At 45.4% G+C, this 975,175-nt stretch overlaps 2 protein-coding genes across 6 annotated transcripts; one reads left to right on the top strand and one right to left on the bottom strand.

Moving 5' to 3' along the window:
- Positions 1 to 458: 458 nt before the first annotated feature.
- Positions 459 to 501,242, top strand: LOC146797969 (cytochrome P450 2B19-like). Of its 5 annotated transcripts, XM_085625188.1 has the most exons (11): positions 492 to 586; positions 1,839 to 1,898; positions 171,348 to 171,548; positions 230,783 to 230,945; positions 272,644 to 272,793; positions 273,968 to 274,128; positions 279,575 to 279,751; positions 330,492 to 330,621; positions 420,363 to 420,550; positions 437,285 to 437,426; positions 500,834 to 501,242. In XM_085625188.1, exons 3-11 carry the CDS (start codon positions 171,372 to 171,374, stop codon positions 501,028 to 501,030), a joined length of 1,485 nt encoding a protein of 494 aa, XP_085481314.1. In that variant the 5' UTR covers positions 492 to 586; positions 1,839 to 1,898; positions 171,348 to 171,371; the 3' UTR covers positions 501,031 to 501,242. The 5 variants fall into 5 exon arrangements, with proteins under 5 accessions (XP_085481312.1, XP_085481314.1, XP_085481313.1 ...); XM_085625186.1 differs by lacking the exon at positions 1,839 to 1,898 and having other exon boundaries at positions 459 to 586; XM_085625187.1 differs by lacking the exons at positions 492 to 586; positions 1,839 to 1,898 and adding an exon at positions 49,975 to 50,136.
- A 132,746-nt stretch (positions 501,243 to 633,988) lies between these two features.
- Positions 633,989 to 830,303, bottom strand: BAP1 (BRCA1 associated deubiquitinase 1). The gene is made up of 17 exons (XM_085625184.1): positions 830,110 to 830,303; positions 825,352 to 825,381; positions 808,161 to 808,215; positions 806,885 to 807,017; positions 797,821 to 797,940; positions 783,271 to 783,332; positions 773,583 to 773,725; positions 772,180 to 772,258; positions 763,990 to 764,113; positions 757,587 to 757,725; positions 757,219 to 757,403; positions 701,122 to 701,252; positions 699,156 to 699,628; positions 670,799 to 670,962; positions 665,942 to 666,034; positions 636,866 to 636,938; positions 633,989 to 636,372 (listed from the first exon to the last, which is right to left on the bottom strand). The coding sequence occupies exons 1-17, from the start codon at positions 830,144 to 830,146 to the stop codon at positions 636,239 to 636,241; spliced, it is 2,175 nt and encodes a 724-aa protein (XP_085481310.1). The 5' UTR covers positions 830,147 to 830,303; the 3' UTR covers positions 633,989 to 636,238.
- Between the last annotated feature and the right edge of the window lie 144,872 nt (positions 830,304 to 975,175).

The raw sequence follows: 975,175 nt of genomic DNA, 5'->3' as shown, positions 1-975,175 counted from the left end.
CACCTCTTCAAGTTTCCCCCCAAAAATTCACGGATATCGTTTAGTTTCTTTTTAATTTAGCGTGTTTGCATTTTTACCTGAAAAATCTATGTACTCCCAATGTGACGCTTGCGTTTTACATATGTTGCATTTTTACAATCACTAGTATAATTTGTATACATAAAACTGGCATGTCCCCAGGTTTGAAGAGGAGCTTAGCCACAGAAACCTAACCCACTTTCTGACAGTAAATAAATAAATCATTTCTGTGGAAAAGAAGTATCAAACATCTTTGGGTAAAGTCCGCGCTTTATAAAACTGTATTAAATAAATAAATGAAACAAAAGACACCTCGGAGCAGAGCAGAAATCACCAGACAGAGACTAATGATCGCGCGGTTAAACGTTGTGCGTGCTCAGGACAGGTTGTTTCCTAACGAGCGACGCACCCCCTCTGCGACCCCTCCCTTCCGGCCCATCGCTCCACCCTTTATTCTGGAGTGAGCTCCTGCAAGTGATTGAAGATAAAATCCAACAGCCACAGCCAGGAAGAAAGTCCGTGTGGCGCTGACAGAGGTGTTGCAGGATCTGTCCTGTCGTCAAAGAAGGTAGGCGCCAAGAACTACTGATTACAAAATATTTGTTCCGGACGTGTCCCCAGTCAGTGTAGAAAAATAAATAGCTAGTGAGGGGCCGTTCATGTGCGAAGGATGTCAACCCCCCCCCCCCCCGCCCCTTTCCCAGGGGTGTGGATTTCATTGGTGCAGCAGGTGCAGTGGCACCACCGGAGGCGCAACTGGAGCCAAATTTCGGGGGAGGGGCTGAATCTTTAAACAGTAGGTAGAGTGGCGCTGATTTCGGGGGTGGGGGGGCTGAATCTAGGCAGAGTGGAGCTGCAGGGGCTCTTAGAAGGGGTGAAACAGCAGCAAGGCCTAATTAACATGCAAATGGTCTTTTTAAAGACCTGTGAAGTGCTCGGGCGCGGCTGTGTGGGTGCCCGGGAAGCTGTCTCATCCCGGGCTGCCACACACGACACGGGGGGGGGGGGGGGGGGGGCGGTGGCTGAAGCCCTTCGAGTCCAATGGGTGTTGCGCGCCTGGCCCAGAGCCTGAGGTGCCAAATGAACCCTGATTAAAGTGATTATGTGCTGTATTTCACAGTACAAACGGCGGCCAAGGGGTAATTTCCTTCTTTGCACTAGGGCCCATGGCTAGACACACAGTCCATTCTCCTTGGTATACAGGTGCATGCTTTGTGCAGAGAGGGTACAGAGGAGAAAGGAAGTTCTAGGATGCAGCAAATGCCGAGATGTAGAAGCTGCGAAGGGCCTGGGACTGAGAACCAAAGATGCATGGCGTCCGGGAATACGAGGCCCCCACATGCAGCACAGCCAAAGGGAATGATACACGACACAAGGAGCGTGCAGAGCATGGCTGAGACTGTTTTTCACATCGTGAGGGAATTAATTTATTTATCAAGATATAAGGGTTTTAAGCAGAATAGCAGCAGAAACATTGTATAAAAGATTGTCTCCAATTTGTATGGTGACAGACGGGGTTTTTCATGATACATGCATGATAGGGGTGGTTTGAAAGCCCAAATACAGGCATGACATGTAAATGGAAAGCCAGAGTGGTTGAGAGCATGGGTCACTTTTTAGATCCAAGTGTGTAAAAGTGTTGTAATGTTGTCTTTATCAAATACAAGTACATAGAGTCAGTATGATTAAAAGAACGAACCAACAATATACTTAACATTTATCTGTATTGCGCCCATAAAGGAGGTATTAGCAAATGATAATACATGTGTCAAGAAACATACACATGACTTCGGTCTTTACGAGTAAATGTATCTCCTCAGACAAGAGAACAGCCACTGTATTATTGCCCCTGGCCAACCCTTAACCAGGACAACAGTAAGGTAAGAAACATCCATATTGGCGTCTTCTCCGCCCCTCTTCAGTCGGCACTGCCTGCCGCATAGACCTTAAACTTTCAAAGTTTCATTGAGGACATACCATCTGACAAGGAAGTGATGTTCTTACTTGTATTGGATCTGTTTTTTTTAAAATTGTAATTGTATTGTTTAACGCACAAGACTTCAAGCTCATGCTAACTTAAGTACATTTTGTGCTTTCTTCCGTTTAGGATGTGACATCATAATGTATCATGGTATCACTGTCACTGTTGTCTTTCACTGTAATAAAGAATTGTGGGCTTACACTGAGAGGGCTGAGACTTCCCCAGTCACATTGAATGTGCTGTACCTAATCAAAGGCAACCTAACTGTCTCAGACCGAATAACATACTATGTAATAAGTCATGTCCCCTGAATAGACTCTGGAAATGATTGAATCTAAGTGGTAGGATTGTCAGAGAATTCTGAAATGTATTCTGTAGTAAAAAGTTTCTTCTTGCTTCATTGGTGCATACAATGAGAACCATGTATTCTTTTACTGACTTTATGAAATTCTTTCTCTGAATTCCTATAAAAGGACATATTTCTTTGTTTAGAGAGCTCAACTTTTCTTCTTTATTTTATAAGGCAAATCTATGCTGGATTTTCTGTTGAACTTTACTGAGTTCTTCTTATACTCTATAATTTAAATACTTGTACTCTTAAATTGACTGATGGTCCAGTTTATGTAATTCTGAACTAGTATTCTTTGAGTAAACATTTGGACTTGAGTACTTTCCTGTCATTCTTATTGAGAATGCTTACAGTTCCATCTGAATGTGTAAGAACGAATAGAGACGGGTCCATTGGGGAGCTCCAAAGTCCGTTGGGGACTAAATTGCTGCGGTCCAACCAGTTGGCACGCATTGAGCAAGTAAATGGGACACTGGGTTGCGTGCCAACAATAGCCCCCACATAAATGCTTCGCACTGAATGCATAATTTAGAGAGTCACAGCAGGAAACCTGCTGCCCGTCCAACTAGATGGTGCTCTTTGGGAAAGTAAATACGACACGAGGCTGCGCACCAACAATATTCCCAACTTAAATGCTTCAAACTGAATGGATAATTTACAGAATCACAGCAGGAACAAGCATTGGCATAACAATAGGTCTTGGGAATTCGAGAGCTATTGTTTTTGTTAACGTTTATGTTTTTTAGCCGTCTGTGATCGTAAGGGTGGGTGGCATCACCTGACGTTAGCGGGGGAAGTGATGACGTTGCAGGGCAGACGGAACTGGAAGCATGAATCGCAGACATCGAGGTGGGAGGTAAAGTGACGGGGCGGGGACAGCTGGCATGTATACGAAGAATAAGTAACAACCTCTGAGTATATATATATATATATATATATATAGATAGATAGATAGATAGATAGATATAGCGCACATCAAGACTGTAACTGAGAAAAGTTCTCTTAAACTAACCTGTGCGGCATGTTCTGTAGTGCAGCAAGGTCGGCTTAGTGCATGTGTAACGCAAGATGCCAAAAACCATGTGTCCATAAATACAGGGAAAGATATATTTTGTATTGATACTACTTACTTGGAGATTTTTTCTATGTCCTTCATCACAACCATCACATGACCTTTGAGTGCTATGTATATAAGGTTGTTAATAATGGCGTTTACTTTATGTGATCAAGGCCACCTTGTGGCCGAAACGCGTAATTGATAGAGATCAGGGTGTATATAATATCCCTACTTCCACGGATAGAGTAATCTCACAGTTACACGCACATACATTCTTCATACACTAGGGCCCATTTCACTAACATACGCTCAAATACTCTACCAGCAATAACCTGTGGAAAGAAAAACTCCTAAACACCCTGCATCTATATCGAGGTCGATAAGATCTGGTTATTGAGACTGCCCTTAAACATAATCTAAACAATCTATACAATAATAATCAAAATATAATACTCAATGATTGACAAGAAATAATAACCAACACCATATTCAAAATTATATTGCTTTATCTAAAATTAGTCCAAGAAAATCAATCAGAATAAATCAATTTTCTCAAAGTTACCTATTCTAGCTAAATGTCAGAACGGGTCAGGACAAGTCTCTCGGTAAAGTCTCTCAAGACGAAGTCCTCTCAGCAACGATCCTCACCAACGCAAATTCGGAACGCGGCAAAAGGCAAATGGCAAGTGGCAAAAACCCTCTCTAGGCTAACAATTCTTATAGTGAATTAAACAAAGGAAAGACACAATTTGTATTGACTTTTTCCATCGAACCTCTGAGCAAAGCGAGAAGGAAAGGATGTAGCATCGCTACATTTGAAAATCTCCGCTCAGGAAAAATCACAAAATAAACATAACGGAACAGGAACCAAAAAATACATTTGTATCTTGTAGTTTCCTCATCTCCTCGGCAATGAGATCATAGTTCAGAGTCTCTCTTTAAAGCTCCTTTGTTTCCCAAAGCTGCCAAGGACGTTTCATTTCATCTGGAGATCGCCCAAAACTGCTGCTGTCCTCACGGAAAGTTTTAACCAGGCAAAGCAAGGACTGTGGTCAGCTGACTTCAGGACCATATTCAGCAAGGCTCTCTCTCGTCACAGTTTTCTACTCGAGGCCAGGCTCTACATGTCGGCCATCTTTACTTAGGCCACAATAGGCCACAATAGACCATCTTAATTAAAAGAGACAAAAACAACGTTACCACAGCATAGTGATTGAACAGTGTTAACCCCACTAATACCCTTATGTGTATGTAATTATCTAGCTCTTGCAACATAGAAAAGCATTAATTCGAAAAGCGTTTTGTGCTTAAAAATAAACAGCACACAGCAATCTTTAAACATGTAAACACGCACATTATTATTAAACAGCACACTTATGCGTTCCCACGTGTAATTCTTCTCTTGTTAAAACAAACAAGTTGATTAGTATAAACACTTACACAAGACAAATAATTAATAATTAATAATTAATAAATTAATATAACAAATAGACATGCCAGAGCTTCAAAACCCAGTTAATTTTCAAACTGAAAACTCTGCTCTAGCAATCCCCCCTTTGGTGATTTTATCACCAAATAAACCCCCCAAAAAAAATTAGTGAAAATGTAGTCCCCCATTTTAGGAGAAATCGGAAATGTCTTTTTCTCCTTACACAACACTACACACCAGTCACTCTTTCATCATCTCTCTTTGTTTCCAAATAAACACTCTCCCTCAATTCTTCTAATTCAATTTCTTGTGGTTCTCTTTTCAACCTTTTGTTTTTCTTCTCCTTATTTAATTTCTCTTCCCCTCTCCTGTTTTTACAACACACACACACTAATCTCAGTATCAATAAAGCAACAATTATACAAGTTAAAGGAAACAATATTCTACCTATAATAGTACTACCTATTTTTGCAATAAAATCTTTAACAGCTATCACCTTATTAGCTATTTTAGTCCATAAACTCTCAGCTTCAAGTGGTACTAATTCTTCATACAAATCAGTAATATTTTTGATATAGACCTTCAGGTCTTTGCTTTCGTCTGGAATGTAAGTGCAACAATGTTGAACTTTCAGCATTCCACAAACTCCACCCTCCTTGGCCAATAGAATATCCAGGGCAAGTCGATTTTGCATTGACATGGCACGTACAGCACTTAATTCCGTATTCACTAAAAGAAACCCTCCAGCGGTACTTGTCGATAAGCGATCCACCACTGTTGACAGTTTCCGAATTCCATAAGCATTTAAAGAAATTCCCACTGCTGGAATTAAAACCCCAAAAATATCACCCACAATTTCAGACCAAGTTTCTCTCTTGAAACGCATTAGTAGATTATTATGTTCTACATCTCTTATTTTATCTATATGAAAATTTTTTGGAAAGACCAGGCCCACATAACACGTGCCATACCAATGGTCAGGCAACTTGTAATAAGCCTTATTCCCACAAACATAATACACTCCTGGGAAAACTGTATCTTCTCCACCTCTGAAACCCCAACCTGTTGCAATGAAGTATGTATCATGGCACTCACTAGTCCCAACAAAATATGTATCATATTGGGATTTCCTCCTTGTAATGCATAGCTTACCCTTCTGTGGTGCATCTAGAGCTAAAGTTGGACTAGCCCCATTTCTCAATTCTTTTCCCATTTCAATGTCCCAAATTGTCTCACTCACTCTATATTTCCCTGCTTTCTCATGCATGTTCAATCTCCTTTTCTCTACCATATCCAGGAAAGCTTTCTCCTCTTCTTTCAGACTGCAAGTTAAATTATTCTTAAAAATGTAATCTAATGTTAATCCTTTCTCTTCAATAAAAATCTCACCAAAAGTGTTAGCTTCTTTAGCTGGATTCAGCTCTTTGTTCATTGGCAAATGCCCAAAAATACTATCTCTGTTAGACATCTTATAATCTATCTTCCCTAACAAATAAAAAACACTACTTAATATACTACATGAAATACCATATGTAGCTGGCAAATGATGATAAGTAACACCCTCTGAAACGGATGCAGGTAATTGCATACAAACGTAGCAATCCCTAACTTCCATTGTTTTCACATATTCGTATAGCAATTTTGAAAAAACATTACTAGAAAAATTATTAATTGACCTTTCTTTGTGTATGTAAGTATTACTAATTCTAGTCGGAACTACTTTTTGCAAATTCTTCTCTATATTTGTCATATTTTCTGTATGCATCTCAAATGTAACTTTAAAAGTAACTAATAAAACTAAACCTCCCTATAGTAGCATTAATAATCCAGTACAGCAGCAGCACATTCTACACCATCTTTTAAAGAAGGCACATCTACTTTGATTATCCTCTATGTTAGCCATTTTACTACTTTGACCTTGTCTTTTGACTTAGCCTCTACTACTCCACTACTGTAGTTTCCCAACTTTGGATTACTTCAGACAACTGAATTTCAGACTTTCTCCTTTCACTTTTTCTCCAAGTGATTTCTCAGTTCACTCAATTTGGATATTCATCAGTTGTCACTCCTTCTTCTTCAGTAACATCAAATTGTATCAGATCATCAACAACATCCTGTGCATCATCTGACTCTTCTCCAATGTCAGTCAGGATAACTTTTAAGATTCCTTCTTTTTCCTCAACCACTTTTCTCAAGATCCCCTCCGGATTATCTCGAGTCACTGTTTCTTCTTCTCCTTCTTCAGACAGTGCCACATAAGACCATTCCGGTGATCTGTACTTTTGGTTGGGTCTTCTTATTCTTTTTATTTCCTCAGGTTCTCTTGATTCTTCTTGCTCCTTTCTTTTTACTTCATTTTGACTCGATACTTCATTCACTTGTTCAGCTTTTGATGTATTTGCTCTTATTACTCTGTATCTCAATCTCTTTACTCTGTTGTTAGGCCAACAATCTCCTCTTATCACCTTTTTCGGCCTAATTTCTTTATTATTTCTTTCTTCAATCCAAGTTCTCTTTCTCAGAACTCGACCCTCTGTTTGTTCATTCTCACTCTCATCCAATTCTGTTTCAAGTGCCTTCTGTTTTCTTTTTCTAGCAGTTTTCTTTTTCTCCACAGTTTCTTTCACCACTGTTTGAGACTTCCCTATACCTGTCCCTCCTCGGGTCTCCGACACGCAATCTTCTTGCTGTCTACTTGTCCCTTCACCTAGCTTGTCAAGAATGTTCCCTACACCTCCTCGGGGGTCTTCCGCAATCTGTCCCTCTCTATCTTCTTCTGACCCTGCTTCTTCAAGTATAATCTCAAGTGGTTCTTCAGTCTCCTCCTCTTCTGATTCAGGAGTAATCTCTGTGGAATTGCTCTTTTCTTTTCTTTTTTCTTCACTGCTTTTTGAAACTTCAGGCTCTCTTACAGAATCCGATCTCTTTTCTGAGACTCCCAATGGTTCTCTTGAACTTGTAGAACAAGCTTCTTCTCCTGAACCTTGATTTTTTCTCACTGGTTCTGGGTCTTCATCATCACTGGAATCCGATTCTTCAAAGTACTCTTTACCAGTTCCCTCTTTTGGGTTTGGAACTCTCAGAGTATGACTTGCATGTATCCAGTTTTTCACACCAGCACACTTCACTGCAGTTGTCGTAGTTAGAATGACTTGTCTCGGCCTTCCCCACCTTGGAACTAAGCAATTTCTTCTTCTGTGCACCTTAACCCTCACCCAGTCTCCTGGACTCAGATCATGGGCTTGCTTCTTCTCAAGTGTGGTAGCTTCTTCTCCAACCTGGTGAAACACAGAATGAACTGCGTCAGCCAGGCCTTTACAGTAATCCAAAATCATGTCATCAGTTATTGTCATCAACTTATTGACAGGTACAAATGCATGGCGCATTGCACGTCCCATGATTATTTCGTGCGGACTTAAACCAGTAGTTCTATCTGGAGTAGATCTAATAGTCATTAGCACTAGAGGCAAGACGTCGGGCCATTTCATTCCAGTGGCTAAGCACATTTTACCAATCCTGTTCTTGATTGTGCCGTTAATCTGCTCAACCACACCAGAAGCCTCTGGTCTGTATGCACAATGTAGCTTCTGCTGTATGCTTAATGCTTCACAAATCAAACTCATGAGTTCATTATAGAAGTGTCCACCTCTATCAGACTCAATCGTTACTGGAAACCCATACCTAGGAATCAACTCTCTTAACAGTAATTTTGCCACTGTTACTCCATCATTTCTCCTAGTCGGATAGGCCTCAACCCATCTTGAAAACAAACAAACTACCACTAGAACATACCTCAGTCTGTTCACTTGGGGCATTTCAATGAAATCAATCTGCATTCTTGTAAAAGGACCTCCTTCTCTGCCTATTGTTCCCAGACTCACCACTGTCTTTTTCCCAGTGTTAAATTGCTGACAAATCAAACACCTTTGACAGATGCTCTCTGCAATTGTCCTGAACTTTGCATTGTACCAGGTCTGCTTGAACGACCTAATCATCGCATCCCTCCCCAAATGTCCCTGGCCATGATACATCCTTGCCATTGACGACAAAATGGAGTTTGGCATTACTGGTCTGCCATCCCTATAGACCCAAACATGGTCTGTTTCTCTTGGGGCACATCCTGCCTTAATCCAATCTTTTTTCTCTTCCTCTCCTGCCTCATCCTGCAACTGTTTCACTTCATCCCATGTCTCTAAGACATTAGTAAACATCACAGAGCAAAAAGACATTTCACCCTCTCGTTCCCGATTAATTGACTGATTGGTTTTTGCACAGTATTGCGCAATGTCATTAGCATAACGGTTTCCAACCGTTATAAAATCCTCTCCCTGTCCATGGGCAGCACACTTTACAACTGCTAACTCCTTAGGCAGCTGTATCGCCTCAAGTAATTTCCCAATCACTTCAGCATTCTTTATTGGAGTTCCACTCGATGTCAAGAAACCTCTTTGTAGCCAAAGCTGGCCAAAATCATGCACAACTCCAAATCCATACTGACTATCAGTCATCACAGTCGTCCTCAAATCTTTCCCAATTTCACAAGCTTTTGTCAATGCCACCAATTCAGCAACTTGTGCAGACTTCACTCCTTTCAATGGTGATGCTTCCATAACCTCTGAAACTTTGCACACTGCATATGCTGCACATAGCACACCATCATCATTTCTCAGGCATGAACCATCCACAAACAACACATGATCACTCTCATGCAAGGGAAGATCCCTTATGTCTGGTCTCGGTTTTGTACAGTAATCAAGCACATCCAAACAATCATGATCATCTTCTGTCTTCACACCCACATTTTCAATATCCGGCAAAAGTGTCGCTGGATTCACATTTACACATCTCTCAAGAGTCACATTCGATGCTCCTAGAATCACTTTCTCATATTTAGTCAGCCGACTATGTGACATGTACTGAGTTCTGCTTCTTGTCAAAAGAATTGCCACATTGTGAGGTACAAATACCCTTACAGGATATCCCATTATGATTTCCTCACTCTGTTCCAGACTCCTGCATGTTGCAGCCATAGATTTCAGACAACCTGGTAAACCCACAGCTACAGGGTCAAGTGTCGATGAGAAGTACGCAATAGGCCTTCTCAGTAATCCATGCTTCTGAATTAACACTGAAAGTGCACATCCATTTCTCTCACTGCAGTACAATTCAAACTCCTTTTCGTAGTCAGGCATACCCAAAGCTGGAGCCTCACACATTCTATTTTTGAGCTCTTCAAATGCTGCCATTTGTTCTCCATCTAGTTCCAATGGGTCTGTCATCTCACTTTTTGTCAGTTTAATCAGTGGCTTTGCTATCAGCGAAAAATTAATTATCCACTGACGACAATAACCCACCATACCCAGGAACATTCTCACTTCCCTCTGGGTCTTTGGAGCTTTCATTTCCCTGATGATTCTGATTCTGTCATCAGTCACTTTTCTCAGACCTTTTTCAATATTGTGTCCAAGATAATGCACCTCTTTCTTGCAAAATTGCAATTTGGCTGGAGATACCTTTAACCCTCCATCTGCCAGATGATTCAGTAAAGCTATGGTATCTACTTCACAAGCTTCACGTGTCTTTGATGCCACAAGTAGGTCATCAATATATTGTACTAGTACTGAGTTTTCAGGCATGATCAAACTCTCCAACGATTTTTTCAACAACTGATTGAATATCGAAGGACTCTCTGTATACCCCTGTGGGATTCGACACCATGCTAAAATACGCTGGCCAAACCTAAATGCAAAAATCGGCTGGCTGTCATGATGCAATGGAATTGAAAAGAACGCATGACACAAATCAATCACTGTATACCACTCAGCATCATGTGGAATCTGATACAGGATCACTGATGGATTTGGCACAATAGGACAACATGCCACCACAATTTGATTAACTTTTCTCAGATCCTGTACGATCCTAAATTTCCCATTAGGCTTCTTTAGCCCCATTATCGGTGAATTACATGGACTACTCAGTAGTTCTCTCAGGACTCCCTGCTGAATCATTTTCTCAATTATAGGAGTTATTCCTTCAATTATTTCTGGTGTCATTTTGTACTGAGGAATGTTAGGATATGTAATTCCCTCTTTCACTGCAATTTTCACTGGATCTACATTATTCATCAATCCCACATCCTCTCCAGTAAAATCCCAAACTGTCCTTTTCACTGTGTCCCTCAGCTCTCGAGGCAAATCCTCTGGATCAAACACAGCAAATGCACCAATTAACTCACTTTCCCTATTTTCTAGAGTCACTCGGTACAAAACATCCTCATCTGGTGTTTCAAAAGCTATTCCATCCGGTGTACAGAAAATTGTGCAGTTCATCTTGCACAACAGGTCCCTACCTAACAGGTTCACTGGACTCGTGTCACAGACAATAAATCTGTGCATGTCTGAAAATTTCCCTATCTGTACTCTTACTGGTTCCGTAAGACGTGTTCTGATTTGTGTATTGGCTACACCAACTACTTGGATTGCTTCATCCGAGAGAGGAAGATTTCTAACATCTGTTGACCTGACAGTTGATCTTGTCGCACCTGTGTCTACTCAAAAAGTAACACTCTCTTCATTTATTTTCCCATCTACAAATGGTCCTGCCTGGTCTATTTCTAGAGTTACACCAAGTATGCACTCTTCCTCCTCTCTTCGGCACCGTCAATAATCACCCTCAGATTCACTCCCTTCATTCTTTAACAAGTACTGTTGTACCTGATTAGAACGTCTTGGTTTGTTTACCTGTTCATCATTGTAGAATCCTGAATCCTGATTATACTTTTGTGCTCCTCTATTCTGCGGCAAGGGCGGTTTTGGCTCTTGACTCTGCTGTCTCACAACTTTCTGTTGTTGCTGCTGTTGATTTTTCCCCTCGTTCTGCACCTGTTGATTCAAGGAATTTCCCTCATTATTCACTAATGGTGGATTGGTACACTCAGACCTCCAATGTCCCAGTTGGCCACAGTTGTGACATGGGAACTTCTTTTTTGCTTCCTCAAGATTCCCCTTTCCTTTCCCTGCATATCTAGGTCTATTCCCTGCATTATTTCCTGGATTATTTGCCTGTTCCATCAACTGTGCTTCCTGTCTTTCTGCAACTTTCACTTGTGCCCACATTGCTTTCTCTTTCAGCTTTCTTTGTTTTGCTTCAATTTCATCACTGAAGTATTTCGCATGTCTCAAAATCTCATCTATTTTCTTACTCTGCCAATCCACTGTGTGCTCACGAATTCTCTCACCAATTTCAGGTCTCAGGCCATATACAAATCTGTATACAAAATGACTCAAATCTTTGTCACCCAGGTGTTCATCTCCACTGAATTGTTTAAACGCCAGTATCAGCCTTTCGTAAAAAGCATGAACTGATTCTTTTGCTTCCTGTTGTGTTCTATCTATTTTTACCCAGTCTGTCTCTTTTGCAGGTACTTTACTCTTCAGGTATACCATCACCTGATCATACTTTCTCATTACCTCTGGATCTGGTGCTCCTGTTCTTGGATCTCTTGGATATTCCTCAGTAGGCCAACTCACAACTATTTTACACTCAGTCCACAAGTCTGCTGGAACAATTATTTCAAACAGACTATTCAGGTCAATCCACAGCACTTTTGACAATTTCACAAACCTATCTACCTGCCTATACCACTCGACGGGCTTTTCTCTCAATCGAGGGAAATCATTCGTAAATGATAAAACATCCTGTCTGGTCCATGGAACATGTACATATCCTCCTCCAGGTATTTCTCTCATAGTATAATTATCCACTGGTTTCTCTTTTTCTCTCACTGGAAATGCTGAATAAGTTGTTCTATCTTCAGATTCCTCTCTTTTCTTATACCACCTATCCTTCCATTTTTCTACATCTCCCCATCTTCGCAATAATGCAACCATTTCTTTAATCTGTCCTGTTCTACCAGTTGCATTCAAATTTTCAATATCCTTTTCTGTAAAATCCATCCTGTAGGTTTTTTGCAAAGCTTTCACTTTATCAATGTCAACTCCCTGCTCATTCGCTATTGCTCTTAACCTGTCATGTGTATTTCTCGCTCTCCATGTAATATTTTTACACATGAACATTAATTCACCATCATGATGACTCTTAAGAATTTCTGTTGGAACTGTCCCTGTAACAAGCTCTTCTAATTCTACACGTAACCTAACCACATCAATTGCTTGTGAATCTTTATCCTTTTTCTGAAGAACTTTCATCCAATCATTCAAATCTTCAGCTGTTATTGCAGTAGTTTTTCTCACTGGAACCACTCTCTTTTGCGGTTCTAAAATTGGCATCCCTGAACAACTAGCTTCACTAGCATCCAATATTTCACTACATGTGTCATGTCTGGATTGTCTCAGGTCACTACTTTCTGTCCTTTTTCCTGAATCTCCTGAAGGACCAACTGAACTTATCAAATTATTCCCAACATATGGAATCACCAAACCATTTTCACCTATTCTCTGCTTGTCAAACACAGGTATAACCGGACCTATGGTTACAGGCACCGTAACAGCTTCCAGATTCTTCGTTAACTCCCTAATCTTTTCGGTCAGCTCTGTTGTAGTTCTGGCTAGTTCTCTTGCATTTTCGTCACCACTTCGATTCTCTCTCTCCCTGAAAGAATGACCACTTCTTAATTCAGGTGTCACATTTTCTGTCTCAATGATACAAACTGTATCTCTTATCGGAGAAACAACTGGTGTACTCTCTTCTGGTTCTGGTCTATATGGAGGTGGTCTTTTGTAAATCATGTCATTCAAGACCTCATCCTCATATTCATTAACTCCATATCTTCTCATTTCTGACTCAGGAACCCTCTCTGCTCCCCCTTCAACTGTTCTCATCGGATATAATCCCTCTGACATACTAGCATCTCGCCACCTTTTCATTCGATCATGATGAGTCTCACGATCATGTCTTCTCCCAAACATGTACCTGTACTGTCCTCCAGATCTCTGTTTTTCTCGCTCATGTACTTCCTCTTCCCATTCCACTAAAGCCTCAAACTGTGTAGGTCTTGGTTTCGGGTCTAGACATAACATCTTTTCCCGTAAATTTCTCAACACGGCCAAATTAAATGAACCATGTTCTGGAAATGCTAGAACACCATCCTCTTTGGTATACCTAACCCAATTCTCCAACCATATACAAGTATGATACCCATATCTTGCAGCCATGTAGGATGCAGGTGTTTTCGGTGGAGGTAACAATTCACCCTCTCTCGTCTTAACATCTTTATCCTTGTTAAACCACTTTTTAATCTTTCCAAAGAACGTTTTCTTCTTTTTCTCTTCTTGGTAATACATTTTAGTTTTTACCAAAACTTCTACTCTTTTCCCGTATTACAAATATACAATACGAATTTTCAACCAATAACAGCGCGACTCACACTAACGCACCAATCCTGGAGCGTCTACGTCACTAGAATAGCTCTTCCAATCCTTGCGCGGCTCACACCAACGCACCAATCCCAGCGCGAACACTATTCTGATCCACTATCCAATCAGAGCGCGGTCTTCCTGACGTCAGCAGTCGCTGCAGTCGCTTGTCTCCTGTCTCCTGTCACTCGTCTACCCCTCCTTTACAAAATCTTTTCAGTAGACTTCGTGTCAAAATTTCTACAAAATCTATTAGTTACAACATATAAACATCTCCATTGTCTGCTTCGCTAACCACAGAATAGTAAAGAAAATCTATTTCACAAGAACCATCAAACTTTCATACATCTCTTAACTGTTTCCTCCAGGACTTATCCAAAGAGTCTTACAATCAATTAAATGTATATACATTCACGCACATTCATACAAGAAAATATAGTACATACACACAGAATCCTGCTTCCCGAGAACAGCGAACAATCTGCCCCACTACAGAATTATAACACACGTTAACCAAGCAGCTTACCCCTGCCCAGTTCCTCAAACAAGCTCAGAGAATACCTATTACTCCTCCCGTGATAAGCTTTAACGGTAAACCTTACGGATCCCTGGGACTTAAGACCAGAGTTTTACAGATAACCTTCACTACCATACACACTCCTTATATACCAGAAATATATTCTAATAGTAACATACAATAATGTCACTGATTCCGAACTCAGACAATGTGAATTTTCCTGCATACATACAGGACCAACAATCCCGTCTTTCCCGAGAGCAGCATATACTTCCCTCTGCCCTACTACGGAACTGCTACCAGCTTCCAAGTTCCAGAAGCACTACATATAACTCAACATGACGACTCCAACATATAGTATTAGTGCATATACCAACATCAATAATCAATATGTAATCTAATCAGATCAAGACAATCATCAATAACCATCCTCTGCTACCAGGAAATTGATAGAGACCAGGGTGTATATAATATCCCTACTTCCACGGATAGAGTAATCTCACAGTTACACGCACATACATTCTTCATACACTAGGGCCCATTTCACTAACATACGCTCAAATACTCTACCAGCAATAACCTGTGGAAAGAAAAACTCCTAAACACCCTGCATCTATATCGAGGTCGATAAGATCTGGTTATTGAGACTGCCCTTAAACATAATCTAAACAATCTATACAATAATAATCAAAATATAATACTCAATGATTGACAAGAAATAATAACCAACACCATATTCAAAATTATATTGCTTTATCTAAAATTAGTCAAAGAAAATCAATCAGAATAAATCATTTTTCTCATAGTTACCTATTCTAGCTAAATGTCAGAACGGGTCAGGACAAGTCTCTCGGTAAAGTCTCTCAAGACGAAGTCCTCTCAGCAACGATCCTCACCAACGCAAATTCGGAACGCGGCAAAAGGCAAATGGCAAGTGGCAAAAACCCTCTCTAGGCTAACAATTCTTATAGTGAATTAAACAAAGGAAAGACACAATTTGTATTGACTTTTTCCATCGAACCTCTGAGCAAAGCGAGAAGGAAAGGATGTAGCATCGCTACATTTGAAAATCTCCGCTCAGGAAAAATCACAAAATAAACATAACGGAACAGGAACCAAAAAATACATTTGTATCTTGTAGTTTCCTCATCTCCTCGGCAATGAGATCATAGTTCAGAGTCTCTCTTTAAAGCTCCTTTGTTTCCCAAAGCTGCCAAGGACGTTTCATTTCATCTGGAGATCGCCCAAAACTGCTGCTGTCCTCACGGAAAGTTTTAACCAGGCAAAGCAAGGACTGTGGTCAGCTGACTTCAGGACCATATTCAGCAAGGCTCTCTCTCGTCACAGTTTTCTACTCGAGGCCAGGCTCTACATGTCGGCCATCTTTACTTAGGCCACAATAGGCCACAATAGACCATCTTAATTAAAAGAGACAAAAACAACGTTACCACAGCATAGTGATTGAACAGTGTTAACCCCACTAATACCCTTATGTGTATGTAATTATCTAGCTCTTGCAACATAGAAAAGCATTAATTCGAAAAGCGTTTTGTGCTTAAAAATAAACAGCACACAGCAATCTTTAAACATGTAAACACGCACATTATTATTAAACAGCACACTTATGCGTTCCCACGTGTAATTCTTCTCTTGTTAAAACAAACAAGTTGATTAGTATAAACACTTACACAAGACAAATAATTAATAATTAATAATTAATAAATTAATATAACAAATAGACATGCCAGAGCTTCAAAACCCAGTTAATTTTCAAACTGAAAACTCTAATGACATGCTGTGTTGGTGCCGGTTCTAATTAAATTCCCCTGAAGCACGACTGGTGTCCGTGTGCTTTCTTCTTCGCCTGCCTGGAAGTGGGAGAATGCGCCTGGTGTTTGTGTGTGTATATATATATATAGCGCACATCAAGACTGTAACTGAGGAAAGTTCTCTTAAACTAACCTGTGTGGCATGTTCTGTAGTGCAGCAAGTTCAGCTTAGTGCATGTGTAACGCAAGATGCCAAAAACCATGTGTGCATAAATACAGGGAAAGATAAACAACAGACTGCTGTCAATGCGGCATAAGAGTTTCAACATTACACCGGCATATTAGAATGGTTTAAGTGCTCATAAAAGCTAAAATTGAGCAGCTTCAAAAACTAGGGGTATTGTTAACAGTGCTGTTAAACCAAATACAAAATAGACCTGAAAAGATTTCCTAAAACGGCCACTGTGTATGAATAGATGTACTTGGTCCCTGCTCTCGGGGAGGGCTAAAGACAGGAAGAGGTATGACGCATGTATGCCATGGACAAATGGGGACAAGGCATATTAGAACGACGTTGTAGCCAACAAATCACCAGCCTATGAGTAGGTTGAAGCCCACAAAGTACATACAACAGGTCTCTTTTCCTGACAGCTCATGTACGCAGTCTAGAGCTGCGACCTAAAAAGGCTATTTATCAATTTAACATGAATATACCATTTTGGCGGCGAGATTTAGCGTTATTGGATCAGGGTAAAATGCTGTTTGAACTCTAAGGATGTTCTTACACGCATTTGACACTAGTCATATTAAACAAGCATTGGCAATGCCAATGTATCTGACTTAAGAATGCGCTGTCAAGCCATACCTAAAAATCCATGTTTGGTAAAGACTGCCCTCCTCCCATCTGTGCTGCTGCCAGATATTAATGCCATACCTTTCCTTGTTATCTAACACACTTTATTAGCATGTGTGTGCCTCTGAAGCTTTGGAAACTGGATCAATAAACAAAAGGATCTCCTTTGTGTGGAGGGCAAGCACTTTTTTTGCAAAAAGCATACAACACCTGCCCAATAAAAACAAGTGTTCGTGGCTCCCAACATGTATTCGGAGGCCAAGCCCCTCTCCTAGTGATTCTCATACAGTTGTCTGGCAACAGCACAGCTGTCAAACCCAGACAATACAAATGGCTCCTCATTTATAAGTGCTGAGCTAGACATTTGTAAATCCTCTCTTTGTAATGCCATGAATGAACGTGAATCTGAAAATGTCAGACATGAGATAGCAGAACAAGCTGTGTATACCACAGGCACAACATAGAAAAGCAAGATATTACAGTGATTTAAAGCAACCTTTCATGCAATTCTTTATCCCTTCCCTTTGGCCTCGGTCTCCCACCATCTGTCTTAAACCTACAGCTAAATTGATACAAAGGTTATTAGGAGAAAAAAAGTTGACCTGTTGACCTAATCTACTGTGGGCTCTATGCCTGCCCTTTCCAAAATGTGTCTGTCAAAAACCTAGTACCTTCCATAGAGGCTAAGTCTAACTTTGGACAGAAACAGAGGCTGGGACATGCTGTTCATAGAGCAGGGGTCTCCAACCTTTTGTGTAATAAGAGCTGTTTGTGTTCAATGAAAATTATTGCGAGCTACCAATCTTATTATTGTTGTAATAGAGACCACATCAGATAAGATTACATTAGTGGCCACCACATGTAGAATTATTTGCACTGATCACATCAGTGCAGCAAACAGGGTTGCCAGAAGCAATGCAAACAAGCATTTGCATAGCCAATAGGTCTCGTCGATGGGACCTTATAAGTATGTAGCCATGCAGTAGAATAGGGTTTGGAGGAGGGTTGGGCGAATTTAGTATTAAGCAATGTTGCACCGTTAAAGAAGCGTAGTAATTGGCGTAGTAAAGTTCTTTATGTGAGATATGGCAGGTAGCACAAAACAGAAGTTTCTTGTGCACCTGGTTATTAAGCACTTCTATGTGCAGCTTCCAGTGCAACACTCAAACATGCAGGGCAAGAGTGAGGAGAAAGGCCAGCGGGACTGTGTTACAATTTCAGGGAGACTTGAATATGTAAACTCCTATGAGCACCTTGGAGATTCCCTGGTTGGATATAAAAAAAAAAAGGAATGTGTGCACACGAGAGCACAATAAAGCAAGACGTAACATGTACACATAGTTGAAAGATTCCTCTGCAACACAGAACTATTTGAGTGTTTAATAAAAATGAATCAGTTCTGCCAACCAAACCCCCCCCCCCCCCCCCCGGTCTGGGAGGGGATATACTCTCCTTGCAAGTAATAAATGAATGTTGGTGGAATAAACACAACCAGCTTTACTTGGTAAGTGAACGTGATTAAATTGAACCAGGTGTTCTGATGATTTAAAAATGTATGGATATGACGTGCAGACTGGTGGTGCAACTTGGTGAAGTTTTATGCTTTCTGAAAGGATGAGTAAAAAAAGGGGAGGGTGAACAAATAAATGAAAAGTAAATAAATGAGACGGGCACTGATCGGATCATATATAGAAAACAGTCTTTTTGGAAAATGGGTCAACAAGGAATTCCTTCATCCTTGGCTCCTTTCTGGAACTTTATGGACTGTGCCTAACAAACAAGGGGCAGAAAATGTACGTACTTTTCAGGTTACAGACATGCAAAGACAGGCGAAACTCTAGTGTCGTGCCAGAATATCTAGCAAACAGTAAACAAAGTTTATGCTTACTGCCCATCGTGGGTAGCCCACACCTCCTAAATAAAAAATGTAATGTCCTTGTCTTTTAAAAGAACGGCTGCCCTTGTTTTGGATCGGTGAGCACACACAATTAGACACAGTGGGCAAGGCGGAGGAGGGGTGGGGTGAAGAGGGGGAAGGTTCCTAAAGTGGTGGAGAGACACTAAAATGTGTATGGGGAGACAGGGTGGGCAGGAAGAAAGTGAAGGTGAGAGAGAGAGAAGATCACAGGTTAGTAGAGATACAGAGAGCCAAACAGGACGGAGAATGGAAAGACGAGAAGAAAAATAAAAAATTAGGAGAAATGGGGCTTGAGATGGACAGTATAAAAGAGAGGGTGAGACATCAAGGGTGGGAGGGGAGCTGAGAGCAGCAGACTTGGCGCCCAGCACTTCTCTCCAGCGCCTACTCCGAGCAGGTTCTGGCACCCGTCTCCTCGCTCAGACAAGAAAGATGGGGCACCGAGATCTGGCGTGCCTGTATCCCCGGCATTCCTCCACCGGGCACAGCTAGAGCCCTCAGCCCAGGCCATGGCACGCAGGATGGGCAGGGATCAGGCACCTCCGCAGTGAGGCACGGTGCACCCAGGAGGGCGTCCGGGCACCAGGAGTTGGACAATGCAACGCCCCCAGTACTGCTTCATTTTCCTGGTGCAAAGCAGCATCTACCTGGTGAGTGCATTGCTCAGGGGAGGGCATGGTGGCTTTGGCGGTGAACTCTACTACTCGCAGTTGGGGGGTGGGGGCAGGGACCCAGAGATGGCAGAACCTTTGCTTCGGAGCCAGCCAAATAGTTGAGGGCAGGGGTCACTGTGGGGCACTCAAAACTCACAAAATCAAAACTGTTGCCTTTTGTTCTACATACACATAGAGCTTCCTAGATTTTACAGTTTCTACGCACTCCCAGTGCTGACAGATAAAGAACCTGAGGCACTGACAAAGTTTACAGGGGTTGAAAATGGGATGTATTTTGTCACCACAAAGGGATGGAAGAGAGCCATACCAGAGCACACATAACACGGCCAAAAGATAACCTGTCTCTTGGACCACCACCGGTCCTCCCTGGGCTATGATGGACAATGCAGCGGGGGAACCTGCAGAAAAAGTACAATAGAAAGTATGGTGGGAGGGGGACGGGAAGAAAGACAGCATGGGCAAGGCGGGGGTAGGGGGCGAGAACAAAGTGAATACGGACAACCGTAAGGGGCGGTAGCAAAGTAAAACACAACATGAAATTACAAAACAAGCCAACGCAAAAGAAAACGTAGTGTGCTTGCCAAAACATATGGCCCATATCGAAAGGATCCATGTAGCAGGGGCGGTCCCCAGGGCGGGAAAAAACAGCCACAAGGCGGGACAACAGTACACTATTCCCCAACGAAAACTATTGAATTTAAAAAGGCAGACCAAGCAACCAATGAAAAACGGTGGGCGTGCGGTCGGTGTCTTCACACTTCCCAGTGGGATTGCAGCATGCCTCGCAGGGCAGCGCATGCGAGCTGCCTCTAGGCTCGACTTAAAAAGGCTATGTCAATTTGGAATGGAAAACAGCCACAGTTGCAATGTCCCTGGCAGGAAAGTAATGATAATAGTAACACATCTCCCCACATGATTTATCACTCAGAAATCACCTTTAAATATATTTTGGAAATTCAGCCATTTTTCTCCAAACATCAGCTCACGTGTTCTGAAAATACACACATCTATGTCTTAAATATAAAAATTTTACATACATACAATATTCAACCAAGAAAAAAAGGCTGCTATTTAGTAGGCTGGGATGCACACAGGAGAAGTACTAACAGGTAGCTGGAGAGCTACCAGCAGTGCCTAATTTGTTTAAAAAAAAAAAAAGTAAGTGCCAGGACCCTTCTTATGCGGCCACTGCAGCCTGCACTACCCATTGGCCCTGGCAGCGCTGCCATTAGCAGTACCAATGCAACTACTAACCATTGCACTCGTACAAGTGTGACAATTCAGACTATTCCAGGCCACCCAAAGCTATAAGAATGGCCTGGAATAGTCTGAATTAAAATTTGTAACCCCTTTGGTGCGTCGGACGGCCGGGAGCCGTCCGATGTACCAGGGCTCATGTGCATCGAACAGCTCCTGGCCGTCCATGCACATGGCACTGGAATTTTCTTTTCACCCCAACAGCCTCGGGAGCGTGGGAAGGGCTTTCCCCAGCTCCCGGGACTGTCTCTTTGGTTTCTGTGCAATGAAAATCAGTGCACACGTTGCGCTGACGCAATTGCACAGGAAACGAAACTGAAATGAGCCGACAGGCTAATTTCAGTTCTACTTTCTATGTGCTCAGGGGGCTATCACAGCCCCCCGAGCATGTAGAAAGACAGAAGTGGTATCATTGGAAAGGAAGGAATCTCCCATTTCCAATGGTAACCCTCCCTAGTGGATCCCTGCTTGGGAATTGCTCCACTGGACACCAGGGAGGGGGGAGCTGCCCCTTGGGCAAGGGCCTTTGTGCCCCCTTAAATAAATTGGGGAAATTCAGTCTTTCTGCCCCCACCCCGGGGCAGTAGCCCCCAATCTGCCCCCGGGGGGGGGGGGGGGGGGGGGGTGAAAGCCCACTAGATGCCAGTGATCGCTTTAAAATTGGATTTAGGGGTGGGGGCTGCCCGAGATGGGCATGCTAAAGCCCACACCCCCAGAGGCAGATGGGGGCCATTGCCCCCGATCTGCCCCGGGGTGGGGCAGAAAGCACACTAGGCACAAGGTTTTTTTTGTTAAATAGTTTTTATGTATATAGGGGTGGGGCAGCCCAAAATGGGCATGCCAATGCCCCCACCCCCCACAAAAAACATTCCACACTCTTTCTGCCCCTCTCCCCACTAGAGGCAGATGGGGGAAATAGCCCCTGATCTGAAGCCCACTAGGCACCAGAGATTGTTTTTTTTTATATGCAGAAGTGGGGGCTTCTGAGAATGGGCATTCTAATGCCCCCTCCACCAAAAAAGGCATTCTGCCCCCTGGAAGGCGGATCGGGGAAATAGCCCCTGATCTGCCCTTCCCCCTTGTGGGGGGAGCAGAAAGCCCATTAGGCACCAGGGATATGTTTATGGGCATGCCAGTGAGAAGCTCCATAGGCAAGGGTCACTCCCCCTTTTTAGGCACACATTTTGGCTATTTGAGTGATTCTTTTATTCTAATCTGCACTCAAGTGGGGGCAGAAAAGCACTAGAAACCATGGAGACCTTGTGTGTGTGTAAACTGGAGATTGGCTGATGGCCTGCATGTACTGACCTTTGGCTGGCTCTTTGCTGGCAGTGTATGTGGACCTGCACTTGGGTAATGGTGTGGGTGGAATTGTGCTTGATGAAGGTGTGTGTAGATTGGTGGTGTGCGAGGACTGGTGCTTGGCTGGTGGTGTACATGGGCTGGTGCTTGGTTGGCTGTGTGCATGGATGGTGCTTGGGTGCAGGTCCGGTTTGGCCATAGCGGGCACCAGATGCTTCCCCGGTGGGCCGAAGGGGTGGAGGCCGGTTTTCTGGGCATGGGGGACGGTTTTGTCACTGGGGGCTGGTCTTGCAGCAGTGCTGCAATATCAGGCCCCAGTAACAAAAGCAGGAGCGGTGCTTTTTACTAGCACGCCCCCCTCTCCCCCAGGGCCGGTTGAGCAGCAATCTGCCAGGGCTGGTTGCTGTTCTCAGTCCGGCACTGCTTGGCTGGCGGTGTGCGGGGATTGCGTTTCGCTGGCGGAGTGCGTGGGTGGTGCTTGGCTGGCAGGGTGTGTTGATGGTGTTTGGCTGGCGGTGTGTTCAGATGGCGCTTGGCTGGCGGTGTGCATGGATGGTGGTGTGTGTGTACTGTCTTTTGGCTGGCAGTGTCGCTTGCATGGATCCCCAGCATTTTCTTACAGAGAATCCCCCACAAACCTCAAATTTACTTACAAAGTCACGTTTTCCTCACTTTTCTGTGTGGGTAAGTTGTCGGATGACCACGCATGCACAAATTTCTTACTACCCAGCATTCCAATACCTCATTCGGGTGGGTGGGCCAAGTACCCGCGACAGACAAGGGCCCAAATGTATTGTGGAGACATCAAAATAATCTATCACAAAACAACCTGGTTTTGCAAGGGGGGGCACCTGGGTTTTTAACCCTGGGCTCGGCGGCCATCCAGGGAAACCTACCAAACCGATATATTTCTGAAAACTAGACACCCTAGGGAGTCCAGGTATGTATGGCTTGCGTGGATCTCCCAACACTATCCTTCCCAGAATCCCCTGGAAACCTCAAATTTAGCTGAAAAAATCAAATTTATCTCAAATTTCTGTGTGGGAAAGTTGTGAAATCACTGGGCTGACACAAATTTCCTACCACCCAGCGTTCCCCCAAGTCTCCTGATAAAAATGGTACCTCGCTCATGTGGGTGGGCCAAGTACCTGTGACAGGCAAAGGCCCAAAAACTATTGTGGAGACATGAAAATTACCGATCACAAAACAACCTGGTTTTGCAAGGGGGTAACCTGGGTTTTTGGCCTCAGGGTCGGCGGCCATCTAGGGAAACCTATCAAACCCACACATTTCTGAAAACTAGACACCAATGGGAGTCCAGAAAGGTATGGCTTGCGTAGATCCCCCAATGCTTTCCTACCCAGAATCCCCTGCAAGGCTCACATTTAGCCTAAAAAAACACATTTTCCCCAAATTTCTGTGTGGGAAAGATGTGGGATCACCGGGTTGACACAAATTTCCTACCATCCAGCATTCTCCCAGGTCTTCCGATAAAAATGTTACCTCACTCGTGTGGAGGGGGCAAGTACCTGCAACAGACAAGGGCCCAAAACGTATTGTGGAAACATGAAAATTACCTATCACAAAACAACCTGGTTCTGCAAGGGGGGGCATCTGGGTTTTTGTCCCTGGGCTCAGCGGAAATCTAGGGAAACCTACCAAACCCACACATTTCTGAAAACTAGACACCATGGGGAGTCCAAGGAGGTATGGCTTCCATGGATCCCCTCACCCTTTCCTACCCAGAATCCCATGCAAAACTCAAATTTAGTTGAGAAAAATCAAATTTTCCTCAAATTTCTGTTTTGGAACGTTGTGGGGTCAACGGGCTAGCACAAATCTCCTATCACCTAGTGTTCTCCAAGTCTTCCGATAAAAATGGTACCTCACTCGTGTGGGTGGGCCAAGTACCCGTGACAGGCAAGGGCCCAAAACATGTTTTGGAGACATCAAAATTATCTATCACAAAACGACCTGGGCTCGGCGGCCATCCCGAGATAGCCGCCAAGCCCAGGGCCAAAAATCCAGGTGCCCCCCCTTGCAAAACCAGGTCGTTTTCTGATAGGTCATTTTGATGTCTCCACAATACGTTTTATGCCCTTCCGTGGGCACTTGGCCCACCCATACAGGTGAGGTATCGTTTTTATTGGGAAACTTTGGAGAATGCAGGGTGGGTGGAAGTTTGTGAACCTCCGAAGATTCCAGAACTTTCTATCTCAGAAATGAGATGACATTTTTTTTTACAAAGTTTGAGGTTTGCAAGGGATTCTGGGTAACAGAACCTGAAGAGAGCCACACAAGTTACCCCTTCCTAGATTTCCCTGGGTGTATAATTTAAAAAAAAAGTTTAGGTTTGCCTAGTTGCTGGAAGAGCTAGGGTTCAAAATCCACAGCTGGGCACTTTGGAAAAAAAGGGTACATTTTCACTATAAAAATGTGGGGTGTCCACATTGCGTTTTGGCCCATTTCCTGTCGCGGGCACTAGGCCTACCCACACAAGTGAGGAGCCATTTTTATCGAAAGACTTTGGGGAATGCGGGGTGGGTGGAATTTTGTGGATCCATGCAGATTCCAGAACCTTCCATCACAGAAATGTGAGGAAAATGTATGTTTTTTTGACAAAGTTTGAAGTTTGCAAGGAATTCTGGGTAACAGAACCGGGTGAGAGCCACTCAAGTCACCCCATCCTGGATTCCTCTGGGTGTCTAGTTTTTAAAAATGGATAGGTCTACTAGCTTTCCCTGGGTGCCGACTGAGCTAGGGTTCAAAATCCACAGTTAGGCACTTTGCAAAAAAAAAGGTCTGTTTTCACTGTAAAAATCTGGTGTGTCCACTTTGCGTTTTGGGCCATTTTCTGCCACGGGCACTAAGCCTACCCACACACGTGAGGCACCATTTCTATTGGAATACTTACGGTGACACAGAATTGTACAGCAACTGTTATCACCTCTTGGCTTTCTATGCATTTCTGCCTTCCAAATGTGAGACTGTGTAAAAAAGAAGTCACTTTGAAAAATATCCTATGATTCACATGCTGGTATGGGTAGCCACAATTTTAGAGATGTGAAAATAGCTATTGCTTCTAAATTCTATATTTTGTTCTCATTTCAGAAATACATAGGTGCCCTTGATACCTATTTTTCACTCTTTATATTTTACCAAATGAATTGATATACCCGGTACACAATGAAAAAACATTGCAAGACACAGGTCAGTTATTGGCTCTGGGAACCTCGGGTTCTTGGTTAACCTACATGTCCAATATATCCCCAGAAGGGTCGAGCGGATGTAATGCTATACTGTTTTTAAAAATATGTCATAGTTAGAATAAGGTACAGGAGAAAACGTTGGCACAAATAGCTATTTTTTTCAACTCCTTTTCAATTTTTCCTATTTTTAACTGTTAGTGTCTATAAAAGAAACTTACAGGATTTACACAAATGACCCCTTGCTGAATTCAGAATTTTGTCTACTTTTCAGAAATGTATACCTTCCCGGGATCCATTATTGCTTTTCACGTCCATTTCTACCACTAACTGGAAGGAGGTTGAAAGCGCAAAAAGTAGCAAAAATAAGCTATGTCCCAGTAAAATGCCAAAACTGCGTAAAAAAATGTGGTTTTCTGACAAAGGTCTGCCTGTCCCTGAAAGCTGGGAAGATGGTGATTTCAGCACCGAAAACCCTTTGTTGATACCATTTGTAGGGAAAAAAACAGACGCTTTCTTCTGCAGCACTTTTTACCCATTAAAAAAACCCACACAATTTAGCTGTATTTTGGCTAGTTTCTGGGTCCCCTCCATGGAAATCCACAAACTCTGGGTACCTTTAGAATCGTCAGGGTGTTGGAAAGAAAGGGCGCAAACTTGGCATGGATACCTTATGTGGACAAAAAGCTACAGGGGCATAAGTGTGAACTACCCCAAATAGCCAAAAAAAGGCTTAGCACAGGGGGGGAAGGCCTAGCAGTGAAAGGGTTCATGCATATTGTATTATTGAACACTATTGTTGTACTCATCTTAAAATTAGACCGGCAGTGCCACCATGTGGTGACTGTCACCAGTGCCGGTATTCAGAATTAAGTGCCGGTGCCGAACACTGGAAACCACCGGCTCAAAATTAAGCATTGGGTACCAGTAGCTCAGGAGTTACACATTGGAGAAGCTGATCACAGAGTTACCAACTATTTAAGGCACACTCTAGACTTCAAGCATATGCAAAAGTGCAAACACGCTGCCTCTTGCAAGCACCTATTTTCACACACATGACATGCATTTAATGTACCTACAGGAACACACCTGTGCATATTTTTACACATTGCCTTGCTGAAAAGAAGCACTGTAAAGAATGGATGATAGTAATACCCTTCTATTAATTTTACCAGGATGAAAAGCTGAGGTGACCACAAAAAAATATATGATTCTGTGGTCTTCAAACTAACCTTGTATTTCTACAGTAGAACAGAATCTCCTTGAGCTGTATCAGCTGCTTTATTTAATGGTGTAAGAAAGTAGGATCTGCTTTCATGGTTACCCCCACCTTTTGCTGGTGCTACTCTGTTTTATGACTAGTCTGACAGGGATCCTTCTAATCAGGGCCCCAATCACTGTGCTTTCTCCCTAAATTGGACAGTGGTAAGTACTTTGGTACTTTTCCAATTGGCCACTGTTGTATACTTCTAAGTCCCTAGTATATGGTACTAAGGTACCCAGTGCATAGGTACGCAGGGGTCTCCCATAAGCTGCAGCTTGTGTTGTGCCACCCATGAGAGACCACTCAAACTCATTACAGGCCTGCCTTGGCAGCCTGTGTAAGCTGGTGCTAGCCCAACGTATGACAGATATAGATTTTCTTATATCTGAGTTCACTGCACTTAAAACCTACAGGTCACCCCTAAGGTAGGCCTTTCAATCTTGAAGGCAGGGTGCTAGGTGATAAGTGTGAGGGTGCCATGTACGAGTAGAACACCCACTACAAAGCCCAGGGTCGATTTCCCAGGCTTTGTAAGTGCAGTCAGCCATTTTGATACATTTAGTGGCCATGCGTCAGTACGCGATGGCTAACTATATATTGTCTGTGCCGAACCCAGACATGTTTGGTATCAAACATGTTGTAATCATACCCCAACACCGTTACTGGTGTTGGAGGTAGGATTCCATGCACCAGGGGGCTCCTCCAGGAAGCCCCTAGTGCTACAGATAACAGCCTTCCAGAGTCTGCCAGCAAAATAGTGCTGCTGCTGACCCCAGACATGATTCCACCCTCCTGCTGATAAGCTGGGAAAGGCAGAACAATAGGTTGACAGGACTCTGTGTATTGGGCTTGGGTGAGGGTGCCTGCCAGCACCACCATACTGCTTTGAAGTGCACATTTGGTGCCATCCTTGCATACTCCAGTTTGAGCCAGTTCAGGGAGCCCTTGTCTCCTGCTCTGGCGTGAAATCGGACGAAGGACAATGGAGTATCCTCCCCTCTGTCCAGCTGCTCCTCCAGGAAGGACCCTTGAATCGTCCCAAACCTTGCCCTAGGGTACTTAAGTGCTTACCTGTGGGTGACCCTTCAGATTCGTTGTGGGACAAGATTCAAACCCGAAACCATTCCAACTTCGTCCACCAGGGCACTCTGGACTTTGCCTGGAACCAAGACTACCCCAAGGAAGACTCCTGCTGCTCCTGGTCTCACTGTTCTGCAAGTCTTCTTCGTCGTCTGTGCCTGTGCTTCATCCAGGTTCCTCTCCAGGCCTGTGGGCATCAAAGACACCCAAATGAATCTCCCTTGGAGTGAAGGAGTCGCTTCCCTGCTTCTGCAGGCACCGCTACAAAGCTGGCCGGTCTGCTGCTCCTGACTACCTACGGACTCCAAAAGGCTCAGCAGCACAGGTGGTGGTTCTGCAACTCCCTCAAGACCTGACCTGTCCTCTAAGCAACTTTGAGGCCAGTATCCCTCGTCAAAACTGCTGGAACAGAATCCGTGAGCACCTCGTCGATTTGCCATTGTCAAGGCTTGTTGGCTGTGTACTCCAGAGATATTTGGGCTCCAAGAAGCTCTAGCCTCCAGCATCTCTTCCTGCCAAAGTCTTTGTCCTCGCTGCATCCTCTGCACCATGGGCCTGCATCTTTTGTGAGCTGTTATTCATACCATGAGGGAGATTATGACTATGTGGGAACATTTCCCCAGTCCGACAACTGTGCGCTTTTGACACAGGTTGTTGATGAGCCAACCCTTTGAGAAGTATCCTCATATGCCAGGGATTTTAAACACAGTTTCAAGTACTCATATTCAGAAGTAAATATTTGATGCTTGGAGGAACTCTGACAAATGAAATAATGAGTGTTCTCAATACACTAGGCAAAGCCCTGAGACACCCCCTTTTTGGGTCTTGCCTACGCAGCGCGCATGCGTTGCACGGGAGATCTTTAACCGTCGTTCAGCTGCTTTTCGAAGCACATACTCGTGCTTGTGGCGGCATACACCTTGCGGGAGTGAGCAGGAGCGCACCACAAGCACGAGTATGTGCTTCGAAAAAGAGCAGACTGCGTGCACACGCACGCACCACTCCCGGGCCAGCAAACACATGCGTGCGCCTCTCTCTTCGTCCACTCACTCGCTCCGCCCTTGCTACGTCAGTGCGCGTTACGTTCAGGCAGCCATCTTGAAAACATTTATTTCAACGCAGCTGTAGTTTGACCCGTCATAAATTCTTAATCCTATAGATAATAAAAACGTTCAACTATTCTTAGTGAAGTAACAATAAGATTATTAAATTAAAAGATTCTTTTATTCTTTCAACTTTTCAAACATTTTTATAGTATTATATTTACATTGATATTTAGCATTTAGACCAATTATTTAGTTGAGTGTTAATATCTGCTCTTTTGCGGTTGCAGTGCCCACCTACGCCCCGTTGTCCCATTTCTCCTATCACACTGAAACACTGTATGAGTTTTTCACGGTGGCGGCAGCAGTCACAAAATGGGTGGTGACGCCGTTTCCCAGCATGCTCCGCTCCCAGGACCGGAAGCGCTCAGGCCCGGAGGTGCCTGGGAGGTGGATGGAGTACTTTGAAGATATCATCGGTAGCAAGGGTACCACAGCCAGCCGCGTCGGGGGAGAGAAAGACCTTGACCAACAGCATAAAGGTGTGCTTGGAGAACAGAGAGACGGCCGCAGTGAGGTGCCGGGACCTGGGCTTGTCATAGTTTAATAACGGGGGTTAGGAGCAACTGCAATCCTGACAACTTTAAAATAAATGTCACCATGTAAGAGGGATGGGACTTTGTGGCGAGAACTGCCAAGGGGCTCTTCTTCTCCTCAAACTCTAAAATAACTGTTAGCAAAACCAGTAGGTTGCGCTTTTCGGGCCTAAATGGTACTAGCCCTTGTACATCATCCCTGATGCCGTGCACCTTAAACTTAAAACAAGCAATCTTGTAGGTACATTCACTAAGCATGTCGTGCCTATAAAATGATGATATCTCCCTTTGTGACAGATCTGACTTGCGCTGGTACACAATTTTTTTTAAACGGGCATTGGCATAGCCAATAGGTCTCGCCTTTTGGACCTTTATAAGTGTTTAGCTATGCAACAGTTAATGTTGTTGCAGTAAGGGTATTGTGCTGCATAACTAAATACTTATAAGGTCCCAAAGGCGAGACCTATTGGCTATGCCAATGCTTGTTGCAATTAGCAGCTCTAACCAACAGTAGTTCTTAGCGGTTAACAATTAGTATATATAATGATGGGGGGGCCCTATATACTAACAAAGTACCCCGAGACAGATCCTTAGTGCAGCTAGCACCTTATTCAACAAGATTCCTTATTATTTTCTTAAAGTATTGAGTAAGTGACTACACCACATAGATGTACTCATTTGAAACACGTGTTTTGTGCTGTTTTCTTCATGTGATTATCACTATGAATCACTGTCTATTGAGATGCACTGACACTAAATAGAAAAAAAACAATCAATGGTTCAGCTACACAGAGTTACATATATTTACCCACTTATCTTTTACGGTTACAAGCAGCACCCACAAAATGGTCTGATGAGGTAAGACCTATTCTTACCTTTTGCTGACTCAGGACTATGAAGCTTTTGGAATCCTGCTATCCCCGATGAAGGTCCAAGGCAAACCTCTGCTTTAAAAAGGGCTGAATTGTGTTGGTTAAAAGGACGAGGGAAAATGAATATCTCTGCTCATCCACTTACATTCATTTAATCCTGCCATGTGTATCCTTTAATAAAAATATATCTTTCGGGTTAACACAGAGTACGTTTTATTGTTTAGTCTTGATCATCGCCAATCCGGAACAAAAATTCTTTAGGACCTTCTTCATCTTGAGGTTGATACAGCCTTGATGGTATTACCTGACCAAGGTGAGATGGAATTGCCTATGATGAAGCATTCCAGAATAAGGTGGGTGAGCGTTTTCCATTCATTTTTATGATGCACTTGTCAGGACTCCAGCACTTTTCAAATTCATTTGGTCCTCTGAGTAAAATGTCCCTTGCTGCCTGATCTACACCAGAAAGAAGGCCAGCAAAGGCCCAGGCATTGACATTGCCTGAGTCTGTCAGGCAGTATTGGCATCAGTGTGACGACTTGACTATAACATCATGTCACACATTTACTTTAACAGTCTCACAGGTACTTTAATAGTCTTTACACAGGCAGTGGCAGAGAGCAAGCTGTCACTTTGCTCCTCTACTTCATGATTGCTCTGTGGCTCAGTTTTTTTTTCGGGTGTGAAACATGTTCCCTAACAGCGAAACGTGTAGGGAGCAATATTTTACTGTGACTTGTTGAGGACGGCTGGATGCTGACCTCTCACAGTCCACCCTACAGAATGTTTTGGGGCCTCTAACCGTGAGTTTTTGATAGCTGAACATGTAATAGACTCACAAAGTGGATTAGGATGGCACTGTGGATGGACAACACCTGGCTGTGTGGCCACCAAAGCTTTCTGCCTCAGCAGCATGGTGTGCCTCACACTGCTAGGCCCTTGTGTGGTTTACCTCTTGGTCATCCCTACCATGGGTGGCAGTTGATTGTTGGAAAACCTGGAGAAAAGGGTGTGCTGAGCTCTAAATCCAAGACACATACACATTTCAAAGGCTGAACTGAAGCGCATCCTGACTGTGAAACCTCTGGGCCTTTATGACCCACTTTTAAATTCAGCTGGTGCCCGATATTTGGGCTTCAAGAAGCTCTAGCCTGCAGAATCTCTTCCTGACAAAATCTTTGTCATCACTGCATCCTCTGCCCCATGGACCTGCATCGTTTGTGAGCTGCTCAAGGTCCTCTTGCGACTAATTTGCCTTTGGCCTGTGAGTCCTCTTGAGGGTCATATTTGGCTTCAGTGGGCTCTCCTGCTTGCTCAGGGCCTGCTCTGACTCTCCTGCAATTGGCGCGTCCCCTCGACCTTGCTGGACCCAACATTGCACCCTTTTCATTTACCATGTCTGTTGCTGCTGACCATGCTAGTTGGTGCTCCCGCAGGACACTGACCCCCTGTTTCTTGACTTCCGATGTGGGACAGCTCATGAATGGCTTTTGGTCTTCCAAAGCATCGCCTGGTCCTCACAGCTGCAGCAACAAGGTCACTGTCAACCCTCCTGTCTCTTCCGTCATCGGTGGTCATTGCTCTTTCAGTGCCTCCTGGTCACGTCTGAGTGGCTTAGACTCTGGCGTTTATGCTTGCAGGTTCTTCTTTTCAAGAATACTCGATGAGATTCCACCGGACTCTCCCACCTTCTTTGCCAGCGTCATCTTTCGTGAAATCCTCCATTGTGGTCTACGGCGGTTTCCGACATCACTTCACACCTATGTACCCGGCTACCCTGGTGTAGCCAGGTATTGTGGTTCCTGGGGTATCCACGGGTGGGGTGACTCTCCAACCTTTTGTCTTCCACTGGGTTTCTTTTGGGTCCACTGGGAAGGGTCCTTTTTCTTGAAAACTGCATCCACGACTTTCCCATTGACTTGTATTGAGTACGCGGCTATGTTTCCACTCGCACACAGCCTCTGAGGAGTTCCTGGGTACTTACCTCGGTTGGTTCCTTGTGTCCCCAACTCTTCTGAGCCTTCTGGTCCAAGTCCCAACTTTGGTTGCCATTCACATTCCAGGTCTTTCGTATACGGTTTGGTCTCCCCCTGGAGACCACTGTGTATTTGTGCTTACTTACCTGTTTATATTTGAAGTATTATGTGAATATGTGGTTATATCTCCAAGTAGAAGCTATACCAATGTGTTAGTGAGTGTATATAATAAATAGACATTTTTATAACTACACTGTGTGATTATTTTTCATTAAACCTACACTATATGATTAAATCTGGTAAAGCAAGCTGCTTAACACTCCTCCTGGACTAAGCCTGAAGGCTGTTCTCCACAGCTTCAACTTAGAGAGCTTTCTATTGTTGGCCCAGACCACTAAAATCACCATTAGGGTTGTCTGGATTACTGCAAGGTGCTTCACTTAAATAAGTGTGCACTATATACTAAGCCAGCTTCCTACAAATGGCCAAATGTATTTATAAGATTGCTCAGCGGGCTATTGTGTCCTCTGCCAAACGTCGTGTACATGCAGCAGGTATTTTCTAATACTGGTAAAGTAGCTCATTTAGGTACAGTGTTTGCTGCAAAGCACAACCTATAACTTGAAGATCACAGACTTGAATCAAGATAAGAGAATTTAGTGGGTTTATGCAGTTATATAGTTACATAAATTATCCAGTGGTAGTTGCCACTGGGTAGATCTAGTTAGGATTACTTTTCCATGATAACAGCATTAATTTTTTTATTTGCTTATAACTTTGGTGCCATTTAACAAATCTTTACAAAACTTTCAGAAAAGAGAGGTTTTATCAACTTCAGCTCCTTCCTTGAACATTTTGGGGTAATTTATCAAATGGGGGCCAAATAAAGTGGGGATTCAAAACACGTTTTCCCCATTCCTTTTTCCACAGCAAAAATTAACAGCAATACAGCAAAAACAACTGAATGGAATTATACTAAATTTATCAGAAAGCTAGAGATTTGCACAAAAAGTGTGCTTTTTTGAGAAAGGAAGGTTAAAAACGTAGTATATTTCACTGGTGTGGATCATCCTCAAGAGTACGCAGATCTAATTTGTTCCCACCACATCAACAAAGATGTGGCAGATCCCAATTTAGGACTCGGGGACTGAGGCCCCTGTCCTAGAAAAGAGCAAAACAAAACCTAGTAGGGCACAGTAGGGCTAACCTACTAGCATGTTGGGGGATCCCAGAGAGACACACCTGAGGCCAAAACCTGCAATTTGTTTATCTGTGTTGCAAATCCACTGAAGTTTTGCAAATCTGTGGCACAATAAATATGCTGGTTTGCCTCCTTTTATAACAAATTAAAAAAACATGAAATGCATATCTTTAAATACCTGTTGCATCGATTCCTCAAGGAGGCGTCGGGACACAGACTCAGATTTTCAATGCAAGTTATTTTATGCAAGCAAAGGGCAGGGTTTTGATTAAATGTGGTTTGTGGAGGGTGCCTGCAACGGGTGTATGTGTTTTATTAGGAGTTTAGGTGTGTGAGACGGTGCTAACAGGAAGGGGAACCACCCTGAACCCCCCTGAATTCTGGACCAAGGTCTCATTGAATTGCTGCAGGCCTGTGCACGCGACAAAGTAACAAGGCAGAGTAAGTACTCCTTCTTTCAAAGTTTCATAATGCCACATTCACTGTACAGTTGAAAAAAGAATAAAGACAAAGTGTACAATCTTGAGTGTTGTGTTCTTCTTTTACTGCTGATCGATTGCTCAGCCAACACGTCTTTCGTCTGAGGCGGTACCCCAAGACTTCTTCAGGGCTGAAAGTATACATAATAAACACCAACTAAGCAGAATGAAACTTGCATGGGTCATATGATTCTGTGCAAGGCGACAAAAGTGGTTGAGTACACCCTAAGTGACATATTAACCTATTTGAAGCAACATGCTCCACATACACATGTCCATGATGGACCCCGGTGAAGTACACGACTGTGAACAAACGTGACACAATTTACATACACAATTGTGCAGTGGCAATGGTGGTGTGGGGTGTGTAGGATCAGATGAAGAAAAAAGAGTAGGGAGGAGGAATGAAGGGAGGATATGGCGGGGAACAGGCCAGAAGATGTGGCGGAAAGAAAGATCTATCAAGAACAACTCAGGGAAGATGTGAGTATGAAAGTCAAATGAGTGAGACTATGTGAATACTCAGTGAGGAGAGGAGAGTGCTGCTGCAAGGTGGTGGGTACCCGGTACCTGTGCTGCCAGAGGTAATGTGATTCTCCCATCACCGCAAAGATGGGTTTACCAAGATAATAATACTACCTATGGGGCAATGCCAAGAGGTATCTTGATTCTGTGGGAGAAAAAACAGATAGGGATGTGTCAGGAGAGGAGTAATGGAGTGACGGACTGTGCTGACTATGTAAGAACACTCGTGGGTCCGTCCCGGCTTTTTAACTGGAGTTGATGTGATCCGCCAGTGTATAGGGTCCTGGATACGGGACCCCGAAGGCCGAAAGTCCTGCAAGCAAGGAAGGTAGAAACTGACACATTATATTGTGTGTAATTGCATTTATAGAGCACTTACGAACCATGGCAAAGGGAAGCAAGCGCTATAAAAGCACACAAAAAAAAGGGAAAGAGTTTCTTTTTTTAAAAAAAAATACCTTTACTGTGATTCAGTGTCCATCTGGCAGTCCAGTCATTTTTGCCAATGGCGTTTTGCATTCAGGAGGGAGTGTGGGGCACCTGTGGTTTTCCTTCCAAAAATGCGCAGTAGTTCGTTTGTTTCAGTGGTTGATGGTGATTGACACTGACACTTATAAATGGGGACAGGGACTATTACAAGATAGGCCCTCAGATATTGTGTATAGAATGGGCTGAATTGAATTTATAGCCTGTCTAACTTATTATGAGCATGCAAATACCGGTTTTCTCCTTCCTTAATGAAAAAAACACTAACTCCAAGAGGGTTTTTCACGCCATGAGTGAGATTGTGACCATGTGGGAACTTTTCCCAGTCCGACAACTGTGCGCCTTTGACAAAGGTTGTTGATGAGACAACTCTTAGAGTAGCATCCTCAGACCCCAGGGATTTTAAACACAGTTCAACTTTTCATATTCAGGAGTAACTATTTGATGCTTAGAGCAACTCTGACAAATGAAATAATGAGTGTTCTCAAATACACTAGCCAAAGCCCTGGGACACTCTCTTTTTTCAATTAGCAGCTCTCACCAACAGTAGTTCCTACAAAGAATAGAAGCCGGTTAATTATTAGTATACAGTGGAGGGGGGGGGGCTATATTCTAACTAAAATACACTGAGACAGACCTTTAGTGCAGCTAGCAGGTTCTTCAACAAGATACCTTATGGTGAGCTGACAATGGTTAAGAATTAAATCCGTGTGTCCACTCTCCTCAAGTGTGCGACTACAGGAGTGCCCCCCCCCCCCCCCCCCCCCCGCCTTTGGTGAGATCGGTGGAGCCTATTGCCCTAAGGTATGGAGTAAGTGACTACACCACATATATGTGCTCACGTTTAAAACACAAGTGTTATGTGCTGTTTTGTTCATGTGATTATCATGATGAATCACTGTCTATTGAGATGAAATGAAAAAACACTCTCAATGGTTCAGCTGTAAAGAGGTGCATATATTTACCCATTTTTTTACGTTTACAGGCAGCGTGCACAAAACGGTCTGATGAGGTAAGGCCTATTCTTACCTTTAGCTGATTCAGGACTATGACCCTCTTGGAATCTTGTTTTCCCTGATGAAGGTCCAAGGCACTCTTCTGCTTTAAAAAGAGTTGAATTGTGTTGGTTGAAAGGATGAGGGAGATATAATATCTCTGCTCATCCACTAACCTTCATTTAATCCTGCCCTGTGCATCCTTTAATAAAAAGAGATCTTTCGGATTAACACTGAGTACGTTTTATTATTTACTCTGGATCCTCGCCTACCAGGCAAAAAAAGTCTGAAGGACCTACTTCATCTTGACGTTGATACAGCCTTGATGGTATTACCCGACCAAGGTAAGACAGAATTGCCTAAGATGAAGCATTCAGGAATAAGGTGAGTGAGGGTTTTCAATTCATTTTTATGATGCTCTCGTTAGGACTCCAGCACTTTTCAAATTCATTTAGTGCTCTGAGTAAAAATGTCCCTTGCTGTCTGTTCTACACCAGAAAGAAGGAAAGCTAAAGCCAAGGCATTGACATTGCCTGAATCTGTCAGGTAGATTGGCATCAGTGTGATGGATTGACTATAACATCATGTCACATAGTTCCTTTAACAGTCTTGCAGTTACTTTAGTAGTCTTTACACAGGCAGTGGGAGAGAGCAGTCTGTCACTTTGCGCCTCTACCTCATGATTGCTATCTGGCTTAGTTTTTTTGTGACAGTATCAGACCACAGGAGGTAGCCCATAAACCACAGTGAGACTGGGGCGGTACATGATATCTAACAACAATGTCTCAATGTGGGATTCATTGGAAGGACAAGTTATTTCAAAGCGAACCGTATCATAGAGTACTTATTAGAGGAATGAATCCATACAGGGAAGACACGGGGAGACCAAGGATGAAGGGAAAAATATATTTTAAGAATGTTCAACACATGATGGACATATTACGTCATATGTACATATCATATCAGTAAGAAGCACTGCGTGACAATTAGTGGCAATGTAACCAACAGAATACTGTGCACAAGTGCTCGTGGAGTTTGTGACGGCGCAAGTGACACATAAAGTGGTATGTACAGCGGTGAAGAAGGCGCAACAGAAAAAACAATGGTACATTAAATATGCCGGAGTTAGGGCATTTACACAATTAATGTTGGAACTTTCAAGGAACAATAGAGCAACTGCCCATGGTAAAAAGGCGCCACAAGTAACGCTGTTGAAGTCGACGGCGTTTCGGCCTGTAATACTCTAGGCCATCATCAGGACTGGTTACACATACTTGGGGCACCAACACGCCACGGACTCCCGTCTGGTGATTCACTCGCCATTCAAATCATTCCTATTGACTGTGTCTCCCGCCCTCCATCAAGCTTTCACTGACCTCCCCAATTCTCTCGAGGCCGTGCCCCGCTGGATGATATTGTCCCCCAGTTTCTTGCAACACTGCCCCAAGTATGTGGCAGTACTCTATGATATGGTTCGCTTTGAAATAACTTGTCCTTCCAATGAATCCCACATTGAGACATTGTTGTTAGTTTTTTTGTGGGCGGGATACTTGTTCAATAACAGCAATACATGTAGGGTGCAATATTTTACTGTGCCTTGTTGAGGGTGGCTGGATGCTGACCTCTCACAGTCCACCTCACAGAATGTCTTGCAACCTCTATCCTTGAGTATTTGATAGATGAACATGTAATATATATGTTTGAATTTATATAGAGCTTACTACCCCTGACGTGGCGTCGAAGGCCTTTTTCTGTGAGTAGCACTCCTGAACCCATAATGTATTAGTGGTGGATTAGTATCGTGAAATATGAAATTAATGAGTGGTGGATATGTTAGTTAGTTATTTGGATTGATAAGGACAGTGGAGGGATAGAGGGAAAAATGTTTGCATTTATATAGAGCTTACTACCCCTGATGAGGCGTCAAACCACTTTTCTGGCAAGTAGCACGCTACTCCGGAACCCATAAATGATTAGTAGTGAATTAGTATAGTGAAAATATGAAAGTAATTTGAGTGGTGGATATGTTAATCAGTTATTTGGATTATCTATATAGCACTTACTACCCTTGATCAGGCATTTTAAGTGCTATTTCTCAGAATAGCACGCTACTCCGGAACCCATAATGGATTGTGAGTGAATTAGTATAGTGAAAATATGAAAGTAATTTGAGTGCTGGATATGTTAGTTAGTTATTTGGATTGAGAAGGATAGTGGAGGGATAGAGGGAAAAGGTTTGTAATTTATATAGCGCTTACTACCCTTGATGAGGCATCTAAGTGTTTTTTCTGCGAGTAGCACGCTACTCCGGAACCCATAATGGATTGGTAGTAAATTATTATAGTGAAAATATGAAAGTAGTTTGAGTGCTGGATAATGTTAGTCAGGTATTTGGATTGAGAAGGATAGTGGAGGGATAGAGGGGAAAAAGGTTTGTAATTTATATAGCGCTTACTACACCTGACTAGGCGTAGAAGCGCTTTTTCGGGGAGTAGCACACTGCTCAAGAAGTAGTAGTGAATTAGTATAGTGGAAATATGAAAGTAATTTGAGTGGTGGATATGTTAGTCAGTAGACTCACAAAGTGGATGAGGATGGCACTGTGGATGGGCAACACTTGGCTAAATTCAAGACACATACACATTTCAAAGGCTGAACTGAAACGCAATCTGAATGTGCAACCTCTGGGCCTTGCTGACCCGCTTTTACCTTCAGCTGGTGCCCGTCTAGCCTTTTACTACTCTATGCCAAGTTCAAAGTGTCAAGTGTAGTGCTGTGGGTTAATGTACCTGCTACTGAGACACAGTCCAGCTGCCTCCCCTTTTTTGTGTCCACTGGAAGAGTGGATTTTAAAGTTCGAGTTTGGTATCATAGATGAGCGTTCTCACTTTACATAGGCAAGTGCCCACCAAATTTGAGTTGGGACTTGAAGTATGTAAGGAATAGACCCTCCGTGAAACATATGGCAGACTGATGGGAAACTATTAATGTATTTCCGTATTTATCTGCACTACCAGATACGCGGTTACGATTAGTACTATTTAAATTCCGGGTAGCATTAAATGTGCATTATATAAGAGCAGAGAAATTTGAAGTGCTTTTATATCAAGAGAATAACTGCTTATACGGACTGCCTTTACAAAACTTCAATGTTCATGTTTTAATTGACTGTCATCATTTTTATAGGCCCTCTTGTTCGATATTAAAACTTCTTTTAAAAAATGTAATATAAATGGTTGAAGTGATGCACTTGCACTTTTGTTCAAAATTGAATTCTGTGATGTGGCTTGCGCATTGGTTACATTTCTTAAAATCATTTGGATTAGAATCGAAATTTGCCTAGCATAGTAACAGTAAGTTCAATTCTATTAAGGACACGGAGGGGAGGATTATGCTTTTCTTTTCTTTCCACGCTTTATTTTATAGAACCAAAACACAGCAGCCAGAAAAGCACTAAAACGTTTTTTGTCTCAATAGCAAAGGAAAACGTAAGAAGAAAAACCAACAAAGTCCGTCAATGAACTACAAATCCCATCAGTCCATAGGGGGATGAGGTAGCATAGTCCTTCCATATGTCAATGCTGGGTAGAAAGGTCATCCATCTTGTGTAATCCCCCTCTTACTTCGCGCGAGAACGCCATCCGATCACTGGACCTTGTTTGAACCGTCATTCCCTAAAAAAGAGACACCACGTAAGACTCCACAAACCCAGTGCTACTCTTACCACATTGTCCAATAACAACTTTGAACCTAAAAACTAGTCCACAGTCAACAGCAAAGGATTTTCGAAACTGATTACTTACTCAGATACGGGTGGGTTCACACCAGATAGGTGTTCCGGGTGGGATAATCCTCGCCTACGTGTCCTTAATAGAATTGAAACTTACCGTTACTATGCTAGGCAAATTTCGATTCTATGTCAGGACCGGAGGCTCAGATTATGCTAGTTTAAAGCTTACTTACCACCAACTGAGCTACATCCACCACTGGCTTGAAATAAAACCATTTAAAGGTGGAATCAGAGGACCAGTCCGCTGCTCGCATAAGATCCTCCAACCTGGCTCCTAGAGAAAAAACCTTAGAGGCCATTGCGCCCCTGGCCGACTGAGCACCGAACAGCTTTGTGTCAATTCCTGCCTCCTGCATGACCCATCGCACCCACCTGGCTATAGTGGGGGAGAAGACTGCTCTGTGCGGTTTCCTCAGTGCGATAAGAAGTTGCTGTTCGCCCAGAGGGCGAAATTCAAGAGTCCTGTTCTCATATGTTTTAAGGCAATTCACCACACAAAGATTGGGGACATCTGAAAAGGCTGGATATGACATCGTCCTGGACGCCGATTTGGTACGACAGCCCACCGAAAACGTAACCCCGTGCGGGGAGAAGACCTGTGCTGTAATGGCCAAAGCCCTGACGTCAGAAACCCTGCGACATGACACCAGGCATAAAAGCATGGCCAATTTTGCCGAAAGCTCCTTCAAGGAAAGATACTTGTTGGATTGCCAAGACAGAAATAAGTTTAAAACCAAATTGACGTCCCACAGAGCAGAATATCGTGGTTCTGGGGGCAAAGATAGGTGAATGCCCCTCAAAAGCCGACAGACGAACGGGTGCACCCCCACAGGGGCCCCATCCACTGGACAATGAGCTGCTGAAATTGCAGAACGCACTGCATTAATCGACCGGTATGCCAGCCCATCCGTTGCCAATTCTGCAAGGAAATTTAAAATGGGAACGACGCCTGCGACCACGGGATCCAAGTCCCTTCGAAGACACCAACGCACCCACTTAGTCCACGCGGACCGATAGCGTTTGGAGGTACTGTCTGCCCAGGCCTTAGACAAGAGTGTCTGAGCCGGTCCCAAAAGACCTGGGAGCGACCAACATCTCCTGAAAGCCTCCATGCCATGAGGCGGAGAGAGCCTTGGAGGATGAGGTGATGCTGCTCCCCGTCTGGATTGAGAAGAAGATGAGGAAACTGGGGGGGTAGATTGGAGAATCCCAAGAAAGTTCCAGAAGAACTGGAAACCAAACTTGAGACCTCCAACACGGTGTCACCCTCACCAACTCCACCCCCAGGTGCCTGACCCGGGCTGCCGTCCTCACCACCATCGAGAAAGGCATACCCCTACTCCTGGCCCCAGTCCTGGAGGAATGTGTCCGTGGCCTCCGCTAGGGGATCTGGCCTCCAACTGAAGAAACGCGGGAGTTGGTGATCGAGGCGGGACACAAACAGATCCACCGAGTATGGTCCCCAGAGGCCGTTCAACCACCTGAAGACCTGAACATCCAGCTTCCACAGGCTGGAATCCATCAGATACCTGGAATGCCAGTCTGCCACCTGATTGGCCTGGCCTGGGAGATACTCCGCTGTCACGGAGATTTGCTGAGTTAAGCAATATTCCCAAAACTCTTTCGCAAGATCCACCAGGGCTCGAGAACGAGTACCCCCCAGGTGATTCACGCAACGGACCACCGAGAAGTTGTCCATTTTTAGCAAGACACATGAGCTCGCCTGCTCCTTGGTCCAGCAACGAACTGCAAACGATCCCGCCAGGAGCTCTAAGCAGTTGATATGCAGCTTCTGCTCCTCGGACGACCAAATGCCGCCTGTGGAGAATTCTCCACAACGGGCACCCCAGCCTGACCTTCTGGCGTCCGACTCTATAACCAAATCCGGTGTCGACCCGACGATTCCTCGGCCGTTCCAGGCCTCCATGTGAGTCAGCCACCATGACATTTCCTCTTTTACCTCTGCTGAAAGAAGAACCGTTTGATTGTATGACAGACCTCTCCGGAGATGATGCGCTTTCAGGTGTTGCAAGGCACGATAGTGAAGGGGCCCTGGAAAGATTGCTTGAATTGACGAGGAAAGGAGACCCACCGCTCGGGCAATCTGCTGGAGGGAAGTGTGAGTCTTGCCGATGGTCTGCCTCAACACGTGCCGAATTTTGGCCAACATCAGAGACGGCAGACTCAAGGAGGAGTGGACCGAGTCCACGACGAAGCCAAGGAAAACTAGACTCTGAGTCGGCGAAAGGACCGACTTTTCCCTGTTGATGACCAACCCCAGACCCTCCAAGAGGGCAACCGTCTGCTGCAGCTGAGCTGTCAACGTCTGGGGACACCGAGCCATGAGCAGGACGTCGTCTAGGTACACTATCATTCGCACACCCTGGCTCCTTAAAAACTCTACCACTGGATGAAGCACCTTTATGAAGCACCATGGTGCCGAGGAAAGCCCGAATGGAAGGGCGGTGAATTCGTACATTTGACTCCTCCAGCGAAACTGGAGGAACTGTCGGTGCGGAGGATGGATGAGAACCACCAGATAGGCGTCCTTTAGATCCAATCTGACCATCCAGTCATTCAGAAGAACATCCCGGAGGAGATGAATTCCCTCCATTTTGAAATGCCGGTAGATCAACCACCCGTTGCATTCCTTGAGGTTGATTACCCGGCGCCTCCCCCCATCGGTTTTGTCCACCAGAAAAATGTTGGGGTGCAGAGCTGATCGACAAATGGCCCCTTTCCTGAGCAGCGCGGAAACCTCCTCGTCGATCAGCTGGGCATCGGCAATGGAGAAGGAAATGGGATGTGACCGGTTGCCTGGGAAAAACGTGTCTGGAAGACCCTTGTTATGTTGGACTGGGCCTTGTCCAAAGAAGTAAACGTGGCTACAAATTTGCCCAATTCCTTCAGGTAGGGGTCTCCGAACAAGCCCCCCTGCGCCACCGCGCCCGCCTCCGAAGAGGCTAAGTCGCCCAGTTTCGGGTCCAGCTTTATTAGAAGGGAACGCCGGCGTTCCATCGATAGGGCGCAGTTGGCGTTACCCATAAAGACTCGCCCTCTGCGTCCAGTTCGACAGGACGTTGGGGGATATGGTGGAGCCCGTCACTTTAGCTTCCTCTGCCATATCTAGAATTTTGGTCATCGGACCTATGGCGTCCAGGAGTGTATCCTGACAGGAACGATCGATTCCCTTGCGGGGGTCCTTCATATATTTGGCCAAGAACGTAGCCATCTTCGAATCTAACTCTGGGGTAAGGGCTACCTTCCCCTGCAACGTGGTGCGTGGGCACTCAGCCCTGAGGCACCCCGTGCCTACTTCTCGAGTGGCTTGCGGAGACAGCCCGCCACAAACTTGGCAACCTTATCCCCAGGTGCCCAGGCTGCGGATCCAGCATACCTGTGGCATCCTGCGGCAACGTGACCAACGAACTGGCCAGGCGCCAAGAACGCGAAGACCCCTCATCGTCCGAATCCGTCGGGGAGCCTCCGTCGTTAGATGGGGAACCAGGTGCTGTAGAACCTTGTTGTTCTGACGGCGGAAGTGGCGCAGGGGAAGGTAGGACAGTTTTAGACAAGAAAGCGCTCCCCAGGCGCTCAAAGGCATCTTTGTCCACCCCCTGCGCCACCTCCGAGGCACCCTCATCACATACCTTCTTAGGGGGTGGGGGGGATCAGGCGCTCCTAGATGGGCTTGCGCCAACTTGGCGCACTCCACCACAATGCGGTTGGAAAGGCGCTCCTCCATGGGGCCGGCCACCTCATTAACGCATCTATAGATTGAACTATCCACGGCCTCAAAGAAGTCATCTACAGGGAGGTACTGGGCAGACTCCTCCTCTTGATAGTAAGTGCCCTGCTCCATCTTGCCACTACTTGAAAGTGAACCCCAAGCCCAAGAAGGAGGGGAATTCTGACAGGCACCTGGACAGGCTGAGCCTGGACCGTATTTGTGCAGACCTGTGGACTGCCAAGCTCTTGGGTGCGGGGCAAAACCGCTAGGGACTGCACTTATCCTGAGCGCGCAGGCCTTCAGAAACTGACGAGGCCGCTCCACCACCCGGCACGCTCCCAACTGAAAACAGAAAATGTGCAAACCTGCCCTCAGGCGATTCCGCGGTCAAAGCGCTATTACTGACCCGAGCGGGGGTTCAAATTTTAATCAGGGAGGAGAATACAGACCCCGGAGGGCGTAAGTGGTGTGGCGGCAGGGGGACAGGCTCCGGCGGTGCAGCTCACGCAGGGCATCTCCTCATCTAAGGAACCATGCTGCGGGAGCAGCGAAACACGAGAGCTCCCCCTGACGGGCGTCAAGCACTGCCGCAAGCGGGCCGGCCACGTAAGAAGCAAGGAACGCTCCCGCAGCCGTGAGGGGAATCTGCAAAGGAAAAGCAGGTGAAACACTCAGAGTACAAGCGACCCCCTCAGCGTCAATTACCAACATGGGCTACACAGAACTATAACAAATACACATCTAAAACCCTACAGATGAAGAAAAAGGAAATAAATGGACTTAACTGGCTGCGAAGAAAGAGGGGGATTACACAAAATGGATGACCTTTCTACCCAGCATTGACACTATGGAAGGACTATGCTACCTCATCCCCCTATGGACTGATGGGATTTGTAGTTCATTGACGGACTTTGTTGGTTTTTTCTTCTTACGTTTTCCTTTGGTATTGAGACAAAAAACGTTTTAGTGCTTTTCTGGCTGCTGTGTTTTGGTTCTATAAAATAAAGCGTGGAAAGAAAAGAAAAGCATAATCTGAGCCTCCGGTCCCGACATAGAATCCTAATGAGCTTAGGTGCAAGGGTTCAGGTGGATTTAGTTGAAGTATGATGAATTGGTATTTATATAGTGTATTTATATATAAATGTTACTGCTTTTAAGAATGTATATTTTATAGACTGTGTCTAAACATTAATAAAGTATGAACTGAAAAAAATGAATTGAGTTGGGATGACATCTGGCTGAATATTCTAAATCAACTCTGTGCGCCACCCCAGCATTGAAACAGTGAGGTAGCCTGAGAACACCACACTTGCTTTTGAGAATAGAACATTCTCATCCCATAATTATTTTCCAAAAGACACCTAAGCGAAATTTCTTGATACTGACACACTTCAAATTATTTATATCATGCCCGTTTATCACCCATAACCATGCTAAACTAGAAATAAAACCATGCTATGGCAAACTGTACAGCACATTTTGCCTATTCAATTTGTTTCCATCTTCACCACAAGTCTGTGTGTCACCTTGTCAGTGGAGAATGTCACAGCTGGCAGTGGGTGTTGCAGGTACCAGTCTCCCCAAAAACATTTTGGAAACCAGCACTTATGATATTTCTGTGTGCAAATTAAGGACAGGGCAGTAGGGAAGGTGTTACACACATAGTCAAGTGACAGCCATTTTCTGGAATTGCATTAGTTGGTAAAGTCAATTTTGAACTTGTGCTTCACATGTAATATCAAACATTAACCTTTTACATATTTGAGTGAGTTCGGTCTTTTATTAAGATCACATAAAAAAATCAATGAGAAGTGTTTTTTTTTATTCTCTAGTGTTAAATGTTTTTTAGAAGCATCACTATAACACACCATGGGAATATCACTACATTTTAGCATAGGTACTTGGCATGTGAAAGGAGAAGGAGAAGAAGTACAAGGTGCTGTCTAACAGGGAGCTACAAATAGGTCAGCAACTGTGAAAGATTCCCTGCAGAATAGGCAGACGTCAACGAGCAGTAGAAATGTGTGTGTCTCTCGGGAGGAGGGATTCCATGCAGCAGCCTCATTTTCTACTCATGGTACCCTCAGCATACAAAATTTCTAAGCCCTCCCCTAGACTTCTAGTTATTCCTTCCAACGAAAGATCAAGCATCCGTCCAGGTGGGGGAACCAGAGCTCCACACTGGCAAGTGGTGGAGGTATTCTCTACAAGCTGAATCTACAGGAGACTGGTGAGAGGGATGCAGCAGATTTATGGGCATATGCACACCTTCATACATGCATGGGTGTAGGACATTCAGTTATTTGTTGAGGGAGGTGAAACCCTACCCAAGCAGCAGCCACAATTGTTGTCATGACGAAACACAAGCAAGCCCTAAATTAACCTGTGCTGAACCCTTTGTTTGGTAGCTTGGCACAAACGCAGTAAGGCTTAACTTATAGGCAGTGTGCAAAGTATTCATGCAACAAATATACAGCAATAAAGTGTAAAACGCAACCCATGGAAAATTCCACACCAATTTAGAAAAATAGAGCAACATTTAATAAATTATTTGAGACTAAATTGATTTAAAAAAAATCAATCAGTAGAACAGGAGATATGTAAGTGAAAATAGTGCCACAAAGCACCAACTGTGGTTATCTAGTCTTGCAGGAGCGGGAAAAAGTCTCAAGTTTAAGTCAACCTCAATGGAGTGCGGGCTGGATACAGGGACTTAGTTAGCCCCATTGAACAAAGTACCTTAAATACTTACTGTGCTGGGTTCAAGGTGGTGGAGGCTTTTCTGTCCCTGAGGCTCAGATCTGGAGGCCAGTCAACTAGCCCTTGCAGTCACTCAAGAAATGCTGCATCTTATTATGGAAAACCAGCATGTAGCTGACTGCATCCTGAGAGTATTTCCTGGAAGCTTGCTCTCTCCCCTCTCTCACAAGGCTGGGAGATTCCCTAAGAGGGTGTTCACAGAGGAACTCAAATGGGCTAAACCCAATCCCCTTCTGTTGTACTACCTTATAAGCTCGATACCTCCCTCTAGGCAAACAGCAATAATGGTAGAAAGATGTTCCACTGCTGCTTCATGGGCTCAGCCAGGCCCATTATCATGCCCTTTAGAGTCTTATTACATCTTTCATCAAGCCAGTTTGTTTGAAGGTGATAGAGTGTTAAGAACTTGTAGGTTACCCGACACTTATCCCACATGGACTTCATGTAAACTGAGATTAGTGCCTCTGTCGGGCACCACTTCCTTGGACAACCCCAAGTGGGTAATTATCCCCATCAGGGTCCTAGCCACTGCAGGTGAAGTCACTAACCTCTGAGGGACGCTCTCTGGGTACCGTGTGACATGGTCCACCAAGACCAGGATGAATTTTGACACCCACCCTCTCAAAGGGATTGCCAACCACAGGCAAGGGAAAAGGGAGATTTTCAGCTTCTCTCCTGTTTTCCAGCCATCCCGGCAGGTGGTACAAGACCCACAGAATGTACTGAGGCTGTTTTCATCTGCTATCAATGGAAATGGGGTGCAAGCCTGGCAAAGTTCTTGTCCTTCCCCAAATATCCTGCCAAGGGTATATCATGAGCCACCCCTGTAGGAAGGCCCTATATCAGTGGGGAACCACCAGCACATGGGGCTGCCCCAAGTCCAGGAACCTTTGGCCTACTATATTGAAGGCCATTTTCCCAATAGATGAGGTGATCTTCAGAGTTACCACCTGCTGCCTCAAACCCTCAGGATGGGGAACCACCAGCACATGGGATATCCCAGGCCCAGTAACCTTGGGCTTACTATATAGGAGGTCATGTTCCCAATAGATAAAGTGATCTCCAGAGGTATCACCTGCTGCCTCAAGCCCTCAGGGTGGGGTATTGTTTCTGCACTTTTCCCCAGTTGGACCGCTCTCAACTTCCTTCTAGAAAGCTCAGACAGGTCTCCTTGGGCAGCAATGTCTTCCCTGGAAGGCTCCGGGACAACCTCCTTGAGTGCCCCATCAACCTGGTTGGTGGCAATTTCAGGGGTGGTTCCCCACGCTTCCTGCTCTTCCCCTTCTTGGCAGCTGCCTGGGCCATTCTTCCAGGCTTCCTTGACTCCCCTTTTGGATTACCATAGAGCAAGCCTACCATCTTCAAATGAGACTTGAGCCCCACTTCTTTCCAAATAGTGTGCCTTAGGTCATTGCCTAACAGACAATCTACAGGCATGGAAGGATCATAGCTATTTTTAAAGAACCTACGACTCCCACCCACTCAAAGGGATCCAGAGCCACTAGGTTTTGATTCTCACGGTTGTCTTCGACTATGATCTGGTAGAATGTATTGGGGTGACCTGCTCTGAGGACACCAGATGATACCTCACAGTAGTCACACTGAGTCCTTTGTTTCTAAGAGCCTCCACCCTTCACCCATTGATGGTGACTTACTCCCTGTACTTAGAAGTACTGAAAGGCATATGGGTTTTGGCACCATCTCTCTATCCCTAGGGACACTAAAGTAACCACGGCTCTGTCCCCAAAGCTAACTAAAACTACCTCCTCCACAAGTGCTGCACTACCCACCCATGGGGTGCTGTGCCCTCTTGGTATATTTGGTGTCTCCCTTGAAGTGCCCTAATTTGTAACTCTCAGATACAGGGACAAACCACCCTGTCTGTTTGCTAAAAACAACTTTCCTTTGGGGTCTCAGACTGGGTCTGTTTACTGTTGTTCCCTTGGAAATTATGTTGGGTGGCTTTGGAAAACTCCTTATTTTTAGGTGTTTCTCCATCTTAGTTCTGGTTGGGCCCCTGACCACCCTTATGGTGAACCCCATCTCCCACCAGGTGTCTTTTTGGACACTCTGATGTCAACCTAAAGGTCTGCCTTCTTAGCAAGCTCCCTGGGGTCTGTGAGCAAGACTGTGGGCAGGTTGAAGCCCACAGGGAAACTACAACAGGTCTCTTTGCCTTAAAGTTCTTTATGTTAGATATGGCAGGTAGCACAAAACAGAAGCTTCTTGTGCACCTGATTATTATGCGCTTTTATGAGGAGCTTCCAATGCACACTAAAACGTGCAGGGCAAGAGTGAGGAGAAAGGCCAGCAGGATTTTTTTACAATTTCAGAGAAACTTAAGTATGTAAACTCCTATGAGCACCAGCAAGTATTGGAGATTCCCTGGTTTTAAGAGGGTACAACTACAAAACAGGTGTATGTGACAAGAGAGCACAATACAGCAAGACATAACATGTACAAATAGTTGATGGATTAATCTGCACCACAGAACTATTTGAGTTTTTAATAAAATGAATAAATTCGAACCCCCCTGCCCCCAAAGTCTGGGAGGGAATATACTCTCCTTGAAAGTAATAAATGAATGTTGGTGGAATATACACAACCAGCAGCACAGGGTAAGTGCACGTGATTAAATTGAACTAGGGGTTCTGATGATTTAACAATGTACGGATATGACGTGCAGACTTGTGGTGCAACTTGGTGTAGTTATATGCTTTCCGAATCGGCCCCAAAAAATGGGGGGGGGGGTGGCGGCATGGGGAAACAAATGAATGAAAAGTAAATAACTGAGGCGCCACTGATCGTTTCCTATATAGAGAATACAGTCATTTTGGAAAGTGGATCAACAACAAATGCCTTCATCCTTGGCTCCTATCCAGAGCTTTATGGACGGCGCCTAACAAACAAGGGGCAGGAAATGTACTTGCTTTTCAGGTTACAGACATGCAAAGACAGGAGAAACTCATTGTCAGTGCCAGAAAATCGAGCAAACTAGAAACAAAGTTTATGCCTACTACCCTGGTCGCTGTTTTCCTGGAGAACTTTCAAGACTACAATTCGGGGAAAATGTCATGTCCTTTGTCATTTAAAAGAATGTCTGTCCTTGTTTTGGATCGGCAAGCACACACAATTAGACAGGGTGGGCAAGGAGGGGTGGGGTGAAGGTACCAAAAGTGGTGGAGAGACACTAAAATTTATCTGGAGAGACCGGGTGGGCTGGAAGAAAGTGAAGGTGAGAGAGAAGGAAGATCGCAGGTTAGTAGAGATACAGAGAGCCAAACAGGACGGAGAATGGAAAGACTAGAAGAAAAAGAATAAATTGGGGAAAATGGGGCTTGAGACGGAGAGTATAAAAGAGAGGGTGAGGCATCGAGTGTGGGAGGGGAGCTGAGAGCAGCAGACTTGGCGCCCAGCACTTCTCTACAGTGCCTCCTCTAAGCAGGTCGCAGCAACTGTCTCCTAGCTCAGAGCTGCAGGTGGGGCACTGAGAGCTGGTGTGCCTGCATCCCGGGACTCCTCCACCGAAGTGAGGCATGGCACAACCTGAAGGGGATCCGGGCACCAGGAGTTGGATGATACCACTGACCCAGTACTGCTTCATGTTCCTGGTACAGGGCAGCATCTAACTGGTGAGTGTATTGCTCAGGGAAGGGCATGGCAGCTTTAGGGTGAACTCTATACCTCGCAGTTGGGGGGGCAAGGCCCCAGAGATGGCAGAACCTTTGCTTCGGAGCCAGCCAAACAGCTGAGGGTAGGAGGCACCGCGTGGTGCTCACAACTCACACGATTAAAACTGATGCCTTTTTTTCTACATACATATAGCACTTCCTAGATTTTACAGCTTCCACTCATTCCCGGTGCTGACAGAAAAGTAACCCGAGGTGCTGACAAAGCTTACAGGGGTTGAAAATGGGATGTATTTTGTCACCATAAAGGGGTGGAAGAGAGCCATAGCAGAGCACACCAAACACGGCCACCCCCTTGCTGCTGGCCATCTGTGGGCTATGATCGACAACGCAGCAGGGGGACCCGCAGAAAAAGTACAATAGAAAGTTCGGTGGGAGGGGGGGGCGGGAAGAAAGACAGCATGGAGAACTAGAGGGGGCGGGAACAAAGGGAATATGGACAACGTGAGGGGGCATGAGCAAAGCGAACATGGACAACCGGAGGGAGGCGGGAGCAGAATAAAACAACAGGAAATTACAAAACAAGCCAACACAAAAGAAAAAGTGTGCTTACCAAAACACATGGCCCATACCAAAAGGTTCCGTGTAGCAGGGCGGTAACAAAACAGCCACAAGGCGGGACAACAGTACTCTATTTCCCAAAACTATGGAATTTATAAAGGCGGACCAAGCAATCAATGAAAGTGGTAAGTGTGTGGTGGGTGTCTTCAAACTTCCCAGTGGGATTACAGCATGCCTCGCAGAGCAGCCTCTAGGCTCCACCTAAAAAGGATTTGTCAGTTTGGAATGGAAAACAGCCACAGCTGCAATGTCCCTAGCAGGAAAGTAATGCTAATAGTAACACATCTCCACACATGATTTATCACACAGAAATCACCTTTAAAATATTTTGGGAATTCAGCCATGTCTCTTCAAACATAATCTCACAAGTTCTGAAAATACACACATTTAGGTCTTAAATATACAATCTTGACATACGTACAATAATTCAACCAAGAAAAAGGCTGTTATTTAGTCGGCTGGGATGCACACAGGAGAACTACTAATAGGTAGCTGGTGAGCTATCAGCAGTGCTTAATTTGGTTTAAAAAAAAGTAAGTACCATGGCCGTTCTTAGGAGGCCACTGCAGCCTGCACTACTCATTGCCCCTGCCAGCACTGCCAATAGTAGTACCAACACAACCACTAACCATTGCACTTGTACAAGTGTGACAATTCAGACTATTCCAGGCCACCCAAAGCTATAAGAATGGCTTGGAATAGTCTGAATTGTCTTTTTATTTTTTTTTATTTTTTACTTTATTTTCATTATTTGAAAAAACAAAGCAAGTCGTGGCTTTCATCTTTCGATAGATATACAAAACAGACAGCAGAGACAAAATACATAAGAATGAAGCGAAGAATATACAAAAGATTAAATCAAATGTACATTCAATTGTGAGTCCTGGTGGGGAAAAAAAAAGAAAAAAAAAACAGGGTAAAAAAGCTCTGCAAAGACACAGGTCCTAGATGACATGGATAAAATAAAAGACATGAGAAGCTTCACCATAGACGGAATCAGCGCTTGGACCATTCCTCTAGAGGGGCCCAGATCTTAGAGGCCAGCTCCCTCCTCCTTAGTAAGAACACTGAAGATTCCAAGTTATACAATGCAAGCATCCTAGCTCGTCAATTCACAAAGGTAGGGACTTCTAAGCTTAGCCATTGAGTTGTAATACAAAGCCGGATCATAGCCATCGCTATAAACAAGAAAGCGACAACATGGCTAGGTCTTCGAGCCCTCCCAGTGACCTCACACCCCATTATGACCATCTCTGGGGAAATTATTACTGGTATATTAAGCACCGTATTTATAAAAAAACTCCACTTCACGAAGGAAATTGCCCAAATTTGGTCACAAATAAAACAAGTGTATGGCATTGGCAGCTTGAAGCCCGCACCTAGCGCAGCAATTGCCCTTCCGACCACCCCACTTTTTGATCTTTGCTGGTGTATAATACAAATCGAACATTGCCATATAGCTTTGAGTGCACAGGCTGCCGGAGACTAGGACATGGCTTGCTAATTCCAAAGCGGGCATTATATCAACCCCAGTCTTACCCAACTTCCCCTCCCACTTAGTATTCTGTACGTCAAGATCATCCGGAAAGCCAGATAACAGATGTTGATATACGGTTCTGATTCTAGCCCTCCTTTGAACTAATTCAATGACAGTAATCTTATCAAACATTGTGGGGGTATTACGATGGCATTTATCAATAAAGCTTCTAATTTGAAGATATTTAAAGAAATCTTGGGTTTTTACATGGAATTTTTCCCTTATAAGAGAAAAAGAAGCCATTGCCCACCAGAGCATAAGTTGCCTATACTAGTCAACCCCAATAGCTGCCATCTAAAAATGACCTGATCCTGAAATATAGGGGGCAAAACACCCACAGCATTAAAGGACGTGTAGATATTAACCTTCGAGATAGCCTATTTATAACAAATTTTCCGCCAAACCAAAAACAAAGCCCCAATAACTTTGAATCTTGTTTTTTTAAAGTAACTGGGGTTCAATATCCTCATTAAGATACCATTAGCCGCCTCACCCAAACCTATCTCATATATAGATCATCTACTGGACAGTGGGATAGCTGCCCTGTCTCCAACCAGCATTGGCCCAAAATGTTGAAGCATAGCTGACCAGTAGTATAATAAAAAATTGGGGACCGCCCAACCCCCTCGGTCCTTAGGAAGGCACATCCACTTGGCCGCCCTGCGTGATCGGTGGTACCCCCAGAGAAACTTGTAGCAAGCCCTCTCAGCACTGGCCAAGCTCACCTGCGAGAGCTCCAAAGGAATAGTTCTAAAGAGGTACAAGAGCTTTGGAAGAACCAGCATTTTAAGTACATTACTGCGACCATGTAATGACAAATGCAAGTGATCTAATCTTTCCAACTTAGAATTAACGGACTGAACCACTGGAAGAATGTTCAGATCAGGAATATTAGTTACTGCTGCAGTAATTTTGACGCCCAAATAAACTGCTTCCATGACAACAGGGACGTCAGAGGGAGACATCGTAGCTTATTGAATAACCTGCGTTTTGGAGACATTTTACTTATACCCTGATAGTGAACCAAATTGTTCAGAAAGGATCTTTAAAGCTGTGAGAGCAGATCCAACTTCGCTGGTCAAAACAACGATATCATCGGCATAAGCCAGCATCTTGTACTCTGTACCGCAGACCCTGACCGGCAAAATATTTAAATTCCCTTCAATTTTACTGAGAAATGGTTCAATGTACAGGGCAAAGAGCAAGGGCAAGCAGGGGCACCCTTGTCTGGTGCCCCTACTGATGTTAAATGGCCCTGACTCTGAGATGCGGATTGTTGCGGCTGGAGAAATATATAATGACTGAATGGCCTGAACAAACTCAGTGTTAAAGCCCTTCCAGCGGAGCACTGCTCATAAAAACCCCCAGGAGATCCTGTTGAACGCCTTCTCGGCGTCCAACAGGATCACACCGAGGGGAGACCCCGTGACCTCAGCCCAGTCCAATAAGGCAATGACCTGCCGGACATGGTCAGCCGTATCCCTGCCCGGTATAAAACCATGCTGGTGCAAAGAAACTAGCGGGGTGATGACCTCTGCAAGTCTAGAAGATAGAATTTTGGAATATATTTTGCTATTAGTATTAATGAGTGAGATCGGTCGATAAGATGACGGATTTAGCTCAGATTTGTCTTTTTTCTTAAACAACACGATCGTAGTTTGTTGCCAGGAATCCGGCTATGACACCCCCCTGTGCTGCCCTAAAAACTAATAGCATATTCTGACGAACCTCTGAAGAGAACGCCTTGTAGAATTCTAAGGGAATGACATCTGGGCCAGCAGCCTTCCCATTGGCAAGAGATGTTATTGCTGCCTCGACCTCCTCCCAAGTAATTGGAGCAGCGAGAACCTCATTCTGCCCTGTTGTGACTTTAGGGGTGTCGATGTTCTGGAGATAGCCATCGGCCAGATGCTCCCTCTGAAGTCGAACACTCGCTTCCTCATAGAGCATAGAATAGAACTTCTTAAAAACGTCCAGGACCCCATCCTGTGTCTCCTGAATAAGACCCTGTTGATCCTGAACTCTTACAATTCGATTTGATACATTTTTCTGTTGTAATCTCTTAGCAAGAATTCTGCCCGAATTTTCCCCAAACTCGTAAATCATCGTATAATATTGCACATACTTTTGGGCCAGATCTTGACCAAAAAATTCCAATAACTTAGCCTTAGCTATGGCCACCACTTGTTGGCTCTGATCAATATTAAGGCCATCCTTAATATTACGTGTTAGTGCCATTTCTGCCACCCGCAGCTCCTTCACACGACACTTAGTCTGTTCCTGTATAGTCTTCCATCGATAGGCAGCAAAACTTTTAGTCTCACCCTCTGAGTTCCGCCTTAAACGCGTCCCAGACTGTACAATCAGAGGCGGTTTTCCTATTGATATTTAAAAATTCCGTTATCCACTTTATCATGTGATCCTAATAAGATTGGTCCAAGAGTAGCTTTCTTTCAAATGTCCATGGTCTAGGGACTCTAACCTGCTGACCCCAAGGACACTCGGCAATCAATGGATTATGGTCCGATAAGATTCTTGGGGATATTACAATAGACGCTACCCCTACCAACTGATCAGAAATAAAAAAGTAATCCAACCAAACCATTTTATTATGGGGGGCAGAATAAAATGTATACCCATCTTCGTCTTTGTTATGCCTTTGCCATACATCAACCAATCCATGTTCTAACACTAGAGTCTGGAGGGCCTTGAAAACCCTGGGTTTCCTACCAACATACTTTTGGTCACTTATTAAATTAAAATTACTTGCCAAATTAATATTCACATCTCCACAAAAAAACATTGGGTGCGGCCATGCTGCTAGTTCTAAATTTAAACATTTTATGACTTCAGGGTCGTCCACGTTTGACCCATATATCATACAGACAGATAGAGATCTACCATTAATCACCAATTTCACTACAACCCACCTGCCTGTAATATCCTCTCTGACTTTTTTACAGGATCCTACACCTTGTTTTAGCAGAATGGCCACACCTCTGATCATGGATGTCTGTTGAGAACAAGCAACAAGATCAAAACCCGGAAACTTCAAACATTCCCGCTTCCCCCAAGGTATATGTGTCTCTTGCAGACACAGGATCTCCACTTGCATAGTTTGCACGATTTTTGAGAGCAGGGCCCGTTTTTTCCCATCATTCAGGCCACAGATGTTCCAAGAGCTTATACGCAATCTACCCTGCCCCATTCAGACCCAACGTGAGACCTAATCGCCGCTCAAAGCAGATATGCCTATTAGTTACAGATTCTAACATAAATTCTAGCATAAGACAAAGACTGCTATTGAAAATGCCACGACTATAGTTTAAACCAAACGCGTTGATCACCCCCTGAAACCCCCACCCCTCCAATCCAATCCCCCCAGCCATAAACCCTACTTCCCCCCCACCCCCTGACCTTCCCAAACCCTTCACCCCCCTTATGAGGCAACAGGACTGAGGTCCTTATGATGGAATAGGCTGGTTCCCCCCACCCTCTCCCGGACCCTTCCCCCACTTAACCAATATCGGAGGATCTGGGCCGATCATAACCAAAAAAGAAAAAACACAAAGAAAAAACAGAAACCCCTAACGACCGGCTCAGCCCCCCGTCATAATGCCTCAAAGCCGCTGTAATGGTTAACCAAGGAAACAGACATATTTAATTAGATAGAATACAAAAACTCCTTCGCCTGTACTTCGGATACAAAAAACCTAGTCTGGCCCTGATAAATTATTTTCAGCTTCGAGGGATAAAGCAGGAAAGCTTGGGCCCCCTTTGCTTGGAATGAGGCTATTAGCTGGCGTAGCTGCCACCTCCGCTCAACAGTTGCTGGACAAAAATCTAGCCTGACAAAGAATTCTCAATCTTTCCCAGCCCTCTTCCTAACTGGCCTGGCTAGGTCATAAATCTCCCTGGCCAAAAAATTATTTAAACAAATTAATATTGCCCGAGGCTTGTCGCCAACTGAGCCAGCGTTCTGCCTTTGTTTAAAAGGGAAGCGATGCGCACGTTGAACTTCCAGTTGCCAATCCCACTGTGTGATATCCGGGAAAGCTTCGGAAAACAGCTCCACCACAAACTGCCTAGTGTCCGATCCCTCTCTGCCTTCCGGGATTCCCAGAATTCTTAAGTTATTTCTCCTGGCCCTGCTCTCTAAATCAGTCAGCTTCCAGAGCATATCATCCCTTTGCACTTTAATCAAATCTGTGAGTCCTTTCTGTGTTGTCAACTCATCCTCCAAAGTGGAAATCCTTTCCTCAGCCTCTACAATCCTAGCAGTGATAACCGAGCATGTTTTGGCCACTCTTCGGATTGAGTTTTGCATCCTACGACAAGCACCCTGTGTACGAGCACTCTCTTGACGTGTCTCCTCACGATGTGCCATGATAGTCTGATAGATAATTGACAGCGCAATTTCCCTGGAAGGAACGTGAGGGGGGTCCGCAAAATTACCCCCGGCCACTGTAGCAACGTTATCGCCTGTACCAGGCTGTATGGAGAAAGAATATTCCCAGATCATTGAACCCAGTGATCCCTGGTCCTTACTTGGCAAAAGAGCCCCTTGATCTTTCAATTTCGTGGCTTTACGAACTGTACGAGGATCACGTGGGGAATTTTCATCCTTGGATAACTCATTGGGCCGCCAGTCTACAAGATCACTATGATCATCTGTACACTCTCTATCAGGACCTTCATCCTCTGACGAGCCTGTATGGTCAGACATTGAATAGAATTTGTCTCCCCCTTCAGGCTCTTTAATAAGACTATTAGTATCCAAAGTGTGAATTGGGGGTGCCCCTTGGAGGGCTGGAGTTCCGAGAACAGTGCTCTGGGTGAGTAATTCAGAAGTTTGTTGGGTGCAAATGGCATGTGGGACTACAATTCCCATAATGCCACTCACTGGGAAAAGAGTAGTTGACTGGGATTCAATATTCCCTTCATGGCCAATTTCACATAATTTCTTGTTGCCCCCAGGCGATACAATACTATTATTAAGAGTGCCCCCATTGAAATCCAGTGCGTTAATTTGAGTCTGTTCCTGAGACAAAGAGCAATTTTCCTCGAAAGTGGGGGCCGATGAACTGCCTTTGTTCAAAACACTAACAATGGATATACCAGAAGCAGGAGCTGCACCTACCGATTTTCCCATATCCTTCGGCGTTTTTACTGGAATCGACTGATCTCGCTTGCTGGTTCCCCCACCCACTGGGGTCTTGACTCTCCCTGCTTGAAGTTTGAACAATGCCGGCAGGCTTTGCTTTCCCTTACCGCTCACAGCAGGTACCGATTGCACCGGTTGCAAGTTGGCCAGATCTCCGGCCGTCGCCTCATCCCCCCCCCCTCCCCCCCGAGAGGCGTACAGCTCTTTCACTCAGCTGACAACTTTTCCGGGGGTGATTGTTCGCGTAGCAGGCGCCCGTGTTTCCCCGGCAGCATTCTTTGCCTGCGCTTTCGGGGCCATAGTTCCGAGCATGCAGTGGGACAAAGGGAAACGCCGACAACCAAGAGACGAGGGGAATAAGCCGGGCAAAAGCCAGAATATCTTGCCCCTGAATTGTCATTTTCCATGTATTATTGAACACTATTGTTGTACTCATCTAAAAATTAGACAGGAAGTGCCACCACGTGGTGGACTGTCACTAGTGCCAGTATTCAAAATGAAGTGCCGGTGCCGAACATTGGAAACCACCGACTCAAATTAAGCACTGGATACTAGTAGCTCAGGACTTGGAGAAGCCTGGAACAGAGTTACCATCTTATTTAAGGTAAACTCTAGACTTCAAGCAATCTCCATGTGCAAAAGTGCAAACACGTTGTCTCTTGCAAGCACCTATTTTTACACACATGACATACATTTAGTGTTCCTACAGGAACACACCTGTACATATTTGTACCAAACATTGCCTTGCTGTAAAGTAGCACTGTGAAAAAAATGGATGATTGTAATACCTTCCTATTAATTTTACCAGTATGAAAAGCTGAGGTGACCACATAAAGATATGATACTGTTGTCTTCAAACTAACCTTGTATTTCTACATTAGAATGGAATCTCCTTGAGCTGTTTCAGCTGCTTGAATGGTGTAGGAAAGTAGGTTCAGCTTTCATGGTTACCACCACTTTTTGCTGGTTGGTGTTACTGTTTTATGACTAGCCTGACAGGGATCCTTTTAATCAGGACCCCAGTCACTGTGCTTTCTCTCTAAATTGGACAGTGGTAAGTACTTTGGTACCTGACCAATTGGCCACAGGTGTACCCTTCCAAGTCCCTAGTATATGGTACTAAGGTGCCCAGGGCATAGGTACACCAGGGCTCTCCCATGGGCTGCAGCATGTATTGTGCCACCCATGAGAGACCACTCAAACTGTGTCTACAGGCTTGCCTTAGTAGCTTGTGTGAGCTGGTGCTAGCACCACTTACGACAGATATAAATTTGCTTATATCTGAGGTCACAGCACTTAAAATCTATAAGTCATCCCTAAGGTAGGTGTTGTAAGTTCTGGGCCTAGGAAGCTGTAGCAAGGGACTTACGAATTTCTAAGAATCAAAACACCGTGGAACCTGTTGTTAGGGGTGAGAGGCTTTTTCAAGCCTAACTCGTTTAATTGTTGTGGAATAATAGTCAACCGTTCCTGATTGCATCTAAACCAAATAAAGGGAAGAGGAGAAACACACAAGACTCTGGGCTTTAGTTTCTGTGGAGTGAAAGAGGTAACATAAGAGTCTCTGGGGTCCCAATTCCTGCTTAATGATCCTTCTTGTCAGGTCCTCTTCAGGCTGTGTGTCTTTCAGGACCCATCCTCCGGAGATACTCCAGTTGTCAAAAAAATAATAGGGAAAGGCCAAAAGGAAACAAGAACAAAGCAGGGATCAGTCTCCTATTTTTCTTCTCCAGGGTGCTACCCATCACCAATGTTGCACCGTCACGGGTGTGAGGAACTTTATACATTGACTTTGCCCTCAGTCAAGCTGTGCTTCCCTTCACTTCCCACCCCATCAATCTTTTTAAATAGTGTAGGAGAGGTACTTCCCTGGAGTCACGGTCCTCTGGGACCACAGCAAGGGGTACCACAGCGTCCTGGGCTCCTCCGTGAAGTACGATACTTCATCATTCAGTGCTGGGCAGGCCTCGGCTTCTCTCCTGGTATCTCCTTTCACTGCATTGCTCTGCACCTCTTGTAACCTTTCCTCTTCCTCGCTGGTCGGTCTAGCTCCTCGCCAGTCTTCTCCTCTGAGTCAGATTATTTCGCTGTTTTTCGCCTTCCTTTTCTCCTTGACCGGCGTCTCCGTGTCTGATGTCACCGCTTGCTGTTTCGGTGCGTCGCGTCCGCTGACTTCTTCAGTTGGTCGCTTAATACTGGGGGTCATCTTGGAGTCCTCGGCTATCGGGAATTCCATGTTACAGTAGGCCTTTCAAACCTGAAGGCAGGGTGCTAGGTTATAAGTGTGTGGGTGGTATGCATGAGTAGGACACCCCCTACAAAGCGCGGGGTCGATTCTCCAGGCTTTGTAAGTGCGGTCAGCCATTTTGCTACATATAGTGGCCATGCATCATTACGTGATGGCTAACTACCTATTTGCTGTGCCGAACCTAGACATGTTTTGTATCAAACATGTTGTAATCATGCCCCAACACCGTTACTGGTTTTGGAGGTGTGATTCTATGCACCAGGGGCTCCTCTAGGAAGACCCAAGTGCTTCCGGTAACAGCCTTCCAGGGTCTGCCAGCAAGCTAGTAGTGCTGCCCAAACACGATTCTGCCCTCCTGCTGCTGAGTTGAGCTCGAGCAGGGGAGCTCAAGCAGGGGAAGGTAGAACAATAGGTTTCCTTTCACAGAGAGGTTTGTGACCACCTCCCAGACAGGACTTTGTGTATTGGGCTGGGGGCGCCTGCCAGCATCACCAGACTGCTTTGAAGGGCACATTTGGTGCCCTTAATACATACTCCAGTTTGAGCCAGTTCAGGGAGCCCTTGACTCCTACTCTGATGTGAAATTGGACAAAGGACATGGGAGTATCCTCCCCTCTGTTCAGCTCTGGGAGGGACTCTTAAATCGTCCCAATCCTTGCTCTAGGGTACTTAAGAGCTTACTTGTGAGTGGCTCTTCAAATTCATTGTGGGACAAGATTCAAACCAGAAACCAATCCAACTTCGACCGTCAGGGCACTCTGGACTTTGCCTGGAACTGAGAATACTCCAAGGAAGACTCCTGCTGCTCCTGGTCTCACTGTTCTGCAAGTCTTCTTTGTTGTCTGTGCCTGTGCTTCATTCAGGTTCCTCTCCAGGCCTGTGGGCTTCAAAGACACTCAAAGGAAACTCTCTTGTAGGGCTGGAGTCACTCCCTGCATCTGCAGGTACCACAACAAAGCTGACCGGTCTGCTGCTCCTGACTTCCTACAGACTCCAAAAGGCTCAGCAACACAGGTGGTGGTTCTGCAACTCAGTCAAGGCCTGATGCGTCCTCTCTGCAACTTTGAAGCTAGTATCCCACGTCCAAACTGCTGGAACAAAATTCCTGTGCACCTCGTCGATTTGCCATTGTTAAGGTTTGTTTGCTGTGTACTCCAGAGATGTTTGGGCTCCAGTAAGCTCTCGCCTCCAGCATCTTTTCGTATCAAGATCTTTGTCTTCACTGCATCCTCTGCATCATGAGCCTGCACCTTTTGTGAGCTGCTTGAGGTCTTCTTTCGACTCCTGTGCCTTTGGCTTGTGGGTCGCTTGAGGGTCTTCTTTGGCTTCAGGGGGCTCCCCTGCTTGCTCGGGCCTGCTCTGACTCTCCTGCAATTGTTGAGTCCCTTGGACCTTGGTGATCCCAATATTGCACCTTTTTAGTTTACAATGTCTGTTGCTGCTGCCAACGCTGGTTGGTGCTCCCGCCGGACACTGACCCCTGGTTCTTGACTTCCGATGTGGGACAGCTCGTGAATGGCTCCTGGTCTTCCACTGTATCACCTGGTCCTCACAGCTGCAGCCCAAAGTCACCGTCAACCCTCCTGCATCTTCCGTCATTGGTGGTCATTGCTCCTCCATGCCTCCTGGTCACCTCTGAGTGGCATAGACTCTGTCCCCTCAGCTTGCAGGTTCTTCTTATCAAGAATCCACCCTTGAATTCCACCAGACTCTTCCACCCTCTTCACCAGCTTTATATTTCCTGAAGGCCTCCACTGTGGTCTACGGCGGTTTCTGACATCATTTCACACCTATGCTCCCAGCTTCCCTGCTGTAGGTATCCTGGTTCCTGTGGTATCCACGGGTGGGGTGACTATCCAACCTTCTGTCTTCCCCGGGATTTCTTTACGGTCCACTGGGAAGGGTCCTTCTTCGTGACACCTGAAACCGTAATTTTCCCGTTGACTTGTATTGAGTTTCCAGCTGTATTTCATCTCTGCACACAGCCTCTGTGAGGTTCTTGGGTACTTACCTCGGGTGGTTCCTTGTGTCCCCAGCTCTTCTGAGTCTTCTGGCCCACGCCCCGACTTAGGTCGCAGTAGGTCCCAGTTTGCATATCATTTCTTTAGTATACGGTTTGGTCTCCCCCTGGAGGCCACTGTGTATTTGTGCTTATTACCAATTTTAACATTTGGAGTATTGTGTATATTTGTGTTTATGTCTCCAAGTAGGAAATATACCAATGTGTTAGTGAGTGTGCATGATAAATTGACATCTTTATTATTACACTCTGTGGTTCTTTTTCGTTAACCCTACACTTTATGATTAAATCTAGTAAAACAAGCTTCTTAACACTCCTCTTGGGTTAAGCCTGAAGGCTGTTCTCCACAGCTACTACTTAAAGAGCTTTCTTTGGTTGTCTTAGACCACTAAAATCACAATATGGGTTGTCTGAATAAGTGCAAGGTGCTTCACTTAAAGAAGTTTGCACCATACACTAAGCCAGCCTCCTACAAATGGCAAACTATATTAACTGGTAAGATTGCTCAGCGAGCTATTGTGTCCTCTGCCAAACTATGTGTACATGCAGCAGGTAATTTCCAATACTGGTAAAGTAGCTCATCTGGGAACAGTGTTTGCTGCGAAGCACAGCCTCCAACTTGGAGATCACAGACTTGAATCAAGATAAGAGAATTTAGTAGGTTTGCTCAGTTATATAGTTACATAAATTACAGAGTAGTGGTTGCCACTGGGTAGATCTAGTTAGGACCACTTTTCCATGATAAAAGTATTTTTTTAATTTGTACATTTAAGTACAGGTGAAATCATAAAACTCAGACACAATGCAGATTGTAATTCTAAAAATGTAATATACAGTATAAAGTGTCCGTGTGGACTACTTTATATTAGTAAAACTGAAAGAAAAAGAAAAACGCGTATTTCAGAACATAAAAGTACGATCCGCAATAGTAATACCAAAAGTAGCCTAGCCGTTCATTGGATGCAACAAAGACACACAATAGCACAAATAAAATTTCAGGTTATAGAGATGGTTGACCCAAGCCCTGGTAGGAATTTGACTAAGACTCTGCTCCAGAGAGAAACCCAAGACCCCAAGGGGATTAATGATAAGGTAGATCTAGGATGTTTTTTATAATGATACTATGCTTAATCTCTACTACATAGCGTAGTGGGTAATGGCAAAAATTGTCTCCTCGAGAATGTTTTGTATAAAGAGAGTTGTATAGCATTGATGAAAAGACATTATGATATGTCTCACAAACATTAATTTACTCTTTAATATTGCTGGAAACTGTTTACATTTCTTTACCTCTCTTTTCTAACCACTTACTTTTAAGTGATGTTATTTTTTACTCTTATTTTATTTTTTATCACACTTTATGGGGAATAGCGCCGTAAGTCACATAAATTGTATTTATAGAGTCGGCAAAGTTAATTTAGAATGATCGTTTTATTACAGTAGCCAGCGTTGATCGCACTGTGACCTTATTATTGTTTTCGATTCAGCGTTTTTTTTAGTATTATTTGGAGCTTTTAGTCCTTTATTCATTTCACTAGATAAAATGCGACACCATGGCAACTTACTACAATCTAGACTCGTACATGAGCTCTATGGTTAGTCCGTCTTTTATACTTCTTGTCACGACGTCAGACGCGGAGAAGCAGGTACGCGTACACCGGCAGGATTACTGTTGGCGATTGAGATCCGAAACGCGGGAAGAGTAGTGACTATGCCTGGAAAGGTGAGATTGAATAGTGGATAATACCAAGTATAGAAGTTGTAGTGTTTTGCAGTCATTCGTGAGTTAGCCTTTCCGAATTGGGCTTCAACATTATTTACGGTCATTACAGGCTTTGGGAAGAACTGATTAAGAACTACCATCCCATTTATTGGTTACGGACAAGACGAATACCATAAGGTCGGTTGCTTATTTTCATGGTATGCTCGTTTGAATAGACAAGTTTATTAAGTTGAAGACAGATATTTATTAAGCTTGGTATTTTTTCAGACCCTTTGAGGTTTACAGCAGACAAGGATTTATATCAGGTATGAGGCTTGGACAGTCGGCTGTGTTCGGTTTAACTTAGTGACTTGTTTAAATCACGGGATATAAAGGACAGTTATGGTGTATATAATATTAGTCACCAATACTATGGGAGCACAATTCCTTTTTTACACTTATCATTTATGTTACTTTGTTCTTGGAAAGTTGTATTCAATTCGTGAATCACATAAAGTACACAGGCATTCTTTATATTAAATAACTTAGCTATGTTTTTCAGTGGATACTGAATAATGTCAGAACAATGAAAATGAATTTGTTTCCCTGTAGGTTGTTTGTAAAATGATTTTCATTGATATGTTGTTTTCAGAATTTAATCCCCTGAAGAAGGGCCATGTAGGCCCGAAATGCATTGGGCGGGCAGCGTTAAATACGACTACTGTATGGACCACATCTAAAAGAAGTTGAATAAACAACTTATCTGTGATTTGAATCAGAGGAAATGCGGAACTCTTTATAATTCAATGTGTTTGATATATTTTTGTTATTGTATTCTATAAAGCTTTAGGAAATAATTGTGATTCTACAAACGAGCAACATATATTGTTAACTTAAAGAAAGTATATCACTAAATGCAATGGTAATGGCGCACAGAGGTCAAGTTTTCAATAACTTGAAATCAGATGTGAATTTATAGCAAGCCAGGACAGCTTGCCTACCTCCGTAGCACACCAAGAATTTATATTAGTTAAAATTGATTTAAAACTTTAAGAATAGTAGGAGTGCCCCTCCACCCCCTTTTAAACGATGAAAGGAATTGGACCACCGGGATATGGTAAACATTAGGAGATATGTCAATGGTCATCCTAGGAAGGGATCTTGGAGGACATTTTTGTCTGGTTTTTATATTGACTATGTTTTAAATGGTGAACATTGAATGCATCTATGAAAATGAATGTTCTAAGGTGTTTTCTGAACTGAAGGCACTTTACCAGGTTTCTCATAAAAGGGTCCAGGTTGTTCCCAAAGTGAGGCCTCATGCATAGCAAGCATCTTCCTAATTTGTCAGTCTTCTGGGCTTGTGATGAATACGCTGTGGAGCACTGTCCTATCTTGAGGTTCTCATACGTTGGTAAGGTGAGGCCAGAAGCTTGACAGAATGATATAGAGTGACTACTTTCATGTGAGAGTGGATGAGTGACTGCATGGATTAAAGCGCAGAGGTACTTTCAGTTGTAAGCCAGACTAACTGGCTTGGAAAATGCTTTCTCATAGTTCAGACACCACAATACAAGGTTTAGTAGTTCCAGATATTATTCTAGCTCATGATTTGTTGATTATACACAGGTTTCTTTTGCAGGTGCATTAGGCCACCGAACTGGATTGCAATCGGCATCACTACATTTGAAAATTTAGTTTCACACAAATCACCCAGCTCCTTGGCTCTGCACATGGGAACTCCAGGTTCACACAAGCTCCCACCATTCTGAAATATGAGAAAGCTTTGTGCAGCATGAAAGGGTTTTATCACTCTTATTCTGCTCGCATTTTGTGAATAGCTGGGCTTCACTGGCCAGGGGGCCTCTTCTGTGACCCACATGGGGAGTGGCACTAAAGGTGTGACAGGATCAGGGATTCCCCATAGAAACTTAGGACAGAGAGTGAAAATCGGGACAAATTAGTTAGTCTTTGCTAGAAAACTCGAAAGGCCCTCATCACAAGTTCATAGCTAAATGTCAATCACTTCACAAGAAAAACTCTGGGGCATATGTACAAGCCCCTATCGTAACGGGAACTTCACATTTTCGGACGTTCCTGTGGCGATAGGGGCTTTGCCTTACTTACAAGGCAGCATTAAGCCACTTAACATGGCTTAACGCTGCCATGTAAACAAGGCTCCCTTTCACGCTATGCTTAGCGTGAAAGGGGTGGGCAGTGGGTGTTGAGGTGGGCGTTGCCCCGCAAAACACCCATTGATTTTGCCCCCTATTTCCAAGGGTGGCCTAAATAGGAGGCAGCACCAGAATTAAGACCAGGGAAAACCTGGTCTTAACTTGGCGCAATGAGGAGAAATGCTTTATTTCTCCTCGATTTAGCTTTTTCCTTGTGTGCTGCCTTGTGCTGGATTGTTTATGTACAGAAAGGGACACCTTCCTACACATAAACAATCTTCCCCTGCAGGCAGACACCCTTGCCCTATGGTGCAAGGGTGCCTGCATTGGCAGGCAGCTAAGTGTAGCGCCAGCGCAGGAGGAAACGCAAGGCTGCCTTGCGTTTCTAAAATGGCGGAGTGAGGCGTTAAGCCATGACGGCTAATGTCTCACCCCGCCACTTCTTTGTAAATATGCCCCCCTGTGAGCACAACACCTAGAGCCACTAACATACTTGAAAGGAAGCTCTCCTTTTCGACTCTTTTCATACAAATCATCTAACTAATTTACATTTGAAACATTTAATAAGCATCTCATTTGGTTTTGTGTGGAACAGCTAATCTTCAGGAGAGCAGGAACCTGCATGTCTCCATCCATTTTAAAACTCCAAATAAGACCCATAGTCTTTAGACTGTTGTTGCTCTTATTTACCAGAACTGGGCAGTCCAGAATATAATTTGCTATTTTATATCTTAACTTTTAAAGATACATTACAGCAATCCATTCTGTAGACGAGGCGCACACACAACCACACACGCACTCACGTTGCATGCAAACATGCCGTGGAAGATAAGGGCACACACTCATACACTCACACCAACAAAACAAAAGCATGCAGGTGCCCAAACACACATACATCCTCCTAATGCATGCCCTCACATATGCACCCACAAACACGCACACATGCAAACCCGCAGAAACGTACCATTTAAGACAAATGCACAGGCACAGACACTTGCAGAAACAAGCAAAGGCAGGTGCTTGAATTAAAATATGTAGATATAAAACATGCGTGCCCTCCACAGCACAAAATGAAAGTGGCACAAAGGCATACATGCTTTTTCACAGACACACACAAATATATGCTCACAACACACATATAGCACACATAAACACAAATATAATTCCAATAACGCTTTTACAGTAGATATCTTTTTATTTGTGCTTCATAAAAGAACTCTCCATCCGGAGGCCTTTACTGGGGTGAAAGGTTCCCCAAGATAATAGCTATATCTTAGGCAACAAATTAGTTATTTAAAGAGAAACGTAATAAGAATATGTTTAGCTAGCGGAAAGAGATTACCCAGCAACGAATTAGCTAATTTCAGCACGCATTCTTTTGTTAATTATTCCCTCTCCTGTCTCTGAGAGGTAAGGGATTCAATGCAGTGGTCGAAGTGGGGGGAAAAAAGTAGGGGAACTGTGAGCGGAGAATCGGAGGGCGGGAAAAACCCAAGGATTGGATCACTGGGCCAAGCCAGAGGTGTGGCCAGAATGCGCAAACATCCCAATTTTTAGTATTTGTTTGGCATTTCACTGCCCAGTTAAATCAACCAATGGATACACATGATTATTTAAGGTTATAATGAGTTATTGACATTAAAATACATTCACAAAGTGGGATATGCTTCTAATCACCGAATGTCCCAAATAAGGCAAAATGTGGAAGCACAAGCCATTTGTCTCCGAGCCATGGCGCTTCTGCCTTCAGCACTTCTCCCTTTTTCCACAACAGCAGTTCAAACATGTATGGCAAAATATCCTAGTTTACAAATGTTCTCTATATAATTAAGGCTCTGCCATATTTTCCTCATAATGCAAGTTCTGCTGCATGATCTGACCATTTAAACGAATAAATTGTTTGTAGCTCAAACGTATCAAAAGTTAATAAAAAAAGTAACTTGTGTTGCCGCAAAGTGGAGGGCACCTTGCAAAGGTTGACTGATCACCTTTCTCACTGCTGCATGTGTATGTTACACTGCTACAAATAAGGCAACATCTTTCCAGGGACTGTTAGCATGTGTACAAATGTCAAAATAATAAAATATAAGAAAATATAATGCATTACGCTGCAGCCTTTTTTCAAATGCATAATTTAGTCAACACTGCGGCATAATTTTGTCCTCATTTGCTGCATAATTGATTCCAGTGGCCCCACAGCAAGCAGCACATGTTAAAAGTGCTTGTGAATGAAGCAGAGAGACTGTGAAGTTTGCAAACTTAGTTTGGTGTGCGTGCAAATCCTGCATTGCCAATCCCTGGTGAGTTGCAACTTCTACTGCTGAAACAAGGCCAATGGAGGTACTTATGGGTGAGGCAGACTGGCCTCAAGGGCAGGGCCGGCTTTAGCACTGGTGGTGCCCTGTGCATTAATGTTCATTAGTGCCCCCCAATGACCACCTCTGCTATGGATTCCCTCACTACCACCCTTTAACAGTGCCCCTCAAGTCTCCATAACCACATTCTCTCTCAGATGCATTTAATTTGATTTACAGCACCACTTATACCATTGTAGGGTGTCAGAGCACTTTGCATCACACACATTACACAGAGACAATCAATATGTGTGTAAATCACTGTATAGAAAATGTTACATAATTCTAAGGACTACAATGTGTAGGAGTCACATGACAACCATACTAGTAGGCCGTATAGTTTAATAGTGATTGGTCTGGAACACAAACTCAGAATTTAAAATGTAATACCATGGTTGAGGGGTTCTCCTTAATAATCAGAATTGATTTCTGCCCAAAAGAACACTATTTGCAACAATAGGATAATCAAAAACTGGGGGGGGAAACATAATGCTCTAATTTATACCTTGCAGTTTGTATGCAGCTCTTAGCTGACAGTTAATAGCTCACTGTTCTATGTTAGGATTTCAACGTATAAACTGCAAGTAACAAAAGGATCTCTCTGACAAAAACAGTAGCCCACTGACCTATTTACATTATGTGCACTTTGTGATCTGCATGGTACATGTTCTTTGCAGCAGGCACATTAACCTTCTGAGCTACCTTTCCATGAGTCAAAACTTCCACTAAACAAAATTCTAGGAAGAACATTAATCACCAGCGTCATCATGACATTTTGATTGTTGCAGAAAATTGCGCCATGAAGGAGGCAGCAAGTGCTTTAAAAACGATAATATTCTAGCAAACATAATGCCTCCACCCAAAGTCAGCACCCGGTACAGTCACACCGGTTGCACCGCCCTAGAGCTGGACCTTCTCAAGGGTCCTGTGACCTCATTGATAGAGTCACTGTTGCTCTAGAGCAGGGGTACTCACAAACTTTCTCTTGGGGGCCAAATTTACATTGTGGTTTGTGGCCGAGGGCCGCACCTTGGGGGCGGGGTCATTAGGGGAGGGGGCGGGGCTAGAGCAACAAAAAAAAACTGTGACCATGAGGTGGAACACAGGTCCCTGCAGCGGAGGCCTTCGTCCACTGAGCCACCGGACCCGGCATACACACATCTCTCTCTCTCCCTCTCTCTATCTCCCTCCCTCCTCCGTCTCCCTCCCTCCTCCGTCTCCCTCCCTCCTCCGTCTCCCTCCCTCCTCCGTCTCCCTCCGTCCTCCGTCTCCCTCCCTCCTCCGTCTCCCTCCCTCTCCCTCCGTCTCCCTCCCTCCGTCTCCCTCCCTCCTCCATCTCCCTCTCTCCTCCATCTCCCTCCCTCCTCCATCTCCCTTCCTCTCCCCTTCTATCTGTCTCGCTCCCTCTCCGTCTCTCTCTGTCTCCCTCTCTCTCTGTCTCCCTCTCTCTGTCTCCCTCCCTCTCTGTCTCCCTCCCCCCTCTCCATCTCCCTCCCTCCTCCATCTCCCTCCCTCCTCCGTCTCCCTCCCTCTCTCCTTCTATCTCTCTCTCTCTCTCCGTCTCCCCCTCTCTGTCTCCCTCCCTCCCTCTCTCCTTCTATCTCTCTCTCTCCCTCTCCGTCTCTCTCCCTCTCCGCCTGCCTCCCTCTCCGTCTGCCTCCCTCCCTCTACCTCCCTCTCCCCGTCTCCCTCCCTCTGTCTCCCTCCCTCTCTGTCGCCCTCCCTCTCCGTCTCCCTCTCCGTCTGTCTCTTTGCCTCTATCCGTCTGTATCTGTCTCTGCCCATCTGTCTCTGTCTGTCCCTGTCTCTGTTAGTCTCCATATCTATCTGTCTGTCTGTTTCTGTCTCTCCCTACTGCCCTGTCACCCTCTGTCCCCTTACCCGACTCTCACACCCTGCTATTCTCTTGTCATTCTTTGTCACCTCTCCCCCACCCCCACCCCCTCCGCTTGTGCGGTAGCTGAGGCAGCTTCCCTTCCAGGGCACTCACACAGCCCCACCCGAGTACTTCACAGGTCTTTAAGAGACCATTTGCATGATAACGAGGCTTTGTTGTATTTCACCTCTTAGCGCCCCAGTAGCTCCACTCTGACTATCGCTTGAATCCCCGGGCCCCCACAGAGCAGAGTCTGTGTTTGCTGACACTGTTAAAAAAAACAAAAAACACCGGCACGATGTCTGCAAGGTCCGCGGGCCGCCAAGAAAGGCTTGCCGGGCCGCTGGCGGCCTGCGGGCCCTACTATGAGTACCCCTGCTCTAGAGTGTGCTGCTGCATAGGCCTGCCCGCAAGACTGGAGGTGAACTTCAGTATGGATTGTGGTGGACAAGCCTTGAAGGTTAACCTACACTTGTCATGCTAGGGTCCACCTGCTGGTGCTACGACACCAGGGCTTCTAAGCTCTTGCGAAGCCTTCTAAGGTCTAGCATGGGATTGTGCTCTCTCAGGAGAGTGGTCTGGTGGCCTAGTTATTAAGGTTAAACCTAGTTCCCCAGTTCCAAATTCAACAGCTCTGGCCATAGTGCCACATCCTCTCCCCCACTAAACCCCATACTGCCCCACTGAGGAAAACTCACACTGCCTTGAACTACAACCCAATTGTTGCAGGTTATAAACACCTGGATGCGGCTCAATTTAAATTACGTACTACACAAAAACAATATGTGGCCTACAAAAAACAGTAACCACATCATGGAAAAAGCAAACACTCATAGGGAATGTAATATTTAGCAAACAATGTGAAATGTAAGCAGGAACAACATGCTTACCTTAACGCTTTTACACTCACTATTCAGAAATCATTGAGTGCTTTTGCCTGAAAAGTTAAGGACATGACTAAAGGGCACTGAATGGGCCCATTTCAATGTCCATTGCGTATATCCTTACAAAACGTAAGCAGCATGGTAAAAAGACCACATCCCTGGATGCAGAGTCGCAGTACACATTTTGTTTTCCAATCCACACATTGTAGTACCTCCAGGATTGTTGCACTAGTTGCAAGCCCAGGGAAAACAAAGTCAAGAAAACAAAAATAGCGCTTCACTGGCAAACTCTGTAAAAGTGGCACTAATGTGTTTGGGTGTGAATAAAATCAATCAGGCCAGTTTGCTCCCACTCTATCTTACTTTGTTTAGTTATTTTTCTTATTTTTAACATTTTATTTCTGATGCTGCACTTTGGAATTAAAATTTCGGGAAAATACATATTTCCTGCAAAAGTGTTTTTCTTTTTTGGATCCATTTCACAGGGAAGCAAAAAAAAAGAAAGGAGAGGAAAGAGAGTGAGAACCCCGTCTTGAAGTGACGGTTAAGAGAAGAACTGATAGACATAAAGAGAAGAAATAAGGAAAGAGTGGGGGGCAGCTGAAGCGGCAGAGCAGAAGTGGACACTGTCTTTTTCTTCTCTGGGAAAGAAGGAAAAGACAGAGTCCTTTTACTTCTCTGCCCATCACGAACGTCAGGAACGCCGAGCTTTATTTATAGATGGTGGCGAATTCTTGCGTCCTGGGACGCATTTTCAGAATAAAAAAGTAGGGGAAGGGAATCCTTAAAATTAAAGAAGTAGGGGCACGCAGGGCATGTGTTTTCGAACAGTCTCCCTTGTGTAAGTCTCTCCTTCTGCACTCTGTATTGCCTGACTGCTTCTCTTCAGGATGTCCCTGAATATTTTTCTATACAAATGATCGAGTCTGAAGCACTTTAAAGAGTTTCAAGACTTTGCTGAGAACACGTCTAGAACTGCAGGAAGAGTATGTAATATTATTATTGCTTGCTTTGCTTGTGTCTTGTTATTCATTGAATCACACATAGATGTTGCAGTAAAACCTCAAGAGTTTCCATTCTGAATTCAGAATCTATGAACTTAAAATTCAGGTTAATCAGAAACTCAAGTTTCACTGCATGCTTTGCTGTTTATCATTAACAATGACATTCAGCACTTATCTGCTTCTAGCTGGCTAAAGTTTAAAATTAGCTTACCTAAACAAACTAAAAAAGTAACTCATTCTTTTATATTGGTTTTTTAAGCTATGCAAGAAACAACCACATGAATAAAAATGTAGTTTTGTGCTACCTGGCTGATGGAGATTGTATTATCTACGAGAAATCCACATTGCTAAATAATGAATGAGGAAATCCCATGCAAATCATAAACAATCTTTGGCAATGCCAATAGGTCTGGCTTTACAGTGATGTTTCATGGTCATGTGGAGCATTACAAGTGGGTGGCATTTGAATGGAAATGTATTTGTGTGGAAGCAAAGCACTGCAGAATAATATTGGTGTAGGTTAAAAGGACAAGTGACAGTTGCACTGGCAAGGCAGACCTTAAAATCAATGTGATTTAATGGCTGCCTGCCCTCCTCCCGTCTGTGCTGCTGCCAGAGAAAAACAGCATCAACTATCTTGTTATCCAAGACACTTATAATGGCTTTACAATGTCATGTGCCTGCCCCTGAAAGTTCAAGCTCAGGCAGCTGGACAAAAAAATAAAATCACAGCTGTGTGGAGGGCAAGCACGTTTTTGTGGAAACATAATTTCTGTCCAGTCAAAAACATGTACTCCTAGCTCCCATCATGTGGGGGGAGCCAAAGCCTCCCTCTACTGGCGATTCTAACTTAATTGTCTGGCAAGAGCTATCCTGTCAAGCCAGACAATAAAAAGCTTCCACGTAATTATTTGGCGACTGCTTTGCTGTCAAGCCAGACCATAAAAAGCTTTTCTACTGTGCTGCACTTGCTTCCATAAATGCCAGTCCCCACAACCAGCAACATGCCTCCATTTAGTTATTTTCCAGTTAGCCTTCTCCAATCTCTTCTAGAGAAAACTCTTTGGATGGACACCAACTACTTTGTAAATTAATGAGCAAAAACAAAACATACTTTGGCTTATACAACCAATGAACAGATGCCCAATTTGGACATCATTTTCATCATCAGGTTGTTTTGGCTGTGAAATATTACCACATTGCAGAATCAGAACAGGTAGAATTTTATGTGAGCAAAGAATCATTGTGAATGCGGAAATTTCAGTGGTATAATGGAATTTCCACATACTTAGTCTTAAGGCCAATTTGTGGTTATACCCAGTTTTTACATTCCTCCACTCTTCCAAACACACACAGTTAGCTATACCAGAGACATCAGTAACTCCGGGCAGGCCAAACATTATGTTATTTTGGGGGAAAATATATCCTCTAACTGAAAAATTCCCTTCCCGGCCTCATCAGGATTACTGAGCTGCAGAGAATAAGGCCCTATGAGTTTCAGTGCGGGAATGGCCACCATATTTAATGGGTGTATTGGGGAGGTGGCTTCTCCAGAGGGAAAATAATTCCTCATGGAGAAACAGTAAAAAAATGCCTGCAAAAGTATATGTTATTGAATGCAAATTTCCCTAGTAATAAAATCTAAATGCTAAATTATAAGCATCGAATCACTCAAGGAATTATGACCGTAGTAAATTACGCCAGTTACTCCTGAAATAATTTGTTTATCCTATAAAAATTTGAACTTTGATTAAAAAATATGGGTAATCTTATAAGAAAAAACGTAATCTTTTAAAGTGAAAACATCGTGGGCTTTTCTTGTGGCCGGTGGGTGGGGTTTTGCTTTCGTTATTTTGTGATAGTGTTGAGTTCTTAATTGTTTCTTCTTGTGGCTCTCAGATTTGGGCTTCTTCACACTTCAAGACAGCGGCAGATTATTTGAAAAAGAAACAATTACAACTGTAGCAAGAACTACCACCTTGCAAGATACATAGGTGACTAATTTTGGAACTAAAACTTGTAAAGTGTAAATATTCTGTACTTTTAAACACGGATTGGCCTGAATGTGCAAAATAGGTTAAAATCTGACCCCGATTTGGACTCAAAATCCAAATTAATTGAACTTGCCTCCGCCTTTTTCTAAAAATGTACATTTCCAGGCGACATAATAGAGAAATTCTGTAATTTGCACACTAAAAACAACAGTCACACCCTATATTAGACATTAACAATCGGGATGCCCATTTGAACCTTTAAATGTCACTGGTACCAAAGACATGCCCCATATCTCACGTACATTTCCCTCTCCAATTTCAAAATGTAATTCTCGTTTTAACTGAATATACTAATCATTTGAAGCAAATAATTACAAGAAATTCCCTAATGTTGACAACAGATCACTAAGATGTCTGTGTGACGTGTCTCTTCCAGCAACCTATGACTCCTGCAGCCAAATAATAAACTAACACCCTGCCGCCTACAACAAAACAGAACCGCTGGACACCCGAAGACATCCTGTAGGCGGGGTCACTGTGACACCCCCAGAGGGGCATCCTAACAAACTTCACCTGCAGTGGCACGCATTAAGAGAAGGGGGGGGTGCCCTGCCTTGTCCACCATGTTATTAGAGTCCACCTTAGACCCTACCTTGTAATGACAACAAAGATGCTAAACAGGCATTCGGCACACAGGTTCACCCAACCCAGCGTGATCTTCTACGACACTCCATTCCAAGGGTTGCCCATCATGCCACCACCAACTTAAGGCCTGTCCTCCAGTCAAAACAAAACAGTGATGCAAGCAGGACAACCCGCCTCTGCCAACAGCTTTATCTGTGAGCCGGGGTGACAGCAAGCTACCCCTGCCTTATCCATGACACCCCAGTCAACCTACAACAGAGCTACGGTTCGAACCCATGGTGGTGCGCCTCCTTCTGGCTTACCCTGCAAGGACCCAATGTCAGCATTCCTCTCTGTAACCAAAACAACAACACACGTGGCCTTAAAACACCCTGCCAAATAGGGCCAACTGGACAGGCGCAGCACCATTTGTTAGTAATGTTATGTTAATGCTTTTGTCTAAAGTAGCTATAGACTCTTCGTCATCAGGGGCGTAGCTTGGTCAGTAAGATTGGGGCGGGGGTGTTCATCAGACTTACTATTAATCATACTGGCATATAATGTTACAATACATTAATAACGTATAATGATTATGCGGCAAGCAGGGTGCACAAGAAGGGTTTAAGGTCAGTGAAAAGGTAGAGGAATGTGGATTGGGAGGGGAGCTAAGCGAGAGAAACACATTATTTTGTGAAATAACCAACATTGAACGTGTGTACGTTTTTGTCTTGTCTGGGTGTGTAAAAATTCCGGGTGAAATCCGACAGACACCTCCACATCCCCAACTGATAACACCTGTATCGAAATATTTTTCATAAAATACATTTATTTGGGGTGTGTAACACAACAAACGGCACCCATGAAGTTGCGCCCCTTTTCGTCACACTGACAGGTCAAAGACCGCACCCGTAAGATATTTCAGCAGGCAAAGAGACTAACAAAACTAAAAACCTGTTGTCCCCCAATCCCTTCAAACGAAAGACACATGGGGCTTTAGATTTACGACCTTGGCTCCTCAGTTCTGGAACCTTCTTTCTTCCAAACTGCGTATGGCAAGCTCTTACACCCAATTCAGGAAATCACTTAAAACTTGGCTATTCTCCCAGGCATATAACTGAACTCACTACTTTGCGACTGCAACCGTCCTCTCTTTAGCGCCAAGAAACCGCCTGGTTTATGAGCGCTTAACAAATCACTTTTAACATAACATTTAACATAACGTGTGAGAAGTTGGCCTGGTATATGATGTTCACTAGTTAAAGTGACCACCTTGTACCATGCCAAGCAACCCTTATGGTGTGGTTGTAAGTCAACCTTTTCGGACTAGCTGCCCTAGTGATAGCGTAGGCTAAGCAGTCTTTGAGGCTAAACTCGTGAAACGTGTTAAGCAAGCTGTTTTACCAAATGCAACCCCCTTTTATACCAATGAAAGGACACCACACAGATCTATATTCAAAATATATATGTATTTATTTCTCAAAGTAACCCCTAGTCTCTTTATGAGCACAGGAGCACAAATCGTCAAACAAGATTACAGTAGAATACACAGAAGTTGTACTTTATATGGATAGGCCCTGGTGGCCGCTCAAACCATATACTAAAATAGTGGTATAAGTACCACGAACAGAAAAGGGAAAAGGCCTAGGGCCTCTAGAATCGCTGGGCCTACAAGGAGCTAACTTCAGTTAGTGACCAGGAGGTCCACAGGTTGCGTGTGCAGAGCAAATAGTCACACGCGTGCTCCCATAGGTTTTCAATGGGTGCGTAAAAAGTACAAAGTTACTGCAAAAAGGATCTTCCGGATGGACTATGAACTCAAGATTGGAAACACAGACACTAGAGATGATACTCTACACTTGGGCACCGGAGTGCCAGCTTTACCTCACCCACAGGAAGCGGGTGCGTAGGTGTCGAAGTGCGTCGGGTTTCTTCTATCTGTTCAATGGAGCCTGTGGACAAAGATGCTGCAGGCAGTCGGTCCGGAAGGGATGCGGTGGATCCAAGGGTGGATCGGAGTTGTAGAAGACCTGTAAGCAGAGGGGACAGTGTTCACAGTCACTAGCCAGTGACCAGCGTGGCACCAGGTGGGTACCAGGCGATGTCGGGTGCAAACAGGAAGAAAGGTGTAGCTTGTCTCTGCAGCCACGTGGTCCCTGAAGGTTGACGACGTCCAGGAGTCGGTTCACGAGCTGTCCCACGCAGGCTCTCGCTGTCGGCGGTGTCGGCGACTTGATCGAAGCAAACATGCCTTGGCAAAAGCAATTGTTGTGGAAAACGAAATAAGCTGATGGTTCTGACCACCAAGGTCAGAGGGACTGCTCCTTTGGAGGGGAGCAAGGGCCAGTCTGGAGCAACCAGACCAGTGGTGTATTTCTTGAAGTTCGTCGCCAAGATGGCCACTAGCCAGCGGGCCAGCAACCGGTTAGGCGCGTCGAGTGGCAAAATGCAGAAGGGCCCCACGCAGATCGTGGAGATGCTGGAGGGCTCACCTTTGGTGCAGATGCTGCTCGGGTGTTGGGCTTCTCAGATCCCAAAGCACAACTTGGAGGGAGCCTCGGTTGTTGCGCTTGCAGCTTGTCGTGGTCTTTTCAAGATGGCTGGCTCCACGTGTCTCGGTGCCTCCACGGGTCTCCTCTTCTCAGGGACTGTGGATCGGGCGGTGAGAGGTCTGGAGGTCCAGGTCTTGTCAGTCTCTGGGCTCGGGCTCCGGCGGGAGGCGGCGGCAAAGCAGACGTTGATTCGCTGGATGGTGCTTGCGTTAGCAAGGTGGTCACTCCCTGACCACAGGGGAGATTGGCTTCAGTCCTCTGTGCGGCAGAGCGTCGAAGTTCCCGTCTTCTTCTTAGTTTCAAGTTGATTCCAGGATGTCTGAAGTCTTAGGACACAACTCCTACCTTTAAGCGGATTCTAGGGGCCGGACTACCTGTTAGGTCCCTCCCTAAGGGTGGGACCAGGAAGGGGGGTGGTTACACCCCCAATCCTTTGTCCAGCTCGCCCCAGGCCCGGGACTGGTGTGCCCCAGGACCGGTTTGAACTGGCATATGCACCGAGGCTCCTTGTGAGCCTCAGGCATGTCTGGTTTCTTTCAAGCCCTACCTGACCAATACACAAAATCCTGTCTGGGGTGGTGCACGCACCTCCCCTGGCAGGAAACCCTTTGTCCACACCTCCCAAGCTGGAAGGACTCCCAGCAGCAGGAGGGCAGACTTGTGTCTGTGGTGGCAGCATCCATTTTGTGGAGCTGAGGCTATGTCTGATTTTACCCGGGTTTCAGGTACTGTACATGTCGTGTCCCTCTAGAAGGGTGGAATGCTAACCCCGTCGCCAGAATTGGCGAGGGGTTAGTATTCCAATTCGTATGACACCTTACTCGACATGTTTTGATAAAGCCAAACCAAAGATAGCATTTAACCGCGAGGTTCATAATGCACTTAAGAGTATATGGTATGACGATATCTGGAAACAGTGGAAGGAAGTTGTTCCGACCACTGCAGACAGGCTCAGCTCATGCCAGAGCACCATCTCACATGGAACCAAGCACTCTGCCTTCAGGATTGTTAAGGCCTGCCATAGGAGTGACTTATAGGTTAACATGTGTCCCATTTAAGGTTAGGTATAGGTATACTACACCTAAGTAAGAGGTGGTTACACCAACTTACCCCAGCTGAGTGATCAGCCAGTTGTGTCAAATTTGTTAGGCCAAGCCTGGGGTGGCATAATACATGCTTCAGCCCCTGGCAGGCCTTAGATACACCAATGCCCTGGGTACCTAGTGTACACTGGTACAGGGGCTCACAGGGTGATCCACTTCCAATTGGTTATGCACCTAGGGTACATGGAGTCCATTTTAAAGAGAGAGCAGACAGGCTGAGACCCTGAATGGCAGGATCTCAGGCCTACTAAGTCGAAAAACCAGCTAGACACTAGGCAAAAAATTGGGGGTAACCATAGTCAGATATCCACCTTCCTACACAACCCCCCCCCCAAACGAAGGGAGATAAGGCTGACCTTGACCAGGTAAGCCTATATTGCCCAAGTGGCCATATAAGGAGGAACCAGCACTGGCATGGTTACCCCCTGTCTCATGGTCCACTAAGCAATCCCTCACCCTAAGGGTATCAGAGGGTCTCCACCATGGGGAATCTCTACCTTTGGTGTGTCTTGGCAAAGTAAAAGGCTGGTGTTGAGATGGAGTACTGAAGTGAGTGTCCTCAAAGTGAGGCCTCGGCTTCCTCCAATCATCCTCCACCATGGATGCCTTTCTTTCCTTAACTGAGTTGCACTGTGCTCTCAGGGTCAGCCTCTGGCTACCTAAAGCTGGGGGCTGGGTCCCTTTTGTGGGCTTACTGGAGGGACAGGTCAGGTGTGGGGCCCTAAGGTCCCAGGTTTGCCTGTGCCCAACAGAATCCCTCTGGGGGAGGTCCCTAACTACCTGGAAAGGAGATCCCTCAGGAATGTTTTTACCCATCACCTGACTAGGGCTACTAGCCAGGCAATCCTCATTCTTTTGATGGGGGGGTTCTTGTGGACAGGGGCCACCTGGGGGTCCACTGGCCTCCCTGACCTCTGCAGCCCTGGGCTGACTGAGGCAGGGTAGAGAGAGGCAGGCTACCTGCACCAGACTGGGTCCCACCTTGGAAGGGGCCACTGACATCAGAGGCTCTGCCAGGCCAGGCCTGGCTACCTCTGGGGCAGTTCCTTCACAAGGGGTGAGGTCAGCTCCCTGAGGAGGCTGACTTTTTCCTAATGTCTGGGGAGAGGGAGACTTTTCTTCCTCCCCACTACTCTCTGTTTGTGTGGAGTGATCCATAGTTTCAGGCTTCACTACGCCTATGTCAGTCTGAGTATAGGCTGAGACCATTACAGCCTTGCCAACCTTTTCAGGGGGGCACTCAGTTTGTGTTTGAGCTGTGACTGTCACAGCTCTGCCAGTCTCTACAGGGAAGTCTGTCTGTGCCTGGGCTGTGGCTACCACTGCCCTTCCAACCTTTCCAGGGAGGAAATCTATTTGGACAGGGGTTGTGAATAGCACAACCCCACTACCCTTTTGGGAAAGGCCTACCATTTTAGAATGGGTGTCTTGTTCAACTCCAGCCCAGGCTGAGAGTTCTAAGTCATTCCCCAGTAAGCAGTCTACAGTCAAGGTTGGGGACACTGCCACCCTTTTAGGGCCAGTGACGCCTCCCCAGCTGAGACATACCTCTGCCATGGGATGACTGTTCGGTTTGCCATCAATGTTAGTCACCTGGTAGGAGAAACCAGGCAAAGGCTGCTCAGAGGGAACTAGCCAATGGGCCACCATAGTGATGCTAGCTCCAGTGTCTCTGTAGGCCTCAGCTTTTGTACCATTGATGTAGGGCTCCTGTCTGTACCTACCCAAAGTGTTGGGACAGGCAGTGAAGTTGGCAAACCCCATGCCACCATCACAGACAGGAGTAGTTGCTGTAGGGGAATTGGCTAAGCCAGGGTCCCCCTGTGTTCCCCAAGTAAACCCACCCAGATTTCTGGGGGCACTCCCACCACCTGGGGGATTACTGCTGACAGTAATAGGTGGTGTGACAGGAGTAATTGGAGGAACAGTTTTGTTTTTAGCCCTTGGGCAACTGCTGTCAGTTTTCCAATGCCCAGGAGTTTTACACTCATGGCAGTAAGGCTTTTTAGCTGTGGTAGAGGAGGGAGCTTGGGACCCACCACCCTGTGTGGAGTTTTGGGGCCCTGAGGAAGATTTCTCTTTTGCTTTATCCCCACCCTTCTCTTGAGGCTTGGTGGTATCTTTCTTTTGGTCACCACCCTGGTTTTTAGGCCTGATCCTGGTCCTGACCCATTTATCTGCCCTCTTTCCCAATTCTTGGGGAGAGGTCAAATCTGAGTCTACCAGGTGTTGATGGAGAAGCTGGTTTTGACAATTACTTAAAATCTGCTCTCTCATCATCAAATTGTACAATCCTGTATAATCAGACACCTTACTTCCCAGCAACCAACCATCCAAAGCCTTAGTTGCACATTCCACATATTCAGACCAGTCCTGAGTCTGTGTCTTCTGGGTATCTCTGAACATTAACCTGTACTGTTCAGTGGTTAAGCCTAACCCATCAACTAGGACACTCTTCAGGACTCTGTAATTTCTGACATCCTCTTCTCTAGTAGTGAGGAGTCTGTCTCTGCCTCTTCCTTCAAAGGAGAGCCAGAGGATTGCTGCCCACTGGTCTTCAGGAACCTTCTGCACTTTGCAGGCTCTCTCAAGAGCAGTCATCCATTTGTGGATGTCATCCCCACTTTTGTAGGGGGGCACAACCTTAGACAGGTTCCTATTATCAAAGACCCTATCTTTGTCCTTAGGGACAATGCTGCCACCAGTGGGTATAGACCCACTCTCTTTATGCTGCCTAGCCTTGCTCAGTTTCTCTTCCATCAGGGCTACTTCTAGCTCCTGCTTCCTGATCCTCAGCTGAGCTTCTTGCATTCTGGCCTCATGCTCCCTCCTCTGAGGGGTGGTCATCCTTCTCCTGGAGTGACCTTGAGAGCCTCTAGAGGTATGAGAAGCATTAGATTCACCTGAGTGATTCCTTTGCCTCCCAGACCCCTGGTTAAGTCCACTGGGGAGATCCAATGGGGTGATCCCATTGTCAGTCCCCAATAGCCTTAAGCTAGCTGGGCCACGTATAACACTTGGCACTGGGCTAATTCTCCCTTCATCCTCACTACCTTCTGTATCCCCACCACTTTCCTCCTCTGTAGCATGATTCTCATCTAAGGGGTGACTATTGGAAAGGGGTACTTCAGTAGCATCTTCAGAAGGGGGGCCTCCTGTCCCTAAGGGGCCTAACTGGGAGGCTTTCCTGAGAGCTTTCTGATCTTCATCAGCCTGTAAAAGCTCCCTGAGTTCAGCAGAAGTAGGATTCTTGGGCTGTTTAAGGCCCCTGATATTTGCCAACTGCCTGAGCTCATTTTGATTAAGGGTAGCAAAGATGGATGGTGCCCTCTGGGGGTCACTCTCAACAGAGATGGGTACAGTGGACCCCTCTGCCCCAGCCATTGCTCTTAAGTGTGGGTGGATGTGTTGCAATCTACCTACACTTGGGTTTACCTACTAAACCTATCTAGTAGTTGTAGTCAGGGTGTGCTACTCCCTTTGCTCTACAACAACTAAGTTCAGTAGAACTTAAGTATATCTAATCTTGTTTTATATGTACCTACAGGTACCTATGTGATCTTTCAATTGGTAACCAAGAGATTACAATGGTAAAACACAGCAAGCTCAAATCCAACCGCTGCTCACCAATGTGAGAAGTTGGCCTGGTATATGATGTTCACTAGTTAAAGTGACCACCTTGTACCATGCCAAGCAACCCTTATGGTGTGGTTGTAAGTCAACCTTTTCGGACTAGCTGCCCTAGTGGTAGCGTAGGCTAAGCAGTCTTTGAGGCTAAACTCGTGAAACGTGTTAAGCAAGCTGTTTTACCAAATGCAACCCCCTTTTATACCAATGAAAGGACACCACACAGATATATATTCAAAATATATATGTATTTATTTCTCAAAGTAACCCCTAGTCTCTTTATGAGCACAGGAGCACAAATCGTCAAACAAGATTACAGTAGAATACACAGAAGTTGCACTTTATATGGATAGGCCCTGGTGGCCGCTCAAACCATATACTAAAATAGTGGTATAAGTACCACGAACAGAAAAGGGAAAAGGCCTAGGGCCTCTAGAATCGCTGGGCCTACAAGGAGCTAACTTCAGTTAGTGACCAGGAGGTCCACGGGTTGCGTGTGCAGAGCAAATAGTCACACGCGTGCTCCCATAGGTTTTCAATGGGTGCGTAAAAAGTACAAAGTTACTGCAAAAAGGATCTTCCGGATGGACTATGAACTCAAGATTGGAAACACAGACACTAGAGATGATACTCTACACTTGGGCACCGGAGTGCCAGCTTTACCTCACCCACAGGAAGCGGGTGCGTAGGTGTCGAAGTGCGTCGGGTTTCTTCTATCTGTTCAATGGAGCCTGTGGACAAAGATGCTGCAGGCGGTCGGTCCGGAAGGGATGCGGTGGATCCAAGGGTGGATCGGAGTTGTAGAAGACCTGTAAGCAGAGGGGACAGTGTTCACAGTCACTAGCTAGTGACCAGCGTGGCACCAGGTGGGTACCAGGCGATGTCGGGTGCAAACAGGAAGAAAGGTGTAGCTTGTCTCTGCAGCCACGTAGTCCCTGAAGGTCGACGACATCCAGGAGTCGGTTCACGAGCTGTCCCACGCAGGCTCTCGCTGTCGGCGGTGTCGGCGACTTGATCGAAGCAAACATGCCTTGGCAAAAGCAATTGTTGTGGAAAACGAAATAAGCTGATGGTTCTGACCACCAAGGTCAGAGGGACTGCTCCTTTGGAGGGGAGCAAGGGCCAGTCTGGAGCAACCAGACCAGTGGTGTATTTCTTGAAGTTCGTCGCCAAGATGGCCACTAGCCAGCGGGCCAGCAACCGGTTAGGCGCGTCGAGTGGCAAAATGCAGAAGGGCCCCACGCAGATCGTGGAGATGCTGGAGGGCTCACCTTTGGTGCAGATGCTGCTCGGGTGTTGGGCTTCTCAGATCCCAAAGCACAACTTGGAGGGAGCCTCGGTTGTTGCGCTTGCAGCTTGTCGTGGTCTTTTCAAGATGGCTGGCTCCACGTGTCTCGGTGCCTCCACGGGTCTCCTCTTCTCAGGGACTGTGGATCGGGCGGTGAGAGGTCTGGAGGTCCAGGTCTTGTCAGTCTCTGGGCTCGGGCTCCGGCGGGAGGAGGCGGCAAAGCAGACGTTGATTCGCTGGATGGTGCTTGCGTTAGCAAGGTGGTCACTCCCTGACCACAGGGGAGATTGGCTTCAGTCCTCTGTGCGGCAGAGCGTCGAAGTTCCCGTCTTCTTCTTAGTTTCAAGTTGATTCCAGGATGTCTGAAGTCTTAGGACACAACTCCTACCTTTAAGCGGATTCTAGGGGCCGGACTACCTGTTAGGTCCCTCCCTAAGGGTGGGACCAGGAAGGGAGGTGGTTACACCCCCAATCCTTTGTCCAGCTCGCCCCAGGCCCGGGACTGGTGTGCCCCAGGACCGGTTTGAACTGGCATATGCACCGAGGCTCCTTGTGAGCCTCAGGCATGTCTGGTTTCTTTCAAGCCCTACCTGACCAATACACAAAATCCTGTCTGGGGTGGTGCACGCACCTCCCCTGGCAGGAAACCCTTTGTCCACACCTCCCAAGCTGGAAGGACTCCCAGCAGCAGGAGGGCAGACTTGTGTCTGTGGTGGCAGCATCCATTTTGTGGAGCTGAGGCTATGTCTGATTTTACCCGGGTTTCAGGTACTGTACATGTCGTGTCCCTCTAGAAGGGTGGAATGCTAACCCCGTCGCCAGAATTGGCGAGGGGTTAGTATTCCAATTCGTATGACACCTTACTCGACATGTTTTGATAAAGCCAAACCAAAGATAGCATTTAACCGCGAGGTTCATAATGCACTTAAGAGTATATGGTATGACGATATCTGGAAACAGTAGAAGGAAGTTGTTCCGACCACTGCAGACAGGCTCAGCTCATGCCAGAGCACCATCTCACATGGAACCAAGCACTCTGCCTTCAGGATTGTTAAGGCCTGCCATAGGAGTGACTTATAGGTTAACATGTGTCCCATTTAAGGTTAGGTATAGGTATACTACACCTAAGTAAGAGGTGGTTACACAAACTTACCCCAGCTGAGTGATCAGCCAGTTGTGTCAAATTTGTTAGGCCAAGCCTGGGGTGGCATAATACATGCTTCAGCCCCTGGCAGGCCTTAGATACACCAATGCCCTGGGTACCTAGTGTACACTGGTACAGGGGCTCACAGGGTGATCCACTTCCAATTGGTTATGCACCTAGGGTACATGGAGTCCATTTTAAAGAGAGAGCAGACAGGCTGAGACCCTGAATGGCAGGATCTCAGGCCTACTAAGTCGAAAAACCAGCTAGACACTAGGCAAAAAATTGGGGGTAACCATAGTCAGATATCCACCTTCCTACAACATGCCTCAAGTTAATTTCCAGTAATCCATTGAGGGAATCTAATTAATTAAGTTAAAATGGCTAGGGTGTGATCTTTTTGAGTAGCAATTATGATATCTTGTTTGGCTTACTGATGTCAACAGTGGAGTTGATGTACTCTGGATATAGGCTGTGGACAGCGCAAGATGACTGAATTGTTGTCCTCACGTGTGAACTATCATACATTTGTAGTCCTTTAGTGTTCCTCTGTATGGTTCCTGAGACCCTAATGTCCTGTGTTACACTGTTGGTAATGTCAATGGGTATCATGCAGGCTATTTTTTATTGCAAGCAAATGACAGAACACCCACTATACGTTGTGTCAGAGCAAACTTTACACACATGCAGTGGGTATAGAAGAGCTGCACATGTTGTTGAAGCCCATTCTCTAATACCAAATTGCTATAGAAATGCAAACATTGACTCAAATGCAGGGTGTGTTCTTACTCCAACACCAATTTCTGTAATCTGGCCTCAGTTGTTGTATTTCTATTTGGGAACTTGCAATCCAGTATTTGTAATGCAAAAGAAAAACTACATAAACACAAGTATAAATAGGATTGGAAGTGTGTTGTATCATCTCGGGGCATGTGGAATGTATGGAATGCTCCTGCATTGCATGTGGGACGAGTGGTCAAGGGAACACCACTTTACATTGATCTCATCTTAAATAAATATCTTTATTTTAACTTACCCCGTATGGCCACTTTTCTTCACTGGTGATGTGGATGGCTAGCGAAGAGGAGAGAGTCCTTTCATAGAAGCCGGCACCAGCACTGAAACAGCAAGAAACAGTGCGGCTGGATTGGCTCAAGAATATTGCAAGTAAGGAGGCACTGTATGGGGCTGACAGCGGCTGATGTGGGCGAGGATTTCAGAGCAAGCATGTGAGGCATTGTGGGGGCATGATGGGCTTTCGAATGGATCAGCCCGTAGCTTGAGAAAGCGTGCGGCCTATCAGAAATTATGAGCGCACGTGCAGACACCGAGTGGAATGCGTGTGGTGTCACATAGGCAGCAGCTCATTCCCTAAAGCTTGTATGTTGCTTGGCAAGCAGTCTGCTTAATTGGCCACCATTCTTAAGCATTTGGATTTACTCTAGCTGCATTGCCTAGCAATAGGCAAGTCTCAGTTCTTTGTGCACTTTGATGAATGACTTGGGCAGTGTTCACTGTTTCCGAGCGATAGATCAGTACATGTCATAGCCTGCCTTGGAGAAGAGAAATAATTCTCAGTAATAAAATAAAGATACAGTAATTTCCGTGACATTAAGTTAGACTGCACACAAACAACTGGAAGGCATGATAGCACCTGCTTAATTCTTAAATATGCCTGGTGAGCCTGTTATCTTATGTGAGGACTGGAAGGAAACATTGTTTAGGGGCAGAAGGGTGTTGTGTCCTCAGACATCACCTACCAATGCCAGAAGAGGATGAAGAGGATTCAGATAGTGATGTTTATGAAATGGCATTAAAAATTGGATTTAAACTATGGATAAAAGAATGAGATGGTGGAAAGATTTTTGTTTATGCAAAGAGCTCAACTGCCTGAGGAGTCTATAGACAGTATAATGGCAGCATCGCAAAAATTAGCGGCCACATACAACTAAAAAAGGTTTTGTGGAGGAGATGCTGCAGGATTACCTGGTACAGATAATTGGCAACAAGTGCATGCAAGAAAAGCTGCTGAACACAGAAAACGTAATGCTGGTGAAGGCCATGGATATAACAAAGAGGGCAGAGAATACGGTGGAAGGGCTCAAGGAAGTTGCATTGAGTTGTGCAGGGAAAGTAGAAGTAGTGCAAACTAACTCATCGAATTCAGTAAAGACCAAGAGGAAACCTGTATTCTCAAACTGAAGTTTGTCAGATCAAAAGGGTTACTCATGCTATAAGTGTGGGTTGAAGGGGCACGTAGCTACTGATCCAAATGCTCTCCTGTTGGCCAAGTGTACAGGAAGTGTAAAACCAAAGGACATTTTGCTAGTGTTTTCAAAGGAAGGGAGGTTATCCTTCTACATCAAAAGGATCAGTACATATGGATGAAGAAGGTTTGGAAGGCCAAGAGGAAGAATTTATTTTGCAAATCAGAGAAGTTGGAATTGCTACTGATACGGAGCATCCTTAATGTACAATTATGAAGGATGGGGTGGAACTGCAGCTAATGGCTGATTTGGGTGCTCGTTACACTTTGATTGGTTAGGAATATTTGGATACATTTCTTGATCATAAAATATTTAAGCCAGATATCAAGCTTGTGGCATTTGGGAACAAACACATAGAATTGTTGGGTTACATGAAAGGTATGTTGGAATTCCAGGGCAAGGGGATGCATTCCAAGGTGTATATTGCCAAAGATCGGTCAAGTTTGCTGGGGTGGCCTCAACAAACAGACTTGTTAATAAGGCTGGATCCCAATCATCCCCATCAGGTGTTAGGGCATTGTCAGATGTGAATTTAGTGTGTGACGAAAAGTGGCAAGCCTAATTTCCTGAGGTAATCAGAAGGGAGTAAGGTTTGCTCAAAGCTTCATCTCACAAAATTGTTTTGTAGGAGGGCATTTCTCCTATTGTGCAAAAAAACTCCCACTGTGCCTTTTGTGATGAGGGAGCCTTGGAGGAAGGAGTTGAATAAACTATGAGAAGCAGACAATATTGAGTAAATTGAGGCCTCAGAATGGTTAGCCCCAGTGTTTTTGGCTAAAAAGCAAAATGGGGTGTTGAGGATATGTGTAGACCTGCGAGAACTTAATAAATCCATTTGGGTGGACAGACATCCTCTACCCAATATCGGTGAGATGCTGACAATGATCAAGTGGGCAACAATATTATATATCTTGGATATGTCATCCGCCCATCACCAGATTGCACTGCATCCTGACTCAAGGCATCTCACATGATTTGTAACACTGGAGCGAACATTCAGGTTTAAGCGCATGCCCTTTGGACTGGCTTCAGCATTTGCTGTGTTCCAAAGGGCAATGCACCAGTTATTCAAAGGGAAGAGTAATGTAGCTTATTTCCAAGATGACATACTAATTATTGCAGAGAATGAGGAAAAGCATAATGAAATCTTGTCTACAGTGCTGGAAATCTTACAGCAAAGAAGGTTGACCATACAGTTGGAAAAGTGTAAGATTAGGGTCAGGAGGGTAGAAGATCTTGGACATTGGTTGGATGAAAAGGGTGTGTCCCCAAAGTTAAAAAGTTGGTAAAGGTCACTGAAGAGGCTCCACTGCCACAGGACAAGGATCAGTTGAGGTTTCTTTAAGACTAGCAGAATATTACTCATGGTTCATCTCTAGGTTTGTGGTCAAAACTGAGTGTATGCGTAAGCTGATGTTGAAGAATGCTAGATTTGATTAGAGTGTTGAATGTGAGCAGGAATTCTAGCAGCTTAAGAAGAAAATTGCATCTGCTCCTGCACTCAAGCCTTAGGGTACACATGATAAAAGCATTGTGTGTACGGATGCCAATGCCATTGGTTTGGGTGTTGTACTCTTACAGCAGAGGCAAGGGAAGAAAATGACCATTATTACACTTCAAGGCCACTGAGGGATGCTGAACGTATGTGTTCTACAATCAAAGGGAAGTCTCGGCGTGTTAGTGGGGGGAGAATAATTTCAAGAAATTTGTGTGGGGAATGGAATTAGTGATTTTCACCGATCACCACCCCTTAGTTGAAGCGTTTACCAATAGAGGGACATGTCAAGCGTCATTCAGAACTTTTACAGTGGGTTCTAAGAATGTAAGAATACTCATATACCATGGCAGATATGCCTGGCAAAAGGATTGTAGTGGACGACTGTTTGTCTAGGCTGCCAATAAGTGACCCAAGCAATGATGAGGTTGGTGATAGTGGGGAATTGGTTGCCAATTTGTACATCTACACAGAGGGTCAGAATGAGGAGTGGATGCAAGCTTTTCAGGATGATACGAATTTACAGGAGGTTGTGGATCACATGACTGTTGGATGGCCAGCGGAAGGAAAGACTGTGGAGAAGGTGGAATCATTCCAGAATGTTAGTACGGAATTGTTGATGGAAGGGGGAACTTTGTTGATAGGGGGTTATTGGTGGCATCAGAAGCATTAAGAGAATGCATCTTGCTGTTGGCTCATGAAGGCCATGGGGGCATAAGTGCAACTAAGTGGAGGGTGAGAGCCAAATACTGGTGGCTGGGGTAGGACAAAGATATTGAGAGGATGGTTTGAGAGTGTTTATCATCTGCATGGAGCAAACAATCATAGAGGACGGTGGGATATCCTCCTGTTGAAGTGGTAAAAATAACGCTCCTTGGAAGAAAACTGGTCTAGACATCTCAGGACCATATAATGTCCTGGGTTCTAGTCCCTATGGTGTTGTTGATTACTTTTCAAGGTGGCCTGAAGTTACATTTGTGGCTCAGGTGATGAAACGGGATGTGATCAAGTTTTTGGAGGAGCTTTGGGAAAGAGAAGGTGTTGCAGAAATATAATAACGGGCAATGGTGTGCAACTTCTATTTCAAGCCATGAAGGATTTTTTGAGGATGTATGGAGTGGAGCATATTTGATCGTCAGTTTATCAGCCCCAGAGCAATGGCCTTATGGAAAGGTGGAACAGAACATTAAAGGAGAGAATTCAGTTGGCTTTATGTCAAGGTGCACAGTGGAGAGTTGCTTTTAGAAAAATGGTATGGGTTTATTGCACCACTCCTAACAGTGTCACTGGCAAAATACCATTTGATGTCATGAGGGGAAAAAAATCCAGAGGAATGCTAGTGAAAGGAGTGGTAAGGGAAAAGTGTAGTGGCTGAAAGTTTGAAGGATCTGATGGTGATATCAAGGAACAACTTGTAGAAGTTGATTGGGTACGGGTGAGAAAGTGTTGGAAAGAATGTAAGAGTTTGTCAAAGTTTTCCAAACCTCTGCAGGTCAAGAAGGTAAATCGCTTCACAGTGTTATCGAGCGATGGAAATGTGTGGAACGACAAAGAGTGGTGAAGATGCCTGACTGTTGGTTGGATAGAGGAATGACCCTGATTGACCTGGGAACCCAGGATCGTCGTGAGCTGGTAAAGATGAGGGAGGAAAGAATTCGCCCTGCTCCCGAGTGGTTCAATTACTTCATTATGGATCGTTGAAGATGTGAAGGAGTTGCTTTGTTTATTTGGTTTTGGAAATGTATCATTCTGTATATTTATTGCATGTATAATGCACATATGCAATTCCTTTTATTTAGAGTTAGTAAGTGCTTTGTATAAATGTAAATGATCCCAAAGCAAGAGTAGTTGTGGTTAAAGACAGTTGCACAGGTGCTAGTTCTACAAGATTATAGTGGTCTGCACTCACTCTCTAATGGTCATACCACTACAAAACCATAAATACATTCAAACAGAAAAAACACACAAAAGGGAGTGCCTCAAAAGTCCTACAATTATATTGTAGAGTTTGTTCTCTTTGTTTCTTCTCTCCTCCTTTATCAAAGGGCACATAGTTGAATGTTATAAATATCAACGTACTCGTATTCAATATCAAAACAACATGGGAGCTGTGATATTAAGTCTCAAAACAATTCTCTATTTATTTTTCTATACATCAAAGAAACAGCCCAGCTAACGCTTTTTGTCCTCCAAGTTTACTTCATAAGGATTAATGTTTTTTCTTTACAGCAATGTCACATCAAAGTCTAAGTGTAAAATTGATCAGTTCTCCCCATGTGTTTGTATTATCCGGTCAGAGCTTACAGAACCTAATAGGGTGTGGATGTTAAGCTGTAATATTTATATATGGTAAACTGGTATTTCCCTACAACAATATAGGAGCAGTAGGAGTGTTCCAAGAATTTCGGGGGGAACTAATTCATTTTATACTCCCATGTTATTTGGATATTTGAGAAGAGTTCAGTGATGCTGGCCACCTGCTCCCTCTTCGCGTTGATCTCATCTCAAATATATATGCCTATTTTAACTTACCTCGTATGGCCATCTTTTCTTCAAACCGCGTCTCAGATATGACATGAAGAAATAGGAGACAAACAGGTTAGACAGAGAACACATTCCAGCATGAGACTGATCTACCTGGGGAATCTGAGTTTAGCCTTGAGTTGAAGAGATCTTGTGCTAATCCTAGAATCAAGGGCTATTTTCTCTGACACTCTAACATGTTTTTACAATACACACATGAAATTGTCAGGGCCACTGGTAATATCTTATAGTTGAGGATTGAATTCAGTAAAAAGATGGACTGAATTATCGGTAAGGAAAGGCTAAGTGAATTATTTATTAGGCAAATCATGTTTCCCTTTTTGTTACCTTAAGTCGTCAACCACATCTAGTCCCATTCCTTATTATATGAAGCGTATACCTCACCCAATAAACACATAATCTAGCACGAAGAAAAGAAATTCTTCTTTCCTACAATTCCTCTCTATTTCCCTCTATAGGCGCCAACAATATTCTCGGGCCAAGAAAGGGGCAGAGGGAGCACTTCTACTTTTTTGTATCTACTTCCGCAGATGATACCATGCAACCCTGGCTGGGCCAGGCTGCACTGGGTGAGGAGCAGGGCTCTCTGTTGGGCCTGTTTGCTCTAATTTTCTCCTGTCTACAGCTTGTTCCCTACTTGTTTTTGCATGAAGTTGGTTGGTTCTGACCCCTGTCCAGGAGATGTGTGGACTGGAGAGTAGGGATTCCTACTTTGCAGTTGTGGTGTGCCCTGGAATGCCTGATGTCTTCCTGTGGGCTGAAGATATTTGCTGACACTGTGTATGGGCTACCCTGACTCCTTGGCTACACTGCAGGTCTTCTGGTCCACGCTGGCCTGGCTTTAAGTCATATGTCTGGTGTGGGCGATGTCACATTCCCATCTCAGGAAGTGGCCTGTGTTGCTTGCTCTCTGCATCTTCTTCTTGGAATATCTGGCTGATGTGAGGGCAATGTTCCCACCATTGGTGTACAAGTGGGTACCACTGCCCTGACTGCCCAACTGCATGTGAACCTAGTATCCTGGCTTTGTTTTGACCCTGACATCATACTAATCTAGTATGGGCACAAAGGCCTAGACATGTCCTTTACCATTCGAGGTCCACAACCTGTCCTGTGACCTGGAATGGTGCACCAATCATGCTCTCATAGTTCACAATGGACTACTATCCATGTCACGAGTATAAAGCAATGGTGGCAGAGTACTTTGTTTAGTGGTCAGACCTTTTTAACTGTGTCAGTCAGAGTGTGGCCTACTGAGCCTGTTATACGGTTCCCACTAGAAAAGGTAGGACTGCGTATTAGGACAAAAGGACTTCAGAATGTAGGGATTTGGTCCATCTACACCATCAGAAAGTGTTGGCCCAATTCCTAGTTAGCTCGCAGTGCCTCACTCGAATTCCTAACCCCTAAATTTCCTGGGGTAGTAGGTGATTTTGTCAACCTCAAACATGACACTCTGACCCCAAGGGAATCACAGAAACAGATTGTACCCCTTTCTTTGATTATTCATGCTTGCCCTTGGTAAACATAAGAAAGATACAGTGGAAGTTTTCATTACATTTATTGAAACAATCCTAGTCTTGCATAGATTAAAATGAGCTGTGATTCTTAGGCAAATAAAATAAAGCAAAATAACAAGCATTGTGAACATGGTGAAAAAAAAAAATAGTCCAACAATGGCAGTCTGATTTCTATATATATACATATCCCTAACTAGCACTACCTCTACTCTTCTCTGAGAGCATAGTGGGTGTACCCTCTGACCGATCTCTTAGGTTAGTCTGAGACCCCATAAGTGAGAAACTTGGTCTGGAGTTTGATTGGCAATTCCTCTCGACCAGATAGAAAATCAGGGTCAATCAAAGCTGCATGTCGAACACAGCAGTTGTTCCAGCACCGTTGTAGTTGGAGTGCTCCCGCTGACCCACAAACGGAAAGTGCACTGTTTGTATAATGGAAATCGCTGTGTTACATGTACAGCTCTGATTCAATGATGTGCCTCGATGTTAGCAGCTGTCTCAGAGTGGGCAACGCAAGTACTAATTATCTTGTTATGTGTTCCAAGCCTTGAACAAAAAGTACAGATTATGTAGCAGGAAGGGCTTTCTTAAAACAAGCAGCATGTCTTCACAGAAGAAAATCATGCAAGGCAATATGTAAAACAATCTAGCTTCAACAAAGTCTACTAAAATTTGTACAATATGAAAGTAAAGTGGAGAACCAAAGTAGGTCCATGAGTGCCTCGCCACACCTTCTCCTTGACCATGAAAATCTTCTACATAAATTAGTCTAAAATTACGCATATAATGAATAATAGGTACTTTCACAATCCAGGCTAACTAAACTATTTAAAAATATGGCAGTTAAAAATGTTTATAAAAAGAAGAAATGTTAAACACAATTTATAAAAACAAAGTCCATATTAAAAAACTCTGAAGTTTCCCAACATGTCATCCATATTGCCAGTGCTCAGGGAATCCAAGAAGGATTCTTGATCCGCAGACAATATTTCTACAATGGTGAGACCGATTTGTTCCAAAGAACACACGTTGTCTGCAGCCTCAGTCACCACTGAAGGTGCATCATCCTGCAGTGCACTCGCAGAGGAAGAGCCAGGATCCATATTCAAAGAAGATTGCTCATAGAAAGCATCCTGAAGCAATGGCAAGTTCATGGGACAACTCTGACAATGGGTCCTCATCAGATGCATTAGCAGGGCCATGTTCATTGAATGTACCAATTGCATTGCAAGAAAGGTGTTGAGTGCATACTCAAAAAGGCACCACAGACAGTGAAACACAGGCTGCATGCAGATAAACCACACTGGTCTAAAGGACAGGAACCAGTCACTGTTTCATTACTGAAGCACAGACATTGCAAAAAACGGTATCATGCGTTCACGACAGTTGGATGTGCGGTAGGCCCATCACCATTTGGCCTCGAGGTGGAACATCCATTGATGAAAGTCGAACATCTCCAGCAGGACGAGGCCCAGGGCTGCCGCCAAGGACAGTCCCACGGAGTTAGATAGCGCATTGGCCTAGGGCCTCTGAAAAGGATTTGCTGCTGCAGAGAAGAATGTAGCAGGAGAAGCCGTAAAGTCAATCCGACCACCAATGCACCTCGTACACAAAAGCAATCAGTTTCTAAGATTTTGTGGGTTTGCTAAATGATCAGCACATCCATTCATAGTCGTTTTTCCAACATTGATCAAAACACACATTTTTTTGTGGGTGCTCCCATGGTGTTACACTACCCACCCACCAGGGTGTGTTTACACTAGAGCTGAAAAGCCGCCTAGAACAATGTACAGCCAAAATACACCGAAGCACACCTAGTCGTAGCTATTATCCAAAACATAAACAATCAGTCTTTAAATAGAATTTGTAGTTCTTCCTTCAGTGAAGTGTAATCATAGTTTCCTTTTTTTTTTAAAGACTCTTGAATCAGGTTCTTCTTATTAGCTTTATTTCATTTCACAACCAATAGTGAACAGCAGCAGCCGACGTACGTTTCGTCCCCTCTGGGATTTCTCAAGGCTTTAAACGAATAGTCGCCGATTAGTCATAGGCTTCGAATTTTGATTGCGTCGCTTCTGTTGTTATATTATCTGTACAAATGTACAAATGTACAAGCTACAGTGTCACTCCAACTGTTCATAAAATTAACCACTCGAAGGCGCTTGTCTCTCCTATCCAAGGGATGCTTTGCAAGATCACCTTTTCCTTAATTTAGACCTTGATACGTCTTGTCTCCATCATGTTGCAATCTCCGCTTCCTATGAACGCGAACAGCTGTTCTTTATGGACCGTCGGTCACTTACAGCAAAACCTTGCTTTACAGGTTTACTGTAGGGATATATGTGTTTAAACATATATCCACTCCTTTAATATAATGCACTCTACCAGCTGGGCTTAGGAGGGCAATCTTAAAAGTGACTTACTTACATTAAGGCAGCTGTGTGGCTCTGTAGCACATGGTGTGTGCAGAATCACTCTTGAGCAGACAGGCTGCTCGTGCAAGGCTGCAATGGCAGACCTGCAGACTTTCTTTTACTTGGGTAACACAGGGTGGCATAATATAGTGCAGCAGCCCTGGTGACCCCTTTACCACCCTTGCCCTGTGTACCACTAATACCATATACTAGGGACTTAGAAGTAGCAAAGTTTCTTTCCAATTCGGTGCACCAATTCATGTTACTTGTAAAGGAAAGAGCACTGGCACTGGGGCCTGGTTAGCAGGTCCCAGTGCACTATTAGAGTAAAAAACCATCATCTAGCAGTCTCAAATGGGGCAAAAAGTGGGAGGACATTTGCAAAGAAGCCCAGTTTGCTACACAACCCCCTCCCAGCCAACACTCTCCGCTGACTCAACCAACCCCTGGGAGAGTAATCCTGGCTTGTTAGGTGAGTAAGAAGTAAGCAAACTGGCTATTTTATTACAGGGCCTACACTACCCCAGATCCTCTCTGTAAGGTCGCTCCCTCTGGGCTAAGGCTGACCCATTTCAACAAGGATAGGAACCCTTTTAAAGCTAACCTTTGCTATAGCTGTTTTATTTCCTTCTCTCAAACCCCCCCTGCTTTACCTTGGATAGTGAGATGCCCACCTCACCTATCCCTAAGGCAACACCTAGCTCACCCACTGAGGTTACCCAACACTTGAGTAACCCCACCATGACCAGCAGGGTCAGTGGGCCTAACGTGCTTTTGGCTATTGGATCTGCCTCCCACACCAAGGACAGTGGATCCATGAAGACCCGCACCCAGCAGAGGCTACTGACAGCTGTCAGTATTAAAAACCACACCCTGAGCTCCCCACTGACATGTGGCTGAGCTGCCTCAGGGGCAACTGTGGGTGCAGTCAACCTCCCTTTCTGTTCTGAGTTGGGGGCTACCACATCTTATGGAGAACACCCTTCTTCCACTCTCCCTTCTGTCAGAGCAGGTATAACAGCCTTTTTCTGCACAGCTGCCTGGCTGGTCAGAACTTCTTCAGGAACAGGCACAGCCTCACCAATGCCAACTTTGGGCTCTACTCCTACTGGGTCAGAAGGCCCTTGGCTCACTAGTTCCTTCTTTACAAGTGGCTTCCATCTCCTTATCTTTTTTCCTTTCTTTTGGGATACCTGTCCCTTAACTGCAGGGATTGGATCCCCAGGAACCTTGGGTTGGGGGGTGCAGCTGTATGGGCCATTTTTCTAGGCCCCATACCTCCTTGAATCCTCTTCTGGGCAGCCATGGACCTGGGGGTACACAGACCCATTCAGGCAATTCCAAAATCTTTAGGTGTGACCTGAGCTCCACATCCTTTCAGGCAGTGTGCTCTAGGTCATTCCCTAAGAGAAAGTTCACAGGCATGGAAAGGCTCACAGTAACTTTAAGAAGATCGGAGGCCCCCCATTCAAAATAAATCAGAGCCACAGGGTAGTGGCTCTCCCAGATGTCTGCTACTACAGCCAGGTGGAATGTATTGGGAATCATTCGCTCTGAGGACACCAGATGACACCTGACAGTAGACATTCAGGCTCCTGTGTCCCTCAGAGCCTCCACACTCTGCCAATTGATCGTGACCCACTGCCTTTACTTGGTCGTTTTGGATGGAATGTGGTCTTTGGATGCCATCTCTTTGGCACCCAGGGATACTAGAGTATCTTCACTGGTCTCCCCCACACTAACTTGAGCTAACCACTACCCAAGCACTATGCTAGCCAACCCTGGGGTTCACCCAAGACTTGGGGGCTGTACCCACTTGTAATCACCCTTGGTATGCCCATGCTCATAACACGCCTAGCATTTGGGGACAAACTTGTCAGTATTCTTATCATGGAAGCCTTTCTGCTGGTGGCCAGATTGGGATTGGGACCTTTTCACTCGAGAATTGTTTTAAGGGCCTTGAGAGATCTCTTTTTTTATCTGCCCCCACTTTCTTCTGGTGGGAACCCTGACCACCGTTAGGTAGTATAAATACAATTTTACGTTTCTGCTTCTCACACTGCGAGAAAACAGAATAAGGGTATGCCTTGTTGGGGGTGGGCGGGTCGGGGAGGGGTGGCTAGTCCAATGCTATGGGTGCTGACTGTTTGGTCAGCCCCACGGCCGACCAAACCAGTCATAGCACTCGCCATTTTCTCCATGTAGGCTGCTGCGCTGCCTGCATGAAGAAAATGGCCTCCGCCTCCCCATAGACCCCTGTAAGGTCCACGTGCTAGCCAATCACAACGCTGCTATTGCAGCGTTGTGATTGGCTTAGGGGAGGAGAGGAAGGCTGTCTGCTTCTGCTTCCTGTGAGCAGAGAGAGAGCAGGAGACGCAACGCAGGGTTTCTATTTTTTTATTTTATTAAATTAACTCCAACCCCTTAACCCCTCACCCTCCCTTTTTCTGCGAGACTCCCCACCCCCCCCACTCACGAGTCATGCCGGCCGTGACTGAATACAGCCTTTGAGCATGTGCTCCCTACAATTAGGTTTTACAGCCGAGTAAAATCTTTCACTTTGCTGCCCCTCACCCAGCCCTTCAGTGCCTTGCTGAAATAATCTAAGAAGTCCACCCAGGACTGGTTTGGGAATTTGTGGCTTTGAACCTGTGACGATAATTTCAGGGATCAGCCCAAATCTTGTAAGAAGAATGTCCTTCATGGGGGCATACTTGGTCTTGTCCTCTATCTCAAGTGTAAGTAGTGTGTCCCTCCCCACGTGGGCACGTAGTCCCCCAGTACTCCTCTGAGTCACACTCACCTTTCCAGTAGACACTGCTGGTGCGCTGCCACCAATATTGCTGGATTCCACTTGCTTGGCTTTTATTCTAGCTCATTGAGACTGAGCTCATGGACCAGCCTCTTCTCTTCTATCTTTAGCTTGGCAAGCTCTAGTTGGAGTTTCCTCTTCTCTCTCTTGCCTCCAGCTCCACTGGGTTCAGGCCCCTGGCACACTGCTTTCTGCGAACCCTGGTCATCTGCTGGGGTCGGGTTGGTCTCTCCTGGCATCTCCAGACCCTGTGCTGGGTCCTTTTCTCCCTCATCTTCTGTTTGTGCACTCTCTTCCTTATTGCCATTGTCATCCTCTCCTGAGGTGGTCTGCCACCTCTTCAAAGGCCCTGAGAGCTACCTCGAGATTCAGAAAGGTAGCCCTCTTGTCTGCTTGCAGCCCACTTTGCCTGCAGAGTTTCACCAGCTCATCCCTGCTGAGGGTGTCATAGTTGCACAGCTCCATCTCTATGGTGCAAAAATGAAGGTAGGACACTAACATTTCCAAAAGGCAGAAAATAGCCAATGGCAAAACTAAGAAATAATTTTAAAAGGGGTCACTCTGATGTCAAACTATTTATTTGGGATTTTTGTGCAGCACAAATCACTGTATGCTATTGAACAAACACAAGTCCTGATCCACACCACTGAACACCAATGTGAAACATTCGGTCATCGGTTGACAGGGTATGAGCCCTGGCCAAGTACAGCCACAATCACTTGCAGGGTGAATCACAAAAAGTCACTAAATTAACCTGTGTTTAACCCTGGGTAGCTTGAAGTATACAATAAAGTGACGGATGGAATGCTAGAATTAATCTCAGCCACAAATAATTACTCAGGTCGCATCCCAAAGCATCATTATTTTGCACACCATGTCACCTCAGTTTGGACCCAGCTATATGCAAATCAGTCATGACCCTGCTCCAATTGGAACAGTCCAGCCCGAACTGCTAAGTCAGGTCCTCTCGGAACCAAAACACAAGACACACAGGACCGGTTTACTCCAGTTATGGGCTCATCAGGCGAGCACAGCTTGGTTCCAGTGAGACAGTGTGCACAGGGCCCATGTCTGGACATAAATATCCCACTTAGAACCACACAGTAATGTATACAAAAAATTGATGGATGGGATGCTTGAATTAATCTCAGTCACTGGTTATTACTTGGGCCCAATGGGGTGGAGTGCTACCCTGAGCTATTGGCAGTGGTTAGACTTATTGTAAGCAGCACTCCTATCACCTTTTGTGTGTTTCAAATAACCCTGGGTAGCTTGGCAAAAAAAGCTGTCAGGCTTAACGTAGAGGCAATGTGTAAAGTATTTATGCAGTACACAAATAGAAATAAAGGGAAATCACGACACAAGAAAAATCCTACACCAATTTAGAAAAATAGAGTCAAATCAGAAATTATTTGAAACCACAGCAACAATTTAGAAAACTCGAGCACATTTTAATAAATCATTTGACACCAAAACCACAAAAATCCAATCAGTAGAACCGGTGTTCTGAATTTTTGAAGTTTTTAGTAAAAACTAGCACCCAAAAGTTCAAAGCACCAACCGTGGACATCTAGACAATGCAAGACCGGGTCAAAGTTAAAAAATATGGCCGACCACGATGGCCCGCGGTAAGGATATAAGAAGTGGATTGGGCCTGGTCAACGCTTACTTTCGGACTTAGAAAAAAATCTAAGAGAAAAGTGCCTGAGAAGGTAAAGTTGAGCAGGGCATGGCTGCAGAAAGTGTCTGAGGAGGAAGTGGTGTCGTCTGATGGCCTTGGGTCGAAGCCACTATGAAGATTTCTACGCTCTGACTCGGTTGCCGCAGCAGGACGAGGCAGCGGGTTGTAGCCGAAGGCAGTTCCACAGGGTCGGATACCCCTTTGGTGAGACCCACTGAAAAGTATTTGCTGCTGTGGAGATGAATGTTGCAGGAGAAGTCACAAAGTCAATCCAACCAGAAATGCACCTTGGGCAGACATGTGAGCAGGTTGGCCCCAGTCTTCTCCTGGTTCTCAGAGTAGTTTTTAGCCAAAACATTTTCCACATCCTCAGTTTTAGGATTTGGCCATCTAGGCCCCTTTAGCAGCACAACCAAGGGTGCAGGACTGGTGGGACAACTCTTGGGGGTTCAGGATTCACTCAGGCTGGGTACAGGTGTGGGTTCAAGATGGTGGGAGTCTTTTTTGTCCCTGGAGCTCTGAACCGGTCACCTGAAAACTAGCCCATGGAGTCACTCTGGTAGTCCTGGTTGCAGGGGAAGATGTAGGGCTCAACAGCAAGGCTGGCGTTGAGGGTCCCAGACAGGCTCCAGGCAGCAAAGCAGTCCTTCCAGGTACAGCAGGTTCTGGAAGAGTGCACAGCAGGTAGAAGCAGCAGGCGCGCTTCTGAGAGTCATTCCGCAGGTCGAGTGGTGAACTGAAGTGTGGGTCTGAAGGTCCTATTTTTATACCCTGGTGCCCCTTCTCTTCTTCTAGAAGGTCGGAGAAGCTTGTGGAAAGGTTCTTAGAAGTGCATGGGATTTCCTCACTTCCCTGCCCTGGTTCCAAGCTGGCTCCAGGGATGTTAGGCCCTCCGTTTAAAACCAGAGCACAGGCTATTCAGTTGAAAGTGGAGGTATGCTCAGCTCCGCCCCCATCATTCCAGCAGATGGCCGATTGAGACATATTTAATCCCTCTATTGTTTGAATGCTGAGAGGAATTCACAAAGTCTAACTCTCAGCTACTCCCAGTCATGTGACCCAAAACAGGCTGCAGGCACAAGGGAATAAGGGCAGGAAAATGCCAGCTAAAGTGGCATTTTCAAAATTGTAATTAAAAATCTGTCTTTATCATTAAATAGGGTCTATCATTACAATTTGATAGATAGCAAACATGATATAGCTACCCAATGTTATCCTATGAGAAGGGTAGGCCTCCCAGTAGTGAAAAACAAAGTTAGTGGTTTTTCACTACCAGGACATGTAAAACTTAAAAGTATGTATCCAACTTTTTTTTTTTATATAACTTTTTATTTTCAAGAAAAGTGCATCGGTGCATAGCATTGTACAATCGCATTGATAGGTCCAGTGAAAGGAAAAACAGAACATTTGCATCATAACCTTCCATACATTTGGCCGAAAGTACCTCAGTTTACTGCCTCTGGAAGGCCCCCAACAATCTATGTCATTAAACTCTAGATATATCCAACTTTTTAATTACACCGCACCCTGCTCTATGGGCTACCTAAGGCCTACCTTAGGGGTGGCTTATATGTAATGAAAGGGGTATTTAAGGCTTGGCAAGGAGGTTTATATGGCAAGTTGACATGGCAGTTTTAAACTGCATTCAGGCTGCAGTGGAAGACCTGGGACATGTTTTAAAGTGCAACTTTAGTGGGTAGCACAATAAGTGTGCAGACCCACTGATAGCATTTAATTTACAGGTCCCGGGTACATGGAATACCACTCTTCAAGGGACTTATGAGTAAATTAAATATGCCAAGTAGGTAGATGCCAATCAAACTATGTTTAGTGGAGTCAGCACAAGCACTTTAGCACTGGTTAGCAGTGGTAAAGTGCACAGAGTTCTATGGCAGTGGGGCGCTTGCTGCTTTGAAATGTGAGAAGGTTCTACTTTTCCTGCAGGTAAATGATTATTCTTCTATAAAACAGTTCTGATTTACTGCACACGAGGCAGTATGTTATGGTATGCTGAAGCTGTGCGATATTTATATGCAGTGTTTATAATTGTGTTATTTTACTTTTAAGTATGACCTGCTGAGGGAAATGTTTAAGAAGAAAAATAAATTACATATAAGAACAATAGTGAAAATAAAATGTAAAACCTTTATTTTTAAAAGAATTTTTAAAGAAATAAAAAAGATAAAAGGAGGCTTTGATGACCAATATATAAGCAATAGAAGAATGTTGTCTCTTGTTGTGGGGAAATGGGAAAGTATACTCAGAAATCACAACACTCATCTCCTTCTCCATCTCCTAAAGGGGTAGACTCCGTAAGTCAAGAAAGGGTCATTCTTTGAAAGAGAAACGCACAATATATATGTCAGGTAAATAATTGTAGGTGCTGAGCAAATCCAATTTTCAGTCCTGACTCTTCACACAGATCTTGTATTTCTTTATCTTCATTGCATCCTCTTTGTCCTTTCCAAATGATGAGGATGAGGAGGAATGTAATAAGTATTCTGTGCCTAGAGCTTCAGGGTTTGATTTCCTATTTGTCTGCAAACGTTCAGCTCTAAGCTGGTGAAGACGGAGAGTGGTTTAGACAATTTAACAGACCAGCAGGCGCTAAATTAGCAATCAATTGGGTGTTTCAGGAATTGCTGAAGAGTGAGTGCAGAGACCCAGAGAAGACCTGAGTTCCATGTTCATGGGTAGGTTGCGTCCAATTTCCAAAGGTTATATGAAATTTCCACAGAAATTGTTGGTAGGCCAGTTACTAACAAATCGAAAGGCTCATACAGCAACTTTGACTAAAGATGTTGAAGGAGCAAACTATGTGGACAAGAAAGCAAAAGCTTCTTTGGATAGAGCTTATTCTGGTGTGAATTTGATAATGAGAGTAGGCACTTATGTTGTTTCCACTTCACAAACTCCGGTCAAAGATGCCTTTCAATCCCTGGCAGCAATTCAAAATGGTGAGGATATTTCTCAGTTGTTAGCTGTCACAGAAACCAAGGCAAAATACTTAGCAGATATTACTTTCAATGATCTGAAAGTTTCCTCTGGCTGCTGGGGGAGGGTGGCAGTCAGAAGACAGCTGTATTAAAGAGGCTGGATGGTGGTTGTAATACAAAAATGCAGTTTTTTTAAATTTCCATTTGCAAGCAAAAGACTATTTGGTGAGAAGCTTAAGGTGCGATTCACAAATCGTTTAAAAATCCGAAACCTCACCAGTAACTCAGACATTGTTCAAAATATGAAATCAATAGGAAGCACTGTGACAGATCAAGACATAGAAAGACTGAGTAATCATAAAAGAAAACATTTTCAAGCTAGACTGCAGTACAATGCAGATGCTAAAGACATTTGCTTATGGATGTACAACTTAACAACACAGGCTTTACCATGCATGTAATAAAACATGTTGACTTTTACAACGTGTTGAATTATATTGTGGGATTTTACCGTGCATTTTTGTGGTATCTATCTATCTATCTATCTATCTATCTATCTATCTATCTATCTATCTATCTATCTATCTATCTATCTATCTATCTATCTATCTATCTATCTATCTATCTATCGATCTATCTATCTTTCTGTGTTGGTCAACACACACACATGCACACATATGTATTTTTTGGGGGGTGACCCCATATCCCTATTTATTTTTTTTGGCGGGGGGCAACCTCTCAAACCCCCCTTTTTTAATCCAAACCTCCCTTTACCTCTTCCCTCCCTTAACCCTTTAAATCCCTACCACCCTTTACCTCAACCCACCCCATAGCCCTAAAAATACCCTTACCTCCTTTTGCCTCTATGCACCATTAAACCATAAAATTACCCTTAAGTCCCTTTACCACTACCCACCACTTAAACCTAAAAATGCCCTTACCTCCCTTTACCTCATCCACCCTTAAACCTAAAATTCACCCTGTCCACCCGCCCCGCCCCTTAACCGTACAATCAACAGTAACTCCCTTTAGCTCTACATGAACATGTAATTTATTTTACATAACATAAAAAATGTGTCATTTAAAAAAAGATATACTTACCTTCGTAGTCCAGTACCATGGGGTAAAGGAGGCATGGTAAAGGCTTAAGCCTATGGGGCCATATTTAGCAAGGGTTTGTATGGCTTTTGTGCCACCCAACGGGGTGCAACAGCGAAACAACCCCGAAGATGCGATTTAAGAAGTCATGCAAGGCCCCCTTTCATGGTCCTGAGTGGCCTGATAAATCTAGAGTAACGCAACACAGCGCAAATTGCTGCATTACGTTACTCTGCCCCAGGGAGGCGTTCGATGGGTGGTGCGTGGGTGTTTCCATGCAAAACCCATGAATTCTGACACATTCCCAGATTTACCATGAGTGGCAGATCTGGGAATGCTCCAAAACTGCCACGCTATCCCAGGTGAGGCGTAAACGAGGAGACATTTCTTTATTTCTCCTTTTTTTCCCCCTTTTTATTTGTGTGCAGCACACATAGAAACAGGAAAATGGCTATGGTGATTGTTTTTGTGCAGGAAGGTGCTCCTTTCTTCACAAAAACAATCCTGCTTGCAATACAGGCACCCACACCATGGTGCAAGAGTGCTTGCATTGTCGCTAGGCAACACATTGCGCACCAGCCAATGGAAAAGGCAGACATGTGCCGTATCATGTTCTTATGGCCTGGTACTCCCCCAAGTCCTCCCTTTACCTTTGGTACCCACAGCCCTTGTCCAGATGAGGTCTCCCTCCCTCCTTTAAGGCAAGTATTGAGACCCCACCAATTTTTTGGCTATTTTGGATTAGGGGGTGTAACCCCCCGGCCGTATTAAAACATCATTTATTAACATGTACAATTACGCAGAAAGGCCAAATACATTGTTAGACAGATGATGTCACATGGCTATCCTTAACTCTAATACACATGACACTCCTACCGTAAATCTAACAATGCATATATTCACTTTCTGCGTGTCCCCTCTAGAGCCTATGGCAAGGTCAATGACTGGCAGCCTCCAGATCCCAGCAAACTAGCAAACTACGCGAAATTATTTCGCCGGAGTTGGCTTGCGCAGGGGGTACAGCTTATCGGACGGATACTTTCCCCCGGGCCCCCCCTGCGCCCTGTGCCTTAAACTCCATAACGGGGGCTGCAGAAATTCTGCATACCTGCGCCCTGATGCGCATGCGCGTGCGGCCACAAGCCCACTGGAAAGAATGACTCCCCCGCACCCCGACAGCCTACCTACCTGCTGTCACTGCCCCTGGAGTTAGATGGTCCTGACCGCTAAGGACCGAAGACTATGCTTACCAATCATGACCTTACCGCCTGACCGGAGACACACACCACTAAATACGACATTATTACCTGAAATCAAATAACGTACTGACATTTATTTAAACGTTACATTTCAATCACATTACTCTGTATTAACCAATCCTGTACTTGACAAGCTTACAAATAACGACACTTTTATTATTATAAATTCACCAAAACATCATATTTTCATTAACTATCTCCTGAGATACCTGTAATACAAGTAAAAGAGCCAAGCAAATGCATTACTGCCAAACACATTTAACGTGTACCTGATCATCAATTTACATTAATTCTATCTCCTGAGATACCTGCAATAAAAGTAAACTAACAAAGCAAATACATTACTGACAAACACATTTACAATGCACCAAATCATCAAAATTACATTACTTCTATCTCCAGAGATACCTGCAATAAAATCAACAGAACAAAACAAATACATTACTGATAAACACCATTACTGATAAACACCATTAAAATGTACAATCTTCAAGTTTGTATTAATGCTATCTCCTGAAATACCTGCAAGGCAAATTTTGTAATAGACAATCCAAAATACATTCCTGACCAGCACAATTAAATTGCCTGCCTTAGGGGATGGTGGGTGGGGAAAATACATTACGGGCCGCTGGTGGCCCGGGTGCTGTGCCTGTGGGGAGAGCAGAACAAGAGACTGTTCTGCTCCCCACACCCCCTTTTAAAGGGGGGGGGGCACGGGCCAGGCCGGTCTAAACCGGCCTGACCCCCACGGTGGATGCCCGCGTGAACCGGAAGCACTAAAGTGCTTCCGGTTCACGCCCCGCAGAAATGCCCCAATTGGAAGCGTAATGGGGGAGGTGGGAGTGCTCCCACCTCCCCCTTTCCCCCGGGGACCGGTCCGACCGCCATAATGGCGGCGCACGCTAGTTAGCGCTCGGCCTTGCCCAATTCCTGCTGTCACGCAGCACAGAAGGTGGCTTATTGTGCTGTTTCACATCTGAATATATATGGCCATAATATGTACTTACCTGCGTGCAGGGCTTAATTTGTGCCGGTGCTTGCCGGTGCTTAGCACCGGCACTTAATTATCAGGGCCGGGTCTACGCTTCTGCTGCGCACGCCCACATTGATGTTTTATTGTTTTTCTAAAAATATACCTTTATTGTACTCAGTGCAGCCACAGGACCGCGGCGTCTTTTTCACAGTATCTCGCCAAGTGGGTGAGTCATAGTGTCATCACCGGCGTCAGCATCACGGCGTTTACTGTTGCTACTCGAGTCGAGTGCCGCGACTCACACTTCTTAATCACGTAGCAGCCCTGCTGCCCCTGCCCAGGCCAAGTCCAAGAGAGTATTCAATGATAATTACATCTAATATTATACATGTCATCATCATCATGGCGGACGCGGGCCCTTCTTACGCAGACGCAGTGTTGTTGACTGTTTGCCACTTTCCAGTGGGTGGGCGGGCCTCGGAAGTTCGGAACACACACTGATTTATTTGGGCGGGCGTTGGGGCAGGGCCGGAGGTTCTGATATCGCGCGCACAGAATATTTTCACTCTTTTTTTTGCATCATATAACGCGAACTCGACCCAAAGGTATTGGAGCGCTGTACATAAGCACCCTATTTACATTACATATTCAGGCACAGGAAGATTAAGTGATTTGCCCAGAATCACAGGATGTGGACGCGACCTCGAGACTCAATTTGAACCCTGGTTTCCTGTACCAAAGTCGGCAGCGCAGCCAACGGAGCCACCAGTTGCCCTGCCCCAGCATAACCACCGTGGCAGATCCCCATGAGTCATCGACGACATTAAGTCAGCCCGGCGGCCCCGGCCCGACCAACGACGACGACGAAGGGCAGAGTTGGCTGGGCTGTGTGCAGTGCAGGCATCGATCAACTGTCTGGAACCCAGTAGTACTGTCTACAGGACGGTCTGGCACTGCAGACTGCGGTCTGGTAGCAAGCAGGCAGCACCAGGCTGCCGCCGCCTAATCAGTCATAGTACGCACGTACTAATTATTAAAGCAAACAGCAAAGGTACAAGGAGGCAGTGCAGCTAGCAGAGTGTTCCCCCCTGCCGACCGGCCCACCACCACGAGTAATGGTAAGAGATTAGAAGTTAAGCACTTAAAAGTTTTAAGTTAAGCTGCAGCAGTAATTCATTGTAAACTAACTAGCTAAGCGAAGCCAGCTAACTAAGGATGCCAATGCTAACTATCTATGCCCGTATGCTGTCACCAATGCTGTATTTTTTTTGGGGTAGTGTGATGGGGGTTACGCCGGTCTGGTTGTAACTGTCAGATCACAGGCGTGGACCGTGGGGCTGGAGGCAGGCAGCAGGCAGCTCACCTCCGGCGGCTCCAACCGCTCCATAATATATATACGAATAATACGACGATTATTAGGATGATGATGGTAGATTTAGGCTCACAACTTAAAGCAGGTCAGTAACATAAACGAAATACCAGTTTCAGTAACAATATGGTTGCTTTCTATATACAATGCATATATGATATAAAGAATTGCACATCACAAATAGTGTGATGGTTGAGTGTACGTTTTAGATAAAATAGTTCCCCATGCATTGCAATGAAATCCCTCATTCAAAGGCAGAATAATACAGCAAACGGCCAATAGCATTGTGGTGACAGAAAACTACCCCTCTTGGTTGACTTAAGATGTGACGGAGAATGTCTTAAAGCAATGGCTTTAAGAAGCGGATGCAAATACACCAATGGTCACAGAGAGCTGACCGTAAGTACACTCTATGTACATTGTAAGCAGTAGGTCCTGTAGACAGCTGCACTGTCATCTCAGAGCTGAACATGATTTGTGTCTGTGATTATAGGGGGATCTGGGTAATTGGACAGCACACAGCCATAAACACGATTGGCTATCATTAGGGAAGATTTTATTTTTGTGGCCTAGGGTGACCAACCGTCCGTAAATTGGACCTCACGTCCGTTGTCCGTGAGGATCCTTTTTACGGACGCCTTTTGTCTGAAATTTTGGGCCTTGCAGGAAACAGAAGAGTTCCCTGTGAGAGGCCTCAGCCCCCTTGATGGGGCGCCTCGCACACATCTGTGAAGCACAAGAGCAGCCCCACCCCGCCCATTGTTATTCTGTATGCGGCTGATTGCCACATCCAGAATGAAAATTGGCCAGTCTGGGCTGTGAAAGCATGTGGGGGCCTCCTCCAGTCTCCCCCTGGGGCAGGGCATTCCCTTAAGGTTAGATGGACGACATTTACATTTAAGACTCCTCTAAGGCGGTGGTCTGGAGCGTGACATTGAACACTAGTCAAGATAGCCTACAGAAGTACAAGGCTGACTTGAAATTTCATAACTTTAAACCCCATTTTGATTCTCACACAAAGCTAGGTGTTGTGAGCTGAGCATTTACTAAACACCAGTGAAACAGTGTACAACATTTTTCGGGTGACATGTTGCACTTCATTCAGTCTTGACCTCCAAAATGAGGAATTGGGATTAGCTCTTGTTTCAAATGGGCCCTGGTGCACTGAAGGGGACACAGCACACAAACTGTAGGATTACTGTGACCCAGACCCTTTTCTTTACCAGGCTTTCTTCCAAAATACTATTGCAGCAGAAGGAAAAGTTACACCAAGCAGGCAAACAAAAATAATATGTAGAAGAGAAGTACCACAATTACAGTGTGCAAAGTAAAAAAGTTTAGAAGAAGATATTATAGTTCTTTCACAGTCTCATCATTTCAGAGCTGAAGCATTGTTAATATTATTTACAACAAAGCCATAGTTGCTGCTTTTTTTTATTGATTTTATGCAACTAACATCCATTGACAAAGCCAATACTCATGGCTTGCTGAAAGTCTAATGTTACTGGATGCAATGACAGAAACAGCAAAATACCAGTCGGGCGGTGCACTATGCTCAGCACATTTTTTTAGCTTACGTGTTTTAAGCCAAGCGCTTAATTAAATCAGACACACCCCCTGGAGAGACCCCGACTTTTTTTTATCCCACGTAAAGCCCTGGAAACAACACCATGTCACAGTCACCTCACGTCCTGGCACTTTGCATCATGCATGACTTCCAAGTTTTCAGATTGCCTATGTGCAGGTGCATAGTGAATCTCCCCCACCCCACCCCACCCCACCCCTTGCTTTAGGAACTACAGCGAGGGTGAAGTTCTTGATGAGCCTCTTCTGTCTGCAACTTGATGGGTGGATGAGTGGGTGGGTGTATAGGTAAAATGTGGCAGAAAGGATGGGTGGCTAAGTGAAAGGGGCATGGCGAGAGAAAGGGAGGATGGATGGATGAATGAAAGCATGGATGAATGATTGGCAGAATGGATGGGTGAACGATGCATAATGAATGAAAGGGAGGGTATAGAGTTGGATGGATGGATGAGTGAAAGGGTGGACGGATGAGTGACTGGGTGGATGGATGAGTAAGTGAAAGGATGGCTCAATGGGTAAAAGGGTAAATGGTTGGATGGATGAGTGAATGGGTGGAAGACTAAATGGATGAGTGAAAGGATGGCTTGGGTGAAAGGGTAAATGGTTGGATGGATTAATGATCGGATGAATGAGTGGAAGAGTAGATGGATGAGTGAAAGGATGTTTTCGGTGAAAGGATGGATGGATGATGGATGGATGAGTGAGTGAAAGGGTGGGTGGATGAAGGGATGGATGAGTGAAATGATGGATGGAAGGCTAGATAATGGATAGGTTTGTAAATGATTGAAAAGGTTTGGATATGGATGGGCACACAGATGGAAGAACAGAATGAATGGTGAAAGACTGAATGATGGATGAAAGAATTAAAGGATGACAGAATGTAAATTATCAAATGAAATACCACAAAAAGACCTGCACAGTTGCTCAAAGCTGCACACATACCAAATAATTGTGAAGTGCACGATTTTCTCAACCTCGTATAAATTTATTTTGACTTGTACTTAAGTGGTTGTCTATTTACTTACTATTATAGTATTGAGCAACTTCCTCTGGTGTGTCTGTAAAACGTACCTTTTTCACAAAGTTTTGTTCTGAATTTTGACCTTCTGTCCTGAATTTTTGTCCTGAATTTTGACCCTCTGTCCTGAATTTTTAAACTTACCGTCCTGAATTTGCACCCATGCCAGTTGGTCACCCTATTGTGGCCTGAAGCCATAGCGCTTTTCGATACTGATTCTGTTTGCTGAAGAGTGTTCGAAACACTGCCAACCTTTAAATGGGGATTTTTTTTAGCATATTGAACAGAAATTGTGTTATGGCGATGTGTGGTACGCTCTTTTTCATAGAAAGTTGTGAAATAGCATTTACAGAGCTTAATCCACTATACTTTTACTTTGCACGAGTCGTTTCTTGAAAACACCATTGTCACATTTCGAGAAATGACAGTCCGCATCCTATGTATCCACTTTTAGGAGGAATAATTTCTTGGAAAATTGAAGAGAAGTTAGTATTTGTGTGTGTAACTCCACCAACCATGATATGTCACCTCTGCTTTCCTTTAACGCCTTTATCATTAAACAATCGTAAATAAGACTATACGTGAGCCTCCTTGCCACACGTGAAGCACCGACTCTGACGCCAAATACAAGCTCTTTCACTCCTCGTAAAACATATGAAATCAGGCCATATTTGAGTCGCCTTGCCACCCACGAAACACTTGTAAATCAGGGCGAATATAAACCCTCTGGGCATCATGAAACACAGGAGGATAAATATGACCAAAAAAAGTGAAACGCTTGTGAATCATACCGTATTATTTCCACCCCAATCAAAAGAAACAGACATAATCAGAGCTAAAATAAAAAATAAAACTTTGGGAGGGGATAGAGACACCTGCCAGTGTGCTGCAGACAAGAAAATTGGGACACACAATCCCTAAAAAAAAGTCTGCTATTTGGTGTGCAGTGGGCCGTTCATGCCTTCCGACGCCAGTGTCACGGCACCTGTTGCACTACTGATAGCTACGCCCCTACCAGGGTTTGACTGGGACAAAAAATAGGCCAGGGGACCACAATAAAAGTGACCCCCATTGGTGAAGCTTTGTTGGTTCCTGGCGATTGGCATTGTCGCCTCCTTTCATTGGCTGACCTTGCTATGAGCCAACCAATGAGAGGAGGGTGCAGTCCCTTACTCGTAACAGAGTGGATGTGGTCAGTGAGATTTGCTGACCCCACACTACTTTGTCACTGATAGACACTTGGCCCTGGGCACTTCAGGGCTTAAAACTAAAGCTCCCAGGTCCAAGGCTTTCAGTGACGCTCCCCCTCGTCATGAGGGATAGGACTTCCACCACTTTGCAGGCCCACAAGATCTTCAGTCTGGAAAAGTTCCCCTAGACAGCCATGCACCTTCACATTTATACTCCACTATACTGATAAACCTTAACCCCATACCCCTTCGACCACTGAAAGTGACAGAGGCTGACTTATTCAAGTGTATTGCATGATTTTATTCAGTTTATCTGTTTGGACTAGTGTTTTCACAACATTTTGTTTTATTTTGTCACTTAACTTAAGCTATGTCAAAGTTGTATCTTTGAACGCATAGACTCTGTTAAAAATGGCATGCCCTACCTCCAGTATTGTCCTTTCCCCAAATCAGCACACAGAGCACTGAAATTGTTCCTTTTCAATGCATTAGTGGTTTTAGCTAATTTATTCCAAAATTATGCTTTAAATGCACTTTTGCTTTAATCTTTTTTTAAATGGTTCACGGGGAACTTCCTATCAAAACCTTACTCTGAGGAAGGCTCCCTTTCTGAAATTCAGAACAGGTATTATATTTGACTTTTAGCAGTGCCAGTTGAAGATGTGGGTGGAGCTAATAGAGTAAGTGGGTGGAGCCAGTGGAGGGAGTGGGTGGAGCCAGAAAAAAAGTGGGTGTGGCCTCCGGCAAACATTTGAGCACCTGCACTTCATATTTTACAAATTAAGCACTGCCTGCGTGGCAAAGACTGCTTGGTAATGGTCCTATGTGGTAAAGGCTGTTTCCCTTCCTTACAGCACGTCTTCAACGTTCTAAAAAAGAATTCACGGATATCTTTTAGTTTCTTTTTAACTTAGTGTGTTTGCATTTTTACTCAAAAAGCTATGCACCCCCAAATGTGGCGCCTGCGTTTTACATGTGTTGCATTTTTACAACCACTAGGGATAATTCTCATACATAATACCCAAATATCCCCAGGGAAGAGGAGTTTAGAGACCGAAATCTAAGCCACTTTCTGATTATAAGCAAAAAAGAGAAAATCACTCGAATTACGGAAGGGAAGCATCAAACAAAAGTCAGTGGGAGGGGCAGAGTCTCCAGAGAGAGGTGGAAGAATGCGTGGTAAAACGCAGAGCGCGCTCAGGTTGTTTCGTAACGAGCTAACCCCACCTCCCCCGTCCACCTCGCCTCCTCTCGTCTGGGGTGAGCTCGAGCAAGTGTTGAAGATAAAATTCATCCACCCTCTGCAGTCGGGGTGAAAGTTCGTGTGCTCTGCTCTCGCCGCTCGCGGAGGTGCTGCAGAATCTGGCCTGTCGTCAAAAAAGGTAGGTGCCAAAAACGTCTGATCAAAACATATTTGTGCCGTGCCTAGCATCAGCCAGGGTAGTCGAGATAAATAAAGGGGCAGATTTACAAGCCTCTTGCGCCACATTTGCGTTATTTTTCTCATGTTTAAAATGACGCAAAAGTGGCGCAACGGGCTTGTAAATCTGCCCCAAAGATATGAGAGCGTAGGCTGTCCTTTTCCGCCGCCGCTTTCCCAGGGGTGTGGCTTTCATTGGTGCAGCAGGTGTAGTGGCACCGCGGCCCACAGGCCTTAAGTGCCCACTGCACCCTGATTATTGATGTATTTCACGGTTCATACGGCGGCCAAGGGGTCATTTTCCTTCGTTGTACTACGGCCCATGGCACCCAGGCTAGCCACAGTCCTTTCTCCTTGTTATACAATTGCATGCTTGGGGCAGAGAGGGTACAGAGGAGAATGAAGCTGCGAAGGGCCTGGGTAGGGGCGTAGCTTGGTCTATAAGACTGAAGGGGGGGGGGGGGGCAGATTTCTCAACAAGGACACTGGCATATATTATTAAAATACATTATACGACAAGGGGCTAAAAAGGCCAGTGGAAAGGGTGACACATGCAGATTGGTAGGGGTACTAAGTGAGAGAAATTGCAATATTTCTCAAAATGACCAACATTTTTGAAGATTTTTAAAACAGAGAGGGAGAGAGTGTGCCTTTTTGTATGTGTGTATGAACAATTCCTGGTGAAATCCGACATACATATATATCCCCATACCGGACTGAAGAAAGCACCTAGACCCAACTATTTATCAAAAAATACATTTACTAGGGGGGTGCAACACTCCAAATACACCCCTGAAGTTACGTCCCTAATCTTGGGACAGGGGACGTAAGCGGCATACGAGGAACCCGCATACAGCACAGCCAAAGGGGATACACGACACAACACAACGAGTGTGCTGAGGAGCATGGCTGAGACTTTTTTTCACACGAGTAGGGGGATTAATTTATTTACCAAATTATAAGATTTTTAAGCAGAATCGCAACAGAAACACTATATAAAAGATTGTCTACAATTTGAATATAAACTGACTGTTTTTTTTTTAATGATACATGCATGATAGATGTTGTTTGAGAGCCCAAATGCAGGCATGACGTGTAAATGGAAAGCCAGTGTGGTTGAGAGCATGGGTCACTTTTTAGATCTAAGTGTGTACAAATGTTGTCATTGTCTTTATTAAATGCAGGATCATAGAGTGAGCATGGTTAAATAAACGTACCAACAATATATTTAACATTTTTATTGCATCCATAAGGGAAGTATTAGCAAATGATAATATATGTCAAGATGCATACAGATGACGGAGCTCCTCCATCTTCTCAGACAGGAGAACAGCCGCTGTATTGCCCCTGCCCAGCCCTTAACCAGCACAATAGTAGGGCAACAAACATCCATATTGGCGTCTTCTCCGCCCCTCTTCAGTCGGCACAGGCTGCCGCATAGACCTCAAACTTTCAAAGTTCCAATGAGGGCATCTCATTTGATAAGAAACTGCTGTTCTTACTTCTGTTGTGGGATCTGTTATGTTTTTTAATTGTATTCTTTAAAGAATGAGACCGCACGCTCACACTCATTTTAGTCAATTTTATGCTTTCTTTTATTTGGATGTGACTTTGTAATGCATCATGTGATCACTTTCACAACACTGTAATAAATAAATTGTGAGCTTACACTTAGAGGGCTGAGACTTTCCCAGTCACATTGCACGTGATGTACCTAATCAAGGCCATCCTAACTGTTTCAGCCGAATACCATACTATGTAACGTCATATCACTTGAATAGACTCTGGGAATATCTGAATCTAATGTAATAGAATTGTGAGAGAATTCTCAAATGTATACTGCAGTAAAATGTTTTTTCTTGCTTGTTCCCCATTGGTGCATACCTAGCGAACCATGTATTTGATTACTGAATGTATGAAATCCTTTGTCTAAATTCCTATAAAATGACCTGTTTCTCTTTATAGAGGGCTCACTCGCCCTTTCTTCCTTTTCTTAGGAGATGAATCTATAGTGAATTTACCATAGAACTTTACTGAGTTCTTCTTTTACTCTATAATTGTTATGCTTATTTTCTTAAATTGAGTTTCTGTAATGCTGTACTTATATTCTTTGAGTAAACTTTTAGACTTGAGTGCTTGTCTGTCATTCTTATTGAGATTCTTCACAGCTTCATCCTAACGTGTAAGAATAAATAAAGTAGAGATGGGCCCAATGAGGAGCACCAAAATCAGTTAGAGACTACACTGCCGCCGGTCCAACCAGATGGCTTGTATTGAGCAGGTAAATGGGACACAGGGTTAAGCGCCAACAATATTCCCCACTTAAATGCTTCGAATTGAATGGATAATTTAGAAAGTCACCGGAGGAAGAACTGCTGCCAGTCCAACCAGTTGACTCATTGGGCAAGTAAATGGGACTCAGTGTTGCGGCCCGACAATATGCCCCACTTAAGTGCTTCGAACTGAACAGATAATTTAGAGAGTCACAGCAGGAAGAAGGCTGTTTATCAATTTAACATGAATATACAATTTTGGTGCGAGACCTATGATTTATGGATCACTTTTAAAATCATGGTAAAATGCTGTGTGTACCCTATAAAGATGTTCGTTGTGCATTTTACACTAATTATATTAAAGAAACTTTGTCAATCCCAATACTTCTGACTTATGAATGCGCTGTTAAGCCTGACCTAAAAATCCATGTATGTTATAACTGCCCTCCTACCATCTGTGCAGCTGCCAGAGAAGAACTTCATAAATTATCTAGTTATCTAAGACACTTTATTAGCATTACAACGTCATGTGTGTGCCTCTGAAAGTTCAAGCTTTGGCAGCTGGATAACTAAAGAAAATGATCTAATTTGTGTGGAGGGCAAGCACTTTTTTTGTGGAAGAATACAACATCTGCCCAATCAAAACAGGCATTCCTGGCTCCCAAATGTGTGCTGAGCCAAGCCCCTCTTGTTGTGATTCTCAGATAATTGTCTGGCGACAGCTGCACTATCAATTATTAATCTCACAAGAAGGGACAGGGGCTTGGGAGGTCCAGCATACAGGCCCCATGCAGTTATGGTAAAACAAAAAGAGTATACTGTTCCTATGTGGGAATAGGAGGCAGAGACGGGGGTGGAAAAGAGAAAAGGAAAAACCTGGGTGGCAGGCAAAAAATGGTATGTTCGTTACGAACAGGTGCTAGGGAAGAGGATGCGTGGTTGCAAAGGGATAGCTCCCTCAAGAACATCTTTAGCTTCACGACGGCAGACCGAGGAGACATCCAGCAAAGAGCCTCCTTGTGGGGCCTGTTGGGCATTGCAGCACCGGCGCAACAAGGAGCTGCCCTATGATGAAGCATGACACCCTTCGGGGTGTGTGAGGGCCCTTGCTCCTTATTGCAGCTATCTCTTTGCAACCACGCATCCTCTTACCTGGCACCTGTTCGTAACTAACATACATTTTTTGCCTGCCACCCAGCTTTTCCATTTCTCTTTCCCCTCCCCCTGTCTCTTACCCCATTCCCACATAGGGAGAGCTGCGCTATCAAGCCAGACAATAAAAATGGCTCATCTCTTCCAGGCGTTGAGCTAGACATTTGTAAATCCTTACTTTTTAATCCCAAGCATGAATGTCAGGATAAAAACGTCAGACATGAGATAGCAGAACAGGATGTGTATAACTCAGGAAAGCAAGACTGCAGTAAATGAATCCATATGGTGTCAGATATTACAGTATTTTAAAGCAACTTTCGCACAATGTCTTATCCCTCAATGTTTGACTCCGTCACTGACCATCTACCTTTTTAAACCTACAGCTAAATTGATAGGGGGATAAATAGGAGAAAGAAGGGTGACCTATGGACCTCATATACTGAGGGCTCTTTGGCTGCCCTTTCCTAAATGCGACACCCTCTGTCCAGAACCCATTGCCTTCCATAGAGGCTTATTCTAACCTTGGACAGAGACTGAGGATCTGGAACATGATGATCATAGAGTTACCAAGTTAATTAAGGCAATCTTTGGACTTCAAGAAATTTCCATGTGCAAAAGTGAAAACACAGCCTTTTGCAAGCACCTATTTTCACACACTTCACATACATTTAGAGTACCAACAGGCACATACCTATACATATTTGTTTTTAAACAACATTGTCTTGCTGTAAAGTACCACTGTAAAGAATGGATGATAGCATTCATTACCCAGTTGAGGTGACTACAAAAAGATATGATTCTGAGGTCTTCAAACTGACCTTGTATTTCCACAATAGGACATTAACTCCTTGAGCTTTTTCAACTATTTTATTCAATGGCCATAGTGTTTGCTGTAAACCCAGCGTGTAACTTGGAGATCACAGACTTGAATCAAGATAAGAAAACTTAGTGGGTTTTTGCAGTTACATAAATTGCCTAGTGGTGGTTGCCACTGGGTAGTGATAGTTAAGATCACGTTTCCATGATATCAATGCATTTTTTGGTATGCTTATAACTTTGTTGCCATTTGAGGAATCTTTACAAAACTTTCCAGAAAAAAGTCTCCTCCACCTCAGATCCTTTCTTGGAAGTTTCAGGCTTATCCAGCAAGCAGGGGCCATGGAAAAAGTGGGTCTCAAAACACATTTCCCCCAATAATTTTTCCATAGGAAAATTGCCAAGCGATACTGCAAAAACGGCTGAATGGAATTATACCAGTTTTTGCAGAAAGCTAGATATTTGTCCAGAAATCGTGTTTTTTTTGTTATTTAGTGTAAATCCATTGAGTAATTTTTCAGAAATTAAAGCTCAAAAACGTAGTATATTTCCCGGCATGGAGGATCCATGAAGCCGGCAGGTGTCAGGAATGAAATGAGTATTGATTGCATCAATGAATCCGGGCGAGTGTGTGTTGAGCCATTGCTTGAATTATAAAGTGGGTGACAAGTGCCCTATTTCAAATCACTGGAGATCGTTAGATGACCGCCTGTTGGCCCAAAAAGAATAGTAATCATTGATAGGCATCTCATAAGACTGAATTGTTTATCTTGACTGCGCAAGCCTGTCACTGTGCACTTCAATTGATGAACTCTGTCAGAGAGTAGTCTTCTGTGTTACTCCAATTCACCTTTCGAGGTTTCCACCCAATTCTCGTTATTCTTTCATCCCTCCTCTTCCTATTGGACCACGGAGCGGGCAGAGTCCTGGTATTTGCGTATTTCCACAGCATCTCTTCAGAACGTTCCTTGTTTCCTAAGAGTTCCATTTCCCATTGGACACTCCGAATGAGTAGTGGCTCGCAATAGAGTGGAATCTCCTCAACACCGTGGCATCGATCCCCATTGTTCTTATGGGTGACTTTTCTGTTTCCTACCCTCTCCCTTATCTGGTTCCAACCAGCGTGTCACTGCAGATCGAAAGGGAGGCGCATTTTGAGAGTGAAGACTGACGGTCAGTAAAAATACTATTATAATATGCACGATCCGTGAAGGAGCGTAATCCATGTTGTCTCCTCATTCTAAGTAAAAGACTGTTCAAATACCAGAACGTATTGGATAATCAACAAAGGTGTAATTTCTCATGTGATACACTGAACTGAATCATCTTTTCAAAGAGAGGCTATCCTATTGGTCGCTGGGTTTGTGAGGAGTACGCATGATTGGTGTGTGATGAAATAATGGATTAAGTTATTGTTTATTGACAGAATTGAATTCATCATTTTCCATATATGTCATTATTAATATGTAGGGTATCCCTCACCCTAAGAAGCCAGTCTATTATTGATTTGAGTTAACAAGAAAGAGAGAGAGAAATAGAGAACAGGCAAAGGCAGCCGAGGGAAGACCCAATAGAAGACCAGGAGTTGTCTCTTCTTAATCCCATGCTCATTTCCTTCCTGCTGTTGTAGCCTGGTCTGAAACTCTGGGCAGACTCTACCTGTGAGAGGCTACTAGGAGCTTGCAGCAGTCTGTTCCTGTGTAGATCATTGGCTCCTGAAAACATGTCTCTAGATAATATCTGATTGGCTTCCACCACTTCAACAAAGATGTGGAAGCAACCATTTTATGACTCGGACTCGGGCCCCTTCCCTAGAAAAAAGCACCCCCAAAAATATAGGCAGACGTGGTAGGGCTACCCTGCCCTGCTAGGCATGGTGAGGGGGGGGTCCCAGAGAGACACCCCTGAGGCCAAAACCTCAATTTCTTTTTATGGGCGTTGCAAATCTACTGAATGTTTGCAAATCTGCAGCACAGATAAAAAATATTGTGTTTTCCCTGGGTAGGTCAGGCCCCAGGGAAGCAGCACAGTTATGTTTTTTGGGGAGCAGTGGGTGCAAACCCCCTCCCTGAGTTTTATAGCAGCCCGGGTAACCCATCCCCTGGGGTTGGTCTTTTTTTTTTTTATGAGATGGGGGCATACAGCACCCTCACGCCTCCGAAAGGCCATGGGGACCCCATCCCCCGGGGTCTTCTCATAAATTAAGGAAAGGGGGGCATGCAGCCACCTTCCCCAAGCCTCTTGAAGGCCTGTGGACCCCATCCCCCAGGGTTCTACTTTTTTGATGAGGAAGGAGCAATTTTATGACAATCACTTTTTCTTAAACATTGTAATGTGTGAATTTATAAAATATACATTTAATTATTATCAACAGTGACTTTTTAAACAAAAACAATAGGTCCGATATATATTACCTACTGGCTATCGCCAGTAGGTAGGTATAGTTAGAACCAACTTTTCCCATAGATGAAGCATTTTTTGTTTTGCTAATAACTTTGGTACGTTTTGCCGAATATTTCTGGAGGTTTCAAAAGTAGTGTACAAGTTACTTGAGCTGCTGCGTGGAAAGTTTAGGGGTGATTCATGAAGCAAGGGCCAAGAAAAATGAGGGTCTCAAAATGCTTTTTGCCCCATGCAATATCTATGGAGATTTTGCAGTTTTTAGACCCGGATACAGTGGCAACCACTGAATGGAATTCAGATTTTGCGTTAAGGTAGTTCTTGGTATAGAAAGAGGCCTTTTTGTATGTTTGTGTAAATCTTTCAGTAGTTTGGAAGTGATGAAAGAAAGACATTTATAGATATCTAGGTAAGCGGATCCTCTGTGGATACTCGCAGGGATCCACGGGTACCTGCAAATTTAAAGTCCAGTTGGAGAAAAAAAAAATGTCACCCACTCACATACCATACCCCCACCGTGCGCGCCGGTGGTTGTATTAACGTACAGTAATTTTATATTACTTTGCATTAAAAAAATAGAAATTCACTGAAAAAAACAAATGTTACAGGGACTTTATAGTAAGAATCATGTTTTATCCACACAAAACCATCGAAATTAAGCAGGTATAGTTATACTTATCTGAAAAAACGATAACTCGTGTCATTAGGTAACTTTAGGCCACATGTTATAGTTTCTTAACATAAGTATAACTGTAACTGCTGAATTTCTGTGATTTTGTGTGGGTAAAAAGTGAACCTCACTATAACGGCCCTGCAACGTTTGGTTTTTCAGTGAATTTCTATGTGTGTGTGTTTAGATATATATATATATATATATATATATATATATCCAATTTCAGAGAGTAAATGTACACGCGCTCTCAGTCAGCGGACCACCGGACACAAGAAGGGCTCCAAGGGTGTTTATTTACGACGCGTTTCGATACGACGAACAAGTCGTCGATGTAGCGCATCCATATACGGATGTGGCCAAGGTACTCATTCAACTCGGGGTTCGAGAAAATCTCTTCCTCCCAGTGCCCCATAAAAAGGTTGGCAAAGCTGGGCGCAAAGCACGAACCCATAGCTGTACCGACCGTCTGTCGGTATAGTGCCCCATTGAAAAGAAAGATGTTGTGAGACAGGCAAAAACTGATCATCTCCAGTATCATTATGTTGTGTTCCCTAAGATGGGCCGGTCTGGATCTAAGGAAATGCTCACAGGCTTCTAGACCTTGCTGGTGGTCAATAATGGTATACAAGGATTGTACATCCAATGTGATCATCAGAAAGTCCTTTTCCCAACTAACCCCATCGATCTTGTTGAGGAAGTCTTTCGTGTCCCTGATGTAACTGGGAAGCTGCATCACATACTCCCTGAGGAAGTGATCTACATATTTGGATATATGCTCAGATACACTTCCCCTGGACGACACAATGGGACGTCCTGGGGGATTGGTGGGGTCTTTGTGGAGTTTGGGGAGTAGATACAATGTAGGCAAGACGGGGAATTCATTTTTCAGGTAGCAGAACTCCTCCCATTCAAGGATGCCCTGGTCTTTCCAGATGGTAAGTTTGTCCCACAACTTGATAGTGCTGTTGCTGTATTCATCCCTATTGATGGTCTCATAGTATCTATTATCCCTCAATTGTCTATGTGCTTCAGCAAGGTACATCTCCCTGTCCATGATGACGATATTGCCACCCTTGTCAGCCGGGCGGATGACAATGCCCGTGTCTTCCGCCAGTGACTTGAGTGCCTGTTTCTGGGGAAATGTAAGGTTGTTTTTGGCTGGAATATGACCCCTGCTCTTGTGTCTGAAGTTGCACAATGCCTTGCCCACACTCTCTTGGAACGTATCAATCGTGTCAAAGGGTAGAGTGGGGAAAAATGTAGATTTGGGCTTAAAACCAGATAAGGCACTATGGTCAGTGGTAAGGCCTATGGACTCGCAAATCTGTGTATGCTGCACAGCGGGTTCTGTCCCCTCACCCTGATTCAGTTGGATCATGTCAATGAGGGTGTCAATATCACCTACATTGATGTTGTCGAATTCCCTGGGTGTGTGCCTGCTGGTTTTTCTTGTCTCACCAAGTCTTTTTAATTTATGCCATTTTTTAAGCTTGAGTTTTCTGATGAACTTAAACAAATCAATTCTGGTATCAGTATAGTTAAATGATTTAGAAGGACAGAAAGAAAGTCCTAGACACAGAGTCCTTTTCTCTGTTTCACTCATCACTCTTTTAGAAAGATTGATGATGGTCTTGTTTACCATTTCACTGTCCATTAGCGGGCTCTTCTGGAGCGTGTGTTGCCAGTTCCCACTCTGCCCCTTGCCCTGCCTCTTCTGCCATCGCTGCTGTAGTCTCTTTCGGCGGTTTCTGCGTTTCCCCGGCCTCTTCCTCGGCCTCTGCTCCTCTGACCCCGTGTTCTCATCGCCGGAGCTTCCTGCTTCGTCCGTCTGCTCCGGCGTAGATGACGATACTCCTCTAAAAAATTTGACAGGACGTATTGCAAAGTCATTATTAGAGGATGTTTCGGCCGAGACATCCGATTCCGTCTCACTGGGTGTAGAGATGGTATTATCTTGTCTCTCATCTACAGTGGAGGAAACAATGGTTGTGGGTTCTTGCTTTTTATACAGATGGTCGTATTTTCGGCTGAAGGTCAGAATTCTGCCGCTCTCGTAGTCGTTGTAGTCCCTATTAAGCTTGCGTTCTTTACGCGCTTTAATATCGTCTTCGTATTGATTTGTGACCATTACAAGATGTCTGCCGTGTGTTAACAGTTTTTCGACTTGTATTGTCCTATGTCGATGTTTAGCGCTGTGCAACTTTATTAATTACGTTTGTCACTGAGCACTGTGAGTTTACGTGAGCAAGACTTCTGAGCAAGTCGAAACGCGTCGTAAATAAACACCCTTGGAGCCCTTCTTGTGTCCGGTGGTCCGCTGACTGAGAGCGCGTGTACATTTACTCTCTGAAATTGGATTTATTTTCCGGCGTGCTCCGCCGGTGTACGTGCCACCTTCCATGGGTCCCCTGGCTGTCAGCAGGAGCAACTTGGTGAATTTATATATATATATATATATATATATATATATATACACTGAAGACCGTGGGTTATATAAACCTAAGGACGCCAAGCCACATGCCTGACGCCTACGGGCATTTCGTGGAGATAAATCCAGCGACTGTGGTGAGGGGTTTCCGCAGTGCCTGTGACTACATGGCGGTATTGTGTGAGCTGTTTAAAGGAAATAAGGGGCATATCAACAAGGGCTTTATCTCTGCTTTTTTGGCTTTAAAAGCCAAAAAAGGAGAGATAAAACTAGCGCCCTATCAACAACAGGGTGCTAACATGCAAATTTGCATGTTAGCACCCTTTTATTCTACGCTTCCCCTTGCATCTCTAATGAGATGCAAAGGGGGCGGGCGTTCCAGAGTAAAATAATAGGAGAAATGTCGGTAAGCGACATTTCTCCTATTATCAAGAATGTCGCTAACCCTGTTAGAGACAAAAAAAGCAGCGCTAACCGCGGTTAACGCTGCTTTTTTACATCTGGTATTTTTCTGACTTAGCCATGATATCCTATGGAAGGAGGATATCATGGCTAAGTTTGCCTGTCCCTATCAACAAGGTAACGTGAGATTATCGCTGGGTTTCCAGCGATAATCTCACGTTAGCCTGTTAGCGTGAGGATTTTATCGCTATTGAGATAAGCGTTGCTAATAGCACGCTATCTCAGCGATAAAAATTCACGCTAGCCGGCGATAATTATCCTAGCGCTAAGTGCGCTTAGAGATAATTATCGCCGGTTGTTGTTAATATGCCCCTTGGTTGGCAATGTGGCAGCCCTTCTAGTAGGCATAAGTAAAAGAAAATATGATTTGTTTAATTGCTCATCATGAGATATACCAGTTATGCAGCAAAGTCACGTCGATATTTGGATCAAGAGAACTGCACAACATTCTTACAGCTCACCCGTTGGCTTATCAACAACCAATGAGATTTGTGGCCTCAGCGTATTAACCAACCTGGCACTATGTAAGAATGACTCTCAAACCCAGCACGGAAGAAGGCAAGACGCCGAAACGCGTATGCAGGGGAGATGTAAATAAATTATTTTAATAAAACCCCATGAGTGCTCCGACCCCCTTTTCTTGAGTTGTTGTGTAACAAACACAAGTTTTACCCTCGGGGACGGAGACAGCACCCGCCTCGAGTTCGACAGTTCTGGTGAAAGATTGGTTTGGATATATAATATATAATGTATTTTTCTTTTATATCAAGTCCCCAAAGAGGGATGAAACGCGTTATGGTTGCCGTTTGTCTGTGAATAAATCAAACGGGTATTGAATAAGAATCCTGTGGTCCATGCTCTTTCTACTCTGCTTGTGGGAACTACGAGATAGAAGAGTGCTCTCAGATATATATATATATATATCTCCATCACAAAGTTGTCACCAACAGAGAAGGCCCGCACAGGTAAGTATGGCTAAACGATTTATTGGAGAGCTGCAGCATAAACAGGACAGTCCTCGAAGCACACTGTCTTTAGGCCGAAGCGTTTCGGGCTCCAGCCCTTTATCCAGGCCAATTATAGCTCATTGTTCATGGCAAACGGTGCACTAATTTATAGTCCTAGTACCACCCCCTGTGGGTGCGGCCGATCGCACGGCCTTATGGTACCTTGAGTGCGCCGAAATCTTCCTCCAGTGAGGTGTCATGAAGCACAAGCAAATGTTGAATAATAATAATATATATATATTTATTTATATTCTACCTAATGGTAGTTGCCAGTAGGTGGTTAGGACCATGTCTCCATAAGAAAAGCGTTTTTTGACTTACCTATATCTTTGGTGCTGTTTAACTAGTCTTCACAAAAGATTTTTTTTTTAAAAGTGCCCCCGCAATTCTTGTGCTTGGAAGGTTTCGGGGTGATCTGTCAAGCAGGGGCTGAGAAAAAGTAAGAGAGTCAAAAAAAGTGTTTTTCCAATGTTAATTTCTATAAAGAATTTAGGCACGACTACATCCCGGACCACTTGATGGAATTTCACCAAATTTGGCAGAAAGGTAGCTCTTGTTCCAGAAAGAACACTTTTTAGGTTTCCCCTGCTGGTGAATTCTCTTGTATTTAATATATCTGAAAAGGTGGCTCTTATCAGTTCCTACAAAACCAAATTACTGTGTTCATTCGCTTCTGTGTGGAACTCTTTTTTTCAGTTAACTTCCCCTGGCTGCACGCATTTACGATACTTCTACTAAAGTTGTTCACACTGTTTAAGCTCCATCCACTGTCAAGATAAGATCTCTTTCTATGGAAAAGGCAGACAGTTTCTAACAGTATGCTGGAATTCTTCCTTTTTATTACTTGTGGCCAAATTTACGATGTCGGTCAGAGGCTTACCGACCGATATGGTAGGTTTATGTTCCGACCGCTAAATTACAATGTCGGCAGTCGGAGGGTAAACCGGCCGGTCAATCCGACTCGGTTCTAACAGGCTCAAGGAGTCAGTCGGCCAGTTGGAAACTGCCCATAATCCCTTAAGGACAGGGTTCCACCATCTGGATTATGATGTTAGTTTCTGACACCCTGAAAGACTGTCGGAAAGCGACTTTGGGGCCTTCGCAGCCTTCGGTTGTGGCCTTGTTGGGCAACTATGGTGCCCCCTTTCATATCCCTGCTCCGTGTGGCTGTAACACGGTGCAGGGATGTGCAAAAACTTCCATTTTACAATGGGAGGTTGTGCTGCAGCCAGTTTTGGACCGCCGCACAGGCTTCCATTGTAAAATGGAAGTTTGGTGCGGTCGCATTCTAATTGCGATCTCCAGATCACAGACCAGTTGTTTCCACATTCGCGGCGATATTGGTCGGAGGAAGCTCCAAACAACATCGCAATGAGGCCCTAAATTGTGTTAAGTAGATGCTTTAGCCTTCTAACGTGTGTGGCATTTCCTATTCATGCTTCAGCACCTTTCTTTGCACTATGTAAGCATTATTGGATTGATTTTTTTCAACGTAATATATTTGGTCATAATGATCAAATTCTAAATGTTATAATGAACATTGCAAATTAAAAATAAAGTTGATATGCAAGAGCTATGCCATATTTTACTACTACATAGGCAGCCACAAGTACAGTTACCTTACAAACAACAGGGTCATGATTTCTATGGTGCAGCAGGTGTAGTAGCACCAGGCCCAAAAGTTGTTAGAACTCCTCTAAACTCATATTGTTGATGTATTCGACTGCTAAACAGGCAGTCACAATTGCAGTTACCTTGCGGGTAAAAGGGATTTGATTTGAATGGTGCAGCAGGTGCAGTGGCACCGGGACAAAAAGCTCTAGGGACCCCACAAAACCCGGTTAATGCTAAAATGTAAACTAAACAGGCAGCCTCAAGTGCAGTTACCGTGCAGTCAACAGGGTAATGATTTCAAATGTGCAGCAGGTGCAGTGACACCAGAACCAAAAGCAGTAGGCACCCCACTAAACAGCTAACATTGCTATATTTTACTACTAAATAGGCAGTCATAAGTGCAGTTACCTTGCAGACAACGGGGTCATGATTTGAATGGTGCAGCAAGTGCAGTGGCACCGGGCCCAAATGTTGTCAGAACTCCTCTATACACCAAATATTGTTATATTTTACCACTAAACAGGCAGACACAATTGCAGTAATCTTGCAGTTAAAAGGGTCTTGATTTGAATGGTGCAGCAGTTGCAGCGGCTCCAAGGACAAAAGCTCTAGGTACGCCACTGAATGCAGATTATTGATAAATTGTTACTAATAAACAGGCAGTCACAAGTGCAGTTATCTAGCAGGCACTACGGCCATATTTCAATGGTGCTGCAGGTGCAGTGGCACGGGGGGCAAAAGTTGTCAGAACTCCTCTAAACAACAAATGTTGTTATATTCAACTACTAAATAAGCAGTCACAAGTGCAGTTACCTTGCAGTCACTAGGGTCATGATTTCAGTGGTGCAGCAGGTGCAGTGAAACTGGGCCCAAAGCTCTAGAAACCCCTCTAAACACAAAATATTGTAATAATTTACTACTAAACAGGCAGTTACAAGTCGTGTTACCTTACAGGCAATACAGCCATGATTTGAATGGTGCAGCAGGTGCAGTGGCACTGGGGCCAAAAGCTATCATAACTCCTTTAAACACCAAATATTGCTATATTTTACTACTAAAAAGACGGTCACAAATACAGTTATCTTGCAGGCACTTAAGGGCGTGGTTTGAATGATGCAGCAGGTGTAGTGGCACCGGGCTCTAAAGTTGTCAGGACCCCTCTAAACACATAATATTGCTATTAAATCATCAATTAATTATTTTATTTCCCTCTTTCATTTTTCAAAAGTTTGCTATTGCTTTACCCCCACTAGAACACTAATAACAGGGAGGCGGCCCCAGGGACTACCACCTCCCGGGGCACACCCATCCAAACAGAAGGAGGAAGGACGTGCGGCCCCCCTCCCAGGCCATATGCGGCCCTAGGGACCACCATCTCCCCAGGGCACCCTGTCCCAACAGAAGGAGGGAGGCCATGCGGCCCCCCTCCTGGAGCCACATATGGCCCTGGGGACCACCACCCATCAGGGCTGGCTCCTGCTATGTCCCAGGGTGCCCAATTCTGGGACAAAGCTCTTTGTTTTGACTTGGCAGGAACTTGGACAGCCCCTGTCAAGTCAGAGCAAACACAAACTCTGCTTTCAGCAAGCGAGAGCTGTGAAAATGCTTCCACTTGCTGAGAGCAGAGTTTGCATTTGTTTTCCTGCCCGCTGTCAAGCGGGCAGGGAAACAGACAACACGAATGTTCTCATGTACAGGGAGCTTCATATTTAGCAGCTCCCTCTCTGTAAGAGCAATACTGGCGCCCGCATGAGGCAGGGCGCCAACCTGGACAAAGAGGGGCACCCAGGAGACATGGCTAGACCCTAAGGAGTCCCTGGGGCTGAAATCAGCCCTGGTATGGGGGATTGCATGGTTTCCCCCCTCCATTGAGTTACGGCTGTCCCCAGGGGAACTTTAAGAATGTTTTTAGCCCCAGAGAGGTAGTGGTCCCCGGGGCCTGAGAGGTCCGCGTGGTCCCCCGTATGATTTTAAAGTTAGCCCTCGGGGGGGGGGGTGGTCCCCGGGGCACATGAAAGCCTCAGGAGAGGGGGGCGTGCAGCCCTTTTCCTTTGGGCAAAATAAAGCCCCGGGGAGGTGGCGGTCTCCGTGGCTCTTGGAGCTCAATGGATGGGGATCCCTGTGGCCCCCCTCCTTATTATCTTTAAAAGCCCGGGTGGGTGGTGTTCAACAGGACTCATAAGAGGGAAAATAGGGGGCAGCAAATCGAGCAGGCAAGACAAAACGGAGGTCAGAAAAACGAGAAGAAAATGCAAAACAGAAAGCAAAAAATTACCAGAAAAGGCAAATCAGAGGGTAGAAAAATTAGCTGCAAAGGCAAAACGGAGCAGAGAGGGCATAACGGAGGGGAGAAAAACAAGAAGGAAAGGCAAAACAGAGGGGAGAAAAACAAGCAGAAAAGGCGAAACATTGCAGAAGATGGAAATACAGAAAGCATTGAGACATTCACACACAAATCCATTAAGAGACTCATGCACCCACTCACAGACCCACTCAGACGCTCACTGACCCACTACTACACTCACGCACACTGTCACAGATCCACTCAGAGACTGATGCACTCACTCACAGACCCACTGAGAAACTCATGCACTCACTCACAGACAAACTCATAGATTCATGTACCCACTCAGTCACTGAGACACTCATGCACCCACTCACAGACCACTTAGACACTCTCACACCCACTCACAGGCCCCCTCTGAGACTCAAGCATCCACTCACAGACCCACTCAGAAACACATGCACTCACTCACAGACGCTCTCGGAGACGCATGCACTCACTCACAGACCCACTCACAGGCTCACACACCCATTCACAGGCTTACTTTGAGACTCCTTCACCCACTTACAGCCCACTCAGACACTCATGCACTCACTCACACACTCCCTCTCAAAGGTTACAGGTTATAGTTAGGAAATAAAATGTAAAAACTTTATAAATTCACTTAAAAAAACAGGGCATTATAGTTGGAAAATAAAATGTAAAAAAAAGTAGAAATTCACTGAAAAAAAATGATAGATACAGGGATGTTATAGTTAGGAAATAGAATTTAAAAAACTCAGAAGTTCACTGAAAAAATAAAGGTTACAGGGGTGTTTTAGTTAGGCTCAGATTTCACTCCTTCAAAACCAGTAAAATTCAGCAGTTATAGTTACCTGAGCTAACTATTACTTTTCATATTATATCACTCATGACATGGTCAGTGACATCACGGAAGACATCACTAATGATATATCCACAGATATCTCCCACAAGGGTTACGTGCAGAGCCTAGCCTTAGGCCACGCCCTGTGCCTAACCCCCATGCTGTGCACAGCCAAAGGCTGTGCGCAGTAGGGGTCTGGGTGCCAGCAGGGGGTTCGGCATTGGGTCTGGCTGCAGTCCAGGGCCTGTGCCAGTCCCACTCTGCAAACAGCAATGGATATCTTACTTTACATTAAATAAAGCATAGAAGTTCACTGATTAAAGCAAAGTGAGTAGTTCAGTAGATGAGGTCATCAATGATGTAATTTAAGATGTCATCAGTAATGTCATCAGTGATGTCACTGACCATGTCATGAGTGATGTAATATGTGAGGTCATAAGCAGTGCATTGCGGTGCGAAAGTTATAGTTAGCTCAGGTAACTAGAACAGCTGAATTTCACAGATTTTTTGCATGTAAAATCTGAGACTTACTATGACGTCCCTGTAACCTTTAGTTTAGTGAAATTCCACAGTTTGTTTTACTGTTATTTCAGAAACATAATGTCCCTGTAACCTTTTCTTTTTTAATTAATGTTTAAGATTTTTTATTCCTATCTGTAACCTGTATCCTTTGAGTGTGGGTGTGTGAGTGGCTGTATAGAATCACGTGAGTGGGAATAGGAGGGGCTCTATTGGTCTGTGAGTGTATGTTTGATTTTCTGTATGGGTCTGTGAGTGGCTGTATGGGTCTGTGAGTCAGTGTGTGAGTAGCTGTATAGGTGGGTGACTTGGTGTGTGAGTGGCTATATAGGTCTGCAAGTGGGTGCATTAGTAACTGTGTGTGTGACTGGTTTTGTGCCTGGCTCTATGGGTCTGTGAGTAGGTGTGTGGGCATAAAAAGTTCATTACCAAAATCCACGGGAAATGTGCCAGGATGTCTTTTGGTTAGCTGTTCATCATCCTAGCAAAAGGCGGGAAGACCTTTGCATACTACTAAGGTGGACAGGGCATGGCCAAAAGGCCGGAGCTTCCAGGTGATTTGCACAGTTGACACTCATAGTAATCTAAAGGGAGAGCCATGATCTCTGCTCTCACCAGGAGAGGCCAAGAAAGAACCCACTGCAAAGTCACTACAGATTGTGCTCCATTATATCAATGATGCATTTACCCCCATGAAGGATTTCAGATCATCTTTCAATGTCAGGGGGCCAAGAAAACACACTTCCTGTGGGTTTGCCAAGCCCAGGAAGTTAGGATCATTTTTCCTTTATAGAAGTGAAGCTACAACTGGGCACCTGCTATGTTTATATTTGTAAGTGCCTCCCGTTGAGATATAAATTATTTGAAATGAGTATCAAGGCCAGAACAGCCTGCCCAAAATTGAATGGGATAGGGGGAACACTTGACCCCCTTTCGGAGCTGAATTCGGCCCCGGGCACACCATCCCCATGGCCTCCTCAAAAACTATTGGGGAGGGGGTGGAGTGCCCCCCTCTTTGGATTGATTTCAGCCCTGGAGACCACGTCCTCACGAGCCCAGCCAAAATTCAATGTGGGAAGGGGCCATGCGTCCCCCCTCCCTGGGCCTATTTCCACCCGGGGACCCCAGCCCCGGGGCATGGCTGAAATTCAATAAGGTAGTCTGTGTGGCTCCCCTCACTGGGCTGATTTTGGCCTCCGGGACCCCATCCCTGGTGCCCAGCCTCTTGCTCCTGGGTGCCCTGGAGCCCACCCAGGACACCAAGTGTAGTACGTTGGGGACTGCAGGGGAGTCTCAATGCCCCAGCGGTTCCTGCTGGCTCCTTACTTCCATTGGGAGCCAGCATTGCTCCCACATGTAAAAAGCAGCCAAACATGCTGCTCCCTGTGTGTGGGAGCAATCCTTTCATCTACTTCCCTGCCTGCTTGACAGCCAGCAGAGAAACATACAAAAACTCTGCTCCCAGTGAGCTTTCAAAGCTCCCACCAAGTGAGGGCAAACTGCTAGGGTGGGCCCCTCAGGAGAAAGCAGGAGCCAGCCCTGGGGCGTGGCAGTCCACAGGGCCATTAATGGCTCCAGGAGGCGCTCCCCTCCTTTAAGTGGCATGGGCCGGCTCTGGGGAATGTGGTGGTCCCTGGGGCTGTATATGGCCCGGGAGGGGGGGCACGTGGTCCTGTCCTACGTTTATATATTCTATATTCGCCAAGGAAGTGGTGGGTCCATGCAGCCCCCTTTAAATGTTTTATTTTAGCCCCGGTGAGGTGGTGGTCCCCAGGCTTCAAACAGCCCCAGGAGGGTGGCCCAGGAGGCCCCCCTCCATTTAAAATATCAAGTTCCCTGGGAGGTGGTGTTCCCTGGGGCTCCCTGGAGCACATGAAGTGGGGGGTCTGTGCTCCCCTGTTTATAGCTATAAAGCCCTGGTGAGGTGGTGGTCCGGGGGCTCAAAAGTGACCTAAGAGGGGAGACCTGTGTGCCCCCTCCTTTTTTTTTTTTTTTTTTTTTTTTTTTTTTAATTTGTTTTTCTTTTTTCTTTTTTTTTTCTTTCTTTCTTATAAAAGCCTTCATGCCCCCTGGACCTAGCCCACCAGGGCTATATTATAAACAACCAAGGGAGACCGTGCTTGTTTTAAAAAATAAAAAATAAAAAAAAATCACCAAATTCATAAATACACTGCGATTTTCAGTGAACATTTTTAAAAATAGTTTTTTTGTGCTCAGGTAGGTTTCCAGGGTGACCCCAGCACCAAGGCTAGGGGGTCAGGGTATTCATAACCTGCTCCTTTTACTTTTTAAAAGCTTTTTGTTTGAGACTCGGCTGGGCCAAGTTCCAAGATGACTGCCAACACTTTCTGGTTGAATTGTTGTCAGCCAATAAGATCGCTGCACGAGATCTGCAATATTTGTGGAGGTTTTTGTGCCTCTAGTTATACAAATTTGGATTTTCTTTATCTCAAATACTACTGAACATATTTACACCAAATCACCGGCGTTGCCTTTGCGGGTAACTTCAGATCCTAGAACTCTCAGGCCCCTAGGAGGTGGTCCTTGCAACAATCACCAGCTGTGTCCTGTAAGGCACTATATAACGAGTCACCCAGTCTTGCAGCGCAAGACCACCAGCTTTGCCTTTACGGGGGACTTCAGTTCCCAGAACACTCAGGGCCCCAGGAGGTGGACCTTGCAAAAATCACTAGGTATCTTCTGTAAGGCGCTAATAGCACATCGCCCAGTCCCGCAGTGCCCCATTCTCATTCGCTACTGTACATTATCTCTGAAGGACCTTGCATACTAAAGACAAAGGTACTTTCTTCCCTACTGGGGTGGAGCTGCTGACTCGCATTTCTCACATTTAGAAGGCTTGTATTGCCCCTTTTAGGCTTGAGAGTCAACCCAAATGTTAACAAGCATTTGCAATGCAATAGGTCTCGCATTATTAAAGTTTGAGCTATTGGCAGTGCTAAATAATGCAACACCAATAGCTTAAACTTTAATAGGCTCTTAACACCAACAGACTCTGTACCAACCAAGGCACTACATGTCTCTAGTTTCACAGCACCAACCACTTGTTTATAGCATGGCGATCCCAAAAGTCCTGCTACATTAAAAAATGTACCTATCTGATTGCATAGCAAGTGTTAGTATTCCCCAACGCGGTTGTACTCCTTGTATAGACTCACGTAATGCAAGTATATCCCAGTAGCGATAGCCTACCTCACTGTCCTATGTTATAAGCTAAAGAGAGGTGTGTGGGGTTGGTGGGTAATATTCCTATGTGATGAGTGAATATATTGTCATGCTATGTTCATTTAGCACCCTCAGATGGAGCCGCGGTGCCTTCAGGCTGCTGGTACTTTTTAAAAAAAACTTTATAATAAAGTGCCAAAGTAGTTACTGGATCACAAGTTTGAATAGTGAGTGCACTGGATCACAAGTTTGAATAGTGAGTGCGGTGAGGTCCAACACAAAACAGTACAATAAATGGTGGAGGAAGGGAACATCACAGTAATGTCTCTTGGAGTAGAACGCTTTTCAGCGAGTCGAGAAGTCAAAATCATGAATGTAACTGGTGCTATGTAAAGCGCTCTGATACCTGATTGGATTCAGGTCAAGTTCACGCTATATAAAACTCTGCAAAAAAATAAAATAGGAGGGGCGCTGAATGTCAGGGAGGGGGGGGAGGGGACGGGGTCTTACGACGGTGCAGAAAAAAGAACAATCAGGTATAGGAAGAAGGAAAGCTGATGAAGGGCAGTTATGGGAGGTTGGAGAAGTTTTTGAAAAGAAATGAAATGTGAATAAACAAGAGCGGGTCAGTAGTGTGTGACGAGGGAGAAGAGAAGTGGGGGCAGTGCAATGAGGAGGGCTGGGGCAGTGCGAGGAGGAAGGGGAGCAGTAGCACGTGGAGGAAAGGGGAAAAGCAGTGCCACTGGGTGCTGGAGAGCAACAAAGGAGACGGTGGGGGGAACAATGGTTAGTTGGTGGGGTGAGGGAGCAACGGAGGTGCTTGAGACTGACCAGCTGCACGAAGAGGACGAAATTATTAGCAGAACTTTAAAAACCGTAACATGCTCCTTGGAAAATGCATTTACAGTGAAGAAATTTGTGAACGTGTTTGGGCTATGTTTTAAGTGAACTTTACGTTACCCTTCGGTGAAGTTACTGGCCTTCTAAAAGATAAGAGAGCCAGACTGCAGAAAGAAATAAAACAAACGAAAAGGGCTACAAAGGGACAACGGAGGAACGAGGCAAGTATAAAATAACAAGCAGGAAGTGGGATAAGGGAGGGGGTGGCAAATGGTGAGCACTTTCGCGGCCACTTTGATGTTCTCAGTGGCCGCGCGGCTCACTGAGAACATCAAAGTGGCCGCGAAAGTGATCAGGCAGGCTGACAAATGGTGTGCGCGCCCGGCGAACATGCACTGTATTTGGAGGCCTGAAAAGCACTAGTCTGCACTCCCAAATCCCGCTTACTAAAGCTTTCGCCAGAGCAGTGCTAAAGCGCTGGCTCAGGCGAGACCTAAAAAGGGTGGGCCATCGATACTAACATTTTATCTGTTTTGTGTGCCAAAAAAGGCCTTAGCTGACATTACTTGGTGGGTAGAACTATAGTGTTTTGTTTTGACCAATTGTTCAGTAAATCAATTTAAATATAACCTGAAAAGCCCTGTGTGTTAATTGTGGTAACAAGTCTTTAAGCCCCAGATTGTTTCCCTGTACACATAACATTTGTAATGGCTCCATTGTAACGCTTGTTAAACACATAGGGACCAATTACGATCTCACTAGGAAAGCCCTCTGTACGGCTCGGATCCGGAGGGCTTTCTGAACGAATCGTGCTCCAGTAGTCCAAACGAGCGAGTACTATGCATCTGTGTATGGTTACGGACTTGGTTCGCTCGTACTCCCATTGAACTCTATGTGAGCCTGTGTACTGACGCGTACACAGGCTCCCATAGCAAAAAGGGGTGGGTGGGGAAAAGCGTACACTAGGGTGCCCGCCACACTGTGCACGCTTGGATCAGGGGGACCCATGGGCACCCCCCGTGACAAATTCAGAGGGCCCCAGGTGAAGGGGGCCCTGCTACGGCCCCCACGAAGTATGATTCCGAAAGCCTTTTCGTCTCACTGAGACCGAATCAATCCAGCTGTCCGAATCATGCATCGTACTCACTCGGTGGGAATCCAGCGCGAATGTGCAGCACGATTCGGCTACGAATGAGTTGTACGAACAAGATCGTGTTCCCGGAAACGTTTCGGTCGATGCGTACGCGATCTTCACATCGTACTTGGTCGTTCAGACCTGTGTACGATTCCGTCAGACAAGGGCTACAAATCGGATATGGGAAAGCCAAATCCGATTCGAAGGCCTTCCGAATGACATCGTAATTAGTCCCTAATTGATTTCCATAATCATTGTGAAAAGGAAAGTATTTGATAAGATACCTAGATCAGAGGAGCCAGAAAACTCCCCAAACATTCAGCAGAAAACTGTACCTTAGACAAGATTAATGAGTTGAAAGTGGAAGTAGAATGCCTGTTAGCTCTTAAGGAAAAGGGGATCACTCACGGAAAAAGGAGAAGGGGAATACGCAGAAGGGCATCTGATCTTATCTTAGTAAAACAAGGAGTATTGCATTTCAGGAGTAAATACCAGGGATAAATATACTAGCAACACCTCTCCTTTAGTGACCACTCAAGCAGTCCCCCTTTATGAATCCCCGGTTCAGCAGATGCCATCTCCCTCCACTGTAACACTCTACATCGAATGTACAAACTGGATCGCATGACTCACTTGTTAATAAAGCCATTCATTGACTGAGACACACTAGAGCCTGCAGATCTATTATCAGGGAAGATATACTGTACACAACATTTTTTGGTAGTGCTAATTCACAAAATGACTCAATAGCGCTGAAATTGATGAATTATGGTCTTGTGGAAGTCATAATTTCCCTTGAACTGAGGTTTAAGCCCACCGTAAGGTCACATATAGGACTCGAGCCTAATGACTCAAATGTACCTCAGGCTCAATTAGTTTGCAGGTTTTCTGAAGCCACAACCAGGTATTTTTTGACTCCCCATCTGACTGGGCCCTCGCATGATCTATCCAAGAATGTCTGACTGAATGGAGCTCTGAGTAGCGCCATGACTCTTCTAGCATTTACCAAAAAATAATTGCTAACCCTTCAGGACCACAGGCCGTAAATGTACTAAATAGTAGCAGAATTGGTGAGCAAGTCTTTTGTGCATCGCTGAAAATCCAAAAAAGCTCACCAGCTCTTGGAAGCTAGAGTCAGCGCACACTGGTAGATAAGGCTGGGAGTGAGGGGATTCAGGACAATTCTATTAGGCTGTTATCATGGAATTTCACCGAGGTGAAAGCAAATCTCACAGACCCAGAATGGGGGCCCTCATAGACCACCATCATATTATATTATGCCAGGAAACATGGGCGACTCACCCAGTATTTTGATCTGGATTTGTTACCATTAATTTCAATGCAATACCATCTTCAGTGGGGTGGTTTACTGATGAGGCTGGATCTGTTTACCACAATTAAAGCGGTCCCCTCGAGCAGTATGGATCTGCTGGATCTTGAAATTAAAATAACTACACCATCAGGGACTATATAAATCACAATTGAGAAATGTATATAATATATGTTCCCTTAAACACCAAGTCTGCTACAGTGGACCAACTCTCAAATATGCTGGGTCAATTCTGTTGGAACGCCTATAAAATCGTAGCAGGTGACTGTAACACTCGAAGTATGATTGGCAAGGTGAAGGCAGGTTGTGTGGTCAACCCATATGAACCAACAATCAGACCTAGGGCATCACAGGCTGACGGGGGAAAAAAATAACCAGTGGTTCAGTACAGCTAGAGGCTCTGGCTATAACACACACCTTAAGAATTATAAATGGCAATACAAGGTCAGATTCCCCCCTTTGTCCAACCTTCAAAAGAAGGCTGACTACCAGCAACATAGATTACATATTCTTGGACCAAACCCTATGGCTGTTCTTATTTGTTATGAAGGTAGTCCCATCAACCATCAATTGAGTGACAAATTTCTAACCAGTTTATTTTTAACGCAAATTTGGAACTTGATACAAATAAGGCGCCAATTGGTACAATGAACAACAATAGCTCAGGGCCAGTCATCCAACCCTCCACCAGACAAAACAGATCTGAACAGAGGAGACTGACTCGCAGGGGAAAAAGCAAACAAAGTAACAGAATCGGGCAGACCTCAGCACGTTCTGAAGAAGACAGGAATCTAGTCATGAACATTTCAAAAAGATCTTTCAGCCCGGGAGAAATCGCTGTTTTAAACAAAGGCATGTCATATGTCCCAGTACAAAAAGACCCTACACATGGAGGGAGAGTGTGGGTGGGGGGGTCCGAGGGATAGGTTTAAAGACCTGCTACAGTATAAATCCCCAATCAACAAACATCCTACAAAGAATACTGTGGGTCTAAAGTTCTGTGTGAAAAACCTGATATATTCAGTGGAGTGAAACAGAAAACCATCTGGGGCTTACCCAGAAAGGTTAAGTTCCCATCACCCACCAGAGGTGGCTATTCATCATCTGGGAACTATGGACGTGACCATAAAAACCAACCACTTAGGTGATTGTGGTGGTTATGTGGTAGTCCCAGTCGTGGGTGCCAAAGATGGGGTGATGGTTTGCAGTGCAAAGAATATGAAAGGAAAAAGTGCTATTAAAAATGGCTATCAAGACCCAATCAATTTTATTCTGGTGCTGTCTTGGTGCCACTTTATTTTTTTTTTTTATTTATTTTTTTTTTAAAAACCTTTATTGACATTTCAACCAATAACAAGTATGGGCCTACAACCCCCCGGGGCCGGCCGCTAAGCAATCAGAGTAACAGAGATCAAATGTTAACACAGGCAGCACCTCGGGGAGCAGAATCTCCATGCTAATATAGTCTCGGCCATTGAACAGCGCAAGTAGGACACCAGGATAACAAAGGGTTTTCATTTTATAATAAGGAAGGACGGTAGGATCAGGTGCCAAACAATTTCCCAGCAGCGAAAGATGGCAGGCAGAATAATAAACGTAAACAATAAACAGCAATCTATCGGTTCAATGGCGCTGAAACAGGAAGTGCAGGATGTGAAGGAATATCATGACCAGTTGCGCCTACAGTCCCCTGCCCTAAAACCCAGAAAACACCCCGGAAATTGTGGCACGCATGAAAAGGCAGTGATTCACAACCAAGCAGTCGTACCATGCCGATCCCAGAAAAGAAAAACAAAGAAGAATCAGAGACGAAAAAGGAGGCCATGGAAAGAAAGAGGTTAAAGACTAAAGAATCCCCTCCCCCAACCCCCCACCCTGCACCTCTGCAGATGAGTACGGCCCCTCCCCCAAGCAGTGTGCCTGTCGCCCTGGAACCAGACCCGAAATATAGAAGAAACAGAGAAAAAGAAGTAGGAAAAGAACCCCACCAGACGGGGGGGTAGAGAGAGTATTAATAAACTGGAGGAGGGCCTTCAAAACATGCCCCCGGCTTCTCCCTCCCGCACAGTGTGTTTTCCCCACGGCAAACAGTAAACAACACAAAGTCAACAATGTCAAAGAAAGATGGGGAACATTATGCACCTATTATACTAACAATTATGCCATGAGGGCACGCAACCCCTGAGCCCGCCCGCCTATTAGATAACCACCTCTGAAGGATCAGCCTTATCCTTGGCCACTCTTTGCAAATCTACCCATGCACACCCCTCGACCCAGCGCCATGTCCAATGTTACAAGGTAAAGGAGCGTCCAACAACGACCAGGGAGCAACGCACACAGGTGGGGTGGAAGTCTCTGAGTATCAATACAGTCAGCATTATGGAAGGACGTCGTTCCCAGTGCTGCCCCAGGATCTGCACTGCACACAAAATCCAAGAAGGCGGAATCAGCCAGAGTAGACAACCGTTGCTTGAGTTTTCCCTGGGTCACCGGAGGCCACGCACGGGACAAGGCCACCACCCCCCGCTCAGGTCCAATGCCTCCGGAACAGATCAGACCCACAGCCAGCTGATCACACGGTAGTATACTGTCCGGAGTGTCCAGCTGTTCACTAATCACAGGGGTGGCCACGACATTGTCCTCCTGAGTGCAGTGTAGGAAGTCCCGGTGTACCTGAGGACAGGCAGGCCGCAACCGCCCCGACGCTGATGCCACACCATCAAGCTTACTCCCCAGTACCCAGACGCCATGAACCAAGGTGGAATGGAGGGCACCGAGAGCCTCGAGAAGGTCAGAGTACCCCAGCACAGCTCTCCGTGATCGCTCCGCTACGCTCCCCAGAGTCGCACACTCCCAATCCTGCTGTGGCCCGGTGGACAGGATGGTAGGCTTCATCGTGACAAAATGGCCGCCGGGTAGGTCCGATCCGTATTGGGACCGGGACCCAGGGACAAGCGCCTCAAGGTCCATGTCGCTGGAAACAGGGTTCCGGAGGCAGGCAAAAAAAAAAAAAAAAAATTTGTCCGTTGCGAGGTCACGGGCCACAGTCGTCCCCACCACGGACCAGCGCCCGCGAAAATCCGGGAGCAGCCCGCAGGAATCAGGGCGAATTACGGGCGACGTCCGGGCAGCTCACCATCGAAGGCAGAGGCAATCACCGGAGAGTTCTTGGGATTGTCACCCCGGGCATGCGCTCGTTCCGCTACGCTTAGTGGTAGGAGCGACCACGGCAGACCGTAGGCCGATATTCGCACCGCTCCGGTAGTCCGACTCCACCCAGTCACCAAAGGCCGCTGTTGTTGAATTGCCCCCCGGCCAAAGTGTCCACCCGAGGTCCCGGCTCCAGGGTTGCACAGGCCGCAAATTTCAAATGCAATTTTCTCCGGCGGTACCGCCGCCAGAAACTTCGGAGGCACACGATCGGTTGCCGCTCTCAATCACAAACACGGGCGTATAGCGCAGGCTGAGGATCTCATGCAGGATATACGTGCGGGATGTGGAGGTTCTAAGCTGCCATCCCGGTCGCCATCTTGGCTCCTCCTCTCTTGGTGCCACTTTAAAAACAGTGCGTAGACAGCTTAACAAATAACTGTCAGGATGTCGGTCTACATGTTTCGGCTACTGGACTCGGGAGTCCAAGCTCTCATCAGGACCATATTTCGCTACTGCAAAAGCGTGTGAAAAGGAAACTTATATACACTAAAGGTTGGGGTAGATACCCAATACAACCTGATTGTTCAAGTACGTTCCCACAAGGTTTTTAAGGGAAGGAGACCTAGTAACAATGGAAAAAAGAAAATCAACTCATTTAAAAATATATCAGTGTAAATCACAGAACAAAGCTAGATATGATGTGCTAGCAACCATTAACACAATACTACATGATGTATTGTCTAACAAGGTGATAATCATATCAACAGAACAGCTCGTGCACTTACCCGTAATTTTTAGGGTGCGCACCTCGCCTCGCCTGGCATCCGCTCAGGACGTGAGGCACCGCTCTACAAAGAAGAGAGTATCAAAAAAATGTATATAATAGGATTGCCCCTAGGTAATTTATCCTGTTTAGTTCAAATAGGGGGGAGGAAAAAACTTCCAAATAGTGTCGTTTGATAGAACAATTATGAAAACAAGGCAGAATCAAACAGTCTAGAGATTTTAAAAACACGGTTTTATATATACTGGTGTATTCAAAAATTACTGAGCCTCTAGTAGAGGATCTAGAGTTGGTATGTCATTCAAAAGCATATAGTGCAACTGCGCGTTCAGTCCTAGACCGATACGTCTAGAGTGCACGCTGACTCGGGGAAACCCGTAGCGGAGGGGGCTCAAGCTACGTCCGTGTACGAGTCATGGTGCGTGCTGCACGGCATTTAAAACACACGCCTATACAGAGACCCATCGCTCTGTTCTGTTGATATGATTATCACCTTGTTAGACAATACATCATGTAGTATTGTGTTAATGGTTGCTAGCACATCATATCTAGCTTTGTTCTGTGATTTACACTGATATATTTTTAAATGAGTTGATTTTCTTTTTTCCATTGTTACTAGATCTCCTTCCCTTAAAAACCTTGTGGGAACGTACTTGAACAATCAGGTTGTATTGGGTATCTACCCCAACCTTTAGTGTATATAAGTTTCCTTTTCACACGCTTTTGCAGTAGCGAAATATGGTCCTGATGAGAGCTTGGACTCCCGAGTCCAGTAGCCGAAACATGTAGACCGACATCCTGACAGTTATTTGTTAAGCTGTCTACGCACTGTTTTTAAAGTGGCACCAAGACAGCACCAGAATAAAATTGATTGTGTCTTGATAGCCATTTTTAATAGCACTTTTTCCTTTCATATTCTTTGCACTGCAAACCATCACCCCATCTTTGGCACCCACGACTGGGACTACTACATAACCACCACAATCACCTAAGTGGTTGGTTTTTATGGTCACATCCATAGTTCCCAGATGATGAATAGCCACCTCTGGTGGGTGATGGGAACTTAACCTTTCTGGGTAAGCCCCAGATGGTTTTCTGTTTCACTCCACTGAATATATCAGGTTTTTCACACAGAACTTTAGACCCACAGTATTCTTGGGGAACTACCTTTACAACGCAACTTTTATAACGCTGTGCTGTTACAACGCATTTTTTACAACGCTAAAACTTTTACAACGCATGCTTTTACAACGCGTTCTATTATATGGTAAGTACCTTTACAACGCATATACCTTTACAACGCATTTTGTGGTAATGCTTTTACAACGCATGTATTTACAATGCATGTGTTTACAACGCAAGATGTTATATTGTAAGTACTTTTACAACGCATATGCTATTACAACGCATTTTTTTTTGCAAAATATTTATCTAAAAATTATTACTTGGGTAGCATTAAAATTTAAATTATTACTTGTGGTTTTTTTTTATTATAGCAAGGGCAGTAGTTATAAAAAAAAATAATACTTGTGTATTTTTTCTGGTAGAAATGTTTAATTAAAATTAATACTTGAGTATTTTTTTTTTATATATCATTTCTAATTAAAAAAAGGGCTGTAGTTAATAAATAAAATAATACTTGTGTATTTTTTCTGGTAGAAATGTTTGGTTGGTTAGTAGTAAAAAAAGTACTTGAGTATTAAAAATTTTTAAAAAAAAGCAATATTTATTTGAAATAAGTGAGTAGTTTATAAAAAAAATAATAATACTTGAGTATTGTGACTGGTATAAAAGTTTGGTTTGTTTGGTGATAAAATAATAGTTTAGTATTTTCAAAAAAGTGAGTAGATAATCAAAATATTAATGCATGTGTATTTTATTAAGTAGAAATGAGTAATACTTGAGTATTTTAAATTTTAATACTTGAACATTTAGTGTAGTGTTTTAAAATATAAGAAATAGATACTTTCTAAAAACTTATTTTAAATGTTGAGTATTTATCTACTTAAAAATAAGTTTTCTTAAACAATAAAGAGTATATAATATTTAAATATAAAGAAAAATGATTGAGTACCTATTTTTAAATACTAGAGTATTTTAATCACATATGAAAATACAAGAGTATTTATATGTTTAAAAGAAAGTGTCCTTTTAAAAATAAATGGAAGTGTTTTTTTGATTAATTTATTATAAAAATAAATTATTAATATATTTAAAAAATTAATATCAATATTTAAAAATATTTATAGTAATTATACAAATTTTACTTTTTTAAAATTAATAAAGGACAAAAAGGAAAATTTAGAAATCAGAAATAACAATTATAACTTACTTTTTGAATTTCTTTCCCACGGTTTTGCATTGAAGTCTATGAGCGAGTTTGTCCTTTATTTGTTTTGGCAGCCTCAGCATATACAGCCCGCGGAACAAGAAAAGAAAGTACAGAAAGTGCAGTAAGAGGAAGTTTTGAAAGGAAAAGACAATAGAGCCAAGGTAAGGAACATATTAAGTAATTTTACCTTTATTAAATTACAATATTGGAGATTTAAAAACTTAATTAAAATTAATCACAGGAAACAATTATTTATTTCACATTTTTATTACATTTAAAAAACATGAAAAAAATAAACATATTTTTCAAAATTTTTTCTAAGTAAGTTTTATTTTTTAAACAAAAAATAAATATTTTATTTACATATATTAACATTTATTTACAGTTGAATGTAAAAAAGTAGTCCGCCATAAATACAGAAGCACGCGATGACGTAAGGACGTGTGCGTCGACGTAATACGCCATTTTGCAGAGCATCGGAGGAGGAAGCAGCAGGAAGCTGATCTGCGTCCAGGTAGGAAATATTTTATGTTGATATTATAGAATAAACCTATTTAAGGGATACATATATAGTAAGGAAAGAATAAGGGGAGGTTGCTGGAAAACTAATAGATGTTTTAAAAATTGTCAAACATGTCCACATTAATGTCATTAATACATGCCTATGTCGGGTCGCTGAAAGTAAGTTAGTTATTTTAAAAAAGTATGTAACTCTTTCTAAATAAAAAGTTACGGTTTAGACAGTGGATTTCTCTGGTTCCGAAGATAAAGATGTACTGTCGATCTTCATTTCGTGTTACAAAAATTGTGCGTACTTTAATATTTTGTCAATCTTATTTTGAAATACAAATGAAAATTCAGCTGCAATGTGTATTAAGGAATATGGTTGATTTTCTATTTTATAGTTCGGATTGAGTTTTGGAGATTGGTTTTGACGGAATTTAATTTGGATTTTTTCTATAATTTGGAAAATGGCGTACCGATAATGATAAAAGGTTCTAAGACTATGGAACAGTAAATTTTTCAACATTGGTTTAGGTTGGATGGAATGAAGATTTGTTTGAAAAAATGGAAAAAAAACCCGACTTGTTAATTTGAAAAAATTTTTTAAAAAAAAAATCTTTGTATGCCAATTAAATCATTGTAATTACTGTAATTTTAAGCAAAGCAGGAAAGTAAGCAAATTCATTGTTTTAAAAAGAAAGAATGTTAGAAAGATTTTCGAGGTAGTCTATAGCCACACACAACGAAAACTGTTGTAGAATTGCCAATAGTCTCTCTGACATTTCCCTTGTTTTGACTGTAACTCGTGGGTTTAGACTACCTGCGAGTGTTTGTGCTAATCTCATTTCTTGGAAACTTTGCTCCTTCTTCAAAGTTTCCAAAAATGAGTAGAAGTTCGGATGAGGTTTTCCAATTGTATGATTGAAGGAGTTATGCCACCCCTCAATGGCATTGTTTGTTTTCGCCTCTCCCTCTAAACAACTCGTGTAGCAGTTCCACCACTCCACATGGAATCGTGGCTTCCTCCTGCGACCCGATCTGCTTAGGTGTCCAATCCATGTGTCCTCAAAATAATTTAGAATGGGTGCCAATTTTTCCTCGTTACTCGTATAATAAACAGATTCTATAATTGCAGTGTAGTACTCGTCCACACTTTCGGGAGGAACAAAACAAAGTGCAGTTAATTTTTTTAGTTCAAACTGTAATTTGCTATCCCGAGAATATTCTGCAACTAGGGATGTTTTTTGTAGTTTACGCCAAAATGCCTGCGAAAAATGGAAAAAACATCCCTGAATTTGGGTATCCGTGTACGTTTTGGTGATCACATTGATCATGCTCAATTCAAAATCGATTATTATTTTTCGAGGACTTGCAGATGTTTTGCTTTTAATCACTGATAAAAGTTCAGTGTATGTTGCAGAAGTCTTATCAGGTAGCAAACTATACACTAAAGGAATTACACTATTATTAATCTTAGCATGTATAGTGTAAATTTGAGTGAAAGGATGGGGTGTACTTTTAAACGTCCCATCCATCATCCAAATTTCACTACTTTCTAACTTAGCAAGGTTACGGGGGGTACTAAAAATTAAAATACGTTTCTGAGGGTTTTCGTTGTCATGCAGAAGGAAAGGTTCATCAGAAAAAGAAATAGAAAGATCATGAGGAATTCTAATGTCAGAAAATGTATGTGGTGTAGACAATTGAATATTACTTGCCTGCTTTTGTCTCTGAATAATTCTTCTCAAATTGGGTATTATAGGCATGTTGCTAGCAACATGACTGGGGACATGCTGTGCAACCTCCCTTAAAATGGATCCTGTAGAATCATTGGAGGTGCTTGCAATAGCTTTCATTTCATTAATTGTCTCTCTGATTTCTACATCCATTGCAGAGGCAGAGTGGTTATGTTCTGTGGTTTTCACAACCAAATTATCAACAGTAACCGCTCTGCCACTGCAATGGGTAGTGTAGTATTGCACGCACCTCCAATGATTTCTAGTTAAACTTATTCTTTCCTTACTATATATGTATCCACCATGGTTTAACAGATTTTTTCCCTTCCTAGATTTAATGAAGTTGGCTGCTCCAAGGCTAGACATTATCTGAAAAAAAAAAGAAAAGAAAAAACATTTAGCTTGATATTTAATAATAGTTGTATACAAAACATAACATGTACTCAATGCTTTCTTTTGCCTACTGATGCATCTTCATGGAGTAAGAATAGCACATTGTTACCCCTACACTATACAACACTTACCCTACTGCTGCAGCTTCCTGGAGTTAGAATAGTAAATTGATACACCTACACTATCCACAACTTTCCCTACAGATGCACCTTCCTGGAGTTAGAATAGTAAGTTGTTACTCCTACACTATCCAACACTTACCCTACTGATGCACCTTCCTGGAGTTAGAATAGTACATTGTTACCCCTACAGTATCCAACACTTTCCCTACTGATGCACCTTCCTGGAGTTAGAATAGTAAATTAATACCCCTACACTATCCCACACTTTCCCTACTGATGCACCTTCCTGGAGTTAGAATAGTAAATTAATACACCTACACTATCCCACACTTTCCCTACTGCTTCACCTTCCTGGAGTTAGAATAGTAAATTGTTACCCCTATACTATCCAACACTTTCCCTACTGCAGCACCTTCCTGGAGTTAGAATAGTAAATTAATACCCCTACACTATCCCACACTTTCCCTACAGATGCACCTTACTGGAGTTAGAATAGTAAATTAATACCCCTACACTATTCAACACTTACCCTACTGCTGCACCTTCCTGGAGTTAGAATAGTAAATTGATACCCCTACACTATCCAACACTTTCCCTACTGATGCACCTTCCTGGAGATAGAATAGTAAATTAATACCCCTACACTATCCCACACTTTCCCTACTGATGCACCTTCCTGGAGTTAGAATAGTAAATTAATACCCCTACACTATCCAACATTTACCTTACTGCTGCACCTTCCAGGAGTTAGAACAGTAAATTGATACCCCTACACTATCCAACACTTTCCCTACTGATGCACCTTTCTGGAGTTAGAACAGTAAATTAATACACCTACACTATCCCACACTTTCCCTACTGATGCACCTACCTGGAGTTAGAATAGTAAAATAATACCCCTACACTATCCAACACATACCCTACTGATGCACCTTCCTGGAGTTAGAATAGTAAATTAATACCCCTACACTATCCCACACTTTCCCTACTGATGCACCTTCCTGGAGTTAGAATAGTAAATTAATACCCCTACACTATCCCACACTTTCCCTACTGATGCACCTTCCTGGAGTTAGAATAGTAAATTAATACCCCTACACTATCCCACACTTTCCCTACTGATGCACCTTCCTGGAGTTAGAATAGTAAGTTGTTACTCCTACACTATCCAACACTTTCCCTACTGATGAACCTTCCTGGAGTTAGAATAGTAAATTGTTACTCCTACACTATCCAACACTTTCCCTACTGATGAACCTTCCTGGAGTTAGAATAGTAAATTGATACCCCTACACTATCCAACACTTTCCCTACTGCTGCACCTTCCTGGAGTTAGAATAGCAAATTAATACCCCTACACTATCCCTCACTTTCCCTACTGCTGCACCTTCCTGGAGTTAGAATAGTAAATTAATACCCCTACACTATCCCACACTTTCCCTACTGATGCACCTTCCTGGAGTTAGAATAGTAAATTAATACCCCTACACTATCCCACACTTTCCCTACTGATGCACCTTCCTGGAGTTAGAATAGTAAATTAATACCCCTACACTATCCAACACTTACCTTACTGCTGCACCTTCCAGGAGTTAGAACAGTAAATTGATACCCCTACACTATCCAACACTTTCCCTACTGATGCACCTTCCTGGAGTTAGGATAGTACATTGTTACCCCTACAGTATCCAACACTTTCCCTACTGATGCACCTTCCTGGAGTTAGAATAGTAAATTAATACCCCTACACTATCCCACACTTTCCCTACTGATGCACCTTCCTGGAGTTAGAATAGTAAATTAATACCCCTACACTATCCAACACTTACCCTACTGATGCACCTTCCTGGAGTTAGAATAGCAAATTAATACCCCTACACTATCCCTCACTTTCCCTACTGCTGCACCTTCCTGGAGTTAGAATAGTAAATTAATACCCCTACACTATCCCACACTTACCCTACTGATGCACCTTCCTGGAGTTAGAATAGCAAATTAATACCCCTACACTATCCCACACTTTCCCTACTGATGCACCTTCCTGGAGTTAGAATAGTAAATTAATACCCCTACACTATCCCACACTTTCCCTACTGATGCACCTTCCTGGAGTTAGAATAGTAAATTAATACCCCTACACTATCCCACACTTTCCCTACTGATGCACCTTCCTGGAGTTAGAATAGTAAATTAATACCCCTACACTATGCAACACTTACCCTACTGCTGCACCTTCCAGATTTTGGATAAGACAATTGTTACCTCTACAGCATGGTAGATTTTATAAATTGTTGCAACTTACAATGTTTGACTAAATTACCTTTTTTTCCGAATTGGTTTTCTGGCAGACTCCTGTTCAGTGGTATTGCTGAGTCGGTTTGTGTAGACACTTTTGAGGTGATTTGTTGGGGAATGGGTAAATAAATGTCTGGAAAAGTGAAAAAAAAAAAAACTTTGAATACAGAACGATGTTGAGAAATGTGTTTAGTAAAATTATTCCACAAAAATTGCACATGTGATATAAGTTGCTGCACATAACTATTTCCTTTAAGAAAAATACATTCTTTATATATGAAATATAAATCTAAAATTTGAAAATGCAATCATAATTACATTGATTATTTCTTGAAATTTACCTATGTGATAGGTAGTCAAATATTTTAATGGTAAAGAATCCGTGCTGTTAAAAAATACCTTGATTTTGAGAATTCGCTTTTGTGGATGAGGTGGTAGAGGATGTTTTTCTTTGTTGGCTTAAATTTTTAGTTTTGAGAAAAAAAAATCTTTTCTGTTCTGGAAAAAAGGCGAAAAAAAGATAATTAACGGTGGGTAGAAATGTAGTACTTGAGTATTTTTAAAATTAAACAGACATACAATATAACTAGTACTACATGATACTGTCCTAATTAAAATACATTACTGTAGTAGAAATAGAGATATGTACCCCTACCCTACACAAAAATATCACTGATGGTGCTTTTTCCTACAGAAAAAATTAAATATTGTTTCTCAAACCTATCCATTACTTTTCAAATTAGGGACGAAACAGGAGGAATAATTGCAAAAGAATGGATTAATAATGTATCGTTATAATAAAATGGGAAAGAAAACATACCTTTTCTAGTAGGTATTTTGTTATCGTGCCTTTATCCTGATGTATGCTGGAGGTTAAAAGGTTTTTGTGGAAAGATGTTCACTGTTGGAGAAATAAAAAAAAAAAATTGTTCCATTGTCAACGTTGGTTATAAAAAGAAAATTTTGATTTCTATGCGGTGTGATTGAGTATTAAAAAAAAACACCATTGGCATACATGACTTTATGGAATTTTTAAAAATAAATTTTACAAGTAAAACCATGACACAAAAATAACATTTACCTAAACAATTGAGTTTGTCAGTCGTTCACGTGGTGGGGATGTCCAAATAGGTTCAGCTGCTGTGGAATGTAAAAATCTTCAGATTTTCTGGTTGTGGAAAATAAATTACTTGTTTTAATTTTGAGTTTTATTTTATTAATAATATATTGGAAACAGTTTATTTCTTAAGTTATTATTATTAAGAGAAAAAATATTTTTTCTGGTTTAAGAAAATATATTTTTCTAAAAACTATCGTTTACATATATATTAATAACTTACTAGTATTTGCTTTGTTGAAAATTCCGTGCTCTCTCTGAGGAGGTCGCAGTGCAGGTGACAGAGGGTCAGCTTATTACGTCTGCTCTCTCTGCTAGTTGATAATCAACTGAGTGCAAAATGGGGTCTCACTTGTATTTATAAGTTTTACTGTGTGTCACTATTAATTTTTTTAAAAACTGCGTTCGTTGTGTTTTTTTTAATGCTTTGTTTGACTGTGGAAAATGATATTTTAAAAATGCTTTAAAAGAAATAATGTTTTTAATCATTTGCTCCGTTTTGGCATCCATCTTGGAACATGTCTTTTGGTATTGTTTACATAGAAACTGTGGTAGGACAAGTTTTACAAGTGAGATGGGTAAAATGGCGCCTACGTGTATGTGTGTTATATTTTCGTTAGTTTACTTACTTTGCTTACTTTGCGATCTATTCATGTTAAAAATGTGTATGCACTGTAATTTAGTTTTTCTTTAGTATTTAAAAACTTACAAATGTCCTAAAACTGATTTTTATGCGGAATTTTGAGTATTAATTTTAATACTCGAGTATTAATTTTAATACCCGAGTACTAATTTGGTTCTGCATTTTAGTCGATTTACGTACAGTTCTTCTCCACGTTTTAATACACTTCCCCACCCTAAAACCCCTAATTTCCCTGCATCCCGTGCCAGATTTTATTGTACTTTTAATTTAAAAAAAAAAAAAAATCGCGTTGTAATGGTATGCGTTGTAATATACTTCGTTGTAACAGCACTTTTCAGTATTGTAATAGGTTTGGCGTTGTAACAGAATTCGTTGTAAAGTAATGCGTTGTAATAGTACTAGCGTTGTAAAAAATGCGATGTAAAGGTATGCGTTGTAATAGCATGCGTTGTAACGTCATACATCCGTATTCTTTGTATGATGTCATATGTCCCGACATACTCCTCAAATGCACTGGAGACAGAGATAGCTCTATTCAAATTCATCCGAAAACTCAGATTGCGATGGTTCTTTTTTCCACCACCAATGGGCAAGACTCCACACATTCGCCCTAAGAGTAACTTTATGGCTCTGTTTTCGCATAAGAGTCTTGACAATTTCGAACTACTTGTCAAGAAGGACTTGGCATCCATTGAATACCGGTCACCTAAACACGCCAATCTGACATCAAAAGACAAGAGTATTTTCAACTCCCTAAAACAGGACAAGGCAATAACTTTTCAACCAGCGGATAAAGGTGATACGCTTGTTGCAATTGATACCACTTTCTTTGAGCAGAGTGTAAATTCAGATGTTCTGAACACTGACACTTACATCATTCTGGATACTGATCCCACAAAGGAATTTATGGCGTTACTGGTTTTCATCTTATGCAATCCTGAAGAGATGGGTTGAATTAATGAGTCAACAAGAAGATTTTTACAGAAATCCACACACAAAATTCCACATATATACATGCTTCCAAAAATGCATAAAAACGCGTTAAACCCACAGTTTCGACCTATAGTGGCAGGCTGCGGATCGATTCATGAACCAATTGGACAGTATCTGGATTACCATCTACAACCACTAGTACAATCATGGGGCACGTATGTAAAGGATGCCACGCATTGTTTGAGGCAACTAGAAGTCATACGCCACCATTGTGCAGACGATATTTTACTTTGCACTATAGATGTCGTAGCTTTATACACCTCTATTCCCCATGACGAGGGGCTAGAGGCAGTGGAATGGAGATTACTTCACAACCCCACAGAAGATGTAAATGGAGTATTCTTATTGAAATTACTTCATTTTTCGCTCTACCATAGCTATTTCTCATGTCAAGATAAATTTTTCCTTCAACGGACTGGGACTTCAATGGGTTTTTCAGGCGCCTCTTCGTATGCAAATACATTCATGGCATACTTTGAAGACACTCACATACTACACAAGGAAGTATGGCACACTAATCTTGTAGCCTATATGTGCTACATTGATGATATTTTAGTGATCTGGAAAGGGAACAAACAAACACTTGAAAAATGCATTAAGGAACTTAATTCTTGCAATGCACGGATTCAATTCACGTTTAATATTCATCCCAACAAAATCAACTTCTCGATATTGAGATTCTTAAACCGGACACTGGACTACAGACATCTCTGGAGATGAAATCCACTGATATGAATAACGCGTTGCACTACACAAGTGCACATCCGAATTCCCTGAAGAAGCATCTGCCGGTTTCTCAATTAATCAGGATAAAAAGAATTTCATCACAGAACGAAAACACAGAGGATCTAATTGAGGAGCAGATACTTAGATACAAAGAGAGGGGCTACCCCCCCAATCAGCTAAAAATGTGGTAGCTCAGAAGAAAAGAGAAGATCTATTACAATCCACCATTATTGTGTTAAAACATTCTGAGCAAGCCAAACAGATAAAAAAAAATCATACTAAAAAGGTGGGAAATTCGGGAACAAGAAGTTGATTTCAAACCTGTGTTGTTGGGCAGACCCATGTTCGCCCACACGTGTTGCAAAAATCTCAAAGAATTGCTAAAACCAGCATGCACACCCACAATTACAGAACACAAGGGAATGAGAAAATGTTGGAACTGCAGTCAGTGTGGCAATGTTATTTCAGGCAACACCTTTGCACCTTCAAAGACAGGCAAAAAGATTCAACTAAAACATACATCGGACTATAACACAGAGGGAGTGATTTATGCAATTCAATGTCCATGCGGACTGACCTACATAGGGAGGACCTCACGTAAGGTCAAAACCAGAATCATCGAACATAAAGTATGATTTGCAACCGTAACTGCAACTCCTGTCTGGTCGCACACTGGGTTAACACACCACATACTATCCCCCAGATCAGATTTACCATTTTAGAAAAAATAGACACGATACCTGGAATAGATTTCAACATCTCGCTAGCGCGCAGGGAAACATTTTGGATTAAGCATTTAGGGATTATTATTCCTGACAGTCTCCGTGATCATTATGAATTACTGTGCTTTTTATAATTCATATACTTATTTTTACTCATGTACAGATTTTGCACTCACGAATGGATCGGTTTTCCAACTTCTAGTATTCTCCTCATTCTAATTCTTTCGGCCACGGCCTCTCTACACCTTTATTTTCATTTCGCTGTTTACTTGTGTTTTGTGATTCAGTATGTACCTCACGCGATAATTATAACCTCGGTCACTGACACACTCTAGGAAAATTGTTTTTCTCGGTGGCATTTTATTTCATTTTTCACATTATTTTTCCACGTTTGAATTACGAGTTGCTTTGATTGTGTACTGCATCCAACCGTTGTGTTTTAGAATGGTTTATTGGCTGACTATCGGATTCAGATTTTGTTAGCAGGGTTGCCTTTACTCTCGAATAAAGTTGTATTGGTTTTGAAAGACCGTAATACCTTCCACATAAATAGGAGCCTCAAACGTTTTGACGTGCTCACGCCTTCCAGCGGTCACGTGGTTTCATTGCGTACAATGCTGTTCGAGACTAGCAGCGGTGAGTTTGTTACGGGTGAAGAAACTCGATTTAGTTTTCCCGTCACATTTTAGTTTTGAATAGACTGTTCATATATACTTTCTTTTTGACAGAGTTGGTGTGTTGAATTCCAGCGTTCTGGTAAGGATATATGGGGTTGAACTTCTCACTGGTTGCACGTATATACGGGACGATATCACATAGTTAACTTCCACCTTTCATTAGGTGTCGCTGAGACAGCGAAAGCTGTCTCTTTGAGACATTTTGTAAGTGGGCTTTCAAAAGTGCTACCCACATGGTTTTGCTGGCCTAGGGCTTGAGTGCACGATGGCGTGCACGTGCACAGCTGCTCCTCTGCTCCTTGCATTCCCCCCTCCCTTCTCACCCAGCCCTTTGATGCTCTGCTCGATTACTTTCACTTTAGCCGCTTTGACCCTTGCATTCCCCCCTCCCTTCTCACCCAGCCCTTTGATGCTCTGCTCGATTACTTTCACTTTCGCCGCTTTGATGTTTGATCGCAAACACGATCATTTCCGCTTGGCATAGCCTGTACTTGTTCTCTTTGTCTTCACATATGCTCTTCCCTCTATGTTTTTCTCTCTGGTCTCACATGTGCTATTCCCTCTGTATTTTCACTCTGCCCTCACATGTGCTTTTCCCTCTCTGTTTTTCTCTCTTTCCTCACACATGCTATTCCCTCTGTATTTGTCTCTCTTCCCTCACATGTACTCTTCCCTCTGCATTTTTTCTCTATGCTCTCACATGTGCTCTTCGCTCTGTATTTTTTTCTCTGCCCTCGCAAGTGTTCTTCTCTCTATATTTTTCTCTCTGCTCTCACATGCTCTCTTCCCTCTATGTTTTTATCTCCGGTCTAACATGCGCCCTACCCTCTGTATTTTTCGCTTTGCTCTCACATGAGCTCTTCCCTCTCTATTTTTCTCTCCTCCCTCACATGGACTCTTCCCTTTGTATTTTTCTCTCTGCCCTCACGTGCTTTTCCCTCTGTATTTTTCTCTCTGCCCTCACATACTCTTCCCTGTATGTTTTCCTCTTTGCCCTCAAGTGCACTCTTCCCTCTGATCACATGCATACACAACTATGCACACATACAAACACACACATGCATTTACACACACATATGAACATATACAAACACACACAGACATGCATAAACATAAGCATATACATGCACACCAACCCCACATACACATATAAACAAGCACGCACACCAACATACTCAAACACATATACATACACACAAACATGCATACACAGACATAGGTATACACACAAACATATGTGTACACATCCATGAAGACAAATGAACACAATGACACACCCATACTTGCACACCAACACACACATGCATACACAAACCTATACACATACAAACACACACACATGCATACACACACAGATATATACATATAGACACACACACTATGCACACACACGCATCTCCCGTACTGTCTCAGGGGAAGAGTCGGTGTCAGCTGTCTCCTAGAGGGAGATCTCGCATGAGACAGTAAGACTCAGAGACATGTGGCGGTGGGGAGAGACAGACATGCCTCCCTTTAATTGTGTTGTTGCAAGATGGTGACTATCTTCTGCCACTGGTGCATTCAGATAAGCGGCAGGAAGTTCGTCGGACACATGCGCTGGTTTCAATTTCGAGAAAGTGGGGTGAACGTTTCACAGATCGGGAGTGTGTGTCAACATGTGTTTCTCCTTCACGGCAAGGCCAATCAGTACGTTTTGTTTAACCGTGTGGTCATGAATCCTTTAATTGCATAAGTGAGCGGGTATGGATGTAAACAAAAATATAACACTAATACCAAATTTTCTGTCACTCTTGTGAACAGGTTTGCTGTGAATGTATGAATGAGAATGGCGTTTTAGAATACGTTGCATGGAAAAGGGTCAACATGGTGTATACGTGTTTTTTTTATTTCTTTTTAATTTGTTTTATTGCATGGTTAACGTCATGATATACCGGATTCGGATGCTTCATTGCAGATCAGTTGTTTGGCCCGTGGTTATTTACGAGTTTGGAAAATACTTTTGTATTGTTTCGATTCTTTTTGTCTCTGCCCTATCTCTTGGCTGCGTCCTTACTCTCTCCCATCTTCTCTCTCCATCTCTTTGCTACATGTTCTCTCGTAATGTTTTCATTTTCCCCAACTCTCCTCTTTACTATCTCTAATTCTTTTTTTGCTCCTTTTCTGTCTCTGTCCCTTCTCTCCTCTTTCTCTCCCCACCTGTCCCTTCTCTAACCCCACTCCTCTTCCTCTGCCCGCCTCCCCATCCCTCTCTCTCGCAGTACTGCAGCATAGGCAGCACCAGGTCTCTGATGCCTTCTCAGTGTTGGCCCTGGGGGTGGAGGAGGTAAGTCAGCCCCCCAAGTGAATCCCATTATCAGCAGATAGTGAACCTCTATTTACCAACAAGTACGGAGCGGTCTCGGGTGACGGCTGATGCGAACAGTGATCTGCTCTCGGCCCCGGCAGGGCCTGTGGGGTGGGGGCGTTACCTTACACTAGGAGAGGAAGTAAAAGTGATATCCTCCCCTCCCCCCCACTCCCACCACTGTCTCTCCTCACCCTCCACCTCTCTCTCTCCTCCACTTCTGATTCCCTTCCAACTCGGTCTCTCCTTACCTTCCAACTCGGTCTCTCCTTACCTTCCAACTCGGTCTCTCCTTACCCTCCACCTCGGTCTCTCCTCACCCTCCACCTCGGTCTCTCCTCACCCTCCACCTCGGTCTCTCCTCACCCTCCACCTCTGTCTCTCCTCACCCTCCACCTCGGTCTCTCCTCACCCTCCACCTCGGTCTCTCCTCACCCTCCACCTCGGTCTCTCCTCACCCTCCACCTCCGTCTCTCCTCACCCTCCACCTCCGTCTCTCCTCACCCTCCACCTCTGTCTCTCCTCACCCTCCACCTCCGTCTCTCCTCACCCTCCACCTCCGTCTCTCCTCACCCTCCAACTCTGTTTCTCCTCACCCTCCACCTCACCCTCCACGTGTCTCTCCTCACCCTCCACGTGTCTCTCCTCACCCTCCACGTGTCTCTCCTCACCCTCCACGTGTCTCTCCTCACCCTCCACGTCTCTCCTCACCCTCCACGTCTCTCCTCACCCTCCACACGTCTCTCCTCACCCTCCACCTCCGTCTCTCCTCACCCTCCACCTCCGTCTCTCCTCACCCTCCACCTCTGTCTCTCCTCACCCTCCACCTCCGTCTCTCCTCACCCTCCACCTCCGTCTCTCCTCACCCTCCAACTCTGTTTCTCCTCACCCTCCACCTCACCCTCCACGTGTCTCTCCTCACCCTCCACCTCACCCTCCTCACCCTCCACGTGTCTCTCCTCACCCTCCACGTCTCTCCTCACCCTCCACGTCTCTCCTCACCCTCCACACGTCTCTCCTCACCCTCCACACGTCTCTCCTCACCCTCCACACGTCTCTCCTCACCCTCCACACGTCTCTCCTCACCCTCCACACGTGTCTCTCCTCACCCTCCACACGTGTCTCTGCTCACCCTCCACACGTGTCTCTGCTCACCCTCCACACGTGTCTCTGCTCACCCTCCACACGTGTCTCTGCTCACCCTCCACACGTGTCTCTGCTCACCCTCCACACGTGTCTCTGCTCACCCTCCACACGTGTCTCTGCTCACCCTCCACACGTGTCTCTGCTCACCCTTCACACGTGTCTCTCCTCACCCTTCACACGTGTCTCTCCTCACCCTTCACACGTGTCTCTCCTCACCCTCCACACATGTCTCCTCACCCTCCGCCTCACCCTCCACATGTGTCTCCTCCTCACCCTCCACAGGTGTCTCCTCCTCACGCTCCACATGTCTCCTCCTCACCCTCCACAGGTGTCTCCTCCTCACGCTCCACATGTGTCTCCTCCTCATCCTCCACACGTGTCTCTCCTCATCCTCCACACGTGTCTCTCCTCATCCTCCACACGTCTCTCCTCACCCTCCACGTGTCTCTCCTCACCCTCCACGTGTCTCTCCTCACCCTCCACGTGTCTCTCCTGCACGCCTCACACTGCTGCACGCCTCACACTGCTGCACGCCTCACACTGCTGCACGCCTCACACTGCTGCACGCCACACACTGCTGCACGCCACACACTGCTGCACGCCACACACTGCTGCATGCCGCTGCACGCCACACACTGCTGCACGCCGCACACTGCTGCACGCCGCACACTGCTGCACGCCGCACACTGCTGCACGCCGCACACTGCTGCACGCCACACACTGCTGCACGAAACATTGCTGCACGCCACACACTGCTGCAACCGGCACACCACACACTGCTGCACACTGCTGCATTACTCACTGCTGCATGCTGCACGTACTGCTGCACGCAGCACACTGCTGCACGTCGCACACTGCTGCACACCGCTGCACGCCACAGTGCTGCATGCCTCACACTGCTACACGAAACACCGCTGCACGCCGCACACCGCTGCACGCCGCACACCGCTGCACGCCGCACACCGCTGCACGCCGCACACTGCTGCACTCCACACACTGCTTTTGACATTGTAAATGACAATGCCTTTTATTTGTTTTAAAACCAAAACATAAATAAAAGGCATTGTAATTTTACAATGCCAATAGCTCAAACTCTTATAAATGCGAGACCTATTGCATTGCTTGTTTTTTTTTTTAGATCTTGTATTCTACTTTTGACTTTTACGGCGGTAAGACACTGGAACCAGTGTTACTTTATCATGTTTCTAATGGCCGGGCAGCCTAAGTAGTGTTGTATATTCATGTAGTGTGTGTTTTTTAAATCGCAGAAACTTCGTGACTTACCCGTATTTGAGGCATTCTTTGTTGTAACTCACAAGAGGTGTTGTACCATCGGGTAGAGATGTTACTTGCATGCAATATAGTCAAACATCATATTTTCACGGGGCGTTAGCAACATGGTTATGCCGTGGTGACACGAAAATAACACTCTAGGGCAGCACGTTCTGTATCACATTTCCTCTAATTTTTTCATCCCCATCTTCATCTTTCGGGCATCGTTTTTTTCGAGTGTGCAAAATCTTTCCAACCTGATATGTTTGATTGTCTGATTCGTTTTCCAATACGAAGCATTTATATTGTTTCTCTTCCAATTGGAGGCTGCTATTCGTACTGTACTATGTGTACTGCTACAATTGTTTTGAGATCAATTTGTACCCCTGAAGAAGGATTTTAAACCCGAAATGCACTGGGTCACTCTTGAATGTTTGGTTTTGAGATGCATCAAGCCATTCAGTTGATTTATGTAAAAACATGACATCGATTAAACCTTAATTTTGTTTATCACCAATAACTGTTTCCAATATTGTTTTGCATCTGTTTATCAATATACAATACTGTTCTTGAAACTCAACACGTGATCTATGTTCAGTATTTGTAAATATTGGTGATTAAAGGTTGATAATTTACTGAAGCCTTAGGGACATTGGCTGTGCACTGTGCAGGATCGGATCTTTCCGCATCCTTTCATTGTTAATTCAACAATTGAGAATAACATTGCAGTCTAGATTCAAATTTATGAGTTATTTTTAGAACAATTAACTCTCCGCAAATCTAATTCTGAGACTGAGCTTAAATTTGTCACCCTCCACTGCCAATTAATGGATTAACTGAGGCTCTTCTTTGTGAGAGAAGAGTGCAGGGGGCATTGCTAAAAATATGTGCCCAGTGGTTTTCCAAAGAGTGTAGTCATAAAAAAATTTAATTGGAGCCATAAAAAAGGGTAGCCAGACAGAAATAGGACTTGCAAGAAAGAGTTAAAAGGAAACCATGAGTGAGGCCAAAAGAAGGTGGGAAGCAGAGCTGTGGTCAGAACTAATAGATGCTCTCCAGAATAGAGACACAAAGGCCTTTTGGAAATTAGTATCAGTTGGCTCTCGTCCCATTGATAATCATCTTGAAGCTGTAGTCCTGCCAGAAAAGAGAGTAGCTCACTTGAGTGACCTCTACAACGAGTGGGACCAGTTAAAGGCTTATAAGGATCAGAATAGGAGCCTTGTAGCAGAACTCTCTGAAGCTACACTGAAAAGGTGGAAGGCAATAAAGCACATGAGATCACTAGCTTTACATTGGATAAAACAGCTGAAGCTTTGAAGAAAATGAAAAAATAAAAATCTCCTGCGATGGATGGTATACCTGGGGATTTACATTTATCCTACCTAAACGTATGAGTACCATATCTTAACGCTCTCAGTAATGCCATTATGAGGGGTAAGGTTATTTCCCCATCCTGGAAAGGAGTGATCAGTATTCTGATATATTAAAAGGGGAACAGGGATGTGCCAGCCAACTACAGACCCATAGGTCTAATAGATAATAGCCCAAAAATATGTTGTAGGCACATGCTGGCAGGATTACAAAATTGGCGGCATGAGAATCAAATCCTTGAAGACACACAGGGGCGCTTTTGGAGCAAGGTCAGTACCCTAGAACAGGCCTTTTGCTTAAGGTGCTATGCTGGAAGTATGCTACCTTGAAACAGGGTTATCATTATATAGCGTTTATAGACCTGAGAGCAGCTTTTGACTTTGTCCCAAGAGACAACTTTTGGAGCTTCATGGAAGCCTATGAAATCCAAAGTGACCTACTTTGGATTCTGAGAGTTCTACATGGTGAAACATTTGCAAAAGAGAGGAACCTTCCGGATAAAATTCCAATCAAATGTGGGGATAGGCAGGGATGCGTGCTCGCTCCCATACTTTTGAGCCTTTACATCAATGGAGCAGTTGAATGGCTAACTGGGTGCAAGCACAATGTGCCTAAGTCCCCAGGCGTCCCTATCCCACTCCTCATGTTTGCCGATAAATCCCTCCTAATATCCAGAACTTCATGAGCTCACTTAAAACATTACCAAGATAGCTCCCGCAAAGGCGCCCTTTTTGTAAGTTTTATGTATCGCAAAAACAACAATGGGTGTACTGGTGGCCTTCAGTCCTTTCCTTCAATGCCTACAACGCGACTGAAGAGAGGAGGTTAATAAAGTGCTCTTGAGTAACTAAAGATATAAACAGGACGCATCGCAAAAACAACTCGCCTATAAATATAATCTAGGGTTGCTACCTTGCTTGCGCCTTACTCTATGCTGTTAGGACATCATGTTTCTACTACGGGCTTGTTATCCGGTGTGTCTGTTCTATTACTTTATCTGACATGCTAGTCCAGCTGGTTTAACAGAAAAAAACATGACAAGTCCTCGCACTTTCTCCTGCTACCAAATACAGTTCGGCCATTACTTCCATGCTCACTTCACCCTCCCTATGCATTTCACTCCCCGTGCCTATCCCTCTGCCTTGCACTCTCTTTGCCCCTTATCCTCCTGTTATTCTCTTGTGCCCAGTCCCTCGGCTCCACACTCTGCTTTGCCACCTACCCTTATGTTCTTTAATCATTGCACCTACTTCTCTATCCTGCACTCTGTCCTAACAGTTATCCTTATGTTTTTCACTTTTGCCTTTCACCTGCCCCGTACTCTGTCCTAACAGTTATTTTCATACAAGTGCTCGTGAGTAACTACAGTTGTAAACCGAATGCAGAGCAAGGACTACTCTCCTATAAAAACAAGCATTGGCATAGCCAATAGGTCTCACATTTGGGACCTTTTAATTATTTAGTTATGCAGCACAATATTCTTGGTGCAACAACATCAACTGTTGCATGGCTAAACACATATAAGGTCCCAAAAGCGAGACCTATTGGCTATGCCAATGCTTGTTTTAAGGGGACCTCGAAACGGGTCTCTGTCGGGCTCTGTTTTGTGCCCTGGCACAGGCGGTCCGTTGTTTTCCAGACAGCAGTTTGCTGTCACTAGTCCTGAAAAAAGTACCAGGGCGCAAAACAGATCACGATAGAGACCCGTTTCGAGACAGCAGGCACATCGATGTACCCTGCTCACACTACTCACAAGTGGAGAAGTTACGGCATGAGGTCATGTCAGGTGAGCATTGTAGGGGGAAGGGAAATCCTCTAAAGAGTCATTTTGTCTCTGGATTTCCCTTCTCTTTCTGAAACGCAAGAGCAGCAACATTGTCGTGGTGTCACCAGGGCTTTAAGTGTAAGCTTTTCCAATATTCTATACAAGCCATAGTTGCTGCTTATTTATCTTATGCAACTAACAATCATTAACAAAGCCAATAGTCCTGACTTGTGGGTATGATGTTACTTCTTGTATCATATCTGGATGCAATGACTGAAACAGCAAAATACAAGACGGGCGGCACACTGTGCTAAACACAGATTTTTAGCTTACGTGTTTGTAAGCCACGCTCTTAATTACATTGGCCACACCCCATTGAGAGACCCCCCCCCCCCCCCCAATTTTTTCATCCCACTTAAAGCCCTGTTTATAGAGTTTTACAAACAGGTCTGCAGTGAAGACATATGGTCACTGTGAGAAGTTGGCCTGATGTATGATGTCACTAGTTCTAGTGTACACCTTATATCAGTCCAAACAACCCTTATGGTGATTGGTTGTAAAGTCAACCTTATAGACCAGCTATCCTAGTGGTAGCATGGACAAGAGCAGTCTTAGGCTAAACTCTGAATGGCATGTGAAGCCAGCTGTGATACCATATATAATCCCTTGAATACCAAATGAAAGGACACCACAACAGATATATATATAAAATAAAGTGTATTTATTCTAGTCAAACCCTCAGCACTCTTTATGAGATTAGAGGTAAGTACAACAGTCTTATTTATGCATACATTAAGTCACACAGGTAAGTAATACAGTTAGGCCCTAGGGGCCACGCAAACCATATACTAAAGAAGTGGTATAAGGACCACTGTCACGGAAATAGGATAGGCCTAGGCCTAGGGAATCGCTGGGGCTACACTACACTAGCAACAGGTAGGAAGTGGGAGGTCCACGGGATTCAGGTGCAGAGTGGAAACACTCACGCGTAATGCGTAAAAGTCGATAGAATTACTAGCAGGTAGAAATTAACAGCTTAAGGACACTTCTGAAGCAGTTAGAGAGTCGAGACTCGGAAACTAGACCCTAGGATAGTCACTACCCTTGTGGGCACCGAAGTACCCAAGTTACCTAGCCCACGGGCTGCGGGTGCATAGGTGTGAACTTGCGTCGGGTTTCGTCGTGGACTTCTATGGATGCCTGAAGGAAAGTTGCTGACAGGCAGTCAGTGAAGAGTGTCCGGTGGACCCCAAGGCTGGAGTCAAGAAGAGAGGATACCTGCAAGCAGAAGGGACAGAGTCAAGGTCACTAGCCAGTGACCACGTGGAACCAGGAAGGAACCAGGCGATGTCGTGAAGATTGCAGGTGAAAGGTGAAGCTTGTCGCTGCAGCCACGGGTACCAGGAGACGTCGAGGACGACCAGGACCAGGAGGCGAGCTGTCCCACGAAGGCTCTTGCTGTCGGCGGCGTCGAAGTCGAACTAGGACTCACCAAGCCTTGGCAAGCGGAACCCACGAAGAACGGAGGACTTGCTTCTGGTGCAGACCAGGAAGGTCTGGGGTGCTTCTCCTTTACAAGGAAGCGGGAGCCAGTCTGGAAAATGCAGAAGGGCCCCACGCAGGACTCGTGGAGTGTGGGGGGCTGATCTTCGGTGCAGATGGTGCTTGGGCTTGGGGCTTCTCAATCCCCGGTGCACAACTTCGAGGGTGCCTCAGAAGCTGCGCTGGAAGATACTCGCCACTTTTCCCAGGTAGCCGGTCCCACGTCTCTCGTCGCCTCCACGGATCTCAGCTCGGCTGTGGATGTGGATCAGGGTCGGAGAAGTCTGGAAGTCAAGGCTCTCGTCGGGCTCTGCAGTCGGTCCCTCGTAGAACTTCAGCAAAGCAAAGGGTAGTCTCTTGGTGGTGCCTGTTTGCACAGGGTAGCCACTCCTTGGCCACAAGGGAGATTCTTCAGTCTTCTTCTTTTGTCGAATGTCGAAGGTCCAGAGTTTCTGTTCAAGTTGCAGGTTCAGGATAATCTAATCTCCTGGGGCCCAGCTACCACTCTTATACTAATCTGGGGGGCTGGGTTGCCTGCTAGGTCACGCCTTATGGGTGGGACCTGGGAGGGGGGTGGTTACACCCCCTTCCCTTTGTCCAGTTTCACGCCAGGACTGGGGCTGGAGTGCCCCAGCACCGGTTTGAACTGGACTATGCACGGGACACCTTGTGTGCCCCAGGCATGTCTCATTCTTTTCATCCCTCCCTGCCCCAATACACTAAGGCCTGTCTGGGGTGGTGCTCGCACCTCCCAAGGCAGGAAACCTATTGTCCAAGCCTCCCTTGCCGGGATCACTCCCAGCAGCAGGAGGTCAGACTTGTGTCTGTGGCAGCAGCATCCATTTTGTGATGCTGGGGCTCTGGTTAACTTTAACCGGGTAAGTAGGTTACAACATGTCTTCTCCCTCTAGAAGGTAGGGATAATATCCTCATCCCCAGAAATGGGATGGGGGTATTATTCCAAAGTGTTAGACACCTTACACGACATGTTTTGATAAAGCCAAACCATAGTTACCATAACCGTTTAAGATTATATGGCACTTTAAGAGTATATGGTAGGCTATCTCATAGAACAGCTATAAGGACATGGTTCCGAAAGCTGCAGACAGGCTCAGCTCATGCTAGAGCACCATCTCACATGTTACCAAGCACTCTGCCTCCAGGATTGTTCAGGCCTGCCATAGGAGTGGCTGATAGGTACACATGTGTCTATATGTAAGTTAGGTATAGGAATACTACACCTAAGCAAGGAGTGATTACACGACCTTGCCCCAGCTGAGTGATCAGCCAGTTGTGTCATAATGGAAGGCCAGGCCAGGGGTGGCATAATACATGCTGCAGCCCCTGGTAGGCCTAGGGTACACCTATGCCCTGGATACCTAAGGTACACTGTACAGGGACCAATAAGGTGATCCTATCCAAATGGGTTATGCACCTAAAGTACATAGTATCAATTTAGAGAGAGAACAGCAGGGCTGTGGGTCTGATTAGTAGGCCCACAGCCACATCTAAGTCGAAAACCAGTAAAGCAAAAGCAAAAAGTGGGGGTGAACATAGAAAGCAGACCCTACTCTCCTACACAACCCCCCCCCCCCAACCTAGGGGCATTAAACTAACCTTGACCAGTTGAGTCTTCATGTTCTAAGTGGAAATATCTGGAGAGTCCATCTGCATTGGCATGGTCAGTCCCAGGTCTATGTTCCACTGTGAAGTCCATCCCCTGTAGGGAAATGGACCACCTAAGAAGTTTGGGATTTTCACCCTTCATCTGATTTAGCCACAAGAGGGGCTTATGGTCTGTCTGAATCTTGAAGTGAGTGCCAAACAAGTATGGCCTCAGCTTCTTCAGGGCCCAAACCACAGCAAAGGCCTCCCTTTCAATAGCTGACCAACGTTTCTCTCTAGGGGTCAGCCTTCTACTTATAAAAGCAATGGGCTGGCCTTGACCATCTATATTAAGTTGTGAAAGAACAGCTCCCACACCTAACTCAGAAGCATCTGTCTGGACAATGAACTCTTTGGAGCAGTCTGGACTTTTCAGAATAGGTGCACTGCACATGGCCTGCTTCAGGTCATCAAATGCTTTTTGACAGCTTACTGTCCACTGAACTTTCTTTGGCATTTTCTTGGAGGTCAAGTCATTAAGTGGTGTCACAATGGACGCATAGTTCTTAACAAACTTTCTGTAGTACCCAGTCAGGCCCAAGAAAGCTCTGACCTGAGTCTGGGTAGTTGGAGGAGTCCAGTCCTTTATGGTCTGGATCTTGCTCTCCAGTGGTTGAACTTGACCCCCACCAACTAGGTGGCCCAGGTATACAACCTTGCTCTGCCCTATCTGGCACTTAGTGGCCTTGATAGTGAGGCCTGCCTTTTGCAGGGCCTCTAAAACATTCCTCAGGTGGACCAGGTGATCCTCCCAGGTGGAGCTAAAGACAGCAATATCATCAAGTTAAGCTGCACAATAATCATCCAACCCAGTAAGGACTTGATTCACCAACCTTTGGAAAGTGGCAGGTGCATTCTTCAAACCAAAGGGCATTACCACAAATTGATAATGTCCTCCTGGGGTCGAGAAAGCAGTTTTGGCCTTTGCATTCTCAGCTAGTCTGATTTGCCAGTAGCCTGCTGTCAGGTCAAATATGCTCAAAATCTTAGCAGCTGCCAGTCTGTCAATGAGCTCATCTGCCCTAGGTATTGGGTGGGCATCTGTCCTAGTGACAGCATTGAGACTTCTGTAATCCACGCAAAACCTCATCTCTCTCTTACCATCTTGGGTGTGAGGTTTTGGCACAAGGACTACAGGACTAGCCCAAGGACTCTCTGAAGGTTCAATGACTCCCAGCTCCAACATCTTTTGTACCTCAACTTTTATGCAGTCCCTGACATGGTCAGGTTGCCTGTAGATTTTACTCTTCACCGGTAGACTGTCACCGGTGTCCACCTCATGGGTGCACCAGTTTGTCTGACTTGGGGTCAGAGAGAACATATGTCTGTAGGATTGCAGAACCTGTCTGCAGTCCTGTTGCTGATGGACAGTGAGGCTGTCAGAAAAGACCACACCATCAACTGAGCCATCATCAGGGTTCTGAGTCAACAGGTCTGGGAGAGGGTCACTCTCTTCCTCCTGCCCCTCATCTGTAGCCATGAGTAAGCCCATGTCTGCCCTGTCAACATATGCCTTCAATCTGTTGACATGAAGCACCCTGTGGGGGCTTCTGGGAGTCCCAAGGCCACCAAGTAGGTGACTTCTCCCTTTTTCTCAACAATAGTGTGGGGTCCAGACCATTTGTCTTGGAGTGCTGCTGGGGCCACTGGCTCCAACACCCACACTTTCTGCCCTGGCTGGTAAACAGTCAGCACAGCCTTTTGGTCATGCCAAGCTTTTTGGAGTTCTTGGCTTGCCTCAATGTTTTTAGAAGCCTTCTTCATATACTCTGCCATCCTGGAGCGGAGACCAAGTACATAATCCACTATATCAAGTTTGGGTTGTCTGAGAGGTCTCTCCCATCCTTCCCTTACTAAACATAGGGGTCCTCTTACAGGATGCCCAAACAAAAGCTCAAAAGGGCTGTAGCCAACCCCCTTTTGTGGGACCTCTCTGTAAGCAAACAGAAGGCAGGGTAAAAGGATGTCCCATCTTCGCCTAAGCTTGTCTGGTAAACCTTTTATCATTCCCTTTAGGGTCTTGTTGAATCTCTCAACAAGCCCATTGCACTGTGGGTTTATAGGGTGTGGTGAACTTGTAGTTCACACCACACTCCTTCCACATTGCAGTCACGTATCCTGACATGAAGTTGGCACCTCTGTCAGAAATGACCTCCTTTGGAAAGCCCACTCTGGAGAATACTCAAAGCAGGGCCCTTGCCACAACAGGAGCTGTTGTGGTCCTCCGGGGAATAGCTTCTGGATACCTGGTGGCATGGTCCACTATCACCAGTATAAATCTGTGCCCAGATGCTGTTTGTGGGTCCATTGGTCCTACAATATCTATGCCCGCTCTTTCAAAGGGAACCCCCACCACAGGTAGTGGTATGAGGGGGGCCTTTGTGGTGCCACCTGATTTGCCACTGGCTTGGCAGGTGACACAGGAGCGACAAAACTCCTTGGTATCTTCTGACATATGGGGCCAGTGAAAGTGAGGGACAAGCCTGTCCCAAGTCTTGTTCTGGCCTAAGTGTCCTGCAAGGGGAATATCATGGGCCAAGGTAAGAAGGAAGCCCCTGAACTTCAGTGGTATGACCAACCTCCTGGATGCACCAGGCTTGGGGTCTCTAGCCTCTAAATACAGTAGCCCTTCATCCCAATACACTCTATGGGTACCTTGAGCATTCCCTGCAGCCTCAGCAGCAGCCTGCTGTCTGAGGGGTTCAAGAGAGGGGCAGTCTAATTGAGCCTGCCTCAGATCTGCCCTTGAAGGTCCCCCTGTCCCAAGAAACTCAACCTGATCAGGTTCAAGTTCTTCTAGGACAGTTACTTCAAGGCTCTCGGAATCCTCCTCCTGGGAGGGCTGATCCACCACCTGAGGCAGGGGGGAAGGCACAGCCTTAACTCTACTGCTCTTTCTCTTGGGTTGTGACTGGTCCATAGTTTCAGGATCCAGCACTTGTTCAGTGGTGCACTTTTTGGCCTGTGACCTGGTCACAGCAAGGACATGTGCATCTATCCCCAGCATTTCTGCATGGGTCCTATACTCCACTTCAGACCAAACTGAAGTTTCAAGATCATTGCCCAGTAAACACTCTACAGGAAGGTCTGAACTAACAACAACTTTCTTGAGGCCAGTTACCCCTCCCCAGGAGAAGTTAACAATAGCCACACTTTGGGAGGTAGTGGCATTGCTATCGTTGGTCACTAGGTAATTCTCACCTAGTATGATCTGTCCAGGGTCCACAAAGGCAGGTGTCACCATTGTGACACTAGCCCCAGTGTCCCTGTAGGCCTGAGCCATTCTTTGGTTGATAAAAGGAGTCTGTCTGTACTTGCCCAGGTTACTGGGGCCTACAGTAGGGGACAAAGCTAAGTCCCCATCACAGATCAGAACAGCCTGAGTAGGTATTCGGACTAGGCCAGAATCCTCCTCAGTTCCCAGGGTTAACCCTACTACACCCTTTTGCTGGGAACCACCACTTACAGCTGGACTAGGGGGTACAGTTGCCTTAGGGGCAATGGTGGCTGGGGGCTTATCCTTTTTGGTGCACTCACTAAACCAATGTGAGTTGGACTTACAATAGTTGCACCATGGTTTCTTTTGGCCATCTTTCTTTTTATCCTTTTTGGGACCACCCTCCCCCTGAGCCTTTTGGGGGCCTGGTGAAGACTTCTGGTCTTTTTGTTTCTGATCATTACCCTTCTGGTCTGCCTTTTTCTGATCACCGCCCTGGTTCTGGTTTTTCTGCTTAACTCTAGTCCTGACCCATCAATCTGCCTTCTTTCCCAATTCTTGGGGAGAAGTCAGATCAGAATCAATCAGGTGTTGATGCAGTAGCTGGTTTTGACAGTTGTTAAGGATTTGTTCTCTCATGATCAAATTATACAATCCTGTATAGTCCTTAACCTTACTTCCCACTAGCCAGCCTTCCAGAGCCTTAGTGGCACAATCTACAAAGTCAGTCCAGTCCTGAGTCTGTGTCTTCTGGGTATCCCTGAACAACAACCTGTATTGTTCAGTGGTTAGGCCAAACCCATCAATTAGAGCACTCTTCAGGACAGTGTAATTGTCTGCATCCTCATCACTAACTGTGAGGAGCTTGTCTCTACCTTTCTCAGAGAAGGAGAGCCACAATATAGCTGCCCACTGACTTTGGGGTACCTGCTGTACTTTGCAAGCTCTCGCCAAAGCCGTTCTCCATTTGTGGATGTCATCCCCACACTTGTAGGGAGGGACAATCTTGCTCAGGTTTCTATTATCATAGTGCCTGTCTCTATCCTTAGGGATATTGCTGCCACCAGTGGGTTCTGACCCACTTAACTTTTGCTCTCTAGCCAGAGCAAGCTTCTCCTTGGCAAGGGCAAGTTCTTCCCTCTGAATCCTCAGATTAGCTTCCCTCATTCTGGCTTCATGCTCCTTTCTCTCAGGGGAAGTCATTCCCCTGTGAAAGGAAGCATTAGAGATGCTAGAGACATGGGAGTGGATGGATTCCCTTGAAGGGGATCTGTCTCTCCTGCTTCTCTGGGTAAGCCCACTTGGGGGTCTGTATGGGGGGACCCCATGCAAACTCCCATGTAAGCTTAGGTTAGCCTGGCTAAGTCTTCCTACTTGGCCCTGGCTGTCTACCTCTTCATCTGCTGAAGTCCCATCTGACTCATCTGTGGTGGGTAGACCCTCCTTTGTACCTAGGGTACTGGCCTGTGAGGCCCTAAAAGTATCATACTCCTCTAGGAGTTGTACTAGCTGAAGGAGGGTAGGGTTTGCACCCTGTTTTAACTTTCTGGAGGTACACAATTGTCTCATCTCCTGAAAAGTTAGGGTATCATATCTAGAGGGGGTCTTCTTCAGACCTGCCCCTCCTGAGAGAGCATCTACTTGATCTCCTCCCAGAGACATGATCTAGTGAGGGTGTGGTGTGTACACCTACCTACACTAGTTGTTTCTACTAAACCTCTCTGGTAGTTGTAGTCAGGGTGTGTTGCTCCCTTCAACCTACAACCACTAAGTCCAGTAGGACTTAAGTATTATAATCTATGTTATATGTACCTAAACAATATCTGTGTGATCTTTCAATTTAGTATCTCAAGATTACAATGGTATTACAACAGCAAGCTCGGATCCCAACCACTGCTCACCAATGTGAGAAGTTGGCCTGATGTATGATGTCACTAGTTCTAGTGTACACCTTATATCAGTCCAAACAACCCTTATGGTGATTGGTTGTAAAGTCAACCTTATAGACCAGCTATCCTAGTGGTAGCATGGACAAGAGCAGTCTTAAGCTAAACTCTGAATGGCATGTGAAGCCAGCTGTGATACCATATATAATCCCTTGAATACCAAATGAAAGGACACCACAACAGATATATATATATAAAATAAAGTGTATTTATTCTAGTCAAACCCTCAGCACTCTTTATGAGATTAGAGGTAAGTACAACACAGTCTTATTTATGCATACATTAAGTCACACAGGTAAGTAATACAGTTAGGCCCTAGGGGCCACGCAAACCATATACTAAAGAAGTGGTATAAGGACCACTGTCATGGAAATAGGATAGGCCTAGGCCTAGGGAATCGCTGGGGCTACACTACACTAGCAACAGGTAGGAAGTGGGAGGCCCACGGGATTCAGGTGCAGAGTGGAAACACTCACGCGTAATGCGTAAAAGTCGATAGAATTACTAGCAGGTAGAAATTAACAGTTTAAGGACACTTCTGAAGCAGTTAGAGAGTCAAGACTCGGAAACTAGACCCTAGGATAGTCACTACCCTTGTGGGCACCGAAGTACCCAAGTTACCTAGCCCACGGGCTGCAGGTGCATAGGTGTGAACTTGCGTCGGGTTTCGTCGTGGACTTCTATGGATGCCTGAAGGAAAGTTGCTGACAGGCAGTCAGTGAAGAGTGTCCGGTGGACTCCAAGGCTGGGGTCAAGAAGAGAGGATACCTGCAAGCAGAAGGGACAGAGTCAAGGTCACTAGCCAGTGACCACGTGGAACCAGGAAGGAACCAGGCGATGTCGTGAAGATTGCAGGTGAAAGGTGAAGCTTGTCGCTGCAGCCACGGGTACCAGGAGACGTCGAGGACGACCAGGAGGCGAGCTGTCCCACGAAGGCTCTTGCTGTCGGCGGCGTCGAAGTCGAACTAGGACTCACCAAGCCTTGGCAAGCGGAACCCACGAAGAACGGAGGACTTGCTTCTGGTGCAGACCAGGAAGGTCTGGGGTGCTTCTCCTTTACAAGGAAGCGGGAGCCAGTCTGGAGGAGCCAAACCAGCAGTGAAGATTTCAAGGTGTGTCGTCACAAAGGCCGCTAGCAAACGGGCAAGCAACCGGACAGACGCGGCAAGCAGGAAAATGCAGAAGGGCCCCACGCAGGACTCGTGGAGTGTGGGGGGCTGATCTTCGGTGCAGATGGTGCTTGGGGTTGGGGCTTCTCAATCCCCGGTGCACAACTTCGAGGGTTCCTCAGAAGCTGCGCTGGAAGATACTCGCCACTTTTCCCAGGTAGCCGGTCCCACGTCTCTCGTCGCCTCCACGGACCTCAGCTCGGCTGTGGATGTGGATCAGGGTCGGAGAAGTCTGGAAGTCAAGGCTCTGGTCGGGCTCTGCAGTCGGTCCCTCGTAGAACTTCAGCAAAGCAAAGGGTAGTCTCTTGACGGTGCCTGTTTGCACAGGGTAGCCACTCCTTGGCCACAAGGGAAATTCTTCAGTCTTCTTCTTTCGTCGAATGTCGAAGGTCCAGAGTTTCTGTTCAAGTTGCAGGTTCAGGATAATCTAATCTCCTGGGGCCCAGCTACCACTCTTATACTAATCTGGGGGGCTGGGTTGCCTGCTAGGTCACACCTTATGGGTGGGACCTGGGAGGGGGGTGGTTACACCCCCTTCCCTTTGTCCAGTTTCGCGCCAGGACTGGGGCTGGAGTGCCCCAGCACCGGTTTGAACTGGACTATGCACGGGACACCTTGTGTGCCCCAGGCATGTCTCATTCTTTTCATCCCTCCCTGCCCCAATACACTAAGGCCTGTCTGGGGTGGTGCTCGCATCTCCCAAGGCAGGAAACCTATTGTCCAAGCCTTCCTTGCCGGGATCACTCCCAGCAGCAGGAGGTCAGACTCGTGTCTGTGGCAGCAGCATCCATTTTGTGATGCTGGGGCTCTGGTTAACTTTAACCGGGTAAGTAGGTTACAACATGTCTTCTCCCTCTAGAAGGGAGGGATAATATCCTCATCCCCAGAAATGGGATGGGGGTATTATTCCAAAGTGTTAGACACCTTACACGACATGTTTTGATAAAGCAAAACCATAGTTACCATAACCGTTTAAGATTATAAGGCACTTTAAGAGTATATGGTAGGCTATCTCATAGAACAGCTATAAGGACATGGTTCCGAAAGCTGCAGACAGGCTCAGCTCATGCTAGAGCACCATCTCACATGTTACCAAGCACTCTGCCTCCAGGATTGTTAAGGCCTGCCATAGGAGTGGCTGATAGGTACACATGTGTCTATATGTAAGTTAGGTATAGGAATACTACACCTAAGCAAGGAGTGATTACACGACCTTGCCCCAGCTGAGTGATCAGCCAGTTGTGTCATAATAGAAGGCCAGGGGTGGCATAATACATGCTGCAGCCCCTGGTAGGCCTAGGGTACACCTATGCCCTGGGTACCTAAGGTACACTGTACATGGACCAATAAGGTGATCCTATCCAAATGGGTTATGCACCTAAAGTACATAGTATCAATTTAGAGAGAGAACAGCAGGGCTGTGGGTCTGATTAGCAGGCCCACAGCCACATCTAAGTCGAAAACCAGTAAAGCAAAAAGTGGGGGTGAACATAGAAAGCAGACCCTACTCTCCTACAGTCACAAACAACCAAAGGAAGCATTCTACTGTTGGGGGCTGAGATCTTGAGAAAGGAAGAAGATGACTCTCAGTTGTAACATTTCTGGTTGAACTAACAAATCCACATGCTCTCGACTCTGGGGACAAGATGTAAAATACAAGCTCAAATCAGAGATAGAAGCTTCCTTTAGGCATTTAAAATGGCTGAAGCAAGTTGCCCTGCACTTGTGCCAAGAAAATCACTTCTTAAAAGTACTTTGGACTTTCTTAATTCTAGTATTTTAAACAGAAGTTTGATCCATATCGGGGTCCCAATTCCTAATTCTCAGAACAGTCTCCAGAGGGGTCCTGAAGGGCTACCAGGTAATCTACAAGAACAGCCTACAGAAACAGCAGTCTTCTGCCTTAATCAAAACCATAGGGTTCCCACACCTTCTCCTGTTGCGTTTGTGTACCACACACGTGCCTGAAGGTACAGAAGTTGATCTGTAAGATCATCCTCTAGAAACAGCAGTCTTTTTATCAGCTGGTAGGAAGACTGAAGCTTTATAGGGACTGACACATGTTGCGCCTCCATTTTCCCCTCCTCTTGTTTCCCATTAATGTGTTTTCTAGGGGTTTCTTATGCTCATTCATAGTCCTATTTCTCTTCATCCTGCAGGAAGATTAAATGACCCTGGACACTGACGTAGGAAAGAGAGCTCTTCTACCTTACCCTGATGTTATTCGTCCTATTCTTGCCCTGGCATCGTCTTATGCATTTTCTGCTAGTTTCTCTTCCTTTGTTATCACAAGAATTCTCAACAGGATAAAATAAGGGGTGCAGTTGTGTTGGATAGAGGGATTCTCCCCGGTGATAAACAGTGCAAGCTGCACAGTCTCCAGGTTAAAGCCAGATGCTTTATCCCAGTGTATCTGAACCACCCTGGGCCCTGTGTCTATTTGCTCTTTTTTCCCACTTTATCAATGGGTTAAATTCTATAGCTAAAAACAATACAAATGAACTCCTGCTGTCAGGTACAAAAAAAGGGGATACAGTGGATTGATTAGCCCTGGACAAGTAATGGCCTGAGATTAGATGTGTTTCATAGTTCAACTTTTTCTCCATATTTTTCCGCGAAGGTAGTTTGTTGTTAATGGTTGCTGGTGGTAGAAACAAAATGAAGCTAGAGGTTTCACATAGCTTCACTCCATTACAAGCTCAACGTAACTCTTATAGACAGATGAATATGTGAAGTGTGTGAAACAGATATTGGTTTTATATCAAACTTTTTACTTGATATTTTAATATGACGTTGTAGAGTATGTGACTTTTTTTCTTTTTTTGCTGGCCTGGTTTAAAAAAACTTATGACAGGCTCATTAAAAATGATAAGCATACTCCTGGTTCTGCCGTACAATTGTTGCACCTTGTAATGTTACTAAAATACACTGAATTAAAGCGCTCATGATTTCTGAGCAATTTTAGATAGCACTTGATGTGAGGATGGCCTGTGTTGGCACACTGTGAGAGGGGTAAAGGAATGTTGGGTCGTGTTTTGGTGTACGCGAGGGATAAAAACATTGGGGTGCCACTCTAATCCTCTTGATCATTCATCTCTTACAGATTCCATAACCCATGAAGTAAACAATGGATTTAGCTTCCACGGTGACCTTGTGTATCTGCATCTTTTTGGGGGCTCTTCTTCTCACTTCCTGGAAAACCCATCAGAAGAGAAAACGACTGCCACCCGGACCCGCCCCTTTACCCTTCTTGGGTACGCTGAGGAAAATTAAACCTCACCTGTTGTATGAAACATTTATAGAGGTAAGAGAGAGACTGACTGAACTATTCTGCGCATTGCCAGAAAGTGAATGATTCACAAAAGCTCCGTTAACATAATGAACAGGGATCTGGCGGAGATGCTTCCTCTCCAGGGGCTGAGGTATTACTTTCTCTTTAGAAAGGTTTAATGTTGCTATTTACTCGCACGTGAGCATTCTGTTACGTGGTTTCAGGTTGTAAATACAGGGCATCGGTATGTAATTATCAGCGAATTTCTCTTGGTAAACAGACATCCTTGAAACATCACTAAATGAAGCAACATCGAGGCCACTAAAATGCACAACTCAGCAAATATGAGACCTCGGGTTTCAAGGCAAACGTTTGAGGCCTGAGCAACGCTTTCGATATTCAGTGACCTGGAAGTAATTCAAAGCACATTAGTGCTTGCTAACTCTCAGCCACTCGCTGAGTTTGCTTCTTTTGAGTTTGCTTGAATCATTTTCAGGGCCGGCTTTAGCACTGGTGGCACCCTGTGCAACGTTTGTTGGCGCCCCCCCCATGGGCACATCCCCACGGATTTCCTCACTACCACCCTTTAACCGTGCCCCCTCAAGTCTCCATAACCACTCTCTCGCAGATGTATTTAATTAGTTATATAGCACTACCTATACCAGTGTAGGTTGTCAGAGCACTTTTCATCATACACACATTACACAGAGACAATCAACCATATGTGTGTAAATCAGTGTATAGGAAATGTTACATAAGCGAGAAGACTACAAGGTGAGTCGTATGTCATTCATACTGATAGACTGTATAGTTTAAGAGAGCTTGGTCTGGAGAAGCACAAACTCAGAATTTGAAACATAACCACATGGTTGGGGGTTACATTTAATAATAAGGATTTTTTTTTTTTACCGAAATGAAACCTTTTGAAACATTAGAATAAGAAAATAAGAAAACATCAGAATGCTCTAATATATACCTTACAGTTTGCATGCAGCTCTTTGATAAGTTATTAGCTCACTGTTCTATGTTATCATTTTAACATCTACACTGCTAGTAACAAAAGAATCTCTCAGACAAAAGCACTGACCTATTTGAACTACATGCAGTTGTGATCTGCATGGTACACATTCTTTGCAGCATGCATATTAACCCTCTGTGCTACCACAAAATGAGTTAAAACTTCCACTGGACAAAACTACTTCTCTCCAGGAAGACCATTATTCACCGGCGTTATCTTGACACTTTTATTGTTGGGTGAAAATTACCAGAGGCAGGAAACGCAGCAGGTGATTTCTAAACCATAAAATACTTCCAAACAGGGTGCCCTCTCGAAGAGTCAGCACCCGGTGCGGTGGCACCGGTCGCACCGCCCTAGTGCCAGTCCTGATAATTTTAGTTCATTTTACAAACCACTGCAGTCGTGCTATGTCCTTGATCTAGACCATGCAATTATAGCCATCACTCCATGCCACTCCTGCTTCACTGGGTGCAAATACTCAGGTCTATAGTCTTCTACCAGATTCTGGTGCTGACTTCATGTCTGCCTATAATGCTGTTCTGGTCTAGTAGATTTGCAGGAGGGGTGGGCTAGCAATGCCTTCTGGCTCCACACTCTACAAAACTTCATTGGCAGAGGGTCTTACTATTCCCTATTGGAAGGTCTTTGGTATCCTCAAGAAGATCTTGGCCTGTACAGAAATATACAGAGACACTCTACAAGCCTACATACAAAATAATTACATTGTGTAACCCTGGTTTTCATGTTCTAGACACCCATTCCCTTGGTTGCCATACTGGTCTAATGAAGTATTGTGGGGTAGATCTTATTCTTTAATCCTAACCCTGAAGTTTTCTGCAACGTATCTAGGGATTGCTGAAAGACATCAGTGAGGCGTCATTGAATCTATGAGTCATTGTGCGGATCTGTAGCTTCTACGTTCCCGAAGTGTCAAGCTGGTGTTGAGTTGTGTTGTGCTTTGAGTTCGAGTTGGCCTGCTGTTGTTGAGTTGTTTTGTGTTTGGGAGTAGGGACACTATCAAGAAAGAATGAATAATAGATTTTTAGAGCTCATGGCAACCCCGGTACATGGTGTGCCAGCACTGTTAAGCCTAGGTAGGTAAAAGAGGGGAGACGTTAAAAGTGTAGAACGATAGGAAGTTTGTGGAAATAATAGTGGCTTGTCTCCTTTCTCAATGGCGGGGAAGCTTTTTCCATATTGGTTTGTGGACTGTTTTGTGGAGTTTTGGAAGGTGCAGCAGTGGTGGGGGCTTCTTTGGGAGAGTCATACTGGAAGAAGAGCCAGTAATGGTCTGTAGAAACTTCATAGAAATGGCCCAGTTCCCATTGAGGGAACTCACAGGAGTTCTCCTGTTGTCTTACTATTCTCGCATTGATCCATTGCACAGCAATCAGTTGTTCACTGCTAAAGAACAGCAATGAAAAAGCTGTGGTACGAGGGACAGCATGCTGTGCCCTGTCGGTTCCCAGACGGTCACATATAGGCTTGCATTTGGCATGCCTTCGGATCTAGTTGTGAATTAAGTTCTGTGTTGGGCCCACCCACTGGTATTAACTATAGAGGTCTTACCCTGTTTATCCAGTAATGGTTGGCAGCCTTATGAGTGGTGACCCTCAGTGCATCACCCATTTCCAGCCCACACAGACGTTTTTGAGTCCAGGTACCTTTGGCTCCTCTCTGTCTTTGGTGCTGAGCACCAGTTGAAGACAGGATGACCATAGTGGGCCAACAGAATCTGTCAGCTAGTGGCTCAGATATACCTTGTATCAGACTGTCCAGCTATTGAGTCTCCTTGCCCAGAATCAGAGTTGCCAGCATGGAGATCTTCAGCAACAGGGCCAAGCTCCAGCAGGCAGAACCCCTGTGAACTGCATGTTCTAATTCACTCTAACCTGAAATTCACCAGAATACTCCTTTTTACTCACTTCATGCACTACCCTACACGTTTGCACGCAGTCAGCCGATATATATCCTCCCTTATGCACAGATTTACATTGATTAGCCTTACTCCTGCCAGCAGAAGGCCTGCAGGAACACTGCACCTGCACCTGCTGTAAACTCAGTGTATGCTTCTCTCATACAGTTTATGGAACCGTTCTTGTTATTAAGCGATTATATAGCGGGGATGTGATGCTTGTAAGTACCTTTGAATCAACGTTAGGCCCACCCCCCTCCCGCTTGGGCTGCGACAGTTGTGCTATAGATAATCACGCCTTTTACCCTCCCCAAATAAACGTATTGATAGCTAGTTGCAGAGTGCGCATGGCCTTCGGTGGTGGGACCAATGGTAGTGTCTGAAAAATATATAGAATACACTGTAGCACCGTCATTTTTATTGCTGCGATACGACCGAACCAGGCCAGCTTAAGTTGAGACAATCCATTCAGCGCCTTAGTTATTTGATCAACGAGTGCCGAGTAGTTTAACGCATGAGTCATAGGCAGTGTTGGGGCTAGAAGGATGCAGAGATATGTTATCGACTGCTTTACCCATTGCAAGGGAAATCTGTTCTGTAAGTTCTCTTCACACTCCGGGGTGGTGGATAGATTTAGAACCTGTGACTTGCTCAGGTTTACTTTAAAGCCCAAGACTTTCCCGAAGCACTCTAATTCGCCCAGGAGTGCTGGTAAGGAGGTGGATGGGTTTGAGAGCAATAAAATTACGTCATCTGCATACAGACTGATTTTATGGACATCTCCTCCAAATCGGAGACCCCCAATCTTTGGGTGGTCCCAAATCTTTTGGGCTAGTGGCTCCATATACCGAGCAAAGAGGAGGGGGGAAAGTGGACAACCCTGTCTCGTACTGCGTGCTATTGTGAACATTTCTGAAGATAACCCATTCACTCTCACAAATGCAGGTGGGGCCCAGTAAATGCATCCGACCCATTTTATAAATCGCTCGCCAGAGCAGCGGAGCTTATCAAAAAGATAACTCCATCATACTCTGTCAAACGCTTTCTCTGCGTCTATTGAGTCCCTTGCTCTCTTTGCCACTGGATTCAAGCAAGCCTGGCTGAAGACGGCTGAAATGCCAGAAACCGGTCCTAGGAAGCTTGTTTCCGGTCCAGGGAAGGCATGGCTTGGCAGTTCGGGCTGGACTGTTCCCATGAGGCACAGGGTCAGACTGATTTGCATATGGCCATGTCTGAACTGGGGTGGCAGAGTGGGCTAAAGAACGGTGATGGATCAAACCCAGATCTGTTGACTGGGTGTGAGTGTTTGATTGGTTCTGATGCTCCATCCATCACCACCCCCTTTTGTACCGCTATTGACGGGAACAAAGCTTTTTCTGTGGGATCTGTGCACACTATCCATTAGAAGAAGGAGTTGCTTAGTATTATCTCCTCCATGTACCGTGGGAATAAATCCGGCCTGGTCAGGAACGATGAGACCTGCCATTAGTGGGTGCAGTCGGGCAGCTTGGATCCCGGCAAAGATTTTTGCGTCTATATTCAGCAGAGATATGGGGCGATACGATCCGCATTCGCTGGGATCTTTAAGGGGTTTAAGAATCACTGATATCGATGCCTCTGCCATGGAGTCAGTAATTGTACCACTTTCAAGGAAGTAATTGAATAGACACATCAGCAGTGGCCCCAACTCTTTGCAGAAGGCTTTATAGAATAGTGCTGGAACCTGTCCGGGCCCGGGCCTTGTTCACCTTCAGGTGGGCAATAGCCGAGATGACTTCCTCAGGTCGTATTGGGTTATCAAGTTTGCTCGCAAGAGCATCTGGTTGGCGAGTGACCAGGCTTGGCTCCAGGTAGGCAAGAGCTTCCTGGTGCTCTGAGTCATCTTCGGTGTATAAAGTCTTGTAAAAGGTCTTGAAGGACACAACTATTTGGGAATCCGTATGAACTTCCTCACCTGATGGCTGCTTGATTGAGGCGACTGCGGCAGCTATCGTCTTGGCCCTAAGCCTTTGTGCAAGCATTTCCCCACATCTGTTATTGCTCAGGAAGAATTTATGTCGGAGTCTGAGCAGGGCATATTCCGACCTGTCCAGGTCTAAGCTTTTTAGAAGGAGCCGTTTCTTTTCCATCTCCCTCCTCACCCTCGGGGCTCCTGTGCGTTTGTGCATAGACTCCATCTCCCTAATCTCTCGTTCTATGGTTTGTCGTTTTTCCCAGCATTCTCAGTTTTCGGCCGCCGACACTGCAATAAATTCTCCTCTCATTACTAGCTTCAACATTTCCTAGATCGCTACCAGGGTGGTGTCTTCCCTATCATTGTGCTGTAGGTAGTCTGTGAGATTCGAGCGCATATCTAGTAATATTTTTGGGGATTGCAAAAGGCTATCCCTCAGGCACCATCTGGCAAGGCTAGGGCGGTCACTGTTGGGCTGGACCGTAACCGTGATCATTGTGTGGTCTGAGAGGGAACTTGGCTCGATAGATGCGTTACTCAACCTTGGGATCAGTGCAGTTGATGCTAGGAAGTGGTCTAGTCGTGCATATGATTTTGCGCGGCAGAATAGTAAGTATAGTCGTGTTTCCGGATGTAGCTGATGCCAGATGTCTCCCACACTGTCCTCCACAAGCCACCGCCTTTCCTCATGCCAGAATGCCCCAGTTTGTGCGGTTCGCTGGCAGGAGCGGTCTAACGTATTGTCCATCACTAGATTAGGATCTCTGCCCACCAGTACTGCTGCATCGGGGATGCCAAAACTTCTGTGAGGGTCCTAACAATGAAGTGCTCATGTTGCATGTTTGGGGTGTATATGTTGACTAGGGTGAAATGTGTGGAGCCCGACCGAATTCTAAGTGCGAGCAAACGTCCCTTTACTTCGTAGAGTGTTGATATTACTTTGCCTTCAAATTTCGTTCCAAAGAGGATAGCAATACCATTCTTTTTAGCAGTGCTTGAGGACCAGTACTGGTGGGGAAATCGCCGTAAGTGCATGCGTGCTGTGTTCATTGACAAGATTTTAGTCTCTTGCAACAGACCAATATCACCGCCAGAGTGCTCTAACAGGGGGAGAATTGCTGTGCATTTTACTGGATGACTTAGACCACGTGCATTGAGGACTACAATTTTGAGATCTTTGCCCATGTTGTCGTAAGGAGTGTTAGGCTGCAGCGTGGTGCATGTTCTGAGTGGGATGGAAAAGAATAGATAGTCCTAGTGACGTGTATCGTTGAGGCCGGGCATCTATCACTTTTATGACCGGTGCAGGAAACAACAAACAATCCCGAAATATAAAAACAGCAAACTAACTCCCATCAAATTTCAAAATGGGAACAAAATTGTAAACAATTGAGACAACAGTTCGTCTAGATAGGAGAGTCCGATGGGGCGATAGCCAGAGGACAGTCCGGCAGTTCCGGGTACCGTGACCTACAATGAGCAAGTGTTGAGATTCCTTTCAGGGGCAATAGCAGCAATGGGTGGCGTTCCCCGGCTCCTCCATGCCAGTGGGCTCTCTGTCGTAGTGTAAAATCGATCAGCTGGGTGATGTCTGGTCGGGTCCGCTAGCCAGTGAGTTAATTACTGCTTCTCTTTCTTTTGCTATCATTCCCATATCAGGTTTATGGGAAGAAGAGGATTTCCCAACCCTTTGCCACCGGGGCTGGTTGTGTCTCAGTCTCTCAGGTGACCTGCGGTGCGACTCTGGGGACATAGGTTTCGCAATCCCTAGGACCTCCCTGGTTTCCTGTAGTGAACGAAGCTGCCGAATTTTACCTTCGTAGCAGAAGATGATCCGGAAGGGGTGCCCCCAGGAGTATGATATTCCTTTCTCCTTGAGGTACACTGTAATAGGGTGGTTGCAGAGAGATCTTGAAAGAAGGTTGGCGCGTGTCCCTGAAACTGTACCGGGTGCGTGCCTCTTATTCGTCTTAATGATCTGCTCTTTTAGCTGGAAGTCATGCACACACACCAAGATGTCTGCTGGGGGGGCCTTGCCAGTCCGCGGCATGCCCACCCAGTGTGCCCGGTCTGTCTGGATTTTGGCGGTATGTTCTTCGCCTAGCACATGTCGGAAGAGAGCCAACACGTCTCTTCCTGCCTCGTGTTCTACCAGGGTCGCAACCCAGTCGCCCACTTCTTCCACATCGCGCATCAGTTCTTTTAGATCGGCTGAGAGTTGTCTTTTCAGCACTTGAAGGTCTTCATGCAGGGACATGAACCGCGCAGTCATGAAGGCCTTAGTGACTGGGGCATCGGCTCCTTCCTGGCCATCCTGCTGCCCTTCTCCGTCTTGGGGTAGTCCCACTGTAGCACCCTGCGTGGGCTGTTTCATCAGCATCTCTTTGACCGAGCAATCTTTCTTCACGCGTACATTCGCCATGTTGCCCCAACTCGGTTGTGCAGGAGTGCTTTCTCCCTGTACAGTTCTGTCAAGGGGCCCGAGGCTCCAGAGGCCATGCCCAATTAGTACAGGGCCAAGGTTGAACGAATGCTCCTCAGGGGTTATTGGGTTGAGGGCTCTCTAGATGTGCCGCCCGAGCACACAGTGGGCCCCGTTCATCGTGGTTCAGTGCCGCTAGCCAAGCGGAATGCAGGGGGGTCCTTCGTCTGCTCTCCCTGCAAGCGGTTGCAAGCCGGAAATAAAGTGGGCCTTCTGTTACTGTCTACTACTGCTTCCTCCCAGGAAGAGCCTGGCCAATGCTCACCAGTGGGCCACGTGTTCAGGCACCCTACCGGGCCCCAGTCTGCTTAGTGTTGATCTTAGAGGCCTCTCCAACAGTCCACACAGCCATATGTCGAAGGGTCTCACCTCCGGGTTAAGCCTGGGAGAAATGCTTGATTCAAACGCGCTACGATGGGGCCCACAGGAACCCCTGCGCGTAGTCTGCGCGTCAATGATCTCCCTTAAGGCCACTGACCCGTCGACGAACCTCGGGTGCTCAATGTACGGATTCTGGTGCTGAATCCTGGGGCTGTTGGCCCTGCAGTTCTTCCCAGGGCCGAAATGACTGTGACCGCGGTGCTGTAGAGGCCAAGCTCTATGTTAACATTGGGTATCAGGTGTTTTTTGCATTTCATTGTGATCTGGGTGATAAATCGAGGAGGAAAATGAGAACATTATTTTTGCACACGTTTTGCTCTTGTTAAAGTCCTTGCACGCTGTTTTGCACTAGAAATTTCCATTAACTGCAAAGTGCTGGTAAGTGCCTGCTCCAAAAGTGGAGCAAAACAATCTGCACTCTGCTTTTAAAGCTTTTTGTTAGTGCAAGTTGCGAACCAGACTCAAATACAATTTGCACGCATATTAGCAATCAAACCTGGGCTTAGGTGACCTTATACATTTTTTTAAATATATTTGGCAGTTGAGAAGCTGTGGTGCAGCCTTCACAGCTGCCGACCTCAGACAAAAAAAAGACAATAGAATGTCACTAAAACATCGGCAATTAAACAAAATGAGGAATGGCAATTAAAAAAAATAGGAATGCAGAAAAAATTAATAATCCCAATACATGGTAGCGATGGCCGACCAGGAGGAACTGTGAACGCAGATGGATGGCCAACCAGAAGGAACAAAATAAAATCTCCTGGGAGGGAATCAAACACCCAAAGGTAGGATAAAAACAAAAGATTATCCATTAGAAAGCAAAGTTTTCTAAAAGGCTATGCAAGTAATCAATAAAAAGCCAATGGGCGGGATGAAAGCCCATACAGAGATGACAGAATGTCTTGCGACAGAGCATGCAAGCTACCTAGGCTCGACTTAAAAACGAGTAGTGTTCAGACTTGGCCTTTTTTGCAGGGTCATCCCTGAACTTTTTGCCTTCCTCCTATATTTTTTCTGACCTGTTGTTGGCTGTTTTATGACTCTGGGCTCTTTACCACTGCTGATCAGTGCTAAAGTGCATATGTTCTCCTTTGTAAAATGAGGTATGGATTAGTGACTCCATGATTGGCTGGTATGGTTTACCTGTCAGACCCTAGTACAGTGCTCCAGGAGTGCTCAGGGCTGGTAATCCAAATGCTGCTGGTGGGCTTGCAGCACTGGTTGTACCACCCACAGAAGCAGCCTGTAAAAGTGTGTCTAAGGCCTGCCATTGCAGAGCCTGCGTGCTGTCTGGTACTGTCATGCTGACTGGGCAAGTGCACCTACTTGCCAGTCCCTAAACCTTCCCTTTTCTTCATATCAGACACCCCTATGGTAGGCCCAATGACAGGGTGCATTGTAAGTATAAGGTAGGACATGCCTTGGTGTGTGTGGCATGTTCTAATAGTGAATTACAGCCATTTTCGTTTTTCACTATTGCAAGGCTACCTGTTCTCCATAGGCCAGAATGGGCAGTTTGATTATTACACCCTATAATCCTAACTGACTCAGGGAACATGGTAGAAATTCGAGTTTAGTATGCCTGAAATCAGAATGATAAAATACATCTTTTAGTGAAGTTGGTTTTAACATTCTGTGTTTGAAAATACCACTTTTAGAAAGTAGGTATTTTCTTGTCTAACCATTCAAACCTGCCTCTGCTATGCTGTGTATTCCTTGTCTGGAATTTGAGTGACAGGGCTGGGGAATTCCAAGAGACTGGGTGAGTCAGCCCAGTGGTGAATAGAGAGATCTGCATCTAGATGGGAGGGAGGAGTTGCACCTGGGACCTGAATAGGGCTGTGCCTTCCCTCCACAATGCTGGCTCCACCTCCTGTGGTGCGTCTGATGTCTCTGCCCTGCACTCTGAAAGGTAAGAAGGAGTCATGTAAACAAAGTGCTCCAGGACTGACCAGAACTGGTTTGAACTAGGCAAAGGCCTCTCTGCCTTCAGAGAACAAAGGAAAACTTAGTATAAATATTGGGACCCAAACCCAAGAACTTTAGATTAGAAAACAAGAAGAAACTTTTGCTGAGGAGTGGAACCAGAAGAAACTGAGGAGAGACTATCCCTAAGCTGAAGTGCTGCTTGGGGGTTTGGCCTGCAGTGGTTGCCTGACTGCCAAAGAAAGGAGAAAGGACTTTGTGTGCATTTTCATTCAACTTGTGTAAGGCTCTCCAAGAGCTTGGAAAAGAGCTTGCCTCCTGCTGAAGTCTAAGGGACAAAAGACTTCAACCCCCAGCTCCCCAGAGTTCTTTGGAAGTGCCTGCTGCTGTTTTGGGGCTTCTGAGGGACTGCGTGTCGCAAGGAGCTGGAAGCGCGACTCACGGAGAAGAATTGTGTTGCAGCCGCTGCCATGGCATCTCTGAACAAGGGTGTCGCCGCTGTAGCTGTCGCATTGCACCGCATCACGAGAAGTGTCGCGCAACACCGAAGAAGCATTTTGCCGTCACAGCCGCTGCCTTCGCATCACTGAACAAAGGTGTCACCGCTGTAGCTGTCGCATTGCACCGCATCAAGAAAAGTGCCTCGCAACCACGGAGAAGCGTGCCGCCGTCGGAGCTGCTGTCATCGCATTGCTGGAGCGGGTTTTATTTTAAGAAAATTGTATACCCTCTCCATTTTGCATGTTTACATTAATGTGAATAATTAACTAATAGTACTAAATGGTTTGCTGTGTAAACTTACCAACCTTACTAACATAAAGAATACACGTGGGAATTGCATTTGCATGGCCTAATTAATACGTAAACTAAATTGTGTATGCATATTGATCATAGATAAATAGAATATTACCTGTTATATGTTGCTTCCGTGATGTAATCGTGATTTGTGCTTTATAAATGTGAGTATAAACCGCATTAAGCGTTGCTTCCGCTAGATAAATACACACATATATGGGTATAAGCAAGAGAATAACATTTAAATAGTCATTTCCATGCATTAATTACGTGTTTGTGTTTCTTTGCTTAAGTTGACCATTTGGAGTGGCCACAAAACGGCTGACATCCCTATCTGACGAACTAGCTCCATTAAGAAAGTCTATGGGTGAAGTGCGCATGCGTCACCACCAGCAACAGTGGCCTTCCTGTGACCCTAACGCGACTGTGCCTACCGAGGTCATTCCAGGCAACCTGCCAGCTTCCCTGAAAGAACAATAAAAAGATACTTTGGACGGGTAAAACTTATGAACTACATCTAAAAGAGACATTTACCGCATGGGAACTCGGTGGAACAGATCTGACTGACCAATCAGAGACATTCAAAAATATTACTCGTTATTTTTGGAATGTAATTTTACTATAAATTATGATAGAATAGAGAGGTTGAAGACACAGCTCGTGCATGCTTTTCGATTTCCTGACATTATGCTGACGGAGAGGACGGTGACACTGCAGGACAGCTGTTTTCCCTGAATCTTTGACAGACTGAACTGATGACCAAAATTTTGACTTAGAAGATGACATTTAGCCAGAATAGGTAAATATGATGGTCAGCTGCTTGATTGATCAATGACTTTATTTGAGATAAAATTTTAATAATTATTACAAGAACTGTGTCTGGTTGTTATTATGAGAAAATGTATTAATGTAAATAAATGATAGATTTAGAAATCACTTTAACCAGCAGCTAGCTGATCCATGGCCTATCCATGGGAGGAGTACTAAAAGGTGAAGTTTAGTCCTTAATAAATAGAGAAGGGTAGGAAAATGTATTGCTCATTAGGGATAAGTGGGTACTTCATTCATTACAGCGAATGGAACAATCACCTCCTTAGAAAACAGATTAATAGTGAATGAATGTTGGTGTTATGGGCCCCACCAGCGAATGTAGTGATTGAGTGTGTCTGTGATCTATGAGCTGTGACGAAGGGAGGGATTTTGTATTCCGCGCTGCATCAGTTTTTCTTGGTAGCAGAGATATGGTTAGCTACTGTTTTGGTTTGGTAATTATTGCTTGTAAATAGCTTATTGATTGGTATTGGTTTATGTACTAACACTCCATGTTGAGTTGTGTTGAGTTTTATGTGGTTTGCACGGCTTCTGGGATGTAGGAAGTCGTAAGTTGTAACGGTTCCGTAGTAGAGCAGAGGTAAGCGCTGCTCTCGGGAAAGACGGAATTGTTGTTGCTCTGTAGGTACACAGGGGAAACGTGTAACGATTGAAGTTGCATGGCGCATTGTCTGGGTTCGATTCGGTGACATCGTCGTGTGTTGCCACTAGAAATTGTGTATGATAGCGAAGGTTACCTGTGAAATTCTGGTCTTAGGTACCAGGGATCCAACTGGCATTCCGATAACGCTTATCACTGGAAAGGTAATGGGTATTCTCTGAGCTTGCTAGAAGGACAAAGTAGAGGGAAGCGCTGCTTTGTTAACGTATGTCATAATTCTGTAGTAGGACAGACTGTTCGCTGTTCTCGGGAAAGACAGGATCCTGTGCGAATGTACTACATTTTCTGTATGACAGTGTGTGTAGGAAATAGCATTCGGGTTAATTGTGAAACTCTGGTTTTATTTCTCAGGAGCATTGGGTCTCCAACTATGTGTCTTAAATACTAGAGAAACGGTTAGCTGATGCTCGTTAGAAGGGTAAGGTAGAGGGATGTGCTACTTTATCAACGGAAGTAACGATTCCGTAGTAGGACAGAGGTAAGCGCTGCTCTCGGGAAAGACAGAATTCTCGTGAGAAAGGTCTATTACTATTCATTGGTTAGCGAAGCGGACAATGGAGATGTTTCTATGTTGTCACCAACAGAAGCGTAGAAAATTGAAACAAAAACCTGCCGAATAGGTTTGTGAAGGAGGGGTAGACAGGAGCGGGAGCTGCCGCAACGGCTGCTGACGTCAGAACGACCGCGCTGGGATTGGACAGTCGGTCAGAACTGTAAAACGCTCCAGATTGGTGCGTTGGTGTGAAGCCGCGCTAGGAGTGGAGAGATACAGGGTGACGTAAACTCTCCCCATTGGTGCGTTCGTGTAAGTCGCGCTGGGATTTGAGGACTGTGACAGTGACGTAGACGCTCCTGATTGGTGCGTTAGTGTGAGTCGCGCTGCGAGTGGACAGAATAGCGGTACAGTTGTAAAAGAGACTAGCGATACACGGAAACCAAGAAAATGTATTACCAGCCGCCAGACAAGGAGAAGAAGTCGTGGTTTGGTAGAATTAAGAAGTGGTTTAAGAAAGATAGACAGGTCAAAACTAGGGAAGGACAGTTACTTCCTCCACCGAAAACCCCCGCATCTTTGATGATTGCGAAATATGGGTATCATACTTGTATTTGGTTAGACAATTGGGTAAAATATACCAAGGACTATGGAGTCCTGGCATTTCCAGAACATGGTTCCTTTAATTTGGCAGTTTTGAGAAACCTACGGGAGAAAATGATGTATCTAGAACCAAGACCTAGACCAACACAATTTGAGGCATTGACGGAGTGGGAAGACGAAATGCATGAACGAGAAAGACAAAGAAATGGCAGAGGATATAGATATCTGTTTGGTAGATCATATGGATATGAAACGCATGATGATCGAATGAAAGGGTGGCGGAATGCAAGTATGACTGAGGGTATGTTTCCCGTAAGAGTGGAAGGAGAGAATGAAGGAGGAAAATGTGTGGAAAAAAAGAATAATGTGGAATCAAGAGGTTATGGAGCAAATTAATCAGATGATGTGCTTGATGATGTGTTTTATAAAAATCCACCACCGTACCGACCAGAACCAGAAATGTTGACACCAAACGCCCCAATGAGAGAAACATTACGAATTATCAAGACTGAGGTTATGTCACCAAATTTAGAAAAGAGAAACTCCATTAGAGAAGTAGAAAGGAAGTCGGAGAATAGAATAAATAGTGAAAATTCAGCGGAATTGGCCAAAACTACTCTATAATTAACAGAGAAAATAAGAGAATTAACTAAGAATCTAGAAGCTGTAACAGTTCCAGTGACCATAGGTCCAGTAATGCCCATATTTGAAAAGCAAAAGGATAGCGAACATTACTTGACGGTACCTTACAGGAACCATAATTTGGTTGAGAGTACAGAAAGGAGTCAAAATGAGAATCCATGGGGACCGACAATAAATGTGTTTGAACCCAGTGTTTCAAATAATCCATTTATAAGTCAGAATTATGCTGAAAAGAGTAGAATGACAGTAGAAACATTGTTGGAACCCCAGAGAAATCCAGAACAAGGTAGCACAGAAAACCCAGTAGGACCTTCTGTGGAAGAACTAAGTGAATGGCTAAGAGGGTTACAGAAACAAGATAAGGAATCCCAGTCAATTGCTGTGGCCAAGTTACGGATGGTATTGGAAGAATTAATCGTAGGAACTATTCCCATAGAAAAATTTAAAAATTATCAGGATGAAGAACTACTATTCCTCTGCAAAAGTGTGACCTGGAGAGCGAAAAACCTACATGAGAGGTTAGAGGAAATGGCAAATGTGATGGGTATAGATATTGACAAGGTAAAAGCCTTACAGAAACCCTATCGAGTAGATTTCACCGAGAAAGATAATGTAAACATGAATACCACAGGACGAATAGGTCAGATTAAAGACCTAATCATTTTATTGAGAAAATGGAGAGACGTGGACAAATGGAGAAGTAGGTGGTATCGAAAACGAGACGATACCCCCGACAAGACAGTTACAGCATTCCCTGTAAGAGAGAAAGAAAAGGTAGTAGCTGAATATCCTATGAGAGAGATTCCAGGAGGAGGATATGTACATGTCCCCTGGACAAGACAAGACATTTTGTCCTTTACGAATGATTTTCCTCGATTGCGCGAAAAGCCTGTAGAGTGGTATCGGCAAGTAGACAGATTTGTAAAATTATCGAAAGTATTATGGATAGATCAGAATAGCCTATGTGACATAATAGTGCCAGCAGATTTATGGACAGAGTGCAAGCTTATGATTAACTGGCCAAATCAGGAATACCCTAGGGATCCTAAGACAGGAGCTCCCGACCCAGAGGTAATGAAGAAATATGAACAGGTTATGGTATTTTTGAAAAATAAGGTACCCCCCAAAGAGACAGATTGGGTAAAAATTGACCGGACACATCAAGAGAGTAAGGAGTCAGTACATGCATACTATGAGAAGTTAATCTTGGCCTTTAAGCAGTTCAGTGGAGATGAGAATCTGAGTGATAAGGATTTGAATTTTCAAAAACAAGATGGATTTGAGACATTTTGTATACAGATTTGTATATGGTTTACGTCCAGACATTGGTGATATGATAAAACAACATACGGTAGATTGGCAAAATAAGAAAATAGATGAAGTTTTGAGACATGCCAAATATTTTAGTGATGAAATTGAGGCAAAACAGAGAAAATTAAATGAAAAGGCAATGTGGGCACAAGTGAAGGTAGCTGAAAGGCAGGAAGCTCAGTTAGTTGAACAAGAAAATAACCCAGGAACTAAACCAAGATTCGCCCCACTAAAAGGGAAAGGTAATATAGAAGAAGCTAAAAAGAAGTTCCCATGCCATAATTGCGATAGGTTAGGGCATTGGAAATCCAAGTGTAAATTCCCTCCGAATACTAACAATGAAAATCCGTCATTGAATCTACAGGTGCACAATAAGGCGAGTGGTCAACTGCAGCAACAGCAGCAGGTGGTTACCTCACAGAATTAGGTGCCAAAACCACCTTTTCCGCAGAGCAGAAACACTCCGAAGTATAGTAATGAATCGGGATTCTACAATGAAGAACAGGTAAATAAACCGTCACGCGCTGTTTCGCAGTATTGGCTGCAACGCGATGAAAGTGATTCAGAAGAAAGCTATTGACGGTGCCGAAGGGAGGAAGAAGAGTGCGTACTTGGCGCAACTCTAGAAGTAGACCAGACAGGACCATTTGTAGATGGGAAGGATAATGATAAAAATATTACTTTCCTAGTGGATACTGGTGCTACTCGATCAACTGTTAGATCAGCTGATGGTAAGAATCTTCCTCTTTCGGATGAAACGATCCAAGTAGTTGGTGTTTCCAACAGACAGATAAAGACATATTTGACAGAACCAGTAAAAGTTAGTATAGGGAAATTTTCAGAGATGCACCGCTTTGTTGTGTGCGACACCAGTCCAGTGAATTTATTAGGCAGGGATCTGTTATGCAAAATGAATTGCACTATATTCTGTACTTCAGATGGAATAGCAATTGAAACGCCAGATGAAGATGTATTGTATAAAATGACCATAGCTAACAGAGAAAATGAGGTTACTGAAACCTATGCAGTATTCAACCCTGATGAATTACCTAAAGAATTGAAGCAGTCTGTGAAAGCTGAAGTATGGGATTTTACCGGAGAAGATGTAGGACTAATGAGAAATATAGATCCAGTGAAAATAACTGTAAAGGAAGGAATAAGCTATCCAAATGTCCCTCAATATAAATTGACACCTGAGATAATTGAAGGAGTAACTCCGATAATTGAGAAAATGATTAAGCTAGGAATTTTGAGAGTAATAATGAGTAGCCCATGTAATTCACCAATAATGGGACTGAAAAAGCCTAATGGAAAATTCAGGATAGTACAGGATTTGAGAAAGGTAAACAAAATCGTTGTCATGTTGTCCTATTGTGCCAAATCCATCGGTGATTTTATACCAGATTCCCCATGATACGGAATGGTATACAGTAATTGATCTATGCCATGCTTTCTTTTCTATCCCATTACATCATGACAGTCAGCAAATTTTTGCATCTCGTTTTGGAAAGCGGATTTTGGCATGGTGCTGAATCCCACAGGGGTATACAGAAAGCCCCTCAATATTCAATCAATTGTTGAAAAGGTCACTGGAAAGTCTGCAAATGCCTGAAAGCTCAGTACTAGTGCAGTATATCGACTACCTTTTGGTGGCGTCGAAAACACGTGAAGCTTGTGAGGTAGACACTGTAGCACTACTGAATCATTTGGCAGATGGAGGACTGAAGGTGTCACCAGCAAAATTGCAGTATTGTAAGAAGGAAGTACAGTATTTGGGACATGAAATTGAGAAAGGACTGAGGAAAATAACGATAGACAGGATCAGAATCATAAAAGGAATGAGAGCTCCCATGACTCAAAGAGAGGTGAGAATGTTTCTGGGAATGGTAGGGTATTGCCGTCAGTGGATTAGTAATTTTTCCCTGATTGCAAAACCTTTGGTACGTTTGACAAGAAGTGATGTAAAAGATCCCCTTGAATTGAATAAGGAAGAATTGGCAGCATTCAAACGATTAAAAGATGGTTTGTGTGAAGCACCAGCACTAGGCATGCCTGATTATGAGAAGGAGTTTGAGTTGTATTGCAGTGAGAGAAATGGATGTGCACTTTCTGTGTTGATCCAGAAACATGGAAGGTTGAGGAGACTAATTGCATACTTTTCATCAATGCTTGACCCAGTGTCTGCAGCTTTACCTGGGTGTTTGAAGGCAGTGGCTGCAACATGTCGAAGCCTGGAGCAGAGTGAAGGAATCGTGATGGGATACCCATTGAGAGTGTTTGTACCTCATGATGTGGCGATTCTTTTAACCAGGAGTCGTACTCAGTATATGACACATAGTCGGCTGACTAAGTATGAAAAGGTCATATTAGGTGCAACAAATGTGAGCCTTGCGAGGTGTTTGAATGTGAATCCTGCAACTTTGTTGCCAGATGCTGAGAATGTGGAAGTGAGAGATGAAGCAGATCATGATTGTTTGGACGTGCTTGAGTATTGCACAAAGCCACGACCAGATATAAAAGATGTACCTTTGCCAGAAAGTGATTTTGTGTTGATTGTCGATGGGTCAGTTTGAGAACAGATGAGGGAGTACTAAGTGCAGCATATGCAGTATGCACGGTTGCAGCAGTAATGGAAGCATCTTACCTAAAAGGAGTAAGGTCAGCCCAAGTAGCTGAACTTGTTGCTTTAACTAGAGCATGCAAGATCGGGAAAAGTGTGAGAGTGACTGTGATAACTGACAGCCAGTATGGCTTCGGGGTTGTCCATGATTTTGGCCAACTTTGGCTGCAAAGAGGTCTCCTGACCTCAAGTGGAACTCCTATTAAGAATGCTGAAGTGGTCGGATAATTGATTGAGGCGATACAGCTGCTTAGACAATTGGCTGTGATGCAATGTGCTGCCCATAGTCAAGGTGATGATTACATCACTACCGGAAACAGGTACGCCAATGATAGGGCACAGTATTGTGCACAAAATCAGAATTCGGTCAATCGGGCCAAGGAAAGAGAAAGGTCTTCTTGCTCATTGATGTTTACTAACATTGTGGGAACATGGGAAGAAATGAGACAATTGCAGGAAGAGTCCGGAGATGAGGAAATTAAACAGTGGGTAAAAGCCGGATGTGCACCAAGAGAAAAGGACCATGTGTGGGTCTGTCGAGATGGAAGACCAGTTATGCCTGATAGCATGATGTCTACCATGGCACGGATGTATCCTGGCCAGGGACACATAGGGAGAGACGCCATGATCAGGTCCTTTAAGCAGACCTGGTACAACCCTAAGTTTAGACTTGTAGCAGAAAGTCTATGTCAAAGATGCCTAATATGTCAGCAATACAATCCTGGGAGGAAGACAGTGGTGAGTCTAGGAACAATAGGCAGATAAGGAGGGCCTTTCACTAGAATGCAGGTGGATTTCATTGAAATGCCTCCTTGTAACAGATTGAGGTATGTTCTGGTCATAGTCTGCTTATTCTCCAGGTGGATGGAAGCGTTTCCAACAAGACGAAATGATGGGATGACAGTGGCAAAGCTACTATTGAGAGAGTTCATCCCCAGGTTCGGGTTCCCAGTGACCCTTAAATCAGACAGAGGAGGACATTTCCATAATGAAATCATAAAATTGATTAGTGAAGCATTGAATGTACAACAGAAACTACATTGTGCCTATCGACCAGAGGCTTCTGGTGTGGTTAAACAGATGAATGGTACAATAAAAAATAGGATTGGGAAAATGTGTTTAGCCACAGGTATGAAATGGCCTGATGTCTTGCCTCTAGTGCTAATGACAATCCGAGCAATACCAGACCGAACTACAGGGTTAAGTCCTCATGAGATAATCATGGGACGAGCAATGAGGCATGTGTTCATAACAGTCAACAAGCTAATGACTATAACTGATGACATGGTGTTGGAATACTGTAAAGGCCTGGCTGACGCAGTTCATTCTGTGTTTCATCAGGTTGGAGCGGATGCCACCACCCTTGAAAGAAAACCAGCTCATGATCTGAGCCCAGGAGACTGGGTAAGGATAAAAGTCCACAGAAGACGAGACTGTTTGGTTCCAAGGTGGGAAGACCAAGACAAGGTATTCTGACCACGACAACAGCTCTGAAGTCTGCTGGATTGAAAAACTAGATCCATGCCAGTCATACTTTGAGGATACCAAATCCAGTTGACAGCAAAGAGAAAGAGTATTATGACGAATCAGAGTCAAGTACTGAACCAGATAACGAAGACCCATAAACACAAGAAAACTCTGAAAGGGGGGAAACAGAACCAAATAAAGATTTAGTCCCCAGAAGTATCTCTCTGAGAAGAAGATTGCAGATTTCTGATACCAGTTCAGATTCTTAAAACGAACAAGGAACACAAGGTCCTCAAAAAGAACACAAAAAGAAGAAAGGAAAAGACAATGAAGAGGCAGTAAAAGAGATTCAGGAGAAAAGTTTCAGATGAAAGGCTGAGAAAGATTCCACCAGAAATAACCAATTCAAGTGAACAAGGGACAGGTACAGAGAGAGAGGGACAGATTTCTGCGGAAGACCCCCGAGGAGGTGTAGGGAATTGCAACACCCAGTTAGGTGAAGGGACAAGTAGTCAGCAGGAAGATTGCGTGTCGGAGACCCGAGGAGGGACAGAAGTAAGGAAAATAAAACAAGTGGTGGAAAAGGAAGCCGTTGAAAAGAAAAAGCAAGTTGTGTCCGAATCTGAAGAAAGCGAAAATGAAATACCTGAAGGTCGAGTACTAAGGAAAAGAGCTTGGAGAGAAGAAAAGAATAATAAAGGAGGTAAACTGAAAAGAGTTACGAAGGACGATGTATGAACAAATTAGATAAAGAAATTGAGATATCGGCTGACACGAGTGAATTCACCGAGAGCTGAACAAGTGAATGAAGTGACAGCCAAGAAAAATCGAAAGGAGAAGAAACAACCGAGAATAAAGTATAAGTCACCGGAATGGACGTACGTGGCTCTGCCTGAAAAAGAAAAAGAGGCAGATTGTCAAGGAAATCCAGAGGAGGCTGTACTGAAAGTGGTTGAAGAAGAAGAAGAAGCAGGAATCCTGAGAGTTATCTTATCTGACATTGGAGAAAAAGAAACGGAAGATCAGGAAATTCTGTACTTGGATGAACAGAAGGAAGTGAAGAATGATGAAATGCCAAACTGAGAAAATCTAGAAAACTACTGATAAAGGAATAATAATTGAGTCGAAAGATAGATACTGATAGAACCAAGTAGGGGCTTAGAGCCTTAAAGGTAGAAACTAGTCGTGAAGTAAAAGAGGTTAAGTCAAAAGACACAGTCCAAATTAACAACGATGGCTAACATAGATAGTAGCAAAAGTAGATGTACATTTATGAAAAGATGGTGTAAAATGTGTTGTTGTTGTACAGGATTAATAATGCTTCTGTGGAGTATACTTGCTCTACTTACTTCTTTTAAGGTTACTATAGATACACTAGAAGGACACCATGAAAACATTACTAACGTAGGGAAGATTCAAAAGGTAGTTCCAACTAGAATAGATAATAATTATTTGCATAAAGATAGGTCTATTAATGATTTTTCAAATAATGTGTTTTCAAAGTTATTGTATGAATATGTAAAAACCATGGACGTAAGGGACTGCTACGTATGCATGCAGTTACCTGCATCTGTGTCTGAAGGAGTGACTTATCATCACCTTCCAGCAACGTATGGAATAGCATGTAGTGTAATAGCTAGCTTATTTTATCAGACAGGTAAATTAGAGTATTTTTCAGATGTAGATAACATTTTCGCACAAGTACCTGCTAATAACAAACTAAATAAAGTAAGACCTTCCAAGGTATTAGGTGAATTTTTCTTAGAAACTAAAGAACTAACATTAGAGTATATTTTTAGAAACAATTTGACTTGCAGTCTGAAGAAAGAAGAAAATACATTCTTAGACATGGTTGAAGAAAGGAGATTACAAATGCAAAGAAAACTTTCAGAAGGAAAAGGGGAGAAAACAGTCTGGGATATAGTAAAGGAAAAATATTTGAAGGGTGAAGCTAGTCCAACTATAGCTTTAGATTTGCCTCAGAAAGGAAAGATGTGCATTAGAAGTAATCAAACTGCATATGATAATTATTTTGTAGGTAACAGTGAGTACCATGATACATACCGAATCATGGGTGGATGGGGATTTAAAGGTGGAAGAGATACAGTTTTCCCTGGACTATATTTTATCTGTGGGAACAGGGCATATTATCGTTTGCCAGACCATTGGTACGGCACATGTTACGTAGGCCTGGTTTTTCCAAAAATCTTTCACATGGATAGAGGAGAAGATGGTGTACATAGTTTAGGTAATCATTTAGTACGTAGTAAAAGAGAATCTTGGACAGAGATTATAGGTGATATCTTTGGAGCATTGATACCAGCAGTGGGAATATCTTTGAATGCAGACAAAATTAGAAAATTATCAACAGTAGTGGATTGCTTGTCAACCAGCACCGCTGGAGGATTTATATTAGTAGATACTGAAATGGTTGCCATGCGTGCTATGGTAATGCAAAATCGACTTGCCCTTGATATATTATTGGCAAAAGAGGGTGGAGTCTGTGGAATGCTGAAAGTTCAACATTGTTGCACTTACATTCCAGATGAAAGCAAAGATCTGAAAATTTATATTAAGAATATTGCAGAATTGCATGACAAAATTGCACCACTGGAGGTTGAAGGTGTTTGGGAAAAGATTAGTAAGAAAATAGCTGCTATTAAGAATTTCTTAGTTAAAATAGGTAGTACATTTATAGGTAAAATATTATTTCCATTAACATGTGTGATCTTTATATTATTGATATTAAGATTGGGTTGTATGTGTTGTAGAAATAAGAAAACCAAGAATAAAATAAAAAGAGAAAAATTAAAAAGAAAAGAAAAAGATCCAGATAGAGACTTAGAAGAGATAACTTTAGAAGAATGGAAAGAAAGTATGTATAAAAAGGCAAAAAGAGATGAAGAAGAGACTGAATTATGAATAAGAGCAAGAACACATTTTGAATTTTCCGTAAAAGGGATAAATACATTTAGTGTTGTTGTGGTGATAAAATCACCAAAGGGGGGATTGCTGGAGCGGGTTTTATTTTAAGAAAATTGTATACCCTCTCCATTTTGCATGTTTACATTAATATGAATAATTAACTAATAGTAATAGTACTAAATGGTTTGCTGTGTAAACTTACCAACCTTACTAACATAAAGAATACACGTGGGAATTGCATTTGCATGGCCTAATTAATACGTAAACTAAATTGTGTGCGCATATTGATCATAGATAAATAGAATATTACCTGTTATATGTTGCTTCCGTGATGTAATCGTGATTTGTGCTTTATAAGTGTGAGTATAAACCGCATTAAGCGTTGCTTCCGCTAGATAAATACACACACATATGGGTATATGCAAGGGAATAACATTTAAATAGTCATTTCCATGTATTAATTACGTTTTTGTGTTTCTTTGCTTAAGTTGACCATTTGGAGTGGCCACAAAATGGCTGACATCCCTATCTGACGAACTAGCTGCATTCAGAAAGTCTATGAGTGAAGTGCGCATGCGTCACCACCGGCAACAGTGGCCTTCCTGTGACCCTAACGCGACTGTGCCTACCGAGGTCATTCCAGGCAACCTGCCTGCTTCCCTGAAAGAACAATAAAAAGATACTTTGGACCGGAAAACTTATGAACTACATCTAAAAGAGACATTTACCGCATGGGAACTCGGTGGAACAGATCTGACTGACCAATCAGAGACATTCAAAAATATTACTCGTTATTTTAGGAATGTAATTTTACTATAAATTATGATAGAATAGAGAGGTTGAAGACACAGCTCGTGCATGCTTTTCGATTTCCTGATGTTATGCTGACTGAGAGGACGGTGACACTGCAGGACAGCTGTTTTCCCTGAATCTTTGACAGACTGAACTGATGACCAAAATTTTTACTTAGACGACATTTAGCCAGACTAGGTAAATATGATGGTCAGCTGCTTGATTGATCAATGACTTTATTTGAGATAAAATTTAAATAATTATTACAAGAACTTTGTCTGGTTGTTATTATGAGAAAATGTATTAATGTAAATAAATTATAGATTTAGAAATCACTTTAACCAGCAGCTAGCTGATCCATGGCCTATCCATGGGAGGAGTACTAAAAGGTGAAGTTTAGTCCTTAATGAATAGAGAATGGTAGGAAAATCTATTGCTCATTAGGGATAAGTGGGTACTTCCTTTCATTACAGCGAATAGAACAATCACCTCCTTAAACAGATTAATAGTGAATGAATGTTGGTGTTATGGGCCCCACCAGCGAATGTAGCGATTGAGTGTGTCTGTGATCTATGATCTGTGACGAAGGGAGGGATTTTGTATTCCGCGCTGCATCAGCATCACTGAACACGGGTGTCGCCGCTGCAGCTGACGCATCGAGCCGAGACCTCTCGCAACATCGGAGAAGCGTGCCGCATGAGGAAGATCTTCAAGTCTTTATTTCTTTGCACCAAAATCTTCAATGCATCACCGTCCTTGCAACACTTTCGTTGCCCTGCGTGTCGCATCTAAAGGTACATTGAACTAAGAGTGTCGCACTTTAAGAACTTAAAAGAACTAAGCTAAAACTACCATTTTAAGTAACAGTATTGTGGATTTTTATTGTTTATGGTCTTGTGTTAAATCTATATAAAGAATACTTATTTTTGATATAAAACCTGTGTGGTATCCATCTGTAGTGTTGTCACTTGATTACTGTATGTTTTCACAAATGCTTTACACACTGCCTCTGAGATAAGCCTGTCTGCTCGTGCCAAGCTACCAAGGGGGTGAGCAGGGGTTATTTTAGGAGTGTACCCCCTTACCCTGACTAGAGACAAGGGTCCCTATTCGTCACAAGTGCATACCTGTGCCGACTAGAGACCCCCAAATTTAACATTTGTGGTCAGCGGTGAGGATTATGGACTTGCAATTGTGACTCATGTACAGTAATTGGTGAACACTACTAGTGAGTGCAGACCAAAACGCGACCACATACTTTTGGTAGATTCCTTTTTCCTGGGATTTTCTATTTTCGCCAAGTTTAGTCACCATGAGTAAAGCAGTATCCATAGCATCTGTTGATAATGATTGGGAAGAGGAGAAACTGGAATGCTACAATATAAGGCAGCTGGAGGGGCCATTGGGCCCAGGTGGGAGGAAAGCACCTTCCCCAGCAGGTAGCAGTGTTTCTGCCAGAGGTCTGTCCCCAGAGGAGTTGGAGGACAGAAAGAGGTGCAGGATGCATGAAATGGAGCTGGCCAAGCTCGAGTGGAGTGGACAACCGGAGTTAGAGAAAGGAAATTGGCCCTAGAGGAAATGAAAATGCAAATGGAGCATGAGTTGAGAATGAGGGAGCTTGATTTAGAGCTCGAGAGGGTTGAGGCCATGAGTGTCTCAGCCCAGCAACAAGAAATGTGTGTAGCTCAGAGATTGAGCTTTGCTGAGTTGGAGGAGGAATCCAGCTCAGATGGTGGCAGCAAAAATGAGTAATCTAGTGCTGAGGGAGTAGTACACACACCCAGAGAGGCCACCTGATTTGGAGGGGGTTAATTTACACCAGGAGCTTCAAGGATATGAGGTAGCTCCAGTGGTGTGCAGTGTCTCTGGGATGGATTGCGCAACTGGCACGGGGGTTCATAGTCCTAGTGGCGGGAGGGACACTCTACTGACTCTAGATGAGAGGTGCAGGGAGAGGGGTTCCCCCATGGTTGAAGTCCTGGTGTGTGAGTTTGAAGACCGCCCAGAAGAGTGTGGGTTGAATGACAGAGACAGTCAGATACTGTCTTGCCAATCTCAGGAGAGTGGTGTGGAGTATGTGTGCGAGACACTGGATGGTGAGATGAAGGATAGTTTGGTTAACCCTTGTAGGGGGCTGTGTGATCCAATTGTGGGAGAGCATATTGTAAGTCCCTGTTTTCCAGAGCTATGCCAACACATGTTGGAGAGTGAGTTCTCTGACCGCAGGGAGCTCACATTGGAGGCAGACCTTTTGGTGGATTCCAGAGGGTCTGCAGAGGCATTGGGGAGTGATCCCAAGAAGAGTGGTTCAGGTATCTTCCAACCCAGAGTGGGGGAAGAGGTTCAGTGTAGCCCAGCTAGGTCCCAGTATAGTGGGAGGGGTGTAGAGACTCACGTCCTGTCTCCGTGGAGAAGGAGTGAGTGTGGGGCTGCGTGTCTCAAGGTGCCCGAAACCCAGTCTCAGAGCCTGGATGGTTCTTTAAGGGAACACCAGGTGGGGAGCCTAGTCTGTCCTGAGGGGATGCCCGTTGTGCGGGATCCCCTAGTGTCTAGTGAACTGGGAGTGTCAAGCAGGCCTCCATCCGTTCTGGTGTCTGGCAGTGCCACTACTAAGTGGAGGGTGCAGAAGTCCAGATTGAGGGGTGAGAGGGGGAAAGAGTCCCCAGTGAAAGAACCAGTGGGTCAGGGGCCAGCCAGAAGGGCTGCGTCACCAGTGAATTACCATGGTGACACCACTTCTGTGCTGGGGGATCTTCGCGCACTGCCAGATGGACAGGAGTCGGGAGATCTGCGCCAGGCAGACAATCACACAACACATGAGTTATGTGTTACCCTCGGTGGGGGCATGTGTGCTCCCCAGGAAGTCATGGTGCGCCGGGCGAGTGTTTTAACCGCATGGGATGGTCCCTGGGTTGGCAAGCCAGGTTCAGGTGTTGACTGACCTGGAGGAAGGAAGGGGCACCTGTAATCAATGTCCTGACCGATGTAGCTTATCGGTGTACCACTCCAGGTGGGAGGGTACAGCACTCTGGAAGGGGGTGCAGAGGGAGGGAGTCCTCGCCTCTGACCCCGGTTCAACTGGAGGGTTTCGACCCTAGATTGGAGGACCAGGTTCAGGGTGTCCCCCCTGACCTGGACGCCCAGTTGCAGGATAGAACCCCTGAACTGGTGGGCGAATTGAGCAGGACACCTGCCACAGGTGCCCTGGCATTTCTGGAAGGGAGTGCCGCTCCAGGTGGGAGGGTACAGAGCCCAAAGGAGGAGGAGGACCGGGTGTGGGAAGCCCACCCCAGTCTCCTGTCCAGCCGCCGGGTAGAGGCCCGGGGCTGGTAGGTCAGTGTCAGGATGTCATACCTGACCTTACAGGAAGGAGAGTGGACAAAGGGTGCCAAGCCCCTGGGGCTACTGCTCCCCGCTCTCTGATGCCACAGAGGTTTGAGAGCCCTGAGAGGCATAAGGCCTGGGTCTCATCACTGACTACTGTCAGTGGCCACAGTGGCTTTCTGTCTGTCTATTGGGACACACCTGTGAGCAAGTTAAGGTTAGGTGCTGCACAGGTGGTGTCCACAGGTGAGGAAAAGGGTTCCCCATGGATTAGCTCGGTGGGCCCTGAGAGCATGGACAGAGGGATACCAATAGGTTCAGATTGGTGTAGAACTGGAGTATGCCCCTGCAGTTGCGGGCCAGGTCCGGGTTCTATCGTCCAAAACAGGGAAGCCCATCAAGGTAGTGATTGGTCTACCCTGCGTTTTGGCAGGAAGGGGGTTGCGTTGGACTTGGCCCTTTTTGCAGGGTCACCCCTGTACTTTTTGCCTTCCTCCTATATTTTTTCTGACCTGTTGTTGGCTGTTTTATGACTCTGGGCACTTTACCACTGCTGATCAGTGCTAAAGTGCATATGCTCTCCACTGTAAGATGATGTATGGATTAGTGACTCCATGATTGGCTGGTTTGGTTTAACTGTCAGACCCTAGTACAGTGCACCAGGAGTGCTCAGGGCTGGTAATCCAAATGCTTCTGGTTGTCAAAGGTGCAGTTTCCTCAGAACTTGCTCGATGCTAGAATGGTCCACCTCCAGGCAGCTCCAAATCTGATTGTCATAATGACACAGATTGTTAGAGTGGCCAGGTGGGGGAAAGGGTGTTGGGAAGGGAACGGCTGGGAAGGAGATCTGTAACAAAATATTCAAGAAGTTATTTTATTAGTCTAATTGGAATTTCTTACAACATATTCTGACTTTCAGTAAGATAATCACTTGTATCCCCCTATGATTTAGTCTGATGGATTGCTGTTAGTGGTGGAACTATAAAAGGAAAGAAAAAAAAATCACAGAGAATACACACAAGGTTAAAGAGGACCAGACACTATGTAAAACCCTGTACATAGACTACAACCGTAATATCTTTTCTTTTGCTTAAAAGGAAAAGGAAAAGAACGGTGACCTACCTATATTTCTGCCACTAAAGCATCATATTTCAAGCTGTTCTATTTTTGTAGTTGAAAGGAGATGAAAGCAGGACCAGCCTCGCAACCTTCTCGCAATTAACTTTGAACAAACGGTGAAATTAGCTTTCCAAAAATTGTCCTTGTTAACGTCTAGGAACTTTCCTTCAGGTTAACTTGCAATGAATATCACATTCAAAGTGTCTGGATCATGACCTTTATAGATACTGTTCAAAGAGCTTCAAGTTTCTAAATCAGGCCAGAACGTAAAGTGTTCAAAAATTATTCAAAAGCTTCATCTTTAAAGATAAAAGAAAACTGAAGCGCTCTTACCCGAGTCTTCAGTGAAAGAGGCTCTGCTGCTCACATTATTCTCAGGGCTCGTTCAGTGACAGTCAGCTGTTCTTTTTCTGCATCGGATCGAAGATGAATTCTCAATGCCTGACTCCGTCGCTCAGGAAGACAAGAGAATAACGAGCGCGTGCGTCTGGCTGTGGTTCCCTTTTATAGAGTGGACCTGCCCAGACTAAGAGGCACGCTGAGGGACGTCTGTGGGGAAGGGGTGTGGTTTGAGTGCACCTTGAGCATAACAGCTGCTGAAATGAAAATTAGGCAAGAACCATACATACAAAAGACAAAACAAAAACAAGGCCAGAACTAAAGTATGTAAGTCCTTTCTCCAGAACTCAGGAACAGAAGCGCAATATACAAGTCATTTATACTGAGACAAAATTATACAAACTTCTTTTCATGAAGGTCAGCTTTATGGCAAGTCCACCAATAATGTGAAGAGGGGGTGACATGATGCATTTTGCTGCAGATTTTGCGGATCGGAGAGTCTTTGTAACAGGCGTGTCTGCCCCAATAAACGCCTAAGCGGAGAGATATGGCAGCGCCCCTAGAGCCGCAGCCCTTGACCATGACAATACTCCGCCCTCCCAAGCGGACTCTAGGGGCGGGTTTGCAAGGGTAGGAGTCGTGGAACTGTTGCACCAAACATGGTGCATGAAAGTTTTCTGCAGGTTCCCAGGAATCATGTTCAGGTCCGTAGCCTTTCCAAGAAATTAGATACCATAGGCGGGATTGACATCTTGGAGAATCCAGTATACGTCGAACTTCGAATTCTTCCTGTCCAGCTACCGAAAGAGGACCAGGGGGAACTGAGCAATGTTGAGGTGCAGGTTTCAACAAAGAAGTGTGAAACACAGGATGGATTCGTAGTTGCGAGGGAAGCTGTAGTTTGTAGGCTACTGGATTGACTAGCTTGACAACAGTATATGGACCAATAAACTTTGGGTGAAAGACGTTTTTGTTCTTAAAGTTTATGTTCTTGGTGGACAGCCACACCTTGTCTCCAACAACGTACTGCGGATCAGACCTGCGATGTCTATCTGCAGCTGACTTGTACTTAGCCTTTGCTTTCTCTAGTTGTTGGTGAATTTGTGAATGGATTTTTTGGATATGCTTGACTCCTGTGGTGATGGAAGGAACCAAACTTTGACTGTCAGGAAGAAGTACTGGTAGATAATGAGGATGAAAACCATACGTGGAATAAAATGGTCATGTCTGAGTAGAGGTATGATGAGCTGCGTTGTAAGCAATTTCTGCTAACCATAACAAGTCAACCCATGAGTCTTTTGCCGAGTGGATGTAACAACGCAGATACTGTTTCAAAGTCTGGTTAAGTCGCTCGGTTTGACCGTCAGTTTGGGGCTGGTAGCTGGTAGAGAGAGCTGGAGAAATTTGTACGGCTTGACATCATTGGGTCCAAAAGTTTGCAGTAAACTGACTGCCTCGGTCGGAAATAATCTTTTGGGGAATGCCATGTAGGCGTGCAAAAGTAACAGATTGGCTAGTTCGCTAGATGTGGGTAATTTCTTGCAAGCCACAAAATGTCCCAGTTTTGTGAGGCTGTCTATGATCACTAAGATACAGGTAAACCCTTGATCGCTAGGCAATTCTGTAATAAAGTCTATGGAACAATGCTCCCATGGTCTTTGTGGTGTTTGTAAGGGTAGTAACAGTCCTCTTGCTTTCTTATGTTCGCTTTTGTTGCGAGCACAGACTGCACAATCCGCAACCCATTTAGCAATGTCTTGAGTCCGATTGGGCCACCAAAAGTTTCGTTGCACAGTTGTTATAGTTTTTATCCAGACCATCGGGAGCGGAGGCGCCGACGGGGTAGGATCAACTCTTGACTCTACCGAGTGAACCGACACTAGAATTCAGTGTCGACGGCGACCGGTACTGTTATGGCCCGGACCATTAATAACAAGGGTTACACTTGATTAACTTAATTGACACCGTAGGTACCCCCACACATTTTTTAGGGTGCTGTAAGGGTGGTCACTTCTCACTACATGTGTTTGGTCCCCACCACCAAAAAATGTGTAGGTAGTCTTCAACTAGCTCCTGAGGAATTGCCATTGAATAGATAATAGGGCAAGAAACATGTCGACCTCACACTTTAGCGTATAAATCACAACATTGGGTGAACATACGCGTCTTCTGTACTTTTAATTAGGGAGATAACCAACTTCATTGAAGTCTTTTTGAGTGGATTATTTTTCCCTATTTTAACTTCACACTACACTTTCACTTCACCTACACCAAGACCCTTACTCGCACTTCACCTGCCGGCTTCGGAATAAAGATCTCCGTTAAGTAGGCCCCATCACGGGCGCCTGATCGGGCATTGCAGCGCCGGCCCGAGTAGGAGCAGACCCGATGATGAAGCAAGACACCTTCTTGTCAGCTGTGTGAGGGTCTTTTTCCAACAAGGAGATCACTCTCCTGCATTATACTGGTGGTTAATTTACAGTTAGGATCTGTCTTTTGTCTTTCTCCCTCTATTAGGAACTGCATACCTTTTGTATATGCATAGTTTTTATCCTACCAGGGTGTCCAGCACATGGGTGATTGTGATGCCAATCAAAAACTGTCTTTCGTAATTGTTCTGTTGGTAAAAACAAGGCAGTCTCATGAAAGGGCAGATCTTGAATGATTTGTCTGTTCGCGCCTTTTGCTAACCAGTTTTTCCAGGTATTGATAGGAAAATTGTCTCTGACTGTATCTAAGAATTCTTCAGTGGAAAGAAGACAAAGAACCTTGTCTGGATTTATTATTGCCTGGGGTTCTTCGATCAAAGGAAGCAGAGTTGAATCTTGACGAGTTAAAGCATCTGCTTTTCTGTTTTCTATTCCAGGACGGAATGTTACCAAAAAGTCATACTCTGAGAAGAAGAGCATCCACCCAAATTGACGTGGAGTTAAGACTCTAGCTGTTTTCATGAATTGTAGATTGCGGTGATCTGTGAACACTGTAATAGTATGACGAGCTCCTAACAAATGGTGTCTCCATTCTTTGAAGGCTTCCTTTATTGCTAATAGTTCTTTTTCAGCAATAGTATAATTTCTTTCTGCAGCAGATAATTTTTTAGACATTAATGCTACCGGGTGTAACTGTCCAGTGTGACTGTTCATTCGAGACAAGATAGCACCTAAAGCTATGTCTGATGCATCAGCTTCCACAATGTATGGCAACTCTGGATTCAGGTGCACCAAAACAGGAGCAGAAGTAAAAGCTTTTTTGAGTTGATCGAATGCTTGTTGAGCTTCAGGATTCCAATGGAAGGAAACACCTTTTCGTAAAAGATGAGTAATGGGCGCAATTGTCTGTGAGAAGTGGTTGATAAATCGTCTATAAAAATTAGCAAAGCCTAAAAAGCACTGTACATCACGGACATTTTTTGGACTAGGCCAGTTTAAAACTGCTTGGACTTTCTTTTGTGCCATTTGAAAACCTCCAGGAGTTAGTATAATATCGAGGAATTCTACTTGAGTAACATTGAAATCACATTTGCTTAACTTGCAACAGAGGCCATGTCTTTGTAGTTGTTCTAGGATTGTCACTACATGTTGTTCGTGTACTATCTGAGACGAAGAATAGATTAGAATGTCATCGATATAGACAATAACATATTTGTCTAAATATTCTCGTAATATGTCGTTCAGAAAGAATTGAAATGCCGCTGGGGCATTGCAAAGACCAAACGGCATTACGGTGTATTCAAAAAGACCGTACCTGGTTTTAAATGCCGTTTTCCACTCATCCCCTTCACTCATTCTGACTAGATGGTATGCTCCTTTCAGGTCTAGTTTTGTATAAACCACGGCTGATTTCACTTGATCCAAGAGAACTGGGATGAGTGGAAGTGGGTACTTATTTTTTACTGTGATTTTGTTTAGAGCTCTATAATCGATGCACATGCGGAGCTCGCCATTGGTTTTCGGCATGAAAAAAAGTGGAGAGACTGCTGGTGACTTAGAGGGTCTAATGAACCCGTTGGCCAGGTATTTATCTAGGTAATCCCTTAGATGTTTGTTCTCTTTTTCAGCCAAGGCATAGATACGACAATTCGGGATTACCGCACCAGGGAGTAAATCAATTTGGCAGTCATGTGCCCGATGAGGAGGTAAGGTGTCTGCTTGTTGTTCATTAAAGACATCTCTGAAACGTTCATATTCTGGTGGAAGAATTGTTTCTTTTTCGTCTGCAGTAGCTACTAAGTGACTCTCTTCTTTTTGTTCACATGAAAATACTTCACAATTTGTAACACAAGAGTCTGAGAAACCAGTGATTCTTCTTTGGACCCAATCTATTTGTGGGTTGTGGGTTTGTAACCATGGCATACCAAGAATGAATCCATATTGGGGAGCATTGATTAGATTGAATGAGATTTTTTCCACATGTCGCATAGTGGATACTATGAAGTCCAATTGCATGATTTTAGTTTGCTGAGTGATGGGACCTGAAGACAACTGTCGCCCATCCACAGTTTGTACTATTTCTGCTTTTTTCTTTAGTACACATGGCAAAAGTAATTTTTTTTGCTAAAGTGGAATCCACAAAATTTCCTGTTGCCCCTGAATCGAGGAGTACCGTGATGGAATATCTTACTGTTGGTGACACAGTTAACACCATACACACACACAGTCAAATGAGCAACATTTTTAGAAGAACTTATAGAGGGAATTTGCCAAGCGCTCAAAGGAGCCCTCCTGTCATCCTTTGAGGCAACTAGTTTTCCGTTGGTGTAGAAGTTGAATTTACAGTCTTTGTCGGTGGAGAATTTCTATTCCGAGGCTTAGTGGGGCATTCCTTAACAAAATGCCCCTTCTTGCCGCAATACAGACATAATCCGTTTTTGCGACGTGATTCCTTTTCATCCTTGGTTAGAGTAGGTTGAACTAAACCTATCTCCATAGGTTCACTATGGTTCTCTTGAGGCGATCAAAGCGATACCCACCACGATCTGAGCGACGACCCTTTCGATCCGCTAATCTGTGATTAAGGCGACAGGTAAGATTGATTAGTTCAGTGCAACTTTTAGGTTGTGGATCGATTTGAGCTAAAATGTCTTTTAGTTCGTCGCGTAGACCCTGGTAGTATATGGCAGCTCTTTTTTCTTCCGGCCATCCAGTTTCCGATATTAAGCGATTAAAATGAGTTAAGTAGGTTACTAGATCTCGATTGCCTTGTCGTAGTTCTAATAGTTCTCTATCAGATGATAGGGTTGCTGCTCTCCTATCAAAAACTTTCTCAAATTCCCTAACAAAGGCTTTCCAGTTATAAAGCATGGTATTATCTTCACGAACTAAAGACACAGCCCAGGATGCTGCATCCCCTATCAAGTAGGAAATTAAAAATGCCACTCTGGACTGAGCATCTGGAAAAGACGTAGGTCTACACGTGAAATGCAACTCAATTTGGATAAGGAAGGGATTTGAGGGGGAACAGTGACTGATATGGAATTAGGTGGTACACCACCACCTGACGTACCATGCCCAAAGGTATGTTCTACACTCGGGAATTTACCTAAAGGGACATCAAATGGGTTCCTTTCCATTTTTTCTTTGACTTCTATCTTTTGTTGTAAAATGGCCACATTATCTGCTAAGGCTGCGGTACGCGCCTTAGAGTCTGCTAGTTCTCGTTGTACATGCTCTAGAGCCTTAAGGATGATATCACATTATCTGCTAAGGCTGCGGTACACGCCTTAGAGTCTGCTAGTTCTCGTTGTACATGCTCTAGAGCCTTAAGGATATCATCAAGAGTAGCCATTCTAGAGCCGAGCAAGTTGGGAGGAATATCATTCGTGGGCTCGTTATTCTGTCAAAGGTGCAGTTTCCTCGGAACTTGCTCGATTCTAGAATGGTCCACCTCCAGGCAGCTCCAAATCTGATTGTCATAATGACACAGATTGTTAGAGTGGCCAGGTGGGGGAAAGGGTGTAGGGAAGGGAACGGCTGGGAAGGAGATCTGTAACAAAATATTCAAGAAGTTATTTTATTAGTCTAATTGGAATTTCCTACAACAGATTCTGACTTTCAGTAAGATAATCACTTGTATTCCCCTATGATTTAGTCTGATGGTTTGCTGTTAGTGGTGGAGCTGTAAAAGGGAAAAAAAACAAATGACAGAGAATACACACAGGGTTAAAGAGGACCTGACACTATGTAAAACCCTGTACATAGACTACAACAGTAATATCTTTTTTTTTGCTTAAAAGGAAAAGGAAAAGAACGGTGACCTACCTATATTTCTGCCACTAAAGCATCATGTTTCAAGCTGTTCTATTTTTGTAGTTGACCATGACACTGGTGGGCTTGCAGCACTGGTTGTGCCACCCACAGAAGCAGCCTGTAAAAGTGTGTCTAAGGCCTGCCATTGCAGAGCCTCCGTGCAGTCTGGTACTGTCATGCTGACTGGGCAAGTGCACCCACTTGCCAGTCCCTAAACCTTCCCTTTTCTTCATATCAGACACCCCTATGGTAGACCCAAGGGCAGGGTGCATTGTAAGTATGAGGTAGGACATGCCCTGGTGTGTGTGGCATGTTCTAATAGTGAATTACAGCCATTTTCGTTTTTCACTATTGCAAGGCTACCTGTTCTCCATAGGCCAGAAAGGGCAGTTTCATTATTACACCCTATAATCCTAACTGACTCAGGGAACATGGTAGAAATTCGAGTTTAGTATGCCTGAACCCAGAATGATAAAATACATATTTTAGTGAAGTTGGTTTTAACATTCTGTGTTTGAAAATACCACTTTTAGAAAGTAGGTATTTTCTTGTCTAACCATTCAAACCTGCCTCTGCTAGGCTGTGTATTCCTTGTCTGGAGTTTGAGTGACAGGGCTGGGGAATTCCAGGAGACAGGGTGAGTCAGCCCAGTGGTGAATAGAGAGATCTGCAGCTAGATGGGAGGGAGGAGTTGCAATAGGGCTGTGCCTTCCCTCCACAATGCTGGCTCTACCTCCTGTGGTGCGTCTGATATCTCTGCCCTGTACTCTGAAAGGAAAGAAGGAGTCATGTAAACAAAGTGCTCCAGGACTGACCAGAACTGGTTTGGACTAGGAAAAGGTCTCTCTGCCTTCAGAGAACAAAGGAAAACTTAGTATAAATATTGGGACCCAAACCCAAGAACTTTAGATCACTTTGGGAAACAAGAAGAAACCTTTGCTGAGGAGTGGAACCAGAAGAAACTGAGGAGAGACTATCCCTAAGCTGAAGTGCTGCTTGGGGGGATTGGCCTGCAGTGGTTGGCTGACTGCCAAAGAAAGGAGAAAAGACTTTGTGTGCATTTTCATTCAACTTGTGTAAGGATCTCCAAGGGCTTGGAAAAGAGCTTGCCTCCTGCTGAAGTCTCAGGGACAACAGACTTCAACCCCCAGCTCCCCAGAGTTCTTTGGAAGTGCCTGCTGCTATTTTGGGCCTTCCGAGGGACTGCGTGTCGCAAGGAGCTGGAAGCGCGACTCACGGAGAAGAAGCGTGTTGCCGTCGCAGTCACTGCCGTCGCATCTCTGAACAAGGGTGTCGCCGCTGTAGCTGTCGCATTGCACCGCATCACGAGAAGCGTCCCGCAACACCGAAGAAGCGTGTCGCCATCGCAGCCGCTGCCGTCGCATCACTGAACAAGGTTGTTGCCGCTGGCGCTGTCGCATTGTACCGCATCAAGAAAAGCGCCTCGCATCCACGGAGAAGCGTGCCGCAATCAGAGCTGCTGTCTTCGCATCACTGAAAAAGGGTGTCACCGCTGCAACTGTCGCATTGAGCGGAAGTGTCTCGCATCGTTGGAGAAGAGTGTTGCCGCCAAATCTGCTGTCGTCGCATCACTGGACAAGGGTGTCGCTACTGCAGCTGACGCATCGAGACGAAACATCTCGCAACATCGGAGAAGCATGCCGCATGAGGAAGATCTTCAAGTCTTTATTTCTTTGCACCAAAATCTTCAACGCATCACCGTCCTTGCAACACTTCTGTTGCCCTGCGTGTCGCATCTAAAGGTACATTGAACTAAGAGTGTCACACTTTAAGAACTAAAAGGATCTAAGCTAAAACTACCATTTTAAGTAACAATATTGTGGATTTTTGTTGTTTATGGTCTTGTGTTAAATCTATATAAAGAATACTTATTTTTTATATAAAACCTGTGTGGTGTCCATCTGTAGTGTTGTCACTTGATTACTGTATGTGTTCACAAATGCTTTACACACTGCCTCTGAGATAAGCCTGTCTGCTCGTGCCAAGCTACCAAGGGGGTGAGCAGGGGTTATTTTAGGAGTGTACCCCCTTACCCTGATTTGAGGCAAGGGTCCCTATGTGTCACAAGTGCATACCTGTGCCAACTAGAGACCCCCAAATCTAACAAGTAGCTTCAGATGTTCCTGAAGCTATTCTATTTTCTTGATGAGTTTCAGCAAGAGTATGGCTTCTGGATGAGACTACATAACCAGGTTATAAAGATTCAGACCAGTCTGTCGGTAGGAATGCACTGGATGCATGACCACACATAGGGGCTTATTTACAAGCCTCTTGCGCCACTTTTGCGTCATTTTTAAATGGAAAAGTGACGTACGGGTGGCCAAGGGGCTTGTAAATCTGCCCCATAGTGTATTACAAATTGTTAATGCGATTTGCTTTGGGCATACAGTTCCCATGAGGCTAGTCAGAAGTTAACATATTATTTTTAAATGTTTTATTTTACAGAGATTTATATAGAGCAAACTTGACCCGAATCGGGTATCAGAGCGCTTTACATAGCACCAGTTGCATTACATGAGGACACACTCATTTTTGTTTTGGCGCCGGGAGATTAAGTGATTTGCCCAGAATCACACAATGTTCATGTCGTTGCAGAGACTCGAACCCAGTTTCCCAGATTCGAGGTCGACCACCCTAGCCGTTAGGCCAACTCCTCTCAGTGGCATTGAAGTTGGGCAAGGCGTGGTGTTAGAAAGATATTCACTCTGTCCCATTAGAATTTTTACAGTGTAGTCCTTGGACAGAGTAGGGAAGAGAGATAGCTTCAGTTACAATACTGTGGTTATGATAAAGGAAGCCAGCCTTATTTAAAGGAGGTGGGTCAATGACATTATTACACTCCTCTGGAACTCACACGTGAACGTGTCGCACAGGACATTGCTGTTACTTGTTGAGTGGTACAGCAATTAAAGGAATACCCTTTGGGCGTAACTGTATAAGTGTGCCTGTGAGTGCAAATCTAGTTAGAAGAGAGGTTTAGGTCTTGTATTACTGTTCCACCAAGTGCAGGAAAGCATTTTCCAGGTAAATAGAGTGTTGATTACAGAAGTGGGCAACAGATTTAGTATGGCTCATTTTAGGACACCTGTCATCTTTGATCTCAGTGCTGTACTATACCATGGTCCAAACTGCAAGGCTTGCTCCAAACGAAGCTGGACAGGTCCACTGAGTCAAATCTGATAGCAGGAGCCTTCCAACTACCACAGAAGAACCTGGTAACAGTGAGAAGGTGGGGCTACAACCTGAGGCCATTTTGGCTGTAGAGACTCAGTAGCTGACGCCCCTCCCTGCAGGCTTGGTGCACGTTGGTTCAGTGGAGCATGACCAAGGTAGGCAGGGTAGTAAAAGAGTGCATGGCAAGTATGGAGGAGCCATTGGCTGGTGCCTTTGGGCTTGGTTGTACTTTTAAAATGTGAGCAATGGATACAGGCAGGAATACCTGGAAACTTTACAACAGTGTTCATGATGAACAGGATTTGGGAGGGACATTTCCACCTGGGCTGTTGAGGGCACTTTGGTTGGTGGGCCTGACCACAGACCCACCCAACAGATTATTTATTGGGTCAGACTTTGGTCAGGCAGTAAGGGGCTGCTAGGGCCTGAAAACAGAAACTGCAGTGAATCCGTTATCTGCAGTATTGCAGAACTACACCATCATTCAAATGCAAGGCCAGATGGATAAACTGGGGGTTGTAAGGGAGAAACATGGGATGGCTCATGTTCTCTTAGAAGGTATGGCTCAGATTGACCATTGGGCCAGGGGCATTGTGTCTGGTCACTTAGGTGGATTTCTGTGGAAACTTTGCAAACTTGTTCTTGAGTGTTACATTGTAATGCCACTATGGCAATGTAATAATTACATATTCTAGGCACTACATAAGAGACAAAGTGGTTACCCCAATTATTGGATAGCTGCTACTGTACCCCAAACCTGAATATGAAATCCTGAAGTATCTTATTGGTACTGGCTCGGCGCAGGGGTGGCATCTGCTGATCTGGGAAACATGCAGACAATCACAAGACGATATGAATATGAGCAACACTGAGGTATCTGAATAAAGTCCATCTGTAGGTGGATGAAGGGGCCTCAATGAGGCAGGTGGGATGCTAGAATGGTCCTAATTCTGTTCCCAATATTGTGAGCTTGACAAGTGATGCAGGAATGACAATACACTTGGGTGACCAAGGAAAAGAAGGGTGCATGCCAATTGGTCACACAGACATGAATCATGCCATCCCTTCTGATATGGGCATGTCCATGATACAACCTGGCAAAGCTGGGGAGGAGACACTTTGGGTCTGTCCGTTAATTCAGTAATTTCTGAGTTATGAGACAAAGCAACTCTTTTGACTGTTCTGATCTGGTACTCTTCATCTTGAGTAGATTGACGAGCAATACATTTAACAATAGCAGCTGTACATGGCAACACAAAGGTGTCTAGCACATCCTTTAAACTGGCACCGCTCATTATGGGTGCTCAGGCAGATGTGACGAAACCACATTACACCGTCAAAAGCCCAAAAATATGGACAGCAACAAATACATATTTAGAATCAGTAAATAATCAGTAAATAAAGTAACAGTCTTTCTGCTGTGACTAATTCACTAATATATTGCCACGTGTGAGAGCAATGAGTTCAGTCACTGGAGCAGAATCTAATTGAGGGAAATGTCAGCTTTCTACAACTTCCTACAAAATACGCTCAGCATATCTGGCAACAAGTTTCCCAACATCATGTTTAATTCATGAGCCAGCTACATAGTAAACAAGATGGTTATTGGGTATGGGGCATCAAACCGATCAATCTTGGGCTTAGTTAAATGTTAAGTAATGAGTAGGCAATCAAGAGATTAATCACCTTGTGCAGTTGATATCTGGGTTCAATGTGAGATAACAAACTATGGTAATATGAAAGAGTACTAAAATCCCATATTGGGACAATCTTGCAATGGGAAAGTGTGAGTTTTTGCTGTAAGAGGACAGTATAGGAATGGGAAACCGTTACTATAAGGGTGGGACCTAGGACAATATTTCAGAGGCTTCTACTAGGTGTGCTGCAGGAGTGGCAGGCCACAAGCAAGTCAGGAGACCTGTGGCCATAGCATCAATAAAGGAGGAATCCTTTGCAACCTCCTTCTCTTGGTCTTACACTAATGCCCCAGAAATGTATCATTTTTTTCATGAAATTACAACATAAAGCTCTTGGGATAATCCTGTGATAGTCATGCAACCCTAGGACAGGGGCTGGAGGCAGGGACTGATTTGCTGATTTACTTTCACAAATGCCTGCTTTGCCTCCTCAGTCCATTGTAAAGATTCTGAGGTGCCCTTTTCAGCATATTCCTAGAGAGGGTAACCAAAGAAGCAAAGCCTACTATCCTTTATTTGCAATATCCCACTAGAAAGTGCGTACCTCGGAGATTGTAGTTGGTTTGGTAGCTCCCAGATAGCTTCAATCTGGTTGTCGGACACCCCCCAGCGGAGACTTTATAAATATTGACCACGGGGAGACAAAATTGGAATTTCTCGCTCGAAGCCTTATGCTTTATCATAGCCAATTCAGTAAGCAGATACAACAAATCAACCTTACATTGGTCCTGAGTGACAGAAGCAAGTAACACATAGTCTACATAGTGAACCAGAGCAGAACCTTTAGAAAAAGATAGGGCGTTGAGGTATTTCATAAGAGTTTGGGAGAAGATGGAGGGAGACTTGGTGAAGACTATTGAGAGCCTTCACCATGTTAACTAGCCTCAACTAAATTGTACCATGTAGAGAAACTGGCTCTTTTTAGGTCTCGCCTGGCAAAAGCCGCGCATGCGCATGCGCTGCTCTAGCCAGGAGAGCACCTTTTGGAATCAATTCAGCGAGGGCTCTCCAGCATGCGTCTGCAATGGACAAAGATAGCGGCTCCCGCCATTTGTCCATTGCAAACAGCATGCGCGTGTCCCTGGGACTGTGGACAGTCCCACGCCATTTTGTTGCCATAGCAACAAAATGCCGCTTCGCGTGTTTTTTGTTTTTTTTATGTCAGTCCCCCCGCGGCACAAGCAGGCATCCACTTCTGTCTTTTTGCTGAGATCAGCTGTCCTCACAGAAGTGGATGCCTGCTTGTGCCCCAGGGGAACTGCAGGACAGCCGTTCGCATTTGCAATGCAATAGTTCTCGCATTTATGCGAGTTTGAGCTATTGACATTGCAAATGACAATGCCTTTTATTCATGTTTCAAAAACGAAAACCAGAATAAAAGGCATTGCCATTTGCAATGTCAATAGCTCAAACTCGCGTAAATGCGAGACCTATTGCATTGCAAATGCTTGTTTTGTACTGGACTGGAAAAGAAGGCAGAGCATAGCTAAATAACCACAAACCATTTAGCAGTTACAGATATTTATAACAATGTAGTAGGATTGGATTCCATTGTAAAACTAGGTATAACCACATTGTTAATGCCCCTAAAATCTTGAATGAACCTGTGTGCACTGTTACCAGCCCTTTTACCAGGAGTATAATGGTGTTGCACACTCACCCGTTGTTTTATTAGAGCTCTGATAATGAATGAATTCCAGCTTCATCTTCTGGGTGCAGGGGACACTGTGGCATTCTAGGTAGTTTCATCATCTGGTTGATTTCAATTTTGATTGGGTTTGCAGAAAGGGAACAACCTACATCATTTGAATGTACTTTTTTAATCAGTTCATCATATGATTCCGGTCTATGACCATCCCAGTTCTCGGAGTCACTTAAAATGGCTAATACTTTATTTTCAATTCTTTTGGGTACCTTCAGAAACCACTGTCATTTGTAAGAGAAACAGTACAATTCAGTTTACATAATACATATTTTCCCAAAAGATTTAAAGGCGAGGTAGAATGCACCAGAAAGGCATGCTGATCAGTTACAGGGCCTAGAGTAATTGAAATAGAGTCAGCAATATTTAGAGGAACTGAAGTATTGGAAACTGCTAACCTCATCAATGGATAAGCCTGAGAGATGCAAAAAGGGGAATTAGGACATTTTGAGAGTAAATCAGCCAGCACCAGTGTCAATAAGGCACTTCTGTGAAGGGTGGTAAACTGTGACTGTTTTGCGACCGCAATTGCAGTCGCAAAACAGTCACAAATAGCTTCAGGAGTCACTATTGGGAAGGGACGCCCTTGGAATCAAATTGATTTGCGACTCGCAAAGTAGGATTAGTACATGGGCCACATGTTTTTCGTGGTTGCAAATGGGTCTAAAACCCATTTGCGCCCTCAAAAAACGTTAGTACTTCTGGCCCTAAACCCTCACCACCAGATGACACAACAACCTACCATTAGGTTCTCAGTAGAGCTGCACACTATCATAAAATGGATCTCCACACATTACAGGATGAGGATGACTTTTTAGTGGAAACATTAAGCAGATCTTACAGAACAGTACAGTTTTTGCTCATGCTAAAAGGTATGCTTAAGCCCACAGTGGACATTTTTAAGTAACCAGTATAATAACCAGTAAAATCAAGAGTCATAACCCCAAGGGTTGGAGCTTAAACTTTTTGTGAATACCTGAGTGACGATTTGTATACGGCAGACGCAGGGAGAGTTCCACAGAGGGATCGTGTACGGCAGTGATTTTATTCCCCACGGTGGGGTATGACTTGTCTGGAGAACGCACAAGATCCTGAACTTTTTAATGCCACGTTGGTTCCTTTACCTTTGTCCTGATGAAGCCCGGAAGGAATGGGGGCTGAAACGCGCCAAAAGTTTTGATGGGAGGAATCTACTTGAAAACAAGATTTATAATTGTATTTCAAGGCAATGTTTATAGAGGTGTAGAAACCGCGTTTGCAAATAGGATTACCTCACAGTGTATCGCCTAGATTGAGCGCGTGAACACTGATTTATTGTAAAAAATATGTGGGTACAGGTCACAAAAAATTGTTTCAAGTTTATGTCTATATATGTTTGTTATGCAGATGTCTGTATATGTATAATTGTATTCTTCTACCTCTAAAAAAGAAAAAAATAATTATTGATTTTTCCAAAGGAAGTCATTGTGGTTTGTGTATTTTTTTTAATTGTTTAAAAATTGGAATGGGACATCGTACCATTTATTGGGTTGATAGATATTTTTTCCTCCATGCCAACCTCTTGCACAATGTGTAGTTTTCTTAGCCTAGGTACAGGAGGGTGATATGGGCAAACCCCGTTGATTTTATACCATAACCCCAAGGGTAGACAAGAAATATAAGAAATATAAGCCCAATCCATCCAACCCCACATATATGAAGGGCCAGGTTCCAACAGATTCTTTGGTGGTTCATACTGCCAAAAACAGGGCCAATTTTCAAGGGTCTGGAGATGCTCCTTCCACTGATAAGGAGAGCAAAAAGTATGATGCGGCAGGAAAACGTGTGGCAGCACAAGCTGCCAACCACCTACGAATAACACATTCTGTAGGCCTAATTTCACGATACAATAGAGCCCAATAGAATGACGTGCAAGAACTACTTTAGCATCTCCTACATCATTACCGGCAGAGAGGGGCTGAGCTAGTGGAGGAAGGCAAGATTATTTCTAATGCCGCCATACAAAGTGCACTAGACTCCGCAGATACAAATACAAGTGTCATTATCAGGTGCCACGCATGGCTTAGAGTCTCGGATTTTAAGCCTGATGTCCAACAACATCTGCTCAATTTACCATTTGATGGTGAACATTTGGTTAAGCTATGTGTAGAAGAAGGTTGGGAAAAAAAATTCAAAGACACTGACACCACCAAGGCCATTGGTGCACTACAAAAGTTCATACATAGGGGTTCCTTTCGTAGAGGACACTATAGAGGGGCATTAAAAACTAGCACTTCCACAGATACAGGCAATGTGCAGAAGCAACAAGGATCTTACCAGTCCCAGCGGGACATACTATAGCTAATACTACAAATATAATAGAGGATAGGGTCATGTATCCACCTCCAAAGGGACCTCTCCCACTAAACAGTGACCCTCTATATCTCCCCTCAACACTTAACACCAGAAGGAGCCCGACTGCTGCAATACCACAGACATTGGGCACACATTACACCAGATCAGTGGGTCCTTTCCATCATAAAAGTTGGGTACTGTCTACAACTTACAGCTACTCCACCCACTATACCACCACATACACAAGCTGTGAACAGAACACCTAGCACTCCTGCAAGAGGAGGTCCAAGCTCAGCTTGAGAAAAAGGCCATAGAAGATGTGCCAAAACAACACCAAGGAGATGGTGTACTCCCTGTACTTGCTCATTCTAAAAAAAGATGGAGCTTTACGGTGTATATTGGACCTTCAGCCACTAAGCAAGTACATCATATCAGAGCACTTTCATATGGTAATACTTTAAGAAGTAATACCATTGTTACAGCAACTAGACTTCATGACGGCAACAGACCTCAAAGATTCCTACTTCTACGATCCAATACACCCAGCACATCACCGCTACTTTTGATTTAAAGTAAATTACTAACATTACCAGTTAAATGTGTTGCCATTCAAAGTAAATACTGAATCAAGATTATTCACAGAGTGCCTCGCAGTAGTAGCAGCTCATCTCAGAAGGGGGGCTTACATGCGTTCCCATATCTAGACAACAGGCTAGTCAAGAGTATAAACAAACAGCAATGTCTTCAGGACACTCAAAAAGTAATCAACCTTCTACCCAAATTAGGCATCACACTCAGTATAGCAAATTTCACCTGCAACCCTTGCAAATGCAGCTGTTCTTAAGCGCAACCATAAACTCTTAACAGGCAAAGCCTATCCCAATCCAGAAAGAGTGCAAAAGTTTCAGTTAGTATTGCCTCTTTTTCAGCCGCATCATCATGTCATAGTCAAAACAGTTCTTGGAATGATGGTACCCTGTATCTCCATAGTGCCACACACATGACAGCACATCTGCCCCCTTCAATACACTGTTCAATCACAATGGTCTCAAGTGGAGGGGCATCTACATGATCTATTGTTGGTAGGGCTAGCGACCCACCGCTCTCTGCAGTGGTGGAAAAGCAACAATCTATGGCAGGGTCGGCCCTTCTAAGCCTCAGTGCCACAAATCACCATTACAACAGATACATCCCTACAGGGGTGGGGGGCACATATGCAGGACCTCACAGTATGTGGTCTATGGTCTCCAACTGGGAAACACTTTCACATCAATCTCCTAGAGCTCCCTGTGATTCAATTAGCTCTCAAAGCTTTTCAACATCTTCGTCATAAAGTAGTTCTGGTCCGTACCGACAACATGACCACAATGTGCTGCATTCAAACACAGGGGGCACACACTTTATACAGCTCTCACACATAGCAGAGCAGCTATGGCACTGTGCCATACATCACAAAATCGACCTCCTAGGAGAATACCTAGCAGGGGTGGACAAAACTTCGCAGATATGCTAAGCAGAATTCATCAACAAGTACAAGAGTGGAAGTTCGACACACCACTCCTCCGCTCATATTTCCAATGGTGGGGAACCCCAGAGATAGGCCCCTTCGCAACACAACAGAAAGTGAAATGCAAAGCTTCGCCTCCAGGGTACCTCACCCACAATCCATATGGATCAGCTGGTCAGGTATATTGGCTTGCACTTTTCTCCCTCTCATTCCTTATGTGGTTCAAAAGCTCACACAAACAACGCTCTCTCTAATCCTAATAACCCCAACATGGGTGTGGCAAGCATGGTTCACAACCCTGCGACAACTGGCGGTAGTGCCATATGAAAAACTGCCACTTTGGCCATGTCTTCTAGCTCTGGAACAAGTAAAGGTCATACCTCCAAATCCCAAACAGCATAATCTGGTGATATGGCTCCTGAGGTCTTAGAATTTGTACACCCCAACTTGCTGGCCGACGTAGCAAGCCTGTAACACAGCCAAATGAAAAAGATGTGTCCATTACTGCTTAGGCAAAACATCCAACCACTCTCCCAACAGTGCAAGACCTTGCTTGTTATCTATATCATTTGCAACCAGCAGGCCTATCAAATACCTCTATTAGACTACAGTTGGCAGCACTTGCTGATTACATGCAAAGCAGGCATCATATGTCTCTTTTTAAAATTCCAGTAATCAAAGCATTTATGGCAAGACTAAAAGGAGTAATTCAACCTTCTATCCCACCAGCATTAGTCTGGAACCTAAATATTGTTCTCACCAGACTCATGGGACCACCTTTTGAATTGCTACATTCATATGATTTTCAGTTTCTCACATTGAAAGTAGCATTCTTAGTTAATATCACATCTCTCGGGCGAATAGACGACCTTCAAGCACTCACTTTTTTTGGAACCTTTCTTCCAAATCTATCCGAATAAATTAGTACTTAGAACTAACCCACAGTTCCTCTCTAAAGTAGTTTCCGCATTCCATGTGAATCAAACCATTGAGCTACTAGTATTCTTTCCTAAACCAAATTCAGTAGCAGAAAGAGCTTTACACACCCTTGATGTTAAAAGAGCATTAGTGTACTACATCAAGGGGACTAAACCTTTTCACAAATCACAACACCTCTTTCTTGTTTTTTCCAACCCCCAAAAAGGTTCCCCTATCTCCAAAGCTGGAATCGCAAGATGGATTGTAAAATGTATTCAAACTTGCTACTACAAAGGTAAGTGATTGCTACATGTGCCTCCACAAGCTCACTCCACACGCAAAAAAGGAGCCTCCATGGCTTTTCTAGGAAACATCCCATTGGTGGATATCTGTAAAGCAGCTATATGGAATAACCTGCTGTATTACAAGAATCTTTTCAAATATCTACGTCAACCACTAGCTAACCACTGCTTTTGGGAGCACTGCTTTACATTCTATGCTCAGCATATGTATCTATAGCCTACACATGCTACGAACGGAATATGTTACCCTGTAAGCATGTATTCATAGTGTTTAGTGCTGTAGGTTCATATGTACCCTGCCTCCTCTGTGGATGCTACTGGCTGACATACACACCTCTCCACTAAAATGCTCCACCTTATCTTAACTTTACTCGCATGCTCATCCTACCTGTAACTATACTGCTCCTGTTCTAGCTCACCCAATGAGCCGAAAAACAATCTAACAATGGAGTTGATGAACAAGTGCAACAAAAACTACAGGAAGAGTCACATTACTTTGTGACTTGAAAGACGTCTTCGGAGAAAAACGAGTTGCAAGCATCTGAGCCCAACACTAGATGGCAGGAGTATGCTAAGCATATGAATCTACGGGAACTACACGCTATGCTGCTGACCGCGGCCCCCGCAGGGGGCCAATCGGCGGTCGGCGGCTTAGTGCCCCCGGGGCACCGGTCACCCCTCCCCACCCCCTCCCACAGGGAGGGGGACGACGACCGGAGCCCCCCTCCTCGGGCTGGCCGGAAGTGACGCGCAAGGCGTGTCACTTCCTGGCCCTGGTGTGAGGGGGAGGCTATTTAGCCTTCCCCCACCCTCCTGGCGACCTTTTATGACCATTAGTTCATATCACTGCGCCGGAGCTCGAGTTCGAGCAAAGGTCGGGTCCATAGGGTCTAATTATTTCTCTCTCCGCGACTTTGGCCTGGGGGACCAGGGTTCGAGGCTTGGCAGTGGCAATGGTCTCAGCGGCGGCGCAACATTAATATTGCCGCCACATGGCGAGAACGCGGGCTGCAAGCCTTGGTGTCGCGTCACCATCCTGTCAGTCTGGGCAAAGTATATATTGCCCAGTGCCACAAGTTGGGTCCGGGTGCAGGGGTCGTAGCTCCAAACGGCAGAGCATTGCTTACCTTAGCAGGCGAGAGGTAGCGAGATCGATGCCCGCACTCTCCACAATCCTTGGTTTGCTGCATACGTGTTTACGGTTCGAGTCTCTAGGTCGCGTCCACAGTACGTGATTCTGGGCAAAGTACTTAATCTCCCCGTGCTTCAATCTAAATGTAAATACGGTACTATGCAAAGCGCTCCCGTCGAGTTCGCGCTATATAAACATGCACAATAAGAACCCTTCTGTTAGCTTGTCACAGGAAAGGGAAGGAGTTGAACTATGTGTCTTGACGGGTTGGAGCTAAGCGGGAGCCCTAGGCGCGCTCTCCCCAACTTGCCTGTGAGATATGTGTTTTATTGCCGGTTTGAACTGGCTGCATGCTCTGCTGCGACTGTCCTAGTGCATGGCTTCCTGACTTAGGATTGGTCAGTACTATGTCAATCTACCCACCAATACCACAAAGGTAATGCAGTATAGGTACCATAAAGTGTACGACGTGTCTATCAGTGTCACGCTTAAGGTCCCGTGCATGGGTATCACGAGAAGTGGAACCCTGTCAGTCATGCCAAATCACCCTAAAAGGTTTGAGTTGATTCTGATAGACAGCAGACTTGTAGGGGTGCATGGTGCCAATCGAACCAGTGTAAATAAATGCCACGGGGCGTACTGCGTAATGTTGCGCATATTGCGCCTGTCACCCCGTCCCCGAGTGTTTACTGTACAGAGTAACAATTAGGAACGCGTATCGAGGTGGAGGTATAGATCAGCCAGCGGAGCAGCGGTCAGCAGGGAGGATAAGCATTGTGGTCAAGAGCGCGCATCCAGGTGGAGGTCTAGACCCGACAGCTGAGTAGCGGTTGGCAGGGAAGTGGGGCGGAGGAGTGCGCGTGTACGTGCCGCGGCTAAACATTGCGGGGGGAGTAGGGAACCCCCCCTCCTGGGCATGTGTGTTCCTGGGCATGTGTGTTCCTTGTCTCACAATGGTTTGTTGTTACAGCATTATTCTCGCCGGATTACAGTTGGACACGGCTAACTGAGGGACCAGCAAACGACAACGGACGTCCATTTGAAATTCCCATTGTTTTAGGGTGTAAGTATGGGCCAGTCGGGGGGATCGGAGCTGCATCCGTTGTCCTAGAAGCAAGGCTCCGAGTGCCTCATGGGAGTAGCATAGCGGTTCATGCTGACTTTCCCCCCCCCCCCCCCGCAGACCGGAAGCGGGAATCTCCCTGTGCCTGAATAGGTAAACGTCATGCGAGGCATCACACTCAGTATAGCAAATTTCACCTGCAACCCTTGCAAATGCAGCTGTTCTTAAGCGCAACCATAAACTCTTAACAGGCAAAGCCTATCCCAATCCAGAAAGAGTGCAAAAGTTTCAGTTAGTATTGCCTCTTTTTCAGCCGCATCATCATGTCATAGTCAAAACAGTTCTTGGAATGATGGTACCCTGTATCTCCATAGTGCCACACACATGACAGCACATCTGCCCCCTTCAATACACTGTTCAATCACAATGGTCTCAAGTGGAGGGGCATCTACATGATCTATTGTTGGTAGGGCTAGCGACCCACCGCTCTCTGCAGTGGTGGAAAAGCAACAATCTATGGCAGGGTCGGCCCTTCTAAGCCTCAGTGCCACAAATCACCATTACAACAGATACATCCCTACAGGGGTGGGGGGCACATATGCAGGACCTCACAGTATGTGGTCTATGGTCTCCAACTGGGAAACACTTTCACATCAATCTCCTAGAGCTCCCTGTGATTCAATTAGCTCTCAAAGCTTTTCAACATCTTCGTCATAAAGTAGTTCTGGTCCGTACCGACAACATGACCACAATGTGCTGCATTCAAACACAGGGGCACACACTTTATACAGCTCTCACACATAGCAGAGCAGCTATGGCACTGTGCCATACATCACAAAATCGACCTCCTAGGAGAATACCTAGCAGGGGTGGACAAAACTTCGCAGATATGCTAAGCAGAATTCATCAACAAGTACAAGAGTGGAAGTTCGACACACCACTCCTCCGCTCATATTTCCAATGGTGGGGAACCCCAGAGATAGGCCCCTTCGCAACACAACAGAAAGTGAAATGCAAAGCTTCGCCTCCAGGGTACCTCACCCACAATCCATATGGATCAGCTGGTCAGGTATATTGGCTTGCACTTTTCTCCCTCTCCCACTCATTCCTTATGTGGTTCAAAAGCTCACACAAACAACGCTCTCTCTAATCCTAATAACCCCAACATGGGTGTGGCAAGCATGGTTCACAACCCTGCGACAACTGGCGGTAGTGCCATATGAAAAACTGCCACTTTGGCCATGTCTTCTAGCTCTGGAACAAGTAAAGGTCATACCTCCAAATCCCAAACAGCATAATCTGGTGATATGGCTCCTGAGGTCTTAGAATTTGTACACCCCAACTTGCTGGCCGACGTAGCAAGCCTGTAACACAGCCAAATGAAAAAGATGTGTCCATTACTGCTTAGGCAAAACATCCAACCACTCTCCCAACAGTGCAAGACCTTGCTTGTTATCTATATCATTTGCAACCAGCAGGCCTATCAAATACCTCTATTAGACTACAGTTGGCAGCACTTGCTGATTACATGCAAAGCAGGCATCATATGTCTCTTTTTAAAATTCCAGTAATCAAAGCATTTATGGCAAGACTAAAAGGAGTAATTCAACCTTCTATCCCACCAGCATTAGTCTGGAACCTAAATATTGTTCTCACCAGACTCATGGGACCACCTTTTGAATTGCTACATTCATATGATTTTCAGTTTCTCACATTGAAAGTAGCATTCTTAGTTAATATCACATCTCTCGGGCGAATAGACGACCTTCAAGCACTCACTTTTTTTGGAACCTTTCTTCCAAATCTATCCGAATAAATTAGTACTTAGAACTAACCCACAGTTCCTCTCTAAAGTAGTTTCCGCATTCCATGTGAATCAAACCATCGAGCTACTAGTATTCTTTCCTAAACCAAATTCAGTAGCAGAAAGAGCTCTACACACCCTTGATGTAGTGTACTACATCAAGGGGACTAAACCTTTTCACAAATCACAACACCTTTTTCTTGTTTTTTCCAACCCCCAAAAAGGTTCCCCTATCTCCAAAGCTGGAATCGCAAGATGGATTGTAAAATGTATTCAAACTTGCTACTACAAAGGCAAGTGATTGCTACATGTGCCTCCACAAGCTCACTCCACACGCAAAAAAGGAGCCTCCATGGCTTTTCTAGGAAACATCCCATTGGTGGATATCTGTAAAGCAGCTATATGGAATAACCTGCTGTATTACAAGAATCTTTTCAAATATCTACGTCAACCACTAGCTAACCACTGCTTTTGGGAGCACTGCTTTACATTCTATGCTCAGCATATGTATCTATAGCCTACACATGCTACGAACGGAATATGTTACCCTGTAAGCATGTATTCATAGCGTTTAGTGCTGTAGGTTCATATGTACCCTCCCTCCTCTGTGGATGCTACTGGCTGACGTACACACCTCTCCACTAAAATGCTCCACCTTATCTTAACTTTACTCGCATGCTCATCCTACCTGTAACTATACTGCTCCTGTTCTAGCTCACCCAATGAGCCGAAAAACAATCTAACAATGGAGTTGATGAACAAGTGCAACAAAAACTACAGGAAGAGTCACATTACTTTGTGACTTGAAACACGTCTTCGGAGAAAAACTAGTTGCAAGCATCTGAGCCCAACACTAGATGGCAGGAGTATGCTAAGCATATGAATCTACGGGAACTACACGCTATGCCGCTGACCGCGGCCCCCGCAGGGGGCCAATCGGCTGTCGGCGGCTTAGTGCCCCCGGGGCACCGGTCACCCCTCCCCACCCCCTCCCACAGGGAGGGGGCGGGGACGACGACCGGAGCCCCCCTCGTGGGGCTGGCAGGAAGTGACGCGTAAGGCGTGTCACTTCCTGGCCCTGGTGTGAGGGGGAGGCTATTTAGCCTTCCCCCACCCTCCTGGCGACCTTTTATGACCATTAGTTCATATCACTGCGCCGGAGCTCGAGTTCGAGCAAAGGTCGGGTCTATAGGGTCTAATTATTTCTCTCTCCGCGACTTTGGCCTGGGGGACCAGGGTTCGAGGCTTGGCAGTGGCAATGGTCTCAGCGGCGGCGCAACATTAATATTGCCGCCATATGGCGAGAACGCAGGCTGCAAGCCTTGGTGTCGCGTCACCATCCTGTCAGTCTGGGCAAAGTATATATTGCCCAGTGCCTCAAGTTGGGTCCGGGTGCAGGGGTCGCAGCTCCAAACGGCAGAGCATTGCTTACCTTAGCAGGCGAGAGGTAGCGGGATCGATGCCCGCACTCTCCACAATCCTTGGTTTGCTGCATACGTGTTTACGGTTCGAGTCTCTAGGTCGCGTCCACAGTACATGATTCTGGGCAAAGTACTCAATCTCCCCGTTCTTCAATCTAAATGTAAATACGGTACTAGGCAAAGCGCTCCCGTCGAGTTCGCGCTATATAAACATGCACAATAAGAACCCTTCTGTTAGCTTGTCACAGGAAAGGGAAGGAGTTGAACTATGTGTCTTCACGGGTTGGAGCTAGGCGGGAGCCCTAGGCGCGCTCTCCCCAACTTGCCTGTGAGATATGTGTTTTATTGCCGGTTTGAACTGGCTGCATGCTCTGCTGCGACTGTCCTAGTGCATGGCTTCCTGACTTAGGATTGGTCAGTACTATGTCAATCTACCCACCAATACACAAAGGTAATGCAGTATAGGTACCATAAAGTGTACGACGTGTCTATTGGTGTCACGCTTAAGGTCCCGTGCATGAGTATCACGAGAAGTGGAACCCTGTCAGTCATGCCAAATCACCCTAAAAGGTTTGAGTTGATTCTGATAGACAGCAGACTTGTAGGGGTGCATGGTGCCAATCGAACCAGTGTAAATAAATGCCACAGGGCGTACTGCGTAATGTTGCGCATATTGCGCCTGTCACCCCGTCCCCGAGTGTTTACTGTATAGAGTAACAATTAGGAACGCGTATCGAGGTGGAGGTATAGATCAGCCAGCGGAGCAGCGGTCAGCAGGGAGGATAAGCATTGTGGTCAAGAGCGCGCATCCAGGTGGAGGTCTAGACCCGACAGCTGAGTAGCGGTCGGCAGGGAAGTGGGGCGGAGGAGTGCGCGTGTACGTGCCGCGGCTAAACATTGCGGGGGGAGTAGGGAACCCCCCCCCCCTCCTGGGCATGTGTGTTCCTGAGCATGTGTGTTCCTTGTCTCACAATGGTTTGTTGTTACAGCATTATTCTCGCCGGATTGCAGTTGGATACGGCTAACTGAGGGACCAGCAAACGACAACGGACGTCCATTTGCAATTCCCATCGTTTTAGGGTGTAAGTATGGGCCAGTCGGGGGGATCGGAGCAGCATCCGTTGTCCTAGGAGCAAGGCTCCGAGTGCCTCATGGGAATAGGTAAACGTCATGCGGGGCGAATCACTTACCCCCCCCCCCCCCCCCGTGCCTGAATATGTATATAAATACGGTGCTCATGCACTGCGCTCCAACAGCTTCGGGCGAGTCCGCGCACCTGCTGACTGAATGTCTAAATCTAGTAAGACAGTCACTAGTTACAGGCTTGCCCATGTTGCAAACGGTACGCCAACGGTGGCACTGTTGACTAACATTAAGCATAGATGTGCATGCTAAATTGACAACAGTCCCACAATACCGATGTCAGCACGGTTTACTGCATGTGTTTTAGCAGCAGCTGCATGAATGATGCTTCGCAGACGCCTCCACACATGCCAAGTGGGAGTTCGTCACCAATTAGGGAGTTAACTGTTGGAGCCATCAAGAGAATTCGAACTGCACTGGCAGATTGCATCACGGGTCCCGCGGCCCCAACACTTGCTGAATAGGGCAATGGGTAGGCTGTTATTGACATCCAAACCCCCATTGCTTAGGGCCTCGCGCTCCCAAGTGCAGTAGTCCTTGGGCAGGGCGGACCAGAGGGGGATAGTCCTAACGTAGAACGGTCATTGGGCTGGGCTAGTAACGTTAAGCATGGAACGCTGCCTACAGGCTAAAGAGGTGTGCTATAGGCACAACTCTACCCCCCCCCCAACGTGCTTATGCGGCCCCTGACCTGTGCACGGTGTGGGGGTGCTCGCAAGAAGGAGCCAGTCTTGGTCCTTCACCTGCCACTCCGAGTTGCACTGATGTGGGGGAAATCACACATAGCTAACTGAATCCTAGCCACCCAGGTGGGTGCCCAGTTCTTGGAGGGCAACGCAACCAAGATAGAATGGTAGTTTAGTATCTAATGCAGATGGAAGCCTTGAGTAAGCCAATAGATGGGTGTATATATGGGTGTAACTTAGTGCCCCAATCTCATCAAATACGGGGATGCACCGACATAGCGGCAAAAGAATAAGTGGTCACCACATAGCGCATCACTAGGGCCCAAATCACGACACAAAGTTCCAGGGTGATTTGACCAAGTGGTTTCGGGTGCGCCGCTCGCGAGCAAATTGCGAACTGGCGCTGGGGATAGTCTGCCACAAGCTGGTGCGGCCTGTAGATTGTAGAGATGACCCAACAGGCTTGGATCTATGCGTTTGGGATGGAACCCACTGTTGCCAGCTGAATAAGTATACAGGGTTCCGTAGAACTTCCTTGAGGAGGAAGAGCGCGCGTATGCCAATTTCTAGTTTTGCGTACCTGGTTCTCTAGGTGCATTTCGCCGTGAATAGCTTTAGGTCGGTGGTTGTTTGCCACTCTGCCTTCAGCTGGCACAGCAGTGCGCCTGCCTTGGGTTAACCGGACAGGGTATTTGACCCTTCACGTGATGGGCGATTCTTTCAATGCTTTTCTGCATAGAACTATTCTCAATCCCACCAATAGTTCGCTGTCAGGCCGATTACTTGCTGGCCACCGGTCAGTGTTTCAGACCACCTCTTGGCGCCCAAGTTAAATCTTGGACCAGGCAGGTTGCAATTATGCAATACAACTCCTGTCTGGGCAATCAACCCGATCGGGTTGCATGTGATCACTCAGTTGGTCAGTGCTCCCAAGCCCCCCTGCCCCACCATCCGTGCAGGTCAGTGGGAATTTGAGGGGCCTCCAGAGATGTTCATCTCTTCTTCAGCAGGTGGGACTTGCGGGGTTTGCCGTGCAGACGGTCCATGTGCGGGCGTATGGGGCCGCCTGCCCCTCACTTGATAGTCAAGCAAAGCTTTACGAACATTAGATTATGCGGCCTAGAATTTCAGAAGGCACAACGTGCACAGGGCAGGTTGTAAGCACACTACCCTGTGGGGTGCCAGGCAGAGAGCATGAGCATGGGGCTACCCACAGGCCACGTTGCTTAGCATAACGTTGGCCGAATGGCGACACGGTGCCCGCGGCACATGCCAGGGGTGAGCTTGCTATTCACTGAAGGGAGGCACCTAGGCTAGTCAACACAGAAGGGTGACAGTCCCACCATTTCAGGGAACCAGCGGTAGGGCATTGAGCAACAGATAAAGTATGAGCGGGTGGCCCTCACTCGTGTTGCCCAAACTCTGAGGCCTAACCATAAGGGGGTCGAGTAGCAATAAGCAGGCAAATAGGTGTCATAGGCGGGCCTCGGGCCTCACAGCTGTGTGAAATAACCATCATTTAGAGATAGGTCCAAATGAGAATAGGGCATTTATTAATGCCCGGAGGGCCACTGCGGTTGGTGGTACCCCCCAGCGGAGTCACTGGTCGGTCACTGCAGCGGCAGGAAACTGGGAACCGGGTTTACGGACACATTTACCTCGCTTAGGGGATGCGGCCATGCCAACATATGGTACTGCCGTCCCAACAACTGGGGTGTCAGCGGGCCAAATACAAGGGGACATTATGTCAATACAATATTGGCACGCCCATGGTGCCACTAAACTCTAATTCAACGGAGCAGGTATGTGGCACCTCAATGGATGCTCTGGGCTGGTGGGGGGGCACACCCCTGCCACCCTCCTACCGATGATGGGGGGGGCCAAGTAGGACTTAACCTATCGTCAATGCTTGAACCATACAGACAGCACGCACTGCTTAAACCAGACAGATTCTCGAGGATGGTATGCCTAGGGGGTTTCATCACCGAGGGATCTGTAGGGGCATAATTCCCACGAGGAATAACGGACGGTGGGCAGGGGCAAGAGTCGCCCCTTGCCCATGGTCACGCGCTGTCAGCTAGGAGCACTCCTGTGCACCAGGTTTAGCATCCAGAAGGGTCTGTCCAAAGGTTAAGTAAATCCCTTCTCGCCATAACAGCCAAAGCCGGCAGGCGGGTGGGCTGCTGTCCCAGAGAAGTGCACGCAGGCTCAGGCACACCCGGTGTGGAGGGCGGCTGCCAGGTGAGGCCATCAAATGATCGGGCTTCACGTGCCAGGGTGCCGGCCTCCTTCCGCCCAGAATTGTGAAAAGGTGTAACTTTTCCGCAGAGGAGCGAATAGTTCTGGGCACATCCTCTCAGGCCCAATGGGTCCTTTAATTCAGCTGACCCTATCCGACCAAGGATGAATAGCGTCTAGGGCCTGGGGACATAGATGGGGCCATCTACACCACCAGGAGCTATAACTCACTGGTAGTCTTGTGCCTGTGGTTGTACAGGATCTCACTGGACAAGGGTTTGAGTCCCGCTAGCGCTGTCAAAGTGTCATAAGGTGGCAAAAGTTCCACACTCTTCTTCTGCAGGGATGGTTCCCTTCCAGCTAGACGCAGGAAGCCCTAGACAGGAGAGGTTGCAAGAAAGACTATAGCGGGTTGGTGAGGGGCCCTGGCTGCGACGGTGAGCCGCCTCCAGGGCTGTGGCGGAGTTACAGGGCGATCTGGAAGCAGGCCGGTACAAAGGGTACCTCTGCGCGGCACCATGGGGGTGCCTGAGGCAAAACCGAGGAGCCTCATGGGAGGTTCCCGGAAGCCGTGTCGGCGCCCCGCTAGTCCTGCGGGCGGTTGTGGGCCTGAACAACCGGGGGCTTGCTAAGCGACGCTCCGCCCCCAGAAGGGGGGCGTGAGTAGAAGTTACCAACGGCACGTGATCGTAGAAAGAATCACATGGAGGGCAGCAACGGTGGGCATCGATCCCGCGCTGCCCGGCTCATCAGGCGGGCAGGCGACCCAGTTGGTTGCCTGCCCTTGGATCGCCCGTAAGATAACCCACCCATTACATATTCTGGAATTATGTAATAAACCTGCAGCATTGTTACCCAACACCAACTGTCTTGTGTGTGTCATTTGGGTAACCTACCATGGGGGAGGGGGGACAGCGGGGTGCCCCTGGGGGTACTATGCCGCTGACCGCGGCCCCCGCAGGGGTCCAATCGGCGGTCGGCGCCTTAGTGCCCCCGGGGCACCGGTCACCCCTCCCCACCCCCTCCCACAGGGAGGGGGCGGGGACGACGACCGGAGCCCCCCTCCTCGGGCTGGCCGGAAGTGACGCGCAAGGCGTGTCACTTCCTGGCCCTGGTGTGAGGGGGAGGCTATTTAGCCTTCCCCCACCCTCCTGGCGACCTCTTTGTCGCCCACCTTGCCACATCCCTCCCTACCGCTTACCGGCGTAGGCGTTGGGTGGGGGGGGTTTCTGAGCGTTGTAATGTTTTCTTTTTTCGTTGCAGGCGGAGTTACAGGGCGATCTGGAAGCAGGCCGGTACAAAGGGTACCTCTGCGTGGCACCATAGGGGGTGCCTGAGCCAAAACCGAGGAGCCTCATGGGAGGGTCCCGGAAGCCGTGTCGGCGCCCCGCTAGTCCTGCGGGCGGTTGTGGGCCTGAACAACCGGGGGCTTGCTAAGCGACGCTCCGCCCCCAGAAGGGGGGCGTGAGTAGAAGTTACCAACGGCACGTGATCGTAGAAAGAATCACATGGAGGGCAGCAACGGCGGGCATCGATCCCGCGCTGCCCGGCTCATTAGGCGGGCAGGCGACCCAGTTGGTTGCCTGCCCTTGGATCGCCCGTAAAATAACCCACCCATTACATATTCTGGAATTATGTAATAAACCTGCAGCATTGTTACCCAACACCAACTGTCTTGTGTGTGTCATTTGGGTAACCTACCATGGGGGAGGGGGGACAGCGGGGTGCCCCTGGGGGTACTATGAATAGATGCTTACAGGGTAACATAATCCTTCACCAATAGTGAGGACAGTTTCTTAATGTTGATTGTATCTGCAGGGAACCACAGAGATGGACTACAATTCTCCCTTAAGGGAAAGAGAGCATCGTGGAATTCATCTAATAGCTCACCTCATTACCATCACTGGAGTTTAAAGAGAGTTAGCCCTCTGGGATGTTCCGATCGCTATTCTCTAGTTAATCGACTAGGAGTAAGCCCCAGACTATCCTGGGTAATAGTTGAACTGTGAATCCTGCCCATTTTATGCCTCACCAAGACCAAACGGACATGATGTATGGAGTGAAGTGTGATGTTGTGGAGTCAACCTCTTGTCTAGACTGCTGTGTCCTGTTGTTTAATGCTTTGCTGTCAGCCTCCCTGCCTGCCCCTGGCCTTGCGGTGACCTCTTTGGTTGCTTGCACATTGTCTTCGTGTGCTCCTTGTGTTGTTTGATACAGTGGCATAACAAAACTTGAGGGAGCCCCTGCAAAGTGCACAGATGGGGGACCCCTCCCTGGCCAACCACCTAGCACCTTTGCTGAGGGGGCCCCTTGGAGACGGAGGCCTCACCGCACCGCAGGGGCTGCAGGGGCTTATGTTACGCCACTGGTTTGATATCTGAAGGGTCAGCACTGCCCTATTTCCAGCTTTATCACTAAGTCCATCCAGTGCTTGAAATGGAAAAATAAAGGTGCAGGTACTCTGTAGCAGAGTACCTGCCTGTTTCTGAGAAGTGCCGGTACTCACCAATTAAAGGTATTGCATTTCTCTTGAGAAGTGCCGGTACTCTCCTCCTCAAAATAAAAAAGTGTCGGTACTCCGTACCGGACAGTACCGGCCCATTTAAAGCACTGAGTCCATCCCCAGCATTACCAGCCAACAATAAGAAACTCAAAGCATCAAAAACAACCACTTCCTTTTCATCATCTTGCTAAGAATAAAATGGCAAAATAAATAAAAGAAGAGATCGGGTATTAGCGGCTCATGCCCTAACCCTGCCTCTCAACCGGCTAGATTTATATTGGAATCTCTTATGGGTTTGCTTCATTCCACACCAGAGGTGCAACTAGAGCCTCATTTCGGGGGGGGGCTAAGAAAAAATTTCGGGGGGGGGGGAGGGCTGAATCTTTAAGCAATAGGCAGAGTGGAGCTGCAGGGGCTCCTAGAAGGGGTGAAACAACAGCGAGGCCTCATTAACATGCAAATGGTCTTCTAAAGACCTGCGAAGTGCTGTCTCATCCCGGGCTGCCACACACGACGGAGGGGGGGGGGGGGGGGTTGAAGCCCTTTGAGTCCAATGGGTGTTGCGCGCCCGTTCCACACAGTTGTAACTCATGTTTTCATTTGTTCGCTTCCTCATATCAATTTATTAATATCTTATTCTTTGGATCTTTCATTCATGTTCTCACGTTGTTTAACCACTCTAAATTAAAGGTACCTTGTAATGAAAGAGGTTTCTTCCCCGCTTTGTTAGTGAGTCGAACCCAGTGTTGTACATATTTGCGTATGGCTTTGTCCATGCCGGTCGAACATAGCCTGGTCAGGAGCCCCTTTCAACGGGGGCACGCCTCATTTAGATTTTCTTTCCCACGCACTCGTAGGAACACAAGAAGGTGTCTGCAGCTCAGCTCCTGGAAGGAGGGAGGGTAATAGGAAGATAGGAAAGGGAGTTCCTTAAAGTTATCACTCGACTTGCTTAGTAATGCCAAGAATAAAAGTGCATCAAAACATGTTTTTATCTAAAGGCCTGTGAAGTCTATGTTTATCATTGGCAAAAAAAATAGCAAAAGGTTACGTAATATGGTGCCAGCTATTACAGTAATTTTGAAACATACTTGTGTATTTTCTCAATGTCAAATTTGAATGTACTGTGCCAGTAACTACAGGTGGAAATACAATAAAGTGTATCAAGGAACACCTCAAGAAGGCTCTGACTCTATCTGTAAATCTCAGCAAGTCAGCATTATTGGAGCGGAGGAAATGCATGTTACACCTTTAACCTTTCCCAACCTTTAGCCTTCCAGATAGTTTTCATAAGGGTGACAGAAGTTGGATTGGAACCCATAACTCTTAACAGACTCAGCTAACTAGCAGGAGTAGGACTGTAGTCATATTTTAACATTCTTTAGACAAACTCCTACAACACCACATACAGGCTTTTACAAGCCCAAAACACTCGTAGAAGAACCTTTAGTGCTCCATTACCCCTCTGTACAGCAAGAATAACTTCAAAGAGATTACTTTTTCTGATCTGCTAATCAGGTGGCTCAGAGAGTTAAGCCTTCTGACATCAACATGTATCAACTAATTTCTATACCGGCTAGGACCTCATTGGTGAATTGTGTGCTTGTCTATGTTTGCCCTACAACACAGGTTTGGTATAGTTTACAGTATTGTCCATTAAATGGTGGTGTTGTCAATGGGAATTGCTAATCTAAGTGTACATAATTTAATGAATATAGTGAGTAACTTTGTTCTATGTTTCTTTCAATATTAAACTAAGCATAACTTCTTCCTTAGCTCAGTAAGGAGTATGGCCCAGTGTTCACTGTCTGGATGGGGTCTGCACCAGTTGTGGTACTTTGCGGATATGACACAGTGAAAGATGCACTGGTGAATCATGCAGAAGAGTTCAGCGGACGTCATACTGTAAAAGCGAGTGAAAAAGTGATTGGGAGATACGGTAAGTGTTATGCAAATGTCATAACAGTGTTGGAGGAAGGTATTATGAGAATAATGTGGCTTCTTCTAAAAACATATTCTGATGGGCATGTTTTACCCCTGGTTCCTCACTGTATGAGTGCTACCTACAGGCCTCACACTGATTTGGAAAACCCAATAATGGGTGTACAGTGCTTGCAGTTGAAGCCATATAGCTCCAGTTGTTACTCTGCTTCTGGGTATGACATCAATGGGGTACATTAGGCACCAATAGGTACACTGAAATCAGTTTCATATTTTCTGTGCCTTATTCACCAGGCCTACAGCTCTCTTGTGTAATCTCACTGATGAAAGTCTCATCTTTCAATGGTAACTAGATCAAATGTCTCCTCAAAGAAACACATGCCACAAGCCTTGCAGATGGGGCATCCTGAAGATGTTACTTTTGGTTCCCTATGACAGATATATATTGTATCTGGGGTTGGGACATGATGCTGTGGCTCCTATTCTTGGGCCTCCATGCACTCAAAAGACATCAAAGCTCAGTGACCGAGATATTTTTGTATAACCCTGAAGAGAACTCCCTCCCCAAGAAGTGATTGAATGACCAAGGAACATTTTGCTAAGAGATCTTCCCTCAGAGTACACTACACGTCTTACTATTCCATGGACCATTGAGAATCTGGCCTCATTGCCAATGCTGGACTCTTTCTCAATTCTGGAAGATATGCTAGCACCTAAGAAGCTAAGGATAAAGTTCCCTGGTCCTTCTATCAACCAACAATACATCACGCTCTTCTGGTTTGAGGTGCTGAATCTTTTCCTCTGGGAGTCTCTGGGATACTTTCTCTGGGGTGTTGGAGGGGGGGGGGTGCCCCCCCCCCCCAAAGGTTTATCCATTTATAGATTTGTGGCTCATATTCAAATGCCTTGGCTATGGATGATAATATCACAGCTGGACAGGGGATGGTTGGTCAGATAGTGATTACCTCCTGTCAGAACCTTTGCACTTTTGAACACGTTTTTCTCCCAGCTAAGATGCCTCAAAACTCTAGGGTTGTCTGGAGGCACAACATAAAGAAGAGTGGGCACATGCAGCACTTGCTTTCTCACTACTAGGAGAGGTTTTCGTACAATTGTTCACAATCAATGATATTCTGCATTCATATCCCACCACAATATCAGTATTCTCATACCTCAATATCAATGTCAGTATTCGTATCTCTCAAATACTAGGTTCTATTGTGTTATCCACCTCAAAAGGGCATTCTTTTTCAATGGAATATCCCTCATGCAAAACACAAAGTATGAACTTATGGTTCTAAGCAAGTTTCTCAAGTACGCAAACACAAGTATTCGTTTTTTTTTCTATGACTTGGAAAATACAACACATGTTCATTAAGTCTTGAAATGTTCAAACCTTAATGCCAGGCTCTTCAACAGCTTAGTCTTTCAGGTTTTGCTAATCCTCTAAGAAACAAGCTACACACTAAGTAAATTGGCATGTATCTTTCATCTGGCCTCAGCAACCAATGTTGTTTCCAGAGTGCGTCTCCATGCTTGGGTCTCTTCTGAGGGCAGAGATCCACGTGAAACCTATCAAAATCTTCCCGGATGCACTTGTGCCCAAGGTGACTGAAGGTTCCCACTTCCGCCAACAGTCAAACGAAAAAGTACCTCACTGCCCATTGAATCTCAAAGCAAAGCATCGAGAAGTCCAGTGAGTGGTTAAAATAAATGCAAATGCAAAATAGTGGGTGAGACCTGTCAAGTCTCGCAAGTGCTTTCGACTGAATTGAGAGAAGGGAGAGGAAGTATTGCCAGGAATGTTGGATGTTGAAATGCTTATACAACCAAAAGAGATGTCAGTGCACACTAACGCTTTGAATTTGTCTTTTACTGAAATGTCACTGAACTATTTAAATAAAAAGGCTCTCAAGTGCGCCCTGCCATAGGGTCCATAGACAGACAAATCAAAAGTTTAATTCATGGCTGCAGGCGCAGCGCAAGTCAGTTTTCACATGAGGTGCTGTAGAGACAGCAAAAGTTAGTTTACACTCAGTGTTGCTGCAGAGGGTGTCTGGTGTGCACAGGAACCCTATATCTGCCCTGGCATTGTGTGTTGTTGTGTGCAGAGTTGTGTTTTTGCGTACTTGCGGCGGTGTCCGCGACGGTGCATGAGTCGCTGATACTGTATCAGGTACAGCACCGGGAAGACGTGTAGAGCTGGATCCATTGCGGTCAGGACCGGGCGGAAAGGACCGGGACTCTGGTTTCGCCCTCCGCCGTCTCTGGTTGGGTGGTTTCTCTGCTGCGGTGCGACTGGCTGTTTGGGGCATTCTGATTTCTACAGCGAACTGGACGTAATTCCGCATGGCGGTGGGTCTCCATTGGCTCCCTCCGCCGCGGTAGCGGGCGCTTTTTGATGGCGGTTCGCATCGCACCGCGGCGGACGGGAAATGGGCTATCTTTGGCCATGCTAATATGGCGGGCATGAGGACCGCTGCTGGCGGGCGGAAAATAGCATTTTCTGCCACCGCCAGCACTGTGGTGGTGCCTCCGCCCGCCATCCTAATGGGCCCCTAAATGTCTATGCGAACAATGAAATCAACAATATCCAAAGTGTTTTTTTCTGATTTTTATTTGCTACAAGCACTTTAAAATTCAGAAATTGTTGTTGAACTGTTTAATATCCAAGATAACAGCACAAACTTTAATGACTATTATCTTTTTTTTATTTGTAATATGCACTTTACAATTGGACATTGAGACTGAAATGTGGAAGGCTCATTCGAAAATATTCTGCTATTGTGGGTAGTAATTACTTGAGAATAATCAAAAAAGTGGTTTGAGATTTGCACGTCACCTTAAAAAAGCTGAATTATTGCACATGTCCCTTTAATGGTTTCTTTTGCACTGTCACTTTAAGGATTTGAAACTTGACTGAATGTATAAAAAATAACGCAATGGCAGCTTGTATGGTATTGACAAGGACCGCGGAGGCAGTAGAAACGCGTCACCTATAGCCACAAGTGAAGTCTTTAAAGGGAGCCCAAGCATGCTGAAGCATGTTTTTATGAAATCATTTTTTTTTTTTTAATAAACACAGTTCAGAAATTGCTGCGCACTCTGGCCATAATTATCGATGTGTTTTTTTATTTAAATCATTACAAACACGAGAATACTGACAACCTCGTTTCGACCACCTGGTCTTCGTCAATGTCCGTGATTTCATTCAGAAGACACCCTTTTAACAAATGATTCATCATATTGGATCACAGTGAAACATAAAATCAAAGAGAGTCGTGATTGTTAAACCAAATTCTTAAAGTGAAAAATGTGTCTGCCATTTTCACGAAGTTGGAAAGAACATACAGAAAAGAAATAAGGAAGTGGTGGGGGGCCACTTCCTTACAACGCTTCTCAGACGTGGATAGGAAACCGAGGGGGCTGAGGATTTACACATTCCCCTTGTATGAAAATCCAGATCCTAACCTCCTAAAGGATTGGGCAGACTTCACCAAGGCCTTGACGAGGGGTATGGTAGAGATCCTTGTCTAGTATGCAAAAAATGACAAGGCTAAATTACTTGATGAAATCAACTGCATTGAAGAGAACATAGCGAAGGAAATAGATAAGAACTTGGTCGATACACTAAGATCACGAATGAAAACAAGACTGGTTGCCTATGAAAATGACATTAAGCATCGAAAGCAAAGCAAATTTGCACAGGACCAGCGTGATTATGAGTGCGGCAGAGTTCTAACTTTTTCCAAAAAGTATGACGCACCTCGCAGAGCACTGCAGGAATCAGAAAGCGCAGCCACAACGTCCATGTGTGACACCTCGGAGTCGGAGGCAGAGTTGTTAGAAACAGATACGGCCAGGAGAACAGGTGGTGCCTCCATGACAAAAGATGTAAATTTTACAAAGGAATATCATATAATCAAGGAGTCATGGTGCAAATTCCCACAGAGAATTCGCCCCCCAGAACAAGGAGGAGGAAGACGAGACAAGGAGGGAAAGACAACAATGACAAAGTGACATGACAAAAAGGAGGGGGTTACCCTAATATTGAGAGAAGGGACGGGGTAGCACTGTAAGAAAAACAAAGGGTCCCTATTCAGGTGTCAAAAGTTTGTGGACAAGGTTCTCCATATAAAAGAGCATGCCTCAATCTGGATCATGTGTTAAAGGAACAACAGAGTTCAGTGAAACTATACATTCATTTTTTGTAGTAGATTAAGTCAGTGTGCAGTCAAATATTTTAACAAGAAACCTTGAGGAGATGACTAATATATATAAAAGTATCAGATTTATTTTTATAAAAACATATATTAAAAAAGAGAAAAATACATTCCAATTCTCACGGAATTAAAAACACCTTCTCACCCGAGAAGTTACAGTACAAATATTGTAGACATAATTATACATTCAAATTAATAACTGAAAACTTAAAAGAGTTGACACGGCGTTTCAGTGAAACTTTACTCCTTCACCTTCTTAAAGACAAAAGTTTTCATGGACAAGTCTACATAACAGAAAACATTTTATTGAGCTACAAATGTATGCCTCATTACACACTGACAAACAATATGCCAAAATACTACATTTTAGCACTGATTGAGACAATTATCCACTGAACAGAATTTGAGCTAATCCCCTAATGTAGATTAATAACATCATACATAAGAATTTAAATACTACATGAGATTTTTTTTTTGATAAGCACATTTTTTATTTTGCAAAGAAACATACAGAAATACATGGACAACCGTCCAAACGAACTGGCATCAAGAAGATAGCTCCTATGTTCATCGACATTCAATAGCAAGACCTCCCACCCCCTCACCGAATACATCAAGCGCTCCTGTGCTGCGCACCAGTCCACCCCCCTCCTCCATGTAGCACATTTGGGTGGGTCAGTCCGCTTCCATGCGGCAGCAATATCTCTTTTTGCTACTACCAGAGCAGTAGTTAGGAAGAATTTCTCATTACGGGAACCGTCCAAACCGTCCGTTATCCCTAGCAGGGCCAGTCGGGGATCATGGGGAACCTCCCACCCCAGCGTCTGTTAGTTCAGTCTCAATCTCGCCCCAGTAGGGTCCCAGACCATGTGGAAAAAATCCGCTGGGTCAGCCCCACATCGTGCACATGAAGCATCTGGAGAAAGACCCGCACGGTGGAGGCGTTCCGGGGTCAAATAGGCAGTATGCAAGTAATAAAGCTGGATGAGCCGCAGCCTGGCCGATGAAGTGATCGTCCTGGGTGCCATAAGGGCTTCCCTCCCATCAGCTTCATCTAGTGGCCCCACCCAGGCCTCCCAGCGCAACCTCGTGTCCTCCCAGTCCGTTGGGGTGTTGTTGACCAGGGTCCGGTAAATACGGGAGATACACCCCTCCCCAGAAACCCCATCATCACCTGCGCTTCCGGTGGGCTATGATCAGGGATCCGTGAATCTAAAGGGACATGAGACCGAATCGCGTGGCGCAGCTGGAGATATTTGTAAAACTGTGAAGGGCACAGCGAGAAGCGAGCCCGGAGCTCCTGGAAAGAGCACATGTGACTTCCCCGCCACAGATCGCCTAAACAAGAAATCCCGAGGAGATCCCACGCTCGAAACCCTTCCAAACCCGTGACCTCCCGCAGCCAAGTGCCATGCCAGAGCGGTGTAACACGGCTCAGTTTCCCCGACCACCGGGTATGTCGTAGAGCGTCATGCCAAGCCAAGAAGGGGGCCCGTACAACGTCCGGAAGCGACCGAGGAACCGCCGCCCCGTAGAGCATATTTTGAATAGAGGGGAAGCCCATCAGCTGTACCTCCAGCCTGTAGGCCGGATCGGCCCACCCGCCCGAGAACCAATCATGGACCACCAGGAGCCGAGTCGCAAGGTAATACAAATAAAGGTTGGTCATGCTCAGACCTCCATCGTAGGACGGAATCCGGCAATGGCCCAGGGCCAGAAGGGCCCTACCGCCACCCCAGAGAAACTTGGTCACCATACTATCCAAGTCCCGGAACCAAGGACGAGAGAAAGAGCAGGGCGTGTTCTGCAGCATGTACAGAAACTTGGTAAGGATCATCATCTTGTAGAGAGCAATCCTCCCCAATGGATTCAACGGGAGTGATTGCCACCTCGCCAGGTCTGATCTGGCTTTATTAACCACGGGAGCCACGTTAAGAGCCCAGCAGAGCTCCGGTAGAAGGGTAACCCAGATTCCCACATACTTAAAAGAAAGCCGCCGGAGGGGAATATCGGATTGCCAATCAAAGCAATCTCTGGACGGATGCAGCGGAACCAAGACCGATTTCCTGGGATTGAGACGGAGACCCGACGCCCGACCGAACCGGTGAAGAATCCGACGAACAATAGGACCAGAGACAGCTGGGTCGGAGACGTAAAGGAGGACATCGTCTGCATACAGAGCTATTTTATCTGGAGCCATACCCGGCCAGTCCCACCCACGAAGAGCAGGGTCCGATCGAACCAAAACGGCCAGGGGTTCCATTACCAAAGCAAAGAGGAGGGGCGAGAGCGGGCAACCCTGACGCGTCCCCCGCCCAATGGAGAACGGGCAGGATAGGGCCCCATTCACCAGCACCCTAGCCCGTGGAGCCGCGTACAAGACCCGGACCATGGCGCGAAATTGAGGACTGAACTCCATCCTCTCCAATACTTCTCCAAGGTAGGCCCACCCCACCGAATCAAAGGCCTTTTCAAAGTCGACCAGCAACAAAGCTAGATAAGGAGAGAGGCGCTCTCGATGAGCTATGGCGAGATGCAGGCGCCGCAAGCAGTGCCGAGTCCCTCGGTTCGGCATGAATCCACATTGGTCCGGGTGGACCAGTGAATTGAGGTACGGACGCAACCGTTGCGCCAGGATGGTGGCGTATATCTTGACCTCAGTATTAATAAGAGATATCGGCCGATAGTCTGAGCAGGACTGCGATGGAGGCTGCGTCTTAGGGAGAACGACTATCGTAGCCGTGTCCGTCTCCGATGGGAACGAACCTTTCTCTATCACCTCAGTGGGCGTAGTATTCCTGTGGGAAGCCGTCCGGACCCGGGGTTTTCCCAGGGGCCAAGTGGCTGATGGCATCGTCAATTTCCTGCAACGTAACGGGTGAGTCAAGGGTCTCCCTGGCCTCCCGTCCCAAGCACTTCAGATCCGCTCCACCTGTCCCCAGCAACTCCGTAAGGGGGATCCCTGGCTCCCGAGCACGGTACAGCGTGGAGTAATAATCGGCAAAGGATTGGGCCACCGCCACAGAGGCCGTGTGAGTTTCACCAGTAGGGCCCACAATGGCGGGGATAATCCTGTTTGTCCGGGGGTACGTGGCCAGCCGGTGGAGAAGAGCACCATTCTTATCTCCCCAGCCGTATACCCGCGCCACCGAGGAGCGCCATAACGTTTTCGCCGCTTCCATGGAATGCAAGCGAATCTCATCCCCCAGAAAGGCCAGTCGCCGCGCCCGCCCGGCGTCAGTCAAAGCCTGCGGATCGCGCTCAAGCTCCAGGGCTTGCGCTTCACACTCGGTAAGCTGCTGGAGATGCTTCCGGCGTTGCTGCTGTACAAGGCCCTTAGCCGCTCCCCTAATAGACACCTTTCCAGCCTCCCAAAGGACGGCCGCGGAAGAGACCGATCCCACATTATGGTGGTAGTAATTAGAAATCTCAGCTCCCACCGACTTCCGAAAGTCCTTATCGTGAAGGAACCAAGCGTTCAGGCGCCACACCGTGCGGGCCGAGAAAGGGAGGCGGGCCGAGGGCCAGAAGCAGCGGAGAGTGGTCCGAAAGGCCCCTAGGAAGAATGCGGGCATCTTGTACCCCCACACATTGGGTAGATGGGACAAAGATTAAATCAATCCGGGCGTGCGAATGGTGCGCCGCCGAGGTGTGGGTGTATTGGCGGGCCTGCGGGTGCCAGACCCTCCATACATCACACAGGCCCTGGGCCTCGGCCCAGCTCGATAACTGCTTCGCGCGGGTAGCCCTGGCAAGGGAGACCGGCCCCGTTGCGTCCATGCTAGGTGTATATACAGAGTTGAAATCCCCTTGTTGAAAGTAAGTCTGCAGTGTATGAGAGGACGGGTTGCAAGTGGGACGGCGCCGCATACAGGGATAGAAGGGTGAGGGGCCGCACCTCAAGAGTACCACAAACCGCAGCCGCCGTACCCTGGGAGTCGAAATGCACCTGGGCGGGAACAAAGGGAAAAGTCTGTCTAAGCAGGATAGCCACTCCCCGGGAACCCCTAGCAAAGCCAGAGTGCCACACACTATCGTACCCGTAATGAGCAAGAAAGGGACAGTTATTGCCAACAAGATGGGTCTCCTGCAAGAGAAGGACATCAATCCCCATACGCTGCGCATATTTAAGGACTGCCATGCGCTTGAATTTATCCAGAAGACCGTTGACATTCCATGACAAAATACGCATGGCGGCCCTAGGAATGGTAGCGTCAGCCATAACCCCAAGCCGGAGCATCTAGTGCACGTGGAAGGGGGGTGTCCCCTAAGCGCGATCCCAGCAACGAGACCAGGGGGGACGCAGGTGCAGGGGCTCCCCAGGGGGAGAGACCTCGGGAAAGCAGGTCAGTGGGAAGGTCAGGAGCGCAATGATGCCGTAGAACAACAACCATGAGAAGGATCTCTCCAGCCAACATAATCCTCCCTGTTGAAAAGGTGTTCGCCGGAGGGGGGTTCGATGCCCGTCTTGCCCACCCCTTTGACCCACCTCTCCCACGTAGGCCGAACCAGGCGCGCACACCCTGAGATACACTACGAACAGAGTGACACCACACGTATTCTTTGTAGGACGATAGGTTCTTTTATCGATGATTTCAAGGGATCTTTATGATCCAAGATGCAAGCAGTACAGCAGTGGCACCAAGTACCACAATCGGTCGTGGGGAATGGGGGTAGCGGGACAGTCTTTCAAGATAGTGTCTCTGCGAAATACCCTGCGGATAGCTCACAATCCTCGAGCTGGAGGGTGTCGTGTCTCTGGGCAATCTCTTACCGAGTCGTCCTCAAGGGGAGCGCCGCAAGTCTCTCAGCAGGCACAGGTGGTCGGAGTTCGGGAGCCGCGATTCCGTCAGCAAGGCTCAGATGGTTCAATAGCTGGGGGCCGCGAGTCACTCAGCAGGCCTAGGTGGTTCAGTGTTCGGGAGCCGCGACCTCGTCAGCAGGGCTCAGATGGTTCAATAGCGAGAGGCCGCGAGTCACTCAGCAGGCCCAGGTGACTTCAGCGTTCAGGAGCCGCGACAGCGTCAGCAGGCTCGGATGGTTCCAGGTCTTCTCTGCATTCGTTTCTCCGGCACCCCTTGTTATACTCCGCTGGCTCTTTGAAGTCCGGAGTCCTCGCAGAGGGGGGACTGGGGTGACGGAGGGGGTTTGGCGGGATTTCCTGCCGCTCACTTCTTCGGTCTTTTCAGGTGGGTCTGGGAGGGACCCCAGACGCTCGGCAGGGGAGGCGCCTGCTCCCCAGGGGCCTGGTGGCCGATCGAGTCCCCCCGGGGAAGGAAACCCAAGGTGTGACTGGGCTGGCGCCCCTGGGTCTGGCTCGAGGGTTCCCGCTCCCTCGGTCGGACATGCGTGGTAGGGTGTCGAGTCTGTCAGGGCTCTGGCCGGCCCTCGGATCTGGGTGGCTGGGGCGGCCGGAGTCGGAGATGTCGTGTCTTGAGGGTGGTTGCAGGTTGGCTGGATGATGGGGAGGGCAACGCCGTGAGGCCGGTCTCACACGCGTCCCCCCCAGCTGAAAGGCGTGGAGAACTACCCATCCACTGGGGGGTTCTCCTCGCCGAAGCGGAAGAACCGGGACAGGCCGTCGGCGTTGGCATGATCCGTCCCGGGGCGATGTTCGACAGTGAAATCCATCCCTTGGAGAGAGATGGACCATCGTAGTAGCTTGGGGTTCTCCCCCCTCATCTGCATTAGCCACCGCAAGGGCCGGTGGTCCGTCTGTACTCGGAAATGGGTTCCGAACAAGTAGGGCCGTAGTTTCTTGAGGGCCCAGACTACGGCAAAGGTCTCTCGTTCTATAGTACTCCAACGCTGCTCTCGCGGCAGCAGCCTTCGGCTGATGAAGGCTATGGGCTGATCAATGCCCTTGTCATCGAACTGCGAGAGGACGGCCCCGATGCCGTGTTCGGATGCGTCGGTCTGGACCACAAACTCTTGGGAGTAGTCGGGGGCCTTGAGTACGGGGGCGGTGCACATGGCGGTTTTCAAGGCGTCGAACGCCTGCTGGCACGGGGTGGTCCACTGTACCTTCTTCGGGAGCTTTTTGGAGGTCAACTCCGTGAGGGGCCCCGCGATACTACCATAGTTTTTAATGAACCTCCGGTAGTACCCTGTAAGGCCCAGGAAGGCCCGGACCTCCGTCTGCGTGGTGGGGGGCTCCCAGGACTTGATGGCGTCGATCTTCGGTTGGAGGGGGGCGACCTGGCCGCTGCCCACCTGATGCCCCAGGTAGACCACGGAGCCTTGCCCGACCTGGCATTTGCTGGCTTTCACTGTTAGGCCGGCTTGGCGCAGGGCCATTAGTACTTGTCGGAGGTGCTGGAGATGCTCGTGCCATTGAGAGCTGAATACGGCGATGTCGTCAAGGTACGCTGCGCTGAACTCCTCGAGTCTGGCCAGGACCTTGTTCACCAACCGCTGGAACGTGGCTGGGGCGTTCCTCATCCCGAACGGCATGACCCTGAAGCGGTAGTGGCCATCTGGCGTGGAGAAGGCAGAGCGTTCTTTCGCTCCCTCCGTGAGAGCAATCTGCCAGTATCCGCAGGTCAGGTCGAAAGTGCTGAGGAACCGGGCGGCCCCCAGGCGGTCGATGAGCTAGTCGGCGCGGGGAATAGGGTGAGCGTCTGCTCGGGTGACCGCATTGAGCCCCCGGTAGTCCACACAGAATCTTAGTTCGGGGGCGACCCCTGGGGAAGCCACCTTCGGGACCAGGACCACCGGGCTGGCCCAGGGGCTGTCGGAGGGTTCGATTACTCCCAGGGTGAGCATCTTCTGTACCTCGGTCTTGATGCAGGTGCGGACCCGGTCAGGCACCCGGTAGGCTCGGTGTCTCACAGGCGGGCTGTCGCCGGTGTCCACGTCGTGGACACACCAGTCGGTGACCCTTGGAATGAGGGAGAAGAGGTCTGCGAATTGTCTGAGCAGCTGGCGGCAGTCGTCGGACTGTTGGGGAGTGAGGGTGGTTGAAAGTCTCACTCCCTCCACGGAACCATCCAGGTCTTTAGCGCACAGGGGGTCGGGCAGGGGTTCGGTGTCTTCTTCCGCCCCATCATCGGTGGCCAGTAGCAAACTTAATTCCGTTCTCACAAAGTGGGGCTTGAGACGGTTCACGTGGAGGACCCGGAGGGGGTTCCGTGGGGACTGTACATCGACCAGGTACGTGACCTGGCTCTTTCGCTCGATCACCTTGAAGGGACCAGTCCATTTGTCTTGTAGGGCGCAGGGCTTCACCGGGGCCATGACCCAAACCTGCTGGCCCGGCTGGAACTCGACCAGGGTTGCGTTCTGGTCATACCAGCGCTTCATTTCTTCTTGGCTGGCCTCGAGGTTAGCCTCTGCGAGTTCTCTGAACTACCTTGTCTGGTTGCGGAGCGCCAGGATGTAGCGGAACACATCAGGGGGTGTCCCCCGGGGGCTTGTCTCCCAGCCCTCTTTGACCAGGCTCAGGGGCCCTCGGACGGGATGTCCGTATAGTAGTTCGAAGGGGCTGAACCCCAGAGACTTTTGGGGAACTTCTCGGTATGCGAACAGGAGGCAAGGGAGGAGGACGTCCCATTTCCGGCGCAGGGGTTCTTCGAGGCCCAGGATCATTCCCTTCAGGGTTCGGTTGAAGCGTTCCACTAGGCCGTTGCCCTGGGGGTGGTAGGGGGTCGTGAACTTCTACGTGACTCCGCACTGCTGCCACAGGGACTTCATGTAGCGGGATATAAAGTTAGTGCCGCGATCACTCACAACCTCGCGGGGAAATCCGACACGGGAGAAGATCCCCATGAGAGCCCGGCCCACCACGGGAGCCGTCACGGTGCGGAGGGGGATGGCCTCGGGGTAGCGGGTGGCATGGTCCACCAGGATAAGGATGAATCTGTGGCCCTGGGCGGTCTTCGGATCCAGGGGTCCCACGATGTCGATGCCGACCCGCTCGAACGGGGTACTCACAACGGGGAACGGTTGTAAGGGAGCTTTGCGTTTTCCGCCACTCTTCCCACTGCCCTGGCACGTGAGGCAGGATTTGCAGTGTACTTCTACATTCGCTCGCATCTTGGGCCAATAGAAGTGGGTAACCAATCGCTGATATGTCTTGTCCTAAGTGTCCTGCCAAGGGTACATCGTGGGCCAGGCCCAGGAGGAGGCTCCGGAAACGCAGGGGTACCACCAGTACCCGGGCTGCGCCTAGCTCGGCGGACTTTTGCTCGCTGTATAGGAGGCCATTGTCCCAATAGATCCAATGGGTTCCGGTCCGGTCACCGGCGGCCTGGGCTTCGGCTTGTTGTCTGAGTCCCACGAGGGAGGGGCAGGTGGCCTGTTCCTGGCAGAACTCTTCACGGGAGGGCCCCCCCTCACAGCGCCACTGGGCCATCTCGGGCAGTTCTCCGAGCTCAGTCAGGGCCTCCGGGGCGGAAGGTTCCGGCCCTTCTCCCGGGTTAGTGTCTTCTTCTCCCTCTGAAGGAGGGTTGTCCGCTTCTGGTAGGGTGTCCCGGCTCTCGGGGATAGTGTTCGGTAGGAGGGCTTCACCGCCCTCGGAGAGAGGCAATCGCGCGGTCATGGAGCGCGTGGTGGCGCAGACCCATTCTGGTAGGCCCATCATCTCCAGATGGGCTCTTCGTTCTACTTGCCCCCACGGGGAACTCTCCAGGTCGTTGCCCAGGAGGCAGTCTACGGGCTGTGATGTCCGGACCGCTACCTTCAGTTCTCCGGAGACCCCTCCCCACTCGAAGGGCACCAGCGCCATCTGGCAGAGGCTCTCAGAATTGTCGGAGGATACGACCGGACAGAGGGCACCGGTTAGGATCTGGTCTTCTGAAATTAGGCTGCGGTGGACCGCGGTGACACTCGCCCCGGTGTCGCGGAGGCCCTCGACTCGGTGGCCGTTGATGGTCACCTGCTGTCGGTATTTCTTTGTGTTGGCGGGCAAGGGTGTCCCGGGGACCATTTCTCGATCACCAAGGGAGACCAGGGCCATGGCCGCCGGTTCCCATTCTTCGGAGTCCTCCATCTCTTCCCCCAGAGCCACGGAGGCCATCTGCCGGGCCGTGGGGTTGGTCGTTGTGGTTCGCTGATACTGAGGACACTGGGGGTCATTGGCGTAGTGTCCGGGCTGTTGGCAGCGGAAGCAGGTGATCCTAGCTCGTGGACCTAGCCGTCCTGGGGCTCCGGTGCTTGCTGGGGACGGGGCTGAACCCGCCGTGGGTGGGCTGCTGGGGGGGCTGGTTGAGGACCCCCCGGGGAAGTCTCGTGGTCGGCCGTGGTTCCCTCCGCCCCTCTGGCAGGGGGGGCCTTGACTGTGGCGGCCGTAGTCCCCCACGGGGCCCCGGGTGGCTCGGGTATTCACCCAACGATCAGCCTCAGCGGCCAGCTTCCGAGGGTCGGTGAGTTTACTGTCCAGGAGATGCTGGCGCAGTTCTACAAAGCAATTGGCCGCTAAATGTTCCCAGGCGATCAGATCAAACAGCTCTTCGAAGGTGGAGACCTTGCTGCCCTTGATCCACCCGTCCAAGGCTCGGCTGTAAAAGTTCACGTATTCTACCCACGTGGTGCCCGGTATCTTCTTGCAATCTCGGAACCGTTGTCGGTACATTTCGGGGGTGAGTCCATACCGGGCCACGAGGGCTTCCTTCATGTGGCTGTAGGAGTTCATGACCGTGGAGGGCAGATCTAGCAGGGTGTCTCTTCCTTCGCTTAAGAACCGGCCCCATAGGCCAGCCCCCCAATCCTTCTGCGGGACTCGGTGAGAGGTCATGGCGACTTCGTAGGCCTTAAACCACTGCTGGATATCGTCGTTCTTGTAATACTCCTTTACCACATCCTTGGGGATGTGGACTTTGGTTTCCCCGGTGGGAGCGGACGGTGGATTCCCGGGTGGCTGTGACTTTTCGTTTTTAGCCCGCCACTCGATCTCCTTCAGGCTGCGTTCATGTTCTAGCTGGAGTTTCTTTTCGTCGTGCTCTCTTTGGCGTCTCTTCTCTTCGAGTTCCCCTTGTAGCCGTAACTGCTCGACGGCCAACTTTTTCTCTGCCAGTTTTATTTCTCCCTCGATTTTTAGTTTTGCCAGTTCAAGTTCGTGGTTGCGGCTTCTCTCCCGGTCCGCTAGCTCCTCAGGGGACAGGTTCCCCTCTGGCCCGTTGTTTCTCGCCGGGATGCTTGGTGGTTCATGGGCAGAGTCTCCTTCCGTTTGGGTCGGGGGCGCCCCCGTCTCGACCCAGGTTTTCAGTACTTTCTGGAAGTCTTCCTTTGTGCTTAATCCGGTGGTAGCGATGCCAAGGTCTTTGCAAAACTGTTTTAATTCTCTATGTGTGTAATAGTCCAATTGATCCTCTCGGAACGGTGAGCTTATTTCGGTACCTGCGGCACCCAGGGAGGTTTCTCCTTCCATCTCTGTTTGGTAGTGCGTCAGTCGTTCACTGCACGCTCTCTTTCGGTGTCGGCTCGGATCCCGTCGTCTGCCACCAAATGTTGGAAAGGTGTTCGCCGGAGGGGGGTTCGATGCCCGTCTTGCCCACCCCTTTGACCCACCTCTCCCACGTAGGCCGAACCAGGCGCGCACACCCTGAGATACACTACGAACAGAGTGACACCACACGTATTCTTTGTAGGACGATAGGTTCTTTTATCGATGATTTCAAGGGATCTTTATGATCCAAGATGCAAGCAGTACAGCAGTGTCACCAAGTACCACAATCGGTCATGGGGAATGGGGGTAGCGGGACAGTCTTTCAAGATAGTGTCTCTGCGAAATACCCTGCGGATAGCTCACAATCCTCGAGCTGGAGGGTGTCGTGTCTCTGGGCGATCTCTTACCGAGTCGTCCTCAAGGGGAGTGCCGCGAGTCTCTCAGCAGGCACAGGTGGTCGGAGTTCGGGAGCCGCGATTCCGTCAGCAAGGCTCAGATGGTTCAATAGCTGGGGGCCGCGAGTCACTCAGCAGGCCTAGGTGGTTCAGTGTTCGGGAGCCGCGACCTCGTCAACAGGGCTCAGATGGTTCAATAGCGAGAGGCCGCGAGTCACTCAGCAGGCCCAGGTGACTTCAGCGTTCAGGAGCCGCGACAGCGTCAGCAGGCTCGGATGGTTCCAGGTCTTCTCTGCATTCGTTTCTCCGGCACTCCTTGTTATACTCCGCTGGCTCTTTGAAGTCCGGAGTCCTCGCAGAGGGGGGACTGGGGTGACGGAGGGGGTTTGGCGGGATTTCCTGCCGCTCACTTCTTCGGTCTTTTCAGGTGGGTCTGGGAGGGACCCCAGACGCTCGGCAGGGGAGGCGCCTGCTCCCCAGGGGCCTGGTGGCCGATCGAGTCCCCCCGGGGAAGGCGACCCAAGGTGTGACTGGGCTGGCACCCCTAGGTCTGGCTCGAGGGTTCCCGCTCCCTCGGTCGGACATGCGTGGTAGGGTGTCGAGTCTGTCAGGGCTCTGGCCGGCCCTCGGATCTGGGTGGCTGGGGCGGCCGGAGTCGGAGATGTCGTGTCTTGAGGGTGGTTGCAGGTTGGCTGGATGATGGGGAGGGCAACGCCGTGAGGCCGGTCTCACACTCCCTAAGAGAAAGAAACAACCCCAAAACCACCCCAACCCCCCACCCCCCACCCTATACTTCGAAAACAGAAGCATCTGTCGCCCTAACTGTAAAGAACAACTACCAAGCTAGAACGCTCGGGCTTGAGCACATAGTGGGCCACTAATCGACCGGATAATGACCAAATCCCCCGCCCTGGCCGAAAGTCCAAAGACTGGCGCTGGCAGCCCGGTAGACCACTCCCAGTCCCCCCGCAAACAAACAAACTACCCCCAGCAAGAGAGATTCAAATAACTGGACTGCAGGAGAGGTCCGAGGTGTCCATGTGTGCAGCAGTCGGGGCCGCAGAGCCCGATCGCACGGGGGTTTCCGGCCCGGCAGTCAGTAGCAACAGGACTAGCAGGGGCGACCGAAGAGGCAGGCGAAGTTCCAGAGGCCCGACGCGGCCGTCCCATGGAACGTGTGACCACCGCCTCCCCCTCGGCGCGCCTCCGGGGCACTGTGCGCCTCCGACGACGGGGCCTGGACGGTCTGGACAGTCTGTCCCCCACGGCTCCTCGTCGGTGAGCCTTGCCCAGATCGATGCAGCGGATGTTCCTCCGTCAGCAAAGTCCACGCGGCTCGAGGCGTCTCAAAAAAGATGGCTTTGTGCTGAAAGATGACCCGGAGGCGGGCCGGGAACTGCAGCTGGTACTGGAGGCCCAGGGTCCGCATCTTCTGTTTCACCTCCGTGTAGGACCGCCGCAGCTCCTGAACCTCCCGAGTATAGTCCGGGAAGATCATGATATTATGATTCTGGTAAGTGAGAGATTCAGCACGTCTGGTCTCACGGAGAATTGCGTCCCTGTCCCTGTCCCGGAAATTAAAGATCTTTAGGATGAATGGGCGGGGGGGTGCCCCCGGAGGCCTCGGGGCCAAGGAGCGGTGGGCCCTCAACAACAAACTAGGCTGTCCGCTGGCATCCAGGATCTGAACCAGCGCTCCAAAAAGTCGTCCGCCCGGCCCGACTCAGCCCCCTCCGGAAACCCCACCAGGCGGAGGTTGCTGCGACGCGCCCGGTTTTCCGCATCCTCAGCCTGGCGGTGCAGCTCCTTAGAGTGGGTGGTGAGCTCCCGTACTTGATCCTGCAGCTGACGGATGTCATCCTCAGCTGTCGAGATTCTCGATTCAGCCTCAGAGATGCGGGCAGTAGCATTGCGCAAGTCCTGCCGGAGAAGGGCAACATCCACCTTGACCTCCCCTACCATGCCCTCCAGAGAGGAGCGGGATGCGTTAATGGCCTGCAAGATGGCAGCCAGGTCTGTAGCAGGGGCCGATGCCGCCTCCCCGGTTGGGCCAATCCCCCTCTCGGAGGTCGTGAATTGATCAATCCTGGTTTGAGTGGCCGCAGGTGCCGGTCTGGAGGTCCGGTCCTTGCCCATGGTGGTCCCACCTCAATCAGTGGGGAACAGCCGCACCAGTCGGTGGGCCCCGCATTAGATCACGGTGAGCCCAGGAAGACCGGGGAAATTGGGCGGCAGGAGGAAGAACGTGCAGTCAGGGCTTCCATTCGCCCGGGCAACCTGCAGACACAAGCCCCGCAAATCACCCCCCGGGGGCGCTGCCCGATATGACAGCCGAAACACCCCCAGGGACCGCCGCCGATCCACGGCCCGTCAGAGTCCAGGGTGGTAAGCCACCACCTCTCACTGCCCCCGGCCGGTGCCGTCGTTGTCCGTGGGGCCCCCATGCCCCCTCGCCCCTCACTGGTGTTCAAACACTGCAGGGCGACCCCCCGGGGCGTGGATGGACGGGTGGAGAAGGAGCCAGGCCTCCCGACCCCCGGCCGCCCGATACTCGGGGACTGCCTCAGGCCCCGCAGCGCCCCCCCACGGGCCAGGACGAGCGCCCTCGGAGGGGCTGCATCAACGGAGGGAGGGGTAGCTGAGTGAACGCCGGTCCCCCCCCCCACGAACCACCTCCAGGTCCCCCACACCGCCCCAATGGCCCCGCTGTCCGCCTCCACGTCGCCGCACTCACCGACCTCCACCTGGCGTCAAGTCGTCCCCCGGAAGCAGCTCCACTCCCTCACCGGTTTATAGGGTCCTCCAAATATGGGTGGTTCTCACCTCGCGGTGGGGGGGGTTGAAAGGCCCCCTGCGATCGCTGCAATCAGGATGCTCCCTCTTTGCCGCCAGAGGCCCGGGGCCCAGACACCTCGTGGGCGCTGCGGGCTCAAGTAGCCTCCGTCGCCGAGCTCTGCTCCAGGCGCTCCGCGTCCGAGCCCCGGGCCCGCTTCAAGCACGGCTAGCGGCGCCCGGGAAGGACCAGAGCCTTGCCAACTTCGCCCCAAGGATGCGGGACTGTTCCGTGCCCCGATGCGCCTGCCAAAACTTGGCCAGGGCATCTAGGAACGGAGCATGCAGAAGAAGACGGGGCCGGGCGCTCGGAGCCGCTCCGCTAAGCGGCCATGTCGGTCCGGCGCCCCCTAGCGCTCCTACTACATGAGATTTAGCAGTAACACATGATCCATAACATTAGGGGGGATGACATTTGGAAGACCCACCTATTTAAGTTTCATAGAGATATAGACTTAAGTCACTTGACTTGATTTTATTGTAGTGGAAGGTAAAGCTCATCCCCAATGATGGAAGAGAAAGTGGTTGACCTAATGTAGATCGGATGACAGATTGATATACATACCATAGAAAATTCTAGGCCGCTTAGGATACGAGGCTATCCTAAGCAACCTAGAATTTTTATTTGAACTTCCGGTGGCTCTAAAGAACGAATACAAAGTAACTTGTATTAATAATAAGGTATGTTATAGCCCCTAACATAATGGTGGTGATGTATATCAATCTGTCATCGGTTGTTTATTTAAACAACCACTCTCCGATCCACCTTAGGTCAACCACTTTCTCATGATCCTGCTCTTGTAATAAAGCAATCCGACAAGAGAAGAAATGTCATTGTGATGTCTAAAGAATCTTATAAAAATGAGCCTTTACGTCTCTTGGGGTACAAGAACAGTTATGTTCGAATCAACAGAGAGGTCTACAACAGAAGTGTGTTGGACTTTTACGATCTTCTGCAACAATGAAGGTCCAAGGGAATCCTTAAGGAGAATGAGTTGCAGTTTATGAAGGTGGATTATCCAGTCTTTCCAACATTCTGTCACCTACCAAAGGTGCATAAGAGTTTGAACAATCCCCCAGGTCGTCCAATCGTGTCCTTAAAAGGGAGTCTATTAGAGAAAGCCTCACTTTATGTTGATTCATTTTTGTTTCCTATAGTGAAGGATCTAAGTTTGTTTATTTTGGACACTACCGACTTTATACGTCAAATCCAAAACATCACTTGGGACATTGACTTAGTACTGATTACGCTTGATATCACTAGCCTCTATACGAGTATTGTGCATGCGAATGGCCTGTTGGCAAAAGATTTTTTTCCTAAAACAAGACCATTAAGATGTGAAGAGCATAACAAAATACTTTTACAAATTGTTTCATTCTGTCTGCACAACAATATTTTTCTCTTTGCAGGGCAACTATATTTACAGACACAGGGGCCCGCCATGGGCACTTGCTTCGCCCCCAGTTATGCAAATCTTTTAGTGGGCTGGTGGGAGAAGCACGTGGCATGGTCAGAGGAGAATGAATCCTGGGTAGACAAGATAGCCCTGTGGACCAGGTGTATAGACGACCTGTTTATTGTTTGTAAAGGACATGTACAGAGGCAGAGGATTGTATCAAGATTTTGAATGAGAACAAATTCAATCTTAAGTTCACTAGCAACATCATTAAAAGTGAAGTCCCATATTTAGACCGGTTGGTATTTGTATCAGACAATAAGCTATGTACCAAACTGTATCGTAAACCAATGGCAGGGAATACAATTCTGCATTCCTGGAGTCAGCATCCCCCTAATTTAATTAAGAGCATTCCTTACGGGGAATTACTAAGACTCAAACGGAGCTTATTCTCGCCTAGAGGATTATCATGAAGCCGAAAGGGAGTCCCTCACTAGATTTTCAAGGAGGGGCTATGGTAATACGATTTTGTGTGAGGCAGCCAACAAGGTAAAAGTTAAGGACAGGCAGGATTTATGAAGAGGTAGAACCCCCGCAGACTCAGGGATGGAGGAAGACTTATCCAGAGTGAGGCTGGTTTTAACTTTCTCTGCAGAGTCGCAGAGGTTCAGGTATCTGGTCCAGAAAAGCTGGAATATCCTTCAAACAGATGGTATTATAGGCAGCTTGATACCTGATAGACCGGATGTCACATTCAGGAGAAGCACATCGTTGAAGGATATCCTGGTGTAAAGCCACTTTGAGGATAAGCCACTGAATAAGCCTACCATTACGTGTTTCTTTCCATGCAAGGTGTGCAAAGCGTGCAAAAACTGTAAAAAGGTGAAGGACTATACAGTACCAGGCAAGAAAGAAAAGAGGCCTATCAACAAGCTACTGAATTGTAATTCCAATTTTGTGGTGTACTGTTTACTTTGTCCGTGTGGACTACAGTCTATTGAAAGTACAATACAGTGCGCGAAAAAGCGAATCCTCGAGCACAAGAGGGCAATAACAAACCAGGGCAAAACCTACCCTGTCGCAAGACATTTCTCTGCGTTACATGAGGCCCGGAGTGACAAATTGGCCTATTATTGTATTGACCAAATCCCAGCAAAAGAGAGAGGGGGAGACGGAGTCAAACTCCTGAGGTAGCTGGAGGCAATGTATATAGTCGACCTATGAACCCGTATCCCAAGGGGGTTAAATTGTGAAGAAGAACTTTGGTCTTTCATTGGTTAAATTTAACTGGTATGAACCATCCCTGTGAGTTACACCATTGAAATTAAATTTTGAATGAAACATGAATACATTTTCTCAAATGATTTTTCAATTAGTAGCCTAAAGCACTGTTGGAATAATCACAGGCTGAATTATGCGTGAAAAACTAGGCTCATTCAGAGCTCAATAATATATTTAAATTCAATCAATCAGTTGCTTGTTGAGCGTGACTACTCACCCGTAAGGGTCTCAAAGTGCTGGGAGGGTGCAGGTTCCAGTCCATCAAGGAGGGGGCCTGTCGAAGAGCCAGGTTTTGAGGTTTCTCCCAAAGATGGGGAGCGATATTGTCTGTCTGAGGTGGAGCAGAAAAGCGTTCCAGGCTCTTGCCGCGAGGAAGGAGATGGAGCAGCTTCCCGATCTGGTCTTTTTGATGCGGGGGACCACGGCGTAGGAGGGCTGGGCTGATCGTAGGGTCCTTTGGGGTGCGTGGAATTTAAGTTGGCTGTTCAGGTATGTTGGTCCGGTGTCGTGGAGAGCCTTGTGTGTGTGGGTGAGAATCGTTAAGGTGATTCTAGCCTCGATGGGGAGCCAGTGGAGTGTGCGCAGGTGCTAGGAGATGTGGCAATGTCTTGGCAGGTTGAGGACCAGTCTTGCGGCGGGGTTTCCGGACGTTTTGTAGCTTGCGGGTGAGGTTTTTGTTTATTCCGGCGTAGAGTGCATTGCCGTAGTCAAGTCTGCTGGTGACGAGGGCGTGAGTGACGGTCTTTCTGTGCTCGAGGGAGATCCATTTGAAGGTCTTACTTAGGAGGTGGAGGGTGTGGAAGCAGGAGGATGCAACAGAGTTGATCTGGTGGTCCATTTTGAGCTCGGAGTCCAGGATGATTCCAAGGTTGCGTGCATAGTCCGTGGGGGTGGGTGGGCTTCCGAGGGCGGGGGGCCACCGGGTGTCATTCCAGGTGTCGGGGTTTGGGCCCATGATGAGTACTTCTGTTTTGTCGGTGTTGAGTTGTAGACAGCTGCTTTTCATCCATTTAGCGACGGCTTCCATACCTTCTTGTAAGTTGTGTCTCGTGGTGTTGGGTTCGTTGGATAAGGAGAGGATGAGTTTGGTGTCTGCGTATGACACAATGTTGAATCCGTAGGTTCTGATGATGGGAGCGAGCGGAGCCATGTGAATGTTGAAGAGCGTGGGACTGAGGGAGGACCCCTGGGGGACTCCGCAGGTGCTTGGTGTAGGGTCCGAGAGGAAAGGGGGGAGTCTGACCCGTTGCGTTCTGCCGAAGAGGAAGGAGTGGATCCAGTCGAGGGCCTTGTCCCGTATCCCTGCGTCGTGGAGTCTGCGTATTAGGGTGCTGTGAGAGACTGTGTCAAATGCCGCTGAGAGGTTGAGGAGGATGAGGGCTACTGTTTCCCCTCTGTCCAGTATGGAGCTGATGTCATCTGTTGCAGCAAGGAGGGCGGTTTCTGTGCTGTGGTTTTTGTGAAGCCCGATTGGGAGGAGTCGAGGATGTAGAGCTCTTCGATGAAGGTGGTGAGTTGGGTGTTGATGGCTTTCTCAATGACTTTTGCTGGGAACGGGAGCAGGGAGATGGATCTGTAGTTCTTGAGGTCGGTGGTGCCCGCTGAGGGCTTCTTCAGAAGGGAGTTGATCTCGGCGTGTTTCCAGTCGCCGGGGAATGAGGCATTCGTCAGGGAGCGGTTGATGGTGTGGCGGAGCATGGGTGCGATGGTGTCGGCTGCTCTGTTGAAGATGTTGTGGGGGCAGGGGTCGGTGGAGGCTCCGGAGTGGATTGACTTCATTGTCTTCAGTGTATCTTCGGTGGTGAGGGCTGTCCCGTTGTCAATCGTTGGCTTCAGGGTATCGGGGGTGGCAAGTGAATGTTCTGTGTGTTGGTTGTCTTTTGTCGAAGTTGTCATAAATTTTCTTGATTTTGAGGTGGAAGAAGGTGCTGAGTTTGTTGCAGAGGTCTTGTGAGGGAGGGATGTCAGTAGACTCACTGGTGGGTTGGGCGAACTCCTTGACGATGCTGAAGAGTTCTTTGCTGTTGTGCACGCGTGTGGAGATTCTGTCTTCAATTTATTTTTTCTCGTTTTTCTGATGAGTTGGTGGTGGGCGTTGGTGGCGGCTCTGAAGTTGTTGTGGGCCTCTGTGGATTTGGAATTCCTCCAGGCCTTTTCGAGTCGGTGGCACGTGCGCCTGGACTCTCGAAGTTTGGTGGTAAACCATCTGGCTTTCTTGGCGTCTGTGTTGTTGTTTTTCTTGAGGGGGGCTATGGTGTTGGCGCTGTTGGAGATGCATCTGTGCAGAGTTCGGGCTGTGGTGTTGGGGGTCGTTGTCTTCCGCAATGGTTGGGGTGGAGTTGCTGAGTGAGGAGGTGAGCTGGTCATCGGTGATTTTCGTCCAGTTTCTTCGTGGGAGCAGGAGATGGTGTCTGTGGATGGTGGGTGTTCTGAAGGTGAAGTGGACGCATCGGTGGTCTGTCCATGGGAGTTCGGTGGTGTGGCTGAAAGTGATGGAGTTTCCTGTTGTGAAGAGGGGGTCAAGGGTGTGTCCTGTTGAGTGCGTGGGTTCGGTCACGATCTGGCAGAGTCCAATGTTGTGGAGGTTGTCCAGAAGGGATGTAGTGTTGGGGTCCAGTTGGTTGTCGAGGTGGAAGTTGAGGTCTCCCAGCAGGGTGGTGTTGGTGGATGCGATGGCATGCGGGGAGATGATGTCTATGATGGAGTTGGCTAATGGTCCACGGGGGCCATGGGGTCGGTAGATGAGGGTTCCCTGGAGGGTGGTGGTAGGGCAGGCCAGTATCTTGAAGTGAAGGTGTTCCATCAGGTCTGTGGGTTCGTCGGGGAGTGTGCTCAGGTGGAGGGTGGACGATGGCGATTTCTCCTCCCGGGCAGGTGGGGCGGTCCTTCCTGGAGATCTTGTATCCTTGGGGAAGGGCGATGGCGATGTCCGGTCCCGAGGTGGTGTTGGTCCATGTTTCGGTGAAGGATGCTATGTCCGGGTTGATGCTGTCAAGGAGGTCCCAGATTTCGGTGGCGTGTTTGTGGAGTGATCTGATGTTGAGGAGGATGCATTCCAGGGTCTTCGGTTCGGATGTGTTCTTGCAGGCAGGTTATGCTGGGTCGGTGTTCCTGGTGGTGCTGCAGGTGTGCCGGCAGCGGTGACAGCTGAAGGGTCCGTGGGTGTCGGCTGGTGATGCTAGCTTGCAGTTGTTGTTGTGGCCTGGGTTGAGTGTGTGGAGTGCTGCTGGGTCATAGCGTTGGCGGTGCGGAGGTCCAGGGTTCCTGGCACTGGTCGCGGTTGGGTTGTGGACAGGCTCAGACAGGCTTGCCTTCGGTGCGCCAGCGGCGCGCCTACTTTGCACGGCCACCATTAAGTAAGGGTCGGGGAGGGCTGGACAGCTGGGAGGCGGGAGCGGGGAGGGGAACTGGATTGGACCCGTTGCGCTAGTTGTGCTGGGGGAGGGGCCGCGGGGGTAGCAGCGGCTGGGAAAAAACGGTCTAAAGAAGGGAAATGGAGTGGAATAAAAGGGGAAAAAAACTGAAAAGTGCAAGAAAAGAGGATGAAGAGATAGAGGGAGAGTGAAGGGAGAGCGTGAAATGAGGGAAATAAATGAGTTAAAACGGAGAGGAAAAGCGGAGCGAGAGAAGGAGACCGAGGTCCACTAGGCCACCAGGGATGAGGCACAGGTATAACCTGCAGGTGGAGGAGGGCCTCGAACACCAACGCTCGAGAGCGCAGGGGCTAAGGAGGGCCTCACTTGATGGTGGAGCTATGAGGGTGGGAGAGCAATTTCACTGACAATGAGTCAGTGGTCTTGCTAAATTAGGTCCATGGTAATTCAAATAATGGAATGTGTTTGATTTCTGCAGTGGTGTATCACCCGTGTATTATTGATTTTCATTCATGAATCATGCATAACATGAATATAATTTGAATTTAATTTACAGGTGGTCTAATCATTGTCACACATGTGAAGTTGGCTACAAATGAATTGCATTGAGCTCTACTGAATGATAGTGTCAAAATGACCGACATGTTTTTTACCTTAAGAATGTGGTTTAACTATCAATTCCTTCTTTGATTTTGTGTTCACTGCGATCCAATGAGATGAATCATTGTTTAAAAGGGTGTCTATGAATGAAATCACTGACATTGACAAAGGCCAGGTGACTGAAACGCGTTTGTCAGTATTCTCGTGTTTGTAATGATTTAAATAAAAAAATACATTGATAATAATTGCCTGAGTGCACAGCAATTTCTGAACTGTGCGGATTTCATGTTACGTGAGTTCGCCCCTGCAGCTGCTGCACCAGCTGTGGGGAGAGCGGAAGATTTGGCGAGCAACGTTTGAAAGAAAAAAAAAAAGCAATATATCGCCCGTTGACTGACTTTTTAAGATAACTCTATATTATTGCACATTTTTGCACGTTTTCATTGGCAGCTATAAATATAAGCATTAGCACTTTATTGAGTGTTGTTTACAATGTACAGCTACCTCTGGCACCAGCCCCACTTTTTATATGTGTTTCTTATCTATATATATATTGTGGTTTTTTATACACGTCACTACTTCCACTTAGTTTGGGGTACATTATTAAGGAGCATTATCACATTTGTTCATTAGCAGCCATTGTATAACAGATCATCTACATTCAAACTCATAAATCTTCTGAGTAGATCGTTAATTACATTATTTTTACCATTTTGCAATCTTGCTACATATATTTATATAAGCATTTGTGAATTGTCTTCAGCACTATTGGGCACTTGCCATCATTTTAGTTGTTGTTGGTACACGCAAAATGAAATTTATATATAATAAAGTTTTATGATATGATCTATCTTGAGTATTTTTGTAGATTCTCTCAATCACAAGATGAGTTTATTTATTTTTTAACATGTTCAACATCATGGTCTGCTTTTAAATAATTTTCGAGATTGCATTTTTTCAGTCTTTCCTCTTTTGTGATTTTATGCTTCCTCACCCTTTTATGTCTTCTCTGTCTATTATCACACTGTTACCAATCTGCCCTTTTGATTGGATGCACATAATTTAAAAAAGGTGGTCCGGCATCAGCGCGTCATGTGATCAAGATCGCGGAGGCGATCGAAACGCGTCTGAGGCGGACACTTGTCTGGATCAACATGGTGATTAAACAAGCAACATGGTACTTTGAAACCGTCTCTGTCTAATTTCTGGGAAACAATGTGATATTGGTCTGTACCTGCTCCGCATTCCCTCCGTGGCACTGGAGGGTCAGGACTTCGTTCTCTTACAAATTCTCCGGAAGTCGGCTGACTCTGGATTTTTGGACCCTCTTCCTGTGAAGTGGCGTGGCTTTGTTCAGCCGGACATCGCGCAAGCGACTGAATCTAACTCGGAAGGAGTAAGTCAGCCACGCCCCCCTGTCTCTCCAAGCAGCGGTTGTGTGTATCTCCGTGTACCGAGCGGGAAGCTGTCGGATTTTGGAGTCGGCTGACCCTGGTTTCCGCCATCGACCACCGGTAAGGAGCATCGTTTGCTTAAAGGAGTATTAGTACGGGTTGGGAGATTAGTTTGTTTACCCGGACTTTTTACTTTCACTGTTTATTGGTTTCAAGCCTTTTCTGATTCTCACCGTTCAATATGTCAGCCCAAGACGCGCTGCGTGACCGGGAGGCTGCAGCAGAGGCGCTGTTTGACAATTTGCCGGCTGCCAATGTCGAAGTTGACAGACAATCCAACAATGTTAATGTCAACGATATCAGGGGACTATTAAGAAAACTGGAGAAATTACAAAAAAATGAACTCCCAAAGTGGTGGGAAAGTAAATCTTTGGAAAAATATCGGGATGCGGGAAGGGTGCCTCGCGGACTGAGAGTAATGATCGCACCTTCCTATGAAAATCCACATCCTGAAATGCTTTCTGAATGGGCCACTAATAATCTTCAGGCGTCCATGAACATGGTCCACATTCTTATTAAATACGCCGACATAGATAGAGACAGAATTCTCAAAGAGATTGATGAGCCTAATGCTATTCTTGACGCCAATGACCAAAAAGACCTCGTATCCAGGGGGCGAGCTGACAGTGTATAAATTAAAATAACCTGAGGACATTATCAAAGTCCGGAAAGCTTTCAAATTCGCCAGAGATTGGGATGACTATTTGGCGGGAAGGGTATTTACCTTCTCGCAAATTTGATAACATGAAAACGAAAGCTTTAACTAGTCAGCTACCGCCTTCTCAGATAACTGAGGTTGCAGGTACCGACATAGCTCAGGAAGACTCTGATGTCAACTCTTTAACTAGTGGCGATTCGGAAGATGGCTTGGACACCTCTCATGTTTCAAATAAAGTGGCAACTAAACACACCTTAGGTGGGGAGTTTAATTTTTTAACCATGGACAGGCGGGCTACTCTCCACCCCAGAAACCCCCAGAACCAAATGAACGCATCACCAGCCAACGCCGGAGGGAAAGGCGCAGGCAACGGCTCAAATTCATCAAACAAAGGAAGAGGGGGGCGGAGATGGAATCGTTAGACGTACAGGACAACACTATCATCAACTTAACAGGTACCACACTTGCTCAAGCTGAGAACCAACTATTATTCTTGGGTTTGTCTTTCTGTCCTGAGTCTAACTTCTCCTATAAACAGTCACGCATTGATATCTATAAATGTATTCGGAAAATTAAGCTCAAGAAATTTTTCCAGCTTAATAAATTAACCAATGTGGCTACCATCACAAACACCACTCTTGACAATCTACAAGTTCAAGATCTTCATGTGCTGCAAACAATACATTCACTGGCGAAAGAGAACTCTGACTGTGAAATATCTGACACGGATTCTGAGTGTCTTAAAGGAATCAATACAGGAATGGCGGCTGCCAGTCCATTTCGTCCCCCTTCTTGTTTTTATCCAGTCATGCCCAAAGACTCTGTGGATGTTTTTAGTGAGATGGTCATTGAGGACTTGAAAAAACTCAATATGTTAGTTAATTCACAAGGCTGTAAACATAATCACAGACTGAGAAGCTATTGGGCATTAATTAAAAATGTACGTGAAAAAAGTGAAATTGTGGTCATGGGTGCTGATAAGGGTGGCAATATAGTCTTATGGCCGAAAAGTGAGTATCTCCAAGAGGCTCAACGTCATCTTTCAGATACCAATTGTTATTGCAAAGTCGGCCGTGACTATTTGAGCCAGGTCAAAACCTCTGTGACCAGTCATCTGTTACAGTGGAAAAGAATGGGTCTTTTATCAAAAAATGAATCTCTCTTTCTAAAAAATGACTTCCCCACGACATCCACACTTTATTTTATTCCTAAAATTCACAAGGGTACCTCTTCTATACCTGGTAAACCCATTATTTCTGCTAGGAATAACTTATTGGAAGCCATGTCCAAATATGTTGATTTTTTTCTTCAGCCCCACATGACCACCCTGCCATCTTTTATAAAGGATACGGGTGACTTCCTGAACAAGATACAAGCAGTGGAATGGAAGTCTGGCTTTGTACTAATTACGCTTGACATAGCCTCCTTGTATACTAGCATTGTACACACACAAGGTTTGGTAGCTGTCAAACATTTCCTTAATTCTCGTGCCATCAATCTACATGACCACAATTCTATGCTTCTTCAAATGAATGATCTCTGCGTAAACAACAATGTATTCCTATTTGACAAAACCCTATATCGACAACTAAGGGGGTTGGCTATGGGGGCTTGCTTTTCTCCAACCTATGCCTGCCTTTTGGTTGGTTGGTGGGAGGAGCACGTCCTCATGGCCACCCATAAGGAAGCTTGGGATATGCATATTCGCTATTATGGCAAATACATAGACAATATATTTATCGTTTGGGAAGGCACTGAACAGGAGGTGGCTCTATTTATAACATCCATAAATGACAATGCTATGAATTTGCAGTTTACTGCCACCCTCAGTACTCAGAGGGTGGAGTTTTTGGATGTGGAGGTTTACATTTTGGAGAATCGGATAGAAACCAAACTTCACAGAAAGTCTACTGCTGGCAACTCTATATTACATGCCAGCAGCGCCCAGCCTCCTCATCTTATTCACAGCATACCTTATGGTGAATTTCTCCGTTTACGGCGCATATGTAGCCGTGAATCGGATTTGGAACACTGCCAAAAAGAAGCGTTGAATCGTTTCTTAGCCCAGGGTTACAAATTTTCTAACTTGAAAAAAGCCTTAAACAAAGCCATTGCCCATTCCCATGAGACATGCCTTGCGTCCATCACCACCCCCTTTTGTACCGCTTTGTTCGCCACAAGTTGGCAGGGTATGCTCAGACGTTGAGTCCCTTGCTCACTTTGTCACTGGATTCAAGCAAGCCTGGCTGAAGACGGCTGAAATGCCAGAAACCGGTCCTAGGAAGCTTGTTTCCGGTCCAGGGAAGGCATGGCTTGGTAGTTCGGGCTGGACTGTTCCCATGAGGCACAGGGTCAGACTGATTTGCATATGGCCATGTCTGAACTGGGGTGGCAGAGTGGGCTAAAGAACGGTGATGGATTAAACCCAGATCAGTTGACTGGGGGTGAGTGCTTGCAATGTTCAACACTCGTCCATCATTTCCTTTGGTTTTGCTTTGTTCGCCATAGGTTGGCAGGGTATGCTCAGACGTGAGTCCCTTGCTCACTTTGCCACTGGATTCAAGCAAGCCTCGCTGAAGACGGCTGAAATGCCAGAAACCGGTCCTAGGAAGCTTATTTCCGGTCCAGGGAAGACATGGCTTGGCAGTTCGGGCTGGACTGTTCCCATGAGGCACAGGGTCAGACTGATTTGCATATGGTCATGTCTGAACTGTGGTGGCCGAGTGGGCTAAAGAACGGTGATGGATCAAACCCAGATCTGTTGACTGGGTGTGAGTGTTTGATTGGTTCTGATGCTCCGTCCATCACCACCCCCTTTTGTACCGCTTTGTGACCAAACAACAGCAAATTACATCGAACATGGGTGATGTAACTAGAAATGACACACAACCCATCAGACTTATCACCACATACTGCAGACAGGATAAAATCATTTGCACGATAATTTATAAACATTGGCCTATCATTCTAACTGACATTACTCTAAAATTACTGTTGCCTGCACTGCCAAACATTACTTTCAGAAGGGCGCCCTCAATGAGGGATGCCTTAATCAAATCCAGCCCTGAACTTACGTTAAAAACTACCTGGCTATCTTGTTCTGGCTTTTTCAAATGTTCAGCCTGTCGAGCATGCAAATTCGGAATTAATGTATCTGAATATTGCACAGCCTTTTGTGACATCCCAGTCCCCATTAAAAACCATTTTACATGTCGGACGGACTTTGCAGTATATGTGCTTGAGGGCACTTGTCATCTCAAGTACATTGGCAGTACAAAATTGCCAGTTTTCAATCGCATATTACAACATCTGTGTGCGATTGTGAACTCTGATTCGAATTATCCAGTTGCTCGACATTTTAAAGCCATTCATTCAAATAAAATCTGTGATTTGAAGTATTTTGTAATTGGGGCAGTTCCCGCATCAATTCGTGGGGGGAACAGAGGAAGACAGTTACGTCAGTTGGAGTCTTCCTTCATTCTTTCTCTCTATACTAGAATGCCTAATGGATTAAACACCAGTGAAGATCTCCATGATTTTTTATGAAATTTCATCATTAATTTATTTGTAAGGCCTCCCTAATGTGCGATGTATCTGCAGTATGTAACACTCTAGTAATTACAAATTACTTTTTGCTATCAAAGTTTTTTTCATCCAAACAATGAGGTGATTACATTGGATCTGTTCTTGCTAGTTTACCTTTTGCTCGTTGACTGACTTTTAAAGATAACTCTATATTATTGCACATTTTTGCACGTTTTCATTGGCAGCTATAAATATAAGCATTAGCACTTTATTGAGTGTTGTTTACAATGTACAGCTACCTCTGGCACCAGCCCCACTTTTTATATGTGTTTCTTATCTATATATATATTGTGGTTTTTTATACACTTCACTACTTGCACTTAGTTTGGGGTACATTATTAAGGAGCATTATCACATTTGTTCATTAGCAGCCATTGTATAACAGATCATCTACATTCAAACTCATAAATCTTCTGAGTAGATCGTTAATTAAATTATTTTTACCATTTTGCAATCTTGCTACATATATTTATATAAGCATTTGTGAATTGTCTTCAGCACTATTGGGCACTTGCCATCATTTTAGTTGTTGTTGGTACACGCAAAATGAATTTTATATATAAGAAAGTTTTATGATATGATCTATCTTGAGTATTTTTGTAGATTCTCTCAATCACAAGATGAGTTTATTCATTTTTTAACATGTTCAACATCATGGTCTGCTTTTAAATAATTTTCGAGATTGCATTTTTTCAGTCTTTCCTCTTTTGTGATTTTATGCTTCCTCACCCTTGTATGTCTTCTCTGTCTATTATCACAGTTACCAATCTGCCCTTTTGATTGGATGCACATAATTTAAAAAAGGTGGTCCGGCATCTCCGTGGCACTGGAGGGTCAGGACTTTGTTCTCATATATATATATATATATGCTGAAAAAACCATAGGTTTCAGAGCCGTTATAGTTAGTTGGATATTTGACTCATATATATCCAGAGAAATTCCCCTGTTCTAGTTAGTTGAGCTAACTATGACTCGCTCGCCTGCAATGCACTGCTGATGACGTCACCTATTACATCACTCATGTCATGGTCAGTGACATCACTGATGACATCACTGATGACATCATCCAGTGAATGTGTGTTTCTGTAAAGTTTAAATATTTTTCATATATATCTATGCCAAGGTCTATTCAAGAATAAGTCGATGTAAAAGTGCCTGAATACATTATTTAGTAGATGCATGACTGACTCTATAAGTCACTGATTGAATGTATGTTACTGAATGCATGGAGTAGTGACTAGACTGTGTGAATGTCTCTCTTAGTCTCTCACTTGGTGTGTAAGCAGGTGCATGGCTTGGTGAGTAGCTACATCAGTGTGTATATGTGTTTTTCATTGATTGTATGAGTATCTGTATGGGGGTCTGACTGTCTATGTGGGTGGTGTCTGACTCCGTGCATACATGTCTGAATGGCCGATTCACTGGTTCTATAGATTCAAAAGTGCATCTCTGAAGGGCTGTATAGATAGCTGACTGTGTGAACAGGTGTGTTCATTAATGAATTGATGTCTCAGTTGTATATATGTAAGTAACTATATATGTTTTTACATACTATATGTGAGTGTTGGAGTGTATAATTAACTACGTGAAAGACCGTGATTGCAAGAGTGTCTACATACACGAATGTGTACATGTATTAGTGATTGTGTAAGAGAGTAAGTATGTGATAGTATCTATATAAATAAGGAAAGGGATGTGTGTATAAATAAGGCAAGTGTTGTGTATATATCTGCATAGGTGAGTACATGGGTGTATGATTGATTTTTGGCATAACTGAATAAATGTGTGAGTAAGTCTATGGATCAGTAGCACTGTGTAAATGTATATATACGTGTATGAGTGGATATTATACTGATGAAATGATGAGTGACACCATGTATGAATGACTGTATCAGTGTATATCTGGCTCACAATATATAGATAGGAGTCAGTGGATGGATATCTAGTATCTGGTATTGGTGTGTCTATGCTTTTCAAAACGGTAGTCTGTATTTTAGAGTGCATCTATCAAAGGTTATATTATAGTGTGAAGAGGTGTGTCAGACTATCACGTGGATGATGTCATTTGAGATGTCATCAGTGATGTCATCAGTGATGTCACTGACCATGTCATGAGTTATGTAATATGTGACGTCATCAGCAGTGCATTGCAGGCGCGCGAGTTATAGTTAGCTCAACTAACTATAACAGGCACATTTCTCTGGTTTTATATGAGTCATATGTCCAACTAACTATAACGTCCCGGAAACCTATGGTTTTTTCAGTGAATTTCTAAGGTTTTTTAAATGCTTATTCCTAACTATAACGTCTGTAAAACCTATGGTTTTTTAAGTGAATTTTGAAATGTTAATATCATATCTTAATATTTATAAAACCTATACTTTTTCAAATAGTTTTTTAATATTTTGCAACTCTATCATCCTTTTTTTTTTAACTTTACAAATTATGTAATCTTTTTTTTCTTCCCCACAAAATATGTATATCTTTTATTTATTGTTTTGAGAAAACTACAGTCCTGTACCGGTAGTCTACCAAGATCGATCAACACGCGAATCCTTTCCACCACATTTAAATGAAGCGCATTTCGTATCCGCCGGGTTTGTGGCACAGCGTCCCGCGTAACAACATGTACATATGAGGTCGCGTCAGCTGCTACTTTGGTATGCGACGGTTACTCACTACGTCATGTACGTATAGGGTCGCGCCCGCTGCATGTTGCGTATGCGACGAGTGCACGCTGCCACGCCCTGTGTTACGTCATAGACGTACGATGTCTCGCCGCATACGCCATGCCCTCATTTTTTTTGTCTCAAAACTATATCTAAAAAACTTTAAAGTGCATATGAGAGCAATCGATAATTAAAAATATTTTAAACAGTTATATATTTCTAACTAATAGACTTATATTATAATAAATATATTTTCTCAAAATCACATCGGGTGCGGTCTCATTGCGCACCGGTTGCGCGATTGCCATGTAACCCTAAAAAAAAAAAGCATTTCATTAGTTCATAACATTTCCCATTGTAACAGTTCGAAAATGCCACCCATTTTAGTCAATATCTGTACTGCGTTTCGTGAGACACACCTCTTCTGCTTAGAGAGCTTTGTTCCAAACTTTTTGCAATATACACATATCTTACACTACACACAACATGCAACCATCGTTTTCATCAATATTCATGCTCTGTAAAGTAGCCTTCCACCTATGATACCCATACACCTAAAAGTTACATTACCGAAATATTCTCCAATATCACAGGTAACACGGGTGCATACGCTGTCCACAACACAACGTAATATAGTACGTCCCAGAGACAGTATCATGCATAAATAATGAACACACGGACACAGATAGATAGTGGAAGTGGATACGGGCACGTACGCTCAACTCCTTTTTATTACCATGGTGATATATCCAGTGACGTCTGTGCTGGATGTGTGTGCGGTAAGTCTAAACCAGCCTTCATACAATGGTTGCTGCTAGCATCAACTGTAACAGTAATCATTGGATCACACACAGAGATTCAATATTAAAAGAATCAATATTTTATGCTGCAGTAAGGTAGGGACAGTAGATGTGAAATAATACAGAAATAATTCCATCGTAAAATAACAACAACTTGTGGTATACTGACACACAATCAATAGATCTGAAATAATACACAAAAAGATTATATTATAAATGCTCCATCAGTTCTAGTGCACTCACATAACCACATCAAAAGCATTCAGCATGGGCACAGCCACCGATAATGCGTGCTGTAGACAGGCCGTACTAGGAGCAATATCTGTTGCCATCAACACTGCATCATCTGCAATACCGACTCAATCTGAATTATGAACACTGCTGTCTGCAGTGTAGGCCATAGAGAGCGGTCACAAAGGACCCACAGATACGTAAAGTGACTTCACCTACCCAGTTTGTCGTCAGCGAAGCAACAAAAAAGTGTGCAAAGCCTGCAATGATACATATGCATGGTGCAGACAGTACACACTGGAGCAATGTCTTTTCCTACAGGACTACCTCACCTACAATAGCGACTCAATCTCAATTGTGAAAACTGCTGTCTGCAGTGTAGGCCAGAGTGAGCGGTCACAAGGACCCACAGCCACATGGCATTCACTTGAGCTCTACAGTTTTCAATACACAAACTAAAAAAAAACGTGTGCAGAGCCTGCAATGATGCATATGAGTGGTGCAGACAGAGCACACTGGAGCAATATCTTTTCCTACAGGACTGCATCATCTACAATACTGACTCAATGTCAAATGTGGACACAGAAGTCTGCAGTATAGGCCAGAGAGAGCGTTCAGCAAGGGCCCACAGCCACGTGGCATTGACTTGACTTCTACAGTTTGCAATACACGAAGCAAAAAATATGTGTACAGAGCCTACAATGATGCGTATGAGTGCTGCTGACAGAGCACACTGGAGCAATGACTTTTCCTACAGAACTACCTAATCTACAATAGCGGCTCCATCTGAATTGTGAACACTGCTGTCTGCAGTGTAGGCCAGAGTGAGCAGTCAGCAAGAGCCCACAGCCACCTGGCATTCACTTGACCTCTACAGTTTGCAATACACGAAGAAAGAAAACGTGTGCAGATCCTGCAATGATGCATATCAGTGGTGCAGACAGAGCGCACTGGAGCAATGTCTTTTCCTACAGGACTGCATCATCTATAATACCGACTCAGTGTCAAATGTGGACACTGAAGTCTGCAGTATAGGCCAGAGAGAGCGTTCAGCAAGGGCCCACAGTCACGTAGCATTGACTTGAGCTCTACAGTTTGCAATACACGAAGCAAAGAAAACATGTGCGGAGCCTGCAATGATGCGTATCAGTGGTGCAGACAGAGCACACTACAGCAATCTCTTCTCTTACGGGACTGCATCATCTACAATAGCAACTCGATCTGAATTGTGAACACTACTGTCTGCAATGTTAATTAAAAGCAGTACTCACACACACAACCATCAATACTTTTTCTCACTCCCTCTTTACAAAATATAACAACATAAATTACAGAGAACTCTACAATGAATAAATCAAAACAATTCGAATTGGGATTTCATCTCTCCACAGTCTACACTATTCACTGTTCCTTTGGACTTCCAAGATAAATTTGGTCATTTCACTAAACCTATAACTGACATAAAAAAACTTCTTGAAGCAAGTATACTAAAACAATATTGTGTATGTTTAAATAGACGTTCTAATTACTTAACTACTGGATTCTGTAATTAAACAACCACCACGCAATCTAAATTGTGAACCCTGCGAACTGCAGTCTACACCAAATCCAGTGGTCATTCACAACTCACAGCCACATATCGTTGGATTCGGAAGCACGGAGTTGGTTGCACCTAATCAGAGGGGGTACACAAAAACCAGACTTTAACTTATGACATCCTCAATCATAGAATCAAGACCCCATTTCACTGTTTGCACCTGCTGTACCACAGTATACTCCACTGACTACTGTCAACCAAGCCCAATAATCATGTGCAGCAGTTAGCTATGGAATCACAGACTGTGATGCACCTCAACACACGAACTTCTGAAAAAAGCAAGCAGCAGGTAATATCGGACATCATCCATTGTGGGATCAAGACACCGTTCCACAGTTGGGACCTAAAGTTGGGTGAACCTTATCGAAGAGAGTACCTTCATCTCCACTCTCACATGCAGTTCTAATATCGTCCATTGTGGAGTCAACACACCATTCTACTTTTGGAACCTAGAGTTGGTTGCAGCTGGTAGAAGGGAATACCTCCATCTCCACTCTCAGACACAGTTCTAACATCATCCATTGTGAGACCAACACACCATTCCACTGTTGGGACCTACAGTTGCTTGCACCTCATCGGAGGGGGTACACAGAAATCATCACAAACTGTAACTTCTAACATCCTTAATCATATAATTAAGACCCCATTTCACTGTTTGGACCTGCTCTACCACGGTGTATTCCAGCAATACCAGTCAACTAAGCCCAATAACCATGTGCAGCACTTAAATACAGAAGCAGAGAATCTGATGCACCTCAACAGACGGAGTTCTGTGAAAAACCAGCAACAGGTAATATCGGACATCGTCCATTGTGTGATCAAGACACCATTCCACTGTTGATACCTAGAGTTGGTTGTGCCTCATCAGAAGCTATACACAAAAAGCATCACACACTTTGACTTCTGACATCCTCAATCATAGAATTAAGTCCTTGTTTCACTGTTCCGCTGTGTACTCCAGCAACTGCAATAAACCATGCCTAATGATCATGTGCAGCAGTTAACTACAGAAGAACAGAGTCTAATCCACCTCAACGGAAGGAGTTCTGTAAAAATTAAGCAGAATGTAATATCGGACATCTTCCATTGTGGAATCAAGGTAACGTTCCACTGTTGCAACCTAGAGTTGGTTCTACCTGGTCAAAGGGAGTACCTTCATCTCCACTCTCAGATGCAGTTCTAACATCATCCATTATGGCATCAAGACACCGTTCCACTGTTGGGACCCAGAGTTGGTTGCAGCTGGTCAAAGGGAGTACCTCCATCTCCACTCGCAGAGGCAGTTCTAACATCGTCCATTGTGGGATCAAGACACCGTTCCACTGTTCGGACCTAGAGTTGGTTGCACCTGATCGGAGGGGGTACACCAAAATCATCACAGACTTTAACTTCTGACATCCTCAATCATAGAATCAAGACCCGGTTTCATTGTTCGGACCTGCTGTACCGTGCTATAGTCCAGCAACAACAGTCAACAAAGCCCAATGATCCTGTACAGCAGTTAGCTATGGAAGCACAGAGTGTGATGCACCTCAACGGAGGGAGTTCTGTGAAAAGCAAGCAGCAGGTATTATTGGGCATCATCCATTATGGGATCAAGACACCGTTCCTCTGTTGGGACCCAGAGTTGGTTGCAGCTGGTCGAAGAGAGTACCTTCATCTCTACTCTCAGATACAGTTCTAACATCTTCCACTATGGTATGAAAACACCATTCTACTGTCGGTACCTGTCGGACTACTGTGTTACTATTATACAGAGCACTCCACGCTCCTGGGCCTCACGCTGGGCTCTGTGTGTCTGTGTCGCGGTAGCCAACGTTAATCTCAGGAGCCTTCCGAGCTCGCAGACCTCGGCCCAGGACCTTCCGCCGGCACGTGGTCAGCCCTCTTTCACATACAGCGGTGTCAAAAGGTGAACTGTGGGGCATATATGCGTCACAGCGGCCATAACGGTTTCTGAGTACCAGCAGGCTGAGAGCATTATTCCCGCAGCCACCTTCGCTCACTGCGTCAGCCTTGTGGTGGTGTAAGCTGCGCAGACCTGGCAGACACGTTCGCCAATCCGGAAGAGAACCACACCCAAAGAAACCTGCCTTTTATTCATACCCCTACGCTAGCCTTGCGTACGGAGAGCCAGCCCACTTCCCTAAACATTTGGGGGGGAGGCACGTACGCGCTACCATTCCGTAATCTTCCCTACTGACTGTACTATCATGATTGCGTCCACTTCACTTAATAGACCATCAATGCATGTTGACATGTACATGTCTGTGCTCTGCATACTCAAGTCTGTCCGGCACATCCCCTCAAGACTTTGCATTGTATACTTTTATAATCGAGAATTATTTGCCACCTTCGCACATACTTTGCTCTCATCTCTCCCCGCATTCCGCATAGTGAGGCAGAGGTGCCATGCCATGTTTAGTTTGTATACATGGCTAGCCATGGTTCCCACAGTATATAGTGTCATTGAGTGTGCTACGTGCACATGTTGTTTGTCATGTTGAATGTCATTATGTAAGGTAGCACGTTTATTCACGAGCAGTGGCTTATTCGATTTGACTACAGCAGAAGCAATTGGAGTTTGTCTAAGCACGATGCCTTAACTCTACACAAGAATGTTTTTTTGAAACAGCTAAAGACAATAATGTACGGTTTGGCTACAAATGTACCGAATGTGCTTCTCAGAAGCGATATGTTTGTATTCATCCTCAAAGTTCCAATGTGGGTAGAACTAGTATCAATTCTGACATGCACCACATTGAATCTACTGTACAACAGATTGCTAACTATTCTACTGTTGTTAATTTTCTGTTACAAAAAAACACTGCCAAGGTACATAAAAAGTTTGATGACTACATTTTGCAATTTTTTTTATTTCTTTCTTTTTTTAAACGATACATGTGGTAATCGTATCCTACCTTTATTTTCTTTATAGAATGTAGTTATTCAAGTGTAATAGCTATTGTTTATTTCACATGCAACTGTAACATGTAATATACAATTCACCGATGCCGGAGCTCATGTTTGAATACAGCAGAAGTGGTTCAACTTTGCATCAGCTGGATACCCTAGCTCTTGCACCAGTGGGTCCAATTATAGCACTTAAATGAAGACACTTTCTATATCATTTTCAAACTCCATCCCTTTATTACACACAACCACTTTCTTAGACACAACTCATTTTACCATTTTCCTTCTCTGGCATTGCAACATTCTGCATTATATTCTTCACGATTATTCCTGTATTCCTGCTTCCTAAAACACTACATTCGACTCTTCAGACCAATAGGGATGAGTAGTTCGTTTCACACTCCCTGTATAGAATAAACGCACACTAACCCTACTTACACAGGTATGCTACAGTGGCCAGTATCCTACAGCGCCCACAGCACATCACTTCACAGCAATAAACTCATGACATACACTCCCAGTTTCATCCCCGAGTCTTCATACCCATACCACTAAGTACTTTGCTTCCCACTCCTGCTATACTCTAAACGCATACTAACACCACCTGCACAGATATGCTACAGCGCCCACTATGCTACAGCGCCAGAGCACATCACTTTACAGCACTCAGCTCGCAGTTTAGACGCACGGTTTCATCCCAGAGTGTACCGGCACCTCACCTCAGCACCATCTCACAGTGGGCAAAACAGCTTTTTCACACCAGTAGGGATAAATAATTTGCTTCACACTCCCTCTATAGCACACTCTACCCACCCTACAAACCTCACAGCGCTCCTACCCTCCTCTTTCCCACTTTTTTTCTCCCTTTTTTCCCCTTACTTGATTCAACAGCATCACAGAATGGCGGCCAGCACTTTCTAGTTGCAACCGCTCGCAGCCCCAGTAAGCTCGTGCTCGTAACGCCTCAGCCAATCAGATGGCAGAATTCCCAAATATCGATATCTGTAAATTTCGATATTTCTCAAAAACCACTGAACGGATTTACACCAAATAAACAAAAGCGTGCTTTCTAGACCAAGACCCTTCTACCTTCCAAATCCGGGCTAATTCCGTTCACCTGTTCGACCTGTAGCCTTGTCTAAAGTTTCCTATGGAAATTAACATTGAAAAAACACGTTTTGGGACCCCCCTTTTTTCTCGGCCCCTCTTCATGAATCACCCCCAAACTTTCAACATGGGAGCTGATCTCAACAAAGAATTAGTTCTGAAAATTTCGCGAGGATTCGTCAATCGGCGCCAAAGTTATTGGGAATGGAATGTTGCAGTTTTCTTTGGTAAGTAGGTTCTCACTATAACTACCTACTGGCAACCGCCAGTAGGTTATATATATATATATATATCCACAGCCAGGACCAGCATGCTAATCCATTGCAGCCAGATACCGACACTGCAATTTCAGTTTCAAGTAAGGTTGTTTATTCAAGTGCTGTAACGCGTTTCCGCAGGGTCCCCTGCCTTGTTCACACCTTAAATGTATATATATTTATAGTATATATGTAAATGTAAATGTGCTAGTACTTATATAGCGCACAGCTACCCCGGACCGGGGTCTCCCGGCGCTGTATTCATACCACTAGGGAACCCTTCCTGGCTTTCCCTGTGAAATGTCTACTCCTGGGCACCCCCAGGGTGAAGCCAGGCATCCCCAGCGCTGTGGGGCCGTTGTGGAGATTAAGCAAGCTATTGCCCAGAGTTGCAGCGTGGGACCCATGATTAGAATAGGCACTGAGGCAAGAATATCCGGTCCGCGGAATTTATAGCCCGAGACCCTGCCGCGACGGGAATCGAACCCTGGTCCCGGACCAGTGGTCTGCATCGAGGTCTGCCGCTCTAACCATTGAGCCACACTTCTCCACTATATGGAGAGAGATTTCTCTCTGTTGGGGCTTTCACTGGGATGAAAAAACTGGAGGATCTCTCAAAGAGGTGTGGCCAATGTAATTAAGGGCATGACTTTTAAAATTAAGGTTTTTACCTGCCAAAGGTATATTTTGACAGGTTGAATTGCAGTTTTTACACTGCTACATTTATGCTGCAGTAGCAGGCCCGAAGCCATGTTTGCACTGTGACTGTATTGGATGACACAACAGGTGCTGCAGTCCTGTAGTCCTGGTAATTTAGGGGTATGGTAAATGTGCCTATTTGGACTAAACCAATTTAACCATGTTTGAGGGAAGAGCACAGGCATTTGACTGCTGGTTAGCAGAGGTAAGGTGCACGGCATTCTACAGCCAGCAAAAACAGATAAGGCAAAAATCTTGGAATGCACCACTCAAAAGATGGTAATTTTTAGCAATTTCCTCACCAACAACCCAGTAGTAACTCTTCCTCGAGGCAGGGATTAGCACAGTCAGAACATCTTGTAACACCTACAGCAGAAAGAGTATAGATATTGTGAGAGCCCCTGCACCAAACACTATAGGAAGGAGGTGTGTGTAGAGTGTATTGCAATGTGAATATCATATTGTTCTTTACCTATGAGTTCCTTATAAACAATTCCATGTACTTTGTTTTTTAAAAGTAAAGGCAGTGGCTGGACATTGGTTTATTGGTGTTGTCCACTTTGCTAAGTTCTCAGTGTCTAACACACACCATCTCCCACTATAAATATTGGACTGGTGTGCGTTACTAGCCTAATAGTCAAGTGCTAAAGAGTGAAGCTGGTGCACTGTAGTGCGTACAGTAGTAAAGTGGCCCAGGGTACCTGAGGGTAAAAGGCCACAATTGCAGCCCAGTGATCGCTTTGTGGTCCCACACCAGTTCCCACAATACGCAGAAACACAGAAACCACCTGACAGTGTCAGCTATGGACCCACCTCTCAAGGGAATGAGAACGTGTAGGATTCTTATTGTTCAGACTTCCTCCGCTTCATTAGATAAGGGTGATAAAAAGGTAATTTCCTGAATCTTCTAAGTACCCACAATTCTAAACGATGAAATGATTGAAGAATTAAGAAGCCCAATTCGACTTTGGTATGTGTGACTATAAGCTCTTGGGGCCTGCTTGTCCCAGCCCTATAGGCCCCTACCAAGTAAATATCACCCCCCCCACCCCCCTATGTAGCAGGGAATTTTCAATTATGATGCTTTAACTAAAATTGAAAGATCACTTTCAGCAACACTAGAACCTCACTGTAGATTTCCTTAAGTGATTGAAACACATCTTCTCAAAAGACAAGTGGGATGTTGCCTAGCAAAGGTTGACAAAGTTTCTATCTTTTTATTCTCCTGTTTCTTTTGCAGGCATCATTAACAACAATGGAGCAGATTGGCAGACAATGCGTAGATTTGCTATCGCTACACTGCGCAACTTCGGGATGGGGAAGAGATCAATGGAGGAGAGGGTGCAGGAAGAGGCGCTCCACCTTATCAAGGTTATAAAAGACACTGATGGTAATTGTCCAAACTAAACTATGGATAGTGTTTGCAAGCTTGATAAATAGAAATACAAAAGGATGCATGTGGGCAGTGCACATGTACCTGTCAAATACTTAGTGCTTGAAGCTTTTATGTGATAATCAAGAGAGTGCACACATAACTAAGCAGGGAAATCTATAGACTAGATACCATATGTAGGTGATCCGTCTTAGATCGGAGCATGAAGAAAGGATAATGCTAACAAGATACAAAGTACATGTCAACCACATGGGGGCCGGAGGGCGATGAGAGAGGCCCTCTAAATACACAAGAAGGCAGATTCCCTCAAAAGCCAAGAAATATGTGCCAGCAATACTATTGGGAAAACAGGTTAACATGGTACAGAAAAATCTTCAAATGTAATGCTATATGATGTTGCTAGTGCAACAAACAAAGGTAATCCTCCCACCGCAAGAACTGTGCGATAGTATTCGGGTTGTCAGTAACCTAAAACACTGTCCAACAGGATGAACACTGTATTTAACGATCGCCTGTGCAATTTTCATTAACAGAGTCATAGACATATCAGACAAGATAAAACCTCAAAGAAATCTCTCTGAGGATTGAGTGTATGCGCTCTTGCTTAGAAGGGATCTTTATCCGAACTGGGAGAGATGAGGATTGAATCTTCATAAAAGGCACCACTTACTATGGATTGTAATGTGGAATGGAAAGCAAGGATGAAAAGCACAGGTAGGTCACATCATCTATAAGGCCCAGCTGAGTCTTGCGAGCTAGTCTAAAATACCACAGACCTCTGGGAGAGACGGAAGACCCTATAGAATAGAAAAGTCTAATTGAATCCCATTATTGCGTTTGAGTACCACACGGGCTAAACACAGCATTGAAGATATCCATATATATATAGATGGGAGGTACTATGGAAAGCTATGTAGAGAAGGCTGTAGAGATAACATATTTCGACGGGTTACAAAGGGCAGACATGAGATGTTGCATGTGGATGTAGGAGCAAGTCGGGGAATTTTGGTTTCTGTCACCTGAAGAATCTGGATGTAGTTTCAAAGCTGATCAGACAGTGGTCTTGGAATAAGAAAATAACTTGTTTGTTTGCCTTGTATTCCCAGGGTGGTTCTACTTTACAAGGGACATCAGCAATCCTGTTCTTAGAGTCAATTTGTTATCCTTACAGGAAAAGCCTTTGATCCAATGATTCCCATCCAGAGTGCGGTTTCCAATGTCATCTGCGCAGTTATGTTTGGGGAGCGCTTCGACTACAAAGATCAGAAATTCCTGCAGATCCTGCACGCCGTTGATCAATTTTTCATTTTCATACGTTCTTTTATCGGACAGGTATGGAAAAATTCAGGGCCTCACTGCTGGAGCTGTTTCTCTTCATTGATAACAAGATCAGCTGGAAATATTCGTTTTTAAATGCCCTTCACTATTAATTTACATTTTGATTCAAGAGATATTTATACACCTTCCAACACAGGAGAGCCCTTTGTTAGTTTCTTGGTAATCCTGGGAAGTAAAGTGCTGAAGGTCTAGGCAGATGTAGTTAAATTGCCTCTTGGCGATAGATTCACATTCATTAATCAACCCAGGATTGAAATTTACCAGACTTTTATTCATTTTTCAGGGTACTACAAATGCTTTTTGAGGATGAACGCCTAATTTTGGATGGTAAACTCATCCAATCTCTAATAGTTACCTAGGCTTTACGTGGAAGGATGAGGTGCTGCACTGTTCAGATAGATGTCTAACTTGCAGGCCTCTACTAACAGACAAATAAAATGGTCAGGGAATGTCATGAGGAGAAGAGACTAAAAGTGACAATCTGACAAAGAAAGTAGGTCAAGGAAAAGAGATAGAGAATTATAGAGAAGTTGAGAAAGAAAGAGGTAAAAAGAGACAGGGAATTCACATAGCATGCCTCACGCAGTAACTCTGCACCGCCTTGCAATTCTAACCCCAGAATGGATTTTAGGATTAGGTTGAATGTGCTTTAATTCTTCTGGAACCGAAATAACCTCCTACTCAAGCTGCGGTTCTTTATTTTCCTTCCATGGTTCTGAAGGGGCACTAGAGAACTAGTATCTTTGCATGGTTATCACTTTATGGGGTGTCCCGTCGAACTTAAATGTCACCTGCTAATGCCCTGGATTCAGCACATACACCTTGGAAATACTGGACCAGATTACATTTGCAACCATTGTAAATTAGCAGGTAATTGTGTAAATAATGTTTGACAATTGCATTGATTTGTTTCATCCCACTCACTTGTGGCATGTGCCCCTAGCTCCCATTTTCTGGTCTACGTGACATTCGCCAATTTTTCCTATTTACCAACATATTGTAATGTGAAAGCATGAGAAGCAGAGAAGAAACATGAACTTGAATGCCACTGATACATCAATTTGTACCATATTTATGTTTGTTTTGTTAAAAGACTAACAACTAAATTAAATACAGTGCCCTAAATTCTAGATAACGGGATTTACTTAAAGACTACAATGAAGGTAAAAGAATGCTTTGGTTTCAAAAAGTGAAACCAGCATGCACATATAAATAGGAAAAATACTTTAAACAGTAAATTAACTGAACTGTGAGGTGGGATATTAACACAGAGTAAATGGCTTTAAAAAATTAGATACTCAAGCACATAAAAGACCAAACAAAAACATCTTAATTGGGGGACATGGGCATTCGTGTAGGGTACGTTTGAGGTGTTAAATCGGTGTCATTTCAAAGAAGATAGCATAATGTTTTAAGACTGACAGAGGTAATGTTTGGTTTATATTGTAGATTATCGCTAGTAAAACAAATATTAATTCTCCTGAAAATGGGTCCATTAGTCCCAAAATTCGTAGAGCTGACTAACAGAACTTTGCTGTAATTCAAATAGAGCTAGCTCAGTGTTGACGTTTGGTCAAGAATGACAAGTTGTTTATGGGTAAGAAATTATGGTGGAAAATTAAAAGAAATGTGAATGATAATTTACAGAAGCAAAAAAAGCAAAATAGTGATTTTGTGAAAATTGGAGTGAATTGTTTAACCTTACCCTCAAGGCTTGTGCTCTTCCAATCTGATTTGTTTACAGATGACGTGTAGGAAATTGGAACATCATTATTATGTGGTGTGGGTGAGAATCCCCTACCATGCAATATTATCACAATGCCTCAAAGATGATCCTTGGATTCACAACAATAATCCTTAGCTCAGTCCTGGTAGTGCGGCAAAGAGCAGTCCGGCATTACTGTAGTAACATGTGTTATGTATTTTACAGTACCATAAGGGTTCCTAAGTAATTGACAAGACTCAAGAAAAATCCAACACTAATTTATAAAAATATACTCCTTCAGAGCCCAGATGCATATCAGAGGTGGTGTTGCCTTTAAAGCTCACCGCTATGGTCTGTCACTTCCTTCCTGCCCAAGCCTTTTTTCTGACTCCTGGGAGTGCTTACACTGCCTGGCAGCAGGTCAGAAGCCTGTCTTCGTGGCAGCTGGGTTGGTGTGGGAAAACCCTGGCCTGCTTGTCAGAGCACATGCCAGTTAGGGTAACCAGACACCTTCCTGCACAAAAACAATCACTAAAGGCATTTTCCTCTTTCAATGCATGCTGTAGAATACAGCACGCATTGAAAGAGGAAAGAAACGAGGAGAAATGAAAACATTTCTCCTCGTTGCGCCTCGCTATGCCACCCCAAGGGTGGCGTAGCATTCGGATGCATTTCGAGGTTAAGGAATCCTCATAAATCTGGAAATGTGTCTGGTTCCATAGGTGTTGCGTGGGAACACCCACAGCAACACCCATGGAACGCCCCTTTCACGCAAAGTGCTGCATGTAAAGGGGCCGTATTTACAAGGACAGGAAAAGCCACGCGGGGGGGGGCCTTTTCCTGTCTTTGTAAATATGGGGCAGAGAAATGCGCTGCCAGTGTGTCACAAAAAGTGACGTACTGGCTGCGCAAGGCGCTTGTAAATCTGCCTCAACATATTTAGGTGGTACCATAATGGAGCTAGCAACCCAGGCCATGTTGCTCTATGGACAGCCTATCACTTATATTGCACTTTAATGGTAAAGCCACTGTAGAGACATATACGCTTGCAGTTCCATCTCTACACTCTTAACATACTTCACCCTACCCCCTGGGGACAAGAGACCTTCTCTAGGGGTGACTGACATATACTTAGGAGCAGTGCTGTGACCCTGTCACACATGGGGAGGACAAAGTCGAAATGGAGTAGTGAACACTGTTCCTGCAGACTGCAATGGCAGACCTGCTTTCATCTATTTAACAGGATCACTCAGGTTGGCACAACCAGTGCTGCAGGTCCTCAGTACCCTTTTAAGGCCATGCCCTAAGTACCACAGTACCACTTACCAGGGTCATACAAGGGGGGTATGGTCTCTGTCAACTGGGGATGCTAATTATATTTATCACTTTTAAGGGAGTGAGCACTGGCATTGGAGCCTGTTTAGCAGGCTTCCGTGCACTGTCAGAGTCAGAAACCAGCCCAGCAGTCCAAATGGGGGCAAAACTGGGGAGACATCTGCGAAAAGCCCTGATTTCTTACAACATGTACTTTTTATTTTCTGCATTATGAATTCTGATTGAACATTCAAGGGAATGAGAGCTCTGTTAGGCATTATTTATCAAGTGCAACATTTAAAACTGGTGTCGTTTTTGCTTGAATACAGTATTTTTTTGTCTTTATGCATGTTTTATTTTAGTCATTGTGGGAATGAGCACAATATCTGTTGCGGTGCAAACTTGCTTGTCCTATGACTTCCATGCCTAAATGACCTTTTGTAGAGGACTTGTTTATCTGCTTCTGGAGAAGCTAAGCTTCTTGGCACTTATAGACTGGTCAGTATTGAATTCTTACATAGGCACCCCTTCATTTGGCCCTGTTATTTAATACTGTATTGATGTTGGGACAAGTTCCCTTTCTAAAGCAGTAGATCTAAAGCCATCTATTCAGTCCATTAGTGTGTTGGGAAGTCCTTCTAGTGTTTGTACCAAGGGATCGGTTTTACAGAGGGTGGATTCACCATGATGCAATTCATTGCTTGGAGATCATTCAAAAGTGACTAGGCAATGTACGTTGCCAACAACCATTGGCTCATATTGCTGTCAAGGACCCGACATAACTATATTTGTTGCCTGTATTCTCTGGAGAGGCATCCTCAGCTGCTGAGCCAGCAATCTACTAATTTAGAAACAGCCTAATCTGTATGGAACGTGTCCTGGATGCAGACGCGGCAAGAACTTAGACCTGGATCACGTCATGATCATTACTCTCCCTCACAAAGTTTCTTGCATGGATCCCAGCAGTACCAGCTTAGAGGTTTAGGAAAGAGGACCAGACAAAGAACCAGCGTCTTAAACGTGATACTCAGTTCTTCTGGACATGTTTTAGGATGCCAGTCATAGCATCTTTGCCTTGAAGTCGTGGAATCCTTACTATAACTGTATATTGACATTAGAAGGGTCATAAGCATGCCCTCTTAATCTGGAACACAACCCTCTGTTCTCCATTTTCTTCGATAGTGCCTGCGTCACATCCCTATCCATGAATCTCAGTCCTGGTACTTGGTAGAGAGTGAGGCCTACTTCAGCCACCATCAGACTAGCTTCTGTCCGTCTTACGCAAGACATTTTAGGAGAAGAGGATGGGGAGTGGTCCCTGGCACGCATCGACCTGTGCTGAGTTTTGTGCTGCTTCATGTATGCATGTGTGCATGCTGTACTTGTAAAACATGAACCTAGCAGGCTGCAGAGTGGTGTACAGAATCAAAGGAAAAGATGCAGTCAGTGTGTGAATGGAGGATCAGCAGGTTTCTTGAGATAGTAGATTGTTATCGTGTTGTGATGTAGGACTATTTAACAAAGTGAATTTCATCTTTTTTCTAAATTGGAGAAGGTTTGGGAAAGTGCTGCTGGATATGGGGATCTATTTCCACATTCTGGGTGCACAGATGGAGAAGGACTTGTTCTTGGCCGACAACATCATTACCAGCACTTCACTACTCAGCCATTCCTAAATGTTGTGCTGCCCGTGGTTCTTCCCATGTTGTCTGGTACATGCAATGCTGACTCTCACTTCAACAGTCCCTGTCACACCAACCTAGACCAAGCAAAATACAGCATCCTACCCATTAAGTGTTAAGAATGGCATCTTAGAATGGACTCAGCCGCTTCCACTTGGCCGTCACAAGAGAAGTCATGCCATGTCACACTTTGCTTTGAGATCATTTTAACGCCGGATCTTGATAATATGCCCCATAGTTCTTTTTTTCGTTTGGATAGAGGACATATTTTTATCAATATCATGCAGGAATAGCTCACTATAGTATGGACTGCAATGAGAAAAGAGACAAAGGAATAGTAGACAATGTTATTGTACATTTAATCTCCACTGGATCTAAAGACACTGAAATGAACATCTATCCATGTTTACCAAGTGGCAAACACAGGACTGTATTGGTAAATAATGATGAAGTAGCTAAAGTGAGACTTAAAATACTTAAGATCCTTGGGCTAAAAATATATTGTACCATTGTCATCCTTAGTGGTGCAGAATAATTGCATCCTCCACTGCACTAATCTGGTAATATTCCATTTACTACTTGACTATATTTTGTTTTATTCTGCCTATGCTTTTCTTTATTCCCCCTCACAGCCTCTTTTTCTCTCTGTTTTTCTCTCTCTGCTCTTCTCGCTCTCATTCCACGTATTCAATTTGCTGCCTTGTCGATACATTAAAACTCTCCATTTTGTTTGTTATAGTTGTATAATGCCATACCAGTAATCATGGACAACCTGCCTGGACCTCATCATAGGATTTTGAAAGAGTCCCAGAGCATGAAGACCTTTATTCAAGAAAAGATTGAATCACACCAGAGGACCTTAAACTCAGAGTCTCCTCGGGACTTCATAGACTGTTTCCTGATGAAGTCAAACAAGGTAACCAAAATTATTTGGCGCCTCTCATCGGTCTGTGGAAGACCTTTTTCAGCTTCACTCACCTATTGTAATCATTAGGTGCGTCCTACACCTCTCTTTGTGCTTATGTGGACCATAGGCTATTAGAGTAGCCAAAATGTAGGGCCATATGTACAAAACAAAATAAAGTCGTGGTCACAAATGGGCTGATTTGCAGAAACAGCCCATTTGCAAATGCAAAAAGGCATTCTGGTATGTATTAATCCCATGGTTGCACATACAGACCAATTCGGTATTTGGAAGGGGCACTGTTAGAGCAGCCCGTCCCACTACTGAGTCTCCCTTGTACGTGTTATTGCTTTGCAACCAAGTTACAGTCGCAAATCATACATTTTTTATTGACTACTGAAGGGTAGTGGTTACCATTTGCAAGTGGGAATGCAAACAGGTAGTGGCCCAATGGATCATGGTCTACTCTTAAAAAATTAAACTTGAACGTTCATTTTCTATTTTTTAAACTCATCCTATTTTTCTTCAAGGGAAATGAGCTGCATTAAAAAAAATTGCTTTTTTATAAAGCAATCACAGACGTGATGTTCTTCTGACTCCAGCTGGCCACCATCCCTGTGATTGCAATCATTCCTAATGGGTTTCCAACTACCTCATGAATATTCATGAGATTTGTCAGTTTTCAACCCACTAGGATTCGGAATTTAACATTTGTTAAGTGTTCTTACAATAGGAATTGTGATTTCCTAATTGTGATTCAGTAAGAATCAAAAATATGAAATTGCAATTCCTACTTTTCATAAATATGGCCAATAGTGTCTTAAATCTTCAATCTGCCAAACTTCAGTGCTCAGCCATTTAACCCACTCCCCAGAGCAACCACTGCTATTATAGACTACTTATAATATTTGGTTTAGAAAAAAAAATAGGTGAGCACCCAGTATGCAATAGTTATGTGCGTATACATCTATGGACGGTAGTAGTTGGGGTTAGCAAACTATATCTTGAAACAGCTTGACACAGCAGAGATCGGTGCCTTTGGATCAGCAAGTACAGCAAGGCAACAACCATTCCATTGACTTCTTTCTCGCCTACCACCCTGGTCAGGCTGCAGTGACTCAGCTAGGCTCCATGCACAAGGTACATCAAGATTAATGGCTCCCCGCTGCCTCCGAGCTCCTCCCATGTGGTTCCTGGTGCTTGAGAACACCCTCTGCATCTTGCTCTACTCTGCCGTTGCTGAGGAGATACTGCAGAAACATCTGTTTCCCAGTCCCTTCTGTTCGCCCGAACTCCATGAGCTCCTCCACTACTGCTTCAACAAATACTTTTTTTTAACTATTCTGAAAAAGGTCTGTCATATTGAAGCTAACTAAGTCACACAGTTTGCCAACATTGAAAGATGAACTCAACTGGTGCTTTCAATCGAAGAGCAACTATCTATATTTGTGGACAATAATAAGGATATTGAAGCTAGCATTTCCAGTAAATGCCTCATTAGATCACCAAATGTAACCAGAAATAGTAGGCACTCAAATTGAAAAAATGTACATTCATATTAGGCCTGGGCATAATTTCAAGTGTGCCGGAGAAATTGGAATAATTTTGGTAATTCCACATTACTCTTTGACACGGAATTACTGATGATTACACGATTACTCCTGCTCACGTAATTATGAGTAATTTGGAGGGGGGAAATCCTACCACAAGAGCACATTCAGGGGGCGGCCGCTCACAAATGCTACTCGTATTCTTCTGCATTTAGTGATATTTCAAAGTGTAAAATACATCCTCGCATCTATTTTGGAGGTGCTGGTGCATTTTGCACTAAGCAAATAGTGCTAAATACTGTGATTAAGTTGTGGAAACTCTTACCCCAAGAGCACATTTAACAAACGTAAGCAGCAGCTGAGTGGCACTCACTATTTGTGTTCTGTTTCATTTATCGCTATTTCTTACCACAAATGGCATTCTCACACCCATTTTGGACGCAAGGAAGCATCTTTTCTCTAAAAAATAGTGCTAAATGCAGAATTACTGTTCTTGCATAATTAAGCGTAATCATGCAGAATTCTTTCGAAATTCCGTATGGTTAAACTACACTGCATTACACAAATTATGCCCACCACAATGCAAATTTGAAGACTTGACAACCACTCATGTAGATCTAACCTATGGATAGTTGGGTACCTGAATGTGCTGAGGGGGCCAATGCTAATATAATTTACTGGGTTTCTTACTTAATCTCTTGGTGTGTGCTTGGAGATCAAACAGAAGCTAACACAGGGACATCCCTATCACTCCCCATTGTGCGAGCACCCCATGTACGAGCAGGTTTCCTGAAACCAGGAGCTAAACCCCATTCGATCATTGCCTACTTTAAGGATTTCCATAAAAAGGCCTTAATATTGTTAAAGAACACATGAAATTCATGACACAGGATGTCTGCTCTTTTTCCATCTTCCAAGACTTAGACTGGGGAATTGCATCTAGATTCAGGGAAATGAGAGCCCTCATACCAAACTCTAAGGCTCTATAGATTTCAAAATCCTTTGTAGGAGGAGCCTCGCTAAAAATTAACTGGCAGGACTCTTTCATAATTTCTCTGATCATTTATTGGCTCAGCAATTGTTGGATGACAAGCATTAACAATGTCTAGAAAATGTAACTGGGGAAAAAATTATGAACCTCAATTTTGATTGACAGATTGCAAATTGTTGATGGTAAGAGGTCACGGTCTACCCGTAAATATGCCTGGACGTCAAGGTTGACATTTAAACAGAGTCTGGGTTCACTACTCATTGGTGGTGACGAACCAGGATGTGGGAGGGGTCGTGGAGGAGGCAGGGAAGGAGACGAGGGTAGGGGAAAGGGGAAATGGGAAGGGGGAAGGGGGAAGAAGTCTGGCAAATTGGGGTAAAAAAATTAAAATAGCAGTAAAAGCTATTGTTTCACTGAGAAAGGGGGAAAATGGTTAAAACTGTGTTGCAAAATGTATATGGTCTTAAAAAGGGTGGGAAAAAACGAACCAAGGACTCAGTATCCCAAGAATGTATGATGTATCTAGTGCCACATATATTATAGGACAAAGGGGACCTCCATACTAATATTTACCAAAACATTTAAAATACTAAATAGTAAAACGGCCCATGCTGGCAGATGGGTAATAGCGGAAATAGAAAATAATATTAGCAACCATTAGTTTGTTGTTGTCAGTTTACATGCGACCAATTATGAGAACCCCCATTTTTCTGCTCAAATCATGCTGAAACTGAGCAGCTACAACATTCCTATTATGTAATCTGGGGAATTTTAATTGGATACTTAATCTAGCAATGCCTTTACAGGGCCTATGAAAAAAACTAAAGCCAGAATTATTAATATGATGAAAACATTGAATTTAGTGAATGAAACACTAATCCAAGAGCACAGTAGTACACTTTTTACTGTATACCTCATAGACAATAAATCAATATGTGCCTGATTATCTCATTGCTTACTACAACATGCACAGTGGAAATTCAACATCTTCTATAATTAAATCACTCAGCTGTATCACTAAGGTGGGGGCCCAATGACATAGATAATAAGCAATATCAGTGTTACTTTCCCAAATACATTTTGGTATGGGGTGATTATATCCAATATTTCCAATTCAAATTGTGGAATTCATTCAAATTAATCAGGGCTCAGCCCAAGCATTCGCAATTTGATACACAATGAAAGCGTATATTACAGGTATTACAGTCTTCAACCCCCCCCCCCCTCTGAAACAAGCAACTAAAGGCGAAGGAGTACATCACAGAACAAAAAAGACCACCTTTAAACTTACCTTGTGGAACGTTGCCGGCATCGTAAGTGTCCAAAATAATGAAACAGCTATGAAGGATTATTTGCAGAAGGGGGATATACTCTGCCTGCAAGAAACTTGGGCAACCAATGATGTACACATAGAGGGCTTTTCTGGTCTCTATATACTGGCAAGGAAAGTACACTCCTACGGCAGGCCCTCCGGTGGTCTTTCAATATATGTGAAGCACTCTCTAGAAGTCCCCATTAAAGAACATCCGAGCGTTATAGTAGAGGGAATTCATGCTGATGCAAGAGGGAAGGATCTGATAATCATTAATTCCTACCTCAACAGGCATGCAACTTTAAAACTGGAGACAACTAAAAGGGCAATATCCACATTAGAAGAAGTACTGTGTGAGTACCCATCCATGGCCACAGTGATAACAGGAGACTTCAATCTCCACCATCTGGGAACAGACACGGCCAATAATAGGAGTAATACACCTGCATAAATAAAATGTATCAGCTTTCCTCATGCTCATGAATTCGCCTCAGCCGAATCACAACTTAAGGCACCAAGCATCTTTTCTTTCAATAATGGTATCACCATAGATTAGTCCTTTTTAAGTAAGAACATCAAGCAGTGGATGTCAGAATTTGAGATGCTCTGAAATTAATTATGCGACCATGCTCAGACTTAACTTCAAGCTACACAGTGAGCAACGGGAACAAATTGAGGCCATTAGTAACACCAGGAGCACAGAGGATCACAAGCTATTAAAGAGGCTTAAATGGAACACAGTCAACTTAGCAAACCTGGAGAAATGGATATCGGAGAAGGGAAATGAGAGAAAGAAACAGGATCCCATCCTGCCCATTCAATACAGGGGCACTTGGATAGCAGATTTGCGCACTGCCCTCTTAAGGGGTGCTCAGATGCCCACATCCAAGAGGAACTGGAAAGCCAGGAGTAATTTAAAAGATAATAGATTCTTAAGGGACAGCACTCGCAGGAAAAGCATGCATCATAAAACTGGGCCAGAGGACACTGGGAAGTCCTACAAGCAAGCCATTTGAGACCATAATCATCTCACTTGGAAATTAAAACAAAGGCATATAGAGGAGGAATGGATTAAGAAATATTAACTGTGCAAAAGCACAGAAGCAATGCTGGGATTATATAGCCAAATTAGAGAATGAAAAAACAGATTGGCATAATTCAGCAACGGCAGAAGCATGGCAAGCTCATGTATCAAGAATATATCCAACCAATCCAGGTGAATCGCAGCAGGGGGCCAGGGAGACCCATTAGCAGATAGCACATCAGCAGGTAAAGGGTCCCCAAAGAAAGATGACAGCAAGGCACAGGAACAGCAGGCTGTCACAAAAAGTATTTAAAAATAAGAATGGATGGGGCACTATGACCCAATGGCCTTCCTGGTGGCATGTTCAAGCAAGATCCGGCATATTGGGTGGAGATATTATCTATTTTGTGCATGAAATGTAGGGCTTAAGCAGATGTCCCGGACTCCTGACGAGGCTCCTTGCTGCAAACAATATATAAGAAAGTTGACAAAATGGATCCAAAGAACTACATGCTAATTTCCCTGTTAAATATGGAAGGGGAAGCATATGCTAGCATTCTTTTAAGATGATCTAAATAACTGGATCAAGGAGAATGGCATTCTACCCTTCTACCAAACTGGGTTCTGTAAGGGTGGCTCGACCATCGACAATAGAGTAGCACTACCACCACAGCAAGTGAATATCAAGAACAACTTGCAGATGTTCGCCTTTTTGTGGACTACTTGGCATCATTTGATGGTGTCTTCAGAAACAAGCTAGGGAAAAAAATGAAGAACTGGAATATCCCAGATAACCTCCTGAAGGCTATTATCTCATTATATAGTAACACCTGGGTGAGGATAAAATTGACTGGGGAAACAGTCTTCCAAAGGCTGTATACGGAACCAGGCTTGAATCAGGGCTGCGTCCTAGCCCTTTCACTTTTTAACCTTTACACAGTGGACTTGGGCAAGGCCTTTCAAGGAGCTACTTTGGTCGCCCCCAAAAAAGGGCTGACAGATTGCAGCTACTCCAGTATGCGGATGACCTGGTAATCTTTGATCATACCAGAGTAGGCTTACAAAGGAGTCTGGATGACTTGAACTCATATGAGATCAATTAGTTAGTATCCACAGTAAGACCAAAGTGGTGGTCTTTGGACAACATGCAAGAAAGGTCCTCCTCAGATGGAGGCTGGGAAATCAGTCCATAGGAACAGTAAGGACCTAAAATGACCTGGTGGCATGACTGAGCGATACGTAGAAGGCAACGATACTCCAGGCCAAGACGAAAGCTAAAACACAATCAACCATATATGCACTATGCAAACTATAGGAGTGAATATGCATCCCAACTAAGGCACCAATCAGGAGAGTAATAAAATCGAAATTGCTATAGGTTGCTAAGTACGCTCAAAAAGCTTTCCAAGGGCAAATTAGTCGGCAATGGAAAAGCTCAGTGCCAGGGCTAGAAACATGTTTTGAAGTTACCAAAGTACACAAGCAACTGTTCGACGTGGCTGGAGTCAGATTGGTCCAACAAAAGTACAAATGCATGAGCACCCAGGTGAAATATTATTCCCGGATCCGCAAAGCTCGCCCAGGCTCATTAAAAGAAATAAAGCAATATTTGAAGGAGGATTGAACCCCTGGAACAGCTACATGCAAATGGAGGTGACAAAATAGTAATAGCCAATTGGTCATTGGAAGACGTAAATTACGTGGCAATAAAGAAAGCTCTAAATAAGCAAGTCTTTCAGCTTTCGAGGGTGGAAGATATAGGCAGATATAAGGTAAAGGGAGATTTACCAGGTATGACTTCTTCCTATGAGGCAAATATCATTCAGTCATATTTGAACAGTGTACTGAGTAAGAAATGCCTAAAAGCCATCCAGTGGGCCAGGACAGTACAACTTCCAGGTAAGGAATTGAACCCATGATGGAAATGCCTACAGCAGGTAATTGAATGTCGACTGTGCAAATATAGAGTTGAGTTCCTGCCACAACTTTTGTGTTGCTGTCCCGCTTTGCTTTAGCAACATCGGGTGCTCCTAAAACCAATGTTTCTATGGTATAAGGTCAGGTCTTGTGCAGTAGTAGTCTCATGGCTTTTAGCCTGTACAGTGCCCTCGGACCTGGCCAAATTTGGAAGGACATGAAAGCGATCCGAATCAACTTGAATAAGGTAACGCGCCCAGACAAGCAACAGGAACCATTAAAAAAGTGAAAACAGAACAAGCAACTTGAAAGAGACAGAGGAAATTAGCCGCAAGATGCTGTGACGTCTTCCCCCAGATCCAAGGGGGAAGATGTCCCATGCGAGTACCGAGGATATCCAACACCGCCCAATCCGAGAGGATGCAAAGGACGAGGCACCAAGAGTGGACAAAATTAGGATGAGCGACGTGCATGATAGTGATTGAGTGGCTCTAGTCCAGGCCAGGTTTTGCGGTTCGCCAGAGGCCAGACGTCAGACGCCGTGCGAGTGACCGACCGAGCAGGTTCCTCCCTCTTACGGCCTCTCTTACGACTCCACCGCTGAGTTGTTGTTGCCGTGGAAACCAGGGACCCACCGCCCCACCACTGCAGTAAATTGGCAAGTGTAGTGCCTAGGAGAGTGCAGGTGTTTCCGAGTGCCGGTAGCCAGCACTAAACTTAAAGTCAACCAGCCAAAAGCGGGCAACAAGGCAACAAGGAAATGAGATCAGGAACAAACAGGCAAGAGCCACCGAGTAAAGCTTCACGGGGTAAAAAGGCAAAAAAACACAAACCAAACTCTGACATAACCCTCCACGAAAACCACACTCTAGTAACAGTACAAACGGGAGGGCCAGCTGTCTTGAGGACAACGATGGCGGGGTCTGTTGTGACACCTGTCAAAACTGGTAACAACACCGGAAAACAGCAAAAGATCCACAAATTCTTCTTTCTAAAAGACCCAGTTTCCGCACTCTTTGCGACAACAAAGAAGGCGCAAAACCTACCGAGCCCCATTCAGCCAGACAAGCCTAAGCCTTCTAAACCTTTGGCAAGTTTAATTCTGGGCAACCGGCCAACTGAACTAACACCTAACGAAATAGTACGAGCTCTTCCACTTTTACCCTCCGAACACTCGGGTAACCAACCTCCAGGATATTGCCCGGTAACTGTGCAGGCCCAGGTCCATAAACTAAACCAACCTGTGCCTGAAACCAAGTCGACACCTTTGCGACAAAAGGACCAGACTCAACTTAACTCCCAAACAAGCAAAAGAGATATGAAGAGCGACCAACAACAATCACCGACTTTTTTGACAAGCATAGGAAATGAATCCCTAGAGAACATCTTTAATAGTTTGGAAAAAACGAACACAAATTGCCCAAAAAAATAATGGAGACTTGTCAAAAGAGCTACTCCAGGGAGAAATCAACGAACCACTAAAACAGAGGACAGGAGGGGAGGACGTCCGGTTACAGTCCCCCCCATGTATTAAGCGGTTCAAATCGACAAAAACAATAAGAACAAGTATATTAGAAACACCGGCGCAAGGGTCTACTCTATCACAGGACCCACCCTTCAAGGAGCCTACATTGGGCCCCGTTGCCTCCACACCATTCAATTTGGCGGAAAACACCGATAACCAAAGAATCTGGATAGAAGACAGCACTAGTTATGGAGGAATAACTAGTAAAGAAAACACGCAGCTGCCTATTTCCATCTCATCAGGAAGCAAGATTTCACTTACAGACAAACTGGACGGGCGCACAGGTAGCCAAGAGCCCAATGTACACTGGGGGAATGCACTAATAAGTACACTTGACCAGGCTATAAACGCGCTCAACTACCAGTCTGACAAAGTGGAGGTCCAAATTGACCTCATAAATGTAATCGCAGAGCATATTGCACTCATTCGCTCCAAGACCGACACAATAATATCTACATTGGTAAGTAGACCAAGTGTGGAGGGCCCCCCAAACAATACTCCAAACAAATTTTTATCCAATAAAAGAAACACTGACCCTTCACCAACTAATTGTGAATGTGGGAGTATCATTGAGAAACTAGCATCTCTCCCAGAAATCCTAAAAGAAATACTAGGAGTAGTAAAATCAACAAACAATTGCAAAACCAATCAAGACCTAATAGACAATAAAAAAAAAACCTAGAAAAGAAAAAAGTATCGTCTCAAGTACTCAAAGCAAAAAGTCCAGTAAAGGGTAGGACAGGTTACTCAACCAAATAGTCTTTACAGAGAACCAGTCAAAGGAATCTGTCATTCTTGAACTTCACCCAATTAAATCCCCGGTTATTCTCCACCCTCAACCCCAAGTCAAACTGACAAAAAGGCAAAGGAAACGAGTTAGGAAGGGAAGGTCAAAAGCAAAAAGTAATCAACCAACTGCCTCAGACCTCCTCTTTTCGATATTCAGGAACAACTCAAGAACAGAACCAGTAAAGTCACACATTCCTCCGAACACTTTGATTAACAGAACGGAGGATCCAGAGCTGGAACGGTTAAGCCTTCTGAACAAGAAATTGACGACACTTGAGTCATCTCTCGAACTAGACTTAACACCAACCGAGAGTTTAAACCAGGGTTTGTCACCATCAACATCCAGAATTATTACAGAAAGGTCTGGTAAACAAGGAACGACAACGGCCACACTAGTTGAGGATGCACAAAATAAGCACTTAGTAAACCACCACTCACTCTCAATTGACTCAACTACTTCCACCGAGGCCAGTCCGCCTCTAAAGGATCGGAGCATAGAGACAATACAAAAAAGGGGTGGCGGTCTACATGATAAAATCTCCAAGCATTCAAGACACGAAACTAGGCTTGTTAATCAAGAGCTTGATCTGACCCCATTGAAGATTACGAAGAAGGGTAACACTAGGCATTGTTTGGTTCAAAGTACAACCCGAGCGCAAGTGGAAACCAAGACAAATCAAACAGGAGCGAGGGGACTCCTTAGGGACAAGACCCCAATTAAGATCATAAAAATTTAACACTAACGCCAATGTATAATACATAGCAAAAACCAAGATCAAGTTAAAAATATTCAAAACACAAATGGAGAAAAGGTTTTCTCCAGGGACAAGAAAAAGGTGGGAAGTTTAGGACAGGCTCCAACTAGGCCAACAAGCAAAGGCGAACCCCTTAAGTCGGATTCCCGAGGAAGTCAAACAAACTGCAAGGAAGACATAGAACCAATTTTATCATTTATACCGGAATACGTAACAAGAGGCAGGCATGATACACTCAACAGAGGGAACATAATAAAATTAATCAATACAATTCCAGAGCTAAGGGGAATAGTTTCTCAAGACATGCTGGCAGTGGAGTTTCGGCAAAACAAACACTCTCCAGACATAGAAGACTCAGTGACCACCTGGGCCTCAAAGGACACAGCAGCTAAAATCTTTGCCAATAAAGGATCATTTGAGCACTGGGGAATAACTTTGATTCAACATAGACGCCCCAGATATCCATATCCCCTAACCGGAGGCACTTTTTCACCAAAAGGGAATGAATCAATTGGCCGTAAGTATAAATCATGTCTCCGTGGTGTCCGCTCTATTACCCAGGAGAAAACCCCTGGAACAACGCACACTTACCCAACCCAGCCTCACAAAAAAGGACCTCTTAGTTTAGACCAGGATTGGTCGTGGATCCCTTGGACACTAAACCAACAGAGTTCCTAAAACAGACGCAACACCATTTTTTAATAAAAACATACAAAACCAACATACCGAAAAAGCTTATTCGGAAATAATTAATTTGTGCTCATGGAACACACATGGTTTTAGTAGTATGGACCAGGACCACGAGACCCAATCCTTTCTACAAAACATGATATACTCCTCCTTCAAGAGACCTGGAACCTGACACATCCTGCAATTCCAGGCTTTGCAGAACACCACATTCTGGCAAAGAAGCTGTCCAAGTTTGGACATCCACGCGGAGGGCTATCGACATACGTATCTCAGAATTTCAACTGGGAAACCGATGTGGGATGTGGGGTTTAGCTGGGTTCAAGTAGTAAAAATTACCAGAAAGCTGCTACAACAATTTTTAATAATAAACGTCTACATTCACCCCGAACGGTCAACCAAGGAAGAAAAAATGGAAACACTAGTCAAACTCATTAAAGTCCTACAGAAATCAAACGAGCAATGTCCATTGATAATTTCAGGGGATTTTAATTCTAACCTAATGAGAGACGGGACATCTAGTCGCAACCAGACCACAAAATTCGGATTAGGATATATAGCAACTTTCTTGAATAAATTAGAAACACAGGGCTTGACAATCCTCAGAAGGGAAAAAAAGGGAAACTCAACTACAGGACCAACTTACATGAGTGGGAAAGTCAAGTCCACCATAGACTTTACAATAATAAGTAAGAGCATAACGGATAGTATTGTAGACTATGACATTGTCCAGCGTACAGAAAGTGATCACTTTCCCCAAATCATCAGGTTGAAAACAGCAGTCACCAGGTTTAATAAGATAATCTCCCTGTCTCACTTACCGGAGAAATTTAACTTGCGAAAAATCAGATGGAGAGGGGGAAAAACCGAAGAAATTCAGGCAACAGCAAGCAAATTTATGTCAGAATGTGAACAACAAGAAGACGGAGACCACGTAAAACACTGGGAAAAGCTGGTTGAGGTTTTAATTCAAAAGCATTCTGCACTCCCAGCCTCACAAAAAAACTCAAAAATCTTAAAAGAACCATGGTTCACCGAAGAACTAAGACAAAAAACATGGAATTAAATCAAACCATACTCTGTTAAGGAGTTTGAGAAAGAATTATCGTAAAAAGCTGTGGGCGGCAAAGGTCAAATACAAAGAATCAATATGGCTAAAACTTTTATCAGCCAGCAAAAAGCAAAACTCTCGGGATTTCTGGGGGATCATTAACAATTTGAACAAAGGTGAAGAGATGTCTCAAGACCCCGGTATCACTACCGATGGCTGGGAAGCCCATGTAAGGAACCTCTGTGCAACAAAGGACACTAGCTCATTTAACAAAATGCTACGGGCAACAAACGAAACGGATTCAGGTAACCAAGTGGGCTCCCAGGAAAGTTTAAAAAAGCTTAACGACCTGGACAAGAAATAACGGGATTGCGATCAGCCAGTACTGACATCCTGCAAAAGTGTAACAAAACTTATACAGAAACTAAAACCCGAGGGTGCACCTGGCCCAAATGGACTACCGACTGCCGTATTTAAATTAAATGAGGACTTCTGGTCAAACCATCTAACAGCTTTGTTCAACCAAATCTTTATCCTTGGCTGTATGCCAACATCGTGGAAAGGAAACATCATCCACCCCATCTACAAAAAGGGCAACAGAAGAAACCCAGGGAACTATAGACTGATCTCTCTTATAGACGTAGAAGGAAAACTGTATGCCTCATGTCTTTTAGAGCAGGTTCAAGAATGGGTAGAAAATAACAACTTACTTCCCATTTTCCAAATCGGCTTTAGACAGGGGATGGGGACAACAACAAACCTGACGTCATTGGCTCTGCTAATGGAGAGAGCTGAGAAAAAGAACCAACGACTGTACGGGTGTTTTATAGATTATAAGAGCAGCCTTCGATCGAGTGAGCAGGTCAAGACTATGGGAAAAGCTCAAAGACTGGGGGATCCCCAGGATGCTACTAAATGCAATAATCCGCCTATACACCGATACATGGGCAAGGGTTAAATTAGGCCAGGGACTGAGCTTAACATCAAAAATCAAAACTCATGATGGCTTAAAACAAGGCTGTGTCCTGGCCCCGTGCCTATTTAACCTGTTTTTGGCAGATTTAGGTAGCAACCTAGGACAAATAAACAGCCACGCACCTAAACTTGGGAACGATTATATTCCAATTCTACAGTTTGCCGACGATATTGTTTTACTAAGTAAAACCCCAATAGGTTTACAAAACCTAATAAACAACCTTCAATCCTATTTAGAACAAGAAAAATTGGAATTAAACAGGGAAAAAACGAAAATACTGCGACTAGTTGAGCACAAGAAGATCAAATTTACATGGACGATTGATAAGTCAGTACTGGAAGAACAGAACCATTACCGTTACCTAGGCGTGACGATTGGGAAAGGCAATTCAAAAAAAGAACACACTCTGACTATAAAAGCGAAGTCCCAAACACTGATTTATGCATATAGACAGCTCCAACAAAAAATGGGGGGTCCCAATTACACGCACCTCCTTAGGGTAATGTCCGCCCAAATTCAACCTACATTATCATATGGACTAGTAACTTGGCTCGGAGGCGAGGCCAAAATCTTAAATGAATTACAGAACAAAATCTACAAATCTGTGTTCATATTGCCTAAATCGGCATCTGCGGCTCAAATCCGTCTCGAATTTGGTTTACAAAACCAACACTTACGTTCAATGTCAAGGTTTGTAAAATGGTGTCATAAACTTCGGCTAGCCCAACCCAAGTCCATGGACCACGTTTGTTGGCAAGAGATAAGCACCCAAGACAGAGAGTCTACCAGAAACTCTTGGGCAACCTACTTGAATTCCTGCTTGTACGAACTAGATCTCCTAGAAACTTGGAACAAAGAAATAGACCACGTTTCTTTCTGTAAAATAGCCAACAGAGTGGCAAAAAGCAAATCTTTACTAGAGGATAAAACAATATTGGCTACTCGACGCCACGCTTGGACCGTAATTTCTTCCTACTCTTCCTAAACGGCAGACCTACTTAGCAACCCACTTTAGCCAATATTTTTAAAAAATCTTCATCGACTACAGACTGGGTCTGCACTATTCAAAAGACCTAAGACCGTCTTGGAAGCACCAGACAGAAAGTCTCCAATGTAGACTATGCGGATACCTCAACGAAACTCTAATTCATCTGTTTTGCGTGTGCCCAGCGTTAATGACATTGAGAAGGAAATACTTACGTGCTATTTTTCTCAATCTGAACATAAAAACATGCCGGCAAGCGATAATAATTTGGTTGAGTGGTTCTTCTCCCATTCTTGCATGTCGGGGACTCAAATTTATGACAGAAGCCCTACATTATAATTAAAGAGGAACATAGTGATTAAGGCCGGATGTTCTACCACGTGATTTCAACTTAAAACGTGTTAGACTAAGAACTCAAAAACTAAAAGAATAATCTTTTGGGGACTTTGTGACATGGTTTAAAAAACAAATTAAAAAAAATGAGACGAAATAAGTTATTTACGAACGCAAGTTTTATAATTGCTTTTACATTAAATGTGGATTGTAATAATTTTTATTAATTATGCAATAAAATTGAATTGAATTGATGCTGTAAAACTCCTCTAGCCCTTTGTGGACAGGATAGCAAACATAGAGCCCTTGTCCACAGTGGTGAGCCACATGTGTGCGGTTCGAACTTTGAACTTGGTGGTATCACAAAGTAGGTCATAATTGAAAACATTGAACATCTAGGACCAATTACGCGAGAAGTCATCCTCTGGAAGCACGCAGGTAGGATGTATGATGTTACAACGCATGCTTTTACAACGCATGCTGTTACAACGAAATTTTTACAACGCAAATGCAGTGACAACGCAAGTCTTTACAACGCAAGTCTTTACATCAACTTGCACTAGATGGCGTGCTAACATTAAAAAAGTGTAATTTACTATTCTAACTCCAGTCCACGTAACAGTAGGGAAGGTGTTTGGATAGTAAACTACACTATTTTTAATGTTAGCACGCCATCTAGTGCAAGTCGATGTAAAGACTTGTGTTGTAATGGCATGCGTTGTCAATGCATTTGCGTTGTAACAGTTTAGTTGTAATGGTAGTGCGTTGTAAAAGTTGCGTTGTAAAGGTTGTTCCCCCGCAGGTAGCACATGTACCTCCTATGCCATGCCCACCTACAGTGTGAAGGCAAGGGATGGAATATATCATTGGGACTGTCCTCAGAGAGGTGGGGTTGTATCCCCATGTCAAAGCCAAAGCACAAAGCACAAGCACTTTATACACAAAGATCACTTGAATGTACAAGGAGGCCTTTTGGGTTGGATTCCTTCTGGGAGGCAGCCGTAATATAGATAGGAATCACAGAAGTATTGGCTGTCCTCTCTGCCTTTTATTGCACTTAGTAACAGAATTATCACTCGGCTAGTGTCCAAAGAACAACATGGCTTTATCCCAGGCAAAGATACCACTACTCACACTAATTCTTTCTTCCACTGATGGATCACACAGATACCCTACACAAACATTTAAATATTATTTTGTTGGATGCTGCGCAAGCATTTCACTGGGTCTCCTGGCGATTTTAGTGGGAATTATGGAACAAATTTAACATCAGTCCTGGGTTCAATAATCTTAGACAGGCGATATACCAATCTCTTAGAGCAAAATTACATATACAGCAATCAATCAATCAATCATTTGTAAAGCGCACTACTTACCCATGAGGTCTCAAGGTGGTGGGGAGGGGGGGGGGGGGATGCTGCTACTGCTCAAAAAGCCAGGTCTTGAGGAGTCTTCTGAAGGTCAGCAGGTCTTGGGTTTGCCGTAGGTGGATGGGGAGGGTGTTTCAGGTCTTGGCGGCGAGGTGGGAGAACGATCTGCCGCCGGAGGTTGCTCCTCGGATTCGGGGGACTGTGGCGAGGGCGAGGACTTACTTCCCTCTTTACAATTACTTGTGGTAACATACAGGCCTTCCCACTAATTCCAGCTCTGTATGCCTTACATATGGAACCATACATCAGGATTTTGCGAAGCGCATATCCATTAATCCCAATATATTGACTGCATCTCCTTTAATGGTCAATGCTGATGATGTGTTGTTCTTCCTGCACTACAATACCCTTACTCTATACAATACAGTTGAACAGGACGCACATGGATTTGGCAAAATTTACAGGTATAAACTAAATTCACATCAAATGCTTATTATTCTTACTGGATGGTCTACCTGTATAGATATGCATTTGACATCAAAGGCCAGATACCTAGAAGTAACCAATGCCTCAACAGTGAATCTATGTTTTGTGTATAATTATATATTTTTACTACAACAAATTAAGGCCTTGATGGTTAAAGAATGCACCTCCCAAGTTTGCAAATCGGCCAAGTCAATTTAATAAAAATGAATATCCTCCTGAAAGTTCTTTATTATTTTTGCCATTTACTGCTATATGTGTCCACTAGGAATTTTAGACAAGTGGGTGTTATTATATATGAATTCATTTGGAAGGGAAAATTGCATGTAGGACTATTAAATCTTTAAAACTTCCCATTATCAGTGGAGGCAAGGCCCTTTAAGACTGGTGTTTAAACTACTGGTTGAGACTTGGGAATTATATTAAACTTTTATATAGTGTTAATTCATCCAACTGTTTTTTTTAAATATCATTGAACAGCAGCTTAAACAATTAACAGGACAAATTAACCAGTACTAAAGTCTTCAAGAAGATCAGATTAAGAACCAGTGGGTTCTGGGACAAGATTAAAAATGACATTAAAAGATCCTTACAGATTCCCAATCTTTATGCCTACACAATATTACGTAATCATCCCAAACTCGCCGAAATCTTTACATCTATATATTTTGCAACTTGCCACCCAGTGGGAAGTTATTTTTGGGGAGATCTTTTTGATAATAGTGAGCTCAAATCCTTCTCAGACTTACAGCTCAATTCTCTCATAATTTTTTTTTTTTAAAATATCTACAAATTAGCGCCTTTCGCCTCAAAACGATGTCAAAATAATCTCCTCTGGCCCAACACGATGTTTCAAGGATGCTTTTTAGCTCAAATCATTTTTCTATGTCAGTAAGAAACTCTTGCCTGATGCAACACCAAACTGATGAGCTATGGGCAGACAGATGGTCAATGGCATTTGGAACAGTAACTGCGGGGCAGGCGCTTACCCATAGCCTTATTAGTTTTTATAAGATCGTCAATGCAACTAGATTTCAAGCTCAAGGGTATCATACTGTGTTTGAATTTTATGTTACTCCCTCTAAACTTAGCGAATAGTATAAAGCACCTCATTGTTGTATACAATGCCGGTCAGCGGCCCAGGACAATATACATATGCTTGTCACTTGCACCAACCTAAATGAATTTTGGACCTCTATATTGTGTAGAATTTAACTTATACAACCATCTACCATTACAATTGCCTCCAAAATGATTATGCTGGGCACAAAGACAGAAGACTGGGTTTTCTATGCTATAAACAATACTAGGCTGATATTTGCTAGAAAGTGAAAATCAGAAATTGTACCTACTTGTGAGGAATGGTGGAGGGACTTGTGCAGGTGTATAAACTTGAGCATCATATAGCTAAAATACTAGGCTTGACTGTTAAGTTCCTAGGAATTTGGGGAAAATGTGTCAATATTTAATGTAGCGAATGATTACTTTCAAGTAAATTTCTCACAAAAAAAATCCTAACCCTTTTTAGGCTTTTGTACTATGATACTTCTACTTTTGTATGGTATGCTCACATAATAATAACAATACAAGTCTGAGATTGTAGCCACTTACAAGCTTTCTGAGATTTCTCAGTGCATGACAATGATAGGTCATATTTCCTTAAATAAAGATAGTCAGTGCTTCCATTTGTTTCTCAGAATCAAATTGCTACTTACTCTATAATCCTTCTCTCTCTTAAAGGTTGATTAAAACACGAGTTATCTAAGTATACATAATATGTAATAAAGCGGCCATTTAAATCAGTATAACAGGAAGGATATCTTATGCCAGTTAATGTTACATAATCTTATACGGCGACATATAGAAGTATTTTTCTATGACAGACAGGTCACAGGGTAATACTATAGCCAAATTGAACAACCTGAAGTTTTTTGTTTTTTTCCCATCAGTACATTTGTCCCAATAGGCATGTCAAAATACTGTGTTCTAATCTCTTGCCAGTTATCTCTGGTGCAATTGACATAACTTCCCTCCAGAACCGTTCACCCGCCTCACAGTCTCAGACCATATGAATGAAAGGTGCTTGTGGACCGGAACACCTCTGGCATTAATCTAAAGCCCTGGATACATCTTTGCTATCCTGGTGGAGGCCAGTTACCTCTGGTGCAGGAAATTAAACAGGGTAAGTTTAAACCTTGGGATCCCCTTGTCCGTGTTCATATATTCAGATAAGTTGGACCATTTCTTCTCTTTTAATGTCAGATCAACTTTCTCCTTCAATTGAAATCTCACTGAAGAATAGTTAACATGAAATGTAGAAGCCAAGGCATTATTAAGTATGGTCACTGCATGTCTAACCAAACCTGACAATCACAATGTTGGCTGGGCCCCCATTTTTTGCGGTTTGGTGTTTTTTCACACCAGGTCATTCTGCTGCCCTTGTTAATGTGTTATGTTTGATGAATTGGCATACAACTAACTCCCACTCCTCTCTAAGCGATTCCTAAGGTAGGAGTATCCTTCTGGAGTACAGTGCCCCCATTGTATTAGTCCACTCCTCCATCCATGGCTATTTATCCTGGGGTTTTGCAACCTCTTAAAAGCTAGGGAGACACCAAGTGGAACCTCTAATGCATATGCTGCTGGTATGTCTAGCCATTTCAGGAACCTTTGCCAGCATTGCTTGGCGTTCCTCAATGATCATGGATGAGATTGGCCAACCTCATGTTCTCAAACATTGCTTTGTGTATACTGTTACTCCCCTATAATTATGATATGGTTGGTGTATTCTGACCTGTGTGTTAACCGCTGTAAACATACCTAGCCTGGTGTGTACATTGTGGGCAGGTGTAAAAGGAGTATGCACGCTTTAACGGATATATATCCCTCCATATATCTGCCAGACACCCCCGCTGGATCCAGGACATAAATTTGAATGCAATTGTTCCACATTGAGAGCTATGTAAAGGTGGGGTAGACCTATCGTTATCACTGTCCACAACTGAGTTATCTTTATTATCGCTCTGAATGACTTGTGTTGTCACTCATACACACTCCTTTTCCAACAGCTGAACCAAATCCCTAGTAACAGTAGCCTCTGGGGCTCGTACAATTTTGGAATCCCACATTCTGTGGAGTATAAATCCATTATACCGGTCTTCCTCTCCCCACCCTCACTAGGGTAAGTCCATAATGGTATTTCGCTTCTTATTTGGGTCATTTTGCCCATTGAATCTCCAGGTACACCCTATATTCTTTTTCTATTTTTTATTATCGATATTACTTAAGTCTTTCACGTTCTCATTTAAGTATCTGTCCTTTTGTTTCATTCCAGACGTCCCTTATTTTAAGGTTCTGAGGAGACCCCAACCCTTTACGGAATCAAAACGTTATTGATTCATGTTATAATTAACCATTTCCAACATCTTTGAATTCCAAAGGTTGCCCCTGTATGATATTACTCATTTGGGAATGGTTGTTAAGGTATATTTATGAAACCCTATATATATTGTATTGTGTCACATTTTTTGTCGTTCTTTTTTCACATAGGGCACTAAGCAAATTTTCAATAGAGATATAACTTGCATAAAATAGGAATTGGACTCCTTATTGTTTTGTGTATAACATTTTCTCCTTTTGACATCCCATTCTCTGTTTGAATTTGCTACATGCAGTTACATACCTTTCTGGCCAGGTTCTGGAATTCTTTGTCTTCTACATCGACCCCTGTCGCCTACAAACAATTTCAGACCTCGTCAGGCATGGTGAACAAACGTGTAGTTTTGTCTTTCACTATCTGAAATTTGGCCAGGAAAATCAGTGCATATTAAAACCCCAACTGTTGCAATTTTCACTTTATGGGCAAAAAGGAGCTTCTTCGCTTGCTTCTGCACCTCAAAGGTGTAGCCCAGGAATATGTGTATCTTATTTCCACTTATCATCCGTGGGCCATTTCACTGGGCAAGCTGTAAAATCCAGTCACTATCTCTAAAAGTAATTAGATGTGCTAGTGTGGCCCTCGGTGGGGTCCCTGAGATAGTAGTGGGCCACCATTCTATACATTCGTAGTCAGACACTCTTCTAGAAACAGTTCTGCACTGGTTACTTCATTGGTGCAAATGTTGTTTCGCTGTGAGCAGCCTGCATTGCCTTCTGCTCTTGTTTGTAGACTGACTTGTGTAATTTATCCACCTTTGCCTGTAGATTCACCATCCTTGGACTGAATTCTGCCAGCAAAGATTCATTCTCTGTTACTCATCCCAATGATTTGTGTGATCCCTTTGTAGTAGACCCACATTAATTGTCAAGGCATCTCTTTCAAGCGTGCTCTTCATATCCAAGATCATGTGCAAGATTGTGTCACATTTCCCTGAGTGCTCTTCTAGCGCAGCTTCACACTCTTCAAGGGTCCCAGTTTGTCTCCCATCTCCAACTTGAACTGATTGTGAGTCTTTAAAATTATGCATTTTTGTGAATTACAGTCTTAACATCCTGTTTAAACAGTCACCTATTCGCTTGTTGATGGCAAGAATTTGCTGTTAGCTCAGAAGCCACCACTAATCCTATAGAGATGCCTTTGCAGCATTTAGGGGCAAACTGGCCACATCTTTATATCTGCACCTCTGTGACTCTGATCATTCAAAGTGTTTCTGTAGAGGGTTTCTCCTTCTCTCACTTCCTCCCGATTAAACTGCATCCCAATGGGGAGCAATCAAGCACATTTTGTTTTTCAGAACTTGGTATGCTTCAGCATTCAGAGAACTGGTATATAACTGGTCCTATTGTGCACTTCGGGCCCTTGTAGGAGGAAAATTTCCCATGTTCTGTCAGAAGGAAACTCAAAGCTCCCCTTTTTCTGAAAGGTTTGGGGTGATCATCAGTGGTGGTAGGGGTATGAAATTTATTAAAATATCTACTTGTCCATGGAACTTATTGCTTCATAAATCTATTTGTTCTGTAAAAAAATCCACTCTTCCCTTTAGTGCTATGTAATGCGATGACAAATTATGGAAGCAATGTCATTATATAAAAGCTCTGATAATGGCCTCTCTGATTATGCCAGAGATCATACCATAGTAGGGTTGGAATACTAGCAATTACCTTATTTTTCAACCTTTCCGCAGATCTCCATGCTGGGGCTTGAGGTAGCGGTTAGCAATAGTTCCCCATGGTTGGAATGCCCTTTTGAGTCTGTGCAAATCGATTATCTTGCATGTTTTATGGGTTTTCATCAGCTTGTCTCTAATATTTTCCCATTCAGTGAAAGGTTTGAAATTTACTTTTGAAAAGGGCAAAAGTTAAAATTCTTCCAGGGTTGGGGGAAAAAGTGTTATGTGGAAGTGTGAACGTGTAACCGCTCAACAGATTTTTGCATGAGCAGATCTACACATGCATATTTGCTCGTGCTAAAAGGCAGTTTACAAATATTTTCTAGGACTGTGATTTCCTAACCTCCTTCTGTAAATTCTTTTGAATTCATGAAATCTGTGAATCTGCACTAACGCAAGGACATATCCCATGGCTGCACTTTTGTGACTTTCTTTAGGAATTGGGCTCCTGTGTACGTTTGGTGTAAACCAAGACCTTTTGTTGTTATTCAATTCTATCTTTCTCTTCCTATCTACCGGCTGGCTTCACTGTGGGTGAGAGCATTCTTCTCTTTCACAAGGAGCATATCGACACGCAAAGTAGTTTTGTTCAGTACTGGGAACTGACTACCGTGTTAGTTCTTTAAGACCACATATATTTTTACTTTTGACAATATTTGTTGTAATGATGAGGGCCCAGCAGCTCCCACGACAATCAGGTTTCACAAAAACCATGTCAAAACAAGTCACGCATTGACAAAACCAAAAGGCTGAGCACCAATGTCATACCTAATGACTTTGCCAATGCTTGTTTCTTTTCATGTTCCATATAATTTTGTTGCAATTGGTTACATTGATTTTCCGTTATGAATACTTTTGTAGAAATACTAGTAAGCTTCAACACATTTTACTAAATGATGCTTTTAAATAAATGTTACCTAAAATAACACAGTAGTTTAGCAAAACGTTTTTTTCCTAGTTACATTTTTTAATGAGCATTTTATTTTGAAAGCAAAGAATCATCAATCTAGCTTTCAAGATTTGCATATGTTTGCATCTAATCAGAGAGCAACTTAGAAACATTATACGTAGCCTCAAATTGTTAAGCTTTCTAAACTTGTGTACACATTTTTATACTGGAACCACTGTCAGTAGTGCAGTCTGAGCTTACATTTCCTTAGAGCGGTCACTCTTATAATAAAGTCTTTGTATTAATGAAGCATGAATACAAGTTCAAACAGCATTAATATATGAAAATAAATATTACCTTACCTGCAGACAACGCCCTTCGCTGATTCATAATGTGAGACTGTAATCTGGCAGCCAAAGGGTTTGTGCTACAGGAGGTTGGGCCTACTTGTCCCATGGACAAAATAAATGTGAAAATGTGTTGTCCTTGACCCAAAACAATATGTTCTGGGTGTCAGGCTATAGGAATTCTACATCCCTGATGGTAATGCCAGTAAAAGTATTATGTGCCCTTTCAGAAGCATTCAAGCTTCCCGGGTAACTACCCAGTAATTAGGGCCAGAGATTCCCCCATGTATGCATTGCCCCACATGGTCCTTTCAGAGATGGACTGCACTGATATGTGATCTAGCTTTCCCAGATTGCTGCTCGCATCTAGGAGCAGTGTTGGTGCAGAAGTCAAGTTTTTGCATAGTGTGCCCAGCCATGAGCCTATTCTTATTATTAAATTAAAAAGGAACCTATGTCGATGTTGGACGAATGGGCGTCCAACCAACACAGTAGTGGGATGGAATTCGCCCGACTATTAGGCGGTGGTTCCACCCTCTGTCTGGGCAGTCGGAAACATAAATTTTTCTATTGCAGCTTGTGCAGCGGCTGGAAAAGGACCGCAGCAAAAGCTGCATTAGAAAAATTTATGTTTTCAAACATCCCTGCACCATGTGGCTGGCGGCATGCGGTGCCTTCCACATGGTGCAGGGATGCTTAGGGGGCACCACAGGTGCCCTAGGGCCCCCATCGCAGAGGGCCTGGGTGGAAGCGTGCCTTGCAGGGGCCCCAAAAGTCACTTTCCGCCTGTCTTTTCCTGACGAATGGACCGCCATGAAAGGGCAGGCGGAAAGTGCCATTGGAATCCCGACGACGTAGCCGAGGCTGGCTCTGCTGCCATTTTTGGATAACAATTCTGCCGGCCGCAGCGACAGGCTCCGTGAGTCCGTCGGATGCAGAACAGAATTCGCCCACGGGTTTCCCTCCGACCATCAGTATCATAATGCAGCGGTCGGAAACCTGTGCTGTCGGGTGGAAAGCCTCCTACGAGCTGTTGGATGGCTTTCCACCTGACATCATAATGAGGGCCATAATATTTTTGAAAAGTGCAATTGTGCTGCCTTGTTCATAACTCTCGCTAAGAAATTCCTCTTATTCTGTCTTAACAACTGTCTTAGTGTAACAGTTGTGGGAGGCACATTGATTTTCACAGAATGGACTACACAGGGGGCATATCTTTATACATCAGCCAAACTCTCTCCAACCCACCCATTGACACTTACAGTGCTTCTTGCAATGAGTAAGAGGTGGAACAGTTAATGCCTGAACAACTCTATCCTTCCTAGACAATGGCTAGGTGCACCTAAATTCAAATGACGAAGGGCTATTTAAACTAATCAAGAGTTAGCCTGTTCTGTAGTCTTGAGCAAATATAAAATTCAGATACCAGACATGAGTTTACAAATAAGCAGACCAATGGTTTCTAAAATCCAAGAAGAAAAAGTGGTTCGCCCCCCTGCTGAGCTAAACAGGGGAATTAGAGGTCCTTTTGAGAGACATGAGAAAAGGTGCTGAGAATACTCTTGCTTGCCCATCACAAAGACAGGTCTAATAGCGAATTTACTTTTCCTGCAAATGTAATTGAAGTAATTGGGTCAAAATAAACTTTATGAATTGAAAATGGCCAGTGGATTCAGGCATGGTGATCAAGTGATCTTCATAAAAGGGTCTTATTTTACCTGAATGAAGATAGAGAGAGATTGTTGGTAACAGTAATGCTGATTCTTTTCTAAGGAGGTTTCCTTGATGGAAACAAGACCTACTGAAATAATTTTCTAGGGTCCCAGAAGTTCCCAAAACATCATAGCCTCCATGGTCTCCCTGCCGGAATCAGTTTATGTAAGTTCAGAGGCTTGATCCTGCACTGAGATGTCTCTCAACAGTCACCATATAGGTACACCTTCAGTATCATATCAAAGGTTCCCACAACACATGGGTAGGCAGCTTTAAAAGTATCAGTGAGTGGTCATATTTTCTGCTGGGTTGATCTTGCCACAGTAATCAATTCACACACAAACTAAAACCCATGCTTAGATGCAATACATGCTTTGGCTCTATCGCCGTCAGTGCCAGGATAATTATATTTTCACTTCATTTGATGTTGAAAGACGGAATAGTTGCTAGAAAGGTGTAAGCCCAGGTTACTGAAATTACATACTGCCTCAAGGCATTTATCCTCATAGAATACTCCTTGCCCATGATCAGGATTTTTTAGTTTTTTAAACTGTAGGATATCTTGCTCTTCCCACAAGTGCAAACAAGATTTAAAGAGCTAAAGATGAAGATTCTACACGTGGGTTTCCATTTCATATCATGCCAAAAAAGCAGAGGGATTGCCTTCTTCTCCTCCACCTTGGGTCGCCACATACTGTTTAATCGAGATGGGAACAAAGATAATTGAATTAAACATTAACAGAAGAGAGGCCAAGACACGTGCTTGAAAGTCATGATTTGTATCACTTGTTTGTCAAGAAAAAGTCAGAATTTAACTTTAAGAATTTTGGCCCTTATTTACAAGAAAGTGATCCAGCGTTACACCGCAAGCAATTTGACTGCACCACGCTGCATCACTTTTAAAGAACAGGTGTGCATCATTTACAAAAATATGTTGCATCCCTGTGCTTTCACCTGTGCTGGCGCACGATTGGCTGCCATGCGCCAACGCAGGCACACTTGCGCCATGGTGCCAGGGTGTCTGCGTTTTAGGGGAGAGTGTTTTGTGCAGGAAGGGATACCACCCTGCACAAAAATACCTTCCTGCAGAAAAAAACAATCATGTGAGATGTTTTCCTCTTTCTATGTGTTCTGCAGAAAGCAGCATGCATAGAAAGAGAAAACAATTAGGAGAAATAGAAGTATTTCTCCTCGTTGCGCATTTGTATGCCTCCCTTGGGGAGGTGTAGGATTCTGAAGCATTCCCAGGTTTACCAATTGTTGTAAACCTGGGAATGCGGCAGAATCCATGGGTGTTGCTTGGCAACACCCATGGCACGTCCCTTTCATGTAAAGTGCTGCGTGAAATGGGGCCGCATTTACAAGGCCACGAAAAGCCACGCAGGGTGGCTTTACTTTATCCATCAATTCCTTCTGGATCCCCATTTCCTGACCAGGTTATACATTGCCCACAAATCTTAGAAGGCAGTTATTATAGCAGCTCCTTGGAAATCTGGTTCTAGTGACCCATTTGCAAAGTTGAAGGAAACCCTCAGAACCCTAAAGAAGGTTCCTCCCGCGGATAATCCAGAGTGGCCAAAAAATCTATGGGTTGGAATGCTACACGAGCGATTGCCAGTGGCTAGATATTTTGTAAGCATTTCTCCAAGCACATTTTGTGTGTATTATCCAGAGTCTCGAAGGCCCAAGTCCAGTTCAATGATCAACTTAATAGTGCTTTCTGTAAATGCTGCCAAATCCTCACATTTTTCGAGTCTGCCTCACGTGGTCTGTATGAGTGGCATTGTTTTAATCTGATCCTTGTCCACTGCCATTAGTTTACCAGCTAGACCCCAAGTTTTTTAATTCACTATTTTAATGGCACCCTCATTGTCTGTCTTTGGGACTAGCTCAGTGTGCAATACATTTTTACAATGTTGGGGCGTTTTCTCACTTGTCAGCATAGATTTTATTGATGTATCCTCTTGTATTTCACGTTGAAATCTCTTAGATCGGCTTTCTCTAGTCTTTAAAAAGTCCTTTCCGGGCTTCCCCTTTTGGTCATTGTGGCCCTAGAGAATCTGGACCGCAAGGTACAGCACGTAGTGTAGTGAGGTTATGGATTAACTGCGTACGTTGCTAAGTTAGTATAAGCTTGGCTGCCATGTTGCCGCTTTTGCACACATTTCTACAGGCATCTATTTTACACGATTCCTCTGCCTGTGCTCGCTCATATGAGAACCGTCTACCTTTCACTTCTCTTGCTGTACTCTGAGGCTCTGTCTGCACAGCTTGTTCAAGGTCAAAAAATAATGTGCTCCGTTAATCTGCTGTTGGTCAGTCCTACGCATGTTAGAAAGAATACTGCCACAGGTGCACTACCGAAAATCCGGTGCTTTTAATATTGCATTGCAGGAATGTTAAGGCACTCGAAGAAAACCTTTGAGAGAAGAAGAGCTGTGCTAGTCCAGAGATGTAACTCTTTACATCTAAACACGGAGGTATGGGGTCCCCCTGACAAAGCCCAGAGGTCTTCTATAATTATAATAAACTAGTTCCTAGCATGGGGAAGATGGCAAGGCACATTAGGCCTTTGTTCCACTAGCTTTATAAATTGATCTCCCCATTCATATTTAATAGAATTGTAACAATGCTCACTATATTCAGTTTATGCAATTTGCTGCTAGTATTGGCTCGTGTACTACATTATAGAGCACATTAGTTAAAATAAACATTTTAAACTATATTGTGTCTCTGGTTACTTATGTTGTGGACAAGTATAAGTGAGTTGATGAAAGAGTGTTCATGCTCCCGCGATTACTGAGAGAGTCTGAGTTACATGTTCTAGGAGGTCTAATCATTGGTAGCTTCGCTGTAGTACAGAGAACAAATGAGACACTATATCTAATCGGATTGGGGTTCCGGGCACTAAGGTGAGCGGTTGGTACACCACTGTACACTGAGGTCCTGGTTTCTTGCGCGTAGTTCTGTATATGTGCAGAATCCCTGCAACATGGCGCAACCAACGTTTAGTCTGTCTCTTATCTGCGAGACGCTTGAGTAGTACTTATGCTTGTCCACAAAACCCTCGCTTCTGTTTCCGGAAACAGATGTCACAGTGATACCTCTTATATTGACGTTTTTATAGGTTTCTTCAAGCTTGATTTTCTTAAAAGGTATTTTCTTTTCATAGATGCCCTCTATTGTGCTGTCGCGCATTAGGTTCTTAGACTTGCTTTGTCTTCATAGCTGAAGTAGATATACTGGCGCATAGTCGCGTGGCACTCTGTCGGCATTTAACAGTGTATGGGGTGCCAGACGCGAGGGTCGATCTTGTCTTTGTGGTGGAAGCTGATCCAAAACAACACTTTGAGGTGTTTTATTCGTGGGTCACATTTCCGGCGGTAAATGTGGACGATGACTTGTTCCATTCATCTGCTCCGTCGGATCTTCCTCACAATTATCAGCCCTATACACATCTTGAAGTTCCGCTAACGGCATGGCAACACCATATTTGGTTTAATGGCGCCCTCCCCTACCCAGTGACTCCGATCCGTTTGGGCCCTTTATCTATCGATGGGGCAACATGGCCAGTTTTGGCTGGCTACACCCCACACCCACATTAGCAGACAGTTCGAGTGGATGAACTTTGCGTGATGCACACCTCTTTGATACGGGTTCATAGGGCTGTTGTACGATATATCTGAAAGAAACACATTAGTTAGATTCCTCACCTTAGAATATCCCCAGGCGTCAGACTGGATCCGGAAGATTTTTCGTCAGCAATACCCCTTGCGCGTTGCTAGGCGTCGTCTGCGGCTCCGCGTCCGTCGGCGGCGTCGTGCGCCGGAATGACATCGTCGGAGTACTTAGACGCCGCCCTCGCGCGCTGACGTCAGTTCTTCTTTTTTCCGCGCCAGTAAGAGCAGATCCGAGAGAGCGACCCCTTTAGTCAATTTTTGACTAATTTTTTTTACTCTTTTTGGTCAATTCTCGACTCTGGTGCCGGTAGGATGCCTGGTTTCAAGGCCTGCGATGACTGTCACCGACTGATGTCGGTGACCGATCATCACCGCCGGTGCCTGTACTGCTTGGGCCTCGACCACGACGCGGCGTCGTGCTCCGACTGTATGGCCCTGACCTCGAAAGCTAGGCGGGAGCGGTCCCGCAAGCTTCTCGAGCTTCGCCACTCGGCGCCACGTCGCTCTCGATCCCGGTCCAGGAGGAGGTCCAAGGATCGGTCGCGGAGCCGCACTCGACATCGTCACTCGTCTGGCTCGAAGTCTTCGGGTAAGTCGAGGCACTCCAAGAAGTCCAAGAAGCGACACCGCTCTTCGGACTCCCCTCGCCGGTCGCGCGACTCGGCCGAGGGTCCGGGTGGTTCTACCCCCGCGGCTCCGCAGGAGCCGCAGGCGCCGCTCAAGTCCCCATACCCGACGGTCCCTGGGACTGACGCGACGCCGGCGGAGGTCAGTGCCTTCCTCTCGGCCATGAGGAACCTGGCCCCCGCCGTCGACGCCCGCTGGCGCGCCTTCGGGCCCCGCGGACTCGACTGGGTGACCTCGCATGCCGGCGGCTCTGGCCCCGGAACCGTTGGAGGCTCCGGCCCCGACGCCGCAGGTCCCCGAGGGGCCCGAGCCTGGGCCCCCGTCGACGCCGGTCGACCTCGTTACGCCTCCTCCGCCGACACCGATACCACCCCCGACGCCGGCTCCGGTCGACGTCGATCCCCGGTTCAGCCCCTGTCCGGTCCCGACGCCGATGCGGCGCCGCCCGACGCCGCATCCGATGCCGCTAGAGACACATATTGTCTATCGACCGGCTCCGATCATTCCTCCTGTTTACCAGGAATCGGATGACGGGGGCGACTGGGAGGGGTCTGATGACCCTATGGCCCTTCAGAGCCAACTTGCACAGGACTGGGCAGATGAACTGGGGGAGGCCAGTGGGTTGGATACCTCACCAGACACTGGATTCATCTCTCCTCCGACTGTGGCTTCGGAGGAGGGTGCAGCCTTTTCTGTGGTGCTGCGCAAAGCGGCCGAAGCCCTTGGGCTCGAGCTGCCTGCCGTGGCTGTGAGGACTAACATCCTCACTGAGGTGCTTCAGTCTGCCGCATGCTCCACTGAGCCTCTGCTGCCATTCAATGAGGCCCTCACTGACGTTCTGCAGGGCACCTGGTCCAAGCCCTCCACAGTCCCTCCTGTGGATAGGAATGTTGCCAGGCGCCACCGCCCTGCTCCCGGCGACCCCAGTTTTCTGTCCCAACACCCCACCCCCGAGAGTCTGGTTATCCAGGCCTCTACCTCCCAATCCTCCTTCCCGTCCGCTCCTCCGGACCGGGATTCCAAGAGACTGGAACAGTTTAGTAAGAAGCTGTTCTCTTCGCTCAGTTTGGGCCTGCGGTCTTTGGGAATAACGGTCCAAGAGACAGGCGTGGCTTTCCTCGGCCCTGGCCGATGGGAGAGATGCAGCGCGCCATACAATCCGATGTGGGCTTGACACTACGGACTCGCTGGGTAGGGCGATTTCTACCATGGTGGCGCTTCGACGTCACGCCTGGCTGCGGCCCACGTCCTTTTCAGGGGATGTCCAGAGCACCCTCATGGACATGCCTTTTGATGGCGCTCGCCATTTTGGTGAGAAAGCGGACAGTGCGCTGGCTCACTTCAAGGACTCTCGGGCTACGGCCACGTCCTTGGGCCTCTCAGCCCCGCGGCCACAAACTTCCGCTTTTCGCTCCTTTCGTGGCCAAGGAAGGGGCACCTCCTCACGTCCGCCTAGCCACCGGCCGCAGAACCAACCTGCACGCGGTCGCGTACGAGGTTTCCGCCGAGGCGGAACTGGAGGACGACGCGGTCAGTCCACATCCACCCCGGCAGCATCCGCCTCAAAGCCTTCCTAGTCCGAGCTTTCAGGCCCATTCCACGCCAGTGGGCGGCAGAGTTCGCCATCACCTGCTCCACTGGCGGTCCATCACATCGGACAGGTGGGTGCTGCATATCGTCCGAAGGGGCTTCTCCCTCCCCTTCGAGACGACCCCTCCAGCCATGCCACCGCAGCACCACCGTATCTCGGGGGATCATTTGAATCTTCTCCACGAGGAAGTTTCGGCCCTCTTGGCCAAGGGGGCCGTCGAGCGCGTTCCGAGCCCAGAAGTAGGTCGTGGTTATTATTCCCACTACTTTCTGGTTCTCAAGAAGGGCAAAGGGGGCCTACGCCCTATCTTGGACCTCCGGAACGTCAATGCCTTCCTCCGGAAGGAACGGTTCAAAATGTTAACTTTGGGTCAGGTTCTAGCTGCCCTCGACCCTGGAGACTGGATGGTAGCGTTGGACTTGCAGGACGCATATTTCCACATGCCCGTCCTGCCGGCCCACCGGCGTTACCTGCGGTTCACGGTGGGTCAGGAGCACTTTCAGTTCACCGTGCTCCCCTTCGGCCTTACCAGTGCCCCTCGGGTGTTCACGAAAGTGATGGCGGTGGTCGCAGCTCATCTGCGCAGATCAGGGGTTCCAGTCTTCCCCTATCTCGACGACTGGTTGCTGAAGGCGGGCTCGCCCCAGACAGTCGTCTCCCACCTCCAGACTACGGCGGATCTCCCTCATTTGCTGGGGTTTTCCATCAACGTGCCGAAGTCACACCTGAGCCCCTCTCAGAAGCTCCTTTTCATCGGAGCGGTTCTCGATTCGGCGCAGTTCCGGGTTTATCCACCGGAACAGCGGGTCCGGGATATACAGGCCCTGATTCCCATCTTTCGGCCTCTAACCTGGGTTTCGGTCAGGCTAGTGTTGCGGCTTCTGGGGCTGATGGCCTCCTGGATCCTACTAGTGCATCACGCCAGGCGGCGCATGCGGGCTCTGCAGTGGGACCTGAAGTTTCAGTGGGCCCAGCATCACGGCAACCTGTCCGACCATGTCTTGATCTCGGAGGGCACTGCACAGCGGTTGCAGTGGTGGCTCACGGACCGCGATTGGGTCACGGGCAAGAGCCTCTCCCTACCCCTACCGGAGCATGTCGTAGTGACGGACGCGTCCCTCCTGGGATGGGGTGGCCATATGGGAGAGGCGGAGATCAGAGGCCTCTGGTCTCCGGCGGAGTCTCGCCTCCACATCAACTTGTTGGAGCTGAGAGCGATCCGACTTGCACTGAAAGCCTTCCTTCCCTCTGTCCGGGGAAGTGTCGTGCAGGTGTTCACGGACAACACCACCGCCATGTGGTATTGCAACAAACAGGGCGGGGTGGGGTCGTGGACCCATTGTCAAGAGGCTCTGCGCCTCTGGACATGGCTGGAACACCAGGGCATCACCCTGGTGGTTCAACATCTGGCGGGCTCTCTGAACGCCAGAGCAGACAAACTCAGCCGCCGGTGCATGATGGATCACGAATGGCGGCTGAACTCCGAGGTGGCGCAAGGTCTCTTTCAGCAGTGGGGAAAAGCCTTGGTTAGATCTATTCGCCACCGACGAGAACGCGCAATGTCAGCAGTTCTGCGCGTTGGAATTTCCAAGGCGGCACTCGCTCTGCGACGCTTTTCGTCGCGAGTGGAGTTGCGGTCTGTTGTACGCCTTTCCGCCTATACCACTTCTGCCCAGAGTGCTGAAGAAGATCAAGCGCGACCGGGCCCAAGTCATCTTGGTGGCTCCGGATTGGGCACGAAGGTACTGGTATCCCGAGCTACTCAGTATGTTGACCGATCCTCCGATACGTCTGCCCCTTCGGGAGGATCTTCTGTCGCAGCAGCAGGGGACAGTCCTCCACCCGAGCCTGTCCAGCCTCCACCTCCATGCGTGGAGATTGAGCAGCGGCAGTTGATGCCATTTGACTTGCCTCCTGAAGTCTGTGATATCATTCTGGCAGCCAGGCGTCCCTCCACAAAGACGGTATACGCCTGCCGGTGGAACAAATTTGTGGCATGGTGCACAGCAAAGGCTGTGGATCCCCTTTCCGCCCCTCTTTCTGAGGTTCTCCTCTTTCTTCTTTCTTTGGCCCGGCAGGGCTCTGCCCTGGGCACCTCTCTGCCTTCTTACGGCTTCCAGATCAGCCCTCTCTTTTCAAGTCCCCTGTAGTGTCACGCTTTCTTAAAGGCATTACTCACACGTTCCCTCCTGTCCCTTTCGTAATGCCTCAGTGGGACTTGAATCTTGTCTTGACATTCCTGATGTGCGCTCCCTTTGAGCCTCTTCACAATTGTCCTCTTCGTCTTCTAACTCTTAAGACTGCTTTCCTGGTAGCCATCACCTCGGCTAGACGGGTGAGTGAGCTCCAGGCTCTATCGTCCAAGCCTCCTTTTCTATCTGTTCATCCGGACAAGGTTGTCCTTCGGCCTCGTCCTTCCTTTCTACCGAAGGTGGTGACCCCCTTTCATCTTGGGCAATCTGTCACCTTGCCCACCTTCTTTCCGCCTCCGCCTTCCAAAGAGGAAGAGCGGCTCCACCGTCTGGACCCAAAACGTGCGCTCTCCTTTTATTTGGACCGCACTAAACAGTTCCGGGTGGACGACCAGCTTTTCGTTGGCTACGTGGGTGCAAAGAAGGGAAAAGCTGTACACAAACGGACCATCTCCCGGTGGGTCGTTTTGTGTATAAAAATCTGTTATTCCTTGGCAAAAAAGGAACCGCCTGTTGGGCTGCGCGCCCATTCTACTCGGGCCACAGCGGCTACTACTGCTTTGGGATGGGGGGGTCCCTTTGCAGGACATCTGTCAGGCGGCAACGTGGGCTTCGCTGCACACGTTTGCCAGGCATTATTGCCTGGACAGCCAAGTCCGGAGGGATGGCTTCTTTGGCCGTTCTGTCCTCCAGGACTTTCTGGTGTGATCTTGGTTCGCAGACCCACCACCGGGGTTGGTATTGCTTGGGTATCTATTCTAAGGTGAGGAATCTAACTAACGTGTTTCTTTCAGATGAACAAGTTACTTACCTTCGGTAACGATGTATCTGTAAGAAACATTAGTTAGTTAGATTCCTCACCGACCCACCCATCCTCCCCGTTCTGCGAACTGACATCTAGGGTTAAGGCTATCCCTTTCAGGGCCCTAGAATTGTTTGGCACCAGTGTCGGTATCTTGCATGGCTCTGCGTTCCTGGCGCGGAAGGCTATGTACAAGAACTGACGTCAGCGCGCGAGGGCGGCGTCTAATTACTCCGACGACGTCATTCCGGCGCACGACGCCGACGACGGACGCGGAGCCGCAGACGACGCCTAGCGACGCGCAAGGGGTATTGCTGACGAAAAATCTTCCGGATCCAGTCTGACGCCTGGGGATATTCTAAGGTGAGGAATCTAACTAACTAATGTTTCTTACAGATACATCGTTACCGAAGGTAAGTAACTTGTTCGTTATGCGCAACGTCCAGGTGGGACCACCTGAGGTTGCTGCGCAACCAGCTGGACCTGGCGGTGTGACTATCAGTCCCGTTATGGTTAATTTGGTAATGGGCAAGCGTCCTCAAAATAAAGATGATTTACCTTACTGGCTTGCTGAAAAATTTGACCAGCTGGAGGCTGTATTTCTGAATACCTCTCCTGTGGAGAAGCACAGGATTTTGACAGTTAGTTTGCAGAAAGACTTCATACCCGAAGTAACCGATTGTAACAATTAAGGTAGGGTATTCACGGCAGTGTATACAAAATGTTTCGGTACTCCCTCAATGACTGTACTCCCCTCCGTGATTAAGCGTGATCATGATGAACACAGCCCAGAAGCGGCTGTCGAATTGGGGATGAGACTGGTCGGGGTGTTCGACGTAGTTGCTGATCTGATCCTTGCTAATGTTAAGGGAAATGCAGTGAGCTTTCAAGTAGCTAATGCTTTGGCTCTGGTCCCAGAACGGGACAGGCCACGCGAGCTACCAAAAATTATTGCACAGGCTTATAAGACCATTGGCCTCAATGTTTTGGGTGTTAAGCCTTTTGCTAAGATATCAGCTCAACCGCAAACACAACAAAAAGCTCAGTCTGAGAAAGACGAGCATCCAGGCTTTAATAAAAAGAATTGGAGAACTAAGAAACGGGGAAAGCAACAACAGAAACAGGGGTCGCGTGCGATGTCGCTGACACCCGAGTCTTCTGAGCGCACTTATGATTTGCGAGACCGTGAGAGAATTAGGTCTCCTGACAGGTTTCATTCTCCTCGTTCTTTACAGGAAACATCAGGCTGCCAAGCCGGTGGCGGAGAACGTCAGGAGCGCGGCAGAGGTCGAGGCGCCCCACAAGGACGTGAGCAGCCTCGTCAGACTGACGGAAAGGGAAAACAAGACCATTTTCCACGTCAGCGCCCACAGTTTCAGAAAAAAAAAGTTGCAGCTTTAACAGCAAAATATGCCACAGATGGTGAGAACCCGCCTCCTGAATTTAACATGGGCAGTAACACTGCTAGACAGCGCAGCGGAGGTTACAATAGTGCGGAAAGCACTGCGTCCGTTTCTGGAGGCAACAGCAACTGACACTTATATTACAGTTGAGACCACTGACACTCGAGTGGCTCCCCCAGATAGACTCTATGACATAGTTCTGGTATTCTGCGGAACTACGTGCTCTTAAACAATGCTGTAAAGTTCCTGAAAGGAGGTGGAGAAGGGATTTCTCCGACAGTAAGAAGACTGAATATAGGAAAGCTATCAGCAAATATAGAGCAGGAATAAAGAAGGCACAAGCTTTGTTCTATGAAGAGAGGATTCATCAGGCCTCTAATTCTTCGAGAGAAACCTTTATGATTATTAAAAAACTCATGAAAATTCCCGTCCCCTCTATCGCTCCTGATTTGTCAGGGAAACGCTGTAGCAAACTGACAGAATTCTTCAGCACTAAAATGTATAACATAGTGCAATCCATGCCCGATGCTGAGACCACATGTGATGATAAAGGTGTCCTCCTCCCTGATCAGACGCTGGACTCCTTTCCCCCTCTGCCTTCAGAATTGCTTCTGACACTTTTCTCCCAGGTTAAAAGCGGCTCCCTCAGAGACCCGGCACCTATGAACATTCTGGTTAAGGGAACACCTATTATCGCTCCTATTGCTGCAGAGGTGATTAATGCATCACTTTATACAGGTATAGTGCCCCGAAATGGAAAAGGGCTATGGTGAAGCCACTGCTGAAAAAACCTAATTTAAATCCTGAAGAGCTAGGTAACTATCGCCCTATTTCCCTTCTCCCGGGAATCGCCAAAATCACAGAAAAATATGTGAACTCTATGCTCTCTTCATTTTTGGACTTGTATGGGGCTCTACATCCCTCACAGACAGGATTCCGCCCACGACAGGGCACGGAGACTGCCCTGGTGGCTGTGGTGGAAGAGGGTAGAAAGATTGTAGATGCTGGAGGCTCTGCAGCAATCATTCTTCTCGACCTAAGTGCTGCATTCGATACGGTAAACCATTTGATTCTGATACACCATCTCAAAAAAGTTGGAATTGGTGGCTTGGCCCTGAAATGGCTCTGCTCTTTCTTGGAGGACCGAGCTTTCCAGGTCTTTGAGGGAGACATGAGCTCGCCACCCCAATCTCTGCTATGTGGCTTCCCCCAGGGATCGTCGCTAAGTCCTACCCTGTTTAATATATACATGGCCCCCCTGGCAGTCATTATAGCGCCATTTGGAATTCAAATGGTAACATATGACGATGATACCCAACTAGTTGTGGCCCTCAACCAAATGACTCATCAGACTAAGGCCCTCTTCTTTTGTCTATCTGAGGTCTATAAGTGGATGACGGCCTCCCAGCTGAAGCTAAACGGGGATAAGACGGAGGTTATGATTCTGGGCAACCCCCCACCCTCTATATTGGAGTCCTCATGGCCAGCGTTTATGGGCCCCCTTCCTGTTTTCAAAACTGAAATAAAGAGCCTAGGCATGTGGCTTGACCAGGATCTGTTGTTCAAAGTGCAGGTGAGGAAAACAGTGGCCACCTGTTTTGGCCTGCTCAGAATGACAAGGAAAGTGCTGCCTCTCCTCCCCCCTTTGGCCAAGAAAATCCTGATTCAGTTCCTGATACTTTCTAGGATTGATTATAGTAATGCCCTTTTTCTGGGCGCTCCAGCATTAGTGATGACTAAACTCCAAAAGATTCAAAACTGTGCAGCCAGATTGCTCTCAGGCGCACCCAATCGTTCTTCTGCCAAACCTTCTATTCGCTCACTGCACTGGCTGCCAGTGAAGGAGAGGGTAAACTTCAAAGCCCTCTGCATTGTACACAAAACCCTTCAAGGGTATGCCCCCCCTCTCCTAGCACCCTTAATTCGGCCTTACAAAGCCAACAGGAATCTCTGCTCTAATGATCTTCACCTGGTTTCAATCCCGAAAATTAAAAGGGCCCGAAGCGGAGGGCGCCTCTTTTCCTTTAATGCAGCCAAACTTTTGAATGCCTTGCCTCTCCGGCTGCGAAGTGAGCCTAACCACCTGGCCTTCCGAAGACAATTGAAAACGCTCCTGTTTCCCTAATCTTCCTCATCCCGTCCGTGCAGTTAACCCAGCGCTGGGAGGCCCCCAGGTAGCCATGCGCTTTATAAATGTACTTAATTTCATTTTCATTTCAATTGAAGGTGGCGTACAGCGTATCATTACAGGGATTCTTACGACATTTTCTTAGCAGAGACGGACTGGCCGCCACCATTTGTTCTCTCTGCTCCTAAGGGGGAGGAGGTGATACTTTCAAGTTTTTCACGTAATGTCTCCAAGGGGCATGAACAGTTTTGCTGAAGAGTGGGCTTTGGTGCGTGCACCGGCTCTGTACCCTACACATGTGGGATGAGATAAAGACTCACCACCCCACTAGATACCCTTGCTGTCTATGCCTCAGCTGCAACCTCAATATCCCCTCCGGCAGGAAGCAAAAGGTCCAGTTTCTGAGATTCTGACACAGTTAGAGTATCAAGGAGTGATTGAGACATGTGTGTCACCAATGAATAACCCCCTTTTTACCGTTACCAAGCCCGATGGGTCGTACCGCATAGTTTTTGATTATCAGCATTTGAACACCCATTGTCGTACTTTTGCGGTGCAGAATACCCATAGTTCTGCTCTTGTAGACAGTCTTGTTCGTAAAAAATATAAAACTACACTTGACATTTCCAATGGCTTTTTTAGTCATAATCTGTCACCGGGAAGCAGTCAATGGCTCGCCTTTACTGCCGGTGGTAAACAAAAACAATTTTGGCGTTTAGCTATGGGCTATAAAAACAGCCCCGGCGTTTTCACCGCACATGTGTTGTCTCTTTGTTAGACAGCAAAGACCCAGATGCGTACTCGTACTTTGATGATATTTATCTCACGGACGACGAATTATGGGCGCATCTCTGCCGAGTCGACCGCATCATTGTTTTGTTTGCGGACTACGGTTGCAAATTCAACTTTGCAAAATCACACATTATAGAGTATGAGTATACAGTTTTGTTCTTGGGCTATGAACTCAATAACGAGGGTAGTTGCTCTCATGGCATAGCTATTAGCATAATAGGTGCATAATGCTCCCCATCTTTCTTTGATATGGTCGATTTTGTGCTGCTTATTGTTTGCTTTGGGGAAAACTTACCGTGCGGGAGGGAGAAGCCGGGGGTATGTTTTGAAGGCCCTCCTCCAGTTTATTAACACTTTCTCTACCCCCCCGTCTGGTGGGGTTCTTTTCTTACTTCTTTTTCCCTGTTCTTCTATATTTCGGGTCTAGTTCCAGGGCGACAGGCACACTGCTGGGGGGGGGGGCCGTACTCATCTGCAGAGGTGCAGGGTGGGGGGTTGGGGGAGGGGATCCTTTAGTCTTTCACCTCCTTTTTCCATGGCCTCCTTTTTCTTCTCTGATTCTTCTTGTTTTTTCTTTTCTGGGATCAGCGTGATACACCTCCTTTGTTGTGACTCGTTGCCTTTTCATGTGTGCCACAATTTCCGGGGTGTTTTCTGGGCGTTCGAGCGGGGGACTGCAGGCGCAACTGTTTATGATAATCTTCCCCATCCTGAATTTCCTGTGTCTGCGCCATTGATCCAATAGATTGCTGTTTATTGCTTACGTCTATTATTCTGCCTGCCTTTTATCGCTGTTGGGAAATTGTTTGGCACCTGATCCTTCTGTCTTGTTCCATTATAAAATGAAAACCCTTTTTTCTCCTGGTGTCCTACCTGCGCTGTTCACTGGCCAGACTGTATTAGCATGAAGATTCTGCTCCCCGAGGTGCTGCCTGTGTTTACATTTGTTCTTTGTTGCTCTGATTGCTTAGCGGCCGGCCCCGGGGGGTTGTAGGCCCATACTTGTTATTGATTGAAATGTCAATAAAGGTTTTTCAAAAAAAATAAAAAAAAATAACGAGGGTAGTGGCTTGGCGCCTCACTTTCTGGAGAAATGCGCATGTTACTTACATTCCTGAATATGCCCAGCGTTTCAAGCCTCTTTATGCCTTGATACAACCAACATTTTCAAAAGCCTACTGGCTTCCGGGACATTCAGCTATCCTGCAAACTTTGCAGTCTGATCTTCTAGAATCTAAATACTTGTTAACACTTGATAACCGCACAAACCTGGTGATAAGAATAGTGCCTGGGGCAGTGGGTTTCACTTACTTGACGTTTAATGAAGGCGACACAGTACCTATTGCTTAAAAATCACATTTATACACTTCTGCCGAGATGCGATTTTCCATTGTTGAAAAAGTCTTAATAGCTGTGCAGATGGCGATCCTGATGGAACGCGCACTAGCACAGGGTACACGCATTTTAGTCGTAACACCGTACCCTGCACTTGAAGCAGTGAAAAAGGCAAGTGTACCAAACTCTAAGGCTTTATATCCTCGTTGGATACAGTGGGCAACTTCTTTGACATCTCCTGATGTCACCTTTATCTTTGACTCCTCGCTACAGAAACAGGAGTTCTTGCAGTATGAATTTGTTCATCCTCCTCCTCTGTCTATGCGCTCACTTGAGGAGTACGATTGTATCATTTATACCGATGGTTCAGCGCAACCGGCTACAGATTCTAAGCATGCATATTTGGCGGCCTGTGCAATTGTGGTAGGTACCATGAAGAACGGTGAGTTCAAGTCCAGTGTTGTGCATACACAGGCACTAGGAGACTGTACCACCCAATTGGCCGTGCTGCGCGCTTTGGTGCTTGCACTAGAGTTTGCCGATCCTAATGTGAATACTCATTGTAAGTGATTCCTATTACTGTGTTCAGTCTTTCAATGACCACTTATTCTTTTGGTCTCAGAATGACTATCTTGATTCCAAAGGCAGCACAATTAAGTATAAGATGCTTTGGGTTCGAGTGGCCGATCACAAACAACATCTGCCACTCACAAATGTTATATATACTCTTGACCATCAACGTGTTGGCAAGCACACTGTCGGCAATAGCTTGGCCGATGAAGCAGCCAAGTCTGCAGTAGGCACGTGTCTAATTTCAGCCGTTACAAGATCCATGACTCAGATTGATAATGACATCTTGGCAGCAATCGCTGCTACTGAGAAGGGTGGTAATTACCCTCAAGGGATCCCTTCAAATTACTCTTATCATTTAAGTCCAGACAAATTTCCATATGTCATAATTAATGATGTTGATGATAGGTTAATTCCCAACACTGACCGCAGACTTTCATTGATAACAGCCACGCATGAAGGCATGGCTTTAGCACATGCTGGAGTGTCTGCGACGGTTTCTATTTTGCAGAAACGTTACTGGTGGCGTGGTTTATATAAACAAACCCGTAATGATGTGCTTTCTTGTGACATTTGTCAACAGATTAAACCCTCTACAGTCACAAGACCGCCACTGACACAACTCTGCATTTCTAATAAGCCTTTCGGCTGTGTATATCTTGATTACTGCGGTCCTTTTTCTTCAGATACATCTTAGTTGCAGCTGATTCGTGCACACGTTTCGTGTGGGTTTGGCCATAACGCAGTGCTGATGCTCGAAATGTCATCAGGGATTTGCGTGTCTTTGTGGGAATTCTTGCATGTGGCACCTTCCATTCTGACCAGGGTCCAGCGTTCGCCTCTAAGGCGTACAAGGATGCTATGCCGTCTTTGGGGGTGCAGGTGAAATATTCGTCTCCATACAGGCCTGAGGGCAAATCAGTTGTGGAGCTAATGAACCGTGACTTAAAGCAACCCTTGACAGCTAGAGTCTTAGGTACTGGCAGGAACTGGCTAGCCCACTTGTACAACATACAAAGTGCACTTAATAATCTCCCTAGAAGATCTCTGGGTGGGAGGGCCACGTACAAAATGCTCTTTGGCATACAAATGTTTGTTCCGGACCTTGATGGTCTAGATATGGCTGCGGCAGCTGCACCCTTTGACGTAGATATTCATTCTACAATGTTACAGGACTTACAAGAAACCCGTGACAGTCTTGCAAAAGACCATTTACCCTCTGCCATTGATGCCGCACTACAGATTCCGGTAGCAGGCTGGCTACCCAGAGTTGGAGATCTGGTCCGAGAGAAGGTGGAGAACAAAACAGAATTTGGCCCCTCTTATCGTGCACAGGTTCCAGTGCCTGGCGCGAAGGGAACTCGTACAGTCATCTTACCACCACTTCCTGGTCGCAAAGACAACAGATACATCTCAGTGGACAATGTCAAGCTACAACATCTGGCCGATCCTGAATAGCATAACACCTGCTGCATCATGTCCAGTGATTTCGAGGAATCCTGTGATTGGCGTGTCCGCACAAACCGACCAGTGCCATCGAGATGGACTCTGTTACTAATCCCTTGCTCATAACATCCACTTCCCCCTGTACCGAGGAGACTGAATATGCTTATCCAACAAGCAAGTCGTTGCCTGGTTTGCAACCAACTATACTCAACCAGTCATGTTTTTCTTTTGACTCGACATCCACCTCATCATTTGGCCCTATTACATTCAGTAATTTTGTCTCCTGGTTTAAACAGACTTATTTGGTCCCTCCTTGGACGTACATCTGGTTGGTGTTGTTCCTGATTTTTTTTGTTCATGTCCATTGGTTTTTTTCTTACTCATCAATGGTCACTACTTACCAGAACGCTCTGCTGCTCAGTTGGTAACTGGAACTTTGGCTCCCCACTCGTCGTCTTACATCATGAAACAGGACCAGACTTTTGTTAACATCTCTGCCTTTGCAGTTGCTGATGGCATAGTCTGGGATGCTGTGAATTTCCAAATTCATGGTCCGACAGAGGTTATTAATGTACCAAATGTACTTCGTGTTTCAATGGGTGAAGTAGATAAACAGAACATTCCTTCAGATGATTGGGATGTGCAAGCTGTGCAATCCTTATTTTCAGATTTGAAGTTTTAGGCTGCCTTTGATGCTGAAGATTTGTATTTGAATACTGCAAATTATGCCGGATTATATTGTTACCAGCATTTTGGACATCACTACCTGCATGAGACTAATACATTTAGAAATGTTTTTTTAATTACACACAATGGGAACATTGCCCATCTCCATTAACAGGCAGCTCCAAATCCCTCTTGAAAAAGTTCACTTATTGTACAGATTTTGGCAGGTCCAATTCAGGGTCCTTTTATTTTAAATTAAACATGTCATCTACTTCCAAAGTGATGTTAACTCACACAAAATTGTTGTATTCCAATTCGTTTACACATAACTTATCACTAGGTGGCTATGAACATTGGAAGGCTACCGTTGATTTGAAATGTGTCTGGGGTTCTAGGTCCTGGCAGGTTCGCGGCACTGAAGCTTTACATCGCACGTGTCTCTTTCCAGCACAAATTCTATTTTTAAATGATTCGATTTATCAAACCACCTGTTTTGGTTTAGCGACTATGAAACAGATGAATGCCCGACCATTCCTAGGTTGGCCCTATATCAGAACTGGAGTATGCATACTGATAATTCAGTTGAGGAACTGCAAGCTTTAGTCCAGAATGTTACGTTTAATATTTAGACACACTGGGATGGTTAGTTTGGCAGACGGCTGCTGATGCTTGCCAATTACGTTTTTATAACAGGGTCCCTGGTTACAAACAAGATAGATTAGATCCACGTTTTGCTGATGCACATTCGGTTACCTCTTATTCTGTGGGAAAATTGTGTCAAAATTGGTTACAACACTTGTCCCTAGCGTCAGTTAATCAACACCTATCGCTGTTGTCCAGTAACATTGACTTAGCTGATTTTATTAAAGGCCCTTCTGGTCCCAGGACAAAGATTTATTTACGCAGCTTGCAATGAAATCTGGAAGCTTTCTCAAATTGAAGCTGTGTCACGTTTAAGAGAAATAGATCAAACTATTCTAGAAAAGGTTCTTGCCGTTGTTGACAATAGTATTAACACACTGTCTTCTCGCATTTACACATTAGATAATATTGTTTCATCTGTTGTTGATATTGTACAATAGGATGCATTTGTGTTGTATCATGGTCAAAATCAGTTACGTTCTGTGATGCAGTTTGCATGGACTTTGCAAACTTTGAAAATGGGGAAGGTTCCATGGAATTTATTAAACGCAACAGCCTTATTTTTACCATTTAATTTAACAGACAAACAACAGTTTATGTCCATGAAGGATGCAACATACACGCTTTTACATATTGAGAAGATTGACCCTTTACCATTCTCCGTGGCTGAAACTGACTCCGCTGTTTGGCTCATCCATGGGGTTATCTCTTTACCATTTTCTTTGTTTAAATTTACCTCGTGCATGAAGCATTACCCAATAGGTCGTTATACACCCCTGGGCAGCGCTTTCCTCCATGAAGTGTGGTCCTTGCCTTTTACATACAGATGTTTGCGAGATGACAGGGAAGTATACCTTATAGGGGAATCTTGTGACTCTGCATTAGGTCGTTCCCTTGTCTGCAAAAACATACAGATACACGGGGCTTGCAATGTTACGGCCCCGAATCTTGCCTGTGTTTTAAAAGGTGTTCCAGTACCAGCTATTAAGCCCATTTTCACGCTGCTTTCTAATTGTAGCTATCTTCTTTTGAATAACGAAGAATGTTGCTCTTGCTTGCCGGCATACCGTACATTGTAACAGTTTCATACCTCATGGTTTGCTGTAAAAATTTGCTTTTCCCACCCCTGCATGGGAACCTCGATACCTCAATTTGGCCTTGCGTCCCAACTTTAAAAATAGACTTCAATAAGTTGAGCAGAATAAAAGCGTTATTGTTCCAACAGGAGGTGCCGCTCACTTGTGCGCGCAAGACATTTGTCCTGCTGATAGCGAGTACAAATTCTGAGATTCAAGCCCTTTTATATACAAACCTCCCACAACATTTCGGTGAACTAATTCATCGTATCTTCAATGCGTCTGATACACATGGCCAAGTGCATTTTTTTAAATGTGTGGGCTCTGGCCTTGTGACTTCATTTCAGACTATATTTGGTGTAATACCGGCCTTTATTCATTCTATTTTTTCCAGCGGCTTTGGAGGATTACCACTATTGCTCACCGTAGCCGCTGGAGACCTTCTATTAATTTGCCTAATATGCAATGGATGCACCGCTTGTGGTCCTACATCACCAAGACCGGTTACAATTGCTGTGCGACCGGATGCTTGAATGCTATGGCACGCTGCCACTGGCTACTCTCAGCGTGGCTTATAGACTGTCTTTCCGTTTTGCGTACTACACTTGCGTGCAACCCGTCTTTTCATGGTTGGAATGCTCCTTTCAATGGGCGTTGGATCTCTGCCTCTCCAATACGTCATCACCCGACCCGGATTACGACCTGTTGATGAGTCCCTTAGTGGCAAATGAGCAAGAATACTCCTGAGTTGGTTTTATGGCATGCGCGGCTGCGCTTGGAGTGTTGGCACAATAGGATATCTGTGCGGCGGTGCAGGATTTCCTACAACGTAGTTACATTGAATATCACGCAAGTTGTCCTACGATGGTGCTAGATGCACCCACCTGTGAAGATCACGAATGCTTGTTCTGGCGCTCATCTTTGCTTTTTTTTAAATTATATATATATATGGTATATGGTTTTTTGGCAAATATTTCTAAGCCTTAATGACATTTTTCCCATTTTTCTCCTATCTCTCTAAATTCAATGGACTATAGATGCTCTTGAACTCTGCTTATACTTCCTGAACTCTGTGTTCGTCCTATGACTATATGCGATGGACTTAACAAAGGGGAGGGTGTAGTGAGGTTATGGATTCACTGCGTACGTTGCTAAGTTAGTATAAGTTAGTGTAAGCGTGGCTGCCATGTTGCCGCTTTTGCACACGTTTCTACAGGCATCTGTTTTGCACAACTCCTCTGCCTGTGCACGCTCACATGAGAACCGCCTACCTTTCACTTCTCTTGCTGTACTCTGAGGCTCTGTCTGCACAGCGTGTTCAAGGTCAAAAAATAATGTGCTCCGTTAATCTGCTGTTGGTCAGTCCCACGCATGTTAGACATAATACTGCCACAGGTGCACTACTGAAAATCCGGTGCTTTTAATATTGCATTCCAGGCATGTTAAGGCACTCAAAGAAAACCTTTCAGAGAAGAAGAGCTGTGCTTGTCCGGAGATGTAACTCTTTACTCGGAGGTATGGGGTCCCCCTGACAAAGCCCAGAGGTCCTCTATAATTATAATAAACTAGTTCCTAGCACGGGGAGGTTGGCAAGGCACATTAGGCCTTTTTTCCACTAGCTTTATAAAGTGATCTCCCCGTTCATATTTTATGGAATTGTAACAATGCTCACTATATTCAGTTTATGCAGTTTGCTGCTAGTATTGGCTTGTGTACTGCATTATAGAGCACATTAGTTAAAATAAACATTTTAAACTATATTGTGTCTCTGGTTACTTATGTTGTGGACAAGTATAAGTGAGTTGATGAAAGAGTGTTCTTGCTCCCGCGATTACTGAGAGAGTCTGAGTTGCATGTTCTAGGATGTCTAATCATTGGTAGCTTCGCTGTAGTACGGAGAACAAATGAGACACTATAGCTAGTCGGATTGGGGTTCCGGGCACTAAAGTGAGCGGTTGGTACACCACTGTACACTGAGGTCCTGGTTTCTTGCGCGTAGTTCTGTATATGTGCAGAATCCCTGCAACAGTAGAAATCAGCATTGTTCACCTGTTAAAGTCCACTGACAAATTTGACACGCTGGTTGACTTGGGGGCCCTGCAGTAGAGACAGGAAACCTTGACAAACTTGTCTTTTCCCTCCAGAACCGACTTTCCAAGACCGACCCCCTTCCAGAACCCCAGGTGGGACTGCACACATCACCACAGCCCTGGTTAAGCTATGGTGAACAGGGTATGTGTCCCCTTCCTGATTGTCCTCCAGCGCCTCACAATCCCCTTCTGCCGCTACATTTCTCCCAGTGAGCAGGTACATAAAAGGATTGGCCAGAGGGGTCAGTATTCCCTTGGCACTGCCCTTTTTCAGTGCCCCTTACCACATTTATTTACAGATTTTAAGGCAAAACTGCGCTATTAATGATGAGCCAGATTGATCTGCTGCTTTTTTTCTTTCCTTGCAGAGTATGTCTTAAAACTTTGAAACAAGTTCTTTTCCGGTGAAGAGACCAGCTTCACATTTTTGACCCAGGCCTCGCAAAAAGACATCGCTGTCTGTGTGGGGTGGGTTTTGGATTATTCACATTGATTACATGTGTGACTGCACACAGAGAAAGGCTTAGTAATGATACTGCTGCAGCAGAACTCATGACATGGCAACAATCTTCAGGCCACCTTCACTTCCCCTTCCTCAAGTTGGAAATGGCTCCAGTTGGCTCAGGGCCACCCTGGTATGGAGTCCCACTGGGAGTTGAAACGGGAGCCAGAATGAGCCTCAGCCGAGAGCCTGAAGATCAGGCTGCTAAATTTGGTAAAATGACCATTCAAACGAGAAACAGAAGAAAAAGTGGAGACATAAGAATAAGACTAGAAAAGGGAACAGATTATTAAATACTGAGAGAAGTAATATTTTGCCCCTGCCTCTGCCTCCCGCCTCCCAGCTGCTCCTCCCTCCCACCTCCCCATATATGGCGGCCGCTGCGCGGTGAGGAGTGCGACCCTTGACCTTGCCTGGTAGGTCGCTCCCCCTCCGCTACAGCGCCGCCTGTGTTCCTGACCCTGCCCTAGCTGCCGCTGCTGGTTGAAGTTGAGGCCCTCCTCCACCCGCAGGCTACCACCTGCGCCTCATCCCTGGTGGCCAGTGGTAGGCCTTAGGTTTGTATTCTGTTGTTGTCCACTCTATACTGCTGCTGTCTGTATCCCCCCTGTGCCTGCCTTCTCCTTGCCCGTTTTCTTTCGCTTTTGTTCCCCTTGCCCGACTGTACTCGTTTTGCCTTCTGTACCCCTTGTCCCCTGATTGTGCTCGTTTTTGCCTCTGTACCCCCCCTGCCCCCTGTTGCTATCTACTCCGTACTGCTGTTGCCCGGTTTTGCTTCTGTTCCCCTTGCCTGACTGTACCTGTCTTGCCTTCTGTACCCCTTACCCCCTGATCGTGCCCGCTTACCTTCCCTCACTGCTCCCGTTCCCGCTGCTGCGTCCCCTGCGGCCCCGCCCCCTCACTGCCCATTCGCTGCCCCTGCCTCCCGCCTCCCAGCTGCTCCTCCCTCCCACCTCCCGATATATGTTGGCCTAAGGCAAGCCCGTCTGCGCCCGTCCATGCCTGGACCGCGCCCAGTGCCAGAACCCTTGTTCTGTGCACCCCCTGCGCCCGCCACAACAACCGACGCCAATACGATGCCAGCACACTCCACGCTCTCAACCCCGGACGGACCATTACCTGCGTCAAGGCTGCCCCGAAACGCACACATGGTCCCTTCACCTGCCGGAACTGCAGCTACACCTGCCTCAAGAGCCGCCGAGACAGCCGCCAAGGAGGACCTCAACCAGCTCTGATGCATTGTACTTAACCCCCGCTCCGCGCGCAAACACGCCGTCAAGCTCTGGGACCTACTCGACACCTCATCACCGGACGTCGCCTTCCTGACAAAGACCTGGATGAACGACTCCTCCGCACCCGACATCGCCATAGCCATCCCCGATGGCTACAATATCACCCGCAGAGACTGCACCAACGGAGCCGGAGGAGGAATCGCCATCGTCCACAAAAACACCATCAGGGTCTCGAGCAGCACTGGCGACTCTCTCAGTACCGCCGAACACATGCACTTCCAGATCCAGACGGACCCCAACACCACCATAAGAGGCACCCTCGTCTACAGACCCCCCGGACCCCGACCACAGTTCAGCGACTCCATCGCCGATTTCATCAGCACGCACGCCCTGACCTCCACCGACTATATCCTCCTCGGAGACCTGAATTTTCACCTGGAGAACAACAACGACAACAACTCCTGCACCCTGATCGACAACCTCGACAACCTCGGACTGAGACAGCTCATCACGACGCTGACCCACATCACTGGACACACGCTCGATGCCGTCTTCTCCTCAAGCTCCCACGTCTCCTTCAGCCACACCTCCGAACTCCTCTGGACTGACCACCACTGCATCCACTTCACCTTCCGGAAACCCGCCGCATACCACTGCACCCAACAGATCCCCCGTCGCTGCTGGGGCAAAATGACCGAAGACCAACTACAGATAAACCTCGCACTCAACCCACCCACCGACCCCACCAAACCCGACGCTGCCGCCCGCAACTTCAGACGATGGATGGATGACTGCGCCAACACCCTAGCCCCGCTGAAAACACCCACCTACAAATACACCAGAAAGAGAGCCAGCTGGTTCACCCCAGAACTCCTAGCCTCCAAGCGCACCTGCCGGAAACTAGAGAACAAATGGCACAGCGAGAAGACGCCGGACAGCCGCGCAGCCCAAAAAGACGCCATCCACCACCAACATCACCTCATCAGATCCGCCTAGAGGACGTTCTTCAAAGACCGCCTCGACAGCAACGCACACAACAGCAAGGAGCTCTTCACCATCGTGAAGGAACTCTCCAACCCCAGCTCCAACGACATCACGCCGTCGCAAGCACTGTGCGATTCCCTCGCCACCATCTTCCACCGCAAGATCACCGACATCCACGACAGCTTCGACTCTTGGATGTCCCCAACAGACCCCGACACACCAGACCCGCCGCACCCTATAAACCACGACCCCTTGACAGCTTGGGCCAACGTGAACATCGAGGACACCATCAAGACCATGAGCACAATCCACTCCGGCTCCCCATCAGATCCTTTTCCACACCACATCTTCAACAACGCCAGCAGCTCCATCACACCCCACCTGCGCAACATCATCAACCTCCCCTTCGAGACCGCGACCTTCCCAGAGAGCTGGAAACACGCCGAGATCAACGCCCTCCTCAAAAAACCCAAGACGGACCGGAAAGACCTCAAGAACTTCCGGCCCATCTCCCTGCTTCCGTTCCCAGCAAAGGTCATCGAGAAGATCGTCAACAGTCAACTCACCCGATACCTCAAAGAAAACAGCATCCTGGACGCCTCCCAGGCAGGGTTCCACAAAAACCACAGCACCGAGACCGCCCTCATCGCTGCCACCGACGACATCAGGATAATGCTGGACAATGGTGAGACGGCGGCCCTCATCCTCCTAGACCTCTCCGCTGCCTACAAGACTGTCTGCCACCGCACACTACGCACACGCCTCCACGACGCAGGGATCCGAGACAAGGCCCTGGAATGGACCACCTCCTTCCTCTCCGGCAGAACCCAGAGCGTCCGCCTCCCCCATTCCGATCCGAAGCTGCCGAGATCATCTGCAGCATACCCCAGGGATCATCCCTCAGCCCGACACTGTTCAACATATACATGGCCCGACTCGCATGCATCGCCCGACAGCACGACCTCAACATAATCTCCTATGCCGACGACACGCAACTGATCCTCTCCCTCACCAAGGACCCCCTCACCACCAAATCCAACCTCAATGAAGGCCGTCACTGACTGGATGAAGTGCAGCCGACTGAAGCTGAACACGGACAAGACAAAGACCCTCATCCTCGGCTCCAACCCATCAGCCTGGGACGACTCCTGGTGGCCCTCGACCCTGGGGGCACCCCCAACACCTACCGACCACGCACACAACCTGGGAGTCATCCTCGACTCAACGCTCTTTCCACGACCAAGCAAGTCAACGCAGTCTCCTCCTCCTGCTTCAACACCCTCCGCATGCTCCGCATGCTCCGCAAGATCTACAGGTGGATCCCCACGGACATGCGAAGAACAGTCACCCAGGCCCTAGTTAGCAGCAGACTCGACTACGGAAACGCCCTCTACGCTGGAGCCCCGGCCAAGCTCATCAAACGACTACAAAGAATCCAAAACGCCTCTGCACGCCTGATCCTCAACCTTCCATGCCACAGCCACATCACCCCCCACCTGAGAGACCTGCACTGGCTCCCTGTCGACAAGAGAATCTCCTTCAAACTCCTCATCCACGCACACAAGGCACTCCACAAGACCGGCCCAGCCTACCTCAACAGTCGACTCTCCTTCTACGTTCCCAACCGCCAGCTCCGCTCCGCCGACCTCTCCCTGGCCACCGTCCCATGCATTCGAAGAACCACCACCGGCGGCAGATCCTTCTCCCACCGCGCCGCCTAGACCTGGAACACCCTTCCTCTGAACCTACGACAGACCCAATACCTGCTGACCTTCAGGAGGCGACTCGAGACCTGGCTGTTCGACCAGTAGCGGCAACAACCCCCCCCCCTTCCTCTTCAGCGCCTTGAGACCCTCGTGGGCGAGTGGTGCGCTTTACAAATTCTGTGATTGATTGATTGATTGATTTGGGGATGATGGAGTAATCCACTTTTCAAAATCGGTCTAAAGATCATAAAAAAATTGAATACTCAGATGTCCTTATGAGGTGCATGGTTAAGAAAACTGTGGACATGAAGAGGGGCAGGCTTGGTTGAATGTGCGGATGATTGTCTGAAATGAAAATTCAATTAGCCTAGTCTGAAATGGGTAATGTACAGATAATTAGCACGATGTTGAAGGATAATCTTAGATAGCAAAAGGAGAAAAGAAATAGCACAGTACTTAAAAGTAGGGATAGAGCAAAATATGGATTTTTCAGCAGATGTAGAATATGTACAGAAAGCCTTTAAAGAGGAAGTGATATACCATAAGAAGGAGAAATGTGAAATATGAATATCAGAAAAGTGTCCAGGCCATGGTACAAAAGGAATCGAGAGGGAAGTAAGTAGGATGAAAGCACATACCAGTGATGAGACTTTGCAAGTAGAAAAAAAGAAAACAGGAAAAAGCAACACAAACTGTAAGGAAGGAAAGAGGACAGAAGAAACAGAAATGAGCAAGTTAAGGTAACCAATATTTGAGGAGCCGTCCAAGACTCACATGTAAAGTAGTGCTGAACAGCACCCACCGTCCTCTCCTACCTGGCAGAAAAACTGAACACCTTGGTTGAGCAACAACCGTAAGTGATGACGTAGGGGACAACTGTAAAGGAAAAGAGTTAAAATGACGAAACCCAGAGTAAGATGTCTGCAGCTGGGCACCAAGAATATGGAACAACTTCCTGCTGCATATTAGGCTTTCACCACCACCATCTTCAATGTATTTATTGTAAATCTAGATACTTGACAACATTGGAATATCATTTTTTAATACAAAAAAATATCAGGTATATACCTACATATATTTTCCTAAAGAGAATTTTTTTCTAACAATGAATAAATAATTGGATAATAACATATGTTACTTTGTATGTTTTCCAACATATATGTAATTGTACCATTCATTGCTTAGATTTATTTTCTTGCATACACATATTTGGAGTGGTTTGCCTAGGCTCTTTTCCCAGTCAATATGTTCCCTGTTACTGGCAAGTCTATCTTGTACACAGCCCCCCTCCACTCCCAAAGTTGTTGAAGGACCTGAATGTTGGCAAGTCAGTAGATAAACTTGAAATGATCTCTAAAACACCAAATAAGAATAGACACCTCAAGCTATAGGACCTAGAGTCGCAGAGTTGCTACAGGGATTGCTAATAATTGAAGCTCATTATCCAAAATATATCATTATTCTGTTTTTGTTTTATTTGCAGAAAGAGCCTGGGTTCAGTAATGAAAATCTGGTGGCATCAACATTTGACATGTTCATTGCTGGGACAGAAACTACAACAGGCAGCATCCAGTACAGCCTGCTGGTGATGGTAAAATACCCACATATTCAATGTAAGAAATTCACCAACTCTCCCAGTAAAGCCAGTTGGTTATGGTAAAATACTTACATGTTCTAGGTAGGCTATCCCAATTCCTAATAAGAAGATTGTGGTGAAGGTAAATACAGTTGTGCTTTTTCATTCTGCCAAGAATGCTCCATGATAAATAATGAAGTGTCATGTATAGGCTATCTAATTTATGTTTAAACCTATAATAACTGATAAAACCCCACTGAAAGAGAAACAGCCCTCATCAGTGTACATATATAAACACTGATAAACACCTGCACAAACACAAACTAAAATGCATTCAAATACAGGAAAGTGAGAGAGAATGAATCAATGTTAATTCTTTCTAAAGGGGCAAGCACAATGGGCTCGATTCACAGAACTAACTTAAGACAAAATCCTAAACTTACTACCATTTTAGTATTCACAGAAAGCACTTACTCATTTTGGTATTCACAGAAGGCACTTACTCATTTCGGTATTCACAGAAGTTAGGAGACCTAACTTTAGGACTCACTTTACTACTCCTAAACTGAGAAAAATCCTAACTTTAAGACTTTCGGTATTTATAGAAGGCATTTAGGAGTCCTAAAGTTAGGACTCCTAACTTCTGTGAATACCGAAATGAGTAAGTGCCTTCTGTGAATACCAAAATGAGTAAGTGCCTTCTGTGAATACCAAAATGGTAGTAAGTTTAGGATTTTGTCTTAAGTTAGTTCTGTGAATCGGGCCCCAAGTAACTTTGTCATACAATGTAGCAGCAAGAAAGACTGGTTTAGGATTATTCTGCTTGAGTTTTGCTGTTTAGGAATGTCACTAAAATATTGTTTCTTCTTCCTTTCGTTTCCTCCAGTTTTTATGCCTGAATTAAAGGTGCAAAAGGTGCAGGGTTTTGAAGCATGTTTTAGATCTGATTGAATTACTCTATACACTTTAAAGCATCTGGGGCTATATGTAAGTACAACTGGTCGCAAAATACTGATCGCAATTTCCAACCAGTAATTTTGCAACCAGTGTGCTAATTTACGAAGCGACCTATGTACTAATAGGTCGTTTTGCAAATTACTGATTTGTAATGGGTCGCAATTTGACCTACCTCATAAATATTAATGCTGTAGGTCGTAATTTGTGACCCATTAGGAATTGAGGTCAGCCGACCACCATGTCTGTGAGTGTTTTTTAATAAAGCAATCTTTTTTTAAGATGCAGCCCGTTTTCCTTAAAGAAAAACAGGATGCATTTTAAAAGAAAAAAATTAACTTTGCAGTTTCATTTTTAAGAGTAGTACCGCTACTCTTAAACAATATTTTTATTTACATTCTTAAAAGGGGAAGGGATCCCCAGGGGACAAGTTTTAAACTGGTAGTTAAGTATTACCGGAATTCAGTGGTAAAACAGTCATTACAAAATCAGTATGTATTCTCAAATCCAAACTGCGTTTCGGTAACATATTATTGAAACACATTTTAGATTGACACATACCAAAATGCATTTTTGCAGTCGCAAACAGCCCAATTCTACGAATCAGGCCGCTTCCGACCGGTAAAATGCATGATACATCTAGCCCCTGGAATATTAAAATCATAGTTGAACTATTTTCAGTGTTCAATTCTGCCACTGATTGGTTAAATGTCTGGCTTATAAGAATCTTGGCCAGTATGTATCATCACATTTACCCACAGACTCAGAATGGGAAAAATTGTTTGATGCATCAACCCCGTTTTCTCGCAAGTCAATATTGATAGTAGGTCAACTGCCAAACACGCTAAGCTTTAAATATTCAAACCAAGAATGTGTAATGACAGGTACTTTGAAAAGAGTGATGTTACTATGCACATGGGTTAGTGCTAAAAACATGACACAACACTTTCCATATACCAACATTAGTAATCTGGCTCTATATACTATACCAAAGTAAGGTATAGTGTGCACAGAGATCAGGGAGTCCCAGAGGTATAGCAGAGGAGGCTAAATTAGGTAAGTACTAACAGATAAATAGTTTTGAGGTTGAACCAAACCCCGTTAGCGATCACAACCCACTTACTGTCTCCCTGCATGTAATGGCACAGGAGGGTAAGGGTGATGACTGCCCACTCCAGTATAACCACAACCAAGGGGTGAGATTAAATTGGAGTAAAATAAATCCCTCACAATTTGAGGAGAATATTGTCAAAACTAATTTAAGCCAAATTATGGCATGTTTATTCCATGACTCTCATCCAGATGTGGTCACACAGGACTTTGAATTCATTTGTAAAGATGTTGCCAAAAACCAGATAAAAGCAGTGAGAAGAAGGGAACCTTAGGAAACAAGATGGTTCAACGCAGAGTGTTCAGGGGCACAAAAAGATCTTAAGAAAGCCTTGCATACAATCCCCCAGGACAAAATTCTAATTAAAATGCAAGACAGACCTACAAACGTGTAATTGGGCAGAGGAAGGATGGACTGAGAAGTCTAGCCTGGGAAGACCTTGAAAGAGCTAGAATTCTTAAGGATTCCAAGAGTTTCTGGGAAGTCATAAATCACCCCCTTTTCTCGAATGATGTAAGGAGTATGGATTTGACAATTGCGTGGGAAGTTTGGGAATCTCATTTCACAAACATATTCAATACAAATGGCATTTCACCACAAGAGCAAAGAGATGAAATAGTAATTAATTTACAAACTGCATTCCAACTTAGCTCTTCCCTGACTTCATGTGAGGTTGAGGATGCTTTAGCAAAGGGTATTTTTTCGAAAGCCCCAGGTCCTGATGGGGTACCCTTGGATTTGTTTAAAAGCAATCCCCAATTATGGGCACCCTTGATGGCTAATGTTTTTGAAGCGGTAATAGTGGGTCGTAGTCCATCATCATGGAAAGAGGCAGTAGTGGTACTGGTCTATAAAAAAGGTAACAGGAATAAACTTGTATGCTACAGACCTATTTCATTAATCGATGCCACATGTAAAGTCCTGGGGGGGTTATTCTTGTACGCCTGGAGTCATGGGCTAATGCCTCAGGACTCATATATAACACACAATATGGCTTCAGGAGGGGTATGGGAACAAATGAACACTGCCTCAACTTGTCCCTGATTATGGGTAAGTACATAAAGGCCAGGAAGGGGTCAATCCACCTGGACTTCATGGGTTTAGCCAGTGCTTTCGATACAGTAAATCCGGGGACGTTGTGGACACTGATGGAGAAAATGGGCTTTGAGGAAGCCCTTATTACACTGCTGCGCAGGTTGCATGAGTCTACCACTGTTTCCATTCGTTATGGTCCTGGGGGAGAGATGACTAGGCCTATTGCCTCTACAGAGGGGCTCTGCCAGGGTTGTATTCTGGCCCCTTTTTTATTCCTTTTATATACAAATGGTTTGGAGTCATTTTTGTAAGAGCAGCAACTAGATTTACCAAGCATAGGTGGCAAATCGGTTCCCTTGTTGTCATATGCTGATGACACAGTTCTGATGGCTTTAACGGCCAACAGCCTCCAAAAAGCCTTGGATGCTTTTACTGATTTATTGATGGCATTGGACCTAAAAGTAAATTTCAGCAAATCTTTTATTATGGTATGTGGTCCTAACCAAACCGAAACAAGGAAATTTGTTGGGAAGGAAAAGATCATTGACAAGGTGTCCAATTTTACTTATTTAGGGAATGTTTTTAATAACAAATTGAATTGGGACCATCTGATTGTGGCTAGGGTCCAACACACTAGCAGAACAGTAGAGGGCCTATTCCACTTTGCTTGCAAGCTGGGACATAAGCCGGCAGCGGAAATGATAACCCTATACAAATCAAAATGCCTATCAGTGGCTACCTACGGGGCAGGAGTGTAGGGACATAATAAAAGTACCCAGTTACAAACTTTGGAAAATATTTTTTTTTAAAGATTGTTGATGATAACTTAGTGCTCCTATTCATTTTTGTCAAACAGAAGTGGGGTTGTATTTTGTAGAAGGTAGAATAAATATCACCCCAGTGATTCTCTGGGCAAATATTTGGACCTCAGAGGACCTATTATTCTCAAGGAGTATTATTAGAGACTGTATGAACCTTGAAAAGGCTCTGGCTATCCCCTGGCTCCGTTATGTCAAAGATAATTTTAATAAGATTGGCTTAGGGCACTATTATGATAATCCTGATAGCATTCAATCTAACATGAAATTGATTATAAAAAATGCATATTATGCTGAATTAAGTACATCCAAACTGCATCACGGAATACGAGGCTTTGTAGATGAGTGCCTAAACCATCAGCAATTTTACTTGTCTTTTACTATGCATGTACAATCGCATTTCCTTATGACTAGATTTCGTCTTTGCACGTTGCACTTTCTTGTGGCTTTTCCTAAACAGGCAAGTTGGTGTGAGAGACTGACTGCCTGCCCTTGTAATAATTCAGCCCACCAAAGCACTATGCACTTCATGCTGTTTTGCACACTTTATAAAGATCCAAGGGCGCGCTTTATCAAGCCTGTTCCGAGCGAAATTCGCCCCTGTTCTTATCAGGATGGTTTTAATTATTTACGATCATTATCTACTGCTGCTATTAGTACCGCTGTGCTTAACTTCTTTAGAACTGCTCTTTTAATTAGGAAAAGCTATGAATTGTAAGAGGTAATCAAGTTTTAACTGATTTTACAGTTTTATTTATGTTGTATTGATGTGTTTGAAAATGATAGGATGTATTAATTTTATTAATATAGAACTTGTGCTGGGGAGCACGAGCCATGGAGGAGAATGTTTTTTTTTAAGGCAAATTGTACATTGTTTTAAAATTTTAAACCTTGAGCCTATATATGTCTATCAAGCCTAACTTTTGTATACGTTTTCTTATGAATACATAATTATTTTATGAATGTATGCAAAACTTTTATGATTCGAATTAATCGAATAAAGTTATTTGACTTGACTTGTAAGTACTAACAGCTCTCTTTATGGTAATGTGGGCCAGCAGTTAGGCTTATCCAGAGGGTGTATTACGCATTTATTGTATTCACTCAGTCAAGACTGATGAAAAAAGTATACTTGTGTTTTATTTCTAGAACCAAGCAGGACTTGGCATAGGTAGGTAAAATATACTTGGAATGCAGGATTTCACAGTGAAATGCAGTTATGATTGAATTTTACAATAGTTACAGTTTGGTATTGATTCAGAAAGCAGTTTGCATTATACAATATTTACTTTTTTAATACAATACTTTGTAGTTACTTTTAGGTTAATTTGAGTACTGGGGGTGGTATGCCTAGATACCACCCTCAAGGATCTCACAATACAAAAAAGAATTTTTATACTTTGCAGTTTAGTTATCTTTTCTCCATACAAACATTAGTCCAAAACTTAAAACATTTTAAATCTGATAACAGGGGTTCCTATCGGAGAATACATTTAAGCGGTTTCTCAGGTAAGTACACGACTTACGAGTGGGAGTTTTGGGGGTTAGGACCAAGGTTCCCTAAGGTCTAGCTAGGCACTCGAGTTGCACCACCAGCGGCTCTGGGGCAGCCAGGTGCAGAGTGCAGGGGCCCATTGTTACCCTAGGGGGCCTTTGGTTAGGGGCTGCCTATGAGCAGGCACTCGAGTGTGGGAGCAAAGCTCCTGGGGTTAAGGTCAGCACTGCAGGGGCTAATTATCAGAACAGAAGCTGCAACACCAGCAGCACTTGGGCGGCCGGGTGTAGGGTGCCAAAATGGCGCCGGGGACCATGTGCTTTTCAATGGAGACCTTCAGTTCGGAGAAGTTGCTGCAGGCTCCGGCAGGGAGGATTCCTGAAGGCGACCACCAGCTGGAGAGGCAAGTTGGGATCTTCGGGGATCCTGAGCACAGTCGGTTGGGCCACCCAAGGCTGTGGGGCGTTGGGTGCAGGGGTGTCTTCGGGTGTCACATTTTCTTACCAGCTCCGGTCATGGTCGGAGGACCCTTCAGGTTGAGGCTGCAGGCATCGCGTTGAGGCATGAGGGAGGTCAGGGATCTCAATATCCCAGGTCAGGGTCACTGGGAAGACCTCCTCATGGTGTTAGGCCACTAGAACTTGGGCCATGGGCGTCAGGTGCAGAGTTGTGAAAAATCGCGGAGTCACCCGAATCCGGAGTCTGGTTTTGGAGTCTTTGTTGAGCAAATCCGGTGCTCACAGTAGACAAAGTCTGTAAGGTTAGTGCAGGGCGGGTCCGCCGGGCTCTGGGGGGCTGCTGGACATGCCGGTTTCATTGCTGTCGGCAGATCGGAGTCGGGACAGGCCATAGGGGCTGGGGCCAAAGCAATAGGAGTCCTCTTCTTCCTGGGTCAGCATGGGTCTTTGGTCCTTCTTTCTTTCTCGAATCTGAAGAGGAAAGGTTCAGGGTTGCTCCTAAATACTAGATTTAGAGGCATTTAAAGGGGTCTGTAGGTCAGGACCAATGGGTCTCTTCTTTGCGGTGGGTACACCCCTTACTATGCCACCCTGCGGTGGGAGGGGGGCATGTGCCTCTTCCTGATTGGCTGGGTCCCCTAATCTTCAAGATGGAGGGAACTGAGATGTGTGCTTCACCTCGCCTCCCCACCTGAGGGGGGGGTTTGGCAAATGTGGTCACACCGCTCCTCCAAGCTTGGTGTTCACGCTGATTATCCCGCCCAACAGTGGGGGCAGAACGGGTGGCAGCCAGTTGCTGGGGGCAGGAAATGGCAGGGACAGATCACAAAGGCGGCAGGCCTTTGAAGATTCCCCTTCGGGAACCCAGCCCATCCTGGGGGAGGGGGCATTACACCTCTGCCCAGGATGTGCTTTGTTTCTGGACCCAGAGAGTGGAGCATCTCTACCCAGGGGTCCCAAAACCTGTCTGGTGATGGCAAATTGCGGGCAGTCATTCAGGAACCACACCAGGGCTGGTTGAGTTTCAGGAGGCATCTCTAAGATGCCCTCTGAGTGTATTTTACATGAAATCCCACACTGGAATCAGCGTGGGTTTAACGTACTGAGAAGTTTGCTACCAAACTTCCAAGTTTTTAGTAAAGCCATTATGGAGCTGTGGAGTGGGTAATGTCTAACTCCCAGACCATATACTCTTTATGGCTTTACTACACTTACAATGTTTAAGAATGGACCTGGAAACTGTGGGGACACAGGGCTAGTGCACTCTGCTAGGGATGTGACTTACCTAGGCCTCATACAGTGAGTTGTAGGCCTGGCACACAGGGAGGTGTGCCATGTCGACTCTTCACTTTTCTCTGCACCAAAACACGCAGCCTGCAATGGCAGTGGGTGGGTGTTACTGTATAGTGCCCCTAAGGGTGACACAATAGGTGCTGCAGCCATTAGGGGCCTTCCCTGGTCACAGTGTCCTTGGTACACATGGTATCTTTTACAAGGAGCTTACATGTGGCCAGAGATGTGCTAATTGTGGGTACAAAGGGACAGTTTTGGGAAAGAGCACAGGCCTTGGGAACCTGATTGGCAGGGCCCCAGGGCACATTGAGTCAGGTTGCATTAGATGTCAGGCAAAAGGTGGTGGGTAACCATGCAAAAAGGGGCACTTTCCTACACCAACACAATTCATAACTACAAGATGTCCCATTGTTATTTGTGATACTTTCAGCTAATTCTGGTCTGTTAAAAGATCAGGACTGACATAAAATAAGACATTTGCCAGGCAGGCACTCAGCATCTATGAACGCCCACACAAAAGCAGCACTGCCACCTTAATCTAGTCAGGCAAAGAGTGCAGTAAAGCAGTGGCAAGCATGCTTAAAGCATCATGTTTTAGTTTTCTCAGATTGCAGGATTGCATATAAATATGTTGCAAATCAAAATGTTAAATGTTTCACAGGGTACTCTGCTGTTTGCAGGGTTGACCAATACTACATTATCATAATATTCAGTAAGGAGTAGGTGAAAATCCTCCAACTGTGTGTAGGGATTTGTTTTATTTAAAAATTTGAATATAGCACTCTGACATTTCAATTGATTAATAGCAGCGTAAACCAGACAGGGTCCTGACACAGTGAGTGTGAGAGGAAATGAGATGTGAGAAGATGTAATTAGATGTGAGTGTGCAATACACAGACTTTGTATGCTTAAGACAGTTCAACATAAGTCCAGTGTACATAGCGCTATTGGGAAGACACTGCATAACATGCATTACTTCTCCTTTAAATTAAATATTTGTTTTATAACAATCACTGCAAAAACAACATGTTTTGTAAATACTGAAAAACACAATTTTGCTTATTTCTTGGTTAGATTGGTGAATAAGCCCAGAAATCCACCAATTTCAAAAGGTTTGGAAACCACTGAGAAAACACAAGTAAAATATACAAGTAAATAAACACTGAAAGCAAGACAGCCTAGTCATGTACAAAGTACACAGGCAAAAGGAACTAATTGCTATTTAAAAAACCCTTAGCTAGGGGGTTTCAGTGATGCTCCATTAACGATTCAAGCCATCATCAATAAACCAAAAGTATACTTTTGGCTTTGCACAAATACTTAAAATTAATATAAAGATAAAGGAATACTAAAGAAGTTCACGCCTACTGTATAATCTGCTGAACAGTTTATTAATGTGTTTGTCAAGGACAAATCAGCACGGGGTGGTTAGGTAAAGGTTAGGAGGTGTAAGAGGGAAAGAGGAAGGAAAGGAAAAAGGAATGGAAAGCAAAATGTTAGTTAATAGCCCATTGGCAGTTGCCCATTGCACATCTATATATTCAACAATTCAGACTGAAGGACCTTGTAACATCTGTGCAAACTGTTTGGAACTGTGCTTTATAATTGGTTAGGAGGGGGCAAGAAAAGGAAGAATGAAAGGACAGGAGAATAACAGTTCACTGGAGCATTAACAAGTGTCCAAGGCACATTAACATCTCTATTTTGGGGATTTTTGTACCTGCGGTGAAGAGGAAATCTAACATTTAATTAGAGACAATGAGGCAATTATAATATGCAAAATTCCTTTATTACTAGCTCCTGGCAGCACCAATAAATTGTGATGACACTAAGGCTTAATGATGTCAAATGTATGATAAAGCAGCCTGTTCTGTAGCAAATTCGTAACTTCAGGAATGTACTTGTAACCATAAATAAAATAAACCAGGAAGAAAAAAACTTGATTTTTGAAGGAAAGTTAAGGTCCATAACGCTTCCATAACCTGAAAAAGTATGAATAGGCAGAGACAAGGGAAAAAAGTTATGCACAGGTTCAGTGAACACATTCAAGGAAACCAATCTGACACTACATATACAACAACACATAGAATAAAATATAACATTATAAAAAAAACCCGGAAAGCAATATGAACTACAGGGCTGTAAACCCTAGGAAATCAGACAGGGAAGGCTAGGAGGGATAATATATGTGTCTCATTGCCTTGAGTAAACCTCAGATTTCCTCTTGACTAAAGCTCTAAAAATTCTCATTTTATCACGAGACAATGAGTGGGTACTATATGGAAGTTCACAGCCTAGCGAGGACTGAGTCAGATATATGCACAAGTGTATTAAGGTGGAAGGACTTACATGTTGCTGCACATAACCTGTTGGCTGCCATAAGAATGCCTTCTAGTCTTGCACTAGCAAGGAAGGCATTAGAGGCCATCGCATTTTGAGTGAAATGAGCTACAAAACTGGAGATATTGATGCCTGCAGCAGCCATAGTAAGCTTGCCCCATTGGGCTAGAGTAGTGCAAGATACCAAGTTAGCAGTACTTATAAAACAGAGGAGGAGGTCTTCTGAGGAGCAAAGAGAAGTGCCAGAGTTGAATTCACGAAGATAATAGACAACACAAAGAGTAGGGTGGGAGGGAAAATAAGTGTAAAGTATGGAATGGGAGGCCATCTTGGTACTGGCTGAAATGTTAAACATTGCCTCATCTCCAAAAAATGACAGCCAGAGACAGCAAGAGCTTTGACATCTGACAACCTCCTGCAAGAGATGAGGCAAAGCAATGATGCCAGTTTGAAAAAAAATCTGTTCAAGAAAGCAAGAAGAGACCTGAAAGACAAAATGGTGAGAACAATGGGGAGATCCCAGGTGGCGGTGTAGCGAGATAGGGGGAGTCTCCTGAAGTGGTTGCCTTTCATATGGCATCAGACAAGAATATCCTTACCCAAGGAAAGAGAATTAAAGAGGGGGAGGTGAGCCACGATAGAAGAGCAGTACATGTTAAAACGGTTCTGTAAGAAAGACCTTTGGAGAAGAGTCGACAGGAAGTTAATTAAAAAGAAGGGAGAAGAAACAAATGTGATAAATATCTCATCCCAGGCACCAACAAAACCTGGTCTTCCAGGCATAATTGTAGGCTCTTTGAGTGCTTCGAGCCCAGAACTCATTGTCGAGGACTGAAGCAATCTTTGCAATTTCTGGCAACCCTGAGGGATCCCCAGGGAATTCCAAGGCTATACCATGAAGTTGGCCCTGCAGCATCAGTTTATGATGATGGCCCTTTATATCCAAGCTGAGAGAGATTACAAAGAAAGACACCAGGCCTCAGACGGCCAATGAAAAGTGACTAAGACTACCCTTTAGTGGAAACATCTTGCAAAGAAGAAGACACTGGGAAGAATGCCAGAAGAAGTAAACATGTATGGGCTAAATGACACAAGTCCTGGAGAATAGCTTCTGTCACTCAGCATATGGGTGCTGATGCCAACAATCTAAACCAGGAAGTTAATTATTTAATCAGGAGATGAAAATGTTGAGGTCAACAGTACCATAGAGGAGTGGGTTGCAGTGAAAAATCCTCGGGCCAACATCCAGTCACTGGAGTCTCAAAAGTGCCTGAAGAAGCAGTCAGCAGCGGAGTTAAATGGGCCTGGGCAAAGTCCGCTACTACCGATCAGTTGTTATAGAGACAGTGCTCCTTGGAGGAATCTGTTAGAGGTTCGGTCCTCATGCCACAGAGTTTGTTGCCATATCTCACCGCTGATAGATTGTCAATCCTCAAGAAAATGCAACAATGAGTCTTGTGTTTGGTTGGACTCTTGTTTGTAAAGGTGCTAGTGAGGCGTTTAAGGTCATTGACATGGAGTTTTTTTCTCATATGGAGACTAAAACACCTCTGGTCGAAAAGCTATGGAGTTGGCACCCCAGCTGGCATCTGAGTTGATTGCTACATCCGAAGGGGAACTAAAGATGGCTTTGCTATTGTTGGTCTCCATGTTGAGAAGCCACCACTGATGTTCTGCCTGAGAATTGGTTTCCAATATGATGAGGTCTTGATAGGTGAAGCTCTGACAAAGGATATGGTTTTCCACTGCTGGAGAGTACAGTATTGAAGATGGGCTGGAAAAATTGCATTAATCAAGGCAGGTAGCAGGCTGATGAGGGATCTCTGAGTAAGAAATCTGGCTGCTACCGCAGACTTTGGTTCTCATTAAATGAGGGAAGTTTTCTTGCTTTGAAATTACAGGGTACAGGTGATTGATTGCTGGTCGACAAGCGGGACACGGGCACCAGTTAAGTGCAAAATTGCTTCTTTATTAGCTGACGCTCAGCATGGCAGATGATGCGTTTTGCCCATCAACTGGGCTTGATCACATGACAAGATAAAAGTCCATTGTCGCTTTTAAGCACCTACACCATGCATACATCACGTGATTGGTGAAAATGAAAAACATACTTATATTCTTATATTCCATTGGTGTGTGGGCAATCATAATTTGTGAATGTTTCATTCATATTTGTAGCGGCAAGGACTAAAATATACAAAAATAATTATGGGTTAAATCCATTTTAAAATTTAAACCGCAAAGTGCAATTTGACAAAACATAAAACTGGTAATGACTCGTCTGAATACAAATCCGGATATTCAACAGATTACAAAAAGGAACTGTAACCATCCCAAATGATTGTGCGTGATTTTCAGATACATTATGTTTAAGTGACCTAAAACCTGATTATAAATACAATAAATATATCAATTGGATTCCTATTGGTAAATTTAACCCAATCCTCAGGCCCATCCATAGAAAATATAAAATCTACTATTTAATATAGATATATATGAAAAAAACACATCATTGAGTACTGTCACAATCTAAAATTATAATCAGACTGTCAGACTTAGTGGGAATCCTCCTCAATGTAAACAATAAATCCACAGTATATATTTTTTTTCAAAGTCCTATATTGTAATTAGTCCAAAGCTATTACTTTATGGCAAAAATCCCAAGGCAGATATATGAAGTGCTGGAAAGTGCATTTAAAGTGACAGTGTAATAAACGAATACATACAATAAAACATAAGTGTTAAGAGATTGAGGGGCGGTATCTTATTGATGGTCTGTTTCTGTCTAATGGCTTGGTGTGAATAAAATCTAATATTCATAACCATAGATTAACTAAGTTTAGGTGGATACAGTTCGGGATTCATTTAAGTAAAAGGAGAACTGGATAAACAGTCATAATATTGTGTTTGAAATGAAACGGAGAACTAGATAAACAGCCATAATATAATGCTGATAACGTTTGTCATGAATGATCATTTTGGGGGACCAACATCAAATCAATAAAAACATTTGAATTAGAGACAACTTATATAGTGGGGGTAATTCTAAAACAATGTTGAAAACAATTGTATAAATATTCCATAAGTATCCATAAATAATTATAAATAGCTATAAAAATCACAAAAAATTGTATAATTCTTCCCCATTGTTTAAACCATTTGGTGTGCGGGTGTCTAATTTAAGTATAAATTTGGCCTCCAACTGTCTTAAAGCCTTCTCCCTGTTCCCTCCCCTTCTCATCGGTGGTACGGCAGCTATGGCAAAGTATTTCAGATCATCGTGTTTGTTGTGGTGCACTGCCTTGAAATGTCTGGCCACCGGATAGTTCATGTCTGAGTTGATGATGGCTCTGAGATGCTGCAGAATGCGCACATGAACCTGAAGTTTGGTATTGCCCACGTATTGAAGCCCGCAGCTGCAGCTCAATACGTAGACAGCAAATTTAGTGTGACAGTTGTATCTGGCTCTCAGTTTATTTGATGCATGGCCAAAAACAGTAGTGTATTGGGATGTGTTGGCCCCAAACTTACACGCTCTGCAAGTATTGCACTTGATAAATTCATTGCGAGGTGTTAACCGCATAGAGCGAGGCTGAATTACATTGGAAATCAACTCAGAGCTGGGCTTTACAAGGGCATTGTGTATCGATTTGGACTTTCTAAAAGTCAATGCTGGAGGGGTTGGGAATAATTGGTTCAATATCATATCAGTTTGAACAATAGGCCAATGTTTATTGATTATGGTCCTGATTTTCCTGTGTTGGCTGCTGAATGTAGTTATAAATCTCATCTCAGTGTTAGCCTCATCTAGGTTTGAATGGGCAGCATTCTCACCAGGGGATGGAGTCTTTCTAGTCATAAGTAGCTCCTCCCAGGGCTTAATTCTGACTTTAGCCAAAGCTGAATTAATGATCTTGTTGCTATAACCCCTTGCTGTGAATTTGAGCCTGTTTTCTTTTATGCAATTCTCAAAAGCTGTTTCAGTACTACACATTCTACAAAGCCTTAGGAACTCCCCTTAGGGGATGCTTCTTATCAAGTGGGTGGGATGAAAAAAACTCGACACATGAAGCGTTGAGTTCCCAGCTGTACTTTTTCCGTGCAAAGTCATCTCAATTTGATTGTTTTCTATATAGACATGCACATCCAGGAAGTCAATAGATATCTTATCGGCTACGGCAGTAAATTGGAGATTAAGATCATTAACATTTAAGGTTTTAATAAATGCCTCAGCCATTTCTTTGGTTCCCTTCCATACAAAGAAGATGTCGTCGGTGAAATGCATCCAGCCAATGATGCACTCATCCCAAACATCATTGAATTTGACTTTGAGAACCTGCTCCTCCCACCACCCCACGTGCAAGCACGCGTACCTGGGGGAGAAGCAGGCTCCCATGGCGACTCCTCTGATCTGATGGTATATGTCTTTGTTGAACTGAAAATAGTTATTATGGAGGCAGAAACATATCATGTTCATGATAATTTTCCCATGTTGGAATAGTTTCATAGGCCTATTTCCCAATATGAATTGAACTGTGTTTATACCATCGAAATGATTAATGCTGGTATATAGTGCACATATGTCCAAAGATACCAAAATTTACTTCTCTGACCATGGTATGTCTTTTAATTTTTCAAGGAAATGATTAGTGTCTTTTATATAAGATGGGAGGATAACGACCAAGTCTTGAAGATAGAAATCCACGTATTCTGAAATTTTCTCTAGCACTCCTCTTGCATTAATTATGGGTTCTCCCGGTACCAGAGTAACCATTTTATGTATTTTTGGTATAAGATGCATTATGGGAGTGACTGGAAATTCTGTTCGTAAATAGTTAAATTCATCATTGGTGATTACATTTTCTCGTTTCCATCTATTCAAATGTTTGAGGCACGGGCGTTTACTGACAAAAGTTGTTAAGCATTGGATTTCTTATTGCATTGGTTGTCATTTAGGTGCTTGTCTGCTTCAATGAAATAGTCTTTCCTGGGCCACAAGACTATATTACCCCCTTTACCTGATTGTTTAATTATGACTTCGCTGTGTTCTTGCAATTTTTTAATCAGGTCTTGATACTTTTTAGATTTGAATTTAGTGCCTCCTTTCTGCCGTTTGATTGGAAAGCGAAGTTTTTTTACTTCATCAATGACAATGTCTTGATAGGTATCTATAGCATCTCGTGGCATGACAGGGTCGAAAGTCGAATTTGGTTTGAAAGGGGATTGAACATTACTGGAAGTAGTCACACCCATCTCTTTGATCATATTCTGTGTTGACACTGATATATCTTCCTGGTCGGCATTGGATAAGACACCCAAAGTTCGTAGTATAGGAATGTCTGATATCAATAGGTTGGAACACGAGTCAGAGCTGGCAATGTTGATGTTAACTGTGGTTTCTACAGTCCTTTTGGAGTTTTTGATAGCATAGTATTTTTTAACTTCATTTTGCGGATGAACTTATAAATGTCCACTCTGGTTTGCATATAGTTCAAGCTGCTTTCCGGGCAGTACGATAAACCCAATGCCAGCAGTTGGGTTTCCGCTTGATCTAGTTGGACAGATGATAGGTTCACCACTGTGTTTTCATGGGAGTTTATTTCTTGTTCCATTTTTTCTTTCGTTGCTGCCCGTTTCTTGCACTGCCGGGCTTGCCTTCTGGCTTTCCGTCTTTGGTTGTGTTCTGCTCTGGATTTGGTGCAGGCTTCCGTGGTCTGAGCATCTGGCTCCGCGCCCGCTGCACAAAATCCAGTTCCTCTCCCGGGGTGAGGGCCCCCATGTCTTCTCTTCCTTGATGTCTTGTGACTCCGCTCCCATCAGAGTCAATCTCACTTATTGTTGAGTTAGATTCAGACCTGGATTCAGAGTTTCCCCTGTATTTTTGCCTTTACCTAATGTATTATTACTGTGTTTTGGACTTTGATCTTGCTAGTCTAGATGCTTTGGGCACTTTGCCACTGCTGTTCAGTACCAAAGTCCAAGTGCTCCCTCTGTAAATTGTTGTCATGCATTAGAGTTTCCATAATTGGCTTATTTTATGTACTACTAAGTCCCTGTTACCATGCACTGTGCGTGCCCAGGGCCCGATAATCAAATGCTGCTAGTGGGCCTACAGCACTGATTGTGCCACCCACACAAGCAGCCGTGCAAAAGGTCTACAGACCTGCCATTGCAGTGTCTGTGTGCAGTTTCGTACTGCCATGTTGACCTGGCTAGTGCACCCACTTGCCAGGCCCTAACCTTCCCTTTTCTTACATGTGAGTACCCCCTAAGGTAGGCCCAAGGTACCCCTGTGGGCAGGGTACAGTGTATGTGAAAGGTAGGACATGTCCTGATGTGTGTGACATGTCCGGATAGTGAAATTCTGCCCATTTCGTTTTCACTATTGAAAGGCTATCTGTCCCATAGGATGGAATGGGGAGTTTACTTATAAAAACTTCTAAGTATAACTGCCCATGGGAACAAGGTAGAGAAGTGGAGTTTGGTATGCCTGAACTCAGAATATAAAGATGCATCTTTTAGCGAGGATGATTTTTTTTATTCTGGGTTTGAAAATACCACTTTTAGAAAGTAGGTCTTTTCTTGCTTAGCCATCCAGTGTGCCTCTGCTAGGGTTGTGTATTGACTGTCTGGCTTTGGAGTGACAGGGGCTGGGGATGTGCATTCTGTTCAGACACCCACTTAGGGGGTGATGTGTGTCCTACCTTTCCAGGTGGAATCCGGGCTAGGCTGAATTGACCTGGGCTGCATTTAGGGTAGGGGGAGGAGATTTCTTTTACACCTGAATGAGCCTGGTCTGGCTTGGACAATGCTGTCTCCACCTCCTCCCAGAAAGCTGGGCCAGGGAGGACAGAACTTTTTTTGCTGAGCACTCTCTGCCACAAGCGAACAAAGGAATTTGGCTATAAAAAGTGGGGCCTATACCTCAGACTTTTAGATTACATCTGGAATGCAAGAGTAACCTCTGCCAAGGAGAAGAGCTGGGAAAGCTGAAGGAGAAGTACTGCCCCTTTGCTGTGTGCTGTCTGGGGTTGGCCTGCAGTAGCTGTTTCTGGCAAGGAGAGGAACTGTGTGTGTATCCTGCTTGAAAAGTATCTCCAAGGGCTTGAGGTAGAACTTGCCCCCTGTTCAAGAAGTCTCGGGAACAGCAAAGACTTCACCATCCCTCCGGGCACCATCTCCGGAACTGTGGGTTTCAGTCGCCACAGAAGAGAAGAGCAGCCGACTCCGTGACCGAGTCCATCGCTGGTTCCGTGTCCTGAAGGCACCGCAAAAGGCACCGCCGCACTTTGCATCGCTCACCGATGCCGCTGGATGACCGTCTCCGAGCCACTGCTTGCACCGTTTCCTGTGGGCATGGCACTCCCAGCTCCTCACTTCACTCTGCAGCCTGGCCCTCACGAAACCTTCGCTGCCCACCCCAACTTCGACTGGCTCCATTGCCTGCACCATGACCTGGCAGCACTGCATCTAGCCTTGCCTCACTGCACATCGCAGCCCTGGTCTCCCCGACGTCATTGGACGACCGTCACTGAGCCGCTGCCTGCACCGCGCAATGAGGGCACCGCCTGCCGCACCGCTAAACTTCACAATGCAACCGCAGCGGTTGCCCCGACCAATTTGTACCAATGGAATCGTCAGCAACAAAAAAGGTACTATCTACGAGTCGGTCGATGCTACAGCTGACCCGTAACAACTGTTAGGCTCTGTTATTTTCAGCAACGTAGTAGCCCCGGACAGAGCTACCAACTCGTAGGAACTGTGTTTTTGCGGTATTTCTGCAATTTGAAGGTTATCTTGCAAAATACCTATCTTTTAGTATTGTATGTTGGATTTTTGTCGTTTTTGGTCTTGTGTAGTTTAAAGATTTGCCATTTTTCTAAACTGGTGTGGTGTCCATTTGTAGTGTTCTCACTGTGTTACTGTATGCATGCACAAATGTCTAACACACTGCCGTGGAGATAAGCCTGTCTGCTCATGCCAAGCTATCAAGGGAGTGAGTAGGGGTTATTTTAGAATTGCATCCCCCTTACCCTGACTAGGAAGAAGGGTCCCTACTTGGACAAAGCTGCAAGCCATTCTCAACTAGAGACCCCAATTTCTAATATATATATATATGTATATATATATATATTGATGATTTTCACAAGGTTGCAGCTGCGTGCGTAGAACAACAAACTCTTGAGCCTTCAAAACCATACGCGTTTCGAGAGTTCACCTCCCTTTCTCACTGGTACAGGCATATTCAGGAAGCAGCAACAAAGTTCTCCGCACAAATGCGCAGATTTTATGTTCCGCCGTAGGTAGTTATAGTCAGGACCTAGTTTCCATAGGAAAAGCGTTTTTTGTTTTTCCAATAACTTTGGCACCGGTTGACGAATCTCGCGAAATTTTCAAAAATAGTGATCAGCTCCGGTCAGCTTCTGTCTTGAACGTTTCAGGGTGATTCGCCAAGTGGGGGCCGAGAAAACAGGGGGGTCCCAAAACGCGTTTTCCCCATCTTGTTTTCCATAATTTTTCACAGGAAACTTTAGACACGGCTACAGCCCGAACAGCTGAACGCAATTACACCAAATTTGGCAAAAAGGTAGTGCTTGGTTCAGAAAGTGACCTTTTTTTTTAAATGGTGAAAATCCGTTCAGTAGTTGTTGAGAAATTTTTAAAAAAAAAGTTTCGATATCTAGGGCAGCGGTGGATTTGTGTACCCTCCCGACCACGAGCTTCACTGTGATTGGCTGCCAAAACTCAAAACCAGGAAGTGTTGGCAGCCATCTTGTGACTCGGTAGAACAGAGTCACAAGAAAACAGTAGAAATAACATTAAAAAACAAGAAAAGGGGGCAGGGTAGAAACATCCTGACCCCCTAGGCCTGCTCAGGGGTCCCACAAGGACCCATTGGAGCCCAAAAAAGATTTTTTTTAAATACTTTTGGCGTAAGTCACGCTTGGGTCGTGACTCCCGCCGAAATGTTTTTAAAAAACGAAGCGCAGGCTCCCGCGCTACGTTTTAAAAAAGCCCCCTGGTGGGCCAGGTCCCTGGGGCACTATAAATTAATTAGCGGGGGCCCACGCAGCCCCGGGGACCGCCTACTCCCCAGGGCTATGTATATGATATGCGGGAGGGCATGCGGCCCTCCCGCAGCCCCAGGGACCGCCACCCCCGGGGCTTGTGTTTTAATGTGTGGGGGGCCTCCATGGCCCCCCAAGCCCCAGGCAGCAGCACCTCCCCGGGGCTTTAAACACGTTGGGAGGGGGGACACGCGTCCCCCTCCTGGAGCCCTTGATGGCCCTGGGGACCGCCACCCCCCAGGGCCAGCTCCTGCATTGTCCCGGGGGGCCTACCCCCGGTACACTGCTGTTTGCTATGAGAGGGCGGGAGCATGGCTCTCGCCCTTTCATAGCAAACTCTGCTTTGGATTTTTGAAGCGAGAGCAGTAAACCTTCCAAAATCCAAAGCAGATTGCTTTTCCACACGGGGAGCTCCATGTCAGCAGCTCCCTGTGTGGCAAAGCAATGCTGGCTCCCGCAGGACATGGGGAGCCAGCGGGACTGTGGGGGCATTGGGGCTCCCCCCACGTTCCCTAACCATGAGGCCAGGTCCCGGAGGATGGGGTCCCCGGGGCCCAAAATGGCCCGGGAAGGGGGTGGCAGTCCCCCCTCCTCCTTCCACAAAAATAAAAATAAAAAATTATATATTTGGGCATGCCCCGGGGGCTGGGGTCCCCGGGGTGAATGTAAATTAATGGAAGAGTACACATTTTTGAAGGGAAAAAGCAAAAAAACTTAAGATTTTATTTTATAAATCTAGGTTAATGTTGGCTAATTGGGTGGCTCTAAAAAGAGCCCTTGTGTTTATTATGAGTTTCTTGCAGCTACATGTAAGTGCGGATGCAAAGCTTTAGGTTGTTGAGAAACACTCTGTTCCCTTCATCAGTGAAGTGTACTCCGTCACTTCTGTAGATGCCCTCCATATGGAAACGTAGATTGTTATATATGGAGCCCATTCTATGGTCTCTGAGGTAAACAGAAACAGCTTTATTGACATTCTTTCTAGCTTTCTCAATCTGAGGACAAAATTGATTGGACCACTTCCATTTCTGTCTTTGGCATATGTTAGAGTATACAAAGGCAGTTTGGGGGAAAAGCAACATCAATTCTGCAAAGGTGTCCTTCATTAGCATTTACAGACCTACCCCAGTCAATGTGCCTAGGTCATTGCCACCACAGTGCACAATCATGAGGTTAGGGGGTTGGAGATGTAAAAAGGTTTTAATCAAATGCATCAAGTGGTGCCACTTTATCCTCTCTGTCCAATCCATTTAATGTCTACATTTTGCAATGCTAGGTCTTTGTAAATACCTCTGTGTTCAGCATACCTTTTGCACCAGAATATATAGCTGTGCCCAACAACCCACACAGAAAGCATCTTGAAGGGATGTCTGTAGGTAATCAAAAGATGTCTGCAGCTGAGGTAGTCAATTGGTAGAATGAGAGGTATCTAAAATGGTGGAGAAGATGCTGTTTTTAAGAAAGTAGAGATTTGATTAGCTGTTTAAGAAGATTATACATGCAAAAATAGGGTGCAGTTTAACTTGTTTAAAAAGCAAGTTTCTTATTGATTAGTAAAAAATGTTTGAAAGGTACAGCAGAAAGGATAAGGTCATGTTTTTCAAAGGCAACCACACCTGCTGTTCTTATTTGCAACATTCTGTGGTGAACTTGTGACCTGTCCGTTAAGTTGAATGTTGCATGTCCTGTTGCTATGGAAACTGACATTAAGCAGAAGGGGTGAAGAAGTCAGTTGATGAGGGATATTATTTGTGACCAATGGAAATGTGTTTTACAATTTGAAAATTTCTGGGAAGCAATGTCATTTGTTGCTTATGTGTATTTGTATGGAAAAAGAGAGGGAAACCTTGCCATTACTGGTTTTACCTTGCAGAGTCTGGTGATTTATATTGACTGTGTAAAAGAAAATCTTGTCTGAGTGTGTGAGATTTTTCATTCAACAGATTTATTTGCAAGGTGAGTTATATATATTTGAGGTTGATTTAAAAAAGATTTGACATTATTCTAAAACTATGTTGTTTGAAAATATTATTAAATGTAGGGATGTCTATTGGAATTAGTGTTATTGTACTTGAAGTTTGTTTAAAAAACAGTCTGTAGAGTAATATATATATGTTTAAGTCTGTTCAAAGGTATAGCTGAATGATGCCTCATATTTTGGTTGAACATGCACTACAAATGTGTATTTTGAAAGATGTTCATATAAGGTGTAGTTTATTAAGCATCGTTTTTTCTTCTCTCTACAAAGGTATAGTTTAATGATACTGCATAATTATAGATAGTTTGGTAAAATGCAGCACAAATGTGCTGTTTGAAAGATGATCATATAAGGTGTTAATAATTAAGTTTCTGTTATTAGTTTGTACAGAAGGTAAAGTTAAATGGTGCCATATGTTTTAAGATAGAATGGTGAAATAAGGTGTTGTTAATTATGCTTCTTTTTGTATTCTGATCAAAAGTATAGTTGAATGATGCTACATAATTTTAGATACAATGGTGAAGATGTATAATAAAAGTGTGGTTTTAGAAATGCTCATAAAAGGTGTTGTTAATTAGTCTTCTTTCCTAAGTCTGTTGAGAGATATAGTTTGATGATGTTGCATATTTCTAGATGTAATGGTCAAGATGTAGCTCAAAAGTAAACCACCACATATTACTCTTTCTGGGATGTTGTACATATCTATTTAACTAGATAGTATGTAATGACTTATGTATGTGTTCAGATTGTATTTATATAGTTGTATGTATATTTACTGAATTATTGAGAGGTGCCTGACTGATTAGAGGTGTGCAAAGGTAGTGAATATGTGATTTTATAAGTACACGAGAAATGATTTACTGATTCTATATTGTGCAATCACTCAGAATCCAAGCACTACCCATGCATTCATGCAATGGCTCATGCACCAACTCATGCAGTGGTAAAATCTCCAGAGCACTACACATGCAGTCCAGCAATCCCCCTGTCACTTCCTGTGGACTCTGCCATGTCCTTATCTAATCACTGTGCCAAAACACAAGCACCTACAAATTCCCTACCCATGTACTCGTGGAATGACCCAGGCACTAAGTCATGCACGTCTCCAATCCTATACCTAAACAGTTTACTAATCTCCCTGTTACTACCTATGCACTCTTCTAATTACCCAGCCAGTCCCATGTCCTTTTCCAATCACTCTGCCAAAACCCAAGCACTTATAAATTCGCCATGCACTCTCCTTGCAGCACTCTAAGTATCCTGTCGCTATCCATGTACTCATGCAATGACCCAGGCACTAACCCATGCAGTGCTACAATCACATGTGCACTATCCATGCAGTCCTGTAACCACCTACACACTACTGATTCACTCCTCCATTTACCCAGGTAGCACCCATGCAGTCCAGCAATCACACTGTCACTCTCCGTGCATTACTCCAATCACCCAGCCAGTACCATGTACTAATCCAATCACTCCACCAAAACCCAAGCACTTAGAAATTCACCGTGCAGTCTCCTTGCAGTACTCCAATCATCCAGTCAGTACCCATGTACTCATGCAATTACCCAGGCACTAACTCATGCACTTCTACAATCCTTTGACTGCTACCTATACAGTTTAGTAATCTCCTTGTTACTACCTATGCACTCCTCCAATTACCCTGCCAGTCCCATGTCCTTATTCAATCACTCTGCCAAGACCCAAGCACTTATAAATTCACTATGCGCTCTCCATGCAGCCCTCTAAGTATCCAGTTGCTATCCATGTACTCATGCAACGACCCAGACAGTAACACATGGAGTACTACAATCACATGTGCACTATCCATGCAGTCCTGTAACCACCTACACACTACTGATTCACTCCTCCAATTACACAGGAAGTACCCATGCAGTCCAGCAATCACACTGTCACTCCCTGTGCATTCCTCCAATCCCCCAGCCACTACCATGTACTAATCCAATTACTCAGCCAAAACCCAAGCACTTATACATTCACCATGCACTCTCCTTGCAGTACTCCTTTGAGTGCTACCTATAAAGTTTACTAATCTCCCTTTTACTACCTATGCACTCTTCTAATTACACAGCCAGTTCCATGTCCTCATCCAATCACTCTGCCAAAACCCAAGCATTTATAAATTCACCATGCTCTCTCCTTGCAGCACTCTAAGTATCCTGTCGCTATCCATGTACTCATGTAATAACCTAGGCACTATCACATGCAGTGCTACAATCACATCTGCACTATCCATGCAGTCCTCTAACCACCTACACACTACTGATTCACTGCACCAATTACCCAGGTAGTACCCATGCAGTCCAGCAATCACACTGTCACTCCCCATGCACTCCTCCAATAACCCAGCCAGTACTATGTACTAATCCAAACACTCCGCCAATATCCAAGCAGTTATAAATTCACCACGCATTCTCCTTGCAGTACTCTAATCATCCACTCAGTACTCCTGCAATGACCCAGTCAGTAACACATGCGCTGCTACAATCCTCTATGCACTACCCATTCATCCACCCAAGTATTACTCATGCACTCGTCCAGTCACGCAGGCATTATGCATGTACTTGTGCAATCACCACGCATTTTCTATGCACTCATACAATCAGGCAGGCACTACCCATGCACTCATACAATCAGCTAGGCATTCCCCATACACTCGTTGAATCATGCAGGCACTACCCATGCACTCATTCAATCAGCCAGGCATTACCCATACACTCGTCCAATCACCAGGCACTATCCATGCACTCATGCAATCAGTCAGGCATTAGCCATGCACTTGTCCAATCACCCAGGCACCACCAATGCACTCATCCAATCACACAAGCACTAGTGATGCACTCATACAATCATTTATGCACCTCCCATGCACTCTTTCAATCACTCAAGCTCTACATATGTACCCATGTAATCATCCAGGCAGTACCATATACTTATTGCTCTTTTTTAAACAGAATAGGTGGTTCTGAACAGAACCGTGTTTTTTTTATTCTTTTTTCAATTTTAGAATTTTTTTGTGTTTTTTAAATATTTTGTAAATTTTGTGGGTGTTTTTTTTAAAAAAAAAAGGAAAAACAACAGAACAAAGTGTCCAACTTTGCAATTAAACAGTCATTACAGGAATAATGCAACAACATCTTTTTTTACATTTGTGGTTACTTGCGGCTGAAACCACAGCATGAACAGACTGCTCACCGAAACACACTATAGCATTGCACTTGATGCAAAGTTGTTTAAGATTAGCGAACTCTGGACGGATGTCAGGTCCACGGTTTACTCCAAAGGTGCTTGGTCCAGCACCCTGGTCATTATGCTGTGCAGCTTGCTGGGCGTGACGATGTTGTTAGCGGGCCAGATGCCGAGGATGTAGTGTCTGGAGATGTTTGAGCATGCTGGACGTGCCACAGGAATATTTTTTTTGCTTCCGTGTGAGAGCACCCTCGAGCATAGAGTGCAGCTTACTTTTCTAGCATTGACCTTCTTCTCCCTGTCAGGAATTCTGAAAAAGGCCCAAACAATAGATTCTTTCTTCTTTTTTTACTTCTTCCTGAATCTCTTCTTTTTCCTCTATTTCCAAGTTGACATCAGTTGAAGAAGCCATTTTTTAGATAAAAAAACACCAAAAAAAGGTACAAGGTAGTTAGAAGTATATATAGGATATAGATGTAGGAATGAAAAAAAGGGAAGCAAAACCTTTTAAACCAATAAGATGCTTTCTTTTCAAATCACGTGGGGTTGCACATCCGGCGCACAACCAGCGCGTACCTTGCGCGACTTCAGGAAAATATATTTAACAATAATATAACTTTATTCCAATTAGAAATATATGGTTTTTCTATTTAGTTTAGATAATCTCTTCCTTTAATACACATATTAAAGTTATATATATATACTTTTAAAAGATAAACATTTTACGGGAGTCGCGCACCCGGCGCAACTGCATACGTTTGTGACGTAACACGGGGCAGGAACTCGCGGTCCCATCGCAAAACAAACGTGCATCGGTCGGGACTCTCTGAAAATATATTTATCAATAATATACCTTTATTGCAATTACAAATATGTGATTTTAATATTTAGTTTAGATAATCTCTTCCTTTAATACATATATTAAAGCTATATACATATACTTTTAAAATATAAACATTTTACGGGAGTCGCGCACCCGGCGCGACCGCATACGCAAGTAATGTTACGCAGGGCCTGACACCGCACAGCCGTTGCATACCAAACGCGCACCCACCGAGGTAGGTACATGATCGGTACGCGACTCCACTTTAAAAATAAATTTTTTAAATATATTTTCAAAAACAAATACATTATATTATTTTTACAACAAATAAAAACCTAGCTAAATATATTTTTTACATATAACACTTACAAAATATCACTTAAAAAAACCTTTGAAAATCACAGAAAAAAACGAACGTTTCAGGGACGTTATAGTTATAAAATAGCATTTAGAAAACCTTTGAAATTCACTGAAAAAACCATGGGTTTTAGGCATGTTATAGTAAGAAATTAGCATTTAAAAACCTTAGAAATTCACTGACAAAACCACAGGTTTCAAGGACGTTATAGTTAGTTGGACATTTCACTTGTACAAAACCAGAGAAATTCGTCTGTTATAGTTAGTAGAGCTAACTATAACTCGCTCCCCCGCAATGCACTGCTCATGACGTCACATATTAGATCACTCATGACATGGTCAGTGACATCACTGATGACATCACTGATGACATCATCCACGTGATAATCTGAAGCACCTCCTTACACCCTAATATAACCTTTGATACACCCACTCTAAAATAGAGACTACCATGTTCAAAATCATACACAACAATACCACTTACTACATACTCACTCACTCATTTACCTATACAGTAACTCATACAGGCAGTCACTGATCAATACAGCAGTATCATATGCACACATACACCTATATATACACTCACACACTGCCACTCATCCAGACTTACTCACACACCTACTCACTCACACATATAGTAATTTATATACTCCATCACTCACATATATAGTCTTGAACCTATACACCCAGTGAATCACCCACTCACACATCTATGCACAGAGTCACACTCCCCTCCCACTCACACAGACACTCAGACACCCATACAGATACTCAGACAACAAATCAATAACCCATATACACACTCATTTAGCTATTCACCAACCCAGGCAGCTGCTTATACACTAACTGACTGACTGATACAGACATTTACAGTTGACTCACTAACCCATGCATTTAGTAGTGTCTGTGTGGGGGCTTGGGGGAGTGACTGTGCTTAGATGTGTGAGTGGGTGATTCACTAGGTGTATAGGTTCAAGAGTGCATCTGTAAAGGGATGTATGGGTGGGTTAGTGTGTGTATGGGTGCATTGGTGAGTGAATGGATGTCTCAGTGGTATATATGTGAGTAACTACATATGCGAAAGACTATACGCGAGTGTTGGAGTATATAAATGACTGTATGTATGTAGTTTCATATGCACACATACACCTATGTATACACTCACACACTGCCACTCATCCATAGACTTACTCACACACCTACTCAGTCATGCAAAGAATCAATCACACGCATTTACTCACCTATACAGTTATACACAGACCACCTTACTTATTTATACAAATACAAACACATACTTACTCTCTTATACAATCACTGACACAACCACACACTCAACCATACAGCTACTCTCACAATCACTCACTCTCACATACAGTCATTTATATACTCCAACACTCACGTATACATTCTTTCACATATGTAGTGCGAAATGCGCGCAGGGTGCGCGGTTCCTAGCGCGTTGGGTGTGCGGATCCCCAAAAAATAAATAAAAAATAAAGTTTTGAAAATATAGTTTAAAAAATATTTTAAAAAGTATAAAACTATATTTTAAAACATTAACATTTTTTTTAACCAAATAAAAACAAATATTTTTTAATTTTTAAAAGAATTAATTGGAAAAATAAGTTTAAAAAAAGGTGATAAAAATGTATTTAAAAAAACATAATTAAAGGAATTGACACACTGAAATTGAAAAATTTTGAAATTCAATGAAAATCATTAAACATCATAGCTTTAGAGATAAATTATAGATAGGAATTAGCATTTAAAAAACCTTTGAAATTCACTGAAAAAAACATAGGTTTCATGCACGTTATACTTAGGAATTGACATTTAAAAAACCTTAGAATTCACTGAAAAAACCATAGGTTTCAGGGGTGTTATAGTTAGCTGGACATTTCCCTCGTACAAAACCCTAGAAATTCCCCCGTTATAGTTAGTTCAGCTAACTATAACCCGCGCACCCCCGCAATGCACTGCTGATGACGTGACATATTACATAACTCATGACATGGTCAGTGACATCACTGATGACATCTCAAATGACATCACAGATGACATCACTGATGACATCATCCATGTAATAAATTAGTGCATCTTCTCACACCCTAATATAACCTTTGATACACCGACTCAAAATTTCAGACGGCCATTCTCAAAACCATAGATACTCCAATACCAATAACTACATACACACTCATTGACTCTTAGGTCTACACACACCTCCACTCACTCACCTGTAGAGTCACTCATACTTACAGTCACTCAGTACAGGACTATCATATGCATTTATACATCTATATAGACACTCAGACACCGCCAATCATCCATAGACATACTCACACGCCTAGTCAATCATGCAAATAATTAATCACACTCCAATTTACTCACCTATACAGTTATACACACACAAGTTCACGTACTCATAAAAATAGTACCACATTCTTACGCTCTTATACAATTACTGATACAAGCACACACTCATCCATACAGCCACTCTCACAATCACACACTCTCACATATACCCAGTTATATACTCTTACACACATATACCCTGCCTTTCACATATGTAGTTACTCACGCATGTACCACTGAGATATACATTCAATCACTAACACACCCATCACAGATGCACTCTTAAAACCATGCACCCATAGAAACACCCACTCACACATCTATGCACAGAGTCACACACACCCTACCCACACAAACACTCAGGCACCCATACAGATACTCAGACAACCAATCAATAACCCATAGAGACACTCATATAGCTATTCACAAAACCATGCAGCCACTTATACACCAACAGACAGACAGATACAGACATTCACACAGTTTAGTCACTAGTCTGCAGTAAGATACATTTAATGACTCACTTATAGAGTCAGTCACACACCTAGAAAATCATCCATTCACACACTTATACACCCACTCATTCTTCCATAGGTCTTTCCCTATATATATTAAACATATTAAAACTCTACAGAAACACAGACTCACTGGATGACGTCATCAATGATGTCATCAGTGATGTAATTTGAGATGTCATCAGTGATGTCATCAGTGATGTCACTGACCATGTCATGAGTGATGTAATATGTGACGTCATCAGCAGTGCATTGCGGGGGGGCGCGAGTTATAGTTAGCTGAACTAACTACAACGGGGGGATTTCTAGGGTTTTGTACGAGGGAAATGTCCAGCTAACTATAACACCCCTGAAACCTATGGTTTTTTCAGTGAATATATATATATATATATATATATATATATATATATATATATATTCACACATATACATATGTATTATGTATGTGTGTCTGTATATCTATATATACATACACACACCCATACATATGCCAAAAAATATAGAAGTCACCAAATTAATATGAGTGGTAAATAAACTAGATTTTATCATTGTCAGTAACTTTCTTGCTATTTTATTAATCTTAAACTTATTGTATATTATTTTGTATATTAAAACAACACTAGTGTTGTCACTTCCTGTGATGTCATCAGGGTAAAGGTCATGTGACATCACTTCCTTTGTCATCGAGGTCAAATGGTGTGTGATGTCACTTCCGGTACCCTTGGAATTTTGGTGAATTGACGTCTGTGGCTATAATGCTTGTTAATTCTCCAGTTCTTCCCCAGCATACCTGGGCGTAATAGTCAGTGTGCAATCTCATTAAAATAGACAGCAAATTGAGCAGTACACCCATACTTTTGAGAGCGTCCTACAAATCATACCTGGGTACTAGGTCATCTGCAACCCTCAAATCTTTAAATGCCACTGATAAGTGTTCTCTGAAGAGTCACATACTTCCAGTGTAATAAAGCAGAGCAGAAGACCTGATTAGTTGTGCTGATCTGAACTCTGAACCCTGCTTGTAAGGTAGACAAAATCTGGGTGTCCTTCATTCACTCTTGAAGCCTATCAAGCACTTCTTCACAAAACATTTTGGGAGATTATCTAGCAGGCCGATCGGTCTGTAATTACAAGGATCACTCTTTCTACCCTTTTTATAAATAGAGATAATATGTGTTGCTTTCCAGGTGGTAGGGATATTTATGCCAGCATTAGAGGGTAAATTGACATAAGCAGCCCAGATCGAAGGCTCTGATTGATAAATACCCCCGGTATCTTATCTGGTCCTGGCGCTTTCCTACTCTTCATGATCTTGATGGCCTTATCTGTCCCTGAGAGTGAGAGTTCAATCGAATCATGATAGTTAGCCCCTTCTGCAGTTATGATAGAGTTTAAAGTCAACTGTATAGTATTTGTCAAGCACGGGACAGAGTAATGGTCAGAAAAATGATCAAACCACTCCTGAAGTTGGATGAAAATGTCCAAACGGGTATTTTTGTGTTCACTACCATGGGCAATAATATGTCAAAAAGATCTATTATAATTGTTTTTCTTCGCTGCTTCCAGAAGATCGTTTGAATTAGGGTAATCCCAGTTCTTCCTGTATATACTCTGTACAGATTTATACAATTTCCTGACCTTGGTTATTGCAGCTCTATTAACTGCTACCATTGATCTCCATCAGTAGTGCTCAATGGGCTGACCCGATTCTGAATACATTGACCCCTTATAACCACTTTGAGCGCCTCCCCTTCAGTAAGCACCAAGGAGGTGGTATCATCATTGTCAGTAAATAATTTTTGAATTGGTTCTCAAAATATGGGGTCTTCTAGATTATCCATTTTTAATTTCCAACTTGGGACATGGAGGTTGCTTACAGCAGAAAAGAATGAATGGTAACGGACTATGGGGTTGGCCAGCCTCCATGCCTCAGTGAGCCCCCCTGTGTTGCTGCCAGGTGGGGACTTTGCTTGCTAAGTGAGTAGCAGGGAAGTCTCTAAGGCAGGAAGGGGGTGGGGTTAGAGAGGCCCAGGTCGGTATTAGCTACGCAGTTAAAGTCTTCCCCAGTGAGGACTGATCAGGGTATGAATGGAGAAATTGATTCAGAAATGGTATTGAGGAATATTCCCCAGGCTATGTTAGGGGTACATACATTCACATAGTGATATCCCTACCCCCTAAGCGGCCACTAAGGACAGTGTGTCCTCCCTCTACATCAGTTTTCTCTTGAAGGGTCTAGAATGGTACTCCGGTGTTCACCCAGATTAACATCCCCCTGGTGAAGGCGGAGTATTCTGTAAATATGATGGGGCCCCTCCAGCACCTGCGCTGTTGAGGTGGGTTTCTTTTAAAATGGCTATGTGCACCCCCCTCAGTTTCAAGTAGGACTGGGCTTTATATCATTTAACCATGCTGTTGAGTCCAAGGACGTTCCAGGATATTATTTTGTATGTAGTGTGCTTATCTGCCATTTACACACTTTCTTCCTATGGTGCCCCTTGATTCTGGCCTCCGGCCCACCCAGTCACCTGTTCCCCACCAATCACAACATTTGGAGCAATACTAATCGCAATAACAAAAATATATATATTAGAACTCCCCATCTCCAGGATAGAAAAGCATCACCCCCCATCAAAACACTGTAGAGTAACAGTGCCTACTTACTTAGGGGGTGGAGGTAGTCCAGGCGGGTGGAGTGGCCCTGGCTGTACCACTTACCATCCGGCCATGACAGCAAGTTTAATGTGTCCATCAAATGTTCGTAGTCTCCTTCAGACCTGCAAAGTGCGTTTCCTATGGCAACATTGTATGGCTCCTCCTGCACCAACCCGCCCTCTACCTATCAGCATGAAGATCCAGATGTCTCAGCCAAGGTCATCTGCCATTCTGAGGGTGATGTGGGGCAGGCAAGTGCTCCGGTGCTAGTCCAGTGTGGAGTCTGTATCAGGGTCAGGGTTGGTATCGCCTGGCGAGTTCCCAGTTGATGTTTAGAGTCGAATGTGGTGAGCTTCGCTGTCACTTCCACTGCACTCTGTCGGTCTTGATGATCCTGGACCTCCAACGGGGGGATGTGCAGGCCTGGGTTGTGGGAAGGAATTGAGTGAGCACGTCTTGCGCCCTCAGGTGGTGGCACATATCTGGCTAGAGATGTTATTCCCACCTCACCTTCAAACAAGCCGGCCACCATCCAAAGGCCACAGCCATGGGCCAGGGAGCTGTGGGGGCATCCCATTTCTCATTGAGCCTGGCAGAGCGGAATCGCACAGCTACAGGCGTGACGTACTCCCTCTGTATGCTGTTGTGAGAGTTGGCGGCAGCAGCATTGGAAAGCAAGGAGCCGTATCCAGACTCTCTTGCTGAATCAGAGGTGTTCAGAAGCCAGCAGCAGGGTCCAAGAAGCGCCCAAGCTCCGCCTTACACTTGGAGTGAGTGAGTTGTGCGGTTTCCACAATGCAAAACCGAGTATCTCCTGTAAACCATCTTGGGGATGGCAATCATAAATGCAGTACTCCTGTCCTGCTGAACCTCTACCAGCATGGGGGGAGTGACAATGCACCTATTTGGGTCAGGATGGTACCGGGGGAATAGTTCCCGCCTGGGGCTCCGTAAACAAGCCACCTACTCCATCGGCGTTAAGCCACACCTCCCAGATGACTGTCATTATTAATGTCTAAATACAGCAGAGGATTGACTCACTCAAGGACGCAAGGAGGTGGTGTCCGAGGAGCAAGCGAGTGAGCGGCGTTCGGGAAGCTCCTGATACACCGATTTGTTTGTTCATGCCACAACTGCCAAGACTGCGGCCATATTCGCCATGCCCGTGGGCAACCATCTCCCGAGAAGAAGGAAAACAAGCCTGGTCACCGTTGTAGGTGGCCGCCAAGTGTATGACACGGGGCCCTGCAGAGGCAGTCTGACTAGGCTCGGGTGCGGCCTGTAGCAGCGCCGTATTGTCCCTTCTTGTTTTTTTTTTTGCTTTCTCGCTCTCTCCTGTGACCTGGAGAGCCCTCTATAACGTTCCCTATAACATCCTCAGGCCAAAGTCTACAAGGTACAAAGGGCCCGAGAAAGAAGCCAGAACCCCCAGTAATTAGCAATTGGAGAGAGCAGGTGGAAGCCATGCCAAATGGTGATTCCTGCCTGATTAGTTTTCTTTTGTTTCTTTATTGGGGCGTCAAACAAGACGTTGAGGGTTCAGCCCCTAGCTAAGAAACAGGCAATTTAATTAACAAGCAACTCACAAGCAACTAGCAATATCTGTGGCGCCTAGATTGAGAGGTGTCTACCTGCTGGCGAGTGGAGGACAAGCAGCAGTGTTGTGTAGGTGAAGCGCAACTACTACCTACTTAGCTCAGCTCAGCCACGGTATTAGCTGGATTCAACAAACAATGGGGGCCAGACAAGTTGGGAGAAGGGATACAAAAACCCCTACACCATCTACCTGGCCTATTCACTGCTCTACTTAAGCCGTCTTATCTTTTTTACCATCTTATCTTCACCCTCTTACTTCCGCCTGGGAGAGGACTGACAAGCGTCTCTTTGGCTCCTGCGGAGACTACTCTTACCAACTCAAAGCATCAATTAAAATATCAAGTAGCACATACTAAGCAACATCTATATCAACAAATACTGGAAAGGAAATTAGACTGAAATTAGTCTGAGTGTTTCAATTGAGGTTCGCAACTTGATTACCCCACAAGTCAGTCGAGTACTATACCATGAGATCGGGGAGGATTAGGAAGCAATTGGCACACAAAAAATCCTAGATCAAAGCAAATGCCAAAAGGAGAAACAAATCACTGTGCAAGTTCATCAAATCCACCGCAATTTCCTGGTGCACCATTGATATCACCAATACCTTCAGTTTTCGAATCAAATAAACCCAACAGAAAATTGACATTTCCAAAAGAGTCAACGGAGGCCATCTACGCAATGGCAAACAAAATAGTAGGTCTCCCTAAACCATTAACACCGGAAAAGTATACCACTTTAATTGAGGAAGTAGCAATGCACAGTGCAGTCCAGTGCCCAATGACACCAGTAAAGGATTAAAAAAACACAGCTTACCCAAAAATGACACCAATGGACCCCGTACAGGTGGATGTTAAAACCAATTGCTCACTAATAAACAAGATGACAACTTATGCCCAGGTGCATATTAGCAATGTAGCCCATTCTATTCGAAGACAGGAAAAAAGAACGACTGCACCCAGAAGGCAATTAATATCACAGAAAATCCACGGGACTCCTCTCTTGATTCACTCTCAATTACAAACAATTCAGACCTAGTCCAGGCAATGGAAACTATTACAAAGCTTCCTGACTGTACCCAAGCTACTACTCAGTTGACAAGCCAACTGGAAACCAGGCAGCAAACAGTAATTGAAATATCGAGCTCCTCAGAATGCCTAAGCAGCGACAACACCAAGCCGGTAAACAAAATTCAAATTCAGGATGAATATAAAACAAAATTAACTTCAGTGGATAGCAGTGATAAGTTAACAAACAATAGTAATCACCGGAAAACTGTTCTTATATCCCAGCAGATGGAGAAAAGGCAAAAATAACAAGTAAACCTTACGGAAGGTACTGAATGATCGACTGCAAGTAGGGTAAACCCAAATGGAGAAAATACAAATATTCCACAACTCGTCGAAAAAAAAATCGCACACTCAAAAAACTGAGCAAGAAAAGGAAGACTGAGTGAAATATACAAAAATGCTAATGGCTCCCTTACTATCCGATAAAAGCAGCAACTCATTCAGGGGACAAAAGGAGGTTGTGCTACAGAGGTCTTACCAACCAAGCAAAGATCATTTCGAGACATTACTGATAAATGTCAATTTACGCAAAATAGCCCTATGGGCAATTACCAGACATACCAACATGAATTTCCCGCTCTCCGCTCGCCCCATTCATCTCACATTAGGGATAATGAGTCTCATAGGATCCAGTCTACCCAGATCCTTTTAACACCCCAATATACATCACAGGGGCCGCAAGATTACCTAAACAGAGGAAACGTTTTAGATGTATTGGGAACCATACCAGCACTAAACCACTTGTCCTTATCGGACCTGCTAGCCATCAAGTTTATCAGTCAAGGAATTCATAACCAAAAAGAAGCAACTCTTTTAACCTGGAGGACAGCAGAGATCGCTTCATTGACACTAACTGCCACACCCCAGTTCGAAGTGCGGGGCATCACGCTTTCGTTCCCCAAAAAACAGTGATACCCCCTCGCCATGAATCCACCGGCAAAAGACGAAGCCAGCTGATTCCAGCGTAAGCCGAGTTCATTAAGGTTTGCAAGGTAAACAGGCTGTGATTGGGTTAAAGCCCAAGCCACAAGATAAAATACACCAAGTAACTGATGGAGCCCGAAGGGTAGTAAAGCAAGTATGACATATAATTTTAAAAAAACAGTAGCACAGAGCTTGTCACTAAGTCTTTTATCATGGAATATTGCAGGTGCAAAGCAAGATCTGCGGGATAATTCATTTACAGCCAGCTGGAAGAAATATGAAATAATGGCCCTCCAAGAAACATGGATGACATCCCTAATGCAGATTCCAGGATATATTCTTCACTTTGTAAAGGCCATAAGAACTCAACGGCAGACCAAAGGGTGGTTTGGCCTTTTACATTTCCACAGCATTAAATACAGCTTCAATCTAAATACCTGCCTCCACAACAGATATGCAAGTAATAAAAATGGATTTGGGACCCAACAATATCGCAAGTACAATAATTCTTTTTAATGTGTATGCTCATCCGATGCATGAAACTAAAACAAACCTATACAATAAATTAAGGCAATAGAAGAAATAAGGTTTGAGTACCCAGCTTGGGATAGGATAGTAACTAGTGATTTTAACTCTAACTTAATACACACACCGGACGAGGATGAAAACATAATAATAACAGCAAATGCAATATGGCAAGTGCAACCTCAAGATTCACCTGTGCATAAGCGCTGTGATATAAATGGCCAGAGACTGGTAGTAGACCTAGAACTTTTAGGCCTACGTGTGCTTAATAGAAGATCTGAGCAAGACAAACCTCCAACGTACACCTATCACTGCCCTAAGGCCCGATCTATTATAGATTATACAATCCTCACTCTGCCACTACTTGCACAAATAAAGGAATTCTTAATCAGATACACTATTGAAAGTGATCATTCAGCTCAACATCTTGCGCTGGAAATCCCGTTCAGCAGACAAACAATAGTGACACCTGAAGTAGGCACAGTAACATCGTTTAATTTAAAACGATTAAAATGGACAAGCACTTCTCTTCAAAAATATCCTCAAGGGCAAAGGAACTGATCATAACCCTCGGAGCGCAGGAAAGTTCATTGATAGAAGTTTGGATCATATTCGTAAAAACCCTATTGAATTAATTTTCTCAAACCTGCCATCTCAGCACCAGAGGCTGCAACCAAGCCAAGCAGTTTAGCAAAACATCACTTAATCTTAGAGCTGAACTAAGAAGAAGAATCAAACGGACAAGGGGAACTACAGTACCTGAAGAAAATTGGGATCAAAAAAAAAATTGAAGAGGCAATATAAGAAACTAATCTGGAAAGACAAAAAAAGTAGAACATATAACCTATGGTCAAAGATTTTATTCAATGTTAAAACATCAAACACAAGACCTTTCTGTGAACTAGTAAACGACCTCACGAGTTCAAAGCCGGCAAGAAAGAACACCTGTGTAACTGAGCTAGCCTGGATAACACACATAAGCTCAACCCTCTTTATCGCACCTGCTATAAGGGTTGAAGATGTGGAAAAATTCAACCACTCCTTTGCTAAGGCCTGTAATTCATCAATACACCCATTATCAACAAGCTCGATTATACCGGCTATATCAGCTGTATATCGCGATTCTTCAGCGTAGGTCAGGAAAGATGGGTTTCCCTGGACCTACAGTTAAGGCTCTTTTCCCATGTATGCATGTTACCAGGTCTGTTGGCAAATGGCGCACGGCGGACTACATATCCCAGAATCCCTTGGGACGTAATGCTGGTAGATGGATAAGGAGACGCCTGGATTTCTGCTCCTATAAAGCCCCTCCCCTTCCTGGGGTCGGGTCTTGACAATCTCGCCTGTTTTTGGGTTCGAGTAAGTGGATGGTATTCCCCGCTGGTGGTACTAGAGGTTAGTGGCATTACTTGTTTTGGCGCTGCTGACACATCCTGACAGATTGTCAAGCCCTATGCGAAACCATGAGAGTTGAAGCCAAGTTGTCTACCAGTTGCCATCCCCAGACAGATGGAAAGACAGAACGTCTTAACCAGACATTGCAACAATACCTCCGCTGCTTCACTTTACAGAACACCACGGATTGGTACACATTACTTTGGCAGAATTCGCCTACAACAATGCAGAACATTCAACACTAGGTTGCTTCCCTTTCTTTTGCTTAACTGGACATCACCCTAACATGCTTCCTTTTGAATGGCCAATAGTCTCCAAACATCCTTCCATACATGAACACCATGCCCATCTCAGAGCTGTGTTAATTGATGCCAAGCAGCATTTGACCGCAGCACAAGCAACTCAGAAACTTTTCACTGACAGAAAGAGGGCTCCAGAACCTGTATACAAAGTGGGAGATGAGATGTGGCTGGCCACTAGGAACCTCCATCTCAAGGGGTAGACAAATTGAAACCCAAGTACATAGGCCCCTATAGTATTGAGAAAGTGATTAATCCAGTGGCCATGAAATTATCCTTACCCCGCTCTTGGCATATACACCCTGCCTTTCACGTCTCACTACTCCATCCCTGTCCTACCAGCACAAGGTTACAGGAGAGACTTTTATCCTTGGAGATAGATGGTCAGGAAGAATACGAGATACAGGAAATCCTAGATTGCCGATTGGTGAGGGGACGAGTGCAGTATCTGGTGGATTGGAAAGGTTATGGGGTTGAGGATAGGACCTGGGAACCTTTGCACAACCTCCATTGCCCTTTTCTATTGGAACGCTTTCACACCCAGCATCCGGGCAAACCAGGCCGACCGCCGAGACGGTGGTCCTTGGGAGGGGGTTCTGTCGCGATTCTTCAGCGTAGTTCAGCAAAGATGGGTTTCCCTGCATCTACAGTTAAGGCTCTTTTCCCCTGTATGCATGTTACCAGGTCTATTGGCAAATGGCGCACGGCGGACTACATGTCCCAGAATCCCTTGGGACGTAATGCTGGTAGATGGATAAGGAGACGCCTGGATTTCTGCTCCTATAAAGCCCCTCCCCTTCCTGGGGTTGGGGCTTGACAATCTAGCCTGTTTTTGAGTTCGAGTAAGTGGATGGTATTCCCCGCTGGTAGTACTAGAGGTTAGTGGCATTACTTATTTTAGCTCTGCTGACACATCCTGACACTAGCAGCAAGGCAAAAACACCATTTAGAACCATTACAAACAACGGTCGGGAAACGGAAAATTACTGCTAACTTCCAAATGGCAATAGGTTTGCAATTACCTCAATACACTGTAGAACAAATAGCTTAAGTGATACAGGCGGGGAGACGAGATGGGGCGCCAGGCCCAAATGACATCCCTCAGGCAATCTATAAACAGGACCCTAACTTTTGGGCTGTCCCGACTCGTTCACGAGGTAGGCAAATTAAATAGCCTGCCAGAGAGTTGGCGAGGATCAATAATTAATCTGGTATACAAAGGAGGGGACCAAACCAATCTAACCAACTATCGAATGATCGCCTTACTCGACACGGAAGCTAAATACTACGCTTCCTTGAATTTATCGGGCCTGCTAGACTGGTCAGAGTCTAACAACAGAACCTCTCCTAACCAGTCGGGATTCCGTAAAGGCATAGGTACCATCACAAACCTTCTTGCCCTAGACTTAATGTCAGATAAAAGTTTACGTCAACAAAAGAGCTTATACCTATGCTTTATAGACTTTAAAGCGGCAGTTGACGGAGTAAACAGAAGTCTACTATGGCATAAATTAGTGCAGTGGGGACTCCCGGAAACAACATTAAGAGCCATACAGTTACTTTACACAAACACCTGGATCCAAGTCAAATTTGCCGACTGCAATAAGCTCACCAGGAAGATCTACACAAACGCCGGTTTAAAACAAGGGTGTGTCTTGGCCCCACTCTTGTTTAATCTTTTCATGGCCGACTTTTCCCCAAAGCTAGATAAGGTGAACTCACATCCTCCACGCCTAGGCATCCTGCCCATCACCCATCTATCTTATGCAGATGATATAGTGCTACTAAGCCAGACACAAATATGCCTTCAAAGGGCAATCGATGAACTAGCGCAATTTTCCAAGGAAAACCTGATGGAAATTAATACTTAAAAACAAAAGCTATGATCATAGGTCGTCAGGCTCAGAAACATCTGCCATTCCAAATCAGCAAGATAGACTTGGAAGTGGTTAGCACCGACAAGTATCTGGGGGTGCTCATGGAAAATCAACTTACTTTTCGAAACCACAATGAGATCCAAACGAAAAAAGGAAATGGGTAATATTTGCCTTCTGCTCAATAGCAAGGAACCTGAAAGGTCCATCATTTACACCGCTGCTAGCAGTTATTAAAGCTAAACTCTTACCAACAGTGGCATACGCAAGTGAAATTTAGCATGGGAAAGATGCTGCAACTCTAGATGCCTTACAAACTAAAGCTTACAAGATAGAATTCTCTCTACCACGCAATGCCTCCCTGGCCCAGGTGAGGTTAGAGTGGGTTGCAGCACCAGCACGTTCAAAGGTGATAAATAACTATAAAAACATGGTACAAAATTTGGACCAACAGGCAAAATCCAATCAATAATGCGCTGTGGAGGGCCTTAGATGAGGATCCTGAATCCGCCTACACTATGTACTTACGATCATCAATAAAACTTAGTAATACTATAAGTCTCTGGCAATTGAATCTCCCAGTTTTTTCCTTTTAGCTAATGCTAAAGAAAGCGTCTATAAAGCACTCGCTAATGGAGGACAAAACAAGTCTGAGTAAGCAACCCCACGCATGGATGATTCTGCAATCATATGCCAAATTGAAGCCGGCAATGTATTTAGGTCAAACATATGCGCTGCACTTAAAAACATAGGGGCCCATTACGATGGCGGGCGGACACCGTAACGGTAAACGGGACCGACCACCAGAGGTGCGGCGGTCCCGCTATGGCAATTAGGATGCACCCGCCACCCTGGCGGTCGCATCCTGCTTATTATGCATTGCGTCGGGCGGTGCTGTCAGCAGCACCCGCCACAGTGCAAAATATGAATGACGTGCATTGGCATGCACAATGTGACAGGCACCGCGTGATGCCTGCCACCCTGTGCATGCCAATTTTGGGGGGGTACCATGGGTACCACTCAAGTGAAGGCTTCCACCCCCCCACCCCCTGGGGGCCCGCAACGGGCCCCCAAAGGCATTCTGCGCATGCCTTTCCATGGCGGAGTCACCGCCATGGAAAGGCACGCCCCACACACACATCCTAATATGGATGGCGGTGCCTGCAAGGCACTGCCACCATATTGAGGGCCTTTTCCGCCCACCCGGGAATCCGAACGGCAGAAAAGCGGCGGACGGTCTTTTCGTCCGCCGCGGTGTCCCTCACCATACTGATATGGCGGGGGGTGAAACGGGAGCGGGGTGAAAACCAGTGTAGTGGAGCAAATGAGGGGTTACTTCTGCAAAGAAAATGTATGATATGAAAGCAAGAATTTTAATAAAAGGAGAACACCAAAAGATGCAGGCCACGGTGCACACAATGCTATGTGGCTGAAGATTCTGGTCACTGGAGGTGCTTGGGATTTAGGCTACTGGGAGCCCGAAGACCTTCTTGGAAGGAAGCCAACAAGCCTTTGCAACTGCAAGTTGATGGTGCATATGGGTTTGGTTATTGCAACCCCCATGAGGGATACTGGCCTCAAACTTTGTGAGAGGGCAGGGCAGGCCTCAGGAGCTGTGGAAAACCATTACCAGTGTTGCAAAACCTTACGGAGTCCGGAGGAGCTCAGGATCAGCAGACCGGTCGACTCAGTTGCGGTGCCTGATAATGCAGGGGAGTGACTCCTTCACTTCAAGGGAGATTTCTTCAGGTGTCTATGATGCCCAAAGGCTTTGGAAGGTTCCTGTATTGTGCACAGGCACAGATGATGCAGCAGACTGGAAGGGAGATTAAATCGAGCCCAAACGTAGTCCAACGAAGTGTAGAGTGCCCAGACGGTAGAAGTAGAAGTAGTGTCTGACCTGAATCTTGTCCCACAACAAATCAAGTACCCTAAGGAAAGGGTTGGGATGATTCAGGCGACCCTCCCAGGGGAGGGTCTGGAAAGGAGGGAGGTTACTTCCATGTCCTTTGTCCAGTTTCGCACCAGAGCGGTGGTTTGAACTGGACTATGCACAGGGACACCAAATGTGCACCTCATGCAGACTTAGTGGGGCTGGCAAGTGCACCCACCCGGTCCCAATACACTAAATCCTGTCTGAGAGGTGGTCACACCTCCCTGTGACTGGATGCCTATTGTTCAGCCTTCCCCTGCTCAAATTTGGCTCACCAGCCGGAGGGCAGAAATGTGTCTCTGGTCGACAGCAACCATTTTGTACTGCCCTGGTCTAGAAGGTTGGCACTGGGAACACTGAGAGCCTAACTGAGGGCTCTTCCAGTGGTTGAAATCATACCTCCCACACTGTTTATGGGGTGGGGGTATGATTACAGCATGTTTGATACCAAACATGATAGGATTCACTGCAGCCAGTTTCGAGATGGTCATCGTACAATTACGCGGTGCCCCTCTATATAGTATATGGCTGCTTCACTGACAATCGAAAGCCCGGGGCGTAGGACAGAGTAGGTAAAAATACGGGGCAGGACCCTTGACGATTGTTTGACTACAGGGCTACCCCTTCAAACTACAGTCCCTGTGATGATTTACCTCTCCCTGAATGTGGTGGAGAAGAAGGAATAACATACTTTAATATTAAAAGATAAGTGTATCTTTATTTTTAGAAAAGGAGCAGCTATCTGCCCTTTCTTTCACAGGAGTAGTGTGAGAATCATCTTCTGCTTGTACCAGAGAGGGAAACTCGAAGTTTGTAGCTCTGAAGAAAGCCTAGGACCCCGAATGGGACACTAGTGAGGCTGAAACATGTTGCCACTAGGGTCAAAGGACCATAAATATCCAAGTGACCCTTGCATTTGCTTTATTTTAATATCCCATACGGTTCCAAGAATAAAGGGATACCGGGAGCAGTCTGAGGACTTTTAATCTTTAAGACCCCGTGGCCATATCTTCAAAGCGCTCCCTGAAATATGGTCGAGCCCACCCAGTCTTTTAGGGGACTGGGAGACCCGATGATGAAGCATGACACCACTAGGGTATGTGAGGGTAACTAAAACAAAAGGAATTGTTTCCTTTCCCACAACCCGGTGGGTAAAATCTAAGTCACTTCATCAAAACATTTTCCCAGGGTATTTAAAGTTATCTCTACATAAAATGGGGGAACTGATTGTGATTCTGCTTCACTGACAATCCGGGAGAATGGACTCCTTAGGCTGTAGGGGTGTCCTGCTCATGCAGGGGCACCCTCTGACCTAGAACGAAGCACCCGGCCTTTAGGATTGCAAAGGCCTGCTATAGGGGTGACTTACATCTTTTAAGTGCAGTGACCCTAGATATAGGAAACCTATATCTATAGTAAGTGGTGCTAGCACCCACTTACACAGGTTGCATTGGCAGGCCTGTAGTTCCATTTTGAATGGTCTCCCATGGGTGGCATACTTAAGCCCATGGGGGACCTCGGCGATACCTATGCCCTGGGTACATGAGTACCTTATACTAGGGACTTATAAGAGTATCCCAGTATCCAATCCGGGGTGTACCTAAGTACGGAACATAACAATTTAGGGAGAAGGCAGATAGACTTGGTTCCTGATTAGCAGGATCCCAGTCAGACTAGTCAAATACAGCTTAGCACCAGGCAAAAAGTGGGACTGGTATTGAGACAGTTCTCAATACAGTGGACAGCCCATGTTGGACGGTTGTCATTGTCCCTTTGATGTCAGTGACCTTCCACACCGCTTTCTCAAACGGAGTTCAGAATTTCCATGCCGGGTGTCGATCCTTCATTATCACCCGGTTCCCCACAGCCAAGTCCGAGGCAACAGCCTTCCTGTCTTGGCTGGCTTTGCCATTCATGGCTTGCCACCTCTCCTGCGTGCCTTTAATGTCAATGACCAAAGGGCTGAACTAGGCCTAGCCAGGATTATGTCTCTCGCTCACCTCCTCATTAGCAGGTCACTTGGAGCACATCCTGTGCTGCTGTGCGGCGTTTGCCGGTAGGCTCTGAGGAATCGGTGCAGGCAGCACTCAGCATCTTCTCCAGCGCTCTACTGCGATTCGGAGTGTCCGATTCAGGGTGCTCATGAAGCACTCTACCTCCACGTTGGCCTGCAGTCACTGTGGGGTCACCTTGCGATACCGTATATTCAAATTGGCGAGATAGGACTGGAATTCTTGCCCACTTCATCCAGGATCCCCAGCAGTGCAAAGATTTTCTCCAGCACCGGCTTAACTACATAAAGGTCATGGATTGTACTAGTTCCACCATAATGTACTTTGTGTGGCTGTTCATAACTATGGCTGTGAGTTGACCATCAGAAAAGCTGCCATGTCCATGCTTACACACGGCGATGGTGTTGTGTAGGCTTCTTCAGTGATTACCGACGCAGCAGGTGGATCGTTACTCATAATGGCACAGGAATGACTGTCACAGACTTTCTCACTGACTCATTTGTCCATCCCTGGGAAGCACACTTTGGCTCTGAGATGGGCTTTGGGGTACACAACCTTTACAACGCAGTCATTACATCGCACTACCTTTACATAGCAGTCATTACATAGCAACATCCTTTACATCGCATGTCATTACAACACAGCCATTACATTGCATGTCACTACAACGCATGTCATTACAATGCATGTCACTACAACGCAGGCATTACATCGCAAGTCATTACAGTGCATACCATTACAACGCATAGTACTCTTACACTATCCAACACTTACCCTACTGTTGCACTCACTGGAGTTAGAATAGTAATTTTTAACCCTACACTATCCAACACTTACCCTACTGTTGCACTCACTGGAGTTAGAATAGTAATTATTACCCCTATACTATCCAACAAGTACCTTAAATGCGATGTAATGGTATGCATTGTAATGGTATGCGCTGTAAAGGTATAATGCGATGTAGTGGAATGCGTTGTAAAGGTAGTTTCTGAAAATGCGATGTAATGGTATGCGATGTAAAAGAATGCTTTGTAAAGTATGTTGCGATGTAAAAACTGCGTTGTACTGGCATGTTTTGTAAATGTATGCGTTGTAACGTCATACATTCGGGCTTTGGTTTTTGCAATGCCCTTGTGTTCCTGGTGTGCCAGTTTGACCACTCTTGCCCACAAACTTTGCAACATTGCTATCTGTCGCACTCCAAGCAAAATATCCTACTCACTCTTGCTGAGCTCGTCTCTCATTCTCCACACATCACTGTCTGGTCCTCAGCATCGAGGGACTTTGCGCCATCCTAGAAGTTCTGTCACTGGCGCTTGAGGTGTGTGTTTTACACCTTGGAGATATTCTCATCATCTTTGGTGGCTTCATGGATCTCTTGTAGTGGCAATGCCCTAGTGAAAGCCTCTTGGATTATCCTCTTCATCTGTTGATGTCACTGGGTGCCTGGACAGGTAGTCTGTTAGGTGATTGATTCGTGGTCGGTAGACAAGCTTAAAGGAATATGGTTGGAGCTGCACAGCCCATTGCTCTATTCGCAGTGGCTCATTTCTGGCCATGCCAGCAAAGAGAGGGATCAATGACTTGTGGTGAGTTGCCATTTGGAAATTCTGCGCACAGAGATACAAGTGAAAGTGTCTGCATGCCCATCGAATCATCAGAGCCTCACGCTCAATCTGGGCATACAACGTCTCAGTGTCAGTGAGGGCCCTTCTGGTGTAGGTAATGGGGATCCATAAGCTCTCCTAGTATTCCTTCAGTAGGGTGCCATCAATGCCCACTGGGCTTGCATCCACCACTGTTAGACCTGTCAGCCCTTTGGGTGGTCCCTCCTCATCATTATTTATTTTGTCCCACTTTTGCCTCAAACCCTGTTATGAATTTTTCCTTTTTGGGAACCACCAGACTTTTTAGTGTTGATGCAGGGTCAGGGAGCCATTTTCCCTACCCTGGAACTTCTGTCTGAGGGCCAGAGACACAAAATGGTGGCCACCTGTGACATCATCAGAACCCACTGGAGATTTCTAGAACCTTCTGCAACATTCTGGAACCCTGTGACAGTTGGAGGCGGTTTAGAATGTTGGGAGGCCATCTCAGTGTGGCAGTTGGCAACTGACTAGAGAGGAGAGAAGACAGAGATTCAGAAGGAGGAAGGAGTGAGGTAGCAGGGGTGGAAACCAGTGCTTGGAGTGGGGTCCAGAAACCCACCCTTGATGCTAGTCCCTACTGACCAAGCCCAGCCCAGAGCCCTGTGTGGGACCGAGTCCGGAAAAACCATCTAAAGGACCTGAACATTTGGAACAGGCCTTACAAAGGAAGAACAGCAAGTTCCTGACCTGTACAGCAGTGTTCTCCTGGAGTCCTGACGTCGAGAAGCCTGGAGACCTGGAGCCCGAGGTGGAGAAGCGGCGCTGACTGAAAGCAGATGTCGTACCCGGAGCCGCCAGAGGTCGATAGAGGGCGCCGACGGAGGTCGTGGAGTCACCGGAGGTCGAGTAGGAAGTCACCTGAGGTCGAGTTGAGGCGTCGACGGGGGAGTGAAGTCCGCCCTCCGGAGTCGCCGGAAACCAAGGTGAAGTGCGCAGGAGGTCGGGAGTGGAGATCGCACTCCGGAGTCGCCTGAGGTCGAGGTGAAGCGCGCAGGAGGTCGGGAGTGGAGATCGCACTCCGGAGTCGCCGGAACCCGAGGTGGAGCCGACGGAGGTCGGGAGTGGAGGTCGCACTCCGGAGACACCCGGAAGCGGGGAGACCGTGACCCTGTGACGCCGGAACACGACATCGAGCCAAGGCCGCCCAGCGACATCGATCCGGAGCCGCCTCATGGCACCGACCCGGCGTCAGGTAAAGCAGATCGACGCGACATCGAACCGAGGCCGCCCAGCGACATCGAACCGGAACCGCCAGACGGCATCGACACGGCGTCAAGGGGAACAGATCGACGCGACATCGAGCCGTCCAGCGACGCCGACCCGGCGCCGAGCGGAGCCGATCATCGTGAAAAGGGCAGTAAGTGGTAGAAAAGGGCATCTGAGGCCCTGTGGAGCCCTAAAAGACCATTCTAGGGGCTAGAGGGGTGTTAGAACCAGCCTGGGAGTGCCAGGGGTGAACTGAGACTGGGGCAGTGACCTCTGTGTGGGGTTGTATATTTTGGGAGAGCCAGATCCTTAGGTTATCCTTATTCTACCTCAGTTCAGACCCAGCCTTGACCAATCTAGGTGGGACACCCCCTATGTCATCCAAATGACCACATGCTGTACTTGGGCATAGTAAAACCAAACTACCTCAGGAAAGTGATGTGAACTGTAATTGTCATTAATTGTGTAATTTAAGTTATTGAAGGGGCTTTATTTATTGACTGTATTTATTGTCTGACTGTATTTATTCCTGCATGGTATTTATTGTCTGACAGTATTTAATTGCCCTCTGTATTTATTGCACCTATATTTATTCCGTGTTTATTTATGACCTGATCCTATTTATTGAAACCCCACTGTGGTATTATTGATTTGACCTGCTCTTTTGAGGGAAATCTTATTGTATTGTATTGTATTTATTTTCATGAAACCTGCAACTAAGAGAAAATAAGATAAAGACAAACTTCTTCCTTTCATAATTTTTACGGTGTAGTGTCGTTTTTGGAACGGATGAACGCATGGTTATTGTGAGGGTGTGACGTACGCTTCACACGGTGCCTGACCCCCAACCGCTCGAGCAAAGCTACCGATGTATGCTTGGAAACCTGGTGACTGCTCACCCGGTTGCCCGGTTTCCAACATAAAATTGGTGTTCAGTGGTGGGATTGAGCTGTGCTTGCGTCCACTTGACAATAACTGTGGGTAGTCCATAGGCCTACACCGGGAGTTTTCTCCAAGCGGACTTCCTAATTTTGAGTTTTGCTTTTTCTAAATTTACTTCTGGTGGTGGGAGGAGGTATTATAAAAGGTACCCCCCTGCATAGATTCTGTAAGCAACTGTCTTCTATCCTGAGTGGGCAAAATGGAGTTTGTATTAGAGGATGTGGAAACTTATACTGTGGCCCAACTCAGAGAGTTTTGTGAGCGAGAGGGGGTGTTTTGTCCCCAAGGTGCAAAGAAGGGTGAACTCCAGACAAGCTTGAGGGCTTGGGGGGAGGCACGACGAGAAAGTAAGGTTGAGAAGGAGGACAGGGATGGAGAGCCTGACAGCGAGGGGGCTGGTTTGTACCAACCTGAGGTGGGGGACCTAGTAGCGGGGCCCAGAACACTTTCCAGGAAGGGCAGCAGTGTCTCTAGCAACGGCTTATTAGAAGCAGAATTCACTGACCGGAGGGAGAAAAGACAACTCACATGGGATTTGGCGAAGCTGGAGAATGAAAAAGAGGAACAGAGGATGGCTCACGAGTTGAGGCTCAGGGAGATAGATCTCCAGATCCTACGGGTCGGGGCACACCCTGTTCCTAGTGGTGGCAGCGAAGAAAGAGGAATCACCAGGGAATCCAAACCCTATTTGCCAAAGGACATAGTAGCTAGCTATAGTGCAGGTGATGATATCGCCATGTGGCTAGCGGCCTATGAGATCTCATTAAGAGTCCATGGGGTTCCAGAGAAGTATTGGGGAGGGGGATTGTATAAATACATGCCTCCAGCTGGTAGGGATACATTATTGGCCCTGGAGCAGGATGAGCAGACCCACTACCCCACCATGAAAGTGGCGCTCGTAAGGAAGTTTGGACTAACACCCGAGAAGTATAGACAGAAGTTCCGGGGTAGCCACAAACTGGGCACACAGAATTGGGTGGATTTCCTGGACTATGCAAAGAAGGCATTAGAGGGTTGGATACAAGGCAGTGAGGTGAGGGACTACGAGGGGTTGTTTGATTTGATGTTGAAGGAACACCTGCTCGAAAAATGTTTCCCTGAACTGCGTCAACACCTGGTGGATAGCAAGCTGACCAATCCCCGGAAGCTTGCTGAGGAGGCGGACATTTGGGCTAGTACCCGGGTGTCCACAAGGGGGACTGGAGGGGACTCTCAAAAGACCGGACAGGGCGCCCCCCAGAAGAAAGAGGGAGGGGAAAAGAAAACGGAGTTCTCTAAAGGCCCCCAAAATAGTTTCCAAGGGAAGGGAACAGGATTCACCCCTAGGGCTAACCCACCCAGAAACCCTAATCCTGGCCAGAGTCAGCAGCCAAGGGTTGTCCATTGCTACGAGTGCGGTGGTGTCGGACACTATAAGGGAGATGTGAAGTGCCCGAAAAGACCACCCCCTCCCATCGGAGGAAAGACCCCCGGAGTAGCTAGTGTAGTGCTCGGGGAGGAGATGCCCTTAGGTAGGGGAAGGGAGTGGGCGGGTGTCACTTTAGTGTCCCTGGGAGAACGGGAGATGGTTCCTAAGATCCAGGTGCCCGCAAATACCACAAAGTATGGGCAGTGGGTCACCATCAACGGCCAAAGAGGGGAGGCTCTGAGAGACACAGGAGCCAGTATGACTATGGTACGTAGCACACTGGTGTCTCCAGAGCAGGTGATTCCCCATGTACTCCACCCCGCCGCGATGGCTGACGGCAGAATGGGCCACTATCCGGTGGCTGAGGTTCCATTTGAATGGGAAGGGGTTGCAGGTTCACTTCGAGTTGCCGTAAGCCCTGCCGTGCCAGTCGATTGTCTGCTGGGGAATGACATGGAGCACAATGCTTGGAAGGAGGTGGAATACCGGACTCATGCGGAGATGCTGGGTACACCTGACTGGGCCTGTGTCAGCACAAGGTCCGCGACTACCCGGAGGGGGAGTTCGTTTAGGCGGGAGCCTGGAACAAAGGCACCGCCGGCTGCCAATCAATGGAAGAACCGAGGACAGGAGGAGCCTGCCTCGGCATCCGCGCCCCGTGTGACGGATAGGCCACCGGAGGTGGTGGACCAGGAGTCCGCGGAGAGGGATGTTGCCAAACTGGAGAACCTACCCATCCCGGCCGAGTGGCACGTGGAGGGGGGGCCGACCAGGGAGGAATTCTGCAAGGGCCAGAAGGAGTGTCCTACCCTTGAGGGGCTGAGGCGTCAGGTCGAAGCCCAGGCAGCAGGCAACGTTGAGGGGAACTATAATATTTACTGGGAGGATGGCCTCCTCTACAGTGAACCCAAGGCACCCATGCACGGATCACCACGGGCCTTGGTTGTCCCTCAACGTTACCGAGCCTTCCTTCTGGAATTGGCTCATGAGATCCCCTTGGCAGGACACCTGGGGCAAGACAAGACCTTTGCCCGTCTTGTTCCACACTTTTATTGGCCTCAGATGAAAGTGTCGTCCGACACCTACTGCCGGACGTGTGTGTCTTGTCAAGCCAGTGGGAAAACAGGGGTGAAGCTGAAAGCTCCCCTGGAACCACTTCCTGTCGTTAGCACCCCCTTTGAAAGGGTGGGCATCGACATTGTGGGTCCGTTAGATCCGCCTACTACAGCTGGTCACAGGTTTATCCGTGTTCTGGTGGATCATGCCACACGGTACCCAGGGGCCATACCTCTGAGGACCATTACCGCACCTGTTGTGGCTAGGGCCCTAATGGGAATCTTTACCCGAGTGGGTTTTCCCAAGGAAGTTGTGTCCGACAGGGGGACCAACTTCATGTCAGCATATATGCGGGCGATGTGGAAGGAGTGTGGAGTGACATACCGGTTCACCACTCCTTACCACGCCCAGACCAATGGTCTGGTGGAGAGGTTCAACAAAACCTTGAAAGGCATGATCAGAAGTCTGCCTGAAAGCCTGCGGAGGAAATGGGACGTCCTCCTACCCTGTCTATTGTTTTCCTACAGGGAAGTGCCACAGAAGGGAGTGGGCTTCAGCCCCTTCGAGCTTTTGTATGGGCACCCTGTGCGTGGACCTCTTAGCCTGGTGAGAGACGGATGGGAAAGAACTCCCAGAAAGCTTCCCCAGGATGTGGTGAGCTACATGCTGGCCTTCCGGAGCCAAATGGCTAAGTTGTGGAAGCAAGCTTCTGACAACTTGGAAGCCAGCCAAGCAGTGATGAAGGCGTGGTATGACCACAATGCTCACCCGGTGGAGTTGGAGCCTGGCCAGAAGGTGTGGGTGATCGAACCAGGAGAGCTTAGCGCCCTCCAGGATCGCTGGTCAGGACCCTTTGAGGTGTTGGAGAAGAAGGGTAAGGCTACCTACTTGGTGGACCTGAGGACCCCTCGTCAGCCCCTACGGGTGCTGCATGCCAATCGCCTCAAACCCCACCATGAGAGGCCCGAAGTCATCTTGCTGATTGTGACTGACGGAGCAGAGGACGCGGAAAGCGAGCCTCTCCCCGACTTATTTGCGTCTCAAGAAAAGGATGGGTCGGTGGAGGGAGTGATTCTCTCCCCATCCCTAACTCCTGAACAGCAGGAGGACTGCCGCCAGGTCTTGGGGCAGTACTCTTCGTTGTTCTCCCTTGTTCCGGGTAGGACTCACCTGTGCGTCCATGACGTGGACACAGGAGACAGCCCACCTGTGAAGTCCAAGATCTACCGGATGACAGACAAGGTGAAGGCCAGCATTCACAGTGAAGTCACTAAGATGCTGGAGCTAGGAGTAATTGAACCTTCCAGCAGCCCCTGGTCCAGTCCGGTGGTATTAGTACCAAAAGCTGCACCACCGGGGGCCCAACCGGAACTGAGGTTCTGTGTGGACTACCGGGGACTGAACTCAGTAACCAAGACTGATGCTCATCCGATCCCAAGGGCGGATGAATTGATTGACCGGCTGGGAGCTGCCCAATATTTGAGTACCTTTGACCTTACATCCGGGTACTGGCAGATCTCTCTGACTGATGGAGCTAAGGAAAGGTCAGCCTTCTCCACGCCCAAGGGCCACTACCAGTTCTGCGTGATGCCCTTTGGGCTCAAGAACGCACCTGCCACGTTTCAGCGTCTGGTGAACCAGATCCTCGCCGGAATGGAGAGTTTCTCTGCTGCTTATCTGGACGACAACGCCGTCTTCAGTAACAGCTGGGAGGATCACTTGCGTCACCTGCAAACTGTTCTCCAGGCCCTGAAACAAGCTGGGTTAACGATCAAGGCCAGTAAATGCCAGATCGGGCAGGGGTCGGTAGTGTACCTTGGACACTTGGTGGGTAGGGGAGCGGTGCAACCCCTCCAGTCGAAAATCGAGGCTATTATGGCCTGGGAACCCCCCAAGACTCAGACTGAGGTCCGAGCTTTTCTGGGCCTCACAGGATACTACCGCCGCTTCGTGAAGGGGTACGGGACCATTGTGGCCCCCCTCACGGAGCTTACGTCCAAGAAACAACCTCGACGGGTAGTCTGGACGTAGGCTTGTCAGCAGGCCTTTGTGAAACTGAAGCAAGCCATGTGCGAGGCCCCGGTCTTAAGGGCCCCAGACTTTGCTAAGGAGTTCATTGTCCAGACGGATGCATCGGAACATGGCATTGGGGCAGTGTTATCGCAACTCAATGAAGAGGGTCTGGATCAACCCGTGGTCTTCCTATCCCGGAGACTACTTCCCAGGGAACAGAAGTGGAGTGCAATAGAGCGTGAAGCCTTTGCCGTGGTATGGGCTCTGAAGAAGTTGCGGCCATACCTGTTTGGCTTGCACTTCCTAGTTCAGACCGACCACAGACCCCTTCGTTGGCTGATGCAGATGAAGGGGGAGAATCCCAAGTTGCTAAGGTGGTCTATTTCCCTACAGGGAATGGACTTTCAGGTGGAACATCGGCCTGGAGTGGACCACGCCAATGCAGACGGTCTCTCAAGGTATTTCCGCCTTAGTGATGAGAACTCCCCAGGGGTTGGGTAGCTCTCCCCACTTTCAGCTGGGGGGGGACGCGTGTTAGACCTGTCAGCCCTTTGGGTGGTCCCTCCTCATCATTATTTATTTTGTCCCACTTTTGCCTCAAACCCTGTTATGAATTTTTCCTTTTTGGGAACCACCAGACTTTTTAGTGTTGATGCAGGGTCAGGGAGCCATTTTCCCTACCCCTGGAACTTCTGTCTGAGGGCCAGAGACACAAAATGGTGGCCACCTGTGACATCATCAGAACCCACTGGAGATTTCTAGAACCTTCTGCAACATTCTGGAACCCTGTGACAGTTGGAGGCGGTTTAGAATGTTGGGAGGCCATCTCAGTGTGGCAGTTGGCAACTGACTAGAGAGGAGAGAAGACAGAGATTCAGAAGGAGGAAGGAGTGAGGCAGCAGGGGTGGAAACCAGTGCTTGGAGTGGGGTCCAGAAACCCACCCTTGATGCTAGTCCCTACTGACCAAGCCCAGCCCAGAGCCCTGTGTGGGACCGAGTCCGGAAAAACCATCTAAAGGACCTGAACATTTGGAACAGGCCTTACAAAGGAAGAACAGCAAGTTCCTGACCTGTGCAGCAGTGTTCTCCTGGAGTCCTGACGTCGAGAAGCCTGGAGACCTGGAGCCCGAGGTGGAGAAGCGGCGCTGACTGAAAGCAGACGTCGTACCCGGAGCCGCCAGAGGTCGATAGAGGGCGCCGACGGAGGTCGTGGAGTCACCGGAGGTCGAGTAGGAAGTCACCTGAGGTCGAGTTGAGGCGTCGACGGGGGAGTGAAGTCCGCCCTCCGGAGTCGCCGGAAACCAAGGTGAAGTGCGCAGGAGGTCGGGAGTGGAGATCGCACTCCGGAGTCGCCTGAGGTCGAGGTGAAGCGCGCAGGAGGTCGGGAGTGGAGATCGCACTCCGGAGTCGCCGGAACCCGAGGTGGAGCCGACGGAGGTCGGGAGTGGAGGTCGCACTCCGGAGACACCCGGAAGCGGGGAGACCGTGACCCTGTGACGCCGGAACACGACATCGAGCCAAGGCCGCCCAGCAACATCGATCCGGAGCCGCCTCACGGCACCGACCCGGCGTCAGGTAAAGCAGATCGACGCGACATCGAACCGAGGCCGCCCAGCGACATCGAACCGGAACCGCCAGACGGCATCGACACGGCGTCAAGGGGAACAGATCGACGCGACATCGAACTGGAGCCGTCCAGCGACGCCGACCCGGCGCCGAGCGGAGCCGATCATCGTGAATAGGGCAGTAAGTGGTAGAAAAGGGCATCTGAGGCCCTGTGGAGCCCTAAAAGACCATTCTAGGGGCTAGAGGGGTGTTAGAACCAGCCTGGGAGTGCCAGGGGTGAACTGAGACTGGGGCAGTGACCTCTGTGTGGGGTTGTATATTTTGGGAGAGCCAGATCCTTAGGTTATCCTTATTCTACCTCAGTTCAGACCCAGCCTTGACCAATCTAGGTGGGACACCCCCTATGTCATCCAAATGACCACAAGCTGTACTTGGGCATAGTAAAACCAAACTACCTCAGGAAAGTGATGTGAACTGTAATTGTCATTAATTGTGTAATTTAAGTTATTGAAGGGGCTTTATTTATTGACTGTATTTATTGTCTGACTGTATTTATTCCTGCATGGTATTTATTGTCTGACAGTATTTAATTGCCCTCTGTATTTATTGCACCTATATTTATTCCGTGTTTATTTATGACCTGATCCTATTTATTGAAACCCCACTGTGGTATTATTGATTTGACCTGCTGTTTTGAGGGAAATCTTATTGTATTGTATTGTATTTATTTTCATGAAACCTGCAACTAAGAGAAAATAAGATAAAGACAAACTTCTTCCTTTCATAATTTTTACGGTGTAGTGACGTTTTTGGAACGGATGAACGCATGGTTATTGTGAGGGTGTGACGTGCGCTTCACACGGTGCCTGACCCCCAACCGCTCGAGCCAAGCTACCGATGTATGCTTGGAAACCTGGTGACTGCTCACCCGGTTGCCCGGTTTCCAACAACCACCAACTCAGTTCTGCATTTGTGGTCAAAGTAAGTCATCTTGGTGTCTTCAAGTAGGGCTCCCTTCACCATTCTAAATGCTTTGTTAGTCTTGTTGTCTCATGCCCAAGGACAGTCACGCTTGGTCAGAGCTGTGAGGGGTTTCGATAGGGTAGCCAGGTTGGGGATGAACCACCCACAGTAATTGGTCATTCCTAGGAAACGTCTCACCTCTGATGCATTCTGTGGGACAGCTGATGTACATATTGCATCTACGTTCTTCGGGTTGATTTGCAACCCATTGCCCAAGAAACAGTATCCCGAAGACCTCCACAGTTCTATTATAGAATGAGCACTTCTGTCTGGAGGGTCAACCAATAGTCCGCCAGTCTTTTCAAGGTGGCTCTCAATCTCCCGTGATGATCTTGTAGGGTTTCAGAATAGATCAAATGTTGTCCCTAATGCTCAGCACACTGACCAACACTTACAGGGCTTCTCTGACGACGTCTCTTGGAAGACCTCTGCAGCGTATGAGAGTCCAAAGTTGAGATGTTTGTATCTGCGGAGGCCCACATGGGTTGAAAATGTTGTGATATGTCCACTCCCCACGTCGAGCTGCGTTCAGAGAACCACCGATCCCCTTTGAGGTCTGCTACTATATCATCAATGCTCGGAGTGATGTATTGTTCACGATTTATTGCTTAATTCAGAAGCCACATGTCTTTTTTTTTTAAATGTTATTGATCTTTCCTGTCAATACAAAAAAAGACCCATCAAGGGGAACAACTCCCCGCCATACAAAGTAGCATTCTTCCTATCGGTACATGTTCACATCATTATATACTAGTATTCCACAGCGTGCAGTACAAATCCTCCATATATGTCCAAGTACGATTTACATGAGCACATTGTCTTCACAAGCTGTGGGGCAGTTAATTGTATACAATTATTACTGTTAATCTCTTAGCACCTATAGGATTTTCCATTGCCATTAATTACTGCAGTAATAGGGACTCATATGTCTTTGAGCCTATATTAAGAGCAATTTACACCATGATGCCATTGCACCATTACATTTCAGCGTTATCTTGGCCATCTGGGGTGGCTACTGCATCTTGTGATGAAGACAATAAATATGTCTTCAGAGGTTCCCATATATCTCTCAGCCTGGAAGCGGGCGGGAGCAATTCTGCATAATTAAACAACTGCTCTTGCCATGTGGTGAGATAATGTAGCCATTTCTTAAATTTGGGGGCACGCCCCTTTCCCACCCACTTGCAAGCCACTTTACGTTTCGCAATTAGGAACCCTAACGCCAGGTATTTAAGGCTGTGTTGGGGGATTACTGAAGTGCTGTGCCCACCATCTGTGTCATTCCTTCAAATATCTGTTGCTAGTATTCAAAGATTGCAGAGCACTCCCAGGCTAAATGGATAAAGCCATCTCCCTCTTTACCACATCTAGCGCATTTGTTGCTATCTCTAAGCTTACATTTATGGAGTTTGACTGGGCTGTAGTATAGTCTATGAAGACATTTATAATGGATCAGTTGCAAACTGCTATTGGCTGTAAGGGCTTCGGTTAGCTTGCAGCAGAACTCTCACTGTTTGTCTGACAACTGTACACCCAGGTTGGCCTCCCACTCTGAACGAGATGTCAGTGCACGTGGTGTAGTTGCTTTTTGCGTGTTGTGATAGATAAGCGATGTGACATGTTGAGGTGGATCAGCTTGTATAAGTGGTGGGAGAAGCCACATGTCTATGCACAATCTTAATAGAATGTGAGTCCTTGTTTGTGCAGGCTATGCTGGATACACATATTAACTTCCTGAATATAGACAGGTTCATTAAGCTTTATTCCTTGGATTACTTAGAATGGATACGTTGATAGTTGTAGTCCTTTGTTGAGTTGAGTAGTTTAAACAAAGCTTTGTTTATTTCAGCGTTTAGACATTGAGTCCCTCGTTTATCTTTAGTTTACCAAATACGTCATGATCACGTGGGGCGCGAGGTCGTCTCTCAACACCTGAACTCGCCGCTATTAGAACTAGCGTTGTTGGCGGATTGAGTGTTTATGGACCGTGGATTATAGACACTGGTCGGTAGCAAAGGCCCGTAGTAGAGGTAAGAGTACCGTGAATTTTCAATACTGGAGCGAGATACGACTTTGAGTGTTTGGCAGTATGGCGACTGAGGTTGCTTTCCATTCCCCTCCTTTTTTTAGGTCGAGGAACCGCTGATATTGACCGAGCGTACTGTGTAAAGGAGGCATCGGTGGTGCGTTGTACTTCCACTTTAAGTATCGAGTGGAGGTGAGCCCCGTGGGTTAGGGTATGTTTATGCATATTTTTTGATGAATGCCTTTGCCGGTGTACATTGAGACTTTGCTTTCTTTATGTTTTTAGTGTGAAATAATCCTGTTTAATTACAGATTGAGATCAGTGGTTTTTAGGTCCCGCCTAGCGTTGCAGCGCGAATGCGGTGCCATCATTTTGCGAGGCATGCAGTATATACTGTAGTGTGGAAACTTTGTGGAAGCTCCACCCACTCTCTGCCCATTGGCTTTTGTCTTAAATGCTGCCTTCCGATTGGTTTGAGGCTTGTTAGTCCCTCCTCATTCATCATTTGTATCCTTCCATGGCTATTGGCCCCTTTACTCCTAGCACTATTTTCTTTTAGGCCTCGTCTAGCATTGCAGCGCGCATGCGCTGCCATCGCTTTGCAAAGCATGCAGTATATACTGTGGTGTGGAAGCTTCATGGAAACTCCTCCCACTCTCTGCCCATTGGCTTATATCTTAAATGCTGCCTTCCGATTGGTTTGAGGCTTGTTAGTCCCTCCTCATTCTTCATTTGAATCCTTCCATGGCTATTGGCTCCTTTACTCCTAAAACTATTTTCTTCCCTGTCTCCCCACCCCATCTCCCCCTCCCTCAGTCTGTGACTTTTCAACATCCCCTGCCCCTCCCCCCCCCCACTCTCATTCGTGTTTTCTTGCCTGCGGCACTTTCGTTTTCATCTTGATTATTACCGCCTTGAAATATGCGCGTTCAAGATGCGTGCTGTACAAAAACTTTTCTTGTTTAATGAACTAGATTTCAATGTTACTCTAAATATAATAAGACTCTAGGCAACATTCGGGGTATGCATGGCAACTGACGCCTCTTAGTTCACAAATGGCATTGTTGTCGGGCAGGTGGAGCAACAGTGTTTTAACTCATGCTTAAAACAAGCACTTTTAATAACTTCCTCTCAATTCAGTGCTATAATCTTGTGTACTGAGGTGACGCACTAAAGAAATGCACTTTTTTGAATTCTGAGGAGACGTTATCGCACATTTACATCATGTTTACTGTATGATTAACATGCCGGTCATTTTTACGTCTCGGCCACCGGCTCGTATACGCTTGGCTCTTCTTCGGCTGGCTCTACCTGCTAATTAATATACTGGCTTGCGCACCTCTAACAAAGAGAGATGAATGGATACATGACAGTGAGCCCGGTAGATGGTAGAAAAATAGACTGGTGCAGACAAAGTCAGTCTCCATTGCCTCAAGTCAGAATCATCACTTTCAATAACCTGGAAATCTGCCGGCAATTCCGCATGCCCCAACCTCACCCCCCTCACCTATTCTTAGCAGAAGCAGCAGATTCTGAGCTCTGCCCTGCTGGTGCAGAGGAGCACAGCAGAGTCCGTAGAAGCGCTAGGATCCCTAGCCTCTCCGGGCGGACACCTAAGCCTTCCGGGTGCCTTCACACTCAGAATAAATTAATACATTTTGTTCTGTGCGTTAGTCGCCCCTCTGTGAGCACTGTCTGGTAGATGAACCTCTGTGTGAATAAACACATTCAAAGAGGTGGTTGGGTACAAACAAAAAACAATCACAATACCGTACGTTTTGAACATGTAGTTAAATACCTGCTCATCGAGTACCTCATTGGCTGATCATTTCATGGCACTGCCAAAATTACATTTGGACACATTTGCTCAACTGTAAAAGACTCCCTTCTATGGGTCATTTAACAACTCAGGGCTTTGGGGTTAGGTAACCTACTTTGGATGCTGTGTAAAAGAGTAAATACAAAAATTGATGCAATGAAACTAAGCAACCAGTACTGTCTAAAACACTGTGAAAACCGGCACGCATTCTGGCATTTTGTTTAATTAATGTCAATTTCCTCATAGATGCGAGTAAAGTATCTTAATGAAATCTGCACTCTTTTAACTAATAGCACCGGGCGACCTTTGACAACTAGGCAATGAATACATTTTCATGTACCCCCGAAGCCCCTCTGTCCCGCCCCGTTGGCAAACTTCATTGCCTCCCAGTGTTTTGGCGATAACCAAGACGCAGGATAGTGAGTCAAGTAGTCCAGAAAATGAAAGAGAAGCCGGGATTCAGATTCACATGCTCCGATCCTGATCGCGCTGTTTAGTCTGTAAGCACTACTTTTATTAATGAGTTTCGCATTATTAAAGCACCACGGTGTGGATGTGTGGCGACACTTCACCCATGAGGTACGTGCCAAGCAATTGTTGACACAATCCACACTGCGTCTTTTTCAATATATTTATTACAAAGTGCAGGACCTTTCCAAGGGATTTTGCACACTACATACATGCACTCCAAAAATAAAACGTGTAGGTAAAAAAGAAATTGCCATTTACGTCAATAACTCTAACTCACAAATGTGAGACCTATTTGCATTGCAAATGCTTGTTTATGATTGACCACGATTTTGCCTGCTTCTACGGATTTCCGGTATGGAGGGACGTTGTTGCATGACATAGGGATTGGGTCCATGAGGATATGCATTAGTGACATGTGCTTATGTCACCTATAGGTGATGTAACCAGTGGCTGGTCCATTGGAGAGCGCCATAAGGCAGATTGGTTGGAAGCTTACAGTTAGTCAATACTGTTTGCTGTACGTGAGTGTATTATTACTTGTTGTACACTTGGGTGATTTAAATATTATTTGGCTTTTCATTTCTTTTTCCTGTAACTTATGTACTGTGGTGCTTGAAGTTTTGAGTATTGGTACCTTGGGTAGTCACTTAGGTGGGTGTTTGAATAGTTGAGTTGTTTTCACGCCTTTTATCCTTTCTTGCCTTTTTCTTAGTGATATGGTCTCCAGCACTTAAGTTGTCCAGCATGGCTTGCAGAAATATAGGGACAGTGATACTGTTGGTTGGTACAAAGGTTATAATTTGTATCTGTTTAGGTTTTTGTTTCTTACCCTTGTCCTGAGGAGGCCAAGATGCAGATGAAGACCGAAACGCGTCCGCTTCGATAGTTCATAATAAGAGGAGTCTAATTTGAAATGAAAAATAATTTCCTTTTTTGTTTAGAGCACATTAGATGTAAGGTGGTTAGAGGTGTGATAACCTTGTGTGCTCAGTAGACTACCTCACAGTGTATTGCCCTGATCTAGTGTGCAAACACTGATTTGTGGTCCCAAATAAGTGGGTGGTACGAACTTATTCTCTTTGAGAAGGAATTTTTGAATTTGATTAATGTTGTTTTGTTGAATTGTGATGTCAATTGTATATACTGTTTGTTTGTATATATATGTTTTAAAAGAATAACAAAAACAATGTTTACTTTTTCTAAAAATGTCCTTGTGATATGTGGCATGTTGTTTGAATATATTTCATATTAATTAAAAAAAGGATTAAGTACTGTGAATAGGGTAATTTGAAGTTCCCTATAGTTTAGCAGATACAGAGATTTTTTCTCCCTTGTCATTTCTTTTTTCTACATTATGCACAATCTTATGGCTCTGAACTGTTTGGGTTTTGGAGCTATGACAAGGGGTGATAATCACGGGGTGGGTCCAGTCACTTTTTCAATCACTTCGAGTTGCTCAAGCTGCTCCAGTTCTTTTTCTACCAGTGGACACAAATGGAACAGTACCCTTCTGTGTCTGAGGGCTATAGGCTTGACTGTTTTGTAAATGGGGCGCTTTATTCTCCTCGAGGATGTTCATTCCATTGGAGTCATATACCTGCCGTGCAAAGGAAACTAAGCTCAAGTCCTCTGCTGTATGGCATCCACGGAGGATGCCTGTATCTCCTTTGGTCACAAGAAACCTAGCTTGCGTTGTCTACCCGTCACTTTCCATCTTCACATCAATTACTCCTCTCAGCTGTACTGTTCCCCCATAAGTGTAGATTCTAGCCTTGGTGGGTGCCAATTTGTGTCATAGCTTGAGCATACGGAACTGTGTAGAGTCCATCAAGTTCACTGATGTGCCCATGTTGATGAGGGCGGTGATTTGGGTTCCACTGATATGCACCTTGAACAATGGTGGGGGCCTTCTCCGGCAGTTTTTTTCCCAGTGAAGGACACTATAAAGACTTTGTCATCCTCCTCAGGGTGACCCAAGGGCTCCGGCCGCTGTGCGGAGTGCCTCTCCTCCTCGTTGTCAAGGGAGGGCTGGCAGAAGGTAGGACACCCTTGCCCACAGTATCTTGTGCTTGTGCCCGGCCTGCCACTGCGACACACCTTCGCGAAGTTGTTCATACAGCCACACTTTGAGCAGGATATTCCATGTGCTGGGCACACATTGGGTGCATGGTGCATCTGTCCACAGTTTCTGCACCCTTTGTTATGTTGCTTGGGAGTGATGGAGCCACGCGCCCAGGAGGGGTGTGGTTGAATGGCATCGACTTTTTCATCTGTGACCTGGACTGCTCGAGCCTTGGTCAGCAGGACAGCACCAAGTGCTAACGCTATTTCCATGTTCTTAGCCCTGCTGTCTGTCAGTTCATGGGACCATTACTAAATCGTTTAGCACAAAAAGAGCCAAATAGCGCTACTAAAAGGTGCCTGACTTGCTCAGACACCTTTTAGTAGCGCTATTTGGTGACACCGGATCTTCATGCAACAAGACCCACTAATTAACATCGTTTTTTTGCGCGGACACTATAATAGACTACACTCGCTCCCCTCACTTATCATCGAGGAGGCGAGGAGCTCAGACATAGGTGTAGAAACGGGAGACACACCTTTGAACTGTAAGGGTATGAGAGAGTTGGTATGAGTGTTTATGTCTGTTTTGTCATTGTGCTCTTGAGCTCTTCGCGTTATACCAAATCTTTGAGTATAATAGACTGCTTTTCCCAGAGTCCTCACCTGGATATTTTTCTCCTTCTTCTCCTCAGACACACAGTGCTTGACCGAAGGGGTCTTCCTTCCTCACCCTCCTATGGGGCTAGTAGGTCCCATTTCAAGGGTAAGCAACGTGGTTTACAGTTCCCAAAACCGAATAAGTGCACAGATGAATGACACGTTTGTTGCACTTATAGCCACCCACTATATACTTTTTGTACGTGTTTGTGGCTGCCTGGACAATCTTCATCAAAACTGTGACCATGGTGCTAGTTTGCATTTTCACTTTATCTGTTTTCTCTTTCACAGGCTTGAATATATTAGCTGCTTAATAGTGAAGCGTGATATAGATCACCCCACTCAGTGGAACCCTCTCACCATAGTCCGGTAAGGGTGGAGCCCGTTTTCTGTTTATTATAGGTCCTGATGAATGCCACTGACCCGTCTGGGCCAACTGGCAGAAACATGTCGACCACTCACATCACGGTGGGGGGACAATAGAGTCCTCAACATACGACCATTTATTCTAATTACCATACAGATGCCAGTTACATTAAAATAAGTTTGACATCTGTTATGGCCTTTTAAATCTCAGATTTTGTTATGGCCTTTTAAATCTCACATTTTTTTGCAAGGGCCCCCACTTAGCTTTAGAAGTACATCCCTGTCTTCAGGTGTATGTCCGCCCTCAACAAACCAAGTTTTTAGAGGGCGAGGACTGGTCAATGATGAAGCATGACACCAGGTGGTGTGTGAGACCAGTATTTCACTTTTTGTGAGATGCCTGCACTCACAAAATAACGCTGTAGCACTTAGGTCACTAGACTGGGAGCGGCTCTTTTTGTGCTAAACATTGTATGTTGGAAGCTGCCTGCTCCTAGTGCCCCGTGCCTCTGGTTCCCTTCCCTAGATCCTTTCTGGGGTTTTTTGTGGTTAAGCATTACAAAATCAGCATATTGTCAAGAAAATGCTGGGAGGAGGGTGAATGAGCTTCGTTAGCTTGGACAACTGGCAATCCTGGATCAGTTGGACTCTAATCTCATCTGACTGGTCAGTGCCAGTGCAGGTGCTGACCAGCTTGCACATGGGCACATAAAAGACATCCACAGAAGTAGTCTGCTGACTGGCATGCTTGACACAAGATGAACCTTTCATAATCAGGGTTGAGTTAAGGATAAAAATAACTATTGAGGGCGTCTACAGCAGCGTCAAAGTCATTGTCTCCATCTGTGTTGGGGAGGTGCTCTAATAGATCGTACAACTCTGCAAACCCCATGTGGAGCATCATGGACCTCTTCACCGTTCCATCAGTCTCACGTGTGTCACGGAAATAGTAGTTGAGGCGCCCTATCCAATGACACCATCATGGAGCGGCCTTAGCAGGGTCAAAGAGCTAGCTAAATGGCAGCAGGGCTGTGACAGGAGCATGTACACATCTTTGGGTGCAAGTGGGGCTGCATCTTGCTGCTGTTTCGACGTACTAGTGCTTTGCAATGCCCAGCTATCTGTCTGTACTTCAAACCTGCACAAAGACTGATTTCCCTCGTTTAGTCAATTTTTTATTTCTTAATATTTCTTTAGATTGTTGTGTGCGCACACTAGGACAACGCCCGGCCAGTACCTTGATACACTGATAACTGGGTATCGCGAGTGACCACGCAGCATTAATTTATACCTTCGTGCCGCGCCTGGCCCTCCTGTTGCATAGGTGCTACAAAGTATAGTAGAGGCTGGTGGCCCTCTACATATGGGTCGGCCTGACCTTTAATGCAGATTATTTAATTGAAGCATGGCACTTTCCTCCATTACCTTAACACTTTATTCTATCTGTCCTTAATTCATTGCATGTTTGCAACAGTTTTGGGGACTTCAATATTTGGTTTGATTTGCTTTTGGTAAAAAAGAAACTGTGGTGGACACATTCTGAAAAGGTCGCACTGTCTAATAATTGAAGTGCAGAATTCAAGCTGGTTTTATTGGAGTAAAATGCTGCAATATCCTCCGAATTTTACCGCCTTGCCTTATTTTGCATTGTTTGAAAATGCTCTCTCTCTCTACTTCTGTGGACTTGGTGCCACCATGTATTAGTCATAGAAACTGCTTTGATAAACATGTTCAAATTTTAAATCAACTTGCTTCCTTTAGCCCAAGTAAGGGCTTGTGGGATTGTTGTATTGTATTATTTACATACCTGCCAATTTGAAGAGCAATCTCATAATGTGAGGAGGGGGTGAGGACTTGAAGGGGGCAGGGCCTCGTGCCGAGAAGTACTGGTGAAGCACTTTTTAATCCCACCCGCCCCACGTCCCCTCCCCTCCCGTTCTCAAAAAAGCTTGCTGAGGCTGGTGCTGATGCCCTGGGGTGTTTTCACACCTTTAATGGATGTTCAGCAGTTCAAAGCCTCTGAAAACGAGCTGGAAAACCACTATTTACAGTGATTTTCAGCTTGTTTTTCCTGCCACCATGTGATATCAGCTTCTCACCGGGATACCGTGTGATGGGAACCGATATCGTGTGTCACACAGTGGCACCGTGTGAGTTGGCAGGTATGCATTTACGTTTGCACTTCCTACCGTGTTGTTGGACGCCAAAGTGCTGCGCATGTCATATACAGACATATTGTCACAGTCTTGCCGTAGCTGCCAAGTTTTCAGATTGATTATGTGTGACATTCCCATGGTTTAAATGTACTTATGAGTGACATTTGTAGCGTCTTCCCCAACCCTGGAGCATGCAAAGCAAATACGCCACATGGGAGCTGTAGTCAAATGCTTCTTTATTCCACAGCATATGCTCACACACTGCACATTATCTCATACTCAACATTAACTACACCTTAACACCTACCAACATATGATGCATTTCCTTATAAAGCCCCCCCCCCCTGAAACACAATACTCCTAGTGCGTATAACACCAATATGCTACATCTCCACATTTATTAAATAAAAAGTGGTGAACATCATGAAAATAACACTTCTTCAATTAATTGTCGAGGAGCTGCCACTTGTTGGCCGGACCGGGTGATCTGAGATTTTCGAGGTCCACCCTGATTGGACAATGGTGACCTAGACTCAGGTGCTAAAGCTGCATCTGCCGGCTGATTGGCTTTGCGCATGCTTTTAGGACTTAACAAGTGTTGCGGTAAGTGACTGAACTGTGATGGATTGTCCAGGATAATGTGCTGTCATTATTGAGCCTTTGCATACCACGACCTGTAAGAGATCAGCGGCTAAAGGAGTGTACATTTTCCATCTTAATTTCTGTTTGACCATTACCCAGTCTCCTTTGTCAAAGACTGACTCCTGGTCATTGGGACCCTGATCTACATATGTTTTAATTTTTCTTTTCCAAGTCGCGTCATTGACTTTGACAGTGTTCACTGATTGATCCGGGGTCCATTAAGGTAACTTTGTTCTGAAGGCTCTCCCAAATAGCAAGGTGGCTGGACTCTCATCAGTTGTGGAGTGAGGAGCGGATCGATAGGCCCAGGTGGCCTGGCACATTATTATAATTATTATTATTATAAACATTTTTAGAGCACATAGCTACCCTAAGGCATCCCAGTGCTAGAGGCTGAACAGAAGCAAATGAGGATTAAAGTGCTGATTGTTGGAATAGCCAGGTTTTTAAAAGTTTACGAAACGGAAGATGGGATTCAGAACGGACGTATGGGGGTAATGTGTTCCAATGTTTCGCAACGTTATAGGTAAAGGATCTTCCTCCACTTCATGTCCTCCTTATTTTTGGAACGAATGCCAGATTAAGAGTGGCCGACCTCAAGTCCTTCTTGGGGCGATATGGAGTAATAAGGCATTCCCCACATAGTTTTATGAGTGATGCAAAGGGCCTTAAATTGAACTCTTTCTGGGATTGGCAGACAGTGTAGAGTTTTTAAAGCTGGCTTGGCTGATTTCGTTCTTGAGATCCCAAGAAGCATTCTGGCAGCACAGTTCTGAGCTACTTAGAGCTTCCTTAGAGTAGCTTTGGGAGCCCCCAAGTAGAGGGAGTTGCCATACTCCAATCGTGACAGGACCACAGCCTGAATCAGGATTCTGTTTGCAGCCATTGGAAGGAGTGGGAGGACTTTCCGAAGAAGTTTAAGTGTACCGAAGCAGGCCCCTGTCACCCTCACCGTTTGTTGGTCAAACTCAAGAGAGTTGTCAAGCAAGACACCCAGACTCTTTATCTTGGTTTTAGATGTTGGAGGGGAACCAAGGCACTTGGGCCATATCATGTTAAGGTCCATGCTTGAGTGGTTACCTATGAGCATAAGTTCTGATTTGCCTCCATTGAGTTTGAGACAGGAGTGCTCCATCCAAGAGGCAACTTTCTCCAAACATATTTCAAAATCAGAAGGAAAATTGCGGAGCCCATTAAGAGTTATGACCAGCTGTGTGTCATCCGCTAGGTAATGATCTTAATCTTGTGAGGTAGAAGGAAGTCAGCAAGCAGCCGCATATACACATTGAATAGTGTGGGGCTCAACGAGGATCCCTGCGGGACTCCACAGCTGAGCTCTAATCTCCTAGATGTTGCGTCCCCTGAGAGAACCTGAAAAGTCTATTATCTAGGTAGGATTGTATCCAGGAGATCACCTCATCTTGGATCCCTAGCCTCTTAAGTCTCTCCACTAAGATGGTAAGGTTGACTGTGTTGAAGGCTGAACTTAGATCGAGGAGGATGATGGCGACTGCTCCTCATCGATCTAAAATTTGTTTACAGTCCTCGAGCACAGCCAGAAGAGCAGTCTCCGTTTCGTGCTTAGGACAGAACCCAGTCTGGGTGGTATGCAGGAGGTCATGGGTTTCCAGGAAGTTGGAGAGGAGAGAGTTCACATATTTTTCTAGTATTTTTATGATGGCTGGCAGCAACAAAATAGGGTGATAATTGCCCAGTTCCTCTGGGTTTAGGCTAGGTTTGTTAATAGTGCCTTTACCATGGCATGTTTCCATGGTCCGGGGACCGATCCCGTGGAAATGGAGAGATTAACGATTTCCAGAATAGTAGGAAGGACCATGTCTCCTGCTTTGTGAAGGATATATGGGGGGGCTGGCTCTAGAGGGGAGCCTGATTTTATTTGTGAAAAGATTTATGTCAACTTGTCCAACTTCATAGCGGGGAATTCCTTAAGCATGTGTTCTGGATGATACGGGAGCACGTCCATAGATCGGAGGTCACTGGGGCAGGGAGGGCTAGGAAATGTGGTATATTGGCTTGTTTCAGATCAGTTCCCTCCAGGGACGCTCATTGAATGACCCTCTTGAGGGTGCCCATGAATCATTCAACTGCACCATTGGCTTCGGGCCAAAGGGACGTACTCCTTTGGTGTTTGACATTGAGTTGGACAAGGAATTCATTGAACTCCTTGCTGTTGAAGGGTGGGCCATTATCAGATTTGAGGATTTTTGAGCTACCCTACATTGTGAAGATGTCATCAAGTCATTCTATAACTTTGTCATGTGTTGTTGAAGATAGGTCTTCCACCAAAAGAAAATGTGACTATTCGTCTATGACTAAAATGAGTTGGTGTCTATTTCCTAAAGGCCCCAACAAGTCAATAGCGACCCACTCCCATGAATGGGCAGAAAAGTCAGACATTGTCACTGAGTGCTGTGTCCCTTTGGGGCACAGACAATCCAAATGTGGCACGCCTTGAGCTCTTTCTCGCTCATCTCGCCGAGGGAACCACACTTGATCGCTTAGGACTCTCTTGGTGGCTACTATACCACGGTGTCCTTCATGGGCCAGCTTGATGACCCACTGTCGTAGGTTTCCTGGTATGATAATTCTCAAGCCTCCCGTAAGCCTTCTTGGGTGACTGCTAGCTCATGCCGTACATTTTTGAACTTTTGAAATTCAACATCACTGGCAAGTGGTTAGGTACTTCTTCTCCATGATTGCATGGTAATAACCTATTTGATTATGGTCATGTCCAAAGGTATTTAGCAGTACTAAAGTTAACTTTACTACTACTAAATGCCTTTTGTGAATACCGAAAGTCGTAAAGTTAGGATTTTGTCTTAGATTACTTTTGTGAATCGGGCCCTATGAAACTCTGGTCGCATTCTGATGACCACTGAAACAGTACATTTTGCTTTGTCAAGTCTCTCAATGGGGCACTAACTGTGACAAACTTGCAAAATGTATCTCAAGCAATTCCTGGACATGCCTAGAAAAGATCATAGCATGATAACTTCCGGGGGGGGGACAAGTGGATTATAGTGCTTGCACCTTGTCTGGGTCTCGAGTCATTCCCCCATCAGAGAATATGTACCCAAAAAACTTGAGTTTGGTTTTGTGGAACTCACACTTTGCTGTGTTCAGAGTGAGGCCAGCAACAAGTAACTGGCACACTTGGGTAAAGGCTTTATCGCGTTCTTTCTGGGCCTTCCCAAAGACCAGTATGTCATTACGGTAATTGAAAGCATGTGTAACAGGTTGGATTACTTGGTGAACATCCTGAAATATCTCAGCAGCTGATGACACTCCAAAACTCGGTCTCATATATCTGAGCAAACCAACAAGAGTCGAAAAGGTAGTAATGTACCTGCAGTTCTCCTACAGTTCAAGTTGATGGCATCCTTTATTCATGTCGAGATGAGAAAATACTTTGGCTACGTTCAATTGCATGATCATGTCTGCTATGTGCGGAACAGTTTGTCTTTCCCTTTCAATGGCTTTGTTTGCCTGGCGCATATCAATGCAAATGTGCATCCAATACACTACTGTCCTTTTTCGGTACTACTTCTATGAGTGAAACCCATGGCATGGGCATGAGTAGCGTTCAATTATGTTATGTTTTAAGAGTGCTTTCAACTCTTTCTCTGCAGCTTCTTGTAAATGAAAAGCAACCCTATGTTGCCATTGAGCAACAGGGCAAATGTCTTCATTGATTTGAAGCTGTACTTTCATTTTCTTGAGTTTTCCCAGGCCACAGAACAATGTCTGCAGAGAGGTTTTAGTTCAGGGATTCTAACCCCATGGCTTTGCAATGGCTCAGAAGGCAGCCAAAGTATACACCTCCATACTTGACAGAGTGGGGCGAGGCACAGGGGATAAGCTGTTAAACCTTTCCATTTGCATGATATTAATTGATGCACCATGGTCTGTGATGATAGTTATTGGGTGAACGTTCACATTCAGTGTGATTTTGGACAAAGTTCAAATGTAGTGTATTGCTTTGTCTAGTGAGCTTTCTTTGAACTGTGATCTCCTTTACTGAAGATGAAAGTACGCTCTCAGTAGACCTTTTCTCAGTCCTGGTAGAGTGGCAAAGAGCTTATAGGCTACTTAGAGGAACATATGTTAAGCATTTCACATTACCAACATGGACAATACGTATTTGACATGACTCAAGAGAAATCCAACACCACTTTATAAAAATAGTTCTGATTTTTATATATTTTTAGACACCAAAATGAAATCAATACATACAGTATAAATAGAGTTATCAATTTTAAAGCATTAAAAAAATCTGTACTTTTCAATGGGAAAGCATAAACGTTGGGGTCAATGGGAAAAACACATATATGCAATTGGTTACTTACAGAGTGACTTCAACGGAATCCACTAAGAGTTAAGGTCTCATTAGTCCTTAGACCACGTCACAACAGCTAGCACAATTTTACCTGGCTCGGGGGAACGGAGTGCAGAGGTGCACTTGAGCTGTCAAATGGAGATGTCAATCAGGCTTGTGGTATTGAAAAAGCTACCTCAGCAAAAAGATACTTGTGGGGAAAGTTGAGCAAAACCTTTTAGAACTCAAGCAAGGAGCTGGCCGTGGGCCAGGACTCTCCAGGCAGATCCGATCTACCTGGCTCGGGGGACTCTGGTGCAGAGGTGCTCTAGGCTAGCTGTAGAATGAACTGGATCCGCGACCAGAGGAGCTGACAGGTGTGCCAAGAGGGTAAAACAAATGAAAGATCTTTACGATGGAGCCACAGGGTTGGTTGGTCGTTCATGCAGGTGATTCTCTTCTCTTGAAGCATCAAGTATAGCAGGTTGAACTTGTACTGACCACCAACAAGCCTTGGTACCTGCAAGCACTCAGGTTGAGGAAATCTTTATCCAGAGAAACACTGTAGAAAGCAGAGTCTCGCTGAGGGACTACAATTCCCAGAATCCACGTGCCCAAGGACTTTGAGCGGCCATGCCTGCTGGTTGAGAACAGGACTTCAAGGTCATGGACTTTGTGGTTTGTGCCTGCCCACTGCAGGGGACTGGTTCCTCTAGCCAAAGGGAGTTCTTGTGAAGTCTGGAGTTTGAAGAGGGGTTCACCTTCCTTTTGGAACTGGTCTCTGGTCCTTGGCAAGTCGTAGTCTAGCGGGTGCAGGGTGGCTGTCACAGGTGCAGTACTTTGAGCCTTTTCTTTGTACAGTCCTGCACTTGTGAAGACACGGATCTTTTCCTGCTTCATGTCAAATCTAAGTTTCTGGTGTCTGGGGTGCCCCTTAAATCTTGTATTTCGGGGGGGTTAGTGGGTCTGAGGATAGTAGCCAATGGGTATCTATCTATTCCTGTGGCTAATCTGCCCCAGTCATGATGACATCCTGTGGGTGTATGTCACTAAAAGGAGTCAGAACCTTATTTCTAGCCTATATTCAAGGTGTCTAGAACCATTCTCCGCTGTACACCTCAGCTGCAACGCCCTAGAGGTAGGGTCAGCCTCGTGGAGGTGGACGCCTTCTGCAGAGCTAATTTATTGCCTGCACATGAAAAACAGTGCCTGGGGCAGGGGGAAGCATTGTCTTTGAGTGGGGGACAAGTTCCTTTGTCCAGTGGCGTCAGTGAATCCTTCGATGCTCACTGCCGCACAGGTATAATCACTAGCCATCCTGTGTTGGCGGAGGTGTCACCTCCTGCTCACACAGGTCTTTGTCTCCAACCTCTGGAAGTGGCACATATTACTAAGCATGAGGTCAGACTTCTGTCTTGGTGACAAACCTTCAAAAAAGCCTGCCAAGGCACAAGAACACTGGGTTACGTTGGTGGACACTGTCTAAAGTCCTACCTAGGTACATGCTGGTTAAACCTCAACACCACCATCATGTCGGGGGTTAAAAAGCTCAGTGTTTGACACCAAACATGAAAGAAATTGGCTGGGCCATCGTGGACCTGGACACATAGGTAATGGCCATAAGCCAGCCCATGTTATCCGATGGACCACTCACCCCCAGTCACCGACCTGGGTTGAATCCATCATCGTTCTTTAGCTCACTTTGCCACCCCAGTTCAGACACAGCTATATGCAAATCAGTCTTGTCCCTGTGCCTCATGGGAACAGTCCAGACCGAACTGCCAAGCCATGTCTTCCCTGGACCGGAAGCAAGCATCCTGGAACTGGTTTCGGGCTAACAGCCCTCATCAGCCAATTTGAGGCACACATGGCATGCATGAGCAGTTTGCTGTGTCGTTGCAAACTCTCAGGGATAGCAGCCTTGTTTTCTTCAGGGCACGTCTCCCCTACTTGTCGCCAGATGTAGTGTCCTCCCTAGCCCTGAAGAATGCAAGTGAAATACACCACATGGGAGCTGTAGTCAAATGCTTCTCTGTTCCTCAGCCTATGTTCACACACTGCACATTCTCGCATACTGAACGTTAATCACACCTTAACACCTCTCCACAAATGATGAAGACTGTCTCGGCCCAACACCTGAGTTTCCCCGACTGCAGCACCAGCCCCGGGCAGCCCATGAGGTGAGGAAAGTTGCTGCAGAGGTGCGGGAACAATCGAGGGAATAATGAGTGGCTGTCGGCCTCCGCATGAGAGGGCCGTGTGGCAGTGCAGTAAAGGGCACGCTAATGATGGAAGGTGGCTGGAGTGCTGGCGTAGCCGCCCTCATGCTTGTGAGCCCCGCACAAGAGAACGGAGTGATGGGCTAGTGGAGGGCATCCTACGGTGCGAGCCTGCTGCCAGCAGATGTATTCTATGCAGGTGAGCGGTGCCGGGCTAAATGAGGCCGCTTTTGTACAGCGTGAGTTGGGAAAGCTGCTGGGAACACAATCATTGCTTGCACTGCCACCTAGTGGCCACTGGTGGATACCGCATCAGTAGCCAGGGAAACGGGCTGCAGTACTGAGACAACTGCTGGCAATGACGGCCCTGACCCTCGTGGCTGGTTGCCACACCACACCTTGAGCTTGAAGGTCTGGAGTCAAAGAAGATAATGTTGCAGCCTAGGAGGAGAAGTAAGAACAATGAGCAGGGCACAGCTGGTAGGAACTTCACATGCGGTTGCGGTGCCACCTAATGGCCATAGGTGGCTACTGTACACTTACAGAGTGAGCATTGCACAGACGACAGGACCGCAGCGCAAAGAAGGCTGCCGTGATCTGCAGTGGACATAGGGGCAGCACCCGGAGCGAGAGTTGATAGGAATAATGACCGGACATGTCTCCCATGCACCGCAGAAAGAGACTGGCCTAGACAGAGCCACATGCTCCCAGTAACCTGCTCATCGTTTGAGGGGGGGGAGTCTGTGCCCCACCAAGAACTCCAAGAAGCTTCAGGCTGTCAGTCTAGGATGCTGACAAGAGTCTACTCGTGGCAAAGACAGTTAAGCAGCAAGGCCTCAGGCAGCAAGTCCACGAAGGTCACAAGAATGTGCGCAGACAGAAGAGTGCCACGAAGGCATAGCAGGTATGCATCCTCAAGTGAAGAAGAGACCTGTAAGAGGTCTGAGAAGAGGCCTATGGTTGGTCGAAGAGGATGAATGCGAGATTCCGAAGAAGAAGACCAATGAGAGGTTTTGAAAAGCAGAAAGTCACGACAAGAGGTCTGGTCGCCGCATGAGGAGATGGCAGAGTCCTAGGGGTAGGATGGGGCCAGAGAGACCTGTGTGAAGTACACGTCACATGGAGAGGCCTGGTCAAGAGAAAGGAGAGTAAGGCAAGCTGGGACAACACAGTGTCGTGAAGAGGAAGAAGATGAAGTGTAGAAGTGACATAAGGCTACAAGCTAAATCAGATGAAAGAGAAGAAGTAAAGGATAGTGCGGAACAGACATCTGCACACCACAAAGTGTAGGATATGACTGTGAGTGTCATCTCAATAAAGTGCATCCCTTGGACTCATATCAGTGGTCTGTTACATGGTTTGTGCGGGACTCAAGGTATAGATTCTCCTTTCTAGCCAGGGGGTAATGCTCATGCTCAACTGGTACTGGAGCCCGGTCCTCGCCCAGACGGGCCAGTGTTGTGTATGCTCCAGCCATCCTCTGGGTGGTCGGGTGAAATTGCGGGCCCGGAGATGGCAGGGTTGCAGGGTGAGGGGATTATGTTAAGGGGTTTACTATTGTTTGTTGGGTTGTTTTTGCTTCAGACACATTGCTACGTCACGTTTGGGTCGAGACCCGATGCCTTACGCTTCACATGTCACTCGAGGGGGGAGGGGCCCTGATCAGGGGCGGGGGTGGAAGCGGGGGAGGGACACATAGGGTTCCCAAATGGCTGCACAATAAGCTAGTAAACTGACAATTCTCTCCTGGAATTTGAATGGTCTGGGAGACAAGAATAAACGCACTATGTTTCTACAATACTTGCGTAGGCACTCCCCGGACATAGTGCTCCTACAAGGGACACATCTCCAAGGCACTAAGTATTTGGAACTTAATCGCTTTGGCTATACTCTCCGTTCACACGCCGGCTTCACCACGAGCTCTAGGGGCACTGCCATACTTATTAAAAATTCTGTACCTTTCGTTGTGCATCGTACCCGGTGCGACCACTTGGGGCAGTTCGCTGCCCTGTCCGGGAAGTGGTGAATGCTTGCTCGGTGTACATACCCCACGACTGCATGGGACTACACTCCCCGACCGTAGTAAGCTACTACTTGAACTGCCGCAAGGGACCCTGATTCTTTGGGGGGATATGAACGATACAATGTCCCGGACATATATAGGGATGTAAATTCCCCCGGGGTTCGGGATCCCCGACCATTGCACGCATTCGTGGGAGCATTAGGACTGACAGACCTTTGGAGGTGCCACAACCCCAGCATGCACCAATTCACGCATATCTCTGCAGCCTATGTGAGTGGATCACGGTTAGACTATATTTTCACACACACAGTCTCGGCGGGACTCTTTCCGGGGGGGATGCCACAAGGCGCGCGGAATATCGGACCATTCGCCAGTAGAGGTGCAGATGTATGAAACAAGGCATGATTGGTCTCTCCTGCCGAGACTGGACCCTTTCCTGTTCAGGGACCAGGAATTTAGGGAGCAGTTTGAGGAACGTACAGAACAGTACTTTGCCAAAAATGTGGGTTTGGTACGGTCTGACTGTATACTCTGGGAGACATATAAGGTGGTGGCTAGGGATTTCATGCAAGCGACAAGTGGCACTAGGTGTAAAGAAAAAAGCGCTCAATGTAAGGACCTAGAGCGGGAGATACTGACTCTCGAACTGGCATTGGGGCCCGACCCAGTGGGAGACACCGGACACACACACATACTCAGGCTTAACCAAAAAGAACTCAGAGACTTAGAAGAAAACGCTGCTCACACACATGCGTTAGACACACAGGGAAAGATTTACGACTTGGGAGATAAGGCCAACAAATTGATTGCTTGGCTTGAAAAGAAGGATAGGAGTGGTAACTGGGTCTCCGAAATTAGAACAGAAAATGGTGTACGGGGAGGTACAGGTGCAGAATTAGTGGATGTCTAAGCTGAGTACTATGGGAACATATACCAATCACAGACTACGCGGGGAGGAAGAGTCTTACGAACTGCTAAAAGATATGATGTTACAGACGCTTGGAAAAGAGGATAAGGAGACGCTGGACTTGGACTTCATCGTAGAGGAGGTAGAAAATGCCATTCGGGACCTACAGTCCGGTAAAGAGGCGGTCCCGAATGGGCTCCCCACAGAAATGTATAAAAGTGTGGCGGGCAAACTCGCCCCGCATATGCTTAATATGTTCCTCGGTGCAAGAGATGAAGGTCAACTCCCGGAGGATGTGAGGATGGCGACCATAGCGGTTATCCACAAAAAAGGAAAACCCCACGGTCTCTGTAGCTCCTATCGGCCTATCTCCCTATTGAACTTTGAGGCCAAGGTATTGGCCAAAGTTATCGCAAATCGCTTGAGGCCAGTTATTCAATCCTTAATCCACCCAGATCAATCCAGCTTCATGCCCCATAGGAGCACCAGGCTTAATCTGCGACGTCTTTATGGCATAATACAGATGACCCGAAATCAGATAGATGTGCCTGCCGCCCTTCTGTCGCTTGATGCGAAGATGGCCTTCGACAGCATCGAATGGGCATACCTGTTCGTTGTCCTAGATAAAGTCGGGCTGTGCCCCAATCTACAGCAGTGGATACGCCTACTTTATCCCGCCCCAGTGGCACGAGTTTGTGTCAACGTGAACATATACTGAGCCTTCATGCTTCATCGGGGCACGCGGCAGGGGTGCCTGTTGTCACCAATGCTATTTGCATTAGCTTTGGAACCATTAGCGATCTGGATACGGGGGGACCCACTGGTAAGAGGCATTGATCTTGGGGGAGGCTGGGAAGAGCACATATCTTTATATTTGCACGATATTCTGTTGTATGCCCACAGACCACAACAAACGTTCCACCGGATTATTCATATAATTCAGTTGTTTGGCACATATTCTGTATACTGTGTTAATTGGGATAAATCCCTACTGTTCTCGTTGGCGGAAGAGCTCCCACCCCTGATGTCGTTATGCTCTGAGCTGGTGCGTAATGAGACGTTTAAATATCTGGGCTTATGGATAGCAAAATCAGAGGATGAGTTCCTGTGACTAAATGTGCAGGCACCACTAGATCGCCTGAGAGACGATATTACCCACTGGAGACGGTTACCTGTCTCCCTTGCTGACAGAGCGGTTCTTTTTAAGATGATGGCCCCCCCCCCCATTTATTGCATGTGGTTCAGAATATCCCGTATCGAATGCAGGAGGCCTTCTTCCGTTCGGTTGAGTCTGAACAGCGTACGCTGCTGGGGGGGGGGGGAGCCCCAGGATTGCGCTTCGAAAACTCCAGGGAGGCATGTATAACGGAGGACTAGCCATTCCTGATCTTAGAAAATACTATTGGGCCACCCAACTCATCAATATTAACGGATGCGATTTCTCGCCGCTCGATGAGCCGGCATATCGAGTGGACCGACTTGTAATGCGCAATCGGAGCTACTTGGCAGAGTTGTATTGGAGGGGGAGAGGTAATTCACTCCTCCCGGTACATACTCAAACAGTCATTGACGTGTGGCATAAGGCAAACAGGATGACAGGATGGGAGGCGAAACTCATGGAACAGACCCCTCTGTGGGAGGGAGACTACCTGGGGAAACTGAAAGGTTTGAAGGGCTTTCAGAAATGGAGCCTTATTGGGATTGATTTGTTGGGGGATGTCTGGAAGGGAGGTAAAATTATAGACTTTGATATCTTGCGGGAGGGGTTCCAAATGGGGAGGGGGAATACCTTCGATACCGCCAGCTGCGCCATGTGCTTCATTGTCACCTGAAAGATGGGACTCCGATACCGGAGTACTCACCACTTGAGGATCGTCTCCTCCTAGACTCCATGATTGACAAAGCAATATCCCTCACATATAAAAAACTTGTGAATAACTCCCCAGACTGCATGGGCCCTCTGCGAGAGGTCTGGGAATCAGATGTGGGCCTACTCGAGGACGATGACTGGGCCGAAGCCTTACAGAGCCCAAGAGAAATAGCTATTAGGGCACGCTTTAGGCTTGTCCAGCTCCGTATTCTCCATAGATCCTACACCTCACGAATGGTTCAAGTCCGAATGCGTAATTGTACGACAGATGAGTGCTCAAGAGGATGTGGTGAGAAAGGGTCCTTTTTTCACATATTGTGGTCCTGCCCTGTAATCCAAAAGTACTGTGAAGGTATTGCCCGAGTGATGACGACTGTGGTGGGAGAGAATGTCCCGCTAGAGCCGAGATGGCATATTCTGGGAGTAACGGGAGAGACGACTTGGCGCAATAGGCCAAGACCTGGCTGGCCTTACCAGGGGGGGTGGCCAAGAGGAACATAGCCCAGGCATGAGGGGCAGTGACTGCCCCCACATTGAATGCCTGGAAGAAGGATTTGGATTGGTGCTTGGGGGCGGAGCAAGTGATTTATCAGAGTCGGGGCTGCCCATGTAAAGTGGAAAAGATATGGGGGAGTTGGGCAAAGTATAGAGGCCAATGGACAGTGCCATAAGGAGTGTACCAGAAACTGCCAGGACGATGAGATGTTTATGTACCCCTCAAATGTATGGATGGTAACAGCTAGTAATTGATATAGATATGTGCCAGGCCTTGGTATACCTGCAACAGATGTTTGTCCTGTATTGTAAACATGTATATGATGATTATCTGAAACTTGTTTTCATGTTTAATAAAAATAATTTTTAAAAATAAATAAAGTGCATCCCTAAAATCATCACAGGAGCCGTGGACATTGAGAGAGGAGCACCGTACTCATAAAACACCCAGAGGTCAGTGAGGCACCTTTGGCACCAGCAGAGGCTTGCTGTCCCGGAATCATCGGTTACACCAAGCAAACCTGAAGCCTGCAAGAGAGCAAGCTGGAACGTTTTTTTATCCACCTTTGGGGTTGCACATGAGGCTGGAGTGTGGTTGTGCTCTGACATCCTGCATGACCTCGGTTGTGGGGTCGAATACATGTTCTGACATATCCACACTCGCCCGTGGTGATCCAGGGGCAAGGGCCTCAGGGATTACCAGTGAGAGAGAGATCCCGACATGAAAAATGTGTCTGCAGCAGTTCGCCAGCATGTACCAGGGGGCACGGAGATCTCTGTCAAAGTCAGGTTGACCCAAAGAATGCCCGGTCAATGGCAGTGCACCAGAGTTAGGATGGCAGGAATAACTCGATCTGGAAACACCTAGCCTCGAGGCAGAACAAAGGACTTGGAGGTGGGACTCGTAGCGATGTCTCCATGGGCCTATAGTATGATGTTGGAGCGACACGGAGTAGTCCACACAGTCCTGTGGAAGCCTGATGAAGAAGACCTCGGGGGATTCCCATGAGAAGGGAATCCTGGTAAGGGAGGGGAATCCTGGTGGGAGAAGGAGGCTGGAGTATACTCCACCATCATGCAGCTGGAAGCACTGAGGCAGATAAGTAAGACTCGTCAACAGTAACCAGGAGGCTTACTGTCATGGAGCCCGTAGGTTTTTTGAAAATGCATCCTCCACAGACTTCACTATTGCCCCACATGCACTCTCACAGCAAACAGTGTCTATAGACATTGGTTATAGACTTCCACGCATTGAGTCCAGGTGAGACAGGATTCACAATGTCCAGTTGAACTGTAACAATTCAAACTGGTGAGTGAGAAGTCCAAAGTGTATCTACACTGCCATTGGTGCCCAGAGCAGCCTGGTTAAAACAGTGGAGACTTATCGTGATGCCTGGTGTTCCCAGTTGCACTTGTACATTCATCCTGTCTAGAAACAAGCCTAACAGACTCTGTGGAGTTGTTGTTTATTATTTTTGTTCTCTGCCTCAGGTTGGACTTGTTGCCTTATTTTATAAAAGGTTGGGCAGGATGTAGGGACCGGCTAGTCACTGATCTAGATTGTTTTCACCAGCCACTCCCTGAGAGCTGGCTTACACCATCACCCCACACCCATCCATCACATGTGTCACTGAATATGTGACCCTCTCAATAAAAAGGACCGGACACACGTGCCCGGGGCCAGTTCTAGATACCACAGTAGTGTGTTGTGGGCCCGACCCTTTACAATTATAACCCGTAATACGTGACACTTGGCTGGGCTGTCTCGGATGTGTTACGGGTCTGTATTCCCTGCTCGCCACTCAGTAATTATTTTAATGAATGGTGAGATTATGATTTTTTTAAAATTATTTTTAACACTATGTAAGACTTTAAGAAGAGCGAACTGAACTAACAGTAGGCAAGCAGAAACGCCTTTAATTAGGATACCCCCCTTTGCCTTGCCCTGTAATTAGTTGCTTCTGGTATAATCTATCTTCTTTCCTGTGATTATGAAATTATTGTGATATACGTTTCTAGGGGGGAAATGTGGTCTTATGAGAAATTAGGTTTGAGCCTCAGCCTCGGGTCAACATCCTGTGCTTCTGGGCAAATTAATGCATTTACCAGATGTGAAAGAACCTGACGTGATCTCTCCAGCCTGAGAAACGGGCGTAAAAGTCGCATGAGACAGGCGCAGCAGCCAAGTCTCTTGTTTTTTTTTTTTTAACAGGGGAAGCTTATAGTACATCTAGAGGGAAAGAAATCTTCCCCTTCCCATGCCCGGCTGCATAATCACATAATTCCAGTGGCCCTGAGTATATCTCCTGGGTTCTGTCAGCAGCAAAGTTTCTTTTCAGTCTAAAGGGAGACAACCTAGAATTCTATCAATGATTCTTGTTTTCTTCTACACTGGTGTGCTAAGCTACTAGACTTAACAAGCATTGGCATAGCCAATAGGTCTCGCCTTTGGGACCTTATGTGTTTAGCCTGAACTGTTGGCTATGTTGTAGAGCATTGTGGCTGCTGTGCATTATGTTGAAAAGTTATAATAAAAAGTGTTAAGCATTTTTGTTACCTTTATACAAACAAAGGCGACATTATATACAACTGAAAAACCTGATTAAAAAAAGATTTTAACATAAAAAATGTCTTCTACTCTTTTTGTACATGCACTGCTGGCAACTTCTTCCTGCCTGTTCTCATGCTTGTTTGTTATTTTTTGTTTGTTATGGGGGAGCGGGACATAAATAACGGGGGAGTGGAGGTTGGAAAACAGTAATTTAATTAGAAGACGAGCAGCGGACGGACACTAGGGGAGAATCAAAAGATGCCAGTTTCCAAGGGCAGACTGATGTGATGCTTAGGTGGTGCGCTGATGCAAAATGGTGGTGGTGAATGATGTTTGGTGCTCAGGTGGTGACACTATATGGTGTGGATTGGAGGTACGTTGTGGATTGTGGAGTTAAAATATGTTGTTTGGTGTGTAATTATGCGGCCGATTGAAAAGCGGGGGGGAGATTGCTGCATCGAGACAGCAGGTAAGAGCAGGGAGAGGCCACCGCCCCAAACCTCATGCCACCCGGGGCGGACCGCTACGCCACTGGGAGAAAGAAAAGTTTTCACCCACCAATTTAGCCGCCTACCAAGAACACATGTGTTTTAAGATCGGAGGGATATACCGGAAATGTCTGTGGGACTGTAAACACTTCTACATACTGCCACACTATTGAGAGAGCCACAGCAGCGTGAGTGGAAGAGGAAAGAAATGATACCTGGTTCACATTGGGAGCAGCAGATAGGCACTGATTTAGTTGAATCAATCCGTGCTTGGTCCCTGCGCCACCGAAAGAATTGGAAGTGACATTTGGCCAGCACTGGCCAATAAAGGAGGCTGCAGAGAGGGGCACTGCAGCCAAGAAATAGTAAGCAATGCGTGGGCTTCAAGCCGTTTTTGTAAACAATAGTGTTTAGCAAGCGAGACGCATGCACTAGCGGGCTCGACCCTAAAAATTATACAGGGACTTTCTGAGTCTACCAGTATACACAGCATATGCATTCATGCCAGGTTTAACGGCCAGAGCTGCCGACCTTGGAGCTGGCGAACTGGGTTCGAGTCTCAGCATCGGCTCAACATCCTGTGATTTTGGGAAAATCACTTAATCTCCCTGTGCCTAACAAAAATGAATGTGTCCTTTTGTAGCGTAACTGGTGCTCATTTAAAGCGCTCCAATACCTTTGTGCCAAGTTTGCGCATTTAGAAAACTGCAAAAAAAATATAAAAAATAAACAATGTCATCTGCACGCTGAAGATAACTAAATAATGCTCATTCTGTGGTCCTTCCGATGAGATCAATAGATAGTCAAGTGCATATATAGGCGTAAATACCAACTTCTTATCAAAGTTTATGTTCTTCAAGTACCCTCAGGTTGACGTTATGAAAACAAAGGAGCAGAGGGATAAGGGAATTGGCTCAAGATCCCACTGTGCATGAGTTAGAGAAACCTAGACAAGAATTTCAGTTCACAGGACATAAACCAAGTACCGTGGTACAGGAAATCACATGCACCCCTCAATCAGATTTAACATTTGACAAAAAAAACATTTTAGGGACAAACAGGAAAATATGAACCATACGTGATTAATTCAGCGTCACTCTCTGTATCAGAGAAATTTGAATCAGAATTTGAGCCTCTCAGTTTTAATCTAGGGAACCTTTGCTTGCAGACCCTAGGTCATGCCTCCATCGGATATATGTGAAAAAAAACCACATGGATAAGCGGCCCGAAATGAACTATACTTAAAAAATTAGCTGAAGATCCCACAGTGAGTCAGCTAGAGAAATCTAAATTGGAAAATAAGTCTCCCGAATATAAAGCACGTACTCTTCTCTCTCCTTCAATTAGCTATAACATGAGTGAAAAAATACGAGTAAACAAGCATTGCCATAGCCAATAGGTCTCGCTTTTGGGACCTTATAAGTATTCAGTTATGCAGCACAATATCCTTGGTGCAACAACATCAACCGTTGCATGTAAGCACTCCCACACCCACCAGGTACATAGGCGTTTGGTCGAAGGACAGTAAGGGTGTAAATGCAGGCTTGGATGTCCAAGATCGGCATAGCCAAAATAACACAAGAGGACACCGCCGTTTTCTGCAGCATACAAACAGGGTGGTAGCCACTATTACTCAGAAAATGAGCATACTTTGGCTGCATCCCTCAGCTCTGCTGTCCATTAAAACTAAAAGCAACATGGAAACATCATGAAGACTCATATGACTGTCCAACTCACTGTAGGATAAACACAGGGTATCCTGAAGATGGCAAGTGAAGGACATTTCAGCATTCAAAATAAGAAATGGGGAGAACCTTTGCCCAATAGGGGATGTGGAGGTCATCAAAGCACTATACATAGAGAGAAATATGTGCCCTGTTTGTTCAAGTTAAGTAGTCAAGTAGTTGAATATGTACCACTATCTATCCACCTATGTAGGGCGTTGTTTGAGAAATCAACTATTCAACTGAGAAATGAGCCCTCGTTTATTAATTTGCCCATTGTGTTTTTTAGAAGGAAATGATGTTAAATGGATAAGCACTGAATCGTTAATGTGATTCAATGGACAGAAACACTGCCTACTTCCTATGAGTTCACATTTAGGTACGGTGCATAACCATATTTCGTGACTGTAGCGGAAAATGAAGAGCATGATATCCACATAGGAAGTTAATTAAGGGATCTTACTTTCTACTAGAGAACATAATTTTCCTTCCGTGGAGGTGAACACATTGTACTGCTCCAGAAGCAAGCAGGACGGTCCAGGACCCCATTCTTGTGTTTTAAAAAGGTGTGGTCCACCACCTAGTCACTGAGGTGAAAGTAAAGAGAAATGAGTTGGACGGAATATCTTTCCTCATCATCTTCAGGGTGTAACAATATGAGACCCTTCAACATTGTCCTTGAGAAAGAAAGATAAGTGGGGCCACACGATCGCACTTGTATGTGTGCTCAATGACCTTACAAAAGCACATTGCGGAGGAGCAGCGATGGAAGCTTGTTTCGTTGCAGACAATGCAAAATCTGTAAATGGATTGATACTTCAGGGCTAAAAGCCAAAGGTATAGGATATTTAGATAAGCTAAAATATTATACTTGGAGGTAGCAACCTAAGTCTGAAGCAGCCAAGTGAAAAGTGGTGCACCGTGCATTTACGTCAAACCCATTGTGAGGAGTAGCCACAGATGGAAGGAGAGGTATCTAAAGTGATCACACAGATTAAAAATGCAGCACTGATTAAACTGGATAACTTCAATCTGGAAAGAAAATGTGACAATATATTGGGGGAACAAAGGATTAACTAGTGGTTAAATGGAAAAGCAGAAACACCCAAAAAGGGGGACTGGGAGATACCACTGCACATTTCATCTCTGAGGCTTGAATTCGAGTATAGTGTGACATTTGGGTTATGGAGGGTGACATCTTCAGGAGAATAATGATAGAATAAAGAAGGATAAAGATAGAATGGAGCAGCCCAGAGACTGTCGAGAAGAATGATAAACAATTAAAAATGCAGTCCCCTTAAGGAAAGGAGTCACATAGTATATACATACATCCAGCGGAAAGATACGAAGGTATGAAGGACATTCAAACTCCTAAAAGGAATATGCACATTTTCGGAGCAAACAAAAAAATACAATAAACTAAAACTAGCGATTGGGAAATGAGACCTGACGTGGCAGAATGGAGTTTACTAGGGATAACATTAGATAATATATTTGTACATGATGGGTAGAGAATGCATGTCTCTCAGATCAAGTAGTGGAAACACAAATGGTAAACGACTCAAACATGCAAGGGACACATACATGGATGCACTAGAAGTTACCAAGGGGTACCAAGAGGGTTGGTGTGCCTAGCTAGATTAAGCAAGGATAATGGTAAACCGGATTGACTCCGCTGGATGAAGCTCCTATCAAGTGCGAAGTTCCTATTGGTTACCAGCGGACCCCAAACAAACACTCCCCTTCAGGGAAAACATACATAAGACTTGGAAGGCAGTGCTTCTATGATTGAGAACAGCTGGCCCTTCTCAGCATCAATGACCGGAACAGAACATGTGGCATTTATTAGCCTTTGAGGTAGGCGCGTGATACCAGCTCGCTTAAAGTTTTTTTTACACATATAGCGCACGACGCAGGAGGGCTTGGGTTCGGTGCTTCGGTAGCAAAGCTCCTCCGTGGCTGGACAACTGAAGCAATGCTAGCAAAGGGACTAGTTTATGTACATGGTGGAGGGAGTGCTTTCCAGTGATGGACCAGTGTGTCTGTGATACAAACCAGCCCACCTTTCACAAGACAACACACTTTCATTTAGAAGGAAACTAAAGATCTAAGTTTTATGCACTTCGTGTACGTGGGTTGTTTAAAAAAAAAACACAAGGAGTTATTAACTAGGAGCATTGGAGAATTACAGAGGAAACGTGCTTTAAAGTATCTGAAGAAGTGAAAAAACGCAAAAGCGGAACACCCTACATGTAGCCTGAGACTGAGACCAGCTTTCAACAAGCACAAGCATGCCTCGTGCGGCAGCAGGGGGAGGGGAGAGAGGAGGGGGCCTGCGCGATTCACTTGCAGGAGCGAGCGGCTGGCGCGGCGATAATTAATAACATATGGCGCCAGCCGCTCGCTCCCGCAAGTAAATCGCCAGACGTGCACGCGTTGCCATTGAAGGCAATGGAACGCGTCCACGTTTTTGGCTGAAATTCAAAACGATTGCTAAAGGTCTTTTGCCTATTCAGCGCATGCGTGCTGTGTAGGCGAGACCTAAAAAACAGACAAGTGGCCAAAATTGCTTACATGTAAAATAAAATAAAGAAATCCGAGAGCAGTAGTAAATCCATGGCATTGAAAACGTTTGGCATACCGATGGCGGACCAATTTGCTTCCCTGGCTTTAGTTATTTCCATGCATTTGGCTTTAAACAAAATATAAGAATCAATCTAGGCGCGTGCAGCGTGTTTCCTCGCTCAGTGCTCATGAAAATGTAATTAAAGTGTTAGCCTGTATAACCAGGAAGGGGGCCTACTAGCGTTTTTCCCAGAATAAAAATGCTTCCATATTACATCCACGAGCCACAAACAGAAAACAAAGATAATGTGTGCAAATAAAAATGGTGAAATTCAAATTTACTGATGTAGGTAAAAATCGGAGAGTGGATTTAAAAAACGAATCTTGCATTTTGTATTGTGAGCTTGGATGAAGGCTGCCTGCTTCACATGTTGCGAGGGCCGACCCAGTGAGGCTCCTGCACCCTCCCCTCCTGCAGGATCGTGTTGGGCAGACTTACCTCGGTCAGATAGACGCGCTCCTATCTGTCTTGGCGCTGACCTCTGGGCCTGACTCTTTAATCTTTGCCTCGTTAGGGCCGTCCAAGCAGATGGTTCTTGGCGGGCCATCTTTAGTGGGTGCTTGTCAGAAGTGGCCATCCATCTCCCACTCAAACACACAACATTAGCTATCACAGACAAGTTTTGCCATTGATATAATTGGGGTCAACTTAAGGTTAAGGCACCTTACCAATTGTGAGCTCATCCGGGCTGGGCAGGGTGGCGCATCTCTATTGTGCGCAGCCACCAGAACATTTTTAGATATATTGAAAAAACATTGCAATGTATCTGGCCATTCTGCAACTCAATAGATGATTTTGTGATTTATTGCAACAAGATGGATTTATCGGACCATACAGCAAAGCAATGGGTGACATGGTATGGTACTCCAACACCTTGAGATGTGGCATACCATTCTAGAAAGCCATGGTCAATGTTGTGATATATATTTCGACAAGATGCGTTATATGGGACCGTCATGCTAGCAATGAATGGTACTGTGATATACTGCATTAAAATGGTATATATGTTTGGCCATCGTGCAGACCGATGGATGATACTGTGATGTACTCAATCAAATGGTTTACGTCTCTGTCCATCTTGCAAAGCAATGGTATATTTTGTGATATGTTGGAACAACAGGCATTATATCGGACCATACTGAAAGCCAGGAATGCGACTGCTATTTACTGGAGGAAGATGTGATATATCATCTTGCAAAGCAATGGGGGATACTGTGATATAATGGAACAAATTGTGGTGCATTGGACCAGCCTGAAAAGCACTAGACAATATTATGACATAGAGGATCAAAATGTGTTATATTGGATCTTTTAAATAAGCATATGTAGATATTGTGATATATTGAAAAAACTGTGATATAGTGCGTTGTTTCACATCATATGGTACAATCCTGATACATACTGGACTAAGTATGATATAGTTGACCCTTATGCAGAGCAGTGACAGAGACTGATACACATTGGTACCTAATATAAAATATTGTTAAATATGAGACCATCTTGTAAGTGGGTTGCTGCTAGGAAAACAAAAGTGCACAAGGGCCAGCACGAGCGCCATCTCTTTCCAATTAACGTGAACGTGAGACGCCGGACGCAATTATTGGAAACAGATGGCGCTGATGCTCGCTCCTGAGCACCCTAGGCCAGGGGAGAAAGAAGGCGGGACATGCACCCGCCTCTGGCCAATTGTGTGCTGTCTTTCTTAGAAAGACGCATGCAAAGGCCAATAGCGGGAGATTTTTTAAAAAGTACACGCACAAGCGTGTGTTTCAAGTTTAAAAGCCCTTACTAAAAGCCTCGCAGGGCAGCACATGCGCGCTGGCTTAGGCGAGACCTAAAAAGGGAACATGGATATGGTGGATTTGCAAGTTCATATCCCCCGTCCTGGGGATAGTTGATTCAGACTGATTGTTGGCTCAAAGTCATGGTTAAACTCACATTTCCGTAGGGTGTGGTGGGGGTGGCGTGGTGGAAAGAATCAACACAGAGCATTTTCCTTTTAGTTAGCAGCAACACTATTGCAACTATCAATAGCAGAAACGACTACTTTTGTGGAATTCAGGTAAACATTTTCTGCTGTTATCACCAAGCAGAAGATATGCTTTCTGATCAGGGACCCCCTTGACCTGCTGGGGTTTCAGATTCAGAAGACTGCAACAAAACATCCTTTCTGTGGATGGTGATTCAAGTTGGACTGTGCACTTGGCTTCGCAACGAGTTTCAGAGGGGCAGGAGGGGGGTAAGGGTGAATCTGAAGAAAAGTAAATAAGGAACTGCAGGGAGACAGGAGGTATCTACCTCTGGCAACTGCTCACCATATGGCACCCCCAGCAACTGTATGAACTACAAAGGATAGGGGGCGCAAACAATATATACCCTATCACACATGTTACAAAAGCACACTTAGGCACACTCTACATACAATCATGGGGATGAGGTAACCGGATCATGCTATACTGATCTACTAAGGAGAGCCTCTAGAGTTCTCATTGGAGTTAAAGTAAAATACCTGTACTGCAATAGTATAAGCAGATGCCAACAACCCAGAAAAGTGCCATCCCGGTCATGGAGATGGTGGCCTCTCGGGTAAAAGAAGCCCCACTTTAAGTGCATCCCATTGTTGAAGATATTTTAATGTGCAATATTGGGTGACAAACTATTGGTGCAAAGTCGTGATTTTGAGGATGCATATGCCACCATTTATTTGAAATGGATGTGGTTTCTGGTGTTCTGATTAGCCTGCTCATGCTCATTCCTCTTCCCAATCAAGTTACCCACTGCGCATCTTCTCGCCCCACAATTTCCAAGGAGCATAGACTGCCATGACGCAAAAGGGGATAGATATATCAGAAAGCATATATTGTGAACTAGTTTCCACCGTGTACCTGATGCATCATTTTGAAGGACTTCTGCTGGAAGGTCTGATGCAAGTATGCAAAGGAACATGATTCTATGAGCTATTGTCTGAGAAATGTTTCATATTATACTGTACATCCTCAAAGAGCAGTTACTGAGGAAATGAGTGGAAGATTTTTCTCTTACCAAGAGAAATGGGTTAGTGCTAAAACAGCTTAATGATACAAAATTGTTTGTGATTTTCCAATGCGATCTATCCATGATCATACCATGCTAAATCTGCAGTTTTACTAATTGTTATGCATAAATTGTGTATAAAACCTCCTGTTGTATGAGGGATTGGGGTGACTTCTTTTCCTCCCGAAACTCTGTCCGATTAATTTGAGATTTTCATTTACTCGCTTAGGATGCTGTCAATTTTCTTTATGAGTCTGACACTTAGAATCTGAGAGATTCAATTGTCTAACTTGGGGTTTATTTTGACTTTGTGACTCTGTATGTTGTATTTGAGCCTTCATGGCAATTCATGCATTATTTTATGTATATTATAGTAATAATGCTGCACTAAACCTCTTTAAACTTTTTGGGATCTAGAACTGAGTTTTTGAGTGGTTCCAGTTTTATGTACACTGCTAAATTGTTGATAATGGTGCTATTTATTGCTGAGAAGGGGAGGATAGTCTTTTGCCGCAAGAGCAACAAAAAAGACTCCAGAGCCAGACTGCCCAAGGTAAAATTAGGGTTTGCAAGATATTGGGATTCAAAACTTTATTGGGATGCAGCTCCCACACCATCACTGAACAGAATCTAATCCGACATAGTCTCATAAAGTACTGGTGAGTGGAACTGACACAGGTCAACTGCACCACAAACATACTGCTTCTGGCAGAAAGTGAAAAATGTGGATCTTATTGACATGTTTATGTTGTTCCAAAGGACATTTGACCCTACAGTGTTTATATGATCCCTTTCAGTCCATATTTCCATTTGTCTGATGTACATTTTTTGGTTTCACTGTCTTCAGTTACCTGCTTGATTGTTATACGTGTTTTTTAAAAAAAAAACTCTTATTATTGATTTTACACAGTAAACAATAAACAACCAAGCAGTGTGTGGCTTCAATTTGAAAGGGGGAGAGACTCCAGTCATATGTCATTATAATACATTTAAAGATAGCAATATACACAGCTGAACTGAAATACCATCCACACAGAATGACTAGGCGACAAGAGCACATTGGGGCCAAGTCATCAAACGAAATATACAATGAACATTACAGGTATACATGCTTGGTTGGCATAGTCACATCACCATAGTACAAAGAACATGAATATCACCCCTCCTCATCCTAGCCCTCCATCAAGCCAGTCTCATCCTCATCAGCAAATTTATAAAGAGGAGACCCCACAACATGAGCACATTCGAGGCACCCTCATCCATATGGGCAATGCGCATATGCATCTCTTCAGCCAACCCCTATTCAAGGAGGTCCCACTGATATGAAGATACTAACGGTGCTCGGGTGCTCATCCAACCGATGGCCACCCTCCTATTGCCCAATAACAGTGCAAGCTGAGCAATCCTATTGTGAATCTTCCACCCCTGGGCTTCACCATCACTCCCAAAAGGCAGGTCAGTGGAGTCAGAGGAAGCAGAATATCAGTCACCTCCGCTATTTAAGGCACCACCTCCCTCCAGAGACCCTGAGCCACAGCACATGCACAGGCAAAGTGCATAAAAGTGGCTCCCAGCTCCCCACATTGTGCACATTGTGCCTCCCTCGAGGGATCGATCCTGTTCAGGTGCATAGGAGTCACATAGGTACGATGTAGAAAATTAAAATGAAGTAACTTATACCTTTGGTTGCAGGACACCTTCCTCACTAATGCACACACACTCGCCCAATCAGCATTCCCAAAAGGCTCCCCGAACTAACGCTCCCAGGCCCCTTGAGAGGCGTATGGGACAGGTACTATGTCACCCCATATCACCTGGTAAAATATGGAACTGATATGCCTCCCTTCGCCCTATTGAAGCAGGCCACTCTGTTATATTCTATATAGGTACTCCAATATAGGCCCGGGTAACATCACAACCTTTCACCTATATTTGTCCCTACATTACATACATAACGGGCTGCTAGGACTGACCCTTTACCTAGTTACAGTACTGCTTACAGAACGTGGGGTTTTCCCTGAACAATAGCCTCATACATTATGCATGAGGATCCTTTGATTCTTGAAAAATCATCAGGACTACCATCTCCTGCATAATAACTATGTACAAGGTTCATTCACAATGTCATCCTAAGTACGATACTGGCACAGCAAGGTAGAACCCCTGGGGATAACTTTGGGTATATAAATATCACATCTTGCTGAGATAGAGGAGATCACGACTTTTATGCCGACACACTGACGCAAGATGCTGAAGTTCCTGCATACAGATACTCCAGCTCGCAGTGGTCTAACATCCCTTGCGGGGTGTCCAGCTCGAGACCAAGATGGGTTCCCACAGTCTCTCACTTCAGGTAATGGGGTTGAGTTTATCCTAGAGGGATTCTTGGCTTAACACCTACACACATGCTTGGTACATTTAGTTAGGATAGCATCGTAGGAGTACGCCTTTTTTGTCATGTATTTTATATACTTGCCTGTATTCATTTATAGCAAGATGGTAGAGACCTACCAACCTTTTACTTTCTTAGTGCTTCTAATCATTTATATCCGTTTCTGTCTAGTGGTTGTTTCAGCACACCTATTTTACACTAGAATGAGGAATGTTCAATAAATACTTATTGAAAAACGTCCATATAGTTTATTCTGTGTATCTCTTTGAGATTAAGTGAGCACGAGTGACTGAGCGAAAAGTATTGCACTGTTTCTACGGTTCTGAGGGATCAGGGTTGTCATGTTTGATAGTTGCCAAGAACTATTCTCTCCTTGGTAAGAGGAGTTTCTAGTGGCACTGTGAGCTATCTGGTATGCAGGCCAACATACCTGGTGGGGGTGTCTGGAATCAATCTGGACACCAAGCCCGAAGTGCATGTTGTCTAAACGCGCAGATCTTGTATAGTTTTTATAGGAACTACACGACAGCTCAACATCAGGTAGGGCTGAGGGGCCACAGGGAAACCAGCCCAGACCTCCTGTGTGACGCTTTTCAGCTTGGCATAATGGGGGAAGGGGCTTATTGCCACTTCAAAGGTCTTCTGTACGTCCTGGAACGTGATGAAGACCTCCCCGGGGTATTGGTCCTCTGCCACCTGGCAGCCCCCACCCTCCAGACATCCCTGGACATATCCCCATCATTGCCCTAAATGGGGCGAGGTCCCAAAGATGAAGCATCCGATCAAAGGAAGCCCTGAGTAACACCTTTAACATCACTTCCTCCCAAATCTCTGCAGTCTGCCTCACCATTTGCAGAACCACATGCTCGGATTGACCATGCTCCGGTAGTGTAGCAAGCACTGCAGCAAATTACCACCCAGCATGTTAAGGAGCAATCTCTTCTAATTATGTGGGTCTGCTAGCCACCTCACCGCATGCTGTCGGTTGGCTGCATAATAATAGTGCATAGGTCCAGTATAACAAGACCTTTGACCTCCATGTCACTCTTAAGGACCAATAATGCCACTATACTATGCGTCCCTGCCCAGACTAAGGTAATAAGTAAGCAATCCAGTGTGCAAACGAAGTGTGGGTAGAGCCGAAATATTGCATTTTGGACCAAGTAAAGGCAGCGAGGAAGAAAAACCATCTTGGCCACTGCTGCCCTGTCTATCACTGGCAAGGGGAGTCTATTCCAGAATGCCACGGAGGCCTCGAGGCCTGCTACATCTCTATCCTCATTCAGACACAGGTGAACATCCTCAGTGTGGGCTACCCATATGCCTAGTACATAAAACCCTGATTTTCCCAGCGGAGGTTGAGCCCAGGCAACCTGGCAGCGGGCACCCCAATCAGACTGCCAAGTGGAAACAAAAGCCATTTCCTGAAATTGACCTGAAGGCCTTAGACCTTACCAAAGGTACTGAGAAGCCCCATTAAGATCGACAATGCCTGGCAGGGGGGCGGACATACACCACTGCGTCACCCACATAAAGAGAAATAACATGCTTGAAGTACCCACTCGAATTCCCATGGCTCTAAATCTTTACACAGGAGAAGTGCCAAAGGCTCAATGGCTAGAGCAAACAGGAGCGGCGAGAGGAGTCAACCCTGCCTGGTGCCCCTCCCAACCTTCAGAGAGGCTGCATCCAGACTGTTATACATGTTTAAATTGTATTTTATCAAATTCATCTCAATTTTCTCTCCCATCTCATTTTCGAGAAAAGTTATGTACATGAAAGATCCAATTAAAAAAAGCTCAGACTTGTCAAATAATAAAAAACTAAAATGAAATCAGATTCAGAGTTCTAGACACATGTTTGTTCCTGGTAAGTTTCTCCCAGAGTACAAATTTTAGGTCAAAACTGCATGCAGCCACTGCCTGGAAAATTACCCTTCTTGCTCTTGGTCTTCCAGCCAAGGTTCAGCAGGAGATTGATGATGTGGTTGGATCCGGGCGCCTGCCCAGCATTGATGATCGAGTGAAGATGACATACACAAATGCTGTGATTTTGGAGATACAACGTTTTGTTGACATAGCGCCTATGGCTCTTCCACACTCCATCAGTCGGGACACAGATTTTCATGGCTACAGTATCCCAAAGGTATGTGATTCATTCATGCAGTAATATTGTTGGAGTCAGGAGCTTCTGCAGGAGGTCAAATGATTGGTTGCTGATGCAGTGCCATTTAGATTGTGTTGTGTTATGTTATTGTAAATTGTATTTTTATGGTTACTACAACTCCTGACAATGCATTGAATTGCTATGCAGCGAGTAGCACACTACTCCGAAACCCAAGCATAGAGGTAAAAAAGTAGTAGGTAAGTAATATGTGTTTCCTTTTTCTAATTAGATTAGTTGTGCTAAGTTTGTACTGTTCAGCTCTCAAGCATTTACTCTTCTGTTTTGTAGGGGCATACATTATTTGAAGGTTATTAAGAAAGGGAAGGTGTGAGATGTTATTGACAGTTGTGGTGATGTGTGCCTGTTTGTGGGATGAATTGGATAGAAAAGAAGGAAGAGTGTGGATAGTATGTTTAGGAGTCCATTGTGGACAGAAAGGTTTTGGTGAGTCAAAGAGTGGAGGGAAAGGAAATGTGTTTCGTTTTTGTAATTTTATTTGATGTATTTTTATTGTGTTTCTATTATTTTGTAGTTATTTATTTTTGTATGTATATATGATTTTATATGTTTTTAATCAAAAGTAAATATATCAATAGTATATAGACATACACACACATCTAAATGTATACATATATTTATGCAAATTTACAGACACATTAACATTATATATAGTCCTATTTCTGTTCAAAGTATGAACCTATATTCATATATATTCATATGTATATACATGGAGTAACATTTTAAAAATAAAATATGGAAAATGAGTAAGAAAAACAGTCACTTGTAACAATGCTTTCATTTCTAATTTTGTGTTACAATGGCTTATTTACAAAAGCAATATACAATTACGTTCGATAGACCCTTCTGATCCCTGGTATATATAGGGGTCCTAAGTTCTCCAAAAAGATGTGATACCCAAAGCCAACAACTGAGCTGCACCTTACAATTATTTTTCATTGGATACCAACTTTACTGTAATTCATATGGTAAAATATACAGAATGAAAAATGGGTATGAAGGAAAACCATGTACTTCTGAACGCTCCACTGACCAGAAGACTCCTGACCATTCAAAACTCAGCATCCAATCTTACCCTCAACCTCCCACCCCACACTCACATCACGCTGCACCTCAATGAACTCCAGTTTTTCCCAATCCACAAACAAGCATTCTTCAAACTCCTCATGCACATATACAAAGCCTTGCAGGACATTGGCCCCACATACCTCAACAACTGCAACAAATGCATAAACTTCCATAAACCTTTCAGACACCTTTGCTCCGACGTACTCGTCCACACACATAGTCAGCCTCCTCACACACACTCAGCCGTACTCCTCCTGCATACACAGAATCAGATCTGGCAATAGTGCCTTCCTCTACCGTGCACCTAATGTCTGAGCACAGAAAAGAATTAGAAGCAGCCGGGTCAAAGGAGACTGCACCACCAGAATCAGTCACTAGCAATATGCAATATTGCCCACCTCAAACGTTCTGCTGCTTGTAGAACGTAAATATATACTTGAAAATTAATTGGATTTGAGGCAATATGATGACACAGGTAATCCAAGTAAACAATAGTGTTTCAACATAAAACATATCGCATATGAATGTTTTGTATCTTCCGTCTTTTTATTTTCCTTGTTGCACTTCATAAAAACAGCGAGCCAACGCGTTTCGCCCAAACATGGGCTTCTTCAGGGCTGTAATGGCATACAATATAAGACCATTTTTAGAAAAAGAAAAGAAAAAAAGAAACAAAAAATCATTCTCTTAGAATGACTATACATTTGTGGTAGGATGAGAGGAAAAAATTATAAAAGACCCAAATGTGTCGAGCCAATAGTTGTGTAACAGACCACATTTCAAAAACAAGAGTGATCTCAAAAAGATCCCTTAGGCTGAAAATTCACACCCGTGAGAATAAAGATACCTTAACAGTAAAAAAAAATGTATCGAGGGAAAATCGTGATTAGAACCAGGTAAAAGAAAGAGTGTGAAGAAGAAAAATGCAAATAAGATGGGAGAGGAAAAAGGGGGAAAAAAGAAAAGAAAATTACCTTTAACCCAAAGTAGGCATAACTACAACACATCTACAGTGGCTAGTAAAACTAGCTTACCAAGATAGTATGAATGTAAGGTGTGTCTTCTGGCAAGCGAGACAACGAGCAATTGGACACAAATTCTGTCGAACTATATCAGTCAGAAAAACTATTAATTAATAAAAATGTTTGTGACCAATTATAAAAAGAAAAGTACAGACTGAAAAGCAAATGTAAATGCAACATACCTAAAGTATGATGAAATGGCTCACAATGAGACAAGAGTATTCAACCAATGTCTGTGGATAGAATTATCTGTAAGGAGAAACAATCTCAAATAAGGAGACGTCCTAAGAATTACAAAAGAGCATAGAAAAATTCCAAGTAAAAAGATCTGCCCTTCTCATTAAAGGAAACTCCTGTATTGCACGTATCACTCTACTAAAATAGCACAGACACATGTCTTCAGCAAAATCGTACAAAAGAGGAAGAAGAAAAAAGACTGCCATCATCCAAAAGCTATATGCATAAGAAACGACAGTAAAGAGTAGAACTGTTAAGCAACACGAACGGCTGCACTCCCTAATATAAAGCGTTTGTCTCAAACAAGACGTACAATATGAACGCACTATGTGTGTAAGCATCAAAATACGTCATAATAAAATCCAACCTAACATGGTGATGACTCTCCATTTATAGATTCTAAATTATACGCTACATTGCATCTAAAACAAGGATGAGACTGTAGCCAAAACGAATGGTGTAGGTAAACCACCAGTCTACTAACACCAAAAAGAGGGCCCACAACCAAAAGGAAAGAGGCATCCGACCGAAACCAGCAAATGCCCCCGTCTGTTCTGCTATACTCTATGCCGCACAACAACTTTTACAGACAACGGGGGATTCATAGAAACTAATAGTTACGAGCTATACCGCGTGCCCAGTAAAACGGTACAGCCAGAGTCAGGGTGTCAGTCCAAATGACTTTATAAAAACTCGGCAGCCGAATCGGTGTAAGCCGAGGGGCTGTCGAGAACAATCATAAATTTAAAAAACTACGTGCAATCAACTTACTGAATGTCGGTATTGGCCGCATCCAAGAGACTGTCAGGAGCCGTCTACGGCGTCCCGTATCCGGCACAATAAACAAGAAAGTGCACGTAGCGACTAGAAAGCCATTTAAGGCGTCGGCAACCCCCGGGCCGCTACACAGGAAGTGAATGTGGTGATGCCCTTCCGGGATCAAAACGTGAAGAAATGACAACTAGACCGAGAACAAAGGGGCTGGCAGCAACTCACTTCCGGTTCCATGCCTCCATCAAAAGTTGGTCACCATCTCGTAATCGGTGAACGATTCAAAAACACCAAGTAACTAATGTCACCCTGACTCTGGCTGTACCGTTTTACTGGGCACGCGGTATAGCTCGTAACTATTAGTTTCTATGAATCCCCTGTTGTCTGTAAAAGTTGTTGTGCGGCATAGAGTATAGCAGAACAGACTGTGCATGATAGCCTCTTCTTTTTTAGTCTATCTGTGGTCTTTCTAGAGTGTTCAGCAAAATTACCATCCTCACTACAGTTTCTGCGAATCCGCAGAAGTTCCCCATAGGGGATTGCTTTCTTTGTAGAAGGAGGATGTGAGCTGGTAAAATTTAGAATACTATTGACTGCTGTTTCTTTCCTGTGTGGATGGTCCTCCCTTTAATGTACAGTTCCAGATCTAGAAACTGAATTCTTGTTTGGGACATTTCAAGATTAAACGAGACATTCAGTGCGTTGTCATTGAGGAAATTGTGATATTCCTTAAGTTCAGTGCCTGTACCAGTCCAAATGATAATGATATCATCAATGTAGCGGCCCCAGAATTGGATATGTTTAGTCCAATCTGAGGCCGCTGCAGACCATGCATGGGTACGCTCCACCCACCCCATAAAGAGGTTGGCGTACGAGGGCCCAAATTTAGAACCCATAACGGTACCCTGCTCTTGTTTGTACCATGTGGTGTTAAACATGAAAAAGTTATTATCAAGGATTAAATCTATCATCCCTAATAACATCAAATTGTGATCAAACAGACTGGCATGTCTACTGGAAAGATAAAAGTCTACAGCTATTTCGCCAAATTCACGTTTAATACACGTATATAGGGATTCCACATCCAATGTGGCAAACCACATGTTGTCATCCCATTCCAGATCTGAAAACTTTTTGAGTAGGTCAGTACTGTCCCTGATGTACGAGGGCAAATTAGTGACTAACGGCTGCAAGAATGTATCGACAAACTTAGCCAGTGCCTCTGTCATAGAGCCAATACTTGAAATGATAGGTCGTCCCGGTGGAAATGGCATTTTCTTTTGTACCTTCGGAAGCAGGCAGATGCAAGGGTACCTAGGGTTACTTATGGACAGGAACCTGTGTTCTGTGTCTGATAAAAGACCCAACTCTTTCCAATGTGTTAATTGCATGTTGATCTTAATGGTGGCAGCAGTGCAGGGGTTTTGAACAAGCTTAGTGTAGTGTGCGATGTTATTGAGTTGTCTTTCAACCTCCTTCTCATAGTCAGTCCTGTTCATAATGACAACGTTCCCTCCTTTGTCGGCCTCACGCATTATTATGTTACTATTATTGCGTAGATTCCGCATAGCTGTTCTCTCCAATGATCTAAGGTTATCTGGCAAATGTTTTTTGAAACTACTAACATGTTTGTCTTCTAGGTTGTATAATTCCTTAGTAACTAACTCATGGAAAACATCCAAGGTACTTAAATGTGCACCCTGGGGCATGAATTTGCTGGTATTATGAAGACCACTATCACATGTATAGTCTTGGGCAATATTCACACTTGTCAACACATGTTCATAGGAGGAATCATTATCAGTATCCAATGATAATAACGTCGCTACATTTTTGACGTGTGAAATAGTAATATCAGTGCATACTGCGGGTGCTGGCAAGATAGAACGCTCATAGTTGTTGACAGAAAAATGACATTTGAGTTTGGCATGTCTAACAAACTTGAATAGGTCAACATGCAAATCCGTGAACAAACCCCCATACACGGGACAAAATCCAAGACCTTTATTCAAAACATTGACTTCATGTACATTCAGATTGTAATCAGAAAGATTTATAACCAAGTTGTCAACCTTAGAAGTTTGGGCAAAATTGGACAACATATCATGTTGATTAGTGTTAACCTGGTCATTGTCATTCCTAATTTCCAATAAGTTTGTTCCAATATTATGAATATTTGAATCTATGGTTTCGGTCGGATGCCTCTTGCCTTTTGGTTGTGGGCCCTCTTTTTGGTGTTAGTAGACTGGTGGTTTACCTACACCATTCGTTTTGGCTACAGTCTCATTCTCATTCTTGTTTTTTTAGTATTCAGTTCCTTGTCATTGAAAACGCAATGTGCATTTAATATTTTGTATTAGTTACTTGGTGTTTTTGAATCGTTCACCGATTACGAGATGGTGACCAACTTTTGATGGAGGCATGGAACCGGAAGTGAGTTGCTGCCAGCCCCTTTGTTTTCGGTCTAGTTGTCATTTCTTCACGTTTTGATCCCGGAAGGGCATCGCCACATTCACTTCCTGTGTAGCGGCCCGGGGGTTGCCGACGCCTTAAATGGCTTTCTAGTCGCTACGTGCACTTTCTTGTTTATTGTGCCGGATACGGGACGCCGTAGACGGCTCCTGACAGTCTCTTGGATGCGGCCAATACCGACATTCAGTAAGTTGATTGCACGTAGTTTTTTAAATTTATGATTGTTCTCGACAGCCCCTCGGCTTACACCGATTCGGCTGCCGAGTTTTTATAAAGTCATTTGGACTGACACCCTGACTCTGGTTGTACCGTTTTACTGGGCACGCGGTATAGCTCGTAACTATTAGTTTCTATGAATCCCCCGTTGTCTGTAAAAGTTGTTGTGCGGCATAGAGTATAGCAGAACAGACGGGGGCATTTGCTGGTTTCGGTCGGATGCCTCTTTCCTTTTGGTTGTGGGCCCTCTTTTTGGTGTTAGTAGACTGGTGGTTTACCTACACCATTCGTTTTGGCTACAGTCTCATTCTTGTTTTAGATGCAATGTAGCGTATAATTTAGAATCTATAAATGGAGAGTCATCACTATGTTAGGTTGGATTTTATTATGACGTATTTTGATGCTTACACACATAGTGCGTTCATATTATGCGTCTTGTTTGAGACATACGCTTTATATTAGGGAGTGCAGCCGTTTGTGTTGCTTAACAGTTCTACTCTTTACTGTTGTTTCTTATGCATATAGCTTTTGGATGATGGCAGTCTTTTTTCTTCTTCCTCTTTTGTACGATTTTGCTGAAGACATGTGTCTGTGCTATTTTAGTAGAGTGATACGTGCAATACAAGAGTTTCCTTTAATGAGAAGGGCAGATCTTTTTACTTGGAATTTTTCTGTGCTCTTTTGTAATTCTTAGGACGTCTCCTTATTTGAGATTGTTTCTCCTTACAGATAATTCTATCCACAGACATTGGTTGAATACTCTTGTCTCATTGTGAGCCATTTCATCATACTTTAGGTATGTTTGCATTTACATTTGCTTTTCAGTCTGTGCTTTTCTTTTTATAATTGGTCACGAACATTTTTATTAATTAATAGTTTTTCTGACTGATATAGTTCGACAGAATTCGTGTCCAATTGCTTGTTGACTCGCTTGCCAGAATACACACCTTACATTCATACTATCTTGGTAAGCTAGTTTTACTAGCCACTGTAGATGTGTTGTAGTTATGCCTACTTTGGGTTAAAGGCAATTTTCTTTTCTTTTTCCCCCTTTTTCCTCTCCCATCTTATTTTCATTTTTCTTCTTCACACTCTTTCTTTTACCTGGTTCTAATCACGATTTTCCCTCAATAATATTTTTTTTACTGTGTAGGTATCTTTATTCTCACGGGTGTGAATTTTCAGCCTAATGGATCTTTTTGATATCACTCTTGTTTTTGAAATGTGGTCTGCTACACATCTATTGGCTCGACACATTTGGGTCTTTTATTATTTTTTCCTCTCATCCTACCACAAATGTATAGTCATTCTAAGAGAATGATTTTTTGTTTCTTTTTTTCTTTGCTTTTTCTAAAAATGGTCTTATATTGTAGCCATTACAGCCCTGAAGAAGCCCATGTTTAGGCGAAATGCGTTGGCTGTCTGTTTTTATGAGTTGCAAGAAGGAATATAAAAAGACGGAAGATACAAAAACTTCATATGTGATATGTTTTATGTTGAAACACTATTGTTTACTTGGATTACCTGTGTCATCATATTGCCTCTCATCCAATTAATTTTCACCTAATGTCTGAGAAGAGATTCCAGTGGCAGCCTCCCACATTAGGGTAAAGGAGTGTCTTTCCCCGTGCAGCAAAAGTGAAAAATAAAATGGCACTAAGATGAATTACCATTTGATATTTCACTGTTCCCAGTCTGAGCCGTTTTTTAGGGTGGGGCCATTGCTGCTGACTGACAGCAAGGGAGTGATGCTCACTCCAGTTTAAAGTGTGCATATCACTTTGGCCGGCCGTTTTATGATGGCCAGCCTGACATGCGCACTTTAAACCTCTCTACCTAGCTTTCTTAGACAGCTGAGTGGAGAGCAGGTACAGGCCCCCAATGCCTATTGGAGTGTCTATTGGAGTGTCGAGGCAGCCTTCTCCAGCCAATCCTGGCACTGCTCTCATGCTTCTCATCTGCAGTATAGGGATTTGGAGGGGGAGCTGGCTGAGGCTCCCGGAGGATTCGCGCTGACTATTATCAAGATGAGGAAGCGTAGGTTAGGTAAGTACGTTTTTCATTTTATTTTTGCCTATTTGGCCCACTGACAGCCCTGATTCCAGGGCTCAATCACGGCTTGCCTGCTATAAATTCTGTTAACAAGCCATGATTGAGAACTTTGGAATTTATTACAGTGCCTGACACTAGGTTCGATGCTTAGTTCGACGTTTCTCCAATGTTGAGTGTGACTGCTTGACCCTGCGATCTACGCCGCACATCAGAAGCACCTCCTCAGTTCTTGAATTCTACAGCAATTGAAGATCTGGCATTTCATCTAGCCCTTGCTCAGCCCATGCAACACTAGCTTCAGTGCAAGGATACCCTTCTGCACGAGTCATGTGCTGCACGAATACACATAGTGTAACAATGTACACAATATACTGAATTTAGGAACAATTATTATTTTTCCACCCCTGAATTTGTGGTTACCCATTGTAGGAAGCCAGCTCTTTATGTAGTATATCAAAATGAGATATACTGTGCAGAGTCCGGGTATTTCCGAACTAGTGGACAGGGGCTTGCTTTAGCAATCCCAAGGTGCTCTTATAGGGGTTAGTGTGGTCTAGCAGCATTAGGCTTATCAGAGTGGAGTGTTAGACATCGGCAAATACACACAATAGTCAATAAATGATGTACACAACTCAATAAGGAGATCCACACGAATTTATTAAAATAACACGTATCTTTATATATGTTGCAGCACAGGAATCAATACGATCAGGTAGGTACATTTTTCAAGTGAAATACATTTGCCTTTAAACAGTCAACACAAAATGCATTTTTCAGAGGCTGCAATGTTTTTCTATGGAAGGAAAAAGAAATACGGCTTACTAGTTTTTTGCAGCAACTTATGAGACCAACCTCTGGGACTTGAGGTGAGTATGGGGCAAAGTCAAAGGCAGCACTAGCAGGTTACCTCCAGTGGCACGAGGGCAGGCAGGTGCAGTGGTGCAAAACAGCTTCGGGTGACCAATGCAAGTCGACAGGAATTGGTCCTCGTGAACAGATGCTGCAGTGTTGGACTGGGAGACAGTTCGGGCTGAACCAACAGGGGTGCTCAGACCTTATGATGCTTGGGAACGAGGGACGCCTTTGGTCCTCTTCTCCATGGGCCAGGGGCAACGGTGTCCTCAGGCATCTGGTTTTCGTCACAGGGAGTGGTCGTGGTAGATGGGGCCTGTGAACAGATCTGGCACACGAAGTTGGTAAGTTCACAGTGGGGTAACCCCAGGTGGGCTTTGAGTCTGGAGAGCCTTGGCAACCTTGGCAACAATTGGCCCACTTCAGCTTGGGCCAAGCGGCTCAGGTGCAGTGGGGCTTCATGTTGTCAGGTTTTTGTGGTCTTGGGGCCTCACAGCTCAGTCTTTGGTACCTGCAAGATGCAGGGGAACAGCTCTGCTGCTCCATGGGAGTTCCTCTGTCTTTGTAGAAATGCTGGCAGTTCTTCCCAGGCTTTGCAGGATCAACAGCTTACAGGGCGAGATGACTTTGGCGCAATTGTCGAGAACAGGCGAACAGGCTGGCAGGGCTTGTGCCAAGTCATTTGCTTCTTTTGCTGTACTGGCGTTCGCGGCTCTTTGGCTCTTCTTCTTTTGGGCAGCAGGATCTGATTTTCTGGTGCCAGGGCCTCCCCTAAATACTGAATTTAGCGGCATTGGGGGCAGTGCAGGGTAGTAGCCAATGGGATACCCACCCTTGGGTTACTACGATCCCAATAATACTACTTTCTGGGGAGGTGGTCATAACACTGTTCCAGAATTCCTGATTTTGCCATCACCAAGATGATTAACTTTGAACAGTTGCCTCCACTTCAGGTAGCCCACCTTAAGGGAGGCACAAGCCTAAGGGTGGACACTCCGATCTGAATAGTTAATTTCCCCCCCTGTACAGGTGCCAAATGGCTCTCCACAAAGGGGGTCGGCTTCTTCTCCTGTAGGTAAAACCAGATTTGTATACCAAAATCTGTAGGCCCTTCAAAGCTCCCCTGCTGTGGAATGCTAATCTGCGGGGCATCCTGTGGGAGGAGGAGAACACACTGCAGGCTCGAGCAGACTCAGTTTCTGGCTTCCGTGAGAGCAAAGTCCCTCATTCTTGGGGGTCAGAAAATAGCCTCTGGAGGCAGGGTGGTGAAAACCAGTCAGTCAGCACACCATTAGCTGGTTGTTTTTCTGGGGGCACCTCTAAGGTGCCTTCTGTGTGCATGTATTACTAGATCCTACACTGACATCAGTGTGGGTTTATTAATAAGGGATGTTTGACACCAAACATTCCTATTTTCAGTGAAGCCATTATGGAGCTGGGGAACTCATTTTCAGCAGTGTGCAGCCCATGCTTTAAAATGGCGTCCCTGATCACTAGTACTGGCAGAAATGGAACTGACCAGCACTTGGACATAGCCGCTCATGCGGTTATGCCCTCATATGAAGTACAGTGCACCCTGCCTTAGGGTGGTAAGGCCTGCTGCAAGGGTGACTTACTTATACTGCATGTAGTGTCGCCAGGCATGGCACACAGGCTGTGTACCATGTCATATTTTCACTTTTGTTTTCACCAAGACTTGTAGACTGCAGTGACAGTTTGCATGACCTTGGTGAGGGGTCTTCCAAGGTGGCACAATTTATGCAGCAGTCCTCAGGGACCCTTTTTAGTACCTCAGGCCCTTGGTACCAGCTGTATCATTTACTGGGGACTTTCAGAGGGTACTAAAGGTATTGCCAATTGGGTAAGCAATTGCACAGTTTGAGAAAGAGATCTGGCACTAGGGGCCTGGTTAGCAGAAACCCAGTGCACTTCCAGTCAAAATTACATCAACTACCAGATAAAAAGTTATTATCAAGCACCTCAGAGGGCATTCTCCAAAATGTCTTCTTTCTTGCATGCTGGTTTGCCTTTGGAATCCACAAATACAGAGCGATCCAATTGGTAGTAACAAATGTTCTGCTAGTCTGTGTTCCCACACATCCCCGATAAAAACGTGTACCCAACATGCTGGGGCATAGCATAGTCAGTAAGATTGGGGGGTTGTGAGCTTCAGATTTTCCAACAATCTGGCTGGCATAAAATGTTAAACTAGATTATATGACATGTTGGACGCATGAGAGGTGTTTACGCGGCAGTGGAAAGAGAGAGGAAAGTGGATTGGTAGGAGTACTAAGAGAGAAAGCACAATGGGCCCGATTCACAAAGATAAACTGAGACGAAAGTCTATCTTTACGATTTTCGGTATTCACAAAGGGCATTTATGAGTAGTAAAGTTAGACTTTTGTCTCAGTTAAAGTTAAGTTTTTGGTCTCAAGTTTGACTGAGATCAAAAAGTTCAACTTAAGACCAAATCTTAAGTGTAACTGAGACAAAAGTCTAACTTTACTACTTGTAAATGGCCTTTGTGATTACCAAAATTCATAAAGTTAGACTTTTGTCTCAGTTTACTTCTGTGAATCGGGCTTAATATTTTGTAAAATAACCAACATTTTTTAGGACTTTTAAAACTGAGAGGGAGAGTGTGTGTGCGTTTTTGTTAGTGTGCATGTAAATATTCCTGGTGAAATCCAGCAGACATCTTACACCATGGTGCCTGACTGATAGCACAGGTACCCAATTATTTATCAGAAAATCCATTTATTAGGGTGGTGCAACACCCCAAACACCCCGCCCTGAAGCTACACCCCTGCCAACATTTTTGACCGGGTCTAGTGCCTGTGACAACAAAATGACCAACACGACCTGGTGATGTCACTTTTCACTCAGCAAAATAAATGCTTTTTTTGCAGTGTGGGTAGCTGTGAAATTTGGGCTCTAGCTCAGCCGCCACCTAGACAAACTAACCCTACCTAGACATTTCAGAAAACTAGACACTTGAAGGAGTCCGAAGTGGTGTGATTTGTGTGCTTCTTACAGGTTGTTTTTACCTAGAAGACCTAGAAAACCTCAAACTTAGGCTAAAACACAACTTTTCCTCACATTTATGTGGAACAAAGGTCCATAATGTAGGGGGATCCACAAATTTACGACCACCGAGCATACCTGTATGTCTCCCGATAAAAATGATATGGGTTTAGTGCCAGTGACAGGAAACTGCCCCCAGCACAACATGGACGACTCCTATTTTTCCACTCAAAACATACCCTGTTATTTTCAATGTGTTTCAATGTGCGTAGCTGTGTATTTTGGAAACCCACCTAACCCCGAGGATGACAGGTGTCTGTTTTAGAGGGTCACAGCTAGGAGGAAAAATCTATGAGGATAAAAACCTCCTTTAGCAACAGGTGTAGATCTTGATCGATGATGTAGATTGTGCTGATAATAATCAGCGAGCAGCAACCTCCCCCCTGAAATCAGGAGCGAGAAAAGAGTCAAGGAGATTAATAGATCCAGAATCAGTTGATCCATAAGAAAGTTGATAAAAAAAATGCCTTAAAGGACAAATAACAACCACTAAGCAACAAAATGTAAACATTTGTAAGGAATGATCCAAATCTGCTGAATAATATGAGGAACAAAATTGCATATCAAGGGAGCATTGAGCATAATGACACATAATGCTTGCAACACATGTGTTCATATATGTATATCAAGGTCCTTGAGGGATCGAAACGCGTCATGCTGGAGGTGTAACTGTGGCTGAATAAATTTAAACAGTGACACCAATCCTGTGGTCTGTGCTCCGTTCTTTCGGCGGAGAAGATGATGACTGCTTATGGAGACATTGTATCATATGTATATATCACTGAAAAAACCATAGGTTTCACACATGTTATAGTTAGCTGTACATTTCACTCGTAAAAAACCAATGAAATTCCCCCGTTATAGTTAGTGCAGGCAACTATAACTCACGCGACCGCAATCCTCTGCTGATGCTAATACTGTATTTAGACACTTATTTGCCCATGTCTTCTTCCATTAAATTTTAGCTATACATATATTACAAATATTTTTTTTTCATAAAGACACATATGTCATCAGCAGAAGATTGCGGTCGCGTGAGTTATAGTTGCCTGCACTAACTATAACGGGGGAATTTCATTGGTTTTTTACGAGTGAAATGTACAGCTAACTATAACATGTGTGAAACCTATGGTTTTTTCAGTGAATTTGCAAGGTTTTTTAAATGCTAATTCCTAACTATAACGTGTGTGAAACCTATGGTTTTTTCAGTGAATTTGTACGGTTTTTTAAATGCTAAGTTACTTTACGCCATTCGTGGCGTGCGCGCCCAGTTAACGCAGTTCGTTCCGTGCGCGCACGGTGCGATTCGCGCACCGTGCGCGCATGGGGGACATATTATGCGCATCTTTGTGAAATTTCTTCTTTGTTAATTTCTTATCTCTAATAAGTTGGTTTCGACCGATTCGAATGTTTACTAAGATCTAAGAGCCAATCAAAATCGCGCTCGCGCACGCCACCGTACGCGTACGGTAAGCTTACGGTAAGCGCACCGTAAGCGCACCGTAAGCTGCCACAGATATATATATTGATTTAAAGGCTATTTTCTCAGAATCTACTGAACAGATTTACACCAAACTTACAAAAGGCACTTCCTTGACCTGAGGACTACCTCTCTGCCAAATTTCAAGTAATTCTGTTCAGCCGTTCGGGCTGTAGCTGTGTCTAAAGGTCCTATGGAAAAATGCATGGGAAAAACGCGTTTTGGGACCCCCCTTTTATCTCAGCCCCCGCTTGACGAATCCCCCCGAGACTTTCAGGGTAGGAGCGGAGCGTAGCGCCCCACCTATTTTGAAAAATTAGCGAGGATTCGTCGACCGGCGCCAAAGTTATTCAAAATAGAATGTTGCGGATTTCCTATGGAAACGTGGTCCTAACTATAACTACCTACTGGCGACCGCCAGTAAGGTAATATATATATATATATCCAGTTATAAGTATACTTCTTTCACGAAATAAACATCCAGCACTCCAGAGTTAAAATTTGGCACTCGGTCTTTTATTCTCCATGAACGAGGAAAAACATCAACGCGTTTCAGCAGACTCATGCTGCCTTGTTCACGATATATATATATATATATATATATATATATATATATATATATATATATATATATATATCCAATCGATACTGCTCCCACAATGAAGACGCCACCCACAATCGTATTCGTCACCTTTTATTGCGGTAGGTAGCAGCAAACTCAGTCCAAACCGCACAGCGTGATATGCGCCATTAACACCAAACGTTTCGAGTCTTCTCCCTTTTTCACTGGCATGGCTTCGTGGTGGTGGAACAGCTGGGCACTTTTAACTTAATCACGTTTGAAATTTGCTTGATCCCGCCCCAATGGGCGTGTGCGTGCATTGCACTCTGGTATATGCAGTTCAAGTAAGTATTGCCACAATGGGTGCTGCCATTCTTTTACCTCCACAAATTTCTCTCCCATCGGGTCGCTGTTATGGCATGAACTGGCAAGCTGCTTCACTTTTAACCAACCCCAAATGGCTACGATGTTCCTCCATGCGACTCAGATTCAAGACGCTAGGACCTGCTACAGTCTGCAGGGGGGCGTCTTCGTGGCCGGAAACAAGCCACTATACATCCAATCGATACTGCTCCCACAATGAAGACGCCACTCACAATCGTATTCGTCACCTTTTATTGCGGTAGGTAGCAGCAAACTCAGTCCAAACCGCACAGCGTGATATGCGCCATTAACACCAAATGTTTCGGGTCTTCTCCCTTTTTCACTGGCATGGCTTTGTGGTGGTGGAACAGCTGGGCACTTTTAACTTAATCACGTTTGAAATTTGCTTGATCCCGCCCCAATGGGCGTGTGCGTGCATTGCACTCTGGTACATGCAGTTCAAGTAAGTATTGCCACAATGGGTGCCGCCATTCTTTTACCTTTTTACCTCCACAAATTTCTCTCCCATCAGGTCGCTGTTATGGCATGAACTGGCAAGCTGCTTCACTTTACCCAACCCCAAACGGCTACAATGTTCCTCCATGCGCCTCAGATTATATATATTATATATATATATATATGCAAAAAAGAAGCAGAGAACTCTGGGTAGTTCTCGAGTTTAGGTGGTAAGCAGCTCCTGTAGAGAGCACTCTCAACACCAGCAATACTCTTGATCTGCTCACCTCAAATGTCTGATTTCTATCAAAGTCTTTAAGCATAGGATTAGCACAGTGCCATCCACGCCGAGATAGAAATAGACGAATATCTATATATATATATATATATCAAGGTCCGGCTAGACCGAAACGCGTAATGGCTGACGAACAAAGAAGTAATTGTCATCGCACAAACCTTGTGGTCCGTGTCTGCTTCAAACAAAGGATTGAAGTTACAGTGAGCAAAGAAACAGGATATATATATATATATATATATATATATATATATATCCTGTTTATAATATATATATATATATATATATATTATCTACTGGCGGTCGCCAGTAGATAGTTATAGTTAGGACCGTATTTCCATAAGAAATCTGAAAATTCTATTTTGAATAACTTTGGCGCCGGTTGACGAATCCTCGCGAAATTTTCAAAACTAATGGGGCGCTCCGCTCAGCTCCTACCCTGAAAGTCTCGGGGTGATTCGTCAAGCGGGGGCCGAGAAAAAAGGGGGGTCCCAAAACGCGTTTTCCCCATGCATTTTTCCATAGGACCTTTAGTCGAAGGTACAGCCCGAACGGCTGAACAGAATTACGTGAAATTTGGCAGAGAGGTAGTCCTCAGGTCAGGCATGTATGTGCCTTTTGCATGTATGGAGTAAATCTGTTCAGTATTTCCTGAGAAAATTGCAGTTAAAGCACATAAATATCTATAGCCGCGCACCGTGCGCGCACCGTGCGCGCACCCTAACGTGCGCGAGCGTAATTCTGAATGGTGGTTACATGTCAGTCAACGTTCGAATCGGTCGAAATCAGGAAGTGTCGGCCGCCATTTTGTTTGTTGTGGGTGCGAGAGTGAAAAATAGAGGTGGGGAACGTGAAAAGGGGGCAGGGTAGAGAGTTCCTGACCCCCTAGCCTTTGTCAGGGGGTCCCTAAAGGACCCCGAAGGATAAAAAAACATTTTTTTTTTTTTTTTTTTTAAACCGCGGGGTGCGCGCACGGTGAAAAACCTTAAAAAAAAACACATAACTTAACATTTAAAAAACCGTACAAATTCACTTAAAAACCCATAGGTTTCACACACGTTATAGTTAGGAATTAGCATTTATAAAACCTTGCAAATTCACTTAAAAAACCATAGGTTTGACACATGTTATAGTTAGGTGGACATTTCACTCGTAAAAAACCAATGAAATTCACCCGTTATAGTTAGTTCAGATAACTATAACTCGCGCGACCGCCACTCTATCACAAGGATGATGTCATCAGTGATGTCATGATTGATGCCACTGACCATGTCATGAGTGATATGACGTCATGAGCAGTGGATTGCGGGCGCGCGAGTTATAGTTATCTGAACTAACTATAACGGGTGAATTTCATTGGTTTTTTACGAGTGAAATGTCGACCTAACTATAACATGTGTGAAACCTATGGTTTTTTAAGTGAATATATATATATATATATATATCTGTGTGTGTATATACAGCTTTTCTACACTTAAGTCCATCAAGGGACGTAGATATAGAGTTATTAGTAAATCTGTACTTACCTTCAAGATATTCTGGTAGAAGTTTCTGGCCATGAATTTTGGCAAATTGATATTTTATCCTTGATATTCTGACATATACCGTAGTGTATGCCTGTCACCAGAGGATAGTGTGTAATACATATTCTGTAGGGCTCAGGCATGTAATTTGAAATGTACATTTCTTTTATGCTCATCATCATATGTAAATTCCCTTGAAAAGCTTCTCGTACAATCATGAACTTGCAACATTTTTATTTTAGGGCACAACAGTCATCCCAATCCTCACCTCGGTTCTTCACGACCCCAAGCAGTGGGAGACCCCTGAAGAGTTTAACCCAGCACATTTCCTGGATGAGAAGGGGGCATTGCGTAATCGAGCTGCGTTCATGCCTTTCTCTGCAGGTAACAAATTTAATTTAAACTTCTCCGCTGCCAGACCGTGCATGGTGTCTGGATTCGAAAGACCTATTTCTAGCTCAATGTTCGTATTCAGCCCATCCATTTATTATTATCGGTTGGCTTTATTTTCACCCTCATTTGCTTGCTGCTTATTCAGTGGCTTGTCTTCCTCTTCTTATGTTTGTCACTCCCATAGAGCATAGCCACTTTACCATTCTTTTCTTTTGAATGGCTAACCTGAATCCTGTCACCGCTCACTTTAGGCAGCTACTTTTTTGTTTTTTGGTTAAGCGCTTCATGAGAGTGCATGTGTATTCCAACTCTATCACTTCTGTGATCCCCTCCAAATACCAGTCCCCCAGCCCCGGTGTTTGTCTCTGCCTCATCTCTCTTGTGTGCATCTCCCCCAGACTACCCCACACGATGTGTTACTCTCTCCTTCATGCACTGCTTACTCTCATATGCTTCTACCCTGTGTCCTCGAGCTCTATGTTGTCTCCATTGTGTCCTTTTTCCTCCGCCCCATCTTGCTGTCTCTCTCATGTACTGCTTTTCCCCTCCTCCCTCCACTCACTCCTCAGTTGCCCCACACCTGCAGTCCTTCTTAAATTTAAATTTTGTGCTTTCACACTTCAAAAAGTACATATTATTTACCAATCCAAGTGGCATCCGCCATCTTGGTTTAGTAAATAAAAACAAAATGGTGCACAGAATGATTCAGCCTGTGACCGTGGTCACATCATGGTTCAGTTTCTCTTCTGTTTATTTGTTTTGCCAATGCTGTGCAGCATCCACAAAAAGCATTTTGATTTTTGCCCATGCTGTACTGCATCTGCAAAACTTCTGGAAACTGTTGGAAAAGCCAATAGGTTCAGAAGGTGAGACCTCTTGATTTTGCCAAGGCTTGATAAGAACTTCTTCTTCTTGGCGATACTTTCTAGCGGAAGCCTTTTGGAGCTCAAGATTTACACGCAATGAAGGGTACCCGCACACTGTTCAGTGGGGCCAGATTCCAGACATTTTGCACTGATGCAAGAATAGACTGAATGCTATTTTGCACCATTTTTGTTGCTTACATAATATAAAATGTACTTTTCACAGTCTGGTAGACTAGGTGCCGGTCAGATAGCTTTTTTTTTTTTTTTTTAACTGTCCATCACTGCCAGGTGTAATGTGGTGGTAAGGGACAGTAAATAACAGAAAATTATCCCCATACAATGGGAAAAAACTGGTGTTCGAGTCATTTGTTTTTTTTATTTTTCAATAGGAAACTGCCACTTTGAGAGTTTGTTGTTGAAAAATGAAATAGTTTGGAAACGTTTGATGGCTAGCCATCATGTTTGACGGAGCCATCTTTCAAACATTTCCTACGCTGCTGGCAGACATCTCTAAAGTTGGCTGGCAGATTAAAGGCAGTAAAGTCCTCTTTCACCCGGACTACCTTGACTCCGGATGCTAAATCCTAAATCAGTCTCTCTGTCTAGAGTGGTACAGTGGATGAAAAACAACATTTTGGAAGGCTACCTACCCTGAGGGATTGGTAGTGGTTAAGACTATTTGCAAGCTTTCGTCCCATCATCTTTTGGGTGTTTGATTGCCTATAGTATGCCTGGAAACCTGAGACTGGTGTAGCTTTCCAAGCCTACTATTGCCAATGTTTATGGAATATAAAAAGTAGTAAATTGGCCTCCATTCAAGGATTATATCTATGGGTGCTAATCTACTACTTTTTTGTTAAACCGGTCACTAAGGGGCATGTTAAACCGGTCACTAAGGGGCATATTTTCAAAGAAGTAGCACAACACAGCGCAGCAGGCAAAGTTGCTGCGCTGCATTGCATCACCTGAAGAGAGCAGAACTGTGTCACCTAGTCCACGGGTGCTTGCGTTATGGTCAGGATAGTTTTTGTGCAGGAAGGGTGGCCTTCCTGCTCAAAAACTATCCTTGGAGGCTTTTTCCTCTTTTTATATGGGCTGTAGAATTCAGAATAAAGATATTTATCCTCATTACGCCAGCCTCAGTTAAGTGTCCAATTTTGGAGCAAACCCTTTTCACAATGTAAATATGGGTTGGCGTCAAAATCCATGGATGGATGCATGAGAACACTCATGGACCACGTATGGAATTATATCCACACCGGGGATCTACAGAGATGGGCCCAACCAGGAACGTATCAATCCCTCTGTATCGTACAACTCACAAAAATGTATGCCTGGCATTGCAGAAAAAACAAGACAAACTGCTAATGCCACCCAAAAAAACAAATGTTGTCTTTTGTGTTAACAAGTGCATATGTAGTGAAACAGCTAGGAAAGAAATTCTTTTTAGGACCAGAACCCTCACTCATCTGAATGTGACATGCTTCATCATTGTCATAAGGATTGGGACAAGTGGGATGGAAAAGCTGGTCATGGTCTGTACCACTGGAATTATGCAATTGTGCGGCTGCTGCACTTTTTGCATAATTATAGATTTGCTGCATTTGCCACATAATCCATCATCTGCAGCATAATCTGCTGATTTTAACAAAAAACTAAATTGTTTCTATCTTTAACGGTTTAAAAGTTACTGAAAGCGGGGGGAGGAGCCTAGCGCTTGACCAAGATGGCCGCGTGAGCCTTGAGCTCCTGCGACCCTCGCGCCCTCCTGCAATCATCCTGTCCTAAATCCTGATTTTCATGCACGGAATCCTGCAGATGAGTCACAGCTGGGGCGATTGACGTTCTCCGGACTAAGATCGCCCACCGGGGACCGAAGTTGTGCATGGCGGAAGACTGCGGCCTACCTCCGACGGATGCCAGGGGCTTGCGTTGGCAGGATGCCCGGCCACTAATTGAACAACAGCGGCCTTGGGAGGTGTGAACTGGCGGACGGGTGCCGCTGCACTTTCACTTTCGCTTTCTCGCCCTTGGCTTGCTCTGGGTTGGGAGTGCTTCGTGCCGATCCCCTGTTAACTGGAAGACCTCCACTCGACCCTGGCTGGCTGCTGAAGTCCCGGTTGACCCTGTTTCCTCTGGCTGAGTGAGGGACGACTTTTTGCTACTGACCGCCCTGCTGTTGAGATGTCGACCAAATCGGAGGCAGACAAGCCGAAGTCTAAGACTACCAGGCGGGGAGGCTATATCCAATCCAACAACATGGATCGCTATGCCCAGCAGAAGGGGTCGCCTGGTGGATCGGGACAGTCGCTGGACGCACAGAAGGCCGATTCATCCCCAGCCTCGGAGTTATCATTGCAGGATATCAAGGGGGCGATAGATGGGATGCAATCTTCGATTGGGCGACAGTTCGAGACCCTGGCACACAAGGTGGACATGATCTTGGTTGATGTCAACTTGATTCGCGCGGACCTGGGCAAAACCAATGAGCGGGTCAAGTCCCTGGACCTCAAGACTACTGGCCTCGCGGACGATGTCTCGGAACTCCAGGCTGAGGTTCGTAAGTTACGAACCGCGAATGACCTCTCCGCCCGCCGGCTCGAAGACTTTGAAGGTCGGGCCCGGCGCAACAATGTACGCCTTATTGGGGTCCCGGAAACTTCGGAGGAGCTCTCTGTGGATTTACTCGTCGAGGACTTGGTGGTGAATCATCTTGCGCCTAAGGGCCTCGGCAGGTTCTGTGCGGTTGAGCGGGCTCACCGAGTGCCTGGCGGACGGCCTAAGGTGGGAGCCCCCCCGCGGCCGATAGTCGCCCGGATCTTTAATTTTCGGGATCGAGACGCTATCCTGCAAGCATCTAGGGTGACAGGCCCGGTGCCTTTTCAGAATGCCTCTGTGAGCTTTTATCCTGACTTCACCCAGATGGTGCAGAAACAGAGGCAGAGTTTCCTGGGGGTGAAGCGGCGGCTTAGGGAGATGGACCTGAAGTATGCCATGCTTTTCCCCGCCAGGCTACGTGTGGTGTATGAGGATCGGACTTTCTTCTTCGAATCACCGGACATGGCAGGCGACTGGTTGGACGCGCTCCCTCGGCGACAGCCTGGCCGGGACCGCGTGGATGGAGCGGAAGGCGACCGGGATGGACAAAAGTGATAACTCCGGTGTCGGTCTATTTTGACTCAGCCCCGGACAGTGACTCGCACTCTACTGCAGTAATGGGAGGGCGGCGGGGGGAAGATAGGAGCTCTTTCCTCCCTTGGGGTACTTTTTGTAGATTTGGTTTTGATAGGGCGACAGGCACACTGCAAGTTGGGGGGGCTTTGTAAGCTGACGCAGGGGTGCAGGGAGGGGGGGGATTTGGGATGTTGGGGTTGTTGTTGGGGGGGGTTGTTTTCTTGCAAGGCGTAGCAACTGTTGCCATTATTGTCCGATCGTGGTTCTCCGGGGGGGGTGGAGGTCTCTTTGAGTTTGGGGATGGGGGATAGGGGCTTAAACATAATTAGCTGGAATGTTAATGGCTTAGGGGATCGTATTAAACGGGGGATAGTCCTGCAATTCTTGAAACGGACCTCGCCAGATGTGGTCCTCCTGCAGGAGACCCACCTTATAGGGAATACATGTTATGCACTTAACAGAAAGGGTTATAAATTCATTGCTCACTCGGGGTTCTCCTCGGGCTCCAGGGGTGCGGGCATACTTGTTAGAGCTTCCCTACCATTTGAGGTTGACTCCACCATCGCTGATGACAGGGGGCGATTTGTGGCTGTGGTGGGGAGGTGGGAGGGCAGAACGTTGGTATTGGTTTCTGTTTATGTCCCCCCTGCCCTGCAGGCCTCCACGTTTGCTGATCTGGGCAAGGCCTTGTTGGAACTCCTCGAAGGGCTGCTAGTGGTGGGAGGAGACTTCAATGCGGTTGGATCCGGAATGCTCGATAGGTACCCGCCCAGGGACACCGGGGGTGCTCAGAAGTGGCTTCCCGACTTTATAGATACTTTTGGTCTGGTAGACTGCTGGAGGCTACGGCACCCCACTCAGAGACAATATACCTTTCATTCCGGGGCCCACGGGAGTCTCTCTCGGATTGATTACTTGCTTACTCTGGCTGCGCACGCCTCATTGGTATCTGAGGCTAGACACATGGCACGGGGCATATCTGATCATTCGCCGGTGTGGGCCCGTCTGGATGTTGGCCGGGTGGTGGGGGGCAGGGTGGCTCCCATTAACCCCTGGTACTTTCGTGACCCCAAGCTGCGCAGTGCGTTGCTGAAGGCAGTTGATCACTATTTTCACGATAATCAGGGTACAGTTGATTCTGCGGTGTCCTTGTGGGAAGCTTTTAAGACTGTATTGAGAGGGGAGGCCCTTTCCTTGGTAGTGGCCGCCAAGCGGCGGAGAGACGCCGAGGTGACGCAAGTAGAGGACGAGATAGCGGCTTTAGAAGTGGCCTTGGAAGAGGATGTTGCACCGGCCACACTGCATAATTTGAGCTTGAAGCAATTTGAATACAGGGATCTGGTGACGAACGCTGCCAAGACCCTCAATAGGGAGCAACAGGGTCGATTGTACGATGTTGGTGATAAGGCTGGGAAATTGCTGGCGTGGTTGGACAAAAAAGAGCGTGTTAATCGAGTGGTGCCGGAGTTGTCGATGGATGGGGGAGAGGTTGTCACTGACCCCGACGGTATAGTTCAGTGTTTCTCGGACTATTTTCGTACGGTATACACCTCGGTTTCGGATAGGCCGACTGAGGACTCGTGTGACCTCCTGCGTGATATCGCTCTGCCCTGCCTTTCTGCCATTGATAGGGATGACCTCGATGGAGACATAACTGTAGACGAAGTGGCGTGTGCTATCCGTGCGTTGCGCTCCGGTAAGGCCTCGGGCCCAAATGGTTTGCCGATTGAGCTGTATAAGCTTCGTCCGGATAAGTTGGCTCCTCACCTGCGCGCCATGTTCGTGGAGGCGCGGGTGAATGGGTTTCTTCCGCTCGATCAACGGCTGGCGACGATTGTGGTAATACATAAAGACGGTAAGCCCCGGGACAAGTGTGGCTCCTATCGGCCGATATCACTTCTTAACGCCGAGCCGAAAATCCTTGCTAAGATCCTTGCTAACCGCCTGGTCCGGGTACTTGGCGACTTGATCCACCCGGATCAGTCGGGCTTTATCCCGCACCGTAACACTGCACTGAATCTTAGACGCCTTCATGGAGTGATTGCTAGGACGGGCACGATGCGAGAGCCGGCTATTGTGGCGTCTCTCGATGCCACAATGGCCTTCGATACGGTGGAGTGGGCATACCTGTGGGCTGTGCTAGCCAAGTTCGGCTTTGGGCCTGGATTTGTAGGCTGGGTGAGGTTGCTCTATGAGGGGCCTCTTGCTAGCGTCGTGGTGAACGGGCGGGCGTCGACACCGTTCGAGCTCGAGAGACGGCACCCGGCAGGGCTGTCCCCTGTCGCCGTTGTTCGCCCTTGCCCTTGAACCGCTGGCGGCGTGGATACGATGGCACCCGGATATACGTGGGATTCGCTGGTCGCCTGACCACGAAGACCGTATTTCACTCTACGCCGACGATATTCTGCTATACCTCGCCTCGCCTAAGAAATCTCTGATAGTGGTTTGTGACGTCTTGACTTCTTTCGGTAGGAACTCTGGTCTTGTCATCAATTGGGGGAAGTCATACTTGTATGTCCTGTGTGGGGATGTCCCGCCTGTCCCGCGCAACTGCTCGATCCAGATAGCCCGGCAGGGCTTTTTGTATTTGGGGATCTATATTTCCACCGACCCCATTTTACGATACGAGAAGAACTTGCTCCCTCCCTTGGCACATCTGCGACGGGACGTGGCGGGCTGGCGGCGGTTGCCGCTTTCCCCCCTTGGCCGGGCCGCCCTGTTTAAAATGATGTCTCTTCCCCGTTTCCTCTATGCCCTGCAGAATACCCTTGACTTGGTCCCGGCCAGTTATTTCCGTGAGGTCGAAAGCCACCAGCGCGCGCTATTGTGGGAAGGGCGTCCGCGCATAGCGATTGCTAAGTTGACGCTTCCGTGGTATGACGGGGGTATCGCGCTTCCAGACATTCGACGTTATTATTGGGCCACTCAGTTGAGCGCGATTAACCATGGTGTATATGGTCCGGCGCTGAGCCCCGGCTACGCCATGGACCGATGGTTGCTGCGTGGGGGTAACTACCACAGAGCGTTGTACTCGAAGTCGTCGGACTTAACCCTTACGGGGCCCACCAGGGTGGCCGTGCATGTATGGAAGGTGGCGACGGATTCACTGGGCTGGAAGGGTAAGCTTACCCTTGCCACCCCTCTGTTTGACTCCGATATTCTGGGAAAGCTTTGGCATACAAAAGGGTTTGAGAAATGGGACTTGATCGGTATATCTAGGGTTGGAGACCTTTTGGTTAAGGGTAGGGTAAAGTCATTCGAGGAGCTGCAGAAGGAATATGAGCTGGGGACTACGGAGTTCTTCCGATACGCTCAAGTGTGCCACGCCTTGCGGTCAGTCCTTGTAGAGGGGGAGAAGGTGCCCGAGTCCTCTCCGTTGGAGGACCGGATCCTGGATGGCCATATGCCAGAGAGTACGATCTCGCTCATTTATAAGAAACTAATTAATGTGCGGGCGGATCTTCTTCTAGGGTTGCGCGATCAGTGGACCAGGGACGGCCTCGAACTAGATGATGAGGATTGGCAGTATGCAGTTTCTTCTCCCAAAGAGGTCGCGATCCCCGCGCGCCTGCGGCTGGTGCAGCTTAAAATACTCCATAGGGTCTACGTGACAGGGCCCAGGCTGATCCATATGGGTTTCTCTGAGGAGGGCTTATGTAAGAGAGGCTGTGGTATGGTGGGCACCTTCCTACATATTATTTGGGAATGCGGTGCGATTATGGAGTTTTGGAAGCGAATCCACGATGTGATGGGGGAGGTGACGGGCATCGTCATGCAGCCGGAGGCGCGGTGCTGTCTCCTGAATGTTTGGGGTCCTACTGACCACGACACGGCACAGACTCAGTGGGTGACCCTAGGGAACATGGTGGCCAAGCGCGACATCGCTTGCCTGTGGGGCTCTCCTAGGCCTCCTACATTGACAGCGTGGATGGAAAACATGGATTGGAGCATGTTTAGGGAGAAGACAGTGTACTGTGCTCGAGGGCGCCCTCGGAAATGGCACTCTGTGTGGGGGCGATGGAACCAATACAGAGGGGGCATTTGCCTGCCCCCAGACCCGGACCCGCCTGAGGAGCAGCTCTCCCCTTAGCTTTCTTTCCGGCCTTGTACTCCTTGTTGGTATGTGTTTGTCTTCTTGAGTCTCTGACTTCCCCTCCTTTCCCATATTATAGACCTGTTTCTGATGGACGAAATGGGGCTCGCGCCCCCCGATGGGAACCCTTTTTGTGCTTTCAGTACTTATCGCCTTGATTGTGTTCAGGTTTGGGTTTGTGTTTATTTAAAACAGAACCTTTGATTCTCCTGTCTGTGTAATGTGGACACTCGCATGTGTTGTGTTTCTAAAGCTGCCGTACCTCCGGGTTGTCGGCTGAATAGCTGTGTCACTGATTTAAAAGAATAAAGGTTTTAAAAAAAAAAAAAAAAAAAGTTACTGAAAGCGCAGCAACACGTGTTGCCACACAGGCCCTTTGCAAAGGCTGACTGGTTAAATTTCAGTTGCGTATTGCTATATTTGAGTGTTAAACTGATACTAATCGGGTACAAAAAATGCCCACACCGTGTTACCAAGTGTAAAAAATAATAAATAATGAACTAATACTTTCAGATATTGTGCCACAATGCGCCGAATAATTCGTTTTTTTCTTGCCGCATAATTTACTCAACCAGGCCACATAATTTGGTGCTCCCCTACTGCATAATTCGAGAGGCCCTGGTAAAGGTCAAACCTCACCTGGCTTAGACTCAATTCTCAAACAGTGAGAATGTTTCTCTAATGTACCTGGATTGTTTTACTTAGTGGTAAAAATGTAGCCACAGGCATCAAAAGTGCAAAGTTTACTTGGCAGAGAGCAAAACCCAGTGTTTTAGACTGATAAGTATGATTCTTATGTTACACTTTTATCCATAGGGCTTTGCAGAATTTTTTTAAATAGAATTATTGTTTCTAGTTTGTTTTGGCTGTTCATTTATGCCTCCCCATCTGAGTGGAACTATATTACTAGATTAGTGATGTCATCAGTGATGTCAGTGACCATGCATTGTGGGACGTAAGTATTATTTAGCTCAGGTAAATGCAACTGCAGAAATTCTGTGGTTTTGTGTGTGTAAAATCAGAAACGAACTATAATGTCCCTTTAACCTTTGTGTTTTTTTGGAGACTTTCTAAGATTTTTTAATGCTATTTCCCAACTATAACATCCCTGTAAGCTTTGTTTTTTTAAATTACTTTCTAAAGTTTTTTAAAATGTATAACCTACCAATAACATCCCTGTAACCTTTAAGAGTGTGTGTGTGTGTGTGGCTGTATTGATCGACTAGTGGGTGTGTCAGTGGCTGTATGTGTCTGCGAGTGGGTGGCTGTATGGGTCTGAGTGGGTGGGTGAGTGGTTTTGTGGGTGATTGAGTGGCTCCATGGTTCTGTGAGTGGGTGTGTAAGTGGCTGTATGAGTCGGTGAGTGGTGGTGTGAGTAGCTGTATGGGTCTGGTGTGTAAGTGATGTATAGGTCTGTGAGTGAGTGAGTCTGTGAGTGTTTGTTTGTATCAGCAAGTGGGTATGTGAGTGCTTGTGTGAGTGGGTGTGTGAGTGGTTGTGTGGGTCTGTGAATGGTTGTGTGAGTGGTATGGGTCTGAGAGTGAATGGTTGTGTGGGCCTTTGAGTGGTTGTGTTGGTCTGTGAGTGGTTGTGTTGGTCTGTGAGTGGTGGTGTGGGTCTGTGAGTGGGTGTGTGAGTTGTGTGAGTCTGTGAGTGGGTGGAGTGTTTGTGTGGGTCTGTGACTGGGTGTGTGAGTGGGTTTGTGAGTGGCTGTATGGTTCTGTGAGTGGGTTTGTGAGTGGCTGTATGGATCTGTGAGTGGGTGTGTGAGTGCCTGTATGGGTCTGTGAGTGGGTGTACGAGTGGCTGTATGGGTCTGTGACATGGTATGTGAGTGGCTGTATGGGTCTGTAAGTTTGTGTGTGTGTAGCAGTATGGGCTGGTGACTGGGTTTGTGAGTGGCTGTATGGTTCTGTGAGTGGGTGTGTGAGTAGTTGTATGGGTCTGTGACTGGGTGTGTGAGTGGCTGTATGGCTTTGTCAGTGGGTGTGTTGGTGGCTCAGTGGGTTGGTGAGTCAGTGTGTGAGGGCTTGTGTGGGTCTGTGAGTGTGTGTGACATAGCTACCAAGTTTTCAGCTTGCTTATGTGTGATATTTCCAGCATTTAATTGTACTTATATGTGACATTTGAATTTCTTTTGTGTGACACTTTCAGTGACACTTTTAGAAGTGCTGTGTGGTGAGATTAATGTCAGAAATGAGCCCATTCAGTTGAGTTTAAATGAAAAGGACTGTTGCAATGTTCCTGAAATGTTATGCTGTTGCGCAAATACAAAGTACTCATGCTAAAAAAACAGGACTGACAGGAATCAGAAACCCTAGAAACTGTCTGTTAGTAACCCTAGAAAAAGGCCCATCACCTATGTTATGGATTTACCACTTCTCCTTGCTCACCACCTCACAGAGTTGTAGTTTCACATTTTTAATCCTAGTCAGAAAAGCTAGGAATTACCGAAGTTGTTGCTTTGACTGCATCACATAAATCTTGTCAGAACTTAAGGGACAGCAACAGTAGTGGGAATCTGCTGCAGCTAGGAGTAGTGTATTAAAAAATTATAATGTATGAGAATGGTTGTTGGATGACCAATAATGCTTTGTAGACTATACTGCCATGCTTCTGAGTGTGGCAATTGAGTTTGAAACCTGTCTGTTGTGTAATTGTGCACATCCCTCTGAATGATGACAATGCTGTCTGAGCACGGAGGAAGGCAGTACTAAGTCCAAGCAGACTAGTAACTTAATGCCTGTCTAGGTAGGAAGTCGATTATGCTGGGCGTTTCTTTATCTGACCTCCAGATTCAAGCACTCCTTCTGTTCTATTCGTCACTCTCAGCAAGCTGCCCCTCCCACAAGGATACTGTCACAGGACTTAGAAACATTTTGATTAGGAAAAGGAGCTGTGACTCCAATATGTTATTTTTTCCATATAATGCTTTCTATAGCTGCACAGTTCTACCAAAGAAACACTCAAATGTCATGTCCTCTGGTTGATGTCCAGTGACACGGTTCGCGTTGTGAAAAAAATCACAGCGCTGTGAGAGGTGCTAAAATTTTCAGAACTTACTTTGGAGAGTCTTACCTTCCTGTAAATAAGACTAGCTCCCTCTTCTCACTGCTTGAATCCCAACTTTATCACATTTCCCCAATCAGCATACTGTTTACCCATTATGTTCATGCAAACCACAGCACTCAGCCAGAAGAGAGTGTTTGTTTTTTTGTGTGACAATTCACTTCAGTGTGGCAGTGCAGAAAAATGTGTACATTTGCATAGTGCCAATATCAGCAACACTCCCCCCGCTTAACAGTAATTGGTCGCACTGCAAAAATAATCAGTCCACACAAATTTGTTGGAAAACAGTTTTGCTGCCGGTTTATTTCATACATGAAGTATGCCAACGTGGTGGGTTGACTTACGGGCGATCCAAGGGCAGGCAGCAGTGACTGACCTAAGCTGCCCTGCCCGCCTGATGAGTCAAACTGCACCATGGCTGACCCAATCTGTGCTACCATTTACGTGGGGATTATCCCCCTTAAATACCGTGGACCACCAGTCCATGACTTTACTCACGCCTTTTTAGGGTGGGGTTGTAAGGTGTTGGAATGAAAATGTTTTAGCTGTGTTGTTTATACATTGTACATCCTAAGTTAGCATTTGCTGCACCATTTTATGTTCAGCCGCCATTTTGAGTAATGATCGAAATTGACTTCTGTCTTTCTGCCTCAGCTGAAAGCAGCTGCAATAGTTTTTGTTTCTCAAAGGGTGAGCTTTGCTGTACTAATAAATACACCGTTCTTATTAGCGCATGCCTTTCCCACTAGATAGGCCTGCTCCCCCCTCAGAGCGGCGGGCACAGGCAGAGTTACCTTGGCATTGAGATAGCATGTGCCCGGGCTCAGGAAACTCATCCTTCTGTATCTCCTTTGTCCAACTGCTACCAACTGGAAATTTCCAGTTAGATCATGTTCTTATTGGTTCTGAATTGTACATAATGTATTGCCATTCTTGCTGAAGTCAGTCCCTCTGCAGCAATCCCCGGAGGCTGGTCAGACTGGACTCCGCTCCAGTGTATCTGAATAAATATACTTGGTTTGTATTCTCTACTGTCTGACCGACTCTTCATTTGTATGGAAGGCTGAGAGGTGGTCGTGAGTGACTCGGGTGGCCCTAATCGGGTCACTTCCTTCAAAGGGAAACCCCCAGTTGCTCAGGCTTACAACCGGCCAAAAGAATAGCAGGGCACCAATGTTTCATCCAGGGTCCTGCCGTAAAGACTATTGGGGTTTGGTATAGGTCACCCCTATTGTGCTCTGAAGAAGGTACCCCTGTGTACCGATCAGCCTCCGGATCACCCTGTAACTCCGCCAATGCCCTGGATGTGGCCGCTGTCATATCCGGCTCCCCCTCCCCCCCATCCTGGCAGGCTCCATCACACCTGCAACCTGCAGTTACCAGTCCTTCTAGCTGGATGAATTTCCTATCTACCTATGGCATGTGCGCCCCGTCCCCATTGGGGTACCAGGTGGTGTTTGCGCTGATGAGGCCATGCCTAATTTACCACACCCTTCGTATTTTATTTAATTTTGAATTTGCGTTGAACCAAGCTCTCCTGCTTGGTGGACTTGTACCTGGCTATATTTACCCTTCTGTAGGAATGTTCAATAGCCTCCCAGTAAGTTGGGAACTACTGTTATCTCTTCTCTAACCACCATTCTGGGTGATATCCCTGTGGTGCCCTCTGTGCCAATTTGGGCCCTCTGATTAGGGGTTGAATGGGCCCTGTATTTACTACTCGCTGCCAAGGACTCAAACTCAGGATTCGCTGGTAACCATTGTGGTATCCGCCTCCAAGGCCACGAGTATATTTGTTAATAAGTTATTTTTGTGGCCAACAGAATACCCTTATATTACCCGCTGACCTCCAAGTACGGGTGTACAGCACAGGCAAGAAATAAGACCCCTTGGGGATTTAAAACTACTGCTTTCATCGTTATCACAGTTCTGTGTGAGATAATCAATTGTGCACTGTGTGCGAATTTGTGCATTTACATTTAGGGGTTGACTAAGCCCTTGTTTACCCCCATACTTGGCGAGTCCCAAATTTGGGGGTTCAAACAGATGACCATGTGCCGCCCCAACAAGTGAAATATGGACCCACAGGAGAGGGTCATTGGGCGGGGACAGGGTGGAGTCTTGTGACCGATGGTCCCCCCTGGTGAGCTATCAACTTAGGCATGCCCCCCTGTCACCCATAGGAATCATATGGCATTTATCGAATTAAGGCTGTGTCATGTCCATCCGAGGACGCCAGGTGAGCCTATCCTACCTAACCCAAGGCAAAGGAGGATCTAAAAACAGGGGGTGAGGCCTGAGGTCCCCTAAGTGTACTCCGGATATTTTGCTAAATTTCATGTCTTTATTGCCTGCAAACCCCATCAGTCTGACTGCGATCTTCAGATGCTGTGATGCCATGCCGGTGTCCTCACCCTAGTGTATGTAGCCTATAGTCAGACTTTACTAAAGGTATACTAGGGTGCCGAAAAAGATGCCAATGCTTTTGGATGGCGAGAACATGGAGTAAAACATATGAACACATTTACCTCCTCCTCCTTAAATAGGAATGCAAAATGTGTCCAGGTAATTGTCAGCATTTGTGCTCCGAACCCATATTTCTCAACCTATTGGAGCCACAGCACTCCCAACAGGCTGAATGGCGGCTTTTTTTTTTTTTTTGCATAAATGCAGGATCCCGTTACCCATATTCTCATGTTTACAGAGTGCACATCTTCCATAGAAATGGCCAGAAGAAAAACCTATTTAAAACCCACTCTATTTACACAGTTTTCTGCCAATGTACCCTTTTGTCCCTATATGGGCAACCGTAACGCCAACAGCATTGCGAATCTCACCGCCCTATCATCTTAATCTGAATCTCACCGCCCTATCATCTTAATCTGATCAGGGGTGGCTGGGCCTGTACCCTTTGTATTCTGCTTCATTTCATGTCCTTATTGCCTGCAAGCCCATCACAGCCTGACTGCGATATTTAGATGCTGTCTCGCCATGATAATGTCCCCACCTTAGCGTAAGTAGCCCAGAGCCAAATTTCTACTAATTTATACCAGAATGCAGACAAGTGGATAGAAAAGCTTTCTGGGATGGTGAGAACAGGAGGAGAACAATATGTATGACCATCTGCCCTTTCTTAAATTAAGAGAATGCCTAATGTTTTCTAATAAATTGTAGTCTTTGTGCTGTAACCCAGTGTTTCAACAAACTTTGGAACTGCAGCACACTTTTAGGATGACAAAGCTTACGCAACCCGCCTAGCTACAATGGTGATAAGACAAACGACTTTTAGGTTAACTGAAGCAACCTGAATAGGCACTCTACGGAGAGCACATATTCTGTTGAAATGGCCAATGCATTTGCAAAGACCGTTTTATTGATACAACTATGGTGAACAAATTAATAATGTGTCAAATGCGGTTTCAGTGAATGTTTGTCTTTTGTGCATCTGCCAGTAAGTACCTTGATTTGTTTTTGCTGTGTAAAAATTGTTGCTTCCGTCACACTTCAGGATTACATGGAAAGTGCTTAATCTTTTGCTTTCTTGACTGCTGAGTGTGCCCAGTCCATTTACTGATATTTCTTTGCATTATACATGACTGCAAAATAGGAGATTGCAAGCACCAATCCCAGCTCAAATAAATAAAGTTAGCATATTCTGACAGGTGACATGACCCAATCTTCACCCTCTGTGGTGTGATCTGAACTGCTACGACTATGCATCAATGAAGGCCTCAGCAATTCATGTGTACCCTGTTCCATCTTGTGATACACATCCGCTAATTGTGACAACTACTATGCTCCCTATCTATGGTATTTTGTCGTAAATCAATGATGTCGTCAACAGCAGGGCCTTTGCTGGACTGTGTAACAATATTCACATGCATGGCAATTTGACCCCATATGAGGGGTTGTCCCACACTATGTGCTAACCAGCTGTGACCTCTGTTGCTTAATCCAGGAATTGGACCTGATTCAATTGATTTATCCCCGGAATTAATTGCCCTCCATCAGAATCAAAGGCCTGCCTAGTTTCGGCTTACCTTCAAGTAACATTCTAAATAATGATACAAAACGTTATTTTTTTTCTCAGTATAGACTGACCGTCTTGCATTTCCATCACCCGTCCTATGCCCTTTGAAATCACCATATATCCTTCTTGCGCAGGTGGTCACTTGGCTAAAGCCTGGTGGGTACACCCGTAGGCATGTTGGCACTGAATAACAGATGTTTATTGATACCCCACTCAACGATACTAATTTTTACAACCTCAGGAGGATGAAAGGCTGAGTGAACCCAACGGAGTCTGATTCTATGACCATGAAGTCGGACCCATGCCCCCGCAGTGGATGCTTTAGTCCACTAAGCCACCAGACCCTGCAGATAAATGGGTCCTCATCATCTGCCGGTAAAACCTGCATGCTTGGACTTACATAAGGGGAACAACCCATTGCTATATATCTCTGTTACATTAGGCAGGTCTTGAATAGCGCAGTGCCTGTCACAAGACCTCATAGCGATAAATCGCTAATCGATGTGTATGGATTGCATCGTTAGAGATGTTTAACGATATACAGAGTCTGAATGATTTCAGCTGGTGCATAGCTGTATACATTTTGTATTTTTCTTGTCATTGTATTCCTCTTGGTGGAGTGTGCGCTGCTAGTAGTTTCAAACGGCGGACATGCATTACTCTAGATGCAGGTGGCACACACAGTCTCCCATTGTTTTCTATCTTTTTTTTTTTACAAAAAGAATCCCCCATAGATGTAGCGTTTTTGCAAATTAATAATAGTTTTGTAAAGGTTGGCAGGTGTAAATAAGGCAACACAGCGTGGACTGTCAGGATTGCTGTAAAGCTCAATTCAGTTGCAATTTCTAGTGCTGGAAGCAGCTGCAGCGAGAAGGAGCTGTTCTGAGGCACTGTGCATCACATCTGGTACATGTGCTCCCTGGAAGCACACTACATTTAGCAGTCACAGCTTCTCGTTAGCTACTCCAGGAAAGAGCATTTTGAGCAAGTGTTACTCTTTAATCTAGGCCAGGTGATTTTATCTGGGATTTTATCCCCATTTATGAGCACGGAGGGGGGTGTCACGCAGAGGTAGGGTGTCGTGCAAAGGTGGGGTGTCTCATGTAGGGGGGTGTCACATAGAGGAGGGTCATAATAATAAGAAAAAACTTACCTTGAGGCCGAGTCCTGCGTCTTCTCTGCTCCTGCTCTCCTGTCTCCTAGGAACAGGATACATTAAGTATAATGTGGTGACCCAGTGACCCCCAGAACCTAGGCGTCTAGAGTATATACTAATGTTGGTTCTGTCGGGTACAGAAATTACTTTAATGTGTCATAAACATTTGTGCATGAAGAAAGGAGTACACACCTAATCTGAATTAATTTAAAAGGTAATGTATTAACAGCTTGATCACTTTTTTTCTTCTTACAATATTCCTGGTTATAACCTAGTAAGGCCATCACAAGAAAACAAAAATTATTGAAAAACGACGCAAGGATAGCTAATAGGTGATAAGGTGATCTAGAGGTGATAAGGTGCTTTAAGTGAATAAACTAAATACAGTTCTGTACAAGAGGTATCTAAAATGTCTAATTCAGTGGACATCTGTCCCTAAACACATGAATCTCCAATCCATATACTGCTTGATCCGCTTTTCACTTGGAGTGGAGAGGGTAGGGAATAGATTGTACAGGTACATAGACGTTTCGACCCAGAGAGTGCGTGATTGAAGGAGTCACGGCGGGTCTTCTTCAGGACACGGGGGGACAGCCAGTGAGGCTGGTAACGATTACCAGTAGAATTCTTCAAGTTATAGTCCACCAAAGGTTGGATTCTTTTGACAGTGATGGTAATGAATTACATCAGAGGTAGGTAGGTTAGAGGGACCAGTGGAAGTCTTCAAGGTATAGTCGACAAACGGTTGGATTCTTGGCGGTGATGGTAATGATTGACATCAGAGGACAGTTATTGCACGAGTCAAACAGCTCAGTCGGACCAGCTTTGGAATTCATTCATTACCATCACTGGTAAGAACATGTTTTTGCTTGCTGAAAGCAGAGCAGTGTCTGCTTCCCTGCTCACTGTGAAGCGAGCTGGGAAACAGACATTGCTTTGGGACCCAGGAAGCAGCTCCCTGGATCCCACGGCAAGGACCGTGGGGGCCTTCAGGCTCCCTGCCGTCTCCGACATTTGCAGTTGGTGCCCTGGGTTGGGACCAGGGCACCCACACTACAGGCCCGGCCCCAGGGGTGAAGTCCCCGGGACCGAAATTGGCCCAGGAGGGGGTTCGTGCAGCCCCTCTCTGTCTTTTTAAATAATTTTTTTTTTTTAAAGGGGCAGGCTCTGGGGGATGGGGTCCCCGGCGCTCTAAACAGTCCAGGGAAGGGGGCCACGTGGACCTCTTCCTAAAAAATAAGTTTTTTTTTTAAACGTCAGCAACTCACTGGAGGCCTTGCATCTTTTCTCCAACACTCTGCAAACGTGTCTCCTGATGCGTTGCTGGTTGGAGGATGAACTCCTCTTGGCTGCTGAAGGTCCTAAAGGGCACCTCTCCCTTTCAATACAATTTTAAAAAGGGGCAGGCCCCAGGGGATGGGGTCTCTGGGGCTCTAAACAGTCCAGGGAAGAAGGGACACAAGGCCCCCCTTCCTAGAAAATAGGAGGTTTTTTTTTCTCCAAAAAAGACGGCAACTCGCTGGAGGCCTTGCCTCTTTTCTCCACCACACTGCAAACACGCCTCCAGGCGCGCAGCTGGTTGAGGGATGTAGTCCCCTCGGCTGCTGAGGGTCCTTAGGGGCCAACAAGACCTCCTGTTACCTCCAGTAGTCTCCACACAGTGGAATTGCTGAGAGGTAGTCAGTGGCCATGTTCCATGATTTGCGATATTAACCAGCCAGATATTAGGCATGACATTTTCTCTGAACCAAATGATTTGCTACTCCATTTCAATTTAGTTTAATTTTGCTCATTAAATTAGACATATTTTGCACAATAATGACAAATATCTATTTTGCACAGCGGCATATTGGGAGATACCTTATAAGAAAGGGGATACCTATTGAGGCATCAGCATTTGATATATTAGATCAAACTGTGTGTGGACCAGATTCCCCCGTATTATACAAAGATATACATGTATACTTTTTATCAACAATTAAGTATTTTACGTATATTCAATCCATATGGCCATAATTTTAAGCTGTCGCCACTTGCTTGAAAATTATTTTACACATATGTATACTTTTACGATGATTTTCTACCTAATTTAGCCAACATATCTTTGGTATTTCCAAAGGCTCAAGTATATGATATCGCTTACAAGCTGTTTCGTTTTTTAGAAATTTTAATCACAGCACTGACCACTTTATAAACATAATTTGCACATTCCAATTTCCCCCGTGAAAATAAAAAATTTCATGAGCAATACGTATTTCAATAACATTAATGAAAAAATGAAACGAATATTGTGCATGAAAAAAAGTTAAATCAGTTTAAAAATTGCCGATGTGTTTTTTAAAACAAACCATGAGCAGTTTAAAGTTTCAATATGCTTCTATTATTGCTTATGTTCGATATACAAAATTGTATAAGTATTTTGTTCATGTTTACTATTTTGTCGATCACGTGGGGTTTGTTCAGTTTGCACGGTCACTTTAAAAGCACTCTTAAAAAATGTCTCTATGTCGAGTGAACAAGGCTCATGAGAGCTGAAACGCGTATTGACGACAATGGAGGAATAATTATATCTCAAGCACCTACTTTGGGTCTGTGTCCGTCACTAGTCTCCTGCATTTTTGGAGTCTTGCCAAAAAAAGTAATATATGTGTATGTACATGTGTGTGTGTGTGTGTGTGTATATATATATTCACTGAAAAAACCATAGGTTTCAGGGGTGTTATAGTTAGCTGGACTTTTCACTTGTACAAAACCATTGAAATTCCCCCGTTATAGTTAGTTCAGCTAACTATAACTCGCGCGCCCGCAATGCACTGCTGATGACGTCACATATTACATCACTCATGACATGGTCAGTGACATCACTCATGACATCACTGATGACATCTCAAATGACATCACTGATGACATCATCCAGTGAATGTGTGTTTTTCTGAAAATTAAATATGTTTTATATATGTATATCTCAAGGTCGATGGAAGAATAAATGGGTATATAAATGTCTAAATGGATGATTTGTTTTTGAAAAAATGATTGTGTAACTGACTGATTAAGTGTATCATAATGAATACATGGCTTAGTGAGTAATGTTTAAATATGTAAATATCTGTATCAGTCTCTCACTTTGTGTATAAGTGGCTGCATGGGTTGGTGAGTAGCTACATGGGTGTCTATATAGGTTATTAGTTGGTTTTTTGAGTATCAGTCTGAGTGTCTGCATGGTTCGGTGGGGGGTATTACGTAGTGCATAGGTGCATGAATGAGTGACTCACTCTTTGTATGTGTTGAAGACAGCATGTGTGCAGGACTGTATGGGTGGATGAGTGTGTGTATGGGTGTGTTAGTGAGTGAATGACTGTCTCAATAGTGTCTTTATGAGTAACTACATATGTTTTAAACTAGTATATGTGACTATTGGTGTATATAAGGGAGTATATGTGAGAGTGAGAGATTGAAAGAGTTCCTGTATGAATAAGTATGTGTTTCTATAAGTGATTGTTTAAAAGACTAAGTATGTGTAAGTTTCCGTAGAAGTAAGTGTGGTGGTGTGTGTATAACTGTATATGCAAGTAAATGTATGTTTGATTCTTTATTAGCATGAGTGACTATGTGTGTGAGTAACTCTATGGATGAGTGGCATTGTATAACAGGATGTATAGGTGTATGAGTACATATGATGAGTGAGTACATGTATGAGTGACTGTATAGGACTGTTGGTGAATGAGTGGATGTGTATGTGGATCTTAGAATTACTGAAGAGGTTGTTGTAACTGGTATTGGTATGTCCATTGTTTTGAAAAGTTTAGTCTCTATTTTTGAATGTGTGTATCAAAGGTTATATTAGGGTGAGAGGAGGTCTGCCACTCTATCACAAGGATGATGTCATCAGTGATGTCATTTGAGATGTCATCAGTGATGTCACTGACCATGTCATGAGTGATGTAATATGTGACGTCATCAGCAGCGCATTGCGGGCGCGCGAGTTATAGTTAGCTGAACTAACTATAACGGGGGAATTTCAATGGTTTTGTACAAGTGAAAAGTCCAGCTAACTATAACACCCCTGAAACCTATGGTTTTTTCAGTGAATTTCTGAGGTTTTTTAAATGCTAATTCCTAACTATAACGTGCCTGAAACCTATGGTTTTTTCTGTGAATTTCAAAGGTTTTTTAAATGCTAATTTCTAACTATGCCTACAGAGATAGGACATGTGAAGAAAGAAGAAAAAATGCACAGAAAGAAAAAAAAGAAGTGCAGAAAGAAGCAACAGAAGTCCTCAAAGACGAAGAAAAGTGCAGGAAGAAGGATAACGTGCAGAAAGAACAAAAAGAAGAGCAGAAAGAAGCCTTGTTGCAAAATCATCCTGTACCCTCAACTTTTTCAGACGGATACTGGTGGTAACTGAGTCTGACTAACCAGTCCTAGAGCCAGTGCTATGTTAAAAGACACTTAGAATACAGTGAAAACACCTACATACACTAGGGAACATTATGCGTTGGGGTCCCCCTGTGATTAGCATGACCTCCTCTGTAAGCCCCTAGTATATAATAGGGCAGGGGGATTAAAACTACCTCTTAAAACAGGCCACAGGGCGTTTTTGCACACGTTAGCTCAGGCCCTGTCCCCTCCCTTCACCACTGTGTAAACACGCCCTGTGTCCGTTTTTAGTTGGGAGATTAGGTTCATTTGAATCCTGAGGGTCCCTAGGGTCCAACTAGCCCACTAGGTACCTCCAGTAAGTGCCACAGAGCTGCGTTGCAGAGAGGTGTAAAAAGTGGCACGGCCTGGACCACCTCTCTGCAATGCAGCTCAGTGGCGCTTACTGGAAGCACTTGGTGGGCTAGTTAGCCCCCAGGGGCCCTCAGTATTGAAGGAAAATTATATCCCAAATTTAAAACGTGCCATAGTGCGTATTTGCACACGTCACCTCAGGCCCCGTCCCCTCCCTTCACCACTGTGTAAACGCGCCCTGTGGCTGTTCTAAGTTGAGAGTAAGTCCCCTTGAATCCTAAGGGTCCCTAGGGTCAAACTAGACCACTAGGTACCTCCAGTAAGCGCCACAGAGCTGCGTTGCAGAGAGGTGTAAAAAGAGGCTTGGCCTCAGAACACCTGTCTGCAGCGCAGCTCCCTGGCGCATACTGGAGATGCCTGTTGGGCTAGTTGGCCCTCAGGGACCCTCAGTATTGAAGAGGAATTAATTCCCCAACTTACAATTCGCCAGGGGGCGCGTTTGCAGAGTGCTGCAAGGAGGGGGCGTGGCCTCCGGCACGATGCCAGTCTTTTATTTATTTTAATTTTTTAAGAAGGGGGGCTGTGTGGTTCCCCTTCTTATTCTAATTTATTGGCCCTGATGACCCCATCCCCCAGGGCCTGTCTCCTAATTATATTTTTTTGACCCCAATCCCCAGGGCCGGCCACTGTTTTTTATTATTTTTAAAAAATATATATTTATAGACACACCTAGGACATGCTGGACAAACCGTACGTACCTATCACCATGACGATTTGCGTGATATTCATTAAAAGGCGACTATGCATACAATGAATCCACGTGGAATGTATTTACACCACTAGTGAAGCTCTGACATGTCTGATGCCCTACCGTGCCTAATCCCGGTAGACACCCTTGTCGTTTATTTATACAAACATGGGTAGCTATTGACGGGCACATTTAATACACATGCACACCAAGGCATTCAAAGGGGATTCGACAAAAATTCGACCAAAACTATGCAAGAAACCCCCCTCACGGTTAATAAAACACACATCCACTGCCGGATGTGTAATACTTTTTATTTTACTCTCTGGAAAGGGGACGAACATCACTTGAGAGTCACAGCGCGCTCCTGGCAGAGCCCAATGCTGTGTTACACCCACCATTGCCTGCTGAGTGCCACACACCTCTGTGTTGTATTCCACTAGCTAGTGCATATGCTATGACACTCTCTAGCCCATGTGCACTGTAACACCACCCCGTGAATATGTCATGCCACACTTGTCTTCGCACGGGTTATATTGCCCCATCTAACGTGCCTTCCTTGATGCCTATGTTATAACGCACAGTGCTATGCCATACATATTACAATCTGGGATCCATATCTTTGTCACAGTGCATATGCAACGTTACACTCCCCAGCACATATTTTATATTACAACTTTAGAGACTAGTTAGGTTACACAACACTGCCCTGTGCATATTACACTCCAAGGCGCATATCGCATAGCACGCGCTAGTGCCTGTGCTATCTCGCGCTCTCCAATGAATCTGTCATTGCGCACAATGTATTGCATATTATATTTCACGCCCGGTTCATCTTATATCACACTTTTTGGTGCATAGTTTATACCATACACTATATCTAGTTTTCATTTTCAATCGTGCTCTCAGGACTATGTTCTATATAACACTGTGTTCACCTACCCTTTTCACGGGCATTACATTTTGCGATAGGGGGTGGAGGGTCAGGGGGTGTTTCTGCCCAGTGAGCCCGGAGTCACAGTCACAAACGTCCTCTTCTTCCTGAATAAAAGTGAGATTATGCTGCATACTTGTTCATATTTTAAGTAGTTCGCACAGACACACGTTTTAAAAACAATAAAGTTCCTAATACTCGCCTTCTCTGAACAGTTAGCTTGCTGCCCCATCCCCCTCCTCCCTATCCTCTGTTGTGTGAATCCATGGACTAGCCTCCTCCCTCCTGCCATACATGGTCTGATGTGCTGCCACTGCCCTCAATTTAGTATGATGTACCATTCCACTCCTCCTGCCCTCCATTGCCCAATTCTATGCCCCATCATTGACCTCCTGCTTAAACTCTGTGCTTAGCTTTCTGCCCCTATTCTCCTTCCCCCTGCCCTCCGATGTCTTTGTGCATGCCCCTGCTCCATCCTTTTTGCCCACCATGTTCCATGGACCTGCCACTCCTATCTACTCTGAGTGTTCTGTTGAGCTGCCACTCCCCTCCCACCTGCCTAGCATTGTCAGATGACTGTAACCTGTCCCTGCCACCTCCACCCTGCCTGTCCACATGCCATGCCCCTATCCTCTTCCTCCTGTCCTACATGGTCCATTGTACTGCCACACCCTTCTGCCCTCCCTGGTCTGTTGTGCTGCAACTGCTCCTCCTGCCTGCCCCGTGCGGTGTGTTGTGAGGCCCCTTCCCCTGAACTTTCTTGTCTGTGCACAGGTCCTGACCCTCCCTTCTATCCTCCATCGTCCTTTGTGCATGCCCCTGCACCCTCCTTCTTGCCCATCATAGCCATTGTGCTGCCACTAACCCTCCCACTTGCCATGCATGGTCTTCTGTGCTGCCATGGCCCCTCCCACCTTCCCTGTGTGGTCAGTTAGCTGCCCCTGAACCCTTCCCACCTTCCCTCCATGGTCTGTGTGTATGCCATCACAGTCTCACTGTTGCTCTTCATGGTGTGTCTTGCTTCTAGTGCCCATCCTGCCTGACCTCCATGGCTATCTTGCTGCTCCTGCCCTGCCCCCTTGCCCCCAGCCCTCTGTTTACATGTGCAGACCCCTACTCCCTCCCTCCTGGCTTGTCTGTTCCATTGTAATGCCCCTGATCCGTCCCTCCTGCCCTTTATGGTCTGTTATGCTGCAGCTTTCTCTCCTGTCTGTCCATTATGGTCAGCTAGCTACCATTGCCTCTTGCCCCTCTGTTCTCTGTTGTCCATGTGCATGGTCCTGTACCCTCCCTCTTGCTTTCTATGGATTGTTGTGCTGCACACCCGTCCCGCATGCCCTGTGTGGTGTATTGTGCTGCTGTAAACCCTGATGCCTGCCCTGCAGGGTCAGTTTGGTGCACCTCTCCATGTCCCTCCTGTCCTCTGTTATCCAAGTCCATGTCCCTACCCCATTTCCTTCCATGATCCAATGTACCATACTTGCGAACATTTTGAACTTGGTAAGAGGGAGATTTTGAAAAAAAAACTGGGGTATTGATTTTCCCCTTTGAGTTACATTGAAAAAGAGGAGATTGTAGACAGGAGACAGATCAAATAAAGCCCATTTGAGCTTAAAAACATTGGACGTTTCCTGGCTGAATCGGGTCTGTTGGCAGGTATGGTTGTACTACCATTGTCTCTTCCTTCTGCCCACAATGGTCTATTACATTGCCACAGCCTCTCTTGCAAGTCCTGTATTGTTGGTTTGTTGCCCCTGCCCCCCTTTCCACTGCCCTCCATAGTCTGTTGTGCTGCCACGGCCCTTCCTGCCTGCTCAGTGTGGTTAAATTGTTGCCTTTGCCTACCTGCCTTCAATTTTCAGAGTCCGTGCCCCTGGCCTTTGCCTCTCAACAGTATCCTAATGAACAACTAGATTGCTAACATTCTATATTTATTACAAAAGTGTGGAACGCCTGACGTCATCTTGATGTAATCAAAACTGTAATACCTAGAGCATTTCCTTTAGAAATTACATATATGAGAGGGTCTTATTGGCATCAAAATTATGGTTAGTGCTCTAAAAGAGTAAAATAAGGACATATTTTCTGAGTTTTCAAATAGCGACAAAGCACTTTTAAATTATTTGTTACCTTTATGTTTTTTTATCCAGTTGACCACTTGATTAAATGTTGCACTTAGGGGAGAGGATGTGGTGTTACTTCTAGAACTGCAGATTTTGCAACTGGGGAACCAGGTTGGAGTTTCTGCTTCAGCTCGACATTCTGTGATTCTGGTCAAATCACTTAGTCTCCCCATGTCTACAACCAAAATGAATTTGTTCTTGTGTGATGTAACCAATGCTCATGTAAAGCACTCCAATACCTGACAAGTCTGCACTATATAAGACTGCAAAAACACAAAATAATAAGTGTTTTGCACACTTCTGTCATTGGGCTATATTTGGGCTACATCTGGGTGATTTTGGGCTACATTTGGGCTCTTTTGTCTCCGGTGGCCATCTTGGGAGATTTATTTGTTATGAAGTTTCCTAATTTCCTCATGTACTGCAGTCTCCTTTCAGTTTTTTACTTTGATTCCATCATGAAGGTATTCAGATATGTCACACATTTGCCATAAATTCTGAATGTTAGCACTCTAGTTGCTCATTAGATCACTGTAGTAAAACTACTGTTCACCATGGAAGTCTGCTCCTGGTATTAAAAGTGCATGTTTCAGTCTGCATGTCAGAATTTTTTAATGAAATAGAAGAGGGTTTGAGAAGTCACTCAAAATGTGCCCTCATTTTCTTTCTTCAGCATTAATCATAATTTCTATGGCAAAATGAACCCCCTCATTGTGTTCCTTTTTAAATTAAATGTTTTAAGGGTTACCAGTTTATTCCAATCAAGATGGCTTCAGGTGTGCCATACTTTTGTCATAATGAAGACAGTAAGCGCTCTAGTTGTTTTTAAGAACACTCTGGGACATTCTGTCATTGGGCTATACTTGGGCTACATCTGTGTGATATTTGGGCTACATTTGGGCTCTTTTGTCTCTGGTGGCCATCTTGGGACACTTATTTGTTATGAATTTTCCTAATTTCCTCATTTACTGCAGTCTCCTCAGTAAGAAATACTTTCAGTTTTTTACTTTGATTCCATCAAGAAGGCATTCAGATGTGTCACACATTTGCCATAAATTCAGAATGTTAGCACTCTTTTTGCTCATTAGATCACTGTAGTAAAGCTACTGCTCACCAGGGAAAACTGCTGCTGGTATTGAAAGTGCATGTTTCAGTCTGCATGTCAGAATTTTTTAATGAAATAGAAGAGGATTTGAGAAGTCACTCAAAATGTGCCCTAATTTTTCTTTCTGCAGCACTAATCATACTTTTTATGGAAAAATGAACCCCCTCATTTTGTTCCTTTTTAAACTAAATGTTTTAAGAGTTACCACTTTAATCCAAGCAAGATGGCTTCAGGTGTGCCATACGTTTATCATAAGTAGGACTGTTAGCGCTCTAGTTGTTCTTTGGAACACTCTGGGAAGCTGCAGTAGAACACAAAGGAATCAACTGACAGTCTCTGTTCTTGTTGGATGTACATGTTTTACTGAGAATGTCAGACTTCATTCTCACATGACTGAGAAAGATAATGTGAATTTACAGAAAATAAGCTCTCAGTTTAGCTTATAGATCACCTTCCAAACCTCTGTGGGAAAAGCATGAGAAAATATTTTTCTCTCAATCATGATATCCCAGCAGAAGGCTTTTTCACATGGTGAAATCACCTTAGAACATACCACAATTCCTAAAATGAGTATGGTACCATCAACAAATGATTGTAATGTAACTAAAGTCTTAAAACCTTCTATTAACTGCAATGCTTTTTAATGAGGTGCTATCATGTATATTGGTCCCAAGATGGCTGCCAAGACTTCTTGGATGAAGTGCTGACAGCCAATCAGATCTCAGGATGAGATGTGTGGTTAGGCTCCGCCCACATATATATATGATTTTACTTTTGATTTTCTCAGGAACTACTGAACAGATTGACACCAGACCTGCAAAAGGCAGATCCCTGACCTGAGGACTACCTCTCTGCCAAATTTCAAGTAATTCTGTTCAGCCGTTCGGGCTGTACCTTGGACTAAAGGTCCCTATGGAAAATTGCATGGGGAAAACGTGTTTTGGGACCCCCCTTTTTTCTCAGCCCCCGCTTGACGAATCCCCCTGAGTCTTTCAGGGTAGGAGCGGAGCGGAGCGCCCCACCTATTTTGAAAATTACGCGAGGATTCGTCAACCGGCGCCAAAGTTATTCCAAATAGAATGTTGCGGATTTCCTATGGAAACACGGTCCTAACTATAACTATCTACTGGCGACCGTCAGTAGATAATATATATATATATATATATATATATATATATATATATATACACATACATACCCAGCTCCTCAGAAGACTCCAAACCATACAGAACACAGCAGCCAGACCCATCCTGGACCTCCCCATCAACTAAACTTACACCAACCCGCTAGACAACTGTGTTTCTCTCCACTCACACACACCCCCTGCTGCTGTCGCAGCCGCAGCGGTTGCCACTTCTTGTCATACATCGCGGCCAAGACCTGGAATGACCTTCCCCTCCAGCTCTGTACAGCCACCTCACTAGCAGACTTCAGAATAAGACTCAAGACCTGGCTCTTTAACTGAGATACACCACCCAGATACCCCCGGGGATGACAGTGTTGCGCTTTACAAATGCTGTTTGATTGATCGATTTAGATAGTGCCCAGAGATACGAAATTGCATTTTGTTGGCATAGTTTGTTGTGTTTCGTTCTAGTGTGTATTAAAGTACTTTTCTTTCATCTAAACATAAATTCTGATCTAGGCATTCAGTATTGTATTGTTGTGTGTGATTGTTCGGCTCTGATCTAGAGGCTCCCCAAACTACCTCCTTGAGAAGCCTTTGAATCCTCACTATGGCTACAACAGAGTCAAGTGCAGAAGATGTTGTATTTAGCCCAGTTTGCAGACCCATAGTGACACACAATGGGACATCCGAAACAAATTATCTCCACACCCACAGTTGAGGCCTAGTAGCCCCTGCTTGCCCTGCAGACCACAAACACTGAGTTTGATAATTGGCAGCAAGCAGTGTGTGAACATGCAGAAGCCATTCTCAACTTTCATCAAAAAAGCAATAGGTCTAGCTTGTATATGCTAGTACCTGTACATTACTATGGCAGATAGTGGGGTAAACTTTGACATCCTGTCATTAGATCAGTTGAGGCTCACACCGGAGCGAGGTCTGGTCCGTGTTTTCGTTGCGCCTGAGTAGTGCGCGAGGAGGCGTGCAGCAGGCGGCTGCAGCAGCAGTCGCGGTCACAGGAGCTTCCCGGTTTCCCGGCCCAAAAAAAAGCCACAACAGCGCCTCGATAGTGCCGATAGAGCCGCAAACTGCCAGTGGAGGCGGTGCATCTCGGCGGCCGGTGTATCCCGGGGGCCGGCGCTTCCCGTTTCTTCCAGGCAGGCGTGTAACAGCAATAGCGGCTGTCACAGGAGTCTCCCAATCGGGGTGAGCCACAACTTCGCTACGATAGTGCCGCGAACGGACTGTGGCGGCTGGCACATCTTGGTTCTTGATTCTCCCGGCCCCCAGCACAGTACAGCAGCTACAGCCGCAGCGGCGGCCGCCGAACGGTCCTCGGGTGAGGTAAGCCACAGCCCTGCAACTGAAAGAGGTCTGGAAGACGCCTTGAAGGCAGCTGTTGTGGAGTTGGAGCACGCGGAACACAATAGCGGACCGTAAGACTGCACAAGATTCCTTCACCTTGCCTGCAGCTTAAAATTAGAGTTAAGCAGCAAGTGGGCTGCGAACATGAGCCACATACAGCGACAATCAGCTTCCTGCTAACTCCTGGACCTGGGGGGTAGTGGGAGTGGCAGGAACAACCTTCTTAGGCAACGGGAGAGTGCACCCACTTGGCCTGCAGTTCTGCCAGCGATACATCACATCACTTCACTTCATTATTTCACCATCGTCAGTCAGCCAGCGGCAGGGAGGTGAGCTCACGCACGAGTTCACGCACGGAGGTGAGACACGGACAGCTGCATAGGCTCTGGAACAGGGGAGGGTCCCTAAACTTGCTCTATTGCCATTACCTCCCTAGCATCCACCACCCTATTCCCACCCTATTCCACCTCACCTCACCCTCTCTGGCATCGGGTCCACGGATTTGTTCAAGGACCCGAAAAACCTAGCCCAGACGTAGTTTGCCTGCTCCTGTGAGTCGGCCCACTCCCCCTGGAGCGAGCGAGGGAGCAAGGCGAAGCCCGCCCCAGGTCTCCAACACCAGCCAGCGACCTAGGGAGCTAAACAGCTGGAGAGCCAGGGGGGGGTGGAAAGGAAAAGCTCTACGTCTACTAGCACTATGAGGTCGGGGAAGGCCAGGGGGCCTCCTGAATTCAAGTCCAAGCCCAAATCAAGTGTAAAACCAAAGCCAAGGACAAGGAAAGGATCGGATTATAATAAAAAGAAAACGAGCCTAAACTCATCCACCTGCACAGAGTTGAATCTCTCCTTAACAGAGCAGGGGGAGCACACACAGGGGGGGGACAACACTATAACAGAGCAGGAACTACCAAAGACCTTGCTCCCAGATGCCTTTACAAATGAGCCACAAACTGCAAAAAAGCTTTACCAACCTAAAATATACACGAAGTTTGAATTTCTAAAAGACGCCGGCTCTGCTATTTTCTCCAGCAACAGGCACTTGCACGGCTTGCAAACCCCACTGCTCCCCTCTGTACTAAAACCAACGTGTTCGTCACCACCAAAGCTTGAGGCGGCAAGACCCATTTTTACAGGAAATTTAACGATACCAGTGTAGTAACTCAAAGCACACAAACCACTGCATTTCTCTGGAGACCTCAAATGCAAGAGGAAAGTCACACGACTCAACCCCCAAGCAGGGACTCTCATCCGTTCACCTAGAGGACGTAGATGACAAGGTTAAACGCAGCCAGAGAGGTGACACGCTACCCCCCGTAGATAAGCAAAAAGCCAATGTGAAACCCACCTCAGCACTAAAACCAGCTGATGGTTCAGACAGGTGCCTAACAGCAAGGGATTCAGAGGCTGCCATACAGACATCGTCATCGGCTGTACCCGAGGAAAGAGTTCCCAGCTTGGCGTTGGGCACACAAACTATGAGCTATAGTCAAAGCACACCTATCAAGTCGCACCCAAGAGCCAGATGTGCTCCTCCACACACAGATCGGGAAACCTACGGTCCAGCAATAAGCTCCTCTGGCATGGAGGCAGCAAGCCCCCATAACTCTAGTCAGGATGTGGAAGGCAAGACAACAGGGCCTTATTTTAACACACAAGAATGGGAAGAGATACTAGCAACCTACATACCAGACCACAAAGAACCCCAACCCCTTGACCCATCTCCAGCAGTCAAAAACACCAATAACCTCGGGAACACTCCTAAGGAGAAAGAGCGGGTAAAAGAACAGAATAATGGAACCTGGGGCTCATTGCTAAATACAATCCAGCTAGCTGTAGATGCCCTGCAATACCAATCAGAGAAAATGTAGTTACAACCCACCCTCCTCAATACACTGGCAGTCTTTACAGCCGGCATCGATGACAAGCTGGGCAATTTGAACAACTTGATCAGGAGAGCACAAACTAGTTCCTACCTGAGCTGCAATTGCAGCCAAGCTGTCGACAAACTAGCCACATTACCCTCAATGCTTACTGATCTAATAGGAGATCTGAGGAATCTACACAGAGGGAATGCAATACAGGAAACGGGCCCAATTAAATCTGAAGAGGGTGCCTACAGGCCCAAAGCATCTGGATTAGAGCCATCTGAACATCCCGCTCCCGCAAACAAGGAGATATCTCAGATGGGACCGGCCCAACCCCCAAAACTTAACGCAAAACAAAGGCGGCAACAAAAAAGAAAAGGGCGTAAGCAAATTTCTGAATTATCCACGAAAAATTACTTTCCTATCTTCTTTGCCACAGAGAAAAAATCTTCGGCTAGCTTAGACAATGCCCTTACCACAGAAGGGGTAGTCCATGCGCCCACTGATCCTACTCAACAGCAGAAAAAAGCAAACGATAGCCGGCCTAAGCAACAGGGGCAAAGGCCTCAAGTTCCAATGACTAGTGACCAAACGGAACAAACAAATGTACAAGGTCCATCGGCAAAAGATCAAACGGAACAAACAGGTACACATAGAGATGTGGCAGTAATGATCAAACAGCGCACACAGTCAAGCGGTGCCAAGAACAACGAAACAAGGCACTCCGATGACCAAGTGGGAGAACTAACATCGCCAAACAAGGAACCTCCTCCCCAGAGGGAAATACCTGTGGCGACAACTAATCAACATATACCAACAATAAAGGCAAGCAAGCAGCCACTCAGGCCAAGCTCTAAAGAGGGGGCCAGAGAAAGACCAACTGGCTCAATTCTAAGCTCAAACCACGAAGTTCAAATGAGAGCCACACCAATCATGACCACCCACTCTGCTCCAATTCAACTAGAACACTTACAAGCAAACTGGCCATCTGAAACAGGAATAATACCAAAGCAAACAATCCCAACCAAAGTAATAACACTCACGGCCAATATGCCAGGCAAAGGCTCTAACCTGGCACTTTACGAAGTACACCCAGGCCAAGGTTCACCAGCTCGCCAGGAGGAAGGAAACAAAAAACAATCAACAGAGATCTTGGTTTTCCATCCAGAATATACGTCATAAGGGCAACATGACACGTTAAATCGTGGCAACATTCTTAAACTTATGGAATGCATCCCCAACCTGGGGGGGATAAGCACTAAGGACTTGATCTCGGTCGAATTCCTACCCGCAACAAATTCAAACTCCCCAGAGGCGACCAAGACTACCTGGTGCTCTAGCAAAACCGCTGACTTAATCGCAGCAGAAGCAGCGCAATTTAAGATATGGGGCATCAAGCTAGTTCCTCTACAAAGACTAGCCTACCCCTCACCACTTCAGAGGAGGAAAAGACCGGAATCAGAGTCACAAGAGGTAAATACCTTTAGTGTCCTTAGAGGCGCCTTGGGAAGCTCGCCCAAAACAAGAGAGATCAGACCCTGGCAGCGACCAATCGATAGGCCGAAGGAGACAGCCGGATTCGAGCCGGCACCTACAACGAGTCGGAGGGGCATAGCATCAAAGGACTATCAGCCTCGGACTTTCATCGTCACTAAGTCCCCGCGAGGAAGTCCGCCAAACAAACACACATTCAGCCCCCGGGGACGTACAGCAGATTGCGCAAGGGGAGTATCATATCAAAATCGAGCACTAACAAGAGAAATACTATCTCGTACAATCTTCACATGTCCCGAAGAGGCCTGACGCTACCAACAAATTAGTGACGAGCAAAAGGGAAGGTTACCAACCATAGGCATCTGTTCTTGGAACATAAATGGCCTAAACTCAAAAATGGACGATCCGGATTTCCAAAAATACATCTCTTTATTTGACATAATAATGCTGCAAGAAACCCAGCTCACAACCACACAACATATCATGGGCTTTACATGCTACTCTACAGCAGCAGTCAGAACTAACAGATTTGGTCACCAATCTGGAGGCTTGGCTACATACATATCTACCACAACAATACCTTCGGCAGTCCTCATGGACTCATTCACATCCACAACATTAACAGTGAAGATAAAAATACATCTAGGCAATAAAGAAGAAGAGATATGCCTTGTCAACGCATACGTCCACCCCAAACACAGAGCTAAAGACTCTAACACAATCAGCAATCAATTGATGGAGTATATCACTCAGATGGAAAAGCCTCTCTTCCTCTTGACAGGGGACTTCAACCAAAACCTACTTGGTTCATCAGCAGAAGAAGAGGCTTTAGCCCTCAATAAAATCTACACCATTCCATCACAAGGCTCCCCGCTATATAGGAGGAAAAATCAAAATAACGCCTTACTTAAAGATCTAGAAAATCAAAATCTTCGGGCCTTAAATGGAAGATTTCCGACTGACTCTCCTCCAGTAGAAACCTTCTACTCACAAACTGCTAGCTCTATTCTAGATTACACTTTCGCCAGTTTGACATTATTTCCATACATCCGGGGGTTCAGAATGGGGGACAAGGGTGAAAGTGACCACCGTCCCCAGGAATGCCATCTGACATCGAGGACGCATACTGCAATTAAGCCAGACAATATGCTAGGGGAGATCTATTCGATCAACCTGAAAAGGATCAAATGCATGTCAACTAACCTAACCACCTTGGCTGAAACTGCCCTCCTCATATATAACACACATAAACCAGATGCAGCAGGGCACATCTCCCACTGGGAGCAATACACAGGATTCTTGCTAAATGAACTGGCAACTAAGAACGCCCCAAAGAGCAACCTCCATAAAGAAATTAGCAAAAGCAACTTAAAAAAAGGTCCGAGAGCTCAAGTAAGGTCACACAAAAGAACAGTCATCTTGACCTTACGGAAGCTAAGATCAGCCCCTAACAATGTACATCTTCGAGCAGAGCTGAAAAAACAAAGGGCTGAGCTCAATCGTACAAAATGGACCATAAAAAAAGATGCTGAAAACGAGGCATGGGCAAAAATACTATACAACACTAAAAGCCGCAATAGCGCCCGCTTCTGGCAATCAATGAACAGGATCCTGCGTCCACAACACAAAGACCTAGGATCGCACATCGTGGAAGAGTCATGGATCAACTACCTCAACAGCCACTTTAATGACCATCTGGAATACACAGGAGCACAAAGAGGTAACAACATAGAGGCAAACCCCACCGTGCCAACGCCGGGACCTCTGATCAAGAGAGAGCAAGGCCAAACTAAAAACTATTTGGAGCTATCAGCCGCTCAGCAAACAGCTGTAATAAAAAAGCAGATCTGTAAGGGCAGGAAAGAAGGCGCGCCAGGACCCAATGGCATCCCGCCAGCCCTATTCAAGGAAAAAAACACAGAATGGGCAACTATTCTGCAACCGATATTCTCGGAAGTTAGACTCCTAAATAGAATTCCAGAATCTTGGAGAGGGTCGACGATCGTCCCTATATACAAAAAAGGCACCAAAATGGACCCCAACAACTATCGCCTAGTGGCCCTCCTTGACAATGAGGCAAAATATTTTGCGGGAACTATCCTAGAAGAGATTGTGCAATGGGCGGAGCAAATCAGATTATCCCATTGAACCAGACCGGTTTCCGAAAAAACACAGGAACATCAACCAACATTCTGGCTATCTCCCTAATCATAGATGCTGCAAAAACTAAATAACTTCCGCTGCACCTGTGCTACATCGACTTCAGTGCAGCATTTGACAATATCGAGAGAGGTAGACTTTGGGGGAAATTGGCGCAATGGGGCATACCACAGCCGACGCTCAATATGCTGAAGCTCCTCCACTCCGACACCTGGATGCAAGTGAAGCTAGGAGGCGGCACACACCTGTCATCTAAGGTTCGTACCACCAAAGGCCTCAAGCAAGGGTGTGTGCTTGCCCCAATACTGTTCAATCTGTACATGGCTGATCTACCAAGTCTACTCAATACATGCAACTCCCATTCCCCGAGGCTGGGAGGCAAATCTCTGAGTAATCTTCTGTACGCGGATGACGTTGTACTACTCAGCCACACCTATATCGGCCTCCAGCAGCTTCTGATCCAAATGCATAGTTACGCAACGGAAAACAAACTAAAAATAAACTTGAGTAAGACCCGAACCATGTCAATTAACACCAAGAATAAACATCAGAAGCCATGGGCCCTAGGTGGCCAAAAAATAGAGCCAGCGTCTGAGTACAAATACCTTGGAGTTATCTTCGACAGAAATGGCACATTTGCACAGCACAAACAAGAAATAAAAAGGAGAGGGACCTGCATTGCCGTCTCGTTGAAAAACTTAGCCAACCATCTGACGGGGCCAATTTTGACTCCTTACTTGAAGGTTATTCAGGCTAAACTACTCCCTTCCATCTGCTATGGCAGTGAGGCACTACGAGGAAGAGACTCTAAGAATATGGACACAACTCAAACAAAAGCCTACAGAATAATGTTTTCGCTCCCGCACTACACTTCGCCTGCCCAAATAAGGCTGGAGTTTGGTTTGCTAAAACAAGACCTTGCCAGACAGGGATCCTACATCATCTGCTGCCACAAACTCCGCTCGGCCACAGCTAACACCCTAAATTCGCTGCTATGGCAAGACATTCAAAGCAGGGATAAATCTCAAGCAAGATCTTACCTGAAGGCAGCCCTGGAAGTCATCAATCAACTCGTGACTTGGGATATGCAACTTGGGCATAACACCTTTAAAAAACTGGTTTGGAAAAACGTAAAATCTCTATCCTTATTAGAGGACAAGGCCGCATTTACAAAAAGAAACCACGCATGGATGACCTTAAATTCATACAAAACCCTGACACCACAATCATATTTCAGTCAGGGCTATCCCAAGGCCATAAAACTGCGGTTCTTGAAACTCAGATTAGGGGTTTTGCCGAGCAGAGAGCATCTTCCACCATGGCACAGGAGCAAAGGCCAAGAAGCCTGTCCGCTCTGCAATGAAGAAAAGGGCGATATTCTCCACCTGACTTGCCTCTGTGAAGAGCTTCGGCCAGCCCGCCAACACCTCCTAAAGGACCAGTTCAAGCAGTTAGGGACTAGCACTAGAAGGCAAGCAGTGCTTGCCTGTATGAACCCTGCAAACACGAAACTGAACTGCAGATATGTTAAGTTCCTTGAGATGACCGAGCTCAGACTGTTAAACTCACTAAAACCGGCGATCAACTACACAGACAATAAGTAGGAGGTCATTAGGACGCTAAGGAACATGCCGCCCTGCATCAAGGAAAAAATGCTGCTGGACAATTACTCTGGGTTTCTCACTGCACGTTTTAAAAATGATGATTATTATGAACAAAAAAAAAAAAAAATCTTTTATGCTATTTTAAAAAATTTGTAAAATGTTTGCACCGGTTTTAATTAACTATGCATAATAAATTTACTTACTTACAGTTGAGGGCTTTGTGTTTGGATAGAGAGTAGAGAGCTCCCAGGAAGGTGCTGGTGAATTTTTTTTAAGTGCTAGTTAGAGAAAATGGGTTGGGAGTGGGGGGAGAAATTGTGATTGATTCGGGGGAAGTACCATGATAGCAACCCATGTGTCAGTATCTAGTAGCCCCTTAGCACAGAATTTCCACAGAAATGATCTGTATTTGTGCCCAGATTTGCTTTCCATTGTTTGCCAAAGGCTGTCACCACCTCTGATTTCTAGGGCATGTCTGTCACTGATTCAAACAGCTATTAACTTTGGCGGGTTAAATCGAGCTGAGACTTGCAGTTAGCATGTTTGAATGCTGAGGAAGAGGAGCAGGCCATGTAGTCTGAGAGGAAGAGGTTGAGATTAGCTTACCTAGAGCAAGAGAAAAGGTGGAGAGAGAGACAGAAACAATGGGTCAAGGAGAAGAGAAAAATGTAGGGAGCGGCAAATGGAAAAGGAGGTGCATGAAAAGGAAAAGTTTTTAGAGTTTTGAAGAAGAGAAGCTCAGGATGGCGGCAAAGGCAGCTACAACTGGGAAAAGTGGTTCTACTTTCATACTCCACAGGAGTACCTGCTAAGGTTCCAAGGGAGCTTGTGCACATGTATGTGGAGGGCCAAGATACTTTAAATGGTTTTGAAGTTTGAGGTAATTTATGGGGTGCATGTTTTGAATGATGTGTCTAAGGGAGCAACTTTAATGAGTTGCTTGGCCCTGAAGTGTATAGCAGTCACTGGTAGAATTTCTGTAGCTGAACACATGGTCTATGAGCAAATGAAGGAAGCTCTGATCAGATGGTTTGGGCCTGAAGCAAACACAGTATCCTCAGAGTTTTAAAGAAAGCAAGCTATTGGATGGTGTTTGAAACATGGATTGATGGTGTGTTGTGTATTTGAAATGAGTGGGTAAGATGAATGGAATCTAAGAATTGACATGCCCTTAACCAGTTAATGGTGACTGAACAACTCAATGATGAGCGTTTGAAACATGGTTTGATGGTGTGTTGCGCATTTGAAATGAGTGGGTAAGATGAATGGAATCTAAGAATTTACATGCCCTTAACCAGTTAATGGTGACTGAACAGCTTAAGGATGAGTGCTGTACCTCTCTTAGGCAGTAGTTTTCTGGCAGGATAGAAAAGGATTCACAGAAACTAGCTGTGTTAGCTGATAGGCGGTTAGCTATCGGGGTTAACAAAGGGCAAGAGCAGCATAGTTGTAAGCTAAAGGGGTAGAGGAACTCTCAGCAGACTAGTACCAAACTGGATGGTAAGAGCCAGGACAATTTTCAAGGATCCAAGGGAGGACAGAGGCAGAAAGGGAACTGAATTCCAAATCCGGAATACAAGGAGAAGGGACAATAGGATGGTACTGCCAAGCCCATAAAAAGGGGCATAACAGGCAAGACTGTTAGAGGGAAGACCCTGTTCCATCTTCACCTCCGATAGCAAATGTGCTGACTGTGGGTACAGGGACCTGGGAGGGCCCTGTTGCACTCAACCTAGTAGCAATGGACATTTGGAAATAGGACCCAGATGCTCTGAAACGCATACACTCAAACGCAATAGGGCTTCTCTTGGAATCTAGTATCAATGGTAGGAAGGTTCTTATAACTGAAAGATACCAGCTATAATACTGAGGTGGAGAGGAAGTATCCCAAGCCCGATGATATTCTTCCTGGTGCCAGTGGCATAGGTTTGGAATCCAGTATGGAAGACTTGGGGGTAACCGATTGCCCTCGCTGAGGTAGAAGTCAATGGCAAGTTAGCTATCTTTTATGTTGAGGTGAGAGATGCAGGGTGCAAGTCTCTTGGGCAATTATTTCATTGTCCCTGGCTTAGTCCCAGGACCAAATGCCTATATGACTTGGGGCATGTCAGCTGTATTGACCAGATGACAGACTGCATGACCGTGTCGATGAGGACACCAGTGACAAGAGCACTGTCAACGATTGCACCTTGAGCTACAACTCTCCCATTGAGGACACCATTGACGATGAAGCCACTGTATAAAAATCAACTTCTTACTTCACTTTCAATTATCAGAACGTTCTCCACCTAGGAAAGTGTCACCACAGCATCCATCCTGACTCTTCAGCACAGAAGGGTCAGGGTCAATAATGATACTGATACTTACATCATTGGTTAGAGACCTTTAACATGTGATGGAGGACTACTATTCTAGGTTCCCAGACAATCCTAAGAAGCCATCTATGTAACATTCACCTCCACAACGTCAGTTACCAAAACTACATTCACTAAAGCAACCACCTCAAGAAACACGGGTACCATCATGCCCTGCAGAGCTGGCTCTGTCACTTCATTCTGAAACAGAATTGTACAGGTCATCTGTTATTTGTAGAACATCTACTTCCCTATTTCATAAATGTGAAAGTGTGGGGGCCTCACATATGTACGACACCCCAACCACATATCACAAACACGCCAATTACATAGGTTTTCAGTTATGGAAACCCGTCTTAAGGTCTCCTTAGCTAGATATTGGATAAGGACACCTCACCCATATTTTATTGAGGCATGCTTCATCATCGGTGCCCTCTCCCTCTCAAGGTAGATAGGATTGTGAACCACTAACTTCAGTAAACATCCTAATAAACAGATTATTTTTACAAAATACCATGGTTACCCAAAGTATAATATGAAATATCTTCAGGGTATACCTAAAGGTATTTTTAAATTCTCGATCCCAGGTCTTATCCAGAATATCATTTAATAAGAATTCCCTCCACTGATTGAGTCATTCTAGGTGGTATTTACCTACCTTGATAGGAAGAGATCACTGATGATGAAGCATGCCACAATAAAAATGTTCTCTTCCAATATCCCTGGATTGTTGAGCTAAGTGAGGATACCACAAGAGAGGCTTCATTATCTGAAAACCTTAGTACCAGATATGTTTGTGGTCATCCACTCCTCCCAGCCAACACTTACGATGATCATGTGAATGGAGAGGTTCTGGATAATATGCCACATACAGTGAGAGCACAATGGGTTGACTATGCCATACAAGTTACCTACCCAAACCTCCCCAGACTGGTTCACCTCTGGATGACATCGCAGATTTCCATCCCTTAATGGAAAATGTATCTCATTGATTTGAACTTTTGCTCCCTACTAAAGACACAACCTGCTTTCTTCAAGACTTCAAAGATTCCCCTGGTAAATTAACATAACCATTCCCATTGTATACCACATTTGGAATAAAGCCTTAACGGTGATGCTGACCAGGAGCAGATCTCTGTACTGGGGTGAATGTATGACATTGTTCTGCATTCTGTCCATCAACTGTTGTTTTTGCATTTGTCACCCCGAGTGGGAAGATATGCCCAGACGTGGGTCCCGTGCTCTCCATGCCACTGGAATCAAGCTATTCTGGCTGAAGAGGGGTGAAATGGCTGGGTTCAAACTGGAACGGCATGGTGAGCAAAAAAACGATGGGTTTAGGACCAGATCTCTGTACTGGGGTGAATGTATGACATTGTTCTGCATTCTGTCCATCAACTGTTGTTTTTGCATTTGACACTGTCAATGCAGGCAGAAGTTGCACCATGCTTGGACAAAAATATAAAGCCCCAGAGAGTACTCCAGGCTGCTTAGCAGGCCATCCTTGATTGTATTTGTTGGTGAAGCAAGCACTGCAGAGAGGATACTGTAATCTTACCTCATCTTACACAGCTCCCAGAATAGGGAAGGTAGACATAGGGATAACATCGGGAAAACGAGTATTAGCTATGGCTGCAACTTCTATCACAACAACAAATGCTCTAGTCGTACTAAGCAGGTGTTCTAGAGGTTTTTAGACATTGCTCTATTCCAGGAAATCATTTCTCAGGATAGTTGTGCAGAAACATTGTGATTTTGTGTGAGGGAGAGAGGGCTGCCTCTGCATTATTAGATTAAGGTGTCCATGTCAGTACAAATGTTTCTGACAATAGTCAGGGGCAGTGATGCTGAGCAGACAAGGGTGGCACTGATACACTTCTTTCAGGCAGGATATTAGACATGCCATTTGATGGTGAATCTCTTATTGACAACATTTGGATGAGACTGTCCAAATGAATGAATCAGACGTATGTCCAGAAAGATGCTGAGAGTACTGGAAAAGTGGCGTTAGCTGCCTTTTCGACAGTTTATTAGCGGCAGACAGTTCTCGTATCCAGGAGGATATCAGCAATGCCATTATTACCAGACATATAACACACAACAACAGTACTACAGACAGCCTAGTCTCAACAACAATACAGGACACCACCTGTTTCAACCTGCTCAAAGCAGGCCTCCTGTCAGAGGAGGCAACCAATGAAGACCACAGTATGCCAATAAGAGACACTGACTTTCTGTAGGCATTATCTAATTCTTCCCCTACAGCAACTACACAGTGTCCCGTAAGTTAAACTTTTGGTTTCTTAAAGAAATAGAATAGCATTACTATCGGCCTAGAGAGATATGTGCAGATGCTAGAATTCAGTCAGGGATCTGTCATCCATGCACCACACAAGATTGCACACCAACGTCTCCTTATGCCTTAAACCAAAACCCTCTAAATCATAAAGGAAGAGGCTGTAGAACCAATTCCCATATTCCAGTGGAATGGCATATCTCATTACAACTTCTTACTTATTAAAAAAAAAAACAGGAGAATGGAATCCCATCATGATCTCTAACTGTTAAAACTATACCTCAAGAAACAATTATTGTGCAAGGTGTTACTGTAGGAAATTCTTCACCTTATATAGAAAAGGTAATTAATAACCTATTTGTACTCGCAGGGTATTTCATTTAAAATACCCATCTACTCTTAGCAACAACAAGTTCTAAATTTTTAAGTTGGCTAGCTGCCATTATCATTTTAACGTTCTCCCATTTGATCTAATTTCTCGTCCCTGGACCAACACAAAACGCAATGCACCAGGTGACACCTTATCTCAGAAGACATGGTCGCTGGGTGATGAAGTGGTTGATAGAAGGAAATGTGTTTCTGGCCAACAAAGCATCAGCAAAACCCTGTGTTAATCTCTTAAAAAAATTGGCCAATCACTCAACAAACATAAACCGTTATTTGTTTCTTGCAGATGGAAACTATTCTTTAGAGCATTCCTAAATACCATCAAAGGAAAGGCTGCACAGTTTAGCAAAGTAACTTGCTCCCAGTGCATGAAGCATAAGCACATTAGTGCCATAAATATTTAGAAGCTAAGGGGCATATGTACAACAACTGCCTCTAGCTAACGCTAGTTAGCTGCAGTTTTCTTAACGCGGCCTATCACCAAAAACTATCGCCCTGTTAGCGATGTATTTACAATACGTCGCTACATGGCGATAGTTTCAAGTAGCTGCGGTGCAAACTGCCGGTAACACTAGCTTAAAGGCAATACAAATTCTGACGTTAGCGGGTGAAAACTGGCGTAAGGCCCATTAGCGGCAAAAAAATTCACATTAGTCAGCCCAACGTGACTTTTTTGCCTCTAGAGGCAAAAATAGCCTATAAGTCCACCTCCAATGAAAAATAGGTAATAAAACCAATGTAATGCAGAATGGAGCAGCCAGGGCTAACTGCAGCACAGATCAACACTCACCTAAGCCCCCCAACAGCCAGGATGACCAGCCAGAGTCCCATTGGAAGAGGAAATTCAGGCCTCCATCTATGAAAAGAGGCACATCGCTGTGCCAAACCAGTGATGCATCACTTTTCATTGTGCACTCCTTGCAACACCATGGCATCTAAAACCTTGAAAGCGTGGACAGTCCCTGGGGCCCGGAGACCTCGCTGGGGGTGCGTCTGGGACCGGGAGTTGGATGCAGAGGTGCTGTGGAGTCGCTGGTCCCTGGCAGTAGACATTCAGGTGCGACGATCGCCCTTATCTGGTGGTGACATCAGGCAGGTCGCATTGAGACATGTTGCTGACCTGTGTGAGAAGACCGCCTTGTGCCTCTTGGAGCTGTGAATGGTAGAAGCCCTCCTGTCCCTCTTGTCTGCTGTTTCTGTTCATCTTTCTGCTCTTCTCCATTGCTTTCCTACCTTTTTCTTTATTTTTTATCTTTGCTGTGATTAGCTTTGTTTTCCCTGTGCTTTTTTACAGTTCCTCTTTCCCTATCCTCTCCCTTGATCCCACTCTCGCCCTCCACTAGTCCAGAGGCACCTACAGACGTCTCGAGAAATGATGGAGCCACAACATTAATCAACTCTGCAACACAGTCACCCTTGCACCACGGCGCAAGGGTGCCCGCGTTGGCGCATTGTAGCCATTGTGCGCCAACATAGGGGAAAAAGACAGGGGGGCTTATTCATGTGCTTGTGACACAACTGCAACAATGTGTGAATTTAGCGCTGACAGAGACGTCAGGATTCCAGACGTATCTGTCATTAATTGCGACATGGAGCGCCGTACAGTGAATACAGCACATCCATGGTGTCGCAAGAAGGGCATAGTGAAAAGTGTTGCAACGCTGTTTTGTCGCAGCGATGCAACACTTTTCCTAAATGAGGCCCAGGAATGCGCCCTATCTTATTGATGGTGTGCATTCCGGCCCTGTAGTTTTGTGGCAGGGCAGCGCAACTACATTCCTTGCAGCACTGTCCAGCACCAAAACCTTCTGAAATGAGGCCCCAAGTGTTTGCACCATTTTTAAGACCAGCTATTTTCTGATCTTAAAAAACTGCATAGAGGCATTTTTTGGGGTTTTGCACCATACAAGGAATTTCTTGTAAATATCACAAAGTGTGGTTTGCGGCAGTTTGGGCATGGGAACGCCTACCTTGCATCTCATTTTGGTTAACTCCCACTAACAGAAGTGGCGATCTTAAAAATGCACATTTTGCCAGAAAACTGTTGCTAACTGAGTTTAACGGCAACTTGTAAAGAAGGCGATAAAAATAAAGCCTCTGTAATGTCAAAAAATGTACGCTACAGCGGCGTTAACTCCTTGTACATATGCCCCAAAGGGTCAGATGTGCTAACCTTAGAAATAGTGATTTCCTAATTGTGATTATCTCGGATTCGCAATTAGGAAATTGCTATTTCTAATATATGAAACATTTTATTTTAAAATAGCGATTCTTAGGGGGTCACAAATCAATCTACATCATGAATATTATTAAGGTAGGTCGCAATTTGCAACCCACTCGGAATTGCCGTCATCACAGGGATGATGGTGGCCTGCTTGCTGCATGGGTCAGCAGACCATCATGTCTGTGATTGCTTTTTAATGCAGCCTGTTTCCCTTAAAGGAAACTGGACTGCATTTAAAAGCAACTTTTTTTTCTTTTTCTTTTCCCAGTGTAGCCAGGCTAAATTCCACTGAGATCTAGCTTAGTATAGAATTGGCTCTTCCTACAGATTCCAAAATTTCCTTGATTAGTGGAAGAGGTTAATGATTCTTAATGATAACCTTATCTTATTCAGCCTTCTGTGGTCTATGCAAGGTATTACTCATTATACTAGTTGGAAATGAAAAACATTGAAGCTACGGCTGGAGAGGTGGATTCTGAATATTTTCTTAGAGTTATTGCTTCAACATGTGCTCTTCAGGCTCAGATAAGGAGTAAATCCTGTGAAACTGAGCAATAGCTCTTGGCTTTAGGGGTATCGCGCTATTGAACACCTTGTGAGGAAGCAGAGATAATTCCTTAGGTTTCTCGAAGAGGTCAGAAAATCATTGAGATTGGAGTGGTAAAGAATGAAGGATATTAACTGCATTAGACTTATGTAGTTTTGCTATGAGGCCATCCTTCAGTGCCCAGTAGTTCTCTTTAAAGTACCGGTGCTCATGACAGAACTGGGAGGAAAATTAGTTTATCTTGTTATCCAATTGGTACAAGGATTTTGGACCTTATTTATAAGGCCCTTACCCCGCTGTTGCATCACCTTTTGTGACACTCCGGTAGCATAAAAAATGAGCCACACTGCGCCATATTTACAAACTGACGCATTTAGGCAGATGCGTCACTTGGTAAGCCCCTGTGCTACATTATACCAGCATCAGATATAATGTATGCCGGTTGGGCATTCCAACGCAGGAGAGCCACGTAGAAGAGATGCAGCGAAATCTAGGAGATTTCACTGCGCCACTTCTAGGGTGTATCTACGTCAAATCCTGACAGTTGCTTGAGGCAGGCGGAAGGATTAACACAGTGCCTAAAGACACATTGCTGAAGTTGCGTCTGTTTTCAGACACACTCCAGCAATGCGCAAATTTTGCACCTAAAGACACACCAGGAATACTGATGTATCTGTAAATTCCTTGCGACATGGAGCCCTTCACAGTAAATACGGCGCACCTATGGTGTCACAAGGATGGCAATATGAAAAGTGTTGCATCAGGGTATTCTAGCAGCGATGCAACACTTTTCATAAATGAGGCCCTTTGTCGGGAAAGTCAGGGAACGCCCAACATCAGAGCATAACTGGGTGAAGTTATAGTATGAAAAGAGAGTAACTAATTTTAATCACCAAAAAGTACTATCCCATACTTTTCCCTTGTACAGAATTTGGCATTTCTTGACGACCGTTGTGAACATAAGGGACAGGATCCAACTAGATGTTCCGATGATCCCCAATACATACATAGTCATTCTTCCAATGGTGTTCTCAAAGCCTCTGAAAGAGCTACTCTAGTAGAACTGATCTGTAGTGTCACTTTACGGTTAGATGTTGAAAGCTCCTCACGAAATCTTTCTGGCCTAATAGCACGATCTTTAAAGCTCCCAGCTGCTGGAAGAATCCGAGACATGCGCTTCTACAACCTACGATCACATAGATGGTGTTCAAAGAGCAGTGCCTAATCCATCAGTTCAGGAAAAAGAGACGGATGGACTGATTTTAGCCTTTTTAGGTCTCGCCTAGCCTTGCAGCACACATGCGCTGCACGCTTTGCGAGGCATGCAGTATACACTATAGCTTGGAAGCTTCGTGGAAGCTCCATACACTCTCCGCCCTTCTTTTTGATTTTCTTAAGTCCTAAATGCTGCCTTCCGATTTGTTTTAGCCTTGTTAGTCCCTCCTCCTGATGGCCATGTCGTCATTTGTATACTTCCATGGCTACTGGCTCCAGTCCGTGACTTCTCGGCCCACCACCAGCTCTCCCCCGCACGCCCATTTGTGTCTTTTTAGTTTTTACCCACCAGCAATCTCGTACCAAATGCAATAGGACTCGCATAAATGCGCGTTCTATTGCATTGCAAATGCTTGTTTTTAAAGTAGTGCGCAGTCATTTACATTTGACATGCGCGTGATGCCTTACTACCAACCAATCAGCCGTTTAAGCACTAATAGCGTCAATATTAGAATGCAACGAGATAAACGTCTGTGTGGCAACCGTACTGGATGTTCATAAACATCAATAAAAGGGATAATACAAATGTACTGATAATCAATTATTCTCAATAGAAACGGGGCATTATGTATTTAAGGCGATGAAATACGCTCTGACAGCATCAAAAAGTCATTGTACTTCTGGAAAGTAAAGAAAGAGCACTATGCTATCGGACAAAGGGAAACCCCGTTCAGGTGTCCCGAAGAGGTGAATACTTTAGATGCAGGTTTGAAACGTGTAGTATTTTCTCTGGCTGCAGGTACCACTCATGAAAAAGCTTACCAACTTCCGTAGTTGCTTAGTTTCACTCCTTGGATGGGGTGCAGCGCTCAAGTCAACCCCCTGCTCACACGCAGAAACGGCAAGCAAGGATCGATGGGTAGTCCGTCTTCTTTGTCTAGCTACCAGTCCTTTCAGGGCAGTTGTGCTGGGAACAGTAACTAGAGCCATGGCTTCGCAGCCCCCGCCCAAGCCATGGGAGTCCCTGCGGGGTCCACCTGCTTCCCTGTGGGGTACGCCTGCCTCTAGCGCCTTTCAGTGAGTACAGACACAACATCTTCTGCAGTTTGTAAGGAGAAGCTGACACGCTGCTCTCTTAAAAAACATGCCCTCCACCCCAGCAAAAACATGACTTCTGTAATCTTATTTTCTCCATCCCTGTTTTTTTTCTTCCCAAACTCTAAGGTGTTTGTCCTGTCAGTTCTACTTGCATGTGTATCGCTTAAGGTATGGATCCCCCCGCCTTTCAAGAACGAGTGCCAGAACCTTTGAGTATAGCCCAGGGCAGTCGAGATATTAATAAACATTGTAACATGGACTTTTGCGTGGCTGGCAATGTGATCTGCTCTTGTCTGTATTCTCAGACTTACTGCCTTTTACAGAGGGGGTTACACGGACATCCTGCTTAGCCACGGGGATAGTCAGCATGCGTACAACAGCCTCCAACGATTTGACCACTCAGATAAGGGTGAAACATTCATCTCACCCTGGTACCCAACAATTCCTGTTCACTTCTAGCTTGACTCCGAAGGCGCACTAGATCCTTTAGAATATGATTCCAAGCAGAGTGTTTCATCTATCAATGTGACTGGACCACTTCTACCTAGCGGGTTCCTACCCTAGTTAGCTAAGTAGATGAGGCAAACAGGCTTGTGATCTAATGTGTGGTAAGTGTTCCATCACGCACGACCCTCATGAACCACTGGCATCCAGGCGATCCCTTGTTCCATGAAAACGGTCGGTGGGAGGGCCTAGTAGTATTAGAGGTGTGCAAGCCTGCAAAGTTAGGGGTCTGGCTTGACCTTAAGAGCCAAACCGCAAGCATTTATTATGTAAAGTTCGGAGCAGATGGCATGGATACATGTTATAATTCTTTAAAATTTGGGATTATATATATATATATATATATATTTGTTTTAGTTTTCATCAGCGTTTGTGTTTCAGTAAAATACAATAGATTATATCAGTGTATTGAATGGCATTTGTTGAAAGTAATTGTTTCTTAACTTAAACATAGGAATATTCGAGAATACTTCTAATCCATGACCATGTTGTCCTGAGTCAGCCAAAGAAGATATCAGTTTGTCATTGGAACTGCAGTGTTGCTATATGTGAAAAAATATTGCTGCCTACTAAACCATACATATGTGACTTTCTTGCAGCACCCATTCTTGGCTGAATGACTTCACGGTACCCTCTAGCTCTATAAAGTACAAATATTTGATAAGTGAAGGAGCTGGGTTTTGAACCCCCCTGGATTCCTGGTTACATATTTCACAATTCAGCCTCTTAGATATTGTATTATATTGTAGCACAGCATATATAGAGTGCCTACTACCCCTATGCGAGGTGCTAAAGTTCTTGCCTACATGAGTAGCACACTACAGTATGTAGGGTGTGTGGTTGGAAGTATGATGTTTTTGTTTAAATTGTGTTTGTTCTTTTTTTTCATGTCATACACGATGACCACTGATTTGTGGTTATCCTGATATAGATCGCAGTGCATAGTAGTTTTTTGGATGGTGAAGTGTAAGAGCTCTGCAGGTCCCTTTATGGTAAATCATGATATAGTGTGCCTAGCTGGTTACTGCACTGAGTTGTTCAATCTAACATTTTGTGTTTAGTTTTGGTCCTGAGCTGGCATGGTTGGGGAGAGAGAGAGAAGCGATCTGTTGGGATGGACAATTTTATTATCATCCCATTTCTGAGTGTTTATGTGAGATATAAAGAATTATAGATATTTGGGTCCTGCAGTAAATGAACTATATTGAATTCCTCCAAAATTGTGCACTAATAGGTGACCGATCTCGTTAGTATTTCATACCTGTTCATTTAGTTGCACAGTGCTGGTCATGGACAACCCTTTTAGCAGATATGTTTATTTAATAGATATACTTTTTCTTTGTTCTGGGAACTGTACACGTTTAAAATATCTAAATGACAAAGCCCTACGTTGGTAAAAGCAAAACCTATCTAATTTGTGCCCCCAACAAATCTGGGCTGTAAATTTTTGAGATCATATAAGCTATTATGTAATCTCAAAGTGCAGCTTTCCACCTCTCCATGGCCACCTTTGTTGTGAACTTGCTATTCTATTGATTCCAAAACTGAGAGAAAATGATTCTCCTATCACTACAAATTCAAATTACTTATGTGTTAAACTAATAATTCCCTCATTGGAACACTAGTGGCATGAGGTATTCCTGAAACGAGAGTGGCTAATGTGCAAGCTAAGAAAAGGGAAGAAACTGAGTGATGTAACTTAGCTGGCCTTTATGATGATAAATGACAGAACAAAAATTGACTTGCGATCTAGGCCTACTCACAAAGCACCAGGGGGTGGTACAGTGATCGATTTATATGTTTTGTTCTGGAAATCTAGTTTTACATCTCATGGGTAGGAATATTATCCAAACCAATATAAATGGTCTCAGGTTTTTGGTGCTATCTCTAATCTTGTCAAGGAGTCTGATACTGTCCATTTTTAGAAAACCCAAAGTATGGATAGCAAAATAAAATAATATTGCATAGACTCCAAATGTAATCTCTGAACTACAGCCTGATTAACATTATGTAAATTACATAATCAACATGCATCTGGATGGTGATGTTTATGATAATTATGGGAAATAATCAATCATGTAAACGGGAATAATGCAACTTACTACTTTGGAAAACTAAACGGAGAATGTCATCAGACTAAAGTAATACAGAGAGGGTAAACAACGTTTACCGCGAATCTTTGTCCCCGCAGGGAATCACAACGCGGTCGTTACAACAACCGTGTTGTGATTCCGCATACCATTACTCCGCAAGTCGGAACAACGACTTGCGGAGGGGGGGGGAAGGTGTTGGATTTAAAATCCAACACCTTCCCTAGAGTCCGCACAGACTGGAGTTGGAATAGTAAATTATACTATTCCAACAACCAGCGCCCCCCCCTCCGCAAGTCGTCGTTCCGACTTGCGGAGTAATGGTATGCGGAATCACAATGCGGTCGTTGTAACGACCGTGTTGTGGATTCCCTGCGGGGTAAAACACTGCGGGATGAGGAGATAGATTCACAGAGAGACAATGTAATAGACGTCTAAATAAATTCATTTGAAATCAATTTTAAGCCTTCAATAAGCACATGATCCATCACATACGCTGAACAAGGGAAAATAATATGACCTTAAGTGTGAGACTAAACAAATTAGTGGGACCAAATTATGTTATTCAATGGAAAATGCTGCTTTTCTGGCAAGTACTAATCCAATTCCCAGGCTCTTTATGCACAATATGCCAATCTCCATCCTGGGTGATAAGTGGGTAAAGTACCTACATGATTTATGTAAAAGGTATGGCGTCGAAATTCAGGCTAATAAGTTGACCTATCTACTATATGCTCTTCTTTTCCCCCTTCAAATAGACAAATAGAAACATGTATAAAACAATGAAAGCCAACAAAGGCACGAGGTCCTAATGGGTTACCAATATTGGATCTATAAGCAAACCCAGAGTGTTGCGGCAAACTATTGGATCCAGTATTTGGAGATTGTAGTAAATTAAGGTATGTGCCCGACTCTTGTGAAGGAGCTAGAATTCTTCCAAATTGCAAGAAATGAAATATGTCACTCACCAAAGCTACAGGCAAATTGCTGTTTTGGTGGAATTGGCACATTATTTGCAGCAAGCATCCTAGAGTATTTGCAAAATTGAATCGAGGATAACAACATTTTTCCTCAAGAAGAAAGTGGCTTCCAAAAACATTCTTCCACTCTAGATGGGGTATCTGTTCTGCAGTTTATCACTGAAAAATGTGCTCTAAAAATGGGGCACTCAGTCTATACCACCTTTATAGAGAACAGCTTTTGATAAGGTTGACAGATCTACACAAAGGCGGAAATTAACACCCCTTTGTAATCCCATAGATTTTTTTGAGCTGCTCGAGTCTCAGCTTTCCATAGCACCTCTATGCATAAACACATCTGAAAATGCAGCATGTGTACATTTACGCAAGGAAATATTTCTCTCCATGTGTTCCCATACCTGGTGTGTCACGCAGTTTGGTGCTTACTTTCCCTCCATGCTAAAGAACAGTAGATGTTTCAGCACCCAGGCTAATTTGCTGCATAGCTAATTACATATAAGGTCCCATAGGCGAGACCGATTGCATTGCAAATGCTTGTTTTTATCTGCTCTCAAGGTCCACTGCGAAAAAAGTCATCTGGGTACTCTAGACCTAATGAGTTTCAGTGGCATAGCAGTGTCTTAGCAGCCACCAGGTAAGTGCTTTTTAGGGTCACAGCTGTGCCGCAATCCCCTGACACACTTCCACCCTAGACACAAGCATGCAAAGTGTTTAATGACATGCTCTGTGCTCCTTAACGGGGTTAGGCGACAGAACAACAATTTATTAATGCCATTTGTTGCTATTCTTCTTAATATAAGTGCTTATGTTTTTTGTTCAGCTTATGTTTGCATCTTATGTTTTTTCTCCTGGATGTTGTGCATTGGGCGTGTGCGCTTTCTGAACTGAAGCAGCTCTTACAGAGTTAATTATTGAGCTCACACAAGCTGCCCAAAAAAGAAGCATCAAGTGGGTCCGAGGAGAGACTTCACTGCTGCTAACAAATGGCTGAATTTGGGTGTATTGAAAGCTAGGCTAGATCAATTTCAGACTCTCCTCTTTGCTAGGGACTTCTTAAAAGTACGTTTCTCACAAGTGTGCGCAACATCTGGATAGGGGTATTGTTTGTGTGCACAAATTAGCAAATCTGTCTTGCCTATCTTGTTTTCCTTCCTTGCATCATTTTCCTTATTTTTTAAGATTCCATCTTCCATGCTCTCTATGACTCTGCCTATTGGCCATATGTTACTCAAATATGGGTATATTACTCCCTCTCTTCATCGAGCTCTTTACCATACTTTTCACATCATAACTTTTTCTTTGCCATCTGTGTTTTTCACACATTTTATCATCTAGCGCTTTGTCTCTCGTAATTGACCTCTGCCGTACTCTTTCTCTATCACTGTCTTCCCTTTCCCCTCTCTTCATCACTGTCCCTTCCGCAAGACTTCTCTCTACGCACTTCTTTCCATCAGTTTTCTTTCCCTCTCTGTCTCAGTCAGTGGCTCCCCACTACATCACCCATCTCTCCATCACTGTATCTCAAACCCACCTTCCCTTCCTTCCAGCAATTTATTTGTTTTCTCTCCCTATCTCTCCCCTACATCTGTATCCATCAATCATTGTCCTTCTCACCACCCCTTTGTCCTCTCCCTCTTTCCTGTACTTAGCAAAAAGTGCCTGTAACATAGGCTTTGTCTCCTCCACGCCCATGTCCCTTTTCTCTTTCACTTCCCCCGGTTTCATCACTCTGTCTTTCACTCTTGACTCTCAGTTAATTTGCAGCAGAGCTGCCTTTCCATAACTGCACCCTTCCATTCCCTCTTCTCTCTCCAGACCAGCGCACAATCCCTCTCTGCATCACTGTCATCTTTTCATCCCCTCTGCCCAGCACACCTTTCCTCTCTCCACCGCTGTTCTCCTCTTTAACCTGATGTCCCTTTTATCAACGCAAATGGTACAATGGTCGTCATAACAACCAAAGCTGAGTTGCGACGTACATGTGATACTTACTTTTTTAGAAACTGACTTGGACACAGCATTTATGCACATTGGAATTCTGGCGTCTGAGATCTTTTAAAATTAAAAGTAAACTATTCGGTGTTGGTCCTACATCCTGAAGGGTAGAGTAGAGGTGGGGCAGAGGAGACAGTGTAGAAGGGAATCGTGCCCAGTAGGCTACTGAGAGAGATGCAGATAATTGGCTCGGAGAGAAGAGAGAGGCAGGCAGGGGTAGGATACGAAGACAGAGGGGCATATTCTCAAGAACATGTGATAATCATCGCAAAAGTAACAACGCAACCTACAACATCGCAGTCTATCGCGGGAAATTTACGCAGTGTTAACCAAGTATTCACAACACGGCGGTACCATGCGATAGTCACCAGATAACGTATCAAATGGCCGCGTTAAAATCAATGCCACACCGCAAAACTGCGAAACACAAATGCAAAAAAAGCTGCGATGAGGCCAAGCGCGATACAAAAAGCTGCGAAAACCAGCCACAGGCCTGCAAATCCCACGCGTCTGGCGGGAAAATGCACCATAAAAGCAGAACAAGTAAAACACAGCAGAAACAATCAAAAGTGCGCAGCACCATGAATGCACCCTGACCGAGCGCAGAGGCCAACGCAAACCCCACAAGCCCCACAGACCACCAGCAAGGTACAACGGGGTCGGGGAAGGCAAGGGAGAAGAGGGAGAGGAAGACAGGGTGCAGTCCGCAGCAACACAAGACCAGCGTCACGGGGGTGACAGAACACTACCAGCAACTGTCCCACAATCAGACTACCTGGAATGCAGCAGGAGTGTCGAGGAGGACAATGGATGAGGCCAAGAGGTGCTGGCATGACCTGAAAACCTAAACCAGGCACAAACCCGCTGCCAACTGGAAGGCAGCAACGGTGACAGGAGGTGGGAGTCCTGCGCCACAGGAGGAGGAGGAGGAAATGGAGGCCAGTCATCAGTGTGGAGACAGTGCAAGGAGGTGGGAGTACGGACACAGCTCGAGAGGACCTGACACAACAACAACAGGGTGAGTAATGACAAGGGACTGGGGGGACGGAGGGAGATGGGCACAATGGCACACATGCACAATCAAGTATAGCACACTGCACACCCACATTGACCCAGGATCATGTCCCTCATCCCCATGGCACACTGCAGCACACATACATAGCAATCACAGCACATCCCATGACAATGTAGCACAAAGTGCAACACTGACACTGCAGAACAGTGGACACAACTGGGTCCACTCATGCGCAGAAACAGGCCAATCACATTGGACAGAGCAGGGAACTGTGAGAAGCATATGCACAGGTACAACCTCACATCCATCATGTAGTCTCAATGTCCACTCTCAAATTGCCAGCACCGCCCAAACAGTCACAATGTACATTGTCACACAGTCTGCATGTAAACAAGAACAATGCGTAAACATAAATGTCAACACAATGTCAACATGGATCTCCCCTTCACATTGCAGAGGGACAAAAAACATCTCCAGCAGGTCAGACCAGACAACCCATCAGTGATGCCGGAGACGACCACCACACCTCCGACACCGACGCCCTACAACAGCTCATGGACTTCTCAGGCAACCCACCCCCAGGAGCAGGGCAGCCAAGCCACATAGAGAAGACCCCAGCCCCTGCACAGACCACACAGCAGGAAGCACCTGCCACCACGGCTGGCTCCCAACACTTCACCGAGGCACACATCACATTCCAATGCCAGATGTCAGAATGCCAAAATGAGGTGGCCGAACAGGTGCGGGTGGGCTCAGAACTCATGGAAGCCGAGCTAGATCACATACGTGAGTGTGCAAGTCTCATCAGGGACACATACACCCCACAAAGGAGACCCACACCGCAACAGATACACATGCATGTGCACATGCCCTGCAATGAACCACGCCCAGAACCACAGAATCATCATTCACACCCAACGCTGGTCCTCCGTACGATGGCCCAGTCCACTCCTCTTACGTATTGAGTGGCTGACGACAAAGCTACATGTCCAAGGTCATACCCGCTGCCTGCGGTGACATGTCTGCGTCCTCTGTGCACAGCACAATGTAATGTCGTAGGGCCCAGGGCCCTCATGCATACAACAAGACCACAGGGACACACGCATATATCATGTTGAACTGGCTTGGGGCACGTGCGCCCGGCCCCTTTATTGGCAGGGCCACATGTACAGTGACGCCTGTGCTGGATGTGTGTGGGGTGAGTATAAGCCAGCCCGCAGGGAGTGCTTGGTGCTGGCAACAACTTTAACAGTGGACACCAGTGCAATGGAAACAGAAAACACCTGCATAACAGAGTCAACTGCTGAGCAACATGGAGGGAGCCGGAGCAAGGACAGCGGTCACCCAACATTCAAACAGAAGTGTCCATGAGTTGCAGTGCACTGAGGTTGGGGAACTAGAGATGAGCGCGATCATGTGAAGAAACTGCTAGGATTGTGTCCCTTCGGGTTAATCCTAATGCAGATGCAGTGGGGTGTGTTACACCTGCATCAACTTCCTCATCAGCATCCCAGGTCTCCCACTCTGCCTGAGGTGACATTGCTGCACAACCTCTCCACAGCACAAAACTCAATCAGTAACAGTCCATGGGTTGCGGTGCACTGAGTCAGTGGCACCTGGATTGCTGAGCAGGGGGTCAGGCAGATGATGGCATCCACGACAGGTCTGAGCTGCCAGTATGGCTGTTTCGACTCTGGCAGATGGTGGATGGAGTTGGCCCTTACGATGGTGGCGTGTGCCTCCTGCATTGATGCGATGTCCGGCCCGGTCAGGACTCGATTTAATGTGTGAGCCCTGGTGGTCCGCAGTTGAGCCCAGAGGCAGCGGACAGCACAGGGCCACAAGCACATGGCGTCAATGACCCCAGAACCACCGTCACAGAGGTCATCCAATATTCATTCAGACAGGGTCCCTGACGTGAGCTGCACAGAGTTAGTGGCCCCGGATGCACAGCGGTCGGCACAAGCACACCGCCATGGGACGGTGACTTGCGGTGCACTGAGGTAGGGCCATGCGTACTGGGCGGGTCCTCATTGATGTCCGAGGTGAATGTGGCAGAGGGTTGCGGGGAACAGTGGAAGGTGTCCTCCAGGGCATGATGCAGAGGTCAGATGTTATCCGGAAGCAGCAAATGGGGGAGTGGAAGGCGACAGCCTCCTTGCCACCACCAATTCAGTGACAGCCACATGAGGATGAAAACTACCCCCTAGTCCATAGACTCAGACTGCACCAATGTACGACCAGAGAGTGTCCATGAATGTCGGGGAACAGACTTAGTGGCACCGGGGTTTGGGGTGGGTTGCAGTCTGCGATGATGCCGGTACACTGATATGAACTCCGCCATTGCTAAATCAAGACTCTGTGACCTACTGGACTGCAGTGTAGGCCGGAGGTAGCGGTCAGCAGTGGCGCACAGCCATGTGTCATTGGCTCGCAGTGCACAGAGTTAGTGACACCAGGGCAGTTGTCGATAGTGTTCGATCACCTCCCTAACGATGATCCTATTCCCTCCGGACTGCAAAACGTCATCCTCTTATGCCTCTCCTTGCGTGCAATGATATGTATTCTGCCTTTGAATATTCGATGTTCAGTTCCAATTCTGTGACCTACTCGTGCGCAGCGTAGGCTTAGGGCAGTAGTCCACGTAGGAACACAGACACGTGTGGTTGTAATGCTATGCACAGACTTGGTGGCACCACATCAAAGGGAGTATAGTGACATAAACTCTGCCTTAAATAATGTTCACTGCCATGGTGTCATCAAGACTCAGTTCCAAATATGTGCCCTACTTGTCTGTAGTGTAGGCCGAAGGCAGTAGTCTGCAGGGGACAACAGACATGTGTCATAAGAATGCCAAACACAGAGTTGGTGGCACCACATCGAAGGGAGTACAATGATATAAAATCTGCAATGAACATATGTACTCTGCCATCGTGTAATCAAGACTCAGTTCCAAATGTGTGACCTACTTGACCGTAGTGTAAGCTGGATGCAGCAGTAGAGTACGTCAACGAGAAAGGAGTAAAGCGTGCCTGTGTCGTGGAGGATGCTGCCATGGTCGCGGGCCTCAGGCTTGGAATTTGCGCCTGCACGTGGTGGGCCCTCTGTGACACACGCCGGTGTCAGCAGGTGATCAGTGTGGCCTGGCTGTGCAGGGGTGGGCCTGACGGGTTCGGGGTCCAGCAGGCTGGGGTACGGCGGGCTGGGGTACGGCAGGTTTACAGGATCGCAGGCAACTCCGCTCACGAGGACGGCATTGGCCTCGTGGTGGAGTGAGAGGTGCCGCACTGGCAGAGACGTTGGGCATTCCGGAAAAGGACCACGCCCAAGGCTACGTGCTTTTTATTCACACCCCTATGCTGGCCTTGCTTACGCCGGGCCATCCCACTCCGCTCACACTTACGGGGGGACGTAACAGGCAACATTTCCGTGAACTCCCCCACTGGCTGGGGTGACATGGTTGCGTCCACTGTCCACTACACTCCATACAGCAGCGGTGTATGTCGCCATGGATATGGGTGTGTTATGCATACCGCGGACTTTCCAGCACATCGCCGCCACTCTTGGCATTGTGTACTTTCCCAATCATGGTTCACTTGCCTCCTTCACACATGCCTGGTTCCCATCTCTCCCCACATTCCTCTATTGTGTTGCTGAGGTGCCATGCCGTTGATGGCTCATGTTCACGGCTTGCCCAGGTTACCATTGTAAGTTGTTCTGTCGTGTCTGGTGGATGGGCATGTTGCTTTGCATGTTGTATGTGATTTTGTGACGTGTTCATTGCCAGAGTAGTGAGTTGCATGGTTGTGGAGTTGAGGTGTGTGGGGTGTCCATTGGTACTTGACAACGGGCAATGCAGTCCCATTGGTGCCATCCTGGAAGCGCTGGTTGATGATGGACTGTCGGAGGATGAAGGAATCATGCACACTGGCTGGGTATTTGGCGACGACATTGGTGGAGATTCCACGGTGTTTGGATGTTGCCTGCACATTGATGTGAGACGTGTGCTTTCTGTTGCGGTGACTGTGTGCTGTGTCACCAGGGGGCACAAGTAGGACATTTGTGCTGTGGATTGCCCCAACACGTGTGTGCATGTTATGTTTGTTATGTTATGTTATTTTAATTTATTCAGCGCACAGCTACTCGGAAGTGTCCCGGCGCTATAGACCGCTGGGGAACCCGTCCTGGCTATCCCTGTGAGATGGTCCCTTTCTGGGTATCTCCAGGGTGAAACCAGGCATCCCCGGCGTCTGTGGGGGGCCGTTGTAGAGATGAGGCAAGCTTAATGCCCAGAGTTGCCGAGTGTGTTCCTGGTTAGAGTAGGTACCGAGGCGAGAATTATCGAGTCCGTTTTGACCCTGGTCCATGACCCTGCCGCGTCGGGAATTGAACCCTGGTCCCTGGCCGATTCGCTGCTTACGGGTCTGCCGCCTCTAACCAGTGAGCCACACCTCTCCACTAGCATCCAGCTATGGCGTATGGTCCTTGCTTGGTCTCCAGCGGATCCTGCGCATTGTGGTGGACGTATAGATACTGGGGTACCAGGCTGATGATGGCATCCAGGACAGCTGTGAGGGGCTTGGATGCGGCTGGCTGTGAGACTCCTCCGACTCTGGCTCCGACTCTGGCGGGTGTTGGTTGGGGGGTACCAGAGGCCAACAGGTGCAGCACAGCCAGCAGCTTTGTGTGGGGTGGGATGTTGGTTGTCCGCTGTGTTGGTGCCATTTGCCTGTTGGGCGATGATGGTCAGGATGCGTAGGATGGTTGTCCCTTTGAGCCTGTAGTGGGCAATGACATCCTCTGGTGTTAAGTCTGTGAGGCTGGTGCGTTTCCTGTGGGTCTGCTGTCTTTGTCCGTGCTGCCTCTGTGGTGGTCCGGGGGAGGTTCCGGGGGGGGGGGAGGGGGGGTTTGTGGTCCTGGGGGTGGTGGCGGTGGGTGTTGTTGCCCTATTGGGGCTCCGGGCTGCATGTTCAGTTGCTCGGGGATATCTGTTGTTCTTCATGTTTGGCTTTGGGCTGTGCTCCCTTGGCTGCTGCCGGTTGTCGTCCGACTTTACACCAGGTCAGAGCAGGTGTTAGTTTCCTGCTGCTAACATGCATTATCGCATGTTTCATGGTCTTTTCGCAGATGTGGCTGATCATTGAGGAGTGGTGTTGTCGCGGCTTTTTGTATGGGAACGCCTACTCTACACTTCATTAGCGATAGTTGCCGGGCCATCTGTGGTGATGTTTTTAGCGGCTGCTATCGCGGGTAAACTGGTGTTATGGGCTGTTGACACCAGCTTGTGAATGGGGTGATAAATTAATCGCAACTTTGGCTGCGATAAAGTGCCATTAACTCGGCGATAGCTCCTTGAGAATATGGCCCAGAGTGTCTAAAGGAAACGAGGAGATCCCCAGAGTTCAGCAGGGTGAAGTTTATGTCATGAGGAGGTGTTATTTTGCAAGATAAGTCTTCAGCTGGTTACCTAAGGTTAGCTAAGTAGATACAAAGTTTTACGGTTAAAACATTTTAAGCCAAAGAAACACTCCCTTTCTAAAAGGAGGGGTTTGTCCTGAATGGGTGTGTACTCATTTGTCTGTCACATGCCTCCAAGAGTCTGCAGCTTTTACTGTGGTTTAAGAGTGTTCACCAATTGAGATTCGCTTCTTTTGTGCACCACGAAGTGTTGTGACTTAAGTGGTTTTCATTTCAAATACTTCCCAGTTCTTGCTTCTGGTTTCTTCATAATTAGTGCAAGGTACGAATAAATGTTTAATTTGCTATGAACTGCAGATTGCATTATTTATGTCTTCCAGGGTATACCACATTTATCTGTGGTTGCATTCTTTTGACTCCAGGCTATGGTTGCACTGAGTGCGGATGCTCTTTTATGCCCATTGTAGGCAGCTGTCTGTTATGCCAAATATAACGACACAAGATTGCAACGAGTAGTCTCAGTCTTTCCCTGGACTAAAAATATTCTTGCACTGAAACTGGTTGCTCCTAATGTACTTAATCTTTATTTGGAAATGTTCCATTGTTTTTAAGTCTGGCCTGACAGCACAGCTGTGGCAGACATTATGTAGTCAACCTAAAAAAGGGCTTTAGGAAGCGCTGTCAACGAGGGGCATGTTGGTAGTCAGATATGTGTTTTGATTGGGAAGAAATTGTGTGCTTCCACAAAAATACTGCTCGCCCTCCACTCAGCTGGGATCATTTTGTTTATTTATCAAGATGCCTGAGATTGAACTTCCAGCTACACACACAGTACACTGTAATTAATATAAAGTGACTAGGATAATTAGAAAATGTATTGTGTTTTTCTCTGGCTGCAGCACAGATGGGAGGATGGCAGTTAGTAACTTTAGAATTTTGAGTGTAGTTTTGTGTTTGAAAGCCCATGGCTACACTAATCTACATGAATTTTAATTCTACCTTGACAATGCAACTGTGGCCTGACCTTCAACCAATCAATCAATCAACGGTTCATAAAGTGCGACTACTCACCCATGAGGGTCTCAAGGTGCTGGGGGGAGTTGGGGCTGCTGGTCCCTCTGGGTGTGGAGGATCATTCTAGGAACCAGGTCTTGAGGTCCTTCCTGAATTGGGTTCAGCAACGCAGATTGTCTGAGGTGGAGGGGCAGGGAGTTCCAGGTCTTAGCGGCGAGGTAAGAGAATGAAATTACTCTTGTTCTGGTTTTGTGGATCCTGGTGATAGAGGCTAGGGTGCGTTGGGCAGAGCGGAGTTGTCTGATGGGTACGTGGAATGCAAGATGGTAGTTCAGGTATGCTGGCCCTATATTGTGGGGAACTTTGCAGGCATGTGTGAGGAGCTTGATTGTGATTCTCTGGCAGCAGCGTTTTGAACGTTCTGTAGTTTCTTGAGCTGTTTCTGGGTGATGCCGGCGTAGAGTGCATTGGCATACTTGAGTCTGCTGGTGACGAGTGTGTGGGTGACAGTGTTTCTGGATTCTGTGGGGATCCATCTGAAAGTCTTTTGAAGCAGGCGGGGTGTGTAGAAACAGGCTGTGGAAACTGCATTGATTTGGCGGTTCTTTGTGAGCGATGAGTCCAGTATGTTGGCAAGGTTGTGAGTGTGGTCCGTTGGGGTATGAGGGGTCCCAGAGCACAGGTCTGTTGGGGTGCGGCGTGGTTGTGTGTGGTGGTGATGGGTGTAGTGGTATGGTCTGTGGCGTAGAAGCTGTCGTAGATCTACCTGATCTTATGGTAGAAGAAGGTACCAAGTTTGTAGCAGAGGTCTTGGGCGAGTGGGACATCTGTGGTCTCGCTGTTGGGCCTGGCGAACTCCTTGAAGATGGTGAAGAGTTCCTTGCTGTTGTCTGCGTTGGTTTTGATTCTGTCTTGGAATACCATTTTCTTTGTGGTTTTGAGGAGGAGGCTGTTTGGCATTTACAACATATTTGAAGGTTGTGTGGGTTTCCAGGGTTTTGTTGTTCCTCCATTTCTTCTCGAGTCGTCAGCAGGTACGTCTTGACTCATGGAGGGTGGGAGTGAACCAGCTGGCTTTCTTGGAGTGTTGCTTGCCTGGTCTGTCCCTTCATGAGGGGTGCCAGAGTGTCGGCGCAGTCAGAGATCCATCCATAGAGGTTGCGTGCTGCACTTGGTGTTGGCGTAGTGGTTGTGCTTAGGGAGTCAATGAGAAGTTCTTTGGTGGCCTTGCCCCAGCTGCGCCTGGGGGGGCGATAAGGGCAGTGGTGTGTAGTGGGCGTGGTGAAGGTGAGATATACGCAGTGGTGGTCGGTCCATGAGAGTTTAGTGGTGTGGCTGTAGCTGGTGTTCCCGCGGGCGGAGAAAATGGGGTAGAATGTGTGTCTGGCTGTGTGGGTCAGTGTGGTGACTAGCTGCTTGAGTCCGATGTTGGTGAGCCTCTCTAGTAGGGAGGGGGTGTTCTCATCACTGAGGTTGTCTATGTAGAAGTTGAATTCTCCAAGTAGGATGTAGTCGGTGGATGCAAGAGCTTGGGGTGCAATGAGGTCTACGATGGAGTCAGTGAAGTGCGGTCGTGCCGGGGGGGGCCTGTCGACAAAGGACCTTATGTGATAAACAAAAAAGAGCTTTCAGAGTGCGACATAGAGAGGTGCACAGGCTCCACCCACTTGTTGTTTTCCCTGAGTGCACTATTTGATTGTGCCAAATGTATGTGCTTCTTCTAAAAAAGACTGCTTGTATTGCATGTTTTACCTTGTGGCAAAGTTTATATTCAATGCAGCAGTACTGAGTTGGTTATAGTGGCAAGCCCACGATCGTGGAATAAGCCTGATCTGCTTATTATGAAACAGTGTGATAATGGCAGTAGGTCTGAGATATTATGAAAAGCATATGTTAAATTGAACAAGCATTTGGATGGATTGTTATTGCTCTGACTTAAAGGCCACAGGTAAGTATTTATGTTTCTTATATAGAATCTTATAAATTACCTTACTAGGCAAGGATTTGGGTGTTGGCTCCTTCCTCTGGCCAACCATAAGCATGGAACATTTGCAACATGGGAATCCTTGTTAAGACCTGTTAGGAAAGCTAGTATTTTGCTTTGCCAACTGTTATTTGTTATACTTGTGCAATTTTATGACTATATGCCTGATAGTTGCCTTGCGGGAAGCCTTACACTCAGTGCAGTAGGTCTGAGTTGGTTATGGTGACAAGCCAGTGATAACAGCTTTAGGCTTGATTGGTGTGCAGGGAAATGAAATTCCCAATGCCATTATTCTGGCCTGTTTATTATAAAAAGTTACTACAAAACCAGTAGGCCTGGCCTGTTTATTGTGAAACGCATATGGTAAATCCAAATAGTCTCTGACTGTAAATTATCACATAATGTAACAGGCCAGTGCAAGCTATTTGATTTCATGTAATATCACAGATTGCCAAAGTAGGCAAGGGTTTTGGTGTTGGTCACCCACTCTGGCAAACCCTGAGAGTAGAATTTTACTGTGATGATTCTTGTTAGGGTTGTATAGTGTCAAAACACTGGTACATGTTATAGCCTTTATCGGGTCACTGGGAAAAGTTATGTGAGAATCCTTGGGTGCAATCTGTTTATAATGAGAAGACATGACAAAGCAAGTAGGCCATACTTATTTATTCTGAAAAGCATGTGTTAAAGGCAATAGGCATTTAAGGGTGGATTTTCATTACACTGTGCTAAAGCCTATTGGCAGGTATTTTGTTACATGGACTCTCGTAGATTACTGTTGTAGGCAATGGCTCTGTTGTTGGTGACCTACGTGAACAAACCATGAGGATAGATGATTAGAACTACTATAATCCTTATTATGCTCTATTAGTAGAGACTTTATGTTGTTTTGACAACTGTATTCTGAACATATTTGTAATCTTAGTATGGTATCACTGATGGTTCCCTTGTGGGAAGACTTATGAACCAACACAGTAGATGTGAGTCGGTTGTAGTGACAAGCCAATGCTAACTGTTATAGGTCTGATTGGTATTGGTCTTATTGGTTATAATGAAATGTTACGATAAAGGTGGTAGGTCTGACATGTTGACTGTAGAAAGCATATGTTAAAGCCAATAGACATATCAGGGTAGATTGTTATTACTCTGTATTAAAGCCTACAGATAGGTATTTTGGAATATGGAATCTCACAGTCTATCATAGTAGACAAGGGCTTTGGTGCTGGTTACCCCTTCTGACAAAGTGGGTATACAAAGTCTGTACTGTCAGAATTCTTGTTAGGACCTCTTAGGAGAGATAGTATGTTGCTTTGCCAACAGTAATTTTGTACACTATGTAATATTATGATCAAATGTCTGATGGTTTCCTTATAGGAAAGCGTATGCATATTGCAGGAGGCCTCATTTGGCTCAGATGATAAGCAGTCGATAACAGTTACAGATCTGTTTGGTTTTACTGTGAAAAAGATTTCTGTTGCTATAGGTCTGATCTGTTTATTAAGAAAGGTTATAATAAATGCATTAGACCTGACATATTGATTGTGAAATGTAAATGTTAAACTCAACAGGCATTTAAAGGTGGGTTCTAATTTCTCTGCATCAAAATATACAGATTGGCATGTTGGGAAACACTAGGTGGGAGAATATTTGCACTATAATAATTTTTCCTACAACCGCTTCTTAGCTGTCTGCCAAGATGATGTAATAATAAAAAATTAATTTGATAATACAGACATGCATTTATATAAATATTTAACCAGATAGTTACACAGAGCATTTTTGCGCCTACTCTGTTCGGCCATTGACCTGTCTGTCATTTACACTCTGCTTCCATTTATGACAAAAAACTGCATGAGGTAATAGTTTAGTCCTCACCAGTCATTGGCTATTTTGCCTTGGAAATGACAGCATTTTTGATCTTTTATGTACCTCCACCTGAAAATGAGGACTCTTCATTGTCAGAGCTGGTTTGCCAGTCCTTTAGTTTATACATTTCTAGTTTTATAGTTCCCCTTTAAATATTTTGATTCTCTTCTTTTTATTTTATTGTGTCTTAAGAGGACACACCAACTCTCCAGGCAGTGTTAATGGGTCGCTTGCTTGCTGCTCATTCTCTGTGGCCGAATCTCTACACCAGGAGACCATTAAGGAATGTAGTTGTCCATAATATATCATTGTTTTCCCATTCCAAGATGGTCAAAACATCGGTTGTAAATGCGGTGGACATGCTTGAGATTTAAAACAACGATAAACTATTCACAATACTTTTGCAAGACGGACAGCCTCGGTTATGTTTAGTTTTGTTATTGCAAGTATATGTCTGCCATAACAGCATGCTTTTTCTTATTGAATTCATTCGTTCATTTAATTTATCCTATTTTGTCATTTGGTGAATGCAAAAATGTGTCAGTAGATTGATGATGAATGTGTTAGTGTAAAGATGCATGACAGAGTGCACGTATGACCACTTACTGAGTGCCTAAGTCTATCAATGACACGCAAGGTGCATTCATTCATAAGTCAAACCTATTCACGTTGCCAGTGGTTGTTGAATCTATCAGCAGATCTAGGTTGTGTCTTGTTCAGCAGTACGTGTCAATCTATCTTGCTCTCTGCTTTGTCCCTCTCACTAGGGAAGAGGCTGTGTCCAGGGGAGGGACTGGCCCGCATGGAGATCTTCCTCTTCCTCACCGCCCTCCTGCAGAAGTTCACCTTCCATTCAGTCGCTGATCCCGCCAGCCTCGATCTTGCTGTACTGAGGAGAGCATTTCGTCGCACAGGCCTGTCCTTCGAACTGCGTGCTGTTCAAAAACAGATCACACAGGTCTGAAAACGCAGGAAAATGGAAAAGAGAGAACAACTAAAGGAATCAATGAAGATCAAGCCTGTAAATAATAGTATAAATAGCATAAACCAAATGCTCATTATGTGAGGTGCTATGTTAGGTTTCTAATCCATGGTGAATCAGACTTTGAATAGTATTCATTTTAAATTTTGAATAAATTACAGAGTTGTAATAATTAAAACAAATCTAAACTTGAATACCATTGCGTTTCTTTTCATCTATATTCAGAATATGTTTCTCCTCTCCCTGCATGAGTGAGTGCAATTTTAGTGCATGGAATGACCTTCTCCCCTGGTACCACCCTTGTCTGTTGTTTCAGACTTAAGACCTGTACCATAACCTAAAGTAACCTGACAACTACATACCATTATTAGGCCTCCTGGTAACCTGTGTTGCAGCATTAGCGATGACATGGCTCTGGTACTTAACAAAATGTCTTAGTAAAGCTGTCAAAGAGTTCTCCTCATTGGTTGTATGGACCTTTGTTGGTTGACATGAAGCACTGTAAGGGAGAAGACATCAACAATGTATGTCTAACATGTGAAGCCAATGTGACTCCACAGTAAGGACCAAGAATTGCCAAATGTGGTTAAAAAGTTTTATTTTGGATTAACAATCAATCCAGTATATAAGCAAGCCAAGAATAAGTTCAGTAGGTACAGCTATATAATTGAGTCACAATAAAATGAGATACAGAATTGTGACAGCCACAACAATAAAGAAATACATCAAGGAAAACAGGTGTTCCATAAAAAAATATCCTTCTCTTTTCTAAACTCAAGTCAAATATAGGATCATCTACCAAGGTTCTCTATTTAGGGAGCATAAAAGGTGTCAGCATGATCAAACTTCAGTAAAAGTCTTGGTAAAAAGAAATAAGTATTTAGCATAAAATTTCACACTTGCAAGGCAAGCAGAGAGGTCTGTACCTCCTGAAGTCTAAAGGGAATCTCTCCATTCCAACTGTGAGAACATCAATTAAAAGTAACAGGAGATTCAAAAACGTCCTTATTTCCCTTCGCAGCCCCAGGAACCAACCTAATCGTTACTCGAGAGAGCCTCTGCAACATCCCTTCAGTTTCCCATCGCATCGAAACTTGGACTGTGTTCTCACCCTTGAACATCTCTCCGTCGTGGTACATGATGAACAGAAGGCCTCTTTCGACCATTAATTCTACACATTCACTGCTGAGTTCTTCCCTTCAGGCCTCACTATCAGCAGTCTAATACAAACAATGAGCCATTTTCTAACTAACAAGAATCATGATAATTCACCTGCAAAGAAAGAGAAAATATACTGGCAAGGCAAAATGCATTTTAATTGAGGCCAGTAGTCAGGCTAAATTAGTTGATCATTAAATATGAACTTGAATGCATGATTATACATCCACACGTATAATGTCAATAATAAGTGTAAAACGTGAATAAAAGATTATCAGGCACATGCATCAAAGGAAAAACCGGTCGCAAACGGGCAGATTCTCAGAATCTGCCCCTTTGTGACCGGTATTTTTGCATTTGGGATGCATCATCCCAAATGCAAAAATCGCAATTTAAGGAATCTCTAAATTGCGATTACTTAAATTGCGATTGCATTTAAGGAATCCCAAATTGAGATTCCTTAAATGCAATGCATTAAAGTAAAAAAAATTGTGATTTTGCTAATAGGGGGAGCAAATTACCATGAAGTTGAACTTCGTGGTAATTTGCAAAAACTTTGAAAAATGCACTTTTGTTTTATGTTGCGCATGTTTCATGTTGCGCACACACATGCCCTTAGGGCATGTGTGTGTGCAACATATGTGCACAGATCAATTTCAGGGGTGCAAAAGGGTGTCATTTTGACACCCTTGCTAGTGGTACTCGCAAATTGCTCATGCAATCTCCAAATCATTCCTATGGGCCTGGAGGCCCATAGGAATGAATGGGACGGCATTCCTTAATTGCAACTCGCAATTTGCGAGTCGCAATTAAGGAATGTGTAGGAATCGCTATTTTTATAGCGATTCCTACATACATAGGCTTTTGCAATTCCTTAATTGCGATTCCTTAATAATCGCAATTAAGGAATAGCAAAAGCCTACGTTGATGCATGTGCCAGTATATGTTTTAACTAAGCATTAGTGTATACGTGTATAAATCTCAAATCCCTTCAATGGTTTAAGTCCATTAATACATTTAAATGTTTCAAACACGTTAATGAAGTTAAGGCACACAGTGAATAAAATGTCAATCTGAAAAAGACCATTAGTTATGGATTCCTTACCTTAGAATTCCCCAAGGTGTCGGACTGGATCTGGAGAATTTTTCTCTTAGCAGCACCGCTGAGCGTCGGTAGGTGGCGTTGGTTGAATCCGCGTCTGTCGTCGGCATCGTGGTCGCCGGGATGGCGGCGCGGTGTCTACTTAGATGCTGCCCCTGCACGCTGATGTCAGTTCTTTCTTTTTCCGCGCCAGTGCGAGGATCCAGAGAGAGCTTGCCCCTTAGACATTTTTTGACTAACTTTTTCTCAACAATTTTTTGTTCGACATCTTTTTGAGTCTTTCGACTCCTGATGAACGAGGGATGTCACATTGTCGGATCAGATTCAAGCCGTACATGGCCTTAACCGCCTGATGTCGGTTACAGACCCCCGCCTTGTGTGCCTCGGGTTCCTGGAGCGTGACCATGACCCAGAGTTTGGCTCCGTCTGTCGGGCCATGAATCCAAAGTCTTTGCGGGAGCGGTCCCGAAAGCGCTTGGATGCCCAGCAGTCTTTCTCTGTGCCGTTCGCGGTCCTGTTCAAGAGGGAGGTCGCAGTCGCAGAGCCATCACCACCATTCGTCATCAAAGTCTTCGAGGTCTTCGGGTAAGTCAAAGCACAAGAAGAAGGTGAAGAAGCTGTGTCGCTCTGCGGCTTCTTCCCGTCCGTTGGCCGATGCGATGCGGGACCCGTAGTGTTGTCGCTCTCCAGCTCCACCTTCGGAGTCTGCCCCTGGGACGGCTCCGAGCTACCCTCCATTTCCCGGTGCTGGAGCGACCCCTGCCCTGCTTGGAGCTTTCTACAAAGCACTTCATAGCATCTTTGGACAGCCCAATTCCGCTAGCGCGCCTTCAGGCCCCGCAGACTCAGCTGGGGACCCTGGGCCTTCGATGCCGGCGACTCCGGCCCCGGCGGGCCCCCATGGACCCAGGTCTGAATCCGGATGGACACCAGTCAACCTCATGTTACCTTCCCCGGCGCCGATCCCGGTGACAACCCCCCCGGCGCCGGTCTTGCTCCGGACTTGCGCCGACCCCAGTCACACCCCCGACTTGGACACAGTGCCAGACCGATGTCACTCGGCGTCGGAACTGACACCGGAAGGTACGTTTGTGCCTCTGTTCATTTGTCGTGTTCCCTACAGGCCTGAATGGCAACCAGAGGAGGGTGCAGAGGACTGGTGAGAGGACCTGGGTGACGCCATTGGTCTGTATACCTCCCCAGAACTTGGCATGCTCTCCCTCCACCGTGGCTACGGAGGAGGGAGCCTCATATGCAGTGGTGTAGCGTAGGGCGGCTGAAGCCTTGGGCCTGGAGCTTCCTATGGTGGCAGTCAGGACTAACCTCCTGACGGAGATGCTTCAACCGGCAGTGGCCTCTTCAGAGCCCCAGCTGCCTTTCAATGAAGCCTTCACCGACATCCTTCTGGGCACTTGGTCCAAGGCCAGCACAGGGGCTCCAGTGGACTGGATGATTGTTTGACGCCACTGGCCTGCCCCGTGCGACCCACTTTTCCTCTCCCAACACCGACCCCGAGAGCTTGGTGATCCAAGCCTCGTCCTCCAAGGGCGCATTCCCTACTGCTCCCCCAGATAGGGAATCCAAGAAGCTGGACCCCCTTGGGAAGAAGATGTTTTCTTACCAGCTTAACATTGCGGTCGCTGAATACTGCATGCCTCTTGGGCCGTTATACCCATACAGTGTGGGACATGGTTACACAAGTGCTGCCACAGTGCCCGGAGGAGGCCCGGGCCGTTCTCACCCACACAGTGGCAGAGGGTCAAGACGCAGCTAAATTCACCATCCGATGTGGGCTGGATACCGCCGATTCACTGGGCAGAACGGTTTCAACGTAAGTAGCCCTAAGGCGCTACGCCTGGTTGAGGACGTCTGGTTTGTCTGGGTCATGTCTAATCCACCTTACTGGACATGCCTTTTGATGGCAGTTGCCTTTTCGGTGACAAGGCAGACTCGGCGCTCGAGCGCTTCAAGGATTCTAGGGCTACGGCCAGATCCTTGGGCTTCACTGAAACGTCTCGCCCCACGCAGTCTGCCTTTCTCCCCTTTCCTGGCTATGGAAGGGGTGCCCCACCACGTTCGACCCAGGCTAGCCACAGGATCACGCAGGCTGCCCAGCCTGGGCGTGGCCACGGACATGGGATCCAGCAACGCGGGTCTGGAGGCCAGCGGGTGGGCCAGTCCACCCATAACACCCCTTCAGCAGCCTCAAAACCCTCCTAGTCGACCTTTCAGGGCCTCCAGAGGCCAGTGGGCGACAGGATTCGCCATCACTCCCCCACATCACGTTGGACAGGGGGGTTTTGCAGATAATCTGAAGGGGCTACTCCCTCCCCTTCAAGACTACCCCTCCCTCCATGCCACCATCCTTCCATCGCATGTCGAGGGATTACTTGGCCCTTCTCCATCAGGAAGTTGCAACTCTCTTGGCCAAGGGAGCTATTGAAAAGCTCCCTGTGCCAGAAGTAGGTTGTGGTTGCTAATCCCACTACTTTCTGGTATCCAAGATGGACAAAGGCCTGCATCCTATCTTAGACCTCAGAACCATCAACCGATTCCTCCAGAATGAGAAGTTCAAGATGCTCACATTGGCTCAGGTCCTGTCTGCCCTTGACCCCGAGACTGGATGGTAGCGTTGGACATGCAGGACGCATGTTTCCATATCCCCGTCTTGCCCGCCCACAGGCGTTATCTACGGTTCACAGTAGGCCACAAGCATTTTCTGTTTACCTTGCTCCCCTTTGACCTTACCAGTGCCCCTCGGGTGTTCACGAAAGTGATGGCGGTGGTCACAGCTCATCTGCACAGATCAGGGGTTCCAGTCTTCCCCTATCTCAACGACTGGCTGTTGAAGGCATGCACACCCCAGGCTGTCGTCTCCCACCTCCAGACTACGGCGGACCTCCTGCACTCACTGGGGTTCACTATCAACGTGCCGAAGTCACACCTGACTCCCTCGCAGAAGCTCCTTTTCATCGGAGCAGTTCTGGCTACAGCACAGTTTCGGACTTATCCTCCCAAGCAGCGAGTCCGAGATATTCGGTTATGATACTGATCTTTCAGCCTCTATCCCGGATTTCGGTCAGATTGACTCAGAGGCTGCTGTGCCTCATGTCCTCCTGCATCCTGCTGGTGGATCATGCCAGGTGGCATATGCTGGCTCTGCAGTGGGACCTGAAGTTCATCATCAGGGCAATTTTTCTGACGTGGTCCAGATCTCGGAGGGGACTGCGCGTCAATTGCAGTGGTGGCTCAAGAACGAAGATTGGGTCAGCGGCAGATCCCTCTCCCTTCCCCAACCAGAGTTGACAGTAGTGACAGATGCGTCACTCCTGGGATGGGGCGGTCACCTGGGAGAGGCGGAGATCAGAGGTCTCTGGTCTCCGGCAGAGTGTGGTCTCCACATCAACCTTTTGGAGCTCCGAGCGATCCGTCTTGCACTGAAGGCATTCCTTCCTTCTGTCAAAGGAAGAGTAGTGCAGGTGTTAACAGACAACACTACCGCCATGTGGTACTGCAGCAAACAGAGCGGGGTAGGGTCATGGACCCTATGTCAAGAGGCTCTTCGCCTTTGGGCACCTGGCAAGTTCTCTGAACGCGAGGGCAGATGAACTCAGCTGTCGGTGCATGATGGATCACGAATGGCGTCTTCACTCAGAGGTGGTGTAGGGTCTCTTTCAGCAGTGGGGAGAGTCTTGGTTAGATCTGTTTGCCACCAAAGAGAACGCGCTGTGTCGGCAGTTCTGCGTGTTGGAATTTCCAAGGCGGCACTCGCTCTGTGACGCTTTTCGTTGCAAGTGGAATTGCGGCCTCCTGTATGCCTTTCTGCCTGTACCACTTCTGCCCAGAGTACTGAAGAAGATCAAGCGCGACCAGGCCCAAGTCATTCCTGTGGCTTCCGACTGGGCACGAAGAGTCTGGTACCCACGAGCTCTTGAGCATGGCCATCGATCCTCCAATCAGACTGCCTCTTCGGGAGTATCTTCTGTCGCAGGGGACGGTTCTTCACCCAAACCTGTCCAGCCTCCACCTCCTCGCGTGGAGATTGAGCGGTGACAGTTGACAGCTTTTGACCTTCCTCCTGAAGTCTGTAATGTCATCTTTGTAGCCAGGCGTCCCGCCACTAAACCGGTATAAGCCTGTAGATGGAACAAGTTTGTGGCATGGTGCACATAAAAGGCTGTGGATCCCCTCTCTGCCCCTCTTTCTGAGGTACTCTTGTTTATCTTTTCTTTAAACTAGCAGGGCTCTGCCTTGGGCACTCTTAAAGGCTATATGTCGGCTATATCTGCATTTCTTCACCTTCCTGAGCAGCCTTCTCTTTTCAAGTCTCCTATTGTAATTAGATTTCTAAAGGGCATTACTCATCTCTTTCCTCCTTCTCCTTTCGTAATGCCCAAAGGGACATGAATCTTGTCCTTACTTTTATGTGTGCTCCCTTCGAGCCACTACATAACTATCCTCTTCGACTTCTTACTTTGAAAACTGCCTTCCTGCACACCATCACTTCTGCTCGAAGGGTGAGTGAACTTCAGGCTCTATCCTCAAAGCCTCCTTTTCTTGCAGTCCATCCGGACGAAGTGGTCCGTCACACTAGGCCCTCTTTACTACCCAAAGTCGTTACCTCTTTCCACATAGGTCAGACCATCACCACCATCTTCCCGCCTCCGCAGCCTTCCAAAGAGGAGGAGAGACTCAACCGTTTGGACGCAAGGCATCCGCTGTCATTCTACCTTGACCGCACTAAAGATTTCTGGGTGGATGATCAGCTCTTCGTGGGTTATGTGGGCGCCAAGAAAGGTCGGGCCGTACAAAACCACGCCATCTCTAAATGGGTTATCCGATGCATTAAAATCTGCTATTCATTGGTGAAAAAGGAGCCTCCAGTGGGACTGCACGCTCAATCTACCAGGGCAACGGCAGCCTCTACTGCTTTGGGACATGGAGTTCCGCTAGACCAATAGAGGTCCTAAAAGAAACTTCAGGAATATTACTAATGAAGCCCTTGCTCCTTTTATAAGAGGTACTGAGTTTTCGTCTGCGCAAGATGCGGGTGAGGCGGCTCAAGACCTTGCTAATTCCATCACTATAGCGGTTGATGAGCTAGCCCCCGCCTCTCTGCGATATGTGGCTCGGCGGAATCCCTCTGCGCCTTGGTTTACAGAGCCTTTAAGGCTCCTAAGACAAACCTGTAGAAGGAAGGAGAGAAGATGGCGCAAGTCGTGGGATACCTCCGACAGAGAGGAGCACAAACGGCTGTTACGGGAGTACAAAGCTAGAGTGATTAAAGAGAAGCAGGAGTTCTTCTCGAATCTTACGACCTCTCTTACTTCATCTAAAGAGTTGTTTAAGATTGTGGACTCTCTCTCTGCTCCCTTCAGTTACCCGATCCTGTTGTTGGCTCACAGGAGCTGTGCAATAACATCTCGGAGTTCTTTTATAAGAAAATTGCAGACATTCATCTTGCCTTAGAAACTCAGAGGAGTACGCTAGGCAATCACTCTTCTTTTGATATTAAGATCTCAGAATCTGGGACGGGAGATCCAACTAAGACGCTCACTCATTTTCCGCCGCTCTCCCTGGAGGGGCTCAATCTCCTGTTAGACAGGACTAAGTCTGCCTCCCCTCTTGATCCCTGTCCTTTGAAAGTTCTAAAGGATTGCAGGGTCATTCTCTTGCCTCCGTTGTTGGAAGTTATGAACGGGGCCATGGCCCAGGGTACTTTTCCCTTGGCCTGGAAAAAGGCTATAGTGAAGCCCCTTCTTAAAAAGCCTTCCGTTGATCCTGGATCACTTAAAAACTTTAGACCTATATCCCTGTTACCTGCCCCAGCTAAGATGCTTGAATCTTATCTGAACGTTCATTTATCCACTTTCCTAGATGCTTCTGAGTTCCTGGACAGTTCTCAGCATGGCTTCAGGAAATCTCACAGTACAGAATCTGCCCTCACCATGGTGGTCGATAACATTCGCCGTAAGGTAGATCTTGGGCAGACAACTGTTTTGGACTTATTGGACCTTACTGCAGCGTTCGACACCTTATCTCCCTCCATTTTAATATCTTGTTTGGCCGAGGCAGGGGTGGCAGGGCCGGCCTTGAGTCTTCTTGACTCTTTTTTACATCTTAGAGAACAAAGAGTCATGCTTGGTGAGTACCTCTCCCCTGCCAAATCTTTGCAATGTGGGGTGCCCCAGGGGTCGGCCTTAAGTCCGACTCTATTTAACATCTATGTGGCCCCCCTTGCTAGACTAGTAAGATCGCAGGGGATGGAGGTGGTGTCTTACGCTGATGACACGCAAATCATGGTGTCCTTGGCCCACTCTGTGAGTACATCCGCGCTTGGCTTTAGATCATGCATGCAGATGGTGGCGGAGTGGATGATCTTGAACTCCTTAAAACTGAATGGCGATAAAACTGAAGTCATGGTTTTTGGTAAGGACCAGGATATTTGGTCTAGTGAGGGGTGGCCTTCATCTTTAGGAACCTGTCCCACTCCCTCCCAATCGGCCAGGAACCTCGGCGTCATATTCGACACCTCGCTGTCCATGAATCTTCAGGTCAACAGAACGGTGGCCACATGTTGGGGAGTTATTAAGATTCTTAAAAGAATCCTTCATTATTTGTCCCCTCAGGCGCGTAAGCAGACCGTGATTGCCCTGGTAGGCTCCAGGTTAGACTACTGTAACGCACTGTATGCGGAGACCAATAAGTACCTTGTTCAGCGCCTTCAGATTGTGCAGAATGCGGCGGCCAGATTTGTTTTGGCACTTCCAAACGCATCTTCTGCTACAATGGCTAGGAAGAGCCTGCATTGGCTTCCTATCTACTATAGGATTTCATTTAAACTCCTCTGTCTTACCTATAGAGCTCTTCTGGATGGCTCCTCAGATGCTTTAGGGTCTTTGTTAACCCGCTATGTTCCCAGTAGGCGTCTTCGCTCCTCAGACTCTAATTTGTTGGTAGTCCCTCGCTCCAAGAAGGTTAGATGGGGCAGCAGAGCTTTTTCCATCGCTGCTCCGCTATTATGGAATACTCTCCCTTTGGAGATTAAGTCCCAACCTTCTCTGGCACTTTTCAAAAAAGCCCTTAAAACCTGGTGCTTTTCTAAAGCCTATCAGTAAGTTCTTTCCTTTTTTATTTAGCTAGCTTTTGGTTAGGCGCCTTGACGCCCATTGGGCTTAGTAGCGCGGTACAAATTTGATTTCATTCATTCATTCATTCATTGACATCTGCCAGGCAGCTACGTGGGCATCCTTGGACACACTTACCAAACATTATTGCCTGGATAGCAAAGTCCGGAGAGACGTATTTTTTGGCCGTTCTGTTCTGCAGGACTTTCTGGTGTGAACTTAGTTCGCAGACCCACCTCCGGGGTTGGCATTGCTGGGGTATCTATTCTAAGGTAAGAAGTCTATAATTAATGGTCTCTTTCAGATGAACAACTTACTTACCTTCGTTAACAATGTATCTGTAAGAGAAATACATTAGTTATAGATTCCTTACCGCCCCACCCATCCTCCCCATTCTGCGAACTGGCTTTTAGGGATAGGGACTCTCTTCCAGGGCCCTAGTTATGTGCACCAGCGGTCAGTGTATTGCATGGCTCTGCGCTTCTGGCGTGGAAAGTCGTGTCAGAACTGATGCCAGCGCACAGGGGCGGCTTCTAAGTAGACACTTTAATGTCATCCCGCCGACCACGATGCCGATGATGGATGCAGAGTCGACCCAACGCCACCTACCGACGTGTAGGGATACTGCCAAGAGAAAAATTACCCGGATCCAGTTCAATGCCTGGGGGTAATTCTAAGGTAAGGAATCTATAACTACAGATACATCGTTACTGAAGGTAAGTAACTTGTTCGTTAAGAGTGTATAATTGCATAATCATGACGTATAAGGGTGGAGCCTAAATTGACCTGCTCTAGCAACAAGCATGTTTCTTCTGTGGGATCACCATACTAAATACCTTTTACATAATGACTATTACACTATCGATGAATCAATTAATGAATTGGACTTTTAAAGTGCTTCTGCTACCCCAAGGGGGTCCTGGCACTGGAAGAACAAAACAACAAGAGCTAATTACAGTCTAAACAGATAGACTTTCAAAGTTTTCCTAAAAGAAAGATATATAGCAGAAGAGCAGATAATTTTGCCTGCTCTAAAAGACCATGAACGGCTTCCAATTCAGCATTTATTTTATTATTATAATCTGTAAAAGAGTGACTGAAGAAGCACGAAAGGCTCAGTCCTTTTGTTTCATAAGTCTCTGTAAACAAAACACAGGGCCTTGAAAATACATATTTTAGAAACCGAAAGACAATGTGAGAGCAGAAGGGGATGGCATACAGACTGCATGCCTGGTAAGTTCAAAATCAACTGAGCAGTTGCAGTTTGAACAATCTACAGCCTACGAAACAAAAAGGCTGAGAAGCCCCAAGGAAGTCCCCCTGCAGTACATTTTAAATATATTGCAAGCCACAGAGCAGTGCTATTGCCATTTAGAGGATCAAGACTAATTTCTGAATTTCTTTATACGTCATGGTATTCCAAGGTGACTTGCAATATCCTTTTAAAGTACATCAGAGTATTTTGTTCCTTATAATACATGTCCACAGTTTCACTCTTCCCACAGACCTCTTAAACTTTAGGGTCAAATTTATCATAGTGTTGCATCACGCTTGTGCCTCACAAGGGGGCACAAGGGTGACGCTTCACTAAAGTCAGACTTATCAAGCTACGCAAGGCCACCTTGCATGGCCCCTGAATGACTTAATAAATCTGGAGTAATGCAAGGCAACGCAAAAATCACTGCCTTGCATTACTCTGCCCCAGAGAGGCCTTCCATGGGTGGAGCGTGGGTGTTCCCACACATCCACCCATGGATTTTGGCACATCCCCAGATTTACCATTATTTACCATTATCAAAATGCTACACCTCCCCAGGGGAGGCGTAACGAGGAGAAATATTTATATTTCTTCAAATTGTTTCCTCTTTCTGCAGCACACATAAAAAGAGGAAAATGCCTCTGAGCGTTGTTTTTGTGCAGGAAAGTGTCCTTTCCTGGACAAAAACAATCCTGCCTGCAATGCAGGCACCCTTGCATCATGACGCAAGGGGGCCTGGGTTGGCGCTAGACAGTCAAAAGTGCGCCAGTGCAAGAAAAGGACAGGAATGCACCATATAATGTTAAAAATTGTGCATTTCTGCCCTTTCACACAGCGTGGCAAGGTGGCTTTCAGCGCTGCGCTACTTGAAATTATGATAAATCTAGGCCTTGGTGTCTTACGTATTCATATGATATAGATAGTATGTTTGCAGACATGAACAGTGAAAGTGTAATCTCTAGTGTGAATTTAACCTCCCCAAAGAAACAGTAAGTTGATGAAAAAGCATATTAGGATCAGTTTCTGGAAAATCAGAATACAAAGGGCTGTAGCACAAAGAGAGTGTGTAATTAACTATGTGCAGAACATATAAATATTGTCATAAATCTTCCCTTTCATCTGATCCCTTTTCATTTTACAAGAAAACAGAGCATACGAATGAGAAGCCAGGTCTTGTTTTGTTGTTTAAACTGTAGCTCTAATTATGCTTCCTCTCACCTTGGCTGCTGGTCATTATTACATCATAACTCAAATATAATAACCTATTACAGTTGAGCAGCTTCATCATTTTCTTACTACAGGTGACTAGAGTTGTCGCAACTCAACTGTAGTAAGGAAATTAGAGACGGTTGTTCTAGTGGGATTGCAGACTTCCATGTATATATATGGGCTTTCTGAAGTCAGGTGGGGACAATGGACTGGAGCCTACCAAAATAAGACAGACCCCTTACCTCCACTCATGGGGCAGAGGAGCATTTCTTTCCTGGACAGGCCATAGAGGTTCTTACAGGGAGATTTTTCTGTTTTAAATTCCAACTCAAAATAAGATGCAAAAATATGGTAATGTACTTGAATGCTTGTGCCTTCAATGAATGTTATATAAAAAACAGGTTTATCCTTTGTTCTTCAGAAGCTGGGCTTTTAGTATGGAGTCAGATGCAGTAGAGAAACAGGTATTTCGACATAGAAAGATTTCTAAGTGATCTTTGCATCTACAGTTTAAGTAGTTGGAGGCGACCTTATGGAGCCCTATGAGGATCGGGAGGCAACCTTACAGAGCCCTTAATTGACTACTGCCCCGACTACGCAACTTTTTACACTTACAAGGTGCTGAGTGTCTCCTTACTTCTTCTGTTCTGAAGAAGATCCTATTAAATGTCTGAATGCAACACTTAAATATAAGGGTCAAACTATTGATGATCCACATTATTGCCCCTGCACTACATGACTAAAGTGGGACAATAGCAATTGGATCCCTGTACCTTCTCAACTGAAGCAAAGTTGTGCATTGTGTAGCCAGGCTGCACCAAAAACGATTGACAAAAGGAATCTTTTTATTATGTTTTTGTAATGCTTCTGTTCACATTGCACGAGCACTGCACCTATTATCACTATGCAATGAACGCCTTCCTTGAGAAGTATTGCTTATAAATAGGGCTCCGGGTGTTATGGTATTTATTTTTTCAACATTTCCGTTTGTATTTATCCATATTTATTTTTTGATCATTTTTTCTGTATTTATCCATTTTTATTTTGTGTTTTCTGCATAAATGAAGCTGCAATGTGTATTTTTCCACATTTATTTAACTGATAAATGTATATCCGCATTTGAATGTCCAAAAGGTTTCAGCAGTATACAGTGCAATAGCGTTATCTGACAACACTTGCATTGTAGAATAGAATGAATAACTGTAGATCTACACTTAATTAAGCTTAATTAGAAAATCTATTGTCTTTTTTCATCTCACCTACCTCTCAGTCTGTAAACCTACTGACCTGGCACTTGTGACTGACAGTAGAAAAAAATCATTCAAAGAAGGCCTATTTTCCGTATTTTTCTTTATTTAAAAATAAATATAGACAGGAAAATAAATAGTTTTCTGTCTGTATTTATCTGTAACAATCAGTAAAAACTGGGAGCCTTACTTTTAAAGTGGTGTTCCAAGACAATATACACTCCATCCATGGAGTTTTTGAACTCGCTCTATGTGTGTGTGTTTGAATAAATTGTCTCAATGTAAATTATTTACTCGTGAGGACCACTGCATAATCTCCAATTAATCTTTGAAATATATACCTATCGATCCAACGGAACCACATTTTTGTGTGTTTTATGTACGATGATTGTTAGCTAGAGCTACTGGAATTATACAACTGTGCACCTTTGGGGTTTTCCACATAATTATGTACTTGTCACACTAGCCACATAACACAATTCCGATCATAAACTTATTTAAACAGTGGAGTCGTGAGGCCCTGGCTACACCAGCGTAAGCGGTGGCTGGTTAACTGCTACCGAACCCTCTAGGCTGGTGACAGGACCAGGCACCGAACTGAGCAACATCACCAGTGGCAATTAGGGCCGCGTCTCTGAGTGACTGGAGATCGCTGCTTTCTAGGAGCTGTAATCCACAAGCAGAACATCCTTCGATGAGTGGGGGTGCAGCAGTGGCTGGGCCACGCTTGCCATATTACATGCCATTTCACCCTGGATGTGAGCAACACTCATTTGTTCAATGTTTTCTCGTATTTGCATTAAAATTAAAACTTAATTATTGGCAAAACTAAGGGACAGATTTACAAGCCCCGTACGCCACATTTGCGCCGCCGTTGCGTCACTTTTGTGATGCAGCGGCGGCGCAAAGCCAGCGCCATGCTGTGGGGTATTTACAACGTGACGCATCTAGAGAGATGCGTCACTTTGTAAAGCCCTGCGCCACATGTGGGCGTTCCGGCTCGGGGGGCGGGGGGGTTCCGGAGCAGGAACGCCTCCTAAAAGTGGCTGAGTGAAATTTACAAGATTTCACTCAGTCACTTTTACGGCCATGCTGCGTCAAAACCCTGCGCCTGCTTGAAGCAGACGTAAGGATTGACGCAGCATGTTAGGCATAGGGGTACCCCGAGCCTTGCTGGAGCTGCATCGCACATGCTCCAGAATACGACACCCACCTTCGGAACTGACAAATTGCCTCCACTGCATGAAGAAGATCAACACATCGCACAACTTCCGACCAGCAATAGTACTTTGTTCACTGGGCTCAGCGTGGGCCCGGTAGCCAGCCTGCGCTTCCATGAGGTCAGCCCAAACTTTGACCTAAAATAACCTTTTTAGCACTACTTGCATCCAAGTGCTTTATTGAATTTATTCTTTATATAATATAATCATTTATTTTTATAAACCTGTTTAGAGTCTTTTTGTGGAGTATTCATTGTGTTACTGTGTGTGAACGTTGCATAAATACTGTACACATTGCCTCTTTAGATAAGTCTGACTGCTCTGTGCCAAGCTACCAGAGGGTGAACACAAGTTATCTTTTAGTGTGCATCTAGCTCACCCTGACTAGGATTGTTACTTCTGCTTGGACATGGCGCATACCTTTGCCAACCAGAATCCATGGGGCAGATTTACAAGTAGGGCTCCCGGTGTTATGGTATTTATTTTTTCAACATTTCCGTCTGTATTTATCCATATTTATTTTTTGATCATTTTTTCTGTATTTATCCATTTTTATTTTGTGTTTTCTGCATAAATGAAGCTGCAATGTGTATTTTTCCACATTTATTTAACTGATAAATGTATGTCCGCATTTGAATGTCCAAAAGGTTTCAGCAGTATACAGTGCAATAGCGTTATCTGACAACACTTGCATTGTAGAATAGAATGAATAACTGTAGATCTAGACTTAATTAAGCTTAATTAGGAAATCTATTGTCTTTTTTCATCTCACCTACCTCTCAGTCTGTACACCTACTGACCTGGCACTTGTGACTGACAGTAGAAAAAAATCATTCAAAGAAGGCCTATTTTCCGTATTTTTCTTTATTTAAAAATAAATACAGACAGGAAAATAAATAGTTTTCTGTCTGTATTTATCTGTAACAATCAGTAAAAACGGAAAACTGGGAGCCTTATTTACAAGCCCCATGCGCCACATTTACGCTGACACTGCGTCACTTCTGTGACGCAGCGGCGGCGTAAATCGTGCGCCACGTTGTGCCTTATTTACAACGTGACGCATCTAGGGAGATGCGTCACGTTGTAAAGCCCTGCGCCACATGAAACCTGCGTTAGGTTTCATGTGGGTGTTCTGACGCAGGGTGGGCATTCTGTCGCAGGAACGCCTCGTAAAATTGACGCAGTGAAATCTACACGAATCCTGCATAAGTAATAGATTGTTCTTGCCGCAAGATTAGATCTTGGGTCCAGTCTTTAAATGTGGGAGCCCTTCCTCTCCACCATTTACAGGCAACCATGAGCTTAGCTATCAATCACCCCAATGCCGTATATTTCTTGTGTGCTGTTTCAGCTTCTTTAGTGTAGCCCAGAATGGCAGTAATCATGGATATCTGATGTGGGGCTTCCACCATTTGTGTCATGGCTGCAAATGCGTGGTGCCAGTACTCCTTAATTTCTGGGCACTCCCACGCCAGATATAGAAAGCCAGCTCCTTCCTTTTTACACAGCTCGCACTTATCGTTGTCCCTTAAATGGAACTTAAACAGTTTGTCCAGGGTATAGTACAGGCGACGTAAGAACTTATAATGTATCATTCGTAGCCTACTATTAGCTGTAGTATCACTGAGTTGCGTACAGCAGTATTCCCATTGCTGGTCCGATAGTGTCATGCCTAGCTCTGCCTCCCAGTTTGTGTGCAATGTTGTCCAGGGTGCCTTAAAAGCTGTTTGTGTGCTATGATAGATGAGAGAGGTGATGTGCCGAGGTGGCTCCGATTGCAGTAGTTCACGTAATGGGGGGAGAACCTGTGGCTCGTGTGGGAACTCTCGGGTGGCCGGCCTTACACTTTGCCTAAGTCTCACAATCATGAATAACTCCATTGCTGTGGGTGTATATTCTTGGAAGAACTGTTCTTTTGTAGAAACTTACCATCTTCATACAGGTCTCCCCATGTCTCTGCCTGAACTTTATCTACAACTTGTCTACATGCCCCTACATAAGGGACTTTAAATTCCGGGTGATATTTTATAGGCAAACGGGGTGAATATAACATTGGTGTATCCAGTTTATTGGCTATCTTCCTCCATGCGGTGTTAGCACATGATACCGTGGTGGGATCAGTATCCCATTTTTTAGGTCTCGTCTGACCCAGTGCATGCGCTGGTCTGGCTAGACTTATTGAGAGGACTCCAAAAAGTGCTACCAGGCCAGCCTAGTAGTACAGTGCATGTGCGCGGGCACGCGCGCGCCGCGCTTGACCGCGATTAATTTCACTTTCGCGGCCGCTTTGATGTTTGATCACGATCGTTTTCACTTTCGCTGCCGCATGGCATAGCCAATAGGTCTCGCTTTTGGGACCTTATAAGTATTTAGTTATGCAACTGTTGCATGGCTTAACACTTATAAGGTCCCAAAGGCGAGACCTATTGGCTATGTTAATGCTTGTTAGACTGTGTGGCATTGAACCCTAACAGGGGGATGGGATCCATGTATCCCATTTCAATTGCTAGATGTGGCTTGAATGGGGGTGAGTGGAACCAGTATGTTGCAGAGTGTGTCTGTGCACATAAATAGTATAATTTAAGGTCGGGCACCTTGAATCCCCCCTGCAAAAAAGGTAGTGTCAGCACCTCCCATTTTAGCCTAGGTTGCTTGCCTCCCCATGTCAATCGAATCAGTTGTGTTTTTAGAGCTGCAAAGTATGGTTGCCCAGGATTGTAAGGGACATTTGTAAACAGTTAGAGCATTTTGGGCAGTATTACCATTTTTATTAGGGAGATCCTCTCTGCCATGGACAGCGGCAGAGCTACCCACCGAGTAACTGAATTTGTCAGGGCACCTAAGGTTCTACCACAATTTTTTTGTGCATAAGTTTAGTTTTATCTCTAGTGATCCTAATCCCTAGATATTTAACCTCTGTAGTACTCCACTCCAAGGAATAGTTTAACGTGTATGGTGTAACCTTATCGGTAAGGGGGAATATGTGCGATTTACACCAATTGATGCGTATTGAAGTGTTCCTCGAACTTTGTGATTTCTTGTAGTACTGGATTTAGATTGCCTTGTAGGTGTTTAAGGTTATATCATCTGCACATAGCGATATAAGAAGATGCCAAGTGGGATATGCTAGCGCTCACTCCTTATGGTGTTGCCTCATTTTTGCTGCTTGCTGCTCTATTGCAAGTGCAAATAAAAGCGGAGATAGTGGGTAGCCCTGCCTCGTTCCTTTAGTAATTGTGAATGGGGATGAGTGGGAGCCAGTGAGGAGGACAGTTGCTAATGGCTGCCGGTATAGGAGTTCTATTCATTTGAGAAAACCTGGGGGCATTCTCATATGTCGGAGCATACCTGCAAGATAGTCCCACTCTACAGAATCAAAAGCTTTAGTGGCATCTAAAAACAGTGCCACCGCAGCTATATCTGGATCAATATCTTGCATAACAGAGAAAAGTGTACAGAGATTGTGTGATGTCGCTCGTCCTCGTATGAATTCGGCTTGATCTGGCAATACTAAGTTGCCTATTAAAAGATTCAATCTGCTTGAGAGGACCTTGGCTAGGATCTTAGTGTCACAATTGATTAGAGAGAGTGGTCCATAAGACTCACAGTGCTCTGCTGGCTTGCCAGGCTTAAGCAGCGAAGTTATCATGGCCTCTTTCATGGTTAATGGGAGTATACCTTCCTCACTTGCTTCATCTTACACTTTTTTAAAGATGAGGACTAAGTACACTGCGTAGGTTTTATAGAACTCTACTGGGAGCCCATCCGATCCCGGGGCTCACCCAGACTTCATTTGCATGATGGGTGTGAATATTTCATCCTCTTCAAGATCTGCTGCCAGGAACTCTTGTTGGGAAGCTCCTAGCCAACCTAGGGCGATATCTTCTAAATATAGTGGGAGGTTAAGGGGTTGCTGTCTCTGAGGTATTCCGTGTAGAGTAGTATGGCGTACAAATTTGCAAGAGGTCTTGGGTGCTCCTATGAATAGTGCCCTCAGAATCATGAAGTTCGATCACATAGTTGGAAAACCTGGGTTGTCTAATATATTCTGCTATGGCTTTCCATGGGAGATCCCTTCACCATAATTCCGAGCTTTGTAGTGTTTACCTCTAAATATGCATTCTCTCTCTGTTGTGTCTTTGTACTCCGTTATTTTGACCCTGAGGGCAACTTTTGTGGCTCCCCTCCAGTGGGCTTTGTTATTTCCTGTTCTAGGGTTTTAATGTCGGCATCCAGCTTTTTAAGCTGACTACGAATGTCACGCAATATACCAACCTCCTTAGAGATACATGATCCACTCATGGTGACTTTAAAGTCTTCCCAAACCGTTGTAACATTCGCCACTAAATCTATGTTGCCGTAAAAAAATTCCAGTATTTCTTGTCCTATTTCAGCCTGAAATATGGCATCTAACAAAGCAGTTGGATTCAATCGCCATTTGCTGTATGGTGTCCCTCCACCCAGGAGGGACAATACAATTTTTACAAGGGAGTGGTCGGAGTCCATACTCGCTAGGTGTTCAACCTGATCAACCCATTGTCCCAGTCCCCTAGAAATAATCCAGTACTCAATTCTGGACCATGTTGAATGCACCGCAGAGTAATGTGTGCCTTCTCTAGTTGAAGGGTGTAGTTGCCTCCATGCGTCTAGTAGGTAGGTGTCTGCTATAATGCCCACCAGTTGCCCCTGTGCTGCAGTGTAATGTTGTAGTGCCGGATGGGAACTATCAAGCGTAGGCTCCAAAGCTTTCTTGAAGTCTCCTCCGCAAAGGACATATGTCGATTCTATGGTGAGTATTTTACAGAAATGTGAGTCATCCACATTAGGCCCACAATAGTTGACGATTTCTACCTCGTGAGACCACAGCTGGCCCCACATAATGCAGTATCTGCTTTGTGAATCTAGTATGGAAACTCAGAGTACAAATGGTGTATTCTTTTTAATAAGAATTGCTACATCTCTAGCGTATGTGGAGTAAGACGAGAAACAACAGCTCACTGCCCATCGAGCAGCAAAGTTTGGTGAGGCGGAAGGGTCTAGATGTGTCTCTTGCAAAAGTGCGATTTGAACGTGATGTCTGTCTAAATATCCCAGAATGTGTCTTCTTTTACATGGGTTATTTAGAGCATGAACATTCCAGGACAGACAGTGAATTTTAGCGAGTTGTTGTGAGCCTGCCATAATTGACTATTGAGAAGAGACTTATTGCTATAGGTAGTACAACGATATTCAAAACGGTTGACTTGCACTTCTCCAGTAAACTGCCAATGATAGACATGGTGCTGTGAATACTGTCCCCCACCCCCTCCGACAACGACTTCCCCAACTTGTCAGGTATGCATGACTCTCCCTCCGTTAACTTTGAAAACAGATACATCCAACCATATTGCTCATATGTGAACCTCAATGATATCGGAATACCTAACAATAGCATAAAAAGGAGGTTCTCCCATGGAGGTACTGCCTGGGGGCCCACATCTACCCTCCTACCCATGGTGGCCCATTAAATAAGAGTCTACCAATGAATAGGGGTGTCGGGTGCTCGGACCTGTATATATGGATCAACATCGGGAATAAAGATGAAAATAGAAAAGAGAGGTCACCTTATCAGCTGCATAGTAATATCTCATGGGATATTCTGAAGAGTTGTCCAGTCATACTGGCCTCACCATGGTGCTCCACAAGGTATACATTGGGGGGTGAACAGGTAACGCTACTGAGTCCCTTGTATTGTCCTGTCTTCGAGTCACATATGCATCTTCTATAGTACATTCAGTCTAATTTAGATAGCGGTGAAGTCGATCTGGATCGGGATTGGCTGGTGCTCGCCTTGGAAGCTGCCCGGTGATTCCTTTTCAAACAATGATTTTTACCCATATCCTAGGACCCTTCCTTTAAAACTTTTATAAGGGTACTTCCTAGAGATATTTTTAGCACATAATTTCACTTCACATTGCACTTTGCACTTTTCACACGACAACCCGCTCCGCTGTAGTTCAGGCGTTGAAGCACAGCTGGATTGCACTCGGTAATCCAGCTGGGCCCGATGATGAAGCATGCCACCTACTAGGTAGGTGGGTGAGGGGTTTCCTTAAACAACGATCTGCTGTTAGCGCTCCTTTTTCGAAGGTACAGGTCAAGAACTACGACCTTAATACCTACTAAAGGACTTGTCCACTTTGTTTATTCGAATACTACCCAGGGAAAAGGACAAGTAGCCTTTCTATTTTTCCTTACTCTCTAGTTGTTCTGATGTATTATGACAGCGCACAGCTGTGAGAGTTGATTCTCTCTTTCACAAAACTGTTCTGTATCTATTTTAAGTGCTACCCCAGAGAGCCCACTGACAGCATGGCTGAGAACTCGGGACTTACTTTCACTGACGAGGATGTCAGTAACATCCTAGCAGCATCACCATTGATGGCAGACTTCAATGTGGCACAAACTATCTCACAAAGTGCTGATTGGGAAAATCTGACTGAAAAAAAGAAGAACCGCATCAGAACAATATTACATGGCATAATATTGACAGAATATCTACGCTCCAACACAGCCCCAAAAGGACTGATTTGACAAATGCACCCCGCATATTCTTTGATGATGCTGCCTTCCGAAGAGACCGGGCCCAGATCGCCTGGCACTGCACCAGAGACTGGATCATCTTAATAATTCAGACGGCTAAAAGACTATCAGACGCAATACTGATTGACATCCAGGCAACCGAGAACCACTTTAAAACCACCTTAACTTCATTTAATTAAAGACTGGATGAAGTAAATAAAGAAATGGCGGAATACAAAGATGAATTGACGCAGTCAAAAATCCATCAGTTTCAAAAGGATTTAAAGAAATTCTCTTTTGTCAAAACATACCCCTACTCAGACGCAGAGTACAAAGCACCGCCTAGACTAGCTCAGTCGTTCTTCACAGATGATGGATCTTCCATCAGTAGCGGATCCAGCAATGAAACCTATGGATCAAGCAATGGGAACTACAGGAATAGACAAAGAGGCAGAGGGCACAACACCTACTGACAACAACCCTGGCCAAACACGTACCAAGGCGGACAAAAGAAATACCAAGGCCATTTCCCACCAATACCACCACAGATGGCTCCCCCAATGCTATATGGCTGGAACTTCCCAATTCACTCAACCACCACCACAATACGGGAACCCCAACCAGCGGTTTCCTTTTTTAGGATCAGGACGGAGAGGACGCGGGAGACGACCCGGGAGGACAAGTACATTGGGAGGAAGACATGAACCCGAGTGCCAACACACGCAGCAAAACAAAGGAACCACAGGCGGGACCGAGTGGAAATAGACACTAGTTACGAACCTGTCGGACCACATCCTCACAGAGACAGAAGAAAAAGTACTTAATAAGGGCCTAGGCTTCTCACCAACTGCCAAACTTGACAAATTCAAACTCCATTGTGAGCTTTCTGACTTCTTTCGGAAGCTAAGACTTAAAGCCTTTTTTGAGAACCAATCGCCCACACAAACACAGAACGAGGATAAAGGTGACACCACCTTGAAACTCAAGTCCACCTTTAACCCACCACCACATACAACTCCTGTGGAAATAATAACCTTTGAACAAGCTATCTACAATGGGATAGAAAATACCACAGAAAACCATAATTTCAAAAATACAAGTGCCAAACAGTTTGCCACCATCAAACAGCTGAAAAGCAATGATGCCATTATCATAAAACCGGCGGACAAGGGAGGGGGCATAGTTTTACAAAACAAGAGTGCATACTACACTGAATGCTTATGCCTTCTAGATGACACAGGAAACTACCGCAAATTGGAACACGATCCAAGTACTACCCTCAAAACCAAAATACAAATACTGGTACATGAGGCTGAATCGAATGGAGACATCAGCAAACAAGAAGCATCATTCCTGACTTCAGGGGGCACCAAAATACCATACTTTTATACAATCCCAAAGATTCATAAGAATAAAACACCCCCACCTGGCAGACCCATCGTGTCTGGAATAGGCTCACTTCTTGAACCGCTGTCTCGCTTTTGCGATTTCTTTCTGCAACCAGTGGTCCAGGCAACCCCTACCTACTTGAAAGATACAAAAGATTTGCTAAACCACATAAACAACCTTCATTTCAATCCTACAACATCAATCCTGGTGAGCATGGATATCGAAAGCTTATACACCAGCCTACCGCAAGACGACACACTTGATGTTCTTCGCACCTCACTTGATAATACTGAATGGAACCATAGGACACCTAAGTCATTCGTCCTAGAATGTGCTGAACTAGCATTAAAAGACATCTTTTTCGAATACATTGATGACGTCTTCCTAATATGGACAAATACTGAAAATAGACTGCTTGAATTTCTTGAGTGGATTAACACCCTAGACCCCAACCTAAAATTCACGCATGCTAGAAGTCGAGAAAGCATCACTTTCTTGGACTTTGACATAGAGGCACAAAATGGCGGCCTGAGCACAAAGACTAATTTCAAACCAACGGCAAAAAACTCCCTTCGAAAGCTTTCATCCTAGACCATTGAGGGAAAACTTACCCTATGGATAATATCTGAGACTAAGGCGCAATTGCAGCGAAGTCAAGGTTTTTAAATCACAGTCTGATTCACTTGCAACAAAATTGAGGAATAGAGGTTATCCCAACCATATCATCAAAAGAGCCCAAAAAAGAGCTAGAAATCAGAATCGGGAAAGTATACTAGAAAGTAGATAGCAAACAGAATCTACCCTCCCTCTAACTTGTGTGACCACATACAATTCTATCTCAAATAAAGTCGCCAAATTGATCCAGAGCAATTGGAAAATTGTGACTTCTGGTAAACTTCAATGGGAAAAAACACTACTCTCCTACAGAAGGTCACAAAACTTATGAGACAGTCTGGTATCCACACGCCTCAAAAAGCTGACTCCAACCAATAACACTGTGCTGAATGCCTGGGGTCTACCAAATGTCACTGGCCACTTTCCATGTGGCAATTGTAGCGTCTGCCATTTAACCAAAACTAATAAAATCCTACACCTGGAACAGGGGAAAATATGAAATATCAGAAGACACACCAATTGCAATTCTGAAAATGTGGTCTATCTAATCACATGCCCATGTCAACTGAGGTACGTGGGCAAGACTAGCCATAAAATAAAGACCAGAATATGCGAACATCGGAGCAACATCCGCTGTAAGCGTAATACCACTAAACTGACAGACCATTTCCTAACTGCAGGACACACCACCAATGACATGACCTGGGTGGTCATTGAACAACTAGACGCTCAAACAGGAAACATGCAAGATTCATTGTTGGAAAAAGAGCAACGTTGGGTATACAGACTCTCAACACACATCAAAGGGCTAAATGATATTGTGCCGTGGAATAGCATACAGCGAAAATAATCACGTTATTTTACACGCCTCCAATGCATAATACTAGGCTACTTAGTTGTTAGATCTAGCTAAGGGTCCTTTGATATACACCTTAGCATACTAGTATGCACATAAACATCCGTTTACAATACACTTCCTTAAGAAACTCTGTAGGTGGTGCCCAGACATAACCACTCTAGTAGCACCTTCTGCCATTGCAGATACGATGCTTTGATATGCTCTATAACCACCTGCCCAGGATACTCCGTAGGTGGGGCTTAAAAATAATCACTCCTTCTGCACTTATCCTCTTGTGAATACATTGCTTTAAAATGCCCACGAGAAATCGGCCTGAGCGTTACCCCCCTTTTCTAAAAAGGCACAACCGCGTCCACAGGCTCAGCAGTAACGTCTAGTAGAACAGCACTGCAATTCCATACATGGAAATGCGCATGCGCATCCTCTTACTATGCCATAGAGAGAGGGAGGTTAGCGTACTAGTCCCGGTAACGTGCATGCCTTGCGATCACGTGTCCATGTGACCGCTCCCTCCGTAGTTGCTACTTGTATTGTTCAGACCCTCCGCATCCCACAAATGACGGGATCCGGTCTACAACGTAGGTGACACTGGTTTATAGCCCAAGACAAAACGTGAGTAAAAGCATGCACAAGCCTCCCGCAGGAGACGGCAATGCCAATTTGCCCATTCCCGCTACCATTTCCTCGGCATTTATTCTTTTTCTAGGGTCAGAAATTGGTGTAACATTGTAAGATCGGATCCATGAGGCAGTTTGCTAACAGAGACACAGTGAGGCTGCTTGTTTGTTGTCAGTTAGTATGTCCTGTGTGTCTCTCTATGTTAATTGTGTTCTCTGGATATATCACGCGCAACCACAAGATACTTAATTTTAAACAATCACCTGATGTGCCATAACGCGAATACATTTTATGTGCCACAACACGAATACAATTGATAAAATAAAGATAATCTACCACTGCACAACACGCATAACCTATTAAATATACTTCAAGTGTCAGTATTAGGTCTCGCTGAGACAGCGAAAGCAGTCTCTTTGAGACATTTTGTAAGTGGGCTTTCAAAAGTGCTACCCACATGGTTTTGCTGGCCTAGGGCTTGAGTGCATGATGGCGTGCACGTGCACAGCTGCTCCTTGCATTTCCCCCTCCCTTCTCACCCAGCCCTTTGATGATCTGCTCGATTACTTTCACTTTAGCCGCTTTGACCCTTGCATTCCCCCCTCCCTTCTCACCCAGCCCTTTGATGCTCTGCTCGATTACTTTCACTTTCGCCGCTTTGATGTTTGATCGCAAATGCGATCACTTCCGCTTGGCATAGCTTGTACTTGTTCTCTTTGTCCTCACATATGCTCTTCCCTCTATGTTTTTCTCTCTGGTCTCACATGTGCTATTCCCTCTGCATTTTCACTCTGCCCTCACATGTGCTTTTCCCTCTCCATTTTTCTCTCTTTCCTCACACATGCTATTCCCTCTGTATTTGTCTCTCTTCCCTCACATGTACTCTTCCCTCTGCATTTTTTCTCTATGCTCTCACATGTGCTCTTCGCTCTGTATTTTTTTCTCTGCCCTCGCATGTGTTCTTCTCTCTATATTTTTCTCTCTGCTCTCACATGCTCTCTTCCCTCTATGTTTTTATCTCCGGTCTAACATGCGCCCTACCCTCTGTATTTTTCGCTTTGCTCTCACATGAGCTCTTCCCTCTCTATTTTTCTCTCCTCCCTCACATGGACTCTTGGCTCTGTATTTTTCTCTCTGCCCTCACGTGCTTTTCCCTCTGTATTTTTCTCTCTGCCCTCACATACTCTTCCCTGTATGTTTTCCTCTTTGCCCTCAAGTGCACTCTTCCCTCTGATCACATGCATACACAACTATGCACACATACAAACACACACATGCATTTACACACACATATGAACATATACAAACACACACAGACATGCATAAACATATGCATATACATGCACACCAACCCCACATACACATATAAACAAGCACACACACCAACATACTCAAACACATATACATACACACAAACATGCATACACAGACATAGGTATACACACAAACATATGTGTACACATCCATGAAGACAAATGAACAAAATGACACACCCATACTTGCACACCAACACACACATGCATACACACACACATGCATACACACACAGATATATACATATAGACACACACATTATGCACACACACGCATCTCCCGTACTGTCTCAGGGGAAGAGTCGGTGTCAGCTGTCTCGTAGAGGGAGATCTCGCATGAGACAGTAAGACTCAGAGACATGTGGCGGTGGGGAGAGACAGACATGCCTCCCTTTAATTGTGTTGTTGCAAGATGGTGACTATCTTCTGCCACTGGTGCATTCAGATAAGCGGCAGGAAGTTCGTCGGACACATGCACTGGTTTCAATTTCGAGAAAGTGGGGTGAACGTTTCACAGATCGGGAGTGTGTGTCAACACGTGTTTCTCCTTCACGGCAAGGCCAATCAGTACGTTTTGTTTAACCATGTGGTCATGAATCCTTTAATTGCATAAGTGAGCGGGTATGGATGTAAACAAAAATGTAACACTAATACCACATTTTCTGTCACTCTTGTGAACAGGTTTGCTGTGAATATATGAATGAGAATGGCGTTTTAGAATACGTTGCATGGAAAAGGGTCAACATGGTGTATACGTGTTTTTGGGTGTTTTTTTATTTTTTTTTAATTTATTTTTTATTGCATGGTTAACGTCATGATATACCGGATTCGGATGCTTCATTGCAGATCAGTTGTTTGGCAGGTGGTTATTTACGAGTTTGGAAAATACTTTTGTATTGTTTCGATTCTTTTGGTCTCTGCCCTATCTCTTGGCTGCGTCCTTACTCTCTCCCATCTTCTCTCTCCACCTCTTTGCTACATGTTCTCTCGTAATGTTTTCATTTTCCCCAACTCTCCTCTTTACTCTCTCTAATTCTTTTTTTGCTCCTTTTCTGTCTCTGTCCCTTCTCTCCTCTTTCTCTCCCCACCTGTCCCTTCCCTAACCCCACTCCTCTTCCTCTGCCCGCCCCCCCCATCCCTCTCTCTCTCGCAGTACTGCAGCATAGGCAGCACCAGGTCTCTGATGCCTTCTCAGTGTTGGCCCTGGGGGTGCAGGAGGTAAGTCAGCCGCCCAAGTGAATCCCATTATCAACAGATAGTGAACCTCTATTTACCAACAAGTACGGAGCGGTCTCGGGTGACGGCTGATGCGAACAGTGATCTGCTCTCGGCCCTGGCAGGGCCTGTGGGGTGGGGGCGTTACCTTACACTAGGAGAGGAAGTAAAAGTGATATCCTCCCCTCCCCCCCACTCCACCACTGTCTCTCCTCACCCTCCACCTCTCTCTCTCCTCCACTTCTGATTCCCTTCCAACTCGGTCTCTCCTTACCCTCCACCTCGGTCTCTCCTTACCCTCCACCTCGGTCTCTCCTTACCCTCCACCTCGGTCTCTCCTCACCCTCCACCTCGGTCTCTCCTCACTCTCCACCTCGGTCTCTCCTCACCCTCCACCTCCGTCTCTCCTCACCCTCCACCTCGGTCTCTCCTCACCCTCCAGCTCCGTCTCTCCTCACCCTCCACCTCCGTCTCTCCTCACCCTCCAACTCTGTTTCTCCTCACCCTCCACCTCACCCTCCATGTGTCTCTCCTCACCCTCCTCACCCTCCACGTGTCTCTCCTCACCCTCCACGTCTCTCCTCACCCTCCACGTGTCTCTCCTCACCCTCCACACGTGTCTCTCCTCACCCTCCACGTGTCTCTCCTCACCCTCCACACGTCTCTCCTCACCCTCCACACGTCTCTCCTCACCCTCCACACGTGTCTCTCATCACCCTCCACACGTGTCTCTGCTCACCCTCCACACGTGTCTCTGCTCACCCTCCACATGTGTCTCTGCTCACCCTCCACCTGTCTCTCCTCACCCTCCACACGTCTCTCCTCACCCTCCACACCTCTCTCCTCACCCTCCACACGTCTCTCCTCACCCTCCACATGTCTCTCTCCTCACTCTCCACCTCACCCTCCACGTGTCTCTCCTCACCCTCCACGTGTCTCTCCTCACCCTCCACGTGTCTCTCCTCACCCTCCACGTGTCTCTCCTCACCCTCCACACGTGTCTCTCCTCACCCTCCACACGTGTCTATCCTCACCCTCCACACGTGTCTCTCCTCACCCTCCACACGTGTCTCTCCTCACCCTTCACACGTGTCTCTCCTCACCCTCCACACGTGTCTCTCCTCACCCTCCACACGTGTCTCCTCACCCTCCGCCTCACCCTCCACATGTGTCTCCTCCTCACCCTCCACATGTGTCTCCTCCTCACCCTCCACAGGTGTCTCCTCCTCACGCTCCACATGTGTCTCTCCTCACCCTCCACACGTGTCTCTCCTCACCCTCCACACGTGTCTCTCCTCACCCTACACGTGTCTCTCCTCACCCTACACGTGTCTCTCCTCACCCTCCACGTGTCTCTGCTGCACGCCTCACACTGCTGCACGCCTCACTCTGCTGCATGCCGCTGCACGCCACACACTGCTGCACGCCTCACACTGCTGCACGCCACACACTGCCACACACTGCTGCACGCTGCACACTGCTGCACGCCGCACACTGCTGCACGCCGCACACTGCTGCACGCCACACACTGCTGCACACCACACACTGCTACACGAAACATTGCTGCACGCCACACACTGCTGCACGGCACATACTGATTCAACCGGCACACTGCTGCACGCCACACACTGCTGCACACTGCTGCATTACTCACTGCTGCACGACACTGCTGCACGCAGCACACTGCTGCACGCAGCACACTGCTGCACGCCACACACTGCTGCACGCCGCTGCACGCCACAGTGCTGCATGCCTCACACTGCTACACGAAACACTGCTGCACGCCGCACACTGCTGCACGCAGCACACTGCTGGACGCCGCACACTGCTGCACGTCGCTGCACGTCACAGTGCTGCATGCCTCACACTGCTACACGAAACACTGCTGCACGCCGCACACTGCTGCACGCCGCACACTGCTGCACGCCGCACACTGCTGCATGTCGCACACTGCTGCACGCCGCACACTGCAGCACGCCGCACACTGCTGCACTCCACACACTGCTTTTATGCGAGTTTATGCTACTGACATTGTAAATGACAATGCCTTTTATTTGTTTTAAAACCAAAACATAAATAAAAGGCATTGTAATTTTACAATGCCAATAGCTCAAACTCTTATAAATGCGAGACCTATTGCATTGCAAATGCTTGTTTTTGTCTTGCATTTAATTAGAGACTACTGGGGCACATTGTAGCCACGCCTGGTTATTTTTAGATAGCCATCATGCATGCACTCACCAAGTCACATGCATGATGCCTTCTCCCAACCAGTCACCACTACTCTACGCACAGAGGAGCGCTACTAAGTAAGACATGCATGACATACCTGTGTACAAATGAAAATGTGACAATGTAGTTGTACTATGTACTTCTTTCCTTCACAGGTACTCGCTGCATAGGATCTGTAAGTAACAAGATCCCACCACACTCACAGCACACTTTAGGGTGTGTGCTGATATTCACACCACAGTGGCCCCTTTTCTTTGGGCACGCACTTTCAGCTGGTCCTGACGAAAGCCTCTTGAACACATCTGAAGGCTGAAACTAGTAGACCTGTAATTTTTAAAGGGATTCAGAGGTTCATTTTAAAACCTTATGTGTATCTCGACGATGTTTTTTACCCATATCCTAGGACCCTTCCATTAAAACTTTTATAAGGGTACTTCCTAGAGATATTTTTAGCGCATAATTTCACTTCACATAGCACATTGCACTTTTCACACGACAGCCCGCTCCGCTGTAGTTCAGGCGTTGAAGCACAGCTGGATTGCACTCGGTAATCCAGCTGGGCCCGATGATGAAGCATGCCACCTACTAGGTAGGTGGGTGAGGGGATTCCTTAAACAACAATCTGTTGTTAGCGCTCCTTTTTCGAAGGTACAGGCCAAGAACTACGACCTTAATACCTACTAAAGGACTTGTCCACTTTGTTTATTCGAATACTACCCAGGGAAAAGGACAAGTAGCTTTTCTATTTTTCCTTAATCTCTAGTTGTTCTGATGCGTAATCCCTCTTGCCACAGATTCCAAGTTGTGTTCTATGCCTTCTGTATCACGAGTCTGTGTGGCGCTATTTCTTTATATTGGGCATCTATTCATTGCTCCTGGCACCATCATTAGCCTCCATCAATGGCCGCACCCATTCAGATCCTCTAACAGTCTGCCATAGTAGTCCCTCCTTACTACTATTTATCTTGGGGGACCCACCAGGCTTGGTATATCATCGCGGCTAGCAATCACGCCAATGTGGTGGGCCTGACACAAGAGGTTTGTTCTTAATGCAGTGTATAAGACTTGAGGGGCATATTATCAAGGACGGCGTTAAAAATTATCGCTGGTTTAGCGGCAAAAAAACTGCCACTAAAGCGTCGATAATGGGCTTGATAATATGCCGCAGAGAATTCCAATAGAAGTCCATGTTCTGGTGTCAACATGGGCTTCTATTGGAATTCTCCAGGGCATATCATCAAGCCCATTATCGCCGCTTTAGCAGCAGTTTTCTGCCGCTAAAGCGGCGATAAGTTTAACGCCGTTCTTGATAATATGCCCTGTAGTCCTTACCGGTATGGAGATAGTGATCGAAACGTTCTATGGTGATACCATCGCTACTGCACTGTCTCTGTGGTATCGGAGGTAAAGGGGAATCCGATAAATTGCCCTCACATGTTTCCCGCTGTCTCCAGCATAGATGTACTTAGGGTGACCAACCGTCCGTAAATTTCACGGACAGTCCGTAATTTCGGCCGTCTGTCCGTTGTCCGTGAAGGATTCTTTAACGGACGCCATTTGTCCGTAATTTTAACCGGCACTGGTCGCACCACCCTAAATCCGGCCCAGCTTCCACCCACCTCCCTGCTGGACTCCGATGCTGTTGAGGTCGGGTGTAACAGACTCCGATGCAGTACCAAAGCTCAGATACCCAGCAGCATTGGAAAGGCACAGCGGGATGGCCACCCTCACACCTTCAGCCCTTGATGAGCTGTTAAGAGGTGTTTGAAGGTGACTGAGAGGGAGGGGGTGCAGCTTCAGGCCCAGGGGCATTTATTCAGATGCGAACAAACCCTGAATGCGTCATGTCTCTGCAATTTAGAGGGGCCTCCCACATTCCCTTTCTGCCCAGGGCCCCAAACATCCTAGAACCGGCCCTGATTACACCAAGGCAGCACTGGTTCTCTTCACAGAGCTTAATTAGTCACTAAATTGTAAGCAAACCTCGGTTCTTCAAACATGCAGTCTATAATGTAATAAAATAAAGAAATGGCACAAACGCACCCACACTGATTAACAAAGTATGGAGGACAATCAGTTAAACCCGTTTTCTTGGAGTACCTCCTTTAAGTACTGTACATCACAGTGGGGGATGGCAAAACTAACATTTTGGAAAGAGAGCCTGTCTTCTCGTTGTCTTGTCCAGGAGGGAGTGAGGAGCCCTACCCCACCCTGGAAGAGACCAAGATGAAACTAGAATACTGCATGCCCACCCCTGTGCCCACCCTGGTGGATCCTGTTCCCCCTCCTGTGATGGCTCCTGCCCCCCCTTGTGGTGGCTCCTGTCCCCCCCAACCCACCTGTGATGGCTCCTGTCCCCCCTGTGATGGCTCCTGACCCACCCCCTGTGGTGGATCCTGTCCCAGTCCTGGAATGGCTCCTGCAGCGAGGGTGAGGATCTTGATGGGCCTCTTCTCAAAAAGGCTCAGCTCAAAATTAATATGAAAAGGTGGGTGAGTGAGTAAGTGAAGGGATGGGTGGATGGCTGGATGAATTAGTGAAAGGGTGAATGGATGAATGAAAGATTGAATAGATGGATAATGAGAGAGGATGGATTGTTGAGTGAGTGGAAGGATGGATGAGAGAAAAGGTAAATAGCTGGATGTATGGGTGAAGGGTAGCGCTGGATGGGTAAAAGGGTAGATGAGTGAAAGGATGGATGAGTGAAAAGGTGGATGGTGAGTGGGTGGATGGATGAGTGAAATGATGGATGAATTGATGAATTGATAAGTGCAAGGGTGAATGGATGGACGGATGAGTGAAAGGGAGGGTAGATGGACAAAAGGATGAATAGATGAGTGAAGGAGTGAAAGGATAAATGGATGAGAGAAAGGATGGATGAGTGATAGGGTCAATGGATGGATTCATGAGTGGATGAGTAGATGGATGGATGGGTGGATGGATGGAAGGAAGGATGGCTAAGTGAAAGGGTCGATGGAGAGAGAAAGGGAGGATGGATGGATGACTGAAAGGGTGGATGGGTGGAAGGATGAGTGACTGGGTGGGTGGATGGATGAGTAAGTGAAAGGATGGCTGGATGGGTGAAAGGGTAAATGGCTGGATGGATGAGTGAATGGATGGGTAGAAGAGTGGATGGATGAGTAAGTGAAAGGATGGCTGGATGGGTGAAAGGGTAAATGGCTGGATGGCTAAGTGAATGGATGGGTAGAAGAGTGGATGGATGAGTGTACAGATGGATAGGGTGAAAGGGTGGATGGATGTGTAATGGATAGATGAGTGAAAGGATGGATGAAGGGATGGATGAGTGAAATGATAGATGGAAGGATACATGATGGGTAGGTATGCAAATGGTTGAATATGTTTGGATATGGCTGGGCTTACTTATATACTATTGCGCGACCTCCTCTGATGTGTCTGTAAAACGTACCTATTGTCCTGAAGATTTGTCCTGAATTTTGACCTCCTGTCCTGAATTTGTGTCCTGAATTTTGACCCTTTGTCCTGAATTTTTACACTCACCGTCCTGAATTTGCACCAATGCCAGTTGGTCACCCTAGATGTACTGCGCTTCTGTCGCGTCTCCCAGTTCGCAGTCTTTGAGCTCATTGCAGCACACCTGGTCCAACATGTCTCTCCGGGTGCGGCGGCGCACCTCCCCGTTTGTGTCCGATGTTTTCAGCTGCTCTGCTGGGTGCTACCAGGTTGCCGATTACTCCGAGCGCTCCATCCCAAGCGGCCCCAGTGGACAGGAAGCGGGCGCGGCCCGTGCCTCGTGGGCAGCCCCAGCCTCAGTTGAAGAGTCCGCAGCGTCTCTACCCCTCGCCGACCCTGTCGGCGATATCAGCCTACATACGGGTGCATCACCGCATCAGGGCCGAGCAGAACCCGGAGCCTCCCCAACGCACTCGGCGGCGAAGCCAGCTGCCGGATACATGGCATGCGCTTAATTCCGGTTTTCTCATCAATCAAGCAGGATTTTTTTTTAACTTGAAGTCTGTTCCGGGCTGCGGAGCCTCACCTACGTGCAGCCATCTTGCTTGTGCACCCCCTAGCGATGGGTGCATACTTACCCCTTCTAACAACCCATTTTCCAACAAGGACGATAAGGCTGACTGTATTTTGTACAATAATGAAACACTGAAGGTCATATTTGAGGCTTCTCTGTGCATGGACAGAAGGAGAACAAATGATAGGGTACTATGCACATCTGGCACATTTGAAGGTGCAATTGAAGATTGATTAGGTCCACTTTAAAAACTTTATTATATTAAACACAGTAAAAACATTATATTTGCGTCTCTGACATACTGATTAAGGAATAGAATAATTCATTATGAAATCTGATTCCACACCCTCTATAACCATGGCAATGACTGCATTCAAGCACAACATGCATTTGTTTCCTTGTTGGAATCTGGTGAGAACTAGCATGTATGTAACTTTAAATAGAGTGCCCAGGGTCACAAAGATATGGCTTTGAACAGATTCCTGCCTGCTCTCTTTTTCAATTTGTTCTGCATTCCATCCATCAATTGAGTGTTTTTTGCTTTCTCGCCATAAGTGCTCTGGGTATGCCCAGGCGTGGGTCCTAGGCTCACTGTGCCACTGGATTTAAGCTATTCTGGCTGATGAGGGGTGAAACCCTGAAACCGGTCCTAGGATGCTTGGCAGTTTGGACTGGACTGTTCCTTTGAGGCACAGGGTCAAGACTGATTTGCATATGGCCAGGTCTAAACTGGGGTGGCATGGTGAGCAAAAGAATGATGGATTTAACCGACATCTCCTGACTGGGGGTGAATGTTTTGATTTGTTCTGTATTCCGTCCATCAATTGTGTGTTTTTTGCTTTCTTGCCGTAAGTGCGCCTGATATGCCCAGACGTGGGTCCCGGGTTCACTGTGCCACTGGAGTCAAGCTATTCTGGGTGATGAGGGGTGAAACCCCGAAACCAGTCTTAGGATGCTTGTTTCCGGTCCAGGGAGGACCTGGCTTGGCAGTTCGGACTGTTCACATGAGACACAGGGACAAGACTGATTTGCCTATAACCAGGTCTAAACTGGAGTGGCATGGTGAGCAAAAGAATGATGGATTTAACCCAGATCTCTTGACTGGTGTGAATGTTTTGATTTGTTCTGAATTCCATCCATCAATTGTGTGTGTTTTTGCTCTTTTGTACATCAGCAGGTAAAATAGCGACACCTCGAATGACTGGTAATTTCACAGTGCTTTAGGAGAATCACACTTCCCTAAAGTGCCTGAGCAATGTTACTGCACTGCCATTACCTGTGACAGCTAAAGAATGGAGGCAAGTAAGCCCTGTCTTGCCAGAAAATGTGGGATGCTGAAAAATGGTGCAATGAATAAATGCTTTAAAAGAAAGCATACTGTTGAATGCAAACTTTAAAAGTTATTCTTTCCTTTCATATTGGGTCGTCATCAACAGATCGGACTCTGCAGAGTCAGAGGAATAACAAGTTGTGATTTGACAGCCTCCTTGAAAGTATAACAAATAAACAAGATTTCATGTCACAGATATTGGCTTTGCTAATCCTGGAGCATTTTTAAAAGTATCTGGCATTGGCATATGCCAAATAGCCACAGTAACAAAGCAATGGGTAAGTGATTGCCTTTGCTAATGCTTGTTTACTTTTGGAGATCAGTATCTGTCCCTCATAGAAGGCTCCCCAAGACTCTCATATCTTACTTTTTCAAGGCCACAGGCCTTGGTGCCTGACATCCTGTAATAGCAGCCACAACATATATATTTGGTTGCTGCCAGCCTTCAGATTACCTGGATCCACAAATCTGCAAATCCCACAATGGGAAAGGGAAATAAACTCCCTCATCCAATTAACTTTGTTTAGTTTTCAAAATTATTATCATGGGTGACTTCAAAGATCCGGATCCTTGAAAGATCCTTAAATTATCGGTCAAGACTCTTCGGAGTCTGCCCACATTTTCTGTGGTAGCATTAATTTGTCAAATACTCTTCAATGGATTTACACAAAACGAAGAAGGGCACCTCTGAGTAAAGTACTAGTTACAGGCCACGTTAGTGCAATTCCGTTCACCAAGGTTTCGTTGTAGTAGACAGCAAAGTTTCCTACAGAAGTAACATAGAAAGCAAAAATATATTGACAGATCTTTTATTACCCCATAGACAGATCATCTTGAAATAAACAGCGGTCTTCTTTTGACTAGATATCTAGAATCCCAGTCCTGCTCTTCCTACCCTGGGTTAGTAGTGGCGACCTGACCTGCACTGCCCACTTACTAATTTGTGATGTACTCAATGATTCTAGGATTTCTTCTGCTCATTTGCCCTTTTCAGGGCTAGCTATTTCTCACAGATGGTGACACAGGACTAACTTAGTGATGATATCTCCAGCCTTGGGGTATCCTTGGGCTCCGTTTACTTTTCCTGTGAATATCCATAGTACATGGGCATTCTAACAAAGCTATCTCAAACTGTGCTCGCCCTTAATTACTTACAGAGGGGACAAAGGGGTATATTTACAAAAATTGCCGCTAAGCAGTTTTCACGTTGTTTAGCAGCAATTTTTTTTACCGCTGCCGATCGCCAAATCCTAACGCTATGTTTGCGCCATATTTTCAATACTTTACATGGTGTTGGAATCCACTAGCGGCCGGGAAAAATGTTGCTAACACTAGCGTCAGGGCGAACGTGAAAAAAGTGATGACCAGCCAATTAGTGGCAAAAAAATCACGCTAGTCAGCCCAAAGTCACTTTTCAGCGTCTAGCAGCAAAAAGAGCTTACAAATACCCCTCTAAGGAAATCAAATAATAAATACACCAGAATGAGAAATGGAGCAGCCAGGACCAAGTTCAGCACAGGTCAACAACCCCTCCACAGGCCCCCCAACAGCCAGGATGACCATCCAAGGTCCCAGGGGAAGAGAAAATGCAGATTCAGGACCTCTTTTATGAAATGTGGTGTATCGCTGGGGAAAAACAGTGATGTGTTACTTTATATTGCATCATCCTTGCGACACCATGGATGCACCGTATTTACAACAATACAGTGCAGCCATGCGCTGGCGCTAATTTCAGCTGCCTAGTGGCAATGAAGGCACCAAAGTGAAAGGGTGCCTGCTTTGTGGGGAAAGACTGTTTATGTGAAGGAAGGTGTCCCTGTCATGTCTACAGGCCCCCGACCACCACCCACCCTTCACCGACACAATCGTAGACCCAGGGCCAGACTGGCTGTAGCAGGCACCGGGCGTTTACCCGGTGGGCGGAAGGGTGGATCCGGTTTCCGACCAGTGAGGGCCGTTTTTGTTACTGGGGGTCGGTTTTACAGCTGTGCTGCAAAATCAGCCCCCTGTAACAAAATCACAGCGCCAGTGGTCCCACCAGCACACCCCTCACCCCAGGGGCCTGTCAGACGAAATTGTCAGGGCCAGTTAGTTATCCCAGTCCAGCCATGCGTAGACCTCATTGCACCCGAGCTCTCGCATCCACCAATTATATCTTACTCAGAGACCTCAATTTCCACCTGGACAACCCCAGTGACTAGAACACCGCATTCCTACTGTAGAACCTCGACAACATAGGACTCAAACAGTTAGTCATTGCACCTAACCACACAGCCAGACACACACTTGACCCCATTTTCTCTGCCAGCAGGAACCTCACCTACAGCCACACCACTGAACTCCTCTGGACCGACCACCACTGCATACAGCTCACCTTCTATGTAAAACATAATGATCCAACCTCAGATTGATGTAAAAGCTGTGTCCTTCCAGACTACGTATGTTTCCTACAGTGGTGGAGAAACGCACAGTTTATGTTTAAATACCCTTCACACAGCAAAAGGGCCCTTGGTGTCATGCTTCATCATAGGGGTCTTCCCAGCCCGTTGCAGGACGGGGCGTGCTACAACCTACGACTACGTGGGAGCACTGTTTTTGTAAAAAGACTATGGGGTATATTCTCAAGAACGTGTGATAACCACAGCAAAAGTTACTTAACGCAACCCTCAACATCGCAGTCCATCGCGGGAAATTTACGCCGTGTTAACTAGGTACTCACAATACGGTGGTACCATGCGATAGTCACCAGATAAAGCTTTAACTGACCGCGTTAAAATCAACGCCATGTCGGCAAAATGCGAAATACGAACGCCAAAAAAGCTGCGATGAGGCCAATCGCGATACCAAAAGCAGTGAAATCCAGCGGCAGGCCTGCAAATCCTACGCCCCTGGCGGGAAAATGCACTATAAAAGCTACAAAAACAACACACCAGAAAGAAGCCACATAGCAACATGGATGCACCCTGACCGAGCACAGAGGCCAACGCAAACCCCACAAGCCCCACAGACAACCAGCAAGGAACAACAGGGTCGGGAAAGGCGAAGAGGAGATGAAGACGGGGTGCAGTCCGCAGGAAAACAAGACAAGCATCACGGAGGTGACAGAAAACAACCAGCAACTGACCCTCAATCAGACTACCTTGAATGCAGCCGGAGTGTTGAGGACTCCAATGGAGGAGGCCAAGAGGCGCTGGCATTACGTGAAAAACTAAACCAGGCCCAAAGACGCCACCAACAGGAAGGCAGCAACGGCGACAGAAGGTGGGAGTCCTGCGCCACAGGAGGAGCTGGAGGAAATGGAGGCCACAGTCAACAGTGCGGAGACGGTTCAAAGAGTCGGGAGTGTGGACATAGCTCGGGAGGACCTGACACAACATCAACAGGGTGAGTAAAGACCAGGGACTGGGGGGACTGGGGGAGATGGGCACAATGGCACACATGCACAAATAAGCAGAGCACACTGCACACCCACAATGACCCTGGATCATGTCCCTCATTCCCGTGGCACACTGCAGCACACACACATAACAATAACAGCATAATTGATGACATTATTATTGGTATGTTCTCTTTATATATTTCTTTTCTTTTTTTTCCTCCCTTCTTGTCTTTTCTGTTGGGCATATATGATTGTTTCCTTGTTTCTTTTATATCATTTGGCTTTTCCATGGCTTTTGCAGTTTTCTGGTTTCATTTTTGTTTATATATATGGGAGCCAGTACATCATTGCTCAAGTGTTTCTTTCTCCCTTAGATTGTGTTAAATTTTTTGGCTATTGATGAGGACCTGTTCTGGGACTTGGGTGTATACATATCTTAGGATTTGGGGATTTTGGGTATTTAAAACTGCATTTTCTGGAGTCCCCAAATTGGCATAGGTACCCATTTACTGGTCTCATATATTGTTTACACACATTTCGCATGATTGTTTCAACCAATTGTATTTGCTCACTTTCAAGATGTTGCATAACTTTTGTTATTCTTGTGGCATGTTTATCATATGGTCAGACACATGCAAATTACAAGGCTTTCCTTGCATGACATATTGGGGTGGTGAATTTCCCCCAAATTAGTGAAACAACAAGAAATATCTTTTTGATATGCATGTATACAATTCGTATTGTTGTACATACGTTTCATGTTATATATTGTATATACTATTTGTATTATTGTTTTTATATGTCATTCTTTGATATATGTGTTTTTATATGTGTTTTTAACTTGCAGCCCTGAAGAAGTTCTGTTTACAGAACGAAATGCGTTGGCTGTGGTCTCTAAAAGGAATCAATAAAGAAGCAACATTATATTTTTCAATACAGACTGAACATTTTGATTTGTTTGATTATAGTTGGAAATGTGGTGCAACTTTGATATTGTTTAAAAATAACAATAACAGCACATCCACATTGACGACAATGTGTTACAATGTGCAACCCCGACATTGCAGAACAGAGGACACAACTGGCTCCGCACATGCTCAGTAACAGGCCCACTACATCTGACAGAGCTGGAAACTGTGAAATGGAAATGTAAGCGTAAAACCTCACACCCGTCATGTAGTCCAAATGTACACTGTCCTGCAACTAAATCCTGCACCTCCAAAACAGTCACAATGTACATTGTCATACAGTCTGCATGTAAACAAGAACAATGCGCCAACACACGTCAACACAATGTCAACATGCATCTTCCCTCCACATTGCAGAGGGACACACAAAACCTCCAGCAGAGCACAGAGGACCACACATCAGTGATGCCGAAGAGGACCACCACACCTTCGACACCGACGCCCTACAACAGCCCATGGACATCCCACGCAACTCACCACCAGGGCAGCCAAGCTACTAAGAGGAGAACCCAGCCCCTGCAACAGACCACACAGCATGAAGCACCCGCAAGCACGGCAGGCTCACAACATTTCACCGAGCCACACATGGCACCCCAATGCCAGGTGTCAGAACGCCAAAAGGAGGTGGCCCAACAGGTGCGAGTGTGTTCCGAACCCATGGAAGGCAAACTAGATCACATACGTGGGTGTGTATTACCCTTCAGGGACCACCTACACCCCACAAAGGAGACCCACACTGCCATAGAGACACATACAGATGCACATTCCCAGTACAGAACCACGCCCAGGAGCACGCACATATCAGTCACACACCCACGTTGGCTCTCCGTATGATGGCACAGTCCACTGCCCTTACGAATTGTGTGGATGACGACAAAGCTACGTGTCCAAGATCTAACCCGCTGCCTGCGGTGACATGTCTGCATCCGCTGTCCACAGCACAATGTAATGTCCTAGGGCCCAGGACCCTCATGCATACAACAAGACGACAGGGACACACGCAGATATCATGTTGAACTGGCTACGGGCACGTGCGCCCAACCTCTTTATTGGCAGGGCCACATGTACAGTGACACCTGTGCTGGATGTGTGTGGGGTGAGCATAAGGCAGCCCACACGTGCTTGGTGCTGGCAACAACTTGAACAGTGGACACCAGTGCAATGGAAACAGAAAACACCTGCATAACAGAGTCAACTGCTGAGCAACATGGAGGGAGCCAGAGAAAGTACAGAGGTCACCCAACATACAAACAGAAGTGTCTGAGTTTCAGTGCGCTGCGGTTGGTTCCGCAGAGCTGAGCGTGCTCATGTGCAGAAAATGTCTAGGATTGTGTCCCTTCTGGACATTCTTGATGCAGCTGCAGTGGGGGGGGGTCACACCTGCATCATCTTCCTCATCGCCGTCCCAGGTCTCCCACACTGCCTGAGGTGACATTGCTGCGTGAATTCGCCACAGCACATAACCAAAACAGTAATGAACAATGATTCATGGTGCACAGAGCTAGTGACACCTGGAGTGCTGAGCAGGGGATCAGGCAGAAGATGGCATCCACAACAGGTGCGGGCAACTCCGTCAGTCTGCCAGTATGACCGTTTCGACACTGGCATTTGGTGGTTGGAGTTGGTCCTGGTGGTGGTGGCGTGTGCCTCCTGCGGTGATTCGACGTCTAGGCCGGTCAGGACTCGATTTGATGTGGAAGCCTGGTGGGCCGCATTTGAGACAGCACAGGGCCACAGACACAGGACGTTGATGACCCCAAGGCCATTGCCTCAGAGGCCATCCAACATCTCAGGAGAAGGGGTCCCAGACCTGACCAACACAGAGTTAGTGGCCCCGGATGCACTGCGGCCGGCACAGGCACCCCACCACGGCACGGTGACTTGCGGTCTAGTCAGATAGGCCACGTGAGCTGGGCGGGTCCTCTTCAATGTCCGAGGTGTATGTGGCGTAGGGTTGCGGGGGACAGTGGAAAGTGTCCTCCAGAGCATGATGCAGAGGGTGGAAGCTGTCCGGAAGAAGCAAATGGAGGAGTGGAATGCCACGGCATCGTTTTAAGCACAAAGTCAGTATCACTGACATGATGGCGACGACAACCCCAAGCCCATGGACTCCTTCGCCACCAAAGTTCAACCAGAAAGTGTCCATGGGCCTCGGGGAACAGACTTAGTGGCACCAGGGCCAAAAGGGGATGCAGTCTGCATTGAGGTCTGTACAATGACATCAAGTCAGCCATAAATAAACCAAGACTGAATTTGAAAAGTGTGACCTACTCGACCGCAGTGGAGGCCTGAGGCAGCAGTTAGCGCGGGCTAGCGAGCTTCTCCTGGAACTCTAACACAAGACGTTGACATGACATTTGGGGGTGACTTCTGGTGAACGGAGGCAAAAGCACCATAGCTGAGCGGGTGTTCAGTCAGCGATGATAACGTGTCCTGCCTGGTACGGACTGGATTGGATTGGCGTTAGGCCTGCTGCACCGCAGTGTAGGCTGATGGCGTAGTCATCAAGGGCCCACAGACACGTGTGGTTGGGATGCCAGGCACAGACTTGGTGTCACCACATTGAAGGGAGTAGAGTGAGTTAAATCTGCCATTCTTGATATTCTCGGCCACAGTGTAATCAAGACTCAGTTCCAAATGTGTGACCTACTTTTCCACTGTACATGCAGGTGGAGTACCTCAACGAGAAGGGAGTACAGTGTGCCGGTGTCGCGGAGGCCGTGATGGTCTGAGGAGGCTGCCAGGTTTGCGGCACTCTGGCTTGGAGCTTGCACCGGCACGTGGTGGGCCCTCATCGACACATGCTGGTGTCGGCAGGTGTGCAATGAGGCCTGGGAGCGCAGGGCCTGGCAGGACTGGTACGGGGCCCTGCGGCCGGGGTTTAGCAGGTGCACAGGCACGCACCGCTCACGGCATCGGCCTTGTGGCGGGGTGATGGGCGCCGCCCTGGCAGAGTCATTGGGCATTCTGGAAGAGAACCACGCCCAGAGCTACGTGCTTTTTATTCACACCCATACGCGTGCCCGGCGTACGCCAGGCCAGCCCATTCCGCTCACGCTTACAGGGGGTACGTAACAACCTACATTTCCGGGATCTTCCCCACTGGCTGGGGTGACATGGTTGCGTCCACTGTACTCCATAGACCAGCGGTGTATGCCAACACGGATATGTGTGTGGTCTGCATACTGCAGTTTGGCTATAGCTTCAACGCCACACTAGGCATTGTGTACATTGTCATTAATAGGTCAGTTGCTTCCTTCACACATGCCTGGTCCCCACCTCTTCCCACAATCTGCTATTGTGTGGCAGAGGTGCCATGCAGTTGATGGCTTAAGTGCATGGCTGGCCCAGGTTACCAGAGTGAGTTATGCTGTCGTGTCTGGTGGGTTGGCATGTTGTTTGGCATGTTGTATGTGAGTTTGTGACGTGTGCATTCCCAGTGTTGTGAGTTGCATGGTTGTGGAGTTGAGGTGTGTGGTGTGTTCATTTGGTACTTGCCAACGAGCAGCACATTTACGTAGGTGCCAGCCAGGATGGGTTGTCGGAAGATGTAGGACTCATGCACTCGGAATGGGTGGTTGGCGTCGAGGTTGGTGGCGATTCTCAGGTGGTCCACTATTGCCTGCACAGTGATGGTATGCGTGTGCTTTCGGTTGCGGATATTGTGTGCAGTGTCATCAGGGGGCACAAGTAGAACATGTGTGCATTCAATTGCCCTCTGACACATGAGGGAATCCAGCTATGGCTTTGATGCCTTGCTTTGTCTCCAGCTGTTCCTGCGCAGTGTGGGGGAAGGATAGGTAGTGTGGTACCAAGCTGATGATGGCATCCAATACAGTTGGGGGGGGGCTTGGATGTGGCTGGCTGTGAGACTACTCGGACTCTGGCAGTTGTTGGTTGGGGGGTAACAGAGGCCAACAGGTGCAGCTTTGTGTGGGGTGGGATGTTGTTTGTCCGCTGTGTTGGTGCCGTCAGCCTGTTGGGCGATGATGGTCAGGATGCGTACAATGGTTGTCCTTTTGAGCCTGTGGTGGGCAATGACATCCTCTGGTGTTAAGTCTGTGAGGCTGGTGCGTTTCCTGTGGGTCCTCTATCTTTGTCTGTGCTACCTCTGCGGTGGTCCGGGGGGTTCCGGGGGGGGGTTGTGGTCCTGGGTGTGGTGGCGGTGGGTGTTGTTTCCCTCTTGGGTGTCAGGCATGCATGTTCAGTGGCTCCATGGCATCTGTTGTTCTTCAGGTGTGTCTCTGGGCTGTGCTCCCTTTTCTGTTGCAGGCTGCTATTCGACTTTGCACCAGGTCAGAGCAGGGGTTAGTTTTCTGCTTTATCGCATGTTTTGCGGTCTTTTCGGCGATGTGGCTGGTCGTAGAGAATGATGCGCAGTGGTGTTGTCGTGGCTTTTTGCACGTGAACGCCTACTCTGCATCTCATTAGCGATAGTTGCCGGGGTCATCTGTGGCGATGTTTTATGCGACTGCTATCGCAGGTAAACTGGTATTATGGGCTGTTTACACCAGCTTGTGAATGGGGTGATAAATTTATCACAACTTTGGCTGGGATAAAGTGCCGTTAACTCGGCGATAGCTCCTTGAGAGTATCGCCCTATGTGTCATGTAGGAATGTGAGTGGAAGGGTCAGGAGTGAATGAGAAAGTGAAATTAAAAAATACCTGGCTCGTTGGACTAATAAAACTTTCATATTCCTTTGAGCTGATATTGTTAAAAGTGGGGAAAAGGAGGTGTATTGCCTTAATGAGCAGTCCCTCCTATGTCTGTCAACATGTTTCGAAGCCCTCCCCGGGTTCTTCTTCAGGACCAAGAGGATCCCTTCTACACTCACTGTGTAATTAGGAGCGATATGTATAAGGTATCTAAAAGTAGTGTATGTACATGTAGTATTTACTACGTGAAGAGCATGCCAAATAACCATGCACTGTATACAATACCTAAATAGGTATACTACTTTGTGATCTGGAAGAAAAACAACATAATATTAAAATGCAAGACATAATCATCATCCATCATGATAGGTGGTGACCTGCTAGAAAAGTGATACGTGATCATGTACTCCTTATCCGTATACAGTGTAACCAAAATTGGTGAAGTGTCCTACTGTTGAAAGAAATAGACAATACAGAGACAAACACACATTAAACAAAAAACACACACTCTATATCAAAGGACTGGTGTTGGCGAGTCCAAAGGAAGGTAAGTGCATCCTTTGAAACAAAAGGTATATGTAAAATTTCCATTGATACAAATGTCGTGCCAAGAGAGAGGTATAGTTGGTATTAGGGTTATCAACCTACTTGATTCCTAAGGAGATAATGCCCCATGAGCCTTTTAACGGATGGGAAGGGTGCCTATAGTCACACTCTGGAGATACAAAAATAGGAAAAACGGGTTTAAACAAAATTCTGTTTGCCATAGGTCATGTCCTCATGTAACCTCCTAATGCTGATCGGCTATGCCATACTTACTAATCCAAGGACACTGCCTCACTATGTCTGGCCTCCCCACAACTCCGTGGAACAATGGAACTGCGTGGGGTGCGTCCTTAAGTAGTCTGGCTAATTGGTGTTCTCGTCGGCAAATCAGGATTCAATCTATTGCACCTGTTGCAAACACCCCGGAAGTAGATCGGACGATCTACTACCTATGGCGGGGACTGTCATAGATTGTGAAGGCTAGTGTGCCAACCCCGCTGATGCCATGGAGTTCCCTCGCTCACTGTAGATGCTGCCGCATTGATGTCCCAGCGTCTGTGCCCGTTAGAAATCCTCCAGGCACGCCAAGGACCACGGAGAGGAAGGAACCGGTGGGGCAACAATGTCCATTGGTCCACCCCAGAGGACGAGACACCGCGAGTCTCAACGAGGAGTATGATGAGCGCAACGAAAGCACACGCATTCCATCAATGTGCAGACAACAGTGGACCACCGGGGAATCTTCACCAATGTCGTTGCCAACTACCCAGGCAGTGTGCATGACTTATACATATTTTGACAGTCCATCAACAACCGGCGTTTCCAGGATGACTCCTAAGGAAATGCCCTGCTCGTTGGTAAGTGCCAACTGAACACACCACACCCCCCACCCCCCACCCCCACCATCATGCAACTTACAACTCTGGAAATGCACACGTCTCAGACTCACATTCAACATGCCAAACAACATGCCCACCCACCAGACACAACAGCACAACTTACTGTGGCAACCTGGGCTAGCCATGTACATGAGCTATCAACGGCATGGCACCTCAGCCACACAATAATGGAATGTAGGGCGAGGTGGGATACAGGCAAGTGACCCATGAAAGAGAATGTACACAATGCCAAGTGTGGCGGAAATGTGCTGGACAGACTGCAGTATGCAGACCACAGACATATACATGTCTACATGCACTGCTGGGGTTAGCAGTGTAGTGGACAGTGGACGCAACCATGTCACCCCAGCCAGTGGGGAAGATTCCAGAATTGTAGCTTGTGACGTCCCCCCTGTAAGACTGTGCGGAGTGGGCTGGCCCGGCATACGCCAGGCCAGCGTAGGGGTGTGAATAAAAAGCACATAGCTCTGGGCGTTGTTCTCTTCCAGAATGCCCAGCGTGTCTGCCAGGGTGGTGCCTCCCAGCCCGCCACGAGGCCATCGCCGTCGCCATGAGCGGTGTTGCCTGCGATCCTGTGCACCTGCTGCACTCCGGCCCGCTGGTCCCCGAACCTGTCTTGCCTGCCCCTGCGCACCCAGGCCTCTCTGCTCACCAGCCGACACTGGGGTGTGTCAAAGAGGGCTGGCGCAAGCTCAAAGCAAAAGTCCTGTGACCTTGGCAGCCTCCTTAGACCATCACCGCCTCCGTGACACAGGCCCGCTGTACTCCTTTCTCGTTGACATACACCACAGGCCTACACAGCTGCAAAGTAGATCACACATTTGGAACTGAGTCTTGATTATGCAATGGCAGAGTACACATGTTAATGCAGAGTTCAAATACTCCCTTCGATATGGTGCCACCGACTCTGTGCATAACATTACAACCACACGTGTCTGTGGCCCCTTGCTGATAACACCTTCAGCCTACAATGCGGTCCAGCAGGCCTCACACCAATCCAATCCAGTCCGTACCAGGCAGGACACGGCATAGTCGCTGGCTAAACACCCGCTCAGCTCTGTTGCTTCTACCTCCGTCAACCCCAAGTCATCCCCACATGCCATTTCAACGTAGTGGGTCAGAGTTCCAGGAGGAGCTTGCCGAACAGCGGTTGGCCCACCCTGACCGCTGCCTCTGGCCTACACTGCGGTCGAGTAGGTCACACAGTTGGAACTGAGTCTTGATTTGTGTATGGCAGAGTTCATATCATTGTACGCAAGGAGAGGAGTAAGAGGAAGACGTGGTGCAGTCCGGAGGAAAAAAGGATCCTCGTTACAGAGTTGATCGAACACTACCAACACCTGCTCTGGTGCCACTAACTCTGTGCATCGCAAGCCAATGACACGTGGCTGTGGGCCCATGCTGACCGCTGCCTCCGGCCTACATTGCGGTCCAGTAGGTCAAACATTTGGATCTGAGCCTTGATTTATTTAGGGCAGAGGTTATATCATTGCACTGGCCTCATCGCAGACTGCATCCCCTTTCAGCTGCGGTGCCACTAAGTCTGTTCCCCGACATCCATGGACACTTTGTGGTTGAAATTTGGTGGCGACTGAGTCTATGGACTGGGGGTTGTCTTCCTCATCATGTCGGTGATACTGACTTTGTGGCAAAAACGAGGCTGTAGCATTCCACTCCTCCATTTGCTGCTTCCGTCCAGCTTCTGCCCTCTGCATCATGCCCTGGAGGACACCTTCCACTGTCCCCCGCAAACCTCCGATACATTCACCTTGGACATCGACGCGGACCCGCTCAGCTCGCGTGGCCCTATCTCAATGCACTGCAAGTCATCGTCCCGTGGTGGTGTGCCTGTGCCGGCCGCAGTGCATCCAGGGGCCACTAACTCTGTGCAGCTCAAGTCACGGACACTTTCTAAATGAATATTGGATGGCCTCTGTGTCGATGGCCTGGGGCACATCAACGCCATGTGTCTGTGGCCCTGCGCTGTGCGCTGCCTCTGGCCTCAACTGCGGCCCACCTGGGCTCACACATTCAAATCGAGTCCTGACCTGCCCGGACGTCGCATCACCGCAGGATGCACACGCCATCACCGCCAGAACAACTCCGAACAACAGGTGCCATAGTCGGCGGTGTCTTACTACCAGACTATCAGAGTTGCTCACACCTGTTGTGGGTGTCGTCATCAGCTTGATACCCTGCTCAGCTCTTAAGGTGCCACTAACTCAGTGCACCACACCTCATGAACCACTGTGGTTGCATATTGGATGAACACTGTACTTTCTCGGGCTACCACCATGATGCTTCACAGTTGTGTCTGTTATGCTGGTGTTTTCTGTTTCCTCTTTAATTGTGATCACTGTTCAAGTTGTTGCCAGCACCAACGACTCCATGAGGGCTGGCTTACACTCACCCCACACACATCCAGCACAGGCGTCACTGTACATGTGACCCTGGCAATAAAAGGTGTCAAGCGCACGTGCCCGTAGCCAGTTCAACAAACTATCTGAGTGTGTCCGTGTGCTCATGATGTATTCCTTAGGGCCCTGGGCCCTACAACATAATGTGCTGTGTACAGCGGACGCAGCCATGTCACCGCAGGCAGCGGATGAGACCTTGCAGATGTAGCTTTGTCGTCCCCCCTCAATACGTAAGAGGAGTGAACTGGGCAGGCGTACGCCAGTCCAGCGTGGGGGTGTGGATGATTTTCCTGAGGCTCTGGGTGTGGTTCAGTGCTGGAAATGTGCAAAGGCATGTGTCTCCGTTGGGGAATGTAGGTGGTCCCTGATGGGACTTAGACACCCACGTATGCGATCTAGTTTGGCTTCCATGAGGTATAACCCCACCTGCATCTGTTCGGCCACCCCCTTGCATCCAGGGGCCACTAACTCTGTGCAGCTCAAGTCACAGACCCTTTCTAAATGAATATTGGATGGCCTCTGTGTCGATGGCCTGGGGCACATCAACGCCATGTGTCTGTGGCCCTGCGCTGTTCGCTGCCTCTGGCCTCAACTGCGGCCCACCTGGACTCACACATTCAAATCGAGTCCTGACCTGCCCGGACGTCGCATCACCGCAGGATGCACACGCCATCACCGCCAGAACCAACTCCAAACAACAGGTGCCATAATCGGCGGTGTCTTACTATCAGACTATCAGAGTTGCTCACACCTGTCGTGGGTGTCGTCATCAGCTTGATACCCTGCTCAGCTCTTAAGGTGCCACTAACTCAGTGCACCACACCTCATGAACCACTGTGGTTGCATATTGGGTGAACACTGTACTTTCTCGGGCTACCACCATGATGCTTCACAGTTGTGTCTGTTATGCTGGTGTTTTCTGTTTCCTCTTTAATTGTGATCACTGTTCAAGTTGTTGCCAGCACCAACGACTCCATGAGGGCTGGCTTACACTCACCCCACACACATCCAGCACAGGCGTCACTGTACATGTGACCCTGGCAATAAAAGGTGTCGAGCGCACGTGCCCATAGCCAGTTCAACAAACTATCTGAGTGTGTCCGTGTGCTCATGATGTATGCATTAGGGCCCTGGGCCCTACAACATAATGTGCTGTGTACAGCGGACGCAGCCATGTCACCGCAGGCAGCGGATGAGACCTTGAACATGTAGCTTTGTCGTCCCCCCTCAATACGTAAGAGGAGTGAACTGGGCCGGCGTACGCCAGTCCAGCGTGGGGGTGTGGATGATTTTCCTGTGGCTCTGGGTGTGGTTCAGTGCTGGAAATGTGCAAAGGCATGTGTCTCCGTTGGGGAGTGTAGGTGGTCCCTGATGGGACTTAGATACCCACGTATGTGATCTAGTTTGGCTTCCATGAGGTATAACCCCACCTGCATCTGTTCAGCCACCTCTTTCTGGCAGTCTGACACCTGGCCTTGGAATGCGATGTGTGCTTCGGTGGGTTGCTGGGAGCCAGCCGTGGTGGTGGGTGCATCCAGCTGTGTGGTCTGTGCAGGGGCTGGGGTATCCTTGATGTAGCTGGGCTGCCCTGCTCCTGGAGGTCGATTGCCTAAGATGTCCATGAACTGTTGTAGGGTGTCGGTGTTGGAAAGTTGGAGGTCCTTTTCAGCATCACTGTAGAGTTGTCTGGTCTGCTCTGCTAGAGGTGTTGTTTGTCCCTCTGCAATGCGAAGGGGAGACGCTTGTTGACATTGTGTTGGCATGTATGTTGACGCATTGTTCAAGTTTACATACAGACTGCATGGCAATGTACATTGTGACTGTTTGGGAGGAGCGGACTATTTGATGCGGGACAGTGGACATTTGGACTACATGACGTAGGTGAGGTTGTACACGTACATTTTTATCTCACAGTTTCCTGCTATGTCAGATGTGATTGGCCCTTCTCTACGTACAAGCGGACCCAGTTGCGTCCTCTGTTCTGCAGTGTAAGTGTTGCACTGTATATCACGTAGTCGACCACGTGGATGTGCTGGTATTGCTATGTGTGTGTGCTGCATTGTGGGAGAGTCGCCCCTGTAGCTGTGATTTTGCTGCCCCTCATCCCTTGGAGGCGATGTGCCTCTGACTTTTGTGCTTTTAAGGTGCTGTGATGTTGGCGACTTGGGTCATTTGTGCTCTTGGACGGTTTTTGCACTATTGTACATTGTTTGTCTGCAGATGTGTTTTTGACGTCATGGGTTGTAGGTGCACGTGGATGTGCCAGAGTGTGACCTGCTCCTTTCCGTATGTGATCCACACTCAGCCACCTCAGTCTCATGGCATGCACAATGTCATGGTGATTGTACTCCAGCTATGCTGCTCGTCATGTAATGTCACTTGCATTGTCGGTGTGGCTCACAAAAACGCATCTTTGCTGTGTTTCGCAAGGGTGCATGTGTTTTTTGTGGAATTGGTGATGTGTGGGGGACCCCTTTGGGCACATGGTGGACAGGGGCCTACTTGATGTTTGTATGTGTGCTGCAGTGTGACACGGGGATCAGGGAAATGACCCAGGGTCATTCTGGGTGTGCTACATGTCATTATGCATATGTGCTATTGTTCCCATAGCCCTCCGTTCCCCCAGTGTCTGTTCGTTACTCACCCTGTTGATGTTGTGTCAGATCATGTCGAGCTGTGCCCGGACTCCCGACTCCTTGCACCGTCTCCACACTGGTGACTGTGGCCGCCATTTGCTCCAGCACCTCCTGTGGTGCTGGACTCCCACCTCCATTCGCCGTTGCTGCCTTCCTGTTGGCAGCGGGTTTCTGCTTGGTTTGGCTTTTCACATCATGCCAGCACATCTTGGCCTCCCCGACACGGTGACGGCATTCACGACGGAGTGCCATTTTTCAGTCTGTGTTGCCAATGACACGGCGGAGGTGACGGACAGATGTTGTAAGTGTTCTGTCACCTCTGTGACAACGATCAGGTTGTCATGCAGACTGTACCCAGTCTTCCTCTTCTCCTCGTCCTTCCCCGAGCCCAAGGTTCCTTGCTGGTGGTCTGTGGGGCTTGTGGGGTTCGCATTGACCTGGGCACTCGGTCCGGGTGCATCCATGTTGCTATACAGTTTGTTTTGGTTTTGGTGTGTTTTTCTTGTTCTGCTTTAATAGTGCATTTTCCCGCATGACGCGTGGGAATTGCAGGCCTGTCGCTGGTTATCGGTGATTTTTGTATCGCACTTGGCCTCATCGCAACCTTTTTCGAGTTCGTGTTTCGTATTTTTGTGGCGTCGTGTTGGTTTTAACGCGGTCATTTGGCGCGTTATCGTGGGACTATCGCATGGTGCCGCAGGCTTGAGAATAGCACGTTAACACGGAGTTATTTTCCCACAATAGACTGCGATGTGAAGAGTTGCGTTAAGCTAATTTTGCGATGGTTATCCCACGTTCTTGAGAATATCCCCCATAGTTTTTAAGAATGCACGTAGAAACTTTCATGCCTCCTCCCACCCTGACAATGCCAATAGTGAACTAAGAGGCAAGTGAGTAAATCACAGGGTCATGTGGACCCCCCCCCCCCCCCTTTTTTAAATCAAACACAGGAGAAGGTTTTGTAGAGCGCACATCCAGAATTCAAGTATTTAAGGTGCTCTTACATGTGATAATGAAGCAAAAGGAGGCAAGGTGAACCAAAATAATTGCCTAGGATCACACAATTTGGTCAAGTGAGGAAGCCGGGGCTGATCCCAGGTTTTCTGGTTTCCCCTATGCCCACCTTACCCTGTTCCCCAAAAAGACCCTCTCCCACCCTGCTGGCATCAATGCTGCCCTCGGGGACTCCACAGACCATATTCTGTGGCCCCTGAGACAATGTTTGCAAGTACCCATGGTTTAAGGCATGCCAAGGCGATACAATACTATCTACTAAAATATGGTGCTGTTGCTCTATCCCTTTCATGCACACAGAGCAGGAATGCTGCATTGTGTGAAGATTTAGTAAATCTGCCCCCTGGTCTTCAGTCACCACACCTCAGCAACAATCAGGTGTCTCATTCTGTTGAGTATCAAATCTTCTGAAAAGTTTATACAGGAAATAACCAAAATAAAATATCTCATATACTTACAAGAAATTATATTATGAATTGTTGAGTTGAGTGGGGAAGATCATTTTAAAACTCCTAATTCGCTTTCGGAAAAGGATTTCAGTAACCCGATTACTGGACATTTTTCATTACTCTTCAAAGCCTTTCAAATGTGTATGGTGATTTCTGGGGGGAATAGCTGTAATACTGAAAATACGAGATGTGCATCTGGCAGAGAATTGTGGTAATCGCCAGCTGAAATCCAATCCAATCCAAATTTTCTTTATTTCGGCCGATTAGGCCATAAAAGATAGAATCACACAATACATTTAAAACAATCACTAAAAATACAAGCATAATAAAACCAGTAAAATCAATATACAAATATTACGGACATCGGAACAATGGAATTCGTTAAACAGCACAGTTCTTATTTATATTAGACCTTATATGCCACATAGCCGTTAAACATTTTGCAACTGCAAAGACTATGTGCGGATCAGTGTTCGTTTTCAGTATTCTGTACACCTGCAGATGACTCCTAATGCCCAGATTTCTGCATAGCGGGACTAGCCAGTATCTTCTTGGTCTATTGTAAGCTGGGCAAAAGAACACAATGTGGGTTTCTTCCTCATCATGATTGCAGCAGCCTGGACAGATTTTATCATTCTTTATTGTCCAGTTGTGGGTAAAAATTTTGATTGGGAGAGTCCCTAGCCTCCATTGTATGAACAATTTTCTGGATAAGATGGGGAAAATAATATCCATAAATCCCTCAAACCGGTAATGGTCCTTGAAAGTCAAAAATCGATCAGTCAGGGACCCTTTATTAGATGCGGAGACCAGGGAGGCATAACGTTGCTCCCTATATATACCCACAAGGCGTTTGCGGGAGACCCCAAGACAGCCTTGCTCGGGCGATTCCCATAGTTCAGGGAGTCCCAGCCGATAGAGTTCTTTCTTTATCGAGGCTAGCCAGGTAATTTTATCGCAGGAGTTCAGATTCATAACATGTACAAGCTCTTGCCTATAGTGTAAAAGCTCAACAGTAGACCAGAGCCTATGCCAAAACCTTAGTGGCATAAGTTCCAGGTCCTCTTTAATAGAGGGTAAACCCATATCCATTCTTAGGGGAAGAAGGGGTGTGCCTCGGGGGAGGGCCAGGAGACGCCTTAAAAAATTATTTTCTACATTAATAATTCCTGTTCCCGCCGTGTATCCCCAGAGTTCTCCACCGTAGGATGCAGCTGCTTTGGCTTGCGACTTGTACATTACAACTGCCGGGCTGGTTGGTTTGTAGGTGGAGGAATTTGCTACCTTCAGAATTCCCCCGGACAGTTGTGCAAGTTTCATGCGACTGATTGCTACATGGGGTTCCCATGATAGGTTCTCATGCAGCGTTACCCCTAGGTACTGAAAGGTTTTTACTCTCTCCAGTGTAACTGAACTCAGGGATGGGTTTGGTCTAGTTTTAGCTGAGGGGTTGAATATCATAAATTTCGTCTTCCCTGTGTTTATTTCCAGGCCATGTTGGCTACAGAAAAGGCCGAAACCATCTAAAATCCGTTGAATCCCCATCGGAGATTTGGACAGCAGGAGGGTATCATCCGCGAACATAATGGCCGGAACCCTCCTGCCGGCCAGAGACGGGGCGTCATTATCATGAACATTGTCAAGATATGCAATTACATTGTTAACATAGAGGCAGAACAGGGTCGGGGCAAGGACACAACCCTGTCTGACCCCTCTATGAACTGGGAATTTAGATGTCAGCGCACCCGTCCTTCCATACCTGACCTGTGCAAAATTGTTTTCATGGAGCCTAATAATGGCATTTAATAGATGGGGTGGAACTCCCAGCCCCGTTAGTGTCTCCCATAGTTTCTTCCTGGGGACCAGGTCGAAAGCTGACCTCAGGTCCACGAACACCATGTACAGCCTTCCCCTCTCAATGATCACAGTTTTCCAATATAGGAGTACGAGGCGGAAGATCTGGTCCATGGTGGACGTGTTTTTCCGGAAGCCAGCTTGTAAGGGGCTGAGAGTTTTATTTTCCTCCATCCACTCCATAAGGTGGTTTAGGAGTAGGCGCGAGTAAATTTTCTGGGGGACATCTATGAGACTTATTGGCCTGTAGTTGGCTGGGAGTAGAGGAGAACCCTTTTTAAAAATGGGCACTATCTCAGCCCCCAGCCAAGTACAAGGAATCTCCATCCCACCCAGAATAGCGTTAAAGAGTGTAAGAAAATAAGGACCCCATATGTCTGCGTATGAGCGAAAAAGATCGCCAGGCAACCTGTCAAGACCAGGGGCCTTCCCCCTCGAAAGGGCTAGAATAACATTGACCACCTCGGAAAGAGTAAATTCCAGGGCTGGTACTGGGGCAGGAGCAACAGTAGAAACCATGTCCCTCCCACCATCAATTTGAGGTGGTTCCTGGTATAATTGGCCAAAATGGGCCTCCCAAACGGATGCTGCAATATTTGGCTCTATTGCAGCTTTGGGGTCTGGCATACCAGTATTCACCAGGGACCAAAATTTCCTCAGATCTTTCGCTTCCAGTGCTGATGTTAAATCCTGCCATTTATTCCAATCCCAGTCGGCTCGAGCCACTGCCATGGTTTTCTTATAGGTTCGTCTAAGCTCAACAAGTTTGCTCTTGTCCGATCCTTTTTTAACACACTTCAGGAGTTCGGACTTGGCCTTTTTACAAGATGCATTATACCAGGTTGGAGTTCGAGTTGTAATTTTCCTTGGGGGTAACACTGGGTAAAAAACCTCACCTAGAAGGGCCACCAATTCTTCATGTATGTGGGCTAGTTTCTTATTGAATTCCAAGTTTCTTGGCTGTGAGATTAGATTGTCCGTTTCTATTAGCTTCGGGAGTGCTAGCCGAAAAATTTTACTTAGGGACTCTTCAGAGCTCGCCAGTTTCCCCCATTTGATCCTACGTCTATTGGAACTAATTGTCAAGTTCCCGGGATCATTACTGGGCTCAACGGTAAGTGATCGATCAGCACCTTTAGGGTGCACCATATACATTACAAGTGCATTATGATCACTGTCCGTTCTTGATATTACTCTAAAATCCTGAACCATAGGCCAGAGACTAATGTCTACAAAAATATAATCTAACCTAGATTCTTGGTTCACCCTGTTAAAAGTACATGCAGAGGGAGTATCTGAGGTACTACGACCATTGCATGCCCTTAGGGAAAAATTTAGCGTTAAGGACAGAATTTGTACTACTAAGGGAGTCCAGATTTTAACATATGGGGATTGGCAACGCGGTACGCCCCAGAGGTCATCTTCCACTACGAGGGCTCCTTCCTTAAGGCCTTCTAAGGGCTCAAAGTGGCAATTCAAGTCGCCTCCCAAGACTATCTTAAAGTCATTAGGGAGGGTGGCCAGAAAGCAAGTAAGATCATCAAGTGTGGGAGATTCCATAGCCAGCTTAGTGGGACGGGAGTATACATTGATTATTGCTAAACTCGAAGCATTAGGCCACCTGAGCAGAACACACTGGATGTCCTGCGAATGCGTCGGTAAACTCTCCGCATTACACCCAATGTGGCTAGCTACCCAGATCGCCAATCCTCCAGAGGGCCTCCCTCTGCCTGACCAGATCGCGTTTATTTCGAACACAGCATACCCCACTCTAGATAATGGTTCCCTTGCCCATGTCTCCTGAAAGAGGCAGATGTCGCTGTTGGCTATCAGGGAGTCCCAGTCGCTCGTGTCAAGTTTATTGACAATGCCAGCGACATTCCAAGAAAGAATCTTTAAGGAGACATCAAACGGGTCAGGGTCACTTCCACCGCTTTTAAGCGGGGCAGCATCCAATGGTGCAATCCTAAAACTGGGCAGTGCTACTTCCACAGTAGATGATTCAATCGGGTCTGCTTTATGGTGTGTTGGGACTGACAATTTTAACTTATTGTTATTACCACCCAAGATGGTTTTGGTTTTAGATGATTCAGTTTCTTCACCGTGGGGGTTAATAGATGTCAAGTTCTCCCCACGGGGGGCACCATATTCTTGCATGGCGGTGTCTATTTCGCATACGCCATGCCCCTGACCCTTAAAAAGTCAATCTGTCTGTTCCAGACAGCTGTATCTATTGGGATGGAAAAGGTTACCAAAGTTTGTGCTTGGAGCATTGCGGGTGGGCCTAACTCTGCGGCCATCAGCAGCAGGTCCAACCCGGGTCCAACCATTGTCATTGTTCAAAATTGGCTTAAAGGTATTGGGATAAAAATGTGACAGGTGAACCACTTCAATAAAAGTAGACCCTTTGTTCCCGGTCCAATTGCAAATATAGGACACGATTTTGGGGTTCCTAAAATTTACAATTATGCAGTCACCAACACATTTCTTATCGGTGTGGCCGATCCATGGGATTCTTCTGACCATGAGAATTTCTCCCTTAGTATTAGGTGGTAGTGGCCTGTGAGTGTTAAGCCAGCTAGTGACCTTGTTATGTAAAGAATCATAGGGTTCCACCACGGTTCCCTCAAACGGGGGTACTCCCATCAAAACAACAGAATAGGCAGCAGCCTCGGGAGGCAAATTTACCACTTTGCGCCAATCTTGTTGGCTATCTTGCCTGTCTGTAGGGTTCCTTGCGTCATTTAATATTTTTACCTGATTGGGACCAGAGGCCGTACCGGATGAGTTCAGCCTACTGGTGAGTCCTGTGACGGGTTGGTGGTTGCAGGGTAGTGCGGGGGCAGATTTTGACAAAGAAGCTGGCTGCACATTTTCCAATGAGGTGACTATCGAGGGTACAGGGGACGAGATGATGGAATTTAAAGGTAAATTAGGTAAATTAGGAGCCCCTATGGAGTGCCCATCTACTGCGTGCATACCTACTCTTTGGTCTGTCACTAAACCTAGTAGTCCCCTACGCAAATCTATTAGGCAGATTTCAATGTTGGCCAGACGGTCTTCTAGGGGATTAAGCAGTTCCCTCAATAAAGTACGTAAATCAGAGAACATACTATCATACATCCCGGCAGCGTTTTGTTGACTAGGAGGATTTTTTGCCGGGGTGTGTTGGTGCAGGGCTTCGTGTTTACGGGATGAGACCGGCCCTTTGCTGGCTATGTCCTGTTTAATTCCCCTAGCTCTAAAGTTGGCTTTAGTAGCTTTAGAATTCCCCCCCCTGGTTTTGTAAGCCCTTTTATCCGTTTTCGGGATTGCTCCCTCCTTCTCCCGCTGTGTGGGCTGGGTCAGGGCCTTGGTATTGCTAGTGGTCTGCTCAGTGACAGCTACCTCAGCAGTGGTGTGTACTGTGGGGCCCTTGCAGTTTGGAAGAAGTAGGATACTGGGCTCTGCATGCTCAGAATTATCACAATCAATAGAGGAGGTAATGGAGCAGTTAGTAACAGATAGGTCTGGAAGCGCAGACAGCCCAACTACCCCCCCTCCCGGAGGTGTTATGGGATTTGGTGGCTTGGCGGGGGTGGCAGCATGTGCAATGGGTCCCAGGGAGGATCTCCTCACCCAGTCTATTTCTTGGGAGATGCGTCTTTCAAGAATGGAAATCTCATCCACAAGAAGGGACCCAGCTTTAGCAAAGTACGTGTCCAGTGTACCTGTTGGCCTTCCCATCGCCATAGCACTCTTGCTCCTGGTTTCTCTCGTAGTCATAATGTCACCAACAGCACCTGGTGTGCGGTGGATTGCAGAAAGGCTGAGGTGTCCCACGCCCTCCCTCGTCCGTACTCGAACGGCCTCAAACGGCCCGCTCTTTGCCCGGTCTTCGCTCCGGGCGCGTTCCGCTGGCGCGTTCGGAGAATAGGCTTATACTTGGGGGAGGGGTCGATAAAGGGGCGGGGCCGGGAAGAGTCACCAGGTGTGCCGAGTAAGGTTGTCAGAAAGCACCCTGGTCCTCGCAGTCCCGGCCTCTGAAGCTCCGCAGCGGCCTCTCCGCAGGCAGCGCGACTTCCCCTCGAATCCAGCAACAGGACACAGACCAGCTCCAAGGTATTCCTCAGTCCGTAGCAAGTTCAGCGAGCGGCACCCAGCTGAAATGGTGCCCTGCAAGGGTTTGGGCCAAAATGTACAGACATTGCTGATGTGTCAGCCAGCAATTTATCACCTGACCAACCATTTCCGTACTATTTTCAGGGTAATTTATATTCAAAGGCCTAGGAGCTGCCCAGTAAACATGTCGAAGATTTGAATTCGATCCCTGCCCCATAATTTGTAGAATACCCAATAGGATCCTTGCTGGTGATTAAGAAATCACTGGTATTAGCAGGAGCTGGCATTACACAGTAGCTGAAACAGGAATACCGCACAGCACATAGTATTATTGTTCCTGAGATGATTGCAAATGGCGAGAAGTCGTAAAGGCGGATTACCAGATATTTTACCACATAACAATGCTAATGCCACTATTATTATTCACTAATGCCACTATTATTAACTCTGATTTTAAATTGTATAGCATGTTTCTACCTTGGGTTTTAACTGGTTTTACTTGAAGATATTTTTATAACATAGCGCTCAAAAAGGTGGCAATGGTAAATGAAATCATATTGAATATCTGTCTAAATTTCTATTCTTTCAAGTGTTAATATTGCAATGGTTTTTGTTAACTATGCAAAATAAAGAAACTTGAAACATAACATAATGCACAGTTGAACCGATTATGATCTGGGCCTCAGTGGGAAATATAGTGCTGAGTCGGTAATGCAATTATCATCAGTCCTTTCTGCCAGACGTTCTTCCTGGCCCGTTATTTTGGTGGATAACTGGATGAAACTATAGGGGCATATTTACAAGCTCCTGGCGCCACCAAAGCGTCACTTTTTTTTACGCTCTGGTGGCGCTGTGTGCTGGCCCTTATTTACAAGGACACGCTAAGCCACCCTGCGTGGCTTTTCATGGCCTTGTAAATAAGGCACCTTTTCACGCATCACTTTGCGTGAAAGAGGCATGCAATTGGTGTTGTTGTGGGTGTTCCACCACAACACCCATTGCTTTTTGACGTTGTCCCAGATTTACAAGGATCTGTAAATCTGAGGCAGCGCCAAAATCTGATGCCATTAAAAAGCAGACGTTAGAGTGGCGCAATGAGGAGAATTACTTTTATTTCTCCTAGTTTTTTGCTCTTTCTATGTGTGCTATATTCTGCAACACACATAGAAGGAGCAAATTGCCTTTAATGAGTGCTTATGTGCAAGAAGGTGTCCCTTTCTGCACATAAACACTCATCCCTCCAGCGCAGGCACCTTGCAGCATGGCGCAAGGGTGTATGTGTTGCACTAGGCAGCTTTTTTAGTGCCTGTGTAAGGGAAAGCACAGGGGTAAGCCGTAATTTTGTGAATACCTGTGTGTTTTAAATGACGCAGCACGGCGCTGCTAAATTGCTTGCAGCACTCTGTCAGTTCTGTGTAAATATGCCGCTGTAGGGCATATATACAAATATATGATGCAGCGCTGCAAGCCATTCAGCTGCTCCATGCAGCATCATTAAAAAACGCAGGGATGCACTGTATTTACAAAAATATGGCGCAACCCAGGGTTTTCCCTTGCACCGGCACTGAAAAAGCTGCCTAGTGCCAGCGCAGGCACCCTTGCACCATGGTGGAAGGGTGCCTGCATTGCGGGGATGATTGTTTATGTGCAGGAAGGGACACCTTCCCGCACAAAAGCAATCATTAATGGTGATTTGCTCCTTCATTTTGTGCTGCAGAGTGCTACACCCATAGAAAGAGTAAAAAACGAGGAGAAGTAAAAGTATTTCTTGTAAATCTGAGGCAGTGTCAAAAAGCAATGGGTGTTGCGTGGGTACGCCCACAGCAACACCCATTGCACGCCCCATGGACGCAGAAAACTGCATGAAAGGGTACGATATTTGCAAGGCATTGAGCCACACAAAGTGGCTTAGTGCCACCTTGTAAATATGGAGAAGAGCATTGTGTCACCAGAGCGTCATAAAAAGTGATGCTCCGATGGCACAATTCCCTTGTAAATATTCCCCCTAATTCCATAACCGTCCTCATTATTAGGAAATGTGCGTTGTTACCACTCCAGCTCCTGTTTTTTAACTGTCTCTCCAGTAATACCAGAGATGCTTTTATAATGGTGTGGTGCAGAAAAACTGATAACTACTATACATTTATTGAATTCCACAAACCTACTGCAAGTGGTGATGACTTCCAAACGAGGGTCTTAACATTTGTTATTCTAACACAATTAACCCCTTCAGTGCCCGCCCCTTTCCCCGCTCTGTGCCGGCCGTTGCATTAGCGGGCGGGGTTTATGACGAGCTGGACTCGTCATGGGCACAGCGCCACCGCGCCCATGACGAGTCCAGCTCGTCATGGGCACTGAAGAGGTTAAGTACTAGAAAATCAACATTCAAAATGGAAAAACACAAATATTGAAATGGACAGGTGGTTTTCAGAAGCATTATTTTAGTTGGGCTTCCATTGTTTGAAACAATGACTATTTCAAGGCACAAAAATGAATAAATACCGTGATAAATTACTCTAACTTAGTAACAAAAAGGAGACTATTTGTGAGGAAGACCTCCGGTGGTATTTAGAAAGGCACGCGTTAATTACATTTGTTTGCCAATGAAAAAAGCTTACCAAGCAAGGCATTTAATATTCTGGATGTGTTATCTCAAATGTTCTTTAGTTCTACACTGAGGTTTAGAGTTCTGGACATTCAAACGGGCAGCTTTACAAGAAAGTAGCGCATCTGCAGAGATACGTCACTTTTCCAGCGCCACCCTGACAGACCCTTGCACCACCATGGATGCACCGTATTTACAATACGGCGCACCATGGTGCAAGGATTGATAGATGCGTCAGAAATTCTGACGCATCTGTTGGGGCAAAAGTCACACATTGCTGGAGTCATGTCGCAAGCACAATGCAATTCCAGCAATGTATTTTGATGCCTATTCCTACTACACTGCATCACTCCTTACGCCTGCTTCAAGCAGGCTTAAGGTTGATGCAGTGAAATCTTGTAGATTTCACTGCATCACTTTCATGAGGCTTTACTGCGTGGGAACGCCCACCCTGCATACATTATACCTGACGCAGGTATAATGTGACGCATGGCTTTACAACATGACGCATCTCCCTAGAAGTGTCACGTTGTAAATTGGCTGCATTTTTCACGCCACCGCTGCATCACAAAAGTGACGCAGCGGCAGCGCAAAAGTGTCACAAGGGGCTTGTAAATCTTCCCCAAAATGTTTTTGAGTTTTAGATTTGAATTTGAAACCTCAAATATTAAAGACGTAAAGACAGACATCCAAAGCTTGGCAACGTTTTGTCTATGAAATCATGGTGAAAAAGCCTACATTGAGAACAGACGAGTCCCAAAATGCATTTTCTATGCTCAATATTCATTTTTCCGAGATGTATGGCTTTGAGATCCATACGTCTATTTTAGTGTGAATTTGGGTAATGGCATAATTTGTCAAAACGTTCAATTTTATTATGAAGATTGGTTATCAGGATCAACAACTGTGTAATCTAATCAAGATGGATTTTAGCACCTCAAGAAACTCCAGCTACCTGCTAACTACCTGCTTGAACTGTATACTGAACCAGGGAGGCTTCCATCATGAGAAACATGTGACAGCAGGAACCAGCTTCTCTATGACCGATAACACTTGGCAGGCCTTTCCCAGAGCAGAGGCTTGAAACAGTTTAGAACACATTCTAAAATATAAGGGCCTTCGAGGAATAATCCCTGCTTTGAAAAAACATAGGGCCTTATTTATGAGCCCCTGCGTCACTTTTGCCCCGCTGTTGCGTCACTTTTTGTGATGCAGTGGCAGCGTAAACAATGCTCTATATTTACGAAGTGGTGCATCTAGGCAGATGCATCACTTCGTAAACCCCTGCGCTATATTATACCTGCGTCAGGTAAAATGTATGCAGGCTGGGCGTTGCACGCAGAAAAGGGTCATAGGAGTGGAGCAGTGAAATCTATAAGATTTCACTGCACCACTTTGAGGATGCCAATGCGTCAACGTTTTCAACTGCCTCATGGCAGGTATAAGGGTGACGCAAACCCTTTCACATGGGGCCTGCCCCATGTGAAAGGACACATTGCTGAAGTTGCGTCTGTTTTCAGACACACCCCAGAAATGCGCCACTTTTTGTGCTGACAAAATACGTCAGTAATACTGACGTATCTGTCATTCCTTGCGACATGATGCGTCAGACAGTAAATATGACGCATCCATCATGTCGCAAGGAGGGCACACTGAGAAGTGTCGCATCGCTGCTTTCACGCAGCGATGCAACATTTCTCATAAATGAGGGCCATATATAAACATGATTTGGCGACAACTTTGAAAAACACAACTGTGACAAAGATTGAATCATCCTTTCGACCAGGTTTGATATGTATAAACATTTTAAGACTTGTTGGTTCCCACTATAAATGAAAGCATTCCCATAATCCAAATTTTTCTAACCCGAATAGAGGTGCCTAGCTAACTTCTCCTAAGTGTCAGGAACTGCTTTGTGTTTTATGTGCAGTTTTTTAGTAACTTTCAATCCAGGGGTTGTATGTTAGAACAGTGAGTTCCAAAACAACACCTACCCTAACAAATAGGTCGCTACCACAACCTCGTCTAAACCACAATTATTTTTACCACGCATTCCTTTACCACAATTTTTCATGGTAAAGGCATGCATGGTAAAAGAAAAAGCATACCAACTACTACCCCGATCCCCCCCCAAACCCCTTAAAAACGAATCCCAACCCCCCCACCCCCTTTAAAAACACACGATCATCCATAACACCCTGTAAACTAATCCCAACCCCTTCCACCCCTGAAAACTAACCCCAAACCCCCCACCCCTGAAAACTAACCCCAAGCCCCCACCCCCTAAAAACTAACCCCAAACCCACACCCCCTATAAACTTATCCCAACTCCTCCACCCCTGGAAAACTTACCCCAACCCCTCCCACTCCTTGAAAACTAACCCCAAACCCCACACCACCCTAAAAACTAACTCCATCCCCCACCCCCTGAAAACTAATCTCAAACCCTTCACCCCCTGAACACTAACCACAAACCCCTCTTACCTGTTCATGTGCGATGCTCATCAGAACCCCGCCCTGCCCGAACACTAGACTGAATCTGCCTTAACCACGCACATGCGTGAGTCGTTGTTCGGGCAAGTCGTTGTTCGGTTTGCGTGACTCCAGAACTCGTTGTTTCGGAGTCGTGGCAAAGGTTGTTTCCCCAATTCAGGGGAGTAGCCAGAAAACAAAATTGCCCCCAACTTTGGCCCACGTTTGGCATGACCTTGAGTGAGTGAACATGTGAATTGTGCAAGCTCAAATTTATCTAGGGAATTTCAAGGGGATGGGCTTTGTTCAGGACAATTATTTAAGAATTTAGAAAGAAAAGCATTGGGTTTTTCACATATTTTTCTAGGTGCGGCAAAAAGCATAGGGGCTTATTTATGTGCCCCATGTGCCGTTGCTGCATCACTTTTTGTGAAGCACTGGCGGCGTAAAATATGCACCACACTGCGACATATTTCCAAAGTGACGCATCTAAGCAGATGCGCCACTTTGTAAACCCCTGCGCTACATTATACCTGCGTCAGGTATAATTTATGCAAAGTGGGCATTCCCCCACAAAAAGGGTTGTAGAAGTGGCGCAGTGAAATCTATCAGATTTCACTATGTCACTTCTAGGACACCACTGTGTCAATTCCTTACGCCTGCCTCATAGCAGGAGTAAGACTGACGCAGGCCCTTAGACATGGCGCTTGCCCCATGTGAAAGGAAACATTGCTGGAGTTGCGTCTATTTTTAGCTACACTCCAGCAATGCATTAATTTTGCACCTACAGACATGTCAGGAATACGGACGTATCTCTAAATCCTTGTGACATGGAGCGCCATAGAGTAAATACGGCACATCCATGGTGTCGCAAGGATGGAGCTATGAAAAGTGTAGCATCTCTGGCTTCCCCCAGCGATGCAACACTTTTCCTAATTGAGGCCCTTAGGCCCTAATTTATGAGGAACTGGCGTCGTGCACTGCTGCAAGTCTACTTCCTGCGCTGCCCTATGCCAATGTGAAAGGGCAGGAGAGGGGAGAGGAGTTGGCCTAACGGCTAGGGCGGTCGACCTCGAATCTGGAGAACTAGGTTTGAGTCCCGGCAATGACGCTGAACATACTGTGATTCTGGGCAAATCACTTAATCTCCCCGTGCCTAACATAAAAATGAATGTGTCTTCATGTAATGCAATTGTTGCTATATAAAGCGCTCTGATACCCGATTCGGGTCAAGTTTGCGCTATATAAAACTCTGTAAAATAAAAAAAATAAATGCACTGTATTTTTTAAATATGGTGTATTCCTGCCGTTTCCCTCTGTGCTGGTGGACATTTTGCTGCCTAGAGCCAACGTAGGTACTCTTTCACCATGGTTCAAGGGTGCCTCTGTTTCCGCAGGATTGTTTTTGTGCAGGACGGGGCAGTTTTGCAGCAGTAGATGTGCATTTACTTATGCCAATAATTGCGTTTTAATTTTAATCCAAACGAGAGTAAACATTGGACAAATGGGCATGGGCGGCTGGTGACATTTGAAAATGGTGTGGCGTAAAATGATTGGCATACTGCACCATTGGGAGCGAGCGTAGCGAGTGAGCCCACACCACCATAAAAGGGGTTCGGGGGGGTTCTCCCACAAGAAAAGTTTGAAAAAAGAGAAGAAAAATTGTGCTTTTTCAAGCAAATTTGAGAAAGCAGGAAGGTTAATAAAGCAATTGTGAAAGTGCAGTTATTACATTAATAAAGAGATGTCATAACATAGGTAGCTGCTTTTTTAGTATAACCACAGAGCTTCATAACAAACTTCGAGATACAATGCATTTCTGAGTACCTCACTCACAGATGTTTTTTATTTAACAAACAACTAAACTGGTCGCAAAGTAGCAGCATTCAACAACATATTGTTTACTTTTTGTAAATGAAATCAGCACGTCTCTCTTTAAGAGCAACAAACTTGTCAATAACTTTAATGTTAAATTCGCCACTGAAACCACCAGCTACCAATACTACCAGAAGCTATTCATCAGTGGGGCCGCACAAGCCAAGGTGATGACTTGCGTTGCCCAGCTGTGACTCGAGACAAAACCAAGCAGCGACTAAGTCATTAATACAGGGCTGGGAGTAACTAACTTCGATGCCCCAGCCAGGAGAAAGGAGTGGATGGAATCCGAGGCATACGTCACGAGATCCCTGAAAAGGTGTGAGGCACACCCTGCCCGGAGCACAGGCCTGAGGCCTGCTGACACAATCCGCACAACAGACCCGGTGTGTGAAGTGCCTGAACCCTCTACTTCCTGGTCCCGGTTGGGTATGCACCTATCTGACACGGCATTACCGCACGCAGTCCAGCACCGCAGGCGGCTCCCGTGAAGGCCTAAAATACGCCTAGTGCTCAGCAAAAACTCAAGTAGACACAGAGCACACGCAAAGTACCTAGAATGCCAAGAAAGGTTTGCCCTTAATCACGGCCCTACCCTGAGTTAGTGTATAGTAGTACCTGACTTTGACTGAGTGTGTCAGTGAGTGAAGATAAGGGCGGGGCAGCAGGCATTGACAGAGCAGGACAGGTCAGAGGAGGCCTCTGCATTAAGTCTGCATAAAATACCTCTAACACAACACAAATTAGGTGAAAATGTGGCCAGGCCGCCCGAGTAATCACCATGAAAACAATCAGTCAGAGCAGAGCGGAAGCAGATTGTGTAATTGGATCACGGAGCAGCAGGGCATAGATTACACTGGGAAGGACTATGCATTCTAGACAGTAGACAGTAGTCTGCATTGACAACAAATTCAGCAGGGGTTGCAATAATGGTATGGGCATGGTAAAAATAAACAAAAGGTACATATACATGAAAAGGTCACAGATGTCAACAGAAAACTTGGCACTCTGACAGTGAACACTCCTGTCTGGGGCATTGCGCAGCCAGACTCCCCTCCCTCATCTGAGTAGGAGGGGCTGTCTGCGCCTCCCTCGTCCGCTTATTTCCTGCTACCATCTGCCCCTATGTTGATCGTGCCCAGCCAGCGCAATTGTGGCACTGCGCAACTTTCTTTTCTTTTTTCACTATTTGTTCCAGGTTCCCTTGGTGGCAGTTAATTATGCCTTTACTATTTTGCGCCCAGGGAGTGGGAAGGCACAGTGTCTGTCGGTTCTCGCATTGCAAGCTCTCAAAGCTGGGTCATCTTGTACCACCGGTACTGAACCTGAGACGCCACAAAAAGGGATGTGTGTGAAATAGGTACACAGCCGAGGGAGGTGTGACCGCCTGTTCCGAATTATGGAGCTTAAAATATCAATATGGTTCTCTAGGACGATGGTGTTACCAAAGAGAGAAAGACATGGCGTAACCGTCAGAGCTGCCGCCCTTGGAGAATGAAAAACGGGTTTGAGTCGAGTCTCGGCGTCTGGCGGCTCAACATCCTGTGAATCACGACAATTCGTTTAATCAGTCTCTTTGCCTAGAAAAAAATAATGTGTCCCTGTGTGACGTAACTGTGTTCTTGTGTGACATAACTGGTGCTCATTTAACGCGCTCTAATACCTTCGGGTGCAGTTTGCGCGCGCTATATAACACTGCATAAATTAAAATATAAAAATTGTAAAGGAGTAAAGCAAAGACACTTTGTCCTGCAGGGTACCAGTACACAGCAGGGGTCACTGAGATGCTTTGAAGAAGTTGGCTTAAATTAAACGTCATCATCAGAGCTATAAAGAAATCTAAAATACAGAAAGCTACTTGACGTAGTGGGGCACCGATCTTTACAATTGTATTTTCTGTATTTATACAGTCATAGTTTGTCATAATAATTGCGACTATACGAACAGCTTTTTAGTGTGTTTAATTCCAACTCTTACTTTTCTCTCAGGATCTACGTGTATGACACGTCGACGACACGAGCAGCAGGCGAGCCACCAGCAGTCCAGTTAGCACCGCAGTACACCAGCACGAGGTCTGGTGTGTGCGGTGACACGAGGGAGTCGGCCTGCTGCGCTGCGAGCCTGCGATGTCACCCCGACAGCCAGCGTCCCGAAATGGCCAATCACTACTGCATGGCTTCACATGAAGCCACAGTGATTGGCCACACAAAGTGCGACAGTGCCACCACCCACGCGCGGCACCCAATAATGGATTGCCTGCCCTTCTGCGCGGTGTCTTAGCCATGTAGCGCCAGGATTGGCTAAGGGCACAGTTACTCTCCGACCAGTATAAGACCCGGGGGCTGCTGCCCTGGCTGCTGTATGAAGCAGCACCCTTGGGTCCCTCGTAAGGGGAAGGTAGTGTGCGCGCATGTTCGGCTGGTCATAAAAATGACCAGCCCAAAATGCACATGCGCACTACTGCAGCAGCTGAGTCTGTCACTCAAGCTGCCGCAGCCCAGCCCCACCCCCTGGCTTCAGCGCAGTCCGGATTGAGTCAGGCGTGTCCCAGTACTAGCGGCCGTGTATAATATTCAGCGAGACGTGGTTTGAGGCATTGGCAATTACATTTATTTAATTAGCGTGCTTGACGGTCGACTAGTGAATGGGTCCATGATGTGGCTTAGTGGGACCCCAATGCCCCAGTGGACGCACCGCACCTGCCTTGCAGTACTCTAATCATCCAGTCAGTACCCATGTACTCATGCTATTACACAGGCACTAACTCATGCACTTTTACAATCCTTTGACTGCTACCTTTACAGTTTAGTAATCTCCCTGTTACTACCTATGCACTCCTCCAATTACCCAGCCAGTTCCATATCCTTATCCAATCACTCTGCTAACACCCAAGCACTTATAAATTCACCATGCACTCTGCTTGTAGTACTCTAATCATCCAGTCAGTACCCATGTACTCATTCAATTACCCAGACACTAACTCATGCACTTTTACAATCCTTTGACTGCTACCTAACAGTTTAGTAATCTCCCTGTTACTACCTATGCACTCCTCCAATTACCCAGCCAGTCCCATGTCCTTATCAAATCACTCTGCCAAAGCACTTATAAAATCACCATGCACTCTCCTTGCAGCACTCTAAGTATCCAGTCACTATTCATGTACTCATGCAATGACCCAGGCACTAACACATGCAATGCTACAATCACATGTGCACTATCCATGCAGTCCTCTAACCACCTACACACTACTTATTCACTCCTCCAATTACCCAGGTAGTACCCATGCAGTCCAGCAATCACACTTTCACTCCTCGTGCACTCTTCCAATTACCCAGCCAGTACCATGTACTAATCCAATCACTCCGCCAATACCCAAGCACTTATAAATTCACCATGCATTCTCCTTGCAGTATTCTATTCATCCAGTCAGTACCCATTTACTCATGCAATCACCCAGACACTAGATCATGCACCTCTACAATATTTTGACTGCTACCTATACAGTTTAGTAATCTCCCCGTTACTACCTATGCACTCCTCCAATCACCCAGCCAGCACCATGTACTTATCCAATCACTCTGCCAAAACCCAAGCACTTATAAATTCACCATGCACGCTCCTTACACTACTCTAATCATCCAGTCACTACCCATGTACTCATTCAATGACCCAGGCACTAACACGTGCACTGCTACAATCACACAAGCAGTAGTGATGCACTCATACAATCACTTATGCACTACCCATGCACTCTTTCAATCAGTAAAGCTCTACATATGAATCCATGCAATCATCCAGGCACTACCATACACGTATTGCTCTTTTTTAAACAGATTAGGTGGTTCTGAACAGAACCGTTTTTTTTCTTCTTGTTTGTATTTTAGAATTTTTTTGTTTTTTTTTAACTATTTTGTACTTTTTTTGTGTTTATAAATTTTTTTTAAAAAACTGAACTAAGAATCCAACTTTGCAATTAAACAGTCATTGCACGAAAAAAAAAACTTAACATGAGTGGTTTCTTGCGGCAGAAACCACAGCTTCCACAGACTGCTCGCCAAAACACTACAGCATTGCACTTGATGCACAGTTGTTTAGGATTGGCGAACTCTGGACAAATATCAGGTCCACGGCTTACTCCTGATGTGCTCGGTCCAGCAGCCAGGTCTTCATGCGGCGCAGCTTCCTGGGCGCGACGATGTTGTTCGCGCGCCAGATGCCAAGGATGTAGAGTCTGGAGATGCATGAGCATGCTGGACGTCCCACAAGAGTACTTCCTTTGACTTCCTCGTGAGAGCACCCTCCGACAGAGCGTGCAAGTAACTTTTGTTGCATTCACCTTCTGTGCTCTGGAAATGTGAAGAAGGCCCAAACAACTGACTTTTTTTTTTTTTTGATTGGTTCCTCCAACACTACTTCTTCCTCTGTTAACAAGTTAGCTTCAGTTGAAGAAGCCATTTTTTAGATGACAAAACACCCCAAAAATGTACAAAATAGAGAAGTAACACAACAGGTGTGTCTCCTAAGATGTAGAAGAAGGAATGAACAAAAAAGGGAGGGGGTCTTTCACATTCTAAAAAGAAAACCTTGTAAACCAATGAAATGCTTTCTTTTCAAATCACATGGGGTTCACGCAGCCGGCGCGCAACGGGCGCGCACACGGCGTGTCATCCGGAAAACATATTTAACAATAATATAACTTTATTCCAAATACAAATATATCATTTTTATATTTAGTTTAGATAATCTCTTGCTTTAATACACATATTAAATTCTATATATATATATATATATATATATATATATATATATATATATATATCAACAATCAGAGTCGGGTCCTCCTGGGATCAATCCCTCGTCAGGTGGTGCGTTGACCGGCGAACCCAGAGCCGGTTAAGTTAATGTCGAATAATCCAAGAAAAAACGCACTCTCGGAGGTCAGTTATTTATTTCGAAACAATCGCTACGCGTTTCGACACCAAAATGTGTCTTGCTCACACGATGTATACACTTCTACTAAACGTACATTTATACAGATATGTAAAAATAAAAGAAGTACTTTCACGTTTCCTAGTCAGCACTGTCAACATGGCAGCCATTATGGAACAGGTAATAGACTTACGTTTTGAATCATTGAATACATGATACATTGGTGTATTGAAAACAAAATGTAAAACAAAATGCTGATATTCCAGTACTCATTATTGCGGTTAATGTTGGAAACATGATTTATAATCAATGCGAGTTCATATCACTCAATCCGGCACCTGGTGTATACTGACTGCACTAGCCTTTGAATTAACGAAACTTTATAGATTGCAGTCGGGCACAAATTGTCGTTGTATACCATGTCAGTACATCCCAACTAGCCATACACGTTACAAGCGGACTAGTGCCATATGCGGGCGTATTAGCAATGGTGCTTTTTGTTGGTGATTCACGCGTGTACAAGAACATTTGTAAAACATTGTGTTCAGCTTGTAAACACAAAATTGACCAATTACAGAGTTATGCTACCTGTATGAATGGCTGAAAAAAGATAAAACAATATAGAGTTTGATCTATACCAGGACTAGTGCCCCTATATCATCATAGACATGTATATGAGCAGGAAACTATCTCTGAATACCAAATGGTAAAAATAATAACAGTTTATACTTCTCAGTTGGAACCACATCGTGCTAACCTGGAAAGGATTTGCAATAAAGTGAGTCTATATTTCAAGAAAAAAACTAGAACAAAAAGGAGTGATCAAAAAACGTGTAGTTCTTATCTTATTGGGCGTGCAGTGGCAATCCTGGTGAAGAAAAGGGTAGGGAACCTGTGCCGTGTCTTGAAAAGTGAAGGGTCCCTTCCTTTCCTCCTGGATAATAAGAAAAAGAACAAGTTAAAATTGAAGACAACTCAAAATGATCATCCTTACAGCAATATAAGAGTGTCTAAATTGACATAAAACAGCATAAAAAGCATACAGGAGAATCAAATAATGTGGGACACAGGTTCAGTCATCATGTAAGTGAGTTGCCAATTCCTCGTCAAGATTGTGTCCCCCTGGAAACCTAGTTTCCAATTCCATTATCCATTTGGATTCCCTCTTTCTGAGGGCTAACTCTCTGTTACCTCCTCTTTTGCCTGTATTAACCTGTTCTATGGCAAAGTATTTGAGTAGGGAGTTGTTGGAATGATGTTTTTCCTGAAAGTGTCGTGCGATGGGATAGTTCTGGTCTGTGTTTGTAATAGCTCTGAGATGTTCCTGAATGCGTTTCTTTACCATGCAAGTTGTACTCCCTACATACCTGAGTTTGCAAGGACATTCAAGTATATACACAACATAACTGGTACTGCAAGTCAAGAACTGTGTTATGATCTTGTTTTGTCTTGATCCCACAATATCAAATTCTTTCACCATGTGGCTAGATTTACACGCTCTGCAATGACCGCATGGATAGAAGCCCTTGAGATTAAATAGGTTTCTATTAGGGGTTTCTGTGATGTCCCCTTTAACCAGCATGTCCTTCAAATTTTTCCCTTTCCTGTATGTAATTAAGGGTCTGTCGCTGATACTACCACCTATGATGGAATCAGATTTTAAGATTCTCCAATTGTCGGCCAGAATCTTCTGAACCTGTTTGGATTTGTGGTTAAATGTTGTTATAACTCTCATTTGTATTTCATCATTGTCATTCCTTTCTGTGTATTCTAGAGCTTTGGATCTACTGATTACTTTGATCTTATCCGTGGCTTTTTTAAAACCCATTCTGGGTAACCACGCTCCTTAAATCTACCAAGCATGGTACTTTGTTCCTGTAGAAAGTACTCTTCTGTACTGCAGTTTCTCCGTGCCCTCAGTAACTCTCCGAATGGAATGCTCCATTTTAATGACTCAGGATGAGCACTGAGGGCATGTAACAAGCTGTTGCCGGAAGTTTCCTTCCGGTGCAAGCTTGATACCATGATACCATCCTGTATCATAATGAGAGTATCAAGGAATTCAATTCTGTTTCTGCTCATGCTCGAAGTAAGCTGTATATTGTATACATTGTTATTTAGTTTTCTGATGAACTCCCTTGCTTCTCTTTCGCTACCTTTCCATATAACGAAGAGGTCATCGATATACCTCAACCATACTTGGACCTTGTTAAAGTCAGAGTCCAGATCTTTATCTTTCCGAAGTTCCTCCTCCCACTTCCCTAGGAAGAGGTTCGCAAAACTCGGTGCGAAGCACGTTCCCATAGCAGTGCCCTGCACCTGTTTGTACAGCTCACCATTAAACAAAAAGATATTATTAGTGAGGCATACCTTCATCATGTCAGCTAACATCTTAGTATGTTCAAGATAGCAGATATTTCTTGCCTTTAGAAAGTGTACACAAGCTTCTATACCCTGGCTGTGATCAATGATGGTATACAATGAATTCACATCCAGGGTAATCAGTATGAATTCCTCATCCCATGTGATATCTGCAATTTTATTAAGGAAATCTTTAGTATCCCTAATGTGTGATGGTAATTGTACAACATATTCTCTTAAGAAAAAATCCACATATTTCGATATGTTCTCATTGACATTACCCAAAGATGAGACTATGGGTCTCCCTGGTGGTACCTCTGAGTTTTTATGTATTTTCGGGAGTAAATACAAAATGGGTAATTCAGGAAAATCTTTTTTGAGAAAACAGTATTCCTGCCAAGTGATGAGCCCTTCCCCTTGCCAGTTAGATAGTTTTTCCCATGTTGTAGTTATGCTACAGTTGTAAGTATTAGTGGTACATTTACAATAAAAATTGACGTCATTTAGTTGCTTCTGAGCTTCCTCTATATACATTTGTTTGTCCCACAAAACAATGTTACCCCCTTTATCTGAAGGTCTTATCACAATCCTGTTATCTTGTGCTAATGAGAGAATATAGGTTCTTTGTTGTTTAGATAGGCACACGAAACAATGTAAATTCTAACCTATCTTGTGTTTGTGTTTGATCAATTCCTTAGTAACCACTTTGTGAAAAGTATTGATAGAGTCATGGGGAAGAGTAGGAAAAAAGATGGACTTAGGTTTAAAAGCAGTACATGCAGCTCTGTCAGTGCTAACACAATCCTGATCTTCCAACGTTCTAGCACTCCCAGTATCAGGAGAGGAATCCACTAGTGCACACATTGTTTCAAGTACATTAGTGTCCTCAACAGTAAGGTTCGGTTGGGACAAAGTGTCAGATTGCCAAGTGGAATTATCTGGTGGTATATCATTCTTCAGACTATGCCATTTTTTAAATTTAAGTTTTCTTATGAACTTAAAAATGTCAACTCTAGTATTGGGATAGTTATACAGTTCGGTCGGACAGAAAGTTAAGCCTAAGCAAAGTGTGGTCTTTTCCATGGGCGTTAGAAATCTTGAAGACAAGTTAATGATAGTTCTATTTACCATTGCTTCATCCATAATTAGTACATTTTCTTCTGTCCCCCTCTTTTGGTTCCCACGGGTGCTTTGCTTGTTTCTCCTTTGTCTGAGCTTAAGTCGTTTCTGTTTTGACCGCCCCTGCCTCTTCCCCTTCCGCGTCCTTGTCCCCGGCCCCGACCTCGTCCTCTCCGGGGTCAAGACAAAACAAGATCATAACACAGTTCTTGACTTGCAGTACCAGTTATGTTGTGTATATACTTGAATGTCCTTGCAAACTCAGGTATGTAGGGAGTACAACTTTCATGGTAAAGAAACGCATTCAGGAACATCTCAGAGCTATTACAAACACAGACCAGAACTATCCCATCGCACGACACTTTCAGGAAAAACATCATTCCAACAACTCCCTGCTCAAATACTTTGCCATAGAACAGGTTAATACAGGCAAAAGAGGAGGTAACAGAGAGTTAGCCCTCAGAAAGAGGGAATCCAAATGGATAATGGAATTGGAAACTAGGTTTCCAGGGGGACACAATCTTGACGAGGAATTGGCAACTCACTTACATGATGACTGAACCTGTGTCCCACGTTATTTGTTTCTCCTGTATGCTTTTTATGCTGTTTTATGTCAATTTAGACACTCTTATATTGCTGTAAGGATGATCATTTTGAGTTGTGTTCAATTTTAACTTGTTCTTTTTCTTATTATCCAGGAGGAAAGGAAGGGACCCTTCACTTTTCAAGACACGGCACAGGTTCCCTACCCTTTTCTTCACCAGGATTGCCACTGCACGCCCAATAAGATAAGAACTACACGTTTTTTGATCACTCCTTTTTGTTCAAGTTTTTTTCTTGAAATATAGACTCACTTTATTGCAAATCCTTTCCAGGTTAGCACGATGTGGTTCCAACTGAGAAGTATAAACTGTTATTATTTTTACCATTTGGTATTCAGAGATAGTTTCCTGCTCATATACATGTCTATGATGATATAGGGGCACTAGTCCTGGTATAGATCAAACTCTATATTGTTTTATCTTTTTTCAGCCATTCATACGGGTAGCATAACTCTGTAATTGGTCAATTTTGTGTTTACAAGCTGAACACAATGTTTTACAAATGTTCTTGTACACGCGTGAATCACCAACAAAAAGCACCATTGCTAATACGCCCGCATATGGCACTAGTCTGCTTGTAACGTGTATGGCTAGTTGGGATGTACTGACATGGTATACAACGACAATTTGTGCCCGACTGCAATCTATAAAGTTTCGTTAATTCAAAGGCTATTGCAGGCAGTATACACCAGGTGCCGGATTGAGTGATATGAACTCGCATTGATTATAAATCATGTTTCCAACATTAACAGCAATAATGAGTACTGGAATATCAGCATTTTGTTTTACATTTTGTTTTCAATACACCAATGTATCATGTATTCAATGATTCAAAACGTAAGTCTATTACCTGTTCCATAATGGCTGCCATGTTGACAGTGCTGACTAGGAAACGTGAAAGTACTTCTTTTATTTTTACATATCTGTATAAATGTACGTTTAGTAAAAGTGTATACATCTTGTGAGCAAGACACATTTTGGTGTCGAAACGCGTAGCGATTGTTTAGAAATAAATAACTGACCTCCGAGAGTGCGTTTTTTCTTGGATTATTCGATATATATAAATATATATATATATATATACACACACACTTTTAAAACAAACATTTCACGGGCGTCGCGGACCCGGCGCGACAGCATACGTAATGTCATGGCTAGAAGGAGGCAGGCGCGCAGGCTAGGAACACGCAACCCCGTATGAATGAGAGACATAGAACTACCTCTCCCATAATCCCTAGGGAGAGCAACACCTGACTGTAGTACATAAGCCCCGCCCTTGCTGGGCTCGGGGCTTGTCACTTGCGTCTTCTCGCACTGAGAGAGAAGAACGTGAAATACCTTGCCTGGTGAAGAGCCCGTTGTGTCCTGAGCAGCATCTACCACAGACCGGCTGCCTTCCCCGTGCGAGGATTAGCGATCACTGCCGGATTGTTGTTGGTGTCTCATACGCCTCCCGCCTCAAGTCTTTTCTCGCCTTCACTTCCTCTCCGGATTCGGCGCATGTCTGAGTGCGCGACCCGGGAGCTTCGCTGGCGGCGCCCGAATAGAGCAGCGTCCTCTACGTTCTCCTTGAGGTACGCTACCCTCCTTGTGGGCGTCGCGACATTGACGCCGCATTTGCAGAGCACGCCGGCCCGACCCTAGCGCGCAGGGAGCGCCTTTGTTTCTGGAAAATAAATATACCGGCTTTCCGCTTTGAGGAACGCAGAAGCACCGGTCCTTCTTGATCTCCATGCAGCACCCTTGGATTAAAAGACTGGAAGAGCGAGGCAGCGCTCCCCATTTGCTCGCTAAGGACCAACCATAGTTGCATTATCTAACGCAAACATCTGAAAAGCACCTGGACGCTCTATCGTGAACCTTGCTAGGAGCAGAGCATACCAGGTGGATTGCAGAATTGCAGACACTAGAGGATTATCGTCTGGCAGATAAGTACCTCTAGTCCTGGTGGACTATGTATTGTTCATGGCATTTTACTTTATTTTCATCTCTTGTGTGCTTATATTAACATAGGAGGGAGCAGCTGTCTGTTCAGTAAGTACCCTACACATAGGGGGATCTTGTGGGGGGATATGTTTAAGGGATGGCAATCTGATGTATGTTGTGTGATTCCCTTACAGGACGGCTGGGGGGGGGAGTGCAGGAAAGCAAGGTCCACAGCTACTGACAACATCCCTTATTGGCGCCTAGCAGCTGCAGTGTTATTGTTTCTTTTCTCCCTTTTTTCCCTTTCCCCTGTGGTGGCCTTATCCTTGCAGTGTTGTCCATTACTCATGGGTATTGCCATCTAGGGGGAAGGGGTTACGTGGCATCACCATCGTTCCCGCTGTATCCGGCTTAAAGGTTAGTGGCACCCTTCTCGGTGCGACACGCAAGTGACATAACGCGGGCCGGAAACCACACATTCGTCGCTTAGCAAACGTGCATCGGACGCGACCCTCGGAAAATATATCTATCAATAATATACCTTTATTGGAATTACAAGTATCTGATTTTTATATTTAGTATAGATAATCTCTTCCTTTAATACACATATTAAAGTTATATATATACATATATACTTTTAAAACAAACATTTTCCGGGTGTCACGCACCCGGCGCGACCGCATACGTAAGTGATGTTACGCGGGGCTGGACACCACGCACCTGTCGCATACCAAATGCGCATTCATCACGACTTTAGCAATATGGTGGCTTAAATCCGCTCACCTACCGAGAGGGGTACATGATCAGTACGCGACTCCACTTTATTTGAATTTTTTAAAAATATATTTTGGGTTTAAAAAAAAACATTTTTACAAAAAATAAAAAGCTATATAAAAATATTTTTTACAAACAGTTACAAAAGATTTCTTTAAACAACCTTTGAAATTCACTGAAAAAAACCTATAGGTTTCAGGTACGTTATTGTTAGAAATTAGCATTTAAAAAACCTTTGAAATTCACTGAAAAAAACATAGATTTCAGGGATGTTATAGTTAGAAATTAGCATTTAAAAAAACATTGAAATTCACTGAAAAAACCATAGGTTTCAGGCACGTTATAGTTAGAAATTAGCATTTAAAAAACCTTAGAAATTCACTGGAAAAACCATAGGTTTCAGGGACGTTATAGTTAGTTGGACATTTCACTCGTACAAAACCGGTGAAATTCCGCTGTTATAGTTAATTCAGCCAACTATAACTCGCGCCCCCGCAATGCACTGCTGAGGACGACACTTATTACATCATTCATGACATGGTCAGTGACATCACTGATGACATCTCAAATTACATCACTGATTACATCATCCACGTGAAAATCAGATGCACCTCCTCACACTCTAATATGACCTTTGATACACCCACTGTAAAATAGACTACCATTTTCAAAACCATCGACACACCAATACCAGTTACTGCATACGCACTCACTGATTTCTAGGTCTACACACACATGCACTCATTCACCCATACAATCACTCCTACATACAGTCACTCATCAATACAACACTATCATATGTACTCATACACCCATACAGACACTCACACACCGCCACTCATCCACAGAATTACTCACACACCTAGTCAGTCGTGGAAAGAATCAATCACACTCCCATTTACTCACGTATACAGTTATACACACACCACCTCACTTATTCATACAGCTACTAATGCATACTTACTCTCATATATTCACTGACACAAGTACACACTCATCCATACAGCAACTCTCACAATCACTGACTCTCACGTATAGTCATGTATATACTCCAACTCTCACATACACTGCCTTTTACATATGTAGTTACTTGGACATGTACCACTGAGACATCCATTCACTCACCAACACACCCACTCACACACTCATCCAACCATACAGCTGTTTCCACATGCACTCTTGAACCCATACACCCAGTGGATCAACCACTCACACACTTCCCACCCAGCCACACACACACTCAGTCTCACATACAAATACTTAGGCAATGATGTCATCAGTGATGTCATGAGTGATGTAATTTGAGATATCATCAGTGATGTCACTGACCATGTCATGAATGATGTAATATGGGACGTCATCAGCAGTGCATTGCGGGGGCGCGAGTTATAGTTAGCTGAACTAACTATAACTGCGGAATTTCTCTGTTTTTTTACAAGTGAAATGTCCAACTAACTATAACGTCTCTGAAACCTATGTTTTTTTCATCTCTCTAGGTCACCAGAGACTCCGAGTGGCCCGACAACTCGTAATTTCGCTGGCCAATTTCTACTGCTGGACCGCAAGGAACTGCCAAGCTTGCCCCCGCATGGCCTTCAGTGCCATGGTCTGACAGTCTGAACAGGATTTCGAGTCATGGATACACTTGAGGCACCAAGGCAAACGAGAGAAGAGAAGCAACCGCATCGCACATTAAAAACTTCTTTTTGTTTTTTCAAATATCAAAGACCAAATATATATAACACATATGCACACAGCCATAATGGCTAAGCAGAACCGAGAAATCAGTCCAAAAGCACTTCACAATATTGAAAAAAGGTATCACACTTATTAATGCAGTACCAAAAATATCATTAAGAAAATCTATACATTAAAAAGAAACCATGCATAAAAACGTACCCTTGCCAGCAGCAATCACATAAGACCACACTTTTGATACAAAATAAAATGTGATCGCAAGTCCATAGGACTAATATATGTATATACATGACTACATAAATACCATTTACACTTCTTCAAGAAGCAACTGCTGTGATTTTCTCAAGGAGTGCTAAGTACAGAGAAAATTAGATACAAACCTCAGGAAGATAGGTTATATCTAACCTTCAGACAGAATATGCAAAGAACGTTGTAGGAGAATAACAAGAAGAGCTTTCTATAACCTCCTACCATGTGATATATAGCCGAAAACAGCCTTAACCGTTTCAGACACTGCCTCTTAGACAGCTTAATGCACAGAGTTTACACCGCCATGTGTCACAATTGAACAAAGGAATTGCCGATACCCTTCCACATAGAAGGAAACCATGAACTCTTGTATTTAAAAGAATACAACAATAAACTCTGAATTTACCAGCACCACTCATCAAACATTGAAGCACTGATAATAAATATACAGACCGCTCAAGAAGAGAAGAGAAAAGGAACTGTACTGATTACCCTGGCTAAGAAAAAAATAGAGGGTCATGCAAAGGTAACAGAACCTCGAAAAGGGTATAACAAGGGGAAATAACGACTATTAGCCCACAACAATAGCCCTTAAAAGAGCATATAACGGAGTCCACGAAGGACTAAGCCAAGTGATGTCCGCACAAGGCCGGGTATTCAGAGAAACTATCTTATAGCAGTCAAATAGACTATGCAAGTAGTCCACATAAAAAGCTATAAAATAGCAAACCAATACTCCAAGTCGAGTAAGATGTATATCCAAAAAGGGGTATGAACTCGAGACTGAGCTACTCATCAGAGCAAAATAAAAGAACAAACTAACTATGCAGCCGCAAAGACAATTAAGGAGATTACAATTGTCCAATCCGGAGTCCAACACTCTCCCACTAGGAAATAATTAGTGCTTAACACTTCAACACCACAAAGTGCAACAACAGCAGAGGCAGGAATTAAATCCTTAAACCTAAAGATCCAGGAGCGTGGCTATATAGAAGAGAAGCAAAAGTCCTGAAAAGGCCATACTACAAGTGACCAGCCATGAGGTGTTGAATCGCTGAATCTGCATGGATGTCAAATAAACAAACGCCATCAAAAGTCATAATTTTCAAGCTCTCCTGAACATCTTCAGAGATAGTTCTAGGTGTAATAACATTGCTCAAAGAAATACAGAATACATAAGGTATTTACAAAGTTTCAGTCAGGCCAAATATATCATATGATACCTTATCCCAAACAAATCCATCGGAAACTGGAACAGCTGATATGTGCACCAGGGAAAGGTCTCTTCGCACTTTGTGTGATGAAGAATGAGGTTTCAAAACCTCATTTGCCAGTTCAACAGCAGAGAGTTGTGGAAGTTAGTGTCCATTCAGAAGCAAGAAAAAGACTGTCACAAAACCAATGCAAAGGAAGATGAGAAGTAACAAAATTGTAATCCAAATGCTTATCCATGGAGGGATAAAGAAGGTCTTTTTGAACCAAATGTAAAATGTATGTGGTCCTCTTTGTGGAGGTGAATCTGAGTCTGACAAATCCGAAGAGAAGTCAACAAAGTAGCTGGAGGCTTTTTTACAAAGTTGGGTGGCTCATGGAGCTCTGCAGAACTGGTAGATTACTCTAATAGGGGTACGGTGTGGTAGACAGCATCTTTGTCTGTCTGCAGAATTGAAATCTGTGTTTCCATACATGATGATTGTATGGCATTTTTTGATTTAACAGGAAGAAGTAATACTTCAGTATTCTCTGTCCCCAGCTGGGGAGAAGCAGCTTAATCGGTCAAAGCTTCCAACGGGACCTCCTGTAGGGTAGTGAGAAGAGACAGGCAACTACCCAAGAGCCCCTTGGCCTAAATAAGTAGAACCGGCCATATGATGTGGTTTGATGCAATCTATAGACACAAATCTCTTGTGTTTGCTACCAACAAGTGGCGGTAAAAGTAAAGTTCTGGTACGTTCATCAGCCAGGATTGGTACAGACCCTCTGGAGGATGGCCCGAATCCCTTCTTGTCCACAATTTTCTCCCGAACCAGATCACAGTTCTTTGTAATCCAACCAGGAATTGCTGGTGCTTACTTCACTTCATCAGTGGCGGAACGTTTCTGCTGGATGTTGCTCTGAGCGTCTTGAAAGTTGTTCAGTTCCTGCAAAACATCCAAACGTTCACTGATATCAAAAGGCATTTCTGCCAACACTGTACTGGCACTGTCAAGGTCTTGAACCCACATGTTAACCCAGAACAGGATCTCATAGGGAATCTGACCACCCAGGGATTTCCTAGGCAGATTATTGAGGGCCTTCTAGACCCATACAGGTGGTGACCCCAACTTCGACCTGAACCTAGTACTCCAGTAGCTTTAAGACCCAGTTCTTCCTCTTTACTACTGTGTTTCCCTCTGGGTGATAGGGGGAGGAATAGATGGTGTCTCTAACTGGTAGGTGTATTTAGTTGGAAAGCCTTTAGGCAAGAGGGTACCATTGTGCACAGCATTGGCAGCCATCATTATGTCTTCATCTATCCTCGTACTAGAACGAGTAATTGCAGTGACTGCAGCAGTCTACACTAAAAAGAGATACACAAGAAATACACAACATGGTGTTTCAATGTTTATTGAAGCATTATGATCCTGGTCTAAAATATGTGTGCTGCAATAATCAATAGAAGGAAACCGAACAGTGGGATCAGCATTATGAGAATGGTGATGACGATAAATTCAACCATTGTGCTGGTACATAGGCTATATATGCTCTCATATAAGTACTGTTATATTTGTACTCATACCTATCCTAGTGTGTCTCGGGTGGGTAAATCTGCCAGAATCCCTGTAGGGTGATCTAACTTCCCTGTAACCTGTGGGTAAGTGTCGTCAGGGAGCCTTTCTTGGTGAAGAGCTGGACTTCATTCCTCACAAGAGGTAAACAGGAATCAGCTGGGCTGGAATTCTGGCATGGGGGCAGCCTCAGCAGTGCCAGAAAAATGCTCCTCGGTCTTAAAGGAGGGATGTTGTTTATATAATAAATGGCACTCATATAATCATGCCAGAACCCCAGTCAGGCCGCTATTGTTGATTTGTGTGTGATAGCTCAGTTGCTGAGTGGACAATAACAAACAACAGCATTTTGCATAGTGAACCTAGCCCTTGTACAGAATGTTAAAGGCTCTTCATAATATGCCTACAAAGAAGTGTAAAAGTAAGCAAAGCCATTTCAGAGAATATTATCCTGCAAAACATCCAAACGTTCACTGATATCAAAAGGCGTTTTTGCCACCACTGTACTGGCACTGTCAAGGTCTTGAACCCACATGTTAACCCAGAACAGGATCTCATAGGGAATCTGACCACCCAGGGATTTTCTAGGCAGATTATTGAGGGCCCTCTGAACTCATACAGGTGGTGAACCCAACTGCGACTTGATCCTATTACTCCAGTAGCTTTAAGTCCCAGTTCTTCATCTTCACTACTGTGTTTCCCTCTTGATGATAGGGGGAGGAATACATGGTGTCTCTAACTGGTAGGAGTATTTAGTTGGAAAGCCTTTTGGCAAGAGGGTACCATTGTGCACAGCATTGGCAGCCATCATGATGTCTCCATCTATCCTTGTACTAGAACAAGTAATTGCAGTGACTGCAGCAGTTTACACTGTTGCTCTTGTGGCTTCATCAACCATTGAATTTCCTGCAATGTGTATTCCTACACGCTGCTGACTCAGTGTGTGTATCACAAGTCTGTGGCAAACATGCTTTTAGTGTGTCCACTTGTCCCCAAAGCATCTTGTGCTTTATCGTGTATCGTTTTGAATCTCTGGATCCAATCTTCCTCTAGTAGTGTAAGTACTCATTGTAAGACTGGACACAGTAATATGAATCACACCTTATGTGAATGGGGAATCCAGGATCTGTATTCTCAATGCCTGAAATAGAGCTTTCAGTTCAGCCAGCTGTGCAGTGCAATCACCCTGTGACTGCGTGTAAGTTTTATGAGGTTGGAATTCTCGATCCTGCATTCTACCTTATCCTGCATGCTAACTTTTATAGGTGCTTTGTCCCTACTGCAGGCTGAGCAGAACCAGAAGTGTAGATTATGTAATCATACTGATCTAGAGGCATGACTTTATTGCGCAAAGGAAATTCGTGGTCATATTGGAGATAAGTTTCTGTTTGTAGTGTAGAGTCAAATATGTAATGTACATCTGTTGCTAAGAGTGAGTTGGCCCATTGCATCCATCTTGGATATAAAGCTTTCACGTTTGGAAATGCTGGCCTTTGTTACAGCCTCTAAAGCCGGCACTTTAGTCTCGATAATTATTCGTTTTCCCTGAGCCAATGATCTTTCTTTCACCAAATCAGTCTGTACCACCATAGGTACAGTGTCTCCTTCATTAATGTGACATAGGTGTACCCTGATGCACCAGCAATGATACGGATCACCAGGTTTGATATGTCAACATGTGTGTAAATGTTTTGAATCGAACATGTCAGCTTGCACTGAACATAAAATTTGTGTATGTTCAGATGTCCAATGTGTGCTTGAAAAGTCAGGACGAATCAAGTTGTAGAACAATTTTACATGTTCTGCATAATTTGGAATGTAAGTTTTGTCAAAATTTAGGAACCCGAATATTGATTGGAGTTTCTCCAATGTGTTTAGTGGTTGTAGAAGCTCACACTACTCTAGAAAATGTGTCCCAAGACTTCTACCTTCACTTGACAGCACGTATCTCAGGAACAGGACACTGAGATAGGCATTTGGGATTTTTTTAAATTAAATTAGTTTTGGGATTTGCTCACATGAGCTACTATCTATCTACTATAGCCAAGTGAATTGACAGGTCATCTTCCGTCAAGTATATGTCATTGACAGAGGACAATGCCTGATCGATCGAAGTGTTGTAATAGTTCTGTGACCCAGGCTATAAACAGTCTGGGGCTAGTTTTATACCCTGGGGCAATCGACAGAACACCTTTTGAGAACCTAAAGCGCTGAATGCAGTCAAATACCTGCTTTCAGGAGGCATATTTTGGCAGAAAAGTGCATTTGATATGTCTAATGTGATTTTGTATTTCTTACGCACTATAATGTTCATAGTGCCGCACTATGCACGTTCTGTACTGCAAATGTGCGTGGAGCAATGTTCAAGTATCTGCAATCTAAGACTAAATTATGTGAATGATCTGGTTTCATTACTGGAAACAAAGGATTATTCACAGGGGAGGTGCAACTTTCTATTACACCTTAGTATTTAAGTTGTGGGAGTATTTCTCCAACTTGTATTTTGGCTTCATGTTTAATGGGGTATTGTCTTTGTGGGGTGGACCTCACAGGTATGATGTGATAAGGGGATTTGCCATCTCAACCCACATGGCTGCGGTATAATGCTGGAGCTTGCACTAATGCCCACTCCTTGGCATATGTATGTTTTACTGAATTTGGAACAAGGTCAGAAAAGGCTGGTAAAATAACCTTTTCCCCTTTGGGGCAAACTATGAAACTCAGGTGGACAATTATTTTCAGTCAAGAGGATGTCATAGCCGAATGGCTCATTCTCCCAAAAGAGAACATTTATGGTACGTGGTATAGCCCCCTCCCATCTGGAGTTGTAATTCATATAATTGACTAGGGACACCTAGTCTCTGGTCTGGTGTTTACACTTGGACGTGGTCGCTCGTTGCTACTTCCACCAGACACTCCATAAGATTCTAGAGAACTATTGTGACTTCTGCCGCACTGTCCTGCATGGTCAGAGCCCACTCCCTGTTCAAAAACAGTGTCCTCAATATCCAGGGCATGCTTGACTTTGAAGGCCAGCTACCTTCTTATTGAATTGAGGCTTGGACTGTGTAGGTTTTTCTTCCTTTATTTAATGAAGTTGGAAGAGCGCTGTGAGTCCTTGGTTTCACAAACTCCTTTGATCTGTGCTCTGATCATCCTCCTCTCTCAGATAGTTTTTTGGATGACTACTGAAAGAAATAAGGGGAACGTGTATCGGTATCCTGATACCTCTCAGGCATTTTAATTGTATCAGGATTGCACATATTGAAGGACTTGTCTGAGGACTTCTGTTGAAGGAGATCCACTCCACGTTTTAGACTTTTCTTTATTTTTCTTCTGATCCCACTTCTTAGTAGGAGACCCTGATAGCTGATTCAAGTTATCCTTCTCAGGATTACCCTTAAGCTGTGGTTTACTAGGTCTGGCTGCCAAATTATCTCTACCTATTGATGTATAGGTTTCCTCAATAATTGTAGGTAATTCTTGCTCCTAGTCACCCGGAGCAACCTGGCATATAGCCACTGGCATACAGAAAACGCTGCTGCTTCCCCTTTTATATCACTTAGGATTATTGAAGATACTACGGCAAAATTGCCCATCAGTTTCATTCCCATTCCGGAGCAGGGGCTGCCCCATACTTATTTTGGATGGTTTAAGCACCTCTGACAAAACAGCTAATGAGGGTGTACCATGTGTTCTGGTATATACTGCAACAAAGACTGTGCCCCAAATGGAGCAGTCTTTCACCAGGGGAGCGTCTCCATTGGCATGCATATTGTGAGAATTCTATGATTTTCTTGGGGTCCTGTAGATGGAAACAATGCTTCAAGCCGATTTGTTTTTTTGCAATCCAGAACAGAATCTCTTCCAGTCTGTTGGGAACCTTACCCATGACTGCATAAATGTTTACTGGACTAAATCCAGGCATAGCCAATTGTGGTTGTCCAGCTTGGGAGGCCCTTGTGATATTTATGGTCATTGTTTGCATTACATAATGTGTGAAATATCTGTATAGTATCACTAGACCAGTGTACGTAGTTCTACTGTGGTAAGATTTGTTATATCTGGGTAGGGTGTGTAACTGGCTAAGACTGGCCATGTTGCTCCCTCATTGCTTAGGGGACCTAGTCTAACATTGTTTGTTATGAGTGGTAGGGGGCCTTCAAACCAATTTTGGTGATCTTGAGAGGTCAATGGTATTTCTGGTGCTTCATAAGCTGTGTAGTAGTTAATAGCTACAGTGTAAGCATGAAAATGTTTTGATTGCGGATTTACTGCTGGGAATGTAACTCATGTATAGAATACCTTTGTATTGTATGCATTGTGGGCCTCTACCACGAAAGTCATGTCTCCTCCTATAAGGGGGAGCCCATGTTGTTGTAACATCAGTGTGACTATGTTTCCGCAGTTTACCAGTATGTTAACTGGTGATGCATTAGCCATTTGAATCTGTGGAATTCAGAGTGGGAATCTCTGTGGGATGATCCTTTTAAAGGTTCAAGCTTGAACAACCTTGAGCCAATATATAGGGGTTCCCTACTCAGCTGAGGAAGATTTTCCCTAACACCACGGATGTCTCCGGATAGTATTTGCTGTATCATCGGTGGTAGGATATAGGTTAGTGGTGCTACAAGGAAGTCCGCATAAAATCTAAATCGGACTGAAATCTGGTGCGGTGCAATAGTGTAGGGAAAACCACCTTACTTATACACAGGGTACTCGCGAGGTGGAAGAGCAATATCTTGAACAAGAATCGTGCCGGATTGGGCACAGTTCTGCAGCTCCTTGAGGCTTTGGAGAGTCTAATCACTAGTAAGCATGCACACGGCTGACGCAACACTATGTTCAAGCCTAATATAGATGAAAATTAGGCTTCAGGCTCTGGTTTGGAATGATCACCGGAATCAAGGGACTCGCAAGTCAAGAAAATAGCCCTGAAGAAGTCGCGGGTTCATCCCTGTAAGAGACGAAAAACGTGTTGGCTAAGAACGGAGTACACTGATTGGGGTGTGTAACGACACCATCAGAGGAAGTTAAGAAAATAAAGTACCAACGAAAACAAAAGAACACAACAATTGTATTTGACATTGTATACTGTACATATACTTTCAGCGTGTGCATAGGATCAGTGTTCTGTCTCCGGTTAGTAGGTGAGTAAAGCTCTTTAGGTACACAAAAGAAACCTACTGGGCAATCCCTTAAATAAGAACCCAAGCTAGTACGTTGGCGGTACCATGTCGTATAGTTCATACGTTCTCAGTAAAACTGTGCGTTTGTTGGACAACATATACGTCAAAACTGTGCAAGACTTTTCTACGTACACCATCAGGATATGTTGGCCTAAGTCCTGGCTAGCTCACAGTGCACCATCTGTACCCCTAACCGCAGTCTGATAACAGGTGGTATGTGCATCCTCAAAACATGACAACCCTGACACCTCAACGAAATCAAGGAAACAAATCGAAAACCTTTTCGTTTGGCAACTCATCCACACCCAAAGAGATACACAACATGGTGTTTCACTATTTATTGAAGCATTATGATTCTTGTGTAAAATACGAGCACTACAATAATCAATAGATGAAAGGTATGGTTTCTTACTTGTAATCCAGGCTCTCTCTTGGGTGATTCTCTATTAAAGTCATAAGCCTCTGAATAGTTCCGCCCACGTGCGGGAATCCCATAGCAATTCTTCATAGAGCATCTTCTTAAGTGTAGACATTCGCCTTTCTTCAGGAAGGCCTGCAGAAACATTAAAGAAAGAACATAATATACAGCCTAGAACACAGGCTACAGTGGTGAAATTCTTCAGATTGTACTTAGAAAAGGGTTAAAGTAAAAAAAGTATCATTTGAGGAAAATGTTTGACTAAACAGCTCAAATCTGTTTAACAAACACTTTTCTGTAAAGTAAGAGATGAAGGATAGTAGGACAGTGTAGCCCCATAGGCTGCTGTTATGAGAGTTTGAAATAGAGACTGTGCCTTTAAGGTCTCAGAGACCACCAGTATACCATTATGCTCAGCAGGTGGCAGTTGCCTCTGTTCTTTTGATGAGAACTGTCAGTGATAGATAAGTCCAAAAAATATCCTCTGCTATGTCCACCAGGGGGAGGAGGTCGAGTTGCTTATGACTTTAATGGAGATTACCCCCAATAGACAACCACTATTACAGGTAAGAAACCATATCTTCTCTCCTGGGGGATCTTCATTAATAGTCATAAGCATCTAAATAGACCCTACCAAATGCGGTGGAAAGAACAGAAGAGAAAAGAGAAGACTGGATTAAGCAAATACATTTCTTCACCAGACAATGTCTGGAGTAGATGCCTGTAACAAGTTGTTTGTGGGGGACGACCTCCACTGCATGCTTCTGTAGTAAGATGTTGACTTCTTCCTAAAGCATGAGCAGACAATGGCTGGATAGTTTTGGTGGTATGGTTGGGGAGGATTGGTGAATCTGAGAAAATAGCCATTCTGAACAATATTCAGAACCCAGCATCTTTTGTGATTTTTAGCCACTCTGCCAGAAAGTGAGATGCTTCCCCCTACCGGAGTAGGTAACGGAAGAGGGGGAAGGAAAGATTCAAGGTTTGGCACCTGTTGTGGGTTTACACCCTTGGTCGGGCGATTGGGAAGAATGCTCTCTAGATTGCTGTGGCTATTGATATGGCCGCTTCTTTTGTGGTTGGTGGTGACCCTGGTACCAATGAGAGGTTTGCTGTGGCGGCTGCTCCATTTGGGCGTCGGAGCGCTGCCCCACTGCTTTCTCGCAGTGCGAGAAGCAGAAAATAAAATGGTATTTAAAATACCATTTTATTATCTGCTTCTCGCGTTGCGAGAAAGCAGACGGCAGGGGTAGCAGCCTGGTTGGGGGCAGGCGGGAGTTATGCCTGGTTGGGGCGGGCAGGTGGGCGGGTCAGGGAGGAGTGGCTTGCACCACTCTGAGTGCCTTGACTGCTTGGTCGGCCCTGGGGCCGACCAAAGCAGTCTTGCGCACTCTACATTTTCTCTATGTAGGCTACATAGAGAAAATGGCGTCCATACTGGTGCCCCGCTGGGCGCCGCCCGGGACTCCTCACCAATCACAACGCTGCCATTGCAGCTTTATGATTGGCTTACAGGAGGGAGGGAGCTGCGTCATGCCTGTTCCTTTAGAGAATGCGGGAGGGACCCTGGCCCAAGAGCAGAGGCGGCGGCGCGGTGCGGACCCGGTCAGGTAAGAAGCTTTGTTTTTATTTTACATTTAATTTTAAACCCCCCCGTGAGTATTGGTGTCAACGCACAGCCCCCCCCCGCGAGTATTGCCACCAATGTAAAGCGATTTGTGTCCGTTTTTCAGCTTTTCTTGTTTCTGTTTCCTCCTGCCCCCCCCCTCCCCCCTCGAGCAGCAGCCGAACATATCTCCATTTTCTCTTTTAGAAATGATGAACAGGGCTCACCTCACTCCTGTCAATAAGTGCATGTGAAAGAGTCTGGGGCGGCATGTTAAAAGATCTGCCTTAATGTATACATTGCATCTATAATTACATCTTAACGTTTGTTCCTGATTTGTGTTTTTTCATAAAGGGAAGCTTTTTTTGTAGGCTCAGCCCCCTCTCTGCCCCTTATCACTCCGTTTTCCAATTTATGACCATCCGGTTGGTGGGGGTGATTGGAGGGTGTTCTGGGGCTGCCCCCGGCTGACACCACCACTGGATAAGGTACTACTGACATTACGGGTAATGGCGGGTGGGGGAGGGGGAAGCAGCCACATAAACACTGGATGCCAGACTCAGGCGAGTTATTTTCACCCCTGCTGTGTAGATTGAGCGCGCCGTGTGATCTGCTGCAGGCGAGTTTTCGGGGAGGTAGGTCTGGAGCCTGGGAAGTTACTGAGTGAGGGGGTTTTGTTCCCTCCTTATGTTTGCAATGTAATTGTGGTGTAAGGTGCTGAGCTGCAGACTTTGGAGCTTGGAAACAAGGTTCAGGTTTCAGCGTCTGTTCCATCCTGTGATTCTGGGCAAATCACTTACCCTCTCCTGCCTCATATACACTTTGAATGTATCCCTGTGTAATGTAACTACATACCTGCCAACTTGTATATTCAGTTATTTTAGTGATAATTGCGCACCTCATGAGTGGAAATCACTTTTCACTCAGCTACAATAACAGCTGGACACTTCTACTCAGCAACCAACTCTTACCTCAACATTTGAAACCGCTGCTTTAAACTGCCTGGATCTCACTGATTCAGAGCTCCGATATTCTGGCTACCTAGTCCCACTGAACTATCAAGATAGCACACTGTTTCCGAATGAACTATGCTTCACACTAGCCAACCAATCTGCAACCACAGCGAATAGCTCACTGTTATGCTATACATAAATGGAATTCAAGAAAACATTTTCAAATACACTGTTCTCAGGGGTCTCATTTTATTGATTTAAGGCTTTGTGAATTACTAAGTGAAACATCTATCGATATGTCCCTGTATAGTAAATACAGGTGTGTGAATTGTATGTGGCCCCGCCGTTTTGAAAGCTGTCATTCAGGTCTCCGCGCAGACCTCTTCATTATGCCTGCACCCCTACAACTGAAACTGCTGTATTCTGAAGCTATTCATGTACCATCTTATTTTGCTGCTCAGTTGCATGAGTGCTGGGGCTCATATGACAGAAATATTTCGTATCACTCATCCGAGTTTTGATTTATAGGTGGAAACACGCCTGCTAGGAACAGAAGGCATTAATCCTTAATTGTGCACCCTCAGGTCAATATTCATGCCCTCATTAATGGTAGTTAGTGTATGATAGATTGCCGCCCTGACACTCGGAGGCCAAGTTCTGAGTCACTTCTCGCTGAGCTATGTTCGGGCCAGTGTTCTTAATGGAATGTGGAAATTCATAGACCGATAAACGCACGTGTTCTGGTATTCAGCCCTGTTTGCAATCCATGTCTGCGTATTTATTCTTCCACAAAGCTTAGTCACTCAAGTAAATAATACCTTGCTTGATGATCGAATTGCTTGTTCAGCACCAAAAAAGGGGTCATTTATCCAAGTTGGCAATCCTGCCGATATGTACAAGCAGCAGTTTGTGTCACTCTTCAGATTCCAGAGGTGCTTCGCTGTCCAGGAGGTATGTACTGGACTGGTAGACTTACTCTTACAGTACAGAGCACACAGGTACTTGACCAGGGGTAGACATGACCTGACAGTAGAGAGGATACACCACACAAGATGCTGCATCTGTGAAAGTAAGGCTGCCCAGTCTAGGTATCGCATTCACGTGGCAGTGAAATGACATGAAACATCACTTGATGGCACGCACACGCGAGATATAATGAATATGTCGGTAAAATAATGTAGATTATTGAACAGGGTCAGTCTGGTGTTTCGAATTGGTGATACCCCCCACCCCCTCTCATAGACCAAATGTCTGCTGGAGTAATAATAATATTAAAATGGACCTGTCTGTATTTTTTAATATTGACTGTGATGGGTTTACAATGCTGAACATTGATAGGGTTTTCAGGAGTAAGTCTGCTGGTATAGCTCATGTATGTCTTGCACTACTGGCAGTTGTGAGTGGTCTTTTGGTAGTGGGTAGTGAGTATTAATTACCTGAGGCTGTTGACCAGAGTGCAATGTATCTGAAACCTTCCAGGTAACCAGTGGGAAGGGTGCAAATGTGACTTTCTTTGACAAATGGTGTCTCCCTCATTGAGTAAGGGGTGAGTGGAGCGCAGCAAAAGTCAAAATCCCGGTTCTGAGCTATTCTCGCATCCTCTATTCTGTCTGATTTGTGTCTGGCGCGCATTTTTTATAACACTTTGCTGGTAAAATACGCAAAGATTGTCCTCTATAACTCATAAAAATTGGCAATTTCTTAAATGATAAATATTTCAATCATATTGCTTTATTAACCTTCCTGCTTCCTCAAGTTTACTTGAAAATGCACCATTTGTCCACTATTTATTTCAAAATGTTCAGGCTCGCTCGCCATAATGCACTACGGCAATAATTTTACGCCTCACCACTTTCAAATGTCACCAGCCGCCACTGGAGGTTTGAACCCTCTGAGGGTAAAACCAGAGTTGGTAAGGCCTGAAGGAACGATATTGCTCTTTTAGTCTTTCTAGGCAGACAGCCTTCAGAGTCTCCATCTCAGACTTCATGTGAGCCATCTCATGGTCTGTGTGGCTGACGAAGAGGGTAGACCCCGAAAAAGGAAGATTTAAAATCCTTTGCTGGGACTATGACATAAGAGACATGAGGGGTTGCCAAAAATGCTGGCTTAAGGCAATCTTATGACAGTAAGAATGTGCCGCTAACAAGGAGCAGTCCGCTGAGGACTTGGTTTGATACCATAAGGCCTACATTTACGCTCTACAGGAAGTCTTCCCTCCTGTCCTTGGGAAGTTTGTCCGCAAATTGCTTGATAGAGTCCCAGAGTGCTCTACCATATCTACCCAGGAGGGCAGTAGCACTGGCTTCTTTCATGGTAGTTGCGGCCGTGTTACAAACCTTGTGACCCACAAAGCCCAATTTCTTGCTCTACTTATCAGGAGGAACTGAACAAGCAGGGGTGGTAGCATGATGCTTCTTGGCTGCCAGAATGACCACAGAGTCAGGAAGTGGAGACAATCGTAGGAAAAGAGGATCTTAATCAGGAGGCCTATATTTTTTCTGTAGCCTCGAAGGAGCTGTTTTGGTAGAGGCTGGGTTCAGAAAGAGTTCCATTGCTGGCTCTAAAAGACCTGGCACCAATGGAAGCAGAGGTCTTAAAGACGACCACTGGTGTAGAGTCTCAAATATAACAGATGTGGTAGGTGTAGGGACCGACATCTGAATATTAAGTTCTGCCACGCTTCTCACCAGAACCTCCTCAAAGGTGGTGATGTTGTCCACTGGAGGGACGCCAGGTGGTGGAGAATCAGACTATCTCAGCGACTATCGTCCTGTTAATGTAGAAGATGACATTGTGTGTCTTGATCGATGCTTGAACCTTGATCGATGGCTGCGATGGTGAGACCGCCTTTAAGAGGATGAATGCCTTGAATGACGCCTGTGATGGCGTGACCAATGGCGCACTCTGGAACGTGATCTAGGCCTTGGCAATGGTACAGGCGGGTGGCATTGGCGCTGGAAGAGTAGGTGCATGAGGTAGAGGATTTAGTGGTGGTGTAGGAGGAGGCGGAGAGTCCGGTAGTACTATTGGGGAATAGGGGGGGGGGGGGGGAGTAGGCCCTCAAGTACTCCGAGTCAGGTGACTAATAGATTTGCATCCTTTTTCTCCTCTTCTCTTGTGTCCTCGATGTTGAAGTGGATTTTGACGTCGACCACCATCGGTCTTCGACGGTGATCTCCGACATCTCAACGTCAATCTGCTTGATGTCGATCTGACAGAGCCCGTTCACGGTGCATAAAGTCTACCTTGCCTCAACGTCAATCTGTGTCTTTTCCTCGACAGTGAGCACATAGGTGTCGTACCTGGTCTTGACAGAGACTCCCTCGTGGTCAGCCAGGAAAAATTTCGTTTTATAGCTGGGCCCCCTCTTTTTGGACCTTCCACATTCCTCAGAGGCCCTGGGGATGAAGTATTAGGAAGAGCGCCATGGAGCTCTATTTAATACTCTGTCACTGATAAAACACAAGACTGAAATACACAAGATGATACTTAGCCTAGCCGTGGGCTGCCTTTTCTTCCTTTTTTTTAAAAAAAAACCTTTATTTTTCAATAACAACACAGTGGGTGCCTAGGTGCGAGCAGACAGCCCACATAGATTCGAGCACAAGACATAATGCAAATCATAGAAACAGTGGGGTCATATCATTTCGGGTGCTAACAATCATATACCAAGGGACTTGACACAGTTGCATCATGAGCTGCTGCTCTCCTCCACACATGACCCACCATCACTCGCATCCGACACAAGTTGATTGCCCACAACAACCTCAGTGGTTAAGAGGTCTCAGCAGAGTTCCTTTCACGTTCCAAGATCGCCATCTAATTTCTCATCCTTTCTACAAGCTTTCATTTGGACCTCCTCCGCAATGACGCATGTCCTGCAAGCAAACCTCCACTGAGGGAGAGCGCTAACCCCATCCATAATATGGCAAATCCTTTGTCATGCTAGTACCAGGAGTAATTGTAAAAATCTATATGCCATCTTGCATTTCCTAGGGCTCAGGACTAGCCCTGGTAGGCAGTGTAGAGGGGTTACCTACACCCGAAGGCTGGTTCCTGCCCTCGCTCGCTGAACCACTCGTGTCCAGACATGGTGTACCTCTGGGCACCCCCAGGCTAAATGCATAAAGTACACCGCCTCACTCCTACGTCTGGGGCACCTGTCAGAGCAGGCTGAGTCAATGCGACAGAGTCTGGTTGGTCTTAGGTACGCGTGGTACAGGTAGCTAAAAAAATTTATTTGAAGCGTGCATTGCAGGATACTGTGTGTGTGTGTGTTAGACCACACGCCACCTTTCATGCCTTGTCGCCCATGGGCATCTGCAGGTCTCCATCCCACGCGGCCCGAGCCCTGGGGAGAGGACCCGTTACATCCGCCCTCAGGACCCTGTACAATAGTGACATTAACCAGTGCAGACTCCCGCATGTAAGCATTATACTGAGTGTTTGGGTCGTCTGGGGGGGTGGGGGGGGGGGGTGTTCAGGTATGTGGGCCATGTTGCCCTGGCCAAGTCCACGAGGTCAGCATGCTACAGGTATTGTCCCTGCCTCAATCCATACAAGATAAAGGTTTCATTAGGATACAGGTCAGCCAGCACCTGGCAGCCCCCCTCCTTCGATACCTGAAATGAAATGTTTTCAATAGTATTTCGCACTGGAGCGAGAATCCACATATTCAGCTCCTGGTGGAACGGCGCGTGCCGAAGTATGCGCTCCACAAATGTTTGCCAGACCTGTGCGGTCTGTTTGCTCATGTGCGGCAGGTCTGCAGGTGCACCGCCCCCTCCATCAGGACCGCAGGAAGACCACCCAGCTGTACTCGCCCTCTGAGCAGACATTTTTCCCAGTTGTCTCCCTCATCCAACCACTGAGCCACATGTGGCAGGTGCACCACGAAGTAATAAAGATCCAGCCTAGGAGCCTCTAGACCTCCATCATACTGCCTCGTTAAGACATGCGCCTGACCACCCAGTATAATGAGAACAACACTGCGTTCAGCTGCCTGGGTACACCACACAACGAGTTCTGAAGTACATATAGGCAATGTGGTAGAACAATCGTCCTGGCCACCGCAATTCTACCCATAAGGGAGAGCGGCAAAGTGTTCCATAAAGCCACCAACCGCTTCAGGGATTTAATTACTTCAGTCACATTCAGCTGTAGTAGCTGTGTATTCACATGGGAAACCTGAATGCCTAGATATTGAAAGTACCCAGTCTACCAACGCAGTCCGAGTCTCAGGAGATCTTCCGAGGGAAGTGTAGTCAATCCAGCCAACAGAAAGATCAGAGACTTGTGCCTGTTAAGGCCCAGGCCAGAGTAGTCGGCAAACTCATCCAAGTGCTGCAAGAGTCTAGGGACCGTTGCTAGGGGGGATGCAACATAGAACAGAGCATCGTCAGTGTATAGCGATATGAGATGAGACCTCTCCCCAATTCGTATTCCCCATTGCACAAGGTCACGTCGAGGCCAAACCCCCCATAGGCTTAATAGCCAGAGCAAAAAAGCAACGGTGAAAGCGGGCAGCCCTGCCAAATTCCTCGTTCCAATGTCCAACTCTCTGAGCGACTTTGGCCCACTCTAACCTGGACGCATGGCTTGGCTCAGTGTAGAGAAGCTTGACCTACCGACAGAGCACGGGCCTAATCCATCCGCTCTCAGCACCTCCTGAAGATATCCCCAATCCATGTTTTGAACGCTGTTTCAAGGTCGATGGATACCAACGCCAATTCCTCGTTTCTGTGCTTCATGCATGACATTCCATAAGCGCCGTATATTCATGCCCGTATTGAGGCCAGGAATGAACTGGCACTGGTCCTCATGGACAAGGTGGGACATGTGGGGGGCTAGACGACTTTCCAGTACCTTAATTATTTCAAGCATAACTGAGACATACAGAGAGACACAGATTATTGAAGCGGTGATTACCAAAGTACCTTTGTTACATTAATCCAAATAAATGTACAAGGAATTCTACCTGGCCCACGGAATAGGTCACTAGGAATATATAAGAAAGCACTACCGACCGGAATACTGCAGGGTTGGAGTTGATGATTCAAGTCACATTGGAGAAAACGATAAAGTATTACGCACTGATGAAGTCCACAGGTGGTGGATGAAACAATATATATATATATATATATATATATATATATATATATATATATATATATATATATATATATATATATATATATATATATATATATATATATATATATAATGAATGCCTTTTAAAGCATCAGATGGCTACATGGCATCTACTGTAGGGGTAGATATTACACCCCTGCAAGTTTTCCCAAGATCGTTTTTCACAATATAGATAGGCTTATGATGTTTATGTCCATATTCCATACATGCCTCTTAAAGCATTAGATGGCTATATGTCACCTACTGTAGGGGTAGATATTCCACCCCTTCCAGTGTTCTTAAAATGGTTTTACTTAACTCAGATAGGGTTTAGGATGTTTTATTTCTATATACCACATACATTTTCTTCTAGCATATTGACTTACTTACACCTGATTTACAGAGGTTCTAATGAGTACCTCTTTGGCAATAGGATCACTTGGTTACCCCTTCCTTCCCCCCAGTGTTGGGCCCTTGCCTGTATTCTGTGGCGCAGCGGGGGGTTTGTGACCTTTTGTAGGGCCTATACGGGGCTGAATTTGTCGCTGGCGTTCCTAAACAGAACACATGAAGTCTTTTTATATTTGAGCATTGTGACTTTAAAGGCCGATACGTGACTGGCGCAGGAGCACATCACATACGCTCATATGGAGCCCAATGGACAGGCTGGCTCACATACGGAGGGACGCTGATTATTGAAGCTGGAACCGGTGCTTACCAAGGTACGATCCGCATGAGGAACTCTTTTTCTATTGGAAATATGGCGGTTTTGGACCTTTCGTCCGATTTGATGGGTCCTCGGTTACCAGAAGACATTCATCTGTATAAATGGTGAACTTCTTGGGAAAGTATATTTACAGCATCGGATATTTCTGGTTAGCGGCTCTTCCGCCTCCCGCATTACTTTACTTGAGGCAGTATATTTACACACCGACCCAATATATATCTCAGGTATGACCAATGCCTTTTTTCAAGTTTGGTATTGTAGGCCCTTCCAAACTGAGATAGAGTTATTACTTCTTTGTGTTTATAGGTTTGGGGCATGCACTAGTACGAGTGCAGGCTGCCCACATTATTGCGAACCTGGGCACAGTCGGCTGGGAAGAAACTATCATTACAACGAACAGTACACATCTTTGTAAGATGTTTAATTTCTGGCTCCATACGCGCGTTTATAAATTATTACGTTTGAATTTCTATACGAACTCTGTCACTCTAGCTTGGTACATTTAATTAACTTTTAAATAAATATACATTGGAACAACAGGATAATACCAACAACAATAAATATCAATGTTTTGTAATTTGACTGGTTCTTAGTATTAATGCCAATAGATTCCATAATTTATATTCTTTAAGATAAAATGATATTGTATGGTAGGCTCTTAATATGGATTTTAATATCAGGATTCCGATTACTTTAAGGCACCGTTGTTATATTGATTCAAATAAGTGTACAAGAAATGCTACCTGGCCCAAGGAATATGAGGGACTAGGAATATATAAGGAAGCACTACCGACCGGAATACCAGAGGGTTGGAGTTGATGATTCCAGTCAGATTGGAGAAAACGATAAAGTATTACGTTATGCTCTATGGGCTTTATCAGGCTATAGTCTTGGATTCTCACATATTGAAGACACTCAAGGGTTGGTTTGAAGGTGACATTCTAAAAGGTAGCGCACACCCACTTTCCCTATACCAATAGACGGTTCTAATAGACAGGTTCTTTTTATTACTTTTTAAGGTCCATCAAATTAAATGAGGGTTTTTTTATACCCTGATTTTCGTCCTCTCTTTCCTTTTCCTGTCACCACGTTGGTTTGATTCATGTACACTGTCCCCGTTTGTATTTTGTGGGTAATTGGATATTGTCCCATTTGAGATTTTTACGATTGTGTTTTTTCTGTTTTTATATAGGTTGTATTGTATTTTTATATGTATGCTGTATTACACATTACATGTTTTTGTATGTTCCACAGCCCTGATGAAGTCCACAGGTGGTGGATGAAATGCGCTGGCTGTTTTTATGATATTCCTATGAAGATTAAAGAATACTTTGGACACATATTGACAGAATGGACTAAGTCATTGTGAAAACTTTTCATTGCGGTGCACACAGTTGTGGTTGAGATAATTTTGGTCCTTGGGATAACCCTCTGGAAACAGCGGGAGTAGTGGATGTGAACGCCAAGTAGCTTCACATTTTTGGACTTAATTTGGGAGTAGTATAGGTTGTATACTACTCGTCACCATGTATTTTTTGACAGGTGGCCACGCCCCTTTGACCACGCCCCTTTGGTCCGTGTGTCTATATTGGACGCGTTCCAAGTCTGATTTTAATCGGGGTTTTAATCGGTCCTTATAACGTATTGATAAGATTATAGCATTTTATTGTTTTATAGGTCGTTATTTTGTGAATCATGGCTTATAAAATGATACGGCGATGAAATCAAAAAGCGTATAAAACGATAAGTTAGGATTTGTGAATCAAGGCTTATAAAATGATACGGCGATGAAATCATAAAGCGTGTAAAACAACCAGGCATGCCCGGGCATGTCTTGCTTTAGGCATGTTTATGGGGGACTCAGTACGTATAAATCGACCAGGCATGCCCGGGCATGTCTTGCTTTAGGCGTGTTTATGGGGGCTCAGTAATCGGATATATGGGGTGCAGCTACGAATTAAAATGATATTTTATACATTTCCCATCATCACATTATTGAAAAGAATAATAACGCGTTTTAGAACAAATTGCTTTTATTAAATGTAAAATGAAAGCTCGGAGAAGTTTTATTTTGGGTCAATATTTACAATTTAATTGAAACCATTTTTTACATAACAGAAAATCACATTTTATGTAATTACAGTTTCATTATATGGAATTACATATACTGACAGCATTTAGTGACAATAGAAAAAAAAAAAGAAAATCAAGCTTATAGTTGAATAATGAGGTAGAGGTAGTTATCAAATATAATATGCACCATTGCATATAAATCACAGTATCAACAGCACACATAAAATCTGCGGAAGTTACATTAAAAAAGGAATCACAGCATATTTTTGGTACCCGGTAATAATCACAGATAGCTATAAAACATTTGTAAAGTATAGAAAACACATAGTCAAGCTTATAGTTGAATAGTGAGGTAGCGGTAGTTCTCAAATACATTATAAACCAAGACATATGAATCACAGTATCAACAGCAGACATCAAATATGCGGAAGTTACATAAATTTTTTAAAAGAGGAATCACAGCTTATCGTTGTTAACTTATAATAATCACGGATAGCGATAATACATATATAAATATAGAATTCACATATTTAAGCTTATAGTTGAATAATGAGGTAGCCGTAGTTAGCAAATACATTATGCACCTTGGCATATAAATCACAGTATCAACACTGAAAACAAAATGATGTACATAAAAATCAAGAAACCATAGCGTATTAACATCAACCAGTAATACGCAGTATGGCCACCGGGCATAAAATTATACAAAAACTATATGTTGTGATACAGATGAGGTATTTACATAAAAAAATATTTAGTTACCCAGTAAAAAGCATAGGTCTCTATTATAAGTCACGGGTGCTAAACAGACAACCATGGCAATCTCGCGAAGTGTTTTCTTTTTTTTGGCGGGAGTGCTTGGCCGTGTGTTGTTACGGGTTCGTGAGCATTGTCAGCGGTATCACGGAGGGCAAGCGTCGGTGCTCTTCGAGGGGTCAGTGAAAATGGTGATGCGGGGGGAGAAGGGATAACAAATGGTGCAACGGCGTTGTTCTTTAAATCTTCTAAGTGGATACGATGACCACCATTTCCTAGCACCGATGTCGGAATGTTCAGTTCTGCTAGGCTCTGCATGAAGGCATCCCAACCGACAGGCGCTTTATTATTTGCAAAAGAGTGTGTTTGGGTGGCGCCTCTGATCAAATCATGCAGGTTTGAACCACGTATAACATTACCTTTATAAAGAAGTTCCCCCTTATCATTCCAGAAAGCGATGTCTTTATTTTGATGAATTTTATTAAGAAGTAATTCTGCTTTCTTTTTGTGCCGGGGGTTAACGTTGTCAAGGATTTCATTAACTAGATTAAAGGCGTGTGATTCTGGCTCTCTGACCGGTGAAACGGGTGGCTCTTGACTTTCAGGCATGAATAAAGTCAGGCCCTCTTTTTCCATTTTACCATGATGGACAAAGTTCAGATACTTTTGAAGGATAGCGGTATAAAGCTTAGCTTTCTCGTGCACCGGTAAATCACTACGATGAAGAATTTCGCGCATCTCAGCGTCCAACAGATCCGTGGCTGATTTTCTAATGTCGGTATCGGCGCTTGGGGGACTCCGCATTCTGTCTAGCTGATGTTTAGGAACGAGATACATTTCCGGGTCGCTCTAGTTTCTTTCTAGAAGCCTTTGAGGACGCCACTCAGAGCCCCTATGGGTATCTTTTTGTAGATTTAAACGCCGGCACGCCGGAGGATTACAGATTAAGGACCGGGCTTTTCCCACCGGATCTTCCTGTTGCTTATACTCTAAAAAAGTCCTACCCGGCTATAAAAAGAAGATAAATAAAAAGCAGCGCTCCAGTTTAGAGCTCCAACACACTCATGACCATGTCCAGCCGGATAGCGCGCAATCTAGCTCTTTTAAGACTGTTGGTTTCATCATCCCCACAACAAAGGAAAGCTCTTCTATGCTCCGCGTCTGACGATTTAGTAGCAGCGATATCGGAGATAGCCCTAAATACCTTGAAGGGCAATGTCCCTTTGAGTCCTCAACAGATCCGAGTGCTTAAAAAGAAAAGTAATCTTGTTAAAAAACTGAGCAATAAGAGGATCTCTATTAAAACAAAAAAAAGTCTTGTCAAGCAGTCTGGGGGCTTCATAGGATCGCTGCTAGGCATTGCTATCCCGCTTCTCTCGGGCCTGCTGCGCCGCCGGTGATGGCTCACATTGAAAAAATGTATCTCGTTCCTAAACATCAGCTAGACAGAATGCGGAGTCCCCCAAGCGCCGATACCGACATTAGAAAATCAGCCACGGATCTGTTGGACGCTGAGATGCGCGAAATTCTTCATCGTAGTGATTTACCGGTGCACGAGAAAGCTAAGCTTTATACCGCTATCCTTCAAAAGTATCTGAACTTTGTCCATCATGGTAAAATGGAAAAAGAGGGCCTGACTTTATTCATGCCTGAAAGTCAAGAGCCACCCGTTTCACCGGTCAGAGAGCCAGAATCACACGCCTTTAATCTAGTTAATGAAATCCTTGACAACGTTAACCCCCGGCACAAAAAGAAAGCAGAATTACTTCTTAATAAAATTCATCAAAATAAAGACATCGCTTTCTGGAATGATAAGGGGGAACTTCTTTATAAAGGTAATGTTATACGTGGTTCAAACCTGCATGATTTGATCAGAGGCGCCACCCAAACACACTCTTTTGCAAATAATAAAGCGCCTGTCGGTTGGGATGCCTTCATGCAGAGCCTAGCAGAACTGAACATTCCGACATCGGTGCTAGGAAATGGTGGTCATCGTATCCACTTAGAAGATTTAAAGAACAACGCCGTTGCACCATTTGTTATCCCTTCTCCCCCCGCATCACCATTTTCACTGACCCCTCGAAGAGCACCGACGCTTGCCCTCCGTGATACCGCTGACAATGCTCACGAACCCGTAACAACACACGGCCAAGCACTCCCGCCAAAAAAAAGAAAACACTTCGCGAGATTGCCATGGTTGTCTGTTTAGCACCCGTGACTTATAATAGAGACCTATGCTTTTTACTGGGTAACTAAATATTTTTTTATGTAAATACCTCATCTGTATCACAACATATAGTTTTTGTATAATTTTATGCCCGGTGGCCATACTGCGTATTACTGGTTGATGTTAATACGCTATGGTTTCTTGATTTTTATGTACATCATTTTGTTTTCAGTGTTGATACTGTGATTTATATGCCAAGGTGCATAATGTATTTGCTAACTACGGCTACCTCATTATTCAACTATAAGCTTAAATATGTGAATTCTATATTTATATATGTATTATCGCTATCCGTGATTATTATAAGTTAACAACGATAAGCTGTGATTCCTCTTTTAAAAAATTTATGTAACTTCCGCATATTTGATGTCTGCTGTTGATACTGTGATTCATATGTCTTGGTTTATAATGTATTTGAGAACTACCGCTACCTCACTATTCAACTATAAGCTTGACTATGTGTTTTCTATACTTTACAAATGTTTTATAGCTATCTGTGATTATTACCGGGTACCAAAAATATGCTGTGATTCCTTTTTTAATGTAACTTCCGCAGATTTTATGTGTGCTGTTGATACTGTGATTTATATGCAATGGTGCATATTATATTTGATAACTACCTCTACCTCATTATTCAACTATAAGCTTGATTTTCTTTTTTTTTTTCTATTGTCACTAAATGCTGTCAGTATATGTAATTCCATATAATGAAACTGTAATTACATAAAATGTGATTTTCTGTTATGTAAAAAATGGTTTCAATTAAATTGTAAATATTGACCCAAAATAAAACTTCTCCGAGCTTTCATTTTACATTTAATAAAAGCAATTTGTTCTAAAACGCGTTATTATTCTTTTCAATAATGTGATGATGGGAAATGTATAAAATATCATTTTAATTCGTAGCTGCACCCCATATATCCGATTACTGAGCCCCCATAAACACGCCTAAAGCAAGACATGCCCGGGCATGCCTGGTCGATTTATACGTACTGAGTCCCCCATAAACATGCCTAAAGCAAGACATGCCCGGGCATGCCTGGTTGTTTTACACGCTTTATGATTTCATCGCCGTATCATTTTATAAGCCTTGATTCACAAATCCTAACTTATCGTTTTATACGCTTTTTGATTTCATCGCCGTATCATTTTATAAGCCATGATTCACAAAATAACGACCTATAAAACAATAAAATGCTATAATCTTATCAATACGTTATAAGGACCGATTAAAACCCCGATTAAAATCAGACTTGGAACGCGTCCAATATAGACACACGGACCAAAGGGGCGTGGTCAAAGGGGCGTGGCCACCTGTCAAAAAATACATGGTGACGAGTAGTATACAACCTATACTACTTTTGGGTAATGGAGAGGGAGGTGAGGTTGCTATATAGACTTGCTGTTACATTGTTGTTGTTTATGCCTCACCAGTACCTTGCACAATAGCTTCAACAGCATACAAATTTCCCCCTCCTGCAGGGCAGGAGGTAAGTGTCCCCGATCAAAAGCTTTGTTAAACATTCGCAATAAAGGGTGCACCAACTGAACCGGGTAGGCCTGGTAGAATTCAATTGGGAAGTGGGAGTTTGCGGAGTGGGAGTTTGCGGAGTGGGAGGTCATACAGTTTCATGGAGTGAGGTACAGTGGAATTGCAGAGGGTGGAGTGGTGTAAGATGGAGTGGAGCAAACTGTTGTAGAGTGGAGTGTTTTAGAGTGGCGTAGAGTGGAGTGTTTTAGAGTGGCACAGAGTGGAGGGACGTGGAGAGAAGTGTATAGTGGAGGGGTGGAGTATGGTAGAGTGGAGTATCGTAGAGCTGATCAGGATAAAGTGGAGCAGCGTGGTGGTAATCATCAGTGTGGAGTGGAGGGGCATGGATGGAGGGGAGGGGCGTAGAGTGATGGGGTGTAGAGTGGAGGGCCATAGAGAGATTCAAAGGACAAAGTAGAACAGAGTGTCGCGGAGCAGAGTGTCGGGGAGCGGAATAGTGTCGCGGAGCAGAGTGTCGGGGAGCGGAATAGTGTCGGGGAGCGGAATAGAGTGTCGGGGAGCGGAGCAGAGTGTCGGGGAGCGGAGCAGAGTGTCGGGGAGCGGAGCAGAGTGTCGGGGAGCAAGGCAGAGTGTCGCAGAGCAGAGTGTCGCAGAGCAGAGTGTCGCAGAGCAGAGTGTCGCAGAGCAGAGTGTCGCAGAGCGGAGCAGAGTGTTGCGGAGCAGAACAGAGAGTCTTGGAGCGGCACAGCACCGTGGAACGGAACAGCGTCGTGGAGCGGAACAGCGCCGTGGAGCGGAACAGCGTCGTGGAGCGGAACAGCGTCGTGGAGCGGAACAGCGTCGTGGAGCGGAACAGCGTCGTGGAGCGGGACAGCGTCGTGGAGCGGAACAGCGTCGTGGAGCGGAACAGCGTCGTGGAGCGAGACAGCGCCGTGGAGCGGAACAGCGCCGTGGAGCGGGACAGCGCCGTGGAGCGGGACAGCGCCGTGGAGCGGGACAGCGCCGTGGAGCGGGACAGCGCCGTGGAGCGGGACAGCGCCGTGGAGCGGGACAGCGTCGTGGAGCGGGACAGCGTCGTGGAGCGGGACAGCGTCGTGGAGCAGGACAGCGTCGTGGAGCAGGACAGCGTCGTGGAGCAGGACAGCGTCGTGGAGCAGGACAGCGTCGTGGAGCAGAACAGCGTCGTGGAGCAGAACAGCGTCGTGGAGCAGAACAGCGTCGTGGAGCAGAACAGCGTCGTGGAGCAGAACAGCGTCGTGGAGCAGAACAGCGTCGTGGAGCAGAACAGCGTCGTGGAGCAGAACAGCGTCGTGGAGCAGAACAGCGTCGTGGAGCAGAACAGCGTCGTGGAGCAGAACAGCGTCGTGGAGCAGAACAGCGTCGTGGAGCAGAACAGCGTCGTGGAGCAGAACAGCGTCGTGGAGCAGAACAGCGTCGTGGACCAGAACAGCGTCGTGGACCAGAACAGCGTCGTGGACCAGAACAGCGTCGAGGACCAGAACAGCGTCGTGGACCAGAACAGCGTCGTGGAGCGGCGTAGCTTGCAGTGGCACAGGGTAGACGGGCGTGCAGTAAAGTGTTGTGGAGTCGAGTAGAGTGTCATACAGTGGGGTAAGTGTTGTTCAGTGGGGCAAAGTGTCGTAGGTTGGAGTCGAGTGAAGTGTCAGAGTGGAGTGTCAGAGTGGAGTGGCATAGTGTCCTGAAGTGTCAGAGTGAAGTGTTGTAGAGTGGAGTTAAGTGAAGTGGTGTGAGCGGGAGTGGAGTAGAGTACAGTAAAGTAAAATGGAGTTCATAGAGTTGACTGGCGTAGACAGGAGTAGGGTGGCCTAGAGTGTAATAGAGTAGAGTATTGTGGAGTAGAGAGTGATAAGGTGGAGAGTGATGAAGTGGAGTGGGATAGAGTGGAGAGCTATAGAGTGGCATGGAGTGGGATAGAGTGGCCTATAGTGGGATAGAGTGGCCTAGAGTGGCGAGCAGTAGAGTGGCACAGTGGAACACAGTTTTGTGAAGTGGCACAAAGTGGAGTACAGCATTGTGGAGTAGAGTAGTATAGGTTGAGTGGAGTGTTGCAGAGTGGAGTGACATGGAGTGGCTTAGAGTGCAGTGGTGTGGAGCAGTGCAGAATGGAGACAAGTGGAGTAGAGCGGCACAAGGTGGAGTGGCGTAGAGTAGAATGGGGGGCATAGAGTGGGTACGCATGGTGTGGTAGAGCACTTCCATTACAGTAAACATATTTCAAATTAAAATTACTATAACATTTGCACAGACATACAGTTTTACTGATAAAACTATACAGCACACAAACGATAATGAGGGGAAAAGGCATCACCTAGTGTATTGATTTGCTTTGATCGTATTGAAATGTTTGTTTGCATTACACTTCAGGATAACAATAAAATGTGCTTCATTTGTGCTTTCATAATTCGGATATATCCTGAAATATTTGCACAATTAATTTACACACATTGAAATGTTGGTGTGTGCTAGAAAAAAATCCTTTCCCTTCCCACCCCCAGATAGTCAGATAAATCCTCTCACTTTGAAGTCAGAGAAAGGAAAGTAAACACCAAGCTCACTCGGAAAACAGAGCCTGACATTTCACCTCTGTTTTTGAACGCACAGCAAGTGAGACAAGTTAAGAACAACATTTAAAGGATTGTTTACAGAAAGTGAGCACTCATGGAAAAATACAGTGAACAAGCTATGCTCCGTGACAGGGACAAAGACATGCTGGGCAGCCTAAAAGAAATAAAGTCAGTAAATAGAAAGCAATCAAATGCCGGTTACAAACTACAAAGCCAAAAGTTAACAATGGGCGGAATGCATTCTTAGGTCCGCTTTCAGAATGTCCACAAGAAGTCTTGGTAGGCTTTGAGCTAAAAAAAAAAAAAGTTACCCATGTTAATTTTCTACTCAGAACCCTTCCCACCTCCCCAAAAAACAAAAAACTACAGAACGTTTTGTAATTCAGCTTACGACTGTATATACTCTAAAAGGAAGATCGGTAAACTGAGTAAAACCAAGTTGGGTACAAGTAAAGAACACGTTACCTTCGGTAACGATATATCTGTAAGAGACACATATTAGTTATGGATTCCTTACCTTAGAATTACCCCCAGGCGTCACACTGGATCTGGAGAATTTTTCTTCAGCAGTACCCCTGTGCATCGGTAGGTGGCGTCGGTCGACCCTGCATTAGTCGTTGGCGTCGTGATTGCCGGAATGACGTTGTGGTTAGAAACTGCCCCGGACGTCAGTTCTTTCTTTTTCCACGCCAGCCAGGGCAGATCCGGAGAGAGCGGTACCTCTAGTCACTTTTTGACTGTCTTTTTTCGACTTCTGTCGACATCAAGTCAAGTAAAAGCTGTTGTTTACAGCGCTCAGAACACAGGTGGGTTGAGGTATGATAAAACCCTGTCCATGAAATCAAGATATAATTTCAAAAGAAAGCAATTCTTCTGTGCCTGCGAATTAAGCACAATAACTACTTCCTTGGAATCAAGGCAGGGCATGAAAAATCATAACATTTTTACTAGACCTGCAGGTCTAGTAACTTGAAAAATCTACTCGACCTAACTGTAATGTACTTGACCTCTGTCTCTGGAAACTGAGCAAATGTGACAAGATAACAAGATTTAAAGGCATCTTTATTGCTCATTCAGTTTTAAAGCAATTAGGATGCCTTTAAATCTTGGTTGCTTGTAACATTTGTTCTGCTTTCAGAGACAGACGTCAAAAGTCAGTTTGTCTTCCTACTCGCCAGACAGGTCAAGTAGGCCCTAAAAATAGCTCGTTCCTGATTAAATCTGGCTGCCAAATGAGCAGGCGAGTGGATTTTTCGATCCCTGCAAGGGTCTGTTAGTTTCACAAAGGAAATGTGGCTTGATGCCACTGTGACCAGGAAGAACCCAGCTCTCAGCATCATTTATCAGCCTCATGCATCATGGGAGTTTTAGTCATCCCTCATCAACTTAACTGGCCTCAGAGAGCAGATGACAGCTGTACGGCACTGGTAATGCACATCCAGTAACAACGAGTGGAACCGGTAGCCTAACATTCTCAGAAGAACATCAGTGCATAATGGGAATTTGTCGTACATGTCAAAATTAGCTGTTTCAACCTTGAATAAAACTATTTCGGGAAGGAGGAGATGGTTATTGCAACTACTTAGTAACAATGCAATATGATATATTCATATCGAGCCAATTCACACTGCAAGCTATTCCAAACGCAGAATCAAACTTATTTGGATATCTGGTAATGTAACACAAACTATCCTCTGCAGGAAAGAGAGGTATGGAATATGCTACTTACCAGTATGCATCTGTTCTTGGCATGTAGAGCTGCAGATCTACACACTTTTGCATAGATCGCCATCTGGTGTTGGGCCCAGATGTTTGCAGTCTGTTTTTCCTCTTGGAAAGTCTTTGGAAGTCACGAGGTCGGTGACTCCTCCTTTGGATCGTGTTGCGCATGGGCTTCGGCTCCATCCTCAGATTGTTTTTCGCCAGCAGGGAAAGATGGAGCGTAGTAATAACAGTGAAGAAACCCATGTGTGTATATCTAAATAAGATAAACTGGAACAGATACAGGTAGCCGGGGAGGCGTGTGTAGATCTGCAGCTCTACATGCCAAGAACAGATCCATACTGATAAGTAGAATATTCTGTTCGAGGCATATGAGCTGCAGATTACACACTTTTGCATAGATTATATAGCAGTTCCCAACCTAAGCGGCGACCACCCGGATCTGCTGCAGTAGTTTGAAATAATGTTTTGAGTACAGCCTGGCCCACACTAGCTTGTTGCTTAGTTTGCACATCTACACAATAGTGTTTGGTGAAAGTGTGCGATGTTGACCATGTAGCTGCGTTGCAGATATCATCTAATGGGATGTTCCCTAAGAATGCCATGGAAGCCCCTATCTTCTGTGTAGAATATGCTTTAGGGAGAACGGATAGTGTTCGTTTTGCTTTGTGGTAGCAAATTTGAATGCATTTTACAATCCACCTAGCTATCCCTGATTTTGAGATGGGGTTGCCCTTGAGTGGTGGAGAGAAAGAGACAAACAGTTGTTTGGTCTTACGGAAAGGTTGTGTTCTCTGGATATAGTAGAGCAAGGCTCGTTTGACATCTAGGGCCTCATGTAGGTGGCATACACTTTACCGATTCTAAAATACCGAATCATACCGATTCGGTTTTTAAGAATCGGTAAAGTGTATGTAGGTAAAAATTCGGTAAATGTTACCGAATCGGAGTGAGTCGGTAATTACCGAATCGGTATTTACCGATTCGGTAATGAGGCATACCTTCCCATTGAGGGGAAGGTATGCCTCATTACCGAATCGGTAAATACCGATTCGGTAATGGGGGAGCACATGCAAGGGTGGCAGGGTGTCACATTGACACCCTGTTGCACCCCTGATTCGGCCATGTGTGCACATGTGGCACACATACATGCCCTAAGGGCATGTATGTCTGCCACATGTGCACACTTCTAAGCGCTTTTAAATGCTTTTACTCATCCATACTTTATTTACCACCAACTATTAGTTGGTGGTAAATACCGACTCCAAACAACACCCACACAGTCCCCCTACATCTGATTTCTGTATTCGGAATTTACCGAATCGGTAATTTTACCGATTCGGTAATTTTACCGATTCGGTAAATTCCGAATACAGAAATTCACCCCCTACATACCAAAAGCCAAAATACCGGTCGGTAACGGTATAATTACCGAAAATCGGCCGTTACTGACCGGTATTTGGCTTCCTACATGAGGCCCCTAGTGTGTGTAGAGCCCTTTCTGCAACGGTCTGTGGTTGCGAGAAAAATACTGGTAGTTCTACAGATTGGTTTAGGTGAAAAGGGGAAATTACTTTAGGGAGGAATCTTGGGTTGGTACGGAGAACAACCTTGTTATGGTGCATTTGGAGAAAATGTTCTTGAATGGTAAATGCTTGCATTTCACTGACCCTTCTAAGGGAAGTGATGGCTACAAGAAAAGCTGTTTTCCATGTCAGGAATTGTAGTTCACATTTGTGTAAAGGTTCGAAGGGAGGCGCCATTAGCCTTGTGAGAACGATATTTAAGTTCCACACAGGTGAGGGTGGTACTCTGGGGGGAATTATTCTTTTAAGGCCTTCCATGAAGGCTTTAATGGCAGGTACTCTAAAGAGTGATAGATGTTGCCTGCTTTGTAGATAAGCTGCAATAGCTGCGAGATGTAGTCGAGTGGATGTATAGGCTAGATTGCACCTTTGTAGGTGGAGTAAGTAGCCTATGATGTGTTGCATGGACAAGTCCAGGGGATTAATGGTGTTGTGATGGCAATAGACAACAAAGCGTTTCCACTTGGCGGCATAGCACGCTCTAGTGGTAGGTCGTCTAGCTTCTTCGATGACGTTCATACAGTCAGGGGGAAGATTTAGGTACCCGAATTTTAGGATTTCAGGAGCCAGATCGCAAGGTTGAGCTGAGCTGGGTCCGGGTGTCTGATCTGTCCATGGTTCTGGGTTAAGAGGCATGGTGAGAGGTGTAGTTTTTGGTGCGGTACTACAGAAAGTTCCAGCAGTGTGGTGTACCACGGTTGTCTGGCCCACGTTGGAGCTACTAGGATTAGTGTGAGGTAGTGTTGCTGTAGTTTGCGCACCACTAGTGGAATGAGTGGGAGAGGCGGAAAAGCGTAAGCAAATCTGCCTGACCAGTTCATCCATATCGTATTTCCTTTGGACAATGGGTGTGGGTATCTGGCGGCGAAGCTTGGGCATTTTGTGTTTTCGTGGGTGGCGAAGAGGTCTATCTGTGGATGCCCCCACATTTGAAAGAACGGGTGAAGAACTTGCGGGTGAAGCTCCCACTCGTGGATCTGTTGTGTCTGTCTGCAGAGCAGATCCGCCATGGTGTTTTGGACTCCTGGGACATGCTGAGCTAGGAGAAAGATTTTGTGGGGTATTGCCCATCTCCATATGCTCTGTGCTAGTTGAGAGAGCTGTGGAGAGTGTGCTGCCTTGTTTTTGGATATAATACATGGCTGTCATGTTGTCTGTGCGGATCAGGACTGCCTTACCTGAGATCTGTGTTTGAAAAGATTTTAGGGCTAAGAAGATTGCTAGTAACTCCAGATGGTTGATATGGAGTAACTTTTACGGAGGTGTCCATGTGCCCTGCATAGTGAGGTGTAATAGATGAGCTCCCCAGCCGGAGACCGATGCGTCCGTTGTTAGTACTATCTGAGGAACCGGGTCCAGGAACGGTCGACCTTTGGAAAGGGACGCGCATTGCTTTACCTCGTGCTATAATCCTGAGGGTGCCTGATACTTGTCCTGCCGTGAGGGGAACAGCGCTCCGCAGCAGATCCCTGGTGTTTGCTCTCTGACACGCTTTGCATTGCCGTGAGGGGAACGGCGGATATAAACTACATTTCCCAGCACTCCCTCACCTGGGCGCCTGCCAATTACATCGTCAGGCAGCGCCGGGGAGGGATAAAAGACAGAGAGGAGAACCGCAGCGCGGGACGCGCATTGCTTTACCTCGTGCTATAATCCTGAGGGTGCCTGATACATGTCCTGCCGTGAGGGGAACGGCGCTCCGCAGCAGATCCCTGGTGTTGGCTCTCTGACACGCTTCGCATTGCCGTGAGGGGAACGGCGGATAAAAACTACATTTCCCAGCACTCCCTCACCCGGGCGCCTGCCAATTACATCGTCAGGCAGCGCCGGGGAGGGATAAAAGACAGAGAGGAGAACCCGTCCCTGACCGATCCTGACTGGGCTGGGCCACCCCTCCAACGTTGCTACAGAGCTTTTGCGCACAAGGCTGAAGTGTGCTTCCAAGTTGGTCGGACAGTAGCTAAGTGTTTGTCTCGTACTTGCTATTGAGCCCTTTGGGCCATTACCCTGTATTAACACAGAGGTTTAATATACTGCAAATTGCGTTATTGTTTTTCCCCATATTATTGTTATTGTCCTGAGTTACATTCCCACTCGTGCGCTCTAGTGTATGATGGCGGGCAAAGGGAAACATACTGGTGGGGGCGGATCTGTGTCCGGTACTCTTGACCACTTTATTACTAGAGCGGTTTCAGTTCTAGAACATGAATTAGCCATTACTGAGCGTCGTTTATCCTCAGAGCTAATTCAAGCCAGACGTTCATCTCTGGGAATTCTAGCACTAGCAAAATCCCCAATGAATTCAGCAGGGCAGGACACACGTGATACAGTGCAGCGGGAGATTTCTGGGGTTAGCACTACTACATCATTGGTCAGTGGTAATGTGACTGATGCTCTTGGTGAATCTGCCCTTACAATGGGTAGTTCTCCCAATATCCCCAAACTTGTTTCCACCTACCCCCAGACAAGGGCTAGCAGAAAAGTTGTAAAACCCCCTAATCTCAAGAGGAAAAGAGATGGGCTGACCCAGGGAGGGAGACAGGTGAAACATCCTAACGTTCCGAAAAACCCACCTTCTGCGACGGGGGGGGGGGCCTCAGGCTGATGATCATCCATCTTTGAGCGAGATCTCCATCAGGTCCCCTGACCCGCCCCAAACCAGTGATTTGATTTCCCAGATTGAGAAAATGGTGTGTTCCCTACTATTGCCACTCCTAGAAAGAGTAAAAGTGGTCAATGAAAAGGTAGAATGACTCGAACAAACAGTTTTAGACAACTTTTGCTCTTTGAAAAATGTCATCAAATTAGCTACCAAGGACAGAGATAACTCCTCCAGGGCAAATTCTATTCCTCCCGTCCTGCCATCTTTGTCTTTTGACCTTGATGTTTTGCCTAAGGTCATCTCTGAGGTTGCTCCCCCCAAGGCCCTGGCCATGGATAATCCCACTAACCAAGGTGCTGGCCACGAAAGGGACTACCCTACGAGTATTTCCAGAATTAATACTGTAAAAAAGAGTGTGAGTAAAGGAGCAAATATGGAGTCTGGGGACAAAACTAGCATACTCCCTAGGGCTCACATTCACCTTCCTCCAGATTCCACTCCTTATGTAGCTGTATTGACTGGTGATCCCGAACTAAAAGAAGGTACATTGGAATCCTACCAACAACTCAAAAACAAAGTTACATTCTGGCTAAATAGGAATAGACCAATCCCGAACTATTTGGACGGGAAGACTCTTTTTGCTAGAAGGGTTAGTTGGGTAGGTCCTAGACCTAAAGACGTCCCCGAGGACTCCATTATCATTAATTTTGAAGACAGACGCATAGTGCGTTTTATTTGTGACCATCCATCGGTTTGTGCCCAGTCCAAAATTGGGGTTCATGACCTAAGGTACTTTTATAATTTCAATGCCAACATACCCGTAAGATCTAGTCCAGACCAGACAAACTGGGGAACCAATGACTTATGCTACTCTGTAGCTTTGGACTGAACGGCACCTGGGACGTCGCTTCCTATTACCTCTTCTAACTCAAGTAATCCTATAGGCGAGTTCAAGGGTGGAGGAAAGGCAGCCCACCTTCCTGCTAATGGGGTGTTTCAAGTAACAGATACATTTTCCCCCAAATTGGTTGGCGAAATCCAAAGAGGTCCTGAACAGACATATGTTAGTCCACTTCATGTACCTGGCTATGGAACGGCGAGGGGGATCAATGGTCTCCTGGAATGTTGCTGGTTTGAAGTCAAAAATGGAATCTCCAGAATGTTTAGTTTTTGTAGGTGGCTTTGACGTTTGCCTCTTCCAGGAGACCTGGTCCTGCGAGCCCCAGTTTATGCAGGGCTTTTTGAATTTTTGTGTCCCTGCAATTCGGGGACCCAAGGGGCGTCCGATGGGAGGTTTGACAACCTGGGTTCGTCAGGATGTATTTCCAGGAGCTCACATAGTTTCAACTAAGTCTGACGACATCCAACTAGTCAGATTATCACTGGGCCCCTTGGGTGATCTGGACATCTACAATTTGTATATGAGAGGCCCTAATAGGTCGGGCTCACGGGTTTTGGCTCACTTGGCTTCCCTCATAGACCAGTACTCAGGTGGGAGGGGAGTGCTTGTCGCTGGAGATCTGAACGTAACCTTCGAACCACTCCTGGATCCCGATTTTGGGTGGGGCGTTGATCCTGTGGAAGACCAACTTTGGGGAGTACCTGAGCTTGACCGTAACCCTATAAAAAGGTGGTTTGAGACAATCATACAGGTCAACGCTTTTTGTTATGAGTATGGTTTGAGGGCCCTGAATGGAAGGACGCCAGGTGATAAACTAGGGGCCAACACATTCGATAATGGTCGCCACTCCAGTAGGATTGACTACGTTTTATGTAGTCTGAAATTATGGCGATTTGTCCTAGATATGGTGGTTGAGGTTAGAGCCGAGAGCGACCATAACCCTATCTGTGTTACCCATCAATGGTGGCCTAGTAACCGCCCAGTAGCTGAGGACATGGATCCAAGGCCGCCTGAAGTTGTTCCTACAAATGACATGCGTAGGCTCAAGTGGCGCGAGCTTAAGCTAAATTACCTGGCCACTGCTGACATAGACAATAAATTAGCTGATGCCATATTGGAGCTCGAGGGTATGCCGACCTCTGAGTCACGCAGTATAGCAACCACCGAACTTCATGACAAGCTGTTTGATGATATAGGCTGGTATTTTATGAAGCCTATGAGGAAACCTAATAAGGTTTCACCTAAGAGTATTAGATGGTACGATGACGCCTGTAGGCGATCTAGGGCCAACTTGGCTACCGCCCTCTCTAGTGGACACAATGATTGTGTTCGCTCAGCTAGATCACTGTATAAAAAAGCTGTAAGAACGGCCAAAAGGAACTGGGATGAACAACATTGGCTTGATCTAAAAGGCGCATGCCGCACCAGAGATTCCCGGTTATTTTGGAACATCATCAAGTGGGGCAGTGGTGGGCGACCCGATAGCCCTTCCAATTACGTTTCCCAGGTGGAGTGGGTCAAATACTTTAAACCCCAATACGCCTGTAATCCCTCGTTTAATTTTGCCTGGGTTCCAATTTACGCTGTCTTTTCCCAAGGTCCCTTTTGTATTCAAGATGCTCTGAAGGCCCTGGGTTCTGTAACTAGTGGTCGTGCCCCTGGACCAGATAGGGTTCCTTCGGACGTCTTTCTCCATAATAAAGACAGCTGGAGTAAGTACGTCACTCTTTTGGCTAATGCCGTAGCTGTAGGTGCTCCCGTTCCCAAATCATGGGGGGGGGGGGGGGGGGGGCTGTCATAATCCCTGTATTTAAGAAGGGTGACAAGGCACTCCCATGCAACTACAGGCCAATTAGCCTCATAGATTCTATACAGAAGGTGATTGGGAGGATGGTCCTGAACCAGATACAGGAGTGGATTGATGATAACAATATTTTGTCCCCCTTCCAAGCAGGTTTCCGCAAATTAACCAGCACAGTGGACCAGGTCTTCCGCTTCGTCCAACTCCACTGGTGGGTGGTGACGCTGGGCAAAGGCAGCCTCTACGCAGCTTTTGTGGATCTGAGAGCTGCCTTTGACCTTGTGCCTCGTCTCCGGTTGTGGGCAGTACTGGAAAAGCTCGGTCTCCCTAAAGAAACCTTGACATTGGCTATGCGACTGCACGAGTCCAACTATGCTAGGATCCAATGGGGTGGGCCAGGCGAGGTTACCCCTGAGTTTCCGGTTGAGCGCGGTGTGCGTCAAGGCTGTACTATGGCACCCACGCTCTTCTCATTATATATTAATGGGATAGTTGATCTTATGCTTTCTGTAAACACTTACGCCCCAAGGTTGGCTGGAGTTACCATCCCTATATTAATGTTTGCAGACGACACGCTTATTGTATCTAAAACGTCAAGTGGTCTGCAAAAAGCTTTGCGCTTGTTGAACGACTTTTGCCTTGATTACGGTCTGGAGGTTAACGTGGCAAAAAACAAATTCATGGCCTTTAACCCCGATGCGAGCTTTCGAGGAAAAAAGGTATTTATGAATGGTCAATCTTTGGAGATGGTTACTAACTTCACGTACCTTGGTATGCAAATAGCAAATGACAACAAATGGCGCAAACACATCGAAATGGCCACCCTGCGATTCAAACAACTAACCGGTGTTTTAAGCAGGGAATTTAACAAGTCATTCACAAAACCAATAAGCCCTGTATTGCAAGTTTATGAAGCAAAGGCCTTAAGTTCTGTGCTTTACGGGGCGGAGCTTTGGGGTTTTGACCAGCTAGTCATTCTATCCAGTGTCGAACACAAATTCTTTCGGAGTATAATTGGTCTCCCCCAGAGCACCCCTCTGATCCCACTTAGATATGATCTAGGTAGGAGGTCCATCTTGGACATTGCAAAGCTCCGACCGGTTTTGTACTGGCGGAGACTTTGGACTACCCCTGAGCTCTCCCATTATGGACATCATAAAAACTGATGTTTTCCACAAAATTGTATGGCTGAAGAGCTTACACGAGACGTTGAAAGACATGGGTATGGAGGTGCTATGGTATGACCCGGCGACAGCCCTGTTCCCATCAAAGAGTTCTCTTAAAACGGCATACTGGGATAGAGTAGACTTCCAGGCATTGAACAGAGCTTCAGGGATGTCCGGTAGCTTTTTAGAGGCTAAAATTGCTCCTGCCCTAGAATCATACTGGGACGTGGTTACTAATGTTGGTGACAGGAAACTTTACTTCCAGTTCAGAGCTGGCTCTCTGCCCCTTAGATCTCTGACAGGGAGGTGGGCTAGGAAATCGGAGGAATTATGCCCTGTATGCGGGGCTAAATCTGAAACAACTGCTCACTTTTTGTTTGCCTGTCCGGTATTTATTATTCCAAGACGTGTTTGGCTTTCTCCCATGTGCAAGACCCTTGGTACCAGGAGCAGCGCTGTGGCATTACGAATTTTGCGCACTAGCTCTTTAACAATTGTTTCTGTGGCCCTAGCTAAATATCTGGGTTGGGCATGGTCTTTACGGAGAAAAGCGATTAATACCCTAGAAGCCCCCTAATGGAACATGGGGCCTGGGTCCCTTATGTGCATTGAGTCTGGTTTTTTAGCTTAGCGATCTAGAATTTGTAGTAGTTAGTGTGTCTTTCTACTATTTTTAGACTTACTCATCAGTATACTGATCTATTTAATGCTTTTTTTAAACAGTTTTTTAATGTATTTATTGATGTCCGGTATTATTGAGGGCTCAAAAATTGTGCTCCTGTTTTTATGTTTGTGTCTTTTATGACTCATTTTTAAATCGAATAAAGACTGATGATGATGATGATGATGATGGGAAAGGTTTGTGGTGTTCCACCACTGCAGAGAGCGATGGGTGCGACCGTCTACCAACACCAGATCTGTCAGTTGACCTTGGGCCTGGTTCCACTGGTGCGCTAAGCACTCTTGGAGAGGACGCATCTGGAATCTTGCATGAGGTACTATGAAAATACAAGAGGTCATCATCCCTATTAGTTGCATAAACACTCGAGCTGGAAGGGAGTGTTGTGCTATGAATTTTGCGCGTAGAGCCTGAATGCTTGCAATCCTGGCGGGATTGGGGTAGGCTAGTGCTTTTGAGGTGTCTATGGTGGCACCGAGGTATTGTTTTATGTGGGATGGTTGTAGATGGGACTTTTCGTGGTTGACCGTGAAGCCCAGTTGGTGAAGTAGTTGGATTGTGGTGGAGGTGTGTTGTACACACTGATTGTATGAACTGGCTTTTATCAGCCAGTCGTCTAGTTAAGGGAAGACGTGAATGTGTTGTCTTCTCAAGTGTGCTGCCACCACTGCTAAGCACTTGGTGAATACTCGTGGCGCTGTTGTGACTCCGAATGGGAGCACTTTGAATTGGTAGTGTTGTCCGTCCACTACAAATCTGAGGTACTTTCTGTGAGCGTGGTGCACTGGAATGTGGAAGTAGGCATCTTTTAGGTCCAAAGTTGTGAGGAAGTCGTTTTGGGAGAGGAGCGGAAGTACCTGCTGAAGCGTTACCATATGAAAATGGTCTGAGTGTATGTATGTGTTTAGGGGCCGGAGATCTAGGATGGGTCGTAGAGTCTCGTCCCTTTTTGGTATGAGAAAATATAGGGAGTAGACCCCCATATTTTGTTGGTTGACAGGAACGTGTTCTATTGCCTGTTTTTGTAGGAGGGAGATTACCTCCTGCTTTAGTAACATTAAATGTTGTTGTGACATTGGGCGTTGCCTGGGTGGAATGTTTGGGGGGGTAGATTTTAGTTCTAGGCAGTAGCCTGACCGAATTATGTGTCACTCATTTGTCTGAGGTGATGGTCGCCCAGACAGGAAGGAAATTTTGGAGTCTGCCCCCGACTGGAGTGGGATGGTCTGGGGGGAGCGGGGGGAAGTCATTGGGTAGGCGGTATGGCAGAGTGGGCGGTGTTTGTTTTGCCTCTGCCTTTGTTATTGTTACCCCTGTAGCCGCCTCTTTGATAACCCCTTGTAAAGGTGGTCTGAGTAGGGGATTTGTATGACGTGGACGCTGTGTATGAGGAATAGCCTCTGGATGTACTCCGAAAGGAAGAGCGGCGAAAGGAGCGTCTGGGCGGGTGTGACTGTAAGGCTCCCATGGATTTTGCCGTATCAGTATCCTTTTTCATTTTTTCTAAGGCCTCATCCACCTTTGGGCCAAATAGATGTTCTTGGTCAAAGGGATGGTTAAGGATGGAGGCTTGTACTTCTGGCTTAAACCCCGATATCCTTAGCCAAGCATGACGACAGAGGAGGACGCTGGTATTAACCCTGGAGGCTGTATCTGCTGCATCTAGGGCGCAACGTATGGAGGTATTTGTGATAGTTTTACCCTCCTGAATTAACTTGTTGGCCCTAGCTTTATATTTTTATGGGAGATGGTGCATTATGCTTTCTAACTCGTCATAATGGGCCCTGTCATATCTGGCCAGTAGCGCTTGAGTATTGGCTATACGCCATATGTTAGCCGCTTGGGATGCTGTACGTTTGCCTGATGCGTCTAGTACTTTTGTTTCTTTGTCAGGTGGTGGTGCTTCACCTGACGCCTGTGAGTTTGCCCTTTTCCGTGCGGTAGATACTACTAGAGAATCTAGTGGGGCTGGCCCTCTGATGTAGGAGGGATCTGTGGGGGCAGATTTATATTTTTTTTCAATGCACGGGTTAATGACCCTGGCTCTAACTGGGTCCTTAAAAACTTCTGGCGCGTGCTTTACCACTCCTTTGAGCATGGGTAATATGGAGGTGGACCTATGTGTGGTGTCAAAAGTGTCTAGGAGGAAATCTTCGTCCACGGGGTCGGTATGCAAGTCTACCCCGTGATAATGTGCTGCCCTTTGCAGAAGATGGTTGAACCCCAATGAGTCTTCTGGTGGAGATGGTCTAGAAGGGTAAAGATCGTCTTGTGGGACGTTGGGGATATCAGAGATATTGTAATCGTCCCATGGGTCTGGGGATCCTGTAGGGGTGGGATCCCCTGTGGGTAGGTCCTGGGGCACATCCCCTATATCATCATATGGGTCCCCCTGATCATTATCGTCTGGAGACGGGGTCGGAGAACGATGAGGTGGGGGGGGGGGGGGGGGGGGAGAAGGCGGGGGTGGAGGTGGGGAAGGTATTCTGAAAGGAGAGGTAGCAGAGTCCTTCCTCTTTGGAGGTGGAGGCGGAGCAGGCTTCTCCAAATGTCTCTTTTTGGTAGAGAGTGCAAAATGTCCAGTTTTTGGATCCTTGGTCAGAGTTTTTTGCAAGGGATCCGGTGTAAATAGTTCTGGTGGGGTTGTTTGGTCCGTCGGCGCCGGAGGCGTCAGGCCCGTTGGCTTTTTAGGCTTTTCTGTGCCGGTTCGCTTGGACCCCGGCTTGGGAACCTCCGGTCGCTTGGTCGGCGCCGAGATGGGTTTCGGCTTCAAAGTGTCGGTGCCGGTGGCCTTGTGTGCTTTGTTCGGTACCGAAGATGGTGTCGGTACCGAAGAGCTGGGTTTCGACCCAGAGTGCTTCGGTGCGGGGCTCGGTGTCGAGATGGGTGCCGGTTTCTTTTTCGGTGCCGAAGCGTGTTTATCGGCACCGCTGGTAGGCTGGCTCGAGCCCGAGCCGCCGGAAGGCTTACTTGGCTTCTTTACCGGGCCCGAAGGTGCGGTGTGTGAAGCAATGTCTCTGGTCTTGCCTAGGCCCGGAGGCAAAGGCGTGACCGAAGCCTTTTTCAGTGCCGGCGCGGGTGTGGGGGGGGGGTAGATGGGTACTCGCGACCCTCTGCGCCGGAGTGATGTCCTCCACATCTGATTCGTCGGCTTCGGAAGCGCTGACGAGGTCCTCTTCGGTGCGATGCTGTTCTGGAGCGTCGACGCCTTCTCCGAAGATGTCGTCTGGAATCGACGTTGGGGAGTGTGCCATGTTTCTTCTGGCTCTTCGGTCCCGAATAGTCTTTTTGGATCGGAAAGATTTACACGCCGGACAGTCTCGAGCCTCGTGTTCAGGGGAGAAGCAGAGATTGCATACCTCGTGAAGATCGGTGTGGGGAAATTTGGACCCACATCGAGGGCACTTTTTAAATGGAGTCCTTTCCATGAGCCAGGACCGGAGCTTGGGTAGGCCCGAAGGCCGCCATCGATGACTGGAACCGAAGGTCTCTGCCGATGAGAAGGCGCGTCGAGTGGGGAGATCGCGATCGAAACAATACCGCGATTTGGGGTGAGGATTGATCGTCGAACTGGAAGCTGTTCGGAACCGGAGCGCGAAGATTACATCCGAGCCCGATGGCGGAAAATAACAATCTGAGGATGGAGCCGAAGCCCATGCGCAATACGATCCAAAGGAGGAGTCACCGACCTCGTGACTTCCAAAGACTTTCCAAGAGGAAAAACAAACTGCAAACATCCGGGCCCAACACCAGATGGCGATCTATGCAAAAGTGTGTAATCTGCAGGTCATATGCCTCGAACACAGAGTTATGGACAGAAGTGTGCAAATACATACTGCTCTGAAAGCTTCATTTATCCTGCTTTACTTGGGGCCTTGAGGCACCTCAAATCAATGTATTTTCCTGAATGTATTATTAGAGCATGTACGTCGACCCTTGCGGAGAGGTAGTGGGTGGGATTAGACAGACCTACAGATTGTTTAAAGGTACCCTCGTCAATGCTTGCCAACCACTAGAGGTGGGCGAGCCACTAAAAGCTCGAGCCAGGCTCCGGCTCAGCTCGCGGTCCAGTTGGAACCATGAGCCCAAAAAGAACCAGGGTGTGGCATTACGGCTAGAGCTACCGGCCAGGTTCGAGTTGGTGTCGGCACTGCATCCTGTGTTTTTGGCCAAATCACTTAATCTCCCCCACTATAAACAAAGAATGTGACCTTGCATGATGTAACTAACACTCCTGTAAAGTGCTCCAATACCTGTGGGTTGTGAACATGCTTTATGAAAACTACAGAAAAAAGCACAAATAGGTACAAATAAAGCCTTAACATTTGTAAAGACAAACAGATACCCATTTCCTGGCTGATTTGTAAAAAGTGAAACCAGATTTCCAGCTTACAAATTTGTAAGACCATAGGCAAATATTTTTATCACCAAAATTCCTTTTTCTTCATTATCGCATATTCAAATATGTGAGTTCAGAATACCAATTGAACAAAAACATATTGTGCTTGATTTATTAGACTAATATTGCGCTATAATAATTTGGGTCACTTAGTGTTTACATGAGAATTGTTTTGCCTCTTCGCACACTAATTGGGTAATGCATAGATACTCATTTTTAAGAACTACTTCTCGGTGCAGTGCTATAAAGTGATTTATTTATGTCAAAGCTTGACATGTTAAGGAAGGAATATGCTACTTACCAGTATGCATCTGTTCTTGGCATGTAGAGCTGCAGATCTGTACACTTTTGCATAGATCGCCATCTGGTGTTGGGCCCGGATGTTTGCAGTTTGTTTTTCTTCTTGGACAGTCTTTGGAAGTCACGAGTTCGGTGACTCCTCCTTCGGTCCGTACTGCGCATGGGCTTCGGCTCCATCCTCAGATTGTTTTTCGCCAGCAGGGAAATGATGGAGCGTAGTGATAACAGTAAGAAACCCATGTGTGTTGTATCTAAATAAGATAGACTGGAACGGATACAGGTAGCCGGGGAGGCGGGTGGGCGTGTACAGATCGGCAGCTCTACATGCCAAGAACAGATGCATACTGGTAAGTAGCATATTCCGTTCGAGGCATATGAGCTGCAGATTGTACACTTTTGCATAGATTATATAGCAGTACCCAGCCCTAGCGGCGACCACCGGTATCCGTTGCAGCGGTTTGAAATAGTGTCTTTAGTACAGCCTGGCCCACACTAGCTTGTTGCTTGGAATGCACGTCGACACAGTAATGTTTTGTGAAGGTGTGCAGAGTTGACCATGTGGCTGCCTTGCAGATGTCATCTAAGGGTATGTTCCCTAGAAAAGCCATAGAAGCCCCTATCTTTCTTGTAGAGTGGGCTTTAGGTGGAACAGATAATGTTCTTTTTGCTTTGTGATAGCAAATTTGTATGCACTTAACAATCCACCTAGCTATCCCTGATTTAGAGATGGGGTTACCTTTATGCGGTGGAGAGAAGGAGACAAACAATTGTTTGGTCTTCCTGAAAGGTTGCGTTCTTTGTATGTAGTACAACAAAGCCCTTTTAACATCAAGTGTATGTAGAGCCCTTTCCGCAACAGATTGAGGTTGCGAGAAAAAAAACGGTAATTCCACCGATTGATTAAGGTGGAAGGGCGAAATGACCTTGGGCAGAAACTTTGGGTTTGTACGAAGTATCACCTTGCTGTGATGTATCTGCAAAAAGGGTTCTTGTATAGTGAACGCTTGTATTTCACTAACCCTTCTAAGGGAAGTGATAGCAATGAGGAAAGCTGTTTTCCAGGTGAGGAACTGTAGCTCACATTTATGCATTGGTTCGAAAGGCGGACCCATGAGCCGTGTAAGAACTACGTTTAGATTCCATACAGGGGAAGGTGGTGCCCTGGGTGGAATTACTCGTTTTAGGCCTTCCATAAAGGCTTTAATAGCGGGAACTCTGAAAATTGATAAATGCTGTCTGTTTTGTAGTTAAGCAGCAATTGCTGCGAGGTGTAGACGTATGGATGAATATGCCAGGTTACACCTTTGAAGATGGAGCAGATAGCATATGATATGCTGTATGGATGCATCTAAAGGGTTGATTGTATTGTTACGGCAGTAAACAACAAATCTCTTCCACTTTGCGGCATAGCATGCTCGAGTGGTAGGACGTCTGGCTTCCTTGATAATGTTCATGCAATCAGGGGGAAGGTTAAGATATCCAAATTCTAAGATTTCAGGAGCCAGATCGCAAGGTTGAGCTGAGCTGGGTCCGGGTGCCTGATTTCTCCATGGTTCTGTGTTAGGAGGCATGGGGACAGGTGCAGTTTTTGATGTGGCACTGCAGATAGCTGTAGCAGTGTGGTGTACCAAGGCTGCCTGGCCCATGTTGGAGCTACCAGAATGAGTGTGAGCGAGTGCTGCTGTAGCTTCCTTACCACTAACGGAATTAGCGGGAGAGGTGGAAAGGCGTATGCAAATTTGCCTGACCAGTTCATCCATATCGCATTGCCTTTGGACAATGGGTGTGGGTATCTGGCGGCGAAGCTTGGGCATTTTTTGTTTTCGCGGGTGGCAAAGAAGAATGGGCGAAGAACTTGTGGATGCAGTTCCCATTCGTGCATTTGCTGCGTTTGTCTGCTGAGCAGATCTGCCATGGTGTTTTGTATACCTGGGACGTGCTGTGCCAGGAGATAGATTTTCTGTGGAATTGCCCATCTCCATGTGCTCTGTGCTAAGCGGGAGAACTGGGGAGAGTGTGTCCCCCCTGTTTTTGAATATAATACATCGCAGTCATATTGTCTGTGCGAACGAGGACTGCTTTGGCTGAAATTTGTTTCTGAAAGGATTTCAGGGCTAGAAAGATCGCCAATAACTCCAGATGGTTGATGTGGAGTACTTTTTGCTGTGGCGTCCATAGACCTTGCACTGTGAGGTGTAGAAGGTGTGCTCCCCAGCCGGAGAGCGATGCGTCCGTCGTTAGAATCACCTGAGGAACCGGGTCCAGGAACGGCCGCCCTTTGGAAAGGTTTGTTGTGTTCCACCACTGCAGAGAGTGATGGGTGCGGCCGTCCACCAACACCAGATCCGTCAGCTGTCCCTGGGCCTGGTTCCACTGTCGTGCTAGGCTCTCTTGGAGTGGACGTATGTGGAGTCTTGCATGGGGCACTATAAAGATGCAAGATGCCATCATCCCTATTAGCTTCATAAACACTCGTGCTGGGAGAGAGTGTTGAAGAGTGAATGTTTGGTGCAAGGCTTGTATGCTTGCGATTCTGGCTGAATTGGGATAGGCTATAGCCTTGGAGGTGTCTATAGTGGCCCCGAGATATTGTTTTGTGTGAGATGGTATGAGGTGGGACTTTTAATGGTTCACCGTGAAGCCTATCCGGTGGAGCAGTTGTACGGTGCTGTTTGTATGCTGCACACATTGGCTGTAGGACGCGGCTTTTATGAGCCAGTCGTCCAAGTAAGGGAAGACGTGAATGTGTTGCCTTCTGAGGTGAGCTGCTACTACTGCTAGGCATTTGGTAAACACCCGTGAGGCGGTTGTGACCCCGAAGGGGAGAACCTTGAATTGATAATGCTGACCATCCACCACAAACCTGAGGTACTTCCTGTGAGAAGGGTGTATTGGAATATGAAAGTATGCGTCTTTCAAGTCCAGTGTAGTGAGAAAGTCTCCCTGACACAGGAGAGGGAGAACTTGTTGGAGGGTGACCATATGGAAATGGTCCGAATGTATGTATGCATTTAGAGGCCGGAGGTCTAGAATGGGCCGTAGGGTCTCGTCTCTCTTTGGGATTAGAAAATACAGAGAGTAGACCCCTAGATTTTGCTGATTGACAGGGACCTGCTCTATAGCTTGTTTTTGGAGGAGGGAGATCACCTCCTGTTTGAGCAGTATGGTGTGTTCTTGTGACATTGTACGGTGCCTGGGTGGAATATTGGGTGGGGTAGATGTTAGTTCGAGACAGTAGCCTGACTGAACAATTTGTGTCACCCATTTGTCTGATGTTATGGTCTCCCAGGTCTGAAGAAAATATTGTAGCCTGCCCCCGACTGGAGTGGAATGGTCTGGGGGAAGCGGGGGAAAGTCATTGGGCGGGTGGTGTGGCAGAACGGGTGTTGTTGGTTTTGCCCCTGCCTTTATTATTGTTTCCCCTGTAACCACCTCTCTGATAGCCCTTTGAGAAGGTATTCTGAGGAGGGGACTTGTAGGAAGTAGAGGTGTTATCGGCAGAGTAACCTCTGCCTGTGCCCCGAAAGGAGGAACGACGAAATGAGCGTCTAGGGGTATGGGATTGTAATGCCCCCATAGACTTTGCCGTATCCGTGTCCTTTTTCATTTTTTCCAATGCTTCGTCCACCTTTGGACCAAATAGGTGTTGTTGGTCAAAGGGGTGATTTAATATAGATGCCTGGACTTCTGGCTCAAACCCTGAGATTCTGAGCCAGGCATGACGACGAAGCAAAACACTGGTGTTTATCGCTCTCGAAGCTGTGTCTGCTGCGTCGAGGGCACATTTAATTGAGGTATTGGTGATGAGCTTTCCCTCCTGTATTAGCTCCTGAGCCCTGTGTTTATGTTTGTCTGGGAGGTGTTGCATGATAGCCTCCAGTTCATCGTAATGTGCTCTATCATAACGTGCAAGCAGAGCTTGTGTGTTGGCAATGCGCCACATATTTGCGGCCTGCGAGGCAGTGCGTTTACCAGACGCATCTAAGAGCTTTGACTCCTTATCTGGTGGGGGAGCCTCCCCCTGAGGATTGAGAGTTAGACCACTTCCTAGCTGTGGAGACCACCAAAGAGTCCAAGGGAGCAGGTCCTTTAATATATGCAGGATCTGTGGGGGCTGCTTTATATTTTTTCTCTATCCTGGGGTTTAGTACCCTAGCTCTGACTGGGTCCTTGAACACCTCTGCAGCATGTTTGGTTACCCCTTTTAGCATGGGTAATATTGCTGAGGCCTTATCTTGTATATCAAAAGTGTCCAGCAGGAAATCGTCCTCAACTGGCTCGCTATGTAACTCTACCCCATGGTAGTGTGCCGCCCGCTGTATTAAGTGGTGGAACCCCAGGGAGTCCTCTGGAGGAGACGGCCTGGATGGATAAATGTCATCCTAAGGCACATCTGGCACATCAGGGTTGTGGTAATCCTCCCATGGGTCTGGTGTCCCTGGAGGTGTGGGGTCTTTTGGGGCATCTGCCAGGTCATAATCTGGATCTCCATAATCAGGGTCTGGAGATGGGGTCGGAGAGCGGTGAGGCAAAGGTGGTGGAGATATGGGAGGTGGAGGAGGTGGAGGAGGTGGAGGAGGTGGTGGAGAGGGTACTCTGAAGGGGGATGTGGCAGAGTCCTTCCGTTTTGGCGGTGGAGGAGGATCTGGCTTGTGTAAATGTCTCTTTTTGGAAGACAAAGTTAATTGACCAGTCTTTGGATCCTTTGTTAAAGTTTTTTGATAAGGATCAGGCGTAAATAGTACTTGTGGCACCGAATCATCTGTCAGTGCCGATGTTTTCGGAGCCGAGGGCTTCGATGGTTTCTCCATGCCATGCTTTTTCGGGGTCTCCGATTTCTTCGGTGCCGAGGCGGTCTTCGGTGCCGGAGCGTCGGTGCCGAGGGACTTATGCTTATGCTTTATCGGCACCGAGAGTGCAGGTTTCGAGCCCGATGACTTCGGAGCCGAACTGGGCGTGGTTTTCTTCGGTGCCGAACGGTGTTTTTCGGCACCAGGAGTAGGTTGGCTCGAGCCGCCGGAACACTTATGATGCTTCGACACCGGGCCCGAAGGTGGGGTGATAGAAGCTGTATGTTTGGGTTTCCCTAGGCCCGGAGGCGAAGGTGTAACCTGAGTCTCTTTCGGTGTGGGTAGGGGAGTTGGAGGGGGTAAAGTACTCACGACCCTCTGCGCCGGTGTTATCTCCTCCAGGTCAGAGTCGTCGGCCTCGGAAGCGCTGACGAGTTCTTCCTCCTGCTTTGTGTGCTGCTGCCCCGAAGCTCCGGTGTCGTCTCCGAAGATGTCGGGTGGAGCCAAAGTCGATGAGTGCGCCATGGTGCGTCGAGCTCTTCGTTCCCGGATGGTCTTTTTCGATCGAAAAGACTTGCAGGCGGGGCAGTCTCGAGCCTCGTGTTCTGGAGAGAGGCAGAGGTTACACACCTGATGGAGGTCGGTGTGGGGAAATTTAGACCCACATTTTGGGCACTTTTTGAAGGGAGTCCTTTCCATCGGCCGAGACCGGAGTCGAGGGAGGCCCGTAGGCCGGTGCCGATGTCTGGAATCGAAAAGTGCCGCCGAGAGAGATGAAGAAGATGATTTCTCTTAAGAATCTCGATGGACGAGGATTTTCCGTCGAAGGTCGAACTGGAAAGGTTCGAAGCCGGAGCACGAAGTATCACATCCGAGCCCGATGGCGGAAAAAAACAATCTGAGGATGGAGCCGAAGCCCATGCGCAGTACGGACCGAAGGAGGAGTCACCGAACTTGTGACTTCCAAAGACTGTCCAAGAAGAAAAACAAACTGCAAACATCCGGGCCCAACACCAGATGGCGATCTATGCAAAAGTGTACAATCTGCAGCTCATATGCCTCGAACATACACTTTTTTGAATTTTGAAGCAGCTTTATAAGATTTTATGAGTTATTTGTTGTGTGAGCTACACAGCAAACATTTTCAGTGTTCGGCTCGTGCACAGGCTCAAAGATTGGAGCCAGATCCTTGGCTCAGCTCTGGCTAGGTTCTCACTGTAAATCTGTAAGCTCACCCACCTCTGCTCACTACTCGGCATCTTATGCGCAAGCGCTATAAAAATATCAGGAATGCATTGTTAGCAATATTTCTATGTAGCTGCAGCGTAGCAAGTGCTGCACATCAATGTATAAAAGAGCTGTATCGTATTCCAAAAGATACAACTGCACAATGCTCACAGTGTACACCTACAGTGAATTTAATTTTGGCAAGGAAAACAAAGTCATTACTTACCAGCAGGAGTAGTTTTGCATCTTGAAGAGTTTTCTGGATTCACATGCTGTGTATTATTCTTCCATCTAGTGGTTGGGTCCAGAATTGTCTGTTTCCTTTTTTATTTTTTGGGTGGGCATCGTCACCCACCATTTGGTGCCAGGTCCATCCCTTGTGTGACGTCAGACGGCGCTCTGGAAATTCCTGTGCATAGTAGCCATCTTCTGATTCTTTTTTCCCCTTCTTCTTGTCATTAAGGGTATTTATTTACCTTTCCTGATTTGAGTTTCTGTTCTTTCCTTTATGTGATCTTCTTCCTACCCGTTTGCTTTCCTCCTCTCTGGGAGGCGGGTGGGTCGTATATAAATTCAGGAAACTCTTCAAGCTGCAAAACTACTCCCTACTGGTAAGTGGCCATTTCATTTTGGAGCATGAATACTTTTCTGGATTCACATGCTGTGCATTACATTATGCAGCGGTTTCCCCTTCCTTGGGATGGCAGAGGTGAGCTGTGGAAGAGTTTGTGAACAGTTGTTGAAGTACTTTCTGTCCTACCTGTGCTTCCTTTGTCATTTGTATATCCACACAATAATGCTTGGTAAAGCTATGTGGGGAAGCTCATGTAGCGGCTGCACATATAGTGTGTGTTGGCACATTTGCGATAAAGGACAGGGTTGCACACTTTTTCCTTGTAGAATCCGCTCTTGGGCGTGAGCTTAAAGTTTTCACAGCTGAGGAGCAGCATATTTGAATAGCCTCAACAATACAGCGTACAATTGTTCTTTTTGTAACAGGTGAACATTTGCTGGACTTTGCATGAGAGACAAACAATTGATTCCCCTTACTATTTTATCTACAGGAGACAAAACAATTCTGTAACGCCCTTCTTACATCCATGGTATGTAGGCTTCTTTCCAGCCGTTTTTGAGGGTTTTTAAAGAAAACTGGCAACTGAATGCTCTGCTTCATGTGAAATTTGCTCATCACCTTAGGTAGGACTGGGGATTAGTTCTCAGAACTATTTTATCCTTGTGGATTTGCATGTATGGTTCCCCAATAGTTAATGCTTGTAGTTCACTTACTCTCTGTAGTGATGTTACCGCTACAAAGAAGGCAGTTTTTGTGACATGCCGAAATTCAGCTTTTTGCATTGGTTCGAAAGGCTCAGTCATAGGCTGCGTCAGTACAGTGTTTCTCTGTGTCAAGGTCGTTCCATTCTTCATCGAAACTCTGTTGCTTCTTCCACGGATGAGAAGTCAAGTTTCTCTTCGACTTCCTCCTCATAAGGTTCGGGGTTGCCGGTACCTCGAGGACATTCTCTTCCTCTTCGGCGTCCGAAGTTGTGGAAGTTCTTGTAGGAATCCTGTATTCCTTTAGTGTCTTGTCAAACTCCTTTTTTTGTTGAAAGAGAGCAGCCATTTCTGCCTCTGACCTTCCTCTCTTCTTTTCCACCTCGAGGGCCTTTTTGACATCTTTCTTCAGGGATGCCCTCTTAGTTGGTGTGGTGGTTTCTGACTTGGAAGGTTTGGTGTTTTCCTTCGGGGCCTCTTGACCCGAGCTGGTCTTTGTCGATTTTGACTCTTTTCCTTAGCCAGTATCCCTGGTATGGGATCTGTGAGATTCTTTGGGTCGCGGCTGACCCTCGGTCGCTGTTTTCTTCAATGCCTGAGCTGCCCTGTGCACTTTCTTTTCGAGGCCCTTGGTATCCGAGGGAGTTTAGTTACCTTTTCTGGTCTCTTTAAGACATTGTTCGGAATCTTCTTAGTGGCACATATTTTCATGGTGTCTGCCGAGGATTTCCACGTCCCAGCCTCCGTGTGCTGACTTTGCAGCCGCAACCTGTTCATCTTCGTTGCTTGAGAGGCCCAAGTCCTTCAGCGATGCCTGTTGTTTCTGACTATTGTACATTGCTGCGTGATGTTCCTCTCTCTGCTTTCGTCGGGCCTTGAGAGCCTACGACACAAACACGGCCCAGGCCATGCAGTCCATGTCCCTGTGGTCCCTGGTAGGGAGAGATTACAGATCTCGTGCAGACTGCGTTGTCCAAACTTGTGGTGGCAATTTGGACAAAACTTAAGTGTTTTTTTTCTCCCATGACTCCTACCTTGCCCCATTCTCGGTCCACGTGCACTGTGAGCTATTCGGATGGGGTCTCCCAACGGGCTATGCGGACTGAGGTCCCTTTACTTCTCCGGTACCACCTTCTTAGTCGTTTTTTTTGCCAAAAAAACCAAACTTTTCAGGAATCTTCTCCAATAATTCGGAGCCTCATCCCTTGTGTCCATACCCAACAGCGGAAAAAAGATTTTGAAGTTGGCTACCACACAAAGGAACCTCCGGGGCGCCTTCTAACGTCACACAATCAATCAATCAATCACGGCATTTGTATAGCGAGCTACTCACCCGGGAGGGTCTCAAGGCGCTGGGGGAGAGGGAAACGTCACTGCTCGAACAGCCAGGTCTTGAGCTGCTTCCTGAAGGCGAGGTGGTCCTGGGTCAGCCGAAGGTGGATGGGGAGGGAGTTCCAAGTCTTGGCTGCCAGGTAGGAGAAGGATCTTCCTCCGGCGGTGGCTCGGCGGATGCGTGGTACGGAGGCGAGGGCGTGGCTGGTCGATCGTAGCAGGCGGGTGGGTGTGTAGAAGGTCAGGCGGTCGTTGAGGTACTTTGGGCCCAGGTCGTGGAGAGCCTTGTGTGCGTGGGTGAGGTGCCTGAATGTGATTCTCTTGCTGATGGGGAGCCAGTGCAGGTGTCTCAGGTGGCCGGAGATGTGGTTGTGTCGTGGGATGTCCAGGATGAGTCGTGCGGAGGCGTTCTGGATGCGTTGGAGTCTTTTTTGAAGTTTGGCTGTGGTTCCGGCGTAGAGGGTGTTCCCGTAGTCCAGTCGGCTGGTGACGAGTGCCTGGGTGACGGTCTTCCTGGTTTCGGTGGGGATCCATCGGAAGATCTTGCGGAGCATGCGCAGGGTGTTGAAGCATGATGAGGAGACGGCGTTGACTTGTCTGGTCATCGAGAGGGAGGAGTCCAGGATGAATCCGAGGTTGCGTGCATGGTCCGTTGGTTTGGGAGTGGTGCCCAGGGCAGGGGGCCACCAGGAATCATCCCAGGCGGAGGGCGATGATCCCAGGATGAGGACTTCCGTCTTGTCTGAGTTCAGTTTCAGGCGGCTGTTCTTCATCCACTCGGCGACGTCTTTCATCCCATCGTGTAGACTAGCTCTGGCGGTGGCGGGGTCGTTGGTGAGGGAGAGGATCAGCTGGGTATCGTCGGCGTAGGAGATGATGTTGAGGTTGTGTTGGCGTGCGATGGCTGCGAGGGGGCTCATGTAGACGTTGAAGAGGGTTGGGCTAAGTGAAGATCCTTGTGGTACGCCGCAGATGACTTTGGTGGCTTCGGATCTGAACAGGGGGAGGCGGACTCTCTGGGTTCTTCCGGCGAGGAACGAGATGATCCACTCCAGAGCCTTTTCTTGGATTCCGATGTTGCTGAGGCGCTGTACTAGGGTGCGGTGGCAGACAGTGTCGAACGCTGCGGAGAGGTCCAGGAGGATGAGGGTCGCTGTTTCCCCGTTGTCGAGCAGGGATCTGATGTCATCGGTGGCTGCGATCAGGGCAGTCTCGGTGCTGTGGTTGGCTCGGAAACCGGACTGTGAGGGGTCGAGGGATCCGTTCGTCTCGAGGAAGGCGGCAAGCTGTCGGTTGACGGTCTTCTCGATGACTTTGGCCGGAAAAGGGAGGAGCGAGATGGGGCGGAAGTTCTTGAGGTCGGTGGGGTCCGCTGTTGGTTTCTTCAGGAGGGCGCTGAGCTCGGCGTGCTTCCAGCTCTCCGCGAAGGTGGTGGTGTAGAAGGAGGCGTTGATGATGTCCCGGAGATGGGGTGCGATGATGGTGTCGGCCTTGTTTAAGACGTGGTGGGGGCAGGGGTCGGTGGGGGATCCGGAGTGGATGGTGTTAATCGTGCGGGTGGTGTCTTCGGTGCTGACCGGGGTCCAGTTGCAGAGGGTGGTGGTGGCGGGCGTTGGTTCGGTGGTTGGGTGCGTGGTCTGTGCGCCGAAGCGGATGTGTATGTCGGCGATCTTGCGGTGGAAGAAGGAGGCGAGTGAGTCGCAGAGGTCTTGCGAGGGAGTGACGTCGTTGTTTCCGGCGCTGGGGTTGGAGAACTCTTTGACGATGCTGAAGAGTTCCTTGCTGTCGTGGGCATTGTTGTCCAGTCGTTCTTTGAGTGCTGTCTTCTTGGTGGTGCGAATCAGCTGGTGGTGCTTGCGGGTGGCGTGCTTGAGTGCGGTCCTGTTGTCTGTGGTTTGGTCGTGGCGCCAGGCTTTCTCGAGGGTGCGGTAGTTCTTCTTGGAGTCCTTGAGTTCGTCGGTGAACCAGGGGGTTTTCTTGCACCCGGGTCTGCTGGTAGGGTTCTTTAGTGGTGCGAGGTCATCGGCGCAGGCTGTCAGCCACTGTGTGAGGTTGCTGGCTGCTTCGTTGGGGTCCGTTGTGCTGGTGGGAGGGTTCTGGTTGAGGGAGGCGGTGAGCTGCTCGCCGGTGATCTTGCTCCAGCTCCGGCTTGGGGCCCGTTGCGGGTGGTGGTGGGTCGTGGTTCTTCTGAAGCTGAAGTGGACGCAGCTGTGGTCAGTCCAATGAAGTCTGGTGGAGTGGCTGAAGGAGATGTGCTTGCTGGATGAGAAGACGGGGTCAAGCGTGTGGCCGGCGTAGTGGGTCGGGGTGTTCACCAGTTGCTTGAGTCCGAGGTTGTTCAGCAGGGTGGTGGTGTTGTTGTCATTGTTGTTCTCCAGGTGGAAGTTGAGGTCCCCTAGGAGGATGTAGTCAGCGGAGGGGAGGGCGTGCGGGCTGATGAAGTCTGCGATGTCTTCGCTGAATTGAGTGCGAGGTCACGGGGGTCTGTAGATGAGAGTGCCTCTGAGGGTCGTCTTGGGGTCGGTGTGTATCTGGAAGTGCAGGTGTTCGGCGGTTGTGAGGGTGTCGTCGGAGTTGGTCGAGATGCGGATGGTGTTCTTGTATACGATGGCGATGCATCCTCCCGTCTGGTTGACGCGGTCCCTCCGGGTGATCTTGTATCCGTCCGGGATGGCGATGGCGATGTCGGGCGCTGAGGAGGCAATCATCCAGGTTTCCGTGAGGAAGGCGACGTCTGGTGCTGTTGTGTCAAGCAGGTTCCAGAGTTAGACGGCGTGCCTGTGGACGGAGCGGATGTTCAGCAGGATGCACTTCAGGTGGTTGTTGCTGGGGCTCGGTTTAGCGGGGGCGGTGCAGGTCCGGAGGCAGGTAAATTTGCAGGCTTGGCAGGTGAAGGGTCCGTGGGTGAGTCAGCAAACTGAGTACAATAAAGATGGGACACTAGTACCATCGATGTGCAGAGCTTAAAGGCAGCAGAGGTGTTATATACAACATGTTATTACACATCTTCCTCACTGGGTTCCCATCCTCAACTCTATTCCGCTTTCACACCCACCAAGATACCCAAAACTGATTGTTAATAACATGGGCTTGCCCCAAGGGACTTGCACCTCCCAGGTCTAGGCAAGACTCTCTTGCCTACCCATGCGACGCAGCAAACCTCCACTAAGCTGGTGTTGCCCATTCAGGTCTGGTGCAGAAATGGTACAATGCTGTCAGAGGTTTCATTGTAAGTTACAACGGCTGGCGATGAGGCTGCAAGCTTTCTTGCTCCCTGTGACACTATCCTTCCCGCTCCTGACTAAGGTCTGGCATCTGCAAACATCTGGATTCAGAGGGATACTCGAGAACATCATGGCCGGATTCAGAGAGAGAAGGCAAAAAACAAAAAAGTCTGGCACAGCATTTCATAGCCGACCGCACAAAAAAATGGCCATTACAGATGCTCGCTTTGACCAGTCTTTATTCTGTGAAACAGGTATGCACCTAGAAGCTAGGAGTTGGCGGCAAGGCACATGTACAAAAAAGACAAGCAACAAAGGCATAAGCAACACCGTAGGAGGGAAGTGGAAGCATGGGTAAGCAAAAACAGGTAGGAAATGACAGGGGAAAGGGAAGCAGCAAGAGCAGGCAAGAAACAAAGTGGCTGGGGCAAAAGGGGCAAGCAAGAGCAGGCAAGTAATGATGCAGGATGGGTGAGGGGTAAGAAAAAGCAAAAATACCTCAATCCCAAAGCGAGCAGCAGGACACTATTCAAAATAACAAGCAATTAGTACTTGGTCCATGCTCCAAAGAAGATAAAACTAAAAGAAGAGAAAGTGAAACTGCCATGCAGTGATCAATCAGGAGCCAGCAAATAAGAGTGATGGTGAAGCTAACTAATGGTAAGTATTGGTGGGCTCTAAGGCCTTTTTAACATTTCTTTAAAGCATCAAAAGATCTCACATGTGACGTGCATGCACTATCACAGGCAAGACCCAACAAAAAAGCATCCAGGATTTTTGGGAATCACAAGTCTCTCTATGTAGTTCTGTGGCAAAAGCTGGGGAGGCACCCATGTTTTAAGACACCCTGTCTAGCAGTTGTGTGAAACTGCTATGTAATCTTTTGGGAACAGATGTCATACTGTAAGTTAATGTATTAATACAATTCAAATACCATTTGAATTACTAACCCTCACAGGGTACACTGACATCGTTAAAAACAAAGCGTTTGATAAGGCTCAATGATAACACGGACACATTTTGTTTCCTTTCTGAGCAAGATTTAACATTGTTGTTTTTTATTTTAATAACAGATCGGACATTGTATAAATTTACAATACTTGTGCACTAAGGAAACATTGTAGGCACAGATATTCATTGATCATTACTGGTTGTCCACCAAGTCAAAAACTCTATAAATGCAAAGAATCTGAGCCACTGTTTTCCACTTAGTACTAGAAGCGCCCCACTGAATCAGTTTTTCTATGGATTTAGCACTAGTGTTAGTCCTGGGATTTAGCATCAATTCTCAAAATTGAGTACATTTTTAGGAAATGAAAGATATTTCCACCGGATCCAAGCTTCTCTCATGAAGTGAATCTTCTCTCACCTCAAGACATTTTAGTCCCTTCAGCAAATGAAGGCTCTCTCCAACACTGAACTATTGCAAATCAAGGGAATCAAAGTCTTCTGTGTACATCTCAGTCACTGATCTCCAAAGCAATACCATTACATTCTCTTTCATGTATCCTCAGCAATTCAAGTATTCAGCTACTGCCTGTATCTTTTATCTCAGTAATCAAAACACCCTCCTTCAGCACAAAGCCTCATGATGAACCCAGGGCACTCTTTTTAGGCTTTCTCCCCAGTCCAGAAAATTAGCACTTCACCTTTCTCTTGCCTTCTTTTGCCCTGCATGGACAGAGGGTCTAACTTTAAAGGGTCAACTACTGCTCCATTAGCTAACAGCACTTATAACATCTCGTTATCTGTTAATATCACTGAGTCAAACCAACTATTATCCAGACAATGCCAGTAGAGCAAGAGTGCTCAGAAATGCTAGCCTCCAACCTCAACAATGAACTGGCTATCTCAAGCAGTGCAGAATAGAGTAGGGTGCCGCTGGAGAGCATGACAACCGCCAGATGGGCTGACATTAGATGAAACAGCATCAGAGCAACACAAATCTGGGCAAATTAAGTCAGGTCTGGCAATGCAAAAAGGAACAGCACAATACAATCCCAACAATGCCTGAGGACAAACCAATGTGTTAACCGGGAACACAGATTGACACTTTGGGGTACCAATACCAACCGAACAACACAAAAGAACATTATGGAACAATAAAGTCATCTCAGCAGTACCAATGGTGGCATGCTGCTAAGCCACAGCAGGGAATTCATATCAGAAGAACAAGACTTCTGAGACTCCACAAAGAGAAAGACAAGAAACATATCATCCAATCAGCTCTCAAAACACACTGCCACTAGGGGACAGAATACCATTTCAGCAGTGGTAACAGTGAAAGAGTGACAGTAAATCATATTAGCAAAGTTATGTGACAGAACATGAGGCAAAATATCAATCATACACCACCAAAATAATACATAGCAAGGAATAACTCACCTGTGTGCTGCTGTTTTAGGTTGAAGTCAACCATGTTTGCAACCTGTGCCAAATACCTCCGAAGTTACCAGAGTGCATGAATACACCACAAAAAAACAGGAGCATAGGAACTGGTTTAGTTTAAGGACTGCCCAGATGATCTTGTAAGGATAAGACAACAGTTATATTCCTTTTTATGCTGAAATGCAAAAGGACTGGAGCCAATACTACAAGAAGCAGAACTTGCCTTAGCGAATGCACCACTTAAACACTGAACTGGAATTGCAATAGGGTTGGTTTTGCTGCCTTATCGACTCAACTTAGTATTTAATTTCACTTTATTTTGGTTACCAACTGCAGAGTGAAGGATAACATAAAAAGGAATTTTCCCCAAGATAGCCTGAACTGAGTGATGCTGAACTATATTAGGGCCTTCAAAGAACTGAAAATCCCCACATGATGCAGATAAAATGTAAGGGCAATCCATAGAGTAATTTTACCTAACTTCCCTTGCCACTTATCAGTGTCCACTGACAATGCCACCACTTGGCACTGTGCCCAATTATGTACTACCACTGACAACCCACTTCCAGGAGGGCTGCGATGTGGTGATGTGTCTGAAAGACATCGCAACTCAACGAAGGTCAGAATCCAGATAGCCATGCCACATCATGTTTTGCTTCAAAACATCTGCTTGGTGTGCCTACGCTTGGCGGCAGCAGGACTTCTCTTGCAGAAATTGTCCACTCAGACAAAATACCCACTTGCCCATGGCCAAATTCTTCACAGGGTCACCTTTCGTTGAGCTGAACGAGCGATCGCTGCTGTGTCAGAAGCATGTGAGCCTCTGCAAACCTCTCGGCATCCTTACAGCTGTGCTGGAAGCTTGTGGAACTCCTGCTATTTACTGGCGCTTCGCTTTGTAAGGACGGGAACGTTTACGGCGATCTGGTTTTCGTTGTTTATGAAGCCGACCAATGCTAACTCCCTGACGCCTTCGTACAGAGATGTTCTGTTCCACAAGACTTGCCAACATTCCTGGAAGGGGGAGACAGATAATTTGAATAGAGAACACAGAGATGAACTACAGAAATAGGAAAGAGGAAAGGACACATGGAACGAGCATAATGGGAATGAAAGATGCAGAGTAGAAAGAACAAGAAGTGAACTCACAACTGAGGGACAAACGAAGCATGAATGCGGAAAATACTACAAAAATAAAAAGCAAATTAGTTAAACAGAAAACATGGAAAGTTTAGAAAAGAAGCAGATGGGACAGAATAATACTTGGCCAAAGCAATACAGAGATACAAACTAAAGTATAGTGGAAAGATTATCATTAATGTACAAAATAGCTACTGCGGTCCTTGACTGGGACTACCACCAAAATAAGTAACTTATGTTTGACAACAGTCGGCCACCACCACGTCACTTGCAAGCATATAGGTGGTAATCCTTAATGTTTTATTTTTATTACAAACTCTAAATACTGTCTACTGCACTCATTAATTCCATACATGTCAGGTCTCACCTTCCTGAGCTAGCATAGAGATGAATGCACAGATGAATTCATCATAGTTGTGTGTTCTTCTTTGATCATCAATCTGCAGCGGAGAATGAACATGAAAGGAACATAAGATGCTTTTCCAACAAGACTTCATGGTTAGGAATTCTTAAGAATGAGAGAAGGAAAGCAAATAATACACTTTAACCCTTGATCTATAATTTCAATACATCCATCAATAGACTCACGGAACCATTGTGAACAGAGAAAAGTACTAAGAACCCACCACAAAACAAGATATCTATAGGGCTTCGTTCCTAGGTTTTGCATTGCTGGTTTTTCTCACCATTCTGAAAGCAATAATGAAAGGTGTGGAAGCCAGAAATTAAAGTGGGTTGACATTAAGAAATTCAGTGATATCACAAGGCCTGTTGAATGGTAGGCCCTAAGAGATACCAACTACTAAGAAATTCTAACTAACTTAGGCAGTTAGCCAATTAACAGGATTAATTATTCCACTTGGTTCAGACGGTTGATCTCTTGGTTATATACAGTGCTATCATTTTGAACGTGCCTACCTGGCACAAGTGGGAATCATGGAAATCTGATAATCGGAGGCATCAAAAAGTCAAAGCTACTTATGATGTCAAACGTTGTAAGATTTCCATCAGGCCTGTCATCTTAGCTTTTTTCATGATGGCACATGAAAAGAAAGGGAGGTCATGGCTACCACAGAAGGAAAGTTACTTTTGACAAGAAGATTTCTGACAGATACACAGCCTTCACACATATGCCTCTCATAATGAACACTCCTTCCAGGCTGGTCCAAAAACTGTCCCCCGCTCCCAACAACTCTCCAGCACTACTAGGTGGCACCACAAACCTCTAGCCACAACTCCGCCTCCATATGAGACTTGAGCAGAGTGCATTAGGCACCAACCAGCACACTCGTCAGTTCCTGATATTTTTCCCCATGAGGGCTACAAATGATGCACATTACACATTACATTTGCAGACTTTGAGATCTTAATAACACAGCATCAGGTCGTTGGGGAGGAGGGAAAGCAGTGGAGTTTGCAGAATGATTATGTATCTACCAGAAGGAAAATGTTACTTACCATGTAAGCATCTGTTCATGGCATGTAGTGCTGTAGATGTACATGATGTGCTTACCCCTGCCATCTATAGTTTGGCCCAGATGTCTGCAAATTGGTTTTCTTCGTAGAAGTCTTTAGAGTCACGAAGTATTGTGACGACTCCTTTTGTTGGCAATGCGCATGAACATCTACTTCATTGTTCGATTGTTTCCCCACACATTGGGCAAGGATGAAGTGGAGCAAAGCGATGTATGAAGAGACAGAGAGAGAAATGCCCATGCAAAAAACAGAAATATGAATTATTGCAATGGTCTAAACAACAGTAATATCCATGGGTCTAACATAGCAAGGTTTTTTGAGGAACACAACACAATATATGGGATGATCAGAAAACTTGTCTGGGCATACCTATTGGTAGGATGGATTCCCATCACTCACCGAGGTGACATGCTTCATCATCTGGGTCTCCTCCTAGCACCACACTAGTGACGCCAAGGGCTACAACCCCTCACCTATGAGGGGGAGCTCACAGATGTTTTAGGAGTAATCAGATCCACTGGATGCGAAGAAATATTACTAGTAGGGGGAGTGAGGGATGCAGTGTGTGAATAATGTGAAGGTGAAAATATAAAATGACCCCTGCGGGAGAAATTTTATTTGATGTCCCTGGAGGGTCAGGTTAAAAATGGTGCAGTGACAGTTTTAACATAATAACTGTCTATGTCTAAAGGTCGACATGTTTCTGCCTACAGGACTATTTACGTCCACAGCTTTCTTCAGGACCAAACACTGTGTAGAATACTACTGCAAAAAAAGTACAAAGAATATATACAATGCAATCCGTAAACGTCTGAAACATAGTTGGAACAGACTCAACCATGAAACCTGAATTTGTAGGTATTCGAATCCTCAACTGTGTCACGAATACAAAGGTGAGGTGAGTTGCTTTCCTCAAAATACACGGATACCCACAGTATTCGTGACACAGTTGAGGATTCGAATACCTACAAATTCAAGTTTCATGGTTGAGTCTGGTCCAATGATGTTTCAGACGGTTACTGATTGCATCGTATATATTCTTTGTACTTTATTTGGTCACTTTTTTTCGCAGTAGTATTCTGCACTGTGTTTGGTCCTGAAGAAAGCTGTGGACGTAAACAGTCCTGTAAGCAGAAACATGCAGACACAGACATTTATTATGTTAAAACAGTAACTGCACCATTTTTAACCTGACCCTCCAGGGACATCAAATAAAATTTTCAAGACAAGTTTTCTGGTCATCCAATATATTGTGGTGTGTTGCTCAAAAAACCTTACTATATTTTAGACCCATGCATATTGCTGTTGTTTAGACTATTGATTTTTGGGGAATATATCCATGCTTGGTCTCAAAGTTCCCCAAGACCCTCCTTCTCTCTCGGTTTGTATTTTTGATTATTGCAATGGTCACAGGCATACAGGGAGGTGAAAGGGCATATGTAAATCTACAACAGTACATGCCAGAAACAGATGCTTAAAAGGCCAAGTAAAGTTTTCTGTTCAAGGCATGTGCGGCTGCAGATACACATGCTGTGCATAGACTGTAAAGCGGTTCCTTCTAGAAAAGTGGTGGCTAGCCTGTGGGTGTTGCAGGACTAAAACAGTGTACATAGTACTGTCTGATCAACGTTGGCTTGTTGGCGAGCCAGAACATCCACACGGTAGTGTTTCATGAAGGTATGTGGGGCGAATCATAAAGCTTCTTTACAGATGTCAGCTATGGGATATTGCCTAAGAAAACCTTGGAGTCCCCTTTTTTTCCTTGTAGAGTGTGATCTAAGAGGAATAGGCACAACCCTTTCAGCTTTTGAGGGGCATGTTTGGATACATTTGACTATCCATCTAGCTGTGCCTGATTTGGACAGAGCGTTTCCTTTATGTGGCTTAGAGAACACAACAAAAAGTAGTTGTGTCATCCTGAAAGGTTTTGTCCTATCGACATAGTACATGAGGGCTCGCATTATATCTACAGTGTGGAGAGCCCATTCTGCAACAGAGTCAAGTAGTGGCAATAACATGACAGAGGACAACGGACTGGTTCAGGTGAAACTGGGAGAGTACCTCGGGGAGGAATTTAGGGTTGGTGCGGAGGATAACCCTGTCCCTGTGTAACTGAAAGAAAGGTTCTTCTAGCATTAATGACTGGAGCTCACTTACTCACCTGAGTGAAGTGATGGCAATAAGGAATGCACCTTCCAAGAAAGGAATTGAAGGGGGCAGGAGAGGAGGGGCTCAAACAGGGAACCCATTTGTCTTGCGAGGACAATTTTGAGGTTCCACATCGGGCCTGGGGGACCCAAAGTGGGATGCCTCTATTGTGGTCCTCCATGCAGGTCCTGATGACTGGTATGAGGAAGAGGAAAATGTGTTATCTGTTCCGAAGACAGGCAGCTACTGTGGCCAGGCGAAGGGAAGAAAAGGCCAGACCACATGTCTGGAAGTGGAGGAGGTAGCAGACGATGTCATGGCTCCGGGAGTTAGAGGGTCGATTTGTTTACAGTGGCAGTAATGGACAAAGTGCTTCTATTTGGCAGCGTAACAGGAGAGTGTGTAGGCCTGCACGCTTCTTTAAGGATGCTCATGAATTCAGTTTGAAGGTTAAGAAATCCAAACTCAGACTCAGGAGCCAGATTGCAAGATTGAGCGACCTGGGTTCTGGGTGCCTGATTTCTCAATGGTTCTGCATGAGGAGGTCTGACCTGTTAGGGACCCTCTTGTGCAGGATCACGAAGAGTTTCAATAGAGTGGTGAACCAGAGCTGGCAGGGCCCAGTGGGGGCCACCAGGATTAGGTTAAGAGACGCCACCGTAGCCGCCGAACCACAAACTGAAGTAGGGGCAGAGGCGGAAAAGCGTAGTCAAATATCCATGACCAATTCATCCATAGTGCATGCCCCATGGATTGTGCGAGTGGGAACCTGGAGGTGAAGCTTGGGCATTTGGCGCTTGATTGTGCTAAAGATACCCTCACTACTGAAAGTAAGAGAAGATGACTCCTTGGAGGAGTTCCCATTCGTGAACTTATTGCTGCATCCTGCTGAGGAGATTGGCAAAGTCGCTGTCTACTCCCGGGAGATACTCTGCCATGAGGTGAACCCTGCGGCAGACAGCAGAGCTTTGGACAACTTTGCCTGTCAGATGGGGTAGGAAAGCTTCCAATGACAGGTGAACGGTTAACAGTTTGAAGAAATTAATGTAGTTGGGATTTGGGATAGTTGATTGTAAATCCTAGGTTGTGTAGGGTTTGAATAGTGCGGTGAGTGTGGAGAACGCATTGGTTGAGAGTATTGGCTTTTATGAGCCAATCGTCCAGATAGGGGAAGACATGGATCTGTTGTCTTCTGAGATGCGCTGCCACTACTGCTAGGCATTTTGTGTATACCCTGGGTGCGGTTGTGACTCCGAATGGGAGAACCGTAAACTGATAGTGCTGACCGTCTACCACGAATCGTAGGTACTTCCTGTGTGCAGGATGCATAGGGATGTGAAAATATGCGTCCTTTAGGTCCAATGTGGCAAGGAAGTCGCCTTGTTGGAGTAATGGAAGGACCTGCTGGAGAGTGATCATGTGGAAGTGGTCTGATTGTATATACTGGTTTAGTAGTCGGAGGTCCAGTATGGGTCTTAAGGTTTTGTCCTTTTTGGGGATGAGGAAGTATAGAGAATATACTCCTGTGCCCTGATGTTGTAGTGGAACTGGTTCTATTGCGTGTTTCTGAAGCAAAGACTGAATTTCCTGTTTGAGGAGTGTGAGGTGGTGAGACGACATGGGACGATGTTTGGGTGGTATGTTTGGGGGGGGGGGGGGGTTGCTGAGTTCGAGGCAGTAGCCAGACTAGATAATTTGTCTTACCCACCTGTCTGTTGTGATGGAATTCCAGACAGGTAGGAACTGTTGAAGTCTTCCCCCGACCGGAGTGGAATGGTCTGGGGGGAGTGGTGGTAAGTCACTATTTAGTGGCTGTAGAGGTGCGGGTATGGTTGTTGCCCCGCCCTCGGCCTTTATTTTTATTTATTTATTTATGGGTTTGTACCGCGCTGGACTCGACTCCCGAAGGAGTATCTCCGCGCCTTGAGACGGCCATATTACAGCAGAAGAGGAAATCCACGCAGTATATCTTAATAGTTCTGAAATAGGAAGGTTTTTAATTGTCTCCTAAAAGGAAGATGATCGTCGCATAGCCTCAAAGATGTAGGGAGGCTATTCCATAGGGTTGTACCAGCAACTGATAGGGCTCTGTCTCCCTGTCTTACTTTTTTTACTCTGGGTACACGTAACAGAGCCTGCTCACTGGATCTCAGAGAGCGCCTGGGTACATAGGGGCAGAATTTGTTGGAAAGATGTACAGGGCCTCTCCCATGTAAGCATTTATGTATAACACAGCAGATTTTAAACTTCACCCTCTGTTTGATAGATAACCAATGCAGCTTGTTAAGTAGGGGTTTGGAAAGAGTACGAGGGGGCCGATTTAGGACAAGGCGAGCAGCGGTGTTCTGGACTACCTGTAGTCTAGAAATGACTCCTTCATTTGCTGCCAAAAATAGTCCATTACAATAATCCAGCCTACTTAGTACTAGAGCCTGTATCAAAGTTTTTCTAGTTGATTCTGGCAGCAAAGGGAAGACTCTCCGCAGCAAACCAATAATGTGGAAACAAGAGCCCACCACTTGGTTGCCGTGATGTTTCAGGGAAAGCTCCTGGTCCAATCGGACCCCTAGATTTTTCACAACCTGTCTAGGTTCAGGGACTGGGCCAAGGTCTTGAGGCCACCAGTCAGGAGTCCACAGGCCTCCCCGAACAGCATCACTTCCGTCTTTGCCACATTGCATTGCAGGAAGTTAGATGCCATCCAGTGAGCCACTGCTTTCATCCCCTGGGCAAAATCATTCCTAACTTTGGCAGTAAGGGTTTTGAAAGGAAAGAGGAGTTGGGTGTCATCTGCGTATGACACTGGGATGAATCCATGGGATCTCATGATGTCTGCTAGGGGGGCCACGTAGATGTTAAAAAGAGTAGGGCTCAGACAGGAGCCCTGTGGTACCCCCTTAGAGATCTCCCTCTCCTCTGATCGATATATCCCCAAAGTGACCCTTTGAGTGCGGTCTGTTAGGAAGCTCCTCAGCCAGGCTAAAGCCTTGTCTTCCAAGCCGATGTTAACTAGCCTGGTGGTCATGATGTTATGTGACACTGTATCGAACGCCGCGGACAGATCCAACAGGACCAGGATAACAGAGTAGCCTTTATCCTGGAACATGTGTAGATCGTCCGCGACAGACAACAAGGTGGTCTCAGTACTGTGTCTTGGCCTAAAACCTGACTGGGAGGAGTCTAACCCACCTGTCGTTTCGATGTAGTTTGACAGGTGTCGGTTTACAAATTTCTCTATTATTTTACCCAAAAAGGGGAGAAGTGAGATAGGTCTGAGATTAGGCAATTCCGTCCAGGGGGTTGCGGTGTTTTTCCTCAGTGGTCTTACCAAAGCCCTTTTCCAATCTAAGGGGACCTTCCCTGTACTAAGAGAAACGTTAACCAGAATCTGAATTTGCGGTCCTAGAACGTCTGCAAGCATGGGCATAATACGTGCAGGAATAAAGTCTGAGGGGCTGCCACTCTTAATTTGAGTAATCAGTAAGACTACCTCTTCTAAGGAGATAGGGGGAAAACTTGTAAGGCGCTGAGTAGGTTGTACCTGTCGTGTGATCTCATGAGAGATATTGTTTCCTCCTGCAGCGCTTATATTTGAAGCCATTATCCTGTCATAGATCCCATCTATCTTCTTCATAAAAAATAGAGAGATCTCATCACAGAGATCTTGGGACGTAACCTCTGCAGTCTCACAGGCCACTGGCTTGGTAAAGGTTTGTAAAATGTTATACACTCTAGAGTCTTTCCCAGCCGCTGTTAGTTGCGCTGCAATATGATTTTTCCGGGCCGTTCTAATGGCCTTGTGATATATCTTGAGAGAAGTTCTATGCTGTTCTTTATCATGAGTTCTTTGGGACTGCCTCCATAACTTTTCCAATTTTCTGTTTTTTTGTTTCAAAGATCTTAATTCCTCAGAGAACCAAACTTCTTGCTTATTCGCCATGCGCGGTTTGTGTACTTTCTCCGGGATAATGGCATTGATTACTGCTCTAACCGTCTCCTCAAATCTGTCGAGGGCAATTACTACGTCCCCTGTGGAATTCTCAAACAGGAAGGTTTTATACTTCTCTCTAAAAGCTTCCATGGTGAGTTTATGCCAAGGTCTCCTCTTACTAGCTAAGGAGGTCTGTGTTCGTGGCTTATACCTGGAAGCAGTATAGAATTTTAAAATAAAATGATCTGACCACTCTACCTGTGTAGGTGTCATGCATTTAATGAAGGATGAGTTCGACAGAACTAAATCCAAAGTGTGACCTGCCTCATGAGTGGGCCCATGGTTAATCTTTTTAAGTCCCAGGGAATCTAAATCCAATAGAAGAGTTTTAGCCTCTGTACATGTCTCGGACTCACTATGTACGTTAAAATCCCCCACCAATAGGAAGTCCTGGTTTTCTTGTATATATGGCACTAAGGCCTCTATGAGTGCAACAGAGAAATTCCCACTTGGGCCAGGTGGACGATATACCAAAGCTCCCTTCCTCTGTTCCCTGGGTGTTGAATTAATTTTAAAAATTAGTAATTCCATCTCGGGTGTACATATTTCATCAAGGATAATGATGTTCACTTCCTCCTTATGGACAATCGCCACTCCCCCTCCTATTTTATTAGGACAGTCTAGCCTGACTATTTTATACCCCACCGGGATACCCAATGTAACAGCTGGAACCGAGTGTGGCTTAAGCCATGTTTCTGTTAAGAAACATAGATCGGGTTTCTCATTAGATATAAGGTCCCATACGTAAGTGGCGTGCTTCGCTAATGAGCGAATGTTACAGAGCAGATTTTTACTACCCCGGGGGATACTATCCATTTTGTGAATCATCGGGACAGTTTTTTGCACTTTAGAGTGTGAGCTATCTAGTACGTTCAATTGGTTACATTCCTCTCCAAAATGAGTATGACATACATGACAGGTGAATGGGCCTTCTAACGTTAGTTCCCTGACTACATTACATACCTTCGGGAGATGATTACGCATATCTCTCAGTACCTGAGAGCTGTAGGTTATCCGGTGACCGGGCATGGTCTCCGAGGTGTGTAAGCAATTCCTCATAGCCCCCTGGCCCCGGCCCCGTCCAGTCGCGGACGAGCGCAGACGGGCTAGTCTTTGGCTCGTCTTAGGCGCAGGAATAGGCGCCATGCTGCGCGCCCACGCTGCGCGCTAGGGGCGACGAGTGGCTAAATAGCCCTCGAATAAGTGGAAGCTAGAGCGCTAACCGCTCGCCTTCCTGTGTGGGCCTGTCACTGTCCCGCCATCCGCACCCGTGATTGGCTGATGGGTCGGACCGGGCGAGTAAGCACTTTTTAAACTTTTAAGCAACGTCTGATCCCTCAGTGCGTGCGTGAATGTATTTTAAAACAGCGTGACACTAAATGTCTGACAACAGGAGGTCCCTACAACAGCTTCACCAAATTACAATTTACAAGGTAAAAATTTTGTTTTTTAAAAACGTTTCCTCTTGTCAAAACAAGATACACATCAGACAGTTAATTAATTCTTCTGCAAAGCTGGCGCCAAGCGGGGTCGGGACTAGCTGCCACCTATACCCTTACCGCAAAATTCGGAGCCTCATCTCAGCCTAAATAGCCCTCGAATAAGTGGAAGCTAGAGCGCTAACCGCTCGCCTTCCTGTGTGGGCCTGTCACTGTCCCGCCCTCCGCACCCGTGATTGGCTGATGGGTCGGACCGGGCGAGTAAGCACTTTTTAAACTTTTAAGCAACGTCTGATCCCTCAGTGCGTGCGTGAATGTATTTTAAAACAGCGTGACACTAAATATCTGACAACAGGAGGTCCCTACAACAGCTTCACCAAATTACAATTTACAAGGTAAAAATTTTGTTTTTTAAAAACGTTTCCTCTTGTCAAAACAAGATACACATCAGACAGTTAATTAATTCTTCTGCAAAGCTGGCGCCAAGCGGGGTCGGGACTAGCTGCCACCTATACCCTTGCTGGTATTGTTTCCCCTGTAACCTACTCTAAAATATCCTCTGTTAGGGGATGTTTGACCTGACGTTTTGAATATGGAAGAGGTGTCTGTACCCACATTTTTGGAGGCCCCTCTATAAAAGGAGCGACGAAAGGAGCCTCTAGCTTGAGTAGACTGTAATGCTCCCATGGATTTGGCAGTCTCATTATCTTTCTTCATTTTCTCTAATGCAGTGTCTACTGCGGGTCCGAATAGTTGCTCCTGATTAAAGGGTTGAGCAAGAATGGTGGTTTGTACTTCCGGCTTAAAGCCGGAAATGCGGAGCCATGCGTTTCGTCTAAGTAGCACGCTTGTATTGACCGTTCTAGAGGCGGTGTCCGCTGCGTCTAATGCGCATTTTATGGAGGCATTTGATATTAGTTTACCTTCTTGGATAAGGTCATTGGCCTGTGATTTGTATTGATCAGGCAGGTGTTGCAAGAGGTCCTCCAGTTGGTCGTAATGAGCCCTATCATAGCGAGCCAATAGGGCTTGTGTATTGGCAATACGCCAGTGGTTAGCAGCTTGTGCGGCAACTCTTTTGCCGGAAGCTTCTAAGAGTTCGCCCGCTTTCTGGCATTTGACACGACCAAAGAGTCTAAGCGGAGGTGCGCTTTGATGTACGCAGGATCCTGTGGTGCCGGTCTGTATTTTTTTTCTATTCAGGGGTTGAGAACCCTGGCCCTAACAGGGTCTTTAAAAACCTCAGTTGCATGCTTTATCACTCCCTTAATCATGGGTAGTATGTGAACGCTTTTTTGTGACTGCTCGAAGGTGTCGAGGAGAAAATCTTCCTCCGGTGTGTCTGTGTGCATGGTGACGCCATGGAACAGTGCAGCCCTGTTTATAAGCTGACCAAACCCCAGATGGTCATCAGGCGGTGATGGTTTTGAGGGGTATGGAGTGGGATCAGGCATGTCAGGCAAAGGGTAAGACCAGTCGCCTATGGGTGCTGTGTCCGGGAGTGTAAAGGGATCATTAGGATCAGCGGGATGATTCGGGAAATCTGGGTCTCCCCCTCCCCCTAAATCATCATCATCCTGTGGAGATGGTGTGCGAAAAGGAGATGGTATAGGAGAAGGCGGTGGGGGTGGGGGGGATGGGATAGGAGGTAAGACAGGAGAGGAAGGACGTATGGGTGAGGTGGCACAGTCCTTCTTTGGAGGAGCTGGAGTGTCCAATTTCCTTTTTTTATAAGGTACTGCTGTGACATGTCCCGTATTAGGATTGATGTAAATCCTTTTTTGCTTTGGATCTGGTCGAAAAAGTTCCTCAGTGTCCGAAGGTGGCTTTGGCGCTGACTTTTTCGGTTCCGATCTAGTTTTTGGATCGGTAGGTTCTTTGTGGACCTTTCTTGGCACGGAGCATGTTTTAGGTGCCGAAGAATGTCTCGGGTCCGATGGTCTTTTCGGCGCCGACGAACCTTTCGGTGCCGGTGGAGACGTCGGTGCCGATGGAGATTTCGGCCTCGGAGCCTGCTTCGGTGCCGAAGGTGTTGTAGGCACAATAATATGAGGTTTGCTCGATCCCGAGCCACCTGCAGGCTTAGATGTCCTCGGAACCGGGGGCGGGGCTTCTGAAGATGATTTTGGATCGCGACTGGGCCCAGCTGGCAGAGTCTTGACCAATGTCTTTTTTGGTGGGTTTTGGGTAGGGGAGTTGGTACTCACGGACTGCCCCGGATCAGAATCGTCAGCCTCGGACACGATCTGGAGGTCTTCTGAATCGTCGTCCGGGACATACTGTGCAAAGATGTCTTCGGGTTCCGGTACCGGTTTTGCCATGATATGGCGTCGAGCTCTTCGGTCCCGTATTGTCTTCTACGACCGGAACGCGGCACAGGCTGGACAGCTCGATTCGTTGTGGTCTGGTGAGAGGCACAAATTACAGACCTCGTGGTGATCACTGTGGGGGAACTTTGCTCCGCATCGGGGGCATTTTTTAAAGGGTGTCCTTTCCATCAGCCGCGTCCGGAGTTGGTCCGATGGTATTTCGACGTCGAGTTATACGTTTTTAGAGTTGCTGTGATTGCTATAAAGTTTTCTGCTGGAGCGGAAAAAAGGTCATCCGAACCCAATGGCGGAAAAAAACAATCTGAGGATGGAGTGGATGCCCATGCGCACTGTTGTCCAGAGGAGGAGTCACCTATCACGTGACCAAAGACTTCTTCCGAAGACAACAACAACCTGCAATCATCCGAGCCCAACACCAGATGGCGATCTTATCCTTAGTGTGTGATCTGCAGCTCATATGCCTCGAACATGGGTTTATCCCCTCCCGCCTCGTACAATTTACGTAGGTTTTACTCAGTGCTTTACCACCCAGAGGCACGGACCCTTCGACAGGCTGCTATTTTGTCAATCGACCTGTAGAAGGCCTGTGACACTGAGAGCTGTGACTACTTGCTCGAGGTCATGAGGCGCCTGGGTTTAGAGGAGGACTGGGTGAAGTGGGTGCGACTACTGTACACGCGCCCCACAGCGAGGGTCAAGACAAGTAATATCTCTTTACAATATCAGGTAGTGTGAGGCACCCGTCAAGGCTGCCTCCTGTCACCACTTTTATTTGCTTTGGCGATAGAGCCCCCATCCGAGTTATTCTGTCAGGGAGGCGAGGGTATGGGGCTGACAATAGGGGGAACCCGCGTTCCCTACAATTCGACACTGCAGACTACAGCACTACAGTGCTGGAGACGCTGCATAAAAAAAAATTACCCAATATCCCGAAATACTCTCCAGTATTGCACTTAGTGGGACTGCCACATGGAGAACAGCAGTTGATCATTACCGCGGAGCAAATGATACCCTGGGCAAAGGCGGGACTCTAGACTGTGGGAGACTGCTACCAGGAGACAACTCTACTTCCCTTTGAGGAAGTGGTTGAAGAGTGTGGTTTACCACCGGGCCAGTTCCTTACATATGAGATATTGCTGCGGGTGTTTGGGCAGTTGTGGGGCCTGAGCAGAGAAGAACTAGAAACGCATGGGGTGTTGCACTCATTGATCACCCTGGGAACAGCAGGGCATCAAGTCAAATGGTTTTATGCGTCCCCATGCATGGCCTCCTTGGCCCCACTCCTGAAGCTGCGGGGGAATTGGGAGCGGATCCTGGCCAGGGAACTGACAAGTAATGGAGTACAGTATTGGAGTTTCCTAAGAAAGTATTGCGGCATACGAGGCTGAAATATGTACAATTTACTTATATACATATGACCTACCTGACACCGCATCGTGTTTTTTCCGCCTTCGTGGGGAGCCGAGGAAATGCCCAAGATGTAATCAGGAAGATGCAGACTTCATACATATGACCCGGCACTGCGAGACCCTATGCACTTTTTGTCACAAAGTGCTCTCTAAAATGAATAACACCCTGGGGCGTACACTTGGCTCCACTGCGGAGGTCTGCTTACTGGGTTTATTCCCCCACCCACCCAAGCGCAAGGTGGATAACAGGTTTATAGACCTCTCGCTTGTGCTTGCCAAAAGGCGAACAGCGATAACATGGAAATCATCCATAGGACCACAGCTAAACATTTGGAGCCAGGAGGTGACCAGCTGGGTTGGTGCTCAGGAGAGAGCGCTGCATAGAGAAAAGTTGAGGGGGCTACAACAACACCCAATAGAAGAGCAATGGAAGGATACATTACATGCCTGGGAAAACGATGAAAGCCATTTTCAGGTTTGCCTCTAAAATAGTTATTAAGCCTGTTATAGAGATATTTAACCTTTATAAGGGCAATTGTATTGGTAGTGCTACCAATGGGGCTGCCATGTGGGGTATGGCAGACAATAAGTCACTACAGGTGTTAAATACCACTTTTCTCTGTAGACTTTTAGGAGTACCACAATCTACCTCCACATATATTGTCCATAAACTAGCAGTCTCCTATATTAAAGGTACTTTCAAAACCAGTGCACTCCTTACATAGCACAGCATCTGGAGTAAGGCTGGAATTAAGTTTACAACATTAGTAATTAAAGATTGTTTGGCCCTAAACTACAGAGATAATATTCCCTGGTTTGCACACGTGTAAAAGTTCTTAAAGGAGATAGATATTAATCTTAGTCTAGATGACCTAGCCAGTATTTCATATTATAGTAAAAAGGAACTGAAGTAACTTCTTTGAACACACAGAATGGCTAGGAGGGAATCCAGCGAGAATGCCAAACTGACAGTTCCCAAATCTCTCACTGGAGTTTGAAAACCAGGCACCCACATTTATTCCTCTCTCGTAACAAACTTACACTGCAGATTTTACTGCACAAAGCTATGGCTAGGCATTGTACACTTTTTGGTAGCATTTCCAAGTATGGGGGTCTGGAATGTGAACTTACCCAAATGCACTTTTGATGGTTTATCTGTGTAATTTACAATACATTTTATCCTACTTTGTAATATTTTTCAGGATGTGAGGAAGTATCTTTTAAAATCTTATTTAAAACACATAGTTTGTTCCATTATAAGGCTGCTTTTAACTTTTTATGTAAGCTTGACCCAGTGGAACTGTGTTTTGCAGTTGCCTCATTTATTTCCTTGGCAATGAACATAGGGAAGACACTTAGTCATCTAGAATATCTAGTCTAATAACCTGAGTTTTATGCTTCTACTGCCCTTTATGTCCAGAAAGGACAACTTTTTGACCAAATGTTCGCGGTATTTTTATAATCAGTTTACTAAATCATTGTATTGTATTGATATTTCAGGCCTTTTTTACTTTTAATATTTATTGTCATTGCAGTGTTTTATTGTATGTAGCTTTTATAGACTTCTAAATCCGAATAAAGATTTTGAAAAATTGTGCCATACCCCTTCAAAAACCTCCTGTAGTAACCAGCCAAGGAAAGCCCTGACTTGGGTCTGGGTAGTTGGAGCTTCCCAATCCAGATTAGTCAGGATCTGCACTAAAGCCTCTTTAGTCTACACATAACCTCAGCTCTGGTTTTCCACCCTTAGAATGAGGGTTTGGGACCAACACACATGGGCTGACTCAGGGGATCTCAGAGGGTTCAATGACTCCCAATTACAGTAGCTTGCTGACTTTAGCTCTGATGCTCTCCTTAACTTGATCAGACTGACTCTATATTTTGTTTTTGACAGGTGTGTTGTGTTGTCTGTGGTGTCCACATGACGGCTAAACCAGGAAGTATGATCAGGGGTTAGGGAGAAGAGCTCAGCATACCTCTCAAGGACATGCCTGCAGTTATCTTGCTGTTGGGCATAGAGGATGTCTGAGAAGACAACTCCATTCACTGACCCATCTTTTGGGCTGTAGGAGAGGAGGTCAGGGAAGAGGTTCGCTCTTGGATTTCTGATCCTCATCAGTGATCATCAGCATGGCCACTTTAGCCTGTCATAAAAAAGGCGTCAGGCGGTTGACATGGATGACCATGCGAGGGCTCCTGCAAGTGCCTAGGTCAACCAGATAGGTGAACTTACCTTTCCTTTCAATGATAGAATGGATAGGGCTCTAGGTGCCACAGTCTTGAAAACCCATACCGTCTGCCATTGCAGGCTGTGTGCCATGATGCAGAGAAAAGTGAAGACACAACATGGCACACCTTCTGTGTGCAAGGTGTGCCATGTCTGCAGACATTGCATGCATTTTAGGAAAGTCACCTCTACAGCAGGCCTTACAGCCCAAGGCAAGGTGCACTATACTACATGTGGGGAAATATCTGCATGAGCAGATATGCCCCAGTGATGTCTAAGTCAAGTCTTGGATGTTACAAGTGACCAGGGAAGCCATTTTGAGTACATGTGCTGGACACTGGTATTTACGAGCTCCCCACCTACATGATGGCTTCACTGAAACTATATATGTTTGGTATCAAACATCTCATATTAATAAAACCACACTGATTCCAGTGACATATGTATTAATACATGCACCCAGAGGGCACCTTAGAGGTGCCACCTGAAATCCCACCAGCTACCAATGTGCTGGCTGACTGGTGTAGACTAGCCTGCCACCACAGACAAGTCTCCGACCCCCTGTAGGTGAGAGCCCATGCTCTCGGAGGGCAGAAACAATAACGCCTGCTACAGCTGGAGGTGTTGCCACCTCTCCAAGCAGGATGGCTGAGTGATCACCATAGCAAGGCAGGAGGCCTCTTCCGACTTTGAAGCGACTAAAGGCTTCCCCAGACAGGGGAAATGCCACCCTCTGCCCCAGGCCCATTTGTCACCAGGACAGGTATAGGAAGCTGGCTCTTTATGTGATATATCAATAATCTGATATACTGTGTAAAGAGTCCAGTGGTTCCCTTACTAGTGGACAGGGCTTGCTATGCAATCCCAAAGAGCTCTATTGGGGGGTACTGTGGTCAGACAGACTTAGACTTAACAGAGAGGTGTGCAAGACATTTGGAAATAGACACAATGATCAATAAAGGACTTCACGACACAAGGAGATCGACACCAATTCATAAAAGCAGCAAGTATCTTTATATGTTTAGGTATCAGAGAAAAAAAGTTCAGGTAAGTATGATTTTGAAGATGCATTCTTTTCTCTTTAAAAAGTGGACATAGTGCAATTTTTGAGTTCTGCAATGTTATCCTATGGAAGGAAGAACAAGTTCTGCAAATACTGACACATGACCAATCTACTGGAGATAAGTTGAGTGGTGGGCAAGTTCCAAGGTAGCACCAGCAGTGCACCACCGTCTGCAAGAGGATGGCCAGGTGTAGGGTGCATATTAAAGTCGGGAGCCCAATAGGTATCAATGGGGATCGGTCTCTGTAAAAAGAGGCTGCAGGTTCTGGCTAGTTGAACTAACAGGTGGGTTCAATACTCTCAAAGCTCAGGGATGTAGGGACACCTGGGGTCCGCTTCTCCATGGCCCGGGGAACAGATCCCGAGGTGTCTTTAGGCGTCTGGTTTCTCATACCGGGAGCAGTCGGTAGAGGGGGCCTGTATGCAGAGGCTGCAAGGGACATCGGTGAGTCCATGAGGGGTGAGACCACGAGGGACTCTAACTCGGAAGGGCTGGGGAACCTTGTGGCACCATTGGCCCACTTCAACTCAGGCTGGAGACGATGGGTGCAGTGGTTGCTTTGGGTTTTCGCAATCCCAGAGGCCTCACAGTCTTCTCCTTTGGAGTTCTTTGGAACAGGTCAGCTGTTCATGGGAGTCCTTGATCTTTATTGAAGGCAGGCAGTCCTTCCAGGTTTTGGAGGGGCTCAGCTGCAGGACAAGTCGTCTTTGGCGCAGGGTCAACAGAGAATGGCAGACAGGACAGCTGGGCTGGGGCCAAGTCAGGTGCTCTCTTCTGTCTTCTACTTTTGTGGCTCTTTGTGCCTTTCTTCATAGCTCGTCAGGATCTACTTCTCTGGTGCCAGGAAATCCCCTAAATACTGGATTTTGGGGCATCAGGGGAGTGTAGGGTTGTGCGAAGAATCACATGCAGTGGTAGGAGACATGGCACACAGGGCTGTGATATGTCCGGTTTTCACTTTTGCCTACACCTAGACACACAACCTGCAATAACAGTCTTGCATATGCTTGGTGAGGGGTCCCTTAGGGTGGCACAGTTCGTGCTGCAGCCCTTATGAGCCCTCTTTAGTACATCAGGCCCTAGGTACCAGGGTACCATTTACTAGGGACTTACAGAGGGCTATAAGGTTTTGGGAACTGGGGGAACAATTGTACAGGTTTGGGAAAGAACACTGGTACTGGGAACCTGGTTAGCAGGGGCCCAGTGCACTTCAGTCAAAAGTGCATCAAAAACCAGGAAAAAGGCTGTGCTGGGAGGGCTGCAACAAAAACACAGTTTCCTACAACAGGGGGGAAAATGAGCTCATCAGGCAGGGTGTTCCCCGCTCAGACTCATTCCACCCCTAAGGTTGGCTACCCGATGTAAACACAACTTCTAGAATTCCACCATCTCAGTTTTGACGGAATTAGGCTCTCTTGGTCAGTGTTATGCCCAATTCCCACAGGAAGTGGTCATATAGAGTGTTTAGACACCCTAATTGTAAGTACCTGTCACTCCCTACAAAGCCCCTAAATTGAGTATTTAGGTGGCAATACTGACACCAGGAACTGAGATTCGACGCATCAAGCAGAGGAGGACAAAGAAGAGCCATGAGAAAAGCGTGCACTGAAGACTGTTGTGGACTTTTGGCGGCAAACCCTGTCTGCCTGCACCAGTCTCGACCTTCTTGACCAGCGACTTGTCCTGCAGCTGAACAGTTTCCAAGAAAACCGGGAGACAGCCAGCCCTTCGCAAATTGCCAGCAATCTCTCTTGGATAGACGAGCTACTCCCCTGTAGTCCGCAGACAGCGAAGAACAAAGTCAGGTTCAGTGAGTTACCTTTCCCCTCCCGGCACAGCAGCCACCCAGGTACTTGTACTCCTGAAGGTCGGATCTGTCCCCCACCAAGTGAGACAATCCAGGGCCAACCAGAGCCACAAAGGACCAATACCCGGGTTACCAGACACCCTTGCAGCAAACAAGAGCGTGCAAGTCGCATCTGATCTGCAACTACACAGATCGAGCAGTTGTCTAGGGGCATCAGCACAGCAGAGACCCACCTCCAGAGTGGCCCAGCTGTCCGATTTTGCACCCACAACTGGCAAAAATGACAACCGCAAGGCCCCAGGATACTCAGCGCCCAGCCGACCTTTCACTTTGTTCCCGAGTGCCTAAGCCCAGGTACCAATGAACTGGCGGTGCCCCCTTGTTCCCAGGACCCTTGTGACCCGAGCCCCATGTTGGGAGCTCCCATGCTTGTCCCCAAGTCCCTCTCTGCAGCCTGTTTCCACGTGTCCCCCATTCCTTCTACCTGTGTAGTGCGCACAGCTACCAACCCGACCAACACCTCTGCACCCGGACGTCCGAGGGCAGGTAACGAGTTACTGCTGGTGGTACTTTGGACCTTGGCCCCCTAAGTCCCAAAGGAGATCCCCAGAAACTGATCGCAAATAACTGTATGCAACGTATGCATTTTCTGATACAGTGAAGCACTGCTTCGTAAAGATGTATTTAAGTTGACTATTACAAATTCAGATTTTAAAAAGTGGTAACTTGAGAACGAAGCTCTTAGTATTAAAATTTACATATAAAAATGACTTATTTTTCTAAATTGGTCTTGGGTTTATTCTTGAGTGTGTGTGTCATTTTTTGCTTCTGAACGCTTGCCCACACTACCACAAAAGAGAACATTTAGTGTTTAGGGTTGCTTGGACTCTTTACACAGTGTACCTCATTCTGGTCCACTATATAAAGAGGCAGTGACCTAAAGATGGTGTGAGAAAGTGCCTCTTGAGACATGGTTAGCCCCCACTTTGTGCCTTGTATTGATGTGGTTTCAATTGTAGTGCACAGGGTACCTGCCAAACAGTTCCCCTGTGCCTGTGCTTCTTCCCTAAAAACGATTCCACAATTGGAACGTCAGGCCCCCTGTAAGTCCCTAGTAAATCGTACCTGGGTAACTAGGGCATTGGGACTGAAGAGGGTCCCCTAAGGACCCCTTCCCCAAACCATGCAGACTTCCACTGCAACATGCATGGCCTGGTGCAACTAAAAACGATACATTCGACATGGAACACTGCCTGTGCCCCATGCCAACTAGCACTGCCTAAAGTATAGGTAAGTCACACATCTAACAGGCCTTCCAGCCCTAAAGAAGGGTGCACTATACCACAAGTGTCTAAATATCTGCATGAGCAGATATGCCCCTACAATATTTAAGGCCATTCTTAGAGATTTTAAGTGTCAGCGAAGCCAGAGAGTACATGGGCTGGCAACTTGACAACTCGGTTCCCAGGCACCCTGGCGGCTATTGAAACTCTTAGGTATTTTTCCTGCAAAACGTACTTACTTTATTGCAAAAATCTTGGTCTTAAAATAAGACTGAAACGAACCTTATTTTTTTTATAAAACTGGGGTCTATCTTCTTTTCAAGTTGTGTGTCCTTTATTGGTCAATGTTGTGCAATAAATGTATGAAACGTCTCTGTGTTAGGCCTAATGCTGCTGGCCCACACTACCACTAATAGAGCACTTTGGGTTTGCATTGAGCCCTGTACATTTCAGGGGAATCTCTGTACTCTGTATATGGTATAACCACCTAGTGGTATATCACAGACCGAGCCAGCGTCCTACAGGCTGTCCATTTGATTGGCCTGGACATCTGAGAAGTTGGAGGTTCTAAGCCAAGAGCGCCTGCGGAGAGTAACATTAGTGTAACCGGATCCGCCAATTCAAAATCCGCCTTCATAATATGGCGGGATGCATTCTGACCATCTGCGATGAGCTCCTGAAAATGGTCCTTTATGTCAGCTGGCACGTCTAGAGGAAACTACTGGTCCATGTCCCGTAAAGCTTAGTTATAGCTTGCTAACAGACAGTTGGCAATAAGGGACTTCAGTGCCTTACTGCCTACAGTAAACACCTACTTTCCCCAAGCTGTGGGCTTTTTCGATTCTCTGTCGGAGGGAGGTGTTGGGAAGGCGCCTTCAGATTGAGCCCCAGAATAGGAGGCCTGGACAAGGCACTTCTCGGATGGATGGGCTGAGAAAAATGTTGGGTCATCAGTAGCTGTAGTAGTTAGGCTCAGGGCAAAGGAGGATCCAAGTTAGCACCCAAAGTACACCCGCAACTGCGCAGGGGCGGCCGGGTACAGGGTGCTTTTTTGGCGAGGGGTGCCCTGTTGGTTTCAAAGGGGATTCTCCGGTTGCAACAAAGACTGCAGGCTTGGGGACAAACATCTTCTGGAGGTGACCACTGGTTGGAGATTTAAGTTGAGATGCCTGGGGATGCTTGGACACCATCGGTTGGGACACCCAAGGCCGTGGGACACCGGGTGCAGGGGGGTCTTTAGGTGCCGGGTTTTCTTACCAGCTCCGGTCGGGGAGATCCTCCAGAAAGGGGCTGCAGGCATGGATTGGAGATTCAAGGAATGTCAGAGATCACCAGATCTCTGGCCAGGATCGCCAGGGAGACCTCCTCGTGGCGTTGAGCCACTCGAACTCGGGCCATGGGCATTGCATGCAGAGTGGTGCAGACTCGCAGTTTTGGCAAGAGCCAGAGTCTGTGGGTGAGGAAATCCAGTGCTCACGAGAGACAAAGTCATCTGTTTGGAAGGCAGAGAAGGTCCTTCGGGTTCTTGAGGGTGGCTGGCTGCAGGACACACCAGGATTTTGCTGGAGCAGGTTCGAGGTGAGGACAGATCGCTAGGGCTGGGGCCAAGTCAGTGGGCTTCCTTCTCTTGTTAGTTTAGCACGGCTTCTTCGGCCCTCTTCTCTTCTTTTGATCGGTTCTTGTCTGAGGAGGCAGTTTGGAGTTGCCCCATAATACTAGATTTAGGGGTTTTACAGGTAAGTAAAGGTTGGGAACAATGGGTCCCTCCTTGGGGTGGGTACACACCCTATCATGCCACACTCCAGTGGGAAGGGGGCATATGCCTCTCTCTGGTTGGCTGGGTCCCCTCATTTGCAAGATGGCGGGGACTGAGAGTTGTACTTCCTCTCCCCTACCCCACCTGAGGGGTGGGGTTGGCAAAGGTGGGCACACCTCCATTCCTCACTTGTTTTTCCTGCCGATTATCCCACCCAAAGTGGGAGTCGGAACCGGTGAGAGACAATTGCTGGAAGCAACAAAGGGCTGGGGTAGCTCACAAAGGCGGCAAGCCTTTGAAGCATCACCTTCATGGACCATATTCATACTGGGGGAGGAGGCTTGGCACATGGTGCAAGGATGTGCATTGTTTCAGACCTCGAGTGCAGCAGGCACTCGACCCAGGCGTCCAGAAACATGTTTGGTGGTGGCAGCTGGTGAGCAGCCACTCAGCCAGGACATTAGGGTTAGGTCATTTTTCAGGGGGCATCTCTAAGATGCTCTGTGAGTGCATTTTCCATTAAATTCAACACTGACATCAGTGTGGGATTAATGTGCTGAGAAGTTTGATACCAAACTTCCCAGTTTTCAGTAAAGCCATTATGGTGCTGTGGAGTTCGTAATGACAAACTCCCAGCACCATATACTCTTAATGGCAGTACTCCACTTACAATGTCCAAGAATGGGCTTAGACACTGCAGGGGTACAGAGCTCATGCACCTGTATCTTTACCACTGGTATAGTGCACCCAGCTAAAAGGGTGGCTGACCTATGCCAGGGCAGTGGGTTGTAGGCAAAAAGAGGGCACTTTCTTCCAGTAACAAACGTTCCGGGGTAAAGTGAAGCCACCATAGTTCTGGGGAACTTGAGGGGTCGAGTTTCCAGCCCATGTACTCTCTATGGCTTCCCTGGCACTTACAATATTAAGAATAGACTTAAATATGGTAGGGACAACAGAGAAGTGAGGGAAATGCAGGTTTTAAGGGCATAGGAGGAGAATTTAGGAGGCCCCTTTGAAGACACAAAATGTAATGCGGCATGTGAGCTGGTTCGGACGGTGTCCCGTAATGCACGCTTCAGGTTGACTCGCTTTAATTACGTGCACTGAACATATATAACACTGATCAAACTTAGCAGAATATATGTGGGAAGTGGGGCAGTTTGCAACAGATGTGGGGTGGATGGGGCCTCGTTCTTCCATATGGCTTGGGAATGCCAGGCAGTTCTACAGTTTTGGCAGGAGGTGGCGGAACAAATGAGGAAGTTGACTGGACTAACTCGGGAGGCAGTTCTGAGGATATGTCTTTTGGGCATGGTTAAGAAACCCATGAAGGAAAAAATAGGATGGGCATTTCTGCATTTAGCGTTGGTGCTGGCAAAAAGGAGGGTGGCCATAGGATGGATGAGTGAGAGGAGGCCTTCCATAGATCTATGGCGAAAGGATGTATTAGAATGGGCACGAGCGGAGGAGATGTATATGAAAAGGACACGTAGAGATGAAAAGCTGGAGGACGACGTAAGCGTTCATAGGCAGCATGAAGAGGGATGAAGGAGAGAGTGATGAAGACAAGGAGAGAGTGATGAAGACAAGGAGAGAGTGATGAAGACACGGAAGGAGGGGAGGCTACACGACGAGGTGACACTCAAGAGACACAACTAAGTCAGGGCTAGCATGGGGGAGGTATAACTGAGGCAATCCCCAATGCATGAACCGCAGGTTCACGGGAAGACAAAATACTGGTAATGAGCAGTATGTGGGGTTCATTTAGAAGAATGAGTTGCTCCAGAGGACATTGGAGAAAAGCCAGAGGGAGGAGGGAGACTGCACCGTAATATAGGGCAGGGGGTTTGTTAATATATAGTCCTCCGGTTGAGGCCATTATACAAATGTGTGTATAAATGTGTTGCGCAGATGGAAATATGCTTCACCAATGTAGCATTAACAATTGGATGAATCTGTGTCGAAGGAGGTTCAATAAAAAGATTTAACAAAACAATAAAAAATAAAACATATGGTAGGGGCTCGTGCAGATACGCCCCCACCTAAGGTATAGTGCACCCTCCCTTAGGGCTTGTAAGGCCTGCTAGAGGGGTAACTTAACCATACCTTAGGTACCTCTGCTTTGACATGGCACACACTCTAGACAAGAGGAAATGATATCTTATGGGAATGAATTATTACAAATGTAATATTCACCATGAATTTTATTTTCAATTAGTCACTGGGGATGCATTTGATTATAGAAAGATTTTTTAACAAGCATGGTAATCTTCATTCAGGCTACAGGTACCTGAAGTGTGCATAGTAAAACACTCATGACAAAGAATTATACATATATCACACAAGATGGAAGAGAAAGAGAACAAGAAAAAGGTCTGTGCTGGACAAGTTCTAAATGTACAATTTGGGTGGGCAACTAGAAACTTTCCTCAGTCCTCCAGTTGCTCTAACATACTATGGCTGTGCTTCTTAATTATTGCAACGTCCATACAGGAGGTAATATAACTTGTGGACACACACTTGGAAACAGAGGGCAAATTAGTCCTCCGTGGATGTTCCTGTTATAGACTACTTTCCCTATGGATTGTGTAATCATTAAGAAGCACAGCCATAGTATGTAAGAATAACTGGAAGAAAGTTTCTAGTTGCTACGCAAATTATAAATTCAGAACATGTACAGCACAGTATTTTTTCTGGTTCTTTTTCCCTTTCATTTTGTGTGATATATGTATGACTGTTTGTCAAGAGTGTTTCACTGTGCACACTTCAGGTACTGGCACACTGAGTGAAGATTACCATGCTCCTTAAAAAATCTGAATAAATAATGCTTTGTATCAGCAAATACATCACCAGTGACTAATTTAAATGTTCACAGTGGAAATTACATTTGTAATAATTCATTCCCATAAGATACTATTTCCTCTTGTCTAGATTGTGCCTTGTCCAGGTATTGTGGGATCATTTGGGCAAACCCCTACATGTGAATACAGGTTCACATGGCAGTGTGCCATGTCGACTTTGTTGTTTTTGTCAGCACCAAAGCATACAGGCTGCAGTGGCAGTTTGAAGGGCCTTGGTGAATGGTCCCTAGGGGACCCTCTTCAGTCCCAATTCCTAGTTACCAGTGGTACAATTTACTAGGAACTTACAGGGGGATCTGAATTTGATGGGAACCTGGTTAGCAGAGACCCAGTCAAAGTTGCATCAATAGCCAGGCAAAAAGTGGGGGTATACGGCAACAGACACCAACTTTCGAGAAGGAGGGGTAGATATGAGTGGGTTGGATTGGGGTGGGGTAGATTGGTTCGGAGTGGGGTAGGTGGAATGTGGTAGACTGGAGTGGGGTAGATTAGAGAGGAGTGGGGTGGACTGTGGTGAAGTGGGATAGACTGTGGTACATTGAAGTGATTTAGATTGGGGTGGATTGGAGAGGAGTGGGGTAGAATGGAGTGGGGTGGGATAGATAGTAGTGGAGAGTGGATGGGAGTGGGGTAGATGGGGTGAGAGCGGTAGATCTGAGTGCTGTCGGGTGGAGTTGGGTAGATTGCAGTGGGGTAGATTGGAACAAAGGTAGATTTGAGTTGGGTGAGGTAGACTGGGTTAGAGTGAGTGTAGTGAGGTAGACTTGAGTGGAAAAGATTGGAGTGAATTACACTGTAGTGGAGTGAGTGGGGTAGATTAGAGTGGTTGATTGGAATGGAGTGAAGTAGATTGAAGTAGGGTATAGTGGGGTGGGGAACATTGGAGAGGGGTGGACTGATGTAGATTGGGGTGAAGTGGGGTAGATTGAGGTCGAGTGGAGTTGAGGGTGGTAGATTGGGGTAGACAAGAGTGGGGTGGGGTAGAATACAGTGTGGTGTAGTACATTAGGGTGGAGTGAGGTAGATTGGGGTGGAGCTGAGTGAGGTAGATTGGAGTGTGGAAGATTAAGGTAGGTTGGAGTGGAGTATATTGGAGTGAGGTAGATTGTAGTGTAGAGGAGAGGGGAAGACTGGAGTGGAATTGTGTAGATTGGAGTGGGGTAGAGTGGGTGGGGTAGGTACACTGGAGTAGAGTAGATAGGAGTGGGGTAAAGTAGATTGTATTGGAGTGCGGTGGAGAGGAGTGGGGTGGGGTGGAGAGGAGCGTGGTAGAGTGGAGTGGAGTAGATTGAAGTGGAGTGGGGTAGATTGCCTGAGGTAGACTGGAGTAGGGTAAACTGGTGTAGGGCACAGTGGGGTGGGGTAGACTGATGTAGATTGGGGTAGATTTGGGTGCAGTGGGGTAGACTGAATGGGGTAGAGTGGAGTTGAAGGTGGTAGACAGGATTGAGGTGGGTACTGGAGTGAGTTGGGGTTGAGTGGTACGAGAGAGTGGGGAGGGGTGGAGGGAGGAGGGAGACTGCACCGTAATATAGGGCAGGGGGTTTGTTAATATATAGTCCTCCGGTTGAGGCCATTATACAAATGTGTGTATAAATGTGTTGCGCAGATGGAAATATGCTTCACCAATGTAGCATTAACAATTGGATGAATCTGTGTCGAAGGAGGTTCAATAAAAAGATTTAACAAAACAATAAAAAATAAAACATATGGTAGGGGCTCGTGCAGATACGCCCCCACCTAAGGTATAGTGCACCCTCCCTTAGGGCTTGTAAGGCCTGCTAGAGGGGTAACTTAACCATACCTTAGGTACCTCTGCTTTGACATGGCACACACTCTAGACAAGAGGAAATGATATCTTATGGGAATGAATTATTACAAATGTAATATTCACCATGAATTTTATTTTCAATTAGTCACTGGGGATGCATTTGATTATAGAAAGATTTTTTAACAAGCATGGTAATCTTCATTCAGGCTACAGGTACCTGAAGTGTGCATAGTAAAACACTCATGACAAAGAATTATACATATATCACACAAGATGGAAGAGAAAGAGAACAAGAAAAAGGTCTGTGCTGGACAAGTTCTAAATGTACAATTTGGGTGGGCAACTAGAAACTTTCCTCAGTCCTCCAGTTGCTCTAACATACTATGGCTGTGCTTCTTAATTATTGCAACGTCCATACAGGAGGTAATATAACTTGTGGACACACACTTGGAAACAGAGGGCAAATTAGTCCTCCGTGGATGTTCCTGTTATAGACTACTTTCCCTATGGATTGTGTAATCATTAAGAAGCACAGCCATAGTATGTAAGAATAACTGGAAGAAAGTTTCTAGTTGCTACGCAAATTATAAATTCAGAACATGTACAGCACAGTATTTTTTCTGGTTCTTTTTCCCTTTCATTTTGTGTGATATATGTATGACTGTTTGTCAAGAGTGTTTCACTGTGCACACTTCAGGTACTGGCACACTGAGTGAAGATTACCATGCTCCTTAAAAAATCTGAATAAATAATGCTTTGTATCAGCAAATACATCACCAGTGACTAATTTAAATGTTCACAGTGGAAATTACATTTGTAATAATTCATTCCCATAAGATACTATTTCCTCTTGTCTAGATTGTGCCTTGTCCAGGTATTGTGGGATCATTTGGGCAAACCCCTACATGTGAATACAGGTTCACATGGCAGTGTGCCATGTCGACTTTGTTGTTTTTGTCAGCACCAAAGCATACAGGCTGCAGTGGCAGTTTGAAGGGCCTTGGTGAATGGTCCCTAGGGGACCCTCTTCAGTCCCAATTCCTAGTTACCAGTGGTACAATTTACTAGGAACTTACAGGGGGATCTGAATTTGATGGGAACCTGGTTAGCAGAGACCCAGTCAAAGTTGCATCAATAGCCAGGCAAAAAGTGGGGGTATACGGCAACAGACACCAACTTTCGAGAAGGAGGGGTAGATATGAGTGGGTTGGATTGGGGTGGGGTAGATTGGTTCGGAGTGGGGTAGGTGGAATGTGGTAGACTGGAGTGGGGTAGATTAGAGAGGAGTGGGGTGGACTGTGGTGAAGTGGGATAGACTGTGGTACATTGAAGTGATTTAGATTGGGGTGGATTGGAGAGGAGTGGGGTAGAATGGAGTGGGGTGGGATAGATAGTAGTGGAGAGTGGATGGGAGTGGGGTAGATGGGGTGAGAGCGGTAGATCTGAGTGCTGTCGGGTGGAGTTGGGTAGATTGCAGTGGGGTAGATTGGAACAAAGGTAGATTTGAGTTGGGTGAGGTAGACTGGGTTAGAGTGAGTGTAGTGAGGTAGACTTGAGTGGAAAAGATTGGAGTGAATTACACTGTAGTGGAGTGAGTGGGGTAGATTAGAGTGGTTGATTGGAATGGAGTGAAGTAGATTGAAGTAGGGTATAGTGGGGTGGGGAACATTGGAGAGGGGTGGACTGATGTAGATTGGGGTGAAGTGGGGTAGATTGAGGTCGAGTGGAGTTGAGGGTGGTAGATTGGGGTAGACAAGAGTGGGGTGGGGTAGAATACAGTGTGGTGTAGTACATTAGGGTGGAGTGAGGTAGATTGGGGTGGAGCTGAGTGAGGTAGATTGGAGTGTGGAAGATTAAGGTAGGTTGGAGTGGAGTATATTGGAGTGAGGTAGATTGTAGTGTAGAGGAGAGGGGAAGACTGGAGTGGAATTGTGTAGATTGGAGTGGGGTAGAGTGGGTGGGGTAGGTACACTGGAGTAGAGTAGATAGGAGTGGGGTAAAGTAGATTGTATTGGAGTGCGGTGGAGAGGAGTGGGGTGGGGTGGAGAGGAGCGTGGTAGAGTGGAGTGGAGTAGATTGAAGTGGAGTGGGGTAGATTGCCTGAGGTAGACTGGAGTAGGGTAAACTGGTGTAGGGCACAGTGGGGTGGGGTAGACTGATGTAGATTGGGGTAGATTTGGGTGCAGTGGGGTAGACTGAATGGGGTAGAGTGGAGTTGAAGGTGGTAGACAGGATTGAGGTGGGTACTGGAGTGAGTTGGGGTTGAGTGGTACGAGAGAGTGGGGAGGGGTGGAGTGCAGTGAGTGAAGTAGACTGGAGTGAAGTGGGGTAGATTGGAGTGGAGAGAAGTGGGGTAGATTGGAGTGGGGTAGAATGGAGTTTGGTATAGCGGAGTGGGGTAGATTGGAGTGGGCTGGACTGGTGTAGACTGGAATGGGGTACAGTGGAGTTGGGAGTGGTAGATTGGGGTATACAGGAGTGAGATGGGGTAGACTAGAGTATTGTGGGGTAGACTGGAGTGAGGTGGTGTACACTGGAGTGGGGTGGGGTATATTTGAGTGGAGTGCAGTAGAGTAGATTGGAGTGAGGCAGATTGGAGTGGGGTGGTAGATTGGAGCGGGGTATAATGGGGTGGGGTAGATTAGATTGCTCTAGATGGTTGTAGACTGGGGTGCAGTGGAGTAGATTGGGGCAGAGTGGGGTAGATTGGGGCAGAGTGGAGGGTGGTAGTTTGGGATAGACTGGAGCGGAGTGCGGTAGAGGGGGGTAGACTGGAATGGAGTAGACTGGTGTAGAGTGGAATGCAGTAGATTATGTAGAGTGGGGTAAACTGTGGTAAATTGGGGTGGTGAATATTGGTTGGAGTGAAGTAGAATAGAGTGGAGTTCAGATTGGACTGGGCTAGATTGTAGTGGACTGGAATAGGTTAGAATGGGGTGGAGTGAAGTAGATTGGAGTGGACTGGGGTGGGGTGGGTAGAGTGGAGTAGGGTAAGTGGTGTGCAGTGGAGGGGCGTAGAGTGGAGTAACATGGCGTGTCATAGTGTGTCTTACAGTGGAGGGTCTTAGAGAACAGTGGCATTTCGTAGAAGGGCGTGGCGTGTCAGAGTGTCATAGAATAGAGTGGAGTAGGGTGGTGTAGAGTGGAGTAGAGTGGAGTGGTGTAAAGTGGAGGGGCATAGTGTAGCGTGTGTATGGTGTGGTAGTGCAATTTCATTACAGAGAACACATTTTCAATTGAAATGGCCATTACATTTACACAGGCATTCAGTTGTACAGCACAAAAACTGTGTGAGAGAAATGTCATCACCCAGAGTACACGTGTTTTGACTGTTTTCAAATATTTGTTTCCACCACACTTCATAATTTAAAAAATGTGCTTCATTTGTACATATCTAATTCTGAAATATCAGCACAGTTCATTTTGTAATGTGCTAGAAAAAATAACATCCTACAGACTCTCCTCTCGCATGGGTATCCAGAAGGATTAACACACAGATTCTCTCACTTTGAAGTCAGAGAAAGAAAAGTAAACACCAAGCTCTCTTGGAAGACAGAGTCTGAAATTTGACCTGTCTTTGACTACACAGCAAATGTGACAAAATAAGAACAAGATTTAAAGGCTTGTTTAAGAAAGTGAGTACTCGGAAGGGTACAGTAAACAGGCAATGGTCCACGGGAGGGTTGTACTCAGAAAATAAATAAAGCCAGCAAATAGAAAGCAAGCAACCGTGAGTTACAAACTCCAAAGCCAATAGTAAGCAATGGGCGAAATACATTCCCAACAAAGCTTTCAGAATGCCCACAAGAAGTCATTAGCAAACCAAACAGCCATGCGCTTTGGTAGGCTTCGGCCCAAAAACACTCAAGACAAAAACCTACCTTAAACTTCTTCCTCTTCTCCACCTCCTCCTTTAGACATGCCTCGTAGTTTGCTATTTCAGCTTCCACACATTTCAGTAATGCCAACAGTTCCTATAGGGGAAAAATAACGCATTTTGGGAACTGTTTATTCTGTGTTAACAGTGCTTTGCTGCTTTCCCTCCCTTCTTCACAGCACTTTTTAATTTTTCTTTTCCTTGTCCAACAACATCAAAACATCTGCTTCTTAGTGGAGACTTTGCTGTCGCTCATTCCACCCAATTCTCTCTTCCAACTGTGAACTATATCCTTTTCCTCTCTATTTAAAAAATAATATTTTATTTGCTAAAAATGTGTTACTTTGGCAACAGGATTACAAATGCTCAAAGCTATTCAAAGTTATGGGGAGCAGTAAATACAGTAAATAAACCGGTGTGCATTTTCTGTTATACAGCCTCATTTCTTATCAATAAACATGTGTCAACTCGCACGTACCCTCCCACCTATCCAAAAGTCAAGGAAAAAAACAATAAGATCCTTTAGAAATGTATTTGCACGGTTTCACCCCTTCACTACTGTTATCTACTGTGGCTTTCCATATAATTTGCCAAACTATTAGAAATAACTATAAAGAACTGTATAGATCAGGGCCCATACTACAACTCAAACTCAAATAAACATATTCTATTACAACCTGGATTTCTGGAGCATCTGGGGGTGGGCGTTCATAATTATTCTTGTTGGACTTCAAGGATTCTAACATGATATCTCATGATTGAGCAATTAATATTTTGGGTACACCAACACGTTCCTCCCTAAGTAGGTGCATGCTCTCCACTTCAAGCCGTATGATGGAAGCAGTATATCCCATTTCTCCTACGTAGTGGGGCAGCCATTTTCCAATTCATTGTACTATTACATCTTGCTAGAAGTAATGCAAGGACAACAAATTTCCCAGGTGCTTTATCCACCTTGCGGTGTGAAAAGAGACCCAGCAAACAAGTTGTTATTGAATCTGACAACCAGTAATACGAGCCAGTAGTGCATTGATTGATATCACCCCAATAGTGAGGCAGTGAAACAAAAGACCACAGGATATGGGTTAGATCTGCTCCAACTGCATGGAAACAGGAACAGATAGAATCAATCCTAATGTAAACTTTAATTTAGCATGTCAAATTGAATATACTTAAATAGTGCAAAAACTAATTGGGGTACAATAGTATTTTGAGCCACACAGAATCGTTAAAAAAATCTGCCAACATTAGTGTTAGACAGACCCATATGGTGTACATGTGCTCTATAAATCGATCTGGATAATTTACCATCTCCGGTAGTATGTATTGTATTGGTAACTTTGTATGTAGGAAGTACAGTAGATTTCATGTGAATTAGATCCTTTAATATTTAGTCGGACAATATGTCAGGAATTGTCCAGCTAGGACGTTATAGTTCATTACTACATCAAATAAATCAAACAACGCTCCATTAGAGAATAAATCTCCATTCGTAGTTTGCCCTTACTCAATCCAACATCGAATTTAGCCTGTGTGCACTCGAAGGCCTAGCAAAGGAACAGTTGGGGCCTAGGGAAGTACAGTTTTGGGAACTGAGCAACTGTGTCTCAGACAAAATAGTGCAATTCACAACATAGTGGGTGATTTAAATCGCAACAGATTCACAGGGAACAGCATTTACTGTACAGAGCTACCAGTTAAATTCTTCTCTTGGAGGCCCATTTCGCTCAGGGAGTGGCCAGATATCAATCTAGATGCCCACTATATTTGGGCAGCCAACTCTGTACGTAATTTTAGTAGGATATAGGGACCCAGCAACGGTCAGATGCCCATATTCACATGCTAAGAAATTGATCCAAATCCTTAAAAGACCAGCATGGTAAAGTAAGGGGGAGATCAAGGAAGAAATAGAACAATCTTGGGAACGCCACCATTTTAATAAGAGCTATTGGGCCTATCATAGAAAGCGGCAATAATGTTCAAAACGTTAAATGTAAGCAAATGCCGCACATTGCTCCACATTCTCATCTTAGATGTCCCCCAAAATCTAGGAAGCTGGCTCTGTATGTGCTATATCAAAAATCAGATATACAGTGTAAAGAGTCCAGGGGTTTCCTTAAGAGTGAACAGGGGCTTATTATGCAATCCCAAAGTACTCTATTAGGTGGTAGTGTGGTCGAGAAGTCTAAGGCTTAACACAGAGGAGTGCAAGACATATGCAAAATACACACAATGATTAATAAATGACATCAAGAAGGAGATCCGCACCAATTTCGAAAAATACCAAGTGCCTTTATATAGGACTTGCCATCCGAGAAAAATCGTTCAGGTATGTACAATTTTAAATATAAATTCTATTCACTTTAAGAAGTGGACACTGCAATTTCTGGAGTTCTGCAATGTTATTTTATGGAAGGAAGAACAAGTTCAGCAAACAGGTACAGTACATCAACTTACAGGATCAAGCTCCAGAAGTTAAGGTGAGTGATGGGCAGGGTCTAAGGCAGAACCAACAGTACACCCCTAGCGGCACGAGGGCAGCCAAGTGCAGGGTGCATATCAGCGTCAGGATCCCAATACGTTTCAATGGGGACCGGTCACTGTAAAAAGAGGCTGCAGGCTCTGGCTACGAAGCCAGTAGGGCTGAACCAGGAAGTGGGCTCAGGCCTTGCATGCTAGGGCACACCTATAGTCCTCTTCTTCAAGGCCAAGCATGATGGTTGCAGGGGGTGTCCCTAGGAGTCGGGTATTTCCTTACTGGAGCAGTCGCTGTTGAGGGGGTCTGCTTGCAGAGGCTACAGGCGACATAAGGGAGTCCAGGAGGGGTGAAAACACACAGGACCTGAGCTTTTGAGGGCCAGGCAACCTTGTTGACAAAGGTGGTCCACTTCAACTGGGGTCGGAGGCGATGGGTGCAGTGGTGGTTTCGGGTGTCGGGTTTTGGCAGTTCCGGAGGCCTCAGTCTTCTCTTTTGGAGATTTATTTAGAACAGGTCCTCTGTTCATGGAAGGCGTTGAGTCTTTTTTTAGGCAGGCAGTCCACCAAAGTTTCTGGAGTCACAGCTGCAAGACGAGTCAACTTTGGGGCCGTTTGCGATGAGGGATACAGACATGCTGGCAGGGTTGGTAACAGGTCAGCTGCTTCTCTCTGCTCTTCGGTGTCCTCCCTCTTCTTAGTTCATTAGGATCGTTTTCTCTGGTGCAAGGGACTCCCCTAAACACTAAATTTAGGAGTGTTAAGGGAGTGTAGAGTAGTCGCCAATGGGCTACTGACCCTTGGGGGTCACTACGCACCCTATATGACCATTTCCTGTGGGAAGTGGGCATAACACTTTCCCAGAATTCCTAAGCATGCCACCACAAAGATGGCTACTTCTGAAAAATCGTGTATACCTCACAGTAGCCCACCTTAGGGGTGGTACTAGCTTGGAGATGGCGCTCCTACCCACCTGTCCAGGTGCCAAGGGGGCTCTGGACAGAGGGGGTGGCATCCTCTCCTGCGATGGGAGCCAGATTTGCATTGCAAAGGCAGCAGCTTCTTTGAAGCTTGCCGGTCCAAGGAGGCTAATCAGCAGGTCACCCCGTGAAGGGGGTGTTACATCCTCTTCCTGGAAAGGCTTTAGTTCTGGGTCTCTTAAGATCAAAGGCTCTCACCCAAGGAGGTGAGAACAGCGTCTCAGGTGACAGGCTGGCAGAAACCAGTCAGCAAGCACACTAGAGGCTGGTAGGTTTTCGGGGTGCCCTCTGAGGTGCATGCATTCGTAAATCAAACACTGGCATCAGTGTGGGTTTACCAATACAAGTTGTTTGGTACCAAACATCTCTATTTTCAGTGAAACGATCATGTAGCTGGGGAACTCGTTTTCACCAGTGTCCAAGACATGTTTTAAAATAGATTCCTGGGTCACTTGTACTGGTAGTAACAGGACTGACCAGCACAGGGGCATATCTGCTCATGCAGATATGCCCTCGCATGTAATATTCAGTACCCTGCTGTAGGGGTGAGTTATAGATACTCCATGTAGGGGTAAGGGACATGGCACACAGGGATGTGTGACATGTTGTGTTTTCACTTTTGTCTGCACTAAGACACGCAGCCTGCAAAGGCGGTCTTCAATGTGCTTTGTGAGGGGTCCCTTAGGGTGGCACAATTCGTGCTGCTGCCTTAAGGGCCTTCTTTAGCACCTCAGGTCCCAACTACCAGGGGTACTATTAACTAGGAACTTACAAAGGGTGCTAAGGTTTTGCAATTGGGTAAATTATTGTAGAATTTTGGGGAAAGTAGACTGGTACTGGGGACCTGGTTAGCAGGAACCCAGTACACTTCAGTCAAAGGTGCATTAAATACCAGGCAAGAAGTGTGTGTGTGTGTGTAGGCAGGAAGGGGGGTTGGGGGTTACAGCAAACAAGTACCCAGCTTCCTACAGACAGGATCACTAAATATCAGAATGTAGCAGGTTCCGAAGTCAGCCTATTTACTAAATCTTGTTGTGAAGTTAAAATATAACCAGGCTTGAAGGTGAAAATAAAGGATTTTGACCAATTCACACCTAGACCAGATAGAAAAAATGCAGTCCTTTTGCTCTGTAATCTATGTCCCAGCATATCTGATGAACTCTACATGCTTTCTCCATCCTACACCTACACGAGTCTTTATTGCTTCAACATACAAAGCCCTTAGGAATTCAAAACAAGATCATTCCTAAGTGCTATGTTCACTCTTCTGTCTAAATTCATTCTCAGAATCGACTTCAGTCATCAATTCTTTCAAACAGGTTCTAAAGCCCTATTTCCTCTCCAAGTCATGCTTTACTCCTTTCCAAATTGATACACGCCTCGTCATGCCCTCCCTTTACACTCACCTTCGGTGAATACTTATCACCCACAGACAGTTCGCTTATTCGGCTACCATGCCCGCTCTTCTCTCCCCGGTTAGCTGCCTCAGGAACACCTTTGTCTTCCATCTTAATAGCTGGGTGGGAGCCTTCACTCTGCTTCAGAGGAAAGGAAGTAGTTCTTCCCCCATCTGGAATCCATGGGTATAATAAGAAAAGCAAAGTTTAAAATTTGTGTGCGAACTGTAACAGCAGGTTAACTTAACTAAGAGAAATAGGAGAGTTAGAGGAAGGAAAGGAAGAGAACAGAATATCAAGCATTAAGAGTGAGCTTTAAGATTTTTTATTTCTCCAGTTACAGAGATAGCACATTTAAACAGAGTCAAAAAGAACAGGTTACCCACCGTCCATAATGCTCTTTATGGTGGATACTCTATTTAGCTGCAGATTCATCAGCTTGTAAATAGGTGCCAGACAGGATGCAGAGAATGTTCTTCAGCAATTCCCTTACACGTCATCAGTTTGTGCCACTGTGCAGATCTCCAAACTGAATCTTGTGATGAAATGGGGTTCTGTTGCAATACCCCCACACACACTTTTTGCCGTGTTTTCCATGCAACTTTGACTGAAGTGTACTGGGACCCTGCTGTCCATGTTCCCAGTACCAGTGTTCTTTCCCTAAAACTGTTTCACAATTGTCCCTTCGAGCCCTCTGTACGTCCCTAGAAAATGATCCCTGGGCACCTATTGCATTGGGACTGAGGAGGGTCCCCTAGGGACCCCTCACCTAGGCCCTGCAGAATACCACTGCATTATGCATGGCTTGGTGCAGACAAAATGACAAAGTCGACATGGCACACTACCATGCCAGCCAGCACTGCCTAAGATACAGGTAAGCCACCCCTCTAGCAGGACTTACCAGGCCTAGGACTGGGTGCACTATATCTGAGGCGTGCGCATATCTGCATGAGCAGATTTGCCTCTACAATATTAGGGCCTATACTTTAATATTGTAAGTGCCAGGGATGCCATTGAGAGTACATGGGCCGAAAACTCGATAACTCACAGCCCCATGATGGCTTCAGTGAACAAAGAGGTGTTTGGTACCAAACTACTCCTCTCAATCAAACCCACACTGATGCTAGTGTGGGATTTATCAAACCATGTACCCGGAGGGCACCTCAGAGGTGCCCCCTGAAAACCTACTAACCCTGGTGTGGTTACAGACTGGCTGTAGGCAGCATGCCACTGCCAGACATGTTTCTGGACACCCTGGGTCGAGTGCCTCTGCTCTCTAGGTCCAGAAACAATGCACACCCTGGGCAGGGGTGTCACACCCCATACCCCAGGATTGGCAAGATGCTTGAGAGTTAAACTTCAAAGGCCTGCTGGCTTTGTAATGCGACCCCCCCCAGCCTATGCGGTTAGCAGCAGGTGACATCCCCTTCCCGGTTTACACCTCAACTTAGGGCGGTAAAGTCCACTTCTGCCAACTCCGCCCCTAAGGTGGGGGAGGCTAGGTGAAGCGCATCTTTCAGTCCCAGCCATTTTGAAGATAGGGAGGCCTCTCCAATCAGGGCTAGGTCTATGCCCTCTCCCACAGGAGGGTGGCATAACTGAGGGTGTAATGACCCCCAGGTAAGGTGCACATTGGGCCTACCTGCAACTCCCCTAATACACCCCTACATTTTGTATTTAGTTGGCTCCTCCACACCTGGAAACTAGTTGCCTGCGACCTACGAAGAAGACGCCATGCACCAAGCCGGAAGATGAACAATTGTTACTTACCTGTAAACAGGTGGTTCTCCAGTATTGGTGTCTTTCATAGATTCACATGCTTGAATATTCCCCGTCGTCGGAGTGGGAGTCCCACAGTAAATAAAATAGCAATATATATAGCAAAATATATACATAAATAATCACATAATTAGCGTTATACAGGTGTAAAAACACCCATAGTGTACCTATATGAGAAACTCCATAGGAATACAATGGAGAGAGAAAAAAGACTTTTGTAGTCTATCTCTGTCATTATGTAAGTCCGAACTCCAGCCAATCAGGCGTCAGCCCCTCTCTAGAACCTTCCCCTCAGAGCTTCTCACCTCAGATTTTCGTAGCACAAGAGTGACTGTAGAGTGTATGAGGAGAAGAGAGCCTCTGAAGGGAGGAGGGAGGGTCGCATGTGAATCTATGAAAGACACCAATACTGGAGAACCACCTGTTTGCAGGTAAGTAACAATTGTTCTTCTCCAGTATTAGGGTGTCTTTCATAGATTCACATGCTTGAATATAGAATAGCTAGCAGTAACAATCACCATTGTTTCCATGCCAAAATAGATTCAAAAATATAAAGATAATCAATCTTCTTATGCATAAAAACAGTATTGAACAACTGTAACATTGTAAATGCATAATATAAATGGAAACAATATGGAGGTGGGAGGAAGAGGCTCACCTTACTTAAAAAGATTGCGCAGCACTGCCTGTCCCACTGCAGCATCCTCCTCGCTTAAAGTTGCCAAACAGTAGTGCTTAGTAAACGTGTGTCTGGTCGACCACGTAGCTGCTCTGCAGATGTGTTGCAAAGATACTCCAGCAAATAAGGCAGTAGATGATGATACTGCCCTAGTGGAGTGTGCCCTCACTGGAGACTGCAGAGGTTTATTTGCCCTTTGGTGGCAGAAGACAATAGCTGCCGAAATCCAGCGTGCAATCGTTGGTTTAGTAACCTGACGTCCTTTATGACAGCGTCCATATGCTATAAAAAGTTGATCGGATTTTCGGAACGAAGCTGTCTTACTGATGTAGAACTTTAGACACCTCTTCACGTCCAAAGAATGCAATCTTTGCTCTGCAGGTGTCTGAGGATTGGCAAAAAAGGTCTTTAATATTACTGGCTCATTAATATGAAAGTCAGTAGGCACCTTGGGTAGAAATGATGGATTGGTGCGTAACACTACAGCATCCGGTTTGAACTGCAGGAAAGGAGGTTTGATGGTAAAAGCATGAATGTCACTGACACGACGTGAAGACGTTAGTGCCAGAAGTAGGGCTACTTTCCAAGTTAGATATTTTAGGTCGGCCTTGTGAATGGGCTCGAACGGAGGTCTCATCAATTGCGCTAACACAATGTTGAGGTGCCACAACGGAGGACGCCGCCGAACTGGCGGAAATTTTCGGAATAAGCCTTTAAAGAATTGGCGGATTATTCTTGAGGAACAAAGGGAACTTGATCCATCTTGCCGGAAACGGGAAATAGCTGCTAGAAAAACCCGTAAGGTTGCATGAGACAGTCCAGAACTGGCTAGGTGCAAGAAGAATGGCAGCAATTGCTCTGCCGTGGAATGTATCGGATGGACTCCGTTAGCAGCACACCAGTGGCAGAATCTTTTCCATTTGAACTTGTACGTTCTGACTGTAGAGGGTGCTCTTGCTTGGGCCAAAATATCCCTACAATCCTGCGGGATGTCTAGGTGGGCGAACTCATGGTGTTCAGGTTCCAGGCCGATAAGCTCAGTGAGGAGGGATTTGGATGACAAATTCTCCCTTCGCTCATAGTGAGCAGATCCGTCCGATGTTGCAGGAGGATTGGTTGGCATTGGGACAGCAGGAGCAGTTCTGAGAACCACGCTTGTCGTGGCCAGCGCGGGGCTATTAGAATCAGGTGGCAAGGTTGTCTCCTCATCTTCCAAAGAACCCGAGGTATGAGGGGTATTGGAGGAAAGGCGTACGCAAATAGATTGCACCAGTTTATCAAAAGGGCATTCCCCTGCGACTCCTTGTGGGGATGCCAGCTTGCGTAATTTCGGCATTTCCGGTTCTCCGGCGTAGCAAAGAGATCCAGTTGCGGACGACCCCATAGTTGGAATATCCTCTCTAGAGTGGGTTGGTGTAACTCCCACTCGTGGGTCGACGAGGAGGACCTGCTTAGGGAATCCGCTAGGACATTGGATACTCCTGGTAGATGTACTGCCGTAATCATGATATGATGACTGAGAGACCAGTCCCAAATTCTTTGAGCTAACCTGGAGAGACTTGGGGATTTTGTTCCGCCCTGTTTGTTCACATAGTGCATACAGGTTGTGTTGTCTGTCTGTATTAGCACTGACTCTCCTTGGAGCAAAGGTAGAAATGATTTTAGAGCCAGAAAAATCGCCATCAGCTCCAACTTGTTGATGTGCCAAGATCTCTGATGTGTTGACCATCTTCCCTTCACAGAGAGAGCCTCCAGATGTGCGCCCCATCCCTCCAATGAGGCATCTGTCGTGATTGTCCTGTCCGGCGGCGCCGACAGAAATGACATGCCTTCCGTCAAGTTGGCTGGAATTGTCCACCATGCGAGTGCTGACTTCATTTGATCTGTGACACATATCATGTCGTGGAAAGATCCCGTTACCTGACGCCACTGAGCATCCAGAGCTTCCTGGATAGGACGTGTCCTCAGCCGGCAATGAGGGATCAAGGCAATGGATGATGACGCCATTCCCAGAAACGATTTTAACAGTCTCACAGAAACTGACTCTTTTGATCTGATCAGAGACACCAGTCGCAGCATCTTTTGTAGACGCTCCTGGGAGAGAAACGCCTTTGCTGATACAGTTTCCAGAGTTGCTCCCAGAAAATCTCTTTGTTGGTACGGATGAAGTTGGGATTTTTCTGCATTTACGGACAGACCCAATGAGCGAAACACGTCCTGGCACAGAAGTGTGTGTTGTCGCAGGTGAGTACTTGACTGAGATTTCAGGAGAAAATCGTCCAGGTATGGAAATATTTGCACTCCCTGGAGTCGCAAATACGCTATTACTGGAGCTAGTACCTTCGTGAACACTCGAGGGGCCGAGCGCAGGCCAAATGGTAACACTTTGAATTGGTAATCGCGTTGACCCACTCGAAAACGCAGGAACTTCCGATGCCGCTGTAATATAGGGATATGAAAATAGGCATCCTGGAGATCTATCGTTGCCAGAAAATCTTCCTGCAAGAGTAAGCGCAAGATGTCTACTAGCGTCATCATACGGAAGGATTGGCTCTTTATATATTTGTTTAGTGCCCTTAGATCGAGGATGGGCCTCCACTCTCCGTTTTTCTTTGTGATCAGAAAGAACCGGGAATAAAAACCTTTTCCCTTTTGAGACACTGGCACCAATTCTATAGCTCCTTTTTGCCTTAAAAGTCGAACTTGATGCAACAGTTCTTTCATGTGAGCTGGTGGTGGTCCGGAGGGTGGTGTGGGAGGAGGGAATTTGGTGAATTCTAAGGCGTGTCCCTTTTTTACAATGTCCAAAACCCAACGGTCCCTTGAGATGGAGGACCATTGGGAAAAGAACAGAGAGATTCGACCTCCAACCTTGTCCGTCTGGTAAGAGTCACTGTCTCTTTGACGCGGTTCCTCTGTATGAGGATTTTCCTCTATATGACTTGGAGGTTTGCTGTCGTGATGCTTGCTATTGCTGGCCATAAGAGTAACGGTTGGATCCTTGATTGTAAGGTTTGTATTGTTTATTGTCCCTTCGAAAACTTGAGGAGGTGCCGCGTCCGCGTGCACCACGAAAATTGCTCCTTTGAAATTGAAGGTTTCCTAACGATCTCGCTGTCTCAGTATCCTTCTTAATGGACTGTAGAGCTTCATCGACGTGGCTTCCAAATAACGCCTCGCCGTCATACGCCATGTTAAGGATCATGGACTGTACCTCCTGACGAAAGGATGTCGATCTTAACCATCCTTGCCTACGCAGAACAGCCGCTCCGGCAAGCTGACGGAACCCCATGCAGGCGATGTCTACTGCACAATCGATTATTTCCGCCGATGCCGCTTCTCCCTCTTGGAGCAACTTCATTGCCTCCACCTTAGATGGCTCTGGCAACTCCTGAACCACATCCGAAATATCAGCCCAAACTTGTCTGTCATATCGTCCCAAGATGGCCAAGGCATTAGCTGCTCTAACCACAGTAGAGGCCATAGAAGAGAATTTACGCCCTATGGCATCCATCCGACGTCCATCACGATCCGGAGGTGTGGTGATAGTAGAGGCAGGATTTTTCGCCTTACGTTGCGCTGCCTGCGTAACGACTGACTCAGGTTTAGCCTGACCCGTGAGGCATGCTGGGGTTCCTGTTGGTGCCTTATATTTCTTTTCTAATTGAGGCACCTGTGCTGGCAAGGTATTCGGTGTCTGCATTAATTTCTTGCCTTCTTCCCAAATAAACTCCACAATGGGAATAGCATGCGTCTGTTTATAAGGTTGATTCTTGAAATCATAAAGGAAGCAATCTTCCTCTCTGCGCTCCGTTGTTAGTTTAAAACGGTGTGCTGCTCTTTCCATCAGTTGGTGAAAATTGGCTATGTCCACTGGAGGTGAATCCCCTGTTACTATCTGTGAGGGGGATGGTGTTTGTGCCTGGTAATTGTCCCACTCCGCCATATCATCGTCATTGTCATTGTCATCCACATCCCCATCATCATCTGGGATTTCACCCTCTTCTGTGTCCTGAGGGCCTTCCTCTACAGGCTCATAGTGAGGCAACAACCTTTCTGGAACCTGTCTTGGAGGTGCAGGCGGCATCTGCGGAGCAGGATTTACAATAGGTACCAGGGGAATATTTGCCGGAATCACCGGGGCTGACGGAACCTCTGAACGTTGAGGGGATAGAGGGAACCGTTGGTTGTAGTCGTCCAACATGCGTTGGAGATTAGTTATGAGCGACAAAGGAAGAGTCGCCGTTTTATGCTTCGGAGGGACCTGCTGTATGTAAACTGGATCTTCATCCTCACTGCTGACATCCTGGCATTTAATAACTAAGTCGGACGGGCTTTGTGCCGTTCCAAAAGACTCCGGTAACCCCTCGGACTCCTGATCAGAATCCGTGGCGAATAATGGTGAGGGAGGCTGTGCATCTCCCACAGGAATATTGTCTTCCTGGCTACCCAGGCGAACACTAGGAGGTAATGGTGTCCAAGAAACCCCGGTTAAAGATGAAGCCGACGCTGAAGTTAGCTGAGGTAGTTGTTCCCTCTCTGTCTTCTGGGCAGACGAAACGCTGCTTACTCTTATCTTTACAAATGTCCCTGCCGTCGACTGCTGCAAGGTATGTTCTGCAGACGCCTTTGGAGAGGCCCTCGTCGACGGAGCCGTCGTCGACGGAATGATGGTCGACGGAACTATCGTCGACAGAGTCTGTGGCAACGAAATCGATGTCGACGGAGCCGCCGTCGACGGAGCCGCCGTCGACGGGGCCGCCGTCGATAAGGCTTTCGTCGACGGAACCACCGTCGACGGTGTCGTCGACGGGATCTTCTTTTTCTTCGTCGACGTCTTCGTCGACGACAATCTTCGTCGACGGAACCTTTACCTTCTTCGTCGACGATGAAGTAATGGGCAAAATAGAAGTCACTGCCCTCGAGGTACTGATGGTAATCGTCGACGAGGATAACGTCGACAGACGCTCGTCGACGACGAAGCAGCTGATGTCGTCGTCAGAGTCACCGTCGACGAGCTAGAAACAGCAGATCTCGTCGACGGGAGAAATGTCGACGAGGCGGACAAACTTTTCCCAGAGGAATGGGAAGTAGACGCCTCAGCAGCCTGAGAACAGTGTCCCTTAGGCGACAAAGCAGTAGGTGAGACAGCAGAAGTGGCAGCTGCCAGAGTCAAAGATAGTTTCTTTTTCTTGAGGAAAGGAGATGGTAACTCCTGCACACTACTGCGCTTAGAGGCTGGTTGAGAACGGCCAGAAAGAAGACTTTCAACATCAGAGAGTGGGTTATCCTTATCCTTCAGTCTCTGTAGCCATATTAACAGGCGGCCTTCTCTGTCCTTTAAAGTTTTTTTAGAAAAGGTTCTACAAAATTTACATTTTGCCACTTCATGGTCTGGGTATAAACAGTAAATGCACTTACTGTGTGGGTCCTCAGAAAATAAACGCAGCTTTCCACACGAAGAACATGGTCTAAACAAAGATTTCTTACTAGAAGACATCCTGACTGACAAAACTGAGCAGAGCTCAGGGAGACTCCCTGTCACACGACGTGCGGTAGAAAATCTGAGGTGAGAAGCTCTGAGGAGAAGGTTCTAGAGAGGGGCTGACGCCTGATTGGCTGGAGTTCGGACTTATATAATGACATAGATAGACTACAAAAGTCTTTTGTCTCTCTCCATTGTATTCCTATGGAGTTTCTCATATAGGTACACTATGGGTGTTTTTACACCTGTATAACGCTAATCATGTGATTATTTATGTATATATTTTGCTATATATATTGCTATTTTATTTACCGTGGGACTCCCACTCCGACGACGGGGAATATTCAAGCATGTGAATCTATGAAAGACACCCTAATACTGGAGAAGACTACTGACTTGGCCTCAGGCCTGTCTCCAGCTTCAAAAACCCTGCGAGAAGTCGATGCCTTTCCTGCAGCCAGCGACTTCCAGAAACCAGAGTAAGACTGCCTGAACTTACCAGAATTCCAGAGGACAACGATTCGGCCCCCAAGAATCCAACACAAAGGACTACAGTGCCCTGCGGATCCACGAGTCCTTCCCACTCTGCACCAGACGCCTCAGGTCCGTGTACGGGTGGACCACCAATCCATAACAGGTTCCTCAGCGATCCAGACCTCAAGTCCTGCGTTGGACTGACCCTCCTGGACTCCAAGGCGACGCCTGCAGCCTGAATCCAGAGGCTTCCCCTGATCGCAACCGGCTCCGGTAAAAAGACTGACGTCTAAAGACAGCCCTGCACCCGAAGTCCCTGGGACTTTGTGCGCTGAATCAATGGTGCACCTACGACACCCTACATCCCTACTTACCTCTGCTGTCACTGGTCTCCATCCTGCAGCCTCCAGTGCGACGCCAGCAGCCTGTTTGTCCGAAGCTAGTTCTCCACTGCAAAGCATTGGGCACCCAATGCCGAATTTGCACCCGGCTGCCCCTGTACCGCTGGTGGTGTATGTTTGGTGCTGCTTTGTGCCCCCAGTCGTGCATGCTCTAACCCCTAAAACTTTGCCACTGCAACTGATTTACCTAACTGCAAGCAATGTAGCTTTGAGCACCCCCAGTCTCCATTGAAGCACATTGGGACAAACTCAGATTTTGGCCTCTGCACCCGGCCGCGCCTGTGCTGTTGGTGGTGCAGTTTTTGTACTCACCTGACCCTAGCCCATTGCAGATCTTTGGTCCCGAAGACTGGAACTGTAAGTTATATACTTACCTATATAACCGCATTATTGTTTTCCTCCATAGGATAACATTGAACTGGGAAAATTTCAGTGTTGACTTTTGAAAGTGAAAATAATGTTTTCTGAAAAACATACTTACCTTATTGTGAAGATCTAGGTCTTAAAATAAAACTTGAACAAAGCTTATTTTTATAAAATTGGTGTGGATCTCCTTTTTGCGTCGTGTGTCAGTTATTGGCCATTTGTGTACAATAAATGTCTTGCACTCCTATGTGTAAGGCCCAAGGCTGCTCGCCCACAATACCACTAATAAAGCACTTTGGGTTTACATTGAGCCCTCTAGATTTCTGGGACATTCTCTGGACTCTGTGCAAGGTATAACCACGTAGTGGTAAACCATATATAGAACCAGCTTCCTACAAATCTTATTCACATAGATCATTCCACAGAACAAGGAGGCTGGTGGGTCAGGGATTAATCTGAGGTTAGATAGAATGTCTACCTGAAGGAGCTCTGCTGACATTAAGTAACTTGTTCTTCTAATGGGATACTTCTAACCACAGATTCCTCACCTAGTGAATAGCAAAAATAGTACCTCCATGGTGGCTCGGAGGAACGGCACAGACCAGAAAAGCCTGCAGGACAGATCAGGCAAAATACCCTTCCTGCCAGATCTGTCTATCCAGGTAGTAATGATTCATGAACATGTGAACTAAGGCCAAATAGCAGCCTGGAAGATCTCCAAGACGGGCACACAGTATGCCGTCGCAGTGGTAGCTGTCTTTGCTCTGGTAGAATGAGCGCATAGGCCTTCCGTAAAATGGTTCTTGGTCAATCCATGGTAGATTTTTGATACACAGCAAAGTCCATCTAGAGATGGTTCCCTTCTGCACAGCTTTTCAATTCTTTGCCCCAGAGAACCCCCCAAAAAAGCTGATTGTTCACCCGATATTCCTTGGTACGAGCAATGTAAAAACTTAAGAGCTCCATATGGATTTAAACAATGAAGTCAGTCTTCCTCTTTAGAAGGATGGGGCAGAACGAAGAAAGCTGGTAGGGTTATGTCCTATGTGGAAAAGCATGACAACTTTCAGGAGCAATACTGCTTCAGTCCAAAGCAACCACTCATGTGACAAGCTGGCCTTATTAATATGAGAAACGCCACCTTTAACATGAGCAATCAGAGACTGCAGCTGTGCACCGACAAATGGAGATTATGAAAAAAGTGAGAACTAGGCTGAGGTCCCAGTGAGGCATCACAAATGGTGTTAAGAGGAACATATGTGTTTGTTCAATTAGAATACTTATCACAACTGGTGATTTGAATATAGATGGCTGATTGGGTAAAACTAAAAAGGTTGAAACACAGGATAAATAACTTGCATCTCAGCACAGCAAGACCTTGCTGGACTAAGGATAAGCTAAAGAGTAATATGTCAGAAAACTATGCTTGTAAAGGTTGGATATTTCATGTAGAAGAGACAACAAACTTTCCCCGGCTTCCCAGATAGATTGTTTTAGTCAAGGGATGCCCAGCTAATGAGATGAAACTCACTAGTCCAGAAGGGAGATCAAATGCAGTCAACCGTTGCCACTCAGTCTTCAAGCATGGAGATGTAAGTTGTGCAGGACCGTTCTCTGCTGCTGCGACAAGAGGTCCTCAGGAGCCAGGATTCTCATCATTATTGGAAGATGCATTGTGCCAACTCTGAGAGCAACCGCTATTCGTAAGCTGCTAGGAAACGTTGTCTGAGGTGGCCTGCCCTGGGAAGTGTTCTGATGATTCAGCCATTTCCAGACAAGACCGATCTCTGTGGACAGGACACATGACCAGTGGCGGATTGCAGAGGAAGGTGCTGTGGGACGGTGTGGGAGAGGGGAAGGGTGGGGGTAGTGGACTTGGACATACGACAGAACAGAGTAAAGTAAATAAATAAAACTATTTACCTTGCGCTCGCTGCATCGCCAACTTGGCGATGCAGCGAGCACAAGGTAAATAGTTTTATGTATTTATTTACTTACTTTACTCTGTTACGTCATATGTCCGAGTCCACTACCACCCCACCATGCTCCTCCGCACCGCCCCGCAGCACTCCCTCTGCGAGCTGCCACTGCACACGACCCCACTCTACCGTTTGCAGCACTACATCGCCGTGGTGTTTGTCTTGAGAACTTGCACCTCTTCCGCTTGGACAGGAGGAACACTTTCAATGCCATGCAAATTGCCAGCCACGCCAACAAGTTGGATGTGGAAGCTGGTGTCCGATGGAGACCAGAGACCTCTGATCTCTACCTTTCCAAAATGACTTCTCTGACCCAGCGATGATTTATCCAAAGCAACCGTTAGTCACAGGCTGGAAGAGGAATATCTCACTGGTTTAATTGCTGTCCGGAAACCGCCAATGCAGATTTTTTAAAGTCCTCTGGCACCTGGATGGAATCTGACAGGATCCCCTCACGCTAGACACTGAGGCTTCAGATCTCACTGCAGAGACTCAAGTGCCACCTTGCGTGGTTCGGAAGCAAGATGCATGAGGCTGGGAAGCCTCAGAGCCCCTCTCAATTAGACTAAGGCTGAGGGTTGAAACATAAGGATCATACCCCAAATGTCCTGGACTCATTGAGGCGGAGTGAAATCTTTGAAGAGCACCATATCTAGAACGGCTCCAACGCAGGGGAGCTTCTGTGAAGGAGTCCGGTGTGACATTGACATGTTGATGTAAAGCCCCAGAAAAAAGCCCCAGTGAGGTCAACAGGTTGACCTTCGCCTTTGGTATTCCCAACCTCTGAGGTGGGTACCGGCCACCACGATCAGTTTTGTTCCAAGGTGCATTGGAGAGGTTGAAGGGGAGAACTGAAAAGTGAAATTGCTTGAGGCCTACCTAAAACCGCAGGTAATGCCTGTGGGACTGCATAGCATAAATTTGGAAATAGGCATCTTGAAAATCCAACACCACCATTCAGTCTCCTGGATCCAGGGCAGACAGAACTTGGACCTGGGTGAACATCCTGAACTTGACATTCCTGAGAAAGAAGTTCTCTGGGCAAAGATCGAGGATAGGGTGGATGCCTCACCCCTTCTACGGCACCAGAAAGTAATGGAAGTAACAACCAGTCCTCACTTCTGATGCTGGCACCTTCATCCAAGAGGGCCTGAACCACCTTTCGGAGAATGGAAAAGTGGTACTCTATGAAGCATTGTGGTGCAACGGGCATGTCTGGAAGGGTGAAGAGGAAAGGGAGGGTGTATCCTTTTTGGATGATGTGGAGCACTCCTCGGTCTGATGTAATGTCTGACCACCCATGGAGGTAAAAGGTGTTTCAACCTCCTGAGGACGACAGGACTCTGGGAAGGCAAATTAAAGTGCTTTTGGGGTGGTTGCTGGGGGAGAAACTGGAGATTGGATAGTTTGTTGCTTCTGGAAGTCTAGACGGTGGTGGTTGGATTACTTATCTCTGTGTCTCATAAGCTCTGAGAGGTCTGCTGCTGAGAAATGATTTGATGTGGCTTCTGCTGGAACCCTTGAAAGGGGAAAAATTGTTGGAAGAACTACCGCTTAGCCAGAGCCAATCCAGGGCAGCGGGCTTGTAGCCTTGCCCTCTTTGAAGTGCTCCAACGCTCAGTATACCTTGTCTCCAAAGAGATGTGTGCCATCAAATGGCATGTCCCTCAGGAATTGTTGTACGTACCTGGAGCACCCTGTGGAGGAATTTAAAATGTGGCGCTTAAGTGTCACACCAGTCAGGAGTGTCCAGGCACGACCATATGACTTATTTTTCTCTCGTGGAAATTAGACAGGGAGGACTCTTGAGGAAGTGACTCCGCCATACAAATGTGGATCGATATTAGGCTTCAAACGCTCCTCAAAGGTAGGGTGACCGACGATCTTTTTAAACTGCTGCTCCCTCTTTATTTCTGCTATATGGCACTTTTAGAGTGTGACTAGGGTGTCCTGCTCCCGCTCTCGAGATGCACAGTACCCAACAAGTGAGGGTGAGTATTTCTAGACAGATAGATGTGATTATTCTACTGGTTGACCTGTACATATCACCCTAAGTGCGAATGATGGATAAAATTGATGAGTACAGCTTGAATGGGAATTTATGAACCTCCTCATATCTGCAACATCTGCACAAGAGATGTACGAAACTCTATCGGGATGACGATGTGGTGAACCTACGAGAGGACACATGCACTGTATGCATGCACACTAATTGTGTGAATGAATTATTGAAATGAAGGAAGAGACCACTTATCATGCATCCCTACCACGGTTACCCATAGTGACTTGAAAAGAGGCACAGAACGACAGTGTGCACCAGTAGTCTCACTTTCACACTAAATGACTTGCATGCAGTGGGAGTTGCATGCTGCCACTGGTACATTTTGTCTTCACACAATGGTAATTGCAATGTCCGCACCAAATGAATATGCGATATGTACGCACACTATAATATGGATAATAATGTGCTCTTTTTCTAGGCGATCCCGCACTAAAGACTACACCTGGGCAAGTATCACTGCCCGGTATCTTACTTGTTGGGCACAATCTAGCCACGTTTCAATTGCGAATAAAATCCAGAGAGGTACCACTCCACAACCTGATGAAAGTCCCGGACCTTCTTTGGGCCTTAGAGTATGGCTGAAACATGTCGGTTTGAAACTGGGTCATAGGACCATAATAGTCCAAATCACCCGCGATATTTTGTTTTTTACTCTCCCCACCCCCTCCGCTAACAAAGGGATACCTTGGAGAAGGTGAGGGATTTTAATCTCTAGCTAAGCCCCCTGGTCGCCCTTCTCAGAAGTGCTCTCTGGATGGTTAAGCCCACCCTGACCTCTAGGAGTCAGGGTGAAACCAATGATGAAGCATGACACTACTAGAGTGTGCGAAGGTTATATATAACAAGTGTTAGACCTGGTACCATTGGTGTGAGTCTCCCTTCCATTTTTTCTGATTGCCTCCTCTGTTTTTGATATGTTTTGCTGGTTTAGATGCTTTGGGCACTGTGCCACTGCTATTCAGTGCCACAGTGCAAGTGCTCCCTATGTTAAATTGACGTATTGATTAGTGACTCCATGATTGGGTTATTTGATTTACTTGTCAGACCCTAGTACAGTGCACCATGTGTGCTCAGGGCTTGTAAATCAAATGCTGCTGGTGGGCTTGCAGCACTGGTTGTGCCACCCACTGAAGCAGCTTGTAAAGTGTGTCTCAGGTCTGCCATTGCAGAGCCTATGTGCAGTCTGGTACTGCCATGCTGACTGACCAAGTGCACCCACTAGCCAGTCCCTAAACCTTCCCTTATCTTCATATCAGACACCCCTATGGTCGGCCCTAGGGCAGGGTGCATTGTAAGTATAAGGAAGGACATGCCCTGGTGTATGTGGCATGTCCTAATAGTGAATTAGAGCCATTTGTTTGCAAGGCTACATGTTCCCCATAGGCTAGAATGGTCAGTTTGATTATTACATCTTTTAATCCTAACTGACTCAGGGAACATGGTAGAAATTCGAATTTAGTATGCCTGAACTCAGAATGCTAAAATACATCTTTTAGTAAAGTTGGTTTTAACATCCTGTGTTTGAAAATACCACTTTTAGAAAGTAGGTATTTTATTGCTTAACTGTCCAAGCCTGCCTCTGGTAGGATGAGTATTGTGTGTCTGGTTCTGTGCGTGACAGGGGCTGGGGATTCCAGAGGAGAGGGTGAGTCAGCACAGGGCTGAATAGGAACATCTGCATGTAGATGGGTGGGAGGAGTTGCACTTGGGACCTGAATAGGGCTGTGCCTTCCCTCCACAATGCTGGCTCTACCTCCTGTGGTATGTCTAATGTCTCTGCCCTGCACTCTGAAAGGAAGGAGTCAGGTAAACAAAGTGCTCCAGGACTGACCAGAACTGGTTTGGACTAGGCAGAGGCCTCTCTGCCTTCAGAGAACAAAGATAAAAGTAGTATAAATATGGGGATCCAAACCCCAAGACTTTAGACCACTTCTGGAACAACAAGAAGAAACCTCTGCTAAGGAGAAGAACCAAAGGAAACTGTAGGAGTTGGACTGCCCCCCTGCCAGTGTGCTGTGTTGTTGGGCTGGCCTGCAGTAGTGTCTTAATTGCCAAGGAAAGGAGAAGGAACTTTTACAGAACTTTCATCATCTTGCAGAATATTTCTCCAAGGGCTTGAACTAGTGCTTGCCTCCTGCTGAAGTCTCATGGACAACAGACTTCACCACCAGCTCCCCTCTGAATTTCCTTGCTGGGAATTCTATCTGCAGAAGCCTGCGTGTCGCTGGAAGCGCGATGCAACGAGAAGAAGCGCGTCGCCGCCGCAGCTGTCGTCATCGCATCGCCAGAGAAGAGTGCTGCCGCCACATCTCCCAGAAGCGTGCCTTCATCGCAGCGGTCTGCTGTCGCATCACCGGAGAAGCACGTCGCAACCGTGAGGGTCGCTGTCGCATCATCGGAGAAGTGTATCGCAGGGCCAGTCGCGGCTCCAAAGTACAGAGTCGCCGCAAGGCTGCCAGGGCGTGTCGCATCGTCTCAACGTCGTCGCATCAAGGGCGCCATTTTATCGCATCAGATTGTCGCATCGTATCGAGGTACCATCTTGCCGCATCGCAACCGGGCTGCAACACGAGGATCTACGCATCACCTTCTCTCCTGTAAGGATCAAGACGCATCCCCTACTCTGCGCAAGCATTGAGGCGCGATGCATCGTCTCCCCCGAAGCAAGGAACCGACGCATCTCCAATGCTGCGAGCCTTTTGCTTATTTTGCGTTACGCATCCACGTACTTTGGTGAGAACTGTGTCGCATTTACTATCAACTTGAACTAAGCTAATTCTACCATCTTTAAGTCAATTTTGAGTACGGTATTGGGGATTTTTGTCGTTTGTGGTATTGTGTTAAGTCTATATAAAGAATACTTATTTTTATAAAACCTGTGTTTTGTCCATCTGTAGTCTTTTCACAGTATTACTGTTTGTGTTCACAAATGCTTAACACACTGCCTCTGAGATAAGCCGGTCTGCTCGTGCCAAGCTACCAAGGGGGTGAGCAGGGCTTATCCAGTAGTGTAATCCCCTTTCCCTGACTTAGAAGCAAGGGTCCCTATTTGGTCAAAGGTACCTACCTCTGCCAACTAGAGACCCCCAGTTCTAACAACAAGCATTTTCAATGCAATCGTTCTCCCCTTTGGGACCTTATATGTATTTATCTATGCAGCACATTAGCCTGGGTGCTGAAACATCCACTGTTCTTTAACATGGAGGAAAAGTAAGCACCAAACTGTGTGACACACCAGGTATGGGAACATATGGAGAGAAATATTGCCTTTCAGCAGGAAATGGTATAGTCTAAAGCTCTGTTTTTAATATAAAATCAGGACCTTTGGTGGTCATATCACTGAAAATACAAGATTTGAAAAAAATATTGTCTACGGGTGCTCATGGAAGACAATTTCTATGGACTGGAATCTAAAGAATGCTAAAGTGATTCTGGTATTTTACTGAACTCTGCTGGACGTTTAGTATCAAGAAAGTTAAATAGAGGCAGTTGACAGAAAAATAAAAAAAAGCATTAAAAATGCAATAGGTTTCACCTTTCATTAAGTTAAAGCCATTTGCTTTGCCATCAAATACCGTTAGCAAAGCAAATGGCTTTAACTTAATCAAAGGAGAGACCTATTGCATTTTCAATGCGTGTTTATAAATGTTTCTATGGGGAGGTCCCACCTAGTATATACATTTGAAACTATCGTTAAAGCCGTGTGCAGAGTGAGAAATGGAAGGGGTAACACCCATGTTTAATTGGGATGTAGTGGAAGTGGTTTCTCCAAAGGGAATTGGAAAAATACAGTTAAATGTTCAAACACACATGTGCAAATCATTGAATCAACCAGAGGAGAACATTTGGGGAAGGAGGTGCTGTTTCATCTTACTAAGTGCCAGAGGGTACCTGTACCACTCATCCACACTCTTAGACTGACAAAATTCTATTAGGAGTCCCATTGAATGTGCTAATGTGGCCGGGGTGCAGTGATGACTGAGGACCCGTTTCCGATGTATTACTAACTTTCAGTTGCCATTGGGATGCATGTTTCTTAGATCTTACTAGTCCTGTGCCAATTCAGTCTGTTTTTTGAGGTTCCGGACAGAGCTTCTTGAAGGCGTCCGGGGCTATTCCATCTCACTTAGTGATACAGCATTTAAACACAGCCCAGGAGCCCCTTCTTAGGTGGCACCTTGTTGCCCCACCGGAGTTTGGTAGACAGAGCCTACTGTTTAAAGTAAAGCAGACTGGCTGTCCTTTCTTCTGCCAAAGGCTTGTATCTTAGAAGCATGACAATTAGGATACCATATATGTGCTATCCTGAAGCTGGCAATGTTGTAAAGTTGAGGGGATCAGCCATTACCTTGGGGGACGGGACTGGACTAACCATTCTTCCACTCTGGCGTTTCCTGGGAGACTGATGGACAGGGTGTCTCCTTCTGAGCAGGGTGCCCTGTCGTGATCCAGTAATGAATGCCCCATTCTACAGTCATGGGCTGTTTTGAACAGTTTTTGAATCTTTTTTTTGCAGGCAGCCAACAGAGTTGCCTTTCCACGTTAACAGCACCAGTGCTTAATTGTAGATAGACAGATTTTCCTAGGGCACCACCAGCACAGTCGAATCCAACAATACCAAATATCAAGGTTGCCTGATCTTGATCCCACCTTCTGCTGCCTCTTCCACCACTCTACACTTCCTCTCGCTTTCTATCCCTTGTCAGCCTTTTCATCTCTGTTTTCTCCTTCTGTCACAGTTTCTTCTTAATCCTTCTTTCTACCTTTTCGTCATTTCTGTTGCTTGTACCCAGTCACATTTCAATTCGAAAATGAAGTCCAGCCCCCGACGAATGAGTGCCGATTCCCCGCACTGGCAGCACCCCGAGCGTGCGCTCACCTTGATTCTAGCAGATCACAATGAGGCAGACTTCCTTGTTTTACCATCAGGAATCCTTCGTCTGAAACGTCGAAAAGACGCTGCTAGACAGCTCGCGCACTGCCATATGTGGGGGAGGGGGAAGGCGGATAGTCTGAAGAAGTTCCTTCGAGGGTTTGTGTCTGCTAGTCAACACGGCTAGTGGTGCCAGTAATGAGCGCTTCAGCAACAGGCAGACGTCAGGCTTTGGAGTGCCTGGAGTGAGTGAAAATACTTGCATAGTACCACCCGCCAAACCAAGTGCCTAGAGGATGGACGTGCACTTCTGAAAACAATTTTATGCACCGGGTCGAGAACAAGCGCCTAATACCAGCACAAGACCGCTAAATTCTGAACATTGGCAATGCTCTCAGAGTTTGCCAATCACTGAACGTCCCCTAATGAAAATACACATGGCCTGCGTCGAGAAAGAAGCGATCGGTGGAATGCTTGAATGAACTTCAGAAACTGGTAATTCCTCTGGGCTGTACTCCAGTCCACAGTTTTTCAGTTTACTGTTTGATGGGGTTCTGCTTCTAGGTGATTGGTGTTTGAAATTCATCGGCAAGGACTTTTCACCCCTGGTCCTATAGAACCCATTCTGTGCCCAGCACGGCAAGTGCTCAGTGTCTGCCTTCTCCCAAGCGAACTTCAGTCAGCCCATGCCTCCCTGGCATTGGGCGGCGCATGTCCCCCCACGTGTTGAATTTATCCCTGATGCCGAGACGAATCTTGAAACTGATACACTTTTCATCGAATAGCTAAAGCATCACAAATCTAAGTCCTTGTGCATCGCGTGGGGTGAGGGGCGAGCGCTATACAAATACCAATAAAATATATACAAAGAGATCCCTGTGACTCACTGTCGTTTGCTGTACCAGTCGTCTTTGCTGCGTGTGAGTATGCACAGCAGCACAATCCGCGTGCCTTGAGTCTGGGGCGCACTCTCGAATTAAAACAAGCATTTGAATGCACAAACGGGAAGGGGAGGCGTCAGGCGAGCAAGAAGGCATCGGACTGGGCGGGGGGGCGGATTAGAGGAACATGAAAAAATTGCCTCGCAAAGCGCGAAACTGAAACGAGCAAGCAGCTGTGTCTCTGAGAGAGACAGAGGGAAGGGGAAACAAATAGTGCTTACCCAGTAATTAAAGGCCACTGTATTATGCCGCCAGTAAAAGATCAAATCCCGGTGGGCGGGGCCAAAACGGCAACAAGGAGGGACTAAGAAGCCTCATTTACAATCAGAAGCCAGCATTTTGCATAGAAGATGACGCCAGCGAATGAGGAAGATGGGCGGGGCTTCAACTTCGCCTCCGAGAGCTTTGGAATCTGTATTGATTCCAAGAAGCCCTTGTATGACGAGAGCAGCGCATGCGCGCTGCTTTCGCCAGCCGAGACCTAAAAAAGAAAGTCCCTCAGCAGAAAGAAATTCTGGTATTTTACTGATCTCTGCTGGTTGTTTTCTATCAAGACAGTTAAATAGAGGCAGGTGAACAGAAAAAAAAAGTCTCAAAGCAGAAGCAGACGGGTCCTAGGGCTGATCGCCAGAGTCCACAAAGAACATACACATAAGTATATACTAAAGTATATAAGTATATACTAAAGTATATACAAGAGGTCTCGAATGCTCGACCTAAAAAGGAAATTTTTGCTTCCCTGCACTAGCCACGCTGAGCTACTGTACACACCTGGGGTCATTTACCCCCCCTATCCTCTGTCCCTCTGGTTCGGTTAGGAACACCCTTGTATTTTTAGGTGGGATACTTTGTTTGGTAGAAAGTGCTTTACTTGGGAGGGCGTATCCCCCCCCCCCCCCCCTTCCCCTTCTTTCACAAAGGGCCCTCTCGATTCGACAAGAACCCTTTTCAGATCTTATGTATATAAGCGGGTAAATAGATGTCAGTGTCATGGGAGATACTGAGGCCACTGGCATCTTGACTTCATAGAAATTGATTCTCATCATGATACATTTGTGAAATATCGTCATCATTAGGATCAGGCAATCTGCAGTGTAAAGGAAGAGTTTCTGAAACGGAACAAGCTAAGGGGTGAGGAAGTTGCGACTTTGGTGATGGTCACACTGGATTCGCTTCCATGTTCGTAAGGGCTATCGGCTCCTCCTCAGGTGTTGGTGCAGACATCGAAGATATAGGTTCTGGCATTGGTGGTTGTGCCGTAAGGGGTATTGGTTTGGTGTCGGCCCTAGAGTTTGGGCTGACCCTGAAACAGGGTCAAAGGGCAGAGCGGTTGTCGGGGACGGGCCTTCAGACAGTGTACCCGCTGGAGGTCCGCTTGCATCCTTAGGGACAAAAGATGATCCAGTACGGTATCAAACAACCAAAGTATGACATCCCTAAAGGTCTGTATGTGTGGCTGCAGCATTGCAGATGTACTGGGGAACTCGAGTTGTAATAGTTTTAAGGTCGAGATTGGATACAGAGTCTGGCGCTGTGTATTACCCTAGGGGTCAGCGATTTCCCAAAGTGGGAGTGGTGAGACACAGGGAAGCCGTGTTGCGACGTCTGATGTTTTTTCTTTTTTTGATTTACCCGACAACCTCAATCTGGAAGAAGAGCCCTTGAGAGAATGACCTAGACAACGCATCCTTGACTTCAAGTGGGATCATGCATTTCAGCAATGTTCCATGAGGTAGTTTAACCTCGTGGTTCAGGAATGCTTTTAGAAACATCATGAGCATTTGCCGCACAACAGTCATTTGAAAAGCTTAAACACCAGAGACAGGCCTCAAGGTGTTTGCCACCGACATTTGTTTGTGGCAATTCTTACACACAGTTTGAAACCTGTTGATGTGGGGGTGTGGTGGGTGCGCCAGGCTGTACTCTGCACAATGGGATTAAAAAAATATATATTGTAGCACACAAGGATGAAATCAATCAAAGTTGATATATTGTGATATTTTTCTTTTTTGTATTTGCGTTTTTTTTCCAAAATGTATGGCTTTCACAAGAGAATATTAGTAGTTGAAAAAGAATATGTGATGTAAGTGACAAGGTGAAGATAACTTTGATTGATTTTATCCTCGTGTCTCTTTTTTATTTCAGTACATTTATTGATGACATTGTAAGAAATGTTTCACCCGACAGAACCAGCTGTAGCATAATTCCTAGACACCCAGGTTCTGAGGGACACTAGGTCACCTCAATATATTTTATGAAAATATTGTAGGGTAAGCCTGACAAACTGCGTAGGAGCGAGCTTCGGATTAGTGCCCGAAAAGCACAGAAAGTAACTAATGTCAGAGTGCTGAGGTGATGACTAAGTAGGGCCATGGCGTCCCATCTAGTGGAGGATGGATTCGATGTGCAGCTGCACAATGCTAACTATTGACGCGCAAGGGAACTGCTGAAGAAAATTGATCAGATCCAGTCTGGCGCCTGAAGGTACTGACAAGGTGAGTAATATGATGTCAGAAGTATCCATCAGAAATAGCTTGACAAGGTGAGGAATAAGTGCTGACGGCTCAAAGATTTGTGGTTGAAGATTTATGAAGGTAAGAACTGAAGTTAAGAAGGATAAGGGACTCAGGGATAGCAGTTTGTGTGACAAAAGTAAAGGTTGGTGTATACCTACTAAAAATCACTGGTAGGATTTACACGTATGTTCTGGAAATGGGGTTATAAGGGGTAACGGTCAATCTGTAAGAAAGAGGAATTGAAGATTAGGTTTGAAGTGAGGGGTCATGCCAGTGAGTAAGGTGGGTTCACTTGTTAGGGTCAAACATTAGGGGATAGAGGATTATAAAGCAAGGGTGGGAGAACCCACAAATTAAAATGTTGTCGGTTTGTGTTCAAATCGTGTGAGTCCTACTGTAAAAATATGAACTCCAGGTCATTGTAGTTCAAGTCTGACTTTTTTCCCCATCTTATTATTAGTCAAGACTTCCAAGACCACTTGCACTTATGAGAACACGTGTGTCTGACTGTAGGATGCTGTTTTTTTTATATGATATATCAAAATTAGATATATTGTGCAAAGAGTCCAGGGACTCCCTTTTAAGTGGACAGGGGCTTGCTCTAGCAATCCCAAGGTGCTCTTCTAGGGGAGTAGTGTAGTCGAGAAGCCTTAGGCTTATGAGAGGGGAGTGTTAGACATTCACAAATACACACAATATTCAATCAGTGAGTGTATGTGTGGTTGTGTTTGTGTGGCTGTGGTTGTGTGTGGTTATGTGTGTGTGGTTGTGTTTGTGTGGTTGTGTGCGTGTGGTTGTGTGTGCGTTTGTTTGTGGTTTTGTGTGGGAGTGGTTTTGTGTGTGTGGCTGTGGTTTTGTGTGTGAGTGGTTTTGCTTTTGTGTGTGTTTGTGTGTGTGGTGTCTGTGTGTGGGGTTGTGTGTGTGTGTGTGTGGGGTATGGGTGGGTGGTTGTGTGTGTGGGGGTGTGGTTGTGTGTGTGTGATTATGTGTGTGTGTAGTTGTGGGTGTGTGTAGTTGTGGGTGTGTGTAGTTCTGGGTGGGTGTAGTTGTGGGTGTGTGTAGTTGTGGGTGTGTGTAGTTGTGTGGGGGGTGTGTGTGACTAGTTGTGTGTGTGACTGTAGTGTGTGTGTGGGGGGTTGTGTGTGTGGTGTGTGTGTGGTTGTGAGTATGTGTGGGTGTGGTTGTGTGTGGGTGTGGTTGTGTGTGGGTGTGGTTGTGTGTGGTTCTGGTTGTGTGTGGTTGTAGTTATGTGTGTGGTTGTGTGTGCGATTGTGTGTGATTGTGTGTGTGGTTGGTGGGTGGGTGTAGTTGTGGGTGTGTGGTTGTGTGTGGGTGTGTGGTTGGTTGTGTTTGTGTGGTTGTTTGTGGGTGTGTGTGGTTATGGATGTGTGTGGTTATGAGTGTGTGTGGCTATGGGTGTGTGGCTATGGGTGTGTGTGGCTATGGGTGTGTGTGGCTATGGGTGTGTGTGGCTATGGGTGTGTGTGTGTGGTTGTTTTTGTGCGCTTGTGGTTGTGTGTGTGCTTGTGTGTGGTTGTGGTTGTGTGTTTGGGTGTGGTTGTGTGTGTGTGGGTGGGTGGGTGTGTAGTTGTGGTTGTGTGTAGTGTGTGTGTGTTACTGTGTGTGTGTTATTGTGTGGTTGTGTGTGTGCGTGTGTGTGCTTGTGTGTGTGCGCTTGTGGTTGTGTGTGTGTGGTTAAACTTTTAGTCACTACTCAAAATAAAATCCATTTTATCAGCGTTGCCAGTGCTCCTTTATGTTTAATGCCCTAAATGAAACACAATGTTATAAGCATCAAAGGGCTGGCTGAGAAGGGAGGGGGGAATGCGAGGAGCAGAGGAGCCAGAATGAAACTGACGAAAAGGAGCCCGAATGAAAGTGACCAAAAGGGAAGAGGGAGATGGGAGCAGAGCATCAAAGGGCTGGGCAGCGAGATGGGAGGGGTGGAATGCCAGGAGCCAGAATGAAACTGACGAAAAGGAGCCAGTATGAAAGTGACAAAAAGGGAGGAGGGAGATGGGAGCAGAGCATCAAAGGGCTGGGCGAAAAGGGAGGGGTGAATGCGAGGAGCCACAATGAAACTGACGAAAAGGGAGGAGGGAGATGCGAGCAGAGCATCAAAGGGCTGGGCAAGACGGGAGGGGGGGGATTGCGGGGAGCAGCTGTGCACATGCACGCCATTGTGCACTCAAGTTTGTAGCCAGCAAAACCATGTGGGTAGCACTTTGAAAACTCACCTACTAAAGTCTCTCCGATCAGCGCATGCGCGCTGACTCAGCAAGACCTAAAAATAACATGAATCTTTATGTATATTGAGGCAAAAGGAGCAATTTGTTCAGGTATGTACGTTTTTCAAAAGAAATAGTTTTGCTTTAAAAAAGTTGCCACAAAGTGAAATTTTCAGAAGCTCAAATTATATCCTATGGGAGAAAAAACAAGTGCAGCATTAAGGTACATTACAGTGACTCACGGGACCAGTCTTCAGGAGTTAAGGTGAGTGGTGGGCAAGGTCCAAGGCAGAACCAGCCGAACACCACCAGCGGCACTAGGGCGGCAGGGTACAGCGGTGCAATACAGCATCAGGTGCCCAATGATACTCCATGGGGATTGGTCTTCACTGCAGGTTTGACTAGAAGACCAGTCGGGATAAACCAACAGGGGGGCTTAGGCCTCATGATGCTCCGAGACGTAGGGAACCTTTGGTCTTCTCCACAGCACATGGGTGACTGTTGCAGAGGTGTCTTTAGGGGTCGGGTGTTCCTTACCGGGAGCAGCAGCGATAGAGTGGGCTACAGGCGATGTCAGAGTTCGCTGGGGGTGAAACCACAAGTGGACTCAATCGCTGGAGGACCACGATGACACGGTTGGTCCACTTCAACTCTGGCTTGGAGCGTCAGGTGCAATGGGATCTTCAGTTGTCAGGTTTCTGTTTTCACAAAGTCCTCTAATGAGTTCTTGGGTGCTTGCAGGGAAGCAGGTCCGCTACTTCTTGGGAGTTCTTGGCTTCTGGGTGAAGTGCTGGCAGGTATCCTGGGCTTTGGGGACTCAGAAGCGGCAGAACAAGCGGTCTTCTGGCGCAATCGCCAAAGGCAGCAGACAGGCTGGCAAAGTTGGTGCCAAGTCAGTTGCTGGGGCTTCAGTTCTTGCTGTTTGTTACTCTTAACGTCCATTCTCTTCTTTCAGTTTAGCAGGATCGGTTTCTCTGGTGCCAGGGGCTCCCCTAAATACTGACTTTTCCCACCTGCCCAGGTGCTAAAGGGGGTCTATAGTGCCCCTTTTTGCATGGTTACCCCCCAACTTTTTGCCAGATAGCGGATGCCAACTAACTAGACAGAGTGTGCTGGGATGCTGTTAACCAGGCCCGGGCATCCGTGTCCTTTCACAAAACTGTACCTTTGTACCCACAACAGGCACACATCTGGGGCACATGTAGGTCCCTTGTAAAAGGTGTCCCTTGTAAAAGGTACCCCTGGTACCATGGGCCTTGTGACCAGAGAGGACCTCTGAAAGCTGCAGAATGTATTGTGCCACCCTCAGTAACTCCTCACCTTAACACTCCACCCTGCCATTGCAGGCTGTGTGTTTTGGTGCAGACCAAACTTAAGAGTCGACATGACACACATCCCTGTGTGCCATGCCCACCAACACTGCCTGTGGCATAGGTAAGTCACCCCTCTAGCAGGCCTTTAGGCCCTAAAGGTAGGGTGCACCAAAGCCAGGTGAGGGCATAGCTGCATGAGCAGAATGCCCCAACACTGTCTGTGCCACTCACAGACTTTGTAAGTGCAGTGGAGCCATCTTAGAGTGCATGGGCTGGGTTTTTTGTCAACATGAACTCCACAGCTCCACGATGGCTTTACTGAAGTCGGGAAGTTTGGTATCATACTGCCCAGCACATTAAACCAGCAATGATGCCACTGTGGGATTTAATAAGAAAAATGCACCCAGGGGGGACCTCTTAGAGATGCCCACTGAAAAACGACCAACCGAAGACATCCCTGCACCCGCAGGTTCCCCCCCCCCCCCCCAGTCCAGAGGTGACCGACCGACAGTGTCCTGGTGTCCAGCAACTCAACTTCATCCTACAGTCGTTAGTTCCCTTCATCCAGTCTTCTAGCTCCAACCTGCAGTCCTGGTCCGCGACCAACATCCTCCACAGGAAGGCATTGGGCTCCCTACACCTCCTGAGCACCTGGCCGCCGCTGGTGGGGTGGATTTGGGACTAACCTGGAATCCCCTTTGCCCTTACATTAACTCCAGCAGCTTGACTCCCAAGACCGAGTGGCATGCCAGTGAGCAGCCCCCAACTGAGGAGCCCCCTGCCCAACTGGCTAACATTGCCACCCTGCACTGTGCACCCGGCCACCCTAGTGCCCCTGGTGGTGCCCCTTGAGTGGCAACCTCAACCTTGGTTCTACAATCCCCTCCCCCCCAAACTCCTTATCCAAACCCGTTTACTTACCTGTAAACCTAACACTTCGATTTTCTCTATACGATTGTATGGTGGGTTTTCGCGGAAAAAACGTTTGAAGTGTAGAACTGTTTTAAACTGCAATAAAAGTAACTTTGTGCCTTTAAAAAAAAAAGGGAACCCGTTTACTGATGTCCTGTATTGCTTAAACTGTGTTAGTAGTTTGTTTCATGCTAAACTAGAAAAGTAACTACAGAGTAATCTGAAAGTAATTTCAAGTGTTTTTTTAACAGCTTACAAACAGTTTTATCAACTTCAAAAGTAATCTGACTTCCAACAAAACCAGTGCTCACTGTATTTGGCAAAGTAACGTTTTATGAAAAGCACAAATTACCTGCTACGAAGTAAACCTTGGTTCTAGAAATAAGATAACCTTTTATACAAACAATTGGTCTGGATTCAGTCTTCGAGCGTGTGACTTACTTTCTTGCCTGAGTGTGTACAACAAATGCTTAACACTTGCCTATAATAAGCCTGACTACTCACCCACACTACCACAAAAGAGAGTAAGGTATTATCTACTTTAGCCTCTGCTATACCTTTGGGGATCCACTGGACTCTGTGCACACCATACCTTACTTTGGTATAGTATATACAGAGCCATCTTCCAACAGGGTTGGGTTCCCTCCTGTGAGGGAAGCCAGATTGACATTTCAAAGGCAGTGGCTTCTTTGAAGTTCCCCTGCCTTGGAATGCTAATCAGCAGGTCATCCTGAGGGAGAGGGAGTGAACACACTCTTCCCGTTGCAGACTTTGTTTCTGACCTCCTGAGAGCAGAGGCAGTCACCCGGGGAGATCAGAAATCTGTCTCTGTGGAAGGCTGGCAGAGACCAGTCAGCCAACGTACCAGAGGCTGGTAGGTTTTCAGTGAGCACCTCTAAGGTGCCCTCTATGTGCATGTATTCACAAATCGATTATTGGAATCAGGGTGGGTTTGTGAATGTGATGTTTGATACAAAACATCTCCATTTTCAGTGAAGTTACCATGTAGCTGTGGAACTCGTTTTCACCAGTGTACAGCACATGGGTTAAAATGGCTTCCCTGATCACTTGTACTGGCATCAATGGAACTGATCAGCATAGAGACATTTGTGCTCATGCAGATATGTCCTCACATGTAATATAAGGCACTCTGCCTGGTAGGCCTGCTGTAGGCGTGACTTACAAATATTATATGCAGTGTTAGGGGACCTGGCAACAGGGGTGTGTGTCTTGTCATGTTTTCACTTTTGTCTGCACCAAAACACGCAGCCTGCGATGGCAGCCCTGCACGAGTTCAGTGAGGCATCCCTTAGGGTGCCACAATTTGTGCTGCAGCCCTTGGGGAGCTTATTTAGTACGTCAGGCCCTAGGGACCAGGGGAACTATTTACTAGGGATTTATAGAGTGCCAAAGGTATTGCCGATTGGGGACACCGGTGTACAGTTTGGGGAAAGAGATCTGGCACTGGGGACCTTGTTTGCAGGAACCCAGTGCACTTCCAGTTGAAATCGCATCATGGTCAGGTGAAAAGTAGGGGGGACCATGTCAAAAAGGGGCACTTTCCTACACTGATAGTTCCAATAATACAAGCGTCAAAGTGCTTGAAATCTTACAAAGATAAAACACTGTTCAGAAATCATGGCTCGGGAATTTAAGACTCTTACCACCCCCCCACACACACAATCAAATTACTAAAATAAAAACTTGAAAACAATAATTTAAGTCATCTCAATAGTCTGCCACAGGTAATTGCCCATACTCTTCACTTCCAGTGCTGTGGTTTAAATGTTTGTGGTGCAATCAGTATAGACAGAATCTCCTTTATTCCCTATCATACAGTAGGTATATATTTAGCACACCAGCTCCCAAGAGAAGGCATCTATGTGCTTCAGCATTCACAAAGAGGAAGGACAGATGGGCAACCAAAGGAGAGATACTCAGTAAAAGAAAAGAAAAAATTGTAGTCTTGAAAAATAAATTTAAATACTAACTTCCAAAACAGAATAAAGGCAGGAATAATTAAAAACAAAATAAAGTATTATGCTTGATGTTTTAAACAAATTAGATCAACTTGATGTTTGGTAACAGTGCTCAGGGGTTTACACTACTACTGTCTGGGCTATAGGTAGGGAGGATTCTATTTTCCAAAGTTGTGTCCCATTCAACTCATATGAGTACTACAAGTCATTCAAAAATATATATATTAAAAAACAAAAACAAAAAAAAAACAATCACTGAATTCTTTTGATCTTATTTCAGTGCAGCAAACTGTAAGGTTGGTCATTACAGACAATGGTTACAGATCTGAGTATTAGCACAGCCTACTTTATTCCACTCCCCTACAAAAAGTGCACCAACCTGTGGCCGCTTGTGGGTATAGGACTCCTTCTTCTGATAAGTGCAGCGTGCCTAGACTGATGAGAGGTCCAAGATCTCGGACAGCTCTGTTGTATCGCATACAGTCCACACGTAGAAGGCTCTCCTCTTCACCGAACAGCACTTTGGAAATGTGTGAAGCTACTGGGCTGGATGGACGGGTTGGGTTAGCTGATCTAATGGGGGACCGTAAGGGGGAGTTGAAAGCACTGCCAATCTCAGAGGCTGTGTCCGTGCTTTCATTGCTTGGTGTTGGGGAAGGGTGGGAATGAGCAGGGGTAACCACAGTAGTGGTCCCAACCCCTGTTTTGATACACAGAGGGATGGACAAGTCTTTCTGAGTCTCTTTGAGTTTTTCAGCCAACATAGTAATTGTGTTAGGCAGAAGAACAGAGTGCTTGCCACTCTCAGCTCCAGTCAGACGGCTCTGCTTCCCCAAAGTCCTCTTCTTATACCTGTTAAAGAGAATGTGGGGTTCAGTTAGGTTACACACTAGCAAAGATCAGAAATGAGAGCACACTCTACTCCCTACATTATCATAAGTAAATAACAGCAAGTTTGTCTAAACCCACTAGGGAAGTTATGGACTGCAAAAAAAGCTATGACTGAAATGCTTGAATTAATTTTCAGCCAAGAGTGTTTAACCTGGGCTACATTCCTGCCCAGCTTTCCTCAGCTCATCTGTGCCATTACAGACCGAGACGAACAATATCCAAATTAGCTTGGCTATGCCTCAAAAGTGACAGCACAGAGAGAACTGCAACACCAGGAAGTTCTGAATGTGGACACAAAACAATCTCAGAATGGTTATGGCCTTGTTTGGCCACATCAGTGAGGCACAGCCTGACTTCTACCATGCAAATCTGGGTCTACCCTTTCCTATTTAGGAAGACTCGCTTTTGCACAGCACAAAAAGTAATGGATTGAACACCTGAACTAATCTTAAACCACTGGTAATAACTCTGGGTTGTATTCCAGTACACTGTTATTTAGATAATTTGTGCCATTACAGAAACAGACTAGCAATATGATTATCACTCTTGGCCTGGCATTTCATATTGGGCAAGGAGCTAGCTTGGTTTGCATAGGGTTGCTCCCAGTCTAAGGTGGAACAGTGAGCAGCAGTTGAGATTAAATCAAGCATTTCAACCATCACTTTTTTATTTCTTTAAGTGGGACCGATATAGACATCTTCAAAACCCCACCACAAAGCGCAGCACTCACTACCAGTGGATATTCAATGAATCATGACACTGCACGGGAATTATAAAATGCAGTTTAGTTCTGATGTGCCAGGAAGATATACACCAAAGTCTTGATTCTGGAATATTCTGTCTGCAGCAGGTCAGGAGTGTGGTGTACAGGCAGGGCAGAATAGTATAGCAGGATTGTGGCTAACCAAGACTGCACTGTCTAGGGAAATAAACGTTTGAAAATGTCTGGGTTGGTTAAGAGAAAAGCAAAACAACCGTTTTTTGTTTTTTAGACAGGCCCAGTACTTGAATGAAAGGAGGACATGCGGGCCTAGAGTATATAAAGTATTGGGAAAAAAACACTAGGCAAGCTTTTACTTTAACATTTAAGTTAGTTAAACCAACTCAGGCTAAGCTTTAAATTCAAGAAGACTATTGTGCCTTTTTTTTCTTATCCGTGAAGTTTTAAAGAATAAAAAATTCATCCAAGCTTTGCAGTCTCACAAAAACCAATTGAAAAACTTATTAAGACTACCTCATCATGGGGCTTCTAGGAAACTAACAATACACACACATTTACCATACAAGCAGGTGGGGTTAGCATTATAAAAACAAGAAGCAATTTAGTAAACACCATTTATTTTCGTGAGTTCACATTCTTACATAATTAGAGGATCATATGGCCAAGTCACCAGACGCCATATTTAAGCCACAAGAACCAAATAACTGTTAAACAGTTTTGATGGAGATTTTACCTCATGGTGGAGCTGGGGTTATGAACATCATCGTCATCTTCATCATCGTAATCATCCTCATCATCGGAGTATTGCTGTGTGGATAGAGAAACCCTAGACCGGCCCACTCCTGCTGCAAGGTCTTCCTCTTCCTGCCAAAACCAAACTTGTTTTAGCTGGGGACTACTGGGTCAAATAAAATAGCAAAACATTTTGAAGGATGGAGAACAGGAATACTTGTTACAATCACTAAATGATTTGCAGCAGCACTGTCTTAGCTGGATAAAAGTGCAGTTCATTAAAAAACAAAAACTTGAGAGAATTATACCAATACCCTAATTGCTCATCAGTGCAATTACCATTGCTAGCTTAAATGGTTTTAAATTATTCCTAAAGATTTCACCAGCTTCTTCCACGTCTCATCGAACTGTAAAATTACTTATGAACAAAAGCTCTACTACTACCCCAAGTGCCCATTTCATGGCAGACCTTTTGTTTTTCAATACTGGTAAAACAATGGTGCAAGTCTCAGTTCTTATTTTGGCATTCATTTCCACATGCTTGGGAATATCTTTCAGACCATACCAACTCTTATCCTCTCCCCAGCTGCTCCAGCATCAGCCATCACCAAAAATAAACTTTCTCGCCTTCCATATTATCTATCCACCCACCTCTCTTATTCCATCTCCACTCCATCTACTCTTCATCATCCTACTCTGTCATCACCTAGATGACGGTTTTAATCACTGTCACCAAAGTCATTTAACTCCTTCACTACTCAATGACCCTGACCTCTGCCTACATTTTCTACTCCTCCACCCACACTTTTGTTTCTCATTTTACTTCTGAGTCGTACATCTCTCCCACCCATTCTCTCAGCAGCTCTATTACACCAACCCCTGCTTTGCTGCTCATACCTTTCTCCCCAACTTTCTCTACCCACTATACTCTGATCAGACGCATCGTCTCCCTGCCACCATCAAACCACCTAGTCATCTGTGCATTTCTCTTACCAAACATTGGTTACCTAGCCCTTAATAGGGGTAACCCTCCGCTCCACTGAATGGAGCAGCCACCATAAAACAACTTTAGCACTCATTCCAAAAATCCTTTGAGTCCTCCTCTATGACTATAATCATTCTGTTTTTTGTTTTTTTTACAAGATCCTACAAACTTTCAGACGCTCCCTATTGAATAGGCTTCAATCCATCTCCAAAGTCCATCTAGCAATCCAAAAGAGAAATCTCATCAACTGTCAACCTGCCCCATTCATGTTGTCTTAACACACATACCCTCCTTGGAAAGTCAGTAGCCAATGAGAAAGGCACAAAATGTGACTTATTTGTAAATTATGCTAACCACAAACCTCTGATCCCGGTGTCAAATTTCACTCCTTATAACTTCTGCAATAGATCAAAGTTCAAACACTGCACTCAGAGTTCTTAATCCTTCACCTCTCTAGATCTACTATGTCTAACTGAAATCTGATTAAGGACTATTTGTAAGCCATATTTGACTTGCTTTCACCATCGGACTATTCCATAAGTCGCCTAGTTTTTTAAAATAAGATTGGGGTGATGCTGCAGTGATACATAAAATATCCATTAGTTGGAAACACAGTTAATCGGCTTTCTCATCTACCTTTAAGTGCCTTCTGCTAGAACTCAAGTCCACTGACCCCACTTAGGTCCCTGGTGACAATCCTTGGTGACCGTAAGCTCCAACTGGAAGATCTCAGCAACACTGCCTATTCTACTTTCGTACTCATTAATGACCTTTGTAAGATGCCTATACATAACAAGCATTGGCATAGCCAGTAGGTCTCGCTTTTGGGACCTTATAAGTGTTTAGTTATCCAGCACAATACCCTTGGTGCAACAACATCAACTGTTGCATGGCTAAACACTTATAAGGTTCCAAAGGCGAGACCTATTGGCTATGCCAATGCTTGTTTTCCTTCTTATCATCCATTTTTCTAAATCCAGCATTGATAAATGTGAACGTATCTGGGTAAAGAAAATGTATGGCCACAAAGTCTCACAAAAAATGCAAATTTCACATCATGTGAATTTAACATCACTTTAAATTTTGTGAGACTTTATAAGTGCAAAGTTTTGCTCATTTTTGTGCCTGCGGGAGTTGTTTATGTAGAATTAAGAAATAGACCTTGCATTTGACCTTAAAACTAGAAAATCAACAAAGTGACGCATAGCATATGCGTTGGATAAATAAAATGCAGTTAGACAAGGATTGCGGATCTGCTCTGAAAGTTTTGTAGTTACATTACATCGGAAGGAGGTGCACTGACAAACAGTTGTCATTTGCTGCACATTGCAGAAGCTGCAGTTCTCAATACTTCTAGCGGTATGCAAATGGGAAGCAACAGACACTGCTAACCACAGACCCGAATCCTGCGCATGAAAGACCAGTACCCACCTGCCAATCTGAGAACAAAAAGCAATCAAAAGACCACTCAGATTTTTAGATGGTAAATGAACAAGTAAGAACAAGATTAATCACAGTCAGCACACAAACATGCCAGACTCCTTATCTTTGCAGCTGCCATTTTGTGGTTAGTGATGAAACAAGGTAAGGTTACCTACTACCTGAGCTGATGCAGTCACAACAGCGAGTTTACAGGATATGAAACCATTAAACTGATTAGGTTGATAAAATGAAGTTGGTTGAACGGTTCTGGCTGACTACAGGGTCCGTTTTCAAAAACCACATTTCCATTTATCTCAATGCCGTACTACACTACATTTCAAGAACTTCAAGGAGCTAGACAGTGCTTTATTCCGACGGTTCAGCTGGTAGCCCGGCATCGCGTTCAAGCCTCAATATGTTGCGTCGGTCAATGGGCACGTTGGGGAGTGCACAATGTATACCGTCTTGTGAGCATAAAGGCTGTGTCGTCAATGGTTACCTTCATTGAAACCCGCACAGAGGAGTCTAGTGAGCATTAATTGTTCCATAGTTTTCCGGGACTGGAGGGGGAGAGAGCAGCCATCTTACGCCAAGATACACACACCAAGGACTTGCACTAGGCACCAAAGAGAGCATGTCGTGTGGAAGCCAACCAGAAGGTAGTGGTAATGATCATATATATAAAACAAGAAAAACAGCGATCCAGTCTCAGTACAGAGATGGCAGGGGGAAGAGGATAGACACCTAGCAAGATCGAAGGAAGAGAGAAAGTGGGAGGGGAAGAGGAGGTGCCGTGCAGAGAGAGGAAGAGGAGGTGCAAGAAGAGGCAACGATAGGCAGAGGTAGGCGCCGACGTCGAGAACATGGACTAAGTAGGCAAGAGACAGGTAGGAAGAGCAAAGTAGTAGCATAAGGGGAACAGTCAGGTGACTGAGTGATGCAGGGAGAGGGTAGTAGTGGATTTAAGGTAGGGACAGGGTGGTAGAGAGCAAGAAACGGGAATGAAGCGCAGACGAGAACACAGGAGAGGGCAGAAAGAAGGCAGCTAAGTTAAGGCTCAGAAGCGGAAGGGGTTGTCAGTGGATGAGCCAGGATGAGGTTGCGAGATGGGAGAGAGGGGGAGACAAGACAGGGAGAGTGAAGTAGAGAGGCAGGGAGTGACTCGGAGAGGGGGTATGAAGCAGAGATGAATTAGAGAAAGAGTGACGCAAAGGATAAGGTAAAGTGGCTGGTTACTGCAAACGCTTGTGATACAGGTGGTGCTCAGAAAGACACTGATCTGCTCCTACCTGAACAAGACGTGCGGCCTAGAGACGCGCTCTGTGGTGGGGGAGGAGAGTTGAAGTGCGAGCAAGCAAGACGGAGAGGCGGAGCGAGGCGCGCGCTTGTGCGTGTAACCGCACTCTCTATGCCTAACAAAAAGCTGTGGTCGGCTTTTTTGAAGCCCGCTAACTAAAAGTCTTGCCAGAGCAGCACATGCGCTGGCTCAGGCGAGACCTAAAAAGGAGCCTTTACCAATGTCATTATTTACAAACAGGGTTTTCTATCACTTTATAACCAAAATGTAGTAAACTGATTGAATCATTTGCAGATGAAGAAGTTAATTCTGAGGACCAAACAGGCAGTGAGCTAACATGGGGCATAAAGCCTTGCGTGTTGATTAGGCGAGACCTAAAAAAGGACGAATGAAGACACCCAACAGAGGAGACTGCAGAGAACAACTGAACTAGCCCCAGCCCTATGGGCCCTTCTGCAGTTTCCAGAGATCATGTGCTAAAAATCGTCTTGTCCTGCAGCCAGCAACCCCCAGAACCCCTGGGAGGACTGACTGTCTTCAACAAAGACTGGATCTCCTGTGAACAGCAGCTCTGTTCAGCAGAAACACTAAAAAAAGACTCTGAGCCTGCTGAGGAAAAAGAAACCAGACGCCTGGAACCACCACTGCACCAGTCGCCTACGGCCCAAAGTTAGAGTGGCCCACCGGTCCCAGCGAGGTGTCCCAGCGCTCCAGAGTCCGAGTCCACCGTGGGTTGACCCCTGCAGGACTCCCCGACATCACCTGTAGCCTCTGCACGGAAACCCGCCCAACCGCGAGTGGCCCGGTAAGGTGAAATCCGAGCTCAAAAGACACCCCTGCATCCAGTCTCCCTGCGCCCTGGTGAAGAAAACCCGAGGTGCACCTTCGTTCCAGAGCCCTCCAACTTACCGGCCCAGCTGTTGGTTCCTCCTGGAAGTCTTTCTGGATCAAGCATGCAGCTGAAAACCAAAACTGCAAATCCCCATTGAAAACAACAGGGCACTCGACGCCAAACCAGCACCTAGCCGCCCCTGTGCCAATGCAGGTGTACGTTTTGTGCTACACAGGATCCCCTTTTGCCCTGAGCCTAACACCAGGGGCTTGGCTCCTACAACCAAATGGCCTGCTCGTCAGCAGCCACCAACCGGAGGCCCCCTATCCCCCATTGGATAACATTGGGCCTCAGCACTCTGCATCTGGCCACCCTAGTGCCGCTGAGGGTGTAACCAGAGTGCATCCCTGACCCCAATAACACTATTTTCCTCCATAGGATAACATTGACTGAATTTCTTGGAAAAGTTTCTGAGTGTGGAGTTTGAAAACCTAAGGAAATTCTTTAAAATTGTACTATTTAACAAAAACGATTTTACTTACCTGTTTGCAGGAAATGTCCCAGAGTAGTATCCAGTTATACTACTCTGTGTAAGAAAAGTAATCTCAAAAGTAACTTACCTGTAATCCTACTGAAAATCCTCTACAAAGTATATGTACTGTATTTACAAAGCATTGCATTTCTCTGAAACAATACTGTATCTTCCTCGGTGACTTCAACCTTCACTGGAATGACGCTAATGACCCACTAGCTTGCTCTGTTAAGTCTTTCCTCTCCGACCTTAACTATATACAGGTCTGCAACTGACCCACCCACTGCAAGGGCGCTACCCTGGACCTCATCATAGCTAGGGATCACATCATTCAACTGGATACCATAGTACCATGTGATAGGTTGGATCACCACCAAATCTCCTTTCACATTCTGGGAAAGGTATCAATTAGACAAGGTCAACCGCTCAAAAATAAGCAACTGACTCGTAATCTGAGAGACATCAACTTCGCTCGCCTATCCAACATGAGCAAGAATATTCTGGCACCTCCCACTAACATGAATAATTTGGAAGAGCTGACGGATCATTACTTCAACTCCATGTCAATTATTCTCGACTCTGCAGCAACTCAAAAGGATTCCTTGCAAAAAATCCAAACCTTGGTTCAATGGTGCCCTTAATGACGAACGTCGCAAACTGAGGCTCTCTGAGAGACACTGGAGAGATACCCCCTCCACCTCTAGTCTCAAACAGCTAATGAAGATGAGAAGCTCCTAAAACAAACTCATTCGCAGTGCTAAATCAAATCATTTCATAGATCAGCTGGACAGTGCTAAAAACCGTCCGAAGAAACTGTTTGATATCATCAAACAACAGGCTAATTCTATTCCAGCAATCAAAACCGCTGGACCTAGTGAAGAGGACTTCTCTGTGCACTTTTCTGAAAAGTCTAGGAATATTGAGCGGGAGCTACAACGTGCTGCTGCTAATCTATTGTCCATGAGCTTCTTGGTTCTAACTGTACCTACGGCAGTGTGTGCTACGCTTTACCCCACAGGGTATACACCCAATAACAATGCCTGCTGGAATACCTTCCGACTTCCAGTTTTGGAGAAGGTGTCTCACTCCTTGGCATCTCTTAAACCATCCAACCATTTCAGTGATCCACTCCGCGCCAAGTTGCTCAAAGACCTTAACGTGGCCATTCTGCCTTTCTGGTCCAGGATCATCCACCAATCTCTCTTACAGGGGAGGATTCCCGACTGCCTTAAAATGGGGCAAGGCACACCCATCCCCAAGAAGCCCAATGCAGACCTAACAGATCCAAATAACTTCTGTCCGATCACCAACGTCATGTCTTTAGCAAAATTGCTTGAGAAATGCGTTCACACACAGCTATGCGACCACATCAAGAAATTTCAGCTCCTAGACCAACATTAATCAGGCCATAGTACAGAGACGGCTCTAACTTACATTGTTGATGACGCCTTGAGAGCTCTTGACCAAGATACGCCTTGTCTCCTAATTCTTCTGGACCTGTCCTCTGCTTTTGACACTATCAAACATGATAACTTGATTGTCCTTCTTCAATATAGGATGGGGTTATCTGGCCCTGTTCTAAATTGGTTCTCATCTTCCCTGCATAACTGAACACAAAGAATCAAAGACAACCAATCTTTGGCTGCCAGCACCACGGTCTCTATTGGGGTACCTCAAGGATCTGCACTCTCGTCCCACGCTCTTCAATTTATTCATGGAAACTCTAACTGCCATTCTGAACGATTCAAACATTCAGTACCACAGGTACGCGGATGACAACTATATTTGAAGATCTTTTCTCCAGATTACATTAAAACTCTTAATGGAGCACTTAAAAAAACTCAAAGGCTTACTCATAACCATCTATTACTTAATTCCCTCAAAACAGAATTTCTCTTGATTACCCCCAGCAACCACGAGGTCCCCACGCAAAACTGGATCAAAGAAATCTCCGCACTGAACTGCACCCCGCATATGGTGGACTCTGCTTGTTCTTTAGGTGTCACCCTGGACAAATTTCTAAACATGCAAGGCCACATCAGTGCCACCATTAAGAGAGTAAATCATCAGCTCAACACTCTTAGGAAAAATCAAACCTTTCCTATCTCACGAGGACATACAGTCAGCAGTCCAATCGTTAGTTATTTCACGACTAGAATATGGCTTGATGACCCTAGCTGGGCTTCCTAAATCTAGGTTAGCTCTGCTGAGAGCTACTCTGAACGCCTCTGCTAAACTAATCACAGGTACCAGAAAGCAAGATCATATTACACCTGACATAATCCAGCTTAGCTGGCTTCCTATTGAAGCGAAGATTCGCTTCAAAATAGCCTGACTCAAAGCTATACACTTCAATAGCCCGGTTTACCTGGCAAAAAAATAAAAAAATACTTGAGCTGTCCAGAGCCAGGCGAAACTTAAGAAGCTCCAATACCCTACTTCTGAAACCACCGAAATTCAACAAAAAAAGAACTTTCAATCGAACCTTCTCAGGGCTGGCTCCAAGAATCTGGAATGCCCTTCCAACCCCTCGACTGCTTCATTAAAAAAAACAGGTCAAATGGCTACTGTTGGAAGAATTTCATCAACAATAGCCCCTATGTCATTTGCTAGACACTGCCCTTTCGTGCTTGAGAATCATTTTTACTTTGTGTGTTGAAATGTATGCGTGACAATTATGTGTTTGATATATGCGCTTGACAATTTTTACTTGGGGCTTAAAATGTATTCCATCGTTATTTGGAAACCGTTAGATGCTAAAACTGCTCGACCCCATCGAGTTGGACTTTTACCCGTTTGTTCACTTGCCACCTCTTCTTCCCCTTGCACCCACATTTACTCTCATGTGACAGGTTCCACTTATGTCCCGGACTGTATTGTACTTGTACTGTGTCTTCAGGTCAACTTTAGTTTTCCTCTTTGTACAGCGCTCTGATACCCGTCTGGGTCTTGTTCACGCTTTATAAAACTTTTCAAATAAATAAATAAATAAAGACAAAACAAAGTGCATTTACAATTGCAATCCAAATTGCGTTAAAAGCTGTATATTTACTGCAAAGTACTTATCACTTACCTGTGCCAGGCTTGCTTGGTTCTAGGAAATAAAATAACTAAAAGAATATTTCTATACAAAAACAATTGGTCTGAAGTTCAGTCTTTGAGTGTGTGAATTAATTTGCTGACTGAGTGTGTACAACAAGTGCTGAACACTGTCCTCTGATACTGCCTTACTGCTCGACCCCACTACCATAAATAGAGTGAGGTGCTATCTAACTTTACTTCTGCCTACCTTTGGGGTTTCACTGGACTGTGCACACTATAGCTCACTTTGGTATAGTATATACAGAGCCAGCTTCCTACAACCATTGCTAGCTAAATTATTGGAAAGCTATATGAATGCCTAATTCAAACAGTTAATTGGAGAGGATGTCCTCCTCAATGATTTCCTGCCTCCATTTCAGATCTGGCTGCAGCACTGAGACTTAAACGCTTTCTTTGTCTCCTTTCCTCCTACAGCAACTCTTTTCAACACTAGACAAATCTCTAGCCAAACCTGCCACTCCTTTCCAAAGAGTGCCTCACTGTTCTAGTCTCTACCTACTCTGTTAACTTAAACCTTGTCCCTAAAGGTGCTCTCTTTCACTCTTTCCGCACAACCCATCACAAATATCCTGAAGATATGCAAACCGAGGGTCTTCTCTCCTACTGACATCCCTATCCTAGACTTCACTGTTGAGAAGATTTGACAAACTCATATCCATCTCAAACTCCACCCTTAAACTGTATTTCTTCTCTTTCCCTCAGTCTTTACTCCTGCAAACTCTTGGGTCGAGTACTTTTGCCATATTATTTTTAAAAATATCTTTTTATTAGCATTTAAGCTATCAGAAACAGTACAACATACAGAACTTTGCCTGAGGGAGGGGGAGACAGAGGGACCAGAGGAGCACAGGGAGAGGGGGTGAACCACAGCATTAATCATAGCATGACGATGAATATTACGCATTTTACGGTCTTATTCAATACATGTCAAATCAAAGAGCAAACCCAAAGAAGTATACACAGCCACTAGGGGCAACCTGATCTCCCCCCCGTAGAAGAATGCAACCTTTGAACCTAGCATAGGATCAAAACATAGAGAGTACTGCATGTATAGGTGCGAGTACAGCTGGGAACACAGCATGCCACAGCAGAGTCCCACATATGACGTTGGGGTCTTGATAGGCGGGCCCTCATGTCCATGATTAACACCTGGTCGACTACCTCCCCGTTCCAAAGAGGAAGTCCCTTTGAAGCAAAAAGGAGAGAAAAGGTTCCTATACGTCCTTAGGGCAGGAGCATGTAGGCATCAGCTCCCAGAAATTAGATAGTTTCTCCCGAAAGTATGCTACATCCTGCATCCACGACTTAATAGTCGGAGCAGGTTTCCGAACCCAGTGCATGGCCACCACTCGCTTGGCCTGGAGAAGCAACATGGCAGTGAGTGAGCGGACGCCAGCCAGCGCGTCCTTGACATAACCCAGCAAGTACAACAAAGGAATGTGGGTTGGGGGGGTAGATGTCCTGTGATAGGATGAATTGTCAAAAACACCTCCAACCAAAAGGCTGCCACTTTCAGGCAGTATCACAAGAGAAGAATGAAAGACACCCGAGGTGAAGCACATCTAAAGCATCGCGAGTCATTGACAAGTCCTATTTTGAAAAGCTGCAAGGGGGTGGGGTAGAGGCGATGAAGTACTTTAAAATGTATTGAACGTAATCTGTAGTTTGGAGAAAGTGACTGCTGCTGACTGCAACAGAATGACCACTGTGTGTCAGAAAGGGGGGTTGAGAGTCGGGGGGGGGGGGGGGGGGGTGTCTGTCAGCTTTTCACGCCACGCCTGACGCAGGCACTCTGAGTGCCACAGAGGACTGCATACTACTGTAAAGGAAAATAATCAATTTACATGGCAAGGCAGTGGTGTGCATGTGTTCTAATGCAGGGCGCTGCGGCGGGGGCGGGAGGGGAGTAGGAAAAGTATCATGTAATGGCCTGCAGGTGGATCCGAGTTGGTAATAAAGTACAGTGTCAATCAATGTGGGAGCCGGAGTTGTTGTGGACTCAAAGGGCGGAACAAAGTGGTCATCCTGGTGCAAGTCCAAATAAGTTATGAGGATGCAACTACGCGCCCACCCTCTGGCACCCCTGTCCTGCAGTGGTGGAATTTGAGGGTTTGGAGGGGGCCTAGAGGCAGGGTAGTCTCGTCCTCTTTCTCAAGCCCTCCCATGTCCATTGTACACTCAGTGGTGTCTAAGTCCGCCCTCAGTGACCTGTAGAGTGCGTAAAGTACCGTGGTCAGAGGCCACCTAGTCTGTTTCTATAGTAATGTGGGTCTGGAAGAGTGTTGGGTGGATCCAAAAATGTAGAAATTAATCTTGCGCACATAAGGCACATAATACCCAAAACCCCCCTGAGGAGATCCCACAACACCCAAAGTTGTTTACCTGCCCAGACCCAGGTAATCAAGACAGTCTTTAAGCACTTGGAAAACTGCGCCGTAAATAGGTGTGGTGAAAAAGAGGTTGAGGAACTTAGGCAGGACATTCATCTCTGCAATGGATACGAGTCCTGCTAGGGACAGAAGCAGCTTAGAGCGCACTGTAAGTCTATATTCCAACCATGCCCGGCAGTAGTTGGCACACCAGAGTGCCTCAGGATCCCAGCTGAGCCAAATGCCCAGTTACCTCACCAGGACAGTTGCCCATTTTAGAGGGCATTCTGAAGGGAATGGTTTTGTGTTTTCCGTAAAAGAAAATGTTACAGACTTGGACCAATTAATGTGCATACCGGAGTAACCGTCGAAACGCACCTCTTTTCACGTTATGGGGTCGAGGTTTTCCTGCAGGTTGCAGATGTAAAGTGTGATATTATCCGCATATAGCAAGACTAAAAGACTCCTTGCTGTGAAGCCAATACCCCAATTCGCTTGATGTTGCCTGCGTTTCACTGACAGTGGCTCCATCGCTATCGCAAAAAGGATGGGCGACAGTGGGCAGCCCTGTTTTGTTACGTGTGAGATCCGAAAGGGGTCTGATAGTAGCCCGTTAAGTCATATCCATGAGGTAGGAAGAGTGTAGAGGAACTGTATGTGTCGAATTAAAGGAGGACTGCGGCCAAGGTGGGCAAGCAAAGGAAAAAGACATGCCCATTGTTGGGTATCGAATGCCTTTGTGGTGTTGAGCAGGACAACTATTGCGGTGACTTGGGGATCAAGGTGGTGCATGACTGCAAAGATGGCGCGGAGGTTATGTGACGAAGCCGGATTGGTCAGAACGAACTATGAGGGGTAAAAGCGGCAGAAATATATTCGCCAGGATCTTAGTAAAGATTTTAGTATCTACATTTATTAAGGAAAGCGGTCTATAGGAATTACACTGGGAGGCCGATTTGCCTGGCTTGAAGTGTTTCGATAACTGCCTCTCTGAGCGGGGGGTGGGGGGCAGGGAGCCATTCACAAGGGAGTCCTCAAACATTGCCAAAAGACATGGCGCTAGCATGGAGGCAAATTCCTTGCAGAAGGCGGCAGTAATGCCTTCTAATCCAGGAGCCCTGTGTCCAGGGAGGCTTTGAATAACCTTGAACTATCTCTTCGGTGGTTATGGACGAGTCTAAGTATGCTCGATGTGCCAGATCTAGCCACAACTGGAGAGTATCAAGATACACGGTTAACTCGGACATGCCAAGGACAGGAGTGGTGGAGTATAATTTGAATTAGAAAGAGGACATTACATTTAGAAGTTCCGAGGGAGAGGATACAAGGTTGGAGTCTTCATCTAACAGTTCCATTACACAGGAGGAAACCCGCGGCGTGAAGAGCAGACCCGCAATTGTCCTGCCCGGGCTATCACCCTCCCCACAGCGGTGGGCTTGCATGTCTCGATGCAGGAAGGTCTCCCTGGTAGCCTCCTCCATAAATTCTGCTACTATGCACTGAATGGTGGCCAATAGGGCCCCATCATTAGAGAGGAAATATAACGTTTCTAGGCTCCGGCTGTTTTAACGCTGCATCAGCCTCCCATGGAGAGCTTTAATCACACCTGATTGTTTCGTGATGCAAGCACCGCATAGAACTACCTTGAAATCCGCACAAAGTGTGGAGGCCAACCGTTATTGGCAAAGTAGTTCACCATTTCCTTATGAATTTCTTCGCAGAACATCGCATCTCGTAATGCACCAGGAGGCAAGCGCCAAGTATAGGCCCAAGGATCTGCCTGCAGAATCAGCAATTGCAGCTTGACTGGGGAGTGATCCGAGAGGGTGTGGGGCAAAAGAGTCTCCACATCTGGACGTCTCGAGAGACTAACCAGTAGTCAATTCTAGACCACACATTGAGGTGAGCATTAAGACAAGTACCCTCCGGGGTATCTGAATGTGCATGTTTCCATACATCTTGTAAGCAGTTTTACTGGATGAGCGTGTATAACATCCATGCAGCATTAGGGTGTGGGCATATGGAGATACCAGAACGATCGAGCTGGTTACCCAGCGCAACATTGAAGTCGCACTCCATAATATAGCTCGTGGTACGAGGCTAGAGATCTGCCTCCAAATCCCCGGAAAAAAAGCAGGATTGTCTATGTTTGGGCCCTATATATCCACCAATATTATGGATTTCCTATGTAGTGCGCCAGCAAGAATAACATAGCACTCATCCCTATCCATAAAAGTGTGCGCCAGTTGCCATGGGAGCCCTTTACACAAAATTATGGCAATGCCCCTAGCTTAGTTGGAGTAAAGTGACGTGTGGGTATCACCAGCCCAGCAAGCACGCAGGCCCAACGCCATCAACTGTATCAAATGCAATTCCTGTAAGAAACCGTTGTTATCCTTATGTCTAGTGAGGTATGCGTAGACCAGGTGGGCTTTTATGTGCTAGTTAAGTCCCCTTAAGTCATACTACTGTCACATTGACTGCACACTAGCTGTTATCGAATTCACAAAGTCTCAGGGTATCTTCCCTGGTTGGAGACCCAGTCTACACATTCACAAAAAGATTAATCAGTTCTACAACAATCCTGAAGCTCAAAGCTTGGACGTTGACTCAAAAGTAGGATTTTTATCTGTATGCAGGGAAGAGAGACGGTTTTTCCATGGTATCCAGACGAGCAACATTTTCAAGTGAGTCTTTCTTCAGCTTTGACATTAAAAAAACAAGCACTGTCAAAGGCAAAAGATCTGGCTTTTATGTACCGCAATTTCTCAGCAACACCACGCATCCTCAAAATTGATTACCCTACAATAATAGAGGCACACTGCTAATACACAAGGGCACAACATACCACTGGACTCAGAAAGCATACCACACTGAACTCACAAGCACTCCACCCACCCTGTACTCACAAACGCAACTTGTCACCCAGCACGTGTACATGACTCACTACACATACAATGCACACGGTTCACCCTGCACATAAACAGGAAAGTCCTGCACTTAGGTGCTTCGCTCACCATGCACTCAGCTCACCCTGCCCTCATTTAGGTCCACTGATCACCCTGCACTTAAAAGAGGCACATCTTGCACTCAGGTACATTGCTCATCCTGCACTCATACGGGCATATCCCTTATCTTGCATTTTCCCCCTGAGCCACGGTGGCCATGGCCCCTTGTAATGTGATCCCCACAGCCTATGCCAGACGCGCCTTCCATGAGTACATGTATTTCCCAGTTGTAGCGGTGAAGCTAGGCAGGAGGAAGGAACCTAGACGATAGACAGCCAGCTCACCACCTGTGCGCTAAAACCCATTCCCTCTGCCGAGCCTCATCCTGGGTAGGGGACAGCGGCTACAGACCAGCAGGGTCATAGAATTGACATTGGCTCAAGCTCGGCTCTGCCTTTCCTACTTTGGCACAGTATTCAGCACTTTTGCAATGCTGCTCTATGGTGTTTAAGGCTAGCAATGCTAGCGGTCAATGCATTCTTAAATGTACTGTGCTCAGAAGAGAGGGGGAGTTTGGCTTGATGAAGCAGAGGCCGCAAAACAGAATCCCTTTGCCAGCCAATTACAAACCTGTTAGAGTCAAATGAAGAGGTCTCTGTGTCATTACATTTGGATACAGTGGCCAGCTTAGGCCAAGCTAGGTTTACGCTTGGAGCTAGATGGAAATTTGTCACTCTAGGCTTTGCACTGTTTACCAGCTGAAAATTTGCTGCACCAAACGTGCTGCTCTTTCCTTTGTGGAGGTAGGTGTGCAACCTCATCACTGGGGAAATATCAGCAACAGGGGTAGTTTCTTCTGGGTGTGGGCAGTACAGGAGTAACAAAAATCCTTCCATTGCAGTGCACTGACACTCCACTGTCCATGCATGCATCCATGCACAGCAATTGAACTTTGATACTTTATTAGAGCTCTGTCAACTGCTACCCAAATGCATGTAAAGAAGAAGGAACTCTGCATTGGCTAAAGCCAAGGCCCTGTTCTTGTGTACTACTCATTAATGCTAGAGTTCTGTGATTACATACCAGATTTAACAAGCATTGGCATAGCCAATAGGTCTCGCTTTTGGGACCTTACAAGTGTTTAGTTATGCAGCAGAATATCCTTGGTGCAACAAAACCAACTGTTGCATGGCAAAACTCTTATAAGGTCCCAAATGCGAGACCTATTGGCTATGCCAATGCTTGATTTTGTTAGGCACGGGGAGATTGAGTGATTTGTCCAGAATCACAGGATGTTGAGCGTCCTTGCCGAGACTCGAACCCGGTTCCCCAGATTTGAGGTCAACCGCCCTAGCCGTTAGGACAACTCCTCTCCCGTTTATTTAAATTTGTCCAGATCAAAACATTGTACGGATTGCTAATACTCTGTGTATATTTAGCATATCTTCATGTCGAAATGCTCTTGAATCATAAATGAATTTATATAGGAACAAATATCTGCAAAATATAGACCGAATGGGAGTCGTTACTGTCATGCTAATTGTGCAAAAATGTGTGAGATCGCTAGCCACCTATTTACTTGAAGTTTGGGAACAAAGATTGAGGCTGAGAGAGAGAGAGAGGAAAGAATTCAATAGAGGATGTGAATGAGAGGAGAGAATCCAATAGAGGATGTGAGATAGAAACAAAGAGATGGAGAAAATGGGAAGTGGAGAGGAGACAAATGGAGAGAGAAATAGAGGAAGATGAGAGAAAGAAAAAGTGGAGTGGAAAACAGTGTGAGATTGAGAGAAAGAAAGAGAAAGAACGAGAAAATAAAAATAAGCTAGAAATGGATGGAGTAAGGAAATGGATATATAGTAACGGAGCGAGTGAGATGGAGAGCGATAGAGAGGAGTGGGAGGGGGCAGACAGCAAGGAAGAAGGAGATGCGAGAGAGGGAGATATATATGGCAGAAAAGATGAGAGAGGAGGAAGAGGATCAGAGTGACAGGAAGAAAAGGCACAAGGGAATCAAAGAGAAAAAAGCAAGGATGGAGAAAGGCAGAGATTTGGCAGGACAAGGGAGCTGGGGCAAGAGCAGGGAGACAGAGAGGGGGAGGAAAAGGGGCAATTGTAAAGAGAGTGCATAGGTTAAAGAAAGGAGAAAGAGAACATGAGAAACTGGGTACGTAAAGCCCTGTGCACTGGAGCACGACACACGCCTAATTATATACCAGACCATATCACATCTCAAACAGGCAAATGGACCCGGCACTGGTAGTCCATCAAGGATTAAACAAAATAGATGGGCCTGATGTAATTTCAGCTTTATAAACCTTCATTGCATTTTATATTTTTTTTATTTGATTTCATATTTTACAATTATAATAACATGTTGTGGTTAACTTCCTGTGGTTTGTACACATTTGTTGCTTTATCTTTACGTCCTCGTGAAATGATGGTTTATCAATTACTTGCTGTGCGTAGTTTAAGTGTTCACCAATGCTCCATATTTTTTATGTTGATTCCTAACACAGTTCTGCATTCAACAATGAGTCGTAGAGCCAGTAAATCGGCCCAAAGTTGTGTTGATTGTTCGCTGTAACATTCACAAAGAGGTAACACATTGATAGTTATCCTTAACGTCCCGAAATGTTGATAAACCTGATGCAAAAGAAAGATAGAAGATGGCGGGGACTGCATGGGGCTCCTCCACCTGGCCTCTACATGACAACGCACCCTAAGTAGATAAATTATAGCGCCTAAAGCACCCCTGGAGAAGAGCATTTCTCATGCATTTCTATGGCTGGCCAAATTTCAAGCGCTATCCGGAGCCTCGTCTTCAAGCCTTCGTAAACCAATGAACACCCGCTAAAACTTATAAGTCTTGGTTGCAACATTGGCAGGATGTACCCTAAGGACACCCCAAAGTGAAGCAACCACGGCTTTCCTGTAGCGTTGCCTCAGTGTGGTCACGTGACCCACACATTTCTTAAGAAGCAGGAGTAGACTCGTCACCACCAGTTCCCCTTCCTGGTTGCTGCAAGCCTCAGGTAAGTGAGTTGAAGGCTCGTCCACAGCTTGTGATGCTGCCAGTCCTCGCCATGTTTATTTCTATATCCAGAGGCTTTTATAGTGCTGGCTTTTATAGTAAGCAGGTTTCAAAGTGCTGCAAAGGCTCTCAAATTTCAAATCAAGAGACTGTGAACTGAGAGAGCGTGAACTTAGTCTAGTAGTGACTGTTCATATGTGCAAGGAAGACCAGTTTTTTTCTTATAATTAACAATCTAACTTCTAACCTGTTGTATTAGTGGGGGAGGAAGGAGAGAGGTTGGACAAGAGAGGGGAAAGAGTTATAGAAGCGAAGAAGGAGGAAGTGAGAACGTGAGTATCTAAAGGAGTGCAGTGGGTGAAAGGAGTGCGATGACAAAAAAATTAGTGAAGAGAGAAAGAGAAGAGGCACAAAGGGAAGAGGAAAGAAAAGAGCAAAGGAGGGGGAGGGGAAGGACCAGGGGCGTAGAAGAAAGGGTTTGGGGAAGGGAAAGAGCACTGCGGTGCTTCTACCCAGACACATCTGTGCTGAAAACTTCACTTAGTTAATCTCATGAACCCAGAGTCACATCTGCGGACAGCAGAGAGTTGAACGCCCACCGCAGCACACTTACACACAGTTAACCCTTTGCAAAGCCCGGCAGTCTCCAGTTATGCCCCAGCTCATTTGCTTGGAGCTTGAATGGTCAAAGTCTTGTATCCTCCTCCCAGGGGCGTAACACAGGCCCCCGCATCCCCCACAGGGGGGGAGGGGTGGGGGGGGGGAGCTGCAAGGGGCTCCCTCAGCACTGTACTCACACCGGAGAGCTCCGGATTAAATCTGGAGCGGGGGCCCCTCTGTGTACCTTGCAGGGGGGCCTCTTCAACTTTCGTTTCGCCACTGCCTCCTCCCTGGTGGCATCTTAAGGAATTTTGGGCCCAAAGCAAGACATACTTTTGGAATCCCTGTGCGGTACAACTTGTTTTTTTATTATCCATTTTGTGTGAATTCAAGGCTGTATGGTTCCAAATAAACTTTCCGAAACTGTGGTCGCTGAAAAACTGCTGAAAAATGCCTTGACAGGTCGCCAAGAAATCCTTAATAAATTTAAAGAGAGACTGAGTTAAAGGTAGGCAGAGAAAAGCAGAGGGGTTCAAATACAGACGTAGAGGCGACATAGAGAGAAAGTTCACTTTCCCGAGGGTGGGAAATGAAGTGGGGGGAGCTGCATGGTGGGGTTATGCAGGGGCTCGAGAACACCAAGCAAGCACCAAGACGATGGGACAACTACAAAATAAGGAAATACCAAAAAATGACTCTACTTAAGAAAGTTTGTATGAGAATCGTTAGTTTAGCTTTAACTCTTGGCTCTGCACGCCGGGTGTCACCGCTTACCTGTGAGACTGCCCGCGGGGTCCTCTGTGTTCCATAGTATGTTTCGGTTTTGTTGCAGCCTTCGGGGTGAGACACGTCCCCGCAGCTCTCAGACTCTGTGCTGAGGGACTACTGGTAGGAGTCTAACCACGTTTCGGCGTCTGTGCAACTGTCGGCCTCAGAAGTCCCGGAAACGGAAGTCTTCTTGTAATTAGAGCGGAGGGGAGGTTGGGTGCCGCGCTAAGTGCAAAGTGCTTGGGCCTCGCACGGGGGCACGAAGATTGTGAAAGGGGCACTGTGCCTTGTATAGTAGAGCTTTTGCATTACTACTACAACAAGCATTGCTTAAAAGCGGATGCCCATTCTCAGCGAGTGTGCTCTGATCAGATGGAGTGCCGCGCGGCCGCGAAAGTGAAACTGATCGCGATCAAGTGAACATTAATAAAGGGGGGAGGGAAGAAGGTGAACACGAACAATGGGAGGGAGCGGGAAGAAAGTAAACATGGAGAGCTGGAGGGGGAGATTAAAGGCAACAAACTACGGCGAGAGGGGGGCGGGAACAAAGTCAACATGGATGGGGCTGAGAGATATCAGCTGAGCTCGGAACACGAACAGGAAAGTGTGTGGCCGATTTCGCAAGATGCGTGGCCGCTAGACGTGCTCTGTGGTGGGAGAGGGGCGAGCAAAACAGAGAGGCAGAGCGAGGCATGTGCGGGAGAGCGAGAGGAAAGCCAGATGGCGCCTCTGCTGATGAGAAGGGAGGGGGAGAAGGGAGGGGGTAGTGAGAGCAGAGAGCAAGGGTGTGGAGGAGCATGATTCACGCGCTGCAAGGCTTAATGAGCCATGAAAGAAAGGCAGATGGCGGCTGCGCTCCAGCACGCGTGCGTAACTGGAAGCTTGAGGCCAGCAAAAGCGTGTGGTAGCACTTTGAAAACCCACTTACTAAATGTCTTGCAGAGCAGCGCATGCGCTTGCTCAGGCTAGACCCATAAAATGGGCACAGATGTCCTGAGTCAAGTTACTAGATTAAAAAAAACAAAAAAACTGTACTTGCCAGTAACTGCTTGCATTTTATTTTCAATCCTCCTCCCCTTATATGTTGCTATCTGTGGCACATTTCTAATTATCATGTGCAGGACTCTCAGCTGCCATATATATTCATCACAGATCTAGGAGCCTTTTGACCCGTATTCTCTCTCCTCAAGAGGAGTCAACAGTCAGCATTTTAACAACTTTTAAACTAAAATCAAAAGACAAAGATGTGTAAAATATAATGAATGTCAATAAAATAACTTGTCGCAAAAAAGAAAAATCACAATAGTTTGCTGCACATTTCTTTATTCTACAACACAGAATTTCCAAATCCATGCCACAATTTCCTTGGGCGTCTGGTTAAAATAGGCCAATGTGGTCCTATGTGACTTTGTTCGGGTCAGCTCATGTAACTTTGGAAACATGCAAGTCTCTAATTTTAAATGGTAGCTGAAAGCCACCTGAAGGGCTTTAGCAGTGTAAGGCTTCTGACTATCTCAGTCACCCCAAAAAATTTAAATACACAGAAACCCACCAATATCTCTTTCTCGTGAAGCAAAACAGCGATGAGTAAAAGGTTTCCACAAGTGTATTCAGGAAAGCAACCTCACTAATACCTTGTTCTGAGCCTAACTCCAAGGGAAATGTATGACAATGGAATCTCCAGTCTACGCAACTCAACATTCTGAAAGGAGAAAGGGCTAGAACGATGGGCTTAACAGGCCAAGAATTGCCAGGGGAATAAAGAAAGAGCATACCATAACAGAGAAAAATACTATTAAACAAAATACAGTAAAAGTTGGAACATATTGCACACATTACACTTTCTTCTTCTTAAACCCATGCAGTGGACCAAGGAAAACAATATAGAGGTCATTTGGCATTCCAGTGGTAAACACCATGCATCATTCACTGTTCTACTTGGGAACTTTCTTGACCCAAAGTGAACTCGGGTAACAAACTCAGGAGTAGACCTGGTGAGCTGCACACAGGTTAATTTGGCTCCTCACCTCCTAAACTCGCCATTTTAAATAATTTTTATGTGTCTCCCTATTTCCCAATGTTACCATTGTGGGAAAATGTCCCAGTTGCCGTGGTCACCCCCACTTTTTGTTAAATGTTTTTACTGGTATTTAGACTGCACAGTGGGACACTGCTGCCCAGTTCCCAGTGCATGTGCTTCAACCCCTAAATATTTGTCAAAGCGGTATACAACCAATTGGCATTTTAATTTAGCTTTAAGTAAACCCTGACAAAACTGAGGTACTAACCATCACCTCGGGAGGCAACCCCTGGTCTAATCTCTTTTGGCCACAAGAGCTGGGTACTACACCCACACTGGTGTCTGTCGTGAAGAGCTTAGGCATTATATTAGATGCTAAGCTTACACTGTCAAACAAAGTGACCACCGTGGTAGGGACCTGTGTCGGCCTTTTGAGGCAACTCAGGAAATTGGTACCCCTCCTATCATTCTCAACTCTGCGCACTGTGGTGACGGCACCGATTGTGTTGAGATTTTATTACGGCAACGCATTATATATTGGGCTACCAGACAAGCTGTTATGTAAGCTGCAAGTAGTAATGAACGACGCTGCAAGACTAACTTTTAGCCTCCCTAGACGTTCACTAGCCACACCACTACTGCAGCAGCTTCACTATCTGCATTCAATGACTGCAAGGCAAGTAGGATGTAAAATAGCAAAGGACACTGAAGCAGTCAAAGCATTGGGGCCTTTTTGAAAGTGGGATGGAGACACAAAAACATGGATTATCCTTATTCCCAATTAAGCAGAGGGCCAGGTTTAAGGACCTTTACATTGCACGCAAAGCTCTTTTTTGGGCGGGCACCGGAATACATCAAGGCCTGCCTAAGGAGATACGTGCTGGGATGTGACCTTCGCTCGTCTGAGGCAGGCCTGCTGTCCTGCTCACGGTTTGACAAAGCCGCTTAGGCCGGGCAAGCTTTCTCAGTTCTGATCCCTCAACTGTGGAATAAGTTGTCGGAAAGTCTGCGGAGGGAAGCTTTTCTCCTGCCATTCAGGAAAAAAACTAAAGACTTTTTTGTTCACACAGGTTTGGGGGCAAGATGTGCTCCTCTGATCAGGTAGGCGCGCTGACAGGTAACTGCTGGTAGGGTTCCTGTAATCCTCCCATGAGCGCTAAGAGATCATTGGTGATTATGTACTATACAAATCCCACTTAACAATAACAAGTACTTAGTTAATGGTATGAAATGTACTCAGGGCCTGCAAGTTAAAATTAACCAGTGGACTGTAGCCCAAATTGTGCCACCACTGAAGTGCCAATGCAAAACAGAGCTGCAAACTTGGGAACTTTCTGTGCAGGTATAAACTGCAAAATTGACCTGTCAGAATACCCGTTTTGACACGCCTAAATGCTCTTTTTAAATATTGATAAGTTACCTCTAAGTAAACCTGAACTGCCCATAAGGAAGGTGTAGGAAGATGGCTCTTTGTGGGATATATCAATACGTTGACATGCCGTGAAGAGTGTCCAGGGGTTCCCTTATGAGTGAACAGGGCTTGTTATGCAGTCCAAAGTGCACTGTTAGAGGGTAGTGTGGTCGAGCAGCGTTAGGCTTAACAAAGAAAAGTGCAAGACATTTGCAAATACAATGACAAATAAATGAATGTAGGAAGCTGGCTCTGTATATACTATACCAAGGTGAGATATAGTGTGCACAAAGTCCAGTAGAACCCCAAAGGTAGGCAGAGGTAAAGTTAGATAGCATCTAACTCTCTTTTTGTGGTAGTGTGGTCGAGCAATAAGGCAGTATCAGAGGACAGTGTTAAGCATTCGTTGTACACACTCAAGTCAGCATATGAATTCACACACTCAAAGACTGAACTTCAGAAAAATTATTTTCTAATTAAAATATTCTTCTAGTTATTTTATTTTCTAGAACCAAGCAAGCATGGCACAGGTAAGCAATAAATACTTTACAGTAGTAATGCAGTTTGTAAACAGTTTGAATTGCAATTGTATATGCACTTTGTTTTGACTTACAGTATGGTTGCAGAGAAATGCAATGCTTTAGAAATACCGTACATAGACTTGAATGGGCTTTTCAGTAAAATACCAGGTAAGTAACTTTTTAGATTACTTTTCATACTCCTTTTTGGTAAACAGTACAACTTTAAAGAATTTCTTTAGGTTTTCAAACTCCACACTTGAAAACTTTTCCAAGAAAAACAGTCTATGTTATCCTATGGAGGAAAATAGTGTTATCGGTTTTAAGGTAAGTATTTGATAGTGGGAGTTGAGGTTCTGGGGGTAGACTCGGGGGTCCCCCAGGGTCAAGAATGCACTCTTGTTACACCCTCAGCGGCACTAAGGCGGCCAGGTGCTGAGGCCCAATGTTATCTAATGGGGGATAGGGGGCCTCCGGTTGGTGGCTGCTGACGAGCAGGCAACTTGGTTGGCCAAGCTCCTGGTGTTAGGCTCAGGGCAAAGTGGGGTCTGGTTTAGCACACAAAGTGTACCCGCAGGGGCAGCTGGGCGCAGGGTGCTGTTTTGGCGTCGGGTGGCCTGTTTACAAAGGGGATTCGCGTTTTTGGTTTTTAGCTGCAGGCTCGGTCCAGGAAGACATCCGGGAGGAACCAACAGCTGGGCAGATAAGTTGGAGGGCTCAGGGACATAGATGCACCTCGGGTTCTCTTCGTCAGGGCGGCTGGATGCAGGGGTGTCTTTTGAGGTTGGATTTCACCTTACCAGGCCACTCGCGGTTTGGGGGGGGGGGGGGGGGGGGGGTAGTTCTCCGTGCCGAGACTTCAGGTGAAGTCGGGGAGTCCTGGAGGGGTCAACCCACAGTAGACTCGGACTCTGGAGGACCTCGCTGGTACCGGCGGGTCACTAACTCGGGCGTCAGGTTTCTTTTTCCTCAGCAGGCTCGGAGTCTTTCTTTGGTGCTTCTTCTGAACAGAGCTGCTGTTCACAGGAGATCCGGTCTTTGTTGAAGGCAGTCAGTCCTCCCAGGGGTTCTGGAGGTCGCTGGCTGCAGGACAAGACGATTTTTGGTGCAGGTTCTCTGGAAACTGCAGACAGGCCGGTAGGGCTAGGGCCAAGCCAGTTGTTCTCTGCAGTCTCCTCTGCTGGGCGTCTTCTTTCATCCTTTTTCTTCTTAGGTTGGGGGAATCTGCTTCTTGGTTCAGGGCTGCCCCCTAAATACTGTATTTAAGGGTCCCGAGGTCAGTAGCCAATGGCTACTGACCTTAGGACGACTACACCCTTGGTGTGCTCACCCCATGTGCGGGAGTGAGCACAATCCCTAATCCTGATTGGGGATTGCCTGCTATCTGCAAGATGGCAGGCACTGAAGAGTGGGCCTTCACCTCGCCTCTCCCACCTGAAGGGTGGCGTTGGCTGCGGTGGGTACACCTTCTGTGCTAGCTAGTTTTTCCCGGCTGTCTTCCCGCCGAAACGGAGGGGAGACAGGAAGGGGGCCTGCTCCTGAGAGCAGGAGAGGCTGGGGGTCGGATTACAAAGGCTGTCAGGCCTTTGAAGCTACCCTGCCACGGATGGCTCTTCCTGGCCTGGGGGAGGTGTGAACACCTTCGCCTAGGATAGGCTTGGTTTCTGTGATCAGGGAGTGAAGGCCCCCACCCTGGAGGGTCCAGAAACATGTCTCGTGGTGGCAGGCTGGTGTGTACCAGTCAGGGAACTGGCCGTTTATCAGGGGGCATCTCTAAGACTCTAAGATGCCCTCTGTGTGCATTTTTCATTAAATCCCACACTGGCATCAGTGTGGGTTTAAGGTGCTGACAAGTTTGATACCAAACTTCTCAATTTTCAGTGTAGCCATTATGGTGCTGTGGAGTTCATAATGACAGGCTCCCACACCATATACTATTAATGGCAGCACTGCACTTACAATTTCTAAGAATGGACTTAGACACTGGAGGGGTACAGGGCTCATGCACCTGTACCCTCACCACTGGTATAGGGTACCCAGCAAGAGGGGTGACCGATCTATGCCAGTGGGTTGGAGGCATGGCACACAGGGATGTGTGCCATGTCGACTCTTCACTTTGTTCTGCACCAAAACACGCAGTCTGCTAAGGGGATATATATGAAAGATTCTTGTTAACTATATTTAGGTTAAAAATTATATCCTTGGATAGTGAATATATAATTGCTGCTATCACTGCTCTTTAAAAAAATGTTTTTAAATTGCGAAAATCAATTGTGTTTTGATATGATTGTGACATAAACTGTTCCCTGCTATTTTTCTTTCCTTTTTAGATTGTATAAATTACAATATGTGCTTTTATGGTATGCTTATATAGTAACCATACATATATATATATATATATCCTTAAGGGTGGTAAAATAAGTGCTGCAGCCCTTAGAGGTCTTCACAGGTCACAGTGCCCTGGGTACCTGTAATACCATTTACCGGGGGCTGACCTGTGGCCAGAGATGCCAATTGGGTTAGTTTTGGGGAAAGAACAAAGGCCCTGGGAACCTGATGGGCATCAAGTCAAAGTGCATCAGTAGTCTGGCAAAAAGTGTGTGTGTGTGTGTTTTGGGGGGGTGTGGGGGGGTGTTACTGTAACAGAAACCCACTTTCCTACAATGACTTCATGACTCGAGGAGATCCACACCAACTTAAAAAAATAGCTAGTATTTTTATACATGTTTAGGCATCAGAGATAAATCGTTCAGATAAGTACGTTTTCAAATATACAATCTTGGACACGGCGCAATTATTTAATACTATAATGGTATACTATGGAAGGAAGAACAAGTTCTGCAAACAGGTACAGAAAAATCAACTTACATACCCATTCTCCAGAAGTTAAGGTGAGTGGTGGGCAAGGTCCAAGGCAGCACCAGCAATACACCACCAGTGGCATGAGGGCAGCTGGGTGCAGCATGTAATTTAGCATTAGGAGCCTGATAGTTTTCAATGGGGATAGGTCACTGTAAAAGGAGGTTGCAGGTTCTGGCTAGGAAGCCAGTCAGGTTGAACCAATAGGAGGGTGCTAGGCTTGCGTTGCACTTGGGGGTCCTCTTTTACACGGCCTGGGTGCGAAGGGTGCAGAGGTGTATTTAGACATCGGGTTCTCTTACAGGGAGCAGTTGCGGTCAAGAAGGCTTGCAAGCAGAGGCTGCAGGCGACGTTGGTGAGTCCACGAGGGGGTGAGACCACGATGGACTCAAGCTCTGGAGGGCTGGGGAAGGTTGTTGGCACTGTTCTACCACTTCAACTTGGGCCAGAGGCGACTGGTGCATTGGGTGCTTCGGGTGTCAGGGTTTGGCTGTTTTCCGGAGGCCTCAGAGCCTTCAGTTTGAAGTTCTTTGGAACAATGGGTTGTTGTTCACGGGAGGTCTTGGTCTTTATTGAAGACAGGGACTCCTCCCAGGTTTTGGAGGCTTACAGCTGCAGGACGAGTCATATGCGGCATAGGTTCGACAGAGAATGGCAGACAGGACTGCAGGGCTGGAGCCAAGTCAGGTGCTCTCTTCAGTCTTGTGCTTTTGCAGCTCGAGTCGACCTTGTTCGTAATTTGTCAGGATCTGCTGCTCTGGTGCCAGTGACGCCCCTAAGTACTGGATTTAGGGGTAGTAGGGGAGTGTAGGGTAGTAGCCAGTGGTCTACTGACCCTTGGGGTCACTATGCCCCCTATATGACCACCTCCTGTGGGAAATGGGCAGAACCCTGTCCCAGAATCCCAAAGTATGCAATCACATTCATAAGGTGGGGGCTTCTTTGAAGCTCGCTGGCCCATGGAGGCAAATCAGCAGGTCATCCTGTAGTAAGGGATGCTACACCCTCTTCCCAGACAAGCTTTTGTTCTGGGTCTCCTGAGAGCAAAAGGCTCTCACCCTAGGAGGTCAGACCAGCGTCTCAGATGGCAGGCTGCCATAAACCAGTTAGCAAGGACACCAGAGGCTGGTAGGTTTTCAGGAGCACCTCTAAGGTGCCCTCTGAGTGCATGTATTGGTAAATCTGACACTGGCATCAGTGTGGGTTTACCAATACGAGAAGAAGCTTCCCTGGTGACAAACTTCACCCACTCAGTTTTCTGCCTTAATCGAGAACTACATTGGGGCCTAGCGCTTCCCTTCAACAACCTGCTATAATTGAGCCCCACTTCTGAACCAGCATGCCTTGCCGATGACTCATCTATGGCACCTTTTTCTCCATAAACGTCTTTTACTCCAAAACAAACTCTTTGAACAGGACCAACCTAGCCTTCACATGCAACCCGTGCTCCATTGTGGTCTACCTCAAACCTTACACTTGTTCCAGTCAAGCACGACCAGTTGCAGATTGGCACTTATTGACTAAACAAAGATTTATACCTATGGTTCCCTCTATTGGGTTTTTTAATATTTTGGACTCATTTTGTTCATTAAAAGATGCTATATTTTTATAAATTGGAACAGGATTTTTATAGTGTTATGTTTTTGACTTTTTAACTGTTTTGGTATTCAAAACGCTTTACAGTTTTTTAAGTTAAGCATGTCTGCTCTGTGCCACAGCTAGCAGGGATTGAGCTCAGGTTTAAATTATTGAAATTTTTTTGGGATTATAGAAGAATAATGCCATTATTACTATTTGGGGTGGAATACTATCCAACGAAACTAATAATCCATTTTCTCACAACCATTATACAACTTACCACAAACATCTCAGAGTATGTTGTAAACAGAGTATCGAATGCATCTATTTCAGTTTTTTGACCTGAACCAAGTCCTCATGTCAGTAATGATTTTCCACACCACGCATGATCAAATCTCTTTTTTGCATTTATTTCTCTTAACTGGAAAGAAACCTTCACTTAAACTTATCTGTACACCCAGGTAGGAATCTCTAAACTCAACCATACAGGGGTTACCTTAGCACTGGATTATTACCCTAAAGGCACAAAAAGGGAGACATACAAAACATTAGTAAGTCTAATACCTCAGCGTGTCCTGCAGAGTGTTTCTGATATGTACACATTGCTACACTGACCATTTAGAGATGCTCCTTGATGGTTCTACTTATTCTAACTAGTAATCGGTTTGCAGTAGAACAGCAGAGATTAATATTGTTCTTATAAAAAAATAATTGTACCTAGTTATCTGTCTCAATCAAGGTCTTAAAGGTTTTCCCCCCAAAAGTACAATAAGTATGTTAGCAGTGGTGTTATGCACAATTCTTGTCACAGTCCAATGAGTATTTGTAGGAAGCTGTCTCTTTATATGATATACGAAAAATACATATATAGTCCAGGTATTCCCTTACTAGTGGACAGGGGCTTTCTCTAGCAATTCTAGGGTGCTCTTCTAAGGGGGCAACCTTAGGCTTATCAGAAAGGAGTGTTTGACATCTGCAAAATACACACACAGTCAATGAATGATCCACAATTCTCTATGAGGAGATCCACACCAATTTATCAAAATAATATGCATCTTTATACATATTGAGGCACCAGGAACAATATGATCCGGTAAGAACGTTTCGAGATAGAAATTCTTTAAGTTTTCAAAAGTTGCAATACCTACTTTCATGAAGACGGTTCTCCTCTGCTTAACATTGGGCACATGATGCTGTTTTGCACATCTGCACCCGGCCACCCTAGTGCCGCTGGTAGTGTTCTGCTGGTGCTGCCTTGGAACTCGCCCACCACTCCCACTAACTCCTGCAGTAGTTTCCCATAAGTCACTATACTATACCTGAATGCTACACTGACGTTTCCTCCCAGGAATTGCAGTCGACTTTTTGAACTGAAAATAATTCATTTTTAAAAAACTTACTTACCTGAACAATTTTCTTATGATGCCTAAACATATACAAAGATACTTGCTATTTTTATAAATTGGTGTGGATCTCCTTTTTGAGTCGTGTGTCTCATTTATTGACCCTAGTGTGCATCTTCAGATGTTTTAGTTAATCGGTGAATGCGATGTCATTGTTTGCCATAATATATGTACACATAATGTCAAAAACTGTAAATACAATGTCGATGTACGCCATGACAAATGTACTCATAACAATGAGAATGTCTGTAAATGCAATATCAATGGCTGCTATGCTAAATGTAGACGAAATAACAGACAAGTATCATTGCTGTTGAGTTTACCCGACATGACCTCCCCATCAACCCAGAGTCAGAGATACGTGGTCACAGAGGCCCTGCGACCCAAATCCAAGCCTACCGACTGATAGGTCACAGGTGGGGTTACACTTAGCCCGAAGACAAACAGGCAAACAGGGAAAACCTAGATCGATCCCACAGATGGGCAGCTACACCACAAAAGGTCCAAGGAGATTGGCTGCAATAAAACATGTTTGGCCTAAGAGGTGCTATTCTCAAAATACCACAAAGTTGGATGCCACATGTATTTCGGAACACTCAGCCAATCACAACACAGCATGCACACAACATGCAGTGATCACATGTTCCCCATGCTGGACATCTGGAGACAGACAGACACAAACATACACAGACACCCTTGCCCACATTAGGTTTCCACAAAGTCGAGAGCAACCTGTGGATCTTATTAGATGGTTGAATTTATGGTTCATGACTAGGTCCAAATTTACATGCTCTACAAGAATGTGTAATCGGTTTATTGTACTTCAAGAACTGTATACAATGCAGGCCAAACTTCTGTACATGGAGGCAGTCTTCAGACACGCCTCTGTCGCTGCTCTCCCGGCCGCTGCATTTAATTCACCCAACTTGATCCTGTTTTGCCAACGCCGCTTGAGTTTTCATTTTTCCAAGGTAAATTCATATCCGAGCAACGTCTTGCACTACCCACTACCAGAGCACCTTGGGTTTGTCATAGCAAGCCCATGTCCACTCATAAGGGAATACCTGGACTCTTTGCACAATATAGCAATTTTGAAATATATAAAGAGCGAGCTTCCTACAATCCTCTTTTCTCTAATTCGCTGCACACTCCATGTTTTCTCTTTGCTCTCTACATCCAATTCTCCCTTTCCCTGGCTTATGTTACTCAATAATCTGCTCTCCAGGTCCTTGTTTTCCATATCTCATTTCTCTCTCTCGATTTGTATCTTCGTATTTCCATTAATTTTGCCATTTCCCATTAGTTCTTTCCTTTCCATCTTTCCTCGCTGCGCCTGTCCCATATTTGTCTCTATTCTTTCTGTCCTTATCTTCTTTCTCATTTCCCTCCTTTCTTCCTCTTTGTATCCTGACATCCCCATCTAATCCTCATCCTATTCCTAATATTCCTTCAGGCTCTATCCACATTCTGTTCTCCGTCACATTTCTATGTTCTGCCATTCTGTGCCCTTAATGAGCTTTCTGAAGAGATGAACTGTAAACGCATACTTAATGGTTTGCCCGTGCCTGCATTGCCCTTTGTAAAAAAGTCTTCAACCAACGAACAAAAAGATGACAACACACAGCCACTGACACAAACCCAATAACTTCAGTTCATCTTTGCTGCAAAGGTGTAGAACTTTCTTACCGCCTCAACCATGAGGTCATTGGATTTTATTCACTCTGTTGACAGTGTGTTGCCTAAGTGGGTGACTCACCAATCTGGCATTTGACCTTTTTGATGGACAAGTCTGAATTTCTTAACTTCAATACTTTTCTAAGTAAAGAATAAAGGATCTCCACTGAGGCACTATGCATTGTTTTCAGAACAAAGCATATTCGGGAGGCCTTCAAGTTCATGCTGCAGGATGCTTTGTAAAACTGCAGTCGCGGAGGCCAACTCTAATGGCATCTATTCTCAACTCGTTATGGAAGGAAGTCAGGGGGCTTACAGGCAGGAACAATAAGAGAAAAAAAAACTGAATCAAGTAAATAAATTACATTTGTAATCTGAAGTAGGAAGGAGCAATTATTGGGTGTTGAATTAAGGGAATGCATGATGAAGACAATCATCTTACAATGAGAGGTCAGTAGCGGACACATACTAGGAGAGTCAGTTCATAATGGGCAGGGGCTCTATGATCACAAGCTCTAAAGGACAAAGTAATAGCCATCACACATCAGAAAAGACAGCTAGCATGCAATGCCCAAGACAAACTGCACTATAAAGCCTGATGGTAAGCAATACCCCTGACGAACACAAAGGTCAGCTTATGCCCTATACATAGACAAAGCACACAAGAGTAGTGTGTGACAGCTGTGAAGGATGATGCAGCTGACTGATATGCAATGGTGGGAACAATTGTCCATGGGCCTGAAAAGGTCAGCTGGACGCAAGAGGATAAATTACACATGTGTAATTCACACAGCTGCTAAGACTGTGCAGAACAAAAACGCCACCAAAAGAAATAATGTACCTGCATGTAATCGTGCTGTATACGAGAACGTATGAGAGAATGGATTCCTTTGGGCAGCGCTGACCTGGTGGCTACTGACTAGGAGAGTCATACTATGCCTTCCTCCAAGAGTTGAGGTTACTCAATCTTGCAGGCACAATCCAGCTCCCCTTAGGTAGATCTTGCTTCGCACTCCTATATTACAGCAAAAAGATGATTAAACAGTCCTTCTCAGACTTATGTCTATTCTTGAGGGAGATCATCAATGACATGTACTACTGGGCATGTTGTACTCTCAAACAACACTGGTATGCAAGTGTTCTTGAATTACAGTCAATAAGGAAAAACCAACCAGATCGTACATCGTTCTAGTGGATAAGGTGAATGTCAGAGCCAATGGTGAGTCAGCTGCGTTCAAAGTTTGTGGGCTCTTCCAATCTTGAAGGGGCACTTAATTCTTGTTGCATATTTCAGACTCTGATGTGAAACTCCTTCTGTTGCCTTGGGAGATGGACAATTCACTGGGAACAGTGGATGAGTAGGTTTCATCAAGATAATGGAACCTTGAATTAGAACACAGAGGGCTAGGGCTGGAACCTTCACCATCCACTTAGGTTTCAGTGAAGGGAAAAGGAAGGGTGCACATGCAGGCTAAGATGTAAATTGGACATAACCATGTTGAACATAAAGAAGGCAAAACTTTTGTGCATCACACACTCAAGTAAAAATCACATTCCCACCACTGTCACTCTCTGCACTGCCCGAGCTGGTAGGGCAGTAGCCACTCTCTCTTGGAAAAGGGTTTGTAAGCATGGGCCATCTCCAGAGGGAATGCATGACTGTCACGATCACTGGGGAAAAAGGGACTGTCCAGAAAACATGACACTTCAAGGTGGCACTGTTTTTCAGAACTATTCGGATGACTTTTGTCAAAACAGCAGGCACAAGTTTTTCAATGATCTTCTTGACGAAAGGCGGGTAAAAGGTGGGCCAGAAAACTACAAAGTCATCAAGTGTAAAAAGCGGTCTTCATTGCATGAGGGGAAGACGCCTTAGTCCAGGAAGACAATGAACATGTTGAGAACTGGTGTGGGTGTTTCCCTGAAAAAGTAGTATACCATTAAGTGTGGCAGGCTACAGACTTTGCATATGCAGCCTTTGACGGTAGTGGGGATGTCAGCAAGGTCTGTGACTGAAACCATCTTGAAGTTGACCTACTATGTTGTTGCATGGTGAGATGGCGGTAGCTTGCTTTGTACTTTCAATGTGCTATTCGATAGTGACATTTTTTATGCAGATTTGATAGAGAGGGATGACCTTGTTGGTTCAATGAGGTAACAGTAGGGAAGAGATCTGGTTCACATGTTCACAGCATTTCTCAGGAGGCCTGCAAAGGCTGTGTTGGTGTAAAAGTTGATAGTAGATTATGAATTATTTCCTGAAGCAGACTTCGAGTTATCTTTCTAAGGATGGATCATTTGCTGCTATTTTCCCGAATACCATTGCCTGCAGGACATAGGTTTATGGACAGCAGCTCAGAGGCACATTTCTGCTGGAGTTTGCATACAGGAAGTGGGTAAGAGTCCAGAAGCGTACAGAAACTGCCTGTGCATTAGGTCATAGTCATAAGCCATGGAGGTCTTATTTGAGAGTATCAATGGAGAAGTCCTTAAAGGTGTTGCACGGATGCTTAGAGGATTTGGGTTGTCTATAGAAGAAGGGTGATGTTGGATGGTTCATAATAGCAAAGAGGTTTGAACAATTTCTCTAGCACTGGGAGTGGCATTTGAGAAATGCCATGTATGGGGTTTAAATGATATGTTGCTTGTGGTGCAGTATGTGAAGGACCATCCTGGGAGGGTGGAATCTCTGAAAATGATGTGGCTTGAATTGATTTGTGTAAAGGGTGGTGATGAGGTTAAAGATTTGTTCAAAAGTGTTGTTTGATCAGGGTGTGTGTAGAGAAGGTAGAAGATGGAAGTTTGGCTGACAGTAAGGTGGAAGCGGTAATTGAGAAGGTACAGAAGAATATTAGAATGTCCATGAGTAATTTAATGTTGTTAGGACTGTGGTCACAGTGTTGCATGCAGTAAAAAGTGGATAAGAATGTCTCAAATGCATTGCGTCGCAGGACTGCAAGCTAGGTATGAGTGATGAAAACTAAACTGCTTCTAGAATGTATGGAATAATGCAATTAGTGGTAACAAAATTGTTACTTACCCGTAGGAGTAGTTTTGGAGCCTGAAGAATTTACTTATTTTCCATGTTGTGCATTATTCCACCATCTAGTGGTTGGGCCCAAATAGCCTTTTTTTATTGTGGCCACCATTTGGTGTATATCCTCCCCCTATGACTGCATATGCACAACCCTGAAGCCCCTGTGCATGGTTGCAATCTTCAGATTCTTTTTCCCCTTTGGCAACTTTAGTCAATCTTTGGGCGTCTTGTATGTTGAATAAAAAAAGACCACTTCCGAATTTTTGTGTTGAAGAGACCTCATTTCTGGTGAGGTGGGAGGGTTGCATGCAAATTCAGAAAATTCTTCAAGCTTCAAAACTAGTCCTATAGATAAGTGACCATTCAGTTTTACAGCTTGAATCTTTTCAAGATTCCCATGCTGTTCACTGATTTTATAGCGTTAATGATTGGGCTGAGGCGAGTTTGGAAACACATTTTAATATCTTCTTACCCACCTGTGATCCTCCATTGACTAGTAGTTGCCAAACATATGTAATTAATGGAAATATTCACCAAAAGGGTGAGGGTTCCCCCATATGTTTCCTTATGGAGTGTGCTCTTGGTATCTCTTCCAGTGCAAATACCAACAAAAGAGAGAGCAAGGAGACATCGAAGGAGTGTCCCTTTCCCTGGGTTTAATCAGTAAACAACAATATGGACGTTCCCGTTCAGGGATCCAGAAGTGATGACGACAGACTGTCATACACAGGAATGATTAAAAAAAATTAGGTTTTTTAAGAGGAACCCTCACCCACCAACCTATTTGGTGGCATGCTTTATCAAAGGGTTCCCAGCTGGGCTGCCGAATGCAACCCAACTGTGCTGCGACACCTGAATTACAGTGGAGCAGGTTTTTTTGTGTAAGGAGATGGTGTTAGAAGCTAAACTACAAGTGCCTCTAGAATGCTCAATAACTGCCTTTATTCTCGAGTGTCTAGGGTACGGTTAAAAACACAATAGGGATAAAAGGAAGATATATATATGGTCTACCTTATCCTCTCTTCAAGCAGTCGACATGTTTCAGCCTTGACAGTGGTGCTGAGGCTTTCTTCAGGACGAGAATAAGTGATAAGTGTGAATAACAGCACACACGCTAAGGTGTGCTGATGTGCAGTGAAAGGACCGTGCTTACGGTTACCACCGTTAAGATAAATACCTGAAACAACAAAACACAACATAAACAGACATACATAAGGGTGGGTGATTGTGCAGTCACCCACTACGGTTAGTGAAATGTTGCTGGTGGTAAATCTGACGAATGCTGACTGACATCCATCAGGGTATTGGGATCCACTAAAAGCCACCTCACACATGGGCATGCAAGAATACACTATATATGCAAAAAGTAGCGCAAAGTGAGTAGTGCACTTAGGTATGCCTCATAGTGAAGTGTAACACGCATGGTGGTAATTACCCCCATGAGGGACATGCCGTTGTATCCAGTAGTGTACTTGAAACACTGGAGAAAGAAGAGAGTCACACTAAGTGATGCTTTCAAGACATACAAGCTGCTCGCAGAGGCGATCGTCTCGGAGTAAATCAATAACTATGTAGCGCAAGTAGGCATGTCTGAGCAATACAAAAACACAAATGGCAAAGAAAAGGTTGCTTACAAGAGCTACAGCGAATGGGTAGCTTTTAACAATCCCAGAGGGGGCGGACTCCTGTAGTCACACACTGAGGGAGAAATAAGGGGGAAGAGAGCCTTCGGGTCAAAACATGGCTGGGATACCGAAGGGTGGTAGATACCAAAAATCTATGATATGGCACTTACTTCGTCAAGGATGTCTGTCCACCTACGTCGGTCCTGCGCAGGATGACAATGGTATTGGTGTGTGGTGCCAAGCTCGCTTAAAAGTTACTCGGAGGAAGCCGAGGGCATGGCCCTGCCCGGCGTTGTAATTTGTAACGTCAGGGCGTCAGAGCATGCTCCGGTCGGAAGCACTAGAACGGGAACATGTCTATTGGGAAAGTACGGCAGGAAGCGAGGCATAGAACATATTGTCAGGTGCCCATACCATGGGAAACTATTTACAACAAATGCGGTGAACAATAGACGAATTAGACACGTCTGGATGTGAAAAGGATAACAATAGAACTAAAAAACCATCCTATTGGATGTTGTATAGGTTGGTAAAAGGATTTTATTAATTATATATTAATGGAAAGTGACCCACTAGGTCGTGTACAAGGCTTGTATGGAGAGGATTAGCATCCAGCAAAAAGTCGTCCAACCATATTGTAAAGGATGGTTTTTGTTAAATCCTGCAGCACAGCAGATCGTATGTAGGACAATATCAACAGTGACCCACTTGGCACTGTGCAGGTCTAGTACGGATGGGGGGATAACCAGGTTAAAAGAAAGCCGCGATACAGTTTGTAGCAAACCTATGTAAGTGTGAGGATAGTTTATAATGTAGTTGCAGACACTAAAAACTGTAAAGCGGCTGGCAATGGTTGAAGCAGATTAGACCTGTGAACCTCTGCGGTCATTGCTCAGGGTGGAAGTCTGTACATGTAGCTCATATGTCTACATGATGGACTATGATATACAGATGGGGCACGTTAATATAGATGGGGACCATTCATATGTCCCTCTATAGCCCCTAAATAGAGATTGTGTAGTGTGTTCCGAGGTATGTTGTCATTGAGGCCGTTTCTGTTCGTGGAGAGGTGGTAGACCTACCTTTGTTCTTTCTCAAAGAGGCAGTTCTGAAGATTGGAAATGCTGGTGTCTATTTGTTCAATTATTACCCAGTTTAGATCATTGGTGGTGTGACCTGTTTCCAAACAGTGGTCTGTCATTCTGGTTGTGATCAGTTTGCACCTGATATTGCTCCTATGAGCACAGATGTGGGTTTTGATCTTACGTATTGTCATTCCAACGTAGCGTAGACTGCAGGGGCAGGTGATCAGGTAGACTACGTTGCAGGAATTGCAGTTAGTGTGTTTAGTAATATGTCAGGTTTCCCCCGGTTCGAGGTTGAGGGATTTTGCTGGTTGTGGGAGATGACAAACACTACAGTTACCACAGAGAAAATGACCAATCACGTGGGGTAAACCCCATGCATTCAGGACAGTGTGTGTGGGATGTTCTCGTGTTTGTGGGCGGGTGGCTACCAGGCTGTCCTTGAGGCTCCTTGCTCTTCTATATGAAAACAAAGGTTTTACCCAGTTGAGTTTTCCGGTTCCTAGGATCCTCCAGTGCGTCTGGATGATTTTTGATACTTGGTTTGAAATAGTGTTGTACGTTGTCACACATGAGTGGTATCGGAGTGGGTGACTGGTGTGTTGTCTCCAGTAATACTTCTCTATTTTAATTACTGGCACGTTTCTTGGCGGTGCTGGTGGCTTTTTTTCGGACATCCAGGTTCCCTTAGCTTGGACGAGAGTGAAGTTGCCTGTTGTTTGTAGTCTTTGATATCACTACAGTTTCTTCGTAGTCGTAGATATTGACCGAAGGGCACGTTTTCACGAAGTGGCCTCGGATGGAAGTGAATTCCTAGCTGTAGGTTTAAAATGGGTTTTGGTCTTCAATTGACCCCTCTTAGCTGTGATGTCTAGGTCCAGGAAGGTGATAGTTTGTTTATCCAGACTGTGAGTGAATTTTAAATTCTTGTCACACTCATTAATCCAAACAAGGAATGTCTGTAGTGTTTCTTCCAAGCCCTCCCAGACCAAAAAGATATAATCAATATATCTTTTGTAGAATTTGATGTTGTGTTTAAAGGGCATGTCTGGGTTTAAGATGTGTTTTGTTTCAAAATCAAACAAATTCAGCCCAGCCACACTCTGGGCGAATGTACTGCCCATCAAAGTCCCGTACGTTTGTAAGAAGAGTTCTCCCTCGAATTCAAAAAAGCTGTCTTTAAGTGCTAGGTCTGATTTTTTTGTAGCATATCTGGATTGACTCTACTATCTATAGTGCAATCAACCACTTGGTCACCAGTGAGCAAACACAAAAAAGACAAATTGCAAGCATTGCTCCCATAATCTAACACTGGCAATCGCTCGGGGTAGCATCCCAACACATTCTTTTGCTCAACATGCCACCTCAGATTGACCCAGACATATGTAAATCAGCCTTGACCACCGGTGAGCCTCAGCTTGCTGGTGCAACAAAAACGAAAAACTGGCACCCTTATCTGATTTGTTCAGTGTCCTTTAAGTAGTGCAGGTATGTAGTATATGACTAATTCCAGACATCTAATTTGGGAAAGGCTCTTTCAGAGTGTATCTTAGGCTGCTACAAGAATTGTCAGTTAAATGATTTGGTTAAAATGGAAGTGTGAGATGACTTTGGCATGTAAAACTTAGTTTGTTCTAATAGACACACTGTCTTTGTGGATCTGTAAGTAGGGTTTATGTGTTGTGAGCAACTGCAGCTCACTTACCCTGTGTAACAACTTGCCGGCTAATAATAGTGCAGATTTTAACATTAAGAACTTAAGCCCTGGCTGAAAAGTGTCTTTCATTAGCTGTGTGAGCATCATGTTTAGCTTCATCATGGCTGTGGGTGCTGCTATACTTTTTGCTCCATCTAAGACTCTTTTGTTCACTGGGTACTGAATAACTTTTACCCATGAGTCCCCTTGCGTAGGTGACTACGTCTGATAAATGGATCTAAAGTGATGTGTAGGGAGATGGTCATCTAGCAGATAATTTAGGTATGTAATGACTGTAATGTCTTTCGTTCTACTGTACAGAAACCCTTTCCTATTGCATCAGTTGACATACCTCTTCCACTTTGCTGTGCAGCATCTCCTTGTGATTTGTATGGATTCCTCTAGGACCTCCATGTTTCTTTGTGGAAGTCCCAGACATCCTCAGAAACAAGGTTGCCAGACTGAGGATGGCTGGTTCAGGGTGGCAGACCTGTTCCTTTTGTATTGTTAAGAGGTTTTGCACAGTTGATACCTTTATCACTTCCCCCTGAGAAATCTCCAGGAGATCTAAGAACCATGTTTGTCAGACCAAAAGTGGTGCTATTAAGATCAATATCATGGGTGACACTTACAATGGTTTGTAACCAGTTGTATTGGGGAAAAGCATTTGCTAATTTACCCGACCAGTGTATCAATAGGGTATTCTACTGGGAAGGTTGGTGTGGGTACCTGGACGCAAAGTCTTGGCATTTTGCATTTTTATGGTGTTGCAAACAGGTCCAACTCTGTGGTGTGCTCAATTCTCGAAAGCCAGTTTCCAGCATATGTTGCTTTAATTCCCATTTGTGCAAGATGCCTGGCTTGTTCCCTTATCGTGATGGTCTCTATGCTTTGAACGCCTGACGTGTTTTGCCTCTTGGGTTACATGTGTAGGAAGCAGGCTCTGTATATACCATACCAAAATGAGGTATAGTGTGCCCAGAGTCCAGTGGAACCCCATAGGTAGGCAGAGGTAAAAGTATATAGCACTTTACTCTCTATTTGTGGTAGTGTGGGCGAGCAGTAAGGCTTTATCAGAGGGTAGTGTTAAGCATTTGTTGTACACACTCCGGCAGCAAATTATGTCACACACTCAAAGACTGAACTCAGACCAATTTGTTTGTATAAAAATATTATTTAGTTATATTTATTTTCTAGAACCAACCAAGCCTGGCACAGGTAAGTGCAAATGGTACTTTTCAAGGCAAGTTGAAAAATCCAAGCAAGCTGAATGAAAATGACTTCTTTACAGGTTTGTAAATACTTTGAATACATTTGAAATTACTGTTCGATTACTTTTGATTACTTTTCCGATTACTTTATGGATTATTTTTTCTACTCAGTGTGATATGCCTAGATAGCACACCGTGACATTTCCTAGAGAAAATGTAAGTAAAGCAGTTTTTAGTTATTTGTAGTTTTTCAAGTTCTAATACAAAACCAATTCTACACTTAAAAGAATTTTCAAGAAAAACAGTCAAAGCAATCTTAAGGAAGGAAATAGAGTTATCGGTTTACAGGTAAGTAGTTATTTGTGGGAGTTGGTATTCTGGGGTTAGAACCAGGGTTCTCCCAGGGTCAAGGATGCACTCTTGAAACACCTCAGAGGCACTAGGACGGCCGGGTGCAGTGCTGAGACACACTGTAATCCGATAGGGGGCATCCGATTGGTGGCTGCTCACTTGCAAGCCACAAGGTTGTGGGAGCAAAGCTCCTGCTGTTAGGCTCAGGGCAAAGGGGGATACGAGTTAGCACCCAAAGTACGCCTGCAGCGGCGCTGGGGCGGCTGGGTGCAGGGTGCTGTTTTGGCGTCGGGTGCCCTGTTGTTTTCAATGGGGATTCTCCGGTTGCAACAAAGACTGCAGGCTCGTGGACGAAAATCTTCTGGAGGCGACCACCAGTTAGAGAGGTAAGTTGGGATGCCTGGGGATGCTGGGACACAGTCAGTCAGGCCAACCAAGGCCATGAGACGTCTGGTGCAGGGATGTCTTTAGGCGTTGGGTTTTCTGACCAGCTCCGGTAGCGGTCAGGGGGATCCTCCAGAAGGAGTAGTTTCTTTTCTGTAACTCCAGTTCTGTAGTAGGGGTATCTCTGTTATAGTCATAATCTAGTGAATAGTCCCGCCCATGTGCGTGGACCCCGGAGCAATAAAAAATAATCTCTAAAGGTGACAAATCATGCAGACCTGCATACACCTTTAAGAGAGAATTTAATTTAAAGACAGATAATGCAGCCTATACCCACAGGCTACACTGTCCAGAACTTCAACTAGAATTCCACCAACATCCACAAACAGCACTGCCTGTCCAGCTTTTCTCCACATAGGACAAAACCCTGCCTCTACCAGCAAAAGCCTCTGGAATGATAGAGAGGAAGGAGTGGACAGACAAACCCCATAGGCTGCCATTATGTGGCTTAGAACAGGATACTGTGCCTTTAAGAAAACTTTCCAGATTTCCAGAACTTTCCCCAGTATCCCAGAATGCCCAGCAGGTCCCTTTTACTTTCAGTTCTTTTTGAAGGCGTAGCACGCCAGACCTGTAGCATTCTTCATATGAATAATTATCTCTCCACCGGGGAGGAGTGCGGGCGCTTATGACTATAACAGAGATACCCCTACTACAGAACTGGAGTTACAGAAAAGAAACTACTCCTTCTGTAGTAGGGGATCTCTGTGTATAGTCATAATCTAGTGAATAGAATGGCAAGCCCATCCCCAAACAACAACAGCGGTGGAGAACAAACGAGACAAAACCACTACTGTGCGAACAAATTTCGCAGCGAAGCCTGCCCAACCTGAGCATCTGCCCTGGCATCCGAGTCCAGACAGTAATGCGCAGCAAAGGTATGGACCGACTTCCAAGTGGCCGCCTTGCAGATTTCTGCAATAGGAACATTACGCAGCAAAGCCGCCGTGGCAGCTTTGCCCCTGGTGGAATGAGCCTTAGGTTTACCCCCTAAGGTCTTATTAGCCTTTTGATAACACAATTGTATGCAGGACACAATCCACCGAGAAATGGACTGCTTAGAGGTCGCAAGACCAGTCCTGACTGATCCATAATTAACAAACAATTGGTCAGACCTACGAATATCCTTGGTCTTATCCAGATAAAATTTCAACACCCTCCGAACATCCAGGGAATGGAGAGACCTTTCCGCTGGCGAAGAGGGATTCTGAAAGAACGTAGGTAAAGTTATGGTCTGGTTGACATGAAAATCAGAGATAACCTTAGGAAGAAATTTAGGGTGAGTATGCATCACAACCTTAGCAGCATGAAATACAGTATAAGGTTCTTGACAACATAATGCCTGAAGTTCACTCACCCTGCGGGCCGATGTAATGGCCACTAGGAACGCCGCCTTCCAGGATAGGTGCTGCAATGAAGCCTTGTGAATGGGTTCAAAAGGCTCCTTCATCAGTCTGGACAGCACCACATTCAAGTCCCAGGAAGGCGAGGGAAGTCTGACGGGAGGAAACACTTTCTTCAAGCCTTCCAAAAAATCCTTGACCACAGGGATCTGAAAGAAGGAAGTCTGTGAAGGGCATTTCCTGTAAGCAGTCAAAGCAGCCAGATGAACCTTAATGGAATGGAAATTAAGGCCAGACCGCGCCAGATGTAAAAGGTACGGAAGGATGACATCTTCCTTACATGTCGTCGGATCAAAGTTCTTGGACTTACACCAGATACAGAACCTCTTCCACTTGTAGGCATAGGATGTCCTAGTGGAAGGTCGTTTAGACTCCTTCAGTATGTCCATACAATCGTCTGGTAGATTCAGATGGCCATATTGCACTATTTCAGGAGCCATGCCGCCAAACTCAAAGACGAGAGGTTGGGGTGCACCATCCGCCCCCCGAACTTCGTGAGAAGGTCCGGCCTGCACGGCAACCGCATGTGAGGAAGGAGAGACTGGTGAAGTAGGTCCGTGAACCACCACTGCCTGGGCCATTCCGGGGCGATCAGGATCATCCGCGCCCTGGACTGGGACAGCTTGATGAGCACTGCCGGAATCAGGGGAATGGGTGGAAAAGCGTACAGAAAGCTGTTCGACCAATCGATCCATAACGCATTCCCCAGCGTCCCCCGCTGGTAGTACCTGGATGCGAAGTCTCGGCATTTGCTGTTTTCGGCGGTGGCGAACAGATCTACGTCTGGAGTCCCCCACCTTGCGAAGACTTCTCCTAGTACTTCGTCGTTTATGACCCATTCGTGGTTTTCCTGAATCAGCCTGCTCAAGGCGTCCGCCTGAGCATTCTGCACCCCTGGCAGATGCGTGGCCGTAATCGTCAGTCCTCGGGCCAGAAGCCAGTGCCAGATCGCCTGCGCCTCCTGCGACAGAGTGCGCGACCTCGACCCCCCCTGCTTGTTGAGGTAATACATCGTGGTTGTATTGTCCGTCTGTATCAGCAGCGAGTTGGTCTGGAAGGACGGAAGGAAGGCCTTCAGTGCCAGGAAGACAGATCTGAGTTCCAGGAAATCTATGTGGTACGTCGATTCCAAAGGAGACCACTTTCCTTGAATCTGCAAGTCCCCGGAATGCGCTCCCCAGCCCTGGAGAGACGCATCCGTCACGACACTCGTCGTGGGAATGTCCTTGTGGAAGGGAACCCCCTTGAGGAGGTTTTCCGCCGAACACCACCACTTCAGAGACTGAAGAGCATGTAGAGACAGTCGTATCTTGTCGTCCCAAGAGCCTGTCCTCTGATCCCACTGATCCTCCAAGCACTCCTGCAGTGGTCTCATGTGTAGCCGTGCGTGAGGAAGATACAGGAGGCCATCGATCCCAGTAGAGAAGACACCTTCCTCACTGTCGTCGATGGAGCGGTCCTGAGCCTTCTGAAGGAGTGATAACCGTCTCTCCTCCGGAGGAGACACGCTTGCTGACCGCGTATCGATGGAGGCTCCCAGGTACTGTATGCACTGGACCGGAGTCGGGACCGATTTGGACATGCTGACGTGTAACCCCAGCTTGTGCAAGAGAGCGCACGTCCACCGGAAGTGATCTTGCGCTTCCGAGTAGGATGACGCCTTGATCAGCCAATCGTCCAGATACGGGTAGACAAACACCTTGTTCCTTCTCAGATGTGCCGCCACCACCGCCATGCACTTCGAGAAGGTCCTGGGCGTAGACTTTAGCCCGAATGGCAGTACTGTGTATTGATAGTGATTGGCGCCGACTTGGAATCGCAGGAACTTCCTGTGCTTCCGTGCTATGGGCACATGGAAGTACGCATCCTGTAGATCTATGGCACAGAGCCAGTCTCCCCGTTGCAGCTGAGGGTAAATCTGATGCAACGATAGCATGCAAAACTTCTCTCTGCGAATCTATTTGTTTGCCTGTCGCAAATCCAGAATGGGCCTGAACTCGTTCTTGTCCTTCTTGCGAACGAGGAAGAACCGAGAGTACAGACCTCTTCCCCTTTGAGACAGAGGTACCTCTTCTACCGCCTTTTTTTTCTCAACAAGATGTCTGCCTCCGCCTGGAGCTCTCTCAGCTGGAACTGAGAGCTGACCGGCGGAATCGCTGGAGGCGGGCTGATAAACCGAAGACTGTATCCATTGCAAACAATATTCAGCACCCACTTGTCCGGAGTAATTTTTCTCCACTCTGCCGGAAAAAATTGAATGCTTCCCCCCACTGGAGTGGGTAACGGTTGAGGGGGAAGTAGCCGCTCAGGGCCGAGACCCGGCCGGGCCCTTGGTAGTGGTAGCCGCCTGCTGGCCTCCTCTACCCCTCTGGCGTTTCTGGAAGGGCTTCCGGAACTGCTGCTGTTGGTGCTGCTGCTGTCCCGAACCCTGCCCACGCCCTCTGCCCGTAGACCCGAACCGCCTCTGGAACGGGCGCTTCTTCTCGGCCTTCTCCAACCCGACGGCCGTCAGGGTTTCCGCCTCCGCCTTCATGCGGGCCATCTCATCATCCGCATGTTTTCCAAACAGGGTTTCCCCCGAGAAGGGCAGGTTGGCCACTCTGTGCTGCGCCTCTGGTTTGAGGGACGTCAGGCGCAGCCACGAATGCCGCCTCTGGTGGACGCCATGACAGTAGGCGTGGGCGGCCAACAAGGAGACATCCGCCGCCGCGCCGATCACCTGATTCGAAACCAGCATGCCCTCACGCACTGTTTCCAAGAAGTCCTCCTTCCCGTCCCGGGGCAGCAGGTCCGCATACTGCTGCAGGGACTCCCACAGGGCCCGGTCATAACGCCCCAACAAAGCCCCTGCACTCGCCGCCTTCATGGTGGTGGCGGCGGTCCCACACACCTTCCTGCCCGCAGAATCCAGCCAGCGGCTTTCTTTGTCAGGCGGGACCGTCGATGAAGGAGCGGTCGCATGTTGTTTCCTCGCCGCCGTCACGATGACCGAATCCGGCTTCGGGTCCACCCTCAAAAAGGTAGGGTCCGACTCCGGGGCCCTATACTTTTTCATGAGCCTGGAGGGGGCGGCTTTCGTCACCGCGGGAGTGAGGAACAGCTCCAACGCGGGCTCCACCAGTCCTGGTACAAGAGGCAGTAGAGGGCGAGACAGATGTTTCTTATGAAGTGTCTCGAATATCACGGACGTCGTGGGTGTTGGAACCGTCACCGTGATACCCAACTTTGCTGCCCCTCTCAACAGCACCTCTTGGAAAGAGACCAAATCGTCCACCGGCGACACCCTAGTCCCCGGCGAGTCCGACAGCGTCGGGGAAAAATCTCTGGTCGAGGACCGCGTGTGCGACCTGGACCTGTGCCTCCTACGGCGTCGTCCTGAGTCCGACGATGACCGTCCATGGCTCCGTGATCTTCTCCTCCTGAGAGAGCGGGAGCGCGACCTCTTCGGCTTCGGTCTGCCCGCTGGTCTAGCCGGTCCCGGCGACCACGGACGTCGCGGCTTCGGAGTCCCCTGAGGCGGAGTCGGGTACCTCGGAAGGGAAACCGACCACGGAGGAACCGCCGGCGGCCCCAACGGAGTGCGTGGTAACGACCGAGGTGGGAGCGGCGGAGGCAGTGGTGCTGGCTGCGGAGGCGGTGGTGGCGGTGGAGGCGGTGGTGGTGGAGGCGGTGTTGGCGGTGGTGGTGGAGGCGGAGTCGGAGGAGGAGGCGGTGGCGTAGGCATCCGAGGAGGCATATACACCACAATACACCACAGAGTAAACCGATCCAGATGACTCTCTCTTCCTCGACGTCGATCTTCGCCTCGACGTCGATCTTCGCCTCGACGTCGATCTTCGCCTCGACGGCGACCTTCGCCTCGACGGCGACCTTCGCCTTGACGGCAATCTGCGCCTCGACGGCGATCTTCTCGACGTCGACCGTCTCCTCTTCACCGACGGCGAACGGCGATCGCCCCTCGACGGCGAGCGCCGACGCCGGGTCCGATCTCGACGCCGACTGCTGGACGTCGACGGCGTCGTCGCAGAAGAAGACGATGTAGTAGACGGCGGCCTGTTCAGGTCCCTCGACGTCGACCGTCGACGCCGCTTCTCCCCAGAGCCCTGGGGAGACGGCGAACAGATGGTAGTCATCCCCCTCGACGCCGCCGTCGACGCCCTCGACGGGGAGTGGGGACGATTACTGGTCTTCCTGCCCCTGGGGAGCCCCCCAGAGGCCTCAGTATGGGCCAAATCAGCCCCTCCAGACCCACCTGGTGCCTTCAGCCTTCTCTCCTCCAGGACTTGAAGCCTGATCTTCATTCTGTCCCTCAGGGTCCTGGCTGAGAACGAGTGGCAGATTTCACAGTCTTCAGGCACGTGGGACTGGGGAAGGCAACCTATACACACCTCGTGTGGATCTGTTTTAGCCTTTTTTCTACCACACTCCGGGCACTTGTCGAACAAGCCAGGCATGTTGACAGTACCAGCCACTAAGCACTTGAAAAAGTGACAAAAATTGACAAAAACAACAATAAACCCTTGAAAAGGGGAGAGCTCAATGCTCCAGGGTCCTGCTAGCAGGAGCCGGAAAAAAGAACTGAAAGTAAAAGGGACCTGCTGGGCATTCTGGGATACTGGGGAAAGTTCTGGAAATCTGGAAAGTTTTCTTAAAGGCACAGTATCCTGTTCTAAGCCACATAATGGCAGCCTATGGGGCTTGTCTGTCCACTCCTTCCTCTCTATCATTCCAGAGGCTTTTGCTGGTAGAGGCAGGGTTTTGTCCTATGTGGAGAAAAGCTGGACAGGCAGTGCTGTTTGTGGATGTTGGTGGAATTCTAGTTGAAGTTCTGGACAGTGTAGCCTGTGGGTATAGGCTGCATTATCTGTCTTTAAATTAAATTCTCTCTTAAAGGTGTATGCAGGTCTGCATGATTTGTCACCTTTAGAGATCATTTTTTATTGCTCCGGGGTCCACGCACATGGGCGGGACTATTCACTAGATTATGACTATACACAGAGATCCCCTACTACAGAAAGGGGCATGGAGATTCGAGGCAGGTCAGAAATAACCAGATCTCAGGTCAGGATCGCCAAGGAGACCTCCTCGTGGTGTTGGGCCACTCGAACTCCGGCCGTATGCGTTGGTTGCAGGGTGGTGCAGACTTGTGGTTTTGGCTGGGGCCAGAGTCTGTAGGTGAGCAAATCCTGCGCACACGGAAGACAAAGTCTTTGGCTTGTAAGGCAGGGAAGATCCTTTGGGTTCTTGAGGCTGCTGGCTGCAGGACACACCGGGATTTCGCTGGAGCAGGTTCGAGGTGGGGACAGGCCGGTAGGGCTGGGGCCAAGTCAGTGGGTGGCCTCCTCCTCTTAGTTTCAGCAAAGCTTCTTCTGTCCTTCTACTGTTCATCTCGTCAGTTCTTCCCTGAGGAGGCAGGGTTCAGGGGCCCCCCCTAAATACTAGATTTAGGGGTGTTACAGGTAAGTAAAGGTTGGAACCAATGGGTCTCTTCCTTGGAGTGGGTACACCACCTATTATGCCACCCTCCAGTGGGAAGAGGGGCATATGCCCCTGTCTGGTTGGCTGGGTCCCCCATCTGCAAGATGGCAGGGACTGAGATTTGGGCTTCACCTCGCCTCCCCCACCTGAGGGATGGGGTTGGCGAAGGTGGGCACACATCCGTTCCTCACTTGGCTCCCCTGCCAATTCTCTCGCCCAAAGTGGGAGTGAGAACCAGTGGGTGTCAGTTGCTGGAAGCAGCAAAGGGCTGGGGTAGCTCACAAAGGCGGCAGGCCTTTGAAGCTTCCCCTTCGTGGACCCTGCAATCCCAGGATGTGCATTGTGCCACACCCACAAGAGCAGCAGGCTCTCGATCCAGTGGTCCAGATACAGGTCTGAAATAGCAGCTGGCAAGCAGCCACTCAGCCAGGACTCTAGTGTTAGCTTGTTTTTCAGGAGGCATCTCTAAAATGCCCTCTGTGTGCATTTTTCATAAAATCCTACACTGGCATCAGTGTGGGTTTAATGTGCTGAGAGGTTTGATACCAAACTTCCCAGCTTTCAGTAAAGCCATTATGGTGCTGTGGAGTTCGTAATGACAAACTCCCAGCACCATATACTCTTAATGACACTACTGCACTTACAATGCCTAACAATTGGTCTACACGCTGTAGGGGTACAGGGCTCAGGCACCTGAACCCTCACCACAGGTATAGTGCACACACCTAGAGGGGTGGCTGAACTATGTCAGGGCAGTGGGTTGTAGGGATGGCACACAGGGATGTGTGCCATATCGACTCTGCACTTTGTTATGCACCAAAACACGCAGCCTGCAATGGCAGCGTGTGTGTGTAGAGGTACAGGGCCTTCAAGGGTGGTACAATAAGTGCTGCAGCCCTTAGAGGCCTTCCTTGGCCACAGTGCCCTTCGTACCCATAGTACTTTTTACAAGGGAATGACATATGGCCCGAGAGATGCCAACTGGGGGTACAAGGTACAGTTTTGGGAAAGAACACAGGCCCTGGAAACCTGATTGGCTGGGACCCAGGGCACATAGAGTCAAAGTGCATCAGTAGTCTGGCAAAAAGTGGGGGGTTACTGCAACAGAAACCCAGCTTCCTACACTGTTCCCACCCCAAATCTCCACTGCTTTTCAGAATCAAACCAATTCCACCAAATCAAACAGTACTTTTTCCAGACAAGGAACCAGGGATCCAGAGATCAACCAGATGCTCATGGACCTATAGTTAGATTCTTAAACGGCAACTCATATCTTATTAAGTCAATGGGTTAAGCCTTGCTCTCTAATGTCATCCGTTTAACTTCACTAAGTGGATTTAAATGGTTTGTCCGCAAATAGAATTAAAATCATACTCTAATATAACACATGAAAAGGAAAGCAGTAAAAGGAGGACTCCACCCTCACATTTGAATTATGCGACAGCTCACAAGGACCCCCATAACCAATGAGATATTAAACAAAATATGCAGCTGCTGTGGATTTCTCCGTCTCTTTGTGCCAAGTAGACCGGCCCAACCAGAGTACGATGAGACAACATATAAATACATCATGTAATGGGCAGTTTTATCCCTTCTTAAAAAGGGTCATGGGAAAGCAAAGCAATCTCCTAATGAATTGATCCTTTGCATCACCTGAAATGGCATCTTACATGTTAGACATTCTTTTGAGAGCCCCAATTGTTTGTATGACTGTTCTTTATGAACGAATCGATTAAATGCTTAAACTGAGATTAAAGATGATATATCCACACCACGGTTACTCATATGATAGGCAGCCAGATTGCTCAAGTCTACTGAAACCAGTACATCCAGAGGCATGCATTTAAAATCATTTTTTTTTTTAATTACAAAAACCCCCAAAACCTCACTCAGCAAAAAGCTGATCAGTATATTCAGAGATGGTAAAGGTTTTAAGCAGTTTACAAGTCAGTAGTGTGGTTAAGGATAGCTTGAAGGTTAGGTTAAGTAGTCTAGGGAGTAGATTAACTAAGAGTTAGGCACAGGATTAGATAGTACTTCAGAACAATAAAAATAAGCACCAGGGTCACTTAAGAATTGAGCCATTTGAGTGCTTGGTACCCTGAACATCCAGAAACTGAAAATGAGCCATCAGTGCCTCACCAGGATTCAGAACATGGACTAAATTTTGCACGTCTGTGAATGTGACACAAAAAGTAATGGACACTAGCACCACTGAGAAGCCCACAAGTTCTGGAACCAGAGTATTCATCCCTGAGGAAGGGGGCCCTCTGAGTAATTGACATTCATATGACCAAGACTGCTTGAACATAAAGCATAGGTTGACTCTAAAATGGACCATAACCAGCTTCCACCAGCACAACTCACATCATTATTCACTCTACCCTCCTGGACAGTACAAATTAACTTTGTAGACACTCTGTACCCTCACACCAAATCTCGTATCATCACAAAATCTGGTAGCTCCTCATCAAAAAAACATCATCCATAAAACCAAGCCCACTGACCCCTTACGTTTAACCAATTAGCAATGATATAATTGTCTCCATTCACTACGACTTGCACAACCTACTCTCCCTCACCATTTCATGGCCATTAAACAAATAAGAAATGACTTGCAACACCAACAGTGGCTCCCTACAGACAGGAACTTTCATACGGGCACCCTGTTCGTCTCTTTCTTAACAAATAAGCCCGATGAACTCTTCACTCGATGTGCCCTCAAACATCTCCTTCAAAATGATCTTCCTAACAACTAATCCTGCCTTTTAAGTACACATTGCCACTTTCGCCATACCAGAAACATTGCCTCCTTATCTGACTCTCTAGACACAACTCTACTTCAGCTGATGCACTACATGAAGTACACGATGTACTGAATCTAAAGAAAAAATACAAAAAAACTTTACTCAAAGTTTAATCAGCTCTTCTCCTACAACTCGCTAATCAGTAGACAGGTCGGTCTCATCCAGCAACCTCTTTTAAATCTCTGAAATGAGAACTTGCCCTCCGACTCTATTACGATCCCATTGCCCACTGACCATGCTCTGTTATATACGGTTGTTAACCACTTCCTGGTATCCCATAACCTGATGGCAAATAAGGGTCGCACCCTTCAATACTTTCACCAATAATTTAACTTAAAAAATTCTACTTATACAATTCTTTCAAGGGTGCTCTCCATTAAGTATTCCACTCTCTCTTCGTGAACCCTCCCCAACATCCCCCCCAGCCGCAAAAAAAGGGTCCAACCCCTTGGTGGTACCTCTTTTTCACAACTTTAAAATAAAAACGTGTGTTTTACTTCAAAAGTAGGGAAAGTGTTAAATTATAAAACACATAGGATTACAGATTATCTCTCACCAACTTGGCACTGGTTATGACACTACTACATTATCTTCCTCCCAAAACCATACCGCATCTCACACCCAACCATATCTTTGCTAAACCCCCATACAAAAACCCTACTTAGATATACTTTTTATCCACAGATGTTGTTAGCTAGTACCCCAGCAGATTGTTTTTATTTTTTTTAAATTTTATAATAAACTTCAATCTGTACATGGTTACATATCGACAGGCAGCATTCATAAGCGTTCCATATAAGTATATAGCTTCGTATTTTCTCATACACTTCTATAATATTTGTTTGGTTCTATACAAGCCATTACTATAATGCGGTTTCGTTGTTTGACATGTAATCTTTTCACTCTAGTCTCCAACATCAGATAGTATGTCCTCTTGTGGGGGTTCACATATATTACCACGGAAGGTGTTCCATCTACTCCACACCCGGGTCCATTTTTTGGGGCATCCCATATGTACATAAACTGCTTTTTCTGTTGTCATAGCATTGTCCATGTCATGACACAAATTTTGCTGGGTAGGAGTCTGTCTTGATCTCCAGTTGCGGCCTATTTCTCGCTTTGCCAGTGTCATACCGAGTGTTACCCAGTCCTGATTCCCGTGGTTAAGGTATGTTGGGTCCCACATAATGATTAGGCATCGTTTTGGTTCAGGTGGAACCTCTACCCCAGTGACCTATGAAATTGTGTTCATGCCCGCCTCCCAATATAACTTAATTTTTGGGCATTCAGAGATGGTGTGCAAAAATGTGTCAGGTAGGCCACACTGTCTCAGACAAAGTGGTTTGTCAGTAGCGCCCAGTTTATGAAGAAGCGTCTGTGTGTAATACGTTCAGTGTAGGACTTTCAGTTGTAGTAGTCTCAGTTTTGAGGGGATTGCTACCTCCCTGGGAGATGCCAACGCTTCCTGCCAATCTGCATCGTCCAACGTTCCCAGTTCTCTTTCCCATCATTCCTTAAGGGCTACCATGGGATCTGGCTGATTGTTTATTATTTTTCGGTATATCAGGGAGATGGCTTTCTTACTAAGATGGTCTGTGAGGAGTCTGTCTTCCAGGGGTGAGGCCTCTGGTAACTGTGTGCCCTGTGGGAGTGCGCTCAGGAGCGCATGCCTGATCTGCATGTATCTAAAGGTCTCTGTCTGTGCCAACCCGTAGATTTTCTGCAAGTGAGCAAATGGGACGACCTCTCCTTTCTTCCAGATATCCCCGACCTTTGTGATACCTATCAGGTCCCATTGTCTAAAACCAATGTATTTCTCAGTTTGCCTTGGCGTCGAGTGTCCCATAATGGCGTAGCCTGTATTATTACACCCTCCCAGCCCATCGCATGCTGTGCCTCAAACCATATTCGGATCGTATGGGCCGTTTGGCCCGTAAGTATCGATCGTCGTGATTTATTGTATAATGTCCCCAGAATTCCTTCGTTATCAAGGAGGTGTCTGTCCATGCGGAATGCTGGCTCATTTTGCGGCATATGAAGCCATTGGTTTATGACCATGAGTTGTAACGCCCAGTAGTATTGTTTTATGTTAGGGAGGGCAATACCCCCATCATACCATCCCCTCATAAGTTTGTGTATGGCGATCTGACTCGTCTTACAGTCACATAGCAAATTGGTTATTTTCGTGTTGATCGCTGATAAATATGTGGGGGAAACCGGGAATGGCGTGTTTTGAAGGGCGTATAAAAACCTAGGAAGCGCCATCATCTTAAAAAGGGCTGCACCACCAAGCAGCGTTAGCGGCAGTGGGCGCCAATGTTTGACATCGTTATGAAGTCGTGTCAGGGGCTGTGTGAGATTTTCTGCAATGAAGCGTGTATGGCTATGCGTAATGTATATACCAAGATATTTGAATCCTTCAGTCGCAATTTGTATATTGCAGTGTCGCGGGAGTGTCGGCGCGGGTCCGTGTAATATATAAATGAGGGACTTTGCCCAATTTATCGTGTATCCGGAGATTCGCCCATACGCCGCACAGATATCCAGTAGACTGTTTATGGAGCGTGTGGGGGACGCCAGGTAAAGGAGTATGTCGTCCGCGTAGAGCGAGATCTGGTCTTCCCACCCTATTCCCCACTTCAGTCTACGAATGACCAGATCTTGCCGAACCCATGCTGCCAGAGGCTCTAGTACCAGCGCAAAGAGTAGCGGAGACAGGGGGCATCCCTGTCTCGTCCCTCTTCCCAAAGGGAAGTCCACCGAAATGCAGCCATTTACCACCACTTGTGCAAGGGGTTTCGCTTATAATAGCTCTATCCACGCGCAACATTTTGGACCAAAGCCCTTGTAGCGAAGAACCGCAAAGAGGAAGGGCCACTCAACCAGGTCGAATGCCATACGGGTATCTAAAGACAGGATAACCGCGTCTTCCTCGATCGTATCTTTGCGTGCCATGACACTATGCAGTCTTAGTAGGTTGAGTGCAGTGTTGCAGTTCGGCATAAAGCCAGATTGGTACGGGTGGATTAAGGTTATTTGGTGTGGCTGGAGCCGCATGGCTAACGCTTTGGTGAGTATTTTCTCCACAGCATTTATTAGGGAAATCGGTCTATACGACACGCAATCTTCTGGTGGTTTGCCTGGTTTGTGTATAGTGATTATCGTCGCTAGGCGTTGATCCCTGGGCAGTTCCCCTTTTTGTAGACTGTTAGTAAACATATTGAGCATGTGTGGCATAAGCTGTGTTGCTGCTCTTTTGTAGAGCTCTACTGGTAACCCGTTGGGCCCTAGTGCTTTCCCGGTGTGTAACGCCCTGACCGTTAGCTGGAGTTCGTCACTCGTCAGATCGTTTTCCAGCTCTCGGGTCTCTTCCGGCCCCAATATTGGCATCTGGATGTCTTTTAGGCTACTGTGGCTGTGGCCTATGGTGTGTATACTTGCTTAAAATGTGCCGCTAATGTCTTGACTATTTGTTGCGGGTCCGATGTGAGTTCGTCTGTCTCCCTCCGGAGCTGCGCCACCCATCTGCCCGCTTTCTCCTTTCTGTCCGGTCACGCTAGAAGCTTTCCAGCTTTATCTCCCATCTCGTAGACAATATTTTGGGTGTTTGAAATCTTAGACTTCGCCTCCTCCTATGCATATGTTCTGTATTCTTGTTGAGCTAATTGCAACTTTTGCCTCATGGTTTCGCTAGGGTCTGTTGTGTGTTCTATCTCTGCCCTGGATACTTCTTGTTCCAGAGTCTCGATACATTGCCGTTTGTCTCGTTTGAATTCCGTCACTAGAGATATGGCCTGTCCTCTTATCACCGTTTTATACGCTTCCCATAGGGTCCCCAGGGATGATACTGTGTGTTCGGCGAAATATGGTTCCGTGGCCTTGACCAGTCCCTTCCCAATTTTACGTTTAAGATATCCAGGATGCAGCGGGAATATGCGGCGTCTTCCTGGGGTGTGTGAAATGTAGGTGATTAGCACCGGTGAATGGTCAGATATACCCTGGGGTAGGTGTGCAATCTCCCCTATCTTTTTTAAACCTTTGCCAGTGTGAGGATATAGTCAATTCTGGAGAGGCTGCCATACACACCTGAGAGGAATGTGTACTCCCTCTTTTGCGGCTGTTTGGCACGCCAGACATCTATTAGGCCAATTGTGAATTCCAACAATTTATGACTGGGTCCACTGGGGGCTGTCTGTCTATGGATGCGTCCATCGTGGTGTTGGAAGTCGCCCCCTAGTATGAGTTCTCCTTGTGGGAGTGATAGGAGAAACTTGCCCAGACAGTAAAGTTGTGTGGTGCAGCGCCGGTGGGATATATTATCAAAACCAGGTTATAGATGTCCCTCCCATTGGCAGGCTATTGCCGCGAAGCGCCCCTGGTCATCCGTCCATGACCCCTGTAAGATCAGTGGAAAACTTTTATTAATTAATCCCTACTCCCCGGGATCCGGAGGTAAAGTCAGAGTGTACGGCCATTTTGTAGCCCCATCTATCCAAGGCTTTACACGTTGATCCCACCAGGTGTGAGATTCTTGTATGAGAGCGACCGCGGGACCCCTACGTTTAATATATTGAAGGACCAGCTCCCATTTTATTTTGTCTCCAAGACCATTTATATTCCATGAGAGTATAGTTAAGGGAAGGTGTGTCGTTTCATGGGTTGTCACTCCCGTGAAAGGACCATCTGTTGACGCTTTAGAGTGTACTTTTTGTGCCATCCCATAAGTCAGGGTGAATCTCTCCCGCAGTGTATGTTCCATGCTGCCTATCTGAATGCTGTAGCAGTTCTCATCACCTTTGTGTACCAAAACAAACAAAAACCCCTTGAACATGCTCTGGTCCCCCTCCCTCTCCCTGCCTCCCTGCATAGAGGATTTAGAACTACCCACCACCCCAACTTAGCAGAGTGCTTCCGTCCCATAACTTTATACTTGCGTCAGGGGTAGAGCTGCTTAGCGATCATCTGGCATCCTCCCCCTAAATAGTCCCCAGTCTGTGGCGGCTTAATGTTTATAACAAGGTAAGTCCACCCTTGCATCACTTGTGTGGGAAGTCGGCCAGCATTCTTCAAGCTCGGTAGGCCACTGTTATCTTACATGGCTATGTATTCTCCGCGTCGTTTTCTGTGCGTCAGTTTCCTGGCCTTGTCTGTCCAGCGGATAGCAGTAGGTTTATTCTGAGTTTTCTTCTGTGGTCAGCTGTGTGTTGGTCAGTGGGTCCATCATTCGAGCTGTTGTTAACATATCGGATTTGGAGGAGTGGCGCTGTCCTCTTCGGTCCTGCCTATTGGGTCCTGTGGCAGGTCTACATCCCTCCAGTCATTCTTGGGCTTCCTCCGGAGTTGAGGAAAACCAGCTTTTTCCTTCAGCCTCTACCCTGAGCTTAGCGGGGAAGAGCATCGCATATTTTAGTTCCTGATTGTGCAGTTCTTTTTTGATATCTAGGACGTTTCTACGTTGGTTAGTGACCGTTGCAGTGTAGTCTGGGTAAAGGGACACTGTATTGTTGTCTATTCGTAGCGGAGGAGCAACACGTGCTGCCTGGAGAATCATGTCTCGGTCGCGGTAGTTGAAGATACGAGCTAGTATGGGTCGGGTTACTCCCGGCCGGGGCCTTCCCCTTGGGACTCGGTGGGCTCTTTCCACCGAGAAGAAGCTATACAGTCCGCGTGGTGGTAATTGCGTTTTAACAAGGTCTTCGACAAAGAGGTCCAGGGCGGGCCCCTTGACGTTCTCCGGCACTCCAACCAAGCGGATATTATTGCGCCTTGAGCACCCTTCCTGGTCATCAATCTTGGCAGCCAGTAGTCGCCGTTGCCTCACCACGGGAGATATCTCCACGCGTGCCTTTCCAGGTTTTCTGCGTCTCACTTTCCCCTTTAAAGGTGTGAGCTGCTTGCCGCAAACGTGTGCCCGATTCGCAGCACGGTCCTCTTGTCAGACGCTAATGGGCCTTGACTATGGCAGAAGTAGCACGAGCTTCATAGGTAGGTGCACTGCCCCCGTAATGCGTTGCAGGCAGTCCGTTCAGCTGTGGTCAGGATGCGCCTGTGGGGAGAGCTACTTTAGTGCTCTGGTCAAGATTGTAGTATCGGCCCGAGAGGGTGCGCCACCCAGTCTTTTGACTGTCTTGTGTGGGGGACCCAGCCCTCAGAGCCAGATGGGCGCTGCGTTCGTTATGGCGGCGTAATGGAGGGAGACCCCGCCCGTGATGGACTGCGTGCCGCCTCTGCCACCGGGTCCTCGGGTTTAGTGTTGCTGTTCTCTTGTGTGCAGGTCAGGATGTAGAGGTGACTCGGCGATCCTTCGCCAGTCTCAGCTATACTCCCGGTCTGTGCAGTTACGATGCCTGGTGTTTGGGGTGTCTCCGCCGTTCTCTTACCGCTGCTGGATCTTCCAGTGTATGCTGGGGTCGTACTTGTCATTGGCCGCCCCAGTCTCGGCACTTCGTAGGTCCTCGCCGCGATCCGGTGGCGATCGCAGCTGGGTTCGCGGGCCACGTCGCCTCTCCCCGATGCTGTCTTGAGCCACGGAAACAAGCCCACTCTCGCCGGAACCACAGGCGGCGGCGCTCCAAATCTAGCCCCTGCTTCACTTTTGGCACCCAGGCCGCTTCTTTGTTACACAGTGCTGCGCTTCACTGGTCGCACCCGCTAGGCCAGAACTCGGGTCAGTACTGCATCGGAAGCGTTGAGACCTTCGGCTTTGTCTTACTTGTCTGCAGCCGCTGGAGTAATGACAGGATTTTGCGGGTTATGTGCCGCCGATCGCGGAGCTCAGTTAGGCTGCGGCCATCTTCGTGGCTGCTAGACACGCCCCCCCCACCCCAGCAGATATAATCACAATCAGAGACACACATTTTTTTAAATTCCTCTCAACCATTTTCCTTTACTCCTTAACGCTCTGTGGAAATACGTACACTTATGCCTGCCAATATATCCTGTGCACATTCATACCCTTCTAGTCCTCCAGAGTCCAAGTTACTCTTTTTGCTAGGAAACTATCTTTAACCTGACCCATCATTCCTTTTTTACTGGATTTTATCCTCTTAACTTCAAAACTGCTACCCACACATGACACCCTTAAGATCTTGCCCGGTCTTTAAATAACCTTTCTTCAAAAACTCCTGCACCCATTTGCTCAACCAACTTATCGCGTTGTCTCAGAGCACAACATACTTAACACCTATTTCCATCTGGGTACTCCATTCTGCTGAGCCCACCTTTTCCTAGATCGGTCTAATATAACTGCCTATTCTCATAATAGACCTCTCAGCAGAGATAGACAATGTTAACTATTCAACATTTTCAAGTGTTCAGACAGTGCAAACTGTGACGTACATTGCATTGTTCAACATGTTCACAACCCAACCTCAAGAAGAAGCACCACTTATGTCTAACAAACTTGTTATCATTTTGTTTGCAACTTTATAGAGCATCTGTGGCAGAGTGCACATTTTGCTTGTACATCAATAAACAAACATTAAGCAAAAAAACACTAAGTGCTGTTGGTGCATAATAAGTAAACACAGGTGAAAAACCCATCAGGCAGTGATATCCTCCCCAGTATAATAACCTATTCAATCATGATTTCAGAAGGTAAATCACTAACCTGCATTGGGGATTTGGCATAGTTATGATTATCAAGAAAGGGAGGCAGTCGCTGCATAACTGGACTTGGGGTTCCTGGAGCTCCATTGACACAACTCAGTCCCGACTTTCCAGGCACTTTGGACTTGTTAGGAGTTCTGGCTGTAGTCATGGGGTGCAACTGACCTGCATGCTCTTCACTGGCATCTGAGAAAAACACACAAAAGCACACAGGAAATTGTGAGCATGATATCATGCGTCAAGAGCAGAGCAGAGAAATCACCTTCTTCAGATTAGCCGTTTTAATGTAAAAGTGGCCAGGGAAGACATATGTCTTAAACGCCTGCCAGAAGGAACTGGTTACCCATGAGAAGGGCCCCTCCACTGTACCAGTATATGTAGTTTCTGGTCCTGTCTGGATCTTGTTATTCTCCACGGTCAAAGAGGACTTGTGAATTGAGGTCTTTGAGTCCTCCGGGGCCTGGGGATCCTGGGCCTTGATCAGCTCGGGCTGTGTGAGTCGAATCAGCTGCAAAAAGAAAGGACATCAATGTGAAGGATCCAGAGAGTTCAAAGATAATACAGCAGGAGGAAAGAGGTGCTAGAAGATCTATATTGACTGTGTAAAGTTGAGGGGTGCAGGGGAATTCTTAATTGTCAGGACTGGTTCAAAAAAATAGAATCATGTCCTGTTTTCAGGGTACTAACAAAAGTATGCATTTATTTTATTTTCTCTGTGGATACATAAAACATTTCATTTGCTGTACTAATTTGTTATGCTGCCACACAAGCGCATGCCTCAATATTATTACAGTTGTCACTCAACAGCCTTAAAAAATATTTTGGGGCAAAATAAACAACAAAAAAACAAAAAATCTGGGTTTATACCAAGCTCCAACGCAGGAAAATGGAGCTTAATTTATTATGTAGAGGATTTGTGAAGCACCCACACTGCTATAAGGCATTATCAGAGTTCTAAGGTTGAAAGACGTACTATACATCAAGCCCACCGGCTATGCAGAACGAAACGGTTACTTGCCAACAGCAGTAGTTTTGCAGCTTTAAGAGTTTTCTGGATTCACATGCTGTGCATCATTCCGCCATCTAGTGGTTGGGTCCGGAATTGACTGTTTTTTTGTCTTCTTTTTTTGCTCGCTGCCGACCACCATTTGCTGCCAGGTACGTCCCCTGTGTGACGTCAGACGGTATTCTGGAGGTCGACGTGCATGGTGGCCACCTTCGGATTCTTTTTTCTGTTCTTATTATCTTTTGTAATCCATGAGATAGAATGATGTAGTCCTTTGCTTTCCCACCTGTTTGTTTTCCTTATAGGGGAGGCCGGGTGGGTCGCATGGGAATTCAGAAAACTCTTCAAGCTGCAAAACTACTCCTACTGATAAGTAACCATTTCGTTTTACAGCGTGAATCCTTTTCTGGATTCACATGCTGTGCATCAGATTCTGTAGCGGTTTATCCCGTGTCTGGGAGGCTGTGTGAAAGGAAGACCTTACAAACAGGTGTTGAAGGACCTTTTGTCCAATCTGAGCTTCCTTATTCATCTGTATGGCCACACAATAATGTTTTGTAAAGGTGTGTGGTGATGCCCAAGTTGCAGCTGCGCAAATGGAATAAATGGGTTCGTTGGCCATAAATGCTAGTGTTGCTCCTTTCTTTCTAGTGGTGCGAGCTGTTTGTATTGTTAGTTCCTTTTTCACATCGGCATAGCATAATTGGATGGCTTGTACTATCCATCTTGCAATAGTTGCTTTTGTGACACCTGATCCGGTGTTGGTATGTGAGTAGGCAACAAACAATTGCTTTTTTTCCCTGATTTGTTCTGTTTTCTGCAAGTAGTACAGTAACGCCCTCCTTACATCCAGGGTATGGAGGCTTTTTTCTGCTTTAGTTTTTGAAGAAAACCGGCAGGAGAATGTTTTGATTTAAGTGATGCTTAGATACCACTTTTGGCAAGAACTGTGGGTTAGTTTTTAAGATTAATTTATCCTTGTGGATTTGTAAGTAGGGTTCCTGTATTGTTAATGCTTGCAGTTCACTTACCCTTAGTAGTGATGTTATAGCAATGAGAAAGGCTGTCTTTAGAGTAATATGCTTGAGGTCCATTGCATGCATGGGCTTGAAGGGTTTTGCCATTAGTTGGGAAAGTACTGTATTTAAGCTCCATGTGGGTACTGGAGCAGCTCTTGGTGGAGCTATACTTTTTGCTCCTTCTAAGAACCTTTTGATGACTGGTCTTGTAAAAAAGCTTTTGCATGATTTTCTTCTTGTGTATGACACTATGGCAGCAAGGTGTACTTTAAAGCTGGAGAAGTTGATGTTGCTGTCTAAGAGGTAAGTAAGGTATGTAATAACTGTTTCTTGTGTATTGATTGAACTAGTCTTGTTGTAAGCGGTGCACCATGTGGTATATTGCTTCCATGTTGCTGTATAGCATTTTCTTGTTGTCAGTTTTCTTGCTTCTTTTAGAATTTCCATGGTTCTCAGAGGTAGACTTAGATGCCCAAATTCTTTGTATTTAGGCGCCAGGCTGTTAGTTGTAGCGTCGCTGGTTCTGGGTGAAAGATCTGGAACGGTTGCATTGTCAGCAGGTCTTTTTCTGCTTTGATCCTGACCATTTCTCCTTTGGATAGTTCTAGGAGAGTTGAGAACCATGTTTGCCATGGACACTAAGGAGCAATGAGAATCATATTTGTTCCTGGTTCCTTTGCTTTTAGTAGCACTCTTTGCATCAGGGGTATTGGTGGAAAGGCGTAGGCAAATGTCTGTGACCAATTGAGTGAAAGTGCATTTCCTTTTGACAGGTGGTGTGGAAACCTCGAGGCAAAGCATTGGCCTTTCTGGTTATGCATTGTTGCAAATAGGTCTAACACTGGTGTTCCCCAGATGTTGAATACAACTCCCATTCATGGGAGCAGTTGTTTTGTATGCTCAGTTGGTCTGCTGCAATGTTGTCTACCCCTGGTAGATGTACTGTCTGTAGATTGATTTTTTGAGGTATTGCCCATTGCCAGAATTCCTGCGCAAGTTTGCTCAGGGGAAAGAACCTTGTTCCACCCTGTTTGTTCAGGTAGAACATTGTAGTTGTATTGTCTGTTTGTATTAGATGGTTTTCACCAGACTATGTTTCTGGACTGTCTGGAGTGCCAGAAAAACTGTTTATCTCCAAAAAATTGATGTGCTTCGTGGAGTCCTGTTCGCTCCACTGACCATGAACATTCAGCTGGTTAAGATGTGCACCCCAACCGTTGAGGGACGGATCCGTGGGGACTGTCACAGATGGAGTTGGGTTCCTGAAAGCTCTCCCCTGTGTTATGTTGTTGGATGCCCACCATTGTATCTGTGCTTGCGCCCTTTGTGTAACAACCACTAGATCCTCCCAACTTCCTGTGGCTTGTGACCAGCTGTTGGTGAGCCATTCTTGGAATGGGCGCTTGTGTAGGCAGCGTGAGGGATAAGTGGGATACATGATGCCATAATGCCCATTAGTTTCATTACCATCCTCACTGTCAGAGACGGACCCCTCTTGTAGAGGGCCATTTCGTGATAGATAGCTTGTATCCTGGCTTGTGTGGGATAAGCCTTGGCGTTTGTGTTCAGTCTTGCTCCCAGGAAGGTTTTTTTCTCTCTCTGGTGTTGTTAAAGATTTATTTATAACCCAGGTTTTGTAGCATTTGAATAGTTTTTTGAACATGATTGTGACATGTTTGTTTTGAGTGTCCCCTTATTAGCCAGTCGTCTAAGTAGGGGTAGACATGGGTTCTCTCTCTTCTCGGGTGTGCCGCCATTTTGTATGGATTTGCAAGTGGTGTCCTAGTGACTTCTATGCAATATATGTATTGTACCAAATTTAATATCCAATTGTCTGTTGTGATCCTTTTCCATTGTTTGTGGAAAAAGGATATTCTTTCCCCCACTGAAGTTTTGTGTGGGTCCTTTTCTGTGATTGAGTCAGACCCATTCCCTCTTCCTCTAGAGGATTGGCCTCTTCCTCTGCCATTCCCTCTTCCTCAAAAGGGCTGCTTTTGCTGTTGTTGCCAACCTTGGTAGCAAGACTGTTGACCCATCTGTTGGGTTAGGTTCTGTCCCTGAGATTGTTGTGGCATCTGCTGTCCTTTACCAAAGCTGCCTCTACCTGTGGTCTTTCTGCTAGAGAAGCTTCCTCTTTTAAACAAACCTCTTTGCTGTAGGGCCCCCATTGCCCTTGCTGTTTCAATGTCCTTTTTAATTTGTTGAAGGGATTGATCCACTTCCTTGCCAAACAGAACTTCTCCGTTGAATGGTCTGTTGATGATTGATGTCTGAACTTCTTGTTTAAAACCAATAATTCTGAGCCAGGCATGCCTTCTGAGGATTGTTCCTGTGCACATTTGCCTGCTTGCAGTATCTGCTGCATCTAGGGCTGACTTTAGGCAGGTGTTAGCCACATTCTTCCCTTCTGGGACAATAGATTTCACCCTCTTTTTGTCCTCCTCCGGGAGTTTGTTCGGCAACTCTTCAATTTCATCCCACTGTTGGTGGCCATATCGGTTTGACAGGGCATTTGAGTTGGCAATGTGCCACTGGGTTGCTGACTCTTTTTCCATCCTTCTTCCCACCATGTCTATCTTCTTACTTTCTTTTTCTGGTGGAGGCCTGTTGTTGGAGACTGCATTTGTTGCTCTCCTCCTGGCAGTGGTGACAATAATGGAGTCAGGTGTAGTACTTCCCTGGATGTATTTTGGGTCCATTGAGGAAGGCCTATATTTTTTCTCCACTCTGGGAGTTACCCTCTTGTTTGAAGCTGGTTCTTTGAAAGCTTCTTTGCCTTGTTCCAGGATAATGGGCAACATAGGTGGATACTGTGTCCCCTTTGTTGCAGGTGCCAGGTTTTCCAGCAGGAAACAAGTGTTCTTTCTCTAAGGGGACACCAAATTGATGTTTTGCCCTCTTTACAAAGTCATTCTAGAAAGAAATGTCATCTGGAGGGGATGCTTTCGAAGGGTAGCTGCAGATTTCTTCTGGACTCTCAGTGTCAAGGTCGTTCCATGTATCCTCGAAGGTTTCGGAGTATTCCTCTTCCTCCGGTACTTCTCTGGATTCCTGAGGATCTTCGCCTCGAGGTTCTGGTGTTGGTGGGGATTCGAAGATACCTTCTTCTTTCTCCTCGGCGTCTTCGGAGTCTACGTTTTACGGCTCAGCAGCCAATGTTTTAGGGATTCGAAAATCCTTTAGTGAGGCGTCGAAGTCCTTTTTCTTTTGCATGAGCGCAGCCATCTCCTCCTCGAGTCTTCTCCTCTTCCGTTCGACCTCGAGGGCCTTCTCAGCATCTGAGGCCGGGGACTTTTTTTTTCCTTTCAGGTGTCGACGTTAGTCTTCGGTGGTGTTGTGCCCTTTTTTGTGGGTTCGTTGTCGACCCTTGGCTTCGGTGCCTTCCCCGATTTTTCCTCTTCGGCAACCTTTGGTTGGGTTCCATGGGTTTTTTTTTTAATCGCGGTTGACCTTCGATCGCCTTTTTGCTCGGCATCAGGGCTGCCTTGGGCGTCTTATGTTCGTAGCCCTTTGGTTCTGACAGATCTTAATGGTGTCTTACCTTCTCGGTTTTCTTTTTTGACTCTCACGCCTTCTTTTCGGCGTGGGTCTTTTCAGAGTCCCCTTCTAGGATCTCGAAGTCCGATCCTTCGTGCGTCGACTCCGCTGGAGCTCCATGTTCTTCCTCGTTGCTAGAGAAACCCAGGTCCTTCAGGGAAGGTTTCTTCGTTGACTGCGACATTGTGGCGTAGTGGGCCTTTCTTTGGTGTCGGCGTGTTCTGAGCGTCTTTGGCAGTAATGCTGCGCAGGCCTCACAGTCTTCGTCCTGATGATCTTCGGGCAGGCGGAGGTTGCACATGTTGTATGGGTCGCATTGTGTGTATTTGTGGTGGCACTTGGGGCAGAATTTGAAAGGGGTATTCTCCATGACCCCTACCTCGCCATTTGTAGACCGGAGTGGTCCTCTGGTGTTCTAACGTACGCTCTGCTCATGTCTTCGGCTGCGACATTGGTTGAACGATTATACTTCGATGATCCTTCGGTGATAATCTTCTTTGAAGCTTTTTCAGGAAACAAAAACTTTCTTCGGAGCTTCCCGTCTTGCTTCCAGACCCAACAGCGGAAAAAAGAATCTAAAGATGGCCACCTCACACGTCGACCTCCAGGATACCATCCGACGTCACAGAGAGGACGTACCTGGCACCAAATTGTGGTCGACAGCGACCAAAACAAAAAGACAATTCTGGACCCAACCACTAGATGGGAGAATGATGCACAGGATGTGAATCCAGAAAAGGATTCACTCTGCAAAACAGATGGGTTTTGTAACTGTTATAAACTTCAGTTTCAATTGAAGTTTGCCCAAGGGAGTTCCAGAGACAATTATCTTCAGTGGGTAGGATCAGCCCCCAGATTGATTGTAATTTGTTTTCAGAGGGACAGGAGCATCAAGGAAACCAAGTGTAGGGGGTTATTTAGCCACCACTAATAATACTTTATAATTGACCAGGGTAAAACAAGAATACAGTCACTGTTCTGCACAAGTATGCATGTCCTCACTCTTAAAATCGAAGCTTCTTGATGACACTAGTCTAGGTTGTTTCAGGTAGAATAGACATACTTTCGCCACAATCCAACTCTACCCTCCACCCCCACCACCCAAACTACCCTACCTCTATAAAATATCACATTTACGGGACATGCACTTCGAGCCATCATTTGGTTGTCATAGTTTTAAGTCTTAAAACACCAACACATCTCAGTTTACCTGCTGCAGGGCCTCTAGTACGGTTTGTCGGTTCATTTTCAGGACATTTAGTTTACATTCATATTTCAGCCTCCGGTCTGGGACTACTGCCATAAGGTTAAAGCGAATATCATGATAAGGCTCTCTGGAAAAGAAGAAAATAAATCACAAAACTGTCATATGGCTCAGGGACCTCATGCCTAGGTGAGGCTAAAAAAAAAAAAAAAACAGACAAATTAACAGTGAGCAACCAGATGTCGGTGGTCATACACAACCAGCCAGGTGTTTTATGGTCACAAGAATACACATAAGCAAATGCAGCCTGTAAGCGAACCAACTTGGGTGTCAGGACCTACAGCATCAGCACACCCTGCTGGCCAAAACAAGGAGCCTCTGTTCACAGATCTGACGCAAAGGACCACCAAAGGAGCCATTCTGCTACTAGGTGGTGTAGGAAGTGCCCCTTTTTGACATGGTTACCATCACTTTTTGCCTGGTAAAGGATGTGATTTTGACTGAAAGCGCGCTGGGTTCATTTTAAACAGGTCCCTAGTGCCAGAACTCTTTCCCAAAACTGTACAATTGTTCCCCCAATTGGCAAAACCTTTAACACCCTCTGTAAGTCCCTAGTAAATGATACCCCTGGTACCCAAGGTCAGAGGTACTAAAGAGGGCCCCTAAGGGCTGCAGCACGAAATGTGCCACCCTAAGGGACTCTTCAACAAGCACATGCACAATTGCCATTGCGGGAAGGGTGTCTTGGTGCAACATAAGTGAAAACATGACCTGTCCCACATCCCTGTGTGCCATGTCTCCTACCACTGCATGTGATACTCCCCCACAGCAGGCCTAACAGCCTTAAGGCAGGGTGCTTAATATTACATGTGAGAGGATACCTGCATGAGCAGATATGTCCCTGTGCTGATCAGTTCCATGTCTGCCAGTACAAGTGAGCAGGTAAGCCATTTTAGAATGTGTGTTGGACACTCGTGAAAACGAGTTCCCCAGCTTCATGATGGCTTCAATGAAAATAGGGATGTTTGGTATCAAATGTAGGAAGCTGGCTCTGTATATGGTATACCACTAAGTGGCTATGCTTTGCACAGAGTCCAGAGATTCCCTTAGAAGTGTACAGGGCTCAATGTAAACCTAAAGTGCTCTTTTTGTTATAGTATGGACGAGCAACCTCAGGCCTAGCACAAAGGAGACCAAGACATTTATTGAACACACACTGACCAATAACTGACACATGACTCAAAAAGGAAATCCACAACAATTTTAGAAAAATAAGTTTTGTTTGAGTTTTATTTTAAGACCAAGATCTTGGAAAAAAGGTAAGTATGTTTTTCAGGAAAAATATGTTAGTCTATATAAAGTCAATGTTATCCTATGGGGGAAACAACAATGCAGTTTCAAGGGTAAGTACCCAACTTACAGTTTTAGTCTTTGGGGTTTAAGATCAGCAGAGGGCAAGTTCAAGTCAGCACAAAGTCTGCACCACCTGTAACACAGGGTGCAAATATAGCATCGGGCACCCAGTGCTTTTCAATGGAGAAACTTGGTTTGACAAACAGGCTGCAGGCGTCGAACTGGAGGCAGCACAGAGAAAACCAGCAACAGCAGAGGTAAGCTGAGGTGTTGAGGTTCGTGGGGACTCCGTCAATTCATCTCACCAAGGCCCAGGGGTTTGGGGTGCAGGGGTGTCCTTTGGCATTGGATTTTTGTCACCTGAAGTGGTCGTGGTGAGCCTCTGGATTCAGTCTGCAGGCGTTGTTCTGGAGTCCAGGAGGGGTCAGCCAACACTGGACTTTGAGGTCAGGATCGCTGGGGAACCTGTTCTGGATTGGTGGGCCACCGGACACGGGACGGAGGTGTTAAGTGCAGAGTGGACAGGACTCGCAGTTATGGAGGGCACCAGAGTAGTTTGTGTAGATGTCTTGGGTGGCAGATCCGCTGCCCTTGGGAGTTCTGGTCTTTATCAAAGACCAGGCAATCTTCCTCGGGTTCTGGAAGTGGCTGGCTGCAGGACAGGCGCCGTCTTCTTTTGCAGGGTCTTTGAAGCTGGAGAAAGGGTGGTAGGGCTGGGGCCAAGTCAGTACGCGTCTTCAGGCTTTGCTGCACGGCGTCTTCTTCGTCCTTATTACGCTGGCAAGAGCTGAATTTCAGGTCTGGGGGAGCCACCTAAATACTACATTTAGGGGTGCTTTTAAGGAAGTGTCAGGTAGGGCCAATGGGCTCCTTACCTGGGGTGACTACACCCTAAATTATGCCACCATCCTGTGGGAGGGGGCATAGTCCTATCCCTGATTGGAGCAGTCTCCCCATCTTTAAAATGGCGGGGACTAAAAGATGTGCTTCACCTCGCCTCCCCCACCTTAGGGGTGGAGTTGGCAGAGGTGGGCACATCTCCTATTCTCCCTAGGTTTTCCCGCCCAAAGTGGGGGTGGGGTGTAAACCAGAGGCTGCCATCTGGGGGTTGCATTACAAAGACGGCAGGCTTTTAAAGCTTCTCTCTCGAGCACTGTGCCCATCCTGGGGGAGGAGGTACAACACCTACAACTAGGATGTGCTTTGTCTCTGGGCCCAGAGAGTAGAGGCTCTTGACCCAGGGGTCCAGAAACATGTCTGGTGGTGACAGGCTGCCTAAAGCCAGTCTGAGACCAGTTTTTCAGGGGGCACCTCTGTTGTGCCCTCTGAGTACGTTTCAATAAATCCCACACTGGCATCAGTGTGGGTTTATTAAGAGGGGTAGTTTGGTACCAAACACTCCTGGGTTCAGAAAAGCAATCATGGTGCTGGGGAACTCGATAAGTCGAGTTTCACACCTGCAGTGTAGTGCACCCTGCCTTAGGGCTGTAAGGCCTGCTAGAGGGGTGACTTACCTATACCTCTAGGCAGTCCGAGTTGGATTGCATACAGGCAGTGTGCCATGTCGACTTTGTTGTTTTGTCTGCACCAGGCGGGCATGTTGCAGTGGATGTCTGCACGGCCTAGGTAAGGGGTCCGTAGGGGACCCTCTTCAGCCTCTTTTTGACGTGGTTAGCCCCCACTTTTTGCCTGGGCATTAATGTGGTTTCAATTATAGCGTGCATGGTCCCAGTCAATCCGGTTCCCTGTGCCAGTGCTTCTTCCCTCAAATACTATTCCCTATTTGGCCCTTCAGGTCCCCAGTAAGTCCCTAGTAAAAGGTACCTGGGTAACAAGGGCATGAGGACTGAAGAGGGTCCCCTAGGGACCCCTCACCTAGGCCATGAAGACTGTCACTCCAGAATGCCTGGCCTGGTGCAGACAAAATGACAGTCGACGTAGCACTCTACCTGCGAGCCATGCTAGCTAGCACTGCCTAAGATATGGGTAAGTCACTCCTCTAGCAGGCCTTACCAGCCTTAAGGTAGGGTGCACTACATTCCCGATGTGGGCATATCTGCATGAGCATATATGTCCCTACAATATTGGAGTCTATTCCTTAATATTTTAAGTGCCAGTGACGCCATAAAGAGTACATGGGTTGGAAACTCGACAACTCGAGTTTCACAGGAATATGATGGTTTCACTGAACATAGGAGTGATTGGTACCAAACTACTCTTCACAATAAACCAACACTGATGCCAGTGTAGGATTTATTGTGACATGTACTCAGAGGGCACCTCAGAGGCGTCCCCTGAAAACCTACTGACCCTGGTGTGGGCACCGATAGGCTTTAGGCAGCCTGCCACACAGAGACATGCTTCTTGACTCCTGGGTAAAGAGCCTCTGCTCTCTGGGACCAGAAACAATGCACATCCTGGGCAGGGGTGTCACGCTTCCCACCCCCCCCCCCATGCCCCCCCCCCCCCCCAGGATCTGCCATTGCTCGAAGGGGAAGCTTCAAAGGCCTGCCGCCTTTGTAATGAAACCCCTGGCCTCTGTTGCTAACAGCAGGTGGCAGCCCCAGGTTTACAGCCACACTTTGGGTGGGAAAACCAGCTGGAAGGTGTCCACCTTTGCTAACTTCACCCCTCAGGTGGAGGAGGCGAAGTTAAGCACACTTTTCTGTCCCCTCCATCTTGAAGATGAGGGAACGCCTCTAAATCGGGACTAGGTCTATGCCCCCTCCAATAGAAGGGTGGTATAATAGTGGGTGTAGTCACCCCAGGTAAGGTGCCCATCGGCCCTCCCTTCTAGTCCCCTAAAACGCCCCATAAATTTAGTTTTTAGGTGGCTCCCCCAAACCTAGAAACTAGTTACCTGTGATATAAGAAGAAGGACGAAGAAGAAGCCGTGCAGTGAAGCCTGAAGACTACTACTGACTTGGTCCTAGCCATACCTGCCTGTCTCCAGCTTCTAAGGCCTGCAAGAAGACGACACCTGTCCTGAAGCCAGCGACTTCCAGAAACATAAGAAAGACTGCCTGAACTTTGAAAAATACCAGAACTCCAGAGGACAGAGGTTCTGTCCCCAAGAATCCAACACAAAGGACTCATGTGCCCTGCAGATCTGCAAGTCCTGCCCAATTTTCACCCGACACCTTCAGTCCATGTCCAGGTGGACCACCAACCCAGAACAGGATACCCAGCAATCCTGACCTCAAGTCCAGCATTGGCTGGCCCATCCTGGACTCCACGATGATGCCTGCAGCCTAAATCCTGAGGCCCCCCCCTGACGAAACCAGCTCTGAAAATGAGACTCTGACGTCCAAAGGTACCTAGGCACCCGAAGCCCCAGGGCCTTGGTAAGCCAAATCAATGGTGCCCCTACAACTCCCTACATCTTTACTGACCTCTGCCGTTGTTGGTCTCCCTCCTGCAACCTCCGGTGCAACACCTGCAGCCTGTTTGTCAACAACAAAGTCTCCACTGATGAGCATTGGGCGCCCAACGTCGAATTTGCACCCTGCCACCCCTGTGCAGCTGGTGGTGTATGTTTGGTGCTGCTTTGTGGCCCCCCTGTGCTTGCTCTAACCCCAAAGCTTGGTCCCTGCAACCGATTTATCTACCTGCAAGCAGTGTGGTTCTGAACACCCCCAGTCTCCACTGAAACACATTGGCCTGAGCTACGATTTTGACCTCTGCACCCGGCAGCCCCTGTGCAGCTGATGGTGCAGTTTTGGTACTCACCTGACCCTTGCCCCTTGCTGACCTTTGGTCCCGAAGACTGGAACTGTAAGTGTAATACCCTTATAACCACATTAACGTTTTCCTCTATAGGATAACATTGCACTGCTCAGAAATTGTTCTGTCAACTTTTGAAAGTGAAAAATATTTTTATTTTAAAACTTACCTTATTGCGAAGATCTTGGTCTTAAAATAAGGCAAAAACAAAGCTTATTTTTCTAAAATTGGTGTGGAGCTCCTTTTTGAGTTGTGTGTCCATTATTGGTCAAAGTTGTGCAATAAATGTCTAACACTCCTCTGTGTTAGGCCTAAGGCTGCTCGCCAACACAACCACTAATAGAACACTTTGGGTTTTTCTTTGAGCCCGGTACACTTTTGGGGAACTCTTGGACTCTATGCACGGTATAACTACCTAGTGACATACCATATACAGATCCAGCTTCTACACTCAGCATACGCGCAATCAAAAATATGTTTAAACATTGCCATGGATGAAGAATAATCACCAGGTCCAAAGGTTACGCACAAAGCAGAATTTTCTTTCTAAACAGTTTAAAACTGAGTATGCTACTGTTGGGTGGTCGACAACTAACCCTAGAGTCGTTGATCCATAGAGTCAGAGAGATTCAATTTATTTGGGCGTTGCAACCTGTCAAGAGCTAGAAGTGAGGGGATCAGTCTTTCACTTCTTTTTTCAGAAGCTCTAAAAACAAGCATTGGCATGGCCAATAGGTCTCGCTTTAGGGAGCTTACAAGTATTTAATTATGCAGCACAATATCCTTGGTGCAATAACATCAACTGTTGCATGGCTAAAAACGTATAAGGTCCCAAAGGCGAGACCTATTGGCTATGCCAATGCTTGTTCAGTAGGCCCCTGCCCAACATACAGAACTACGCTGAGTGTGCAATTAAAAAACCTTCAACTCTCCAGGCTGTTTACACCACACTACAGCTTATGTGAAAGCACTGACTTGCCATAACTAAACAATACAGCATTTGAAACGTAAGAGAATAGCTGGATCGGTAAATTACACCCCAAAGCTGCTGTGGAGGAAACGATCTCTTGAAACAATCGCGTACCAGCATGCTATCTCCAGAATGCCAACTATTTGGAGAACGTCCACTATTCTAGAGATGCATCTTGTTGGCTAGACATCTTGATCCCCACTGAGGGGTGTACTACTCCTACACGAAACTTGTTCTTAAAATGGTTTCCACTGCAAAATATAGTAGCAAAAAACATAAGTCAGTGCCACAAACTGAAATCCAGCATGACTAATCAAGACATGTTAAAACTATTCTATCAATGTTTATTGCTTCTTCATAGTTTTAACACAAAAGGCCAACAAAATGTTTTTTTTCGGTTACATTTCTTTGAAGCAGTGCAATGTGCTAACTAAGGACTGGGTTTACAGAATATTTACCCAAGTGTGTTGCACGCTATTTTAAAGTGTCGCATACGAAAGACTGTTTCCTATTCTATGCAAGGCCCTGAAATGGAAAGCATCAGACTCCGCTGCAGATGCGCCTTGTGATATTGGCCAACTACATTCTTAAGAAATCAATGATTCTCTTTTCTATGTGATAAAAACAAACGTTATATCTCATTCACATAGAGCTGTGAAAATCTTCACTTGGGTGTATGATAGGGCTAAGAGCATGAGGAATTAACACCCATAACAAAAAAGTTATGTTTCCAGGACGCATGTTCATCAGAAGTAAACGTGCTTACTTGTTTTATATAGCACTATACTTGCAGCCCCTGCCAATTTCAAAATGGTCATATTTTTGGCAGCTAAAGGAACCAAGACACAGGGGAACTAACGTGAAAGCGACACGGCCGCCCGGACGTGAAAGCTATGTTTGCGTGTATGAGCGCTACAATTAAAAAAAAACACAAAAAAAACGCAAGCATTAGCAGCCCGAGTGTTGCGCGCGCTAAAAAAAAATAAGCACTGGCCACGAAAGTCATCGCAATCACGATCGCTGTGATCGCGATGACGCAGAAAGGCGTTCATGAGTGCTGCTGGCTGGCCTAGCGCATGGCGGCTGCGCACGTGAGCGTGCACGCAAGCGCTAGCCCAGCCAGCAGCACTTAAAAAAAATCACATTACAAAATGTCTCTCCGAGCCAGCGCATGCGCTGTGCTCAGCGAGACCTAAAAAAGTATGACACCTCACCTTCCGGAAGCCACACTATCTCTCCCAGGTGTAACACAGGATACAGGTAGCATTGCCCTTCAAAAGGTAGTGCCATACAGCACTCGGAGGAATAACCAGAGGTCACAAAAAAAGTCCACACTGTCAGGCTCAAATTGTAGGACATTTCTTGCAAAGATAATGGTTTGAATCTGGTAAGACCAGAACTGGAGCACAGTGGGAACTGGTATTACGGAAGCAGAGCAGGGCCTGTCAGGCAGAGGTAGAGTGGGGTGGGGTGGGGCTTGGCGAGGAAGAGCGGGGCCATGCGAGGCAGAGGCAGAGCGGGCCTGGCAGAGCAGGACATGGGCAGAGCGGGGCAAGGTCAAGAGTGCGGCAAGAGCAGGACATGGGCTGAGCGGGGTTCGGCAGGGCAAGGGCAGAGCAGGGCAAGGGCAGAGCGGGCCTGGTGGGGCAACGGCAGAGCGGGGTCTGATGGGGCAAGGGCAGAGCAGGGCAAGGACAAAGATGGGCTTGGTGTGGCAAGGGCAGAGTGGGACAAGGACAGAGTGGAGCCTGGCAGAGCAGAGGAAGAGAGAAGCATGGCAGGGCACAGGCAGAGTGGGGCAGAGACAGAGTGGGGCCAGTAGGGCAAGGACAGAGCGGGGCCTGGCGGGACTGCAGCAGGAGTAAAAAAATCCAACTTCACTATCCAAATGAAGGAGTTGCAATGAACTGTTAGGTATAAGAAGCCACCCATCAACAGGCCAAATAGGGCCATCAGTCTCTGTTTCAAGCAGCAACTGCTATTATTAGCCAGTTACCTATATAAGCCCAAGATCTGTGAAATCAGAGCACAAGATCAAATACTACCAATATTCTACAAAAAAACACCCAGAAACAGGACAAAAGCAAAGATTCCCTAATCTCAATTACACCACTCTCTCCCCACTGTACCACACACTTTATTTTGCTCACCCAGCTGTGGCCAGTCCAATCCTTTCCATGATGACTCTGCGAGCTTTGTCTGTCCACTCTTCATCTTCAGCCCATGGACCTACAGAAGTGAAAATACAGAGTCTGGTTTCAGATAAGGTATATTTTTCTAATTTCTCATTTAACCACGTATTCGCTAACTGATCTGCAAAAATGAATCCTATACCATTTCAACCTGCAGTACTGAAAGCTAGGGTGAAATATCAAATCCTGGTTACAGAATATAATTAACTTTATAAACTGTAAATCCAGGCACTAGACTCCAGCAGGAGCAGTGTGGCTTCAGGTCAAATTGTTTCTAAACATCCACAAGGAGGCTGGTGTAGTCATTTTGTGGAGGTCATCACAGGCCTAACTTTGGAATTGATCATTTGAAATCTTGACAGATAGTTAAGAAGACCCACTGAATATCAAGAAAACAGTGTCCACTGATGATGGAAAGGGGCTATATGGAATTCACCAAGGTAGAATGCCCCATTGCGTTGTCCACTGACGTAGCAGGAATCCTAGGACGAGCAACAACCGTTGTTTTATCGGTTTAGATTGTGCAATTTTTTTCACTACGACGTCCTTTGCCAAAATCTATCTAGTAACTCGATGCACTGGCTGAAGTTGTGCATTCTCCCAGCCAAATTAAGAGCAGCCTTGATATATATATATTTTTTTAAATGTGGTTACTGAGTGTGCAAGAGGCTAGCTGGAAATACTGGTAAATTGGCCGATTTTATGAACAGCTTTACAAATAAGGGATTTCCTAAAGTAAATTTATGGTGCTGCAACTTCCACCAATCCATTTTGCAGTACATAAAGTGGTAATCCTGTATTATTCTCTTATGAACTCGTACATGGCTTTTTAAATTAACCCCAAAACAAAATTGCAACAAATCGAGAATTTTCAGGAAATACTCATATACAAATAGAAATAACTGTACCAGCTTTGCACTTTTAGTAATAGTAAGCTGGGTGTTTCAGGGCTGTGCCACAATGGCATGTAACGGTATTTCCCATGCTCATAATTACGATTGTGAATTAGCCCCATAATCTGTGTCAAGGGATTTCTCTTCTCCCTCATTCAATGCAAAGTTGACGATCGACTCAGTCTGATTTAACCTCCTCTTGACGACAGCTTTTTAATCATAAATGTGTCTCCCCGTCACTATCATGATATTTTCCTCGCCCTATCAAGCATTGTTATTGCTTTTCAAAGGATTGCTTTACTGCTTTCCAGAAACACTATCACTGCAAGGTTAGGTATCAGATTTAGCAAACACATCAAATCCTCAACTAACAAGACAGTTGTTTCTTGGTAACAGGACTACATTTTGTTTGGAAGAGTAACTTAGGGGTCAAGTACTTATTTAGGTGTGCTTAAAAGCAATCCTCACCATGATCTATAGGGTACACCTTAAGTCCATCAAGCTCAAATAGCCTTCCCTTGATAGGCACATAGCTGACAAAATGAAATGCCTCCATTGTTCGCACTGCACTAATTCCATTCTGCTTCTCTGGTAGATGGCGAGGCTCTGGCCTGCAAAGAACACAGTAAAAGTTAAACTTAAGTCCAACAAACAATGAATGGCAGTTACTGCTAGCACAGAGACTTTAGGTCATACAATCGTGCATCTAGTATTACTCTCTGTCTAGGGCGAGGCTTCAAAACTTCAAGAGGTACTTATGTTCCATGCAATCAACCAACCACTCATAAGAAGAAATTGTAATTTCCTATTGAAAGTGATGAGAAAGGTAAATCTGTTGCACAGTCTAGCAGCTGAGAAAAACCAGAAGAAAATGAATGGGTGTAAAAGGAAGAGACATGTATTAAAATGGAAGTCTTAACTTCTTTAAAAAGAGACATGTCAAGTGTAAGGCATACTGGCCTCATATCCCATTGAATGGGATCTATTCTTTTATAAAACAATTTTAAGCTCATAAAGAAAGGAAATGTGGTTTTGCTTTTATGGAACTACATCGCTAGCATTTGAGACTTCTAGGCAATGTAAAGCTGGCAAACAGACTAACTACCAAACAGCACACACTGCATGAGCGGTTTATTTTTAAATCATTGTAACATGAGCATATTTGACTTTGGGAAAGTCTGTTGTACGGTGCACACTAACCAGGGACAGTGGCATAAATTAACTGAAAAAAAAGACATGTTATTCTCTGGACTAGAATGGCTAAATTAACTATTTTGCTTTCAAATACTAAACCTGACATTATGTAAGTCATCTGTAAATGAACCTTGAAGTACCAAGAACCAGCTGCATAATGCTCAGGTATAACACAATTCAAGAGAAAAGGGCTGATCTTAGAGTGCCATGTTTCGGTTAACTTGCCTACGACTACTGTGTACGTACATGCAGACTCTGTAAAATGAGTTTTGCTAAGGAGACTGCAAAAAAAATGTTTCTCCACATTTGATTAATTAATGAAAATAAACATATTTGGTGAATGCAGATTTGTCATGAGAACGGCACCAGAAAATGCAGCTACCCTGCTCTCAAGGTGTAAAAAAAGTTTTGTTCATGACAGTTGCTGGACGGGGGCTTACTGCGATTCATTTTTATTAGGTTCTTCTTGTAGGGAGTTGGCTCTCTATATAGTATACCAAAATGAGGAGCACTGTGCAGAGAGTCCAGGTATCCCTTATTAGTGTAGTGGGGCTTGCTTTAACAATCCCAAGGTGCTCTAAATGTGGTAGTGTGGCCGAGCAGCCTTCGGTTTATCAGAGGGGAGTGTTAGGCCTTTGTTGCACACAGAGAGTCAATAAATGAGACACACTTAATAAGGAAATCGAACACCAATTTAGAAAAATAACAGATTTTTATATTAATTTAGACATTAAGATCTTCAAGATTAGGTGAGCACTTTTCAAGTTAGCAATTTTCAGAAACACAGAAAATACAGCTGTCAGATTTTGAGGCATGAGCCTCGAACGCGGTAATGTTATAATATGCGAGAAAAATACACTACAAATGGATACTTATAATCGAGTTACAGGGTAATTCCTCCGGACTCAAGGTAAATCGGGGCTAAGGTCCTTAGAACCACCACCAGTTTTGGTTTACCTACACTTGTGTCTGGGTGCAGAGGTGCTGGTGGCAAGGGTAGCCTCGAACGCTACCACTGAAGTCTACGGAGAAAACCTGCAAGCAGAAAAATGCTTCAAGTGCGGGACTTGGAGACAAGTCCGTCAGGAACCAAAAAGGGGGGCTCAGTTCGTGTGGGTTTATGGGGCTCGGGTGCGCCGTTGGTAGGCTCGGACTCTGGCTGTGGGGCTCGGGTGCAGAAAAGTGTTGTCCTGCGGGTTGTTTGCTTTGGGGGCTCTCATTTTTGGGGTCGATCTGGAGATGGGGACAAAACAGGACAGCGGGGCCATTCATGGTCTGGACTCGGTGATACTGATGTCCCTTGTCGGCAGGCTGGTCTTGGAGATGTTGTTGTGTGTTTCTCATAAGGCCCATTGTCATTTACCCTGTGTTAGCCTAATCATGCACGTTGTAGGCCGCTTTGGTTTTGCGCTAGTTACTAAATAACACGCTTGCCTTTGTGCCACTTCATAAATTCACACAGAACTTAGTCTGAACAGCCTAGGCAAGGTCAAACAACATTGCCCCTTGTCATGCTTTCAGGTCAGACACTAGCACAGAAACATAATAAAGAAAAGCAGCTGCTGTTTTTGAATACACACATCTTGTCATATAATCGAGGACAGGGGATCTGGAAAAATACACACAGAGCTAAGGTCCTGAGAGAAGAGTGCCGTCCGCTGTGATGTAGAACATCCACCTAAGCATGCCAAGTTACAGGGTCCACCACTAATCCCAGAGATCTATACTATATAACCAATTTGCTTCAGTAGTACGGGAGGGGTTAGGCAGATCTGTCAGATAACATGACAGGGCTTTTCATGGTATACAGTTCATTAACCATGCTGATGATATTATTGATATGTATTTATTTCCTAATTGTGGCACAATTATTGCATCTTAGAGCAAAATAGTTTATTTAAACATTGTAAACTTCCTTTGTGTCTCTTTCTCATCTTATTGTGGACAAATGCAAGTAATAGAGTGAAAGGGTGTGTCCTGTTACCATGATCCCTAAGAGGGTCGACAATGTTGTGTTCTGGGATGTCAAATCACTTGTCTCTCTTGAAAGGTTAGGAGGGCAAATGAGGCACTATAGCTAATCTAACTTCGGCTCATGGATACTGATGTGGTATGGTGTCTCAGTCCCCTACATGATCCCAAGCATAGTTTTGTTCCCGAGCAGAATACCTGCAACAGTGTTGGGGTCCGAGCTGGACACTGAACATGTCTTGGCTGCTACAAGGGGTTGGGTACCCCGGGATTTGGTGTAGGGCTACTCCTGGGGGCCCTGGTGTCTCCAAATTTGGTGAGGAGACTGATTTGACCTCATTGAGTATGGTGACCTCCTCCTGGGTGGCTGCTGCATCGGTGGACCCGGTGGTCAGCAGATCGGTGAACTGGATGTTGCGATCGGTGCCTGCAGGTACGTGGCTCCTCCAGTTCAAGAGAGATGCTGACAGGTTGACGAAGTGCTATCAGCCCACTGAAACTTTTGGAGGATGCATAGCTGCAGGACAAGTCGGGTCTTTGCAATTGTTGAGACAGAAGCAGGCAAGTCCACAGCTAGTCCATGGTTCTTGAGTTCTTCGGCTCTTCTTTGTCTTTCTTCTTTGGTCAAGTGAATCGGAGTTCTTGGTGTCCGGTGCCAACTAAATACTGGATTTAGGGGTGTTGAGGGAGTGAAGGGTAGTAGCCAATGGGATACTTAGCCTTGGGGTAACTACACCCCCTATATGACCACTTCCTGTGGGGAATGGGCATAACATTATCTCACAGTTCCTAATTCTACCATATACAAAATGGTGGAACCCTTCTTTTGTGGAGACATCAGGTAGCCCAGCTTAGGGGTGGGTTTAGCATGGTGGTGCCACACACCTACTAGCATAGCTAATTTCCCGCCTGTCCTGGTGGCAAATGGGCCTCATTGCAGAGGGTGGCATTTCCCAGGTTTGGGAGTAGCCAGGGAATCATATCAAAGGCGGCACAGGCTTTGATGCCACTGGCCTTGATATGTTATATCACTAGCCAGCCTGCTGGAGGAGGTGTGAACAGCTTCCTCCGGAGCAAGCATTGTTTCTGGCCTCAGAGCACGTGGGCTTTGACCTGCAGTGCTACACACTAGGTCATGGTAGGTTTTTCAGGGGGCACCTTTAAGGTGCCCCCTGGGTGCATACCACAATAAATCCTGTACTGGCAACAGTACAGATGTATTAAGACAAGGTGTTTGATAGAAAACACCATAGGCTTCAGTGAAGCCTTCATGTAGCTGGGGAACTCATAATGACCAGTGCCCAGTACATGTACTTAAGATGGCTCTCCTGTTCACTTGTGCGATCTAGTAATTGAACTAGACAGCACTGGGGCATATCTGTTCATGCAAATATGCTCTCACATGTAATATAATGCACCCTGCCTTAGGGCTACAAGGCCTGCTGTTGGGGTGACTTACGTATATTACATGCAGTGGCTTTGCATAGGCACACAGTGAGTGTGCCATGTGTTTTCACTCATGGTTTGCACCATGAAACGCAGTCTGCGGTGGCAGGTTGCATGCAATATGCATGAGGGTCCCTAAGGGTGGCATAATATACGCAGCAGCTCTTAGGGACGCTCTTTGGTACCCATGTCCAAGGGAACAGCAGTACCACTTACTAGGGACTTATAGAGGTGCCAAAGTGTGTGCCAATTGTGTGATAATTACACCATTTTAGGGAAAGAGCACTGGCGCCTGGTTAGCAGGGAACCAGTGCACATCAATCCAAAAAGAGCAGTATCTGTGGCAAAAAGTGAAGGGTGACCATGACAAAAAGGGGCACTTTCCTACACAGCCCCCCCCCCCCCCACCCCTCAAATGAAAGCGGAAGAAACTAACCTTTCACAAGAGTGTCTTCATTATCTAATGGAAAAACTTGGAAAGGCCATCTGCATTGCCATGGTCTGTCCCAGGTATGTGTTCCACTGTAAAGTCCATTTCCTGTACAGAGATGGACCACCTCATCAGTCTTGTATTTTCTCCCTTCATTTGAATCAGCCACCTGAGACGCCTGTGGTAAGTTTGAACAAAGAAGTGAGTTCCCAACAGGTAGCATCTTAACTACTTCAGGGACCAAACCACAGCAAAGTCTTCACTGTCAATGCCACTCCAATACTGTTCCCTGGGGACTAACCTTCTGCTAATAAAAGCAACAGGCTGGCTCTGGCCATCAGCGCTGGTCTGGTAAAGAATTGTCTCTATCGCAATTTCAGATGCATCAGTCTGCACAATGAACTGCTTTGTATAATCTGGAGCTTTCAGAATGTGTGCTGAGCACATTGCTTCCTTCAGTGTGTCAAAATCCTTTTGATTGCTCACTGTCCAGTTTAATTTATGTTGCTGCTTCTTAGAGGTCCATTCTATGAGGGAGGCACAATGGACCCATATCCCCTCACAAACCTCCTGTAGTACACAGTCAAGCCAAGGAATGCCCCGACTTGAGTCTGGGGTGTTGGAGCTTCCCAGTCCAGAATAGTCTGGATCTGGGGCTGTAAAGGTTGAACTTGGCCTTCACCTACAAGTATACAACAGAGCCCTGCCCTATCTGGCACTTTCTTGCCCGGATAGTGAATCCTGCATGCTGCAGGGAGGGACTCAGGGACCTTTCCAAGGTGGGTCAGGTGATCCTGCCAGGAGGACTATAGACAGCAATATGATCAATCCATACTGTACTAAAAGACTCCAGACCAGCTATGACTTTGTTCACCAGCCTTTGGAAGGTGGTAGGGGCATTCTTTAAGCCAAAGGACTTCACAGTAAACAGATAATGCACATCAGGCATGGCGAATGCAGACTTCTCTTTTGCTCCTGGTGTCAGTCCAATTTTCCAGTGATCTAATGTCAAATCAAAAGTACTGAAATACTTGGCTGCCCCCAACCTGTAAATGAGCTCATCTGCTCTTGGAATGGGGTACGCATCTGTCTTAGTGACAGCATTGAGGCCTCTGTAGTCCACTCAACACCTCAGCTCTGGGTTTTCTCCCTTGGAGTGAGGTTTGGGGACTAAGACCACATGACTGGCCCAGGGACTCCCAGAGGGTTCATTCACCCATAGTTCCAACATATTTCTGACTTTAGCTCTGATTCTCTTTGACTTGGTTAGACTACCTGTATGTTTAGGTTTTGACAGTTAGGCTGTCCCCAGTGTCCACATCATGGGTACACCAGGTTGTCGGACCAGGGGTCAAAGAGAAGAGCCCAGCACACTGCCTTAGGACTTACCTGTAGTCCGACTGCTGCTGGACTGGACAATGAGTGTGTCTGAAAAGACAACTCTCTCAATAGAAATGTTGGAGAGGAGTGCATGGAGATATTCACTCTCTTCTTTCTGATTCTCATCAGAATGGGCACATCAGCCTGGTCATGATAGAGTTTAAGGTTTCAAGCTCCTGGAAGTGCCAAGGTCCACCACATCGAAGATCTCCCCTTTTCTTTCTAGGATAGGGTAAGGTCCACTTCATTTGTCTTAGGTGCCACAGGCTCCAATACCCATACCTTCTGCCCAGCCCAGCTTGCAACTCCACAGGTGCAGACTTCTGGTCAAACCATTGCTTCTGGAACTCCTGACTGGACTCAAGGTTTTTGTTGGCTCTGAACAAAGGCCAAGCACATTAACTACTATGTCCAGTTTGGGTTCTTTGAGATGCTTCTCCCGGCCCTATCTTACCAGACCTTAGTAGACTTCTCATAGGATGACCAAACAGAGGTTCAAAGAGACTAAAGCCCACTACCTTCTGTGGCACCTCTCTGTAAGCAAAAAGCAGGCAGGGCAAAAGGTCATCCCATCTCCTTCTAAGTTTTTCAGAAGTCCTGTGATCATACCTTTCAAGGTATGGTTGAATCTCTCAACCAGACCATTGGTTTATGGGTGATATGTGGTGGTAAACTTAGAGGGAACCTCACACACAGCCCACATGGCTTTTAGCTAGCCAGACATGAAGCTACTACCTCTGTCTGAAAGCACCTCTTTAGAAAAGTCCACTCTAGTCAAAATACTTATGGGGGCTTTAGAAACTGCAGGAGCTGGGACAGTCCTAATGGGAATTGCTTAAGGATACCTGGTGGCATGATCCACTACCACCAGTATGAATCTGTTCCCTAAGGCAGTTTGGGATGTCAAGGGAACCAACAATGCAAATCCCTACCCTCTCAATGGGAACCCCAACCACTGGTAGCTGAATTAAGGGGGGCTCTGGTTGGCTACTTGTCTTGCCGCCGGTTTGACAGGTAACACAGTAGTTACAAAATCTCTTCACTTTCTGGCACATGCCTGGGCAGTAAAACTGGGTGACTAACCTACTCCGTGTCTTTGTCTGGCCAAGATGTCCAGCTAGGGGTCTGTCGTGTTAATGAGAATAAGAACTCCCTGTATTACTGAGGCACAACCATGCTCCTAGTGACACCTAGTTTGCGATCTCTGACCTCAGTATACAGGAGTCCCTCCTCCCAACAGGTTCTGTGGGAGCAACTGACATCTCCCTTTTCTTGGTCATCAGCTTGTTGTATCAGGCTCTCAAGAAATGGACAGGTCCCCTGTCCCTGGCAAAGATCTTCCCTAGAAGGTCCCCATGGGCCTAGGAGCTCTGGCTGGTAAGGCCCAGTTCCTGGGTTCATTCAAGGGCTGACAGGTCTTCGCTTTGAGGAGAGGGGACCTGAGCTTTTGTCTCCTCAGAAGTTCGTTCCCCAGCCTGCTCGTCTTTTCTCTTGGACGATTAAGCCATTTATTCCAGTTCCTTGAACAGAACTTGCGGATGCGCGTTGAAGGCACCAGCTGCATCGCTGAACTCTTTCGTGCTGCGAGAAGGGGTAAGCCATGAGCCAGGCCAGGTGGGCCCTGAAGGTCCCGCTGCTAAGGGCGCAGTGGCACCCTAGGCTCTTGACTAGATTGCTAAAGAGTCAAAGGGATAACTCTCAAGCATCGCCTAATAGTTTGCATTCCCTGATGCAGCTGCCAGTGAATGCGGTATAACCTTGAAAACCTTACACGACGGAGGGTGGGACAAGGATTTGCGTGGTAACTACTAGAGACCTGACCTTTTATATTTATTTTTGGTGTTTTATAAGCGTGAACATGACCCAAGGGTATCAGAGCACTGTACATAGGATTGGTAAACATACCTGAAGACTTGATACAAAATAATAGAGAAACATGGAGGGTTCTAGCCTGATATAGTTTGCGCTTCTGAGGGAGCAGCTTCCTCCCCAGATACGAAACTAATCTGCCAGGTACCTTGGTTTGTTACAAAACAAGGCTTTATGCGTGAGGCAAGCAATTTTCAGTTCGGTTCTGGCCTCAAGGTAGCCAGTTGAGAGACCCAAGTAATGGGGTAATATGGTCAAAGTGCCTAGTACCAGTCTAGCAGCTGCACTGAGAGTCGCTTTGAGTGGAGCCGTTCTCGATTTGGGAAGACCTGAAAGGGTTGCAGAACCATTTTCTAGTCTTGAGACCACTAGCGCTTCTACTGCTTGTTTGAAGTCTGGAGGTGGCAGGTAGGGTTTCACTTTCTTCAGTAGTTTGACAATGACGTACTGCACGGGGTTGCACGGATATGTGCTAGCATGTTCAGATTCTTGTCCAGTGTTAGAACAAGGGATTTAGTGGAATCAATAACGGTAGGCTTGCAGTTGAAGGCATCTAGGTGCTTGAGCCAATCTTAGATGTGAGTTGAGCTGTTATGAGAGGAGAAAAATAAGAATTATGTTTGAGAGTTCAGCTTGAGGTTGGTCCGAGCTAGCCAGGACTGAGCTTTGACTAGAATGTTATTTAGTTGGATGATATCCTCAAGGGAGGATATCTTTAAGCATAATTGAGTGTCGTCTGAGGACAAGTGGTATGCAACATTCAATTGAAGATTTCCATTAGTGGCTAAATATATAGGTTAAAGAGTGTGGGGTAAATGGTCGACCCTTGTGGTGCTTCCCATCCCACTGGGGTGGTGCCTGCGAATGGGTTACCTAGTTTGATTTGTTGTGAGCGGTCCTGTATAAAGGATGCAAACGAGCAGAGCATTTAAGGGGAATTGTGCTGTTGCCTTGGAATGTTGTACTTCATTGCACGTGAAGAGTATAAAATACTTCTTTTCTTATAAGAGCATATATTTGGCTGGACATTGATTTATTGTTTGTACTACCATTGAGAATCAAGTGCATAAGTACTTGGCCCAGTTGCTTAGGATCCATAGAAGGCTGGGCCCTGGGACATGAGGGGGTAAAAGGCCTCAAACATCATGGTTGTGGCCCAGTAGCCCCCGCGTGCCCCATGACCCTCTGAAAGGGGGTCTGACAACCGGTTTCGTTCTACTGCCCAGAGTGATTGGCAGTGTATGAGATTAATTCAAGTGCTTCATCCATCACCTTGCTGTTATTGCAGTTGCCGCCTTAAGTACAACCGGTATGCCCAGACGTGGTTTCCATGCCAACTGTGCCACTAGTATTAAGCTACACCTGACTGAAGAGCCCATATCAGGCGTAACCGGTCTTGGCTTGCTTTTGTTCCAGTACAGGGAGGACGTGGCCTGACAGTTCGGGCTAGACTGTTCCTATTGGAGTAGATCAAGACTGGATTTGCACATGGCTGGGTTGAAACTGAGGTAGCATAGTAGGTGAAAAACCATGACTAGAGTGTGGCCCAGAGCAGTTGCCACTGGCTTAAATTAATTAAAGAACTCCATCCATCACCTTGTTTTGTTGCAGCAAAATTCAGGGCCGAAGCCCATCTCCTAGTTACAAATCCAGTTTCCTACAGGTACAGATTATAGGCTTTTTCTCATTCTTAATTATATTACATATGTTTCACAAAGGGCTGCATGCTGAATAAACAAAATAAAATAGTCTTCATTCAACTCAGACCAACAAAAACAAAGAATGTACAAAGCACCAAAGTGTCATTATTAATTACAAGGGAATAAATTAAAATAAAATGGTAGCGAAACATGAATCGACACTCACCTAGCATGACTGTTATGGGCTTTTGCCAGCTCCGGGGCATTTCCAATTGCATATCCTTTGCTCTAAAAAGAAAACTGACAGGTTACCAATTGCCTTCAGTTGCAGAACATAAAATCAACAAGGTTCCGAACACTATCAGGCTTATCTATCCTGCTACCTTATACATATGCTGACCACATTCATATTTTCTAATGTAGTCAAAGCCATATAAAAATAATGAGCACATACTAATATTGTCATTGTCTTAGAGGGTACATATGAACAAGATGCAAGAGATGTAAGGAACCAATCCTAGATCAATAACTCATATGGAAGCCAGGAACTCAAATAGAAGTACCACCAAGTGCAGATCTCATGGGGGATGGAGACATGTCACATAAGTTTGATTGGTGCATTAAGTGCAACATGGCAGCCAGATCTTTTCAAATCTATGCATCGTTTGTCATTAAGCAGAGCTGACAACTTTTCTATATGATAATTATATAACTTACCTCACCACAAGTGCTATGAAAAGAGTGATTGGAGCCTACAGGAATGTGCAATTGCTAACCTAGCTGCAAGCAGCAAAAGTGGGAGTACTCTGCCTTTTGGTGTAGTAAGATTATATGTAAAGGCTTCTCCTTAGCTCCCTTGCAACAAGTTGTAAGGTGTAGTGGCAAGGTCACCACAGAGATGGCCGTTATATGGGATGGAATTTCCTTCCAATACGATTAGATGAATGTACAGTCAGTACCACACATGAGCACCAGAGTCCTTCTCTCACCATAACTCCTGCAGCATGAGTCTGACCTCCCGTAAATGCTTTCAATCAGGATAGGGTTACATATCACCTCATCATTTTTAGATTTCAGGCTCCCAGACATCCTACAGCGGGCCTAAAGCACAACCATTGCTTTCCATTGGTTGGCATTACGGTGACTCATTTGCTTGATTCTTATTCGACAGCTTGTCACGTCTATCATGCATATCCTCTTTACTTGTATCCTTCCATCTTTACTTGTATCCTTCCACTATTCAGTTTTAGAGAACTACTTTCTTCAATTTGCTTAAGTACTCAATGAGGCTGAATGTGTTTTCCTGCTGTCTCCCTCATGTGAGTCTCTCTACCCACTAAGCTAGAGTTGCTATCACGTCTGTGTGCTTTTCTTACCCTCATATTGCTCCTTCTCCTGTGCTTCAAGCTACCTCTAACCAGTATGTTTCTCCGACCGCCATCCTTGTTACTTACCCACTTGTGCACCTCCTTTTTTTGCAAACCCACCCACGCCCTCTACAGAGCTTTCCCCCATCCTCTTTTGGGTGGAAGAGCTTTAGTAAATTAAAAAGGGAAACAAAGGCACTGGTGTCATTTTGCAGACAGGCTGCATGGGTCGGGGCACATGCGCAAGCCTACAAAAAGAGAAAACAGCACTTTTCCCCCCCTCGTTAGCCATACTGCATACTAAAAACCATTAGCAAAGTCAATATATACCAAAGGCAAAACCAATTTTAAAAAATAACGATTCCCCTTATGCTGTGTACAAATGGATATCTTTGCCATCTCATCCAGATTTTAGTCTAGATCTCCTTAGTAATTGAGACATAATTGTAATTGCATTTATATGGCGCTTAATACTCCTGATGGGCTTTTTCAACTAATAGCACGCTACTCCGGAACCCAAAAAGGATGAGTAAAGCGGAGGTGGAGGGAGGGAAGAGTCAGAGGGAAGGGTTTAGAAATGCTTGGAGAGAGCTGGTTCCACGTCCTGCATCCCGCTTTTGTGCTTTGGTTCCCTGTCCCGGTGAGCCGGTGTTTCGAGGGCTTGAGGCATAGAGGCTCAGCGGGGGCTCCGCAATGCTGTTGATTCGCCAGGCGTCCCTTTCATCGCGCTAATCAAGGACGGCAAGGGGGAGGCGTGTGAGCTGCTTCGATTTGCTTTGAGTTTTTTTTTTTTTTGCTCGGCTGCTGCTGCAATGTCATCAGGAAGCAGGAAGCACTGAGGCGAACGCTTGGAGGCGTTTAAAGCAGGACTGAGAAGCCTGCTATTTGACTCTTATTGACTCCAATTTGACTCCGGTTCTGCTTTGAGGGAGAAAAGGAAGAAAAGGCAGCGACGGTCTGAATAAACCCCCCCAAAAAAAGGTGAGAATAAGGTGAGAAGTTTAAGAGAGGGGGGTGCCCTCAGTGACTTGGTGATCTTTTGACTGTTGACTTTTTGGCACCTCAGTGCTAAAACTAAGGAAGAAAGGGGATAAATATATGCTGCCAAGCGTCTTGGGCTGAACTAGAATCCCTGTGTCTACCTGTGTGATTCCTTCTTTCTCCGCTTCTCTGTCGCTGCCCAAGCCTCCCTCCCGCCGCCGCCTTTGTCATCTCCGCGGCCGCTGTGAGGAGGGAAGACTACAACTCCCAGGCTCCCCACAACAGGAAGCTGTCACACCATCATCCGCGCCTGGAGGCGCTTTAAAAACGACTCTGTCTTCGGTGGAGCGGGTGCTGCCAAGCGTTCTGGGCTGAACTAGAATCCCTGTGCCTACCTGTGTGATTCCTTCTTTCTCCGCTTCTCTGTCGCTGCCCAAGTCTCCCTCCCGCCGCCGCCTTTGTCATCTTCGCGGCCGCAGTGAGGAGGGAGTCTACAACTCCCAGGCTCCCCGGCTCCCCACAACCTGGAGGCTCTTTAAAAACGACTCTGTCTTCCGCGTCGCAAGACAAGGGCGGGCCGTCAGAGGCCGATGGAGGCCGGGCTGGGCTCCCCCTCTTGTAAGTGACTTTCCCACATACGGAAAGGACTCCTAATATATTAGTGGAGCTAGTAAAACGCTATAAAAACTCTAGCCAGCATTGTGTTATAAATGTTCAATTGGTGAACTTGAAGAGACTATTGCTATTGTCCTAGGGCCCATGAACTAGGCCCCCTTAGTCCCGACCACGACTAGATCCCATTATCTTGATGTCGTCTCTTGTTAGAGATAAGTCTATAATGGCTGGAGGAGTCAGTCGAGGTACACTCGACAACTTTGTCATCAGGGCCACCTCGGATATCGACAGGGAAATTACACTCGAAGAGCGATGGGCCGAGAGACGACGCTCAGTAGACTTCATTAAGAACAAGCGTTCATCTCTGGGCCCGATGCAGTTAGCTATCTCGCCTGTCCCGAGCACATATTGTGTAAGGGAGGATTGTGGGTTATCCCTAAGTGACAGTATCCCTTTACTTTTGCGGGATAGATCCCCTTGTCTAGCAGAATCCAACGCCCCGACCATGAATGTTTCTGCCTCCCCGAGTAATTCGATTCCACAGGATACTCCGTTGCCACTATTGAAGTCTGTCCAAAAAACTAAAAAAAAAAAAAAACTAAAATCTCTCACGCCCAAGGTCCACCACCGAAAAAAAAGAGAAAGAGGGGGAATGGCCCACAGAAAAAGTTGTCTAGCCATTCTAACTCTGGGAACCTACAAAGCCCCTCTCTCAATGTACCATCAATACCTGTAGTAGTAACCCCTCCTTATGTACCATTGAAAGATGTATCTACTACCGACCTAATGGGTAGCATGGAACAGTTAATTAGATCACTCATATCTCCGTTAGTAGAGAGGTTAAAAAGAATTGCTGCTCAACTGGATAATTTGGAACAGGCTATTTGGGAAAATAAAGGGGCAACCAAGGATCTAAATAAGCCATCTTTAGTCCTTTCCGGTCCCGCTTCGGACCACAATAACATGGCTCAAAAGGAACCAATAACAACCAATGTAGCCAAGACAAAACCGTTGAAAGCAACCCCCTCTAAAACTATAGGGCCAAATGCAAATAGTAAAAGCATGGGGGCTCAAGTAGGTGGAATTATAAATCCTCTGAGAACTGTTTCAACATCAAATCTCCAAAAATTGAACGGCATGGATAAGCCGGTGAGGTCTATTGCACCCAAAAGGCATTCAGTAGAACTACCCCCGGAAGCAGTTCCGTATGTGGTGGTTCTTACTGGTGTGCCACCCCTAGAGGAGGGTAGAAGTGAAGCTGTCTACCAACTGAAAAATAAGACCATATTTTGGCTCAGACAGATTCACCCTTTACCACCAAATATAAGTGGCGAAATTCTATATATCAGGCGTCTCCCATGGTTAGGTCAAAGAACAAAGGACATAAAAGGGGACATTGTAATAATAAATTTTCGTGACAATAGAGCAGTTAGATACATCACAAACTGGTTCCCCCAAAACGGCAGTAGTGTAATTTCCACCCAGGATATGACTTACTTTTATCCAAGAGGTTTAGTGGCCCCTGTAATTAATGTCATGCCCCTGCTACAATATCAGCATAGCCATACTGGGCTTCCATCTCTAAACCAGGCAGACTATTTTGGGGCACCATTCCAATATCAAGCAGGCCATCCAAGGCACCCTCCCAGTCAGCAGATTGATCGTTACTCTCATGGTTATAATCGATACGGGGTCCTATCAGGCTTGGAGGGAGTAGATTGACTGCACGTCGGGGGCATAATAAATGTTGCCGAGGATGGCACACAAAAGGTGCCTCTTATAACCACAGAATCCTTACCAAATGGCAGACTACATGCCATGCCTTCAATCCAAACTAGTTTCCAGCATGCAGCGAGCGATCCCTGTCATAACAGGTCAGGAGAGTTGACAACTGTCCAACAGGGGTCAAAGGGCAGGAACCACCCTAAGATATCTAGTAGGGTGGAGGGGGGCTGAACATCCAGGCTTGGTAGGCTCTCCTTTGGCAGAAGATGTTGTGGCCAGCCCAGGTGGGAGGAATGAATTGGGAATAGCCATTAAAGAGCTAGCAGGAGGTTGCGATCTGCGAAATATCAGTGGCCCAGGGGTCCAGCCGCTATCCACCGCTGTACTGGGGGGTGATCCCAGCAGGGTCAGGGGCAGAATAGTTTCGTGGAATGTCGCGGGTTTGGGCCCCAGAATGCACTCACCAGAATGGGCGTCCTTTATAAATGACTTCGACGTCTGTATTTTTTCAGGAGACATGGGCCTGCGAGCCTCTCTTCCTCTTGGGCTTCCTTAATTTTTTTGTCCCGGCCGTTAAAGGCCCAAAGGGAAGACCAAAAGGGGGTCTAATCATTTGGGCTCAGCAGGCACTCTTCGACAAGATAGCAGAGCTCCCCACAGACAATAAGGACATGCAGCTGATTAGGCTTTGTATCCCTTCGGGGGAACCCCTATATATTTATAATCTGTATAGAAGAGGACATAATGGGGGGAAATCCCCAGTTTTGGCTGCACTCGACCAATTGATCGGTGCCCAGCCAAACGAGAACAACATATTAATTGCCGGTGACTTGAACATGACCTTTGAGCCCCTTACAGTACAAGACTGGCAATCAGGAGAAGATGCAGATACCGAATGGGGAATCCCTAAGCTGGACTTAAAACCTGTGAGTAGATGGTCAGTCGAAGTAATTCAGATGAACGCCTTATGCAGCGAAAGGGGGCTCAGAGCTCTGAATGGTAGGACACTGAGTGATGGACAAGGGGCAAACACATTTGATAATGGCCGTTGGCAAAGCCGGATTGATTATGTCATTTGTAGCTTAACGATCTGGCATTTGATGAAAGATATGAGGGTGGTCAGCAGACAAGAGAGTGATCACAACCCCCTTTGTATTACTCATTTGTTGTGGGGGGGGGGGGGGGGGGGGACCTGGAGGGGCAAAATATTATAACAGAAGCGATGGCAGAGATCGTCCCATTGAACGACTTGAGGCGAGTCAAGTGGCCCCAAATTGTGGCCAATCACGAGGTCCTACTAAGTATTGGCACAAATCTGGATCTTACCACCTCTGCCATGGAAGTAATATTGAATACGGGATCGAGGAGCAGAACAGATATGGTTGAGATTACTAATCTGCACTGTGAATTCTTCAGCTTGATAAGGAGTCATTTCTACAGGGCAGTACGCTCGCACCCGGGCAAGAAAAGTCGTCCTCATGTGGCGGGGTGGTATAACGCCACATGTAGGGCAGCTAGAACTTCTCTGGGGATGGCCATCAAGTCTAAAGACCGAGCCTCCGTCAGGGAAGCAAGGCGGAAATACAAGTCCAGTGTTTCTATAGCCAAGAAACAATGGGACGAGCAGCACTGGCAAGATCTTAAAGCTGCCAGTTCCGCAAAAGATTCCAGATTATTCTGGAATATTGTTAAATGGGGAAGAGGGGGTCTCCCAGAACCACCTTCCAACCATGTTTCGCAGAGCAACTGGTTGGACTAATTTGGTCCCCAAAACAGGAGCCGTCCGGAGGACAGGAACGGGGAGTCTGTGCCCTATTCTATATTCCAAGTTCCTCCTTTTAATAACGCGGATGTAGCATTGGCCTTGGATTCAGTCACACGGGGCAAGGCTCCGGGCCCTGACGGGGTGCCTGCAGATGTATTTCTCTATGAGAAATCATGCTGGGGCAAGTATATTTTGAATTTGGCCAACGCAGTAGCACAAGGGGCTCCGGTACCAAAGTCCTGGCTGGGGGCGGTAATAATCCCTATATACAAAAAAGGTGACAAAACTCTACCAGGGAATTATCGGCCCATCAGCCTTATAGACACAGTACAGAAGGTCGTAGGCAAAATGACCCTGGCAAAAATCATAGCATGGAAGGAAGAAAATAATGTTCTATCTCCTTACCAAGCAGGTTTTCGTAAATTGACTAGCACGATAGACCAGATCTTCCGGTTCATGCTACTGCACTGGAAGACAGTAGAGCTGGCGAAGGGCAGTCTTTATGCTGCCTTCATAGACTTACGTGCAGCTTTCGATCTAGTTCCTCGCTCCCTGTTATGGAAAGTCTTAGCTGAGATGGGCATGCCACTTGAAACTCTATCGCTAGTGATGAGATTGCACGAGTCAAACTCCGCAAAGATCCAGTGGGGGACACATGGGCAAATATCTGATGAGTTCCCGGTAGAACGGGGGGTACGCCAAGGCTGTGCCATGGCCCCGATGCTCTTCTCCCTTTACATTAACGGAGTAGTGGAGCGTATGTGGTCTGGTTCTGTAGATGCTCCAACACTGGATGGAGTGAAAACGCCAATCCTATTATTCGCAGACGACACGCTCATTCTACCCAAAACTCCCAGCGGTCTGCAGCGCGCCCTGAATATCTTTGAGGGCTTTTGTATTGATCAAGGCCTAGAAGTAAATGTAGCTAAAACAAAGCTCATGACATTTAATCCCCATTCCAGCTTTAGAGGGAACTTCCTCATGGATGGCCAAAAGGTAGAAATGGTTTCGGATTTTGTCTATCTGGGTATCCACATAGCCAAGGGCGCAAAGTGGGGGAAACACACAGAAATGGCGGCTCTTAAATTTCGCCAAAACACTGGTGCTATAGGTGCTGAACATAAAAGGTCTTTGTCCAAACCTATTGCGCCAGCACTTCAAGTATATGAGGCCAAAGCCATTAGCTCGGCGCTCCATGGCTCAGAGCTTTGGGGCTATGGCAATTTAGCACCACTAACGCTCGCCGAGAATAAATTTCTTCGAAACCTCATCGGCCTCCCCAAAAGCACACCCATGAGGCCTCTGCGTTGTGAGTTAGGCAGGAAAGCCATATCAGATATGGCTAGACTAAGACCCATTTTATACTGGCGGCGCATCTGGGTCACCCCTGAACTCGCTCACTACGCAAGGGGCTTCCTGGATTTAATTAACTGCGATAAGTTCCATAAGATAGGTTGGTTGTGGGGATTTGCATAGAATGCTGGGGATTCTAGGCATGAATGAGCTATGGGAGAATCCAGAGGAGGCCCTGTTCCCGACTAAAGCAATTATAAAAGCAAAGTATTGGGAAATGGTAGAACATCGGGACTGGAACGAAGCCGATCCTTCTACTATGGAGGGACTATTTCTTGAAGTAAAAGCTTCCCCTTTCCTTGAGCCCTATTGGGATACTATAACCAAACCCCTGGAAAGGAAGCTATATTTCCATCTTAGAGTGGGGTCTCTCCCAATTAGATCACTAACTGGAAGATGGGCAGAGGGTAGTTCTCAAGCCTGCCCAGTCTGTAAAACAAGTACTGAGACCATTGCTCACTTACTCTTTGTGTGTGGGGCTTATTCAGTCCCCCGACGTGTCTGGCTGAGGGCTATGTGCAAACAGCTAGGCACGAGAGAGAGTGACATGGCTCTAAGGATTATCTGCACCAGTCCTTCAACATTCATTGCTGTGGCAGTTGCTACATTTCTGGGTTGGGCCTGGGCCATTAAAAGGAAATCTCTAGCCCAATAGCAGGCTAGGTGAAAAGAATTTAGACCATTGCCCGCTCTCCCAGTCAATGAGAATTTAGTTTCTTCGCGTTTATACTGGCTAAACAACTGCATGAACTTTAGTTTTTATGGATGAATTTTAATATCATTGATGTCATGATGTTTTAAAGATTTTTATAAGAGATTGTAAATATGTTATAAATGTTTCATGCTTTTATGAGTTTTTACCTCGAATAAAGCAATAAACGGCTTGTTTGGGAGTTCTGAATAGTAAAAGAGGTATGAGATGATGCAAGGTGAGGATGAGTACAGAGCCTTGTTAAATTCCTTACAATTAAGCTATTCAATGGTTAGTGCTAGCATTTGGATATACACTCTTGTCTCACAATGAAAATCAACCAAAATACCAGTTAACTCACTTGGAAAATCTGACAATAGAATTTCTTCCACAGAAGTCGTGATCCAATTAGTCAAAAGCTTTCAAAAAGTCAATAAATGCCCTCAACAATGGCCTTGCAACACATGCCAAAGAGAGAAAGCCCGTTGCAAGTGCATTTAGCGACAGCGTTCTCCATTGTAGCCCTGTGACTTATTTGTTTACAGGCTGAGGTCTCCAAATAGTTAGGCAAACAATTACAGTCGGGGATCTTTCATGCTGTGAACATTTACAATCCCGAACTGAGAGTCAGGGCCCTACTCTTAATATGCCTGAGCAACCTCGTCATGAGGCTTTTAATACCACATATTAGTAATATATTTGAGAGCGCCATGAACTATTTAATTGTGGCTGATTCAGAATAATAATGCTATCCTTTCGGCTATGCGCTGATGAGGTCAGATGAATTCATCCTATGGTCGACACGCCTCAACAATACAATCACAAGTTTGTATTGCACAAAAAGCAAAAAAAAGCAACTTTGTTTTGCTTTTTTAAAACCACTTGCCTACTTACCTGCACTGCGCCCCGATCCCGGCGCTTGGATCCTTCCTGGCTGCCTCCTCCCTGCACGCGACCAGAGACCAGACCGCCGCCGCTGATCGCCCCCTCCTCGCTGACTCTCGGAGGGGACGGGCGGCTCCTCCATCTTGGGCGGGTCTGTCCTCGGCACTGCAGCGCTTTTGGCTCCTCCCCCCTGTCACGCCCCCTTGACCCTCCCCCCTCATGTGTCGTCCCCACATAACTGTTCCTGTCTTCCGGCGGCGCAGCGGGCGGGCGCAGCGGGCGCGACGAAGGCGCGCCGAAGTTGCGCCTAAGTTAAGCCCGTCTGCGCCCGTCCGCGACGGGCCGGGACCAGGGGCCGCCCACTCTGCTTCTCGCCTGGTTTACACTACTGCCCAACTTACTGCAATATCTGCATTTCCCTCTCCTGCCCCTCTCCCCCTTCATCACTTACAATCACTTGGTATTCTTTCTTCTCCTTTACTTCGCCCGATTCTTGTTTCTCCCGATTCCCTTCCTCTCCCCCCTATTCTCCCTCCGGTTACTCGTTCCCCTCTGGCCCCTACGGCTGCCTCTGCCTATCTACTTAACACCCGGTCCGCAGTTAAACACCAGATAGCACTTTTTAATCTTTTAACCACTGATTTTCCAGACTTTTTATTTCTGACCGAAACCTGGTTCACTCCTGACTCTCTCCCTGATCTGCTAGCCATCCTCCCTGACACCTACTACGCTCTCCGAGCTGACCGCCCGGATGGCAAGGCTGGCGGGGGGGTGGCGATGATTGTCCGGTCGTCACTTAAATTTCAGCTCCTCCCTCACCCCCTCATTCCTAACGTGGACTACCTGGTGGCCCGTTCCCTCAACCTTCCTTCTCCCCTCACTGTGGTTCTTGTCTATCGCCCCCCTCAATTGATGCCTTCCTTTGTAGCTTCCATCCAGGAGTTGTTGGCCACTCTTGTGGTCAACAACTCCTCTGTGCTCCTTCTTGGTGACTTCAACTTCTGGCCAGGAGACCTTAAGGAAGACCTTTCTTCAAAAGACTTCTCTGCCACTCTTCAATGTCTGAATCTTACCTCTTATGTCACAGCCCCGACCCACGTGCATGGTCATATACTTGACCAAATCTGGTCATCTTGCCCCCTTGCTTCACCTCCCTCCATCTCTCCCTGTGTCTGGTCTGACCACTCTATTATTTCTTTTTCTGTTCACTTAGGTATGGTTGTCAAACCCTCTCCCCCTAAAAACCTTCTAGCTCGCAACTGGAACCAAACCGATCTTGATTCCCTTTCACTCTCTTTGGTATCCTCTGCTCCTGATCTCACTTGTCTCCCCCTTGAATCTCAGGCCAAAGCCATAAGTACATGGCTTGCTGCTTCGTGTGACCGTGTGGCCCCGCTTAAAAAGATCAAAGCGGTTCGTCCATACGACGCGCACAAATGGTTCTCCACTGAGCTCAAGGCACTAAAACTTGATCTCAGACGGGCGGAACGCCTTTGGAGACGTCAGTATTCCCCTCCTCTGCGAGTTCAGTACAGACAACTCCTTACCAACTACAAAAAAGCAGTCCTTAATGCCAAAACTTCCTACTTCACGGAGAGAGTATCGCTCTCCGTGAATAAACCTCGTGAAATCTTCTCTTTGGTTCGCAATCTTGCTACTTCTGATCGCTCCACCCCCAGCCTGGTTCCCTCCCAACCCCTTTGTCTGTCACTTAATAATTTTTTTATTGACAAGATTGCGAAAATTAAAGCTGACATTCCTATTGTGCCTCAGCCTACCCTCACCAGCCCTGTTACCCTCCCTTCTTCTTCCTTCGACACTTTCCCCCCTATCTCCCTCGACTTGTTCCACAACTACCTGTCTAAAGTTAAATCTGGCTCTCCTTTGGACGGTGTTCCTGCACGGATCCTCAAATTCCTCTTCACTAATTGTCCTGGTCCCCCTCTCTCTTTTCTCAACTCCTCACTGGCCTCCGGTGTTGTCCCCTCTTCCTTTAAATCTGCTGTTGTCCTTCCTATTCTAAAAAAACCTGGTCTTGATCCTTCCCTCCCAGCTAATTTCCGTCCCATTTCCCTTCTTCCCTACCTGGGTAAGATCCTAGAGACCCACGTCACCTCCTGCCTCTCCTCATACATCGAGGACAATGGCCTTTTAGCTTCCCACCAGGCGGGTTTCCGCCCTGGCCATTCTACAGAAGCGGTGGTTCTAGCGGTCTTAGATGAACTCAAGGGCAAGGCTGATGTTAACCTTCCTCAAGCCTTGGTGCTTCTCGACTTGTCCGCTGCGTTTGACACGGTCGACCATTCCATTCTTCTTGACCGTGTCTGCGCAGCGGGCATTCGGGGCGCGGCCCTTTCCTGGCTAGCATCCTATCTTCAGGATAGGCATCAGGCTGTTCATCTCTCCGGTTTTTCTGCCCCTTCCTGTTCGGTCACTTGTGGTGTTCCTCAGGGCTCTTCTCTTTCCCCCCTCCTCTTTAACTTGTATATCTGTCCTCTTGTTTCTTCTCTTCTCAAGCTGGGGGTCTCTGTATATAATTACGCAGATGACCTCCAGCTTGTCTTTGATCTGTCTTCCTCTCCTGATTCTATTCCCAAGTTCAGTTCCACCCTTATCTTTATTTCGGAATGGATGAGCGCCAACCATCTTAAGCTCAACCCCGATAAGACGGAACTTGTCCTCACGGGTGGTCCCTCTAACCCTTGGTCCCCTGAACATTGGCCCCCCTCTTTTGGCCCCCCCCCCCACGCCCTCTCCTTCTGTCCGTACCCTTGGCATCAAAGTCAGTTCTGACTTAACCATGCACAGCCAGATTAGCTCTGTTGTGTCTTCATGTTTCCTTTCTCTCCGTCTTATTCGGAAAATATCACGCTTTTTCACCACCGACGCGCTTAAATCCATAGTCTTGGCTTTAGTCATCTCACGCCTCGACTATGGCAATGGCCTGTACGTGGGTATCCCCTCCCACGAATCCCGACGTTTACAGGCCATTCAAAACCAGGCTGCCCGTCTCATTCTCTCCCTTCCCAAATCCTCTCACATCACCCCGGTCTTGAAATCCCTTCACTGGCTCCCCATCCGCTTCAGATCCCTTTTCAAACTTGCTTGCTTTGCCTTTCGCGCCCACTCCCGTTCTGCCCCTGCCTATATCACTTCCCTCATTTCTTCCTATGTTCCCAGTCGCACTCTCCGTTCTTCTTCTCTCTCTCTTCTTCACATTCCCCGCTTCCGCAAATCCAGATCCGGGGGCACTCGTCTTTCCGTCTTGGCTCCCCAGTTCTGGAATAGTCTTCCACTTCATCTTCGCTCCATTCCTATTTTCAGCCATTTCCGTAAAGCCTTAAAAACTTTTCTTTTCTCTTTGGCTTTCCCCTCTTAGGTCCCCTGTGTCTCTCTCTGTGAGCTCTGACCCAGGTCCCCCAGCGCCAGGAAGCCGCTTGGCAGCAGTGCGCTTTATTAAATATTGTTTTCATTTCATTTCATTTCACAAGCATATTTAAATTATAGTCCTGTTCCCAACTAAGCATGAAGCCATGTTTGCTGGGGTGAAGGGGAGGGGGGGTTGGTGGTCATTGATAGGGTGATACAGGCATGACTTAAAACTTCTTAAGGCTAAGAATTCACATCTAATAACAGATCAGGAAGGTGGAGCCATTGGAAATAATGGAACTATTAAGGAGATTGCACACATCTGGCAGGGTTGCTGCTCAAATGCATGACTTCTTAAAATCTTGCAAACTAACCAATCTTAATTTAACTGAGAAATGGAATACATATCTTCTCGTGTAAATCAACCCCCATACTTCAGAGGAAACAGTGACATACTCTTCCATTTTCTTTTACCAGTCTGGCAATCTGGTAATCAGCCCTCAAGTGGTCTGGTTCCAAACTGTACTGGGAGAATGGGATGTGACCCTGCTGGCAAATGTCTTAGATGTGTTAGGGGGCTATTCACTGCCATGATTCCAGAGGAGTACTGGGGGTTTGGTTACTCACTGAAATTGCTGGCACCAACAGAGAATAAAGTGGCAACCTAGTTTATGGTCGCAATTTATGGACCTTTCAATAGCGATAACTCAGGAAATAATTGTGGTATGATCGTACTGAGGGATACATAAGTGGCCCAGAGAACACCTTCGACATATCCAGCGAACTGAAGGTGAGAGAAGGAACCCCATAAAGTTTCCCCACAATTAAAAAACTGTCAATACAGCATAAGGCAAAATAAAAGGTTTGAGATCTTCAGTACACACTGTGTCCAACATTGCGTTACAGTCACAAGGGCGCACTACCAGAGTGTAAGGCAGGTTGAAAGATCTGTGCAAGCTCACCAGCAAGTCTAATCATGTAATACAGTAGACAGAAACTTTACCCTCCCAAAATGTAGATTCAGCTCTGGCTTCTTCGATCCGGTCACAACCAGCCATGCTAAAGTTCCTGATGGATCCTTGGGCAGGTGCTCTTGTTTGGTTATTGTCCATCCCGGTCTGTCTGCAGAAGCTTGAGGTCTGAGCAGACCCTCTTCTGTATGGGCAACCCAGCTACTAGTATTATAGAAAAGAACAAAAGCAGGGCTTCTCTGTGCTCCCATACTTCTTCCTAGCCTCAGAAGAATGGTAGGAGTCCTTGGTAGGTAACCACCCTCCCATCTGGTGCTTCAGAATATCATCACATTTAGTACAAGGTACGGGATAGGTACTTAACTAGAGCTAGGCCTAAGACATAAATCCAAAGTACAACCAAGTGGCATGCCACATTCAAATGTTGTACTACATCACAAGTAATGCCTCTTAAGTGGAGTTGGGTTGTAGGTAGGCATACCATACACTGGTGAACAGGCAGTACCCGTTTCATTCAGTTACTACTGTAGGGGAGCTATCTGGGTTGAATATGAATTGCAGCTCAGAATCCAGACATGGATGAAACTACTAAACAGTCTTCTAAAACTTCATGAAATCCTACTCAGAGGAGAGAGTCCTTCCGTGTTGCAGGCAATCACCATTGTGTGTGCGACATGCAGTGATTCGTCACAGAAAGTATCACCATTATAGCACAATATATACGTGCATACCAAATGTAAGCACCAACACAGAGCACTTCTCCAGGAAGAAGTCGCAGGCAGCTGTAATAGGGAGCCTCTCAGATTTTCAAAACATGCCAGTTTCACTACCCTGGGAGATCCATCAACAAAAACAGCGGATCTGAGAGGACGCAAAGCTGTCCACACAGTCTACAGACTTCTTCATGCTGCTAATTCACAGTGTGCAAGTAATCGTGCCCACCCCCTGTACACAGATATTTGCATATCCACCCACAATATGTACTAGGAAGTGTATCTTAATGTAACTTGGATAAGCCTAACCTTTGCAGTGTCCTTGCCCATTAAGACCTTACCTCTGGACTGAATCCCTTGGTGAATTCCTTCATTCGGGCCAAAGTATACCCAAGGTCCACACCACCACAGTTCAAAAGCACACTCAAAAGCGCATGTGTGGCACAAGAGTTTGGAATTAACTGGAAAAGGAGAAAACAGAAGTTTACTACGTCTCAGAACATGTAAATATATGTAAATTAAGTGACAAGCAATCATATAAAGACACAGATGGGGTGAGAATTAACTATCAATCATTCGAAGCAGAGGTTGAGACCATGCATCTTCTCTGAATCAAACATTGTTAAAAGATATGTTGTCCTTGTCCCTCCATGTGTTGCTGATGCTTAAAGACCCTTTCCTACTCAATGTGAACAAAATGTTTTTCTCAACCAGCACACATGCATCTCCATGAATATTAGAACAAAAATCCTATCAAACTGAACACACACTTACAAGAATATCCTGTCAACACATAAACATTAATGCACATACCACAGGAACAAATGGACTCCAGCACAACTGCAGAACAAAAATTGGTTTCACAATCTGCATGAACCTGGTAACACAAAACCATTGTACATCTGATAAACAAAAACATGCTTCATACCTGGAGCACTCCACCATCCTACCCCCATGTCAAATACAATGAGCAACTACAGAGCTTTGCTTTTGACCAATGTATATGATGTACCATGGTAAAGCTTAAGTGTATTATAGTGTTTTACAGAGGAAGAATCTGTTTATCGTTTACAAAACAATGATCAGCAATATGCATTTTGGGCTTAATAGACTGTCAGAGCAAAATATCGCTAGACAATATAAACTCATGCCACTCAGTATGTCTTTAGAATAGCAATTACAACAACCAAGAACAAGAATAATAGGGAACTTGATAAGAACGACCAACAAGTAGCTTGTAATGAATACAGCGTTTTCCCTCAGAGGTACTGGAACATCACACTGCTCTACTCCACAAAAGATAGGCAAGAGATGTGGTAACTAGATTGAATCTTTCCTACACAATTGGCAGCACTATCAAAAGATATTAATTTTACAAAATCTCAACTTCATGCAAAAGTGCAACCATAAAAAGGATACTGAGTCTACGGATTGAAGCAATTTCCATTTGCATTGTAACATCATATTTGGCATTGGGACAATCCGGAAACATTTTTTTGCACTCACAGACAATACAGCTCTCTGGAAGGTCTGCCTTCGATTCACTTTGGACGTGCAATATCTCTGTATGCTTGTGAGTTAATGGGCCTACATATTGTTGCATTCTCTCCCCATTATTATTTTAGGAAAAAGAGGGAAAGGGATCGCCACCAGCAGGGTGAACCAATGCGGGTGTCCTTCTTACACAGGGAGACATGGAAAGGGCACATAGGTCCTAATTACGAATGGCCACTTAATTCCAATCAAAATTATGAGATCTGTAGGAATAACATTGTTCTGTATACCTTCCACCCAGGATTTCCAAGGCAAAGTGACGGATTGCCAAGCAAATCAAACCCGCAATAACCCATTTCCCTGCTAATTCCTTACTGCTCATTGGATCATCAGGATCCAACTCATATTGAGGCGGTTGACTACCCCCCCTGAATTAGCAGGACCCGTGGTGTTGTTAACCCCAGTGGTAAGGAAAACATCAGCCCATTTCCAGAGCATAGTATTTCACCCCGAATCTTGGCAACAGTGTATGCTAGTGATTCTATTATTGTGAAAGGAGGAAGAGGGTCACCTGAACATAACATATGGCAAACTTGAATTACACAGACAGCTGGGAAGGACTGTTGAGAGGGAAAACTAATGAGGTGATACCACTGCCCAATTAGAGTTGTCTCTACTCCACACTTTAGGCTTCTTGTATGCGGAGCTCTGAAATAGGTACACTGTTTCAGGAGCTGTGACTCAACTCTTTTAGAGTGGATCTGGAACAACAGGCTCCTAGCAAAGGTTGGCTCTTACCCACCAAGCACAGATGCATGGAAACTTCCTTGCATGACATCCTTCCTTCCTCCACCAAGGATGTACCTCCTCAAGTGAAGTGGAAGGGCATAAGTGGACCTACTGTTACCAACACTCAAAGGATGTGGCAAGGTACTTCCTCGAACCAGTCTAATTTCCAGATTTGTAGCCCCAGTGAGTTCTCAAACTGACAAGTATATAGTGTTCCCCTTCAAAGTCTCCTTTAGACCTTAATAGATCCCCACCCCATTTCCCAGAATCTATTAGGATTGGAACTTCTTCAAAACCCACTGACCGATCTGTCTTTAAAGTTTGCTCTCTGAAACAAAAAAAAACTAAAACAGGGAAGATTCAACCAAATAACTATCTCAACTATTGACCACGGTGGTTTCATAGTGAAAGAAACATTTGCATGAAAATATTTGACTTCAAAAAGTACAGTGACTTTCACAGTTTTAAGTGTATAAGTTTAAAATGTGGTTTCTGAAATAAATTATTGGAGCTCCCTTTTGTTTGTCATGTGTTTCCACCCTGCTTTAATAGAGTAAGATCTTTGATTGGATTGCGACATAGTGCTAATGGTTGAAAGTGGAGCTGTTGATATTTAATTCCGGGAGACTGAACATGGCTTGTTAGCGTGTACTTGTGACCTAGCTTAGAAGCCCATGAGGCGATTCATTGAGTTTATAATTGCTGTTGAAGTTCAACCAGTTTAATAAAAATACTGGTATTGTTGAGGACGTTAATTAAACACTTAAAACATAATACAGAGAAACCATCAAGCAAGTCTGGGTATGGAGGGGAGGAGCCTAGCGCTTGACCAAGATGGCCGCGTGAGCTTAGAGCTCCCGAGACCCTCGCGCCCTCCGTCGACTATCCTGTCTCTAATCCTGATGGTATGCATGGCACCGTGTGGCTGAGTTGTCAGGGAGGCGATTGATGCTACCCGCGGTCGGATCGCCCATCGGGAACCGGACTTACGACTGGCGGAAGATTGCGGCCTAACTCCCGGGGATGCCAGGGGCTAGAGTTGGCAGGATGCCCGACTCCTAGTTGATCAACAACGGCCTGGCGAGGTGTGAACTGTCGGACGGAGGTCCTCGCACTTTCACTTTCGATTTCGTTCCCTTTGTCTGCCCGGACACTGTAGAGCTCTGGGTGGCTTTATTACCCCAAGGACGCTCGGCGGGCTGCTCACTCCTTATCCCTCTCGCTGAGAGGGAACAGTCTTAACTGCACTGGACTGCCCGGAGTCCATTATGTCGGGCAAAGCAGAAGGGGATCGGCTGAAGACTAAGTCCACCAGGCGGGGAACGTATTCCCAAGTCAACAGTATGGACCGCTACGCCCTCCTGAAGGCATCGCCGAGTGGATCGAGCCAGGCGCCGGATGCCCAGAAGGAGGACTCGCCTGGGACACCGGAGCTCTCCCTACAGGATGTCATGGGCGCGCTCGACGGGATGCAGACCTCGATGGGGAGACAGTTCGAGGCCCTGGCGCATAAGGTGGATGCCATCCTGGTAGATGTCAATCTGATCCGCTCGGACCTGGGCAAGACGAACGAGCGCGTTAAGAACCTGGACCACAAGACCACGGGCCTCACTGATGATGTTGCGGATCTGCAGACCGAGGTTCGGAAGCTGAGGGCCGAGAGTGACCTCGCCGCCCGCCGGCTGGAGGACTTCGAGAGCCGGGCCAGGCGCAACAATGTGCGCGTCATCGGGGTCCCGGAGTCCTCGGATGAGGCTTCGGCGGACCTGCTTGTGGAGGATTTGGTCCTCAATCATCTGAAGCCTAAGGGCCTTGGAAAGTTTTTTGCGGTGGAAAGGGCCCATAGGGTGCCGGGCGGGCGGCCTAAGGCGGGTGCCCCGCCGCGGCCGATTGTCGCCCGGCTCTTTCATTTTCGAGATCGGGACGCCATCCTGCAAGCTTCGAGGGTGACGGGCCCAGTCCCCTTCCAGAATGCGTCGGTGAATTTTTATCCGGACTTCACCCAGCAGGTGCAGAGACAGAGACAGAGCTTCCTGGGGGTGAAGCGGAGACTTCGGGAACTGGATCTGAAGTATGCCATGCTTTTCCCTGCCAGACTACGGGTGGTGCATGAAGATCGGACATTCTTTTTTGACTCTCCTGTTATGGCCGACGAATGGCTGGACGCTTTGCCCCGGCGACGGACGGGGGATGACACAGCCGAGCATGGAGACAGTGGCCGGGATGGACAGGGCTGAGATCTCAGAGCCGGCCTGACTTGATTTTACCATACTTGAAGATTCGAACAGAGTGCAGTAACTGTGGAGGGTTGCGGGAGGACGAGGGGTGCTCTTTTCCTCCCTTAGGGTACTTTTTGTAGATTTTTTGTTTTTGTAGGGCGACAGGCACACTGCAAGTTGGGGGGGCTTTGTAAGCTGCAGCAGGGGTGCAGGGTGGGGGGAGTTTTGGGGATTTTGAGTTTGTTGTTGGGGGGTTTATTTCTGCAAGGCATGACGATTATCCTCAGGGCTGTTCCATGGTGGCTCCTCGGGTGTGGGGTGGGCCTCTTTCCGTTTGAGGATGGGGGGTAGGGGCTTAAGTGTTATAAGCTGGAATGTTAATGGTTTGGGGGATCGCATCAAGAGGGGGATTGTTTTGCAATTTTTGAAACGCTCAATGCCAGATGTTGCCCTGCTGCAGGAGACGCATCTCATAGGTAATATGTGCTATGCCTTGAATAGGAAGGGGTATAAATTCATTGCACACTCGGGATTCTCTTCTGGGTCCAGGGGTGCGGGCATCCTTGTTAGAGCATCGTTGCCTTTTGAGGTGGACTCCACCATTGTGGACGATAGGGGGAGGTTTGTGGCGGTGGCGGGGCGGTGGGAAGGAAGGACTTTGGTTTTGGTTTCGGTTTATGTCCCGCCGGCCCTGCAGGCCTCCACACTTGCTGAACTGGGCAGGGCTTTGCTGACTCTCCCGGGGGGAATGCTGGTAGTGGGAGGGGATTTCAACGCTGTGGGCTCCGGACTGTTGGATAGATACCCGCCCAGGGACACAGGGGGGGCTCAGAAATGGCTTCCAGACTTCCTGGATACGTTTGGTCTGATAGACTGTTGGAGGCTCCGGCACCCCACACAGAGTCAATACACGTTTCACTCCGGGGCGCATGGTAGCCTCTCCAGGATTGATTATCTGCTCACTCTGGCCGCACATGCCTCGTTAATATCCGAGGCGAGGCACATGGCACGCGGTATCTCTGACCACTCGCCAGTGTGGATCCGGCTGGATCTAGGTCGGGAGGGAGGAGGGAGGGTGGCCCCCATCAACCCATGGTATTTCCGAGACCCCAAGATGCGCAGCGCCCTGGTAAAGAAGGTGGATAATTACTTTAAGGACAATCTGGGAACCGTGGAAACGGCGGTGTCACTGTGGGAAGCCTTTAAGACCGTGCTTCGGGGGGAAGCCCTCTCCCTGGTGGTGGCTGCTAAGAATCGGAGGGATGGCGAGGTGCGGCAAGTGGAGGAGGAGATCGCGGCCCTTGAGGGGGCTATGGAGGAGGAGGTTACAGAGTCCTCACTGCATGAGCTTTGCTTGAAGCAGGCGGAGTATAGGGACCTGGTTACGAACGCCGCTAAGACCCTCAGTAGGGAACAACAGGGCCGCCTGTATGACGTTGGTGATAAGGCAGGGAAACTCCTGGCGTGGTTGGACAGGAAAGAACGGGTCAATAGAGTGGTGCCAGAGTTGACGGGAGAGTGGGGAGAGGCGATTGTGGAACCTGAGGGGATTGTGAAGTGTTTCGCCGAGTATTTTCGTAGGGTTTATTCCTCTGTGTCGGACAGGCCGCCCGAGGACTCGTCTGAGCTCCTCCGTGATATCGAGTTGCCCTGCCTCTCTGACATAGATAGGGATGATTTGGATGGTGACATAACGGTTGACGAGGTGGCGGGGGCGATTCGCGCGTTAAACTCGGGTAAGGCCTCTGGACCGAATGGACTGCCGATCGACCTGTATAAACTGTTCCCGGATAGGGTCGCCCCTCACCTGCGCGCCATGTTTTTGGAGGCGCGGGGGGATGGGATCCTTCCGTTGGATCAGCGGCTGGCGTCGATCGTGGTAATACATAAAGAGGGTAAACCCCGAGATAGGTGCGCCTCCTATCGGCCCATTTCACTCCTCAACGCTGAGCCGAAAATTCTGGCCAAACTCCTGGCTACCCGTTTGAGTAGAGTGCTTGGCGATTTGGTCCACCCGGATCAATCTGGCTTCATCCCGCACCGAAACACAGCATTAAACCTTAGGCGTCTTCATGGCGTCATCGCCAGGGCGGGCACGCTGCGTGAACCGGCTATTGTGGCATCTCTTGATGCCACGATGGCCTTTGACACGGTGGAGTGGGCATACTTATGGGCCGTGCTGGCCAAGTTTGGTTTCGGTCGCGGTTTTGTGAGTTGGGTTCGGTTGCTGTACGAGGGGCCACTAGCGAATGTTGTGGTGAATGGTCGGGCATCTACTCCGTTTCAGCTTGGTAGGGGTACTCGGCAGGGTTGCCCCCTGTCGCCTCTGTTGTTCGCCCTCGCCCTTGAACCGTTGGCTGCGTGGATACGTTGGCACCTGGATATACGGGGCCTTCGGTGGTCGCCTGATCACGAGGACCGTATTTCGCTTTATGCCGATGATATCCTACTGTATCTTGCCTCACCTAAGAAGTCACTTATAGTGGTCTGTGACGTACTCGCATCGTTCGGTAGGAACTCGGGGCTTGTGATTAATTGGGGCAAATCGTACTTGTACGTTCTTAGTGGAGAGGTCCCACCGATCCCTAGAACATGTTCGATACAGGTTGCCCAGCAGGGTTTCGTGTATTTGGGGATTTTTATATCCATGGATCCTGCTGTGCGCTATGAGAGGAATCTGCTCCCCCCCTTGGCGCGCTTGAGGCGAGATGTTGAAGGTTGGCGGAGGCTGCCGCTCTCCCTTGTTGGGCGTGCGGCCCTGTTCAAAATGATGTCTCTTCCCCGCTTCCTCTATGCCCTCCAGAACACCTTGGACTGGGTACCGGCCAAATACTTTCGGGAGGTCGAAGGCCTCCAACGGACGTTGCTGTGGGATGGGCGGCCGCGAATAGCTATTTCAAAGTTGACGCTCCCATGGTACGATGGGGGCATTGCGCTCCCAGACATCAGACGGTATTATTGGGCCACGCAGCTGAGCGCGATCAACCATGGGTTTTATGGCCCTGCCCTCAGCCCTGGGTATGCCCTGGATAGGTGGCTGCTTCGTGGCGGCAACTACTACAGGGCGTTGTATTCGCGGTCCTTAGACTCGTCCCTCACGGGGCCCACAGGAGTGGCGGTGCGTGTATGGAAGATGGCGACTGATTCGTTGGGCTGGAAGGATAGGCTCACCCTCGCTACCCCATTGTTTGAATCGGAGAGATTGGGAAGACTCTGGCATACGAAGGGCTTTGATAAGTGGGACCTGATAGGTATATCCAAGGTGGGAGATGTGCTGCATAAGGGGAGGGTGAAGTCATTCGAGGAGTTGCAGACTGAGCATGAGCTAGGGCCCTCAGAGTATTTCAGGTATATCCAGCTGCGTCACGCCCTCCGATCAGTCCTCGTGGAGGGTGAGAAGGTGCCGGAGTCCTCTCCCCTTGAGGACCGAGTCCTTGATGGTCATATGCCCGAGAGCACGATCTCGCTCATATATAAGAAGTTGATTAACGTCCGGGCAGATATGCTTTTGGGGCTGAGAGAACAGTGGACTAGGGATGGCCTTGAGTTGGATAATGAGGACTGGCAGTCAGCGGTTTCTTCTCCTAAGGAGGTTGCGATCCCGTCGCGTCTGAGGCTGGTGCAGCTTAAAATACTGCACCGGGTGTATGTGACGGGGCCAAGGCTGGTCCGCATGGGATTCTCGGAGGACGGCCTGTGCAGAAGGGGATGTGGTATGGTGGGTACTTTCCTGCACATCATTTGGGAATGTGGTGTCATTGTGGAGTTCTGGAGGAGAGTCCATGCAGTTATGGGGGAGGTGACGGGCACTGCGGTACAGCCGGAGGCGCGGTGTTGCCTCCTGAACATCTGGGGGCCCACTGACCTCGATGAGGCGCAGACCCAATGGGTGACTCTGGGTAACATGGTAGCCAAAAGGGATATCGCGCGATTGTGGGGCTCCTCGGGACCCCCTACACTGACCGCGTGGAAGGAGAACATGGACTGGAGCATGTTTAGGGAGAAGACGGTCTACTGCTCTAGAGGTCGCCCCCGGAAGTGGCACGCCATCTGGGGGCGGTGGAACCAATACAGGGGGGGAATATGTCTTGCCCCGGATCTGGAACCTCCCGAGGAACAGCTTTCCCCCTGACCTACTTTCCAGCACAGTTTGGTTTTAGGAACCGTTTTGGGCCTCTGCCGTCCCCCTTCTTCCTCCGTACACAGTCTTGTAACTAGTAGATGAGTGGGGTCCGGCCTCCCCTGGGGGCTTTCGCCATGGGCTTTCAATGTACTGCCTTGCTGGGGTCTGTTGTGAGTTTTTTCTGTGTTTATTTAAAATTGGACCTTTGCATTACTCTTTGAACTGTATTGGGGACACATCACTGTATCTAACTCTCAATGCTGCCGAACCTTCGGGCTGTCGGCTGAATAGCTGTGTCCTGAATTTTGAAATAAAGGTTTTCAAAAAAAAAAAAAAAAGCAAGTCTGGGTATCAGAAAAGGGTTTTGGAGGCGCATGAGAATCATTGCTACGGAGACTTGAGACTCTTTCATTCATAGCAAACATTGAGCAAGACTAATGCCGGAGATGAGAGCGCAAGATACAAGCTTTCAGAAAAACAATGCAAAGCCACAGAATAAAGGTCCCCAAATGACAGGTAGCAAAACACCTAGCACATCAAGAAACCATAGAAAAGCCTACATGAAAGCACCACAGCTGGAGGAAACTAAAACCTAAGACGGCACATCTCATGGAGTTCTAAATAAAAACAGATATTTCTGTAATTCCTGTAACTGGAGATCTAAAATAGAACTCTTAGCATTGGGCAGCCAAAGCTCTTACAACAAACACAACTTGAGACTCGTGAAATACTGCGCGGTCAGTCCACAAACTTCAAAGATCTTCTCACCAGTCAGCATACCTGGTGAGCAAAGAACATGTTATTGACAATCTCATCATCCATCACAGACGTCTCGTCCACAAGTGTGGACACTTTCCGGCGGGAACGTCGTTCTTCGATCCATTTGAACAGGAAGATGAAACCATACACTGGACTGAGTTAAAAAAAAACAAATACAGAAAGTAAGTGCCAACCAGGAGGACAAAATCCTGTGAAGATAAACTAAAAAGCTAAAAGTACATCTGTGAATGTTTTTGGGTAAATGGCTTACACAAAACATTTATTTTGTATTATTTTAGGTATTTCATATAATTAGGAAAGTACTTTACAGATAAAAAAAACTTTAATTGCAGCAGGGGCATCTCAAACACAGGTCGTGTACATAGAAAAGCATAATGTGTGGGATTGAACAGACCAGAATGCAGAAACCAGAATAAAATGGTGAGGAGGGAGGAAATGTTCAAATAGCTAGACTAACAACTGATATTTACATACTTACAATTTAAGGAACAAGGAGATCAAGTTATATATTTATAATGGTGATTTGTCATGCGATGGAATGTAGACTAGAAACCTTTGTCCGTGGCTCTAAGGTGATCAACTTAGTTGCCAGACCCTATCTACAAGTTGAGCATTTCAGTATGGCACCAAGGCGGGTGATGCTGCTGAAGCAGAGGAAATTACTAGGCACAGATGCACTAATATACTTTACACTAATTAAATGTTTTGCTGTAAACATCATCAAAGCCTAGGTTTATATTAGCTTAACGCTTCAAACACAATCCTGCAAGGAGGACAGTTATTCCTTGAACTGTCGACTTGAACACAGTGTGCAGGGGTTGTATGAACTGAAATACTAAAACAATTCTCAACAAAAGATTCAGAATGCTAATGCCTATTATTAGAGACTAAGATGTAAGGTTTCTCTTGGATGAAATCTGACATGCTTTCAAACAGCTAAACGCAAGATATAAAATGCAGCACAGAATGGCATTTTAAGAAGGGCTGTATTTTTGTAAACAATATGCAACAATATTTTTTGTCGACAATATTTACCCAACAATATTCTTGCACCATACCACAATTTAGAGATGTAATGAAGAGGTACAATATACTCAAATTATGAGACTTAATAACAGACACAGAACATGGTCTGAAACGGTGCCCAATTTGCATAGATACTGTGTCCAAATAAGACTATTTTAAAATCTGTATACCATCCCATATTAGTCAGCAGTAATAGGTTTGAATCCTCATCTCTCAGTAAATGGCCTGGCAGTGAAAAAGGTTAGCTTACCCCTGACATTTGCTCTGAAGATCATAAATCTCTTCCACTTGTACCCCTTTCACTCCTGAAAAACAACAACAGTCTTAATACAATGAGCGATGGCACAGCAGAAAGCATTGCAGCAGGACTACACAGGAGTCAAGACCATTATTTAAGTGTCTATGGGTAGTGAGCCAAGGGAGAAACATTTTTAGAGCATCAAGACACACATACAGCATCACAGTGGTCACAATTAAACACGTTATAGGATGTATATAATTGACCCTAACACATTAGAGGCAGGTTTGTAAACCTAGTCTTCATAATAGCTAAAATGTCACAGACTAGGTAAAAATATCATTACACAGACCCTAAAACGTCCATTGATTATCAACAAATAAGGTCCCATCAGCATCACTGCAGTACACAAGACTAAGTGAGTTGATCCATTCCGATTTCATGAAATATTTTTTAACTATTTGTCGGGCAGATCAATCGAATCCCAAAGACAAACTCTACACCAGCAGAGTCCAATCACCACAGTCATCTTCACAGAAAGATTATCTCAACTCGTCAACCAACTTTACAGAACATATTTTAGTCATCAAAGGGCTTGCCAAGGGAACGCGTATCGGCGTTCAAATGGCACGGAGCAGGAAGGCAAGAAGTTGTCATGAGTGCCACCCAGCAGTCATAGTGGTGGTTTTACAGACCCTCGGTTTACTCCGTCTAGAGCTCCTCTAAATGATTGGACTCAATATTTTTTATCCAAGGAATATTAATTTCCCCTCGGTTTTAGAACCTCACTAGGATATCCATCCAGGGGTATTTGAATTTGTCTAATCAATAGCGAACACAAGAGTGGTCCTCTGATTTGCAGTACCATACCTACACCTACTGATTCTATGAATAAATTATATATTGTCCTTGTGGGACTGCAATATTTACGTATGGGTCCCATTTAGGAACTCTTTACGACATCTTTCGGTTTTTAACGATTTGTATTCTGAACAATTATGGAAGACACTATTTTGTGTTTAATTTACAAATAACTTGACCCAAGGGTATCGGGTATCAGAGCGCTTTACACGAGCACCAGTTGCGTTACATGATGACACATTATATTTGTTAGGCATGGTGAGATTAAGCGATTTGGCCAGAATCACAGGATGTTGAGCGTCCTTGCCGAGACTAGAACAAGGGTCCCCAGCTTCCAGGTCAACCGCCTTAGCCGTTAGGCTAACTCCTCTCCCCCAGTTAGGTTTAGTTGCTCCTAGTGATTTAGAACGCTATCTACCAACATGGTAGATAGCACTATAGGCTATCGTTATAGACGGTCCAATAGCAGTGCCAAAGGTGATGGGCCCGCCTATTGAAGCTGTTATTATGTCAAGGAACTGGGTGCGGATCAACCTCACGGCCTTCTGCGGGGAACTAGGGGAATCCTTACCTGTCCCAGAGGAGGACATTGAAGGGTATGAGCATAATGTATCAAGCTGGTTGAAGGGGGCCAGCAATAACCATGCACCTAGCCATAGTACCATTTATGGAAATAATGGTTCAAAAGTAGCCAAAAAATGGTCCACGGAAGATGCTGGGGTCAGAATGGCGAACAATGCATCTAAGTCAGGGGAGGCAGTTAATGCTGGAGGGAGCAAGGGAATGTGTGACCAGGGACACATTTCGATCAGGATAACAATAGTTGTTTATTTTCAATAGTATGCAAGGAATAATAGTAGTTCAGGTGCTCACATAAAAAAGTGACAACAAGCGTGAGGTGCTCAGCGAGGATGACTTTAAAATATGTACATCGCATTGACAACACACAAGTGAACTCCTTATGGAAGAATTTATATAGAATGTATGGTGTTCAGGTTGGAGGAGGTCGACGGCGTTTCAATCTCGATGAATTCATCGTGACCGGGTCAAGGTTGCTGGTTTACGGGGTGTGGCACTGAATTGGATGATCTCATTTATGAAGGATAGATCCAATCAGTCAGGCTGTCCCATTTTACCTCAACAGAGCTCCAATGGAACTGTGGGGTGCTAAAGGGCTCCTCTCTTTTTCCTCATCTGTTTAATATTTATATTCGACCCCTTGTTAACTCTCTTAATAAGATGGGAGTGAACATTTTCAACTACGCTGACGATATGCAATTGTTGTTCACGATCAATGATAGCTCAACGGCCAGGCAACACTTTCAAAACAGTATGCTGGTCATCTGGGACTGAATGAACGGTAACCATCTGAAACTAAACTCTGATAGAACAGAGATAGTTCTTACTAAGAATAGGGTTGCTTGCTGGAATCCCACCTTGTGGCCCAGTGAGTTGGGTTCACCCCCCATTCCCAAAAAGGCAGTACAAAGCCTGGGGGTCAATCTTGACGAGGACCTCTCACTCAAACAGCAGGTCAGTGCGGTGATCTCGGCCTATATTTTTCAACTGCGATGCATAAAAAAGATTAGGAAATTCCTTATGAGGGAGGCCCTCGTTCAAGTAATCATGGCTTTAGTTATGTCCAGAATGGATTACGCAAATGCTCTTTATCTGGACCGCCTTACATTTCTTTTGTGAAGGCTCCAGCTAATTCAGAATCAGGCCACTAGGCTGATAGTTCACCCTGCCCAGAAAGGGGCAAATCTCTCAGGTGACCAAGGACCTCCACTGGCTGCCAGTGGCGCAGAGAAATAGGTTTAAGGTATGCTGCACGGCGTTTAAGGCGTGACACATGAGGTGCCTGGCCTTTATGAAATCTCGGATCGTGAAATACTGTCCGACAAGAGAACTGAAATCCAGTCACCTCCACTACTTGATCATCCCCACTTTTAATAAACACAGGACTGGAGGGCGGTGGTTTTGCGTTACTACCCCCCCCCCCCAAGTATGGAACACACTTCCATTTGAGATTGGGCAGACTTCCAATTACACAATATTTAGACAACTTTTGAAGGCCTGGCTCTTTAAACAGGCTTACCAATAACAATGGTTTGATGACGTATCAGTTACCTAGTGCAAGATACTTCCTGGTGATTGTGCGCTCTATAAATATTCAATAGCTTAACATGCTCAGAGTAAACAGCCCACGCTTAGATGTCATTGATGTGCAAAACATTGTGCATTTAAGCACCTATGAACGTCCCACCATGGGTCATATTGTATTATTAGTCACCATTCTTAAAGAGTTTTGTCGCTAGGCCCTTATATCTAGCCAGGATGCTTATACTACAGCATCCCTATTTGTAAGAATACTGGCGAGCAGTGTGAAGTAATCATGATTATTGGACTATTCTATATATGCCTGCATAGATTTCGTATTCATGTAATTTCAGCACCTTATGCAATATTGACCGGATCCCTATATAGGCATAAGATCATATTAAGATACGCCATGTTGGTTGATGTGGTGGGATGACCTGTCCTTTTTATATGTCAGTTACTGATATGGTAATCGTTATGTCAAATGTGAAACTACATCAAAATCTATAAAAGTGATATGATCATATCAACAATATATTCATCAGAGTGGGCTAACAAAAATGTTGATTTAGAATTCACATTAAAGACGCATATCAGGGGGTATGGCCAGGCAGCCGACGAAGATGGCCATGTAGCGCTGAAGATCCGCCAGCGAACCTGACATCCTTGCCCTATCCTGCCACTATCCTAAGTCATCCTACCTACCAGCAGCAGATTCGGGTGCAATGATGCGCCCTCCTATGACGGAGACGTCCTGATAGGCTGGAATGTTGCGGAACTCATGATAAGGATTTGCTGTGTTCGAGACTGCAGTGCTGGAGACCTGAGAGATGCAGGATTTGAGACGAGGCCATAATGCGCACTCTGGATGGATCCTGCTAAGCCTACCTCACACCCGTGCATGAGCGGTGGCACCTAGAGACCTGCGCGGCCCCGAGCTAGACCCCTTGAGCTCGACCTTCAACTCCTCACCCTACAGGTAGGCTGGCCCGCGTTGCTCCTGGAGGCCCTGCGGCCAGAGGGACTGCGGGGGGGGGCTGCCATCAGGCTGGTCGGGCCGGTCGAGAGGGAGCTGGGGGAGTGGCTGTCTGGCCGATCAGGGTGGAATGACGCGAGGCCCCGGGACAGATTGAGAGCTGGGGAGTGGTGTGCATCTGGCCTGGGCCTGAGCTGCGCATGGAGCACCTGCTCGCTGGATCCGATCTCCCCTCTCTGTCTGGCCTGTGATGTTTCTTGTTCTTACAGCCTACCTGGGGTACATTTGATATAGCACTGCACCTCGCCAGAACAGATTGGGGCTGCACCTTAGTGAATGGGGCCAGGAGGGCGCTAAGTTTCCGTTTCCGCTGGGCTGCCCTAGAGCGAGTTAAACCACTACGTTTTGATCAGGCACTATGCGGTTATCCCTGGTAATTTTGTTTGGGGGGGGGGGGGGGGTGAGCCACTTATATCGTGAACCCATATTTGCGGCACAGTTCCATGGCCTCCTGGCCCGCCAACATATGGCCCAGACAGAGTCATGGTACGTAAGGACCCTAAGCAAAGATTGTTGTAGTTTGGTCGACTAACTGACGCGTGTGTGGAGCCTCTAAATGACATGGCTGAAGGGGGGGGGGGCAGAGGTGGCCGGCTCCGGTGAATGCTCCTCCTGGATCAGACGCTCTGATGCAGGAACTGAGAGCGAGATTCAAGGCCTTAGATGGGCGTTTCGATACCTTAGAAAAAGAGTCTGGATACCCTGGGGGCTAAATTGGATGCGCATGAAAAACGTATGGACAATGCGGAGGGCCGGGTGTCCAATCTGGAAGATGGAGCCGCTCAATCCACCAAAAGCCTGGACCGAATGGAGAAAATCCTCAATAATGTTACCTTGAAAAAAAGAAATTTGGAAGCGAGACGCAGGCGCAACAACGTACGCATTCTTGGTGTTCCAGAGTCCATGAATACAGGCCACATGGATCCATTTGTTGAATCCCTGCTTACGGATCTCTTTGGTAAGGAGGCTTTTACCACCACTTTCCTTGTGAGCGAGCGCACCGCTCCTTTGGCCCTCGTCCCAACCAGGGTTGCCCACCTAGACCCATTATAGCCCGCCTTCTAAATTTCCTGGACAGAGATACTGTGCTACGAATGGCAAGAGAAAATGGCACTCTATCCTGGCAAGGTTCAACCATAGCGCTGTTAACGGACTTCACTGCTATGGTCCAGGAGGCAAGGAGGAAATACAATGGTGTGAAGGCCCACTCCGCAATTTGGGACTCCGGTATGGCATGATTTACCCGGCTTGTCTTCGAGTTGATGTGGAGGGGAGGTCCCGAATATTTGTTTACCCCACAGTGGTTCAGGAGTTTTGCCGATACTAAAAAGGGAGCTGCGGTGCCAATAGGAAAGACCTTTCAAGAGTTTCTCCCCCTCACAGCAGCTCGGTGGCTAGTGTGGAACTATTTTCCTCCGAATGATGGAAACTGCTGGCCCCAGAATGCAAAGACTAATTAGTCTGTGACTTTTTGTTTTAGGGCAACCAATGTGATTTCAGCTCTCTTATAAAGTTGGGTAGTTGGCGAGGTGTTGCCTCATCCCAAGTGTGTATCACTTTAAATTTGCTATAATAGTCGGAATGTATATTGTCTTACTCCTTTATTGCCTTTGGTGTTTCCATATTACATTCTATTTCTTAGTTAATGGGGACACCCCCTGCGATTGGGTGCACAGGGATGGGTAGGTGGTGGAGGGTGGGATTGTTTATTTCCACAGGAAACCATTGCTTCTTTTCCAGTTTACTCATTGTAGCATGTGGTGCTCTCAATGCGACACACAAACACTTTAAAATTATTTGCATGTCTTCGTGGGGAAATTGTTCACCTTTTCGGACCCTGGCACTGATCACTTGGAACGTAAGGGGCTTAATTAACGCGAGGGAGGGGAAACAGGTGTTGCACTATTTACAGAGACACCAAGTTGATGTTGCATTTCTACAAGAGACCCACTTGCCAAAGTCAGCTATTTTGCGAATTACCTGGGATACGGTCGAACTGATCCATAGACGCCTGCCCTTCCAATTTTCTAGGGTAGGTAATGTTAGTGAAAGTTGCTACACAATGGTAGTGGGTCACTTGTTGGACCATCGCATGGCGTTTGTTTGTGCTTATGCGCCTAATGTTGACAGTCCAGAATTCTTTCACAACATACACGCGCATCCAATACAGTTAGACGTAGACTACATTTGCATGGGTGGGGACTTTAACCTCCTACTAGATCCCACGCGTGACAGTACGTGAGACTTCCCAGACACTAAACCTAGAGTTCGCCGCGCGTTGCTGGAACTGTGCGACAAGCTTGGTCTAATTGATGTGTGGCGACACTGCCGGACGGGGGAAATCAGCATATACCCACTATTCCGCACAGTATGATACCTGGACATCATTAGATTTTTGGCTTGTAACCTTTAATTTGGCAGCTTGGTATAGGTCATCCCAACATTTACCTAGAACGTTTTCGGATCACTCCCCTGCTATGTTAACAGTGAGGATCCCCAGACCGGAGGATTGTGAGAGACAGTGGAGGTTCCCTGGCCAGGCGCTAATGTATGACGTGTTCGGTACAGAACTTCAAGATGCTATTGTGGAATATTTGGAAATAAATAAAGGGTCAGTTCAATCCTGGGCCACTCTTTGGGAGGCCTTCAAAGCTTATTTACGGGGGTTCTGTATCTCTAAGCATGCTGGGGTGTTGAGAGATTTGTGACGCACGTTAGCTTGCATTGAACTCCTCCTGGAGTTAATTGACAGGGAGCCAGCTGGGCAGTCTGATCCAGCAAAGCACGGCCGCCGTTTGACACTCTTGACAGGATTTAGGGAAGCTGCTGAGCTTGAGGCACATTTTTTAAGTACATATACTATTGCATGGCACTATAGAGAGGGTGAGAGACCTGGCTGCACTTTAGCGAAGCTTCTGAGACCCCAGGCGGGACAATCATACATTGCCTCTCACCGCTACTCAAGTGGACAAACATTGACAGGCACCCCGGACTTGAATTATCTCCCCAACTCAATCGGGCTTTGTCCCTCACAGATCGACAGCTCGGAATCTGCGTACACTATTTGCGGTAATACACAGAATCTCGCAAGAAGCTCCGGCGGCTGCCGTTTTACTTGACACCGAAAAAGCCTTCGACTACTTGGAGTGGCCCTTTTTCTTGGCAGTTATGAGGAAGATGGGAATGTCTAAGGGGTTCATTGACCTCACTGCACTACTTTATACTTCACCCACTGCTAGGCTTAGGCTGAACGGCACCCTGTCCCCTCAGTTTGCTCTGAACCGCGGCATCAGACAGGGCTGCCAGCTTTCCACACTGCTTTTCATCATTCGCTGGACCCATTGGTCCGACGATTGCAGGAGCAGCACCTGCATAGGGGGCTTCAGTCCAATAGTGGCCCTCTTCTAATATCACTTTACGTCGATTACATTATTCTTTATGTTCGCCATCCTCAGGAGAATTTGGCACCGCAAATCCGATAGACCATCCGATTTGGTGGTTTCTCTGGACAGGGCATAAACTAGGGGAAATCAGAAATCTTTTCCCTATGCCGAGTGCTGTTAAGTGGGATTGTGAGTTTCCGCTGTCGAGGTGTGATGAGACGGCTAGATATTTGGGAATCCAGATCCATACGGAAACTGAACAGATTATTTTACTTAACTATGGCCCAGCATTACATACACTAGAGCAGCAGGTGGAACATTGGTTAAGGCTCCGTCTCTCGCTGGCTGGTCGAGTAGCAATGATAAATATGGTGGTCCTTCCCAAATTCTTATACCGGTTCCACAATATTTCCATTCCGCTACCCGACAGTTTCTTCCATTCTCTCCGTTCCCACCTCATCAGGCTTGTCTGGGTAGGTGGCAGGGCCAGAGTTAGTTGGGACACACTGACCTTAACATATGAAAGAGGAGGATTTGGGGTTCCCAATTTTCAGATTTATTATCTAGTAGCGCAGTGCAGCTTTGCGCATTCCTGGTACCACCCCGATGCACGGATTTCTTATACTAGGCCGGAGGCTGATTTAGTGCTCCCAGCTCCGTTAAGAATGGTATTACCACAGGGATTTCCCAGAGACCCCCGGGATATCCAAACAGTATCCATCACTAGCTGGTTCTGGCAGAAATCAGCGCGCGTGACAGGTGGGCGCACCCTATATTCCTCTGCGATCCCAATTTTTAATAACACATGGCTGCCAATTACTGAGGAAAAGCTGGTTCCACGCACACTCACCTCATATTCCTTAGATAAGATCGGGGACCTATTCCCGGAGGGTCATGTCTTCTCTAGAATAGAGGAAGGGAGGTTCAGCAAGGCATCTTTTCTGGATCAGTTCGTTTTCAGTAGGATTCGGAGGGCGCTCAGGGCACGGATTACTGAATTTCCTTTGGAGCCCGAGTCCTTCCCACCATGAACACTATTGATCACGAGCAACAGGGGTAGCCACCTGATCTCCAAATTATACAGATCATGTATGGCTTTAATCCCTAGTAAGGACACTAAGGTCCGGGAGGCATGGAAGCACAACCTGGGGCACCCGATACAGGAGTCTCACTGGTCCTTTTGTTGTACCCAGACCAAAGAGCATTCACTCAACAGCAGACACAAACGGATTCATTTTAAGTTCCAGTGGAGGGCATACATGTCCCCTGCGAAAATCAACTCTTTTGACCCAAACGGCCACACAGGTGCCCTAAGTGTGGAGTGCAGCAAGCTGATTTTGTTCATATGCCCTGAAACTGTGTTAAGATTGGGGATTACTGGAGAGCTATTTACACAACTGTATCGCAAATGATTCACCTTGATAAAGCCCCTACACCCGAGGTTGCTTTGTTGGGATATGTACACGACTTCCCTAAACAGCTGCGCAAATTCATTGCCATTGCTCTTTTACTTGCAAAGAAGGAGATAGCGCTCCGATGGGGCAGCAATGTCACCCCTACATCTAAAGATTGGCTTAATAGCCTCATATTATGAAACAAAAATTGTGACCTGTATGCAACAGCTCAGCCCCCTGCATCTACCCCAAAGGATATTTAGAGCCCCCTACAGAGCTACTTGCTTGACATCGGTTCTACCCCTACTTCACTGCAGCGGTGGGCCTGAACGGATGGGATCGCTGCCGGGTTGCTTACATGTTGTTAGTACAGTATTTAACGTATACACCGCCCCAACATCACAGTGCTTTGTGTCTGAGATCATATCGTCTCACACAATGAGCCCCTATACACTAAACGAAGGTGCTGCTATAATCATCATCGGGCACATAACGAGGATCAAAATCAATAGCTCCTTATGCACGCTTGTCCTCATATAATTTTTAAAAAGGAGGGGGGGTCCGTCCTTAAGATATTCATGCAAACGGAATTCTCATAGTGAACATTAAATATGGACAGGTTGGTTTATAAGAAAGGATGGAATTCATGATTAGTATTTAAACCCCGAGTGACCGTCCTTAGCCGGCATATCCATTTAGCTTCCATCGGTGTTAAAATGTTTTCCCCATTTCTTCCCCTTTCATTAACAGTGACTTGTTCTACCCCATGGAACCAGATGTGTGTACTGGTTGATTGGTCCTGTTGTATGTGCATTGCCATCGGATCTCTTTCATCCCTATGCTTGATTGCCCTGACATGCTCCTGTATACGTGTTTTAAGTTGTCTAATGCTACTGTCTATATAGATCTTGCACACCCAATGATGTAAATAGTTAAAGTTGTATTACAGTTCAAAACTTATCTTAGTATGTATTCTGTTTGTGTGTTATATCGGAATTTGGTGGTCCAGGATGAGACAATGAGCAGTTTCCACATGTGAAACAAGCATTTGCAATGCAATAGGTCTCGCATTTCCGCGAGTTTGAGCTATTGACATTGCAAATGACAATGCCTTTTATTTTTGTTTTTTAAACATAAATAAAGGGCATTGTCATTTACAATGCCAATAGCTTAAACTCGCGTAAATGCGAGACCTATTGCATTGCAAATGCTTGTTGAACTCAACATTGCATAAATAAACCCTCATGTTCATAAATACGCTGATTTTATAGAAGTACATGAATTGATTTGACTTGCATGGAATACTTGAGTGTTATACACTGGGGTATCTCTAGGCATTAACTGATCCTCCTCACCCTCACAGGACGGTTTGACACTATTTTCCTCAACTTGTTAGCATCCAACTAGCATGTTGAAAGAATAACCCTCATCCTCCACTTTGTCACTGCTACCTAAAAGATTTCACAAGTAAAGCTGTCATAATTTCTGTTCTGCTGAACCAATATCACCTATTAAGTCCCCCAAGCATTAGCTTTATTTCCCTTCCTTTAACATCTACATCTTACCTCTTGCAAACATTTCAAGTGCTACAACCCAGGCTGCCACATGTATCCTGATGATATCCAAATTCACATTAAAGCATCCAAAGACAGTGCCATTTACCTAGATGTATATACTGTTCTAGGGCATCAACAACTGGATGAACTTGAATTGGGTTGAACTGAGGTCCTGTTTCTTGACACACTTGTTCCCATTTGACTGGCTACAATCTATCAGTTCCCCACTAACTCTCCCAAAATGTCAGGAATTTGAGTGTTGTTCTTAATGCCAACACATAAATGTTTCCTCAAGTGATGGATGTCTGAAATGTGTTCTACCATCTACATATCACAGGAACAGCGGTCCTGGTGCTGCTTCAAGGAAATATACGGATCCTCACAACTGTGATCTCAAAAATAGGCCAAAGAAATGGAATACATACAGGCCTCCCAGCCAATCCCTAGGTTAAGATGCAAAAAATCCAGAAATATGATCTCCGCTTAATCTTTGGCATTAAACTCTGACTGTATTACTCCAGGTCAGATAACCCTTCAAAAGCTCTCACTCAAGCTAAGTATAGAGTTTAAGACTGTAAGCCAGACTTGTGCATAGGACCGTCCATTGCTGTGCCCCATCCTACTTTGCCAATATATTGCTGCCTTGGCAACTGACCAGGTGCCTAATGCCAGTTGTCCAGAATGTTTTTTGGCTCAATTAGCATGGCTCGGTGAAAGGGCGTGCTTTCACTTCAAACTGCGTTTAAAGTGAAAGCACCCTGTGTTTAAAGTGCAGTGCATGCGCATGGCGGCGTGCATTCGCTTCAGTTTAAAGTGAAAGCACGCCGTCTTTAAAGTGCACGCGTGCGCGCATTCACTTTAAACTGCGTTTAAAGTGAAGGCATGTGTGAAGATGGTGGCGGACTGTTCACTGTCCTTACATGCACGCACATGCTGTTAGCGTTGGACAAATGGCGAGAGCAGCCATCTTTGTCCATCCCTACGCGTGCATGTAAGGCTTTGGGAGAATCGATTGCAAAAGGTCCTCTCTGGCGAGTGCAACGCATGCGCTGCTTTCGCCAGGCGAGACCTAAAAGCCATTAGGTTTTGCCAATAACCGAGTTGCAGTACTACTCTCATCCTTGTTAGACTTCACATAACCTGGGCATAAGGTTTCTTTGATCGTGGTGCCCCTGCGATAAACCACACATGACTAGTGTGGTACAATACCCTTTGGCAACACAGACTCCAGGATGTGTCAATTCCTACGTAAGATGTCATAAATATGATTGCTGTACATGTTATGTTGTGTGATAAAGATGGTCTCACTATGTTTGGGGGATGTTTTGCTTACCTTCCCTATTGACCACAAGAGTGTCCTTCCAGTTTAGTTTCATTGCTCTTGCCTCTGCTTTATTTAAACTGAGATGGTTGTAACCTCGTTCTCTAAAGTCATGTTTGATATTTTGTAAACTTTTATGGAAATTCTGTTCCTGACTATAATTTCGTCGAGCTCGAACCATTTTGCCATATGGTATGGCATCCATGGTGGACTTAAGGTGAGCACTGGTGCCATGAAGCACACTATTGCATGCCGTCTGTTTTTTTAAGGTGTCACTATGGAAAGCTCCATTTTACACATAGTCATGGGTCCAAAAAATCTATTTCAGATCTATTTTGTTTCAAAGTGAGTTTTACATTAAATCTATTGTTGTTCAGATAAGGATGGTATGATTGAAGATATTCTACAGACCCATTCCAAATCATTAGGACCTCAACCGATAGAATATTATATTGTTAGTCCAGTTACATGTGCCTGGACCCCAGGCATGCTCCACCTTATACAAACCCATGAACAGATTTGCATAAGATGGAGCAAACCTGGACCACAGGGATGTTCCCTGTTCTGAAGATACCAATCCCCATCATGAAGAAAGATATTCTTTGTTAATATGATCTCTGCCATCTCTAGAAGCATAAAAGTATGTTCCAGATGACTTGCATTCCGTTTGAACAAATAAACTTTAGTGCTTCTAAACTACAGTCCATTCTTATACATTTATATAGACTTTTCACGTCCATTGTTACAAATAGAAATTCATCACTCTCCCATTGAAAGTCCTCAAGTTTACATAAAAAATCCTGGCTATCCCTTAGCTATGACGGGAGGTTCTTTACATGGGTTTGAAGAACCCATCCACATATTTTGCTAAACGCTCAGTGAAAGATCCATTGCCAAAAATAATTGGCGTTCCGGTCGGAAATTCTGTTGTTTTATGCATTTGGGGCAGAATATAAATATAGAGGTATCTTGAGTGACTGGTCTGGAGGCACTGACATTCTTGGTCATTAAGAAGCCATGTCTCGTGCCAGTCCCTTAATTGCGCTTTTTTATAATTTTCAATGTCTGGGACTGGATTTACCCGTAGTTTCTCCTAGCATGTAGGGTAAGATAGCAGTCTTTCAAGTTCACACAGATAGGTGCCGATTCCGATCCTGGAGAAATTTTCCCCGTACAAATCGTATCCGGATTTTTTTTCGTACGAATCGTACAAGTACCGTACAAACTGGCAAGTACGATTCGTATGGGAAAAAATACATACGAATCGCATTGGGAAAATTCCCCGAAACGTCCTCGGGTCGGGAAAAGTGTCCGACACGTCCCCGGACGATTTTCCGTACGAATCGTAAAACTGAAGTCCGAGCGCGCAAGTATGATCCGTCCCGTGCGTCCGATTGTACAACCGTATGGAAAAAACACCGTACGGAGCGAACTTCTATAGCAACCATGGAGACATGTGCCCGCATACGCGCCTTCCCCCCCCCAGCCCCAGTATGTACGTGCCGTCCCCCCACCCGTGTATGTACACCCGTGAATGTACACCCGTGTATGTACGAGACGTACCCCCACCCGTGAATGTACACCCGTGTATTACACCCGTGTATGTACGAGACGTACCCTCACCAGTGTATGTACGGTGCGGACCCCCAGCGCTGGGGGTCCGCACCGTACATACACGGGTGGGGGTACGTCTCGTACATACACGGGTGTACATACACGGGTGGGGGTACGTCTCGTACATACACGGGTGTACATACACGGGTGTACATTCAAGGGTGGGGGTACGTCTCGTACATACACGGGTGTACATACACAGGTGTACATACACGGGTGTACATTCACGGGTGGGGGTACGTCTCGTACATACACGGGGGGTCTGGGGGGGGGGGGGGGAACGGCACATACATACGGGGGCTGGGGGGGGCGGCGTGTACCGGGCCCCCTATACCACTCGCATCGCGGCGTACTTACCTTTTCCGGCACTTTTTGGGTGCCGTAAAAATATTGCCGTCCGGACTGCTGTTGGTACGAATCGTACTTGCTGGTACGTAAAAACATGCCTAACTCCGTCCGGACGTCACGTCCGCGGTGTCCCGGATCACATTCGTATGTATTTTACTGTCGGTCGGTGTTTTGTCCGACTCGTACGGAAATGGTGTTTCCATACGAATCGTACTTGCAAGTTTGTAGGGTTTTTTTCCCGGGTACGAGTCGGACGGAGAAAACGCTCCGACCGACGGTTCGTACCCGGTTTTTCCAGGATCGGAATCGGCACCATAGTTTTCCTTGTTAATCAGGACACTGTTCCGCCCCTTACCTGCTACTCGTATCACAATATTTTTGTCAACCCTCAAGTCATGCAATATATCCTTTTTGTTTTATAGATTATGATGTTTGCATTTACTGATATTATGGTGGGAATCTTCCAATTTGTACAGTTCCGCAGTCACTCTCCGATAAAGCTCATCTATTGCAGTATCTTGGCACTGGGAGGTATGTGTATGCCAAATATACATGCATGTCTTGGAGTGATGATAGGACTTCCTAATTGGACAGAGATTTTTTGGGAAATAAATAAACTAGGTATCTGTGGTCCTTAGGCGTTAGCAACACACTATAGTGCATAAATTGTGGGATGTTTCTTTAATCCATGAAAGTATGTCAATTGTTATTTTAAAACACGCAAAACAACGCGATTTGTTGCGATGTACAAAAAAAGAAAAAATGAATGTGTGTTAAGGAAATGTTCTCAGAAATAGATCTACAAGAATGCAAGCCATGGTATAACTATGAATTATTGATACATTCATCATGTAGAATCGAAATGCAAATCAAATACCGTTTGTTCAAATCTAATTTGGGACAAACAGAAAAAGAATTAAAATTTAGCCTCGGACACCATGGAAGGATGCTGTTGCATAAAATGAATTAATTAACAGATGGGATGTATATAATGGATGATCTATTGAGAAAGATTGATCAAGGTTTGAAAATGTAGGATTACAAAATTGGTATGGTAGTATGTGTGAAACTGTGGTTTTATTTGTAAGTTCACAATTTTGTGAATTGATTTTAATTATGTGTGTGTATTGTATGTATTTTGTATCCCTGAAGATGTCTCATGTAAAGGATGAAACACATTGGCTACATTGAGAAAGTAAATTTTAAGAAAATTTAAATAAAGAAATTCCTTTAAAAAAAAAAAAAGATCTACATGTGAATGAAGTCTATGCATCCTTTGATTCAATTGGTAAACATCATATGTTTAAAAATTGAAAATTATGCGTGCTGATCATTCTTGACCAATAGTAGTTTATGCTTAGTCCTGAAGAAGCTTTCTATTATGTACATATTCCAGCGAAACACGTCGATGTATTGTGTACTAAACCTGTTCAACATTGAAATACAACAGATGATTATTATTCTGAAACATCATGCACCTTGCTTAAATTATAACAGATTAGTTTAATTGGAATAGACATACGTGTGTTATCTTACTCGTTTCTCTCCTCTTATTTCTTTCTTCCACTTTTCAAATTTTATTTCCTTTCTGCCATAATATGGGGAGATATATATATATATATATATATACATAGTTATGTTTCGAATCATAGTTATGTTTCGAATCAATGTGAAGTCAATGTTTTTTAACTTTTTTTATGTCAATAGGATTACCAAATAAATCTTGACTTTTTTTATATGTGTGATTTATAAAATGAATACTGTACTGATGAACAAGTCATTAAAGCTCTCTCCATTTTGACACTTATGTGGTACTGGTTTTAATTGTAGATGCGGAGTTAGGTACCAAGCTTGATGACAGCTTGAGCAAGTGATGGAGGAACATACAAGTATGGACTATAGACTTCCCAAAGGGAGACTTCTTTTTACTGTCATCACAATCCCTCCAAGTGATCTTGCTCAAAGTGATCCTGCTCAAAGCGATGCTGCTTTGAGTAACATCACGTGGAGGAATTGTATGCTGTGCTCACAATCGTATGAAAATCCTGCTCAATACTAACCCTCCAAAGAGAAATTCTTATACAAAATGGTCAAACTCCAATGTTGTGTTCTACGTCAGCCCTGGCATTCTCCAAATATCCTATTTGTGCCTCCCCCAAACTTATTTTTTTCTAAGAGTTTTAATGCCTTAACAGAACCAGCTCAGAGATGTGACAACAGTCCCTCCCTTCATCAATAACCCTAGCCATATGGGCCAGTACAATAATAAGTTGCCCAAGTCAGGCTTTCAAGTTCCTTAATGCCATCAAATAATGCATCGCCTTTCTGGTTATTTCCAAAAACTGAATATTTTCCTTCATTTAATACACTAACTCTGTTGGTAAGAGCAAAGGAGAGGTAATGCTCTTTTCCCGTTGGTACTTTTTTTTTCTACACGCAAGACTTTCCGATGATGGATGCATGTCAATTGTGAGATTGGGTCAAATAAAAGCCCACTATAATTATCACACCATTCTTCTTGCACCTTGACTTTGCTTAGTACAATCACTGTATCTCAATGTATGCATACAGAGAACGCATTCTGAGGCAAATTCATCTGGGCTGCCTCAGGAGGGTGACCTGCAAGTAAGATTTGTTAATCTGAATGCCTTTGACTGTACCCACATTTTCAAACAAAGTTAGAAAAAAGCACTGCATTTATTCCTCCAATCACCTATCCCAATCCACTCTGGAAGGCTCTACATACACAGATTAAATTGATTCTTTAAGGTCAACCACACTTCCTGAATTATGTACGAATGACTCTCAGATAGGTCCTCTGGCATTACTTTGCCTGCCTCAAAGCGTGTCCATGTCCCATCTATGGTATGTCAGAGATGTAAAGCATCTCCTTTTTCCTGTAACTTCTTGTCATCTAGTATCAGACGTGCTGTTGAGGATCCAACACATAAAAACTCTTGAGTCTACAGAGCCTGTGTCAGCCAAAACACTGTTCTCATAAATTGTTCTACTTTTGCTAAACTATCCACAATGGGTACACGGCATGCTTGGTTGTCACCCTTGCCCTTTTGCTAGCCATCTACAACAGCTGGATGACCAAAGGATTGTGGTGTAAATGTGTATACATCAATGTGCAAAATGCAGCTCCCTGGGGTTCCCCAAAGATATGTGCCTTCTCCAGACCAACTTAACATACCTCGAAGGTGACCACTGCCATATCCTGTATAAGTGCTAAGGTCTCAAAGCAGTTTTTCTGATCCTGCAAGATGGCCACCACATCCCCTCCTGCATAGTGAGCAAAACAAATATGAACCTTTCGAGGCATTACAGATGATGCCAGACCTGGCTGCAAAGGTTCACCGGGCAAATAGGTAGGTGACCTTTAATCACCGAGATATGGAGTGTCAGGAATTAACATGTTCTTCCCCTTGGTTTGAAGTGCATTCTTCTAACAAGCAGTCACACAGTAAACCTATTCGCTACCATGCTCTTGTCCGATGAGAAAACCTGCTCCAAAATGGTATCTTGATCACCAAACCTAAAGGGATCCTGATAAGCATTACCAGTAGTCTTGTGGAACTCATACTTACCAAAGTCTTCAACTAAAAGTGTGAATAGACCTAAAAGGACAAACAAAAAGGTTAATAAGAATCTGAAATTAAACAGTTACCTGTTAACACACCAGCATCTTAAAGTCTACCAGTACTTGTACTTTGTGCCATAGGCACACTAATGCACATGCTAAAAAGGGCACTGAGAATGAAAAAAGGGTATTAGGAAGGAAAAAGCATTTAAATGGGATACAAATCACAAGAGGCAAAGCAAAATACCTAGAGAAATGATACAGGCACATAAAGAGCATGAGTGGTAGAAAGGATGGACCTACACCATAAGGAATATATTGATGGACAAACAGGGTGTAAGCCATTTCAAGCAAGAAACTGCATGAGGAGGACAAAGGTACGATGGACACATAGCAGCACAGAATGGGGACCAGTGATAGTCGGAAGACAAAACAAAAGCAATAGGTATGGGTAAGAGGCAGAGGTTAATGAAATATGGTCAAGTGACAGAAAGAATGTGCAAGCAATGGGTAGGCAGAGAGGGCGGATTGAGAATCGGGGGAGAGCAGTGCAGAAAGAGTGCAAGAAATGGCTCGGAAGACAGACGGTGCAAGTTAAGACTAGGTGCTGAAGAAAGTACAAGAAACTTTTAGGACGGATAGAGGAAACAAAAGGGGGACAAGAAGAGAAACATGAACAGAAACAAGATGCAACAGATTGCTAAGTGAACAAAACAAGTAACATAGGCATGTCAAATAGATCACGAAGAAGGGAGATGTGGGTAAGAGACAAAAAGGAAATGTGGTTTTGCTGGCAAGAAGAAAAGTACATAAGCTAGCAGGATAAGGGTAGGCAGATCGGTTCAGAGGATAGAACAGAAGGAACGATGAATAAAACATTGCAACTGAGAATCTAAAGCGTCCATGGGTGGTAAGGAAGGATACAAAATGATGGAAGGAGGCATTGCTTGAAAGATGTAAAAGAACAGAAAGTAGGCATGGGCTAAACCAGTGTTGGAAAAGACAAAAGGAATCTCCTTAGCAACAGCTATTGGCTTTGCCAATGTGTTTTAGACATGTTGTACACCAGCATGGCTACTGTTCACTATGGCTTAATGTTAGTGGCGTAGATGAGATTGCCATGGAGTGGTCTAGAGTGTTGTGACAGAGTGGAGTGTCATGGAGAGAGTAGAGGGGTGTGTCCTAGAGTGAAGTAGCATAGAGCGGAGTGGTGTACAGTGGAGTAAAGTGGCATGGAGAGACATAGAGGGAGTTGAGTATAGTGGACTAGAGTTGAGGAGTTGCATAGAGTGTTGTAGAGAAGAGTACAGTGTTTTGGAGTTTCGTAGAGAGGAGTGTCTTACAGTTGAGTGTCATAGAGAGAGTTGTACAGAGTGGAGAAAAATGTTGTGGCATAGAGTGGAGTAGATTGTTGTACAGTGGAACGGTCTAGAGTGGAGTAGTCACAAAATTAAGTCACAGTGTCATGGAAGGAAACAAGTGTCTTCTCCTCGATGCAGCTTCACTCACTGATTTCCAGCATGTAAAAATAAAGCTCAGTGTCGCTGGGGCTGCGGACACATCTTCACTTCCTCCTGTGCAGGTGCTGCAGAGCAACACAGCGACCAAAGACCATCCCACTTACCAGGTAACACCAGGTAACTGCATCAACAATAAACATCCAATGGACAAAAACCTAACTTCACCCATCCCTGACATATCACAAATAAAGCTGTCCATATTGACATCTAAATCCTCATCTAAATCCTACATCTATTGCCACTTCACATCCTGCAGTCTCAGATATTGGCCCCCTTCTGACACGCTTTCTGTCCAAGACACCTACTTATATTGATAAGGGCATACACTTCCATTGAAATTCAGCAGTCCTGCAAATTCAATTCCCTCCCACGCATGTTCTTTTGGGATCCTCTTACATAAGGGTTATCTTTCCTCAAGAGGTGTCTCACAGACCAGGACACTGGCTCTGAATGCAGGTCCTTAGGCATTTTGATAACAATGAGGTGCCATGAAACCAAGTAAGTTGTGTCGATGGGTGGTGTGTATTTAGGCACTTAAGAATGACAACTTGATGCTACTATCCTCTGTTCCCAGAGAAACCATAGAGTGAAATAGCCAATTATGTGCTTCCATCCTCAACCACACCCTAGCACGCTTGCAAAACAGTGCAAATCTCATAAGGTGTAAGCAATGGATGCCTTACCAGAACTGTCACATCAGCAGCACAGGGTCAACTCATGTGTACCGACAGTCTACAGAAGGCTGCCATAAGTCTGAGAGTGACAGCGCATGATCCTTAGCTCCCTACCGAAAACTTTCACTCAGACCCTGACTTGCCCAAGCTATTAATAAAATGATCAGTGTTTTGGATCCGGGCCCCTTCACTTCCAGGCTCTGCAAATACATTTAGCAATTAGGGTGAGGTAGCAGAAAGGGTATGTGTCTGAATTCTTCGCAAGCAAGGTTCGGGGACTCAACAAACACTGAGACAGGGAATGGAGTGACAATGAAATGGTGTAACCTACCCCAGCAAAGCACATAAACTGCGACAAGTAACGGATTAAGTCTGCAACAAGGAAATGACACTGTCTCCGAGATAACAAGCATTTGCAACGCAATAGGTCTTGCATTAGTGACTGTTTGAGCTATTGGCATTACAAATGAAACAAGCAAAAGTAAACCAGAAGGAGAGAGACTGTGGCGTAACCTCCACAACTGCTGACTTTGGACCTGGGGAACCGGGTTTGAGTCCCTGTATAACTGTGCAAATAAAAAATACAATGTAAATACATGACGCTTGTTGTGGTCACTAAAACAATGGCAGGAATGCCGTTTAAATAAAAAAAAAAATCCAGCAGGAGCAGCTGAGAGTTGTGCAGTCGGGCCGGCCAGAAGAAACCCTGAACGCGAGGGGGAGTGGGAGGATTGACGACAGGGGAAGCACCAAAAACAAAATGAACCTTGTGCGAAGCCTGTAAAAGTTTAAATAAACAAAAAAATAACATTCAGCGAAGTGCAGAATGTGCATCAGTGCAGAAGCACTGGTTAATGATTCGGGTGGGATCCTTTCAGCCTACGCAAGTAAAGATAACACGCACGAGCAGAGGCATGCCAACAACAAGAAAAGAGTGCTCATCAAGTCCTATAAATTAACATTTAACAGGGGCAGTCCTTGTGGGAGGTTACAAAAGTAGAAAGGACGCACTAGTAAGCATCTTAACCAAGGAAAAGTAGGCCTTTAGGAGGGACAGCAAGAGGAACCAATGAAAATGATGGGCGTTTTTTCAAGCCCATATCATAGATTCAGCATGTCTCGAAGAGACAGCGCAAGCACTGCCTAAGCGAGACCAAAAAATGGGACGAGTGATTGACACTGGAGGACTGATACTGGTATGTGTAATAAAACGAGAAGGACACATTACTCTCAACAGTAAGTTTATGTGGAAGTCAAAGGACACCCTACCAGAAGAGGGGAAATCACCCTGCTTAGCCACTTTCAGGTCACCTCCAACTGCCAATATCGTCTAGCATGACACACTACACTCTTTGAACAGGGAGTCGAGGACGTGAGCACAAGATATAAACAATGCCACTTACTTCAACAACAACCAGCAAGCAACGTGTTAAACATGTCTAGGTACCAAACAGGAGCAAAAAGCCACAGTAAACAAACAACAGTAGTAAGAGGGTGCGAAGAGAGGCATGTGGAGGTGGATAAGCACGCAAGCAAGGACAATGCTGCTCCTTACCAGCTAATGATATTTAATATGCTTGGCCTAAATCTGGAGCTGCTCAAGCCACATTGTAATAAAATGGAAACAAATTGCGTTTTCCAGCTTCTGAAACTTAAACATATTCCCCAAACGTAGTAAAAAAAAAAAAGCGTAGCGTTGATAGGCATGACAATAAATTCGAGGCTACACTCATGCAATTTCCTCTATATAACTGTTGCCAAAAAACTCATAGAACGACTCTAAGCATTCTGTATGTAGCAATACGAGTATCTTCGCAGTTGGGTAAAGAAATCGTGTGTCATCCATCACCTTGAAGAGCTCTGCACCGGTTTCCGGTGGCAGACCATATTTATGTTTAAGGACATGTGCATTACTTTCAAGAGCTGACATGAAACGGCACCCAGCCATTTACTTTCTTAGGTTAAATTAGCATGCTCAGACCAGTGACTTGTGCCACAAATATAACTCTTGCTTTAATGTCATTAAATTCCAACTGAAAAGGAGGAGGTCGTCCTTTTGCTGTGTAGTACTTTATCATCTAAAAAAAAAAAAAAACACTACCCTTGGACGCCTGGGTCTCAGCCTAATTCTTAAACTTCAGACAAAAACTGAAGACTTGTTTAATCAGATAGGCAGTTTTAAAACCAAAGCCAGACGACCACTGGGACTGTAGGCACTTTAAAAAAGCTTCCAGCCAAATAGGACACATGAGAGAACAAAAGACGATACTCTAAGCTACGAGGGTGAAGAGATGATGGTCGAGTAGTGGTAAAAGGGGATAGGGACAAAAAGAGGGTAGGATGCCAGAACGTGCAACGGCGAGAAAACGGTAGCACTATTTGAAGTGAATGGGTTGAGAAGGAGGCAGAGTGTATTGTAGCAAGGCTTAGTTTCATGACTGCGGGAGAACTACTAAAACTGCGGTACTCTTCTTCTGGATAACAGCACCTGTCAAGAAGTGGTAATAAATGTGTACAGTGTTGAAAGCAAGCAACTATCTATCCCCTGTTCCATTTGCTCTCTCAGCTCACCAGGGTCGCTCTCCAGCTCCAGCCAGCCTTTATTCATCTTCCTGCTGAGGGCTCCGCGCCATCTCCAGCCCGCGCGCAACCCTCCCCACCCCGGGTTTTCTCTCTCCCGGGTTGTAGTTCTTTCACCTCACCGGGGATAGTGTTTCGGTAAAATTAAGAGAGTACTGGACAACGGTATTACGTCATCAAATGGGGACACAAACAGAGCGACGTACACTGGCGTATGGAAGAGGAGACGTGGCCGCCATTTTGAAAGATTCAAGCTTCCTAACTTGCACAGTCTCTTTTAAGGTAAAACTAAATAGGCAGATCGTTATTTCTTACATTTGTATTTCCCTATGTGATACATAATTATTTTATAACTTGAATTCTAAACCAAACGGTATGTTTTATTAAATGTGTCTTTCTAATTTACACTTTATATTACGATTAGTAATTATTACGAAAAGTAGCAAGACATGTCTAATAATTAAACTGTTTTCACACACTTTGTTAAAGTTAACCTGAAAGGCCCTTTTCTGATTATGACCAAGCACAGTAAGAATGATGTAGTCATTTTGAATGATAGTTTATATTCGTCCTCTTTTCATTTCCATGTGTGGTTCAACACCGTTTCACTCTCCTATGTTCTATTGCTTGGCGCCGCTTCCGGATTTAAAAACGTCACTTGACTTTACAGGGAAGCGAGAGGTTTGGATTCGATAATAACAGTTTTACGCGCAGCTGACAATCAGTACGATGTGCTGGTCAAACAGGATGACTTTAGAAGCCATCCCAGAGTCATTGGATAATCAACTACTTTAGAAGTAATTTTCTTGTCATCCGACATCATCAAGCTCTTTCAGTCATCAGCAAGGTTTAGAAGCTTGCCCTACAATTTGAAACAAGTACTTGATGACATCATAACGTGTGATTGTTCCAGATGATTTCAAGATGACTTGAAAATTAGTGTTCGATTACTTCACAAGATGAGTTTGTTCCTGATGTTTTGGTGATGATTTGAAAATGAATACTGATTACTTCACAGGTACCATTTGCATTCAACAGGACAGGGTTTGTGGTGAGGTAAGCATAGAATGCATGTGAGTCACTTAGAATGGAGTTATGTGGATGGAATGGGGAATGTACGGGAGCGAGAGGAGAAGGAAACTGCGCAGGGAGTCGGATCTGTTTTCTCTCTGTGATGTGTATATCCCAAGGCTTCATCTCTGGGGGCTGAATAAAGGAACTCAACTTTATATATTTGCATCATTACGCAATTGGCACCGAGTTGGAGACAGACGGGAAGAGTCAAGTAGGAAGGTGGAACAACCTAGCCCCAGCGAAGCGTTCAGGAGTGTCAAACTACTCCTGAGTGTTGCCGTTTTCTTGAATCTGCCTGGTGCCACTGATGGAGCTTAGATTTCACCTATAAAATGTATGCATTATTATATGACAAAAGGTTGCAGACATGAGTTCTAAAATGGCACGCAGATTGTGGCACAAGCAAGATGAAAACAGAGGCCTGATCAGAATGCTGCAGTTTGGAGGTGCTTTCATGTGAAAACATGCTCAATTAGTTGAACAGCCATGCTTGTATGTGATTAATCAATATGTAATCTCACTATAGAATGCACATTAATTTAGAACATTTATTTGTACTTTTAAAATGGCATCGTGTATTTTTGCAAGAGTAGAAATGTGCTGAATTGTGTTTCACAGTGTAGAAAACTACGTGATTTCAGTTTGCTTTAGTGGACTCAGCTAACTGCAGTTTTTGCCCTTGAACACTCAGAATGTGCTCCTCTTCCCTACCAACTTTCAATGAAAGGGCTTTGTTAATAAATCCTGCCTCCGGTTTCCGTTAGACCTTCACTGTGTTGCATATTTTTGTAGCCTGTTTAAACGTGGAGACAAGTGCACACTTTTTTATCATAGATCACAAGACTGAAATTTGAACAAGAACACGCCTGATTAATGACGCATCCAGTCAGCCCATGGGGAGATGATGTGTCTTGAAGTTCTAATTGTACCAGCTATGAGGACTGAGCTCGTGAACTTTTGCTTGAAATATGGCTTACAAGTGAGAGGAGTGCCTCTTTTTTTCATTTTTTATGAGGGCCAGGCCCAGTTTCTGTGCTTGACACAGAGACGGGAGGAGCGAAAAGGAGGGGCTGCATTCTGTGGGGGCTATGGTGCAGCTTGAGACAGAGACAGACTAGCTCAGCGAGGCAGAAAGAGTGCTGAAAGGATCAGAACAGATTTAGATTTTAGGTGCTAAACTGCATTTATTTCTCTTTATGGGAGATTTTTGCCATTATTAATTATTGATTAAACTTGTAAGACTTACTCTTTTTCTTAGAAACTCTTTAAGAGTTTGACTGACAATTTGCGCCACATTTCCCTTCCTATATGTGATGCTTATATGCAGACTGTAATATGTTCTGTATTAATGCTATTTTTCCTATTTTTCAATTCTGTAACCTGATTGATATTTGACTAATGAATAAAGAGTCAGCAAACCTTATCTTTTGGTAGCCGAGTTAAGGTTTGTTCCATCACCAAAGGGAGCATAGTTAGTTTGAAGCCTAGTGCTAGAAAATAATCGCCCAAGTTAGATAAAGTCCTGATTCCTGTGCTCAGAACCTGAAGACTGGCAAAGGTGATACAAGAAGGAGATTGCTGGAGTGGTGTGAGTATTAATAGGGTTGTGAAATGCTGTTAATGTGCTTGCAGGTTTGTTTTAGTGGTGTTGAAAAATAGTAAAGGTTTTGACTGTGGATGAAAGTTTGCTCATTTTGACTTGATGTTTTTTTATTTTGTTTTATTGATTGACTTGGTAATTTCATAGGACAGATTTATTGATTTATGTACTAACATTCTATGTTGAGTCGTGTTGCGTTCTATGTTGTTTTTGAAGACTTCTGGGATGTAGGAAGTTGATGGCCTATGGCAAGTGAAGTCACATAGTGAATTGTTTGTTGCCCTGTAGGTACACGGGAAAACGTGTGACGATTGAAGTTGCACGACGCATTGTCTGGGTTCGATTTGGTAACATCGCCGTGTGTTATCGTTAGGGACATTTCTGTGTGAAAGAGGTGTATGGGTAGCGAAGGCCACCTATGAAATTTTGGTCTTAAGTAACAGGAGTCCACGTGGACTCTGATTACGCTTATCACTGGAAAGGTAATAGGTGTTCCCTAAGCTTGATAGAAGGGTAAAGTAGATGCTACTTTATTAACAAATGTAATAATTCTGTAGTAGGGCAGAAGTAAGCGCTGCTCTCGGGAAAGACTGGATTCTGTGTGAACAAACTACATTTTCCGTATGAATGTGTGTAAATGAAATAGCATTCGACTTAATTGTGAAACTCTGGTCTGATTTCTCAGGAGCAGTGCGTCTCCAATAGGTGTCTTATTTCCAGAGAAACGGTTAGTTAATGCTTGCTAGAAGGGTAAGTTAGAGGGAAGTTCTACTTTATCGGCGAGTGTAATGATTCCGTAGTAGGGCAGAGGTAAGCGCTGCTCTCGGGAAAGACTGAATTCTTGTGAGAAAGGTCAAGACTATCTCTTTGTTAGCGAAGCAGACAATGGTGGCATTTTTATGTCGTTACAGATTTTGAGTAAAAGAAAACGTAAGAAAAGGTTGCTGTAAGATTTTGTAAAAGGAGGGCTAGTAGCAGGAGGAAAACTGACGTCCCAAAGGGCCGTGTTGGCACTGGACGAGACAGTGGGTGCGTAGTGAGCCCTGTCAGTAGCAGGAGTTAAACGGACTGAAACTGTCAATTGCGGCAGGATTGGAGAAAATAAATTGCATTAAAGATATCGCAGAGATTGAATTGTTTAAAGAAGCTGTTTGGGGGTAAAGTGAAAAATGTGTTATTTATTGATGATGCTCCTGAAGGAACACTTGTGCATTTTATGTCTACCAATTTGGGACAACATTCATGTATGTGGGTTCACCAATGGTGCACGATTACTGAAAAAGAGGGTCCTTTGAGGTTTCCGAAAGATGGTACTTTTGAATTGCAAGTTATTGACAAATTAAGGGAAGTGTTATGTGAAAGAAAGACACCATCTAGAGCTACACAATTTGTGGCCTTAAGCATGTGGGAAAAAGCAGCAAGAGACAAAGCAAGTGAGGATAACAAGGTAAAGCACCAGATGCAGGAGAAGGGAATTAATGATGATAAAAAGCTTCAAATAAATAATGATTCATGGGATGAAATAATGGATGCATTGTTAACTGAGTGTCCACCACTTTATGTGGTTCCCATTGAAAATACTGAAAATAGTGTACCAGTAAGTACTACAGTGGCTACTGCTTCTGTTGAACAGAGAGAAATACAGAATGAGAGAAATGTGCAGACATTTCAGATTGACCCACTCCCTTTTGATTCAGCACTGACAGTGATGCCTCCAGGTGTTACTGCTTTAAATGTGACTGATTCAGTGAAAAAACTACAATCTGCAGATGCACAGACTGTGCCTAGACAAATTATGACTGTCCCAATTAATATGGGCCCTACTCAAAAGTTTCAAAGAGTTGTAGAAGGAGTAAATATGTCAGGGTTTATTTCAGAAACTCAGAATTCACAGATTATTGAACAGAAACTACCCCAGACAGTCCATGCATTGAAAGATGGGGAAAAATGGTGTTTACAGCACCCACAGCCCAGGATAAAATAAATATATATGGACATGGGACTTTTCAAACCTGCTTTGAGGAAGCAGCAGTAATTAAAAAGATAGAAAGCACGGGAGAACAAATGAACCCAGACCCCGAAAAAGAGAAAGGGCTTAGTGTTTTAAATTCAACATTTGAGCATGAAGAAATTAACAGTCCTTGCTATTTAAATCAGGAAAATGTGAACCAGTGTCAGGAAAAATAATGAATTTCCCTGAGTAAGGAAACAACTACATGTGCAGTAACTACACATGGTAGACTTACCGATTTGGCTAAAAAATATGAAATTAATGTTCCAGGAAGTTTTCCATTTCAGAAAAGCTTCAGGGTACACATGAATGAAGAGGCAAATGAGACAATGTATCCTTCTGGAATGCAATTGCACATTGCAGAAACGAAATATATTTTTAAATGCAATGGGTTCGAGAAATTATGAGACAAGTGCACAAGAAAACATGAGAAGAAAAAGAAACCACCAGACCTAGCAAGGAAACTGGATAAGAAAAAGAAACCACCAGATTTAGTTGTGGAAAATAATAAGCAGAATGAGGGAGAAGCTTTTGCTTGCTCATTGAGAGAAATGGTGGGAGAAGTGCATGTTCATGTGCCACGGAACAAAAGTGAACTTGCAGAATTTCTGAACGCATTCCCGAAATTGAGAGACAAACTTATGCTGTGGTACCCACAAGTTGATGGATTTATCGAAATTTTAAAGGAGTTGTGTTGGAAATGATTTTTGACACTGCCATGCAAACTGAATTATGGTTTGAATCTAAAGTTGCGGTGCAAAGGCCAGGTGAGGAGACAGTGAAAAATGTTTGCATGAATGCACCATCATTTTCTCTTGTTGAGAAAAATGAAGCAGTGATTACTTTTCTGAAGGGCAGAGTGCCAGCAAAATATGTTAATTGGGTACATATTAAAAGAACAAAACAGGAGCTAAAATTGGTGCATGAGTTTTGTGAAAGTGTGTGTTTAATGTTTCAGCAACACAGTGGTGGAGAATGTCCTGATGCCACTAGCATAAGATTTTTTGTGACTCAGTTGGTTATTGGTTTAATATTTTCTGATCAGATCAGTGTGCACATACAGCAAAAGCTGATAGGATGGCACCTGAAGGATGAAGGTTACTATTGTGCTGGACAGGGAATGAAGCCAAAAGAGTTTGAAGAAAAACCTATGATGGTACAGAGAAGGATTGCACAGAAACGTTTTCAGAATAAGCTGTTTGCAGAAAATAAAATTGTGGTACAGGGTAATGTTTCACAAGCAGAGGTAAAAAGTGCTCAAGGAAGATTTGGTGTTCCACAGGATGGAAATAAAGGTGTTTTGATTTGTGCAAATTCAGGTATGGATGTTGTACTGCTGGAAAAAGTGTCCTTTTGCCATCTTTGTGACAGGTTTGAGCACTGGAAGAAGAAATTTTAATTTAAACATGATGCAGCAGTAGGAAATGTGCAAACACAGAGAGAAATGCAGGTGCAAGAAGTGCCAGTTAAACAAATGCAAATGTCAGTTCAGAAACAGGTACCAATGGCAGGAATTTTTCAAGCCCAAATGGTCCCACTAAATATGGAAAATGCTAAATTTAATTTAAATAAGTTGTCCAGAGCAAAAGTGAATTATTTCCAGAAACAAGGCCCAACAGGAAAACAATTGTTTTGCAAATTAAACAGCACAGATTACTGTACACCAGATAATGTTAATTTTCAGATTCCTGATGAGGAGGTAAATTTTTAAATGGCCCAACATGAGACAGCTGTAGCATTGTTTTCCGAAAAGACAGTTGAAAAATTACCTTCTGATTTGAAAGCAATAATAAAAGCAGAAATAAGAGAGTTCACAGAGAAGGATGTCCGATTAATAAAATGTGCTGAGCATGTCTTATTCGAATTAGATGACATGTATTCAAAAACAGCATCAGTTGCAGGAACTTTACCAATAAAAGGATTTTTGATGGAATTGATTGGAAGTTATGTAACTTTCTGATCACAGGTTCGCAGAAACTAAATGAAAAGAACAGATTAGAGCAGGAGATTAATCGCATATTTTTTGTTGTTGTCCTGTGGTACCGAATCCTGCTAATATATTTTTTCACATTCCATGTGCTGAAGAATGGCTTACTGTTATTGATTTTTGCCAAGTTCATGTCACAGTGCCATTGCATGAAGCTAGTGAGGAGTACTGTCAGAAAGAAAATGAATGTCTGGGACACATAATTGGAAAGGTGTCACCAGAGAGAGTGGAAATAATTTACCAGATTAATCCACCTCAAATTCAGAAAGAATTCAGGAAGTTTTTGGGAATGGTTAGCTGCTGTAGTGAGTGGTTGCTAAACCTTTCCCTAGTGGCTAAGCCTTTACTGAGGCCGACACACAAGGACAAAAACATTCCTAGAGTTGAAAGTGAAAAGGTGTTGCGCCCCAGCACTAGGAATGCAAGTTTATTTAAAAGAAAATACACCGATGTGCAGTGAGAGGGAGGGCTGCGCTCTCTCAGTGCCTGTTCAAAAACATGGATGCGTTCAAAGGTCTGTGACGTATTTCCCAATGACTCTTGACCCCACCGTCACAGAAATGCCCAGCTGCCTTAATTTAGTAGCTGTGGTAGATGTCTGTTAGAAAACGAGTGAGTTTATAATAATGGCATTTCCACTTATTGTAATGGTCGCTTTCTTTGTGGAGTTGTTTGGGAAAATACTGTGACCAAGAAATGTCTAAATTCAAATGTATTTAGCTTACTGCCAGCAAATGAAATTGTTTGTCATCAAACTGAACCTAAATGTTTAAATATCATGAATTTCTGACTGAAACCAAAGTTAGACTTTACTGATGAATGTCTGATTCAGCCCAACCATTTTGTAGATGGCCCATATTTGAAAGGTAACAATGACACATTAAGAGCAGCACATGCTGTGCTTCCTATACATTATGTTGTCAAAGTTTCATGGCTGTCAGCAGTTACCTCAGCCCTAAATTCGAGATTGATTGCCCTTACCATAACATGCAATATAATTTCTCAATTGGGAGTCATTGTTGTCCTGGGAAAGAGAAATGCTAATTCAGTTGCACAATATTGTATCCTGTTGGTCTCAAATGTGTTATTGCAAAAGCTGATGCCCAGGTATAGATTGCCAGTTTCTCTGAAATCAGATCATAATGAGGTCTCAAAGATGATGAGTGGAGAACCACAGACTGGACAAAGAGTGGATTTTAGCCATCTGCCTGACGTTTCAAGCATAATAAAGCAACAGAAAGGCAGCACAGAGTTACACTTTGCAAAAGACTGTGTTTCAGCATCACCAAAGTGGTTTGAGTATTTACATGCAAATGCACTTGTGAAACCAACTAATGAAAAGACTTGCCATTGCCGTGAAGGTCTGACTGATGTGGAGTGTGCAGTTTCTCATCAGATTGCAGCTGCTACACAAGATCTACATAATGAATGGTGCCAAACCTTTGATCTGAAAGATGCTGTGAAATGGAAAGGCCTGTTCCAAATTATCCTGGCAAAGACTGTTGTGAAATGTGGTGGCCTTCCAAATTGGGTGCATGCCTCTCTCACACGTATGGTCCTGTGTCCCCTGATAAAACAGCTCCTCTTCAAGAAAAAATGCCAGCAGTGGTCAAAAGTCCACAGAAGAGGGTCGGTCAAGCTGTAAGGGAACTCACAGAGTTTGAAGCAGCACTAGAGAAAACTGAGGTGGCACTGGAAAAGCAAAAAGTGGAAACTGACTCAGATGAAAGCGGTGTCCAAAGGGTGAACGAGTCAGATGCAGCCTCTGAAGAAGAGATTAGTGCTGTGGGCCTACGAGTGGAGGTAGGAAAAAGCTGGCTGAAAGGGAATCCAAAAAGTTTGCAGTGGTCCCGTGAAAAATCATTTGCACCCATAGCTGAAACATCTGAATCTGATCAAAGTGAAGATAAAAGGGAAAGGCTTGGATTGGAAAAGTGCAAGGAATTGATGGTGCTCTGTCAGAGTTTTTCAGCACCTGAGTGGTCAAAATGCATGGAAAAAGTACAGGATTCCACACTGTTTGAGCCACCCTAAAGGCAAGCAGGTGACAAAGAGCCAAAATTTGCTGAAACAATAAATGAGAACTGTCAAACTGTTCCAAGAAGCTACTTACAGAAATCTGCAGTACAACATTTGAGTTTGGCCATATATGATCTGCTTACAGACCAAATTTGTGTGGCCTTAGAAATAGAGGTAACATTGTTATATGCTCAGCTTTTGTAATAACCAGTGATAAAGAACTTACTAATTTAGTAGGGTTTTCTTTTAGACACCTGTGTACTAAAGATGAGTAGTAATATTTCAGGTAGATAAAAACATATATTTGACTCAACTAATGATGTGTTATATTAAAACAAATGTAACATGTGAAATTAAATAAGTGTGATAAATGTCGAAATCATTTGAGGTACAATGATTTGATATTTTTCAAAAGGGTGAATTGATGGAGCTTAGATTTCATCTATAAAACGTATGCATTATTATATGACAAAAGGTTGCAGACATGAGTTCTAAAATTGCACGCAGATTGTGGCGCAAGCAAGATGAAAACATAGGCCTGATCAGAATGCTTCAGTTTGGAGGTGCTTTCATGTGAAAACATGCTCAATTAGTTGAACAGCCATGCTTGTATGTGATTAATCAATATGTAATCTCACTATACAATGCGCATTAATTTAGAAAATGTATTTGTACTTTTAAAATGGCATCATGTATTTACAAGAGTAGAAATGTGCTGAATTGTGTTTCACAGTGTAGAAAACCACGTGATTTCAGTTTGCTTTAGTGGACTCGGCTAACTGCAGTTTTTGCCCTTGAACACTCAGAATGAAATGTGCTCCTCTTCCCTACCAACTTTCATTGAAAGGGCTTTGTTAATAAATCCTGCATCCGGTTTCCGTTCGACATTCACTATGTTGCATATTTTTGTAGCCTGTTTAAACGTGGAGAGAAGAGCACACTTTTTTTTCATAAATCACAAGACTGAAATTTGAACAAGAACACGCCTGATTAATGACGTATCCAGTCAGCCCATGGGGAGATGATGTGTCTTGAAGTTCTGATTGGATTCGCTATGAGGAATGAGCACGTGAACTTTTGCTTGAAATATGGCTTACAAGTGAGAGGAGTGCATCTTTTTCCACAGGAGAAAGATGAGAAAGATGGTCCACACAAGAACAATCTTTGCACATCGATTGTTTGGACATCCTTGCGGGCTCATTAGCCGTTCAGTGTTGGACAAAGGACGAAGTTCAATAATGATTCCTCCTCAAGATGGACAATATCTCAGAGGGAACGTATATCAACCACCTGGGTGGTACATGGTCATGCATCCTAGCGAACATAGGCAAGAAGTTTTGGGACTTTTGTCTAGAGAACCAAGTTTCCGTGACAGTCGAATACATCCCTGGTCAGGCGAACCAGGTGACAGACTGGCACACCTGGCACCTCCTGGACTCCAGTCTGTGGAAGTTAGACCAGCAGGTTTTTCTCCCAAATATTGGAGAGATGGGGGCCCATTTCAGACGACCTGTTTGCATCTCGTCTGGATCACCAGTTACCAAGGTTCTTCAATTGAAGACCAGATCCGCAAGATGAGGTGACAGACGCCTTCCTTCAGGATTGGAGTTTGGAGCAAGGTTATGCATTCCCTTTCTTCTCAGGGATCACCAGGACGTCAGCACAGCGCAGGCAGAGGTAGTATTGATAACCCTGTGCTGGAGATCTCAAGTATGATTTCCGGTCCTGCTGGACTGTTCCTGGGATTCTCCAATCCGACTCTCCTTATTTCCTCACGTTCTGTTGAATCCTGACCTCCTTCCGCATCGTCTGATAACAGAGGGGTCCCTGCAGCTTATGGCCTGTAGGATTTCAGGAGACGGTGGTCTCTCCCAGGCCTTTCAGGACACGCTGTGTTGCTACTCTCCCGAGCATGGTCGTACAATACGACCAAGAGATATCGATCTTCCGGTACTAGGTGAATGCATTGGTGTATACAACGGGGTGTTATTCCCGTGGACGCAGATCTAATCCATGTGCATACCACTCTATAAACTAATTTTTTAAGCAATTTCTGTGGGCTATGTCCCTTTGACGGGGCTCCAGTGGGTGATCACCCATTTGTCTGTAGGGTGCTCAGAGGGATTAATCTCTTCCATCCGCCGAAACCTCAGTATTCGGCCCCTTTGGATGGTAACCTAGTACTCAATCTTTTTTTGTCCTGGCAGCGGAATAGGTTTTTGGCAACAAAGGAGCTTTCAGCCAAATTGGCTCTGTTGTTATGTCTGGTTTCATGCAGACTTGTCTCGGAAGTAAGGACCCTGTCTATTTCGGGCAGAGTTTTTTCTCATTTGCTGTCAGTAGACAGACCAAGTCCAGTACTCGCATAATTTCATACCTGGCATTTCAAGACTCTCACAAACTGCATGGTACAATGCCTCAGAGCATATGAAGATTTGACTGTGGAGGTCTGCCCTCCGGGCGAAAGACAACTGCTTATTGCTCTAAGAAAACTGTACAAAGAGGTTTCACCACCAACCATTGCCAGATGGGTACGTTGGGTAATGCAGGAAGCGGGCATTTATACCAAAGCGTTTGGAGCCCACTCAGTAAGAGGGTCAATGGCCTCAAAAGCTTTTTCATTAGGGGTGCCTTTAGAAGACCTTATGCGCACAGCGGACGTGTCTTCTGATTCTACCTTTAAGAGGTTTTACTTTAAGCTGGTGTTGGAAATGGCCCACTTGGTGGTGAGCGTGCTTTAAATGAGCATTATACTAGCCTCCGGTCCTGACATAGAATGAAAATTTGCCAGCTTTTGTAAAGGTAAGTTTCAGTGCTATTATGGACACAGAGCGAAGGATTATCCCACCCGGCAATCAGAGTGAACACAGACCCTCCCGTTCTAGAGTAAGTAAGTGTGTTTCAAGATTAATGTTGAGAATACATTTCACATGCTAAGAGCTGTGATGTCACTGACAGAATTTCACTTCTTATTGACTTGTTCAAGAGTTAATTTTGTACTTTACACATATTTTGGAGTGGTCACTGACTCTGGTTGTTGTTTAAATACCAGCAATCATTGAAGAACATAACTAGATATTATGCCCTGAGGAACTCCACGGAAGTTGGACGAAACGCGTTGGTTGTTCTAACTAAATTTTGAAGGGAAGAATTAAGAAATTTTGCGATAACAAGTATTGAATGGACATTATCATTTTGGAACTCTGAATTGGTGGTGCAATCCACATTTGTGATTGATTCAACATTGGTCACTAGAATCTCTTTACCAGTTTGAGTTTTGGACAAGTTTAGAGACAAACCTGAACAAACAACTTTTCCAGCAAATGTTTGTTGGTTGGATTAGCTGTAGCAGCTGACCCACGACAATAGATTTAGTTTAATTAGAGAAACGCAATGTGCTTCAACTCCTGGCCTATGCACCTCCTTTGGCGCCATTAATAATGTCACTGCTTGCACCTTTCTCATCATTCACATATAAAAATACATGCCATCTTGTCATGTTTAAACAATCTGCAATGATTCTTAAGAAAAACTTCATATGAAATTGCCAGGATTCATTGTTAACACAGTCTTTCTGTCTTTCTTTACTTGAATTGTCATTTTGGTGTCATTAATGAGGTTACAGAACACATTTAAAATTGTTTTCTTCTTACATGGTTTTCGGCCTGATTTAGATCTCTGCGGTTGGGCTACTCGGTAACAGCGGTGACCTATATCCCGTCCGCTGAAATATAAATCCCTTTAAATCCTATGGGTAACTCGCCCGCCGAGATCTAAATCAGGCCCATAATGATTAAAGAATGTACCGATAACTGAGAAAATCAGGCATAAGGAGATCTTTCGAATTTTTGTACCGGCAGGGAGATTATACCAGCCAAGCTGTACAACACTGGTCAGGTGGCAACCCTAGAAATAAGTGCAAAACTTACCAAGAGACATTCCTCTACCAAAATTCTAGGTAGCAATTATTTTCTCACAGTATCCGTACACTTTCTTTAAGTTCTTTATTGCACCAGTGACCACAAGCATTGTCACATAAATGGCTAATATTGTGTGATTGAAAGTCTGAGTTATGCATACTGGGATTAAAACCCTTAACTGCATTTCACCTGAGGTTAGTTATTTGCAAGCAGGTTCCTTAATCCCTTTAGTTCCCAAACACACCGTTTTTAACCGTATATGAAATTAAACCTGTACAGCGAGGGATAACTCAGTGTGTTAAGCACCACAGCTTTAGAAGTTGTCTTTATCCATGTATGGTGAACTCAGCCTTTTATCTTTCCAATATTACTTTATGGCACTACTCTACTCCACTTTACTCTACACCACTCCACTCTACTTTATGCCACTCCACACTACACAATTCCACTCAACGGCACTCTATTTCACCCCACTCCACTTTACTCTACACCACTCCACACAATATCACTCTATGGCACTCTACTCTGCGCCACTCTACACAATGCCACTCTACACAGTGCCACTCCACACAATACCACTCCATGCCATGCTACTCGACGGCCCTCTACTCCATGTTACTCCACGTTACTGCATCCCACTCTACTCTGCACCATTCTACCCTACACCACTCCACTCTTCTCTGTGCCACGCCACACTACTCCCCTTTCCATCACACCACTCTGCTCTGTGCCACTCTACTCCACTGCACGCCACGCCATTATACTCTGTGCCACTCTTCTTTGTCACTCCATCCCACTCCACTCTGTGGAACTCAATGCCACTACACTCTATTCTAGCCATCTCCACTCTTCTGCAGTCAATGCCATTCCACTCTACGCTACTCCAATCCACTCTGTCACTCTACTCCACCCTTTTCTATGCGACTATTATGTCACTCAATGCACTCCACTTTGCTCTACATCACAGTGCCACTCTATGGCACTCTACTCTACAGCACTCTGCCAGTGTACGCAACTCGACTCTGCGTCACTACACTCGACACTATGCAACTCCATTGTATGGCACTCTATTCCACACCTTTCTGCTCCATCCTACTCTACGCCATGCTACTCTGCTCCATAATACTTAATGGCACCGTACACCACTCCACATAATGCCAACCTGTGCCACTGTACTCTACTTCACTTCCCTCTCTGCCACTCTACTCCATGCCACTCCACCCCACTCTATCCAACTTCACTCTGTGCCACTCTACAGTATTCTACGCTATGCCACTCCACTTTACTCTGCGCCACACCTCTAACTTTTAGCCATGCTGAACAGCAGTCACACACCTGTACAACATGGCTAAAGGACTTGGCAAAGACAATAGCTCTCACATGGGCGCAACCTGTTGACTTTGCCAATGTTTGCTTTATTGTGACCCCATACAGATTCAGTATTTGGAAGAGACATGTTTTAAGTAGCCCTTCCAAATATCAAATTGGTTTGTGATGTATTAATGTTTTTCACCTGTAATCTGAATGCAAAACATGTAAAAGTTTCGAGCTTTGGAATTGGGGTGGAAACTCTTTGTAAAAGGGAAGGGGTCCAACGGATACTTACTGCTTTGTTAATGTAAAAAAATACGTTTAGTGGGGAGTGAGCAGTGGTCTAGGAGACCACTGCGAAGTCTCAGACTTTTCCAAAACAAAGAAAATGCCATCCCTATCCTTTACAAATGGGATTGCTGCGCTAAAAAAAGTTTACTTTATTGAAAAGAGGCCACAGACCTCATGATCTGCTGACCCTCGTGGGTAAAGATCCCTGTGATGGCCACCAGCTGAGTGAGTCCGGTGTGAAACGTGCTCTAATAACATTCATGTAGGTAGGATTACAACCCACTCTGAATCACCATTTTACCAACCAACATATCTGTGCATATTACTTCCCAACCTAGGTTGTTTTGTGAAATTTTTTTATCGGTTGCAAAAGTTCTGCGGGTAAATTGTGGCCTCTTCTTCGTACATCTGGCCCTTAGTCTCCAACTCTACCTTTGCACCTGGTAATTCTGGGTGGATGCATGGGAGAGAGAGAGTAAATCCACTTTTTCAACCCATTATTTTGCTTCTGCAACCAACCTTGCCTTTGATCTTGCACTGATTTCATAATCATTCCTCGGATTGAGGCATGGTCGAATTCAATGTGAGATGAGAACAGGCAGACCTGTCTATGCTGCCAGTTGAACTGCTGACTGCTGTCTCAAAGACCCTAGCTACCATCTCTTTCAGTGTGCCTAGCTCTTTGAAGATGGTACATGTGCTACATGGAGTTAAAGAAGCCACCACAAAATTACAAGATGAATAGCAGGCAGACCGTCTTGTCAAGTTGATACAATGTTGCAATCAGCAAAACACAAGCCTCTGTTCTCACATCTCAAAGTTAAATCATCGACCATTCTCTTCTACGTAGGAGCATTGCCCTGCAGCCATTTTGCGTGGGGACCCTGCAGCCTGATTTCTCTATTTGAGCCCCCTTTTCTACAGACCCTCTCTTTTTCATAAATGCCCCTCGTAGCCCATATTGTACTTTTCTGAGACCCCATGCAGCTTTTGTGACTCCCTCACATCCTCTTTCCCATTTTGAGGAACCAACACTCTATTTTATCTCGCACAGGAAGACCCTTCTCCTTCCTTTTGTTCTTCCTATCTTCCTACAAGGAGCCTATCAAGCTTGCTTCCTTCACTCATAGCTGCCAAGGTTTCAGATTGCTATGTGTGACATTTTCATAATTTCAGTGTCATTAAGAGTGACATTTCAACGACTATGGGTGACACTTTATTGTGAGCAAAATCAACGACGAGGTAAACATAAATATAAATTACACCCCTCCCTCCTCCTTTGGAACTCATGAGGGACTATTTTAAAAACACTGATGAGTTTGCTGTGATTACGCATTCAATTTGGTATCTTACCAATGGTTAATATAGGCAGAGCAATGTATTTTAATTGCACTGCAGCGACTTGTTTTCTTAGAATATTGTCATAGTTGGAGACAGAGATGCAAAAATATTTTCATAGCTACAGCTTGCTTTTATTTCCTCTGCAATTGTTATTGTTAGGAGAAGTTTTAGCCTTTCCTAGACTGGCTTAATTACTAGCGCTGTTCACCAAGCAGAAATCCTAGTAAAACGCAGGTAGTCTTGTGCCCTTTCTGTTGAGTACTATTAGTGTTGAGAATCAAGATCATGTCAGACGTCATTAATCATCCGACCTGAGCAGCCGCGTGATGAGTGGCAAACGGATTCTTTGAGATCCTGCCTCTCCAGCGATGACTGTGCGACTTCGGCTGGTCTCTCACTGGTCAAGCATGAGGACAGGCAGCAAACTGGCGGTACACACGCAGCAGTGCGGCAAACAATACTGCCACTCGTCGCCTCACTAGTGACTTTTGTTTTTGTAGTTTTATATAGCGCAAACTCGACCTGAAGGTATTGGAGTGCTTTACATGACCACCAGTTGCATTACACAAGGACACATTTATTTTTTGGTAGGCACAGGGAGATTAAGTGATTTGCCAAGAATTACAGGATGTTGAGTGGATGCCAGACACAAACCTGGTTCCCCAACACGAATGTCAGCAGCTCTGGCTGTCGGCAAATGGACACAATCACGTGACGCCAATGTCATGTGATGCGTCCGACCCGGGATGAGTGAGTCTCAGTACAATTCTGATCGATACGCAGCTGAGCCCCCAGGTTAGCATGACCCATTGATCCGATTGTAAACTTTTCAGGTCTCTAATAGCCGGCAGCACTGCACAATCAGTGTGCAGTGATACAGTGCACTCTGCTGGACTCGCAGCATGCGGTTCAACTGCTCAGCTTGCTTGAGTGCTTCGGCCAGCACTATCATCTTGCTACTTTGCTTCAGTGCCGTCAGTGTCAGGAGGCACTATAAATACATAAATAATCATTTTAGTGTGGTGATGCGGACCACCACTCTAAAATGCGTTAGTCTCACTCCTGATGCGTGGCACTTGGCAGAGCTGTTCACCTGAAAGGCACCTTGGAGTACTTCAGAGCACTGTTTGAATCTTGTTTTTGCATGCAAGTGGTTTCCACCTGAGGATTCTATGAAGCCTCCTCTTGTGTTGGTGTGGCCACATCAATAGCACTTTCAAAAGCAAATACTATCTGTTAGCCCTCTGACAGCTGTCCCCATTTCTCTCAAGGCTCTACCTGCACAGAGCACTCGGCAGCTGCTTCTCAGTAGTGATTCATGGGCTTCAGAGTTCACGAATCCCAAATCCATGTAAGAGTATAGCATCCTCTCTCGTTTTCTTCTTTTTTTGTTTTTTGCATCGAACAACTTGTAGTTCTGATTCCATAATGAGATGAACAGATGAACATGTAAAATGGAAAGCAGAATCTTGGACTCAATGTGCTACTCTGCACATGGTAAGGAGGGTCAGCACAGAGGCTTGGTGGGGTTTTTGGCAGCCTGAGTGAGGTACCACATGGGGGGGTTGGGTATACAGGAATACTGCGCTCCAAGCATAGCAAAGTCCAGTGATATATGTACTGCGCAGTACCAGAGGAGCATCAAGGGAGGAAGGAAGATGATTGCAGCCTGCAGCCAGACTTGCAGTAAACTGGACTGGGCCTGAGAGGACAAGAAACCTGTATTAATACAAGCAAAAGTGAGACTTTAAAAGGTGAGAATGACTACTTACAAATAACCCTCTGCACGTAATTCTCTGACGCTTTCTTTCCACCTCTCACTTGCATCGCTAAAAAGTATGTTTGCGTTTACCAAATGTGATAGCTTAAAAAACTTTACTGGAGGGTAGCACAGTTATTAGGCATACATGGAAATTAGTCGGCCGTTCAACATTTGTAGTGAGCATTGTTTTTTACATATTTAAGGACACTAACATGCAGAATTCTCTCAAATATGCCGTGGCTCATATATTGTACATAAGGTGACTTGCTTTATTTTCCACTCTTACCATATTTGTTCTCTTAGACTCTGGTAGTATTCCTGTAGCACGAATAATTTATTTTTGAGAAACAAAGATTTCCTGAAAAAAGAAACTAGTCAATGGATAGATTATGGCTAATATGTATTTTTGGTACTAACCATCACATTTTGTTCACTGTTACACATGCTCCATATGATGTAAAATCACCATCCACAACCAATGCTTTTATTTTTTTTTACAGTATGTATACATACTAACGTATGATAATACTATATGTTGTTATATGCAGACTGAACTGCAGCACTGGCTTAAGGATTCTAATGGGCCCGCCTGAGTACTAAATGCCCTAGTCTTGAAGAAAGCATTGCACAAAGATCAACTAGAAACAATCATTCAGGTGAAAGGAATTGTATTGTTTGCATAAAAATAAAATAGTAATATACATGCTATATTTGTTTTGAGCCTTACAACTTAAATGTTATCCCCTAACACATCACATTGGAAAAGGATTCCATCATTACTGTTTTGTATTATCTCTCTCCACTCATCCAACCACTTGTTTCCAAATGAGGAAGTCTTTCCTGGTGTCATGAAAAGGACTCAACCCATAAATCTGTGTAAGAAGGAACTACAGTGATGGCACACTGTGTTCCTAGCTTCATATCAGACTATGCCTGGTAGACCGTGTAACAGTGCTGTATGACGGCTTCTATTTGCCAATTGATACTGATCACCAGAGCGGTTTCTTAACTTTTTTTTTAGACAGACATGATGATAGCACAGTTCAATATCAAATCTCCCTCAGTGCCCATCTTTAAGAATTCATATCTTGAGACCTGTTGGCTATAATTGCTGGTACTGGAAAAAATATTCTATTGGGTTTCACTTTTCTGCCTCTGTAATTTAGCCTGTCTCTCTTCTTTCCTGCTATGACCTCTGCATTTCAATACCAGAGAGACCGTGTCTAAAGATGCTACCAAACTAAGCTGTGTACTGCAAATGGTTCCGTTGGGTAGAACCAATAATTTCTTTTGGACCACAACAATTTTCAAAGCAATTTCCAATGGTAAATAAATTACAATGATGCACACACAAGGAGACTACTTTAGAATAAATGAACGTTTATTTTAGCCTTTTGGAAGAGTATGGCTTCCTTCCTCAAAAGTGCTCACACCTACGGAAAATTCAAGTCAATTTCAAAGATTCCATGGGACTTTAAGCCGTTGTGGAAAAAACACAAACAGACATTGTGGGTTACTGCTGAAATTCAGAATAGGACAGAGTGATTTATGTTATTGTTTTGTTCTGTATGAATTTGACCTATTTTTGTCTGTTTCACTATTTGTCACACCAGTCACCAATTGATTTGTTATTGTTGTTATATTATTACGTGTCATATTTTGTCTGACAGCCCATTTAAAAATGTTGATATAAAAAATCTCTTTTGACAAAAAGGCTAAAAGAAACATTAATTTTTTGTTAAGTCTCTTTGTGTGTGCATCATTGTTGCTTATTTACCATTGGAAATAGCTTTGAAAATTGTTGTAGTCTAAAAAAAATTATTGGTTCTACCCAACGAAACCATTTGAAGTACACATCATTATTACCCAGGTTCCGAGGGACATGGGGTCACCCCATTGACTTTATTAATAACCATTTAAAACTATGGCATCCCTTGGGGCAGAGCTAAGATCCTCCACTGTCCTCTTCACTTGAAAATCAGAACAAAAATAAAAGCGCATATTTGCGGATGGACATTTTTAGGTGGCAGCTTATCAGACAGCACAGCTGTCTGGTTTGTTAAAGACATCTTGGGGACATTCAGAAAGTTGACCTTCGAATACATTCCGCCCGTTGCCTACCAGTGGCTTTTTGGTTTGTACCTCACATTTTCTGGCTTTATATTTGCTGGTTTTACTTGCTGTAGGCTGTTCAGGTTGAGTTCATCCCTACCCTTGCCCAAACCTTGTTTACTGTATTCTTCCACAAACTCGCTTTCTGTAAACAGGCCTTTAAATCTTGTTATTATCTTGTCACATTTGCTGTGCATTTAAAGACAAAGGTCAAATTTCAGGCTGTGTTTTCCAGGGAGCTTGGTGTTTATTTTTCTTTCTTCAACTTCAAAGTGGGAAGATTTAAGTGACAATCACACTGACTACGGGGGGTCTGCTTGAGGAAGGCTCTGCAGATGTTGGTTGTTCTTCCTAGCTGTAGGACAGTAGGATCCTTCTAGCATGGTTACCCCCACATTTTGCCTGGTGTCGGTCTGTTTTTGACCTAGTCTGCTGGGTTCCTGCTAATAAGGACCCCAGCAACTGTGCTTTCTTCCCAAAGTTGATATGGTAAGTATTTTTGTACCTCCACAATTGGCTACTGGTGTACCCTTGTTAGTCTCTAGTATATGGTACAAAGGTACCCACAGGGCATAGGTACACCAGGGGTCGCCCATGGGCTGCAGCATGTCTTGTGCCACCCATGGGAGTCTACTTAAAGTGTGACTACAGGCCTGCCATTGTAGCCCATGTGACTTTGTGCTTGCACCTCCCACAACAGATATACGTTTCCTTATATTTGAGGTCACTAAAGTTAAAACCTGTAAGTCACCCCTATGGCAGTCCCTACAGTTCTGAGGGCAGGGTGCTTGGTTACAAGTGTGAGGGTGCCTCTGCATGAGCAGGACACCCCTACAAACCCAGTATTAATTATCCAGGCTTTGTAAGTGCAGGCTGCCATTTTTAGATATATAGTGGACATCAGTCATCACGAGATGTCTGACTATATAGTAGTTGCACCGAACCTGGTCATGTTTGGTATCAAACATGTTGAAATCATACCCCAACACTGATTCCAGTATTAGACGGATGATCCCATGTCCTGGGGGGCTCCTTTGGGGACCCCCTGTACTCCAGGTAATAGTCTTTCAGAATCTGCAAGCAAACTAGAGCTGCTTCCGACCACAGACACAATTCTGCCCTCCTGCTGAGCCAAGCTAGAGTAGGAGAAGGTAGTAAAATAGGTTTTCTGTCACAGGGAAGTATGACCAACTCCCAGATAGGAGTTAGTGTATTGGGGGGGGGGGGGGCCACAACAAAGCGACCGTGTCAACCTACAGACATTCTGAGGCTTAACAACACATGTGGTAGTTCTGTAACTCCTTCAAGACCTGACCTGTCCTCTCCGCAATTTTGAGGTCAGTATCCCTCATCGGAACCGCTGGGACCAAACCCCTGTACTCTGTGTTGACTTGCCATTGTCAAGGCTTGTCGGCTCTGCACTCTAGAGATCCTGGGGTACAAGAAGCTAAAGCCTCCGGCACCTTTTCCCCTCTAAGTTCAGAGTCCTCACTGCATCCGCTGCACCGCCGTCTTCCGTCTTTGGTGAGCAGCTCGAGGTCCTCTTGCGACTCCTGTGCCTTCGGCCTGTGGGTCCTCTTGAGGGTCTTCTCTTTCTTCAGTGGGCTACCCTGTTTTCTTAGGGCCTGCTCCGACACTCCTGCTGTTGGTGAGTCCCTTGGACCTTGCAGATCCCCACGTTTTCTCCCCTCCCCTTCAATGCCAGTTGCGGCTACCAAGGCTTGTTGGTGCTCCCGCCGGATACCAACCACCTAGACACTGACATTCGATGTAGGAATGCTTGTGCATTGCTCCTGTTCTTCCTCAGCATTGCCTGGCCCTCACAGCTGCAGCGACAAGGTCATCAACGACTCCACAGAACCTCCCGTGATCGGTGGGCATTGTGCTTCCGTGCCTCCTGGTCACCTCAGAGTGGCATAGACTCTGTCCCCTCTGCTCGCATTTTCTTTGCTTCCAGAATCCACCCTTGGATTCCATCAGACTTCTTCACAGTCTTCTCCAGAGGCATCTACTTCAAAGGCTCCCATTGCTGTCTACGGCCTGTTCCGACATCAATTCACCCCTATGCACACAGCTTACCTGGTGCAAGTAACCTGGTTCCTGGGACATCCACTGGTGGGGTGGCTCTCCAACCTTCTGTCTTCCAAAGGGTTTCTTCAGGGCCCTCCAGCAAGGGTCCTTCTTTAAAACTGCAACCGCAACTTCTCCATTGACTTCCATTGGGCATGCGGCTGTGCTTCCACTCTGCACACAGCCTCCATGGCGTTCCTCGATACTTACCTTGGGTGGTTCCTTGTGTCCTCGGCTCCTCTGGGTCTTCTGGTCCAAGTCTCATTCTCCTTTGCAGTTCGCATTCCACTTTCTTAGTATATGGTTTGGTCTCCCCCTGGAGACCACTGTATTTTGTGCTACTAACTTGATTGCTTTTGAAGTATTCTTGTGTATTGTGTTGATACCTCTGGGTAGGAGATATACCAATGTGATTGTGATATACTGTTGTCATAAATAGACTTATTTTTGCTAAACACCATGTGCTTGCTTTTCATCTAATTTACACCACAGATTAAACTGGTAAAGCAAGCTGCTTAACACTCCTTCAAAATAAGCCCAAAGGCTGCTCTCCATTGCTACCACTTTGAGAGCTTTCCATGGTTATCAAAGACCACTACAATCACTATAAGGGTTGCCTGGATTAGTGCAAGGTGCACCACTTGAATAAGTTTGAACCATATCTTAAGCCAGCCTCCTACAAAAACACTATGAGGGTGATTACGATGTCAGGCGGACTTACCTTTGCTCGACACCGATGCGGAAACGGGACCGACCAACCACTCGTCGGTGGTCCTGACCACCTGATTACAACGCGACCAAACACTGTTCGATCGCATACTCCCATTCCTCTATGGGAGCTCGTTTTACTTCCGTAAACCGGATGTAACTCAGGCTTCCATAGAGGAATGGGAGTCTGTGTTTATCCCTGCACCGTGTGGCAGGCAACTCAGTGTGTTTATTACACGTGGAGAGTGAGAGAATAAACGACACAGTTGCGTTCTCCCGTACTCAACTTTTTTTACACAATAAGTAACTGTTCTAGGAAAAGTGGAAGATAATGATCTGCCGTGGTAGTGGAATAATCTTTCACAGCCCAAATATCAGGTGGAATATTCAAGATATTGAAGTAAAAGCCTCACTCACATAATAGTGACATGCTTCATCATAGGCAAATACTCCACACCCAGAGAAGATGGTACTCTCCGGGCGGACTCAACCAATGATATAATGGGAGTTCTTAGATAAGTGGGTACTGGTTAAGCAGGGAACCAGATTTTAATTAAAAATACCTGCGAGAATACCCTTACTTGGTCCTTTATTCTTGGGTTCTCTTGGTATCGTTAAAAACTTTGTGTTGGGGTTATTTTGGATCTGATTTGATTCAAATGTACCCTCGATATTGTGCCAACATGTTTCGGCCCTTTCAACTAGCCCAATCGGGTCTGGGGGCCTTCGTCAGGGCAATAAATATGTTCTGTATTGATATATCCCTGCCGTGCGTCAATGCATGTGTTACATGCACCCCGAAAGTGAGGCCTAATGCCCTCACCTGTACGTGTTCGTACTCCGACACCAGTAGTTTTTCTGTTAGAGATATCAAACAGGAACCGATTTTAACATTTAACCTTTATAAACATAGGAATTACTACTATATCTAAGTTGTGCTCTTAATTTTTACAATGAAGATGGAGTGTAAGTGCACCACCTGACTATGTGCTCACTATTTGTGGCTTTGTGGACTGAAGAATTGATCATTCAACGAGCTTTTTTTGTGCCAATTCACTGAAATCCATTCACCACGCTCCGTGCTCTCTAAAAAAGGGGATTGTAGCATCATGGCGTTTATTTGCCACGACCTTGGTGGCGGTTGGAATCTATTTCCACTAGCCGTGCTCTCTCCTCTCTCGAGAAGAGCGTACCGCGTGATGTGTTAAATTCATTTATTTATAATTTTTCTTGTTCGCTGTGTTCTATAGTGATATTTTATAGACCTATAGCCGGGCTGTGTTCATGGTGCCCACCTATTACATTGGTAAAGTACCAAAACGTTGTTTCTCACCTACTGGATGATGCCTACTAGCACCATGCAGATCTCATGTGTAGGGGTGATATCTTGTAGTCACACACTAAATTGAAAGAACAAAGTATGACATATACTGTCTATTGCACAGGCACGACTAGTTTTTTCAACGTTATACATCTACTACTACGGAGAATATGTACGTTATGTTGACGATACGTGTCCCCCTCAACTCATAATATTATTGCCTAAATCTCGTGGTAACACTTCGCTACACTCGCGCCTCCCCTGGGGTTTAGTTTGTTACCAAATGAGTACAATCACGCGTGATTCGGTGTCTTATTTGCCATATAAACATACGACTATTTTGTCCGCTGGCTCGGGGTGGGCTGCTCTTGTCTGCCTCACTCAAAAAATGCTGAGCTATACTGGCCATACGGACACACCTACACCTCCCTGATAGTCTAAGGTGAGGTGACAACCCTTCTGTTCCCAATTAAAACTCCAGAGTAGTTGAGTATGGGGCCTCCATCAATAAAAGACATCAATTCCCCACTTACTTCGTCAAAGATAACACCCGCTGTTACACCTCTCAGGACACATCGTCTGCCGTCGGAGAGGTTTCGCTAATACTCGAGCCTTAAATGGATCGTTTGCCCTCTCGTGTTTGGTCGCTCTATCTGGTGCTTAGTGATCTCTATGGTGTAGAGAAGGGGGAAATGACGGGATATTACACTAGTGTTTTGCCACTTCGCCCGGATTTCTGGGTAATGTAGTTTTACATGTGGGGTTTGCAACATTCTGCCTCTGCGGTGTACATCCCCTTCTTTTTTGTATATGAATCAGTGCAACTTTATGCCAGTCGCAACCTCCGGTCATTGTGTTATCATCTACGTAATTTAAACCAGTATGTTGAAAGTATATTTACTGCCGTAGTTCATGGTCATTATTTCGATCCCGATCGGGACCTGTAGACATGGTGTGTTTATCTACGAATCATGACCGAGTATATAAGGAGAATGTTCTATTGCCAAGATTCGTGGTAAATATTCCAAATCCCATTTGCAATTCGTACATTTTAGCAAATGTGTGGAGAGTGTAGTTTTTGCCCAGGCTCTGTCCTGTGTCTATGAGCCCTATTGCTCGTGGTAATTGTTTCCACCCCCTCCATTTTCCTCCCGCATTGTAAGGGATTTGTTTGTTGGCCAGTGTCAGGTTATGTTGGTAACTCTCTCCTGTGGCAGACAGATCCCTCCTATGCACCTTTGTAGTGTTCTGTTTATGTTAAGGAGGTCCACGGTATTTCCTCGTTCAGGCCCAGTATTGCACTGGACAAACGGTATATCCATCGCTGTTCCAATTTCAGTAGTTGTCCCTCATTACAGCTGTTTGGTAACTTTTCAATCACCGTCCAAGTGAAATCATTTTCATTGTGATTTTGGGATTGGAAATGTTGCATCATTTTGGTGGTTGTTTTTCCACATCTAAATGTGCTCCGATGCTCGTTTATTCTGATTTTTACTTTTCGTGTAGTCATACCAATGTATATCTTCTTACATTTGCATGTTATCAGGTAGACTACATTATGACTGTTGCAGTTGCTGAACGTACGTTGTTGCCACGGGGTTCTTAGGCCTACGTCAATCTCCTTAGTGGCTGTTGTTAATCTACATACGTTGCATGATCCGCACGGGAAATGTCCAACCACTTCTGGGAGATTCCACAAAGTGTGTTGCTGCCCCGTTCTTGTTTGTCTCTTCTTCGGACGGGTATGGACGACAGCGTCCCGGATAGATTTCCCTCTCCTGAAGGCAAATAAGGGCTTCTCCAAACTCAGACCCCCTGAGTTCAGTGTTCTCCAATGTCGTAGGATAATTCCTTTTATTTCATTGGATTCTGTTCCAAAGGTAGTGACACAAACTATTTTTTTGTTTTCAGTTTTAGTTCGGGGTTCGAGCAATCCCTCTCGGTTGCTGTACTTCGCTCTTTTGTATGCTTGTTTGATTAATCTTTTTGGATAAGATTTTGTCTTTCATTTGTTTGTCAGTTGTTCAGCGTGGAGTTCATATTTCGCCTTGTCTGTGCAATTCCTTCTCAATCTTAGAAATTGACCTACTGGTAGGTTGTCTTTTAAAGCTTTAGGGTGAAAGCTATCATATCTCAGCAAGTTGTTAGCGTCGGTCGGTTTGTAAAACACTTCTGTTTTTAGTATCCCTTCGGTTGGCCAGATCTTAAGGTCCAAGAAAGTAATGGAATCTCTTGCTAAGGTCATAATGAACTTTAGGTATGCATCCCTGGAGTTCAACCAAGCTAGAAAATCATGAGCTCTGTCTGCTTCCCCTTTCCAAATGACCAATATATCGTCGATGAACCGTTTCCACGTCCCCAAGTTGGTGTGATAAGGGTTTGTCTCACTGTATATGAAAGTTGTTTCAAAGTTGTGGACATACAGGCATGCTATGCTAGGCGCACAGGTCATGCCCATGGATGTACCATGAGTTTGTAGGAAATACTCTCCTTCGAATTCGAAGTAATTTCTCGTCAGCGCTAGTCTTACGCAATCTACAACAAATTTTATCGGTGTTATGGATGTCCAGGTCTCTGCTCCCAATAGTTTCTCAATCACCGTTAGAGAGGCTTCTTGTGGGATGCTTGTGTAAAGCGCCTCCACGTCGAGGGTCATCAAGTAGTCAGTGGTTGGATCAAATCTTAGTAGTTGGAGTTTCAGTAGGATATCTTGTGTATCTTTTAGGTATGAAGGCATTTTTTGTACCATTGGTCTCAGGAAGTGGTCGGCGAATCTAGAGAGTGGTTCGAGTGCCGAACCAATGCCTGAAACGATTGGTCTTCCCGGAGGTGGATGTATGTTCTTGTGTACTTTCGGGAGAATGTAAAAGTATGGAATCTTTGGGTCATTCTCTTTCAAAAAATTCTCTTCAGCATTGGTGATCCATCCCTCTTCTTTTGCTTTTGTTACCATCTCATGTATTTCTGATTTTAGGTTCTCCGTTGGGTCTCTCTGCAACCGTGTGTAATTACGGGAATCATTTAATAGTTTTAGGCATTCGATGTTGTACATTGTGATGGGTAGGATCACTGTCGCTCCTCCCTTGTCCGCTGTTTTTATGATGATGTCCTGCATCTGGTCGAATTCCATCAAAGTACGCCGTTCCATAGTTGTGAAATTGTTGAACGATCTGTGGTTTTTTTCTTTGAGTTGATCAACTTCCCGTGTTACCGCCTTTTCAAAGGCTAGTAATGCTGGTGGCATGGTATGATTGGGAGGAATGAATTTGGATTTCTTTTTCAGGCCAGTGTTTTTATTTCCAGTGTCAATCAGTTCTTCCGTTCCCTCTGTTTCTGAAAAGAACACTGATAGTCGGAGTCGACGGAAGAATTCCGCTAGTTCTATTCTTAGGTTGAAGAGATTGGATCTGTTCGTCGGGACGAAACCTAGTCCTTTCTTTAGCACTTCTTCTTGTGTATGTGAAAGGACTGTAGTACTTAGGTTTAGTATTCCCGTGTGTTCCTGCTCGTGCTGGGTCGCGGTTCTTGTGCCGTCTGGTCTTCTCTGTTTGTTTCCCACTGTACCCTGGGCCCTCTTCGGTTGCCTCCTCTTTGAGTACGGCCTCGTCCTAAAAAAGGCTGTTGATAGGGTTGCCATTGATAACCGAATTGTGGTGGTTGAAACGGTGCTTGCATAAAGGGGTTCCACCCAAATGGTGCTTGTTGATAAGGGCCGAGGTGTTGGTATGTACCTCTGTTCCTTCTGGAACGATTGCCTCTGCGTCTTTGGTTACTTTTCTGGCCGTCGTAAGATGAATCGCTTGAATAGTTCCCAGAGCCTGTGCTGTCTGTATCTGTGAAGTCTGATTGGTCTTTTTCAGATGGCGTGTAATCTTCCTTGGAGTAAGGAAATACATTTTCAAACGTAAACTTTTTAAAATCTTTTTGAAATTTTGTGATTTTTGCCTGGGTTAGATATTCTTTGTATTCATTGATAGTCTTATTGTTTTCATCTAGCTTCTTCTTAAACTGTGCGATGGTAATCTGTGTCTTCAAACCATTTTCAAGTGTTTTTATTTCAATAAGTAAGGCATCTGAGAGTCTCTTTGCAGTTTTTATAATTAAGACGAGCCAGTCCCTGCTGCATTTCCATGCAATCAAGGACCAGCTGCGTCTGAATTCTGGGTCATTCAGAAATATTCTAGGAGAGTTCGTTACAATCAGGCCATTGGGTGCTATGTTGCCCCTCAAATATTCCGTCATGATTGCACCATGTAGTAGAGTCTTAAGTTGTGTTCGTTTCAATTCAGTTAAGGAATCCCAATCGCCATTGTTTTGGCTTACATGCGTGAGTGTTGTGTCAGATCAGTGGTGGCAGAGCCAAAATGGATGATATTTCATCCTCATCGTAGGCGAACCCTTCCGTCATTTTAAAAAAAGGGTGTCTTTTAGCCAACAGAGGGAGGTGTATTGCTCCCCAATTTCGTAAGGGGTCCTACTCGAATAGATTTTATTCGGTGTCCCTGTAACCCTAGGAGGGGTTTGTAATATTTAAGTCTCTCTGGGCTATGGAGGCCTCTCTAAATCTGTTTATCACACGTGGAGAGTGAGAGAATAAACGACACAGTTGCGTTCTCCCGTACTCAACTTTTTTTACACAATAAGCAACTGTTCTAGGAAAAGTGGAAGATAATGATCTGCCGTGGTAGTGGAATAATCTTTCACAGCCCAAATATCAGGTGGAATATTCAAGATATTGAAGTAAAAGCCTCACTCACATAATAGTGACATGCTTCATCATAGGCAAATACTCCACACCCAGAGAAGATGGTACTCTCCGGGCGGACTCAACCAATGAGATAATGGGAGTTCTTAGATAAGTGGGTACTGGTTAAGCAGGGAACCAGATTTTAATTAAAAATACCTGCGAGAATACCCTTACTTGGTCCTTTATTCTTGGGTTCTCTTGGTATCGTTAAAAACTTTGTGTTGGGGTTATTTTGGATCTGATTTGATTCAAATGTACCCTCGATATTGTGCCAACATGTTTCGGCCCTTTCAACTAGCCCAATCGGGTCTGGGGGCCTTTGTCAGGGCAATAAATATGTTCTGTATTGATATATCCCTGCCGTGCGTCAATGCATGTGTTACATGCACCCCGAAAGTGAGGCCTAATGCACTCACCTGTACGTGTTCGTACTCCGACACCAGTAGTTTTTCTGTTAGAGATATCAAACAGGAACAGATTTTAACATTTAACCTTTATAAACATAGGAATTACTACTATATCTAAGTTGTGCTCTTAATTTTTACAATGAAGATGGAGTGTAAGTGCACCACCTGACTATGTGCTCACTATTTGTGGCTTTGTGGACTGAAGAATTGATAATTCAACAAGCTTTTTTTGTGCCAATTCACTGAAATCCATTCACCACGCTCCGTGCTCTCTAAAAAAGGGGATTGTAGCATCATGGCGTTTATTGGCCACGACCTTGGTGTCGGTTGGAATCTATTTCCACTAGCCGTGCTCTCTCCTCTCTCGAGAAGAGCGTACCGCGTGATGTGTTAAATTCATTTATTTATAATTTTTCTTGTTCGCTGTGTTCTATAGTGATATTTTATAGACCTATAGCCGGGCTGTGTTCATGGTGCCCACCTATTACATTGGTAAAGTACCAAAATGTTGTTTCTCACCTACTGGATGATGCCTACTAGCACCATGCAGATCTCATGTGTAGGGGTGATATCTTGTAGTCACACACTAAATTGAAAGAACAAAGTATGACATATACTGTCTATTGCACAGGCACGACTAGTTTTTTCAACGTTATACATCTACTATACGGAGAATATGTACGTTATGTTGACGATACGTGTCCCCCTCAACTCATAATATTATTGCCTAAATCTCGTGGTAACACTTCGCTACACTCGCGCCTCCCCTGGGGTTTAGTTTGTTACCAAATGAGTACAATCACGCGTGATTCGGTGTCTTATTTGCCATATAAACATACGACTATTTTGTCCGCTGGTTCGGGGTGGGCTGTGGATGCGACATTTCCAATCCCAAAATCACAATGAAAATGATTTCACTTGGACGGTGATTGAAAAGTTACCAAACAGCTGTAATGAGGGACAACTACTGAAATTGGAACAGCGATGGATATACCGTTTGTCCAGTGCAATACTGGGCCTGAACGAGGAAATACCGTGGACCTCCTTAACATAAACAGAACACTACAAAGGTGCATAGGAGGGATCTGTCTGCCACAGGAGAGAGTTACCAACATAACCTGACACTGGCCAACAAACAAATCCCTTACAATGCGGGAGGAAAATGGAGGGGGTGGAAACAATTACCACGAGCAATAGGGCTCATAGACACAGGACAGAGCCTGGGCAAAAACTACACTCTCCACACATTTGCTAAAATGTACGAATTGCAAATGGGATTTGGAATATTTACCACGAATCTTGGCAATAGAACATTCTCCTTATATACTCGGTCATGATTCGTAGATAAACACACCATGTCTACAGGTCCCGATCGGGATCGAAATAATGACCATGAACTACGGCAGTAAATATACTTTCAACATACTGGTTTAAATTACATAGATGATAACACAATGACCGGAGGTTGCGACTGGCATAAAGTTGCACTGATTCATATACAAAAAAGAAGGGGATGTACACCGCAGAGGCAGAATGTTGCAAACCCCACATGTAAAACTACATTACCCAGAAATCCGGGCGAAGTGGCAAAACACTAGCGTAATATCCCGTCATTTCCCCCTTCTCTACACCATAGAGATCACTAAGCACCAGATAGAGCGACCAATCACGAGAGGGCAAACGATCCATTTAAGGCTCGAGTATTAGCGAAACCTCTCCGACGGCAGACGATGTGTCCTGAGAGGTGTAACAGCGGGTGTTATCTTTGACGAAGTAAGTGGGGAATTGATGTCTTTTATTGATGGAGGCCCCATACTCAACTACTCTGGAGTTTTAATTGGGAACAGAAGGGTTGTCACCTCACCTTAGACTATCAGGGAGGTGTAGGTGTGTCCGTATGGCCAGTATAGCTCAGCATTTTTTGAGTGAGGCAGAGAAGAGCAGCCCACCCCGAGCCAGCGGACAAAATAGTCGTATGTTCATATGGCAAATAAGACACCGAATCACGCGTGATTGTACTCATTTGGTAACAAACTAAACCCCAGGGGAGGCGCGAGTGTAGCGAAGTGTTACCACAAGATTTAGGCAATAATATTATGAGTTGAGGGGGACACGTATCGTCAACATAACGTACATATTCTCCGTAGTAGTAGATGTATAACGTTGAAAAAACTAGTCGTGCCTGTGCAATAGACAGTATATGTCATACTTTGTTCTTTCAATTTAGTGTGTGACTACAAGATATCACCCCTACACATTAGATCTGCATGGTGCTAGTAGGCATCATCCAGTAGGTGAGAAACAACGTTTTGGTACTTTACCAATGTAATAGGTGGGCACCATGAACACAGCCCGGCTATAGGTCTATAAAATATCACTATAGAACACAGCGAACAAGAAAAATTATAAATAAATGAATTTAACACATCACGCGGTACGCTCTTCTCGAGAGAGGAGAGAGCACGGCTAGTGGAAATAGATTCCAACCGACACCAAGGTCGTGGCCAATAAACGCCATGATGCTACAATCCCCTTTTTTAGAGAGCACGGAGCGTGGTGAATGGATTTCAGTGAATTGGCACAAAAAAAGCTCGTTGAATTATCAATTCTTCAGTCCACAAAGCCACAAATAGTGAGCACATAGTCAGGTGGTGCACTTACACTCCATCTTCATTGTAAAAATTAAGAGCACAACTTAGATATAGTAGTAATTCCTATGTTTATAAAGGTTAAATGTTAAATCTGTTCCTGTTTGATATCTCTAACAGAAAAACTACTGGTGTCGGAGTACGAACACATACAGGTGAGTGCATTAGGCCTCACTTTCGGGGTGCATGTAACACATGCATTGACGCACGGCAGGGATATATCAATACAGAACATATTTATTGCCCTGACGAAGGCCCCCAGACCCGATTGGGCTAGTTGAAAGGGCCGAAACATGTTGGCACAATATCGAGGGTACATTTGAATCAAATCAGATCCAAAATAACCCCAACACAAAGTTTTTAACGATACCAAGAGAACCCAAGAATAAAGGACCAAGTAAGGGTATTCTCGCAGGTATTTTTAATTAAAATCTGGTTCCCTGCTTAACCAGTACCCACTTATCTAAGAACTCCTATTATATCATTGGTTGAGTCCGCCCGGAGAGTACCATCTTCTCTGGGTGTGGAGTATTTGCCTATGATGAAGCATGTCACTATTATGTGAGTGAGGCTTTTACTTCAATATCTTGAATATTCCACCTGATATTTGGGCTGTGAAAGATTATTCCACTACCACGGCAGATCATTATCAGGCAACTCAGTGTGCCTGCCACGAGGTGCAGGGATGAACAGAGGGGGCCGTAGGTGCCCCCTCTGCCCCTAAACGGAGGCCGCAGAGGCAAGGGAACCCTGCTAGGGACCCTATTCTCGCTCTCCGACAGGCTTTCCATGTCAGAAAGCCCAGCATGGAAAGCCTGCCGGAGTCCAAGTATCATAATCTCAAGGGTGGAAAGGCAGCCCTTTGGGATTATGGGCCAGCCTCCGATTGGCAGGCTGGCTCCTTGAACCCGTTGGAAGCCAGCCGGAATGGATGGCCATTTTAATATCCGACCACCAGCATTGCACTTTGGCGGTCAGAAATTTAATCGGAGATGCGGCCCGGAATGGCTCCGACCGACGTCCCGAGCTTTTCCGGGCTGCATCATAATAAGGCCCTATACATTATGGCTATAAAAACAATTGTCATAAATAATATATATTCCATCAAATAGCATTCTCATTCCATACATATTAAAACCATAAAAATCCAATACAAATGTATCTCATAATACATAACAGATTACAACTGAAATACATCAACCCAGGGGATACTAGGCCTGCCCATCTAACTTCCATCCATTGACTTTCTACTGCAAATGGTCATTTGAAGAAAACAGCTCACACCCTAACAAATATCTGGGATATTTAACATTTGGAGAAAGATTAAAGCCTTTCTACATTTCTGAAATTCGAACTTTTTCACTGTAGGTTTGAGACCAAGCTGAAAAGATTTGTGATAAAAACTACAAAATAAAATAAAATGCAACAGAGATTATTCCGCCCTACCATTACAAGGGCAAGGGGGCAATGAGCTGTTCCACACCTTAGCCTTTATCAGAGAAACATGCTAAGTGCCAAACCGTCCCCGACCTAAATCTAAAAAGAAGGGACCTCTCCCAATGCATAAGCTCCAGGGTAAGATACAAAACAGTATCTCCTGTTGCCAGAGTAGAGTAGTAATGGCAGATAGTATGTTTACTGATAGCTTATAGAATCCTCTGTGAAGAAGTACGTTCAGCATACCTCAACACGACCACCCTTTTTTCGGTTTTAGTAATTAAACCAAGGCTATTGAACAGTTTTGGGAGACCAATGTCAGAGAAAGATTTGCTGACATAATTCAGCTAGGTAATGGAGAGCCCCTTATCCTGCCTAGGGCAATCCATTATTACTGCTCTATTGAAACTTGCCTCAGTATTACTCCACACACTCACCCAGTGGGTGCCAGTTTTATACTATCTGAAAATGTATTCTAAGTTCAGTTCAGAGTGCAGAATAAAATTAGCACTTGAGGGCGGGAGATTCAGTAACCTTTCAGGTTCTAATTTCTTCTAACTGTACGGCAGTAGAATTATGGTATCCCCATAACCCTGCTCCGTATATGTAGCTGTAGGGACACATTGCATTTTATACACTTTAAGATAGGGGGAGATAGTAGACCTACCATCCTTCTTAACTAAATTAAAAAGAGAGCCTGCCGCTCTTCCAAGTCTCAGACGTGCTGTATTTACTTGTGGCTGCCAAGAATTGCCTAAATTGAACACCATGCCCAAGTAGCAGAAGTTCCAGACTGTACTGAGATTTTGTTTGCTTTGTTTTAGAACTGTCAGAGTTTTCCCACCGGTCCCACAAGCCATAATATGTGATTTCCCAAAATTAGTTTTCATATCAAGGGTGCTCTTAGATGATATAAAGTATTCTATTAAATTATGCAGTTCTAGCCAACAAAACTGTGTTGTCTGCATCTAATAGAGCCGGTACAGCAGAGTTGGTGATTTTTGGCACATTCCTGGTTGAACTGGTTAGATGAATATTCAGATCACTAATATACAATATAAGTAGCAGGGGTGCCAACACGCACCCTTGGCATACCCCACTAGCTAGTGGGAAAACATCTGAGAGTTCCCCTGACTGGTCATATCGTACCCTAGCACCTAACTTTTCATGTAGACTGTAAGAAGTTGACTGAGGGGAGATCTACCCCTAATTTAATTAACATCAACCACAACTTATTCCTATTTACACAATCAAAGGCGTTTGACAAATCCATGAAGGCCATGTAAAGTGGGCAGCGCTTAGCGACAGTGTATTTACTCAGTATCAGATGTAGATCCAACCATTGCATCTCTGTGCGTAGCCCTGGACGAAAACCCCACTGGCAGGGGGATAGAATTTTATTATCCGAAGCCCATGGCTGTAATCAGTTGAAAATGACCCTCCCCAAAATCTTCACAGATCTGTTGACCAGGGAAATTGGTCTATAACATTTAAATGACACTCTATCACCCTTCTTGAAGATCGGCATGATCCAAGACTCGGTAATCTTACCACATACGTTTTATTAAGTAAGTCCGTAAGTAAAAGACCCCATAGATCCCGATTACATTTAAGGAGAACCATGGGAATCCCATCCGGGCCCAGCACCTTACCACCTGCGCGGATCGGATAGCATCCTTTACTTCCTGAACCGAAACTTGGAGAGGGGTCAAGTGAGCAAGATACTGTTGCAGTGTACCTTCACACTCTCGGTCTTTCTCCAATTGGTATGTGTTAGTAAAATGCTTACCCCATTCCTGTCATGAGATATTGCTGCTTGAAAGTTGATTAGGGGGAACATCCCGCTGGTAAAGCCTGTTAACTATTCATGCGTGAGAGCAGCTTCAGGATTGGCCGCAGGGCATTTGAGAGCCTGTGCCTTCCTGCTGTGAAGAGGAGCAGAAGAGCACGATGGAGACGGCTGCAGGTAAGTTTTCTTATTTTTTCACCCGCAACCCTTATACCCCTCTACCGACCCTGATTCCCCCGCCCCCCGCCAACCTCACTGCTTGTCAAGCACACCGGATGCTACTGGCTAGGAAGGGACTATAAACAAAAGCCAAGGGGGATAATGCTAATATTACCTTTCCTGACGTGGGGCTGATAATGTTGGGAATTTATTTTCCTTGCGATCAATGGTTATCTAAAATTAGCAATGTTACAGTCGCATTGGAAAGACTTAATTGAGGGGGACAATCCAAGCTACTTGACTTACTAATAGAATGTTTTTATAATCCTGTATGTTAAAGTTAGAATGATTGGCCAACCAGTGACACACCTCATTTTGAAGCTCAATAGTTGACTCCTGATTAGAATGTAACACAGGGGGAACACCAGCCAAAACAACAACGTATGGACAGCAAACTGGGGGAAGGTTAATCACAGGTAACTGAGGAAACTGGTATACAGAAAGGGGCTTTCGCGTTACAGTACAAGATGTATCTGGGGGCACATAAGTGCTGATGGGCTCAAGAATCTGGAAAAACATCAAACTGCGAGTTCAATCAGTATAGCTGCGGAGCAATATGGTTAGAAGATGTAAGAGTACTAGTCATGAAAGAATCCACGGGGGGGTGAAAGACAGCTAAATATGACCTTATTTGTGCTTTTAGGCTCATTCATAACCACCTTTTGTAGCATCTTCTGCTGTTGCTGACACACAGTTAACATTTTCCCAACTGCTGCCTCCAATTTGTCTAGTTTCTCCCTCAAATGACCCAAACACTCTTTTCAGTGATGCTGTACATTTTTGAAAAGCTGAGTCCCAGACAGAATCCTGTGTGACCCCCATAAAAGTTTGATCGAGCGTGCCTGATGTTGTTGGTGTTGATAACATATTATCTACTGTTCTCCTGGTCTTTTGCTTGTGATTGGCGGCTGGCAGAAGTGCTGGTGATATAGAAACCAGAGTTCCTGTCTAGACTTGGATATAGTAGTGCAAGCAGGGCTCACTCTTTGGACCAGTTCCAAAACAGAGCTATCTATATTAGGTGGGTAAAACACCAGCTCCCCCTTGTTAGTTCTATCCAAAACGAAAGAAGTTTTAGAAATGGGGGTCTCTAGTTGGCAGAGGTAGGACCTTTGTCCAAATAGAGACCCTTGCTTCTCATCATGGTAAGGGGGATACACACTTTAGATAACCCCTGTTCACCCCCTTGGTAGCTTGGCATGAGCAGACAAACTTATCCCAAAGGCTGTGTAAAGTATTTGTACTCAAAACGCAAAGTAATACAGTAACAATACCACAAATGGACACCACACCAGTTTAGTAAAATAAAGTATCTTCATCCAAACTCAACAAGACAAAAATGACAAAAATCCAACATACATTTAATAAGAATTTGACTTTTAAAAGGTTTTAAGTCACTGGGTCCATAGAAAACTATGGATGTGTGATTCTACAAAAAGTTCCTGTAGATGCGCCAAAATTCACAACGCCAAACAGCTGCAGGGACGGGAAGCGTCAAGAAACAAAGATATGTGTCAGTTCCTGAGTCCTTGGGGAGGCGATGCAACAGTTCTGCTGCATGCAGGAGAAGTGATGCATTGAATCCGGACTATTGGGGGGAAGTGATACATCGACTCCAAGACTGTTCTGGTCCGCGGGTGATGTGTTGGAAAACTTGCCGCATAGGTGTGATGCGTGGAAATCCGGGATTTGACAGCGATCGATGCAGTGGTTTCTTCAGCCGGGGTCCCACGATGCGTCAGTTCTTGCAGCTGCAACAGTGCTGTATCGTTTTGGCAGCAGTGCGGCAATGCATGGAGATTCTTCTCGCACGGCGGTGCTGCATCGGGGAAAACAGCATCAAGAAGAGCAATGTGTCCATTTTCTCAGTTCTTCAGGGCTCTTCCAGATCCAAACAGCAGGAACAACCTCCAGATGCCCAGAACTGGAACAGCCACATCCTGGCAGGTCAGAACTCTCAGAAGTAGAGTTCAGGGGAGCTGGGGGTGAAGTCTGTGTGTCCCTGAGACTTCAGAACAGGAGGCCAGCACACACAGGCCGTTGGAGATTCTTCTTTAAGCAGGTTCACAGCAAAGTTCCAGTCTTTGTCCTTTCCTTGGCAGAAACAGCAACTGCAGGCCAACCCCACACAGCACAAAGCAAAGTGGCAGTACTCCTTCTCATACGTCTTTAACTCTTTTCCTCGGCAAAGGTTTCTCTTGAGTCCAGATGTGATCTAAATTTCTGGGATTTAAGGTCTACTAGGTATACCCCATTTTGTCTTTGCTCTCTTTGGGCAAGGGTCTCTGAGCCCAGTGCAAACCAGTTCTGTCCTCACTGGTGCAGTATGACCACATGGGGTAGAGACAACATTGTGTAAGGGAGACAGGCCCTATTCAGGTGCAAGGAAATCCCCTCGTACTACTCTAAATACAGCCAAGCCCCATTCAGCTCAGCTCTGAGTCATCCAGGAAGGGCCAGGCACACCTGCCCTCCCCCAGGGGCTGTCTACAGTGAATGTACATCTCCAGCCCCTGTCACCCCAAAACCAGACAGTCAATCCACAAACTACAGAGGCACACAGAATGGTTAAACAAGAAAATGGCTACTCCTAAATGTGACATTTTCAAACACATAATTTAAAAACCATCTTTACTATAAGATGTGTTATTAAATTCTGAGTTCAGAGAGCCTGAACGGTATTTCTCTATCTTGTCCTAATGGGAAGTTATACTTGTAAGATGTTACAAAGTACCTCCCATTCTATCCTATGGGACAGATAGCCTTTCAATAGTGAAAAACGAAATTGACAGTATTTCACTATCAGGGTATGTCACACACACTAGTACATGTCCTACCTTTCATGTCGACTGCAGCCTGTCCAGGGAGGTACCTTGGGCCTACCATAGGGGTGCTTTACATGTAAGAAAAGGGAAGGTTAGTGCCTGGCAAGTGGGTGCACTTGCCAGGTTGACATGGCAGTTACAAACTGCACGCAGACACTGCAGTGGCAGGTCTGAGATACCTTTTCAGGGCTAATCATGTCGGTGGAACAATCAGTGCTGCAGGCCCACTAATTTGATATACAGGCCTGGCACACTCAGTGCACTTCACCAGGGGGTTACCAGTAAATCAAATATGTAACTCAGGGAGAACCAATTGCAGTCACAATTTACACAGGGAGCACTTGCACTTTGACATTGATTAGCAGTGACAAAGTGCCCAAAGCATCTAGGCCAGCAAGAATACAGGAGGTAGAGGCAAAAAGTCAGGGTAAACCATTCCAAAGATGCCAAGTCTAACATGTGTCCCCTCCACCTGAAAGGTGGGGAGAAGTATCCACCCTCTTGGGAGATCTCATCACTAAGGTGGAAGAATCTGGTCAGACCATCAGTATTGGCGTGTTCAATCAATCAATCAATCATTTGTAGAGCGCGCTACTCACCCGTGAGGGTCTCAAGGCGCTAAGGGGTGGGGGGGGAAGGCAGCTACTGGTCGAACGGCCAGGTCTTGAGGTGTCTCCTGAAGGTCAGCAGGTCCTGGGTCTGACGCAGTTGGGCGGGGAGGGTATTCCATGTCTTTGCGGCGAGGTGGGAGAAAGATCTGCCGCCGGTGGTCGTTCGGCGGATGCGTGGGACGGTGGCGAGGGCGAGGTTGGCGGAGCGCAGCTGGCGTTTCGGGGTGTAGAAGGACAGTCGTTCGTTGAGGTATGCTGGTCCGGCGTTGTGGAGTGCTTTGTGAGCGTGGGTTAGAAGTTTGAAAGTGATCCTCTTGTTGACCAGGAGCCAATGCAGGTCTCTTAGTTGGGTGGAAATGTGGCTGTGGCGAGGGAGTCCGAGAATGAGGCATGCGGAGGTGTTCTGTATGTGCTGGAGTCTCTTCTGGAGTGTAGTCGTGGTTCCTGCGTAGAGGGCGTTGCCGTAGTCCAGCCTGCTGCTGACGAGTGCTTGGGTGACCGTTCTCCTGGTTTCGGTGGGGATCCATCTGTAGATCTTGCGGAGCATTCGGAGGGTGTTGAAGCAGGAGGAGAAAACAGCGTTGACTTGCTAGGTCATGGCGAGCGTTGAGTCCAGGATGAACCCCAAATTGCGAGCGTGGTTTGTGGGTGTCGGGGCAGCTCCCAGCGAGGTCGGCCACCAGGACCTCCGTTTTGTCTGAGTTCAGTTTCAAGCGGCTGGTCTTCATCCACTCTGCGACGGCCTTCATTCCCTCGTGGAGGTTGGATTTGGCGATTGCTGGGTCTTTGGTGAGGGAGCGATCAGCTGCGTGTCGTCGGCATACAAGACGATGTTGAGGTGGTGTGCTCGGACGATGTTGGCGAGCGGTGCCATGTAGATGTTAAAAAGGGTCGGGCTGAGGGATGATCCTTGGGGTACGCCGCAGGTGATCGTGGTGTCTTCAGATCGGAACGGGTAGAGGCAGACTCTCTGGGTTCTGCCGGTGAGGAAGGAGGTGATCCAGTCCAGGATTTTGCTTCGGATTCCTGCGTCGTGGAGGCGAGTGCACAGGGTGTGGTGGCAGACGGTGTCGAAGGCAGCCGAGAGGTCCAGGAGGATGAGGGCCATGGTTTCGCCCTTGTCTAGTTTGGTCCTGATGTTGTCAGTGGCGGCAATGAGGGTGGTCTCGGTGCTGTGGTTGCTGCGGAAGCCGGATTGGGAGGAGTCCAGGACGTTGTTCTCCTCCAGGAAGAGAGTCAGTTGTCTGTTGGCGGTCTTCTCAATGACTTTTGCCGGGAACGGGAGCAGGGAGATGGGTCGGACATTCTTGAGGTCCTTTCGGTCCATCTTGGGTTTCTTGAGGAGGGCGTTGATCTCGGCGTGTTTCCAGCTCTCTGGGAAGGTGGCGTTCTCGAAGGAGCTGTTGATGATCTTTCGGAGTTGGGGTGCGATGATGGAGCTTGCCTTGTTGAAGATGTGGTGGGGGCAGGGGTCGGAAGGTGAGCCGGAGTGGATGGTGTTCATGATTTTGGTGGTATCTTCGTCGTTGACGTTGTTCCAGGAGATCAGAAGGTCGGTGCGTTTGGTGGGTGTTGATTCTGGGGTATCGGCGTCTGTCGTCGGTGTCTGGGTATCAAAGCTGTTGTAGATGTCTGCAATCTTGCGGTGGAAGAAGGTAGCCAGGGAGTCGCAGAGTTCTTGTGACGGCGGTATGTCATTGGAGCTGGGGGTGTCGAGTTCTTTCACAATGTTGAAGAGCTCTTTGCTGTTGTGTGCGTTGATGTCGATGCGTTCCTTGAAGGAGGTTCTTTTGGCGGATCTGATGAGCTGGTAGTGTCTGCGTCTGGCGTTCATGAGGGCTGCGTGGTTGTCTGGTGTCTGGTCCTTGCGCCATTGCTTCTCAAGTCTTCTGCAGGTATGCTTGGAGTTCTGGAGGTCGTCGTTGAACCAGATGGCTCTCGTGTCGGTGCGCCTGTTGGAGGGATTCCTGATTGGGGCGAGGGTGTTGGCGCAGTTGTCGATCCATTTTCTGAAGTTGTGGGCTGCTGCGTCGGTCTCGGAGGGCTCGGGTGGAGGGTCTCGAGCGACAGTGGTGATGAGCTGGTCTTCATGACTTTTTTCCAGTTGCGGTGTGGGATACGTTGCGGTTGGTTGTGTACGGTGTGTTTCTCGAAGGAAAAGTGGATGCAGTGATGGTTGGTCCAGTGAAGTTCGGTGGTGTGGCTGAAGGTGACGTGGTCGCGGTTGAGCGTGTGTCTAGCGGAGTGGGTGGGTGTCGAGACGAGTTGTTTGAGTCCGAGGTTGTCGAGGTTGACGATCAGTGTTGTGAAGTTGTTGTCGTTGGCGTTCTCGAGGTGGAAGTTCAGGTCTGCGAGGAGGATGTCTGTGGAGGCGATGGCGTGCGTGCTGATGAGGTCGGCGATGGATTAGCTGAACTGTGGTTGTGGGCCCCGGGGTCTGTAGACGAGGGTTCCTCTGAGGGTGGTGTTATTGACGTGGATCTGGATGTGTAGGTGTTCGGCCGTGCTGAGGGCGTCTTCGGTGCTGGTTGAGATTCTGATGGTGTCCTTGTGGATGATGGCGATTCCTCCTCCTGGTTTGTTGTTGTTCCGGTCCCTGCATGTGATCTTGTAGCCGTCAGGGATGGCTATGGCTATGTCTGGTGCAGAGGAGGAGTTCATCCAGGTCTCCGTCAGGAAGGCGACGTCCGGGACGGAGGAGTCGATCAGGTCCCAGATTTCGACGGCGTTCTTGTGGACTGAGCGGGTGTTGAGCAGAATGCAGCTCATATGGTTGTGGCCTGCAGTGTTGGGATGAGCAGGGCGTGCTGGTGTGCGCTGGGTGGTGTAGCTGCAGCTTCGGCAGGTGAAGGGTCCCGGGGTGGCCTGGAAGCAGGTGGAAGTTCGGCCATCGTTGAGTGCGTGGAGGGTGTTTGCGTCGTATCGGCGTCAGGTCCTGTGGAGGTCGCGGAGGTCTGGCACTGGGCGCGGTCCAGGCGCGGACGGGCGCAGACGGGCTTGCCTTAGGCGCATCTTCGGCGCGCCTGTGGCACAACCGCACTGCGGTCGGCATTTGAAGGGGAGGGCGAGGGACGAGCAGCTGGGAGGCGGGAGCGTGGCGGAAGGGGAGGGGTCAGAGGTTAGAAACGGAGGAAAAAATAGGGGGGGGCAAGAAAATAGGGGGGGGGGCAAGAACACAGCGAGGGCAAAAAGTGTTCTGTACCAGGGCGGTGTTCCACCATAAAGTCCATTCCCTGTAGGGAGATGGACCACCTCAAAAGTTTTGGATTCTCACCCCTTATTTGCACCAACCATCTGAGGGGCCTGTGGTCTGTCTGAACCCGAAAGTGAGCCCCAAACAAGTAGGGCCTTAGCTTCTTTAGTTCTCTTTCAATTGCACTCCAAATCTGTTCCATGGGAAGTAGCTTCCTACCACTGAAAGCTACGGGTTGGTCGAAGCCTTCGTTGTTCAACTGTGAGAGTACTCCTCCTACAGCATGCTCTGAAGCATCTGTCTGCACAACAAATTCTTTGGAAAAGTTGGGTACCTTGAGCAGGGGCGCCATGCACGTGGCAGATTTCAGGGCATTAAAAGTGGTCTGACAGCCTTCGCTCCAGATCACTTTCCTTGGCTGCTTCATTGAAGTCAGCTCTGTCAAGGGGGCAACAATGGTGCGATACTCCTTGAAAAAACAATCTGTAGTACCTGGTGAGACCTAAAAATGCTCTCACCTCTGTCTGGGTCTTGGGGGGCTTCCAAAAAAGAATAGTGTTGTTCTTAGGCTGTAGGAGCTCCACCTGGCCGCTTCCCACCTGTGCCCTAAGTGCACCACAGATCCCTGCCCTATCTGGCACTTACTGGCCTTGATAGTGAGGCCTGCCTTCTGCAGAGCCTTCAACACTTCACATGGGTGTTGCAGTTGTTTCTCCCAGCTGGAGTTGACCACAGCAATGTCATCCAGGAAGGCGGCGCTGAATTCTCTAGCCCGGACAGTACCTGGTTGACCAGTCTCTGGAATGTGGCGGGAGCGTTCTTCAACACAGGTGCATGACACGGAACTGGTAGTGCCCCTCTGGCCTTGAAAAAGCAGAACTCTCTCTTGCGCCATCAGTCAAGGCAATCTGCCAATACCCGGACGTTAGATCAAACGTATTAAGGTACTGGGCAGCTCCCAGCCGATCAAAGAGCTAATCAGCTCTGGGAATTGGGTGCGCGTCAGTCCTGGTGACGGCATTGAGCCCATGTAAGCCACACAGAAACGGAGGTCAGGAGTGGCACCGGGTGCAGCAGCTTTCGGAACCAAGATCAATAGTCTAGCCCAGGGGCTGCTGGAGGGCTCTATCACCCCTAACGCCAACATCTTGGAAACCTATTCCTTGATGCTGGCCCTGACTTTGTCAGTTATGATGTAAATTTAATGTTTTACAGGTAAACTGTCCCCAGTTTCTCCATCATGGACACACCAATTGGTGATTCCTTGAGTCAGGGAGAACAGGGAGGCAAATTGTCCCAGCACCTGGCAACAGTTCCTCTTCTGTTCTGGGGTCAGGGTGAGAGAGACGTTCACTCCATCCACTGACCCATCATGTTCCTTGGTTGACAGGAGGTCAGAATGAGGCTCACCCTCCTCTTCCATTCCATCATCAGTTGCCAGGAGCTTTGTCACTTCAGACCTCTCAAAGTGAGGTTTGAGGCGGTTCGCGTGTAGGACCCTCAAAGTGTTCTTGGGAGTCTGTAAGTTGACCAAGTAGGTCACTTCACTCTTGCTCTCCACCACCTCAAATGCACCAGTCCACTTTTCTTGGAGTGCACAAGGCTCCACTGGTGCTATCACCCACACTTTTGGCCAGGCTGAAACTCAGCCAGAGTGGTATTCTGGTCATACCAACGTTTCATCTCCTCCTGGCTGGCTTCCAGATTCGCCTGAGCGATTTTCCTGAAGTGCAGAGTCCCTTTCCTGAAGGCCAGCTTGTAGCTGAACACATCTTGGGGGGGCTTTACTAAGAGTATTCTTCCAGCCCTCCTTTACCAGACTCATAGGTCCTCTCACAGCATGCCCATACAGCAATTCAAAGGGACTAAACCCTAAGGATTTCTGCGGTACCTCCCTGTAGGCAATTAACAGGCATGCTGAGAAGACGTCACACTTACGTCTCATGCGTTCTGCAAGACCCTTTATTATGCCTTTCAGGGTTTGGTTGAATTTCTCAACCAACCCATTTCCTTGGGGATGGTATAGAGTGGTGAATTTGTGCATTCCACCGCACCCCTCCCACAGTGACTTCATATACCTAGATATGAAGTTGGTATCACTGTCAGAGACCACCTCTCTGGGGAACCCCACATGGGAAAAGATCCCCATCAATGCACGGCTCACCACAGGGGCCATGATTGTCCTGAGAGGGACAGCTTCCGGGTACTGGGTGGCATGGTCCACCAAGACCAAGATAAACTTTTTGCCTAAGGCTGTCTTGGTTTTCAGTGGCCCCAAAGGGCTCAAAAGGGGTGCTCATCACAGGAAAGGGTTGGAGGGGAGCCTTACACTTCCCTCCACTCTTGCCACTTGCCTGGAAAGTCTGACAAGATCTACAATGTGTGCCAATGTGCCTCTGCATTTGGGGCCAGTAAAAGTGGGTGACAAGCATGTGATAGGTCTTGTCGCACCCCAAATGTAATGCCAAAGGCACATCATGAGCCAGACCCGGTAGGAAGGTCCTGTAGCACGCAGGTACCACCAACATAGTCATCCCAAGAGTGGATTACACTAGTGTCTCTCTCTGCGGCCTGCCCAGAGCAGCAACAGCCCCTATAAGAGCCTCAATCAACGCCGCAGCGAGGCTTATCACTGGCTCCAAAAGAAGTTCCCACATATCCCCTGACCTAAAATCCCTTAATTGGCTACCTTTTGAAGCCAGAATTCATTTGAAAATTGCATGTATGACTCATAAAGCCATTCATCACAATACACCCAGCTATCTGGCACGGAAACTGGTGCCCTCGTGTGGGGCTAGATCCTTAAGAAGTGCTAACAACCTTCTACTGAAACCTCAAAGATTCAACAAGAAAAAAACCTATAACCGAACATGTTCAGGGATGGCACCCATAATTTGGAATGCTCTACCCCCAGAAACCAGACTTAATCCTTCTATTGCACTTTTCAAAAAAGAAGTGAAATCGCTCTTCATGGCTGAATTCATCTGAGCAGGGGCTAGTATCATTGGCGACCTACGTATCCTCCACGTTTAACTCTATAATGTTCACTGCCCAGCCAGGTATCCTAGATATTGTATCTATATTATGCTTGATATACAGTGAACGCTTTGTTATGTATCTTATACCATGTATCAATGATTGGTTGATTACACTATCATTGTCTATCAGTGAACTTTGTTATTTACCGTGTTTTTATGTAACTAAGACTCTACCTTGTAAAGTGCTCTGATACCCGCAAGGGTCTAATTCGCGCTGTGTAAAACTCTCAAAATAAATAAAAAATAAACACATGGGCTGCCCCGGGCTCAGCAACCTTAGTCTCACTGTAGAGGAGACCATTCTCCCAATAAATCAAATGTGATCCAGACGGACCACTTGCTGCCTGGTCTGCAGACTGCTGCCACAAACCAACAAGAGTAGCGCATTCCATCTGCGCCTTGCAGAACTTCTCCCTGGAGGGACCTCCTTCCTGCTGCCAATGGGTCCGCTCAGACAGGTCTCCTAGTTCAGCCACTTGCTCCCCTGTAGGTTTCAGGGCATCCCCGTCAGGGTCTGTCTCCTCCTGGCCCGTGGGAACTTCTGGGGTAGGTTTCCCATGCCCCCTGCCCCTTCTCTTTCTGGCAGGCACCTGGGCCACTGTTTCAGGCTCCAGGTCCTCTTGAGTACTCCTACTGGCTGCCATTGACCGAGTGGTCACACAGGCCCACTCAGGCAGACAAAACATCTTTAAATGAGCCTGGCGCTCCACCTCCTTCCAAGGGGAACTCTCCCGGTCATTACCAAGCAGACAGTCAACAGGCATGGATGGACTTACAACGTCCTTCAAGGAACCTGAGAACCCCCCACTCAAAGGGAACCTACACCACCTTACATAGGCGCTCAGAGTTGTCTGCTCCAACTACAGGGTGAAGCACATTGGGGATGATCTGCTCTTCAGACACCCATTGACACCTGACAGATGTCACACTGGCTCCTGTGTCTCTCAGAGCCTCCACCCTCCTCCCATTGATGGTCACCCAGTGCAAAACGTTTTAATGTTATCTGGCATACAGGTTTTCTGAACCATCTCTCTATCTCCTAATGAGATAAGGGTCACCACAGCCGGATCACCCCTCACAAGGAACACAAACGTCCCCCAGCACTACACTAACTAATCCCGATGACGGTGCACCAGTGGGTGCTGATGGTGCCTTGGGGCACTTGGGATCATTCTGCATGTGACCCTCCTGACCCCATGCATAACACTTGTGGGGGCCCTGGTTGTCTGACTTACCCTTAGGAGGCTATGGCTTCTTAGAACTGGGGAGCTGGGAATCTCTACCCTGGGAACTATTTTGGGGCCCTTTCGAGAACTCCTTTTGGTCAACCTTGTCCCCCCACTCTTCTGCTGGGGATCCTGACCACCTTTGGCTGGGTTTCCCACATACCCCTTGTGGAGCCTGGAACTCGTCCAGCTGTCTGCCTCCTGAGCAAACTTCCTGGGGTCAGTCAGGTTACTATCCATCAGATGCTGGTGCAGCTCTGGAACACGAAGACTACTCAACTGCTCCCAACCTATCAGATTGTACAACCCCTGGTAGTCAGTTACCATGTTGCCCTTTATCCAGCCATCCAGTGCTCTGCAATAAAGGTTCACAAACTCAACCCACATATTGGATTCAAGCTTCTTGAAAGACCTAAACTTTTCCGGGTACTGCTCTGGTGTGAACCCATACCTGAAGCATAAAGCCTCCTTCATATTGGGATAGGTCAGATCACCTGCCTCCTCCAAAGGTGTCAGGGTGTTCCTCCCATTGGCCTCAAAGTGTCTCCACAGGCCCGCCCACTAATTCTTATCAGGGACCTCATTCATACGCAGTGCTGTCTCATAAGATGCAAACCAAGGATAAATATCCCCCCCCTCCTGGAAATTCTATACCAGGTCCGTAGGAATTTAAACCATACCCCCTTGCACTGGCTGTACGCTGCCGCCATTTGTACTGGACTCCGCCTGTTTGGCCTTGAGGTCCAGCTCTCTCATGCTCAATTCATGTACCAAAAGCAACTTCCTTTCTTCCAAGGCACGGGTGTTCTTGCTCTCCTCTGCCTTTAGTTTCATGACCTCTAATTCATGCGTCCTTACCCTTTGCCTTTCCTCCATTTCCTCTGGAGCCAAATTCCTGGATGAATAATTGCTGCCAGCCATAGAGGCTGCTATCCCAACAGGCAAATCCTGGGCTCTGAAACCGCCTTCTGGCACACATCTATCCAAATCTGCATCATCTGTCTCAAAAGCTTGTTGTCCTCCCACCAGGCCCCTAAGGCCTTCTGTAGCTCCTCTTTCCTAGAGTTGCTCCTCATGGGATATCCAAAGCTCTTGCAGAACTGCTTGAGTTGCTCTACTTTGTAACTACTTAACATTTCAATGTCAAACTCCAATTCTGCAGCCTCACTTGCTGGTTTACCATTCAGAGACATGGTGCGTGGATACTTCAAGTGTCAGATCAAAAATAGAACCAAAAATAAAACACAGTATGTGGTTGTGTAGTGGTCTGCACTAAACTAGTGATGTACACCAATCACTGTTGGTCAAGTACAAATACAAGTTCAAATTCTTACCGCTGACCACAAATGTTAGAAATGGGTAGTCTCTAGTTGGCAGTGGTAGGTGAAGTCTGTGTGTCCCTGAGACTTCAGAACAGGAGGCCAGCACACACAGGCCTTTGGAGATTCTTTTTTAAGCAGGTTCACAGCAAAGTTCCAGTCTTTGTCCTTTCTTTGGCAGAAACCGCAACTGCAGGACAACCCTACACAGCACAAAGCAAAGTGGCAGTGCTCCTTCTCACACCTCTTCAGCTCTTTTCCTTGGCAAAGATTCCTCTTGAGCCTAGAAGTGATCTAAAGTTCTGGGATTTAAGGTCTACTAGGTATACCCCCTTTTGTCTTTTTTATTTATTTTTAATCCTCATTCGCCTCTGACCCCAGACAACTAGGAGACTAGTAGGCTGCCACTGTTACTCAGTTACGAGACGTAGACCCGCGAGGTGTGAACCCCGCCTCTCTGTCACCCGCCTACCAGTGGCAAGCAAACCCACTCCTGTTGCTGACCTCTCGTTGTCAAGGAAAGGGTGGTCATACTCTCTTCTGATTTCTCGAAACCGGTGCCTGATGCTGTGGGTCTATTTGCATTTGGAAATCGATACTGAAAAGACACAACACAGCCTGACACAGTCTGAGAGCTTCCCCTGAGGCTTAATCATAAGATCAAGATAATATATATGTTATATAGATTATTTTATAATGTGAGGCAGATTATCATTATTAACGTTGTTGACCAAGAGACTAGTTTATCAAGTGATCCCAAATGGCTTTCTTCCTGCTGTTTCCCAGTCTAGCTAAATCAGTTCTAGAAGTTTTATATGGAGAAGTCAGCCAGTCTGAGTGCGTGGGGGATATGGTCTCAGCCCATCTTTTGCAAATTTCACGTCTAGCTAACAGAATAGCATAGAATAAAAAACCTCTGCTTGGGCCTATAATTTCAATTGATATACCAAAGATGATCAGCCTGAGGGAGATGCATACTGGACACCCTAAAATCTCAGTAAGAGTGGTTTCTAATTGCTTTCAAAATTCTGAAATGGCTGGACAATCCCAGAACATATGTGTGTCTGGGACGCTTTCCCTATGGTACTTTTTACAGCTAGCAGGAGGGCCCTTAGATATTTTAGTAAGTCTCGCCGGGAAAAAATAGGCCCTATGTGTGGTAAAGTAATGATTTCTTCTCAGCCAAGCTGGTTTCACAGCTGTAAATAGGGTGTTAAAGGAAATTTGCCACATATCTGCCCAGTCTATATCCGGGATTGCATCCCCCCATAGTTCCTCGGGTAATCTGAAGTCTCCATCAATGAATGGTCTCTTCTATAATCCAATAAAAGAATGATACTTCCTTCTTTACTCCTTGCTTCTGTACCAAATGTTCTTCAAGGATATTGCCAATGCCTATGGGTTTATCAGAACTCTGAAACCAACTCTTTAACTGAAAGTATTTGAATCTGGACATACCTTCCTCCATTCTCTCGTCAAATGATGCCCAGGGCAAAAGTACTCCCTCAGAGACCAAATCTCCCTATACCAGGAACCCCGCTTTTTTAAGGGGGGCTGCCAATTTATCTTTCAAGCAGCTCAGAGCTCCCGGACTATCCCACAAAGGGGCCAAGCTTGAGCAATATTCTAGGCCTGTAGATTTTTTTTATTCTGGCCCAAATTTGAGCTGCACTCAGTAATACCTTCAGCCTTACTTTCTTGAAGAACTTCTGGTCTTCATATTTAAAATTAAAGCCCTCACGTGATAATCTAACTTGGTTTAACATTGCAGAAAATATTCTCCCCCTTTCTGATGAGTCTGGGTATTTTAGTAGCATTCTGTAATATATTAGCTGAAAGGCCCTTCGCCTCAGCTTTTTCCACGCTATTCTTGTCGATTTATAGGCCCACACAAATGAATTATTAGATTGCTGGAATTTATCTATGGCCTGCTTCTCAAAGTATAGCGGGATGGTATTGAAGAGAAAGGGGACTTTTAGTAGAATTACCATTTTTATTACATTAATTCTGCCCATGATAGTCAAGGGAAGGTGTGCCCAGGACTTCATGATTTTTTGACATTCTCTCACAATGTTTAAAATTTTTATTTCTGCACCCTTATTGAAGTCCTAGACAATTTTTTTTCCATGTCATAATTTCAGTTTCGTCCGCATTAATTTCGTACCCCGAGACCAGGCCAAAATCCTGCGCTAGACGAATAATATGAGGGAAAGATAGCTCCAGATTCGACGACAGAATTAGTATATCGTCTGCATACAGAGCCACCTTCCTCTCCCACACTCCACTCATGAATGGTATAATATCTGTCTCCTCTCTTAGAGGTACAGCGTTTGGTTCTATATACATGTTAAATAGGAGAGGGGGCAGCCCTGTCTGCTTCCTCTCTCAATTTTAAAGGGTCTAGTTAAATTTCCATTGACTACAAGTCTCGCTGAAGGGTCACTATATATGAGATTGATAGTTCGACAGAATTTTGGGCCAAAATTGTACTTCTCGAGTACTACTGTTAGATAGTTTCAGTTGACCCTGTCAAATGCCTTGGTGGCATCCAGGGTCATTGCTGCCAAGGGAAGTGAGAAAGTTGAGGCAAAGTCGATGGCACCTATAAGATCGTGGGTAAGGTCAAAAAGATTCCTGTCTTTCAGAAAACCCTTTTGGTCTGCATGCAGCAGACTTCCTGCTACTCCGCTCAGCCTGTCTGCCAATATTCTGGTAAAGATCTTGTAATCGTTGATTAGGAGTGAAATAGGTCTATAGGACCCGCAATTATTTGGAGATTTACCTGGCTTTAGGATCAATGTTATGTTAGCTTCACCCCATGAAGTGGGAGGTCTGGCACCTTCTACCAAGATTTTATTAAAGAGGGTTGCCATACATGGAATTATTGTCTCTCCCAAACTCCTATATAATTCCATGGGAAGGCCATCCGGCCCTGCACCCTTACCTATCTTACAGATTGATAACGCCTTCCGAACCTCCTGTTGTGAGATCTTGGACTCTAGGTTCTCTCGTTGGACAGAGTCTAGTGAAGTAAGATTGATCTGATTTAGCCATTCACGTGCACTGATGCTGTCTACATCCTTATCCTCAGTGTACAGATCTTTGAAGAAGGTGAAGAAAGCTTCTCCTACCTCTTCATCATTAGTTGTTGGTGATTTAGTATATTCGTCATCAATCTGTTTGATAAGGTTACGGACTCTGTCAGTTTTGGTCTTCCATGCCAGTAATTTACAGTACAAAAAACATCAAAATGAATGACCTGGCACATCCAAACAGGTAAACAGAGGCCCAAATTCAAAAATTCAAACTCAGGCCCACCCACAAATGGACCAATAAAAAGGGCCCACACACACAAACCATGAGCCATTGCAACAGACTCACTACAGCTACAGAGCACACCCCAACAACTGCACCCATACACCTTAACATATACACCTTCACACACACTCCTTCACACAAACCCCCTCTCCACATTCCCACACACACCTTCACATTCACACCCACACAGCCATCCACACCCTCACCCCACACCATGCCCACAGACAAGACTCCAAAGTTCACAAGGGAGGAGCTGGATATCCTTGTCAACGAAGTCATCAGAGTCGAGCCACAGCTCTTTGGAACATTGGTCAGACAGACCAGCATAGCCGAAAAATCACGCCTGTGGCAGAGGATCGTCGATAGGGTGAATGCTGTTGCGCCCATCAGAAGGACCAGGAATGAATGCCAAACCAGGTGGTACGATCTGCGGAGGGCAGTCATGTGCAAAATGAACGAGGACTACGCCCAGAGCAACATCACTGGAGGTGGGCTGCCCCGCAGACCGGTACATTACCATCCCTGGGAGGAGAAGGTGATGGTCCTGCTTCTGCCGGTGGGAGTACACGGAGTCAAAGGAGTTGCAGAGCCTGGTGAGTACACAAACAACTTACGTAACATGGGGGTAATGGCATCCACACCCCAACTACACCAAACGCACGCAACTACCCCTAAGCCCTCACCGGACACCACCACACTCAAAAACAATGCTCATACCACTAACATGTGTATGCCCCATCCACAAAGCAAGGCCATGCCATATCCCAGGCTACACGAAGCATAAACCCAAGACTGGATGTCCGGGATGCTGGGAGGGTGGGGCTCACAAAACACATTGTTCAACTCTGAATCAGACACCATTGCCCTCAGCCCATATGGCCCAGGTACATACCCATGCACCATGCTCAATGCACAGGGACTGGCAAAGTACTGACAAGGTAGCTGACACTTGCCCTGCTGTAGCCAGCACAAGGCCCTCCTGTGACCACTGTAAACTCACACACCAACACCACAAGCTCAGATATCTAGGACAGGAACTCACACTCACTGTCATGCCAGCATGCACCATGAGGGGACAGATATATCACCTGGGAGACCCACAGCCAAATCACACTACACCCACCAGCAGGCCCTGTCACACACACCCCTTACACAAGCACACACCCCTGGGGCAGGCAATGGATTTACCCACTCTCACAATGGACATGTGACACAACAAGATCAATCCATAGCCAAAGAAGCATCCAAGCCAAAAATCTACATGGCAAACACTCAGGAGAACATATCAATCTGTCCCCCGCAACATACCCATCCACAAGTGAACAGTGAGGGGAATGCTAGGCACATACAACTACCTGGAGGAACTGTGCCAACTTGAATATGTATGAAACATGGATGTCGCATGAAACAGCATTAACATTGTCTCTCTCTCTCACACAGCCAACGTCATGGATCTCCCCCCAACAATGGGGGGGAAGAATCACAGTACCAGGCTCTGGTGTCCAAGCCCCTGCAGCACCTGCCTCCGGTACATCGGTGCCAACCACCACCCCCATTCCTGCCACATCCCAGGAGACACCCAGGAGCCCTGCCCGCAGTGAACAACTGAGCCAGTCTGACCTGGAGGGACAAGGTTCGCCGGGCACCCAGGAGGAGGCAGACAACCCCGCAACTGCCATCCCTCAGGGGTCCCGTAGACCCGATGTGCCCACAACGGCAGGCCAGGCTTGTGTGGGCAGGGGTGGTGGGAGTGGAGGCAGGCGGAGGCGAGAACCTGACCAGCCAGCTGAAGGGACCGGTATGTCACACATATGCAACATCATGGACGCATACCGGCGTGACACCAGGGCCATCAGCTAGGTAGCGGAGACCCTCACAGAGATTAAGAACCAGCAGGCCGAGCAACACGCCAGTCAACAACAACACCAAGGACGGATGGAGGCAAGACTGGCTGAGCTCCTGGCGGTGCAAACGAACATAAGCCGTTCACTCAGTCGGATCGCCGACAACATGGCCAACCCTCCCTGTGCCACCAGGCGAAGACCAACACCAGCCACAGGGAGGGAAGAGGAGGAGGATTCGTCTGACGGAGCGTCCCAAACATCGCCAAGGCCTGCATCTGAGGGTCCCGCGAGGAAGGTGGGTCGTCCACGGAAAATACCGTGAGAGGCAGCGGACCATCCACATCTCCCAGGTCACCTGGCCTTCATGCGCACCACCTCATTCACTGACATTCTCTGCCACATGGACTTGCTGGTCACAGTCTGACCAATGATGACAAACACTGTGTTCTGGACTCTGATGACTTCAAATGCAAAGGATCCCATCTCCCCCTGCGAACTTTGGATTCTAGGCACACTGTATAGCACCTATTTGTACCCACAATAGACGCCCCCACCGATAATAAAACTAATTTTCTTTAATTAGATGTTGCAGTCATTTTGCACGAGTCCACAACATATGTGTGGGGAAATGTCAAACTATGCCTGAGTGTTGAACTAACTCCAGCCATCCATACCCTGGGATCTGAGTCCGGTACAGGACACACATGGGTCACAATGTTTCATCCAATACAGACATGGAGCACAATACTCACCCGTGATGGCCTCAAGCTGCTGAGGGGGGGCTTGCAATACTGTGCGGACAGACCAATTTGGAAGAGCATCATTAAGGTGTAGAGGTCATGGCTCATGTGGAGGTGCCCGGGGAGGGAGTCCCAGGTATGTTTAGCCAGGTGGGAGAACTATGTCCTGCATGCTGGACTCCGGTGGATGTGAAGAATGTTGGCCAGGGCAAGGTTGGATGCACAGAGTTGGCCCAACGGGGTCTTGGATGATAGACATCCAAGGTTGGTTTGGGGTCTGGGGTTGTGGACTGGCTCCTGAGTGTGGGTGAGGAGTCTGAAGGTCATCCTGCAGCAGACAGTGATCCATTGCAGCTATCTCAGGTGGACGGTGATGTGGCTGGGGCGCGGGATGTTGAAGCTGAGGTGTGCAGATGCACCCTGGTGTCGTGGATCTGGGGGACGGTCCGTCTTGCCTTGGAGTGGATCTATCTGTGGGTCATGTGCATCATGCGGAGGGTGTTGCAGCATTAGGTACAGATGCTGGTGAGTTGCATGGCAATTGTGAGCGACGAGTCCGTGATGCACACCATCTTGTGTGCGTGGCCACTGGGTGCTGGTGCAGTGCCCTGGCGGGTGGGGCACAAGGAGTTGACCCAGCTGTAAGGGGACAATCCTCAGATGATTACTTCAGTCCTGTACAGGTCCAGCCTCAGGTGGCTGATGTTCAGCCATTCATCAATGGACCTCATGCCTTCTTGAAGGTTGGAACTGGCAATGGCTGTGTCTTTGGTGAGGGTGAGGAGCAGCTGGCTGTCAATGGCATACGAGATGATGATGAGGTTGTGTGTGCATGTGATGGTGGAGAGGGGGGTCATGGACACATTGAAGATTGACACGCTGAGAGATGAGCCATGGGCCATGTGCCTGATGACGCCACTGTACTACATGCTGAAGGCTTGAGTCCCACTCCCATGGCCTTGCTGGTGAGCCACTTGGTGATTTCATCCTGGTCCATCCCCTGGATACCAGTGTTGGAGATGTGTGAGCTGACAGTGTGTGAGCACATCGTGCATAATGCTGTGGAGAGGTCAAGGGGGGTGGCCTCACCATTGTTGAGCAGGGCAAAGTTGTCGGTGTTGGTGGCAATGATGACGGTTGCAGTGGGGTGATTACTGTGTAAGACGGTCTTGTGCAGGTTGCCTGGAGCTCTTTGCGTGGAGGAAGTTTGTCAGTTGCTCGTTGACTGTATTCCTGATTACATTTGCTGGCTAGGGAAGCACATTGAGGTTCCTTGAGAGCCTGCGTTCCTGCCGTCCATTGTCTAAGAAGGGCCTGGGTCACTGCATGCCTCTATCTACCATGGAATGTGGCTAACTCCAAAGATACATACATGACGTGCTGGACGGGGGCCACAAGGATGGGGAATGATGTGGTTGAGATGTTGTGTGGGAAGGGTCCTGATGGAGATCCCCGGGGGATGTTGCACATGAGCCGGGTGTTGTTTCTGCTGATGATGGAAGTCCAAAACCTGAGGGTGGTTGGTCACGTGTATGATGATTGATTGATTGATTGATGTACTTATAGAGCGCAGCTATCACCCTACGGGCATCTTGGCGCTTGCATTGGGAACCCATCCTGGTTTTTCCCTGTAAGATAACCCGTACTGGGCATCCCCAAGGTGAAAGCCAGGCATCCCGCCGCGGGGGGGCCGTTGTGGAGATTAAGCAGGCTTGTTGCCCAGAGCTGCATAGTGTGAACTCATGCTTAGAGTGGGCACCGAAGCGAGAATTATCGAATCCGTGGCCGATTGGGCTCTGGACCCTGCCGCGTCGGGAATCGAACCCAGGTCCCGGGTCTGATCTCTGCTTCAGGGTATGCCTCCTCTAACCAGTGAGCTACACTTCTCCACTATAATAGTGCGTTCTGCCTCTGTGTGCCAAGGCTTGCGTGTATGTCTATGAGCTTACAGTGGTAGAAAGTTGCAAGGTATTGGCTCAGCCTTGCAAGGGTGGGGTGTCTTTTGGATGGAGAGCTGATGTCAGTGCACTCGCGATGCTGATGAGCCCCTTGATGTTGTGCTGTTTTTTGGCCTCGTCCCCATCTGAAGGATCTCTAATTGTCCTTGCTGATGATATGGTGATGGCTGGGTGTGCCGTTTTCCAGGGTTGTAACGCCACTGATGGTAATTTGTGTTGCAAGCTGTGCACAAGAGTCCTGCTAGACGTGTATGAGTCCAGTAGGTCTGCCTTGTCACAGGTGGCTTAATTGTTGATGTGCGTCACAGGAAAGTCCGTCAACGTGGCTGGATTGTTGGATCAGTTGCTGATCCGGTGTGTGAGGTTGCAGGGTATGGCGGTGGTGTTGGTTCCAGTGTCCCACACAGCATGTCTGTGTTGACTTACATCAAGCATCTTTGGGGGATTGGTAGCGGGTTGTGTGGCAGTGTGTTGCCCGTTGGAGACGTGAATTCTAATGTGGATGGACCAATGATGGATGCTGGTGTGGTTCTCATCCAGCCAGAAGTTCCTGGCCCACAGCCATATGTATCCTGTGGATGTGAGGGCGTGCGTGACGATGGACGTGTTGAGGGCTTTGCGGAATTGTGGATGTAGGCCTGGAGATCTGTAGATGAGTGTTACTCTGAGGGTTTGCAGGGGGTTTGTGCCAAACCGGATTTGTGACCCTGAGTGCTTACTTCGGAATAGATATCAAATCATCCTCCGGGATTGTTAGTGCCGTCCTTGCGGGTGCTCTTGTATCCGTCTGAGATGGCAATGAAGAAGTTGTGTGCTGAGGATGCTTTCATCCAGGTCACTGTCATGATGGTGATGTGTGGGCCTGTGGTGTTGAGGAGGTAACAGAGTCCAATGGCGTGCTGTTGGACGGAGCCGATGTGGAGTAGGAGGGACATGACCTCGTTGGTGTGATAGGGCCTGGAAGGCGGGGCAGCGCTGTGTAGGCAGTTAGAGTTGCACACTCAGCATGCAAAGGTGTGGTGTGTGCGCTTAGGGTATGCCTGAGAGCAGGCAGTTGATTTTCGCTTGGACATTGCTTGGAGGGTGGCTGCAACATGAGACTGTTGTGCACGTTGCATGCGCTGATGGTCCTGCCTTTGGCACTGCCTGGCCGCAACAGTGGCACAGACAAGCTGATGACAGCCTAATGAATGGGTGGAGGGAGGAAGGGAGGAGCATCTTGGAGGCATGTGGGTTGCAGAATCGGGGGACTTGGTGGGCCCTTGCCGCAGGGCCCGCAGCAGCAGGCGGCATGTACTGGAAACTAGGCCTAAAGTAGCACACAAAGACAAGGATGTCAGAAAGGACAACTGCAACAGGTGCATGTAAAGGAAGGAGTGTCAGGTTACTCATGGCTCACCCAGAGAAAATGGATGAACAATCACCAAAGATGACTGACACAGGATCAGGAAACAGAAGGCCGAGCTGCGCACAGGAGACACACCCTCAGCAGGCGTTGACGGCCCGTTCGTGGGAGCAACCTGCACAAATACATACACAACCATGGACTTCATGCACAATAGAGATTATTATCCATGAAGAACTGCATGCATGTTGCCGAACTACACATACACTCATATGCACAATCTTTGACAACTATGCCAGAGATGACGCATGCAAAGTGGCAAGAGTCCTGCATTGACAGAGATGAGGCACTTCCGAGGGTGAGGAACACCTTTATTAGTCAAGCTCACACTGAGGGAAATGCATCAATATGAACAGACTCACAGGTCATTTGACTGAACATGTGGGACCTACGCTGGACACCCGCTTCACAACACGGATGTTGTAAATCCAAATGAACTGGCACACAAGTTAACGGGATGAGCCAAACACCTCCTGCTGCACACGGAGAGGCTGCAATTCCCCATTGAGCCTGTCATGGGGATGTCCCACACTATGTCCACCCGTAGCATCCCGTATGTTTCAGAGGGAATTGTTACACACATTGATGTCTTCATCAGAATCCAAAAACCATTACAGATAACTGTCACAAAGGGTGACTGTCAATTCATGGGAGTCATGCTACATGTTATGTGCCCCATGGTGAGTCAACATGTATGCGTGGTAACAGAACATGCACAGAGGCAGTCCCCACACATTCCAAACACGTACCACCCCCAAAATGCCTTGCTGCAATCCTTACCCAAAATGAAATTTCACCATGTCCGTGCATGGAACGCTGATTCAGCACACGTTGCAATACTTATGAGGAATAGCAGGAGGACAACGATGACACGAGCAGACAACATGCGCAAGAACCTGGGAATGACAGAAACACAAGAAGTCAGCTAAAAGATTTTTTTCCGCATACATGGTCATTTACTAAACAGGAACAATGTTGTCCCCATGCTAATTTAAAAGACAGTGTCCCAGCTAAAATGTGTGGAATGACATAATCACTCGAGTGACACATCAGAACACACATCTAAGTCACTTAGCATACAGTCAGCTGGACACACACATTGCAACACATGCCACCCAAGGCTACAAGCGTGCACACTCAGACCCAGTGACTCATCATTATGAGAAGAAGTTGCTTATGAGCTGACTCCGGATATCCTCCTCCTCCTCCTCCTCCTCATCACTTGCCTCGTGACCAAGCCCTTCATCCTACACGGGTAGATGTTCCTGCTCATCCTGCTCCAGGATGAGTGGCACTGCCTTCTCCACTGCCATGTTGTGCAGCATGTAGCACACGAGGAAGATTTTGCAGACCTTCGCCGATGCATATGGGAGGGACCCGCCTGTCTCGTGGAGGCACCGGAATCGGCTCCTCAGGAGGCCAAACGTCCTCTCAATCACTCGCCTGGTCTGCCCGTGTGCATTGTTGTACCGGTGATCTGCAGCTGATCTTGGGTTGCGGAGAGGCGTCATCAGCCATGGCATGTTGGGATAGCCAGAGTCCCCTACATGGAAACATCATGTAAATAAGTGGGTCAGGAGATGCCGTAAGAGCCATAGATACCGCAACACACAGGACAAACAGAGTATACCCACCAACAAGACATGCTCGTTCGTTGTGCAGCCGCAGCATCATTTGTGGCACCCTGCTACGCCTCATGATGTAGGCATCGTGTGCTGACCCTGGAAAACGTGCACAGACATGGGAAATCAGCATGTTAGCAAGACACACCACAAGGGCATTTATAGAGTGGTAATGTTTACGGTTGCGATAGGCTACCTCCTGTGCCTGTGGTGGTACTAAAGCCACATGTGTCCCATCAATGGACCCAATGACATGGGGCATCCCTCCCAGAGCATAGAAATCACCCTTGACACCTGTCAACTCCTCAGGAGTCAGAAAATGGATGAATTCATCAAGGTGGTCCAACATGGCTGCCAAAACATCACGCAGGACACGGCTGAACATTGTCTGTGACATGCCACCAACATCAGCTATGGTGAATTGAAACGTACCTGTGGCAAAAAAATGTAGGGCTGCCATCACCTTCATCTTGGGGGTCAGTGCAGTGGGATACCTGTGTCGTGGTTGGAGGTGTGGTGCCACCTAGGCGGTCAAGTCCTCAATCAACTGTTGAGTGAATCTGTAACGTCGGATGCAGGCACGTTCCCTCATGGCACCCAAGTCTGGCATTGGTCGGGGGACAGGCGGTGCCCTGCAGAAAATTGTGATGAATGACGAAGATTGAGAGCATAACAACATCAATGTCAATAAACAGAGCACATGCTCAACTGCTACTACACATCTGCTAAATACAGAGTCTGGTGTGTGCAATACATCCAGGACACGTATGCTAGCTTGGTGATACTCCTACGAAAAGCCAGATACACCAGTTGATTGGCAAGTCTACATGACATGCCCTGAAACGAGCTTGGGGCCAGTCTGAGTGAACAGCCAGAGACATCACAGGAGTAACATACATCCACATAGCTGCATTTAAAGGATGTCATCTCATACAGACAGATGACGGCAAGCTAGACGCACAGGTCACATGGAATGTCAAATGTACAGATCACACACATTGCCATGAAGGGGTACACGTCAAAACAGAAAACACAGACATTGAGACGACGCAGATATGTCCTCATGTGAAAATATCATGTCCGATGCATACAGACCCTGCTTACGTGGGAATCCACATGTGGCATGATGTGCGTAGATATGTGCCATGCCCATCTCCACACAGACACTTGTTGGATGCAGCAACAGCAGATGTAGTTGACGGAACCGTAACAGCATGCTCATGGGAACACATGACACACACATGACATAGTCACATCGGGGCACGCTGATTGTGAAATGTCAGTTGTTAGTGTCCCTGTCCCTGACATCAGGGGACAGTTGCGGGTGGTGGTGACTGTGCCATACCAGTGATGCTGTGCTTGACACGTTTGTACTACAGGCACACACGTGCAAAGTGTGAAGGGGAAGTGTGCCACATAGTGCCCCATCACACATGACATGTGTACATAGGTCATCACACATCAATTGTGCAACTACATGAGGAGACATGTGCAATATCACTGCCTGACACACCTAGGCCCTGCACATGAAAGTCTGCAATGACAATGACTTGATGTACAGCCTTGTGCGAGTCGGAGACCTCCATTCCTTGCGTGTGCGCCTCCTATCACCAGTGTAAGCGTGTGAAACGCACCATACACACGCTCTCAGAGCGTGTGTACGGTCCGTATCACTATTGTAGTGGTGCCGTAGGAGTACGCGTGGTACGGACCGTACACAGGTTCTCAGAGCGTATGTACGGTGCGTATCACTATAGTAGTGGTTCCGTAGGAGTACGCGTGGTACGGACCGTACACACGCTCTCAGAGCGTATGTACGGTCTGTATCACTATAATAGTGGTGTCGTAGGTGTACGTGTGTTACGGACCGTACACACGTCGTGTGTACGGTCCGTATCACTATAGTAGTGGTGCCGCAGGAGTACGCGTGGTACGGACCGTACACATGTTCTCAGAGCGTATGTACGGTCCGTATCACTATAGTAGTGGTGCCGTAGGAGTACGCGTGGTACGGACGGTACACACGTCGTGTGTACGGTCTGTATCACTATACTAGTGGTGCTGTAGGAGTACACGTGGTACGGACGGTACACACACGCGTACTCCTACGGCACCACTACTATAGTGATACGGACCCTACACAGGCTCTCAGAGCGTGTGTACGGTCCGTATCACTATTGTAGTGGTGCCGTACGTGTACGAGTACGTGTGAAACGCACCGTACATGTTTTTTTTAATCAAAATTTACATAGGGGACAAGTATTAGTCTCAAAATGCATGCTGGTTGTCATGGATACAGAGATTTCAGTTGCAATGTGGCCATCATGTGGCCCAAAAATTACAATGTTGCAAAGTGGTGTTTGCCTTGCTATGATGCTCAAAATTTGAACCATGCAAATTTGTGTCATTGGTGTATGTTTAAAGGGATTGGAGGAAACGTAGGATGCAAATGAGTCTGACCAACCACTCTGTACTCCTGTGAATGAAATCCCCCAGCAAGACAGATATAAGTCAGGCAGAACCCATGAGAGGGCACTAGTCTGCACAACTTTCCTGTCGACCACACTGCTGCTGTCTGTGCTTCCTCTGGCACCATGTCGCGGACTGTGGAGAGGGCCCAGCCATTCACCATGGAGGAGAATGAGGCCTTGCTGAATATCCTCCTCCCACAGTACCCCAGCCTGTATGGGAGACCAGGGGAGCAGGTGAGTGCTGACCCCACTACCTTTGACTGTGCACCTGTTTCGTGGCTGTCACTTCTGGCATTGTGTCCAGGTGTGACAGACATGCAATGAGGTTTAGAGTGGGTCCCGGGGGGGGGGGGGGGGAAGTCTTATGTCTGTCATGCAGAGCATGAAGTAATTCCTGTGTGCACTCCTCGCTTGCATTGTGCTTACTGTGACATTCACTGCATAGTGCATGACACATTCAGCCTGGCAAATCCTTGGTGGCATTTTTTGGCTATTGTCCTGAGGTGATTCAGTGGTTCCCCCGGTGTGACAGGTGACTGTACCCACAGATGTGTATGAGTTGAGGGGAGCTGTGGTGAGAGTGTCCAAGTGATGTGTACACCCTCCTGGACATTGATGTGTGTGAAGGTTCCTTGTCATGTGGGTGAGTGTCTATGTGAAGTGTTGCACCACAGCTGCATGGAGGAGGCAACAGCTCTACCCATCTGATGTGAGGAGTAAGCTGTGCTGTGTGTCTGACTTGCTGAGCTAGCCCGACACCTGTGACACCCCACAGGCAAGTGGCACATGTGCAGAGTGAGGTATGTATCCGCTGTTGCCAATGGCAGGTGATTTATCTGTGCCTGTGTGTGTCTGTGTACTCTGCTGAGGTTGCGTCAGTGGGCTGGGGCATGTAACTGCTTTGAGGTGCTGTCCATCAGCCTGGTGTTGCATGTGATGCACAGTGTGTGCCATGATCAGGGAGTGTGTCGCACCACTCCTGCCACCTGTGTAGTTTCAATGCCATGTAGTGCATTGGGCCGTCCACAGAGGCCAATGTCGATATGAGTAGGATGGGATTCCTTGGCAGCATCCTATGGCCTGTTCAACATATCATCGATGTTCAAATGTGTGTCTCTGTGACATGGAGCATGTGTAGTGATGTTGTCTCACTTTGTCATCCTCACAGGTAACTGCCTACGAGAAGGGGGAGATCTGGAAGCGGATCGTCAGGGCCGTGAGAGAGGCGGGGGGTCGCAGTCGGCGCCTTGCCCAAGTCAGAAAACTGTGGCTGGACATCCGGTGCTGGACCTGGCGGATCGCCCGGGTCCAGCTGGGGCTCTCACCTCCACGCCCCCACAGCGGGCACTGACGCCTGACCACCCACATGATGCATGTCCTGGCGGTGGTGTTCCCTGACCTGGATAGGCAGTTACAGGAGGGACAGCAGCAAGGAGGGGGTAGGTACCTGTCTGTTTGTTGTGTTGTGTGTCCCCAGCTTTTGGAAGTGCTCTGTAGCCTGGATACACTGCCAGGGTTTATATGTGCAGTGCATATTCTGTTCCCCAAAGTCAACCGGTGCTCTTATTCGTCCCTTCCCCTGCTTGACATGTGTCCCCTGGTCTGTGTGTAATCACAATTGCACATGGTCATCTAGCCTGCCAGTTGATCCAAGTGCACATTGCGTTCAGCATCATGTGGGAGGGTGGTCTGTGACATGTGTTGTTACCTTGTCTGTGCCCTGTCCTGTTCACTCTGTTGGGGGTCCATATTTGTTGGCACTGATGATGAGTCTCAACATGGGAGTGTGAGGTTTCAAATGAACACCCTTGTAGCATGCATGACCAATGTTGTGGCCTCAGACATGATGTGCATGAGTGGGAGATATGCATAGTGCCAGGACGGTTGCTCATGTTACAGTCAGATCATTCCAGGAACAAGGAGCAGTGTGCCCACTACAGTCCCCTGAGACACCCTTGCCTCGTAATCATGTGTGTCATCCAACACTGTGTCCATTCTCAGTGTGTTCAGCATATGTTTGCCTCTGTGGCATTGTTCCCTGGCCTCATTTGTATTTATCCAAAGTGTGCTACATGTGTCGACTGGACAGGGAGACCCCATTTGGCTTGTGCATACTCACACTGGGCAGTGCCTGTGTGTCTATTCACAACTATCTGTCAATGGTTGTTTGTCACAAATATGTGTTGGCAGCCTCATGAGGTGATGTGGAGTACATTTGGGAAGTCTTGCTGCACATTTTAGTAAAGCCTGATTAAGATGTGTCACTTCTTGATATGTCTCAATCACATTGTCGCAGGTATGGGGGATTTGTGCGGGCGAGGCCTACATGGCCAGACCTTATGTCTCCTTGCCAGGTCTGACCTGTGTGTGATAATTGGCTGGACAGAGACTCAACGTGCAGTGTCCCAGTGATGTTGTGCAGGGTTTAAAGTTTGTGCTTTGCAGCATGTGTCAATTGTTTAGATACATGATTCCTGCTCATTCATTTTTTGCACCAGTGTGTGGTCAAGATGCTACGTAGTTTGGTCTTTGTGTGCTGACATCTGTGTGGACATTCTGGCTTGCCATGGGGGTGTCTCCTCCGTGCAGGTATGCCTTTTTACAACACAATAGCAGGCCCATTAGCTCATGCATTGTCCTGGGTTAGGACATGTGTGCCACTCCACATGACAGGCAGTGGGTCAGGTGTGTTGGCAACTGTGTCATCAGGTAACGGATGGCCATGTGACAACTGACATAATTCAAGTTGTTAGTCACAAGGTATTATACCTTGGCACTCACAACACTTGACAACAGGTCTTCATGTTTTCTATGCTTTAGTTTGATGTTTTGTTGTTAAGAACAATAAAGTGCCTGCATGACAGATGTCTCCCAAGGAACTGCACACCAAACCACCTTGACACTTTCAGGGAACACACTGGCACAATTTTAAAGAGGGCACTGTTCTAATGAGACTTTTTTTCAGATTATACATATACATGTTCCCCAGTGTTGTGGAAATTGGGTAGGTCCTTGGTTGTTGGTGATACCAACTTACGAGTGTCAAGTCATCAAGCCCTCCATGGGTCCATGTATAAGTACTTTCTGCAACTACATTTCTTTCTAACAGTGGCTTCTTTAAAGGCTGCCAGCTTCTTCAATGACTAGGTAAATGTAGTTTTGTGTGCACCTCCTTGGGAGCCTTCTGTTATGAAGGCACATGTGTGTTCTGTTCACAAAATGGCACATTCCCACATTCTGACCATGTTGATTGTGTCAAGTATTGTGATTCCCAAGGGAACAACTTTTTTTCGTTTTGTGTTCCAAAGTACTTACAGGTCACCGAGTGTGAGGACACCTTTGGTATTGAGGTGTGTTACTTTGCCTTGGGTGCACCACTACTGTTTCTTTCAGGGTAAACAAGAGGTTGCATGACTTCATTGTATTGCTGTGCTCACCTGTTCCCAGACACTAGCTCCTCAGTGTTTTCTCATTCAAGTTTTGGGCTGGTGTGTCCTATTGTTCCTTGTGTCCAAGTGGCATGGTGGGTCTAACAACTGGGGAATACTGGGCTTACATATGTGCGGGGTAATCTAGCTGTTACTCATGATGCATTGGCTGATATGCACTGTGACCTATTGTTTTTGTACTCATGTGTCAGATGTATACAGGTGACTGATGTGTTTCTGTATCTTCACCTTGCTCACAGCATCATCATTGGAAACCGAGGGAGACACCGGCATGGACCTGGATGAGGGACCCAGCACTGCAGGAGCCAGTGGGACGGAGGGCGAGGGGAGTCAGTCAGAAGACCTGTCTGGTGGCGAATCCAACTATGACGCAGACGGGTCCGAGGCTGGCCTCATCGAGGGGGCGGAGGCTGCTACAACACCTGGCAGCAGCCCAACATCTGTCCCCACCTCCTCCATTCCCAGCACTGCCCTCCCAGTTGCTCCGGTCCCTACTGTCTGTGCAGGGCCCCACCATGTCTCCTTCGGGACAGGCACCGCACCCACTGCCCCTGTCACCCCTTCTGCCCTCAGTGCAGAGTCTGTGGACATACTGCGGCAGTTGCAGGTTGGGCAGGCATCGGTGCTGACTGTCCTCCATGGCCACACCACACTGCTAACACAGATGGTGTCGTTCATGGAGGGCATGTCAGCATCGATGTCTGAACAACGCAGGTTTCTGCGGTCCATGGACTCTTCACTGACGGCAGCAGTGAGTCTCCTGCAGCGCTTCGTCCCCCCCTACCCCAGCCCCATCCACACTTCCCTCTCCCATACCTGTCCCATGCACACCCAGACATTCCCAAGCACGCACCCCACCAGACACAGGCAGCACACCACCAAGTAAAGGCAAGCTCACACATCCTGTCACGCATACTCAGGGGGATGTAGTCACACCCACTGGGTCTGGGGCAAAAAGACATACACGCAGCCACAGTCTGAGTCCGCAGGCCTCACAACCCAGTCCCTCCAAAAGCACTCCCCTTGGCTCCCCTGCCAAACTGACACCCGAAGAGCTGGCCATCACCCACATTGTGACACCACCCCGGAAGCGGGCGAGGAAGTCCCCAGCCAGGGTAGTCAAGTCCGCCCCACTGTCCACCCCCTCCCCCACGAGCGCTGAACCCGATCCCTCGGCCACACACCCCCTCCGTTGGCCCTGGGGTTTCTTCCGGTGCAGGGCTTACCCTGGGTGCCCTGGCAGCAGTGTGCAGCGACGTGCTCACATCCACCTTTGGCGCTGCCCCACCTCCTGCATTGGAGACGTCCACCCCTGCACCCACCACACCTGCCCTTCCCCCTCCTGTCCCTGCGGTGCCTGGTCCTTCCCCACATGATGCCCCCCCCGGTCGACGAACCTGAGGGTTCCAATGTGCAGGCAAGCTAGGGGAGACGCGTGCCCATGTGTCCCCCCAAGGACTTCTATTGTGGACTGGGCATTGGCCTTTGTATATAGTGTAATTTCCATTTTGTTTAATGCTGAATAAAGCATTTTATTTTTACTTTGCACACTATTGCATTTCAGGTATTGATGTTGGTGCTGAGGCTCCTGGAGTTGGTGTTGTGGTAATGTGTTATGGTTCTGAGAAATGTTCTACTCTGATGGTCATGAGTTGGACCATGGTTTCTGCGTGCCATCACAAGGTCTCTGCATAGAATCATTGGTAGTGTGTGTTATTTTGGTTTTGAGACATTGTCCCAAGGAGTGTTCCTTCCTCTGTGGCACCTGACATCTTCCCTGCAAAGAGTTGCACAATTGTTGTGCTGACCTGTGTCTACATTTCCTTTGTTGGAGACGGATCCCTTCAACTATAGCCATGCCTGCTCAGCAATGTCTCCGGCTGCATCGTCTGTGCCATCCATGCTAGTCACTGTACTTGTGTATTGAGTATGTCGAAATGCCTTCATGGAGAAATTCTCCCTTTTCAGCACTATGCATGTGTGTACTCCCGGCCTAGCACACATATGGTACTTTTTCTGCAGGGTATTTGGGCACCTGACTCACAATTGTGGTCATTGTATCTGTGGGAACTCCACCCTAGTCCTTCCATGAGAGACAACATCTTGGTGGCTGGCCCAGCACCTGAACACTCCTGTCAGTCCTGGGATGTGCGTGACAGTGTGTGTTCCCTTTGGCTCTCTTAGTTTAGTAGGCAGTGACATGACTATACAGTCTTGTGGCATGATCTCAGTGTGTGTATTGTGCTGCATCTGCTACGGGTGGGTATGCATGTGTTATTTGTCCTCACACCCACATGTGGTGTGTCATGCAGTGGGGGAGTGACATCCATCCTCGTGGGAGTGGGACACTGCTGTCAGTGATGTGTTGTTATGGCACTATCATCATTGTCCACAGTTAGGGATGCGTACATACACCCATGGAGTTGTGGTCATCTGATAATGATGTACACCCCCCCATGTCTCTGTCCACTGCTGGGAGTCCTCTGCACCCACCCCTCACATGTCTGTCCACTGCTGGTAGTGATATGCACCCACCCCCATGTCTCTGTCAACTGCTGGGAGTCCTCTGCACCCACCCCTCACATGTCTGTCCACTGCTGGGAGTGATATGCACCCACCCCCATGTCTCTGTCCACTGCTGGGAGTCCTCTGCACCCACCCCTCACATGTCTGTCCACTGCTGGTAGTGATATGCACCCACCCCCATGTCTCTGTCCACTGCTGGGAGTCCTCTGCACCCACCCCTCACATGTCTGTCCACTGCTGGGAGTGATATGCACCCACCCCTCATATGTCTGTCCACTGCTGGGAGTCCTCTGCACCCACCCCTCGCATGTCTGTCCACTGCTGGGAGTCATATGCACCCACCCCTCAGGTTGCAGGCCACTGCTGGGAGTCCTCTGCACCCACCCCTCACATGTCTGTCCACTGCTGGGAGTGATATGCACCCACCCCTCATGTTGCAGGCCACTGCTGGGAGTCCTCTGCACCCACCCCTCACATGTCTGTCCACTGCTGGGAGTGATATGCACCCAACCCTCATGTTGCAGTCCACTGCTGGGAGTCCTCTGCACCCACCCCTCACATGTCTGTCCACTGCTGGGAGTGATATGCACCCAACCCCATGTCTCTGTCCACTGCTGCGAGTCCTCTGCACCCACCCCTCACATGTCTGTCCACTGCTGGGAATCCTATGCAGCCACCCACCCCCTTGGTGCAGTACACTGCTGTCCTGGGCCTACACACACACCAATATAGAGGTAATATGCAGCACCAGGCCGTAGGCCAACATTCGTGGCATGTGTACGCCTTGTATCCCAAATGTACTGGTGCCGTAGGGGTACGTGATACGGACCATACCCCCGCATTCATGGGGTGTGTACGGTCCGTACCACGCGTACCCCTATGGCACACATACAATGGTGATACGGCCCGTACCCACGCTATGTATGCGTGGGTGCGGTCCGTATCACTATAGTAGTGGTGCCGTAGGAGTACACGTGGTACGGCCCGTACACATGCCCTGTGAGCGTGTGTACAGTCCGTTCCACGCATACCCCTACGGCACCACTACAATGGTGATATGGACCGTACACACGCTCTGAGGGCGTGTGTACGGTCCGTACCACGCGTACCCCTACAGCACCACTGATATAATGCTACGGACTGTACCCACACTATGTATGTGTGAGTATGGTGCGTATCACTATTGTAGTGTTGCCGTAGGGGTAGGCATACACGTCCACTTCCGTTGTTGCGTGATGCAGGGATTGGTGGACACGCCCCCCGAAGTGACCAGACCCTTGAGGTAATGTATGTCCTCAATATTGTAGGTTTTAATTTGGGTAGGGGGTATGTTTCCTGCCCCTCACCCCCCTTTGGCCCCTGGGTGTTGTTCTCACCTTCTGCGGCGTGTGGGTCGGGTTCGGTGCACCAGGTCGTAGGCTAAGAGGGCCGGGATGACACGTAGGATGGGGTCCATGGCTATCTGTCGCATACCGGGGCTCCGTTTTTGCGTCGGACTCAGTTTTCCGGCTTTTTTTGGCTGCCGTTAAAAAAATTGCTGTGCGGAGTGAGGTAGGAACGAATCGTACTTGCTGGTCCGTAAAACGCTGCCTGACTCCGTACGGACGTCGTGTACACTTACCCTACTGATGCACTCACTGGAGTGGGAGTTGTTATTTTTACCCCTTTGCTATCCAACACTTTCCCTACTGTTGCACTGATTGTATTGTGAAATTTAAGTTGAAATATTTTTTATAGTTTAATGTTTTAATTTATTATAGATTTTGTTTTTTTATATTTTAAATCAATAATATTTTTTTATTTTTTATGTTATTTTAAACTTTTAACATCATTTAAAAATAATAGCTTATTAATTGTTTTGAAGTGAATATATATGTATAAATTAATATGTTTGTGTTCTTTTTTTATCAAGTTTATTTGTTAAATTTTTATCAAAGTGTACATTAAATTTATACTATTTTGTTACAATTATATTTCATATTTCATATATATTATTTTATTTTATATTTATATAAAAGTTGATATTTTATACATCTTTATCTTTTACATCAATATTTTTTGTTGATATTTTTTAACTTACCTGTTTAAGTATAGGAGTCGATATTTTTGTTGTCTATATTTTTTACATTGCTATTTTTTACATTGATGTTGTGTTAGTGAACCCATTCTGGGACAGTCCAATATGGCAGAACCCTTCTTCCCCCATGCAGAGTTCCTGTGCCTACCCAGACTTGTGGCCATATAAACGAGCAGCCCCTCCTGTGTGGTGTCTCTACCAGTACTGATGCAGCCCCCCCCCCCCCCCAAGCTGGCTAGCAGGGCAATAGAGAGGGCAGGCCCAGGTGTCAGCTGCACCTGCCTGAGACAGGGAAAGTCCCCTTTGAAGTTAATCAAGTTACTGGGCACTGACCCCAGGCCATCTTCTTAAGGAGGGGAACTCTGTCGCCAAATCAAGGGCCCCGTCCACTGTTTGGGAGCAATACAGCAGTCATGAGACATTAAACACTGTCAAAGAGGCTACTTGATTTAGGCAACATTTTAAAAGTGTTGGCTCTATAATAGTAAATTAAAATTCCACTTGACCATTAAGTCAGATTTGAAATTACTATTAAAGTGAGTGCTTGAATTATTTCTGTAGCTTCTACCAATCTGAATTTAGCACTTATTAAACACAGCAATGGGGCCCAATGTTTCCCTCTGGAAGCAGCCTGCCTTGCTACAGTAAAAATAGCTTTTGGATATATTCAACTGTAAGAACATGATCAACAGTCCTGCCTTTAAATATCATGTGCCCTGTGTTTATTGTCAATAAGACCTGCTTAGGAGTAACTTACTAATATTTAAAAGGATGATTTTGGAGTGTCAAACAGGGTTATTTTGACTGGTCGACTTTCCAGTTTAAAACTGCTAAAGGCATGTTACCGGAGTGCAGCTACCAGCCTAGAGGTATCAACACCACATTCCAATATGCACACACAGAGAATAGTGATAAACACACCCAATGTAAGAATTCACACCAGATACAGTGCTACACAAATCAAAAATGGAACAACAAGCAAAATAAAAGGATGAAGGATTCGGACACCAGGTGTATAAAGAGGCACTACAATCCGCACATTTACCCGACTCTCTTAACAAAGCCACAGTAGTCACACTACCAAAACCTTATCGAGATCCCACTCAACCATAAGATACTAGCTGGAGTACTAGCGGGTATTTTGGCCTTACTGACACCCCAACTGATACATGGAGACCAGAATGGGCTTGTTGCGGCACACAACACCTCTCATATACATTGGCTATTCCGAGTAATGAGATGCGCTCCACAAAGTTGGCCCAGATCGGGTTGCTTAGTACTGAATCTGAAGAAAGACTTTGACACCGTTGAGTGGTTGTTTCTCTTCAAAGTACTGCCGAGATATGGGGTGGGACCGTACTTTCTTCGCCTGGTCAAACTTTTATATGATAAACCAACTATACGGGTTCGGACTGGGAATTAAAACTCAAAGCCATAAAAGTGCCCAGGTGCACCAGGCAGGGTTGCCCCCTATCCCCACTTATCTTTTTGTTGGCCATTGAACCATTGGCGATGACCATACGCGCCTCTGCAGGTCAGTAGGGTATTCCACTGGGAGCGGATACCCACGCAATATTGTTGTATGCGGATGATATCTTACAATACCTCTGGTATATGGGATCAATCCTAGAGGCCAAACCTAATATTCTTAATCTTTTCCCCAACCTGTCTGGGCTGCGGGTTACCTGGGGGAAGTTATGTTTGTTCCCATTCGCCTCCCAAACACCAGATCTGGTCCTCACTGTTGGTGATACCCCAGTCGCGTGGCAGCCTACTATGTTCTGGTACTTAGGACTTCGTATCTATCATACCAATCAAGATCTGATGGATGGCAACCTCACCAGGGCGCTCACCTCCTTGACATCACAGATAGCATTTTGGAAAACTCTCACTCTTTCAGTTGCAGGGAGAGTAGCGACTGTATTACCACTTCGCTAATTTACCACTCTCTCTACCCCTGTCCTTTTTTTATCCACTAGAATGTACACTTTGTGACCTCATACGGAATACATCCTGCTGCAGAGTGGCGCTAGCGAAACTATACTTACCCTCGGCTCAGGGCGGAATGTTGGTACCCAACATAGAACACTATTACTTAGCATCCCTGATACAGTGGGTAGTGAAATGGACAGCGGAACTACACCTATCAGATACATCTGAGAACGGTCCCCCATACACCTTAGATGCAATACTTCATCTCTTCCACCCATGTGTCAAGCCACCCAAGATGCTTCCATTACTGGTATTGGTGGCCAGCTGCTGCTTCCGTCGCTGTCTGTTTCTAACAAGCACATTACACCATATGCACCAGCACTGCCACTACTGGGAATGCTGAAGGGTGACAGGAGAATGAGACTTATGTTAGACCTGGCATCCTTGGCATGGGTTTCCCTTGTATTTTTGCCTTTGCCGCCTGTGTTTTTACTGTGTGTTGGACTTCGTTTTTGCTAGTGTAGATGCTTTGGGCAGTTTGTACCTGCTGTTCAGTGCCAAAGTGCAAGCGCTTCCTCTGTAAATTGTAGTCATAGTACAGTGCACTATGTGTGCCCAAGGCCTGAACACCAAATGTTGCTAGTGGGCATGCAGCACTGACTGTGCCACCCATATTAGCAGCCTGTAAATGTAACTCAGAACTGCCTGTGCAGTGTCTATGTACAGTTTGGTACTGCCATGTGGACCTGGCAAGTGCACCCACTAGCCAGGCCCTCACCTTCCCTTTTCTTACATGTGAGTTACCCCTAAGGCAGGCCCAAGGTACCCCTGTGAGCAGGGTGCAGTGTATGTGAAAGGTAAGACATGTTCTGATGTGTGTGGCATGTCCTGATAGTGAAATACTGCCAATTTCGTGTTTCACTGTTGAAAGGCTATCTGTCCCATAGGATAGAATGTTTTGGATTGGGCGTTTTTGAGCAATTATGGGCATAATTCATAGGACGTCCAGGCATTTAGAGGACTTCTCTTCCTCCACTTATGATTTCCAGGCCAGATCCAGATCCCTTTCTAGAAAAAGAGCCGGGGAGAGTCTATTGTATTGGACTCTAGCGAGCTGTTTAAAGTTGTCCAAGAAGGAGAATAGTGTTTGTCGTTAATGTACAATTTAGAGAAGCCATTCGAGTTTATGCAGGATATTTATTTTGCCATCGCGAGAGCAGCTGGTTTTTTCAGAGGGAGCCACTATGACTGCAAGGTGTAAAGTGTTTTTGAGAGACTGGGATACTGATCATTACCGAAAGATTGCTGCCCTATGTATGGCTTTGGAAGGCATTATGTTCCTTGACCCTGAACTGGATGAGAAGATAGAAGGTTTGTTTCAAAGAAAAGAAGCCTTCTCATCCTTCAGCCACAATCAATCTTCTTCTACTACTTAATCTGCATTTAAAAGAACCAAGTCGTCATTTAAACAACCTTCAAGATGGCAGAATTACCAAAGCGGGAAAAGAGAGGGGGAAATCCTTCAAGACCCAGTCTGAAAACAGAAGCAGATCTTCACCACCTGGGAAGTCAAAGAGATCCTCGCTGTGCAGGAAGTGACCAAGTATTGCTAGTTGTAGGAAGGAATTCTCACTTCCTGGAACGTTTAAAGCAATTTACTTCAGACTATTCTTGAAAATACTGGAGAGAGCATGTCTTATAGAGCAGACTCGTTGAGCGGAAACGTTCTAGCCTGATTCTCACAAATAGTGTTCACGGAGGTTTGCCACAGATTCTGGAAACCCTACCTGGTCCTGTTTGCCCCGCACCATAGCTCTCAACTAAGGAAATTCTGTGCACAGTTTCATCTCCAAGACCATGGGGTTGGCTGCATTGATTATTCATTGGCCTCAGAAGCTTCTTTATGCCTTCCTTCCCTTTCCTCTGATTTCCTGGTTTCTGTTGAGGGTTAGAAGTAATAGTGATTGTCCCTTTCTGGCCGAGGAGTTTGTGATTCCCATTTTTTCTGCCAATATCTATTTTCTCTGTTAGGAAATCTCCCTTGGTTCTCTCACCGCTGATAAATCGGGGCTCCCTCCCTCTGTATGACTTGGTTCTTTTGATTTGGAAATTGAAAGGGTTGGGCTGAGGCATAAAGGGGAATCTGACCATTTAGCAAGTATGATTCGACAGTCTATACGGCCTACTACCATAAGGATCTATTTTAGGCCATGGAATAATATTCAGGGATGGTGCTCAGAGAAGAAACTTTTTAAATAGATTTTGACTTTGGAATGGTTCGTCGATTTTTATTGGGTGGTTTCAACTAAGATTTTAACAGTGACCACCTTAAAAGCTCCGCAGCCAGCAATTTGTGCTTTTTGAGAGACTGGGGTGTTTTCTGACAAAGGGAGTTTATGATTTACACTACTTGGACGTTTCTCTAACTCTAGACCTGTTCTTCGTCCTTTGTTACTACCTTGGGATTTACCTCTAGTTCTTAAGGGTTTGCAAGGTTCTCCTTTGAATGTAGGGCTTCTGTAGGATTGAAATGTCTTAGGCTAAAGATGTTTTTTCCCGTTCCAGTCATTTCATCTACAAGAATTGATAAGTTACAGGCTAAATTGTTCAAATCCTCAGGTTTAAAGATTTTGGAGGACGGAATTTTGTTACAGCATTTTGTGGGGGATTTTATCCAAAATTCCTCATTCAGGTCACAGGCAACAGGAATTTTTTTGCCTTCTTTTTTTCCCTTAATCCTTTTCTCAGGAGACATGTTTACTTCAAACCTTTGGTGTTAAAAGGACAGTGTTGATCTATGTGGATCGCCCAAAGATGGCAGCAAGCTGCATCAATTGTTTGTTGCTTTTGGTGGAGTGATCCAGGGTAATAAAACGTCTACAATGTCCATAAGCAGATGGATTAAATACACCATCTCGATGGTTTTATGCGATTTCCTAATGTCCTTTTCCTGCTAAAATTATTGGTTGATCATCGAGATTCATTGCAGCTTCTTGGGCTGAGTATGAAAAGGTGTCTTTAATGTTTCAGGGAGGGACCTGGGCGACTCCTCACTTTTTTTGAACCTTTACGGAATTCAGTAGGTGGTAATTTCTAATGCTCCGGTTACTTAACAGTTATAATCATTACCTGTAAGTGACCAGGGCATTTTGCAACATTCGACCGTTATTCACTCTTGCATTTTTTTACAGTGGCACTAGGTGGCAGCACGCACCCACGTTTCTCTTGTTGCAGTGCTTTGTACTGATAAAAAGTCGAGAGAACGTCCTAAGGCGCGAGACGTGTAACAACACGTATTAGAATTAATAAAGCATTGCGTTGCAAACCAGTCATAGTTGATTAATTCACATCAGTAGCGCAAGCTGGGGAGACATTAGGGCAAAGAAAACCAGAATTTGGAAAGAAAACGAGATTGTCCTCGCTGCTGTCTCCATGTTGGCTTATATTGCTGCACGCAGGTAGTCAGTAATGCTCTTCAGTACCACCGCTTTTCTCTTTATAGCCACCGTCATAATTCATGAAGATTTCCATTCTAAGCATCCAACATGGAACTTGCGGCTACTAATTTGAAAAAAGGTAAAACAGAACGTGCAGTGTCCCACGCAACAAACAAGATTCCAGTCCACCAGCTGACTTTACAATTGGCCTAGTAAATGCACACCGCACTTACATAGGTGGGTCAGAAACGTTTGCGGGCCTTGGACAAAAATGTCTTGCTGGGCCCACGTCAGTATCTTGCGCTGCAGTGATTTAAGGCTATTTAATTGCCACGAGTTAGCAGGGAAGACAGGGCCGTCTGAACAGCATTATAGGCCCCTGGGCAAAGCAGTGCACTGGGTCCTGCATACACAACTACTCACAGGAATACAAATGTTTAACAGAAAATTAGAGTTAAATTCTGGTCTGCAAGGGGCCTCTATGCTCGTGGGGCCACTGTGCCCATGCGTTAAGAGGGCTCTGAAGTAACGGTGCTTCAGAATTTATAAATAGATTTTGGAGCACAATCTCGGGCACGTCTGGGGGAATAATGCCATCCTGAACCCTCTCACCCCATCTGATGGCACCGCACTCACACAACACTCATGTCACTGGATGAAAGTAGTAAAGAGTCTGTTGTGCCAACTGCATCCTTCAACTCAGGGCTTTAAGTGGGATAAAAAAACTGGGGGGAGGGGGTCTCTCAAAGGGGCGTGGCTAATGTAATTGAGGGCGTGGCTAAACTCAAGCTAAAAATCTGTGCTTAGCATAGTGCACCGCCCGACTGATATTTTGCTGCTTATGTCATTGCGTCAAGATTTATAATACAACACTTAGGGGCCGATTCCGATCCGGGTCGGAAAGCACTCCGACCGAGTTGGATCCGGAGTGTTTTCCGACTGAACCGGACCCCTACAGTCCGACCGAGCGAGTACGATGCGCACGTATGCTGTCGGACTCTGTTCGGTCGGACTCCCATAGAAGTCAATGGGAGCCAGTTGTACGACGCGTACATGTGCTCCCATTGACTGAATGGGTACGTCTCGAACAAGTGCGCCCCCTACAGTGGGTACGCGTCGGTGCATCCGCGCCGTACATGCCTGTGTGGGGGAGACCCATGGGTCTCCCCCTGTATGCGAGTCGTACGGCTGCTGGTGTCGGGGGGTCTGACACGGACCCCCGAAGTCCGACTTTGGGAGCTTCTGCGAGCCGGACACTCCGGGTCGCACAGACTGTCTGACGCGTGCATCGTACTGGCTCGGTTGTGAATCGCATCCATTGCACGCCACGGTTAGCTTACGACCGAGACGTACGGAGCGGTTCGGACCCGGAAACGACTCGGTGATTTTCATGGAGCTCGCATCGTACTGGCTTGCTCGTACAGCTGTACGAGTCAGGCGGAAATCACGCGTACGGCTCGAACTATTTCCGGCCGGATCGCGTTGGGTGCCCTTCCGACCCGGATCGGAATCGGCCCCATAATAATATTGACCTATATGCTTCTTTTTAAATCATCTTGAACACAATTTAAAAAGTACATTATCGTTTTACTGCATTTTCTTTTGTTTCAATTCTATCCTTCTGTATTGATGGTCACAATTATTCACATATATTTCTGAGTATGTTATTATTTTATTAAATTGTACCACACACGCGCACAGAGCCTTGCTCCCTTCTCTAACCACGTAAAATCTGAAATTTCAGAAGTTCCAGGAGCAAAAACGATTTCGTAGGGCATTTTCTTTCTAGTTGAATTAACCATGATGCGTCTTTGTAAAAACGTCATTTTTTATGTCACTGAAATGTGAATAATTATGCAGGTGCGCTCTACGTTTATATTTATTCACCAGTCATTTCACTATTTACACAAATGAGTTCCTGGTTGTTGCAACTGAAGCAAACCTCTCCCCACCACATCAAAATGTATTTTGGAGCGCTGCCTGTTCTCTATTGTCATGTGCCGGGAGTAAGCGGGCTGACCTTCAGACAGGCACTGTCAGCTTTTTATATTAAGAACCCTGAGGGTGAGGACAAAGATGGGGAGCCCAATAGGGACCCGTATCAGCATCTGCTTTTTAGAACTCTCAGTGCTGAGCACTGGCAAGACCCGGCACAATTGATGCTCTGCTTCAACTTGTCCTTCCTTAAATGTAACTTTCATTTTGTCTTCACCATCCTGCTGTAGCTTGATGTGTATTTCGTAATATAATATATAAATAAAGAATACTTTTTCATATGTGCTGCCACATTGGGGGCATTGTTTTGATATGACATGAAGGAGGATCAATAATTCTAATTGAACTGTGGAACTGGTAGACATCAATCACTGTTTCAAGCAAGGATAAACAGGTGACTCACAGCATTTCTGTTCACCTCCTGCTGCATTGAACTAATAATGGTCCCTTCAGTGCATGAAGCCAGATTGCACAGCAATGACCTTAATGGTGAAAAATGGATAACGGATGTAACATGAAATATCAGCCAGCTTAGCTTCCAGGACCTGTGTTAATATGCTTGAGAAGGTAGGTGAAAAATTCTAGCTGAGACTGCCACAGTAGCTTGAAATCAGCCAGCACAACAGAAATGTAGCATCGGAAAAAGCTTCACCATTGACGAACTGCAGTATGGATGTTTGTGCAAGATTCAAGTTTACATTTTATATGCTCAGGGACGCATGGGCGTAACCATAAAATGATGTGGCCCCATGATAATATGTGAAAAGGGTAGTGGTGGATCCTCCCTTTGGGAGGAAGAGCATAATTTTTCCCGCTGCGAGCACGGCAAACGTAAATAAAATGGTTATTACCATTTAATCATACAGTGCTGAAGAGCGCCGCTGGGCCAGCCTGAGTGCTAGATCAGGACGGTGCCGTTGCTGCTGATTGGCAGCAGGGATGACTGGTCCAAAGTTTAAAGTGTGCATGTCAGATTGGCTGGTTGTCATTCAACGGTCAGCCCGACATGCGCGCTTTAGATCTTTCCAATCTGAGCGGTCCAAACAAGAAATCTAAAAATCTCCAAAACACTTCTCCTCAAACCCCCCCGCCCCTCCAAAAACATAAACAACAAGCATTTACAATGCAATGGTCTCGGCATTAGTAAAGTTAGAGCTATTGGCATTGTTTATGACATTGTTTTTGGGTAAGTTTTTGTTGTTAAAACATTTAAACAAAAGGTATTGTTATTTCCAATGTTAATACCTTAATAAGTCTTAAATGCAACATTTATTGCCTTTGTACTTACAGACAGAGTTAGCTACACATATATTGAGTTAGCTATTGATACAGTAAATACTAATGTTTTTTTTGTACTGTTTTCTAAAGATAAGCAAACCATAATGTCATTAGCAATTCGAATAGCTGTAACTTTAACAATAGTAGTATTGTTGGGTGACCTACTGTTTAGATAGTGTACTATTAGTTGTGAAGAGAAAGGTTTGAATAGGACGTTCTATATTCTAAATGGAGGAGTAATTATCCTTATCCAAGTGCATTAAGTAATATTTAGAAATTATATATATTTTTTTTTTAGTAATACTAGTACCCAATTCTTGCCAAATGTATACATAAGTCATTGTGTAATTATTTATCCGAATGGCGCATATAAATACATGCAAGTACATATCAAACATTATTTCGTAGAAAAAATAAACAGTAAGTCAAATGTGATTTAAGATTTTTATTAACTAAAATATTTATTTTGTATGTATCCATTTTATTCAAAGTTACAAAAGTAGTTATCTTTTTGCATATTGCATAATTTAATCTTCGTCAAGAATTTCGACAATGTGTTCATTTTGAAATATTATATTTAGTGTTTTCGGTAGATGTGGCATAAGAGCCTCTGAAAAGTCCTCAATATCTGCTGGAATTTGTAGGTGGTCCATTAAAAGCGCATTGCTTATTTGTACCGATTTTAAATGTTCATTATCTTGAATTTGTATGGTAATGGTGCTTTTTTCCTGAGTTGTATTTTCGAGTCCATATATAGTTATCTGCAGTTGTTCTTGGGGTGGCTCAATTTTCTGCAAATAGAAAAAAACATCAGTTATAAAACCCATTTTTTACTGTCTATTTTTTTTTTCTATATTTTAACGTGCTTTTCAAAGAAATAAAAAATTTCTTTAGATGCTGAAGGAATTTCTCCAAGATTTTTCTGTGAATTGCATTTGTTCTGCGCGGTTCAGAGAATGTGAAAAATGTAGTTGAAGGCAAAGACCCAAAGTGCGTACTTATGTGTTCTTACCTATGGAATTTATGAAGGCGGTGTTGTATTTTTTTTGATGCAGAGTGTTTCTAAATGTAATGCAAGATGATGTAAAGGTGTCAGATATTTATAGAAATGTATGTTTATATGGCACATTTTGTGAAAAATTTGCAATAGAATTCGAATATGCACAGGAAAGTAGTGAGAGAGTGCAAATAAACTCCAAGTTAAGTAATAGGTAATGTAAAATCGAAAAGTGCATTTAAGGCAGTTTTTGATTAGTATGTATTCCAAAAAGGTAAATATAGACATAGATAGAGAGTTGGATGTTGCTTTGCTTGAGATGTAGTAATGTATGATTCTGGTGCTATTCTAATAGTAAGTTAGTGCTATATATAAAGTAAGATATTTTATGTTTCCATGTGTTTGTAGGTAAGGTGTAGATATGGACAAAAATAGTTTATATGGCATGGTTATGGACTAGCATTTTAAAATGTGTGCAAAATTATTATAATGAAAGGTGTAGTATGATTTGCAATGTATTGACCTACATGTTTTGAAGTTTGTCGTTAGGTGTTGAGCTGTAGGAAAGGTAAACAGAAAAGTTGTTTGTGATATTTCGAGAGTGTTTTGTATGAATGTATATGCATGTATTTAAAGGCGATTTAGTATTTTGGTGTTTCATCTATGTGTATGAGATTTATGTGTAGAATTCCAAATTGTATGCTGAAAAAAGAGCAACTGATGTTACTACGTGTGATATAAAAATGGTGAATTTAATGAGTCTTCTGTTCTAGATGTGTAAGTAATTTCTTTGCAAAGAATACATTTTTTGTTTTTCGCATTGTCTTTTTACTTTGTACTTACTTGCAATTGTGTATTCCGAGTAGAATTTAATATTTTTTTGTTGTTAAATTCATGCACTGTCAGATGGGTTATTTTTATGTAGCTCCCAAGTTCGATGGGAAAGTCCGCTGCGTCCCTCCACAGTGTTATTTTCACTGAGTCTGTTGCATCGTTTACTGTTATTGATTTTAGTTTTGTTTCTTGTCCTCCAATGAATACAGTTTTGGTTTCTTCCTCCTGTCAAATTTGATAAACAATCATTGTTATTGGTTCTTGCATAGATAGTATACACTTGTGCTGTATCTTTGTTTATTGGAGAGAACATGCGAGTGAAAAGTTTGTTGATTGTTGTGGTGTATTAGTTGTGTAATAGTGTGTGCTACAGTGTGTATGTTAGAGAGTGTGCGTTAGAGACTTTTGTATGGAAGTATATATATGATATAATTTGTAGGAGAGTGCACATAAAAGAGTAGATGATGATATTTTGTATAGCTATCATTTTTACAAGTGTTTGAAATAAATAGTAAAAATACTTTACATGTTTGAAACTTGTGGGACTGTTCCATGTAATCAACACTTTACAGTGCATTTAGTGTCCGATGTGTATTTTTACAGATGTTAATGTTTTTTTTCGTAAATTATATTAGTTAAATATAATTTAGATTGTAAAATGAGCGAGTAGAGTTGCTAGGATATTGTATGTGTTGTGCAGTAAGTATAGTGCTATTAGCAGCAATGTTGTGTATTCTATTTGAGTTTCTACATCGATTAGTCCTAAATATAGCCTTTAGATGTTATTTCTCTATAAAAAATTGTTGTATGCTTGTAGTAGATTGTACTACAGAGTATTGGCAAAGTTTAAGTAGCAATGAATGAGATGGAGAGTGTCCGTTTTTAACTATTTGTAACCTTGTGGTGTGTGTAAAAGGAGTAAGCAACAGCTATTACTTGAAATGTTTGTAGATAGTATGTGTGTTGGAGTGAGTGTTGTATATAGTTTATAGTAAAGTGTGCTGCTAATAGTGTGTGTTTTAAAGAGTTGCAGTTACTAAATGGGTTTTGAATGTATGGTATAGTGGTTTGAAGAGTGTGATTACAAAGTGTGTGTGGCAGATAGTGTTGCTGATAGTATGTAAGTTTACAGACTACTACATGCAATAGTTAAGCACCTTAATTTTTTTATGATACGTACCTCTGATATTGTCCCTAATATGCTCATCAATGTCCGTAAATTAGCTTTTCTTATAGTTTTTATTGGAGAAACTGGGGGTGCAGGCGGCTGTAGCAAATATACTGCTTCTTGGGTTATTGTTTCCGGGAGCGTTAATGGTGGCATTCTCGAAATCTTTGTTTGTTTCGTTAAGATGATGACATTGTTCTTGTTTATAAAATTCCGAATTATAATTCCATTCCCTTCTTTTGTTAGCTTGAAAAAATCATCATTGTAGCAAGTTCCTTTAATGGACCCACTTTCATCAGCAAGAGCAATGTGGAATAAAATCTTATTTTCTTGCTTAGCGTTTTTGTAGTGTGTTTTTGCAGAGCATTTGACTATGTTTGCTCGTATTGCTTTTTGATACGGTTTGCTTTCCTCGTGTTTGGTTTCCTTAATTTCTTGTATAGAAATCATCTGCAACGAGACAAATAATGTAAGTAGACCTTCTGAATCTAGCATGTAAAGAAAGGAAATTCCTAAAGCAAAATAACATACAAATTGATAATTTCAGCTTATTAAATAGCTACCCATAATGCTTTGTGATCGCTATAGTAGGACTCTAGTATACCAAAGTGAGTTATCTCTTCATTAACATATATATGGTCTAAGGTTGAATTGTAGTCTGTGTAGTTTTGTATTTTTTGGTGACATTGAAATTGGTTTTGCATGTATTCTAAAAGTAGTGTTGCATTATGTGATACTTGTGCTAAATCTATGTTGAAGTCGCCCATTATTATATATTTGTAGTTTGGGTAAAAGCTCAATACGCTAGTTAACACTTGAAAAAGTTTTTGTAGTTGTACATGTGGTGGTCTGTATATTATCACAAATAAGTAATCACAATTCTTTATAAATAAAGTAAAATGTAAAATGTCAATTTCGTGCTGTGTTTCATAAATTGGCAAAAGGCAAATATTTTTCTTGTAATAAACAGCAATCCCATGCTTGGTATTTTGATTATGGAATTTATCAAATAGCATCAGATGATAGTGGTCAATATATAATGAATGACTGTTCCCTTCCCTAGTTGTGTTTATTTCATTGAGACATATAATATCTGCCTTCATGATATTTGTGTCGGCTTGTATAGCTTTGTGATTTTTTTGTAGTGAACGTATGTTGTGTACAATAACATTAAAGTTTAGCAGATAATTACATAATTGTGGTACTGATATTTCTAATAGCATATCTGTCCTTAAGCGGGCCATTTCTTCATGAACCTTTGGGTGGACAACTATTTTGTCCTGCTTAAAGTTTTTAATATATATGTTTTCTAATGATTTTGCTCTGCTTAAAGCAACATAATGCAAATGATGTATTTTACTATTGTTAAAATGGATGTAAAGTGGTTCAATAGTTTCTCCTTGTGTTCTATGTATAGTACGTGCAGATGATTGGCGTAGTGGGAATTGCTTGCGTATTATTGTTATAAATTTTTGTGTAAATTGAAAATGTCTAGAGATAACATGAATTGGTGTCCAATGAGGTGAAATGTTACTGTGATATATGTGCCTATTTTCCTGTCTTGTTAATTTGCCAACATTTTCTTTATCAAAAAGAATCCATATCACATTTGGAATGCTATTGATAGTTTCTACTAATTCAACTATACCTGTTGCACCATTTGTTAAGCCATCGTTAACATTGATATTGCATGTTAGATCGTATCGTAATTTTAATGCAATATGCAATATAAATGGCAGGCCCATGGTCTTAGTTGCATCTGCAGGTAATTGCATTAGTATTTTTTTTTTTACAATTTCGCTTAGGTCAGATGCAACTGTATCTATTGCGGTTGATGTGTATACAGGGTATTTTGTTATATGTTGTAACAAAACTTCATTATTAATATTATTAACCTCTTTGTTTGTTGCCATTATATAAGGGATGGTTTTGGTAATGTTTTGGGGTGGGTCTTGCTCGCGTGTTTGTATTTGTATAATATCGTCATTAGTTTGTTTTCCTTCTCTTAATCTATTTAGTAATTGAGCAAATGGTAAGTCGTTTAGCTGTCTCATAATTTTTGTTAATTCAAACAACTTAAAGTGTGTTTGCCATAAATTTGTACTTACTGGTCTGTATGAATGCCTAGAATTTTCAAATATGTATGTGTCAAATACTGGTTTTAACTGATAAAAATCTCCAATAGCTAATATGGATATCCCACCAAAAGGGAGTTTGGACATTTTAATTTCTTGTAACCTGTTATGTATAAAATTGAAAAGATTTGCCCCTACCATTGATATTTCATCAATTATCAGCAATTTAAGATGCAATAATTCATTTTGAAGTGCACTCCTGTTCTCATGAGTGAGTGGTTTATGAGATAGCGATTGCGAAACTGGTATTTTGAATGCACTATGTAGCGTTTTACCATGGATGTTATGTGCTGCTTTGCCTGTTGGAGCTGTAAGCAATACATAAATGTTATCAGGATTTTCCCCTGCTTTGGTATTGTAATAGCGTAGTAATGTTTGGTAAAGGGCTGTTATAAGGAAGCTTTTCCCTACTCCTGCACCACCTGTGCAAAACGTATAGCAAGGTGTTTCTTTGGTTTTTATGCAATGCAAGTGATGGTATATAAAGTTAAGTTGCTCATCTGTAAGATTTTGCATCAAACTGTGATATTGGTCATCTGGCATTATATTATTGGTTAAAAGTTCATCATTACTTGTAGTTCTAATGCCTAAATCAAATGATAAGTCATATAATAGTGGTTCATTTGTTTGAACTTCAGGACAAATGTTTTCGTCAGTTTCTATATCCATTGGAGGTATAAGTAATGCGTCCAATGTACAGTCTCCATTGGCATTAGGTGTTAAAGGGGTATTATGCCTATTATACTTAGTATGATTAGCGTCAACTATATTTTGAAGTTCTAGGTATTTTTCATAATATGTTTCCTTATTACCAATAATTTGATTTTCTACTCTCCAGGGATAATAAAGCATTAGCAATTCTCTGTAATAATTTTCAGGGTCATTTGTTTTATTAAACTTGCAATACCGAATTATTTTTTGTTTTTGCCGCTTTGTATAATCTGTTTCTGCAGTTTTATTTGGTATATTAATTTCAAGTTCTTCCTCATCCGAGCTATAAAAGTTGTTTTCGGTGAGGAAATTATCATGGTCTGTTGCATTTTTCTGCTTTCTATTTTTATGATTTCCATGATACATAGATGCATAGTCAGCTAATGTACACGTTTCCAAATCTGTAGGACGTTTGCTGTACTTTACTATTACATTATCATATTGTATTTGATTGGATGTATCAGGTAACAAATTTATAGTCTCAATGTCTTTTAATAAGTAGGTACGCTTTTCTGGAGGGCTTGTATTAATGAAAACATACGATCTAGAACTTTTGCGTAAAGGAATTTGAAGTATAAGATAGGCTGCTTCTTGCGCGCTTATTTCTGTACAGTTTAGGAATTTGTTACCTATATGCTTAAGCTGCTCTTTTATGCTTGGATTGTGATAAACTTCTTTTGCTGCTTGTGCAATCAACTTGCTCATTCCACGCTGTGATTTACTAATATATGATACTATATATACGTCACATGCATATGCGTCTAAGATGTATTGTATATCAATGTTTGCTTGCCATGCTTGTAAAATTGTCGTATTGTAGTTATTAATAAAGCATTCAGCTGGTGTTCTTTTTAGGAAAATTGTATTTTTTTCTATAATGCAGCGTATACATCTAACATATTGACTTAGATCTAGTTTCATTGTATCTAAAAACTGTTCAAAGGAATAATGTGAGAACTCTTGCGTGTTCATAGTTAGGTGGATTAGTTCGATTTTCTGTAAGAGCTCTTGATCAGTTTTGTCTAGTGGTAATGGTTCCAGTATAAAAGTTTCTGGCATTGGATATTTTGGGTACTGGTATTTGCATGTTCTTTTATGTTTAATACGACAATTTTTGGTATGTCCATGCTTTTGTAGTGGCAATAAAGGCTCGATATTTGTATCTTGTTGTTTTGCACAGGTTATATATTTATCTATAAAAGCTGTAACAGTAGTAACTTCTGAAGTTTCATACTGTGGAGCTCTTTCAATCCATATTATAGCATGTATATGTGGTGATCCTCTTTGTTGAAATTCTACTCTATAAAAGTAATCTATCACCTTGCCAATTGGGTTACTTTTATGCAGTAATATACAATTAAAGAATTTTCTAACTTGAAAGTCAAAATGTCGGGCACAAGTAATGGGATTTCTCTGTATTAATTTGCATTTTTCCTCCCATGACATTTTTTTGAATTCTTCTTCTGTACATTCTTTTTTTTTCTCAGTGCGTAATAGTATGTTGATTAAATGATACCATTTAGTTTCTGCTGCTGATAATGTTAAAAAAAATGTTGGTATCCCTAATTGTCTTATCATAGCAAATAAGTCTTTTTTGCATTGCTCCCAATATGGTGGTGAGCCACGTATTGTTTTTAGTATTTTATATCCCTCATTAAATTGGAAAATGCTATCTAATTTTTGTTTGATGTCTTTTGCTGTAATAATGTTACCATTGGTAAAATATTTTCTAAGTGAGATGTATATTTTGCTCTGTATTTGCTTAATATGCAACTTTTTCAATTTGAAGAAAACATTTGTCATGGACTTTGCTACTCTTAAATCATAACTTCTTAATTCCCATTGACATATTGTACTGTAATGTATTGGTACATGCCTTTCTTTGTTTGTTGGCCTTCGCTTCCCACAAAAAATAGTGGGGAAAGCTAAATATTCAGAATCTTTGTCTTCATATAGACCCCTTGGTGTGTTATATTCTGCAGGTGCCAAGTTAATAATGTTAATGCTTTCTGTAGTTATAGTTTCATTAGTTAGCATAGTATCTAAATTCCCAGCTGCAATGTTGTCTGATGAATCTGATGTATTGTTTGCATCAGAAGTGTCATTACAAGGTGGCATATTCTCTGGTGTATATTCCCAATCTTTATTAACAGTGACTCCATATTCTTGGAACATACTGCTAGTAGTTGCTAAATATAGAGCTGCACGCTTTACTTTGTTTGGCCTTACATTTTCGAAATGGGTATAGGATTTATAGCTTAATTTGCGTTTTAATTTTATTGGAATCGTCATGTTGTCATTAATTTGTCTTGGTAAAACAGTTACAGTTGTCATAACATCGGCAGGAACGTTAACTACTGCACCTGAGAGAGATTTTTGGAAGCCTCGCGGCAGCGTTCTGATTTGTAAAAAAGGTATTCTTGGCGATACTAATCTCTCTTCTAAATTATGCAAGTGTAATTCAGGTGGGATATCAGGAAATGTCATCCCATTATAGAAAGAACATGGTGGTATTTTGTCCTTGGCAATATAGTTGTAACATGTCCGGCATATATCTTCTGTTTGATATTGACTAATGTTACATTCTATGAATTTAGCCCTTTTTTTTAACTTGTGCGTTGTTTGCAAACTTTGTTTATGCCACAACTGATTGCAAATAGTGCAAGCATACTCTGGGCCATATTTAATTTGTGCATGGAAAGTACTAATTGTGGCATTTGTCAAAGATGTTATATTTGTGGCATTAAGTGTATTTTCTGTTTCTTGTTCATGCAATCTTTTTCTGTTACAGTTATTTGGTTGTACTTCTATTGCATTTGGTTCATTGTGAATCCCAGCATTATGTGTAAATGTGTTTGTTATTGGATTGGGATTGTTAATAGCTATGATAGATTCAATATGACTTGTGGTTGTGGAATTCTCTGTATGCATTTGCCTATCGCTGTTGAGTGTTTCTGTAATTGTATTTTCTAGTTGTAACTCTATAGGTGTGATATGTATAGAGGCATGTAGAGTTAACTTAGTAGTATGGATATACATGTCTCTTATAGGTGTAACTTTTTTCTCTCTATGTTTTCTTTGTGTTGTCTCAAGTGACAATTTGCTAATTTTGCGTACTGTAACTGGAGTGAAGTATAAAGTAAAACTTAACGAATGTGGTACTTTGTTCTGGAGAGCCAACGTTCTGATGTAATCAATAACCTGCTCAGGTGATTTGATTTGTAAAGCAATAGAGGTCCCCTTAGCAGGAGGTATTATTTCCTCATTTTGGCTATTTGAATTAAATACAAAGTATGCATGAATCGTTTTGAATATTGAAATAGTGTATGCATTAAAACAAATCAATATACCACTGTTCAAATGCATTGAAGTAAGGGTTCTCAAAAGCCTTGCATTTTGCATTTCTGTTTGCTTTTCCTCCAACGTTATGCTCTTTTTTTGCTTAATTGCATATATAACGCCATTGTGCTCTATGTAATTGGGTAAATATTGTGGTTGCATACAATTTTCTTTATTAATTGACTGCATTTCAATATATAGTGCATTTCCAAGTCCCATAATAGATTGCAAGTCTTGACTATCCCAACTATGTGCGGGTTTACAGTAGTTATGTAGAATAGCAAATAGACTATTTTGTATAGATTGTGTACACCTTGATGGTAGTGTAAGATTTGTTTGTGTTTGCTGTTTGTCTGTACTATATACGACATTTATATGTTGTTGTGTTTGTGGCCAAAAAGTTTGTTCTATATTGTTCCTGATGTTAATATGCATTTTTGACAATATAGTCTTGGGGTTATTTTTTGGGCTAAGTATTTTGTTACCCTGAGTGTTAGGTTTGTTTGTAGGATGGGAGCTTTGTATATATGCGTTATTATGCAAATCACTTGTTGAGCCTGTGATGTTTTGTGTCTGTATGTTTTTTGTATCACAACTCGTGACTCTTGTGTTGTGTCTAAGTGTATTTCTAAGTATATTTGCGTATGTCGGAGTATTATGTGAGTTGCTTGCATATTCTGTTGTATCTATGCTAGTGCAGGTAGGTAGCGTCAGTTGTGCAGTTGTTATAGGCACAATGCAATTTTGTGAGGGGGGAATATGCTGATCACTAGCTAATGATGCTGATGGCTGAAGAGTACCTGCCTTTGATCTTTGGAGGCAATCTCTTTCATTTTGTATGCGAGTTCTTAATGTGTGTGTGAATAAATCTGTACATGCTTTAGTAGAATGCACATAAATATGCTTGTGTAATATGGCACTTGCATTTTTCTCTGCTATGAGCATTGCCTTATGTAGTGAATCTTTTTTAATTGGAATTATATCTATTGGAGTTAATTCATATGGTAAGTAATTACTATTGGGTCGCTTTAGACTATATGCCAGATTTGTTATGTACTGTATAAGCCCTTCAAATGATATTTGTATGGTAATACATGTCCCATTTGGGTGAGGCATTCCTGTGGTGTCGCGGCTATGCGAGTCAAATACAAAGTATGAATTTTCACTGTGCATAATAGCTATAACATACATATCCATGCAAAGTAAAACACCGCAATGCAAATTGAGTGCAGCTCTCAATACTGTTTGCATATTTGGCGAAGATGGGTCAAACTGTTTCAGTATATCCCCATAAGAAGGTTGTTTAAGCTTAAGCGAATAGATGGTGTCATTGTGTTGGATATAATTTGGTAAATCATCAGGATGCATAAGCTGTTCTTGATTTATGGAATGCATATCTATATATAAAGCATCCCCTAAGTCCATAATGGCATGTAAATCTTCTACAGTCCATGTATTAGCAGGTTTGTAGCTATTGTGTATGATTGCGAATGTGCTGTTTGGCAAACATTGTTTGCCCCGCGAAGTAGGAGAAAATTTGTTATGCCCTTGATGATAAGCTGCCTGCAGTATTTCCATGATATTAATAGCGACACCAAAATATTGTTCAAATAAACTGCCGGTATTAAACTACCTATTATAGGTTTGTATTGTAGCGTTCTTTGGATGCTGTATTTTAGTGTTGTAAGTTTCTTGTATGGACTATATATCTGTATGCTTCTATACAAGTATAATGCTAACTAGCATATATTAAAATTTATATACACTTTCTAACTTTTCTGAGTAGTTACTATTTATTTGTATAGCTATACAAGGTTCATGCAACTTCCCTTGTGCTGCTAATAACAGTAAGTAATAAATAGATGCTGTTCAGCAAACTAATTTCTGTGAGATAGGTTAGATGTATACTTTATTAAATTTATGCTATATGCATAGGATTCTAAAATGAATAGAAGTGTTTTCTAAGCATGCATTTGTTGTGTGTTTCTATACGCTTGTAGTGTTTCCACGAATGTTGTGCTTTAAGCAAAGGTCAGTGTTTCTTAAATAGTCTGTGAATGATGTTTACGGATTTGTAAGCACTAGACTTTCTCAACAGCCTATAGGTATCGTTAACAGAGGTTATGCATGCTGAAAACAATGAGTATGTTTAAAAAAAAATATATATATATTCTAATGATCCCAACTGATTTGTTTTCACCATAGGCTGGTGTATCAACAATAAATTAAGATACTTTCACCTTGATGCCTTGAAAAAGAATGCGCAACTTCTCACAGTTATCTATGGAAGAATAAAAACAAGTATTAATGTTGATTTAGCATAGTAATATACAGTAAGTTGTCAATAGTAACGAAATTAAGTAATTTTTGCATGGCTCATAAAGTTGGTAGATGTAATGGAGGGAAAACACAAGTAGAAATTGTATCCCAAAGAGCAATACAGATGTAATAATATGGAGATGGTTTGTAGTGTAAGGTTTCTGTCGAGTATGGTAGAAAAAGTGTTGTAAAATGTAGCATAGTGTAGACAATGTGTAGCCAAAAAAGTGTACATCGAGAATGTGTAGCAGAATGTGAAGAAAAGAGTAGTAGAGTGTTTTTCTTAGAGTATAATATTTAAATAGTTTCATTAAAAAAGACAAACAGTACGGTACAAAAACAAAGGCAATAAAACTTGTCAGTGCTTCACATAATTCATCCCATGGTAGTCTGCAGCACGGAATTATGCAACATATTGGCGCATGCGCTAAGGTACAGGGGCTAAGGCAGAGGCGCAAAGTAACACGTGTCATGCCACATGTGTGAAGTCACAGAATGTGTGTGCTGTAAAGAGTAGATGGAAGAAATTGTGAATGAGAATGTATGCTAAAGAGTGTGTGGTACAGAATGTGTAATAGAGAATGCATGGTGTAAAAAGCATTGTGGCCAGTGTGTGCTATTACAGTTGAAAACAGGGACAGCAAACTGAAAAACTTTGAGAAAAAGTTGACAGAGCCTCACGTAAGTAACCCCATTGGAGTTTGCAGATTGGTTCTCACCTGCATGCTCACTTTCTCATCATCAGCTATTGTCAACTTAAAGGTTTAAAGTTTGAAAAAAGCTAGGTAAACAAAGAGGAGAGTAAAGAAGAGGCAGTGTGTCATACGTCAAGGAGTAGCGAGTGGAGTAAGAGTAATGTATGTACAGTACAATTTTAAAGGATAGTAGTGAGGATAAAGACAGTAGAGATGTAACCATTAGCTCTGGTGCATGTTGTGAAGATGTACACAAAAATGCGTGCAACAGGTAGTATGGTAAACATTATGTATAATCATAGTGCATGAGAGTGTGCAACAGAGCGCGTGCAATAGAGCGCATGCAACAGCATGCATGCAACAGAGCGCATGGAAAGGAAAGAGGGCGCGTGGAAAGAGGGCGCGTGGAAAGAGGGCGCGTGGAAAGAGGGCGCGTGGAAAGAGGGCGCGGGGAAAGAGGGCGCGGGGAAAGAGGGCGCGGGGAAAGAGGGCGCGGGGAAAGAGGGCGCGGGGAAAGAGGGCGCGGGGAAGAGGGCGCGGGGAAAGAGGGCGCGGGGAAAGAGGGCACGGGGAAAGAGGGTGCATAAAGAAATAGTCTATTAATGGCGCAAACACTGAGCTATCTAAAGGATAAACTTTCTTAAAAATTTGACAGTGCCTTACATAAGTAACATCATTGCATTGTGCAGATTGGTTGTCATGTGCATTCTGACTTTCTCATCATTAGTTATTGCCAACAAATAGGCTGGAAGTGTGAAAAATTTGGCGGAAAATAAAGTGAGAATAAAGAAGAGCCAGTATGTAGTATACATGGAGTAGAAAGAGCAGTAAGAGTAGTGTGTGTAGTGTTGGCTTGATAGTAAAGGCTAGGAGGATAATAAAGGTAGTAGAGTTGTAAGCATTAGCTAGGGTGCATGTAGAGGAGATGTGTATTATAATTTGCACAGTAGCTAGTATGTTAAAGTGCATACCAAAAGACAGCGTGTAGTATTGCATAGAGCGTGTGGCAGAGAGGCTGTGGTAAAGAGCTGGTAGTACAGAGAGTGCCATAGAGGCTGTAAATATAGTGCGTGCTATAGAGTATATGCACCATGTTGTTATATGCGCTAAGTTACACGCGCTAAGTTACCTGCGCTAAGTCACAGTTGCTAAGCCACATGTGTCAAGTTACACAATGAGAGTACTGTAGAGAGTGGCTAAAAGAGTGTGAATGAGAATGTGTGCTAAAGAATGTGTGGTACAGAATGTATAATAGAGAATGCATGGTGTAAAAAGCAGTGTGTGCTATTACAATTAAAAACAGGGATAGGAAACTGAAAAACTTTGAGAAAAAGTTGACAGAGCCTCACGTAAGTAACCCCATTGGAGTTTGCAGATTGGTGCTCACCTGCATGCTCACTTTCTCATCATCAGCTATTGTCAACTTAAATGTTCAAAGTTTGAAAAAGCCAGGAAAACAAAGAGGAGAGTAAAGAAGAGGCAGTGTGTCATACGTCAAGGAGTAGCAAGAGGAGTAAGAGTAATGTATGTACAGTACAATTTTAAAGGATAGTAGTGAGGATAAAGAGAGTGGAGATGTAAGCATTAGCTGTGGTGCATGTTGAGAAGATGTACCTAAAAATGTGTGCAACAGGTAGTATGCTAAAGATTATGTAAAATCATAGTGCATGAGAGTGTGTGTGGCAGAGAGCATTTAAGAAGTGCATGCAACAGAGTGTGTGCAAAAGAGTGTGTGCAAAAGAGTGTGTGCAAAAGAGTGTGTGCAAAAGAGTGTGTGCAAAAGAGTGTGTGCAAAAGAGTGCGTGCAACAGAGCGCGTGCAACAGAGCGCGTGCAACAGAGCGCGTGCAACAGAGCGCGTGCAACAGAGCAACAGAGCGCGTGCAACAGAGCGCGTGCAACAGAGCGCGTGCAACAGAGCGCATGCATGCAACAGAGTGCATGGCAAAGGAAAGAGGGCGCGTGGAAAGAGTGTGCGTGGAAAGAGGGCGCGTGGAAAGAGGGCGCGTGGAAAGAGGGCGCGTGGAAAGAGGGCGCGTGAAAAGAGGGGGCGGGGAAAGAGGGGGCGGGGAAAGAGGGGCCGGGAAAGAGGGGCGGGGAAAGAGGGGGCGGGGAAAGAGGGGGCGGGGAAAGAGGGGGCGGGGAAAGAGGGGGCGGGGAAAGAGGGGGCGGGGAAAGAGGGGGCGGGGAAAGAGGGAAAGGGAAAGAGGGGGCGGGGAAAGAGGGCGCGGGGAAAGAGGAGGCGGGGAAGAGGGGGCGGGGAAGAGATTGCGGGAAAGAGGACGCGGGAAAGAGGGCGCGGGAAAAAGGGCGCGAGAAGAGGGCGCGGGGAAAGAGGGGGCGGGGAAGAGGGGGCGGGGAAGAGGGGGCAGGGAAGAGGGTGCATAAAGAAATAGTCTATTAATGGTGAAAACACTGAGCTACGTAAAGGAAAAACTTTCCCAAAAAGTTGACAGTGCCTTACATAAGTAACATCATTGCATTGTGCAGATTGGTTGTCATGTGCATGCTCACTTTCTCAAAATTAGTTATTGCCAACAAATAGGCTGAAAGTGTCAAAAATGTAGGGGAAAATAAAGTGAGAATAAAGAAGAGACAGTATGTAGTATACATGGAGTAGAAAGAGCAGTAAGAGTAGTGTGTGTAGTGTTTGCCTGATAGTAAAGGATAGGAGGATAATAAAGGTAGTAGAGTTATAAGCATTAGCTAGGGTGCATGTAGAGGAGATGTGTATTACAATTTGCACAATAGGTAGTATGTTAAAGTGTATGCCAAAAGACAGCGTGTAGGAAAGTGGGTTGCATAGAGCGTGTGGCAGAGAGGCTGTGGTGAACAGCTGGTAGTACAGATAGTGCCATAGAGGCTGTAAATATAGTGCGTGCTACAGAGTATATGCACCATGTTGTCATATGCGCTAAGTTACACGCGCTAAGTTACCTGCGCTAAGTCACAGTTGCTAAGCCACATGTGTCAAGTTACACAATGAGAGTACTGTAGAGAGTGGCTAAAAGAGTGTGAATGAGAATGTGTGCTAAAGAGTGTGTGTTGTGGAGTGTGTTTTGGAGAATGCATGGTGTAAAATGCATGCTGTGGTGTGTGCGCAATTTCTGTTGAAAACAGGGTTAGTAAAAGGAAATAATTGTATAAAAAGTTGACAGAGCATCGCGTAAGTAACACCATTGTAGTTTGCACATTGGTTCTCACCTGCATGCTCACTTTCTCATCATCAGCTATTGTCAACGTTTAGGTTTAAAATATGAAAAAGAAACAAAAACAAAGAGGAGAATAAAGAAGAGGCAGTGTGTCTTTTACGTTAAGGAGTAGCGAGAGGAGTAAGAGTAATGTATGTAGTGTTAAATTGTAAAGGATAGTGTTGAGGATAAAGGTCAGTAGTGATGTAAGCATTAGATGTGGTGTATGTTGAGGAGATGTACTTAAAAAGGTGTGCAACAGGTAGTATGGTAAAGAGTATGTAAAAGCATAGTGCATGATAGAGCGTATGGCAGAGAGCATTTAAGAAGTGCATGCAACAGAGTGCGTGCAACAGAGCGCGTGCAATAGAGCGCGTACAACAGTGTGCGTGCAAAAGAGTGTTTGTAGAGGATTAAAGTATATTATTGCTGGAAAAACTGACATAGGCAAAGTCCAAATCCCCTGGTAGTGTTGAGTGTTTAATGTCAGTAACACTATTGAGGTTTGCCAAATACTTTACTTGTATCTTCACTTCTTCATTGTTAAAATTCGGCAGCATATAGCTTGAAAGTTCCCCAAAGAAAGGATTAAAAAGAGGCGCGTCTAACGACCAACAGTAGTCTTAATGTAGGCATTAAGTATGATATATGTAGAGGAGGTGTCTCTAAAAAAGCGCGCTTTAAATTGTATTCTGTACAATATAGCATGTTAAAGAGTGCATGTTAAAGATTGTATGGTAAACAGTGCAAACGCAAGACTGTTTGTAGAAAACTAAACTATATTGCTATCTAATAAATTCAACTGCTCTAACGTAAAAGTTGCCAGCGCCTCATGTTATTAACACCATTCGAGTTTTCCGATTGTTTTGCATGTGCATGCTTACTTCCCCATCAACAGCTAATGCCAAATGTGGTTTATATTCACATTTTCACGATGTCACACAGGCATTTACATAAACCTACACATACACACTGCTTCATTCAATCGTGAATTTAAGTACTCCATGCAAACTTCCCATTTTGCTAAATTCTTTAAAATCAATAATACATTATTTGATTGTGCACAGCCATCTATGTATTGTTTTTTTTGGCCCAACTCTTTTCTCTCCCCTTTCCCATAGCAAGCATTTGTTGAGGAAGTTTCCCTCAGCCTGCCCCACGCTCTTCAGAATCATGGGTGTCTTTTTTTGCAACTTTTCTCTTTTGCCCAGCCAGACCCATATTTGATGGTGGGCATGTTTCTTCTATTTTATCTTTGGCCTTTTCCGGCTTATGTTTATGGCTGTGAGGCAAATTCTTCCTGAAGCAGTATGGCAAGCAATGTGCTATGTTTTTTGGCTGTTTTGTTGTTTGCTTGCTTTTTATCTAACTTTTTGTTTCTCGAGCTTAAGCGGTGTGGGTCATTCCGGTGCAGCGGCGTGCAGGGAGTGCTTCCCTCGGTAAGTATGGTGCTGTTTGTGGGACTTAGGTAAGGCATATTGTAAGTAACTCATTTTTTTTTTCTGTTTCGTTACAGGTCTTCAGCAGTGAGGGTCGTTCCAGTGCGGCGGCATGCAGGGAGGCTTTTCCTTTGTAAGTATGGTGTTGTTTGCGGGACTTAGGTAAGGCATATTGTATGTTTTGTAACTAACTGTGTATCTTTGTTTGTTTACAGGGCTTCATCGTTCTGGGGTGCTACGGTGGAGATGCCTACATGGAGCACTTTCCCCAAATGTATGGTGCTGTTTGGGCTATGCATCTATTAAAAAAAGCTAGCATTAGCTACGATGTTTAAGAGGTGTGCTACAAATGGTGTGCAGTAAAGTATGTGTATTGAGAGTACGTGTGGAAGAGGGCGCGGGGAAGAGGGCGCGGGGAAGAGGGCGCGGGAAAGAGGGCGCGGGAAAGAGGGCGCGGGAAAGAGGGCGCGGGAAAGAGGGCGCGGGAAAGAGGGCGCGGGAAAGAGGGCGCGGGAAAGAGGGCGCGGGAAAGAGGGCGCGGGAAAGAGGGCGCGGGAAAGAGGGCGCGGGAAAGAGGGCGCGGGAAAGAGGGCGCGGGAAAGAGGGCACGGGAAAGAGGGCGCATAAATAAATAAATAGTGTATTAATGGTGAAAACACTGAGCTAGCTAAAGAAAAGTTGCCCACAAAGTTGACAGTGCGTTACATAAGTAACACCATTGCATTGTGCAGATTGGTTGTCACGTGCATGCTCACTTTCTGTTTATTGGTTTTTTTTGACAAATAGGCTGAAAGTGTCCAAAAAGAAGTGGAAAAAAAGGTGAGAATAAAGAAGAGACAGTATGTAGTATACATGAAAAAGTAGTTTTGAGCAGTAAAAGTATTGTGTGTAGTGTTTGACTGATAGTAAAGGATAGGAGGATAATAAAGGTAGTAGTTGGAAGCATTAGCTATGCAGCATGTAGAGGAGATGTGTATTACAATGTGTACAGTAGGTAGTATGTGAAAGCGCCTGCCAAAAGATAGCATGTAGAAAAGTGTGTGGCATACAGTGTGTGGCAGAGAGCCTGTGGTAAAGAGCTGGTAGTACAGAGAGTGCCATAGAGGCTGTAACTAAACTGCGTGCTACAGAGTATATGCACCATGCTGTCATATGCACTAAGTTACATGCGCTAATTTACCTGCGCTAAGTTACCTGCGCTAAGCCACATGTGGTAAGTTACACAATGAGAGTACTGTAGAGAGTGGATAAAAGAGTGTAAATGAGAGTGTGTGCTAAAGAGTGTGTGGTGTGAAGTGTGTTTTTGAGAATGCATGGTGCAAAATGCATGGTGTGGAGTGTGAGCAATTACTGTTGAAAACAGGGATAGGAAAAAGAAAAAATTTCAGAAAAAGTTGACAGAGCCTCACGTAAGTAACACCATTGGAGTTTGCAGATTGGTTCTCACCTGCATGCTCACTTTTTCATCATCAGCTATTGTCAACTTATAGTTTGAAAGTATGAGAAAAGCAAGGGAAACAAAGAGGAGTATAAAGAAGAGGCAGAGTGTAGTATACATAAAGGAGTAGCGACAGGAGCAAGAGTAATGTATGCAGTGCACAAATAATAAAGGATAGTAGTGAAGATAAAGGCATTAGAGATGTATGGTGCTGTTTGGGCTATGCATGTAGTAAAAAAAGCTAGCATTAGCTACGATGTTTAAGAGGTGTGCTAAAAATGGTGTGCAGTAAAGTATGTGTATTGAGACTACGTGTGGAAGAGGGCGAGGGGAAGAGGGCGCGGGGAAGACGGCGCGGGGAGGAGGGCGCGGGAAAGAGGGCGTGGGAAAGAGGGCGCGGGAAAGAGGGCGCGGGAAAGTGCGCGGAAAAGAGGGCTTGGGAAAGAGTGCGCATCAAAAAATAGTGTATTAATGGTGAAAACACAGCTAGCTAAAGAAAATAGTTGCCCACAAAGTTGACAGTGCGTGACATAAGTAACACCATTGCATTGTGCAGATTGGTTGTCACGTGCATGCTCACTTTCTGTTTATTATTTTTTTTTGACAAATAGGCTGAAAGTGCCCAAAAAGAAGGGAATAAAAAGTGTGAATAAAGAAGAGACAGTATGTACTGTACATGAAGAAGTAGTTTTGAGCAGTAAAAGTAGTGTGTGTAGTGTTTGACTGATAGTAAAGGATAGGAGGATAATAATGGTAGTAGTTGGAAGCATTAGCTATGCTGCATGTAGAGGAGATGTGTATTACAATGTGTACAGTAGGTAGTATGTGAAAGCGCCTGCCAAAAGATAGCATGTAGAAAAGTGTGTGGCATACAGTGTGTGGCAGAGAGCCTGTGGTAAAGAGCTGGTAGTACAGAGAGTGCCATAGAGGCTGTAACTAAACTGCGTGCTACAGAGTATATGCACCATGCTGTCATATGCGCTAAGTTACATGCGCTAAGTTACCTGCGCTAAGCCACATGTGGTAAGTTACACAATGAGTGTACTGTAGAGAGTGGATAAAAGAGTGTAAATGAGAATGTGTGCTAAAGAGTGTGTGGTGTGAAGTGTGTTTTTGAGAATGCATGGTGAAAAATGCATGGTGTGGAGTGTGAGCAATTACTGTTGAAAACAGGGATAGGAAAATGAAAAAAATTCAGAAAAAGTTGTCAGAGCCTCACGTAAGTAACACCATTGGAGTTTGCAGATTGGTTCTCACCTGCATGCTCACTTTCTCATCATCAGCTATTGTCAACTTATAGTTTGAAAGTATGAGAAAAGCAAGGGAAACAAAGAGGAGTATAAAGAAGAGGCATAGTGTAGCATACATAAAGGAGTAGCGACAGGAGCAAGAGTAATGTATGCAGTGTACAAATAATAAAGGATAGTAGTGAAGATAAAGGCATTAGAGATGTAAATTTGCTGTGGTGCATGTTGAGGGGATGTATATAAAAATGTGTACAAAAAGTAGTATGCTAAAGAGTATGTGAAATGATAGTGCATGAGAGCGTGTGACACAGTGCGTGCAACAAAGCGCACGCAACAGACCGCGCGCAACAGAGCGCGCGCAACAGAGCGCGTGCAACAGAGCGCGTGCAACAGAGCGCGTGCAACAGAGCGCGTGCAACAGAGCGCGTGCAACAGAGCGTCACACGCGCTAAGTTACACGCGCTAAGTTACACGCGCTAAGTTACCCGCGCTAAGTTACCCGCGCTAAGTTACCCGCGCTAAGTTACCTGCGCTAAGTTACACGCACTAAGTTACACGCGCTAAGTTACACGCACTAAGTCACACAATGAGTGTGCTGTAGAGAGTGGATAGAAGAGAGTGAATTTCAATGTGCGCTAAAGAGTGTGTGGTGTAGCGTGTGTTTTGGAGAATGCATGATGTGAAATGCATGGTGGCGAGTGTGCGCTATTACTGCTGAAAATAGGAATAGCAAAAGGTAAAACTTGTACAAAACGTTTGCAGAGCCTCACGTCAGTCACACCATTTGAGTTAGCAGATTGGTTCTCACCTGCATGCTCACTTTCTCATCATTAGCTATTGTCAACTTTTAGTTGTAAATTATGAAAAATCATGGAAAACAAAGAGAAGATTAAAGAAGATAAAGTGTGTAATAAACATAAAGGAGTAGCGAGAGGAGTAATTTATGTAGTATACAAATATTAAAGGTTAGTATTGAAGATAAAGGCAGCAGAGATGTATGCCAAACAGTGCATGACATTTTTAAGCTATGAACCATATGTTCTGAATAAAAAAATTCATTTTTTTCCAACGCGTGATTCCCCAAAAACAATTGCACAGTAGTATCTGCATTACTGCGGGTAATACATACATGAACGCCAATGTTTGTACAGCAAACACTAAAATTAAGTAACCTTCGAGGAGCGATGAAATAATTTAGAAAAGGATACCTCGTCCCGCTAGCGTACTTTGTGAAACCCCAATGTCACTGCTAGTATAAGCTTAACCCCCCTTCCCCCCCTTTTCGCCCCCCTCATCACACACTTGTTTCAGTTGGTTCCATTAGCATAGAAGCCTTAGAGATTTAAGTAAGGTAAAGACGCGTTTTAGACGGTACCTATACGTAAACAATGCACCTTGAAAGCATATGCAAAGAATTCCAACCGGAAGATGGTAAATGTATTCAAATGTCAAGAAAAACGAATAGAAATAAAGCCAAATCTATAGAATGCGCGCACCATAACTGCAATCATAGGCCAAAAGTCAGATCCAAAAGGAGGCATGCACATGAAAGCATTTCACATAAATGTTTCGCATCACAAAACACATTTTGCCAACAAAAGTAAAACAGTCGTAAGACATGTAAAAAGTAGCAAGCGCATTAATATTCCACTGGTGCGAAATTTGTATAATAGCATATAATTGCAGATGACTTGCAACAGTCGCAAATTTGCAATGCAATCGATGTTAAAGTATCTTATGCATAGAGTGTTTCAGTGAGGATGAAATAAGTGGCAAACTAAAGCCAAACGTTACCGTAATAAGGCTAGCATTAGTGCACATGACAAAATGTCACTGCTAGTATAAGGTTAACCCCCCTCCCCCCCTTTTCGCCCCCCTCATCACACACTTGTTTCAGTTGGTTACATTAGCATAGAAGCGTTAGAGATTTAAGTAAGGTAAAGACGCGTTTTAGACGGTACCTATACGTAAACAATGTACCTTAAAAGCATATGCAAAGAATCCCAACCGGAACATGGTAAATGTATTCAAATGTCAAGCCAAACGAATAGAAATAAACCCAAATCTATAGAATGCGCGCACCATAACTGCAATCATAGGCCAAAAGTCAGTTCCAAAAGGAGGCATGCATATGAAAACATTTCACATAAATGTTTCGCATCACAAAACACATTTTGCCAACAAAAGTAAAACAGTCGTAAGACATGTAAAAAGTATCAAGCGCATTAATATTCCTCGGGTGCGAAAATTGTATACTAGCATATAATTGCAGATGACTGGCAACAGTCGCAAATTTGCAATGCAATCGATGTTAAAGTATCTTATGCATAGAGTGTTTCAGTGAGGATGAAATAAGTGGCAAACTAAATCAAAACGTTACCGTAATAAGGCTAGCATTAGTGGTGCAAGCAAAAAGAGCAAGTCAATGTACTGCATGTGCATTCGTTAAAGTTGGCCTAATATGTTTCGAAAGCTGTTCGGTTTTAAGCTAAAAACAAAATGATGGCATCTAAACGTTACGCTTACAAATCAAAATAAGCAGGATACCCAACGATGGCGAAGCGGTACCGTAATGTATACCGAAATACTGGCGAAAGCCAAAAGCATCCAGGTTATGTGCTGTCTATGTGTGTCCCTTCTAAATTCTGCCCAATCTACGCTCACCAAATATTTTATTGCAAACTTGACAAAAAAGCGCGGGTCGGAAGTTTAAATGCATTCAGTACGAAGCGCACTGCGGTAACTACAAAGCGCCTAACATGTTGCCAAAGGTTGAGATCGCAAAACCACTGCACTTGTCATTAGCCAAACACGACAGAAAACGTTCAGTGAGTTCATTGTGTAAACGGAAATACAATAGAAGCTGCTTACCTTTTAGCAATAGAGATCGTTTTGGTCGTACTGGATGACCCACGAAATGTCTTGAATGTCTGCTCTCCCAGTTTAGGTCAAGGAAAAGAGAAATAAAAGGGAGTTAGTTCAAATGTTTTCTGAAATCTAGCCATCTATTCGAAAGGCAAATGCATTGTAAGTTGTATTTTAAGTAATAATTGTACGATTTCGGACAACAGAGCAAGTGTGCAATGCAATCCAGGGAAACGTTTGTAATGCAGTGTGCGCCTCACAAAGTATGCAATACACGCGTACCGTAATGTGTATAGTAAGAGTGGCAAACACCCAAAAACTGCCAAATAACGTGGTGTGCGTGCGTGCTCCTTATAAATCGTGTTAAATCTTTCCTAGCAAGTGATTTCTTTTCAACGATTGTAATCGCGGCTTCGAAACTTAAAGTCAGCAAGATACCAAACGATGGCGAGCCGGTACCGTAATGTATATATAAATCGCGGCGAAAGGTAAAACATTAATGTAATGTGGTGTGTGTGCGTGTCCCTTGTAAATTCTGCCTAACATATGCTAGTAAATCTTTTCGTTGCAGCTTTTAAATAAAAGTGCGGCTTTGAAAATTTAAAGCCATAAAGACACTCAGTGAACTTTGCTAATAAATAAAGCACATAACATGTTTGCAAAGGTCAACATTGGAAATTTACTGTACTTGTCATTAGCAATCCACGATAGAAAACGTTCGTTGAGTTTATTGTAAAAAGGGCAATACAATTGAATTTGCTTACCTTTTTGCAATAGAGATAGTATACTTCGTACCGGATGAACCACGTAATGTCTAGAATGGCTGCTGTTCCAGTTCAGGTCGAGGAAAAGAGAAATGAAGCGTATTTAATATAAATGATCTCAAAAATGTAACCATCGATTCGAAAGCAAAAGGCATTTTAAGTTGTATTTTAACTAATAAATGTACGATCCCTGACAACAATAGCAAGTCTGAAATGTAAAGCATGGGAAAGTGTATTATGCAGAGAGCGCTTCACTAAGTATGCAATACACGGGAAACGCTAGCAAATCGGTACCGTAATGTATTTATTAATAGCGGCGAACACAAAAAGCATGCAAGGTAATGTGGTGTGTGTGCGTGGTCCTCACAAATTCCGTCAAATATTTATTAGCAAGTGTTTTTCTTTTTAAAATGCAAGTAATCGCGGCATTGACAATTAAAGGGAGCAAGATACCAAACGATGGCGAAGCGGCCCCGTAATGTATATAATAATCCCGGAAAAAGCATAAACATTAAGGTTATATGGGGTGCGTGCCCCTTCTAAATGCTGCCCAATATAAGTTAGTCAATTTTCCCGTTGCCGATAGTAAATAAAAGCGCGGTTTTGAAAATTTAAAGGCATCAAGATACTGAGCGGACTTTGCTAACAATAAAAGCGCCCAACATGTTGGCTAAGGTTAACATAGTAAAACACCAGCACTTTACATTAGCAAAACACGATACAAAACGTTCAATGCGTATATTTACAAAACGGCAATACAAATAAAGTGGCTTACCTTTTCGGAATAGAGATAGTTTAGCTCGTACTGGATGACCTGGAACCAAGCAATGTTTTCGAATGGCTGCTCTTCGAGTTTAAGTACAGTCAAACCGGAGGAAAGGGGAGTTACTTTAAATGAATAACAATAGAGAAGTAACACTTGTTTACGAACAGCACGCGTGTGAAATCTTCTTGTTGTCTAGCCGTATGCTAATGTTTGGGTGGTGGTCTTCCTTGGATGAAAGGAATGTCTGCCTGAGAGTGTGTGCTATCGTTAGCGAGGAGGTGTGAATTCCTGGTGAATTGAATGTGAAAGCATGCATGAGACAGATAGCGATCCAGCAAAAGGAAACGCGGCTCCAACCTGTCTGACCGCGTTCAAAGTTTTTATCAAAGAGAATTCACCGCAAATGCGCTGTAAAGCTTAAACCTCCTTTACGAACACAAAACATTCTAAATACAGGCAAAATACGAAAATAAGTAAACAGACTTACCTTTAGATGCCTTACCTTAGACCCGCCAAAAGATTAATACCTACAGAGTAAAGGTCCTAAAGCACGATGCTGCCCGGGATAGTCAGGCCCGCGGAAGTCCCTGTAAAACCCCCCCAAAAAATGTCTAAGTGAAATACGAATCAGACAAGATGTCTTATGAAAGATCCGCAAACACCAGCATACATACCGGCTGAAGTAATCTTTGCATGACGCTTCCCAAGGACGGATCGGCCCGGTGAATCCCTGTGAAAAAGTAAAAATACAAGCGTTAGATAAGGGACAGACAAGATGCTTTACTACAGAGGCGGCAAACGCATTATACATACCCATGGAAAGCAGTGCAAGCACGTTGGTTCCCGGGAACGGGCCAGAGAGAGGCATACCTGGAAAACAAACAGAAAGTAATTTATTCCAATAACAACCTGAGGTAATGCCTACAATTGGTGAACAAACTTCAAGTGACCCGTTTATAACTGCGTAGCACCTACCATGCGATCTGCAAAAGACTGTCACTCTCCCCCAATAGCAGATTCTGTTAAAAAATGTGCCCTTATGATAACTCCCAAGCATTACAATCAAAGTAAACGCAATTTTACATTGAACATATTACGTTTCAAATAATTCAATTTAGCTGTCTGTAGCTGCGTCCGCCTACCGTGAGATCTAGAAAAGAGTGCCACTCCCACCACATCAGATCCAATCCAAAAACGTGCCCCACCCTCACCGTACGCAAATATTGAATTGCACACAATACACGTGACTGTACTTCCGTTAAAAATCCTGTATTCCAAAGAAATAAACCGCCTAACATACAACCTTAAAAAAGTGAACACATCCCCAAAAATTACAGCATCGATAACTCTCCAACATTCTAATTATCGTCAAAGTAATTTTAGAATGAACCTAAAAAGGAATAAAAGATTCGCACTTACCTGTCTGTAGCTGCGTCACTCCTACCGTCCGATCAGAAAAAGGATGACACTCCCAATACAGCAGATTCATCACAAAAACGTGCCCCACCCTGACGTAATCACATATTGAATCAAACACAATACACGTGACAGTACTTTCGTCACAAAACCTGTATCACAATCAAATAAACGTTCTAACATCCAGCAATAATTAATTCCCAAGAGAACATAACAGGTATAAAAGATTCGCACTTACCTGTCTGTAGCTGCGTCACTCCTACCGTCCGATCTTGAAAAAGATGACACACTCCCAAAACAGCAGATTAATCACAAAAACGTGCCCCACCCTCACGTACTCACATATTGAATAACACACAATACACGTGACAGTACTTCCGTTACAAAACCTGTATCACAAGCAACTAAACAGTGTAACACCGAGCATTAAATAAGATAACCTTTCATTACAAATACATCATCAATAACTCAAACATTATAATCCCATTAAAAATTCTTGCAAATTAAACATAACAAATATAAAAGATTCGCACTTACCTGTCTGTAGCTGCGTCACGCCTACCGTCCGATCTAAAAAAGGATGAGACACTCCCAAAGCAGCAGATTCATCACAAAATCGTGCCCCACCCTGACGTACTCACATATTGAATCAAACACAATACACGTGACAGTACTTTCGTCACAAAACCTGTCTCACAATCAAATAAACGTTCTAACATTCAGCAAGAAATACGAATAAACTTAGAATAAAAATACATCAGCAATAACTCACAAACATTCTACTCACAGTAAAAGTAATTTCCAAAAAGAACATAACAGGCATAAAAGATTCGCACTTACCTGTCTGTAGCTGCGTCACGCCTACCGTCCGATCTAGAAAAGGATGAGACACTCCCAAAACAGCAGATTCATCACAAAAACGTGCCCCACCCTGACGTACTCACATATTGAATAACACATAATACACGTGACAGTACTTTCGTCACTAAACCTGTATGACAATTAAATAAACAGTCTAACACCCAGCAATAAATACCACTAAGCTTTGAACCAAAATACCTAATCAATCACACAAACACTATAATCACATTATAAATAATTCAAAATCGAACATAACAGGTATAAAAGATTCGCACTTACCTGTCTGTAGCTGCGTCACGCCTACCGTCCGATCGGAAAAAGGATGACACACTCCCAAAACAGCAGATTCGTCACAAAAACGTGCCCCACCCTGACGTACTCACATATTGAATCAAACACAATACACGTGACAGTACTTCCGTCACAAAACCTGTTTCACAATCAACTTTACAGTCTAACACCCAGCAATAAATAAGATAACCTTGTATTACAAATACATCACCAATAACGCAAACATTATAACCACATTAAAAATACTTTCAAATCAAACATAATAGGTATAAAAGATTCGCACTTACCTGTCTGTAGCTGCGTCACTCCTACCGTCCGATCTAAAAAAGGATGAGACACTCCCAAAGCAGCAGATTCATCACCAAAACGTGCCCCACCCTGACGTACTCACATATTGAATAACACACAATACACGTGACAGTACTTCCGTTACAAAACCTGTATCACAAGCAACTAAACAGTGTAACACCGAGCAATAAATAAGATAACCTTGTATTGCAAATACATCATCAATAACTCAAACATTATTATCACATTAAAAATACTTTGAAATAAAACATACCAAATATAAAAGATTCGCACTTACCTGTCTGTAGCTGCGTCACGCCTACCGTCCGATCTAGAAAAGGATGAGACACTCCCAAAACAGCAGATTCATCACAAAAACGTGCCCCACCCTGACGTACTCACATATTGAATAACACATAATACACGTGACAGTACTTTCGTCACTAAACCTGTATGACAATTAAATAAACAGTCTAACACCCAGCAATAAATACCACTAAGCTTTGAACCAAAATACCTAATCAATCACACAAACACTATAATCACATTATAAATAATTCAAAATCGAACATAACAGGTATAAAAGATTCGCACTTACCTGTCTGTAGCTGCGTCACGCCTACCGTCCGATCGGAAAAAGGATGACACACTCCCAAAACAGCAGATTCGTCACAAAAACGTGCCCCACCCTGACGTACTCACATATTGAATCAAACACAATACACGTGACAGTACTTCCGTCACAAAACCTGTTTCACAATCAACTTTACAGTCTAACACCCAGCAATAAATAAGATAACCTTGTATTACAAATACATCACCAATAACGCAAACATTATAACCACATTAAAAATACTTTCAAATCAAACATAATAGGTATAAAAGATTCGCACTTACCTGTCTGTAGCTGCGTCACTCCTACCGTCCGATCTAAAAAAGGATGAGACACTCCCAAAGCAGCAGATTCATCACCAAAACGTGCCCCACGCTGACGTACTCACATATTGAATAACACACAATACACGTGACAGTACTTCCGTTACAAAACCTGTATCACAAGCAACTAAACAGTGTAACACCGAGCAATAAATAAGATAACCTTGTATTGCAAATACATCATCAATAACTCAAACATTATTATCACATTAAAAATACTTTGAAATAAAACATACCAAATATAAAAGATTCGCACTTACCTGTCTGTAGCTGCGTCACGCCTACCGTCCGATCTAAAAAAGGATGAGACACTCCCAAAACAGCAGATTCATCACAAAAACGTGCCCCACCCTGACGTACTCACATATTGAATCAAACACAATACACGTGACAGTACTTTCGTCACAAAACCTGTCTCACAATCAAATAAACGTTCTAACATTCAGCAAGAAATACGAATAAACTTAGAATAAAAATACATCAGCAATAACTCACAAACATTCTAATCACAGTAAAAGTAATTTCCAAAAGAACATAACAGGCATAAAAGATTCGCACTTACCTGTCTGTAGCTGCGTCACTCCTACCGTCCGATCGGAAAAAGGATGACACACTCCCAAAACAGCAGATTCATCACAAAAACGTGCCCCACCCTGACGTACTCACATATTGAATCAAACACAATACACGTGACAGTACTTCCGTTACAAAACCTGTTTCACAATCAACTTTGCAGTCTAACACCCAGCAATAAATAAGATAACCTTGTATTACAAATACATCACCAATACCGCAAACATTATAATTACATTTAAAATACTTTCAAATAAAACATAACAGGTATAAAAGATTCGCACTTACCTGTCTGTAGCTGCGTCACGCCTACCGTCCGATCTACAAAAGGATGAGACACTCCCAAAACAGCAGATTCATCACAAAAACATGCCCCACCCTGACGTACTCACATATTGAATCAAACACAATACACGTGACAGTACTTTCGTCACAAAACCTGTTTCACAATCAACTTTACAGTCTAACACCCAGCAATAAATAAGATAACCTTGTATTACAAATACATCACCAATACCGCAAACATTATAATTACATTTAAAATACTTTCAAATAAAACATAACAGGTATAAAAGATTCGCACTTACCTGTCTGTAGCTGCGTCACGCCTACCGTCCGATCTAAAAAAGGATGAGACACTCCCAAAACAGCAGATTCATCACAAAAACGTGCCCCACCCTGACGTACTCACATATTGAATCAAACACAATACACGTGACAGTACTTCCGTTACAAAACCTGTATCACAAGCAACTAAACAGTGTAACACCCAGCAATAAATAAGATAACCTTGTATTACAAATACATCCAATAACGCAAACATTATAATCACAGTAAAAATACTTTCAAATCAAACATAATAGGTATAAAAGTTTCGCGCTTACCTGTCTGTAGCTGCGTCACGCCTACCGTCCGATCTAAAAAAGGATGACACACTCCCAAAACAGCAGATTCATCACAAAAACGTGCCCCACCCTGACGTACTCACATATTTTATAACACACAATACACATGACAGTACTGTCGTCACAAAACACCAGTATTACTATAAAATAAACAGACTAAAAATTAATCCTTGCTAATAAGACCTGTAACTTACCTTGATACGAGACTAAAAAACAGTAAACGTATACAAACCATTCACTTACCTGTTTGTAGCTCTCTTCCGCCCAATGTAGCATCTAAAACTCAAATTACAGCCAACAATCGCAGATTCACAAGAAACCGTGTGACGAAAAGAGACATAACAGACAAGTCGAAAACAATCCTCAACATATTATTTGTACCTCCTAATTACTCGCCAAGTTCTACTTTAAACGCATAAAATATATACACTTACCTGTTTGTCGCTTTTTTCCACCTGCCGTCGCGCCGTGAAAACAATGAACAGTCAACATCTGCAGATTCGCAACAAACCCGGGCACAACGTCCCTAAAAATACACAACCCTTTTGACACCCAAAAACCCTATTGCTATACTACAACAATCCATAACAAACAAAACTACTTAAAAACAAATCGTCTAACACTACACCCAAAAGCAATTAAATGAAAAGATGTAAATTTGCGTACTGTTACCTAATAGCCGAAGTGACGCCGCTGCACCGGACCAACCGTACAAAAATGGGCACCTAACAAAGAATTAGATATTACGCATAGACATATTATATTTACCTACAAACAACTCTGAAAGTCCAACTTTAAACGTAGATACAAAATGCACTTACCTGTTTCTAGCTGCCTTCCGCCTTCCGTAGCATCTGAAAAACAATGAACAGTAAACATCCGCAGATTCACAACAAACAGCGGTCCAACCCCACCAAAAAGTTCCCCACACTTCCGACGCCAAAAACCCCTATTGCTATCCTACTAAATCCATAACAAAGAAAACGACATAAAGATAAAACGTCTAACACTACACCAAAAAGTTAATGCAGTGATGTAAAATGGCATACTTTAGCTATTCGTTGAAGTTACGCCGCAGCACCGGCACGACCTTACAAAAACAGACACATAACAAAGAATGAGATATAAATCACACCATATTCTATTTACCTCCCACTAACTCTCAAAGTCTATCTCTAAACGTATATTAAAAATTCACTTACCTGTTTGTAGCTCTGTTCGCCTACCGTTGCATCGTGAAAACAATGAACAGTCAACATCCGCAGATTCAGAACAAACCCTGGCCCAACCCCACGAAAAAGAGCCCACACTTGCGACGCCAAAAACCCCTATTGCTATACTACTAAATCCATAACAAAGACAAATAATCTAACAGTACCCCAAAAACTATTTAAATAAAACGATGTAAAATTGCGTTCCCTTACCTAATAGCCGAAGTTACGCCGCTGCACCGGGAAGACCCTACCAAAACAGACACATAACCAAGAATTAGATATGAGACATAACATAATCTATGTACCTCCCACTAACTCTCAAAGTGCAACTTTAAACGTAAAATACAAATGCACTAACCTGTTTCTAGCTGTCTTCCGCCGACCGTTGCATCGTGAAAACAATGAAATTCACAACAATTCACAACAAACCCTGGGCCAACCCCACGAAAAAGAGCCCACACTTGCGACGCCAAAAACCCCTATTGCAGTCAAAATACACAACACTTCCTACGCCCCAAAAACCTCTTGCTATACAACAAATCCATTACAAACAAAACTACCTAAAGTTAAAACGTCTAACAGTACCCCCCAAAAATCGAGAAATGAAATGAAAAAAAAATGGCGTACTCTTACCTAATCGCCGAAGATACACCGCTGCGACGCCACGACCCACACCGCTGAAGCCCTGTAAATAAACAGAAAACAAAACAGAATTACTTCAAAAACATACAATATGCCTTACCTAACTCCCGCAACCCCCACCATACTTACCGACTAAAGCGCTCCCTGCAGCCGCTGCACCGGTACGAACCTCCTAAAACAGAGACATAACAAACACTTTAAAAAAATCACAAACATATTTTATTTGCCTCATAATTACTCTCCAACTGCAACTTGTAACGTATAAAATATACACACTTACCTGTTTGTCGCTTCCTTCCACCGGCCGTCGCGCCGTGAAAACAATGAACAGTCAACATCTGCAGATTCGCAACAAAGCCTGCCCCAACCCCACTCAAAACACACACTTTCGAGCACCCAAAAGCCTTTTGTTCTACTACAAACCCCATAACAACCAAAAAAACCTAAAAATAAAAAGTCTAACAGTACAATCAAAAATAATTGAATTAAATGCTGAAAAATGGTGTACTCTTACCTAATAGCCGAAGTGACGCCGCTGCACCGGACCGATCTTTCAAAACTGGACACATAACAAAGAATGAAATATTACGCATAGACATATAAAATTTACCTACCAACAACTCACCAAGTCTAACTTTAAACGTATAAGAAAAAATGCACTTACCTGTTTCTAGCTGTCTTCCGCCTACTGTAGCATCGGGAAAACAATGAACAGTAAACATCCGCAGATTCACAACAAACCCTGGCCCAACCCCACGAAAACGACCCCACACTTGCGACGCCAAAAATCCTATTGCTATACTACGAAATCCATAACAAAGAAAACAACAAAAAGATAAAGTGTCTAACACTACACCAATAAGTTAATGGAGTCATGTAAAATGGCATACTTTTACCTATTCGTTGAAGTTACGCCGCTGCACCGGAACGACCCTACAAAAACAGACACATAACAAAGATTGAGATATAAATCATAACATTTCCTATTTACCTCCCACTAACTCTCAAAGGCTATCTCTAAACGTATATTAAAACTTTCTCTTACCTGTTTCTAGCCGTCTTCCGCCTACCGTAGCATCGGGAAAACAATGAACAGTCAACATCCGCAGATTCACAACAAACCCTGGGCCAACCCCAGTCAAAATACACAACTCTCCCGACGACAAAAAAAGCCTATTGCTATACAACAAATCCATAACAAACAAAACTACCTAAAGTTAAAACGTCTAACAGTACCCCCCAAAAAGCGAGAAATGCAATGGAAAAAAATGGCGCACTCTTACCTAATCGCCGAAGATACACCGCTGCGACGCCACGACCCACACCGCTGAAGCCCTGTAAATAAACAGAAAACAAAACAGAATTACTTCAAAAACATACAATATGCCTTACCTAACTCCCGCAACCCCCACCATACTTACCGACTAAAGCGCTCCCCGCTGCACCGGTACGAACCTCCTAAAACAGAGACATAGCAAACACTTTAAAAAAATCACAAACATATTGTATTCCCCTCCGAATTACTCTCCAAGTGCAACTTTTAACGTATAAACTATATACACTTACCTGTTTGTCGCTTCCTTCCACCGGCCGTCGCGCAGTGAAAACAATGAACAGTCAACATCTGCAGATTCGCAACAAAGCCTGCCCCAACCCCACTCAAAACACACACTTTTGAGTACCCAAAAGCCTTTTGTTCTACTACAAACCCCATAACAACCCAAGCAACCTAAAAATAAAAAGTCTAACAGTACAATCAAAAATAATTGCATTAAATGCTGAAAAATGGTGTACTCTTACCTAATAGCCGAAGTGACACCGCTGCACCGGACCGACCTTTCAAAACTGGATACATAACAAAGAATGAAATATTACGCATAGACATAAAATTTACCTACCAACAACTCACCAAGTCTAACTTTAAACGTATAAGAAAAAATGCACTTACCTGTTTCTAGCTGTGTTCCGCCTACCGTAGCATCGGGAAAACAATGAACAGTAAACATCCGCAGATTCACAACAAACCCTGGCCCAACCCCACGAAAACGACCCCACACTTGCGACGCCAAAAACCCTATTGCTATACTACGAAATCCATAACAAAGAAAACAACAAAAAGATAAAGTGTCTAACACTACACCAATAAGTTAATGAAGTGATGTAAAATGGCATACTTTTACCTATTCGTTGAAGTTACGCCGCAGCACCGGCACGACCCTACAAAAACAGACACATAACAAAGAATTAGATATCAAACATAACATAATCTATGTACCTCCCACTAACTCTCAAAGTCCAACTTTAAACGTAAAATACAAATGCACTTACCTGTTTCTAGCTCTCTTCCGCCGACCGTTGCATCGTGAAAACAATGAAAATTCAACATCCGCAGATTCACAACAAACCCTGGGCCAACCCCAGTCAAAATACACAACACTTCCTACGCCCAAAAACCCTCTTGCTAGACAACAAATCCATAACAAACAAAACTATCTAAAGTTAAAACGTCTAACAGTACCCCCAAAAAATCGAGAAATGAAATGAAAAAAAATGGCGTACTCTTACCTAATCGCCGAAGATACACCGCTGCGACGCCACGACCCACACCGCTGAAGCCCTGTAAATAAACAGAAAACAAAACAGAATTACTTCAAAAACTATAATATGCCTTACCTAAGTCCCGCAACCCCCACCATACTTACCAACTAAAGCGCTCCCTGCAGCCGCTGCACCGGTACAACACACACTGCTGAAGACCTGTAAGAAAACAGAAAAAAAAAAAGTTACTTACCACACATACAATATACATCACCTAAGTCCCGCTAACCCCACCATACTTACCGAGGAAAGCGCTCCCTGCAGCCGCTGCACCGGAACGACCCACACATTTACCTCCCACTAATTCTCAAAGTCCAACTTTAAACGTAAAATACAAATTCACTTACCTGTTTCTAGCTGTCTTCCGCCGAGCGTTGCATCGTGAAAACAAGAAAAATTCAACATCCGCAGATTCACAACAAACCCTGGCACAACCCCAGTAAAAATACACAACACTTCCGACGACAAAAAAGCCTATTGCTATACAACAAATCCATAACAAACAAAGCTAACTAAACTTAAAACGTCTAACAGTACCCCTCAAAAATTTAGAAATAAAATAAATAAATAAAAAATGGCGTACTCTTACCTAATCGCCCAAGATACACCACTGCAACGCCACGACCCACACTGCTGAAGCCCTGTAAATACACACATAAAAAAATTATTACTTAAAATACATACAATATGCCTTAGCTAACTCCCGCAACCCCCACTATACTTACCACTTAAAGCGCTCCCTGCAGCCGCTGCACCAGTACGCCCCACACTGCTGAAGACCTGTAAGGAAACATAAAAAAAAACACAGTTACTTCCTCACATACAATATACATTAACGAAGCCCCGCAAACCCCACCATACTTACCGAGGAAAGCGCTCCCTGCAGCCGCTGCACCGGTACGCCCCACACTGCTGAAGACCTGTAAGGAAACATAAAAAAAAACACAGTTACTTCCTCACATACAATATACATTAACGAAGCCCCGCAAACCCCACCATACTTACCGAGGAAAGCGCTCCCTGCAGCCGCTACACCGACACGACCCACACTGCTGAAGACCTGTAAGGAAACATAAAAAAAAAAACAGTTACTTCCTCACATACAATATACATTAACGAAGCCCCGCAAACCCGACCATACTTACCGAGGAAAGCGCTCCCTGCAGCCCTTGCACCGAAACGACCCACACTGCTGAAGACCTGTAAGGAAACATAAAAAAAAAAAAGTTACTTCCTCACATACAATATACATTACCGAAGCCCCGCAAACACCACCATACTTACCGAGGAAAGCGCTCCCTGCAGCCGCTGCACCGGAACGCCCCACACTGCTGAAGACCTGTAAGGAAACATAAAAAAAAACACAGTTACTTCCTCACATACAATATACATTAACGAAGCCCCGCAAACCCCACCATACTTACCGAGGAAAGCGCTCCCTGCAGCCGCTGCACCGAAACGACCCACACTGCTGAAGACCTGTAAGGAAACATTAAAAAAAAACAGTTACTTCCTCACATACAATATACATTAACGAAGCCCCGCAAACCCGACCATACTTACCGAGGAAAGCGCTCCCTGCAGCCGCTGCTCCGGAACGACCCACACTGCTGAAGACCTGTAAGGAAACATAAAAAAAAAAAAGTTACTTCCTCACATACAATATACATTACCGAAGCCCCGCAAACACCACCATACTTACCGAGGAAAGCGCTCCCTGCAGCCGCTGCACCGGAACGACCCACACTGCTGAAGACCTGTAAGGAAACATAAAAAATACACAGTTACTAACAAAAGCTACAATATACATTATCGAAGCCCCGCAAACCCCGCCATACTTACCGACTAAAGCGCTCCCTGCAGCCGCTGCACCGGAACGACCCACACTACTGAAGACCTGTAAGGAAACAAAAAAAAAAAAAAGTTACTTACAACACATACGCAAACACCACCATACTTACCGAGGAAAGCGCTCCCTGCAGCCGCTGCACCGGAACGACCCACACTGCTGAAGACCTGTAAGGAAACATAAAAAATACACAGTTACTAACAAAAGCTACAATATACATTATCGAAGGCCCGCAAACCCCGCCATACTTACCGACTAAAGCGCTCCCTGCAGCCGCTGCACCGGAACGACCCACACTGCTGAAGACCTGTAAGGAAACTTAAAAAATACACAGTTACTAACAAAAGCTACAATATACATTATCGAAGGCCCGCAAACCCCGCCATACTTACCGACTAAAGCGCTCCCTGCAGCCGCTGCACCGGAACGACCCACACTACTGAAGACCTGTAAGGAAACTTAAAAAATACACAGTTACTAACAAAAGCTACAATATACATTATCGAAGGCCCGCAAACACCACCATACTTACCGAGGAAAGCGCTCCCTGCAGCCGCTGCACCGGAACGACCCACACTGCTGGAAACCTGTAACAAAACAAAGGTCAAACAGTTAGTTCCCAAACATAAAGGATGCCTTTACCAACCAACCCACCCAAAAAAAGATCGCTTACCACACAGCTCCAGGAATGCTTCGCCTCACAGCAACCAACACAAAATGACCTTCCAAACAGGGAAAACCAAAAAAAAAAAAACACGCCCATCAGCTGCAAAAGGGGTGAAAAAGGGGACGGCCGGCACGATTGAGACTTCTCGGTAAAACCACGCCCCCCGATCCGAAAAGGACGGGGCTTCAACGGAGTGACTGGACCTCTTCTCCAGTGGCTGGCCTGCATTTAAGAGGCCAGCCAATGGAGAACAGGAGAGAAGAGGGGCGGGTGCAAGCCCCTCTTCTCAAAGTCACTCAAAGTCATTAAATCTCGCGAGCGAGACTGCGCAAGCGCAGCCTTCGCTAGCCGAGACCTAAAAATGCACTTACCTGTTTCTAGCTGTGTTCCGCCTACCGTAGCATCGGGAAAACAATGAACAGTAAACATCCGCAGATTCACAACAAACCCTGGCCCAACCCCACGAAAACGACCCCACACTTGCGACGCCAAAAACCCTATTGCTATACTACGAAATCCATAACAAAGAAAACAACAAAAAGATAAAGTGTCTAACACTACACCAATAAGTTAATGAAGTGATGTAAAATGGCATACTTTTACCTATTCGTTGAAGTTACGCCGCAGCACCGGCACGACCCTACAAAAACAGACACATAACAAAGAATTAGATATCAAACATAACATAATCTATGTACCTCCCACTAACTCTCAAAGTCCAACTTTAAACGTAAAATACAAATGCACTTACCGGTTTCTAGCTCTCTTCCGCCGACCGTTGCATCGTGAAAACAATGAAAATTCAACATCCGCAGATTCACAACAAACCCTGGGCCAACCCCAGTCAAAATACACAACACTTCCTACGCCCAAAAACCCTCTTGCTAGACAACAAATCCATAACAAACAAAACTACCTAAAGTTAAAACGTCTAACAGTACCCCCAAAAAATCGAGAAATGAAATGAAAAAAAATGGCGTACTCTTACCTAATCGCCGAAGATACACCGCTGCGACGCCACGACCCACACCGCTGAAGCCCTGTAAATAAACAGAAAACAAAACAGAATTACTTCAAAAACTATAATATGCCTTACCTAAGTCCCGCAACCCCCACCATACTTACCAACTAAAGCGCTCCCTGCAGCCGCTGCACCGGTACAACACACACTGCTGAAGACCTGTAAGAAAACAGAAAAAAAAAAAGTTACTTACCACACATACAATATACATCACCTAAGTCCCGCTAACCCCACCATACTTACCGAGGAAAGCGCTCCCTGCAGCCGCTGCACCGGAACGACCCACACATTTACCTCCCACTAATTCTCAAAGTCCAACTTTAAACGTAAAATACAAATTCACTTACCTGTTTCTAGCTGTCTTCCGCCGAGCGTTGCATCGTGAAAACAAGAAAAATTCAACATCCGCAGATTCACAACAAACCCTGGCACAACCCCAGTAAAAATACACAACACTTCCGACGACAAAAAAGCCTATTGCTATACAACAAATCCATAACAAACAAAGCTAACTAAACTTAAAACGTCTAACAGTACCCCTCAAAAATTTAGAAATAAAATAAATAAATAAAAAATGGCGTACTCTTACCTAATTGCCCAAGATACACCACTGCAACGCCACGACCCACACCGCTGAAGCCCTGTAAATACACACATAAAAAAATTATTACTTAAAATACATACAATATGCCTTAGCTAACTCCCGCAACCCCCACTATACTTACCACTTAAAGCGCTCCCTGCAGCCGCTGCACCGGTACGCCCCACACTGCTGAAGACCTGTAAGGAAACATAAAAAAAAACACAGTTACTTCCTCACATACAATATACATTAACGAAGCCCCGCAAACCCCACCATACTTACCGAGGAAAGCGCTCCCTGCAGCCGCTGCACCGGTACGCCCCACACTGCTGAAGACCTGTAAGGAAACATAAAAAAAAACACAGTTACTTCCTCACATACAATATACATTAACGAAGCCCCGCAAACCCCACCATACTTACCGAGGAAAGCGCTCCCTGCAGCCGCTACACCGACACGACCCACACTGCTGAATACCTGTTAGGAAACATAAAAAAAAAAAGTTACTTCCTCACATACAATATACATTACCGAAGCCCCGCAAACACCACCATACTTACCGAGGAAAGCGCTCCCTGCAGCCGCTGCACCGGTACGCCCCACACTGCTGAAGACCTGTAAGGAAACAAAAACAAAAAAAAAGTTACTTACAACACATACGCAAACACCACCATACTTACCGAGGAAAGCGCTCCCTGCAGCCGCTGCACCGGAACGACCCACACTGCTGAAGACCTGTAAGGAAACATAAAAAATACACAGTTACTAACAAAAGCTACAATATACATTATCGAAGGCCCGCAAACCCCGCCATACTTACCGACTAAAGCGCTCCCTGCAGCCGCTGCACCGGAACGACCCACACTGCTGAAGACCTGTAAGGAAACTTAAAAAATACACAATTACTAACAAAAGCTACAATATACATTATCGAAGGCCCGCAAACCCCGCCATACTTACCGACTAAAGCGCTCCCTGCAGCCGCTGCACCGGAACGACCCACACTACTGAAGACCTGTAAGGAAACTTAAAAAATACACAGTTACTAACAAAAGCTACAATATACATTATCGAAGGCCCGCAAACACCACCATACTTACCGAGGAAAGCGCTCCCTGCAGCCGGTGCACCGGAACGACCCACACTGCTGGCAACCTGTAACAAAACAAAGGTCAAACAGTTAGTTCCCAAACATAAAGGATGCCTTTACCAACCAACCCACCCAAAAAAAGATCGCTTACCACACAGCTCCAGGAATGCTTCGCCTCACAGCAACCAACACAAAATGACCTTCCAAACAGGGAAAACCAAAAAAAAAAAACACGCCCATCAGCTGCAAAAGGGGTGAAAAAGGGGACGGCCGGCACGATTGAGACTTCTCGGTAAAACCACGCCCCCCGATCCGAAAAGGACGGGGCTTCAACGGAGTGACTGGACCTCTTCTCCAGTGGCTGGCCTGCATTTAAGAGGCCAGCCAATGGAGAACAGGAGAGAAGAGGGGCAGGTGCAAGCCCCTCTTCTCAAAGTCACTCAAAGTCATTAAATCTCACGAGCGAGACTGCGCAAGCGCAGCCTTCGCTAGCCGAGACCTAAAAAGCCCTCTCTTGCTCTTTCTCAGGCAATTCCTCCAAAATCTGGAACTCTCTCCATGTACATATCAGAACTAACCCTTCCTTCATGAGCTTCAAAGGACAACTTAAAGAATTCTTTCTCCTTCAGCACCTCAACCATCCAGGAAATAACATCTAACTTACTCTGGAATTACTACCTCATTCTATCTTGTGTTCACGCAAGGACTCTACACTGACTTGACACTTGCCAATTTAAGTATATTGTATTGCTACTGACTGATAATGCTTTGACAATGTTACTAAGCACTCTAATATCCTCGGGTCTAGCAAGCGCTATAGAAAGCTTTTAAAATAAAATAATAAAAGAAAGAAACAGCCAGGTGGAGAGCAGAAACATTCCTCCAGTCTCAAAAGGTTCCCTAGGTTAGCCTGCTCCAAGCAATCCTGGTTCATCTCTCTCATCTCTCATGTTGATTACTAATACAAACAGCATGAGAGCAGCTCCTGAACTGATTGGTTAAGTTACTCGGCTCTGCTCATACCGGGACCCCACACTTTGAGCCACGGTCTCATATCCTGGACTGGAAGAGAGGAGACAAGAGATGACAAACCGAGGATGCGCTGCTCTCAGCTGCATTGAGGTAAGTAAATGTTAACATTTTTAACATTTAATTGTAATTTCAAAATGTTCAGCAATTTAGCTGGTTGTGTTTTACTTAATCCTGTATAGTTGTATTGCATTCCCTAAAAGGGTTAGCTATTTCCAGGATGTTGTTTCTGTAATTTTTTCATGTAGCATATTACTCTTGCACAGTTCATGCTTTGAGTTGTGTTCAGGTGTTTTTTAACGGGCCACAATTGAGAGCTCTGGAGTTGAGGCTGAAAGCAATTCAAGTTTAGAATACATGGCCATCCAATTCTTGGCCTCGCTGCAGAGTACACTGGACAGAGGTCTCGTATTTGAATTGTAATTGTGATTCTGTGCAAATGAGTATGATTGGGCCCCATCAAGGAGGTACACAGTGTTTTGTTTAGCTGGCATGACAGATTTGCGAGAATGTGAGAGTGTAAGTATTGTAATTTGGTGGAGTGGTGGAGTGGTGGAGACAGTTGGAGGTGTATGAAGAGCTGATGCCAGGGATTTGAGCTTTGAGAATACATCTTCAAAAGCACATATATCTGGTGCATTCTTGGACTCAACACACAGCTTTCAAAATAATAATAAGGCAAAAGTAAAAGAAAATGTAGTGCTTGATCCTTACAAGTCATCCCTAACTTTTGCGCCTCACCACTTTCAAATGTCACTAGCCGCCAGTGGAAGAGAGGCCCCTGAGTCTCCCATATCTGACAGATATCCATTGACCTTGGGCTGAATGGTGGTCCCTTGAAGGATTGGGGGCTACTGAAGGGTCAGGGGCCACCCTGCAGTGCGCCCCTGCAGTGCGCCCCTGTATGTTGCCCTTATCCAAACAATGCTTTGTCAGCACCTGTTCCACAGAGATGTTCAAAATATGCAGTGGTATACTCGAGCTGTCCCGTGCTCCTCATTGAAACATTGGAGCATATTTACAAGCCCCTTTCTCCGCCAGAGAGTCACTATTTTTGACGCTCCGGTGGCATAACGCAATTTCACATATTTACGAGGTGGTGCTAAGCAAATTATTGTGGTTGAACTCCACCTTGAAAATATGCCCCTTTGCGCTGCAGTCCTCTGCAGCAAAAGGGCATGCAATGGGTGTTACAGTGGGCTTTCCACCGCAACACCATTGCTTTTTGACGCTGCCCTAGATTTACAAGGCTGGGGCAGTGCCAAAAACTAAAGCCAGAGAATATCTGGTCTTAGAATGGCAATACGAGGAGAAAGAGAAATTATTAATTTCTCTTTATTTTTTGCTCTTTCTCTGTGTGCTGCATTCCAGCACATATAGAAAGAGAAAATCGATATTATTGATTGTTCATGTGTAACCAGGTGTCCCTTCCTGCACATAAACAATCACCCCTGCAGGCCAGGCACCCTTGCAACATGTTGGCAGGGTACCTGCACTAGGCAACATTTTTTAGTGCCAGCGTTAGGGGAAATGCAGGGGCGCATCCCTGCGCTTTAAAAATGTCAGAGCATGGCATGGAAAATTTGGCATAACACAGCGCCCTGACATTTTTTAGTAAATATGCCCCATTGTTTTATCCCTGTGCTGGGTCGTTCGTTGAAACCTATGTGCTTCGTCCTCAAAGCCTGTAATAAAATTATCGGAACCGTTTGCTGAATTACGAAATGTTCATTGTTGGCAAGAAGGCCATTTACGAATTTGTGAAAAAGAAGGATTTGCACCCCAACATGCAATTACAAACTACACATAAACGTAGATTCCACGTTGACAACTACAGAGTGCACATCAACTTTATGATGACAAAAACACGCAGCTTTAGTCAACGAAAATTCACAAAATCTAATTACTAAATTGTCTTCTTTGTAACGTTCGGCTATAAATTATTTTGCATTTTAACATTTGAACACTAGGTGGAGACATAAGACAAGCTATCTCCTACTCTTGTGGTTTGGCACTGTATAACGTAGAGACAATCACTGGAAGCAAATCGCGTAGCGTCTCGCCCACAACACGTTTTAACCTCTTGAGTGCCCATGACGAGATGGTCTCGTCATGGGCCGCGGTTGCGTTGTGCCCATGACGAGACTATCTCGTCATGAACCCCGCCCACTAATGAAAGGGCCGGCACAGGGCGGGGAAAGGGCGGGGCACTCAAGGGGTTAAATTTCATGGGTTGTTGTCTTGAGCTGTAAATAACTCAGGCTTTATTCAAACACACTAGCAAAAAACATAGGGGAGCTAGAAGACATGGAAACTCAGAATTTGGAAAGAAACGGAATGTACGAACCTATCTAAAAGATGAGCGCATGGTCTTAAATACAATAGACTTCATTGCGGAGTCCAGGGCAAGCTAGGATAATGTCACTTGCCTGCTTCGGCCAAAGTGCGTTTAAATTAAAAACACTCATATTTGTACTGCGATCCTCTGTGCATTGAGGGCGCGTTTAGTGAGCGTGGTGGTGAGGTCAAAGGTTTGGCTATAAAGAATAAACTACATGTTGGTCTTTCACCCTCTGGTAACTGCATATAAAATAATGCACACCAGTAAGAAGTTGGGTTACTGGTTGGGGTTGGACGGGTGAAACCCTACACAAGAGGCAACCACAAAACCAAAATCCTTGTCAGGGTGATGTCACACGCAAAGCCCAAATTAACCTGTGTTCTTTCCTCTGGTAGCCCGGCACAGAGCAATCAGGCTTATCTCAGAGGCAATGTGTAAAGTATTTATGCAGCCCTTCAACAGTAATAAAGAGAAAGCACAATACAAGAAAAAATAGCACACTAAAATAGAAAACTAGAGCTAATTTAATATATAAATCAAGATCAAAATGACAAAAATCCAATCAGTTGAACAGGAGATATGTCTGTATAAAGATTTAATTGAAAATAGCTCCAAAAAGCACAAAGGACCACTGTGGTTATCTGATCGCGCCGGACCGGGACAAAGTCACAGATTCATGCCGACCATGATGGAGTGCAGCCCGCTGAACATAGTACCTTGATCCTAGTTGCGAAGAAATGTGGAGTCTCGCATTAAGGATGCATCACACAGGTAACCTATGTGAGAGGTCAGGGGAGTGCCAGAAAATAAAAATTCCCCCACTTCAAACCAGAGCTCTTTTGGAACCAAGCAAATAGAGCAAGTCATCACAACACTCCCCAGAAGAGCTCTCTTGTCTCTTTTATCCAAGCATCTATCCATTCATTCTTTCGTCTACCTGCTTGTATCTACCATTTGAACTTTACATTCTGTCATCCATTCATTTTTTCATCCACCATTCAGTCAGTCACCATTCCATCAGTTCACCCATCCATATTCAAACCTATACATCCAACCCAAACCTATCCATTAAACCCATCCATCCACCCTTTACCTTCCCATCTTTCCATCCACTGTTTTACTCATCCACCCCTTCAGTAATTCATCCATCCATCATTTCCATCCCTCAATTCATCCATACATCCACCCTCACACTTCATACATCCATCCATCCTCCCTTTCACTCATCCCATCCATCTTTTCACTTACTCATCTATTCATCACCCCTTTCTCTCATCAATTCATTCCACCTTTCACTCATCCATCCACCCATTCGTCCATTTATCCACCCTCCCTCTCACTCATCCATCCATTGTTTCTCTTATCCATCCATCCACCATTTCTCTCATCATCCATCCATCCACCCTTTCACTCATCCATCCACCCTTCCACCCATCCATCCATCCATTCACCCTCCCTTTCACTCATCCATCCATTCTTTCTCTCATCCATCCATTCTTACTCTCATCCATCCACCCTTTCATCCATCCAACCACCCCCTTTCACTCATCCATCAGTTCTTTGACTCATCCATTCTCACATCCATCCTTTCATTCATTCATCCACCCTTCATCTCACCCATCCATCCACCTTTTCAATCACATCCATCCATCCTATCACTCACACCTTTGTCTGCCAAGTTGCAGACAGAAGAGACCAATCAAGAACTTCACCCCCACTGTAGCTACTAAAGTTGGCGGTTCATGATGCCCCAACATCTGTCCTTTTACTCATTCACCCATCCATCCTTTCATCCATCTATCCACCCTTTAACTTCATCCATCCAGCCACCCTCTTTCTCCACCCATCCATCCATCCGAACGTCCATCCATCCATCCTTTTACTCAGCCATCCGTACTTTCATCATCGGTTCACCTTTTCACTCATCCATCCATCTAACCTTTTATCCATCCATCCATCCATCCATCCATCCATCCATCCATCCATCCACCCACTCACTCTTTCACTCATCCATCCATCCATCCATTCTTTTACTCATCCATCCTTTCATCCATCCTTTCACAAACCCTTTCACTCATTCATCCATCCATCAACCTATCCACCCTTTCACTTACCCATCCATCCACTCTTTTACTCACACACCCATCCATCCATCTATACTTTCACTCATTCACGCACCCACCCACCCTTTCACGTTATTTATGAGCCATTGTCTGCTAAGTTGCAGATAGAAGAGGCCCATCAAGAACTCAATCCCCGCTGTAGGTGCTAAAGTGAGGGTTTCACAATGCCTCCTGGCGAGGCAGGCCTTACTGTAGTGGAAAACAAATTTAAGATTTTTTCACTACCAGGACATGTAAAACTCAATAATACATGTCTTATTTTTTTAAATACACTGCACCCTATCCTATGGGCTGTTTAAGGCCTACCCTACAGGTGACGTATATGTATTAAATAAGCAGATTTGGTCCTGGCAAAAGGTTTATTTTACCAGGTCGAAATGGAAGTTGACATTTGCACACACAGGCTGTAATGGCAGGCCTGAGACTAGTTAAGAGGGTGGAACAATCACTGCTTCAGGCCCACTAGCAGCATTTAATTTACAGGCCCTGGCTACATGTAGTATCCCTGTACTAGGGACTTACAAGTACATTAAATAGGCCAATTGGGTGTAAGATAAATTTACCATGTTTAAAGGAGAGACCAAAAGCACTTTAGCACTGGTTAGCAGTAATAAAGTAAGCAAAGTCCTAAAGGCCAACAAAAATGGGTTAAAAAAACAGGAGGGTGAAGGCAAAAGGTTTGGGGATGATCCTGAAGAATGGGCCCATTCCAACACCACCTTAAATGAAAACTAAATGCAAGTTAATCTACTCGGTTGGAAATGAACTATTACACACAGTATAAGAAGGATGCAACAAAATTAGCAAAAAGATTTAGGCGTATGACAAAACGAAGTGCTTCTAAAATATAAATTTTGGTGATACACAGAATGTACCTGGTAGAAACCAGTGCTTAATTTGTAAAAAACAAATAAGTGCTCTAGTCAGCAGGCCACTCCCACTTGCTCTGCCCATTGCCTCTACCAATTACAGTAACAGCATAACTAATAAGTCATACTCCTACAAGTGTGGCAATTCTGACAATTTCAGGACCCCAAAGTTAAAAGAATGGCTTTGACATCAGCTATTCATCATTCTTAATTAGGGCTCCGGGTTTTATGGTATTTTTTTTTGTGACATTTCCGTCTGTATTTATCCATATCTATTTTCGCTAATTTTATCTGTATTTATCCATATTTATTTAGGGTTTTGTGAAAAAATTATGCTGAAATTAGTATATTTCCACATTTATTTAACCGGTAAAAATGCACTCATGCTTGAATGCCTACTAGATTTCAATGTTGTAACTCCCCACACAAGATACATCTATGCACATATAAGAAAATAGGCATATTTCAGTATCAACTTCGTGCATATCTACTGCTGGTAAAGCCTCTTTACTAAAATTCCTTTCATTTTTAGCCCTCTTACCTACCAATACACACAGCTTGGCCTGGCAGTCATGGCAGACAGTATTTAGAATTACTGAAAGAGCTACCCAATTTCCATTTTTATCCACATTTAAAAATAAATACAGACAAGAAAATAATTGTTTTCTGTCAGTATTTATCTGTATAAATCAGTAAAAATGGAAAACAGGGAGCCATATTCTTAATGTATATTGAATTAATAAACAACAGTTGTGGTTATCTCTGAATTAAAAAAGCAGCACCGCCATTTGGCAGACTGTCATAGGTACCGATGCTCATTAATTAAGGACATTATTAGGTCTCGCCTGACCCAGCGCATGCGCTGGTCTGGCGAGACTTTTAGTGAGGGCTTAAAAAAATGCTACCATGGCCGGCCTAGAGCTTGAGTGCATGTGCGCGCGCGCGCCGCGCTTGATCGCTTTCATGATCACTTTCACTTTCACGGCCGCTTTGATGTTCTCCGTGAGCCAATGCTTGTTCTTTGGGTTATTAGATTGATTTTATTTGCCCTACGTGCGTCGCTTGAAATTGTCAGCTCAGCTCTGTTTTAACCTCCACATCCTCTTCAAATGTGATAATATTTCAAATTTTGACACGTTCTTTTTGTTTTAATTTTACAATTAACAAGAGATTGCACTCTAAAAGTATTTGTGTACAGTAAAAAAAAATGTTCAGCTCTTCAATGTATTTTATGGAGTTGTCAAATTGCTTCATGTCCTCAGGACGCCATTTACGGTTCTGGGGATTCCTTAAAAACAATTATCAGGAGTGTCGGAAGAATAACACGAAAACCACAAGTTTCAGAATGTAGACGTTTGTTGCCTACAGCATTGCCAGTATTCTCAGGTTCATGAGTGGCAGCTCGCCTAGTTCGATTGTTCTTTGGCATTGCACTACAGGTCCCAGACTACAGGTCCCAGAATGCAAAGTGAGGAAGCCTTGACTCGCTGACCTACTCTCACATAAAAATTGTAAACTCCAAATCTTGCGGGGTGCCGCTCGTAGGCTTGCGACTGCTGTCGGACCACTGTGGGCTATCCACGAGGACGCTGTGCTGCATTGGGGGTGATACTTACCGGACCATTACCATCCTAAACCGGGACTGCGAGGACCAGGCTGCTTGGCGGTGAGCGCAGCTGTCTCCTCTTCCCGGCTCCTCCCTCAGAAGGTACTTGACGCCTCGCGGCCCCCGCTTCGCGGGTGCCGCTCGTAGGCTTGCGACTGCTGTTGGACCACTGTGGGCTCTCCACGAGGACGCTGTGCTGCATTGGGGGTGATACTTACCGAAACCATTACCATCCTAAACCGGGACTGCGAGGACCAGGCTGCTTGGCGGTGAGCGCAGCTGTCTCCTCTTCCCGGCTCCTCCCTCAGAAGGTACTTGACGCCTCGCGGCCCCCGCTTTGCGGGTGCCGCTCGTAGGCTTGCGACTGCTGTCGGACCACTGTGGGCTCTCCACGAGGACGCTGTGCTGCATTGGGGGTGATACATACCGGACCATTACCATCCTAAACCGGGACTGCGAGGACCAGGCTGCTTGGCGGTGAGCACAGCTGTCTCCTCTTCCCGGCTCCTCCTTTTCCGCCCCTTTGTCTTTATTGCATAACTTCGTTACCGTGCGCTAGCGGGACGCGCGCGGGACTAAGCGCGGGGCGAAGACCGGGCTAAGAGCGGGCCGTTTGAGGCCGTTCGAGACTGGAGACACTGGGCTGGGCCACCCCCCCTATATCTTATTAAGTGTATTCGATTGTGATCATCATATCGAAATTGGTGGGAGGAATGTCTAGGATCAAAAGTACCGTAGCTGGTACTTCTATGGCAGGAACTCTGGATAATTTTATTGTTAGAGCTGCAAATATATTAGAACGAGAGATAGACCTTACTGAGCGTCGTTTATCGCTGGATCCCTTTACAACCAAACGTTCATCCCTAGGGAAAATCGCTTCATCTGTTACACCTGGGGTAAACATTACTAAACCTATTTCAACTGATTGTTTGACTAGTGAGACTGAAAGTGTAGACCTCAGTACGGATTTAACTTTGGAAAGTAATAAGTGCAGAGATGCCAGAAGGTCTACTAGGTCTGTAACTACCTCGGCTGACGCTGCTAACAATCAAACCGAAGGTGTTTCTACTCGTGCACAAATACATGCAACCTCTGAGGCTATTTCTCTTTCTTCCTCCACTGCTTTAATTTTAGGAGCAAAACCAAAACATAAGGCTGCTCCGCAAGCAAAAAAGGGGAGTCAACCCAGAGTGTCGAACAATAAAAATATAACAAATGCGCCTAATATTACTCTGGGCGCTGCCGATCATCCCTTGAATGAAGTTACCTCAGATTTAATTAGGCAACTAGATGATGGGTTTTACTCCAAAATAATGGAAGTTTTTGAAAATTCAACCCGTCCGATCCTGGATAGACTTACCAAGATAGAAGAGCGTCTTAAGAAACTAGAACAGTCTGCCTCTATTAACCTAGAATACAACCAATCTCTGAAGACAGATTTACTTAGGGAGCTTCACGAACACTCTTTTCTTGCCAAACCTGTAAGCAACCCAAAAGAGAAAACTCCTCCCTCCTTGTCTTTGCCCCTAACGGATCGGTATATGGGATTATCCCGGGACAAATGTGAAAACATAGCCTGTATTGAAAATACAACAAGTAGTAGTGGCCTCCAAAACTCATATATAGGAGCTAAGCCCCCGCAGAAATCTTTGGAAGTTAATACAAAAGCCAATAATGTTATTATGCAAGATAAAAATGTACTAGAAAATAGAACTGATTTTACCCAAGATGTTGTTCCTAAATTACCTATCTTAGATCTCCCACCAGAATCCTCACCCTTTGTTATTATATTGACGGGAGTACCTGGCTTGGAAGGAAAATCTAATGAGTCTTATCTTGAATTGAAGAACAAAACAATGCACTGGCTCAACATTAATCGACCTCTCCCTCCTCATATCCACACAAAAATTGTATTTGTTCGGAGAGTCAGCTCGGTGGGTAGAAGGAGTAAAGATATACCGGGAGATTGCATAGTTGTTAATTTTAAGGACACTCAAGCCGTAAAATATATCCAGCATGCACAACCTTTCCTGCCCAATACAAACATCATTCCACTACCTCTTGATTACTTTTATCCTTACCAACCAACCAACAGGATGTGGGAACAGGTTGGGAGGGCAAAAACATATATAAATCGGGAAAGAGGTATACCGCCTACATCTAATCAAGGTTGGCTGGAGACCATTCCAATGTCAAACAGGTACAGCTGTCTGGATATGGTCGACTGACTACCCCTAAATTCTAATGCCGCCGAATATGTAGGGGAAGTCGCAGCCGGTGATAAGCCAACTTCACTGACTGACTCACGGCCTGTACAATTGCCAACTTCCTTAGAGAACAACTTTGAAACCATCCCCATTAACATTGCGGGTGATGAGACAATCGACCATCTCACACTGCCGAACAGTGGATCTTCTGAAATTGTGGTTCCTTGTGTAACTCCTACTGTGTCTTTATCGTCAGAGGGCGATATAGGTCTTCCTATCACATTTTTGTCCTGGAATGTCGCAGGGCTGTCTTCCAGGCTAGGCGACACAAACTGTATCTCTTTTGTAAAACGGTTTTCGATTATTTGTCTTCAGGAATGTTGGACGGTCGATCCCATTCATATGAATGGTTATCGCACCTACCACACACCAGCTATACACACTTCGAGAGGGAGAAATAAAGGAGGCCTTTGCACTTATGTCTCAAATTGTTTAAAAGAAACTAAGATTTCTTTCTTCTCTGATTCCATTTTCTACCAGATCTTGCATATAACGCTGGGGGGCAAACAACACATAAATCTGATAAATTTCTATAATAATATACCGAAAGATTTATGGGCCTCGACCTTCAACGAATTATTTGAGACCCTTAAAAACATAGATGAAAAAGAACTTTCAGACAGTTGTGTGATCTGGATGGGTGATTTTAACTACTTCCTATGCCCATTGAGTGACCAAGATGTATGTGGTCTGGGAGAGATGGATGGGTTTCCTGTGACACACTTTTCCCATACACTTTTGGGAAACACCTTAACGATATACTTTTCTCCCTGGACCTGGGCTTTGTGAATGAATTATGCTCTCCATCAGTCCCGTTTAACCCTACATTCATTGGACGGGGCTGCAAATCAACAATTGACTTTATGCTAATATCCAAACGTTACCTTCATTATATCCTCGCGTTTGAAACATGCGAGGTAGCAATGAGTGATCACTTACCGCTTAGTATGTCCCTTACCATAATGAGGGGTAAAAACAACACTGCTACTACGATCCAGACCCTTTACGATTTTAGACTAGAACTCGTAAGGAAGAACGGTTATACCCTAAAATGGGACAAAGTGGAACCAGTGGCCTTCCTAGGAAATTTAATTCGTTCTAAGGAAGAGGAATTTAATACCTGTCTCACAGAGTACGTTGAGCCTTTTAAAGTCAATGATGCATTCCTTAGTATTTCAGAGGAAATTAAAAAGCTACTTATGAGACCACTGAATTCTGGGGCAAAGAAAACCAAGAGATGGTTTGATAGAGAGTGTAGCAAGACCCATGCTCATTTAATGGCACAACTAAAAAGAGATCCCAGGGTAATGGTTGAAGTTAGATCAGCCAGACTTGCCTACCAACAGGCAGTTAAAAAAAGGAAAAAACAAATCAAACAGGAAGCCTGGAGTACTCTTCGGGAAACCTGTAATTCTAAAAATAATACCGCTTTTTGGAAAGCGGTGAATGCTCCTTTTTTTTTCCAATGATCCAACAGACTCTATTGTAACAGCTATCTCAGAAGAGGGTTGGGTGACTTTCTTTCGGGAGCTTTACACAGAGGACTTTCAGGTTGAGATAGAAAGGGGGTTAAACTCAGGTAATCAGGATGTAGTACCCTATCCAATAAATGTTGATTCTACTATGGAGGAAGTTCTGATAGCCATCAATAAGAGCCCAGCGGGAAAGGCCCCGGGTCCGGATGGAATTCCCGTAGATGTTTTTAAGGCCAATAGTAAGTTATGGGCCCCACTGTTAACCAACGTCCTTAACAGCTTTACTAAAGCGGGCTTCCCAAAGACTTGGCAGGAAGCCATCGTGGTACCTATTTTCAAGAAAGGAGATCGCAACTTACCGAAATGCTACAGACCGATCTCCTTACTTGACTCACTCATGAAGATCGCGGGGAGAGTCATACTTAACAAATTGCAAATATGGGTGAATGATACAGGTACTCTCTCCCAATTTCAATATGGTTTTAGGGAAGGCCTAGGAACAATAGAGCAAGGTTTGAATTTAGCACTCCTAGTAGCCAAATACGTCGAGGCGAAAAAAGAGAACTTATTTCTAACATTTGTGGATTTAAGTTCGGCCTTCGACTGCATTAATCATAACAAACTTTGGCTAACCATGCAGGATATGGGAGTGGACGCAAACCTCCTAATATTCATTAGAGAATTATATCGGAGGCAGGCGCAAGGGTACGCTACGGGGACAAGGGGGACTGCACTTCCAAATTTCCCATAGAAAAGGGCGTGAGACAAGGCTGCATTTTAGCTCCTTTTTTATTTAGTTTATACATTAATTCGGTCGCGTCTCACCTCTTGGAAGATAAGCAGGATTATCCTAAAATTGGTAACTCCTATATCCCCATTCTTTTATATGCAGACGATGCTGTAATCATGGCCCGGACCCAAATCGGTCTCCAGAGATCGATTACTAGCTTTTCAAAGTATATGGGTAGTAGAGGCCTAAAGATTAACATAAGCAAAACCTTCAACATGTGCTGCACAAAAAAAAAGAATCTTAGCTGTAATTCATTTTTATCTAACACGAAAATCGAGACTGTAAATACTTTTTCGTATTTAGGTATTACTTTTGATAAAAAGGGAACTTGGACAGCAGCAGGTGAATCCCGAAAGCTAGCATTCTCGCGAGCAATTGGGGCGGTTAAACATTTTTCAAACAAGGTTGGAGGCCGCCCGGTACCAGTCCTGCTTGATATTTATAGGTCTAAGTGTGTATCAATAGCACTATATGGCGCAGGAATTTGGGGGATAGTGAACACCCCAAGTATTCAGATTCAGATCTTTCAGAATGCTTTTTTGCGTTATTTACTGGCTGTGCCGGGGTCCACTTCTTCTTATGTCTGTCATCAAGAGCTGGGCGTGCCTTACATTGTAGATCTTATCAAACTGGAGCCCATCTTGTTGTGGCATAAAGTTTGGTCTGGAACTGAGACAGGCCTGAACAGGGATATAATTATGGATTGTCTAGGCCTGGATGGAGTCCTGAAAATTTCATGGTTTAATTACCTAAGGAACTTCTTTATGGAGTTGGGCCACCCGGAGTTCTTTGACTCTCCAGATAGCATGATGAATTTATCAAGGAAGAAGCTTAAGCAAACCTGCCTGCAGTTCCTATCAGAGCAACGCTGGTTGTCAGAGAAATGCAAGAGCTCTGTTATGGCCAATCATCTACTTATTAATAACCAAGGTATCTAACCATATTTGAAACTAGTCCCCAGCTGCTATTCTCGTATGTTGTTGTCTCGTTTTAGGGCTGACATCTTTTTTAGACTGGTCACTTTTCCTGAGAAGAATTGTTGGCTCAAGGAACTTATTCCTTGTCCCTGTGATCAGGTTTCTGTTCAATCTTCCCTCCACTGTATTCTTTTTTGTAAATTTTATTCAGAACCTAGAAAAAGTATTCTTCGACCCGTTTTAAAAAAGTTAGGGTTGAGACAATGTAGAGTGGCGTTGGTCAGATTACAAATGTTAGATGATGAATTTCTTATTTCTTCGGTCTCAATGTTCCTAAAAACTATTATTAGATTCAGGATCTCCATGAATTAGATTATTTTTAAAATGTTGATATTTTAACCCTCAAAGTTTGCTTCTTTGAATGAAATGTAATATATGTGTGCTTTTATGGTTTTGTTTTTAAAATCGAATAAAGCTGTTTCTGACTCTGATTCCGTCAATTAAGCCAATACCAACTTTTAAACAGCATTACATTTGAAGATTTGCCAATTAGACAGCAAGCACCCTAGTAAAAAGAATTGTTTCTTGTATTCCTGTGCACCCCTGTTTGGATCTCACACAGAAGTCTCCCTCCCACCCACTTAACTTGAGGCATCTCAACTGTCGGAATTAACCATCCCAGGACTGTTGTCTTTTAATAAAACGTAGGGGGACCCTTTTTGTTAAATTAAAAAAGTATGGGCACGTCTTGCCCCACAGATCTTGCCCACTTCGAACTGTGCTTGCATCCAATTGCTGCACTTTTACTTCAGGCCTCGTACCGTATAGAAGCAACCTTGTTCCCTTTTCTGTAGTACTCAAGGCACTGATGTCAAGCAGAGACCAGTGCATTTCATAGGAGGCAATCCCTATCTTGTCTGACTGCCTTTCAAATTCAAAGGTGGGAATTTCCGGGGGCATGGCCAAGGGGGGTGGTGATCTGGGAATATGTGTTCCCTCTGAACTCTGCGATTGGGCTCCAGCCTGGCCTTCCAGACCAAGCTTCCTGACAATCGTCTTGACCTCGAGGGATGGATTCCGAACAGAGAAGGGTAGAGTTGCCCCAACCCTAAGAAAGATCACATTCAAGATAGTGCCCGCAAGTTGAATTAGTGGGGCACTCTGCCCCAGGCTGCAGGTGATGAGCTAAGAGTGGAGATTGGACCGGGGTGAGTCAGCCCCCTCCTGTAAGAACTGGTGAACTCACAGCTGGGTGAGCCCGGGCTCCCCTACGCTCTCCGATCTTGGGGCATCATTGGCTAGAGACTCGCACATCCCATTGGCGCAAGAGTGCCAGGGGAAGGGGGAGACACCAGGCTGCAGAAGAGAATGGGTGGATTGCTGCAGTCTCAGGACAGAGGTGAAGGGGGCCCATCCGGTCTGAGAGCACGGGCGATGCTCGTCTTCTGGATCACCGAGGACATTGAACCGCCATAGATTTTTCAGGTGGGTGGGCCTGTACCCCTATGTGTCACCTCCCCGTTTCTGCCATATAAAACACCTTCTCACTACTCCTGAGGACATTTTAGAATGTCAGTGTCTCCCCCTCACAGGTGTTTAAGCTTGCAAAAGATCTGGGGATGCCGTCAACCTGCAGAACCTCACCTTTAATTGTTTTTCAACATTTCATTTTTAAAAGCCTTGAAGTGAGCCTGCTCTGGAAGGCTCACCTACCGAGAAGCTTCCAAACCAGCGCCCCCTTGCCCCTGAAAACCACAACGAATTATCTATTTTTGGTGGGATGCTGACTCGCATTCAGGTCAAAGTCCTAGAAGCCTGCAGTTTGAGGGACCTGCCTCATCCCTGCTGGAGTGGATTCCACCAATCGAGACTTCCAGAGGTGGCTAACCTGAGGGCAGGATTACCCCAGAACAGGAGCCAGTTAGCTTAAGGAAATCCAACTAGTGGATTTGTCCTTGCCTCACGGAAAGTCATCCCACCAACAAATAGGGGGTTCTTGGCCCCACTGGTGGCTTTTCATTCACCATAGCTATGAATAGAGCTAAAACCCCAAAAGCAGCTCCCATCAAAGAACTACTACAGGCCCAAGAACCGCCCTAGTCAAACCACAGCGATCTACCCAGTCTTCTACAAACCAGTGGGGCTGAGGTAACGAATCTTCACTCCCCGGCTACTAAGCCAGACATTCAAACATTTCTGGTTTTGTTTGTATATTACTTTCCTGCATCAAGATTTCAACAAAGCAAACTTGGACTTTGACCACCCTTTACTAACCCTGGGCGGAGTTCGTGGAGTTGCACTACGCGGCGCTACGCGAAGTGCAAAAAAAAACCTGTCGCACTACGCGGAGCTCTGCAAGCGGCGGATTACGGTTGAAAAATGCCTTTCGCAGTAATTGCACAGTGCCGGATGCTTGTACGCACTGTGCAATCATTGCGAACAGCACCATTCACAGCGCAAGCTTACCTTTTCTGCCACTCAAGTAGATTTTTACTCGCGTGGCAGCTTTCTCAAAGCAAAACGGCAGTTTCTCAAAGCGAGCGGTCACGAGCATACGCGACCACTGGCAATGAGAAATCTGACGCCCCCCGCCTTGAGAAATTTCACCAGGAGTTTGATTTTCCACGCTTGCGCTCGCCAACTTGATGTTGGCGATCGTGAACGAAGAAAAATCTCGCCAGGAGGTGGATTTTCCTCACTTGCACTCGCCAACCTGATGTTGGTGAATACGAGCGAGGAAAAAAACTCTGCTTCGCGTCACAAAGCGGAGTTTTTCGAAACTCCGCGTAACGCGGAGTGCAGGAAACTCCGCAAACTCCGTGAGAGGAGCGAAGTTCACCGCCCAGGGTTACTCTTTACAAAAATAATGAGAAATTGAGCCAAATTGAGACTGCTGTGGCGGAAGCCCACAAATGTGTTGAACAATCCCTTTGTATCATTGGACTGGAACAACATGTTTGACTCTATATTGTCACTTTCTTCTCAGTTTGCTTTTCTATTACCTGTTTTTCTTTGCACATTGGAGACAACTATATGAGATTGCAATTTTGTCACTGTTGCTTTTGACATGCCATGGGCTTTGATTGTGGGGAGGCAGGCGGAACCTGCTCTGGGTTGTCTTGGGTGTCCCTTGAACCACCGCCAACCAATGACTCTGGAATTAGATATATCGAATTCCCTTATAAATAGTTGATGACTTCTTTGTCAAATCAATAATTTCCTTGACTGTGCATGGTCTTCACTCCCCAATTAACTTTGGGCTTTGCTTCAGTGGCTCAAGCATAAGCAAGTCAACGTGGCCTTCCTGCAGGACACACACCATTTAAGTAAATGCTCTGTTCCTATTAGTTCCCTTTACAATATAACAGCAGTCGTGGCCGGCATTAATCGCGGGTGGGGGTTCAGGGGTCATGTGGGAAGTCGTGCGGGAGGTGGGGGGCGGTTAATTTACAAATAAATAAAAAACTTACCTGTCCATCGGCCGGGTCCCGTGTTTTTTCGGCGCCAGTCCTGCACGGCGCCTGACCCTGCTCTCCTGCCGGGAACAGGAAGCAGGCAGCCTCCCTCCCCTCCCCTAAGCCAATCACAACGCTGCAATCGAAGCGTTGTGATTGGTGGGGACGCCCCCCAGCCAGGGGCTTAAGGGGAGGCCATTTTCTCCATGTAGGTTGCATTGCAGCCTGCATGGAGAAAGGTCATAGTGCGCCTGACTGGTTTGGGCGGCCCCAGAGGGCCGACCAAACCAGTCATGCGCGCTCAAGAGTGGCCACACCACTCTTCCCCTGCCCAGCCCTGCTTGCAGAGCAGCCCCGCAAACCTGCCCGCCCGCAACCAAACCCTTCTGTTTTGCTTTCTCACAGTGCAAGAAGCAGAAACATAAAATGGTAGTTATTACCATTTTATGTTTCTGCTTCTCGCACTGCGAGAAAGCATTGGGGCGATGCTCCTCCTCCCTATTGGAGGAGCCGTCCCTGTATAACACCAATAAAAGAGCTAAGTTGAGAGATGCAGGGGCTTAGATATTGTGGTGCTCATTAAACATGCTCCATCAGGTGAAAATGAGTAATCACATTACAGAGATCTCTGATAATGAAGATGTCAGACATTCCACATCAGCAGGGATTCTATGAGTCTTCTCCACTTTTACACTAAGCCATTTAGTCATCAAGAACTGGAATTCATAAGTCAGCACAAATATCTTGGGATTATTTCCACCAAATCTTACTGAGAGGTTCATATCATTGGAGGTGAATATATTAGAGGACAAGCTCAGCAAAGCTATCAAATGGATGCCTAGTCTCAAATCCCCAAACCGTGATGGCTTTATGGCCTCGTTCTACAGTCTGGGGTATTTTCCTCAGATCAATAACCATTACTGATACTGTGCTCACCTCTAATCTGTCACTTCTGTTGAAACCAGATAAGAATCCACTTCTCTGCAGTTCATACCGACCCGTTGGTCTTACCAAACTATGATGTGAAGTTCATGCGGCTTCACTGCTTATGGCCTATGTTGATTTCTGCTCATCAGTCTGGTTTTGTGAAGAAGAGGCAGACTGGAAACAGCATAAGACTAGTGACCACCTTTATGAAGGTGGCGGAACACACATCCCAACTGATGGTTCCTTTTTCACTGGATGCAGAGAAGGCCTTCGACCGGGCCGATTGGTCATATCTCCACAAGGTATTAGATAAAACTCAAATGGACCAGAAAATGAAAATGTATACTCTAGCACACTACCCAACCACAACCACCAAACTTAAGGTAAATGGAGAATATTCTGATTTCATCAAGTTATCATGAGGAACGAGGCAGTCTGCACCCTAATGTTTGCGCTTTCTATTGAACCATTAGGTACACGGATCTTGGGAAATGCAAATATTCATATCCTGAAAGTGGGTCCCACAGAACATTTCAGGGGATGGAAATCGCTGATTCACTTTAGCCAGGGTGAGAATCAATTAAACACCTTGGCTTCACTTGGAGCGAAACCCATATTAAATATTTAGGCATCAAACTCCCTCACACTTCGAAAGACATATTTTATTGCAATGTTACTCCACTCCTCCACATTCTCTACAAAGACATGTATCCCTGGGACAAGTTGGAAGTTTCCTGGTTGGGTAGGATAATAAGCCTCAAAATGAGCTTTACGCCTTCCCACAGTGGAGGGGAGGGGAGGGGTTGAATTTCACAATGTCGAGACATATATCTAGGCGGCTTAAATATGTCCAGCTCTGGAGGCAAAACCCAGAGTGCAGATGGAGCAGGAGAAGGTCTCATCTACCCCCTTCAATGGATCCTGGCTCTCTCCAGGTGCAAGACCTGCTCCAGGAGAAATGCTGAGGAGCACTTTAACTTTGATAAAATATTGGCTGTAGGTAACAACAGAGTGGGGTTCTTTGTCCAACACAACAAGATGATGAACGGAGTGACAAAACTTCTCAACCACTCACCCCCAGTCAAGAGACCTGGGTTTAATCCATTGTTCTTTCACTTACTATGATACCCCAGTTTGGACCCATCCATATGCAAATCAGTCTTGACCCTGCTCCTCATGGAAACAGTCCAGCTTGAACTGCCAGACCAGGCCCTCCCTGGACCAGAGAAAATCATCCTGGGACCAGTTTCAGGGTAACACCTCTAATCAGCCAGACTAGCTTGAGTCCAGGGGCATAGCGAGCAAGAAACCGATGTCTGGGCATACCCTTGGCCACTTAGGGTGAACATAGCAAACACAACAAAATGATGGCTGGAGTGATTAAACTTTTTAACCACTCACCCTCAGTCAAGAGATCTGGGTTTAATCCATCATTCTTTTGCTCACTATGCTACCCCAGATTGGACTTCAGCCATATGCAAATCAGTCTTGACCCTGCTCCTCATTTGAACAGTCCAGCTTGAACTGTTCTTTGTCCAACCCCTCTCCAATGTCCCCCATTCTTTTTAATCCGGACTTCCCCCTCATCTCTTTGATCCAGAATTACTTAAATGGAATCATAATTGTCTCACTAGACTGGGAGATTTCTAGGACAGGGGTAACCTTCTCTCACAGATTAAAACAAGGAACTAATTTATTTTCCCAGAGGGGACAGTTGCAGAATAGCTTACATTTTAACACTTGGTGAGGGATCACGGGGTAAGACACAGATCCTGTAGAGACTGCACAAATCTTGAATCCCTGTTCCAAAAACAGTAAGAGATGGAAAGGCATTACTGTGATTTACCTTTATATTCAAGAATTAGGCTCTTCTCATCAACATAAATATGTGGGAAGATGATAGAGGTAAAGACATTCCACATAAAACTTGGGCAGCAATATGGAGAAGAGCAGCTAAGTTGTCCATCTGCACACAATACAAAGCGAATGCTTACAAGGCCCTAACCAGAAGGTACCTTACTCCAAGCAGATTGAGGGCTATGTTTGAGAGTTGTGATGCATGCTGCCAGGGGTGGAGGGAACACTGATACATGTGTGGTGGCCTGTTAGTAAGATGTTCTAGTGTCAAATGTTATCACACATTAAAGATGCAACAGGTACAACACTGCCATTTAGCCTTACAATGTTGCTTATCGACGACCTCAGAGAAAATAACATATTCCCCCTGACTACACCTGTAGGAGAACTCATATAGCATTTGGTCCTGGTGGCAAGTTTATCAATAGCTCTAGTTTGGAACCAGCCAGCTGCTTCTCAGCTCAACATGTGGTGGGGCAAAGTATGCCATGAAAAAACTGACTGCTACTAGATGAGATACTGTAGGTAAGTTTGAGAAAGTCTGGCGCCCATTAGTCACCCACATGAGGAGAACCCAAGAACAGGGGGAGACCCTGTGATCACATCACACCTTCTTCGATGCTCTAGAATACGTGAAGTGTGCCCGATAGGAGAGGAGGAAGACACTGTTGATCCATAGTCATTCCAAGTAGAGTACTAGAAGACATTATTTTAAGTTATGATGACATCATAACGCCCGGTGGACTGTTGATCACCACCTTTGCTCTAGTCTCTCTCCTTCTCTCCCCCTCTTTTCCACCTACCCCTTCCCTTTTACCCCCTTTCTTTCTTTTCCGTCACCAACCATTTTTTTCTTCAAAAAGGACTTCAACCACTGCTCTCACGATGTTTGAGATGTTCTCACTCCCTGTGCTTTCTTTTGAAAAATAAAATTGTTCAAAAATGTGAGAATTTCCTTTACCTGGTTTGTGTTCCTATAAAGAAGAATGAGTAAAGTAGAAGAAGACCGAGAGGGGATACCAGGACACTAGTCCTAATAAAATAGTGGGGGCGGACCAATATGTAGTTCACAATGTCGTCATAGGAAATGACATCACACGAAGTTAATTCTTGCCTTCACAATAATACTCACTTGAAAGGTCAAGTGCCTGCTTCACAAAAACCACAGATTTACATAATCACAGGTAAGTGTGAAAATAAAGCATAGATTCTGTGCCCGAAGCCCCCACCAATCCTAGAAGGAGGGGATACAAGTGTAGATGAAAGCTCAGACGCTCAGGGGGAGATTTCTCCTTATGGCTAGAGCTGCTGGCTTTGGCACTGGGGAGCCACTCTTGAATCCCAGTCCCGGCTCAACATTCTGGACAAATCACTTTTAACTTCCTTGTGCCGAAAAAAAAATGTTAATTTCTGCTGTTAATGTAAATCCCTCCAATGCCCTTGGGCCAAGTTTGCGCTTTATAAAACTGCAGCACTTCATATTGTAGATAGCGCATTCTGTGTTTTTGCCAGAGGTCATCCTTGTCCTCTTATCTCCTGTGCCTGTCAGTGGCCTTTCACGTGGTGCATCTTTCCACATTCCTAAAAATCTGTATGTAAAGAATACGCATAAAGTGAACTCTATTCGGCTCATTCTTCACATACCCAAACAATCACCGTCAATAAATAAGTAGGTTCAACATTATCTCCAGCTCCCACCATCTTCATTAAGGAGTTTTTCAAGTCTCCATCCTCTCTCCCACTCTTTCAGACTGTACATGCAATCCTTTGGCACTCTTCTCAGAAGTTTACTTTCTTTTAATACTTTTGCGCTGATGATACTCAGCTAACGAATATAACTCTCCTCCACGGAGGACACCATCTCCATGTGCTGAGATTCTAAAGGGCGGTTAGTCATGAATTTCTCATCATAACTGGTGTGGTTTCCCCTGATGTTTTGCCTTCTGACCTCCTGTTTTAACTGTGTGCTGAACTTTGTTTTTGCTGGTTTTAGGACTCTGATCACTTTTTCAGTGCTGACCAGTCCTAAAGTGCATGTGCTTTTTGTCTATAATGTGATGGCATTTGTTTTCTACATGATTGGTATATTTGATTTACTGATAAGTCCCTTGTGCAGTGCACTACATGTGCTCAGGACTGTAAATAAAATGCTATTAGTGGGCCTACAGCACTGATTGTGCCACCCACATGAGTAGCTCTTCAAACATGTCTCAGGCCATCCACTGCAGAGCCTGTGTGCAGTTTTCAACTGAATTTTGACCTGGCACATTCACCTACTTGCCAGGCTCAACCCTTACCTTTTATTACATATAAGTCACCCCTAAGGTAGGCCCTAAGTAGCCCAATGGACAGGGTGGCATGTATTTAAAAGGTAGGACATGTACTTTTGAGTTTTGCATGTCCTGGTAGTGAAAAACTGCTAAATTTGTTCTTATTACAGCAAGTCTTATCTCTCCCGTAGGTTAGCATTGAAGCTGCCTTGTAGTACTTTACAAGTGTAACTTCCAATTGGGAAAAGACAGGAAGAGTAGCTTTGGTGTCTCTGGACTCACGATTTGTCTTTTAGTGAAGTACGTTTTTAAATTACAGTTCTGAAAATGCCACTTTTAGAAAGTTGGCATTTTCTTACTTTAACCATTCTCTGCCTCTGCTTGTCTCTCCAATACACATTTGGGTTGGGTGACAGTTTGACTTTTTGCATTCCCTCTAGACAGTCACACACAAAGGGAGAGGAGGTGTGCCCTGAATGTCCCGATGGCCCTTCACCAGGCTGATGGGTCTTCCTTAGCTAGAATGAGAGGGAGGAGCTGACACTTGCACCTGAATATGCCTGTCCCTGTCCCCACACAAAGAGTTGCATACACCTATGTAGTGTATCTGACGCCAAGGCAGGGAAGGACAGGGTCTTGTGCACTACAAAGAAGACTCCCTATTTCAAAGGCTGAAATGGATAGAAGCACTGGACCTCTGACACCATATCCTCAGAACACTTCTGGAACTAAAGACATTCTACCAGGAAGAAGAGCTGTTGTTCTGCCAGGAGGGACTGCCATTTTGCTGCTTTTTTTGCTGTGTTGACCTGCTACCTGCTAGTTCTTGCCTGGGAGTGAGAGGACTGGACTCGACTCTCTACATCCTGCATTTCTAAAGGTTCTCCAAGGGCTTGTTGGGCTTGCCTCCTGGTTCTGAAGTCTCAGGGATATCAGAGACTTCGCCTGCATCTTGCTACCAGCACCTGGGCTCCTCAGCTGTTAGTCCTACTCTGCCAAGTGGTACCAAATCCAGTCCTGGGCCCTTGGAAGTGAGTAGTTGGTGCTGCAACCCAAGAAACCAATGCATCGACACCGAAGCGTCGTTCGGAACTGGCGCATTCCTTGCGATATCAACATATCGTCGTTGCCTGCACTGAAGCCGCGAACACGGCTTGACGACTGTGCGACTCAATGACCTCGACTTACAACGCATCCCGGAGTTGCAGATGCAGCGCCTCTGAAGCACTGCTGCCATATCAATTTCAGACACTGCATCCCCAACATCTGCGAAGCACCGTCCCAGACACATTACCGGCCCTGTGCAGCTTCGCGCCAAGGCTTCGCCTACAGTCCAGTGGTTCGACATCAGCACAGCAGAACAGACGCATTGGCACTCTTGACATCGAAGCATCAACGACATTGCCCGACTTTGGAACCGACACATTGCTTTCATTAGCGACGCATCCCCTCAGTTTTTGAACGCCTTGCCTCTGAGCTTCAACGCATCCAAAGACTGCCAATGAGTCTTGGTGACTCCTGTATCCGCCCCACGCTCCATCGCGGTCAGACTGAACTTTTGGATTTGCTCAGGTCAAACGCGACCTCATAGCCCCAGTTGGAGCTATTGATTCTAATTGATTAAATCTTGCAAAATTCATATCTTGACTTGTGTATGTTGGATTTTTGGCGTTATGGTCTTGTTTTACTCAGATAAATATTGATTATTTTTCAAAAGTGGGGTGGAGTACTTTTGTGGTGTTTTCACTGTGTTACTGCATATGTGTGCACCAATAGATGCTGCCTCCTTATTTTAGCCTGACTGCTCTGTGCCAAGCTACCAGAGGGTGAGCAGAGGTAAACCTTTAGTGTGTACTACACTTACCCTGACTAGGATTGTGATTCCTGCTTGGATCCCCAATTTCAAACAATCATCTTAAGCTTAACCCATTTGAAATGGCGTTCCTGCTGATCTTTCCAATTCATTGTTGTACTTTGGAATAATGTTGGCTAAATTCACTTGTACTTCTTGACTGCAGTCCTTCCTTCACTGAAGGTGCTTAATGTATTGGCCTGATGCCTGACACAAATCTAAACCTCCAGGTCTACTCCTGAGAAAAAGATGCAGCCTTCCAACTTAGACTTCTGAGAACTAAAAAATATATTTTTCAAAGATGAGTTTAAACTACAAGAATCCCTAGTCCTAGACTTTGGCATCTCTCTACTCTTAAGCGTTCCCTTTCATTGCTTAATGTAGCCCTTCGTGCGCCTGTTAGACTAATTCCTGGAACTAAACACTTTACACCAGTACTTACTCCTCTAAGATGGCTTCATATCGAGGTCATATGAATATTCAAACTGGTTTTAATTTTTCATAAAACACTTTATTCTGGAACATCAAACTATCTTGCTCTGAAACTGATAATGTCAGGAAGTCTGCGCTCCCTTCTAACTACAGATACCCACATATTCAAAATGCCCTATTTCAGAAAGAAAAGCACATTAAAACAATCCCTCTCTGAGGTTGCACTCAAGTTATGAAACTCTATTCCGCTGGCTAGCAGCAGAAATGTCTACTTGTAATCCGTGCCTGGGCTACAGTTTCACATTCTATACATATGTGTATTCTGCATTGCTGTTCCATTAATTGTATTTGTTCTTGTGTAACTGAAAGTAAATACATTAACATTAACTTGTTATGCTCCTTTTTTTATGTACTTTGTATGCATTTTACCTGTTTAGGTTTCTTGTGTTACTTGGACCCTTAGAAAGAACTAAGTTACCCACTGGGTTACTGGGGTCCTTGAAAAATGATGGCCCGCACCTTGCAGGTCATCGCGAGTTGCACAGCTGTATGAACTTTAGTATTCCAAATAATTCACTTTCACCAAAGTTATTCCAAATTTTATCCGATTTATTTCCATGTTTTATCCAAATCTCATTGTCACGCCAAAGCCACGAAATTCATTTTAAACTTGTGCATGTAATTACTTCATGATTGCCGATCCAGGCCTAAACAACAGCATTATTTGAATTTCGAGTCCTCCAAATTATGCAAGAATTCCATCACACCCAATGCATTTCGGTAACAACCTTCGTCAGGGGTATCTGTGATGTGAAAATATACATGTATCAGTCACTTTAAATTAACACTCAGTGTAATTCGCAAATACTTTGAGGAGTGTACCCACTTCAAATTCGAATAACAACTAACCTATACCCCCCACAAACCCCGTGCTCATACTGATTCTACCCCAGCATCATAACAAAAACATATCAAAACTAAAAGAAACCACCCTGTTATCTTTTATGTAACTTAGACCTGCAGTATGCTGCTTACAGCGTAAATCCAAATCTTACAACGTAAATCCAAATCTGCTCAAGGTGTTTGTGAATTACACTGAGTGTTAATTTAAAGTGACTGATACATGTATATTTTCACATCACAGATACCCCTGACGAAGGTTGTTACCGAAATGCATTGGGTCTGATGGAATTCTTGCATAATTTGGAGGACTCGAAATTCAAATAATGCTGTTGTTTAGGCCTGGATCGGCAATCATGAAGTAATTACATGCACAAGTTTAAAATGAATTTCTTGGCTTTGGCGTGACAAAGAGATTTGGATAAAACATGGAAATAAATCGGATAAAATTTGGAATAACTTTGGTGAAAGTGAATTATTTGGAATACTAAAGTTCATACAGCTGTGCAACTCGCGATGACCTGCAAGGTGCGGGCCATCATTTTTCATGAACCTCAAGTACTTGTGGGAATCGGAACTGCACACACACGAGTGTATGCATGCTAAACGGGATAAACAAGTAAAAAGGAATCATGAGCATACAAAGAAGGGTGTGCTCCAGGACTATGTTTGCTTACTGGGGTCCTTGCCATATAAAACCACAAAATAAATAAATGAATGAATAAATAACAAGTTAAATAAAAGGTCCCCTGGGGCAGGTGTCCCGTCAAGATTGTAAAAGGCACCTGTTTCTTGCTCCCATGACAGATCCTGCCCCCTTTAAAGCCACACAGGGTCATTCCCCTAGCAGAGATTCAAGGATCATAAGCAACTGACTGGTTGGGGGCTGGAGCCTTTGGGGACCATCGGTACCCTCTTATAGGTCTGAGAGGGTGCATGGTTCCAACTTCAGAGACCTTTGTGTGATTACTAATCCCTTCATGTGCACACTCGAGAGACATGATCATTCACCATACACTTTGTGTACATTTTGTAATGGCATTCCCCAGGCATGAGTGTGCCACAGACAGGTTATTTCCCCTTCATAGTGCACCATAGCCAGTCTGCATTTTGATATGGCCCAAGATGTGTTTAAACTTCCAAGTTTAGTTTCCACTCTGGAGGGTTTTGTGATGTGAGGGGCGTCGGAGGGTGCAGAGTGGCAAGGGAGGAGAGGCCGCACCTTGACGTAAGTGTGACTATAGGGCAACGGTCCCACACTGGTACCGAGTTTGGAGAAGCAATAATGAGACTCAGGTACACATTCTGAGAGTGTCTACTAAAGGCAAGTATTTCCATATACCTATTCCTACCAACAGGTTAACTAAACTAAGAGGGATTAGGACTGTAATAAGGGATCTGTATCCTGAAGAAGGGGGTTGACCGAGAAGGGCGTTTTAAATTGGCTGAAACATGTTGGCATGCACAGATAGGTTAATGGATATGTAGCTTATGTAGCTCCTTCTATTTACCAGTTTATCATATTTTTAACCCTGTCAAGGGGATCAATATTAAATAATTATAGGGGCACCCACTTAGACAGTTTTAAATATCTTGTTTTCTGCCATAGGGATCCCTCTTTTGAACAAATAGTTTTCTATGAAAATATGCCCTCCACCCTGAGTGTTGATCTGCGCCAGGGTGCGTTAGCGGCATTATGATGAAGCATACCACTACCAAGTGGGTGAGGGCAATTTTAACAACCCTATGGGGTTTCCAGTTGGTCTTTCTCGCCCTCTACTGTCTTTATTTTCCAGATATCCAGTCCTCTACTAGAGTAGCTGGTTATCTGTCCTTCTCGAGTTGTGAGTTTTATAGCTTGGTAGGGAGAGTGAGGGGGGGCTCAATCTCTGGTCCCTCCTAGGTTTGTGTATGTATAGTAAGTGTGCCACAGACAGGTTATTTCCCCCTTCATGGTGCACCATTGCAAGTCTACATTTTGATATGGCCCAAAATGTGTTTAAACTTCCAAGTTTAGTTTTCACTCTGGAGGGTTTTGTGATGTTGGCCTATTTCTCTGGCAGCCGTCGAGGGATCATGCCTCTGCTTTAAAATGGATCACAGCTGAGATGTTATACACTTTTTAAAGGTTTCCACACTTGCATTAGCATTGCACTGACTTTCGGCCCAGTTCTTCCTGCTACAATATGTCGTGGTTCTGTGGGCTTACTACCTTCCCTCTGCTTGCTTCCAGTGATGCTAACACAAAATGATGCCCCCCGCAGAATGTGAAGAAACGCCCCGGAGTCTCTCGTATTTCACATATATTCATTGGCTTTGGTCTGAATGGGGCTCCTGGAAGGATGGATTGCAGAGGCCCCTGAAGGGTTGGGGACCCCCTGTGCCAGAGAGTCTGTGGGGGCTTGCCTTAAGCCCCTGCGAAAGGGAGTAGCCAGAAAATTAAAGTACCCCCCACTTTGATATGAAAGCTCTGATAGCACAAAGCAAGCAAAGTACGTGAGCTGAGCCCTCTGGAGAAGAGCTCTCCATGCTTTTATCTATTCATCCATTCATTCATCCATTCATCCTTTCAACTTTCCATACACCCACTGATATCCACTATTTCACTTTTTCATTCTTACATCAATTCATTTTTTCATGCATCATTCAATTTTACCTTATTCCATCAATCCATGCACTCTGCCATTTACCATCCATCCATCCGCTTTGCCATCCATCCATTCATTCTGCCATCCATCCATCTACCCTACCATTCATCCATCCGCAATGCCATCCATCCATCTATTCACCCTGCCATTCATCTATCATCCTTCCATCCACTCTGCTATCCATCCCTCCACTCTGCCATCCTTTCACTCATCCATCCACTTGCTCATCCTTTCACCCACTCATCCATCCAATTTATCCCTTTTACTATCATTTCACCTGTCTATCTTCCTATCCATTCACTTATTCAGCAACTCATTCATCCACCTACTTATCCTTCCACCCTTCCTTTAACCCTTCCTTCTATTCAATATTCCTTATTTTCCTTCTCTGATTACCCGTTTTTTTGTTTTTCCTTGCTCATGCATGCTCTTCTACTGATGCTGTGTTCCTTCATAGTGTCAATTATTAGATTTTGTCTGTCAAATTGCAGACAGAAGAGACTCATAAAGGGCCCCACTCCCACTGGTGCTGCCAAAGCTGTGCATTCACGACGCCCCTGCCCCTGTGGCCAGTATGTTTAGTTTAGCATGAGAATTTCAATTTTCAGAACAAAAGCCCCACAGAAATAAATTGTTATATGTGTTGCAAGGGAACAGGGGATCAAGTTCAAGGTTTTTCAAAGTAACCCCAGACAAATTACTTGCCTAATATTAAAAACCGCTTCCAATTACTGTGCAAAGTCCACAGAAAATAATGAATTTCTCAAAGCCAGTAATGGCATTGCTAGAGTGTTCATATATTTGTATAACCTACTCTACTCGAGATTTATTGGTGCTTTGGACATTTTCCCAGATATCAACTGCATTCCCAGATATCAAATATAAATATGAAATATTTCATTAAAAAATGATTGTGTTCACCAGTCAGCAGTCACATGTGGCGCTCTTGCAAAAACAATACTGTATTCCACAATATCCTGTTTAAGGTGGTTGCATTTTGGTGCTAGCCTCTCCTCTAGATGTTGACTGTAATTTTAGGCTGCATCACAAAATGGACGGCAGTTACAATAGCACTTGTGTAATGTGGCAAGGTTAGGTATTCCCAAATTATTCTAAAAAATGACTGGTGCTCCAAGGGGAAAAGAGCGGTCACTGACACTCTCAACTTGTCTGAGGAAAACCCCAGTCACTTCAAATAAATGCAATACCCTGAGCAACCAACTTTACAAGAGTACAATATATGTGTACAGAAACACATAAATGGAGTACTCTCTTCCAGATGGTAATACAAGACACAGACAACATCCTCTCTGGCACTTTGGACTCGCCTCACTATATAAGTGGAGTGAACATTAACGCTCCTAAGAAGTGACTGAGGAACCACAATTATACCACTCTCATTCAAACTTATGAAATCTAT

The sequence above is a fragment of the Triturus cristatus genome, chromosome 9, assembly GCF_964204655.1.
Source record: "Triturus cristatus chromosome 9, aTriCri1.1, whole genome shotgun sequence".
Lineage (NCBI taxonomy): Eukaryota > Metazoa > Chordata > Amphibia > Caudata > Salamandridae > Triturus > Triturus cristatus.
Note: the sequence above shows the minus strand (reverse complement) of the source record. Positions and strands in the feature narration are given on the sequence as shown.

Coding starts and splice junctions, on each gene's coding strand:
- LOC146797969 (XM_085625186.1), top strand. CDS start 171,372: ATGGATTTAGCTTCCACGGTGACCTTGTGTATCTGCATCTTTTTGGGG. Junction 279,752..330,491: donor TCCTGATGAAGTCAAACAAG/GTAACCAAAATT, acceptor TTTTATTTGCAG/AAAGAGCCTGGGTTCAGTAA. Junction 437,427..500,833: donor GTTCATGCCTTTCTCTGCAG/GTAACAAATTTA, acceptor CCCTCTCACTAG/GGAAGAGGCTGTGTCCAGGG.
- BAP1 (XM_085625184.1), bottom strand. CDS start 830,146: ATGAATAAAGGCTGGCTGGAGCTGGAGAGCGACCCTG. Junction 636,939..665,941: donor AGAAGAGGAAGAAGTTTAAG/GTAGGTTTTTGT, acceptor TCTCCGCTGCAG/ATTGATGATCAAAGAAGAAC. Junction 636,373..636,865: donor CTCTATGCTAGCTCAGGAAG/GTGAGACCTGAC, acceptor TCCCCCTTCCAG/GAATGTTGGCAAGTCTTGTG.